At 38.4% G+C, this 1,153,433-nt stretch overlaps 6 protein-coding genes and 6 pseudogenes across 15 annotated transcripts; 7 read left to right on the top strand and 5 right to left on the bottom strand.

The window, feature by feature from the left end:
- Positions 1–109,122: 109,122 nt before the first annotated feature.
- On the bottom strand, positions 109,123–112,689 carry LOC107536700 (uncharacterized). The gene is given in 3 exon segments (XM_087820861.1): positions 109,123–109,494; positions 109,530–111,332; positions 111,514–112,689. Coding segments are annotated over 3 exon segments (3,351 nt in total).
- A 50,139-nt stretch (positions 112,690–162,828) lies between these two features.
- Positions 162,829–165,437, bottom strand: C10H7orf25 (chromosome 10 C7orf25 homolog). The gene is made up of 2 exons (XM_016212511.2): positions 165,322–165,437; positions 162,829–164,406 (listed from the first exon to the last, which is right to left on the bottom strand). The coding sequence occupies exon 2, from the start codon at positions 164,383–164,385 to the stop codon at positions 163,120–163,122; it is 1,266 nt and encodes a 421-aa protein (XP_016067997.1). The 5' UTR covers positions 164,386–164,406; positions 165,322–165,437; the 3' UTR covers positions 162,829–163,119.
- A 9,814-nt stretch (positions 165,438–175,251) lies between these two features.
- On the bottom strand, positions 175,252–186,406 carry PSMA2 (proteasome 20S subunit alpha 2). The gene is made up of 8 exons (XM_016212521.2): positions 186,349–186,406; positions 182,467–182,543; positions 181,190–181,322; positions 179,376–179,498; positions 178,589–178,670; positions 177,202–177,275; positions 176,158–176,215; positions 175,252–176,070 (listed from the first exon to the last, which is right to left on the bottom strand). The coding sequence occupies exons 1-8, from the start codon at positions 186,387–186,389 to the stop codon at positions 175,954–175,956; spliced, it is 705 nt and encodes a 234-aa protein (XP_016068007.1). The 5' UTR covers positions 186,390–186,406; the 3' UTR covers positions 175,252–175,953.
- Positions 186,407–186,573: 167 nt separating this feature from the next.
- MRPL32 (mitochondrial ribosomal protein L32) lies at positions 186,574–201,474 on the top strand. The gene is made up of 3 exons (XM_016212520.2): positions 186,574–186,735; positions 188,350–188,531; positions 200,604–201,474. The coding sequence occupies exons 1-3, from the start codon at positions 186,606–186,608 to the stop codon at positions 200,856–200,858; spliced, it is 567 nt and encodes a 188-aa protein (XP_016068006.2). The 5' UTR covers positions 186,574–186,605; the 3' UTR covers positions 200,859–201,474.
- A 114,509-nt stretch (positions 201,475–315,983) lies between these two features.
- LOC107536703 (general transcription factor II-I pseudogene) lies at positions 315,984–318,926 on the top strand (annotated as a pseudogene).
- A 14,248-nt stretch (positions 318,927–333,174) lies between these two features.
- Positions 333,175–911,530, top strand: HECW1 (HECT, C2 and WW domain containing E3 ubiquitin protein ligase 1). Its single transcript, XM_016212519.2, has 30 exons — positions 333,175–333,253; positions 403,764–403,829; positions 473,584–473,641; positions 533,337–533,661; positions 564,248–564,355; positions 635,697–635,791; positions 696,502–696,577; positions 711,252–711,421; positions 753,250–753,392; positions 757,565–757,665; positions 760,561–761,871; positions 766,670–766,771; positions 771,516–771,666; positions 782,473–782,615; positions 784,490–784,611; positions 786,756–786,941; positions 819,383–819,517; positions 832,495–832,600; positions 833,517–833,613; positions 838,639–838,722; positions 839,147–839,256; positions 850,091–850,211; positions 859,402–859,515; positions 860,327–860,479; positions 877,990–878,088; positions 878,650–878,779; positions 893,823–893,969; positions 904,666–904,780; positions 907,028–907,226; positions 911,125–911,530. The coding sequence occupies exons 3-30, from the start codon at positions 473,615–473,617 to the stop codon at positions 911,234–911,236; spliced, it is 4,782 nt and encodes a 1,593-aa protein (XP_016068005.2). The 5' UTR covers positions 333,175–333,253; positions 403,764–403,829; positions 473,584–473,614; the 3' UTR covers positions 911,237–911,530.
- Positions 539,504–540,053, bottom strand: LOC107536708 (calmodulin pseudogene; annotated as a pseudogene).
- On the top strand, positions 699,336–701,501 carry LOC107536697 (ataxin-7-like protein 2 pseudogene; annotated as a pseudogene).
- Positions 911,531–918,659: 7,129 nt separating the features above from the next.
- LOC107536699 (glyceraldehyde-3-phosphate dehydrogenase pseudogene) lies at positions 918,660–919,504 on the top strand (annotated as a pseudogene).
- A 6,153-nt stretch (positions 919,505–925,657) lies between these two features.
- On the top strand, positions 925,658–925,817 carry LOC107536704 (large ribosomal subunit protein eL39-like; annotated as a pseudogene).
- Positions 925,818–957,920: 32,103 nt separating this feature from the next.
- LOC107536698 (GTPase IMAP family member 5 pseudogene) lies at positions 957,921–964,850 on the top strand (annotated as a pseudogene).
- Positions 964,851–1,023,744: 58,894 nt separating this feature from the next.
- On the bottom strand, positions 1,023,745–1,153,206 carry COA1 (cytochrome c oxidase assembly factor 1). 10 transcript variants are annotated; one of them, XM_087821064.1, is made up of 8 exons: positions 1,153,062–1,153,206; positions 1,082,343–1,082,438; positions 1,054,959–1,055,082; positions 1,041,153–1,041,205; positions 1,039,124–1,039,223; positions 1,030,699–1,030,847; positions 1,026,584–1,026,660; positions 1,023,745–1,025,493 (listed from the first exon to the last, which is right to left on the bottom strand). In XM_087821064.1, exons 3-8 carry the CDS (start codon positions 1,055,035–1,055,037, stop codon positions 1,025,394–1,025,396), a joined length of 558 nt encoding a protein of 185 aa, XP_087677190.1. In that variant the 5' UTR covers positions 1,055,038–1,055,082; positions 1,082,343–1,082,438; positions 1,153,062–1,153,206; the 3' UTR covers positions 1,023,745–1,025,393. The 10 variants fall into 10 exon arrangements, with proteins under 10 accessions (XP_087677190.1, XP_087677196.1, XP_087677191.1 ...); XM_087821070.1 differs by lacking the exon at positions 1,054,959–1,055,082 and adding an exon at positions 1,042,059–1,042,113; XM_087821065.1 differs by lacking the exon at positions 1,153,062–1,153,206 and adding an exon at positions 1,152,863–1,152,965.
- Between the last annotated feature and the right edge of the window lie 227 nt (positions 1,153,207–1,153,433).

Genomic DNA, 1,153,433 nt, shown 5'->3' with positions numbered 1-1,153,433 from the left:
CAACAGACACGCAAACACATCTTTTTGGGAAAGTCCTAATTGAGGTACTTGGAAATGTAAGGGTTTCATCGAGAGCATGAAGGCAATCACGCTTTTGCACTCTGCAACCGATAGAAATGACTTTTTGTACATGCCCGTCTGAAATTCAGTGCAAAATGCCCTTCTTTTCTGCTTTCTTGAATGTTCTCAACGCATTAGGTGAGAGAGCGTGTTTGGGCAAGAGAGATGCACTGTGTGTTTTCCTGAATTTCTAGTGATTTGGGAAACATAATCCTTGTTTTCCCACATTGTGTAAGAAACAACATGAGGCTTGCAAGAGATAGAAACAATGCATCCCAAAACCTATTCCAGCAGTGAAAACACACGTTTCTACAAAGACCTTGAAGGAGCAAGCAAAAGCCTGGTGGCTGAGTGTTCTTTCAGAGAGAAACACATGCATTTCATCCTTCTGGAGTGAGTTTTCAGCCTGGAATTCATATGCCTTTTGTACTGTGCAGAATGTAGCTACCTGCTCGGGGGTTGTGTCATAGAGGCACCTTTCCTGGAGGAGCTTATTGCAACATTCATTGTTTGGCTAAGTTCTTTAGGGTTGGTTTTGGAAGGTCTTTCAACTTTGGCCAAATCCCGCTTCGTACGAAATTTTTTCACAGCGCTGTTTCCAAGTGTCCACAAAGAGGTGCTGCTTGAAACTGTACACATGCACATCTCCCATACTGGTGTGCTCGTTTCACTACCTGGAGTTTGGTTTCCTCTTCTTTCTTTGAAATGACAAGCCTTCATTCAGCATGCTACACACACCTTGTAGCAGTTTCAGTGTGAAGCATGTTGGTGCTCTCAAAACGCCTTGTAGCCTGTGTAGAGTGTGTCACTCTCCAGCACTGAATACACAAGTTAGAGCTCCTTTCACAACAGACACTCAAACACATCTTTTTGGGAAAGTCCTAATTGAGGTACTTGGAAATGTAAGGGTTTCATCGAGAGCATGAAGGCAATCACGCTTTTGCACTCTGCAACCGATAGAAATGACTTTTTGTACATGCCCGTCTGAAATTCACTGCAAAATGCCCTTCTTTTCTGCTTTCTTGAATGTTCTCAACGCATTAGGTGAGAGAGCGTGTTTGCGCAAGAGAGATGCAGTGTGTGTTTTCCTGGATTTCAAGTGATTTGGGAAACATACTCCTTGTTTTCCCACATTGTGTAAGAAACAACATGAGGCTTGCAAGAGATAGAAACAATGCATCCCAAAACGTATTCCAGCAATGAAAACACACGTTTCTACAAAGACCTTGAAGCAGCAAGCAAAAGCCTGGTGGCTGAGTGTTCTTTCAGAGAGAAACACATGCATTTCATCCTTCTGGAGTGAGTTTTCAGCCTGGAATTCATATGCCTTTTGTACTGTGCAGAATGTAGCTACCTGCTCGGGGGTTGTGTCATAGAGGCACCTTTCCTGGAGGAGCTTATTGCAACATTCATTGTTTGGCTAAGTTCTTTAGGGTTGGTTTTGGAAGGTCTTTCAACTTTGGCCAAATCCCGCTTCGTACAAAATTTTTTCACAGCGCTGTTTCCAAGTGTCCACAAAGAGGTGCTGCTTGAAACTGTACACATGCACATCTCCCATACTGGTGTGCTCGTTTCACTACCTGGAGTTTGGTTTCCTCTTCTTTCTTTGAAATGACAAGCCTTCATTCAGCATGCTACACACACCTTGTAGCAGGTTCAGTGTGAAGCATGTTGGTGCTCTCAAAACGCCTTGTAGCCTGTGTAGAGTGTGTCACTCTCCAGCACTGAATACACAAGTTAGAGCTCCTTTCACAACAGACACTCAAACACATCTTTTTGGGAAAGTCCTAATTGAGGTACTTGGAAATGTAAGGGTTTCATCGAGAGCATGAAGGCAATCACGCTTTTGCACTCTGCAACCGATAGAAATGACTTTTTGTACATGCCCGTCTGAAATTCACTGCAAAATGCCCTTCTTTTCTGCTTTCTTGAATGTTCTCAACGCATTAGGTGAGAGAGCGTGTTTGGGCAAGAGAGATGCACTGTGTGTTTTCCTGAATTTCTAGTGATTTGGGAAACATAATCCTTGTTTTCCCACATTGTGTAAGAAACAACATGAGGCTTGCAAGAGATAGAAACAATGCATCCCAAAACCTATTCCAGCAGTGAAAACACACGTTTCTAGAAAGACCTTGAAGGAGCAAGCAAAAGCCTGGTGGCTGAGTGTTCTTTCATAGAGAAACATCTGCATTTCATCCTTCTGGAGTGAGTTTTCAGCCTGGAATTCATATGCCTTTTGTACTGTGCAGAATGTAGCTACCAGCTCGGGGGTTGTGTCATAGAGGTACCTTTCCTGGAGGAGCTTATTGCAACATTCATTGTTTGTCTAAGTTCTTTAGGGTTGGTTTTGGAAGGTCTTTCAACTTTGGCCAAATCCCGCTTCGTACGAAATTTTTTCACAGCGCTGTTTCCAAGTGTCCACAAAGAGGTGCTGCTTGAAACTGTACACATGCACATCTCCCATACTGGTGTGCTCGTTTCACTACCTGGAGTTTGGTTTCCTCTTCTTTCTTTGAAATGACAAGCCTTCATTCAGCATGCTACACACACCTTGTAGCAGTTTCAGTGTGAAGCATGTTGGTGCTCTCAAAACGCCTTGTAGCCTGTGTAGAGTGTGTCACTCTCCAGCACTGAATACACAAGTTAGAGCTCCTTTCACAACAGACACGCAAACACATCTTTATGGGAAAGTCCTAATTGAGGTACTTGGAAATGTAAGGGTTTCATCGAGAGCATGAAGGCAATCACGCTTTTGCACTCTGCAACCGATAGAAATGACTTTTTGTACATGCCCGTCTGAAATTCACTGCAAAATGCCCTTCTTTTCTGCTTTCTTGAATGTTCTCAACGCATTAGTTAAGAGAGCGTGTTTGAGCAAGAGAGATGCAGTGTGTGTTTTCCTGAATTTCAAGTGATTTGGGAAACATTGTCCTTGTTTTCCACATTGTGTAAGAAACAACATGAGGCTTGCAAGAGATAGAAACAATGCATCCCAAAACGTATTCCAGCAGTGAAAACACACGTTTCTACAAAGACCTTGAAGCAGCAAGCAAAAGCCTGGTGGCTGAGTGTTCTTTCAGAGAGAAACACATGCATTTCATCCTTCTGGAGTGAGTTTTCAGCCTGGAATTCATATGCCTTTTGTACTGTGCAGAATGTAGCTACCTGCTCGGGGGTTGTGTCATAGAGGCACCTTTCCTGGAGGAGCTTATTGCAACATTCATTGTTTGGCTAAGTTCTTTAGGGTTGGTTTTGGAAGGTCTTTCAACTTTGGCCAAATCCCGCTTCGTACGAAATTTTTCCACAGCGCTGTTTCCAAGTGTCCACAAAGAGGTGCTGCTTGAAACTGTACACATGCACATCTCCCATACTGGTGTGCTCGTTTCACTACCTGGAGTTTGGTTTCCTCTTCTTTCTTTGAAATGACAAGCCTTCATTCAGCATGCTACACACACCTTGTAGCAGTTTCAGTGTGAAGCATGTTGGTGCTCTCAAAACGCCTTGTAGCCTGTGTAGAGTGTGTCACTCTCCAGCACTGAATACACAAGTTAGAGCTCCTTTCACAACAGACACTCAAACACATCTTTTTGGGAAAGTCCTAATTGAGGTACTTGGAAATGTAAGGGTTTCATCGAGAGCATGAAGGCAATCACGCTTTTGCACTCTGCAACCGATAGAAATGACTTTTTGTACATGCCCGTCTGAAATTCAGTGCAAAATGCCCTTCTTTTCTGCTTTCTTGAATGTTCTCAACGCATTAGGTGAGAGAGCGTGTTTGCGCAAGAGAGATCCAGTGTGTGTTTTCCTGGATTTCAAGTGATTTGGGAAACATACTCCTTGTTTTCCCACATTGTGTAAGAAACAACATGAGGCTTGCAAGAGATAGAAACAATGCATCCCAAAACCTATTCCAGCAGTGAAAACACACGTTTCTAGAAAGACCTTGAAGGAGCAAGCAAAAGCCTGGTGGCTGAGTGTTCTTTCAGAGAGAAACACATGCATTTCATCCTTCTGGAGTGAGTTTTCAGCCTGGAATTCATATGCCTTTTGTACTGTGCAGAATGTAGCTACCTGCTCGGGGGTTGTGTCATAGAGGCACCTTTCCTGGAGGAGCTTATTGCAACATTCATTGTTTGGCTAAGTTCTTTAGGGTTGGTTTTGGAAGGTCTTTCAACTTTGGCCAAATCCCGCTTCGTACGAAATTTTTTCACAGCGCTGTTTCCAAGTGTCCACAAAGAGGTGCTGCTTGAAACTGTACACATGCACATCTCCCATTCTGGTGTGCTCGTTTCACTACCTGGAGTTTGGTTTCCTCTTCTTTCTTTGAAATGACAAGCCTTCATTCAGCGTGCTACACACACCTTGTAGCAGTTTCAGTGTGAAGCATGTTGGTGCTCTCAAAACGCCTTGTAGCCTGTGTAGAGTGTGTCACTCTCCAGCACTGAATACACAAGTTAGAGCTCCTTTCACAACAGACACTCAAACACATCTTTTTGGGAAAGTCCTAATTGAGGTACTTGGAAATGTAAGGGTTTCATCGAGAGCATGAAGGCAATCACGCTTTTGCACTCTGCAACCGATAGAAATGACTTTTTGTACATGCCCGTCTGAAATTCACTGCAAAATGCCCTTCTTTTCTGCTTTCTTGAATGTTCTCAACGCATTAGTTGAGAGAGCGTGTTTGAGCAAGAGAGATGCAGTGTGTGTTTTCCTGGATTTCAAGTGATTTGGGAAACATACTCCTTGTTTTCCCACATTGTGTAAGAAACAACATGAGGCTTGCAAGAGATAGAAACAATGCATCCCAAAACGTATTCCAGCAGTGAAAACACACGTTTCTACAAAGACCTTGAAGGAGCAAGCAAAAGCGTGGTGGCTGAGTGTTCTTTCAGAGAGAAACACATGCATTTCATCCTTCTGGAGTGAGTTTTCAGCCTGGAATTCATATGCCTTTTGTACTGTGCAGAATGTAGCTACCTGCTCGGGGGTTGTGTCATAGAGGCACCTTTCCTGGAGGAGCTTATTGCAACATTCATTGTTTGGCTAAGTTCTTTAGGGTTGGTTTTGGAAGGTCTTTCAACTTTGGCCAAATCCCGCTTCGTACGAAATTTTTTCACAGCGCTGTTTCCAAGTGTCCACAAAGAGGTGCTGCTTGAAACTGTACACATGCACATCTCCCATACTGGTGTGCTCGTTTCACTACCTGGAGTTTGGTTTCCTCTTCTTTCTTTGAAATGACAAGCCTTCATTCAGCATGCTACACACACCTTGTAGCAGTTTCAGTGTGAAGCATGTTGGTGCTCTCAAAACGCCTTGTAGCCTGTGTAGAGTGTGTCACTCTCCAGCACTGAATACACAAGTTAGAGCTCCTTTCACAACAGACACTCAAACACATCTTTTTGGGAAAGTCCTAATTGAGGTACTTGGAAATGTAAGGGTTTCATCGAGAGCATGAAGGCAATCACGCTTTTGCACTCTGCAACCGATAGAAATGACTTTTAGTACAAGCCCGTCTGAAATTCACTGCAAAATGCCCTTCTTTTCTGCTTTCTTGAATGTTCTCAACGCATTAGGTGAGAGAGCGTGTTTGGGCAAGAGAGATGCACTGTGTGTTTTCCTGAATTTCTAGTGATTTGGGAAACATACTCTTTGTTTTCCCACATTGTGTAAGAAACAACATGAGGCTTGCAAGAGATAGAAACAATGCATCCCAAAACGTATTCCAGCAATGAAAACACACGTTTCTACAAAGACCTTGAAGCAGCAAGCAAAAGCCTGGTGGCTGAGTGTTCTTTCAGAGAGAAACACATGCATTTCATCCTTCTGGAGTGAGTTTTCAGCCTGGAATTCATATGCCTTTTGTACTGTGCAGAATGTAGCTACCTGCTCGGGGGTTGTGTCATAGAGGCACCTTTCCTGGAGGAGCTTATTGCAACATTCATTGTTTGGCTAAGTTCTTTAGGGTTGGTTTTGGAAGGTCTTTCAACTTTGGCCAAATCCCGCTTCGTACGAAATTTTTTCACAGCGCTGTTTCCAAGTGTCCACAAAGAGGTGCTGCTTGAAACTGTACACATGCACATCTCCCATACTGGTGTGCTCGTTTCACTACCTGGAGTTTGGTTTCCTCTTCTTTCTTTGAAATGACAAGCCTTCATTCAGCATGCTACACACACCTTGTAGCAGGTTCAGTGTGAAGCATGTTGGTGTTCTCAAAACGCCTTGTAGCCTGTGTAGAGTGTGTCACTCTCCAGCACTGAATACACAAGTTAGAGCTCCTTTCACAACAGACACTCAAACACATCTTTTTGGGAAAGTCCTAATTGAGGTACTTGGAAATGTAAGGGTTTCATCGAGAGCATGAAGGCAATCACGCTTTTGCACTCTGCAACCGATAGAAATGACTTTTAGTACAAGCCCGTCTGAAATTCACTGCAAAATGCCCTTCTTTTCTGCTTTCTTGAATGTTCTCAACGCATTAGGTGAGAGAGCGTGTTTGGGCAAGAGAGATGCACTGTGTGTTTTCCTGAATTTCTAGTGATTTGGGAAACATACTCTTTGTTTTCCCACATTGTGTAAGAAACAACATGAGGCTTGCAAGAGATAGAAACAATGCATCCCAAAACGTATTCCAGCAATGAAAACACACGTTTCTACAAAGACCTTGAAGCAGCAAGCAAAAGCCTGGTGGCTGAGTGTTCTTTCAGAGAGAAACACATGCATTTCATCCTTCTGGAGTGAGTTTTCAGCCTGGAATTCATATGCCTTTTGTACTGTGCAGAATGTAGCTACCTGCTCGGGGGTTGTGTCATAGAGGCACCTTTCCTGGAGGAGCTTATTGCAACATTCATTGTTTGGCTAAGTTCTTTAGGGTTGGTTTTGGAAGGTCTTTCAACTTTGGCCAAATCCCGCTTCGTACGAAATTTTTTCACAGCGCTGTTTCCAAGTGTCCACAAAGAGGTGCTGCTTGAAACTGTACACATGCACATCTCCCATACTGGTGTGCTCGTTTCACTACCTGGAGTTTGGTTTCCTCTTCTTTCTTTGAAATGACAAGCCTTCATTCAGCATGCTACACACACCTTGTAGCAGGTTCAGTGTGAAGCATGTTGGTGCTCTCAAAACGCCTTGTAGCCTGTGTAGAGTGTGTCACTCTCCAGCACTGAATACACAAGTTAGAGCTCCTTTCACAACAGACACTCAAACACATCTTTTTGGGAAAGTCCGAATTGAGGTACTTGGAAATGTAAGGGTTTCATCGAGAGCATGAAGGCAATCACGCTATTGCACTCTGCAACCGATAGAAATGACTTTTTGTACATGCCCGTCTGAAATTCACTGCAAAATGCCCTTCTTTTCTGCTCTCTTGAATGTTCTCAACGCATTTGTTGAGAGAGCGTGTTTGAGCAAGAGAGATGCAGTGTGTGTTTTCCTGGATTTCAAGTGATTTGGGAAACATAGTCCTTTTTTTCCCACATTGTGTAAGAAACAACATGAGGCTTGCAAGAGATAGAAACAATGCATCCCAAAACGTATTCCAGCAGTGAAAACACACGTTTCTACAAAGACCTTGAAGTAGCAAGCAAAAGCCTGGTGGCTGAGTGTTCTTTCAGAGAGAAACACATGCATTTCATCCTTCTGGAGTGAGTTTTCAGCCTGGAATTCATATGCCTTTTGTACTGTGCAGAATGTAGCTACCTGCTCGGGGGTTGTGTCATAGAGGCACCTTTCCTGGAGGAGCTTATTGCAACATTCATTGTTTGGCTAAGTTCTTTAGGGTTGGTTTTGGAAGGTCTTTCAACTTTGGCCAAATCCCGCTTCGTACGAAATTTTTTCACAGCGCTGTTTCCAAGTGTCCACAAAGAGGTGCTGCTTGAAACTGTACACATGCACATCTCCCATACTGGTGTGCTCGTTTCACTACCTGGAGTTTGGTTTCCTCTTCTTTCTTTGAAATGACAAGCCTTCATTCAGCATGCTACACACACCTTGTAGCAGTTTCAGTGTGAAGCATGTTGGTGCTCTCAAAACGCCTTGTAGCCTGTGTAGAGTGTGTCACTCTCCAGCACTGAATACACAAGTTAGAGCTCCTTTCACAACAGACACTCAAACACATCTTTTTGGGAAAGTCCGAATTGAGGTACTTGGAAATGTAAGGGTTTCATCGAGAGCATGAAGGCAATCACGCTTTTGCACTCTGCAACCGATAGAAATGACTTTTTGTACATGCCCGTCTGAAATTCACTGCAAAATGCCCTTCTTTTCTGCTTTCTTGAATGTTCTCAACGCATTAGTTGAGAGAGCGTGTTTGAGCAAGAGAGATGCACTGTGTGTTTTCCTGGATTTCAAGTGATTTGGGAAACATACTCCTTGTTTTCCCACATTGTGTAAGAAACAACATGAGGCTTGCAAGAGATAGAAACAATGCATCCCAAAACGTATTCCAGCAGTGAAAACACACGTTTCTACAAAGACCTTGAAGGAGCAAGCAAAAGCCTGGTGGCTGAGTGTTCTTTCAGAGAGAAACACATGCATTTCATCCTTCTGGAGTGAGTTTTCAGCCTGGAATTCATATGCCTTTTGTACTGTGCAGAATGTAGCTACCTGCTCGGGGGTTGTGTCATAGAGGCACCTTTCCTGGAGGAGCTTATTGCAACATTCATTGTTTGGCTAAGTTCTTTAGGGTTGGTTTTGGAAGGTCTTTCAACTTTGGCCAAATCCCGCTTCGTACGAAATTTTTTCACAGCGCTGTTTCCAAGTGTCCACAAAGAGGTGCTGCTTGAAACTGTACACATGCACATCTCCCATACTGGTGTGCTCGTTTCACTACCTGGAGTTTGGTTTCCTCTTCTTTCTTTGAAATGACAAGCCTTCATTCAGCATGCTACACACACCTTGTAGCAGTTTCAGTGTGAAGCATGTTGGTGCTCTCAAAACGCCTTGTAGCCTGTGTAGAGTGTGTCACTCTCCAGCACTGAATACACAAGTTAGAGCTCCTTTCACAACAGAAACTCAAACACATCTTTTTGGGAAAGTCCTAATTGAGGTACTTGGAAATGTAAGGGTTTCATCGAGAGCATGAAGGCAATCACGCTTTTGCACTCTGCAACCGATAGAAATGACTTTTAGTACAAGCCCGTCTGAAATTCACTGCAAAATGCCCTTCTTTTCTGCTTTCTTGAATGTTCTCAACGCATTAGGTGAGAGAGCGTGTTTGGGCAAGAGAGATGCACTGTGTGTTTTCCTGAATTTCTAGTGATTTGGGAAACATACTCTTTGTTTTCCTACATTGTGTAAGAAACAACATGAGGCTTGCAAGAGATAGAAACAATGCATCCCAAAACCTATTCCAGCAGTGAAAACACACGTTTCTACAAAGACCTTGAAGGAGCAAGCAAAAGCCTGGTGGCTGAGTGTTCTTTCAGAGAGAAACACATGCATTTCATCCTTCTGGAGTGAGTTTTCAGCCTGGAATTCATATGCCTTTTGTACTGTGCAGAATGTAGCTACCTGCTCGGGGGTTGTGTCATAGAGGCACCTTTCCTGGAGGAGCTTATTGCAACATTCATTGTTTGGCTAAGTTCTTTAGGGTTGGTTTTGGAAGGTCTTTCAACTTTGGCCAAATCCCGCTTCGTACGAAATTTTTTCACAGCGCTGTTTCCAAGTGTCCACAAAGAGGTGCTGCTTGAAACTGTACACATGCACATCTCCCATACTGGTGTGCTCGTTTCACTACCTGGAGTTTGGTTTCCTCTTCTTTCTTTGAAATGACAAGCCTTCATTCAGCATGCTACACACACCTTGTAGCAGGTTCAGTGTGAAGCATGTTGGTGCTCTCAAAACGCCTTGTAGCCTGTGTAGAGTGTGTCACTCTCCAGCACTGAATACACAAGTTAGAGCTCCTTTCACAACAGACACTCAAACACATCTTTTTGGGAAAGTCCGAATTGAGGTACTTGGAAATGTAAGGGTTTCATCGAGAGCATGAAGGCAATCACGCTATTGCACTCTGCAACGGATAGAAATGACTTTTTGTACATGCCCGTCTGAAATTCACTGCAAAATGCCCTTCTTTTCTGCTTTCTTGAATGTTCTCAACGCATTTGTTGAGAGAGCGTGTTTGAGCAAGAGAGATGCAGTGTGTGTTTTCCTGGATTTCAAGTGATTTGGGAAACATAGTCCTTTTTTTCCCACATTGTGTAAGAAACAACATGAGGCTTGCAAGAGATAGAAACAATGCATCCCAAAACGTATTCCAGCAGTGAAAACACACGTTTCTACAAAGACCTTGAAGTACCAAGCAAAAGCCTGGTGGCTGAGTGTTCTTTCAGAGAGAAACACATGCATTTCATCCTTCTGGAGTGAGTTTTCAGCCTGGAATTCATATGCCTTTTGTACTGTGCAGAATGTAGCTACCTGCTCGGGGGTTGTGTCATAGAGGCACCTTTCCTGGAGGAGCTTATTGCAACATTCATTGTTTGGCTAAGTTCTTTAGGGTTGGTTTTGGAAGGTCTTTCAACTTTGGCCAAATCCCGCTTCGTACGAAATTTTTCCACAGCGCTATTTCCAAGTGTCCACAAAGAGGTGCTGCTTGAAACTGTACACATGCACATCTCCCATACTGGTGTGCTCGTTTCACTACCTGGAGTTTGGTTTCCTCTTCTTTCTTTGAAATGACAAGCCTTCATTCAGCATGCTACACACACCTTGTAGCAGTTTCAGTGTGAAGCATGTTGGTGCTCTCAAAACGCTCTGTAGCCTGTGTAGAGTGTGTCACTCTCCAGCACTGAATACACAAGTTAGAGCTCCTTTCGCCACAGACACGCAAACACATCTTTTTGGGAAAGTCCTAATTGAGGTACTTGGAAATGTAAGGGTTTCATCGAGAGCATGAAGGCAATCACGCTTTTGCACTCTGCAACCGATAGAAATGACTTTTTGTACATGCCCGTCTGAAATTCACTGCAAAATGCCCTTCTTTTCTGCTTTCTTGAATGTTCTCAACGCATTAGTTGAGAGAGCGTGTTTGAGCAAGAGAGATGCAGTGTGTGTTTTCCTGGATTTCAAGTGATTTGGGAAACATACTCCTTGTTTTCCCACATTGTGTAAGAAACAACATGAGGCTTGCAAGAGATAGAAACAATGCATCCCAAAACGTATTCCAGCAGTGAAAACACACGTTTCTACAAAGACCTTGAAGGAGCAAGCAAAAGCCTGGTGGCTGAGTGTTCTTTCAGAGAGAAACACATGCATTTCATCCTTCTGGAGTGAGTTTTCAGCCTGGAATTCATATGCCTTTTGTACTGTGCAGAATGTAGCTACCTGCTCGGGGGTTGTGTCATAGAGGCACCTTTCCTGGAGGAGCTTATTGCAACATTCATTGTTTGGCTAAGTTCTTTAGGGTTGGTTTTGGAAGGTCTTTCAACTTTGGCCAAATCCCGCTTCGTACGAAATTTTTTCACAGCGCTGTTTCCAAGTGTCCACAAAGAGGTGCTGCTTGAAACTGTACACATGCACATCTCCCATTCTGGTGTGATCGTTTCACTACCTGGAGTTTGGTTTCCTCTTCTTTCTTTGAAATGACAAGCCTTCATTCAGCATGCTACACACACCTTGTAGCAGTTTCAGTGTGAAGCATGTTGGTGCTCTCAAAACGCTCTGTAGCCTGTGTAGAGTGTGTCACTCTCCAGCACTGAATACACAAGTTAGAGCTCCTTTCGCCACAGACACGCAAACACATCTTTTTGGGAAAGTCCTAATTGAGGTACTTGGAAATGTAAGGGTTTCATCGAGAGCATGAAGGCAATCACGCTATTGCACTCTGCAACCGATAGAAATGACTTTTTGTACATGCCCGTCTGAAATTCACTGCAAAATGCCCTTCTTTTCTGCTTTCTTGAATGTTCTCAACGCATTTGTTGAGAGAGCGTGTTTGAGCAAGAGAGATGCAGTGTGTGTTTTCCTGGATTTCAAGTGATTTGGGAAACATAGTCCTTTTTTTCCCACATTGTGTAAGAAACAACATGAGGCTTGCAAGAGATAGAAACAATGCATCCCAAAACGTATTCCAGCAGTGAAAACACACGTTTCTACAAAGACCTTGAAGGAGCAAGCAAAAGCCTGGTGGCTGAGTGTTCTTTCAGAGAGAAACACATGCATTTCATCCTTCTGGAGTGAGTTTTCAGCCTGGAATTCATATGCCTTTTGTACTGTGCAGAATGTAGCTACCTGCTCGGGGGTTGTGTCATAGAGGCACCTTTCCTGGAGGAGCTTATTGCAACATTCATTGTTTGGCTAAGTTCTTTAGGGTTGGTTTTGGAAGGTCTTTCAACTTTGGCCAAATCCCGCTTCGTACGAAATTTTTTCACAGCGCTGTTTCCAAGTGTCCACAAAGAGGTGCTGCTTGAAACTGTACACATGCACATCTCCCATACTGGTGTGCTCGTTTCACTACCTGGAGTTTGGTTTCCTCTTCTTTCTTTGAAATGACAAGCCTTCATTCAGCATGCTACACACACCTTGTAGCAGTTTCAGTGTGAAGCATGTTGGTGCTCTCAAAACGCCTTGTAGCCTGTGTAGAGTGTGTCACTCTCCAGCACTGAATACACAAGTTAGAGCTCCTTTCACAACAGACACTCAAACACATCTTTTTGGGAAAGTCCTAATTGAGGTACTTGGAAATGTAAGGGTTTCATCGAGAGCATGAAGGCAATCACGCTTTTGCACTCTGCAACCGATAGAAATGACTTTTTGTACATGCCCGTCTGAAATTCACTGCAAAATGCCCTTCTTTTCTGCTTTCTTGAATGTTCTCAACGCATTAGTTGAGAGAGCGTGTTTGAGCAAGAGAGATGCAGTGTGTGTTTTCCTGGATTTCAAGTGATTTGGGAAACATACTCCTTGTTTTCCCACATTGTGTAAGAAACAACATGAGGCTTGCAAGAGATAGAAACAATGCATCCCAAAACGTATTCCAGCAGTGAAAACACACGTTTCTACAAAGACCTTGAAGGAGCAAGCAAAAGCCTGGTGGCTGAGTGTTCTTTCAGAGAGAAACACATGCATTTCATCCTTCTGGAGTGAGTTTTCAGCCTGGAATTCATATGCCTTTTGTACTGTGCAGAATGTAGCTACCTGCTCGGGGGTTGTGTCATAGAGGCACCTTTCCTGGAGGAGCTTATTGCAACATTCATTGTTTGGCTAAGTTCTTTAGGGTTGGTTTTGGAAGGTCTTTCAACTTTGGCCAAATCCCGCTTCGTACGAAATTTTTTCACAGCGCTGTTTCCAAGTGTCCACAAAGAGGTGCTGCTTGAAACTGTACACATGCACATCTCCCATTCTGGTGTGCTCGTTTCACTACCTGGAGTTTGGTTTCCTCTTCTTTCTTTGAAATGACAAGCCTTCATTCAGCATGCTACACACACCTTGTAGCAGTTTCAGTGTGAAGCATGTTGGTGCTCTCAAAACGCTGTGTAGCCTGTGTAGAGTGTGTCACTCTCCAGCACTGAATACACAAGTTAGAGCTCCTTTCGCCACAGACACGCAAACACATCTTTTTGGGAAAGTCCTAATTGAGGTACTTGGAAATGTAAGGGTTTCATCGAGAGCATGAAGGCAATCACGCTTTTGCACTCTGCAACCGATAGAAGTGACTTTTTGTACATGCCCGTCTGAAATTCACTGCAAAATGCCCTTCTTTTCTGCTTTCTTGAATGTTCTCAACGCATTAGGTGAGAGAGCGTGTTTGGGCAAGAGAGATGCAGTGTGTGTTTTCCTGAATTTCTAGTGATTTGGGAAACATACTCCTTGTTTTCCCACATTGTGTAAGAAACAACATGAGGCTTGCAAGAGATAGAAACAATGCATCCCAAAACGTATTCCAGCAATGAAAACACACGTTTCTACAAAGACCTTGAAGCAGCAAGCAAAAGCCTGGTGGCTGAGTGTTCTTTCAGAGAGAAACACATGCATTTCATCCTTCTGGAGTGAGTTTTCAGCCTGGAATTCATATGCCTTTTGTACTGTGCAGAATGTAGCTACCTGCTCGGGGGTTGTGTCATAGAGGCATCTTTCCTGGAGGAGCTTATTGCAACATTCATTGTTTGGCTAAGTTCTTTAGGGTTGGTTTTGGAAGGTCTTTCAACTTTGGCCAAATCCCGCTTCGTACGAAATTTTTTCACAGCGCTGTTTCCAAGTGTCCACAAAGAGGTGCTGCTTGAAACTGTACACATGCACATCTCCCATACTGGTGTGCTCGTTTCACTACCTGGAGTTTGGTTTCCTCTTCTTTCTTTGAAATGACAAGCCTTCATTCAGCATGCTACACACACCTTGTAGCAGTTTCAGTGTGAAGCATGTTGGTGCTCTCAAAACGCCTTGTAGCCTGTGTAGAGTGTGTCACTCTCCAGCACTGAATACACAAGTTAGAGCTCCTTTCACAACAGACACTCAAACACATCTTTTTGGAAAAGTCCTAATTGAGGTACTTGGAAATGTAAGGGTTTCATCGAGAGCATGAAGGCAATCACGCTTTTGCACTCTGCAACCGATAGAAATGACTTTTTGTACATGCCCGTCTGAAATTCACTGCAAAATGCCCTTCTTTTCTGCTTTCTTGAATGTTCTCAACGCATTAGTTGAGAGAGCGTGTTTGAGCAAGAGAGATGCAGTGTGTGTTTTCCTGGATTTCAAGTGATTTGGGAAACATACTCCTTGTTTTCCCACATTGTGTAAGAAACAACATGAGGCTTGCAAGAGATAGAAACAATGCATCCCAAAACGTATTCCAGCAGTGAAAACACACGTTTCTACAAAGACCTTGAAGGAGCAAGCAAAAGCCTGGTGGCTGAGTGTTCTTTCAGAGAGAAACACATGCATTTCATCCTTCTGGAGTGAGTTTTCAGCCTGGAATTCATATGCCTTTTGTACTGTGCAGAATGTAGCTACCTGCTCGGGGGTTGTGTCATAGAGGCACCTTTCCTGGAGGAGCTTATTGCAACATTCATTGTTTGGCTAAGTTCTTTAGGGTTGGTTTTGGAAGGTCTTTCAACTTTGGCCAAATCCCGCTTCGTACGAAATTTTTTCACAGCGCTGTTTCCAAGTGTCCACAAAGAGGTGCTGCTTGAAACTGTACACATGCACATCTCCCATTCTGGTGTGCTCGTTTCACTACCTGGAGTTTGGTTTCCTCTTCTTTCTTTGAAATGACAAGCCTTCATTCAGCATGCTACACACACCTTGTAGCAGTTTCAGTGTGAAGCATGTTGGTGCTCTCAAAACGCCTTGTAGCCTGTGTAGAGTGTGTCACTCTCCAGCACTGAATACACAAGTTAGAGCTCCTTTCACAACAGACACTCAAACACATCTTTTTGGGAAAGTCCTAATTGAGGTACTTGGAAATGTAAGGGTTTCATCGAGAGCATGAAGGCAATCACGCTTTTGCACTCTGCAACCGATAGAAATGACTTTTTGTACATGCCCGTCTGAAATTCACTGCAAAATGCCCTTCTTTTCTGCTTTCTTGAATGTTCTCAACGCATTAGGTGAGAGAGCGTGTTTGGGCAAGAGAGATGCAGTGTGTGTTTTCCTGAATTTCTAGTGATTTGGGAAACATACTCCTTGTTTTCCCACATTGTGTAAGAAACAACATGAGGCTTGCAAGAGATAGAAACAATGCATCCCAAAACGTATTCCAGCAATGAAAACACACGTTTCTACAAAGACCTTGAAGCAGCAAGCAAAAGCCTGGTGGCTGAGTGTTCTTTCAGAGAGAAACACATGCATTTCATCCTTCTGGAGTGAGTTTTCAGCCTGGAATTCATATGCCTTTTGTACTGTGCAGAATGTAGCTACCTGCTCGGGGGTTGTGTCATAGAGGCACCTTTCCTGGAGGAGCTTATTGCAACATTCATTGTTTGGCTAAGTTCTTTAGGGTTGGTTTTGGAAGGTCTTTCAACTTTGGCCAAATCCCTCTTCGTACGAAATTTTTTCACAGCGCTGTTTCCAAGTGTCCACAAAGAGGTGCTGCTTGAAACTGTACACATGCACATCTCCCATACTGGTGTGCTCGTTTCACTACCTGGAGTTTGGTTTCCTCTTCTTTCTTTGAAATGACAAGCCTTCATTCAGCATGCTACACACACCTTGTAGCAGTTTCAGTGTGAAGCATGTTGGTGCTCTCAAAACGCTCTGTAGCCTGTGTAGAGTGTGTCACTCTCCAGCACTGAATACACAAGTTAGAGCTCCTTTCGCCACAGACACGCAAACACATCTTTTTGGGAAAGTCCTAATTGAGGTACTTGGAAATGTAAGGGTTTCATCGAGAGCATGAAGGCAATCACGCTTTTGCACTCTGCAACCGATAGAAGTGACTTTTTGTACATGCCCGTCTGAAATTCACTGCAAAATGCCCTTCTTTTCTGCTTTCTTGAATGTTCTCAACGCATTAGGTGAGAGAGCGTGTTTGGGCAAGAGAGATGCAGTGTGTGTTTTCCTGAATTTCTAGTGATTTGGGAAACATACTCCTTGTTTTCCCACATTGTGTAAGAAACAACATGAGGCTTGCAAGAGATAGAAACAATGCATCCCAAAACGTATTCCAGCAATGAAAACACACGTTTCTACAAAGACCTTGAAGCAGCAAGCAAAAGCCTGGTGGCTGAGTGTTCTTTCAGAGAGAAACACATGCATTTCATCCTTCTGGAGTGAGTTTTCAGCCTGGAATTCATATGCCTTTTGTACTGTGCAGAATGTAGCTACCTGCTCGGGGGTTGTGTCATAGAGGCACCTTTCCTGGAGGAGCTTATTGCAACATTCATTGTTTGGCTAAGTTCTTTAGGGTTGGTTTTGGAAGGTCTTTCAACTTTGGCCAAATCCCGCTTCGTACGAAATTTTTTCACAGCGCTGTTTCCAAGTGTCCACAAAGAGGTGCTGCTTGAAACTGTACACATGCACATCTCCCATACTGGTGTGCTCGTTTCACTACCTGGAGTTTGGTTTCCTCTTCTTTCTTTGAAATGACAAGCCTTCATTCAGCATGCTACACACACCTTGTAGCAGTTTCAGTGTGAAGCATGTTGGTGCTCTCAAAACGCCTTGTAGCCTGTGTAGAGTGTGTCACTCTCCAGCACTGAATACACAAGTTAGAGCTCCTTTCACAACAGACACTCAAACACATCTTTTTGGGAAAGTCCTAATTGAGGTACTTGGAAATGTAAGGGTTTCATCGAGAGCATGAAGGCAATCACGCTTTTGCACTCTGCAACCGATAGAAATGACTTTTTGTACATGCCCGTCTGAAATTCACTGCAAAATGCCCTTCTTTTCTGCTTTCTTGAATGTTCTCAACGCATTAGTTGAGAGAGCGTGTTTGAGCAAGAGAGATGCAGTGTGTGTTTTCCTGGATTTCAAGTGATTTGGGAAACATACTCCTTGTTTTCCCACATTGTGTAAGAAACAACATGAGGCTTGCAAGAGATAGAAACAATGCATCCCAAAACGTATTCCAGCAATGAAAACACACGTTTCTACAAAGACCTTGAAGCAGCAAGCAAAAGCCTGGTGGCTGAGTGTTCTTTCAGAGAGAAACACATGCATTTCATCCTTCTGGAGTGAGTTTTCAGCCTGGAATTCATATGCCTTTTGTACTGTGCAGAATGTAGCTACCTGCTCGGGGGTTGTGTCATAGAGGCATCTTTCCTGGAGGAGCTTATTGCAACATTCATTGTTTGGCTAAGTTCTTTAGGGTTGGTTTTGGAAGGTCTTTCAACTTTGGCCAAATCCCGCTTCGTACAAAATTTTTTCACAGCGCTGTTTCCAAGTGTCCACAAAGAGGTGCTGCTTGAAACTGTACACATGCACATCTCCCATACTGGTGTGCTCGTTTCACTACCTGGAGTTTGGTTTCCTCTTCTTTCTTTGAAATGACAAGCCTTCATTCAGCATGCTACACACACCTTGTAGCAGTTTCAGTGTGAAGCATGTTGGTGCTCTCAAAACGCTGTGTAGCCTGTGTAGAGTGTGTCACTCTCCAACACTGAATACACAACTTAGAGCTCCTTTCGCCACAGACACTCAATCACATCTTTTTGGGAAAGTCCTAATTGAGGTCCTTGGAAATGTAAGGGTTTCATCGAGAGCATGAAGGCAATCACGCTTTTGCACTCTGCAACCGATAGAAATGACTTTTTGTACATGCCCGTCTGAAATTCAGTGCAAAATGCCCTTCTTTTCTGCTTTCTTGAATGTTCTCAACGCATTAGGTGAGAGAGCGTGTTTGGGCAAGAGAGATGCACTGTGTGTTTTCCTGAATTTCTAGTGATTTGGGAAACATAATCCTTGTTTTCCCACATTGTGTAAGAAACAACATGAGGCTTGCAAGAGATAGAAACAATGCATCCCAAAACCTATTCCAGCAGTGAAAACACACGTTTCTACAAAGACCTTGAAGGAGCAAGCAAAAGCCTGGTGGCTGAGTGTTCTTTCAGAGAGAAACACATGCATTTCATCCTTCTGGAGTGAGTTTTCAGCCTTGAATTCATATGCCTTTTGTACTGTGCAGAATGTAGCTACCTGCTCGGGGGTTGTGTCATAGAGGCACCTTTCCTGGAGGAGCTTATTGCAACATTCATTGTTTGGCTAAGTTCTTTAGGGTTGGTTTTGGAAGGTCTTTCAACTTTGGCCAAATCCCTCTTCGTACGAAATTTTTTCACAGCGCTGTTTCCAAGTGTCCACAAAGAGGTGCTGCTTGAAACTGTACACATGCACATCTCCCATACTGGTGTGCTCGTTTCACTACCTGGAGTTTGGTTTCCTCTTCTTTCTTTGAAATGACAAGCCTTCATTCAGCATGCTACACACACCTTGTAGCAGTTTCAGTGTGAAGCATGTTGGTGCTCTCAAAACGCCTTGTAGCCTGTGTAGAGTGTGTCACTTTCCAACACTGAATACACAACTTAGAGCTCCTTTCGCCACAGACACTCAATCACATCTTTTTGGGAAAGTCCTAATTGAGGTACTTGGAAATGTAAGGGTTTCATCGAGAGCCTGAAGGGAATCACGCTTTTGCACTCTGCAACCGATAGAAATGACTTTTTGTACATGCCCGTCTGAAATTCACTGCAAAATGCCCTTCTTTTCTGCTTTCTTGAATGTTCTCAACGCATTAGTTGAGAGAGCGTGTTTGAGCAAGAGAGATGCAGTGTGTGTTTTCCTGAATTTCAAGTGATTTGGGAAACATAGTCCTTGTTTTCCCACATTGTGTAAGAAACAACATGACGCTTGCAAGAGATAGAAACAATGCATCCCAAAACGTATTCCAGCAATGAAAACACACGTTTCTACAAAGACCTTGAAGCAGCAAGCAAAAGCCTGGTGGCTGAGTGTTCTTTCAGAGAGAAACACATGCATTTCATCCTTCTGGAGTGAGTTTTCAGCCTGGAATTCATATGCCTTTTGTACTGTGCAGAATGTAGCTACCTGCTCGGGGGTTGTGTCATAGAGCCATCTTTCCTGGAGGAGCTTATTGCAACATTCATTGTTTGGCTAAGTTCTTTAGGGTTGGTTTTGGAAGGTCTTTCAACTTTGGCCAAATCCCGCTTCGTACGAAATTTTTTCACAGCGCTGTTTCCAAGTGTCCACAAAGAGGTGCTGCTTGAAACTGTACACATGCACATCTCCCATACTGGTGTGCTCGTTTCACTACCTGGAGTTTGGTTTCCTCTTCTTTCTTTGAAATGACAAGCCTTCATTCAGCATGCTACACACACCTTGTAGCAGTTTCAGTGTGAAGCATGTTGGTGCTCTCAAAACGCCTTGTAGCCTGTGTAGAGTGTGTCACTCTCCAGCACTGAATACACAAGTTAGAGCTCCTTTCACAACAGACACTCAAACACATCTTTTTGGGAAAGTCCTAATTGAGGTACTTGGAAATGTAAGGGTTTCATCGAGAGCATGAAGGCAATCACGCTTTTGCACTCTGCAACCGATAGAAATGACTTTTTGTACATGCCCGTCTGAAATTCACTGCAAAATGCCCTTCTTTTCTGCTTTCTTGAATGTTCTCAACGCATTAGTTGAGAGAGCGTGTTTGAGCAAGAGAGATGCAGTGTGTGTTTTCCTGGATTTCAAGTGATTTGGAAAACATACTCCTTGTTTTCCCACATTGTGTAAGAAACAACATGAGGCTTGCAAGAGATAGAAACAATGCATCCCAAAACGTATTCCAGCAGTGAAAACACACGTTTCTACAAAGACCTTGAAGGAGCAAGCCAAAGCCTGGTGGCTGAGTGTTCTTTCAGAGAGAAACACATGCATTTCATCCTTCTGGAGTGAGTTTTCAGCCTGGAATTCATATGCCTTTTGTACTGTGCAGAATGTAGCTACCTGCTCGGGGGTTGTGTCATAGAGGCTTCTTTCCTGGAGGAGCTTATTGCAACATTCATTGTTTGGCTAAGTTCTTTAGGGTTGGTTTTGGAAGGTCTTTCAACTTTGGCCAAATCCCGCTTCGTACGAAATTTTTTCACAGCGCTGTTTCCAAGTGTCCACAAAGAGGTGCTGCTTGAAACTGTACACATGCACATCTCCCATACTGGTGTGCTCGTTTCACTACCTGGAGTTTGGTTTCCTCTTCTTTCTTTGAAATGACAAGCCTTCATTCAGCATGCTACACACACCTTGTAGCAGTTTCAGTGTGAAGCATGTTGGTGCTCTCAAAACGCCTTGTAGCCTGTGTAGAGTGTGTCACTCTCCAGCACTGAATACACAAGTTAGAGCTCCTTTCACAACAGACACTCAAACACATCTTTTTGGGAAAGTCCTAATTGAGGTACTTGGAAATGTAAGGGTTTCATCGAGAGCATGAAGGCAATCACGCTTTTGCACTCTGCAACCGATAGAAATGACTTTTTGTACATGCCCGTCTGAAATTCACTGCAAAATGCCCTTCTTTTCTGCTTTCTTGAATGTTCTCAACGCATTAGGTGAGAGAGCGTGTTTGCGCAAGAGAGATGCAGTGTGTGTTTTCCTGGATTTCAAGTGATTTGGGAAACATACTCCTTGTTTTCCCACATTGTGTAAGAAACAACATGAGGCTTGCAAGAGATAGAAACAATGCATCCCAAAACGTATTCCAGCAGTGAAAACACACGTTTCTAGAAAGACCTTGAAGGAGCAAGCCAAAGCCTGGTGGCTGAGTGTTCTTTCAGAGAGAAACACATGCATTTCATCCTTCTGGAGTGAGTTTTCAGCCTGGAATTCATATGCCTTTTGTACTGTGCAGAATGTAGCTACCTGCTCGGGGGTTGTGTCATAGAGGCATCTTTCCTGGAGGAGCTTATTGCAACATTCATTGTTTGGCTAAGTTCTTTAGGGTTGGTTTTGGAAGGTCTTTCAACTTTGGCCAAATCCCGCTTCGTACGAAATTTTTTCACAGCGCTGTTTCCAAGTGTCCACAAAGAGGTGCTGCTTGAAACTGTACACATGCACATCTCCCATACTGGTGTGCTCGTTTCACTACCTGGAGTTTGGTTTCCTCTTCTTTCTTTGAAATGACAAGCCTTCATTCAGCATGCTACACACACCTTGTAGCAGTTTCAGTGTGAAGCATGTTGGTGCTCTCAAAACGCCTTGTAGCCTGTGTAGAGTGTGTCACTCTCCAGCACTGAATACACAAGTTAGAGCTCCTTTCACAACAGACACTCAAACACATCTTTTTGGGAAAGTCCTAATTGAGGTACTTGGAAATGTAAGGGTTTCATCGAGAGCATGAAGGCAATCACGCTTTTGCACTCTGCAACCGATAGAAATGACTTTTTGTACATGCCCGTCTGAAATTCACTGCAAAATGCCCTTCTTTTCTGCTTTCTTGAATGTTCTCAACGCATTAGGTGAGAGAGCGTGTTTGCGCAAGAGAGATGCAGTGTGTGTTTTCCTGGATTTCAAGTGATTTGGGAAACATACTCCTTGTTTTCCCACATTGTGTAAGAAACAACATGAGGCTTGCAAGAGATAGAAACAATGCATCCCAAAACGTATTCCAGCAGTGAAAACACACGTTTCTAGAAAGACCTTGAAGGAGCAAGCCAAAGCCTGGTGGCTGAGTGTTCTTTCAGAGAGAAACACATGCATTTCATCCTTCTGGAGTGAGTTTTCAGCCTGGAATTCATATGCCTTTTGTACTGTGCAGAATGTAGCTACCTGCTCGGGGGTTGTGTCATAGAGGCACCTTTCCTGGAGGAGCTTATTGCAACATTCATTGTTTGGCTAAGTTCTTTAGGGTTGGTTTTGGAAGGTCTTTCAACTTTGGCCAAATCCCGCTTCGTACGAAATTTTTTCACAGCGCTGTTTCCAAGTGTCCACAAAGAGGTGCTGCTTGAAACTGTACACATGCACATCTCCCATACTGGTGTGCTCGTTTCACTACCTGGAGTTTGGTTTCCTCTTCTTTCTTTGAAATGACAAGCCTTCATTCAGCATGCTACACACACCTTGTAGCAGTTTCAGTGTGAAGCATGTTGGTGCTCTCAAAACGCCTTGTAGCCTGTGTAGAGTGTGTCACTCTCCAACACTGAATACACAACTTAGAGCTCCTTTCGCCACAGACACTCAATCACATCTTTTTGGGAAAGTCCTAATTGAGGTACTTGGAAATGTAAGGGTTTCATCGAGAGCCTGAAGGGAATCACGCTTTTGCACTCTGCAACCGATAGAAATGACTTTTTGTACATGCCCGTCTGAAATTCACTGCAAAATGCCCTTCTTTTCTGCTTTCTTGAATGTTCTCAACGCATTAGTTGAGAGAGCGTGTTTGAGCAAGAGAGATGCAGTGTGTGTTTTCCTGAATTTCAAGTGATTTGGGAAACATAGTCCTTGTTTTCCCACATTGTGTAAGAAACAACATGACGCTTGCAAGAGATAGAAACAATGCATCCCAAAACGTATTCCAGCAATGAAAACACACGTTTCTACAAAGACCTTGAAGCAGCAAGCAAAAGCCTGGTGGCTGAGTGTTCTTTCAGAGAGAAACACATGCATTTCATCCTTCTGGAGTGAGTTTTCAGCCTGGAATTCATATGCCTTTTGTACTGTGCAGAATGTAGCTACCTGCTCGGGGGTTGTGTCATAGAGCCATCTTTCCTGGAGGAGCTTATTGCAACATTCATTGTTTGGCTAAGTTCTTTAGGGTTGGTTTTGGAAGGTCTTTCAACTTTGGCCAAATCCCGCTTCGTACGAAATTTTTTCACAGCGCTGTTTCCAAGTGTCCACAAAGAGGTGCTGCTTGAAACTGTACACATGCACATCTCCCATACTGGTGTGCTCGTTTCACTACCTGGAGTTTGGTTTCCTCTTCTTTCTTTGAAATGACAAGCCTTCATTCAGCATGCTACACACACCTTGTAGCAGTTTCAGTGTGAAGCGTGTTGGTGCTCTCAAAACGCCTTGTAGCCTGTGTAGAGTGTGTCACTCTCCAGCACTGAATACACAAGTTAGAGCTCCTTTCACAACAGACACTCAAACACATCTTTTTGGGAAAGTCCTAATTGAGGTACTTGGAAATGTAAGGGTTTCATCGAGAGCATGAAGGCAATCACGCTTTTGCACTCTGCAACCGATAGAAATGACTTTTTGTACATGCCCGTCTGAAATTCACTGCAAAATGCCCTTCTTTTCTGCTTTCTTGAATGTTCTCAACGCATTAGTTGAGAGAGCGTGTTTGAGCAAGAGAGATGCAGTGTGTGTTTTCCTGGATTTCAAGTGATTTGGAAAACATACTCCTTGTTTTCCCACATTGTGTAAGAAACAACATGAGGCTTGCAAGAGATAGAAACAATGCATCCCAAAACGTATTCCAGCAGTGAAAACACACGTTTCTACAAAGACCTTGAAGGAGCAAGCCAAAGCCTGGTGGCTGAGTGTTCTTTCAGAGAGAAACACATGCATTTCATCCTTCTGGAGTGAGTTTTCAGCCTGGAATTCATATGCCTTTTGTACTGTGCAGAATGTAGCTACCTGCTCGGGGGTTGTGTCATAGAGGCATCTTTCCTGGAGGAGCTTATTGCAACATTCATTGTTTGGCTAAGTTCTTTAGGGTTGGTTTTGGAAGGTCTTTCAACTTTGGCCAAATCCCGCTTCGTACGAAATTTTTTCACAGCGCTGTTTCCAAGTGTCCACAAAGAGGTGCTGCTTGAAACTGTACACATGCACATCTCCCATACTGGTGTGCTCGTTTCACTACCTGGAGTTTGGTTTCCTCTTCTTTCTTTGAAATGACAAGCCTTCATTCAGCATGCTACACACACCTTGTAGCAGTTTCAGTGTGAAGCATGTTGGTGCTCTCAAAACGCCTTGTAGCCTGTGTAGAGTGTGTCACTCTCCAGCACTGAATACACAAGTTAGAGCTCCTTTCACAACAGACACTCAAACACATCTTTTTGGGAAAGTCCTAATTGAGGTACTTGGAAATGTAAGGGTTTCATCGAGAGCATGAAGGCAATCACGCTTTTGCACTCTGCAACCGATAGAAATGACTTTTTGTACATGCCCGTCTGAAATTCACTGCAAAATGCCCTTCTTTTCTGCTTTCTTGAATGTTCTCAACGCATTAGGTGAGAGAGCGTGTTTGCGCAAGTGAGATGCAGTGTGTGTTTTCCTGGATTTCAAGTGATTTGGGAAACATACTCCTTGTTTTCCCACATTGTGTAAGAAACAACATGAGGCTTGCAAGAGATAGAAACAATGCATCCCAAAACGTATTCCAGCAGTGAAAACACACGTTTCTAGAAAGACCTTGAAGCAGCAAGCCAAAGCCTGGTGGCTGAGTGTTCTTTCAGAGAGAAACACATGCATTTCATCCTTCTGGAGTGAGTTTTCAGCCTGGAATTCATATGCCTTTTGTACTGTGCAGAATGTAGCTACCTGCTCGGGGGTTGTGTCATAGAGGCATCTTTCCTGGAGGAGCTTATTGCAACATTCATTGTTTGGCTAAGTTCTTTAGGGTTGGTTTTGGAAGGTCTTTCAACTTTGGCCAAATCCCGCTTCGTACGAAATTTTTTCACAGCGCTGTTTCCAAGTGTCCACAAAGAGGTGCTGCTTGAAACTGTACACATGCACATCTCCCATACTGGTGTGCTCGTTTCACTACCTGGAGTTTGGTTTCCTCTTCTTTCTTTGAAATGACAAGCCTTCATTCAGCATGCTACACACACCTTGTAGCAGTTTCAGTGTGAAGCATGTTGGTGCTCTCAAAACGCCTTGTAGCCTGTGTAGAGTGTGTCACTCTCCAGCACTGAATACACAAGTTAGAGCTCCTTTCACAACAGACACTCAAACACATCTTTTTGGGAAAGTCCTAATTGAGGTACTTGGAAATGTAAGGGTTTCATCGAGAGCATGAAGGCAATCACGCTTTTGCACTCTGCAACCGATAGAAATGACTTTTTGTACATGCCCGTCTGAAATTCACTGCAAAATGCCCTTCTTTTCTGCTTTCTTGAATGTTCTCAACGCATTAGGTGAGAGAGCGTGTTTGCGCAAGAGAGATGCAGTGTGTGTTTTCCTGGATTTCAAGTGATTTGGGAAACATACTCCTTGTTTTCCCACATTGTGTAAGAAACAACATGAGGCTTGCAAGAGATAGAAACAATGCATCCCAAAACGTATTCCAGCAGTGAAAACACACGTTTCTAGAAAGACCTTGAAGGAGCAAGCCAAAGCCTGGTGGCTGAGTGTTCTTTCAGAGAGAAACACATGCATTTCATCCTTCTGGAGTGAGTTTTCAGCCTGGAATTCATATGCCTTTTGTACTGTGCAGAATGTAGCTACCTGCTCGGGGGTTGTGTCATAGAGGCACCTTTCCTGGAGGAGCTTATTGCAACATTCATTGTTTGGCTAAGTTCTTTAGGGTTGGTTTTGGAAGGTCTTTCAACTTTGGCCAAATCCCGCTTCGTACGAAATTTTTTCACAGCGCTGTTTCCAAGTGTCCACAAAGAGGTGCTGCTTGAAACTGTACACATGCACATCTCCCATACTGGTGTGCTCGTTTCACTACCTGGAGTTTGGTTTCCTCTTCTTTCTTTGAAATGACAAGCCTTCATTCAGCATGCTACACACACCTTGTAGCAGTTTCAGTGTGAAGCATGTTGGTGCTCTCAAAACGCCTTGTAGCCTGTGTAGAGTGTGTCACTCTCCAACACTGAATACACAACTTAGAGCTCCTTTCGCCACAGACACTCAATCACATCTTTTTGGGAAAGTCCTAATTGAGGTACTTGGAAATGTAAGGGTTTCATCGAGAGCCTGAAGGGAATCACGCTTTTGCACTCTGCAACCGATAGAAATGACTTTTTGTACATGCCCGTCTGAAATTCACTGCAAAATGCCCTTCTTTTCTGCTTTCTTGAATGTTCTCAACGCATTAGTTGAGAGAGCGTGTTTGAGCAAGAGAGATGCAGTGTGTGTTTTCCTGAATTTCAAGTGATTTGGGAAACATAGTCCTTGTTTTCCCACATTGTGTAAGAAACAACATGAGGCTTGCAAGAGATAGAAACAATGCATCCCAAAACGTATTCCAGCAATGAAAACACACGTTTCTACAAAGACCTTGAAGCAGCAAGCAATAGCCTGGTGGCTGAGTGTTCTTTCAGAGAGAAACACATGCATTTCATCCTTCTGGAGTGAGTTTTCAGCCTGGAATTCATATGCCTTTTGTACTGTGCAGAATGTAGCTACCTGCTCGGGGGTTGTGTCATAGAGGCACCTTTCCTGGAGGAGCTTATTGCAACATTCATTGTTTGGCTAAGTTCTTTAGGGTTGGTTTTGGAAGGTCTTTCAACTTTGGCCAAATCCCGCTTCGTACGAAATTTTTTCACAGCGCTGTTTCCAAGTGTCCACAAAGAGGTGCTGCTTGAAACTGTACACATGCACATCTCCCATACTGGTGTGCTCGTTTCACTACCTGGAGTTTGGTTTCCTCTTCTTTCTTTGAAATGACAAGCCTTCATTCAGCATGCTACACACACCTTGTAGCAGTTTCAGTGTGAAGCATGTTGGTGCTCTCAAAACGCCTTGTAGCCTGTGTAGAGTGTGTCACTCTCCAACACTGAATACACAACTTAGAGCTCCTTTCGCCACAGACACTCAATCACATCTTTTTGGGAAAGTCCTAATTGAGGTACTTGGAAATGTAAGGGTTTCATCGAGAGCCTGAAGGGAATCACGCTTTTGCACTCTGCAACCGATAGAAATGACTTTTTGTACATGCCCGTCTGAAATTCACTGCAAAATGCCCTTCTTTTCTGCTTTCTTGAATGTTCTCAATGCATTAGTTGAGAGAGCGTGTTTGAGCAAGAGAGATGCAGTGTGTGTTTTCCTGAATTTCAAGTGATTTGGGAAACATAGTCCTTGTTTTCCCACATTGTGTAAGAAACAACATGAGGCTTGCAAGAGATAGAAACAATGCATCCCAAAACGTATTCCAGCAATGAAAACACACGTTTCTACAAAGACCTTGAAGCAGCAAGCAAAAGCCTGGTGGCTGAGTGTTCTTTCAGAGAGAAACACATGCATTTCATCCTTCTGGAGTGAGTTTTCAGCCTGGAATTCATATGCCTTTTGTACTGTGCAGAATGTAGCTACCTGCTCGGGGGTTGTGTCATAGAGGCATCTTTCCTGGAGGAGCTTATTGCAACATTCATTGTTTGGCTAAGTTCTTTAGGGTTGGTTTTGGAAGGTCTTTCAACTTTGGCCAAATCCCGCTTCGTACGAAATTTTTTCACAGCGCTGTTTCCAAGTGTCCACAAAGAGGTGCTGCTTGAAACTGTACACATGCACATCTCCCATACTGGTGTGCTCGTTTCACTACCTGGAGTTTGGTTTCCTCTTCTTTCTTTGAAATGACAAGCCTTCATTCAGCATGCTACACACACCTTGTAGCAGTTTCAGTGTGAAGCATGTTGGTGCTCTCAAAACGCCTTGTAGCCTGTGTAGAGTGTGTCACTCTCCAGCACTGAATACACAAGTTAGAGCTCCTTTCACAACAGACACTCAAACACATCTTTTTGGGAAAGTCCTAATTGAGGTACTTGGAAATGTAAGGGTTTCATCGAGAGCATGAAGGCAATCACGCTTTTGCACTCTGCAACCGATAGAAATGACTTTTTGTACATGCCCGTCTGAAATTCACTGCAAAATGCCCTTCTTTTCTGCTTTCTTGAATGTTCTCAACGCATTAGGTGAGAGAGCGTGTTTGCGCAAGAGAGATGCAGTGTGTGTTTTCCTGGATTTCAAGTGATTTGGGAAACATACTCCTTGTTTTCCCACATTCTGTAAGAAACAACATGAGGCTTGCAAGAGATAGAAACAATGCATCCCAAAACGTATTCCAGCAGTGAAAACACACGTTTCTAGAAAGACCTTGAAGGAGCAAGCAAAAGCCTGGTGGCTGAGTGTTCTTTCAGAGAGAAACACATGCATTTCATCCTTCTGGAGTGAGTTTTCAGCCTGGAATTCATATGCCTTTTGTACTGTGCAGAATGTAGCTACCTGCTCGGGGGTTGTGTCATAGAGGCACCTTTCCTGGAGGAGCTTATTGCAACATTCATTGTTTGGCTAAGTTCTTTAGGGTTGGTTTTGGAAGGTCTTTCAACTTTGGCCAAATCCCGCTTCGTACGAAATTTTTTCAAAGCGCTGTTTCCAAGTGTCCACAAAGAGGTGCTGCTTGAAACTGTACACATGCACATCTCCCATACTGGTGTGCTCGTTTCACTACCTGGAGTTTAGTTTCCTCTTCTTTCTTTGAAATGACAAGCCTTCATTCAGCATGCTACACACACCTTGTAGCAGTTTCAGTGTGAAGCATGTTGGTGCTCTCAAAACGCCTTGTAGCCTGTGTAGAGTGTGTCACTCTCCAGCACTGAATACACAAGTTAGAGCTCCTTTCACAACAGACACTCAAACACATCTTTTTGGGAAAGTCCTAATTGAGGTACTTGGAAATGTAAGGGTTTCATCGAGAGCATGAAGGCAATCACGCTTTTGCACTCTGCAACCGATAGAAATGACTTTTTGTACAAGCCCGTCTGAAATTCACTGCAAAATGCCCTTCTTTTCTGCTTTCTTGAATGTTCTCAACGCATTAGGTGAGAGAGCGTGTTTGCGCAAGAGAGATGCAGTGTGTGTTTTCCTGGATTTCAAGTGATTTGGGAAACATACTCCTTGTTTTCCCACATTGTGTAAGAAACAACATGAGGCTTGCAAGAGATAGAAACAATGCATCCCAAAACGTATTCCAGCAGTGAAAACACACGTTTCTAGAAAGACCTTGAAGGAGCAAGCCAAAGCCTGGTGGCTGAGTGTTCTTTCAGAGAGAAACACATGCATTTCATCCTTCTGGAGTGAGTTTTCAGCCTGGAATTCATATGCCTTTTGTACTGTGCAGAATGTAGCTACCTGCTCGGGGGTTGTGTCATAGAGGCACCTTTCCTGGAGGAGCTTATTGCAACATTCATTGTTTGGCTAAGTTCTTTAGGGTTGGTTTTGGAAGGTCTTTCAACTTTGGCCAAATCCCGCTTCGTACGAAATTTTTTCACAGCGCTGTTTCCAAGTGTCCACAAAGAGGTGCTGCTTGAAACTGTACACATGCACATCTCCCATACTGGTGTGCTCGTTTCACTACCTGGAGTTTGGTTTCCTCTTCTTTCTTTGAAATGACAAGCCTTCATTCAGCATGCTACACACACCTTGTAGCAGTTTCAGTGTGAAGCATGTTGGTGCTCTCAAAACGCCTTGTAGCCTGTGTAGAGTGTGTCACTCTCCAACACTGAATACACAACTTAGAGCTCCTTTCGCCACAGACACTCAATCACATCTTTTTGGGAAAGTCCTAATTGAGGTACTTGGAAATGTAAGGGTTTCATCGAGAGCCTGAAGGGAATCACGCTTTTGCACTCTGCAACCGATAGAAATGACTTTTTGTACATGCCCGTCTGAAATTCACTGCAAAATGCCCTTCTTTTCTGCTTTCTTGAATGTTCTCAACGCATTAGTTGAGAGAGCGTGTTTGAGCAAGAGAGATGCAGTGTGTGTTTTCCTGAATTTCAAGTGATTTGGGAAACATAGTCCTTGTTTTCCCACATTGTGTAAGAAACAACATGAGGCTTGCAAGAGATAGAAACAATGCATCCCAAAACGTATTCCAGCAATGAAAACACACGTTTCTACAAAGACCTTGAAGCAGCAAGCAATAGCCTGGTGGCTGAGTGTTCTTTCAGAGAGAAACACATGCATTTCATCCTTCTGGAGTGAGTTTTCAGCCTGGAATTCATATGCCTTTTGTACTGTGCAGAATGTAGCTACCTGCTCGGGGGTTGTGTCATAGAGGCACCTTTCCTGGAGGAGCTTATTGCAACATTCATTGTTTGGCTAAGTTCTTTAGGGTTGGTTTTGGAAGGTCTTTCAACTTTGGCCAAATCCCGCTTCGTACGAAATTTTTTCACAGCGCTGTTTCCAAGTGTCCACAAAGAGGTGCTGCTTGAAACTGTACACATGCACATCTCCCATACTGGTGTGCTCGTTTCACTACCTGGAGTTTGGTTTCCTCTTCTTTCTTTGAAATGACAAGCCTTCATTCAGCATGCTACACACACCTTGTAGCAGTTTCAGTGTGAAGCATGTTGGTGCTCTCAAAACGCCTTGTAGCCTGTGTAGAGTGTGTCACTCTCCAGCACTGAATACACAAGTTAGAGCTCCTTTCACAACAGACACTCAAACACATCTTTTTGGGAAAGTCCTAATTGAGGTACTTGGAAATGTAAGGGTTTCATCGAGAGCATGAAGGCAATCACGCTTTTGCACTCTGCAACCGATAGAAATGACTTTTTGTACATGCCCGTCTGAAATTCACTGCAAAATGCCCTTCTTTTCTGCTTTCTTGAATGTTCTCAACGCATTAGTTGAGAGAGCGTGTTTGAGCAAGAGAGATGCAGTGTGTGTTTTCCTGGATTTCAAGTGATTTGGAAAACATACTCCTTGTTTTCCCACATTGTGTAAGAAACAACATGAGGCTTGCAAGAGATAGAAACAATGCATCCCAAAACGTATTCCAGCAGTGAAAACACACGTTTCTACAAAGACCTTGAAGGAGCAAGCAAAAGCCTGGTGGCTGAGTGTTCTTTCAGAGAGAAACACATGCATTTCATCCTTCTGGAGTGAGTTTTCAGCCTGGAATTCATATGCCTTTTGTACTGTGCAGAATGTAGCTACCTGCTCGGGGGTTGTGTCATAGAGGCATCTTTCCTGGAGGAGCTTATTGCAACATTCATTGTTTGGCTAAGTTCTTTAGGGTTGGTTTTGGAAGGTCTTTCAACTTTGGCCAAATCCCGCTTCGTACGAAATTTTTTCACAGCGCTGTTTCCAAGTGTCCACAAAGAGGTGCTGCTTGAAACTGTACACATGCACATCTCCCATACTGGTGTGCTCGTTTCACTACCTGGAGTTTGGTTTCCTCTTCTTTCTTTGAAATGACAAGCCTTCATTCAGCATGCTACACACACCTTGTAGCAGTTTCAGTGTGAAGCATGTTGGTGCTCTAAAAACGCCTTGTAGCCTGTGTAGAGTGTGTCACTCTCCAGCACTGAATACACAAGTTAGAGCTCCTTTCACAACAGACACTCAAACACATCTTTTTGGGAAAGTCCTAATTGAGGTACTTGGAAATGTAAGGGTTTCATCGAGAGCATGAAGGCAATCACGCTTTTGCACACTGCAACCGATAGAAATGACTTTTTGTACATGCCCGTCTGAAATTCACTGCAAAATGCCCTTCTTTTCTGCTTTCTTGAATGTTCTCAACGCATTAGGTGAGAGAGCGTGTTTGCGCAAGAGAGATGCAGTGTGTGTTTTCCTGGATTTCAAGTGATTTGGGAAACATACTCCTTGTTTTCCCACATTCTGTAAGAAACAACATGAGGCTTGCAAGAGATAGAAACAATGCATCCCAAAACGTATTCCAGCAGTGAAAACACACGTTTCTAGAAAGACCTTGAAGGAGCAAGCAAAAGCCTGGTGGCTGAGTGTTCTTTCAGAGAGAAACACATGCATTTCATCCTTCTGGAGTGAGTTTTCAGCCTGGAATTCATATGCCTTTTGTACTGTGCAGAATGTAGCTACCTGCTCGGGGGTTGTGTCATAGAGGCACCTTTCCTGGAGGAGCTTATTGCAACATTCATTGTTTGGCTAAGTTCTTTAGGGTTGGTTTTGGAAGGTCTTTCAACTTTGGCAAATCCCGCTTCGTACGAAATTTTTTCACAGCGCTGTTTCCAAGTGTCCACAAAGAGGTGCTGCTTGAAACTGTACACATGCACATCTCCCATACTGGTGTGCTCGTTTCACTACCTGGAGTTTGGTTTCCTCTTCTTTCTTTGAAATGACAAGCCTTCATTCAGCATGCTACACACACCTTGTAGCAGTTTCAGTGTGAAGCATGTTGGTGCTCTCAAAACGCTGTGTAGCCTGTGTAGAGTGTGTCACTCTCCAACACTGAATACACAACTTAGAGCTCCTTTCGCCACAGACACTCAATCACATCTTTTTGGGAAAGTCCTAATTGAGGTCCTTGGAAATGTAAGGGTTTCATCGAGAGCCTGAAGGGAATCACGCTTTTGCACTCTGCAACCGATAGAAATGACTTTTTGTACATGCCCGTCTGAAATTCACTGCAAAATGCCCTTCTTTTCTGCTCTCTTGAATGTTCTCAACGCATTAGTTGAGAGAGCGTGTTTGAGCAAGAGAGATGCAGTGTGTGTTTTCCTGGATTTCAAGTGATTTGGGAAACATACTCCTTGTTTTCCCACATTGTGTAAGAAACAACATGAGGCTTGCAAGAGATAGAAACAATGCATCCCAAAACCTATTCCAGCAGTGAAAACACACGTTTCTACAAAGACCTTGAAGGAGCAAGCAAAAGCCTGGTGGCTGAGTGTTCTTTCAGAGAGAAACACATGCATTTCATCCTTCTGGAGTGAGTTTTCAGCCTGGAATTCATATGCCTTTTGTACTGTGCAGAATGTAGCTACCTGCTCGGGGGTTGTGTCATAGAGGCACCTTTCCTGGAGGAGCTTATTGCAACATTCATTGTTTGGCTAAGTTCTTTAGGGTTGGTTTTGGAAGGTCTTTCAACTTTGGCCAAATCCCGCTTCGTACGAAATTTTTTCACAGCGCTGTTTCCAAGTGTCCACAAAGAGGTGCTGCTTGAAACTGTACACATGCACATCTCCCATACTGGTGTGCTCGTTTCACTACCTGGAGTTTGGTTTCCTCTTCTTTCTTTGAAATGACAAGCCTTCATTCAGCATGCTACACACACCTTGTAGCAGTTTCAGTGTGAAGCATGTTGGTGCTCTCAAAACGCCTTGTAGCCTGTGTAGAGTGTGTCACTCTCCAGCACTGAATACACAAGTTAGAGCTCCTTTCACAACAGACACTCAAACACATCTTTTTGGGAAAGTCCTAATTGAGGTACTTGGAAATGTAAGGGTTTCATCGAGAGCCTGAAGGGAATCACGCTTTTGCACTCTGCAACCGATAGAAATGACTTTTTGTACATGCCCGTCTGAAATTCACTGCAAAATGCCCTTCTTTTCTGCTTTCTTGAATGTTCTCAACGCATTAGTTGAGAGAGCGTGTTTGAGCAAGAGAGATGCAGTGTGTGTTTTCCTGAATTTCAAGTGATTTGGGAAACATAGTCCTTGTTTTCCCACATTGTGTAAGAAACAACATGAGGCTTGCAAGAGATAGAAACAATGCATCCCAAAACGTATTCCAGCAATGAAAACACACGTTTCTACAAAGACCTTGAAGCAGCAAGCAAAAGCCTGGTGGCTGAGTGTTCTTTCAGAGAGAAACACATGCATTTCATCCTTCTGGAGTGAGTTTTCAGCCTGGAATTCATATGCCTTTTGTACTGTGCAGAATGTAGCTACCTGCTCGGGGGTTGTGTCATAGAGGCATCTTTCCTGGAGGAGCTTATTGCAACATTCATTGTTTGGCTAAGTTCTTTAGGGTTGGTTTTGGAAGGTCTTTCAACTTTGGCCAAATCCCGCTTCGTACGAAATTTTTTCACAGCGCTGTTTCCAAGTGTCCACAAAGAGGTGCTGCTTGAAACTGTACACATGCACATCTCCCATACTGGTGTGCTCGTTTCACTACCTGGAGTTTGGTTTCCTCTTCTTTCTTTGAAATGACAAGCCTTCATTCAGCATGCTACACACACCTTGTAGCAGTTTCAGTGTGAAGCATGTTGGTGCTCTCAAAACGCCTTGTAGCCTGTGTAGAGTGTGTCACTCTCCAGCACTGAATACACAAGTTAGAGCTCCTTTCGCCACAGACACTCAATCACATCTTTTTGGGAAAGTCCTAATTGAGGTCCTTGGAAATGTAAGGGTTTCATCGAGAGCATGAAGGCAATCACGCTTTTGCACTCTGCAACCGATAGAAATGACTTTTTGTACATGCCCGTCTGAAATTCAGTGCTAAATGCCCTTCTTTTCTGCTTTCTTGAATGTTCTCAACGCATTAGGTGAGAGAGCGTGTTTGGGCAAGAGAGATGCACTGTGTGTTTTCCTGAATTTCTAGTGATTTGGGAAACATAATCCTTGTTTTCCCACATTGTGTAAGAAACAACATGAGGCTTGCAAGAGATAGAAACAATGCATCCCAAAACCTATTCCAGCAGTGAAAACACACGTTTCTACAAAGACCTTGAAGGAGCAAGCAAAAGCCTGGTGGCTGAGTGTTCTTTCAGAGAGAAACACATGCATTTCATCCTTCTGGAGTGAGTTTTCAGCCTGGAATTCATATGCCTTTTGTACTGTGCAGAATGTAGCTACCTGCTCGGGGGTTGTGTCATAGAGGCACCTTTCCTGGAGGAGCTTATTGCAACATTCATTGTTTGGCTAAGTTCTTTAGGGTTGGTTTTGGAAGGTCTTTCAACTTTGGCCAAATCCCGCTTCGTACGAAATTTTTTCAAAGCGCTGTTTCCAAGTGTCCACAAAGAGGTGCTGCTTGAAACTGTACACATGCACATCTCCCATACTGGTGTGCTCGTTTCACTACCTGGAGTTTGGTTTCCTCTTCTTTCTTTGAAATGACAAGCCTTCATTCAGCATGCTACACACACCTTGTAGCAGTTTCAGTGTGAAGCATGTTGGTGCTCTAAAAACGCCTTGTAGCCTGTGTAGAGTGTGTCACTCTCCAGCACTGAATACACAAGTTAGAGCTCCTTTCACAACAGACACTCAAACACATCTTTTTGGGAAAGTCCTAATTGAGGTACTTGGAAATGTAAGGGTTTCATCGAGAGCATGAAGGCAATCACGCTTTTGCACACTGCAACCGATAGAAATGACTTTTTGTACATGCCCGTCTGAAATTCACTGCAAAATGCCCTTCTTTTCTGCTTTCTTGAATGTTCTCAACGCATTAGGTGAGAGAGCGTGTTTGCGCAAGAGAGATGCAGTGTGTGTTTTCCTGGATTTCAAGTGATTTGGGAAACATACTCCTTGTTTTCCCACATTCTGTAAGAAACAACATGAGGCTTGCAAGAGATAGAAACAATGCATCCCAAAACGTATTCCAGCAGTGAAAACACACGTTTCTAGAAAGACCTTGAAGGAGCAAGCAAAAGCCTGGTGGCTGAGTGTTCTTTCAGAGAGAAACACATGCATTTCATCCTTCTGGAGTGAGTTTTCAGCCTGGAATTCATATGCCTTTTGTACTGTGCAGAATGTAGCTACCTGCTCGGGGGTTGTGTCATAGAGGCACCTTTCCTGGAGGAGCTTATTGCAACATTCATTGTTTGGCTAAGTTCTTTAGGGTTGGTTTTGGAAGGTCTTTCAACTTTGGCAAATCCCGCTTCGTACGAAATTTTTTCACAGCGCTGTTTCCAAGTGTCCACAAAGAGGTGCTGCTTGAAACTGTACACATGCACATCTCCCATACTGGTGTGCTCGTTTCACTACCTGGAGTTTGGTTTCCTCTTCTTTCTTTGAAATGACAAGCCTTCATTCAGCATGCTACACACACCTTGTAGCAGTTTCAGTGTGAAGCATGTTGGTGCTCTCAAAACGCTGTGTAGCCTGTGTAGAGTGTGTCACTCTCCAACACTGAATACACAACTTAGAGCTCCTTTCGCCACAGACACTCAATCACATCTTTTTGGGAAAGTCCTAATTGAGGTCCTTGGAAATGTAAGGGTTTCATCGAGAGCCTGAAGGGAATCACGCTTTTGCACTCTGCAACCGATAGAAATGACTTTTTGTACATGCCCGTCTGAAATTCACTGCAAAATGCCCTTCTTTTCTGCTCTCTTGAATGTTCTCAACGCATTAGTTGAGAGAGCGTGTTTGAGCAAGAGAGATGCAGTGTGTGTTTTCCTGGATTTCAAGTGATTTGGGAAACATACTCCTTGTTTTCCCACATTGTGTAAGAAACAACATGAGGCTTGCAAGAGATAGAAACAATGCATCCCAAAACCTATTCCAGCAGTGAAAACACACGTTTCTACAAAGACCTTGAAGGAGCAAGCAAAAGCCTGGTGGCTGAGTGTTCTTTCAGAGAGAAACACATGCATTTCATCCTTCTGGAGTGAGTTTTCAGCCTGGAATTCATATGCCTTTTGTACTGTGCAGAATGTAGCTACCTGCTCGGGGGTTGTGTCATAGAGGCACCTTTCCTGGAGGAGCTTATTGCAACATTCATTGTTTGGCTAAGTTCTTTAGGGTTGGTTTTGGAAGGTCTTTCAACTTTGGCCAAATCCCGCTTCGTACGAAATTTTTTCACAGCGCTGTTTCCAAGTGTCCACAAAGAGGTGCTGCTTGAAACTGTACACATGCACATCTCCCATACTGGTGTGCTCGTTTCACTACCTGGAGTTTGGTTTCCTCTTCTTTCTTTGAAATGACAAGCCTTCATTCAGCATGCTACACACACCTTGTAGCAGTTTCAGTGTGAAGCATGTTGGTGCTCTCAAAACGCCTTGTAGCCTGTGTAGAGTGTGTCACTCTCCAGCACTGAATACACAAGTTAGAGCTCCTTTCACAACAGACACTCAAACACATCTTTTTGGGAAAGTCCTAATTGAGGTACTTGGAAATGTAAGGGTTTCATCGAGAGCCTGAAGGGAATCACGCTTTTGCACTCTGCAACCGATAGAAATGACTTTTTGTACATGCCCGTCTGAAATTCACTGCAAAATGCCCTTCTTTTCTGCTTTCTTGAATGTTCTCAACGCATTAGTTGAGAGAGCGTGTTTGAGCAAGAGAGATGCAGTGTGTGTTTTCCTGAATTTCAAGTGATTTGGGAAACATAGTCCTTGTTTTCCCACATTGTGTAAGAAACAACATGAGGCTTGCAAGAGATAGAAACAATGCATCCCAAAACGTATTCCAGCAATGAAAACACACGTTTCTACAAAGACCTTGAAGCAGCAAGCAAAAGCCTGGTGGCTGAGTGTTCTTTCAGAGAGAAACACATGCATTTCATCCTTCTGGAGTGAGTTTTCAGCCTGGAATTCATATGCCTTTTGTACTGTGCAGAATGTAGCTACCTGCTCGGGGGTTGTGTCATAGAGGCATCTTTCCTGGAGGAGCTTATTGCAACATTCATTGTTTGGCTAAGTTCTTTAGGGTTGGTTTTGGAAGGTCTTTCAACTTTGGCCAAATCCCGCTTCGTACGAAATTTTTTCACAGCGCTGTTTCCAAGTGTCCACAAAGAGGTGCTGCTTGAAACTGTACACATGCACATCTCCCATACTGGTGTGCTCGTTTCACTACCTGGAGTTTGGTTTCCTCTTCTTTCTTTGAAATGACAAGCCTTCATTCAGCATGCTACACACACCTTGTAGCAGTTTCAGTGTGAAGCATGTTGGTGCTCTCAAAACGCCTTGTAGCCTGTGTAGAGTGTGTCACTCTCCAGCACTGAATACACAAGTTAGAGCTCCTTTCGCCACAGACACTCAATCACATCTTTTTGGGAAAGTCCTAATTGAGGTCCTTGGAAATGTAAGGGTTTCATCGAGAGCATGAAGGCAATCACGCTTTTGCACTCTGCAACCGATAGAAATGACTTTTTGTACATGCCCGTCTGAAATTCAGTGCTAAATGCCCTTCTTTTCTGCTTTCTTGAATGTTCTCAACGCATTAGGTGAGAGAGCGTGTTTGGGCAAGAGAGATGCACTGTGTGTTTTCCTGAATTTCTAGTGATTTGGGAAACATAATCCTTGTTTTCCCACATTGTGTAAGAAACAACATGAGGCTTGCAAGAGATAGAAACAATGCATCCCAAAACCTATTCCAGCAGTGAAAACACACGTTTCTACAAAGACCTTGAAGGAGCAAGCAAAAGCCTGGTGGCTGAGTGTTCTTTCAGAGAGAAACACATGCATTTCATCCTTCTGGAGTGAGTTTTCAGCCTGGAATTCATATGCCTTTTGTACTGTGCAGAATGTAGCTACCTGCTCGGGGGTTGTGTCATAGAGGCACCTTTCCTGGAGGAGCTTATTGCAACATTCATTGTTTGGCTAAGTTCTTTAGGGTTGGTTTTGGAAGGTCTTTCAACTTTGGCCAAATCCCGCTTCGTACGAAATTTTTTCAAAGCGCTGTTTCCAAGTGTCCACAAAGAGGTGCTGCTTGAAACTGTACACATGCACATCTCCCATACTGGTGTGCTCGTTTCACTACCTGGAGTTTGGTTTCCTCTTCTTTCTTTGAAATGACAAGCCTTCATTCAGCATGCTACACACACCTTGTAGCAGTTTCAGTGTGAAGCATGTTGGTGCTCTCAAAACGCTGTGTAGCCTGTGTAGAGTGTGTCACTCTCCAACACTGAATACACAACTTAGAGCTCCTTTCGCCACAGACACTCAATCACATCTTTTTGGGAAAGTCCTAATTGAGGTACTTGGAAATGTAAGGGTTTCATCGAGAGCCTGAAGGGAATCACGCTTTTGCACTCTGCAACCGATAGAAATGACTTTTTGTACATGCCCGTCTGAAATTCACTGCAAAATGCCCTTCTTTTCTGCTCTCTTGAATGTTCTCAACGCATTAGGTGAGAGAGCGTGTTTGGGCAAGAGAGATGCACTGTGTGTTTTCCTGAATTTCTAGTGATTTGGGAAACATAATCCTTGTTTTCCCACATTGTGTAAGAAACAACATGAGGCTTGCAAGAGATAGAAACAATGCATCCCAAAACCTATTCCAGCAGTGAAAACACACGTTTCTACAAAGACCTTGAAGGAGCAAGCAAAAGCCTGGTGGCTGAGTGTTCTTTCAGAGAGAAACACATGCATTTCATCCTTCTGGAGTGAGTTTTCAGCCTGGAATTCATATGCCTTTTGTACTGTGCAGAATGTAGCTACCTGCTCGGGGGTTGTGTCATAGAGGCACCTTTCCTGGAGGAGCTTATTGCAACATTCATTGTTTAGCTAAGTTCTTTAGGGTTGGTTTTGGAAGGTCTTTCAACTTTGGCCAAATCCCGCTTCGTACGAAATTTTTTCACAGCGCTGTTTCCAAGTGTCCACAAAGAGGTGCTGCTTGAAACTGTACACATGCACATCTCCCATACTGGTGTGCTCGTTTCACTACCTGGAGTTTGGTTTCCTCTTCTTTCTTTGAAATGACAAGCCTTCATTCAGCATGCTACACACACCTTGTAGCAGTTTCAGTGTGAAGCATGTTGGTGCTCTCAAAACGCTGTGTAGCCTGTGTAGAGTGTGTCACTCTCCAACACTGAATACACAACTTAGAGCTCCTTTCGCCACAGACACTCAATCACATCTTTTTGGGAAAGTCCTAATTGAGGTACTTGGAAATGTAAGGGTTTCATCGAGAGCCTGAAGGGAATCACGCTTTTGCACTCTGCAACCGATAGAAATGACTTTTTGTACATGCCCGTCTGAAATTCACTGCAAAATGCCCTTCTTTTCTGCTCTCTTGAATGTTCTCAACGCATTAGGTGAGAGAGCGTGTTTGGGCAAGAGAGATGCACTGTGTGTTTTCCTGAATTTCTAGTGATTTGGGAAACATAATCCTTGTTTTCCCACATTGTGTAAGAAACAACATGAGGCTTGCAAGAGATAGAAACAATGCATCCCAAAACCTATTCCAGCAGTGAAAACACACGTTTCTAGAAAGACCTTGAAGGAGCAAGCAAAAGCCTGGTGGCTGAGTGTTCTTTCAGAGAGAAACACATGCATTTCATCCTTCTGGAGTGAGTTTTCAGCCTGGAATTCATATGCCTTTTGTACTGTGCAGAATGTAGCTACCTGCTCGGGGGTTGTGTCATAGAGGCACCTTTCCTGGAGGAGCTTATTGCAACATTCATTGTTTGGCTAAGTTCTTTAGGGTTGGTTTTGGAAGGTCTTTCAACTTTGGCCAAATCCCGCTTCGTACGAAATTTTTTCACAGCGCTGTTTCCAAGTGTCCACAAAGAGGTGCTGCTTGAAACTGTACACATGCACATCTCCCATACTGGTGTGCTCGTTTCACTACCTGGAGTTTGGTTTCCTCTTCTTTCTTTGAAATGACAAGCCTTCATTCAGCATGCTACACACACCTTGTAGCAGTTTCAGTGTGAAGCATGTTGGTGCTCTCAAAACGCTGTGTAGCCTGTGTAGAGTGTGTCACTCTCCAACACTGAATACACAACTTAGAGCTCCTTTCGCCACAGACACTCAATCACATCTTTTTGGGAAAGTCCTAATTGAGGTACTTGGAATTGTAAGGGTTTCATCGAGAGCCTGAAGGGAATCACGCTTTTGCACTCTGCAACCGATAGAAATGACTTTTTGTACATGCCCGTCTGAAATTCACTGCAAAATGCCCTTCTTTTCTGCTCTCTTGAATGTTCTCAACGCATTAGTTGAGAGAGCGTGTTTGAGCAAGAGAGATGCAGTGTGTGTTTTCCTGAATTTCAAGTGATTTGGGAAACATAGTCCTTGTTTTCCCACATTGTGTAAGAAACAACATGAGGCTTGCAAGAGATAGAAACAATGCATCCCAAAACGTATTCCAGCAATGAAAACACACGTTTCTACAAAGACCTTGAAGCAGCAAGCAAAAGCCTGGTGGCTGAGTGTTCTTTCAGAGAGAAACACATGCATTTCATCCTTCTGGAGTGAGTTTTCAGCCTGGAATTCATATGCCTTTTGTACTGTGCAGAATGTAGCTACCTGCTCGGGGGTTGTGTCATAGAGGCATCTTTCCTGGAGGAGCTTATTGCAACATTCATTGTTTGGCTAAGTTCTTTAGGGTTGGTTTTGGAAGGTCTTTCAACTTTGGCCAAATCCCGCTTCGTACGAAATTTTTTCACAGCGCTGTTTCCAAGTGTCCACAAAGAGGTGCTGCTTGAAACTGTACACATGCACATCTCCCATACTGGTGTGCTCGTTTCACTACCTGGAGTTTGGTTTCCTCTTCTTTCTTTGAAATGACAAGCCTTCATTCAGCATGCTACACACACCTTGTAGCAGTTTCAGTGTGAAGCATGTTGGTGCTCTCAAAACGCCTTGTAGCCTGTGTAGAGTGTGTCACTCTCCAGCACTGAATACACAAGTTAGAGCTCCTTTCACAACAGACACTCAAACACATCTTTTTGGGAAAGTCCTAATTGAGGTACTTGGAAATGTAAGGGTTTCATCGAGAGCATGAAGGCAATCACGCTTTTGCACTCTGCAACCGATAGAAATGACTTTTTGTACATGCCCGTCTGAAATTCACTGCAAAATGCCCTTCTTTTCTGCTTTCTTGAATGTTCTCAACGCATTAGGTGAGAGAGCGTGTTTGCGCAAGAAAGATGCAGTGTGTGTTTTCCTGGATTTCAAGTGATTTGGGAAACATACTCCTTGTTTTCCCACATTGTGTAAGAAACAACATGAGGCTTGCAAGAGATAGAAACAATGCATCCCAAAACGTATTCCAGCAGTGAAAACACACGTTTCTAGAAAGACCTTGAAGGAGCAAGCAAAAGCCTGGTGGCTGAGTGTTCTTTCAGAGAGAAACACATGCATTTCATCCTTCTGGAGTGAGTTTTCAGCCTGGAATTCATATGCCTTTTGTACTGTGCAGAATGTAGCTACCTGCTCGGGGGTTGTGTCATAGAGGCACCTTTCCTGGAGGAGCTTATTGCAACATTCATTGTTTGGCTAAGTTCTTTAGGGTTGGTTTTGGAAGGTCTTTCAACTTTGGCCAAATCCCGCTTCGTACGAAATTTTTTCACAGCGCTGTTTCCAAGTGTCCACAAAGAGGTGCTGCTTGAAACTGTACACATGCACATCTCCCATACTGGTGTGCTCGTTTCACTACCTGGAGTTTGGTTTCCTCTTCTTTCTTTGAAATGACAAGCCTTCATTCAGCATGCTACACACACCTTGTAGCAGTTTCAGTGTGAAGCATGTTGGTGCTCTCAAAACGCCTTGTAGCCTGTGTAGAGTGTGTCACTCTCCAGCACTGAATACACAAGTTAGAGCTCCTTTCACAACAGACACTCAAACACATCTTTTTGGGAAAGTCCTAATTGAGGTACTTGGAAATGTAAGGGTTTCATCGAGAGCCTGAAGGGAATCACGCTTTTGCACTCTGCAACCGATAGAAATGACTTTTTGTACATGCCCGTCTGAAATTCACTGCAAAATGCCCTTCTTTTCTGCTTTCTTGAATGTTCTCAACGCATTAGGTGAGAGAGCGTGTTTGGGCAAGAGAGATGCACTGTGTGTTTTCCTGAATTTCTAGTGATTTGGGAAACATAATCCTTGTTTTCCCACATTGTGTAAGAAACAACATGAGGCTTGCAAGAGATAGAAACAATGCATCCCAAAACCTATTCCAGCAGTGAAAACACACGTTTCTACAAAGACCTTGAAGGAGCAAGCAAAAGCCTGGTGGCTGAGTGTTCTTTCAGAGAGAAACACATGCATTTCATCCTTCTGGAGTGAGTTTTCAGCCTGGAATTCATATGCCTTTTGTACTGTGCAGAATGTAGCTACCTGCTCGGGGGTTGTGTCATAGAGGCACCTTTCCTGGAGGAGCTTATTGCAACATTCATTGTTTGGCTAAGTTCTTTAGGGTTGGTTTTGGAAGGTCTTTCAACTTTGGCCAAATCCCGCTTCGTACGAAATTTTTTCACAGCGCTGTTTCCAAGTGTCCACAAAGAGGTGCTGCTTGAAACTGTACACATGCACATCTCCCATACTGGTGTGCTCGTTTCACTACCTGGAGTTTGGTTTCCTCTTCTTTCTTTGAAATGACAAGCCTTCATTCAGCATGCTACACACACCTTGTAGCAGTTTCAGTGTGAAGCATGTTGGTGCTCTCAAAACGCCTTGTAGCCTGTGTAGAGTGTGTCACTCTCCAGCACTGAATACACAAGTTAGAGCTCCTTTCACAACAGACACTCAAACACATCTTTTTGGGAAAGTCCTAATTGAGGTACTTGGAAATGTAAGGGTTTCATCGAGAGCATGAAGGCAATCACGCTTTTGCACTCTGCAACCGATAGAAATGACTTTTTGTACATGCCCGTCTGAAATTCACTGCAAAATGCCCTTCTTTTCTGCTTTCTTGAATGTTCTCAACGCATTAGTTGAGAGAGCGTGTTTGAGCAAGAGAGATGCAGTGTGTGTTTTCCTGAATTTCAAGTGATTTGGGAAACATAGTCCTTGTTTTCCCACATTGTGTAAGAAACAACATGAGGCTTGCAAGAGATAGAAACAATGCATCCCAAAACGTATTCCAGCAATGAAAACACACGTTTCTACAAAGACCTTGAAGCAGCAAGCAAAAGCCTGGTGGCTGAGTGTTCTTTCAGAGAGAAACACATGCATTTCATCCTTCTGGAGTGAGTTTTCAGCCTGGAATTCATATGCCTTTTGTACTGTGCAGAATGTAGCTACCTGCTCGGGGGTTGTGTCATAGAGGCATCTTTCCTGGAGGAGCTTATTGCAACATTCATTGTTTGGCTAAGTTCTTTAGGGTTGGTTTTGGAAGGTCTTTCAACTTTGGCCAAATCCCGCTTCGTACGAAATTTTTTCACAGCGCTGTTTCCAAGTGTCCACAAAGAGGTGCTGCTTGAAACTGTACACATGCACATCTCCCATACTGGTGTGCTCGTTTCACTACCTGGAGTTTGGTTTCCTCTTCTTTCTTTGAAATGACAAGCCTTCATTCAGCATGCTACACACACCTTGTAGCAGTTTCAGTGTGAAGCATGTTGGTGCTCTCAAAACGCCTTGTAGCCTGTGTAGAGTGTGTCACTCTCCAGCACTGAATACACAAGTTAGAGCTCCTTTCACAACAGACACTCAAACACATCTTTTTGGGAAAGTCGTAATTGAGGTACTTGGAAATGTAAGGGTTTCATCGAGAGCATGAAGGCAATCACGCTTTTGCACTCTGCAACCGATAGAAATGACTTTTTGTACATGCCCGTCTGAAATTCACTGCAAAATGCCCTTCTTTTCTGCTTTCTTGAATGTTCTCAACGCATTAGGTGAGAGAGCGTGTTTGCGCAAGAAAGATGCAGTGTGTGTTTTCCTGGATTTCAAGTGATTTGGGAAACATACTCCTTGTTTTCCCACATTGTGTAAGAAACAACATGACGCTTGCAAGACATAGAAACAATGCATCCCAAAACGTATTCCAGCAGTGAAAACACACGTTTCTAGAAAGACCTTGAAGGAGCAAGCAAAAGCCTGGTGGCTGAGTGTTCTTTCAGAGAGAAACACATGCATTTCATCCTTCTGGAGTGAGTTTTCAGCCTGGAATTCATATGCCTTTTGTACTGTGCAGAATGTAGCTACCTGCTCGGGGGTTGTGTCATAGAGGCACCTTTCCTGGAGGAGCTTATTGCAACATTCATTGTTTGGCTAAGTTCTTTAGGGTTGGTTTTGGAAGGTCTTTCAACTTTGGCCAAATCCCGCTTCGTACGAAATTTTTTCACAGCGCTGTTTCCAAGTGTCCACAAAGAGGTGCTGCTTGAAACTGTACACATGCACATCTCCCATACTGGTGTGCTCGTTTCACTACCTGGAGTTTGGTTTCCTCTTCTTTCTTTGAAATGACAAGCCTTCATTCAGCATGCTACACACACCTTGTAGCAGTTTCAGTGTGAAGCATGTTGGTGCTCTCAAAACGCCTTGTAGCCTGTGTAGAGTGTGTCACTCTCCAGCACTGAATACACAAGTTAGAGCTCCTTTCACAACAGACACTCAAACACATCTTTTTGGGAAAGTCCTAATTGAGGTACTTGGAAATGTAAGGGTTTCATCGAGAGCATGAAGGCAATCACGCTTTTGCACTCTGCAACCGATAGAAATGACTTTTTGTACATGCCCGTCTGAAATTCAGTGCTAAATGCCCTTCTTTTCTGCTTTCTTGAATGTTCTCAACGCATTAGGTGAGAGAGCGTGTTTGGGCAAGAGAGATGCACTGTGTGTTTTCCTGAATTTCTAGTGATTTGGGAAACATAATCCTTGTTTTCCCACATTGTGTAAGAAACAACATGAGGCTTGCAAGAGATAGAAACAATGCATCCCAAAACCTATTCCAGCAGTGAAAACACACGTTTCTACAAAGACCTTGAAGGAGCAAGCAAAAGCCTGGTGGCTGAGTGTTCTTTCAGAGAGAAACACATGCATTTCATCCTTCTGGAGTGAGTTTTCAGCCTGGAATTCATATGCCTTTTGTACTGTGCAGAATGTAGCTACCTGCTCGGGGGTTGTGTCATAGAGGCACCTTTCCTGGAGGAGCTTATTGCAACATTCATTGTTTGGCTAAGTTCTTTAGGGTTGGTTTTGGAAGGTCTTTCAACTTTGGCCAAATCCCGCTTCGTACGAAATTTTTTCACAGCGCTGTTTCCAAGTGTCCACAAAGAGGTGCTGCTTGAAACTGTACACATGCACATCTCCCATACTGGTGTGCTCGTTTCACTACCTGGAGTTTGGTTTCCTCTTCTTTCTTTGAAATGACAAGCCTTCATTCAGCATGCTACACACACCTTGTAGCAGTTTCAGTGTGAAGCATGTTGGTGCTCTCAAAACGCTGTGTAGCCTGTGTAGAGTGTGTCACTCTCCAACACTGAATACACAACTTAGAGCTCCTTTCGCCACTGACACTCAATCACATCTTTTTGGGAAAGTCCTAATTGAGGTACTTGGAAATGTAAGGGTTTCATCGAGAGCCTGAAGGGAATCACGCTTTTGCACTCTGCAACCGATAGAAATGACTTTTTGTACATGCCCGTCTGAAATTCACTGCAAAATGCCCTTCTTTTCTGCTTTCTTGAATGTTCTCAACGCATTAGTTGAGAGAGCGTGTTTGAGCAAGAGAGATGCAGTGTGTGTTTTCCTGAATTTCAAGTGATTTGGGAAACATAGTCCTTGTTTTCCCACATTGTGTAAGAAACAACATGAGGCTTGCAAGAGATAGAAACAATGCATCCCAAAACGTATTCCAGCAATGAAAACACACGTTTCTACAAAGACCTTGAAGCAGCAAGCAAAAGCCTGGTGGCTGAGTGTTCTTTCAGAGAGAAACACATGCATTTCATCCTTCTGGAGTGAGTTTTCAGCCTGGAATTCATATGCCTTTTGTACTGTGCAGAATGTAGCTACCTGCTCGGGGGTTGTGTCATAGAGGCATCTTTCCTGGAGGAGCTTATTGCAACATTCATTGTTTGGCTAAGTTCTTTAGGGTTGGTTTTGGAAGGTCTTTCAACTTTGGCCAAATCCCGCTTCGTACGAAATTTTTTCACAGCGCTGTTTCCAAGTGTCCACAAAGAGGTGCTGCTTGAAACTGTACACATGCACATCTCCCATACTGGTGTGCTCGTTTCACTACCTGGAGTTTGGTTTCCTCTTCTTTCTTTGAAATGACAAGCCTTCATTCAGCATGCTACACACACCTTGTAGCAGTTTCAGTGTGAAGCATGTTGGTGCTCTCAAAACGCCTTGTAGCCTGTGTAGAGTGTGTCACTCTCCAGCACTGAATACACAAGTTAGAGCTCCTTTCACAACAGACACTCAAACACATCTTTTTGGGAAAGTCCTAATTGAGGTACTTGGAAATGTAAGGGTTTCATCGAGAGCATGAAGGCAATCACGCTTTTGCACTCTGCAACCGATAGAAATGACTTTTTGTACATGCCCGTCTGAAATTCACTGCAAAATGCCCTTCTTTTCTGCTTTCTTGAATGTTCTCAACGCATTAGTTGAGAGAGCGTGTTTGAGCAAGAGAGATGCAGTGTGTGTTTTCCTGAATTTCAAGTGATTTGGGAAACATAGTCCTTGTTTTCCCACATTGTGTAAGAAACAACATGAGGCTTGCAAGAGATAGAAACAATGCATCCCAAAACGTATTCCAGCAATGAAAACACACGTTTCTACAAAGACCTTGAAGCAGCAAGCAAAAGCCTGGTGGCTGAGTGTTCTTTCAGAGAGAAACACATGCATTTCATCCTTCTGGAGTGAGTTTTCAGCCTGGAATTCATATGCCTTTTGTACTGTGCAGAATGTAGCTACCTGCTCGGGGGTTGTGTCATAGAGGCATCTTTCCTGGAGGAGCTTATTGCAACATTCATTGTTTGGCTAAGTTCTTTAGGGTTGGTTTTGGAAGGTCTTTCAACTTTGGCCAAATCCCGCTTCGTACGAAATTTTTTCACAGCGCTGTTTCCAAGTGTCCACAAAGAGGTGCTGCTTGAAACTGTACACATGCACATCTCCCATACTGGTGTGCTCGTTTCACTACCTGGAGTTTGGTTTCCTCTTCTTTCTTTGAAATGACAAGCCTTCATTCAGCATGCTACACACACCTTGTAGCAGTTTCAGTGTGAAGCATGTTGGTGCTCTCAAAACGCCTTGTAGCCTGTGTAGAGTGTGTCACTCTCCAGCACTGAATACACAAGTTAGAGCTCCTTTCACAACAGACACTCAAACACATCTTTTTGGAAAAGTCGTAATTGAGGTACTTGGAAATGTAAGGGTTTCATCGAGAGCATGAAGGCAATCACGCTTTTGCACTCTGCAACCGATAGAAATGACTTTTTGTACATGCCCGTCTGAAATTCACTGCAAAATGCCCTTCTTTTCTGCTTTCTTGAATGTTCTCAACGCATTAGGTGAGAGAGCGTGTTTGCGCAAGAAAGATGCAGTGTGTGTTTTCCTGGATTTCAAGTGATTTGGGAAACATACTCCTTGTTTTCCCACATTGTGTAAGAAACAACATGACGCTTGCAAGACATAGAAACAATGCATCCCAAAACGTATTCCAGCAGTGAAAACACACGTTTCTAGAAAGACCTTGAAGGAGCAAGCAAAAGCCTGGTGGCTGAGTGTTCTTTCAGAGAGAAACACATGCATTTCATCCTTCTGGAGTGAGTTTTCAGCCTGGAATTCATATGCCTTTTGTACTGTGCAGAATGTAGCTACCTGCTCGGGGGTTGTGTCATAGAGGCACCTTTCCTGGAGGAGCTTATTGCAACATTCATTGTTTGGCTAAGTTCTTTAGGGTTGGTTTTGGAAGGTCTTTCAACTTTGGCCAAATCCCGCTTCGTACGAAATTTTTTCACAGCGCTGTTTCCAAGTGTCCACAAAGAGGTGCTGCTTGAAACTGTACACATGCACATCTCCCATACTGGTGTGCTCGTTTCACTACCTGGAGTTTGGTTTCCTCTTCTTTCTTTGAAATGACAAGCCTTCATTCAGCATGCTACACACACCTTGTAGCAGTTTCAGTGTGAAGCATGTTGGTGCTCTCAAAACGCCTTGTAGCCTGTGTAGAGTGTGTCACTCTCCAGCACTGAATACACAAGTTAGAGCTCCTTTCACAACAGACACTCAAACACATCTTTTTGGGAAAGTCCTAATTGAGGTACTTGGAAATGTAAGGGTTTCATCGAGAGCATGAAGGCAATCACGCTTTTGCACTCTGCAACCGATAGAAATGACTTTTTGTACATGCCCGTCTGAAATTCAGTGCTAAATGCCCTTCTTTTCTGCTTTCTTGAATGTTCTCAACGCATTAGGTGAGAGAGCGTGTTTGGGCAAGAGAGATGCACTGTGTGTTTTCCTGAATTTCTAGTGATTTGGGAAACATAATCCTTGTTTTCCCACATTGTGTAAGAAACAACATGAGGCTTGCAAGAGATAGAAACAATGCATCCCAAAACCTATTCCAGCAGTGAAAACACACGTTTCTACAAAGACCTTGAAGGAGCAAGCAAAAGCCTGGTGGCTGAGTGTTCTTTCAGAGAGAAACACATGCATTTCATCCTTCTGGAGTGAGTTTTCAGCCTGGAATTCATATGCCTTTTGTACTGTGCAGAATGTAGCTACCTGCTCGGGGGTTGTGTCATAGAGGCACCTTTCCTGGAGGAGCTTATTGCAACATTCATTGTTTGGCTAAGTTCTTTAGGGTTGGTTTTGGAAGGTCTTTCAACTTTGGCCAAATCCCGCTTCGTACGAAATTTTTTCACAGCGCTGTTTCCAAGTGTCCACAAAGAGGTGCTGCTTGAAACTGTACACATGCACATCTCCCATACTGGTGTGCTCGTTTCACTACCTGGAGTTTGGTTTCCTCTTCTTTCTTTGAAATGACAAGCCTTCATTCAGCATGCTACACACACCTTGTAGCAGTTTCAGTGTGAAGCATGTTGGTGCTCTCAAAACGCTGTGTAGCCTGTGTAGAGTGTGTCACTCTCCAACACTGAATACACAACTTAGAGCTCCTTTCGCCACTGACACTCAATCACATCTTTTTGGGAAAGTCCTAATTGAGGTACTTGGAAATGTAAGGGTTTCATCGAGAGCCTGAAGGGAATCACGCTTTTGCACTCTGCAACCGATAGAAATGACTTTTTGTACATGCCCGTCTGAAATTCACTGCAAAATGCCCTTCTTTTCTGCTTTCTTGAATGTTCTCAACGCATTAGTTGAGAGAGCGTGTTTGAGCAAGAGAGATGCAGTGTGTGTTTTCCTGAATTTCAAGTGATTTGGGAAACATAGTCCTTGTTTTCCCACATTGTGTAAGAAACAACATGAGGCTTGCAAGAGATAGAAACAATGCATCCCAAAACGTATTCCAGCAATGAAAACACACGTTTCTACAAAGACCTTGAAGCAGCAAGCAAAAGCCTGGTGGCTGAGTGTTCTTTCAGAGAGAAACACATGCATTTCATCCTTCTGGAGTGAGTTTTCAGCCTGGAATTCATATGCCTTTTGTACTGTGCAGAATGTAGCTACCTGCTCGGGGGTTGTGTCATAGAGGCATCTTTCCTGGAGGAGCTTATTGCAACATTCATTGTTTGGCTAAGTTCTTTAGGGTTGGTTTTGGAAGGTCTTTCAACTTTGGCCAAATCCCGCTTCGTACGAAATTTTTTCACAGCGCTGTTTCCAAGTGTCCACAAAGAGGTGCTGCTTGAAACTGTACACATGCACATCTCCCATACTGGTGTGCTCGTTTCACTACCTGGAGTTTGGTTTCCTCTTCTTTCTTTGAAATGACAAGCCTTCATTCAGCATGCTACACACACCTTGTAGCAGTTTCAGTGTGAAGCATGTTGGTGCTCTCAAAACGCCTTGTAGCCTGTGTAGAGTGTGTCACTCTCCAGCACTGAATACACAAGTTAGAGCTCCTTTCACAACAGACACTCAAACACATCTTTTTGGGAAAGTCGTAATTGAGGTACTTGGAAATGTAAGGGTTTCATCGAGAGCATGAAGGCAATCACGCTTTTGCACTCTGCAACCGATAGAAATGACTTTTTGTACATGCCCGTCTGAAATTCACTGCAAAATGCCCTTCTTTTCTGCTTTCTTGAATGTTCTCAACGCATTAGGTGAGAGAGCGTGTTTGCGCAAGAAAGATGCAGTGTGTGTTTTCCTGGATTTCAAGTGATTTGGGAAACATACTCCTTGTTTTCCCACATTGTGTAAGAAACAACATGACGCTTGCAAGACATAGAAACAATGCATCCCAAAACGTATTCCAGCAGTGAAAACACACGTTTCTAGAAAGACCTTGAAGGAGCAAGCAAAAGCCTGGTGGCTGAGTGTTCTTTCAGAGAGAAACACATGCATTTCATCCTTCTGGAGTGAGTTTTCAGCCTGGAATTCATATGCCTTTTGTACTGTGCAGAATGTAGCTACCTGCTCGGGGGTTGTGTCATAGAGGCACCTTTCCTGGAGGAGCTTATTGCAACATTCATTGTTTGGCTAAGTTCTTTAGGGTTGGTTTTGGAAGGTCTTTCAACTTTGGCCAAATCCCGCTTCGTACGAAATTTTTTCACAGCGCTGTTTCCAAGTGTCCACAAAGAGGTGCTGCTTGAAACTGTACACATGCACATCTCCCATACTGGTGTGCTCGTTTCACTACCTGGAGTTTGGTTTCCTCTTCTTTCTTTGAAATGACAAGCCTTCATTCAGCATGCTACACACACCTTGTAGCAGTTTCAGTGTGAAGCATGTTGGTGCTCTCAAAACGCCTTGTAGCCTGTGTAGAGTGTGTCACTCTCCAGCACTGAATACACAAGTTAGAGCTCCTTTCACAACAGACACTCAAACACATCTTTTTGGGAAAGTCCTAATTGAGGTACTTGGAAATGTAAGGGTTTCATCGAGAGCATGAAGGCAATCACGCTTTTGCACTCTGCAACCGATAGAAATGACTTTTTGTACATGCCCGTCTGAAATTCAGTGCTAAATGCCCTTCTTTTCTGCTTTCTTGAATGTTCTCAACGCATTAGGTGAGAGAGCGTGTTTGGGCAAGAGAGATGCACTGTGTGTTTTCCTGAATTTCTAGTGATTTGGGAAACATAATCCTTGTTTTCCCACATTGTGTAAGAAACAACATGAGGCTTGCAAGAGATAGAAACAATGCATCCCAAAACCTATTCCAGCAGTGAAAACACACGTTTCTACAAAGACCTTGAAGGAGCAAGCAAAAGCCTGGTGGCTGAGTGTTCTTTCAGAGAGAAACACATGCATTTCATCCTTCTGGAGTGAGTTTTCAGCCTGGAATTCATATGCCTTTTGTACTGTGCAGAATGTAGCTACCTGCTCGGGGGTTGTGTCATAGAGGCACCTTTCCTGGAGGAGCTTATTGCAACATTCATTGTTTGGCTAAGTTCTTTAGGGTTGGTTTTGGAAGGTCTTTCAACTTTGGCCAAATCCCGCTTCGTACGAAATTTTTTCACAGCGCTGTTTCCAAGTGTCCACAAAGAGGTGCTGCTTGAAACTGTACACATGCACATCTCCCATACTGGTGTGCTCGTTTCACTACCTGGAGTTTGGTTTCCTCTTCTTTCTTTGAAATGACAAGCCTTCATTCAGCATGCTACACACACCTTGTAGCAGTTTCAGTGTGAAGCATGTTGGTGCTCTCAAAACGCTGTGTAGCCTGTGTAGAGTGTGTCACTCTCCAACACTGAATACACAACTTAGAGCTCCTTTCGCCACTGACACTCAATCACATCTTTTTGGGAAAGTCCTAATTGAGGTACTTGGAAATGTAAGGGTTTCATCGAGAGCCTGAAGGGAATCACGCTTTTGCACTCTGCAACCGATAGAAATGACTTTTTGTACATGCCCGTCTGAAATTCACTGCAAAATGCCCTTCTTTTCTGCTTTCTTGAATGTTCTCAACGCATTAGTTGAGAGAGCGTGTTTGAGCAAGAGAGATGCAGTGTGTGTTTTCCTGAATTTCAAGTGATTTGGGAAACATAGTCCTTGTTTTCCCACATTGTGTAAGAAACAACATGAGGCTTGCAAGAGATAGAAACAATGCATCCCAAAACGTATTCCAGCAATGAAAACACACGTTTCTACAAAGACCTTGAAGCAGCAAGCAAAAGCCTGGTGGCTGAGTGTTCTTTCAGAGAGAAACACATGCATTTCATCCTTCTGGAGTGAGTTTTCAGCCTGGAATTCATATGCCTTTTGTACTGTGCAGAATGTAGCTACCTGCTCGGGGGTTGTGTCATAGAGGCATCTTTCCTGGAGGAGCTTATTGCAACATTCATTGTTTGGCTAAGTTCTTTAGGGTTGGTTTTGGAAGGTCTTTCAACTTTGGCCAAATCCCGCTTCGTACGAAATTTTTTCACAGCGCTGTTTCCAAGTGTCCACAAAGAGGTGCTGCTTGAAACTGTACACATGCACATCTCCCATACTGGTGTGCTCGTTTCACTACCTGGAGTTTGGTTTCCTCTTCTTTCTTTGAAATGACAAGCCTTCATTCAGCATGCTACACACACCTTGTAGCAGTTTCAGTGTGAAGCATGTTGGTGCTCTCAAAACGCCTTGTAGCCTGTGTAGAGTGTGTCACTCTCCAGCACTGAATACACAAGTTAGAGCTCCTTTCACAACAGACACTCAAACACATCTTTTTGGGAAAGTCCTAATTGAGGTACTTGGAAATGTAAGGGTTTCATCGAGAGCATGAAGGCAATCACGCTTTTGCACTCTGCAACCGATAGAAATGACTTTTTGTACATGCCCGTCTGAAATTCACTGCAAAATGCCCTTCTTTTCTGCTTTCTTGAATGTTCTCAACGCATTAGTTGAGAGAGCGTGTTTGAGCAAGAGAGATGCAGTGTGTGTTTTCCTGAATTTCAAGTGATTTGGGAAACATAGTCCTTGTTTTCCCACATTGTGTAAGAAACAACATGAGGCTTGCAAGAGATAGAAACAATGCATCCCAAAACGTATTCCAGCAATGAAAACACACGTTTCTACAAAGACCTTGAAGCAGCAAGCAAAAGCCTGGTGGCTGAGTGTTCTTTCAGAGAGAAACACATGCATTTCATCCTTCTGGAGTGAGTTTTCAGCCTGGAATTCATATGCCTTTTGTACTGTGCAGAATGTAGCTACCTGCTCGGGGGTTGTGTCATAGAGGCATCTTTCCTGGAGGAGCTTATTGCAACATTCATTGTTTGGCTAAGTTCTTTAGGGTTGGTTTTGGAAGGTCTTTCAACTTTGGCCAAATCCCGCTTCGTACGAAATTTTTTCACAGCGCTGTTTCCAAGTGTCCACAAAGAGGTGCTGCTTGAAACTGTACACATGCACATCTCCCATACTGGTGTGCTCGTTTCACTACCTGGAGTTTGGTTTCCTCTTCTTTCTTTGAAATGACAAGCCTTCATTCAGCATGCTACACACACCTTGTAGCAGTTTCAGTGTGAAGCATGTTGGTGCTCTCAAAACGCCTTGTAGCCTGTGTAGAGTGTGTCACTCTCCAGCACTGAATACACAAGTTAGAGCTCCTTTCACAACAGACACTCAAACACATCTTTTTGGGAAAGTCCTAATTGAGGTACTTGGAAATGTAAGGGTTTCATCGAGAGCATGAAGGCAATCACGCTTTTGCACTCTGCAACCGATAGAAATGACTTTTTGTACATGCCCGTCTGAAATTCACTGCAAAATGCCCTTCTTTTCTGCTTTCTTGAATGTTCTCAACGCATCAGGTGAGAGAGCGTGTTTGAGCAAGAGAGATGCAGTGTGTGTTTTCCTGGATTTCAAGTGATTTGGGAAACATACTCCTTGTTTTCCCACATTGTGTAAGAAACAACATGAGGCTTGCAAGAGATAGAAACAATGCATCCCAAAACGTATTCCAGCAATGAAAACACACGTTTCTAGAAAGACCTTGAAGGAGCAAGCAAAAGCCTGGTGGCTGAGTGTTCTTTCAGAGAGAAACACATGCATTTCATCCTTCTGGAGTGAGTTTTCAGCCTGGAATTCATATGCCTTTTGTACTGTGCAGAATGTAGCTACCTGCTCGGGGGTTGTGTCATAGAGGCACCTTTCCTGGAGGAGCTTATTGCAACATTCATTGTTTGGCTAAGTTCTTTAGGGTTGGTTTTGGAAGGTCTTTCAACTTTGGCCAAATCCCGCTTCGTACGAAATTTTTTCACAGCGCTGTTTCCAAGTGTCCACAAAGAGGTGCTGCTTGAAACTGTACACATGCACAGCTCCCATACTGGTGTGCTTGTTTCACTACCTGGAGTTTGGTTTCCTCTTCTTTCTTTGAAATGACAAGCCTTCATTCAGCATGCTACACACACCTTGTAGCAGTTTCAGTGTGAAGCATGTTGGTGCTCTCAAAACGCTGTGTAGCCTGTGTAGAGTGTGTCACTCTCCAGCACTGAATACACAAGTTAGAGCTCCTTTCACAACAGACACTCAAACACATCTTTTTGGGAAAGTCTTAATTGAGGTACTTGGAAATGTAAGGGTTTCATCCAGAGCACGAAGGCAATCACGCTTTTGCACTCTGCAACCGATAGAAATGACTTTTTGTACATGCCCGTCTGAAATTCACTGCAAAATGCCCTTCTTTTCTGCTTTCTTGAATGTTCTCAACGCATTAGTTGAGAGAGCGTGTTTTAGCAAGAGAGATGCAGTGTGTGTTTTCCTGGATTTCAAGTGATTTGGGAAACATACTCCTTGTTTTTCCACATTGTGTAAGAAACAACATGAGGCTTGCAAGAGATAGAAACAATGCATCCCAAAACGTATTCCAGCAATGAAAACACACGTTTCTACAAAGACCTTGAAGGAGCAAGCAAAAGCCTGGTGGCTGAGTGGTCTTTCAGAGAGAAACACATGCATTTCATCCTTCTGGAGTGAGTTTTCCGCCTGCAATTCATATGCCTTTTGTACTGTGCAGAATGTAGCTACCTGCTCGGGGGTTGTGTCATAGAGGCACCTTTCCTGGAGGAGCTTATTGCAACATTCATTGTTTGGCTAAGTTCTTTAGGGTTGGTTTTGGAAGGTCTTTCAACTTTGGCCAAATCCCGCTTCGTACGAAATTTTTTCACAGCGCTGTTTCCAAGTGTCCACAAAGAGGTGCTGCTTGAAACTGTACACATGCACATCTCCCATACTGGTGTGCTCGTTTCACTACCTGGATTTTGGTTTCCTCTTCTTTCTTTGAAATGACAAGCCTTCATTCAGCATACTACACACACCTTGTAGCAGTTTCAGTGTGAAGCATGTTGGTGCTCTCAAAACGCTGTGTAGCCTGTGTAGAGTGTGTCACTCTCCAGCACTGAATACACAAGTTAGAGCTCCTTTCGCCACAGACACGCAAACACATCTTTTTGGGAAAGTCCTAATTGAGGTACTTGGAAATGTAAGGGTTTCATCGAGAGCATGAAGGCAATCACGCTTTTGCACTCTGCAACCGATAGAAGTGACTTTTTGTACATGCCCGTCTGAAATTCACTGCAAAATGCCCTTCTTTTCTGCTTTCTTGAATGTTCTCAACGCATTAGTTGAGAGAGCGTGTTTGAGCAAGAGAGATGCAGTGTGTGTTTTCCTGGATTTCAAGTGATTTGGGAAACATACTCCTTGTTTTCCCACATTGTGTAAGAAACAACATGAGGCTTGCAAGAGATAGAAACAATGCATCCCAAAACGTATTCCAGCAATGAAAACACACGTTTCTACAAAGACCTTGAAGGAGCAAGCAAAAGCCTGGTGGCTGAGTGTTCTTTCAGAGAGAAAACATGCATTTCATCCTTCTGGAGTGAGTTTTCAGCCTGGAATTCATATGCCTTTTGTACTGTGCAGAATGTAGCTACCTGCTCGGGGGTTGTGTCATAGAGGCATCTTTCCTGGAGGAGCTTATTGCAACATTCATTGTTTGGCTAAGTTCTTTAGGGTTGGTTTTGGAAGGTCTTTCAACTTTGGCCAAATCCCGCTTCGTACGAAATTTTTTCACAGCGCTGTTTCCAAGTGTCCACAAAGAGGTGCTGCTTGAAACTGTACACATGCACAGCTCCCATACTGGTGTGCTCGTTTCACTACCTGGAGTTTGGTTTCCTCTTCTTTCTTTGAAATGACAAGCCTTCATTCAGCATGCTACACACACCTTGTAGCAGTTTCAGTGTGAAGCATGTTGGTGCTCTCAAAACGCTGTGTAGCCTGTGTAGAGTGTGTCACTCTCCAACACTGAATACACAACTTAGAGCTCCTTTCACAACAGACACTCAATCACATCTTTTTGGGAAAGTCCTAATTGAGGTACTTGGAAATGTAAGGGTTTCATCGAGAGCCTGAAGGGAATCACGCTTTTGCACTCTGCAACCGATAGAAATGACTTTTTGTACATGCCCGTCTGAAATTCACTGCAAAATGCCCTTCTTTTCTGCTTTCTTGAATGTTCTCAACGCATTAGGTGAGAGAGCGTGTTTGCGCAAGAGAGATGCAGTGTGTGTTTTCCTGGATTTCAAGTGATTTGGGAAACATACTCCTTGTTTTCCCACATTGTGTAAGAAACAACATGAGGCTTGCAAGAGATAGAAACAATGCATCCCAAAACGTATTCCAGCAGTGAAAACACACGTTTCTAGAAAGACCTTGAAGGAGCAAGCAAAAGCCTGGTGGCTGAGTGTTCTTTCAGAGAGAAACACATGCATTTCATCCTTCTGGAGTGAGTTTTCAGCCTGGAATTCATATGCCTTTTGTACTGTGCAGAATGTAGCTACCTGCTCGGGGGTTGTGTCATAGAGGCACCTTTCCTGGAGGAGCTTATTGCAACATTCATTGTTTGGCTAAGTTCTTTAGGGTTGGTTTTGGAAGGTCTTTCAACTTTGGCCAAATCCCGCTTCGTACGAAATTTTTTCACAGCGCTGTTTCCAAGTGTCCACAAAGAGGTGTTGCTTGAAACTGTACACATGCACAGCTCCCATACTGGTGTGCTCGTTTCACTACCTGGAGTTTGGTGTCCTCTTCTTTCTTTGAAATGACAAGCCTTCATTCAGCATGCTACACACACCTTGTAGCAGTTTCAGTGTGAAGCATGTTGGTGCTCTCAAAACGCCTTGTAGCCTGTGTAGAGTGTGTCACTCTCCAGCACTGAATACACAAGTTAGAGCTCCTTTCACAACAGACACTCAAACACATCTTTTTGGGAAAGTCTTAATTGAGGTACTTGGAAATGTAAGGGTTTCATCGAGAGCACGAAGGCAATCACGCTTTTGCACTCTGCAACCGATAGAAATGACTTTTTGTACATGCCCGTCTGAAATTCACTGCAAAATGCCCTTCTTTTCTGCTTTCTTGAATGTTCTCAACGCATTAGTTGAGAGAGCGTGTTTTAGCAAGAGAGATGCAGTGTGTGTTTTCCTGGATTTCAAGTGATTTGGGAAACATACTCCTTGTTTTTCCACATTGTGTAAGAAACAACATGAGGCTTGCAAGAGATAGAAACAATGCATCCCAAAACGTATTCCAGCAATGAAAACACACGTTTCTACAAAGACCTTGAAGGAGCAAGCAAAAGCCTGGTGGCTGAGTGTTCTTTCAGAGAGAAACACATGCATTTCATCCTTCTGGAGTGAGTTTTCAGCCTGGAATTCATATGCCTTTTGTACTGTGCAGAATGTAGCTACCTGCTCGGGGGTTGTGTCATAGAGGCACCTTTCCTGGAGGAGCTTATTGCAACATTCATTGTTTGGCTAAGTTCTTTAGGGTTGGTTTTGGAAGGTCTTTCAACTTTGGCCAAATCCCGCTTCGTACGAAATTTTTTCACAGCGCTGTTTCCAAGTGTCCACAAAGAGGTGCTGCTTGAAACTGTACACATGCACATCTCCCATACTGGTGTGCTCGTTTCACTACCTGGAGTTTGGTTTCCTCTTCTTTCTTCGAAATGACAAGCCTTCATTCAGCATACTACACACACCTTGTAGCAGTTTCAGTGTGAAGCATGTTGGTGCTCTCAAAACGCTGTGTAGCCTGTGTAGAGTGTGTCACTCTCCAGCACTGAATACACAAGTTAGAGCTCCTTTCGCCACAGACACGCAAACACATCTTTTTGGGAAAGTCCTAATTGAGGTACTTGGAAATGTAAGGGTTTCATCGAGAGCATGAAGGCAATCACGCTTTTGCACTCTGCAACCGATAGAAGTGACTTTTTGTACATGCCCGTCTGAAATTCACTGCAAAATGCCCTTCTTTTCTGCTTTCTTGAATGTTCTCAACGCATTAGTTGAGAGAGCGTGTTTGAGCAAGAGAGATGCAGTGTGTGTTTTCCTGGATTTCAAGTGATTTGGGAAACATACTCCTTGTTTTCCCACATTGTGTAAGAAACAACATGAGGCTTGCAAGAGATAGAAACAATGCATCCCAAAACGTATTCCAGCAATGAAAACACACGTTTCTACAAAGACCTTGAAGGAGCAAGCAAAAGCCTGGTGGCTGAGTGTTCTTTCAGAGAGAAACACATGCATTTCATCCTTCTGGAGTGAGTTTTCAGCCTGGAATTCATATGCCTTTTGTACTGTGCAGAATGTAGCTACCTGCTCGGGGGTTGTGTCATAGAGGCACCTTTCCTGGAGGAGCTTATTGCAACATTCATTGTTTGGCTAAGTTCTTTAGGGTTGGTTTTGGAAGGTCTTTCAACTTTGGCCAAATCCCGCTTCGTACGAAATTTTTTCACAGCGCTGTTTCCAAGTGTCCACAAAGAGGTGCTGCTTGAAACTGTACACATGCACAGCTCCCATACTGGTGTGCTCGTTTCACTACCTGGACTTTGGTTTCCTCTTCTTTCTTTGAAATGACAAGCCTTCATTCAGCATGCTACACACACCTTGTAGCAGTTTCAGTGTGAAGCATGTTGGTGCTCTCAAAACGCTGTGTAGCCTGTGTAGAGTGTGTCACTCTCCAGCACTGAATACACAAGTTAGAGCTCCTTTCGCCACAGACACGCAAACACATCTTTTTGGGAAAGTCCTAATTGAGGTACTTGGAAATGTAAGGGTTTCATCGAGAGCATGAAGGCAATCACGCTTTTGCACTCTGCAACCGATAGAAGTGACTTTTTGTACATGCCCGTCTGAAATTCACTGCAAAATGCCCTTCTTTTCTGCTTTCTTGAATGTTCTCAACGCATTAGGTGAGAGAGCGTGTTTGGGCAAGAGAGATGCAGTGTGTGTTTTCCTGAATTTCTAGTGATTTGGGAAACATACTCCTTGTTTTCCCACATTGTGTAAGAAACAACATGAGGCTTGCAAGAGATAGAAACAATGCATCCCAAAACATATTCCAGCAATGAAAACACACGTTTCTACAAAGACCTTGAAGGAGCAAGCAAAAGCCTGGTGGCTGAGTGTTCTTTCAGAGAGAAACACATGCATTTCATCCTTCTGGAGTGAGTTTTCAGCCTGGAATTCATATGCCTTTTGTACTGTGCAGAATGTAGCTACCTGCTCGGGGGTTGTTTCATAGAGGCACCTTTCATGGAGGAGCTTATTGCAACATTCATTGTTTGGCTAAGTTCTTTAGGGTTGGTTTTGGAAGGTCTTTCAACTTTGGCCAAATCCCGCTTCGTACGAAATTTTTTCACAGCGCTGTTTCCAAGTGTCCACAAAGAGGTGCTGCTTGAAACTGTACACATGCACAGCTCCCATACTGGTGTGCTCGTTTCACTACCTGGAGTTTGGTTTCCTCTTCTTTCTTTGAAATGACAAGCCTTCATTCAGCATGCTACACACACCTTGTAGCAGTTTCAGTGTGAAGCATGTTGGTGCTCTCAAAACGCTGTGTAGCCTGTGTAGAGTGTGTCACTCTCCAGCACTGAATACACAAGTTAGAGCTCCTTTCGCCACAGACACGCAAACACATCTTTTTGGGAAAGTCCTAATTGAGGTACTTGGAAATGTAAGGGTTTCATCGAGAGCATGAAGGCAATCACGCTTTTGCACTCTGCAACCGATAGAAGTGACTTTTTGTACATGCCCGTCTGAAATTCACTGCAAAATGCCCTTCTTTTCTGCTTTCTTGAATGTTCTCAACGCATTAGGTGAGAGAGCGTGTTTGGGCAAGAGAGATGCAGTGTGTGTTTTCCTGAATTTCTAGTGATTTGGGAAACATACTCCTTGTTTTCCCACATTGTGTAAGAAACAACATGAGGCTTGCAAGAGATAGAAACAATGCATCCCAAAACATATTCCAGCAATGAAAACACACGTTTCTACAAAGACCTTGAAGGAGCAAGCAAAAGCCTGGTGGCTGAGTGTTCTTTCAGAGAGAAACACATGCATTTCATCCTTCTGGAGTGAGTTTTCAGCCTGGAATTCATATGCCTTTTGTACTGTGCAGAATGTAGCTACCTGCTCGGGGGTTGTGTCATAGAGGCACCTTTCCTGGAGGAGCTTATTGCAACATTCATTGTTTGGCTAAGTTCTTTAGTGTTGGTTTTGGAAGGTCTTTCAACTTTGGCCAAATCCCGCTTCGTACGAAATTTTTTCACAGCGCTGTTTCCAAGTGTCCACAAAGAGGTGCTGCTTGAAACTGTACACATGCACATCTCCCATACTGGTGTGCTCGTTTCACTACCTGGAGTTTGGTTTCCTCTTCTTTCTTTGAAATGACAAGCCTTCATTCAGCATGCTACACACACCTTGTAGCAGTTTCAGTGTGAAGCATGTTGGTGCTCTCAAAACGCCTTGTAGCCTGTGTAGAGTGTGTCACTCTCCAGCACTGAATACACAAGTTAGAGCTCCTTTCGCCACAGACACGCAAACACATCTTTTTGGGAAAGTCCTAATTGAGGTACTTGGAAATGTAAGGGTTTCATCGAGAGCATGAAGGCAATCACGCTTTTGCACTCTGCAACCGATAGAAGTGACTTTTTGTACATGCCCGTCTGAAATTCACTGCAAAATGCCCTTCTTTTCTGCTTTCTTGAATGTTCTCAACGCATTAGGTGAGAGAGCTTGTTTGGGCAAGAGAGATGCAGTGTGTGTTTTCCTGAATTTCTAGTGATTTGGTAAACATACTCCTTGTTTTCCCACATTGTGTAAGAAACAACATGAGGCTTGCAAGAGATAGAAACAATGCATCCCAAAACGTATTCCAGCAATGAAAACACACGTTTCTACAAAGACCTTGAAGGAGCAAGCAAAAGCCTGGTGGCTGAGTGTTCTTTCAGAGAGAAACACATGCATTTCATCCTTCTGGAGTGAGTTTTCAGCCTGGAATTCATATGCCTTTTGTACTGTGCAGAATGTAGCTACCTGCTCGGGGGTTGTGTCATCGAGGCACCTTTCCTGGAGGAGCTTATTGCAACATTCATTGTTTGGCTAAGTTCTTTAGGGTTGGTTTTGGAAGGTCTTTCAACTTTGGCCAAATCCCGCTTCGTACGAAATTTTTTCACAGCGCTGTTTCCAACTGTCCACAAAGAGGTGCTGCTTGAAACTGTACACATGCACAGCTCCCATACTGGTGTGCTCGTTTCACTACCTGGAGTTTGGTTTCCTCTTCTTTCTTTGAAATGACAAGCCTTCATTCAGCATGCTACACACACCTTGTAGCAGTTTCAGTGTGAAGCATGTTGGTGCTCTCAAAACGCCTTGTAGCCTGTGTAGAGTGTGTCACTCTCCAGCACTGAATACACAACTTAGAGCTCCTTTCGCCACAGACACGCAAACACATCTTTTTGGGCAAGTCCTAATTGAGGTCACTTGGAAATGTAAGGGTTTCATCGAGAGCATGAAGGCAATCAAGCTTTTGCACTCTGCAACCGATAGAAATGACTTTTTGTACATGCCCGTCTGAAATTCACTGCAAAATGCCCTTCTTTTCTGCTTTCTTGAATGTTCTCAACGCATTTGTTGAGAGAGCGTGTTTGAGTAAGAGAGATGCAGTGTTTGTTTTCCTGGATTTCAAGTGATTTGGGAAACATAGTCCTTTTTTTCCCACATTGTGTAAGAAACAACATGAGGCTTGCAAGAGATAGACACAATGCATCCCAAAACGTATTCCAGCAATGAAAACACACGTTTCTAGAAAGACCTTGAAGCAGCAAGCAAAAGCCTGGTGGCTGAGTGTTCTTTCAGAGAGAAACACATGCATTTCATCCTTCTGGAGTGAGTTTTCAGCCTGGAATTCATATGCCTTTTGTACTGTGCAGAATGTAGCTACCTGCTCGGGGGTTGTGTCATAGAGGCACCTTTCCTGGAGGAGCTTATTGCAACATTCATTGTTTGGCTAAGTTCTTTAGTGTTGGTTTTGGAAGGTCTTTCAACTTTGGCCAAATCCCGCTTCGTACGAAATTTTTTCTCAGCGCTGTTTCCAAGTGTCCACAAAGAGGTGCTGCTTGAAACTGTACACATGCACATCTCCCATACTGGTGTGCTCGTTTCACTACCTGGAGTTTGGTTTCCTCTTCTTTCTTTGAAATGACAAGCCTTCATTCAGCATGCTACACACACCTTGTAGCAGTTTCAGTGTGAAGCATGTTGGTGCTCTCAAAACGCCTTGTAGCCTGTGTAGAGTGTGTCACTCTCCAGCACTGAATACACAAGTTAGAGCTCCTTTCGCCACAGACACGCAAACACATCTTTTTGGGAAAGTCCTAATTGAGGTACTTGGAAATGTAAGGGTTTCATCGAGAGCATGAAGGCAATCACGCTTTTGCACACTGCAACCGATAGAAGTGACTTTTTGTACATGCCCGTCTGAAATTCACTGCAAAATGCCCTTCTTTTCTGCTTTCTTGAATGTTCTCAACGCATTAGGTGAGAGAGCGTGTTTGGGCAAGAGAGATGCAGTGTGTGTTTTCCTGAATTTCTAGTGATTTGGGAAACATACTCCTTGTTTTCCCACATTGTGTAAGAAACAACATGAGGCTTGCAAGAGATAGAAACAATGCATCCCAAAACGTATTCCAGCAATGAAAACACACGTTTCTACAAAGACCTTGAAGGAGCAAGCAAAAGCCTGGTGGCTGAGTGTTCTTTCAGAGAGAAACACATGCATTTCATCCTTCTGGAGTGAGTTTTCAGCCTGGAATTCATATGCCTTTTGTACTGTGCAGAATGTAGCTACCTGCTCGGGGGTTGTGTCATCGAGGCACCTTTCCTGGAGGAGCTTATTGCAACATTCATTGTTTGGCTAAGTTCTTTAGGGTTGGTTTTGGAAGGTCTTTCAACTTTGGCCAAATCCCGCTTCGTACGAAATTTTTTCACAGCGCTGTTTCCAACTGTCCACAAAGAGGTGCTGCTTGAAACTGTACACATGCACAGCTCCCATACTGGTGTGCTCGTTTCACTACCTGGAGTTTGGTTTCCTCTTCTTTCTTTGAAATGACAAGCCTTCATTCAGCATGCTACACACACCTTGTAGCAGTTTCAGTGTGAAGCATGTTGGTGCTCTCAAAACGCCTTGTAGCCTGTGTAGAGTGTGTCACTCTCCAGCACTGAATACACAACTTAGAGCTCCTTTCGCCACAGACACGCAAACACATCTTTTTGGGCAAGTCCTAATTGAGGTCACTTGGAAATGTAAGGGTTTCATCGAGAGCATGAAGGCAATCAAGCTTTTGCACTCTGCAACCGATAGAAATGACTTTTTGTACATGCCCGTCTGAAATTCACTGCAAAATGCCCTTCTTTTCTGCTTTCTTGAATGTTCTCAACGCATTTGTTGAGAGAGCGTGTTTGAGTAAGAGAGATGCAGTGTTTGTTTTCCTGGATTTCAAGTGATTTGGGAAACATAGTCCTTTTTTTCCCACATTGTGTAAGAAACAACATGAGGCTTGCAAGAGATAGACACAATGCATCCCAAAACGTATTCCAGCAATGAAAACACACGTTTCTAGAAAGACCTTGAAGCAGCAAGCAAAAGCCTGGTGGCTGAGTGTTCTTTCAGAGAGAAACACATGCATTTCATCCTTCTGGAGTGAGTTTTCAGCCTGGAATTCATATGCCTTTTGTACTGTGCAGAATGTAGCTACCTGCTCGGGGGTTGTGTCATAGAGGCACCTTTCCTGGAGGAGCTTATTGCAACATTCATTGTTTGGCTAAGTTCTTTAGTGTTGGTTTTGGAAGGTCTTTCAACTTTGGCCAAATCCCGCTTCGTACGAAATTTTTTCTCAGCGCTGTTTCCAAGTGTCCACAAAGAGGTGCTGCTTGAAACTGTACACATGCACATCTCCCATACTGGTGTGCTCGTTTCACTACCTGGAGTTTGGTTTCCTCTTCTTTCTTTGAAATGACAAGCCTTCATTCAGCATGCTACACACACCTTGTAGCAGTTTCAGTGTGAAGCATGTTGGTGCTCTCAAAACGCCTTGTAGCCTGTGTAGAGTGTGTCACTCTCCAGCACTGAATACACAAGTTAGAGCTCCTTTCGCCACAGACACGCAAACACATCTTTTTGGGAAAGTCCTAATTGAGGTACTTGGAAATGTAAGGGTTTCATCGAGAGCATGAAGGCAATCACGCTTTTGCACACTGCAACCGATAGAAGTGACTTTTTGTACATGCCCGTCTGAAATTCACTGCAAAATGCCCTTCTTTTCTGCTTTCTTGAATGTTCTCAACGCATTAGGTGAGAGAGCGTGTTTGGGCAAGAGAGATGCAGTGTGTGTTTTCCTGAATTTCTAGTGATTTGGGAAACATACTCCTTGTTTTCCCACATTGTGTAAGAAACAACATGAGGCTTGCAAGAGATAGAAACAATGCATCCCAAAACGTATTCCAGCAATGAAAACACACGTTTCTACAAAGACCTTGAAGGAGCAAGCAAAAGCCTGGTGGCTGAGTGTTCTTTCAGAGAGAAACACATGCATTTCATCCTTCTGGAGTGAGTTTTCAGCCTGGAATTCATATGCCTTTTGTACTGTGCAGAATGTAGCTACCTGCTCGGGGGTTGTGTCATCGAGGCACCTTTCCTGGAGGAGCTTATTGCAACATTCATTGTTTGGCTAAGTTCTTTAGGGTTGGTTTTGGAAGGTCTTTCAACTTTGGCCAAATCCCGCTTCGTACGAAATTTTTTCACAGCGCTGTTTCCAACTGTCCACAAAGAGGTGCTGCTTGAAACTGTACACATGCACAGCTCCCATACTGGTGTGCTCGTTTCACTACCTGGAGTTTGGTTTCCTCTTCTTTCTTTGAAATGACAAGCCTTCATTCAGCATGCTACACACACCTTGTAGCAGTTTCAGTGTGAAGCATGTTGGTGCTCTCAAAACGCCTTGTAGCCTGTGTAGAGTGTGTCACTCTCCAGCACTGAATACACAACTTAGAGCTCCTTTCGCCACAGACACGCAAACACATCTTTTTGGGCAAGTCCTAATTGAGGTCACTTGGAAATGTAAGGGTTTCATCGAGAGCATGAAGGCAATCACGCTTTTGCACTCTGCAACCGATAGAAATGACTTTTTGTACATGCCTGTCTGAAATTCACTGCAAAATGCCCTTCTTTTCTGCTTTCTTGAATGTTCTCAACGCATTAGGTGAGAGGGCGTGTTTGAGCAAGAGAGATGCAGTGTGCGTTTTCCTGGAGTTCAAGTGATTTGGGAAACATACTCCTTCTTTTCCCACATTTTGTAAGAAACAACATGAGGCTTGCAAGAGATAGAAACAATGCATCCCAAAACATATTCCAGCAGTGAAAACACACGTTTCTACAAAGATCTTGTAGGAGCAAGCAAAATCCTGGTGGTTGAGTGTTCTTTCAGAGAGAAACACATGCATTTCATCCTTCTGGAGTGAGTTTTCAGCCTGGAATTCATATGCGTTTTGTACTGTGCAGAATGCAGCTTCCTGCTCGGGCGTTGTGTCATAGAGGCACCTTTCCTGCAGAAGCTTATTGCAACATTCATTGTTTGGCTAAGTTCTTTAGGGTTGGTTTTGGAAGGTCTTTCAACTTTGGCCAAATCTCGCTTCGTATGAAATTTTTTCACAGCGCTCTTTCCAAGTGTCCACAAAGAGGTTCTCCTTGAAACTGTACACATGCACATCTCCCATACTGGGGTGCTCGTTTCACTACCTGGATTTTGGTTTCCTATTCTCTCTTTGAAATGACAAGCCTTCATTCAGCATGCTACACACACCTTGTAGCAGTTTCAGTGTGAAGCATGTTGGTGCTCTGAAAACGCTGTGTAGCCTGTGTAGAGTGTGTCACTCTCCAGCACTGAATACACAACGTAGAGCTCCTTTCGCCAGAGACACGCAAACACATCTTTTTGGGAAAGTCCTAATTGAGGTCACTTGGAAATGTAAGGGTTTCATCGAGAGCATGAAGGCAATCAGGCTTTTGCACTCTGCAACCGATAGAAATGACTTTTTGTACATGCCTGTCTGAAATTCACTGCAAAATGCCCTTCTTTTCTGATATCTTGAATGTTCTCAACGCATTAGGTGAGAGAGCGTGTTTGAGCAAGAGAGATGCAGTGTGTGTTTTCCTGAATTTCAAGTGATTTGGGACACATACTCCTTCTTTTCCCACATTGTGTAAGAAACAACATGAGGCTTGCAAGAGATAGAAACAATGCATCCCAAAACATATTCCAGTAGTGAAAACACACGTTTCTACAAAGACCTTGAAGGAGCAAGCAAAAGCCTGGTGGCTGAGTGATCTTTCAAGGAGAAACACATGCATTTCATCCTTCTGGAGTGAGTTTTCAGCCTAGAATTCATATGCCTTTTGTACTGTGCAGAATGTAGCTACCTGCTCGGGGGTTGTGTCATAGAGGCACCTTTCCTGCAGGAGCTTATTGCAACATTCATTGTTTGGCTAAGTTCTTTAGGGTTGGTTTTGGAAGGTCTTTCATCTTTGGACAAATCCCTCTTCGTACGAAATTTTTTCACAGCGCTGTTTCCAAGTGTCCAGAAAGAGGTGCTGCTTGAAACTGTACACATGCACATCTCCCATACTGGTGTGCTCGTTTCACTACCTGGATTTTGGTTTCCTCTTCTTTCTTTGAAATGACAAGCCTTCATTCAGCATGCTACACACGCTTGTAGCATTTTCAGTGTGAAGCATGTTGGTGCTCTCAATACGCTGTGCAGCCTGTGTATAGTGTGTCACTCTCCAGCACTGAATACACAACATAGAGCTCCTTTCGCCCCAAACACGCAAACACATCATTTTGTGAAAGTCCTCATTGAGGTCACTTGGAAATGTAAGGGTTTCATCGAGAGCATGAAGGCAATCACGCTTTTGCACTCTGCAACCAATACAAATGACTTTTTGTACATTCCCGTCTGCCATCACATCCCTGCTGGGGAAGCCACAGAGGGGGGTGGGGACATATCCTATAGCTGAGGTATCTGGTGCAACTCACTCTGAACCTCCCCTCACGGTTTCTGACAACGCACCCAGAGGAGAAGCTCAGCTAGAAGACAAACAGCTAACTCCCCTCTTGAGGTCTGAGATCCTGTGTGCCCCATCCAAACGGAGGGTTGTATTTTCACTCCCATCTCCTATCCTGCTAAGTTCAATTGTATGGGGTGAAAGTCAATTCCATCTATGAATGGGCCAACAACAATCAGCTCCAAATTACAACAGGAAGGTCCACATAACCCACAAAGGGACATTAATAAGGCATTCAGCTCAGGAGTTAAAGAAGGCTTTACCACCATGTCCCACAGGACACTTATTACATAAGGCCACCCATAAAGAATGGGTGTTATAGTAGTTCTATCTTATACATAGGAACAGAAGCAAAGAGACAGCTAAAATGAAGTGACAAATAAATAGTCACCAAATGAAAGTAAAGGAAAATTCTCCAGGAAAAGAACTACAGGAAATGGAAGCATTAAATTTATTAGATACAGATTCAAAATACTGGCTATAATGTTGCTCAAACAACTTAGTAAGAACTACAAAGGAGTGAATGACAACTACATTAACATGAAGAAGGAGATAGAAACTCTAAATGAAAACCTGTTGGAAATAAAGAATACCATATATGGCATCAAGAATACATTTGAAGGAATTAAAAGTAGGCTGGTAGAGACAGAGGACAGAATCAGTGATTTGGAAGAAAAGGTAGAAAAAAATGCTAAAAAGAGCAACAGAAAGAAAAAAATTAAAATGAACAAGGATAGTTTAAGGGAACTCTGGGACAACAAGAAATATAACAATATCTGCATCAAAGGGGTATCAGAAGAAGAATAAAGAAAGCAAAGGATAAATAACCTGTTTTAAGAAATAATCATAGAAAACTTCCCCAGACTGATGAAAGAAAACCTACACAAATTCAGGAAACACAGAATTTGTTTCCCAATCAAGTTAAACCCAAAGATACTGACACCAAGACACATCATAATTTAAATGGAAAATGTTAAGGACAAAGTGAGAATCTTAAGGGACACAAAAAGAGACAATCAGTGACCTACAAGGGAACCCCCCTAAGGCTTTCAGTGGATTTCTCAACAGAAACGCTTCAAGCCAGATGGGATTGGCATGAAGTTCTCAAAGTAATGAAAACCAAGAAACTGCATTAAAGACTGCTCTTACCAGCAAGGCTATTATTCAAAATTGACGGTGAAATAAAGAGCTTTACAGGCAAAAGGCTAAAGGAGTTCAGTACCACCAAACCAGCATTGTAAGAAATGCTAAAAGTTCTTTTTTCAGAAGAACAAGAAAAATACAGAGTAAGGCGTATAGGCATAAAGGCGAAAAATGGTGTTAAACAGGTACATATAAAAAATAAACATAGATGTACATGGATTAAATGCTCTAATCAAAAAACATAGGGCCTGACCAGGCATGGCTCAATGGTTGAGCTTCAACCTAGGATCCAGGCGATCAAGGTTCAATTCTCAGTGAGGGCGCATGTCCAGGTTGTGGGCTCAATCCCCAGGCAGGGGCATGCAGGAGGCAGCCGATCAATGATATTCTCATCATTGATGTTTCTATTTCTCTCTCTCCCTCTCCTTTCCTCTCTCTGAAATCGATAAAGATAAAAAAAAAAAAAAAAAGACATAGGGTAGCTGAATGGATAAGAAAACATGATCCAAATATATGCTGCCTATGAGAGATTCATATCAGAACAAAAGATTCACACAGGCTGGAAGTGAAAGGATGGAAAAAATATTTAATGCAAATGGAAACTAAAAAAAGCAGTGGTTGCAATACTTATATCTAACAAAATAGTCTTCAAAGGTCAAAACAAGAGACAAAGAAGGTCACTATATAGTATTAAATGGATCCATCCAACAAGAGAATATAACCCTTAAAAACATACATGCACCCAATATAGGAGCACCTAAGTATATTTTTAAAAGTTTAGTGGACCTTAACAGTGAGATGAACAAAACCACAATCATAGTAGGGGACTTTAACATTCCACTATTGACATTGGATACATCATCCAGATAAAAAACAGGGAAACAGAGACTTTAAATGACACAAAGGAGCTAGTGGATATAATTGGCATATACAGAACATTTCATCTGAAAACAGCGGAATATATATTCTTCTCAAGTGCACATGGAACACTCAAAAATTGACCACATATTAGGACACAAAACAAGTGTCTACAAGTTCAAGAAGATTGAAATCATATCAAGTATCTTCTCAGATAACAATGGTAGGAAATTAGAAGTCAACAACAGTAAAAACACTAAAAAACAATCAAATCAGGGAGGTTAAGTAGCATGTTATTAAACAATGAATGGGTTACCAATGAGATCAAGGAAGAAATGAAAAAGTTCTTGGAAAAAAAAGATGAACAGAAAACAACTCAAAGTCGATAGGACACAACAAAAGCAGTCCTAGAAGGAAAGTTCATAGCATTACAGGCATACCTCAAGAAACAAGAAAAAGCTCTAATAAACCGTCTAACAAAACAACTAAAAGAATTAGAAAGGGAATAGTAAGAAAACCCAAGGAAGTAGAAGAAAGGAAATTATAAAGATCAGAGCAGAAATTAATGACATAGAGACTATAAAAATTAATATAAAAGATCTATGAAACCAAGAGCTGGTTTTTGAAAAGATATATAAGACTGATGAACCTTTAAAAGGACTTATCAAGAAACAAAGAGGATCCAAAAATATCAGAAATGAAAGAGGTGATATAACAACTGACCCAACAGAAATACAAAGGATTGTAAGAAAATACTATGAGCAGCTATATGCCAACAAACTGGACAAACTTGGTGAAATGGAAAAATTCCTAGAAACATAAAATCTTCCAAAGCTGAATCGAGAAGAATCATAACACTTAAATAGGCAGGTAGCAATTAATGAAATTGAAGCAGTAATAAAAAAAAATTCCTAGCAAACAAAATTCTGAGACCAGATGATTTACAGGCGAGTTTCATCAAACATTCAAAGAAGAATTAACACCTATCTTTCTCAAACTATTCCAGAAAATTCCCGCGAAACACTCCCAAGCTCTTTTTATGAGGCCAGCATTATCCTAATTCCAAAACCAGATAAAGACAGTAAAAAGAGAGAAAATTACAGGCCAATATGCCTGATGAACATGGATGTTAAAATTCTCAACAAAATATTAGCAAACCAGATCCAGCAATACATTAAAAAAAAACCATACACCACGACCAAGTGAGATTTATTCCGGGGATGTAAGGCTGGTATAATATCTGCAAATCAATAAATATGATACATCACATAAACACAATGAAGGACAAATATCATATGATAACAATGGATGCAGAAAAAGCATTTGACAAATTCAAGCACCCATTTTTGATAAAAACTCTCAACAAAGTGGGAAAAGGAAGAACATACCTCAACATAATAAAGGCCATATATGACAAACCTACAGCAAACATCATACTCAACTGGCAAAAACTAAAACCATTTCCCTTAAAAGCAAGAACAAGCCAGGGCTGTCCTCTTTCACTGCTGTTATTCAACATTGTACTGGAGGTCCTTTGCACATCCGTCAGAGAAGAAGTAAACATAAAATGTATCAAATAGAAAAGGAGGGTGTAAAACTGTCGTTATTTTCAGATGACATAATATTGTACATAGAAAACTAAAGACTCCACCAAACTACTATTAGATTTGGTAAATGAATTTGGCAAGGTAGCAGGATGCAAAATTAACATCTGAAAGTCGATGGCATTTTTATACACCAAAGAACTCTAAGAGAGAAACAAAAAACCCCATACCATTTACCATTGCAACTAAAATAAGATACCTAGGAATAAACTTAACCAAGGATGAAAAAGACCTGTATTCAGAAAACTAGAAGACACTGAACAAAAAAATAGAGAAAGATATAAACAAGTGGTAAAATATACTGTGTTCATGAATTGGAAGAATTAACATCATTAAAATGTCCGTACTACCTGAAGCATTAATAAATTCAATGCAATTCCTATTAAAATACCAACAGCATATTTCACAAAGCTAGAACAAACATTTCAAAAATTTGTATAGAAACAGAAAAGACCACAAATAGCCACAGCAATCTTGAGAAAGCTGAAGAGTTAGAGGGATCACTTGACCAGATATAAACTATGCTACATAGCCATTTTAATCAAAACAGCCTGGTATTGGTACAACACCAGACATATAGATCAATGGAACAAAGCGGAGACCTCAGAAACAGACCCACGTCATTATGGTAAATTAATATTTGACAAAAGAGGCAAGAGCATGCAATGGAGTAGAGACAGTCTCTTCAATAAATAGTACAGGGAAAATTGACAGGTACATGCAAAAAATGAAACTAGATCACCAACTTATTCCATACACAAGAATAAGTTAAAAATGGATAAAAGTCCTAAATGTAAGTCATGAAACCATAAAAGTCTTGGAAGAAATCATAGGCAGTAAAGTCACAAATAACTCACAAAGTGGAATTTTCACTGATACATTTCCCAGGGCAAGAGAAACAGAAGAAAAAATAAACAAATGGGACTACATCAAACTAAAAATCTTCTGCACAGCAAAAGAAATCATCCTCAAAATACAAAAAAAAAAAAACCCATGGTATGGGAGAACATATTTGCCAATGACACATCTGATAAGGGATTAATGTCCAAATTGTACAAGGAACCCATACAACTCAAAAAGAGGAAGACAACCAATCCAATTTAAAAAATAACCAAAGGATTTAAATGGACACTTCTCCAAAGAGAACATAGAGGTGGCCAAGAGACATATGAAAAAAATGCTCAATGTCACTAAATATCAGAGAGATGCAAATTAGAAACACAATGTAGTATCATTTCACACTTTTGATAATGGCTATCATCAACAAATCAACAAATGATGTGTGCTGGCGAGGATGTGAAGAAGGGGGAGCACTGCTGGTGGGAATGCAGACTGATGCATCCACTATAGAAAACAGTATGGAGGTGCCTCAAAAAATTAAAAATTGAACTGCCTTTAGACCCAGTGATCCCACTTCTAGGAGTCTTCTATATCCTAAGACTCCTGAAACACTAATCAGAAAGAATATATGCACCACTATGTTCATAGCAGCACAATTTACAAGAGTTAAAATCTGGAAACATCCCAAGTGCCCATCAGTAGATGAGTGGATAAAAATGTTGTGGAACATTTACACCATGGAATACTATGCAGTTGTAAAGAAGAAGGATCTCTTACCCTTTGGGACAGTATGAATGGACCTGGAGAATATTATGCTAAGTGAAATAAACCAGGCTGAGAAAGACAACTCTCACATGATCTCACTTATATGTGTAATCTGAAGAACATAATAAACTGATGAGCAAAACAAATTCAGTGACATAGAAGCATGGAAAAGACTAATGAATCTCAGAGGGAAATTGGCAGTGAGTGGGTGGGTGGGGAGAGATTAACCAAAGAATTTACATGTGTATATGGCGACCCTTGGACACAGACAATATCGTGTTGAAAGCCTGGGGCAGGTATTGGGTTGATGTGGAAGGGGAAAATGGAGGAAAAAGGGGACATCTGTAATATTTTCAACAATAAAGACAAATATAAAAACAAAGTATTATAACCAAAAATCTACAGAAAAATCCACATAGTGTCTGCTAAGAAGGGCAGAGATGTGAAAAGAGCTGGCCTTGCACACACATGCAGCAGTTGAGAATCCAGAGAAATATTTTGGCTGCCAAGGTCCCCATGAGAAACAAGGGATGTCAATCCTATGAGAGGCTCCCCAACCCAGAGTACCAGTGCCAAGACAAGAAGCCATATATCGTCTGGCAGTGAAAATCAATGGGGATTTTGTCCACCTAGAAGAGATGTGTGTCTGCTAGAAAGATAGGTGTCTTCGTAAAGGGACAGCACACAGGATCTTTTTCTTAGCTGCTCACCCAGGGCTCCAATAGAGGAAAAACAACTAAGGGCATATTGGAGTCATACAGAAAAGATCTTGGTAGCATGACTCTGAGGAGAAATCCAGAGGGTCAGCCAGAGAGATCTCTGAGCTTAGTACCTATCCCATACCCTCATAGACACCATCTTCTTTGGGCCAAGCACTCTAGTCTTATGGCACTAGCCTAGAAAGTGCACTATTCCAGTCCTCCAACTACTGGCAGCACCTCTCTGCCAACCTCAAGTACCGCAGAAAGATCTCCTGACTATACCCAACCAGGACTTTCTGAATGCTATTTTTCTCGAGAATCACTTAGCGCAGACTCAGACAGACATTTACTGTGTAGCTCTGGAACAAGGGTCATTCTTTCTTCACTGTGCACTGTTGGTGCCTCTGCTCCATAAGAGACATACTTGTCCTGTTCTTCAGATTTCCAGTTGTCTCACCCTGCTAAGCCCCAGTCCCACAGATGTGTTGGCTGGTGTTGCACAGCAAGAATCTTAGGTGTTACTACCTGGGAAGCTTTTATCAGAGACTTGGATAGGCACTAAGTTGTGGACTTCTGGAGAAGAGGTCATTCTTCCCCTTATGCATACCACTGCACCTTTCCCCCAACTGGAGACTCAGGTGTCCTGCCCTCCAGACTCCCAATAACTCCACCCCAATGAGCTCAAATCCTGCAGAGGGGTCAACTGGATGCACCCAGCCTGATTATACAGTGTGCTCTTTCTGGAGAAACATTGCTCTAAGACTCAGGAAGAGAATGAACAGTGTGGTTCTGGAATAGGAGTCACCTTCTCCCCACTGAGTACCTGAATGTGTCACTCCCAAGCTGGAGATGCACTAGACATGTTAACAGTCACCAGTTGCCCAACCCTAATGATGTTGCATTTTGTGGAAGAGATTGCAGGTTGCAGCCATCCTGAGTCCAATCTACACACTAATTTGGAAGACATTTGATAAAGTCCAGGCAGCCTAAGGAAGTGGCAAAGGAACCAAAGGTCAAGGTGGGCCTCAGGGTTCCTTGGTCTTTTTACATATTTTCCTCCAAATTCAAAGCTGGTGAAATCTGACCTTTGTACACACCTTAGCCCCTCCCAGGCACACACAAGCCCAGAATAAGAAGCCACAAACTAATGATTGCTTGATAGTTTCAGACACATAGCCCAAGGTTAGTTATAGGCAGTGTCTGACACTGACCTTCACCAAACCCCCTCCCGAGTTCACCCAAAACCAACACAATAAATGGGCTAATGCAGACCACACCAGAACATAACACAATGAATGACAAAACTGGCAAACTGAAAGGAAGATCCAGGCAAGCACCAGACACTGCTGGGACCATCTCCACTTTCAGGGGCAATCCCCACAACAGCAGCTAATAGACAATGCACAGGTTTGATCCCTATACTCAGCCAAACTGAAGATTAACCTCCCTCATAAACAAGCCAACAGCAGTTAAGACTCAACAACAAAAGAGCTCACATAACCCACACATTAAATGTTCTTGAAGTACCTGGTTTAGAAGATCAGAGAGATTGCACCACTGAGAACCCCATACACCAACTACATAAAACCACAATACCAAGATTGGGAGACATAGCAGATCTACCTAACACACAGAGACAAACACAAAAAGGGAGATGGCATAGACAGACAAATAAACATGTCCCAAATGAAAAATATAATGAGTTAAATAAAATGGAAGCAACCAAGCTACCAGATGAGTTCAAAACAATGGTTATAAGGATGCTCAAGAAACTTAGGATAATCATGGGTGATCTCAGTGAGAACTTAATCAAAAAGAATACAATATCTCAAGTGATGAATACACTAGAAAGAAAAAGAAATTAAAAAAAAAATCTGGAACAATATTAAGCATAACAATATCCACATCATAGGTATACCAGAGGGAGAAGAGAGACAGCAAGAGATAGAGAACCTCTTTCCAAAAAAAAATAATAATAAAAAATGGCTGAAAACTTTCCTAATGTGGTGAAGTACAAAGGAACACAAGTTCTAGGAAGAAAAGCGAGCTCAATAAAGATAAAATGCAAGAGGCCCACACCAAGACACATCATAATTAAAATGGCAAAGATTAAAAACAAAGAGAAAATCTTAAGAGCATCAAGAGAAAGGTAGTTAGTTACCTACAAGAGAGCTCCCATAAGAGTGTCAGCTGATTTCTCAACAGAGACACCTGAGGCCAGAAAACAATGTCATGTAATATTTAAAGTGATGAAAAGCAAGGACCTACAACTCATACTGCTTTACCCAGCAAGACTATCATTTAAAATTGAAGGCAAAAATAAGAGCTAGCCAGACAAAACAAAAACAAAACAAAACCTAAGAGTTCATTACTACCAAAACAGTATTACAAGACCTTTTCTCCCACCTGCAGAAGGACTGTTTTTGACCTCTGTTGCAGCAACCCAAGGCAAGGGGGAATGGTGCTGGACTGGAAATCTGTGCACCTGCAACTGGGTCTGGGGCATGGGGGACTTGGACATTGGGCCTGGGAGGAGGCAACACCCAGGGAGCAAGAGATATTGAAAGAATGGATACCAAGCTGGGCTGATTTCTTTTTCTTTTCTTTTTTATTAATATTTTTAAAGTTCCTTTTGCTTTTCATGGCAGCAACTGTGGAAGTAGTATAAAGTTACCTCAAAAAATTTTAAAAAGTACCTGCCTTATGACCCAGCAATTTCACTTCTGGGAATATATCTGAATAAACCTGAAACATGAAATCAAAAGAATATATGCACCATGTTCATTGCAGCACTATTTACAATAGCAAAGATTTGGAAGCAGCCCAAGTATCCATCAGTAGGTGAGTGGATAAAAGAGCTGTGGTACATTTGAACAATGGAATACTAGTCGGCTATTAAAAAGAACATAATCTTACCTTATACAACTACATGGATAGGCATAGATGACATTATGCTAGGTGAAATAAATTCATCAGACAAAAACAAATACCATATGTTTTTACTTATATATGGAATCTAATGAATAATATAAACAAGCAAACAAATAGAAACAGACTCATAGATACAGAGAACAGACCAAAAGCTGTTGGAAGGGAGGGGTGTTGGGGGTATGGGTAAAAAAGGTAAAGGGATTAATCAGTACAAGTTGGTTGTTACAGAAGAGGCACAGAGATGTAGATTACAGCATGGGGAATATAGTCAATAATATTCAGATTAATATGTATGGGGAAAGGTGGTTACTTAAAGCAGCATGGGGATCTCTTTTTAAAGTATATGATTTTCAAACCACTCTGCTGTACATGTAAAATTAATGCAAATTTATATTGAATGTAAACTTTAATTTAAAAATGAAATTTTAAAATAAAAAACGATAGTAAAAACACTTAATTGAAACAGCTAAAAGAAAAAAAATAATTGAGGGCAATTTACATGGCCTCTGGGACATCATCAAGCATATCAACATTTCCATCATAGGGGAAACAGAAAGAGAAGAGAAGGAGATAGGACTTTAATACCTCTTCAAAGAAATAATGACTGAAAACTTTTCTAACCTGATGAAGGAAATAGACATAGAAGACCAGGAAGCATAGGAGAAGATAAGCCCAGAGAAGATAAGCCCAAACAGGTACACAACAAAACACATTATAATTAAAATAGCAAAGTTTAGAGACAAAGAGAAAAATCTTAAAAAGCAAGAGAACAGCAATTAGTTACATTCAAGGGAGTTCCCATAAGATTTTCAGCTGATTTTTTCAAGGGAAATGTTGCAGGCCAGAAGGGATTGGCACTAAATATTCAAAGTGATTAAAACCAAAGTTATACAACAAAGATTACTGTACCAAGCAAGGCTATCTTTTAGAATCAAAGGACACAAAGAAATTACAAAGGAAAAAAGTAAGGTGTTCATTACCACTAAAGCAGTATTACAATAAATTATTTTTTTCTTTATTTTATTTTTTTATCACCATTTATCCCCTCTATACCCACTTCCACCTCCAAGGAACAACCTCATTCCCACAATCACCACACTATTATCTGTGTCCATGAGTTCTTTTTCTTTTTTGCTCAATCCCGCTACCCCCTCAAACACCCAACCCACCAGAGTTGTCTACCTGCTCTCTATGTATGATTCTGTCTCTATTTTGCTTGTTAGTTTAGTTTGTCCATTAAATTCCACATATGAGTGATATGGTACTTGTCTTTCTCTGACTGGCTTATTTCACTTATTTCACCTAAGTGAAATAAGCCAGTCATCCATGCTGTCACAAAGGTCCATCCATACTCTCTCAAAGGGTAAAATTTTCTTCCTTTTTAAGGCTAACTGGTATTCATTGTGTAAATGTACCATAGCTGTTTTATCCACTCAACAACTGATAGACACTTGCCCTGCTTCCAAATCTTGGCTAGTGGAAAAAATGCTGCAATGAATATAAGTGTGCTCCATATTCTTTTGAATTGGTGCTTTGGGATTCTTCAAATAAATTCCCAGAAGTGGAATTGCTGAGTCATAAAGCAGTTCTATTTTTAATTTCTTCAAGTAACTCCATACTGCTTTCCACAGTGGCTGCACCAATATGCATTCTCACCAACAGTGTACAAGGGTTACTTTTAATCCACATCCTCACCAACACTTGTTGCTTGTTGATTTATTAATGATAGCCATTCTGACAATTGTGAGGTAATATCTCATTGTGGTTTTAATTGCATCTCTCTGATGATTAGTGACATTGAGGATTTTGTCATATATCTATTGGACATCTGTATTATCTTCTTTGGAGAAGTTCCTATTCAAGTCCTTTGCCCACTTGTAATTGGTTTGGATTTTCTTGGTGTTTTTATAAATTCTTTATAAATTTTGGATATTAATCCCTTATCAGGTGTATAGGTAAATATGATCTCCCATTCAGTGGGTTGTTTTTTCATTTTGTTAATGATTTCCTTTGCTGTGCAAAAACTTTTTAGTTTGATGTAGTACCATTTGTTTATTTTCTTTTGTTTCCCTTGTCCAAGAAGATATATCAGAAAAAATATTGCTAAGAGAAATGTCTGAGATTTTACTGCCTAGGTTTTCTTCTAGGATTTTTATGGTTTTCAGTTTTACATTTCATTCTTTAATTCATGTCAAGTTTTTTCTTGTGTATGGTGTAAGAAGGTGGTCTAGTTTCAATTTTTTGCAATTATCTGTCCAATTTTTATGCCATTTATTTACTAAACTATCTTTAACCCATTGCATGTTTTTGCCTCCTTTGTCAAATACTAATTGACTGTAAAAACGTGGGTTTGTTTCTGACTCTCTATTCTGTTCCATTGATTGAAATATCTGTGTTTATGCAAGTAACATGTTATTTTGATTACTATGGCCTTGTAGTATAGTTTGGTATCAGTAACATGATTCCTCCAACTTTGTTCTTCTTTTTCAATATTACTGTTGCTATTTGGGGTCTTTTGCAGTTTCATAAAAAATTTTGAAATATTTGTATTTCACAGAAGTAGAACAAATTGGTATCTTGATAGAAATTGCATTGAATCTATAGATTGCTTGGGTAGTATGGACATTTTAATGATGTTAATTCTTCCTATGCATGAACACTGTATATGCTTCCACTTATTTGTATCTTCTTCAATTTTTTTCATCCATGTCTTGTGATTTTCCAAGTACAGGTATTTTACATCCTTGGTAAAATTTAATCCTACGTATTTTAATCTCTATGAAGCAATTGTGAACTGGATGGTTTTTATTTTTAATTTCCCTTTTTAATAATTCAATTTTGGTTTATAAAATGCAACTTTTTTTTCAATATTTAATTATATCCTATTACTTTACTTAATTCATTTATCAGTTATACAAGATTTTTGGAGGAACCATTAAGATTCTCCATATACAGTATCATGTCGTCTGCAAGTAATAAGTTTTACTTCTTCTTTTCCAATTTGTATGCCTTTTATTGCTTCTTCTTGTCTGATTGCTGTGGCTAGGACTTTGAGTACTATACTGTATAAGACTGGTGAAAGCAGACATACTTGTATTGTTTCCAATGTAAGGGGAATGCTTGTATGGGTTTGTCAAATATGGTTTTTTATTACATTGAAGGATGTTCCCACTTTGCTGAGAGATTTTATCATAAATGGGTGCTGAATTTTGTCAAAAATCTTTTTCTGCATCTATTGATATGATCATGTGGGTTTCTTTTACTTCATTTTGTTTATGTGCTGTATCACATATATAATTTTTTGAATTTTGTACCAACCTTGCATTCCTTGAATAAACCCCTCTTGATCATAGTATATGATCTTTTTTAATGTATTGCTGGATTCAGTTTACTAATATTTTGTTGAGGGTTTTAGCATCTATGTTTATCAGTGCTATTGGCCTATAATGTACTTTCTTTGTCATGTTTTAACCTGGTTTTGAAACTAAAATAATGCTGGCCTCAGAAAGTGAGCTTAAGAGTATATGCCCTCATCTTGAATTTTTTTGAATAATATGGGAAATATAGGTATTAGTTCTTCTTTGAATGTTTGGTAAAATTCATCTATAAAGCCTTTCAAGTCCAAAACTTTTGTTTTTTGGGTGTTTTTTTGTTTACTGCTTCAATTTCACTAATTGTAATCTGTCTGTTTAGATTCTGAGTCTTCCTGATGTAGTTTGAAAGATTGTGTGTTTCTAGGTATTTATCCATTTTTTCCAGATTGTACAATTTGTTGGCATATAATTGTTCATAATATTTTTTACATTCCTTTGTGTTTCTTTTGTCTCGGTTGTTATTTCTCCTCTTTCATTTCTAATTTTATATGTTCCCTCACTTTCTTTTTCTTCATGAGTCTAGTTAAAGGTTTTTCAATCTTGTTTATCTTTTTAAAGAACCAGCTTTTTGTTTCATTGATTTTTTGTATTTTTTTTTTTTTTAGTCTCTATTTTATTTCTTTCCACTTTAATCTCTATTCTTCCATTCTTTCTACTTACACTAGGCTTTGTTTTTTGTTATTTTTCTAGTTCTTTTAAGTGCAAGGTTAGATTGTTTATTAGAGATTTTTCTTGCTTCTTGAAGTAGGCCTCTAATTCTAAGAACTACCCTTTCAGGACTGCTTTTACTGTATCCCATAGATTTGGGGCAGTTGTGTGTTCATTTATTTTCATTTGCTCCCAGATAATTTTTATTTCTTCCTTGATCTCATTGATAACCCATTCATTGTCTAATAACATATTATATAACCTCTATGTATCTGAATATTTTGAGTTATTATATTGTAGTTGATTTCTAGTTTTATGCCATTTTTATCTGAGAAAATGCTTGATATGATTTTAATCTTCTTGAATTTGCCAAGACTTACTTTGTGTCTTAACATATGGTTTATCCTTTAAAATGTTTTATGTGCACTTGAGACAAATGCTATATAGCCTCTGCTGCTGTGGAATGAAATATTCTATGAATATCAATAAAATTCATACAATGTAACATGTTGTTTAAGGTTGCTCTTTCCTTGTTGATTTTTTGTCTGCAAGATTTATTCAATGATAACAGCAGGCTGTTCAAGTCTCCTACTGTGATTGTATTACTGTTCACCTCTCCCTTAAAGTCCACAAAGCTTTTTGTTCTCTATTTTGTGCTTTTATATTGGGTATATATATGTTTACAAGGCTTATATACTTTTGTTCAATAAATCCCTGTAGTAGTATGTAGTGACCTTCTTTTCTTCTAGTTTTGGCCTTTTTTTGGAAGTCTATCTTGTCAGATATAAGTATTTCAACCCAGCTTTTTATTTAATTTCCATTTGAATGGGGGGTTTTTTTTTGTGTGTGTTTTTTACCATCCCTTCACTTTCTGTCCATGTGTATCTTTTGTTTTGATGTGGGTCTCTTGTAAACAGCATATATAGGGATCATGTTTTTTATTCATTCATGGTTAAATAACATGTTATTTATCCTCCATGTGTGTGTTTGTTTTCAGTTTTCTTCCTGTGATTGATTTTGTTTCATAGTATTATTTCCTGAGAAGATGCTTGATATGATTTCAATCTTCTTAAATTTTTTAGACTTGTTTTATGTCCTGACATGTGGTTTATTTTAGAAAACATTTTGGACACTTAAAAAGAATATATATTCTGCTGCTTTGGAGTTAAATGTTAAGAAGATATCAGTTAAATCCATTTTAATCTAGTGTATCATTTAAGGCCACCATACCTTGTTGATTTTCTGTTTGGTAGATCTATCCATTGGTGTCAATGGGTTGTTAAAATCTCCCACTATAACTGTATTATCATCAATTTCTCCTTTTATGTCCATCAAAGCTTGCTTTACATATTTAGTTGTTCTTATGCAGAGTAATGAATGTTTATAGGGGTTATATTCTCTTGTTGGATTGATCCTTTTATCATTATGTAGTGTCCTTTGTCTCTTACTGTACCCTTTGTTTTAAAGTCTATTTTGTCAGATGTAAGCATTGCTACCCCAGCTTTTATTTTTATCCCATTTACATAAAATATCTTTTTCCATCCCTTTACTTTTAATCTGTGTGTATCTTTCATTTTGAGGTGGGTCCCTTGAAGACAGCATATACGTGAGTCTTGTTTTCTTATTCAGCTAACTTACATCTTTTGATTGGAACATTTAAGCTATTTATATTTAAAGTGATTGTTAATAGGTATGTATTTATTGCCATTTTGTATTTTTAACTATCTTCCCCTGTTCCTCTTCCTCCTCTTCTTCCTCCTCCTCCTTCTTCTTCTAATAAGTCCTTTAACATTTATTGTTATACTTGTTTGATGGTGACAAACTCCTTTATCATTTTTTTGTCTTAGTTTTTCTATTTCTCCTTCAATTTTATGTGATAGCCCTGCTGGGTAAAGTTACCTTGGTTGTGGGCCCTTGCTTTTCATCACTTTGAATATATCATGCCAATCTTTTCTGGCCTGAAATGTTTCTATTGAGAAATCAGCTTACAGTCTTATGGGAGCTCCCTTATAGGTAACTGAATGACCTTCTCTTGTGGCTTTTAAAATGATCTTCTTGTCTTTAACTTTTGGCATTTTAATTATATGTGTCTTGTTGTGGGCCTGTTTGGGTCCTTCTTGTTTGGTACTCTGCATTTCCTGGACTTGTATGTCTTTTTTCTTCACTAGGTTAAGAAAGTTTTGACATAGCTGATTTTGCTCAGTGGTTAGAGCATCAGCCTGTGGACTGAAGGGTCATGGGTTAGATTCTGGTCAAGGGTACATACCTTGGTTGCAGGCTCAATCCCTTGCTCTGGTGGGAGCATGTGTGGAAGTCAATCAATCATTGTGTCTCTCTCACATCAGTGTTTCTCTTTCTCATCCTCTGTCTCTCTCTCTGTCTCTCTCCCTTCCACTGTCTCTGAAAAGCAATAGAAAAAATATTACAGTGTGAGGATTAACCAAAAAAGAAAGAAAGTTTTCAGTCATCTTTTTTTTTGGTATAGGTTCTTGACCCCTTGCTCTCTCTCTTCTCCTCCTAGTATCCTTATACTCAGATGTTGTTATGCTTCATGTTGTCCCAAAAGACCCTTAAACTATCCTCATTTTTAAAGTCTTTTTTCTTTTTGCTTTTCTGATGGGTTTTTTTCTACCTTATCTTCCAAATCGCTGATTTTATCTTCTGCTTCATCAAGCCTAAAGTTTATTCCTTACATTGTGTTCTTTATTTCAGATATGGCATTTTTCATTTCTACCTGGTCCTTTTATATAGTTTCTCTATCCTTTTTCATGTTGTTGAGCTCCTTATAATCATTACTCTGAAAACTATGTCTGATAAATTGCTTACCCCTAATTCATTTAGCTCTTCCCCTGGAGAATACTCTGTTCTTTTATATGTGGCATGTTCTTTTGTCTCCTAATTTTGGCTGCCTCTTTGTGTGTTTTTTTATGTATTGGGTAGAACTGCTATGATTCCCAGGCTTAGTAGAGTGAATTTATGTAGTAGGTGACCTGTGAGACCCAATGACACACTCTTTCTGATCAACTGAGCTGGGTGCTAAGAATGTCCTGTGTGCTCTGACCAGTGTTGCTCAGTGGTTGGGGCATCAGCACACTCAAGGGTTGCAGGTTTGATTCCCAGTCAAAGGCACATGCCTGGGTTGCAGGATCAATCTCCTGTCCTGGTAAGGGCATGTGTGGGAGGCAACCAATCAATGTCTCTCTCTCACGTGTGTGTGTGTGTGTGTGTGTGTGTGTGTGTGTGTGTGTGTCCCTTCCCTTCCACTCTCTCCAAAATATTCAATGAGAAAATATCCTTGGGTGAGCATTAACAACAACAAAAAAGAATGTTTTTTTGTGTGCATTATATGTGTCCTCCTGTTTTAATTGAGTCTTTATTACTATTGGCCCATTACTGTGTAGGGTTGACCCTCAGACTGGATAACAATGACCTGCAAACTGTTGTGCAGGTTCTGATCACACAAAGCAGAATTTGCCTCACAGGATTTGGTGCCTGATGAGATCTTCCTGTGGATATGTGACTTGTGAAACTTACTGGATCCTGCTCTACTATTGTCTGAAGCTGGCCACTGGGTGTATTGCTTCTGGCTTCTTCAAAGGGACTCTGGTGCAGTCTTATGTCAGACACTGCCTGTGACTGGCCCTGGCAACCCATTTGGAACTATCAGGGATCCACAGCTTGTAGCTCCATTTTAAAGGCCTGGGTGTATGTAGAAAGGACCAAGCTGACCACCAAGGTTTGCTTTTACTAGCACTGGACCAAGGGGCAGGTCATCAGAAGTCTCAGAGCACCCCGAGATCCACCTCTGTCTGCCAGCTGTTAAGCTTAGCCACTTAAAGAGCCTTGGGATGTACTTTTCAGCAGGGAGTAAACTTCACAGGGATTCCAATGGGTAGGGCTATTGCTTCCCCCACACTGATGCTGTATAGAGGGGAATGCTCTTTCTATGAAAGATGGCTTCTGAAGTAAAGGAGAATGACTCAGCACAGGGATCCTGGTGGCTGACCTCTCAGCTTTCTCCACAGAGCCACCAGCCCCAGACTTTCCTTATGCAGCTCTAGTTTGCTCTGCTCTTCCTCTGCCAGAGCCCATGGTAAGTAACTGTAAGTAAAATTTTGTGAATTGGCCCTTTAGGAGGGTGCCTGTGTTTCTAGTCATCTCTCCCTCATTGACAGAAACCCTGATGCTTTTAACAGCCAGGGTTTATGTAGGGACCTATCTCAGTTTTGGTTCTCTGGGCTAAGGTGCCTAGCTTGAGGTTTAGACCCCACACTTCTCAGGGGAGAACCCCTGCAGCTGATATATACTTCTGGAATTTCAGCTGCTGCCAGTGAGTACCCAGCCAGCCCTCTCATACCCCTGCACCTCTTACAAGTCTCAATGTGGCCTCCTCTATAAGTCCATGGTTATAGGGCTTCTCTCCAGCTAGTCTTTCACTGGTTATCTATCAGAAATATTAAAGAAACTTCTTTTTTAAAAAAAACACACACATATCTTTATTAATTTCAGAGAGGGGAAAGGAGGAAGAGAGAGAAAGATAGAAACATCAATGATGAGAGAGTCATTGATCGGCTGCTTAGCCTGCAACCTGGGCATGTGCCCTGACTGGGAATCAAACCCCAATCTCCTGGATCCTAGGTCGATGTTCAACTGCTGAGCCACGCCCAGCCAGGCAAAAGAAACTTAGTGATGATGATGATGATGATGAAGAAGAAGAAGAAGAAGAAGAAGAAGAAGAAGAAGAAGAAGAAGAAGAAGAAGAAGAAGAAGAAGACGACGACTGAGAAGGGAGAGGACGGGAAAGAGAAGAAGAAAAAGATGGAGGAGGACAAGAGGGAGAAGAAGAAGAAAAAAAGGAGAAGAAAAATAAAGAAGAAAGCAGAAAGGAGGAAGGAGAAAGGAGAGAGAGAAGGAGGAGGAGGAGAGAAAAAAATAAAATTTAAAATATGAATAATACAATGACAATACCTACATACCTATTACTAATGACTAAATGTAAATGGATTAAATGCTCTAATCAAAAGATATATGGTAGTTGAAATGGAGAAGAAAACAAGGCCCATACATGTGCTGCCTAAAAGAGACCCACTTCAGAGCAAAGGACACAGAAATTGATAGTTTAGAGATGGAAAAATATATTTTGTGCCAATGGAAAAAAAAGAAAAGCTAGTGTAGCAGTACTGATATCAGACAGAATAGACTTTAGAAAAAAAGGTTGTAACAAGACAAAGAAGGATCTGGCAATTTTACTTCTAAGTATATATCCAAAGAAACCTAAAACACTAATTTGAAAATATATGTGCATCTCTGTGCTCATTGCAACATTACTTACAATAGTGAAGATATGAAAGCAAACTAAGTGTCCATTGATACACAAATTAATAAAGAACATGTGGTACATATATACAAGGGAATATTATCCAGCCTTTAAAAAAAAAGTGAAATCTTGGAATTTTTGACAGTATGGATGAATGTCAAGGGTTCATAGATGAAATTAGTTAGACAGAGAAAGACAAATACCATATGATTTCACTAATATGTGGAATCTAAAAAGATAAATAAAACATAAACAAGCTCACTGAGAACAAATTGATGGTTTGCAGATGGGAGGGGCTTGTGGAATGGGTAAAAGGGGGGAAGGGATTAAGATGTGCAAACTGCCGATTATAAAAGAGTCTTGGGGATGTAAAATGCAGCATAGGGAGTATAAGTGAGATATATGATGTCAGATGAGTACTAGATTTATTGAGGTAATCACTTTGTAAATTATGTAAATCTCTAATTACTCTGCTGTACACCTGAAACTTATATAATATTGTGTATGAACTGCAATTGAAAAAATATTTAAATTTAAAAATTAAAGACTTGAATCTACATATTGAAAATACAATGTATACATTATTGTCAACTACTCAACACATTTTTGTAAGATGTTTAAGACTTCAAAAATAAGAAAACAGGCAGAAAAGACATTATCTACAAAGGGAAGATAATTAGATGGGTGTCAGTCTTCTTGACAGCAAATTCTATGCAAGACAACATTGCAGTAACATTCTTGAAGAATTGGAAGTGAGAAAGCATAAGCTCAATGATTTTATATCTATTTAAGATCTACTTTAAGTATTAAGGATACAGAAAAATCTGCTAAAAGATGAGTTTCTCCCAACCAAGAGGTGACTGGAGAAACTGACAAAAGAAAAAATCTGGTATAGAGAACAAAATATGTTTAACAGAGCTTAAAATAAAGATGAACAGACAGTGGGAGAATTTTATGTAAATGTTATATGCTTGGACGAAGTAGAAATAATTCATTAGCATAACAGTTTATTGATCAATACTCTTGTGCTAGTTCTCTAGCATTATCACAATTGCTCATCAAAGCCTCCATTAATATTTCCAGCTGTGGGCATATGAAAAATGACAGTAATGATAAAGAAGATAATAATGTAATAACAGTAGCTATAATTTATTGATCATGTAACATAGGCCAGGCAGTGTGCTAAGTATTATTCTCCTTTTACAGAAAATGAAATGAGACTTAATTAAGCTAGTAAGATAATTAACCAATCTGATTCTAAAACTCATGCTCAAGATGCTATAACACCTTTAGATCATGTGACCCTTTCATGAACCAATTGGCTATGCCCATCTGAGCTGTGTAGTCTTATGGAACCTACAATGGTGATTTATGCCAAGGCTCATCTATGGCCACTATCTTGCACAGGTGGTTATGTGCATGGCAGAACCAGGATTCTAAACCATTCAGATATCTGCATTTCTTGAGGAGGTTTACATGCTTGTTCAAAGGTTACTATTACCCCCCCCCCGACTGTACTCAAGCTCAATGCTCCACTCCCTCTTAATATTGATCTTACATCAACATTCTATAATTTCCGGAGTTAGAAAAACTTCTACTTCAAATTACTTGAACTCTTTGGGTCAACCTTAATTATATAATCTTTAGGCAATTATAAAATATTTTTGTTTTGGGGGCTTCAATATTTTCCTTTTTATTCCCTCTAGGAATCCAATCAAAAAGCATTTGTGGGACACCTGATTGCTAGTATTAAATGCATTTCTTAATGTTGGCTATGAACAACTGAATTAAGTTATGGAGATATAAATATATGCATACACACATGCATATACTTTTCTCCTTACTAGATTGTGGTCACATCTTTTCAGATTTAGACTATATTAGTAAGGATAATGTAATACTATTCTGCAATAACTAATAAATCCCTAAATATCAAGGGTTTAACAGCAAAAGTTGATTTCTTGTTCACATCAGAGTCTGAGGTTACTCTGGTAGCTTTCTACCCTGCTGCCTTTCAAGTGGTAATTCAGCATCTCAGGCTGTTCCCATTGTACAATTCTGTCTTAGAGTCCTTCACTTCCAGCTGCACAGGCAAAAGAGAATAATGAAAATACACATGTACTTTCTTAACTACCTAAGATTGAAAGCACATCATTTCATCTCACATTCTCATTGGCCATGACCCAGTCACATGGTGCAATATAACTACAAGGAAAGTTGGGAAATGAAGTCTCCCTATGTATTCGAGAAGAGATAAATGGGTGAGCATCTTGCCAATCTCTGCCCTCAAATTTTAAAAGCTCTGCCTTTACATTCTAGATCCAACCTAGCTAATACTACACATCCATTCACTCAGAAAATTCCCTTGTCTCTACCTTCAAAATCACCTCTGCTGCCTCCACAATGGTACCAACCTCCATCATCACTTGTCTTAATGATTGCAAAAATGCCTTACTGGTTTTGTCACTCCTACCCTTGCCCCATTACAATCTGTTCTCAGTATCAGCCAGAGCAATTATATTAAATATGGGTAAAATCATCTCATGCTCTATTTCATTCAGTAAAATGTTCTTCAGCGTCAGCTTTCTTACTGTGGCCTCCAAAACCCTTTACATTCTGCTCTCCCATTATCTCTCCAACTTCATTACTCATTCTTCTTCCCTTTCTGTTCAAACACCCCCTATGATCCCACCTTGGGTTCCTTGCCCTGGCTGTTCCTTCTTTGTGAAATGCCTTTCCCTTGGGTATCTTCAAGACTAATTTCTCCCCTTCCTTCAAGTCTTTGTTCAACTCACACTTCCTCAATGAGGGTTACCCTGGGACATTCTACCCTCATGCTCTTGCACTCCCCGTTCCCATTTCCCCACTTTATTTATTTTTAAATATATCTTTATTGATTTTTAGAGAGGGAAGGAGAGGGAGAGGGAGAGAGATAGAAACATCAATGATGAGAGTGTCCTCATTGATCAGCTGCTTCCTGCACTCCCCCTACTGGGGATTGAGCTCACAACCTGGGCATGTGCCCTGACCAGGAATCAAACTGCAATCTCCTGGATCCCAGGTCGATGCTCAATAGCTGAGCCATGCCAGCCAGGATCCACTTTATTTTTTTTTATGGTGTTTATCCTCTTTCAACATTCTGCATAACTTATGTATTTATTTTATTATCTGGCCCAGCATATTCACTAAAATATAAGCTCCATGAGAACAGGGAATTAAACATATTTGTTTTACAAGACGCTAGAACAGTGCCTTGCACATAACAAGTGCTCAATCAATCTTGTCAAATAAATAAGTGAATGAATCCTGGTACTCAATGTGCCTAGTGATGAGTCCCAGAAACCTTTTCAATATTTCTACTAGAAGATGTAAGAGAGGCAAATATATCTCCTTCCTTGATATCCAAGAATTTTCAAGTTAGATAAGTTAATTAGGCCTTTACTATGACTTTCATTAAAATTCATCAATAATCTATGATTGTCATATTGTTAAACTTCTTTTGTAGGTTTTTTGTAAATTTAGTTCTGTTTTTAACTCTGCCAGGACTTGTATATTTAGATGTTAAGATGTTCAAGGCAAGGATTATGGCTTTCAACATGACTAGTACATGTGTTTGTGATTTTTTCAAATAAACATTTTAGAAATTTCTCTTGACTCTTATATTTGTGCTCTATATATAGACCCAGACAAACCAAAAAAGAGAGGTGAGTTCAGGAAAGTGGGGCATTCTCCCACCCACCCAAGATCCCTTGTAAATCAGCCCTGGAGTGCAGCTCTAGCCTCAGTGGGCTGCCCTAACTTCATAAATGAGCTGCCCTTTATCTGGAAGGAAGTCTGAGAAAGAGACCAGAGTGTTTCAAGACCATTTGTTTTTGCTTTCCCAAGAGGCTAGGTCACTGGTATCTGGACACAAGCTAAGCATTACAGTCGTTGTGTTAAATAAAGGGCCCCTTTGATCTGGTTTTAAAATATAAACAAAATAGCCTTTTCCTAATCTAAATTTGACATCTGTCCTTTGATTTTCTAAGTAATCATATTTTAACATAGTATGTCTTATCCACAACTGCAAAGTGTGGAGTGAGGCAAGTTTTTGTAATAAGAACACAATTTGCATTTATTAAGCAATATTTTCCAACAACAGTTATTGTTTCTGAGATTCTAAGCATGTTTCTTCATCAGTGTATGGATTATTTCTTTTTTTACTCACTCCCAACAATTCTTAACAATATAGGGAAATCTATTTAAAATATCTCATTTTCCACAAAGAGACCAAAAAAAAATGTTTTCAAAGGAATAAAAACCAAAGTTATTTGGAGTAGTTCAATCAGCACCTTGACTATTGAGAGTGGAATGATTAGTTAAAAGGCTGCTTGTGGACTCCAGAGGATAGCACTGTCTGGATATCATCAGGTATGTGAAGCACTAGGCCTAAGGAAGAAAAAGGCTCTGCAGGATATAGGAAAGAATTTACTTTCAACCCTTTTAATGGGGAAATGTAAGCCAGTAAACCTACTTTTTGGGGTCTTTAAGCCTATGGATTTCTAAGCCACAGGGCCCAAGAGAGACAGCAACCTTGAACCCAAGCTCCCCAGAGCACCATGGTCATTTCTGAACTTACAGGGTAAAGTATATTTAAAGCCCTTCCACAAAAGGAGTTACAAAAGTTGGAGGCTGTTTCTCTCTAAGGGTCAATTTATATTAGAAAGAGTGCAGGAGATGGGGTCTTCACCCAGGGAACTTCCTAGAGAAAGTAAAATTGACCTATTTTTAAAGGAATAAATTCCAAAACTCATGACCCGTTCCCTACCCATATCCATTTCTGTTCTTCCAGTGGGGAAGAGAAATTTCTGCAAATCACTTCTACTAATTGCCACACTCAATACAAGAAACTACCAGGATCTCTGGCACCCTTAACACATGTCATTAACTCTAACCACTGCAATCCAATGCCAAGAGTTTAATCTCAAATGCAATTATGCAAGTCAGTATCATCTCCCATTTTTTTCTGTTTTAATATTAACTTTAAAAAATGTTTCTGGCCCTGGCGGGCGTGGCTCAGCAGTTGAGCATCAACCTAGGATCCAGGCGATAGGGGTTTGATTCCTGATCAGGGCACATGCCCAGTTTGCAGGCTGCAGCCTATCAATAACTCTCTCATCATTGATGTTTCTATCTCTCTCTCTCCCTCTCCTTTCCTCTGTCTGAAATCAATAAAGATATATATATATATAAATGTTTCTGACTTTGGCCCTGGTCAGGTTTTTTAGTTGGTTGGAGTGCCATCCCATACACCAAAAATGTTTGGGGTTTAATTTCTGGTCAAGGTACATACCTAGGTTGCGGGTTTGGTCCCCGGTTGGGGTATGTATGGGAGGCAATTGATCAATGTATCTCTCTCTCTTCCTCTCTGTTTAAAAATTCAATAAAAAAAAATATCCTCAAGTAAAGATTTAAAAAAATATTTCTGACTTCCTAAAATTATTAATTTAAAATAATCACTGACGTAACTTAGATGGGGGGTATTACAACTTTTTTTTAGTATTAGAATTTCTGAAAGTAACTAAAATGCCTTCCCCATAAAGTCTGTAAAGCATGCACCATTGAAGTCCAGGAAATAGGGAAACAATATGTATCCCCACATATTGCAAACTCACATTTATAGAAAGTATATTTTAAATAACATGGGAAATGCACATAAATTAAATTATATCTTTTATATTCTAAACAAGATAGCATGTGATAATACTTCCTAAACAGCAAAGACCTATATAAATAAAAACTACTTGCAAGGAGTTTGCCCTTTTCAATTTTTTCAGTAGTCACCAAAATTTGAAGCCTGTAAAAGGACTATCTTTTGCAGAGTAGGTAAATTACTATATTTTTCTGGAAATATTCATTGGGTTTCTGTTAAAGCATAGAGACCCAAGCTCAGCTTTGTGTTTCTGAGGATTTACTTCTATTTGCACAAGAAAAGAAAAAACAAAACAGTGGTCATCTCTGATACTCTCACAGACATAACTAACACAGAAGTGATGCTCCTTTTAACATTGGCTGAAATTCAATGTAACAGCAAGTTTTAAATATATTTTTCACTTTGTTTTTTACTCCTAGATGGTCAGTACAAGGGCCAGACTTCTGTGAAGGATACAAAGTAATCTTTTGGACTATTGGAGGCATCTAGCTCTCCTCTGGAATCCAGCTTTTCTCCTCCCACTCATCGCTAAAGGCCCAGGCCAGGGCACATGGAGCCTCCTTAATCTGTTGGGTTACTAGCCAACTGTGTTCTGGGACCTGTCGCTTTAGGTTTTCTGGATGTCACTTTCTTCCTTTCTGAGATAAGGAGATAGAGCCCTAACTGATGACAACTGTGTGCACATGTGATTAATTTGTCCTTAATAAGGACATAGACAAAATTAACTGAATCTATAGTCAAATAAGTCATCTTGGAGCTGCTGTAAATACATTTTTCCAAGTGCTTCTTGTGTAAAAAAGTAAGTAGAATAATCTTATTGTCCTTCATATAGAAACTGATAATATGGAAACACATTAAATTCACAAATTTCTAGATAATCACCTAGAAACTTATCTTGTTTTTATAAATGTAGCTCAAATCCTAAACCATCATTAAAAATGTATTCATTTGGCTCAAGGATTTATCCCATCATTAAGTAAAGATATCACAGTGAGAAATGGTAATTTATCCCATAAAACGAATAAGTTTACCAGTTTCATTTTCTAAGAGTATATTTGGCAAGGGAAAAAAAAAATTGTCTTCTGAGTAAGAGAAAGTGCACAGGTAGTGCTTGAAGTGTTAATTAGAGTGACCTGGGACAAACTTGGCCTCTGCAGTTTTGTCTGAGGTTAGTTTGAAACATAGGGAAAATCATAATTTCCATTTGTTTCTTTTTTCTAAACCAAATTATCGCCCTGTCATTTTGTCAATAAAGCAGGAACATGAATATACAATTTCTGATTAAAATAGAGTCGGTTTCACCCCAGGGTAGGCTTGCATGAGATTCTCAGAAAAATAATCTTACCTAATTAGCTGGCACACATGAACTTTAAAGTTTTAATGAGAGCTTGACCCCTCCTAGAAGAAAATTTGAGAAATTTGGTCCAAACATGGAAAATCTGATTTCATGCCCTAGAGTTGGGACACCTGCAAGGAATAGAGGGAAAGAGAGAAATTTATTTATGTTAAATGAGAAGTCTGTGTGCCCTGCTTCCATTATATCACTCATTAAGAGGGCTGTGCTGCAGACTTCAAAAGTAACCTTTACTGTGTGATGGAATGGAAGAAGTGATCAGACAGAGAATTAATTGGTGCACATGTGCTTGGCCATAGCTTTGTGTTGGACTGCTTACAAGACATTAAGGTACAAGCAAATCCTTGCAGTCAATGGCTAAACCATAGAATCGCTGAGTTGATTAGCAGAGCTGCTGCCTTATGTCCAGGACTTTTTGGAATGGAAGAGCTCTGAACTATTCATGTGTAAGGACTATAAGCAGAACATCAAACTACATACTGTAAGCACTAGAGTTCAGATATTTGGTCAAAAAGTTTCCACATCTGCTTTGTAATTTTGCCAGTTTCTAACTGTATGACCTTGGGCAAGTTAACTTATCTAGTGCCAATTTCATATGATTGATTATCCTGAAACTCCATTGAGGCAATGAATAAAAACAATTTTTTTTCTTTGTTTTACTAAGTACATTGTTCTTTTTATAAAGGTTATGCATGCTTATTACATATTTGTCAAGCAATATAGAAAACTTTAAAATTAAAGCAACATATCACCCAAATTCCTATCATACAAGAATAACCTGTATTGAAATTTGGTGAACATTCTATGCCTATATTAACACCTTAAATTTTTTATTAACAAGTTATTGACTACTAAATTAGTTGCCCAAAGAAAAACAGAATGCATTCGCTTTCATCTAATTACCTGATTTTATTGATTGATTTCCCAAAAGTATTAATAAATCACTATCTTATATTAAGTAGATAGAGCAAAATTTGACACAATGCCCAGTACAATAGTTTTCCAGTAGTGCCCCCCACCAACCTTCAGGGTCCACAGGAGTACTTCTGCAAATATTTGATCCAAATTTTACTTTTTACAATTTTTCAATTATTTTTTTAGAACTGTCATTTTAAAAACTCAACTTAGAGAGTTACCTACTTGTTACAATGTATGTAAATTAACTCAGTTTTCCTAGGACTAAGAAGTGAAGTTACTTCTGCCATCAATTGAAGGTGAGTGATTGAAAAGTAGTACAATTTCTATTGCTACTTTGTGTGAATCCAAGTTTTCTCAACATTTTGTAACCCCTCCCAAAATGTGAAAATTAAAGTACTATTTAACTGCAACTTGAAATCATAATATCCAAATGTTAACTTTTTGTTTATTGTTATCCTTGATCAATATAATATAGGAAGATTTTCATTGCACTAAAATAATTTTATGATCATCAAAAAAATTTTTGTGAACATCCTCTGAAGAATATATGAATAAGTAGATAAATGGAAAAAGGATAGCCAGATTATAGCTCATTTATGTATGTATGTAATATTTCATTTTGATTCCTCAAATTTAACAGAAAAGGTGAACTAAAATGATACTAAATGAATTGCTTAACATCGGACATATTTTTGAAAAAGAAATGTATAAAATTAATCTGTATATTTTAAAAATATATACTTATATTTATATCCATGTGATATTACCCATGTTTGGAAATTTAAAGCTCTCTGTGGGTCTTCCCATATCACATGCACCTCCCGTGCATGACTTTTGCATGAGTCATTTCCTGCTTTATTTACTGTGAATGATTACTTCTCTTTTACTTAGTTTTACTGTATATGGAAGCATCCCTAAACAACATTTGTTTAGGTTTACTTGATTTGAGTTTTATGTACAGAGTCATATTGTGTGCGTTAATTTGTGACTTACTTTTTTGCTCAGTATTATATTTCTAAGATTCATGTATGCTTAAATGGATAGTTTTAGTACATTTGTGCCAGAAGCTGTTCTGTCCTTGCTGCTTGACACAGTCGCTTCAGGGAGGAGACATCTGCACGGCAAATGTTCCATGGGACTTGGTGTATATGGCATATCCCTCTTTCTATGCTTGCTCCCCTTCTTGACACTCTGTGTCCTTACACAAGTCACTGCACCAGGAAAGGGCATTGCCCTAGCTGGAAACTTTTCCCTAGCAGGGGGATTGGATGGGACTGGAAAAGACAATGATTCAGTAAAGGCCCCAAGTAGTACAGAAATGTCATGTGCCACTTATGAGGAACTCAGACTGTCAGCAGAAAGTTTAGGACTTGTTAGGCCCACTACCACAGGAAGTTCCCCACCAGGGAAAAGGCCTGGGTCCAAGCCCCTGCTGACTCACTGGCGCAGGGCTATTCCCAGAGAAACCACTAGTAAGTCCCCACTAAGGAATATAATGCTGGGGAATGTTTATATTAGGGGGAAATTATGGGAACCACCACAAAGAAAAAGCAAGCCTAGGACTAAGGTTGTTTCAAACTACACCCATACCTTTGCCATACACAGGATATTACAATGAGGATGGATACAGGATAGTCATGTACAAAGGCAAACATATACTGGTACGGGATATCCCAAGCTTCTTAGAAAGGTTAGGGAGACAGGGCCCCATGGTGCCTGTTAGAGGATAAGGTAAAAAAATTCTGTGTGCAAGCAACTTTGAAAATACCATTGCAAACTATGCAGGCGGTTCCCCTATCTGATAGCTGCAGGGACTGTAAGTGAAGAGACTAAGGCTAGGCACCAGACAGGTGGTCAATCATCACGGCTAGAAGTAATCACACTTGGACTGCATAACCTTTACTTAGGAACATCCACCTTAGTTATTTCCTAACAGCTTAATAGTAGAGCAGTAGAATAGTAATCTTAGAATAGAAATAACAAACTAACCCTCAGGATAATATACAGAGATTAACCTTTAGAATAGACAATAGGTAAGATTAAAATCAACATAGCTAAACAGTAATAAATTCTTTAGCAAAGATCAGATAAGAAAGTTTAACCATTAAATAAGGAGCTGTAAAAGATTAAGACAAAAACCAGAATGAAGCATGATGTCATGTTGTTTAACCAGTAATAAAGTCAAATAGTATAAATACAGTTGAAAAAAGCAATAAAGAGAACCTGATTGTGATGATCTGAACGCAGTCTCCGTGTCTTTCATTCTTCGCAGACACCATCCACACCTTTGGGGACCCCTGGACCACTGGGGCTGGACCCCAGCACATTTGTTTTTGCTGTTGTATGAATATTGTTTCATTATAAGAAAATACTATAATTGATTTATCTATTTCATTGATTATGGTTATTTGGGTTTTTAATTTTTGGTTAATATAAGTCATGCTTTCATAAACATTTTGAGCATTCTCTGGTGTATGTGTGCAAGAGTATTTCTTGGGTGTGTACTTCAGGGTAAAATTGCTGGGCTATTTACTCTGCAGACATTCTATTTTTCTAGATACTATCAATTTCTTTTCCAATATTACCAGTAAAAAACCAATATCCACTCCTACTTGCAATAGATAAGAGTTTTCATTGCTTCCTAGCCTTATCAGAACTTGGTATTGCCAATCTTTTAAACTTATTAGAACCAGTATGTATATAATACTGTTTTTCTTTATGGTTTTACTTTGTACTTGTCTAATTAGTAATGACATTGAGTTTCTTGCCACATACTTATTGGCCATATGTTTCTTCTTTTGTTAAATGCTTGTTTAATCTTTTACCTATTTTTCTATTGGGTTGTAGATATTTATTTATTAATTTATAAGTATAGATACATGAATGATGTACTGAAAGATGGATAGAGATACATATCTAGATACATATACATATATATTCTACATACCAGTTTTGCAAGTTATAGGCTATTATCTCTTTATTTTCAAATTCATCTTTCTATAGTTTGCTCTGTGATTCTAGAGCTACGTATTTGTTAGCTACTGCCATGTAACAAATTACTTTAAAATTTAGCAATTTTAAACAACACACATCTATTATCTCCCAATTTCTGTGAACCAAGAATTCAGATACAACTTAGCTGTATCCCTTGTTTCAGTTTCTCATAAAGCTACAATCAATGTGTCAACTCAGGACCTGTGGTCTCATCTTAAGTCTCAACTGGGGAAGATTCTACTTTCATGTTCACTTAATGGTATTTAGCAGGATTCCATTCCTCACAGTCTATTGAACTGCAGGTCTTAGGTCCTCACCTGCTCTTGGTTGAAAACAACCCTTTTACTTGACATGTAGTTTTCTCTCACATGGCAGTTTGCTTCACCAAAGCATAAAAGCCAAGAAGAGAATAATAGATTGAGTATACCAGCAAGATGGAAGTCACACAGAAATGATATTCTGTAACTTTTGCCATATTCTAGCAAGTGACTAGGTCCAGCCCACACTCAAATGGAGGGGATTACACAAGGATATGAATACCAGGATTCAGGGATCATTGGGAACCACGTCAAAAGCTTTTATCCCAGGCTAAGAGTGTATATTTTTCCATTTACCAGTGGTTGTTGTTAAGGTTCATCAATATGGGGTCCTAGAGGAGATAAGAAGTCACAAAGGGGGAGAGAATCTTGTGCCTTCCATTTCCCATTATTCCTATTAGTGTCACTACAGCAATGGCTCTTCATCTTAGAAGCAGCAGTTAGAACAATTAGCATCTAGTTACAGCCTCCAGCATTTTTTCACACCCCCAGAATCAGTCTTATCACATTTCTTCAGTGATACAAACATCAGCAGTACAGTATCCTTTCACTAAAAGCTGAGGCTCTAACTTCATAAGGCCCTTCCTTCAAGCACCAACCTGAGAACACGCCTCTTCAGAGGTCTGAGTTCCATCTCCACCAGACCCTTATCCTAAGTTCTAGCTTCTGGTCATTTCACCACTTCCCTGAGATCCTGCTACATCAAAGGTGGTAGCTGCCTTTTAGAATTACCAACTTTATATTATATTTGCATTCCCTTTTTCATTTCTCAGGCCTCTCATATCTATTAACCAATTTCCAACATTAAACAATTTCTGTTAAAACAACTGGTGTGAATTCTGTCTTGTACACCATCTTCACTCAGTTGAGGGATTTGAAATAAAACCAAAAGATCCCCTTTTCTTAAAAGGGTCACAGCACAGTAAGAAAATAATATATACACACAAACACCTATAATACAGACAGAAATTGATTGGCACCATGAAAAAGCTATAAATAATTTTAGGAGGTTAAAGGAGGAAAAAAAATGCTTTTGGTTAGGAGAACCAGATAGTCTTCATAGAGAGGGGAGGTTTTTAGGTAGCTCTTAAAGTGTGGTTAATTCTTAAAATGAACATCATCTAAGAGGAGGGAACAGCAATAGAAATGCAAAGAAGAAAACATAATAGGAAATAAGGTATGAAAGTTAAGTTTAGGGAAAAAACCAGAACAGTAAAGCAGAGTGTGCTCTCTACACCAGCATTGTTCAATAGCATTATACTGTGAGCAACAAGTGCTAGCCATAGAAGTAGTTTTAAATTATCTAGTAGCCAAATTTAAAACAAAAAGTAAAAAGAAATGGATAAAATGAATGATAATGTTAGTTCAATACATTTAAAATATTATTATTTTAGTTGATAATGTAACAAATATTCAGAGAACTGTTTTACACCATTTTCTTGTATGAAGACTTCAAAATCTAGGGTGTATTTGATATTTACAGTACATTTTGCTTTAGACTAGCCACATTTCAATTATTCATGACTGCATCTGTCTTTTGGCTACTATAGTGGACAGTACAGCTCTAAACAATAGAGAACAATGGAAGGTTTCTGAACAAGGAACTAAAATAATCAGAGAAGTGTTTTGGATATTTTAGTATGAAAAAATTGTTGTTCAGTGGGAAAACATTTATTAAGTACCTGATATCCAAGAATAACAACGTTAAGAAAGTTACCATTGCCCGGCCAGGAGTGGCTCAGCGGTTGTGCGTTGACCTGGAATACAGGCAATTGGGGTTCGATTCCTGGTCAGGGCACATGCCCCGGTTGCAGGCTCAATCAATGACTCTCTCATCATTGATGTTTCTATCTCTCTCTCTCCCTCTCTTTTCTTCTCTCTGAAGTCAATAAAGATATATTAAAAAAAAAAGAAAAAGAAAGTTACCATTTACTGAATAGAAAACTGTGCTTACCAATCAATAAAAACCTTTCAGATTATTTTTTAATAAAGATAAATTATATATCCTGCACTAACAATGTGTTCAATCACTTTTTAAACATTAGTTGAATTTGATAAATGTAGTGAGAGGCTTACATGAAACTGATTTTCCAAAATGTTTCCCTAGCAAATCTAAAGATATAAATTTGCATTTTGGACTTACGTTTCCTGAGTATATTAGGAATCATCTATCCTCCTACTAATCTTATTCCCTAGAGACTTTTAGTATGGTGATTACTGACATTCTTACTAAAATGATAAAAATACAGGAAATGTCATTTTAATAATTGTGGGTTACAACATTTTAAAATTATAAAATTTAAAGGAGAATTATTTACAAATGTAGTTCACTACCCCCTAGAAATTTAATTGGCTCACCTGAATTTATGGATGTAGTCTCTTTTCCATTTTATTTTATAAATGTTAAACTAGTTATTAAAATAGGAAACATTTTTTTTAAAAAAAGAAAACACATATTGATAATCTGTGATGTCGGTTAAGAGCCACACTTTCCATAACGGACAAAGCTAATGTTACTGATTTCATTTAATCTTGGGAAATCAGTTACAGGACTCTGCATCTTCTCTCTTAATATTTGCTATTTATTGTCATCTTACAAAAGACAGAGAGTGAGAAATAAAATAGAATCACTATAGTTAAGCTCTTAAATTATTAAAACCAAGTAAGTTGAGGCATGAGGAAATGATTCTGTTCTTATTTTAACTAGCTTGGGAACGTAAACTTTTATTTATTTATTTATTTATTTATTTATTTATTTATTTATTTATTTATTTAAAATATATCTTTATTGATTTCATAGAGAGGAAAGGAGAGGGATAGAGAGATAGAAACATCAATGATGAGAGAATCATTGGTTGGCTGCCTCCTGCACGCCCCCAACTGGGGATTGAGCCCTCAACCCTAGCATGTGCCCTGACCAGGAATCGAACCCCGATCACCTGAATTTTGGGTTGATACACAATCACTGAGCCATGCCCAGTTGGGCTGGGAACTTAAACTTTTAAAACTTTCTAGTCCTGCATCAATGCCTGGATATAAATCAAACCTCCATATAACCCTCTGATTACCTACTGAAAGACTAAGGAAAGAATGTTCACATATCCAAGCCGCTCTCGAGAACAATCTAGAGGCTAACGGTGCAGGACTAATTCGCCTCAAGAATGTACCTTTACTACAAGATCCCAGCTTTTCTTTCTTCTTTGGAATACTCTGAGTATTGCCTACATGTGATTCTAGTTTGCAAACCCTAAGGCCTTGAATAAATCTTTATCACTTATTTCTAGCAAAGCCTCCAGTTTCTTTGAGGTTATTCAAGAGCTCATTCCTTTCTGGAATCAAGACAAAAGCAATCTCCAAACTTCTGTAAATATTAATACAGCTACCATCATACTTTTAGTCTGTTTGAGGATTTGGTAAATGTGCGCTTTCCATGTTTGGGGTAAGGTTACCTGGGATTATAATATGAGAATGAGATCTGGGTTCAAGGCACATCTTCACTAATACAGGCTTTGCTGAATAACTCTGGACCTGGCCATGATTGCTGGGCAGTATGGAAAAGGAATTGAAAAAAATTTTAAATTAAAGAATGTTCCATGTATATGAGATGTCAGTTATTATGGGTCTTTATTTTTTGTTGTTGACGGTATTACAGATGTCCCCCATTCCCCCCCTTTTGACTCCCTGCATGCATCTCCTGCCCTACCCCAGGCCTTCACCACTCTATTCTCTGTGTCCATAGGCTATGCATCTATGCACATAAGTTCTTTGGTTAATCTCTTCCTGTCCCCTAATCCTACCCTTCTATCTGGCAGTCTGTTTTATGCACCCATGCCTCTGGACCAATTTTGTTTTTCAGTTTATTTTGTTCATTAGATTCCATATACGAGTGGGATCCTATGATAGCTGTCTTTCTCTGACTGGTTTATTTCACCTAGCATAATAATCTCCAGGTCCATCCATGTTGTCACAAAAGGTAAGAGATTCTTCTTTTTTACAACTGCATAGTATTCCATTGTGTAAATGTACAACAGCTTTTTTAACCACTCATCTACTGATGAGCACTTGTGCTGGTTCCAGATCTTGGCTATTGTAAATAACACTGCTATGAACATAGAGATGCATATACTCTGTCAAATTGGTGTTTTGGGATTCTTAGGATATATTTCTAGAAGTGGGATTGCTGGGTGAAGTGACAGTTCCATTTTTAATTTTTTGAGGAAATATTTTAAAGTACATTACAACTTGGCTGGGAAATAAGTCATATTTACCTGGAGAGTAAGATTGAAGGAAGGAGACCTATTTGGGAAAGAACATTATTGATAAGAGCTTGAACTAATGCCCATAAGAGAGGAAAGGAGAAGTCAGGCTAAAAAAAGCTAGCCTTGATGCAAACTCAGCAACTCACATGATGCTAACAGATGGTGTGACTGCACAGATGGCTTCTCTCTATTTTGGTTACTGGATACCTAGTTGTGCCATTCTTCAAGAAAGAAACATGAATCAGGAGTGAATTTGGAGACTAGGGGAAGGGAGGGAGTGGCTCATAGACAATGGATTCAACTTGGTATAGGTTGAGATGTTCAGGGGACACACAAGAGAAGATTGCTACAGTCAATTGGATATGTGTGCTTAAAACTCAGGAGTCAGATCTGTATAAAAAATATATACTTCAGAATCAAGAGGTAATTGAAGGCATAAAAGTGGATTAGCAATCATGGATGGTATGTGCAGAAAGAGAGGGAAATGGAGAAAGGACAGAATTCTGGAAAACAAGCATTTAAAGGAAGGGAAGAGAAAGACTATTTTGCAAAAGATTCTGAAGCTTTTGATGCTGCCTCTTCCCCTGCCCCAGCCCACATCTGAGTTCATTTGCAGTTGTGCTGGGGAGTTTCTAGTGAGCTGACATCTTCCCACCTTTTTGTTTCAGTGCCTGAAGACTTCCTCTGGTGCCAGAGGAGCTTACGCAGGAAGCACAGTGGCATCACACAGTGCTAAAAATTTAACAAATTCAGGTAGAAAAATAATCCAGCTTTCCACCTTTGGTGGGTAAATTTTAAAGTCTGTTCCACAGAGGTCATCAGAGGCTCCAGGGTACCTACCACACTAACTAGACTATTTATTGGCTTGTTTTCCTGTTCCTATTTCACTTTACGCATTTCACTGTTTGCACCTCCTAGGATCACTTCCCAAATAAATTACCTGAATTCTCTGTCCTCTCCTCTAAAAAAATTTACCTGTCTCAGGATCTTGGAGGGAAAACTAAAATAATACAGAAGGGAAGACTGATAAGTAGGGAAGAATCAATAATCTGGTATCTTTGGAAAATAAAAAGAACATGGTAAAGTTTCATGAAGTAATTGACCAAGAGTGCAAAATAGTGCAGAAAAGGCCTGAAAAATAGTTCTCTGAAATTAACAGGTAAAAGGTAAATGACAAGAACATTTTCAGTAAAGTAGTGGGAGTAGTGGGTTACATTTATGTCCTGTTATGTGATTGTGAGATTAAAAGAAGAGGCAATAATAAGGGCAAAATTGGTAGTAGCTAGAAAGAAACATGGATCAAGGGGAAATTTTTGTTAATTTAACATGGTGTGAACTAAGTGTGTTGAACAAAAAAGGGTAAGTAGAAATGGTGCCAGTCGAAGAATATAGGCAAGTGATAAAGTAGAGAAGGAAGAGGTGAAAGTGTGGAATGCAAAATGGAAATCATCTATCTTGGCCCTACCTTGCCCACAAAAATCAGATCCAATGATAAATGTGCAATGAGAAACTTTGGTGGGTAAGAAATAGAGAAAGTTTATAACTTGACTTCTATTTTCTCTACAAAGTAAGAACCAGGTATCAGTCAATATCTATAGCAGAGATGATTAGGAATGGAACTTTGGGGACAGTGGTGAGGTTTGAAATGCAGTTGTGGGTACTCAGAAATGCAGAATGTACAGATGCACAGAAGGATGACTAAGAAGTACTGACAGCCTTGCAGGACTGAAAAATGTGATGGTGTGGGTGGCCTTAATCCCCAAGATTTTTTCAGAATCACAGAGACAAAAGCCTAGAATCCTAAATTTTGTGTTTGTTCAAATGGGCACAGAAGTATATTGCTGTATTAGGGTCCTCTAGATAAACAGAACCAAGTGTGTGTGTGGTTTGTGTGTGTGTGTGTGTTTTGAGCAAAAGAGAGAGCAAGAGAGGGCTTTGTTTTAAGAAAATAGTTCTCATGGCTGTGGGGTGTGACAAGTCCAAATTTTGCAGGGAAGGCTGTAGGAAAAGGCCAGCAAACCACAAACTCTGAAGGAGTTGGGCAGCAAGCTTCCCCAGAATCACAGAAATCCCCTTGAAAAAGAGGGAAACATTTCTGTCAGGAACTGAAAATAGATCCTTATCTTTCTGGGAATCTTGCCCCCAGCAGAGTTATGGCCTTAAGAACAAATGTGAAGCATTAGCACAAAACAAAGCCATTTGTTCATGCGCATTTTATAGTTTCTATTGATCACTATCTTTCACACCTGCTTTTCTGTAGCTTACATTAAAAATCGCTGGATGGTGAGGAGGGTTGTTGCAGCTCCTCCAGAGCCTCAACCCTCTGCATCTCCACCTAAATTCTACATTCTCCATGTCTCGAGTTTCTTCGCGTCCCGCGAGCACAACAGAAGGCTATCAGTCTAGAGACACAGGGAAGAACTGATGTTGCAGTTCACGTCTGAAGGTAGCCTGGAGGCAAAATTTCCTCTGCCTTGGGTAACCTCAGTCTTTTCTTTAAGGTCTACAACTGATTAGTGAAGCTCAGCCACATTATGGAGGTAATCCACTTTGCTTAAAGTCTACTGGTTTAAATATTAATCTCATCTAAAAAAATACCTTCACTGAAACATCTAGACTGGTGTTTGACCAAATATCTGGGTACCGTAGGCTAACCAAGTTAACACATAAAATTAACCATCACATTGTGGTAACAAGAGAGTGGTTTAAGTTATAGATAAAAGCCTACACTGACCACAGGTTAAAGTGCAATAGGAGAAGCCTGGTATCCAGAGAAACAAAGTGAAGGGTTCAAGCAGTGTCTCAGGGTTGCCTGAGAATCATTAGTTGCACCAGAATCATCTAGAATGTTTATGAAATGTCAATTTCTAGGCACTGCCAGCATACCTAGACAATTAGAATCTATGAGAGAAGGCTTTAAAAACCTGCATTCTTACATACTTCTTAGGGAATTTTTATGTTCATTAAAGTTTGAAAATTGCAGAATTAAAGAGGAATTGCTAATGAAATTACCAGGTAAGTGTGATGAAAATAAGGAGTAAGGGGGGTTTTAAAAATAGATGCTGTGTCCAAAGTGTGCAATATTAATAATAAAGGGTTATATGCTGTCTAGTCCCATGTCTATGGGTGCCTGAAATGAAGGCAAAGTTTAATGCAGCTGCCTTGGTCAAGGAACTCTGAAGATAGGTGGTTGCCTAGGTCATCCATTGGCCATTGGAGTTATCCTGGTTGAGGACAGCATTGGGGTTGGTTGGTGAATGACCAACGCATCAGTAAAGAGAGAAGAGTAGTTTAAAAAGATACATTATAGCTACAAGAACAGAAAGTGAACTATACCATCTTCTCTTCTGACCTTTTACTATACAAAATATGGAAAGGTGAGCCTTCTTAAAAAATCATCCGAGGAAGCAATGTCCTTGAGGAGAGCCAGATTACAATGAAGATAAAGGTTGGCATTTTATGACTAGAGCAAGGGAATTTGTTTTTATTGGAACAGGGATGGCAGAGGGCACCAGAGAGATTGAAGGAAAGGAGTGAGAGGAAGGATTGGAGATGGGGCTCTGGAGAATTGTGTGTGTTACATGATATTGAGTCAGCTCCAACTCCACAACAGTCCTGCTCAGCTCCTGTAGACTCATGACTTTGGCTTATTTTATGGATTCAATCCATCTCATATTTGGTCTTCCTCTTTTCATGCTGGCCTTTATTCTGGAACAATACAAGAAGCTAAATGGCCAAAAGGTGTTTGGGAACAGAGGGCAAATAATACAGGACTTGGGGTCTGCAGGATAAACTAGAGTTGCAGTTCCAAACGGAATTTGGGATTAAGACAAGTCAGTGCCTTTATAAGGTCTCAAACTGTTTTATTAAACAATGGTTATAGCGGGTTGGATTTGCCCTGGGTTCTCCATAGAATAAGTTATTTTGGTGCTAGGGAAAACCCTATACCAGATGTGAAAGTGAAGATAATAGTCCCCAAGACTTTGTGGAGGGGGCATCACAAGCTGGATCTTGGAGGAAGGATGAGAAAAATAGAATTTCAGGTGAATGAACAAAAACATGAAGGAGAGACAGAGAAAAGCAAATTTAGACCATGGCAAACAGACTCTGAATAGAAATTAAGAGACCATGTCATGCTTTTCCTTCATGAAGCCCTCATTTATTTCAAATATCACTGATGTTGCTCATCGTGGGTGGAGCGATTTCCTTAGAACTGTCTGTGTGCACAAAATTGTTCAGACTGTCTTTGGTATTCTGTAAAAGAGAGGATGTAATAGAGACCCCCTTATTTTGCTGGTTTCATTCCCAAAGAGTAATGGGCTTTGAGAGGCTGAACGTGACTCTCGGGAATCCTGCTGCCTGTATCATGGTCACATCCGCAGTAGTAATGCTTAATGGCTTTACCAAAAGCCTTGGCTGTTTCTCAAAGCATGAGAATGGTGTGAGCTAATTTGAACCTGGCTAAAGAGAATGATGTGCAGAAGAATTTTGGAAACTTTTCTCTCTAAATCTGCCCTAGAGACGCTGCCAATGTAATCAATAGTGGGGGGGGGGGGGGAATACATTGGGAATTATTAGTATTTATAATTCATTCAACCAAAAACAAGGTGGAAAGTACTCATGTTCCAATAGTTACTATAAATATTCAAATAAAAATAGTTTTTAAAAATTAAAATAAGTTCTTTTTAATTTCTCAAATCATTATTTGGTTTTCTGTGAGAGAAAATATAAGGCACTGAATTTTAGTTCATTACATATTGACCTTCAACTGGGTTTCTTTGGGCCTCAGGAAAAGGAAAACTTGTTTAGAAGTTTTCCTGTACTGTGTGTGGAGAGCAGAGTTAGTATAACTAACTTAAACTTGAGTTTGAATGTTATCATCTGAACACTTGTAATCCTGGGCTAATAGCCAAACCAAGTTGTCCTGCACTGCCAGCAAAAGAGAGGCAACCCACAGGTTAAAAGTGGTAATTGTTATGTTCCAGAACCAGATCCACTATGCAGCAGAAAGACCATCACTCCAGAGCTGATAATGTAACAGCAAAACGGACTTTTATTCCAGCTAGCTGGGGTTCGGTCATATCCAATGCAGTGGAATTCTGACTCGAACCCTGATCTAAATTTACAACAAGCTTATATAGGGTTACAGTGAGCAAGCAACCATTGTCCTTGCAAGGGTTGCAAGGGTTGTAAATTCTTCAGGAAGGGTGGGCTCAGGATGTTTCTCAACCACAGGCGCCTGAAACTTGAGTGCACCTGGTATTTGTCAAACCCACCAGTTTAAGTTAATTCCTGGAACTGCCTCCACCCTCTGCAGTTTACTGAGTCACTCATGTATGCCTTTTGTCCTGCCCCGGGGCCTAGGGGCCTGTCTCTGTCTTGGTGGGTCCTCACATTGCCCGCTTTTCTTCTTCTTCATAATGAGGAATTGTCCTCATTCCTATGAGAGGGTAGGGAGTGGTACTGTTGCCATAGTACCATTAACTGGATGGTATTAACCCTGTCTTTGACAAAAGATATGAGTTTGTTAAAAATGCAAGGACCGACAGTAAGTAATAGGAGTAGGATTATTAATGGTCCTGCTAAGGTTGAGATAAGGGTGGTTAGCCAGGGAGATTTATTGAACCAAGACTCAAACCAGCTCTCCTGGGCTTCCCATTCCCATTTTCTCTTTTCAAGCTCCTCTCTTACTTTGGCCATTGACTCTTTCACTACACCAGTGTGGTCAGCGTAAAAGCAGCATTCTTCTCCTAATGCAGCACATAGGCCCCCTTGTTGGAGAAATACTAAGTCGAGGGCCCACCGATTCTGTAAAACTACCTCAAATAGGGAGTTCAGAGACTCGGTAAGGTGGGAGATGGATTTCTCTATTCTGTCTATATCTTCATCTACGGCGGCTCTTAGGGAGCTTAGTCCCTGATGGTGAGTGGCTAGAGAAGCAATGCCTGTTCCTGCTCCCGCCAGCCCTAACCCGAATAGGTTGGCTATGGTGACCGCCGTAATTGGTTCGCGGCGCCTCCTTGGAGAGGCAGGGGGTTGGGGCCCCCAGTGAGAGAACATTTCTTCTTCTGGGTGATATAGTACTTTGGGGAGTACCACAACTATTACACAATACTCACTACTGGCATCAAAAACATTCTTGCTTAAACATGGGGTCAGCCCTGTTTTAGAACAAATCCACCATCCCCCAGTCGCTGGTATGGTCCATTTAGCTGTTAGAGTGGTATTGACTGAGCTACATAACTCTTGCTTAGCTGAGGGTACGGTTCCTATACATATTCCTCATCCAGACACCTTCTGGAGGGTTAATCCAACCCTCCTGTCACCCCAGTTACACTCGGTAGGAGATGCATCCTCCGAGGTGGTGAATGTAGAATTTAAACCAACAGCTTTATAGAAAGGGGGTCGGATATCATAGCAAAGCCAGCAGGAGGTAGTTACATTTGGGTTGGAGGTATTCAGAGCGGCATAAGCAGTAGTTAGGAGCTCCCAAAAGGGCTCGTTCCTTTCTCCCAGGGTGGTGGTGGGGGTGGGAGTAAACTTAGACTCGCCTGTAGCTGTGGCTCTATCTGTCTGAGGCTTGGGTGAGGGAGTTCTGAGGACAGTTTTGCTTCTATTATGGGGAGGTTTTAGGACTAGATTTGGTCCTACTGCTTGCCTTCTCAGAGGGAGATCTTCCCTTTTTATGAGTAGTAACCCTCCCCTGTCTCTTCCGTTCTCCCAATTCCGGAAACCCCATGTCTTTCCCGTGGCCCATCCAGGGTCATTGGGGTTGGTGACATTTAGGAACAAGTACTGACAGGTGACCCTTTGGCCAAATGGGCTCCTGTAAACATTAATAGGAGTGCACCTGTATGGGCCCCATCCTACCTGGAGGAATTTATCTCTATTCCCTGGAGTCCAAGCTGTAGCTAAGGTTACACAGTCCCAATAAGCACAGTAGTATTCTCCAGGAGCATTGCAACATGTCCTTCCTGGATTACTGCTGAGGCATAGATAGTAGGCTATTTGATTGAGGCAAGGTTCAATCGGCGCTAGGTCGCACAGGTATGCTGTAAAAGCAGGGCCCCCCGCAGTTGTTACTGTCTGTATTACCTTCGTGTCTTCCCATCGGGTTAGAGTCCACTTATAGGGGGTATGAGGACTGGGGTTTGTAGCCCCCCAGTCTGTGAGCAGCGTTAGCAAAGTCAATAGTCTTCGGCCCGTTATTTTATACATTCTTTCTGCTTATCTTAAGCTTCAGTGGGTCCTCTTGATGGGGCTCAACTCTCCAGCTGGTTCGGGCGTCCTCCTGTTCCCAGGCACTGGCCTTCCTGATGTGGGAGTGGTGAATCCAGGAACCTATACCGTCAACCTTGAGGGCAGTAGGGGTCACAAGAAGCACAATATAAGGCCCTTTCCAGCGAGGTTCTAGAGTTTCTGTCTGATGACTCTGCACCCATACCCAGTCTCCGGGCTCAATCTCATGTTTTGGGTCAGGAATCGGCTCTGAACCCCTATGTGCCACCCCGATGGCAGGCCAGATCTCCTTCTGGATAGCTTCTAATGCCGTGATGGCCTTTGTAAGCTTGGCGGATTCTGGCTGAACCTCCCCCTTGGGTTCTGGTCTGGTGGGGCACACCGGGGGGGGGGGGGGGGGCTACCATAAAGGATTTCAAGTGGCATGAGGTTAAGCACATATGGGGTATTTCTAACCCAGAACAGGGCTTAAGGTAGGAGCGTGACCCAGTCCCTGCCAGTTTCTATTGCCAATTTAGATAAAGTCTCCTTGATTGATCTATTCATCCTTTCTACTTGCCTGGAACTTTGGGGATTATATTCACAATGTAGTTTCCAATCAGTCCCCAAGGTCCAGGACAGACCCTGTATGATTTTGCTGACAAAAGCAGGGCCGTTGTCTGAACCTATTTTCTCAGGCACCCCATATCGTGGGATGATATCTTCTAAAATTTTCTTTGCTACTACGGGGAATGCCTCAGCCCACCCAGAAAAGGTGTCAACTAGTACTAGTAGATATTTATATCCGTACCTTCCTGGCCTTACCTCTGTAAAGTCTATCTCCCAGCTTACTCCTGGCTTCCACCCTCTCTCCCTCCTACCTGAATGTTGATGGGTTACTTTTCTAGACTTCATGACCTGGCAGGCACGACACTGGTCGATCGTTTCTCTGAGAGTCCTTCTTTGATGGTGAAACCAGAGCTTGGCGGTCTCTAAGAGGTAGCCCATTTTCTTTTCTCCTAGATGTGTAGTCTGGTGCAGATGTAGGATTAGATGTTTTCCTAGGTCCTCTGGCAGCAGCAGTTTCCCTTCAGGGTCTCGATACCAGAGGTCCGACCCAGCCTCGGCGTCTACCTTCTGAGTGACCCACTGGATATCGTCCTTGGAATACAAGGGGGTGAGGGGTAGCTTACCCATGCTTGGTGGTGGGAGCTGCAGACTCAGAATGGTAGTTGCACCGTTTTTCGCTGCCTCGCTCACTGCAGCATTGGCTGCCCGGTTTCCTGCTCCCTCCGGAGCTCCTCCCTTCTGATGGCCGGGGATGTGTATGATGGCAACGGCTTTCAGTTTCTGTACTGCCAATAGTAGCCATAAAATGTCCTCTTTGTTTTTAATCTCTTTTCCTTCCTCAGTGAGGAAACCTCGCTCCCGATAGATTGCCCCATGGAGATGTACAGTTCCAAAGGCATATTGGCTGTCTGTGTAAACAGTGAGTCTCCATCCCTCTGCCCACTCAAGGGCTTCAGCAAGGGCTATCAGTTCTGCTCGCTGGGTTGATGTGCCCCTTGGTAGCGCCTGGGCCCAGACTATTTTCCCTTTCTGATCTACCACTGCCGCTCCTGAGTATCGCTCCCCTCGCTCTACGTAGCTGCTCCCACCTGTATACCAATTCAAGTCAGAATTGTTTAACGGCCGGTTCCGTAAGTCTCTTCGAACCACTGTCACCTCAGCTAGGATTTCTGAGCAGTGGTGTAGCAGGGCTTCTAGGTCAGGTACAGGGAGTAGGGTGGCGGGGTTCAGGGTAGCCGGGGCCTCAAACATGACCCGGGGCGCATCTAATAGGAGGCCTTGGTAGTGAGTCAGCCGGGCGTTGGATAGCCACTTACCGGGGGCTTGCCTTAATATTCCCTCTATTGCATGGGGGGTGGTGATTGCTAGTTGCTGTCCGAAGGTTAATTTGTCAGCGTCATTTACTAGTGTCACCGTGGCAGCTATGACCCGTAAGCACGGAGGCCATCCTGCCATGACAGGGTCCAATTTCTTTGATAAGTAAGCAACCGGCTTTTGCCAGGGTCCCAGAATCTGGAGCAATACCCCCTAAGCTACTCCCTTTCTTTCATCTACAAATAGCTGGAAAGGCTTGGTCGGATCAGGCAGCGTTAACGCCGGCGCTTCCAGTAGGGCCCTAGTCACTGTCGTCCCCTGCCACAAGTACCCGAGGGGCCTCTCTGGGCTTAAACTCTGTGCCCCCTTTGCCTGGCCCTCTGCGGGATGGGCACTCTGACTCCCAATGTCCTTTTTTCTTGCAGAGGGCACATTGATCTCTCTCTAGTCTGGACTGTCAAGGGCCTCAGCCAGCCTGCCAGGGCTTCTCCTGCCTAACCTTTTCTGGTCCCTCCCTGGCACCTGCAAAAAATATCTTGGCTAGTTCTTTCTGGTGTCTTTGATTTTCCTTAACTTGAAATTCCCTATCTTCTTGTCTAATTTTCTCCATTCTCTCCTGATCTTCCCTCCTGAGCCTTTCTGCTCGTTCTTCTGGTGTCTCCCGGTTGTTATACACTTTCTCTGCTACTTTTAGTAAGTCCTGCACTGACTGTCCTCCGAGCCCCTCTATCTTTTGTAACTTCTTCCTAATGTCAGGGGCTGCTTGGTTCACAAAAGCTAAGACTACCACGGCCCTGGATTCTGTGGCTAAGGGGTCCATAGGAGTATATTGCGTGAAGGCCTCATAGAGTCTCTCAAGAAAAGCTCCTGGAGTCTCATTGGCTTCCTGCCTGACTGCATTTACCTTTGCCAAATTAGTGGGCTTTCGAGCCGCAGCACGGAGACCAGCCATTAGAACCTGGTGGTGAGCTCGAAGACGCTCCCTACCTTGATCTTGGTCGAAATCCCAAGTGGGACGGTCCAGGGGAAATCCTTCATTAATGAGGTTAGGCTGAGTGGTGGGCCACCCATCAACGCCCGGGACTAGCTTCCGAGCCTCCGCCAGGATCCTTTCTCTTTCTTCGGTTGTGAAAAGAACCTTCAAAAGCTGTTGACAGTCATCCCAAGTGGGATTATGAGTAAAAATGACAGAATCTAAGAGATCAATTAATTCCTTGGGGTTCTCAGAGAAAGGCGCATTCTGGGATTTCCAATTATAGAGGTCACTGGAGGAGAAAGGCCAGTATTGGTAGGATCGCTGGCCGTTAGCCCCTATAGGACCAATGTTTGGGAGAGGGAGAGCAACTGTAGAGGAAGGGCCCTCTCCCTCTCCTGGGTCTTCTTGGCGCCATGGTCTCCACAGTCGTTCAGCAATACTGTCCCCCCGGGGCCCTGAACTGGAGACTGCAGCTTCTGGTCCTGCCGGTGGAGGAGCATAAGTGGGGGGGACCTCCTCTACATCTAGATCTATGAGGGAAGGATAAATGCGGTCCTTGGACAGAATAGGTTTAGGAGGAGCTGATGGTGCTGGCACCGGGCCATGGGAGTCCATAGGCTGAGTCACTGCCAGCACCTGGGCTCCTATTGGTTTGGGAGGCAAAAAAGGTTTTAACCAGGAAGGGGGGCTTTCAACCATCACCTGCCACATGAGAATATATGGGAATTGGTCAGGATGTCCGTGGGGTCCACCTCGGTTTACAATTTCCCAGACCTTCTTAATTATGGGGAGATAGAATGTCCCCTTGGGTGACCACCCTACCCCAAACGTCGGCCATTCTACTGAATAGAAGGTCTGCAGTTTTCTCTTACGGACTTCCATGCCATAATTTCGTCCTCGGGACCTAAACTCGGAAAAATGGTCAACAAAGACAGAGAGTGGGGTGGATTGGATCTGTCCCATAGCCAGGTCCCAGGTGAAGGGTCCAAAGATACCTAGACAGAGCAAACTTGTAACAAAAGCGACAACAAAAATTCAACATGAAGTAGACAACAGTGAACGGAAAACAAAACGCCAGTACGTTCCCGTAATTTCTCTCTCCGACCCACTCTTACCTAACAGCTCTCACCGTTCCCTAGCGGGTTCTGGAGCCTCGGGGACATCTCCCCAGCTCCCCCGGCGGCCTTCCGTGGGTCTGCACAGGCACACTGCCAGGATTTACGGGACCTTCCTAGGCTCTCTTGCCTAGGGTCAGACGGATCGCTCTATCGATCCACTTGGGCCTCTCGACCCCTAAGAGTTGCCTCCAAGTAACCGCCGCTCCCTACAGAATATATCCCTATATCAGCAGTGGAGGGTTGCCTGATCCTCCTCCTGGGGATCCTGGACGAGCCCCCAAATGTTATGTCTGAGAATCAGATCCCCTATGCAGCAGAAAGACCATCACTCCAGAGCTGATAATGTAACAGCAAAACGGACTTTTATTCCAGCTAGCTGGGGTTCGGTCGTATCCAATGCAGTGGAATTCTGACTCGAACCCTGATCTAAATTTACAACAAGCTTATATAGGGTTACAGTGAGCAAGCAATCATTGTCCTTGCAAGGGTTGCAAGGGTTGTAAATTCTTCGAGAAGGGTGGGCTCAGGATGTTTCTCAACCACAGGCGCCTGAAACTTGAGTGCACCTGGTATTTGTCAAACCCACCAGTTTAAGTTAATTCCTGGAACTGCCTCCACCCTCTGCAGTTTACTGAGTCACTCATGTATGCCTTCTGTCCTGCCCTGGGGCCTAGGGGCCTGTCTCTGTCTTGGTGGGTCCTCACAGTAATGATCACCAACCATCTTCATGGACAGTGCCAAATATTTTGGTTTGGATTTCAAAGATTAACTTCAGGGACCACAAGCTAATCTAACAAGTGCAGATGAAGGGAGATACCACCACAAGAAGGATAAAAGTGAAACTAAGAACGGTGACACTTGCAACTTGCCCTCCTGTGAATGAGCTCGTGTGTCTGGCTTGCTGGTCGTTGATTATTCCAGGGCTTTGCTGTCTTGAGCTAGTTCAGCAGTCTTCCTTGCAATATGTGGACTCCCTGGATACTGAGGCTCCTGTGATTCTGAGTGACCAGTAACCACCACTCTGCAAATAGCCAGGACCAATGGACATTTGAGACCGTTGGACTTATGGTTTAACCCCCAATACATGTATGTATTCTGATGTGTTTGTAATTTGGATTACACCTGCAAGTAATAAAAGCTAATTGACAGCATAGTCACCTCTGTTGGTTCACTGTTGTTACTTTGTGTCGAGAACCTAGAGGGCCAAGTGACCACCTAGGGTCCCAGTCTGGATCAGGCACCCTTGATGTTATCTGGGCATCAGAACATTAAATGCTTTATAGAAAAAGCTATACTCACAGCCAGAGTGCTTGTGAAACTGTGGAAAGCATGTTATAGACACTTATTCAATATGCCTAAGTAACTCAGATGTGTGTATGTTTATGTGCATGTGTGTGTGTACATGAGCCCTTTAACAATTAGAGAAAATAAATTTGAACAATGTTTATCATACTTTCTTTTAATGATAAAATTATTTCTGGGGACCTAAATCAGATAACTAATGAGGTAGGAATGTCACAATGCATTTGTGGTACCTGGATGGATTCCAGATCTTAACAAGGGCAGATTATGCTGACAATAGTGATTTATGTATCTTCCAAGGTTTGTTAAATCAGATAATATGTAGGAAAGTGAGGTAATAAATAGAGTACATGTGAGTAAATGGAAGTAAAATCAAGTGAAAATTTGAGACAACCATTTACGTAATTATTTTCTTAAAATTTCCTTTTGGGAAAAGTAAAACTCTCATTATTTACCAATGATGTGATACTATATATAGAAAACCTTAAAGACTCCACTAAGAACTATTAGAATGAATAAATAAGTTTGATAAAGTTACAGGATACAGACTCAATATACAGATATCTCTTGCATTTCTATATACAATAAAAATAATGAGAAATTAGGAAAACAATCCCATTTAAAATTGCATTGCAAATGATAAAATACATAGGAATAAATTTAGTTAAGAATATGTTCAACAGCCCAGCCGGGCATGGCTCAGCAGTTGAGTGTTGACCTAGGATCCAGGCGATCAGGGTTCGATTCCCTGTCAGGGCACATGCCCGGGTTGTGGGCTGAAGTTGATCAATGACTCTCTCATCATTGATGTTTCTATCTCTCTCTCTCCCTCTCCCTTCCTCTCTCTGAAATCAATAAAGATATATTTAAAAAAAGAAAAAAGAAGAATATGTTCAACAAAAGAGGTAAAAGACCTGTCCTCTGAAAACTATAAAAAGTTGAAGAAGCCCTGGCTGGGTGACTCAGTTGCTTGGAGCATCATCCCATACACCAAAAGGTTCTCATTTGATTCCCTGTCAGGGCACATACCTAGGTTGTGGGTTCATTCCCCTTCGACCAAGTAAGTGAGGCAACCGATAGATGTTTCTCTCTCACATCAATGTTTCCCTCTCTTTCTCTCTCCTTTCCCCCTCTCTCTAAAATCATAAAAACATCCTTGGATGAGGATTAAAAATTTTTTGAAGAAAAATTGAATATACAAATAAATAGAAGGATATATCTTGCTCATGGATTAGAAGGATTAATATTGTTTAAATGTCCTTACTACCTAAAACAAAATACAGGTCCAATGACATCTCTATTAAAATAGCAATGGAAATATTCTCAGTATTAGAACAACTAATCCTAAAATTTACATGGAACCACAAAAATCCTGAATAGTCAGAGGTATCATAAGAAAAAAAAAGCTGGAAGGTATTACACTACCTGATATCAAACTATTATAAAGGTATAGTAATCAAAATAGCATAATGCTGGCATAAAAAAACAGATACATAGATCAATGGAAAAGAATAGAGAGCCCAGAAATTTATTCTAGCTTACATGGTCAATTAATCTATAACAAAGAAGGCAAGAATATTCAGTAAGACTTTGAAAGACTTCAATAAGTGGTGTTGGGGAAACTGGACAGATATATTCAAAAAAGAAACAGAAAATTGGGCCACTTTCTTACACCATGCACAAAAATAAACTCAAAATGAATTAAAGACTTAAATGTAAGACATGAAACCATAAAGCTCCTAGAAGAAAACATAGGCAGAAAATTTGATGTTGCTTTTAGCAATATCTTTTTGAATATACCTCCTTAGGTGAGGGCAAAAAAAGAGAGACAATATCAAACTAAAAAATTTTGCATAGCAAAGAAAACCATCAACAAAATGAAAATACAACCTACAGAATGGGAAAAGATATTTGCAAATGACACAGCCAATAAGTAGTTAATATAAAAAATATATAAGAAACATACTATTTAATACCCCAAAAAAGTCCAATTAAAAAATAGGCAGGGGACCTGAATGGACATTTCTCTACAGAGAGCATATAGATGTTCAACAGATATAAGATAAGATGCTCAACATCACTAATAAACAGGGAAATTCAAATGAAAACCACAATGAAATATCACCACACACCAGTAAGAATAACTATAATTAATTAATTGACAAGTAAAAAGTGCTGGTAAGGAACCAGGGAAAAGGGAACCCTCAAACACTGTTGATGCAATAGTAAATTAGTGCAGTCACTGTGAAAAGCAGTATGGAGGCTCCTCAAAAAAATTAAAAATAGAGTTGCCACACAATCCAGCAATTCCTCTTCTGGCTATTTATCTGAAGAACGCAAAAACACTAATTTGAAAAGATATATGCATCCCTCTATTCTTTGCAGCATTACTAGTAAAAGCCATACTATGGAAGCAACCTAGATGTTCATCAATAGATGAATGGATAAAGAATATGTGAGTGTATATATCAAGAAGATATATATTTGAATATTATTTAGCAATAAAAAAGAATAATATTTTGTCATTTGTGACAACATGGATGGGCCTTGAGGGTCTTACGCTAAGAGAAATAAGAAATAAGTCAGACAGAAAAAGACAAATACCATATGATTTCTCTTATATGTGAAATCTAAAGAAAAAAAAAAATAAAACAGAAGCAAACTCTTGGATACAGAGAAAACCTATTTATCTTTTACAGCTTGTTCTCTATATTTACGGGTAAGGGGATGAAATAAAAGAAAAAATTCCTTTTGATAAAAAAATTTGTGAAATCAATCTACACTAGTGAAATCACTCCAAATAAAATTGTTCAGGCATTGTCTTAAATGCAACTTATTAAAAGCCCAACTCCATAAATATAAAAATAGCACTGCATTTTAATTTAAAAATGGAATATGTAGCAAAAGACTCAGAGACATGGATTATTATTAGCTATGACAGTGACCATTTGCATGGCCTTGTATGTCCTTGTCTGTTAAAAAAAAAAAATGAACAATGTTGCTTATTTTGCCTTCCCTGCACTATTGCTCTAAGAAATAAATAAGATCTTTTTTAACTTCTGAAGCACTCTGCAAATGTAAGGAATTGTTATTATTCGGTTATTCTTTGGAGTTGCACTATGTCTTACCATTTGCAGAAAAAGACATTGTACACGAATTGAAAGATAAAACTGCAACACTCCTACATATCTGAGCTGTTCTCTGCTTGGGCACTTTTTAACACTTTTATAGCTAAATATAACAGAGTAGACTCTAATGCAGAAGGTGGAGGCAAATTGTTAGGCTTCTCTTCCAACTTCATTCAGATTCTTGGCTTTCTTCTTTATACCATTAGTTTGAATTAGTAGATAGAAGATATGCTGTCAAAAGTCTGTATAATTATGTGTCATATTTCTTGTCTGAGGGCAGCCTTTCTCCTCTGCAGCTAGATGGATAATCTGTGCTTTGCATACCAAACTTTATTATATTTTAATTTTATGTAGATGTACATGACCCCTCAAGGGTGAAACCTCACTTCTGCTCACCATCTCTCCCCAACCTACACCTCGCCACACTCAGCCCAAAATGCACCATATACACATGCACCATCAACACCACCACCAACACACACACACATACACATACAAACATTGCAAAGCAGAGCTCTGTAGCAACAACATACCAAAAATCTTTGTATATTTGCTCACTACTTTTTGAACTGTGTATATATGCTTATATTCTCATTTTTCACATCATTTTCCAACCCAATTTATGTTTGATCATATGCAGTCTAAAAAAAACTCCAAATACTAATGGAACTTTCCCTTAAGAAATTATTGCTTTTGACCAAAGGTTATCTCATTGCATATAAAATAAGGTTGTAATAACTTTAGAACTGAAAATGTCCTTTAGGACACTGTTCATTAAAGGTAAAAATCAAAATGTTGATTCAGTAGAAAATATTAGTTGAGTTATGTTACTATTTGTAGAAATAAATCCACAATGATTTATTTCTGTCTCTAGACTGGTTTTTATTGGAATCAATACCTTGTATTTTTAAGACATCTTGTAAGGGTTGAGAGTAAACAAATTTTCTCAGTCTAAAATGTTATTCAGACAATAGTAATCATGAAGAATAATCATGGATTTACTTAGAACAATTAATGGATTTCTAAATATTGCAAAGTAGGTAAACTTTGATATCGCCTCCTCCCATGATTACATCTAAACTAAAGATATAAAGTAGAAGCCACATCAAGATTGGTAAGAGGGGTGGAAATGTGTAGCAGGCAGGAACCACACCCACAATGTGGTGGTTAAGAAACAGGAGGGAACCCTAAAGATTACATCAAAATACTGCTAGAACTGATAAATGAATTCAGTAAAGTACCAAAATACAAAATAAATATCCAGAAATAAGTTGCATTTTTAAATACCAAAAATAAATGATCAGAAAGAGAAATGAAGAAGACAATTCCATTTACAACTGCATCACACACAAAAATAATAATAAAATACTTAGGCATAAATTTAACCAAGGATATTAATGACCTGTACTCAAAAAATTATAAGACACTGAAGAAAGAAATTAAGGAATAACAAATAGGTGAAAGCATATTCCATGTTCACAGATAGGAAGAATTAACATTATTAAAATATCCATAGTACCCAAAGTAATCTATAGATTTAACACAAATTTTACCAAGATACCAATGGCATATTTCACAGAATAAAAACCAATATTCAAAAAATTTGTATAGAACCATAAAAGATCCCAAATATCCTCAGCAATCTTGAGAAAGAAAAACAAAGTCAGAGGTCTCATACTACCTGATATCAAACTATAATACAAGGCCATAATAAACAAAACAGTATGGTACTGGCATAAAAACAGACATATAGATCAATGGAAAAACACAGAGAACCCTGAAATAAACCCACGCACTTATGATCAATTAATATTTGACAAGAAGGCAAGAATATACAATAGGGTAAAGACATTCTATTTAATAAATAGTGTTGAGAAAATTGGACAGATACATAAAAAAAGAAACTACACACCTTCTTACACCATATACAAGAATAAACACAAAATGACTTAAATACTTAAATGTGAGACTTGAAACCATAAAAATCCTAGAAGAAAACATAGGCAGTAAAATCTTGGACATTTCTCATAGCAATATTTTTTCTAATATATCTCTTTGGGCAAGGGAAAGAAAAAAAATAAACAAATGGGACTATATAAAACTAAAAAGATTTGCAGAGCAAAAGAAACCATCAACGCAATGAAAAGGCAATGCACTAAATGGAAGAACATATTTACCAATGATACATCCGATAAGGGGTTAATATCCAAAATTTATAAAGAACTATGCAACTCAACACCAAACAAAACAAGCAATCCAAGTGAAAATTGGGCAAAGGATGTAAATAGACCTCCAAAGAGAAGATACAGATGGCCAATAAACATATGAACAGATGCTCAACATCATTAATCATCAGAGAAATGCAAACTAAAATCACAATAAGATATCACCTCACACCTGTCAAAATGGGTATCATCAATAAATCAACAAGCAAGTGTTGATGAGGATATTGACAAAAGGGAAACCTCATGCACCATTGGAGGGGATGCAGATTGGTGCAGCCACTGTGGAAAACAGTATGGAATTTCATCAGAAATATATAAATGAAAATGCCTTATAACTCAACAATTATACTTCTGGATTATGTCCAAAGAAACCTGAAAAACTATTTTGAAAGAAAACATGCACCCCTGTGTTCACTGAAGCATTATTTACAATAGCCAAAATTTGAAAGCAGCCCACACCATCAGTAGATTAAAAAGCTGATTAAAAAGCTGTGGTATGTTTACATAATGGAGTACTACATGTGTGCAAGAAAGAAGGAAATCTTATATTTTGCAACTGCATAGATGAACCTAGAGTTTATTATGCTATGCAAAATAAGTCAGTCAGAGAAAGAAAAATATATGATTTCATCTATATGTGGAATCTAGTGAACAAAATAAACAAAATAGAAACATATAGATATAGAGAACAGACTGACAGTTGTCAGAGGGGTGGGGGTTGGAGTCTGGGTGAAATAGATGAAGGGATGCAGTAAAAAAGGAAATTTATAGACACAGAGGGAAAGGGGGGTGGATGGTAGGTAGAAGAGAGTAGAGGGGGCATAAATTGTCATGGAAGAAAATTTGACTTGGGGTGGTGAACACACAATACAATGTACAGATGATGTGTTTTAGAATTGTACATTTGAAACCTATATAATTTTATTAACCAAAGTCACTTCAGTAAATTCAATAAGATTTTTTAGAAAAAGAAACAGAGGTTATATCTCAGCTCCAGAAGTCATCCTAATGAGTGTGGGGTCTCAGATTTACACCAGGCTTCCCAGTCTGGGACACCAGTGCCAGGAATAAGTCTCCATAATATTTGGCTGTGAAAACCAGAGGGGATTGTATCCCAGTGAGACAAAAGACGGTTGAAGACCAAGACAGGCTACTCATAAATGGCTAGCACACAAACTCACTTGCTCTAAGCACCAACACAGTAACAGCAGCTCAAAAGTATCAGGAAAACACAAGGAGGAACTAAATTCAAGGTGAGAGCTTGACAGGCAAGGGTTGAGGCAAATTATTCTGGGGAATAGAAACACTGGTGGGTGACATTTTGCCTTTGATTAGTTCTTTCACCCAGCTGGCCACGTGCAGGAAACCAAATCTGTGATCTCCATTAATTTCGTTAATATATTCATTCCACTTTGGTGATTTATTGAAGTCCCACCCCACTCAACTGCCATGCCCAGCCTAAGCCTCTTCCAGCTGCTCCTCCACAGGGGTGGCATGCCTCAAATCATGCTACAGACACACTCAAAATACTGCAAACCCGCACAAGTGTTGGTTGTTCTAGGCTTGCACTGCAGACTTTCTCAAAGGTCCACAGACCCCACACAAGCAGCAGCAGCCTCAATGTACATTGTAGCTCCTGCCAAGCAGCCTCAAGCCTAACAAGCAATGACTTTCTAAATATTTTTTGTAACTCCATCAAGTAGCCCCAAAACTGGCATAAGTAATGGCCAGCTATTACTTATGCCATTACTTATACCTTCAAGCCCAGCACAAGTGACAACAAACCAAATATCACTTTGAAGCTCCTACCAAGCAGCCCCAAGCCCTCCACAAGTGATGGCTGAAACTAAACAACAATAGAGAAACCCCCAGGAGGCTCCAAACTCAATACACCTGGTGCTCAGCTTCAAAGTGCACCAGAACCTCATCCAATCAGCTTCACAACAAGGGACAGCCCTGGCTTGCACCACATTCCACTGAATGGGGTAAGCCCCCATGCAACAACTGGTCCAATGTGGTCATAGCCACTGCCCACAGCCAGTAAGCCTAAAGCTCCACTCCAAACAATGACATGCCAACAGCAATGCAGACCCAACTAAAACAGGAGGGCACACACAAGCAACTCAGGGAATACACCTGGAGCACTTGTCTCTATTGACCAGAGAGAATATGCCACTGTGTCACATAAGAAACCATCTACATAAGGCCAATCTACCAGAAACGAGAGACATAGTAGATCTACCTAATACATAGAAACCAACACAGAGATTCAGTCAAAGTGAGGAGACAAAGAAACCTGTCCAAAATAAAAACTTAAAATTAAAAAAGGACAAAACTCCAGAAATAACTAAATGAAATGGAGATGGCAATCTACAAGATATAAAGTTCAAAGCACTGGTTATAGGAATGCTCAATGAACTTGGGAGTAGAATAGAACTCAGTGAAAACTTCAACAAAGAGACAGAAAACATTTAAAAAATTACAAAACATTTAAAATAAATAAATAAATAAAAGATACATTCCAAGATGGCTACAGAGTAGGTGGAAGCTACACTCATCTGCTCCCAGTGCCAAACTGGATTTATAGCTAAATTATAGAGCAATCAAACTGAATAACCAATTGAAGCCTAGCTGAACTGAAATATCATAACCAAAGATTTACAGAATAAGCCACATAAAGACTGGTAAAAAGGCCCGGCCAGGCGTGGCTCAGCAGTTGAGCATCGACCTAGGATCTAGGCTATCGGGGTTCAATTTTCATTCAGAGCACATGCCCCAGTTGCGGGATCGATCCCCAGTCGGGGGCGTGCAAGAGGCAGCTGATCAATGACTCTCTCATCATTGATGTTTCTCTCTCTATCCCTCTTCTTTCCTCTCTCTGAAACCAAGATATATTTTAAAAAGACTGGTAAAAATGGCAGAGATGGGGAAAGGGCTGGCCCACACACACACATAGAGTGGCTGAGAAGTCAGAAAGATATCATGGCTGCAAAACTCCCTCCCCTCAGGAGCCAGAGGTCTCAACCCCATTCAGGGGTTTCTAACCCAGTCCACAGAGATAGGTATAAGGAGACTGTATATCTGGTGGTGAAAAGCAGTGGGGATTCAGTCTGCCTGGGAGAAAAATGAGTCTGCTAAAGACCAAGATGCCACCTATCCAGGGTTAAGCACACAAAATGTTACAGCACCAGCTTGGGAAGTGCACTGCTTGGTTTTCCAACTACTCGTGACAACACCCTGCCAGGCTCAGTTCCTGCAGAGTGGTCTGCTGGCTTCAACCAGCAGAAACTTTTGGGGTGCTCTCTTTCTGGAAAAGCTCTTGGTGGAGACTGAGACACTAATTGAACTGTGTAGCTTTGGAATGAATAACATTCTTCCCCAACTTAAGAGTAAAGTTTATGTACCCCACACACACCACTTATTGAATCAATTGGCCTGCCCTGCCACTCTGTGACCCACCCTGCTGAGTACAGTCAGGTAGAGGTATCTGAGTACTGCCCAGAGTTGGGACTTTGAAGCATCTTCCATGGAGGCTTTTATCTGGGAATCACACAGCTGGTACTTGGTTATATGGTAAATCATGGGGGAACTACTTTTATTTCTCCTGTGAGCTCAGCCCCCACTATCCCAGGAAGGGGAATAAGTACCCAATATCCTTCTATAGGCTTTCCATAAACACCCTCAATGGAAGATAGTTTGAACTGGCCCACCCAAGTCCCAGTGGCCCTGCCCAGCTGAACTCACTTATATGGAAGGTGAGGGGGTGAGGGAGAGGGTATACATCTCAAAGCTGAGATATTCAAAGTGTGTCTCCCTTGGAATTTATTGTCTGGCACTAGAATGAAGTGCTTGGATCCTTCCTGCAGGCTAGGCCAGGACCAACCTGAACAACAGTCTCTTATGATCTGTCCTCCCAAGCCTGGTCATCTACCCAATTGAGCTTGCTCCTTCAGAGAGAATGGTAGCCTGCACCCAACCTGAACCTGTAGCATGTTCCTCCAGAAAGATCTAGAGATTAGAGATTCAAAGAGAGACTGAGTGGTTGGGCTCTGGAGAAGGGGCCACTTTCCTCTCACTGAGTGACTGACTGCAGGACTCAAGTAGGGGACCCACTAGCCCCATTGTCTTGAATCTGGTCACCCCTAAACACCAAGCTCCTGACTAGTGGAATGGTGTGGAGGGTGTCATGACCAGCCTGGGCCATTCTATAGTCTTTCTTTGGAAGGCTCTGGAGAAAGACCAGGAAACCTCAGAAGAAGGCAGAGTAATTGACAGGTAGAGGTAAATCTAAAAGAGCCTTGGTCACTTTATGGATCTGCCCCTAGCTCTATGCTAAAGGAAGCTGACATTTCTACAGATTGGCCTTTCCCATGCACATCCAGGCCCAGTAAACTCAGCCACAATCAGTGAATAGTGTGATAACTCCAGACAGGAAACCCAAGACCAGTTACACACAACATCTGACATTGAGCTCTATTTGAATTCTGCCCAAGTGGACTCAGAACCAATAATGCCATTAGTGGGCTTCAGAACACACCAGAGCTTGACCCAACTAGCTACATAAGGAGCACACCCAAAGAGGGATTCCAGCAGGCACCAGACTCTGCAGGGAACAACTGCGCCCTAAGGGACAGCTTCTAATCAGCAACTCATACAAAGTGATTGAGGTTTATCCATATAGTCAGCGAGCCTGTAGGGTTAACTTAACCCACGAAAGGGCCAACAATTTTCAAGACAAAACTACAACAGGAGGGTACACATAACTCACAAGAAACATTCCTAGAGCACGAAGTTCAAGTGATCTAGAAGATTGTGGCACTAAGCCCAACAAGACACCTACATTATAAAACCTTCACAACAAGTTTGGGAGTCAGCGCATCTGCCTAATTACAGAGACAAATGGAAAGACAAAAAAATATGCCCCTAATGAAAGAATGTGAGTAATCCACAGAAAAAGAATGAAAAGAAACCAACCAAAATACCAGATGCAGAGTTTAAAACAACGATTATAAGGATGTTCAAGGACCTTAGAGAAAGAATGGATGATCTCAGTTAGAAAATAAACAAAGAGATAGTATCATTAAAACAGATATAGAACCTGGCAGGGCGTGGCTCATCAGTTGAGCATTGACCTAGGATCCTGGATATCATAGTTCAATTCCTGGTCAGGGCACAAGCCTGGGTTGTGGGCTTGATTCCCAGTCAGGGAAGTGCAGGAGGCAGCCAATCATTAATGTTTCTCTCTCTCTCTCTCTCCCTCTCCCTTTCTCTCTCTGAAATCAATAAAGATATACTAAAAATAAAATAGAAACCATAAAAAAGAATAAGTCAAAAATGAAGAATACATTAGAAGGAATAAACAGAAGATTAATGAAGATGATCAACTCAGCAATTTAGAGGGGAGAATAACATTAAGCACCCAAATAGAGCATCATAAATTAAAAATAATTTAAAACAATGAAGAAAGTCTAAGGGAATTCTGGAACAAAATCATGGGTAAAATATCCACATCATAGGGTGCCATGAGAATAGAGTGAGCAAGGGATATGAAACCTGCTAGAGATAATATGGTATTTGTCTTTCACTGACTGGCTTATTGTACTTAGCATAATAATCTCCAGGTCCATCCATACCATTGCAAAGGGTGAGAGATCATTCTTTCTTACAGCCGCATCGTAATCCATTGTGTAAATGTACCACAGCTTTTTTATGCATTTACTTACTGATGGGCACTAATGTTGCTATGAGCATATATTCTTTCTGTTTGGTGTTTCAGGATTCCTAGGATATATTTCCAAAAGTTGGATTGCTGGGTCAAACGTCTAATTTTTTTTTAGGAAACCGCATACTGTTTTCCACAGTGGTCACAGTGGAATGCATAGTGTGCATTTCCATAAGCAGTGCACAAGGTTTCCCTTTTCTCCACACCTTTGCCAACACTTGTTTGTTGATTTATTGATAGTAGCCCTTCTGGCAGCTGTGATGTGATACCTCATTGTCATTTTAATTTGCATCTCTGATAATTAGTGATCATGTTTAGTTTTTCATCTACCTATTGGCCATCTGTATATTCACTTTGGAGAAGTATCTATTCAGGTATTTTGCACATTTTTTAATTGGATTGTCTTCCTGGTGTTGAGTTGTATCAGTTCTTAATATATTTTGGAAATTAACCCTTTACTGGATGTATAATTGATAAATACGTTTTCAGATAGTGGGTCCTCTTTTCGTTTTGTTGATGGTTTCTTTTGATGTGCAGACACTTTTTAGCTTAATTTAGTCCCATTTGTGTATCTTGCCTCAGAGACATACCAGCAAAAATATTGCTGTGAGAGATGTCTGATATTGTACTGTGTAGGATTTCTTCTAGGATTTTTATGGTTTTGCAGCTTATATTTAAGTATTTTATCCATTTTGAGTTGATTATTTTGTATGGTGTAAGCTGGTGGTCTAGTTTTATTTATTTTTCATGTACCAGTCCAATATTCACAACACCATCTATTTAAGAGACTGCATTCACTCCATTGTATGTTCTTGCATCTTTTTTCAAATATAAAATTAACTATAAAGGTGTGGGTTGATTTCTGGGTACTCTGTTGTGTTCTATATGCCTGTCCTTATGCCAATATCAGGTTCTTTTGACTGTTGTGGCCTTGTGGTATAGTTATATATCTAATATTGCGATATCTCCGATTTTGTTCTTCAGTCTCAAGATTGCTGCCATTATTCAGGGTCTTTTTTGTTTCCATGTAAATTTTTGGAATACTTTTTCTAGTTCTGTAAAATATGCCATTGGTATTTTACTAGGAATTGCATTGAATATAGAGATGGCTTTGGGTAGTATGGACATTTTAATGATGTTAATTCTTCCAATCCATAAACATGGTACACGCCTCCACAAGTTGGTTTCTTTAGTGTCTTTCTTGAATGTCATATAGTTCTCTAAGTACAGGTTTTTTACCTCCTTGGTTAAATTAATTCCTAGGTAACTTATTTTTTTGTTATTGCAATAGTAAGTGGGCTTATTTTTTTAGTTTCTCCTTCTGAGAGTTCATTATTGGTGTGTAAAAATGGCATGGATTTCTGGGTGTTGATTTTTGTATCCTGAAAAATTGCAAAATTAATTCATTAGATCTAGTAAATTTTTGGTGAAGTTTTTAGGATTTCCTCATACAATATCATGTCATCTGCAAAGAATGAGAGTTTTACTTCCTCTTTTCCAATTTGGATGCCTTTTATGTTTTCTTCTTGCCTGATCACTGTGGCTAGAAGTTCCAGTACTATGTTCAATAAGAGTGGTAAAAGTGGACATCCCTATCTTCTTCTACAGAATGCTTTTAGTTTTTGCCCTTTTGAGTATGATGTTGGGTATAGGTTTGTCATATATGGCTTTACTTACGGTGAGGTATGATCATTCTATTCCCACTCTGCTGAGAGTTTTTATCATAAATGGGTGAGAGATTTTATTGAATGCTTTATCAGCATCTGGATATGATCATGTGATTTTTATGTTTCATTTTTTTATATGATATATCACGTTTATTGATTTGTGCATATTATACCAACCTTGCATTCCTGGAAAAATTCCACTTGATCATGGTGTATGATTTTTTAAATGTATTACTGGACCTGACTTGCCACTTTTTTGTTGTTGTTCTTTAAATTATTACAGATGTCCCTTTTTCTCCCCAATGACCCGTTCCACCCCGTCCCTTCTCCCTCCCCAGTCTGGGTTGTGCATATATGCATATAAATTCTTTGGTTACTCCCTCCCCCTCCACACACCCACCCTCCTCCATCCCTCTGACATTCGTCAATCTAATCTATGCTTCCATGTCATTGAATCTATTCTGTTCCTCACTTTATTAAGTTCTTTAGATTCCACATATAAGCAAAATCATGTGATATTTGTCTTTCGCTGCCTGGCTTATTTCACTTAGCATAATTTTCTCATTGTGGTTTTAATTTGCATCTCTCTGATGATTAGCGATGTTGAGCATTTCTTCATGTGTCTCTTGGCCATACATATATCCTCTTTGGAGAAGTGTCTATTTAACTCCTTTGCCCATTTCTTAATTGGGTTTTTTGTCATCCTCTTGCTGAATATTATGAGTTTTTTGTACACTTTGGAAATTAGCCCCTTATCAGATACATCCTTGGCAAATATGTTTTCTCAAACTGTGGGGTTCCTTTGTATTTTGAGGCTGTTTTCTTTTGCTGTGCAGAAGCTTTTTAGTTTGATGTAGTCCCATATGTTTATTTTTTCTTTTGTTTCTCTTGCCCTAGGAGATGTATCAGTGAAAAGTCCACTATGTGGGATGTCTGTGATTTTACTGCCTATGTTTTCTTCCAGGATTTTAATGGTTTCATGATTTACATTTAAGTCTTTTATCCATTTTGAGTTTATTTTTGTGTATGGTGAAAGTTGGTGGTCTAGTTTCATTTTTTTGCATGTATCTGTCCAATTTTCCCAGCACCACTTATTGAAGAGACTGCCTTTACTCAATTGGATACTCTTGCCTCCTTTGTCAAATATTAACTGACCCTAATGGTGTGGGTCTATTTCTGGGGTCTCTGTTCTGTTCCATTGATCTATATGCCTGTTGTTGTACCAATACCAGACCATTTTGATTACAGTGGCTTTGTAATACAGTTTGAAGTCTAGTAATGTGATCCCTGCCGCTCTGTTCCTTTTTCTCAAGATGGCTGTAGCTATTTGGGGTTGTTTTAGGTTCCATATAAATTTTCGAAATGTTTGTTCTAGGTCTGTGAAATATGTTGTTGGTATTTTCATAAGAATTGCATTAAATTTATAAATTGCTTTGGGTAGTATGGGCATTTTAATAATATTAATTCTTCCAATCATTGAGCATGGTATCTTCTTCCACTTGTTTAAATCTTCCTCTATTTCTTTATTCAGAGTCATGTAGTTTTCTAAGTACAGGTCTTTTACATCCTTGGGTAAGTTTATTCCCAGGTATCTTATTTTTTTAGTTGCAATGGTAAGTGGTATTGCTTTTTTAGTTTCTCTCTCTGAAAGTTCATTGTTGGTGTATAAGAATGCCATTGATTTCTGGATGTTGATTTTGTATCCAGCTACCTTGCCAAATTCATTTATCAAATCTAGTAGTACTTTGATGGAGTCTTTAGGGTTTTCTATGTACAATATCATGTCATCTGCAAATAATGACAGTTTTCTTCCTCCTTTCCAAATTGGATACATTTTATGTTTTCTTCCTTTCTGATGGCTATGGCGAGGACTTCCAGTACTATGTTGAATAGGAGTGGTGAAAGTGGACATCCCTGTGTTCTGGTTTTTAATGGAAATGGTTTTAGTTTTTGCACATTGAGTATGATGTTGGCTGTAGGTCTGTCATATATGGCCTTTATTATGTTGAGGTATGATCCCTCTATTCCCACTTTGCTGAGAGTTTTTATCAGAAATGGTTGCTGGATTTTGTCCAATGCTTTTTCTGTGTCTATTGTTATGATCATATGATTTTTGTCCTTCATTTTGTTTATGCACTGCATCACATTTATTGATTTGCTGATGTTGTACCAGCCTTACATCCCCAGAATGAATCCCACGTGGTCATGATGTATGATCTTTTTAATGTATTGCTGAATCCAGTTTGCTTGTATTTTCGTGAAGATTTTAGTATCTATATTTATCAGGGATATTGGCCTGTAATTTTCTTTCTTTGTAGTATCTTTATCTGGTTTTGGGATTAGGATGATGCTGGCCTCATAAAAAGAGTTTGGGAGTTTTCCCTCTTGAATTTTCTGGAATAATTTGAATAGAATAGGTGTTAATTCTCCTTAGAATGTTTGATAAAACTCGCCTGTAAATCCATCTGGTCCAGGACTTTTGTTTGCTGGGAGTTTTTTGATTACTCCTTCAATTTCATTAGTTGTTATTGGCCTATTCAGGTTTTCTGCCTCTTCTTGATGCAGCTTTGGAAAGTTTTATGCTTCTAGGAATTTGTCCATTTCCCCCATGTTGTCCAATTTGTTGGCATATAGTTGCTCATAATATTTTCTTACAACCCTTTGTATTTCTGTTGGGTGAGTTGTTATATAGCCTCTTTCATTTCTGATTTTATTTATTTGGGCCCTTTCTTTTTTTTTCTTAGTGAGTCTGGCTAAAGGTGCATCAATCTTATTTAGCTTTTAAAGAACCAGCTCTTGGTTCCATGGAGTTTTTATATTGTTTCTTTAGTCTCTATGTCATTAATCTCTGCTCTGATTTTTATTATTTTCTTTCTCCTAATTCCTAGGGGCTTTTCTTGCTGTTCTCATTGTAGTTCTTTTAGTTGTTGTGTTAGATGGTTCATTAGATCTTTTTCTTGTTTCTTGAAATAGGCCTGTAATGATATGAATTTTCCTCTCAGGACTGCTTTCGCCATATCTTATAGGTTTTCGGTTGTTGTCTGTTCATTTTGGTTACTTTCCATGAAGTGTTGAATTCTTCCTTGATCTCCTTGATAACCCATTCATTGTTTAATAACATGCTATTTAGCCTCCATGTGTTTGAATATTTTTGAGTTTTTTTATAGTGGTTGATTTCTAGTTCCATGGCACTGTGATCTGAGGAGATGCTTGATATGATTTCAATCTTCTTATATTTGTAGAGACTTGCCTTGTGCCCTACCATGTGGTCTATTTTTGAGAATGTTCCATGTGCACTTGAGAAGAATGTGTATTCTTCTGCTTTGGGGTGAAATGTTCTGTAAATGTCAATTAAATCCATTAGGTCTAGTGATTCATTTAAGGACTGCGTTTCCCTGTTGATTTTTGTCTTGATGATCTGTCCAATGCTGACAGTGGGGTGTTAAAGTCCCCCACTATGATTGTGTTGCTTTCAATCTCCCCTTTAAAGTCCCCCAAGTAATTTTTCATATATTTAGGTGCTCCTGTATTGGGTGCATAAATGTTTATATGGGTTATTTCCTCTTGTTGGATTGATGTCTTTAGTAATATGTAGTGACCATCTTTGTCTCTTGTTATGGTCTTTATTTTGAAGTCTGTTTTGTCAGAAATAAGAATTGCTACTCCAGCTTTCTTTTCCTTTCCATTTGCATGGAATATTTTTCTCCATCCCTTCACGTTTAGCCTGTATGAGTCTTTTGCTCTCTGTTGGTTCTCTTGTAGACAGCATATATTTGCATCCTGTTTTCTTATCCATTCAGCTACCTTTTGTCTTTTGATTGGACCATTTATTTCATTTTCTGTTAAGGTTACTATTGATATCAACTTATTTAATCCCATTTTCCCCCTTTATGCTGATGTACCTTTCTCTCACTATTCCTTCTTTTTCTTAAAGCAGTCCTTTTAGCATTACTTGCAATGCTGGTTTAGTGGTACTGAACTCCTTTAGCCTTTTTTTGTCTGGGAAGCTTTTTATTTCACCTTCAAATTTAAATGATAGCCTTGCTGGATAAAGCAGTCTTGGTTGCATGTTCTTGCTTTTCATTACTTGCAGAACTTCATGCCACTCCCTTCTGGCCTGAAGAGTCTCTGTTGAGAAATCAGCTGTCACACTTATGGGGGTTCCCTTGTAGGTCACTGCTTGTCTCTCTCTTACAGCTCTAAATATTTTCTCTTTGTCCTTGACATTTGCCATTTTAATTATGATGTGTCTTGGAGTGGGTCTCTTTGGGTCCCTCTTGTTTGGAACCCTCTGTGCTTCCTGAACTTGTGTGGCTTTCTCCTTCGCCAGCCTAGGGAAGTTTTCTATAATTATTTCCTCCACCAAGTTTTCAATCCCTTGCTCTCTTTCTTCCCCCTCTGGCACTTTTATAATGCAAATGTTGTTTGACTTCATGCTGTCCCAAAGCTCCCTTAGACTGTTCTCATGCTTTTTAAGTGTTTTTTCTTTTTGCTGCTCTGACTGTGATTTTTTCTATCTTGTCTTTTAAGTCACTTATTCTATCCTCTGCTTCATTGAACCTGCTTTTAATTCCTTCCAGTGCATTCTTGATATCAGATACAGCAGTCTTTATCTCTGAGTTTTATTTATGGTATGTATCTCTTTTTTCATGTTTTCACTAAGGTTCTCGATCTTATCATCTAGAGTCTTCTTAAGTTTTTTGAACGTCTTCATCATCCATACTCTGAACTCCATATCTGATAACTTGCTTAACTCCATCTCATCAAAGTCTTTTTCTGGCAATGTTTTCTTTTCTTTAATTTGAAGGTTGTTTCTTTGTCTCCCCATTTTGGTAGGTCTTAGTGCTTGTATCTATATATTAGATATATTTGCTATCTCCCAGTCTTGTGGGATGGGATTTTGTCTCGTGTGTCCAGTGGAGCCCAGAGGTGTGTTTTCCTTACACTTCTGAGCTCTTTGCCCTAATCCTTGCTTTTCATTACCTTGAATACTTCATGTCATTCCCTTCTGGCTTATAGGGTTTTTGGTGAGATGTCAACTGACAACCTTATGGGAGCTTTTTGTAGGTACAGATTGCTTTACTCTTGCTGCCTTAAGATCTCTCTTTGTCTTGCATTTTTGGCAATTTAATTATGATGTGTCTGGCATGGGCCTCTTTGGTTTCTTCTTGCTTGGGACTCTCTGTGCCTCTTGAACTTGTGTGACTGTTTCCTTGACCAAGTAAGGGAAGTTTTCTGCCATTATTTCTTCAAACAGGCTCTCTAATCCTTTTTTACTTTCTATATCTTCTGGCATCCCTGTGATGCAAATATAGTTACATTTCATGTTGTCCCACAGCTTCCTTAAACTGTTCTCCTGTTTTTAATTGCTTTTTCTATTTGGTTCTCTGATTGAGTGATTTTTTCCTACCCTGTCTTCTAATTCATTGATCTGATCATCAGCTTCCCCTAATCTGCTGTTTATTTCTTCCATTTTTTAAAATTCTTACTATATCATTTTTAATTTCCTTCAAGCTCCTATTTCTTTTCTCATGCTGTTGAGCATCCTTATGATCAGTATTCTGAACTCTATATCTGATAGATTTCTTATGTCCATTTCATTTAGCTCTTCTCCTGGAGAATTCTTTAGTTTTTTTCATTTGGACTTGTTATTTTTGTCTCCACATTTTGTTTGCCTCTTTGTGTTCATTTCTATGTATTAGGTAGATCTGTTGGGACTCCCAGTTTTTTGGATGGTCTCTGGTGCAGGCAAATGTCAGATGCTGTTTGTGACTGGTCTTGAGTACCCTGTTTGAAGCTTTCTACAGTTCACAGCTAGTGGTTCCCTCTTCTGAGGCTGGGTACATTTGGAAAGGACCAAGATGCGCACAAAGCTCTGCTTTCCCAAGCCCTGGGTGCAGTAGCAAATCAGGCAATGGCTCATAGCACCCAGATGTTGATTGTTATTTAGAATCTTAATGAGTCTACAGCTGAGTAATCCCTCCAGGAACTCAGCTGCAGTCTCTGGGAGTGCAGCCAATCCTATCTCAACTCCACACTTCCTACCAGTCTCTATGCAGTCTCCATTTTATGTCCTTGATTATGAGGATGCTCTCCAGCTAGTCTTCAGTTGATTACTTAGGATGGTTTTCTATATTATACTTGTAATTCCAGTTTTGTCCTCAGAGAGTGTCAGTGTAGCTTCCATTCAATCCTCTGTCTTCTTGGAAATTTAGCTTCTATTTCTGAGAGTTCATTATTGGTGTATAAAAATGCCATTGATTTCTGGTAATTAATTTTGTATTCTGCTACATTCCCAAATTCATTAATTAAATTTAAATTTTTTTTGTGGAGTCTTTAGGATTTTCTATGTACAATATTATGCCATCTGCAAAAAATGATAGGTTTACTTCCTCCTTTCCAATTTATATGCCTTTTTATTTTTCTTCTTGTCTAATCACTGTGGCTAGGATTTCCCGTACTATGTTGAATAGGGGTGGTGAAAGTGGAAATCCCTGGTTTATTCCTGTTCTTAGTGGACATGCTTTTGACTATGATGTTTGCTGTAGGTTTGTCATGAATTGCCTTTATTATGTTGAGGTATAATCCCTCTATTCTCAAGTAACTCAGATTTTTTAGTATGGAACACATTGATGAATCTCAGAGGGAAGGGAGGGGTGGGGGAGTGGGTGGAGAGAGATTTATCAAAGAGCTTATATGCTTATATACATAACCTATGGACACAGACATTGGTATGGGGAAGGCCTGGGTGTGGGGTGGGTGTGGGTTGGAGGGGATGATTGGAGGGGGAAGGGGACATCTGTAATACTTTCAACAATAAAGATAAATTTTAAAAATATAAAAATAAATAAATTGAAGTTAATTATGGGTAAGTGACTTGCCCAAGATCACATAAACCAGAGAGCAGAGCCTTGGGATTGTGCCTGAAGATGATTCTAAGTTGTTATTGTTCTTGTGAACTTGATTCTCCCCTTTGTGCCTGGGGGAAGGGAGAAGGACCCTTCCCCTTTCTCTTTATTTTCTGCTAACTCCTGTCCCAACCCCTATGGCAAAATTAAGAATAAGAATAAGAATAAAAGAATAAGAATAAGAATAAGAATAAAAGAATAAGAATAAGAATAAGAATAAGAATAAGAATAAGAATAAGAATAAGAATAAGAATAAGAATAAGAATAAGAATAAGAATAAGAAAGAATACAAATAAGAATAAGAAGGAAGAAAAGAAGAAGAAGAAGAAGAAGAAGAAGAAGAAGAAGAAGAAGAAGAAGAAGAAGCAGCAGCTAGATTGAGTTGAGTGAGACCAGGATTTGGAGGAATCAGACAAATGGAAAGAGTTTTAGCAGTCTGGGGATTTATGTATCTTATTTGGGTGCTCATGGAGTTTTCCTTAACTGACCAGCCACCTTGAAGTATTCATCAGTAGTACCCCCAAAAATTAACACACTCTGTGCCTTCTAGTCTTATGTGAGGTTTCTTTTGAGCACTATCAAGTTAGATGGCAGTTTGGGGTTTCTGGTGTTGTCACCACACATCTTCTGTGAAATATTCAGAAATGCCAGGATTTTTCAGGAATAGTCTCATTAATTGCAAAACCTATTGAGTTTTGTGTTTGTGTTCTTATTTGAACGTTATTGCGTTAACACCTCTTCTTCTCCACTGGAATGTAAGTTCATTAAGGGACCAGATTATTGACTCTGAGTTCATGCTGCAGCCCCAGAATTGGATCTGACATACAAAAGGCACTCACTCCCTATTTTTTGAATTAATGAAAAGGTAAATCAACTTATCCTGGTGATTCTCCCCTAGAAAGCAGGAACAAAATTGCTATGTTCTGGAAGAAATTAATCAGTTGGGATAGGCTTCTGGTAAGAAATAGCCCAGTGATCTATTTCTTATTCAGGACACATGACCTTTGTGTGTCAGCAGAAGGCTCTGCTCAATGTAGTCACTTAGAGCACCTGACTGAGGAACATCTCCCATGGCTTCTCCATAGCTCCTGTTTGGAGGGTCTGGAACCCATAATGAATGCTCTTGCCTCAAAGCAAAATACATCATTCTCACAGGTCACTGGCCTGGGCTAATCACATGGGTATATTCAACTTCATGGGGCCAGGACAACCAAACTTTCCATGGGCCTGCAAGGTGGAGAGCTGTAAATATTTGGTGAATTACATGCAATAGTAGCACTGAAAATAAATAAAACAGGTACTGAAGTGTAGTATGGAGATGTAGAACACTATACCCATGGAAGAGGGATGAGGAAAATATATAAGGTCAAACTCACTACATTCACCCCAGCATTCTTTGTAAGCTGTGCAAAGACAATACTTGTCTTGTGGTTCCATCCCTACTATGTAGCACAATAACTGATACTCAGGAAGAACTCAAAAATTATTTGTTGAATAAATGAGTACATCAAACAAGTGAATGCTGTAGATAGAGTTGAAGAGTCAGTTTGGCCATAGCTTCTTCTATTTGAAATGGTGTTGTTTCATGGAAGGATGCAGGGTTCACTCATAAGCCACATCAGAGAGCTCATTCTTCTTTTCCCTTGAGTAAAAAATTTGTGGCTCATCAGAGTCACATACCCCCCAAATCTCTTCCAGGTTTGAGATGCTAGGATTCTCTGATCCTGGTTTTGGCTTTAGCACCAAATTATAGTATACATTGCTCAGGTCATTGCTTATTCTACCACATAGTTGTAGCAGCCTCATTTTATAAATGAAGGAACAAAGAACAAGAAAGTTCATTGAGAGTCCAATATCAAACATGGCTTTGTGACAAAGGTAGAAGAGTGTAGCAGGATAAAGTTAACCTGAAGTTAAAGCACAGGAAAGTTATAAGCATTCTCCCTCAGTGGCAAACTACCATGTGGAAGGTGCTTATGAGAAACATCACATATATGCCTCAAATATGGAATTACACACATGATTTGATGCACAAAGCCAGGCTGAAATTTCAAGTTCAGCTAAGCTGTCTGAAAATTCCTTCTAAAGTTTTAAAAAGAGAGAGAATATGAATCCATGTTGCAAATTTGATGCCAGTTCCAATATGGATAGAAAGTTCCCTCTGCTGGCCCCAAGCTCCTTTTTCTCAGCTTTGAAGGCACATTGTACTCTGTGTGGCAGGTCCAAGTGCATGGGATCATGAGAACACAAATATGTGCTGGATTAGCAACATCTGGAATGATGAGTGATGGTTCAGGAGAAAAAAATCCAAGTAAAAAGGAACAAGTGACCTTTGGCCTGATGTCCCCTGAGATGCTTCTTAAAAACATAAAAGTGAAAAGACCTAATATGGTGTTTTAACAGATTTAACACTCAAGTCATCTTTTCTTTCTTACAACTCACTCCCACTGAAGTGTTTTGAACACATATTACGTTCTCAAATAATTTTCTTAGGAGCTTGTGATAAATAGAAACTAAAGTTTGTTTCAGGAGTCTGTCAGCCTCACAGACAGTGTTTATTCAGAAAGGACTCTCTCTCCATGGTGAAGATAGTGTTCCCTGCTCAGAGCTCTTGCAACAGGTCAAAGGATTTGGGAAGAAAACAACCTGTTCTGTGGTTGAACAGGAGTCTTCCAGCACCTGGACTGCTATTTCAGCAGAGGTCAAAACATGCCCCCCACCACCCCACACATACTCATACACACACACAGACACATGTCACACACACACTACACATACATACACACAGTCACACACATTTGTATACACAAACAACACACTTACATACACACACAAATACACACACACATAGTGAAGCACCTTATTATTTTCCAAAATTTTAATGACAGCATATTCAAATTAAAAGTTAAAATTGGGGGAGAAAAAGTTAGAATTGGGTTAGTAATTACTCCATAGCCCACTCTTGTCTGAAGATTTTAAATTATACCTTCAAAAAATTTGCTAAACCTAAATAACTCATTTCTTAAGAGGTCACTCTAACCTCAGTAATTGTTTGCAGAAGGAGGGTTTCCAGAAACCACTTGGCCTAGTGAGGCAAGATTTGCAAGTAAGCAGAAAGGTGAATAACAACCTGGGTATAATTTCCAGAGTACTGACAAATGTCTCAAGCACTACTGACTCTCCTGTTTCTTCCTAATACCTGAAATACAGAATTTAAACTTAACTTTTTTGGCCTAAAGCTATGTATATCTTAAATATTTTTTATGTTTAAAATTGTGGAGTTACTTGTACCTAGAGCATTGAATTTTAAAGTTTGGGCCACTAAGAATCAGCTAAAGAGTTTCTTAAAAACAAGAACTTAGTCAAAGTTTTAGCTGAGGATGAGAAACCTCAATTTTATAAGTGCCTTGGATAATTTAGTAACAGGTAATTTGTGGACTGTACTCCAAAACAATGACTTAGAACAAGAGACTAAATCTAGAAGATTCTCTTTTAAGGTCAAGAGAGAGGAGGGAGGAGAGCAAGGGAAGGAATGTGTCTTAAGATACTGGACATTTAATCTAAAAAGAAGTTGGGAGATGGTGTGACAATACCAAGTGGGAGATTTCTGGAAAGGAGAGCCTTGAAATTGCTAGCCAAATTCTTGGATCACCTTACAGTCTTGCTGAACAAAGATGTGCTATTTTTGTTTGTTTGTTTGTTTGTTTTTACTAATTATTAGCAGGGTTTCTATCTTCTTGCCATAGTGCTGAGTGCTGTGCTATATGTCAGACAATGTACTAAGTTCCTGATCACTGAACCCTGCCATCTCACAGATAGAATACTAAGGTTTGGCTTCTGATCCAAGGTCAAGTAGCTTTGCTCTAAGAAAAAGCCTATGCCACCTAAATGTCCCAAATTAGGGCTGGTCAAATAACCATAAATGGAATCATTAAAATTTTTCCACTGCTATCACCACTAAAAAGGGACAATTCCTGAATAGTAAACCAGGTTCTAAATCTTAGAATAATATCCCATGAGTTTCAGGATATCGTTCTAAGGTCATTCTTAATCCCTTTTAAAGATGAAGGATCTGAAGCCCAGATGGGGAAAAAGACACAAAACAACATCACTCTGATGCACTACCTTTGCCCCACCCATTATAAAGGCTGGACCAAGAGATTTCCCTGATTCTAGAAAAAAACCAAGATGCAAATGCAGAAAAGACATAAATTTTCACAATTGCAATGAGGAAATAGGTACATATTTTTATATATAATTTTGTAATTACATTAATTTTTATAACTGAAGAATACTTATATCAATATTTTATTATACATAGTTTTTCCATTGAATACATTTGTTCATTTTCTAAGTAAAACTCTTCTGTAGTTATGTTTCCAAAATCTATAAAAATAGATATGAATCAATTATAATAAAACAATAATTACAAGTTAAGCCAGAGGGATGCATTCTTATTCTTAATTTTTTATGAGCAATATATTGATTAAGCCTGTCCTCAAAATTGAAGTTTTCAAAGTTGAAGGGCTTCCTTTGTACAAGCTAATTAGCAAATATTCTGAGAAGACTTTACAACCAGCACTAAAGAGTCTATCATGAAATAAATTGACTTCATAATTGCTATTAAAGTTTGCTTCACTGGAAGCATTTTAAAATGGCAGTGGATTAAGTGGAAGCTACACTGACACTCTCCCAGGACCAAACTGGAATTACAACTAAAATATAGAAAAACAATCCTGAATAATTAACTGAAGACTAGCTGGAGAGCACTCTATGACCAAGGACCTAAAGCAAAGGCTGGGTGGAAGTGCTGAGGCAGGAAAGGGCAAGTTGGACTCCCAGAGGCAGCAGCTGAATTTATGAAGGTATATCTCAGCTGTGGGGCTGTCCCAATGAGAACTTTGGGGCCTAAACCCCAAGCTGGGCTCCACAACCTAGAGCACCAGAACTGACAAAGGTGCCCATATAATATCTGGCGGTGAAAAGTAGCAGGGCTTTTGTCTACCAGGGAGAGATGACTGGAAATGCAGGTACTCTCTTAAAGGGTAAGCACACAAAGTTTTGTGAGCAGCCACTCACCTTGGGCTCCAGCAGAGAGAAGGAAGAGTGGACTAAAGCCAAGTGAAGAAAAGTCATGGGTGCTGGCTCTGGGGATAGAGCTCAGAGGGCAGCCATCTGGATTCCTCTGCTGAGTCATTACCTCATTTTACAGAGGATATTTTTCTCAGGCAGACCTTTGACAGATGTGCTTCTGGACCTGGGGTTGGGAAAAGCAGACTTTGATTTGCATCTTGGTGATTTCCAAAAGCACTCAGCCCCAGCACAGGGAACCACAAGCTATGGAGTGTGGAAAGGTTAAAACAGGGTACTCACGGCTTGTCACAAACCATGTCTGACATTGGCCAGCACCATAGACCCTCTAAAAAGACTGGGAGTCCTAGCAGATCAACCTAATACATAGAAACAAATCCAAACAAGCAGCCAAAAGGGGGAAACAAAAAGCAAGCCCCAAATGAAAGAATAAGAGAATTCTCCAGAAGAAGAGATAAATGAAATGGATATGAGCAATCTGTCGGATATAAACTTCAGAATACTTATTGTAAGGATGCTTAACAGCATAAAAAAATATATAGAGGAGGAAGGTAGTGGAACACTGACAAGAAGCAGAACACACTTGCTCCCAGCCACGGACTGTATTTACTGCTAAAATACTGCATAACCAGCTTGGAAAAACAATAGAAATATACCTGAGTGGACATATTTTGAGTAGGAGCACTGAAAAAAGATCAGAGTCTAGTAAGAGGGGTAGTGTAGAAAGGGAAAGCTACCCTGAAGCCAGTGCTGGGCTCTGAAGACCAAAAGTTAGAGGCTGCAAAGCTCCCTAACACTTGGGAGTGTGGACTGGCATCCAAAATCTGTAATCTCAAACCCAGGGCAGAGGATAAGGGAAGGAGAGCCCATGCAGGGCACGCAGAAGAAGCGAGGGGAACAGTGTGCCTGTGAGGAGGGACTGTGACTTCCAAGTGAAACAACATGCCTAATAGTGGCAGCTGAGACAGGAGTCTTTCACCCTGAGTGCTGACCATAGGAAAGGCTGCCCCACAGTGTGTGGCTTCCAAATGGAAAAGAACCAGAGCACTGCACTAAGCAGACACCTACAGAGACACTCTACTTTCTTGTAAGGCACTGTGTAGGACCACAGAAAGTATTTGACCTTTGTGGCATGGGGAGGGGAAGAGAGCCCACCTGATGCAAGGGAGGGATTGGAGTCACCAGCAGGGCTGATCAGGTCTCCAGCCTCCAGAGCAGCCTGTGTGGTGGATGCTAACTCTAGCTCCCAGAGGTGCTAGTGGGGTGAATTGATTCTTGACCTGCTCTGAGGGGATACAGGATAGAAAACAAGTAGCTTCCCAAGCTTTACTGAGATCAGCTGGGTAGCTGATCTGCATGAGATTGGCTTTGTGACCCCTCATGCTTGGTTCTGAGGGGCGGGGCACAGGGGCCTCTCAGACCAGGCTCTCTGCCGGTTTGTTGCTTTGTGCATTTTTGAGTTTTTGATTGCTGAACAGGCTCCCACCTTCCTGGCTTGCATTGGGGAGATAGGCCAGTGAAAGCTGGGATTTTTGCCTGCATTGTAGAATTTGTAATGAGAGCCCTGTGAGATCAGCTAACCATATTTTGGAAAAGAGGGACAGAACATGCCTACCTCTCTTGCAGTCTAGGAACACCACCCCCAACAGGAAAGGGGCTGGTTCAGCTCACTGAAGCCCCAGGTATCACAGAAGGGAGAACGGCTCACAGGATGACAAGACAAGAATAAGACTCTCAGAGACTATTTTTGGGGAATGGGAGGAAAAGCTTAAAAACCCTTCTGGGGGCTGAGCAGGCAACCTGCTCACTGGAATATTTTTTAATCAAACCCACTGAGCCCAGGCCACTGAAACTTCCCCAAAAGAAAAAGCAATAGACTGAATTTAATCTGAACCTGCATCAGGCCATTGTATGAAGAACTAGAATTGGAGGATAGGGTAGAGAATGAGGAACTGGCTTTGAAGCAGAGGCTAACTTCCCCAGAGTGAGTGCCTGACAGCAAAACCTTTAATTAAAGGGAACAATATCCTGAGCTACACTAACCAGCCTGAACCCTAAAGACTCTTCAGAAGACTCTGGAGTAAGACCATACAACCACAAAGAGGAAGCAAAATAGCTGACAAGTTGAGGTGGCCTGCAGAGAGCCTCATAACAACCAACTACCTAAGCACACCAGATCCAAACCTAGACAGCTCCTGACATTGGCTGATACACAAGTAACTCCCAGGAGATGCAAAATCACCATGTGAAACAGTGAGCCTCAGACAAGATAAGCTGTCCAGAAGAAACTCACCTGATTAACTTTTGTTTGTTTGTTTAGAGAAACACAGAAAACATTTTCTCTTTAAATTTTTTGTCTTTAAATTTTTAATTAATTGATTTTTATATTTGTTTTGTTTTGCTTGCTTTTTTTGCTTTGATTTCTTTTGACTTTTGTTCTATTATCAAGACTTCCTTGATATTCTCTGCTTGATTGCTGGAATATTATCATTATAACCAATAAGTTTACTGCTTTTCTTTATTGTTTCCCTCATGTCTCTTATTGAACTCCTTCCCTGCCCTGTATTTACCTCTCTCTCATTTCTTGTTCCCTGGAATTTTTTTTTTTTTTTTTTTTTTTGCTTTAGCATTTGTGTTTTCACTTCACTCTCTCAATTCTACTTTCTCTTAGGATGTTTTATTGTGATTGTCTGGATTTTTGTAAGTTACTACTTGTTTCTAAGCAGTTTTCTTATGTTTTGTTTTGCTTCTCAAGCACCTGTACAACAGCTTACATGATGTGGTTTGGGCTGAGCCACACGGTTGTCCAACCTTACAAGAGAGTCATCCCAAGAACTGGTCAACAACAATATACACCCAATCACAACAGGAGAGCCCCAAAATAACCCACAAAAGAGACACTCACAAAAGGGACATACCTAGAGCAAATAACTCACAAGTACAAGGAAAACACAGCTCTGGGTTCCACTGGACATACACAACAAAATCCCAATCCACAAGACTGAGAGACAGCAAATATATCTAATATACAAACACTATGAGTCACTAAAATGAGGAGAAAAAGAAACAATGCACAAACTAAAGAAAAGGACAAATCACCAGAAAAAGACCTTAATGAGAGGGAGTTAAGCAAGTTATCTGAAATAGAGTTCAGATGATGATTATAAAGATGCTTAAGGAAATTAATGAGAACCACAAGACACTTAATAGGAAAGTCCAGGAACTTAGTGGAAACATGAAAAGAGAGCTAGATATGATAAATAAGAACCAGGCAGAAATAAACAATACTATATCTGATATCAAGAATATGCTGGAAGGAATTAAAATCGGGCTAAATTAGACAGAAGGATAAAATAAGTGAATGAGAAGATAAGGTAGAAAAAAAACACTCAATCAGAGCAGCAAAAAGAAAAACACTTAAAAAGCATGAGGACAGTCTAAGGGAGTTTTGGGACAACATGATGCAAAAACACATTCACATCATAAGGGTACCATAGGGAGGACAAAGTCAGCAAGGGGTAGAGAACCTGGTGAAAGAAATAATGACACAAAACTTCCCTAAATTCAGTGAGGAACAGAGCCATGCAAGTTCAGGAAGAACAAAGGGTTCCAGTTTGAAGCCAAAGAGACTCATTCCAAGACACATCATAATTAAAATGGCAAGTGTTGATGACAAAGGGAGAATATTAAGGGCTGCAAGAGAGGGACAAACAGTGACCTACAAGGAAACCCCATAAAGCTGACAGCAGATTTATCCACAGAAATACTTCAGGCCAGATGGGAGTGGCATGTAGTTCTCACAAAGTAACGAAAAATAGGAACATACAACCAATAGTACTTTATCTAGCAAGGCAATCATTTAAATCAAAGGTGAGGTAAAGAGATTCCCAGACAAAAGAAGTCTAAAGGAATTCAGTACCACCAAACCACCATTGTAAGAAATGCTAAAAGGACTGTTGTAAGAAGAAGAAGAAATATTGAGAGAAAAGTACATCAGCATAAAGGAGGGAAATGGCATTAAATAAGTATATATCATAGTAATCTTAAATGTAAATGGAATAAATGCTCCAATCAATAGACATAAAGCAGCTGAACGGATAAGAAGGCAGGACCCAAATATATGCTGTCTACAAGAGACTCACCTGAGAGCCAAAGTTTCACAAAGTCTGAAAGTAAAGGGATAGAAGAAATATTGCATGCAAATGGAAACAAAACAAAGCTGAAGTAGCAACACTTATTTCTGACAAAATAGACTTCAAAATAAACGCCATAACAAGAGATTTAAAAGATCACTCCATTATACTAATGGGGTCGATCCAACAGGAAGAAATAACCCTTATAAATATATATGCACCCAATATAGGAGCACCTAAATATATAAAAAAATTCTCGGTGGACTTAAATGGAGAGATCGACAGCAAAACAATCATACTGGGTGACACTAAAACCCCACTATTATCATTGGAAAGATCATTTAAAAAAAAATCAAGAGAGATTCTTCTTCTTTACAGCTGCATAGTATTCCATGGTGTAAATGTCCCACAGCTTTTTTATCCACTCATCTACTGATGGGCACTTGGGCTGTTTCCAGATCTTAGCTATTGTAAACTGTGCTGCTATGAACATCGGGGTACATAGATCCTTTCTGATGAATGTTTCAGGATTCTTAGGATACATTCCTAGGAGTGGAATCACTGGGTCGAATGGCAGCTCCATTTTTAATTTTTTGAGGAATCTCCATACTGTTTTCCATAGTGGTTGCACCAGTCTGCATTCCCACCAGCAGTGTACTAGGGTTCCCCTTTCTCCACACCCTCGCCAGCACATGTTGTTTGTTGATTTGTTGATGGCAGCCATTCTGGCAGGTGTGAGGTGATACCTCATTGTGGTTTTAATTTGCATCTCTCTGATGATTAGCGACGTCGAGCATTTTCTCATGTGTCTCTTGGCCATCCGTATGTCCTCTTTGGAGAAGTGACTATTTAAGTCCTTTGCCCATTTCTTAATTGGGTTGTTTGTCTTTCTCTTGATGAGTGCTATGAGTTCTTTGTACACTTTGGAAATTAGCCCCTTATCAGATTCATCCTTGGCAAATATGTTTTCCCAGACTGTGGGGTTCCTTTGTATTTTGAGGCTGTTTTCTTTTGCTGTGCAGAAGCTTTTTAGTTTGATGTAGTCCCATATGTTTATTTTTCCCTTTGTTTCTCTTGCCCTAGGAGATCTCGTACCCTTTGGGACAGCATGGATGGTCCTGGAGAATATTATGCTAAGTGAAATAAGCCAGGCAGCGAAAGACAAATATCACATGATCTCGCTTATATGTGGAATCTAAAGAACTTAATAAACTGATGAACAGAATAGATTCAATGACATGGAAGCATAGATGAGACTGACGAATGTCAGAGGGATGGAGGAGAGCGGGTGGGTGGAGGGAGAGAGAGTAACCAAAGAATTTATGTGCATATATACATAACCCAGGGACATGGACAATGGTGGGGAGAGGGACTGAGGAAGGGGAAGGAATGGGGTGGAACGGGTCATTGGGGAGAAAAAGGGACATCTGTAATATTTTAAACAAAAATAAAATTTTTAAAAAAATCAAGAGAGAAACAGACACTTTAAATGTCACAGTAGATCTAATGGATTTAATTGACATTTACAAAACATTTCATTCCAAAGCAGCAGAATACACATTTTTCTCATGGGAAGCTGGAACATTCTCGAAAATAGACCACAGGTTAGGGCACAAAGCAAGACTCTAAAAGTCCAAGAAGATTGAAATCATATCAAGTATCTTCTCAGATCACAATGTCACGAAACTGGAAATCAACCACTATAAAAAAAACTCAAAAATATTCAAAAACATGGAGGCTAAGTAGCATGTTATTAAACAATGAATGGGATCAAGGTGGAAATAAACACACTTCCTAGAAAAAAAGGAAATGAACAGACAACTCAAAATCTATGGGACACAGCAGAAGCAGTCCTGAGAGGAAAGTTCATAGCAGTACAGGCATATCTCCAGAAACAATAAAAAGCTCTACTAAACCATCTAACACAACTAAAAGAACCATAAAGAGAACAGCAAAAAAAGCCTGAGGAGTTAGAAGGAAGAAAATAATAAAGATCAGAGCAGAAATTAATAACATAGAAACTAAAAAAAAAAAAAAAAGGAAAAAATCATTGAGACCAAAAGCTGATGTTTTAAAAAGATAAATAAGATTAATGAAACTTTAGCCAAACTCACCAAGAAACAAAGAGAGGGGATCCAAATAAATAAAATCAGAAATGAAAGGAGATATAACAACTGACCCAACAGAAACACAATGAATAATAAGAAAATACTATGAGCAACTATATGCCAACAAACTGGACAACCTGGGTGAAATGGACAAATTCTAGAAGCATATAATCTTAGAAGGCTGAATCAGGAAGAATCAGAAAACATGAATAGGTGAATTACAACTAATCAAATTGAAGCCATAATAAAAAATCTCCAAGCAGACAAAAGTCCAAGACCAGATGGATGTACTGATGAGTATTACCAAACATTCAAAGAAGAATTAACACCTATGCTCCTCAAAGTATTCCAGAAAATTCAAGAGGAGGGAAAACTCCCAAGCTCTTTTTATGAAGCAGAATCACCCTAGTACCAAAACCAGATAGAATCTACAAAGAAAGAAAATTACAGACTAATATCCCTGATAAACATAGATACTAAAATCCTCAACAAAATACTAGCAAACCGGATCCAGTAAAACATTAAAAAGATCACACACCACGACCAAGTGGGACTAATCCTGGAGATGCAAGGCTGGTATAATATTCACAAATAAATCAATGTGATACACTACATAAACCAAATGAAGGGCAAAAATCACATGATCATATCAATAGACGCAGAAAAAGCACTTGACAAAATCCAGCACTCATTTTTGATAAAAGCTGTCAGCAAAGAGGGAATAGAGGGAACATAGTTTAAAGCACACTAAAGGCCATATACAACAAATGTAAGCCAATATCACACTCAATGGTCAAAAACTAAAGCCATTTCCCTTAAAAACAGGAACAAAATAAGGATGAGTGCTTTCACCACTCTCATTCAACATAGTACTGGAAGTCCTTGGCACAGCCATCAGACAGGAAGAAAAAATAAAAGGTATCCAAATTGGAAAGGGGGAAAGAAAATTCATTATTTGCAGATGACAAGGTATTGTACATAGAAAACCCTAATGACTCTACCCAAAAAACTAGTACATTTGAAAAGTGAATTTGGCAAGGTAACTGGATATATAATTAACATCTGAAAATTGAAAGTATTTTTATACACAAACTGAACACTCAGAGAAACTAAAAAAAAACATATCATTTACCATTGCAACTAAAAAATAAAATACCTATTAATAAACTTAACCAAGAATATAAAATACCTGTACTCAGAAAACTACAGAACACTAAAAAAAGAAATAGAGGAAGATTTAAACACGTGGGAAAATATACCATGTTCATGCTTTGGAAGAATTAACATCATTACAATGTCCATACTACCAAAAGCAATCTATAGTTTCAATGCAATTCCTATTAAAATACCAACAGCGTATTTCACAGAGCTAGAACAAATATTCCAAAAATTTATATGAAACCAAAAAAGACCCTGAATAACCGCAGCCCACTTGAGAAAAAAAACAGAGTGGAAAGGATCACATTACCGGATATCAATCTACACTACAAAGCCGTTGTAATCAAAACAGCCTGGTATTGGTACAACAACAGGCATATAGATTAATGGGATAGAACAGAGACCTCAGAAATAGACCCACACCATTATGGTCAGTTAATATTTGACAAAGGAGGCAAGAGCATACAAAGGATTAAAGACAGTCTCTTCAACAAATAGTGCAGGGTAAACTGGAGAGCTACATGCAAAAAAAAGTAAAGCTAGATCACCAACTTTCTCCATAGATAAGAATATATGCAAAATGGATAAAGGACTTAAACGTAAGTTGCAAAACAATAAAAATCTGGAAGAAAACAGGCAGTAAAGTCACAGACATCTCATGTAGTGGAATTTTCACTGATACATCTCCTAGGGCAGGAGAAACAAAAGAAAAAATAAACACGTGGGACTACATCAAACTAAAAAACTTCTGCACAGCAAAAGAAGTCAGCCTCAAAATACGAAGAAATCACATGGTATGGAAAAACATATTTGCCAAGGATACACCTGATAAGAGGTTAATTTCCAAAGTCTACAAAGAACTCATACAACTCGACAAAGGAAGACAAACAATCCAATTAAAAAAATGAGCAAAGGACCTGAATAGACACATCTCCAAAGAGGACATACAGATGGCTAGGAGATATATGAAAAAAATGCTCAGTGTCACTGATCATCAGAGAGATGCAAATTAAAACCACAATGAAGTATCACCTCAAACTTGTCAGAATGGCTACCATCAGGAAATCAACAAATACCATGCAATGTGGAGAAAGGGGAACCCTGGTACACTGCTGGTAGGAATGCAGACTAGTGCAGCCTCTATGTAAAACAGTATGGAGGTTCCTCGAAAAATTAAAAATGGTGCTGTCTTTTGACCCAGTGATTCCACTTCTAGAAATATATCCTAAGAATCTTGAAACACTAGTCAGAAAGAATATATGCACCACTATGTCCATAGCAGCGTAATTTACAATAGCTAAGATCTGGAAATAACCCAAGCGCCCATCAGTAGATGAGTGGATAAAACACTATGTGACATTAACACTATGCAAAGCCATGCAGCTGTAAAGAAAAAGGATCTTGTACCTTTTGGGACAGTATCGATGAACCCAGAGAATATTATGTTAAGCGAAATAAGGCAGGCAGAGAAAGACAAACATCACATGATCTCACTTATATGTGGAATTTAAAGAACCTAATAAACTGATGAACAAAATACACTCAGTGACATGAAAGCATGGATCAAACTGACGAATCTCCAAGGGAAAGTTTGGGTGGGTGGGTGGAGGGTAGACATTAACCAAAAGATTTATATGCATATATGCCTATCCCAAAAACATAGGCAGTGGTGTGGTGAGGGATGGGGGAGGGGGGGTGCAGGATGGAAAGGGTCAATGGAGAGAAAAGGGGATATTGGTAATATTTGGAACAATAAAAAATAAAATAATAATTTAAAAATAATAAATAATTAAATAAAAATATAGAAATTATGAAGGAAATTAAGAATGACATAACAGAAATAAATAACAGATTGGAAGAAATAATCAAAAGATTATTGGAAGTTAAGGATCAGAACAGTGAATTAAAAGACAGGGAAGAAAAATTCACTCAATCAGAGAACCAAAAAAACTAACAAACCACCAATTAAAAAACAGGACAGTTTAAGGGAGCTGTGGGACAACATGCAACATAACAATATTAGCATGATAGGTGTACCAGAGGGGAAGAAAGGAATCAAGGGATAGAGAACCTGTTTAAAGAAATAATGGCAGAAAACTTTCCTAACCTTGTGAACAAAAAGGTCACACAAAAATGTTCAGGAAGCACAGAGAGTCCCAAGCAAGAAGAACCCAAAGAGGCCCATGCCCAGACACATCATAATTAAAGTGCAAAAAATGGAAGACAAAGAAAGAATCTGAAAGGCAGCAAGAGAAAAGCAATCCGTTACCTACAAAGGAGCTTCCATAAAGCTGTCAGCTGACTTCTCATCAGAAACACTTCAGGCCAGAAGGGAGTGGCAAGAAATATTCAAAGTGTTGAAAAGACCCTACAACCAAGATTGCTCTACCCAGCAAAGCTATCATTTAGAATTGAAGGTCAAATAAAGAGTTTCAAAGACAAGGAAAAGTTAAAGGAGTTTATCACCACCAGACCAGTACTACATGAAATGTTGAAGGGTCTTCTCTAAGACGAAGCTAATGAACAAAAGAATCTGATGAATTAAATGGATCCAGAAACATTGATGCATGCAACAGGCAATCATATTTTGGAGGAAAGAGGGAAGGGGGGTGGAGGGTGGGAAGAGATTAACCAAAGAATTTATATGCATATATGCATAACCTGTAGACACAGACAATAATGGGGTGAAGGCCTGGGGAGGGGGTGGGAGCAAGGTGGAGGGGGTGAATTGGGGGGGAAAATGGGACACCTGTAATACTTTCAACAATAAAGATAAATTTTTTAAAAAATAATAAAATAATAAATAAATACATATAAAAATGAATAAAACTAAAAAAAATAAATAATAAAATTAAATAATAAAATATATATAAAAAACTTTAGACAAACTTCAACATCCATTTATTTTATTTATTTTGACCAATCTTGCTTTTATTTGATGGACTCTATGATGGGCAATCAATGTAATAATCATTTATAGAGAAAAAAAGCAGGACATCTGCATTTCTGAAAATCAGGATATGAGACAAATATTTTCACTGGGAGAAAATGTTCTTTATTCATGACTGTTACTCATGATGTTAAATGGCTTATATGCCAGAAAAACTAGAATTACTGCCTTAATACTCTTTTTTATCATTAAAAATAAAATAAAATTTATTATATATACATTTTAAAGTTATCTTTATTATTGAAAGTATTACAGACATCTCCTTTTTATCCCCCATTGACCTTCTCCACCCTGCTCCCTTGTCCTCCCCAGGCCATCATTGCACTATTGTCTGTGTCCCCAGGTTATGTGTATATGCATATCAATTCTTTGGTTAGTCTCTTCCTGATCACCATCTTCCTCTGAGATTCACCAGTCTGTTGCATGCACACCCATTTATGATTAAAAACTCTCAACAAACTCTGTACAGAGGGAATGTACCTCAACATAATATGGGCCATATATGGCAAGCTGACAGCTAAAAGAAAAAAGCAGAAACTTTTTCCTGTAAGATTAAAAACAAGACAAGAATATCCATTCTTGCCACTTTTATTCAACTTAGTATTGGAAATCCTAGACAAAATAATTAGGCAAGGAAAAGAAAAAAAGGCATTCAAATCAGAAAGGAAGAAATAAAACTGTCTCTATTTGCAGATGACATGATATTGTATATAGGAACCCCTAAATATTCCACCAAAAAACCCCATTACAACTAACAAATATATTAAAGTTGTAGGATACAAAATCAATCAGTATATAAAATTACATGCATTTCAATACACTAATAACAAAATGTAAAAAAGGGAAATTTTTTAAAATGCCATTACAACTGTATCAAAAAGATAGAATACCTAGAAATAAATTTAACCAAGGAGGTGAAAGACCCATACACTAAACATTTTAAGACATTGATTAAAGTAATTGAAAAACATACCAATAAATGGAAAGATATTCCATGCTCATGGGTTGGAAGAATTAATATTGTTTAAAATGTCCATATTCCGCAAGGCAATTTACAAATTCAATGCAATATTTATCAGATTTCTAATGATATTTTTCACACACACACACACAAACACCCTTAAATTTGTATGGAACCACAAAAAATTCTGAATAGCCAAAGTAATCTTGAGAAAGAACAAAGTTAAAGGCATCATACTTCCTGGTTTCAAACTAGATTACAAAGTTAGAGTAATCAAAATAGTATGGCATTGACATAAACACACACACACAAGTCACTGGAACAGAGTAATAAATAAATCTATGCATATATATTCAATTAATTAATGACAAATGTGTCAAAAGAATATACAATGGGGAAAGGCTAGTTTCTTTGCTAAATGGCATTGAGAAACCTGGACAGCCACATGCAAAGCATAAAACTGGACTCCTATCTTGCACAATACACAAAAATCAGGTCAAAATGGATTAAAGACTTGGGCATAAGACCTGAAACCATAAAGCTTCTAGAAGAAAACATAGGGGGTAAACTCCTTGACATCAGTCTTTACAATAAGTTTTTGGATTTGACAGACAACAAAAAAAAGGCAATGAAAGTACAACAAACTAAAAGCTTCTGAAAGCCAAATAAAAAATGAAAAGGCAACCTCCTGAAAGGAAGAAAATATCTTCAAATCACATATTTGATAAGAGGTTAATATCCAAAATATATAAAGAACACATAAAATTCACTAGAACCCCCCCCCCCAAACAGTCCAATTAAAGCAAGCAGAGGAACTCAACAGACATTTTTCCAAAGAAGATATACAAATGACCAACAGGTACATGAAAAAGTGCTCAACATCACTAACGATTAGGGAAATGCAAATCGAAACCACAGTGGGATATCACCTCACATCTGTCAGAATGGCTATCATCAAAATGAAAGGAGATAACAAGTGTTGGTGAGGATGTGAAGAAAGCAGAACCCTTGTGCTGTGTTGGTGGTCAAGTAAATTGATTCAGCCACTGTGGAGAACAATATGGAGGCTCCTCAAAAAAAAAAAAAAAAAAAAGTAGAACTTCCATATGAACCAGCATTTTTATTTTTGTGTATATATTCAAAGGAAATAAAAGGGAATCTTAAGAAGATATCAGCACTTCCATGTTTATTAAAGCATTATTCATAATAGCCACAATATGGAAACATTTTAAGTATACATCAATGGATGAATGGGTAAAGATATTATATATATATATATATATGTATATATATGTATATATATGTATGTATATGTATATGTATATGTATATGTATATGTATATGTATATATGCAATGGGATATTATTCTATCATGATAAAGAAGGAAATTCTGCCATTTTTATCAACATGAAAAGACCTTGAGGGTATTATGCTAAGTGAAATAAGCCAGACAGGGAAAAACAAATACTGCACGGTATCACTTATAAGTGGAATTTTAAAATTTTTTTTAAAAAGTTAAACTCATAGAAACAGAAAGAAGATAGTGGTTGCCAGGTGCTGGGGGGAGGGGAGTGGGGAATTGGAAGAGATGGATAAAAGGGTACAAACTTTCAGCTATAAGATAATTAATTTCTGAGGATCTAACATAAAACATGGTGACTATAGTTGGTATAGTTGATAACACTGTATTTACAATTGAAATTTGCTAAAAAGATAAATATATGATGTGATGAATGTGCTGTCAGATTGGGAGAGTACTTTCACAATATATATATATTACAAATTACTATATTGTACACTTTAAATATATTATAATTTTTTTGTCAATTATATATCAATAAAGCTGAACAGACTCAGTGTGGTATTGGTGGTAAAAATTAGACAAATACATCAATGAAACAGAATAGAGAGCACAGAAATAAGCTTCCATAAATATACTCCACCGAGCCTTGACAAAGGAGCAAAGGCAATAACAACAGTTCAAAGATAGTTTGTTCAAAATGATAGTGGAACAATTGGGACATCCATATGTATAAAAATGAATCTAGATACAGACTTTACACCCTTCATGAAAATTAACTCAAAATCAATCACAGGCCTAAATATAAAATGTGAAACTATAAAACTTCTAGAAGATAAAATAGGAGAAAACTAGATGACCTTGTGTATGGCAATGACTTTTTAGATAAACCACCAAAAGCACTATCTATGAAAGAAATAATTGATAAGCTGGACTTCATAACATTTAGTAACTTATGTTTAAAAGACAGTGTCAAGAGAATTAGAAAACAAGCCACAGGTTGAAAGAAAATATTTACTAAGTCATCTGATAAAGGACTGTTATTCAAAATATACAAAGGACATTTGAAACTAAACAATAAGACAACAAACAACTCGATTAAAAAATGGGACAAAACCTTAACAGATACCTCACCAAAGAAGATATACAGATGACAAATGAAAACATGCTCCACATCATATGTCATCAGGAAAATACAAATTAAAAAACAAACAATAAGATAGCATTACACACCTATTAGAATGGCCAAAATTCAGAACACTGACAACATAAAGTGCTGATGAGAATGTGGAGCAACAGGAACTCTCATACATTACTAGTAGGAATGCAAAATGGTGTAATCAATTTGGAAGACAGCTTGGCAATTTCTAACAAAAAACAAAACAAAAACCTGTTACCATGTAACCCAGCAATTATATTACTTGGTATTTACCTAAAAAAACCTTAAAACTTATGTCCACACACAGATGTTTATAGCAGCTCTATTTATAAATGCCAAAAACTTGGAAGCAGCCAAGATGTCCTTCAGTAGCTGAATGGATAAATAAACTGTGGTACATCAGACATTGGATAATTATTCAGTGCTAAAAATAAATGAGCTATCAAACCATGAAAAGACATGGAGGGATATTAAATGCATATTGCTAAGTGAAAGAAACCAATGTGAAAATGCTGGGTGATTCTAACTATATAAAATTCTTGAAAAGGCAAAACTATAAAAGCAGTAAAAAGATCAGTAGTTGCCAGGGGGTGTGGGTTGGAAGGAGGGATGAATAGGTGAGACACACAGGATTTTTAGGGTAGTGAAAATACTTTGTAATACTGTAATGATGGATACATGTCATTATACACGTGTCCAAACCCACAGAATGTACAACACCAGGAGTGAATATCTGTGTAAATGATGGACTTTGGGTGATTATGATGTGTCAATGTAGGTTGGGTCATCAAATATACCAAGCGGTAACAAATACAGCATGTTGTGGAAGATATTGATAATGAGGAAGGCTATGTGGAGGGGGACAGCGAGTATAAGGGAAATCTCAGTACTTTATTAACCTCTGTACCTTTATCTCCTCAACTTTGTTGTGTCACTAAAACTGCTCTAAAAAGAAAATCTTAATTAAAAATAAAATTAAATGAATTATAACAAAAAAGTATAATAAGTGTAGTTGATTGGGGTACATTTGAATATATAGTAGTAGTTCATGAGCCTCACATGGTAGTCACAAAATAGAATTTCCCTGCCAAAATTTTACTGCTGTTATAGAGAAGGGATTAACGATATATTCTGCTATTCCAGAAGGAACTCTATTTTAGAGTAACCAAGTGGCTCCAGCTCAGAGGGCCTCTTCTAGTTCCTCTCCCTTATGAAATAATGATAGCTAATAAATGTAAAGGAAATGACAGAATTGGGGAAATAACCATTTTGTCACTTTCAATGAAGTTGATTCAGGCCATATTCAGGTCATCAATGTATGCTAAAATCATTAGGTGAAACGGCAATGGGGAACTAAATATTCATATTGGTGTAAAAGTATTATTTCATAATTAACTTACCAGTCCCAAAGGATGAAAACATTAAAATGGAGAGCTCTGGCTAACACCACTTTATTCAGGGGACAATATTTAACATCATTAACAGTGGAACAACCAGCTATTATATGGCCCATGATTAAAGACAAAATGAAGAACACAGTGTCACCTATAAAATATTCTGGTTACAAATGTTGAATCAGAATTGAATCCAGCCTTTAGATCTTATTTCCAGTTTACAGGAATTTACCACTAGAAATAATCCAACAAATCAGTAACATAGGATTTTCTGTAAGACAAATGTCCTATTATCTTCAAAACTCAAAGTAATAACATGAAAGGGATAATGCTTACATAAAATAAAATTTAGAAATATTAAACCCAGAAGAAACTGAAAATGGCGGCATAGGTAACAGCTGTACCCGCTGCCTCCCAAACCACATCAAAATTACAACAAAAATACAGAAAAACCACCACTCAGAACCTCCTGAAATCTAGCTGAACAGAAGCCCTACAACCAGGAAACTGAAAAAGCATCCAGACCAGTAGGAGGGGCAGAAATGCAGGTGGATCAGGGCTGAATCACGGAGATGAGGCCACAGGCCCACACCCGGTGCCACCGTTTAAACCTGGGAGGAATATTTCGACAGTGGAGGTTTCCTAGAGGAGCTAGGGGTCCCAGCCCCACATCAGCCCCCCCAGCCCAGGGCTCCAGGGTCTGGAAGAGAAGTCCCACAACTTCAGGCTGTGAAAACCAGCAGGGACTGTCCCCGAGAGTTGTGGAGGGTGTGCGAATCCCAGGCAGCTCCTCTTAAAGGGCCCAAGCAGGAACTCACTCAAAAATGGTCCCTCTGAGCTCCAGCACCTGGCAACAGCTTGAAAGGAACCTGGGACATTTGGGGGGAACTAACCTGCCTAAAGTTGGGGCAAGAGATGAAGAGGCAGCTTTCTCCCAGAAAGAAGAGCTTACAGAGGCCATTGCTCCTTTGGTGAGCCCTCCCCACACAGAGCCAGCAGGCAGGTGCCATATTTGAATCTCCAGCACCTGACTCACACCTTTCACCCTGCCCCGGTGATTCTGGGAGGACCCGCCCCTCCCTATCTTCAGTTCATCCAAGCCATGTCCAGTGGCTTTTCTGTACAAGTGGCCTCTCAAGCCTTATGCTTAAGATGCTCCTAAAATCTCTCAAACGAGCAGTAGCGTGCCCCATACAGCTTGATTAGTGCCCCTAGGCCTGGCATTAGTGCTAGCCTGGATTGGTTCATAGCTTGACCTCTCCTGGACACTGCCAAACCCAGCACAAGTAGCAGCCAACTACAGTTTGCTGCGTAGCTCATGCTGGGTGGCCCTGGGCAAGGCACTAGCAGAGGCTGACTTTGTCCCTCCCAGGAGGCCCCAGAGACAGTGCACTTGGTGGTCAGACTCCACCACACTAGATTACAATCCTACCATTTCCACGAGTGACACACTCAAGGGGTGCACTTGGTGAACACCAAAGCCCCACTGAACTAAATCCTGCTCCATAGGGGTGTCTCCAGCACAGCAGCTCTTTGGCTATAGTTTCAGCTGGTCCTCACAGCTGATTGGCTTGGGATTCAATTCCTTCCAGGGATGCCAACAGCAACCAAGGCTCAACTACAATGGGACAGTGTACATAGCCCACACAGGGTAGCACCTAGAAGGCTCAGCTCAGGTGACTGGGAAGGCTGAGCCACTGAACCCTACAGGACACCTACTACACAAAGCCACTCTACAAATTCCAGGAGACATAGCAACTCTACCTAATACATACAAAAAAACACCAGGAAGCAGCCAAAATGTGGAGGCAAAAAAATATGTCACAAAGGAAAGAACAGAAGAAATCTCTAGAAGAGGAACTAAATGAAATAGACCCAAGCAAGCTAATGGATGCAGAGTTCAGAATTTTGTTTATAAGGATGCTCAACCATATTGTAAGAGTATGATGAAAATAACTGAGAAAATCGATAACCTAAAAAAGTACCAATTTGAAATGAAGGCCACACAAACTGAAATGAAGAATAATTTATAGGGAACCAACAGTAGAGTAGAGGACGCTGAGAATCAAATCAGCAATTTGGAACATGAGGAAACAAAAAACATCCAACCAAAAGAGCAAAAAGAAAAAAGAAACCAGAAATATGAGAACTGTATAAGGAGTCTCTGGGACAACTTCAAGCGGCCCAACATTCGATTATTGGGATACCAGAAGGAGCAGAAAGAGAGCAAGAAATTGAAAACCTATTTGAAAACATTATGACAGAAAACTTCCCCTACCTGGAGAAAGAAATAGAATCACAAGTCCAGGAAGCACAGAGGGTCCCAAACAAGAGGAACCCAAAGAGGCCCACAGCAAGACACATTATAATTAAAATGCCAAAGGTTAAAGACAAAGAGAGAATCTTAAAAGCAGCAAGAGAAAAGCAATTAGTTACCTATAAGGGAGCACTCATATGGCTGTCAGCTGATTTCTCAACAGAAATCTTGCAGGCCAGAAGGGAGTGGCAAGAAATATTCAAAGTGATGAAAAACATGGAACTACAACCAAGATTACTCTACCCAGCAAAACTATCAGTTAGAACTGAAGGTTAGATAAAGAGCTTCACAGATAAGAAAAAGTTAAAGGAGTTCATCACCACCAGACCAGCACTACAGGAAATGTTGAAGGGTCTTCTTTAAGAAGAAGCTAATGAACAAAAGAATCTGATGAACTAAATAGATCCAGAGACATTGACACATGAAACAATCATATTTTAGAGGAAAGAGGGAAGGGGATGGAGGGTGGGCAGAGATTAACCAAAGAAGTTATATGCATATATGCATAACCCATGGACACAGTCAATAGCAGGGTGAAGGTCTGGGGAGGGGGTGGGAGTGAGGTGGAGGGGGTCAACTGGTGGGGAAAAATGGGACACCTCTAATACTTTCAACAATAAAGATAAATAAAAAAACAAAAAATATTAAACCGAAATGCAATACCTGAATCCTGGTTAGACAGATCCTCTGACATGAAAATATGGACTGGGCATTAGATGATGCTCATAATTATTAATTTTGTTAGGTGTGTTCATGAAATTATGCTTGTATAAAAATAATTATAGAACTAAATATTGAGGATTGTGTTGGTAAAATATTTTGGTGTCTGTAATTTATTTTAAAATATTTCGGCCAAAGAAAACCCAAATAAAACAAATAAGGCAAAACAATGACATTTTTAAAACATAGGTGATGGATACATGAGTCCTATTTTGTCCATTCTCTCTTTTTGGAACAAATAAACCTTAATGTTATTTAAAAATATTTCAACTACATGTAACGAAAAAGTCTACTATAGTGGCTTAAATAAATTGGGGTTTTATTTTCTCACATAGCAAGAAGTCCTGAGGGAAGCATGTGAGCCCCCAAATCTAAGAGATTCCTTTAGCTTTTCTTTCATCCTCATAAAATTATTTCATTCAGAATGAAAAAAATGGGGATTTCCCTAACTCTACCATTTTCTTTACACTTATTAGCTATCATTCTTTCATAGGCAAGCCTCACCATCACTCACATTAAATTAGTTAGAAAGTGGAAAATGGAGGAAGCAGCACTAACCGATTTCCACTTGTGTCTCATTGGCAAGGAATTTGGCCACTTTTGGATAAATGTAAGATTGAGAGAGTAAGGACCTGAGTTTCCAGCTCCTATAGGACAGAACAGGCTTAGTGTGCCAGCTAATGCTGTCTACTGTGACCTTTGTTGAACCCTGCCATTTGTCCTCCAGGTCTCAGTCTCTCAGATTTTCATCTTTTTACTTCTCTGATGAATTCTGGAAAATTTATTAAGATCTATATTTCAATTCAGAATGTTTTCTTTAGTTTCGTCTAGTTGACTTTTTAAAAGTTTATTTCTGAGCTTTTACTTTTAGAGAGAGTTTTTCCATTTCTAGAAGTCCTGTTTGTCTATATTCTTTCCTTATCCTGTTTAAACTTTTTCTTTTCTTTTTAATTTCTGTGGAGAGGGAAATGCCATTTTCTCATTCTGATTTCTATGATGGCAGGGTTGAGGGTTGTTTTCCTCACAGTACACTCATGGCTCCTCTCCACTTCTGGGAATATATTTTTTTATTCCTAAATTTGACAGCACCGCCTGGGATGCTTAGCTTATCTCTGCTTTTTTCTTCTTAAGCACAATATTCCCTACCCCCACACCTCAGTGAGGTGTTCTCTGCCCAAGTCACATGCCCAGCACTACCTGTGACTAGTGGGTATTGTCTGCCTAATTCTGGGGCTCAGACAACTTGCTGCAGATATAAAGCACATCCTCCCTCTTAGCCAGATGCAGTGCTTTGTTGCAGATGGTATTTTAGCCTCCACCTGTCTCTTTGACTCCTTTCCTTTTCAGTACATGGAGAATACATCAAATATCCCAATACTTACTTTATATTATTTATTGGATTATTTTACTATTATCTTCAATTCTTGAGAAACATTTTGTGTTGCTCACTCATTGGTAATTGAAGCTTTTCTCATGTTTTTATAGTTTTTCACTGAAATCTCATCCAAGCAGTTTTGTTTTCCACTAGATTCTGCGAGGTTTTGAAATGAAGTGTTCCCAAGTCCAGAATGATATGAGGTATGTTTTGGTCAGGTGTCTTGAGAGATAGCACTTTTCTGGAACCAATTTTTATAGTAATTTCATATCTCTGGGTCTTCCTCAGGATGTCACTAATAGAATTTGAATGCTAAACCTATGTAGAGCACACACTGGGCTTTGATTTTTCTGACTTATTTTCTCTCACTCAGAGATACTTGAGTCAAATTCCCTTGCTGTCTCTTGGAAGAAATGTTTACAAGATCACTTTCCATGGGGGCTGCAACTTTTTATGCAGGGGTCTTGGAATCAAATAGGCCCGAAGTCTCTCTCCAGTTTTACACCAGCATAGAGGTTAATCCCTAAATTCCTAATGTTAAAATTGAGGACTCATTTCTGCCTTTTATCCTTTTAGAAACCAGATTACCAGAGGGTGAGGTGTTCTCTGTCTGGGATCCATTTTATCTAGGATGTTTGCGTTTATATTCTTAAACTGAAATTTTGAGGCAGCTTTCTTTTTAGAATATTTTGTCAGGTTTTCATATCAATTAAGCTTATATTTAATAAAATGAATTTGAAAACATTCCCAATACAGTAATGATCTGAGACAACCAGCTTATTACACAAATTAATATATAGGCCATGGGCTCGTCCTTCATCTAGGTGTAGAACCTATCCTCAAAGAGAAAGCCAAAGTCCTCATTTGGGGGCAGAAGGTGGGTAGTAAAAGGTACACCACATCTTACCATGTTAAATACTGAGTGGGGCAAAAGACTTACAGTTGTTCATATGGAAAATAATACAATAAATAATACATAAAGAACTCTGTTTTATGTACTCACAACTGTAAACCTACTTTTGCCTTACCCTGTACTCCACCCTATTTATGGTGGTGTGCTCCATATAATTTAGAGCAAGGGGATTATTTGATATCTAAAAGTAAGCAACAGCTTATCTAATAAAGTTAACTGGACCTGGACATTTCTTGGAGGTCATTAACTACTGTACTTGAATAATATTTCAATGGCTATCACTTACTTAAGTTTTCTATTTCTTCTCCAATTTCAACTCATATATCCTAAGAAAATCATGTTTATTTAGATTGCAAAATTTACCAATATTGTATATAACTATAGTGTATTTCCCTATAATTAATCAATCTTCTCCAAACCTGTTTTAGCTCCTTGTTGGTCTTATAGCTCTCATTTTATGCTTTCTGGTTTTTATGCTTCCTTGAGAATATTGACTTGTATTTTCCTATATAGATGGCATTCATTCTCCATTCTCAAATATCATTTGAAGATCATTCAGCTTGGCTTAATTTATTCTATCAGTTACATGTCCTACTTTATAAAATTATATTGCTCTAAATTTTAATGGCAAAAATTATGAAGTTGTTGACTCCCTTCTACATAACATGCTTTACTTTCCCCCACCACTTCCAATTCTTAGTCATAATTTTTACATATTTTCTTTTGTCATAATTGTTTGGACATTTGCTTTGCTGTTTAACTATGTTCTCTATACTTGAGTTTTTAACTAGTATTTAACTGAACATTCTCTTTTCTCATTTTTTAAATGATTTCCCTCATTTTTTACCTTTATGACTTTTTTGATCAGCTAGAGTGGTCTTTGAGGTTTGAATATGTCATTTCTAGAGAAGGCACTATTTCTTTACATTCCAGGATCCAGTGCCCTGCTACTTGTCCATATGTATTCCTTTGTATTATTGTTAGAAATTGTAGTCATTGTCTGGAAAAAAATAAGTTGTTGGGGAACCACAGCTGTGGCCCCTTCAGAATGCAGTTTCTTCAGACTGCTATAGCTGTATGTATTCCAGTTGGCAAAGATTCCAAGATCAATTCATAGCAGGCAGGGATAGAAGTCTACCTTTTTCCTGCTACTCCTTAAAATCTCAGCCGTCATATGGTCTGGCACATGACACTCAAACTTTGTACTGAATGAATAAATTAGTATCATGTCAATTCTGTCTTGAACAAATCCAGCTTATACCCATGACTTTACATTCCATCATCACTGCTCTAACCAAAGCCGTTTTTTCTTCCTTTAATTCTTCTTTCACACTGCAAGTTATTGTTTTCCCTGAGATCTGATCATGGCCCACTGTTTCTTAAAAGTTGCCATTGAGTCTCTAATGCCACTTTTCATAGAACTTCTACTTTTCTTTTTTTTCTTTTTTTAAATATATCTTTATTGACTTCAGAGAGAGGAAAGGAGAGGGAGAGAAACATCAATGACGAGAGAGTCATTGATTGAGCCCACAACCGGGGCATGTGCCCTTACAGGGAATCGAACCCCGATCGCCTGGATCTCAGGTCGATGCTCAACTGCTGAGCCACGCCTGGCCGGGCAGAACTTCTACTTTTCTAGTTTCATCTTTTATAAACTGTCCACATGAACCTGGACTTTGAAAAGGCCCTCATACATTTCCAATCCCACTCATTCCCTGTACACATCTTTTGAAATCTCACACTAAGAACCCTTAAATGTAATTTCCTCTCTGACTTCCTGACTCCATAGCAAGAATTACTATCTCATGGTTCCCATAGTATTTTAAACATAATTCTTTTAGACATTTTAATACAATTATATTTTAGTTGTCCACCTCCATTTTAGACTAAGAATTCCTTACAGCAGATCAATTCTTTTTCATACCAAGCTATTATAATAATGCTCAGTACTTATAGTAATAAGTACTTAATAGTACTTTAACAGGTTCACCAAAAAGCGTAAGTCCAATTTCCAACACTAGGCAATTTTAGTTGCAATGCAAGTTAACCCTTTGCGGTCGTATTAAATTTGGACATGGGTGTCGTACTGGTTGGAATTAAGAGCTTTCAGAGAAATTATGAACTGATACATGAATGAATAGAGTTAAGATTCATACGGTTCCTTGCTGTGGTGGCTGAGAGCAGACATACGACCGGAACAGTAAAAAAGCTTTGGTGGCTGAGAGTAGACAAATGACCACAAAGGGTTAAATATCTCTCTACATTAAATTGGAGCTCCAATGGCAGCCATTTCCCCTAGGAGATATGTTCTGAGTAACAGAACCTCTCCTAAGAGAAACACCCCATACGCATAATTTTGCATTGCATTTTTGAATGTTCATGGACCACAATAATAAAATTCTACCTACCCAACATTCTGGCTGGAAATTGAGTTTCCCTTCTCACAAAATAAGAGCTGGGACAGTAGAAAGAGGTCAGGCTGTGCAGTCATAAAATCACCAATGCTGGCTCCTATACTTAGCTTAAGCCCTAAGGCTCAATTTTCCCATTTAAAAAATGTGAATACATATCTACTTTGCTAGTTTGTTTGCTCTGTTACAAATTAATAAAGCACCTAGCACAATATGGACATAAAAATTTCTTTTTAATTACAGTATGTCATTCAACAGGCATGGAATTTCCCTGCCACTATTTCACAAGATTGAGATAATGCAGTTGTCACCTGCCACTTGCAAAACAAACAGGAGAAATAGGATTCGTAATTCAAATATTTGCAATATGGGGACTGTTTGTACTTAAAAGTAAAATCTGATTTATTTTTAAATGTTTTATATAATTATTTTTTAATTTGTTCAAATTAATATTTTACTGTAAGTGTCCTAGGTATAGTGTGACTGTTGCTTTTTCACAAAGATGTATCAATAGATCCATGAGATTTAAGAGATCTGAGTTTATTTTTAAAAAGAAAAAAGGGTGGGGGGGGAGAAAAAAAAATTTTATTCTATATTAATGTACTCTTTGTAAAAGCTCAGCCCTTCATACCCATAGACTGCACCTGACACACAGCAATCGGTAAGTTTCTTTTCATTAATAATGGCCATAACTTTAGAATTGAAAATTAATTATACACTATTACCTCCCAGCCTCAACCCATTATCAATTGATAAACCAATATAATAAAAAACAAGCTTCAGTTTTCTCCAGGTGTTTAATGCAAGATGCAGTGTAGCCATATTCCATGAAATGTGATTACCAGTAGGGAGCTTTGCAGCCCTATTGAAACAAAAGCATTGTGATACAGCTAAAAGCTTTACATAGATGTTCTTCTGTTTTTAATTACTGTAAATAAGTTTGTCTCCTGTGGTTTCTCTGCAAATCAACTCTACTGGTTTGAATTCTAAGTTATTATTTTTACTAAAGACCTTTCTCCCCACTCCAATTAAGATGGTAAGACCCAACCTTTGGTATAAATAACATATTTCAGTGTTCAGTGTCAGTTCTGTAGCCTTTTGGTAAGAGGGTGGCTAGAGGCTCTTTGCTCTCAGTAAGTGCTCTGGGCTGATGAATAAACACACTAAATTTAACACCCTGGTTGTTGGCAGCTCTCACAAAACCACTATTGGCAGTCATTGTGATGGCTTTTAGGGTATCTCCTGTCCCAAAAATCATTAATGAACGACTGTTGATTTTTGAACTGGCCACTAGTCCCAAGGCTCGCTCGGAAGGCTGGTCTGGCACCACATTAATTCGCTTAATTAGCATAGTGGCCCTCTCTCTCTCCCCAGGTCCTCCTAAAGTGTCTAGAATAGACTGAAAATCCTTGACAGCAGATTCACAAGCAAACAGCTCCTTGTCCTTCATAAATGCCTCAAGCTGGGGTAGAACCTGCTCTTTCCTCTCTTGTTCTGCTTGTTCTGTTAGCACTTTTTCTTTAAAGATAAAGTGGCAACCTCCATAGCTGAGGGCAGATACATATGTGATTAAAGTAGTAATGTCCAGATTTACTCTTTTGCACACATCAACCTTAATCTCTGTTGGAAATGCAACGCTTGCTAGTATATTTTTCCGGTCTACTCTGGTCACCTGGAAACGTTCAGGGCTCTCGTCATCTGATTCACTCTCACTGGGTTGGAGCTCTTCAGGGTAATCTAATAGAGAGTTAACTGCTACTATGTCTCCTCTCACAGATATGCCCATTTCTTTCAGCTTCTCTGCCATGGGGCTGGAGATACTGTTGTAAAATGCAAAGATGATATGAGGGTTGCTATACTGCACTGGCTGCTGGTGACTGGCCTGAAGAAAGTCTTTAGCTTGCTCAATGATGCTTTTGTCACCATACTGGCCCCTGCCCAGCCAAATATTATGCAGAGCTTCAGCCTTCCGGCCAATGGCTTTCACCCAAGTATGACCACCATTTGCAACAACGTCCACCACAAGGGTCTGCTTTTCTCCCACGGTATCTGTGTAACCAAAAACATGAAGAACACTAACAACTTCTTCCAGGTTTTCTGCTGATTCCACTATAGCTCTTAGGTGCGTTAAATTAGTGCTCTGTAAATGGGATTCCTTAATAGCTACTTTCCCAGCTTCTACTTTCTGTAAAAATTTTAATTCAGCCTTCAACTTGCTGCACAACTTTGCACCACCTTCAATGCCACCTTTTCTTGACCTAGAAAGCGATTCTGCTCTCTTGATCAGTTCCTTGGCTATGGCGATTCGTTCACAAAGCATGGTGTGTGCAGACATGCTGACAGCATTATTCCTTTCCTATGAAAAGAAAAGAAACAAGGCAAATTAAAAGTCCTCTCAAATTATGGTGATTAATTCTTCGCTGAGGATCATAAAACTTCAATCTAGCAACGAAGCTTATGGAGACTGAGTCTAGGAACCTGGGCTTCTGCATGTCTGATTTTGGAGTGATTCCCCCCTCTGACAGCTACGGAAAGAATGACAGCTATACTTTTCCTTAGGTGTGCTGGATTCTTAAAAATTTCATTTTTCAGACCTTCATTTCTTCAAGCTTGAAGGTTATGGGTTCCACAGCATGTCCCGGGTCAGGATTAAATGCAGGGGTCCGGGAATATGCCATGCAAGGAATTCCCTATCAGCATCCTTACTCTGGTGGTAGGTAAATCTTAAAAGCTTTAAAGTCAAGGTAAACTGATGAAAGTAAAAAATATCCACACAGATATTAGCAAATTGTCCAAAGCAAGTCTCTCTCCTCTAAAATGTCCACTTTCTAATCTTTTCCTCCTTCATTAGTGGGCCTTCTTTAATCAGTGATTACTCAGGGGCACACAGTACAAGCGCAAAGAGTAATCAAGATCGCCTCATTCCTGCATTTAACGTCAACCAGAATATTTTAATGAACGAAGTAGCCCACTAATTTTGCTTCCTCCCCCAGTCCAAAGATCAACTAAACTCCATGGTAAGGTCTGCGGCGGCCCGGAGGTCGGCATGGCGTTCCGAGCGGGCATCGGCCCCGAGTGATCCATCAGTACAGCTGAGGCCTGCCAAGCAGGGTTACTATCAAACAGCACCAGGGCCGGAGGCGGGGCCCGGGCGTGGAGCTAGGACCCGGCGCTGGCCACCCTCCTCGCTGGGCCACCAGGCTCAGCCGCCTCGGGGCCTCGAGCTCCCTCCTTCCTCCCCACTCCCTACCTCCCTCCCGCAGGTCCTCACCAGCAGCGCCTAGAACCGCAAGCAGCGGGGACGTGCGCGCGCCAGGCTGGGACGTCAGGGAAACCTCACCTGGCAGCCCCGACCCAACTGAGGCTGCCGCCAGCGCTCCGCCCGCGCGAATGCCACCGCCTCCGACGCCTCCCGCGTTACGTGACCCTGCGCCGGGTGACGCAGAACCGTGATTCCCAGGCGGCAGCGCGGCCTCACCAGCCGGGCTGAGGTTAACGTGGCGGCCATGTTTGTTGATGGCAACTGGCTTCTCCCACTCCCACCGGAAGATGAGCTTGTAGAGGCACAGCAACCACACCCCAGGAAAGGAGCTGTGGAGGAGTTGGCCCGCTCCACCGCTTTCGTATCGCGCCAACAGCTTCATCCCCAGGGTTCCAGGCAGGCTGATCTCGCGCCCTAGGACTTAATCACAGGTTGGACCTTGCATGGGTGGGAGTTGGTGTATTTTAGTGGAGAAATTCTCCCAGTTGAGTATAACTCCATCCAAGTACACCTACCAAGTGCCAGGCGATGGTTGTCTTAGAAAAATTTTTGGTAGAGGTTACACATCTGGTAAGTGCTGTAGCTGGGATTTCTGACTCCAAGCCAAAGCACTTTCCACTGCACCATCATGGGCTCTCTACAGAAAGTCAAGAGAACAAATGACCAAGTGGTTTCTAAGAGGGTGGGAAATTTACATTAACCTACTAGAGTGCCCAAAGTCATCCAGAAAGGCGAGGGCTTTATTAAAGCAAGGCTAGTTTTAAAAATTAAGAGGATTTAAAGTTAAAATTAATCCTAGGTATGCTTTTAATCAACGTAAGAAACATTCAAACCTGTGAAGAATTTTTGTGAGTGTATTTTAGCCAAATTGTCCACAGTTGCTGGGAAGCAAAATCTCAGTGCATTGAGGTAATGCTCCAGAGAATGGCAGTTTTGTACCTTATTTTATATGTTACAATAAAACAGAAAAAGAGTCAAGTGGATTAGGAGAAATTCATTGGTAGTAGATTGGGAAGGTAGGAGAAAGCAAAGCAGGGGAAGACCTCTGGGACTGGATGATGAAAAGTAAAATGATACATCTTTTACATAGGTGGGTACAGGATAGTGACAGTCAATTAACATGATAATAACAAGGAGAGGATTTATGGTGCATTGATTGTGCCTGGGGGGGGGGGAGGTCTGGAAAAGGGGTTGTTACCCTGACATTCCAAAGGAATGTTATCATAGATGCCAAAGACGATAGACACAGTTAAGGTAAAGACCCACTTTTTTCAGGGAAGATTCTAGCCTTAGTACATGACTACCTGCCACGAACTGCTTTTAGTTTAAAAGTTTTGACCATCCTTTATGGTTACTTTAGGTCTCTGGCTTTGCAAAGCTGCCACACAGGCCTTCCCTGAGTTTGTCAGGTTAGCATGTGGCCCCTTTTCAACCACACTTCCTCAAACCTTCAATGACAATAAAGAAGTGAAAAAGATATAAACCCATAAAAACAAAAAGAACCAGATAACTGCACATGACACTTTTGGAAGAAAAAGAGTAATAATAATAATTTGATGTTTCTACATGACAAGCAATATTCTGAGTGCTTTTCACATAAGTTTAATCTTTTCCTTTTTATTGAATTTATTGGGGTGACACTGGTTAACAAAATTATACAGGTTTCACCTGCACAATTCTACAGCACATCACCAGTACACTGTATTGTGTGTTCACTAGCCCAGATTGTCTCCATCCATCACCCGTTTATCCCCCTCCTCCACGTCCCCCTGATATTATTGTATTGAACCCAGTTATTAACTGGAAATGACCAAAGGGAAGCCCAAATATTATAGAGATTCCCAGTAAAGTCTGGGTGACATAGGGAAGGAACTTGTCTGTCAGTCACACCTGGCAACAGGTCATTGGCCAGAATAGGCATGGCCACTGCAAGGGCCTAAAAATCCGGGATACATAAGCTCCTAAACACAGGATTTCCCTCTTTTGCTTCTTGAGCCTGACTCCTGGTTTATGGCGCTCTCATGCTCTGCACTAGCCCACATGGTTCACGGACATGTGGACCCCACACACAATGGACTGATGGACTGGAACTAGCCTGGTGCTGTGCCAGCTCCAGCTCCACCATGGAATGGAAAACCTGGACACTGGCTTTGCTTTTAGCTCTGCTGAAACCTCCAGCTGCACCTCTTCCAGGGCTGGTTTAAGGGAGCTGGGACTTTGGAAACTGAGGGATATAATTCCACCCAAATAAAGCTTTCTACCATACCTCATCCTCCCATGGGAGCCTCCAGAAATACTTATTTCCATGGTACCCCAAGAACCCCACTCCCACTAGCAAAGGAGAAGGGCAATCCATACAATACACCAATAACACCCTCATGCTCCACATCCTAGCAGTCACCACACTGTTGTCACTGTGTCCATGAGATGTTTTTTTTTCTTTTTTGCTCAATCCCTTCACCATCCCAGCCACCCTCCCTCCCCAGCTATCAGCCTGTTCTCCATAACTGTCTCTATTTTGTTAGTTCATTTTCTTCATTATATTCCACATGAGAGATATCATATGGTATTTGTCTTTCTCTGACTGGCTTAAAATTTATTCAATCTTCTTAACAACCTAAAAGGTAGACATATTTTACAGTTAAGTCTGCCACAGAGGGGTTACTTGAACCTAAACAGTCTCTCTACAAATGAAGGAGTTAGTGTTACTGGAAAGGGGAGTTGGCCCTGGGCAGAGCTGCCTAGGGCCAGCTGGTAGTGTGTGGGTTCTTGACTTTGTGCAGGAAAAGCTTTACAACATGACTCCAAGTGAATTTTAGTGGATGTTTATTAAAGCTGGGGACAGTGAGACAAGGGAGGACTGGGGAAATGAGCCTAAGCTGGTCTGCTTTGGCTCACTAAGCAGCCAGAAAAAGGGAGTCCAGTACACCAAAAGGTTGCATGTTCGATCCCTAGTCATGGTATGTAGAGGAGCATCCAATCGATGTTTCTGTCTGACATCCATGTATCTCTCTCTCTCTCTCTCTCTCTCTCTCCCTCCCCCTCCCCACCCCCTCTTTCTCTCTAAATCCAATAAAAATATATCCTCAGGTGAAGATTACCGAAAAAATAAAAAAAGGTAAAAAAATAAAATTGTGAGGCTATTATCACCTCCAGGAAAATTATTTAGAAAATATAATCATAGTACACTTACACAGCCATCATAAAAAGCTCTTAAACATTGTCACCTAATTAAATTGAGGCAGAGAGGGTAAGGGTGGTATGAGTTCTAAATTCTCATCTTCCAGAATAAAAAGTTTATATAGTGGCTAAACTTCAGGAACCCAGAAATAACCTATTTTGAAATATGGAGGAGAGTACCTAATGGAATATGTAAAAAAGTTAAAAGTGATGAAACTTGGAGACATGGCCTTTGATGAAGTGTTATCTAATTTTTAAAATATGTTCATGGTGGTATGTATTGCTTGTTCTTTTTATTTTACTTTTTAAATTTTATTTTGTTTAAAATATTACAGATGTCCCTTTCTCCCCAATGACCCGTTCCACCCCGTCCCATCCTCCTCCCCAGTCCCTCTCCCCACCATTATCCGTGTCCTTGGGTTGTGCACATATGCATATAAAATCTTTGGTGACTCTCTCCCCATCCACCCACCCACCCTCCTCCATCCCTCTGACATTTGTCAGTCTGTGTATTGCTTGTTCTTTAATAAAGCCCTTGAGAGTCAATGAAGTCTGAATTGAGGAAACCATATGAGACAATGTGACATTAAGATAGGACCATGGGACTGGGTTTCAGGAAATTACAATTCTAAACCAAGGGAGCTACTAACTCATAAGTTCTTGGGCAATTCATTAAATATCCCAAGATTGTGTTTCTTTACAAAGGCTCAGAGAACTTGCCTCCAAGTGCAAGGAGACTCCTGATAAAGATGTGAGGTTAAGGACTAAGATGTGGCAACTTGGGTCCAAGAACATAATTTTGAACACCATTATCACTTAAGCAGTGCCCAGAGAGTACTCAATAATTGTAAAGATCAATATTAGTTTTCTTCCTTATTACAACTTTTGAGAATTTAAAAAATTTCTATGTCTCATTGCTAATAATTGTTTTGCAACTTTAAATTCATGGCTCAGTAAGGAACTGGAAAAGAGAAAAGAAAGTGCAAGTGAAGATAAATTTTTTAAGATACAAACTGAACCAAAAATAGAGAGAGGCTATGAACATTAGGAGCATTATGATACTTAAATAAAAGAAGCTAGAATCAGATTCCAACATGGCTGCAGAGTAGCTGGAAGCCCCACCTACTTGTTTCCAACACCAACCCCGGCTTGTGGTTAAACCACAGAGCAATTGGCTTGAAAAAGCAGGTGAAGTGTAGCTGATCTGAAATATTGAGAGCAGGGAACATGGAGGAAGGACAGGAGGAGATGCGGGGAGTGTAAACCAAGTAGCGTTGGTGCTGGCTGGAAAGCTGGAGGGATTTTAGGGGCAGCAGAGCCCCTACCCCCTGGGAGCACAGGGTTTGAGCTCCAAGCAAGTATCCCCAATCCAGAGCAACAGAGAAGGGAAGAGGAACTTGCGAAGCAGCGGGTGGTGGGAACCAGTGGGGATTTGGTCAACTGGGGAGACTCAGACTGCACCATCCCAGGCAAAGAATGATTTCTTCCTTCGAACACCAGCCTGGGAAGTTAGTTCTAATCTGTGTCTGTAAGAGGGGCCCCTGGGGCAAACCTCCCAGCCTGCAAAGGGATCTGATTGGTAAACTCAGCACTGACTCTGAGGGGCCCCTTATTCTATGGAAGAATTTTGGGCAGAGCCAGTTGGAGTCTGACACTGTGGCTTGGGAAAGAGGTCTTGCACACCTTGAGCGCAAATACACTGCTCCTCCTACCTGTGGAACTACTTGGTCAGCCCCATCTGCTGAAACCCAAGGCAAATGGGAATGGCAGGTGTGGCATCGTAGAGGATTCGGACATTTGGCCCACATGGAGCCTGGGCAGAGGCCCGGCCCAGCCCAGCAGGGGCCAATTGCACAGAGAGACTGGAGTGCCAAGTGGGGCTGATTTTATTTTATTTTATATCCCCTCCTATTTGGCGTGGCAGTGAGGTGATGCCATGGAGCCAGGCAGAGCTGAAGCATTGCAATCTCCTAGATAAGCTTCTGTCCAGAAGACAGTCAGGTGTCTGCTGGGCCCTTTGGCTGCATTACCAGGAAGCAGAGCTGAGCTCCCGAATGAGTTTAGCTAGCACAGCCATGGGAAGGAAAGGAAGTGCCCACTGCCCCTCCTATAGGTTACCAGCACCCCTCCCCCCCAACTGGAGTCTGTTTAAACCACACCTGTCAGGTCCCGGTTAGCCCCTGACAGTTCCCTGGGGAAAGGGAGCTCAGCTCAGGGCAGGGATATTCAAAGAGCAAGACCAGAGGCAGACCCAGCCACTGGGCTTAGAAGGCCCCACTCCCAGGACTACTTGGGGCACTGCCTGCCAAGCTTGTCAGGTTGATTGATGAACCTTTAACCAGACTCATCAAGAAATAGAGAGAGGCCCGGCCGCGTGTGGCTCAGCGGCTGAGCATCTTCCGAGGATCCAGGCGATTGGGGTTCAATTCCCAATCAGGGCACATACCTGGATTGTGGGCTAGATCCCCAGTCAGGGGCGTGCAGGAGGCAGCCGATCAATGACTCTCTTATCACTGATGTTTCTATCTCTCTATCTCTCTCTCTCTCCCTCTCCTTTCCTCTCTCTGAAATCAGTGAAGATATATTTAAAAAAAAAAAAAAGAGGCTCCAAATTTAAAAAAATCAGAAATGAAAGAGGTAAAGTAACAACTAACATCACAGAAATACAAAGGATTGTAAGAAAATACTTTCCAACAAATTGGACAACTTGGGCAAAATGGACAAATTCCTAGAAACATACAATCATCTAAAACTGAAAGAGGAAAAATCAGAAAACCTGAATAGGGTGATAACCACTGATGAAATTGAAGCAGTAATAAAAAAAAATCCCAGCAAACAAAAGCCCTGACCAGGAAAGCTTCACAGGAGAGTTTACCAAACATTCAAAGAACTAATACCTATCCTCCTCAAACTATTCCAAGAAATTTAAGTGGAAGGAATACTTCCAAGCTCTTTTTATGAGGCCAGCATTGTCCTAATCACAAAACCGTATAATGACATGACAAAGAAAGAATTACAGGCCAATATCCCTGATGAACATAGATGATAAAATCCTCAACAAAATACTAGCAAATCGGATCCAGCAATATATTAAAAATATCTTACACCAAGATGAAGTCTTCAAGATTTATACCAGGGATACAATACTGGTACAATATTCACAAATCAATAAATGTGATACATCACATAAACAAATTGAAAGACAAAAATCTCATGAGCATATCAATAGACACAGAAAAAGCATTTGACAAAATCTAGCACCCATCTAAAAAAAATACACACACACACACACATATAGCTACTGATTTGAGAGAGGAAGTGAGAGGAAGAGAAAGATAGAAACATCAATGATGAGAGTCGGCTGCCTGCTGCACGCCCCACACTGGGGATTGAGCCTGCAACCCGGGCATGTGCCTTGATCGGGAATCGAACCGCAATCCCCTGGATCCTAGGTCGATGCTCAACCACTGAGCCATGGCCAGCAGGGGCCTGCACCTACTTTTGATGAAAACAATGAGTTACTTGAGAATAGAGGGATCATACCTCAGCATAATAAAGGCAATTTATGACAAACCTACAGGAAACATCATACTCAATGGGCAAAACTAAAAGTGTTTCCCTAAAGATCAGGAACAAGACAGGGATGTATGCTTTCACCACTCTTATTCAACACAGCACTGGAAGTCCTAGCCAGAGAGATCAAACAAGAAAAAATAAAAGGCATCCAAATTGGAAAGAAGTAAAACTATTATTATACGCAAATGACATGATACTGTACACAGAAAATTTTGAAGTCTCCACCAAAAAACTGCTAATAAATGAATTCACAAACTAGCACGATACAAAATTGACATACAGAAGTTGATGGTGTTTTTATAAACCAATAATGAACTCTCAGAAAGAGAACCTAAAAAAAACAATCCCATAGACCACTGCAAAAAAAAAAAAAAAATCAAAAAAAAAATTAAGGTACCTAGGAATAAACTTAACCAAGGAGGCAAAAGACCTGTACTCAAAAAACTAGGATATTGAAAAAAGAAATAGAGGAAGATACAAACAAGTGGAAGCATATACCATGTTCATGGATTAGAAGAATTATCATTAAAATGTCCATACTACCCAAAGCAATCTAGAGATTCAGTGCAACTCCTATTAAAATACCAACAGCATACTTCACATATCTACAACAGATATTCCAAATATTTATATGGCACCAAAAAGACCCCAAATACCTTTGGTAATCTTGAGAAAGAAGAACAAAGTTGGAGGGATCACAAATAGATATCAAACTATACTACAAAGCCACTGTAATTTAAACAACATGGTACTGGCACAAGAACAGGCATATAGAACAATGGAACAAAACAGAGAACCCAGAAATCAACCCAAGCCATTACGCTCAATTAATATTTGACAAAGGAGGGAAGAGCATACAATGGAGTAAAGACAATGGTGTTGGGAAAATTGGACAGATACATGCAACGAAATGAAACTAGACAACCAACTTATACCATACACAAGAATAAACTCAAAATGGATAAAAGACTTAAATGCAAGTCACGAAACCATAAAAATCCTGGAAGAAAACATAAGCAGTAAAGTCCCAGGCATTTCACATAGCAGTATTTTCACCAATACTTCTCCTAGGGCAAGGGAAACAAAGGAAAAAATAAATGAGACTACATCTAACTAAAAAGCTTCTGCACAGCAAAAGACACCATCAATGAAATGAAAAGGGAACCCAATGAATAGGAGAATGTATTTGCCAGTGATACATCTGATAAGGGTTTTTCTTCTCTTTACTGATTTCAGAGAGAGGAAAGGAGAGGGAGAGAGATAGAAAGATCAATGATGAGGGAGTCATTGATTGGCTGCCTCCTGCACACCCCCGACTGGGGATCGAGCCCGCAACCTGGGCACGTGCCCCGACTGGGAATCTAACCCCGATCGCTTGGATCCTAGGTCGACACTCAACCGCTGAGCTACTCCCGGCCCGGCAATCTGATAAGGGTTTAATTCTAAAAATATATACAGAATCTACATGACACACCATGAAGACAAACAATCCAATTAAAAAATGGGCAAAGGATCTGAATAGACACTTTTCAAAACAGTATAGACAGATGGAAAATAGACACATTATAAAGTGCCCAACATTACTAACCATCAGAGACACAAATTAAAACTATACTGAGATATTGCCTGGCCGGTGTGGCTCACGGTTGAGCATTGACCTATGATCCAGGAGACTGAGGTTCGATTCTCTCTCCAGATACATGCGCGGGTTGCAGGCTTGATCCCTGGAGGTACAGGAGGCAGCAAATCAATGACTTTCTCTCATCATTGATGTTTCTCTCTCTCTTTCTCCCTTCCTCTCTCTGAAATCAATAAAAAGTATATTTAAAAAAACCCAAACACTACACTGAGGTATCACCTCACACCTGCCAGAATAGGTACCATCAATAAATCAAGTGCTGACGAGGATGTGGAGAAAAGGGAACCCTAGTACGCTGCTGGTGGGAATGCAGACTGGTTTAGCTACTGTGTAAAACAGTATGGAATTTCCTCAAAAAATTAAAAATGGAACTGCCTTTTGACCCAGTGATCCCACTTTTAGGAATATATCCAAAGTATTCTGAAACACCAATCAGAAAGAATCCTTGCACCCCTATGTTCATAGCAGCATTATTTCCAATAGTTAAGATCTAGAAACAGCCCAAGTGTTCATCAGTAGATGAGTGGATAAAAAAGCTGTGGTATATTCACAAAAAGCCATGATATATTTACACCATGGAACACCATGGGGCTGTAAAAAAAGGATCTAGCATAGATCCTATGAGACAGCATAGATGGACCTGGAGATCATGTTAAGTAAAATAAGCCAGCCAGAGAAAGACAAATATCACATGATCTCACCCATGTGGAATCTAATGAAAATAAACTGATGAACAAAGTAGGTCCAGATATGCATGCATGGAACAGACTAACAGATCCCAGAGGGGAGGGGGTTGCAGGGGACAAGAAGAGATTAACCAAAGAACACTCCTCTGGTTTTGTAATACTGGACATCAGAGAGCAAATTCAAAGGCAGCTAAAACTTAAGAGTACTTAACCAAATCATTATCCTTGCCAGGCCTTTCATTTGCATTACCAAATTAAGTTTCAGAAAACCCTCTGAGATAATTACCTTGTGCTGTCACCTAGGCAGTAAGTAGGAAAGGTGAGACCTGATTAAAAACCATTCCTTTTTATCACTACCTTCTCTTTCCTGTGTGCTGGATTCACAATATACCAAGAGCCCACTAGGAAAGATTAGATGAGGCCTTCAAGACAAACATCTTGAAATAAGTTCGCATGTATCATAATAATGCTTCTGCCACATGTGAGACAGGGGTGTTATAGTCATGGTGGGTATAACGGAATCCTGACCAAAATTCTCTAAGACTCTTTTCCCCTAAAGTTGGCTAAATTTTAATCAAAATATTTTTAGCTACATTTAAATCATGGAAATGCCTACTATCTGTTGGTAAGAATAATGACACTCATAAACTCTCCTACGTTCTGTGAGCCAGACTAATGATGTGATTTCTCTTATCCTAAGATGCTTTTAAAAAGACAAAGAAAACAATACTATGCCTTCACATACTATGAAAACGGAGTTTAGATACTCTATCATCTGCTTGCTTGTATGGGCCTTAATTTGAAGTAAAGGGTCTGCTTACTCTGAGATTACATGAATGAGGGAGTCTGAAACCATAGTTTTGATGCTTAAGTATCAGTATTTTATTTCCAGCACTCATGTTCATCCTTGAGTTAAAAAAGTCTAGTAGAACTAAGGACATCTTTTACAATACATTTACCTACTTGTGGTAGAGAAACCAACAAAAACCAGCACATAACTTCTTACTTACTTACATAATATATATCCTGTAGGAGACTATTTGGCTTAAGCACTCTCCTAAGCTCCAGTGCTATTTCACAGAACATCCTAGGATTTCATTGACCCACATCTAATGGTGCCTAAGAAACATCTATGCTTCCTATCTTGTCTCATGAATACACAGAACATCTGCAGATTCTCTCAGCTCTAAAAATGTTTACCAAAATCAGCATTTTGCTTTACTGAAGGATAGACAAAATCTAGTAGTAAAGAGGGTAATAAGATTTGACTTAACCAAAATTACATGAAGACTAAAGAGTGACTTTACCATTCTGTTTTGCAATGTAGTTTCCAGAAATCAACTGTGATAAAAAGCAGAAAACAACTATTTTAAAATTTTACTAACTCCTGAAAAGCTGGAAGTTGGATTAACAGTGTATGATTTATAAGTATCATTTTAAAAACATCGGTCCATTAAATCATGTAGAAATAAGTATGCAAAAAGTTTGCAAAATGAAACATATTTTAAACATGTTTAAGTATAGAGATTATCTGAAATTCCAGATTTTTCAGTCACTTCATTATGCTATGGCAGCCAAGTAATCCTTAACTTCAGTTGGAGTAAGCCTCCTAAATCCAGCTTCATTGCAGATTCCAACTTCTATGTTATCTTCTGTCATTTGCCCTTCAAAGCTTTCCTATGGATGAGGCAGGAAAAAAGGTCAATTTTCCAAACAGTCAATTATAAAATCATTATAAATCCAACTGTTAGATATTGAACTAACCTTTAGGGTTAATATGGCTGTATGAATGGCATCTTCAAGTTCTAGATCTTCATTATATCTAAAGAGTTTTTGAGAAAAAAAAAAGTGTGGCATTATTTGTATTATTTATAATTATTTAAAACAAGGGTAACAACAGCTTAAGACTTAAAAAAAAAAATTAAAACACTCTTAAAAATACTAAGATTAATTTTTTAGTCACCTCACTGAGATAGCTGTCCACAAATAAAAAACTGACAATAATTAGAGTGCATTCCCAATATCATGAAGAATATCATCTCAACATGAGTTTATTTTAGGAAACTTCTTTAAGTATAAATAGCTGAATATAATCAAAATGTGGTGGCAATATTATAATAATTTTCAAAAATAAAGCAGAAAAAACACTTTTGCTAAAATTTGTTGTTTGTTCTTATAAGTTGTAACTCCATGTGAGATGTTTTGAAGACTCATTAATAATTGGTAAAAGAAAAAGGAAAGTGATTTAAGAGCCTAAAATTAATACCAGGTGTTAGCCATCTTAGCATTAATAGTATGTGGAAATGTACCAAGAAGGTTCATCTGTTAGTTGAAGTCAACTACAAACTTTTCCCATTCAAAATGTAGGTCATTTTTTGGTGGACTACAATAACGCTGAGGCAAGAATACAGCTGAAAATAAGTGAAAGCAATTTATTGTGTTAGGGCAGTGACAGCAGATTTTTACATAGTGCTCCACTTTTTATCAAGTTATATCCTATATTTACCATCAGTACCAGGTATTTGGCTTTGCAATTTATTTTCGTAATTGTCATAATGTAAAATGTTATCACTCAAATCATTTAAAAAGTTTTCTCCAAATCCAATTATCTTTTTTTTTTTTTGATAGAAAGAGAAGTTCTTAAGAAATTAATAATATTACCACTTAATATATTGAAAAATGGGGAGCCAAGGAATTTTTTATCAGAATAATACAACAAATATGTTTGGACTCAGGATATTAATTCTTTAAAGAGAGCTGAAAGCCATAAAGTAAGTTTGCTAACAAGTCCAGTTATGGTGTGCCTACCTTTTCTCAAGAAAAGTTTTTCCATTCACATAGTTCTTTCCCATTGCTGTCGCTTTCCAGGCAAAGTAAGCTCCCTAATCAGGAAGTCAAGAGGAAAACCCATATTTTAAATCATTAATCTAATTATATTGCCCTAACATTTATTTTTTAGCTCTATAATTTGTCTCTAACTTCTAAGGTCAAAAAGTAGGTTATTCTTTTAAAAAAGGTTACAGGGATAAATAACAAAAAGGCATGAAGAAAGTTTTAGAAATTATGAAGTTCAGTATCTTGATCGTGATGATGGTTTTCTCAAGTATTTACATACATCAAAACTCATCAAATTATACCCTTTAAAAATGTGCAATTACATAAAAAAAGCCAGTTAAAGGAAACTGAGGTTAACTTACAGCAAACAATTAAGAGTAATATTTTAGCTTACTAGTATTGAAGGGCTCTACAAAACTGTCATATGTATCTGAAAAATGGTGCTCAATTCTTTATCATTGAATAAATTAATTAAAGCAGCAGCAATGTCATGACTTCACATGTTGAAAAAATACACATGCATGCATACACACACAAAAATACCAAACATATTTTAAAAGAAACAACTGCCTTTTAGATAAAATGGATGAAAAAGGGCAAGGTAAAATCTAAATTCTAGTGATGGTGGCTTCTCCCACCCACTGGAAAGCTTGTTATCTAGCTTCAGAAACTCAGAGATGTGATTATAAGATTTAAAATAACAAAATTTTTTTTTTGCCTTTTCAGATTACAAGGTTAGATCTTAAGACTGGAATTAAGTGAACCTATAAATATCTAATGATCCATAAAATATGAAAGATCAGTTCCTAATCAATTTTTTCTTCCAGTTCTCCTCACAGCAAGTGAGACAGATGTAGAGTAGCAGCATCCTTTATGAATACCTTTTAACTCAGAGACCAATCCTCTGCTTTGGAGTAAACAAGACACCCATTTTGCAAAACAAAAGACAGCTACCTCAATGTCTGCACAGGATTAGTCACACTCAAGTCAGCCCTAAGATTAAACAGGTGGCAGAGTACAACACTGTCCTCTAGACCCATATATGTCACTACAATATTTCTCAAAGTAACAGAATTCCAGAGACTTAAAAAAAAGATTTGATAACTACTTCAACAAACCACTCAATTATGTGAAGTTAATGAACAAGAGAGAACAGAGAGGGCATAACTAATGTAGCTTCTTCATTGAAAGACTGAATTATCAACACTTCAAATGTGCAAATAAATATGTACTATTTCATACTTTCTAAAGCCCAAATGAGAAAAATATATATTGTTAATTTCAAAATTTTTGTTATTGTTTTTATTAGCTGTTAAAGGAGTACTTTAACAAATACCTCATATACATCTATGATACTTACTGATGGATCTGACTGAAATAAATATGGTCGTCCCTCATTCCAACCACAAATTAGTAAAGAAACTCCAAATGGACGAACACCACTGAAGAAAGAAAAATGAAAATTACTTGGTTAAAGTCAACGTGAGTAAGAATTTATTAATTCTCAAATAAAGCAAATTATCAGGTAAACCAAATTAGACGTGCAAGTTCCTTAAGAAGTACTTAATACCTCTTTCCGAACAAATTAAATCTAAATGAATTCTCTGTGGTACCAAGGAATAGTAGTTATATCATTTTGGTAAATGGAGTGACACAAATATTGGTTTTAATAAGTGTGTAGTGACATTTAGTGCCTAACAAAATGACAACCTTCAGCAATGCAGTTTTTCCACTGGCTTTTCACATCAGCAACTACCTTTACACTACCTCATCCATGTTCACACCCAAACTTAAGAGAATTAAAGAGTTACTGCTTTCATGGTGTGCTTATGATTACTTCTGACTGGGATGATAAACTTGGAAGCAGCAGGGTTGTTTGCCTATAAAAAGTGTTTCAGTAACTGGAAAATAACTTTATTTAGAAGCTACTTTCTGTTGCTTTCTCCTATTATATGAACAGCAAGTAAACATTCAAATTTTTTCCTTAAGAAAATATTCTAGTTCCAGCTGAGAAATTATTCATCATAGTGATTTTCTCTACTTGTTAAGCAAATACAGGAATTAGTCCTCTCTTTAATATAGCTACTCTTCTAAAATGATTTCTTTTTCTAATTTATGACACATTTCAAATAATAAAACCAACTTACCCTGACTGGGTATATTCTTGCATCACAGAAGCTACTCTCTGTACCAGCTGAGCTGTGGGAATGGGTTCTTGGTAAACAAGATAATATTGCTGAGCTAGTTTTCGAGCTCTGTGCACAAGTACTCTACCAAACAAAGAAGAAATAAAGTTTAATTAAAATTAAGACACTCTAAAGACCCACTCTCCTTCTAACAGCATCTAGCTACAGCACAAGTTTTACATATACCTCTTTAATAGTAACTATCTGCTCAAAGCCAGTCTTGCTCTTACATGATTCCCGTAATTTACAAGAAAACATCACAGCATCAAAGAGATGAGCCACAGGAAGTGAATAGGGACAATGCAAAAAGAAAACAAACAAACAAAAAATAGACTAGCAGTACCAATCAGCTTAATAATAACAGATTTAGTATACACAATGAGAGCTTTCTCTCCCTCCATGGTTTCAAGATTGTGCACCTTATCCCAAAGGCAGTCACCCTGTTGTTTTATATCTCAATCCAGCACACACACCTGCACACGTGAACACAAAATTTCAAGTATTTTTTTCCCACTATGCCTCAATCTTTTCCACAGACTACACTTCAAAGAATCCCTTTCAGAGATTAAAGGACACCAAAAAGCACTTATAACCTAAATGTAAAATTTATCAAAAGAATATACTGTATAACAATCAAACATATAACAAGACAAATAGGATGGGCCTTTGATCTGAAGCATACACATTATCCCCCTGTACAATAAAAACTAAGGTCCTGTTCCCTCTGTTTATTCCATCAGTAGTAGCACACTGAGGAATCCCTTCTATATACCAGTAACAGGATCCACTGTAGTGAAGTCTGATCACATTCCAGAAACACTGTTGCTTTTAAACTTATTAAAGTGAAATTCTGGCTCTACCTATGTTCCAACAAAATCAAGAATGAAGTCATATTTCTTATACTGTTAAATGAAAGAAAGCTATCAATCTCTTTCAACTTGCTGGTGCCCTGATGTAACAGGATTACTCTCTCTCCTCCTGTGAAATATAAAGGAGTTAACAGATGAGCATCTGGATCCTGAATGGCTGCCATATTTAGCAACTTTCAGTGGCCTTTGAGAATTTTGTCCCTTTACTAAAAACAGAAATAAATAAAATGAGGTTAACTCTAGATGGTGATGCTTTCTTCTGCTGCCTGATGACTTATTATACCTATTATTGCTTTTATTGTTTTTAAAATGCATTAGAAAACAGCAAAGCTGCCCGGCCGGGTGTGGCTCAACAACTGAGCATTGACCTAGGATCCAGGAGATCGCTGTTCAATTCCTGGTCAGGGCACATGCCCGGGTTGCAGGCTCAATCCCCAGTCGGGGGCGTGCAGAAGGCAGCCGATCAATGACTCTCTGACTCTCTCATCATTGATGTTTCTCTCTCTCTCTCTCTCTCTCTCTCTCCTTCTTCCTTCCTCTCTCTGAAATCAATAAAGACATATTAAAAAAAAGAAAGAAAATAGCAAAGCCCTTGAAGCCCAGCCCTTGGATGGTAGAAGAGGGACTGTGATATCAGAAGGGGGAAACCACTAAATAGAGGTAAGAGGAGTAAGTACTGTATCTATCTCTTCTTTTACAACTAACTTGCACTGAGCATCTTCATAAAGTAATCCTTAGTTTTTCACTACAGGCAAACTAAATTCATCTGCCAGAGATGCTACTGTTGCTACACAAAACAGAAAAAAAGGCAGGATAAACATTCCTTGACTTTTTTTTCCCCTCCGCAAATATAGATTATGACCAAGTCATGAGATGGTGAGAAAATTAATAAATAGTATAACGTACCTGTAATCTGGGCCCATGCCACTATACACCAAGCCTATATGTTTGGTAATTGGTTCCACTTTGTGCACACTTCTCTCATCATACAGAATGGATTTCTGTTTCTTCTCCGTTGCTAATACCACACCATTTGCAGCTTTAAAAAAACAATCAAAAAACACCTAAATGTTTAATCATTTAAAGACTGCTTCAACATTTTTCAAATCATAGCTACATTTTACCCACATCCTCTTACTTATAAAACTTTTTCTTCTAGATTTCTATATTAAAATCACCTGGTCATCTATATACACTAAGAAATCCCTAAGCTAACAGCGTTACACAACTTTCTTAAAGTATTCCAGGACACCTAAGAGACCACATGTTTTTGTTGTTTGTTTTTTTTAAATCGTTTTCTTTTATTTATTTGTTTTTTTAATCCTCACCTGAGGATGTTTTTTCCATTGCTTTTCAGAGAGAGAGTGGAAGGGAGAGAGAAAAACATCAATGTGAGAGAGAGACATCAATTGGTTGCCTCCTGCACCTGCACCAACCCCAAGAGGGGCCAGGGATCAAACCTGCAACTGAAGTATGTGCCCTTTGCCAGAATCGAACCCAGGACCTTTCAGTCTGCAGGCAGATGCTCTAACCACTGAGCAAAACCAGCTAGGACCACGTTTTAAAATAATAGAATTTTGCCTACTTGGCCTACTGTTCTTATAATCTGAAATTTAAAATCAATGTCAGAGACTTTTTTTTAAAGGGTATCTTTATATTAAGTTTTATAAATAACCTTTTCTAAATTATAGGAAGGATAAAAAGTGCCAGAGAATAGTGATATATACAATCAATGGAAAAATAAAAGAATACTCAGTTATCTGAATGGGAAAGACTATAGATTAACACAACTAATTACATAAAGATGCTATATTTATTTTGGAAAAAATTTAATCACCTTGTTAGGCTTACTACTTTCTTTAAACTTCAGATACTATAAATTAACAAAAAGAACTATTACAAGTTATGTTGCCACAGCTATTTATTTATAAATTAATAAATACCTTGCTGACCAGTCACGAGTATACATGTGTTTCCGTGTTCAAATGTTGACCAGTCATGTCTGCACTTAATCTAAGTAATTTTAAACACCTTGCTGACTGGTCACAATGGAAAAGTAGTCAGCTGCAAAGGGTGAATTCTGGCTAGAAATACCTGGTCAGCATTATTAATTACTAATTAATTCCATAAGAACATTAGGATAACTATTAACAGGCACCTGAAATTAATAAGTATTTAATTACCTTTAATTCCCACTGAAGGGGCTCCTCCAGCTACAGCAGCCAAAGCATATTCAATCTGGACAAGTTTACCAGATGGGCTTAAAAAGAAACAAATATATTTATTAAATTCACACATGCCCAAATATTTATTATAGGAACATCTCCAAATCCATTAATCAAAAACCAAGAAATAGTTAGACTATGAAATTTTATCATGAAGTTGTACAGAAACTAAAGTTTACCAGGTGATTTGAACACATTCATAGTGAAGTACTAATTCCTTTCCTTTGGTTTTCTTCTTGTCTACCGCTTAAAGAAGTATCGTTACTATTGCCTTTCGATGCTTACCTCAGCCTTGTGATTTTGGGCAAGTTATTAAAACTCTCTGTCTTAGTTTTCTAATCTGTAAAATGGAGATAATAGTACTGTAGTAGCTATCTATTTCAAAGGTTGTGAAAATTAAATGAAGTGATGCCTTTTGTTTCCGGCACAAAATTAGCAATAAGTAAACACCAAAATAGTAATGTTATTAAGAACATGAATGTCTGTTTAATACCAAACAGCAGCATATATTTCATGTGGGTGGATTTATATATACAATTAGAAAGTAGAATGGCCTAAGACGTAAGACCTAGATATCAGTCACAACAAAGTTCTTCCTATATATTAGAAAACTATTTCTAGAAGTCATGAGCTGATTATATCTAACACATTTAGTTCTATGGGTTTGGTAGCGAAATACTAGCCTCCAAATGGTTTTTTAGGTGATACTTTATTTCAATCTAGTTGTTGAAGTAGAATCATCATAAACATCACAGATCAACCTTCTTATTTTAAAGTCCTTGAGTGAAAGTAATTTGTCCAGAGTAACATAGTTAGGTACATAGCTTCAGTCTACTACTGAAAAGATATCTTGAATTTCAAAAAGCCATCTCTTTTATCTTCATAAAATTATGGATACTCTGTCACTCAAATTTCAACTCTTACCACCTCACCTTGCTCCAGACATACAGACTACTCTATTTCAAAAACTCCTTTGACAAGCTAATAATCCCTGTTTGGAATGCACTTCACCATCACCTGGTGAACTCTTTCCTGGTCACCCTTAATCCTCTGTAGAAATGTCCTATTCTGGGGAAGCTGTCCTGACCACCCCAAACTAGGTTGTATCACATACTCTCAAGCCTATGGTGTCCTGTACTTTCTCTTTGGCTAAGATTTGTCATACCTGAATTATTTTTTACAATATTTGTCTTCCTCAACAAAGTGTAAGCTCTGTTCAATCAGTATTCCAACACATAACCTACTACCAGAAGTCCATAATCATTTGGCTGACAGAGATACATCTAGACCTACCTAAGAAATAAGTCTAGGGGTGGTAATTTAAAGACTCTTAAATGAAAACTTTAGCTGACTTGAGCAGAATAATATGAACAGGCATTTAAATTTAAAAAATTAGGCTGTTTTCCTTTAATGGTCATTATTTCCATGATACATTATGGTATTTTGTGTACATTCCATCCAGCTTTCAATTATTGTTTAATGCCTAGTTCAAATACCTCTGGGGAACATGTTAAAGGCTCAAGTAAACTTAGTTACATTTTCTCTGTACCTGTATACACATTTATCATTGCATCTTTTTGTATGAAAACTCACTAATCTGTGAGCTCACTGATCATTTTCTATATTCGACCACACCTCTACCCCATTCCAAAGCACCAACATCCCTACCTGGGATAACTGAAATAGCCCTTCTAACTAGTTTTCCTCTCTTCCATCCTTATTTCCATACTCCCAGCCAGAATTACCTTTGTACCATGTCACTGCTCACTTAAATTCTACAGTAACTTCTTGATTCACTTAAAAAACTACTTACTCTAGCCCTATAAGATTAGACCTGACCCATGCTAACTCTTTCCTCACTATACTCTAGCACATTTGCCTTATATCAATTCCTTTAAGAGTTCAAACTCTTTTTAACTTTGGGACTTTCACACATGCCCTTCCTTCTGTCTGCAACTCTCTCTACCCCTAAATCTTTAAACTGTTGGATCCTTTTCATCTTCCAATCTCAAAAATCACCCCCAAGCACGGGCCTTTCCTGACTCTGACTACCCAATCTAAAGTTATGTTCCTTCTTGACTGAAGATTCGGGAGGGGGGCGAGGGGGTATGAACTAAAGAACTTACATGCATAACCCATGGACACAGACAGTAATTCGGTAGGCTTGGGTGTGGGGGCAGGGTGGAGGGGGTCAAAGGGGTAGAAAAAGGGGACATCTGTAATACTTTCAACAGTAAAGATTAAAATAAAAAAATATAAAATAAAATAATAAAATAAAAGTATGTTCATTCTTTAACCCTCTTTTTGTAAAAATTCCCAAGTAAGGGAAAAACATTTTTCAGAATGCAATTATAAGCACCGATTTTTTACTCATTCACTGTCAATATTCTCAACTGCATGTAATACACAAGAATACCTTCTCAACCTATAGCAGTCTCTTGTCATTTCCACCATTAATAGTTTAATTCTCATTACAACAGGCTAGAAACAAATGTTTTTGAAAATGTAAAACAGAGTGGAACAATCATGGTAAGACAAAGCAAGAGTTTATTTTAATAAATTTATTATAAGAAGATTCAGTTCCTCATGATATGATTGTTTTATGTTTCAGCTCCACTAAGATCATAACTTCTTAAATACAAAGGACCAGGTTTGCTCTGTTCATACATATGAACATAACAGTGACTACTTGGCAAATACTGTTCTCATTGTATATGATCAGACACTTTATTACATAATTAATTCCATTTAAAGGTTTAAAATCTGCATACCCTCATTTAACTACTGAAAACTGTCAAGAGCAAGTAAGGTATTTTCGTTTTTTAAGAAAACATCATATGGTAATGAAATGTATTAATTTTGTCATCAGAAAGAGTCCAGTTTGAATGTTAGCTCAAGTTATCTTATTTGTCCTAGCTTTGGTTAGCTCATCTCTAATATGCTGAGAAAATACCTGCCACACATGGTAGTGAAAATACATGAGATAGGTTAAGTTACACCCACACATAAAATACTCAAGTTATCCCATCTGCCTTCGGCCGTCAGCTAGGGAAACATTTTAATTAAATGGCGTCTTACTTATCCATAACAAAATGGTCAAACTGAACCCTTACCCGTCGGTTAAGTCTTCGGTGATGGCTTTCTTACGTTGGGAACGATGTTTTGAAAAATATAATTATTTTAACCCCTCGTACTAACAGAGAAAAGCGTAAAATCCTTTTAAAAGGAAACATATCGCCCTCCAAAAAAAAAAAAAAAAAATGGCCAAAACGCAAATGTAGCTTCGTAGTTTGGGATCCACAAACACTATGTGATAGCTTAGCGCTTTCATTTTTAGTCCCTAAGCTTCAAATAAGGGCATCGAAGAAACTTAAAGTTGAAGATTTTTAAAGACACCAGTACCAAAAGGAGACTAAGACGTAGGTGAAACGGTAACGTGAGGCCTTCTGAGATTTGACCAACATTCCGAGTTCCAGAAGCTCCGGAGTCAGGCCTACGTGGGTCACAGGAAATCCTGAGTTCTGAACGGGACACCCAGACATAGCTCAGCCAAAGCTGCCTTCTTCTCTAGTCTCCACAGCTAAAGTCTCCCTGGCTGAGGGCCGTACCCTCCTACAGCCCCAGGGTGGCCCGGGATCCCTCCCACCTGAGTTCCTGTGGACTCCCGGGACCCCTGCTCCCCCGGCCGCAGGCGGGCCCAACAAATGACTTTGCAAAGTTGCATTCCCACCCCCCCATTCCTTACTGGGCCCTCCAATACCACCAAGCCAGAGACCAATACGGAAAAAAAACCGGCGGGCGAAGATCCCGCAACCTCAGTTACGCGGAGAATCTCCGTACCTGAACGTAGTCAACGAAAAGCTGTAACCGCGCTCCGCCATCTTACCCGGAGAGGCAATGCACGGCCACACACCTGCGCACAACGATGGGCTTCTTTCATTTCCCTTTCCGCTCCTTCTTTTCTCTCCGTCTGCTCCAGCGGCATGCTGGGCGTTGTAGTTCCAGAAGCCGGGTTTGCCCGGCTCGGTGTCTGTGCGCATGCTCGGGATAGGGGCGGGACTCGCCAGCCATATCAAAGACTTGGGCCTGCGGGGAAGATGTTGGTAGCCATGCCGGTGCTGGTGGTTCTTCAGCGGCCTACAGCCCGGGGACTCCTAAGGAACTGTTGGGCGCGACTGCAGCAGAAACTTCAGAAGAGCTGGTCAGGCTTTCCCAGCCCTCCGTGGGGTACGTAAAGAAGGCCACTGTAGGGAAGAGGTGGATGAGAGAACCCCAGGCAGCATGATGGGTACAGTTCATACTCTGCCCTTCTCCCGCGTTGGGATCCGCGATAGGGGACGTTTTCAGGGACGCTTACTTAGGAACAAGAGACAGCTGTTTTTTTCTACTCCCTCTCCACAAAAAAAAAAAAAAAAAAAAAAAAAGCCCTCTGGTAACATTCCTACACAGAATCTTACCGAAGCTCGTTAGCTCAGCATCAAGGACCACCACTATCTGGATCCTTTTAGCTTTCCTTTCGTGTCCTCCCACACCCTAAAGCAGTGTGTCGTCTTTGTGGTGTTTGAGGCCCGTGCAGTTGAATCCTGATCCCACCGTTTTCCCCGGAAACTAATTTGAATTGGAAGTGTCTTAGATATTAAAATTTTCATTTTTTGGTATTCACATTCTACTCCATTTCTGAGGTGTACCAAACGTGATAATACCCAGGCAGTCTGAACTGAGAGCCCACTCACAATATGCCAAAGCCTGCCTGTGCTTCTTGGGATAATTTCCAGAACAATCCAATTAGACATTACCTTTCAACTGAGGAAGTAGACGGAGAAAGGTCCCAAGGTTACCCATGCCTTCCAGAGCCTGTGCTGTTAACCTCTGGGCTATGCTTAGAAATATTTTTAGATAAAAGGAATACCAGTTAAGTGTCACTCAGCTTTGTATATTTTTTTTAATTTTAATTTTTAAAATTAAAATAGAAAGTTTTTATTGATTGATTTTAGAGAGAGGAACGTTGACCCCTGTATGTGCCCTGACAGGGGATCAACCCCTGAACTTTGGCTATCCTATGCTCTAACCAATTGAGCTACACAGCCAGGGCCTGTATCTTCTTAAGAGTTCCTAAAATCAAAAGAAGTATTGCAAGTCTGAGGAATAGCAAGGAGAGGGTAAAGGAATCTATTTGATTTTATAAACAATTTAGAAAAACACGTGAAAGATTGATAGTCATATAAATTAATATTGTACAAAGGGTGGTGAGCTCGTTCTTTTTCTTAGAAAGAGGAATCAAGATTAAATATGAACTAAGTGACTTAAATAGGGCCTGCTAGTTTAGGTGTCAAAGGAATTAACTGTTTGAATATAATAAAAGAGTCAGTAGGCAGTTAACTCACTAGGTCAGAAGTGCATTTTGGTACTTTCAAGCTTAGATTTACATGTAAAGTAATTAGGTATACTACCCACCTGCAGGATATGGACAGTTGAGTGGGCTTTTTTTTTTTTTGCTTTGTTTTGTTTAAATTAGGTGCCTCTCAGACTTTTATTCATGCTTACTACTTAACTTCTGAGTTCTGTTTTACATAAAGTGAGAATTTCACTGATTTCATTTCAGCAGGTGCCTCTCAGAAAAAATTCTTCTCATTTTCTTTAAAATTACTTTATATATGAACTTTGATATAATTTAATAGCTAAGCTTTTCTGTTAAATGTCTTTTGATTGTAATGTTCTAAATGACCTATCTATAAATATGTCTGTTTTCATATCACTGTTGCTTATTAAGGAGAATGATAACTGAAAATAGTCATTTAGAAGCTAAAAACTGATTCTGAATCTCCATGTTTTATTTTGTAGAACCAGAATTAGTGGTCCACGGTCCAGCTGTACTTACAGAATCAGCAAATGATACTAATGAAAATAAGGAGATTTCCAGCCTTTCGGATAGTATGTTTTGGATGGCAGTGCCCAAAAACAGACGCAGCATTGAAGTTAACCGGTGTAGGAGAAGAAATCCCCAGAAGCTTATTAAAGTGAAGGTAGTATGTTGATTTTCGTGGGTGTACTTTTTCTCATGACTACCACTGCATATCTTCCTGGTATATTCATATAACATATGAGTAAAGTATTCTCAGATCTTGTATGTCCACTTTCTTCTGACATAAGCAAAATAAAATATTTTCAGTATGTATGTCTACTGTCCTGTAGCCTAAATACAGGAACATAGTCAAGGAAGGAGTTTGGAGTCTTCATAGAGGACTGGGTTGTGAAGAGCTTAGCTAAATGACTTTTTAACTGTGAGCTGTGCCAGTCCTGAGCTATGTGATTTTGAGCTATATATGGGTAAACATCTTCATTGTGGCAGAACCTAAAATTAAAGTTAGAAGCAGTAGTTATATTGGGTTTTGGGTTTTACTGGCCTTTACTTACGTATTCTATTCTTTACTGTGTCCAGTAAAATACTGTGAAGAAAAATCCTTAGATTGGTAATAAAAGTAGCTAACATCTATTAAGTTCCTATAATGTATCTAAGATGTGAATTATTTCATCAGTCTAACAACAGCCCTCCAAGGTAAATATTGCTTTGGTCGTTTTTAGGATGAAGAAACAGACAAAAAGAATTTACCTGTGGTCACAAACTGTTAAGTGGTGGAGTCAGATTTTGAGCACTGGCAGTCTAATTCTTGAGCTCAAATTCTTCTGTTTAAATTTTCTTGTGTGTTCCTATCCTCAGATAGTTCTAGATCTCCATGCTCCATTGGATGTATGGCTACACACTCTTCATTGATCTAGTAAAAAGTATAGTGTTTATTACCTTTGATCTGTTAATTTATGGCTTTATAGCCATGTTTGAATTACAGTGGTACCTCAGTTTTCTAATGTAATCCGTTCTGAAAGGCCATTTGAGTTGTGAAATGTTCCAAAACTGAGGCGTGGTTTCCCATAGGAAGTAATGCAAAATGGATTCATCCATCCCAGACATTTAAAATCAACCCCAAAATGGCAATTTAACATGAATTTTACTATCTAATGATACCATAGATCCATAAAATGATACGCAATGAGAGCAATAAACACAATATACTATACTGTATAAGCAATAATAAACACAGTGTAAATAGTACCGTAGATGATAAAAATGAAAATTAATTTTTTCTTACCTGCAGTGTTGATAGTCATGGTTTGGATGGGGGATCCCCTTCAATAATCACAATAAGTAACTGTCCTTCAGGTGTTCTATGGTCCTCTTCCAGAAGCACAGTAGGTTACTGTTGTTCAGGTGTTCTGTAGCCCTCTTTCATAATCACTGTAGGTGACTCCTCTCCTGCCATTCCTTCCCTTAATTTTTTTACACCACTGAGACCTGGTTCAGATTCACTGGATCTTTTCCTCACTAAAAATTTTTCAATTGACATTTGCTTTTTCCAATGTTTTAAAATTTGTCTAAAATGAGACATAGCATTATCATTGAAAGTATTAGCGGCATGACTTACAGCAGCTTTATCGGTGATATTTTTCAACAAAAATTTGTAGTTAACCCATTTTGTACACATTTCTTTGATTAGTGCAGTAGAAACACTTTCTCTTCCCTCTTCCTCTGAAGACAATTCCTCAGTTGCCACCTGTTGCTGCTCAGTCAGAGTGTTTTCAAGTTCTTCTGTGGTGAGTTCAGTCTTATGGTCCTGCATTAACTCCTCCACATCTTCACTACTCACTTCCAAGTCCATGGACTTTCCCAGAGGCACAATATCCTCAACAATAGGAGCATCCTCTTCAGTATCCTCAAATACACATTCAGGGACAGCTTTTGACCATAATGTCTTCCATGCTGACTTCATTGTTCTGTGAGACACATCCCTCCAAGCTTTGTCTATGAGATGGAAGCAATGTAGGATATTGAAATGATTCTTCTAGAACTCTCTGAGGGTTAGCTCTGTGAGGTCACCTCAAAGCACCTTAGGAACAGTGCTTTGATGTAAAGCTTCTTAAAGCTAGATATGACCTACTCGTCAATGGGCTGGATGAGTAGAGTTGTGTTAAGGGGCAAAAACTTTACTTCAATAAAACTGAACTCTTCCATAAACTCGTCCTCCAAGCTTGGAAGGTGAGCTGGAGCATTATCCATAACAAGCAGGTAATTCATTGGAAGATTTTTGTCTTGGAGGTATTTTCTTACACTTGGCCTGAACACTTCATCAACCCACTCAAAAAAAAAATTGCATAGTTACCCAAGCTTTGCTGTTTGACCACCACATCATATGCAATTTGCTTTTTATGGCATTGTTTTTCTTAAGTACCCTGGGGTTCTCGATTGGTAGACTAGCAAAGGCTTCAACTTAAAATCCCCACTTGCAGTCCCACAAAATAAAAGGGTTAGCCTGTCTTTCATGGGCTTGTGTCCTGGCAATGATTTACCCTCCTTTGTTATGTAGGTCCTCTTTGGCATTTTCTTCCAAAAGAGGCCTGTCTCATCACAGGTGAAAACTTGTTGGGGAAGGAAACCCTCTGCCTCTACATAATCTTTAAATTCCAAAACAAATTGTTTGGCATCTTCTTTGTAGGCCCTGGTAGCTTCACCATGTCTTACCATACTGTGTGTGCCACTTCTCCTCTTAAACTTTTCAAACCATCCTCTACTTGCCTTGAAAATATCACTCTCAGCACTTGTTCTATGGGTGTTTTTGATGAGATCAGCATACAAATGAAAAGCTTTTTTACAAATGCTCTCAAATGCTGTCACTGGCCAACTGTTTTTCACTTATCCATATGAAAAGCAATTTTTCCACTTCTTCAGTTGTCTGTGTTCTTTGTCTTGTGTTTTAACACCTCTTGCAACATTGGCTCTTTTAATGGCTTCTTTATTTTTTAAGGTGGTACAAATTGTAGATTTGGCCATACCAAACTGTGTTGCCAGATCACATACACGGACACCACTTTCATGTTTGGAAATAATTTCCCTCTTCACCTCTATTATTGTTTTGCTAATGATTCTCTTGGCTTTGCAGCTTTTACCCATTTCTCACAGCAAGGGGTGATTGGCAGAGGGCTCCTGATTGATTGCACACAGTCACAAAAACAAACTGGTTGCAAGAGTGCTCCTGAGATGAGATGAGCACAGATTGATTGCATACAGTCACCAAATAAGCCCAAATATCACCTCCGTGTTAGGCGGGTCTTCAGGGCTCCACTGCCAACAGCTAGGCCTCAGGCTCTTGCCCTCAGTGGAAGGTGTGTGGCATGTTCAACTTCCGTGATGTGTTAAAAAACCCAAGCATTTCCAGGTTTACGGCGTTTGTAAGCCGAAACGTTTTACAATGGAGGTGTTTGAAAACCGAGGTACCACTGTACTGGCATTCCACAGCAGCAGCACAGTGCAGTTGAAACTCCAGAACAGAGAACTGAACTTACTATTAAGCTTCCACATTCATTATTAAACTAAACCCTTAGAACTTAAGCCAAGAAGTATTACTGAGTCAAAATTGGGACTAGACTTAAAATCTGGAACTGAAAAATACTTCATTAATTAAAACAACAATAATTCATACAGTTTGTTGAGAGAATTTCAACTACAATTTTATGATATATCTGTTTATTGCATTGTGTTTTCACCACCTAAAATCAAGTCTCCTTCCATCAACATGAATTTGGCTTCCTTTACCTTCCTCTATTTTCCCTACCTGCCACCTTTTCTGCTAACCACCACACTGTTGTCTGTGTCTATGAGTGTTTTGTTTTGTTTGTTGCTTTCTGTTTTATATCCCACATATGAGTGAAATTATATGGTTCTTGTCTTTTTCAGGCTTACATCACTTACTATGATAGTCTCAAGATTCAAATGGCAGTATTTCATTTTTTCTTATGGCTGAGTAGTAGTATACTGTGTACATGTACCACATCTTCTTTATCCAATCATCTACCAAAGGATAGTTTGGTGGTTTCCATGTGAATAGTGCTATAATAAATATAGGGGTAAATATACATCTTTACAAATAAATATTTTCAAATTTTTCAGGTCAGTACCCCAAATTGCTGGATCATAGGGTAGCTCAATTCTTAATTTTTTGAGGAACCTCCTTACTGTTTTCCAGAATGGTTATGTCAATTTACATTCCCACTAGTAGTGTATCAGTTTCTTTTTCTCCCCATCCTCTCCAACACTTGTTTTTATTAATTGATTTTAGGGAGAGAGAAAGAAACATCAATTTGTTGTTCCACCCATCCATGCATTCATTGGTTGATTCTTATATGTACCTTGACCAGGGAGAGAACCCATAATCTTGGCATATTGGGACAATGCTCTAACCAACTGAGCTACCGCCAGGGCTCATGGTGGCTTTAATTTGCATTTCCCTTATTACTAGTAAAGTTGAGCATCTTTTTAGATATCTTTTGGCCATTTATATGTCTTATTGGGAGAAGTGTCTGTTAGGCCCCCCATCCATTTTTTTAATTGATTGATTTTTTTGTACAGTTGTATGAGTAATTTTTATATTTTGGATATTAGACTCTTATTGGAGGTATTGTTTGCAAATGTTTTCTCCCATTCAGTTGGTTGCCTTTTTGTTTTGTTAGCAGTTTCTTTTGCTGTGCAAGAGCTTTTTAGTTTGATGTCCATAGTCCCATTCATTTATGTTTGCTTTTACTTCTCTTGCCTTAGGGTTCAAATTCATAAAATCCTCTCAGACCAAGATCCATAAGTTTAGTACCTATGTTTTCTTCTATGTATGTTAATGTTCCAGATCTTATATTTAGGTCTTTGGTCCACTTTGAGTTAATTTTTGTCTATGGTATCAAATAGCAGTCTATTCTTTTGCATATGAGTTTCCAATTTTCCCAGAACTATATATTGAAGAGGCTTTCTTTTCTCCGTTGTATGGTTTTGGCTCCTGTGTCAAAAATTAGTTTCCCACATATATGTGGGAATTTTTTCTGGGCTCTCAGTTTTATTCCATTGATCTGTATGTTTTTCTTCCTACTGTTTCAATACTATAGCCTTGTAGTATAATTTGAAGTCAGGGAGTGGGACACCTCTGGCTTTGTTCTTTTTCTCTCATTAGAGATACTGGTCTGTATTTTTCTTTTTTTGTGTTGAGATTTTTCTTGTTTCTTGCGGTAGGCCTATAATGCTATAAACATTGCTCTTACCACTTTTGTTATATCCCCCAAATTTTTATATGTTGCATTGTCATTCTTGTTTGTCTCTATGCATTTTTTTTTTTAATCCTCATCTGAGGATACTTTTTCCGTTGATTTTTTTTTTTTTTTAGAGAGAGTGGAAGGGGGTGGGTGGGAAAGAGAAGTATCGAAGTGAGAGAGACACATTGATTGGTGCCTCCTGTTAAGCACCCCGAATCCAAGAGCGTCTTTGGGGCTGGGAATCAAACCTGTAGCCCAGGTATGTACCCTTGACCAGGATTCGAACCATTAAGCCATACCAGCCAGGGCTCTCTGTATCTTTTGATCTTTTATTTTTTCTTTGACCCAGTCATTGTATGTTGTTTAACTGTACATACTTGTGGGGTTTTTCCTCTTTTTGCACTTGACTTCCAATTTCAAAGCACTGTGGTCAGAGAATATCCTGGTATGATTTCAATCTTCTTAAATTTGTTGAAGCTAGTTTTGTGTCCCAACATGTTGTCTATGCTTGAGAATGTTTCATGGGTACCCTAAAAGAATATATAATTTGGTATTCTGGGATACAAAGTTCTGTAAATGTTGATTATGTCCATTTGGTTCAGTGTGCCCTTTAAGGCTGTTACTTCCTTATTGATTTCTGTTTGAATGATCTTTCCATAGTTATCAATGGGGTATTTAAGTCCCCTACCAACATTGGGTTTTTATCAGTTTTCCCTTTGGTTTTGTTGGTATTTGCTTTATATATTTGGTGCTTCCAGGTTGGGTGCATATATGTTAATATGTGTTATGTCTTCTTGATGTATTGCTCCCTACATCATTATAAAATGTATATCTTTGACTCTTGTTAGATTTTTTATCTTGAAATCTATTTCGTCAGAGATGAGTATGGCTACACCAGCCTTTCTGTGGATGTTATTTGCTTGAAGTATCATTTTTCACCACTTCACTTTGAATCTATGTTTGTCATTTCATTTGAGATGTGTCTCTTCAAGGCAGCATATAATTGGGTTTTGTTTTTTGATCCAACCTACTACTCTGTGCCTTTTAATTAGTGAGTTTAGCTCATTTAAGGTGATTTACATTTAGGGTGTTTATTGATATTTGGGGGTTTCTTATAGCCATTTTATCTTTTATTTTCTGGTAGCTCTGTGTCTCCATTGTTTGCTTTCCCTTGTGTTTCAGTCTGTTACTGGTTTAGTGCTCTTTTACAGGTTTGTCCTCTGTTTCCTCCTTTTCTATGTTATTTGGTTCTTCTGTGTTTCTTGATGCGTCTGGCTAAAGGTTCATCAATCTTGTTTATCTTTTGAAAGAACCACCTCTTGGATTCATTGATTTCTTCTTTGTTTTTTTAGTCTCTATGTCATTTATTTCCGCTCTAATCTTTAGTATTTCCTTCCTTCTACTTATTCTGGGCCTTCCTTGTTCTCTTTCTAGTTCTTTTAGTTGTAGGGTTAGTTTATTATAGAGATATTCTTTCTTGAGGTAGGTCTGTAATGCTATGAACTTCCCTCTCAGAACTGCTTTTGCTGTGTCCCATAGATTTTGGGTTGTTTTGTGTTCATTTTCATTTGTTTCCAGGAAGTTTTTTATTTCTTCCTTGATCTCATTGGTAACCTATTCATTGTTTAATAACAAGCTATTTAGCCTCCATGTGTCTGAATATTTTTGAGGTTTTTTTTTTTGGTCATGGTTGATTTCTAGTTTCATGCCATTGTCGTCAGAGAGGATGCTTGATATGATTTCAATCTTCTTAAATTCCGTTTCTTGTTGTCCCAAAGTTTCCTTAAACTGTCCTCATGCCTTTTAAGTACTTTTTCTTTTTGCTGCTCTGAATTAGTGATTTTTTTTCCTACTTTGTTCTAAGTCTCTCACTCTGTCCTCTGCTTCTAACCTGTTGATTCCTTGCAGTATATTCTTTATTTTAGCTATGTTGTTTTTCCTTTCCAATGGGTTCTTTTTCATTGTTTCTATGTCCTTTTTTATGCCTGATGAGCATTCTAAAAACCATTACTTTATACTTTGACTCTGATAAATTGCTTGCCTCTATTTCATTAAGTTCTCTTTCTGGCTGGGTTTGGAAAGCGGCAGCAATGGCGGTATTGGCAAGGCTGGGTGCCAGGTTGCCCCGACCTCCTCCCAGGGAAGCCGGCAGGTATTCCAAAGTGGCCCTTTCCAGTTTGGAGTGAGAAGTACTGTGCTGGGTGGCTGCTGTGGTGGTGAGGCTGAACGCCAACTCGAGGCAACCCTGGCCCCGAACCTCCAATTCCCCCACCAGGGGCCTGCTCCTGGGGAAGATTCCACAGGTATCAAAAATGGCCATCCCCCAGACCTAGAGCAAGAAGCGTTGGTCCAGTGGCAGTAGCAGTGGTGGTGGCAGCAGCTGCAAGCTTGAACTGCTGCCTGGAGTCCCCACGCAGGCAGGCAGCTCTAATGCACACTCACGCCCTCTCATCCATTTATACGCGCTTTATCTCACACTCACCCTCTCTCCCCCACACCAGCCCCTCTGCCATATTCCAAACCATAGTCTGTAATTGGGTTTTGATTGCTGTTCTCCTGTTGCGTTCCTCCCTGGGTAGGGCTGACAGTGAGGGTCAACCCCGACCACTTCATGCCAACTGTTACGCAAATGGCAACAAGACAAAAATAAGACCAAACTGAAAACAACAGGAAATACCCACAGACTAACAACAAAAAAGCATAACAATAAAAAAAGAATACCAAACAAGATATTAAAAGAATTAGAAACAAAAAGAATATGAAAGAAAAGGAAGATAAAGTATAAAACATAACATTAAAAATAATTTTAAAATGAAATAATTAAATATTAATAAATTCAATAAAATATAGAATATGAAAAGAAAATTGGAAAAAATGAAAAATAAAAGCAAGGAAAAAATAAGATATAAAGGAAAAAAGAGAAGAAATGAAATATGAAAGAAACAGTAGGAGCTCTCCCTCTCAAGCCTGAGCCTCTCTTCCCTTTCCTTTTCCTTTTCCCTTTCCCTTTCCCGAAATTAAAAAATAAAAAATAAAACAAAAAAAGAAACAAAAGATTTTTAAAAACTGGTTTGTCTCTGAAGATTTTAGTGCGTGCTGCTTTCACCCTTTTGATCTGCTATTTGTGGAGCTCTGGATTTTGCTCTGATTTTGCCCGAAGTTGGCCACTTTAGTGTGCCAGTTCTGAGCCTCTCTTCGGTGAGGTTCTCTGGTGCAAGCCAATATCAGTTGTTGTCCCTGGTTGTCCCTGGGCAACTTGAATGAAGCTCGGCTGGTTGGAGCCCCAAGTTTTCTAGCGGGCAGGGCCTTTGAAGTCCAGAGGTTTAGTCTGCTTTTGGTCTGGGTCTGACGCTTTGAATGTCCCTGCTCTGAGGTGATCTCCGTTCCCCCATGAAGCTGTGCTCTTGGCGGCAGGGTGGGGGGTTGGTGTCCAGGTATGGGACCGGCTGATTGGTTTAAACAGATTCGTGTTGGGGGTGGTGCCCTTAATTTCTCCGAGTGGAGAGGAGGTGCGGGCCTTTCCTTTTAGGGCTGCACTGGCTGAACTTGGGAGCTCGGAGCTGCTTCCCTATAATGCAGCTAATGGGCCCCGCACACACAGATCTCTCCTGGACTTAAATCCACCCTGCAGACAGTCACTGCCTCAGCTCTGCCTGGCTCCCTGGCACCCCCTTGCCACCCCACCAAGTAGGAAAGGATCAAAAAAGAAAATCAGCCTCCGCCAAATGTCCGTGTCCCCTGCACCATCAGACCAAGCAGTGTGGATGCAGATTTCCAGCACAGTGCTGGTCCCCTTTGTTTTGGGTCACAGCAGGATAGGGTAGACCTAGCAGTTCCCACAGGTGGAGAGATGGTCACCACCCACGTGCTTAAGGTAGGCAGGACCTATTCTTTTTCCAAGCCACACTGTCCGCTTGCTTTCTGCACTCTACCAAAGTCCTTCTAGAGAATAGAAACCCCTCAGACTCGCTGCTTGGTGCACCAATCATATTCCTCCGCCTGCACTGAGCTTTGCTGCCAGACCCCTCCCACAGTCACAGGTTAGAGCAAACTTCCCAGGCTGGTGTTCTAAACAAAGAAATTGCTCTTTACCTGGGATGGTGTGGTCTGAATCTCTCAGTTGGACTGAATCCCCACTGATTTCACCTGCCCAATGCTACTGGGGCTCCCCATCCCTTCTCTGTTATTCTGGAACGGAGACACCTGCGGGAGGGTAAGGCCTCCATGGCCCCAGGGGTCAGGACCTCCACTGCGGCAATATCCTCTTGGCTTCCCAGCCACGCACCTGTGTGAGTTGGCTCACCCTCCCGTATCTCCTCCTGTCTTTCCTCTGTGTTCCCTGCTCTCAATATTTTAGGTCGACTACACTTCAACTGGTTTTTCAAGCTGATTGCTCTGCAGTTTAGCCACAAGTCCGGTCCTGTGTTGCGAGTGATTGGAGCTGCCACCAACTCTGCAACCATCTTGGAATTTCTCTCTCTTTTCTTTCATCCGAGTCATTTCTAGATTTCTATCTTCAGTATCACTAATTCTTTCCTCTACGTGGTCAAGTCTATTTCCGTGGCTTGCCAGTTCATTTTTCGTTTCAGGTACTAAGGTATTCAGCTCCAGAATTTGTTTTTGTTTTTATAGTTTTAATCTCTTTGGTAAAGCACTCCTCTTGTTCATTGATTATATTTCTGAGTTTATTAAACTTTGAGTTTTCATGTATTGTTGAGTTTTTTCAGAACGTCCATTTCGAAATCTCTGTCATTTAAATTACATACTTTTATGTCTTTAACTTTATTTTCTGGAGATTTTAAAATTTTCTTTTTGAGCTTCCTTGTTATCTTAGTTTTTATTGTGTTTGATGGATTATTTCTCTGCCTAGGCATTTGTGGAAATGAAATCAGCTTTGTTATTTATGTTCATTTTTTAAAATTGATTTAGATAGAGAAAGGGGGGAGAGAGAGATACAGAGGCATTGATGTGGAGAGAAACATCAATTGGTTGCCTCCTTCACGCCCCTCAATTGGGGATTGAACCCACAACCTAGGTATGTGCCCTAACGGTGAATAGAACCCACCACCCTTTGGTGTACAGGACGATGATCCAAACAACTGAGTCTCGCTTGCCACAGATGAAACCTGCTTTTTAAAAAAATATTTGAGACTTCAAATATTAACCTGTTTAATAAGTTGATACATAGAGATCTTTCTTTTGTTTTCTAGCAGGTGTTGTTGAAGCATAACCCACAGTTGCATAGCAACCTTCCCTCACCTTCCCAGAGCTCACAGCAGCCCCAGCAGATGCTGTAGCAGTGGATGTGTTGATGACAGCACACACTCTCTCTCTGCAACACTAGAAGAGCAAAAGTATTCCTGCCTGAGTGACAGGCACACACTGCAACTCAACCCAGTGACAGGGTTGCTGGGGCTCTTGGAATCTCTTCAGGGAGGTGGTGTCTTTTCTGTGGGAAATGACCTGTGTTCCCTGGGGAGGTGGGCATCCCTTAGTTTTGGCACCACCCCCATGGGGGATTGTGGTGGGCAATGGGTCTCTGGGCCTGTGAGATCCTGGCACTACCTCCTGCAACTAGATAGTGCTAGCACTGCTGTACTATCTGAGGTGTCCCAGGTGCAGTCACCAGGCTCTGCTGCAGTAGATGGAGTTGGGTGAGTGGGGAGAGGTCTATTCTTTGTGGCCTTACTCTCTTAGTAATGGTAGCTGCCAGACCTTAGCTGCCATGTCTCTACCCTGTCACTGTTAACTTTAGTATACTCCTCCTGGTTAGAGATAAATGTTTCTGCCTCTCCAGTCTTCACAGCTTCTGAGAGAGAGTGCACTGTAACCCTATACCTGTACTCCTACAGTATCTGCAGCTGCCACTCTGAGTTCTGGGAGGGTGAGGGGAGGCAACTACACATCTGTGGCTTTGTTTTCTGCCTGGTAATAGCAACTGCTAGACCACAGCTGCCACACTTTTGTGTTTTGTCTCTGCCCTGCACTGGGTTTTGCTGCAGGGTGTGCTAGTCACTCAGGAGAAATGTTGATTCTAACTCTCTGTTCCTTAGTGCTGCAGAGTGTATGTGCCATAACCCAACACTTTCCCTGATACTGAGTCTTCTGGCGCATAGTGAGCTTTGGGCTACTTCTTTGATACCCATGTCTGGCCTTCTTCCTTCCCTCCTCCTCCCCTGTTCCCTGAGATACATCCACCTTCAGTTATTTCAATGTGTAGATCTCTCAGATGTGTTTATATGTTGAGCAGGGAATCCTCTGTTGTATTATAGCTGTCCAACTTGTAACTTCAAGTGGAGAGCCCTGGAGGTCCTTATGCTGCCATCCTACTGATGTCAGTCCTATTTTTCTTTATATTTCAAATCTACTTTTAAACATATCAAAAAGACTTATATAAAGGTTGTAATTTTCTCATTAACATTGGGTAGACATGTATAAAAACATGAAAATACTCTCAGATTAAAACAAGATGGAAATTTTACATTAAGGAATAATTGATGTACATATATTTTTGAAAAAAATTACACCAACTACCAACTATACTTCATATAGGGATTTGAATTACACTGATAAATCAGGAGAAGCCAACTTGTAATGTATTTACCATCTTGTTTTCCCCAAGATACATTGAAAGGAAAAGTGAATTCCTTTTTATTATATGCTTAGTATTTGAAGATGTGGGAAGGAATAGAGTACCATTCTATATAATATGACTGCTATGTATATTCAGAGTCAGAGTCAGTGCACCTGAGTTGTCCCAATTTTTCTACTAATTCAAACTCAATGTTGTTTGTCCTCAGTTTTTCTATTAAAGTGAGGTTGAAGTAGATGATATATGACCTCTTGTGCAGCATGACTACTCCAAGAAAATTTAAATATAAGCATCACTACCATCAGTAATTATTTGTTCTTTTGCCTCTTGTTGAAATATGTATTTTTTGTTGTTGATTTTTTTTTTTTTTTTTTTTTTATAGAACAACGTAGATATTTGTCATGAATGTGGTCACCTGAAACAGAAACATGTCCTTTGTGGCTATTGCTATGAAAACGTGCACAAGGAGACTGCAGAAATCAGAAGACAGATTGGGAAACAAGAAGGGGGCCCTTTTAAGGCTCCTACCGTAGAGACCAGGGTGCTGTACATGGGAGAGACACCATCTGAACAAGATCAGGGCAAGAGGATTATTGAACGAGACAGGAAGCGACCATCCTGGTTCACCCAGAATTGACACCAGAGATGTTTAAAGAGGGTAACTTAACATAAAACACTTCTGGAAAAGAGGAAGATTTTTTTGTTTTTAATATTTTGTGTCTGTTTTAAAATCAATATAGCTTAAAACATTCTTCATAATAATGTGTAGATAATTTGAAATCTATATCAGAAATAAAGTCTGGAAATGTTTGTTTATTCAGGGGCTCAGTGGATTTATATGTCTATTTTTATTATAAGGTTTTAAGTAAACATTAAATTTTTAGGACAAAACAAAGTAATTTAAAAGTCATACCAAGAGTTATGTGTTCGGGTTCTGTTTTTCTTTGTTTGCCAGTGTTTTTTCTTACACAAGAATACTTACACAAATACTTTTGTTTAAGTAACACCTGGAAATAGGTTATTATTTTAATTCTGAATATTGTTTTTTAAGATGATAATTCCTACAGTAAGGAAAGATTTGTTCTGTTTGGCATTTGTTTTGTTTTATTTTGTTTTTGAAAACTAAAATTGCCTTTGGTGGAATTTATATGGGATGTATTATGTTAATTTACTTAGACAAAAAAGGTTCTTGACATTTGACATGAAATCAAAATGACATTTAGAATTCATTAAATAGCTCATGAGATTTGTAATTTATTGTTTTGGGAGAAAGACTTTTAAAATGAGATGTGAACGAATTCAGTACTACACCAAAAATAGGCTAAGGATGTTGCCTTTGTATTTTCCTTTTAGTATGTCCTTTAATTTATTTTACCTTTTATCATTTTTATCTCTTTGTAGCAATGGCCTTTTTAACTTAAAGCAAATCATTTACTATTTCTCCCTCCCCTCTGTCTACCCTGAGCCCAAGATTTGCTAATTTTTCCCTGCCTCATTCAAAAATAAATAAAGTAAGATAGCTTATTAAAACCTAGAGATAAGTAAGTAAAGGATTATGGTTAAACGGAAAATCAGTACACATAATAAAACCCAGGGATATATTTGAAACAGAAAGCATACCACAGTAGCCTGAATATGTATTAGAATTAGGCAGCAAATTCAACACTGAACTTCCTTTTCTTTGGAAAGAACTTACATGGCTAAGTCTCTACAAGTTAAGACAACCCGGAAATACACCACTATCTTAGTACTAAGGCCCGATGGACATTTCTGCCAGAGGACTTTATAATGAGGAGTCTGTGAATGGGTAGTCCATCTTATTCCTATAAATAAAATGACCGGTTTCATGAGGTACAGTAAGACCAATAATATGTTAAAATGTTAATATGTTAAGATAATATGTAAAAATTTTATCATTTCATGCCTCCTGTCATGTTTGTTTATGGTCAGAAAAAAAAGCATAAGGGGTTGGAATTAAGTCATTTATGCATCTGATTTGTACACATTCTGAAATTAGAAATGAACTCCATCCTTTCTTAACTCCTACAACATCAAGATGTTGAGACATTCACTAGGCACCTTTGTTGGGAGGGATTCCTGTCTTTCCTTTAACCAGTTCCTAGCAGATCACCAGGTTCTGAAAATCTGAAGTGTCTGACTTTATTCCATTTCCCAACCAGTGCCCTCATCCTCACCCTGATTATTTATTTCCTGAGCTATTACAGTGTACTTTTCAATTATTTTCCAGTCTTGTTTCTAATTAGTTTTCTTTAGTAGTTTTTGTATTACAAATGTAACACATTGTAGTTACTGAAGCAATACAAAGTGTGTCAGCAAAAAGTTAAGAATCATTTCTTTACCATCACACCTACCACACCCCCATGGTGTATGTGCTTCTAAATGTTGCACTATCCCACCATTATTTCTTTTTAAAAATATATATATATTGATTTCAGAGAGAGAGAGGGAGATAGAAACATCAATGATGAGAGAGTCATTGATCAGCTGCCTTCTGCATGTCCCACACCAGGGATCGAGCCCACAACTGGGGCATGTGCCCCAACCGGGAATCAAACCGTGATCTCCTGGATCATAGGTTGACATTCAACTGCCGAGCCATGCCAGGCTGGGCCCCACCATTATTTCTGATCCTACCACTCCCCTGATCAAAACCAGGCTCCTAATTAAGCCCTTTTTTGTGTCCTCATAATCTGTTCAAGTCTTTATGCCCACCTACCACAGTTACCACAGTGTAGTAAGTACACAGCTTACCCCTCAGGCTGTTGAAATTATAACCTAATGTAGCAGAGATTATTGAACACATCAGCATGCACCACTCCTATCCCACTGTTTTCACTTGGCTTCACTCTGTTTTTCTCACTGAGTCTCCCTCTCAGACTCCCATACTGAGAGGGAGTTTCTTCCCACCTCTAAGCTTTTGAGAGTCCAAGTCTTCATCCCTGGTGATCTTTTCCAGGCTATGGTTGTACAGAGCAACTATGTGTTCAGGCCTTCCAGTTTGGTATTTTTGACGTGGGCCTCTCCTCTGAACTCCAGAGTTATACTCAACTGCCTACTTGGCAACTCCAGTCAAATGTTCAAGAGATAATTCATTAAACTCAGTATCTCCAACTTAGAATCCCTTCTCTCACAGTCCGATTTCCCCACTCCCCAGTCTTCTCCATTTCAATTGATGGCAATTCCATTCTCATCGCTCAGTCCTAAAACCTACCTTGAAAAACTTCACAAATTCCATTGGTTCAAGTCCCCATAATCTTGTCTTGAATGCCAAAATACTCCACTAACTGGTCTGCTGCTGGCTTAATCTCCTACAGCCTAGTCCCAGGACACTAGCCAGAATTCTTTTAAGGCAGGTTGTCACGTCTCTCTCCAAATTCCTTTATTCAAAACTCTTAAGATTAAACATGCAGATACATACATGAGGATATTTGCTTTAAACAATATATATTCCTTGTGCCCAAGTTTTGGTAAATCAAAAGTATTTTAGGTATACTATGGATGATCCCCATTTAAAGAAACTGATAAAATCTCAAAATGTTAATAATTCATAATTTGTGTGGTATGGCTTATAAATTCAAGATTTCTTCTTTAAAGAAATACAAAGAGTAGGGGCTTTTCAAACATTTCTGGTATGGGGATCAATTTTAACTCTCACCTCAGAAAACTAGTTCCAATCCAGGACCACCCTCCCACATGCAGTTTTTATGTTTCAGGACCAGGGTTAGTCCCTTAATATTTATAAATCTGTACTAAGGAACTCTGTTTATGATTAGTGTTTCTTTACACAAAAGTAGATGTTCTGTCACCCAGCCCCATCAGAGGAAACAAGCTGTGGAGTGTGGAAAGCTTCAAACCCAGGACTTAAGGCCAGTCACAGTGCATGACATTGGCCTGCACCAGAGACCATCCAAAAGATTGGGAGTACTAGCAGATCTGCCTAATACATAGAAACAAATCCAAACAGGCAGTCAAAATGGGGAGACAAAAAATAAGCCCCAAATGAAACAACAAAAGAATTCTCCAGAAGAAGAGCTAAATAAAATGGAGATAAGCAATCTATCAGATACAGAGATCAGAATAATCATAAGGATGCTCAACAACATGAGAAAAGAAATGGAAACTATGAAGGAAATTAAGAATTACATAGTAGAAATAAAAAGTACATTGGAAGGGATAAACAGCAGATTAGGGGAAGCTGAGGATCGGATCAGCAAATTAGAAGGCAAGGTAGAAAAAATCAATCAGAGAACCAAAAAGAAAAAACAAAAAACAGGAGGACAGTTTAAGGGAGCTGTAGGACAACACAAAACAATAATATGTGCATCATAGGAGTGCCAGAAGATTTAGAAAGTAAGCAAGCATTAGAGAACATGTATGAAGAAATAATGGCAGGAAACTTCCCCAACCTGGTCAAGAAAAAAGTCACACAAGTTCAGGAGGCATAGAGAGTCCCAAGCAAGAAGAACCCAAAGAGGCCTGCGCCAATCATAATTAAAATGACAAAAATTCAAGACAGAATCTTAAAGGATCCAGCAAGGCTATCATTCAAAATAGATGCTGAAATAAAGAGCTTTTCAGACAAAAAAAAAAGAAAAAAAAAAAAAAAAAGGCTAAAGGAGTTTATCACCACCAAACCAGCATTGCAAGAAATGTTAAAGGGACTGCTGTAATAAGTTGAAATAGAATGAGAAACAGGCATAAAGAAATAAAATGCCAATAATAACCTTAAATATAAATGGATTAAAGGCTCCAATCAAAAGACAGAGGGTAGCTGAATGGATAAGAAAACAAGACCCAAATATATGCTGTCTACAAGAGACCCACCTCAGAACAAAAGACTCACACAGGTTGAAAATCAAAACAAAACAAAACTTCTGGAGGACTTTAAAGGAGAGAGCGGCAGCAACACAGTCATACTAGGGGACTTTAACAGCCCACTGACTTTACTGGATAGATCTTCCAGACAAAAAATCAACAAGGAAACAGTGACTCTAAATAACACACTAGATCAGATGGAATATGCATTCTCCTCAAGTGCACATGGGACATTCTCAAAGATAGACCACATGTCAGGACACAGAACAAGTCTCTACAAATTTAAGAGGAATAAAATCATATCAAGCACCTTCTCAGACATTTACACCATGGAATACTATGCAGCTGTAAAAAAAAGAATCCCTTACCCTATGAGACAGCATGGTCGGACCTGGAAAGTATTATGCTAAGGAAAATAAGTCAGTCAGAAAAAGACAAGTATCACATGATCTTACTCATATGTGGAATCTAATGAACAAAATAAACTGATGAACAAAATAGATCCAGAGACATAGACGCATGGAACAGACTGAGGAATCTCAGGGAAGGCAGGAGTGGGTGGAGAGAGATTAATCAAAGTGCTTATATGCACATATGCAAAACCTATGGACACAGATGACAATAGTGTGGTGAAGGCCTGTGTGGATGGGGATAGGGTGGAGGGGATCAATGGGGGCAAAAAGGGGACATTTGTAATACTTTCAACAATAAAGGTAAGTTATAATCAAAACAAAACAAAAAACAGATGCTCTGTCTTTACTGGCAACTCATGAGGAGCAGTGTCATTCCACAGCCTATATTGGTGCATAACATTTAAAAAAGAAATTATATATATATTGATTTCAGAGAGAAGAAGGGAGAGGGAGAGAGAAAGATAGAAACATCATTGTTGAGAGAGCCATCATTGATCAGCTGTCTCCTGCATGCCCCTGACTGGGAATCGAGCCTGCAACCCAGGCATGTGCCCTGACCAGGAATCAAACCAAGATCTCCTGGATCCTAGGTCAATGCTCAACTGCTGAGCCATGCCTGGCCGGGCAACATTTTTTAAAATTTATTTTTTTGTTACAGATATTTTATTCCCCTTACCCTTTGCCTGCCCTGACCCAGCCCCTGGCCCCCCTTCCCTCTGGCCATCACCACACTGTTGTCTGAATCTATGGGTTCTGAACATGTGCTCTTTGGCTAATCCTTTCACCTTTTTTCAGGCAGCCCCCCTCTGCCCATTCCACTCTGACAGCTGTCAGCTCTTCTCTGTATCCATGCCTCTGTTTCTATTTTGTCAGTTTATTTTGTTCATTTGATTACACATATAAGTGAGATCATATGGTATTTGTCTTTCTCTGAATGGCTTATTACACTTAATAATCTCACATTTTAGTTCATGCCTCTGGCAGAAATCCAGCTGCAGACTTCACTCATTTGTACAGCAGAGGGCAAGGGAGAACAAATTCCTGGTGCTCAAGGGGTTGTCTCAGCCTACTAGTCACACGGCTATCTTTACCTCATTAGGAACACTTCCTGAAATCATTACCACACCTCTGCTCCTCTCCTATCCAATGACCTCCTTTGCCTTCCCCTTCTCCAAGTTTGTCAAATCTCCCATGAGTAGAGCGAGGGCAGGAGCAAAGCTAGAACGCCAACATGTTCTGGTCTCCTGAACCTTGTCATTCAATCTCAGAACCAGTTTGACAGTTCTAGCCTTGAAACCAAGCCTGGGAAGAGTCACTTTTCACCAAGCATCTCTAGCGACCTCACTAGGGGGAAGAAAGTAAACTGCCCTGACTCTTCTCCAAGGAAATAATAATCCATCAGCCATGCTGGGAACCTTTTGTCTGTTTATACCAAAGCCACCTGCCTGTGAAGAGCAGATAGCATTACCACAAGGGAGAAAGGGCAGTCTGCAAATATGGCAGGCAGACAAACGAGCAGAGCAAGGACAGTGGCCAGGTACAGAAGGTCAACCAGGGCAGAAGGGCCCAGGTGCCTAGCAATGGGCAAAACTGGGAAAACAAGGACCTCTCCAGGGTAACTTTCCTAACCTTTCATATCAATAGTTGTGCAGTTTAGATCCCTGACCTTTCCTCCCTAGAGATAACATCTAGGCCTCAGTTGTATTTCAGCTCTAACCCAGAAAAGCAGTAGAACCAGACAAGTGATGCCTTGGCTGCCTCAGGACCAGCTGCATTGACTGATGACTCTGTGGCCTGGTGCCAGTGGAGAACATGACCCTGAAAGGACCCACCTGGGAAGCTGATGAATATTCTATTGAGATAGTCCCCTGGAACCTCCCCTAAGATGTCCATCCTTAAAAGCTTTTAGAAGCACTCCAAGCCTTTTGCCTCCTCCTTCCCCTCCTTTTCCTTCCCCCAGGTGCATTTTCCTTATCCTTCTTTCTCCTAAGCTCCAAGAGCCCTTCTTTTGCCTCCATCATTTGTTTCCTGAGCCAATTTCTTCTACCACTCACTTCTTTCACTTCTGTGATTTTCTAAATAAATGTTCCCTTATAGTTTGAGTCTTGGCTCTGAATTCTTTCCTAGCCAGAACTCAAGTAAGGTCCAGTTTGACCCAACCACTCTAATACCTGATACCGTTATTGCCACCACCAACACAATTTTTAGTGAAGGAGCTGGGCTTCCCTCTTTTGCTTGTGCTTTTGTGATGCTCTCTCTTGAGTCCTCTCATACACACTCTCCTTTCCCCACCCCTCGTCTTTGGGGTGCATACACCTTGCTTAATTATAAAATTCTTTCTGAGAGCTTTGTGCAAGATAAAAGCTCAGAATGCTACTGTTTTGTTACTCCAATATTCTCAAGCATTAACATTTCAGTGGCTAAATAAAAGTAAGTACCGATTTTCTCATTGACATTTCTCTAATCTGTAGTTATAAATCAAGGGCAATTCCTGGCACACCCAGCACACAATAATGTCTCAGACATTTTTGGTTGTTACAATTGGGTTGTTACTAGCTAATAGCCAATAGAAGACAAGGATGTTGCTAAACATTTCCCCATCAGATTCAACTATGCTAATTTTAGTTTGAATAAAATGTGACATGAAAATATTTTAATTTTCCAGAAGTCTCACTTCCATCTTATCTTTTCCGTACTTTAAACTATCAGGATGAGCCTCAGGTATAAGCCTCTGGGTTTAATTTTCCTACTGATCTCCAAACCTACGTATCCAAATGATAACAAAAATTTTCATTATGATGTCACATCACAATCTAACAACTCTTCTAAATCTTTCTCTGTAAATATTTTGCTTCCCTGGTAGCTTGGTTCATTTATTCTTGGAACAGATATCTAATATTCCATCCAACTATAGCACACCTACACTTTGGTAATTGACATTTCAGGGTTAGTACACAGAAAACAGAACTCTTGATCATTCTTCCAGCCAAACCTGTGCCTGACCCAAACGTACCCACCTTGATAAACATCATCATCTCCTGTGAAGTTGCTCCAGCCAAGCCCTAGTTATTCTTGATTTCTCTCTTTATTTCTCATTCCTCATAAGCAACCCCTCTTGACTTTACCCCTCTACCATATCTGAGCCCTGAGTGAAAATTGGTTTGGAGCCATAGGCAAAGATGCTGCAAGAACAATGCTTTTGGAAGGGGCAAGAATGGAGCTAGGGAGATAAGCCAAAGGTCTCTGGCAGTAATCTAGACTAGAAATGATATATACAGGCCTGGAGACTGGCAGTGGACATAGAAAGAACTACAGGAGGGGAGTGTATGCGGAGGGAGATTAATCAAAGAACTTATATTCATATATGCGTAACTCATGGACACAGACAGTGTGGAGAAGGTCTAAGGGAAGGTTAGGGGAAGGGGAAGGGAAAGGGGGAGGGGAAGGAGGAGAGGTGGAGGGGATCAATGGGGGGGAAGGACATTTGTAATACTTTCAACAATAAAGATAAATTTTAAAAAGAAAGAACTAGAAGAACTTGAGATATGTTTCTAAAGCAGAATAGATAGGACTTAGTAATTAAAATTAAGGATGATTCACAAATTTCTAGCTTGAGCAACACAGGGGTATGATTACAAACCCCATATGAGGTGAGGTCAGATTATGGGGAGAAGTGAAGATACCCAAATTTCTAGCTTGAGCAACACAGGGGTATGATTACAAACCCCATATGAGGTGAGGTCAGATTATGGGGAGAAGTGAAGATACCCATTTTTGACAAGTTATATTTAAAATATTTATTGCCATTTAAGCTGAAATGGCAAGGAGGCTACTGGATATGTGAGTATATAAATTTGGAAACAATTAGTAGATGGAGTGTATTTAAAGCCATGGAGATGAATGGGATTATCCAGGGCAAGCAAGTACTCAAGAGAAAAATGAGAGCACTAAACTGAGGAGGAGAAAGTCAGGAGATTGTCCTGCCTCAGATCCCAAGAGAGGGGAGCATGTCAAGAAGAGGGGTTTGTGCATTCTGTCAAATGTGGCTGAAATGAGGATAGAAAAGGACCCAATGATTGTGGCAAATGGAATTCATTTGTGACATGACAAAAGCAATTTTATTTGAGTATTGATGGCAGAAGCCAGATTGGAGTAGTCTGATGAACTGAGGAAGTAGAACTTTTGGAAGTTCTTTCCAAAAGTTTTCCTTTGCGTAGAGAAATGAGGCAATTGCTAAAGGATGTGACAAAATTAAGGTGTGTGTGTGTGTGTGTGTGTGTGTGTGTGTGTCAAACTAAGATCAAATATGTATTTATGCTCATGAGAGAATGTTGACAAAATGACAAGAGAGGTAGACAGCCTGAGGGAGCTGTCTTTAATGAAGTAAGAGGATGGGGCCCAAGTTTCACTTTTATTAGAAAGAGAAGTGCATCCTCTAACCTAACAATTGAAGGTTAAACCAGGAGGAAGACCTGGGACAATGTTGCACCAAGTTTGTATCAAAGAAATGGTTTTGTTTTTCAAGAATAATGAGCAGAGAGTAAGTATAGTATTTATGGGGAGAAACTAAAAATCGGTTTTGGGAAAAAAAAGCCAACTGTTTCAAGCCTAACTTATTTTAATCCCCAAGCTGGTAGCCAGATGTCCTATTTACTAAAGTAGCATTAGAAGGCAGAAGAAACCTAAGAAACCTGATTTATTTACATACTTTTTTTGAACATACCTAGAAACCTGGGTCACTCAAATTGCACTCATGGCAGCCCAATCTATAATTTTGCTTTTCCATTTTTCTGCCATTAGATTTAGATGGTGCAAATAATTCCATCTGATCCAATGTATTGATCATTTAATAACCAGTGTTATATGTCATATGTTGTTCCAAATGCTTAAAGGTTATTTTTGCTTATACAATCTTCCATTATAGAAAGGCCACGGACATCTAAATGTATGCTTTGATTTAACATAAGATGTAGCTTATATGGGGTAAAAATGAACAACAAAAAAGACAGGTTCTCAAAGCTTTTAAAAAAATACCATTTCCAGTCAACTTCCTCATTCAAAAACAATATTAGCTTTTATAATAAACTCAAAACCATTTCCTTCAATATTATGAGCATCACTTATACTACACCTATTATACATCAGGTATTTTTCAGGTTATAAATAATCACATATATAGACACACATATGTGTATATATATAATTTTTTATTTTATTTATTTATTTATTTTTATTTTTATTTATTTATTTAAATATATCTTTATTGATTTCAGAGAGAGGAAAGGAGAGGGAGAGAAAGAGATAGAAACATCAATAATGAGAGAGTCATTGATTGAGCCTGCAACCCGGGCATGTGCCCTGACCTGGAATCGAACCCTGGTCGCCTGGATCCTAGGTTGACGCTTAACCACTGAGCCACGCCCAGCTGGGCTATAATTTTTTATTTTTATTAAATTTATTGGGGTGACAGTATGAACATATAAGTTTCAGGTGTGGGTTTCTGTGTTACAAGATCTGTATATTGCTCTGTGTTCCTACCACCAAAAGCCCTATCTTCTCCCATCACCATATATTAAGACTCCCTTCACTACCCACCCCCTTCCCTTTGGCAACCACCAGGCTGCTGTTAGTGCCCATGAGTTTCAGTTTTTTATCCCACATGAGTGAAATCATATGGTTCTTAGCTTTTTCTGACTGACTTATTTCACTTAGCAAATAGCCTCAAGGTCCATCCATGTTGTCACAAATGGCAATATTTCATCTTTTCTTATGACTGAGGAGTATTCCATAGTATATGTGTACCACTGAGCAGTATTCCATAGTATCTTCTTTATCCAGTCTTCTATCACAAGACACTTTGGTTGTTTCCGTGTCGTGGCCACAGTGAATAATGTTGCAATGAACATAGGGGTCCATATATCTTTGCAAATATATTTTTGAGGTTTTTTGGTATATACCCAGGAGAGAGATTGCTGGGTCATATAGTAGCTCTATTTGTAATTTTTTGAGGAATCACCAGACTACTTTCCATAGTGGTTGTACCAGTCTATATTCCACCAGCAGTGAATAAGGATTCCCTTTTCTCCACAACCTCTCCAATACTTGTTATTGCTTGTCTTGTTGATAACAGCTACTCTAGCAGGTGTGAGATGGTATCTCATTGTAGTTCTGATTTGCATTCCCCAAATTCCTAGTGAGGTTGAACATCTTTTCATGATATCTATTGGCTATTTGTATGTCTTCTTGGGAGAGGAGTCTGTTTGCGTTCTCTGCCCACTTTATGATTTGGTTGTTTCTTTGTTTGGTGTTGAGTTTTATGAGTTCTTTATATATATTGGAAATTAAACCTTTGTTGGAGCTACTGTTTGTAAATAACATCTCCATCTGGTTGGCTGCCTCTTTGTTTTGTTGTCAGATTCTTTTGCTCTGCAGAAGCTTTTTAGTTTGATATAGTCCCATTCATTTATTTTTGCCTTTACTTCCCTTGCCTTTAGGGACAAGTTCATAAAATGTTCTCTATGACCAATGTCCATAAGTTTGGTACCTATATTTTCTTCTATGTAATTTATTGTTTCAGGTCTCACATTTAGGTCTTTGATCCATTTTGAGTTAATTTTTGTATATAGGAACAAACTGTAATCCAGTTTCATTCTTTTGCATGTGGTTTTCCAGTTTTCCCAGCACCATTTAATGGAGAGACTATCTTTACTTCGTTGTTTCTGGCTCCTTTGTCAAAATTATCTGCCCATATACATGTGGTTTTATATCTGAGCTCTTTATTGTGTTGCACTCATCTGTGTGTCTGTTTCATGCTGTTTTGATTATCATAGCTCTGTAGTATAATTTGAAGTCAGGTAGTGTGATACCTTCATCTTTGTTCTTTTTTCTCAGGATTGCTTTGGCTTTTTGGGATTTTTTTGGTTACATACAAATCTGATGATTTCTTGTTCTATTTCTTTAAAAAATGGCATTGGTATTTTGATGGAGATTGCATTAAACCTATATATTCTTTGGGTAATATGGCCATTTTAACTATGTTGATTCTTCCAATCCATGAACAAGGGATATTTTTCCATTTTGTTTTATTATTTCAATCTCTTTTAATAATTCTTTGTAGTTTTCAGTATATAAACCTTACAGGTTCTTTAGGTTTATTCCTAAGTATTTTAATCCTTTGGTTGAAATTGCAAATGGAATTGCTTTTTCATTTCTTTTTCTGAAGTTTTGTTGTTGATATACAGGAAGGCAATGGATTTTTGTACATTGAATTGTATCCTGCAACTTTACTATATTTGATTATTGTTTCTAATAGTTTTATGGTTGAGTTTTTAGGGCTTTTTATATACGGAATGATATCATCTGCAAATAATGACAATTTTACTTCCTCATTTCCAATTTGGATGACTTTTATGCTTTCTTCTTGTCTGGTTGCTGTGGCTAGAACTTCCAGTACTATGTTGATAAGTGTGGTGAAAGTGGACTTCCCTGTGTTGTTCCTTTTCTTAGGGGAAATACTTTTGAGTTTTTGCCCATTGAGTATGATGTTGGCTCTAGGTTTGTCATATATGGCCTTTAGTATATTGAGGTATGACACCTCTATTCCCACTTTGCTGAGAGATTTTATAAAATATGGGTGTTGGAATTTGTCAAAAGTTTTTCTGCATCTATTGATATTATCATGTCATTTTTGTCTTTCCATTTGTTTATGTGATATATCACATTTATTGATTTGCAAATATTGTACCAGCCTTGCCATCCATCCCTGGAATAAATGCCACCTGGTCATGGTGTGTGATCTTTTCAATATAATGCTGGATCTTATTTGCTAATATTTTGTTGAGGATTTTAGCATCTAAGTTCATCAGGGATACTGGCCTATAATTCCCTTTCTCTGTAGTGTCTTTACCGCATTTTAAATTAGGTTAACGCTGGCCTCATAAAAAGAGCTTGGAAGAATTCCTTCTTATTGGATTTTTTGGAATAGTTTTAGGAGGATAGGTGTTAGTTCTTTGAATGTTTGGTAAAACTCCCTTGTGAAGCCATCTGGACCAGAGCTGCTGTGTGCTGGGAGTTTTTTGATTACTGCTTCAACTTTATCAGTAGTTATTAGCTTATTCAGGTATTCTGACTCTTCCTGATTGAGTTTTGGGAGGTTGTGTTTTTCCTGGAATTTTCCATTTCATCCAGATTGTCCAGCTTGTTGGTATATAGTAGTTCATAGTATTTTCTTATAATCATTTGTATTTCTATAGGGTCAGTTGTTACTTCACTTCTTTCATTTCAGATTTTATTTATTTGGGGATTCTCTCTTTGTTTCTTGATGAGTCTTGCTAAAGTTTCATCAATCTTATTTATCTTTTCAAAGAACCAGCTCTTGGTTTCATTGATCTTTTGTATTTGTTTTGTTTTGTTTCTATATCATTTATTTCTATTCTGATCTTTATTATTTCCTTCTTTCTACTTTGGGCTTTTTTTTTTGTTTTTCTCTTTTTAAATCTTTAAGTTGTAGAGTAAGATAGTTAACTAGAAGTTCTTTTGTTTTTTGAGGTAGGCCTGTAGTGCTATGAATTTCCCTCTCAGGACTGCTTTCATTGTGTCCCATATTTTTGGGCTATTTTGTGTTCATTTTCATTTTTTCCTCCAGGAAGTTTTTAACTTTCCCTTGAAACTTTTGGTAACCCATTCCTTGTTTAATAACATGCTATTTAGCCTCTATGTGTTTGAATATTTTTTAGTGTTTTTATTGTAGTTGATTTCTAATTTCATGCCATTGTGGTCCGAGGAGGTGCTTGATATGATCTCAGTCTTCTTGAACTTGTAGATACTTGCTTTGTGTCCTAACACGTGGTCTAAATTTTTTGTTTGTTTAAAATATTACAGATGTCCCTTTTTCTCTTCAATGACCCATTCCACCCCATCCCATCCACCTAACCAGACCCTCTCCCCACCGTTGTTTGTGTCCTTGGGTTGTGCATATATGCATATAAATTCTTTAGTTAATCTCCCCCTCCCTCCACCTGCCCTCCTCCATCCCTCTGACATTTGTCAGTCTGATCTATGCTTCCGTGTCATTGAATCTATTCTGTTTATCAGTTTATTAAGTTCTTTAGATTCCACAAATAAGCTCATGTGATGTTTGTCTTTCTCTGCATGGCTTATTTCATTTAGCATAATATTCTCAAGGTCCATCTGTACTGTCCCAAAGGGTATGAGATCCTTCTTCTTTACAGCTGCATAGTATTCCATGGTGTATATGTCCCACAGCTTTTTTATCCACTCATCTGCTGAGGGGCACTTGGGCTTTTTCCAGATCTTAGCTATTGTAAATTATGCTTCTGTGAACATAGGGGTGCATATATTCTTTCTGATTAATGTTTCAGGATTCTTAGGATACATTCGTAGAAGTGGAATCACTGGGTCAAAAGGCAGCTCCATTTTTAATTTTTTGAGGAACCTCTATACTGTTTTCCATAGTGGGTGCACCAGTCTGCATTCCCTCCAGTAGTGTACTAGGGTTCCCCTTTCTCAACATCCTCACCAGCAAATGTTTGTTGATTTGCTGATGGTAGCCATTCTTACATGTGTGAAGTGATAGCTCATTGCATCTATCTGATGATTAGTGACGTTGAACATTTTCTCATATGTTTTTTGGCCATCTGTATGTCCACTTTGGAGAAATGTTTATTCAGGTCCTTTGCATGTGGTCTGTCTTTGACAATGTCCCATGAGCACTTGAGAAGAATGTATATTCTGCAGCTTTGGGGTGTAATGGTCTGTAAATGTCAGTTAAATCCACCTGATTTAGTGTGTCATTTAGGGTCACTGTTTTCTTGTTGATTTTTTGTCTGGAGGATCTAGCCAGTGAAGTCAGTGGGGTCTTAAAGTCCCCTACTATTACTGTATTGCTGTCAATCTCTCCCTTAATGTCCTCCAGAAATATTTTTATAAATTTAGGTGCTCCTATATTTGGTGCGTATATGTTTATCAGGGTTATATACTCTTCTTGGATCAATCTCTTTAGTATTAGGTAGCAACCTTTCTTGTTTCTCATTTTGGATTTCATTTTGAAGTCTATTTTGTCAGATATTAGTACTGCTACTGCATCTTTGTTTTCATTTCCATTAGCATGGAAAATTTTTTTCCATACCTTCACTCGCATCCTGTATGAGTGATTTGTCCGAGGTGGGTCTCTTGTGGACAGCATATATTTGGGTCATGTTTTCTTATCCACTCAACTTCCTAATGCATTTTTATTGGAACGCTTAAGGTCATTATTGATAGGTACTTATCTATTGCCATTTTAATTCTTTATGCCTATGTTTTCTCTATATATTTCTACTTCTTATTACAGCAGTCCCTTTAACCTTTCTTGCAATGTGGGTTTAGCGGTGATAAACCCTTTCAGACTTTTTTTTTTTTTTTTGGTCTGGGAAGCTCTTTATTTCACCATCTATTTTGAATGATAGCATTGCTGAATAGAGTAGTTTTGGTTTCAGGTCCTTGTTTTGCCTTACCTAGAATACTGCATGCTGTTCCCTTCTGCCCTGTAGAGTTCCTGATGAGAAATCAGCTGACAACCTTATGAGAACTCCTTATTGCTTTTCTCTTACTGTCTTTAAGATTCTCACATTGTCTTGAATATTTGGCATTTTAATTATGATGTGTCCTGACTTGGGCCTCTTTGGGGTCTTATTGCTTTGGACTCTGTGGCTCCTAAACTTATGTGACTTTTTTTGGACCAGGTTGGGGAAGATTTCTGCCATTATATCTTCAAACAAATTCTCTATCCCTTGCTTATTCTCTTCCTCTTCTGGCACTCCTATGATGCTAATATTCTTATGTTTCATGTTGTCCCACAGCTCCCTTAATCTGTCCTCCTGTTTTTTAATTGTTTTATCTCTTTGGATCTCTGATTGAATGACTTTTTCTACGGTCTTCTAATTTGCTAATCCAATCATCAGCTTCCTCTAATATGCTGTTAATTCCTTCCAATATATTCTTTACTTCTGCTATGTCATCCTTTATAGTTTCCATATATTTTCTCATGCTGTTGAGCATCATTACAATCAGTATTCTGAACTCTATGTCTAATAGATTGCTTATCTCCATTTCATTTTGCTCTATTTCTGGAAACTTGTTTTGTTCTTTCATTTGGGTGTTTGTTTTTTTAAATCTTCATCTGATGACAGTTTTTTCATTGCTTTTCAGAGAGGGAGATAGAAACATCGATGCCAGAGAGACAAATTGATTGGCTGCCTCCTGCTCATGAATCAACCAGGGCTGGGAATTGAGCCTGCTCTGAGGTATGTGGACCTTTGCTGGAATTGAACCTGGAACCCTTCAGTCTGCTGGCCAATACCCTAACCACTGAGCCAAACCGGCCATGGCTGGGGTTTGTTCTTACATCTCCCAATTTTGGCTGCCTATTTGGGTTTTTTTCTATGTATTTAGTAGATCTGCTTGCACTCTCAGTCTTTTTGGATTGTCTCTGCTGCATGCCAATGTCAGATGCTCTTTGGGACTGGCCTTGAGTACCCTGTTTGGAGCTATCAGCAACCCATGACTTGTGGTTCCCTCTTCATTGCTGGCTTGTTTTTCCCTCTGCTGGGGATGGATATGTTCTGACAGGACCACAAAGCAAACCAAAGTTTGCTTTTCAAAGGCTTGTGTCCAGAATCAGATCAGGCAAAGACAAAGCTCTCAGAGATCCACCTCTTCCTACAGGCTGATTGATCTTTGTCTCTTAATAATCCTCAGGCTGTAGACCACAGCAAGGCATAAACTCCACAGGGTGGAGTGAGGTTTTCCAGTGGGTGGGGCAATTACTTCCCTTCCAGGAAAAATCTCCCTGGTTGGCAACTGTCTACCTGAGAAAGATGTCCTCTGCAGTATGGGGGAAGGACTTAACACAAGAATCCAGATGGTGCCTTCTGAGCTCCATCTCCAGAGCCCAAGACTCAAGATTCTCCTCACACCACTCTAGTCCACTTTGCCCTCCCTCTCCAGAGCCCATGGTGTGTGGCTGCACGCAAAACTTTTTGCATTGCCCCTTTAAGAGAGTGCCTGCATTTCCAGCCTTCTCTCCCTGGCAGACAGACACAGCACCTTTCTAAGTTCTGGTGCTCTGGGGTGGGTAGCCCAGCTTGGGGTTTAGGCCCAGTGTTCTCAATGGAAACTCCCAACAGCTCAGATATCCCTCTGGAACTTCAGCTGCTGCCTGTGGGAGCCCAGCACCCCTTTTGCACCTCCTTACTTCTTACCAGTTTTTATGTTGTCTCTGCTTTAGGTGCTTGGTTATGAGGCTGGTCTCCAGCTAGTCTTCTGTTGCTAATTCAGGATGGTTTTTCTATATTTTAGTTGTAATTCCAGTTGGGTCCCAGAAGAGTGTCAGTGTAGCTTCTACTCAATCCACTGCCATCTTGCAACCTCAATAAAGATATATTTTTTTAAAAAATGAAGTGTTTTCTTTGCTGGTTTTGTTCAGTGGTTAGAGCACTGGCCTGGGGTTTGATTCCAGCCAAGGGCACACACCTCTGTTGAAGGCTCAATTTCTGGCTCCAGGTTGGGGTGCATGTAGGAGACAACCAATTGATGTGCCTCTTTCACATCAATGTTACTCTCTTCCTCTCTTTCTTCCTTTTACTCTCTCTGAAAAGCAATAGAACTGTAGTGTCCCCTTTTTCATTATAATGTGTCCATCTTTGTCTCTTGTTATCTTTGTTGTCTTAAAATGTATTTTTTTCAGATATAAGCATGGCTATACCTGTTTTCAGTGAATGTTATTTGCTTGGAGAATCATTTTCCACCCTTTTATTTTGAATCTACTTTTGTCTTTGCAACTTAGATGTGTCTCTTGTAGGCAGCATATGGTTAGGTTTTATTTTTTGATCCATTCTGCTGCTCTGTGCCTCTTTCTAGGTGAATTCAAACCATTTATTTACATTTAAGGTAATTATTGATGTATGAGAATTTCTTACATATATCTTTTGTTTTCTGGTAGCTCTGTACCTACATTTTTTCTTTTCCTTTGTATTTCTCTGTGTTATTTTTGTTTGGTGATGTTTCATACTTTTTTGCTCTGTGTCCCCTTTTTTTAAAGCCCTGAACTGGGCCTTTTTGTGTGTGGTTACCATTAGGTTTATAAAAAATAAATTTGCATATATACATTAGTTTTTTTTTCTCTTGAGTGCATCTGATGTTCATCCTCCTTAGCTACTTCAGACATTTACTCCCTCCCCCTTTATGTTTTTTTTGACACTATTTATCCTTGTTTATGCTGTAGATTTTTTTGCTGATCTTACTTGTAATGTTGTGACTTTATGTTCTTTTTTTCACGTTGAGTATTCCTGCAATGAAATTTCTGTATGTCTAGAAATGTATTTATTTCTCTTTCATATTTAAGGTTAATTTTGCTGGATAAATTATTCGTGGCTGGTAATTTCTCTCTTTCAGATGTTTGAATATTGGGTTCTACTCTCTTCTGGCTTGTGGAGTTTCTGCTGAGAAGTTGGATGAAATTCTGATGTGTTTTCCTTTATAGGTCACTTCTTCATTCCCTGGCAGCTTTGAGAATTTTTTCCTTGTCATTAATTTTTGGAAGTTTTAATACAATGTGCCCTGGAGAGGGCCTCTTTGGATTGAGGTAGCTAGGTGTTCTGTTTGTTTCCTGGAATTGAAGATCTAGTTCTTTCCATATGTTTGGGAAGTTCTCATCCACTCTTTGTTTGAATAGACTCTCTGTTCCCTTCTTTTTCTCTTATTCTTATGGAATGCCTATTATGCTAATATTGCTTTTTCGGATGGAGTCAGATAGTTTGCATAGAGCTCTTTCTTTCTTTCTTTCTTTCTTTCTTTCTTTCTTTCTTTCTTTCTTTTTTTTTTTTCTTCTTTCTTTCTTTCTTTCTTTCTTTCTTTCTTCTTTCTTTCTTTCTTTCTTTCTCTTTCTTCTTTCTTTCTTTCTTTCTTTCTTTCTTTCTTTCTTTCTTTCTTTCTTTCTTTCTTTCTTTCTTTCTTTCTTTCTTTCTTTCTTTCTTTCTTTCTCTCTCTCTCTCTCTCCCTCTCTCTCTCTCTCTCTCTTTCTTTCTTTCTTCTTCTTTCTCTTTTTATGCTCAGGTCTCTCTCTTATTCCTTATGTATAATTTCTAGATTCCTATCTTAAATATCACTAATTCTTTCCTCCATCTGGTTGGCTCTATTTTTTATGCTCAGTAGCTCATCCCTAATCTTCTTGATTGCATGCTTCATTTCCAGGATTTCTGATTGGTTCTTTTTAAAGTTTCAATCTCTTTGGTAAAGTATTCTTTTTGTTCAATGATTTGTTTTCTGAGTGCACTGAATTGCCTGTCTCTATTTTCTCACATCTCATTGAATATTTTCAGAACTGCAATCTTGAAATCTCTGTCATTTATATCATATTTCCATGTGTTCCAGCTTGCTTTCTCTGGATTTTTTATTTTCTTTTTGATCATCCTCATTACTGTGGTTGTTCATGCTATTTGCTACTCTCTTTTGTCTATGCATAAATTTCCCTTCTATAGCAGCATTCTCTGAAGTGGTCTTTCTACTATTTTCCAGTATATGGCCCTGAATCACAAGATATTTTTACCTTAATGATCTTCTATACTTGACCTCTGAGGCTTCCTTAAGCCAGTATAGTTGGGCTGTGTGGGTTTGGGGCTTCTTTTTCCCCTTACTGTAATGGCGACCCTGGACCCTGGGCCTCTGTGGGGTCCACTCCCAGGTTCCAAATCCAGGGTTCAGTCACAGATACAATGTTCCTCAACCTGGCACCTAGGGCAGTGGGAGGCAAGTTATTAGAGTCCAAGGGTGACAGGGCTCTGTGGTTCCATTTCGTTGTCAGAAACAATCCAACCCAACAGCGCATAGCCGCATGGCAGAACCCCATGCTCTCTCAGGCATCTGCTTGCTCAGTTATTGTTTGCTTTGCTTGCCCTGCTGGGCTGCCCCTAGAGTTCTTTGTTCCACCTGGTTAGCTGAACAAAATGCTGACTACCACTATCTTCCTCCCTTCTCCCAGCCACATCACAAGCTCCTGTCTACAAGGCTGCATCTGAGGGTCTTCCAAGTTTCCCCCCTTCTTCTCTCCCTGTTTATTCCCGGTTGCCCAACTTTTAATGTTTCGATGAACCGGTCTCTCAGGTGTGCCTCTTTGTTGACTAGGGAATTCTTTTATTATTTATTTTTATTTATTTATTTATTTATTTATTTATTTATTTATTTATTTATTTATTTTATTTATTTATTTTGTTTAAAATATTATGAATATTTTTCTCCCCAATGACCCATTCCACCCTGTCCCACCTCACTGCCCATTTCCTCTTCCCACCATTGTCCATATCCTTGGGTTGTGTCTATATACATATAAATTCTTTGGTTACTCTCTCCTCCTCCACCCAGCCACCCTCCTCCATCCTTCTGACATTCATCAGTCTGATCTATGCTTCCATATCATTGAATCTATTCTGTTCATCAGTTTATTAAGTTCTTTAGATTCCACATATAAGCAAGATTATGTGATGTTTGTCGTTCTCTGCATGGCTTATTTCACTTAGCATAATTTTTTCAGGTCCATCCATACTGTTACAAAGGGTATAAGAACCTTCTTTTTTACAGCTGGCTAGTATTCCATGCTGTATATGTCCCACAGGGCTTTTATCCACTAATCTACTGATGAGCACTTGGGCTGTTTCCAGATCTTAGCTGTTGTAAATTGTGCTGCTATGAACATAGGGGTGCATACATTCTTTCAGATTAGTGTTTCAGAATTCTTAGGATATATATCTAGAAGTGGAATCACTGGGTCAAAAGGCAGTTCCTGTCAGGAACCAGTCTGAAAGACAAACAAAGCTGAGTTCGAGTGGTGGGAATTAAAGAGACAAACAAAGTTATGGGATCAGGAGGGCTGCCCTCCAATGAGGTGAAGCCTCAAATGGCTTCAACGCCTTTATTATATAATGAGTAACAAACAATTGGTAAGGAACTGAGGGTGATACAAAGTAGTTCTTTCTTGGCTGCACAAACACACTTTCAGCATAAACATCCTGCCTCCTGCCTGAGCTCAGACCTTTGTAACAATCTTCTTTTCGGCTCCCCACAGGAACCTGGGGGGAGGGTTGGGTCCAGACATGTAGCGGGCACTCAATATCAAGGTTAATTGTGGGAAGGGTCGAGACCCTGACTCCAGACCCTCAGGTGGTGTGGACCATATCCAGACACGTCACCGGCTCCCAACAAGTTCCATTTTTAATCTTTCTAGGAACCTCTATACAGTTTTTCATAGTGGTTGCACCAGTCTGCATTCCCACCAGCAGTGTATTAGGGTTTCCCTTCCTCCATATCCTCACCACCACAAGTCATTTGTTCACTTGTTGATGGTAGCCATTCTTACAGGTGTGAAGTGATACCTCACTGTGGTTTTAATTTTCATCTCTCTGATGATGAACGACATTGAGCATTTTCTCATGTGTCTCTTGGACATCTGTATGTCCTCTGGAGAAGTGTCTATTCAGGTCCTTTGCCCATTTGTTAATTGGGTTGTTTGTCTTCCTCATGCTGAGTAGTATGAGTTCTTTGTACACTTTGGAAATTAGCCCCTTATCAGATCCATCCTTGGCAAATATGTTTTCCCAGACCACGGGGTTCCTTTGTACTTTGAGATTGTTTCCTTTGGCTGTGCAGAATCTTTTTAGTTTGATGTAGTGCAATATGTTTATTTTTTCACTTGTTTCTCTAGACCTAGGAGATGTATCAATGAAAAGTCCACTACGTGGGATGTCTGTGACTTTACCGCCTATGTTTTTTTCCAGGATTTTTATGGTTTCGTGACTTACATTTAAGTCTTTTATACATTTTGAGTTTATTTTTGTGTATGGTGAGAGTTGGTGGTCTAGTTTCATTGTTTTGCATGTAGCTGTCCAATTTTTTCAGCACTACTTATTGAAGAGACTGTCTTTACTCCATTGCATGTACTTGCCTCCTTTGTGAAATATTAACTGCCATAATGGCGTGGGTTTATTTTTGGGAACTCTGTTCTGTTCCATTGATCTATATGCCTGTTCTTGTACCAATACCAGGCAGTTTTTATTACAATGGCTTTGTAATACAGTTTGAAGTCCAATAATGTGATCCCTCCCACTCTGTTCTTTTTTCTCAAGATGGCTGCAGCTACTCGGGGTCTTTTTTGTTCCATATAAATTTTTGAAATGTTTGTTCTATGTCTGTGAAATATGCTGTTGGTATTTTAATAGGAATTGCATTGAATTTATAAATTGCTTTGGGTAGTATGGACATTTTAATGACATTAATTATTCCAATCCATGAGCATGTTATATTCTTCCACATGTTTAAATCTTCCTCTAATTCTTTTTCATTGTCATGTAGTTTTCTGAGTACAGGTGTTTTACATCCTTGGTTAAATTTATTTTTATGTATTTTATTTTGTTAGTTGCAATGGTGAATGGTATTGCTTTTTTAGTTACTCTCTCTGAAAGTTCATTGTTGGTGTGTAAGAATGCCATTGATTTCTGGATGTTGATTTTGTATCCAGCTACCTTGCCAAATTCGTTTATCAAATCTAGTAGTACTTTGATGGAGCCATTACGGTTTTCTATGTACAATATTATGTCATCTGTAAATAATGACAGTTTTACATCCTCCTTTCCAATTTGGATACCTTTTATGTTTTCTTCCTGTGTGATGACTGAGGCTAGGACTTTCAGTACTATGTTGAATAAGAGTGGTGAAAGTGGACATCTCTGTCTTGTTCCGGTTTTAATGGAAATGATTTTAGTTTTTCCCATTGAGTATGATGTTGGCTGTAGGTCTGTCGTATATGACCTTTATTATCTTGAGGTATGATCCCTCTATTTCCACTTTGCTGAGAGTTTTTATCAGAAATGGGTGCTGGATTTTGTTGAATGCTTTTTCTTCATCTATTGATATGATCATATGATTTTTGTCCTTCATTCCTTCATTTTTTTCTGTGATGTATCACATTTATTGATTTGCGGATGTTATACCAGCCTTGGAATAAATTCCACTTGGTCATGGTCTATGATCTTTTTAATATATTGCTGGATCTGGTTTGCTAGTATTTTAGTGAGGATTTCAGCATCTATGATCACCAGGGATATTGGCCTGTAATTTTCTTTCTTTTTAGTGTCCTTATCTGGTTTTGGGATTAGGATTATGCTGTCCTCAAAAAAAAGAGTTTGGGAGTTTTCCTTTCTCTTGAATTTTCTGGAATAGTTTAAATAGAATAGGGGTTAATTCTTCTTTGAATGTTTGGTAAAACTTTCTTGTAATCCATCTGGTGGAGGACTTCTGTTTGCTGGGAGTTTTTTGATTACTCCTTCAATTTCATTAGTTGTTATTGCCCTATTCAGGTTTTCTGCCTCTTCTTGATTAAGCTTTGGAAGGTTTTATACTTCTAGGAATTTGTCCACTTCCCCCATGTTGTCAAATTTATTGGCATATAGTTGCTCATAGTATTTTTTTACAATCCTATGAATTTCTGTTAGGTCATTTGTTATGTCACATCTTTCATTTCTGATTTTATTTATTTGGGTGTTCTCCGTTTCTTGATGAGTCTGGCTAAAGGTGTATCAATCTTATTTATCTTTCCAAGAACCAGCTCTTGGTTTCATCGATTTATTTTATTGGTTTTTTAGTCTCTATGTCATGAATTTCTGCTCTCATCTTTATTATTTTCTTCCTTCTACATCTTCAGTGATTTTCTTGCTGTTCTCATGTTATTTCTTTTAGTTGTTGTGTTCAATGGTTCATTAGGTCTTTTTTTTGTCTCTTGAGATAGGCTTGTAATGCTATAAATTTTCGTCTCAGGACTGCTTTTCCCTGGTCCCATTGATTTTGGGTTGTTTTCTATTCATTTTTGTTTCTTTCCATGAAGTGTTTGATTTCTTCCTTGACCTCATTGGTTACCCATTCATTGTTTAATAACATGCTATTTAACCCCCATGTATTTTGAGTTTTTTTATAGTGGTTAATTTCTAGTTTCATGGCATTGTGATCTGAGAGGATGCTTGATATGATTTCAGTCTTCTTGTATTTGAAGAGACTTGCCTTGTCCCCTAACATATGGTCTATTTTTGAGAATGTTCCATGTGCACTTGAGAAGAACATGTATTCTGCTGCTTTGGAATGAAATGTTCTGTAAATGTCAATTAAATCCATTAGGTCTAGTGAGTCATTTAAGGTCTGTGTTTCCCTGTTGTTTTTTTTGTCTTGATAATCTGTCCAATGCTGACAGTGGGGTGTTAAAGTCCACTGCTATGATTGTGTTGCTGTCAATCTCCCCTTTAAAGTCCCTCAAGAAATTTTTTATATATTTAGGTGCTCTTGTATTGGGTGCATAAATGTTTCTAAGGGTTATTTCCTCCTATTGGATCGATCCCTTTAGTATTATGTAGTGACCATGTTTGTCTCTTGTTATGGTCTTTATTTTGAACTCTATTTTGTCAGAAATAAGATTTGCTACTTCAGCTTTCTCTTTCTTTTCATTTGCATGTAATATTTTATTCCATTCCTTCACTTTTAGCCTTTGTGAGTCTTTTGCTCTCAGGTGGGCCTCTTGTAGACAGCATATATTTTCTTATCCATTCAGCTACCATATGTTTTTTAATGGTCCAGTGGTCTCCCAGTCTTGTGGGATGGGACTTTGTCTTGTGGGTCCAGTGGAGCCTAGAGGTGTGTTTTCCTTATACTTTGAGCTCTTTGCTCTAAGTGTTTCCCTTTTGTGGGTGTACTTTTTTGTTTTTTTTATGTTGTCCTGTTGTAGTTTGGTCTAGATTGTTGTTGACCAGTACTTGAAAGGACCCTTCTCTCAGGTTGGCTAACTGTCCCTCAGCCCCAACTTTGTCGTGTAAGCTGTTATACGGGTGCTGACAAGGCAGAACAATTCACAACTAAACTTCCGTGAAACAAGGAGTATCTTACAAAATGTCTTGATAGTCACAATGAAAACAACCCACATGAAAATAGAACTGGGAGAGTGAAGGGAGAACACACACACAAAAAGCTTGAAAGAAAGAAAGAAAGAAAATAACAGAGAGATGTATATTGTTGTTAAAAGTGATGAAAATTTAGAAAATAATAATAATTTAAATTCTAAAAAATGGAGAAGCTATTGGGAGATATCAGAAGCAGAGAAAAGATTCTAAAGTAAGGGCTAACAGAAAACTTAAGGGAGAGAATAGGAATAGAATAATATTTGAAAATAAGAAAATAAAAATACAATAAAGAGAAAAGAGAAAATGACAAGAAGATAGAATGGAAGATAACAAAAGAATGAAAGAAAAGAAGAAAGAAAAAGTTATGCCAATGGATCGAGAGGAAGAGAGAGAGAGATAAAGAGTGGGCAGGGAGGGAGTCTGGTAAGAGATTTGGGGGAAAATATAGAGGAATGCAGTAAACTTGGTTACAATGATAAAGTCCCAGTCATTAAGCAGGGATATCAAGAAATTCCTGAAAGTAGAAGTAAGGATAAAACAAAACAAAGCAAATAAACAAAACAACACAGAGAAACAAAATTAAAAACAAGTTAAGGAAGACAAAATTCTTTGATAAAAAAAGAAAAAGGAAAAAAATTTAGTTAAAAAATGTGGTTTAAAAAAATTAAAAATATATATTATAAAATTTAAAACAGAGAAAAAAAAAATTTTTTTCTTCCCTTTCTCTCCTTCCTAAGGAAAAAAGAGAAAAAACAAACAAACACAGAAACAAAAAGAAAAAACCAAAACCAAAAACAAAGGAAAAGAAAAAAAGAAACGGAAGAAAAAAAGTCAATCAGGTGAGTTTCTTCTGGGTAGCTTATGTTATCTGTGGCTCTTTGTTTTGTATGCTGATTTCCGCTCTGCTGGGAGGTACTTATGTATCAGCCCATGTGAGGAGCTGTCTAAATTTGGCTCTGGTGTCCTTAGGTAGATGGTTGATCTGAGGCTTTCCATGGACCACCTCCTCTTGTCAGCTATTTTGCAACTTTGTAGTTACCAGAGGAACAAAACTAAAGATAAGCTAAGAAAGACAAAATTACTCCAGTCTTCTGTAGAGTCTTTAGGGTGCAGGATGGCTAGTGCAGCTCTGGGTATCATTCGTCTTAGAGGTTTTGCTGTCAGGCACTCACTGTGAGGGAGTTAGTCTCTGCTCCACAGCAAGCTCCTCAATCCCTACCTTATCCTCTGATTCTAGTTCCCCATGCACTGGCCTGCTGCAGTTTCAGATTGATTTCAGTTTGTTGCCTTTTCTGTTTGGGCCGTTTCAGCAGCCTGGGCTCAGTGGGTTCGATTAAAAAAACATTCCAGTGAGCCCTTTGCCTGCCCAGCCCCCAGTAGGGGTTTTCAGCTTTTCGTTCAGTTCCCAAAGAACAGTAGCTGAGAGTCTTATTCTTGTAATGTCCTCTTGTAAGCTGTTCCCCTTTCCCCATCGAAACCGTACCCTGTGGGTGTGTTTGGGACCTCAATGAGCTGGACCAGCCCATTTCCTCTTGGGAGCAGTGCTTTTGGCTGCAGGAGAGATAGGCAGGCTCCACCCCTCCCTTCATAGCTCTGATTTGTTGGTCGCACCACACCATGCCGGCCCTTAAACAGTCTACTGTGCAGACACCAATCCCAGGTTCTGCTGGCCTGTCCATACAGTGCATGCTGGGAAGGTGGGAACCAGTTCAGCAATCAGAACTCAAAAATGCGCAAAGCAATACACAGGCAGAGAGTGTGCCTTGCAAGGTCCCACCACCCACGCACCAAGGCACCCAGTGTGAGGGGGCCCAAAGTCAGCTCCACACAGCTCTCTGCACCTCTGAGCTCAGCAAAGCTGGGGTGGCTCCACACACCACAACGGTGCTCCTCAGGGTTGGTCACAAATCCCAGACTCTCCCCACTGGGAGCTCAGCACCACCAAGGCCCCCTCAGGGCTGGTCACAGATCTCAGACTCTCCACACCGGGAGCTCAGGGCTTGAGGGCTCCCCTCCCCTCCCCTCCCCTCCCCTCCCCTCCCCTCCCCTCCCCTCCCCTCCCCTCCCCTCCCCTCCCCTCCCCTCCCCTCCCCTCCCCTCCCCTCCCCTCCCCTCCCCTCCCCAGCGCCATGCCCATTGAATGCTTTCCAGGGCTCAACATAGTGCGTTACAGTGAGGCAGAGCCTCCCCGTGTGAGGCTGCTCAGTGCAGTTCTCTGGTCCCTTACTACTTGGGTCCCACACACTTTGGCGCAGCCTTTTCTATGGTCAGCACCCTGACCATTAGATGCTGGTTGGGTAGCTATTAGAAGCTTTGTCTCCTAGGAAGGCACAGTCCTCTCCTTGCAGACACACCCCTCCTCTAGGTCTCTCTGCTCTCTGCCCAGGGCACACTGCTCCCCTCTCCTCTGCTCCGGGTGTGAGAGCCCCACTTTTGTATGTGGGTCCACACTCCCAATTGGAGGGAGCTTTGCAGCCTCTAAGCCTCTGGGCTCGGAACCCAGCACAGGCTTCAAGGGGGACTCCCCCTTTCTAAGCCTTCCCTCTCTTAACGGACTCTATGATGTTCCTCTAGTGCTCCCTACTCACACACTGTCCACTCAGGTATGTTTCTCTGGTTTTTCCAAGCTGGCTACATAGTATTTTAGGAGTTAATCAAGTCCATGGCTGGGAGTGGGGGCGCTCTGCTACTTCTCACAGTGCCACCATCTTCCCTCTTTGGGAATTCTTTGTTGAATTATATTTGATTAATTTGTTAAAATTTCAGGGGGAGAGGCCAAGGGTATCTCTCATGCTACCATTGTAGAGCAGATATTAACAATCACTGCGTATGTAGTGTGACTACATATGTAGAAAGACTATATATGCTAAAGTCTTCTTTAGCATGTAATATGTAACTAGACCAAATGATTCCAAAGTCCATTTTGAAAAATATAGAACTATTTTTTTGACATAGAAAAAGAATAATGAGAAGATATTTTCTTTGTTGAGTGAGTACAGTGCATGACGCACAGTGTTGAATGTTATACACAGATTACTTATTAAATATTTATATGGCATTTGTTATAAAATATTTAAATTGATTTTAGAGAGAGGAACAGAGAGAGAGGAAGAGATGGAGAGAGAGAGAAACATCAATGTAAGTGAGAAACATCAATTGTTTGCCTCCCACAAGTGCTTTGACCAGGGAACAAACCTGCAACCTTTAGTATGTGCTGTGACCAGGTATTGAACCCACCACTTTTGTTGTATGGGACAGTGCTCCAACCAACCTAGCCACACTGACCAGGGCTAAAATTTTGATTGATATATTTTTAACGGAATTTCCTTGAATCTTTGACCTTCATCTGATCCAGAGAGCCAGAGCATTTTATTTAGTTCCTCAAGGAAGGAAAGAGAGAGATTAATAAGGAAAACTTAAAATCCTGGACTTTAAAGAAGAAAGCCAAAAATTAAAGTCATGGGAATATGAATGGAGAAGGCATATGATTATTTAGTAAAGAGGATTCCTTGCCCCAAGGACTACACAAAAATGTCTTGAGCTAGAGTAGGGAATATAAGAGTCTGAGAAAGCTTTCTGTTTCCAGTCCCCAGTCAATGTTGACCTTGGAGGGAAGATTGAAGTCTGACTTTTGGGGGAGGCAGGAAGACCCAAGAGATGAAGTGGCTGTGTGGTGTTTTTTGGCAAGCAGGTCCTTTTGTGGTATCACAGATAGTTGAACCAAGAATGTCTAGTCCTGAGGGATCTCCCAGACAAAAACCAAGGTTAATCTCCAGGTTGCAAAGGTAGAAGACCAAGAGCCAGATATGATGAGGGCTGCTTATTGGATACCAAGAGCTTGCATTTGCCCCATCTCCTCTCACTTGTCACTTAGTAAAGCCTCTAAAATCTAAAAGAAAAAGATTAAATCCATCCCTGGTAAAGGCAATATACTTTATATGTGTGTGGTGGCAGAGAGTGGGATTCATTAGCTGAATTGGCTGTTGTGTCTGTCACCTGGTGCAATGGAGACTTACAATAGAAATTAAGCAAACCTGAGAGGTAGAAATGGTGCAGAGGCAGTCTTGCCAATGTCAAATCAGCAAAGGGGTGAAAATTTGAGCTTAAACTGATTAGAAATATTAAATCCTAAGGGCTTTATTACTATGAAAGACTGCCTTAGGGTTTATAGATAGCAAGCAAGGCACATACTTGCCTATAGCCCACAGCTCCTGGAGGGAGCTGGTATCTGAAGCCATCTTGGGCTTTTTCTTTCATGTGCCTCATTGCCTCCATAGTGTTGGCCTGTGTGAATGTTAAAGCTTTACTTTTGTTCTCCATTTTAAATAATTTTATTTTTCAATTACTCTTGACACACGTTATTATATTAGTTTCAGGTGTACACCCCAGTGGTTAGACATTACATAGCTTACTAAGTGATCATTCTGATAAATCTCATACCCATTTGACGCCGTACATAATTATTAGAATATTATTGACTATGTTCTCTATACTGTATTTTACATCCCCATGACTATTCTGCAACAACTAATTTGTGCTTCTTAATCCCTTCGCCTTTTACACCCATCTCCCATCCTCCCTCTTATGTAACAAACATCAAAGTGTTATCCATATCTATGAGTCTGTTTCTGTTCTGCTTGTTCATTTATTTTTTTAGATTCAGTTGTTTATAGATACATATTTATTGTCATTTTATTGTTCATATTGTTTTAATCTATCTTTTTAAATAGCCTTTAATATTTTATATAATACCGGTTTGTTGGTGATGAACTCCTTTAGTTTTTTTCTTTTGTCTGGGAAGCTCTTTATCTCCCCTTTGATTCTAAATGATAGCTTTGCTGGGTAGAGTAATCTTGTTTGTAGGTCCTTGCTTTTTATCACTTTGAATATTTCTTGATAGTCCCTCTGGCCTGCAATGTTTCTGTTGAGAAATCAGCCAACAAGCTTATGGAAGCTCTCTTGTAGGTAGCTAGCTGCTTTTCTCTTACTGTTTTTAAGATTCTCTCTTCATCTTTAATCTTTTGCATTTTAATTATGAGGTTTATTGGTGTGGGCCTTTTTGGGTTCATCTTGTGTGGGACTCTTTGTGTCTCCTGGACTTGTGTGTCTATTTCCTTCTCCAAGTTAGAGATTTTTTTCTGTAATTATTTTTTCAAATAGGTTTTCAATTTCTTTCTTTCTCTCTTCTCCTTCTGACAACTCCATGATGCAAATATTGTTGTGCTTGAAGTTGTCTCAGAGACTCTGCACTATCCTCATTTTTTCTTCTTTTTTCTTTTTTGATTAGGTGATTTTTGCTTTCTTACATGTCAAATTGCTGATTTGATTCTCTGCTTCAACTACTTCACTGTTGACTCTCTGAAATTTATCCTTCATTTCTGACTAGATTTTTTTATGGTTTCCATATTTCATTTTGTTTTTATGCTGTTGAAGTTCTAAGCTCATTAGGCATCCTTATAACCATTGTTTTGAATTCTGTACCTGGTAGTTTGCTGGCCTCCATTTCATTTAGTTCTTTTTCTACAAATTTTTCTTGATCTTTCATTTGGGATCTGTTTTTCTGCCTCATTTTGGCTACTCTTTGTTTGTTTCTATGTATTAGGTAGAGTGGTGACTTGGTAGAGTGCTCTCATATAGTAGGTGTCCTATAGTGCTCAGTTTGACAGCCTCTCCTGTCACCTGAGCTAGGTGCTCCAGGTGAGCTCCCTGTGTGGGATGTCTGCACTGTCCTGTCATTGCTGAGCCTTGATTGCTGTTGGAATGTCCCTAGGAGGAATTGACCCCCAGGTAAATAGGCAGGGAGGACTGGCTCCAACTACAGAGATAGAGTGGCTGGGCAGAGGCTGATGCTATGGAGCAGGACTTGCTACAGTGGGGTTTTGGTGCCAGTTGAATTCACTCCTTGAGTGTGTAGCATGGGTGTGATTGTGTGGTAATCTGGTGTGGTCTGCCGCTGTCCACCAGATGCTCTGGAGCCTTCTGGGAGGTTGAACTTTAGCCATTGCCTATTCCCTCACTGGGGCAATCTGGCACAAACTACAGAGCAATCTGAAGATGTGTTTGGAGGTATCCTAGGGAGGCCAAGCTGCCACCCAAGGCCAGCTGGCACTAGTCCCAGGCCTGGGGCCACTAAGCAAAAGGTACAGGGTATGCAGAAACCAGATGCTGCTGGTTTGAGAGATTTTAGGAAAGTTTGAAGCATGAAACTCAGAGGTCACTTGTATGAAATATCCACTGGAAACAGCTTGGGTGGGCCAAAAGTTGGGTGAGGCAGGGTCTCAGGGAATCACCAGGGTGGAGTAAACAGGTTAACCAACTTGATAGAGACTCAGATATGGCATCAACCTGCTGGCTCTGTGAGGAAGTGCTCAGCAAAGGAACAAAAGCCTCTGTCAGCCCTTCTGTTTAGGAGAAAGTTGCCCCTCAACTTTACCCTGAAGCCAGAGAATCCCGTTCCTCCCTTTATGTTACAGGCACATTTCAAGCTTCTGCCCCAGTGCTGGAGCTCAGATCAAGTGAGTCCAAATAAGTCTGTGTGGGTCCTTTAAAAGTAACTGCCTAGGACTTCAGAGTTCTCTGTCTCACTCAGCCAAAATCTCCACTAGCTTTTACAGCCAGAAGTTATGGGGACTTCTCTTCCTGACACTGGAACACTGGGCTGGGGTTTCTGATGTGGGGTTGGGAGCCCTGAACCTTAGCGGGACCTCCATAACTGAGATATCCCTCCTGATTTTTAACCAGTGTAGGTGGGCACATGTAGGCATGGGACCAGCTTGTTTTGAGTCTTTACTCCTTCTACCAATCTTGGTGTGGCTTCTTCTTTATATATTTAGTTGTAGAACTTCTACTCAGCTAAATTTTAGCTCTAAATTATAGTTGTTTTGTAATTTTGATATGGTTGTGAGAGGTTCCAAGTACAGTGTTTACCAACATAGTCTCTCTTTCCTATATTCTGAATGAATTTATGGAAGATTGGAATTATCCCATCCAAAAATGTTTGGAATAATTTCCTGTGAAATAATAAGGTCCTTGTGGTTTTTCATATAAAGTTTTAAATTTTATATTCAGTTTCATGAATAGTTGCAGAATTCTTCAGATTTCTATTTCTCCTTGTTTCTTTTTTTATTATGTAAAATTTTGTATTTATTAAAGTTTTTAGGTGACATTAGTTAATCACATTTATATTTTAAGTATACAATTCTGTAATACATCATTTGTATATTGTATTATGTGCTCACCACCCAAAGTCTAATCTTTTGTCATCATAAATTTGACCCCATTTACCCTTTTCATCTTCCCCTCATCCCTCTTTCCCCTTGGTAATCACTCTTCTGTTGCCTATGTCTGAGTTTTTTTGTTGTTCATTTATTGTTTTCTCTTTCATATCCCATATATGAGTCAAATCATATGGTTATTGTGCTTTTCCATCTGACTTATTTCATTTAGCATAATACTCTCAAGATCCTTCCATGTTGCAGGAGGGAAGATGGCAGCACTGTGAGAAGCAGCAGAGCACCCCTGCTCCCAGCCATACTCGATTTACTCCTAAAATCCTACGTAACCAGCTTGAAAAAAACAGAGAAATATACCTGAGTGGATGGAGTGCAAGTGGGGAGCACTGAAGAAACATCACAGAATCTGGTAAGGGGGGGGTGCAAGAAAGGAGAGCATAGGAAGGCGGAGTCCCCCCTGAAGCCTGTGCTGGGCTCCAAGCCCAGAGGCTTGGATGCTGCAAAGCTCCCTTCCCTCGGGCATCTAAAAGCCGGGATCCCACACCCAGAGCAATGAGAGGGGGAGCACCCCACACACAGGGAAGAGGAGCTCAGGGAAACAGTGAGTCCCAGAGGGATTGGCGCTTTCCTAGGAAACAAAGCCTCTAATGGCTGACAGCACCTTCCTAGCGAGACAAAGCTTCTAGTGGCAGCTGCGACTGGCATCTAGTGCTCAGGGTGCCGACCATAGGGAAGGCTATCCCAAGGTCTGTGGCATCCAAGTGGTAAGGGACCAGAGGACTGCGCTAAACAGCCACACAAGGGGACCGTCTGCCCCCCTGTGGGGCATTGTGTTGAGCCCCAGAAAACGCTGAATCTCCATGGAATGGGGGAGGGGAGGAGCCCTCCTGGCCCTGTGCTTCCGGTGCTAGGATTGGGGCAAGCCCTGAGGGGTGCCGTGGTGGTGCATGAAACCGCTCCAGCTTTGCTGAGACCAGCTGTGCCGGGAGCTGCGTGGAGCTGACTTTGGGTCCCCTCCCACTGGGTGCCTTGGTGCATGGGCAGCGGGACCTTGCAGGGCCGACTCTGCCTGTGTTTTTCTTTGTGCGTTTGCAAGTTTGATTGCGGAACTGGTTCCCACCCTACCGGCATGCACTGCGTGGACAGCCCAGCGGAGGCTGGGATTGAGGTCTGCACAGTAGACAGTCTGAGGGGAGGGCCTGGTGCGACCAATCAAGCAGAGCTAAGCAGGCAGGGGCGAAGCCTGCCCACCTCTCCTATAGCCAGGAGCACTGCCCCCAACAAGAAAGGGGCTGGTCCAGCTCACTGGGGCCCCAGACACACCCACAGGGCACAGTCCTGAGGGGGAAGGGAGAGCAGCTCACAGGAGGACATCATAAGAATAAGACTGTCAGGGACTGTTGTTTGGGAGCTGGAGGAAATGCTGAAAACCTTTGCTGGGGTCAGGGCAGGCAAAGGATTCACCAGAATGTTTTTTAAATCAAACCCACTGAGCCCAGGCTGCCAAAACGGCCCATACAGAAAATACAACAAGCTGAAATCAATCTGAAACTGCAGCAGGTCAGAGCATGGGGAACTAGAATCAGAGGACAAGGTAGGGACTGAGGAGCTTGCTGTGGAGCAGAGACTAACTCCCGCAGAGTGAGCACCTGACAGCGACACCTCTAAGGGGAGTGATACCTTGGGCTACACTAGCCACCCTGAACTCTAAAGACTCTACAGAAGACTCAACCTTGCAACTACAAGGTTGCAAAATAGTTGACAAGAGGAGGTGGTCCACAAAGAGCTTCAGATCAACCATCTACCTAAGGACACCAGAGCCAAACTTAGATGGCTCCTCACATTAGTTGATACACAAATACCTCCCAAGAGAACTGAAATCAGTGACCCTCAGACAGCATAAGTAGCCCAGAAGAAACTCACCTGATTGACTACCTTTTTTTCTTCCTTTTTTTTCTTTTGTTTGGTTCTGGTTTTGTGTTTTTTTTGGCTTTTGGGTTCTTTTGTTTGTGGGTTTATTTATTTTTTCTCTTTTTTCCTTAAGAAGAAGAGGAAGGGGAGAAAATTTGTTTTTTCTTCTTTTTTAAATTTTATAATATTAATTTTTTTTTTTACATTTTTTTCTTTTCTTTTCTATAAAAGAATTTTGTCTTGCTTAGCTTGTTTTTAGTTTTGTTTTGGTCATTTGCTTTGTTTTGTTTTATCCTTGCTTCTAATATCAAGACTTTCTTAATATCCCTGCTTAATAACTGAGACTTTATCATTATAACCAAGTTTACTGCTTTCCTCTATAGCTTCCCCCAAATCTCTTACCAAACTCCCTCCCTGTCTGGGATTTATCTCTATCTCTCATCTTGATCCAATGGCATAACTTTTTTTCTTTTTTTTTTCTTTTTCTACTTTTCTTTCATTCTTTCATTATCTTCCCTTCTGTCTTCTTGTCTTTTTGTTCGATTGTTAGTTTCTCTTATTCTCTTTATTGTATTTTTGTTTTCTCATTTTCAACTATTATCCTATTCTTATTCTCTCTCTTAATTTTTTGCTGGCCCTTCTTTCAGAATCTTCTGTAATCTCCCAGGAGCTTCTCTATTTTTTACATTTTATTTTATTATTGTTTTCTAAATTTTCACCAGTATTAACAACAATATACATCTCTCTCTATATAAGCTTTACTTTTCTTTCTCTCTTTCTTTTTTTTAAAGCATTGTGTGTGTGTGTGTGTGTGTGTGTTCTCCCTGCACTCTCCCAGTTCTATTTTTACATGGGTTATTTTCATTGTGACTGTCAAGATATTTTGTAAGATACTTCTTGTTTCTGGAAGTTTAATTGTGTATTGTTCTGGCTTGCCAGCACCCGTACAACAGCTTACATGAAAAGGTTGGGGCTGAGACACAGTTAGCCAACCTGAGAAGAGGGTCCACCCAAGGACTGATCAACGGCAATCTAGACCCAACCACAACAGGAGAACATAAAGAAACCACAAAAGGGACACCCCCAGGAGGCGCACACTCAGAGCAAAGAGCTCAGAAGTATAAGGAAAACACACCTCTGGGCTCCACTGGACTCACAAGACAAAATCCAATCCCACAAGACTGGGGGACAGCAAATATATCTAATTTATAGATACAAACACTAAGACCTAACAAAATGGGGAGACAAAAAAAAACCCCCAAATTAAAGAAAAGAAAACATCACCAGAAAGACTATGATGAGATGGAGTTAAGCAAGTTATCAGAAATGGAGTTCAGAGTATGGATGATGAAGATGTTCAAGGGACTTAAGAAGACACTAGATGATAAGATCGAGGACCTTAGTGAAAACATGAAAGAAGAGATAAATACCCTAATCAAAACTCAGTCAGAGATAAAGAATGCTGTATCTGATATCAAGAATGCACTGGAAGGAGTTAAAAGCAGGTTCAATGAAGCAGAGGATAGAATAAGTGACTTAGAAGACAAGATAGAAAAAATTACACAGTCAGAACAGCAAAAAGAAAAAACACTTAAAAAGCAGAAGGACAGTCTAAGGGAGCTTTGGGGAAAACATGAAGTGAAACAACATTTGCATTATAAAAGTGCCAGAGGGGGAGGAAAGAGAGAAAGGGATAGAGAACTTGGTGGAGGAAATAATTATAGAAAACTTCCCTAGGCTGGCAAAGGAGAAAGCCACACAACTTCAAGATGCACAGACCGTTCGAATCAAGAGAGACCCAAAGAGACCCACTCCAAGACACATCATAATTAAAATGGCAAATGGCAAGGACAAAAAGGAAATATTAAAGGCTCCAAGAGAGAGACAAGCAGTGACCTACAAGGGAACCCCCATAAGGCTGACAGCTGATTTCTCAACAGAGACTCTTCAGGCCAGAAGGGAGTGGCATGAAGTTCTCCAAGCAATGAAAGCAAGAACATGCAACCAAGATTGCTTTATCCAGCAAGGCTATCATTTAAAATTGAAGGTGAAATAAAAAGATTCCCAGACAAAAAAAGGCTAAAGGAGTTCAGTACCACTAAACCAACATTTCAAGAAATGCTAAAAGGACTGCTCTAAGAAAAGGAAAGAATAGTGAGAGAAAGGTACATCAGCATAAAGGGGGAAAATGGCATTAAATAAGTTGATATCTATAGTAACCTTACATGTAAACAGAATAAATGGTCAAATCAAAAGGCAAAGGGTAGATGAATGGATAGGAAAACAGGACTCAAATATATGCTATCTACAAGAAACCCACCTGAGAGCAAAAGACTCACACAAGCTAAAAGTGAAGGGATGAAGTAAAACATTCCATGCAAATGGAAAGAAAAGAAAGCTGAAGTAGCAATTCTTACTTCTGGCAAAACAGACTTCAAAATAAAGACCATAATGAGGGACAAAGATGGTCACTACATGTTACTAAAGGGATCAATCCAACACAAAAAAATAACCCTTACGAACATTTATGCACCCAGTATAAGACCACCTAAATATATAAAAAATTACTTGGGGGACCTTAAAGGGGAGGTTGATAGCAATACAATCATAGTGGGGGACTTTAACACCCAACTGTCAGCATTAGACAGATCATCAAGACAAAAAAATCAACAGGGAAATGCAGACCTTAAATGAATCACTAGACCTAATGGATTTAATTGATATTTACAGAACATTTCACACCAGAACAGCAGAATCCATATTCTTCTCAAGTGCACATGGAACATTCTCAAAAACAGACCACATGTTAGGGCACAAGGCAAATCTCTACAAATTAAGAAGACTGAAATCATATTAAGCATCTTCTCAGATCACAATGCCATAAAACTAGAAATTAACCACTATAAAAAAACTCAAAAATATTCAAACACATGGAAGCTAAATAGCATGCTATTAAACAATGAGTGGGTTACCAATGAGATCAAGGAAGAAATCAAACACGTCATGGAAAGTAACCAAAATGAACAGACAACAACCCCAAAATCTATGGAACATAGCAAAAGCAGTCCTGAGAGGAAAATTCATAGCATTAAAAGCCTATCTTAAGAAACAAGAAAAAGATCTAATGAACCATCTAACACAACAACTAAAAGAACTAAAACGAAAGCAGCAAAAGAACCCCCGAAGAAATAGAGGGAAGAAAATAATAAGGATCAGAGCAGAAATTAATGACATAGAAACTAAAAAAATAATACAAAAAAAATCAATGAAACCAAGAGCTAGTTCTTTGAAAAGATAAATAAGGTTAATGCACCTTTAGCCAGACTCATCAAGAAACAAAGAGAGAGGACCCAAATAAATAAAATCAGAAATGAAAGAGGCTATATAACAACTGACCCAACAGAAATACATAGGATTTTAAGATAATACTATGAGCAAATATATGCCAACAAACTGGACAGCATGGATGAAATGGACAAATTTCTAGAAGCATGCAACCTTCCAAAGCTGAATCAATAAGCGGCCGAAACCTGAATAGGCAGATAACATCTAATGAAATTGAAGCAATAATCAAAAAACTCCCAGCAAACAAAAGTCCTGGACCAGATGGATTTACAGGTGAGTTTTACCAAATAGTCAAAGAAGAATTAACACCTATTCTATTCAAACTATTCCAGAAAATTCTAGAGGAGGGAAAACTCCCAAACTCTTTTTATGAGGCCAGCATCATCCTAATCTCAAAACCAGATAAAGATACTACAAAGAAAAAATTACAAGCCAATATCCCTGATGAACATAGATGCTAAAATCCTCACTAAAATACTAGCAAACTGTATCCAGTAATACATTAAAAAGATCATACACCATGACCAAGTGGGATTTATTCCAGGGATGCAGGGCTGGTACAACATCCACAAATCAATAAATGTGATACATCAAATAAAATAAATGGACAAAAATCATATGATCATATCAATGGACACAGAAAAAGCATGTGACAAAATCCAGCAACCATTTCTGATAAAAAGTCTCAGCAAAGGGGGAATAGAGGGATCATACCTCAACATAATAAAGGCCACATATGAAAGACCTGCAGCCAACATCATACTCAATGGGCAAAAACTAAAACCATTTCCATTAAAAGCTGCAACAAGACAGTGATGTCCACTTTCACCACTCTTATTCAACATAGTACTGGAAGTCCTTGCCATAGCCATCAGACAGGAAGAAAACATAAAAGGTATCCAAATTGGAAAGGAGGATGTAAAACTGTCATTATTTGCAGGTGACATGACATTGTACATTTAAAGTACTCACTCAAAGTACTACTAGATTTGATAAACGAATTTGGAAAGGTAGCTGGATACAAAATCAACACCCGGAAATCAATGGCATTCTTATACACCAACAATGAACTTTCAGAGAGAGAAACTAAAAAAGCAATACCATTTACCATTGCAACTAAAAAAATAAGATACCTAGGAATAAACTTAACCACGGATGTAAAAGACCTGTACTCGGAAAACTATGTGACACTGAAAAAAGAAATAGAGGAAGATATAAACAAGTGGAAGAATATACCATGCTCATGAATTGGAAGAATTAATGTCATTAAAATGTCCATATTACCGGAAGCAATTTATAATTCAATGCAATTCCTATTAAAATACCAACAGCATATTTCACAGGCATAGAAGAAACATTTCAAAAATTTATATCAATCCAAAATAGACTCAGGATAGCTCTAGCCATCTTGAGAAAAAAGAACAGAGTGGGAGGGATCACATTAGTAGACTTCAAACTGTATTACAAAGCCACTGTAATCAAAATGGCCTGGTATTGGTACAACAACAGGCATATAGATCAATGGAACAGAACAGAGAGCCCAGAAATAGATCCACGCCATTATGGTCAGTTAATATTTCACAAAGGAGGGAAGAGTATACAATGGAGTAAAGGCTGCCTCTTCAGTAAGTGGTGCTGGGAAAATTGGACAGATAGATGCAAAAGAATGAAACTAGACCACCAACTTTCACCATACACAGAAATAAGCTCAAAATGGATAAAAGACTTAAATGTAAGTCACAAAACCATAAAAATCCTGGAAGAAAACATACGCAATAAAGTCACAGACATCCCACGTAATGGACTTTCCACTGGTACATCTCCTAGGGCAAGAGAAACAAATGAAAAAATAAACAAATGGTACTACATCAAACTAAAAAGTTTCTGCTCAGCAAAAGAAAACAACCTCAAAATACAAAGGAACCCCACTGTCTGGGAAAGCATATTTGCCATGGATGTATCTGATAAGGGACTAATTTCCAAAGTGTACAAAGAACTCATAATACTCAGCAAGAGGAAGACAAACAACCCAATTAAGAAATGGGCAAAGGACCTGAGTAGACACTTCTCCAAAGAGGGCATACAGATGGCCAAGAGACACATGAGAAAATGCTCAATGTCTCTAATCATCAGAGAGATGAAAATTAAAACCGCAATGAGGTATCACTTTACACCTGTCAGAATGGCTCCCATCAACAAATCAACAAACGACATGTTCTGGGGAGGGTGTGGAGAAAGGGGAACCCTAGTAGACTGCTGGTGGGAATGCAAACTGGTGCAAGCACTATGGAAAACAGTATGGAGATTCTTCAAAAAATTAGAAATGGAGCTGCCTTTTGACCCAGTGATTCCACTCCTAGGAATGTATCCTAAAAATCATGAACCATTAATCAGAAAGAATATATTTACCTGGATGTTCATAGCAGCACAGTTTACAATAGCTAAGATCTGGAAACAGCCCAAGTGCCCATCAGTAAATGAGTGGATAAAAAAGCTGTGGTACATTTACACCAGGTAATACTACGCAGCTGTAAAGAGGAAGAATCTCATACCCTTTGGGACAGTATGGATGAACCTGGAGAAAATTATGCTAAGTGAAATAAGCCAGGCAGTGAAAAACAAACATCACATGATCTCGCTTATATGTGGAATTTAAAGAGCTTAATAAACTGATGAACAGAATAGATTTAATGACAGGGAAGCATAGATGAGACTAACGAATCTTAGAGTGATGGAGGAGGGCGGGCTGGTGGAGGGGGAGAGAGTAACCAAAGAATTTATATGCATATATGCACAACCCAAGGACTCAGACAATGTTGGCGAGAGGGACTGGGGAGGGGTATGGGATGGGGTGGAATGGGTCATTGGTGAGAAAAAAGGACATCTGTAATATTTTAAACAAAAATAAAATTAAAAAAATACAATATCCTTGCTTGTTGTTGCAAATGGCAGTATTTCATCCTCTCTCGTGGGTGAATAGTACATATATACATTGTGTACATATATACCACATCTTCTTTATTCAATCATCCATTGAAGGCCACTTAGAATGTTCCCATGTCTTGAATATTGTGTATAGTGCTGCAATAAACATAAGAATACATACATCTTTACAAATAAATGTTTTCAAAATTTTAGGGTAGATACCTAGATGAGGGAATGCTGGGTCATATGGTAGCTCTATTCTTAATTTTTTGGAGAAATTCCATACTGTTTTCCATAATGGGTATACAAATTTACCTTCCTATCAGCAATGCATAAGGGTTAAGATAGAATTTAAAAAATACATTTTCACATTACATTTAAGATGAAATAATATTCTCTTATTACATTTATTTTGCAGGATCTATAGTGATGTTGCCTTTCTCATTCTTGACACTGACTATTTTTGTACTTGTTCTCTTTTTAAATTTGATACCCCCGCGAGGTACATATCAATTTTATTCATCTGAAAGAACCGAATTGCTGTTCATTAATATAAACAACCAACGGGGTAAAGTAATCTTTAGAGTAGTAGTTTCTCTTGTGGGAGTAGTAATGGAAGGGAACATAAAGGTGCTGGTAGTGCCTCTCTTTACCTGGGTGTTGCTTATGAGGATGTTCAAGTTGTGAAAAGTTATTGAGCTATATACTTAGTGGTATGTGAACTTTCCTGTATCTATAGTATTCTTTAATAAAAAATCAACTTGAAAACCAACTTTTGGTTTGTTGATTCTATTTGCATATAATTTCCTATTTTGTTAAATTTTTACTTTTGTCTTTAGTACTTATTTTTACCATTTTCCTTTGTGTATTTTGTAGTTTTTTATTTATTGAGATAGTTACTTATTATTTTTAGCACTTAGAGATAAAAACTTCCTTTTATGCACACCTTTTTTCCCCACAAAACATTATTTTGAAATATTTTCTAATTTTCATTCTTCTTCATCTCTCTTTAATTTTAATTTCTTACTGCACTTTTTTGCTTTTATATTACCTATAAACATTTTCTTAATTTCAAACCATGTACTTTTTATTAATTATATTTTAAAATTTATTTATATCTTAATTGTCTTATGGTCAGAGAAGATACTGTGTGCTTTTAATTTTTTATAATTTTTAGAGACTTGTTTTTTTATCACTCAATATATGATCAATATTTGTAAGAGGTTCATTTGCCCTTGAAAATAATGCTTATTCTGCAGTTGTGGATGCAGTATTCTGTATAAATTCAGGTTTAATTTGCTGATTATGTTTTTAAGATCTAAACTTTCACTTATATTTTACCAATTTGCTTTATTATTTTCCACTAACTATTTATCTTTATATTTCTCCCACTTTTTTGTATATATTATAATGCTATGTTATTAGATAAATACATGTTTAGAATTTTTATATATTCTGAGTGAACAAAATATTTTCTTATTTTGAGGTGCCTCCCTCCTATTTAGTAATATTTTTTGCCTTAAAGTCTACTATGACATTAATATTGTTATTTACATTTTATTTTAGCTTGTGTTTACATATTTTCTACTTTGATATTGAATATAATATTTTTACATTGGAAAATAACTTTATAACCTATATAATTTCTACTCTTCTTTTTCTTGTCTTTTTTTTTTAATGATTTTTTTGATTAATAAATTATTCCATTTTTTTGGCATTTTGGACGATATGCACTCATGATTCTTTTAGCAGTTTTTTCTGAGATCATAGCCTATATCTTGACTTATCAGGCTTAAATATTACTTTGTACTTTTACCTTCTTCCTGAGCAATGCAGGACATCAGAACACTTTAGTTCAGTTTCATCTCCTCTCATCATGCAATTCTGATTCTGCCTACAATATAAATCTTATGAAAATAATAATAAACAATTAATAGTTGTTTAGATTAATCTGTATATTTATAATTTTCATTTGTTTCTGCATCTCAAACTTGCTATTTGGGATAAATTTTCTTCTGCCTCAAGAATATCCTTTAGCTTTCCCATAGGTCAGGTCTGCTAGTGATAAGTTATTTCAGCTTTTGATTTTCTATAGTATATTTAATTCTTTTTCTTTATAAAAATTTTTTTAAAATATATTTTTATTGATTTTAGAGAGAGAGGAAGGGAGAGGGACAGAGAGACAGAAACATCAATGAAAGAGAAACATCGATCAGCTGCCCCCTTAATGCTCTCCTACCTAAAACAAATCCTGCCAATGTCCTTCATTTATGAAGGACATTTTTTGCTGTAAAATAGGATTCAGAACAGTGAAGATATTATTCCATTAACTTTAAACCTTGTTGCTTTTTTGAAAGTAATCTTTCTTATTGCTTTTATGATTTTCTTTTTGCCTTTTCTTTTCCCTTCCTCTGTCCCACCCCAATCCTGCTCCCAATTTTACTCTGATATTTTTAAGTGTACATTTATTTTTATTTCTTTGGCTTGGGTTTTCTTTGCAGTTCTTGAATCTGTAAATTGATGCTTTTTGTTGGTCTTGGAAAGTTCAAAGTCATTATGTATATTAGGATTTGTGACTGTTTCCTCTGTTCCTTACTTTCTCTTCTGTGTTTTCCAACCATTTATTTTATGGTTTCTTTTGGATATTTTTCTTCTGATCTATTTTATCCATTTCACTATTTTTTTCTTCAAAATTTTCTAATCTTTTGCAAACCTAACACTGAATTCTTAATTTTAGTTATGATGTTTTTTATTTCTTTTTTAAATGGCAGATTTTTCTTTTAAATTATCTTATTATTATTTATTTATTTAAAATAAAAAAAATTTAATGTTGACATAATTGCAGGTGTCCTCCTTGTTCCCACTCTTTGCACACCCTGACCCATCCCAACCTTTCCCTCCTTTGGCCTTCACCAAACTATTGTCCATGTCAGTGGGGTATACCTATATATTCTTTAGCTAATCTCTTCACGTTCTTTATCCATTCATTCCTACCCCTCTGCTGGGTACCAGCCAATGTGTCCCATGTATCCATGCTTCTGACTCCATTTTGTTCTTCAGTTAATTTTGTTTATTAGGTTCCACATATTAGTGAGATCATAGTATTTGTCTTTCTCTTTCTGGCTTATTTTACTGAGCATAATAAATGCTGTGGCAAAGGGTAAAAGTCTCTTCTTTTTTATAGCTATAAAGTATTCCATTGTGTAAATGTACCATAACTTTTTTATCCATTCATCTACTGATAGATACCTGGGCTGTTTCCAGATCTTGACTATTGTAAATGATGCTGCTATAAACATAGGGACGTGTATATTCTTTCTTCTTTCTGATTGGTGTTTCAGAATTCCTAGGGTATATTTCCAGAAGTGGGATCACTGGTTTAAAGGCAGTCCCATTTTTAATTTTTTGAGGAAACTCCATACTGTTTTCTGCAGTGGTTGCACCAGTTTGCATTCCCACCAACAGCGCACAAGGATTCCATTTTCTCCACATCCTTGCCAGCATTTGTTGTTTGTAGATTTATTAAGAGGAGCCATTCTGACAGCTGTGAGGTGATACCTCATAGTAGTTTTTATTTGCATGTCTTTGATGATTAGGGACCTTGAGCATTTTTCTTTTATATATTTATGTACTTGTTTATTTTTTCCATTGATTTTTTTAGAGAGAGTGGAAGGGAGGAGGAGAGACAGAGAGAAGGAAACACTGACATGAGAGAGACACATTGATTGGTTGTCTCCTGCACACTTTCCAACCGGGGTCTGGGATGGAGCCTGCAACTGAGGTACCTGCCCTTGACTAAAATCAAACCCAAGATCCTTCAGTCTGTGGTCTGACACTCTATCCACTGAGCCAAACCATTTAAAGTGAGCATTTTTTCATGTCTAATTGCCATTTATATGTACTCATTTGAGAAGTGTCCATTCAGGTCATTTGCCCATTTTTAAATTAGATTGTTTGTCTTCCTGGTGTTGAGTTGTATACTTTTTAAATATATTTTGGAAATTAACCCCTTATCAGATATATCATTGGTGAATATGTTCTTCTGAAATACAGTGGGTTGAATTTTTTTTTTTCTTTTCTGTGCAGAAGCTTTTTAGCTTAATGTAGTCCCATTTGTTTTTTACCCGTGTTTCCCTTACCGTCAGAGACATATAGGCAAAAATATTGTTGCCAGAGATATCTAAGATTTTACTACCTATGTATTCTTTTATGATTTTTATGATTTCTTGACTTACATTTAAATATAGGTATATACATTCTCTTGAATTAGTGTTGTGGGTTTCTTCAGATAAATTCCCAGAAGTAGAATTGCTGGGTCATAGGGAAGTTCCATTTTTAATTTTTTTGAGGTAATTGGATACTGCTTTCCACCATAGCTGCACCAGTCTGCATTCTCATCAACAATGCATGAAGGTTCCAGGAACTTCTTTATAAGACTAGTTCAGTTGGGAGTAACAGAGTGCAGGCAGGAAGTCTAGCTGTGCGGAGAGGTAGGTAGTTTAGTGCAGAGGCTTTTCCATGACATGCAGTTTGCATGAGAGTTCCCTGTGTAGAAATGGCTGCTAGATTCTGTCTTCTTTTTTTTTTAGCCCTTCTTAGTCCTCAAGGTTCACAACTTCAAGCAGATTTATTTTATCATAGTAAAATGTGCATAAAATAGAACTTACTATTTTAACCATTTTTAAGTGTACAGTTAGTTCAGTGACAGCTAGTGCACTCACATTGTTGTACAACCATCACCACTATATCTATTTCCAGAACTTTTTCATCATCCCAAACGGAAACTTTGTATCCATTAATAAGTTCCCATTCTCTGGTAACTACCATTCTACTTTCTATTTCTATGAATGTTACTATTCTTGGTGGCCCATATAATTGGAATAATAGAATATTTGTTGTTTTGTGCCTGACTTATTTCACTTAGCATAATGTCTTCAAGGTTTATCAATGTAGTAGCATGTATCAGAATCTCATTGCTTTTCAATGACAAAAATATTCCATTGTATGTATATACCCATTTTGCTTATCCATTTATTCTTCAATGGACATTTGGGTTACTTCAACATTTCGGCTATTATGAATAATGCTGTTATGAACACAAGCCTGTAAAAATCTTTTTGAGACCCTGCTCTGTTCTTTTCACTTTGTTACCAGAAGTAAAATTGGTGGATCATATAGTAGTTTTCTGTTTATTTTTTGAGAACCTCCATATTGTGTTGTATTTTACATTCCCACCAGTGATGCACAAGAGTTCCAATTTCTGTACATCCTCCCAACACTTGTTTTCCGTTTTTGTTTTGTTTTTGCTTTTTCAAATGATAGTCAACCTAATGGGTGTGAAATACTATCTCAATGTGGTTTTCAATCATATCTCTCTAATGATTAGTGATTTTGTATATATTTTCTCTTGCATGCCTTCTTTGGAGAAATGTCAACTCAAGTTCTGTGCCCTTTTTAGAGTGGATTGTCTTTTTGTAATTGAGTTTTAATAATCCTTTATATATTCTAAATATCAGTCCTTTATTAAATATGTGACTTGCAAATATTTTTTCCCATTCTGTTGGTTGCCTTTTTACTGTTTTCTGATGTGTAAAGTTTTTTAAATAAAATTTTAATTAAGGCTGTCCTTGACCGGGTTGTGCCTCCTGACCTGGTGCCCATAGCCAACCTACATGCCCCCTTGATGGGGTCGCATGGCAGGTCTGGGGCATCCCTGCCAAGAGTACCTCCTTGATGGGGTGCCTACAGCCAGCCTGCCTGCCTGTCTGTCTGCCTACCTCCTTAACAGGGACACATGGCCATCTGCCTGCCTCTTTAAAGAGGGTGCACAGCTGACCTGCTTGCCTGGACTGCCTCCAGAACTGGGTACACCTGGCCTGTATGCCTGCCTGCCTATTGTGCTTCCATGATGTGGTATTAGGCCTGCCTGCCGGCCTGGTCCACTCCTTTGACAGGACACTTACAGCTTGCCTGCTGGTCTTCCTGCCTGCTTTTCTGCCTTGGTACAGTGTGCATGGTCTCCCTGCCTGCCTGCCTGCTGTAACTCCTTGGCAAGACCCACCAGGCCTGCTTGTCTGCCTTCCTGACTCCTTGACTCACAGTGACTGGCCTGCCTGATTAACTGGACTACAGACTTGACCTATGGCACCTGGCCCTGCCATCATGACCCAATGCCTCTCCAACACATATGCCTGCCATCAGGACCTGGCTGATGGACCCAGTACCCTGGAACTACTGAAAATGAGGCCCTGTTCACACCCTGCAGCCTTGACTTAGTACTCCCAGACAACCAGCACAATAAAATGGGGAGAAAAAGGACACCCAAATGAAAGAAAAGGAGAAATCATCAGAAAAAGAACTAGATGAAATAGAAACAATTTATCAGATATAGAGTTCAAAATAATGGTTATAAGGAGGCTCAAGCAACTTAATAAGAATCAATTGGAAATGAAGAATGACATAGCTGAAATAAAAGATACACTGGAAGGAATCAACAGTAGACTAGAAGAAACTGAGGACCAAACCAGTGAATTATTAGACAAGGTAGAAAAAAAAAACACAAAAACAATCAGAGCAACAATTAGGGGAAAAAAATTAAAAAGCAGGAAGACGGTTTAAGGGAGCATTGGGACAATATGAAATATAACAATATCCTCATCATAAGGGTGCCAGAGAGAGAAGAATCCAAGTAAGGATTAGAGAACTTGTTTGAAGAAATAATGACAGAAAACATCCCTAACCTAGTGAAGGAAAAGACACTTAAGCTCAAGAAACACAGTATCAATCAAAATGAACCCCAAAAGACCCACACCTAGACACATCATAATGAAAATGGCAAACATTAAAGATAAAGAATATTAAAAGAGTAAGAGAGAGACAGAAAGTTACCTATGAGGGAGCACCCATTAGCTTGACAGCTAATTTCTCAATAGAAACACTTCAGACTAGAAGGGAGTGGCATGAGGTATTCAAAGTAATGAAAAATAAAAGACTGAACCCAAGTCTAAGCTATTCAGCAAGGCTATCATTCAAAACTGAAGGTGAAATAGCTTCACAGCTAAAAAACAGGTTAAAGGAGTTTATTATTACCAAACCATAATTATAAGAAATGGTAAAGGGGCTGGTGTAAGAAGAAGAAGAAATGTAGAGAAAGAGAAGAACACAGATATAAAGAAAGAATGACAATAAATAAGTACCTATCATAATAACTTTAAATGTAAATGGCTTAAATGGTCCAATCAAGAGACATAAGATAGCTGAATGGATAATAAATTTATGACTCATATATATGCTGTCTACAAGAGACCCACTTCAGAACACAAGACTCTCAGAGGATAAAGTGAAGGGATGGGGAAAAAAACTTTTCAGGCAAATGGAAATGAAAAAAAACAAGGGTAGCAATAATCAGGGGTAGAAATCAAAATGAACACCATAACAAGGTCACTACATAATATTTAGTATGTAATGACCTTAAGCCAGATTCATCAAGAAACAGATGACCCAAATTAATAAAATCAGAAATGAAACAAGCTATAGAACAACTGACCCAACAGAAATACAAAGGATAGTAAAAAATACTATGAGAAACTATATGCCAAATATTATGTAGTGGGATCCATCCAACAAGAGGATATAACTCTGATAAACATATATGTACCCAATATAGGAGCACCCAAATATATAAAAATATTCTGGAGGACTTAAGGTAGAGATTGACAGCAATACAATCATAATAGGAGACTTTAACACCCCACTGACATCACTGGAAAGATATAGACAAAAAATCAACAAGAAAACAGTAACCCTAAATGACACACTAGATCAGATGGAATTAATTGACATTTATAGAATATTCCACCCAAAAGATACAGAATATACATTTTTCTCAAGTGCACATGGGACATTCTCAAAGATGGACCACATGTTAGGACACAAAAATAAGTCTCTACATATTCAAGAAGATTAAAATCATATCAAGCATCTTCTCAGATCACAATGGCATGAAATTAGAAATCAACTACAATAAAAATACTAAAAAACATTCAAACACAGGCAGGTTAAATAACCTGTTATTAATTAATGAATGGGTTACCAAATAGATCAAAGAATGAATTAAAACTCCTTGGAAAAAAATGAAAATGAACACACAACAACTGAAAATATATGGGACAAAATAAAAGCAGTCCTGAGACGGAAGTTCATAGCACTATAGGCCTACCTCAAAAAACAAGAAAAACTTCTAATAAATTATCTCACCCTACAACTTAAAGACATAGAAAGAGAACAACAAGAAAAGCCCAAAGTAAGTAAGAGGAAGGAAATAGTAAAGATCAGAGAAGAAATAAATGACATAAAGACTACCCCCGCCCCCAAAAAAGTCTATGACTCTAAGAGCTGCTTCTTTGAAAGGATAAATAACATCAATGCACCTTAAGCCAGATTCACCAAGAAACAAAGAGAGATGACCAAAATTAATAAAATCAGAAATGAAACAGCTTATATAACAACTGACCCAGCAGAAATACAAAGTATAGTAAAAGATACTATAAGAAACTATATGCCAACAAACGGCAACCTGGGTGAAATGGAAAAATTCATAGAAATATAAAATCTTCCAAAGCTGAATCAAGAAGAATCAGAAAACCTGAGTTGGCATGTAACAACAAATAAAATTGGAGCAGTACAGTATTACCTCGGTTTTCAAATGTAATCCATTCCGGAAGACTGTTCAAGTTATGAAATGTTCCAAAACCGAGGTGTGGTTTCCCATAGAAAGTAATGCAAAATGGATTAATCCACCCCAGACATTTAAAATCAACCCCTAAAACAGCAATTTAACATAAATTTTACTATCTAATGATACCACAGATCCATAAAATGATACACAAAAAAACCAACAAGCACAATATACTGTACTGTAAAAGCAATAATAAATAAACAATGTAAACACAGTACTGTAGATGATGAACATGAACATGTAATTTTTCTTACCTGCAATGATGATAGTCATGGTTTGGATGGGGGGGGGTTCAATAATCACAATAGGTAACTGTTCTTCAGGTGTCCTATGGTCCCCTTCCAGAAGCACAATAGGTGGCTGTTGTTCAGGTGTTCTGTAGCCCTCTTCCATAATCACTGTAGGTTACTCCTCTCCTGCCATTCCTTCCCTTAATTTTTTTACCCCACTGACACCTGGTTCAGACTCACTGGATCTTTTCCTCACTAAAAATTTTTCAATTGACATTTGCTTTTTTTAATGTTTTAAAATTTATCTAAAGTAAAACATAGCATTATCATTGAAAGTGTTAGTGGCAGGACTTACAGCAGCTTTATCAGTGCAACAAACATTTGCACTTCAACCCATTTTGCACACATTTCCTTGATTGCAATAGAAAGACTTTCTCTTCCCTCCTCCTCCTTCAAAGACAATTCCTCAGTTGCCACCTGGTACTGCTCCATCAGAATGTTTTGAAGTTCTTCTGTGGTGAGTTCAGTCTTGTGATCCTCCACTAACTCCTCCACATCATCACTACTAACTTCAAAGCCCATGGACTTTCCCAGAGACACAATATCATCAACAATAGGAGTATCCCCTTCAACATCCCCTACACTTTCAGGGACACCTTCTGGCCACAATTTCTCCCATGCTGACTTCATTGTTCTGTGAGACACATCCCTCCAAGCAATGTAGGATATTGAAATGATTCTTCTAGAACTCTCTGAGGGTTAGCTCTGTGTCTGAGGTCACCTCAAAGCACCTTAGGAACAGTGCTTTGATGTAAAGCATCTTAAAGTTAGATATGGCCTGCTCATCAATGGGCTGGATGAGTAGAGTTGTGTTAAGGGGCAAAAACTTTACATTGATAAAACTGAACTCTTCCATCAACTCATCTCCGTCTGTAGGGTGAGCTGGAGCATTATCCATAACAAGCAGGTACTTCATTGGAAGATTTTTGTCTTGGAGGTTATTTCCTTACACTTGGCCTGAACATATCATGAACCCACTCAGTAAATAATTGCCTGGCTAGCCAAGCTTTGCTGTTTGACCTCGACATCACATAAAATTTGCTTTTTATGACATTGTTTTTCTTAAATGCACTGGGGTTCTCAGAATGATAGACTAGCAAAGGCTTCAACTTAAAATCCCCACTTGCATTCCCACAAAATAAAATGATTAGTCTGTCTTTCATGGGCTTGCATTAAGGCAATAATTTCTCCTTTGTTTTGTAGATCCTCTTTGGCATTTTCTTCCAAAAGAGGCCTGTCTCATCACAGGTGAAAACTTGTTGGGGAAGGAAACCCTCTGACTCTACATAATCTTTAAATTCCAAATCAAATTGTTTGGCATCTTCTTTGTAGGCCCTGGCAGCTTCACAATTTCTCACCATACTGTGTATGCCACTTCTCTTAAACTTTTCAAACCACTTTCTACTTACCTTGAAAATACCACTCTCAGCACTTGTTCCAGGGTTGTTGTTGGTTTTTTTTTTTAATGAGATCAGTATGCAAATGAAAAGCTTTTTCACAAATCATGCTCTCAGAAATGCTGTCACTGGCCAACTGTTTTTCATTTATCCATATGAAAAGCAATTTTTCCACTTCTTCAGTTGTCTGTGTTCTTTGTCTTATAAGTGTTTTAACACCTCTTGCAACATTGGCTCCTTTAATGGCTTCTTTATTTCTTAAGATGGTATATATTGTATATTTGGTGATACCAAACTGCATTGCCATATCATATACATGGAAACCACTTTCATGTTTGGAAATCATTTTCTTCTTCACCTCTATTGTGATTCTGTTCATGATTCTATTGGATTTGCAGCTTTTACCCATTTCTCACAGCAAGGGGTGACTGGCGGAGGGTTCCTGAGATGACATGAACACAGATTGATTGCACACAGTCACAGAAACAAATTGGTTGCAAGAGTGCTCCTGAGATGAGATGAGCACAGATTGATTGCACACAGTCACCAAATAAGCCCAAATAAGCAGGTGATCAGGATTCAACAGCTGACAGCTAGGCCTCAGGATCTTGCCCTCAGTGAAAACTGTGTGGTATGTTCAACTTCCGAGGTGTGTTTGAAAACCAAAGCATTTACTTCAGGTTTATGGCATTCATACACCAAAATGTTCATCAAGGATGCTCAAAAACCAAGGTATCACTGTAATTAAGAAACTCTGAGCAAACAAAAGTCTTGGATCAGATGGATTTACAGGCGAGTTTCTTTTCCTTTTTTTGTGTGTGTGTAGTTTGCTATTACCTTTTATTTATTTTATTGATTTATTATTTATTTTTATTGTTCAAAATATTTCAGATGTCCCTTTTTATCCCCATTGACCCATTCCACCTCTCCAGCTCTCCCTTCCCACTCACTCTCCCCACCATTGTCCGTGTCCTTGGGTTATGCATACATGCATATAAAGTCTTTGGATTATACTCTCTCCCTCCACCCACCTTACCCTTCCTTCCCTCTGAGATTCATCAGTCTAATCCATGATTTCATGTCATTGAACCATTTCAGTCATCAGTATATTAAGTTCTTTAGATTTCACATATAAGTGAGATCATATGATTTTTGTCTTTCTATGCATGGCTTATTTTGCTTAGCATAATATTCTCCAGGTCCATTTATACCGTCCCAAAGGGAACAAGATCCTTCTTCTTTACAGCTGCATAGTATTCCATGGTGTAAATGTCTCACAGCTTTCATCCACTCATCTACTGGTGAACACTTGGGTTGTTTCCAGATATTAACTATTGTAAATTATGCTGCTATGAACATAGAAGTGCATGTTTTCTTTCAGGTTAGTGTTTCAGGATTCTTAAGATATATTCCTAGAAGTGGGATCACTGGGTCCAAAGGAGTTTCATTTGGAATTTTTTGAGGAATCTCCATACTGTTTTCCACAGTGGCTGCACCAGTCTGCATTCCCAAGGACAGTGTACCAGGGTTCCTATTTCTCCATATCCTCAGCAGCACATGTCATTTGTTGATTTATTGATGGTAGCCATTCTGACAGGTGCGAAGTGATACCTCATTGTGGTTTTAATCTGCATCTCTCTGTTGATTAGTGATGAGCATTTTTTCATATGTCTCTTAGCCATCTGTATGTCTTCTTTGGAGAAGTGTCTATTCAGGTTTTTGCACATTTAAAAAAATATATATATCTTTATTGATTTTAGTGAGTGGAAAGGAGAGGGAGAGAGAGAGATAAAAACATCAATGATGAGAGTCATTGATTGGCAGCCTCCTGCAAGCCCCTGACTGGGGATTGAGCCCACAACCCGGGTGTGTGCCCTGATGAAGAATCGAACCCCAATCGCCTGGATCCTAGGTGGACGCTCAACCACTGAGCTATGCCCAGCTGGGCTCTTTGCACATTTTTAAATTCGATTGTCTTCCTCTTATTGAGTTGTATGAGTTTTTTATACACTTTGGAAATTAGCCCCTTATATGACACATCCTTGGAAAATGTGTCCTCCCATACCATGGGGTTCCTTTGTATTTTGAGGATGATTTCTTTTGCTGTGTAGTAGCTTTTCAGTTTGATGTAGTCCCACTTGATTATTTTGTTTGTTTCTCTTGCCCTAGGAGATGTATCAGTGAAAATTCCACTACCTGAGATGTTTATGACTTTACTACCTATGCTTTTTTCTGGATTCTTATGGTTTTGAGACTCACATTTAATTGTTTAATCCATTTTGAGTTTACTTTTGTGTATGGTGTAAGTTTGTGGTATAATTTCATTTTTTGAATGTAGCTGTCCATATTTCCCAGCACCATTTATTGAAGAGATTGTCCTTACTCCATTGTATACTCTTGCCTCCTTTGTCAAATATTAACTGACCAAAATTCCGTGGATCTATTTATGGGGGTCTCTGTTCTATTCCATTGATCTATATGTCTCGTGGTGTACCAATACCAGGCTATTTTGATTACAATGGCTTTGTAGTACAGTTTGATATCCCAGAAAGTGATCCCTCCTACTCTGTTCTTCTTTCTCAAGATGGCTGGAGCTATTTGGGGTCTTTGTTTGTCCCCTTTACATTTTTGGAATATTTGTTCTAGCTCTTTGAAATATTGGTACTTTAATAGGAATTGCATTGAATCTATAAATTGCTGGGTGGTATGGACATTTTATTGATACTAATTCTTCTAATCCATGGACATGGTATATTCTTCCACTTGTTTATATCTTCCTCTATTTTTTTTTTTTTTCAGTGTTCTGTAGATTTCTTAGTACAGGTTTTTTACATTTTTTGTTAAGTTTATTTCTAGGTATCTTATTTTTATAGTTGCAATGGTAAGTGGTATTGTTTTTTTAGTTTCTCTTTCTTAGAGTTAATTGTTGATGTATAAAAATGCCATCAATTCCTGGATTTTAATTTCGTATCCAGCTATCTTGCCAAATTCATATATCAAATCTAGTAGTACTTTGATAGAATCTTTAGAGTTTTCTATGTGAAATATCATGTCATCTGTAAATAATGACATTTTTACTTTTTCCTTTCCAATTTGGATACATTTATGTTTTCTTCCTGTCTGATGACTGTGCCAAGGACTTTTAATACAATATTTAATAGGAGTGGTGAAAGTGGACATACTTGCTTTGTTCCTGTTTTTAAGGGAAATGATTTTAGTTTTTGCCCTTCAAGTATAATGTTGCCTATAGTTTTGTCACATATACTCTTTGTTATTTTGAGGTGTGATCCCTCTATTCCCAGTTTGCTGAGGTTTTTTATCAGAAATGGGTGCTGGATTTTGTCCAATGCTTTTTCTGCCTCTTCCTGATCTTCTTTGAATTTGTCTATTTCACCCATGTTGTCCATTTTCTTGGCATATAGTTGCTCATAATATTTTCTTACAATCTTTTGTATTTCTGTTGGGTCAGTTTTATACCATCTGTTTCATTTCTTATTTTATTTATTTGGGCCCTCTTTCTTTGTTTCTTGGTGAGTCTGTTTATTTTTTTAATTTTTGTTTAAATATATCTTTATTGATCTCAGAGAGAGGAAAGGAGAGAAAAAGAGAGAGATAGAAACATCAATGATGAGAGAGTCATTGATCAAGCCTATAACCTGGGCATGTGCCTTGACTGGGAATGGAACCCCAATCGCCTGGATCCTAGGTCGAAGCTCAACCGCTGAGCCACTCTTGGCCTGGCGGTGAGTCCATTTAAAGGTTCATCAATCTTATTTATCTTTTTAAAGAACTAACTCTTGGTTTCATTTATTTTTTGTATTTTTTTAAGTCTCTATGTCATTAATTTCTGCTCTGATCTTTCTTATTTTCTTCCTTCTACTTCCTTGGGGCTTTTCTTGCTGTCCTCATTCTAGTTCCTTTAGTTGTTGTGTTAGATGGTTACAGGCGTGTTTTCCCAAACATTCAAAGAAAAATTAACACATATCCTCCTCAAACTATTCCAGAAAATTCAAGAGGAGAGAAGACCACCAAGCTTTTTTTAATGATACGAGCATCATCCTAACCCAAAAACCAGATAAAGGCACTATAAAGAAAAAGAATTACAGACCTAGATCCCTCATGTGTATAGATGCTAAAATTCTCAACAAAATATTAGCAAACAAGACACAACAATACATTAAAAAGATCATACACCATGACCTGGAGATGCAAGGCTGCTATAATGTTTGCAAATCAATAAATGTGATACATCACATAAACAAAATGAAGGACAAAAATCATATAATCATATAAATAGATGTAGAAAAAGCATTCAACAAAATCCAGCACCCATTTCTGGTAAGATTTCTCAGCCAAGTGGGAATAGAGGGAACATACCTCAGCATGCTAAAAGCCATACATGACAAACATATAGCCAACATCATACTCAATGTTCAAAACTAAAATCATTTTTCTTAAAAACAGGAACAAGACAGGGTTATCCCTTTTCACCACTATTATTCAACATAGTACTAGAAGTCCTTGCGACAGCAATCAGACAAGAAGAAAACACAAAAGGTATCCAAATTGGAAATGTGAAAGTAAAACTGTCATTATTGACAAATCACATGGTATTTTACATAGAATATTTAAAGACTCCACCAAAGTACTGCTAGATTTGATAACTGAATTTGGCAATTTAGCTGAATATAAAATTAACATCCAAAAATCATTGGCATTTTTATACACCAATAATTAACTCCCAGAAAGAGAAATTAAATAACAATACCATTTACCATTGCAACTAAAAAGTAAGATATTTAGGAATAACCTTAACAAAGAAAAGACCTGTACTCAGAAAACCACAGGACACTGAAAAAAGAAATAGAAGAAGATATAAACAAGTGGAAGAATATATCATGTTCATGGTTTGGAAGAATTAATATTAAAATGTCCATATACCCTAAAGCAATTTATAGATTCAATGCAATTTTTATTAAAATACCAACAGCATATTTTATAGAGCTAGAACAAATATTCCAAAAATTTATGTGAAACCAGAAAGACACTGTATAGCTGCAGCCAACTTGAAAAAGAAGACCAGAGTGGGATGGGTTACTTTACTGGATATCAATCAATACTACAAACTCATTGTAATCAAAACAGCCTGATATTGGTACAATACCAGACATATAGATCAATGAAACAGAACAGAGAGCCCAGAAATCAACCCATGCCCTTATGATCAATTAATATTTGACAAAGGAGGTAAGAACATACAATAGAGTAAAGACAGTGTCTTCAAGAAATGGTGCTGAAAAAATTGGACATGTACCTGCAGAAATAAAAGAAACTAGATCACTAACTTACCTCATACACAAGAATAAATTCAAAATGGATAAGAGACTTAAATGTAAATATGGAAACCATAAATATCCAGGAAGAACACAGGCAGTACAGTCACAGACATCTCAAGTAGTGAAATTTTTACTGATACATTTTTTAAGTCAAGAGAAACATAAGAAAAAATAATCAAATGGGACTACATCAAACTAAAAAGCTTCTGCACAGCAAAAGAAATCATCCTCAAAATACAAAAGAACCCCACAGTATGGGAGAACATATTTGCCAAGGATGCATCTGATAAGGGGCTAATATCCAAAGTGTACAAAGAACTCATAAAACTCAACAAGAGGAAGACAAACAATCTAATTAAAAATGGGCAAAGGACTTGAATAGAAACATTTCCAAAGTGGACATATAGATGGCTAAGAGAGAAATGAAAAAATACTCAGAGTTGCTAATCATTAGAGAGATAAAAATTAAAAATTCAATGAGTTATCACTTCATACTTGTAAGAATGGCTACCATCAACAAATGAACAAATGACATGTGCAGGAGAGGATATGCAGAAAGTGGTACCTTGGCACACTGCCCTTGGGAATGCAGACTGGTGTAGGCACTGTGGAAAACATTATGGAAGTTCCTCAAAAAATTCAAAATGGAACTGCTTTTGGACCCAGTGATCCCTCTTCTAGGAATATATCTTAAGAATCCTGAAACACTAATCTGAAAGAATATATACACCTCTATGTTCATAGCAGTGCAATTTATGAAAGCTAAGATCTGGAAACAGTTCAAGTGCTCATCAGTAGATGAGTGGATAAAAAAGCTGTGGGACATTTACACCATGAAATACTATGCAGCTTTAAAGAAGAAGGATCTTGTACCCTCTGGGACAGTATGGATGGACCTGGAGAATATTACGCTAAGCAAAATAAGCCATGCATAGGAAGACAAACATCACATGATCTCACTTACATGTAGAATCTAAAGAACTTAATAAACTGATGAACAGAAGAGATTTAGTGGCATGGAAACATGGATCAAACTGATGAATCTCAGAGGGAAAGGGGGGGGTGGAGGAGGGGAGATTAACCAAAGAATTTATATGCATGTATGCATAACCCAAGTACAAAAACAATGGTGTGGTGAGGGACTTGGGATGGTGGTGAGGCAGGGTGGGAGTGGTCAATGGGAAGAAAAAGGGACATCTGTAATATTTTGAACAATAAAGATAAGTTAATATTTTTTAAATATTAAAATAAAAATTTTGATGAAGTCCAATTTAACTATTTTTTCTTTTATTGCCTGTATTTTGGTGTCACATCTAAAAAATCATTGCTAAGTGAAATATGAAGTTTCTCCCTCTGTGTTCTTCTAATAGTTTTAGCCCTTACTTTAGATCTCTGTCATATTTTAATTATGGTGTAAGGTAAGGGTCAAATTTTGCTTCTTTGCATGTGGATATTCAGTTTCCCACCACCAACTGTTGAAAATTATGTTTTCCACTAATGAATCTTCTTGGAACACTTTTCAAAAATCCTATATATGATAGTTTATTTTTGCACTTTATTTTTTGATCCATTTGTATATATATATATATATATATATATATATATATATATATATATATATATATATATATATATTTTTATGCCATTACCACACTTTTTGTTGTTGTTCTTTTGTTTAAATTTATCTTTATTGTCGAAAATATTACAGACATCCTTTTCCACCCCATTGATCTCCTCCACCCTGCATCTGTTTTTTCTCCCTCCTGCCTTCACCACACTATTGTCCATATCCATGGGTTATGTATATATGCGTATAAAATTTTTTATTAATCTTCTTCCACCCACTCTCTCACCCCCACATTCCCTCTGAGATTTGTCACTTTGTTCCATCCTTCTATGTCTCTGGATCTATTTTGGTCATCAGTTTATTTTGTTCATTAGATTCCACATATGAGTGAGATCATGTGATACTTGTCTTTCTCTGACTGGGTTATTTCACTTAGCATAATACTCTCTAGTTCCATCCACACTGTCTCAAAGGATAAGAGATCCTTCTATTTTACAGCTGCATAGTATTCCATTCTGTAAATATACCACAGATTTTTGATCCACTCATCTAGTGATGGACACTTGAAGATGGAACTGGAATTTAGATTCGTTTGTCTGACTCCAATGTCTATTCTTGCCCTTTACACCATGCTCTGTGCTAAAACCAGATTCTAAAACTGACTTGAAATCATCTGTAGGTTTGTATTCTATTTCTGGTTATTTCATTAATGTTACGCTATTATGTGTAAAATAGAAAATTAGTTCCTCCTGCTTTCTTTAATTATCCTTAAGAAGGTTTAACAATAATTAGCTTTCATTTCTCATGAGGTATTAAAATAATTTTGTTAGTTATTTTATAAGACAATTTACTAGATAAAGAGTATAATCCAATTTTTGAACTAGAAGAGGATTTTGAGATCAACTGGGGAAACGTGTTCATTCAACAGAGGAGGAAACCCGAACGTAAAGAGGAAGCTCTTGCTCATATTCTGTCACTGAGTTATTTGAAAGTTGGTTGGCTTCCCTGTTAGTGAGGTTTAGGTTGAGACAAAGACTGTTTAGGTTGAGAGCAATGGGTCATGCATTCTTGTTACTCTTTGATACAGCCACCCATCTTTCAGGCATACTTACCTCTTTACCTGAAATTGGAGGAGCAAAGCAGCATGGCTCCCTTCTGGGGCACAGATATTTGGCCAACTTCAAGACTTTCCAATTTCATTCTTGCTAATCTTCCTTAATCCTACACATAGTTAATCAAAATAGTTTCTAATATTTAGCATGGACTTACTATGACATATTTTAATATACCAAAAAGGAAATCTACTATTTTCTGTTTTCCTTTCATATATCCCTTTGCTAGCAGAAGCTAGGCAATTGAGATTCCAATGAATCCTCAAAATTACAGAAGACATATATGCATAACCAGAAGGTTGAAAGAGCACAGGACAAAAAGTCCATTCTAATGATACTCCAAACCAAGTATGTGTTTTGCTTTCCAACATATACACTTCTATTTTTTATTGAAAAAAGAAAATCAGAAATCCTGTTAATTCTTTCAACAGATGTCCATTCAACTTTAGCTTTGAAAAACAGCTAAAAGTTAAATGACCACAGTAGAGAGTGATATAATTCTTTGGTCATTTGTGGATGAGTAAAAACAAAGTGGCCTCTAACTCTCCCTCTTCATGAAGGATATGCTGCACACAGTGCACAGGAAAATAATTAAGATCCTCATGATGCTCTTATTAGAAATTGAATACGTACACTAGCCATCCTGCACCCTAAAGACTCTACAGAAGACTCTGGAGTAAGACCAGGCAACTACAAATTTGCAAAATAGCTGACAGGAAGTGGTCCATGGAGAGCCTCAGATCAACCATTTACCTAAGAACACCAAAGCCAAATCTAGACATCTCCTCACATTGGCTAATACATAAGTACCTCCCAGGAGAATGGAAATCACAAGAAAAAACGGTGAGCAGCAGACAAAACAAGCTGCCCAGAAGGAACCCCCCAGATTGCCTTTTTCTTTTTATTCTCTTTTCCCCTTAGGAATAAGAGAAAGGGGAAAAATCATTTGTGTTTTCTTCTACTTAAATTTTATAATTAAAAAAATTTTTTAATTTTTAATTAATTTTTTTCTTATTTTATTTTTTTTTAAAGAATTTTGTTTTGCTTAGCTTGTTTTTGTTTTGTTTCTCTCTTTTGTTTTATTTCTTTGCTTTGTTTTGTTTTATCCTTGCTTCTAATATCAAGACTTTCTTGATATGTCTTCTTAATGGCTGGGACTTTATCATTATAACCAACAAGTTTACTGCCTTTGTCTATAGTTTCCCCTAAATCTTTTATTGCACTCTCTGTGTGCCCAGGCTTTACCTCTCTCTCTCTCTCTCCTTTTGATCCATTGGCATAACTTTTGTTTTTTATTTTTTTTAATTTTTTTCCTTCTTGCTTTTGTTTTCTTCCCTTCTGCCTTCCTGTCTTTTTGTTAGTTTGTTAGTTTCTGTAATTCTCTTTAATGTATTTTTAGTTTTTCATTTGAACTATTATACTATTCCTATTCTCTCCCTTAATTGTTTGCCCGCCCTTCTTTCAGAATCTTTTCTCTGCCTCTGTTATCTCCCAGTTGCTTTTCCATTTTTTACATTTTAGTTAATTATTATTATTTTCTAAATTTTAGTCACTATTAACAACAATATACTTCTCTCACTCTAGGTTTTACTTTTCTTTCTCTTTTTTTAGGCTATTTTTTTCCCTTCTAGAACTTGTGTTCTCCCTTCATGTTCCCAGTTCTATTTTCACTTAGGTTGTCTTCATTGTGACTGTCAAGATATTTTATAAGATACCTCTTATTTCCTGAAAGTTTAGCTGGGTATAGTCCTGCATTGCAAGCCCCCCTACAACAGCTTACATGATGAGGTTTGGGCAGAGACACACAGTTAGCCAACCTGAGAGGAGAGTCCTCCCTAGGACTGGTGAACAACACTCTAGACCCAACCATAACAAGGGAACCCAAATAACCCACAAAGGAGACACCCACAAAAGGGAAACGCCTAGAGCGAAGAGCTCAGAACTATAAGGAAAACACACCTCTGGGCTCCGATGGTCTCACAATACAAAATCCCTCCTCAGAAGACTGGGAGACAGCAAATATACCTAATATATAGATATAAACACTAAGACCTACCAAAATAGGGAGACAAAGAAACAACCCCCCAAAAAAGAAAAGGGAAACTTGCCAGAAAAAAACCTTTGATGAGATGGAGTTAAGCAAGTTATCAGAAATGGAGTTCAGAGTATGGATGATGAAGATGTTCAAGGAACTTAAGAAGACTATAAATTATAAGATAGAGGAACTTAGTGAAAACATGAAAAAAGAGATACATAACATGAGCAAAACTCAGACAGAGATAAAGAATGCTGTATCTGATATCAAGAATACACTGGAAGAAATTAAAAGCAGGCTAAATGAAGCAGAGGATAGAATAAGTGACTTAGAAGACAAGGTAGAAAAAATCACTCAATCAGAGCAACAAAAAAAAAACACTTAAAAAGCAGGAGGAGAGTCTAAGGGAGCTTCGGGGCCACATGAGTTGAAACAGCATTCACATTATAGGAGTGCCAGAGGGGGAGGAAAGAGAACAAGGGATAGAGAACTTGGTGGGGAAAATAATGACAGAAAACTTTCCTATGCTGTTGACGGAGAAAGCCACACAAGTTCAGGAAGCTCAGAGGGTTCCAAACAAGAAAGACCCAAAGAGACCCACTCCAAGACACATCATAATTAAAATGGCAAATGTCAAGGACAAAGAGAAAATATTAAGGGCTGCAAGAGAGAGACAAGCAGTGACCTACAAGGGAATCCCCATAAGGCCGACAGCTGATTTCACAACAGAAACTCTTCAGGCCAGAAGGGAGTGGCATGAAGTTCTGCAAGTAATGAAAAGCAAGAACATGCAACCAAGATTGCTTTATCCAGTAAGGCTATCCTTTAAATTTGAAGGTGAAATAAAAAGCTTCCCAGACAAAAAAAAGGCTAAAGGAATTCACTACCACCTGACCAGCATTGCAAGAAATGCTAAAAGTACTGCTCTAAGAAAAAGAAAGAACAGTGAGAGAAAGGTACTGCAGAATAAAGGGGGAAAATGGCATTAAATAAGTTGATATCAATAGTAAACTTAAATTTAAATGGAATAAACAGTCCAACCAAGAAACATAGAGTAGCTGAATGGATAAGAAAACAGGACCGAAATATATGCTGTCTACAAGAGAACCAACTGAGAGCAAAAGACTCACACAGGCTAAAAGTGAAGGGATAGAATAAAATGTTCCATGCAAATCAAGAGGAAAAGAAAGCTGGAGTAGCAATTCTTATTTCTGACAAAACAGGCTTTAAAATAAAGACCATAATGAGGGACAAAGATGGTCAGTACATATTACTAAAGGGATCAATCCAACAAGAATAAATAACCCTTATAAACATTTATGCACCCAATACAGGAGCACCTAAATATATAAAAAATTTCTTGGGGGACTTTAAAGGGGAGACTGACAGCAACACAATCATAATGGGGGACTTTCACACCCACTGTCAGCATTAGACAGATCATCAAGACAAAAAATCAACAGGAAAATGCAGACTTTAAATGAATCACTAGACCTGATGGATTTAATTGACATTTACAGAACATTTCACACCAAAACAGCAGAATACACATTCTTCTCAAGTGCACATGGAACATTCTCAAAAACAGACCACATGTTAGGGCACAAGGGAAGTCTCTACAAATATAAGAAGATTGAAATTATATCAAGCATCTTCTCAGATCACAATGCCATGAAACTACAAATCAACCAGTGTAAAAAAACTAAAAAATATTCAAACACATGGAAGCTAAATAGCGTTCTATTAAACAATGAATGGATTTCCAATGAGATCAAGGAAGAAATCAAACACTTCATGGAAAAAAACAAAAACTACCAGACGACAACCCAAAATCTATGGGACACAGCGAAAGCAGTCCTTAGAGGAAAATTCACAGCATTACAGTCTTATCTCAGGAAACAAGAAAAAGATCTAATGAACCATCTAACACAACAACTAAAAGAACAAGAATGAGAACAGCAAGAAAAATCTCGTTGAAGTAGAAGGAAGAAAATAATAAAGATCAGAGCAGAAATTAATGACATAGAAACTAGAAAAAAATACAAAAGTTTAATGAAACCAAGAGATTGTTCTTTGAAAGATTAATGATTGATGCACCTTTAGTGAGACTCATCAAGAAACAGTGGGAGAAGACCCAAATAAATAAAATCATAAATGAAAGAGATGACATAAAACTGACCCAAGAGAAATGCAAAGGATTGTAAAAAAAATACTATGGGCAACTATATGCTAACAAACTGGACAACATGGTTGAAATGTACAAAGTCCTAGAAGCATAAAATCTTCCAATGGTGAATCAAGAAGATGCAGAAAACCTGAATAGGCTGATAACAGCTAATGAAATTGAAGCAGTGATAAAAAAAACCCCAGCAAACAAAAGTTCTGTAACAGATGGATTTACAAGCAAGTTTTATCAATTATCAAAGAAAAAAAAATTAACATCTTTTCTATTCAAACTGTTCCAGAACATTCAAGAGGAGGGAAATCTCCCAAACTCTTTTTATGAGGCCAGCATTGTCCTAATCCCCTAAAGACTACATCATAGTACTACTAGATTTGATAAACAAATTTGGCAAGGTAGCTGGTTACAAAACAGATAAAGACACTACAAAGAAAGAAAATTACAGGCCAATATCTCTGATGAACATAGATGCTAAAATCCTCAACAAAATACTAGCAAACTGTATCCAGCAATACATTCAAAAGATCATACAACATGAACGAATAAAATTTATTCTGTGGATGCAAGGCTGGTATAATATCCACAAATCAAAAAACGTGATACATCACATAAACAAAATGAACGACAAAAATCATATTATCATATCTATAGATGCAGAAAAAGCATTGGACAAAATCCAGCACCCATTTCCGATAAAAACTCTCAGTAAAGAGGGAACAAAGGGATCATATCTCAACATAATAAAGGCCATATATGACAAACCTACAGCCTACATCATAGTTAATGGTGAAAAAGTAAAACCTTTTCTCTTAAAAACAGAAACAAGATAGGGAAGTCCACTTTCACTACTCTTATTCAATATAGTCCTGGAAATCCTTGCCACAGCCATCAGACAGGAAAAACATAAAAGGTATCCAAATTGGAAAGGAGAAAATAAAACTGTCATTATTTGCAGATGACATGATATTCTACATAGAAAATTCTAAAGACTACATCATAGTACTACTAGATTTGATAAACAAATTTGGCAAGGTAGCTGGTTACAAAATCAACATCCAGAAATCAATGGCATTCTTATACACCAACAATGAACTTTCAGAGAGAGTAACCAAAAAACAGTACCATTTACCATTACAACTAAAAAAATAAGATACCTAGGTATAAACATAACCAAGGATTTAAAAGACCTGTACTCGAAAAACTACGTGACACTGAAAAAAGAAATAGAGGAAGATTTAAACAAGTGGAAGAATATACCATTTTTATGGATTGGAAGAATTAATGTCATTAAAATGTCCATACTACTCAAAGCAATTTACAAATTCAATGCAATTCCCATTAAAATATCAACAGCATATTTCACAGATTTAGAACAAACATTTTGAAAATTTATATGGAACCAAAATAGACCCCAAATAACTGCAGCGATCTTGTGAAAAAAGAACAGAGTGGGAGGGATCACTTTGCCAGACATCAAACTGTATTACAAAGCCCTTGTAATCAAAACTGCCTGATATTGGTACAATAACAGACATATAAATCAGTGGAACAGAACAGAGTCCCCAGAAATAGACCCAAGCCATTATGGTAAGTTAATATTTGACAAAGGAGGCAAGAGCATACAATGAAGTAAAGACAGTCTCTTCAATAAGTGCTGCGGAAAAAATTGGACAGCTACATGCAAAACAATGAAACTAGACCACCAACTTTTACCATACACAAAAATAAACTCAAAATGGATAAAAGAGTTAAACCATCTAAGTCATGAAACCATAAAAATCCTGGAAGAAAACATAGGCAGTAAAGTCACAGACATCCCACATAGTGGAATTTTCACTGATACATCTCTTAGGGCAAGAGAAACAAAAGAAAAAATAAACATTGGGACTACATCAAACTAAAAAGTTCTGCACAGCAAAAGAAAACAGCCTCAAAATACAAAGGAACCCCACGGTCTGAGAAAACTTATTTGCCAAGGATGTATCTGATAGGGACTAATTTCCAAAGTGTACAAAGAACTCATACTACTCATCATGAGAAAGACAAACAATCCAATTAAGAAATGGGCAAAGGACCTGAATAGACACTTCTCCAAAGAGGACATACTGATGGCCAAGAGATATATGAGAAAATGCTCACTGTCTCTAATCATCAGAGAGATGTAAATTAAAACCACAATGAGGTATCACTTCACACCTGTCAGAATGGCTACCATTAACAAATGAAAAAATGACTTGTACTGGCAATGATGTGAAGAAAGGGGAACCCTAATACATTACTGGTGGGAATGCAGACTGGTGCAACCACTATGCAAAACAATATGGAGGTTCCTCAAAAAATTAAAAAAGGAGCTGCCTTTCGACCCAGTGATCCCACTTCTAGTAATATATCGTAAGAATCCTGACACACTAATCAGAAAGAATATTGCACCCCTATGTTCATAACAGCACAATTTACAATAGCTAAATCTGGGAACAGCCCAAGTGTCCATCAGTAGATGAGTTGATAAAAAAGCTGTGGGACATATACACCATGGAATACTATGCAGCTCTAAAGAAGAAGGATCTAGTACACTTTGGGACAGTATGGCTGGACTTGGAGAAAATTATGCTAAGTGAAATATGCCAGGCAGAGAAAGACTAACATCACCTAATCTTGATTATATGTGGAATCTAAAGAACTTAATAAACTGATGAACAGAATAGATTCAATGACATGGAAGCATAGATGAGACTGACGAATGTCAGAGGGATGGAGGAGGGTGGGTGGGTGGAGGTGGTGAAAGTAACCAAAGAATTTATATGCATATATGCACAACCCAAGGACAGGGACAATGGTGGGGAGAGGAACTGGGGAGGGAGTCAGGATGGGGTGGAATGGGTCATTGGGGAGAAAAAGGGATGTTTTTAATATTTTAAACAAAACAACAAAAGAAAAGTGAAAATGGTGCATCCTAACACTTCTCTAGAAGTGATAGCATTTATTATGCTCAAAAGTGTAATGTCAAGACCTCCAGCCTCAGGAAGTATTCATTGTGATGTAGTGATTCAACCAACATTATATTCAAAACAATAAAGGCTAATAAATTATTAATTGCAAAAAAAGAAAAAAGAAAAAAAAAAGAAAGTGAATACGTGCCAAGCTATGTACACATTAGCAGAATACAATTAACACAGGTTGCTGACTCAGCTTATCATGCTGAGCACAGCAGTATAATAACAGGACCATTACAATAAGTGCTAGAATCATATAGAACTGGAAGCAGTATTTGCTAGTTTTTAAAATTTTCAATTTATGCAAATTTGAACCTAATACATAACACTACCATTAAACACCAGGAAAACACCTTTTAAAAATTGATCTCTCTTTTGAAAAATGTTTTTTAATTCTTGATTGGCCTTTTTGGTGGAATTCACCCAATCATTACTATCAACAATAGAGGCATATGAGACACATTGGAAAAATGGAGAAAAGAATCTCATTACTCCTACCAGTAGCCCCTTAATTGTGTTAACTGTTTTCCAAAAGCAGTTAGACTTAGAAAACAAAGGGATTTAAAAGTGAAGTCCAAACAGTGAAGGGTGCCTTTGAGAGGCTTTTCAAACAAAGTGGTGACTTTCAGGATTCTTTTTACCTCACAGAGATGGTCTGAGTCCTTTTATTTTAGCATTATTTGTTAAGATTCTCTGGCAGTCAAAGAAAGAAAAAATATATTTTTTCCTCAGAAATAAGTTAGGGGATGCAACATTAACGATTGAAATTGAGAATTTTTCTGAACCCATAGGGATTAATGATAACTTTTCAAGTTTCCTAAAACCTATTTGTAAGTCTGTTTAGGGGAAAAGAGTCATTAACATGAATGAAAGAAAAAGATATTATTTTGTGCCTTCTTTATATGGTGACCCCTAGGTCATTTTATTTTATTATTATTTTATTTTAATTTTTTGTTTTAGGCTACATCTATAATTTTATTACAAAACCATTCTTTTGGCATTAGTTGGTTACAGTGATAGGAAGATACTGTGAGTGTGGCATAGCAGCTCTGAGTAATAATTGCATTCCTTGCTTCCTAAACAGAAATTTAATTTACCTCATATCCATTACATATAAGTTACCTGCAATCATTAATGCTGCAAATCCTGATGCATATACCATTTAGGGAGCAGTTGATGCTAAAGGATTAAAGTAAATGTTGATAATACTACAAATGTTCCTTTATGGGACTTTGTTTCTTCTTCTTACCCAGAAATTACTTTGCTATAAAAGAATCAAATTATTTAGAGCTAGTCTGCAGGGTAGCAGCACCCAAGGAACATCATAACTTAGTTCTTGTTAAAAATCAATACCTGTGCAATGCATGTTTTACACCACAGGCAAAGGGAATGACTGTTCTAGTTTTAAACTTCTGCATTAGAGTCTCTTAAAAAATAAAATAAAAGCATTCTATCAAGTTCTTCTAGATGGTGTTATTGCTGTATATTTTTTGGTGGGTCACTTTCTGTGCTGTGTTTGCTTTGAAGGGATCTTCCTCTATACTTCCAATATTCCTTTCTTATAATGTCCTTTTCTTTAGCTAGGGTTTCACATAGCTCTAGTACTTTATTAAGAATGTCCTCCTTGTTGTCATATTGGTTTTCTAGCATATCTTCATAGATGTCCACAAGAAAAGCAATTAGGTAGAGGGAACTGTGACTTGGTTGCAAATCAAGTAATTGATTTAATAGACTGGGATATTTGGAAAGTCCATGATCCTGCAAAATCCCTTTCAAATAGTTCCATGCATTTTCATTATGTGGTACTAGTTCGATCATTTCCAGAGTGTACCAAACTTGATAGCTTTGGGGCTATTCTTCAATTATTGCAGTGATGTGGTTCATTTCCTCATGTAGATCTTTTTGAAGTGACTTTAACAGGCCTTTCTGGAAATGTCACACTGTATAATTGGCTGCATTTAACTCAATAGCATCTTTGGTTAGTTGGCTGCATTTAACTCAATAGCATCTCCGTTTAGTTTAAAAGTTCATTCCCTTCTTTCATCACGCTGCAGAATGACATCTCTAAATTTTTCACTGTAAATGATCTAGACCAACATTCTGGGGCACTGGATCTATAACAGCCCATTCTGCTCTGTCTACAGCCTAAGAAGAGTGTGGTGGAGGGTGCTGTAGTTTCTACATGGCTGGGCATCCTTGTCTCCCAACGACTGGGCTCTGGGAGCAGGAGGACCCCAGGCAGGCACAACCCCATCTAGTGAGCCCTCCGCCAATGGGACAGTGAGGCCAAAACTCCTGTTCTAGGGAGATCCACAACAGACAAGCACCAGAGTTTGTGTTTGAACTTTTGGAGCCTTTATTAGCTGGTCAGCAGCTGCAGTTGTAGCATCTCACCCATGTAAGAGCCGAATTGCAGCACTGACCCTTAGTTCTTCTCTCACTTTATACTCAGAAACCACAAAGGCACTGCAGTAAAGGGCTTTCCAAGAATTTGTTAGGTTGTCAGCTTTTGGTACAGGAAACAAGGGAGGACCTTTAGCAACACAAAAGAGACGATTTAAACACAATGTTTTACAATGAGTAATGGGGTTATGCTTGGCTGGAGCGTGACTGGTTTGTTCTTTCTATAGGAACTAGGGGGAGCTGTAATTATTGGGCTAGCTTGTCGGGCCTTGTGCTGTACAATAGGGATCTTGTTCTACCTTTACTGTTAGTTCCTTAGGTATATTCTTCTGGCCATGGTGGCCAGAACACTCCCAGGTCATTTTAAAATGTAACATTTTACTCCCTACTTGATCACATACTGTCTACCACCCCCCACTGTTTGTCTTGTTCTCTAACATGCTAAAACCTTATTCCTGGTCCCCCTGAAATGTAAATTCTGTCTGTAGATTTCAAGGATAAAAAGAAAATTGGAAGCTTGTGATGAGATTCAGTGATCAATGAACCAGCTTAGGAATATCACTCATGGGACCTGCTTAATCAGTGCCTGTCAACCAATACTGGAGGGTCAAAATTCTTGCCTCCCAGAGGGAGCAGCTGAAGGTCCAGAGGGATATTTCAGATGTGGTGTGTTCCTACTGAGAACTCTGGGGCCTAAATCCCAAGCTAGGCTTCCAAGCCCAGGGAACCAAAACTAAGAAAGGTACCCACATAATATCTGGCTGTGAAAAGCAGCAGGGTTTCTGTCTCCCAGGGAGAGATGGCTGTAAGTGCAGGAACCCTCTTAAATGGCCAATGCACAGAGTTTTGTGTGCAGCCACTCACCTTGTGCTCCAGTAGAGGGAGGGGAGAGTGAACTAAAGCAGTGTGAGGAGAATTTAGGGTTGCGAGTTCTGCAGATAGATCTCAGAGGGCAGCCATCTGGATTCCTGTGCTGAGTTATTCCCCCATACTGCAGAGGACATCTTTATCAGGCAGACCTTTGCCAGCCAGGTAGCTTTTGCCTGGGGGGTAAGCAATTGCCCCCCACCTGTTGGAAAAACTCTATCTTCACCATGGAGAGTTTACACCTTGCTGTGGTATACAGCCTGAGGTTCATTAAGAGAATCAGATTAATCAGTCTGCAAGCAGAGGCAGACCTTAGAGCTCTTTGAGTCTTTGCCTGATCTGCTTCTGGATGTGGACCATGGAAAAGCAGACTTTGGTGTGCCTCTTAGTCCTGTCCAAACACAACAAGCCCCAGCAGAGGGGACTACAAGCTGTGGGTTGACCGCTCCAAACAGGGTACTTAAGGCCAGTCCCATAAGGCTGTCAGCTGACTTCTGATCAGAAACTCTACACACTAGAAGGGAATGGCATGAAGTATTCAAGGTAATGCAAAACAAAGATCTGATACCAAGACTACTCTATCCAGCAAGACTATCATTCAAAATAGATGGTGAAATAAAGAGCTTTTCAGACACACACACAAAAAGGCTAAAGGAGTTTATCACCACCAAACCAGTATTGCAAGAAATGTTAAAGGGACTGCTATAATAATAAGAAGAAATAGAGAGAGAAACATAAGCATAAAGAAATAAAATGGCAATAAATAAGGACCTATCTATAACAACCTTAAGAACTTTAAAGGAGAGATCAGTAGCAATATAGTCATAGTCATGGACTTTAACACCACACTGACTTCACTGGCTAGATCTTTCAGACAAAAACATCAACACAGAAACAGTGACTCTAAGTGGCACACCAGAGCAGATGGATTTAATTGACATTCACAGAACATTTCACCCCAAAGCTGGAGAATATACATTTCTCTCAAGGGCACATGGGTCATTCTCAAAGATAGACCACAAGTTCAAGAAGATTGAAATCACATCAAGCATCTCAGATCACAATGGCATGAAATTAGAAATCAACTACAGTAAAAACATTCAAACACATAGAGGCTAAATAACATGTTATTAAACAATGAATGGGTTACCAATAAGATCAAGAAAGGAATTAAAAAATCCTGGAGACAAATGAAAATGAACACACAACAACCTAAAATCTATGGGACACAGTGAAAGCATTCCTAAGAGGGAAGTTCATAACACTACAGGCTACCTCAAAAGGCAAGAAAAAATTTTAATGAACTATCTAACCCTATAACTTAAAGAATTAGAAAGTTCCCCTGTGAAGCCATCCAGACCAGGGCTTTCAGTGCTGGGAGTTTTTTGATTGCTGCTTTAATTTCATCAGTTGTTATTAGCCTATTCATGTTTTCTGATTCTTCTTGATTCAGTTTTACATGATCTCACTCATATGTGGAATCTAATAAAGAAAATAGACTGAGAAACAAAACAGATCCAGAGACATAGAAGCATGAAACTGACTGATGAATCTCAGTGGGAAGGCGAGGGTGGAGGAGTGGGTGGGGAGAGATTAATCAAAGAACTTATATGCATATTTTCCAAGGCCTTGGACACAGATAACAGTGTGGTGAAGGCCTGGGAGGAGGGTGCAAGTGTGGGGGGGAGAGGAATCAATGGGAAGAAAAGGGGGATATCTGTAATACTTTCAACAATAAAGATAGCTTTAAAAAAAAGAGGAAATGGGTATTTACCTGAAATCAAGAGCCAAGCTAGTGGTTACAACTCCGCTGGAAAAATCAGTCTCAAAGAAGGACTGAAATACTCCATTAAATAATTTACTGGAAAATATCCACTTCATGTCTTACAACCTATTGAAAGCACATTTCACCTACCCTGCTCATTCCCTACTTCCAAAATTCCAGACAACATTACCAGAGTTCTACCTGACTTCCTTAGCTCCAGTTCTATAAAAATCTTGCCATTACTTTCCTTGTTGGTGAGACTGTTTACTTTGACTAGGAAGAATAAATTTAAGTTAACCAATAGTTCTTTCTAGTGGCTGGTGGGACCTTCAGAATTCCAGTAAGAGCACTTCAAATTTCCTTGGGAGAACTTATCTACAGACTTTGCCCAAGTGTTTTCAAGTGTGGCAAATTTTGCTTTCATTTTTAGTTGTTAGTGTGTCACCCAAGCCTAGGTAACTATCCTATCCCTCTTGACATATTAACTGGTTTTTGGTATGTGAAACAAGACAGTCAATCAGAACCAATAAGTGGAAACCTCAAGATTGTTCTAGAACTATTAGTACATGGGCATTTTTCTTTCCATTGAGGTTGTTAGGTTGATAAACTGTAAGCCTGGAGCTTCTGGAGGCCATTTTGAAACTGTATAGAAAAGCCTGCATTAAATAGTGAGAAAGTGACTCTTGGGATGTTATTTGTGAGTGTAGTGCTGGCATTGCTCAATTCAGTCTAGACTTTTATTAGTTATGTGAATCCATTAGATCCCTTTTTCATTTAAGTCAACTTGAGATAGATATTTCTTGCTTATAAAAAAATAATTATAGCCTGAAAATTAGTAGTTGAGTTATTGCTCATTCCTCATTGGCAAAATCTTGCTTTGAATTTCATTCTGGTAACTGGGACCCTTTCTTTCTCTCCCCTCCCCTAACCTATATTCCCTATAATATTGTTTCCAAATATTTGCCTTTCCTCTGAAATAAGATTATGCATCGCCACCCTGTATTAAGGGATATCTGTCCCACATCTGAGGAAAGGAGGATATGTGATGTAGACTTGACCCAGATGTGCTTTGGCTAATGCATTGTAAATGTCCATGAACAATAGCTTTATTTAACCAGAAACTGTACATTATATGGGTTGGTCCAGGCTTTCTTGCATTCATATTCTCTTCCATAAGAATAACATGTCTCCTATAGAAATTTCTCCTTTAACCTGGGTGCCAGAACAGAGCAAAGCCTGGAAGAGCACATCAATGCCAACAGAACTGAAGCAGATCTACAGCCCTCATGTAACTTCAGAAAAAAAAAAACAAAAAACTTTTGTTGTTGTTGTACACCATCCAGATGTCTTGGGGTTGTTTGTCACTGTTGTAAAAGTTAATATTTCTTAGTTTACCTTGTCTAAAATTGCTTTGATTCAACAATTATTTTCTTAAACTTTCCATTGGTAGGCTTCTTTTTACCTGATGCCTGTCTGAATCTCATAACTCCAAGAGAAAAATTGACAAGAGATTGTGGGGTGGCAGGAACCAAGGCTGCGAGTCTTCCCTGAGACAGCATCACCCCAAAGACTACAGTGTTGATTACAGAAGCTGCAGGAGAGGCAGGAAGAGCAGTAAACTATAAGTATCTAGATCCTTATGTGGAGCAAGAAATCAAGAGTTTAAAATAGAGGAGTTAAAAGTACTAACAACAGAAGAAACAAAACTGGAAGATATGGGAAAGGTGTAGGATAGGGAAATGTGAAAAATATGTGAGTAATCTGTGAATAATTTGCTAAATCCACAGTAAAGGTCCTTGATAGAGCAGACATCACCATTACCCCATCTTCTCACATTCCTTTCTTTCCCCTCAGTGCTGAGGATGATCCAGTGGACTGCTTTGATGCATTTAAGGCTATTCTTGAGATGTTGGGAAGATTTAATAACAGTTAATCCATCCTATATCATTTCCGTCATCACTGGCAGTAGAACTGAGTATGCTGGATAGAGTGCCATCTTTCTCCCCACATATCCAATATTTATTCCTTTCATATTGTTGGGGTGGGATGTTGGGGTTTCACATTGGTATCTTTGATGATGAGTTCTAGAGGAAGATGTGGAAAAGAAGGTGAAATGCCATGCTCCTGACAAGTAGCTGAAGATAGAATGCCACAAGATTGACATTTTTATGCTATCTATGAAGTTATATTTTTATTAATAGCACTTATCTTGATTTCAGAAAGAGTGGGTTAGGTATAGCTGTCAGGAAGACACAACAGTGCCTGAGAAGTCCCAGAACAGGAAGCAAGAGGTATGAGGCAGATATTCCAAGGGATGCTGTTGTAAAGGTAAAGTTGGTTGTGTCATAAGTCTGCACCTGTTTGAAGCTCTTGGAGCCTTTGTAGGCCTGGTTGTTGTGTAAGTGTCTGGAGTTAGAGAATAGGGGCAAGAGAATATGAAGTAATGCACAAAGGGTGAAACGTCTCCACTCCTCATATCTACTCATATCTCCTCATGCTTTTCATCAATTAATTCAGTCTTGGAGTTCTTTTCAGGGTTATGGTCCAACTTAATCTCTTCAAAACTGATTTCAGGGAATAGAGCTTATTCCACTAGTTTCCTTTGCTGCATCTGGTCCCAAGGCCATGACCACTATTCACAATCTCCCTCATCCACTCACTACTCTACATTTTCTTCACTTCTAGGTTGCTGGTCAGGAGGTCACTGAAAAACTTGTGACCTTAGTTACCTTATCCTTTTTGGGATATTGTTGCTATAAATGTGCATTTGATTAAATCACAAGGCACAGGAGCAACAAGATACTTCCTAGTGAATATCCCTGCTTCAGTGTAGCAGCAACCCTACCTTTACATGGCAATCAAGGTCAACTACCACCAGCTCAGAGTAACACAATGGTAGTTATAACTTCAAGTTCAAAGGACCCCTACACTTTGTTGTGGTTTTTTCTTGGTGGAAGTGTCCATCCTCACCCCACCCTGGGGATTTAAATGATCTAATCTAGAATATAATATTCTACAAGTGGTTAGAACCAATTCTATTTCCAACTCTGAGTTCCTAGACTCCTGTATTCTAATAGGGTTATTATAGCTCTTAGATCAGTCATTAGTTTTATTTTTATTGTTTTTTAAATTTTTAATCCTCACAAGAGGAAATTTTTTCCATTGCTTTTCAGAGAGTGGAAGGAAGAGAGAGACAAAGATTGATGTAAGAAAGACACATTGATTGGTTGCCTTCCACACATGCCTTGACCAGAGCCAAGGATTGAGCCTGCAACTGAAGTACTTGCCCATGGCTGGAATCGAAACCAGGACCATTCAGTCCAGGGGCCGATGCTCTAACCCCTGAGGCAAATTGGCTAGGGTGATTAGTTTTTTGCACAAACTGCAACATGGAGGATGGTGTCCAATCTGTAAGGTATTGTCCTCAAGCAGACCCATTAGCTGAACCTTTAACAGGCTACTCTGACACTCTGTTAGTCTTGCTGAATCTGGACGATGAGTGGATCCTATAGTTATGTACAAGTTTTTGCAACTCTTTTGTCATGAAATCAGTCTCTTAGTCCAGGGCATTGTATGAGACCCTATGTTGATATATACTGTATCTGGTATTCCCAAAAGTCATTGCATAGTAGTGATGGTAGAGGCAAAAAAGAAATACCCACAGTTGGAGTAGAAGACATGCCCACATGTCTGATAGAAAGGATTTAATAGAATCAACCTGCTACTAAGACACTGGCTGATTTTGAGTAACTGAACATCTGCTAGCTATGTGGGTTCAAAAGGGAGTTTGGGATTCAAGGTCTATAGTTCATCAACTCAGATGTTCCATTCCAGGTCTCCAAGTGTCACTCATTTCCTGTCAGGGTCCAAATTTTTGCAGTGGAGACCTACTCAATTTTTTGTTGTTGTTGTTCTTGATTGCAAGATTTAAACAAAGTAGGCTTGCTGTTAGAATTCTTGTGCTTGAGTTTTGTCTTTTAAAACATGCATTTTAGTCTTCTACATTTGTTGCATTTACTCTATATATTAGTATTTACTTGATATTTTTAGGTATAGATTCTATATTTTAATGATAATAGTAATGATCTTTTCAAAAATACATGGACTTAAATTTACTCAGTTGGCCATATGAAGAAGTAATGCATATTTTCATTCCCTCCTTAGTAAGATCAATAATCTTATCACACCTTGACTTCCTAATTCAACCACATCATGGTTTTTGTTGACAAAATTTTGGATTTTAGAAAAAAATATTGTTTCTAGTATTGTTTCCATCACATGATATTCACTTATCAAAAATCAATTGGTATCTAATTTTTAATTGGTATCTAATTTGTAAATATCTAACTCTCTGGAGAGTGAGATCAGGGGACTCCTGTCTGGCTTCCTGTGCTGAGTCATCCCCCCAGAGTGTGAAGGACATCTTCCTTGGGCAGTCTAATTTCTGCTTTGGTATGAGGAAGTAAGCAATTGCCCCACCCTGCTGGAAAGCCTCTCATCTTGCCCAAAAAAGTTTCTACAAGCCTGAGACTTGTTAGGAGACCGATAATAACTACTCACCCTACCCAGTGGAGGTTCTACATCCTGAAGCTCATTAAGAGAATCAGAGGCAGAACTCAGGGTGCTTTGGGTCTTTGCCTGATCTGCTTTGGGAACAGGCATGAGAAAAACAGACTTTGGTGTACAACTTGGTCCAGTCCAAACACACCCAGCCCCAGCAGTGGAGACCTCAAGACTAGAATTGTTGATAGCTCCAAATAGGGCACTCAAGGCCAGTCAGAAACTGTGTCTGACATTGGCTTGTACCAGAGACCCTCTAAAAAGACAGAGTCTTAGCAGATCTACTGGATACTTAGAAACAAACCCCAAAAAGTAGCCAAAATGGGGAGACCAAAAACCAAGCCCTAAATGAAAGAACAAGAAAAGTCTTCAGAAAAAGAGCTAAATGAAATGGAGATAAGCAATCTATCAGATATAGAGTTCAGAATACTGATTGTAAGGATGCTCAACAGCATGAAAAAAGATATGAACACTATGAACAATGATCAATCAGAAATGAAGAATGACATAGCGGAAATAAAGAATACATTGGAAGGAATAAACAGCAGATTAGAGGAAGCTGAGGATCCGATCAGTGAATTAGAAGATAGGATAGAAAATATCACTCAAACAGAGACCCAAAAACAAAAAATAATTAAAAAACGGGAGGACAGTCTCAGGGAGCTGTGGGACAACATGAAATGTAACAATATTTGTATTACAGGAGTGCCAGAGGTCAAAAGTAAGCAAGGGTTAGAGAATGTGTTTGAAGAAATAATGGCAGAAAACTTCCTTAACCTGGTCAAGGAAAAAGTCACACAAGTTCAGGAGGCACAGAGAGTCGCAAGCAAGAAGAATACAAAGAGGCCCACACCCAGACACATCATCATTAAAATGCCAAGAATTCAAGACAAAGAGAGAATATTAAAGGCAACTAGAGAAAGGCAATCTGTCACTAAAAAGGAGCCCCATGAAGTTGTCAGCTGACTTCTCATCAACAACTCTACAGGCTAGAAGGGAATGGCATGAAGTATTCAAGGTAATGCAAAACAAGGATCTGAAACCAAGACTACTCTATCCAGCAAGATAGATGGTGACATAAAGAGTTTCCCAGACAAAAAAAAAAAGTACAAAAAATACTAAAGGAGTTTATCACTACAAAACCAGCATTACAGGAAATGTTAAAGGGACTGCTATAATTAGAAGTAGAAATAAAGAGAATGAGAAACATAGGCATAAAGAAATAAAATGGCAGTAGATAAATATCTTTCAATAATAAACTTAAATGTAAGTGGATTAAAGGCCATAATAAAAAGATAAAGGGTGGCTGAATGGATAAGAAAACATGACCCAACTATATGCTGTCCACAAGAGACCCACCCCAGAACAAAAGACTCACACAAGATGACAGTGAAGGGATAGATAAAAATTTTCCATGAGAATGGAAGTGAAAAAAAAGCTAGGGTATCAATACTCATATGAGACAAAATAGACTTCAAAATGAAGACCATAACAAGAAACAAAGGTCATTACATAATACTAAAAGGATCAATCCAACAAGAGGATATAACACTGATAAACATATATGCACCCAATATAGGAGCATCGAAATTTATTAAACAAGGTCTAGAGGACTTTAAGGGAGAGATTAACAGCAATACAGTCATAGGAGGGGATTTTAAGACCCCACTGACTTGACTGGATAGGTTTTCAAGACAAAAAATCAACAATGAAACAATTACCCTAAATGACACACTAGATCAGATGGATTTAATTGACATTTACAGAACATTTTACCCCAAAGTTGCAGAATATACATTCTTCACAAGTGCACATGGGACATTCTCAAAGATAAACCACATGTTAGGACACAAAACAAGTCTCTACAAGTTCAAAAAGATTGAAATCATATCAAGCACCTTCTTGGACCACAGTGGCATGAAATTAGGAATCAACTACAACAAATATACTAAAATCCATTCAAACACATGGAGGCTAAAAAGCATGTTATTTAATAATGAATTAGTTACCAAAGAGATAAAGAAATAAAAAACTTCCCAGAAACAAATGAAAATGAACACACAACAACCCCAAATCTATGGGATACAATGAAAGTAGTCCTGAGAGGGAAGTTCATAGCACTACAAGCCTACCTCAAAAAACAAGAAAAACTTCTATTAGAATCTCTAACCCTACACCTTAAAGACTTAGAAAGATAACAACAAGAAAAGCCTAGAGTAAGTAGAAGGAAAGAAATAATAAAGATCAGAGCAGAAATAAATGACATAGAGGCTAAAAAAGCAATATAAAAGATTAATGAAACCAAGAGCCGATTCTTTGAAAAGATAAAAAAGATTGATGAACATTTAGCCAGACACACCAAGATACAAAAAGAGCAGGCCCAATTAAACAAAATCATAAATAAAAGAGGTGAAATAACTGATCCAAGAGAAATTCAAAGGACTGTAAGAAAATACTATGAAAAACTATATGTCACCAAGCTGGACAACTTGGATGAAATCGATGAATTTCTAGAAAAATACAACCTTCCAAAACTCTATCAGGAAGAGTCAGAAAGAGTGAATAGGTGGATAACTGCTGATGAAGTTGAAGCAGTAATCAAAGGGCTCTCAGCACACAAAAGCCCTTTCCTGGATATCTTCACAGGGGAGTTTTACCAAACATTCAAAGAATTAACACCTATCCTACACAAAATATTTCAAAAAATCCAAGAGGAAGAAACACTTCCAAACTCTTTTTATGAGGCCATTTGGAGTTATGGTTCTAATTCCAAAACCATATAAACACAGTACAAAGAAAGAGAATTACAAGCCAATATCCCTGATGAACATAGATGCTAAACTCCTCAACAAAATATTAGCAAATCGGATTCAGCAATATATTAAAAAGATCATATACCATGGCCAAGTGGGATTTATTCCATGGATGGCAAAGCTGGTTCACTATTCACGATTCAATAAACATGATGCATCACAGAAACAAATTGAAGGACAAAAATCATATGATCATATCAATAGATGTAGAAAAATCATTTGATAAAATTCAACATCCATTTTTGATAAAAACTCTCAGCAAAGTGGGAATAGAGGGATCATACCTGAATATAATAAAGGCCATATATGACAAACCTACAGCCAACATCATACTCAATGTACAAAAACTAAAACCACTTCCCCTAAGAACAGGAACAAGACAAGTGTGTCCACTTTCACCACTCTTATTCAACATAGTACTGGAAGTCCTAGCCACAGTGATCAGACAAGAAGATAACATTAAAGGCATCCAAATTGTAAAGGAGGAAACAAAACTCATTATTTGCAGATGACATGATATTGTACATAGAGAATCCTAAATACTCCACCAAAAAACTACTATATTTAATAAATAAATTCAGCAAGGTAGCAGAATACAAAATTAACATAAGGAAATCAATGGCATTTTTATACACCAATAATGAACTCTCAGAAAGAGAAACTAAAAAAATATCCCATTTACCATTGCAACTAAAAAAATAAGATACATAAGAATAAACTTAACCAAGGATGTAAAAGAGCTGTACTTGGAAAACTACAGGACACTGAAAAAAGAAATAAAGGAAGATATAAACAAATGGAAAAATATACCATGTTCATGGTTTGGAAGAATTAACATCGTTAACACAGTCCATACTACCCAAAGCAATCTAGAAATTCACTACAATTCTTATTAAAATACCAATAGCATATTTCACAAATCTAGAACAAACACTTCAAAAATTTATATGGAACCAGAAAACACCCTGAATAGCCACAGAATCTTGAGAAAGAAGTACAAAGTTGGAGGTATCACAATACTAGATATCAAGTTATACTACAAAGCCACTGTAATCAAACCAGCCTGGTACTGGCACAAGAACAGACATATAGATCAGTGGAAGAGAACAGAAAACCCAGAAACTGATCCATGCCTTTATGGCAAATTAATATTTGTCATAGCAGGCAAGAACATACAATGGAGTGAAAACGGTCCCTTCAGTAAATGGTGTTGGGAAAATTGGACAGGTACATGCAAAAAAATGAAACTAGACCACCAACTTACACCATACACAAAAGTAAATTCAAAATGGATAAAAGACTTAAATGTAAGACATGAAACCATAAAAATCCTAGAGGAAAACATAGGCAGCAAAATCTCAGACATCTCTCATAGCAATATGTTTGCTGATCCATCTCCTAGGGCAGGAGAAACTAAGGAGAATATAAACAAATGAAAGTACATCAAAATAAAAAGCTTCTGCACAGCAAAAGAAATCACCAACAAAACAAAAAGGGAGCCCACTGTATGGGAGAACATATTTGCCAACAATACTTCTGATAAAGTGTTAATATCCAAAATATATAAAGACCTCATACAACTTAACAAAAGGAAGACAAAAAAATCCAAAAAAAAAAAAAAAAAATGGGCAAAGAACCTAAATAGACACTTCTCCAAAGAGGACATACAGATAGCTATGAGACAGATGAACAAGAGCTCAAAGTCACTAATCATCAGAGATGCAAATTAACACCACAATGAGGTATCACTTTACACCTGCCATAATGGCTACCATCCACAAATCAAGAAACTACAAGTGCTGGTGAGGATGTGGAGAAAAGGGCGCCCTAGTACATTGCTGGTGGGAATGCTACTGGTACAGTCACTATGGAAAGCAGTACAGAGTTTCATCAAAAGATTAAAAATTGACCTGCCATTTGACCCAGTGATCCCTCTTCTAGGAATATATCCTGAGAAACCTGAAACACCAGTCACAAAGAACTTATGCAACCCTATGTTCATAGCAGTGCAATTTACAATAGCTAAGATCTGGAAACAGCCCAAGTTCCTATCAGTAGATGAGTGGATAAAAAAGCTGTGGGACATTCACATCATGAAATCCTATGCAGTTGTAAAAAAGAAGAATCTTTTATCCTTTGGGACAGCATGGAGGGAACTAGGAAGTATTATGCTAAGTGAAATAAGCCAGTCAGAGAAAGACAAGTACCACATGATCACACTTATATGTGGAATATAATAAACAAAATAAACTGGTGAACAAAATGGTTCCAGAGACATACAAACATGGAAGAGACTAAGGGATCTCAGTGGGAAGGTGTGGAGGGGGGAGTGGGTGGGGATAAAAAAAAGAAAGTAAAAAAAATAAATTTGGAATTTTAGAAAATAAATACTATTGTTTCTAGTATTGTTTCCATCACATGATATTCACTTATCAAAAATCAATTGGTATTTAATTTTTAATTTGTATCTAATTTGTAAATATATTTAAAATAAATATTTAAACTTGTTTATATGTTTAACATATTTCAATGCTAATTTTGTCATATTATTCATATGTGACTCATACAGTTTGAATTCTTAATATTAACTTTCTTCTCAATTATATTGAGATTGTAACTAACAATATTACTGTTTGTTTTATTGTAGGTATATTTATTTTATACTTCCTAAAACTGCTAATCTTGTGTTATCTCATTGCCTTCAAACATAACAAGGTTTGGATTAAATATTATGCAATTTTAGGACACAACATTTTTTCTAATATGTCATAATCATTATTTTGATATGTTCTGGTATTAACAGTTGCAAATAAGTTTACAAAGAGCTTGATGTGTGTGTGTGTGTGTGTGTGTGTGTGTGTGTAAACATATATATTTTTTTCTTTGTGATCGCAGCATTTTTACCAATGTTTGTCCAGATGCAAGTCTCTTTATATTAGCTTTGCCTTTTAATACAAGAAAACCATTTAGCCTGGCCAGGGGTGGCTCAGCAGTTGAGCAATGACCTAGGATCCAGGAGATTGAAGTTCAAATCCCAGTCATGTCAAGTGCCCAGGTTGTGGGCTTGAACCCCAGTCGGTGGTGTACAGGAGGAGGCCAATCAATGACCTGCTCATCATTGATGTTCTATCTCTTTCTACCTCTCGTCCCTTCCTCTCTCTGAAATCAATAAATATATATATATATTTTTAAAAAGACCATTTAAAATATACATATGTAGCTATTTATTCAGCTCAGGAAATATTTTCTTGTTATGTATATATTTAATTAATACATTTTTTTTATTTTTCTAGTTTTAAAATAAATTATTACTAGTCATATATTATACATAATGGACAGAAAAAACTATACCCATCTCATAATCCTCTCTCTTTTCTTCTGTAGCCCAAGGGAACATCAGTTTATCCTCAAATACTGTCTTTTTGTTTTGTTTTGTTTTCAGTGTTAATTTATTTCTCTATTGCTTCAAATCATCATTTTCATCCTATGTTCTTTTTTATTTTCCAGAAGTCTTTCTTCTTCTCAGCCAGTGCTCTTTTAATTTTAAAATTAAATTTCAGCCTTTTATCTTTCTAATTCAGCCTGTTTTATTTTATTTTACTTGTTTCCTACATTAAATAATTTTTAGACATCTCACATTCTTCTAAATATTCAGGATAATTATCCCTATCACTTTTACTTCAATATTTTTATTCAGGACTCATTCTGGCTATAATAGCAATATGTCCTGAATAATACAGAAATACATAAAAGGAATGAGTAACAGATGTGGGGTTGAGGGGGGTTCCTGAAGGAATAGGCCCTCTGCTGAACTGTAAATAATGAGCTTGAGTGGCCCAGGGGAAAACAGAGATGTTTTAAGAGGGATCCTTATTTGTTCTCACTTATGTTTTAAATGGATAAATCTGGTAGTTATGTGAAGGAAATACTCAAATCTGGAACAATAACTAGGAAGCTGCTGAAACAAGCAGATAAGCAAAAATGAGACTCTTAACAAGTCAGTGAAAGCTGCACTTGAACAGAATATAGCTTCCAAAAGTATGTTAAAGGATTAAGTCACAGAACTTGGTGTCTGATTATATGTGTCATGGAAGAAGAAGGAAGGCTCTAGTATGACTAGAAAATAAGCAGACTTAGGGGAGATGACACACTCAGTTTTTATATATTATGATATATTACATTTGCTATTTACATAGGATTTCCAAATGCAGATGTCTATATCAGGCCTGAAGCCCAAGGGAGGGCAAGGCCTAACAAAACAAAGCATGGAAGTACTATGAACTATGCTGACATTACAGATCTGTCAAATGTAAAATAAAACTAATGATGCCTCAGTTACAAGGTTGCTGTGAAAGTTCCATTAGATGTTGTATGCCAATCCCAGACTGACTCAGGTCCATGGTCCTTTAGACATTATGTTTTTAGTTCTTCTTCCTCCATTGAGAATGTCTTTTCTTATAATGTCTTCATTGTCCTGTCTTCTTAGGCTTCTGAATCTCTTGCTACATCGGGGAGAAACACCCGCTACTCTAATAGCCCCTTCTGTCCAAATTGCTGTCTGTGATCACTGGGTGGACCTTTGTACCAGTCAAACTTTGCTCCCCAAAAGTGGCATTGGGGCCATGCCTAGCATATAGTAAGAGATCAGGACAGGGAAGGCATTTCCTTTGAAGTGTTTTTCTGGCTCACTTAATCAGGTCAGGTGCTGGCATGAACCAAGCAGCCCCACCTCTCTTCATCAGAGATAGACAATGAGATAAGGTGGAGAGAGGTTCAGGTGGACAGAACATACCTCAATATAATAAACACCATATATGACAAACCCACAGCTATCATCGTACTTCATGGGGAAAAATAAAAACATTTTTCTTAAGATGAGAAATAAGAAGGGGATGTCTACTTTCACTAGCCACCTGATCAAACAAGAAGAAGAAATATAAGGCATCCAAATTGGGGAAAAAAGTGTCATTATTTTCAGATGACATATACGATACAGAGAACCCTAAGTATTCCACCAAAAATATACTAGAACTGATAAATAAATTCAGTAAAGTAGCAGAAAGAATACAAAATTAATATTCAAAACTCATTAGCATTTTTATACACCAATAATAAACTGTCAGAAAGGGGAGTTAAAAATATCCCATTTAAAGTTGCATTAAAAAATAAACTAACTAGCCCTGCTGGGCATGGCTCAGCAGTTGAGCATCAACCTAGGATCCAGGAGATCATGGTTTGATTCCCAGTCAGGGCACATGCCTGGGTTGCAGGCTCAATTCCCAGTTGGGGATGTGCAGGAGGCAGTCGATCAATGATGGCTCTCTCATCATTGATGTTCCAACTCTCTCTCTACCTCTCCCTTCCTCTCTCTGAAATCAATAAAGATATATTTAAAATAATAAATAAATAAATAAATAAATAAATAAATAAATAAATAAACTCTATAAAAAATTTAACCAAGAAAGTTAAAAGATCTGTACTTGGAAAATATAAGACACTGAAAAAAAAAATTGAAGAAGATACAAATAAGTGGAAGAATGTTCTGTGCTTGTGGGTAGAAAGAATTAACATCATTAAAATGCCCATGCTATCCAAAGCAATCAACAAATTCAGTGTAATTCTTATAAAAATGCCAAAGGTGTTTTTCACAGAACTAGAACAAATAATCCAAAAATTTATATGGAACTAACCCCCCCCCAAAAAAAAAGCAATAGCAAAGCCAACACAAAAAATACAAAGAGCCACAGCAATCTTGAGAAAGAAGAACAAAGTTGGAGGTATCATGCTACCTGTTATCAAACTATATTACAAGACCATAGTAATAAAAACAACATTATACTGGCATAAAATAGACATGCAGATCAATGGAACAGAATAGAGAGCCCACAAATAAACTCAAACCTATATGGTCAATTAATCTATGACAAATGAGGCAAGACCATACAATGGGATAAAAACAGTCTAGTCAATAAACGGTGCTGGGAAAAATTAAACAGATGCATGCAAAAAAATAACTAGATCACCTTCTTACACCATACACAAGAATAAACTCAGAATGTATTAAAGACTTAAATGTAACACTTGAAACCATAAAATTCCTAGAAGAAAACAGGCAGTAAAATCTCTGACATTTCTCTTAGCAATATATTTTTTCTGATATATCTCCTTGAGCAAGGGGAAAAAAGAAAAAGAAACAAATGGGACTACATCAAACTAAAAAGCTTTTGCAAAGCGAGGAAATTATAAACAAAATGAAAAGACAACCTACGTAATGGAGAAGATAATTCATTTCCCAATGATCCATCCAATATAGGATTAATATCTAAAACTTATAAAGAACTGCTCAGCTGGTGTGCTTAGTGTTTGAGTGTCAATCCATGAACCTGGAGGTCATGGTTTGATTCCTCGTCAGGGCACATGCCCGAGTTGTGGGTTTGATCCCAAGTAGGGGATGTGCAGGAGGCAGCCGATCAATGACTTGCTCTCATCCTTGATGTTTCTATCTCTCTCTCCCTTTCCTTTCCTCTCTCTGAATTAAATAAAAACACATTTAAAAAAATTTATTAAGAACTCATACAATTTAACACCAAAAGAGCCCCCAAAATCCAATTAAAAATGAGCAGAAGACAAAGAAGATATAAAGATGGGCAGTAGATGTATGTCATCATGTTCAATGTCACTAATCATCAGATAAATGCAAATTAAATCCACAATGAGATATCACTTTATACCTGTCAAAATGACTATAATCAATAAATCAACAAGCAAAAAGTGTTAGTCAGGATATGAGTCAAAGAAACCCTGGGCACTCTTGGTGGGAATACATATTAGTGCAGCCACAATGGAAAACAGTATGGAACTGCCTTGTGACCCATTTTTCCTCTTTTGGGTATATATCCAAAGAAACCCAAATACTAATTTGAAGAAATATATGCATCTCTATGTTCATTGTAGCTTTAAAATAGCCAAGATATGGAAGCAACCCAAGTGCCCATCAACAGATGAGTGGGTTAAAATTTGTGGTACAGCCCTGGCTGGTGTGACTCAGTTGGTTGGAGAGTCATCCTGTGCACCAGAAGGTTGTGGGTTCAGTCCCCAGTCAGGGCATGTACTGGAGGCAACTGATCAATGTATCTCTCTCACCTCAATGTTTCTTTCTCTCCCTCTCCCTTCCTCCCTCTCATACTCTTGATGGATAGATAGTATATCTAAATGTGCAGCTTCTATAGAAAATAACAGGACAATGAATATCTTCATGATGTGGGGGTTGATGTGGGGAGGAAAAGAGTTCTTTAGAGGAATGTAAAAACCACAAAACATGATGGAAAAAATAAAGTTACAAGATGCCGGAGCCTGCCGGCAGTCGAACGGGAACCTGATTGAGGGGGTGAGGATTGGAAAGGAAAGACAAGAGACAGGATGGGATCGGGAGGGCTGCAGCTCATTCCTGTTGCCAGCTGCCAGCCCCGAGTTTATTTTCTCCGCTCAATATATACAGGCACTGTTGATTGTGCTGAATAGCACCCTGCCCCACATTTCTTCCCTTAGCCCGATACTAAGTAATTCCTCCAAGGCCCTACGAATGCCTTTTCAGAGTAAACACCCTGCCTCCTGCAGGAGCTCAGGCCTTGGAAAGTATCCTTATCTCGGCTTCTAATGGGAACTTTTGGGGAGGATAGAGTCCTTGGCTTGGTATGTGGCTTAACTATCCTTTAACCCTTCAGGCCGGGGCCAGCTTCCTAATTAGCCTTTCTAGAATTTAGTGTTGCTTTGGTGCCTCAAGGACTGGGTCAGGGAGCAGGAGGGCACCTCTGCAGCTCACCCAGGCAGCTCCTCTGTGCCTGGGGCCACTAACTCATCCACATCTCCCTGGGGAAGCATTTTCCACTGATACCGTTGCATGGGTCTCTGCAAATTGATAGCTGGGACACTGAATGCAAACCGTTCCCTGTCCCTCGGATGGAGGGGGAGCGGGGGGAGCAGGGCGAGTGCTAGCACCGCTGCCCACCACTCGGGTCAATGCCTCAGAGATTTCTCTCTTGATGGCACTAGGGCAAGCGGGCCTCCCGGGTCTTTCTCCCTGGGCAGCACCTCGCCCGGCGGGTCCTCCCGGGGGGAGTCCCGCCGGCTCCCCACATCTCCCCCTTTTTTATTTTTTAAATATAAGGTCTAGGCTCAAGCGGGGCAGGACGGGTGCGTAGTTGCAAGGCGTGGAGTCCTACTCTAAGATTTTGTACATCTTTCAGCAATGCTCTAAGAATGCATGGGGTAAGCAGAAAACCTAACAGGACGATGGCAGCCAGACCAGCCATTCCTATTATACCATGTCTCCAGTCACTGGCTGAGGGAAATTCTTTCCTCAACCCTTCCACCCAAGACTGAGCCAACTCCGCTGTGGAGGTATCTATTTTCGGGGCTTCTATCAGAGCGAGAATCTCCTGATGTAGCTGCATTAAGTCTAAGGAGACATTTCCATCATGCCATATCCCCTCCAGGTGTCTCTGCACTCGATCCCAGGGGTGGGTGGACTCATTGTACTTCTTGCGGGTAACACATATGTGCTTATAATCTGCATGGCAGTCAAGATCTAACCGCAGCTTCAAACTCTGTACCTCTCTTCCCAAGATCGACACAGTGTCGTATAAGGCATTCAACCTTTCTTCTACTTTTAAGTCAATGGCCTCTTGTGTTCCCAGCGCTTGGGTGATATTAGCGCTGAGCTGATTGACATGGTGAGCAGTTTGAATACTTTGGGAGAGGGATCCGGCCGCAGTGACGCTGGCTGCTATCACTGAAATAAGGGTAGCTATGCCAGCGATAAGCAGCCCAATAAATCTCTTTCCTCTTAGCATCATCTCAGTGACCTGCCGGATTACTTGCAAGCCTCGGTCATTGTACCATTCCCCTGAGACTTTGACAGGGATCATTACAAATGAGGGCTGATACAGAATTAGGAGTTGCTCATCCTGAGATATGTTATATACACAAGTGCTAAGGGTACAGTTATGGCATGCAATAGTCCACCAGGATCCACTCCGTGAAATATTAAGTGACCCCACAAGAAGAGCATAAGGCTCGGGAACGCAGGCCTGCACCTTTCGGTAGAATTGTGTGGTGCCCTTTTGTACAGCTGCATTGCCCCGTTCCTCATTCACCATGATGTCCCCTCCCATTGCTGCCGTAAGTCTCCATAGCTGAGATTGCATTGGCCCTTTCTGTACGGACCAAAAGGACTCGGCCAGCGCCTTCCATTTTGGGCCCTTAGCTGACCAGTCCTGTAGCGGGTATCCCCTTGTCACATTAATCAATATACTATTTTTCCCCCGGCAGCTCAACCAATGCGGCTGCTGGGTGCGGTTGACAACGTCAGCCTCACATATGGAGATCTCCCCAGGGGGGGCTCCAGAAGGATGGCCTGCAGCATTCCCAGTAGGGTACCAGATGTCCACGTACCACCGCGTCCAGTCCAGAGCTGATTGAACCCAGGTCCTCGCCGTCCCGTTGACATAAAAAACCCCTGTCGTAGTTGGCAGGAGCGACTTGATTTTAGTAGTTTTAAGCAAAAAACAACCGGCTACCTGGTCAGTTCGTGAGAAACAAATAGGCTGGTCACTAGCGTGTCCTGAATAAGAAAAGTCCGGAGCGCGCGCTGCTCGCAGGTGCCTGCTGGAATGGCCCCCCATGGTCCATGTGTCGTTGGTGTACACAGGTACCTCTCCATGCTGCCACGTCACTGGCTGCAGCAGAGGTGGGTTAGGCAGGTAGGCCCAGTGAGTTTCTGCTCTAGCCCCAGGGGCCGCGGCAAGCAGAGCCAGCATTGCCAGGAATAGAGTTTCGGGCGTGACAGTCATGCCTTGCCCTCTGATGAGTTGCTCTGCGCGTTGTTGTGCCCGCCAGGCTCTTCGCCGGGCTCTTCGCGACTGACGCTCAGGGTTCATTGTTAGCTCCTGCATCCGTTCCTCTAGCGTCTTGGGCCGCGTGTCGTACCAGCCTCTCCGGGAGCCACCTCGGCGTCTCGGCATCCTGCGGGAAAACACAAACATGCCCTCTTCCCCAGATTAGTACCGGATCTGGCCCGTGCCACGTACCCTCAAGGGGGTCCTTCCACCTGACCATGGCTTTATCTTGGGGAACAGCCTGCTGCCAAAACCTTTGCGCAGCAGAACGACCTTTCTCGTCCAAAATTAAGAAATTAAGAATAAATAAAGCATGGTTAAGTTGATTTTGCGGGATTAAGGGGTACAGCTCCCCCTTTTTAATTTTTTGCAATTGATTTTTTAGCGTGCCATGGGCTCGTTCAACAATACCCTGTCCTTGAGGGTTATAAGGAATGCCTGTCTTACTCTGAATGCCCAATTGCATACAAAAGGCTTGAAACTTTTTGCCTGTGTAGCCCGGTCCATTATCTGTTTTAATAACCCGGGGCTGTCCTAGGACAGACATGCTGCGCAAGCAATGGGCAATGACGTGAGAACTGGACTCCCCTGTGAGGGCAGAGGCAACAAGAAACCCTGAGTAGGTGTCAATAGTAACGTGAACATATCGTTGTTTTCCAAAACTAGGGATATGAGTAATGTCCATCTGCCAGAGATGGTTAGGAAGGAGCCCTCGAGGATTGACTCCATAGCTAGGCACGCTGGTTAAAGTAGGACATGTGTGACATTCTTTTACGATCTGCCTTGCGGTTTCTCGGGGGATTTGAAATTGTAATCGGAGCGTCTGAGCATTCTGATGGTGGAGGGCGTGTGAGGCCCGTGCGGCAGGCACTCCGATTAAGTATGCTCTGGTGGCTAGGTCTGCCTGATGATTCCCCTGAGATAAGGGTCCGGGCAGATTAGTGTGAGCTCTAATATGTCCGAAGTAGCAATGATGATCTCTATTTTGGATGGCCGTTTGAATGGCCATAAAAAGTTGCTGGACAGTAGAATTGATCGTGCCAATAAAAGGGACAGTCTCGATGACCGAGAGGCTCCGAACCACATATTGACTGTCGGAAAAAATATTCAAAGGTTCATTAGCAAAATCTGAAAGTACCCGGTGGACGGCCGCCAACTCCACCTCTTGGGCGGAAGAATATGGGGTCTCCCATCGGGTAGCCTGGCCCTGATAGACATAGGCCGCAAGGCCAGTGGATGACCCATCAGTAAATACAGTAGCGGCCCCGGGCAGTGGAGTAGCAGATACCATCCTTGGAAAGATAACCGAATGTTTCAGAAAGAATTGCAGAAGCTTGTCTTGGGGATAATGATTATCAATGTTCCCAGGAAAGCCAGCCAAGGCTATTCCCCAGGGATCACAAGTTTGGAATAACCAGGTGACCTGTTCTCGTGTATATGGCACCAGAATGCTTGCAGGGTCCCTGCCAAAGTAGCGGCGGGACTCTTCCCGAGCCTGTTGAATAAGGACAGCAACAAGTTCATAATAAGGAGCAAGGACCCGGGCAGGGGAAGCAGGGAGGTGCACCCACCGTAGTGGCCGGTCTTGCCATAAGACAGCAGTAGGGGAATGGCCCGTGGCCAAAACGCAGGCCTGCCAAGGTCTACTATAGTCACAAAATGTTGCCTGCTGCCTGCGGATAGCTTGCTCCACCCTCCCAAGGGCTTCACGTCCCTCCGGGGTCAGCTGTCTAGCGGATGCAGGATCTGCATCCCCCTTGAGAATGTCAAACAATGGTTTGAGCTCCCCTGTAGTCAACCCCAGATAAGGTCTAATCCAGTTGATATCCCCCAGCAACTTTTGAAAATCATTCAAGGTCTGGAGCTTGTCTAGCCGAAGGTGAACTTTCTGACAGAAAAATCGGTCAGGCTCTAGATGAAAACCAAGATAAGAAAACGGGGGCTGCCTCTGGACCTTTTCTGGGGCTATGACCAGGCCTTGTTTTTGCAAGTCAGATTCCATTTTCGCAAATGCCCGGAGGAGCAGTCCCTCATGGTGAGTGGCAATGAGGATGTCATCCATGTAGTGACAGACGTACACTGCTGGGTACTCACGCCTTACCCGAGCTAGGGCCGTTGCCACAAATTTTTGACACAGGGTCGGGCTATTGGCCATTCCCTGAGGCAGCACTTTCCAGTGATATCGCTGCATAGGCTCCTGAAAATTTACTGATGGTACGCTAAAGGCAAACCGTGGACAGTCCCGGGGATCAAGGGGAATAGTATAAAAACAGTCTTTCAGGTCAATAATAATCTTATATGTATCACGGGGTATGGCCGCAGGTGAAGGCAAGCCTGGCTGGAGGGCCCCCATGAGCTCCATGGTCTCATTCACCTTCCTAAGATCCTGGAGTAATTTCCATTTCCCTGACTTCTTCTTGATCACAAATATAGGTGAATTCCAGGGAGAATTAGACGGCTCAATGTGGCCCTGTTGGAGCTGCTCCTGCACCAGCTCCTGGGCAGCCTTTGTTTTTTCAGTAGTCAGGGGCCATTGATCTACCCATACAGGAAGATCTGACTTCCAGGTAATTTTATCGGCATGGGTAGCAGGAGAGTCAAAGGCCCCTCCTAAAAATACCCCAGGCCAGCGCGGCCTGGTCGGGGCAGGGATTGTAAGGGTTCAGTAATGCCCTGCCCTTCTCTTCCTAATCCTTGAGCGGGGAGGAGCCCCTGGTCGAGTAGCTGCTGCGTAACTGCCGGACTCGAGCTGTGTATATACACCCCCATGTGCTCCATGACATCCCTCCCCCACAGATTCACAGGCAAGTCAGATAAGACATAGGGCTGAAACTCTCCTTGATGTCCCTCATCATCTCGCCAGCTTAAGACCGCCGAGCTAATCTTCGGAGTCCGACTTTGACCGATACCTTGCAGGTCGGTCATTGCTGGTTGAATAGGCCAGTTGGCAGGCCAATGTTTCAAGGAAATAACTGAGACATCCGCCCCAGTATCTAGTATACCCCTAAAAGCCTTCTCATTGATCCAAAGTGTCATCTCCGGCCGATCTTTCTTAATGGGCTGTACCCAGTAAGCATCAGAAGATCCGAAACCCTGGGACCCGCGAGCCTTATTCGTCCTGACTTTTCCCTGTTCTACCAGCGGCAACAAAATAAGCTGGGCAATTCTCTGACTTTTATCTACTGTCACCACATTGTGAGGAGCATGAGCCATAACCTTCACCTCTCCGGTATAATCCTGATCTATGACTCCAGGGGCCACTAACAATCCTCTCAGGGTACTACTGCTACGTCCTAAGAGGAGTCCCATAGTTCCTGCGGGCGGGGGGCCGTAGACCCCAGTAGGCAGAGCCTGTATTCCCATGGCCGGGGTCAGTACTGTGTAGGCGGCGGAACTGAGGTCCAGTCCGGCGCTCCCTGGGGTGGCTCGGAAGAGGTCACAAATGGATTGTTTTCGGGGGGCTTCCCCCAGGTTTCCCCCTGTAGAGCCCCATATGTTTGCGGGGCCTGGGGCCGGCCCCTCTGCCAGTTTCCCGACTGAGAGGGAAAGCTAAGAGGCCGCCCTTGCAGATCAAGCTTGGACCTACAATCACGGGCCCAGTGATTCCCCTTTTTACATCTCGGGCAGAGCCCTGGAGGCGCCCCACGGGGAGGCCCCGCAGGAGCCCCTGGAGCGGCAGAAGGAGGCCTTTGCGGGCAATTTCTGGTGAAATGGCCCAATTGGCCACAGGAAAAACAACTGCCGGGGGCCCAGGGACTCGCCGTCCCTTGCCGCGCCCCTTTCCCTGTTGCTGTAGAAATTGCTGCATTGTTTGTCCCCGGAGGGCAGCAGCGAGGGTGACTCCCGTCGTGTAGGAGGGCCCAATATCTTGGCAAAGCCTAATGTAATCATTGAGGGACCCCTTGTGGCGATAGGGTCGCAGGGCTGCCTGGCATGCAGTATTAGCATTTTCAAAAGCTAATTGCCTCACAATGATTACCCCAGCCTCCCCGTCCCCTATCAGTTTCCCTGCGGCATCAAGGAGCCGGGAGACAAACTGGTAGAGCTCATCTGGGCCCTGTCTGATCTTGGTCAGATCCATAGTTACATTTTTAGTAGTAGGTAATTTCTTCCAGGCCTTCCTGGCCGCGGCAGAGACCTGGGCATAGGTCCCTACCCCAAATTGTAACTGAGCCGGGGTGTCCGCATACGGCCCTTCCCCCAGCAGACCCTGAAGGTCAGAGGGTATGTTATTCCTCATATTCAATCGATGGACTTTCTCACATTGATCTGTATACTCAGATTTCCACAGTAAGTAATCCCCTCCAGACAGGCAAGCTCGAGCTGGCTGTTTCCAATCGTTGGGGCACATGTTGTATTCCGTGTCCAACGCCTCTAAAATGGCCTCCGTATACGGAGCCGTAGGCCCATATTGTGCACACGCCATTTTAAGCTCTTTTAATTTCTTGAAATCCATAGGGCTATAAAATCTCTGGGGGGGATTATTACCCTGGCCAGGCTGTTCAAACACCGGACAACACATCGTTGACTCAGAATCAAACCCTTCCAGGTCTTCCCCTCTTAGCCGAGCCTGGCTAAGTGCCATCTGAAAGGGGGACATTGGGGTGGCGTCAGTGCGCACCTTTCCCCAGCCAGGGTCCCGAGCCTGACCTGGGCTCTTCTGGGCCAGGGCAATCATGGCCCTCTCCCGAGGATCGAGAACCCGGACCCCGACGGGAGTCCCTACCCCCACTCCACTCCCCTCAGCTGGGATGCCCCCTTCCTCACCAGGATAGCCTGGAGGGTCTTCTACTAAATCTATGAGCAGAGGGCCGGCCGCCATAGGTTTCCCAAAGGGCGGCCCGGGGCCAGCACGACCCCCGCCCTGTGGGTTCTCAGGTGGAGTTTCCTTCATGACCTCCCGCAAGGCTCGTACTTGGCTCATCATGGTCTGCATCTGCTTTTGCAACCCTTCAACTGTGAGGTCAGGGGCCAGGAGACTGCGCTTGTTTGTGCTTTCCTGCGACAGGAACACCAATTCCCCATACCTGTCTTTTTCATAAGCTGCCGCAGCCTCATCTGAATCTTGTTCCTCCTTGGGGCTTAATTTGTCTGACCGGACACTGAGTAGCTCCACCGCGGAAGCCTCGCCCCCCAGTTGCGAACCCTTCACAGGCTCGACTGGTGCCTCTGCAGGGGGTGGCTCCATGCGCACCCCTTCATGCCGGGGATCAAGGCAATCTCGGACCAAGGTCCAGAGTGAAAAAGCCTCTACAGGCACCTTCTGAGGGCCGTGTGCCTGGAAAAAAGCCTGTATACGCTCTCCCACTTTATTCCAAGTTTCTAGATTAACAGTGCCCTCTTCAGGAAACCAAGGGCACACCTCCTCCACAAACTGCAAAAAATTACGCAGCTGGGTGGTACTAACCTTAGCGCCCCTAGAACGGAGCATTGCCTTCAAGACCTGTGCAAACAGCACCTTGCTGTTCTCCTGGCCCATGATTTCTTACTCCCGATATACTGACCGCTCCCTCCAGCTATCACTTACCCGATAGCTATCCGCGCGGCCCCGAGCGGTGTCCTCTACCGTGTTCCCAGGTTTTCAGGTCCCTGTTCGGGCGCCACTTGCCGGAGCCTGCCGGCAGTCGAACGGGAACCTGATTGAGGGGGTGAGGATTGGAAAGGAAAGACAAGAGACAGGATGGGATCGGGAGGGCTGCAGCTCATTCCTGTTGCCAGCTGCCAGCCCCGAGTTTATTTTCTCCGCTCAATATATACAGGCACTGTTGATTGTGCTGAATAGCACCCTGCCCCACATTTCTTCCCTTAGCCCGATACTAAGTAATTCCTCCAAGGCCCTACGAATGCCTTTTCAGAGTAAACACCCTGCCTCCTGCAGGAGCTCAGGCCTTGGAAAGTATCCTTATCTCGGCTTCTAATGGGAACTTTTGGGGAGGATAGAGTCCTTGGCTTGGTATGTGGCTTAACTATCCTTTAACCCTTCAGGCCGGGGCCAGCTTCCTAATTAGCCTTTCTAGAATTTAGTGTTGCTTTGGTGCCTCAAGGACTGGGTCAGGGAGCAGGAGGGCACCTCTGCAGCTCACCCAGGCAGCTCCTCTGTGCCTGGGGCCACTAACTCATCCACATCTCCCTGGGGAAGCATTTTCCACTGATACCGTTGCATGGGTCTCTGCAAATTGATAGCTGGGACACTGAATGCAAACCGTTCCCTGTCCCTCGGATGGAGGGGGAGCGGGGGGAGCAGGGCGAGTGCTAGCACCGCTGCCCACCACTCGGGTCAATGCCTCAGAGATTTCTCTCTTGATGGCACTAGGGCAAGCGGGCCTCCCGGGTCTTTCTCCCTGGGCAGCACCTCGCCCGGCGGGTCCTCCCGGGGGGAGTCCCGCCGGCTCCCCACAACAAGAGTGTAGTGAGTTAATTGATGTTTCTTCAAATTCATGCCACCTGGAACCTGTAAATTGAGGAACTCAGGATGGGTTCATCTTGAATTATGGTGGGCCATGAGTCCCTGACAATGTCTTTATGGGAGATAGAGAAAAAGAGAAACAAATACAGAGACACAGAGGACACCATTATGTGAAGACACAGTGACACAAGGAATAATGTGAAGATGAAGTCAGTTATTGAAGTGTTGTGCCTATAAGTAAAAGAATGGCAAAGGGCACCTGGAGCCTCCAGAAGCTAGGAGAGAGGCATGGAATGGATTCTATCTCAGAAAATCCAGAAGGGACCTACTTTGCCTATATATGTAAATATAAAGGGTTTGTTTTCCAGATGCATAAAAACTGCAATAAGCTAATAAAAAATACACGAATCCAACAAAAAAAGTGAGCAATAGAATTAAACACACCTTACAAAAAATCATATCCAATGGCTAATAAACCTATAAAAATGTTTTCAACTTCATAAGTCATAAGGGAAGTGAAAATTAAAACTTTAATAAGATACACTTATACATTTACCAAAAGGCTACGATTTAAAAAGTCTTTCTTAACTAGATCTCTTTATTTTTTTAAATGGATTGTTCTTTTTTCTCATTGATTTGTAATTTCTTTAAATATTGTGAATCTCTCCATCATATGGGTGACAAAAACATTTGCCCAGTTCACCTATTTATATTATGTATTTATGCTCAACCTATAAAATTTAGGTTGTGAGATAAAACTTAATGGGCCAAGGCTTCTTGAGACATTTTCCCGTTTTTAGAAAATAATGCTTTTCAGGGAAAATTTGTCACATTTACATTTCTAAATATGAGTGCTCTTTAAGACATCTTGCTTGTTTTATCCATTTGACTGATGAGTGTCAGTCACCCTTGAGAGCCAAAGAAAAAGAGAAGTGTGACTCCCCAGTCAGGATCTACCAGGCCATTGGCAATATATTCTTTCACTATTCCCTGGGAGAGAGAATGTGCTTTTTAGAATGTATGGAATCAGCATTGTCACAGACTGGCTTTATATCCAAGAGAAAGCTCTAAAATATGGATGGTGTTGAGGCATGGCCAGAAAATATGTCACATGAATCTTCTTCCAAATCTCTGTCTGAGTCAATATAGCCTTCTCTTTTCACACATTGTGTGTGTGTGTGTATAGAAAACATGGGATTCAGTCTATTTTGCTAGTCTGTAACTAGAGAAGTATTAAATTAAGTATGAAATAGAATCTGATATGAGATAAGAGGAAATACTCTGTAGGGAGTGCTATTTCAATCCTCAGTGGGGTTTTCGAAATAACCCCTAATCAGCATGTAGTTGACATTAAGTAGTATTAAGCTACTTTGCTTTATGCTTTCTGGCAATTAAGAGAACCTTGGGTCAAGTATATGATAATCATAAAAAAATAAATATTATGAACATACCTTGAACCCTTATTTGTGCTAAGTAGACACTCTTCTATGTGTATTATTTAGTTAATCTTCGTAATAAACTTATGAAGAAAACTATTATTATTACCATTTCAAATGAGGGAAACTGAGATAAAGAGATTGAAAAATATATCTAAATATATGTGAGCCAAACTTGTTAGGAATGAGAACAATAAGGAACTGGGTGTCAAGACTGCAAAAGGTGATAAAGTATGACAGAACTTGAGGAGAGTTTTTGGCTTGGGATAAATAAAACTTGAATTTAGAAGATTATTCATGTACATTTGTAAAAAGCTTGGTAGTATGCACTTAGGAGCTACAAATCTGGGATTACTAGGAGATAACAATGAATTATAGAATCAGAAAGGTACAAGGGAAAAAATTATTATTTATAATCTGTATAGCTGATAATGAAGGAGATGTGAATAGGATAGCAGCCCTTTTATGCTGGCCTGAAAGGTTTGTGTAGGAAAATTTGGGAGTAGGAGTTAGGAAGAAGCTGAATTACTATCCATAAAAGTTAGAAGAAATCTATTTTGGTTTCCAAGGCAATCTGGGTGGGAGGAATTGAGGGACAGAAGAAAGAGAAAAGTCAGTGTGATAGGGAAAAGCTCTAGTGGTAGAATGACCAACAAGAATTTTAACAATAGAGACCACAAGAAAGCTGAAGAGTAACTGGAGGCTGTGTGTTTTTGTTCCCAGTCAGGGGCTGGATTTACAGCTAAAATACTGTACAATACACCTGAAAAAACAAGAGAAGTGTATCTGATTGGACATATTATATCTAAGGAACACTGAAGAAACAACATAGAGATTTGTAGGAGAAGGGGATCACCCCTGGAATAGGACTCAGCTGAGAGGCCAAGAGACATTGGCTGCAAAGCTCCCTCCCCTTGGGAGTGTGGAGTCTTACCACATGAAGGTAAACTAAATGTACAGCAGCAGAGACTGGAAAAGGAGCCTGTGTAATATCTGGTAGAAGTAACCAAGGGAATTCTTTCTACCTGGAAGATTGGGACTATACCTTCCCAGTGAAGGACCACTCTTGTTGTTAGCAGCCCCAGGCTGAGAAGTTTGTCTCAGGCTCTGACTACTGGAAAGGCTGCATTGTGGAGTTTATGTTCAAAAAAGGGGCTTGTGGACTGCACCCAACAGTGACTTTGAAGGACTCTTTACTTTCTTGAAAGACATTGTTCAGAGCCCCAGTTAGTGACTAAACTGTTTGGCCTGGGGAAAAGAGAAATTATCCCACCTCAAATGCTAGATTGGAACACCTCCTTCCACCTATGGGGTTAGGGGTACAGCACAGAGGAGAAGGGCAGATCAAGGATTTCTGGCCCACATTGCAGAGAGTTGAAAGCACAAGTAGAGTTGAGAATCTTGGCCTCCACTTTGCTGGGACCAGCTGTATGGAGAGATCTGGGTCTGATTTTTTAACTCCTCCTGCTTGGACCAGTGGTGCAAGGGTGCTGGTTCTGCACAGAGCTGGGATTTTTGTACTATATCCCTGGGAAAGCTTATATTGGGCGGACAGATGAATAAGAGCTAGGCTTTGTGACTGCATTGTGGGGAGGCTGATCTGAGCTCCCTGTGAGTTCAGCCAGCCAGTCCCTAGAAGGAGAGGTAGGGCCTTTCTCCCACTTCTGCAGGTTGAGAACACCACCCCCAACATGAGACTATTTGGTTCAACTCTGTGAAGTCCCTGATATCCTCACTGGGCACAGCTCTGGGGGGTGGGAGAGCAGCTCAGAGCAGAACAGTCCAAGTGTGAGACCCTCAGAGGTTATAGTCTAAGACGAGGAAGAAGTCCTAAGCCTTCCCCTGTAGGCTAGGCTGGCAACAATCCAAACCAGAGACTCTTTTGATCAATCCCATTGAGCCCAAGGCAGCTGAAACTGATCCTACAAAGAAGACTGAAAGCTGTATGCAACCTGAACCTGCAGCAGGCCATCTTAGGGTGAAGAAGAGTTGGAGTCTCTTGTAGAGACTAAGGAGTTTGGCTTTGAAGCAGAGACTAATTTTGCCTCATTGATCATCTGAGTAATCTCTAAGCAGAGGATCCACTAGCCCAAGCTTGGCTAGCTTGGGTCTACCTTAAAGACTCCCTTTGGAAGGCACTGGAGGAAGAACAGGCAACCTCAAAGAGGAGATAAAGTAGCTGACAGGTGGAGGCAGACCTCAGGGACTTTCAGACTAACCACAGATCTGTCCCCAGCTCTAAGCTAAAAGAAGTCAACCCATTTACATGGATTAGTCAATTCCATGAACATACAGGTCTAACAGACAGACAGAAACAGTGAACAGAGTGGTAACTACACACAGGCAGCCAAAGGATAAGTACATACAATGTCTTACCTGCATTTGAAGCCCACCAAAAGAATCCCAAAGGACCCAGAACAAACACAATGAGTGGTGGGCCTCCAACCACACCAGAACTTGACCCAATTAAACAAACAAATGGCACACCAATAGGTGGATCCTGGTAGGCCCTGGACCCTGCTTGGAACAACCCTGCTTTGTGGGAGGAACCACTGCACAGCATCTCATACATGGTGATAAAGGGTTACCTCTATAGACATCCTGCCTGAAGGGTTAAAGATTGTACCACTGAGCCCATCAAGACACTACAGGGCTGTACCTGCACAGCAGACTGCGCACCATGGTCAGGGTTGAGCCTTATAGTAAACCAATGTGAGGGTGTATCCCAACAATGAAAGGACGAGCAGAAATCAAGACCCAATTACAAAAGGAAGGACTAAACAACCTACATAAGAAACATTCCTAGAGCACCAAGCTAAGGAGATCAAGGAGACTGCACCACTGGCAACCACAGGACACCTACAATAGAAGGCCACCCCAATGAGATTGGGAGCCATAGCAGTCATATCTAAAACATAGAAACAAACAAAAAAAGACAGCCAAAATGGTGAGACAAAGAAGCAGGCCTCAAATGAAAGAACAGGAGGAAACTCCAGAAAAAGACCTAAATGAAATGGTGGCAAGCAATTTATCAGATAGAGAATTCAAAGTAATGGTTGTAAGGATGCTCAAGAAACTTAATGAGAGCAACAACACCATGAAGAAGGATATAGAAAACATAAAAATAATTAGGTGGAAATGAAGAAGAATGCCATATCTGAAATACAGAATACACTGGAAGGAATTGCCAGTTGACTGGATGAGGCAGAAAATTGAATCAGTGAATTAGAAGCCAAAATAGAAATATCATGCAAGCAAACGGAAAAATTACAAAATAATTGAAAAGCAGGAGGATAGCTTAAGGGAACTTTGGGACAACATTAAACATTACAATATTCCCATCATAGGGGTATCAGAAAAGGAAGAGAGTGAGCAAGAGATTATGAACCTGTTTGAAGAAATAATGACAGAAAACTTCCCTAGCTTAGTGAAGAAAAATGTCACACAAGTTCAGAAAGCACAGAGAGTCCCAAAGAAATAAACACAAAGACACCCACACAAAGACATACTGTAATTAAAATGGCCAAGATTAAACACAAAGAATGTTAAAAGGCAAAAGGGAGAAATAGTCAGTTACCTACCAGCGCGTTCCCATAAGGCTGTCAGCTGATCTCTCAACAGAAACACTTCCAGCTAGAAAGGATTGGCATGAAGTGTTGAAAGTAATGAAAAGCAAGAACGTGCAACCAAGACTGCTCTATGCAGCAAGGCTATCTTTTAAAATTGAAGGCAAAATATAGAGCTTTCCAGACAAAAGAAGACTAAAGGTGTTCATTAATTCCCAGCCAGCACTGCAAGAATGCTAAAGGGAACGCATTAAGAAATATATATAGAGAGGAATATAGCATTAAAAAATAGCAATAAATAAGTACCTATCTACAATAACATTAAATGTAAGTGAATTAAATGCTCCAATCAAAAGACATAGGGTAGCTGAATGGATGAGAAAACATGGCATATATATATACTATCTATAAGAGACTCACTTCAGAACAAAAGATACAAGCAGGCTGAAAGTGAAGGAATGGAAAAAATATCCCATGAAAATAACAAAGGGGGTAGCAATACTTATATCTGACAACATAGACTTTAAAACAAAGGCCATAAAAGAGACAAAGAAGGTGACTATATAATAATAAAAGGATCAATCCAATAAGAGGATATAACCCTGGTAAACATAAATGCACCCAATATAGGAGCACCTAAATATATATAAAAATTTTTGGTGGACTTGAAGGGAGAAATTGATAGTCATAGTAGGGGATTTTAACACTCCACTATCATTAATGGATAGGTATTCCAGAAAAGGATCCACAAGGAAACAGTGACCTTAATCAACACACTAGACCAGATGGATTTAATTGCTATCTATGGATCATTTTTTCCCAAAGAAGCAGAATATACATTCTTCTCAAATGCACATGGAGCATTCCAAAAGATAGACCCCATTAAGACACAAAAGAAGTCTCACTAAATTTAAGAATATAGAAATCAGATCAAGCATCTTCTCTGACCACAAGGGCATGAATTTACAAATCAACTACAACAAAAAAGTTCAAAAATATTTAAACACATGGAGGCTAAATAGCATGTTATTAAACAATAAATGGATTACAGTTGAGATCAAGGAAGAAATAAAAAATTACCTGGGAACAAACAAAAATGAACACAGTCAACAAATATCTATGGGACACAGTGAAAGCAGTCTTGAGAGGGGAAGTTCATAGCATTACAGGCCTACATCAAGAAGCAAGAAAAATCTATGGTAAACAACCTAGCCCTGCACCTAAAGGAATTAGAAAAAGAACAGAAGGAAAAGTCCACAGCAAGTAGAAGGAAGGAAATAATAAAGATCAGAGCAAAAATAAATGACATAGAAACTTAAAAAAAATACAAAAGATTGATGAAACCAAAAGCTGGTTCTTTGAAAGGATAAGCCAGAGTGATGAAACTTTAACCAGATTCAACAAGAAACAAAGAGAAAGGACCCAAATAAACATAATCAGAAATAAAAAAGTGGAGAGGAGATAAGAACAGACATCACAGAAATACAAATGATTGTAAGAAAATATGATAAACAACTGTATGCCAACAAAATAGACAACTGGGAGAAATGGACAAATTCCTAGAAAATTACAATCTTTCAAAACTGAATTAGGAAGAAGCAGAACACCTGAATAAACCAATAAAAACCAATGAAATTGAAGCAATAATAAAAAAATAAAAAAAAACTTCCAGCAAAAAAATGTTCTGGAACACATGTTTTCACAGGCTAATTTTACCAATCACTCAAAGAAGAACTGACACCTATTCTGCTCAAACTATTCAAAAAAAAATTCAAGAGGATGGAAGATTACTAAGCTCTTTTTACAAGGCAAAAATTATCCTATAACCAAAACCAGATAAAGACACAACAGCCCAGCTGAAGTGGTTCAGCAGTTGAGCATCAAGCTATGATCCAGGAGATCGCTGTTCGATTCCCAGTCAGGGAACATGCCCAGGTTGTGGGCTTGATCCCCAGTGGGGGCATGCGGGAGACAGCTGATCAATGACTCTCTCTCATCATTGATGTTTCTATCTCTCTCTCCCCCTCCCTTCCTTCCTCTCTCTGAAATCAATAAAGACACTTTTTTTAAAAAAAATAACATTACAAAGAAACAAAATTACAGGCCAATATACCTGATAAACATAGTTGTTAAAATCTTATACAAAATATTAGCAAGTTGGATCCAACAATACCTTAAAAACATCATATACCATGATCGATCAAGTGAGATTTATTCTGAGATGCAAGGTTGGTACAATATCCACAAATCAATAAATATGATACATCATATAAACAAAATGAAAAATAAAAATCACATGATCATATCATAGGTGCAGAAAAAGAATTCAATAAAATTCAGCCCATATTTATGATAAAAAGTATCAGCATAGTGGCAATAGAGGGATCATATGTCAACATAATAATGGCCATATACAAAAACGTGCAGCCAACATCACACCTATTGGGCAAAAACTAAAAGTGCTTCCCACAAATGAGAAACAAGGCAGGGATATCTGCTTTCATCACTCTTATTCAACATAGTATTGGAAGTTCTAGCCACAGTGATCAGACCTGAAAGAGAAATAAAAAGCATCTAAATTGAAAAGGAAGAATTAAAATTGTCATTATTTGCAGATGATATTATATTGTTCTGTATATAAAAAACCCTAAAGACTCCACCAAAATCCTATTAGCTCTAATAAATGAATTTGGAAATGTCTCAGGATACAAAATCAACATCCAGAAATAAAAGGCATTTTTATACACCAATAATGAACTCTCAGAAAGGTAAACTAAAATAGCAATCTATTTACCTTTGCAACAACAAAAAAAGATACCTTGGAATAAACTTAACCAAGGAAATAAAAGACCTGTACTCAGAACACTACAGGGCTTTGAAAAAAGAAATAGAGGAGTGCAAACTGGTGCAGGCCCTGTGAAGAACAGTATGGAATTCCTCAAAAAATTAAAAATGAAACTACCTTTTGACCCAGTGATCCCACTTCTCAGAATATATCCTAAGAATCCTAAAACACTAATCAGAAAGAATATATGCAGCCAAGATCTGGAAACAGCCAAAATGCCCATCAGCAGATGAGTATATAAAAAATGCTATGGTATATTTACCCAATAGAATATTTTATGGCCATAAAAAAGAAGAATCTCTTACCCTTTGGGACAGCATGGGTGGACCTGGAGAGTATTATGCTAAGTGAAGTAAATCAGTCAGAGAAAAAGAAATACCATATGATCTCACTAATACAGAATAAACTGATGAACAAAATGTAATAGGAAGCATAAATACATGGAACAGACTGGCTATTGCCCAAGTGGAGAGGTGTGGGAGGGACAAGATAAAGGAGGTCTATAGGCAGACCCCATGCACATAGACAATAGTTTGGCAAAGACCAAAGAAGGCGAGCCTGGTGTGAGTAGAGGTGGACAAAAGGGTGGGAAAATGGGGCACTTCCAATTTTGTCAACATTAAAATTTTTTATATAAAAAAAGAAAAGAATTGTAATAATAATATTGTTAAAATGTCAACTCAGGAAATGTGTGCAGTGTGATTTCCTCTCCCCACAACTCAAATATCCAGAAATACTTTAGTGAGTAGTTTTTGCTTTTCTTCTTCTTCCAACACCCCATTTTTTTGATATCTGAAAAAGAGCATCACAGGTATGTATAAACAATGTTAATGAAAAAAAGTGGAAGCAGTTAACCGTGGGCAGAGATGACTGTGAGAATATGATCACATTAGAAATTTGAAGAACTCTTGAGCAGGCTTTGAACTTCCTTAGCGTGTAGAATTAGAGTTTAGGCCATTCATAAAGATATCAAGAACCACAGTTTAGAAAGGTCACAGCTGACATCTAGGTAACATTTACTTGAAGACCTGGTCCGTGAAAAAGGATGCCTTTTTATTTATTTATTATTTATTATTTATTTATTTATTTATTTATTTATTTTATATTTATTTATTTATATTTATTTTTAATCTTTATTATTGAAAGTATTACAAATATCCCTTTTCCTCCACTTTGACTCCCTCCACCCAGATCCTGCCCCCTCCCCAGCCTTTTCCCATTATTGTCTGTCCATGGGTTATGCATATATACATATAAGTTCTTTGGTTAATCTCTTCTGGCCCCCATCCCTTCCTTCTGAAATATGTCAGTCTGTCCCATGTTTCAATGTCTATGAATCTGCTTTGTTCATCAGTATATTTGGTTCATTAGATTCCACATATAAATGAGATCATATGATCCTTGTCTTTCTCTAACTAGCTCATTTCACTCATCATACTCTCCAAGTCCCTGCAGTCTGTCTCAAAGCATAAGACATCCTTCTTTTTTTATAGCTGCATAGTATTCCATTTTGTAAATGTACCATTTTTTTTTTTTTAATCCACTCCTCTACTGATGGACACTTGAGCTGTTTCCAGATCTTAGCTATTAAGATCAGTAAATAACACTGCTATGAACATAAGGGTGCATATATTCTTTCTGATTGGTGTTTCTGGCTTCTTAGGATATATTTCTAGAGGTGGGATCACTGGATTAAATGGAAGTTTCATTTTTAATTTTTTGAGGAAACTCCACACTGATTTCCATAGTGGTTGTACCAGTCTGCATTCCCATGAGCAGGGTACTAGGGTTCTTTTTTCTCCACATCCTTGTGAACACCTGTTGACTGTTGTTTTATTGATGTTAGCCATTCTGGCAGGTGTGACGTAGTACCTCATTTTCCTTTTAATTTGCATCTCTCTGATGATTATTGACTTTGAGCATTTTTTCATATGTCTCTTGGCCATTTGTATGTCTTCTTTGGAGAAGTGTCTATTCAGGTCCTCTGCCCATTTTTAAATTGGGTTGTTAGTCTTTCTTTTGTTGAGTTGTACAAGTACTGTATATATTTTGGAAATTAAACCCTTATCAGATGTATCATTGGCATATATGTTCTCCCATACAGTAGGTTCCCTTTTCAATTTGATGCTGGCTATTTTTGCTGTGCAGAAGTTGTTCAGTTTGATGTAGTTCCATTTCTTTATTTTTCCTTTGTTTTTCTTGCACTAAGTGATGTTTCTGACAAAATTTTGCTCTGTGAGATATCTGATATTTTTCTCTCTGTGTTTTCTTCTAGGATTTTGATGTTTAATGACTTACATTTAAGTCTTTTGTCCATTTTGAGTTTAATCTTGTGTATAGTGTAAGTTGGTGGTCTAGCTTGAGTTTTGCTATATACCTGTCCAATTTTCCCAACACCATTTAGTATAGAGACTGTCTTTACTTCATTGTATGCTCTTGCCTGCATTGTCAAATATTAATTGAGCATAATGGCCTGTGTTTATTTCTGGGTTCTCTGTACTGTTCCATTGATTTATATGCCTGTTCTTGTGCTAGTACAAGGCTGTCTTGATTACAGTGGCTTTGTAATATAACTTGACATCCGGTATTGTAATCCCTCCAATTTTGTTCTTTCTCAAGATTACTGTGGCTAATAGGGGTCTTTTTTGGTTCCATATGAATTTTTGGAGTATTTGTTTTCAATCTGTGAAATATGCTGTTGGTATTTTAATGGAAATTACATTGATTCTGTAGATTGCTTTGGGTAGTATGGCCATGTTAATTATGTTAATTCTGTCAATCCATGGACATAGTATGTTTTTCCACTTGTTTATATCTTTTTCTATATCCTTTTTAAAGATCTTGTAGTTTTCTGACTACAGGTCTTTTACCTCCTTGGTTAGGTTTATTTCTAAGTATCTTAAATTTTTTGTTGCAATGGTAAAAGACGTTGGCCTTTTAGTTTCTCTTTCTGAGAGATTATCATTGGTATATAAAAATGCCATCAATATCTGGGTGTTAATTTTGTATCCTGCTACCTAGCTTAATTCATTCATTATACCTAGCAGTTTTTTGGTGGAGTCTTTATGGTTTTTTATGTGCAATATCATATCATCTGCAAATAATGACTATTTTAATTCCTCATTTACAATTGGGATGTCTTTTTTTAAAAAAAAATATTGTTGAAAGAATTACAGATGTCCTCCTTTTTATCCCATTGACCCCTTATTATTTCTTCTTGTCTGATTGCTATGGCTAGGATTTCCAGTAATATGTTAATGTTGAATAAGAGTGGTGAAAGTAGAAACTCTGTCTTTTTCCTGTTTTTAAGGGAAATGCTTTTAGTTTTTGCCCATTGAGTATGATGTTGGCTCTAGGTTTTTCATATATGGCCTTTATTATGATGAGGTATGATACTTCTGTTCCCAGGTTGCTGAGAGTTTTTATTCAACATGGGTGTTGTATTTTGTCAAATGCTTTTTCTGCTTCTATTGATATGATCATGTAGTTTTCGTCTTTCAATTTGTTTATGTGATTTATCACATTTATTAATTTGTGAATAGTGAACCAGCCTTGCATCCCTGGAATAAATTCCACTTGTTTATGATGTATGATCTTTTAAATATATGGCTGGATTTGATTTGCTAATATTTTGTTGAGGATTTTAGCATCTATGCCCAAGGATATTGGCCTGTAATTCTCTTTCTCTATAGTATCTTTAATTGCTTTAAGAATTAGGATAATCCTGGTCTTGTAAAAAGAGCTTGGGAGTGCTCCTTTCTCTTGGATTTCTTGAAATAGTTTTAAGAGGATAGGTGTTAGTTCTTCTTTGAATGTTTGGTAAAACTCCCCTGTGAAGCCACCAGACCAGGGCTTTTTTTGCTGGGTAGTTTTTTATTATTGCTTCAATTTCCTTTGCTGTTACTGGCCTATTCAGGTTTTCTGATTCTTCCTGATTCAGTTTTGAAAGGTTATATTTTTCTAGGAATTTGTCCATTTTTCCAGGCTCGGGTTGTTTGCATAGTATTTTCTTACTATCCTTTGTATTTCTGTGGTGTCAGTTACCTCACCTCTTTCATTTCTAATTATATTTGTTAGGGCCCTTTCTCTTTGTTTCTTGATGAGTCTAGCTAATTTTTTATCAGTCTTGTTTACCTTTTCAAAAAAACAGCTCTTGGTTTCATTGACCTTTTTTATTGTTTTAGTCTCTCTGTCATTTATTCTTGCTAGATGCATATATTTTGAAACAAAACAAATCTGTAATCTTATTTTTTAGATGCACAGAAATGCTATCCTGGCTGGGTTTTCTTTCCTGCTTTGGAATCCTTTAACAAACTACCACTTACAGCATACTAAGAAAATCAGAGGTCTCTATGACAGGGTTTTGGAAAACTCTTAGCTTTCAGCTGCAGGGCAAACACTGCTCAAAATCAGTCTCAGGATCTTATTGTAAGAGAGTGCTGCAATGGAAACTGAATGCACATCCTTGATAAGTCACCTATGAAAATGTTATGTCCATAATAGTAAAAGAGTGAGAACCTGAAACATCAGAATGCTGTATTTGTTTGAGTCCCTGGCACATCCCAGGCCTGCACGTCTCTCTTCCTTGTTAGAGAAGAGGAGCTTCCCTTGCTTGAGACTTTGAAAATTTTACCTGAAGCAGGAGCCTCAAAAAAATGATGCTTGTTCTTCATCTCCTATCATTATTTCCACCCAGATAAATTAGGGTTTGGTAGTGGTGATTGCTCTCTATCTTCCAGAAGGAAAATATTTTTACATCAAAAGAATTTTAAGACCTTCCTAATGTGTACTAGCAAGATTTGAGGTCTTACAGTTAAGACCTAGGAAGAAAGAACTAGAGAATATTTATTCTACAGAAGAAAATGTGAGGAACTGCAAAGATGTTCTAATCTATTAATATATAATAATACATGAAGTATAAAATATCTTACTTTGAATGTTTTGGAAATTTACTTTGTAACCTTGTTTGTATTTCATTTTTATTAGTGTTTCATGGCTGATTAAATAAAACACATCTGTTTTATTTTTTAAATGTTTGATGTATGTCAACTAATTAACCTTTTTCATCATATTATTCTAATTATATGTACATTAAATTACCCTGTGCAATTTAGTTGAAATATGCTTAAATCACCTTAAAAATGTATTAGAAACAATTTCTTTGTGCTTAACAATTGTTAACATTTTGATTAAGGCTATTATATACATTTTGATTTTTAAAACTTCTTTATAGATAATGTAATATAAAATAATTAATTATGATTTTTTGCTTTGTGGATATTTTAAGTCTCTGTCTGCTAATAGGATTGCAAATGTTATTTTAATGCATTCACTTGCTTATTCTATTTGAACTACTTTTCATTTTTAATCTATTTATTTCTTTATTGTAGGTTCTTGACATATGTATATGTAATCTATATGTGAGATTTAGTTTGTCATATTTTATTTTTAAACCTACTTTGAGGAATTTTTATAGAAAAATTTAAACTATCTACTCTATAAGCTCGAAATGGTATGTTTAAACTTAATTCTGTCATTGCTTTATGTTATTGAGAATATGATAAAGCAACTGTTTGCTTCTATCTTCCTGAAATAAAAAAATAGTTTAAATCTTATTTAATTAAAAAAGAATTCCTATTGGTATGACATTGGTTAATAAAATTACATAGATTTCAGGTGTACAATTCTATAATTAATCATCTGTATATTGTATTGCATGTTCACCACCCCAAGTTAAGTCTCCTTCCATCACCATTTATCTCCTCTTTAACCTCTTCTACTTCACCCCATCACATCCCCTCTGGTAATCACTGTAATGTTGTCTGTGTCTATGAAGTTTTTTTTTTTCTTTGCTTAATACCTTCAACTATTTCAGCCAGCAACCTCAAACCCCTTCCCTCTGTCTGTTCTTTGTGTCTACGAGTATGTCTTTATTTTGTTAGTTTATTTTGTTCATTACATTCCACATAAAAGTGAAATCATAGGGTACTTGTCTTTCTCTGACTGGATTAATGCACATAGCATAATACTCTTGAGGCCCACCCATGCTGTCACAAGAGGTAGGATTTCCTTTTTTTTTTTTTTTACTGCTATGAACAATGGGGTGCATATATTCTTTCTGATGGGTGTTTCTGGCTTCTTAGGATATATTCTTAGAATTGGGATCCCTGGGTTAAATGGAATTTCCATTTCTAATTTTTTGATTTAACTCCACACTGTTTTCCATAGTGGTTGTACCAGTCTAAATTCCCACCAACAGGGTACTAGGTTTCCTTTTTCTCCACATCCTCACCAGCACTTGTAGTTTGTTGATTTATTGACAATAGCCATTCTGGCAGGTGTGAAGTTGTATCTGATTGTCTTTTTAATTTAAATCTCTGTGATGATTAGTGACATTGAGCATTTTTTCAAGTGTCTCTTGGCCATTTGTATGTCCTCTTTGGAGAAGTGTCATTCAGGTCTTCTGCCCATTTTTTAATTGGGTTGTTTGTCTTCCTTTTGTTGAGTTGTACAAGTACTATATATATTTTGGAAATTAAGCCCTTTTCAGATGTATCATTGGCATATGTGTTCTCCCATGCAGTGGGTTCCCTTTCCATTTTGATGATGGTTTCTTTCACTGTGCAGAAGCTTTTTATTTTGATGTAGTCCCATTTGTTAATTTTTCCCTTTATTTCTCTTGCTGTAGGTGATGTGTTTGTGAAAATTATGCTCTGTGAGATATCTGATGTTTTGCTTCCTATGTTTTCTTCTAAAATTTTGATGGTTTCATGACTTACATTTAAGTCTTGTATCCATTTTGAGCTTAATCTTCTGTCTGGTGTAAGTTGCTGGTCTAGCTCCATGTGTTTGCATGTACCTGTCCAATTTTCTGAACATCTTATTGAAGAGACTGTCTTTACTCCATTGTATGCTCTTGCCTCCATTGTCAAATATTAATTGAGCATAATGGCTTCGGTCAGTTTCTATGTTCTCTGTTCTGTTCAATAGATATATATGCCTGTTACTATGCCAGTACCAAGCTGTTTTGATTACAGTGGCTTTGTAATATAACTTGCTGTCTGGTATTGTGTTCTTTCCAACTTTGTTCTTTGTCAAGATAGCTGCAGCTATTCTTTTTTTGGTTCCATATTAATTTTTGAAGTATTTGTTCTAGATCTTGAAATGTGCTGTTGTTTTTTAGTAGGGATTGCATTGAATGTTAGTTATTCTTTGAATTTTGGTAGTCTTCCCTGTGAATCTGTTGGACCAGGGCTTTTTTTGCTGGGACTTTTTTGATTACTGCTTCAATTTTCTTAGTTGTTATTGGCCTATTCAAGTTGTCTGATTCTTCATGATTCCATTTTGGAAGATTGTATTTTTCTAGGAATTTGTCCATTTTGTCTAGTTGTTCAGCTTGTTGGCAGATAGGTGTTCATAGTAGTTTCTTACAATCCTTTGTGTTTCTGTGGTGTCAGGTGTTACTTAACTTCTTTTGTTTCTGAATCTATTTATTTGGACCCTCTCTCTTTGTTTCTTGATGAGTCTGGCTAAGGGTTCATCAATCCTGTTTTTCTTTTCAAAGAATGAGCTCTTGGTTTCATTTATCTTTTGTATTGTTGTTTTAGTCTTTATGTCATTTATTTCTGCTCTGATCTTTATTATTTCCTTCCTTCTACTTATTCTGGGCTTTTTTTCTTATTCTTTTTCTGATTCTTTTTGTTGCAGTTAGATAGTTTATTAGAAGTTTTTCTTGTTTCTTGATTTAGGCCTATAGAGCTATGAACTTCCTTCTTAGGACTGCTTTTTCTTTGTCCCATAGATTTTGGGTTGTTGTGTGTTCATTTTCATTTGTTTCCAGAAAGTTTTTTATTTCTTCCTTGATCTCATTGGTAACACATTCATTTTTTAATAAGATGCTATTTAGCTTCCATGTATTTGAATGTTTGGGGGTGTTTTTATTTTAATTGATTTTTAGTTTCATGCAACTGTGATCTGAGAAGATGCTTCATATGCATCTTCTCAATCTTCTTAAATTTACTGAGATTGGTTTTGTGTCCTAACATGTGGTCTATCTTAGAAAATGTTCCATGTGCACTTGGAAAGATTGTATATTTTGCTGCTTTGTGGTTAAATTCTCTGAAGATATCAATTACATCTATCTGATATAGTCTGTATGCTTGTTGTTGTTGTAAATCTTCACCCAAAGATATTTTTTCTATTGATTTTTCAAGAGAATCGGAGAGAGGGAAGGAAGAAGGGAAAGAGAGACATTTATGTGAGATAGACACTTCAGTTGGTCACCTCCTGCATGTGTTCCAACTTGGGTCGGAAATCGAACCTGCAACCCAGGTATGTGCTCCTTATCATGAATTAAACCCATGACCTTCAGTGCATGGCTTATGCTCTAAATATGATTGACACCAGGCAGGATGTATTGTGTATTTTATGGTCTCTGTTTCCTTGTTGGTTTTCTGTCTGGAAGATTTATCCATTGATGTCCATGGGTTGTTAAAATACCCTCTTAGGTCTCTATTACTGTAAATCTCTCCTTTTATGTTCATCAAGATTTGCTTTATATAGTTAGATGCTCCATTGTTAGGCTCATAACTCATTACAAGTTTTATATCCTCTTGTTGGATTGCTCCCTTTATCATTACATAGTGTTTTTCTTTGTCTCTTACTATAACCTTTTGTTTTAAAGTCTATTGTGCTAGATATAAGTATTGGTATGTCAGAATTTTTTTTAAATTTCCATTCACATGAAATATCTTTTTCATCACTTTAGTCTGTGTGAATCTCCCTGAGTTCATTCTCTTGTAGACAGCATATATAATGGGCCTTTTTATCTCATTCATTCATTTAACCTATATATATATATTTACTTTATTTTATTTTTTTATTGTTCAAAATATTGCACATGTTCTTTTTTCTCCCCATTGACCCCTTCCACCCCACCCCCGACCCCTTTTCAGTCCCTCACCACATATTGTCTGTGTTCTTGTGTTATTACATATGCATATAAATTTTTTGTTAACCACTTCCTACCCCCAAAACCCCACCATCCCTCTGAGATTTGTCAGTCAGATTAATGCGTCCATGTCACATATAAGTGATATCATGTGATGTTTTTTCTTTCTCTGCCTGCCTTATTTTGTTTAGCATAATATTCTCCAGGTCCATCCATGCTGCCCCAAAGGGTACAAGATCCGTTTTCTTTACAGCTGCATAGTATTCCATGGTATAAATGTCCCACAGCTTTTTTATCCACTCATCTATTGATGGGAACCTGGGCTGTTTCTAGATCTTAGTTATTAAAAAATGTGTTGCTCTGAATGTAGGGGTGCAGATATTCTTTTTGATTGGTGTTTCAGGATTCATAGGATAAATTCCTAGAAGTGGGATCACTGGGTCAAAAGGCAGTTCCATTTTTAATTTTTTGAGGAAACTCCATACTGTTTTCCATAGTGGTTGCACCAGTATGCATTCCCACCAGTAGTGTACCAGGGTTTACCTTTCCTCACATCCTTGCCAGCGCTTGCCATTTGTTGATTTGTTGATGGTAGCCATTCTGATAGGTGTGAAGTGATACCTCATTGTGGTCTTAATTTGAATCTCTCTGATGATTAGTGACGTTGAGCATTTTCTCATATGTATCTTGGCCATCTGTTGTCCTCTTTGGAGAACTGTTTATTCAGGTCCTTTGCCCATTTCTTAATTGGGTTGTTTGTCTTCCTCTTGTTGAGTTGTATGGCTTCTTTGGACACTTTGGAAATTAGCCCCTTATATGATACTTTCTTGGCAAATATGTTCTCCAATACCGTGGAGTTCCTTTGTATTTTGAGGTTGTTTTCTTTTGCTGTGCAGAAGTTTTTTAGTTTTATGTAGTCCCATATGTTTATTTTTTCCTTTGTTTCCCTTGCCCTAGGAGATGTATCAGTGAAAATTCCGCTACGTGAGATATCTTTGACTTTACTGCCTAGGTATTCTTCCAGGATTTTTATGATTTTGCTAATTAGATTTAAGTCTTTTATCCATTTTTAATTTATTCTTGTGTATGGAGTAAATTGGTGGTCTAGTTTCATTTTTTTTGCATGGACCTGTCCATTTTTCCATGTATTATTTGTTGAAGAGACTGTCTTTATTCCATTGTATGCTCTTGCCTTCTTTGTCAAATATTAACTGACCATTATGGCATGGGTCTATTTCTGGGGTCTCTATACTGTTCCACTGATCTATATGTCTATTGTTGCACAAATACCAGGCTGCTTTAATTACAAGGGCTTTGTAGCACAGTTTGATATCTGTTAAAGTGATCCCTCTCACTCTGTTCTTTTTTCTCAAGATGGCTGCAGCTATTCAGGGTCTGTTTTGGTTTCATGTAAATATTTGGAATATTTGTTCTAGCTCTGTGAAATATGAAGTTGGTATTTTAATAAGCATTGAATTGAATCTATCAACTGCTTTCGGTAGTATGGAAATTTTACTGATATTAACCCTTCCAATCCATGAACATGGTACGTTCTTCCACTTGTTTATATCTTCCTCTGTTTCTTTTTTCAGGGTCCTTCAGTTTTCCAAGTACAGTTCTTTTACATTCTTGGTTAAGTTTATTCCTAGGTATCTTATTCTTCAAGTTGCAATTGTAAATTGTACTGTTTCTGTAGTTTCTCCTTCTGATAGTTCATTGTTTGTGTATAAAAATGCCATCGATTTTCTGATGTAAATTTTGTATCCAGCTACCTTGCCAAATTTGTTTATCAAATCTAGTAGTGCTCTCTTAGAGTCTTCAGGGTTTTCTATGTACCGTATTATGTCACCTGCAAGTAATTACAGTTTTACTTGCTCTTTTCCAATTTGGATACCTTTGATGTTTTCTTCCTGTCTGATTCCTGTGGCTAAGACTTCCAGTACTATGTTGAATAAGAGTTGTGAAAGCAGACATCCCTGTCTTTTTCTAGTTTTTAAGGGAAATGATTTTAGTTTTTGACTATTATGATGTTGGCTCTAGATTTGTTATATACGACCTTTATTATGTTGAGGTATGTTCCTTCTGTTCCCACTTTGCTGAAAGTTTTTATCAAAAATGGGTGCTAGATTTTGTTGAATGTTTTTCTGCATCTATTGATATGATCATATGATTTTCGTCCTGTATTTTGCTTATGTGATGTATCACATTTATTGATTTGTGAATATTATACCAGCCTTGCATCCCCAGAATAAATCCCACTCGGTTTTGGTGTATGATCTTTTTCATGTATTGCTGGATGCCGTTTGATAGTGTTCTGTTGAGGGTTTTAGCATCTATGTTCATCAGGGATATTTGCCTGTAATTTTCTTTCTTTGTAGTGTATTTATCTGGTTTTGGGATTACGATGATGCTGGCCTCATAAAAAGAGTTTGGGAATTTTCCCTCCTCTTGACTTTTCTGGAATAGTTGGAGTAGAATAGGTGTTAATTCTTCTTTGAATGTTTGGTAAAACTCATCTGTAAATCCATCTTTTTCCAGACTTTTGTTTGCTAAGAGTTTTTTGATTATTGCTTCAATTTCATTGGTTATTGGCCTATTCAGGTTTTCCTGACTTAGCTTTCAAAGATTGTGTGCTTCTAGGAACTTGTCTATTTCACCCAAATTGTCCAGTTTTTTGGCATATAGTTGCTCATAGTATTCTTTTACAATCCTTTGTATTTCTGTTGGGTCAGTTGTTATACTGCCTCTTTCATTTCTGATTTTGTTTATTTGGGTCCTCTCTCTTTGTTTCTTAATGAATCTGGATAAAGGTTCACCAATCTTATTAACCCTTTCAGAAAACCAGCTTTTGCTTTCATTGATTTTTGTTTTTGTTTTTTTAGTCTCTATGTCATTAATTTCTGCTCTGATCTTTATTATTTCCATCCTTCTACTTCCTTTGAGCTCTTCTTGTTGTTCCTTAATATTTTTAGTTGTTGTGTCAGATATTTTATTAGAGGTTTTTATTGTTTCTTTTTATTATTATTATTTTATTTTTAATTTTTATTATTTTTAAATGTCTTTTTTATTGATTTCAGAGAGAGAAAGGGGAAGGGAGAATGTTGAAACATCAATGATGAGAGAGTTGTTATTGATTGCCTGCCTCCCACACACCCCAACTGGGGACCGAGCCTGCAACCCAGACATGTGCCCTGACCAGGATTTGAACCACAATCCAGTCGATGCTCTACTGCTGAGCCACACCAGGCTGGTCTTTCTTGTTTCTTGAGGTATGCTTGTAATGCTATGAACTTCCCTCTCAGGACTTCTTTTGCTGTGTCCCATAGAATTTGGGTTGTTTCTGTTCATTTTCATTTTTTCCAGGAAATGTTATTTCTTTCTTGATCTCATTGATAACCCATTCGTTATTTAATAACATGCTAGCTAGTTTCCATGTGTTTGAACATTTTTGAGTTTTTTCATAGTGGTTCATTTCTATTTCATGCCATTTTGATCTGAGAATATACTTGATATGATTTAAATCTTCTTGAACTTGTAAAGACTTGTTTTGTGCCCCAACATGTGGTCTATTTTTGACAATGTTCCATGTGCACTTGCAAAGAATGTGTATTCTGGGAGAGAGAAGCTTAGAGAGCAAAGAAAAGGGGCCAGTGATTGTCCCTGCCCATGCGCTCTGTAGCCCTTCTGCCTGACTGCTGTGGTTACCGGCCTCTCTCTCAGTCCCTGATAATTTGGATCTAGGCGCTGAGTGAGGCCCTGCCCAGAGCTGCCATGCTGTGGTCACCAAAGCTTGGTTGAAAAGCCTGGGTCCCTTGCCCTCTCACTTCCAGCCCACTAGTCAGCTCGCCTCATTCTGAGGTTGCTTCTCCACAGCTGCAGCTGGCAGATGGCCCACACTCGCATCCCCTTTACACCCACACAAGGGCACTGTCTGGAGGCAGCTGCACTCAGGAATCATGGCCCAAGTAGCAATGTCTGCCCTGCCAGTTGAAGCTGAGGAGTCTTCAGAGAGCCAAGATGGTAGTGACATTTCTCATGTCTGCTCTTTAGTCCATGTGTAAAGAACTGCCAAATCCAAGGCAGGAGTTGCTGGCATTGCAGTGTATGAAACAGACTTGTTTGTCATTGGAACTGAGAGAAGACATGCTTTTGTCAACACCAGAAAGGATTTTCAGAAAGATTTCATGAAATACTGTGTTGAAGAAAAAGAAAAGGCTGCAGAGATACATAAAATGAAATCTACAACTCAAGCAAATCTGATGAGTGTAGATGCTGTAGAGATTATAACACTCAGAAAAACAGTTGAGGACTATATCTTCTTTTGCTATGGGAAAGCTTTAGGAAAATCAACAGTGGTGCCTGTTCCATATGAGAAGATGCTGCCAGATCAGTCAGCTGTGGTAGTGCAGGGGCTTCCAGAAGGAGTTACCTTTAAACACCCTGAGAACTTTGATCTTGCAACCCTGAAATGGATTTTGGATAACAAGGCAGGGATTTCATTTATCATTAAGAGACTTTCCCTAGAGCCACAGAAGCACCTAGGTGGTCGTGTGATGGTAACAGATACTGAAAGGTCAATGCTATCTCCAGGTGGAAGTTGTGGCCCTATCAAAGTGCAAACTGGACTCACAGAAGACTCTGGTATTTCCCTGGAAATGGCAGCTGTCATGGTAAAGGAAGAATCACAAGATCCCAATTACTATCAATATAACATTCAAGGAAACCATCATTCTTCAGAGGACAACAAAGGAGCAGAAATGGAAGTACCAGCAGAAGATCTTACTCAACATGTCCCTTCAAAAACAAAAGTGAGGACCCTGAAGTTGAGGTGACTATTGAAGATGATGATTATTCTCCACCTACTAAGAGACAAAAGAGCAACAAACCACCCTAGCCATCAGCCGCAGAACCTGCCAACACCAGAAGGCGGAAAGTGAGGGAGTTCAACTTTGAGAAATGGAATGCTTGAATTAATGATCTACACAAACAAGTTGAAGAGTTGTTTGAAAGAAAATATGCTCAAGCTATAAAAGCCAAAGACCCTGTGACAAACCCATACCCTCTTTTCCAGTCACATGTTGAAGATCTTTATGTAAAAGGACTTCCTGAAGGAATTCCTTTTAGAAGGCCATATACTTATGGAACTCCTTGCCTTGAAAGGATATTACTTGCAAAGGAAAGTATTCGTATTGTGATTAAGAAACATGAACTTCTGAACTCAACACTTGAAGACTTACAGCTTGATATACCAGCTTCAGGAGTAAAGGAAGAGAGGTAGGCCAGAATCACTAAATTACAAAAGACGGTAGATCAGCTTTTCTGTAAAAAATCTTCTGAAGCCTTGGGGAGCACTGAAGCCAAGGCTGTGCCTTACCAGAAATTTGAGGCACATTGTAATGATCTCTATGTGGAAGGACTACCAGAAAACATTCCTTTTAGAAGTCCCTCATGGTATGGAATCCCAACACTGGAAAAAATTATTCAAGTGGGCAATTGAATTAAATTTGTTATTATAAGACCAGAACTTCTGACTCACAGTACTACTGAAGTTACTCAGCCAAGAACAAATACACCAGTCAAAGAAGATTGGAATGTATGAATTACCAAGCTACGGAAGCAAGTGGAAGAGATTTTTAATTTGAAATTTGCTCAAGCTCTTGGACTGACAGAGGCAGTAAATGTACCATACCCTGTGTTTGAGTTAAATCCTGAATTCCTTTATGTAGAAGGCTTGCCAGAAGGAATTCCCTTCTGAAGCTCTACCTAGTATGGAATTCCATGACTTAAAAGGATTGTTCATGGCAGTAATAAAATCAAGTTTGTTGTTAAAAAACCTGAACTAGTTATTTCCTACTTGCTTCCTGGGATGGCTAGTAAGATAAACATTAAAGCCTTGCAGTCCCGGAAAAGACCATGAAGCCCTGGGAGTAATTCAAAAGTTTCTGAAATTGAGGTCACTGTGGAAGGCCCTAATAACAACAACTCTCAGACCTCAGCTGTTTGAACTCTTACTCAGACTAATGGTTCTAATGTTCCCTTTAAGCCTCAAGAGAGAGTTTTCTTTTGAGGCTTGGAATGCCAAAATCACAGACCTAAAACAAAAAGTTGAAAATCTTTTCAATGAAAAGTGTGGTGAAGCTCTTGGCCTTAAATAAGCTGTGAAAGTGCTATTTGCATTATTTGAGTCTTTCCCAGAAGACTTTTATGTGGAAGGCTTACTTGAGGGTGTGCCATTCTGACAACCGTCTACTTTTGACATTCCAAGGCTGGAGAAGATACTCAGAACAAAGCAAAAATGAAGTTCATTATTAAAAAGCATGAAATGTTTGAGACAGCAATTAAGGAGAGCACCTCCTCCTCTTAGAGCCCTCCAAAAAAAATAAATTCATCCCCTAATGTTAATACTACTGCATCAGGTGTTGAAGATCTTAACATCATTCAGGTGACAATTCCAGATGATGATAATGAAAGACTTTCAAAAGTGGAAAAAGCTAGATAGTTAAGAGAACAAGTTAACAATCTCTTCAGTCATAAATCTGGTGAAGCTATTGGTATGGGTTTCCCTGTGAAAGTTCCCTACAGAAAAATCACAATTAACCCTGGCTGTGTAGTGGTTGATGGCATGCCTACTGGAGTATCACTCAAAGCTCCCAGTTACCTGGAAATTAGCTCCATAAAGAGAATTCTAGATTCAGCTGAGTTCATTAAATTCAGTCATTAGACCATTTCTAGGACTCGTGCTTAATAACCAGTTGGTTGATCAGAGTGAATCAGAAGGCCCAGTGATACAAGAATCAGCTTAGCCAAACCAGTTAGAAGTTCCTGCAACAGAAGAAATAAAGGAGGCTGATGGAAGCTCTCAGATCAAGCAAGAACCAGGCCCTATGTGGTAGACTCTTCCCTCCTAGGCTTAAAGTATCAGTGGGAGAAAAGAGCCTTTTGGACCTGTTACTGCCCCAGCTGTGTAATATACTAGTATAACAGAAATACTTTCTATAGAAACCTTTTTTTTTACATTTAGATAGAAATGTCTACTTTTTCAACAGTTCTGTGAATGGAATTAAAGAGGAGAGTGACTGTAGATTTGAAAAAAAAACAAACAAAAACAACAAACAAAAAACCAAAAAAAAACCAATGTGTATTCTGCTGCTTTGGGATGAAATATTCTATAAATGTCAATTAAATCCATTATATCTACAGTGTCATTTAAGCTCTCTGTTTCCCTGTTGATATTTTGTCATGATGATCTGTCCATTGATGACTTGGGGTGTTAATGTCCCCCACTATGATTGTGTTGCTGACAATCTCCCCCTCAAAGTCCACCAAGAAATTTTTATATATTTAGTTGCCTTCATATTGAGTGCACATATATGTATATTTATAAGGGTTTTTTCCTCCTGTTGGATTGGTCCCTTTAGTATTACGTAGCGACCTTTGTTTCTTGTTTTGGTCTTTATTTTGAAGTCTGTTTTGTTAGAAGTAAGTATTGCTACTGCAGCTTTTTTTGGTATCAATTTGCATGGAATAATTTTTCCCATACCTTCAGTTTCAGCCTCTGTGAATCTTTTGCTCTCAGGTGGGTATATATTTTAGACAGTATATATATTGGTCATGTTTTCTTATCCATCCAGCTACCTTATGTCTTTTGATTGGAGAATTTAATCCATTTACATTTAAGGTTACTATCGATATGTACTTATTTAATGCCATTTTCCCCCTTTATGCTGACATACTTGTTTCTCAGTATTCCTTCTTTTTCTTAAAGCAGTCCTTTTAGCATTTCTAGCAATGCTGGTTTGGTGGTACTGAACTCCTTTAGCATTCTTTTGTCTGGGAAGATCTTTTATTACCTTTAATTTTAAATGATAGCCTTGCTGGATAAAGCAATCTTGGTTGCAGCTTCTTGCTTTTCATTAATTTGGGAACTTCATGCCACACTCTTCTGGCCTGAAGTGTTTCTGTTGAGAAATTTGCTGACAGCCTCATGGAAGCTCCCTTGTAGGTCACTGCTCATCTCTCTTGCAGTCCTTAATACTTCCTCTCTTTTTTAAATTGTATATTGATTTTTTTTTTTAATATTACAAATGTCCCTTTATCTCCTCAATGACCCATTCCACCCTCCCTCCCCAATCCCTGTCCACACCATTGTCCATGTCCTTGGGTTGTGCATATGTGCATATAAATTCTTTGATTACTCTCTCCCCCTCCACTCTCATGCCCTCCTCCCTCCCTCTGACATTCATCAGTCTGATCTATGCTTCCATGTCGTTGAATCTATTCTGTTCATCAGTTTATTAAGTTCTTTAGATTCCACATATAAGTGAGATCATGTGATGTTTGTCTTCCTCTGCCTGGCTTATTTCATTTAGCATAATTTTCCCCAGGTCCATCCATACTGTCCCAAAGGGTACAAGAACCTTCTCCTTTATAGCTGCATAGTATTCCTTGGGGTATAGTCCCACAGCTTTTTTATCCACTCATCTACCGATGGGCACTTGGGCTGTTTCCAGATCTTAGCTATTGAAAACTGTGCTGCTATGAACATCTGGGTACATATCTTTTTTCTGATTAGTGTTTCAGGATTCTTAGGATATATATCTAGAAGTGGGATCACTGGATCAAAAGGCAGCTCCATTTTTAATTTTTTGAGGAACCTCCATACTGTTTTCCATAGTGGTTGGACTAGTCTGCATGCCCACCAGCAGTGTACTAGGGTTCTTCTTTCTCCACATCCTCACCAGCACAAGTCATTTGTTTATTTGTTGATGGTAGCCATTCTTACAAGTGTGAAGTGATACTTCATTGTGGTTTTAATTTGCATCTCTCTGATGATTAGCGATGTTGAGCATTTTCTCATGTGTCTCTTGGCCATCTGGATGTCCTCTTTGGAGAAGTGTCTATTCAGGTCCTTTGCCCATTTCTTAATTGGGTTGTTTGTCTCCCACTTGCTGAGTAGAATGAGTTCTTTGTACACTTTGGAAATTAGCCCCTTATCAGATACATCCTTGGCAAAAATGTCCTTCCAGACCGTGGGGTTCCTTTGTATTTTGAGGCTGTTTTCTTTTGCTGTGCAGAAGCTTTTTAGTTTGATTTAGTCCCATATGTTTATATTTCTTTTGTTTCTCTTGCCCTAAGAGATGTATCAGTGAAAATTCCACTATGTGGGCTGTCTGTGACTTTACTGCCTATGTTTTCTTCTAGGATTTTTATGGTTTCATGACTTATGTTTAATTCTTTTATCCATTTCGAGTTTATTTTTGTGTATGATGAAAGTTGGCATTCTAGTTTCATTGTTTTGCATGTAGCTGTCCAATTTTCCCAGCACCACTTATTGAAGAGACTCTCTTTACTCCAATGTATGCTCTTGCTTCCTTTGTCAAATATTAACTGACCATAATGGTGTGGGTTTATTTCTGGGGCTTCTGTTTTGTTCCATTGATCTATATGACTGTTGTTGTATCAATACCAGGCTGTTTTGATTATAATGGCTTTGAGGTACAATTTGGTGTTTGACAACGTGATTCCTCCCATTCTGTTCTTTTTTCTCAAGATGGCTGCAGCTATTTGGGGTCATTTTTGGTTCCATATAAATTTTTGAAATGTTTGTTCTAGATCTATGAAATATGCTGTTGGCATTTTAATTGAATTTGCATTGAATTTATAAATTGTTTTGGGTAGTATGGACATTTCAGTGATATTAATTCTTCCAATCCGTGAGTATGGTATATTCTTCCACTTGTTTATATCTTCCTCTATTTCTTTTTTCAGTGTCCCGTAGTTTTCTGAGTACAGATCTTTTACATCCTTGGTTAAGTTTATATGTAGGTGTCCTATTTTTTTAAGTTACAATGGCAAATGGTATTGTCTTTTTAGTTTCTCTTTCTGAAAGCTCATTGCTGGTGTATAACAATGCCATTGATTCCTGGATGCTGATTTTTGTATCCAGCTACGTTGCCAAATTTGTTTATCAACTCTAGTAGTACTTTGATGGAGTCTTTAGGGTTTTCTATGTACAGTATCATGTCTTCTGCACATAATGACAGTTTTACTTCCTCCTTTCCAATTTGGATACCTTTTGGATGTTTTCTTCCTGTCTGATTGCTGTGGCTAAGACTTCCAGTATTATGTTGAATAAGAGTGGTGAAAGTAGACATCCCTGTCTTGTTCCTATTTGTAACAGAAATGATTTTAGTTTTTGACTGTTGAGTATGATGTTGGCTGTAGGTCTGTCATATATGGCCTTTAGTATGTTGAGGTATGACCCCTCTATTCCTACTTTGCTGAGAGTTTTTATGAGAAATGGATGCTGGATTTTGTTGAATGCTCTTTCTGCACCTGTTGATATGATCACATGATTTTTGTCCTTCATTTTGTTTATGTGATGTATCACATTTATTGATTTGCTGATGTTGAACCAGCCTTGAACCCCCAGAATAAATATCACTTGGTTGTGATGTATGATCTTTTTAATGTATTGCTGGATCTTGTTTGCTAGTATTTTGTTGAGGATTTTAATATCTATGTTCATCAGAGATATTTGCCTGTATTTTTCTTTGTAGTGTATTTATCTGTTTTTGGATTAGGATGATGCTGACCTCATAAAATGAGTTTGGGAGTTTTCCCTCTTCTTGAATTTTCTGGAATATTTAGAATAGAATAGATGTTAATTCTTCTTTGAATGTTTCATAAAACTCACCTGTAAATCCATGTGGTCCAGGACTTTTGTTTGTTGGGAGTTTTTTTTTTTTTTTTTATTAATGCTTCAATTTCATTAGTTGTTATCTGTCTATTCAGGTTTTGGCCTCTTTTTGATTCAGCTTTGGCAGGTTGTATGCTTCTAAGAATATGTCCATTTCACCCATGTTGTCCAGTTTATTGCATATAGTTGCTCATACTATTATCTTACAATCTTATGCATTTCTGTTGGGTCAGTTGCTACATCGCCTCTTTCATTTCTGATTTTATTTATTTGGGTACTCTCTCTTTGTTTCTTGATGAGTCTAGCTAAAGGTGCATTAATCTTATTTATCTTTTCAAAGAACTAGCTCTTGGTTTCATTTTTTTTTTTTGTATTTTTTTTTAGTTTCTATGTCATTAATTTCTGCTCTGATCTTTATTATTTCCTTCCTTCTACTTCCTTGGGGCTTCTCTTGCTGTTCTCGTTCTAGTTTTTTTAGTTGTTATGTTAGACGGTTCATTAGATTTTTTTTCTTGTTTCTTGAGATGGGCCTGTAATGCTAAGGATTTTCCTCTCAGGACTGCTTTCGCTGTGTCCCATAGATTTTGGGTTGTTGGCTGATCACTTTCATTTTTTTCCAGGAAGTGTTTGATTTCTTCCTTGATCTCATTGGTAACCCATTCATTGTTTAATAGCATATTATTTAGCTTCCATGTATTTGAATATTTTTGAGTTTTTTTATAGTGGTTGATTTCTAGTTTCATGGCATTGTGATCCGAGAAGATGCTTGATATGATTTCAATCTTCTTGTATTTGTAGAAACTTGCCTTGTGCCCTAACATGTGATCTGTTTTGGAGACTGTTCCATGTGCACTTGAGAAGAATGTGTATTCTGCTGCTTTGGGATGAAATGTTCTGTAAATGTCAATTAAATCCATTAGGTCTAGTGAGTCATTTAAAGTCTGTGTTTCCCTGTTGATTTTTTGCCTTGATGATCTGTCCAGTGCTGACAGTGGGGTGTTAAAGTCCCCCACTATGATTGTGTTGCTGTCAATCTCCCCCTTAAAGTCCCCCAAGAAATTTTTTATATATTTAGGCCCTCCTATATTGGGTGCATTAATGTTTATAAGGGTTATTTTCTCCTTTTGGATTGATCCCTTTAGTTTTATGTAGTGTTCACCTTTGTCTCTTGTTATGGTGTTTATTTTGAAGTCTATTTTTTCAAAAATAAGAATTGCTACTCCAGCTTTCTTTTCCTTTCCATTGCATGGAATATTTTACTCCATCCCTTCACTTTTAGCCTGTGTGAGTGTTTTGCTCTCAGGTGGGTATCTTGTAGACAGCATATATTTGGGTTCTTCTTTCTTATCTATTCAGCTAGTCTATGTCTCTTCATCGGACTATTTATTCCATTTACATTTAAGGTTACTAATGGTATAAACTTATTTAATGCCCTTTTTCCCCTTTATGCTGATGTACCTTTCTCTCAGTATCTTTCTTTTTCTTAGAGCAGTCCTTTTAGCATTTCTTGCAAAGCTGGTTTGGTGGTGCTGAATTCCTTTAGCCTATTTTTTTTTTTTTTTGTCTGGGAAGCTCTTTATTTCACCTTCACTTTTAATGATAGCCTTACTGGATAAAACAATCTTGGTTGCATGTTTTTTCTTTTCATTACTTTGAGAACTTCATGCCACTTCCTTCTGGCCTGAAGTCTTTCCTTTGAGAAATTAGCTGTCAGCCTTATGGGGGTCAGAAATAAGAATTGCTATTCTGTAGGTCACTGCTTGTCTCTCTCTTGCAATCCTTAATATTCTCTTTTCTTAACATTTGCCATTTTAATTATGATGTGTCTTGTAGTGGATTTCTTTGCGTTACTCTTCTTTGGAGCTCTCTGTGCTTCCTGATCTTGTGTGGTTTTCTCCTTCACCAGGTTAGTGAAGTTTTCTGTAATTATTTCTTCCACCAAGTTCTCTATCCTTTGCTGACTTTTTCCCCGTATGATGCAAATGTTGGTTTGCTTCATGTTGTCCCAAAGTTTTTTAAAACTATTCTCATGCTTTTTAAGTGTTTTTTCTTTTTGCTGCTCTGATTGAGTGGCTTTTCTACCTTATCTTCTCATTCACTTATTTTATCCTGTGCTTCAATGAACATGCTTTTAATTCCTTCCAGCGTGTTCTTGATATCAGATATGGTATTCTTCATTTCTACCTGGTTCTTATCATATCTATATCTTTTTTTTTATGCTGATGAAGGTTTCACTAAGCTCCTGGTCCTTCCTATTAAATGTCTCATGGTTCTCACTAATATCCTTGATCATCTTTATAACCATTACTCTGAACTTTATTTCTGATAACTTGTTTAACTCCATTTTGTCAAGGTCTTTTTCTGGAGATTTTTCCTTTTCCTTAGTTTGGAGGTTGTATCTTTGTCTCTTCATTTTAGTGACTCTTCGTGTGTGTATCCACACATTAGATATATTTGCTGTCTCCCAGTTTTGTGGGGTGGGATTTTGTAGTGTACGTACAGTGAGGCCCAGAGGTGTGTTTTTCTTATAATTCTTAGCTATATGCTCTAGGCGTGTCCTTTTTGTGCATTTCCATTTTGTGGGTTCTTTGGACTTTCCTGTTGTGATTAGGTCTAGACTGTTGTTTACTTATTCATGGGAGGAACCTCCTCTCAGTTTTACTACCTTTGAGGCTCAGCCGCAACTACGTCATGTGAGCTGTTGTATAGGTGCTAACAGGGCAAAAGAAAACCCACAACCACACTACTAGGAAACAAACTAACTTACAAAATATCATGACAATAACAGTGAAAACAATCCAAGAGAAAGTAGAATTGGGAGATTGAAGTAAGAACACAAATGCTAAAGTAAAAAAAAAAAAAAAAAAAAAGGATGTTATTGCTAATAGTCATAATAATAATAATAGAATAATATAAAAAGGAAAAATAGAGAAGCTACTGGAATATAAAAAGGGCAGCAAAACGATGTTGAAAGAAAGAAGGATGAGCAAAAAATTAAGGGTAGAGATTTGGAATAGGGAAATGTTTGAAAAAGAAAAAAATTAAATAGAGAGACAAACAGAAAGAAATAAACAAACAAAAAAGCAGAAAGACAGAACATAAAAAGGGAGAAAAAGAAAAGAAAAAAAGAGAGTTATGCCAATGGAACAAGAAGAGAGAGAGAGGTAAAGCAATGTCAGGGAAGGAGTCCAATAAGAGATATGGGGTAAACAATTCAGAAAAGCAATAAACTTATTGCTTTTAACGATAATATTCCAGCAATAAAGCAAAGGATATAATGAAAATCCTCATAATTGAACAAAAAACAAAACAAAACAAAACAAAGCAAAAAAACAAGCTAAGCGAGACAAAACAAACTTTAAAAAAAGTAATTAAAAATAGAAACAATTAAAAATTATAAAAATTTTTTTCTTTTCTCCCTTCTTTCAGACTCACTGATGTTTCTTCAGTTCTCCTTACTTGAAATATGTCCACTCAGGTATATTTATCTTGTTTTCCCAACCTGGTTATGCAGTATTTTAGAGGTAAATCCAGTCTGCGGCTGGGAGCAAGGGCGCTCTGCTTCTTGTGAGAGTGCTGCCATCTTTTTTCTCCCTTACTTATAGTTTTTAATTATTAAAGTCAGAACAAAGAATATTATGTATCATTACCTCTCATCCAATCATCAGTTTTCTTGCCCTTATTAATCTAATTTATCATCACACAATGCTATTTTAGCATTATTTTTTCTGATAGTCTATTTCAATAAAAAGATTTAAAGAATTGGTATTTGATTAGTGACCATATTGCTTTTATAATATTTTTTATTTTTATTTTGTACCCTTTTGGGTTCAAGTGTCACCTCTCCACCTCTGGGCCCCACCCCTGCCTCCACCAAGGAACACATACATTTTTAAGGTTGCAGCTTCTTTACCTTATACTTAAGATAAGTTGGAATTACTTTCTCACCAGCAGAAATGCACTGTGCCTTATGTAGTAAATTGTTTTTAATGTGTTTTTTTAGGGGAGGGGTAACTTAATTAGTGAAAATGGTTTCTTATTTTAATTTACACTTATTTGATTCATAGATCTATTTAAAAGTTTTTCATGCATTATGCATTCAATGTTGATTTTAAATAACCCCTCAAATTTTAAGTGTCCTTTGTCCCACTTTTCTTTTGTATAAGTTGGTTTTCAAAAATTAAATAATTATTTAATATTTTTAATATTTAACTTGAATCCAAACATCTTTAAATTTAGTCCCATGTTACAGCATGTTGGAATCTCCAAGTGGATTTATAGAAAGAACATTACTAATGGAGTAAGTTAAAGAATATTGACTGCTACCATGAACAGTGCTATAAACTTTACATTTCTTATCTCACTTAAACCTCAATAATTTTTAATGTAAATAATATTAATAAATCAACTTTGTACAGAATAAAATTGAATTTAAATAATTTTTTAAGAACATAGAAGCTCGGCCAGGCGTGGCTCAGCGGTTGAGCGTCGACCTAAGATCCAAGCGATCAGGGTTCAATTCCCGGTCAGGGCACATGGCCGGGTTGCTGGCTCGATCAATGACTCTCTCATCATTGACGTTTCTATCTCTCTCCCTCTCCTTTCCCCTCCCTGAAATCAATAAAGATGTATTTAAAAAAAAACAAAACATAGAACAAGTAAATGGTAGAACCATGTTTTTAAACATAGTTCATTGACCTGAGTTCTTATTCTTCACCACTATTCTCTGCTGTTTCTCCTAAATGAAAGCTTTGCATTTATGCAGAAAGAGAACATAGTGATATTTGTTTCTATTTGTTTTTTTTTTTCTTTCTTCTGTTTGGCTGTGTTTCAATGCTTAAATCAGGCTTTGTTTAGCCAAAAAATTCTGGAGTATGATAAATTTTTGATAAACATTCATAGTTCATAATGGTCTGCCTCTTTTCTTTGTCCTGTCCTCTAAAACAAGTGTTTTGATGGAAAGTGGGTGAGGTCAAAATAGCCAGCTGCCATCCTAATCTGATACTTCTGTTATCAGCTTATCTTAATATTCTAAAATTATTATAACTTTTCAGTCACATTGTAAATTTTGCTTTCCTATATATTTAAATGACAAATCTTGTTGTTTTACTTCCTGGTTCTTTATTACTTACAGAATTAATTCTAAAATCTGGAGCAGACCATGTTTGGCTCATCATAATCTTTCCTAAACCTTTCTTTCCATTTATCCCTGATGCCCTTCTTACTTTGCTCCAGTGAAACTGAGTTTTTCACTTCCTAAGCACATTCTATTCACTCAGTCTTTCTGCCTTTTCATTTATGCTATTCTTTCTTCTTAGGATGCATTCCCCTTTTAGTCATTTAACAGATTCTTGTTCTTCCTTTAAAGCTCTATTAGTGGAGGCTTCTCTGGCTTCCCCAATCATAATTAACACACTCACTCTTGTCACACTGGCAACACACCTTCATCTTAACACTTATATCATATTGTACTTATACATTTAACTTGACCACAGTTTATATACTCTTTAAGTATTATTAATCTTTACACTGAAGCTCAACAAAAAGTAAATTATTGAATTAATTAATAACATTAGAACATACATAAATATATCTTAGAACATACATAAATATATCTTAGTGAGGTAATACAACAGAAAGAGAACAAAAGGAATAGATTGAAAAGGAAGCAATAAAGCTCTGTTAACAGACAAATGTCCACATTGAAAACTCCAAGAAATCAACACAAAAGCTTCTAGAATCAATAAATGAGTTTAGGAAGATCACAGGATACAAGTATATATATACTTTTATATATATATAAAAGAAATCTTCATTTTTCTCTATTCTAGTAGAGACCAAGTTTATATCAATCATGTTTTTTATTTTCTGATGTTTTGATACCTTAGAGGCCTTGCTCTATGGACAGAAATTTCCCCTCTCGGGGCCATCTAATTCCTAAAGACAGCAAACAACTATCTTATGAGCATTCTTTTCATATGCAAGCCAATTAATCCTGAAGCCATATCCCCAACCACTTCCTTTATCTAACTCTCAGACACCAACCCAATACTTCTCCTCCTCTAAGTCACCCAAGGACAAACACAGAACTCTAGACCATCCCTATAGCCCAGAGCTCACTTAAATTATTCAAACTATCTAATCCTAAATTAGTTCTCACTTGCTTGTCCTGCTCCCCTCATTCCTTCCTGCAAAGAACAAAATAGAGACTTTGGGCCATGTTCTTCTCCCTTTGCCCCTTCTGCCTCCTGACTGACACTGGTGCTTCTTCATGTGCCCCTGCATGCCATGTCATGCTTCTTTCTAGGGATTTCTGAATTTTTTACTTCATGAAAATCAGTTTTGTTTCATATATCTGCATGCCTATAACTGATTAAAATAAACCCCAGATACATTTTAATATAAAATTCAAAATTAAAATAAGATGCATAGAATCTGTATGCTAAAACTTCAAATAGTGATGAAATAAATAAAAAACCTAAATAAATGCAAATATATAATACATTTGTGAATTGGAACACTGTAAGAAATAAAAAGATTAAAATGGCAGTTCTTCTAAAATTGATCTATAAGCTTACCACAATTGCAATCAAAACCCTACCAGAAACTTTTTGTAGATTTTGATTAATTGATTTAAAATTATATGGAAAGGCAAAGAAATGAAAATAGCCAAAATAATTTTGAAAAAAAAAAGAATAAAGATGAAGGGTTCTACTTGATTTTAAAGACTTAATATAAATATATGTAATTAAAATAGTATAATATTGGCAAAAAGGTAGACAAACAGATCATTGGCACAGAATAAGGAACCCAGAAAAAGACCCATATGGCCAATTTATTTCTGAAAAGTTGCAAAGTACTTCGATCATTTTTTCAACATATAGTGCTAGAATAATTAAATATTTATATGCAAAAACAAACAAAAGCTACAATCTAACTCACAGCTAAAAAATAATAAGTGTGAGATGTTAAACTACAAAAGTTGTTAAAAAAAAAAAAAAAAGCTAAACTTTTTATAACCTTGGGTTAGTCAAATACTTTTTTTGTTTTTTTTCAAAGAAACTTTTTTATTGTGTAAGACATGTACAAAGAAAATTATAAATTTTGATAACAGATAAAGATGTAAGTGAAGAGCCATACATGTCAAGTAGTTTTTAAATGATATTAAAAGTGTGATCCATAAAATAAAAAGTTGATAAAATTGAACCCCATCAACTTCAAAAACTTTGATCTCTGAAAGAAACTAGTAAGAGAATGAAAAGACAAGCCATAGACTGGGAGGAAATAATTAGAAATCACATGCCTGACAAATAACTTGCACTGGGAACATACAAAAAAACTCTCAAAACTCAACAATAGCAAAGGAAATAACCCACTTAAAAATGAACAAAAGCTTTGAACAGATACTTCATTAAAAAAACAAACAAAAAATACCCCATGAGAAGATGCTCACCCTAACTAGTCACTAGGAAAATGCAAATTAAAACCACAATAAGACCACTACACACACACATTTGTCTGCACTTAAATGAGACTGAAATATTCTTGAATATACTATATACTTCTCTGCCTATCTTCTGACCTGCCTCATTAATCTCAGATACCCTTCCTTCACTTCCTTCATCTGTCAACTTCTACTGATCCTTCAAGAGTCAACTTGGGCACCATCAATTCCAAAACACATGCCCTCGAACCCCCATTCTCACTCCTCCCACCTGGGTCTGAATTAGTGGCCTCTGTAATGTATGATGATGGGCCCTCCATTTTCATCTATCACCTCGTCATCAAATATATATTGCTAACTTATTTAATTAGAGGTTTTAGTATTCTTAACTATGATCTTCATGAAGTCATAGATTCTGTCTTCTTTAAGCTTATATCCCCAGAAATTAGCACAATAAAAATTGTTGAATGAGTAAATAAATTCATATGGAAAGTCATATGTTCCTTCATATAAGCTCAGCCTCTGCTTTATGAATACTCACACTTCAAAATTGAAATCATTTTCCTCTCATTAGAGAAAGTCTTGGTTTCTTTAGGTAACTTGCCCAGCTGATCAGAGTTAGAAACCCTAGACTCTGAGTTATTATCCTAAGCCTTAGGACCTTAGGTGTTCTCAAATGATAATTTTGTATCATTGGCTACAATTTGATCTGATGAGGGAGACTATGTCAGACTTGAGACCATGAGCACAGCTACAATAGTTTGGTCCTTAGTTATAAGTCATTCACTTCTGACACTACTTTGAAGATCTCTTCCCAAAGGTGAAGTCCCTGGTCGGTCCAAGTTAGAGCTTTCTCAGCATTGTAGGTGCCACTTGCAAATGGTGCCCTGCATTTTTGTCTTTGTCTGCATGTTGCCTGAAATGAGCAGGCATGCCAGTCCCTCCTTGTGCCCCACCAGATCCTGAATTACAAAGAGTGGAAACAAATGGTCCATCTACATCATGATAATACCTAACATTTGTATATGCTTCTCAAAATGCTTTCATCATCTTATGCCATTATATAAGATTAGTATTGTCAGAAGCATTGGGAATGAGTTATTATTGTATTTATAAGTGAAAAATGTGATTCATACATGGATGGCTTTAAAATTCATGGCAAGCTTTTTCATTTGGCCAGCAAATACACCCCATTTTAAGTTAGGGAAGCTGAAGTCAGTTACCTCTAGATTCGAGGTCTTCTGCTGGCAATGAGACCTTAAGGAAATTATACAACCCTATGTAGCCTTGGTTTTCCGATGATGCTACCCAGACTGCAGAGGGACTGAGAAGAATACACAAAACAATGTGAGTGTGAGGAATACACAAGTCAATATGGGTATAGCTGGTGGAGCTACTTTCACATCTTCCAAGCTTTCCACTTCTGGGAAGTTCTGATTGTCAGAGAGAAATTGATGCCAAGAAATAAGATCTTCTGAGAAGCAGCCATCTTATAGTGTTTGGAGGTAGAAGAGGGAAAGAGAGATGTGGTTTTGGGAGGTCTGTGCTCTGGTCTTATATAAGGAGTCTGGAGTCAGGGCCATCATTTTGTTTATTCTAGAGGGGTACTGCATTTGGGGCATCGGAAAAATGACTTCTCAGGGTGTAAAAAATGTCTTATGTAGGGAGTGCTGGGCAGGAGAGTGGAAATAAATAAGCATTGTGAAGTGTTGGGAGCCAGTGACGTGTCTGGACATGGTCCACGTCACCTGAGGGTCTGAAGTCAAGGACTCCACCGTCCCCACAATTACCCTTTCTTGGGAGTCGGTGACATGTCTGGACATGGTGCAGATTGCCTGAGGGTCTGGCCTCAAGGACTCAACCCTCCCCACAATTACCCTTGAGGAGGTTTGCTATCCAAGATAAAGAAATTACCAAGGTCTGGGCTCATGCAGGAGGCAGGATATTTACTCTGAAAGAGTGTTTATGCAGCCTTGAAGGGACTACTTTGTATCACCCTCACCTCATTACCAATTGTTTGTTACTATATAATAAAGGCATTGAAGCCATTTGGGCCTGCTCCTGGCTGGAAGACAGTCCTCCTGATCCCATAACTTTGTCTCTTTCATTCCCACCACTCGAACTCAGATTTGTTCATTTCTCAGGCTGGTTCCTGACAGTGAAGAATGCAGTTGGGTCATGGAATCACAGGCTACAGGATGTGCTCAAAATCAGTGCATCTTATGTGAACACATACAGGCCAAGTATAGACCAAGTGCACTTAGATTTACATATATGGAGTATCTAGCAACCAACAGGGACCAACATTTCAGTTCTGTTTGCATCTTGATAGGCTATACAAGGAGGATTTAGTATGTGCTTCCTTCCAGTTTTAGCATTCTCATACTATGTGCAGTTTAATATAAAACCTGGGTTAAAAGCTAGGCTGCCCAACTATAGATTTTCTGAGGAGATTTCATCCTTTGCATTTGTAATTATGATGTTTGTTTCTTGTTTGTGGTGCAAATACTAGACAGCTTCTAGACATGTGTCTGTGAGTGTTCATAACTGTACATTATCTAGGTGGGTAAAATGTGTACAGCAGAGGCCAAGAACACCTGTATAGGGTACCTACTGAGGTGTCTGTACCACATCCTTTCTCAACACACTGGTTGCATATACACAAAAGAGCGGATGGGCCAGAGCTGGTGCTGGATATGCCCAGTGCTGGGTGTTGAAAAGACAGGGCCCCACGGTAACAATATATATATATATATATATTTCCCAAAAACGCATACACACACTTGGAATAATTATAAAGACAGTGTTTATTAAAATACAGATCATTTTCAAAATTGGGTTATCAGCTGTTAAAGTGTGTATACATTTTTGGGCGGACACCCTGTATATACGCACATATGGTGGGGGAGGGGGGCGGTGCTCAGGCTGAGGCTGTAGGGCGGGGCCAGCACCGCTAGCGGTAGGTTGGGGAATTTGGTACCCAGAGAAGAGCAGGCGAGGCAGGAAGGGCTGCAAGTGAGAGGATGAAGGGCTGAAGTGTTCTGCGTTATGGTGCATCAGACCCAGCTGTTGGAACAGAATAGGTGCGTCTTTGACCCAGACAGCCCTCCCCTCGCACACTTACCCAGCCGGAAGGCCCCTCCGTGGTTGTGGTTGCAGCCACTTGCCCTGGGCAGCCGCAGCGCGGTGAGAAGCAGGTGGGCGTCCCGGTCCCTCCCGCAGGTCCTGGAGCCCCGGGGAGCCCTGCAGGGCACATGTGCCCATACTGGCTCTAATCTGTGCGCTGATGGGAGCATGGTCTGTGCCCAGGCCGGGACTGCCAAGGTAAGCGGGCGCCTTTCGAGGACTCTGCTTGCAGCCCTTCTCTGGGCGGCTTCCCCGCTGCTCGCGAGGGCCCGGCAGCGCTCTCCTTTCCACATCCCAGGATCCACCCTCCTCCCCACCTTCTCGCTTCTCCTGGGAAGTTCAATTGTCAGTCTGGGGCCCGCTGCCTCCAGGGCCCGGAAGGCATTCCCGGGTGTCGACCGGAGCTCGGGTACAAGAGGCCCGCCCGCCCTCCGGTGAGGTGAGGCATCCGGAGAAACAAAGAAACCCCCAAGTGGGTTCGAAGCGTCTCCCCCGCCCCCAGCGCCTTCCCAGTGAGGAAAAGGTATTGGTAAGGGGGCGGAGAGACCTACGTAATCCCCCTTCCCAGCCTACACCTACCCCTTTGTACCAAAGCTTTAGATCTGAGTTTCTCCTTGGCTCCGTTTTTAGATAATTTTGTTCCAAGAAATGCCCAGGGCTAACTGAGACAGCGCCCATAGTCCCCGCAGGGGCTCGCGAATGCTCGCTCACGGGGCACGTGGCAGATCCTGTCCTTGCTCCTTTGGGTGGTGGCACGCGCGGTGTGGGGGCTCCTTCAGCACCTCCTTGTCCGCGGCCGGCTGCGCGGCTCAGCGGAGGCTGCTACCTGAGTTTTAGAAGGAGCAGCGGGTCTTGCCACCTACGGTATTTCGACCTGCACACAGGCAGAGAAGAACCGCTGGGGAAAACGCGTCTGGTCCATTTTTGGCTGAAGGTGCGCTTCCTTTTATCCCTACATCTCGGTCTATGACAATGCAGCAAAATTCGGGGCTCAAACAATGTGGCCCCTCCATCCCACCCTCATCCAGTGCCTTCTGATTGCTCTGCGTCTTTGATGAACCAGCCACTTGGCCCATTTTCGGAGTGTGGATGCGTGGTCTGTGTTTGTTTTGCATACGGAGGCTGGACACCATAACTTCCCTGCATGGTGGGAGCTGGCAGGGACTCAGACTGCAGAGATCTCCGGCTTCCTTTGGTTCCAGGCACAGCCTGCCCCAGTCTGCTTTGGGCCGATACCAGATAGCATGTGGTGATTTTCCTAGCTGCTGAAGATATTATTTGACCTTTCTGTAGTTATTTTTTGTGCTTACTTTTCTTGGGATCTGCAGTGGTGCAATTCTCCCCTTGTTTTTATTTTTTCTCTTGGAAAAGATAACAAGGCTGTCTTGAGCAGAAATGGATATAGGAAGATAAGAATAGTTCAAAGACTAACGGAGACATCTTTTCTCTCTTCCTAGGATTTAAGTGAGATTTAGAAGGGCAGATGCGCTACTGGAAAAGGCCAGCCTTTAAATACCTCAGCAGTGTCACTGTCCAAGACAGCACAAAGCAGGTAGCCATATCTGCATTTCTCATCAGTGGACTCACTAGGCTTTGGCTCTTAACAGCAATTCGCTCTAGATCAGGGATTCATTTTGAAAATGTGTGTTTTTCACTAAGAAGGGTTTATAGTCCACATGCCTACCCTGGTATGATGTGTGTATCTGATTGGTAGAGAACTAACGTGTGGTAGAATTCCCTGGTGCCCCTTCTTTCTGTTTGCTACCTCCTCTGGAATGTGGCACTGAAAAAATATAGCACTATTTTAATTCCTAAACCTACAGGACTTCAGAGTTTAATTTAATAAAGCTTATTCTGACCAATTCTGGAATCCCAGTCTAGTGCAGTTGGCAGCTTTGTGAAATGACTGTTTTGTTTTTGTCTGGAGTAGTTATTTCACATAGGCAAATTATTTAAATTTGTTCAGATTGTGTACATTATTGGCTTTGTAGGGAGATCACATCCTGAGCCAGAACAGTCTGTAAATGCATCAGTATAGAGGGACTGCAGCTACTATGAGCTGTTTGCATAATGTCATTTTATCCCTTTACACCTCTGAGTTTCAAAAATTGGTGTTTTAAAAGCTATACCTTCTCTGGTGCTTACACCAGATATGACTATTAATATAAGAAATGCTGAAAGATCAGATGTGATCCTGGGAAGACAAACCTCCTTAGTCCCTTATCTGTAAAGTGAGTAAGCTTGGTTAGCTATGGTTCCTTCCAGTTCCAACACTGTTTAATAATGGTAGAAGAGTAAGAAAAGTTACCCAGTTTAGCAAAGCAAGTGATTCTAGCCTAAACTATATAAGCAAACCAGGGACTGATTCCAGAATTTATGGTTTATTTTTATGCCTGCAGTTTTTTTAACCCCAGTATCTGCATTTTTCTCATAAGTTAAATTAGTCAACTAAAATAGGTCACTTTAAAAAAAATCCACAATAGCAAAAAGATTTTGTGGGGGTTGAGGGAGAGAGAAGAATTTTGAATTAATAGGATAACAGGTTTTCTCTTTATTTGTGGATTAGTTATCTATTCCAGTACCATCTTTTATGGATAACTGAGACTGTAGTTGATTTCCAACGATTTTTGTTTTGTTTTCAATGAAAGACTCTATGTAGCTTTTTCATCTTACACAGCATTTGGCAATGGAATCTGACTTACTTTCCCTGATAGAATTCGATATTGCTCACAAAACTTTTTAGCACTGTTGCTTGTTATAAAAATGAGTGAGGCAACAATTATTCTAAATAGGCAAGCAAAGTATTTTCATGTGCTTATAATAATTTGTACAATTTAGGGATAGTTGAGATATTTGGTCATTGTTTTATGCTTATCCACACAATTTTCCTCAGTAGTGTGTTAGTGTTTTGTGTTTTTTTTTAAAGTTACAATAAAAATAACATCTTAAAATAATAGTACCTGTCAGCATAATGAATCACTCCCCCTCTAATTTTCCCACAAGACCCTTGTCCATACCACTAAGGCAGCACTTATCATATTGCAGTTACATGAGTTATGAATGGGCCACAGCCTCCTTGTCTTACACGTTGTGTATCTTGAGGACAAGATACACAAAAAGAGATAAATTGTTAAATTTATCTCTCATCTCTCCAGCACCTTGAACTTTGCTCAGTCCATGGTATGTTCTCAGTCCATGGTATATATCATCTACTTGTTTAAGCAGGAAATAGGTGGGAATTATTCCCTTTGTGAGTCTGATGGGGGAATCAAAGGTTATTTAAGATGCTAAGGAGAACCAGCAAGCTAGGACTCAAACCTAGGCTTTCCACTGTAATGCTTCTGAGAGAGGCTGCACCACCTCCCAAGTAGAAAATGAGGTAGAGAGCAAGTTCAAATGTTGCAGGTTTGGGTCTTTTGTTTTTTACGTGAATAACTTATATTGTCCATTCTGACAAAATCGATCTGGTAACTGCTCTGTTCTGTCTTGCTGTAGCCTTTGAGGGAAACTTGTACTGTCCAAACACTGACTTCTAACCTGCACTTAAACAGAGAAGGTGAGTGCCATTCTGCCCTCCTCCTCCCCAAATGCTTCTGCAACAACCCAGCAGTTCCATCAGAGACAGCCATTATTCCTGGTCAGCTCACCCTAACAGAGTTGACCAACAGAAAAATTTCTAGGCTAACAGGCATTACTTATAGACAGAGCAACCCTTGCTACCCTCTCATCACCTTCTTTCTTTCCATCTTTCTTTTAAAAATTTATCTGTATTGTTGAAAGTATTATAGATATCCCATTTTATCCCCATTGATCCCCTCCACCCTGGATTCCCCTTCCAGGCCTTCGCCACACTGTCATCTGTGTCCCTGGGTTATGCATATATGCATATAAGTTATTACGCTAATCTCTCCCCACCCACCCACCCACCCCTGCCTTTCCTCTGAGATTCCTCAGTGTGTTCCATGCTTCTATGTCTCTGGATCTATTTTGTTCATCAGTTTATTTTGTTCATTAGATTCCACATATGAGTAAGATCATGTGATACTTGTCTTTCCTTGACTGCTTTATTTTACTTAGGAAAATATACTCCAAGTCCTATCATGCTGTCTCAAAGGGTAGGGGTCCTTCTTTTTTACAGCTGCATAGTATTCCATGGTGTAAATGTCTAAGAAGATGCTTGATATAATTTCAGTCTTCTTGAACTTGTAGAGACTAGTTTTGTGTCCTAACATGTGGTCTATCTTTGAGACTGTCCCATGTGCACTTGAGAAGAATGCATACTCTGCAGCTTTGGGGTGAAAAGTTCTGTAAATGTTAATTAAATCTATCTGATCTAGTGTGTCATTTAGAGTCACTATGTCTTTGTTGATTTTTTGTCTGGAAGATCTATCCAGTAAAGTCAGTGGGGTGTTAAAGTCCCCTACTATGAATGTATGGCTGTCAATCTCTCCTTTAAAATCCTCCAGAAGTTTTTTTTCAGGCTGCATGAGTCTCTTGTTCTGAGGTGGGTCTCTGGTGGACAACATATATTTGGGTCATGTTTTCTTATCCATTAGGTTCCTAATGTCTATTGAAAGGAACATTTAATCCATTTACATTTAAGGTTATTATTAATAGGTACTTATCTACTGTAATTTTATTTCTTAATGTGTATGTTTCTCATTCTCTCTATTTCAACTTATTACAGCAGCTACTTTAACATTTCTTGCAGTGCTGGTTTGGTGGTGATAAGCTCCTTTAGCCTTTTGTTTGGGAAGTTACTTATTTCACCATCTTTTTTTTTTTTTTTTTTAATTTTATTATTGTTTAAAATATTACAGATGTCCCCCTTTCTCCCCAATGACCCATTCCACCCCGTTCCTTCCCCCTCCCCAGTCCCTCTCCCCACCACTGTCCATGTCCCTGGGCCGTGCACATATGCACACAAATTCTCCAGTTACTCTCCCCCCCCCACCCACACTCCTCCATCCCTCCGACATTCATCAGTCTCATCCATGCTTCCATGTCATTGAATCCACTCTGTTCATCAGTCCACTAAGTTCGTTAGATTCCACATATAAACGAGATCACATGATATCTGTCCCTCGCTGCCTGGCTCACCTCACCCAGCATAATATTCTCCAGGTCCATCCATACTGTCCCAAAGGGCACGAGATTCTTCTTCTTTACAGCTGTGTAGTATTCCATGGTGTATATGTCCCACAGCTTTTTTATCCACTCATCTACTGATGGACACTTGGGCTGTTTCCAGATCTTAGCTATTGTAAACTGTGCTGCTATGAACATCGGGGTACATAGATCCTTTCTGATGAATGTTTCAGGATTCTTAGGATACATTCCTAGGAGTGGAATCACTCGGTCAAATGGCAGCTCCATTTTTAATTTTTTGAGGAATCTCCATACTGTTTTCCATAGTGGCTGCACCAGTCTGCATTCCCACCAGCAGTGTACTAGGTTCCCCTTTCTCCACACCCTCGCCAGCACATGTCGTTTGTTATTTGTTGATGGCAGCCATTCTGACAGGTGTGAAGTGATACCTCACTGTGGTTTTAATTTGCATCTCTCTGATGATTAGCGACGTAGAGCATTTTCTCCTGTGTCTTTTGGCCATCCATATGTCCTCTTTGGAGAACTGTCTATGTAAGTCCTTTGCCCATTTCTTAATTGGGTTGTTTGTCTTTCTCTTGATGAGTGCTATGAGTTCTTAGTACACTTTGGAAATTAGCCCCTTATCAGATTCATCCTTGGCAAATATGTTTTCCCATATCGTGGGGTCCCTTTGTATTTTGAGGCTGTTTTCTTTTGCTGTGCAGAAGCTTTTTAGTTTGATGTAGTCCCATATGTTTATTTTTTCCTTTGTTTCTCTTGCCCTAGGTGATGTATCAGTGAAAAGTCCACTACGTGGGATGTCTGTGACTTGACTGCCTATGTTTTCTTCCAGGATTTTTATGGTTTCGTGACTTACATTTAAGTCTTTTATCCATTTTGAGTTTATTTTTGTGTATGGTGAAAGTTGGTGGTCTAGTTTCATTCTTTTGCATGTATCTGTCCAATTTTCCCAGCACCACTTATTGAAGAGACTGTCCTTACTCCATTGAGTACTCTTGCCTCCTCTGTCAAATATTAACTGACCATAATGTCATGGGTCTATTTCTGGGGTCTCTGTACTGTTCCATTGATCTATATGCCTGTTGTTGTACCAATACCAGGCCGTTTTGATTACAGTGGCTTTGTAATATAGTTTGAAGTCTAGTAATGTGATCCCTCCCACTCCGTTCTTTTTTCTCAAGATGGCTGCAGCTACTCGGGGTCTTTTTTGGTTCCATATAAATTTTCGAAATGTTTGTTCTAGGTCTGTGAAATATGCTGTTGGTATTTTCATAGGCATTGCATTAAATTTATAAATTGCTTTGGGTAGTATGGACATTTTAATGATATTAATTCTTCCAATCCATGAGCATGGTATCTTCTTCCACCTGTTTAAGTCTTCCGCTATTTCTTTTTTCAGTGTCATGTAGTTTTCTGAGTACAGGTCTTTTACATCCTTGGTTAAGTTTATTCCTAGGTATCTTATTATTTTAGTTGCAATGGTAAATGGTATTGCTTTTTTAGTTTCTCTCTCTGAAAGTTCATTGTTGGTGTATAAGAATGCCATTGATTTCCAGATGTTGATTTTGTATCCAGCTACCCTGCCAAATTCGTTTATCAAATCTAGTAGTACTTTGATGGAGTCTTTAGGGTTTTCTATGTACAGTATCATGTCATCTGCTAATAATGAGTTTTACTTCCTCCTTTCCAATTTGGGTACCTTTTATGTTTTCCTCCTGTCTGATGGCTGTGGCAAGGACTTCCAGTACTATGTTGAATAAGAGTGGTGAAAGTGGACATCCCTGTCTTGTTCCGGTTTTTAATAGAAATGGTTTTAGTTTTTGCCCATTTAGTATGATGTTGGCTGTAGGTCTGTCATATATGACTTTTATTATCTTGAGGTATGATCCCTCTAATCCCACTTTGCTGAGAGTTTTTATCAGAAATGGGTGCTGGATGTTGTCGAATGCTTTTTCTGCGTCTATTGATATGGTCATATGATTTTTGTCCTTCATTTTGTTTATGTGATGTATCACATTTGTTGATTTGCTAATGTTGCACCAGCCTTGCATCCCCGGGATAAATCCCACTTTGTCATGATGAATGATCTTTTTAATGTATTGCTGGATCCGGTTTGCTAGTATTTTAGTGAGGATTTTAGCATCTATGTTCATCAGGGATATTGGCCTGTAATTTTCTTTCTTTGTAGTATCTTTATCTGTTTTTGGGATTAGGGTGATGCTGGCCTCATAAAAAGAATTTGGGAGTTTTCCCTCCTCTTAAATTTTCTGGAATAATTTGAATAGAATAGGTGTTAATTCTTCTTTGAATGTTTGGTAAAACTCGCCTGTAAATCCATCTGGTCCAGGACTTTTGTTTGCTGGGAGTTTTTTGATTACTGCTTCAATTTCATTAGTTGTTATTGGCCTATTCAGGTTTTCTTCCTCTTCTTGATTCAACTTTGGAAGATTGTACGCTTCTAGGAATTTGTCCATTTCCCCTATGTTGTCCAATTTGTTGGCATACAGTTGCTCATAATATTTTCTTTCAATCCTTTGTATTCCTGTTGGATCAGTTGTTATATCGCCTCTTTCATTTCTGATTTAATTTATTTGGGTCCTCTCTCTTTCTTTCTTAGTGAGTCTGGTTAAAGGTGCATCAATCTTATTCACCTTTTCAAAGAACCAGCTCTTGGTTTCATTGATTTTTTGTATTGTTTCTTTAGTCTCTATGTCATTAATCTCTGCTCGGATTTTTATTATTTCCTTCCTTCTACTTCCTCGGGGCTTTTCTTGCTGTTCTCGTTCTAGTTCTTTTAGTTGTTGTGTTAGATGGTTCATTAGATCTTTTTCTTGTTTCTTGAGATAGGCCTATAATGATATGAATTTTCCTCTCAAGACTGCTTTCGCTGTGTCCCATAGGTTTTGGGTTGTTGTCTGTTCATTTTCATTACTTTCCATGAAGCGTTTGATTTCTTCCTTGATCTCCTTGGTAACCCATTCATTGTTTAATAACATGCTGTTGAGCCTCCATGTGTTTGAATATTTTTGAGTTTTTTTATAGTGATTGATTTCTAGTTTCATGGCATTGTGATCCGAGAAGATGCTTGATATGATTTCAGTCTTCTTATATTTGTAGAGACTTCCCTTGTGCCCTAACATGTGGTCTATTTTTGAGACTGTTCCATGTGCAATTGAGAAGAATGTGTATTCTGCTGCTTTGGAGTGAAATGTTCTGTAAATGTCAATTAAATCCATTAGGTCTAGTGATTCATTTAAGGTCTGCATTTGCCTGTTGATTTTTCGTCTTGATGATCTGTCCAATGCTGACAGTGGGGTGTTAAAGTCCCCCACTATGATTGTGTTGCTGTCAATCTCCCCTTTGAAATCACCCCAAGAGATTTTTTTATATATTTAGGTGCTCCTGTATTGGGTGCATAAATGTTCATAAGGGTTATTTCCTCTTGTTGGATTGATCCCTTTAGTAATATGTAGTGACCATCTTTGTCTCTCGTTACGGTCTTTATTTTGAAGTCTGTTTTGTCAGAAATAAGAATTGCTACTCCAGCTTTCTTTTCCTTTCCATTGCATGGAATATTTTACTCCATCCCTTCACTTTTAGCCTGTGTGAGTCTTTTGCTCTCAGGTGGGTCTCTTGTAGACAGCATATATTTCAGTCCTGTTTTCTTATCCATTCAGCTACCCTTTGTCTTTTGATTGGACCATTTATTCCATTTACATTTAAGGTTACTATTGATATCAACTTATTTAATGCCATTTTTCTCCTTTATGCTGATGTACCTTTCTCTCATTATTCCTTCTTTTTCTTAAAGGAGTCCTTTTAGCATTTTTTGCAATGCTGGTTTGGTGGTACTGAACTCTTTTAGCCTTTTTTTTGTCTGGGAAGCTTTTTATTTCACCTTCAAATTTAAATGATAGCCTTGCTGGATAAAGCAATCTTGGTTGCATGTTCTTGCTTTTCATTACTTGCAGAACTTCATGCCACTCCCTTCTGGCCTGAAGAGTCTCTGTTGAGAAATCCGCTGTCAACCTTATGGAGGTTCCCTTGTAGGTCACTGCTTGTCTCTTTCTTGCAGCCCTTAATATTTTCTCTTTGTCCTTGACATTTGCCATTTTAATTATGATGTGTCTTGGAGTGGGTCTCTTTGGGTCCCTCTTGTCTGGAACCCTCTGTGCTTCCTGAACTTGTGTGGCTTTCTCCTTAGCCAGCCTAGGGAAGTTTTCTAAAATTATTTCTTCCACCATGTTCTCTATCCCTTGCTCTCTTTCCTCCCCTTCTGGCACTCCTATAATGCGAATGTTGTTTCACTTCATGTTGTCCCAAAGATCCCTTAGACTCTCCTCATGCTTTTTAAGTGTTTTTTCTTTTTGCTGCTCTGATTGTGTGGTTTTCTCTACTTTGTCTTCTAAGTCACTTATTCTATCCTCTGCTTCATTGAGCCTGCTTTTAATTCCTTCCAGTGCATTCTTGATATCAGATACAGCATTCTTTATCTCTGTCTGAATTTTATTTATGGTATGTATCTCTTTTTTCATGTTTTCACTAAGGTCCTCGATCTTATCATCTATAGTCTTCTTAAGTTCCTTGAACATCTTCATCATCAATACTCTGAACTCCGTTTCTGATAACTTGCTCAACCCCATCTCATCAACTTCTTTTTCTGGGGATGTTTCCTTTTCTTTAATTTGGGGGTTGTTTCTTTGTCTCCCTATTTTGGTAGGTCTTAGTGCTTATATCTATATATTAGATATATTTGCTGTGTCCCAGTCTTGTGGGGTGGGATTTTGTCTTGTGGGTCCAGTGGAGCCCAGAGGTGTATATTGCTGTTAATACTGGTGAAAACTTAGAAAATAATAATAAACTAAAATGTAAAAAATAGAGAAGCTACTGGGAGATAACAGAAGCAGAGAAAAGATTCTGAAAGAAGGGCCAGCAGAAAATTAAGGGAGAGAATAGGATAATAGTTGAAAATGAGAAAACAAAAATACAATAAAGAGAATAAGAGAAACTAACAATTGGACAGGAAAACAGAGGGGGGCAAAATGAAAGAATGAAAGAAAAGTAGATAAAGAAAGAAGAAAAAGAAGAAAAAAGTTATGCCAATGGATTGAGAGGAGAGAGAGAGAAAGCCCAGGCAGGCAGGGAGTCTGGTAAGAGATTGGGGGGAAACTGTAGAGGAAAGGAGTAAACTTGGTTATAATGATAAAGTCCCAGTCGTTAAGCAGGGATATTAAGAAAGTCTTGATAGTAGAAGCAAGGATAAAACAAAAGAAAGCAAATAACAAAAACAAAACCAAAAACAAGCTAAGCAAGACAAAATTCTTTTATATACATATATATAAAAAAAATTTAGTTAAAAAAATGTTAAAAAAAAAATTTAAAAAGGAAAAAAAAATTTTTTTTTATAAAATTTAAAACAGAAGAAAAAACAAATTTTCTCCCCTTTCTCTTCTTCTTAAGGAAAAAAGAGAAAAAATAAACAAACCCACAAACAAAAAATAAACAAAAAACAAAAAAACCCCCAAAACCAAAAAAAAAAGCCAAAAGCAAAAAAAAAAAAAAAAAAAAAAAGCCAAAACCAAACCAAACAAAAAAAACAGAGAAAAAGGTAGTCAATCAGGTGCAGTTCTTCTGGGCAACCTATGTTGTCTGAGGGTCACTGTTTTTTGTGATTTCAGTTCTCCTGGGAGGTACTTGTGTATCACCGGATGTGAGGAGCCGTCTAGGTTTGGCTCTGGTGTCCTTAGGTAGATGGTTGATCTGAGACTCTCCGTGGGCCACCTCCTCTTTTCAGCTATTTTTGCAACCTTGTAGTTGCCTGGTCTTGCTCCAGAGTCTTCCGTAGAGTCTTTAGCGTACAGGGTGGCTAGTGTAGCCCAGGGTATCACTCCCATTAGAGGTGTTGCTGTCGGGTGCACACTCTGCAGGAGTTAGTCTCTGCTTCACCGCCAGCTCCTCAGCCCCTACCCTGTCCTCTGATTCTAGCTCCCCAGGCTCTGTCCTGCTGTAGTTTCAGATTTATTTCAGCCTGTTGCTTTTCTGTATGGGCCGTTTCAGCAGCCAGGGCCCAGTGGGTTAGATTAAGAACACATTCTGGTGGGTCCTTTGCCTGCCCAGTCCCCAGCAGGGGTTTTCAGAGTTTCCTCCAGTTCCCAAACAATAGTCCCGGAGAGTTATTCTTGCAGAGTCCTCCTGTGAACTGCTCTCCCTTCCCCCTCAGGACTGTGCCTGGGTGTGTCTGGGGCTTCAGTGAGTGGGACCCACCCATTTCCTAGTGGGGGTGGGGCTCCCGGCTGCAGGAGAGGCTGGCCAGCTCCTCCCCTCCCTGCTCAGCTCTGGTTTGCTGGTAGCACCAGTCCGGCCCCTCAGACCACCTACTGCACAGACCCCAATGGCAGCCTCCGCTGGTCTGTCCAAGCAGTGCACGCCAGGAAGGTGGGAACCAGTTCCACAATGAAACTCGCAAAAGCACAAAGCAACACACAGGCAGAGAGTCCTCCCTGCAAGGGCCCGCTGCCCTTGCTCCAAGGCACACAGCGGGAGGCGACCCAAAGTCAGCTCCACGCAGCTCTCCACACCGCTGGTCTGAGCAAAGCTGGAGTGGCTTCACACGCCACCACAGGGCCGGTCACAGACCCCAGCCTCTTGGCACCCGGGAGCTCAGGGCGGGAGGACGCTCTCAGGGCTAGTCGTAGAACCCAGCCTCCTGGCACTGGGAGCTCAGGGTGGGAGGGCTCCTCCCCTCCCCCCCGCCATGCAGATTCAGCGTTTTCTGGGGCTCAACACAGTGCCCCACAGGGAGGCAGAGGGTCCCCGTGTGCGTGTGCTCAGTGCAGTCCTCTTGTCCCTCACTACTTGGGTGCCACAGGCCTTGGTACATCCTTCCCTATGGTCGGCACCCCGAGCACCAGTCACCTGGTCGCAGCCACCCCTAGAGGCTGTGTTTCCTAGGAAGGCACTGTCTCCTCCCGGACTCACTGCTCCCCTGGCTCCCTCTGCCTTGTGTGTGGGGCGCTCCTTCCCCTCTCTGCTCTGGGTGTGGGATCCCCGCTTTTGGATGCCATCCGCGGTGCTTTGCAGCCTCCAAGCCTTCAGGCTCGGAGCCCAGCACAGGCTTCAGGGGGACTCCCCCTTCCAAGAGCCCCCTCTCTTACCAGACTCTGTGATGGTTTCTCAGTGCTTCCCACTCACACTTCGTCCACTCAGGTATGTTTCTGTTTTTTTTCAAGCTGGTTACGTAGGATTTTAGGAGGAAATCAAGTCCATGGCTGGAGCGGGGGCGCTGCTGCTTCTCACAGGGCCGCCATCTTCCTCTCTTCTCTCTACCATCTATTTTGAATGATAACCTTGCTGGATAGAGTAGTCTTGGTTTCAGATCCTTGTTTTGCATTACCTGGAATACTTCATGCCATTCCCTTCTGGCCTGTAGAATTCCTGATGAGAAATCAGCTGACAGCCTTATGGGAGCTCCTTTGTAGGTAACAGATTGTTTTTTTCTTGCTGCATTTAAGATTCTCTCTTTGTTTTGAATTCTTGGCATTTTAATGATGATGTGTCTGGGTGTGGGCCTCTTTGGATTCTTCTTGCTTGGGACTCTCTGTGCCTCCTGAACTTGTGTGACTTTTTCCTTGATAGTGAAGTTTTCTGCCATTGTTTCTTCAAACAGGTTCTCTAATGCTTGCTTGCTTTCTACATCTCCAGGCACTCCTATGATGCAAATATTGTTACATTTCATCATGTTGTTTTACAGCTCCCTTACAGCTCCTCCTGTTTTTTAGTTGATTTTTCTTTTTCAATGTCTGACTGGGTGATTTTTTTTTTTTACCCTGTCTTCTAATTTGCTGACCCAAACCTCATCTTCCCCTAATCTTCTCTGTATTCCTTCCAATGTACTTTTTATTTCTATTAGGTCATTCTTAATTTCCTTCATAGTTTCCATGTCTTTTTTGATGCTGTTGAGCATCCTTATGATCATTTTTTGAACTCTATATCTTATAGACTGCTTATCTCCATTTTATTTATCTCTTCTTCTGGAGCATTCTCTTGTTCTTTCATTTAGAGGTGTGTTTTTTTCCTCCACATTTTGGCTGCCTGATTGGGTTTATTTCTATGTGTTAGGTAGGCCTGCTATGACTCTCAGTCTTTTAGATGGTCTCCAGTGCAGGTGAATGCCAGATGCTGTTTGTGACTGGCCTTGAGTACCCTGTTTGAAGCTTTCTGCAATCCACAGCTGGGTGCATTTGGAAAAGACCAAGGTCTGCTTTTCTAAGCAATGGGTCCAGAAGCAAATTATGCAAAGACTGAAAGTACCTAGAGGCTAATTGTTATTCAGTCTCTAAATTAACCTCAGGCTATAGAAACTCCACAGAGTGGGGTGAGAGGTTTTCCAACAGGGTGGGGCAATTGCTTACCGCCAGGCAAAAGCTGCTTGGTTAGTAAACGTCTGCCTGAGAAAGATGTCCTTTGCAGTGTGGGGGAATGACTCAGCACAAGAGTCCAGATGGGTGTCTTTCAAACTTTATCTCCAGAGCCCACAACCTTGGATTCTCATCACATTGCTCTAGTCCACTCTTCCCTCTCTCTGCCGGAGCTCAAGGTGAATGACTGCATGCAAAACTTTGTGCATTGGCCCTTTAGGAGGGTGCCTGCATTTCCAGCCATCACTCTCTTGCAGACATAAACCTCTCTACTCTTCACAGCCTGTTATGTGGGCATCTTTCTCAGTTCTGATGCTCTGGGCTGGGGAGCCCGGCTTAGGGTTTAGACCCAGAGTTCTCAGTGGGAACCCCCCACAGCTGAGATATCCCTTCAGACCTTCAGTTGCTGCCTGTGGGAGTCCAGCCAGTCCTCTTGCGCCTCCACACTTCCTACCAGTCTCTATGTGGTCTCCATTTTCCATCCTTGGTTATAAGGCTTTTCTCCAGCTAGTCTTCAGTTGATTATTCAGGATGGTTTTTCTATATTTTAGCTGTAATTCCAGTTTGGTTTTGGGAGAGTGTCAGTGTAGCTTCCACACAATCCACTGCCATCTTGGAATCTTCTCCCTTTTCATCTTAAAAAACAGGTCAGGTGACCATTAGAAAACCAGGAAGTTCAGTACTCATTTGCCCTTTCTATAATTTAGCCCAGGGCATGTTTGATGTGTATGGCCTTTTAGAGAAAACTGTGAAAAGTTTAGTGTGGCTTTTTTCAAGTCATTTTTCATCTCTGAAATTTAATTTCTTCTTTGAAAGTAGGGAGTTGAACCAGGTAATCCCAAAAGTCAGTTCTACCACCATGATTATATGATTATTTTTGTTGGTTTATTCAATTGAGCTAATTAATTAGAGGGCTAAAAGTATTGGTGATAATTTAACTTGACTGTATATATATATATATACATATATATATACGTATATATATAGTAGAACTACTTAAAGCTCTCTGTGTCAGCCCTTGGGTCTAAAATCACTTTGGGTCCTCTGTTAATGCTATTTCTAAAAATACAGTAATTTTTTCTTATTTGTAAAACTAGATTTACTGTGTTGAAGAAAAAGGATTATGTCATTCCTTGTTCTAAAAAGTGTACAGTTCCCAACTCCTATATAAAATGTTTAGAACTTTAGGGTTTGATAGTCAAGGTTCTAATACCTATAGTAAAGCAGTTTTATTTTCACCATGAATGTGTTTCACAGCTGAATAATTTGCAGTCAAAAGTGTTTCCTGAGATTTATCCAGCAGTGTCCCTTTCCATTTATTTCTGCTTCCTCATTTTGTTTCTTCCCCCTTCCTTCATTAACTCCATCAACCTCCTGTCACATTCATAAAATACATGCCAATTTTATCGTTGCCCAGCTCCCCTCCACCTCCACCATGTCCCACCAAATGCAGGAGTTGGAGCCTATAACCTTCCTACTTGTCTCAACCTTTTCTACACTCTATGAGTATTGCTTCTCAAGTTTAGATATGATGATTAGGGGCAGACTGGTTCATCTGATGATTCTTTTTATAGTAGACATTTATCTCTCATGGACTTCTGACCACCAGGTATTTGTGTCTTAATGTCTCTTTAAATAACTTAGGAAACAAAAAAGCATATAGGTGATTTATATATCCCATACTATAATATTTGGTTGTTTGGGTATTAGTAAGTTGTTGTTATGTTTGTGACATGGTCACTGTAGGGAAATAAGTGGTAGGTATAGGATGTCAGTGTTTATTGGCAAGATATCACAAAGACCACTAAGCTCCCATGTCACTGGAAAAAATATCTGGGTTTCCATAGCAACAAGTGAGGTGTGCTGCTCACATTATCAATAACCCATACTTTTCCTGATTTATTGGCCCAAACCTTTTGTACATAGAAAACTGAAAAATAAGGGTATAGTGTACAGACAGACTCTTCTGGTATTATCAGGCATTTATGGAATTGCAGTATTTTGGAGAAAATTCAGTGGATGGAGCTTAAAGCTGATTTTGGAGTGGAAGGAAGTGGGGAGAGCTGGAAAGAGAAGCCATCTGTGCCCATGATAAAGATGCTATCATGTAGACTTCTCTTGGGGTCCCTTTTATATATTTAGTGAAACAGATTTTTTTTTTTTTTTCATGCTTTCTAGATCCGTTTGTATTGCATAGGTGTCAGGGAAATATTGTGTGTGTGAAAAAAAAGACCAAAATTCACATACATGGCCAGGGACTGTAATTTAATCACTTTGCTCTTAAATTCACACCCATTTAACTTGCACAAATGTTCCTTGCTTTTGCTTTCAGGATATAAGTCACAGCAGTTTGAGAAACAGAAATCTCAATCCTGTACATTAATGAAATTCAGAGATTCAGGTTAAGAAAGTGAAAAAAAGAGATGAGAGTACTAGAATTAAGCGCAGTAGAACCTTGCTCACCTGCTGTCAGTATGGGAGCTAATGGTATCCATTAGCCATTCATTATCTTCCTTACTAGTACACTGACCAGGTGAAACAACTACAAGACACATCAATAGATTTTTATCATTCAAATGACTTCTCTTTTTCTTTACAATTAGTCATAATTCCTTTTACTATCAAAACTTAAAACTACTTAATTAAAAAGTTTTTTACCCTCTTTTTTGAGCACAAGTTGTGAAAATAATACTTTTCAAGTTGGAAAAAAAAATAGAGAGTTGTGCCTGCTATTTTCCCCTCCTCCATCTTCTCAGTGTCACCTCTGTTCATGATTAGGCACAGGACCTGTGTGTAAAAGGGATGATGGGAGGGAAACTGTTGGCACACAAATGCAATGTAATTTATTACACTTTATGGATCCTCTGACCCTACACTCCCCACGACATTGATGTTCTGTTTCCTTTTATGAAACACACCTTGAAAAGTTGTTTACACTAGCTTTTTCCACTCTCCATCTCAGCCTATAAAGACACATTTTATCATGTAATGTTTGATTTAGACAAACAATGTGTTTAACATATATGTAAATTATGGGGGGGGGGAGCCTGACATGTAGCCGGAGACCAGAAAAACATTGGTTCATTTTTAAGGTCCCTTTGTGCTCCTGCCTCATCTCTTCTTCTGCCTCCATAAGAGCACCTCACTTAGGTTCCTGTCCCCACCCGTCCCTTCCACTGTTCCCATGAAGGTCACCAGTGGTCTCTTCTCTGTCAAATACAAGATCAGTTTCTATCCTCAGCAGCACTTCACATTACACACCGCTCCCTCTTTCTCAATCTCCTGGCTTCTAGGACACCAGGTTCTCCTGGTCTTCCTGCCACCTCTTTGGATCCTCTTCCTCAGGCTCTGTTGATGGCTTCTGAGTTTTTATCCTTACTAATCTGTACTGAATTTTGACCTCTATAAGATGGAATTCTGCAGGGCTTGGCTTTCACATCTCTTCTCTTTTTACCTACATCCCTGCCTTTGATATAATACTGCATTCATACTGGTGATCTCAAGTTGATTTCACCAGTTTTGACTAATTTCCAGAACACCAGAATTAAATATGCCACTGCCAGCATCTTCCTTTGAATGCCACGTAATCTTAAAGTTATATGTGGAAACCCTTCTTCCCCCAACTTTCACTCCTCAAACCAGCTTCCCTTCCAGTATCCTCCATCTCTGTTATTCCAGTTTCTCAGGCCAAATGCTTTTGTGTTTCCTGATTTCTCTCTCTCACCCAAATCTAGCTTTCAGCAAATCTTTCTCCCTTCCTCTCACGCCCTCCATCCAGCAAAACCACAACTAAATAAGCCACCATGATTTTGCATTTGATTTCTATCCAGTTTCTTGCATTCTTTGCCCATCTGCAATCTATTCTCTATACAAAAGCCCCAAAGACCGTTTATTCATTCAACAAATATTGACTAAATATCTGCTATATGTCAGGCATTATTTTAGGTGTTAGCATGTAGCATAAATACAACATACAAGAGTCACAGTACCTATTATATTTTTATATCTTTGCCCATAATCCTTCTATGTTTCCATCCTGCTCAGAATGAAATCCAAACTCATTTTGCTACAAGTTTCTGCATAACGGGGCCTCCAGCTCCTGTCTCACCATTCTGTATGCCCTGCTCACCAGCTCCCAGTCCTCAATCTCCATTCTCTTCCTAAAACATGCCCGGCACTCTTTTATCTCACATGCTGTTCCCTTGATCTGGGGGATAGCTCCTAACTACCAGCAAGCTTGCTCACTTGGCTAATGAAATATCACACCTTTGTAAAGGCTTTCCCTGATACCCCATTTACACAGTGCTCTCTTCCATCTACCTGATTTCTTTTTTCTTCACTCCACCTTAGCACCACCTGAGTTGTTACATATTTTCTTGCTTATGTGTATATTTTCTGTCTTCCATTCTAACTTTTAAATACACTAGAGTGGGGACCTGTTTATTTGCTCAGTGCCTGGAACACAACAGACACACTTGATGAGATCAAATCCCTTTAGAATCCGCTAGGTTAGAGTTTGGATGGTATTTTTAGGTCTCTGGATCCTCTAAGAATACTTTTTTTCTTTTCCAGAAGAAAAGAAAAACAATTTCCCCTACTTCTCATTGTGTGGGTTGGGAGTCTTTATTATTGCTTGGACATTTTGTTGGTACTGAATCTGTTATTTATCCTGGCTGCATTCTCTAACACTTAAAGTTAGAGTTTGTCTTTGCTTCCTTTTCAGCACCCAGCAAGTAGCATTTGGTCACTCAGTTATTATTGAATTAAACCACTTACTTGTTGTTGCCAGAACTTGGTAAAACTGTTGTCTGCCTTCTTGTCTCTGCTTCCTCTGGGCCATATTGACTTTGTCATCCTGAATGTGAGCATGTCATTCCTAAGTTAAAAACCCCTGGGAGCCACCAAAGTCTACCCAATAAAGAACCAACTATCCAGGTTGACCCGGCAGGCCTGTGTGGCTATGGACAGACATGTCCCCAATATGCTCCATTGACCTTTGCTACAAACAAATGAATCTTTTCTTCATTTTTCCAAACATGCTCTGTGTGATTACTTATAACTATGTACTTTTTTCCTTATTCTAAATTCTACTCTTCAATCTCCTACCCATCTGTAATTTATTAATTTAAAAGATCTAGCTTAAATCTCACCTCGTAGCAGAAGCCATCACTAAGTTTTCCAAGAAGAGGATATGATTCTGCCCCCACTGAATCCCCCTGTGATAGGTATCATTTTATGTTCTTACTAACTGTTCTGCTTTTCATCCTCCCTTTAGATGATGAGCTGCTTCCCCAAGGGTAAGGGCTGTGTCACTTTTATCTTAGTATCCTGAAAACAATTGTCCCATTATCTGCCACTATAGGTATTTCCCTGAATATTAAATGAATAAGTGACACAAGGAAAAACCCAAGAGTCGAGAAGGTCTGTATTTTATTGCTTCTAGAATGGCATTATGCACAATGTATACATTCATGAAATGCATATCATAAGGGTAAATAGAAAGTTGGAAGAGGCAAGCTCCACCAAGGACAGGAAATTCTACCTGCTTTGTTAGTTGATTCTCCTGAGTGCTAAGAACAGTGCTCAGTAAAAGAACTCAGTAACTATTTAAAACTGAATGTAGTTTATAGTTGGATGATATTTTAAATTTCTAATATCCTTGTTATAGATCCTTAATGAGAAAACCTCTCCTTAAAGGGACTGGAGAGGCTTTCCTGAGATCACACAGTTAGACATAGAACATGTCGTCTCCCTGCTCTCCTGCTCTGTCATGAATAGTGCAAATATATAGAAATATATATATAATATATATAAAATGTAAATATATATATTATACATATATATAAATAAATGTATATATGTCATTTTATATATATCATATATATTATTATATCATATATATTAAGTTCTGTTTTTTTATTCTCAAATAATTTTTCAATTGCTTATTCACTCAGAAGACATTCCTTGAGCTTCTATTATGTGACAAGTATTTTTTTTTTAAAATCTTTAAATTTCATTTTTGTTTAAAATATTACAGATGTCCCTTTTTCTCCCCAATGACCTGTTCCACCCCGTCCCATCCTCCTCCCCAATCCCTCTCCCCACCATTGTCCATGTCCTTCGGTTGTGCATATACGCATATAAATTCTTTGGTTACTCTCTCCCCCTTCACCAACCCGCCCTCCTCCATCCTTCTGACATTCGTCAGTCTCATCTATGCTTCCATGTCATTGGATCTATTCTGTTCATCAGTTTATTAAATTCTTTAGATTCCACATATAAGTGAGATCATGTGATGTTTGTCTTCTTCTGCCTGTCTTATTTCACTTAGCATAATTTTCTCCAGGTCCAACCATAATGTCCCACAGGGTACGAGATTCTTCTTCTTTACAGCTCTGTAGTATTCCATGGTGTATATGTCCCACAGCTTTTTTATCCACTCATCTACTGATGGACACTTGGGCTGTTTCCAGACCTTAGTTATTGTAAACTGTGCTGCTATGAACATCCAGGTACATATATTTTTTCTGATTAGTGTTTCAGGATTCTTAGGATACATTCCCAGGAGTGGAATCACTGGGTCAAAAGGCAGCTTCATTTTTAATTTTTTGAGGAATCTCCATACTGTTTTCCATAGTGGTTGCACCAGTCTGCATTCTAATCAGCAGTGTACTAGACTTCCCCTTTCTCCACATCCTTGCTAGCACATGTAGTTTGTTGATTTGTTGATGGTAGCCATTCTTACAGGTGTGAAGTGATACCTCATTGTGGTTTTAGTTTGCATCTCTCTGATGATTAGCGACTTCGAGCATTTTCTCATGTGTCTCTTGTCCATCTGTATGTCCTCTGGAGAAGTGTCTACTCAGGTCCTTTGTGCTTTTGTTAATTGGGTTGTTTGTCTTCCTCTTGCTGAGTAATATGAGTTTTTGTACACTTTGGAAATTAGCCCCTTATCAAATACATCCTTGGTAAATATGTTTTCCGGGACTGTGGGGTTTCTTTGTATTTTGAGGCTGTTTTCTTTTGCTGTGCAGAAGCTTTTTAGTTTGATGTAGTCCCATATGTTTATTTTTTCTTTTGTTTCTCTTTTCTAGGTGAGGGATCAGTGAAAATTCCACTACTTGGGATGTCTGTGACTTGACTGCCTATGTTTTCTTCCAGGATTTTTATGGTTTCATGACTACGTTTAACTCTTTTATCCATTTTGAGTTTATTTTTGTGTATTGTGAAAGTTGGTGGTCTGGTTTTATTGTTTTGCATGTATCTGTCCAATTTTCCCAGCACCACTTATTAAAGAGACTGTCTTTACTCCATTGTATACTCTTGCCTCCTTTGTCTGACCATAATGGCTTGGGTCTATTTCTGGGGTCTCTGTTTTATTCCATTGATCTATATGCCTGTTGTTGTACCAATGCCAGGCCATTTTGATTACAATGGCTTTGTAATACAGTTTGAAATCTGGTAATGTGACCCCTCCCAGTCTGGTCTTTTTTCTCAAGATGGCTGTAGCTATTTGAGGTGTTTTTTGGTTCCATATAAATTTTTGAAATGTTTGTTCTAGGTCTGTGAAATATGCTGTTGGTATTTTCATAGGAATTGCATTGAATTTATAAATTGCTTTGAGTAGTATGGACATTTTAATGATAATAATTCTTCCAATCCATGAGCATAATATATTCTTCCACTTGTTTAAGTCTTTCTCTGTTTCTTTTTTCAGTGTCATGTAGTTTTCCGAGTACAGGTCTTTTACATCCTTGGTTAAGTTTATTCCTAGGTATCTTATTTTTTTAGTTGAAATGGTAAATGGTATTGTTTTGTTAGTTACTCTCTCAAAATTCATTGTTGGTGTATAAGAATGCCATTGATTTATGGATGTTGATTTTGTATCCAGCTATCTTGCTAAATTTGTTTATTAAATCTAGTAAGTTTTAGGGTTTTCTTTGTACAATATCATGTCATCTGCAAATAATGACAGTTTTACTTCCTCTTTTACAATTTGGATATGTTTTGTTTTCTTCCTGTCTGATTGCTGTGGATAAAACTTCCAGTACTATGTTGAATAAGAGTTGTGAAAGCAGACATCCCTGTCTTGTTCTGGTTTTTAAGGGAAATGATTTTAGTTTTTGACCATTGAGTATGATGTTGGCTCTAGATTTGTTATACATGACCTTTATTATGTTGAGGTATGTTCCTTCTGTTCTCACTTTGTTGATAGTTTTTCTCAGAAATGGATGCTAGATTTTGTTGAGTGCTTTTTCTGCATCTATTGATATGATCATATTATTTTCGTCCTGTATTTTGTTTATGTGATGTATCACATTTATTGATTTGTGGAAAAAATGAAGAATCTTTTGTTAGGATCCAATGCCATTTCTGATGACTCAGGCTGTTGGTCTTAAAACCATGCAGAAACCTTATTTTCTTTAATATGGCCTTTTATTTTGATTTTTGCCTTTGACTCAAACTGGACTTATCTAGTGTCCTGAGTCACCCACCTCCCGCTCCCTTGCTTAATCATTAAGCTCTCAGGACAGTGAGGTTCTGGTCTTAGGAACAATGTCCTGTGTCAATTGACTACTGAGACAAAGATAAACATAATATCTTGATCTTGGTTGTGTCTTAGCTCCAAGCCCAAGATAGTGGAATGATTCCACAAAACAAATCCTTGTGAAATTGGACAGAACAACTGATGCAATAATCAATTACCCCCTACCCTAGCACCAACCAATCAGTAGAGACAACCACCCAAACTCCATTAGTCACCATGACTAATGATTTTTTTCCTTTATAATCCATTCCTTGGAAGCCATCTAAGAGTCAGGTCTTTGAACATGAGCTACCTGTGACTCCGGGCATGGTGTCATCTCCTTAATAAATTCTTACTTTCTTGGCTGTAAATTCCAGTTCTATCTTATTGGGCTTTGATGCACACAGGCAGATGGACTCCTTCAGTATGGTAACAGTCTTCATTAAGCTGGAAGACTAACTGCTTTTCTATCCAGAACCAACCTGCCCTCAGCGCACTCTATAGTCTGCTGCACTGCAAGAAAAAGCCATCTCATAGGAGCTGTTCTCCTTGCATTCATTGTTAAATCCTCTCCCTTTTTTTGCTAGTAATAGGGCTTGTGAGGAGTGGATTGTCCACTCCGCTTCAGCTCTTTTAGTGCAGACAGCTGGGAAGTACAGGAAGAACCCCTAAGGAAATGTGTGGTTACCTCAGGAGTTGCTCTGTCTCCTCCCTAAGAACTTCCTATCACTTAAAAGCACACACAGAAAGAATATATGCACCCCTATGTTCACAGCAGCACAATTTACAATAGCTAAGATCTGGAAACAGCCCAAGTGCTCATCAGTAGATGAGTGGATAAAAAACTGTGGGACATTTACACCATGGAATACTATGCAGCTTTAAAGAAGGATCTCATACCATTTGGGACAGTATGGATGGATCTGGAGAATATTATGCTAAGCAAAATAAGCCAGACAGAGAAAGACAAACATCACATGATCTCATTTATATATGGAATCTAAAGAATTTAATAAGCTGATGAACAGAAATGATTCAAGGACATGGAAACATGGATCAGACTGACGAATCTCAGAGAGATGGAGGAGGGCTGGTGGGTGGAGTGGGAGAGATTAACCAAAGAATTTATATGCATATATGCACAACCCAAGGACATGGACAGTGGTGTGGAGAGAAGCTGGGGAAGGGAGTGGGACTGGGTTCTCTCATTGGAGAGAAAAAGGGACATCTGTAATATTTTGAACAACAAAAAAATACTAAATATTGTAACAAAAAAATAAACAAAAGCACACACACACACACAAAATAAACAAGTTTGGGATATTCAGTGTTTGGTTACTAGCAGTGGTTGCTCCTGAGCATGCTCAGATCTGGTTGACAGCTTAATGTTTTATTTGTCAGTGTATAACCAAGGAAAATTCTTCTGATTTTAAACAAATTTCACCAACTTTCTAATCAAAGGATAACTTATTCACTTAAATGTTGTAGATCTCACATCCATTTGTGATTAGGTGCAAATGCTTCCCAACCTGTGATGGAGTTCTATTTAGATAAACCCATTATAAACTGAAAATACCCTAAGTTGAAAAATATTTAATACATCTAACCTACCAAATGGCTTAGCTTAGCCTAGCTCACCTTAAATGTGCTTTGAACACTTAGCCTATAATTGAACAAAATCATCTAAACAAAGCATATTTTATAATAAAGTGTTGAATATCTCATATAATTTTTGTAATCATGGTTTGCTGGCTTCATGCTGGGCAATTATGTTGCATTTTATCTCAACATTAATTGCCCTACTCTTCTTCTTCTCACCAGAAACAGGATACATGGATGTTTTGTAGACATAATGAGATGTGGAAACACAAAACACAATATCCAAACATCTTGGGCACCACAGAATACTGTAAGGTTATAGGTACAGATTGGTTAATCTTGAGATCTGGTGGCTGACTGGGAGCTCTGACTTGCCGTCCAACATCATGAGAATATCCTACCACATATCACTAGCCCAGGAAAAGATCAAAATTTAAAATTCAAAATATGGTTTCTACTAAATGTGTATCACTTTCACATCATCATAAAGTTGAAAAATCATAAATTGAACCATCTTAAATCAGAGAATGTATTAGTAACTTTGCCTTATCTAGCCCAGTTAATCTACAAAGTAAATAGAGGAGTAAGTGAAGAGCTTCAGTCATTAGAAGTGTTCAAGGACACTCTGATGGTTGGTTTACTTATCCTCAATTATCTGAGAAGGCATGGTCCCATAGCACAATATGCTCAGTGTGACCTATCTTATTTCTTAAAAGGAAACCCCTTGTTCCCATATTTGTCAGGCCCTTGGTTTGCCATCTGTGAAACCCAAAGTGTTCTCCTCTTAATCCTTAATCAGTTTCAAGCCAGTTTCTTGACCAGTGTAGAAGCAGGAAGGCCTTAGGCAAACTTTTCATCACTGAGTGAAAAAAATCTGTTAAAATAATACAACATTGTTTAAACCTTTTGTCATTTTTAAATAATATTTTTCTCTGTATATAGGTATCTATATTGATTACAGAAAACAGAAAAAAAGCTCAGTGTTATTTCCATCACTCTATGAATAAACATGCATATGTATATATTTATATATATGTATATTTTAAATCTCACCCAAGGGTTGTTTTCCATTGCTTTCCAGAGAGAGTGGAAGGGAGAAAGAGAGAGAGAAACATCGATGTGAGAGAGACACATTGATTGGTTGCCTCCTCATGTATTGTGACTGGGGCTGGGGTTTATGCCTACAACTGAGGTACGTGCCCTTGGCTGGAATCAAACCTGGGACCCTTCAGTCCCCAGGCCAATGCTCTAACCACTGAGCAAATCCATCTAGGGCATTTTTTTTTAACTTTGTAACTCATTTTTCTTATATTTATTATGATAATATCTCCAAATAATTACTGATTATTTTGACACAATTTTGTTGGTTCTTAGATCTAGATGCCCTCCAATTTATTTAACCAAACTTCTTGTTAGGCATTTATATTCTTACCAACTTTCAGTGTTTTATTAATGATAAAATAATCTAGATAAATCTTTGTGCCATCTGTTGTTAAATATGTGACTTTTTTGTCTCACCTCTTCACTTAGCATAATGTTTTCAAGTTTCATCCATGTTTTAGCATGTATCAGTACTTCATTTCTTTTTATGGCTGAATTATACTTTCTTGTCTGTACCTATCCAAATTTATTTATCCATTTATCAGTTGATAAATATTTAGGCTGATTCTACCACCTTTTGGCTATTGTAAGTAATGTTGCTATGAGCATGTATTTGTTTGTTTTTACATCTTTGGGAGCATAAATCTAGGAGTGGAATTCCTGGGTCCTATTGTAAGTCTCTGTTTAACTTTTTGAGGGATTATAGCATTTTTTTAAAATATATTTTTAATTTTACAACAGTTTCAGGTTTGCAGAGATATTGAGAAAGTATTACAGAGAATTCCTATATATCTTACACCCAGTTTCTTCTTCTGTTAACATCTAAAATAAATTAGTACACGTGTTAAAATTAATGGTCTAATATTTATACATTATTGTTAAGTGAACTCCATACTTTTAGATTTAATTTTTATCACATATCTTTTTTCCACAGAGATTTCATCCAAGATACCAAATTAAATTTAGTCATAAGTCTTCTTAGATTTCTCTTGGCTGTGACAGTTTCTCAGGCTTTCCTTGTTTTTGATGACCTTTTCTCAATAATAGCCTAGGGTTATGTGTTTTCCAGAGGGAAACCACAGAGGTAAAGCACCATTTTCATCACATCAAAACAAGGTTCATGCTATAATATAAGTATGACTTATCACTGTTGTTGTTGATCTTAATTATCTGGCTGAGATGGTGATTATCAGGCCTCTCCACTGTAAAAAGTTCTTTTTTCCCCTTTCCACACAGCACTCTTCAGGAGAAAGTCACTATGTACAGCTTACATTTAAGGAGTGAGGACTGTGTTCCACCTCCCTGAAGGCAGAGTACTTACATAAATTCTTTAGAATTTTTCTCTACAAGATTGTCTTTTCTCTTATTGCTTTATTCAATCATTTATGTTACTATAGACTTATAAGTATTTATTTTATATTTCAATTTATAATCCAACAGTGCATTATTTCACTTCTCAGATTGTTCCAGCTGTGGCCATTGGGAGCTCTTTCAGTTGACTCCAGTATCCTTTTGACATAATCCATCATTGTGTGGGTTTTTTGTTGTTGTTTGTTTTGTTGAGCACCTTCTTACTTCGTGGCACTGTAAAAGTCACCCAGGCTCATCTTATATATTTCCTAGTCCAGTGCTGGAATCAATAATTTCCCAAGGAACTCTGTGGGGTTTTTTTTTTTTTTTTAATCTGAGAATAAAATTAAATACTAAAATCTGGCTCTTAGGTTTTGTGGCATTTTTGATATTGAAAAACCTATGCAACTAAACTTTACTTATTAAAATTATCCATCTTTTACTTAACATTTTCTTACTTTGCAAGAAGGGTAATATTAAAATGCTTTTCCCATGTCATTGAATCTATTCTGTTCATCGGTTTATTAAGTTCTTTAGAGTCCATGTATGAGCAAGATCATGTGATATTCGTCTTTTGCTGCCTGGCTTATTTCACTTAGCATAATGTTCTCCAGGTCCATCCATACTGTCCCAAAGGGTACGAGATTCTTCTTTACAGCTGCGTAGTAGAATAGTTTCAATGACATGGAAGCATAGATGAGACTGATGAATGTCAGAGGGATGGGGGAGGGCGGGTGGGTGGAGGGGGAGAGAGTAACCAAAGAATTTATATGCATATATGCACAACCCAAAGACATGGACAATGGTGGGGAGAGGGACTGGGAAGGGGGAAGGAACAGGGTGGAATGGGTCATTGGGGAGAAAAAGGGACATCTGTAATATTTTAAACAAAAAAAAAAAGTAAAAAATAATGCTTTTTCCTTTCTAAGAGTAGATGGTAAACGACATGAATTTAGACATAAATAATCTACATGTATATATATATTTTTTAAATATGACTTTATTGATTTCAGAGAGGAAGAGAGGGGGGACAGAGAGATAGAAACATCAATGATGAAAAAGTCATTGATTGGTCACCTTCTGCATGGTCCCCATCAGGGATCGAGCCCACAACCTGGCCTGTGGCTTGACCAGGTATCAAACTGCAATCTCCTGGATCATAGGTCAATGCTCAACAGCTGATCCATGCCATCCAGGCTGCACATATATATATTTTTAAAAATTATTTTTGGCTTTATTTTTAACATTTGAATCTTTAAATATATGAGCTATATTTTTGGTGCATGGTATAAAGTAGGTATTTTACATCTTTCCAAAATAAATTACTAGTTCTTATAACAGGATTTATTTTACACTTTTTAAGTAATTTATCCTTGGCCTTTAAATTTCAAGATATGGGTTAATTGGGTTATGGATTAAATTGTATGAATTCAATCTAGTCTATACGGCCCTTTACTACAGTTGAGATGGTGTGTCACTGGTAAAATCAGAATTGTTTTGTCCCCTTCTTTTCTCTTATATCTTAATGAACAGTTTGTACATCCAATGGTTGCATGTCTCCTTGCTGTGGAAGTCTAGCTTCTTGCTTCAGCCATTGAAAACGCTTTCAGTTGACTCTTGTAAAATTCTTTTAATTGAAAATCTATCTTTTCTAGTTTATTGTGGCAGGAAATTAAAACTCTTTGTTGCCCAAGTATTATGGGGTGTGGTTGTGAGAAACAGAGCACATGAAACATTTGCTGAAAGATGTATGGTCTATCTAACAACCTGTATATTCTGCGGGTTACCCCCAGTGCAGAACAGAGCAAAAGGAAACAAGGCAAAAGTGGACTAAGGTCTACCAGTTTTGGTCCTTTGTAGACTTGTTCTTGTCACAGGTTTTTGTCCTTTCCTTGCACTGGGATTTCTGTGAGAACTAGCACCACTGAAAACACACTTAAATTTATAACTTGGGACCTTTATAATGGAAGATGTGGTCCTCTTCATGACTTTGTATCTCTTTCAGCTGGCCTTAGGAAGAATTCTTATCAGACTTGTGGCCCAGCAGAAACTCCCCCGGGATGTTTGGTGGTTAGTTTTTATCCTATGGTCACTGTTTCTTTATCATATGGTATTTTCCACTTTGGTTTAGCTGATAGGGAGCTCAGAGCCAAATTTGTAGTCTATTTACATACAAATATTTACCTCTGGCTGAATTATACCATTTTGCTTCCAGTGTTTTTGCTTTGTCTTTATTTCCTTTTTTATTCAATTTTCTAAGGTATTGGATTTAGGGTTTCTATACCTGAGCACTATTAACATTCTGGGCCAGATAATTCTTTCTTGTAGGGATTGGCCCTGTGCTTTTGCTCACTAATAGAAGTCTGACCCACACCCAGTTGTAAGAAACAAAAATTTCTCCAGACATCTCCAAATGGCCTTTGGAAAGAAAAATCACTACTTGGTTGAGAGCCACTAGATTATGTCTGTTTGTGTCATCACTAAAATATTTTTGGCTATAAGGCAATTATAAAATTTAAATTAATAATAATTAAGTGAATAAAACTTAACAGTTGAAAAAATGGGGAGTCAATAATTTATATATGAATCTAGAAGTTATAGTCTTAATTACAATAGTTCTGAACCTCTGCAAATGCATTCACCTAGTGGTTCTAGAGTGAGATTTTATCCATGAAAAGTACCATGTTTTTATTTTACTTATTTATTTATTTATTTATTTATTTATTTATTTATTTGTTTGTTTGTTTGTTTTTATTTATATTTATCTTTATAGTTGAAAGTATTACAAATGTCTCCCTTCCCCCCCTCTCACTGATCGTCTCCTCTCTGCACCCCTTCCCTTATGCCTTCACCACACTATCGTCTATGTCCATGGGTTATGTTTATATGCATATAAGTTCTTAGGTTAATCTCTCTTCACCCACCTACCTACCCCTGCTTTTCCTCTGAGATTCATCAGTCTGTTCCATGGTTCTATGTCTCTGGATCTATTTTGTTCATCAGTTTATTTTGTTCATTAGATTCCACATATGAGTAAGATCATGTGATACTTGTCTTTCCCTGACTGGCTTATTTCACTTAGTATAATATTCTCCAGAGCCCACCATGCTGTCTCATAGAGTTAGGGATCCTTCTATTTTTATAACTGCATAGTATTCATTCCATGGTGTAACTGTCCAAGAAGATGCTTGATATGATTTCAGTCTTCTTGAACTTGTAGAGGCTTGTTTTGTGTCCTAACATATGGTCTATCTTTGAGAATGTTCCATGTGCACTTGAGGAGAATGCATATTCTGCAACTTTGGTGTGAAATGTTCTGTTAATGTCAGTTAAATCTATCTGATCTAGTGTGTCATTTAGAGTCACTGTCTCCTTATTGATTTTTACTCCAGAAGATTTATCCAGTAAAGGTAGTGGGGTGTTAAAGGCCTGTACTATAACTGTATTGCTGTCTATCTCTTCTTCAAAGTCCTTCAGAAGTTTGTGGGGTTTTTTCAGACTGCATGAGTCTCTTGTTCTGAGGTGGGTCTCTTGTAGATAGCATATAATTGGGTCATATTTTCTTATCCATTCAGGTACCCTATATCTGTTGATTGGGTCACTTAATCCAATTATATTTAAACTATTAATTAAAATGTAGTTATCTATTGCAATTTTATTTCTTTATGCCTATGTTTCTCATTCTCTCTGTTTCAGCTTTTGATTATGGCAGTTCCTTTTACATTTCTTGCAATGCTGGTTTAGTGGTGATAAACTCCTTTAGCCTTTTTTTTTTTTTTGTCTTTATATCATCATATTTTGAATGTTAGCCTTGCTGGGCAGAGTAGTCTTGGATGCAGATCCTCATTTTGCAGTACCTTGAATACTTCATGCCATTCCCTTCTGGCCTGTAGAGTTGCAGATGAAAAGGCAGCTGACAGCCTTATGGGAGCTCCTTTGTTGGTGACAGGTTGCTTTTCTCTTGCTACCTTTAAGAATCTTTTTCTTGCATTTTTGGTCTTTTAATTATGATGTGTCTGGGTGTGGACCTCTTTGGACTCTTTTTGCTTAGGACTCTCTATGTCTCCTGAACTTGTGTGACTTTTTCCTTGATAGGGAATTTTTTTGCCATTATTTCTTCAACAGGTTTTCTAATGCTTGCTTACTTTCTACATTTTCTGGCACTCCTATGGTGCAAATATTGTTACATTTCATCATGTTGTTTTGCAGCTCCCTTAAACTGTCCTCCTGTTTTTTAGTTGTTTTTTTCTTTTCCGATCTCTGATTGAGTTATCTTTTTTACCCTGTCTTCTAATTTGCTGATCCAACCCTCAGCTCCCCCTAATCTGCTCTTTATTCCTTCCAACGTATTCTTTATTTCTGCTATGTCATTCTTCATTTCTGACTAGTTATTTTTCATAGTTTTCATATTTTCCCATGCTGTTGAGCATCATTACAATCAGTATTCTGAACTCTATATCTGATAGATTGCTTATCTTCATTTCATTTATCTCTTCTTCTGGAGAATTCTTTTATTCTTTCATTTGGGGCTTTTTTTGTCTCCCTATTTTGGCTGCCTGTTTGGATTAGTTTCTATGTATTAGGTTGATTTGCTAGGACTCCCAGTCTTTTCATTGTTCTCTAATGCAGGCCAATGTCAGATATCATTTATGACTGGCTTTGAGCACCCTGTTTGAAGCTTTTCCTAATACAAAAACTGTGGTGCCCTCTGTTGGGGCTAGAGGTTCAGTGTGTTTGGACAGGACCAAGATCCACACCAAGGTCTGCTTTTCCAAGCCCTGAGTCCAGAAGCACATCAGGCAAAGACTCAAAGCATCCTGATGCTTCTTGTTATTCAGTCTCTCAATGATCCTCAGGCTGTAGAAACTCCACAGGGTGGGTGGTGTGACAAGTTTTCCAACAGAGTGAGGCAGTTTCTTCCCCCCTAGCAAAAGTTACTTGGACAGTAAATGTCTGTCTGTGAAACATGTCCTCTGCAGTATTGAGTAATGCCTCAACTCAGGAATCCAGATGGCTGCCCTCTGAGCTCTATTCCCCAAGCCAGCATGTCTGGATTCTCCTCACACATTTCTAGTCCACTCTGTTTCCACTGGAGCCCAAGGTAAGTGGCTGCACACATAACATTGTGTGCTTACCTTTTAAGAGGGTGCCTGCATTTCCAGCCTTTTCTCCTTGGCAGACAGAAACCCTGCTGCTTTTCATAGCCAGATGTTATGTGGGAACCTTTCTCAGTTCTGGTGCTTTGGGCTGGGAAGCCCAACTTGGAGTTAAACCCCAGAGTACTCAGTGGGAATTCCTCACAGTTGACATATTCCTTTTGACCTTCAGATGCTGCCTGTGGGAGCCCAGCCAGCACTCTTGCATCTCTGCATTTCCTACCAGTTTCTATGCAGTCTCCACTTTTCATCCAGCTAGTCTTCAGTTGCAGTTGATTATTCAGGACAGATTTTCTATATTTTAGTTATAAATCCAATTTGGTCCTGGGAGAGTGTCAGTATAGTTCCACTCAATGTGCCACCATTTTGGAATCTAGGTATCATGTTCTTAAAGAGAGAAACTTCTGAAGCAGAGAAATAGAGGCTGTGTAACGTACCAGTCTTCTTTTGGCCCATCTACTCTACTTATTTACAGATGAGGAAGACAGGTGGTACATATCAAGAGCCAGTGGTAGCTGGGCACTGGCAAAGTCCCATTTTCCCACACAGGCAGCACTCCTCCAGTGCTTCTGCTTCCTGGTAGAATATGGTATGTAATTGAAAACATGTGGACATGGGAAAATGAAAACAGAATATGAGTGAGTCATAGAGATAATACAATTGGGACATAAGAACTGGGTTATTCGTCAGTTTCAGGGGCCGTATTGCTTCTACAGACTATTATAAGGCTGTTTTATGTCCTAGTACAATGTACCCCTTAAGAAACTTGCCTCTGGCCTGCAGTGGTAATGGAAATTCTGTACTTAAAAAAAAAATTCTTGTGTTTCAAAGACCATTCAAGTTGTCTAGCATCTAAGGAAACCTTTATTAAGGTTTCATAGCCAGAGCTAAAGAATAATAAGTAGCACCCTGGCAAACATTTTAATGTGCTTGTTTTGATTTTTGTAATGGTAATACAGATTCAATCATGCAAAAATGTGTTATAATTTGTTGTTGTTTTTTTAACAACACTTCAGACTAAGAGATCTTTCAAAGGGGTAAATAATTGAGCTTTACACTATTTCTGCTCATTGAGATAGCCACATAGAGTGCATTTTGCTCTTTTCTTGAAGAAACATGATTTCATTTGGATTTTAGGGCACATTCCATTGCAAAAGCAGCACAGTATAGTGTTTCTTTTTGTTATTGTGATTGAGCTGAAATTAAAGTATAGAAGTTCTGAAACTTGTGGACACAACAACAGTGTGGAGGTTGCCAGAGGGAAGGAGATGGGGGTGGGAGGGTGAAGAGAGCTTAATTTATGGTACATAAAATGATTTGACTTTGGGTTGTGGGCACACAGTGGAATATAAAGAACTCATAACATAGAAATCCACACCTAAAACCTATATGATCCTATTAACCAATGTTACTCCAATAGATTTAATAAAAACATTTAAAAAGCATTGGTATTAATTATAAAAAAAATACAATATGCAGATGATGTATTATAGAATGGTACACCTGAAACATATACTTTTATTCACCTATGTCATCCCAATAAATTCAATAAAAATTAAAAAATTAAAAAGTAGAGCTCTAAAACTCAATTTCACATTCTTTGTGATGTGGAAACCCAGAATTTGCTGACATATATATGTAGATCTTTTTGTATTAAGGGTAAGCAAAGAATTATTTGGTAAACAATGAATTTTTTTTAGTTTAAAATCAGGTTGTATTTTTTTATTCTTACAAAATGAGTGGTGACCCTCCACCTGCAGACTCCAGGGTTCTCAATTGATGGCACTTGATGAAGGTGTATTAGCATGTGAATATGAGGAGAGTTTGAATTGAGTAGCCAAAATGGTGTTTTGGTTAATTGTACAATCTTGTTTGGTTTTCAGTCTTACCTACTTGACAGCAAGCATTGTTTTGCTAAAGTTTGTATTTCTATAACCAGCACTGTACTAGATGCATAATAAGTACTCAGTACATATTAGGATCAATTTGTATTTAGTGATATGGGCAATATGTAAAGGTTGTCCCCAAAAGGCATTACAATCATATTCATAACAATTGTTCCCAATTCTTAAGAACCTATTTTGTATGATGTGGCAGTTTGGGTTATCCTAAAAATTAACGCTGAGATGGAGTTGGGTGTTTGGGTGTCTTGCAGGGAATGCTTATGGAGCTGAAATTGTTGTCAGGGTGTTCTCTGTGCAGCCAAAAAGACTGGAACTCTATATACGTGTTTTTGGGTATGGGTCATGACCTTGGGTGAGATAGCCCTCTGCCACTAAGGCTGACCCTGAAGGAGATGAAGACATTTGCCAATAGCACTCCCAACACTTGGCCACATTTACATTCACATCTTTGTCATCACATACCAGCTTACCCTTCCAGGTGCTTTTCACATATTATCTCTTGTCTTCACTGTTATCCTTAAAGTTAGTTAATATTTCCTTCAGTTTACAGATTCAATAACTAAAGTTCATAGAGGTTAAGTAGCTTGCCTAAGGGGATATATATATATATATATATATATATATATATATATATATATATATGATAAACAGTGTTAAATATTAAAACTTAGCTCTGATGTAAGCCTGTATGCTTTGGATTTCTTTTGGGAATGATTCAACCAAGTAAGAAGAGGATCATGAATTGGCTGTCAGAAGAAGGAGTGTTGGCTGGTTCTGCCACTATCACTGTGACATCAGTTGTCAATTCCCTTAATCAATGTGGAGCTAAAATGAGCATTGAAGCACATGAATCACTCAGGAATTTTGTTAAAATGCAGATTCTGATCCAGTAGGTCCCTGGTGGAGCTTCAGATTTTGCATTTCTAACAAGCTCTCAGATGATGCCAGTGCTGCTGGCACCTGAGGTCTTGGATGACCCTAAAGTCTCCTTAAGCTCTGAAATTCAGTGGCTCTCAAACATGTAGGGACAGCTGTTTTTTTACAGAAAAATTCCAGTCAGCAAATATAGAAGAAATAAATAATCATCATTAAAACACCCTGGTGATAATTGTTTCAAGTAAGATCTGTGGATGGATGCTAAAATTAGAAGGTAAAAATTTGAGGAGAAACACAATAGTTGTGATAGGAAGGGAGAAGATGGTGGCCTAAAGGCAAACCTTTTTGTGCCTCCTCCCAGGGTCAGGCTAGAAATACAACTAAATTGGGGAACATTCACCTGGAGTTACCAACTGAGGTTCAGCTGAGGAGATGTGTATCAAAGAAAGATAGAAAACACCTGAAGGCTGGTAGGAAGGGTGAGGTCAGGAGAGGGGCTGATCCAGCTTTATAGGCAGCAGGCCAAGAGTGAGTGAAGAGGAATCTCCCGGCTATAGGAATGTTATTTCCCTAAGAAGATGGAACCCAAGTTGGGCTTCACAGACTGAAGCACCAGAGCTGAGACCAGCAGCCCATGTAGCTGTGAAAGGCAACAGAGCTTCTGGCTACGGGGGAGTCTGGAGCCCATTGGAGTTAAAGCTGCAGATTTTTGTTTGAGTTTGGTTTTTGTTTTTTAAAAACCCAGAGCACAGGTTTTTCATTTGCAGCTACTCACCCAAATGCATCAGTGGAAGGAGGGTGATAAGAACTGAAGGTGCCTGAGGAGAGGCTGGGGTCAGAAAGATTGAGGGGAGACATGGAAAAGAAGTGGCAGGGAGACATACATTTAGACATACCCCTCACAAACAGAAATTGCCATTTTATCAGAGAGGTATTGGCCCCTTCCAGAATCCACAGCTCAGGAAAAAGAAAGGAAAAAACCCTCCCTTGGGTGATACACCCCACCCCACCCTCAGGAGCCTTGCCTACCATACCCTGCATCTTGACCTTTGCAGAGACACCAGGAGAGGTCAAGCCTAGGAGTTTTAACTTTTCAAAACTCAATCAGGAAGAGTCAGAAAACCTGAATAGGCCAATAACAACTGATAAAATTGAAGCAGTGATAAAAAAACAAAACAAAACACCTCTCGGCATGCAAAGCCCTGGTCTGGACAGCTTCACAGGGGAGTTTTACCAAATATTCAAAGAACTAACACCTCTCCTCAAAGTATTCCAATATACAAGAGGAAAGAACATTTCCAAGCTCTTTTTATGAAGCCAGCATTATCCTAATCCCCCAAACAGATAAATACATGAAAAAGAAAAAGAATTACAGTCCAGTATTCCTGATTAAAAGAGGTGATAAAATCCTCAACAAAACATTAAAAAATCAGATCCAGCAATATATTAAAAAGATCATACATCGTGACCAAGTGGGATTTTCTCCCAGGATGCAAGACTGGTACAATAGTCACAAATTAATAAATTTTACACATCACATAAACAAATTGAAAGACAAAAAACACATGATCATATCAATAACCCCCAAAAAACATTTGACAAAATCCAGCAGCCATTTTTTATGAAAGCTCTCAGCAAAGTGGGAATAGAAGAGACATAACTCAACATAATAAAGGCCATATATGAATAAACCTATGGCCAACATCACTCAATGGGCACAAACTAAAGACCTCCCTTCTAAGAACAGGAACAAGACAGGAGTGTTCACTTTCACCACTCTTATTCAACATGGTACTGGAAATCTCATCCACCATAAACAGCTGAGAAGAAAACATAAAAGGTATCCAAACTGGAAAGGAGGGAGTAAAATGGTCATTATTTGCAGAGGACATGATATTGTACATAGAAAATTCTAAAGGCCACCAAAAAACTACCAGATTTAATAAATGAATTCAGCAATGTAGCAAGATACAAAAGTAAAACCAGAAATTGATGGCACTTTTATACACCAATAACGATCTCTCAGAAAGAGAAACAAACAACAAAAAAATCCCATTTACCATTGTAACAAAAAAAATTAAGATACTTAAGAATAAACTTAACCAAGGAGGTAAAAGAGCTGTATTTAGAAAACTACAGGATGTTGAAAAAAGTGATAGAAAAAGATATAAACAATTGAAAGAATATACTGTGTTCATGGATTAAAAGAATTAACATCATTAAAATATACATACTACCAAAAGCAACCTATAAATTCAATGCAGACCCTAGCAAAATACCAATGGCATATTTCACATATCAAAAACAAACCTTCCAAAAATTTATATGGAACCCAAAAAGACCTGAATGGCCACAAAAATCTTGAGAAAGAAAACAAAGTTGGAAGGATCACAAAACTGAATATCACGTTATACTACAAAGCCACTGTAATCAAAATAGCCTGGTACTGGCACAAGAACAGACATACAGATCAGTAGAAGAGAACAGAGAACCCAGGAATGGACCCAAGCCATTATGCTTAGTTAATATTTGGCAATGGAGGCAAGAGCATACAATGGAAAAAGACAATCTCTTCAGTTAAATGGTGCTGGGAAAATTGGACAGGTACATGCAAAAAAATGAAACAAGACCACCAACTTACACCATACACAAGAATAAAATAGATAAAAGATTTAAGTGTAAGTCACGAAACATAAAAATCCTAGAAGAAAATGTAGGCAGCAGAATATTAGACATCTCACGGAACAGAATTTTCAGATACATTGCCTAGGGCAAGAGAAACAAAGGAAAAAATAAACAAATGGGACTACTTCAAACTAAAAAGCTTCTACAGAGCAAAGGAAACCAGCATCAGAATGAAAAAGGAACACACTGTATGGGAGAACATATTTGCCAAGGATGTATCATATAAGTGGTTAATTCATAAAATATATAGAGTACTCATACAACTCAACCAAAGGAAGACAAACAATCCAATTATATAATGTGCAGGAGACCTGAATAGACATGTCGCCAAAGAGGATATAAGAATGTCCAAGAAACATTGGAAAAAATGCTTAATGGCACTAATTATCAGAAAGATGCAAATTAAAACAATGAGGCACTACCTCACACCTGCCAGAATATCTATCATCAATACATCAATAAACAACAAGTGCTGGCAAAGATGTGGAATAAAAGGAATCTTAGTACACTGCTGGTGGGAATGCAAACTGGTACAACCACTATGGAAACCAGCGTGGAATTTCCTCAGAAAATTAAAAATGAAACTTCCATTTGACCCAGTGATCCTACTTCTAGGAATATGTCCCAAAAAGCCAGAAACATCAATCTGAAAGAATATATACACCTCTATCTTCATAGCAGCATTATTGACAATAGCTAAGATCTTGAACAGCCAGTGTGCCCATCAGTAGATGAATAGATAAAACACAGCTGTTGTACATTTACACAATGGAATACTATGCAGCTGTAAAAAAGAAAGGTCTCTTACCCCTTGAGACAGCATGAGGAGACCTAGAGAGTATTATGCTAAGTGAAATAAGCCAGTTATAGAAAGACAAGTACATGATCTTACTTGTATGTGGAATCTAATGAACAAATTAAACTAAAGAACAAAATCATACCAGAGACATGGAAGCATGGAACAGACTGATGTATTTCAGAGGGAAGGTGAGGGGATGAGATTAACCAAATAACTTATATGCATATATACATAACCCGTGAACACTGACAATAGTTCGTTGATGACCTGGTGAGGGGGCAAGAGCTGGTTGGAGGGAGCCAATGGGGGAAAAAGAGGGCAGCTGTAATACCTGCAACAATAAAGATAATTTACCCCCCCAATATTTGCATAGTGTTAAAGCATCTTTTCCCAAGTATTTATTGATTACATAGGGAGAACAATAAGTTTGCAGTAGACACCACCTTATCCAAGTGATCAAAGTTGATATTACCAGTAATAAGACATATTGACACCATGCACCTACTCAGAGGATGCACTGAGAAGGGCACATCACTTCTGTGTATAGTTGTACGAAGCACAGAACCTCAATCTAATTGTGAGAAAATTATAGGCAGACCTAGAATAAAGCATATCCTATGACATAATTCACCAGAACTCTTTAAGTGTTTAAGTTGTAAAAGACAAGGAAAGACTGGTGAATTGTCACGGATTGGAGGAGGCCAAGGAGACATGACAGATACAATGGGGGAATCTTAAAAACAAAAATAAAGAGTAAAATGTGCAAATAAATTATCTAATTTATAGTATTGCACAAATACTTAGTTTTGATTAATGCATTGTGGTAATGTAAGATATTAACATTAAGGGATGCTTGGTGGAAGATAAACCAGAACTCTCCATTCTATTTCTGAGATTTCTCTGGGTCTAAATTAATTTTTTTTAAGTTATAAAAAGTTAAACAAATCTACAGGTATATTCTTTAAAACTTTTGTTAAAAAAGTATTTTATGTATAAAAGCATTCATACAGTAGAGTTGTCTAGATTTTATATATCACATCACTTGCAAATAATGATGATTTTGCCCTTTTCTATTATTTATAGCTCTCCACTACCTCCCAAGAAGCTAGAACTCAAACAATTCATAATTATTATGGTTGCTCTTAGATATCATGATAGCATTGCCGATTCTAGAGGTTTTACAACGAAAAATAATGCTAAACATTTATTGTGTTTACTGCAAACCAGGCACTGTGCTAAATGCTTTAAATGTCTTATTTCATTATTTGGCCTAATAACCCTATTATTATTGTTAATTTACATAAAAGCAAACATTTAGAGAAGTAAAATAGTTTGCTTAAGTTCACATAATTTGTGAAGCCAGGATTTGAATCAAGGCTATCTAACTCTAGGAGCTAAGTCACTCTGACTCTTAACACTGCTTACTTAATACTATTAACAATTGATTTCAGATATGTTTTATTTCTTTGTTTGTTTAACATGGAAGGGTACCAAAACTGAACAAACTTTTTAAAAATGAGATCATAATGAGCAAGAAATCAGTGATTTATGATCCTCAATATAGTACAGGCAACCCAGGGAATCCAGGGAAGATATGCATCTTTCATGATCCCTCAAAATCCAAGCCCTGGGCCACTGAGGTTGGGAAAGCTTGGCGTGGGTGAAAAAGGACCTCTGCATGTGTACCTGCACACACCCTCAGATAGCTATGGCCTGTCCCCCAGGCTTCACTTTGTGTCTGGCTTGTTCAGCGCAGTGGACATGGGCTGCACATGGCTTCTATCTGGGCAGAAGGAAGTCAGGTATCCACTGACTCTGTACCCACCCAGCAAATACAGAGAAAAGAAAAAAAAAATTGACTCATGTGCTCTTCCAGGACTTCTTCCAGATACCCACAGCTCTGATTGCACAGATGTTCCCATTGTTTCAAACAGAGGCTGGAGGATCCAGAGGGGTTGAGTGACTGGAAGACTTCAGTAATTTGGACAGAATTCCTAACTCAACACAGCTATCTACATCTTTTCACCTCCAAGTGACAGGGAGGATAATAGCATTTATTTCATAGGATATTTTGGGGTTTACATAACATAAAGTTTATATTGTTTGTCACAGTGCTTAGCACAAAAGTAAAACTTGTTCTTGTAAAAATAATTGATTTACACTTTCATTTGATAAATATGGGTAAATAATGAAGAATCTTTTTCTTTTTTTAAAAATATAACTTTATTGATTTTAGAGAGAGGGAAGGAGAGGGAGAGAGAGATAGAAACATCAATGATGAGAGAGTCATTGATCGAGCCTGCAACCTGGGCATGTACCCTGGCCGGGAATCGAACCTCAATGGCCTGGATCCCAGGTCGACGCTCAACCGCTGAGCCACGCCTGGCCGGGCAGATAGTGAAAAATCTTAACTGAAGACATTTGATGAAGTGAAACAACTGGTTAAATTGATAGGAGAAAGATGTGGAGTGTTCAAAGAAAATGAATAAAATATAATTGAAATAAAAAAATAGAAGAAACATTTAAATATACCCTAATTGGCAATCTCAAGGAGACTTGAAGGGCCCTGGCAGTTTTGGCTCAGTTGGTTGGAGTGTAATGTATTCTGAAAGTTTGTGGGTTTGATTCCTGGTCAGGGCATATATCTAGGTTGTGGATTGGATCTCCAATTGTGGCACATACTGAAGGCAACAAATTGTTCTGTCTCACATTGATGTTCCCCACCCCCATCTTTTCTCCTCCTCCTCCTTCCCCTCCTCTTTTCCCTTTTCCTCCTTCCCCTTCCCCTTCTCCTCCTCCTCCTTCTCTGTCTCCTCCTCCTCCTCCTTATTCTCTCTCTCTCTCTCTCTTTGTTTCCATCCCCCCCTTCCCACTATAAAATCAATAAGCTATCCTTGGGTGAGTATTTTTTTTTTAAAAAAAAGGACATTCAAGGAGAGTTGAGAGGGATATTGTGCCAAACAGGCTGCTATGAAAAAGGATTGAAAATTTGGTTGCTGAAAGATCCCCACTGTATATTGGCAATGAATGCCAGTTGAACACTGCTGAAAATTGAGTTGGAAGTTTAGAAACTAATTTGAGGAATTTTCACAGAACCTATAATGGACATATAAATAAATAGGAATTATAAAAGATAAGTGAGTGAGAGTACAGATTTTGTGTATCCAACATCTCCTCTTCCACTCTAACTTGGAGCAGATAGAGAAGTCATAATATTTAAACATATATAAAAGAAAATTTACCTGCTTTAGGGAAAATTTTGAGGTTTCTGATGAAAAAGTCCTTCAGAGCCTATAAAGGACATTGAAAAAACAAATCACATATACAAATTATAACCATATGTTCTAATTTCATGTGTACAGAGAAAAATTCTATAAACATTTAAATTAAAAAAGAAAAGATAGAAGACACCAGTACTGTTATCAAATAGCTCATTTGCCACTTTAATTGACGATGACAAAGGAATAAGATTCACCACCACTGTGAGCTTACAGTACTTCATGTAGGCAAACTACTATTTGTACTGTCACAAAAAAATACACTTTGTGACATGTTGATACTTAGGAAATATTCTATCCATGCATTGTTTCTGGAAAAAAATGTTCTAGGAAGTACTCCACTCACTAAAATCCGTCAGAATGCAGAACCAACAAAAGGGGAAGAAAATGCATAAATGAAACAGTTATAAGCATTGAAATCAGTATTGGGGGAATTTTAAGATAACTATGAACAAAGTATCCAAAAATAAGATTCATGAATTAACATCATAATAACAATCTGAAACTAAAGTTCCCAACTGATTTTAAATAACTGAATGGTGGAGAAGCAAATATTTATTTAGTTTTTAAAACTTTAAGTTTCTCTTTTGGTTCTATTTTTATAAACCCCTGTTCTTATTTCATGGATGAAATCTCTCATATAAGGGTATAGTATTAATTTTTTGTTGTTAGTTTGTTTCTGCTCCTTGATGGCTCTGTTTCTTCTAGTTTTTTTTTTTTTCTTTTTTTTTTTAGTCTTCCTGTTCATTTCTATTTATCTTTTTATTTTCTATTAGAAGCTTTCTTCAAATATTTGGTTATCCTTGTCTGCCTGATCATGTTTAAGAATGAGACAGTCTGTCAGTTGATAGACCTCATTTTATTGGAAGAGCCCTCCAATTTTTATATCTGTAGGTGAATGTCTTTGGGATGATTATTGTCTCTGGAGAAGAATGCTCTAAACTCCTTCCTGTGGGTTGATTTTGATTGCCAAATTCTGGGAGCTGGAACAATCTGAGGTCAGAGTTGTTCAGTTCAGTAATGGCTCTATTCTCCTTTGTGCCTGATGCCTCCTAATCTGGAACTTCATTAATTTTTTTTTTTTTTTTTTGAGAATAAACTATCTATTGATTGCTGAGGAGGGGAAGAGAATGTGAAATCCAATTTTAACTATATACACTTTCTCTATTTTGGCTCCTATTCTCTCCTTTCCTGTTCGAGAACTTCCATAATCTTGTGATATGAATTGGCTTCTTTTTTGGGGCTAGTTCTTTGGCCTCTGCTTCTTTTTTTTTTTTTTTTTGTCACTTATCTCCATACTGTTCATTGTTTAAAAATGTGTGGATTATCTCTCATCTATTTTCATTCTCTTGTATTTTCTTGTTCTTATGGCTTTATGGCTTTTAAAGTCTTCTATTGCTGTCAGTGTTAGACAGACTTGAGCAGAGCAAGGATGGTGGGCCTGGTACAAAAACCAGGGCAGAAGTCCTGGATGCCTAGCAAGGGGAAAAACTGGGAAAACAAGAACCTTGTCCCTAGGGTAACCTGTCCTCCTCTAGCATATTACTGGTCATGTGTTTTAGACCCCCCGAGAAAGCCCCTGAACATTTCCTCCCTAAAGATAATATCTTGGCCTCAGTTGTATTCCAGCTCCAGGCCAGAAAAACAGCAAAACCAGACAAGTGACAAGGTGGCTGCCTCAGGACCAGCTACATTGACTAATGACACCTCTGCCTGCCCTGGCAGTGACCAATCAGCGGAGACCATGACCCTGAAAGAGCAAGCCTGGAAAACTGATGAATATTCTATTAAGATATTCCCTTGAGACCTCCCCTAAGATTTCCACCCATAAGAAAGAGATAAATATGCTCAGAACAAAGAACCCAGCTTTCGCTCCCCACCAGGGAGCACACTAGCGCCATCTCCTTCCCCCTTCTTCTCTCTGAGGGGACCCTATGATACTTGCAACTAAGGAAGCAATCATCAGTGGCAGCTCCTCCTGGGCTTACTCCCTAAACCTGTCTCCAAGGCCCCCTTCTCTCTCTGACTTTTTAGTGAGCCAAGGCAACCCAGCCTAGGCTCTATTGTTTCTTCTTCTATGCACCTTCATTGTTTCACCATCTTAAGTATATTTTTGCTGCCATCATGGACCCAGTACCCTTTGACTCAGTGCTGTGTAGCACTTTCCTTTGGATATCCCCATCCTCCATCCCTTCTTCCTTAAATAAATTCAGTTTTTCTTATTCACCATCTGAGATGGCTAGTTAGCCTGCTTGTGCACCACTGACTTTCAGTCAGGTTGAAAAGTGGGAGCAGAGATAAGCATACATTCATTCACTGTTTATTCATATCAATGAACTTTACAGCAACATTTCCACAAAAATCCCACCCTCCTCAAAAAGTCCCATTGGGATTTTGTTAGAGTTACACTAAATCTGCACATTATTTTGAGGAAAATACTAACTTCTATATAATATCCAGTTTTCCCACCTGAAAACATAAATTTAATTCAAATTTAAAACATATATTTAATTCAAGTTTACTTCACAGCATCTGGCAGTTTTCTCTGTATGGAACTGATCAGGGACAGTGGGGAGTGGAAAGACTTTGAAGGGGCTTTGAAGAAAGACAAAGGTTCTTGGCCTGACTGCTAAGACCTGTGTGTCAGCTGACAGTTTACTCAATTGTCCTAACCTCATTTCTTCATGTCCAAGTGGGATATTAAGAACCACATGGTAAAGTTGTTCTGAGAATTATAAAGAGTGTATGTAAAGCGTAGAGTTGAGATTAAAAAATTTTATTTATTTACTATTTCATTACTATGGGATACTTCCAGTTACATGCTTATGTATTTTATGTTTTCTGTTGTTAAAGCAAATGGGGCTTTTACTTTTGATATTTTAATTGTTTTTGGATAATTTTTAGTAAAGTATTTTTTCTTTGAAGAAGTATCTTTAATCTTGACATGTTAGTTGAATTCCATATCAATTCTAATAGTATTTTTAAAATCAATTCTTGGGTTTACAAATAATGAAGAAATTTTAAGAACTTTCTATATTTGGAGTGCATGAAGCAGTCTGTAGTGTTTCTTAACTGAGGCTCAATCAAAGGTCAGATCACAGAGTCTTGCCAGAGGTCTCTCACTTTTATTAGAGCTTCTGTCATTCAGAGGTTCTAAGATGCATTTTTGCACAGTAATGTTTCTTACATAGTGAAACAAGGTCATTGTTTTGTGGAAATATTAGGGGTTACTTTTCTGTTTTCTTTTTAAGATTATGTAACATTTGATATATACAAATAAGATATGTAATCTCAGAACTAAAATGTTAACACTGCTTAATCCTCCTGAGTGCCCCTCCCCAGTACTGAAGTTTGTGTTTGGCATGACCTTCTACAAGGGGTACAGACTGCAGCCCAAGGCTCTCTTGCAGTAAGTACTTTTGCTTTTCTGGACAAAAAGGGCCCACACACTAACCTGACTAGCTCAAGAATGGCTTGCATGGTAGCCTTACAAACTCAGAGACCTAAAGTAACCTCAAAGGATGGTTGAAATTAAAACTTTTTAACTAAAATCAGTTTATGGTGGCTAGTAATGTCCTAGGCAGGTATTTTACTTGACAAAGGTCAATTTTTAGCTTATCTGAGCCTGTCTATTGTCTTTTTGCATTTACTATAACATACTGTTGGAATGTCTAAGTAATTTTCCTTTTTCCAGGCTCCTCAAAGCACAGGTACCACTCTGCAGAGACCACAAATCCCCTCATTGTTATTGAGTTGTTTTATGTTAACTATCCTGTGCCCACCTAAGTAAAAAAAATGTGTGTCCATCATTTTACTTTTTATGCAATCCCAGAGATTTTCCCACTTTACTTTCTCCCACCTCCCTAATCTATCACCAGTGGACTTTATGTAACCCACTTACATCTCCTTTTTTCATTATAATGAATAAAAAAAGTGCAAAACTGCCATTCTCCAGAGCATTATCTCAATCCCTTGAGGTTCTACTTCTTGGCATGTGTCAATAGTTTGGCTCAAATAAACTCACCAAAATTCTTCACAGGTTTGAATGTTTCTTACCTTAACACTTTCAAATCAATGCATCTCTTTAAGAACAGTCATGCTTTGCTCTACCCAGTGAGATAACATAAAAAAGTTGTCAGAAATTAGGAAACTGCACACAAATGTAAATTTTCTTATGAAGATGCAATATACTATTATCAAATTTAACAACTCTTTAAAATGTCTTCAAGGAAGTAAAATTGTTTTAAATAAACAATAAACAGAGAACTGCCAAGAAAGTTAGGATCCATGGCATTGGAACTGGGAAGAACAAAAGAAACTTTGGGAACAAAAAAAGTTTGGAGCTTGTCAGACAATTTTTGGATAAAACATAACATAAAAATAAGAGTACACATAGGAAAGCATAGAGTGAAATTATTGTCCAGAAAAAAATTTACATGGTAAGAAATTTGAATTTATTAAAAATTATGATGCAGTGTTTATAGAAATTGTATTTTGGGAAAATAATTTTAAGTACATATTATTTAAATCCTTTGTATAGTAAACACATGAAGACCAGTTTAAGTATGATATTTGATAGCATGTTATTAGATATGTATTCCTGCATTCATTGAGTATAAAGTTATTGTTTTCCTCTTTCCCTATGATAATTATATTATCTCCAAGATAAATGCCATCAGGCATTTATCACGGGATACAGTGGCACCTATTTTATGAAATGAACTTCATAAAAACCCTTTGTATTCACTGGCTTGATATGCTCAGATGGGCCCTGCCAACCTCATGTGCCCAATGTAATCTCACAGGTGTAATGGTTAGTGAATTTATGAATGATCAGGAAAGGCGTATGATTTTTTATTCATGGATGAAGCCACTTCTACTAATAAGAAACTATATTTCACTTGTCTCTTTCTTGTGTAACTGTTTAAAACAATAATTCAGAGTGAATACTAGGACAGCTAGACAGGAAGAAAATTAGCAACTGCAGTTGAGTACCTAGGAACATTTAATTAGGGAAAGTGAATTATACCAATTCTGAACTCTGGTGGAAAGGATAAATGATTAGAAATGCTTTTTAAAAAATTACTTTTTAACAAAATTATAAAAGAAGCATTTCATAAAAGCCTAATACTTGAAAGACTATCATATTAAAAAATTATTCATTATAATACTCTAACATTTTAGTGCACTTTCTTTCAGCCTGAGGCTAGAATCTTAGTCACTCTCATAATCTGAGGGTCTCTCAGGTATCTGAAGCAGAGCAGGCCCTCAGTAAATGCTCACTGAAGTACATGAATGAATTATGGAGTATCCTCAAGCTATTCTTTCTTTTTTCACTTTTCTTATTGGTCACTATTAATCAATGGTTATTTTACCTTTGTACTTATGGAAAGATAAAACATAGTAAATATGAATTTGTGACACATAATGAAATAAAAGTAATAGATATTTCAGCAGTAACACAATTGTAAAGTTAACAAGTTATGTAAAGCTATCATTTCTATGTTTGGTTTAATTAGTATCAGAAAAGATTAACTGACCCAGTAGACCATCACCAGTGAGTAAATATATTAACAAGTACTAATTAATAACTTAATGATTTATTCTTGAAACATTTTGTGGCAGCCCTTAATACTGTCATTACATATTTTTGGCTGTCTATCTTCTAGGCATGTGGTAGTGATACTGGACAGGGTCCAGCCTGGAATGGGTCTGCCTCAGGCCAGCCTATAGTGTGTGGGTTCTTGACTTTGTGCAGCAAAGATTTCACAAGATGAGTCCAGCTGATTGTGAGAGTACCTTTATTAAAGCTGGGGACAGTGAAACATAGAAAGGAGTTAGAGTAGAAGAAACAACAGGAGAGCATCTAGACGGTGGTCCACTTAGGCTCTCTAGAAATGTTATAAGAAATAAATGAGCCAAAGTGGGGCTGCTGTTAGCTCACTGGGAAATGAAGGTCACAGTGAGCTTCCGGGTGTATTATAAAATTAATTATTTTGTCTTTCTGGTGCTTTTAAAAAAATTGTCTTTATTGTTGAAGGTATTACAGGTGTCCCATTCCCCCGCCCATTGGTCTTCTCCACCCCACTCCTATGCCCTCCCAAGGCCTTCACCTTATTATTGTCTGTGTCCATGGATTATGCATATATGCATATGTTCTTTGGTTAATCTCTTTCCATCCCCATACCCCACCCACTTCCATCTTCGCTCTGAGGTACTACAGTCTGTTGCATGCTTCAGTGTCTCTGGGTCTATTTTGTTTGTCAGTTTCTTTTGTTCATTAGCTTCCTCTTAAAGAAGACCCTTCAACATTTCATGTAATACTGGTTTGGTGGTGATGAACTCCTTTAGCTTTTTCTTATCTGTGAAGTTCTTAATCTGACCTTCAGTTCTAATGATAGCTTTGCTGAGTAGAGAAATCTTGGTTGTAGGTTCTTGCATTTCATCATTTTGAGTATTTCTTGCCACTCCCTTCTGGCTTGCAAAGTTTCTGTTGAGATATCAGCTGACAGTCATATGGGTGCTCCCTTGTAAGTAACTAATTGCTTTTCTCTTGCTGCTTTTAAGAGTATCTCTTTGTCTTTAACCTTTGACATTTTAATTATGATGAGTCTTCCTGTGGGCCTCTTTGATTTCCTCTTGTTTTGGACACTCTGCTTTCTAGACTGTAAGTCTATCTCCCTCACCAGCTAGGGGAAGTTTTCTGTCATTATTATTTCAAATAGGTTCTCAATTTCTTGTTTTATTTCTTGTCTTTCTGGCACTCCCCTAATGAGAATGTTGGGCTACCTGAAGTTGTCCCAGAGACTCCTTAAGCAGTATTCATATTTCTAGATTCTTTTTTTAAAAATTATCTTTATTGTTGAAAGTATTACAAATATTCCCCTCTTTTCCCCCTTGATCCCTTCCACCCTGCATCCACACTCCCCCAGGCCTTCACCACACTTCACACTATTGTCTGTGTCCATGGGTTATGTATATATGCATATAAGTTCTTTGATTAATCTCTCCCCACCCACTCCCCTACCCCTGCCTTCCCACAAAGATTCATCAATATGTTCCATGCTTCTATGTCTCTGGATATATTTTGTTCCTCAGTCTATTTTGTTTATTAGATTCCACATATGAGTAAAATCATGTAAAACTGAATCAGGAAGAATGAGAAAACCTGAAGAGGTTAATAACAACTGATGAAATCAAAGCAGTAATAAAAAATAAACTCCCAGCGAACAAAAGTCCTGGCCTGGGCAGCTTCAAAGGGAAGCTTTCTAATTCTTTTAGTTGTAGGGTAAAATAGTTGATTAAAAAACTTTTTTGCTTTTTGAGGTAAGCCTGTAGTGCTATGAACTTCCCTCTTAGGACTGCTTTCACTGTGTCCCATAGAATTTGGGTTGTCGTGTGTTCATTTTCATTTGTTTCCAGGAAGTTTTTGATTTCTTTCTTGATCTTATTGTTTAATAACATGTTATTGAACTTCCATGTGCTTTGATGATTTTGAGTGTTTTTTACTGTAGTTGATTTCTAATTTCATGCCATTGTGATCTGAAATGCTTGATATGATTTCAGTCTTCTTGAACTTGTAGAGACTTGTTTTGCGCCCTAACATGTAGTCTATCTTTGAGAATGGCCCATGTGCACTTGAGATAAATGTATATTCTGAAGCTTTGGGGTGCAAAGTTCTATAAATACCAATTAAATTCATCTGATCTAATGTGCCATTTAGGATCACTCTGTGTTGACTTTTTGTCTGGAAGGTCTATTCAGAGAAGTCAGTGGGGTGTTAAAGTCCACAACAATGACTGTATTGCTGTTGATCTCTCCCTTAAAGTCCTTAAGGTTATTATGCATAGGTCCTTATTTATTGCCATCTTAATTCTTTATGCCTATGTTTTTCTCTCTATTTCTTCTTATAATTACAGCAGTTCCTTTAACATTTCTTGCAGTGCTGGTTTGGTGGTGATAAAATCCTTTAGCCTTTTATTTTGTCTGGGAAGCTCTTTATTTCACCATTTATTTTGAATGATAACCTTACCGGAAGAGTAGTCTTGGTTCCAGATCCTTGTCTTGCATTACCTTGAATACTTTATGCCATTCCCTTCTGGCCTGTAGAGTTTGTGATGAGAAGTCAGCTGACAGCCTTATATGAGAAGTCAGCTGACCTTTTTTGTAGGTAACAGATTGCTTTTGTTTTGCTGCCTTTAATATTCTCTTTTTGTCTTGAATTTTTGACATTTTAATTTTTATGTTCTGGATGTAGGCCTCTTTAGATTCTTCTTGCTTGGGGCTCCTTGTGCCTCATGAACTTGTGTGACTTTTTGTTGACCAGGTTAGGGAAGTTTATTGCCATTATTTCTTTAAACAGGTCCTCTAACCCTTGCTTACTTTCAATCTCTTCTGGCACTCCTATCATGCTAATATTTTATGTTCCATGTTGTCCAACTACTTCCTTAGACTATCGTCCTGTTTTGAATTGTTTTTTCTTTTTGGATCTCTGAGTGAGTGATTTTTTCTACCCTGTCTTCTAATTCATTGATCTGAACCTCAGCTTGCTCTAATCTGCTGTTTTCCCTTTCAATGTATTCTTTCTTTCTGCTATGTATGTCATTCTTAATTTCCTTCATAGTCTCCATATCTTTTTTGATGCTGTTGAGCATCCTTAAAATCAGTATTCTGAATCTATATCTAATAGATTGCTTACCTCCACTTCATTTGGCTCTTTTTTTGGAGACTTGTTCTTTCATTTAGGGCTTATTTACTTATTTATTTTTAAATATATTTTTATTGATTTCAGAGACAGGAAGGGAAAGGGAGAGAGAGATGTAGATACATCACATCATTATTGATTGGCTGCCTCCTGCATGCCCATGACTGGGGATTGAGACTGCAACCTGGGCTTATGTCCTGACCAGGAATTAACCTTTGACTTCTGGATTCTAGGTCAATGCTCAACTGATGATCTATGCTGGGGGTGGGGGGCAGCTTGTTTTTTGTCTCTCCATTTTGACTGCCTGTTTGGGTTTGTTCTATGTATTGGGTAGATCTGTTAGGATTCTCAGTCTTTTGGAGGGTCTCTTGTGCAGGGTGATGTCAGGCGGGTTTTGTGACTGGCCCTGAGTACCCTGTTTGGAGCTATCAACAACCCTTGGCTTGAGGTCTCTCCTGCTGGGGCTGCAAGTCTTTGGAGAGGATCAATATGCACACCAAAGTCTGCTCTTCCAAGACCTGGGCCCAGAGCAGATCAGGCAAAGACTCAAAGCACTCTGAGGTTCTTCTCTGGCTGAAGGTTGATTAATCTGATTTTCTTAATGAGCCTCATGCTGTAGAATTCCTCTGGACAGAGCAAGAGGTTTTCCAGCAGGGTGGGGCAATTGCTTCCCTCCTCAGGTAAAAGCAGGAAAATGTCTGCCTATAAAAGATGTCCTCTGCACAATGGGGAAATGACTCAGTACAGGAAACCAGACAGGTGCCTTCTGATCTGTATCTCCAGGTCCCACAAACCTAGATTCTCTTCACACAGCTCCAGTCCACTCTGCCCTTCCTCTGTTGAACCCAAGTTGAATGGCTGCACATGAAACTTTGTGCATTGGCTCTTTAAGAGGGTGCCTGCATTTCTAGCCATCACTCCCTGGCAGACAGAGACCTGGGAGCTTTATACAACCAGATGTTATGTGGGCACCTTTCTCAGTTCAGGTGTTTTTGGCTGAGAAGCATAGCCTGGGGTTTAGTCCCCAAGTCCTCAGTTGGAACCCTCCACAAGTGAGATATCCCTCTCGACCTTCACCTGCTGCCTGTGGGAGCCCAACCAGCCCTATCATGCCTTTGCTCTTCCTACCAGTCTCTATGCAGTTTCCACTCTTCCTCCTGGGGTATGAGAGTGCTTTCCAACACGTCTTCAGTTGCAATTGATTATAAAGGACGGTTTTTCTGTACTTCAGTTTTAATTCTAGTTTGGTCCAGGGAGAGTGTCAGTGTAGTTTCCAGTCAGTCTACCGCCATCTTCAATCTTACCCCTGGATTCTTTTTCCTTTCTGCTCTTCTGATTGGGCATTTTTTGCTTCTTCATATTTCAAATCACTGTTTTGATTCTTAGTATCCTCTATTCTACTGTTAATTCCCTACAAATTATTCATTTCAGTTACCGTAGCCTTTATTTCTGACTGTTGTTTTTATTTTTTTATGTCATTGATTATCTCACTATTTTCTTTAAAATTCTTACTAAGGTCCTCAAAATTCTCATTAAGTTTTTTAAACATCTTTATAACCATTTCTTTGAACTCTGTGTTTAGTAGTTTGTTTGCTTCCATTTCATTTAGTTCTTTTCCTGGAGGTTTCTTTTGTTCTTTCATTTGTAAAATGTTTTGTTGCCTCCACATTTTGCCTGCTTCTGGGTGTTTTTTACTTATTTATTTTTTTATTAGGTGGAACTGCTATGTCTCCTGGAATTGGTAGAGTGGCTTTGTGTAGTAGGTGTCGTGTAGGGTCCAGTGGCTCAGCCTCCTCAGTCACCTGAGCTGGGCCTTCTAGGTGCTCCCCTGTGTAGGTTATGCACACTGTCCTGTTGTAGTTGAGCCTTGGTTGCAGCTGGTATCACTGGGAGTAATTGACCCCAAGCCCAATAAACTATGAGGACCAGCTGTAACTATAGCCAAATAGCTGCTGTGCTGGAGACACTCTTATGGAGCAAGATTTACTTCAGTGGGGCTTTGGTGTTCACCAAGTCCACCCCTTGTGTATGTCACTCATGGATGTGGTAGGGTTGTAATCTGACATGGTCAAAAACTAACCACTGGGTTCACTGTATCTGAGGCCTCCTGAGAGGTGCAAAGTCAACCTCTGCTTGTTCCCTGCCCAGGGCCACCCAGCCTAAGCTACACAGCAATCTGTAGATGGCTGCTCCTTGTGTTGGGCTTGGAGTTGCCCAGGAGAGGCCAAGCTATGAACCAAGGCAGGCTGCTTCCAGTGCCAAGCCTGGGGCCACTTGTTGAGAGGTATGGAGCACACTGAGCTCAGATGCTGCTTATTAGAGATATTTTAGGAAAGTCCTAAGCCTGAGGTAGTAGAAACCACTTACATAGAAAAGCCACTGGAAATGACTGGATGAGCTGGGAGTGGTAGGGCTTTTAGGAATCACCAGGGTGGGGTGGAACCTGTGAGCCAGGTTGCTGGAGATTCAGATATAACATCTTGCAGGTTCTGTGGGGGTAGGGCTTTTCAAAGGAGTAATGGCCTCTGCCAGGTCTTCTGTCTGGGAGAAAGCTGCCTCACCAGTTCTCATCCTGATTCCAGGCAAGTTAGTTCCTCCCTGAATGTTTCAGGTTCCTTTCAAGTTGTTGCTCTGGTGCTGGAGCTCAGGGGGAATGAGTTCAAGTAAGTCAGTGTGCCAGCCCTTTAAGAGGAACTGCCTGGGACCAGCAGCCTCCTTGTCACTCAGCCACATCCCCTGCTGGGTTTTACAACCTGAAGTTCTGGCGACACCTCTTCCCACCACAGGAACTCTGGGCTGGGGTGCCTGATGTTGGGCTGGGACCACTTGCTCCACTGGGAAACCTCCACAGCCAAGATATCCCTCCTGGTTTTAAACAGCTCGACCCAGGTGTGGGACCAGCCTAGCTCTAGGATTCCATTCTGATACACCCTGTGTCTACCCTGTCTCAATATGTTTCTTTTTTAATTTCCTACTTGTAGGACTTCTGTTCAGCTAGATTTCAGGTGGTCCTGAATGATAGTAGTTCTATATTTTAGTTGTAATTTTGATGTGGTTGTGAGAGGCAGCGGGTACTGCATTTACCTACACTGCCAAATTGTTGTCGCTCCAGTTGCATTTTTTAATATGCTGATGCATCATCTGGTCTGCTTTCTTGTTTTACGTTTTATCTTGGGTTTGTCTGGCTTTAATGAGGTTTTTGTTATTTGTCCTCCAGACTTCATCTGTGCTTGTGTTTAGTTGGCACAAATGGCATTAACTGAGTCTTTGTTCTCTATTTTCTCAGGCCAGGGTGATTTAAAGTATGTATTCTCTGGTTAGGAAGGAGAGGTATAAAGTATTTTCTCTCAAGTGTTCTTTAGGGAAGATAAGGACTTGTGATTTACAAGCTGGCTGCAAACTGCCCAAATTGTTTGGCCTTGTTTAATTCTCTTGTCTCAGTTTTCCCATTCCACTTGTCCAGAAATTTTCCTAGCTTCCTACTACCATGCCACAGTTGGATTGCATTTCCCTTCACGTTAAAGTTGGGCATGGTCATGTGACTTGCATTGCCAAATGGAATATGAGTGAAAGTAATGTGCATTACTTCTAGGTTGAAATTTATGAGAATGTTCTCTTTCCACACAGAGGTGATTGGGGAAGTATGTGTCCATTACTGTCTGTTCCTGACAAACACACTTCCTTACCACCTTTGATTTGACATGTGTGATTCAAAAATAAAATTTTGTTGTATTAAGTCAGTGAGATTTGGTGGTTCATTTATTACCACAGTGTAATTTAGCTTGACCATTACAGTTCACAAACCTGGACATTGTGCTAGGCATAGTGGAAACCAGTACTAATAAAATATGTACCTTTACTTTAATGAGTTTACATTAAAATAAGAGAGGCAATGCGCAGAAAGTACCATTTGGCCTGTAAGTACAAAAGGTCAAATATTTATAGGATGCATTAAAAGTCATGGGAAGTATTGCTTCAGGTACAGTGGCCTGAATTAAGCATCTTTAGTAAACTACAGATATTTAATAGTTGTAAACGAATTTTTTTCAGTAGTTTCTATGAAACACTCAGAAAATTTTTTTATCATCAGAGTCATTCTTCTGGGTGCATTATATAAGACAAGAGTAAGAAAAAATGTTTTCATATTTGATATATAAATTTTCTCTGAATAAACTATTAAAATAATAATTTTGACATATTGATGTTAAGCCATTACACTACTTTTAAGGTAATAAGCTTCTGTGTGAAATTATGCAGTGAATTGCTCTGCTACAGGGCTTACTTTTATAACGATAGAATTGATATGTTATTTTCAAAATCAAATGCACTCAAATCCAAAGAAATCTAGAACACATATTTTGTCCATAGTTTGGTCTGAGTCTGCTTCTGCACAGATGAGGTGTAAAATCTTAGGTTAGTAACTTCATGTATCCAAGCTTTACTTTTCCTGTCTATACAGTGAAAGAAAAACAGTTCTTATCTTTGAAGCTTCTAATAACATTTCAGCTGTCAGGAATAACTTGTAAGACTTTGTGCACTGTGCTTTGTTCATAGTAGTCACTCAAGAAGTGTTTACTAAGTGATATTAATTACTATTATTATCCATTACATTTTGTCTTTTAATAACCACATTGTTTACTTATCTTTTTAAAGTTAAAAAGAAATAAATATTGACCAGTATGGGTGATTATTATTCATGAATAAGAAACAATTAAGGTATTTATTCTACTGCCATATCTCTGTGGGGGCATTTTTACCTAGCTACCCAACTTGGGGTCTAGTTACATCCCCTTCAGGGATAATAATGCAGCCTAATTGTCCAGGTAGAACTGTGTGTCCTGATTGACTGGAAATTAATAGTGACAATGGAATTTCTCAAAATGGCTCTTGCTACAGTTTATTTGTTTCGATGATATTGAGTTTTGAGATTACTTTTTTAATGCTATTGATACAGATATTTTCTCATTCTGTTTAATGACATTCTTATTCATTACATTTTAGACTTAGCCTGAAAATGGGAAGAGCTGATGGGGGAAGTTGGTTAGGCTCATTTTTTTGAGATTACGTCCTGATTCATTCTGCTGAGACAGGCACGTCTTATTTAAAATCAGCCCCTCTGAGGAGGGAAGAAGACAGCACTGTGAGTAGAAGCAGAGCTCCTCTGCTCCCAGCCATGGACTTTATTTACTCCTAAAATACTGCATAACCATCTTGAAAAAAACAGAGAAATATCCCTGGGTGGACATATTATGAGTAGTGAGCACTGAAGAAACATCATAGAGTCTGGTAAGAGGGGGGGCATAGAAAGAGGGAGTCCCCTCTGAAGCCTGTGCTGGGCTCTGAGCACCAAGGCTTAGAGGTTCCGAAGCTGCCTCCCCTTGAGAATGTGGACTGGCATTCAAAATCAGGGATCTCAAACCCAGAGTAGAGCAGAAGGGAAGGAGTTGCCCATGCGGAGGGCAGTGTCCCCTTGAGGAGGAGACGGCACATTCTAGTGAAACAAAATTTCTAATGGCAGCTGCTACTAGTGTCTTATGCTCAGGGTGCAGACCATAGGAAAGGCAGTCCCAAAGTGTGTGGAACCTTAGTAGGGACCAGAGGTCTGCACTGAGCAGCCACATACAGGGACATTCTACCTTCCTGTAAGACATTGTGTTGAGCCCCAGAAAGCATTTAATTTGTGTGGTATGGGGAAGGCAAAGAGAGCCTTTTGGCTCTGAGCTTCCAGTGGGGAGATTCTGGAAATTTTGACCAGCCCTGAGGAATGCCATGGTGGTGCACATGGAGCCACCCAGCTTTACTGAGATCAACAGTGGAGAGGAGCTGTGTGGAGCTGACTTTGCGTCTGCTCCTGCTGGGTGCCTTGTAGCTGGGGCAGTGGGACCTTGCAGGGTGGATTCTCTGCTTGTGTGTTGCTTTGTGAGTTTTTGAGTTTTTCATTGCTGAACTGACTTCCACCTTCCTGGCTTGCATTAGGCGAACAGACTAGCAAAAGCAAGGATTTGTTTCTGCATAGTAGAGTGTTTGAAATACATGCCTGGTACTACAAGCCAAGCAGATCTGGGAAAGGAGGGGTGAAGCATGCCTACCTCTCCACCCCCAACAGGAAAGGGGATGGTTCATCTCACTGAAGCTCCAGATAGACCCAATAGGGCACAGTTTTGAGGAGAAAAGGAGAACAGCTCACAGGATGACATTACAAGAACAAGACTCTAAGGGATAATTGTTTGGGAGTTGGAGGGAAAGCTGAAAACACCTGATGGGGACTGGGCAGGCAATGGGCTCACTGAAATGCTTTTTACTTGAACCCACTGAGCCCAGACTGATGAAACTTCCCATTCAGAAAAGAAAACAGATTGAAGTTAATCTGAAACTGCAGCAGACCAGTGTATGGGGAGCTAGAATTGGAGGATAGGATGGAAACTGAGAAGCTGGCTGTGGAGCAGGGACTAACTCCCTCACATTGAGTGCTTGACAGCAAAACCTCTAAGTAAGGGGAGTGATATCCTGAACTATACTAGCCATCCTGCACCCTAAAGACTCTGTAGAGGACTCTAGAGTAAGACCAGGCAAGTACAAGATTGTAAAATAGCTGACAAGAGGAGATGGTCCACAGAGAGCCTCAGGTCAACCAACTACCTAAGGACACCAAAGCCAAACTTAGACAGCTCCAGACATTGGCTGATACACAAGTACCTCCCAGGAGAATGGAAATAAGTATACAGAAGAGTGAGCCTCAGACAACATAAGCTGCCCAGAATAAATTCACCTGATTGACTTTCTTTATCCCACCCCCCTTAGGAAAAATATAAAGGAGTTCTTTTTTCTTTTTAAATTTTATAATTTTTTCTTTAATTTTTCAAAATTTTAAATTAATTTTTTAAAAGAATTTTGCTTTGCTTAACTTGTTTTTTATTTTGTTTTATTTGCTTTCTTTTGTTTTATCTTTGCTTCTACTACCAAGATTTTCTTTCTATTCCTTGCTCAATTGCTGATACTTTATCATTATAACCAATAACTTTACTGTTTTCTCTATAGCTTCCCCCATATCTCTTATTGGACTCCTTCCCTGACCTGGCTTTATCTCTCTACCTCTTCTCTTGATCCATTGGCATAACTTTTTTTTTCTTCTTCTTTTCTTTCTTTTGTTTTGCTCCATTCTTTCTTCCTGTCTTTTTGTTTGATTGTTAGTTTCTGTTTACCTGTTATTGCATTTTTATTTTTTCATTTTCAACTATTATCCTATTCCTATTGTTTCTCTTAATTTTTTGTTTGCCTTTCTTTCAGAATCTTTACTCTGTCACTTTTATCTCCCAATAGCTTTTCTATTTTTTACATTTTAGTTTAGTTTATTATTATTATTTTTTAAAATTTGATCAATATTAACAGTAATATACTTTTCTCTCTCTAGCTTTACTTTTCTTTCTCTCTTTCTTTTAACTTTTTTTTTCTTGCTTTAGAATTTGTGTTCTCCCTTCACTCTCCCAGTTTGATTTTCACTTGGGTTGTTCTCACTGTAATTGTCAAGATATTTTGTAAAGTACCCATTGTTTTGCAGAAGTTTAGTTGTAAATTGTCCTGCCTTGCCAGCACCCAGCTTACATAATGTGTTTACATGATGTGGTTGGGGCTGAGAGACACAGTTAACCCAACCGAGAGGAGAGCCCTCTCAAGAGCTGGTCAACAACAATCTACACTAAATCACAATAAGATACCCAAAAGGACCCACAAAAAGGACACCCCCAAAAGGGACATACCTAGAGCAAAGAGCTCAGAAGTATAAGGAAAACACACTTTTGGCCTCTAGTGGACTCACAATACAAAATCCTTCCCCCTAAGATTGGGAGACAGCAAATATATCTAATATATAGATACAAACACTAAGAGCCACCAAAATGGGGAGACAAAGAAGCAACCCCCAAGTTTAAAGAAAAGGAAAATTGCCAGAAAAATACTTTGATGACATGGAGTTAAGCAAGTTATCAGAAATAGAGTTCAGAGTAATGGTAATAAAGATGCTCAAGGAAATTAATGAGAACAATAAGGCACTTGATGACAAGTTTGAGGAACTCAGTGAAAACATGAAAACAGAGATACATATCATAAACAAAAACCAGACAGAAATAAAGAACACTATATCTGATATGAAATATACAATGGAAAGAATAAAAAGCAGGCTCAATGAAGCAGAGCATAGAATAAGTGACTTAGAAGGTAAGGTAGGAAAAAACCTCTCAATCAGAGCAACAAAGAGAAAAAACACTTAAAAAGCATGACAGTCTAAGAGCTTTGGGACAACATGAAGCAAAACAACATTCATATTTTAGGAATACCAGAGGGGGAGGAAAGAGAGCAAGGGACAGAGAACTTGGTGGAGGAAACAATTATAGAAAACTTCCCTATGCTGACAAAGGAGAAAGCCACACAAGTTCAGGAAGCAGAGAGAGTTCAAAACAAGAGGGCCCGAAAGAGACCCACTCCAAGAAACATCATAATTAGAAGGGAAATGTTAAGGAAAAAGAATATTAAGGACTGCAAGAAAGAGACAAGCAGTGACCTACCAGGGAACCCCTATAAGGCTTACATTGGATCTCTGAACAGAAATTCTTCAGGCCAGAAGAGAGTGGTATGAAGTTCTAAAAGTAATGAAAAGCAAGAGCATGCAACCAAGATTGCTTTATCCAGCAAGGCTGTCATTTAAAATTGATGGTGAAATAAAGAGCTTCCCAGACAACAAACAGCTAAAGGAGTTCAGTACCATAAAACCAGCATTGCAAGAAATGCTAAAAGGACTGCTCTAAGAAAAAGAAGGATTAGTGAGAGAAAAGAACAACAGTATAAAGGGAAAAAAATGCATTAAATGAGTATATATCAATAGTAACCTTAAATGTAAATGGAATAAATTGTCCAATCAAGAGACATAAAGTAGCTGAATGGATAGGAAAACAGGACCCAAATATATGCTGTCTACAAGAGACCCACCTGAGAACAAAAGACACACAGGCTAAAAGTGAGGGATGGAGTAAAATTTCCATGCAAATGGAAAGGAAAAGAAAGCTGGAGTAGCAATCTTTATTTGTGACAAAATAGACTTCAAAATAAAGACCATAACAAGAGACAAAGACGATCACTACATAATACTAAAGGGATCAATCCAACAGAAGGAAATAACCGTTATAATTATGTATCCATCCAATATAGGAGCACTTAATATGTAAAAAATTTCTTGGTGGACTTTAAGGTGGAGATCAACAGCAACCCCATCATAGTGGGGAACTTTAGAACCCCACTGTCATCATTGAACAGATCATCAAGACAAAAAATCAACAGAGAAACACAGACCTTAAATGACTCTCTAGACCTAATGGATTTAATTGACATTTACAGAACATTCCTTCCCAAAGCAGCAGAATGTACATTCTTCTCAAGGGCACATGGAACATTCTCAAAAATGGATCACAGATTAGGGCACAAGGCAAGTCTCTACAAATTCAAGAAGATTGAAATCATATCAAGCATCTTCTAGGATCACAATGCCATAAAACTAGAAATAAACCACTGTAAAAACATTAAAAAATATTCAAACACATGGAGGTTAAATAGCATGTTATTAAACAATGAATAGGTTACCAATGAGATCAAGGAAGAAATCAAACGCTTCTTGGAAAGAAAAAAAGAACACAAAATGACCCAAAATTTATGGGACACAGCAAAAGCAGTCCTGAGAGGAAAGTTCATAGTATTACAGGTCTATCTCAAGAAACAAGAAAAAGCAATAATAAACCATCTAAGAAAACAACTAAAAGTACTAGAACAAGAACAGCAAGAAAAGCCCCAACGAAGTAGAAGAAAGGAAATAATAAAGATCAGAGCAGAAGTTAATGACATAGAGACTAGAAAACAAATACAAAAAGTAATGAAATGAGGACCTGGTTATTTGAAAAGATAATAAGATTTACATACCTTTAACCAGATTCACTGAGAAACAAACAGAGAGGACCCAAATAAATAAAATCAGAAATGAAAGAGGCTACATAACAACTGACCCAACAGAAATACCAAAGGTGATAAAAAAATACTATGAGCAACTATATGCCAACTAATTGGACAACATGGGGGAAATGGACAAATTCCTAGAAGCATACAATCTTCCAAAGCTAAATCTAGAAGAGGCAGAAAACCTGATTGGCTAATAACAACTAATGAATTTGAAGCAGTAATCAAAAAACTCCCAGCACACAAAAGTCCTGGACCAGATGGATTTACAGGTGAGTTTTATCAAATATTCAAAGAAGAATTGACATCTATTCTACTCCAAATACTCTAGAATATTCAGAAGGGGGGAAAACTCCCAAACTCTTTTTATTATGCCAGCATTATCCTAACACCAAAACCAGATAAAGACACTACAAAGAAAGAAAATTACAGGCCAATGTCCCTGATGAACATAGATGCTAAAATATTAGCAAACCGGTTCCAGCAATACATGAAAAAGATCATAGAGCACGACCAAGTGGAAATTATTCTGGGGATACAAGGCTGGTATAATATCCATAAATCAATAAATGTGATTCATTACATAAACAAAATACAGGACAAAAATAATATGATCATATCAATAGATGCAGAAAAAGCATTCAAGAAGATCTAACACCCATTTTTGATAAAAACTCTCAGCAAAGTGGGAATAGAAGGAACATACCTCAACATAATAAGGCCATATATGACAAACCTACAGGCAGCATCATGCTCAAAGGTCAAAAACTAAAACCATTTCCCTTAAAAACAGGAACAAGACATGGATGTCCATTTTCACCACTCTTATTCAACATACTACTGGAAGTCCTTGCCACAGCTATCAGACAGGAAGAAAACATAAGGTATCCAAATTGGAAAGGAGAAAGTAAAACTGTCATTATTTGCAGATGACATGATATTGTACATAGAGAACCCTGTAGACTCCATCAAAGTACTTCTAGATTTGAAAAATGAATTTAGCAAGGTAGTTCTATACAAAATCAACATCTGGAATATGGTGGCATTCTTTACACCAACAATGAACTTTCAGAAAGAGAAACTAAAAAAAAAAATACCATTTACCATTGCAACTAAAAACTAAGATACCTAGGAAAAAATTAACCAAGGATTTAAAAGACATGTACTTGGAAAACTACAGGACACTGAAAAAAAGAAATAGAGGAAGATATAAACAAGTGGAAGAATATACTATGCTCATGGATTGGAAGAATTAATATCATTAAAATGTCCATACTATTTCAAGCAATTTATACATCAAATGCAATTCCTATTAAAATAACAATGGCATATTTCACAGATCTAGAATAAACATTTCAGAAATTTATATGGAACCAAAAAAGACCCTAAATAGTTCCAGCCATCCTGAGGAAAAAGAACAGAATGGGATGGATCACTTTACCAGATATCAAACTGTACTATAAAACCATTATAACTTAAACAGCCTTGTATTGGTACAACCCAAGGCATATAAAAAAATGGAACAGAAAAGAGGCCCCAGAAATAGACGCAAACCATTATTGTCAGTTAATATTTGACAAAGGAGGCAAGGGCATACAATGGAGAAAGGACAGCCTCTTCAATAAATGGTGCAGGGAAAATTGGACAGCTACATGCAAAACAATGAAACTAGACCAACAACATTCTACATATGCAAAAATAAACTCAAAATAGATAAAAGACTTAAATGTAAGTCATGAAACTATAAAAATCCTGGAAGAGAACATAAGCAGTAAAGTCACAGACATCTCATGTAGTGGAATTTTCACTGCTACATCTCCTAGGGCAAGAGAAACAAAAGAAAAAATAAACATATGGGAGTATATCAAACTAAAAAGGTTTTGCACAGCAAAAGAAATCAGCCTCAAAATACAAAAGGACCCCACAGCCTGGGAAAACATATTTGCCAAAAATGTATTTGATAAGGGGTTAATTTCCAAAGTGTACAAAGAACTCCTACTTCTCAGCAAGAGGAAGACAAATAATCCAGTTAAAAAATGGGCAAAGGTCCTGAATAGACACTTCTCCAAAGAGAAATACAGAGGGCCAAGAGATATATGAGAGAATGCTCAATCTCTCTAATCATCAGAGAGATGCAAATTAAAACCCCAATGAGATATCACTTCACACCTATCAGAATGGCTACCATTAACAAATCAACAATGATATGTGCTGGTGAGGATGTGTAGAAAGGGGAACCTTAGTGTACTGCTGGTGGGAATGCAAACTTGTGCAGCCACTATGGAAAGCAGTATGCAGGTTCCTTAAAAAATTAAAAATGGAGCTGCCTTTTGACTCAGTGTTCCCACTTCTAGGAATATATCCTAAGAATCCTGAAACCATAATCAGAGATAATATATGCACCCTTATGTTCATAGCAGCACAATTTACAATAGCTAAGATCTGGAAACAGCCCAAGTGCCCATCATTAGATGAATGGATAAAAAAGCTGATGGACATTTACGCCATGGAGTACTACACAATTGTGAAGAAGAAGGACCTTGTACCTTTTGGGACAGTATGGATGGACCTGTAGAATATTATGCTAAGTGAAATATGCCAGGCAGAGAGATACAAACATTATATGATCTCACTTATTTGTGGAATCTAAAGAACTTTATAAACTGTTGAAAAAAAATGATTCAATGACATGGAAATATGGATCTGACTGAGGAATCTCAGAAGGAGGGAGGAGGGCACGTGTGTGTAGGGTGAGAAGTTAACCAAAGAACTTATTTGCATATATGCACAACCCAAGGACACAGACAATTGGGTGGAGAAGGACTGGGGGCGGGATTGGTATGGTGTAGAACTTGTCATTGGGGAGAAAAAGGGACGTCTGTAGTATTTTGAACAGCAGAATAAAGTAAAATAAAATAAAATAATAAAATAAAATAAATAAAAGTAGCTCCTCCACCCAAGACACTTTTTGTTCCCCTTTTCTGCTTTACATTTTATTCCAATGCTCTTGTCATCACCTTACATACTATATATTTTCAATCATTAAATTTATTGGTGTGCTTGGTTAATTGCATCATATTAATCTCAACTGTACATTTCTATGATACATGATCTGCATTTTGCATTGTGTGCACACCACCCAAATTTAATGTTTTTTATGTCAAAATATATTTAGCCCCCATTACCCCTCATCACCCTCTACCCATTTCCCTCTGGTAACTTCCTTACTGTTGCCTGTGTCTATGACTTTCAGTTTTATATCCCACATGTGAGTAAAATCATATTGTTCTTATCTTTTTCTGACTGACTTATTTTGCATAGCATAATATTCTCAAGGTCCATCCATGTTCTTGCAGTGACGGTATTTTATCTTTTCTTATGGCTAAGTAATATTCCATTACATATATATATATATATATATATTCTTTAATTCTCTCTCAAAGTACACTTTGGTTGTCTTCATGTCTTGGCCACTGTGAATAATGCTTATATGAACATAGGAATGCATATATCTTTGCCAATAAATATTTTTGAGTTTATTATTATTTTAAAAGTTTTAATATTATTTTTTCATCACCATTTATCCCTTCTATGTCCTCTTCCTCCTCCACCCATCCCCTTCCACCTTCGTAACCACCACACTGTTGTCCATGTCCATAAGTTCTCTCTCTCTTTTTTCTTTTTTGCTCAACCCCTCCACCAGCCTCACCCTCCCCCCCCCGCTCTCTATCTATTAGTTTATCTCTATTTTGCTTGTTAGTTCAGTTTGTTCATTAAGTTCCACTATGAGTGAAATCACATGGTACTTATCTATGTTTTCAAGTTTTTAGGGTAGATATTTAGAAGAGGTATTGCTGGGTGATAAGGTAACTCTATTCTTAATGTTTTGAGGAACTTCCAGATTGTTTTTCATAGTCACTGTACCAGTTTACATTTCTATCAGCAGTGAATAAGGATTCCTTTTTCTCTACAACCTATCCAACATTTGTTATTACCTGTCTTGTTGGTAATAGCCAATCTAACCAGTATAAGGTAGTATCTCATTGTAGTTTTGATTTCCATTTTACTAATATCTAGTTAAATATCTTTTCATATATGTTGCTCATTTGTATGCCTTCTAGGGAGTCATGTTGATTCAGGTCCTATGGACATTTTTAAAATTAGATTCTTTGTTTGGTGTTGAGTGTATGAGTTCTTTAATATTTTGGATATTAACTCCTTGTTGGAGGTGTTTTTTGCAAATATCATCTCCCATTTGGTTGGTTGCCTTTTTGTTTTGTTGTTGGTTTCTTTAGCTGTACAGAAGTTTTTTAGTTTGATATAGTCCAATTTATTTATTTTTGCATTTATTTCCCTTGACTTCAGGGTGAAATTCATAAAATGTTATCTGTGACCAAGGCTTATTAGTTTAATATGTATGTATTCTTCTATGTAATTTATTGTTTCAGTTCTTATATTTAGGTGTTAGATTTTCAATTAATTTTTATACAGTGGGACAAACAGTAATCTCATTTCAGCCTTTTGTATGTGGCTTTACAATTTTCCCAGCACCATTTTTTTGAAGAGGCTTTCTTTTTTCCATTGTGTGTTTCTGGCTCCTTTGTCAAAAATTATATGCCCATATACATACATGTAGTTTTATTTCTGGGCTTTCAATTCTGTTACATTCATCTCTGGTTCTGTTTTTCTGCCAATACCATGCTGTTTGGTTATCAAAGCTCTGTAGTATAATTTGAAGTCACACAGTGTGATAGCTCCAGCTTTATTCTTTTTTTCTCTGAATTGCTTTTGCTATTTGGGATCTTTTGTGGTTCTACACAAATCTGATGATTTTTTGTTTTATTTCTTTAAAAAATGACATTAGGATTTTGATGGGGATTGCATTAAATCTGTATATTCCTTTGGGTAATATGGCCATTTTAACCATGTCAATTCTTCCAATCCATTAAAATAGACTATCTTTCCATTTCATTGTGTATTTTTCAATCTCTTTTAATAATGCTTCATACTTTTCAGTATATAGGTCTATCACCACCTTTGTTAAGTTTATTCCTACATATTTTATTTTTTTGGTGGCTATTACAAAAAATTTTTTTTTAATTTCTTTTTCTGAAGTTTCATTGTTAAAATATAGAAAAGCAGCAGACTTTTGTACATTAATTTTGTATTCCACAACTTGCTGTATTTGTTTATTGTTTCTAAAAGTTTTTTGTAGGAGTTGTTAGGGCTTTCTATAGACAGAATCATCTTATATGCAGAGTGACACTTTTACTTGTTTATTCCCAATTCGAATGCTTTTTTTTCCTTTCTTTTGCCTGATTGCTCTGGCTAGGACTTCCAGAACTATGTTGAATAAGAGTGGTGAGAGTGGACATCCTTGTCTTGTTTCTAATTTTAGCAGAAAATTTTTTAGTTTTTCACCATTGAGTATGATATTGCCTGAGGTTTTGTCACCTATGGCCTTTCTTATGTTGAGGTATTTTCCTTTTATACTTATTGAATGTTTTAATCATACGAGGATGTTGTATCTTATCAAATGCTTTTTCTACATCTATTGATAGGATCATATAATTTAAATGCTTTTTTTGTTAATGTGGTGTATTATATTTATTGACTTGTGTATGCTGAATCATCCTTGTGCCCCTGAAATGAACCCCAATTGATTGTGATGTATTATTTTTTTAATGTATTGTTATACTTAATTTGCTAAAATTTTGTTTAGGATTTTTGAATCTGAATTCAGCTGAGATGTTCATATGTAGTTTATTTGTGTTATCCTTGCCAAGTTTTGGTATCAGGGTTATTTTGTTTTTATAAATTGTGTTAGGAAGTACTGCCTCTTCTTCAATTTTTTGAAGAGTTTGAGAACGATAGGTTTCAAATCTTCTTTGAATGTTTGGTAGAATTCAGTAGTGAAGGAAGTTAAAGATGGTAGCAACCTGAGTGGAAGGTACACTGACACTCTCTTGGGACCAAAATGGAATTACAACTAAAATATAGAAAAAACATACTGAATAATTAACTGCAACTGAAGAGGAACCAGAGAACACCCTCATAACCAAGGAGGAAAATCAGAGACCATATAGAGACAAGTAAGAAGTGAGGAGGCAAGAGAGGCCTGGCTGGGCTTCTATAGGCAGCAGCTGAAGGTCCAGAGAGATATCTCAGATGTGGGGGGGTCCCACTGAGGACTCTGGGGCCTGAACACTGGCTGGGATTCCCAGCCAGGAGAACCAGAATTGAGAAAAATACCAACATAACATCTGGCTGTAAAAAGCAGCTGGGTTTCTGTCTACTAGGGAGAGGTGGCTAGAAATGCAGCCATCCTCTTAAAGAGCCAATGCACAGTTTCATGTGCAGCCACTCATCTTGGGCTCCAGCAAAGGGAGGGCAGAGTGGTCTGGAGGTTTGTGAGAATCTAGGGTTGTGGGCTCTGGAGATAGAGCTCAGAGGGCACCCCTCTGGATTCCTGTGCCAAGTCATTCCCCCACACTGCAGAGGCAGAAATTTACTTGGCAAGCACCTTTTGCATGAGGAGGGAGCAATTTCTACACCCTTCTGGAAAACCTCTTGCCTTACCCTGTGGAGTTTCTACAGACTGAGGCTCATTAAGAGACTGATACCAATCAGCTGTGGAGCTTCTACACAATGAGACTCATTAGGAGAATCAGATTAGTCAGCCTGCAGCCAGAGAAGGACCTCAGGGAGCTTTGAGTCTTTGCCTGATCTGCTTCAGGATCCAGGCCTTGGAAAAGCACACTGGTGTGCATCTTGGTCCTGTTCAACGACACCCAGCACCAACAATAGAGACCTCAACCTGAGAGTTGTTGATGGCTCCAGAGTATTTGGGGCCAGTCAGAAATTGTGTCTGACATTGGCCTCCACCAGAGACCTTCCAAAAATACTGAGTCCTAGAAGACCTACCTAATTCAGAGAAACAAACTCAAATAGGCACCCAAATTGGGGAGACCAAAAAACAAGCCCCAAATGAAAGAACAAAAGAAGCCTCCAGAAAAAGAGATAAATGAAATGGAGATAAGCAATCTATCAGATATACAGTTCAGAATACTGATTGTAAGGATTCTCTACAGCATGAAAAAGATATGGAAAATATGAAGGAAATTAAGAATTACATAGCAGAATAAAGAATACATTGGAAGGAATAAATAGCAGACTAGAGCAAGCTGAGAATTGGTTCAATGAATTAGAAGAAAGGGCAGAAAAAAATCACTCAATCAGAGACCACCCCAAAAAAATAAATTAAAAAACAGGAGGATAGGTTAAGGGATCTGTGCTACAACATGAAATGTAACAAAATTTGCATTATAGGAGTACCAGAAGGGGAAGAGAATAAGAAAGGGGCAGCAAACTTCCCTAATCTGCTCAAGGAAAAAGTCACACAATTTCAAGAGGCACAAAGTGGCCCAAGCAAGAAGAATCTAAAGAGGCCTACAGCCAGACACATCATAATTAAAATGCCAAGAATTCAAGGAAAAAAGAATATTAAAGGCAGCTAGAGAAAAGCAATCTGTTACCTACAGAGGAGCTCCCATAGGCTGTGAACTGACTTCTCATCAGAAACACTATAAGCTAGAAGGAAATGGCATGAAGTATTCAAGGTAATGCAAAACAAGGATCTGAAACCAAGATTACTCTATCCAGCAAGACTATCATTTAAGATAGATGGTGAATAAAGAGCTCCCCCTCAAAAAAAAAAAAAAAAAAAAAAAAAAAGGCTAAAGGAGTTTATCACTACAAAACCATCATTACAGGAAATGTTAAAAGAAATACTGTAATTAGAAATAAAAATAGCGAGAGAGAAACATAAGCATAAAGAATTAAAATGGTAATAGATAACTATCTATCAATAATAATCTTAAATTTAAATGGAGTAAATGCTCCAATAAAAAAACAGGGTGGCTGAATGGATAAGAAATCATTACCCAAATTTATTCTGTCTACAAGAGAGCCACCTCAAAACAAAAGACTCATACAGAATGAAAGTGAAGGGATGGGAAAAATTTTTCCATTCAAATGGAAATGAAAAAAAAAAAGTGATGGTAGCAATACTCATTTCAGGCAAAATTGACTTCAAAATGAAGACCATAACAAGAGACAAGAAAGATCACTACATAATCCTAAAGGGGTATACCCACCAAGAGGATATAACCCTAACAAACATATATGGACCCAGTATAGGAGCACCTCAATCTATAAAAAGACTTCCAGAGGACTTTAAGGGAGAGATTGACAGCATTACGGTCATACTAGAGGACTTTAACACTCCACTGACTTCACTGGATAGGTCTTCCAGACAAAAATATTAACAAGGAAACAGTGACCCTAAATGACACACTAGATCAGATGGATTTAATTGACATTTACAGAACATTCCACCCCAAAGTTGCAATATATACATTCTTCTGAAGTGCACATCAGTAGATGAGTGGATAAAAAAGATGTGGTACATTTACACAAACAGAGTATTATGCAACTGTAAAAAAAAAAAAAAAAAAAAAGGATCACTTATACTTTGGGACAGCTTGGAGGAAACTGGAGAGTTTTATGCTTAGCAAAATAAGCCAGTCATAGAAAGACAAGTGCTACAGGATTTCACTCATATGTGGAATGTAATAAACAAAAGAAACTGATGAACAAAATAGATCCAGAGACATAAAACTGTGGAACAGACTGAAGGATCTCAAAGGGAGGGTGAGGGTGGGGAATTGTGTGGAGAGAGATTAATCAAAGAACTTATATGTTTATAAGTATAACCCATTGACACAGACATTGATATGGGGAAGGTTTGGGGGTGGGGTGGATGAGGTGTGGAGGGGATCAGTGGGGAGGAAAAGGGGACATCTCTAATACTTTCATCAATAAATATAATTTTTTTAAACAAAAAGAATTCACTAGTGGTCATCAGTTCTTAGACTATTATTTTTTTAGGTTTTTGATGGTTATTTCAATTTCCTCACTGTTGATCAGTCTATTTAGATTTTTGAGTTCTTTAAGATTCAGTCTAGGAAGGTTGTATATATTTCTAGAAACTTATCCATCTCTTCTAGTATTGAATTTGGTGGCACATAATCTTTCATAGTATTCTGTATGATCCTTTGTATATATGTGATGTCTGTGGTAACTTCTCCTCTTTCATTTTTGATTTTTTTTTATATGAGTCGTTTCTCATTTTACCTTAGTGAGTCTAGCCAAGGGTTTGTGAATTTTATTAATCTTTTCAAAGAACTGCCTTTTTTAATTAATTTTTTTTGTTTAATTTTTTGTTCTCTATTTCATAGATTCTGCTCTAATTTTTATTATGTCCTTTCTTCTGCTGACTTTGGGTTGCTTTTGGTCTTCTTTTCCTAGTTCTTCAAGATGTGATGTTAGGTTTTTTACTTGAATTTCTCTTATTTCTTGAGATAGGCCTGTAATTAGTGGGAACCCCACAGCTGAGATATCCCTCTGGCCCTTCAGCTGCTGCCTGTAGGAGCCCAGCCAGCCCTCTCATGCCTCTGCACTTCTTACCAGTCTCTATTCGGTCTCCACTTTTCCTCCTTGGTTATAAGGGTGCTCTACAGCTGGCCTTCAGTTGCAGTTGATTATTCAAGGTGCTTTTTCTATGTTAGCTGTAATTTCATTTTGGTCCCGGGAGAGTGTAATGTAGCTTCTGCTTAGTCCGCAGCCATCTTTAATCTCTCCTAGGCCTGTAATTATATAAACTTTTCTCTTATTACTACTTTCCGGCATTCCAGAAGTTTTGATATGTTTTATTGGCATTCTCATTTGCCTCTATTGATCTCATCTTTTGATCTTTTGATATCTTTTATTTCTTCTGTGACCTAGTCACTTTTTGGTAGTATGCCGTTTAATCCCCATGTACTTGTGAGCTTCTTTACTTCCTTTTTGCAGTTGGTTTCTATTTTCAAGTCATCGTGGTTAGAGAATATATTGGTATAATTTCAATCTTCTTGAATTTGCTGGTGCTAGGTCTGTGATGGTCTATCCCTGAGAATGTTCCATGTGCACTGCAGAAGAATATATAATCTGATGTTCTAGGATGAAAGGCTTTGTAAATGTCAATTATGTCTATTTGGTCTACTATGTCATTTAATGCTGATATTTCTTAATTTTGATTTTCTGTTTTGGATGAACTGTCTAGAGCTGACAATGGAGTATTTATGTCCCCAACTATAATTGTGTTTTTTCAGTTTCTCCATTTTAGCCATTAATATTTGCTTTATATATTTTGGTGCTTCCTGATTGAGTGTATATATACTGAGAAGTGTTATTTTTCTTGATGTAATATATTTTTTATCATTATAAAATGTCCAGTTTTGTCTCGTTACCCTTGTAATCTAGAGATTTATTTTGTATGGCTGCACCTGCTTTTCTCTGGATACTAATATTTTTTTAAAGAGTCATTTTCCATCCTGCTACATTGAGTCTGTCTTTTCAGCTTACATGTGTCTCCTGATATTAGTACATGGTTGGGTTTGTTTTGTGATCCAGTCTGCTACTCTGTGCCTCTGAATTGGTGAATTCAGTCCATTTACACTTAGGGTAACTATTGATGTATGAGAATTTCTTATAGCCATTTTATATTTTGCTTTTCGGTACCTCTGTACTTCCATTGGTTCTTTTCTTTTGTGTTTCCATCTGTTGTTTTTGTTTGGTGGTATTCTATATATCTTTTCTCTACTATCTCTTTTTTAAGCTATGTGTCTCAGTTTTATTTTGTTTTTGTGTGTGGTTACTATTAGGTTTATGAAAAAGAAAGTTTCATACATACAGTAGTCCTTTATCTTTTGAATGCATTTGAGCTCCATCTTCCTTAGCAAATTCAGACCTTTACCCCTCTCCTTTTATTTTATTCTTTTTGTGTGTGACAAATTATCCCTGTTTATGCTGTACATTTTATTGTAATCTTATTCATAGTTTTATGACCTTTTTTTCTTTATTTCAGGTAGAATAACGCCCCTGAGTATTTTCTGCAATGGGAGTATTCTGCTGATAAATTCCCTCAGTTACTGTAAGTCTGGAAAAGTCTTTATTTCTCCTTCATATTTAAAGGATAACTCTGTGGCTCTGGATGGATGACTCAGTTGGTTGGAACATTATCCCATACACAATAAGGTTGTGGGTTCAATTCCTGGTTTGGGCACATACCTAGGTTGTGGGTTTGGTCTCACAGCAATGTTTCTCTCTCTTTCTCCCTTCTTTTCTCTTTGAAACCAATAAAAACACACCCTCAAATGAAGATTAAAAAAATAAATAAAGGATAACTTTCCTGGATATATTATTCTTGGCTGGTAATTTCTTTCAGTAGTTTCAATATTTGATTCAACTCTCCTCTGGTTTGTAGAATTTCTGCTGATAAGTTCTTTAATATAGGTTTTCCTTTATAGGTTATTTTCTTCTTTTTCCTAGCTGCTTTGAAAATTCTTCGTTTGTCATTAATTTTGACATTTTGAATACAATGTGCCTTGGAGAAGGTCTCTTTGGGTTGAAGTAATTTGGTTTTCTGTTTGCTTCTTGGATTCAAGGATCTAGTTCTTTTCATAGGTTTGGGAAGTTCTCATAATTATTTGTTTGAATATGCTGTCTATTCTTTTCTCCATTTCTTCTTCTTTTGGTATTCTTATTATTCTTATATTTCACTTTGATGGAGTCAGATAGTTCTCATAGAGTTCTTTCTTATTTATTTATTTATTTATTTATTTATTTACTATTTATTTATTATCAAATCTCTCTCTGCTTTTCTATGCATCATTTCTAGATATCTATCTTTAGTATCATTAATTATTTTCTCTATCTGGTTTACTCTATTTCTCATGCTCTCTAGCTCAGTTTTGATCTCTTTTATTGTGATCTTAAGAATTTCTTTTTGGTTCTTTTTTAAAGTTTTAATTTTTTTGATAAAGTACTCTTTTATTGTTGTCTATTAATTTATTTAATGATTGCTTTAAATTGCCTATCTGTATTTTCTCACATCTTGTTGAGTATTTTCAGAACTACAATCTTGAATTCTCTCTTTTCTGTCACATATTTCTATGTGTTTAAGTTTGCTTGTTGGAGGTTTTAAAATTTTCTTTCTGAGTTGCATTGATACCTTGGCTATTCATGGCATTTAATGGATTCCTTCTCTGTCTAGGAATCTATGTGAGTGGTTCTTCTCTAACAGGTTAATATAAAAATACTTAAAATTTTTTTTCCAGTATGTGGCACCAAATCACAAATTTTTTAGCTCTGAGAAATCCCAATGCTGACCTGTGCAGCATCTCTGTATGAAGTCAGTGTAACCATAATGCATTGTGGTGGGGTGGGCCTGGAGGAACTCTGCAACCTTATTTGTTTGCCTTCCTAGTAATGGTGACCTAGGACCTTGGCAGCATCCCTACTGTGCTACCACTTGGGATCAGTCACAGAGCACACCCCTTGCTCAGGGAAAGTAGTGATTCTGTAGTACCAGTTATTAGGTTTGTAGATAATGTGTTCCACACTCCAACACAAAGGGTTCTGGAAGACTATGGGGTGGCAGGGCTCCATGGCTTTGTTTCTCTGTCTGAAATTCCAACAGCACAACAACTGTGGAAGCACTCAGTGCTGTGTCCTTGCCCAGGTCTCTGGGCTCAACCACAGCTTGTACTACACACTCTTGCAGGGATGCCCTCTGAATCCTTCTGCTCCTCCTAGCTGAAAGGAGCATCAGCCACAACTGGGTTCCTCCCCTGTCCTGGCTTACCCTTGCTGTGAGGTCCTGGCTGTGGGACTGTGTGGCTTGTCTCAGCCCTTCAGCCTTCTTGCCTCCTGTTTGTTCCTGCTTATCCACCTTCATATGAGTCAATGTTCAGATCTCTCAGGTGTACCTGTACATTAAGCGGGTAATCCTGTGTTAAGTTATATCTGTTCAAATTGTTTTAACTTCAACTGAAGAGACCAAGGGGATCTTTCATGCAGCAAATTGTTTTATCCTATATGTTTTCTTATTTTATCTGTTGTGTGTTTTCCTTACCTGTTTGTAGCTTCAAACAGGCTGTTGAGGACCAGGTAATGATGACAGTGTCTGACATTGGCATGCACCAGAGTGCCTCCCTAGAGGCCCAGAATCAACACGCCAAACGGCCAGCTTCAGCCCACGTCAGAGCAGGATCTAATAAACTTCACAAACAGCATATCAAAAGGGAGACCACAGCAGAAGGCAATAAACTCTGCTAAGATGAACTCTGCTCTTTTCCTTTTCTTTCTTTCTTCTACTTCTTCTTCTTCTTTTTTTTTTTTTTTTTTGGTCACTGCCTGCACTGCAGCTTACATCTCATGGTTGGGGTTGAACCTCATAGTCAGCCAGCCTGAGGGTTGTTCCCATGCATTAACAGGCCAGCAGCAATGAAGACTCAGTAACAACAAGATGCCCCACATAACCCACATGAAGGACATTTTTTAGAGCACCCAGATCAAGAGATCAAGGAGACTGCACCACTGGGTCTCATAGGACACCTAATACATAAGACCATCCCATGAAGACTGGGAGTCATAGCAGCCAAAATGAGGAGACAAAGAAACAGACCACAAGTGAAAGAACTGGAGAACTCTTCAGAAAAAGAACTCAATGAAATGGAGGCAAGCAATTTATCATCTATAAAGTTCAAAAGTGATTATAAAGATGCTCAAGAAACTTAGTGAGAACTACAACATGAAAAGTGATGTAAAAACCATGAAAAAGAACCAGTTAGAAATGAAGAATACCATATCTGACATCAAGAATACACTGGAAGAAATAAAAAGTAGGTTGCATGAAACTGAGGATTGAATTAGTGAGTTGGAAGGTAAAAAAACACCCAATCACAGAAACAAACAGAAAAAAGAATTAAAAACAATGAGGACAGTTTAAGGTACCTTTGGTACATCATGTAGCATAACAACATCCACATCATAGGAGTACCAGAAGGAGAAAGGGGAACCAAGGGATAGAGAGCCTATTTGAATAAATAATGACCTGCAAAATCCCAAATCTAGTGAAGGAAAAAGACACACAATTCCAGGAAGCACAGGGGATCCCAAACAAAATGAACCCAAAGGGGCCCACACCAAGAAACATCATAATTAAAATGATAAAGTCTAAAGACAAAGAGATAATCTTAAAAGCAACAAGAGAAAAGCATTTAGTTACCTACAAGGGAGCTCCAATAAGACTGTCAGCTGATTTATCAACAGAAACATTTTAGACCAGGAGGGATTAGCATAAATATGCAAAGTGATGAAAAGCAAGGACCTAGAACCAAGATTACTTTATCCAGCAAGGCTATCCTTTAAAATTTAAAGATAAATAAGGAGCTTCCCATACAAAAAATAAATGCTAAAGGAATTTATTACAACCAAGCCAATATTATAAGAAATGTTAAATGGCTTGCTTTAAAAAAGAGGAGAAGGAGGAGGAAGAAGAAGAGGAGGAGGAGAAGGGGGAGAAAAGAAGAAGAAGAAGAAGAAGAAGAAGAAGAAGAAGAAGAAGAAGAAGAAGAAGAAGAAGAAGAAGAAGAAGAAGAAGAAGAAGAAAGGAGAAGAAGGAGAAGAAGGAGAAGAAGAAGAAGAAGAAGAAGGAGGAGGGGGAGGAGGAGGAGGAGGAGGAACAGAGTTAAAAGAATAAAATTACAATAAATACATACCTATTAATAATCACTTTACAGGTCAATGGCTTAAATGCTTCAATCAAAGGACATAAGGTGGCTGAATGAATATAAAAGCAAGACCCATGTGTATGGTGTCTACAAAAGATATACTTCAGAATGAAAGATACACACAGATTAAAAGTAAAGGGATGGAAAAAGATATTTTATTCAAATAGAAATGGAGGAAAAAGCTGGGGTAGCAATATTTATATCTGACAAAATAAACTTTAAAACAAAGGCTGTTTTAAGAGACAAAGAAAGACACCATGTAATGATAAAAAAAGCAATTCAACAAGAGGCTATAACTTTGTCATACATTTGTGCATTCAGCATAGAAGCACCTGAACATGTAAAGCAAACCTTGATGGACATAAATGGAGAGATTGACAGTAAGGACTTGAATAGATGCTTCTCCAAAGAGGACATACAGATGTCCAATAGATAAGAAAAAGTGCTCAACATCACTAGTCATAAGAGAGATGCAAATTAAAATTACAATGAGATATCACCTCACACCTGCCAGAATGGCTATCATCAATAAATCAAACAACAGATATTGGAGAGGATGTGGAGAAATGAGAACCCTAGTGGTGAGAATGCAGACTGGTTCAGGCACTGTTGTAAATAGTATGGGTTTTCTTCAAAAAATTAAAAATGGAACTGCCTTTTGACCCAGCAATCTCAATTCTGGGAATATATCCTTAGAATCCCAAAACACAAATTTAAAAGAATATATGCACCTCTATGTTCATAGCAGCACAATTTACAATAGCCAAGATCTGGAAACAGTCCAAGTGCCCATCAGTAGATGTGTGGGGAAAAAAGCTGTGTTACATTTACACAATGGTATACTATGTGACCATAAGAAAAGGAACTCTTACCTTTTGCGACAGCATAGATGGGCCCTGAGTTTTTTTATGCTAAGTGAAATAAGCCAGTCAGAGAAAGAGAAAAAAAAATATGATCTCACTTATATGTGGAATCTAATGGACAAAATAAAATGACAAATAAAATAGAAACAGAAACTGGGTGCATGGAACAGACTGACACCTGTCAGAGGGGAGGCAGGAGGAGGGACTGGATGGAAGAAAGTGAAAGGGTTAGCCAAAGAACATATATGAATAGCCCATGGACATAGACAACAGTGCGGTGATGACCAAAGGGAAGGGGGGACATGGGCTGGGTAGGGACAGGCAAAGGCAGGGAAAATGGGGACATCTGTAATAGTGTCAACAATAAAACTATAGTTAAAAATAAATAAAAGTAATTTAAAAAATAAATGCAAGATAATATTTTAAAACTTATTTTAAAACTTATTAGTTTCCAAGGGCTGCTGTTACAAATTACCATGAAAGTTTATTCTCTCAAAGTTCTGGAGACCAGAATTCCAAACTCAAGCTGTTATAGGTGTAGGCTCCCTCCAAAGACTCTGGGGAGAATTAGTTCCCTTCCTCTTCTAGCTTCTGGTGGCTCCAGGCATTCTTTAGCTAGTTGTAGCATCAATCCAATCTGTCTCTATGATCACATTGCCTCCTCCTCTTTTTGTCTCTCCTCTATGTGTCTCTTGTAAGGACACTTTTCATTGGATTTAGGGGTCACCTGGATAATCCAGGATGATCTTCTTATCACAAGATCTTTGACTTAATTTTACATGTGCACCCTGTTTTCAAATAATGTAACATTCACAGTTATCATGAATTAGGATGTGGACATATCTTTTGAGCGGGGGTGGGGGCAGGGGATGGGGGTGGAGGTGGGGGGTGCCATTCATGCCACTACAGGAAGTAAGCCAGGTGATCTTGTAAGGAGTAAAGGAAACAATAAGATATCCCTTGGAGATCCTGAAGATGCACTTTATACTGAGTCAGTGGTCCCTACAAACAATGATCCCATAATACTATAATAAATAATATAATAATAATAGCAGCCATAATTTATGGAACACTTGTTATGTGCACTGTTCTAGCTAACTTTACAAGCATCGCCTAAGCTAATTCAATAAGCCTTTGAGAGATGTTTATTGTTGTTTTATAGATGAATAAAATGAGTTTTAGAGAAGTTAAGGAATTTGCCTAATGTCACAGGAGCAGTAGGTGGAAAAATCACCTACATTTGTTAGACTTCAAGGTCTGTATTGGTAACCATGACTGTTAAGCTCATTAACAGATTAGGCATTCCCCTGTGACCTTCCCAGGCAAAGACAGGGGAGTTGACCAAGAACACAGTGGCACAGACATGTGGAGAACAGTTTCAAAGCTTCCTGCTGTGTCTTGTCTGTGAAAAAATGTTCTCAGTTAAAAATAAAAAATTTAAAAAGATCAGGTTTCCAGAACTTTCCCTCTACCGCCAAGCTATTGGAGAAAAGAATGCAGAGTCTATCAGATTAGTAATTAGTTTTGGGATAACAAATACATTTTATCTTTGGGATGATTGTAAATCATAAACCATATATAAGAAGGAGACCATAGTTGATTATTTCCCACATTGCATGTGAGTGTGTGTGTGCACTGACAGGAGTGATGCCTCCCTGCTGCCTTCCTTATTATGTCTTGATAGAGGTGCTATGAAGAGTGGGGAGACAGAGACAGTCTTAGCTTCTGTTTTCACTCCTAACCCACCATGACCAAGCTCCTAACCATCCATTTGAAGGTCTAGGCCCCTTAGCAGTCATCCAGGAAACTTGCCCTGGGTCACCCACTGACTCCTGGGCTTCCACAAACTTCCAGTTTTCTTTCTCACCAACAAAGAACCCAGAATCTCTGGAATACAGTTGCAAACTCTGACCAACTGAATTCCCCCAAAAGGCTTCTGGTTTGAGTTTTACTAATCTTGTTCATCTTTTCTTGCCTGCTACATGGTTCTAGCAGCAAACATCACATCTTGAGAAAACATGAAGAGGTTTAGATTTGGTGGAAGGATCTGGACAACCAGAAAGTTGAAGATAATGCAGGTGAAGCAAACAGTTGAATACAACTGTGGAGAAGGGAACTATTGTCCTGTTCTTGGAAGAGCAAGTGATTTTATGTGCTAGAATTTGAGTCTAAGAGAAGAAAGCAGAGGAAAGAAAGCTGGGCCTTGATGGCAGGCTGAGGGTACACATTGTGCTGTAAGGCCCGGGGGGTTTCATGCAAGGAGTAGAGAAAGGGCAGACAGGGAATGGAGTGTCTGTGACTCAACACCAGTGGAGGCCATGGGACTGAAAGGGAGCAGTCTGGTGAGTGAGGAGCAGTCAGAGTGGGCATCTGGTTTGAGTGGACCTGAGACAGGGAGGCAGTGGTGAAAGCAGGGGAAAGAAGGGCTGCTCCGTTGTTATTCATGACAATTTATGATTTATTTATGTGTGCCTTTTGTTTAAAAAAACAATTAAAAGGTACATGAACAACAAAGTGTGAGAGCACATTTCTGAATAGTGAGGTGTATTTGTAGGAATTGAGCTAAGGATGCCTTGGACCTGCTGTGGTAGCTGACCTGATGCACTGCCCAGTGCAGGGCTCCTGGCCTCTCCCATAGGTCTAGCAACAACGATCCCTTTTGAGCTGGTCTTTAGTTTTAACTATTTGCCTGCTCCAGAATCTTTCTACTTTTAAAATAAATGCCCTTTGTGACAGTATGGATGGACCTGGAGAATATTATGCTAAGCAAAATAAGCCAGGCAGAGAAAGACAAACATCACATGAACTTAATAAACTGATGAACAGAATAGATTCAATGACATGGAAGCATAGATCAGACTGACGAATGTCAGAGGGTTGGAGGAGGGTGGGTGAGTGGAGGGGGAGAGAGCAACCAAAGAAATTATATGCATATATGCACAACCCAAGGACATGGACAATGGTGGGGAAAGGGACTGGAGAGGGGGGTGGTATGGGGTGGAGTGGGTCATTGGGGAGAAAAAGGGATATCTGTAATATTTTAAACAAAAATAAAATTAAAAAAAATAAAAAATTAAAATTAAACAAACAAAAAATAAAATAAAATAAAATAATAAAATAATAAAATAAAATAAAATAATAAAATAATAAAATAAAATAAAATAAAATAAAATAAAATAAAATAAAATAAAAGCTCTAAGTTAGGCTGGTTTGAAGTTCGGTTTAATGTCCAGAGCATATCAGTCCCTCAAAAATGAAAATAATAAAAATGAAAGATTTTAATTTTTGACTAGTATGTATTTCAAGTGTAACTACTGTGAATTGCTGGACTGTTTGCCATATTTCTTGATATATATCTATATCACACACACACACATATACATGCATATTTCTTTTTCTTTTTATATATTTTTATTTATGTTTAAAAAATATATCTTTATTGATTTCAGAGAGAGGAAAGGAGAGGGAGAGATAGAAACATTAATGATGAGAGAGTCATTGATCGGCTGCCTCCTACACACCCCCGACTGGGGATCGAGCCCACAACCCATACATGTGCCCTGACAGGGAATCAAACCCCAATCACCTGGATCCTAGGTCGACACTCAACCGCTGAGCCATGCCCAGCTGGGCTTTTTTTATGTTTTTAAAGACCATATGTCCACAGTTGGAGATTTCCAAAAGTTGGTAGCCACTTACATTGAATTTCTAATTTTAGTGCACTATGTATGAAATGTTAGACCATATATATATATATATATAATATATATATATATAATTAGACAATAATATCAAGGAAACTGAATTTTATTTTTTAGATTAATTTTTTTAAATATATCTTTATTGATTTCAAAGAGAGGAAAGGAGAGGGAGAGAGAGAGATAGAAACATCAATGATGAGAGAGTCATTGATTGAGCCCACAACCCAGGCATGTGCCCTGACGGAATCAAACCCCTAGGTCGATGCTCAACTGCTGAGCCACGCCTGGCCTGGAGGAAACTGAATTTTAGAGAGAGAGAATCTTCTGATATTCAACCTGCTTTCACTCGTCACAGGTTATTAATAACTCAATAAATTATCCATAAAGGTGTAAGACATTTCTTTTTTCTTTGATGTTTAAGTTACTTTGAGAACATTATAGCATTTTTATTTTTTATCTGTGCATTTGAAAAAACATGGATGTCCTACATAGAGGTTTTTGCATTTCTTTGTGGCTTTTATCCATAGACAGGTCTTGTGAACCCATTGTAATCATTTAATTGCTATTGTCAATGGTTTCCTTACCAATAAGTCATGCCAGCAGTTATAAAAGCATGCTATGAGTCTAATATTCAGACAAATAAATTTGAGAGGCTGTCTATCAATTAATCATGCCAGGGGTAAGAAACCATGCCATAACCACTGTTGAGATTCAGCCATATGTTGAAATTCTGGGTCCCAAAAGGAGAGCTCCTTCCTACTCCTTGCCCATTTAGTTAATTCGATTATCCAACCAGTGCTATGAACACACACATGGTTCAAGCACAGTTAGAGTCACTGGGTCACAAAGATGAATGAGACATGGTCAAAGGTTTTACAGTCTGATAAAGATTGACAAGGAATCAGATAATATTAATATGGTAAGTGTTAAGCTAGAAGCTGCCCAGAACATAACGGTATTTAGTTCTAGAAGAAACTCCTAACCAAGCCTCAGGGCAGAGATGGGTGAGGGAAGGTTGCCAGGAGCAGCTGACTCATGTGCCAAATCTTTCATCATTATTGATCTTTTCAGAAAAGATGGGGGTTAGTCTCATTAAAAAAAAAATCCATTGCCAAAAAGGCTAATAATTATTTCACTATATTTATAAAATTGCAGATTATATTTTATAGATTATTTTTGATGATTAATTTCTTGAGAGAAAGTATAGTAGGAATTTTTGTTCATTAGAGATTAATAAGGAATTAAGGTGAATGACCATGCCAATCATTTTGTTCATCAAATGAAGAGTTTCATTTGAATTCCTCATTTCAGAGAAGAGTAGGAGTTACCAGATACAGGGCTGGGTAGTGGGGCCAGGAAAGATGGCTAAAGCATAGGGCATGGATGGCCAAAATGGATGACAAGAGGCCCTGGAGAGCTCAGAAGTGGTCCCCATAGGAAGCCCTCTGTGTGCCATGCTCCACTGGTTTGCACTTTATCTTAGAGGTTGTGGGAAACCATGCAAAGATACTAGGCAGACAAGAGTTATGATCAAAGTGGGGTGTTTCAGAAAGATCTGTGTGAGTTACATTCTGATGAAATAGTGGGTTAATTTTCGAGGGCTGCTATAACAAATTCCTGGTGCCTTAACAGGAATTTATTCTCTCATGTTTCTGGAGGCCAGAAGTCTCATATCAAGGTGTGATTAGGGCTATACTCTCTCAGAAAGCTCTAGGGGAGAATACTTACTTATCATCATCTAGCCGTTCTATCATCATCACCTAGCTGGCTCTCAGTGTTCCTTGGTTTATAGCAACATCACTCCAATCTTTGCTTCTGTCTTCACGTGGCCTTCTCCCTCATACTTCTGTGTCCTCTTTTCTTTCATAAGGACACCAGTGATTTTATTAAGAGCCCACCCTAAATTCAGAATGATTTCATCTTGATATTGTTAGTTAATTCATTTGCAAGGAACTTATTTCCAAATAAGGTCACATTATGAGGTTCCTGATGGATATGAAGCTTGGAAGTACACTATTCAACCTACTACAGATAGGGACAGGTTGTAGAGGTTCATGTAGTTAGATTCTAGAAGGACCTGGGAAGACCTTATAGTGAGGGACCTAGAAAGAGAGGGGATAAGTCCATGGGGAAAATGTGTGGTGGTAGGGCAGGTTACAGGAAATGTGTATTTAGGGAGAATGATTAAAAGGGTAAAACGGAGAATCACGAGTTATGGAGTAAAAACTCAGTATTACAAAATTTGCTTTCTGCACGTCTAGATGTTTTCTATCATTTAAGTTCTAGCTCAAATGCAACTTTCTCTTCTGTAATAATGGCTAATAATATAATATTTTTTATTATTGTTGAAAGCATTACTGATGTTCCCCTTTTTTCCCCCATTGACCCCCTCCACCTGTCATCCATCCTGCCCTCCTCAGCTTTTCTCCACACTATCCTGTGTCCATAGGTCATGTATATATTCATCTAAGTTCTTGATTACTCCTCCCCCAACCCCCCACCCTGACCTTCCCTATGAAATTTGTCCTACTGATCCATTATTCTATATCTCTATATCTATCTTGTTCATCAGTGTATTTTGTTCATTAGGTTCCACATATGAGTGAGATCATGTGGTACTTGTCTTTCTCTGACTGCCTTATTTCACTGAGCATAATTCTCTCCTGGTCATTTTAAGCTGTTCCAAATGGTAAGAGATACTTTTTTTTTTTTTTTAACAGTTTGCCTACTAGTCCATGGAGTAAATGTACCACAGATTTTGTATCCACTCACCTACTGATGGGTACTTGGATTGTTTTTAGATCTTAGGAATTGTAAATTGTGCTGATATGAACATAGGGGTGCATAAGTCCTTCTAAATGGTGTTTTGAATTTCTTAGGATATATTCATAGAAAAGAGATCACTGGGTCAAATGGCAGTTCCATTTTTAATTTTTTGAGGAAACTCTATACTGTTTTCCTTAGTAGCTGTGCCAGTCTGCATTCCCACCAGGAGTTTACTAGGGTTCCCTTTTCTCCACACCCTTGCAAGCACCTGTCATTTGATGATTTGTTGATGATAGCCATTCTTGCAGGTGTGAGGTGATATCTCATTGTGGTTTTAATTTGCATCTCTCTGATGATTAGTGACTTTGAGCATTTTTCATATGTCTCTTGGCGATCTGTATTTCCATTTTGAAGTGTCTATTTAGGCCCTTTGTCCATTTATTAATTGGATTGTTTGTCTTCTTTTTGTTAAGTTGTGTGAGTTCCTTATATATTTTGGAAATTAACCCTTTATGAGATGTATCATTGACAAATATGTTCTCCCATACAATGGGCTCCCTATTGTTTTGTTGATGGTTTCTTTTGCTGTGCAGAAGCTTTTATTATGAAGTAATCCCACATGTTTATTTTCTCCTTTGTTTCCTTTGCCCTAGGAGATATATCGGCATATATATTGCTATGACAGATGTCTGAGATGCTGCTGCCTACACTTTCTTCTAGGATTTTCATGACTTAAATTTAAGTCTTTTATCCATTTTGAGTTTATTCTCATGTATGGTGTGAGTTGGAGGTTTAACTTTTTTGAAATGTACCTGTCCAATTTTTCCAACACCATTTATTGAAGAGACTGTCTTTACTCCATTGTATGTCCTTGTCTCATATGTCACATATTAATTAACCATAATTGTGAGGGTCAATTTCTGGGTTCTCTGTTCTGTTCCACTGATTGATATGTCTGTTCTTATGCCAGTACCAGGCTGTTTTGATTACACTGGCTTTGTAATATAACTTGATATCTGGTATTATGATCCCTCCAGCTTTGTACTTCTTTCTCAAGGTTGCCATGGCTATTCGGGGAGTTTTTTGGTTCCATATAAATCTTCGAAGTGTTTGTGGTCTAGGTCTGTGAAATATGCTGTTGGTATTTTAATAGAGATTGCATTGAATTTATACATTGCTTTGGGTAGTATGGACATTTTAATAATGTTAATTCTTCCAATCCATGAACATGGTATATTTTTCCATTTGTTTATATCTTTCTCTATCTCTTTTTTCAGCATCCTGTAGGTTTCCAAGTACAGGTCTTTTACATCTTCATTAAATTCATTCCAAGGTATCTTATTTTTTTAGTTGCAATGGTAAATGGGATTGTTTTTTTAGTTTCACTTTCTGAGAGTATGTTATTGGTTTACAAAAATGCCATTGATTTCTGGGTGTTAATTTTGTATCCTGCTACCTTGCTGAATTCATTTATTAAATCTAGTAGTTTTTTGGTGGAGTCTTTAGGATTTTCTATGTACAATATCATGTCATCTGCAAATAATGACATTTTTACTTCCTCCTTTCCAATTTGGATGGCTTTTATGTTTTCTTCTTGTCTGATGTCTGTGGCTAGGACTTCCAATACTACACTGAATAAGAGTGGTGAAAGTGGACACCCCTGTCTTGTTCCTGTTCTTAGGGGAAATGGTTTTAGTTTTTGCACATTCAGTATGATGTTGGCTGTAGATTTATCATATATGGCCTTTATTATGTTGAGATATGATCCCTTTATTCCCACTTTGCTGAGAGTTTTTATCATAAGTGGGTATTGGATTTTATCGAATGCTTTTTCTGCATCTGTTGATATGATCATATGTTTTTGTCTTTCAGTTTGTTTATGTGATATATCACATTTGTTGATTTGTGAATATTGTACCAGCCTTTCATCACTGGAATAAATCCCACTTGGTCATGGTATATGATCTTTTTAATATATTGCTGGATCCTATTTGCTATTCTTTTGTTGAGGATTTTAGCATCTATGTTCATCAAGGATACTGGCTTATAATTCTCTTTCTTTACAGTGTCTTTATCTGGTTTTGGAATTAGGCTAATGATGGCTTTGTAAAAAGGGCTTGGAAGTGTTCCTTCCTCTTGGATCTTTTGAAATAGTTTGAGGAGGGAAGGTGTTTGTTCTCCTTTGAATGTTTGCTGAAACTTCCCTGTGAAGCCATCCAGGCCAGGGCTTTTGTGTCTGGGAGCTCTTTTATTACTGCTTCAACTTCATCAGCTGTTATCGGCGTATTCTAGTTTTCTGCCCCTTCCTGACTGAAGTTTGGAAAGTTGTATTTTTCTAGGAATTTGTCCATTTCATCCAGGTTGTGCAACTTGGTGGCATATAGTTGTTTATAGTATTTTCTTACAGTCCTTTGTATTTCTGTTGGGTCAGTTGTTATTTCACCTCTTTCGTTCCTGATTTTGTTTATTTGGGTCCTCTCTCTTTGTTTCTTGATGAGTCTTGCTAAAGGTTCATCAATCTTGTTTATCTTTTCAAAGAACCAGCTCTTGGTTTCATTGATGTTTTGTATTGGTTTTTTAGTCTCTATGTCATTAATTTCTGCTCTGATCTTTATTATTTCCTTCCTTCTACTTAGTATGGGCTTTTCTTGTTCTCTTTCTAAGTTTTTAAGTTGTAGGTTAGAGAGCTTATTAGATGTTTTCTTGTTTTTTGAGGAAGACTTGTAGTGCTGTGATCTTCCGTCTGAGGACTGCTTTCATCGTGTCCCATAGATTTGGAGTTGTTGTGTGTTGATTTTCATTTGTTTCCATGAAGTTTTTAATTTCTTTCTCGATCTCTTTGGTAATCCATTCATTGTTTTAAAACACGCTATTTAGCCTCCATGCTTTTGAATGTGCTTTAGTGTTTTAATTGTAGTTGATTTCTAATTTATGGCACTGTGGTCCAGGAAGATGCTTGATATGATTTCAGTCTTTTTGAACTTGTAGAGACTTGTTTTTTGTCCTAATGCCTGGCCCATCTTTGAGAATTTCCGGTTTGCACTTGAGAAGAATATATATTCTGCAGCTTTGGGGTGGAATGTTCTGTAAATGTCATTTGAATCCATCTGAACTAGTATTTCATTTATGTTTCCTTGTTGACTTTTTGTTTGGAAGACCTATCCAGTGAAGTCAGTGGGATGTTAAATTCCTCTACTATGACTGTATTGCTGTCAATCTCTCCCTTAAAGTCCTCTAGACTTTTTATAAATTTAGATGCTTCTATATTGGGTGCATATATGTTTATTAGGGATATATCCTCTTGTTGGATTGATCCCTTTAGTATTGTGTAATGACTTTCCTTTTCTCTTGTTATGGCCCTCATTTTGCAGTCAATTTTGTTTGATATGAATATTGTTACTCCAGCTTTTTTTTCATTTCCATTTGCATGGAAAAATTTTTTCTATTCCTTCACTCTCATCCTGTATGAGTCTTTTGTTCTGAAGTGGGTCTCTTGTAGACTGCATATATTTGGGTCTTGTTTTCTTATACATTCAGCCACCCTAAATCTTTTTATTGGGGCATTTAAAATATTTACATTTAAGGTTATTATTGATAAATATTTATCTATTGCCATTTTAATTCTTTATACCTATGTTTCTCTCTCTTTTTCTACTTCTAATTACAGCAGTTACTTTAACATTTCCTGTAATGCTGGTTTGGTGGTGATAAGCTCCTTTAGCCCTTTTTTTGTCTGGGAAGCTCTTTATTTCACCATCTATCTTGAATGATAATCTTGCTGGATAGAGTAGTGTGGTTTCAGGTCCTTGCTTTGCATTACCTTGAATACTTTATGCCATTCCCTTCTGGCATGTAGTGTTTCTGATGAGAAGTCAGCTCACAGCCTTATGGAGGCTTCTTTGTATGTAACAGATTGCTTTTCTCTAGCTTCTTTTAAGATTCTCTCTTTGTCTTGATTTTTGGTATTTTAATTATGATGTGTCTGGCTGTGGATCTCTTTGGATTCTTTTTTCTTGGGACTTTTTGTGCCTCCCAGAACTTGTGTGACTTTTTCCTTGAACAGGTGAGGGAAGTTTTCTGCCAGTATTTCTTCAAACAGGTTCTCTAACCCTTGCTTACTTTTGACCTCTTCTGGCAGTCCTATAATGTGAATATTGTTACATTTCATGTTGTCCCACAGGCCCCTTAGACTGTCCTCTTATTTTTTAGTTTTTTTCTTTTTGGATCTCTGATTGAGTGATTTTTTTCTACCCTGTCTTCTAATTCACTGATCCAATCCTCAGCTTGCTCTAATATGCTGTTTATTCCTTCCAATGTATTCTTTATTTCTGCTATGTCATTTTTAAGTTTCTTCATAGTTTCCATATCCTTTTTTATGCTGTTGAGAATCCTTACAATCAGTATTCTGAACCTTATATCTGATACATTGCTTATCTCCATTTCATTTAGCTCTTTTTCTGGAGACTTCTCTTATTCTTTTATTTGGGGCTTATTTTTTTGTCTCCCCATTTTGGCTGCTGATTTGGTTTTGTTTCTATGTATTAGGTAGGTCTTCTAGGACTCTCAGTCTTTTTCAGTGGTCTCTGGTGCAGTGCAATGTCAGATGTAGTTTGTGATTGGCCCTAAATACCCTGTTTGGAGCTATCAACAACTCTCGGCTTGAGGTCTCTCCTGGGGCTGGGTGCATTTGGACAGAACCAAGATGCACACCAAAGTCTGCTTTTCCAAGACCCAGGTCCAGAAGCAGATCAGGCAAAGTCTCAAATCACTCTGAGGTCAGCCTCTGCCTGCAGGCTAATTAATCTGATTCTCTTAATGAGTCTCAGGCTGTAGTAACTCCACAGGGTTGGACAGCTGGTTGTTATTAGTCTCTTAACAAGCCTCTGGCTGTAGAAACTCCTCTGAGTATGAGTGTGATTTTTCAGCAGGGTGGGGCAATTGTTTTCCCCTTCAGGCAAAAGAAGCAAACTGTCTGCCTGAAAAAGATGTCCTCCACAGTTTGGGGGAATGACTTCATGCAGACATCCAGACAGGTGCCGTCTGATCTCACTCTCCAGAGCCCACAGCCCCAGACTCTCTCCACACAGCTCCAGGCCACTCCACCCTCTGTTTGCTGGAGCCCTAGGTGAGTGGCAGCACCTGAAACATTGTGCATTGGCTCTTTAAGATGGTGCCTGCATTTCCAGCCATCTCTCCCTGGCAGACAGAAACCCTGCTGTTTTTCACAGCCAGGTGTTATTTGGGCACCTTTCTCAGTTCTGGTGCTCTTGGCTGGAATGCCCAGCCTGGGGTTTGGGCCCCAGAGTCCTCAGTGAGAACCCCCAATAGCTGAGATATCCCTCCATACATTCAGCTGCTCTTTATGGGAGCCCTGCCAGCCCTTTCACGTCTCTGCACTTCCTACCAGTCTCTATGCAGTATCCAGTTTCCTCCTTGGTTATGAGGTTGCTCTCCAGTTCATGTTCAATTGGTTTTCAGGCTGGTTCTTCTAAATTTTAGTTGTCATTCCAGTTTGGTCCCAAGAGAGTGTCAGTGTAGCTTCCACTCAGTCTGCTGCCATCTTTAATTTCCTTTATAATCCCATTTTAAAGATTAAAAAACTGGGTCTTAGAGAGGTTAAATGACTTGTGAGTAAAGAAATCTTGGAGCTAGGATTGAATCAGATAAGCCTACTCCAAATTCATCACACACCCATTACATGCTCCCCACCTCCACCCCAACATATAAAGTTATTTATCCTTTCTTTGAATCCCCATACCATGTCCATGTACTTCTCTTTTGGTCTTTTCCAATTTCTAACTAGTATGTATGTATGTATGTATGTATGTATTTTTTATTTTTATTATTTTTAAAAATATATATTAATTCCAGAGAGAGGAAGGGAGAGGGAGAGAAAGAGAGAGAGATAGAAACATCAATGATGAGAGAGTTGTCATTGATCACCTGCCTCCTGCACACCCCCAACTGGGTATTGAGGCCACACTCCAGGCATGTGCCCTAACTGGGAATCAAACCATGATCTGCTGGATCCTTGGTTGATGCTCAACTACTGAGCCATGCCCAGCCAGGCAAACTAGTTTATTTTTATAAATAGATTTGTGTATATGTCTTGAGAGTAGAATCTGGACCTGTTTCACTGTCCCCCAGTATCTTTCCCCTTGCATTTTACAAAGATCATATTCATGAGTATTCACTGCATAAAGAAATATTATTAATTTAAATCACAATTATATGCCCAGTGTTTGTGAGATATAGATAAGGAAACATCCAATAATTAAACAGTATCTTCTGTGCCAAAATAGAGGTGAGCAAAAGAGCCTTGTGATGCACTTAAGAGGGGCAAGAGGGGAGAGATGGGGAATAGGGGAGGGTGTGGATGGTTGGAAGGTAGGTTCAGAGATGGGCAGATTCCTGGGCCTGAGACCTGAGCTGTTTCTCAAGGGATTAGTAAGGTGGCCTGGGGAAGGTTCCAGGCAGAGAAAACAGGGTCTATTTGTAGTTCTGCATGTAGCTCAGTTTGGCTGGAGATGGGGGAGAGAGGAGGGTGGTGATCAGAGATAAGCTTGGGCAGTGGGCAGCATCAAAGCCATCAGAACCTTTCTGTTGTGCTGAGGAGTTTCACCTTTATTCAGAGGGAAAAAAAACAAAGATTTTAAAGAATCAAAGAGTCAAAGAATCAAGTTCAAATTTTGGCAGAATGTGGATGACAGGGGATGAGACTGGAGACTGATGAGTAAGCTAAGAGATGGCTTTGTATCTTAGAGAATGTGGGCAATGAGAAGCAGGGGTGGCAGCCCAGGTGTAGAGAGGGGATGAGAAATGGTGGTTATTAGAAAATCAGATTAAAAGAATTTGGTAGCAGATGAGAGAATGAGAGAAAGCGGTAGTCAAAGGTGATTTCTCAGGTGGGCCTCAGGAGAACAACTTTCAGTGGGAGGAATTTAATTAATTGGTTTGGGAAACTGGAGGGGTGCAGATGTCTGAGGGGTGGTTATATTTTTTAGGTCCTGCATCCTAGGTCACATCCATTGTAGTAGCTGTTCAAATAGTAGGAGACCTGTTTTGAAAAAATGAATTTTAGAGTTGGAGGAAGCTTTGGAAATCAGCCAGAGAAGACCTTCTTAAATAATACAATAAAAATAATACCTTTAAGGGAGACATTCGGCAAGTTTGACTTATCAATATTGAAACCTTCTGTTTGAAAGAGAATAACATAAAAATAAAACAAAAGTGAGGAGGTGGAGTTGAAAGAAGCTACTTGCAACATATATATGCATAAAACTATCAAAGCATTTATCTACTAAGCAGTAGGGATTAAGGACACATTCACATACTGACACAAGTGAGCAAAAAAAAAAAAAAATGAACAGGCATTTCTCAGGGTAAATAAAAATAGTTAATATACATATGAAAAAATACTAAATTTTATCTCTAATTAGCAAAATTCAAATTAAACAATAGGGGTATTAGTTTACTACCACCAGATTGGTGAAATAAATAGTTTAAGTAGGGCAGGAAATTTGCCTATTCACCACAGAAAAATACAAACCAAACTGAAAATAAACTGAAATGGCTCTTTCTAAGGGCAAAGGAGGAGGAAGGTTGCTAAGGAGACTTTACTTTTATCTGTAATGTTTAAATTGTTTTACTAAGATAATGTTTTCATGCATTACTTGTATACTTAAAATTAATAAAGAAAGAATAATTGCTTCCCCTCATTTTACATAACTGTGTAATTACAAGGAGCTGTGATGTGCTATTCATTGTTACTTTCACAGCAGAAAGAAAGACTCAGGACTTGCATTATCAGTTCTGTTATCTTTCCACAACATTTTCATGATCAGTGAGATGCAATCTGGCAGTAGACAAAATACCAGTTTAGAGGAAAAATATAGAGCAGAGTTTCTCAAGAGAAGCACTATTACTTGGGGCTCTGAACTTCATTTTTGTTGAAGACTGTCTTGGACAATACAGCATGTTCAGCAGCATTTCTGGCTTCTACCTACCTCCCTACTTGGGACAACAAAAATGTCAACAGAAATTGACAGATATCCCCTGGGAGGTGTACCCTCCCTTCCACTGAGAACCACTGGTTTAGGAAAAGCCCAGAAAATCAAGTTAAGCATCTCAACTCAGCCCAATTCCACTTCTACAAGAGAAAAGAATAATGGACTTTATTGTATACTAATACTTTGCTATTTCCTAAAATGACCAATGTATATATTCCTTGACAAAATTATATTTTACTGCTTATTATAATAATCTTGTACCTTAGATACACTCCCCATGCCCTGGTAAGGATCACTCTGTACCTGCAAAGCTCGGTGGATTTTGATCCTCTAGGGTAGCTCAGAGCCATTTGAGTACAGAAAGTGGATATTTTGTCAGTTGAACACCATTAGAGTCTCTGGACAAATAATTCTGATATATTAGGCAGTTAGAAAGACATGAACAGAGTAGGAACAATAGGCTTAGTACAGAAGGTCACCAGAGTGGAAAGGTCCAGGTGCCTGGCAATGGGCAAAACTGGGAAAACAAGTACTGCAGGGTGGGACCTTAACACCCAGGGTGACTTTCCCTCCCTTAGCACACTGCTGGTCATGCAATTTAGACCCCCTGACCTTTCATATCACTGGTCGTTGGGTTTGGACCCTTCCCTGAACTTTTCTCCCCTTAGAAGAGGAACAAAGGGATCAGAGAATAGCCTAATGCAACTTCCATAAAAGCCCTAGCATGATCACTTCCTTGAGCATTAAGTCCTCAGGACAATGAGGTTCTGGCCCACATCAAATGATCTTGAAAACAAACCTCAGGTCTGTTGACCACAGAGACAGGTTTTATCAAACTAGAGGTAACATCTAGGCCTAAATTGTGTTTCAGCTCCAGGCCCAGAAAAGCAGCAAAACCAGACAAAGTGACACCATAGCTCATATCAGGACCAGATGCAATGACTAATGACCCTCTACTCTGGAGCCAACCAATTAGTAGAAACCATGACCCAGGAAGAACACACCTGGAAAACTGATTAATATTATATTGAGATCCTCCCCTGAAATCTCTCCTAAAATCCTCACCTTTGGAAAACAGATAAAATCCCTTAAGACAAAGGGCCAGTGTGCTCTATCTCTCTCTCCTGAGCATTCCCGCTCCTCCCTTTCTTCCTTCAAGGTGCATACCTTGGCTTTGCTTTCTTTCTCCTAAGCTCCAAGGGCCCTTCTTTTGCCTCTTTAACTTGTTCCCTGAGTCCATGCAGCCCAGCTGGTTCACTTCTACCTCTGTGACTTTCTAAATTAACTTTCACTTATATTTTAGTTCTTGGCTCTGAATTTTTTCTTAGTCAAACTCAAGGACTGAGGTCTAACTTCACTTGTAACATCTGATACCTTTCACTGGTAACAATTCTAGTAGTCATACTTGGCTTCTAATAATATATGCTTGACTGGAGTGCTCTTGGTTGTATCAGAAACCCACAAGGACTAGATTAAACTGAAATGAGTCAGTCACCATGAGTTATTTTTCCAGCAAAATGGATTTATTGGGGATTAATGAGGAATTGCAATTTGCAGCATGCAGTCTAATAGCAAACCTTGTGCAAGTCCAAAGAAACAAAGGAGAGTGGTGCTTTTATGGAATTGGAGTGTGTGGGAGGGCTATTGTATAGAAAGAGTCTATTGGAGGAAGCTGAAAGTTTGAAGTGCAGTGACTTCTCATTGGCTGAGTTATGGTCGTCTCCCATTTGGCTGAAATTTTACTATGCAAGAAGTCTTTTTTTCTTTTAATGAAATAATAATGAAATCTCACTTCCTGTAAAAAATGCAAGGTATGTCTTTTCTTGTTGGAGTCAGCAATGTGTGTTGAGTGGCACATGCAAAAGAGTTCTGTCTTCTAGGTTCCTGACTCAATTTTAAATGATATTTCTGTTAATTAACTTTTATAGATTCCACCTTGAGAAAAGTTTCTGAAGAAAGAACACACATGCAGAGATCAGTGCTGGAAAACAAAGTCAGACTGGTAGCAGAGGCTGCATTTTAAAGCACCTTGATAATGCTTTGGGAATGTGCCTTGTTTGCTCAAAGAAGAGGAAAAGATGTTAAGTCACAGACCATTCAAGCCTGGAATCTGGGTTGATGAGCAAAAGCAAGGTTAGGAAGAATCTTTTAAGTAGATGCTAGCAGCCAGTGAGAGATGAAAGTCACTCAGCTGATTCTGGTGCCAGTGGGAATAAAGCAAGTACATGAACCCCAAGAAAATCAGATAATATGTTCAGTTGGAAATAGGGTTGGAGCAGCTCAAGTGTAATCTAAGTGTTTTTGTTTATTTACTTTTGGAACACAGTGAGGAAAGAATATTTCTGGGAAAGGTTAGGCAGCTAGTGGGAACATAAATGAAACTAGCATACTTGAACTTAGAGAAAGTGATACCATTATGCCTCGATATGTGATTTCACATACTCACAAAAGGTTGACACTTGAAACACTATGGTGGACTAGATGGGAGAGTGTAAGCATGAAAAAAACATGTATTTTTTGGGGGGCTGAAAATATTACAAATGTCCCCTTTTCTCCCCACTGACCCTATCCACCCCCCACCCCCTCCTCCCTAGTCCCTCACCACACCATTATCTGTGTCCTTGGGTTATGCATATATGCATATAAATCCCTCAGTTAATTTCTCCCCCCCCACCCCTCCACTCCCCCAACCTTCCCTCTAAGATTCATCAGTCTGATTCATGCTTCCATGTCACTGAATCTATTTTGTTCCTCAATTTATTAAGTTCTTTAGATACCACATATAAATGAGATGATGTGATAGTTGTCTTTCTCTGCCTTATTTTGCTTAGCATAATATGCTCCAGGTCCATCCATACTGTCCCAAAGGGTACAAGATCCTTCTTCTTTACAGCTACATAGTATTCTATGGTGTAAATGTCTCACAGCTTTTTTTATCCACTCACCTACTGACGGGCACTTGGGCTGTTTCCAGTTCTTGGCTATTGTAAACTATGCTGTTATGAACATAAGGGTGCATATATTCTTTCTGATTAGTGTTTTAGAATTCATAGGATATATTCCTAGAAGTGAGATCACTGGGTCAAAAGGTAGTTCCATTTTTAATTTTTTGAGGAAACTCCATACTGTTTCCCATAGTGCAGCACCAGTCTGCATTCCCACCAGCAGTGTACTAGGGTTCCCCTTTCTCCACATCTTTGCCAGAACATGTCATTTGTTGATTTTTTAATGGTAGCCATTCTTACAAGTGTGAAGTGATACCTCATTGTGGTTTTAATTTGTAGCTCTCTGATGATTAGTGACATTGAGTATTTTTTCATATTTCTCTTGGACATCTGTATGTTCTCTTTGGAGAAGTGTCTAATCAGGTCCTTTGCCCATTTTTTAATTGGATTTTTTGTTTTCCTCTTGTTGAGTTGTATGAGTTCTTTGTACACTTTGAAAATTAGCCCCTTCTCAGATACATTCTTGGCAGATATGTTCTCCAATACCATGGGGTTCCTTTGTATCTTGAGACTGATTTCTTTTGTTGTGCAGAAGATTTTTAGTTTGATGTAGTCCTGTTTGTTTTTTCTTTTATTTCTCTTGCCTTAGGAGATATGTCAGTAAAAATTCCACTACATGAGATATCTGTGACTTTACTATCTCTGTTTTCTTCCAGGAATTTTATGGCTTCATGATTTACATTTAAGTCTTTTATCCATTTTCAATTTATTCTCATGTTCCATAAGTTGTTGATCTAGTTTCATCGTTTTGCATGTAACTGTCCAATTTTTCCAGCACCATTTTTGAAGAGCTTGTCTTTACTCCATCGGATACTCTTGCCTCCTTTGTCAAACATTAACTGACCATAATGGTGTGGCCCTATTTCTGGGGCCTCTGTTCTGTTTCATTGACCTCTATGTCTGTTGCTGTAGCAATACCAGGCTGTTTTGATTACAGTGGCTTTGTAGTACAGTTTGATATCTGGTAACATGGTCCCTGCCACTCCCTTCTTCTTTCTTGTCAGGAACCAGCCTGAAAGATGAACAAACCTGAGTCTGAGTTGTGGGAATTAAAGAGACAAGCAAAGTTATGGGATCAGGAGGACTGCCCTCCAATGAAGTGCAGCACCAAATGGCTTCAACGCCTTTATTATATAGTGAATAACAAACAACTGGTAATGAGGTGAGGGTGATACAAAGTAGTTCTTTCAAGGCTGCACAAACACTTTCAGAGTAAACATCCTGCCTCTTGCATGAGCCCAGACCTTGGTAACTATCTTTATTTCGGCTCCCCGCAGGTTCCTGTGGGTTGAGTCCTTGGTTCCAGGCCTCAGGCTATGTGGACCATGTCCACACACGTAGCAGGCTCTCAACATCAAGGGTAATTGTGGGGAAGGTCGAGTCTCTGACTCCAGACCCTCAGGTGGTGTGGACCATTGTTCTGGTGTGACCCATGACAGATGACCACCAGAGTTTGTGTTTGAATTTTGGAGCCTTTATTAGCTGGCCAGAGGCTACAGTTGCAGCGTATCACCCATGTAAGAACCAAACTGCAGCCCCGACCCTCAGTTCTTCCCACATTTTATACTCAGTAACTACAGAGGCAACTACGGTAAAGGGGCTTCTAATAATTTGATAATTTGTTAGGTTGTCAGCTTTTGTAACATGGAACAAGGGGGGGACCCTTAGTAACATAAAAGGGATGATTTAAACACAATGTCTTACAAAGAGTAATGGGGCTATGCGTGACCGGAGTGTGACTGGTTTGTTTTGTTTTTCTAAAGGACTTCAGGGGGAGCGATAATTATTGGGCTAGCTTGTCAGGCCTTGTCCTGTACAATAGGGATCTTTTCTTACCTTTACTGTTAGTTCCTTAGGTGTTCTTCTGGCCATGGTGGCGAGAATACCATGTACAGACATGTCACTGGCTCCCAACACTTTCTCAAGGTGGCTGTAGCTATTCAAGGTCTGTTTTGGTTCCATGTAAAGTTTTGAATATTTGTTCTAGGTCTGTGAAATATGCTGTTGGTATTTTAATAGAAATTACATTGAATCTATAGATTGCTTTGGGTAGTATGGACATTTTAATGATATTAATTCTACCAATCCTTGAACACAGTATATTTTTCCACTTGTTTATATCTTCTTCTATTTCTTTTTTCAGGGTCCTGTAGTTTTCAAAGTACAGGTCTTTTACATCCTTGGTTAAGTTTATTCCTAGGTATCTTATTTTTTTGTTGCAATGGTAAATGGGATTGCTTTTTGGTTTCTCTTTTGGAGATTTCATTGCTTGTATATAAAAATGCTATCAATTTTCTAATGTTAATTTTATATACAGCTACCTTGCCTAATTCATTTATCAAATCTAGTAGTACTTTGGTAGAGTCTATAGGGTTTTCTATGAACAATATTCTGTAATCAGTAAATAAGAACAGTTTTACTTCCTCCTTTCCAATTTGGATGCCTTTTATGTTTTCTTCCTGTGTGATGGCTATGGCAAGGACTTCCAGTATTATGTTAAATAAGAGTGGTGAAAGTGGACATTCTGTCTTGCTCCTGTTTTTAAGGGAAATGGTATTAGTTTTTGACAATTGAACATGATGTTGGCTCTAGGTTTGTTATATATGACCTTTATTATGTTCAGGTATGTTCCCTCTATTACCCCTTTGCTGAGAGTTTTTATGAAAAATGGGTGATGGATTTTGTTGAATGCTTTTTCTGCAGCTATTGATATGATTTGATTTTTGTCTTGTATTTTTTTATGTGATGTATCACACTAATTGATTTGCAAATATTATATCAGCCTTGTATCCCTGGAATAAATCCCATTTGGTATTGGTGTGTGATCTTTTTAATGTATTGCTGGATCTGGTTGGCTATTATTTTGTTGAGGACTTTAGCATCTATGTTCATCAGGGATATTGACCTGTAATTTTCTTTCTTTGTAGTGTCTTTACCTCCTTTTGGGACTTAGAATGATGCTGGCCTCATAAAAGAAGTTTTGGAGATTTTCCTCCTCTTGAAATTTCTGGAATAGTTTGAAGAGAATAGGTATTAATTCTTCTGTGAATTTTTGGTAAAGCTCACCTGTAAATCCATCTGGTCCAGGAATTTTGCATGCTGAGAGTTTTTTGGTTACTGCTTCAATTTAATTAGTTGTAATTGGCCTATTCAGGTTTTCTGATTCTTCCTGATTCACCTTTGGAAAATTGTAGGCTTCTAGGAATTTTTCCGTTTCATCCATGTTGTCTAGTTTGTTGGCTTATAGCTGCCCATAGTATTTTCTTACAGTCCTTTGTATTTCTGTTGGGTCAGTTGTTATATCACCTCTTTCATTTCTGATTTTATTTATTTGGGTCCTCTCTTTGTTTCTTGGTGAGTCTGGCTAAAGGTTCATCAATCTTATCTATCATTTCAAAGAATCAGCTCTTGGTTTCATTGATTTTTTTATTGGTTTGTTAGTCTCTATGTCATTAATTTCTGCTTTCATCTTTATTATTTCCTTCCTTCTACTTCTTCGGGGCTTTTCTTGCTGTTCTCATTCTAGTTCTCTTAGTAGTTGTGTTAGATGGTTTAGTAGAGCTTTTCCTTTTTTCTTTAGGTATGCTTGTATTGTATGAACTTTTTCCTATGCACTGCTTTGGCTGTGTTTATAGATTTTGGATTGTTGGCCTTCTTAAAAAATGTATCTTGATTGATTTCAGAGGGAGTGAGAGAGAGAGAAACAGTGATGCAAGACTCATTGATCATCTGCCCCTGTATTCCCCGACTGGTGATAGAGCCCAAAAGCCAGGCATGTACCCTGACTGGGAATCTAAACTCTATCTCTTGGATCTTAGGTTGATGCTCAACAGCTGAGCCATGCTGGCTGGGTTGTTTTTTCTTATTTGTTTCTTTCCACTAAGTGTTTTACTTCTTCCTTGATCTCATTGGTAACCCATTTATTTTTTAATAACATACTATTTAGACTCCATGTGTTTGAATATTTTTGAGTTTTTTTATAGTGGTTTATTTCAAGTTTCATGGCATTGTGATCTGAGACGATGCTTGATGTGATTTTAATCTTAAATTTGTAGAGACTTGCTTTGTGCCCTAACATGTGGTCTACTTCTGAGAATATTCCATGTTCACTTGAGAAGAATGTGTACTCTACTGCTTTGGGATGAAATGTTCTATAAATGTCAATTAAATCCATTAAAGCTAGTGTGTCATTTAAGATTTCTCTTTCCCTGTTGGTATTTTGTCTTGATGATCTGTCCAGTGTTGGCAATGGGATGTTAAAGTCCCCCACTATTATTGTGTTGCTGTTGATCTCCGCCTTAAAGTTCACCAAGAAATTTTTTACATATTTAGGTGCTCTTATATTGGGTGCATATATATTTATAAGGGTTATTTCCTCCTGTTGGATTGATCTCTTTAGAATTATGTAGTGACCGTCTTTGTCTCTTGTTATGGTATTTATTTTGAAGTCTCTTTTGTCAGAAATAAGTATTGCTACTTCAGCTTTTTTATAATTTCCAGTTGCATGGAATATTTTTTCCCATCCCTTTACTTTCAGCCTCTGAATCTTTTGCTCTCAGTTGTGTCTCTGTTGACAGAATATATTTGGGTCCTGTTTTCTTATCCATTAAGCTAACCTATGTCTTTTGATTGGAGCATTGATTCCATTTACATTTATGGTTACTATTGATATACACTTATTTCATGCCAGTTCTCCCCTTTAAGCCAATGTACCTTTCTGTCGCTATTTCTTCTTTTTCTTAAAGCAGTTTTTTTTTTTTTTTTAGCATTTCTTGCAATGCTGGTTTAGTGGTACTGAACTCCTTTAGCCTTCTTTTGTCTGGGAAGATCTTTTTTTCACCTTCAATTTTAAATAATTGCCTTGCTGGATAAAGCTGTCTTGGTTGGAGATTCTTGCCTTTCATTACTTTGAGAACTTCATGCTACTCTGTTCTGACCTGAAGTGTTCCTGTTGAAAAATGTGTTGTCAATCTTATGGGGGTTCCCTTGTATGTCACTGCTTGTCTCTCTTGCATCCCTTAATACCCTCTCTTTGTCCTTAACATTTGCCATTTCAATTTTGATATGTCTTGGAATGGCTCTCCTTGGGTTCCTCTTGTTTGGAACCCTCTGTGCTTCCTGAACTTGTGTGGCTTTCTCCCTCACCAGCATAGGGAAGTTTTCTGTCAATATTTCTTCCACCAGGTTCTCTATTCCTTGCTCATGTCCTCCCCCTCTTGCACCCTTGTGATGCAAATGTTGTTTTGCTTTATGTTTTCCCACAGCTCTCTTAGACTGTCCTCATGCTTTTTAAGTGCTTAGTCTTTTGGCTGTTCTCACTGTTTTTTTCTAAATCACTTATTGGATCTTCTGCTTCAATGAGCCTGCCTTTAATTCCTTCCAGAGTGTTCTTGATATCAGATATAGTATTCTTCATTTCTGCCTTGTTCTCATTTGTGATATCTAGCTCATTTTTCATGTTTTCAGTAAGTTCCTGGGCCTTTCCATTTAATGTCTTGCTGTTCTCATTAATTTCCTTGAGCATCTTTATAATCATTACTCTGAACTCTATTTCTGATAACTTGCTTAACTCCATCTCATCAAAGTTATTTTCTGGCGAGTTTTCCTTTCCTTTAGTTTGGGAGTTGTTTCTTTGTCTCTCAATTTTATGGTCCTTAGTATGTGTATCTGTGTATTAGATATATTTACTGTCTCTCAGTCTTGTGGGGTGGAATTTTGTAGTGTGAATCCAGTGGAGCCCAAAGGTACATTTTCTGTACACTTCTGAGCTCTTTGCTCTAGGTGTTGTCCTTTTGTGGGCGTCCTTTTTGTAGGCCCTTTTGGCTCTCTTGTTGTTATTGGGTTCAGATTGTTTTTCACCCATTCTTGGGAAGACTCTCCTTGCAGTTTGGCTAACTGTGTGTCTCAGCCCCCACCATGTCATGTGAGCTGTTGTACAGGTGCTGGCAAGGCAAAACAAAACACAATCAAAGAAGGAGTATCTAGCAAAATATCCTGACAATCACAATGAAAACATCCCAAGTGAAAGTGGAGTTGGGAGAGTGAAGCAGGAACACAAATGCTAAAGAAAAAAGAAAAAAAGAGAGAGAGAGAAAATTAAAGGATATTATTGCTAATAGTAAAGAAAAATGAAAGATAATAAAAATAAAATAAAAAGTAAAAAACATAGAAGCTACTGGGAGATAAAATGGGCAGAGAAAAAATTCTGAAAGAAATGGGATCGAAAAATTAAGGGTAGAGGGTTAGAATAGGAAGATAGTTAAAAAATAAAAAATAAAAATTAAAGAGACAAACAGAAAGACAGGAAGACAGAGAATAAAAGGGGAGAAAAAGAAAAAGAAGAAAAGAAAGAAAAGAAAAGGAAGAAAAGAAAAGAAAAAAGAAAAGAAAAGAGCAAAGAAAAGAAAAGTTATCCCAATGGAACAAGAAGAGAGAGAGAGAGATAAAGCAATGGCAGGGAGGGAGTCCAGTAAGAGATATGGGGAAAACAATAGAGTAAAGCAGTAAACTTATTGGTTATAATGATATTATCCCCACAATTAAGCAGAGAACAACTTGAAAATATTGATATTAGAATAAAAAACATAACAAAACAAAGGATAAAAGTAAACAAAACACATTTTTAAATAATTAAAAAATAAAAAAATTGAAAGTAAAAAATTCAAAAATTTTTTTTTTCTTTTCTCTCTTTTTTCTAAAAAAAAGAGTCAGTCTTGTGAGTTTTATCTGGGCAGCTTATGTTGTCTGTGGATCACTGTTTTTTGTGCTGATTTGGGTCTTCCTTGGAGGTACTTGTGTATCAGCCAATGTCAGGAGTTGTCTAGGTTTGGCCCTGGTGTCCTTAGATAGTTGGCCGATCTGAGGCTCTCTATGGGCCACATCTACTTGTCAGTTATTTTGCCTCCCCCTTGTGGTTGCCTGGTCTTATTCCAGAGTCTTCTGAAGAGTGTTCAAGTTGCAGGCCAGCTAGTGTAGCTTGGGATATTGCTCCCCTTATTTAGAAGTTTCACTGTCAGGCACTCACTGTGGGGAAGTTAGTCTCTGCTTCAAAGCCAACTCCTCAGTCTCTACCCTATTCTCCAATTCTAGTTCCCCATACAATGGCCTGCTTCTGGTTCATATTGAATTCAGTCTGTTGCCTTTTCTGTATGGGCAGTTTCAGTGGCCTGGGCTCAGTGGGTTTGATTTCAAAAAAAATTCCAGTGAACACTTTCCTTGCCTATCCCCAGAAGGGGTTTTAAGCTTTTCCTCCAATTCCCAAACAATAGTCCTAAGAGTTAATTTTTGTATTGTTATCCTGTGAGCTGTTCTCCCTTCCCCCTCAGGACTTTGCCCTGCGGGGTCTATCTGGGGCTTCATTGAGGTGAACCAGCCCTTTTACTGTTGGAGTGGTTCTCCTAGTCTGCACGAAAGATAGGTGTGTTCCACCCCTTCTTTCCCAGATCTGGTTGGCTAATCTCACTGGACACTCATTTCAGTCTCTCGGCAATGCAGGTACAAATCCCTGCTTTTGCTGATCTGTCTCCCCATGCAAACCAGTAAGGTGGATGCCCATTCAGCAATCAAAATCTCAGAAACACACAAAGCAACATGCAGGCAGAAAACCCACCCAGTGAGCTCCCAGTGCTCCTGCACCTCAGAACCAAGCAGAAGGGATCACAAAGTCAGCCCCATGCAGATCCACTGAATAGCTGATCTCAATAAAACTGGGGAAGCTCCTTGAGCACTATTCCAGCTCCTCTCACAATGGGTCAAAAATCCCTAATTCACTGCACCAGCAGCTCAGGTGGCTGGAGTCCTGATTTGCCCCACTGTCAGCTCTGATGGCTGGAGACCCTATCCATCCCACTGGCAGCTCTGGTCCCTCTCTGGAGGTGTGAGGGCTGTCTTCTCCTTCCCAGCACCACACAGTTCAAATGCTTTCTGGGGTTCTACAAACAATGCCTTACAATAAGGCAGAAGGTCCCTGTATGTGGCTGCTCAGTGCAGCCCTCTGTCCCCTTTCTATTCAGAGGTCACATATTGTGGGTCAGCCTTTCCCAGGGTCAGCACCCAGGGTGAAAAACTCCTGTCCCGGCTGTCACCATTAGATACATTGTTTCACTGGGAAAGTGTGGTACCCTCCTCACAGGCACATTGTTCCCCTGGCTCCCTCTGCTGACAATGCATGAGCTCTCCTTCCCTTCTCCACTCTGGGTTTGAGATCCCAGCTTTTGGATGCCAGTCCACATTCCCAAGGGGAAGGAGCTTGCAGCCTCTAGCCCTGGGGGCCCTCGGATCCCAGCACGGGTTTCATGGGGACTCCTCCCTTCTACACCCTTCCCCTTACCAGATTTTATGATGTTTCTTCAGTGCTCCCTACTCAAAATATGTCCACTCAGTTATATTCCTCTTGTTTTCCCAGGCTGGTTATACAGTATTTTAACAGTAAATGGAGTCTGTGGCTGGGAGCAAGGGCACTCTGCTTCTTGTCAGAGTGCCGCCATCTTTCCAGTCCAACACACCTATTTTGTATTTGTTTCTTCCTTTCCTCAAATTTTAATTTTAAAATAAAACTAAAGAAAATAAGTGTGTGAATTTATTAAAAATAATGCCTGGCTTTCTTGTATGGAATGAAGGTTATGTCTCTACAATAAAGAAGTTCCAAAACTATTCTGAGTGATGGGAAATGTATTTCCACAAAGTGTTGAGCTGCTCAGAATCACTAAAACACACACACACAAGTACAAGTTCTGGTCTTTTGTTGTTATGAAATTTCATCTTTCAAGACATATTATTTTTTATTGCATAAGTCTGGCATTACTTTAGGTCTTGCTCAAAGTTTGAGTGAACATTTAAAAGTTTAGACATCACATTTTTAGTAAACCCACTGAGTGCTGGCCATGCTTCATGGAGAGGATGCTTATAAACTCCATGCAAACAACCTAGTGGGAAATGACAGTCTCATTAAAAATAATTCAGTATAATGGATTATAACAGATATATGAGAAACAATGGAAGGAAAAAGAAGGGAGTTTGAACTCATAAACTAGAAAAATTTATAACCCTGAAATTTTGAAGAATTTTCTGTGAATGATAAACTATCTGGCTTGAAATGATTTAATATAAAATCTTCCTCAAGGGTTGGGCATTCTTATCCTTTCTCCCTGTATACACTGCACAGCAGGACATCTTTTTCAGTAAGATGGTACTTGTAGATAATAGAAGTAAAATGCTTTTGGGGTATTTCATCTGAGAGCTTTTGAGATTAATGTTACTTGTGTGTTGTGAGATTTAAGTTCTGATAAGTTGAATGTTTAAGCAGATTCAAGATTTTTACAATTGTAAAAATATGATCTTTATATAAAAAAAGACAAAAAATACTCTATAATTCTTAGTATTTTCACCATTCAACTTTAGAGGCTTCTAGGATATTTTTTCATACGTTCTTTGTTATATGCCTGGATTTGGCATCAAACACATACATATCCTCTTACAAACAGAATTAAATTATACTTATGTACTAATTAAGCTATTGTTATATGCACTTTAACATAATGTGATATTTAATTTTCAGTGCAACTTTTATAAACATACTTTAGGTTTGAGTTAAACAATCAAAAGATACAGGAGAAGTTTATGGCTCAGCCTTTCCCACCCTATTCCACTGCTTCAGAATTCAGAATCCTCTTAATTGGCACAGATCCTTATAGGGAAATAATGTGACAATTAGAAGTCTGACTTCATTATAAGAGTCTCAAAGGATTACATGGTGTTGGGAAATACTCTTATTTCCTCAGTTTCATTATAAGCAATCCTTGGATGCTGCATAAGGAGGCTCTGTAGAAATCAATGTGTAGAGTGAAAGGGATGCTTTTTAAACTCAGAATGGAATGGATAAGCAGTAGGACAGACACAAACAACTAGACTACCTGGGCTGTTTCATGTGCCCTTTAAAATTTCTAATTGTGCCTTTAAACAACCACTGTTTTGGGTTCCTAACCCAGTAGTTTTCAAACTGTATTCACAGAAATCTCAGGTTCTGGAGAAGGGTAAGTTCTGAAGACCTCCCACACCTTACAACTAAAGGTGTTCTGATTCTCTATTTTATATATTCTGGATTTGTGTAAAATTTAACCTGAAACTAGGGTTCTCTGGGGAAAAATAAACAAAAACAGCAAACCCCAGCTTTCAGATATAAATCACCATCATAAGAATGTTCAAGTCTTACATTGGCTATCTGGGAACAGTTCTCATGTCTATGGCAAGTGAGGCAGGAAGTAGAGGCATCTTATTTAGTGAAAGAGCAGCCTCTTCTTGAGACTCAAGTAGAGGACACTAGCCTTTCCGTTCCCAGGGGACAGGGTGGTGTGGACAGAGGCAGGAGGAAGTTAGGTTATTGGATCACATTAATATAATCTCTCATCTCTGAATCAAGGAAAGGCTAAAAGAGAGCCAGAGTCTCACTTAAAGGCCACTTTGCATATCTATGCAGGACAGAAAGGTTTGCTATCTGGTTTCTGGAAAAGAACAATTGATTTACTTAAAGACAGTCAAATGTGAAATTTTAATATGGATTTTTTTCTCCCTTGAAACTCAATGACCATAATTTGAACTCCAGAGGATGGGCACTCCTAACCATGTGTTAGGAAAACAATGTGATGAAATAAAGTTACCCAGCGTGTAGATGATTCACAGCATAACTACCACCACCTAGATACCTATTATTTTAAATGAATTCTGATAAGTGGAATTTCAGGTAAGTAGAATAAATATTCTACCGCATAGAGAAGGTGCTTATACTCCAGTGCCTGACAAATCCCCAGTATCCGAAGCATCATCTTGCCATTAGAGGATCCATGGAAATCTTTTATGTGGAATCTGGATCTTTATCAATCCTGGTTACCCAGGTCATGGGTAGCAGGTTTTAGAGTAATCCCCCCTCCAAGCCAGCTTCCCAAATGCTCTTTTTTTGTTAGCTTCTGCAACTGTTTTATTCCTTACTCTTAACTGTGTCTTTGTCCTGTTTGTTGTTGATGTTATCAGCAGGGGTCAGGGTGGTCTCTGGCCAGAGACAGTAATCTGTGCACTCAGTTCTTTTCTTCTTGTAGGAACAAATTCAAACAAGAGATAACAAATAGCAGCAAAAGCAGGTGATAATTTATTTGCAGAGTGGGCAACTCAGCCAGCTGAAACAAACCAAGTGCCCCACTTCATTGGAGTTTGAGATATTTATACTTTTAGGCTGGATTGCCCCTAAGTAAGTCCCTTATTTCTCAAAAAATATATCAATATATCTTCAAGCTATAAGTCTCCTTAACCCAGGTGTTGACACCAGTCAGACCATCCTGGAGGGACTGTAAGTCTTCTTTCCTCACATAGGGGTCTGTTTCCTCCATTGTCTTGTTCTGGTTTGTCATGTCTTACACGTTATTCCCTCCAAGCTCCAACAGCCTTTCCCAACTCATATCTTTCTATCTGCCTACTCTAACATTCCCTCTCAAATGATATCAGCCAAATTCATTTGGGAAATTGAAGGATGTAGCTCTGACTCCTGGATCAACTTCCTGATGAGTTTGGATGTTTAACTGAGTTGGCCTGATATCTCTTGCTCTCTGCCTGGGAGTTACTAGGTTAGGGTGGAGTGGAAGCATTGTGCGGCATGATCTAAGGGGTTTTGTTGTATGAGCTTATTCAAGGGGGACGGAGACAAACCTGGGATTGGGTGAAATCCTTGAGCCAGTATCATTTGAAGTTTTATAGCTGGTATTCTATTTGAAACAAAGGATACATGGGTGTTAGAATTTAGGGTCCAAAAATTAGGGTCATTAAGAGTTCTAATAGGATTGGGATAAAGGGAGTTATCCATTGTAGGATGGTAGAAATGAGGGGACTCCACCAAGAGGGGGTTTTGTATTTGTTTTCTATGTCTGTGACCTTTGCAATGAGGCTTCTAGTATCCTCTTATACCTGAAGGGCTTGGTTAATATAATAGCAACATTTTTTCTGGAGGAATAGGAAGATTCCCCCTTGGGCTGTTATGAGAAGATACAAGGCTCTTCTGTTTTGGAGGACCACAGCTGCTAGGGGATAAATTTATTCTTGTAGTTTAGTTACGGTGTTGGCAATGTTTTTAAACATTTGGGAGGTTTCTTTAGCTAATTGACCTGGAGAGTAATATGCCGTGCTATTGAGGTTCCAGAGACCCCAGTGCTAAAGCTTAAGAATATGAAGCAGAGGAATTAGTAGGGGTGCCCTTTTGTGGATTGCTTTATTAACAGTGTAGGGCAGCAGAATGGGGGTAGGTCTATTTGCAATGGAGATATATGGCCAACCACATCCCAAGGAACATTGTCCTGTCCATTGAGATGAAGAGTGATATAAGCTTTATTGCCACATATGTACTGTAGCCCCAAGTCCCATGGAAGTATAGCACAGTAGAAAGTAGTCTTTGGGTTTTGTGTCTGTTGCTTCAGGACGCTTAGTTCAGGATCTCTGAGATACCCCTAGCTAAAGAATTGTTGTGCTGCTATATTAGCCAAAGAGACTGGAATTAAGGGCAGATTTAATCTCTGGGACATGTTTCCCATGGCACTTTCAATTTAGGAGGGTGTTAAAGTGAGAGGAATTGTGTATGAGAGCCTCACATGGGATTTTAGTGGGGTTTAATGCCTTGGGGGTCCCTTGAGAATGATTTATGCAGAACTCAGATGTTTGAGACAGGGTTGTGTTGAGGAAGGACAAGTTAGTTATTTGGTGAAAACAGAAGTAGTTCTTGTCTGACTGGAGTACAGCACCAAAGCAGTTGACAGTAAAGCCAGTCCATGTGCTGAAATCAGCTTGGGCAAGGTTGTGAGTTACATATGGTCTTCTTGAGAGTCCCTTCTGATGGTGATAAGGATTTCACAAGCTTCTGTGCTAAGTTTCCTAAAAAGGGGGATGAGTAGTTCCCGATGAAGCTTTGAATACATAAAGGGAATTTGAGGGTTTTAGCAGAAGGGTCTGTAAAAATGGGCCCATGGATGGGAGGTCTATTTGTTTGTGGTTGATAGATAATTCTGATATAGCTGTCAAAATTAGTTATTTATTGCAGTTGCAAAAGTCCAGTGGGCTTGAATTTGAAAGGCATTATGGGTGTGTAGGAATGCTGGAGTGGTGGCCCATTCATAGAGTGTGGCCTGGATGATGGAAGCCTTCTGTTTGTCATTTAAGCATTTCCAATAGGTTGTTGTATAGACTGAGCAGGAATGTTGGCAATACTATAGGAGTTATGTGTTTGGTTATGATTTACTGGGATATAATAGAGGAAAGTGAGAATAAGAAAGAAATTGGAACGTTTCATTTTATGTGTGGTCATAGGAAATGTTAAAACAAGCCTCAAATGGGGTGCCTGGTGGTGCTCAGTTAAATAAGTAAACTAGGAGAAAGGTTATATAGGAGAGTAGTGCTCCAAGGAAAAACAATTCTAGGCACAATTTCCACAGGGAAAATGGGATTTTTGAGACAGCAAATGAGTAAGAGCCAATCCAAAAGAACATAAAGAAATTTACTAACAATAGTAAAATTTGAGACATAAACCTATCTAGGTGTTGCATTCCATATATAATTATTACTTATCCTTTGAGGACTTTTCTTGGAAGGTAACCTTCTTGAAAAGTAGTTTTAAATCTTCAAGTGGCTCTGTTGTCCAGGTTTTGGAGGATGATTCTATGGTTTGTTCCTTGTCTGAGTTGGAGTATGGCTTTACCCAGGTGTGATGTATCCAACTGGTAATGTCTGGTACCTTGATGGCTGTTGGAGTAGAAAGTACAGCAGTATATGGCCTTTTCCAAATGGAGGCTAATTGGGATGCTGGAGGTCCATCCTTCCAAGTTTTAATTACGACTGATGTTCCTGATTCATGTAAGGACTTGGTGGTGGAAGGAGGTTCCTTCCCTCTAAACTCTTGCATGGCCTTTTGAAAGCTGGCCAGGGAAGTTACAATGTGAGATATTTTGTGAGATTCCATGTGTAGAATGATATGTGAATACAGAAAAGGTTTTCCATATAAAGTTTCCAAAGGACTTAATTTTAATAATGTGTTAGACTAGTCCGAATTCTCAGCAGAGTAGTACACGAAGCCAGTTTTGATGAGTTTCCTGACAGTTTTTTTATTGTACTTTTTAGATTCTGATTGGCCCTTTCTATTTTTCCAGAAGACTGCAGTTTCCAGGCTGAATGTAGGTGCCATTTTATACCTAAAACTTTGTTGACGTCCTGAGTTATGTGGGAGGCAAATGACAGACCATTGTCACTTTGTAGGAAACATGGCAATCCAAACCTTGGAATTATTTCCTTAAGTATTACTTTAACAACTTCGGGGGCCTTTCCTGTTTGAGTAGGAAAATCCTCTACCCATCTAGTAAAGGTGCCTATTATTGTCAGTAAATATTTATTCCCTAGGCAGGAGGACATTTGGTTAAAATCTAACTGCCAATCCTCTCCTAGATATGTGTCCCATCTTTGGACAGGTTCCAGGAAAGGTGGGGGCTGTCTGGACGCTTGTGGGTTGTTTATGTTGCAAAAGTGGCACCCTTGACAGACCGGCTGGATGGTTTTATTTAGTCCTTTTACTGTAAATATTTTTAGCATATCTGAATTAAGTTATCCCTTCCAAAGTGACATGAATCATGTAATCCCTTAAGGGCTTTCCATTGAATAATTTTAGGAAGATGTATAAGATTTCCTAAGTGGTACCATTCTCCTTCAGTTTTGTTATAGCCTTTCTGCTCAGCTCAATTTATTTCATCTTGAGTGTATTAGGGTTGTTGGTCTTTTATGGTAATTGTGGATATTAATGCCCCTATAAAGGTTCATTTTGTTTGTTTAAAACTATATTCATTGCAAGCTTATCTGCTAATCTGTTGCCCTTAGTTGTATCAGTGTTTCCCTTCTGATGTCGTTTGCAATGAACCACTGCTACTTCTTTAGGGAGATGTACAGCCTCAAGTAGTTTTAAAATTTGTGTTCCATATTTTATGAGGCTATCTTTAGCTGTTAAGAACCCTCTTTCTTTCTAGATGGCTGCGTGAGCATGTAGAACCAAAAAGGCATATTTGGAGTTATTGTATATGTTTAATCGCTTGTTCCTACCCAATTCCAGAGCCCTGGTTAATGCAATCAGTTCTGCCAATTGTGCTGAGATTCCAGGTGGTAGAGCCTTAGCTTCTATAGTTTGGTGAAGAGGAACAATTGTATATCCCACGTAGTGGGTTCCATCCCTCATATAGCTACTGCCATCCAAGAACCATATATTATCTTATACTATCATGATTTAAAAGAGGTCATCTTTACGGTCTTCTCAGGTGGCATATGTCTATTTTGTAATTTCATAGCAATCATGTGACATTTCCAAATCTGGGGTTGGCATTAAGTTTGCTGGATCTAATATGGAACAGGCTCTAATTTTTATGTGTGGGTTTTCTAATAGTATTATCTGATATTTTAATAAAATTGTTGTCAGTTAGCCAATGAGGTTCCTTGAGATTTAGTACAAAGTTAATTTAATATGAGGTGTATAGAATAACTTCCTGGCCTAGGGTTATTTTTAGGGCTTTTATTAATATGGTTGCTGCTGTAATATCCCTTAAACAATGCAGCCATCCTTTTGCCACTGAACCCAGATGCTTAGATAGGTATCCTACAGGTCTCTTAGTTGGACCTAAAGCTTGGGTAAGAACTCCTATTGCTATCCTTTCCCTTTCTGTGGTATGGAGATGGAAAGGCCTTTCAGGGTTAGGTATGCCCAGGGCAGGTGCCTTCAGTATGACTTCTTTCAGTGATAAAGGCCTTTTTCTGTTCTCTTTCCCAGATTATGCTATCTTCCTACAGGATATTATATAGGGACTTGGCCTTTTCTCCATACTCCAAGATCCACAGTGTACAGTATCATTAAAAAGGCCCTTAGTTGTTTTGCCATGGTGGACCTGGGCATGTTTTGGATGGCTTGTATTCTTTCTTGGGATATAATTCTTTCTCCAGAGTAGACATAAGTAGTTTACTTTTTGTTGTACAAGTTGTGCCTTATGCTTGAAAACTTTATATCCCCTTTCTGCCAAGAAATTTAAAGTCTGTTTTAAATAGCTTTTCCCCAATTCTTTGGTGGGAGAGCAAATTAGAAGATCATCAACATACTGTATGAACTGTCCACTTGCCTCAAGTGATAGGTTCTTTAAATCCTCCGCTAAGGCTTGCCCAGAGATGGGGGCTACCTCTGAAGCCTTGAGATTGGATGGTCCAAGTAAGCTGCTGCTGAAACCCCTGTATGTCTGTCCATTCAAAGGCAAATAAAAATTGACAAGCTGGAGCTTACAGAATACAGATGAAGGCCTCTTTTAAATCTAGTACTGAAAATCATTGTGTTCCCAATGGTATGTTGCTGAGAATAGTATAGAGATTTGGAATCACAGGTTGGATAGAAATCACTGCCTAATTAATTATTCTTAAGTCCTGAACAAGTTGGTATTTCCCATCTTTCTTCTTTCTAGGTAGAACAGGAGTGTTACAGGGAGAACTGCAGGGGATTAAAAGGCCATGTTCAAGGAATCTGATATAATTTTTTTAGGCCTTCTCTTGTCTTAGAATTAATAATATATTGTATTTTTGTGAGGAAATTTTCTAGGATCTTTCAATCTAATTAAGACAGGTTTCCCATATTTAGCCCAACTTGGTATTCCTGCTGCCCAGACCTATGGTTCTATATCTAAGCCTAGGTCTTTCTTATAGCTTTTTTTATTTGTTGATTCTAATATTAGGAGATTTACTGTTTCTCCAGAGAATATTACACTAATTCTCATTTTGGTTAACATTTCTCTCCCTAACAAGGGGGTGAGACATTCAGGTATTATTAGAAATGAATATACAAATGTGGTACATCCCCAAGGGCAATTCAGTGGAGATGTGCTACATTTTGAGGACAGTTTTCCCTCCATTCCCATTACCTGTCTGGTTTGTGAGGAAAGTTTCCTGGAGTAGGAAGTTAACACAGAGTAGGCAGCTCCCATATCAAGAAAGAAATTAACAGGCATATGTGCCACATCTAGGGTCACCCTTGGCTTCATCCCAGTAATGTTGATGGTTTTAGCAGAAGCCACTGGAGCCTGAGGGCCCCATCAATCCTGGGTCATAAAGGAGAATCCAACCCCCCCAACCCCAGGACTTCTGGCCCTCAGAGCAGTCCTGTTTCCAATGGTAGATCTTGTGACATTGGGGGCAGGGCTTGCTAGGTCTGGTAGAGCCCTTCTGTGGGCATTCTGAGTTCTAATGTCCAGGCTTCCCACATTGGTGACAAACACCAGGAAGACCTTTTTGTCTCTGGCCTGAGCCTTGGCGGAGCTTTCCCTGCTGTAGATGGTATCCCTGTCATGCAGCTAATAATTGTCCCAGCCTTTTCTCCTTGCATTCCTCCTTTGTCTGGGCCCTCCCCTCCTCCTCTTGGTCTCAATTGTTAAAAAGCACACACATATTGGCTGTAGTTTATATATTGGTAAGTGGAGTGGAAGGACGCACATCCAACATCCATAACTTCCTTCTCATCTCTGGAGCGAATTGGGTAATAAATTTGTTCTTTAGCACTATGGACCCTGCCAGGGGGTCACTGGGACACAGGTCTGTGAATTTAACAATTGCCTCTCAGCCTTGCTGAGGTCCCAGGTCAATTGTGGCCAATTTATTATAATTGGTTTATTCCTTGTTCCCTTCAATTCTTGAAGTAAACAATGGAACATATGTTCCCAAGACCATATTCCTTTACTAGAATTAGAGTCCCAGTTTGGATCTTCCTAAGATGTAGCCTCATTTCCCAAGAGATAGTCTGGATTTTCAGCATTTGAAGCAATAGCATATTCCCTTCCAATTCTGCAGACTATATCCCCCTCTGAGCCAATTAATGCCTCATGCAGAAGGAAATTAATATCTCTACAAGTTAAACTAAAGGTCGGGATAAGTTTTCTCCATTTATAAATATGTCAGGGTCATCAGTGAAGCTTCCTACCTTCTCCTTGATTGTCATTAAATCTTGCATAGTAAAAAGAACTTGTACTGTAATTACTCCCTGAAATCTTGTTGCCTCTTGTAATGGGAAAAGACCCTCCGATGAGATTCCCAGGTATGGGGGCCTAGGATCCCTGAAGATTAAGGTGGTGTTGGTTCAGGGGATGATGCCTCCTAAGGCATCTTCTGATGGGGCTATCTTCTTTTTAAGTGGGGTTTGGGATCATGGGTCATTACAGCAAGCATGGCAGGATCTCTTTTGTAATGCTTACATAAGCTAGTGCCATTCTGTAGAACCATGAAGGCTTGGACATAGGGGTCCTCTGACCACTTGCCTTGTTGGGGACAGAATAAATCAAGTTGTAAAATTGTATTGTAACTTACGCTCTGTTTTCGAGCCATGTTTCTTGATCCTCTTGTTTATATTGTGGCCAGGCTGTGTTGTAGAAAGATTAATCTCTTTCTTTATAAAGTTCAGGCATCAAATTTATGTCAGTTCTTCAAAATGCATCCCAAAGGTGAGTCTTGGACGTCAGACTAGTATACCTCCTACCCTAACTTCTGTGACTCGGGCCTTCTCTATTCCTCTTATGATTCTGCCATCATAATTTCTGTACATTTCAAGAGCCCATTATCTTGTAAAAATTGGAGGATGCCTATCCCAGCTAATTGGGTTAAGGATGGGATTGGCCTTCCTTCCTAATAGGTTTTATAATGGGAGAGAAAAGTGTTAACCCAGTAGGTGTGGGCATTGGAGGAAAGATAAACTTGCCATTTAGCCTGAATTATTTCTCCTGTACAGTGGTACCTTGGTTTTCTAATGTAATCCATTCCAGAAGACCGTTTGAGTTCTGAAATGCTCCAAAACCAAGGCATGGTTTCAGATAGAAAGTAATGCAAAATGAATTAATCCATCCCAGACATTTAAAATCAACCCCTAAAAAAATTTAACATAAATTTTACTGTCCAATGATACCATAGATCCATAAAATGATACACAATGAAAGCAATAAACACAATATACTATACTGTAAAAGCAATAATAAATAAACACAATGTAAAAACATTACTGTAGATGATAAAAATTAAAATGTAATTTTTTCATACCTGCAATCATGATAACCATAGTTTGGATGGGGGAGATTCCCCTTCAATAATCACAATAGGCAACTGTTCTTCAGGTGTTCTGTGGTCCTCTTCCAGACTCACAGTAAGTGGCTGTTGTTCAGGTGTTCTGTAGCCCTCTTCCATAATCACGGTAGGTGACTCCTCTCCTGCCATTCTTTCCCTTGATTTTTTTACACCACTGAGACCTGGTTCAGACTCACTGGATCTTTTCCTCACTAAAAATTTTTCAATTGATATTTTCTTTTTTCGATGTTTTAAAATTTGTCTAAAGTGAGACATAGCATTATCATTGACAGTGTTAGTGGCATGACTTACAGCAGCTTTATCAGGGTGATACCTTTTAACAAAAATTTGCACTTCAACCCATTTTGTACACATTTCTTTGATTAGTGCACTAGAAACACTTTCTCTTCCCTCTTCCTCCTCTGAAGACAATTCCTCATTTGCCACCTGTTGCTGCTCAGTCAGAGTGTTTTGAAGTTCTTCTCTGGTGAGTTCAGTCTTATGGTCCTCCACTAATCCTCCATATCTTCACTACTCCTTCCAAGCCCATGGACTTTCCCAGAGACACAATATCATCAACAATAGAAGCATCCTCTTGAACATCCTTAAATACACATTCAGGGACAGCTTCTGGCCACAATTTCTTCCATGCTGACTTCATTGTTCTGTGAGATGCATCCCTCCATACTTTGTCTATGAGATGGAAGCAATGTAGGATATTGAAATTATTCTTCCAGAACTCTCTGAGGGTTAGCTCTGTGTTTGAGGTCACCTCAGAGTACCTTTGGAACAGTGCTTTGATGTAAACTTCTTAAAATTAGATATGATCTGCTGGTCTATGGGCTGGATGAGTAGAGTCATGTTGTGGGGCAAAAACTTTACATTGATAAAACTGAACTCTTCCATTAACTCATCTCATTCCCCAAGGCTGGAGGGTGAGCCGGAGCATTACCCATAATAAGCAGGCACTTCATTGGAAGATTTTTGTCTTGGAGGTATTTTCTTACAGTTGGCCTGAACACTTCATGAGCCCAGTCATTAAAAAATTGCCTGATTACCTGAGTTTTGCTGTTTGACCACCACATCACATGCAATTTGCTTTTTATGACATTGTTTTTCTTAAATACCCTGGGTTTCTAGAATGGTAGACTAGCAAAGGCTTCAACTTAAAATCCCCACTTGCATTTCCACAAAATAAAAAGGTTAGCCTGTCTTTCATGGGCTTGTGTCCTGGCAATGATTTATCTTCCTTTGTTATGTAGGTCCTCTTTGGCATTTTTTCCCAAAAGAGGCCTGTCTCATCACAGGTGAAAACTTGTTGGGGAACAAAACCCTCTGCTTCTACATAATCTTTAAATCTCAAAACAAATTGGTCCGTGTCTTCTTTGTTGGCCGTGGCAGCTTCACCATGTCTCACTATACTGTGTATGCCACTTCTCCTCTACTTGCCTTGAAAATATCATTCTCAACACTTGTTCCAGGGGTGTTTTTGATGAGGTCAGCATGCAAATGTAAAGCTTCTTCACAAATCATGCTCTCAGAAATGCTGTCACCTGCCAACTGTTTTTCATTTATCCATATGAAAAGCAATTTTTCCACTTCTTCAGTTGTCTTGTGTTTTAACACCTCTTGCAACACTGGATTCTTTAATGGCTTCTTTATTTTTTAAGATGGTACAAATTGTAGATTTGGCCATACCAAACTGCGTTGCCAGATCACATACACGGACACCACTTTCATGTTTGGAAAACATTTCCTTCTTCACCTCTATTGTTTTTCTGTTAATGATTCTCTTGGATTTGCAGTGTTTATCCATTTCTCACCTCAAGGGGTGATTGACAGAGGGCTCCTGAGATGGCATGAACACAGATTGATTGCACACAGTCACAAAAACAAATTGGTTGCAAGAGTGCTCTTGAGATGAGATGAGCACAGATTGATTGCACACAGTCACTAAATAAGCCCAAATATCACCTCCATGTTGTGTGAGTGCTCAGGATTCAACAGGTGACAGCTAGGCCTCAGGATCTTACACTCAGTGGAAGCTGTGTGGCATGTTCAACTTCCAAGGCATTTTGGAAAGCCCAAGCATTTACTTCTGGGTTTACAGTGTTTGTAAACTGAAATGTTCATCAATGGAAACATTCAAAAACTGAAGTACCACTGTACTCTCATCTCTGGGCCTCTGTGGTCTCATGCAGATTAAGTGTCTAAAGAAATGAAGGAGGCTACATTCACTCAAAAGGAGGGTGGGGAGACTAAGACCCGGGAGTGACTCCAAAGATTTCCCTATAGCTGAGTACTAAGCATCTCTTACTATCCCTTTTGGCCTTTTCTAGATATCTGGAGAAGCTCTTAAGGGTGTGAAAGTCAGGGATTAGTAATGTGATCAGGATGCTGTAAAGGAACCCTAAGCCCCATATAGCCCAGAGATTACCTACCTGGGGAATGCAAACGAGGGGGCTCCACTGGCCGGCTTGAAGGAGCCTGACAGATAGAGCATAAGGCCTTCAACATGCTCTCCTAAGTTATGGGGCCTATTCCATGTCCAGGTGCAAATGAGGAATTGCTTGTTAAGATGTCAGGCCAATGTCTCTCTTGACAGTGTCAAAGAATACAAGTGAGAAGGGGAGTATCTATCTTTTCCCCAGGGAATTAGATCTTATATTCCTCTAACATGTGGTGTCTATCCCTATTTCTGTGGCATATGCAACAATTTCCCAAAGTATAGTTTCTATAGAGAGCAAGGCAAGAATGTAGATCAAGAAGTTTAGTCAGGCAGGCAAGGCACATTATATCATAACAATGCATATGTGACAAAATGATGTGCCAGGAGTGTGGGCATGAGGAAGTCATGACTGCGAGTGGAATTCCTGGGGTTTAATGTGGTGAGTCAAAGTGTGCTGTTTGTGGAGGGGACCCTCAGAGGCTATGGCACTGCTGGTCATCCCCACTCCTGTTTCTCTCATCAGCCATATAAAACAACTCTGAATACCTAGAGTGCTGGATGACCAGCTCTTATGTGTATCCCCCAGGCAGGTTCAGCTACAAGTGTGTTCTGGAATCCCTATTAGTCTCTTACACATCATGAGGAAAACCCTCTAACACCTCCACTTCAGTCACCTGAAAGTGTTTGCTTATGAAGACCAGAGGGAAGATGTGTCTCTTATCATCAGTGCCAGTTCATCACCAGGCACTCATAGTTACCTTTGTTTATCACTCACAGCCATTTCTCCCTAATTAATTACAATTATTGCTTTGCCTTCCCGATCCTGGATAAAAAGCAAAAGCAAAATAGCCCTCTATCCAGCCTCACGGCCAGAGGATTTATGGTTTGCACAATCTGAGCCATGGCACTAAAATGTCAGCCTCTGGCAAGAAAGAGTACTCTGCATCCTCAGTTCTTATCTTTTTGTAGGAACAAATTCTAATAAGAGACAACAAACAGCAACAAAAGCAGGTGAAAATTTATTTGCAGAAAAGGAATGCACTCAGATACAGTCTGATTGGGCAACCTAGCCAACCAGAACCAAACCAAGTGCCTCGTTTGTTGGGGTTTGTGGTATTAATACCCTTAGGTTGGAGTGCCCATAAGTAAGTCTCCTCCTCCCTTATTTCTCAAAAAAAATATCTTCAAGCTATAAGGTTCCTTCACCCAGGTGTTATGCCACTGGTTAGACCATATCCTGGAGGGAATCTAAATCTTCTCTCTTCACATAGGGGTCTGCTGCCTCCATTGTCTAGTTTTGGTTTGTTACATCTTACATGTATCCCTTCCAAGCCCCAACTGCCTTTCCCAGATCATATCTTCCCATCTGCCTGCTCTAATGTGATTCAGAGATGACCCCAATTCTTACTTTGTTCCCTCAGTCTTCTCCCAACTTTCCAGCCCAGCCTAGGTCCATGGTCCTAATTTCTTAGGCACTGGAATGAGCAGAGTTCAACTCCCCAGCCACCACTTCATACCCTCCTCAAGTCACTATTTTTTCTGTTTGCTCTTAGTCTTCATAGCTTTTTTGGCTCATGGAACAAGTTTGTCAGTTCACAATAATAAAAGCACCTTTAGAGAATATTGTTTCCCTTTTTCAGGATGCACAAAGATTTTATTTCAACTACCTCATTGGCACATGGGAAAGGCTATCAAAATGTCTTTTCTGTGATGTCTGTGGACAGTAAGCAAAGAATAATTTAAAATGGTTAACATTTGCTCTGCTTCCCCCACCAAACTCAAATAGAATACACTTATTTTATGTAATTACCTTATTTGGTTTTATTTTAAATTTTTCTTACATAATATTTGACAAAAAAATAAATGTTACATGTATATGTAAGTGATGAAGCATGTTAATAAAACAGACCCACCTCACAACTTAAGAACTAAAACAGCTAACATTACCTATGTACTCCGTTAGTCCATCCTCCTGATTTCCTGATTTTATTTTCCTAATATTTTATTATAAGCATTTTCAAACATTCAGAAAGGTTAAAATGTAAATGTTCCTATTAGCTTTAAAGCAAATTTTTTTCTGGAAAAAAAGGCTCAAATAACATTTTTATCAGAATGGCTTGCCTTTCTGAGGTCCCTTTTTTGTTTGGTTGAAGGTCCAAGCACCAGTAGTAGAGAACGAACTCCAGGGGGGAGTCCTGAAGAAAGGGAAGGAATCTGAGACAGGCTTAACTTCCATTTTATATGCCTGGTGATCTGAGTCTATTTTGGATATGTTATATTTTGCATTCTGATGTACCTAGGGGTTTTGTTGATTAGATATGCTTGTGAGTATTTATCCTTCATTTTATGCAATTAACCAACTCAACCAAAAAAAGTGACCATGAAATCCTGTATTTTTCTTTTTACTTCATGTATGAACTCTCTCATGTGAATGAGTACTGTAATATTTCAAACTCATGCAAACAGAAAAGACTTCGTCTTTTTTTTTAAGGCTGAAGACAAGAGTGTCATGCTAGATAGGTGCAACCCAATCCCAATTAATAAAACCATGTAGATATAGACATTTATTCTTTGAAGTATCTGTTCCCCAACCTGTAATGGTGGATTTTTTGGAAATGGCTTTAGAAATTTTCAAGCTGTCCTTGAATTGTCTCACTATGGACATCAGCAGTTGTCTCCCTTCTACCATGTAGAAAACTTTGACTTAATTTTCTTCCAGATATAGGGGGATACCTGCCAGTTTTTAAGTGTGTTTATTTACTGCTGCTACTATTTGATTAGAATGTATTAAATTTAAAAAAACAGACTTAAAAAAAAAAGATATATGTTAGAAGGCCACTTATTCTTCATGATGAATAAGATAAACATTTTTGAGTACTGGAAGAACATTTCCTCAAAATTTTGTGCTACTTCAAATGTAACAGTATAGAAATGACACAATTTTAAGTTTAATCTGCATTGTTAACATTTTCTTATCACCTTTAAACATAAACAATTAAAAAACAATAAATCATTCCTGATTTGTAGCATTTACCAGTTCCCAGTGTGTCAATATGCCCTGCAAGGCTGATTTCTAGTTACCGATGTGATCCCCACTGAACACACGTGTTTGGAAAGAGATACAGGTATCAGACCAGCATGTAGTATTTTCATCATTCAATACACATAAATTACCTCAAAAGCAAAGATAATAGCATATGGTGGGTGGTACAATAATCAGGATGTGGTGAGTTCTCAGTATTTATTACCTTTTTAAAAATATAATTGATTTAATATTATGTTTATATAACTTAATTTTTAATAATGATTTCATGGTTTTAGTTAACAACTGGCATGCAAAATTACTGAAAATTTAATAATCTTCTCTCACAATCCAATATGAGCTGGTTCCAGCAAGCCAGGATGGCATATCCACTAAGTCATGTATTTAAGAGTCCTCAGATATGTTTGTAGGAGAGGCTGGGACTACTCTAATTGGTGGATATTTAATAAGGGACAGTTTCCAGGACTTACTTGCTCAAAGATTAAAACAGTCCTCAGAGTTTCTCTGGGAATTTCATGCTTTGATATCTCCTTTATCTCAAATGGGAGGGCCCCCCTAGAATACATCTTATCTGACTCCTTTCTAGCCTCTACATGATGTATTTATTTTTAAAATAACTCCAACAGTCCATTATTCATCTCTGCTTTACAAATTACCTAAAACTTAGTAGACTAAAATAATAAATACTTATTTTCTCACACAGTTTCTGAGAGTCAGGTGTTGGAGAGTGGCTTGGATAGGAGGTTCTGGCTCAGTCTCTCACAAAGCTGCAGTCAAGATGTCAGCCAACACTATGGTATGTGAAGCCTGACTCATCCTGGTGGATCAGCTTCTAAGGTGATTTATCACATGGTTGTTTCCCTTGCTATGCAAAAGTCTCCATTGGGCTGCTTGAGTGTCTTCACTATGGCTGCTGCTTCTGCCAGAATATAAGGAATCTAAGCTAGAGCAAGTAGGAGACCATAAAGACTTTCATGACCTAGTCTCAGAAGTCATACACCATCACTTTGACTTTATTCTGTTAATTAGAAGTGAGTCAGTCACTATGTTCAGCCACTCAGGCAGAGGGAAGTTAGGCTCTATCTTTTGAAGGTAATGTCAAAAAATTTTCTGACATATCTTGAACCACCACATATGATAGTTTTAGATAACTAGCTTATTTTGTTATTGTAATTTAAGCTCTCAAAATTTAGGATTTTTATTGAACTTTTTAATGGTTTATTAAATTATCTATATTTTTTCTCATAAACACTATTTATGAGAAATAGTGTTCTCATAAACACTTTAGAACTTTAATTCTAAAGTCTTGTTTTGTGACTGTTATCACTAATACTCTTAATTAATGTTTGTCTGAAACATTTATTGATGATAAATGATTAAATTATGGGTTCTTGTTTGTATTATCATTTGCTTTTTTATTTTAACTAAAATAAAAAATAATTAGATTCATTTCTAACTCCTTAATGTTTTCCTTGCTTGCCTCTATTAGTCTGTCTTCTTGAACTTTCTAATTTTTATATTTTATCTGTTGCAAACTGACTGACACATTTTGACCAGTTTCTTTTGTTGATTTTCAAGTCTTCTGATAATTATATGGGTAACCTCTGACATTTAGAGGTGAGTAAGAGCTATATATCTCCACAGCCACACTGGAGAATGATACGCTACAACAGAAGCGAGACTCAAGACCGAATTTGGCCACATGTGGAAATATATAAGATATCCCCCAAAATGTACACACATACTGAATAATTATATAGTCAGTGTTTATTAAAATATATTTCATTTTCAAAATTGAGCTATCAACTATTAAAGTGTGTATACATTTTTTTAGGACACCCTGTATATTATTAAGGAGACAAAGGCAAAAACAGCTATATGTCTTGTCTCTAAACTTAATCAATAAAGACTTGACCTGCCGCACTTTTGACACTCTAGCATATACTAGCAGGAAAGATGAATTCTAGCACAAACATAACAAATACCATGATGTCAAAATCAGTTAAACTTATGATGGAATTAGGTGAGATAATGTGCTGGGGTGTAGGACTGAATGGAGTTCTAGACTTAGAATGTCTCTCCAAGGAGTTTATTTACTTGGCTTCTCTGATTCTTTAACTCCATTTATATCAGGTTGGAGGTGCCTGAACAATACTTTTGGTCAATATAAAAATATTTTGAAATTCCATAGACCAATTTATGATACCTGATGCAGATTTAGATTGGGAATTTTGCAAGACAGTCATACTCTGAGCTTAGGACTCTACGTTACAACTCTCCCAATGCTTATGAACTGTTCTTGTTGATTGGGGATTGGGGACTTGATGTCCAGGAACTTTAGGTGTTAATTAACTATCTTATATTATAGTTTAAACTCAAGTACACCACATGTACTGAAATATATTAAAGCTAATTTCTGACACATTTAATTTTTTAAATTTTATTTTACCTTACATATTAATTATTCATTTTATTATGTATAGTGGATTCTTCCTACCTTTAACTTCTTAGTCTCTAATTTTTTACTTTGCAAATTTCCTTATTTACAGTTATTTAATATAGGGTTTACTATCTACATTTTATTTTGTTTTACTTTGAGATTGTTTTTGTAATCACAGGTAGTGAGCCTGGAGAGCATTGTCCACATTATGTATAGTAGAAATTGAGAGTTTTTTTCCCTTTTCCCTATTATCTCTGTAACAGCCCTTAGAGTTGCCTTAAGGAATTTAATAGTTCTTTAAACAGAGATTCCCTCCAACCCCTCTCCCCCCAATTTTATTTTATTTACCATAGAGAACAACAGATTAAAAAGTTTGTAATCCAATAAAGATTTTCCTTTTGTAGAACACTCATTTCAATCATTGAAGTTCATTATTTGTCATGTTTTGTAGCTATAATGTAGCTGTATTAATAAGGTTCTCTGGAGAAACAGAAACAATAGGAAATATAAAGAGCTATAAATTTGAGATGAGGTATATTTTAGGAATTGGCTCACATAGTTATGGAGGCTGAGAAGTACTGCAAGCTGCCATCTGCAAGGTAGAGATGCAGGAAAACCAGTGGTGTGCTTCACTGGGATTCTGAGAGGCTGAGAACCAGGAGGTCTGATGTCTAAAAGCAAGAGAAGATAGAGGTACATCTCATGAAGAGAGAGCAAGAATTCTCCCTTCCTCCACCTTTTTTGTTTTATTTAGGTCCTCAGTGAATCAGCTGATGCCCTCCTACATTGGTGAGGACACATGTCTTTACTTAGTCTGTAGATTCAAATGCTAATTTTCTTCAGAAATAGCTTTATAAACACACAGAAATAGTGCACTACCAGTGATCTGGGGATCCTTTTGTCCAGTCAAGTTGATACATGTAGTTAATTATCACAGTAGCCAAATTGCAGTTAATTATACACTCATATTAAGAATACTGTTTTAGTAAGAATGAACTATGTTCTGTTGCAATAACTCCTCAAATCTCAGGGGCTTTAAGTGTCAGTGGTGTTTCTTTGTTGTCTAAGTCCCTTTGATGTTGCTGTTCTCTGAGCCAAAGGGAAAGAGAGTGCTCTGGTAGGTCTCACACAAAAATTCACTGAAAATGACATGTGCTATTCCCATTCACAATTTATTGTGATGAACCTCCTGCCCCTTTCCACAGGTGGCCAGAACGGGAAGTCCTGCAGGTTCTTGGAAGCAAAAAGTCTGGAGGTACTATTTAGCAAATGCATAATGCCCACTTCAAATGCCCTTCTATGATGCTGTTGTTAGGGATAAAAACAATTAACAAACATTCATCTGTGAGTATTAGTTGCTATGGCAGTACAGTGCTTTATTTATTTATTTATTTATTTATTTATTTATTTATTTTAATTTATCTTTATTGTTGAAAGTATTACAGATATCCCCCTTTTTTTCTCCATCGATCCCTCCACCCCACTTCCAACCCCCACCAGGCCTTCACCACACTATTGTTTGTGTCCATGGGTTATGGATATATGCATATAAGTTCTTTGATTAATCTCTCCCCACCCACTCCCCCACTCCCACCTTCCCACTGAGATTCATCAGTCTGTTCCATGCTTCTATGTCTCTGGATCTATTTTGTTCCTCAGTCTATTTTGTTCATTAGATTCCACATCTGAGGGAGATCATGTAAAACTGAATTAGGAAGAATCAGAAAACCTGAATAGACTAACAACTGATGAAATCGAAACAGTAATAAAAAAAAACTCCCAGCAAACAAAAAACCCCATCCGGACAGCTTCACAGGGGAGCTTTCTAATTATTTAAGTTGTAAGGTTAGATAGTTTACTAAAAATTTCTCTTGCTTTTTGAGGTAGGCCTGTAGTGCTATGAATTTCCCTCTTAAGACTGCTTTTACTGTGTACCATAGATTTTGGGTTGTTATATGTTCATTTTCATTTGTTTCCAGGAAGTTTTTGATCTCTTTATTGATTTTATTGATAACTCATTCAGTGTTTAATAACATGAAATTTAGCCTCCATGTGTTTGAATGTTTTTAGTGTTTTTACTGTAGTTGATTTCTAAATTCATGCCATTGTGATCTGAGATGCTTGACATGATTTCAATCTTCTTGAAATTGTAGACACTTGTTTTGTGTCCTAACATACGGTCTGTCTTTGAGAATGACCCATGTGCACTTGAGAGGAATGTACATTTTGCAGCTTTGGGGTAAATATCAGTTAAATCCATCTGATCTAGTGTGCCATTTAGAGTCTCTGTTTCTGTGTTGACTTTCTGTCTGGAAGATATATCCTGTGAAATTAGTGGGGTGTTAAAGTCCACGACTATGACTGTATTGTTATTGATCTCTTCCTTAAAGTCCTTAAGGTTATTATTGATAGGTCCTTATTTATTGCCATTTTAATTCCCTATGCCTACATTTCTCTCTCTATTTCTTCTTATTACAGCAGTCTTTTTAACATTTCCTGAAATGCTGGTTTGGTGGTGATAAACTCCTTAGCCTTTTTTTGTCCGAGAAGCTCTTTATTTCACCATCTATTTTGAATGGTAGCCTTGCTGGATAGAGTAGTCTTGGTTTCAGATCCTTGATTTGCATTACCTTGAATACTTTATGCCATTTCCTTCTGGCCTATAGTGCTTATGATGAGAAGTCAGCTCACAGCCTTATGGGGGCTTCTTTGTATGTAACAGATTGCTTTTGTCTTGCTGCCTTTAATATTCTCTTTGTCTTGAATTTTTGGCATTTTAATTATGATGTGTGTGGGTTTAGACCTTTTTGTATTCTTCTTGCTTGGGACTCTCTGTGCCTCCTAAACTTGTGTGAATTTTTCCTTGACCAGGTTAGGAAAGTTTTGTGCCGTTATTTCTTTAACAGGTTCTCTAATCCTTGCTTACTTTTGACCTCCTCTGGCAGTTCTATAATGTGAATATCGTTATATTATATGTTGTCCCACAGTTCCCTTAGACTATCCTCCTGTTTTTTAATTGTTTTTTTTTCTTTGTGGATCTCTGATTGAGTGTCTTCTAACTCACTGATCCATTCCTCAGCTTCCTCTAATCTGCTGTTTATTCCTTCCAATGTATTCTTTATTTCTGCTACATCATTCTTAACTTCCTTCATAGTTTCCATATCTTTTTTGATGTTGTTGAGCATCCTTAAAATCAGTATTCTGAAATCTGTATCTGATACATTTCTTATCTCCATTTCATTTGGTCTTTTTCTGGAGACTTCTCTTGCTTTTTCATTTTGGCTTGTTTTTTTGTCTCCCCGTTTTGGCTGCCTATTTGGGCTTGTTTCTATGCATTAGGTAGATTTGTGATGACTCTCAGTCTTTTTGGAGGGTCTCTGGTGAAGGCTGATGTCAGATGCAGTTTGTGACTGGCCCTGAGTATCTTGTTTGGATCTATCAACAACCCTCAGTTTGAGGTTTCCTCGCTGGGGCTGGGTGCATTTTGACAGGAACAAAATGCACACCAAAGTCTGATTTTCCAAGCCTAGGTCCAGAAGTAGATCAGGCAAAGACTCAAAGCTCTCTGAGGCCTACCTCTGCCTGCAGGCTAATTAATCTGATTCTCTTAATGAGCCCCAAGCTGTAGAAACTCCTCTGGGTAGGGTTAGAGGTTTTCTAGCAGGGTGGGGCAGTTACTTCCCCCCTAAGGCAAAAGCAGCCAATTGTCTGCCTGAGAAAGATGGGGGAATGACTGGGCACAGGAACCCAGATGGGTGCCTTCGGATCTCAATCACCAGAGCCCAAAACCCTAGTTTCTCCTTACACGGCTACAGTCTACTCTGCCCTCCCTCTGCTAGAGCCCAAGTTGTATGGCTGCACACAGAACTTTGTGCATTGACTCTTTATGAGGGTGCCTGCATTTCCAGCCATCTCTCCCTGGCTGACAGAAACACTACTGCTTTTCACAGCCAGATGTTATGTGGGCATCCCTCTCAGTTCTGGTGTCTGGGCTGTGAAGCCCAACTTGGGATTTAGGCCCAGGAGTCCTCAATGGGAAACCCCACAGCTGAGATATCCCTCCAGACCTTCAACTCCTGCCTGTAGGAGCCCAACCAACCCTCTCACATTTTTGCACTTTCTACCAGTCTCTATGTGGTCTCTGCTTTAGGTCCTTGGTTATGAGGATGCTCTCCAACTCATCTTCAGTTGATTATTCAGGATGGTTTTTCTATATTTTAGTTGTAATTCCAGTTTGGCCCTGAGAGAGTGTTAGTGTAGCTTCCACTCATTCCACCACCATCTTTTTTTTTTTTTTTTTTAAATATATTGTTATTGATTTCAGAGAGGGAAAGGACAGGGAGAGAGAGACAGAAGCATCAATGATGAGAGAGTCATTGATCAAGCCCGCAAACCTGGGCATGTGCCCTGACTGGGAATCAAACCCCGATTGCCTGGATCCTAGGTCGATGCTCAACTGCTGAGCCATGCCTGGCTGGGCCCAACACCATCTTTAATCTCAGTCACTACATTGCTTTTAAACAACCTACATTTAAACTACTCACCCGATTAACAGAAGCTCTGTCTTTTCTCTGCCAAACACCCTGAGTGATGCCCACAGCATGATGAGCACTCATGTAATCATACTCATTTGCTTCCATTCTCACTGCTTGAGTTGAATGCTTCCAAAGAGTCAACTGGGTGTTCTTTTTATCTTGTGTATGCCAGTTATGCTTACTTTTATAATTATGTAATTAAGTTAAATATTCCCAAATAATATTATGAGAACAGAAAGATAGGGTCCATCTCTTTGAAAATTGCTACTGAAATAGATATAAACTAGATTATTGCTACTTAAATTTTGATGTGCATACAAACTACCAAATGGTGGTGTTAAAGGCAAATTTTGATGTTTTGGGCTTGGGTGGAGCCTAAGATCCTTTAACAGAACAAAAAACAGGTTAAGATGCCTGCCAAAATGAAAGCCAAACTCATGAGGCAGGTGTTGGTGCAAAAGAAAGAGGTTTTATTTGGGAGCCACACGACCTGGGAGAATGGCAGACTCTCATTTCAAAGATCAATCTCTCTTCCATTTCAAAGAACATCACCCCTTTCTGCTCAAGCCTTGAGTTCTTATAGGGATAGGGAGGGGAGGGCTTTTTTTCCCCTCATTCAATTATTTTGCTAGCTTTTGGTCACTGGGGGCCCCATCCATTCATTTTTCTAGCTTTTGGCAGTGGGGGTCCTGTCCATTCATTCATATTTCTAGCTTTTGGACACTCTGTGTAAGAACCTCCCTTTGCCACCATCTGTCAGTAATTAGTACATACTATGAATTCTGCCAAGGCTTCACAAGCCCCTTGCTTAATCATTATTTGTACTTAGTAAATACTATGAGTTTCTCCTATGGCTCAGAAGTCACTTGCAAACTCACTATCTATGCTTTACATGGTTTATGTGTTTCATTCATTTTATTTACATATCTTGTCTTTTTTAGCAGAACTGATATGGCAAATTCACATTATGTAAAAGAATGGGAGGACTGATGGAAAATGACAATATAAAAATGGAGTTTTGATGGCTTAGTCAATAACTGCTGCTGCTTTAACAAATGGTGCATCATTGATGATTCTTTTTAAAGAAACTCTATAATTAAATTTCCTAATTATAAGTTATACATGCTCATTTTAGGAACTGAAAAATTCAAAAAAATTATAAAGAAAAAATCCATAATGCAGCCACCCTATGAAGATCACTGTCAATATTTTGGTGTACTAAAAATAATATTTTAGTAGTCATCTTTCCTCAACTGTTAAGATTGTACATACATTTTTTTTTGGTTTTTCTTTCAGTTTTGTTTTGTATTAGTTTCCAGTGTTCAGCTTAGTGGTTAGTTAATCACATATTTTACCTAGTCTTCCCCTCGATATTTCCAATACCCCAACTGGTGCCATACATAGTTATAACAATATTATTGACTATATTTTCTATGTGTTACTTACTTCCCTGTGACTATTTTGTAACTACCATTTTGTGATTCTTAGGCCTTTCATCTCTTTCACCCAGACCCCCAACACCCCTCCCCTCTAGCAATCACCAGTGTGCTCTTTGTGTCTATGAGTCTGTTTCAATTTTGTTTTTTTTCATTGTTGTTCTTTAGAGTCTACATGTAAGTGAAATTATATGGTATTTGTCCTTCTCTGACTGATTTATTTCACTGAGCATAATGCCTTCAAGGTCTATCCATGCTTTTGCAAGTAGTTAAATTTCAGTCTTTTTTATGGCCGAGTGATATTCCATTGTATATATTTACCACCACTTCTTTATATAACCTTTCATTGATGGGTACTTGGATTGCTTCCATAATTTGGCTGTTGTTAATAATGCTTCAAATAACATAGGAGTGCCTATATTCTTTTGAATTTATGTTTTGGATTTCTTTGGATAAATCCCCAGAAGTGGAATCAAGAAAAGCAGTGTTCTTTTTTAAACCAACACTTTAGGTAACTTTCTACACATCGAGTCATAAGTCTACATCTGGAAAATACTAGAACTGAATATAATGACTGTGTGTCATCAACCTAGGCTGACTGATATCATTTGTCCAGTAAAACTGCCTCTATCTTGTACGATGCTGCCATAATGCAAATCACAGACATCTGGGTTCCAAACAGTAAGTCATTCATTCAATCTCCTGCCTTACAATAATACAAGTATGATGTCAGGTTACAGGTTATTCCAAAAGAACACATCTTTGGAGATAAACTTAAGCCTTCAACATCCTCCAGTGTAGAGTAAGCACTGGGCAGCCAGCTTCTCAGCACTGATGGTAATACATGCTCCCTTCCTGGAGTTAATCTCATGGCAAGACTCCAGGCCAAGAGCAGGGCCAAAACCAGAGCTGGCCAAAGGGGTGCCTGAAGACTGACTCACATGAAAAGCATTTGGTTTTCAGGTGCCTTAACCTTCATAAGCCAGATCCATTTTTAATTTTTTGAGGAAACTCCATACTGTTTTCTGTACTGGCTGCATCAGTCTGCATTCCTACCAACAGTGCACAAGGGTACCCTTTTCTCCACGTCCTCACCAGCAAGTTTTCATTTGTGGATTTATTGATGATAGCCATTCTTACAGGTGTGAGGTGATATCTCATTATGGTTTTAACTTACATTTCTCTGATGATTAGTGACATTGAGCACTTTCCTTATGTCTATTGGCTATCTGTATGTCCTCTTTGGAGAAGTGTCTATTCAGGTCATCTGCCCATTTTTTAATTGGATTGTCTGTTTATCTGGTCTTGAGTGGTATGAATTATTTATAATTTTTTTATATTATCCTTATATCAGGTGCATCATTGCTGAATATGTCCTCTGATTCAGTAGGTTGTCTTTTTTTTTTTTTTTTTGATTGTTTGGTTTGCTGTGCAAAAACTTTTTAGTTTGATATAATCCCATTTTGTTTTTTTTCCTCTTGTTTCCTTGCATGAGGGAAAGTATTGCCAAGAGAAATACCAGAGATCTTTCTGACTGTTTTCTTTGAGCAATTTTATGGTTTAAGTCTTTAGTCCATCTTAACTTTATTTTTGCATATGTTGTAAGGAAGCACTCTAGTTTCATTTTTTGTATGTATCTGTCCAACTTTTTCAGCACTGCTTATTGAATAGGCTGTCTTTACCCCATTGTCTGTTCTTTCTTCCTTGTCAAATATTAATTGATCATAATGAAGTGGGTTTATTTCTAGGCTCTCTGTTCTGTTCCACTTGTCTACATGTCTGCTTTTATGCCAGTACCATACTGTTTTGATTACTATGGCCTTGTAATATAGTTTGATATCAGGTAGCATGATACTCCCTACCTTACTCTACTTTAAGATCATTGAAGCTATTCAGTTTTTACTTGGTTTTTTTGTGTGGTTCCTTATACATTTTTGGATTATTTTTTCCAGTTATGTGAAACAGGCCATTGCTATTCTGTCAGGAATTGCACTGAATCTATAAACTGCTTTGGGTAGCATCAATATTTTAATGATGTTTATTTTTTCTATCCATGAACACGATATATGCTTCCATTTATTTCTATCTTCCTCAATTTCTTTCTTCAGTGCCTATAATTTTCCAAGTATAGGGGTTTTACCTCCTTGGTTAAGTTTATTCCTAGGTATTTTTTTGATGCAATTGTAAATGTGATTACTTTCTTAGTTACCATCTCTAGTAGTTCTTTATTGGTATATAAAGATGCAACCAATTTCTGAATATTAATTTTGTATTCTGTTTCTTTACTGAATTCATTTATTAGTTTAGTAGTTTTTGGTGGTTTCTTCAAGCTTCTCTATATACAGTATCATGTCGCCTGCAAATAATGAGAGTTTTACTTCTTCCTCTCCAATTTGGATATCGTTTATTTCTTCTTGTCTGATTGCTGTGGCTAGGACTTCCACTACTATTTTGAATAAGAATGATGAAAATGAACATTCCAATCTTGTTCCTTATCTTAAGGAAAATGGTTTTAGTTTTTTTTATTGAGTAAAATGTTAGCTGTGAGTTTGTCATATATGGCATTTTTTATGTTGAGGTATGTTCCCTTTATTTCCATTTTGCTGCGAGGCTTTATCATAAATGGGTGCTGGATTATATAAAATGCTTTTTCTGCATCTATTGATATAATAATGTAATTTTTATTCTTCATTTTGTTTGTGGTTTATCACATTAATTGATTTGGAGATATTATAACAACTTTGCATCCCAGGAATAAATTTCACTTTATCATGGTGTATGAATTTTTAATGTCTTGTTCAGTCCAGTTTGCTAATATTTTGTTGATGATTTTTGCACCTATTTTCACCAGGGATATTAACCTATAAATTTTTTTTTTTTTTACTGTCTTTATCTGGTTTTGAAATTAGGATAATGCTCGTAAAATGAGCTTGGGAGTCTTCCCTACTCTTTTTTTTTTTTTTTTGGTGATAGTTGAGAAGGATATGTGTTAGTTCTTCTTTGAATGTTTGTAAAATTCACCTGTGAAGCCATCTGATCCAGGACTTTTGTTTATTAGCAGTATTTTGATTACTGCTTTGATTTGGTTGGTTGTAATGTTATTAAGTCTTGGAAGATTGAGCATTACCTGGAATTTTGGCATTCCAGATTGTCCAATTTGATGACATACCATTGTTCATAATATTTTCTTACAATCCTCTGTATTTCTGTGGTGTCAGTTTTTACTTCTCCTCTTTCATTTCTGATTTTATTTACTTGGGTATGCTCTTTTTTCTTAATGGGTCTGATTAAAGGTTTTTTAATCTTGTTTATCTTTTCAAGGAGCCAGCTCTTGGTTTCATTGATCATTTGTATTGTTTCTTTTGGTCCCTATGTCATTTAATCCATTCTAATCTTTTTTATTTACTTCTTTCTACTCAATTTGATCTTTGTTTCTTTTTTTTTCTTGTTTCTTTAGGTGTAAAGTTAGATTGTTTATTTGAGATTTTTATTGTTTTTATAGGCAGATCTGTATTGCTATGAATTTCCCTTTTAGGACTACTTTTACTGTGTCCCGGAGGTTTTTTAGTGGTTATGTTTATTTAAATTTGTCTCAAGGTAACTTGATTTTTTTTCTTGATCTCATTGTTGACCCACTCATTTTTTAGTAACATTTTACTTAGCCTCCATGTGTTTGTGTGCTTTTCAGTATTTTTCTTATAATTGATTTCCAGTTTTATGCCATTATGGTTAGAGAAGATGCTTGATATGATTTTAATCTTCTTAAATTTATTGAGACTTGTTTTTTATTCTAACATGTGGTCTATCCTAGAAAATGTTCTGTGTGTACTTGAAAAGAATGTATATTCTGATGCTTTGGGGTAAAATGCTCTAATTATATCAACTGAATCCATTACACCTCAGGCTGCTGTTTCTTGTTGATTTTCTGTATGAAAGATCTATCCATTGATGTCAATGGGGAGTTAAAATTTTCTACTATGACTTTATTACTGTCAATCTCTCCCTTTATGTCTATCAAGATTTGCTTTATATATTTAGTGCTCATATTTGGGGTGCATAAATGTTTACAAAAGTTATATCCTCTTGTGGGATTGCTTTCTGTATTATTATATAGTGTCCTTCTTTGTCCCTTATTATAGCTTTTGTTTTAAAGTCCATTTTGTCAGATATATGTATTGCTACCCAAGCTTTTTTTCCTTTCTGTTTGCATGAAATACTTTTTCCCTCCCTTTTATTTTAGTCTGTGTGTATCTTTTGTTCTGAAGCAGGTCTCTTGCAGATTGCACATATATGGTTCTTGTTTTCTTATCCATTCAGCTACACTATGTCTTTTGATTGGAACATTTAAGCTATTAACATTTAAAGGGATTATTGACAGGTATGTATTTATTGCCATTTATTCTTTTAACTGTTTTCTTGTGCCACCCCCTGCCCCCTTTTTTTCCCATAAAGCAGGCCTTTAACATTTCTTATAATACTGGTTTGGTGGTAACAAGCTCCTTTAGCTTTTTCTGCTCTGGGAAGCTCTTTATTTCATCTCCAATTTTAAATGATAACCTTGCTGGGTAAAATAGTCTTGGTTGTAGGTCCTTACTTTTCATTACCTTGAATATGTCATGCCAATCCCTCAGGCCTGAAATGTTTCTGCTGAGAAATCAGCTGACAGTCTTAGGGGAGCTTCCTTATAGATAATTGTTTTTCTCTTGCAGATTTTAATATTCTCTATTTATCTTTAACCTTTGCTATTTTAATTATAATGTACCTTGGTGTGGTCCTCTTTGAATTCATCTTGTTTGGTACTCTGTGTTTCCTGGATTAGTAGGTCTCTTCTATTTACCAGGTGAGGGAAGATTTCTGTCATTATTTCTTCAAATGAGTTTTCATTCTCTTGCTCTTTCTTTTCTCCTTCTGGTAACCTTATGCTGTGGATGTTGTTTTACTCTTCATACTGTCCTAAAGGCCTCTTAAATTGTCTTCATTAATTTTAATTTATTTTCTTTTTGTTGCTCTGATTAGATGTTATTTTTTACCTTGTCTCATAATTTGCTGATTTGATCCTCTGCTTCATTTTACCTGCTGTTTATTTCTTCCAGTGTGTTCTTCATTTTAGATATTGTATTCATTATTTCTGATTGGTCCTTTATGATGGTTTTTATGTCATTTTTCATGCTGTTGAGCATCCTTATAACAAATTTTTTGAACACCATATCTTATTAATTCCTTGCCTCAATTTAATTTATCCTTTTTTCTGGAATTTCCTTTTGTTCTTTCATCTGGGGCATGTTTCTTTGTCTCCCCTTTTTGGCTGCCCCCTTGTGTTCGATTCTATGTATTTGGTAGATCTTTTATGACTCCCAGTCTTGGTTATGTGGCTTTAGGTAGTAGGTGTCTTGTAGGGTCTAGTGGTGCAGTCTCTTTGATCAAAGGAGCTGGGTGCTCCAGTACTGTCCCTTGTGTGGGTTATGTGAGCCCTTCTGTCATAATTAAGAATTTTAAAATTTATCTTTATTGTTGAAAGCATTACAGATCCCTCCCTTTTTTTCCCCATTGATACCTTACACCGAACATCCAACCTACCCCCAGGCCTTCCAGGCACTATTGTCTGCATCTAAGGGTTATGCATTTTAACATGTAAGTTCTTTGATTAACCTCTCCCCACCCACTCTACACTCCAGCTTTCCCTTTGAGATTCCTTAGTCTGTTCCATGCCTTTATGTCACTGGATCTGTTTTGTTGATCTGTTTATTTTGTTCACTATATTCCTCATATGAGTGAGATCATGTGATACTTGTCTTTTTCTAACTGGCTTATTTCACTTAGCAAAATACTCTCCAGTTCCATCCATGCTGTCCCACAGTGTAAGAGATCTTTTTTTACAGCTGCATAGTATTCCATTGTATAAATATACCACATCTTTTTTATCCACTCATCTACTGATGGGCACTTGAGCTGTTTCCAGATCTTAGTTATTGTAAATTGTGCTGCTATGAACATAGGAGTACATAAGTTCTTTCTGATTGGTGTTTTGAGTATCCCAGCATATATTTCTAGAAGTGGGATCACTGGGACAAATGACAGTTTCATCTTTAATTTTTGAGGAAACTCCATACTGTTTTTCATAGCGGCTGCTCCAGTCTCCATTCCCACCAGCAGTGTACTAGAGTTCCCTTTTCTCCACATCTTCTCCAACACTTGTCGTTTTCTTGATGGTAGCCATTCTAACTGGTGTGAAGTGATAACTCATTGTCATTTTAATTTGCATCTCTCTGATGATTAGTGACTTTTAGCATTTTTTCCATGTGTCTCTTGGCCATTGTATGTCTTCTTTGAAGTGTCTGTTTAGGTCCTTTGCAATTTTTAAATAGAATTGTTTGTCTTCCTTTTGTTAGGTTGTATGAGTTCCTTACATTGCATTGAATTTATAGATTGCTTTGGGTGGTATCGACATTTTAATGATGTTAATTCTTCCAATCCATGAACACAGTACATTCTTCCAGTGGTTTATATCTCCCTCTATCACTTTTTGCAATGTCCTGTAGTTTTCTGAGTACAGGTTTTTTAACTTCTTGGTTAAGTTTATTCCTAAATATCTTAACTTTTTGTTGCAATGGTAAATGGGATTGTGTTTTTAGTTTCTCTTTCTGAGAGTTTATTATTGGTGTATAAAAATGCCATAGATATCTGGGTGTTAATTTTGTATCCTGCTACATTGACAAATTCATCTATTAAATCTACTAGTTTTTTGGTGATTTTTTGGATTTTCTATTACAATATCATGTTATCTGCAAATAATGACAGTTTTACTTCCTCCTTTCCAATTTGCATGCCTTTTATGTTTTCTTCTTATCTGATTGCTGTGTCTAGGACTTTCAGTACTATTTTGAATAAGAGTGGTAAAAGTAGACACCTCTGTCTTATTCCTGTTCTAAGAGGAAATGCCTTTAGTTTTTGCCCTTTGAGTATGATGTTGGTTGTAGGTTTGTCATATATGGCTTTTATTATATTGAGGTATGATCCCTCTATTCCGACTTTGCTGAGAGTTTTTAACAAAAATGATGTTATATTTTGTCAACTGTTTTTCCACATCTATTGATATGATCATGTGATTTTTGTCTTTCAATTTGTTTATGTGATATATCACATTTATTGATTTGTATCAGCCTTTCATTCCTGGAGTAAATCTCATGTGGAGATGGTGTATGATCTTTGTAATGTGTTGCTGAATCTGACTAACTAATATTTTATTGAGGATTTTAGCATCTTTTTCATCAGTGATACTGGCCTATAATTCTCTCTTTGTAGTGTTATTATGTGGTTTTGGAATTAGGCTAATGCTGGCCTCTTTAAAAAAGCTTGGAAGTGTTCCTTCCTCTTGGATTTTTTTGAAAAGTTTGAGGAGGATAGGTGTTAGTTCTTCTTTGAATATTTGTTATAACTTCCCTGTGAATCCATCTGGACCATGTGTGTTTTTTTTTTGTGCTGGGAATTTTTTTGATTACTGCTTCAACTTCATCAGTAGTTATTGGCCTATTCAGGTTTCCTGACTCTTCCTGATTGAGTTTTGGAAGGTTGTATTTTTCTTAGAATTTGCCCATTTCATCTTCATTGTCCAGCTTGGTGGCATACAGTTATTCATAGTATTTTTTTACAATCCTTGTATTTCTGTTGGGTCAGTTGTTACTTTTTGATTTTGTTTATTTGGTTACTCTTTTTGTTTCTTGATGAGTCTGGCTAAATGTCCATCCACCTTGTTTATCTTTTCAAAGAGCCAACTCTGGGTTTCATTGATATTTTGTATTGTTTTAGTCTCTATGACATTTATTCCTGCACTGATCTTTATTATTTTCTTCCTTCTGCTTACTCTCGACTTTTCTTGTTGTTCTCTTTCTAAGCCTTTAAGTTGTAAGATTAGATAATTTATTAGATTTTTTTGTTTATTGGCATAGGCCTGTAGTGCTATGAATTTCCCTCTCAGGACTGCTTTCATTGTGTCCCATAGATTTTGGGTCATTGTGTGTTCATTTTTGTTTGTTTTAGAAAGTTTTTTATTAATTCTTTATTTCATGGGTAATGCATTCATTGTTTAATAACATGCTATTTAGCCTCCATGTGTTTGAATGTTTTTTAGTGTTTTTATTGTAGTTGATTTCTATTTTCATGCTATTATGATAAGATACTTGATATTATTTCAATCATCTTGAACTTGTAGAGACTTGTTTTGTGTCCTAACATGTGGTCTCTCTTTGAGAATGTCCCATATGCACTTGAGAGGAATGTATATTTGTAGCGTTGGGGTGGAATGTTCTGTAAATGCCAGTTAAATCCATCTGATCTAGTATGTCCTTAAGGTTCACTGTCTCCTTATTGATTTTTTATCTGGAACACCTATCTAGTGAAGTCAGTGGGGTGTTTAAGTCCTCTGTTATGACTGTATTGCTGTTGATCTGTCCCATAAAGTCCTCCAGAAGTTTTTTGTTGTTTTTTTTAGTAAATTTAGATGCTGTTTGGGTGCATATATGTTTATCAGGGTTATATCCTTTTGTTGGGTTGATCCATTTAATATTATGTAGTGACCATTCTTGTCTCTTGTAATGGTCTTCATTTTTAAGTCTATTTGGCTATTTTAAGTGTATTACTATGATAGCTTTTTTTCCATTTCAATTTGCATGGAAAATTTTTCTGCCCCTTCACTCTATCTTGTGTGAGTCTTTTTTCTAAGGTGGGTCTCTTTTAAACAGTATGTACTTTGGTCACTCAGTTTTCTTACCCACTCAGTTACCCTACACCTTTTAATTGGATCACTTAAACCATTTAAATTTAAGATTATTATTGATAGGTACTTACCTATTGCCATTTCCTTTATGCTTATGTTTCTCTATATATATTTCTAGTTCATATTACAGCACTCCCTTTAACAATTACTGCAGTGCTGGTTTGGTGGTGATAAACTCCTTTAGTCTTTTTATTGTGTGTGAAAAGATCTTTATTTCATCATCTATTTTGAATGATAGCCTTGCTGGATAAAGTAATCTTGGTTTCAGATCCTTGTTTTACATTACCTTGACTACTTCATGCTATTTTCTTCTGGCCTGTAGTTTCTGATGAGTAATCAGCTGACTGCCTTTGGGAGCTCCTTTGTAAGTAACAGATTGGTTTTCTCTTGCTGCCTTTAATATTTTCTCTTTGTCTAGAGTATTTGGCATTTTAATTATGATGTGTCTGGGTGTAGGCCTCTTTGGCTTCTTCTTTCTTGGGACTTTTTCTGCCTCCTGAACTTGTGTGACTTTTTCTTTAACCAGGCTAAGGAAGTTTTCTGCCATTATTTCTCCAAACAAATTCTCTATCCCTTGATTATTCTCTTCTGCTTCTGACTGTCCTATAATGTGAATATTATTATGTTTCATGTTGTCCCACAGCACCCTTAACTGTCTTCCTGATTTTTGTTTTTTCTTTTTGAAGCTCTGATTGAATGATTTTTTCTACCCCATCTTCTAATTCACTTATCCGACCCTCAGCTTCATGTAATGTGCTGTTTATTCCTTCAAATGTATATTTTATTTCTGCTATGTCATTCATAATTTCTTTAATAGTTTCTATATCTCTTCTCATGCTGTTGAACATCCTTACACTCATAATTCTGAACTGTATATCTGATAGATTGCTTATCTCCATTTCATTTAGCCATTTTTCTGGAGACTTCTCTTGTTCTTTCATTTGGGGCTTGTTTTTTTTTGTCTCCCTCTTTTGGCTGCCTATTTGAGTGTGTATCTATTAGGTAGACTTGCTAGGACTCTCAGTCTTTTTAGGGGGTGTCTGGTACAGACCAATGTCAGATGCTCTTTTTGACTTGCCTTTAGTACCCTGTTTGTGGCTATCAACAACCCACAGCTTGTGGTTCCCTTCATTGGGCTGGGTTGTTGTTCCCTCTGCTGGGACTGAGTGTGTTTTGTCAGGACCAAGATGCACACCACAGTCTATTTTTCCAAGGCCTGCATCAAGAAGATCAAGCAAAGATTCAAAGCACCCAGATATTTTTCTCTGCCTGCAGACTGATTGGTTTTAATCTCTTAGTGGGCCTCAAGCTATTTACAGCAAGGAGAAAACTTCACAGGGTGGAGCTAGAGGTTTTCCTTTGAGTGTGCCAATTACTCCCCCCCACCCCCAGGCAAAATCTGCTTGGCTGGCAAAAGTATGCCTGAAAAATATATCCTCTGCAGTATGGGAGAATGACTCAGCATAGGAATCCAGGCAGTTGCCCTCTGAGCTCAATCTCCAGAACTTGCAACCCTGAATTCTCCTCACAGTGTTCTAGTGCACTCTGCCCTTCCTCTGCCAGAGCACAGTGTGAGTGCTTGTACACAAAACTTTGTGCATTGGCTCTTTAAGAAGGTGCCTGCATTTCCAGCCATCTCTCCCTGGCAGACAGAAGCCCTGCTTCTCTTCACAGCCAAATGTATGTGGACACCTTTCTCAGTTCTGATACTCTGGTATGAAATCCTCACACCTGAGATATCCCTCTGGACCTTTGGCTGCTGCGTCTGGGAGCCCAGCCAGCCCTCTCACCCCTGCACTTCCTACCAGTCTTAATGTGATCTCACTTTAGGTCCTTGGTTATGAGGGTACTCTCTATCTAGTTTTCAGTTGATTATTCAGGACAATTTCTTTACATTTTATTTATAATTCCAGTTTGGTCCTGGGAGAGTTTCAGAGTAGCTTCCACTTAATCCTCTGCCATCTTGGTATCCTGTAATTGAATTTTGTCTGTTATTGGCCTGTTTGTGTGTGGGATTGACCCTCAGGATGGCTGACTATAAGGCTCAACTCTCACCACAGCATGTGATCTGCTGTGCAGGTGCTGGCCTCAGCAGTGTTTGATCCCTGCTGTGATATATATATATTTTGATATATTGTTTGATAACCATATTGGATCCTGCTCTGATGTTGTCTGAAGTGGACCAGTAGGTGTGTTGGTCCTGGGCATATTGGGAGGGACTCTGGTGCAGACCAGTACAAGGTGCTTCTTGTGACTGACCTTGGCAATCTGTTTGGAGCTACAAGCTATCCACTGTTTGTAGCTTCCTCTGCTACACCTGGGTCATGCAAGAATGACCAAGCTGTGCACTAAAGCTGGCTTTTACCATCTCCAAAACCAGTATTAGTTCAGCAAAAGCCCCAAGGCACCTTGAGGTCCACCTCAGTCTGGCTTTGCCTGCTGCCTGCCTTTTAGGGTCAGTGACTGAAAGAGCCTCTGGCTGTTCTCTGCAACAGGGTATAAGTTCCACTGGGTGGGGTGAAAAGGTGTCCAGAAATTGGGGCTATTGCTTTCTCCCAGGTTGATGCCACAGAGAGGGGATTGCTCCATTGAAGAAAGGTTGTGTCTACATTATTGGAGAATAGCTTAGCACAGAGATCATGGTGGCTTGCTCTTTAGCTCCCTCCCAAGAGCCAGAAATCCCAGACTCTCTTTACAGGACTCTATTCCATTCTGCCTCCCCTCTGCCACGGCCACAATGAATGGATGCCGACTAAATTTTGTGTTTGCCTTTTAAGCTGTTGCCTGTGTTGTTAGTGGATTCCATCTCTCCCTGGCAGAAAAACTCCGCTACTTTTCACAGCCAGATATGACTTCCTGTTCCCAGCTCTGATACTCTGGGATGGGGAGCCTTACTTGAGCTTCAGACCCCATATTTCTCAGGGTAACCCCCTTCAAGTGATATATCCTTCAGGACACTAGCCACCACCCATGGGAGCAAAGCCACTCCTTTTTGCACCTCTGCCCTTCCTACCTGTATTGATGTGGCTTCTTCTGTAAATCCTTGGTTATAAGACTTCTCTTCAGTTAGTCCTCAGATGGTTAGGTAGGATGATTCTTCTATAATTTAGTTGTAATTCCAGTTTGGTGCTTGGAGGAAGTGAGTGTAGCTTCCACCTACTGAGCCGCCATCTTGGATCACTTAGAGCTGAATCCTTTTCAGTGCTGTTCATTTTTTAATAGTCTCCACTTTTGCTCTTATTTTTCATTGCCAGCATCATGTTTTGCAGTTAAACAGTTAGAAAATTATAAGAAAATTATTTACAGTACAGTAAGCTGTAAAGTGAAATATACCAGTATCCTCAGTGCTAAATTTTAAATCGACAATATCTCATTTGAATGGTCTTTTTTTTTTTTTTTCCATATTGCTTACTCTCTTAATGTGTGTTTGTATGTTGATTAACTGGATCAAAATTTGGCTGAAGGCAGGTGCAACAAATGGTTTCATTTATACCTTTTAAAGCCTAGGCTGTGATTTGCTCAAGGACTCAGATGGTCCTCGGTCATTGAATAATTAATTCATGCCATTGTTATTGTATAGAGCAAGAACTCCCTTATACCAGGCTCTGAGTATTGAGGATGACAGACCAGCCACTAGAGAAACTTGGGTGACTTTGCAAGACAGACATTAAACAAATTACATTAACAATTCTTTAGAATTTGCTTCCAAACTGTCAAAATAAGTACAGGGTACTTTTCCAGGGGCATCTCTCTGCCTGGGAGACACAAGGGGACTGAAGCTTGAAAGTTGTGGAAAAAGAAGGGCTGAGGGAAGCATGTTTCAGACAGAAGGAACAATATAGTAAAGTCTCTGAGGAGAGAAGTGAATGTTTCTAAAGACTGTAAAGCTCCCTGTGGCTGAGGTGTTCTTGGTCGAGTGAAGGGAATCAGGCAGTGTGGTCAGAAGGAGGCAGGGCCAGATCCATTTTTTATGTTTGCATGAAATAAATAAATCTCAAACTTGTATTTTGAACTTTAACCTAAAGGAAGTGTGAAGCCACTAAAGGAAGGAAGTGCCACAATAAGATATTCCCTTTACAAAATGTATTCTGTCTGTTGTAGAGAATGTATTAAGGACTAGTGTAAGGTGGATCAATTGAGATTGAGTAGGAGAGAGAGGTTTGTGCCATTTTGAGGAGGTAGAAATAGTGAGAAGCAAATGGATTCTGGAACTGTTAAAAGATTTGGGCCAATGAACTGGGTGCTTGGTTGGATGAAGAAGATTCACTGGGGAAGAAAAAAGAGTTGAAGTGGACTTCTGAGTTCCTGACAGGAAGACCAGGTAGGTGGAGGAACCATTATTGAGTATGGGCTTCTGGAGATAGGCTCATATTTGTGATTAAATTTCTTGAACTTCTTTTATATTGCATTTGGGGGACTGTGAGAATCCCCAGTAGGTTTTGTGTTTGGACATCAGATGAGAGCTTTAAGCTGTCACAGGAATTTAAGAGTTATCAATGTTCAGATAGTAATTGAGGTCATGGGCAGGAATACAGGCCCTTAGTGTGAACATATGAAGTTCTGAGGAGCTTCAGCATGGAAGAGCCTACGAATGGAGCAGAGCTTGGCATTCTGAGAAGCTGTTAGGAGGACAGTGGTCATGACAGGGAAAGGGGCTTTAAAGAGGGAATACCAGGGAGTTTCCTTACCACTGAGAATCCAAACAGTGCCCAGCATGGGGATAGCACAGAGCATAATCTTAGTACATGGAGGTCAAATTTTCTCTCTCTACTATTCAGATTTGCTCAGACCAGGGTTGGGACCATAATCTATGCACCCATAATGCAAGCTTGTGACTCATTTCTTACCTGAACTCATTTGTCAGCAAAACTCCAGGTTTCATTGGGTTTTTGAAAACCTGATATCATATATCATTTTATTCTGGAATAAGACCATGTTGATTATTTTTATAGCAACTTTAACTTATTGTGGTTACCCAGCCCAGAAATTCTTTCAAGTGCAGTCCTAACATTTGAGATCCATCCCCTGCCCTCCCTATCACTCTGAATCAGAATAAAGATTTATAAACTAAAGTGATACTTGGATTAAGTAGACCCTGGTAAAATACCTTCACCAATTTTCTTGTCCTGACATCTTTCTGTTCATGTCCTAATTTTTGACATAGTTTCTGTGTACTAAAATGGTGATAATGTGACCAGTGATTGCCATTTGATGTAATACTCTGCTAGACTACATGTAAGGGAATGGTGCTCCACCTTGTCTTTCACATTCCTAAGTGAGAAAGGCACCAAGATTAGTCAGTGATATTTTCAGCAGTTTAACTATAGATCCATTTTCATTGAAGTTGAAGAGGTCTCATGAGTGGAGCATATCAGAATTTTTTTTTAGTTTTCTCAAAGACAGAACTCCCCCCCCCCCCCCAAAGATACCATACCAAATCTTGGTTTCCTAAAAAGAAAAAAAAAATGTAGGCCCATGTTTTTACTCCTTAAAGTTATATTTTGAAATCTAAATTATATTATTCATGCCCAGTCAGAGTGGCTCAGTTGGTACACCAAAAGATTGCCAGTTTGATTCCTGATCAAGGCACATACCTGGGTTGTGGGTTCAGTTCCCAGTTGGAGCATGTATGGAGGACAGTCAATCAATGTTTCTCTCTCACATTGATGTTTCTCACATCAATGTCTTTCTCTCTCTCTCCTTTTCTCTCTCTAATCGTGTCCTCTGTGGGGATTAAAAAATATTCATGACACAAAATATGTTGCTTGCTACATTTTGTCCATTTTATCAAAATACATATCATCCTCATGCAATTTTTCTTTTTACATGTTGGTTGCCCAAGACAGGTATCTTGGTGGGATGTGGGGGCACCTAGTTCTTCATGTGGGTAATGTCGTTGATTTTGTTTGCTTGGGATACACACTGAGTTAACCTCATTGGACTTTCCCCAGGAGTTGATGCGCATACACCTGGTGGGTCATTATGCTGCTGCACCTGTGTAGTGTGAAGGTCAGTGTGTTTTTCTGATTATAAGAACCCATCCATGTCATTCCATTATAAACCCTCTCCACCTCATAATGGAATGTGCCTCAGTCCAGAGCTTATTGTGATTACCCAGCCCAGAAATTCTTTCAAGTGCAGTCTCAACATTTGAGATCCATTGCTTGCCCTTCCTTATCACCTTCATCCACCCCAAATTCAGCTGTGCTCCATCTTAAGATAAGTTCTTTGCATGCCAACTCCATTGTGTGATGTGAATGCACATTTGTGACAAGTGTATTTATACCTGGAAAAAAATCCACATTCTATGAAGTTCCTTCCCAAATTCCAGCCACCAGCTTTGCTGGCCCATGGTTAATTACGTTACAGTAGATATGGACACACAGAAATATGCCTGGACACAAGAGCAGTGATCTCTCATGTTGACTCAGAGTCAGGTAGGCCACAGGAGAGGCTGCCAGTTCATTAGAGGGGCCTCTTGCAGTTAGTAGCTCTCCCAGGAAGGGCTTTCCCAGCTTCCTTCAGACATCCCTCCAAGTCCACTCCTTTCCATATTTCAGAAGTTTTACAACTACTGGGGATAGCCCCACATTTATTGGACACTATAAATCATGATTTGTGTTTTTCCTGTGTGAGTTCCTCTCTATTCACCACAATCCAAAGTCATAGGTATGACCATTGTTCCTACTTTACCTATGAGGGAACTGAGCCAGAGGGCTAAGTCACTGTTCCAAAGTGTCTTGTGTGTAAGTGAGGAACAGGGATTCAAATTAAGTTGCCTGTCTCAGCTGGAATCCCTGTCCATAGGGCCTTAGTGTTGCCCTGGGAACATGCACTCAGCCAATCCTTAAATGAGGCTTTTGTTTAAAAAATAAATAAAAGTTTACATCCACATAAGACTTTGCAGACTTACTAAGCACATCCACATGTGTATAACTCTAGGTAAGGAAAAGGAAGCCATGAGATGTTCAGTGAGGGTCTTAGCATTCATCAGCTCAGAGGAGGATAAGCAACCCTCAAGCTCAGGTCTTTTCTTCCACCACAGGGCACTGCTTCCAACTCATCCAGATGGGAGCTTTCTTAATCAATAAGTTTACAGTAACTTGGAGAATGAGCACTTTATGTGTTTTACGCAAGGAGCATTAAATTAGTACTTAATCATTTGCTGCCAAATTCCAGTGACAGTCACAATACAGTAACTTTAAATGCCTTTTTTCTTATTGAGTATTCCAGTTTTTTGTGCCATCAGCAGAGGTTTGATTCCCCCCCGCCCTAGTCTCTACTTGGAGAAAGCTTGACTATTGTTAGAGAACATTTTCCCCAACACAGTACTCTCATCTGTTTACATTCCCCTGGGACTTCTGAATTTTCTCTTTGGCTTTGAAGATACAGTGAAAAGTCTTTAAAACAACCAAGTATTTCTTTTTGGGTGTATTTACATTCCAAGAGAATGTCCCTCCTCTCCTCTTTCTAGGACTGGTATCCTTAGAAAGCTAGAGCTTCCCTGCCCTAGAGATTCTCAGTTATGTTTGTCTTCATATACAACCCTTGCCTCAAATAAGACTCCTGGGATCTAACAGCAAAGCTAAATGTTCATACAGATCACTTGAAGGAGTTTATTCAGTGATGCAGGAAATGCAATGGCTGAATACTCTCCCTGTGTTGGTGGCAGTGAGAATGGCACCAGGTGTTAGACCCTTGGGGTCAGACTGGAATTTCGTTTCAGCAAACTTGGTACCTGGGTTCTAGCTAGGAGAGAATTCAGAGCCAAGACTCAAACTATAAGAAAATATTTATTTAGAAAGGCACAGAGGCAGAAAAAATGGGTCAAAAAACAAGTTACAGATGCAAAAGAAGAGTCCTTGGAACTTAGGAAAGAAGAAGATAAAAGTAACATGCCTGGGGGCAAGAAGAGGGGGAAGGGAAAGGTGTGGGTGTTCTCCCTCCCCCCCAGAGAGAGTGCTGTGTCCTTTTGTCCTAAGGACTTTTAAGGGTGGAAATTTTAGGGGAGATCCCAGGGGAGGATCTCAATAGAATATCCAGGGCCTTTTCAGGGTCATGGTCTCCACTGATTGGTTGGCACCAGGACAGAGGGTTAGTGTTCAATGCAGCTGGTCCTGAGACAGCCATGGGGTTGCTTGTCTGGTTTTCCTGCTTTTCTGGGCCTGGAGCTAACACACAACTGAGGCCTAGATGTCATCTCTAAGAAGGAAAGGTCTGGGGGTCTAAACCACATGACCAGTGATATGCTAAGAGAGGAAAGATTACCCTTGGGAAGATGTTTTTGTTTTTAGAGCTTTGCCCATTGCTAGGCCCCTGAAGTTTTCCACCTTGGTGACCTTCTGTACCTGGCCTATGCTTCTCGCTCTGATTTTATCTAACTACCAACTATACCTGGAAATTTATGTGAGTGATCTCTTCCAGATTAATGGGAGAGAGAAGACAGATTGCAACTGATGCTTTCAAAGGATGTAGTTTGTGAAATTGGAGCATAACCACAACTCCTTGTGCTATTAAAGAAATGGACGGGTGGTATTTCTCCATTGAAAGTGAGATTCTTGGGGTACCATTAGAATAAGCATTTCTGGAGGCCCCCATGGGAGGATGAAATGTGGTAGAAAGCTTTATTTGCATGGAATTACATCCTTCAGTCTGCAAAGTCTCATTTCCCTTAAACTAGTCCTGGAAGAGGTGCAGTTGGGGATTAAGCAGAGTTAAAAGCAAAGTCAGCATCCAAAGTTTCCACTCCATGGGGAGCTGGGTCTGGCAGAGCATCAGGCTATTCACAGTCCATCAGTCCATTGTGTGGGGTCCATATGACCATGAGCTATGTGGGTGAATGCAGGGGAGTGCCTCCCCTGCAACAAGAGAGCCAGGAGCCCAGCATGCAAGAGAGGGAACTCTTTTTTAGGAGCTTAAGTATGTCAAAACTTCCCACACTTGCAATGGCCATGCCTACTCTGGCAATGACCTATTACCAGGTGTGACTGACAGACATGTACTACTCCCAATTCATCCAGACTTTACTAGGCAGGCATCTAAATTGCAGCTTCCCCTTGTTCTTTATTAATAACCAGGTTATTTACATTATCACTTGCACAATGATAACACTGGAAACTTGAAGGGACACAGCATAGCTAACTTATTTCCAGTTTCCATGAAAAGTCAACGCAAAACTCCTTGACCCTAACTCTGCATGATAAAGGAAATCTTACAGCCCTATAACTTTTGTGTTTTTTGCTTAAATCTTCAAAATTGAAACTGATCCCAAGGTTTTCTTCACCTTTCTATAATACTTTCTAAGAAAATTCACCATGCTCTGAAATGAGTCTACAACATTACTAGCTGGACTTATAAAAATATTTGGAGATAAACTAGGGATCATTTATTTGACCATTAAGTGTAGAATACTGTCTTTCAACTTCTGGAATGATCCTTAGCAGGATGAATGCTCATCTCTGGAAGAGACCCAAATTAGGAAAACTTAATGCTAAAACCAGTGGTATATCTCAAACCAACAAATATAGCTTTATATGTGGAGCTGGGCATTCACATATTGAAAAATTCTCTGTGGTGATTCTTATCTGCACCCCTGGTTGAGAACCACTGGATAAACTGATGGGATCTAAGCCTTTATGTGTGTAAGAAATGTCCAAACTTGTGAAAATTTTTATGAGTTTATTTGAGCCAAAATGATGACAATTGCAAGGAAGCAAAATTTCAATGGATTGAGAAAATGCTCCAGAGAATGGCAACCTGGCACTTTATTTCTACATTACAATAGAAAAGAAGGTGTAAAGGGGTTACATGAAATCTATTGGTGATAGATTAGGCAGGCAGGAGAAAGCAAATTGGGGAAAGCTCTGGGATTGGAATAGATATGCTTTTTTACATAGGTAGGTATGGGATAGTTAACAGTTAATAATTAACATGATAATAATAACTGTGAGGGAATTTGTGGCTTCTGCTCTGGTGTGGTGGTTGTGCTTTGAGGGGTCTGGAAAAAAGGAAATTACTTTGATATTCCAAAGGTAATGTTATCAGGTGTGTTATCTTAGATGTAAACAGACAGGCTCAGTTAAGGTAAAGATTGACCTTTGTTAAGGAAAAATACTGCCCTAGGACATATCTACCAACCATGAACTGCTTTTAGTTTAAGTTTTAATTTCAGATCATCTTATGTGGTTACTTTAGGTCTCTGAGTTTGTAAGGCCACTATGCAGGCCTCCCCTGAGCTTGTCAGGTTTAGTATGTGGCTCCTTTTTCATCCACAGTGTCTGGAAATAATAAACTTGAAAAGAAATCTATACTCTAGATAGTTCTGCTACGAAGATGAGTATTTTTTTTTTGCTCAAAGATGGGTTTCCTGAAGCTTGTTGAAGATCCTTTTTAGAAAAACAGACAAACATTAGGACTTTTGTGTTAGAATGATTAGCATTTCTGTGTCCTCAGACTTAGATTCTGATTGTACTAGAGAGAAGTAACACCTGTGATAAAAAATGGAGGAAGTAGAATTCTGCCAGGAGCTGCAGCCTAACAGAGTTTCTTCCAGTGCAATTGGCCCTCAGGAGCAAACCTCCCTGTTCAGAGACAACTGTGTTAGATAGGAGCAGACAGGCCCACCTAGATAAAGGCACTGTAACCATGACCACACCTTAAAAGGCATCTGAACAGTTTATCTGTATGTCTTCTACATTCTCCAAAGGATTTAGCCAACCAGTTCTGGGTTTTTCAGAATCTGATCAAAAGCATCTGGAGTAGGGAGGTGAAGTAAGAAGTGGTCTTTTGCCAGAATTAACTGCCTTATGTGGATGGAGGCAAGGGAATGGAAGAAATAGGGAGAAAAACATGGCTCATTAGATTTTTTTCTCTATCAGAGCATGTGTTAGGTGGCAGGACATTAAGGATTGAGGGATCTTTAAAACTTCTCATGCAGAAAGTGAGGCCTGAGAGGCTGTGTGTCTTTCAAGATCTGTCAGGGAGAAACAGGAGGGCTCAGGGGATCCATCCAACTTCTGTCAGCTCATGATTGCACATATCCCTCCTAAAACAGAATATTCCTAGTCAGTTCCTTTTCCTTGACCCCAAACTCTATATGATAAAGGAAATCTGTGGCCTTATAACTTTTGTGTTCTTGTTAAAGTCTTCCATACTGAAAGTGATAACACAGTAATTTATGTGACTGTCATCCTGACACAGCAGCCTGGAGGACCAGGCAACTGAAGCTCTAATCTTTCTGTTAACCATGCTCAGCAGGACCAGTGCTACAAGCACCAATAAAGGCCTTTGCTTTCAACCTATTTCTGGAGCACTCTTTAGGTGTTTTGTTTGAATATATAATCTGTCATGTTCTTTCAAAGTAAGTGCTTTTATAAAAGGTCTAGAATGTCTTTTAAACACATTTTTTCTCACTTAGAGGGAAATGTAATTTTAGTCCTTTTGTAGCCTCCGCTCTAGAAAGGAACACAGGTACAAGAAGGATGCTTTTGAGTGGGATTCAAAGATTAGTTTAAACTAGGGCATGCACATTGCATAGATATTTTCCTCAGACAGCAGGTGGTAAAAAGTGTCTCTAGTTATCTGTTTTGAGCTTTGCTTGAGTAGTGTATAGTAAGTGATTTTTTTTCAATCAAAAGAATGCCAGTTCTATATGCAGCCACAGATAAGATGCCTCTTTTCCTTGGTCATAATTTTATTTTTCAGCAAGAAATAGAAGTCCCTTAGCATTATTTCTTCTCATGCCCATTTGCATTATGCAGAATTCTTAGAGAACATGGCATTGCTAATGTTCTGTTGTGGTCTCAGTACAGCATTGTGTGCCAGCATATATGGGTTCTGGGTCTGTTTGCTTAGCTATGCTTTCTTTCTTTTTTTCCCCTTTTCGGTTAATCTTTATCTGAGGATATTTTTCTATTGATTTTTAGAGAGTGGAAGGGAGGGAGGGAGAGGAAGAGAGAGAGATAGATGAGAGAGAGAGGGAAACATCGGTTGGTTGCTTCCCACATGTGCCCTGACTGGAGCCAGGAATCAAACCTACAACCTAGGTATGTGCCTTTGACTGAGAATTGGACTGGTGACCCTTCGATATATGGATGATGCTCTAACCACTGAACCACACCGGCTAGGGTTTAGCTATGCTTTTTTAATGAAAGTTCTTGCTTTTTTACATGATTTCAAACACTAAGTCAGCATTTTCATGATCACAGCTAAATATATAGCACAAGTAGGTATGTATTGGCCTTTCTATCATGCACGTTTTTGTTTTTTTAACAAAGTACAAGGAGGATTTGGGAGTGTTTTATTCACCTTAAAATTTTTGGATAGAAATTACCTTGGGTTGTTCTGGTCCAAAGCAGCATCATGAATTGCTAAGAATTAGACATCAGACCCTGGGATAAAAACCCAATGACATAAGTTCATCCTGACTTGAATGTTTTAAGTGGAGGCACAGAGAGGTCATTCATTATTTACTTGGCACTTATTTATTGAACACCTATTTACATGCCAGATACAGTTGAAGTGTTAGTAACACAGTCGTGAACAAAAAGACAGGTACCTGCTCTCATGGAAATTTTATTCTAGTTGGGGAGCAAGGTTTGTTAGGAAATAAAAATTACAAATAAGTGTATAACATGATGTCGGGAACTAGAAGTGCTACGGGAAAGAGAGAGTAGAGTAAGGATAGGTGGACAAAACAGGGCTTGGAGCACCCTGTGTTCTCTTGCTCTAACGTTGCACACCACCTCTCATTACAATTTCTTAAAACCCATGCTGTTGCTGAACTTGTATAAAATATAATCCAGAGGTCACCACCTCTACACTCCCTAATGAAGTTGTTTTATCTGGCTGACGGTGGGGTTTTTTTTGTTTTTTTTTTATAATTTTGTTAATGACTTTATTGAAAAACTGATAATTTTACATAAAAAATCAGAAACTAGCTTCTCTTGAAAAATATCAAAAGCTCTTATAGTCCTGGACCCACCTTCTGCCTGGCAGCTATTGGCAGGAGCTGACTAAGAAGGTCTCTGTTAGGTCAGAGGGATGTGACCTTCAGAATGTCAGTGTTTTAGCTTAGCTCACCTCTTGGTAGCCTCTTAAGGCAGCCCTTACTTCAACCTATTTTATGTAAGTTCTGCAATGCCCAAGGCAGTGTTGTGTCTAGTATTGTTATTAGAGAAAAATATGTCTCATCTTCCCCCATAGCTACTGGGAGTAAGATCTTTGTGATATCCCAAATAAAGGAATTTCCTGAAAATTGCATGGGAGGATGTGATACAGTAGAAAGCTTTATTTCTGTGGAATTATACCCTTGGGTTTCCAAAGTCCCATTTCTCTTCATCTAGTCATAGAAGAAGTATAGCTAGAATTTCAGTAGAGCTAAAATCAGAGCAGTGTCCAGAATTTCCATTTCCGCTGTGGAGCAAGGTCCAGTACAACATCAAGCTAGTTGCAGTTCATTAGTCCATTGTGTGTGGGGCTCTGCATGGCCATGGACCAAATGGCAGAATGCCAGGAATCCAAGTGTAAACCATAAGCCAAGCATGCCAAGAGGAGCCAAGAGAGTGAAATTCCTTGTTCAGGGGATTAAGAATCCCAAATTTTCATGAGCTCGCAGTGGCCACTCCCAATCTAGCCAACCATCTCTGTCCCCAGGTGTGATTGACAGACAAGTGTCTGCCTTATGTCATCCCAATTTACTGGACATGAGTCTATCTTCTCTTTGTCAAATCTCTGGGTAGTGTAAAGTTGTTGTTTCCTGGTGAAGCTGCCCAAATGACATGCTTATAATGTCTGGCTTTCCCTTTGCTCCTTTTCAATTATTAATAAAACTAGTTGATTACAACAGTATCAGTATCGGGATCTTTCCTTTCTTGGTGGGCACTATGAAGCTTTCTCTTTCTTCCTTCTCTTCCAGTCAATTTATGTAGGTTTGACTCTTTGTGGGCTGCAAGGTATGTTTCAAGCAATCACAGTCCTATGCTAAGTCAGAGAAGCCATCTAATCAAAGAAGGCCTTGAAGTCCCAGGCTGCTTTCACATAGCCTGGTAGAAGAAGGGACTCAATGCGATTCACAACACCTATTATACATCTATTATATTTTCACTTAATGATAGTAGCAGGTTTAAATAAATAAGATGCTCTTGGATTTACAAGTTCATTACACTCCTACCTAGTTTAAACTGAAGCTCATTGTCTGTTTTTATTCATCTTTTGTCCCTTATATAATTACACCCACCAAATCCTCCCCAGACTTTCCCAAACTGCAATTAGCCAAAACATGTTACTTTGTTCCAGTTATCATTTATTTCATTTCTTTGTGGCTTTTCAGGTTACCATGCTATTTATTACCTGACAGAGGTGTGACCAGAGCAATTGCAAGAGGCACTGTCCTTTGAGCTAGACCCTATGTTCCTTGAGGCAGATGATGTGAGATTCTTGGTTCACCTCCCAAGAATGCCCTTCCCTTTGTTTCTGCTCATTCAACCAGTGTTGGCTTAGAATTCAGTCTTTTGGCTCATACAGAATATTTCTAAATGTATATAACTTTCATAACCTTATATTTCCAAGCCCTTTATCATTGTTTTAGTGTACTTTTATTTAACCTAATAACCTTTTCCTACTCCATAGTAGATAGCAGATTCTTTGCTGGGAAATGCCTTCTTTCCTGTTGCATATGTCTTTCCTCATGTCAGAAGCATACCCCATAGTGTTCCCTATAATTTTTGCCCTAATTGGTATCATTGTGGTCACCAAGATTGTGCTCATTATTCTGAGAGTGGATCTCTTCAGAGGTGGGGTCTGCACCCTAGTGTTGCAATTACCTATATCCAGGAACAAGCAGCTTTAGCATCAGCTGCCAGCTTAGAAATGTAGACTATTGACTTCAGAGATGGTTGCACTCTAACAAGAGGCAGAGTGCCTTTGTTCCCAGCCATGGACTGGATTTATAGTTAAAATGCTGCATTGACAGCTTGGAAAAATAAGATAAATATAGCCGATTGGACATATTTTCACCAAAGGGCACTTAAGAAACATCATAGAGACTGGTGAGAGAGGGAGAGGTGTGGAAAGAGGAATCCTCCCTGAAAACTGTGCTCAGCTTTGAGGCCCAAGGGTTAGTGGCTGCAAAGCTCCCTCCCCTTGGGAGTGTAGACTGGCATCCAGAAGCAGGGATCTCAAACACTGAGTGATGGAAAAGGGAAAGAGAGTCCATGCATGTCGGGCAGAGGGAGCCAGGGGAACAGTCTACCTTGGAGGTGGGGTCTGCACCTTCCCAGTGAAAGAACACACTTAATGGTGGCAGCCCTGGGAAGAGAGATTCACCCTGGGTGCTGACTGCAGAAAAGGCTGTGCTGCAATGTGTAGCTCCAGAATAGAAAGGAGCCTGTGGGCTTCACCCAGCAATGACCTAAAAGGACCCTCTGCTTTCCTGTAAGTCATTATACTGAGTCCCAGAAAGCATTTAAACTATGTGGTGTGAGAAAGGGGAAGAAAGCCTTCCTGCCACCAGAGAAAGAGTGAAGCTGCCAGCAGATGGACTTGGGGTCTCCCACGGCTAGAGAGATACTGGAGTGGCCAGCAGGGCAGAGTGGAGATTTTGGACTTGCTTTGAAGAAAGCCAGGATAGCAGGATAGTGATTGGAGCTGAGAATCTCAGCCCCATCCTTAATGAGTACAGCTGTGTGGGAGACCTGCCTGGGGCTGACTTTGTAACCCCTCCTGCTTGGATTGGAGGAGGAAGGGCAACAGATCCTTGCAAAGCAGGTTTTCTACCTGTTTGTTATTTTATATGTTTTTGATTATTGGACGGTAGCCCACAGCATCCTCCTTCCTGGCTCATATCGGGTAGACAGACCAGCAAAAGCTGGGTTTTTGTTTCTGCATTGTGGAGATTCTGAAATGAGCGCCCTGTGAGATCAGCCAACCAGAACTTGGAAAGGAAGGGCGGAGTACATTTACATCTCTTGTAGGCTAGGAACATCACCCCAATAGGAAAGTGGCTGGTTCAGCTCCCTGAAGCCCCAGATTCCCCCTCCCCCCAGGCACAGTATGGTCGGGTAAGGGAAAACAGCTCAGAGGAAGGCATCACTGTTGTTTAGGAACTGGAGGATATGCTCCAAAGCCCTTCTGGGGGCTGGGAAGGCAACATGTGCACCAGAGTCTTTTTTGATCAACCCCACAGGGCCCAGGCCAGCTGAAACTGCACATACAGAAAAGGCAACAGACTGAATTCAATATTGACTTGCATCAGGCCATTTTAGAGGGAATTAGAGTTGGAGGATATGGTAGAAACTGAGGCGTTGGCTCTGAAGCAGAGATTCATTTCCCCACAGCAAGTGCCTGATGGCAAAATCTCTAAGTAAGGAGCCCAATAGCCCAAGCTACACTAGCCAGCCTGCACCCTAAAGATTCTCTTAGGAAGATCCCGGAGTAAGACCAGGTAACCACAGGGGGAGGCAAAATAATTTACAGGTGGAAGTGGTCCAAAGAAAGCCTCAGACAAATCAGCTACATAAGGACACTGAGAGCCAAACCTAGACAGCTCCTGACATTGACTGACACAAAAGTACCTCCATGGAGGCCTGAAATCAGTGAACCTCAGACAACATAAGTTGCCCAGATGAACTTCGCTTGGCTAGCTTTTTATTTTATTTGTTTTTGTCTTGCTTTGCCTGTTTTTGTTTGTTTGTTTGTTTTTCAAGATTTCAAGATTTTCTTGATATTCTCTGCTTTATTGCATAGATATTATTATAATTATTGTTTATTGCTTTTCTATATTGTTTCTTCCATATCTATTATTGGCTTCCTTCCTTACCCTTGTTTTACCTTACTCCCTCGCCTTGTTCCCTTGGCATAACTTTTTTATCCCTTTCTTTTCCTGTCTTCCTGTTTTTTTAAAAACCATTTTCCTATTCCTACTCTCTACCCTTATTTTTTGCTCTTCCTCTTTTATTTCAGAATCTTTTCTCTGCCCTTTTATCTCCAAGTAGCTTCTCGATTTTTTACTCTTTTACTATTAGCAATAATATCTCTTTCTTTCTTTCTTTCTTTCTTTCTTTCTTTCTTTCTTTCTTTCTTTCTTTCTTTCTTTCTTTCTTTCTTCTTTCTTTTTCTTCTTTGCCTTAGTAATTGTGTTTTCTCTTTGCTTTAGCAATTCTATGTTCTCTTGACTTGTTTTCATTGTTATTGAAATATTGCCAGGATATTTTGTAAGTTCCTGTTTGTTTCCTGTTGGTTTGGTTGTGGTGGTTTTTGTGGGTTTTTTTTGTCCCTGTCAGCAACTGTACAACAGCTCATATGACAGGGTAGTGACTGAGCCCACAGTTAGCCAGCCTGAGAAGAGAGTCACCCACAACCAGAACAATAACAATCTAGACCTAATCACAACAGGAGATCCCAAAGAACTCATAAAAGGGACATGCCAAGAGCATACAGCTCAGAAGTATAAGGAAGCATAGCTGGGCATGGCTCAGCAGTTGAGCATCAATTTAGGATCCAGGAGATTGTGGTTCTATTCCCAGTCAGGGCACATGCCCAGGTTGTGGGCTAGATCCCCAGTCAGAGGTGTGCAGGAGGCAAACGATCAATGACTGCTCTCTCATTATTGATGTTTCAACTCTGTCTCCCTCTCCCTTCCTCTCTCTGAAATCAATAAAAATATAATTTTTTAAAAAATAAGTATAAGGAAAACACACCTCTGGGTCCCACAGGACATTCACTACAAAAGTCCACCCCACAAGACTGGGAGACAGCAAATATATCTAATATACAGATACAAACACAAAGAGATGACTAAAATGGGAGGAAAAGAAACAACTGCCAAACTAAAGAAAAGAAAAAAATCACCAGAAAAAGACCTTGATGAGATGGAGGTAAGAAAGTTATTAGAAACAGAGTTCAGAGCAATGATTATTAAGATTCTCAAAGAAATTAGTGAGAACTACAAGACACTTAATGGGAACTTCCAGGAACTTAGTGAAAAATACAAAGAACTTAGTGAAAACTACATCAGCATGAAAAAAGAAATAGATATTATGAATAAGAACCAGACAGTAATGAAGAATACTATATCTGACATCAAAGATACACTGGAAGTAATTAAAAGCAGGCTCAATGAAGCAAAGGATTGAATGAGTGAATTAGATGATAAGGTAGAAAAACCACTCAGAGTAGCAAAAAGGAAAAATACTTAAAAAGCATAAGAACACTTTAAGGCAACTTTGGGACAACATGAAAGGAAACATTCACATCATATGGGTACCAAAGGGGGGGGGGGGGAGGGAGTGAGCAAGGGATAGAAAACTCAGTTGAAGAAATAATCATAGAAATAATAACAAATTCCTAAGTTGGTGAAGGAGGAAGCCACACAAGTTCAGGAAACACAGAGGGTACCAAACAAGAGGCACCCAAAGAGACCCACTCCAAGACACCTCATAATTAGAATTGCAAATGTTAAGGACAAAGAAAGAATATTAAGGGCTGTAAGAGAGAGACAAACAGTGACCTACAAGGGAGCCCCTATAAGGCTGACAGATTTCTCAACAGAAACGCTTCAGGCCACAAAGGGTTGGCATGAAGTTCTCAAAGTAATGAAAAGCAAAAACCTGAAACTAAGACTGCTGTATCCAGCAAGGTTATCATTTTAAATTAAAGGTGAAATAAAAAGCTCCCCAGATAAAAGAAGGCTAAAGGAGTTGAGTACCACCAAACCAGCATTTCAAGAAATGCCAAAAGGACTGCTTTAAGATGAAGAAGAGCCCATCCGGGCTTAGCTCAGTGGTTGAGCGTCGACCTGGGATCCAGGCGATCGGGGTTCGATTCCCGGTCAGGGCACATGCTCGTGATGTGGGCTGCAGCTGATCAATGACTCTCTCATCATTGATGTTTCTATCTCCCTCTCTCCCTCTCCTTTCCTTTCTCTGAAATCAATAAAGATATATTTTAAATTAAAAAAAAAAAAAGATGAAGAAGAAATATTGAGAGAAAGGTACATCAGCATAAAGGGGAAAATTGCATTAAAAAAAGTATATATCAATAATAACTTTAAATGTATATGGAAGAAATTCTCCAATCAAAAGACATATGGTAGCTGAATGGATAAGAAAACATCAACCATAGATATGCAGTTTACAAGAGACCCACTTCAGGGCAAGACATTCACACAGCTGAAAGTGAAGGGATTGAAAAAAAATTCCATGGAAATGGAAATGAAAAAATAAAAATGGTGTAGCAATACTTTTTCTGACAAAATAGACTTCAAAGTAAAGACCATAAGAGACAAAAGAAGGCCACTACATAATACCAAAGGGATGAATCCAACAAAAGGAAATAACATATATATATACCCAATATAGGAACACCTAAATAAATAAATAATTTCTTATTTATTTAAGAGGGAGATCAACAGCAACACAGTCATAGTGGGGGACTTTAACACCCCATTGTCATATTGGACAGATCATCAAAACAAAAATCAACAGAGACCTTAAATGAATCACTAGACCTAATGGATTTAATTTACATTTACAGAACACTTCAACCCAAAGCAGCAGAATATACATTCTTCTCAACTGCACATGGGCATTCTAAAAATAAACCACATGTTAGGGCACAAAACAAGCCTATACGAGTTCAGGAAGATTGAAATTATTTCAAGCATCTTCTCAGATCACAATGCCATGAAACTTGAAATCAACCACTATAAAAAAATCAAAAATATTCAAACACATGGAGACTACATAGCATGATATTAAACAATGAATAGGTTATGAACAAGATAAAGGAAAAATAAAAAACTTCCTTGAACCACACAAAAATGAACGCACAACAAACCCAAATCTATGGGACACAGCAAAAGTAGTCCTGAGATGAAAGTTCATAGCATTGCAGGCATTCCTAAAAGAAATAAAAGCTCTAATAAATGATCTAACATTACAGCTAAAAGAATTAGAAAGAGAGCATCAAGAAAAGCCCAAGAATGTTGAAGGAAAGAAACAATAATGATCAGAATAGAAATAAATGACATTGAGAATTAAAAAAACAATATAAAAGATCAATAAAACCAAGAGCTGTTTTTTTTTAAAAGATAAATAAGATTGATGAACCTTTAGCCAGACTCACCAAGAAACAAAGAGAGAAGACCCAAATAAATAAAATCAGAAATGAAAAAGATGGTATAACACCTGTCACCACAAGAAATACAAAGAATTGTAAGAAAATACCACCAGCAACTATATGCCAACAAACTGGACAACCTGGGAGAAAGACAAATTCCTAGAAACATACAATCTTCTAAATTCAATCAGGAATAGTCAGAAAACCTAAGTAAGCCAATAACAACTGATGAAATTCAAGCAGTAATTAAAAGTAAATGAATGAATGAATGAATGAATGAATGAATGAATGAATGAATGAATGAGTGAATAAATAAATAGCAAACGAAAGTCCAGGACCAGAGAATATTTACAAGAGAATATTACCAAATATTCAAAAAGGAATTGACACCTATTCTCCTCAAACTATTCTAGAAAAATCAAGAAGAAAGAAGACTCCCATTGTCTTTTTAAGGCCAGCATGATCATAATCCCAAAACCAGATAAAGGCATTACAAAGAATGAAAATTAGAGACCAGTATCCTTGATGAACATGTATGCTAAAATTCTCAACAAAATATTAACAAATTGGATCCAGCAATACATTACAAAGATCATATACCATGACCAAGTGGAATTTATTCCAGTGATGCAAAGCTGGTGTAATATTTGCAAATCAATAAACGTGACACATCACATTAACAAAATGCAGAACAAAAATCATGTGATCGTTTCAATAGGTGGAGAAAAAGCATTTGACAAAATCCAGGACCCATTTTTGACAAAAACTCTCAGCAAAGCGGGAATACAGGGATCATACCTCAAAATAATAAAGGCCATATATGACAAACCTACAGCCAACATCATACCCAATGGGCAAAAACTAAAACCATTTCCTTTAAAAACAGGAGCCAGAAAAGTTTGTCTGCTTTCACCACTCTTTTTCAACTTAGTACTGGAAGTCCTCACCACAGCTATCAGACAAGAAGAAGGTATCTTAATTGGAAGAAGGTATCCTAATTGGAAAGGAGGAGGTAAAACTGTCATTATTCACAGATGGCATGATATTATACATAGAAAATACTAAAGACTCCACCAAAGTACTACTAGATTTGATAAATGAATTTGGCATATTAGCTGGATACAAAGTTAAGATCTGAAAATCTATTGTATTTTTTACACCAATAATGAGCTCTCAGAGAGACACTAAACAAAATATCATTTACCATTGCAACCAAAAAAATAAGATACCTAGGAATAAACTTAACCAAGGATGTAAAACACCTGTACTAGGAAATTTACAGGACACTGAAAAAAGAAATATAGGAAGATACAAACAAGTGGAAGAATATACCATGTTCATGGATTGGAAGAGTTAATATCTTTAAAATGTCCATACTACCCAAAGCAATCTATAGAATCTACATAATTCCTATTAAAATATCAACAGTATATTTCACAGAGCTAGAACAAATATTCCAAAAATTTATATGGAATTAAAAAGGACCCCAAATAGCTGCAGCAATCTTAAGAAAGAAGAACATTTTTGGAGGGATCACAGTCCTGAATATCGAACTATAAACTCATTGTACTCAAAACCTCCTGGTACTGTTACAAGAATTGGCATATAGCTCAATGGAAAAGAACAGAGACCCCAGATATCAACCCACACCGTTATGGTCAATTAATGTTTTCCAAAGGAGGAAAGAGCATACAATGCAGCAAAAACAGTCTCTTCAATAAATGGTGTTGGGAAAATTGGACAGGTACATGTAAAAATAGGAAACTAAACCACCTACTTACTGTATATAGAATAATAAATTTAAAATGGATAGAATACTTAAATGTAAATCATGAAACCATAAAAAATCTGAAAGAAAGCATAGTAGTAAAATCACAGACATCTTATGTAGTGTAATTTTCACCAATACATCTCCTAGGGCAAGGGAAGCAAAGGAAAAATAAACAAATGGCTCTATGTCAAACTAAAAAGCTCCTTTACAGCAAAATAAAACATCCTCAAAATGCAAAGGAACCCCACGGTATAGGAGAACATATTTGCCAAGAATGCATCTGATAAGGGTTTAATTTCTAAACTATACACAAAGCTCATACAACTCAAGAAGAGGAAGACAATTTAAGTAGAAAACAGGCAAAGGACCTGAAGAGACACTTCTCCAGAGAGGCCATTCATGTGGCCAAGAGAAATATGACAAAATGCTCAATGTCGCTAATCATCTTAGAGATGCAAATTAAAAGGACCATAAGATATCACCTCACACCTGTCAGAATGGCTACCATCAACAAATCAACAAATGACATGTGCTACTGAGGATGTGGAGAAAAGGGAACCCTCGTACATGGCTGGTGGGAATGCATACTGGTGCAGCACTAAGGAAAACAGTATGGAGTTCCCTCAAAAAATTAAAAATGGAACTGTCTTTTGAACTAGTGATCCCACTTCTAGGGATGTATCTGAAGAAACCTGAAACCCCAATCAGAATGAATCTATGCACCCCTGTGTTCATAGCAGCACTATTTGCAATAGCTAAGATTTGGAAACAGCCCAAGTGCCCATCAATAACTGAGTAGAAAAAAAAGCTGTGGTACATTTGCACCATGGAAACTATGCAGCTGTAAAAAAAAAGGATCTCTTACCCTTTGGGGCAGCATGGATGGACCTGAGGAATATTGCACTAAGTGAAATAAGCCAGTCAGAGAAAGCAAATATCACATGATCTCACTTATATGTGGAATCTAAGGAATAGAATAGATTGATGAACAAGGTAAGACCACAGACATGGAAGCATGGTACAACCTTGCAGATCTCAGAGAGAAGGAGGGCAGGAAGAGATTAACCATATGTAAACAGCCCATGGACACAGACAATGGATATGTGGGGGCCTTGGGTTGTGGTGGGAGATGGGTGGAGGAGTTCAAGGGGGGAAATGGGGGATATCTCTAATACTCTCAACAATAAATAAATAAATAAAAAATAAATAAATAAATAAATAAATAAATAAATAAATAAATAAATATAAACAAGAAAGCAAAAGAAAAGGTGGGGGGATGCAAACTCTTAGGCTCACATGGAAAATGTTAAATCAATACCTGCATTTTAATAAGATTCCCAGGAAATTCATATGGACCTTTAAGTAGGAAAAGCACTGCCTTTTACTATTGTCCAACCTGTGCACAGGCTTCCACCACTGGCCCTGGGCCCACACCCTTTCATATCATCTCACAGCCTCTTGTGCAAAACTCTTTCAACACTGAATGGACATTCTCTGACCATTGGTTATGAGTTTCTACAGTTAAATACAGGCCCATACATTCTATGATCTGAATCTTTGGTAGTTATTGTATTCAGCCATAGGTAAATGCCACCATATCATTAGCAGTTGGATAAAATATCCTTGGGAATTAAGTCATTCATTATAAACATCTAAATCCTCATTAAGGAAAAAGCTTGCAGTATAGTTTAACAGTGAATGTAGAATGTAGGGAAACCAATTAAAGTCACTAAAAAATAGTTATTAAATAGATTGTTTTCGACAGGCAAGACAGAAAAGTGGTTAAGAGCTGATATGGGAATCCAATGCTCAAACTAGATTAGGGCCCAGCTTTGCTCCCACTTATGTGACCTTGAGGAAGTTACTTAGCCCAGTCATTTGCATATCCAAGCTAGTTCACTAGCTTTCTGTTGAGACCCAGGCATCTGCATTTTATTCAGGTCATTTTGACACACAGTTTGGAAAACACTGGCAACCACATGGAGCCATGAACTCCACTTTTCTCAAGTAAGGATAATAGAGCAGGCACTTGGATATTTGAGAGAATTAATGGTAGCATGGAGGGAAAGATCCGGTCACATGCCTGACACATAATTGTTGCTCAACATCAGTAGTGATGATGATAATGAAGATAACAATAATGGTAGTAGTGATAATGATGCAGGCTGTATTTACATGCCAATTAGTCATGCATAAATCTACATCCTTGTTTCTGAAATATGGGCTTTACTTTATATATGTATGGGTCTGTATTACATAAATTATCAGGATAAATATTATTTTATTATGGCTGTTTGTAGTTCTGCACCAGTCTTGAATCTACCATTTTAATAATGCAATTTTATGTTTGTTCAGTATTTTTAATTCTCCAAGTGCTTTAATATAAGTCATCTCCTTTGATATTCCCTCCAATCTTCTGGGGTGCACAGAGCCATCACATGAACTTAACCTCATTTGATAACTGAGGAAACACAGAAAGGAACTTGCTTAAAGCTGTCCACTGAACAACCTGGAATGGAATTTTGGTTCTGTATAGAAAGACTGATGTCTTTTTACCAAAAACTCATATTAAAGGTAATTTTCCAGGCAAATCTTGATTGACTGCTAATGAATCTCCACAGGTTATATTAACAATTGCCTAGGAAATATCTCTGTTTCCTGGGTAAGGCTACAATTTAGTCTTATCTTCATGTCTTTTTAAATCTGAGGAGATCAAACACAGAAGATCCTTCCCTTTTTTTAATGGAGAATCAAAGATCACTGAGAGCAAAATTAACAAAGGTCCACTTAAGTGAAAAATAACATAATTTAGGTTATTGTTAGAAGATATGATAGGGTTTACCGAACCTATATTGTGATGCTTGTATTGGCAAATTTTCATGAATTCCCTCAGGTTTTATGAAATACTGGCAGGAAATAATTTTCTGATTGCCCAGCCTTCTTGAAAATACTCACATACTCAACAAGTATTTACTGGAAAGTTATGTTAAGAAGTTCAGCAGAAGGTACAAGAAAGCACACATATCAATCATTAAGCCAATATGCAATCTACTGACACCATACTCACAGAAACCTCAACAAAACCCTCCTTACCTCCTCTACCATTGTTTTATTCAACACATGGTTCAGCTCTCTAGCTCCTTTGGAACATCATATATGAAAATGTGTGAAGAGCCAGAACCTTCTCAAGTCCACCTCTGCTGAATTATTATCTCTCTCCTCTTCTTTTTCAGCACTGGTCCTACCTCCCAGAGAAATGGCCACTCTGTACTTGAAAACTACACAACCAAGTAAATGTTATCTAAACTTGTCTCCACCTTGATCACTTAGAGCTCTAAGACTCTTTGGTGTCACTAGAAGTGATGGTATTTAATTATTTTCTCTCGAATCACTTTGTCGTTTCTCACTGGGTTGCCCAATAACATCTCTGTATACTTACTCTAGTAATCCACTCCTTTTTTATTTATTGCATTTATGTATTAAAAAGTGTAATGATAAGTCCAGAAGGGGAAGCACAATGTTCTAGTTAATAAATATAATAAATTAAAAATTAGAAGCCTAATTCTATATTATTTAAGAATTAGAGCATCTAAAACTTCAATAGGTGTGCCTAATGTGATCCAAGTTGCTTACCCATTTACTTCTAAGCAAAAGAGTTTGAAATAAAAACAGTTGAGAAGTCAAGTACTATTTGAGATGTTTACATTACCTTATTTTAAGAACTTTAGCCAACATTGCCTACAGATTTATTCAACAAATATCAACTACTTAACATATGTTATTTATTCATAAATATTTATGGAGTGGCTACACTGGGTCAGCTGCTTCGCTGGGTGCAGGAAATAAAATGGTGAGTAAAGAGAAACCTGAATTTCCAGCTTCCAATCTAGTGGAGAAAAGTCACTCAAGCTGATGTGAGCATTCAGAAGGAAAAGAATGCAGTTTATTAGCACACTATAAAGAGGGAGCTTTACCTAGACTGGGATTTAGGAAGTGTCCTTGAGGAAGGGGTGCTTACTTGGGAACTGAAATATGAATTATAGTTAAGAGAGCAAGATTACTCTTCCTTATTACAAAAATTGAAGTCATCTGCTTTCAAGAATCATTATTTATATGAACAGGTATAAAAAATAAAAGAAGTTAATACTTGGTCTTTTCTAGAGCTATTTAAAAAATTTTGAAGTGTACTTCTCATTACCTTGCAAACCATTTCTTATTATTAGATAGGTAAATTTTCACTCTTTTCTATGGGCAATTTTTTTTAAGTTATTGTACACTCTAGTTCCATGGTAGGCCATCATAAATATTTTGAGAGTATTTAAGAAATAGAATAATGCCTGGCTATTTGCTTTATCACACTATTCCAAATAGTAAATATGAAGAGTTAGTATGTTGGTTATAAAGCTATGTGTGACATAAGAGGTCTACTGAGCACTGTAAAAGGAAGAATTACAGTTTGAACCAAGTAAGAATGTAGTAAAATATGAACCCACATCATTTCTCCTGATTAATACCACAGTGAAACACTGGAATAATTAATAAGTAATACATTAGCCTAATGTGTACCAGAGGAGTGATTAGTTAGGTAAAAGCTACTGCTCTAAAAGCAGCATTCCCTAGAAAAGAGCCTTCCTTTTTTTATCTTTCCTCTTCACATATGGCTTTCCTTCTCCTACACTCCCTCAGAAAAAGGAAAGAAATATACATAGATATTGTATTGTAAATAATTTGCTTGATTCCACTTCTGCTATTTAATGCTTAATTTCAACCTGAGATCTAAACATTTCAATATAATTGATACAGGAATTAGGAAACAAAAATTAACAATTTGTGTTATAATAATTATTAATTGGCAGGTATTTGCTGGTTGTTTTTATTATTTATTCATTCTGTGAGCTTTAACTGATTACTATATTAAGAGCTGTGGCTCCTCTTAAATGAAAAAGACACAAACAGATGTTTACAGAAATAGAGTATATGTGTTAACATTCCAAAGTGAGATGTTAGTAATTGTTCACAAAAGGGTTCTGTGGTCAAGTCAGCTTGGGAAACACTAGGTTAAACAAACAGTCTGATAGCTTTGCTGCAGGATCTTTCTGAATGTTTAATATGTGACAAGAGGATTTAGAAATGCAGCATTTATATAACTTTTTTTTTAGTGTGTCATCTATTAATTCATGATTTCTTGCATATGCTCTGGGAATTGTTCATCTAAGCAATTGAGCAGAATTCTGCTTTTAGGGGAAGGATATTAGTACTACCAGGGCAGGTTATGGCTCTAAGCAAGAGGCATGGGGTTCAGGTCAGAGTTCTAACTCTGATAGAGTGATAGCAGCAAACTTCTTGTGGCAAGGATGTGGAAAACCAAGACAAAGCACAGTCATATAGACCAAGCAAACTTGATGGGGATTTATTTTATTTGCATTATTAATTTTAACAATATGAATTATTAATAGTAAAAACACTGTTGAGGATCAGTAAATAACAGGAATTCCATCATAGTAAATTAAGACTACTATAGGCTTTGCTTCATATTTTTTAGGTTAATATCCATATTTTATCTCTGCTGACTTGTATGACCTGAGGCAAGTTACCTCTCTAAAATACAAATTTTTCATACGCAAATAGCAATAATACTCACTACAAAGAACATTGTGATGTTTATATGAAATAACATGGGTGAAACAGCACAATATCTAGCATATGGAAAGATTTCATTAAATTGTCATTTTTATTAAAAGCTCATTAATCCAACCAATCCTATGAGGAAGATATTGTCTTTCTTATTTTATGAATAACAAAACTGGGACTCAGCAAGTTTAATAATGTACCAGGATCACACATATAAAAGGTAGTGGAGCTAGCATTTAAACTCATGTTAGTTTAACTCCAAACCTCCTGTTTTTTTTTTTCTAGTATAGCATTCCAATGTGAAGCTCAGAGGCATGCAGATACTGGATTCTGGGAATAATTACAGACTTTTTTTTTAAATAGGCACATCTTGTTCAAGAATGGATCCAAAACTAGATTAAGTTAGCCTAGTTGAATGGGAATATAGAGAGCCAGAATAGACTAAGACTCTCTACGTGTAGAAAAGCTAGAGACATTCCATTGGATCTAATAGGAGTCAAATAGGATTGAAATGTCAGATTTACATGTTATATTACCTGTGCTCATAGAGGTGTTGTTGGGACTGGAAAAACTGGTTGGCAAAAAGAAACGTTCTGTATATGTTATAACTAGCAGTGGCAAATTTTGTAAGCGGGGCAGCAATTAAATTTCTGAAGAGGGAGAGTGATTTCTATAGTGTGAAAGCTACGATAAAAATCCCTACCTCTGTGTGGCCCAGTTTTAAACCAACTAAACTCTTAGTAAAATACTCATGATCACTTCCTTATCTTAACCTTCAGATATAGGAAAGAGTTGGCACCCTAACAGGAAAACAAAAACAAGAGTATACCTTAGACTCTATTGTTCTTATGTAAAACATGTTCAATATGTAATTTTTAGAATTATAAAACATACACAGAAGCAAGAACTTGTGAATAGGCAGAAAAAAAATCTATCAGTGGAAGAGGCTCACAAATGAACCAGGTATTGGAACTAACAGAGAAGGATTTTAAAACATCTATTGTAAATATGTTCAAAGATTTTCTGAAAAAGATGGCCAGAATGGAAGAATAGATAAAGAATCTCAGTAGAGAATTGGAAACTATAAGACAAAACCAAATAGAAATTCTAGATTAAAAAGAAAACACCTTAAGTAAACAAATACATTAGTTGGGTGTCTCAATCAGTTTGGGCTGCTATCACACAATGGCTTAGAACGGGTGTCTTAGAAACAACAGAAATTTATTGCTCATGATTTTGGAGGCTGGGAAGTCCAAGATAAAGGCATGAGCTTTCTGGTTCATAGATGGCCATCTCTCTGGGGCCTCTTTTATAAAGGTACCAATTCTCTTTATGAGGGCTCCACCCTTATGACCTAATCTCCTCCAAAAGACCCTATCTAATACAACCCTATTGGGGTCTAGGTTCCAACATGTAAATTTGGGGGGGGGGACACAAACATTCAGTCTATAGCAATGGGCTTACCAGACTAATAGGACCTGTGAAAGAAAGGATCAATGAATTTGAAGACTGGTTAATAGATATTGTTCAGACTAAAGCACAGAGACAAAAATATCGTAACATACATGTATGCGGAATCCCAGAATGAAAAGAGAAAGAAAATAGGCCAGAACATATATCGAAAAATAACATCTGAAAATTTTCAAATATGATAAGAAAACATTAATCTGCAAATCAGAGATCTCAGTGAATTCCAAGTAGTAGAAATACAAAGTGAAATCACACCTAAGCATATCATAAGCAAACATCTAAAATAAAAAATAAAGAAAATTTTATAAAAGCAGCCACAGGAGAAAAAGAACTCATTACATAAAGGGAAATAATGACAAAAAATCATGGCAGACTCCTTATCAGGAACAATGAAAATCAGAAGTCAATAAAAAGGTATCTTAAATTGAGAAAGGTTGTATGGAGGAAGGCTACAACATGTTTTGGGGACAAATATCAGAGGGCATGACCTAGTCGAGGGCTAAAGAAAGTATTATCTGAGTCAAGGTCTGAAAGTTGAGAAGGTAACCTAGGCAAAATGTAGAGAAGATCCACCTATGTGCAAAGCCCTTGTGGTAAGAGAAAACATGTAACATGGAAACCTGAAAGGTCCATGGTAAGTGGAACACAGATATCAAGGGAAAGATAGGAGCCAGATTTGCCATTACAGGCCACAGTGTCACATTTTGTTTCATTTTAAGAAAAATAAGAAGATTTTTAAGAATTCTAAGCAGCCGGGATCATTTAAACAGATTGTGTTTTGAAAAACTCTTAAAACTCCGGATAAAGTAGAGGGACACTGAAGTAGCTAAGGAGAGAACTGGAAGCCATAAGAGTAGTTCAGGTGAGAAATTACTGTGGCTTGAACATGGATGGTATGAGTGAGGATGGAGATAGGTGACATCTGACTTCAAGAATTGTGTTCCTGACCAGTACACTAAGTTGCCTATGTAAAAGTATAAAAATAATGAGTTCAGGAGACTAAGATATTCGTGTGTATATGGAGAACTGGAACTTAGAAGATTGGTTTGGATTAGAGATGAGTATTTGAAAGTTATTGGCATAGAGAAGGTAGATTAAGTCTTAGATGTAGGTGAAATCCTCTCTGTATCCTTAAAAAACGTGTCTACATTGCCAGATTTGTTGCTGTGCATTGTGTAGCATCCTAAGTATGTTTCCTGAGTGAGGCAGAACCCCCTTAGCCTGAGGAGCAATACTTGAATGTCTTTTGTCACCACACTTATGATTCCCCACCTGTGTGCCACCCTCTAGTGACCCGCGGAAGTTCTGTCCCACATTCAAGGCAGTGTACTGACGGCCATTGCTGGGCTTCAAGACACAGCAGCTCTGTGGCTTCTGGAACATGTAGTACAGGGTACAGGTGTTGTCACACTTACATGCACCTTCAGTTAAACTGGAAGGGTACCCACAGAAGTAGGCAGACAAGCCAGAAAGTGTTTTAGTCCATGCCAGTGATTTTTTTTTTTTAAACCAATGGTTGTTGACAGAATTAACACTCATATTTTAAGGGTTGCCTGAATTTTGTCCACACCAATTATATCTATATTGTAATGCATAGGGACCTATCAGTAGTGCCTCTGTTTTGTAAAAAATCAGCAACTGGAAGATTTTTATTTTTCAGTGTTATTTTCCTATTGCTTGCCTAACCAAATTAGCTAGTAAAATCTACAAATCTAAAGAAATTGATAAATATTTGAAGCTATAAGAAAGTCAGAAAGAAAGCAATAGCTGTTAGTTATTGAATATTGTCCCTCAGCTATTTAAATTTATTTGATTTAACATTCACAGCAACCTACAAGGCATCAATATCATTTGTTCACATATGAGGAAACAGGTTCAGATAAGTCATAGCACTTTTCCATATTCTATATTAGTAAGCAATTGTATCACTAAAAGTGAGCTACGAAAATATAAGATGTAGTTTTCTCCTCTAAAGAGTCTTCAATTCAGTAATAAGGTTAGCATTAGGGGGAAACAAACTATTAAAAATAATAACTTTGTAGTTAAAAATGCCATTTCCTCCTTTGTTTCCTCTGAACACCTACTATAAATAGAGCAAAGATATTGTATAACTACATGTCACCAGCCTGGAAGATAAGTGGAACCATTAGTTCATATGTTTATCTACCTTCTTGCTTCTCTGTCTCCAGCTCCTCCTGCCATATATTCACTTCCATGGACTCTTATGCAACCCCTTGTAAATGGTTTGATTTTGATAAGAGGGAGTCACCTCCACAGTCACTTTATATGTTTGTTGAGAACAGCAGGTTATGCATGCAAATATAAAAGGTGCATTTATAGACTAGATACCAAATATCACAAGAGTGGTTATTGATGGGTGGTAGGACTTTGAATAATTTTTTTCATCTTTATTTCCTGATACTACTTATATATGTAATAAAAAGAAAAATATATAATTTAATTTCCACATTATGAAAAGGGAAAAAAAATGCTTATTTTCTCAGAGAGGAAGTAATAATTTTACCAAATCACCTAAAAACATCCAAGAGACCTCTGCCTCTTCAAAGAGACAGATAGGTGAGGATTTCCATTAGTATATTAGTGAACACAAAGAATTATAGAAAATTTAAAATATTCTTGTCATGAATAGCACTTTAGAGCAAACAATCTAATTGCTAAAATACTTTGAGCAGTAATGAAAACATAGGGAGAAATATTAGAGAAAAGAGAAAAAGGTAGGGGGGGAGGTAAGAAGGACGGGAGATAAGGACTAAAGAAGCAAAGGGAGAGGAGGCTCTGTGATCTATTTTATTCTTTCTAACATTATATATTTTTAAATTTAAGTTCCTATTTCCCCACACTTTACATTTCTTTTTCATTATTTACCACCATTCACAAAGCACATATCTAAAAATTTTTCTCTTTACTTTCTTTTTAAAAAATAGACATCTCTCTTCAGTAAGAAATAACTATTGTTAAGAAATAAATGTATCTACTGTCAACTTTCCCTTCATAAAATGTATGAAGATAATTAGTATTAATGATTTGGCCCATTAAATTTATCCCCCCATTTCTTTGTGTTTACCATGAAAAATTGAGCACATGGAAACAAAATATATTGTTCATATAGTAAAAAGTTGGTAAAACAAAGTGGACAGAAAGTAGGTCAGGATATAATAGGTTATGTACTCTGGTAACAACCACCAAAAAAAAGCCCCAAAAGCACCCAAATCTCAGTAGTTTAAACAAATGATTATGTTTTGCTCACTGTACTTTCTAGACCACGGTACTTACTTTGTAGTCACTCTAGGTACTGAGTGGCAAACAACTACTGTCTCCATTGTTGTTAGTTGCCATGTCAGAGGGAGAGAGAGTTCTGAAATGTTTTGCAGAGCTATTTAAACACTTCACCATGTACATAACACACATAACTTTTTGGCCATTATTGGTCCCATGGTCCTCTTAATCACAAGGGCACCAGGAAATGTCATCTTACTATGTACCTGGACAGCTGAGAGCAGACATGTTTGGAGAAGACTATACATTTTTATCACAGAAAAAAAGCATAAAATACAGAAACCCTAATATCAGATAACAATAAGTATATGTTGAAATGTATATAATTGCTAATATTCTATTGTAACCTACAAAATGGCAATTTTATAAGGCTAGCATTTATAAGATTAAAACATCTTCCCCCCCTCCCCAACACCATTCTAACACTAAATGTATGCTTTTTTCATCCAATTTTCCAGTTCTTTGATACCAACTGGGTGTCCAGAAATTTAACTCAATTCTGACACTAACTCTAGAAGTTAGTGTAGACCCTACAACGTAAGGACTCAGTTCTACCACACTGCTCCCACTTTAGGTCCCACCTGCAAATGGGGTGCCCAGAATACTCTTCTGGAGTCCAATTATAAATTCTGCTCAGCCAAATAGTATAAATTTGGGGGAGGGTTCCCATGACTTCTTCCCATGGAGTTTAATAATTTGGTAGCAAGACTTACAGAACTCATGAAAATACTATACTTAACTATTACAGTTTATCATAGGGATACAAATGAATAGCCAGAATTACATAGGGTGAAGTTCTGAAAATTCCCAAGCATAGGGGCCTGTCTCCATAAAGATTGGATGCCCACCCTCCTGGCAGGTGGATTGTATTCACCAATTTGGAGGCCCCTTTGTCCTTTAGAGGTTTTTATGGAAGCTTCATTATGTAGGTAAGATCATAGGCCATTGGCAGTTTAATTCAATACCAGCCCTTCTCACTTCACTGTGATCTCAAAATTCCAAGCTTCTAATCATATGTTTGGTTCTTCTGGTGACCAGCCTCCATCCTGAAAATAGCTAAGAGCCCACCAGGAGTCACCTAATTAGCATAAATTCTTATATGGTTGAAAGGGGCTAATTATGAATAATAAAAGGCACTCTTATCAGAAAATTCCAAGGATTTTAGTTGCTTGGTAGAAACTGAGAAAAAACATGAAGTTTATATGTTTTTTTTAAACTACACACTTCTTACAAGAATAAATATGAATATATCCTAAGAACAGAAAATAATTAAAATGAACAAAACTTTACAATTCATCTATATTGAATTAAATGATGTGTGTAAAAGTAAGTGATTTAAGAGACCAGGTTCTTAAGACCAGATCCCCAGTACTGTGAAGAACAGTCCCCATATTATTTGTCTGTTAAAACCAATGGGGGTATGTGTCCAAGAAAGACAGGGGACTAGTGGAGTACTGGAGTTGAGGTGAACCTCTTAAGGGGCCCACACACAGACTCACAAGATCATTCACTCTAACTTCCAGGGCAAGGGCAGCAGCTTGAAAAATGTCAGGGACATACAGGAAAGAGTTAAACTGACTAACTTCAGGGTGAAGGCTGAAGGGACAGAGATCAGAGCAACTCTCTCTGGGATGGAAGCACTAGTAGGTGTAATTGTTCCTTTGTGCAGTTCCCCTCCTACCCAGCCAGGCAGGCAGAGGTGGGTCCCAAATCTATGCTTTCCATTAACCTGTTGAACACTGTGCTCCCCCAACCATGGTGATTTGCTAAGACCCCACCCCACTCAACTCACCTGCATGGTCAGAGCCTTTTCCAGCAGCTTTTCCATGCAAGCAGCCTGCCTCAGTCCATGCTGTGGATTTTCTAAAAATCTTTGAAAGGTCCAAAGCCCCAAACAAGCAGCTGCCAGACCTGGCATGCCTTACATCTCTTGCTAAGTGGTCCCAAGACCAGTACAAGTGATGCTTGGTCTCAAATTACATTGTAACTCTCTTCTGGTGGCCCCAGCCTGACATAAGGAATGGCCAGTCTGGACCTGGAATGTAGCTTCAACTAAGAGGCCACAAGTCCAGCACAAGTGATGGCTGGCCTCAGCTCACATTCTGGTGCCCACCCAAAGGGCTCAAGTTTGGCAAAAGTGGAAGCCAGCTTTAACTCACAAAATAGCCTCTCCCAAGTGCCTCTAAGCCCATCACAAGTGGCAACCAAATGCAGATTACTTTGTAGCCACTACTAAGAGGCCCTAAGCTGGCACAAGAAGTGGCTGACCTTGGTATTCACCAAAGTACCTCCTTAGATGCTCCAAAACTAACACAACTAGTGGCTGGCTTCAAATCACAGCAGAGCAATGCCCAACTAGCTCCACAAATGACACACCAAAAGGGAGAACTTGGCTAGCACCACAGTCCCAGTAAAATGACTCCCACTCGGTCTGGTAAAAACCTGCATAACTGCTCATCTGCTAGAGTAACAACAAGCCCATAAAGCCAGTCAGCTTTAGTGTCAGTATAACCCATTGACATGGCAAGAGTAATCAAGGCTTAAGTATAATGGGAAGGAACACACAGACACAGAGATGACACCCCTGGAGCACTGAGATCAGGTGACCAGAAAGACTGCAGAGTGAGCCCATTCTACATTAGGCCACTAATGTAGGACACATTCTACATTAGGTGACTCTGTCAAAATGAGATGTAGCAGACCTACTTAATAAAGAGAAACAAACACAGGGATTCAGCCAAAATGAAAAGACAAAGAAACTGTCTCAAATGAAAGAACAGGACAAAACTCCAAAAAAAGAAGTGAAATGAAGATAAGCTATCTAACAGATACAAAGTTAAAAACACTGATTATAATGATTCTTAATGAACTTAGGAGAAGAATAGATAAATTCAGTGAGAACTTCAACAACGAGATAGAAAACGCAAAAAAGAACCAGTCAGAAATTAAGAATACATTAAATGCTATAAAGAAAACATAAGATACAATCAACATCAGATTAGATGAAACAGAAGATCAAATCAGTGATCTGGAAGACAATGAAGTGGAAAATAACCAATTAGAACAGCAAGAAAAAATAATTTAAAAAAAAGATTATTTAAAGGACCTCTGGGGCAACATCCAGTGCGCCAACATTCACATCTTCACCAGAAGGAGAAGAGTAAAGGTTAAAAACCTATTTGAAAGAGTAATGACTGAATATTTCCTTACCCTGACTATGAAAAAAAACTTAAGAGTCTAGGAAGTGCAGAGAGTCTTAATGAACCCATAGAGGCTCATACCAAGAGACATTATAATTAAAGTGCCAAAAGTTAAAGATAAAGAGATAATCTTTTTTTTTAAATTTTATTTTTGTTTAAAATATTACAGATGTCCCATTTTCTCCCCAATGACCCTTTCCACTCCATCCCATGCCCCTCCCCAGTCCCTCTCTCCACCATTGTCCGTGTCCTTGGGTTGTGCATATATGCATATAAATTCTTTGGTTATTCTCTCCCTCTCCACCCACCCACCCTCCTCCATCCCTCTGACATTCGTCAGTCTCATCTATGCTTCTATGTCATTGAATCTATTCTGTTCATCAGTTTATTAAGTTCTTTAGATTCCACGTATAAGCAAGAACATGTGATGTTTATTTTTCTCTTCCTGGCTTATTTCACTTAGCATAATTTTCTCCAGGTTCATTCATACTGTCCCAAAGGGTACGAGATCCTTCTTCTTTAGAGCTGCATAGTATTCCATGGTGTAAATGTCCCACAGCTTTTTTATCTGCTCATCTACTGATGGGCACTTGGGCTGTTTCCAGATCTTAGCTATTGTAAACTGTGCTGCTCTGACATAGGGGTACATATATTCTTTCTGATTAGTGTTTTAGGATTCTTAAGATACATTCCTAGGAGTGGAATCACTGGGTCAAAAGTCAGCTCCATTTTTAATTTTTTGAGCAACCTCCATACTCTTTTCCATAGTGGTTACACCGGTCTGCATTCTAATCAGCAGTGTACTAGGGTTCCCTTTCTCCACATCCTCACCAACACCAGTCATTTGTTGATTTGTTGATGGTAGCCATTCTTACAGGTGTGAAGTGATACCTCATTGTGGTTTTAAATTGCATCTCTCTGATGATTAGCAACATTGAGCATTTTCTCATGTGGCCCTTGGCCATCTGTATGTCCTTTTTGGAGGAGTGTCTATTCAGGTCCTTTGCCCATTGTTTAATTGGGTAGTTTGTCTTCCTCTTGCTGAGTAGTATGAGTTCTTTGTACACTTTGGAAATTAGCCCCGTATTAGATACATCCTTGGCAAATACGTTTTCCTGGACCATGGGGTTCCTTTGGATTTTGAGACTGTTTTCTTTTGCTTTTTATTTTGATGTAGTCCCATATGTTTATTTTTTTCTTTTGTTTCTCTTGCCCCAAGATATGTATCAGTGAAAATTCCACTATGTGGGATGTCTGTGACTTTACTGCCTATGTTTTCTTCCAGGATTTTTATGGTTTCGTGACTTACATTTAAGTCTTTTATCCATTTTGAGTTTATTTTTGTGTATGGTGAAACTTGGTAGTCTAGTTTCATTTTTTTGGATGCATCCATCCAATTTTCCCAGCACCACTTATTGAAGAGACTGTCTTTACTTCATTGTATGCTCTTGCCTCCTTTGTCAAATTTAAACTGACCATAATGGCATGGGTCTACTTCTGGGGTCTCTGTTCTGTTCCATTGATCTATATGCCTGTTGTTGTTACCAGCACCAGGTGGTTTTGATTACAATGGCTTTGTAATACAGTTTGAAATCCGGTGATGTGATCCCTCCCACTCCGTTCTTTTTTCTCAAGAATTCTGCAGCTATTCAGGGTCTTTTTTGGTTCCATATAACATTTTTGAAATGTTCGTTCTAGGTCTGTGAAATATGTTGTTGGTATTTTAATAGAAATTGCATTGAATTTATAAATTGCTTTGGGTAGTATGGACATTTTAATGATATTGATTGTTCCAATCCATGAGCATGGTATATTCTTTCACTTGTTTAAATCTTCTTGTATTTCTTTTTTCAGTGTCATGTAGTTTTACATCCTTGGTTAAGTTTATTCCTAGCTTTCTTGTTTTTTTAGTTGCAATGGTAAATGGTATTGTTTTTTTAGTTTCTCTCTCTCTGAAAGTTGATTGTTGGTGTCTAAGAAAGCCATTGATTTCTGGATGTTGGTTTTTGTATCCAGCTACCTTGCTAAATTCATTTATCAAATCTAGTAGTGCTCTGATGGAGTCTTTAGGGTTTTTCTATGTACAATATCATGTCATCTGCAAATAATGACAGTTCTACTTCCCCCTTTCCAATTTGGATACTTTTGATGTTTTCTTTCTGTCTGATGGCTGTGGCAAGGACTTCCAGGACTATGTTGAATAAGACTGGTGAAAGTGGACATCCCTGTCTTGTCCCTGTTTTTAATGGAAATGGTTTTAGTTTTTGCCCATTGAATATGATGTTGGCTGTAGGTCTGTCACATATGGCCTTTATTATGTTGAGGTATGATCCCCTTATTCCCACTTTCCTGAGAGTTTTTATCAGAAATGGGTGCTGGATTTTGTCCAATGCTTTTTCTGTGTCTATTAGTATGATCATATGATTTTTGTCCTTCAATTTGTTTATGCGATGTATCACAATTATTGATTAGTGGATGTTGTACCAGCTTTGCAACCCCAGAATATATCCCACTTGGCCATGATGTATGATATTTGTAGTGTATTTCTGGATCTGGTTTGCTACTATTTTAGTGAGTATTTTAGCATATATGTTCATCAGGGATATTGGCCTGTAATTTTCTCTCTTTGTAGTGTCTTTATCTGGTTTTTGGGATTAGGATGATGCTGGCCTCATAAAAAGAGTTTGGGAGTTTTCCCTCTTCTTGAATTTTCTGGAATAATTTGAAGAGAATAGGTGTTAATTCTTCTTTGAATGTTTGGTAAAACTCACCTGTAAATCTATCTGGTTCAGGACTTTTGTTTGCTGGGAGTTTTTTGATTACTGCTTCAATTACATTAGTTGTTATCAGCCTATTCAGGTTTTCTGCCTCTTTTTGATTCCGCTTCTGAAGGTTGTATGCTTCTAGGAATTTGTCCATTTCCCCCATGTTGTCCAATTTGTTCACATATAGTTGCTGATAATATTTTCTTACAATCCTTTGTATTTCTGTTGTATTAGTTGTTATATCACCTCTTTCATTTCTGATTTTATTTATTTGGGTCCTCTCTTTGTTTCTTAGTGAGTCTCGCTAAAGGTGCATCAATTTTATATCGCTTTTCAAAGAACCAGTTCTTGGTTTCATTGATTTTTTTGTATTGTTTTTTTAGTCTCTATGTCATTAATTTCTACTCTGATTTTTATTATTTCCTTCCTTCTACTTCCTCGGGGCTTTTCTTGCTGTTCTCGTTCTAGTTCCTTTAGTTGTTGTGTTAGATGGTTTATTATTGCTTTTTCTTGTTTCTTGAGATAGGCCTGTAATGCTATGAATTCTCCTCTCAGGACTGCTTTTGCTGTGTCCTATAGATTTGGGGTTGTTGTTTGTTCATTTTTGTTTCCATGAAGTGTTTGATTTCTTTCATGATCTCATTGGTAATCCACTCATTGTTTAATAGCATGCTATTTAGTCTCCATGTGTTTGAATATTTTTGAGTTTTTTTTATAGTGGTTGATTTCTAGTTACATGGCATTGTGATCTGAGAATATGCTTGATATGATTTCAGTCTTCTTATATTTGTAGAGAATGGCCTTGTGCCCTAACATTTGGTCTGTTTTTGAGAATGTGTACTCTGCTGCTTTGGGTTGAAATGTTCTGTAAACGTTAATTAAATCCATTAGGTCTATTGAGTCATTTAATGTCTATGTTTCCCTGTTGATTTTTTGTCTTGATGATATGTTAGTGCTGATAGTGGGGTGTTAAAGTCCCCCACTATAATTGTGTTCCTGTCAATCTCCCCCTTAAAGTCCCCCAAGAAATTTTTTATATATTTAGGTGCTCTTATATTGGGTGCATAAATGTTCATAAGGGTTATTTCCTCCTGTTGGATTGATCCCTTTAGTAATATGTAGTGACCATCTTTGTCTCTTCCTATGGTTTTTATTTTGAAGTCTATTTTGTCAGAAATAAGAATTGCTACTCTAGCTTTTTTTTCTTTCCATTTGCTTGGAATATTTTACTCCATCCCTTCACTTTTAGCCTGTGTGAATCTTTTGCTCTCAGGTGGGTCTCTTGTAGATAGCATATATTTGGGTCCTGTTTTCTTATCCATTCGGCTACCCTATGTCTTTTGATTGGACCATTTATTCCGTTTATATTTAACGTAACTATTGATATAAAGTTAATTAATGCCATTTTCTCCGTTTATGCTGATGTACCTTTCTCTCATTATTTCCTTTTTTTTTTTTTTTTTTTTTAAGTTCTTTTAACATTTCTTGCAATGCTGCTTTCATGGTTCTGAACTCCTTTAGCCTTTTTTTTTTTTTTTTTAATCAGGGTTGCTCTTTATTTCACCTTCAATTTTAAATGATAGCCTTGCTGGATAAAGTAATCTTAGTTGCATGTTCTTGCTTTTCATTACTTTGAGACTATCATGCCACTCCCTTCTGGACTGAAGAGTTTCTGTTGAGAAATCAACTGTCAGCCTTATAGGGGTTTCCTTGTAGGTCACTGCTTGTCTCTCTTTTGCAGCCCGTAATATTTTCTCTTTGTCCTTGCCATTTGCCATTTTAATTATGATGTGTCTTGGAATGGGTCTCTTTGGATCCTTCTTGTTTGGAACCCTCTGTGCTTCCTGTACTTGTGTAGCTTTCTCCTTCACTCCCCTAGGAAAGTTTTTTATCATTATTTCCTCCACTATGCTTTCTATCCATTGCTCTCTTTCTTCCCCCTCTGGGACTCCTATAATGCAAATATTGTTTTGCTTCATGTTGTCCCAAAGCTCCCTTAGACTGTCCTCATGCTTTTTAAGTGTTTTTTCTTTTTGCTACTCTGATTGAGTGATTTTTTTTCTACCTTGTCTTCTGAGTCACTTATTTTATCCTCTGCTTCATTGAGCCTGCTTTCAATTCCTTCCAGTGTATTCTTGATATCGGATACAGCATTATTTCTTTTTGATTTTTGTTTTTGTTATGTATGTCTTTTTGCATGTTTTCTCTAAATTTCTTGATCTTATCCTCTATTGCCTTGTTTTTCTCTTTAAGTTCCTTGAACATCTCCATCATCAATACTCTGAACTCTGTTTCTGATAATTTGCTTAACTCCATCTCATCAAAGACTTCTTCTGGCAATGTTTCCTTGTCTTTAATTTGGTGGTTGTTTCTTTGTCTCCCCATTTTTGTAGGTCTTCGTGTTTGTATCTATATATTAGATATATTTGTTGTCTCCGAGTCTTGTGGGATGGGATTTTGTCTTGTGGGTCCAGTGGAACCCAGAGGTGTATTTTCCTTATACTTCTGAGCTCTTTGCCCTGGACATGTCCCTGGGTGTCCGTTTTGTGGTTTCTTTATGTTCTCGTGTTGTGGTTGAGTCTTGATTGTCATTAATCAGTCCTTGGGAGGATCTTCATCTCATGTTGGCTAACTATGTCTCAGCCCCAACCTCGTCGTGTAACCTGTTGTATGGATGCTGGCAAGGTAGGAGAATACACAACTAAACTTCCAGGAAACAAGAAGTATCTTACAAAATCTCTTGACAGTCACAATGAAAATAGGGCATGTGAAAATAGAACTGGGAGAGTGAATGGAGAACACATACACAAAAAAGAAAAAAAGAGAGAAAGAAAAGTAATGCTTAGAGAGAGAGATGTATATTGTTGTTAATACTGGTGAAACTTTAGAAAATCATGATAAACTAAAATTTAAAAGGTAGAGATGTTACTGAGAGATAACAGAAGCAGAGAAAAGATTCTGAAAGAAGGGCAAGCAAAAAATTAAGGGGGAGAATAAGAATGGGATAATTGTTGTAAATGAGAAAATAAAAATACAATAATGAGACTAAGAGAAACTAACAATCAAACAAAAAGACAGGAAGACAGATGGGACAATAACAAAATAATGAAAGAAAAGTAGAAAAAGAAAAAGGAAAAAGAAAAAGAAAGTTATGCCAGTGGATCGAGAGGAGAGAGACGTATATATCCTAGGCAGGGAGGAAGTCTGGTAAGAGATTTGGTGGAAAATATAGAGGAGAGTAGTAAACTGGGTTATAATGATAAAGTCCCAATCATTAAGCAGGTATATCAAGAAAGTCTTGATAGTAGAAGCAAGGATAAAACAAAACAAATCAAATCAACAAAACAAAACTAAAAACAAGCTAAGCAAGACAAAATTCATTTTTAAAATAGAAAAAAATCAGTTAAAAATGTTTTTTTAGAAAAATAAAAAAATATTATAAAATTTTAAAAAGAAAAAATAAATTAATTTTCTCCCTTTTCTCTTCTTCCTAAGGAAAAAAGAGAAAACACACACACACACACACACACACAACCAAAACCAAACAAAAAAAGAGAAGAAAAAAAGACAGTCAATCAGGTGGGTTCCTTCTGTGCAGCTTATGTTGTCTGTGGGTCACTGTTTTGTATGCTGATTTCAATTCTCCTGGGAGGTACTTGTATATCAGCCAATGTGAGGAGCCATCTAGGTTTGGCTCTTGTGTCCTTAGGTAGATGATTGATCTGAGGTTCTCCGTGGACCACCTCCTCTTATAAACTATTTTGCAACCTTGTAGTTGCCTGGTCTTACTCGACAGTCTTCTGTAGAGTCTTTTGGGTCCAGAATGGCTAGTGTAGCCCAGAGTATCACTCCCCTTACTTAGAGGTTTCCCTATCAGGCACTCACTCCGCAGGAGTTAGTCTCTGCTCCACAGCTAGCTCCTCAGTTCCTACCTTGTCCTCTGAATCCAGTTCCCCATGCACTGGCCTGCTGCAGTTTCAGATTGATTTCCACTTGTTGCCTTTTCTGTATTGACTGTTTCAGCAGCCTGGGCTCAGTGGGTTTGCTTAAATAAACATTCTGGTGAGTTCTTTGCTTGCCCAGTCCCCAGCAGGGGTTTTCAGCGTTTCCTCCAGTTCCCATACAACAGGCCCTGAGAGTCTTATTCTTGCAGAGTCCTCCTGTGAGCTGCTCTCCCTTCCCCCTCAGGACTGTGTCCTGCTGGTGTGTCTGGGGCCTCAGTGAGCTGGACCAGCCCCGTTCCTATTGGGGCAGTGCTCACAGGCTGCAGAAGAGGCAGGCAGGCTCTGCCCCTCCCTTCCCAGCTCTGGTTGGCTGGTCACACCAGGCCTGCCCCTCAGACAGTATACTGTACAGACCCCAATCCCAGCCTCTACTGGTCTGTCTGTGCAGTGCGTGGCAGGAATGTGGGATCTAGTTCTGTGATCAAACTTACAAACTCGCACAGCAACACACGGGGAGAAAGTACACCCTTCAAAGTCTTGCTGCCTGCACACCAACGCACCCACTGGGAGGGGACCGAAAGCCAGCTCCAAGCAGCTCCCCGCACGGCTGCTCTCAGCAAAGCTGGGGCAACTTTACACACCACCACGGAGCCCCTTAGGGCTGGTCACCAATCCCAGCCTCTCCATACCAGGAGCTCAGGGTGGGGAGGCTCCTCCCCTCCTCTGCACCCCGCAGATTCAGTGCCTTCTGGGGCTCAACACAATGCCTTACAGGGAAGCAGAGAGTCCCCATGTGCAACCTCTCAGCGCAGTCTTCTGGTCCCTTAACACTCGGGTGCCACACACTTTGGGACAGTCTTTTCTATGGTCAGCACCCCAAGCACTAGACACCTGTCACAGTTGCCACTAGGAGCTTTGTTTCTCTAGGAAGGCACCGTCCACCATTAGAGGCTTTGTTTCCTAAAAAGGCATGGTTCTCTCCTCACAGATTCACCCGTTTCTTGGGTCCCTCTGCCTTCCACATGGGGTGCTCCTTCCCCTCTCGTCTGCTCCAGGTGTGAGATCCCCACTTTTGGATGCCAGTCCACACTCTTGAGGGGAGGGAGCTTTGCAGCCTCCAAGCCTCAAGGCTTGGACCGCAGCACAGGCGTCAGGGGGACTCTCCCTTCCTACACCCCCCTCTCTTACCAGACTCTGTGATGTTTCTTCAGTTCTCCCTACTTGCACTTTGTCCACTCGGGTATGTTTCTCTGTTTTTTCCAAGCTAGCTACATAGGATTTTAAGAATAAATCGAGTCCATGGCTGAGAGCGGGCGTGCTCTGCTGCTTCTCACAGTGCTGCCATCTTCCCTCTCTGAGACAGTCTTAAAAGGTGCAAGAGAAAAACAGTTATCTATATACAAGGGAGCTCATATAAGGCTGTCAGCTGATTTCTCAATAGAAATTTTGCAGGTCAGAAGGAATTGGCATGAAATATTCCAAGTAATGAAAAGCAAGGACCTAAAACCAAAATTGCTCTACCCAGCAGAACTATCATTTAAGTCAATGGAGAAATTGTTTGTCAGAAAAGAAAATACTAGACTTTATCACCACTGAATCAGCATTACAAGAAATATTCAAGATACTTCATTAAGAAAATGAAAAGATAAAAAATATGAGTAAGAAAATATAGTAAAAGAAAACTCACTGACAGAAACATAAAGTAAAAGCAATGCAGCAACCTGAAGCTAGTACAAAGGTAAATAGACAAAAGTAAGAAGATCTTGTGCAATAACAACAATAAACTAAGGGATACACACAAACACACACACAAGGAGTATAAAAGATCCCAAAAACAAATATTGAGAGGGTGAGTAAAAACTATAGTGATTATACAAAGTGCTGGAAATTAATAGATCATCACTTTAAAATAGATTGTTATAAAATTAGCTTGGTATATATGAAGCATATGGTAACCACAAACCAAAAGTCTATAAGAAATATATGAGAAATAAAGAAAAAGGAATCCAAAAAAACACTTTATAAAGTCATGAATACACAAGAGAAGGGAGCAAGAAAATAAGAAAGGAACAGAAAAGAAAAACAAAAACAACCAGAAAACAATTAATGAAATGGCAATTACTACATACCTATCAATAATTACTTTGCATGTAAATGAATTAAATGCTCCAATGAAAAGACACAGCAAGAGACCCACTTTAGATTAAAAAACACACAGAATGAACATAAATGAATGAAAAGAGTTATTTTATGAAAATGGAAATTTTTAAAAATGTGGTGTAGCAATACTTATATCAAACAAAATAAACTTTAAAACAAAGGGTCTAATGAAAGATGGAGAAGGGCATTTCATAGTGGTAAAGGGGTCATCCCAACAAGAAGATATAACTTTGTAAAATCTATGCACCCTACGAAGGAATACCTATTATGTAAAGCAACCATTGATGGAGTAAAATGAGAGATTGACAAAAAGACAATAATGGTAGGGGCCTTTAATACAGCATTGATATCAATGGATAGAACACCAAGATAGAAAATCAACAAGAAAACGGTGGCCTTAAATGACACACTAGACTATATGGACTTAATTGACATTTTAAGAACATTTAAGAGCAGCAAAATATACATCCTTTTGAAGTGCAGATGTAACATTTTCCAGGCTAGACCACATGTTGTTGGGCAAAAAAACAACTCTGAATAAATTCAAGATTAAAATCATATTAAGAAACTTCTCTTATTATGAAAGTACAAAATTAAAAATTGATTACAAAAAGAAATCTGAAAAACCATATATTTTGCCACTGAATAACATACTACTTAAACAATGAATGGGATAAAAGTGAGATCAAGGAAATAATCAAAAGATACCTTGAGAAAAGTAAAAATGTAAACACAACTATTCAACCAATGCAGTCCTAATAGGGAAATTTACTGAATTCAGGATCATTTCAAAAGACAAGAAAAATTTCAAATGAGCAATCTAAATTTTACACACAAAAGAACTAGAAAAAGAAGAACAAACAAAGCCTAGAGGAGATTCCAAGATGGTGGTAGATTGAATGGAGGTTACACTGACACTCTCCCAGGACCAAACTGGAATTATAACTAAAATATTAAAAAAAATCCTGCCCAGCAGGGAATGGCTCAGCGGTTGAGCGTCGACCTAGGATCCAGGCCATCAGGGTTTGATTCCCGGTCAGGGCACATGCCCAGGTTGCGGGCTTGATCAGTGACTCTCTCATCATTGATGTTTCTATCTCTCTCTCTCCCTCTCCTTCCCTCTCTCTGAAATCAATAAAGATATATATATTTTTTAAAAATCCTGAATAATCAGCTAAAAATGAGCTTGAGAGCACCCTCACAACCAAGGCCGTAAGCAGAGACCACAAAAAGACTGGTAGTAAGTGTGGAGGTAAGAGAGGTCTGGCTGGACTCCCACAGGAAGCAGCTAAAGGTCCAGAGGGATATCTCAGCTATAAGGGGGGGGGTCCTGCTGAGAACTCTGGGGCCTAGACCTCAAACTGGGCTCCCCAGCCAAGAACACCAGAACTGAGGAAGGTGCCAACATAACATCTACCTGTGAAAAGCATCTGTATTTCTGCCTGTCAGGGCAAGAAGCCTGGAAATGCAAGCACCCTCTTAAAAGACCAATGCACAAAGTTTCTGTGCAGCCACCCACCATGGGCTATAGTGAAGGGAAGGCAGAGAGTGGACTAGAGCAGTGTGAGGAGAATTCAGGGTTGCTGGTTCTGGAGGTAGGTCTCAGAGGTCAACCATCTGGATTCCTGTGCTGAGTCATTTCCCATAATGCAGAGGATATCTTTCTCAGGCAGACCTTTGACAGCCAGGTAGCGTTTGCCTTGGGGTGAAGAAATTGCTCCCCCCATTGGAAAACCTCTAGCCCCACCCTGGAGAGTTTATACCCTGCTGTGGTCTACAACCTGAGGCTTATTAAGAGAATAAGATTAATCAACCTGCAGTCAGAAGCAGACATTAGAGATCTTTGAGTCTTTGCTTAATCTGCTTCTGGACCAGGGCCATGGAAAAGCAGACTTAGGTGTGCACCTTGGTCTTGTCCAAACACAATAAGGCCCAGCAAAGGGGACCACAAGCTGTGGGTTGATAGCTCCAAACAGGGTACTTAAGGCCAGTCATAAACAGCGTCTGACAGTGGCCTGCACCAGAGACACTCCAAAAAGACTGAGAGTCCTAGCAGATCTATCAAATACATAGAAACAAATCTAAATAGACAGCCAAAATGAGGAGACAAAAAAGCCTCAAATGAAAGAACAAAAGAATTCTCCAGAAGAAGAGCTATGTGAACTGGTGATAAGCAATCTCTCAGATAAAGAGTTCAGAATTATGAATGTAAGGATAATAAGAGAGAATTTATGAAGAAAATTAAGAATGACATAGAAGAAATAAAAAATACATTGAAAGGAATAAATGGCAGATTAAAGGAAGTTGAGAATTGGATCAGCGAATTAGAATACAAGAAAGAAAAAACACTCACTTAGACATCCAAAACAAAAATGCAATTAAAAAACTCAAGGAAAGTTTAAGGGAGCTGTGAGACAACATGAAACATAACCATATTCATATCATAGGAGCATCACAAAGGAAAGAGAATAAGCAAGAGGTAGAGAATTTGTTTGAAGAAATAATGACAGAAAATTTCATTAACCTGGTATAGAAAAAAGTCACACAAGCTCAGGAAGCACAGAGAGTCATAAGCAAGAAGAATCCAAAGAGGCACACATCCAGACACATCATAATTAAAATGCCAAAAATTCAAGACAAAGAGAATCTTAAATGTAGCAAGAGAAAAACAATCTGTTATCTACAAAGGAGCTTCCGTAAAGCTCTCATATGATTTGTCATCAGAAACTCTACAGGCCAGAAGGGAATGTCATAAAATATATACAAGGTAATGCCAAACAAGGATCTGAAACCAAGACTACTCTATCCAGCAAGGCTATCATTCAAAATAGATGGTGAAATAAAGAGCTTTCCAGACAAAAAAAGCTAAAGGAGTTTATCACCACCAAACCAGCACTGCAAGAAATGTTAAAAGGGTTGCTATAATATGAAATAGAAATAGAGAGAATGAGAAACATAGGCATAAATAAAATTACAATATATAACTATCTATCAATAATAACCTTAAATGTAAATTGATTAAATTTAGCAATTAATAGACATAGGATACCTGAATGGATAAGAAAACATGATTCAAATATATGCTGTCTATAGGAGACCTACCTCAGAACAAAAAACTCACACAGGATGAGAGTGAAAGAATTGAAAATAAATTTTCAAGCAAATGGATATGAAAAAAAAGATGAGATAACAATACTCATATCTGACAAAAGAGACTTCAAAATGAAGACTATAATGAGAGGTAACAAAGGTCACTATATGATATTACAGGGGTTGATCCAACAAGAGGATATAACCCTGATAAACATATACACCCAATATAACAATACCTAAATTTATTTAAAAAAAAAACCAAAAAACCAATCAACAGCAATACCGTCATAGTAGGGGACTTTAACACCCCAATGACTTCATAGGATAGGTCTTCCAGACAAAAAATACAAAGAAACAGTGACCCTAAATGACACACTAGATCAGATGGATGTAATTGACATTTACATAACATTCCACCACAAAGCTGTAGAATATACATTCTTCTCAATTACTTATGGGACATTCTCAAAGACAAACCACATGTTAGGACACAAAACAAGACTCTACAAGTTCAAGATGATTGAAATAATATCAAACATCTTATCATCACAATGGCATGAAATTAGAAATCAACTACAATAAAAACACTAAAAAACATTCAAACACATGGAGGCTAATTAGCATGTTATTAAACAATGAATGGGTTACCCATGAAAACAAGAAATAAATAAAAAACCTCCTGGAACAAACAAAAATGAACACTCAACAACCAAAATCTATGGGGCACAATGAAAGCCATCTGGAGAGGGATGTTAACAGTACTACAGGCTTACATCAATAAACAAGAAAAACTTCTAATAAACTATCTAACCTTACAAATTAAAAACTTAGAAAGAGAACAGCAAGAAAAGCCCAAAGTAGAAAGAAGGAAATAATAATGATCAGAAGGAAAATAAATGACATAGCAACTAAAACAACAATTCAAAAGATCAGTGAAACCAAGAGCTGTTTTTTTGAAATGTTAAACAAGATTGATGAATACTTAGCCAGATTCATCAAAAAACTTAAAAAGAGAGGAACCAAATAAACAAAATAAAAAATGAAAGAGGCGAAGAAACAACTGATCCAACAGAAATACAAGGATTGTGAGAAAATACTATGAATAAATATATGCACCAATCTGGACAACGTTGATAAAATGAGCAAATTCTAGGAAAAATACAACCTTCCAAAACTCAATCAGGAAAATTCAGAAAACCTCAGTAGGCCTACAAATGCTGATTAAGTTGAAGCAATAATCAAAAAAATTCACAGCAAAAAAAGCCCTGGTCCAGATGGCTTCACAAGGGAGTTACAACAAACATTCATAGAACACCAATCCTCAAACAATGCCAAAAAATCCAAGAGGAAGGAACACTTCTAAGATCTTTGTAGGAATTACTCTAATTCCAAAAACACATGACACTACAAAAAAAGAGATTACAAACCAATTTGCTATCCCATCAAGATTGCATAAGTGTTCCCTTTTCTCCACATCCTCACAAACACTATTTGTGCCTTTTTGATAATAGCCAGTCTTACAAGTGTGAGGTAATATTTCATTGTGATTTTTAGTTGCATTTCTCAATATTACTGATGTTGCTCATCTTTTCATGTGTCAGTTGATCATCTATATCTCTTCTTTAGAAAAATGTCTATTTAGGTCATCTTCACTTTTTTAATCAGATTGTTTTTTTATATTTAGTTGTATATTTTTTATATATTTTGGATATGAACTCCTTATCAAATATGTCATTTGCAAATACCTTCTCTCTTTTCATTTTGTTGACAATTTCCTTCACTGTGCAAAAATGTTGTGAAGTAATCTCATTTGTTTATTTTTGTTTTTGTTGTTCTTGAATGGGAGATATATAAAAAAATATTTCTTAGCTCAATGTTTACTGCCTATGTGTTCTTCTAAGAATTTTATGGTTTGTGGCCTTACATTGAAGTCTTTAATCCATTTTTAGTTTATTTTTGTATATGGTGAAAGAAAATGGTTCAATTTATTTTTGCAAGTATATATATAGTTTTCCCAAGACCATTTATTGAAGAGACTGTCTTTTATCTATTGCATATCCTTGCCTTTTTGTCATAGAAGAACTGACCACATAAATGTGGGTTTATTTCGGTGCTTTCCATTCCGTTCTGTTTTGTCTATTTTCATGCATATTTCACACTGTTTGATTACTGAAGCTTTGTATTATTGTTTGAAATCCAGGAGTGTGATACATCCAACATTTTTCACCTTTCTCAAAATTCCTTTGACTATCCAGGGCTATTTGTAGTTCCATACAAATTTTAGTATTATGTGTTCTAGTTCTGTGAGAAATGCTATTGGTAGTTTGATAAAGATTATACTAAATTTGTAGATTGCTTTGAATAGTATTGACATTTTATCAATATTAATTCTTCCATTCCATGAGAATGGTATATCTTTCCATTTATTTGTGTCATCTTTGATTTTTAAAAAATCAATATGTTGTAGTTTTCAAAGTACAGTTTTTCACCTTGTTTGCTAAATTCATTCCTAGATTTTTTTCGGTTTTTGTGTGTGTGTGTGTGTAAGTGTAGATGGAATTAGTTTCACTTTCTGATAGTTTCTTATTAATGTATAGAAATGCAATTGGTTTCTGTATATCAGTTTTGAATTCTGCAACTTTACTGATATCATGTATTAGCTTTAATAAGTATTGGTGGCATCTTTACGGTTTTCTATATGTAGTATACTATAATGTCATCTGCAAATATTGACAGTTTTACTTCTTCCTTTCCAATTTGGGTGCCATTTGCTTCTTATCCTTGTCTGCTACTTTGATTAAGACTTCTAATACTTTGCTGGATAAAAGTGATGAGAGTGGGCCTCCTTGTTTTTTTCCTGATCTTAGAGTAGAAGCTTGTATCTTTTCAACATCAAGTATGATTTGCCACATATGTTTTTTCTTCTTAACATATGGTTACTTAATTTATTTTTAAATATATATATATTTTATTGCTCAAAATATTACGGAGGTCCCCATCTTCCCCATTGACACCTTCCACCCTGCCCCCACACCCTTCCCCAGGCCTTCACCGCACTACTGTCTGTGTCCATGGGTAATGTATACATGCATATAAATTATTTGGTTAATCTCTCCCACCCACCCATCCCCACCTTTCCTCTCAGATTCATCAGTGTGTTCCATGCTTCCATGTCACTGAATCTATTTTGTTCATCAGTTTATTATGGCCTTTAGATTCCACATATAAGGGAGATCATGTGATGTTTGTCTTTCTCTGCCTGGCTTATTTCTCTTAGTATAATATATTCAAGGTCCATCCATACTGTCCCAAAGGGTATGAGATCATTCCTTTTTATAGCTGCATAGTATTCCATGGTTTAAATGTACCACAACCTCTTTACCCACTCATCTACTGATGGGTATTTGGGCTGTTTCCAGATCTTAGTTATTGCAAATAGTGCTGTTATGAGCATAGCAGTACATATATTTTACCTGATTAGTGATTCAGGATTCTTAGGATATATTCCCCAAATGTGGGATCACTGGGTCAAAAGGCAGTTCCATTTTTAATTTTTTGAGGACACTCCACACTGTTTTTCCATAGTGGCTACACCAGTCTGCATTCCCACCAGCAGTGTAGCAGGGTTCCCCTTTCTCCACATTGACCAGCACATGCCCTTTGTTGATTTGTTTATGGTAGCCATTCTGACAGGTGTGAAGTAAAACCTCATTGTGGTTTTAATTTGCATCTCTCTGATAATTGGTGATTTTGAGCATTTTTTCATATGTCTCTTGTCCATCTGTATAGCTTCTTTGGAGAGCTGCCTATTCAGGTCCTTTGCCCATTTTTGAGTTGGATTGTTTGTCTAACTTTTGTTAAGTTGTATGAGTTCTTTCTAGACTTTGGAAATTAGCCCCTTATGAGGTACATCCTTGCCAATATGTTCTCCCAGTGGTGTTCCTCTGTATTTAGAGTCTGTTTTCTTTTGCTGTGCAGAAGCATTATAGTTTGAAGTAGTCCCATTTGTTTATTTTTTCTTTTGTTTCTCTTGCCCTAAGAGATGTATCAGTAAAAATTCCACTACGTGAGATATCTGTGACTTCACTGCCTATGTTTTCTTCCAGGATTTTTATGGTTTCACAACTTATATTTAAGTTTTTTATCCATTTTGAATTTATTCTTGTGTATTGAGTTAATTGGTGATCTAGTTTCATTTTTTTAGGATGTAGCTGTCAAGTTTTTTCAGCACTATTTATTGAAGAGATTGTCTTTATTCCATAGTATGTTCTTGCATCCTTTGTCAAATATTAACTGACCATAATGGCCTGTGTCTACTTCTGGGGTCTGTTTTTTTTTTTTTTTCCATTGATCTTTATGTCAGTTGTACAAATACCAGGCTGTTTTGATAGCAGTGGCTTTGTATTATAGTTTGATATCCAGTATTGCAATCCCTCCACCTCTGTTCCTCTTTCTCAAATGGCCGTGGCTATTTGGGGTCTCTTTTGGTTCCATATAAATTTTTGGAATATTTGTTCTAGCTCTGTGAAATATGCTGTTGGTATTTTAATAAGAATTGCATTGAATTTATAGATTGCTCTGGGGAGTATGGACATTTTAATGATATTAATTCTTCCAATCAGTGACTATGGTATATTCTTCCACTTGTTTATATCTTCCTCTATTTCTTTTTTCAGTGTCTTATAGTTTTCTGAGTACAGGTCTTTTACATACTTGGTTAAGTTTATTCCTAGTTATGTTGTTTTTAGTTGCAATGGTAAATATATTTTTTTAGTTTCTCTTTCTGAGAGTTCATTGTTGGTGTATCAAAGTGCAGTAGGTTTTTATGTTAATTTGGTATCCAGCTACCTTGCCAAATTCCTTTATCCAATCTAGTAGTACTTTGATGGAGTCTTTAGTTTTTTATGTATAGTGTCATGTCATCTGCAAATAATGACAATTTTACTTCCTGTTTTCCACTTTGGGTACCTTTTATGTTTTCTTCCTTCCTGATGGCTGTGGCAAGGAATTCCAGTACTATGTTGAATAAAAGTGGAGAATGCGGACAACTCTGTCTTATTCTTGTTTTTAAGGGAAATGGTTTTAGTTTTTGACCATTGAGTATGATGTTTGTCTTATATGGCCTTTTTTTGTTGAGGTATGATCCCTCTATTTCCACTTTTCTGAGAATTTTTATAAAAAATGGGTACTGGATTTTGTCAAATGCTTTTTCTGCACCTATTGATATGATCATATGATTTTTGTCCTTCATTTTGTTTATGTGATGTATCACATTCATTGATTTATGAATATTACTTCAGCCTTGTATCCCTTGAATAAATCTCACTTGGTCATGTTGTGTTACCTTTTTAATATACTGCTGGATCTGATTTGCTAATATATGTTTTTGAGAATTTTAGCATATATGTTCATCAGGGATATTGGACTGTAATTTTCTTTCTTTGTAGTGTCTTTATCTGGTTCTGGGGTTAGGATAATGCTCGTCTCATAAAAAGAACTTAGCGGTCTTCCCTTCTCTTGAATTTTCTGGAACAGTTTGAGGAGACTGATGTTAATTCTTTTTTGAATATTTTGTAACCCCTCTCCGTAAATTCATCTGGTAGTTGACTTTTGTTTGCTGGGAGTTTTATGATTACTCCTTCAATTTCATCAGTTGTTATTGGCCTTCTGGCTTTCTGATTCCTCCTGATTGAGTTTTGGAAGATTGTATGTTTCTTGGAATTTGTCTATTTCACCCATGTTGTACAGTTTGTTAACATATGGTTGCTGGTAGTATTTTCTTATAATTCTTTGTATTTCTGTAGTGACAGTTCTATCTTCTCTTTCATTTCTGATATTATTGATTTGGGTTGTCTCTCTTTTTCTCTTGGTGAGTCTGGCTAAACATTCATCAGTCTTATTTATCTTTCTAAAGAACCAGCTCTTGGTTTCATTGATCTTTTTTACTGATTTTTCTTATTATTTTGTTTCTATGACCACTTGACCACTTATTTCTGTTATGATCTTTATTATTTCCTTCCTTTTACTTCCTCTGGGACTTTCTTACTTTTCTCTTTCCAATTTATTTTTATTGTAGTGTTATATATATATATTTTCTTTTTTCTTGAGGTATTCCAGTATCCTTTGATCAGCTGTCTCCTGAACACTCCTTACTGGGGCTCCAGCTCGCAACCCAGGAATGTGCCTGACCGGGAATCAAACCAGAATTCCCTGGTTCATGGGTTGATGCTCAAGCACTGAGCTATGCTGGACAGACTCTTTGTTGATTTTTGTCTGGAATATCCATCCAGTGATGTCAGTATGACTCTACTGCTCTCAATCTCTTCCTCAATATCCACCCAAGCTTTTTTATGTATGTAGGTATTCCTATATTGAGTGCATACATATATGTTTACTAGGGTCATATTCTCTTTTTATATTGATACCTTTTCTATTACATATTGACCTTCTTTGTCACTCATTATGGCCTTGTTTAGAAGTCTATTTTGACAGATATAAGTATTGCTAACCCCTGTTCTTTTTGTTTCCATTTGCATGGAGAATTATTTTCCAGCCTTTCTTTTATCTTCTGTAAGTCATTTGTTCTGATGTGAGTCTTTTGCAGACAACATGTATATGTATCATGTTTTTGTATCCATTCAGCTAACATATATCTTTTGATTGGAGCACATAATCCATTTACATTTAAGGTTATTATTGATAGGTACTTATGTATTGCCATTTTAATTCTTTATGCCTGTGTTCCTTTCTCCATTTCTTCTAGTTCTTACAGCAGCCCCTTTAACATTTCTTGCAATTCTGATTTTGTGGTAATAAACTCCTTTGGCCTTTTGTGTGTGTGTTTGTGTGTGTGTGTGAAAAGCTCTTTATTTCACCATCTATTTTGAATGATAGCCTTGCTGTATAGAGTAGTCTTGGTTTCCATTACTTTCAATACTTCATGACATTCCCTTCTGGCCTGTGGTGTTTCTGTTGAGAAATTAGCTGACAACCTTGTTGGAGCACCCTTGTAGGTAACGGATTGTCTCTCTGTTGCTACTGTTAAGATTCTCTCATTGACTTTGATGTTTAACCTTTCAATTGTGATATGTTTTGGCTTGGGTCTCTGTGTTCATCTAGATAAGGACCCTCTGTGCTTCCTGAACTTGTGTAACTTTTTCCTTCACCTGGTTATGGAAGTTTTCTGTCATTATTTCTTCAGTTTCTCTATTCCTTGTTCACGTTCTTTTCCCTCTTTTACTCTTATGATACATATGTTGTTCCTTTTCATGTTGTCCCAAATTTCCCTTAAACTGTCCTCATGTTTTTTAAGAATTTTTTTTCTTTTTGCTGCTCTTGAGTAATTTTTTTTTTACTTACTTTGTCTTCTAATTCTATTATTTGAACCTCTCCTTCTTCTAATCTACTTTTAATTCTTTCCAATATCTTTTTCATTTTAACTATTTCATTTATTTCCACCTGGATGTTTTTCATGGTTTCTGTGGCCCTTTTCATGCTGTTGAGCATTCTGAAAACCATTACTTTATACATTACTTTTGAGAAATTGGTTTCTTCCATTTAATTTTACTCTCTTTCAGTTGATTCTTCCTGTTTTTCATTTTTGGCCCCTTTTCATTGTTTCCCCTTTTTTGCTGTTTCTTTGTGTTTTGTTTATTTTTGTGTTGTATTAGACTACTATGCCTCCCAGGCCTGATGAGGTGGCCTCTTTGTGAGACCCTGTGGTTTAGTCTCTTGACTTTCTGAGCTTGTTCCTCTCGGGATATCTCTTTTTTGGTTATATGTGCCCTATTGTTGTATTTGTGTTTTGATTACTTTTGTCCCATTCATGGGTGGACTTAACCCTCAAGCTTGCTAACTGTGAGGTTCAACCCTGACCATGTTGAGCTAACTGTTATATAGGTGCTGACAGAATAAAACCAGACAAAACAAGACCAAACTGAAAAGCCCATAAAACAACAAGAATGGCTAGGAAAGAAAAGAAAGAAGAACAAAAAAACAGGAGACCAAAAGAATTAGAAGGGGGAAAAATAAACAAGAAAGAAAATATAGAAGAAAATTAAGAGGAGAAAAGAATAAGAATAAAAAAGAAAAGGAAAAATAAAAATAAATAATAATTGTAAGAAGTAATAATGATGAATAAATAAAAATGTAATATGTGAAAAGAAAATGGGAAAAGAAAAGAGGAAAGAGAAAAAATAGAGTAAAATAAAAAAATTACAAATAAAAATAAGAAAAAGGGAGAAAGAGAAAAAAAAAAGAATAGAATAACAGGAAAGAGAGAAATGAAAGAAAAAACAACATTTGGATTTGCTAATTTTGGAGCTCCCTTGATTTTGCTCTGATGTTGAATTTGGCTTTTTGTTGTATCAGTCTAGGGCCTCCTGAGAGGTTCTCTGGTGCAGGTTATTGTGAGTCATTTTCCCTGCCTGGTTCTGAACACCTTGACTGAAGCACATCAGGGCTGAGCCCCAAATAGTTTGGTGAGTGAAGGCTTCCTTAGCTCAGAGGAAAGGCCTAGTCCTGGTCTCATAACTTGAATGCCCCTGTTCTGAGCTGCTTTCTCTCCCCCATGGAACTGAGCTCTGTGGGGGAATACTGGTCTTGGCCATGATGGTTAAACAGTCTTGCATTGGGGGTGGTTCCTCTAGCTGTAGGATGTGTGGTGGGCACTACCTCTCCTTCCAATGCTTCAGCTCTGCCTAGCTTGTTGACATCACCAACAAGCTTTGGGTAGGGAGGTCTCCTCTGTTATTGAGGTAAGCAGGAACCATTGTCCAGTTCTTGTTTTACTATCTGCCAAAAGCTCATTAAGAAAGTAAATGTTCCTCAGGTTCACTGCTGGGTGTTCCTGTCAGACAGTTCCGCTGGCCTCCTGAGATCTACTACTTGGACTCTTCTGCAGACACAGATGGGCTAACTTCACAGTCAGGATGATGGCAGGGTACTCGTCTACTCCCTTCAGCAAGTCCCAGCCTTGGAATCTCTCTGCTGGCTCCCAATGTGGCCTCCACGGCCAGTGCCACCTTGCTGTCTTTTTCTGCCTCTAGCTCTCCTAGCTCCATGGCTTAGTCACAGCTTACTCAATCTCCATCCATCCTGTGGTTCCAGCTGCACCTGGGCAAGGTGAAATCCCCTTCCTAGGAAACATTCAGTTACTACCCCAGTTTCTGGTGGTGTGGCTGCATGGCCTGGCCCTGCATGGAGGGCAGTGGCAGTGAGGATGGGCAAGTCGCAGCCATACCTGGTGGCCTCCTCCCAAGGAGGATTTTGCCAATATCCAAAAATAGCTTGTGCTCCAAACCTTCAGAGCTAAAAGTGCCAAGTTTAAGCAGTGGTGGTGGTGACAGCAATCCTGAACCATTGCTCTTGAGTCCCCACACGGACAGACACTAACATACACTTGCCTTCATTCATGCTCTCACACACACATTCTCACATTCACACTTGTCCTGCTGCCATATTCCAAAAACCTCCTCAAAGGTTTTGATTTCTTAGTGTAGAGGCAATTTTTTAAGAATCATTTTTTTCTATTGTAGATATGCCTTTGTTTGCTTTCTTTTCATTTCTGAGATGTTACTCACTCACAACTTTATATTCTAAAGCAGAAAAGCTATTAATAACTTTTTCAGTCAAAAAATGACACAGAAGAATCATTTGTCTCCTAGTGTTCTTCAAAACAAAAATCATGCATAATAAATTATATTCCCTAAAAGTGACTTTTTGTTTTTAGGATTTTATCTCCTTACAGAAGGTTTTGGTTTGCTAACATACTGTGCTGAATAAGAGCATCTTTTTTTTTTTTTTTTTCAAATTCTAAAAATAATATATTTTCATTTAAATTTTTGGAAGGTACAGGAAGATATAAAGAACATAAGAAAAAATACTTATCATTCCCCACAGAGATAATCACTATAACATTTAGTTATAATTTATCCTATTCTTAGCAATTCCACTTTCTTGTGTTTGATAGTTGCCTAGCATAACTTTCTTTATGAGTTTATTTTCAACCTTTCAGTGTCACTCTATAGTGTCTCCCTAGTAAACAACATATAGCTAGATTTAAACTTTAATTCCACTTGAGAGTCTTTTATTTTTTGTTGCTCAAAATATTACAGATGTCTCCTTTTCCCTCCATTGACTCCTCAATCTGCCGCCACCTTCCTGTGTCTGCTTAATATTTTTTAAAGATACTCTTATGGTGAATTGAATAGAAGATACACTGACAGTCTTCCAGGGCCAAATTGGAATTACAACTAAAATATAGAAAAATCATCCTGAATAATCAACTGCAACTGAAGTCTGGCTGGAGAGCACCCTTATAACCAAGGAGGAACAGTAGAGACTGCATAGAGACTGGTAGGAAGTGTGGAGACATGAAAGGGCTGGCTGAGATCCCACAGGCAGCAGCTGAAGGGTTAGAGGGATATCTCAGCTGTGGGGGGTTCCCACTGAGAATTATGGTGTCTGATCCAAATGGGGTTTCCACACCCAGAGCACCAGAACTGAGAAAGGTGCCCCCATAACATCTGGCTGTGAAAAGCAGCAGGGTTTCTGTCTGCAAGGGAGAGAAGGCTGAAAATGCAGTAACCCTCTTAAAGGGCCAACACACAAAGTTTATTGTGCAGCCACTCAGCTTGCGCTCCAGCAGAGGGAGGGCAGAGCGGACTAGAGCTGTGTGAGGAGAATCTAGGGATGCTGGCTTGGGGAATAGAGCTCATAGGGGAGCTATTCATTCCCCCATACTGCACAGGACATCTTTCTCAGGCAGACATTTGCCATCCAAGTAGCTTTTGCCTGGGGGTAGCAATTGCCCCCACCCATTAAAAAATTTCACAGCCTGTGGAGTTTCTATAGCCTGAGACTGATAAATAACAGCCTCTGGTGATTTGAGTCTTTGCCTAATTTGCTTCTGGACCCAGGGCTTTGAAAAGCAGACACTGATTTGAATGTTGGTCCTATCCAAACACACCCAGCCCCCAGTCCCAGCAGAGGAAACCACAATTTGTGGGGTGAGGAAAACTTTGAACAAAGTACTCAACAGCAGACACAAACAGCCTCTGACACTGGCCTGCACCAGAGACCATCCAAAAGACTGTCTTGGCAGATTTACTTAATACATAAAAACAAATTTAAACAGGCAGCCAAAATGGGGAGACAAAAAAACAAGCCCCAATGAAAAGAACAAAAAATTCTCCTTGAGAAGAGCTAAATGAAATGAAGATGAGCAATCTATCAGATATAGAGTCAGAATACTGATCATAAGGATGCTCAATAGCATGAGAAAATAAATGGAAACTATGAAAGAAATTAAGAAGGATATAGTAGAAATTTTTTTTTAAATTGGAAAGAATCAACAGCAGATTAGGGGAAGTTGAGGTTTGGATCAGCAAATTAGAAGACAGGGTTGAAAAAATCACTCAATCAGAGAACCAAAAAGAAGAAACAATTAAAAAACAGGAGAACAGTTTAAGAGAACTGTGGGATGACAAGAAACAACAATATTTGCATCATAGGAGTGCCAAAAGATGTAGAAAGTAATCAAGGTTAGAAAAACTGTTTGAAGAAATCATAGCAGAAAACTTCCCTAACATGATCAAGAAAAAAATCACACAAGTTCAGGAGGCACAGAGAGTCCCAAGCAACAAGCACCCAAAGAGGTCCACAACCAGACACATAATAATTAAAATGCCAAAAATTCAAGACAAAGAGAGAATATTAAAGGTAGCAGGAGAAACACAAAGGCGCTCCCATAAGGGTGTCAGCTGATTTCTTATCAAAAATTCTACAGGCAAGAAGGGAATGACATGAAGTATTCAATGTAATGAAAAGCAAGTATATAAAACCAAGACTATCCAGCAAGGTTATGATTCAAAATAGATGGCGAAATAAAGAGTTTCCCAGACAAAAAGAAAGCTAAAGGAGTTTATCACCATCAAACCAGCATTGCAAGAAATTTTAAAGGGACTGCTGCTATAAGAAATAGAAATAAAGAGACAGAAACATAGGCATAAAGAAATAAAATTGCAGTAGATAACGACTTATCAATAATAACCTTAAATATAAATGGATTAAATGCTGACATAAAAAGACATAGGGTAGCTGACTGGACCTGAAAATATAACCCAAATATATGCTGTCTACAAGAGACCTCCTCAGGACAAAGGACTAACACAGCCTGAAAAATATATAAATGAAACTTCTGGAGGACTTTAAAGGAGAGATAGTAATACAGTCATTTTACAGGACTTTAACACCCCACTGACCTTACTTGATAGATCTTCCTGAGAAAAAATCAACAAGGAAACTGACTCTAAATGACACACTAGATCAGATGGATTTAATTGACATTTTCAGAATATTTCACCCCAAAGCTGCAAAATATGCATTCTTCTCAAGTGCACATGGGACATTCTCAAAGGCCACATATTAACTAGGACACAAAAAAAGTCTCCACAAGTTCAAGAAGACTGAAATCATATCAAGCATCTTCTTAGACATTTACACCATGGAATACTATGCGGCTGTGAAAAAAAAGGATCCCTTACCTTATGAGACAGCATGGTGGGACCTGGAGGGTATTATGCTAAAGTGAAATAAGGTAGTCAGAAAAATACAAGTGTCACATGATCTTACTCATATGTGGGATCTAATGAACAAAATTAAATGATGAACCAAATAACTCCAGATACATTAGAGCATAGGACAGACTGAGGAATTTTGGTGAGAAGGTAGGGGTGGGTGGGTGAGTGGGGAGAGATTAACCTAAGAATTTATATGCATATATGCATAACCCATGGGCACAGATAATAGTGCAGTGAAGGCCTGGGGGGAGGGGGGCAGAATGGAGGGAATCAGTGGGGGGGGGAGGGGACATTTGTAATACTTTCAACTATAAAGGTAAATTTAAAAAATATTAATCCCACAAGGCCTTGGTTAAGATTTTTAAAAATCCAATAATATATGACTATTCAGAACATTTCAACAATTAATGGTTACATTTTAAAGAAAAAGAAGAAAACAAATCATTGTTGCATCCTCAACAGTAGATAGGAAACAAAGACAAATGCATCTTACTCCCTAGAAGGTAGGACACAATGTGATCAGATGTATTCAGTGGCTGACTCACTGGACCCACTTTTTCACAGGTCAATTAAAATCTATGCTTAATCTAACCCTAACTAGGGACCCTTGATTATAACCAATTATTGGAAAATTACAATGTTATTCTTGTTTTTAGTCAGTGTCATATTGGCTATCATCTATGTAAGAGAAGATAAAAGGTACTTGTATTACTTGGTGGGATGGAAAATATGCTGGGAGCAATTTAGTGATACCAGTTAACTTATTCCTTGAACAGAGGATGGGGGAGCCACTCCTCGTTGGAGAGAGGAAAGAGTAAAGTGTGGTCTCTGTGAGAAAAGATTTTTCTTAGAGATTAGGGAGAACTGAGAGGTTGGAAAACATTAGAATCAGTGTCTAAGAAGAAAGTGATTCTTCATTCAGTGCTATTTAAAAACAGGACAGGTCCATGGGTGGTGAACACACAATACAATATGCAGATGATGTATTTTAGAATGGTACACCTGAAACCTATATAACTTATTTAACCAATGTCACCCCAATATATACATACATACATACATATATACATACATACAAATACATAAAAATTAATATAAGAAAATAAAAACAGGGCAGTTCCTCATCTATCTCCCATGGTTCAGATGTGAAGGGATAGTGATTAAATTGCTTCCTCCAGCAGACCAATCTATAATGTAAGCTAGAACAATCTATAATGTAAGCCTTGGGGAGACATGGCCACTAAGGAACTGCATGCGGGGAATCACATCTCCAGTTGCTGCATTCAAGAAGCAGCTATTGTGAGTTTTTAACAGTAGCATGTTTAAGACATGATGAATATAGTTTTATGTTAACTTTTTTTCTACATAACTTTGTATCTCTTTATGTTCTTTTCCTTCTGCACCATCTGCTACTAATTTATCAAGTATTTCTGTATTTTATCTATTTTAATACCCACTTTAAATCCATTTTGGAAAAAGAGGAGACATAATTGAATAAAATAAATTCTATCACAAAAGTCTTTAGGGCCTTTATAATTTCAGGAGTCATGCCAGGTCCAGGGCGATATAAAGAACAGAGAACACTGGCCTCTCAGTCTTCACAGTGATGAACATGGAAAGGTCAATTAGCAATAACAAAATAAAAATCCTTTCAGGGCAATAGGACTCCTGTGGAATCACAGAGCAGAAAGGCCCATTCTTTGGGAATGGGAAAGGATGCAAGGAGAAGTCACAACAGAGTTGGTGGCACATAATTCCGAAATACAAATCTTGCCAGCAAATATGATTGGGGAGGATGTGGGCAAAGATGGGATGGGGTGCTGGGGAAATTCGGTCTTCAAGGAACAGTTTTGAGGCTGCCCTTCTTATTCCAGCAAATGTCATTATTCCAATCTAGTAAATTACTGACAAATGTCTTTCTTGACTAATGTTTCCTTCTATGCCTTTGTTCTCACCATATGGCCAGTGATCACTGGTGTAATTCGACAGTTTCAGGAGAGTTGAATGGTTTCCAGAGAATTCTGGTTAAAAAAATATATACCACAGCAGCCCTAGTTTGTTTGGCTCAGTGGTTAGAGCATCGGCCCTTGGACTGAAGGGTCCCATGTTTGATTCCAGCCAAGGGCATGTATCTCGGTTGCAGGATCGATCCCAGTTTGGGGCACTTGTGAGAGACAACCAATCAGTGTTTCTCTCTCACATTAACCTCTCTCTCTCTCCTCCCACTTCCACTCTCTCTGAAAAGCAATGGAAAAAATATTCTCAGGTGAGGGAGAGAAAAAAGGGGACATCTGTAATACTTTCGACAGTAAAGATAAATTAAAAAATAAATAAGTAAAACGAAACTTTAAAAAAAAATACCACACCGGAAGTATCTTCAATAAAAGAAAAACACTCTACAGGTATAATCTTCTTTGAGACTCTGACTGACACCACATAGATAAAAATCTATCTTGTTCTTCTCAACATCAGTGCAAACATTTCCTATTCAAGCACAAACCTTACAAATAAAGGGAGCACCCTGCAAAAAAAAAAAGTTTTATAGGGCACCATTACAAATGCACTAGACTATATAACCTTTGAAATTTACATCTTGTAAGCAAACATGGAGGGCCAAAGAACTATCTGTAAATTTACCTCAGAATAAACTTAAGTGTGAGGGCATTGGTGATGATATGAGGTGACCCTTGGCCAGTGAGTAAGCCTGGTCAATGGCCTGGAACCTCCGTTCCAGTGAGGCTTCCTTGCTAAAGCCATGCTAGTAGTATTTTAGGTTTTTATTTATTGAGCACTCACAATGCTTAGAGCTTGACCTACCTTATCTCATTAAATTCTGACAATAACCATTTACACATTAAGAAACTGAGGTCTAGAAAGAATAAGTAAATGGTCTAAAGAGTCACAGCTTGGAAGCTGGTTAGTGCTGCACAAGTTTGAATATGGTTTCATCTAATTCAGTGATTTTCAACCCTTTTCATCTCATGGCATACATAGACTAATTACTAAAATTCTGCAGCACACCAAAGACTGTATCATATTTTTGCTGATCTGACAAAAAAAGTATAATTTTCATTCATTCACATTGTTAGAGGAGCAGCCCAGAAACCCCAGAGAGGTGTTATCGGACAGCCCCCCGAGTCAGTGGGAGAAGACCTGTCCCCATCCTTGATCCCTGCCTTCTCATATAAATGAATTTATATGAGAGACTCTGATTGTGTTGTGAAAAGCCAATTTTATTAAAGCAATTAAAGCAAGCACCTTTATTAAAAAAGCAAAGCAAGCAAATCTATATATCTGGTTTATGAAGTGCAGACAACTCTAAGCTAATCTGAAGAGAAAGTTGGATGGGGGTCCAAGGCATTATATACTTTTCTGTCTATAGGTCTCAAAATTCCTCCACTGAATATTTGGTACACATTAATTCTCATGGTCCCTTTTTACTTTGTTGTGGCTTCCCAGAAGGGCCTAGCAATTTTATCTCGCCAATCCTTGAGACTCATGAGAAGCACCTGGCAATTTTATCTTGCCAATCCTTGAAACTTCTCTACTTAGAGAGTAAAACTGCCCTTTTTTCCTTTCCTCTTATCCCCTTCCTTTCCTGCATTCTCTCATTAGGGAAGCTTTTAACCATTTCCTTTCAAGTGTCCTTCTCTGGGGAAAATAATGGCTTGTTATTTGCAGGCTGGCTGCAAACTGACCACAATGTTTGGCCTTGTTTTAACTTTCTGGTCTCAGTTTCCCTATTCCACTTGCCCTGGAACTTTCCTAGCTCCTTACTGCCATGTAACAATACCAAATGGCTCTTGTTGTGTTGGATGTTGTCAATTTTTTATTTGACAATCTAAGGGAAAAGAGGTCAGTACTCCTGACTAAATAGTCAGGTATTGCATGTTTTAAAAATTCTGGTGGCACACTGGTTGAAAATTGCTGGTCTAATTCATAATTACATACATGACTATGTCAATCATTCCAAGTAACTTTTAATCTCCATGATAATATTTTAAGATGTTGTCAGTCCTCGTAAACAATGTGCAAAGTGAAGAAAAGGGCTCCAGCAGCAGCCTTTTTTTTTTTTTGGAGATTTTACAAAGGTCTGCGTACAAAACGCCCAGGAGGATGATCACGTTACTGAGGTCTGCCCGAAACTTCTGAGAAGACCAGAGTGACTATAGGGTGCTGGGCTGTTTATATTTCCAGGGCTCACAGTTTTGCTTGTGTTCCTGAGAGGATGACTGGTTTCCAGGCAACACCATGTTATATCTGTTTTCATAATGTCACAGTGACCAGCATTTTTTATAAAAAATAAAATGTATGGTACCAATAATGTGATGAGATGCTTTCTGAAATGTGGCTTTTCAGCCTATAGAAATCCCATGGTTACCACCAGTGAGGCCAGAGGAATTCCTAATAGGAGACTCAAATAATGAACACAAAAGCAGGCTATAGGGCTGGTAAGGACTAAGACTAAGAATGAAAGCACTGGGCTCTATCAGGTTAATTGGCTTTTTCCAAGTGCTCTGGTCTTGAAAGATGGAAAAAGTACAAGCTTAAATTTCTGCCAAATAAACTTATATAATCTAAAGAATAGGCTGGCACTGGAGTCTGGTCCTCATGGCTGGTAAAACAAAAATTCAGTAACTTGTATGTGATTGATGTGTACAAGTTACAGTCTCTGGGATCTAAACTGCATGATTCAACTCATTATTAGGTCTTAATCTTCTTTTCTTGAAACCAAAAGTGTTATTAGTTGTAGAATAGCGTGTACTTCAATTGCCAGAAACTTCCAAAATGTGCATCTAAATTCTAATTTTAGTATACTTCAGTAAAGTTAAAATCACCTTGCTTGTTTCAAAAACGAATCCATTGCAGAAATGTTTTATGATGCCCTTTCCCCATGTTTTAAAAGCTATCTGTATCCAAAACAATTAAGATATTGCTCTGCAAAAGCTCAGTTCATTTTAAGTACTCAATATTGTAAACAATAACAACATGCATTTTTTATTTCTCATCAAAGACAATGTTTTTGACAATAACATTGACTCTGAGGGATTGAGAATGGATTTTATTGAAAATGAAAATGATGGTGCTTGAAGATTGCTAGGATATCTAGGATCCTTTTGGTAATTTCAGATGGTCTGGAGACATTCTGTAGAGTGAAAGAGTGAAAATGGAGGAGGAATGACCATCTCACCTAGCAGGGTCCACCTCTGATTCTAGGCTCCGTGTAGGGTCTTCAATGCTGCAGGAATCATTAAAATGTTTAGTGATAATAACCATCTTTTATTCTAAAGAAGGATAAAATTGGACCCAGTTGAATTGATGCTGGAAAACTCAAGAGATGGTACTTTGGGAGAAGTTACATCTTCAGGACCATTCTGCACATATGCAGGCCTTCTAATACCATACCAAGAAGGCTGGAGGGAACTGGGAGAAGTAAGCTCCAGCCAGTTGGAAATGCACAGCTCTTTGATGATTTCACATTTTCATTCCTGCCTTCTCTCTGTGAACCCAGAGCCACAGCATTTGTCCCTGAGAAAATGCTCTCGTGTTTCAAACCTTCCTAGGGTGCTGCTCACTCACAGCTCCTTTCTCCCAGAATATCCTTCATTTCCTGTGAAGACAGTGACCTTGTGGCTGGCATCTTCTACCCCTGCTGATTGTCTGCTTGTCCCCACAGAATCTGTACCAGAACAGATTTTTAAGCCTGGCTGCCATGGCATCTCCATCTAGAAGCAACCAGAACAGGCGCCGGTGCAAGGAACCGCTCTGCCACAGCTACAGCCCTAGCCAGTTCCACAGCATGGCCATCAGGACAGGCCCCCATGGCACCATCACCATCCCCCGCTCCACCAGCGACACTGACCTGGTTACATCTGACAGCCGCTCCACGCTCATGGTCAGCAGCTCCTACTACTCCATAGGGCACTCCCAGGACCTAGTGATCCACTGGGATATAAAGGAGGAAGTTGACGCTGGAGACTGGATAGGCATGTATCTCATTGGTGAGTAGAACAGCAATTAGCCAGACTGGCTGCAGATATAATGTCTTGGAATGTGGTTTGGGCATTCAACAAGTATATTGTTCATATTTCACCCTTACTTAGGCTTTAATATTTCAGTAATCTCTATAATTTAATTAAACTTAACAATTCATAATCAAATGTGTTATGCACCAAATTCTAACACACTGAAGACCACACACTAGCTTCTTTTGCCATCTCTATTTCATAGAAGAAAATCGTGAAATAGTAGGGTGAGGAGTGGTTGAACACAGACATTGTTACCATTTGTACATCTATGTAGAGTTAATTTCACTTTTGTTTTCAATATAATCATAGGCCTCTTTGACCTGCGTTTTCAACATTCTCTCTGCTTTGTATTACTGCTTTCAATGTAGACAGTGAATACAAACACACCACGGGCTAAAGAATGACATGATGACTGAAAGGAAAATGACTGCACAGGTTTGTGGTGCTGGAGAACATAAATGTCACAAATTTGAAATTATGAAAATAAAGTTTCATGAAAAATATGTTTCATCTATTTCATATGATAGAATCAGGTGTGGTGAAGATTGACAAATTTACACTGCAAACCAGCAAGTGAATGGGGGCCATAAGAGTCAGCAGGTTCAACAGGTGCCAGGCCTTTTGCATTCAGTCTCAGCAATGAAACGTTTACACGTTCAGACACACCAGATTTAATATCATCAAATATCACAGAAACTAATGATTGTTATGAGTATTTTATAATCTGGACTAGCTGTCAGAGAAATATTTTTGGTTCTCTTGAAGGTTTTGTTACCAGTTTGTTTAGTGTATTTACAATACACACAATATTATGATTCAGAAACATATTTTTTGAGATTTTTACATAAATAGTGGTTACTATCTAAGTTGAACTTCCAAACAGGTAACATTTAATTTGCTTTAAAAATAGTTCTTTTTTAAAAAAATTATCTTTGTTGTTGAAAATATTACAGCTGTCCCCCTTTTTTCCCCATTGACTCCTTCTACCCCACACCTCGCCCCTATAGTTATTGATTAAAAGTGTTCAAATGCCATTGATCTAGAACAGATCTTGTAAAATAATAGCCTACAACGCGTATTTTGTTTTAAATTTGATTAGTTATTACCACTTAAAAAATGCAGAGATTTCCCACTGAAATCCAAATTCTAAACTTCCTTCATAAAAGCCCTCAATTAAGCAGCTTGAGCCAGTTCCACGTGGTTCTAGGCAGCTGGAGTTAAGTCTTAGATTCCCCATAGAGACAGTCCTACACCCTTCAATTTTGCCATAGTTCCCCTTCTACCAATCCCTAATTTGATTATGAATCTTACTTGTTTAGAACTTTAAGCCAGTTATATTTTTGGCCTGAGATCTAGTTTTAAATCAACTCTTTATAGTTGTACCTTCCTGCAGTGGTGGATGTCAACACCATTCATTACTCAGTCAGGAAATAGAAGAGAAGCAAGCATGAGGGGGCCCTTGAGGGGAATGGATGGATTTGGAGCTCAGCTCTAGGAGTATAGACTTGATGTAATTGACACCCTGAAAGTAAATACAGTCACTTGTGGATTGTGTGTAAAAAGAGAACACCAGAAAACCCTGTCAAAGAGAAAGCCAAAGGAGTAACAAAATAGAGATGGAGGATGTTGGAGAGGTGAGACAAAAATTAGGAACCCACGTAGAAGAAGGGAGAGGAAGAAATGGTGGTCAGGACTGTTAATCTGTCATGAAACTGTGAATGAATAAGATCTGGCATCAATATGACAATTTTACTGGGACAAAAGTAATCACAGCTCATCATCTTAGAATCTTAATTTGACAGTTTGTTCTTTTTCCTAGTAGCTGTATGTAGATAATTGTGAAGTTATATTTTATTAAAGTTTTTTTAATGTTGACATTGCAGGAGTCCCCTTTCTCACTCCTTTGCCAACCTCTGAAACCAGAAACATGAAAACATAGAACAGACTGCCTGGCACCCTAGGGGAGGGGGGTAAGAGTGACTGGATAACGAAGGTGAAGGAAATAGCTAAAGAACATATATGCATAACACATGAATGCGAAAAATAATGTGAAGTTATTTAATGCTAAATGACAACACTTTCAGCGGCATAACATTTCAAAAATAATTTCCCAATCCAAAATTATCTATAAATCTTAAAAGTTCACGATTTTAGGTCCTTAGTAACTCATCTGCCAGATTTTACATTCTAATATGAAAATATTTCATATATTAAAAAACCTCAGGATAATCAATTTTTAAAAACAGCCATTGCCTTGACTCTGTTAAGCCCTTATTAAAATGACTTAATGCCCTGGCCAGTGTGGCCCAGTTGATTGTAGCGTCATCCCATACACTGAAAGGTTGTGAGTTTGATTCTTGGTCAGGGTACATACCTAGGTGGCAGGTTCAGTCCCTGGTTGGGGTGCATATCAGAGGCACCCAATCCATGTTTTTCTCTTTCTCTCCACACCCCCCCCTCCACACACACCTCTTTCTCTCCATCTCCCTTCTTCTATCTAAAACATAAATGAACATATCCTCGGGTGAGGATTAAAAAAATGACTTAACAAGGTGGGGGATCCAAGATGGCAGGGGAATAGGGAATGCCACACTCATCTCCTCCCAGGGCCAAACTGGAATTACAACTAAAATATAGAGCATGCAACTTGAATAACCAACTGAAGACTAGCTGAAGAGAAGTCTTATAATCAAAGATATACAGAAAAAACCATGTCAAGACTGGTAGGAAGGGTGGAACGGGAAAGGGCTGGGCCCAATCTCACAGAAAGCAGCTGAGATTCCAGAAGGATATCCCAGCTATGGGAGAGGGTTCCCACTGAGAAGCATGGTGTCTCAAACCCAAGCCAGGCTCCCCAGCCTAGAGCACAAGAGCTGAGAAGAGATGCTCATCAACCATCTGGCTGTGAAAATCAGCTGGGATTGTGTCTGCCAGGGAAAGACAGGAGTCTGCTAGATATACAGGCACACTCTTAAAGAGCCAATGAACAAAATCTTGTTCGCAGTCACTCACCCTGGGCTTTGGTGGAGGTAAGGCAGAGTGGACGAGTCGGTGACGAGAGACTGAGGTTTGTGCCTCTAAGGAGAGAACTGAAGGGACAGCTGCCATGATAGCTGTAGTGAGCCTCATTACCACACCAGAGACAGCATATTTTTGGGTGGAGCACTCCTCTCCATATAGACATAAGCTTGGGGGAAAATAATAGCCCTACCTTCTGGACTCCCTGTGAAGTTCACATCCTGCTGAAGAGTCAGCTGTCTGAGCCAGTGTGTAGAGGTCTAAGCAGACTCAGGGAGTATAAGTGACTGAGTTGAGTGGCTTTGGGGTGGGGCAATTCCATCCACTTTCCTGTGAAACTGACTGATGTCTCTTCCTCAAGGGAGATCCACCCTTGCCAGTCTCCTCACTCCTGGGTGGCTCCTCCCTTCTGAGTTCTAGGTAGAATCCGGGACAGACTGAGTTGTGTGGCTCTGGGGTGGATGCCACTATCTTTGAAGTCTGACGGGCACCTCCCCTTCATGGGAAATCCACTAGCCCCATTCTATTAACTCCTGGTGGCCCCACCCTGCTGAGATTGGGTTCCTGGCAGAATCTTGGACAAATTTAGTTGTGTGGATCTAAGATGGAGGCCATTTTGGCCTTGCATGCCTGAATGGTGCACAGCCCTCCCTTCACACAGACTAATCTTGGTCTGTTTGGGTCTGATAAACTCTGCTGGCCTCATCTTGACAACTCCCTAAGACAGTGCTCCACCATGAAGGTGTGTGAACACCCAGTAGGTGGCAGCTAGTCTTGGGTTACCCAGAATATTTCTTGAGTGGCCTTGATCCAGCACTGACACTGAGTTTGAACCTATATCAATCTGGAGAATACTGCTCACCCCTACCTGATGACTCACAGAAAACCAACCCCATACAACTCTAGTACTGCCAGAAGCTCTTTCAGTGACTGAGTCTAATAGGCAGCTGACAGGTTGAGGCAGGTGGACATGGAATTCCACGTGCTTAGGGACTTTTGCTGGCCTGTCACCAGACCTGGTGCTGGTAAAAGCCAGTCTTGCTGCACAGTTTGATTCTTCACATGCAGTTTGTGGCACAGGCAGCCACAAACTGGATCACTTTGCAGCTTCAGGCAGGTTGCCCAGGGCCAGTCACAGGCAGCACCTGACAAGGGCCTGCACCAGAATATCTCCCAAGAGGCCCCCAAATCAACACACCCAGTGGTCAGCTTCTGACAGCATCAGAGGATACAAGAAACTTCACAAACAGCATATCCAAAGGGATATCTTGGCAGGCACCAGACCCTGCTGAGGCAAACTTTGCTTTGTGTGGTGCCTCCACAGCAGCTCATACCCTGTGGTCCAGGTCGATCCTCACAGTCAGTCAGCCTGAGTGCCTACTCAATGCACAAATGGGCCAATAGCAATCAAGACTCAATTACAATAAGAGGGCTTACATAACCCACACAGGGGACAGTCCTGGAGCACCCAGCTCAGGCGATCAAAGAGACAGTGTTATTGGCTCCCACAGAACACCTACTACATATGGCACTCTACCAAGACTGAGAGTCATAGCAGATCTACCTACTACATAGAAACAAATACAAAGAGGCAGCCAACATGAGGGTACAAAGATATATGCCCCAAGTGAAAAAACAGGATAAATCTCTAGAAAAATAGTTAAATTAAATGAAGGCAAGCAATTTATCAGATATAGATTTTTTAAAATGGTTATAAGGATGCTCAAGAAACTTACTGGGAACTATAACATCATGAAAAAGGACATAGGAGCCATATAAAAAATAAAAACAAAAAAAACACAGAAATGAGGAGTACAATATCTGAACTGGAGAATATACCAGAAGGAATAAGTGGTTGGATGAAGCAGAGAATTGCATCAGCAATTTGGAATACAGGTAGCAGAAAACACCGAATCAGAGCAGCAAAAAGAAAAAATAATTAAAAATGAAGATAATTTAAGGAACTGTTGGGGCAACATTTGCATAACAATCACATCATAGGGGTACCAGAAGGAGGAGAGAGATAGGGATCAAGAACCTATTTGAAGAAATAATGACTGAAAATTTCCCTAGCCTGGTGAAGGAAAATGGCACACAAGTCCAGGAAGTGCAGAAAGCCCCAAACAAGATGAACCAAAAGAGGCCCACATCAAGATATATCATAATTAAAATGCCAAAGGTAAGAGTCAAAGAGAGAATCTTAAAAGATGCATTAGAAAAAGCAATTAGTTACCTACAAGGAAGCTCCCATAACACTGTCAGCTCATTTTTCTTTCTTTTTTGGGGGGGGTGGGGGTAACATTTTTTTTTTTAATTAGAAAACAAATATACAACTTGGAATGGATTTGAGGCAAATTGTGCCATAAGCAGATTTTCTTTAAGTGGTTAAACAAAGTTTAAAAAAGCAAGTAACAATAAAAACAATGTTTCTGGTACAGAACCAGCAGTACAAAAAAAAAGTGTATGAGTACCTGGATAATACACTGGTTTTGCAATAGTGCAACTTTTAAGTTCATATTGTTGACTGTGCATAGTCCATGCAGAGTTACAATTCCACACTTCAACAACAACATGCCAACAATTCCTAAAGAAAACTACTTAAAAAAAGGCATAACCCAGATGTTCCCTCATTTTACCAACTCCATCTAAGTTTAGATGTGCAGAAGCCCTTAGATATATCCAGGGTACGCCACATGCAACATGTTATTTGATCAATTTTCTAAAATAAGGTTTCAGGACAATGACAGTAAGATAAGGGAAGAAAACATGGAGGAATGAAGTCCTAATTTTTTTTTTTTTTTTGACAGTAAGGGGAACCTTTTACAGATAAGTTACAAACAAAGAAAAGGCAAATAAACAATTTTGTACAAGAAATTTAACACATTCTGTACAATATCTTCACTTTGCTGTCATCATTTGTACAAACTCACCATCACCATCAATGTCTGCTCCCCTGATAATTTCATCAACCTCTTCATCTGTTAACTTCTTTCCAAGGTTTGTCATCACATGGCGAAGCTCTGCTACACTAATATAGCCATTGCCATCCTTATCAAACACACGGAATGCTTCTCGAATTTCTTCTTCACTGTCCGTGTCTTTCATTTTCCTTGCCATCGTTGTCAGAAATTCTGGGAAGTCGACTGTGCCATTGACATCAGCATCCACTTCATTAATCATGTCCTGTAACTCTGCTTCTGTGGGATTCTACCCAAGAGACCTCATTACAGTTCCTAATTCCTTTGTTGTTCTAGTCCCATCACCATCCTTGTCAAGTAGTGAAAAAGCTTCTTTGAATTTTGCAATCTGCTCTTCAGTCAGTTGGTCAGCCATGCTGCAAGTGCTACCGGTCTCCAAGACACGACCATACAACCACTCAGCTCACTCGCTCCACTTGAACTAATTCTCCTCCTCCACTCCCAGCACCTCATAAACACCTCTCTCTCTGTCAGCTCATTTTTCAACAGAAACATTTAGTCAAAAGAATTGGCATCAAATATTTAAAGTGATGAAAGACAAGGACCTACAACCAAAACTATGTTTCCCAGCAAGGCCATCATTTAAAATTTAAAGAGAAGTAAGGAGCTTCCCAAACAAGAAAAAGCCAAGGGAGTTTATTATCACCAAACCAATATTACAAGAAATGTTAAAGGGTCTTGAAGAAGAAGAAGAAGAAGAAGAAGAAGAAGAAGAAGAAGAAGAAGAAGAAGAAGAAGAAGAAGAAGAAGAAGAAGAAGAAGAAGAAAGAAGAAGAAGAAGAAAGAAGAAGAAGAAGAAGAAGAAGAAGAAGAAGAAGAAGAAGAAGAAGAAGAAGAAGAAGAAGAAGAAAGAAGAAGAAGAAGAAAGAAGAAGAAGAAGGAAGAAGAAGAAGAAGGAAGAAGAAGGGGGAGGAGAAGGGGGAGGAGAAGGGGGAGGAGAAGGGGGAGGAGGAGGAGGAAGAGGAGGAGGGGAAAACAGTTATAAAGAATAAAATGGCAATAAATAAATACTGATCAATAATCACTTTTAATGTAAGTGGCTTATATGCTCCAATCAAATACATAAGGTAGCTTAATGGATAAGAAAACAAGACCCACCTCAGAGCAAAAGATGTGTACAGACAAAAAGTAAAAGGATGGAAAAAGATATTTCATGCAAAAGGAAAGGAATGAAAGCTGGAATAGCAATACTTATATCAGACAAATAAAACAAAGGCTATAATTAGAGAAGAAGAAATACACTGCATAATGATAAAGGGAACAATCCAATGAGAGGATATAACCCTTGTAAACATTTATGCACCCAACATAGGAGCACCTAAATATACAAAACAAATCTTGATGGACATAAAGGGAGAGATTGACACTAGTACAGTCATATTAGGTGATTTTAACACCCTGTTGACATCAATGGATAGATTTTCCAGACAGAAAATTAACAAAGAAAGAGCAACCTTAAATTGCACACTAGATCAGATGGATTTAATTGATATCTTCAGAGCATTTCATCCCAAAGCAGCAGAATATACATTCTTTTCAAAAAGTGCACATGAAACATTTTCTAGGGTAGATCACATGTTAGGACTCAAAACAAGTCTTAATATATTTCAGAATATTGAAATCATATCAAGCATCTTCTCTGGCCACAAGGATATGAAACTAGAAGTCAATCACAAGAAAAAAACCTGAAAACCACACAGACATGGAAGCTAAATAACATGTTACTAAACAATAAATGGGTTAACAATAAGATCAAGGAAGAAATCAAAAGATACCTTGAAACAAATGAAAATGAGAACACAGAAACCCCAAAACTATGGGTCACAGCAAAAGAAGTCCTAAGAAGAAAATTCATAGTATTGCAGTCCTTCCTCAAGAAACAAAAACAAAAAAAAATCAATTAAACAATCTAATTATACACTTAAAGGAACTGGAAAAAGAACAACAAAAGCCAATGTGAGCAGAAAGAAGGAGATGAAAAAGACCAGTATGGTAATTAAACAAATGGAGTTTAAAGAAATAATACAAAAGATCAATGAAACCAAGAGCTGGTTCTTCAAAAAGATAAACAAAATTGATAAACTTTTAATCAGACTCATTAAGAAAAAAAAAAAGAGAGGACCCAAAAAAATCCAAAAGGAAAGAGAAGGGACAACTAGCATCAAAGAATAGAAAAGATTATCAGAAAATACTACAGACAATTATATGCCAACAAATTGGACAACCTGTATGCAATGGAAAAGTTCCTAGAAACATACACAATCTCTCAAGACTGAATCAAGAAAAAACAAAATCTGAACAGAGCTATTATTACTAATGAAATTGAATCTGTAATAAAAAAAAAAAACAATTCCCCAGAACTTATATGCATATATGCATAACCCATGGACAAACAATAGTGTGGTGAAGGCCTGGGGAAGATGTGAAAGTCGAGTGAAGGGGGTTAATATGGCCTAAAAAGGGGACATCTGCAATACTTTCAACAATAAAGATAGATTTTTAAAAAAATTCCCCAGAAACAAAATTCTTGGACCAGATGGTTTTGAAGGTGAATTTTACCAAACTTTTAAAGAAGAATTAAGACCTGTCTTTCTAAAACTATTCTAAAAATTCAAGAGGAAGGAAGGTTCCCAAACATTCTTTCTACAAGGCCACCATTACTGTGATTCCAAAACCAGACAAAAGTCATTACAAAAAAAGAAAATTATAGGCCAATATTCCTGATGAAAATAGATGCAAAACATCAGCAGCAAAATATTAGCAAACCAAGTTCATTAATACATTAAAAAGATCATACTTCATGATCAAGTGGGATTTATTACTGCTATGACAGATTGGTTCAATATTAGCAAATTAATATGATCTACCACTTAAACAAAATAAAGGATAACAATCTTTGGCATTTTAATTATATTGTGTTTTGGTGTGGGCCTTTTTAGGTTCATCTTTTTTGTGACTTTCTGTATTTCCTCAACTTGTATATCATTTCCTTCACCAGGTTAGAAAATTATTCATTCATCATTGCTTCAAACAGGTTTTTATTCTCTTGCTCTCTCTCTCTTCTCCTTGTGATATGAATGTTGTCACATTGTTCTCCCGATTCCATTAAAGTATTTGCATTTTTTAATTTTTTTTTGTTTTTCTATTGAGTATTTTCTGCTATCTTGTATTCCAAGTTGCTGATTCAGTCCTCTGCTTCAACTAACCTTCTTTATAGTCTTTATTTACTGCATTTTCTGTTTTTTCCCCCTTGTCTGCTTTTCATTAGATAGATCTGCTGTTTTAAAAGTTATGCATTTGCTTGTTGTTCTTATTGTGATTGTCCTTACTCATAGACCACTGATTCAATCAAAGGCAATTTTACACCTAGTAGATATTTGGTAATGTCTAAAGAAATTTTGGGATGTCATATGTAGGGGGAGCTTCTTGCATCTACTAGTAGAGGCCAGCTACCACACTAAACATCCTGCAATTTACAGAACAGCCTCACCACAACAGTTATCTAGCACCAAATATGAATAGTTCCAAGGTTGAGAAACATTGTCCTAGCCCATGATTATATTTATTTGTCATCATTGATTTTCTTAACCTTATTGATATCTCTTCTTACAACAGACTGGTAGTTTAGCCAACATACTTTCATACACCTTTAGGAGGTTTTTCATTTTCCAGATGTGGACACATTTTCTTTCATCTTTAATATTCCTTAGCCTTTCTTGTATATTTTTTGTCTTTTTTCTAGGAGGGCTTCTCAGTCATATATTCCAGCTTTCTAATCCACTTTTCACCAGAACTCACACAATATAGTAGGATGGGTGAAATTATGGGTGAATATTATAGCCACATGAATACCACTCATTCTACAGATTAGTTTCAGTGGATATCAGTTAGCACTCCATGGGGAAAGATTCCTGTGGTTAAATAAGGAAGGAAAACCCAGTCTACATTGCCTCACTCTTAGAAACTCACAATATATATTAGAGGTTTGAGAAGTCTGAAGCATGCAACTTTACTTTGTTTAACCCAGCATTTCCTATATATTTCCCATACTTTCTTGAGCAAGAAACACATTCTTATTTCCCAATATTTGTCCATCAGGTGTTCCATTTTCAGAAACCACATACTAAGAGTTATGGGATATTATAAAGTACAGAAACTCCACCCTTGCCCTTAATAAAAATTTAAAGTGCACAGCCTTAAAATTTAAAGTGCAAAAGCTAAAATTGCCGCTCTGGTTAGAGACCTTCACATAGAAACTCCCAGAATGCTTCCTACAGATATCAACTCTTGAAGAACTAAAGTTTTCCCTTTATATCAGGAACCCTATTAGAATATAAAAGAGCTGAAGCTGTACTTCCTAATAAAGGCACAAACAGTTAGTGAAAGCTTTAGGAGGAAGCTATTTTTAAAAAATGTATCTTTATTGTTGAAAGTATTACAGATGTCCTCCCATTTCCCCATTGACCCTTTCTATTTCACAGCCACCCCTCACCCCAGGCTTTCACTACACTGCACTACACTATTATCCATGTTTCCATGGGTTGTATATATATATATATATATATATATATATATATATATATATATATATATATATATATATATATATAAAATTCTTTGGTTAATCACTCCTTACCCACACACCCACCCCTGCCTTCCCTCTGGAGATTCACTAGTCTGTTCCACACTTTTATGTCACTGAATCTATTTTGTTCATCAGCTCATTATGATCTTTAGATTCCACATATAAGTGAGATCCTGTGATACTTGTCTTTCTCTGCCTTACTTATTTTGCTTAACATAATGTTCTCCAGGTCCATCCGTGCTGCTTCAAAGGGTACAAAATCCTTCTTCTTTACAGCTGCATAGTAATCCATGGTGTAAATGTCCCATAGCTTTTTTTATATTCACTCATCTACTGATGGACACTTGGGCTGTTTCCAGATCTTAGCTATTGTAAATTGCTCTGCTATGAACATAGGGGTGCATATATTCTTTCTGATTGGTGTTTCAGGATTCTTAGGATATATTCCTAGAAGCAAGATCACTGGGGCAAAAGGCAGTTCCATTTTTAATTTTTTGAGGAACCTCCATACTGTTTTCCATAGTGGCTGCAGGAGGAAGCTATTTTTAAAAATTACAGTTTATTTTCATTATTATTTTGTATTGGTTTCAGATGTAGAGTATAGTGGTTAGAAAATCTTATACTTTACAAAGTGTTCTTAATCCTTTCACCTTTTTCACCTGGCACCCCTACCACCTGCCCCTGTGACAACCACCTACCTCTATCTGCATCTATGAATGTTTCAGTTTTGTTTGTTTATTTGATTCTTCAGTTTCCACATATAAGTGAAATCATATGATACTTGTCCTTCTCTGACTGACATTTCATTTTGTATAATATTCTCTAGGACTGCCTATGCTCTTGGAAATAGAAAGATTTAATTCTTTTCATGGATGAGTAACATTCCACTGTATGTATGTACCACAATTTTTATCAATACACTTATTTATTTTAAATTTGTTTTTATTGTTGAAAGTATTACAAATGTCCTCCTTTTTCCCCCATTGATACCCTCCACCCTGTACCCCCCAGACCTTTACCACATTATTTTCTGTGGCCATGGGTTATGCATATATGCATATAAGTTCTTAGTTTAATCTGTCCCCACCCACCCCTGCCTTCCTTTTGAGTCTCCTCAGCCTGTTTCATACTTCTATGTCTCTGGCTCTATTTTGTTCATCAGTTTATTTTATTCATTAGATTCCACATATGAGTAAGATCTTGTGATACTTGTCTTTCTCTGACTGGCTTAGTTTGCTTAGCGTAATATTCTCCAGGTCCTACCATGCTGTCTCAAAGGGTAAAGGATCCTTCATTTTTACAGCTGTATGGTATTCCAAGGTATAAATGTCCAAGAAGATGCTTGATATGATTTCAATCTTCTTGAACTTGTAGGTACTTGTTTTGTGTCCTAATATGTGGTCTATCTTTGAAAATGTCCCATATGCACTTGAGAATGCATATTCTGCAGCTTTAAGGTGAAATGTTCTGTAAATCTCAATTAAATCCATCAGATCAAGTGTGTTGTTTAGAATCACTATTTCCTTGTTGATTTTTCTTTGTAACATCTATCCAGTAAAGTCAGTGGGGTGTTAAGTGCCTACTGTGAGTGTATTGCTGTTAATCTCTCCTTTAAAGTCCTCCAGAAGTTTTTATTGTTGTTGTTTTTTCAGGATGTGTAAGTCTTTTTTCTAGGGTGGGTCTCTTGTAGGCAGCATATATTTGTGTCATGTTTTCTTATCTATTCAGCTACCTTACGTCCTTTAATTGGAGCACTAAATCCATTTATATTTAAGGTTATTATTGATAGGTACTTATCTATTGCCACTTTCTTTCTTTTATGCCTATGTTTCTCATTCTATTTCAACTTGTTATTACAGTAGTCCCTTTAGCATTTCTTGCAAAGCTGGTGATAAACTACTTTAGCTTTTTTTTTTTTTTTTTGTCTGGGAAGCTCTTTATTTCACCATCTATTTTAAAGTATAACCTTGCTGGTTAAATGTTTGTCAGTCTGCAAACCTTTTCAAAGACTCAGCTCTTGGTTTCATTGAACTTTTGTATTATTTTTAAGGCTCTATTTGTTTATTTTACCTCTGATCTTTATTAATTTCCTCCTTGCACTCACTTTGGACATTGTTGTTTTTTTTTTTTTATAGGTTGGAAAGGAGCAAGTAAAACTGTCATTATTTGCAGATGACATGATACCATACATAAAAAACCCTAAAGACACCATCAAAGTACTGCTAGATTTGATAAATGAATTTGGCAAGGTAGCTGGATATAGTTTCATTAAGTGTAAGATTAGATTGGTTATTTGAGATTTTTTTGTTTGTTTCTTCAAGTAAGACTGTGTTGCTATAAATTTCCCTCTTAGGACTGCTTTTACTCTCCCATAGATTTTGTCTTAATTTTAAATTTTCTCTAGGTTATTTTTGATTTCTTCTATGATTTTATTGTCAACCCATTCATTGTTTAGTAACATTTTATTTAGCCTCCAATGAAAGGCATTGAAATCTTTATAACTAGTTCCCTTTTATTTCTCTTTCTTATTAAAAAACAACAACACTTTAACATTCTTGTTTGGTAGTAACAAATTTCTTTAGTTTTTTTTCTTGTCTGGGAAGCTCTTTATTTCACTTTCAAATTAGTTTTTAAATTTATCTTTATTATTGAAAGTATTACAGATGTCCCCTCTTTTCCCCCCTCTGACCCCACCGCCCCCCCAACACTGCTACTACTCCCACCAAGCCCTCGTACTATTGTCTGTGTCCTTGAGTTATGTGTATACGCATTTAAGTTCTTTGGTTAATCTCTTCCCACCCTCTCTGCTCCACACTTCCCTTTGAGATTTGTGAGTCTATTCCATGCTTCCATGTCTCTGGACCTATTTGTTCATCAGTTTATTTTATTCATTAGATTCAACATATAAGTGAGATCATGTGATACATGTTGATTTCTGAATGGCTTATTTCACTTAGCATAACACTCTTCAGGACAATTCATACTGTCTCAAAGTGTAAGAGATCTTACTATTTTACAGCCATTGTAAAAATGTGCCACAGCTTTTTTATATCCACTCATCTACTGATGGGCACTTGGGCTGTTTCCAGTTCTTAGCTATTGTAAATAGCACTGCTATGAACATAGAGTGCATATAGTCTTTCTGATTGGTTTTTCAGAATTCTTAGGATATATTCTTGTAAGTGGTCACTGGATCAAATGGCATAATTTTAAAAAAATTTTGAGGAACCTCCATACTGTTTTCCATAGTGGCTTCCCCAGTCTGCATTCCCACAAGTGGTGTACTATGGTTCACTTTTCTCCACATCCTCACCAGCATTTGTCGTTTGTTGCTGACTTGTTGATGGTAGCTATTCTGGCAGGTGTGAGGTTGCTTTTTTTGTTTTGTTTTTTGTTTTGTTTTTCTTATCTTTATTGCTTAAAATATTAAAGATGCATCCTTTCCCCCCATTGATCCCCTCCTCCCTGCTTGCGCCCCGCCCTCCCCCGGCCTTCACCACACTATTGTCTGGGTCCATGGGTTATACACATGTGCATATAAGTTCTTTGATTAATCTCTTCCACCCACACCCCATCCCCACTTTCCCTCTGAGATTCATGAGTCTGTTCCATGCTTCTATCTCTTTGGATCTATTTTGTTAATCAGTTTATTTTGCTCATTGTATTCTACATATGAGTGAGATCATGTAAAACTGAGTCAGGAAAAAATCAGAAAACCTCTAAAGGCCAACAAGAACTGATGAAATCTAAGCAGTAGTCAAACAACTCCTAGAGAAAAAAGCCCTGGTCTGGGCTACACAGGGGAGATTTACCAAATTTTCTACTTCTTATTACAGCAGGCCCTTTAACATTTCTTGCAATGCTAGTTTGGTGGTGATGAATGGTTTGTCCTTTTTTTTTGGTCTAGAGAGCTCTTTATTTCACCATCTATTTTGAATGATAGCCTTGCTGGAAAGCATAGTCTAGGTTTCAAATCCTTGCTTTTCATTTCCTTGAATACTTCATGCCATTCCCTTCTGGCCTGTAGAGTTTCTGATGAGAAATTATCTGACAGCCTTATGGGAGCTCCTTTGTAGGTAACAGATTGCTGCCTTTAAGATTTTCCCTTTGTCTTGAATTTTTGGCATTTTAATTATGATGTGCCTGGGTGTGGGCCTCTTTGGGTTCTTCTTGTTTGGGACTCTCTGTGCCTTGTGAACTTGTGTAACTTTTTCCTGCACCAGGTTAGGGAAGTTTTCCGCCATTATTTCTTCAAACAGGTCCTCTATCCCTTGCTCACTTTCTTCACCTTCTGGCATTCCTATGATGCAAATATTGTTATGTTTCATGTTGTCCCACAGCTCCCTTAAACTGTCTTTCTCCCTTTTAATTGATATTTTGGGGGAAGGGGGTCTCTGAATGACCGATTTTTTTTTCTACCCTGTCTTCTAGTTTGCTGATCTGATCCTCAGCTTCCACTAATCTGCTTTTAATTCATTCCAATGTGTTCTTTATTTCTGCTATGTCATTCTTAATTTTCTTCATACTTTCTGTATCTTTTCTCATGCTGTTGAGCATCCTTATGATCAGTATTCTGAACTCTATATCTGATAGATTGCTTATCTCCTTTTCACTTGCTCTTGTCCTGGAGATCTTTCTTCTTATTTCATTTGGAACTTGTATTTTTGTCTCCCAATTTTGGCTGCCTAACTGGTTTTGTTTCTATGTGTTAACCATATCTGCTAGGACTCCCAGTCTTTTTTGATGGTCTCTAATGCAAGTCAATGTCAGACACTGTTTGTGACTGGCCTTGGGTACTCTGTTTGGATCTATCAGAGATTCACAGCTTATGGCTCCTTCTTCTTTGTTGGGTGCATTTGGAAAAGACCAAAATGTGCACCAAAGTGTACTTTTTCAAGCCCTGGGTCCAGAATTAGATCAGGCAAAGACCTAAAGCACCCACAGTGTGAGGTAGTTTTTATTTGCATGATTAGTGACATTGAGCATTTTTTTCAAATGTCTCTTGGACATTTGTATGTCCTTTATGTAGAAGTGTCTATTTAGGTCCTTAGCCCATCTTTTAATTGGATTGTTTTTCTTCCTTTTGTTAAGTAGTATAAGTTCCTTACATAATTTTGAAATTAACACCTTATCAGATGTACCATTGTCAAATATGTTCTCCCATACAATTGCCTCCCTTTTCATTTTGTTGATGGTTTCTTTTGTTGTGTAGAAGCTTTTTATTTTGATGTAGTCCCTTTTGTTTATATTTCTTTTGTTCTCTTGCCCTAGGAGATGTATCAGCCTCTTCTTGTGCCAGTACCAGGCTGTTTTGATTACAATGACTTTGTAGTATAATTTGATATCTGGTATTGTGAACCCTCCTACTTTGTTATTCTTTCTCAACATTTCTGTGGCAATTCACAATCTTTTTTTGGTTCAATATATTTTTTAGACTGTTTGTTATAGATATGTGAAATATGCTCTCGATTTTTAGTAGAGATGACATTGAATATGTAGATTGCTTTGAGTAGTATGGAAAATTAAATGATGTTAATTTTTTCAATCCGTGAATATGGTACACACTTTTACTTATTTGTATCTTCCTCTATTTCTTTTTTCATATTCCTGTGCTTTTCTGAGTTCATGTCTTTTACCTCCTTTGTTAATTTTATTCCAAGGTATCTTAAGTTTTCTATTTCAGTGGTAAATGATATTGTTTTTTGTTTTTTTAGTTTCTCATGCTGAGAGTTCGCTATTCATTTATAAAAATGCCATTAGTTTCAGGATGCTAATTTTGTATCTTGCCACTTTGCTGTATTCATTTGTTAAGCCTAGTAGTGTTTTAGTGGAGTCTTTAGGGTTTTCTATGTACAATATCATGTCATCTGTGAATAATGACATTTGTACTTTCTCCTTTCCATTTTGGATCCCTTTTATTTTTTCTATTCATCTGATAGCTGTGGCTAAGACTTCTAGTACTATGCTGAATATGAGTAGTGAAAGTGAACATACCTGTCTTGTTACTTTTCTTTAAGGAAAATGGTTTTAGTTTTTGCCCATTGACAATGATGTTGGCTGTAGGTTTATCATATATGGCCTTTATTATGTTGAGGTATAATCTCTCTATTCCTACTTTGCTGAAACTTCTTATCAAAAATTGGTGCTGGATGTCCTCAAATGCTTTTTTGTGTATCTATTTATATGATCATATGGTTTTTATCTTTCATTTTGTTGATGTGATGTGTCACATTTATTGATTTGCAAATATCGTACTAGCTTTGCATCCCTGGAATAAATCCCACTTGTTCATGGCGTATAATAATTCAAATACATGCCTGGGTCTGATTTCCTAATATTGTGTTGAGGATTTGGCAATGATGTTCATCAGGGATATTGACCTATATTTTCTTTCTTTGTAGTGTCTTTTTCTGGTTTTGGCATAGAGATAATGCTGGTCTCATAAAAAGAGCTTGAAAGTCTTCCCTCCTCTTGAGTTTTTTGGAATAGCTTGAGGAGAATTTGTGTTAGTTGTTCTTTGAGTCTTTAGTAAAACTGCCCTGTGAAGCTCTCTGGTACAGGACTTTTGTTTGCTGGGGTTGTTGTTGTTTTTTATTACTGCTTCAATTTTTTTGTTATTGGTCTATTCAGGATTCTGATTCCTACTGATTCAGTTTTGGAAGATTGCATGTTTCTAGAATCTGTTCACTTTGCCTGGGTTGTCCAATTTGTTGGCATAGTTGTTTGTAATACTTTCTTACAAACTTTTGTATTTCTGTGGTTTTATTTGTTACTTCGCTTTGTTTCTGATTTTATTTACTTGGGTCCTCACTTTGTCTCTTGATGCGTCTGGCTAGAGGTTCATCAATCTTGTCTATCATTTCAAAGAACAAGCTCTTGATTTCATTTATGTTTTGTATTGTTTTCTGTAGTCTCTATGTCATTTATTTCCACTATGATTTTTATTATTTCCTTCCTTCTATTTATTCTGGGTTTTTCCTCTTGTTCCCTTTCTAGTTCTTTTAGTTGTAACATTAGGCAGCTTATTAGAGATTTTTCTTGTTTCTTGAGATAGCCTTGTTTTTCTATGAACTTCCTTCTCAGGACTGTTTTCTCTGTATCCCATAGATTTGGGGTTGATGTATGTTCATTTTCATTTGTTTCCAGGAAATTTTTAATATGTTCCTTGATCTCATTGATAACCCATTCATTGTTTAATAACATGTTATTTAGCCTCCATGTTTTTGAATGTTTTTCTTGTAGTTTTTTCTAGTTTCATGCCATTGTGATCCAAAAAGATGTTTGATATGATTTCAATTTTCTTGAACTTGTAGAAACTTATTTTGTGTCTTAACATGATCAAATTTTGAGAATGTCCCATGTGCACTTGAGAAGAATGTATGTCCTGCTGCTTTGCAGTGAAATGTTCACCAAATATCAATAAATCCATCTTATGTAGTGTGTCATTTAGGGTCAATATTTCCTTGTTGATTTTTTGTCTGGAAGATCTATCTAGTGATGTCAGTGGGGTACTAATGTCTCCTACTATGACTGTATTTCTTTCTTTCTTTTCCTTAAAGTCCTCCAAGACTTTATTTATATATATATATTTAGGTGATCCTATATTTGGTGCAAATATCTTTACTTGCATTATATTCTGTTGTTGGATCAATCCCTTTAATATTATGTTGTGACCTTTTTTGTGACTTTTATGGCCTTAGCTTTGAAATCTGTTTTGTCAAATATAAGTATTGCTACTACTGTTTTTGTTTTTTTCCCCATTTGCATGGAATATTTTTTTTTCTTTCTTTTTAAATTTTTTTAAAAAAAATATATCTTTATTGATTTCAGAGAGAGGAAAGGAGAGGGAGAGAGAGAGAGACAGAAACATCAATGATGAGAGAGTCACTGATCGAGCCCTCAACTTGGGCATGTGCCCAGACCGGGAATCAAACCCCGATTGCCTGGATCCCAGGTCAACGCTGAACTGCTGAGCCACGCCCAGCCAGGCTTTTTTCAATACTTCACTTTCATCCTGTGTGAGTTTTTTGTTCTGAGGTGTCTTTTGTAGACAATGTACATATATGAACCATATTTTCTTATCCATTCAACTACACTATGTGTTTTAACTGGGGTATTTAATCAATTTACATTTAAGGTTGTTTTTTTCAATTTTAATTCATTATGTCTATGTTTCTCTCTATATATTTCTTCTCATTATTGCAGGAATCCCTTTAACATTTCTTGCAATACTGGTTTAGTGTTAATAAACTCCTTTAGCCTTTTTTTCTGGGAAACTCTTTATTTCCCCTCAATTTTTGAACAATAGTTTTGCTGGATAAAATAGTCTTTGTGTCAGATCATTGCATTTCATTACCTCAAATACTGCATGCCATTGTCTTCTTGCTTGTAGTGTTTCTATTGAGAAGGTAGTAGGCATATGGGATCTCCTTAGTGGGTAACAAATTGTTTTCCTCTTGCTGCCTTTAAAATTCTCTCTTTGTCTTTAATTTTTCATTTTCATTTTGATGTGTCTGGACATGGGTTCCTTTGTGTTCTTGTATGGGCCTCTCTGTGCTTCCTGAACTTGTATGAATTTTTCTTCCACCCATTTACAGAATTTTCTGCCATTATTACTTCAAACAGATTCTCTATTCCTTGCTCACTTTCTTAATCTTTTTTATTTCTATGATGTAGATGTTGTTTCATGTTGTCCCACAGCTCCCTTAAACTGTCCTCCTGTTTTTTAGTTGTTGTTTTCTTTTTGGTTTTCAAGTTGAGTGTTTTTTCCTCATCTTCTAATTCATAGATCCAATCCTTGGCTTCCTCTAATATGCTGTCTATTCCTTCCTGTGTATTCTTTTTTCTGTTATGTATTTCTTTATTTCTGACTGGTTGTTTTTCATTGTTTCTAAGTCATTTTTTAATGCTGTTGAGCATCCTTATAATGTTTACTCTGAACTTTATATCTTTAAATTGTTTATCTCCATTTTATTTAGCTCTTCTTCTGGAGAATTCTCTTGGTTTTTCATTTGGGACTTGTTTCTTTTTCCCCCAATTTTGGCAGCCTGTTTTGGTTTGCTTCTATATATTATGTAGATCTACTATGACTCCTAGTGTTGGTGGTGTGGCCTTATATAGTAAGTGACCTGTGGAATCCAGTGATGCAGTCTCCCTGATCACCAGACATGTAATTGAATCTTGATTGCTACTGACTCACTCACATGTGGGCTCAACCCTCAGGCTGGCTGACAGTGATGCTCAGTCCCTAACACAAGATGCAGGCTGATGTGCAGGTGCTTATCAGATGAAGCAGAATTCTCCTTGGCAGGGGTTAAAGCCTGCCAATATCTACCTGTGTATATACTGGTTGTGAAGGTTATTGTATCCTGCCTTATTGTTTTCTGAGTGTCCACTGGGTTTATTGGTTTTGGGCCTCTTCAGAAGGTCTCTAGTTGCAAGCCAATATCAGACACTCTTTGTGACTGGCCCTGAGTACCCTGTTTGGAGCTGTCACTAATTCACAGCTTATAACCTCATCTGCTGGGGCTGGGTGCATGTGGACAGGACCAAGTTGCATACCAAAGTCTGCTTGTATTAGTCCTGGGCCCAGGAGCTGGTCAGGTAAAGACTCAGAGCACCCAGAGATATGCCTATGCCTGCAGGCAAACTGTTACTCTCAGTCCCTTAAAGAGCTTCAGCCTGTAGTCCTCAGCAAAGCATAAAACTCTACAGGGTATGGCAAGAGGGTTTACAACAGGTGAGGCAATTGCTTTTTCCCAGGCTAAAGCTGCATTTATGTGAAAGCTCTGCCTGAGAAAGATGGCTTCTGCAGCATGGGGCAATCACTCAGCACAGGATTTCTGGCCGATGTCATCTCAGCTCTTTCTCCAGAGTCACTAAGCCCAGACTCTCCTCATGAAGCTCTGCCTTCCCTCTGCTGAAACCCAAGGTAAGTGGCTATAAATAAAATTTAGTGTGTTGGCCCTTTAAGAGGGATCCTGTGTCTCCAGTCATCTCTTCCATCTGAACAGAACCCCCAGTGCTCTTCACAGCCAGATGTTATGTGGGCACCTTTACTGGCTCTGTCATTCTTCTCAGCTTGTGGTTTAGACTCCAGATTTCTCAGGGGGAACCCCCACAGCTGAGATATCACTCCAGAACTTTAGCTCCTGCCTGTGGGGCCTGCCAGCTCTCTCATGCCTCCACACTTCTTACAAGTCTTGATGTGGCCTCTTTATGTTGTTGGTTATAAGGGTTTTCTCTAGCTAGACTTCAGTTGTTTATTCAGGATAATTTTTCTATATTTTAGTTGAAATTCCAGTTAGGTCCTGGAAGAAGGTCAGTGTAGCTTCCACTTAATCTACAACCATCTTAGAATCTCCTCACCTTCAATTTTAAATGATAGGTTTACTGGGTATAATAATCTTGGTTGTGGGTATTTCTTTTTTATCACTTTAAATATTTCATGCCAATTCCCTTGGCCTGAAATGTTTCTATTGAGAAATGAGCTGAGTGATCTATGGGAACTTCCTTGTAACTAACAAACTGTCCTTCTCTTTGTTATTCTCTCTTGTCTTTAACCTTTGCCATTTTAATTATAATGTGTCTTGTGGTGGGCCTCTTTGGTTTCATCTTGATTTGACACTCTGCACATACTGAACATGTGTGTCTTTTTCCTTCACCAGTTACGGAAGTTTTTGAATCCTTGCTCTTTCTCTTCCCCTTCTGGTACTACTATGATGTGGTTGTTGTTTTTTTGCTTAATGTTTTTAAATTTTTTAATATTTTTCATAACACCATTAAATTTATTGGGGTGACAATGGTTAATATAAACATACAGGTTTCAGGTGTTGGTTTCTATGTTATATGATCTGTATATTGTTCTGTGTGCCACCCAAGGTCATATCTTCACCTGTGACTATATATTAAGACTCCCTCCACCCTCAACATCCCCACCTCCTTCCTTCTGGCAACCACCACATTGTTGTTTGTGTTCACAAGTTTCAGTTTTATATCCCACATATGAATGAAATCATATGGTTCTTAGCTTTTTCTGACTTACTTATTTCACTTAGCATAATATTCTCAATGTCCATCCATGTTGTTACAAATGGCAGTATTTCATCCTTTCTTATGGCTGAGTAGTATTCCGTTGTGTGTATGTGACACAATTTCTTTATCCAGTCCTCTATTACAGAAAACTTTGGTTGTTTCCACATCTTGGTTACTGTAAATAATGCTTCAATGAACATAGGGGTGCATATATCTTTGCTAATAAATGTTTTTGAGTTTTTAGGTATATACCAAGGAGAGGGATTGATCTTTACTTAATTTTTTGAGGAATCACCAGACTGTATGTATTCCATAGTGGTTGCACCAGTCTATATTCAACCAGCAGTGAATGAGGGTTCCCTTTTCTCCACAACCTCTCCAACACTTATTGCCTGACTTGTTGATAATAGTCAGTCTAACAGGTGCAAGGTGGCATCTCATTTTAGTTTTGATTTGCATTTCCTGAATTTCTAGTGAGGTTGAACATCTTTTCATATATCTGTTGACTGTTCATATGTGTCCTTGAGAGAGATGTATGTTTAGGTCCACTGCCCAATTTTTAATTGGGGTTGTTTGGTGTTGAGTTTTATGAGTTCTTTATATATTTTGGAAACTAAACCTTTGTCAGAAGTACTGTTTACAAATATCATCTCCCACCTGGTTGGCAGCCTCTTTATTATGTTGTCAGTATATTTTGCTGTGCAGAAGCTTTTTAGTTTGATATAGTCCCATTCATTTTTTTTGCCTTTATTTTCCTTGCTTTTGGGGTCAAGTTCATAAAATATTCTCTACAATCATAAGTTTGGTACCTATGTTTTCTTCTATGTAACTTATTGTTTCAGGTCTCACATTTAGGTCTTTGATCCATTTTGAGTTAATTTTTGTGTATGGGAACAAACTGTAATCCAGTTTCATTCTTTAGCATGTGGCTTTCCAGTTTTCCCAGAACCATGTATTGAAGAGGTTATCTTTACTCCTTTGTGTGTTTCTGACTCTTTTCTCAAAAATTATCTGCCCATATATATGTGGTTTTATATCTGGGCTCTCTATTCTGTTCCACTGATCTGTGTGTCTGTTTCTCTGCCATTATGATACTGTTTTGATATTTGTAACTGTAGCATAATTTGAAGTCAGATAGTGTGATACCTCCAGCTTTGTTCTTTTTTCTCAGGATTGCTTTGGCTTTGGGGGTTCTTTTGTGGTTTCATACAAATCTGATTTTTTTTTGTTCTATTTCTTTAAAAAGTAATATTGGGATTCTGATGGGGTTGCATTATATCTGTATATTGCTTTGGGTAATATGGCCATTTTAACTATGTTGATTCTTCCAATACATGAACATGGGGTATTTTTCCATTTTTTTGGTTTCTTTTTCAATCTCTTTTAATAATACTTTGTAATTTTCAGTATATAGATCTTTCACATTCTTTACATTTATTCATAGGTATTTTATTATTTTGGTTGCAATTACAAAAGAAATTTTTTTTTTCATTTTGTTTTATAAAGTTTTGTTGTTAGTACACAGGAAGTCAATGGATTTTTGTACATTGATTTTGTATCCTGCAACTTTACTGTATTTGTTTATTGTTTCTAATATTTTTTTTCTGGTGGAGTCTTTAGTGTTTTCTAAATACAGAATCATGTCGTCTGCAAAAAGTGACAGTTTTACTCCTTTCTTTCGCATTTGGATGCTTTTTTTTTAAAAAAAAAAAAATCTTTATTGATTTCAGAGAGAGGAAGGGAGAGGGAGAGAGAAAGATAGAAACATCAATGATGAGAGAGTCATTGATCAGCTGCAGCCCACAACCGGGGCATGTGCCTTGACAGGGAATCGAACCCCAATCTCCTGGATGCTAGGTCGATGCTCAACTGCTGAGCCACGCCTGGCTGGGCTGGGTGTTTTTTATTTCTTTCTCTTGCTTTATTGCTTCTGGCTAAGACTTCCAGAACTACATTGTATAAGAATGGTGAGAGTGGGCATCCTTGTCTTATTCCTGATCTTAGAGAAAAAGCTTTCAGTTTTTCACAGTTGAGTATGATATTGACTGAAGGTTTATCATATATGGCCTTTATTATGTTGACATAGTTTCATTCTATTTCTATTTTATTGAGTGTTTTCATCATAAATGGATGCTGTATCTTATCAAATGCTTTTCTGCATCTATTGATAAGGTTTATGATTTTTATCCTTTCTTGTGTTAATGTGGTGTATTCCATTGATTGGTTTACATATGTTGAACCAGCCTTGTGCTCCTGGAATGAACCTCATTTGATTGTGATGTATTATCTTTTAATGTACTGCTGTATTCAATTTACTAGTAGTCTTTTTAGGATTTTTGCATCTGTATTCATCAGAGATATTGGTTTGTAGTTTTCTTTTTTTGTTATTCTTGCCAGGTTTTGGTATCAGGGTTATATTGGCCTCATAAAATGTGTTACAAAGAATTGTTTCTTTTTCAATTTTTTTGGAAGAGTTTGAGGAAGATAATTTTTAATTCTTCTTTGAACATTTGGTAGAATTCACTGTTGAAGCCATTGAGTCCTGGACTTTTGTTTTTTGGTAGGTTTTTGATGGTTGTTTCAATATCCTCACTGCTGATTGGTCTATTTTGATTTTCCAATTCTTCATGATTTAGCCTGGGAAGGTTATACATTTCTAGGAACTTTTCTATTTCTTCTAGGTTATTGGTTTTGGTGGAATATGGTTTTTCATAATATCCTAGTATGATACTTTGTATATCTGTGATGTCTGTGGTGACTTCTTTCTCCTTTCAAATTTTATTTATATGGATCTTTTTGTTTTTTTCTTTAGTGGGTCTAACCAGGGGTTTGTCAATTTTCTTAATCTTTTCAAAGAACCAACTGTTTGTTTTATTAATTTTTTGCAGTCTTTTTGTTCTCTATTTCACAATTCTGCTCTACTTTTTATGATTTCCTTTCCTCTGCTGACTTTGTGTTGCTTTTATTCTTCTTTTTCTAGTTCTTTAAGATGTGGGTTTAGGCTATTTACTTGGGATTTATCTTGTTTCTTGAGATAGGCCTGTAATGATATAAACTTTTCTATTATTATTGCTTTTGCTGCATCCCAGAAGTTCTGATATGTTGTATTGTCATTCTCTTTTGCCTCTATGTATCTTTTGACCTCATATTTTATTTCTTCTTTGACCCAGTCACTTTTGGGTAATATGCTGTTTAATCTCCATATATTTGTGGGTTTCTTTACTTCCTTCTTGCAGTTGATTGCCAATTTTAAGGCATTGTGGTCAGAGAATATACTTGGTATAATTTCAATCTTCTTGAATTTGTTGATGTTAGTTCTGTGACCCAACATATGGTCTATCCTTGCAAAAGTTCTATGTGCGCTGGAGAAAAATGTATAATCTGATGTTCTGGGGTGAAAGGCTCTGTAAATGTCAATTATTTACATTTGGTCTAGCATTTCATTTAAAGTCAATATTTCTTTATTGATTTTCTATTTTACTTAGTCTGTTGAGAGTCATTAATGGAGTATTAAGGTCCCCAGCTATGATTGTGTTTTGATCTGTTTCTCCCTTTTGTTTTGTGAGTAGTTGCTTTATATATTTCAGTGCTCCCGGGTTAGGTGCATATATATTAAGAAGTGTTATGTTTTCTAGATGTAGTGTCCCCTTTATCATTATAAAGTATCCATGTTTGTCTCTTGTTATCTTTACCTTGAATTCTATTTTGTCAGATATAAATATGGCTACACCTGTTGTTTGGTGGATATTAATTGCTTGGAGAATCATTTTCCACCCTTTTGCTTTGAATCTACCTTTGTCATTGGTAGATTAGATGTGTCTCTTGTAGGCAGCATATGGTTGGATTTTGTTTTTTGATCCACTCTGCTACTCTGTGCCTCTTTATTGGTAAATTCAGACCATTTACATTTAGGATAATTATTGATGTATGAAGATTTCCTGTAGCCCTTTCATCTTTTGTTTTCTGGTAGCTCTGTACCTCTATTGCTTATTTTCTTTTGTACTTCTGTCTGTCATTTTTGTTTAGTGGTGTTTCATACTTCTTTCCTCTATGTCCTTTTTAAAGCTATGTGTCCTGGCTTGGGGAGTTTTGAGTGCGGTTACCATTAGGTTTATAAAAAATAAAGTTGCATATATACAGTAGTGTTTTTTTATTTTGAATGCATGTAATGTTCATCCTCCTTTGCCAGTTCAGGCCTGTAACTCTTTCCCTTTTATGTTTTTGTTGTCACAAATTATTCTTAATTATGCTGTAAATTTTTTGGCGATCTTACTTGTAGTGCTGTGGCCTTATGTTTTTTGTTTCAGGTAGAATAATTCCCTTAAGTATTTCTTGCATTGGAGGTTTTCTGGTGATACATTCTTTCAGCTTTTGTATGTCTGGGAATGTCTTTATTTCTCCTTCATATTTAAAGAATAATTTTGCTGGATATGCTATTAGTGGCTGGTAATTTTTCTCTTTCAGATGTTTGACGATTTGGTTTCATTCTATTCTATCTTGTAGAGTTTGTGCTGAAAAGTGGAATGAAATTTTGACGTGTTTTCCTTTGTAGGTCACTTCTTTACTTCCTTGGCTGCTTTGAGAATTTTTTCTTTGTCATTCATTTTTGACAGTTTTAATACAATGTGCTTTGGAGGAGGCCTCCTTGGATTGAAATAATTAGGTGTTCTGTTTGCTCTTTGAATTCTAAGATCCAATTCTTTACATAGGTTTGGGATATTCTCATCCACTATTTGTTTCAATAGACTCTCTGTTCCCTTAGCCCTCTCTTCTTCTTAAGGAATGCCTATAATTCTAGTATTGTTTTTTCTGATAGAGTAAGATAGTTCTTGTAGAGTTCTTTCATTTTTCTTTATGCTCAGGTCTCTCTCTCTTCTTCCCTCTGTGTCATTTCTAGATTCCTTTCTTCAATATCACTAGTTCTTTCCTCCACCTGGTTGGCTCTGTTTTCTATGCTCAGTAGCTCATTCTTAATCTCCTTAATTGCATGCTTCATTTCCAGGATTTCTGATTGGTTCCTTTTCAAAGTTTCAATATCTGATAAAGTATTTGTTTTGTTCATTGATTTGTTTTCTCAGTGCACTGAATTTCTTGTCTGTATATTCTTTCATCTCGTTGAGTATTTGCAATACTACAATTTTGAAATCTCTGTCACTTATATCACATATTTCCATGTGTTCCAGCTTGTTTTCTGGGGATTTTTCATTTTCTTTCTATTGTCCTCATTACTGTGGTTGTTCATGGTATTTACTCCTCTCTTTTGTTTAAGCATAAATGTCCCTTCTATAGCAATGTACTCTGAAGAGGTCTTTCTACTATTTTCCAGAAGATGGCACTGAATCACAAGCTTTTTTTTAACTCTGATCTCCCAGACTTGGCCTTCAAGAGCGTTCATAGGACAGTACAGTCCTGATGCTTGGGGGTGGGGTTTGTTTTGCCCTCACCGTAATGGCAGCCTGGACCTCAGTTGAGTCCCACTTCAAGCACCAAAGCAGAGGATCAGTCACAGAGGGAAACAGTGGTTCTACTGTAATAGCTCTTGGTTTACAGATAAAATGTTCCTTAACCTGACACTGAGGGCAATGGGGGGGGGGCGAGTTTGGGAATCCAAGTGCAGCAGGGTTCTGTGGTTCTCTTTTATTGTCAGGAATAATCTCATCCAACAGGGGGACAACCACAAGGCATAACTCCAGGATCTGTCAGGTATTTGCTGGTTCAGTCATTGTTCACTTTGCTTACCCTGTTGGGCTGCCCCAAACAGCTCTCTTTTCTTCCTGGCTGACTGAAGGAAGCACCTGCTACCGCTGGCTTCCTCTTTTTTCCCAGGCAGGCCCCAAGCTCCTAGCTGCAGAGCTGCATCTGCGGGCCATCTGGACTTTTCTTTCGTCTCACCTCCCTGCATATTCCCAGTTGCCCACCTATAGATGTTTCAGTGTGTGGGCATGCCTTGGTGTTGAGTAGGGATTTCTTTGTTGAATTATAATTAGTTCACTTGTTGAAATTTCAGGGGGAGAAGCCAAGGGTATGTCTCTCATGGTCCATTGCTCTAACTTCACTTCTCCTTTCTTAATTTTTTTTAGAGGCTCTTTAGATTATTCTCATTTTTTTCTGATTATTTATTTATTTATTTATTTATTTATTGCCGCTCTGATAGGGTGTTTTTTTCTACTTTGTCTACCAAATTACTTATTCAGTCATCTGCTTCATTTATCCTGCTGTTGATTCCTTTTAGCCTACTCTTCATTTCAGATATAGTATTCTTCATTTCTGACTTTATAATGCTTCCTATGCCTTTTTTTTTAATGCTTGCTATCTCTGTTGAAGTTTTTACTAAGTTCCTTGATTATCCTTATAACCATTGTTTTGAGTTCTCTATCTGCTACCTTTCTTGCCTTCATTCATTTAGTTCTTTTTCTGGGAATTTCTTCTATTCTCTCATTTGGGTCATTTTTTTGTCTTCCCATTTTTTCTGCTTCTCTGTGGTTGTTTCTGGGTATTATATAGATCTGCTATGCCACCTATTCTTGATTTGGTGGTTTTATTTAGCTGTTGTCTCTTTGGGCTCAATGGCACTGTCTTCATGGTCACCTGAGCTGGTTGCTGCAGGATGTCCCTGGTATGGGTTTTGTAAGTCCTCCTATTGTAATTGAATATGATTGCTTTTGCTTATCTATGATTGATATCCCTCTGGCTGGCTATGACAATGTATGTGAGGGCTGACTCCACAAAGTTGAATTTTCCTCTACAAGGTCTGGTATTTGCTGAGATCTCTTTTTAGCTATGCCACTTGTGCAGCTAATTGAGTTGTGCTCTGATGTGGTCTGAATCTCACTGCTGGGTGTGTTGGTTCAGTGGTCACTTGCAAGAGAATCCAGTGCAAGTCAGTGTCAGGCACCATCTGTGACTGGGCCTCAGCTACCTGTTTGGAGCTACAAAGCCATCTATAGTTTGTGGCTGTCTCTGCTGAGCCTGTGTACATGGGAGTGGTCAGCACCAGCTCCAATTCCAGGGAAAGTCATCAAAAATCTCCAGGCTCCCTGAGATATCCCTTTGTCTTCTCCTGCCTTTTAGGCTCTGTCACTGAAAGAGCCTATGTAGTACATGAGTTGTATGGGATAGGGTCTCAATGAGTCACAAGGAAGGGACAAGTGGTGTTTACCAGATTGATGCAGAAACAAACTTGACAGTAGTGCTGGTTCTGAAACCATTCATTTATAGCATCAGGGTATACCAAGGTCAGCCACTACCCACTGGGTGCCTGCAGTGGAGCAGGATCTCAGGGAATTATCAGAGTGAGGCTAGCAGAGTTTTCCAGGCCCAAACAGACTTGGCCATGCAATGGGAGGGTTCTGTATAGGAACTTTGGCATCAGTCAGGCTTGCAAGGGAAGAATGACACCCCCCAAGATACAACTCAGTTTTTCCCAGAGTCTGCCCCAATTTCCTGAGGAACCCTCTGCACAGTATTGCAGAGTGCAAGCTCAACTGGGCGGGGTTACCAGGATCTGGGAGGGTAGAGTTAGTGGTTGTCTCATGGTGGGGCTAGTGGATCTCCCCTTAGGGGACAGGACACCACTAATCTGACTCACAGGAACTGCTGCTTTGGTTTATGGGGTGTGGGGTGCCACTGCTCTGGTTCTCAGGGTGCACAGCTCTGGCTTACAGACTTTCACTGCTCTGGTGCACTGGGAACCCCAGCCACTGCCCTGGCATTCACAGCATGGACAATACTTCTCTGGCATGCGCAGCATGGGGCAATACTGCTCTGGCATGCTGCAGAAGGGAGGGGAAATGGCATCCACCCCAGAGCCACACAACTCAGTCTCTGATTCCCTTTTAGTTCACCCTGATTCCTTCAAGAAAGTCTACACCACAGGCTCAGGTAACAGACTCTTCTGCAGGGTGTGAGCTTGGCAGGACAAGGTGACAGGGAGTTGGGATGGTGGGGCTATGCAGTCTCCCAGACCAATGCAGTATAAAGAGTAGTGCTCAACCCAAGAAAAATGGTATCTGTGTTCAGTGCAGGAGAGGGACACAGTACAGGCACCCTGGTAGTTGTCCTTTCAGCTCTCTCCCTGGACCCACACAACCTAGTCTGTCCTCACATGAATCCAGTGGGCTCTGATCCATTCTCCCTCTGCTGAAATCTAGGGTGAGTAGCTACAAAGGAGATTTTGTGTGCTGACCCTTTAAGAGGGCACATTGTTTTCTAGCAGACTCCTTTCACTCTCTAGCAGAGAGAATCCTCTGTGACCTTTACAGCTAGATGTTATGTGTGTGCCTGTTTCTGGCTATGGTGCTCCAGGCTGGGGAGCCAGGCATGGGTTTGAGACCCCATGTCCCTAAGGGGAGGACATTTGCAGCTGAGATATCCTTCTAAGTTCTCAAGTGGGTAGGAGACCAGGCCTTTAACATCTCCACAATTTCTACTAATTTTGAGTTGGCTTTTGTAAATCCTTGGTTACAATACTTATGTTCAGCTAGTCTTCAGTTATTCAGGTTAATTATTCCATAAGTTAGTTGTAATTCCAGTTCAAACCTGGAAGGAGATAATTGTAACTTCCACCTGCTTTACCACCATCTTTTTCCCATATAGGAGGGAGATTTTCACACTGAGATTTCATACATGTAAGAGTTTTTAAAAGTAAAATAAGATGCCATAAAAGCAATTAGAGCTCTGTTTTTGGAGTTGTTCAAGAACAAGCTAAATGATCATTTGCCAAGAGTGTTGTGGAGTGGTTAGAGATTCTTGCATTAAAATGGGGTTGGTCCACAGAGTACCTTAGGATACTGACTCTATGATTCTCTGTGAGCTCCCTGATTTTGATTCTAAATGTTTTTTCCTCCATTCATCTGGAGATGGTGTTAATATCCGTTGCTCTCCCCCTCCCCCCATATAAGTTGTTGGCTGATATGTTTCTCTACTCTCATTCTTAACAATATAGATGAGGTCCTGTCAGAAAACTTTCTGGACTATAAGAACCGTGGAGTCAATGGTTCTCATCGAGGCCAGATCATTTGGAAGATTGATGCCAACTCTTACTTTGTGGAACGTGAGTACTTTTCCCATTCCTGTTTTTTGGGATGAAGCAGAATTCAACTGCTTTGTTCTTTATACTGTTGTATTGCCTGCACTTAGAAAAATGCCATGTGAAAGAGAGACACAGAGTTGATGAGATATTTAAAAATAGTGAATAGTGTACAACAATTGGATAACAGCCATCCAAAACATCCCAGAGGGCCACTCCTTTAATTTCAAAGAACATTTTTGTTCATGTTCATTCATCAGCCTCTGGACTCAGGATCTTATGGCTCATATCCCTTAATTTTTGCTCCATGGCTTCTCCAGCTGCTTTTCAACTTTGTGATAGTTGCCTCTTCTGTATCCTCTCATCCAGTTTTGGCTTTGCTTGACCCAGCTCTTAAATACTCCTTGCTCATGGCTCCAGCATGCTGGGAATATTCCACTTTTCCTAAAAATGGAGATGATATATTACTACAGCCAACCTGTTCCTTGGTTCCTGATCTACTGCCATTTCATAATGTATAAACTTGTCATCACGTATCTTATTATTTTTTAAAATTGATTAAGTAGCAATGTTCTACAATAAACAAATGGCTTGCCAATTCATAGTCAAGATAAATAAAAGCACTTTAGAAAAATGACATTTTTAAAAATGTTCTGGTGCAAACAAGAAGTTCCCACTCTTCAATATATATACCTGTTGGACTAGCAATAGCACAGTGCTTTAGAAAAATAGAAGAGAGTGAAATTAAAAGGGTGGATATTTATATTCGCAAATACATCAAATGAGTGATCAGTATACTAAGAATGTGTTATTCTGTACGAATATAATTTGTCAAAAAATTTACCAACACAAATTGTAATTAAGCTTCCAGATAATTAAAATATTAACTTGGGACACACATATAAATCAAATAAATTAAAATGTTATAATAATTCATAGCTTCAGGTGTCTGAATGTATTAAAACTATATATAATGTTATACGAGTGTATATTTTTTAATGTGAAATAATTTGCTTTTTCAGAAACATATGATTGAGCCCAGCCAGGCATGGCTCAGCAGTTGAGCATCGACTTAGGATTTATGAGATCATGGTTTGATTTCCAGTCAGAGCACATGCTCAGGTTGTGGGCTTGATCCCTAGTAGGGGGTGTGCAAGAGACAGCTGATCAATGAGGACTCTTTCATCATTGATGTTTTTATCTTTGTCTCTCCTGCTCTCTTCCTCTCTCTGAAATCAATAAAGATATACATTAAAAAAGAAAAGTATGATTGAAAAAGTTCCAAATTAACAAACAGAAAGAGATTGAACGTACAAAATGTTTCAATATAGCTATCCTTCATTAACACATCAAACAGTTAATAATCCTCTTGTTAAAATAAAAATGCAGAATACAGACCATTATCCAGGTTATAGAAGCTTTGGTTATGAATCAAAAATAAGACTCTGTATTCTTCAGGTAGTGAAAATATGTTAATCTAATTGGTAAGCCATACTTTCTTAAAATTAAAAATAATTTTATAAATTTTGAACATTGCCTGATTTTACATGTTGAGTTACAACAGGAGGTCATTCTTTCTACATGGGGGCTAAATTAAAATACTAAAATAAATGAGGTTTTCATTTCATTTTCATTTTTTTATTCCCTTTAATTATTTCCTTTTATGAGAGTGGAGGTATATCATTAATTACCTGGGGTCTATAATGTTCTAAAACCCATCAATGTTCTAAAACCCATTACAATTTAATTTAGAATTAGGTAATTGCTATTGATTTATAGATTTTTTTAAAGGTTTGAGTAAATCAGACTTTTAAATTACACCAAATTAGGAACACTCAAAAACAAATATTTTTGCACTCCCCAAGGAGTTACATGCATGATAAAATAAAAAATAAAATAAAGCCTGAATCATTTTCTATTCTCTGGCATAATTTTCCTCTAGTGGGCACCTGGCTATTTGACTACAGTAGTAATTGTTGTAATATGAGAACTATAAAGATGCAAATTTTAATACTGACAAAATCACTATTAAAATTTTAGCTTTATCCATCTTGATAAAATTTTATAATGCTGTATCATTGTAGTACCTCAATGACTATGTCAGGCTCAGCTGGCCAGTACCAAGCCTTCAGAAGTAGTTACCATAGTCTTTGTAGATTGTGTGCTTCTATCAATTCTTCAAAATTGAGGCTTGTATTGCTCAGAAACAAGGGCCAGAGGTGGTAACTCTGCAAGGAAGTCATCTTTGTCTTGATCTCTGGTGCAGATCTGCTAAGTGTAGCTGCCTGCTTATTCAAGCTCCCCATCAGTAGAAGAATAGAGTAGTATGCCTGGAACAACCACTGATTATAGCCAAAAGAGTTTCTACTAATGGGACCTTCTTTTTTTTCACCCACACTTGTATCATGTCATGTTGTTTTCATGGTCATGATCACTGCCTTTTCACATCTGTCCAGGCATATACTAGAAATTTGCAGTCATTTTTTTATTGCTCTGCCTTGCCTTCTTTTCCTGCCCTGTCCTCAGTATCACCTACTACCAGGTCCTCCCTGGCTTCCAGGTCAGTCCCTCAAAATCAGCCACTTCTCCCTCTCTGCTCTTGCTTCCTGAGTCACCCCTGATTACTGTCTACTCTGAATTCATCACTGTCTGCATTTGTCAGAACATTTCTCAAGCATGTTTTCAAAAAATCATCTTATTTTTAAATTGGATTTATTGGGGTGACATTGGTTAATAAAATTTTCCAGGTTTCAGGTATACAGTTCTACAATACATCATCTGTGTATTGTATTTTGTGTTTACCAGCCCAAGTCAAGTCTCTTTTCATCACCATACATCCCTCTTTAATTTATTGTATTTCTCTCCACCACCCCTTCCTTCTGGCTATCATGATATGTTGTCTGTGTCCATGAGTATTTTCTTTCTATTTCTTCTCAACTCCTTCACACTTCTAAGCCTCCAAATTTCTCCCCTCTAACAACTCTTAGTCTGTTCTCTGTATCCACGAGTCTGTCTCCACTTTTTCTGTTAGTTTATTTTGTTCATTAGGTTCCACATATAAGTGAAATCATACGGTCTTTGTATTACTCTGACTGGCTTATTTTACTTAGGTCTGTCCATACTGTAGCAAAAGGTAAGATTTCCATCTTTTTTATGGCCGAGTAGTATTCCATTGTGTAATTGCACCACAGCTTTTTTTTTTTTTTCCTGTCCCCTTTACTCCTGTTATTTCCCATATAAAATGGGGAAAGAGGACTGGGTCAGGCTCAGCTATCACTTTGGAAGCTTCACTTCTAACCTTGGAGATTGTCATTCTCACTCACTAAAGAACTCTGAGTCCAGAGAGTTACATAGCAGTAAATCCAATAATAACCAACCTCCAAAAAGCTCTTCTTCTTTCCACAATTCTCCATGTTCTTGAAAAGGGCCAATTAGTGATAAAGGTGGTAGATCTTTCTTTCCATTTAGGTTGGAAGCTTAAGTGCTTTTGGTTTCAGAGTTGTCTGGCCAGCTCTCTCACTGCTGGCAGCTTCCCATAGATGAAAAATAAATATTTATTGGGCTGCTTCTTCTTGTCAGGCACTGTAACTCACAGTGCATTCAGACAGAAAATGTTCTGTAAATACAGAATCATGTATAACACAGCTTATTTATCCATCCACCTACTGATAGACACTTAGGCTGCTTGCAAATATTGACTATTGTAAATAATGCTAAATAGGGCTGCAATGAACATAGGGGGATGCATATATGCTTTGAAATCAGTGTTTCTGGTTTCTTAAGATATATTCCCAGAAATGGAAGCACTGGGTCATAAGGCAGTTCTATTTTTAATTTTTTGAGGTAACTCCATACTGCTTTCCACAGTAGCTCAACCATCAACAGTGCATGAGAGTGCCCTTTTTTCCACCTCTTCCTCCACATTTATTGATGGTAGCCATTCTGACGGTGTGAAGTGGTATCTCATTGTGGTTTTAATTTGCATTTATCTGATGATTAATGATGTTGAGCATTTTTTCATATGTGTATTGATCATCTGTATGTCCTCTTTTAAAAAATGTTTTATTTTTTAATTTTTAAAATTTTTCTTAAAATATCTTTTATTGATTTTAGAGAGAGAAGAAGGGACAGGGAGGGAGAGATAGAGACATCAATGATGAGTCATTTATCAGCTGCCTCCTGCCTGCTCCTGCTGGTGATCAAGCCCACAACCCAGGCATGTGCCCTGACTGGGAATCAAACCATGATCTTTTGGATCATAGGTTGATGTTCAACCACATAGCCACACCAGCCAGGCTTAATGTGTTTTTATTGATTTCAGGGAGAGGAAGGGAAAGGGAGATGGAGAGAGAGATAGAAACATCAATGATGAGAGAATCATTGATCAGCTGCCTTAGGCACATCCCCTACCAAAAATCAAGCCCAAAAACTGGTAATGTCACTGACTGAGAATAGAACTGAGATCTTCTGGTTCATGGGGTGATGCTCAACCACTGAACTACGCTGGCCAGATGTATGTTCTATTTGGAGAAGCATCTATTCAGGTTATTTGACCATTTCTTAATTGGATTGTTTGTTTTTTGTTTTTTTTCTGGTATTGATTTTTGTAAGTTTTTGATATATTTTGGATATTAAGCCTTTAGCAGATGTATTGGTGAATATGTTCTCCCATTCAGTGAACTGTCTTTTCATTTAGTTGATGGTTCCCTTTGCAGTAACTTTTAACTAGACTCATCAAGAAAAAAGAGCCCTGGCCAGTTTGGCAGTGTTAGAATGTTGACCCATGGACTGAAGGGTTGTGGGTTCAATTCCCCATCAAGAGCAAGGTACCTTGGTTGCAGGTTTGATCCCAGCCCCAGTCTAGGCGAGGCAACCAATCTATGTGTCTTTCTCATGTCAATGTTTCAATCTCTCTCTCTTCTCCTATTCCTTCCCTCACACTCTATCTAAAATAATCAATGGAAAATATATCCTTGGGTGAGAACTTAAAAAAGAGAGAGGAGGACCCAAATAAATAAAATCATAAGTGAAAGAGGAGAAGTAATAACTGACACCAAAGAAACACTAAAGATTTTAAGAATATGTAATGAACAACTATAAGCCAACAAATTGGATAATCTGGAAGAAATGGATACATTCTTAAAAACATACAATCTTCCAAAACTGAATCACCAATACTCAGTAAATATGAAGAGACTGACTACAACTAGGGAAATTGAAGTAGTAAAAAAACACCCAACAAATAAAAGTCCTAGACTAGACAACTTCACAGGTGAAATTTACCAAATATTTAAAGAAAAACTAACACTTATCTTTCAAAAAATTCAATAGGAGGAAAGTCTCCCTATCTCATTTTACAAAGTCAGCATTATCCTAATTCCAAAACCAGATAAAGGTACTACAAAAAAGAAATTTATAGGGAAATATTCCTCATGAACATACATGCTAAAGTTTTCAACAAAATATTCACAATCCAGGTTCAGCAGTATATTACAAAGATCATACAGCTTGACAAAGTAGGATTAATTCCAGGGATGCAAGCTTGGTATAATATCCACAAATTAATAAATGTGATAAACCACATAAAAAAATGAAAGATAAAAATCACATGATTATATCAGTAGATGTAGAAAAGGCATTTGATAAAATCTAGCACCCATTTATGATAAAAACTCTAAGCAAAGTGGGAATAGAGGTAAAAAACCTCAACAAAATAAAAGCCATAAATGAAAAACCTACAGCCAACATCATATTCAATGGGAAAAAATTAAAAACATTTTTGGGGAGAGGTAAGAAGGCAGCACTGTGAGAAGCAGCAGAGCTACCCCGCTGCCAGCCATGGACTCAATTTACTACTAAAGTACTATGTAACCAGCTTGGAAAAAACAGAGAAACCTATCTGAATGGACATATTTTGAGTAGGGGGCACTGAAGAAACATTATAGAGTCTGGTAAGAGGAGGCAGGGTGTAGAAAGGGGGAGTACCCCCTGAAGCCTGTGCTGGGCTCTGAGCCCTGAGGCTTGGAGGCTGCAAAGTTCTCTTCCCTTGGGAGTGTGGTCCACCATTTAAAAGAAGGAATCTCAAACCTGGAGCAGAGGAAAGTTCACAGCACAGAGATCAGAGGAACCTGGGTGAGCAGTGTGCCTGTGAGGAGGGGACTGTGCTTTCCTAGTGAAACAAAGCTTCTAATGACAGCCACGACTGGAGTCTAATGCTCAGGGTGCTGACCATAAGAAAGGCTGTCCCAAAGTGTGCAACACACGAGTAGTAAGGGACCAGAGGTCTGCACTGAGCAGCCACATACAGGGACCATTTTCCTTCCTGTAAGGCATTGTGTCAAGCCCCAGAAAGCATTTAATCTGTGTGGTGAGAAGGGAAGGAAAGCCCTCCCACCCTAAGCTCCTGGTGGGGAGAGTCTGGGATTTTGGACAGGTACTGAGGGGCACCATGGTGGGGCGCTGAGCCGCCCCAGCTTTACTGAGATCAGTGGTGCAAGGGTGTGGCACAGAGCTGACTTTGGGTCTCCACCCACTGGGTGCCTTGGTGAGTGGGTGGCAGGATCTTGCAGGGTAGACTCTCTGCTTGTGTTTTGCTTTGTGCGTTTTTGAGATTTTGATCACTGAACTGACTCCCACCTACCTGGCTTGCACTGGGAGGACAGACCAGCAGAAGCTGAGATTCCTGCCTGCAAAGAAGACTATTTGAGGGGCAGGCCTGGTTCAACGAGCCAACCAGATCTGGGAAGGAAAGAGCTAAGCACACTTGCCTCTCCTGCAACCTGAGAGCACCACCCTCAATAGGAAAGGGGCTGGTTCAGCTCACTGAAGTCCCAGATACCCCTGCAAGGCACTGTCCTGAGGGGGAAGGGAGAGCAGCTCACAGGACATTACAAGAATAAGACTCTAAGGGACTGTAGTTTTAGAACTGGAGGAGAAGCTGAAAATCCCTGCTGGGGGCTGGACAAGCAGAGGACTTGCTGGAATGCTTTTTAATCAAACCCACTGAACCCAGGCTCCTGAAACGGCCCATACAGAAAAGGCAACAGGCTGAAATCAACCTGAACCTGCAGCAGGCGAATGTATGGGGAATTAAAATGGGAGCATAAGATAGAGACTGAGGAGCTGGCTTTGGAGCAGAGGTTAACTCCCTCACAGTGCGCGCTCGATGGCAAAACCTCTAAGTAAGGGGAGTGATATCCTGAGCTACACTAGCCATCCTGCACCCTAAAAACTCTACAGAAGACTCTGGAGTAATACCAGGCAACTACAAGTTTGCAAAATAGTTGACAGGTGGACATAGTCCCCAGAAAGCCTCAGATCAACCATCTACCTAAGGATACCACAGCCAAACCTAGACAGCTCCTCACATTGGCTGATACACAAGTACTTCCCAGGAGAATGGAAATCAGCATACAGAACAGTGAGCCTCAGGCAACATAAGCTGCCCAAAAGGAACTCATCTATTTGTCTTTTTTTTTTCTTCTTTTTTCTCTTTTTCCCTTAGGAAGAAGAGAAAGGGGGAAAAAAATGGTTTTTTCTTCTTTTTAAGTTTTATAAATTTTCTCAATTAAAAATTTTTTAAATTAATTTTTTTGAAGAATTTTGCTTCACTTAGCTTGTTTTTTGTTTTATTTCTTTCTTTTGATTTGTTTATTTGCCTTGCTTTGTTTTATCCTTACTTCTACTATCAAGACATTCTTGATATTCCCTGCTTAACTGTTCAGACTTTATCATTATAACCAACAAGTTTACTGCTTTTCTCTGTAGTTTCCCCCAAATCCCTTATTGGACTCTCATTCTACCAGTGCTTTACCTCTCTCTCTCTCTCTCTCCTCTCAATCCATTGTCATAACTTTTTTTTCTTCTTCTTTTCTTTATTTCTTTTGTTTTCTTTCCATCTGTCTTCCTGTCTTTTTGTTCAATTGTTAGTGTCTCTTAATCTCTTTATTGTATTTTAATTTTCTCATTTTCAACTATTATCCTATTCTCTCCCTTAATTTTTTGCTGGCCTTTCTTTCAGAATCTCTCCTCTGTCTCTTTTATCTCCCATTAGCTTATCTATTTTTTACATTTTAGTTTAGTTTATTATTATTTTCTAAATTTTGTCACTATTAACAACAATATACGTCTCTCTCTCTAAACTTTACTTTTCCTTCTTTCTTTTGTTAACTTTTCTTTTGTATAGAATTTGTGCTCTCCCTTCACCCTCCCAGTACTATTTTCACTTGTGCTGTTTTCATTGTGATTGTCAAGATATTTTGTAAGTTACCCCTTTTTTCCTGAAAGTTTAGTTGTGTATTGGCCTGCCTTGCCAACACCTTTACAACGGCTTACATGGAGAGGTTGAGGCTGAAATACAAAGTTAGCAACTCTGAGAGGAGAGTCCTCCCAAGGACTGGTCAACAGCAATCAAGACCCAACTACAAGAGGAGACCCCCCAAAACCCACAAAAAGGTCACACTTAGAGCAGAGAGCTCAGAAGTATAAGGAAAACATGCCTCTGGGACTCACTGACTCACAATACAAAATTTCTCCCTGTAAAACTGGGAGACAACAAATATATTTAGTATATAGATACAAACACTAAGTGTCACCAAAATGAGAGACAAAGTAAAAAACCCAAATTAAAGGAAGGAAAAATCACCAGAAAAAGACTTTGGTGAGATGGAGTTAAGCAAGTTATCAGAAACAGAGTTCAGAATAATGATTATAAAAATGTTCAAGAAAATTAATGAGAAAAACCAGGCACTGCATTAGAAGAATGAGGATCTTAGTAAAAACATGAAAAAAGAGATACATAACATAAACAAATTCAGACAGAAATAAAGAATGCTGTATCTGATATCAAGAATACACTGGAAGGAATTAAAAGCAGGCTCAATGAAGCAGAAGATAGAATAAATGACTTAGAAGACAAGGTAGAAAAAATTGCTCAATCAAAGCAGCAAAAAAAAAAAAAAAAGCTAAAAAACATAAGGACAGTCTAAGGGAGCTATGTGACAACATGAAGCAAAACAATATTTGCATTACAGGATTACCAGAGGGGGAGGAAAGAGAGCAAGGAATAGAAAACATAGTGGAGGAAATAATAACAGAAAACTTCCCTATGCTGGCGAGGGAGAAAGCCATACAAGTTCAGAAATCACAGAGGGTTCCAAACAAGAGGGACCCAAAGAGACCCATTCTAAAATACATCATAAAACTCTTCAGGCCAAAAGGGAGTGTCATGAAGTTCTCAAAGTAATGAAAAGCAAGAACATGCAACCAAGAGTGCTTTATCCAGCAAGGCTATCATTTAAAATTGAAGGTGAAATAAAGAGCTTTCCAGACAAAAGAAGGCTAAAGGAGTTCAGTACTACCAAAACAACATTGCAAGAAATGCTAAAAAAACTGCTTTAAGAAAAAGAATAGTGAAAGAAAGGCACATTACCATAAAAGGGGAAAATGGCATTAAATAAGTATATGTCAATAGTAACCTTAAGTGTAAACGGAATAAATGGTGAAATCAAAAGACATAGATTAGCTGAATAAATAAGAAAACAGTACCCAAATATATGCTGTCTTCAAGAGAGCCACCTGAGAGCAAAAAATTCACACAGGCTAAAAGTGAAGGGATGGAATAAAATAATATATGCAAATGAAAAGGAAAAGAAAGCTGAAGTAGCAATACTTATTTCTGATGAAATAGACTTCAAACTAAAGACCAAAACAAAAGACAAATACAGTCACTATGTAATACTAAAGGGATCAAACAGCAGGAGGAAATAACACTTATAAACATTTATGCACCAATATAGGAGCATAGTGAAAAAAATTCTTTGGGGACTATAAGGGGGAGATCAACAGCAACACAATCATAATGGGGGCGTTTAATGCCCCACTGTCAGCATTGGACAGATCATCAAGACAAAAAATCAGCAGGGAAACACAGGCCTTAAATGACTCACTAGACCTAATGGATTTAATTGGCATTTATAGAACATTTCATTCCAAAGGAGCATAATACATATTCTTCTCAAGTGCATATGGAACATTCTCAAAAACAGATCACATGTTAAGGCACAGGGCAAGGCTCTACAATTCGAGAAGATTGAAATCATATCAAGCATCTTCTCAGATCACAATGGAATAAAACTAGAAATCAACCACTATAAAAAAACTCACAAAAATAGTCAAACACATGAAAGATAAATAGCATTCTTAAACAGTGAATACATTACCAATGAGATCAAGGAAAAAATCAAACACTTCATGGAAAAAAAAGAAAAATGAACACACAACAACTCAAAATCTATGGGACCCAGCAAAAGCGGTGCTGAGAGGAAAATTCATAGCATTACAAGCCTATCTCAAGAGACAAGAAAAAGCTCTAATCAACCATCTAACACAACAACTAAAAGAACTAGAATGAGAACAGCAAGAAAAGCCCCAAGGAAGTAGAAGGAAGGAAATAATAAAGATCAGAGCAGAAATAAATGACATAAAGACTTAAAAAAATACAAAAAAAATCAATGAAATGAAGAGCTAGTTCTTTGAAAAAATAAATAAGATTGATGCACCTTTAATCACTAAAAAACAAAGAGAGAAGACCCAAATAAATAAAATCAGAAATGAAAGAGACAATATAAGAATTGGCCTAACAAAAATACAAAGGATTGTGAGAAAATGCTACAAGCAAATATATGCCAACAAACTAGAGAACATGGGTGAAATGGACAAATTCCTAGAAGCATAAAACCTTCCAAAGCTGAATCAATAAGAGGCAGAAAACCTTAATAAGATGAAAACAGCTAATGAAATTGAAACAGCAATAAAAACAAACAAAAAAAAACTCCCAGCAAACAAAAGTTCTGGTCCAGGTGGATTTACTGGCGATTTTTACCAAACATTCAAAGAAGAATTAACACCTATTCTATTCAAACTATTCCAAAAAATTCAAGAGGAAGGAAATCTCCCAAACTCTTTTTATGAGGCCAGCATCATCCTAGTTCCAAAAGGAGATAAAACACTACAAAGAAAGAAAATTACAGGTCATTATCCCTGATGAACATAGATGCTAAAATCCTCACTAAAATACTAGCAAACCAGATCCAGCAATACTTTAAAAAGATCATACACCACAACAAAGTGGGATTTATTCTGAGGATGCAAGGATGGTATAACATCTGCAAATGAATAAATGTGATACACCACATAAACAAAATGAAGGGCAAAAATCATATGATCATTTCAATAGATGAAGAAAAAGCATTCAATGAAATCCAACACCCATTTCTGATAAAAACTCTTAGCCAAGTGGGCATAGAGGGGTCAAACTTTAACATAATGAAGGCTATATATGACAAACCTACAGCCAAAATCATGTTCAATATTCATAAACTAAAACTATTTCCCTTAAAATCAGGGACAAGACAGAGATGTCCACTTTCACCACTCTTATTCAACATAGTATTGGAAGTCCTTGCCACAGCCATCAGACAGGAAGAAAACATCAAAGGTATTCAAATTGAAAAAGAGGAAGTAAAACTGTCATTAGTTACAGATGACATCATATTATACATAGAAAAGTCTAAAGACTCCAGCAAGTTGTACTAGATATGATAAATATATTTGTCAAAGTAGCAGTATACGAAATCAACATCCAGAAATCAATTGCATTCTTATATACCAACAATGAACTTTCAGAGAGAGAAACTAAAAAAAAAAAAAAATACCATTTACCATTGCAACTAAAAGTTAAGATACATAGGAATAAACTTGCCAATGATGTAAAAGACCTGTACTCAGAAAATGATGGGACACTTAGAAAAGAAATAGAGGAAGATATAATCAAGTCAAAGAATATACCATGCTCATGGATTGGAATAATTATTATCATTGAAATGTCCATACTACTCAAAGCAATTTATAAATTCAGTACAATCCCTATTAAAATACCAAGAATATATTTCACAGGTCTAGAACAAACATTTCAAAATATATATGAAAAAAAAAGACCCCTAATAGCTGCAGCCATCTTGAGAAAAAAGTAGAGTGGGAAGGATCTTTTTACCAGATTTCAAACTGTACTACAAAGCCATTGTAATTAAAAGAGCCTGTTATTTGTATAAAAACAGACATATAGATCATTGGAACAGAACAGAGACCCCCGAAATAGACCCACACAATTATGGTCAGTTAATATTTAACAAAGGAGGCAAGACCATACAATGGTGTATGGACAGTCTCTTCAATAAGTGGTGCTGGGAATATTGGACAGATACATGCAAAAAAGTGAAACTAGACCACCAACTTTCACCATACACAAAATTAAACTCAAAATGAATAAAAGACTTAAATACAAATCATGAAACTATAAAAATTGTGGAAGAAAACATAGGCAGTAAATTCACAGACCACCCACGTAGTGGAATTTTCACTGATACATCTCCTAGGCAAGAGAAACAAAAGAAAAAAAAAAACATATGAGACTACATCAAACTAAAAAGCTGCACAGCAAAAGAAAACAGCCTCAAAATTCAATGGAATCCCCTTGTCTGGGAAAACGTATTTGCCAAGGATGTATCTCATAAGGGGCTAATTTCCAAAATACAAAGAACTCATACTACTCAGAAAGAGGAAGACAAAAAATCTAATTAAAAAATTGGCAAAGGACCTGAATAGACACTTCTCCAAGTAGGACATACAGATGGCCAAGAGACATATGAGAAAATGCTCAACGTTGCTAATCATCAGAAAGATGCAAATTAAAACCACAATGAGTTGTCAATTCACACCTATAAGAATGGCTAACATCAACAAATCAACACACACTATGTTCTGGCAAGTATGTGGAGAAAGGGGAACCCTACCTAGTACACTGCTGGTGGGAATGCCGACTGTTGCAGCCACTACAGAAAACAGTATGGAGGTTCCTCAGAAAACTTAAAATGAAGCTTCCCTTTGACCCAGTGATCCCAATTCTAGGAATATATCCTAAGAATCCTGAAACACTAACCAGAAATTAAATATGCACTTCTTTGTTCATAACAGTGCAATTTGCAATAGCTAAGATCTGGAAACAGCCCAAGTGGCCATCAGTAGATGAGTGGAAAAAAATGCTGTGGGTTATATACACCATGGAATACTATGCAGCTGTAAAGAATTAAAACCTCATACCCTGGGACAGTATGGATGGACCTGGAGAATATTATGCTAAGCGAAATAAGCCAGGCAGAGAAAAACATCACATGATCTCACTTATATGTGGAATATAAATAACTTAATAAACTGATAAAAAAGTAGATTCTATGACAGGGAAGCATGAATCAGACTGAAAAATCTCAGAGGTATGGATGAGGGTGGGAGGGTGGAGGGGGAGAGATTAGCCAAAGAACTTATATGCATATATGCACAATCTAAGGACACCAATAATGGCATGGAGAGTGACTGGGGAGGGGTGTGGGGAGGGGTGGAATGGGTTATTGAGGAGAAAAAGGGCCATCTGTAATATTTTAAACACAAACACACACACACACAAAAGAGGACTAAAGAGGCAAAAAAAGGGAAAGAAAAGAACTTCATTAGTGTCTTATATGCAGTGATTAACAGTATTGGGTACATAGCAGAGACTTGTAAATAAATATTTGTAGAAATTAAATGTATTAAACACACAACAACAACAATTATTTGTGCCAAAGGAAATGCCAAAATTCCAGTATGTGAGCCCTACAAAGAATAGAAATACTGCCCTTTCAATCTTAAAAAAAAGAAAAAATAATAATTTCCCTTAAGATTGGGAATAATACAGGAATGTCTTACTCAACATAATACTCGAAGTCCTAGCCACAGCAATTCAGGCCAGAAGAAGAAATAAAAGGCATCTAAACTGGAAAGGAAATATAAAACTGCCATTATTTGCAGATGACATGGTAACGTATATAAGAGAACCTTAAAGATTCCACAAAAAAATTGCTAGATTTAAGAAATGATTTTGACAAAGTAGTAGGATACAAAATAAATATCCAAAAATCAGTTGCATTTTTATACACCATTAATGAACTATTAGAAAAGGAAACTAAGAATACAAGCTTATTTACAATCACTTCAAAAAATACCTAGGAACAAATTTAACCAAGTATGTAAAAACCTGTGCTCAGAAAATTATAAGACATTGAAGACAGAAACTGAAAAACATAAGTGGAAGCATATACCACGTACATGGATAGAAAGAATTAACATTATTAAAATGTCCATACTACTGCCCTGGCCAGTGTGGCTCAGTTGGTTGGAGGTACAGTGCCATACACCGGAACGGTCACAGGTTCAACTCTTGGTCAGGGCAAATACCCAAGTTTCAGGTTCAATTCGTGGTCAGGATATGTAGGGGAGTCAACTTATTGATGTTTCTTCCTCTTTCTCTCTTCTTCTCCATCCCTCTCTTTCTAAAACCCATAAAAACATATCCTCAAGTGAAGACAGAAGAAAAATGTCCACAGTACCAAAAACAATCTATAGATTCAATGCAATTCTTATCAAGGTATTAATGGCATATTTCACAGAACTAGAACAAGTATTCCAAAAAATTATATGAAATCACAAAAGACTCCAAAGAACTACAGCAATCTTGAGAAAGAAGAAAGTTGGAGGAATCATGTTACATGATATCAAACTGTAGTATAGGCTATAGTAATCAAAACAGTATGGTATTGGCTTCAAAACAGATATATACAATGGAGGAAGATGGCAGCATTGTGGGAAGAAGCAGGGTACCCTTGCTTCTAGCCACAGACTCAATTTACCACTAAAACACTGCATAACTAGCTTGGAAAAATTAGAGAAATATACCTGAGTGGGCATATTTCAAGTAGGGAGCACTAAATAAACATCAAGGAGCCTGGTAAGAAAGGGGGGCATAGAAAGAAGGAGTACCCCCTGAAACCTCTGCTGGGCACTGAGCCCCAAAGTTTAGAGGCTGCAAAGCTCCCTTTCTTTGGGAGTGTGTACTGACATTCAAAAGCTGGGATCCCCCGAGTGGAGGAGAAGGAAAGGAGTGCCCCACACAGAGGGCAGAGGGACCCAGGGGAACAGTGTGCCTGCAAGGATGGTATCACACATTCCTCAAGATACAAAGCATCTAAAGGTGTCTGTGACAGGCACCTTATACACAGAGTGTTGACAGTAAGAAAGGCAGTCTCACATTGTATGTCCCCAGAATAGAAAGGGACCAGAGGCCTGCACTGAGCAGCCACATACAGGGGCCCTCTGCCTTCCTGTAAGGCATTGGGTAGAACCCCAGAAAATATTTAACCTGTGTGGTGTGGGGAAGGAGAAGAGAACCTTCCTGCTGACAGAGAGGAACTGGAGCTACCTGTGGGACGGAGTTTTCCTCCAGCCACCTGAGCTCCTGAGGGGCGACTCTGGAATTTTTGCCCCACCCTGAGGGGTGCTGGGATAGTGTACAAGGAGCCACCCCAGTTTACTGAGGTCAGAGTTGTAGGAGAGCTCTGTGAGGCTGATTTTGTGACCTTTCCTGCTTGGTGCTTTGGTGCTTGGGTGGCAGGACCCTGCTTGTGTGTTGCTTTGTGAGTTTTTGATCACTGAACTGGCTCCCACCTTCCTGGCTTGCATTGGGCAGACACAGACTAGTGAAAGCTGTGATTTATGTCTGCACTGTGGAGAGTTTGAAATTTGTGCGCCCCTGTGCACCCAGCCAACCAAATCTGGGAAAGGAGGGGTGGAGCACTTCTACCTCTCTTGCAGGCTAGGACCACCACTTCAAACAGGAAAGCTCAGATATTCCCCTCAGGGCACAGTCCTAAGGGGGAAGAGAGAAAAGTTCACAGGAAGACATTACAAGAATAAGACTCACAAGGACTATTGGTTGGAAACTGGAGGAAAAGCTTAAAACCCCTGCTGGGGGCTCAGCAGGAAAAATGCTCATCAGAATTATTTTTAATCAAACCCATTGAGCCCAGGCTGCTGAAACTCCCCATACTGATATGGCAACAGACTGAAGTCAATCTGATACTGCAGCAGGCTGTTGTGTGGGGAACTAGAATTGGAGAATAGGGTAGAGACTGAGGAGTGGGTTGTGAAGCAGAAACTTCCTCATAGTGAGTGCCTTATAGTAAAGCCCCTAAGTAAGGGGAGAGACATCCCAAGCTATACTAGCCATGCTGCACCGTAAAGACTCTTCAGAAGACTCTGAAGACCAGGCAACCACAAGGGGGAGGCAAAATAGCTGGCAAGTGAAGGTGGTCTACAGAGACCCTCAGATCAGTCAAATACCTAAGGACACCAGAGCCAAACCTAGACAGCTCCTGACATTGGCTGATACACAAGTGCCTCCCAGGAGAACTGATATCAACATACAAAAGAGTGAGCCTCAGACAACATAAGCTGCCCAGAAGCAACTCACCTGATCGACTTATTTTTTTCCCTTAAAAAAAAGAAAAAAGAAAAAAAATTTCTTTTTAAATTTTCCAATTTTTTAAATGTTTAAATTCTTTGATTAATTTTTTAAAAAAGGATTTTGTTTTGCTTTGCTTGTTTTTTGTTTTGTTTTGTTTTGGTTTTTTGCTTTGTTTTGTTTTATCCTTTATTTTACTATCAAGATTTTCTTGATATCCTTTGCCTAATTGCTGGATCATTATCATTATAACCAATAAGTTTACTACTTTTCTCAATAGTTTCCCCCATTTTTCTTAGTGGACTCTTTCCCTGCACTTGCTTTACCTCTCTCTCTTCTCTATCCATTGACATAACTTTTTTCTTTCTTTCTTTTCTTTTTCTCCCTTCTGTCTTCCTGTCTTTTTGTTTGATTGTTAGTTTCTGTTTGTCTATTTAGTGTATTTTTATTTTTTCATTTTCAACTTTTATCCAATTCCAATATTCTACCCTTAATTTTTTGCTTTCCCTTCTTTCAGAATCTTTTCTCTGCCCATTTTATCATTCAGTAGCTTCTCTATTTTTATATTAGTTTGTTTTCTTTTAAATTTTCATTACTATTAGCAATAATATTCTTTTCTCTCTCTACCTTTATTTTTTTCTCTCTTTCTTTCTACTTTAACACTTGTGTTCTCCCTTCACTCTCCCAATTCTATTTTCACTTGGGATGTTTTCACTGTGATTGTCAAGATATTTTGTAAGATATCCCTTGTTTCCTAGCAGTTTAGTTGTGTATTGTCCTGCCTTACCATCACCTGTACAACAGCTCACATGAGATGGTTAGGGCTGAGGCACACAGCTAAACTAAGAGGAGAGTTCTCCCAAGAATGCATCAACAATCTAGACCCAGTCACAACAGGAATGCCCAAAGAACTCACAAAAAGGACACCCACAAAAGGGATATACCTAGAGCAAAGAGCTCAGAAGTATAAAGAAAACACACCTCTGGGTTCCACTGGACTCACACTACAAAACACCACCCCACAAGACTAAGAGATAGCAAGTATATCTAATATATAGGTACAAACAGTAAGAGTCACCAAAATGGGAAGACAAAGAAACAACCCCTAAATTAAAGAAAAGGAAAACTTGCTAGAAAAAGACCTTGATGAGGTGGAGTTATGCAAGTTATCAGAAATAGAGTTCAGAGTAATGGTTATAAAGATGCTCAAGGAAATTGATGAGAACAAGACACTTAACAAAAAGGTAGAGGAACTTAGTAAAATCATGAAAAAAGAGATAAATACCATAAATAAGAATCAGGCAGAAATAAAGAATACTATATCTGATATTAAGAATGAGCTGGAAGGAATTAAAAGCAGACTTAATGAAGCAGATGATAGAATAAGTGACTTAGAAAATGAAGTAAAAAAACACTTAATCAGAGCACCAAACAGAAAAAAATTTTTAAATGCATGAGGACAGTCTAAGGGAGCTTTAGCACAACATGAAGCAAAACAGTATTCGCATCATAGAAGTGCCAGAAGGGGAGGAAAAAAAGTAAGGGATAGAGAACTTGGTGGAGAAAATAATGACAGAAAAGTTCTCTATACTGGAGAGGGAGAAAGCCACAGAAGTTGAGGAATCACAGAGGGTTCCACACAAGAGTGACCCAAAGACACCCAAAAATTAAAATGGCATACATCAACAACAAAGAGAGAATATTTAGGGCTGCAAGAGAGGACAAGCAGAGACCTACAAAGGAACCCCCATTAGGCTGACATCAGATCTCTCAACAGAAATTCTTCAGGTCAAAAGGGAGTGGCATAAAGTTCTCAAAGTAATGAAAAGCAAGAACATGCAACCAAGATCGCTTTATCCAACAAGGCTATCATTTAGAATTGAAGGCGAAATAAAGAGCTTCCCAGAAAAAAAGTGGCTAACAGAGTTCAGTACCACCAAACCAGTGCTGCAAGAAATGCTAAAAGGACTGCTTTAAGAAAAAGAAAAAATATTGAGAGAAAGGTACATCAGCATATAGGGGAAAAATGGCATGAAATAAGTATATATCAATAGTAACTTTAAATATCAATGGGATAAATGCTCCAATCAAAAGACATAGGGTAGCTGAATGGATAAGAAAACAGGTCCCAAATATATGCTGTCTACAAGAGACCCACCTGAGAGCAAAAGATTCACACAGGCTAAAAGTGAAGGGTTGCAAAAAATATTCCATGCAAATAAATGTGAAAAAGAACTGGAGTGCCAAATTTATTTCTGACAAAACAGACTTTAAAATAAAGACCATAACAAGAGAAAAAAATTGTCACTACATAATATTAAAGGGTTCAATCCAATGGGAGTATATAACCCTTTTAAATATACATGCACTCAATATAGGAGCACCTAAATATATAAAAAATTTCTTGGAGACTTTAAGGAGGGGATCAACTGCAACACAATCATAGTGGGAGACATTAACACTATGCTGTCATCACTGGACAGATCATCAGACAAAAAAATCAACAGGAAAACAGAGACTTTAAATGAAACACTAGATCTAATGGATTTAATTGACATTTACAGAACATTTCATCCCAAAGCAGCACAATACACATTTTTCTCAAGTGAAGCTGGAACATTCCAAAAATAGACCACACTTTAAGGGACAAAGCAAGTCTCTACAAATTCAAGAAGACTAAAATCATATCAAGTATCTTCTGAGATCACAATGCCATGAAACTAGAAATCAACCACTAAAAAAAGCCTCAAAAATATTCAAAGTCATGGAGGCTAAAGAGCATGTTATTAAACAATGAATGGGTTACCAATGAGATCATGGAAGAAATCAAACACCTCCTGGAGAAAAATGAAAATGAACAGACAACAAACCAAAATATATGGGACACAGTGAAAGCATTCCTGGGCGGAAAGTTCAGAGCAATACTGGCATACCTCAAGAAACAAGAAAAAGCTCTGATAAACCATCTTACACAACAACTAAAAGAACTAGAATGTGAGCAGCAAGAAAAGCCCCAAAGGAAGTAGAGGAAGGAAATAATAAAAATCAGAGCAGAAATTAATGACATAGAGGCTAAAAACAAACAAACAAACAAAACACAGAAAACCCCCCAGAAACCGATGAAACCAAGAGGTGGTTCTTTGAAAAAATAAATAAAATTGATGTACCATTAGCCAGACTCACCAAGAAACAAAGAGAGAGGACCCAAATAAATAAAATCAGAAATGAAAGAATCGGTACAACAACTGATCCAACAGTAATACAAAAGGTCATAAGAAAATACTATGAGCAACTCTATGCCAACAGACTGGACAACATGGGTGAAAAGGACAAATGCCTAGAAATATGCAATCTTCCAAAGATGAATCAGAAAGAGGCTGAAAATCTGAATAGGCCAATAACAACAAATGAAATTTAAACAGTAATAAAAAAGACTTCCACCAAACAAAAGTCCTGGATGAGATGGATTTACAGACGAGTTTTACCAAACATTCAAAGGAGAATTAACACCTATCCTCCTCAAACTATTCCAGAATATTCAATAGGAGGGAAATCTCCTAAACTCTTTTTATGAGGCCAGCATCATCCTAATCCCAAAACTGGATAAGACACTACAAAGAAAGACAATTACAAGCCAATATCCCTGATGAACATAGATGCTAAAATCCTCAACAAAATACTAGCAAACCAGATCCAGCAATACATTTGAAAGATCATACAACACGACTAAGTGAGATTTATTCTGGGGATCTAAGGCTGGTATAACATCTGCAAGTGAATAAATGTGATACATCACATATACAAAAGGAAGAACAAAAATCATATAATCATATCAATAGATGCAGAAAAAGCTTTCAACCTAATTTAGCACTCAATTTTGATAAAAAACCCTCAGCAAAGTGGGAATAAAGGAAACATACCTCAGCATGATAAAGGCCATATACAACAAACCTAAAGCCAGTATCATACTCAATGGTCAAACACTAAAACCATTTCCCTTAAAAACAGGAACAAGACAGGGATGTCCACTTTCACCACTCTTATTCAAGAGAGTATTGGAAGCCTTTGCCACAGCCATCAGATAGGAAGAAAACAAAAAGTATCTAAATTATAAAGGAAGAAGTTAACCTGTCATTATTTGCAGATGACATGATATTATACATAGAAAACCCTAAAGACTCCATCAAAGCACTACTAGATTTGATAAATGAATTCAGCTAGGTAGCTGGATACAAAATCAACATCTGGAAATCAATGGCATTCTTATACACCAACAATGAACTTTCAGAGAGAGAAACTAAAAAAAATACCATTTACCATTGCAACTAAAAAAATAGGCTACCTAGGAATAAACTTAACCAAGGATATAAAAGACCTGTCCTCAGAAAACTACAAGTCACTGAAAAAAGAAATAGAGGAAGATATAAATAAGTGGAATAATATACCATGCTCATGGATTGGAAGAATTAATATCATTAAAATGTCTATACCACCCAAAGCAATTTACAGATTCAATGCAATTCCTACTAAAATACCAACAGCATATTTCACAGAGCTAAAACAAATATTCCAAAAATTTATATAGAACCAATAAAGATCCCAAATACCTGCAGGCATCTTTAGAAAGAAGAACAGAGTGGAAAAGATCACTTTACTGGATACCAAATTGTACTGCAAAGTCATCATAATCAAAACATCTGGGTATTGGTACAACAATAGACATATAGATCGATGGCACAGAACAGAAACCCTAAAAATAAACCCACGCCATTATGGTCAGTTAATATTTGACCAAGGAGGCAAGAGTATCCAATGGATTAAAGACAGTCTCTTCAATAAGTGGTGCTGGGAAAATTGGAATAATATACCATGCTCATGGGAAAAAAAAAAAAAACTAGACCACCAAATTTCACCATACAGAAAAGTAAACTCAAAATGGATAAAAGACTTAAATGTAAGTCATGAAGCTATAAAAATTCTCAAAGAAAACATAGGCAGTAAACTCACAGACATCTCCCGAAGTGGAATTTTCAATAATACTTCTAGGGCAAGAAAAACAAAAGAAAAAATAAACATATGGGACTACATTAGACTAAAAGGCTTCTGCACAGCAAAAGAAAACAGTCTCAAAATACTTAGGAACCCCACAGCTTCAGAGAATATATTTCCCAGGGATGTATTTGATAAGGGGCTAATTTTCAAAGTGTACAAAGAGCTCATACAACTCAACAAGAGGAAGACAAAAAATCCAATTAAAAATTGAGCAAAGGGCCTGAATAGACACTTCTCCAAAGAGGACATACAGATGGCCAAGAGATATATGAAAAATGCTCAACATCATTAATCATCAGAGAGATGCAAATTATGCCTGTAAGAATGGTTAACATCAACAAATCAACAAATGACTGGTGCTGAGGAGGGTGTGGGGAAAGGGGAACCCTGGTACACTGCTGGTGGGAATACAGACTGGTGCAGCCACTATGGAAAACAGTATGGAAATTCCTCAAAAAATTTAAAATGGAGCTGTCTTTTGACCCAGTGATCCCACATCTAGGAATATAAATTAAGAATCCTGAAACACTAATCAGAAAGAATATATGCACCCCTATGTTCATAGCAGCGCAATTTACAATAGCTAAGATCTGGAAAGAGCCCAAGTGTCCATCAGTGGATGACTGGATAAAAAAGCTGTGCGTCATTTACACCATGGAATACTATGCAGCTATAAAGAAGGACAATATGGATGGACCTGGAGAATATTATGCTAAGCGAAATAATCCAGGCAGAGAAAGACAAACATCACATGATCTCACTTAAATGTGGAATCTAAAAAACTTAATAAACTGATGGACAGAAATGATTCAATGACCTGGAAGCATAGATCAAACTGATGAATCTCAGAGGGATGTAGGGGTCAGATGGGTGGGTGGGGAGAGATTAAGGTAGGAATTTATATGCATATAAGCATAGTCTTAGAACACAGACAATGATTTGGTGAGGGAGTTGGGAGGGTGGTGGAATGGGTAGAAAAAGGGACATCTGTAATATTTTGAACAAAAATAAAATAAAAATAACTATGTAGATCAGTTGAACACATCAGAACTCAGAAATAAACCCACATCTTTATGATCAATTAATATTTGACAAAGGAGGCAAGAGCACACAATGAGGTAAATGTTGTTTATTCAATAAATGGTGTTAGGAAAATTGGCAGATATGTGTAAAAAAATGAAACTATAACACCTCCTTACACCATACACAAGAATAAACTCAAAATGGATTAAAGGCTTAAATGCTAGATTCAAAAACATAAAAAAATAAATAAAAATCCTAGAAGAAAAAATAGGTGGTAAAATCTCAAACATTTCTCATAGTAATGTTTTTTCTGATATATCTTTTTGGGAAAGAAAAACAAAGAAAAAATAAAGAAACAAATGTAACTGTATCAAGCTAAAATGTTCTTACACTGCAAAGGAATTCAGCACATTATTTTCAAATCCTTTCCATCATGTCTTTCCAAATTTAACACAGTGGTCCTGATTACACATAACAATAAATCTAAGAACACTTGTTGAACTTGGTGAGGTGTCATTTACATGGGTGTGTTAGGGTTTACCTACTTATTACACACTTCAGCCAGTAGCTTCCGAGTGAGAGGTGTGTAGGCTCAAAGTCTACTCCAGTGTGGCCCCTTGGACTCTGAGATTGTTTCTTAATCTATAAAATGAAGTTAACATATGTCCCCCAAAAGACAATCCCATGTAGATCAAATGATGAAGTGTCTGGTACAGCCAGGTCTGCAGTGTAAGTAGAAGGCTTTGAATTAAGGATTGATGCTCTACTCCAAAGGGGTTAGAGCAGGAATTCTGCTTTGCCGTTCTCCTCTGGAAATGTACATGTTATTATCTTGGTGACAACTGTGAACCGAATAACTTTTTCTGAGCATTTTCTGTGGGAAATGCTTTGTAGCCAAAGTTGGAGACAGAGGTACTGAAGGAAAACTGGGCTCCAGGAGAACTAGCTGACTTCCCTCAGCATTTCTGGCACATGCTTCTCTTCTCTCCAGCATGCAGTAAAAGGGAGGACAAGCTTTGGGAGATAGAAGCCTACCAGACCTGTGGTTAGATACAGGGATCTCATCAGGTCAACAATCCAGATGGTTTAGACAATGTATTGTAGTAGCACTTTATTTATATCTGGGTATATTTTCAGCAGGACTACTGTGTTTTTGGAACCAGTTTAGCTAAGAATGACACTGTGGCCTGGCTGGGCCTGGCTCAGTGGTTGAGGATTGATCTAGGATCTAGGCGATCGGGGTTCGATTCCTGGTCAGGGCACATGCCCCGGTTGTGGAATTGATCAATGACTCTTTCATCATTGATGTTTCTATCTCTCTCTCCCTCTCCTTTCCTCTCTCTGAAATCAATAAAGATATATTAAAAAAAAAAAAAAAGCTGGAGATTTAGAAATTAAAAAAAAAAAAAAAGAATGACACTGTGGGTTGCCATTTTCAATTACTGTTTTGTTCTTTCAAGGAAGAAGTGTCTCCATTTGTACTACAGTAAACATTTGAGTCATAAGCTCTAGAACTTGAGAAGTCTAAAATCTACTTGGGGAGTCTAAAAATAAACCTATGACAATCATATTGATTTAGAGATTTTACATTAGAAATAATTATGGCTGTATATAAATATCTTCAAGCCAAATTGCATTTATTTTACTATGTCATCTTATTTTTATTACATAATTCCATAGAAATGATGACTATCAGCATTGCTCATCCAGTTTAATACTATCTTAATGGGAAATCATGGTGAAAATGGAATTCTATAATAAATCACAAAGTGATCTCAGTGTTGCTTGTGTTCTCAGTTAATCCTCACCTGAAGACATTTTTTCCATTGAATTTTAGAGAAAGTAGAAGGGAGAGAGGGAGGGAGAGAGAGAGAGAGAGACATTGGTGTGAGAGACACAATATAGGAGGAAGGAGACACAGCAGGCTCTTCTTCAGTCCAGTCAACATGAGAAGACAAACTGTTGTATACAGTCACTTTTTACCATGTCAGATATTCAGTTACATCTTGGGGGCATCAAAATCAATCTGCAGTCCACCGAGGTGTCAATCTCTTTTTAAATAACACATCACACAAAGAATGACAAGATATGATCAAATCATTCAATTCAAATTTGCAGCAATACAGAAAGATAGTTCTGTATTCTAGTAGGATAGATGTCAAATTCTCCCAATAAGATGAAAGCATTTAAGCAACATAAATAAATGATCAAGGCCCACTTAACCTAAATTGAGACTTTTCTGGATTAATCTTGAGTTGCCACATCAGCAAGAGAACATACAGATTTACATGCCTCTCTCTCTCTTTTTTTTAATCCTCACCCAAGGATATTTTTTCCATTGCCTTGTGGAGAAAGTGAAAGGTGGAGAGAGAGAGAAATATCAACGTGAGAGAGACACATCAACTGATTGCCTCCCACACATGTGCCAACGAAGGCCGGGGATCAAACCTGCAACCAGAAGTGCATACCCTTGGCCAGAATCAAACCTAGGACCCTTCAGTCCACAGGCCAACACTCTAACCACTGAGCCAAACAGGCCAGGGCTCTTTTTTTAAAAAAATTTTTTTACTGATTTCAGAGAGAGGAAGGGAGAGGGAGAGAGAGAAAAAAACATCAATGATTAGAGAGATTCGTTTATTGGCTGCCACCTGCATGCCCCCTGCTGGGGAACCAGCCCACAACTAGGGCACATGCCCTGATCAGGAATTGAACCTTGATCCCCTGGATCATAGGTTGATGCTCAACTGCTGAGTCATGCCAGCCAGGCACATGCCTCTCTTAACCCTATAGTACTAGAGAACTGCTGAGGATGGTGTTCGTCTCCAGGGACTCAGACTTAAAACGAAGGTTCAGTGCTTGTCTGCCAAAGCTCTCACTTTCCAGTATGGGAGACAAGCATGTACTTCTTATTGTGTTATCTGTCAATGAAGAGGAGCACTCAGTTTGACTTGGGGGCATGGAATTGATCACCATCCACTGATAAGAGGAGCTAGCAGGGAGACTTGGCCAGTGGGAAGCAAAGACTGGTATTGGGGGCAAGGTAGTAGAGAGGTCATTCTAGGAAAAGAACACCTGCAAAGGCAGGAAGGCATGAGGGCAGGGGTAGTCTGAGGCAGTTGCAAAGAGTCAAGGATGGAATCTGATCAGGGTAAAGAAAAAGGGAGATCATCTAGTGTGAAGGATTTAGGATGGCGACAAATTCCTTGACAGTCTTCTCATTAGAGGTGGAGTCCATGTCCCCTCCTTGGGCCTGGGTAGACTCTGTGACCCTGTGCTGATTTCATGCTGAATTGATGCCTTTCCGGCTTCTAGGCCCAGGCCTTAAGAGACTGGTAGCTTCTACTTCATATCTCTTTGGATACACAATTTTAGAGCCCTGAGGCAGCTCTGAGAAGCCCAAAATGTGCTGTGCTGTGAGAAGCCCACATGAGAGGCTGCATGGAGAGAGCACGCTGTCAGCCCAGCTGCCCACAGCCATTCCCACTCAGGGGACAGCAGAGCTCTAGCCCAGTTGCTATCCACCATAATAGCATGGAAGACTCCAAGGGAGGGCTGCCCAGTTGAGCCCAGTCACTTAAAATAATTTTGAGAGATAATAATACAGTTCTAGTTTAAGCTGTTCAATTTTGGTCTGATTGTTATGTAGCAATAGTTACTATAACATCAGGGAAACCAAAAGAGCAGGGCCATGGGAGTCACGGAGAAAAAACTATAAAAGGAGACATCATCTACATGACCTGATAAGTGCTAACAGAGGTGTCAGGGAAGACACAATCTGAAATGTATCCTTAGAGATTTGTCACATGTAGATTATGGTGATGTTTGTAAATATAAAAGTCAACAAGCTGATGAGAAAGACTGCAGGGTGAACAGCTCACTGCAGCTGGCTCAGAATGACCTTGGCTTTGGCTTTGAAAGTCTCTAGTCCCAGCAAACCTCTCAGGCCTGGGCACAGTAGAATGGTGGTGGCCTTCTAGTAAATCTGCATTGACAGAGAAGAGGCAAAATGTACAGAGCACTTCTCTAGGCAGAGAGGCTGTGAGAGCAGCTTTGAATTGGCAGCTTGAGAAACTGGATCAAGATGGGCTTGAACATGTGGACAGACTGCATGAAATGAGCCATCAAAATTAGAATTCTCATTTACTTAGTACTTACTTGTCTTCAACTTCTTGACAAGACTCTTACAGCCTTTTATTTTATGCTGAGAAGAGAACCATGAGGTGGGTGACATCACAATTGTATTTGAGGAAAAAACTTAGTCTCTGAGAGATGTGATAGCTTGCCTGGTAGAAAATGGAGCTGGGATTTTCCCAGTCTTATTTGCTTATGCTCATCAACCTGAGGGAAGACCCTATGCGGATGTTGGAGATGTGGGACATAGGACATTTGATGATTTGAGGCCATAAAGAGTCAAAAAGAACAGGATGCAGAAAATAGTTAATGACTCCAGCCTTTCCAAGAAGCCTGCTATAAACTGGATGACTGGAAGTGTGGGTGGGGCAGGATGGGGATGGAGAGATGGAAGGAAGAAATGTATTGTGCTGACCACTCTACAGTGCCCCTTCTCTTAACAAGAGGGAAATAATACTTGCAGGCATTACATTAAAGGTTTTACTCCATTTTAGTTTATTTTTGTGTATAGTGTAAGAGAGTGGTCCAGTTTCTTTTTTTGTTTTGCATGTATCTGTCCAGTTTTCCCAACACCATTTATTAAAGAGACTGTTATTACTCCAGTGTATATTTTTACCTCCTTTGTCATAGATTAGTTTAGCATGTAAGGGAGGGTTTATTTCTGGGCTTTCTATTCTGTTCCATTGATCTATGTGTCTGTTTTGTTGTTGTTGTTTCCCGCCAGTATGATACTGTTTTTATTAATACAGCTTTGTAGTATAGTTTGAGATCAGGGAATGTTATACCTCTAACTTTGTTCTTCTTTCTCAAGATTGCTTTGGCTATTCGGGGTCTTTTATGGTTTCATACAAATTTTAGTATTTGTTCTAGTTCTGAGAAGAAGGAAATTGGTATTTTGATAGAAACTGCATTGAATCTGTACATTGCTTTGGATAGTATGGTGATTTGAACAATATTAATACTTTCTATCTATGAGCACAGTATATCCTACCACTTAACTGTGTCCTCTTTAATTTGTTTCTTCAGTGTCTTATAGTTTGCAGAGTACAGGTCCTTCATCTCTTTTGGTTGTTTATTCCTGGACATTTTATCCTTTTTGATGCAATTGTGAATGGGGTTGTTTTTTTCATCTCTCTTGATTTTTTATTATTAGTGTATAGGAATGTGACAGGTTTCTGTATGTTAATTTTGTATTCTGTTACTTTACTGAATTTTTAAATTAATTCTATTAAAATTTTTGGTGGCTTCTTTAGGGTTTCCACATGTAGTATGATGTCATCTGTTAATAGTGACAGTTATATTTCTTCTTTTTGTATTTGGATTCCTATATTTATTTTTCTTGTCATTGCTATGACTAAGACTTCGGGTGCTGTGTTGAAAAATAGTGGTGAAAGTAGGAGTCCTTGCCTTGTTCCTGATCTTAGAAGAAAAACTTTCAGCTTTTTATTATTGAGTATGATGTTAGCTTGTCATATATAGCCTTTATCAAGTTATGATAAGATCCTTCTGTACCCACTTTATTCATAAGCTTTATCATAAATGGATGTTGAATTTTGTCAAATGCTTTTTCTGCACCTATTGAGATAATTGTATGATTTTTTATACTGTTTTGTTTGATGTGATGAATCACATTGTTTTGCAGATGTTGAACCTATAAAACTCCTAGAAGAAAACAGGAAAAGTAAACCATCTGAAATCATTCTGAGTAATACCTTTTTGGACAGATGAGGGCAGAGAGAGGCCAAATTTGGGAAGAGAATATGTGGGTCAGATGAAAGAAACTGACCTAAGATGATGCCATGTCTGGACTTACAGCTAAGTGGATGAGGCCGTGTAATTACCACAATATCCAATTATACAGACAGACACAGCAAATGGACATGAAGTTGACTGTGGTCATCCCAAGAGGGTGGTCTCTGCTTTTCTCTGGGAATCTGTGCATGGGTTACAAGATCTTACCCATGGGTTGTCATCTGGGGTAAGGCTTCACCTGAGTAGAGAGATAATAGTAATAGCAGCAACTAAGCATATCTGCACTCTCCTGATATATCAGGCACCATGCTGAGCAGCTCCCATGTATTGCCCCATTTGATCTTCATAAAAGCCATAGGTGGAAGGTTATTATTTCCCCTTTTGTTGATAAGCAACCTGAGGTGCAGAAGATAATACAGCTGATCCAGTATTTACAGAAAGCAACAAATGGTGGAACCAGGATTTCAATCTACGCAGTCTGATCTTGGAGCCTGGTCTTTTAGCCACCATGATGCCCTGATAAGATCAAAGTAGGCCAGAAGCCCCCCACCACTGGAAGTACAAGTGCAAGGTGGAAGTTCAGTACACAGTTCTGGTCCATTGGAGGTTCGGATATGAGGCAATATCCTGGATAAAACTCTGAAGTTAGAATCAGTGATAGGTGATCACCTCCCAGAGTGATTGTCATGGAAAATATTTGGGAATCAAAGTGGGAACTCAGACATCACTGGGCTAGTAAATCCTTGACCAGAGGAAGGAAATTTGAGATGATTCACATATAGCTTTCCTCCCATCCAGACAATTCTGAATGGATAGGTCAGGCTACACCATAAAAAAACTGTAGAGAAAGTCAAGTTAGAAGACAGAGGTTATCCAATATTTCAAACACATACGTGCAGAATCTCCTCCATTTTAATGTGTTTGTTATGTGTGTATGAATCCCATCTGTGTATGCAGTTCTAAAAATATTCCTTATCTCCAACAGAAAATTTGAGGAAAAAAATCAAAGTAAAAATCATGCATAATTTCAGAACTACATAACATTTTAAAATATTTAAAAATATATATATATATATCTTTACCGATTTAAGAGAGAGGAAAGGAGAGGGAGAGAAAGAGACAGAAACATCAATGATGAGAGAGTCACTGATCGAGCCCGCAACCCAGGCATGTGCCCTGACTGGGAATTGAACCCCGATTGCCTGGATCCTAGGTCGAAGCTCAACCGCTGAGCCACGCCCGGTCGGGCCATTTTAAAATATTTTTATTGCTAGTAGCATCTTCCCCTAGATGGGCTTAATAAATATTTATTAAATTAATTAATAAATTAATTAAGCTGATGCTCAAACCTCTTGTTCAGGAAGCATGAGTCTTATGCTCAAGGGCAACAACCCACAGATGGCACCTGAGCCATCTAGAGGAAGAACAGAGCAATATGGGTGGCAGGAGGGATCCAAGTGGTCCCTGGTCAGACACAGAGCAAGAGGATACAATAGAGAAAGAATGACCTATCTAACTTCTTGGAATAAGGAGGTGGTAAAGAGGTACCGCCTTTTAAATGCAGAGGACTCTGCTCTCTAGCCAACATGGCCCAATCCACACTGAGATTCTGACCAATGAGTTTAGTAACTCCTCTTCCTTTTATTGCTGCTGGGAAGTAGATGCTAGAAGAGTAGTGAGAAGATAAGATATTTCTTTCTCAACTTGCACTTTTCAATTTTGACTCACTGAGTCTTCGGTCAAATCTGTGGTCATGCACAGCTGCAGTTTTTGTGGTGAGAACAAAGACCCACAGAGGTCAGGAAAGTCTGTCTGCACACCATGTGTACCTTCCCAGGTACTTGTCACTCCTCCTGTGCATCTATCTGGGCCTGTTTGGATATACCCCCAGGAGTTTCTGACAGATCAACAGGTCTCCAGTCATCTCAGTCATCCATGCCAGTTTTGGACAGCCATGAAAGAGTTCAGAGTCTAAATAATATAAAAATGTACAAAACTCCTTGAAAAATCTTGTTAATCCAGTTATCAGTGTTTCATGTATCCCACTTTCCCAAAAGTCCAGAGTTGTATGGTACCCACCAAAATCTGTGAAATCTAGAAAACTCAGACAATGCCTTGTCCATTGCAGCAGCTTCTAATCTAAACCCTGTTTCCCATAGTTTGCAGGATCTGGTCTATATTTAGACGCACACTGCTATCCAGCTGTGTTACCTAAAGGAGAAGGCAAACAAAAACAGAAAAGAAAAAGAGAAAATTATCTTTGTTTCAGCTTCACCAGAATGAACACCAGTCTCTCCCAGGTTGTTCAAGGCCTATGAGCTTAAAACCCAAGCCAGAAAACTCATTTTTTTAAGGGAGGAATTGTGTCGTTATACCTCCCATATCCTTGGGGGAAAATACTGTCATAAATACTGAACCCTTTACCAGATAATAACACAAAATATACAAATACCAGAAAATTGAACCTATATATTCAAAGCCTTTTCATTGGGACTTATTTCCTTATATTTAAAACCTCTTAATCTCCTTCTCTCTCCAGTAATAGTTATCCCTGAAAAAAGTGGCGTATTTTATAGCATGAGTTTTCTATAACAGAACATGAGTTTCTAGAGAAAACTAGACCTTTAAGGTCTGGCTGACTTTTTAGCAAAGGGAAAGGTAACTATTATAACAATATAAAGAATCAAATGCAACTGGGAAAAGCAGCAGCCATTTTAGTATGCAACATGTCAGATCGCCTGTCACTTTAATATGTGCTTTGAGTTATGTCCTATGTGCCAAAGAGCCAAAATGGTGGGTGGGCATCCCTGGGCCTGGAACTGCAGGTCTGAGTGTTTCTAGACTTCAATATTCTCCCCCACAGAAACCTATTGTCATTCAGCCTCATCTGCAGTTAGTCCTGACTAAGCATCAAACTGTGAGAAAGTTTAATGATATCTCCTAGAATCCAAAGGAAACTTGGGCAGAAGTACAAGGGAGGCACCCTAAGAGGAAAATGCAAACCAAGGGACACAACCGCCTTTTTTACTAAGGTGGATTTCTGTACTTTTATCATTGCCTTTCACATATTTGCCCTAATGGTACCCTTGTACTCCTTGGCACCACTAATCTGGAAAATGTTGGCTAATACCTAAAACAAGTACATACTTCCCAGAAAGAAGTCTGGAACACCCTCTAGCAGATCAAGAACTGGTTCATGACATTTGTAATCAGCATAGGATATGGGGAAGAATCTCCATTTGGCCCTTCTCCCTTCAAACTGGGAGCCATACTTCCTTCTGGAGCTCTTCAATATGATAGCCCATGGCTTTCTGTTTTACGTCTTATTTTAATTCAGGCACCTCAGCCTTACACCATCTTGAAACTGGCCCAAACTACCCTCAGGTTCTTTTGTCTGCTGCCATGAAGCCAACACACAACACAGTGCTGATAGAAGGAAAGTGATTTATTCAGGTGTGACTACCTGACCAGATGGCAAGTTCATGGCTTAATAACCATCTTAACATCTCAAAAAGCTTTTATAGGGGGGTTGTGGAAAGGGAGGAACTAAAGAATTCTGGGCCCTAGCTGGTTTGGCTCAGTGGTTGGAGCATAGGCTCTGGGAATGAAGGATCCCAGGTTTGATTTCAGCCAAGGGCATGTACTTCTGTTGCAGGTTCGATCTCTGGTGCCAGTAGGTAGGGGCACGTGTGGGAGGCAACTAGTTGATGTGTCTCTCTCACATCGATGTTTCTCTCCCTATCTCTCTTCCATTTTCTCTGAAAAGTAATGGGAAAAATATCTTCAAGTGAGGATAAAAAATAAAAAAAAGAATTCTGAGAATGTGCAGTTTTACATTCCAACTCTCAGGTGGTTTTGATGCTCTCTTTCATGTGTCAACCTCTGGAAATTTTTTCTCTCAGCAGGTTTTATTTCTGGGGACAGGGTGTTGCAGGCCAGATCAGCCATCAGCATCTACTACACTCCTGTGGTTGAGGCTGGTGAAAAAGGGAACTGGAACTGCTGCTGCCTGTAACACACTTAAATACAAAACTATTAATATTTTAGACTGTAATTTTTGCTAGTATATTTTTATTTTTAATTCTTGGTTAGTTAATTACACATGAGTTTTTTAATACTCTATTACAATCCCCACTGTCAATCATTGCTACATTTCTATGGAGCCTATTAGAGGGTAGATTATTCTAATTTTCTGTGCAATAAAAGGTTTTGAGTAGTAGCAAAGCACTCAGCATTGAATAAATGCATTTCTAAAGGCTTAGATATATTCTTATGACATTTGCTGAGACAACAAAGGGTAATTTTGATTAGACAATATAATAAAAGAACAATAACAAGTATATAGTCAATCCTAATTTTTGAGTCCCTCCTAATATAGGTTTAATGCCATTTGGTATCCAGGAAAATAAGCAAGAGAACCAATCTATAATCCCTGTACCCATCCCTTCCAGTAGTGGAGTGTGACGGTCTAAGATTTGTTGTAACCAAGTGGCATGCTGATGAATCTTGGCAACACTTGCCTTCACCTGGAAAGAAGTATTGATATAAGTACAGCAGGAAGAGTTAATAGTCATGCATATACTTCCTTGTTCAGCCAAAATATAATCTAATGCAAAACGGTTGCCTAAGACTACTTTAACTAGAGTCTAAGGATTTCTGCAAGTTGGCGATCAAAGCAGCCATCATATTAGCAAGACGTATTAATTCTTTAGGGAGGTTCCCAAGGACATGTTGGTGGGCTGCCACTCCCCACCAGGGTAAAAGAGAATATCTGATGAAGTATTAATCTCCACCTGGTATGTCTGCTGGGAGGTTTCTTTGGTCCATTTAAATAATTTGAGATAACTAGTCCAATGTTATGTTTCGTTTTGTGGATGAACAGAGAGGAATAACAAGTGTCCTGAGGAAACATTGCCCAAAGTCTGCTTATTCCACAGATGATGATAGGCCCAAGGTGTTCCTTGAGATCTGCAGATGAACAGTATCCTTCAGGAGCACATTGCATAAGGGAGTTAGCTCCTGCTATGGCCAAAGCAGTTTCTGCTAATCATTTCGGATATGTGCCAGTGCTCCTAAGGGTTACTACAACCTCATGATGTTCAACATTGAGGCCTTGGGGAAATTGGATTTCAGAAGGATCACAAGGGGGTAACATTCTTTCCTTAGACAGTGACATGGTAATTATTACTTTAGCAGGAGTTTCATGATAGTTAATTTCAGTATGTACTGGCATGATGAAACAAGGGGGAATGTGTGAGTGAGAGGAAATCTTGGCAATCTTTACTCTGTAGCTAACTCATTGGGTATGCATGATAAGGGCTTCCAAAGTCAGTGTGTTTTACTGTGCAAGGAGGAATAGCAGAAAAGTTGCAGACTGGAAGGACTAATGGATCATTATGGTCTAGCCTCAATTGGGGCTTAAGGTGGCAAATCCAACATTGAGTGAGATTAGCAGATGAAACTATTCATTGAGAAATCCTAAAGAAGGCATTTTCTTTCCCTGCAGCTGCCTGTCAAGTCAGGGAAAAAGGTAAAATAGAATATGAGCAAGAAAATCATTGTCTCTTAGGTTTAGTCAAGTCTTGTTTGTTTGTTTTTCTAATTTATCTTTATTGTTGAAAGTTTACAGATATCCCCCCTTTTTTTCCTCATTGACCCCGTCCATCCTGCATCACCTCCCCCCTCCCGCCAAGCCTTTACTATTGTCTGTGTCCATGGCTTACCCATATATGCATAGAAGTTCTTTGATTAATCTCTCACCATACACTCCCCCCCCCCCCCCCCCCGCCTTCCCAATGAGATTCATCAGTATGTTCCATGCTTCTGTGCTTCTGGATCTATTTTGTTCCTCAGTCTATTTTGTTTATTAGATTCCACATATGAGTAAAATCATGTAAAACTGAATCAGGAAAAAATCAGAAAACCTGAATAAGCTAATAACAACTGATGAAATCAAAGCAGTAATAAAATAAAATAAAAAAAACAACTCCCAGCAAACAAAAGCACTGGCCTGGACAGCTTCACAGGGGAGCTTTCTAATTCTGTTAGTTGTAGGGTTAGATAGTTGATTAAAGATTTTTCTTGCTTTTTGAAGTAGGTCTGTAGTGCTATGAACTTCCCTCTTAGGACTGCTTTCACTATGTCCCATAGAGTTTGGGTTGTTGTGTGTTCATTTTCATGTTTCCAGGAAGTTTTTGGTTTCTTTCTTGATCTTATTCGTAACCCATTCATTGTTTAATAATATGTTATTTAGCCTCCCCAGTCACCAGAGTTGAGCCTTCTAGGTGCTCCCCTGTGTCTGCTGTGTGCACTGTCCTGTTGTAGTTGAGCTTTGGTTGCTGTTGGTATCACTGGGAGTAATTGACCCCCAGCCCAGTCAGCTATGAGGACCATCTGTAACTACAGCCAAAGAGCTGCTGTGCTGGAGACACCCCTATGGAATAGGATTTACTTTAGTAGGGCTTTGGTGTTCACCAAATCCACCCCTTGTGTATGTCACTCATGGATGTGGTAGGGTTGTAATCTGACATGGTCAAAAACTGACCACTGGGTTCACTGTATCTGAGGACTCCTGAGAGGTGCAAAGTCAACCTCTGCTTGTGCCCTGCCCAGGACCACCCAGCCTGAGCTACACAGCAATCTGTAGATGGCTTCTCCTTGTGTTGGGCTTGGAGTTGCCCAGGAGAGGCCAAGCTATGAACCAAGGCAGGCTGCTTCCAGTGCCAGGCCTGGGGCCACTTATTGAGAAGTATGGAACAGACTGAGGTCAGATGCTGTTTGTTTGAGAGATTTTAGGAAAGTCCTAAACCTGAGGTAGTAGAAACCACTTATATTGGAAAGCCACTGGAAATGACTGGATGAGTGGGCAAGTAGGGAGTGGTAGGGTTTCTAAGAATCACCAGGGTGGGGCAGAACCTGTGAGCCAGGTTGCTGGAGATTCAGATATGGCATCTTCTTGCAGGCTCTATGGGGATAGGGCTCGTCAAAGGAATAATGGCCTCTGCCAGCTTTTCTGTCTGAAAGAAAGCTGCCTCACCAGCCCTCACCCTGATTCCAGGCAGGTTAATTCCTCCCTGAATGTCCCAGGTTCCTTTTAAGTTGTTGTTCCAGTGCTGGAGCTCATGGAATGAGTCCAAGTAAGTCAGGGTGCCAGCCCTTTAAGAGGAACTACCTGGGGCCAGCAGCCTCCTTGTCACTCAGCCACATGCCCTGCTGGTGTTTACAGCTTAAAGTTCTGGGAACACCTCTTCCCACCACTGTAACTCTGGGCTTGGGTGCCTGATGTGGGGCTGGGACTCCTTGCTTCACTGGGAAACCTCCACAGCCAAGATATCCCCCCTGGTTTTAAACTGCTTTCCCACTGAGATTCAATCTATTTTGTTCATTAGATTCCACATATGAGTGAGATCATGTAGCACTAAATCAGGAAGAATCAGAAAACCTGAGTAGGCTAATAACAACTGATGAAATTGAAGCTGTAATAAAAAAAACTGCCAGCAAACATAAGCCCTTGTCCAGACGGCTTCACATGGGAGCTTTCTAATTTTTTAAGTTGTAGGATTAGATAGTTTACTAAAAATTATTCTTGCTTTTGAGGTAGGCCTGTAGTGCTGTGAACTTCCCTCTTAGGACTGCTTTCACTGTGTCTCATAGATTTTGGGTTGTAATGTGTTCATTTTCACTTGTTTCCAGGAAGTTTTTTATTTCTTTCTTGATCTTATTTGTAACCCTCATTTTTATTAATGCTATTTAGCCTCCATGTGTTTGGATGTTTTTGAGTGTTATTACTGTATTTGATTTCTAGTTTCATGCCACTGTGATCTGAGATGCTTGATATGATTTCAGTCTTCTTGTTTTGTGTCCTAACATGTGGTCTATCTTTGAGGATTGACCATGTACACTTGAGAGAAATGTATATTCTGCAGCTTTGGGGTGAAATGTTTTGTAAATATCAATTAAGTCCATCTGATCTAAGGTGCCATTTAGAGTCTCTGTTTCTGTACTGACTTTTTGTCTGGAAGGTCTATCAAGTGAAGTCTATGGAGTACTAAAGTCCAAGACTATGACTGTACTGTTGTTGATCTCACCCTTAAAGTCCTTAAGGTTATTATTGATAGGTCCTTATTTATTGCCATTTTAATTCTTTATGCCTATCTTTCTCTATTCTTATTATTACATCAGTCCCTTTAACATTTCTTGCAATGATGGTTTGGTGGTGATAAACTCCTTTAGCCTTTTTTTGGTCTAGGAAGCTCTTTATTTCACCATCTATTTTGAATGATAGCCTTACTGGATAGAGAAGTCTTGGTTTCAGATCCTTGTTTTGCATTGCCTTGAATACTTCATGCCATTCCCTTCTGACCTGTAGAGTTTCTGATGAGAAGTTTCTTGACAACCTTATGGGAACTTCTTTGTAAGTAACAGATTGCTTTTGTCTTGCTGCCTTTAATATTCTCTCTTTGTCATGAATTTTTGGCACTTTAATTATAATGTGTTTGGACATGAGCTTCTTTGGGTTCTTCTTGCTTGGGACTCTCTGTGCCTCCTGAACTTGTGTGACATTTTCCTTGAACAGATTAGGGAAGTTTTCTGCCATTATTTCTTCAAACAGATTCTCTAACACTTGCTTACTTTCGACTTCCTCTGGCACTCTTATGATGCAAGTATTGCTACATTTCACATTGTACCACAGCTCCCTTAGACTGTTTTCCTGTTTTTTAATTGTTTTTTCTTTTTGGATCTCTGAGTAATTTATTTTCTACCCTGTCATCTTTACAATCAGTATTCTGAACTCTATATCTGATAGATTACTTATCTCCATTTCATTTAGCTCTCTTTCTGGAGATTTCTCTTGTTCTTTCATTGAGGCTTATTTTTTGTTTTGTCTCCCCATTTTGGCTCCCTCTTTGGGTTTGTTTCTATGTATTAGGTAGACCTGCTAGGGCTGTCAATATTTTGGGAAGGTCTCTGGTGCAGGCCAATGTCAGATGCTGTTTGTGACTGTCCATGAGTTCCCTGTTTGGAGCTACAGCAACCCTCAGCTTGAGGTCACCTCGTTGTGAGTGGGTGCATTTGGACAGGACCAAGATACACACCAAAGTCTGCTTCTCCAAGTCCTGGGTCCAGAATCAGGTCAGGCAGACTTAAAGCACTCTGAAGTCTGCCTCTGCCTGCAGACTGATTAATCTGATTATCTTAATGAGCCTCAGGATGTAGAAATTCCACAGGGTAGGACAAGAGGTTTTCCAGCAGAGTAGTGCAATTGCTTCTCCCTTTGACAAAAGCTGCTTATCAAGTAAATGTCTGTCTCCTCACTATATGGGAATGATGACACAGGAATCCAGAGCAGTACCCTCTGAGCTCTATCTCCAGAGCCCACAACCCTATATTCTCCACACACAGCTCCTGTCCACTCTGCCCTCCCTCTCCTGGAGCCCAAGGTGAGTGGCTGCATATGAAACTTTGTGCATTGCCTCTTTAAGCACTGGGATTTAGACCCCAGAGTCCTCAGTGGGAACCCCCTACAGCTGAGATATCCCTCTGGACCTTCAGCTGCTGCCTTTGGGAGCCCAGCCAGCCCTCTCATACTTCCACACTTTCTACCCATCTCTGTGTGGTCTCCACTTTTCCTCCTTGATTATGAGAGTGCTCTCTAGCTCATTTTCAGTTGCAGGTGATTATTCTGGATGGTTTTTCTATATTTCAATTGTAATTCCAGTTTGGTCCTGGGAGAGTGTCAGTGTAGCTTCCACTCAGTCTGCCGCCATCTTTAATCTCAAGTCTTGCTTCTTGAAGAGACATTGAAGATCTCTTTCAGAGGTGCAAATCCAAAGCTCCTGGTTGGGTTTGGGGTCCTCTTCTTATGGAGCCCTCTTGATCCAGGTATGATGTACCCAAGGTTTGACTCCAGTTAATTTCACAGACATGTGGGTAACAAGTAGTACATCCCAAGGACCAGTCCACAGTTTAGAGAGTTATTCCTCCAGTCCCTGAGTCTCCCAGTTCTTCAGTAAGACTCTTGAAAAGTGTTTAGGGGCTCCACTGTGGAGAAAGAAGACCTGGAAAGAGCAAACTTATGCAATGTTATTAAAACTTGCCCTAAGTGTGGTAATATTGTTTGATTTTTGCCTCCTGTTCTAGGTCATTGAGTGGGCTCCCTAAAATAGAATTTCAGAAAGGTACTCCATATGTAATTTCAAAAGGGCTCAATTTGAGCCCACTTCTAGGTGCTCCCCGAATCCAGAGCAGGGCAATAGAAAATAATTGATCCCATTTCAGATGTGTTTCTGAATATAGTTTTGCCAAAGTCTTTTTCAAAGTATGATTCATTTTTCAGTCTTCCTTGTAAATTGAAGCCTCCAAGGTGCATGGTCTCCATCAAATTCATAACATTTGACCCACCTTTTGAGTGACCTCAGATATAAGTGAGGGCCCGTTATCACTCTGAATGCTGTTAAGAAGTGTAAAAATAAGTTCTTTAAGTAAAATCTTGACTACCTCAATTGCCTTTTCTGTCTTAGTTAAGTATGTCTCAATCCATCCTGAGAAGGTTTCTACAAAAACCAATAGGAACATGAAATTCCCAGTGGTCCTGGGCATCTGGGCAAAGTCAACTTACCAATATTCAAAAGGGCATATTCCTTTGTATTGTACCCCCTTCTTGGCTGGGCTTTGATCCATTTTAGGGTTATTCCTGGTACATAATTGACAGCCTTTTATTATTATTTGAATAGTCTTCTGTCAATGTGGTCCCTTTAAATAAGGCTGAATTAAATCAGCTAGGGCATCTGGCATATAGTGTGTTAGTTTATGTAGGTGTTTCTGGACTGGGTATACCAGGGCTTTAGGGAGCAGAATCTTGCCATGGGTATTGATTTTCCATAAGGAGTTAGAATCAGTATTAATGAATCCCCATTCATTGGCCTGTTCTTAATCCCTTTCCATATAATGGGGTTTGAATTCTGATAAATCTAGGTGAGATATTAGAGCTTCTACTAAGAAATCCTCCAAGGCTGCTTGCAGGGATGCCTTATAGGCTTCTTGATCCCCTCTAGTTGTTTGGGAACTGCTTTCTGATGCCTGTGGCAATGTATAATGGCAACTTGGGCTGGTAATTTACTGCCTCAAGCAGATTCAAAAGCTCTGTTGGGTACTTGATATGCTTATTTCCTGAAGTCAGCAGTCCTCCTTACTTCCAAATTGCCCCATGAGCATGTACTATGATAAAGGCATACATAGAGCCTGTACATATGTTGACTTTTCTATTCTGAGATAGTTCTAAAGCCTTTGTAAAGCCAATTAATTCAGCCTTCTATGCTGAGGTACCAGAAAGAAAGGCAGGTGCTTTTATTACCTTGTTAGTAGTCACCACTGTATACCTGGCTGTTTGTTGTCCATTCTCCATGAAGCTGCTACCATCAGTGTACAGCTCCCAGTCGAAGCCTACTAATGGCTGATCTGACAGGTCCGGCTGGGTGGAATAAACCTGGTCAATAATTTCTAAACAGTTATGTTGGTGGTCTGAGACTGTCTCTGTGATTGGAAGCAGTGTGGCTGGGTTTAGTTCAGTGGTTGTCTGCAAAACAATGTTTGGATTGTCTGATAGAATGGTCCAATATTTACCCATTTGACCAACTGTTAACAATTAACCCCTTTACTTTCTAGGAGGGTTAGCACCTGGTGGGGCACGAACACTAGGAAGGATTGTCCTAGGGTAAACTTTTCTGCTTCTTGAAGGACATCACAGGTTGCTGCCACTGCTCTGAAACAAGGAGGACATCTTTTGGTAGTATGATTCAATTTCTTAGAGAAGTATGCTGTGGGTTGTGGGGAGCTTCCCAACATCTGAATAAGTATCTCAAGTTCAATTCCCGGTTTTGTATGTATATACAATATGAATGGCTTCTGATGGTGGGGTAAGCCGAATGAAGGGGCTGAAATTAGTTTTTCCCTTAGAGTTTCAAAAACCTCCAGGCATCCTGCATTCTGTTATAGGGGATCTGTATCAAGCCCCTCCAAAGAGTCATAGAGTGGATTAGCTATTAGTCCAACATTAGGAATTCTAATTTGGCAGAATCCCGCCATTCCTAAAATCCCCCAGGGTTGACTCCGGTTCTCTGGGGTCTTAATGGCAGCAATAGCTTGCTTCCAGACTGCAATAAGACATCTTCCTCCTGGTTTTAGGTTAAAACCTAAATAGGACACCTCCTGCTGGCAAATCTGAGCCTTGTGAAGAGGCACTTTTTACCCACAGGATGCAAGATGGTAAAAAACCTGCATAGAATTTTCCAAACAGCTTTCATAAGCATTGCTAGTTATAAGTAGGCCATCTATACATTGTAAAAGTATTTCAGAGTCCAATTGTAAGTTTCTTAAGCATTTAGCTAGGAGTTCCCCAAAATTGTAGGGGAAATCATAAATCCTTGTGGCAACAAAGTCCAACAATATTGAGTAGTAGTATCCTTTTTTAACTGTTCAAATATTACAGATGTCCCTTTTACTCCCTACTGACCCCTTCCACCTCTCTCAAACCCCCTCCTCAGTCCCTCACCACACCATTGTCTCCTAGGGTTATGCATATATGCATATAAATTCTTACCTTGATCTCTTCCCACCCACCCACCCGCCCCTCCTTTCCTCTGAGATTCTGAATGTAACTGAATCTATTTTGTTCATCAGTATATTAAGTTCTTTAGATTCCACATATAAGTGAGATCATGTGATGTTTGTATTTCTCTGCCTGGATTATTTTGCTTAACACCCATACTGTCCCAAAGGGCATGAGATCCTTCTTCTTTACAGCTACATAGTATTCCATAGTGTAAATGTCCCATGGCATTTTTATCCACTCACCTACTGATGGGTACTTGGGCTGTTTCCAGATCTTAGCTATTGTAATTGCACTGCTATGAACGTAGGGGTGCATATATTCTTTCTGATTAGTGTTTCAGGATTCTTAGGATATATGACTAGAAGTGGGATCACTGGGTAAAAAAGCAGCTCCATTTTTAATTTTTTGAGGAACCTCCATACTGTTTTCCATAGTGGCTGCACCAGTCTGCATTCCCACCAGCAGTGTACCAGGGTTCCCCTTCTCCACATCCTCACCAGCACATGTCATTTGTTGATTTGTTGCTGGTAGCCATTCTGGCAGTGTGAAGTGATACCTCATTGTGGTTTTAATTTGCATCTCTCTGATTAGCAACACTGAGCATTTTCTCATCTGTCTCTTGGCCATCTGTATGTCCTCTTTAAAGAGGTGTCTGTTCGAGTCCTTTGCTCATTTTTTTAATTGGATTGTTTGTCTTCCTCTTGAGTTATATGAGTTCTTTGTACACTTTCGAAATTAGCTCCTTATTAGACACATCCTTGGTAAATACGTTCTCCCATACCATGGGTTTCCTTTGTATTTTAAGGTTGATTTCTTCTGCTGTGCAGAAGCTTTTTGACTTGATGTACTCCCATTTGTTTATTTTTTCTTTTGTTTCTCTTGCCCTAGATGATGTATCAGTGAAAATTTCACTACATGAGATGTCTTTGAATTTACTGCGTATGTTTTCTTCCAAGATTTTTATGATTTTGTGACTTACATTTAAGTTTCTTATCCATTTTGAGTTTATTTTTGTGTATGGTGAAACTTGGTGGTCTGGTTTCATTTTTTTGCATCTATCTGTCCAATTTTCCCAGAACCACTTATTGAAGAGACTGTCTTTAATCCATTGGATACTCTTGCCTCCTTGGTCAAGTATTAACTGACCATAATGGCGTGGGTCTATTTCTGGGGTCTCTGTTCTGTTCCATTGATCTATAAGCCTGCTGTTGTACCAATACCAGGCTGTTTTGTTTACAATGGCTTTGTAATACAGTTTGAAGTCTGCTAAAGTGATCTCTCCCACTCTGTTTTTCTTTCTCAAGATGGCTGTGGCTATTTGGGGTCTTTTGTGGTTCCATATAAATTTTTGAAATATTTGTTTTAGCTCTATGAAATATGCTATTGGTATTTTAACAGGAGTTGCATTGAATCTATAACTTGTTTTGAGTGGTATGGACATTTTAATGATATTAATCTTTCCAATCCATGAGCATGGTGTGCTCTTCCACTTGTTTATATCTTCATCTGTTTCTTTTTTCTAGGTCCTGTAGTTTTCTGAATACAGGTCTTTCACATGCTAGGTTAAGATAATTCCTAGGTATCTTATTTTTTTAGTTACAATGGTAAATGGTATTGCTTTTTAGTTTCTCTTTTTGAGAGTTCATTGTTGGTGTATAAGAATGCCATTGATTTCCAGGTGTTAATTTTGCATCCAGCTTCCTTGCCAAACTCATTTGTCAAATCTAGTAGTACTTCGATGGAGTCTTTAAGGTTTTCTATGTACTGTGTCATGCAATCTGCAAATAACGAGTGTTTTGCTTCCTCCTTTACAATTTTGATACTTTTTATGTGTTCTTCTTGCCTGATGGCTGTGGCAAGGACTTCCAATACTATGCTGAATAAGCGTGGTGAAAGTGAACATCCCTGTCTTGTTCCTGTTTTAAGGGAAATGGTTTTAGTTTTTGACCACTGAGTATGATGTTGGCTGTAGGTTTGCTGTATATGGCCTTTATTATGTTGAGATATGTTCCCTCTATTCCCACTTGGCTGAAAGCTTTTATCAGAAATGGGTGCTGGATTTTGTTGAATGTTTTTTTTGCATCTATTGATATGATCATATGACTTTTGTCCTTCATTTTGTTTATGTGGTGTATCACATTTATTGATTTGCAGATCTTATACCAACCTTGCATCCCCGGTATTAATGCCACTTGGTTGTGGTGTATGAACTTTTCATGTATTGTTGGACCCGGTTTGTTGTTTGATCTTTTTCATGTATTGCTAGTATTTTGTTGAGGATTTTAGCATCTATGTTCATCAGGGATATTGGCCTGTAATTTTCTTTCTTTGTAGTGTCTTTATCTCATTTTGGGAGTAGGATGATGCTGGACTCATAAAAATAGTTTGTGAGGTTTCCCTTCTCTTGAATTTTTGGGAATAGTTTGAGTAGAATAGGTGTTAGTTCTTCTTTCAATGTTTGGTAAAACTCACCTGTAAATCCATCTGGTCCTTAACTTTTGTTTGCTGGGAGTTTTTTGATTATTGCTTCAATTTCATTAGTTGTTATCAGCCTATTCAGGTTTTCTGCCTTTTCCTGATTCAGCTTTGGAAGATTATATTCTTCTAGGTATTTGTACATTTCACCCATGTTGTCCAGTTTGTTGGCATATAGTTGCTCATAGTATTTTCTTACAATCCTTTTTATTTCTGCTACGTGAGTTTTCATATTGCCTGCTTCATTTCTGATTTTATTTATTTGGGTCTTCTCTCTTTGTTTCTTGGTGAGTCTGGCTAAAGGTGCATCAATCTTATTTATCTTTTCAAAAAACCAGCTCTCGGATTCAGTGATTTTTTGTATTTTTTTTAGTCTCTATGTCATTAATTAATTTCTATTCTGATCTTTATTATTTCCTTTCTTCTACTTTCTTGGGGATTTTCTTGCTGTTTTTTTTGTTTGTTTGTTTTTAAATGTATCTTTATTGATTTCAGAGAAAGGAAAGGAGAGGAAGAGCGAGAGATAGAAACATCAATGATGAGAGAGTCATTGATTGAGCCCGCAACCCGGGCATGTGCCCTGACTGGGAATCGAACCCCGATCGCCTGGATCCCAGATCAACGCTCAACCACTGAGCCATGCCTGGCTGGGCTTCTTGCTGTTTTTGTTCTAGTTCTTTTTATTATTATTATTCATCTTTATTGTGGAAAGTATTACAGGTGTCCCTTTTTTTCCCCCAATCAACCCCCTCCACCTTGCTTCCACCCCTCCCCAGGTCTTCACCCCATTATTGCCTGTGTCTATGTGTTATGCATATATGCATATGACTTCTTTGGTTAGTCTCTTACTACCCTCCACCCCGTTCTCTCTTCTTTCTGAAATATGACCGTCTGTTGCATGTTTTCATGTCTCTGGATCTATTTACTTTGTCAGATTTTTCTCTTCATTACCTTCCTTTTAAAGACTATCCTTTGACATTTCATGTATTACTGGTTTGGTGGTTATGAACTCCTTTAGCTTTTTCTTTCTGGATCTTTACCTTTCATTTCTAAATGATAACTTTGTTGGGCAGAGTAATATTGGTTCTATGTTCTTGCTGTTCATCACTTTGAATATTTCTTGCCACTCCCTTCTGACCTGCAAGGTTTTTATTGAGAAATCAGCTGACAGTCATATGGGTGCTCCCTTGTAGGTAACTAACTGCATTTCCCTCGATGCTTTTAAGATTCTTTTTGTCTTTAACCTTTGGCATTTTAATTATGATGTGTTTTGGTGTGGACCTCTTTGGGTTCTTTTTGTTTGGGATTCTCTGTGCTTCCTGGACTTGTAAGTCTATTTCTTCCACCAGGAAGGGGAAGTTTTCTTTTATTTTTTCAAAAAGGTTTTCAATTTCTTGCTCTCTTTCTTCTCCTTCTGGTATCCCAATATTATGAATGATGGGCTGCTTGAAGTTCTCCCAAAGACCCCTTACATTATCTTCATATTTCTGGGTTCTTTTTTCTTATTGCTTTTCTGATTGGTGTTTTTTGTTTCCTCATATTTCAAATTGCTAATTTGATTCTCAGCGTCCTCTACTCTACTGTTGATTCCTTGTAAATTATTCTTCATTTCAGTTTGTGTAACCTTCATTCCTGATTGGTACTTTATTATGTCATTGATGATCTCACTAGTTTCCTTAATAGTCTTACTAAGATCCTTAAGCATCCTTATAGCCATTATTCTGAAGTCTGTACCTAGTGGCTTGCTTGGATCTATTTCATTAGATTCCTTTTCTTGAGATTTCTTCTCTTCTTTTCTTTGTGACATGTTTCTTTGCCTCCACATTTTGACTTCTTCCAAGTGTTTGTTTCTATGTATAAGGTAGAGCTTCTGTGTCTCCTGGAATTTTTAGAGAGGCTTTGTGTAATAGGTGTCCTGTAGGGTCCAGTGGCTCAGCCTCCCCAGTCACCTTAGCTGGGGCTTCTAGATACTCCCCTGTGTGAGCTGTGTGCACTGTCATGTTGTAGTCAAGCCTTGGTTGCTGTTGGCACCACTGGGAGGAATCGACCCCTAGGCCAGTTTGCTTTGAGGACTAGCTGCAACTATAGACAAAGAGCTGCTATATTGGAGACCCCCCCTATGGAGCAAGATTTACTTCAGTGGAGCCCTGGTGTTCACCAATGCACCCCTTGTGTGTGTCACTCATGTATGTAATAGCATTGTAATCTAGCCTGGTCGAGTCTAACCACCAGGTACACTGTCTCTGGGGCTTCTCAGTAGGTGAAAGTCATCCTCTCCCTGTGCCTTGCCCAGGGCCATCCAGCATGAGCTACATAGCAAACCATAGTTGGCTGCTACTTGTGCTGGGCTTGGAGGTGTCCAGGAGGGGCCAAACTATGAACAAATGCAGGCTGCCACTACTGCCAGGCCTAGGGCCACTTATCAAGATGGATGGGGCATGCTGAGGCCAGCTGCTGCTTATTTGAGAGATTTTAGGAAAGTCTTAAGCATGAAGCTAGAGAGGCCACTTGCATAGAAAAGCCCCTGGAAATTGCTTGGATGAACTTGCAATTAGGAAAGGGCAGAGTCTCCAGGAATCACCAGGGCAGGGTGAAAGGTGTGAGTCGGGTGCTGGAGATTCAAATATAGTGCCTGCCTGTTGGCTCTGTGTGGAAAAGGCTCACCAAAAGAGCAATGGCCTCTTCCAGCTCTTCTGTCTGGGAGAAAGCTGTCCCTCTATCTCTTGCCCCAATTTCAGGCAAGTTAGTTCCTCCCCAAATGTCCCAGGTTCCTTTAAAGTTGTTGATCAGCACTGGAGCTCAGAGAGAGCACATCTGAGTGAATCTGTGCTCCAGGCCTTTAAGAGAAGCTGCCTGGGACTCCCACAGCCTCTTTGTCACTCAGCCACAATCCCCACTGGTTTTCACAGCCTGAAGTTGTGGACACTACTCAGCCCTGGAACCATGGGCTGGGGGGCCTGTTTTGGGGGTGGGACCACCTGCTCCTCCAGGAAACCTCTGCAGCCAAGATATGCATCATGGTTTTAAGCCATGGCACTTAGGTTTGGGACTATAGCCTCCTCTCCATGATCTAGCCGTAATGCATTCACATCTCCACCCCCCCCACCTGTCTTGTTTCTTATTCAGTTCTTATTCACTTCTGTTCAGCTAGATTTCAGGAGGTTCTGAATGATGGTTGCTCTGTATTTTAGTTGTAATTTTGATGTGGTTGTGTGAGGTGAGCGGAACCATGGTTACCTATGGATGGCCGCCATCCTGTTGTCTTCCATTCTAGTTCTTTAAGTTGTTGTGTTAGATGGTTTAAAAATGCTTTTTCTTGTTTTTTGAGATATGCCTGTACTGCTATGAACCTTCCTCCCAGGACTACTTTCACTGTGATTTTGGGTTGCTGTCTGTTCATTTTCCTTTTTTTCCAGGAAGTGTTTGATTTATTCCTTGATCTCATTGGTAACCCATTCATTGTTTAATACCATGCTACTTAGCATTTGAATGTTTCTGAGTTGTTGTTTTTTATAGTGGTTGATTTCTCGTTTCATGGCATTGTGATCCGAGAAGATGCTTGATATGATTTCAGTCTTCTTGAATTTGTAGAGACTTGCCTGGTGTCCTAACATGTGGTCTATTTTTGAGAATGTTCCATATGCACTTGAGAAGAATGTGTATTCTGTTGCTTTAGGATGAAATGTTCTGCAAATATCAATTAAATCCATTAGAGCTAGAGTGTCATTTAAGGTCTGTGTTTCCCTGGTGATTTTTTGTTTTGATGATCTGTTCAATGATGACAGTGGGGTGTTAACTTCCCCTACTATGATTGTGTTGCTGTTGATCTCCCCCTTAAAGTCCATCAAGAAATTTTTTATATTTTCAGGTGCACCTAAATTGGTGACTATATATTTATAAGGGTTATTTCCTCTTGTTGGATTGATCCCTTTATTATTATGTAGCGACAATCTTTGTCTCTTGTTATGATCTTTATTTTTAAGTCTATTTTGTCAGAAATAAGTATTGCTACTCCAGCTTTCTTTTTCTTTCCATTTTCATGGAATATTTTATTCCATCCCTTCACTTTTAGCCTGTGTGAATCTTTTGCTCTCAGGTGGATCTCTTGTAGACAGCATATATTTAGGTCCTGTTTTCTTATCCATTCAGCTACCTTATGTCTTTTGATTGGAGCATTTATTCCATTTACATTTAATGTTTCTATTGATATATACTTATTTCATGCCATTTTCCCCCTGTATGCTGATGTACCTTTCTCTGAATATTTCTTCTTTTTCTTAAAGCAGTCATTTTAGCATTTCTTGCAGTGCTGGTTTGGTGGTACTGAGCTCCTTTAGCCTTCTTTTGTCTGAAAAGCTCTTTATTTCACTTTCAGTTTTACATTATAGCCTTGCTGGATACAGAAATTTTGGTTGCATGTTCTTGCTTTTTATCACTTGAGAACTTCATGCCCCTCCCTTCTGGCCTGAAGAGTTTCTGTTGAGAGATTTGATATCAGCCTTATGAGGGTTCCCTTGCAGGTCACTGTTTGTCTCTGTATTGCAGTCCTTAATATTTTCCCTTTGTCCTTGACATTTGCCAGTTTAATTATGATGTGTCTTGCAGTGGATCTCTTAGCGTCCCTCTTTTTGGAACCCTCTGTGCTTCCTGAACTTGTATGGCTTTCTCCTTCTCCAGTGTAGGGAAGTTTTCTGTCATTATTTCTTCCATCTAATTTTCTATCCCTTACTTTCTTTCCTTTTCCTCTGGCACCCCTATGATGTGAATGTTGCTTGCTTCATATTGTCCCAAAGCTCCCTGAGACTGTCCTCATGCTCTTTAAGTGTTTTTTCTTTTGGATGCTCTGTTTGAATGTTTTCTTTCTACCTTATCTTCTAAGTTACTTATTCTATCCTCTGCTTCATTGAGCCTACTTTTGATTCCTTCCAGTGTATTCTTGATGGCAGATAGAGTATTATTCATTTCTGCTTGTTTCCCATTTTTTATATTTAGCTCTTTTTTTATGTTTTCACTAAGTTCCTCTACCTTTCCATTTATGTCTTGTTGTTCCCATTAATTTTCTTGAGCATCTTTATAACTATTACTCTGAACTCTATTTCTGATAACTTGCTTAACTCCATCTCAACAAGGTCTTTTTCTGGCATATTTTCCTTTTCTTTAGTTTGGGGGTTGTTTCTTTCTCTCTCCCCATTTTAGTGGCTCTTAGTGTTTATGTATAATATATATTAGATATATTTGCAGTCTTCCATTTTTATGGGGTGGTATTTTGTAGTTTGAGTCCAGTGGAGTCCTGAGTTGGGTTTTCCTTATACTTCTTAGCTATTGGTCTAGGTGTGTCTGTTTTGTTGGTGCCTCTTTTGTGGGTTCTTTGGGCTTTCCTGTTGTGATTGTGTCTAGATTTTTGTTTACCAATTCTTGGGAGAACTCTTCTCTGAGTTTGGCTAACTGTGTGTCTCATCCCCAACCACATCTTGTGAGCTGTGTACAGGTGCTGGCAAGGCAAGACAATACACAATCATACTGCCAGTACAAGCAGTATCTTACAAAATATCCTGACAATCACAATGAAAATATTCCAAGTGAAAGTAGAATTGGGATAGTGAAAAACACAAATGCTAAGGCAAAAACAAAAGAAAGAAAGGGACAATAAACAGAGAGAGAGAGAGTGAGAGAGAGAGAATGATATTATTGCTAACAGTAATAAAAAATAAAAATAAATAAAATTAAATAAAAAGTAAAAAATAGAGAAGCTACTGGGAGAAAAGGGGCAGGGAAAAGATTCTTAGAGGGGCAAGAAAAAAAATTAAAGGTAGAGCATAGGAATAAGAAAATAGTTGAAAAATAAAAATATAATACAGAGACAAACAGAAACAAACCAAAAGACAGGAAGACAGAGAATAAAAAGGGAGAAAAAGAAAAGAAAGACAATAAAAAATTATCCCAATGGAACAAGAAGAGAGAGAGATAAAGTAAGGGCAGGGAGGGAGTCCAATAAGAGAAATGGGGAAACAATAAAGAAAAGCAGTAAACTTATTGGTTATAATGATAATGTCCCAGCAATTAAGCAGAGTATATTAATAAAATCTTGATAATAGAACAAAAGACAAAACAAAGCCAAAAAATCAAAGTTAAACAAATTTTAAAAAATTAAAAAATAATTTTAAATGAATTTTTTTTTTCTAAAAAAAGAAAAAAGTTAATCAGTTGAGTTTCATCTAGGCAGCTTATGTTATCTGAGGCTCACTCTTTTGTATGCTAATCTGTTCTCCTGGGAGGTACTTGTGTATCAGCCAATGTCAGGAGCTGTCTAGGTTTGGCTCTGATGTCCTTAGGTAGTTGGTTGATCTGAGGCTCTATGTGGACCACTTCCACTTGTCAGCTATTTTGCCTTCCCCCTGTGGTTGCCTGGTGTTACTCCAGAGTTTTCTGAAGAGTCTTTAGGGTGCAGGCTGGCTAGTGTAGCTCGGGATATTGCTCCCTTTAATTAGAGGTTTTACTGTGAGGCACTCACTGTGGGGAAGTTAATCTCTCCTACAAAGCCAACTCCTCAGTCTCTACCCTATCCTCCTATTCTAGTTTTCCTTACAGTGGCCTGCTGCATTTTCAGATTGACTTCAGTCTGTTGCTTTTTCTGCATGGGCAGTTTCAGCAGCCTGGGCTCAGAGGATTGCATTAAAGAACATTCCAGTGAGCTCTTTGCCTGCCCAGGATTCAGAAGGGGTTTTTAAGCTTTTCCTCCAGCTCCCAACCAATAGTCCCTGAGACTTTTATTTTTGTATTGTTGTCTTGTGAGCTGTTCTCCCTTCTCCCTCAGGACCATGCCCTGGGGGTGATATATGGAGCTTCAGTGAGCTGAACCAGCCCCTTTCCTATTAGGGGTAGTGTTTCTAACCTGCAGGAGATGTAGATGTGCTCCACCACTCCTTTCCCAGATATGGCTGGTTGATCACATGGGACACTTATTTCAAACTTTCCACTATGCAGACAGAAATCCCAGCTTTTGTTGGTCTACCTCCCCAATTCAAGCCAAGAAGGTGGGCACTTGTTCAGCAATCAAAAACTCAAAAACACAAAGCAACACACAGGCAGAGAATCCACCCTGCAAGGTCCCATCACCCCTACACCTTGGTACCAAGCAGGGTGGGTGACAAAGTCAGCCCCACACCATGCCCCTGCATAGCTGGTCTCAATAAAGCTGGGGGAGCTCCTTGGGCACTATACCGGCTCTCCTCAGGGTGCATAAAAAATCCCAGGTTCTCCCCACCAGCAGCTCTGGCATCTGGAGCCCTGATCTGCCCTTCTGGTGGCTCTGGACCATCTTTGGAAGCAGGAGTGCTCTCTTCCCCTTCTTGTACCACACAGATAAAATGCTATCTGGGGTTCTACATAATGCCTTATAGGAAGGCAGAGGGTTCTTGATGTGCCTGCTCAGTGCAGTCCTGTGGCCCCTTTCTATTCAGGAGCCACACACTGTGAGACAGCCTTTCCTATGGTTGGCACCCAGTGAAAAAGATGCTTATATGGTCACCATTAGCAGTTTTGTTTCACTGGGGAGGCACAGTCCCCTCTTCACAGGCACACTATTCCCCTGGGTCCCTTTGCCTGCTTTACACAGGCTCTCTTTCCCATCTCTCATCTTCTCTGCTCCTTGTCTGAGATCCCAGCTTTTGGATGCCAGTCCACACTCCCAAGAGGAGGGAGCTTTGCAGCCTCTAGCCTTAGGGCCTTGTAGCCCAGCATAGGCTTCAGGGGGGCCTCCCCCTTTCTACATTCTCCCCTCTTACCAGACTCTATGATGTTTCTTCCGTGATCCCTACTCAAAATATGTCCACTCAGGTATATTTCTCCATTTTTTTCAAGCTTGTTATGCAGTATTTTAGCATTAAATGGAGCTAATGCTGGGAGTGAGGGCTCTCTGCTTCTTGTCACAGTGCCACCATCTTCCTCCCTCCCTGAGTAGTAGTAGTAGTAGTCTTATTTGTTAGACCTTGCCATTCAAAGGCAAACCATAGCTGGGACTGTTAGTCAATAAGAATGCAAAAGAAAGAAATCTTCAAATCTAATATGGGAAGCCAAGTGCTGTTTGGGACAGTTGGATGAATGTCCTAAGTAATTCCATTAATAGTCCATAGGTCCTGGACAAAGCAATATTCATCTGAATTTGGCTTCTTAACAGGTAAGATGAGAGTCTTATAGGGTGACATGGAAGATCTGATTAATCCAGATTCCAGAAATTTCTGCAATACTGATTGTATGCTTTCCAAAACCTCTCTCTTTATTTATTTTTTTAATTAATTTATTTTTAAATACATCTTTATTGATTTCAGAGAGAGGAAAAGAGAGGAAGAGAGAGATAGAAACATCAATGATGAGAGAGTCATTGATTGGCTGCAGCCCTCAACCCAGGCATGTGCCCTGACCAGGAATAGAACCCTGATTGCCTGGATCCTAGGTCGACGTTCAACTGCTCAACCACGCCCGGCTGGGCCAAAGCTTCTCTCTTTAGAGGGTATTGTTTTTTCCTAGGCAAAGTCACCTTTTCCTTTAGTTCAGTGGATATTAGGGCAACATTAACTGCTTGTCCCAGAGTCCCATCAGCCCATATGGTCTTACTTGTTCATAGACGTCTGGTGGAAAAAGTTCTTCCACAGGCCCTCCAGTCTCAGTGAGGAGTATCTGTACCATTAATGCATCTTCTGGAGGTACCTTTAGGTGAAGCTGGTGCTCCTCTGCAGAAAAAGTTACCAGGGCATGCAGTTTACATAAAAAGTCACGTAGTGGGATAGGGCAGTGGGACGGTGCAGTGGGATAGGGCAGATCTCCCAAATGGCATTCCAGAAGCTTGAAGAATGCTTGTTTCTGAAGCTTCTCCAAGACTCCTGCCATCGCTATTGAAGTGGAACTGTGCAGTACTAATTTGGTATTCAGCACTCATTACATTGCTCCTGTGTCTATAAAAAAGTCTATTGGTGTTTGTTCCCACTGTCAATTGCACCCTGGGCTCCCATGAGGAGATGGTAATGGGCCAAGCAATGATTAATCAAACCCCTGGGCCCCATCAATTCTCACTGGAGTCTTCACCCTTACTTATCATCATCTTTCTGGGTTCACAGCTTCTGTCCTTTTGGAGAACATTCTTGTCACTGTTCTTAAGGCATTCCCTCTTCCAGTGCCCTTCTTTCTTACAGTATGCACATTGGTTGGTTCCCAGCACCTTGGACTGCTTTTTCCATTTTCTTTTCCATCCTGGGCCCTGGTTTCCCTTCTGACTTCCCCAGGCTGTCTCAGAAAAGACTGTCACCTGTCTTTGTTTCTTCATCTCCCTCTTATAGAAGACTTTGAATGTAATGTTTACTAATTGCGAGGGGTTCATCCCCACTACTCCTTCAGTTTGTTGGAGATTTTTCCTTGGGGTAATGAAAGTCATATTGACCATTCATACATTTTCTGCTGCATGGGGCTCAATATCAGTGTACTGCAGGTAGACTTGGTAGACCCTCTTCTGAAAGGTGGAGGGGTCCTCATCAGGCTTTGGTTGAACAGCCTGTACCATGTTCAAACTTTTTTGCTTTGACACACCCCTTTTTAGGCCTTCTAAAATACATCTTTTGCAGTAACCTAAATGCAGCTTTTCCCCATTGTTGGGAGTCCTAATTTGGTTCTACAAGGGGCATGGCCCTAGCCAGGTTTGGGGTCCCATTGGGGTTCTCCTGGTATAATGCCAGTGGGCCTCCTCACTTGCTTCTCTTCAGCAGTTAACAGGGTATTAAGAAGGTCCTGTATGTATGCCCAATTTGGGTGTCAGAGGCAAAGATAGATGCCATTAAATCAGTCATTTTCTGTGGGTCCTCTTGATAAGTGGTATGAGAGTTCTTCCAATTAAGTAAATCTTAAGTAGAAAATGGAGTGTGTGCTTAATAATATCTTGCAGGTTGGCCTTGCTGGCTCATTCCTCCTACAGGGAACTGTCTTAAGGGATATTGCTCTGACTTGGCTTGGATGGTTCCTGGTCTGAATTGGGAGCCCTGCCAGGTCTTGAATGGAGAGATCCTTTTCATGTAAAGGAGGGGCACTGGCCCCTCTAATGCCCTTATCTAAGTGATCAGAATCAGTGGCAGAGGTGGATATATTCCCTGTGCCTGCCCCAGTGTTTCAGGGTTCAGAGCCTTAATCAATGCCACCTCTTCATTATCCTTTTCCTCCTGAGTTTTACTATCAGGTAGAGGGGGCTTTAGAGAATCTTGTCTCTGAACCATTAACTTGTTTCCTTTCTTAGCTGCATCCTGATATGTAAAGACATAAAGGCTTGTACATATGGGATCTCATCCTATTTTCCAGATCTCTGACAGAACAATTCTAGTTGTAAAATAGTATAATAATTCAAAGAACCATTCAGAGGTCATCATACATTGGCCAACATACATTGGCCAAGCCTTGTTACAATAGAAAATCACCTTTATCTTAGTCATGGGCTCACAGGCATACACCTATGTAACCCAAAACATGATTCAAGGGGCTTCTCTTAGGTATAGATGCTGCAGTCCCTATGTCTACAAGTCAAGGATAAAATATAAACAAACAAATAGGAAGCAAGCAACTATATAACAGTATGATTCCTATGTCTCAAGCCTACAAATTTCCAAAAAAGAAATGCTACCTTTGCAATACTCCACAGAACATAGACAACCATAAAAGCACACAATATCCAAAAATCCATAACCAAATTCAGAAGTGTGCAAGTCAGACCAAACCCCACCTGTGGTGTTAGGAATTTTCTTGGTCACTAAGCCTTGCCTTCTGTTGAATGGTGCCCATTGATTCCTACAGAATCCCAAATGGTTCCATTCAACTAAAGGAAAAGTCCTCCAAATGGTGAAGAAACAAGCTCCTGGTCATGCACATTAGAAACCACCCAGCTTGGACTTGCAAGTCCACCAACAACTTGTTTCCTTCCTTCAGCCTGGCATAGCAGGCATCCTGCTCCGGGAGAGAGCAAGGGATAGTCGCTGAGTAAAATCACTCAATGGCTTCTAGGGACTCCCAAGGTCTCTCAGGGGGCTGCTTAGCCACAGGCAGTCAGGGGCACCCCCTCCAAAGTCCAGGGACTTACTGAGGGGGTTCCTGCTTGATTCTCCTGGCTGACTCACCAAAATTTATAGCAGCCCAAATGAGCCTCAGGTTCTTTTGCCTGCCACCCTGAAGCTAAACACACAACACAGGTGCTAATAGAAGGAAAGTGATTTATTCAGATATGACTACCCGACAAGGTGGCAAGCTCATGACTTGATAACCATTTTAACATCTCAGGTAGGCAAAAAGCTTTTACAGAAGGACCATGGGGAGCTAAAAATTTGGCAACATGCAGTTTCACATTCCAGCTCTCAGTTGGTTTTGATGCTCTCATGTGTCAACATCTGGCAATTTTTTCTCTCAGCAGATTTTATTTCTGGGAACAAGATGTTACAGGCCTGACCACCCATCAGCATCTGCTACACTCCTGTGATTGTGGCTGGTGAAAAGGAACTGCTGCTGCTTGTAACATGCTTAAATATGAAACTATTAATATTTTAGACTATAAGTTTTGTTAGTATTTTATTTTTTGGTTAGTTAATTAAATGTAAATTTTTTATACCCTATTGCAATCTGACCAGTCAAGACCCAACCCTTCACTTGGACTGAAGTGCAGGATTAGGGACAAAATTTTGTGGCACAGAAAGTATGCCAACTGACTCTGAATGCTCACAGTTTGATTAGTCCGAAGGCACTCTCTTGATTGGTCAGAATAAAGCTGCTCTGATCGGTTGGATCTGCACAGTTCTGATTGGCAAAGTTGCAGTCCTATTGGTTGACATGGGATTCCAGGAACTCCTTTATAAGGGCTAAATCAGACCCTAGAAATACAGCACAGGCAGGCTTCTCCCTGAAGTGCAGTTTGCATGAGAAGCCTCTGTGCAGAAATGGATGCTAGGCTCTGCTTTTTTATTTGAACACAGTTAGCCACCAGGAGACCTTCTTAGTAGGTGTCATTTTCTCTCTCTCTTATTTTTTTCTCAAGATTCCCTGGAAATAGTCTTTGTGGTGTCACTGTTACTCCTGTATGTGGCATCAGAGATCTGTTGGGATCCTATTTCTGGGCTGAGTGCCCTGGATACATTACAAACATTAGAGGTGGCTCAGCCACCTCAACCTAAAAGGGGGGATCACAGAGTGTCAGTAGCTGTGATGCTTTATTTTTTTTTTAAATTTTTATATTGGATACTTGTTACTTATGCCTTCCCTATCTTTCACCAGGGATTTTTCACTATAATAGTCTTTTCAAAGAACCAACTTTTGGTTTCCCTGATCTTCTATATTTGTTTTCTGTTTAATTAGTTTCTGCTCTTATTTTTATTATTTCCTTCTTTCTACTTTCCTTAGGTTTAATTTGTTGTTTTTTGCTCTAATTTCTTGAGATGGTTGCTTATTAGCTCATTGGTTTTTAACTATTCTTCTCTATGCATGCATTTAAGGCCATAAAATTTTTCTAAGCTGGTTTTGCTTTGTTTTGGTAAAATTCTAACTGAATCACAACACACACATAGAAAAGTGTGAAAATATAAATGCAGAGCTTATGAATTTTTAGAAAGTAAGCACAGTATTCAAATAAACAAGCAGAGCTTAACTCGCATTTTAACCTATTTTGTTTCTTTTCCTTCCTTCTCATACATCTGTTTCTATCTGGCATCATTTTCCTTCAAAAAGGAAGAACTCCCTTTTAGTATTTTTTTTAGTCCAGGCATACTGGTGATAAATCCCCTCAGTTTTTCTTTGTCTGAAAATACCACTTTTACTTTTGAGGCCTGTTTTCACAAGATAAATAGAATTCTAAGTTAACCAATTATGTTCTTCAGCATTTACAAGTGTCATTGTTCTACCTTCTAGTCTTATCAAATATCAACTTAGTCTGTTCATCATTGCTTTGAAGATAATATGTTGTGTGGTTGTTGTTTTTTCTCTGATGCTTTAAAGACTTCTCATTGTCTTTGGATAGCAGCTTAACTATGATGTGCTTAGGAGTGATTTTTGCTTTTGTCTTAAAGCTTGATAAGCTGTTATCTCCTCAAAAATTGCTTTTGCCTCATTCTCTGGAACTCCAATTACGTGTATATAAGATCATTTCATTGTGCCCTATGTGCTCCTTATTTTGCTCAGTGTATATTCCATCCTTTTTTCTCTCTTCCTTCAATCTGTTTCTTTTCTATCAACCCATCTTCTTATTTACTAACCCTCTTTCTGCTAAATCTGATCTATTGTTGACCCCATGTATTGAGTTCTTAATTTCAACTCTTCTGTTTTTCAATAATAAAATCCCTATTTGATTCTTTTCTATAGTTTCTAAGTTTTTGGCAAAGTCTGCACTTTTTCTATTCTACATATATAAATCATAGGTTTTTTGAAGTCTTTTCTTAATGACTTCAATATAGTACCCTATTTCCATTTTTATTTCTTGCTTTTGGTCATTTGCTTTTGTCTCTTACTATATTGGCAATTTTCTATCAATTCCCGTAATTGGGTGTGCAATATTTTGGATATTTGGCACTGGTATTTTCCCCCAGAAAAGGTTTCCCCTTTCCTTATCTAGGCAGTGGGTGTGCTGATGGCCTTGGTCCAATACGAGGATGAGTTTAATGGAGTGCAGTTCAGTGTTGGTAATTGCCAGTCTCCCTCCAGCTTGCCCTAGGGACCTCTTTCCAAGGCTTTTACAAGAGAACAGGATTTTCACCAAAGGCCCTCCCTTTCCTCTCTCCCTGCCAGGTCTCCTCAGTACCAGGAGGCAGAAAATGTAGGCTCTACCTTTCAGATGTTTTCATGATTAGATTTTTAGGCCTTTTCTTGAAAGCTTCAGAATTTAAATGTCTGAGGGGAAACCAGTCCTGCATTCTTGCCCCATATGTCCATCAGCAACTCTGTTGGTCTCTCTTCCACATGGGAAAAAGGGCTGTAGGTTATCAGCTCATCCTACCAGTCTTTTCTGTCTAGAATTTATAGTCCTTGTTGCTTCCTTTGCTCTGCAGTGACTTAAACATTTTGTTTTAAAATCATTTTATCTAGTTAGAAGCAGAAGCAATAATCTGCTACAATTACTCTATCCTAGCAGGAAAAGGAAATCTCTATTTGCCTTTTAGCAAATACTCCACAGGCAATGACCCTAGAAATCAGAAACACTCTCTAGAGGGTGATAATAACCAGCACTGAAATAAGAAACAAAATACATTTATGAGGTTGATTTTGAGTTTGGGATTGGCCTTCTAGCACCTGAAATAAGTATTTCCTATAAATTGAAGTTCTGGGGTCATTTCACATAATGCTTCATTTTAATTATTCTCCCACTTTTGCTGGGTACTATATTTGAAAGCGTTAATGTAAGATTTATGCTGCTGTTCTAAATAGGAAATAAGTCAAATAATATATGTTTTTTCATATAAAAAAAGATATCAGTCATCACTCTTACTTCAAAAAGGTTGTAATTAACCAATTAACCTTTTTCATTCAAATAATAATTTAACTATTAGAAAAACACGACTTTATCACAAGACAGTTTTTCTAAGTGAGGCAAATGTAAAATGCTTAAATTAAGGCTGTGAACATCTTCCCCATGTATTCAAAATTTCTGACTTTATTTTTTCAATTATTTTAAAATTATAAAGTTAATATACTCAGGAAGTTTCAATTCAAGTAAGATCCTATCTTTACCAAATTACAAAATTTTGACAAATCACTATAATTGTCATAATTATAAAATTATTTTTTCCTTTAGAGTCATATATTACTTTAATGAAAATTTTACTACAAAAATATCACTTAGGATTAAGTAAAACCATCATGTTTTTCAAGGCTGTTTATAGTAAAGCAAAGGGTGTGGTTTCTTTGATGCAACTTAATATGGTTTTTAAACTTATATAATTTCCTCTCTTTTTTTTAAAATGAGTTATTGGATGAAATTAAATGCAACAGGACAAGTGTGTATAAAAGCCAAGGTCTTCATTTTGGTGTTGGTCCAAAACCAGAGCGTTATACATAGGAAACTATAAAATGCTTATTAAATGAGATTTAACAGGCAATATCAGTTTTAAATTTAAATAACATTTCCAGTGTTAAATCTGAACATATACAGCACAATCTTCAATACTAGATGCTTTGCCAATGAACATGACATTTCTCTAAGCTGCTTATTTCTCACAATTTATTTAATTCATATTTAAAAACAAAACAAAACAAAAAACAAATACAAATGAATATATTACCATGTGGGATAGGCTGGGAAGACCTAAGATTTTTGTACCATTAATGTTGATTGTTGCTTTGAAAGTACTGAGTTTGTTATTTCCTCTTACTAAAGCTAAATAATCTTCAGACTCAAAATTTAATTTATATCATATTATTACATTTCTTCTTGATCTTTTTGGGCACATGAAAGTATTTTTTTTATATTACTCCTATATAATTATTGAGTCTGACTCACAGTGATTATGACTTCTTGAGTTAAAATTGCTTTTCCTTAAGTTAATATTGTTTTTGAGGATGTGGTTTATGTTTGTTTCACATTGTTCTGTAAATGAAATATCAGTAGCTTTCAGTTCATTGTCCTTGCTAAATAATGTTACTACATAGATAATTTGGTTCTTTCTGTACAAATAAGTGATTTCACAGTGGAAGACATTTTGCTACTGTGTTGGTTTATATGGTCTAATTCAATTCAGATCACACTTTGGTTCATAAGATTTGGACATTTCTGCATTGCAGACATTGTAACATACATATATTTAAAAACTTGCAATGAACTTTAGATATTCATGATGTTGACAACCTGTGCAATATCTGGACAGCGATAGGAGTAATCACCTTATTCTTAAGGGATATTTTTACTGGTTGCAGAATTCCATGTTGATAGTTATTCTTTGCCTGCTTTTTCTATTGGTATTTTTTTACATTACGTTGTCTCTGCATGTGCCTGGTCAATTTTAACTGGGAACTGGACATTGTAAATAAAAACTTGTAGAAATAATTTGAGACTTAGAATCATGATATTCTCTTCTTGAGAGGATTTGTCTTTCCTTCTGGACTGTGTCTAGCAATCTAGAATAGCCTGAATTGAATTACAAGACTTGAAATGATTTGAAGGGCTAGTGCTGGTGTATTTCTCAACAGCATATCTGTTCTGCTTTATAAGGTTCCAAGTTGAATCATCAAGGATTTACCAGAGTCTTCCTCTTTCGCAGGTTATGAACTCTTTAAGTTTTGTCCCCTTAGCCCTGCAAATCTGTCAAAATTTCTTTTCACCTTCCCAGGCTCTCTGCTGCATTTTTTTGGAATCAACACAGCAACCTCACACTCTGGGCTTATCTCTGAATATTCTTCTTCTGAATCTTGTCCTCAATATTTCTTATTGACTCACTGGATCTGCCTCGCTGGGTCTATGATCCTTTCAGGCTAGGATTTCCAGTTTTAGGGGGAGAAATTATAGGACCTCTAATTAAATTTGATTTTGAGATAATTTTTTAGTGTTTTTGTCCCATGTAATAATTGGCATATTCTTTTATTGAAATCTTATTCCTTATTTATCTGAAGCTTAAATTTAATTGAGTGTCCTATATTTTATTTGACAACCCTACTTCAAAAAGATTTGTCTCCATGTTTTTCCAGCTTTTATAGGTGTTTTCTAAATTATCTACTACATCATTACAAATCACCAAATAAAAAATTAGCATGTTTGGTAAATCCTAGATGCCTTGAATATGGGTGACCTGTATAAAGGTCCTTACATTTTGGCCTTATTTTCTTTAGATGTAAAATAGGAATAATGGATGACATTTGGTGAGGCCTTATTATATGCCAATCATTGTGCTAAGCACTATAAAAATGGTTAATAATAATTACCTGCACTTCATAGAGATTTCATGAGGGTTAAATTAGAAAATAGTATAAATGGTCTGCTACATGTTATTGCTAAACAACTATTAAGACCAATTTGTCATAACTTTTTAATTTAATTGTACATTATACTTACACCAGGTCTACTACTATTGTTGCATACTGATGTCTCAAATGTTACTTTAAATGAAGTGAAACAATAAATATTTCTGAATACATATCATGAAATGAAAATTATAGTTGCAAACACACATATTTGTAGAGGTAAAAACTTTAGTTTTACCCCTTTTGTGAATAAGAAGGTCTTTGCTGACAAAATTTGAAAACAAACCATGTTCCAGACACAAGTAACCAAAATGTTATAGTGACTTCTATTTTAAGGCCACCATTAACATATAAGAGCTTAAGATGTAAGTCTCTTTCTCTAGAAGGGCAAGAACTACACCCTTTGGTGAGTGGAGCATGGGCTGGATTTCAACCCCTTATTCACCCATGGTTGAACAAGTTTATGTAAGACATGACTGAACAAAACAGTTCTGATTATCATAAATGCTGGTCTTGCTCTGGCCAGTGTGGTTCAGTTCATTGAACATTGTCCCATGCACCAAAAGGTTGCTGGTCAGGGCCATGCCTGAATCGTGAGCTCAATCCCCTGTAGGGTACATGCAAGAGGCAGCCGATTGATGTGTTGTTCTCACACTGATGTTTCTTTCTCTCTCCCTCTTCCTCTCTCTCTAAAAACCAAAAATATTTTTTAAAATGCTGATCCCTTTGTCACCTACAGGCAGAATAACTCATATGTGCAACTCATATATGTTGAACATCATGTATATTAGGCTTCACATGTTGTTCCATTTGCTCTGTACAACAATCATATATGAAACAATATATACAAAGTTGGCAATGGTATCAACATTCTACATTAAGATTCAGAAAGTCTATGTAACTTGCTCTTTTAATGAGGTGAGTTAAGAATTGGACTTATATTTATTCAATTCCACATTCCTCCTTTTTCTTTAGATCACTTTGCCTTCTCAAACTTCTGTAACTACATACATAATTACTATGAATAAACAATAAAACTATTAAAACAGAAATGTCTAGTATTCAGTCTTTGAGGAGATTTTTAAAAATTATCATTTGAACTAGAAATGCAGAGAAAAATAGAACTACTGTAGGTCTCCTTAGATGAAGTATCTGAAATAATAACGAACAACCTTTTAACCTTTATCTACTTGAATCTATTCCAAAATCTTGTAATATTAGGCCATAGAAAATGTGTGTTCTTAAAAGATATTGCTTAGAAGATATTGCATTTTTTGGTAAGAAGGGTGGAGATGAAGAAAGTACTGGACCCGCACCCACATGTAGTGATTAAGAATCCAGAAGGATATCTCAGCTGCTAAAGTCCCCTTTGAGGAGCATGGGGACTGGGAAGAGAAGCCTACATAGCACCAGAGCTGCAAAGAGGAGCCCTCATAGCATCTGGTGGTGAAAATCAGTGGGGACTTTGTCTGATTGGGAGAAGAGGGTATCTGCTAGAAGCCCAGGTGTTCTCTTTAAAGGTCAGTACAAAGGATCTTGTTCTCAGCCAATCACCTGGGGCTACAGTAAAGGGAAGATGACTCAGGTCATACCAGAGTCATACAGAGAAGATCTAAGTGAAGAGGAGAGATATGGAGTGTCAGCCACTGAGGTCCCAGTGCTGAATCCTTATTCCATACTGCCACCAGATGCCATCTTCCAGGTTCGAACACTCTTGTTCTTACAGCACCAGCCTGGGAAGTGCACTAAACTAGTCCTCCAACTACTGGTGACACCACCCTGCTGAGCTTGAGTCCTACAGAAAGGCCTGCCAGCTGCACTCAACAGGAACATTTGGTGTCCTCTTTTTCTGGAGAAGTTCTTATTGAGGACTCATACAGATATTCAGCTGTGTAGTTTTGGAACAGGAGCCATTTTCCCCCCTCACGTGCATAGTCAGACCTCTGCCCAAGGAGCACTCACTTGACCTGTTTTTCTGACTCCTGGTGGCCCCACTTTCTAAGTTTGCTCCTGCAGAGAGGACAGCTGACTGCACCCAACCTGAACCTGTGACGCACTTTTCTGGGGAGGTTAGGGTGAGAGACTCAGGCAGAGGATGAGTGATATGGCTCTGGAGTAGGGACCACTTTCCTTTATTGCCTGCCTGACCATGCCTCCCTCAAGCAGGAGACCCACTAGCCCCATCCTCCTAACACTGGTTGCCCTGTCCTATAGAGCTTGCACCTGCTGGAAGAGACAGCAGATTGCAGACAGCCTGAGCCCACTCTGCAGTTTTTCTTTGGAAGGCTCTCAAGGAAGACCAAGCAACCTCAGGAGGATGTGGAGTGGTCGACAGGTGAAGGTGGATCTCAGGATGCCTTGGGTCTTTTACTGATCTTCCCCTGGCTCAGAGCTGGAGAAAGCCAAGCCTTGTGCACAACTTGACCTATCCTATGCACATCCACACCCAGTACAGGCAGGCATAATCAACAAATCACATGGTGGCTTCAGACAGGTAGCCTAAGGCTGGTTACAGGCAGTGTCTGACATCAACCTACACTGGAATACCACCTAAGTGGGAAACAACACAACCAGTAGTGGGATTCACACCACACTAGAGCTTGATCTAAATATCCACACAAATGGCACACCCAAATAGAGTTCCAGGCAGGGACCAAAACCTGCTGGGAACAACTTTTCCTTAGGGGGCAGCCTCAGCACAGTGGCCCATACACCTTGATTGAAGTTGATTCTTATAGTCAGCCAGCCAGAGGATTAACTCCATGCACAAATAACCAGCAGCATTCAAGGCTTAACTACAAGAGGAGAACATGCATAACCCACATAAGAGACATTCCTGGAGCACCTAACTCAGGTGAGCTGGAAGATTTTGCTACTGAGCCCCACAAGACACTATTAACATAAAACCACCCTAACACTTTTAGGGGTCATAGCAGATCTACCTATTATAGAGAGACAAACACAAAAAGGCAAACAAAATTGGAAAACGAAGAAACATGCCCCAAATAAAAGAACATTAGAAATCCCCAGAGAAAAAAATTAAATTAAATGGGAGCAACCAAAATATAGATTGAAGAGTTCAAAACAATGGGTTTAAGGATGCTCAAGGAGCTTAGGAAAACATGGATGATTTCGGTGACAACTTAAACAAAGAGAACATTAAAACCATAAAAAAGAACCAGTCAGAAGGAGAAGGAAGTAAGCAAGATATAGATAAGCTGTTTGAAGAAATAAGGACAGAAAACTTCCCTAGCCTGGTGAAGAAAAATGTCACATGAGTTCAGGAATCAGAGAGTCCCAATCACAATGAACCTAAAGAGATCCACACATCATGATAAAAATGGCAAAAGTTAAAGACAAAGAGAGACTCTTAAATGAAACAAGAGAGAAATAGTTAGTTACTTACCAAGAAGTTCCCAGAAGGTTGTCAGCTGATTTCTCAACAGAAACATTTCAAGCCAGAATAGATTGGCATGAAGTAGTCAAAATAATGAAAAGCAAGGATCTGAACCCAAGCTTACTGTGTGTGCAGCAAGTCTATAATTTAAAATTGAGGGCAAAATAAAGACTTTCTCAGCATTGCAAATAATGTTAAAGAGGCTGCTTTAAAAAGAAATATAGAGGGGAGTGGGAGGAAACAGGTGGAGGAAAAAAAGCAGTAAGTACCTATCAATAATAATCTCAAATGTAAATGGCTTAAATGCTCCAATCAAGACATAGGGTAGCTGAGTGGATAAGAAAGCATGACCAATATATATGCTGTCTACAAGAGAACCACATCAGGACAAAAGATTCACACAGGATGAAAGTGAAGGGATGGAAAAAATATTCCATGCAAATGGGAAAAAAATAAAAAGCTGGTGTAACACTACTTATATCTGACAATATAGGATTCAAAACAAAGGCCATAACAAGAGACAAAGAGGGTCACTACATATTACAAAAGGAATCAATCCAACAATCGGATTTAACTCTGGCAAACATATATGCACCCAATATAGAAGCACCTAAATATATATAGACTCCTATAGTCTTGGTGGACTTTAAGAAGAGATTGACAGTCCAGCTGGGCATGGTTCAGCGGTTGAGCATCGACCTAGGATCCAGGCAATCAGGGTTTGATTCCCGGTCAGGGCACATGCCCGGGTTGAGGGCTGCAGCCGATCAATGACTCTCTCATCATTGATGTTTCTATCTCTCTCTCTCCCTCTCCTTTCCTCTCTCTGAAATCAATAAAGATATATTTTTTAAAAAAAGAGATTGACAGCAATACAATTTTTTAAAAAAAGAGATTGACAGTCATAGAAGGGAACTTTAAAACTCCACTGTCATCACTGGATAGATCTTCTATACTCAAAAATGACTTATCTGATAAGGAGTTAATTCCCAAAATATAAGGAACTTATGCAACTCAACACCAGAAAGACAAATAATCAAATAAAAAAATGGACAAAGAACCAAAATAGATATTTCCCCAAAGAGAATATAGACTGGCCAATAGACATATGAAAAAATGCTCAATGTCACTAATCATCAGAGAGATGCAAATTAAATCTCCAATGAGGTATCACTTCATTCCTGCCAGAATAGCTACCACCAATAAATCAAAAAACAAGTGCTGATGAGAATGTGGAGAAAAGGGAACCCTAGTGCACTGTTGGTGGGTATGCAGATTGGTGCAACCACTGTGGTAAACAGTATGGAGTTTCCTCTGAAAATTAATAATGGAACTGCTTTTTCACCCAGTGATTCCAGTTCTGAGAATATAAACCAAGAATCTCAAAACACCAACCAGAAAGAATATATACACCCCTATATTCATAGCAACATTATTTATAATAGTTAAGATTTGGAAACAGCCCCCAAGTGCCCATCAGTAGATGAGTGGATAAAACAGCTGTGGTGTGTTTACACAATATGTGGCTTTAAAAAAGAAGGAACCTTTTGCAACTGCATAGATGGACCTGAAGATTATTACGGTAAGTAAAATAAGTCAGTCAGAGAAAGACAAATACCATATGATCTCACTTATATGTAGAATCTAATGAACAAAATAAGCAGATGAGCCTAGCCAATGTGGCTCAGTGGCTGAGTATCAATCCATGAACCAGGAGACCACAGTTCGATTCCCAGTAAGGGCACATGCCCAGGTTTCAGGCTTGATCCCAGTAGGGGGTGTGCAGGAGGCAGCTGGTTAATGACTCTCTCTCATCATTGATGTTTCTATATCTCTCCCTCTCCATTCCTCTTTCTGAAATCAATTAAAAAATATTTTTAAAAATAAGCAGATGAACAAACTAGAAACAGAGGCATGGATACATAGAAGTGATTAACAGATCTCAGAGATGGGGGTGGTGTGGCGACTGGATAAAAAACGGTAAAGAGATTATCCAAAGAAAATACATGCATATTCCATGAACATGGAAAAAACTGTGATGAAGACCATTGGTAGGGGCAGTGGCTGGGTGAAGTTGGGCAAAAGGTTGGTAAATGGAGGACATCTGTAATAGTGTCATGATAAAGTAATCCATGAACACAGATAATAGTGTGGTGAAGGCTTGGGTGGTGGTGAGAGGGTCAGGTAACAGGTGCAGGGGGTCAATGGGAAATAAAAAAGCGGGACATCTGTAATATTTTCAACAATAAAGATAAATTTATAAAAAGATTAAGAGAAATGTACTAGTCAGAAATTAAGAATACAGTATCTGAAATAAAGAATGCACTAGAAAGAATCAACATTAAGTTAGATGAAGTAGAGGATTTAATCAGTGTTATGGAGGACAACATAACAGAAAACACCCAACCAAAGCAACAACAACAACAACAAAAATTTATGTGAGAGAAGTCTAAGGGACCTCTGGGAAAACATCAAGCATAACAACATTTGCGTCATAGGAGTGGCAGAAAGACATCAGAAAAAGCAAGGGATTGGGAACCTGTTTGAAGAAATAATGGCTGAAAAATAATCTAACCTTTTAAATGAGAATGACACACCTGTCCAGGAAACACATAGAGCCCAATCAAAATGAACCCCAAGAGGCCTACACTAAGAGACACCATAATTAAAATGGCAAAGGTTAAAGATAAAGAGAGAATCTTGAAGGCAGCAAGAGAAAGACAATTAGTTACCTACAAGGGAGCTACCATAATGCTGTCTGCTGATTTCACAACAGAAACATTTCAAGCCAGAATGGATTGGCATGAAGTAGTCAAAATAATGAAAAGCAAGGCCCTACAACCAACACTACTTTACCCAGTAAGGCTATCGTTTAAAATTGAAAGCAAAATAAGGAGATTCCCAGACCAAAAAAAAAAAAAAATGCTAAAGGAGTTCATTAACACCAAACCAGTATTGCAAGAAATGTTAAAGGGTCTTCTTTAAGAGAAAAAAAAAAAAAATAAAGAGAAAGAGAGAAACATAGCTATAAAGAATAAAACAGCAATAAAAAACATATCTATCAACAATTTAAATGTAAAAACATATTAGATGCTCCAATCAAAAGACATAGGGTAGCTTAATGGATAAAAAACCATGATCCATATGCAGTCTATAAGAGCACACCTCAGAAAAAAAGATACACACAGACTGAAAGTGAAGAATGGATAAAAAAAATATTCCATGCAAACAGAAACAAAATACAAGCTGGTGTAGCAATACGTATGTCAAAGAAAATAGGCTTCAAAACAAAGGCCATAGCAGGGACCTTACATAATGCTAGGGATCAGTTCAATAGGAGAATATAACCCTTGTAAACATATATGCACCCCACATTGGAAAACCTAAATATGTAAAGGGAATTTTGATGGACATAAAGGAAGAGATCAAGAGCAATACAGTAAGAATAGGGAATTTTAACACCCAGTTGACATCAATGGACAGACCTTCCAGACAAAATATCAACTAGGAAACCATGGCCTCAAATGACACACTAGACCAGGTGGGTTTAATTTATGTTTTCAGAGCATTTCTCCGCAAAGCAGCAGAATATACATTCTTTTCAAGTGCACATGGAATGTTCTCTAAGATAGACTACTTGTTAAGATACAAAACAAGTCTTAATAAATTCAAGAAGTTTGAAAACATATCAAATGTCTTCTTGGACCACAAATTATGAAACTAGAAATCAGTTACCAAAAAAAAAAAAAAAAAATCTGAAACACAAACACATGGAGACTAAATAACATCTTACTAAACAATGAATGAATCAACAATGGCATCAAGGAAGAAATGAAATGTTACCTTGAGACAAATGAAAATGAACACACAACAACCCCAAATCTATGGGACACAGCAAAAGCAGTTCTGAGATGGAAATTCATAGCAATACAGGCATACTTCAAGGAGCAAGGAAAATCTCAAATAAACAATCTAAACTTACACCTAAAATAACTAGAACAGGAACAACAAACAAAGCCTAAAGTAGAAGGAAAGAAATAATAAAGAATACAGTGAAAATAAATGGCATAGAGACTAACAAAACAACACATAAGATTAATGAAACCAAGAGCTGATTCTTTGAAAAGGCAAACAAGATTGACCAGCCTTTAATCAGACTCATAAAGGAAAAAAAGAGAAAACCCAAAAAATAAAATCAGAAACAAATGTGGGAAAGTTATAACTGACACCACAGAAATACAAAGGAGTGTATGAAAATATTACAAACTACTATCTGCCCAAAAATTGGACAACCTGGATGAAATGTATAAATTCTTAGAAATATATAATCTTCCAAAACTGAATCAGGAAGAATCAGAAAATTTGAGTAGACCGATTAGAACAAATGGGACTACATCAGACTAAGGAAAGGAAATCACAAACAAAATAAAAAGACAACCCACTGAATGGGAGAACGTATTCACCAGTGATACATTTGATAAAAAGTTAATATCCAAAATTTATGAAGAACTTATAAAACTCAACATCCAAGAACCAAACAATCCAATTAAAAAATGGGCAAAGGACCTGACTAGATGCTTCTCACAAGAAGATTGCCAATAGACATTTGGAAAGATGCTTAACATCACTAATCACCAGCGAAATGCAAATTGAAACCATAATGAGATATCACCTCACACCTGCCATAATGGCTATCATCAGTAAGTCAATAAACAACAAGTGTTTGTGAAAATGTGGAGAAAAAGGAACTGTTGTTCGCTGTTAGTGGGAATACAGATTATTGTAGCCACTATAGAAAAGAATATAGAGATTTCTCAAAATATTAAAATTTTAACTGCCTTTTGATTCGCAATTCCACTTCTGGTAATATATTTGAAGAAACAAGAAACTCTGATTTAAAAAATATAGGCACCTATATATTAATTGTTGCGCTATTTACAATAGCCAAGATTTGGAAGCAGCTCAAGTGTCTATCATTAGATGAATGGATAACAGTCTTTGGTACATTTACACAAGGGAGCACTGCATGGTCATAAAAAATAAGGTAATTTTACCTTTTGTGACAGCATGGATGTACCTAGAAGGTATTATGCTAAGTGAATTAAGCCAGTATGCAGCTGTAAAAAAGAAGGATCTCTCACCCTTTGGGACAGAAAGAATGGACCTGGAGAATATTATGCTAAGCAAAATAAGCCAGTCCAAGAAAGATAAATATCACACGATCTCACCTATATGTGGAATCTAAGGAACAAAATAAATTGACAAACAAGATAGGAGCACAGACATGGAAGCATGAAACAGAGTGACAGAGCTCAGAGGGAAGGCAGAAAGGAGGGTGGGAAGATGGGAAGGAGGACAGGAAGATATTGACCAAAGAACTTTTAAGCATATATGTACAGTCCATGGACACAGAGAATAGACAGGAGGACTGGGGAGGGGTGGAAGATGGGGGAAGGGGGATAAAGGGGAGAAAATGGGGGACATCTGTAATACTTTCAACAATAAAATAAATCTTAAAAAAAAAAAAGAAATAAGCCCATGAGAGAAAGGTAAATGCCATATGATTTCACTCATATGTGGAATGTAATGAACAAAATAAACAAATGAAGAAAATAGAAACAGGATGATAGATACAGAGACCAGACTGACAGCTGTTAGTGCAGAGAGGTTTTGGGGCCTGGATGAAATAGGTGAAGTGATTAAGCAAAAATAGAAACAGAAAAGAGCATGGTGATTACCAAAGGGAAAGTGGGGTGGCATCATTTAGAAAAAGGTAAAGGGGGATAAATGGTGACAGAAGGAGACTGACTTTGAGTTGTGAACACACAGTACAATACACAGATGCTGTATTATGGAATTATACATATGAAACCTATATAATTTTATTAGCCAATATGACCACAATAAATTCAATAAAAAATTTATATAAGGGATTAAGATATAGCCTGGCAAAATTTTCAAATTTAAAGAAAAAGTCCTACAACAGTGAATTGGGTAAAGTGCGTCACCTTCAAATGAACTAAACTCAGCTTGGCCACAGTTATTTTCCTCTACAGAACAAAATATTAGAAAATAATGGAGTCATAGCATAATCATATAGTCTCCATCATCATCATCATCATCATCATCACTAACATTTACTGAGCACCTAGTTGAACTCTAAGCACTTTTATCATCCAAAACCTTAGGAGGTATATATTATTGTTGGTCCATTTTACACATAAGGAATGGTATACAGGGAGGTTGGCTTGCCCATTTTCAATAATGGAGCTGAAATTCAAACCCAAGCAGCATGATTTCCCAAGGCCATATTTTTGCTGCTTATATCTTCAGAGCTTTAAAAGGAAAAAAAAAATTGTGATGCAGAGAGCTTACCATTGATGTGTGCCACAGTTTAGAAAATATGCCTCCCATCTATGTGTTTATATAACTTCTCAAAGTCTTCCTCAATTACCAAGCTTTTAATCACAACAGGAAATTACATAAGAAACGGACTGGTGGTAGGCATCAAACTACCTAAAACCTTAGAACTAAGAGTTTAAAAGAAATAACCTCTTGAAATAACCTCTAATAGAGGAGTCTAAATAACAGATTTTACTTGGGTAAAAAATGCTAAGGCCAAAGCAATTTTATATGACACATTTTTAGAAAGAAGCCAGACCTGTTCATGAGGCCACCTGTTGACTATCATTGTCAATTTGGACCTGTCTGGCTTATGGGAGTGTCCACCAAAGTAATTGGCTTATATTCACCACCAACAGGAATCCCCAGTTTGAGGTGCATTAAAGAAGGAAACAGCAAACAGCTGAATTGTGATATAGCACAGCTGTGGAACAGCTTAATGATATAGCATGGCTGTGAAAAGAGCACTGCTGTTAGGAAACCATGAGGTAAGGAAGCCCTGGGGCCATGCTTCGCTCCAACAGGACAACAGTACTCTGCTCCTCACTGATTTTCTCTGCTCTACTCTCTGACCTCTGCTCTGACCTGCACTGGTCTGCTCCCCTGTGCTCTGGGGTGACATCTTTGGTGTTTCAGCTCCAGCCAAGGAAACACAGTCTTCAGTCTTTGGTGGAAAGGGAAAATGCTCTCAGAGTAGGGGAACTGACATATAAACAGAAGTCCTCCTCCCTGGTCCCCGATTTATTTCTCCTTACGCAAACAAGGACTCTGAATTCTCACAGTTTAATTGCTCCAAAAAGCACTGTCCTGATTGGTTGGAGTGGAGCTGCTCTGATTGATCAGTGAAGAAGCTAGTGGGATATAGCTATGCAGCTCTGACTGGATGGGGAAAGCCTCAGTCCTACTAGTGCAGGAAGGCTGTTCAGTGCAGAAGGAAGGCATCTTAGTGCAGGCTTCTCCCTGAACTGTAGTTTTTGTGAGAGGTCCCTGTATAGAAATTGATGCTAGCAATTTGAGGCCAGTTGGCCCCCCAGGACCCCTTGTTAGCAGGTATCCACTTTCTTAGAGTCATATGGAGGAATTAGGTTGCAGTTCCTGATGGTGTCCTCTCTGGCCCTGGCTATTTCTTCCTGTATTATACCTTACTTCTCAGTTCCATTTTATTTTTGTCTTTCAGGTGAAACTAAGATTTGCTTCAAATACTACCATGGAGTGAGTGGAGCCTTGAGAGCTACCACCCCAAGTGTCACAGTAAAAAACTCAGCAGCTCCTGTAAGTCTCATTCCTTTCTCTTTAGTCAGACCTAACTCTGTGCTTCTTTACTTTTCCATGTGCTATTGTATTTGTATGTGTGTGTGTATGTACATGCATCTCAAAATAATAAAGAGGAATGAGATCTGAAGACAATCGTATTAAAATGCATACCACTTTTTGTTAAAGAAATGTTAGAGAAGCTTCGGTAGAGAGCCAGATGTTTCTAATAATCTCATGCTTAATCACAGTGAATAATAAATCTTTCTTTGGAACATATTTTTAAATTTCTTGCTCTCAAATATTTACATTTTCATATGCTTTAATTTCTTTTTATGCTTATAATTAAATGACTGATTTTAGTCAGAATTATAAAATGGTAGGCCTAGAAAAGACTAAAATCTCTGGTTCTTTTTATTTATTTATATAAATTAGGAAACTGTTCAAAGAGCTTAAGTACTTAAGGACACACACTTAGCTAATTGCAGATTAGGGTTTAAAACTATGTCTTTTGTTCCTTATTCTGTGGCTTTGATCAGTAATATAGTAATAGCATCTTTTCCTAAGTTAGTCTAGTGCTTTTTACCTTAGATGAAATGTCATTTCTATCCTTTTTGCATGAATTAAAAATTAGTTAATGGGGGAGACTGAATAAAAAACAGTGAAAACTATGTCATGCTAGTATAAGTTAAAAAAAGATGTTTTTTTCCCTATTGGGGAGGGGGAGTGTACTTGAAATGAAATATGAATGATCAGGAAGTACTTTGGCTTGAAAAGATACCATTTTTCTCTCTTACAAATCAGTTCTTCAATGTGCCTAAGATGAGCAAGTTGAGTCCTTGGTGACAGTAGCTTCAAGCCTGAAGCCAATTTGCCTCCATCCTGAGTAGAGCAGAACTGGACACTGACTTGGGGCAGGAGATGGGGAGGAGCATCAGGGCTTACTTTGAGCAGACACACAGCATGGGGTCAGGGATAACAAGAGGGACCATGTGCACTTTTGATTGCTGTACCACTTTCTGTACACTAGCCATTTAGGTTGAAAAGTAATGTCATTTTACTGGCTGGGACAAAACTCGTGTGTGGGAATTTGCCAGAATCATTCTTCTAGGCTCATTCATATAGGCCATCCTCAAAAGAGGGTACCTGGAAAAGCCTAAGAGGTCCTGATACATGTAGCCAATTGTGAAAGCATGGGGATCAGTTAAACCGAAGCAGCAAGGCTGGAGATGGTGCTGAATTAAACCAGAGATAAGGTAAAAGGCATTGAACACAAAGCAGACAGAGAAGGAAGGAGTCTAGAAGTGGAGTTGAGCCAATTTAGAGAAAGTTTTCTAGATGCAAGCTTGGCTGGCTTTTGCCATGGAAGTAAGTCATGTGATATGGGGCTGCTGATTCCTGAAACAATGGCTTATGTCTAAGAAGAGGAAACACCATATGAGGTGCTTTGATCATATTATTCAGGAGATTGCATTGATTCTGTGTCAGCACTCACCCCACCCCATTTTTGTGTCCCATGTGTACTGCCATTGCTTATACTTAAAACTTAGACATCTTGAAATAATTTGACATGTTGCTGTTCTGATTATCATCTTCACAATGATTTTCTCACATAAATCAGTAGACACTTCAGTGGACACTTTAATGTACATTCTACTTTTTAATAAATTTATCTTTATTGTTGAAAGAATTACAGATATCCCCTTTTTCCTCTGATTGACTCTTTCTATCCTGCACCCACCCCCCACCCCAGGCCTTCACCACACTATTGTCTGTGTCCATGGGTTATGCATTTATGCATATAAATTCTTTGGTTAATCTCTCCCCACCCACTCCCCACCCTCACCTTCCCTCTGAGATTCTTCAGTCTGTTCCATGCTTCTGTGTCTCTGGATCTATTTTGTTCATCAGTTAATTTTGTTCTTTAGATTCCACATATAAGTGAGATCATGTGATATTTCTACTTTTGTTTCTCTTATTACTCCTCATGCATATGAGAGCTAATTCATAAAGCCCATGTGACGCCAGGGGTGACAGAATAGTCATCCCATTTCCTCACTGGAGATGAGCACTTAGAGTCCTGTGGTAGAAGGGAACATGAATTTTCCTGCAAGAAATTATTTTAATGTGCAGTTGGGTTTTACAGTAAACTTTTAGTGGTCCTTATTGTTCTAAACCATGGTTCACTTTTCAAAGGAGTTTTACTTGCATTATTCTAATTGATTCACAGCACATTTGTGAGACAGGCAGGAACTATCAATTTGGTTAAGTGACCACTTGGCTAGAAGGCAATGGAACCAAACCAAACCTAGATTATATTTTTTGCAACTCAGTTCAGTTACTGCTATATACTAGCAACCTTCTGGGTTAAATAAACCTATGCAGTTTGATCTGGGACTTCAACACACTGTTTCTAAGGGAAAATGCTATTCAAATGTCCAAAAATTAATTTATCAATACATTTGAGTATCTGCTTTTATTTCTTTTTAATTTTTTATTTCTTTTTTTTTAATTCAAAATATTACAGATGTCCCCCTTTTTCCCCATTGACCCCTTCCACCTACTTCCCACCCCAGGCCTTCACCACACTATTGTCTGTGTCTATGGATTATGCATATATGCATGTAAATTATTTGGTTGATCTCTGTTTTAAAATTGAGGATTGCTGGTGCTACAGTAATGTCTTATGAAGAGCTGGTTGTCTATGGCTATTATATTATGTCCCAAAAGTCACTGAGTAGGTTTGTGACAATATACTAAAACTGTAATTTTTGAAAAGGGGGGATGAGATATCAAATGCTCCCTTAGTATAACCAGTACTTTAATGATTTGAGCTTAGCAGGTTATCAATATGTATTAGTTCTTTTTCTCATTTCCTCATTCTGTCTTATCCTTTTTCCTACTGATATCTATTGAGGTCCCTGTTATAAAAGGAGATTGTCATCTATCCTCATCTTTCCAGGACTCTTACTTATTTTAGTCTTTAAAAAAATTACAGATATTTATTTTATCAAACAAAACACTGAACATTTTTAGCATCAGATTATTTAGTTTCTTCATTTCACTTGTAATATATGAAAATATTGTCACCACCCTTCTATGACTGATATTGTCCCATGTTATCCTTTCATTAGCTATACTTTGCTGGAGTTGGTCATGTACTTTAAAAATTTCAGGTCGCAGACTCTTCACTTTCGTTATGACTATACTCTAGGAAACCACAGACTCTACATTTAACGTATATCCCTTCTTGTATTAGGCAAAAGCATATATTTCTTGGCAGGAAGGACCATATTTTCTTTTGCCATTAAGCCCATGTTTTCAAACTCTATTCATTTAGTACTCCTTCAAATTTTACTAAGTCTCTATTATATGCAGATTACTCTATTAGACATGGAAGGATGCAAAGACGAGTAGAATATAATTGCCTTTAAATAATTTGTAGTCCAATGGAGAGATGATGCATGCACATTGATGAATAAAATTCAAGGCAGAGTGTGATGGGACCTAATAGTCTTCATTCCAGTTAAACTGCTCCTTCTTCTACATCTCACTAATCAACCAACACCGCCACGTTCCCTTGAGTAGAAAGAGGGAAAAAACACTTTCCTGTTCTGGGTAAGACTGTGGCAGAGAAAGTTTACATGGTAAAGCCTCCTTCAGGGCCATGAGCATAGAGTCTTGAGGTATCCATAAGTTGACTCTACCAGTAACTTTCTGTAATGCTTTTTTTCTCTCCTAAACATGTTTTGATTTTTAAAACCATTTTCTTTTCCTCAGCCCTTATGGGACTAATTTTTTGTTGTTGAATTTATTGCGGTGACATTGGTTCTCAAAACCATACAGGTTTCAAGTGTACAACTCAACAAAACACCATCTGCATACTGCATCATGAGTTCATCACCCAAAGAAAAGTCTCTTTTCCTTCCAATTTATCCCCTCTTTTCCCATCACAATGTCCACCCACCACCCTTTTGCTCTGGATATCACCACACTGTTGCCTGTGTCTATGTGAAAATATATATTTTTTCTTCCATAATCACTTCACCTTCTTTCATCCAGGCCCCCAATACGCCTTCCCTCTGACAGCCGTCAGTCAGTTCCATGTATCCGTGCCTCTGTTTCTATTTTGTCATTTTATTTGGTTCATTACATTCCACATATAGGTGAGATTATATGGCATTTTTATTCCTCTAACTGGCTTATTTCACTTAGCATAATAATCTCCAGGTCTATCCATGGTCTCAGAAAAGGTAAGTTTTTTCTTTTTCTTTTATAGTGTCCAGCAGTATTCCATTGTGTAAATGTACCACTGCTTTCTTATCCACTCATTTACTGATGGCATTTGGGCAGTTTCCAGATCTTGGCTATTATAAATAATGCTGCAGTGAACATAGGGGTGCATATATTCTTTCAAATTAGTGTTTCAACTTTGCTCAATTATATTCCAGAAGTGATATTGCTGAGTCAAAAGACAGTTTCATTTTTAATCTTCTGAGGAAACTCTATACTGTTTTCCATAGTGGCTGCACCAGTCTGCATTCCCACTGATAATGCACGAGGATTCCCTTTTCTCCACATCCTAACTAACACTTGTTTGTTGACTTATTTGTGATAGCCATTTTGGCAGGTTTGAGGTGATATCTCATTGTGGTTTTAATTTGCATCCCTCAGATAATTAGTAATGTTGAGCATTTTTTATATGTCTATTGGCTATCTGTATGTCCTCTTTGGAGAACTGTCTATTCAGGTCCTTTGTCCATTTTTAAATTAGATTGTCTTTTTGGTGTTGAGCTGTAAAAATTTTTCATATACTTTGGAGATAAACTCTTTATCAGATATATCATTAGTAAATATGTTTTCCCTCCCGGCCAGACATGGCTCAGCTGTTGAGCATTGACCTATGATCCAGGAGATTGCAGTTCAATTCCCAGTCAGGGCACATGCCCAGGTTGTGGGCTCGATCCTCAATGGGGGGCACACAGCAGGCAGCCCATCAATGACTCTCTCATCATTGATGTTTCTCTCTCTCTCCCTCTCCCTTCCTCTCTCTGAAATCAATATACATATATATACATATATCTATGTATGTTTTCCCATTCAGTGGGTTCTGTTGTCATTTTGTTGATTGTTTTGCTTTGCAAAATAGTTTTAGTTTGATGTAGCTCCATTTGTTTATTTTTCCCTTTCTTTCCTTTTCCTTAGAGAGATACAATGGCAAAAATCTTGCTATGACAGATGTATGAGATTTTACTGCCAATGTTTTCTCTAGGATATTTATGGTTTTGCAACTTACATGTAAGTGTTTTATCTATTTTGAGTTTATTCTTATGTATGTTGTAAGTTGGTGGTCTATTTTCATTTTTTTGGCAACTACCTGTCTAATTTTCCCAAATACTTATAGAAGAGACCATCTCTACTCTATTGTATGCATTTGCCTTTTGGTCAAATATTAATTTAACATAAAACCATGGATTTATTCTGGGCTCTCTGTTCAGTTCCACTGATAAATATGCCTGTTCTTAAGCCAGTATGAGGCTGTTTTAGTTACAATGGCCTTGTAGCATAATTTGATTTCAAGTAGTGTGATACCTCCAACTTTTTTATTCTCAAGATTGCTGAGGCAATTCGGGGTCTTTTTTGGTTCTGTATAAATTTTTCAAATATTTGTTCTACATCTGTGAAATATGCTATTGTGCTGTATCTATAGATTGCTTTGGATAAGTAGGAACATTTTAATGATGTTAATTCTACTATTCCATGAACACAGTATATGCTTCTACTTACTTGTATCTTTCTCAAGTTTTTTCTTCAGTGTACTGTAGTTTTCAAATACAGGTCTTTTATGTCCTTTTATTATGTTGAGGTATGATCCCTCTAGTCCCACTTTGCTGAGAGTTTTTATCAAAAATGGGTGTTGGATTTTATCAAATGCGTTATCTGCATCTATTGATATGATGATGTGATTTTTATTTTTCAATTTGTTAATGTGATATATCATGTTTATTGATTTGCAAATATTGTACCAGCCTTGCATCCCTGGAATAAACCCCACTTGGTCATGGTGTATGATCTCTTTCATATATTGCTGGATCCGATTTGCTAATATTTTGTTGAGGATTTTAGCATCTATGTTCATCAGGGATATTGGCCTATAATACTCTTTCTTTGTAGTGTCTTTATCTGGTTTTGGAGTTAGGCTAATGCTGGCCTCATAAAAAGAGTTTGGAAGTATTCCTTCCTCTTGGATTTTTTTAAATAGTTTGAGGAGGATAGGTGTTAATTCTTCTTTGAATGTTTGGTAAAACTCCCCTGTGAAGCCATCAGGGCCAGGGCTTTTGTGTGCTTGGAGTCCTTTGATTACTGCTTCAGCTTCATCAGTAGTTATAGGCCTATTTAGACTTTCTGACTTTTCCTGATTGAGTTTTGAAAGGTTGTATTTTTCTAGGAATTTATCCATTTCACCCAAGTTGTCGAGCTTGGTGACATATAATTGTTCATAGTATTCTCTTACAATCCTTTGTATTTCTGTTGGGTCATTTGTTATTTCACCTCTTTAGTCTCTGATTTTGTTTATTTGGGTTCTCTCTCTTTGTATCTTGATAAGTTCGATTAAAGGTACATCAATCTTGTTTATCTTTTCAAAGAACCAGCTCTTGGTTTCATTGATCTTCTGTATTGTTTTTTAGTCTCTATGTCATTTGTTTATGCTCTAATCTTTACTATTTCTTTCCTTCTACTTACTCTGGGATTTTTTTGTTGTTCTAAGTTTATAAGTTGTAGAGTTAAAGAGTCTATTAGAAGTTTTTCTTGTTTTTTGAGGTAGGCTTGTAGTGCTATGAACTTCCCTCTGAGGACTGCTTTCATTGTGTCCCATAGATTTGGAGTTGTTGTGTGTTCATTTTCATTTGTTTCCAGGAAATATTTTATTTCTTTCTTAATCTCTTTTGTAACCCATTCATTGTTTAAAAGCATGCTTTTCAGTCTCCATGTGTTTAAATATCTTTTAGTGTTTTCATTGTAGTTGATTTCTAATATCATGCCATCCTGATCCGAGATGATGCTTGATATGATTTCAATCTTCTTGAACTTGTAGAGACTTGTTTTGTATCCTAACATGTGGTCTATCTTTGAGAAGGTCCTGTGTGCACTTGAGAATAATGTATATTCTGCAGCTTTGTGGTAGAATGTTCTGTAAATGTCGATTAAATCCATCTGATCTAGTGTGTCATTTAGGGTCACTGTTTCCTTGTTGATTTTTTGTTTGGAAGACCTATCCAGTGAAGTCAGTGGGATATTCAAGTCCCTGAGTATGACTGTATTGCTGTTGATCTTTCCCTTAAAGTCCTCTAGAAGTTTTTTTTTATAAATTTAAGTGCTCCTATATTGGGTGCATATAGGTTTATCAGGGTTATATCCTCTTGTGGATTGATCCCTTTAGTATCATTTAATGACCTTTCTTGTCTCTTGTTATGGTCTTCATTTTGAAGTCCATTTTGTCAGATATAAGTATTGCTACCCCAGCTTTTTTTTTTTATTTCCATTTGCATGGAAAATTTTTTTTCCATCCCTTCACTCTCATCCTGTATGAGTCTTTTGTTCTGAGGTGGGTCTCTTGTAGACAGCATATATTTGGGTCATGTTTTCTTATCCATTCAGCCATCCTATATTTTTTATTGGAGCATTTAATCCATTTACATTTAAGGTTATTATTGAAAGATACTTATCTACTGACATTCTGTTTCTTTATAGCTATGTTTCTCATTCTCTTTATTTCTACTTCTAATTATAGCAGTCCCTTTAACATTTCCTGTAATGCTGGTTTTGTAGTGATAAAGTCTTTAAACCTTTTTTTTTTTTTTTTTTTTTTTTGTCTGGGAAGCTCTTTATTTCACCATCCAGCTTGATTGATAATCTTGCTGGATAGAGTCGTCTTGGTTTTGCAATACCTTGAATACTTCATGCCATTCCCTTCTGGCCTGTAGGATGTCTGATGAGAAAAGTGTTTGTTTTTTTGTAAAACAATGCAAAATAGATGTATTCATAGGTGAACTTTTTCAAATGATTGAGTATAGATAAACCTGATACAATTTGAACTTCTTAGAGGGGAAAAAAACTTCTAAAATAATTTTTATTAGACCCCATAACACTGAAAACAGAACTGGTATTATAGCACTAAATTGAAAATCTACTGAAAAATCTTATTGATGAATATAAATATAGAAACCTTAAGTTAAATATCAGCAAATATATTTCAAAAGTACATTAAAATAATTTCACTACCTGAGCCTTATACCTAGGCTGTAATGTTGCATTGATATTCAGAAAGCTAATATTACCAAAATAATCTATTAGAAAATTTCATCATCCTCTTCATAAATACAAAAGGACATCTGCCATTTCTTTCAATAATGTCACTGCTGGTACTTTTAGAATCATGTTAAGTAATAGTGGTAGATTGACTTCTTTGTCTTGGATCAACTTTAATGAAACCATTTCTAGTGCTTCACTGAAATAGAAGAAAAAATAAGAAAATTCACTTCAAGCTCAATGGAAATAGGAGATGAAAATAGATTTTAAAAGCCCTTGAGATAAAATCTACAGACAATAAGAGTTTTTTTTTAAAAAAAAAAAAAGAAAATAGAGAAAAGTAATAACCAATGAAAAACAAAATTAAAATATTTTCTAATTAAAAAAATATACTTGATGCTAGCAGGTCCCATTGTTACTTTGTTCAGCCATGCCCCCACCTAGCCTGCAGGCACAAGCAAGTGCCAAATCTGAGTCTCCATAAACTTGGCTAAGAAGATTCATCACCACTCTACTCTAGTGATTACCTGAGGCCCCACTAAACCAAACTTGCACACCAGCCCAAACCTGTTCAGTGGCTGCTTCTCACAAGCAGCCAGTCTCGGCCCATGTGGCAAAATTTTCTAAAATGTCTCAAAAGTCTGCAAATGCCAAACAAGCAACAACTACCCTCGACATAGCCTTTCCTCTTTCTAAGTGGCCCCAAACCCAGAATGAGAGACAGCTGGTCTGGGTTCACAGCATAACCTCTTCCAGGTGCCTCTAAACCAAACAAAGGCAGCTACCAACCACAGATCACATTTAGTTCCTATGAAGTGGCCCCAGGCTGGGCACAAGAAGGAGCTGACCTTGACTTATGCCAGATCCACTACCAAGAGGCCCCCAAACCAATGCACCTGGTGACCAGCTTCAGAACACACCAGAGGACCATACAATTAGCTCCACAAATGACACACCCAAAGGGTGGACTCTGCAGGCACCAGTACCCCCCTAAAGCAAGTTATATTCCATGGCCCAGCCCCCACCCAACAATTCATCCAACAGCTCATGGTCAGTTCTCACAGTCAGTCAGCATGTTGGGTCAGTCTTACCCACTGATATGCCAACTGCACTCAAGGCTAAACTACAACAAGAATACACATATGACCCATGAAAAAGACACCCTTGGAGCACCCATCTCAGGTGGTCAGGGAGGCTGTGCCCCTAGGCCACATAATCACTTATTACATAAGGCAAAGTTGCCAATATGGGGAGATGTAACAGATCTACCCAATGCATAGAAACAAACACAGGAAGGCAGCCAAATACAAAGACAAAGAAACATATCCCAAATGAAAGAATAGGACTAAACAAGATGGAGATAAGCAATCTACCAGATTCAGAATTTCAAACAGTGGTTACTAGGATGCTCAATGAACTTAGGGGGGAGAGTAGATAAACTCACTAGACACTTTAACAAAGAGATAGGAAACATAAAAATGAAGCTAGGAAACAGAAAAGACCCAGTCAGAAGTGAAGAATATAATAACTGAAATAAATAATACATTAAATGAAATAAATAACAAATTAGATGAAGCAGAGGATTGAATCAGTAATTTTTAAGACAAGGTAGAGGAAAATACCCACACAGCAGAAAAAAAGGAGAAAATAATTTTTAGAATTGCTTAAGGGACCTCTGTGACAACATAAAGCATAACATTCACATCATAAGAGTAAAAGAAGAAGAGACAGAGCAAGCAATTGAAAATCTATTTATTTGGAGAAATAATAACTGAAAACTTCCCTCACCTGGTGAAGGAAATAGATATACAAATCCAGAAAGTGCAGAGAATCCTAGAAAAGATGAATCAAAAGAGTCGCAAACATCATAATTAAAATGCCAAAGATACAAACAAAGAGAGAATCTTAAAACCAAGAAAACAAAGGCAGTTAGTTACCTAGAAGGTAGCTCCCATAAGAATTTTAGTTGGCTCTCAGCAGAAACTTTTCAGGACAGACAAGATGGACATAAAATATTTATGTGATGGAAAACAAGGACTTACAATCAAAATTACACCACCTAGAAGGCTATCAATTAGAATCAAAAGACAGATGATAATATTTCCAGAAAAGAAAAAGCTAAAGGAGTGCACCACCACCAACCCAGTATTAAAGTAATGTTAAAGGGACCTTGTAAAGAAGAAGAAGTAAAAAACAAACTTTCAAAAATATGAATAATAAAATAGCAATAAGTATAATCCTATCAATAATTACTTTAAATATAAATGGATTAAATGCTCAATAAAAAGAAATAGGGTAGATGGATGGATAAAAAACCAAGACCCATACATATGCTACCTACAAAGGACCCACATTAGATTAAAAGACACATACAGACTGGAAGTAAAGGGGTAGAAAATGATATTTCATAAGAATGCAAATGAAAAATAAAAAAGGAGTATAGCAATATTTATATCAGATTAAATAGACTTCAAAACAAAGGCTATAATAGGAGACAAGGAGTTTTCATAATGATAAAAGATCCACTCAACAAGAGGATATAACCCTTGTAAACATTTCTGTACCTAATGGAGAAGGACCTAAATATATAAAGCAAACACTGATGGACATAAAGGGAGAGATCAAGATGAATACATTTATATTAGGAGACTTTAATTCCCCATTGTTATCAATGGAAAGTTTATTGAGACAAAAAGCAACAAGGAAATATTTGCTTTAAATGACACATTATGCCAAATAGACTCAATTGTTATTTTTAGGGCATTTTACCCCAAAGCAGCAGAATATACATTCTTTTCAAGGACACATGGAACATTTTTCAGGATAGAACACATGTTAGGCCACAAAATTAGTCTCAACAAATTTGAGGACTATAACTTACATCAAACATCTCTGTCACAATGGTATGAAACTTGAAATCAATTACAAAAAAAAAGTAAACTGAAAAACACAAAAACACATGGTGGCTAAATATAATACTACTAAATAATGAATAGGTTACCAATGAGATCAAGGAAAAAAACGAAATATATCTTGAGACAAATGAAAATGAAAACACACATAAAAACAAAATCTATGGTACACAGCCAAAGAAGTTCTAAGAGGAAAATTCATAGCAATGCAGGCCTACCTTAGGTAGCAAGAATAATTTCAAATAAGCAATCTAACCTTACACCTCCAGGAACTAGAAAAAGAACAAAGCCCAAAATGAGTAGAAGGAGGTAAGTAATAAAGATCAGAGCAGAAAAATGTGAAATGGAGTCTAAAATATACAAAAGGCTGTTGAAAACAAGAGTTGGTTCCTTGAAAAGATAAACTAAATTTATAAACCTTAACCACACTTGTGAAGAAAAAAAAAAGAGAGAGGATTTTAATTAATGAAATCAGAAAAGAAAGAGAACTGACAACTGAAACTAAGAAATACAAAGGAATATAAGAAAATTCTATGAAAAATTATATGCCTAAAATTGGACAACCTGGAAAAATGGACACATTTTTAGATGAATATAATCTTCTAAAACTGAATTAAGACTAAACAGAAAATTGAAACACACAAAAACTATTAACAGGATTGAATCAGTAATTTTAAAATCTTAAGAAACAAAAGTGCTGAACTGGATGGATTCACAAATGAAATTTACCAATCATTCAAAAAAGATTTAAAACCTAGATTTCAAATTATTTTTAAACATTGAAGAAAACTGAAGGGTCCTGAGCTCATGTTATGAGTCCACCAATGCCCTGATTCCAAAACCAGGCAAAGACATTATAAAAAAAGAAAAGGAAGAACATTGTAGGCCAGTATTCCTGATGAACATAGTTACAAAAATCCTCAAGAAAATATCAGCAAACCAAATTCAACAATACATGAAAAAGATCATATACTATGATCTAGCATGATTTATTCCTGGAATGCAAGGTTGATTCAATGTTCACAAGTCAATTAATGTATCACTTAAACAACAGGATGCATAAAAATCTTATGATCATATAAATAAATGAAGGAAAAGCATTTGACAAAATTCAGCATCCATTTATGATAAAAACTCTCAACAAATAGAAAGAAAATACCTAAACATCATAAAGGCCATCTATCACAAACACATGGCTAACAACATACTTAACAGAGAACAGTTAAAAGCCTTTTCTTAAAATCAGAAACAAGGCAAGACTGTCCACTTTCGCCACTCTTACTCAACATAGTATTGGAAGTCCTAGTTACAGCAATCAAAAAATAAAAAGAAATAAAATGCATTGAAATTGGAAAAGAAGAAGTATCATTATTTGCAGATGACATGAAGAGAACTCTAAAGATTCCACCAAAAACTACTAGAACTGATAAGTAATTTCAGTAAAGTAGTAGGATACAAAGTAAATATTCAGAAATTATTTGCATTTTTATACACCAACAATGAAATCTCAGAAAGTGAAATTAAGAAAATAACCCCATTTACAATTATATCAAAAATACATAGGAATAAACTGAACCAAGTTGGTAGATGTGTACTCAAACAAATAAAAGACATTGAAGAAAGATATTGAAGAAGATACAAATAAATGGAAGCATATATTTTTGTGAAGAAATAACATTGTGAAAATGTCCATATTACCCAAAGCAATCTAGAGATTCAATGAAATCCCTGTCAAAATACCAATGGCATTTTTCACAGAACTAGATAGAACACATCACCCAACAATTTATATGGGACCACAAAATACTCCAAAAAGCCAAAGCAATCTTGGGAAATAAGAACAAAGAGGTATCATACTACCTGATATTAAACTATACTGCAAGGCTATTGTAATCAAAAGAGCATGATACTACATAGAAATAGACACAGTGACCAATGGAACAGAATAGAGAGCCCAGAAAAAAGCCCACACCTATATGGTCAATTAGTCTATAACTAAGGAGGCACGAATATACAACAGAGTAAATGAAATCTCTTTGGTAAATGGTGCTGGGAAACTAGACAGATATATATAAAAAATGAAACTACGCCACTTTTTCACAACATATACAAGAATAAACATAAAATGGATTAAAGACTAAAATGTAAGGTCCTAAATCATAGTTCTCCAAGAGGAAACCAGAGGCAGTAAATTTTTGATACTGCTCTTAGTAATAATTTTTGGATATGTCTGCTCAGGGAAGAGAAACAAAAGACAAAATAAACAAGTGGAACTACATCAAACTAAAAAGATTTTTGCACAGCAAAGGAAGCCATCAACAAAATAAAAAGGCAATCCTCTGAATGGGAGAACATATGCATCTAATCAGGGGTTTATATTCAAATTTTATAAAGAAATCAAACACCAAAAATACAATCTAATAAAAAAAAGATAGGCATAGGGCTTAAACAGTTTTCCCAAGAGGACATATGAAAAGGTACTCACTGTCATTAATAATCAGAGAAATGCAAATTAAAACCACAATGAGATATCACCTCACACCTGTCAGAATGGCTATCACCAATAAGTCAACAAACACTAATTGCTGGTGGAATTGCATAATGGTGCAGCCACTATGGAAAACAGTATGGAGGCTCCTCAAAAAATTAAATATAAGACCAGAATATGAGCCAGCAATTTCACTTCTGGTTATTAATCCAAAGAAATCCAAAACATTAATTCAAAAAGATATATGCATCCTTATGTTTATTGCAGAATTATTTATAGCAGGCAAGATATGGATGCAACCTCAGTATTAATTGATAGACAATTGAATAAAGTGGTGCTAGATATATATACAATGAAATATTACTTAGCCATAAAAAAGAATGAAATCTTACCTTTTGTGACAGCATGGATGGACCTAGAGGATATTATGCTAAGTGAAATAAGTCAAGGAGAGAAGGACAAATGCCGTACAATTTCACTTATATGTGGAATCTAAAGGTAAAATAAATGAACAAACAAAATAAAACAGCTCATAGATACATAGAACAAACTCAAGCTGTTGGAAGGGGGGTTTGGAGGCAGGGTGAAAAAGGTGAATGAATTAAGAGGCTGAAATTTGAGGCTTTTGGTCAAGATGGCAGAGTAGGTAAATCTGTGCTCACCTTTTCCCACATCCACATCAAAAGACAATTAAACCACAGAACCACCACCATTGAGAACTGCCTGAAATTTAGCTTAGGAAAAGTCCTATGATTACATATATAAAAGGAACCTGGTGGACACAAGTAAGAGGGGCAGAGATGTGGAATGTGCTGGTCCCACTCCCACATGTGGTGGTTAAAAATTTGTTTGGATCTCTCAGCTGCAGAATTCCTCCCTATGAGCAAGGAGGTCCAGCCCCACAAAAGATCTTGCATCCCAGGGTTCCAGAACTGGCAAGGGAAGTCCCCATAACTTTTGGCTGTAAAAATCAGCAAAGATTATAGTTTAGGGAGATGGGGGGCTCCTGGAGTCCTACTCCTGCTCTCAAAGGGGCCTATGCACTAACTTACTCACAGGCTTACTTGCTGAACTCATGAGCTCAGGCATCAGATCAAAAGCCACCAAGGATATATGGAGAAGAACTGAATTATCTGGCTTCAGAGAGAGGGCTAGAGTGGCAGCTCTTTCTCAGAGAGAGGTGCTGGAAGAAGCCACTGTTTTTTTGCTCAACACTCCCCATGCAGTGCAGAGTCTTCATAAACTTGACCAACACTGTTGACCCTGCCCTGGTGACCCAACACCACCCAACTTTTAGGCAAACCCATACTTTTTCTAGTGTGTTTTTAATATAAGAGCATGTCTTGGCTCATGCTGCTAACTTTTCTAAAATCTTTCAAAGGTTCATAAACCCCAAACAAGCACCTGAACTTGTCATCCCCTGTACCTCTTGCTAAAAAGCCCCAACTCAAGCACTAGGGGCAGCGGGCCTCAGTCCACAACTTAGCCTCTCCCAGACACTCCCAGCAAGAGTAGAAACCATCTACAAATCACTTTGTAGCAGCTCTCAAAAGGCTCAAGATCCAACACCCCCTTTGGCCTGCTTCAGCACTACCAAACCACCTCCACAAACAACATACCCAAAGGTCAGACTTAGCAGGCAAAAGAGATCTGTTAAAGTAAGTCTTTCTCCTAGGGTCAGACACTTTACAACAGCTCTTCCACTGCATTCATGGCCATTCTTCACAAACAATCAGCCCAAGGATCAAAATTTCCCATTGATGTGCCAACAGCATTCAGGGTTCAGCAACAATAAGAGGGCAAACACAACCCACACAAGGGACACACCTGAAGCACAAGGTTAAGGTGACCAGGGAGACTTGCCACTGGGCCCTACAGGTTACCTACTACATAAGGCCACCCTACAAAGACTGGGAGACACCTCTATCTAATACATAGGAATAAGCACAGGGAGGCAGTGAAAATGAGGAGACAAAGAAACATATCCCAAATGAAAGAACAGAACAAAGCCCAGAAAAACAACTAAACAAAATGGAGACAAGCAATGTACCAGATGCAGAGTTCGAAATACTGGTTATAAGGATGTTCAATGGTCTCAGTGAGAATTTCATCAGACAGGAAACATAAAAATGGAGATAGAAAACACACACAAAAAAAACTAGTCAAAAATAAAGAATACAATAACTGAAATCAAGAATACATTAGAAGGAATCCACAGCAGAGTAGATGAAGCAGAGATTGAATCACTGATTTAGAAAACAAGTTAGTGAAAAACATGCAATTGGAACAACAAAAAGAAAAAAATGAGGATAGTTTAAGGGACTTCTGTACAACATGAAGTGTAACAACATTTGCATTATAGAGTTATCAGAAGAAGAGAGAAAGAACAAGGGACTGACAACCTATCTGAAGTAATAATGACTGAGAACTTCCTTAACTTGGCAAAGGAAATAGACATAAAAGTCTAGGAAATGCAGAGAGTCTCACACAAGATGAACCCCAAAAAAGCCCAAACTAAGACATATCATAATTAAAATGTCAAAGGATAAAGACAAGGAGAATATTAAAAGCACCGAGAAAAAAGGAGTTATTTACCCACAGGGAACTTCCAGCTGATAGACTTCCAGCTGATTTCTCAATATAAGTTTTGCAAGGAAGAAGGGATTGGCATGAAATATTTATAGTGATGAAAAGCAAGAAGCTTTAAGCAAGATTACCTGGAAAAGCTATCATTTAAAATCCTAGGACAGATACAGAGCTTCCCAGAAAAGAAAAATCTGAAGGAGTTCATCATTGCCAAACAAGTATTACAAGAAATGTTAAAGGGACTTCTGTAATAAGAAAAAGAAAAAATATTTTAAAAATATGAATAATAAATGGCAATAACTGCATAAATGTAAATGGATAAAATGCTCCAGTTAAAAGATGGGGGGATGAATGGATAAGAAACAAGTTGCTTACATATGATATCTACAGGAGACTCACTTCAGATAAAAAGGGTTAGAAAATCTTTCATGAAATTAAAGAGATGGAAAAAGATATTTCATGAAAATGGAAAAGAAATTATAAAAGTTGTTTAAGCAATACTTCTACCATAAAAAATAAATTTTATTTTTATTTATATATTTTTAAAATATTTTTATTATTGAGAGTACTACAGATGTCCTTCCTTTCTTTCCTTTCCCTTGCTCCTGACCACTTGGTTCCTGCCCCACCCCAGGCCTTCATCCCCCTATTGTCTGTGTTCATGGGCAATGCGTATATCCATATAAGTTCTTTGGATAAATCTCTTCCCATTTCCCTCTGAGCTTCATCAGTCTGTTCCATGTATCCATGCCTCTGATTCTATTTTATTTATCAGTTTATTGTGTTCATTATATTCCACATATAAGTGAGATCATGTGATATTTGTCTTTCTCTGACTGGCTTATTTAATTTAGCATAATAATCTCCAGGTCCCTCCATGCTGTCACAAAGGGTAATAGACCCTTCTTTTTTAGAGCTGCAAAGTATTCCATGGTTTAAATGTACTACAGCTTTCTTATCCACTCACCTACTTATGGGAACTTGGGCTGTTTCCAGATCCTAGCTATTGTAAATAATGCTGCAATGAACTTAAAGGTGCAAATATTCTTTCTGATTACTGTTTCAGGATTCCTTGGATATATTCCTAGATGTGGGATAATTGGGTCATAATAAATTTCCATTTTTAATTTTTTAAGGAAACTCCACACTGTTTTTCATAATGGCTGCACCAGTCTGCACTCCTGCCAGCAGTGTACTAGTGTTCTTTTTCTCAATCTCCTCACCAGCACTTGTTGTTCACTGATTTATTGCTGGTAGCCATTCTGGCAGATGTGAGGTGGTACCTCATGGTCATTTTAAATTTCATTTCTCTGATGATTAATGATGTTGAGCATTTTTTCATGTGCCTCTTGGCCATTTGTAAGTCCTCTTTGGAGAAGTGTCTATTCATGTCCTCTGCCCATTTTTTTTTTTTTTAAATATATTTTTATTGATTTCAGAGAGAGGAAAGGAGAGGGAGCGAGAGAGAGATAGAAACATCAATGATGAGTCATTGACCAGCTGCCTAGTCATTGACCAGCAGCATGTGCCCTGACCGGGAATTGAACCCCGATCGCCTGGATCTTAGGTCAACACTCAACCGCTGGGCCACGCCTGGCCGGGCATCCTCTGCCCATTTTTTAATTGGATTGCTTGCCTTCCTTTTGTTTAGTTGTATGAGTAGTTTATATATTTTGGAAATTTACCCCTTATCAGAGGTGTCATTGGCAAATATGTTCTCCCATACAGTGGGTTCCTTTTTCATTCTGAGACTGGTTTCTTTTGCTGTAAAGAAGCTTTTTTTGATGTAATTCCATTTGTTTATTTTTTTGTTTGTTTCTCTTGTCCTAGGTAATGTATCAGTAAAATTTCCTCTACATGAGATATCTGAGACTTTTTAAAATATTGATTTCAGAGAGAGGAAGGGAGAGGGAGAGAGAGAAACATCAATGATGATACAGAGTCATCAATCGGCTACCTTCTGCACTCCCACTACTGGGGACTGAGCATGCAACCCAGGCATGTGCCCTGATCATGAATTGAACCATGATCTCCTCGTTCATAGGTCAGTGCTCAACCACTGAGCCACAGTGGCCAGGAGAGATGCCTGAGATTTTGCTGCCTAAGTTTTCTTCTAGGATTTTTGTTTTCATGACTTATATTAAAGTATTTTATCCATTTTAAGTTAATTATTGTATATGGTGAAGGTTGGTCGCCTAGTTTCATTTTCTGGCATGTACCTGTCCATTTTTCCCAACACCATTTACTGAGGAGACTATGTTTACACCATTGTATGTTCTGGCCTCCTTTGTCAAATATTAATTGAGCATAATGGTTTAGGTCGATCTGAGTATTTGTTCTAGAATTGTGAAATATGCCATTGGTATTTTATTAGGGATTGCATTGAATATATAGATTGCTTTGGGTAGTATGGCTATTTTAATTATGTTAATTCTGCCAATCCATGAACACGGTATGTTCTTCCACTTATTTATATCTTCATCTATCTCTTTTTTCAATGTACTGTAGTTTTCCAAATACAAGCCTTTTACCTACTTGATTAAGCATTTTAATTTTTTTGTTGCAATGGTAAATGGGGTTGCTTTTTAGCTTCTCTTTCTGAGTGTTCATTATTCTTATACAAAAATACCATCAATTTCTGGGAGTTAATTTTGTATCCTGCTACATCGGCAAATTCATTTATTAAATCAAGAAGTTTTTTGGTGGAGTCTTTCTGGTTTTCTATGTACAATATCATGTCATCTGCAAATAATGAAAGTTTTATTTCCTCCTTTCCAATTTGGATGCCTTTTATTTTTTCTTCTCGTATGATCACTATAGCTGGGAATTCCAGTATTATGTTGAATAAAAGCAGTGAAAGCAGACATCCCTATCTTGTTCTTAGGGGACTTTTAGTTTTTTCCTATTGAGTATGATGTTGATGTAGATCTGTCATATATGGCCTTTATTATGTTACAGTACAATCCCTCTATTTCCACTTTCCTGAGAGTTTTTATCAAAAATGGTGTTAGATTATGTTGAATGCTTTTTCTGTGTCTATTGATATGATCATGTGATTTTTGTCTCTCAGTTTTTTCATGCAATGTATCACATTTATTGATTTGCAAATATTGTACCAGCCTTGCATCCCTGGAGTAAATCTCATTTGGTCATGGTATATGATCTTTTTAATATATTGCTGAGTCCTATTTGCTAATATTTTGTTGAGGATTTTAGCATCTATGTTTATCAGGGATATTAGCCTGTAATTCTCTTTGTTGTGTCTTCATCTGGTTTTGGAGTTAGAATAATGCTGGCCTTGTAAAAAGATCTCTGAAGTTTTTCTTCCTCTTGGATTTGTTGGAATAGTTTGAGGAGGATAGGTGTTAGTTCTTCTTTCAGTGTTTGGTAAAACTCCCCTGGAAAGCCATCCAGACCAGGGCTTCTGTTTGCTGGGAGCTTTTTATTACTGCTTCAATTTCATCAATTGTTATTGGCCTATACAGATTTCCTGATTCTTCCTGAATCAGTTTTGGAAGATTGTATTTTTCTAGAAATTTGTCAATTGTGTCCAAGTTGTCCGGCTTGTTGGCATACAGTTGTTCATAGTATTTTTTTACAATCCTTTGTATTTCTGTGGTGTCAGTTGTTACTTCACTTCTTTCATTTCTGATTTTATTTCTTTGAGTCCTCTCTCTATGTTTCCTGATGTTTCTTGCTAGTAGCTCATGAATCTAGTTTATCTTCTAAAAGAACCAGTTCTTGGTTTCATTGATATTTTGTATTATATCTTATCTGTTTGTTTGTTTGTTTGTTTAATTTATATTCATTGTTGACAGCACTACAGGTGTCCCATCCCATTTTTTCCCTCCAATTGACCACTTCCACCTCGCTCCCACCCCCTCTCCAGGCTTTCACCCTGTCATTGTCCTTGTTCATGGATTATGCGCATATTCATATAACTTCTTTGGTCAATTTCCTTCAACCCTCACCCCTTCCCTCTTTTCTCTGAAATATGATTGCCTATTGCACGCATCAATATGCTGGATCCACTTAGTTTGTCAGATTCTTTTGTTCATTAGCGCCTTCTTTAAAAAGACCCTTGAACATTTCGCATAACACTGGCCTGGTGGTGATGAACTCCTTTAGCTTTTCCTTGACTGAGGAGCTCTTTATCTAACCTTCAATTCTAAATAATAGCTTTGCTGGGTAGAGCAATCTTGGTTGTAGGTTCTTGCTTTTCATCACTTTGAATATTTCTTTCCACTCCCTTCTGGTCTGCAAGTGTTCTGTTGAGAAATCAGCTGACAGTCATATGGGTGCCCCCTTGTAGGTAACCAACTGCTTTTCTCTTCTCTTTTTAAGATTTTCTCTTTGTCTTTAACTTTTGGAATTTGAATTATGATATGTCTTGCTGTGGGCTTCTTTGGGTTCCTCTTCGTTGGGACTCTCTTTGCTTCCTGGACTTGTAAGTCAATTTATTTCCCCAGGTAGACTAAGTTTTCTGTAATTATTTTTTTGAATAGATTTTCAATTTTTTGCTCTCTTTCTTATCTTTCGGGCACCCCAATAATATGAATGATGGGCTGCTTGAAGTTGTCCCAGAGACACCTTATACTATCTTCATATTTCTGGATTCTTTTTCCTTTTTGCTATTCTGGTTGGGTATTTTTGTTTCCTCATATTTCAAATTGCTGATTTGATTCTCAACGTCCCCTACTCTACTGTTGATTCCCGGTAAATTATTCTTCATTTAAATTTGTGTAGCCTTCATTACTTTGTTTTTTAGTTTTTTAAAAATTTTTATTTTTGTTTAAAATATTACCGATGTCTCTCTTTCTCCTCAATGACCCATTCCACCCCGTCCATCCCTCTCCCCAGTCCCTCTCTCCACCATTGTCCATGTCCTTCGGTTGTACATATATGCATATAAATTCTTTAGTTATTCTCTCCCCCTCCACCCACATGCCCTCCTCCATCCCTCTGACATTCGTCAGTCTCATCTCTGCTTCCATGTCATAGAATCTATTCTATTCATCAGTTTATTAATTTCTTTAGATTCCATGTATAAGCGAGATCATGTGATGTTTGTCTTTCACTACCTGGCTTATTTCACTTAGCATAATTTTCTACAGGTCCATCCATACTGACCCAAAGGGTAAGAGATTCTTCTTCTTTACAGCTGCATAGTATTTCATGCTGTAATTGTCCTACAACTTTTTTATCCACTCATCTACTGATGGGCACTTGGGTTGTTTCCAGATCTTACCTATTGTAAACTGTGCTGCTATGAACATCGGGGTACATATATTCTTTCTGATTAATGTTTCAGGATTCTTAGGATACATTCCTGGAGTGGAATCACTGGGTCAAAAGGCAGCTCCATTTCTAATTTTTTGAAGAACCTCCATACAGTTTTCCATAATGGTTGCAGCAGTCTGCATTCCCACCAGCAGTGTACTAGGGTTCCCCTTTCTCCACATCCTCAGCAGCACATGCCCTTTGTTGATTTGTTGATGGTAGCCATTCTTACAGGTGTGAAGTGGTACCTCATTGTGGTTTTAATTTGCATCTCTTCGATGATTAGAGATGTTGAGCATTTTCTCATGTGTTTCTTTGTCATCTGAATGTCCTCTTTGGAGAAGTGTCTATTTAGGTCCTTTGCCCATTCCTTAATTGGGTTGTTTGTCTTCCTCTTTATGAGTGTATGAGTTCATTGTACACTTTGGAAATTAGCCCCTTATCAGATCCATCCTTGGCAAATATGTTTTCCCAGACTGTGGGGTTCCTTTGTATTTTGAGGCTGATTTCTTTTGCTGTACAGAAGCTTTTCAGTTTGATGTAGTCCCATATGTTTATTTTTTCTTTTGTTTCTCTAGCCCTAGGAGATATATCAGTGAAAAGTCCATTACATGGGATGTCTGTGACTTTACTGCCTATGTTTTCTTCCAGGATTTTTATGGTTTCATGACTTACATTTAAGTCTTTTATCCATTTTGAGTTTATTTTTGTGTATGGTGAAAGTTGGTGGTCTAGTTTCATTTTTTTGCATGTATCAGTCCAATTTTTTCAGCACCACTTACTGAAGAGACTTTTACTCCATTGGATACTCTTGCCTCCTTTGTCAAATATTAACTGACCATAATGGTGTGGGTCTATTTCTGGGGTCTCTGTTCTCTTTCATTGATCTATATGCCTGTTGTTGTACCAATACGAGGCGTTTTGATTACAGTGGCTTTGTAATACAGTTTGAAGTCCGGTAATTTGATCCCTCCCACTCTGTTTTTCTTTCTCAAGATGGCTGCAGCTATTTGGGGTCTTTTTGGTTCCATATAAATTTCCAAAATGTTTGTTCTACATCTGTGAAATATGCTGTTGGTATTTTAATAGAAATTGCATTGAATTTATAAGTTGCTTTAAGTAGTATGGACATTTTAATGATATTAATTGTTCCAATCCATGAGCATGGTATATTCTTCCACTTGTTTAAATCTTTCTCTATTTCTTTTTTCAGTGTCATGTAGTTTTCCGAGTACAGGTCTTTTACATCCTTGGTTAAATTTATTGCTAGGTATCTTATTTTTTTAGTTGCAATGGTAAATGGTATCACTTTTTTAGTTTCTCTCTCTGAAAGTTCATTGTTGGTGTATAAGAATGCCATTGATTTCTGGATGTTGGTTTTGTATCCAGCTACCTTGCCAAATTTGTTTATCAAATCTAGTAGTACTTTGATGGAGTCTCTAGGGTTTTTTATGTACAATACCATATCATCTACAAATAATGACAGTTTTACTTCGTCCTTTCCAATTTGGACACCTTTTATGTTTTTTTCCTGTCTGATGGCTATGGTGAGGACTTCCAGTACTGTGTTGAATAAGAGTGGAGAAAGTGGACATCCCTGTCTTGTTCCTGTTTTTAATGGAAATGGTTTTAGTTTTTGCCCATTGAGTATGATGTTGGCTGTAGGTCTGTCATATATGGCCTTTATTAGGTTGAGGTATGATCCCTCTATTCCCACTTTGTTGAGAGTTTTTATCAGAAATGGGTGCTGGATTTTGTCAAATGCTTTTCCTGTATCTATTGATGTGATCATGTGATTTTTGTCCTTCATTTTCTTTATGAGATGTAGCACATTTATTGATTAGCAGATGTTGTACCAGCTTTGCACCCCCAGAATATATCCCATTTGGTCGTGGTGTATCATCTTTTTAATGTATTGCTGGATCCAGTTTTCTAGTATTTTAATGAGGATTTTAGCATCTATGTTCATCAGGGATATTGGCCTGTAATTTTCTTTCTTTGTAGTGTCTTTATCTGATTTTGGGATTGGGATGATGCTGGTCTCATAAAAAGAGTTTAGAAATTTTCCCTTCTCTTGAATTGTCTGGAATAATTTGAATAGAATAGGTGTTAATTCTTTTTTGAATATTTGGTAAATCTCGCCTGTAAATCCATCTGGTCCAGTACTCTTGTTTGCTGGGAATTTTTTGATTACTGCTTCAATTTCATTAGTTGTTATCAGCCTATTTAGATTTTCTTCCTCTTTCTGATTCAGGTTTGGAAAGTTGCATAGTTCTAGGAATTTGTCCATTTCACCCATGTTGTCCAATTTGTGGACATATAGTTGTCCATAGTATTTTCTTACAATCATTTGTATTTCTGTTGGCTCAGTGGTTATTTCTGATTTTATTTATTTGGGTCTTCTCTCTTCATTTCTTAGTGAGTCTGGCTAAAGGTGCATCAATCTTATGTATCTTTTCAAAGAATCAGCTCTTGGTTTCATTGATTTTTTTGTATTGTTTTTTTAGTCTCTATGTCATTAATTTCTGCTCTGATCTTTATTATTCCCTTCCTTCTACTTCCTTGGGACTTTTCGTGCTGCTCTTGTTGTCAGCCTTTTAGTTATTGTGTTAGATGGTTCATAAGATCTTTTAATTGTTTCTTGAGATAGGCCTGTAATGCTATGAATTTTCCTCTCAGGACTGCTTTCACTGTGTCCCATAGATTTTGGTTTGTTGTCTGTTTATTTTTATTTTTTTCCATGAGGTATTTTATTTATTCCTTGATCTCATTGGTAACCCATTCAGTGTTTAATAGCATGCTATTTAGCCTCCATGTGTTTGACTATTTTTCTGTTTTTTTTTTTATAGCGGTTGATTTCTAGTTTCATGGCATTGTGATCCAAGAAGATGCTTGATATGATTTCAGTCTTCTTGTATTTCTAGAGACTTGCTTTGTGCCCTAACATGTGATCTGTTTTGGAGAATGTTCCATGTGCACTTGAGAAGAATGTGTATTCTGCTGCTTTGGAATAAAATGTTCTGTAAATGTAAATTAAATCCATTAGGCCTAGTGAGTCATTTAAGGTCCGTGTTTCCCTCTTGATTTTTTGCCTTGATGATCTGTCCAGTGCTGACAGTGGGGTGTTAAATTCCCCCACTATGATTGTGTTGCTGTCAATCTCCCCCTTAAAGTTCACCAAGAAATTTTTTATATATTTAGGTGCTCCTATATTAGGTGCATAAATGTTTATACAGGTTATTTTCTCCTGTTGGATTGATCCCTTTAGTATTACATAGTGATCATCTTTGTCTATTGTTTTGGTCTTTATTTTGAAGTTTATTTTGTTGGAAATAAGAATTGCTACTCCAGCTTTCTTTTCCTTTTCATTTGCTTGAAATATTTTATACCATCCCTTCACTTTTAGCCTGTGTGAATCTTTTGCTCTCAGGTGGGTCTCTTGTGGACAGCATATATTTGGGTCCTGTTTTCTTATCCATTCAGCTACTCTGTGTCTCTTGATTGCCCATTTATTCCATTTACATTTAAGGTTACTATTGATATCAACTTATTTCATGCCACTTCCTCCCTTTATGCTGATGTACCTTTCTCTCACTATTCTTTCTTTTTCTTAAAGCAGTCCTTTTCACATTTCTTGCAGTCCTGGTTTGGTGGTACTGAGCTCCTATAGCCCTTTTCTTCTTTTCTTTTCTTTTCTTTTCTTTTCTTTTCTTTTCTTTTCTTTTCTTTTCTTTTCTTTTTTTTCTTTTCTTTTCTTTTCTCTTTTCTTTTCTTTTTTTTTTTGTCTGGGAAGCTCTTTATTTCACTTTCAATTTTAAATGAAAGCCTTGCTGGATAAAGCAATCTTGGTTGCATGTTCTTGCTTTTCATTACTTGCAGAACTTCATGCCCCTCCCTTCTGGCCTGAAGAGTTTCTGCTGAGAAATAAGCTCTTAGCCTTATGGGTGTTCCCTTGTATATCACTGCTTGTCTCTCTCTTATAGCCCTTAATATTCTCTCTTTGTCCTTGCCACTTGCCATTTTAATTATGATGTGTCTTGGAGTGGGTCTCTTTGGGTCCCTCTTGTTTGGAACCCTCTGTGTTTCCTGAACTTGTGTGGCTTTCCCCTTCACCAGCCTAGGGAAGTTTTTTATCATTATTTCCTCCACCAAGTTTTCTATCCCTTGCTCTCTTTCCTCCCCCTCTGGGACTCCTATAATGCAAATGTTATTTTGCTTCATGTTGTCCCAAAGGTCCCTTAGACTGCCCTCATTCTTTTTAAGTGTTTTCTCTTTTTGCTGCTCAGATTGTGTGATTTTTTTCTACCTTATCTTCTAAGTCACTTATTCTATCCTCTGCTTCATTGAGCCTGTTTTTAATTCCTTCCACTGCATTCTTGATATCAGATACAGCATTCTTTATCTCTGAGTTTTGTTTACAGTATGCACCTCTTTTTTTATGTTTTCACTAACGTCCTTGATCTTATCATCTAGTGTCTTCTTAAGTTCTTTGAACATCTTCATCATCCATACTCTGAACTCCATTTCTGATAACTTACTTAACTCCATCTCATCAAAGTCTTTTTCTGGCAATGTTTCCTTTTCTTTAATTTGGGGGTTGTTTCTTTGTCTTGCCATTTTGGTAGGGCTTAATGTTTATATCTATATATTAGATATATTTGCTGTCTCCCACTCTTGTGGGATAGGATTTTGTCTTGTGGGTCAAGCAGAGCCCAGAGGTGTGTTTTCCTTATACTTCTGCGCTCTTTGCTCTAGGCATGTCCCTCTTGTGAGTATCCCTTTTGTGGTTTCTTTATGTTCTCCTGTTGTGGTTGGGTCTAGATTGTCATTGATCAGTCCTTGGGTGGAGCCTTCTCTAAGGTTGGCTAACTGTGTCTCAGCCCCAACCTCATCATGTAATTTGTTTTTAGGGTGTTGACAAGATAGGACAATACACATCTAAACTTCTAGAAAACAAGAGGTATTTTACAAAATATCTTGATAGTCACAATGAAAACAACCCACATGGAAATAGAACTAGGAGAGTGAAGGGAGAACACACACACACCCACAAATGCTTTAAAAAAAGAACAAGAGAAAGAAAAGTAACACTTAGAGAGAGAGAGAGATGTATATTTTTGTTAATACTGGTGAAAATTTAGAAAATAATAATAAAATAAAATGCAAAAAATATAAAAGCTACTAGGAGATAACAAAAGCAGAGAAAAGATTCTGAAAGAAGGGCCAGCAAAAAAAAATAAGGGAGAGAATAGGAATAGGATAATAGTTGAAAATGAGAAAACAAAAATACAATAAAGAGAATAAGAGAAACTAACAATTGAACAAAAAGACAGGAAGACAGAAAGGAGGTTAACGAAAGAATGAAAGCAAAGTAGAAAAATAAAAAAGACAAAGAAAAAAAAGTTATGCCAATGGATAGAGAAGAGAGAGAGAGATAAAGCCCAGGCAGGGAAGGAGTCCAGTAAGAGATATGGGGGAAACTATAGAGGAAAACAGTAAACTTGGTTGTAATGATAAAGTCCCCGTCGTTAAACAGGGATATCAAGAAAGTCTTGATATTAGAAGCAAGGATAAAACAAAACAAAGCAAATAACCAAAACAAAACTAAAAACAAGCTAAGGAAGACAAAATTCTTTTATAAAAAAAGGGGGGCAAATTTAGTTAAAAAAGTGTTTAAAAATATATTTTTAAGAAATTATTATAAAATTTAAAAAGGAAGAAAAAACAAATTTTCTCCCCTTTATCCTCTTCCTAAGGAAAAAAGAGAAAAAATAAACAAACCCACAAAAAACAAATAAACAAAAAAACCCAAAAACCAAAAAAAACAAAAAACAAAACAAAAAAACAGAAGAAAAAAATGTAGTCAATCAGGTGAGTTTCTTCTGGGCAACTTATGTTGTCTGAGGGTCACTGTTTTGTGTGCTGATTTCAGTTCTCTTGGGAGGTACTTGTGTATTAGCCAATGTGAGGAGCCGTCTAGGTTTGGCTCTGGTGTCCTTAGGTAGATGGTTGATCTGAGGCTCTTTGTGGACCCCCTTCTCTTATCAACCATTTTGCAATCTTGTAGTTGCCTGTTCTTCCCCCAGAGTCCTCTGTAGAGTCTTTAGGGTGCAGGGTGGCTAGTGTAGCTCAGGGTATCACTCCCCTTAGAGGTTTCACTGTCAGGCGCTCACTCTGTGAGCGTTAGCCTCTGCTCCACGGCCAGCCCCTCAGTCCCTACCCTGCCTTCTGATTTTAGTTCCCCATGCGCTGGCCAGCTGCAGTTTCAGATTGATTTCAGCCTGTTGCCTTTTCTGTATGGGCCGTTTCAGCAGCCTGGGCTCAGTGGGTTTGATTAAAAACACATTCTGGTGAGCCCTTTGCCTGCCTTGCCCCCAGCAGGGATTTTCAGCTTTTCCTCAAGTTCCCAAACAACCAGTCCCTGAGAATCTTATTCTTGTAATGTCCTCCTGTGAGCTGGTCTTCCTTCCCCCTCAGGACTGTGCCCTGCTGGTGTGTGTGGGGATTTAGTGAGCTGGTCCTGCCCCTTTCCTATTGGGCGCAGTGCTCCTGTCTTCAGGAGAGGCAGGCAGGCTCCGCCCCTCCCTGCTCAGCTCTGGTTGGCTGGTCACACCAGGCCTGCCCCTCAGACCATCTACTGTGCATACACCAATCCCAGCCTCCACTGGTCTGTCCGTGCAGTGCATGCCAGGAAGGTGGGAACCAGTTCTGCAATCAAACTTGCAAACACACAAAGAAACACACAGGCAGAAAGTCTGCTCTGCAAGGTCCCACTGCCTGTGCACCAAGGCACCCAGCAGGCGGGGACCCAAAGTCAACTCCATGCAGCTCCCCACACCTCTGGTCTCAGCAAAGCTGGGACGGCTTCACGCACTACCACGGAGCCCCTCAGGGCTGGTCACCGATCCCAGCTTCTCCACACCGGGAGCTCAGGGTTGGAGGGCTCCTCCCCTCCCCCACACCACACAGATTCAGTGCTTTCTGGGGCTCAACACAGTGCCCCACAGGGAGGGAGAGGGTCCCCATGTGCGGCTGCTCAGTGCAGTCCTCTGGTCCCTTACCACTCAGGTGCCACAGACCTTGGGAAAGCCTTCCCTATGGTCGGCACCCAGAGTACTAGACGTCGGTCGCAACCACCACAAGAAGCTTTATTTCTCTAGGAAGGCACTGTCTGCCATTAGAGTCTTTTTTCCTAGGAAGGCGCCGATCCCTCTGGGACTCACTGCTCCCCTGGGCCTCTCTGCCTGCCCTGTGTGCGGGGCGCTCCTTCCCTTCTCATCGCTCTGGGTGTGAGACCCCTGCTTTTGGATGCCACCCACACTCCCAGGTGGAGGGAGCTTTGCAGCCTCCAAGCCTCCGGATTTAGAGCCCAGCACGGGCTTCAAGGGGGACTACCCCTTCCTACGCCCTCTCTCTTAATGGACTCCGTGATGTTTCTTCACTGCTCCCCACTCATACTCCGTCCACTCAGGTATGTTTCTCTGTTTTTTTCAAGGTGGCTACATAAGATTTTAGGAGTAAATCAAATCCATGGCTGGGAGTGGGGGCACTCTGCTCCTTCTCACAGTGCTGCCATCTTCCCTCCCCTAGCCTTTATTTCTGATAGGTCTTTTATTAGGTCATAGATGGTCTCACTTGTTTTCATAATAGTCTTACTAATATCCTTGAGCATCCTTATAACCAAAATTCTGAACTCTGTATCTGTTAACTTGCTTGGATCTATTTCATTTAGTGTCCTTTTCTGGAGATTTCTTCTCTTTTATCCTTTGTGACATGTTTCTTTGCCTCCACATTTTGGCTGCTTCCAGGTGTTTGTTTCTATGTGTTAGGTAGAGCTACTATGTCTCCTGGAATTTGTAGAGTGACTTTGTGTAGTAGGTGTCTTATAAGGTACAGTGGCTCAGCCTCCTCAGTCACCTGAGCTGGGCCTTCTAAGTGCTCCCCTGTGTGGGCTGTGCACACTGTCCTATTGTAGTTGAGGCTTGGTTGCTGTTGGCATCACTGGGAATAATTGACCCCCTGGCCAATCAGCTGTAAGGACCAGCTTGGACTACAGCCAAAGAGCTGCTGTGCTGGAGACACCCCTATGGAGCAGGATTTACTTCAGTGGAGCTTTGGTATTCATCAAGTGTGCCCCTTGGATGTGTCACTACTGGATGTGGTAGGGTTGTAATCCAGCATGGTCAAGTCTGACCACCAGGTGCACTGTCTCTGAGGCCCCTGGGAGGTTCACAGTCAACCTCTGCCAGTGCCTTTCCCAGGGCCACCCAGCATGAGATACACAGCAAACTGTAGTTGGCTGCTACTTGTGCTGGGCCTGGAGGTGTTCTTGAGAGGCCAGGCTATCAGCCCATGTAGGCTGCCACTAATACCGGGCCTGGGGCCACATATCAATCCTTATGGATCACACTCCTGCTTGTTTGAGAGATTTTAGCAAAATCCTAATCATAAGGTTTGAGAGGCCACTTGCATAGAAAAGCCACTGGACATGGCTTGGATGAGCCTGCAGGTAGGGAGGGGTGGGGTCTCCTAGAATCACCCGGGCAGGGTCAAAGGTGTGAGTCAGATGCTGGAGATTCAAATATGGTGCCTGCCTGCCAGCTCTGTGGAGGGAAGGCTTACCAAAGGAGCAATGGCTTCTGCCAGCTCTTCTGTCTGGAAGAAAGCTGCCCCTCTACCTCCTACCTCAATTTTAGGCAAGTGAATTCCTTCCCATATGTCCCAGGTGCCTTTCGAGCTGCTGCCCTGCACTTGGGGCTTAGAGGGAGTGCATCTGAGTGAGTCTGTTTGCATGCCCTTTAAGAGAAAAGCCTGGGGCTCCCGTAGACTCTGTGTCCCTCAGTGACAGGCCCCACTGGTTTTTACACCCCGAAGTTGTGGGGACATCTCTTCCCAGCACTAGAGTTCTGGGCTGGGGGCCCTATGTGGGGCTGGGACAACTTACTCCTCTTGGAAACTTTCACCGCCAAGATATCCCTCCTGGGTTTAAACTGTGGCACAGCATGTGGGCCCATGGCCAAGTCTCAAAGATTCAACCCCAATCTGCCTGCATCTCCACCCCTTTTTCCAGTCTCAATGCTTCTTCAGTTCTCTGGTTGTAGGACTTCTGTTCAGTTAGATTTCAGGAGGTTCTGAGTGATGGTTGTTCTGTATTTTAGTTGTAATTTTGATGTGGTTGTGAGAGGTGGCAGGTACAGCTGTTACCTATGCCACCATCTTGTTTCTCCTGTATTATTGTTTTAGTCTCTAAGTCATTTATTTCTGCTCAGATCTTTATTATTTCCTTCCGTCTCCTTATTCCGGGTGTTTTTTGCTTTTTTCTAATTCTTTTAGTTGTAGTTTTACATAGTTTATTAGAGTTTTTTTCTTGTTTCTTGAGGAAGGCCAATAATGCTATTAACTTCCCTCTCAGAACTGCTTTTGCTGTGTCCCACAGATTTGGGGTTGTTGTGTGTTCATTTTTGTTTGTTTCAAGGAAGTTTTTTATTTCTTTCTTTCTTGACTTTATGGATAACCCATTCAGTGTTTAATAACATGCTATTTAGCCTCCATGTGTTTAAATATTTTGAATATTTTTATTGTAGTTGGTTACCAGTTTCATGCCATTGTGATCTGAGAATTTGCTTGATATAATTTTAACCTTCGTGGACTTGCAGAGACTCATTTTTTGTCCTAACACATGGTGTACCTTCAAAATGTCAGATGTGCACTTGAGAAGATGTATATTTTGCAGCTTTAGTGTGGAATGTTCTGTAAATGTCAGTTAAGTTTATATGACCAAGTGTAACATTTAGTGTCTCTCTTTTCTTGCTGATTTTTTTTTGTCAGGAAGATCTAACCAGTGAAGTCAGTGGTGTGTTAAAGTCTCCTGTATTGCTATTGATCTCTCCCTTAAAGAACTCCAAGAGCCTTTTAACATATTTAGGTGCTCCTCTATTGAGTGCATATATGTTTACCAGGGTAATATTCTCTTGTTTTATTGATTCTTTTAGTATTATGTAGTGGCCTTGTTTATCTCTTGTTATGGCCTTTGTGTTGAAGGATATTTTTTTAGATATAAGTATTACAACCTCTGCTTTTTTTTCTGTTTTCATTTTCATGGAAATTTTTTCTCATCCCTTCACTTTTATCCTGTGTGAGTCTTTTGTTCTGAGGTGAGTCTCTTATAGACAGCATATATATGGGTCATTTTTTTTTATTCATTCAGCTACCCTATGTGTTTTGATTGGAGCATTTAATCCATTTACATTTAAGGTTATTATTGATAGGCACTTATTTATTGCCGTTTTTATTCTTTATACTTATGTTTCTTGCTCTTTATTTCTTATTATTATTACAGCAGTCCCTTTAACATTTTTTGCAATGCTATTTTGGTAGTAATAAACTCCTTTAACTTTTTTTTCTGGGAAGCTCTTTTTTCACCATTGATAGCCTTACTGGATAGAGTAGTCTTAGTTTCAGATCCTTGTTTTGCATTACCTTGAATACTTCATGCCGTTCTCTTCTGGATTGTGGAGTTTCTCATGAGAAATCAGCTGACAGCCTTATGGGAGCTCCCTTATAGGTCGCTGACTGTTTCTCTCTTGCAGAACTTAAGGTTCTCTCTTTGTCCTTAATGTTTGCCATTTTAATTGTGATGTGACTGGAGTCGGTCTCTTTGGATTCATCTCCTCCCCCCCCTTCTTTTTAATATATCTTTTTTGCTTTCAGAGAGAGGAAGGGAGAGGGAAAGATATAGAAACATCAGTGATGAGAGTCATTGATTGGCTGCCCCCTGCACATCCCCTACCTAGGATTGAGTCCACAATCCAGGTACGTGCCCTTACCAGGAGTTGAACCATGATCTCCTGGATCATAGGTTGATGTTCAACCACTGAGCCATGCCTGGCCTGGCTCTTTGAGTTCATCTTGATTGGTACCCTCTGTGCTTTTTGAACTTGTTTGGCTTTTTCCTCCATCAGCTTAGGAAAGTTTTCTGTCATTTATTTTAACAGGTTCTCTATCTATTGCTCACTTTCTTCTACCTCTGTTACTCCTATGATGTGGATGTTGTTCCATTTTATGTTTTACCAAAGTTCCCTTAAATTGTCCTCATGGTTTTAAATATTTTTCTTTTTGCTCCTCTGATATTCTTTTCTACCTTATCTTCTAATTGACTTATTTGATCCTCTGCTTCATGAAGCCTGCTTTTAATTCTTTCCAATGTTTTTTGTTTTTTTTTTTATTGATTTCAGAGAGAGGAAAGGAGAGGGAGAGAGAGACAGAAACATCAAAGATGAGAGAGCCATTGACTGAGCCCACAACCCGGGCATATGCCCTGACTGGGAATCGAACCCAGATCGCCTGGATCCTAGGTTGACGCTCAACTGCTGAGCCACGCCCGGCCAGGCTCCAATGTATTCTTTATGTCAGATATAGTGTTCTTCATTTTCATCAGGTTCTTATACATAATTTCTATATCTTTTTTCATGCTGATGTAGGTTCCACTAAGTTTCCTGTAGTTGCCACTAAGCTCCTGGTAGTTCCCACTAAGTTTCTTATAGTTCTTACTACATTCCTTGAGCATCTTTATAAGCGTTACTCTGCTCTCTGTCTTATAACATGCTTACCTCCATCTCATCTAGGTCTTTTCCTGGAGATTCCTCTTTTTCTCTAATTTTTTGGGGTTGTTTCTTTATCTATTCATTTCAGCTGTCTCATTATGCTTGTATGAATGATATGCTTGCTATACTTCCAGGCTATTTGGGTGGGTTTTTGTAGTAAATGTCCTGTGGGACCCAGTGGTGAGGTTTCATTATACTACTAAGCTGTATGTTCTAGGTGTTACCCTTTTGTGGGTTATTTGGACTCTCCTGTTGTAATTGTTCCCTGAGCATTGTTGTCCCATTCATGGGAGCATCTTCTCCAGGCTGGCTAACTGGGAGGTTTAGCCACTACCACATCATGTGAGCTGTTTTACAAATGCTGACAGGGCAAAATAAAACAAAACCAAACAGGAGCTAAACAAAAACATACATAATATCTTGAAAACAATAATGAAAACAATGCAAAAGAAAAGAGAATGAGGAAAGAGAAGTGACTGCATGAATACTAAGGCACAAAAGGAAGAGAGAAAATGATAGTATTACTAATAGTAATATAAAAAATAAAGAGGATAAAGTGGGCAGAAAAAAGATTCTGAAAGAAAAGAAGGGAGAGCAAAAAGATGAGTAAAGGGTAGAAAATAGAAAACAGTAAACAAAACAAAAACACAAAAAGACAGAGAATGTAAAAGAACATGTTATGCAAAAGTAACAAGAAGAGAGAGAATGGTAAAGCAAAGGGAAGAATGGGGGGGAAAGGGGAAGAAAAAAAGAGTAATTAAAGGGAGTAGGCCAGTTAGAGATATGAAAAAAGTAAGAGGGAAAAAAAAAAACACCCAAATTTTAATAATAATAATATCAAAGCAATAAAAAAGAAATAATAAAGAAAATATTTTAAAAAGAACATAAAAACTAAGCAAAGCAAAACAAAACAAAATAAAATAATTTTTTAAAAAGCCAGCCAAGTGAAGTTAGTCTGGGTAGCTTATGTTGTCTGAGGCTCACTGTTTTGTATGCTGATTTCAGGCCTTCTGGGACATATTTTTGTGTCAGCCAATGGTGGGGGCTGGCCGACTTTGGCCCTTGGTGTCCTGTTGTAGCTGGCTGGTCTGAGGCTCTCTGAGGACCACCTCCACCTGTCAGTTACTCTGCCTCCACACCTGAGGTTGTGTTGTCTTTCTTCAGTGTCTTTTGAAGAGAGTTTTTAGGGTGGAGGTAGACTAGTGTAGCTAGAGCTAGTGGGCCCCTTTTTTAGAGATTTTGCCATTAGGCACTCACTAAGGGGAAATTACTCTCTGCTTCTAAGCCAAACTACTCAGTCTCTATAATATCCTCCAACTCTGGTTCTCCCAAAAATGGCCTGATACAAGTTCAGATTCAATAAGCCTACTGCCTTTTCTGTACAGGCAGTTTCAGCTGCTCTGGGCTCAGTGGGATTGATCAAAAGAGTCTCTGGTGAGCACATTGCCTGCTAAGCCCCAAGGAGGGTGGCTAATCATTTCCTTCTTGTCCCAAACAATAGCCCCTGAGGGTCTTACTCATGGAATATCCTCCTGTGAACTCCTTACCCCCACTGAACTGCACCCAGTGGGGCTATCTGGGGTTTCAGAGAGCTGATCCAAGCCCTTTCCTGTTGGGGAAGTTGCTCCAAGCCTGCAGGAAAGGTAGACATACTCCACCCTTTCTTTCCCAGTAATGGCTGGCTGAACTCACAGGGCACTCAAATCAGCCTCTCCACAATGCAGTCACAAATCCCAGCTCTTGCTTGTCAGTCTCCTCAGTATAAGCCTTCCCAGAGGATGTTGTGGGATGCCATCAAAAATAAAAACAAAGAAATGAACAAAAAAACCTACTTTGTAAGGACCTGGAGGCTTTCTGCCTCAGTTCCAATCAGGAAGGGTTACAAAGTCAGCCCCACATGAGACTCCTGTGTCTTTGCACAGTTGATCTCAGTAAAGCTGGGACCAGGAATCCCAGCTCCACTCAGAATCCCAACTCTCTTCAGTGTTGGTCAAAACCCCCCAATCTGCCAGCTCCAATCCCTCTCTGGCAGCTGGAGAGTCCTCTTCTGCTTCCCCATGCCACACAATTTAGATGCTTTCTGGGGCTCTGTACAATGCCTTTAAGGAAAGGAGAGGGTCCCTTTAAGTCACTGCTAGGTGCAGCCCACCAGCCCTTTTCTAGTCTGGAGCCACAAACCTCCGCACAGCCTTTCCAGCAATCAGAGCCCAGGATGAATCTCTCCTACTGGGGCTGCTGACATTAAGCAAACTCTTTCACTGGAAAGGTACAGACCCAGCCTCCCAAGCAAGCAAAATTCCCTGGATTTCTCTGCCAGATGCTGCACAGGCTCCCTTCCAGTCTGTGCCATTTAAGGCTTGAGATCCCTGCACAGAGATGCCAGGCTGCACTCCCAAGAGGAGAAAACTTTGTAGTCACTATCACTTGGGCCTCTCAGCAGAGCACCAGCTCCAGGAGGGGCTCGCTATTTTCATGACTCTCCCTCTCTTATTAATCTCTATGCAGTTTCTTCAGTGTTTTTAGACAAAATATGTCCAATCAGCTACATTTCCCTTGTTACATACAAGGGAACTATCAGCTAATTTCTCAGCAGAAACATTTCAGGCCAGAAAGGATTAGCACAAATTTCAAAGCAAGGACTTACAACCATGATTATTCTACCCAGCAAGGCTATCATCTAAAATTGAAGGAGAAGTAAAAAGCTTCCCAGACAAGAAAAACCTAAAGGAGTTGATCACAAACAAATCAGTATTACCACACATGTTAAAAGGACTACTATAAGAAGAAAAAGAAAAAAGTGAGGAGCATAATTATATAGAATAAATGACAATAAATACATACTTATGAATAATCACTTTAAGGATAAATGGATTAAATGATCCAGTCAAAGAACATAGGATAGTTGAAGTGATAAGAAAACAAGACCCATATAGATGCTATTTATTTTTATTTATTTATTTATTTATTTATTTATTTATTTATTTATTTTTAATTATTTTTTTATCTTTATTGTTGAAAATATTACAGGTGTCCCCTTTTCATCCCCATTGATCCCCTTCACCCCACATCCACCCCACCCCCAAGCCTTCCTCATACAAATGTCTGTGTCCATGGGTTATGTTTATAAACATATTAGTTCTTTGATTAATCTCTCCCCACCACCTCCACCATCCTACCTTCCCTCTGAGGTCCCTCAGTCTGTTCCATGCTTCTATGTCTCTAGATCTATTTTGTTCATCAGTTTATTTTGTTCATCATATTCCACATATAAGTGAGATTATGTGGTGCTTGTCTTTCTCTGACTGGCTTATTCCACTTAACATAATACTCTCCAGTTCCCTCCATGCTGTCCCAAAGGATAAAAGATCCTTCTTTTTCACATCTGCATTCCATGGTATAAATGTACCACAGCTCTTTTACCCACTCACATACCTATGGACACTCGGACTGTTTCCAGATCTTAGCTATTGTAAATTGTGCCTCTATGAACATAGAGGTGCATAAGTTCTTTGTAATTGGTGTTTTGGGTTTCTTAGGATATATTCCTAGAAGTGGAATCACTGCATCAAATGGCAGGTCAATTTTTAATTTTTTGAGAAAACTCCATACTGCTTTCCATAGTGGCTGCCCAGTCTACATTCCCACCAGCAGTGTACTAGGATTCCCTTTTCTCCACATCCTCACCAGCACTTGTCATTTGTTGATTTGTTGATGGTAGCCATTCTGACAAGCGTGAAGTGATAGCTCATTGTGGTTTTAATTTCCATGTCTCTGATGATTAGTGACTTTGAGCATTTTTTCATATGTCTCTTGGCCATCTGTATGTCCTTTGGGGAAGTGTCTTTTTTGGGTCCTTAGCCCATTTTTAAATTGGATTATTTGTCTCCCTTTTGTTAAGTTGTATGAGTTCCTTATATATGTTGGATATTAACCCTTTATCAGATGTGTCATTGGCAAATATGTTCTCCAATACAGTGGGCTCCCTTTTCATTCTGTTGATGGTTTCTTTTGCTGTGCAGAGGCTTTTTATTTTGATGTAGTCCCATTTGTTTATTTTCTCCTTTGTTTCTCTTGCCCTAGGAGATGTATCAGCAAACATATTCCTATGAGAGATGTCTGAGATTTTGCTGCCTATGTTTTCTTCTAGGATTTTTATGGTTTCACGTCTTACGTTTAAGTCTTCTATCCATTTTGAGTTTATTTTTATGTATGGTTTAAGTTGGTGGTCTAGTTTCCTTTTTCGCATGTACTCAACCAATTTTCCCAACACTATTTATTGAAGAGACTGCCTTTACTCCATTGTATACTCTTACCTCCTTTGTCAAATATTAATTTATCGTAATGGCATGGGTCAACTTCTGGGTTCTCTCTTCTGTTCCACTGATCTATATGCCTGTTCTTGTGCCAGGCCCAGGCTATTTTGATTACAGTGGCTTTGTAGTATAACTTGATATCTGGTATTGTGATCCCTACAACTTTGTTCTTCTTTCTCAATATTGCCTGGTTATTCAGTGTCTTTTTTGGTTCCATATAAATTTTCAAAGTGTTTATTCTAGATCTGTGAAATATGTTGTTGGTATTTTAATAGGGATTACATTGAATTCATAGATTGCTTTGTGTAGTATGGACATTTTAATGATGTTAATTCTTCCAATTCATGAACATGGTATATTTTTCCATTTGTTTCTATCTTTCTTTATTTCTTTTTTCAGTGTCCTGTTGTTTTCTGAGTCATATAGATGCTATTTACAGGAAACCTACCTCAGAATGAATGACACATACATATTGAAAGTAAAGGGATGGAAAATGATATTTCATGCAAATGGAAACAAAGAAACTGGGGTAGCAATACATATATCCAACAAAATAGACCTTAAAACAAATGCCATAAAAAAGACAAAGAAGGTCATTACATATTGATAAAGGGATCAATCCAACAAGATGGAGTAAACCTTGTAAACATTTATGCATAGGAACACCTAAATATATAAAACCAATTTGATGATGTAAAGGGAAAGAACAATAATACAAGCATAGTAGGGGAATTTAATACCCCCTTGACACCAATGGATAGATGTTCCAGACAAAAAATCAACAGGGAAATATAGTCCTTAAATGACACATTAGAACATATGGATTTAATTTATATTTTCAGGTCATTACACCCTAAAACTGCAGGATATTCATTTTTTCAAGTGCACATAAAACACTTTTCATGATAAAGCATGTGTTAGGCCATAAAACAAGCCTCAATAAATTTAAGAAGATTGAAATAATTAAAAGTATCTTCTCCTACCATAATGAAACTAAAAATCAATTACTTCTGCAGGTGTATTGTACAGTGAGCTGTCATCAGTGCCTTTCCCTTTACTGTTCTATGAGGATGGTGAAGTTCAGGTTGATTAACAGTTGGGTTAACTCTAAGCTCTTAACTTTCTTGCTTCAAAAGACAGAAGACTGACCCAAGATGGGAAATACACTTACTCAAGAGTTTGTTGTTCACTCTGCAACCTTGCCTTACCTCCTTACAATAATTAACCTTGGGCTCTGGCAGATCATTAGACCCCAACTTTAAATATATATATATATGTGTGTGTGTGTGTGTGTGTTTATTTATTTTAGAGAGAGTGGAAGGGAGAGGGAGAAAGATAGAAATATCTATGTGTGAGAGAAACATCAATCTGTTGCCTCCTGCAGGCATTCTGACTGGGGATCAAACCTGCAACCTGGGTATGTGCCCTGACCAGAATCAAACTGGTGACCTTTGCAACATTTGTGACCTTTCAGTGTATGGGACCATGCTCAACCAACTGAGCCACACCAGCCAGGGCAGATCCCAACTTCTTCAACCCCCTAAACTGAGCTATGAATGGCCCCTAAATTTAAGGTGCTATAGCTGATGGGGAGCCAAGGCCAGTGGATCTTCCCCAGTGTTGTTTTGTTAAAGAGTCCCAAAAACTCAGGATCAAATTCTTGCATATTAATGCTCAAAGATATTTTTTTTTCCTCTTTTGGAGTTTTTCTGTTATTTTTAACAAAAATGGCAGAAGCCCTTTAATTAATAAAGTTCTCAGACATGTTGCCAGAGTGTTCCAGTTAATGCCCTTATCTGTACTTATACCAAAGGGAAATCAAAATTACCAGGCAGCCCTAGGGATCAAAAGCAGAAGACTGGTCCTGAGATTTTTCTTATACCTCCTCCAAGGCTATGGGTAATTTCTCTGCCTGTTTTCTTGACTGAAACCATCTTTTTAAAAAGATGGCTGCTTTGTCAGAACCTAAAGATGACTGCATTTCAGAGGAGGTTAGTGGAACCTTAGCAATAATGCTTCAGTTTATAGGTATGATTATTCATACATCCAAATAGGTGCATTTGCACAGTCACTAATAAGTTGTTTTAAAGAGTGCCTTCAATTTAATTGAAGCTTATCTAATATTATTGGTCAACTATACAATATGTGTGTATTATACTTTCAGATTTAAAAAACATTGCTTGCTTAAAGTTGTCAACACTAAACTAAGATTTTTCTATATTCCAGCTATTTGAAATCATTATTTTTTCTAGGCCCTTCAATTTTAGAAATTTCTAAGGCTCTTTAGTTTGCCTTTTTTTTTTTTTTTTTTTTAAGGACTTGAAGAATGAATATGAGGTGATTTTACTTTTATGGGTGCACAGTGACTATTGGATGAGGAGAGACATGGACTTTCCAGAGGTGTTTGTACTCAAGAGAAAGAAAATCTAACTTTTTTTTTTTTAAGAAAATCTAACTTTTCAAAGAGGTCATTATAACCTGATGCAATAGCATAATGTGTGGGTTGAGCTCTCCCAGGTAACCTGCCTTAAGAAGATCCTGCATTCTTCTCTCAGAGGTCCCAAATATGCATTGTTGAAACATTTTGAACCAAAAATAAACATTCCAGAATTAGGATATAAGGGTAACTATTGCTTATGGTGTGTGTTTGTGTGCAGGTGCTCACAAAAACCCTTTTTGGATTATTAGGAGTAAGAAGATAAGAGCATACTGAAATCAAACAGAACTGGATCCAAATCACTGCTCTCCAACTTACTAGCTGTGTGTATTTGAAGGGAGGAAATGCACTCTTTCAGGCCCCAAGGATAGCCAATGCCAACAGTTATATGGGCATTTTTCCTTTAGTACTTCACATACTTTGTTCCCACTCTTAAAATCACCTTTTGAATAATAAGAGAAAGGATAAAATAAAGAACCGGATAATACCATTTGCTGTAATTTTTCTTCTTACTTGGGTTATGCAAATTAAATGCTTTTCTTATTCATGCTTTTGTTGCTAGATATTGAAGAAAGTACCTCAATGACCTATATTTCCCAAATAGTAAACAAGAATGCTAAAAAGCTGAAATTGGTTTATACTCCTGGTCATTGGGATTATTCATGTAGAGTTAGGATCCAGAAGTGGGAGTTATGGGTCCTGAGTTCTGTCCTCTACAAGTATAATCACATATATGATCACGGACAAAAATTATTGACCAATGATCTCATTTTCCATAATTGTACTATAATATGAGATAAAAGTTAATCTTGTGATTTTGGGTGGTTTGCATATTCATATAAAAGAGATGATCTATCCCATACTCTAACTTCTCAGTACCTACCACCAACCTACCTTAGCCATTGACTCCCATTGGTATCACAACACCAATAACTGCACCACTTTCAAATTATCAGTTCCAAGTATACCGTTTTTGAACCATCATCTCCTACCTTTGCATCTCACTTCTCCACCCCCAGTCTATTGATTCATGTTTTCACCTCCCTCCTTAGCTAAGATTCTATCATATATGCTTGCCCCATTATCCTTCTGTCAGTCTCACCTGGCAAAATTCAACTCAAGTTAAACCCAATTCTTTCTACCCTTTACTTGCTTCTAGGCTGTGGAATAGTCTTCCTTTAGTCTTATGGCCACAGATCTCAAGAGCCCTTAGCACTCCCCAGAAGAACAAACTTTTCTCTTTTTCCTCAGACCTACAGCATCCCTTCCCTTCTCTACTGTCAAATGATGATATATTCCTTCTTTCATTGAGAAAGTGGAGGCAATTAGAACACAACCAATTTGCCTTTATGCCATCCAATCTCATAGCATGCTTGCACATGGACTCACATGTTATGCTTCCCTTCTTGTTATTACTTTTTCAGGTAAACCTCTCCATTTGCATGCAGGGATCTATCTCTTCTTGCTTTCTAAGAAATTTTAATGTTGAGATCAGAATTAGTATCTCTCATTCTAAAGATATACTACCTCTAAGAATTAGTCTCTGTCCTGTAGTTGATTCTCCTCTCTACTTGAACTTTTCCATCCCATCATGTAACATTTCTTCTCAAAACTGCCTTTTCTACACACTATTAATTCCATAGCTGTTAAGCCCTAGATGGTTTGCTCCTGCCTACCTCTGCCACCTCATTTTTCAATTAATTCTCACCTCACTGGTTGTCTTTCTGACTCTTGAGTACATCAAACTTGTTCTGGCTCGAGGGTATTTGAAGCTTGTGGTGTTTCTCTGCTTAAAACATTTTTTCCAGATATTTAAATGATTTACCATCTCCTTTCATTTAGGCTTTTCCCCAGATATAACCCCTTCAGGGCAGCTTTCCATTACCACCCTATCCAAAATATTCTCAGAGACAGAAACAAGATGGTGGCATAGGTAACAACTGTACCTGCCACCTCCCACAACCACATCAAAATTATAACTAAAATACAGAACAACCATCATTCAGAACCTCCTGAAATCTAGCTGAACAGAAGCCCTACAACCAGGGAACTGAAGAAGCATCGAGACCGGTAGGAGGGGAAGAGATGCAGATAGATCAGGGCTGGATCACAGAGACTCAGCTGCAGGCCTACACCCAGTGCCACAGTTTAAACCTAGGAGGGATACCTTGGTGGTAAAGGTTTCCTGGAGGAGTGAGGGATCCCAGCCCCACATCAGACCTCTCAGTCCAGGGCTCCAGTACCAGAAAGAGAAGTCCCCACAACTTTAGGCTGTGAAAATATCAGGGACTCAGAGGCTGCAAGAGTCCCAGACAGCTCCTCTTGAAGGACCCATGCATGGACTCATTGAGATGCACTCCCTCTGAGCTCCAGTGAAGAGCAGCAGCTTGAAAGGAACCTGGAACACTTGAGGAGGAACTAACCTGCCTGAAATTGGGGCAAGAGGTGGAGGGGCAGCTTTCTCCCAGACAGAAGAGCTGGCAGAGGCCATTGCTCCTTTGGAGAACCCTCCCCACACAAAGCTATCAGGCAAGCGCCATATTTGAATTTCCAGCACCTGACTCACACTTTTTGCTCTGCCCTGGTAATTTCAGGAGACCCCACCCCTCCCTACCTGCAGGCTCATCCAAGCCATTTTCGGTGGTTTTTCTGTGCAAGTGGCCTCTCAAGCCTTATGCATAACACTTTCCTAAAATTTCTCAGACAAGCAGCAGTGTGCCCCATACTGCTTGATAAGTGGCCCCAGGGCTGGCACTAGTGGAAGCCTGCACTGGTTCATAGCTTGACCTCTCCTGGACAATGCCAAGCCCAGCACAAGTAGCAGCCAACTACGGTTTGCTGTGTATCACATGCTGGGTGGCTCTGGGCAAGGCACTGGCAGAGGTTGACTCTGCACCTCCTGGGATGCCTCAGAGACAGTGCACCTGTTGGTCAGACTTGATCACACTGGATTATAACCCTACCACATCCACGGTGACACACTCAAGAGGCACACTTAAACACCAAAGCTCCACTGAAGTAAATCCTGCTCCATAAGAGTGTTTCCAGCATAGCAGTTGTTTGGCTGTAGTTGAAGCTGATCCTCACAGCTGATTGCCCAGGGGGTCAATTTCTCCCAATGATGCCAACAGCAACCAAGGCTCAACTACAACAGGACAGTGTGAACAGCCGCCACACGGGAGCACCTAGAAGGCCCAGCTCAGGTGACTGGGGAGGCTGAGCCACTGTTTCCTACAAGATACCTACTACACAAAGCCACTCTACAAATTACAGGAAACATAGCAGCTCTACCTAATATATAGAAACAAACACCTGGAAGCAGCCAAAATGTGGAGGCAAAAAAAACATGTCACAAAGGAAAGAACAGAAGAAATCTCTAGGAAAGGAACTAAATGAAATAGATCCAAGAAGCTAACAGATACAGAATTCAGAATTTTGTTAATAAGGATGCTCAAGCATATTGTTACAAAAACAACTGAAAAAATCGATAACATAATAAAGCACCAATTTGAAACAAAGACTACACAAACTAAAATGAAGAATAATTTACATGGAATCAACAGTAGAGTAGAGGATGCTGAGAATCAAATTAGCAATCTGGAACATGAGGAAACAAAAAACACCTAACCAGAAGAGCAAAAAGAAAAAAGAATCCAAAAATACGAAGATAGTATAAGGAGTCTCTGGGACAACTTCTAGTGGCCCAACATTCATATTATTGGGGTACCAGAAGGAGAAGAAAGAGAGCAAAAAATTAAAAACCTATTTGAAAAAATAATTACAGAAAACTTCCCCTACCTGGCAAAGTAATAGACTTACAAGTCCGGGAAGCACAGAGAGTCCCAAACAAGAGGAACCCAAAGAGGCCCACACCAAGACACATCATAATTAAAAAGCCAAAGGTTAAAGACAAAGATAGAATCTTAAAAATAGCAAGATAAAAGCAATTAGTTACCTACAAGGGAGCACCCATATGACTGTCAGCTGATTTCTCAACAGGAACTTTGTAGGCCAGAAGGGAATGGCAAGAAATATTTAAAGTGACGAAAAGCATGGAACTACAACCAAGATTGCTCTACCCAGTAAAGTTATCATTTAGAACTGAAGGTCATATAAAGAGCTTCACAGATAAGAAAAAGCTAAAGGAGTTCATCACCACCAAACCAGCGCTACAGGAAAAGTTGAAGGGTCTTCTTTAAGAAGAAGCTAATGAACAAAAGAATCTGATGAACTAAATAGATCCAGAGATATTGACGCATGCAACAGATGATCCTATTTCAGAGGAAAGAGGAAAGGGGGTGGAGGGTGGGAAGAGATTAACCAAAGAAGTTATATGCCTGTAAGCATAACCCATGGACACAGTTAATAACGGGGTGAAGGCCTGGAGAGGGGGTGGGAGTGAAGTGGAGGGGGTCAATTGGGAAGGAAAAGGGGACACTTGTAATACTTTCAACAATAAAGATAAATTTTAAAAAATAATAAAAAATAAATTAAAATAAAATATTCTTCCCATATCTCCAGTCACTCTCCATTATCTCTCATGCTTGTTTTTGTTCATGATGCTTGTGTTGTAATTTGTTTATGTTTTTTGCTACTATTAAAATGTAGCCTCTAGTTTCAAGGATGTGCCCCATTCAGGGTTTCCCAGAACTGGGTAGAACAGTACATGGCACATGGCAGGCACTTCATAAAACTTTTATACCTGATGGGCATAGATCAAAGCCCTGGATCAGCCACTTGGTGGCCTTGAACAAGTTATTTAACTTCTTTAAGGCTCAATTTCTGAATCTCAATGGTGTTCTAGATAGGTAGTAAAAATAAGACCCACTTCACAGGACTGTTGACAGGTTGTCTAGGATGAGATAAAATACCTGTGATGCTCTCAGCACTTGCCCAGCAGAAATTGGTATACAGTAAAAGCTTAATTATTATTATGAGTCATCTGAGCTGAATCTATAACTTTCTCTGTGGGACGACTCCAAGTGTGTAGTTGCAAAACACATAGATTTTAATATAATATAGAGAAGCTAAATGCATATTCAGCAATATACAAAAAGTTTGAAAGTGCCAAAAATAATGAGTTACTAACTATAAGCAAGACCCTAATTCTTACATTCAAGACATTTTCTTTAAAAGAATTCACTGTCCTTAGAATAGTACCTGTAAAATAGGTGGATGGATGGATGGATGGATGGATGGATGGATGGATGGATGGATGGATGGACTGTAGATTTTATTTTAACAAATATTTGAGAAGAACTAGATTGGAAGTACTATGGGTTACTTCTAGAGCATGGTAGTCTGGTTAAGGAATTTGTCTTTAAAAATCACAATTTAGGCAACCAGAGGGTGGGCCTCAGCTTTTACATAGCCCTTGGAAATGCAGAAGGGGATAGGTGTAAAGCTCTTGATGCTGACCAGTATTTAATGAACAAGCAAGAACTCTCCTGCTATATGTGAGAGAAAGGGAGGTACCCACTCATCAGATGAGCACTCAATTTGTATGGAGCAGGAGCCCCCACAACATATCTGGAGGGAATGCTGTTTTTCCTGCAGGAGGACAGGGTCCCTGAGTTGGCAGAGCGCCCATCCTTATGCCTTAGTGAGCTTTTCCTAGATTTTCTTGGGAGATGAGTATCCCTATGGCATGGCATGGGACAAAAGACATTGCACTAGAGAGAAATATACATTTTTTGCCTAGATTTTAAATATATTTTTATATGGAAGTATCTCTTAGAAATTTCAAAGCAAATCAGTTAGGGAGAAATGGTTTATGTGAAAGCAAAATCATTTTGTAGGCACCTTTTCAAGAACACCTTTCATTTAATGGAGAGTAAATATTGTCTCAGTTTCACCATACATGCAAATGAATGAATCATGCTCATCCCTCTTGGGGAGGGGGGCAGGTGGCATTTGTTCAATCACAGGGAATGGGTAACTGCAAAGAACTCTGTGCAAAATGCAGTTTTATTATTTCACTAAACACTCTGTTTGACCCAGATGGAATAGCAACTGACACACTTCCTAATTATTTACCAAAATGTTTTGTAGGAAATTAATAGCTGTTCTAAAAAGTTAAACTTGAGCAATTTTTTTCCTCCAACCTCATATGCTTAGATGCAAAGAGATAACTCTTGTCACTTCCGCATCCTTTTTTGGACTTGCTGGTGGTAAAGGACAAACCCCAGGTCTGAAATGACAATGATTTTGAGGAATTCCATAATCTGTAAGAAAAAGATTCTAAATTCAAAGAGAATATAAAGAAAGAGATTCAGTCAAAGTGACTACTCTTTTTGTCAATACTCTTTACCAACCAGTCACCAGGTTCTACCTATTTGCCACTTAATGCTACAAGGCCCTGCTTTCCTTGCCATCCTCCCACCATACTGTCGGGACTCTCATTGTGGTTCACCTGGACCACTGAAGCTGCCTCCAAATTAGTCTCCCTGACTCCATCGTGTACTTTATAACTTTGTGGTTCTCAGCCTGGGATGCACCTCAGACTCACCTGGGATGATTTAAAAAATATAGATTCCAACCCTGCTCCCTGAGAGTCTGCCTTGCCTGGTCTGGAAAGACCTAGTGCCCCAGGAAAGCAAGGCTTCAGCACACAATCTAAGCATTGAACTTCCCTGTCCATAGCATCTCCAATCATCTGCAATGAGCATGTGTCACTTTTTACATTAAATTTTATTATTTAAATTAAAATGTTACCCCCAAAACAAACAAACAAACAAACAAACAAACACCTTTAATGGATCTCTCGTGTAAAGTTCAAATTCATAAACACAAAAAAAGAAATAAAAATAATACATATATAAATTTCAATGTCCAAGACATGGAAAAACCAACCTTTTCCTGTTCCCTGTGAGCCTTGTGGTCACTCCATATTCCAGCCCAGGATGTGACAAAGTTTGTGGTTCCCAGAACACCAAGCTAGTTTTCATATCTGCTATGATTCCTTCCACTTTCAGTGTCCTTCCCCTGGCTCATTTCTTCTCATGCAGAGATACCCAATTCAGGAATTTCAGTCTCCAGAGCAAACCTCAGCTGTACTTCCAACTGCATAAGAAACAGTTATCCCATCTGTCAAACATCAGTTCCTGAAGATGCAAGTCCCCTATGACATTCTCAGGTTCAGGAGAGGTGAGAGTAGGGGAGTCTCCCCCCTGTGACACACACAGCAGTTCCCTGGCCCTGCCTTTCTAACTGCCCTTCTCCCTTCATGTACTTTTATGGTACCCTCCCCAACTTCTCCCCCACACCACTTGCTTTCAGAGTATGTTCTGGTAGGTTTGATGTTAGTACAAGTATGACCTATCAATACATAAGCTCACAAAATGGTTGCAAGTACAAAAGAAATATGCAGCCATAAGAGGAGTGTTACTTAAAGGGAAGTTGTCATTCAAGGAGACTAGAGGGGTAAGTTTTATACATATACTATATAACACAAATTATTATATATACTATATGTTGTGTATTATACACACATATGTATTTTTTAAATGTTGAAGAGCAATAAATTCATTTTTAGAGAGTAGGTTAGTCATATTTCCAAATAGTATAGTTAATATAATTTACCTTCAAAACACCTTTCCAGGTATTTTAAGTTTAAAGCAATTAATCCAATTGTTAATCACAAGCTTCCCATTTCTTGCCCCTGCAAAGTGTACTAGAAGTCTGGAAACACAGGAAAAATTGTGTGTGTGTGTGCACATGTACACACATGTGCCCTTCCTTGCTCCAGAAAGGAGTACAGGTTATTTGCAGAATACATGAAAATGTTCTTTTAACCAATGAAGAGTGGTGCTCCTGGGGGTGGGATGGATGTGGGGTGGAGGGGATAAAAAAAATAATAGTACAACTTACATTGGGGAAAAAAAAAGAGTGGATTATGTAAAAAAAAAAAAAAAAAAGTGGTGCTCCTGGATCAGATGAGTATGCCTGCGACAATGGTGGGCATACATTTTGCAGGGGCTGTGGTAGGGCTGATCTCTGTGTGTTCAAGTGTCCCTTACAAAAGAAGAGCAAGGCCAGTTTATAGTTCATGGTTCCAAGAATGAAAACTGGCCAGAGTAGCTTAGAAGAAATATAACCGTTCTTGGTCCTATGATCAGGTATATATTTATCCCAAGGCAAAATAATGTTGAAAATGAGCTCTGGCTCATAAAGTAAATACAGTGAAGAAGGTTGTATTATTTCCTATTGTTGCATAACAGATTACCACAAAGTTAGAAGCTTGAAATGACACATATTAGTTCATAGTTTTGTAGGTCAGAAATCCAGCATAGAACAACTGGATTCTTTGCCCAGTGTATTACAAAGTAAATACCTGAAATCCAGGTGTCAGTCAGGCTGAGTTCTCATCTGGAAGTTCTAGGGAAAATCCTTTCAAGCCTAATCTTGTTGGAAGAATTCAGTTCCTTGTGCTTGTAGGATTGAAGTTCCCATTTCTTTACTGGCTCCTCAGCTTCTACAGGCTGCCCACATGCCTTTACCCATAGGCCTCTATATCTTCAATCCATTAATGGCACAATCAAATCCTTCTCTGATACCCCTCTTCCCCCAACCTCTAGGCCCAAATTTAAAGAGCTCATATCATTAGGTTAGGATTATCCATATTTCCCTTTCTCAAAGTCAACTGTGACCAATAATATAACATAACCATGGGAGTAATTCACAGTCCCTGGGATTATGCAGGGCTCATATACCAGGGACAGGATATATGGGGATTCATCTTAGAATTGTGCCTGCCACAAAAGCTTGAAAAGCCCCCTTAAGTCTTTCTGTTATTTGGAGGTTGAATATGGAAGAGGAAAGGAAGGAACCAAGTCATTTAGACTCAGCCAAGTGTTCCTAACTACCCATATCATTTACAGGCCCACACCCAAGGATGCATATAGGCCCTGAAGAAGCAGTGGGTCCTGGCTCAAGCAGTTTCTCCCTCATGAACTTCCCAGTACTTGCCCTAAATCTATCCTGATCCCAAATTAATCAGGTAGATGCTCCTAAACCCCTGCACGTTTCTCCAATCTTCTGATGAAAGCCATCCAAAAATTATGCCCACCTCCATCTCCCTCCCTATTTCAGCCCTGTAATCCCTAATCTCAAACTGTGATACTTCATTCCAGATCCTTGGGCTCTAAGATCAGCGCTAAGGTAAGGGAGGAGCATTTATCAGCTCACTTGTTTGGGTCAATTGATGGATATAGAAGCTAGCATAAGCTTACCATACTGCTACTTTTATTTTTTCTTTATTTCATTAAGGCCACATTGTTTTTTACAAAATGGTTGCAACAACAACTTAACATAAATTTGTTGGAGAACTGGGGATAGAAAAATATAGAATTTTATATACAATTGAAGTTAAATTATGAGCATAAAATATACAGTTATATCTACAAGATGTTTTATGTAAACCTCATGGTAACCACAAAGCAAAAAGTCACAATAGATCCACAAAGATAAAAAGAAAGAAATTAAAGCATACCACTATGGAAAAACATCAATTCACAAAGGAAGGCAGCAAAGAGAAAGAAAGGAAAAGAACTACAAAATGGTGAGGAAACAGTTAATAAGGTGGTATTAGTAAGTCCTTACCTATCAATAATTACTGTAAAAGAAGATGTATTGAATTCTCCAGTCAAAAGATATAGAGTGGCTGGAGGGATTAAAAAAAAAAACAAGACCCAGCTATATGCGGCCAACAAGCAAGTCACTTAGCTTTAAGGACACACATATGCTGAAAGTGAATGTATGGAAAAATATTTTCCATGCAAGTGGAAGCCAAAAGAGAGCAGAGTTAGTTATATTTATATCAGGAAAAAAAAAAATAGACTTAATCTAAAAACTGTAAAAAGGCATAAAGAAGGTTATTATGTAATGATAAAAAAGTCTACTCATCAAGAAGATAGAATAATGAAAAAAATATATGTACCCCCAACATCAGAGAACCTACATATGTTAAGAATACTAACATATCAGAGGAGAGTAATAAATAACAATGCAATAATACTAGAGGACATCAACATGCTAATTTAACAATGGATAGATCATACTGACAGAAAATCAACAACAAAGCATTGGACTTAAACCATAATTTAGACCAAATGAACTTAAAAGACATATGCAAGACATCCCATCCATCAGCAGCAAAATACACATTATTTCTCAAGTTCATATTGAACAACATAGATCATATGATATATCATAAAAGAAGTCTTAGCAAATTTAAGATTGAAATTAAAGCGGTATATCTTCCAACCACAATGTTATGAAACTAGAAATCAGTAACAGTGGAAAATTCACAAATACATTTCAACATTGTTCATTCTTCCAATCCAGGAGCATGAAATATCTTTCCATTTTCTAAACAATCAATAGGTCAAAGAAGAAATCAAAAGAAAATTTTGTTAAATCTTGAAACAAACAAAAATGGAAGCCCAATGTACCAAAACTTATAGGATTCGGCAAAAGCAGTTTTAAGAGGGTAGTTCATAGTGATAAATGCCTATACTAAGAAAGAAAAATAATTTATTTAACTTACACCTAAAATAACTAGAGAAAGAATAAATGAAGCCCAAAGTTAGCAGAAAGAAGGAAATAACAAAGATACAAACATAGATAAATGAAATGGAGATCAGAAAAACAATAGAAAATGTCTGAGATTTTACAGCCTATGTTTTCCTTTAGGGTTTTTATGATTTCAGGTCTAACATTTCAGTCTTTAATCTATTTTGAGGTTATTCCTGATTATGGTATAAGAAGGTGGACTAGTGTCATTTTCTTGCATGTTTTTTTAACACCATTTGTTGAATAGACTTTTTTGCCTCCTTTGTCAAATATTAATTGGCCATAAAGTCATAGGTTTCTTTCTGGGCTTTTGATTTTATTCCACAGATCTATATGTCTATTTTTATGCCAGTACCATACTGTTTTGATTACTATGGCCTTGAGGTATATTCTGATATCAGGTAGCATGTTTCCTCCAACTTTGTTCTTTTTCTCATGATTGCTGTGACTATTCAGGGTCTTCTGTATTTCTATATAAATTTTTGGAATATTTGTTCTAGTTCTAGGAAATACACCATTAGTATCTTGAAAGGAATTGCATTGAATCTATAGATTGTTTTGGGTATTATGTACATTTTAATGATGCTACTTTTTTCTATCCATGAATATGGTAGATATTTCCACTTATTTGTATCTTCCTCAATTTCTTTAATGTCTTATGATTTTCTGACTCAAGGCCTTTTATATGCTTGGTTAAATTTATTCCTAAGTATTTTTTATTTTTATTTTTGTATCCTGTTACTTTACTGAATTTTTATCAATTCTGGTAGTTTTTTGGTGGAATCTTTAAGGTTCTCTATATACAGTATCATGTCATCTGCCAATAATGACAATTTTACTTCTTCCTTTCTGATTTGGATGCTTTTATTTCTTCTTGCTTGATTCCTGTGACTAGAATTTCCAGTGCTAAATTGAATAAGAGTGGTGAAAGCAGACATCCTGTCTTATTCCTGAACTTAAGGGAAACACTTTTTGCCCACTGAGTATGATGTTCACTCTGGTTTTGTCGTATATTACCTTTATTACATTGGGGTATGTTTTCTCTATTCCCACTTTGCTGAGAGTTTTTATTATTAATGGCTACTGTATTTTATCAAATATTTTTTCTGTATCTATTGATATGATTATGTGGTTTTATCCTTCATTTTGTTTATGTGATATATCACACTAATTGATTTGCAAATATAGTACGAACCATGCATCTCCAGAATGAAACCCGCTTTATCGTGTTGTATGATCTCTTTAGTGTAATGCTGGATTTGTTTTGCTAATATTTTTTGAAGGATTTTAGCTTCTATGTTCATCAGGGACATTGTTTTTAATTTTCTCTTTGTAGTGTCTTTATTTGGTTTTGGAATTAGGATAATGCTGGCCTCATAAAATGAGCTTGGGAGCCTTTCCTTCTCTTTTATCTTTTGGAATAACTTGAGAAAAATAGGTGTGAGTTCTTCCTTGAATGTTTGGTATAACTCACCTGTGAAGTCATGTGGTCCAGGACTTTTGTTTGCTGGGAGTTTTTTGTTTACTACTTTGATTTCACTAGTTGTAATCTCTTTGTTCAGATTTTCTGATTCTTCCTGATTCAGTTTTCAGAGGTTGTATATTTCTAGGTATGTGTTCATTTCATCCTGATTGTCCAATTTGTTGGTATACATATAGTTGTTCATAATATTTTCTTGCAATTTTTTTATATTTCTTTGGTGTCAGTTGTTACCTCTCTTCTTTCATTTCTAATTTTATTTATTGGGTCTGCTCTTTTTTTCTTGATTAGTCTGGTTAAAGGATTGTCATTCTTATTTATTTTTCTAAGAACCAAATCTTGTGCACCAAGGCTGGATTTTTCCAGCATGAGGACCAAGTGAAGGTCAGCAAAAGTCCCAAGGTATACCCACCTTTGCCTGCCTCTACCTGATGGCTGCCTGTTAGGCTCAGATACTGAAAGAACATCTGATGATAGTCAATTCACATAAAGTAGGACCCACCATCAGGAAGCCTGGAGATGCTGCAGCCCTCAGCCTGCCTCTTGACACTGGACACAGCACCCACACATCCAGGGGAACTGGTTGGAGTCCTTGGGGAACCCCTGGATCTCAGTGCCCACATCCTCTGCACTGCCCCAATGTGTCCCGCCCCTCTTAAGTGACCATCTAGTCCCATGCTTCAACTGATGGCTGCCTATGGTAATAGGGTTACCAGGAGTCAGGAGGATGGAGCTAATGGATCTCCCATAAGGGAAAGGTGCTTATCAGGCTTTGGGGAAAGTGTGGGGTATGAACCCCACTCCAGAACCACACAACTCAGTCTGTCCTAGATTTTGCACAGACCTTGGCAGGGCAAATCCACTAGTAGTCTGGGGGATGGGGCTAGCAGATCTCCTGTGAGGTTGAAGCACCAGTCAGGTTCATGGAAAAGTGTGAGGAATGGCCTCTGCCCCAAAATCGCATACTCAGTCTCTGACACTCCCTGAGTCTGCCCAGAACTTTACACCCTGGCCAAGGCAGCAGACTCCTCAGCAGGGTATAAGCTAAACAGAGTGGTTAAAGAGGGAGTCTAGTGCTTTCCCACAGACTGATGCTGCACAGAGGGGAGTGGTCCACCCAAAACAGGTGGCATCTATTGTATGGGAGAATGACAGCACAAGGATCCTGGCAGCTTTCCCTTCAGCTCTCTCCTCAGAGCCACGAACCCCAGACTGTCTTCATACTAGTCTAGTCCATTCCACACTTCTTATGCTGAAGCCCAGGGTGAATGACTGCAAATGAAATTTTGTGCATTTACCATTTAAGAGGGCACCTGTGTGTCTAGTGAACTCTTTTCTCTTTCTGACAGACAGAAACTGTTGTTTTTCACATCTTGATGTTATGTGGGCACCTCTTCCCGGCTCTGGTGCTCTGGGCTAGGGAGCCCCAATTAGTGTTGAGACCCATGATTCTCAGTGGGAACACCCCTTCAAGCTGAGATATCCTTCCAGAACCTCAGCAGCTGTCCTTGTGAGTGGGGCCAGTACTTTGTGCATCTCCTTCTTTCCTACCAATCTCAATATGGCTTCTTCTGTAAATCCTTGGTTATAAGACATCTCTTCAGCTAGTCTATAGTTAGTTATTCAAGATCGTTGTTCTATAATTTAGTTGTAATTTCAGTTTTGTCCTGGGAGGAGGTGAGTGCGTGAGTGTATTTTCCATCTACTTTGCCTCCATATTGGGTCCACCAGGTATAAAGTTTTGTTTTGGAGTGATTAAAATGTTTAGGAACTAGACAAAGGTAGTGATTGTGCAACAATGTGAATAGTGCTAAATACCACTGGATTATTCAGTTTAAAAATGGTCAATTTGATGTTATGTAAATTTTATCTCATAAATTATTTTAAATAAAACAGAAAAAAGGGAAAATACATACATATTCATACATACATACATACACACATACCAGAGCAAGGATTGCACATTCAAAAGCTTGCAAGGGGTTCAGTTTGTATCTCATTTTATAGAATCTAAGATGCCACAGATTTTAAGACTGGTTATTCATTTTCGTACAACCTAGAAAAAACTAATTACAAGGCAAATTGGTGGTCAGCCATACCCTGATTTCAGAGCATTAAAATGTTAATCTATGGGTGTCAAGACTGATGAAAGCAGTCCCAGAAAGGAGGCCTGGGAAGGTGTGGTGCTTCTCAAGAAGACAGGTAATTCTAAACTCGAGCTGCTTATTGCTGAATATTTTGATATTCTAAAATCCTGAAACCAAAAGACTAACAGTAGATTTATGTGCATTTGAATTTGGGTGTATACATAATTTCAGAAAGATAATGTTTCTTCTATAATAAAAAAAAAATTTCTATATAAAAAAATGTCTGAAATGCACATTTTTAGTAAATCCCCTGATTTTAAAAAATATGTTAGAAACTGTTTTTGAAAAACTCGAATACTCTATGGCCCAAAGAAAATATGTCAGTGGGTCATACATACTGCAGCCTCACCTGTGCCCACTGGTGTCTTATGACAGGTTTTACCCAGGTGAGAATGATCAGCCCCACAGAGTGGAGTAAAGGTCCTTTCATAAACCTAGGGATCAGGTGTGTAATAGTCATTCACACAAGGAAGTAAGTTCTGCAGAGAATCTGATCTTTGTCCCTGATGGAAGGCACAAGCTCAAGCGCTGGTGTCAGGGGACTCCATGGGCCAAGTTATCAACAGAACCTGCTTCTGTTGCTTGGAACCATGATCAAGACAATTTTGAGGGGTTGTGATAGAGACAAAACTAAGACATCTTTATGTTACCACTTAAGAGAGGTAGGTGCTTGAGACTGGTGCTTCTACCAGTGTGGTCTTTCCAGCAGCATCAACCTCATTTAAAATTTGGTAGAAATGCATATTCTCAGGCTTCCCCAGACCTACAAAATCAGACCTTTAGGGGGGATGGGGCCTGCAATCTGTGTTTTATAAAACTGTACAGGTGATCCTGATGCACGCTAAAGTTGGAGAACCTTCTGTTGTAGAGCAAAGAAAGCAATTCAGTTATTTCTTAGAATTTTGTCGAGTTTGTCATGTCCACATTTGTCAGACAGTCTTTGTACACAAAAATACTATTTTAAAAAGAATAGCTAGAAAGCCTAAGAATTATCAGGGAAAATCCAGTATTTGATTATTTCTAGCTAGCATTCTCACTCACACAGCGCTTCTTACACATTCTCATCACATTCTTCTTTTTAGTGGCTGAATACCTAGCCTCTCAAACACAACAGTCCTTTGCCCCAAAAAGATTTTCTCCTGGTGCTAATACCTGAATCCTATGTCACCAAAAGCAGCTCAGTAAAGAAAATCATCCCTAATTAACATGTTTTGTCTAACTCACACAATGAATACTAGGAGAAATGCTTCATTTCCTAACCCCTCTCCTTTTCCCCATAGTGCTTAGCAAAACAGCCCTGTAATTAGGAAGCTTGTGCCTTGCCTTCAAAGCAATAAAGAAAGCCAGAGCAGTGAAGACTCATAAACCTGGCTAGATGACAGCAGCATCAGAAAGCAGAGAAGAGACTATGAAGAGAATATGAACCAAATATTAGCAAAATAGAGTGAGCAGGCAGGCTTACTCTAGAAATGTCTTGAGGGGGTTAACAGATTCTAGGTGGGAGTGTGTGTGTGGTGGGGGAGCTAATAAAATCTGCTAGACCAAAGATTAATTCATTCCAGATAAATTTTTGGAAGTCTATGAATTGTTCTGAGCTCATTTTCACGTTTGTAAACTGGAGGTGAGAGAATGATGTTGAATTTGCAAACCATTAAAATAATGTGTCTAGAAGAACTGATTCTGTGCTTGGCACACACTTACCATTCATTCATGTTGTCTTCTTGCCCCTTTTATGGGCCTTCTGTCTCCCATCACAGGTATCCCTGAGATTGTTGGTAGGCCAGTGATGCTGTTGACTACTGAAGTTTTGTGTTTCATTTTTTCAGCCACTAAAGATGGCTTTCCACTTTGACTTTACAGGCACCTCTGTTGGAGAACTTGGACTGAGCTGTCTACCCACCTAACAGTCATATTATGAGAATTCAATGAGGGGAATATACTTAACATTGCTTTGTTAACATTTGTAGGTGTGTTTCTTTGTTTACTGTTTGCTTGCTTAAACATTGCAGAGATTTGGTGGTGGAAAGGGAACTTAGGCCTTGGATTGGTTTGAGGCATATCAGATTACTTAATAGACTTTATCTTAGATGCAAAAGATATTGAACTTTACAGGAACCAATGATCTCTGATCTAAAATGGAATCCATAGTTTCCTGCTCTTGGCTGCTGGTATGCCGCAGCTTGGATATTTTATTATTTATAATGCAGTGCTACTTTGCACCTGATTTTTAGATTCCATTAACAGCCATGATTGGATTTTTATTTATAAGAAAATAAATAAATTTTTATTTATAAGAAAATTAAAGTTATCTGGCTCAGTGAAGTCATGAATTTCAATCTCTGTCATCATTTTTAATTTAATTGTTCTGTAACTAAACACAAACTTTGTCTGCAATTTTAGGGGAAAGAAGTCATTGTATAATTATTTGAGAATAATCATAAGTATGTAAATAGAGTTCAGAATTGAGTATAATGTGGCCACACCCTTGTATGAAATAATAGAGTCAAATGAAATGTCCTTTGTACTACAGGTAACTTCTCCAGCTTGAACCCAAAAAAGTAAACCCAGGTCTGGAACATTCAGTGAAGCAACTCTGAGTGTCCTTCACATGCAAAAGGGTTCTTTGAAAACTGTTTTACCATCAAAATACATGCATATTTTGCATTTAACTTTAAGTTTCTTCATTTTCTTTAAAACAAATCATTTTTCCCACAATTTTAAATAAAATTGATTGCCCCCACTATACCTGTTTGCCTCTGGGAATGACAGTGTGCCTGTCTAAGAAGCCATGATGTCCTCGGAGAATGGAAGATCAAAGATATAGGTCAGCACACATATATAGGTCAGCACACATGACCATGTGATGGAGACGTGTGTTTTGGGAAAACAGCTTCATCTTCATGTAGTGTTACTGTGAAAGGAAAGGTAGAATTCGAATAACATGGTAAAGAGCTAAGGGAGAGGGAGTCTAGTCAACTAAGCCTTGCATCTTCATACTGTTAAAACATAAGTTCCCCTGCAAAGGTAAAAAGTCCTGATCTTATCTTTGTTCTATTTTTAAAATTTTATTTTATTGTTGAGAGTATTACAGATGTCTCCCATTTTCTCCCCTTTACTCCCCTCCCCTTATCTACCACCCCTCCAGGTCTTCACCTGTCTATTGTCTGTGTCCATGGGCTATGCATTTATGCTTATAAGTCCTTTGGTCAATCTTTGTTCTATTTTTTGCTGAGTTTCATTTAAATGATATGCAACAGTGATATGGATTCATACTCAATAATGTTTCAAAAAGTAGATTTAAAGAGAAAATAAAAATAGGAGTAGGAGAGATATATGTGAATTAACCCTCAGGCCCTTATTTCAACTTCAAGAGCCTTCTCAATAACCTAACAAATCTTTTGCACACCACCAAACAGGTCTGGTTTTGACTCTATTAAACCATTTGGCAAGTAGGCTTTGTTGTGGAAACATTTGTGTGCAAAACCAACAATGAAAGTGCCAGGGCAACATATGAGAGCAGGTTATTAGGACCCAGAGTCCAATGGTTCTAAAACAACCTTGCTCAGAGCAAATGAAATGTGCGGACCTGAGAAGATGAGCAATTCAGTGATGTGCCCCCAACATCTCAGGTTGTTCCAGGTTGAATCTATCTTGGCTGAGTCTTCATATCATTTTCACAGTCAATAAATGGTAGAGCATTTGTCTGCAAATGTAGCATATTTCTTAACCTCAAACATGCCTTTGGAGATCATCTTAAACAAGAAGTCAGGATACAATACCTTCCAGAGCCAGGTAAACAACTTTACTTCCTGGAAAATGTTTAACCACAGCTATGGTTGCCTCCACTTTCATACCATCATTCTGGTGCTGAGATGACTTTGTAAATAATGTTAGCAAAAAGCCACGAGTTTGTAGAATTTTATGAAGCTTTAAATGTGTCTCCCTCTGAGTTTAGTAGCGTCTGACATATACATTATCTTTTTGATGCAATAAAGATGAAGAACTTTTTTCTAAATACCCTCTGGGAAGTTAAATTCTGAGAAGGAACAAGCTAGATGTTTATATTTTAAAACTAGAATTAGAAACAATCAATTGTAATTGTTTCACTTAGGCAGATGCAGCACTGTAAAATGTTGTGGTCAGCCTGCCAAAGGCCTAGGTATAGATTTGAAAAAAAGAAAAGTCCACAACATTAGGAAAGTTTGAGCCCTGATTATGCTTGTGCATATTGGACACTTTGAGAGTTAGAAGAGTGATCCATCCTGAGAATGCAGTCTCTGACCTATTTGTTGAAGTGTATTGCTCTGTGTCAGCCAGGTGGAGTGAAGAACAGACTAGGAAGAGAGCTCTCCAATGTGAAGTGGGCTAATGCCTGAGACCAACCAGCCCTCCAACTCATCAATCCTGGCCCTGTCTTCCTCTGTTTCTTTATTATCAAATGAGACTCTTAGAGACACAGAGCTATTAAAGAGTTTCACAATCTCGCCCGGCCAGGTGTGGCTCAGCGGTTGAGCATCTACTTAGGATCCAGGCCATCGGGGTTCAATTCCCAGTCGGGTCACATGCCCGGATTGCGGGCTGCAGCTGATCAATGATTCACCATTGATGTTTCTATCTCTCTCTCTCCCTCTCCTTTCTTCTCTCTGAAATCAATAAAGATATATTTAAAAAAAAAAAAAAAAGAGTTTCACAATCTCTTACTCTATTCCATTTGTCACCCACATTGGTTCCTTCTGCTGAGCAGCCCAGCATCCCTAAGATTCAGCTCTCACTTAGGCCTAAGAGTAGACATACTGAGGAGGTTTTCACACAAGCTGTAGCCAAGTGCATAGTCCCATCAGAGGCACCTGCTTCCACAGTGTGTTCTAATAATCTCTTTGTACACTTCTTGGGTTGAAATAGTGAGCTCTAGTGATGCCATCATTACTCCCAGTTTTATATAAGGCAGTTTGATGGTAACATCCAATCACAACTCTTACAGCATTAAGGGTAATGAGAGGCAGGATAAAGAGAGAGAACAAGTCCACACAACCTATAAACAAAGAGACCTTGAGCCACAAGTTATCAAGTTTCCACTTTACTTAAGTACAAATTATCTTCTAAAAGTGGATATTGGGTGGATTGGCTTAATACTCAGATTTTTTAAATTATTTTTTGCAAATATACAATGTATGCAAAAGTAACTGCCTTTGAATAAATATTCAAGAATCATTTCTGAGTAAAAAGTACCCAAAAGAACATGAAAACCAGGACTCTAGCTGTTTTTATTAACCCATTAACAGGTATGTATTGAGTAATGACGGAAAAGAAAGCATTTTAGCTTGGTTTGCAAATTGCTTTAGATTACCCATGTAACAATTGAGTTCTGAAATTTTGCAGGAAGGATAAATATATATATATTTTTTAATTTTATTATTGTTTAAAATATTACAGATGTCCCTTTTTCTCCCCAATGACCTGCTCCACCCCATTCCTTCCCCCTCCCCAGTCCCTCTCCCTACCATTGTCCATGTCCTTGGGTTGTGTATATATGCATATAAATTCTTTGGTTATTCTCTACCCTCCACCTACCCGCCCTCCTCCATCCCTTTGACATTCATCAGTCTCATCTATGCTTCCATGTCATTGAATCTATTCTGCTCATCAGTTTATTAAGTTCTTTAGATTCCACGTATAAGTGAGATCATGTGATATTTGTCTTTCGCTGCCTGGCTTATTTCACTTAGCATAATATTCTCCAGGTCCAGCCATACTGTCCCAAAGGGTACGAGATTATTCTTCTTTACAGCTGCATAGTATTCCATGGTGTAAATGTCTCACAGTTTTTTATCCACTCATCTACTGATGGGCACTTGGGCTGTTTCCAGATCTTGGCTATTGTAAAATGTGCTGCTATGAACATCAGGGTACATATATCCTTTCTGATGAATGTTTCAGGATTCTTAAGATACATTCCTGGAGTGGAATCACTGGGTCAAACGGCAGCTCCATTTTTAATTTTTTGAGGAACCTCCATACTGTTTTCCATAGTGGTTGCACCAGTCTGCATTCCCACCAGCAGTATAGGAGACCTTAGAGTTGCTTCTTAATGCCATGCTCAGGTTTCTCCCTAATAAATAGAATTTCCAGGAAATTTCCAGATAATAAGACAGATCAGAAGAAATGGAGATACAGCAGTTGAACACTATATTTTGTTAAATGAAAACACATTATAATTACAACAGTAAACATTTGTTGACTGTCATTCTACTCCCTTAGGGTCTGCTTTAATAAACACTTTTTTTTTTTTTTTTTGCAAATTTGAATATAAAAAGGCATTGTTTACATAAGTAGTTACAAAAGGACTCTAATATTACAGTAATTTTTTTATTTCCATTTCTCTGGAAAGTACACCTCATCCCCACTAGCATTTTCCACTCTAGTACTGGAAAAGACATTAGGTTGCTAGAAGCTTGTTTTCATCAATAATACCCTAATAAATCTCAGTGCTGCTGTCTTCATAGAGTGTAGCTGAAGAAATAACTGTAATAAGTCCTGTTTGTGTTGGAATGTATCTATTTCAATGCTTGGTTTGCTTGTCTCACATTTTTCTTCTTCCTACAGATTTTTAAAAATGTTGGCTCTTATGAGACTGTCCAGGGGCAAAGAAGTCGGAGGCTGATCAGCTTTTCTCTTTCAGGTATGTTTTGCTTACATGAAGGCCTTGTGGAAAGAACAAAAATGTCAACCATCAGGAGATGCACTTTAATTTGACTCTTACCTAAAAGTTATTCCACATTTTTGTGCTTCAATTTCTCCATCTGTAAAACAAAAATTAAAAACATCTGCTTCCTCCTCCTGACCTAATGAGGATATGGAGGATTCAATAAGCAATAGATGCAACAGCACTTTGAGATGATAAGAGAAACTGCTATTCTACTTTCCTCCATTGCCAAATAGCAGTGATTGAGAGCTTTTTGGTTTTTAAAAAATATATCTTTATTGATTTCAGAGAGAAGAAAGGAGAGGGAGAGAGATAGCAACGTCAATGATGAGAGAGTCATTGATCGGCTGCCTCCTGTACTCCCCCGACTGGGGATCGAGCCTGCAACTGAGGCATGTGCCCTGACCGGGAATTGAACCCTGATTGCCTGGATCCTAGGTTGATGCTCAACTGTTGAGCCATGCCCGACCTGGCAAGTTTTTTAATAAAGTGGAGGTAAGGGAAAGCCTGGGGAGAGAAGGAGCTAACAGACCCTTTGACTAAATAAAAATTTCAATTAAGCCCAATTGAGCTGCTCATAGAAGTACATTCATGGAAAAAACAGTGTAAGCTATGTAAAGTCTTTATTTTAGTTAAGAGTATTTAGTTAAGAGTAATTTATTTAATTTTTTTCATTTTAATAATGTACTATAGTTCTGTAATATGTTAACAATGGGGAACTGGGTAAAGGATATTGTTCTACTTTTGCGACTTTCTGTAAATCTAAAATAATCTCAAGATTAAAAGTACAAATAAAAACTGAAGAAATAACTGTAATAAAGCATGATTGTGTTGGAATGTATCTATTCCAATGCTTGTCTCTCATTTTTCTTCTTTCTACAGATTTTTAAAAGTGTTGGCTCTTGTAAGACTGTTGGCTCTTATGAAACTGTCATACTCTCTAACCACTAGCCAGTTTGGCTCAGTGGTTAGAGTGTCTGCCTGTGGACTGAAGGGTCCCAGGTTCGATTTTGGCCAAGGTCACGTACCTCAGTTGCAGGCTCATCCAATCGATGTGTCTCTCTTATTGACCTTTCTCTCTCTCCCTTCCATTATCTCTGAAAAAGCAATGGAAAAAATATCCTCTAGGAGAATTTAAAAAAAGAAAGAAAAGAAAAAAAAACCTGAGATGCTCTGGTTAAAATGCTCTACAAAGCTCAGAGCCCCACACACTCAATTTCACCTTAAGTGGTCTTTGTGGATATGCATACAGTGGCATGAAACTCTAGAATTCTGGTGCATAGTTTGAGAAACTATTGCCTTAACTTGTTGTCAAACTAACAAACGTTGCAGGTCATAAATGTCAGAGATCTGAGATCACACTCATGCACTGTCCTTGGGAGATAGGCAGTCAGTTGGAGCTATTCATGTTTAAGTGAGCCCCCGTAAAGGAAATGTGTCTCTAAAGATTTATTGATAAGCAGTTAAAGAAAAGTTGCAGGATACAAGGTTAATAAACAAAAAGTCAATCATTTTTATATACACCAACAATGAACAAGTGGAATTTGAAATTAAAAACACAATACCATTTATATTAACACCCCCAAAATGAAATACTTAAGTATACATCTAAAAAATATGTACAAGATCCATATAAAGAAAAACTACAAAACTCTGATGCATGAAATCAAAGAACTAAATAAATGGAGAGGTATTTCATGTTTACAGATAGGGAGATAGAGTATTGTAAAGATGTCAGTTCTTCACAACTTAGTGTATAGAATCAATGCAATTCCAGTCAAAACCACAGCATGCCATTTTTTGGATATTGAAAACATGATTCTAAAATTTATATGAAAAGGCAAAAGATCCAGAATAGCCAGCACAATATTGAAAGAGATCAAAGTTGGAGGACTGACACTACCTAGCTTCAAAACTTAAGACAATGTGATATTGGTGAAAGAATAGAAAAATAGAACAATGGAACAAAATGGTGAATACAGAAATAGACATCCTGTAGTCAACTGATCTTTGACAAATGAGCAAAGGCAATATAATGGAACAAAAATAGTCTCTTCAACAAATGGTGCTGGAACAACTGGACATGCACATGCAAAAAAAAAAAAAAAATTATAGACACAGACCTTATACCCTACACACAAAAAGTTACTCAAAATGGATCATAGACTTTTAAATGAAAAATGCAAAACTGTAAAACTCCTAGAACATAACAGTAGAAAGTCTAGATGACCTTGGGTAGAATGATGCCTTTTTAATTTTTTTTTAATTTTTATATTTTTAATCTTCACCCGAAGACAGGTTTATTGATTTTAGAGATATGAAGGGGGAGAGAGAGAGATCAATGTGAGAAAAATTGATTGGTTGCCTCCCATCATGCCCTGACTGGGGATGGAACCTACAGCCTAGGTATGTGACCTGATCAAGAACAAAACCCACAACCTTTATAGGAGGAGATTTCAACCAACTGAGCATCTAGCCAGAGCCAGTGATGCCTTTTTAGTTGCAACACCAAATATATGATACATTAAAGAAATAATTGATATATGAAAGAAATAATATGAACTTCATTAAAATTAAAAATTTTTGCTGAGAATGAGAAGATACACCACAGTCTGGGAGAAGATATTAGCAAAAGACACATTTAATAAAGGACAGTTATCCAGGCAGAAGGCACCCCCTCTGCTCCCCACCCCCCAGAGCAGGGCAGGGCCCATCTACCATGGCCACTGAGGTGATGGCAGTACATGAACACAAGGTAGCAGCAATGGCCCATCTGAAGCAGCAGGTGGCCAACCTCCAAGACTTTGTGGACAGAGCTGGAGTTCCCATAGAATAAGCCAACCTGCCCCTGCCAATGGGGCTGAGCTGGAGGAGAGTAACGAAAGCAGGAAAAGGTTGGATGCATGACCATCATCAGAGAAGACATGTCCATCTTCTGGTACTTCCCTGCCTTTGAAACTTTTATTTTTTGTTGTGCGTAATCTCTACAGTCAAGTGGTGAAGCCTCAAGCTTTCCGAAAGCACTGTGAAAGATGTGGGCCCCTCAGCAAGCTTCATGCCGAGGCCCTCTGATCCAGCTCCTGCCAGTTCCTGCCAGTTCTCAGCAATGCCATGTAGTGAATGGGCAAAGCCAAGGTGGTAGAGCCCCAGGTTCCACTAAAACCTCCTTCAGGGAGAAAGGCCAGGGGTCCTGGAGCCATGGCCAATAGCCTCCTGAGAAGACTCAGAGGACAACCTCTGCCTTTTCGTGCTTGTGGTGAATCTGGAGATGTCCAGTCTCCTGAACCCCATTGGACACAGAATCGGGGTGGTCCTGTCCTCTGCTTTCCTCAGCCAGCCGTGCAGCCTTACTAAGGACTCCCCTGGAAAATCTCCTATGGTGCTCCTTTCTAAAGACCTCCCTGGCCTTTAGAGTGAGCATCAAAATAACCCCCAGTCATTGGGCTGAAGATAGTCTCCTGAAAAGGAGTTTGGTGGGGCTAGGCTGCCCCCCTCCCCAAGTCCACCAAAAATAGCTCCAGAAGAAGAGCAACCTCAACAGGCAGTGTGTGGTAATAAATCCAGGGACCAAAAAGATCTGTACCCACCTGCTAACCTGCAAGATTCATTCAGTGCACCAGCACCCAGAGGTCCAGGAGTGGGCTAAGGATTTTAATATGCTAGTGGCAGAGATGAAGGCCACCTCTGGAAAAGAGGAGTTTCCCAAGGAGAAGAGCCCAGGGTACAAGAAGACAGCTCTGGAGTACCCATTCCAGGAGCACTCCTCCTCAGCCTAGGTTGTGGCAGTGGTAACTGCTCCCAGCAGCACTTTATCTGCTCATACCAAGCAGATCTACCCATACTGTGTGCTTCCCAGGTCCAGGGTCTCCTCTGTGAGTGAGTTTAAAGAGGAAGGCCTCTGTGGTGGTGATAGGGACCCAGGTCCCTTCACCTTTCCCATGCCCAAGGTGGGACCCAGGCCTCCAGTGAAGATAATGAAGAGCAGGGGACATCTGATGACCTTCACCTCCATTATGCAACCTGACTCCCCAGACCACAGGCATTCTTCACCTTTGGGAACTGGTTGGTGAGTCCAAGGTGCTATGTGTTTAGCCGCAGGCTGGACCAGTTCTGCTGGGCACTAAGCTCCATGCTGGAAAGGCATTTTAGCTTACATATGTGGAAGAAGATCCCTCTGGTGGCTGAGCCTTCATCTCACCTTGTCAACTACTCCTTATCTTCTCCCTTGAGCCCATCCTCTACCAGCAGCTTCCCCTGCACCCCAGATCTGCCTGCCTAGCTTCCACCCTGCCCCTCCAAGGGCAGCCTTGTCTCCAGCTACCCTGCAGGCTCCCCAACTGGGCAAGAACCAGGCCATCACCTCACCACTGTCTGCCAACATGCCCCTCCTTCAGCAAGCTCCCACCTTCAGAGGCCAGCAAGTCATTCAAAGGCAAGGATGGGTGAGGTGGAGGCCCCTTCTCAAAAACAAGTTATCTCTTGGCCCCGACTTTCAAGCAGACCTGCACCCTGGAGCCCATTGGAGCCCACTGGCTTCCTGAGCCTCTCTGCCAAGAATAAAACAGCCCTGGACATGGGGCTTAATGGAATGGTGGGGTCAAGAGTGGTGCATGATGCAAGCAGGGCCCCTGGACTATCAGTGTTCCCTTCATCAGCCCTCCATACCAGTCAAGGCTTCTTAGCTGGACACCCACCCAAGGTCCTGCCAACCAACTGCCTCTCTGAGGAGGAGGTAGCCAAGAAGCTGAAAAATCTGACCATTTACTGGTGGCCAGTGAAGGCCAAACACTGACAGGCTGGCTCTTCTGCTTATGTGTACTGCTCTGTGAGCTGTAAGAAGCCAGGCCCAACATTGGCTTTTGAGGCAAAGTGTTCTGCACTGAAGTCAAAACCCCACTAAAGAGAAAGTGTTTGCCCACTGCAATGGGGCCACTAGCACCTCCTCTCCTCCAGATCTGGGCCACAGGCTGCTGCCACTTTTTATAACTATATTATTTTTTAAGAAAAAAAGTCTTTAAAATACCCCCCCAAAAAAGGACAGGTGTCCAAAATATACAACAACAAAAACCTTAAAACTCACCATGAAAAAAAACCCACTTGAAAAATACCTTAGAAGGCATTTCACCAAAGAAGATATACAGGTGGCAAATAATTATATGAAAAAACACTCCACAGTATATGTCATCAAGGAAATGCAAATTAAAACAAAACTGGGATATCACTACACACTTATTAGAATGGCCAAAGTCCAGAAAATTAAAAATTCCAAATGCTGGAAGGTATAGAGAAGCAGGAACTCTCCTTCATTGCTGGTGGGAACACAAAATAGTACAGACACCCTGGAAGTAATTGTTGTAGTTTCTCACAAAACTAAATATACTCTTACTATTATCAATGGGGAGCTTTCCTCATCCCCACTGATTGCTGGTGAGAGTTGGGTTTCTTGCCAAATCCCAAGAAAAAAAAAATTTCTGAGATTCACATGGAAGGATGAGATATTGTAGAAAGCTTTATTTCTGTAAAATTAAACCCCTGAGTTTCCAAGGTCCCATTTCCTTTCCTCCTTCCATGGAAGAAGTGTATCTGTGACTTCAGCAGAGCAAGAATTAAAGCCATTGCCCAGAGTTTTTGCTCCATGATAAGGCATAGTCCAATCCAGCATCAGGCCAGCCTAGTTTTTGTTTCCCACTGCAGTTCATCAGTTCCCTTGTGTGGGGTCCACAGGTCCACTTGGTTGTGGAGGGAACATGGGTGAGTACAAAGAAGTGACAAGAGCACCAAGAGCCAAGAGAATGAAGAGAACCAAAAGTGGTGAGAGAGAGAATTCCTTTCTCTAGGGGATTATGTATTCCCAAATTTTTGTGGGCTTACATTGGCTCTGCCTCCCCTAGTCAATCCATAGTTCCCTAGGCAAGATTGGCAGGCAAGTTCCTTCCCTATATCACCCCAACTTTACTACACATACACCCATCTCCCCTTTATTGGACCCCTCCCCCCAGTGTTTTGCAGGGAGTGGGCTGGTGGTTCCCTGGGGTGTGTGAAATTGCAGCTTCCTGGTGAAGCTGCCAGAAATGGCCATGCTTATAATGTCTGGGTTTCTCTTTTGCCTTCTTCCTATTATTAATAACTAGCTAATTACAATGATATCATTACCATGTGATCTGGTGATCACACTCCTTGAAATGTACCTAAATGGGTTGAAAACTTAAGTTCATACAAAACATGCATATAGATATTTATAGCAGCTTTATTCATAATTGCCAAAAGCAATCAAGATGTCCTTCAGGAGGTGAATGGATAAACTGTTGTACATTCAGATAATGAAATACCATTCAGAGCTAAAAAGAAATGAGCTATCAAGCCATGAAAAGACATGGAATGCATATTACTAAGTGGGGAAAAAAAAAGCCAATCTGCAAAAAAACCACTCATGCATATCATATGATTCCAACTATATCACATTCTGGAAAAGGTAAAACTCTAGAGACAGTCAAAAGATCAATGGTTGCTTGGAACTGGGGGAAGAAAGATGAATATGCAGACCACAGAGGAATTTTAGGATAGTGAAAATACACGATAATCTAATGATGGATACATGTCATTATACACTTGTGAAAACTAATAGAATGTACAACACCAAGAGTTAACCCTAATATAAACTATGGACTTTGGAAAGAGAAGTAAAGTATCACTCATCTGTGATTATGATGTTTCAAAGTAGATTCATCAATTGTAACAAACACACCACTCTGGTAGGAAATGTTGATAATAGGGGAGGTTAAGCATATGTGGACCAGGCCATATAGAGAAATTCTCTGTAGTTCCTCTTAACTTTGCTGTGAATCTACAACTGCTCTAAAAAAAAAAAATCATTTTACAAAACAACAACAACAACAAACCATTGACATTCACATGTGTCTGTCTAGGTTAAAAAATGAAGAAGAAAGAAACTCAATAGTTTTGTATAGTAAGGCAAAAAGCTAAAAACTCCTGATTGCTATTCTTATGTTCCTATTGAAATGCCCCTTACAAACCTTCAGAAACTGAAGAAATCAAGAAAACTTCTCAATTACATGACAGAAACGAGGAGGAATTTTTTTACTCTGTGAAAATCCTAAAGCCTCAGAGTGATGCTATGCAGGGTGTACAGCATGGAACCAGGAAAGGAGATGAAATCTCTATTAATTGGTTCCTATTTTGGCTCTGTCATGCAGACATGGGTTCTTAAATCCACCAGAGGAAAGAAAACCACTCCACACAACTTGGTTTCAAAAGGTACTTTATAAAGTGATCAGGATGGGTTCATCTCCTATAGCCCCCAATATATCATTTTTCTTACACTTATTTCGAGGCAACATTGCCAGCAATTAAATGTAACTGGAAATGTAAAGCAAGCAGCTAAATAATCAAGTTGAATATGTATAGGTTTTAATTCATTATGTCTATGTCTAGCTATGTCTAACTATGAAAAAAGTAAATACTGCTTTGAGGTATCATAATGAATCCATGCTTCAAAGAAAGACAAGATAAAAAGATCAACAAATCTAACCAAGCCCACAAAGTATAAAAACTCTTGACTAGATGCTGATCATCTCCAAGTGTAAAAGCAGAAGTGAGGATTCCAACAGTAGTCAGTTGGATGACCAAAATAACTAAGGATGAACAAATACCAGGAATATACAATGTATTCATGGATAAATAGCAGACATTTTGACTTGAAGAATGTGTGGAGAAAGATGCTGGCTCATAAAATAGTTGAAGGACATAAATCAAGAAAAAAAGAAAAAAGTTTATTGACAGATATCTAAGAGAAGTAAAGCATTAATCACTCATCTGCTTGTACTCTCAATAAAATACAGGAAAGTGTGTGACCCATTAACTAAATCTAAGATGAAGAAAGATAATAAATAAAAACTTGGGAAGCCAAATGTACTCGTTTCCTATTGCTGAAGTAACAAACTACCACAAACTTAATACAAATATATCTGTATACTTCTGGAAGTCAGAAGTGCAAAATGAATCTTAAGGGACTAAAATCATGTTCAGCAGAACTAGTTCCTTCCTGGGATCTTCAGAGAAGAATCCATTCTTTTCTCTTTGAAGGTCTAGCATCTGTCTTCATTTTTGGCTCTTGGCTGCATCACTCTAATCACTACTTTATTGTCATATCTGTTTCCCCTCACTTTGCCCCTCTTGCCTCCATTTTATAAGCACACTTATAATTACACTGGGCCCACCCAGGTAATCCAGAGTAATCTCTTCATGTCAATCAAGATTCTTAATTTAATCATTTCTGCAAAGTCTCTTTTACCATGTAAGGTGACATATACACAGGTTCCAGGAATTAGGTTGTGGTTATCTTTGGGGAGAGATATTTTTCTATCATAATCAAGGTGAGATTTAGACTAATTCTAAAAGGTATAATCATACAATTAAAAGTGAGTTTTAAAAAGCAGTAAAGAACATAATCACCACTAAAGTATTAGAATCAGTAATCTAGTAGACTGACTTGAGAGTCTCTCCCAGAATGCACAAATGAAGGGCAAAATACAAAGGATAAGAGGAAAATGGAGGGATGACACATACAGTGCCATCACATAGATAATTGATACTTTTGAGAAAGAGATCAGAGAAAATTGAATGGAAACAATAATAGGAGAAACTTTCTTGAGTGGAAGATAATTTTAAATCTTTAAATTGGACTGTCAGGAGCTAAGGACACACACACACACACACACACACACACACACACGCACACAGTGGTCTCAACTATGCAAAGAAAAATACTACAAGGCAATAAGGAAAAAGTCTGGTAATGTTTGCATTTTTAAATAATCTTATTCTGTTTTTTTCTTCTGTACTTAAAAATGTTATTGTAAGTGTATATTATGTTTATCATCAGAACAAAAAGCTAGTACAGGCCAAAATAAGAGGAGATAAAGTATTCTTCCATTAATGTTTCATTTACTTTTGGAAAATCATAAAACTTTCTGTATTCTTATAGACATTCTAATAATTTTTTAGTTGAAAAAATTGAGACCTAAAATAGTTAAATCTATTTCCTCAAGTTACAAAGTTTAATAATGAGTGTTCCAGAATTAAATGTAGGTATCCTGACTCCCAAACCAATGCACTTTTAATTTCAATACTTGTTGCAGCAGTTTTCAAACACTTTTACTCCATGAAACATATATTTTAATAAGATCCAAATTGAATTTAACTCTGTAAACCTTTATAAGGAAGAAAAAAAGTTTACTGAAGGACATGAAAGAAGACCTGAAAAAATGAAAAAAGCATATATTCTTGAATGAAAAGTATTATAAAGGTACGAATTCTCTCAAAATTAATGTGTAAATTCAATGCAATTCTAATCAAATGTCCTAATTTTTTTGTAAGAGGGGTATTAGATTAATAAGATTAATTTGGAAATACAAGTGTGTGAGTTGTAAAGCAAAATATTTTCTTTTGGAAAAAGCAAGAATGATGAAGGGTGACTAAACTTATCAGCTGTCAAACATACTATCAATACAGACATATTAATGCAGACATAGACAAGGTGTTTGATGAAACAGAATAGAGTACACAGTAAAGGCCATATATGGCAGACCCTTAGCTAATATACTTAATGGTGAAAAACAAAGTTTCTCCTCTAAGATCAAGAACAAGACAAGGATGTCCACTCTCACCAATGTTATTCAACATATTACTGGAAGTCCTAGCCATAATAATCGGGCAAGAGAAAGAAATAAAAAGCATCCAAATTGGGAATGAAGAGATAAAATTTTCATTTTTGCAGGTGACATGAGTCTTTATATAGAAAACCCTAAGGACTCCACCAAAAAAAAAAAAACTATTAGAAAAAATAAACAAATAAAGTGGCAAATTACAGTATCAATGTACAAAACTCCATTGCATTCTTATATACTAACAATAAATTTCAGAAAAAGAAATGAAAAAACAATTTATTTTATAATTACAACAAAAAGAATAAAATACTTAGGAATAAACTTAAAGGATGTGAAGGGCCTATATCCTGAAAACTGTGGCATTATTAAGAGAGATTGAGAATGACACAAAGAAGTGGAAAGATATTTTGTGTTCATGGATTAAAAGAATCAACATAGTCAAAATGACCATTTTACCCAAAGCAATATACAGTTTTGATGCAATTCCCATTAAAATCCCACTGGCAATTTTTAAAGAAATAAAACCAAAAAATCATCAGATTTGTATGGAACCACAGTAGATCCAAAATAGTCAAAGCAATCCTGAGAAAAAAGAACAAAGCTGGAGATATCACACTCCCTGACTTCAAATTATACTACAAAGTGACAATAATCAAAGCAGATTGCTATTAGCAGAAAAAACAGACACATAGACCAATGGAGAGCCCAGAATTAAATATGTGTATATGGGCAAATAATTTTCAACAAAGAAGCCAAAAATATACAGTGGAGAAAAGAAAACCTTATCAATAAATGGTGCTGGATAAATTGGAAAGTCACATGCAAAACAATAAAGCTGGTCAGCTGCTTGTCCCCACATATAAAAATTTACTCAAAATGGATCAAAGACCTAAAATAAGCCCCGGAACAATAAATTGCATAGAAGAAGACATAGGTTTTAAACTTAAGGATCTTGGTCTTAGAGAAGATTTTATGTATTTGACCCCAAAGGCAAGAAAAGTAAAGGCAAAAATAAGTGAATGGGACTATATAAAATTAAAAACTTCTGTACAGCAAAAGAAACCACCAACAAAACTAAAAGGTAACCAATCAAGTGGGAGAACATATTTGCAAACAACAGCTCTGACAAGGGGTTAATATCCCAAATATATAAAAAACTCAGGCAACTCAGCACCAAACAAACAAACAATCCAATTTAAAAATGGGCAGAAGACCTGAACAGACACTTCTCCCAAGAAGACAGACAAATGGCTAAGAGATATATGAAAAAATGCTCAACTTCACTAGCTCTAAGGGAAATGCAAATAAAAACTACAATGAACATAGGTGTGCATATATTATTTCTGATTTGGGACAGTATGGATGGACCTGGAGAATATTATACTAAGCAAAATAAGCCAGGCAAGGAAAGACAAATATCACAGGATCTCACTTATATGTGGACTCTAAATAACATAATAAACTGATAAAATCATAGAAGCATGGAACAGACTGACAAATCTTGGAGGGAGGTGGGGGTGGATGGGTAAATGGGGAGAGATTAACCAAAGAATTTATATGCATATATGCATAACCCATGGACACAGACAATAGTGTGGTGAAAGCCTGGGGCGAGAAATGGGTGTGGGGTGGGAGGGGTCAATGGGAAAAAAGAGGACATCTGCAATACTTTCAACAATAAAGATGAAATAAAATTGCCCAGGTGGGCATGGCTCAGCGGTTGAGCATCAACCTAGGATCCAGGCGATCGAGGTTTGATTCCCCGTCAAGGCACATGCCCAGGTTGCGGGCTGCAGCCGATCAATGACTCTCTCATCATCGATGTTTCTATCTCTCTCTCCCTCTCTTTTCCTCTCTCTGAAATCAATAAAGATATATTTAAAAAAAAAATAGAAAAACAAACTACAATGAGATACCACATCACACCTATTACAGTGGCTCTTATAAACAAGACAAGTAAGTGTTGGAGAGGTTGTGAAGAAGAAGGAATCCTCATTCACAGCTGGTAGTAATGTAGGCTGGTATAGCCACTATGGAAAACAGTTTCCTCAAAAAATTAAAAATAAGACCCAGTGACCCCTCTTCTGGGTATCTACCTGAAAATTTGAAAACATTTATTTGCAAAAATATATGCACCCTTATGTTTATTGAAGCATTATTCACAGTGGCATGGATATGGAAACAACTAAATGGTCCCTCAGCAGATGACTGGATAAAGATGTGGTACATATGGAATACAACTCAGTCATAAGAAAAGATGAAATACTGCCATTTATGACAACACGGAGAATATCATGCTAAGAAAAATGTCAGACACAGAAAGTGAAGAACCATATAATTTCACTCATAAGTGTGATATAAAACTGAAAGCAGCAAATGAACAAACAGAAACTCACAGACACAGACAACAATATAGTGGTTGCCAGAGGAAAAGGCAGGTGCTGGGATAGTGAAGGTTAGAGGAGGTCAAATGTATGGTGATGGAAGGTGATTTGACTTTGAGAGGTGGGCACAAAATGCAATATACAGATGATGTATCATAGAATTATTCAGCTGAAACTTGTAAAATTTTATTATCCAATGTCACCCCAATAAATTTAATTTTTAAAAGAGACAAGAAAAATAGGTGTTTTTAAAAGGTTATTCAGAGAGAAGGAAAATAATGAAGGTCAAAAGCTTAGATACCACAAAAAAAGACCTATTTATAGTTGAGAATTTAACCTATGCAAATATTGGCATTTTTATTGAAAGGTAATATAACATATTGGTTAAATGCACAGATTTGGGAATCAAAGTTCCAGTTTTATTTTTTATATTGACAACTTCATCAAGTCATTTAATTTATTAGCCTCCATTTTCTCTTACTCAAATTAGTAATATAATATCTACCTTATAGAGTTTATGTTAGAATTAAATCAGATCATGTATTTGAAGGTCATAGAATAGTTCCCTGAATTTAGTAACTAGCCAATAAATAGTAGGTGGTAGTGGTAGACGTGATGGAGGTGACGGTAGTCATATTATGTTATGATGAATAAATCTATATGTCACACTTTCCATCAGGGACCCCCACAACACCCCAGATTTGATGATTCACTAGAACTCAGCATGTAATCATACTCATGGCTATGATTTATTACACTGAAAAGATATAAAGCAAAATAACCAAAGGGAAACAGTGCCTGGGGTGAAATCTGATGGAAATCAATGTTGAAATTCAGTGGGTTCTCTCCTAGTGGAGTCACACAGATTCACTTATGTCCTCCAGCAACAAGTCGTAGCAATACATATGAAGTGTTTTATGTCAGGTAAGCTCATTACAGACTCATTGTCAAGGTTTTCATTGGGATCTAGTCACATAGGCATCTTTGCCTATCACATACCAAGCTTCCAGACTCCCAGAAAGAAAGCAGATTTTTAGCATAAACCACATAGTTTACACACAGAGTTTAGGCACAGTGAGCCACTCTTATCAGTTCTGAGGTGTGGGTACCCTCCAGAGATCCAAGTTCCCAGATACTAGTTAAGAGCCAACCTTATAAACAGGCCTTTCTAAGGAGAAAAGCCTCATGCTACTGTGTTCTCTTTTTTCTGCACATATTCCTATGGCTTCAACCCGTGAATTTCTGTGATGCTTGTTGAACTTTCTCTTTTTTCCTTCATGGCAATACATAAAAGAGTAAGAATAATTTCATTATGAAAATAACCTCAAATCAACTCAAAATAAGTAAATTTACATGAAAACATCTGTACTTTTTTATTAGTAACAGATTACTCAAACACCTCACAATTTATAGTATGGTTGGGAATCAATTCAATGTACCTTTACCTCAGTTTCATTCATTTATAGGTAGATGGGAATAATTTTGAGGGGGAAACACTTCAATCATGGAAAAAACTTTTTGTTTTTGACATCATAAATATATTTCCAATAAATATAAAATGATTTCAAATGATCTCAGAATAATTATACTTATAAATCATTATTACAAATGATTTTGTTCTCTCCCCTACACACACACCCTCCCCCCCAGCATGGAATTGTACAGGATCAGATGATTCCAATTAAATGAAACAATTCTGTTTTCAAAGTCTTGCCTTTTATGACAGCATGGTTATTCAAAACTCTCCTCACTGATATGCACTTGGCTCCATAGAAGCCATGTTTTCTTTTTTCATTTTTCCATTGTCCATGTTCTTTGCTCTTTTAATCCTCCTCTTTCTCTTTATTTCTTCTAATTCTAATTCAGTGAAGGCCATATTGAAGAACATATTTATTATTTGACTACAACCCTTGTTTTGTTTTTTTGTGTGTCTCCACTTTGCAGAATTTCAAGGTTGGATTTCCTCTCTCAGTGTCAACCCAAGTTTTCTGAGGTGACCCTTAGACACTCACCCAACCCCATTATCTTAAACTGCCTGAAAAACCCTTAAGTCCAGTCCAGTCCAGTAAGGGTCAATGGTCCTCTTAAAAAGCATAGTGACCATAATACCAGTTATATTGATTTGTTATAAGGATTTCTCACCAAAATGAATTTAATACAGTGATACCTCAGTTTTCGAACATCTCTGTTGACGATCATTTCGGTTTATCAATGCCATAAACCCAGAAGTAAATGTTTTGGTTTTTGAACATGCCTCTTAAGTCGAACATGCCACACGGCTTCCATGGAGTGCAAGATCCTGAGGCCTAGCTGTCAGCTGTTGATCCCTCAGTTTTTGAACATTTCAGAACTCGAACGGTCTTCCAGAATGGATTACATTAAAAAACTGAAGTACCACTGTACATGCCATTAAATGTTTCACATAGTGGGTTCTTTAGACATATCAATCCATACGTTTAATGAAGTAGAAACAGTCTAAAGAGTGAAAAAATTTTCAGTGTTTTAGATAGACATTTCTTCTTATGAAATGTCTGGTATGATCTTCAACCTCACTAAAACACAATGTCATTTATTTTATAGATTTCCAAGCCATGGGGTTGAAGAAAGGGATGTTTTTCAACCCAGACCCTTACTTGAAGATTTCCATTCAGCCTGGGAAGCACAGCATTTTCCCTGCCCTCCCTCACCATGGGCAAGAGAGGAGATCTAAGATCATAGGCAACACTGTGAACCCCATCTGGCAGTCTGAGGTGAGTGTCGTAGGCCCTGAAAAGAAGCCTAAGTGATCAAGTGAAATGACTGAGCATGAAACAGCTCATGTGTTATTACCTCCTTTCTTGGAGCCCTAAACTTTGCTGCAAAGTTCATGGCTCTCTTGGTCTTAGAAGGCAGCCATGTTCTCTATGAGTTGCAATTCTCAGGGTTCTTGATAGAGTCCCTCAAGGCAGTACCAGGAAACCATTTTATCTATACTCAGGAGCCATATAGTAGTCACTTAACTTGGTACCAAACCTGTGCCTGAAAATAGGACAGCGTTTTCCTCTGCCTTTGTGTGGGAGAAGGAAGATAAGCATTGTGATCTGAGAATTCTCACACTCTTTTCATGAATGTGGTCCTGAAACAAGTATGACAAATTTTAAATATGTCCCTCTGGACTAGTGCCAGAGATTCTAAAGCCATCAGGTTCTTGGGACAGGTAAATCAATAGGCCTAGAATAACCCTGGGGTTACATATTGCTTGATTTAAATAGACAGGAAGCTTAATTATTCATTCCATCTTCCTGGTTTGCACAGTGTAAGGCAATTTGTGAACTACTGAATAGTTTGTTTTGTCTAATGAAGGCCCTTCTCTACTTCTCTACTCCTAAATGTGTCTCCTCAACCATTCAGGAACTAGAATGTTTCTCAATGAAACCACATGTCAGGCTCAGCCTCACAGTGACTAAGTCCTATCCTTGAGAGCTAGCAGAAAATCATCACAGCTAGGTCACTTGCTTTAGCTTGAGGGTATAACCTGAAAACTGAGTGGGTCAGGGAGCAGGGAGGTTTAGGACATGAGCTTGGCCACAGTCTAATGTAGTGAAAGTGTAGCTGTCCAACACACAATCCTTGGTTCAAATCCCAGATTGGCCAATTACTAGTTATGTAACTGAGAAATCCGTTATCCTCAATCTGAGCCTCAGATTATCTTCATTAGCCTGTTACTGATGGAAATGTACTACTCCTACTGAAGACATTTGCTTTGAACAGGATTCCTTCTTTAATTCTTCAAAGTAAACCATCTCTGATATAGAACCCTCAGACATCCTTAATTAGATATTTGGGAACAAAGATTTTTCATTGTCTTTTAAATTATATCCTACTTCCTAGGCTTAATTAACCCTGACCCAGAAGAATAACATTAGCGCTTTTAAGCATATATAAGGGAAATGGAGTTAAACTTCCTACTGCTTTGGTTATCAACAGATTCTAAAACACAGATAGTGATATTAGCATGAAATATGAATCTTAAATGATTTGTCCCTTTTGCTCTGGCTATTCTCACCAGTTATTTTTTCTGGACTCCTCACTGAATTCCTGGGGATAATGGAAGATGCCATAGGAATTTATAATACATGAAATCAAAAAGCTTCTCTTCAAGGGGGGGGGGCTACTGGAGGGGGGTAAAAGAGTTGAAAAAAGAAAAAATAAGAAAAATGATCATGCACATGGAAACAGTGTGGTGATTGCCAGGAAAAGGGGAGTATGGGGAGAGGTGGAGGAGGGTATAGGGGGGATAAGTGGTGATGGATGGAGACTTTACTTGGGATGGTAAACATAGAATACAGTATACAGATGATGTGTTGTAGAATTATGCACCTGAAACCTGTATAATTTTGTTAACCAGTGTCACTCCAATAAATCAATAAAAAGGAAAAGTATTTTCTGTTATGAAGACCTTTAGAGCAATTTGTTTTAAGGTATTTAGTTATAAAGTTATTTTGTCTCAAAGAACAACTGTAAAATCCTGCACCATCAGAATGTTTTTTGACCTCCTCCATTCTGTCCAGCTTGCTACAGTTAAAGTTAGTGTTCTAAATAAGTTTCATCACACATCTCCCTGATGAGGCTAATACTTCTCAAGCTAAACAGAGAGAACTGACCCAGCTGTGACTTTAACTAAGGTTCTCACGCTACAAAGCTTTTCTTTCAGCCACTAAATTATAGTACGGTGCCCAGTACCAAATGTGGAAGTCATAGCTTCTATTCAGAGCATTCAAGTCCTTCTATGACCCAGCATTGCTTACCACTCATGTCAGTTGGTGATGCATTTGGCTTTAAGGTAGAGAAAGCCTGGTAAACTGATATTTCACATAAGCAGTAAGTCTGGAGGGAAATGGTTTAGGCAATGGAGCTATTGAGTGCAGCCACCAAGGACCCAATCTCTCTGAGTCTTCCCAATATACCTTAGCAGATGGCTCTCATCTTCCTGTCTTAATACCTCAAACCTAAATTTCAGGCATAAAGAAAACAAAAAACCAAAGCCTTGTAAGGCTTTGCATTTTAATTCTGCAAAAGCCCTTCCTGGCAAAAGCGCTATTATCTGACACAGGACCTTACCTGGAAGGGAAAATCTAGTGTTTCACTTACCTAACTCTATGATAGAGAGGGCAGGAGAGAAGGTGTAGTCAAATATGGGTGTTGAATAAACCAGTTATTAGTGTCTGCAATGGCTTCAGCTTCCCTCTGTAATTGAAACCCAAGTTTGGCTGCCTGCTGCCAAGAAAGCCAAACTCATGGCACAGATGCTGCTGAAACAGGAAAGAGGTTCATTTAAGTACTGATAACCTGAAAAGATGGGGACTCATCACAAAGCCCATTTCAGCATCTCAGTGCAGGCTGGGTTTTTATAGGGGGGGAGAAGGAGAGCAGAACAAAGAGATCAGGAGGAGGGCCAGTGGATGTGCAGGCAGTGTCCTTGCTGGTCCTGATATGGACCGTTAATGTCGGCATACTGGATCTGGTCAGTGCTAGCCAAATTCCTGCAGTTGGGTGATCTACATTAACCAAAGTCATGGTCAAGGCTGTTTCTTGTACAGCAAGAACTGGAACTGCTTATGCCTGCAATATGCTTATAAGGAAACTGTCAGCATGTGAGTTCCTTTTATCAGTTTGTTAGTACATTTTATTCTAATTTCATTTTATGGTTAGTCATAGTAGTATAAAGTTTTTACTCCATGTTACAATTCCCTACTATCAATTCTTTCTCTATATCTATGGGACTGTTGATGACTTCTGAATCTTCTGGGGAAATAAAAAACTTGAGCCTATTGTAAAGCAAAATCTCCTGACTTAAAAGCAGATATATTTCTTGAGGTGCCTGTTGGGCAGATACAATTTTTCTGGTGTGTGAAAAACAAGTCATGAAGATGTTTGAAACAATAAAGACAACAATTATAAAGAAAATAATGATTAAGCCTAAATTAAAATTTCCTTTTATATGGGCTTGAGTACGTGAGATATCCATGAGAACAGACTCATAAACAAATCTCAGGTTTCTTCAAAGGGTGTGTGTGATGGTCTAATGTTTATTAAAGCCAGGTAGCTTGTTGTCTGATCTTAGTGATGCTCGTCTCTACCTTAGCTGAGCTGTTGATGTCATACATCTTGTTCTACCAACATGTAGTCTAGGCAATTTGATTTTCTAAGAGACCTTTAGCTAGATAATCTAAAGGTTTTTGCAAATTGACAAGCAAAGTAGCAGTTTCATTGACTATAATTATTAATGTTTTAGATAGGTTTTGTACAATTTAAAATCTCCTAATTAACACTCTAGGGGTTGGAAAAAGGCCTCTTGTTGCATCTGTCCAGTAATTCCCACTACCTAGATGGTTTCCTGACTTCTTTTAGTCATTCTTGTATTTAAAATTGAGTAAGTGGCTCCAGTGTCAACTGAAAAAATCTGTCAATTTGTTTCCCACTGTCAATTGTACCTGGGCTCCCGGGGGAAAATAACAATTGGTCTCAAAAAAATTAAAAAGAGCTCCTAGGCTTCTTCATTCATTATCAGAGTCATCATTCTTTTATTTCCCATCTGCCTATGGGCCTCTTTTTATTAATTTCTTTTTTTTTCTCATGCCCATTGCTAGGCACCCAAGGCTTTTTGTCACTGTGACCTTCTGTACATGATCTATCTTCTTTACTCTGATCTTGTCTAACTGCTTACTATATTTTGCCCTCATGGGTCTTGGCTCTTAATCCTTTCAGGAAAAGGGGGCACAGAGTCTTTTCTGTAGCTGCTTCCTGCTGAAGATGGAATATGTTTTTCTTTAGTTTCTAATTAATAGTTTATTAAAGAGTCAAGAGATCCTTGTTCCCTGTAAGAAGGGCAATGATGCCTGGGCACTGAAGGAGGTGGTGATAGTGTCCAGGGTGGTATTCCCTGAATATTAGGAGGGCTTGTAACCTGATGGAGACAAACTGTGTTAAAAATCTCAATATTATTGCGGCAAAAGCTGGAAAAATTTGGGACCCAGTTCTGTTCCTAAGTGAAAAATAAAACTTTGAAGACAGTGATCTGAACTAGAGTCTAATATCCATAAATGTGTATTATAGAGTCTATTAAGACATAATTTATCCCCCTAAAATCACCCTCATTTTTATTAAAAAGCCAAATCAAGACCCATCTATTTACTACATTAAATCTGGTTTCAAATTGGCCTGATTATTCGCATAAACACAACAGGAGTAGCAGTTGATAATATAAGCTTTCTTAAATGTGCTTTGCTGGAAAATTATAAGGAATCTCTAGATTAAGTTTTAATTAGCCCCACAGGGTGGAAAAACCAAGCCATCCAGTTGTCATCAGGCTTTGCCAGCAATACCTCTAATTTTGGGTGAGTTCATCAAGTCCTCAAGGTCCCAAAAATGTCTTGAGGTTCTTCCTTGCCATCTCCCAGAAAGCAACCTTCAGTCCTTACCTGGAAAGACTGCCATGAACCATATGAATAAATGAGGTACAATGCCATTTCTCCAAAGGGCTTTTATTGGCTTCAAAGTCAGTCTTCATCCTTAAAGCTTTCTGGTGACATCTACAGTTAAGGCATGTCTCTCTTAGACATGACATTCCAAAGTCTTAGTAAATAAAACCACAATTGGAAACCGGCATTATGTGTCCTGCTATGAAGAAATCAGATTCTCATTGGACTTTTGCAAACAAAAATTATTGCCATGAGAACAATCATACTCACCAAATAATAGTTTCTAAGTCTGGAGGGATCGGGTAGGGAGAAAAATATATTGCTTATGAAAGTATTGCTTATGAAAGCATAACTTACCAAATACTTTAAGAAAAAAAACAAAACATGTTTCCTCATGTTTGGAAACAAAAAGCAATATTTTCTACAAAAATTTTCAAAAACTACAATCATCTTCAGCTCATTCAGTCTCATAATCAATTTTTGTTTATCCTGAATGTTTGCCATAAATCCAGTTATTCCATAGAGTTTTAGTAATCTTCATCCAGTTCAAAGAAATGATCTGAAAATTTATTCTCAGAAATATGTAGCTTAAAATAAGTCAGAGTCCTTTCCATGAATCTTTCTGAAGATGTAAAATATTTATAAATGCAAAACAATGCATTTATAAGAGCAAAACAATGACTATCTTTAAATGACATAAAAACTTAAAATGACATGGATAAAGATCTGATTATAATGCAGTTGACAAAGGAATTTGCTTTTCTGTTAACAACATTTTAAGATAACAATTAGAAGTTCAAATGAAAGTATATCAGAACTTTGTAGACTCTTGGAGATTTTTATATAATCTCTAACACATCCACTTCTACAATAAAAATATGTGTACACAAATTGAATATAGTTATAATTTCTTTATTTGACAAAGTTTTCCAAGCATGTCAAATGTGTCTAATCAGCTCAATATTTCTTATTCACAAGGGAAAAAAACAAATTCCCAAGGCATTCCAGCCACTCACTGGAATGACTCAAAGCCAATTCTAGGTCAAGAAAAGTTCTCTTAAAATTTAAACCCTGGAAACTTTGTCAAACATAGTTGACCAAAAGATCATATATCATTATGAAACAGTATTAAATTATTTACTTATCCAAAGTGACAATAAAATGTATCAAATATAAATACAGGCTAGCAAAACTTTAGTTCTTAGGATTAAGAAGATTTTAAGTAATCAAGTATTGTGGAACCGGCAGTGTTCACCTTACAGAAAGACCAAGTGGCACTCGGAGGCCAGGGATTCAGGAGGTTTATTTTACACAAGCGGGCCCAGAAGAGTCCAAGTCCAAAGTCTTATCCCCGAGCACAATGGGGCAAGGAGTTATATACCGTCCATGGTTCCGCCTATGTGGCAGCTATACTTTGCTTAGGGCAGGGAAAAGCCCTTTCTGGTTTGGCGCGCAGGAACACAGCAGGATGGCAATAAGGGAAGTCCAAGGGGGTAGGGGAGTGGGGGGTGAAGGGGTGGAACTGTTGGCCATTTTAGACGTAGTTTTCCCTTATCACAAGTACTTGATTAACACAATATGAAATATAACTATTTTAATAATACAAAAAAATCTTCGTTCTCTAAGCAGATACAGGAAAAACTTTTTAACAGGCTAGAGAAAAACAAACAAATTCTCTAATAGCTTACTTTTGATATTTAGATTAATTTACCTGATTAAATTCATTATTCATCTTACCTATATGCTGCTTTTTTTGTTGTGTGCTTCTTCCCTCTACACAATCCTTCTTCATCTTGCACAGACCCTCTGCAACTGGCATGAATCTTCTGTTACTTGCACAGACCTTCTGAGACCTGCACAAACCTTCTGCGACTTGTACAAACCTTCTGCAATTTTCCTAGTTCCTTTCGGTTTGTTTCTTCTTAATTGATTCAGAAGTAACCAACTTTAGAACAACCTACTTTCAATTCTATATTACCAAAACTATACAGGTTCTTTCCAACTTAATTCTTAACTCTTAGAAACCTTGATCTTTTTAGTGCAAGTGAGTAATTAACAGTCCTCAGATTGGCAAATACATTTTACAACTTCCAGAAACAGGCTCTTTCATTAGCAAATACACTCACATTTTCAAGATACAAATTTTAATAAAATATAAGATATATTTATTAACAGATCCAAATCCATCCTCTAGATCTCTGCAATAAGAAGCCAAAAGTAAGCAAACTCAGATCAATAAACATTTCAGCATTCTGATATTTTAAAATATCTAGATATTCAATAATTTTTTATAATTTAACTCAGCAAAACTTCAAAGTTTTAAGTTACCAAAGACTTTGGAACACCATGTTCAGGTACATATAATTATTACTGAAAAACATTATCAAAACACATTTTAGTTATATCTTTTTATTATTTTGTAACAACTCTATGAGATTTTAAAGTCGATTATTACCCAAGCCATTTTCTTGACAAATTGTGTAACAGAGATAAATAACATTAATTTATTTCCACAAACCTTAGGCAAAACAAACCTATGTTTTTATGTTCATAACTTCTAAAAGGCATTACTTAAATTACTCATTTGAATTCTTGGTGATTATTTCATTCGTTTGGTGTGTTTAAAAGTGAGTTTTTGTCTGGCTGGGCATGGCTCAGTGGTTGAGCATTGACCTAGGATCCAGGATCCAGGAGATCATGGTTTGATTCCCGGTCAGCGCATATGCCTGGGTTGCAGGCTCCATCCCTAGTCGGGGGTGTGCAGGGAGCAGCCAATCAATGATCACACTCACTCACACACACACACACACACACACACACACACACACACACACACACACATATATCTATAATTTTAAAGTGAGTTTAATTATCCAGTGTTCTTGGCAACATTCAGGGAGGCTGGAAAAGAGGCAGGGGAAGATATCAAGCTTGGGCTGCTTTCCAGCACTTCAGTGTTAAAAAGGCCTTCTTTTTTTTTTTCTCACATGCTACTCCCACAGTCCACACAGGGCTTGGGGGTGGCACTGATTCCCCCACTGTTCTCAGGACTGCAACAGCTCCTGGCCTCAGGAAGGAAGCTTTAGAGAGTTTAAAAGATTTATTTTCTCATATTTTTCTTTCTTAGTTTTACTGTGTGTAAGGGGAGGTTTTAGAGTACTTTCCCTCTGAACTATTAATTTAGCTTCTTTCTGAGTAGCATCCTTATAATGTAACAACATGAAAGCTTGCATATAAGAGATCTTATCCCATTTCAAAACAGGAACAAAAATAACGTCTAAAGCAAACAAGTGAGTAGTCTCAAAAGGAAGGGCTGGGACTTTAGTCATAGAATCTTATCTCACACCAGCTGATAGCTCAAAGGACCTAACAAGGTCTAAACAGCACAAAGCCCAAAAGGCTGGGACAGAAAAATACTTGTGTATACAAAACAGCAAAAAGCAAACCATGTTCCCAAAGATAAGAAAGCAAGCAAAGAACAATTGTAACCAAAGTTTCATTTCAGACAGATGAGAGCTCTCAGAAAGCTCTTAGAACAGAAGAGACAAACAAGAGCTCTCAAACCAAAACTTGTTGGTAGTAATTAGTCTGTTCAGATATTCTGTTTCTTCTTGATTCACCCTTGGAAGATTGCATGTTTCTAGGAGCCTATCCATTTCTTGGAGGTTGTCCAATTTGTGGGCATATAATTTTTTATGGTATTTTCTTATAATCCTCCTCATTTCTGTGGTATAAGTTGTCACTTCTCCTCTTTCCCCATTTATGTAGTTTATCTGGGTCCTCTCTCTTTTATTTTTTAGTTTGGCTAAAGGTTTATCAATTTTGTTTATCTTTCAATGAACCAGCTCTTAGTTTCATTTCTCTTCTGTAACTTTTTTAGACTTTATTTTATGTATTTCCACTCTCATCTTTATTATTTCCTTTCTTTCACTCACTTTGGGCTCTGTTTTCTGCTTTTTTCTAATAATAAAGTTTGTTTGTTTATTTGAGTATTTTGTTTCTTGAGCTACACATGTATTTATATGTTCATTTCTTAGGATCGTTTTCATTGTGTCCCATAGATTTTGGTTCACTTAGGTTTTGTTTTTTTCATTTTTCTCAAGATATCTTTTGGTTTCTTTCTGATCTCATTGTTAACCCATTCATTTTTTAGTAACGTTATTTAGCCTCTATGTGTTTGTGTGTTTTTCAGCATTTTTAATGTAATTGATTTCTAGTTTCATACCATTGTGGTGAGAGAAGATGCTTGATATGGGTTCTATCTCCTTAAATTTGCTGAGACTAGCTTTGTGGCCTAACATGTGGTCTCTCCTGGGGGGGAAGAGGGAACATCTATAATACTTTCAACAATAAAGATAACTTTTTAAAAATAATAAAATAATAATAAAAATAAAACCTAAGGTAAACATTATACTTGGTAAAATATTGAAGTACTTTTCCTCAAAATCTAGAACATGACAAGGATTTACCTATTAACCACTTCTATTTAATATTGTACTAGAGATCCCAGTACAATACAGCCCATGCAATAAGGTAAAAATAAATAAATAAAATATATCAGAATTGGAAGTGAAGAGTGTGCTTATTCTCAAAAAAGTTTGTATAAGTAAACAGTATAAAAGAATCAACAAATAATCCAAACAATACGTGAATTTAGCAAGGTTAGTAAGTAAATAAAAGATAAATATATACAGGGACGGGAAAAAGTAAGTTTACAGTAATGAGTACACGAAACAGAGTTCATTCTTAATATTATTATTAATTAATTATTGTATTATTTATTTGTATTACAATTGTAACCCTACTTTTATCCACCCCTGTAAATATAAATTATATTTCTATATGAAAATAAAATATTAAATATCCTATTTATAATAGCAACAAAAACCATCAAATTAAGAACCTCTGTTCATCAAAACACTGCATTAAGAGCAAGCCACAGAGTGGGAAAAGATATTGAGCTACATCTGGATAGCAAAAAACTAGTATCTAGAATGCACATATTATCCCAACAAATTCAAAAGAAAATGACAGAAACTAATAGAAAAATGGGCCAATGACTTGAAAAGGCACCTCACAGAGGAGGATGTCCAAGTGCCAATAAACATGAAAAGGGGCTTTACTTAAGTGATTCATGCGAAACTAAAAATTAAAAGAGCACATCCACCAGAATGGTTAAAATGAAGATCAATAAATCTAATCCTGGTGAGGTGTGGAACAAATAAGATTCTCACACTCTGCTGAAGCAGTGGATGGGGCAGGGGAATAGGGAGAATAGACATCAGTTAGGAGGCAGTTGCAAAAGCTAGGTGGAAGACAATGAAACTTGGACTGGAATGATGACAGTGAACATGGAGAAGTGTGGATGTAGATATAATTAACCATTATGCCTCACTTTTGTCTACTGGGTCCCCTCAATGTCCTCCAGCTACAGTGCACTTAAAATAAGGTACAGACATGTTAGAGGAACTTCAAACAGTACAGGTAGCTTAAGAGAGCTTCTAGTGTTGGGACTGGTTATAAATCCATGTCAGACATCAATACTTCAACATTACCCTACAGTAACCAAACAATAAATCACTTCCTTGACAACTTGTAGAGTCAAATATGGGCATAAACACACAAGAATCAGACTTATTCTTCTAGGTGCCAAGTGATAATAGGTTGTTTACCAAAATTGTCACATTTAATCACTGCAACAACATCATGAGTAGATAAGAATGAGACTTATTGAGCAGAAAAATTGCCAAAAATTGATTGACAGAGCAGAATGAGCAGGCCAGATTAGGCTAAAAGCCCCATCCTTTAGAGAGAAATAGAGGTGCCTGGCTAAGGCCCAGGATCTCTGCAAGGTAATTATTATTACTGTAATTATTAGAGTAAATTATTACTGGAATCAGCCAGCCCTAATGAGTTTTAAACCAAACTCTAATTTAAAATAAATTGTTAAGCTCAATCCTGATTGATTAGAAATTGAGAACTAATTTTATCAGAAATTGAATTGTACTTTTGACCTGAATAATGTGAAAAGATTATAAACACAAGAATCACATTTATGAAAGAAAAACATTCTCCAAAATGCAAAGCCGATACTGATGGTAAGGGTGTGAAAAGCCCTAACCAACAGCCCTGATCCAGGAAAATAGTTTTAAAAAATGACTTTGTAAGTTCCCTGATATAAAAATCATCATGTAAGCATCAAATCAGTTCTTTTATTGGTTAAACCAGTTGCTGAACCATTTTATGAAAAGAACTCATGAATGAACAACAACTTAAAAACATAAAGGGCGTTTCTTCAGAGATCCTGCCTCTGGTTCCCAGGTGATGCCCCAGGCTTATCCACTGAACGTGGAACTCAGAGGCACACAATTTGATGTCCACTGGCTAAAGTATTCCTTGTACTTGTCTGTTAGCATCACTTTGCAACCTCTGAGGAAATCAGATAGAAGTAGGCATTTGAGACCAGCAGTGATACCTAATGCCTCTTACTTTCTCATAGAGGAATAGAGTAAGCTGGGTGAGGAGTTGGCTTAGCACATCTATCTATAGGGTCAGGGTATACTGAAGCCACTTTATGTAGTCTCACAAGAGTACTGTGCATCTCTCTTCCCAACTCCAAATTTAGTGACGTCATCCATGGTGGAAGTATTTATACCAAGAAAACGCAAACATTACAAATCAGAGCTAGAACCAGGTAATGCCTCTTTCATTTATGGAAATTGGTTAAGCTAATGACATCCTATAGGACTGATACCAAAAATCACAGGTGAGCCTAGTGTTGGGAACAACCAATCTAAGTGGATTTCCAAGCGTGAAGTTTTGAGAAGAACAAAAACCAAATACAGATGGAGCCAAAGAGGAGAATCTAGGAATCAGGTGGAGCAGGAAGGTGGGAGATGACCCACGGAGTTTCAAAAGTGGTATGCAATTGTCCTTGGCCTATCTACACAGAATGGTTATTTTATTTTAATAATTTTTAATTTTTTATAACACTTTATTAAATTTATTGAGGTGACAATGGTAAATATGAACATATAGGTTTCAGGTGTGTGTTTCTGTGTTACAAGATCTGTATATTGGTTTATGTGCCCACCACCCAAAGTCATATTTTCTCCCATCACCATATATTGAGACCCTCTTTGGCCTTCACCCCCCCCCCCGCCTTCCCTCTGGCAACCACCACACTGCTGTTTGTGTCCATGAGTTTCAGTTTTATATCCCACATATGAGTGAAACCATATGGTTCTTAGCTTTTTCTGACTGACTTATTTCACTTAGTATAATATTCTCAAGGTCTATCCATGTTGCAAACAGGAGTATTTCATCCTTTCTTATGGCTAAGTAGTATGCCATTGTGTACATGTACCCCATCTTCTTTATCCAGTGCTCTATTGAAAGACACTTTGGTTGTTTCCATGTCTTGGCCACTGTGAATAATGATGCAGTGAACATAGGGGTGCATATATCTTTGTGAATACATGCCTTCAAGTTCAAAATTGCTATTTTAGAGAATGAAAATGAAATAGTCAATTGGGACCAAACCATAGAAATGGCCAAATTCTGTAGACTCAATCAGCAAAAATTCCACTGCAGCAAGGCCCATCTCTAACTATGATCCCATCCTTTTGGGGGACCTTGTAGCAGATTTCCATCTTTGTCTATATTTACTTACTTGTCTTGCAAGAAGTAATGGCTATATGTCCCGGTGACAAATCTCAAGTTATGTCATGCTATAATCTATTTAGCTTTCTCAGCTATTTTTAGTGTTTTGAGTAACTAACCTGGAAAAAAATAATAAATATAAACAATAGCAAATGTAAACAATAGTATTTTTATTAAATTTATTAAGGTAACATTGATTAATAATAGCATTATAGAAATTTCAGGTGTACAACTTTATGACATCTGTATACTCTATTGTGTGCTCACCACCCAAAATCTAGTCTCGTTCCATCACCTTATATTTGACCCTTCTTATCCTCTTTGTCCTCCTCTCACTTCCGTCCCCTCTCGTAACCACCATACCTTTGTCTGTATCTATGAGTCTGGTTTTTTGTCTGTTAAACAACAGTATTTTAAAAGTTTAAAGTATCAGTGAAAATCAATAGAGTTCTTGCCACATTATCAATGGCTTTAATTTACAGCTTTTTAAAAACTGAATTACTGTGTTTAGGTTATTGATTTCATGTATTACAAAATTATTATCATAGTAATCCTATGATTAATTAGCCAATCTCACATTTTCTGAATTTTATTTTAAAGGGGAAATATTATGTACCTTGAAAATTCTCATGGTAAACATTTAGGCTGTTAACTGTATCCATCTTTGGCCAAGGGAACATTACATTTAAGGAAACCATTGATGGATATGTGATAGATATTAACGGATATTAGTGTAATTGTGAGAGAAATATTCAGACAGAAGTAACACACAGCACAAATCTAGTGACTTGCAAGCAAATGATGCAGCCCATAGATAACATGGAAGAGTAAATGATAAATCCATAATAATGGAGTTAGCAATAAGCTGATAAAACAGAATATTTGAGAAATGGATATTTTATATACCTACCAAACCATGACACCGAGACACACATTTAGATAGAGAGATGATAGATGATAGATGATAGATAATCTGCTTAATTGAGCTGCCTCAATTTGGTGGAGTGATATCATAATCAGTTGTAATTTCTTTCAGTCACTACATTCACCCATACTCAATTTTCTTTTAATGATGTCTTGGGCTCATTCTATAACTTTCTGGTCACTTTTAGTTGTAAATAACCTAATCAAGTCTAATTTCATATTCAGTTTAAATCTCTTTTCCTCCCATCCACCACAGACCAGGATTATGGTTTGAGGGTGTTGGAGTTAAAAAAAGATGGACTCTGTTCTTTTTTCCCTTCCAGCACCTTTGAGTGAAATGGAGTCATGGTAAGGGCCTGGGGATTACCTCACATTTTTCTTTGCAACCATAATGGTCTCGTTGGGGAGCTAGGAGGAGAAAGGGGAGGCAGAGATTTTCTAACTTAATGGACCACTTAATGGTAAAGGGAAGAGGAAAGTTTCTGGCTCCAATTGTTGGCCCATCTCTTTAGATAACGGCACTTAGTGACTTGAGTCTTTTTATGAGCACACAAGTGCCAAAACTGAGGCCACACAGCATCCTGTATACCTTTCAAATATACACATCACTTGTTTGTGAAGAGATGCAGAATGCATATAATACAGCAAGATAAAACATATTTAAATATAGGTGAGAAAAATAAAACCATAAAAATCTTAGATAAAAAGTAAGATGAAGTAGTTTGTACATAAAATGAATGTGTGAAGTCTTGTTCACACTCTAAAAGAACATTAAGAATGACCAAGAAGGAAGGGGCTCCCTATCTCAGAGGAAGGGTCACACAGATAGTGTTCAGCCTGGAAGACATATTTTGGTATTTTTCATAAACAGGCTGTTTTTGATTGGCAGCTAATTTTATTAAGAATAAGTTTGCAACTACATATGTTAATAAATAAAATATATTTAATATTGTTTCTTATAGTACAGTTTGTATCAAAGATGTCTTAGCTTCAGAAAAAGATTTAGGCAGCTATTTTTATTTTTATTTTCCTAAATAGCTTATATAGATAGAGATTCTAAGAAATTCCAAGAAGTTTTAGTTATATGGTGACAAGATGTTTGATTCTCAATTCAATTCTTTAATGGTTATTATTTTATTGAGGGTTTCTTTTTAATTTATTTTATTTTTCAGTTACAGTTGACATTCAATATTATTTTATGTTAGTTTCAAGTGTACAGCATAGTGGTTAGACAATCATAATATACAAAGTAATCCCCCCCCCCCCCAAATATTTCAACTACTAGCCTGGCACCATATAAAATTATTACAATATTATTGACCATTGACTATGCTGTACTTTACATCGTGACTATTTTGTAACTGCCAATTTGTACTTCTCAATCCCTTTACTCTTTTCACACAGACCCTCAACTGCCTTCCTGTCTAGCAACCAACAATTTGTATCTATGAATCTGTTTCAGTTTTGTTTGTTCCTTTATTTTGTTATTTAGATTCCACATATAAGTGAAATGATATGGTATTTGTCTTTCTCTGTGTGATTTATTTCACTTTGCATAATACAGTCTAGTTCCATCCATGCTGTTGCAAATGGTAACATTTCATTCTGTTTTTTATGACCCAGTTATATTCCATTGTATATATGTACCACAACATTTTCATCCAGTCCTCTATTGATGGGCAATGTGTTGCTTCTATATCTTGGCTATTGTAAATAATGCTGCAGTGCATGTAAGGCTGCATATATCTTTTCAAATTAATGTTGTAAGTTTCTTTGGGTATATAACTAAAAATGGAATTAGTCATAAGGCAGTTCCATTCTTAATTTTTGAGGTACTTCTGTGCTCTTTTTCATAGTGCTGGAAAAATTTACAGTCCCACAAACAATGCACAAGGGTTTTCTTTTCTCCACATCCTTGCCAACACTTGTTTATTGACTTATTGATGATAGCCATACTGACAGGTGTGAGGTGATATCTCATTGTCTTTTAAATTTGCCTTTTTCCGATGATTAGTGACATTGACCATCCTTTCATGTTTATTGGCCATCTTTGTGTCCTTTTGGAGAACTGTCCATTTAGATCCTCTGTCCATTTTTTTGGTTAGATTGTTTCTTGTTTTGGTGTTGCATTGTGTGAATTCTTTATAAATTTTGTATATTACCTCTTACTGGATGTATGGTAAATGTCTTCTATTTAGTAGGTTGTTGTTTTTTTGTTTTGTTGATGGTTTCCTTTGCTGTGCAAAAGCTTTTTAGTTTGATGTATCCTGTTTGCATTTTTTGTTTGTTTGTTTTTTTCACTTGCCCAAGGAGATATATCAGAAAAAAATATTGTAAAAGAAAAGAGTTTACAGCCTTTTTTTTCTAGGAATTTTATAGATTTGGGCCTTATATTTAAGTCTAATATATTTTGAGTTTATTTTTGTACATGGTGTAAGAAGGTGATCCAATTTTAATTTTTTTTACATGTATCTGTCCAATTTTTTCAACACCATTTATTAAATATACTATCTTTATTTCATTGTATGTTTTTGCCACCTTTGTCATATATTAATTAATCATATAAGTGTGGGTTTATTTCCCGGCTCTCTATTCTGTTCCATGGATCTATGGGTCTGTTTTTATATCATTAGTATTATCTTTTGAATACTGTAGCCTTGTAGTATAGTTTAATATCAGGTAGCATGATGCCCCTAACTTTATTCTGTCTCAAGATTGCTGTGGCTATTTGAGGTCTTTTGATATTACATATAAAGTTTTGAATTATTTGTCCTAGTTCTGTGAAAAATGTCATTGGTATTTTAATAGGAATCGTGTTGAATCTATAGATTGCTTTGAGTACTGTGTACATTTCAATGATGTTAATTCTTCCTATCTATGAGCATTGGTATATGCTTCCATTTATTTGTATCTTCTTCAATTTCTTTCTTCAAAGTCTTATAATATTCTGAGTACAGGCCTTTTAACTCCTTGGTTAAATTTATTTCTAGGTATTTTTGGATGCAATTGTAAATAAGAATTTTTTTTAGTTTTCCTTTCTGAAAGTTTGTTATTAGTGTATAAAAATGCAACCCCGTTTTGAATATTTTGTATCCTGCTACTTTGCTGTGTTAATTTATTAGATCTAGTTGTGTTTTTTTCCTTTGGTGGAATCTTTAGGATTCTCTCTATATAGTATCATGTCATGTTCAAATAATAATTGTACATCTTTCTTTTTAGTTTGGATGTATTTTATTTCTTGTATGATTGCTGTATCTAGGACTTCCAATACTATTTTGAATCAGAGTGGTGAAAGTAGACATCTGTCTTGTTTCTGATCTTAAGGAAAAGGTTTTTAGCTTTTCTCTGTTGAGGATTATGTTAGGTGTGAGTTTGCCATAGATGGTTTTATTATATTGAGATATGTTCCCTCTATTCCCACTTTTCTGAGAGTTTTTTTTTTTTTTTTAAATCATAAATGGATGCTGGATTTAGTCAAATGCTTTTTCTATATCTATTGACATGATCATATAATTTTTATCCTTAATTTTCTTTATGTGGTATATCATGTTAATACTTTTGCAAATATAAAACCAACTTTTCATCTCAGAAATGAGTCCCACTTGATCATTGTGTATATTTTTAATGTGTAGCTGGTTTCAATTTGCTAGTATTTTGTTGAGGATTTTTTTTCCATCTATATTAATCAGGAATATTGGCCTATGCTTTTCTTTCTCTGTAATGTCTTTATCTGGTTTTGGAATCAGGATATGGCTGACCTCATAAAATGAACTTGGGAGTCTTTCTTCTTGAATTTTTTGGAATAGTTTGAGGACAGGTGTTAATTCTTCTCTGAATGTTTGGTAAAATTCACCTGTGAAGCATTCCAGTCCAGGACTTCTTTTTTTGGGAATTTTTTTATTACTGCTTTGATTTTGTTGGTTGTAATAGGTCTGTTCAGAAATTCTGTTTCATACTGATTCAGTCTTGGAAGAAAATGTTTCTAAAAATTCATCTATTTGTTCCAGATTGTCCAATATAATACTTTCTTATAATCCTCTGTATTTCTGTGGTGTCAGTTTTCACTTCTCCTCTTTCTCTTTTTATTTATTTGAGTCCTCTTTCATTTTTTCTTGATAAGTCTGGTAAAAGGTTTGTCAATCATGTTTATCTTTCAAAGAACTAGCTCTTGGTTTCACTGATCTTTTGTACTGTATTTTAGACTCTATTTTGCTTATTTCCACTCTGATCGTTGTATTTTCTTCTTTTTGCTCTCTTTGGAATTTGTTATTCTTTTTCTGGTTCCCTTGGGTGTTAGATTGTTTGAGATTTTTCTTTTTTTTTTGAAGTAGGCCTGTATTGCTATAAATTACTCTCTTAGGACTGCTTTTGCTATGTTCCAAAGATTTTAGGTTGCTTTGTTTTCATTTTCATTTGTCTCATGGTAACTTTTGATATCTTCCTTGATCTCATTGTTAAGTCATTTGTTGCTTAGTTACATGTTATTTAGCCTCCATGTGTTTGTGTGTTCTTTGTTTTTGTTTTTTTCCTAGTAATAGATTTCTACTTCAATACCATTGTGGTGGCAGAGGACAATTGATATGATTTTATTGCTCTAAAATTTATTGTGACTTGTTTTGTGGCTTAATGTGCAGTCTATTCTGGAAAATGTTTTATGTGCACATGGGAATGGCCAGTCTGCCTACTGAGGCTGGCTGCCACCTGTATCAGGAATTTGACAGGTTAGCAAAAAGCCCAAGGAACCCTGAGATCTACCACAGCCTTCAGCTCAGCCACTGAAAGAGCCTCAAACAGTACGTGAGTTGCAAGGGGCAGGTTTTCAGGTAGTCGCCAGAAAAAGCTGTGAAGTGTTCACCAGATTAATACAAATTCAAACTGAGGGCCAGTGCTGGGTATAAGGCCACTCAGCAAAAGTCTCAGGATATACCAAGACCAGCTGCCACTTGCCTGGGGCCTGCAAGCCCTTTGTGGTGGGGTAGAGTCTCATGGAGTCATCAGGGTGGAGTCAATAGAGTTAATCAGGTTAACACAGATTAAGTTTTGGCTCTGTGTAGAGAGAGTTTAGCATAAGAATGATGACACCTATCAGAGACATAGGGGAAAATGGCTCTCACTCTGAAGCCACACAACTCAGTTTCTCCCTGTGTGTCCCTGGCATCCCTGAGCTTGCCAAAATTCTTTGAGATTTTTTTAAGAAAGACTGAAATGTGTGCCTATAAGGGCTGCTGCTAGCAGAGCTAACAACTATGTGTGCTTTGGGTAGGGCACTTCATCTTGGAGTCATCACATCAGAGTTGGGTTAGTGTAGCTCCCCTGGCTAATACCATATGGATTTAATGCTTGACCCAAGAAAGATGACATCTATGGGCAGTGTGGGAAAGGGACACAATATAGAGACATTAGTAGCTGTCCTTTCAGTCTTTCCCTGAAGCCACACAACTTGGTCTCTATCTATATGACTGTGGCACACCCTACGATCCACCATCCCTCTACTGGAGCCTAGGGTGAGTGCCTGCAAGCAAGATTTTGTGTGATGTCCCTTTAAGAAAATGCCTGAGTTTCTAGCCCTCTTCCATCTTACTGAGGCAGATGAATCCCTGCTGATTTTCACAGCCTGATGCTATGTGGGCTCCAATTCCAGACACTGGTGCTCTAGGCTGGAGAACCAGGCCTTGGGTTGAGACCACTTCCTCCTCAGGGGAAACCTCTGCAACTGAGATACAACTCTGTATTCTCAACTTCCACACATGGGTGTGAAGCCAGCCCATTTTGTGTCTCAGACCCTAATTACAGTCTCTGTGTGGCTTCTTCTGTATATCCTTACTTATAGAAACTCTGTTCAGCTAGTCTTCAGATGGTTGACTAGGTTGACTGTTCTATAATTAATTTGTAATTTTGATGTGATCATAGGAGTAAGTGAGTAGAGGTACTACCTACTCCACTAGCCTTTAAAATCCAAGAGTTACAGGTCTACCTCAAGAAACAGGAAAATTCTCTAATAAACTATCTAATGCTACAACTAAAAGAATTAGAAAGGGAAAAAAAAAAAAGCCCAGAATAAGTAGAAGGAAAGAGATAATAAAAGATCAGAGCAGAAATAAATGACAGACTAAAAAAAATACACCAAAAAAAAACCCCACAAAAAAAATCAATGAAACCAAGAGGTGGTTCTTTGAAAAGACAACAAAATTTGATGAACATTTAGCCACGCTTACTAAGAAACAGAGAGAAGACCCAAATAAATAAAATCAGGAATGAAAAATGTGAAGTAACAACTGACACCACAGAAATACAAAGATTGTAAGAAAATACTATAAATAACTATATGCTTACAAACTGGACAATCTGGGCAAAATGGACATATTCCTAGAAAAATACAATCTTCCAAAACTGAATCAGGAAGAATCAAAAAACCTGAACAGACCAAGAGCAACTAAAGAAGTTGAGGCAGTAATAAAAAAAAACACACAAAAACTCCCAGCAAACAAAAGTCCTGAATCAGATGGATCACAAAAAAATTTTACCAAATATTCAAAGAACTAACACCTATCCTCCTCAAACTATTCCAAAAAATTCAGGAGGAAGGAAACCTTCTGAGCTCTTTTAACAAGGCCAGCATTATTATCTTAATTCAAAAACTAGGTAAGACACGACAAAGAAAGAAGACTACAGGCCATTATCCCTGATGAACACGGATGCTAAAATCCTCAATGAAATATTAGCAAATTGGATCCAGCAATATATCAAAAAGGTCATACACCATGACCAAGTGTGATTTATCCCAGGGATGAAAGGTTGGTACAGTATTCACAAATCAATAAATACAATATGTCACATAAGCAAAATGAAAGATAAAAATCACATGATCAGATCAATAGACTTAGAAAAAGCATCTGACAAAATTCAGCATCTATTTTTTATAAAAATGTCAGCAAAGTCAGATTAGAGGGATCATATGTCAATGTAATAAAGGCTATATATGACAAACTTACAGCCAACTTCATACTTAACAGACAAAAACTAAGTATTTCCCTTAAGAAAAGGTACAAAACAGGGATGTCTGCTTTCACTACTTTTATACAACATAGTACTGGAAGTGCTAGCCACGATGATCAGACAAGGAGAAAAAATAAAAGGCATCCAAATTAGAACACAAGAAATAAAACTATCATCATTTGCAGATGACATAACGTTGTATTTAGAAAACCCTAAAGAATCTACCAAAAAACTACTAGATTTCATAAATGAATTCAGCAAAGTAGCAAGATACAAAATTAACATCCAGATGGCATTTTTATACACCAATAATGAACTCTCAGAAAAAGAAGCTAAAAAAAAAAAAAATCCCATTTACCATTGCAACAAAAAAATTAAAATAACTAGGAATAAACTTCACCAACGAGGTAAAAGACCTGTACTTAGAAAACTACAGGACATTAAAAAAAAGAGTTTGAGGAAGAAATAAATGAGTGGAAGAATATACCGTGTTTATGGATTGGTAGAATTAACATCATTAAAATGTCCATACTACCCAAAACTATCTATAGATTCAATCCAATCCCTACTAAAATACAAATGGCATATTTCACAGATCTAGAACAAATACTCCAAAAATTATATAGAACCAAAAGACCCTGAATTACTGCAGCAATCGTGAGAAAGAAGAACAAAAAGGGATCACAATACTGTATATCAAACTATACTACAAAGACACTGTAATCAAAACAGCCTGGTACTGGCACAAGAACAGGCATATACATCAATGGGACAGAACAGAGAACCCTGAAATAGACTCAAGCCATTATGCTCAATTAATATTTGACAAAGGAAGCAAGAGCATACAGTGGAGTAAAGAGAGTCTCTTCAATAAATGGTGTTGGGAAAACTGGACAGGTACATGCAAAAAAATGAAACTAGACCACCAACTTACACCATACACAAAAATAAACTCAAAATGGATACAAGACTTAAATGTAAGTTATGAAGTCGTAAAAATCCTAGAAGAAAAAATATAGGCAGCAGAATCTCATACATCTTTCGTAGTAAAATGTTTGCTGACACATCTCCTAGGGCAATCAAACAATGGAGAAAATAAACAAATGGGATTATATCAGACTAAAAAGCTTCTGCGCAGCAAAAGAAGCCAGCATCAAAATGTAAAGGGAACCCACTGTATTCGAGAACATATTTGTCAATAATACCTCAGATAAAGGGTTAATTTCCAAAATATGTAACTCATACAACTCAACAAAAGGAAGAAAATCCAATTAAAAATGGGCAAAGGACCTAAAAAGGCACTTCTCCAAAGCCATATAGAAGGCCAAGAGACATAAGAAAAAATGCTCAAAGTCACAAATCTTCAGAGAGATGAAAATTAAAACTACAATTATGTATCACATCGTACCTGCTAAAATCGACAAGTCTGGTGAGGATGTGGAGAAAAGGGAACCTTAGTACACAGCTGGTGGGAATGCAGACTAGCATAACCACTGTGGAAAACAGTGTAGTTTCCTCAAAAAATTAAAAATGGAGCTGCCATTCGACCCAGTGATCCCACTTCTTGGAATATATCCTAAGAATCCCAAACACCAATCAGAAAGCATATATGCACCCCTATGTTGAAAGCAGTGTTAGTTACAACAGCTAAGTTTTGGAAACAGCCCAAGTGTCCATCAGTAGATGAGTGGATAAAAAAGCTGTGTTAATTTACACAATGGAACACTATGTAGCTTTTAAAAAGAAGGATCCCTTACTTTTGAGACAGCATGGATGGACCTGAAGATTAGTATGCTAAGTGAAATAAGCCAGTTGGAGAAAAACAAATATCACATGAAACCACTTATATGTAGAATTTAATGAACAAAATAAACTGACAAACTAAGTAGATCCAGAGTCATGGAAGCATGGAACAAGCTGATGAATCTCAGAGGGGATGAAGAAAGAGAGGGCAGGGGGAACAGGAAGAGATTAACCAAATAACTTACATGTATATACGCATTGCCTATGGAGACAGGCAATAATTCAGTGAAGGCTTGGGGTGGGGAGGGAGTTGTGCGAATGGGGGCAAGGAGGGGAAAAAAAGGGGGACATCTGTAATACTCCCAACAATATAGATAATTTTTAAATTCGTTTTATTGTTGAAAGCATTACAGATGTTCCCCAATTTCCCCCTTTGCCCTCTTCCACCCATTTCCCACCCCAGGCCTTCACCTGTCTATTGTGTGTACAAGAGTTATGCATATATGCTTATAAATTCTTTGGTTAATTTCTTCCCACCCTCCCTCCCGCCTTCCCTCTAAAATCTGTCAGTTTGTTTCATGCTTCCATGTCTGTGGTACTATCTTGTATGTCTTGTATTTTGTTCCTTAGAGTTCACATATGTGAGATCATGTGATATTTGTCTTTCTCTGACTGGCTTATTTTGCTTAGCATAATATTTTCCAGGTCCATCCATGCTGTCTCAAAAGGTCTTTTTTATTAAATGCCAGGGTTTTATTTTTATAATAGATTTTAACTATTTTTTTTTGTTCATATTCACCAGAGGATATTTTTTCCATTCACTTTTAGAGAGAGTGGAAGGGATGGAGGCAAGAGAGAGAAACACTGATTTAAGAGGGACATATCGATTGGTTGCCTCCTGCACACACTCCAACTGGAGCCAGGGATCAAACCTGCAACCCAGGAACATGCACTTGACCAGGATTCAAACCCACAACCCTTTGGTGTGTGGGCCAACTCTCTAAACACTGAGCAATACCGGCCAAAGCATATTTTAACTTTTTTTGAGAAAATACCGATTATATAATTTTTCTATTGATTTTCATGAAAATATTCACAAAATGCGGAGCTTGTATCTCTGGAGAGATGAATGATAGATAGATGGATGAATGGATCAATTGATCAATTGATGAAAGATAGGTAATAGATAGACCATGATTTTTTAACATCTCTCCTATATCTCTTATTAATCTGATGCCTTGGCTTACAATTATAATTTTTTAGTTATGCCTGATAAAAGACCTTGAATGTTTGTGGATGGTAAATTTCCAAGTCTTTGCATATTTGAAAATGTTTTTTTTTTTTACTTCACTCTTCAATGAGAGTTTAGTAAGCATAAAACTAAAAAATAACTAAAAATATTTTTCTCAGCACTCTAAAGTATAACTGGACAAATATACCAATTTCCCAAACTGTTAACTAACAAGAATTTACAACACGATACCCCCCCCACACACACACACACACATCCACACATGCCAGGGAAGGTGCTACAGTCAAATAGGGAGATACTGTCTCTCAGATTCAAGATATACATTTGTATAATTAAAGGCTTTGTGTCACCTGATGATAAAAATAAAATAATAAATAAAATAAAATATAAAAATGCCTGTTTCCCCTCGTTTAACCAAGAGCTCTTTTTTTCTTAAAACTCTCCACATCATATAGAAATCAGTTTGGGAGATGCTACAGTACACTGATTTAGACACTAACTTTTAAGAAATGACTGCATACCTGTTCACAAGGTATCCTCATCCTGCTGTTACTTACCTTAATTTAAATTGTGTTAGGGTTCTATTGCTGCATAAGAAATTTTCACAAATTTAGCAACTTAAAACAACAGCCATTTATAATCTCTCAGTGCTATAGATCAGGAGCCTGGGCACAGCCTACCTGGGTTCTCTTCTAAAGGTCTCAGAGGCTGAAATCAAGGTGTTGGCTCAGCTATATTCTCAATTAGATAATTTACAAGATCATTTAGTTTGTTGGCAGAATTCAGATCCTTACTGGTTGTTGGCTAAACATCACTCTCAGATCCTAGTTGCTACCCCCTGGTCCTTGCCACATTGCCCTCCCCATCATCAAAGCCAGTGATAGAGAATCTCACTGTGTTAAATTTCCCTCACACTTTTTATCTCTCTGACTTCTCAAAGGCTCCAAACTCCTTTAAAGTACTTGCCTGATTAGGTCAGGCCCACCATCCTTTTGATTAACTCAAAGTGCATTGATTAGTAACCTAATCATGAATGAGATATCCATCATATTCACCCCACCAACACTCCAGGAGGGGAGTATATGGATGTGGTCACTAGGAGGTAGGAATCTTGAAGAGTGTCTCAGAATTCTCCCTACTACATATATTATTCTTCAGTGCCAGCCTGTGTGAGTGGCCACATCCCACTACCAAATGAAGAGGTTTACTTAATTTCAGAAAAATTCATTACTGTAATATAATCTTTAGATTTTTCTGCCAGAACAATAACTAGTGTGGTTTGGGCACTGAAGTTTCAGTCTAATATTCATAGATTATATTATAAGTTACCCACTACCTTCAATTTTATTCTACTTTTGTGGCATCAATATCTGATATTCAATCATTGGTCTACTAATGGAGTTGTTTTTCTGTGTACAGCATTGCTATTCTTGATTTTAGGCAATGCTACTTTGAGTGCCATTTTTAAACTAATGAAAAGTGCCACCTGAACTGAAAGTCATGTACCTTGCAAGGTTCTAAGGAAGAGCAGATGCAGTTTACTCCTTTCCTGCTTTCCTCCTTCTTGAAGAACTTTTGTATAGGAAGCATCAAATCTAATCCACTTAACTTTCTTTAATAATATATAATGGTATCAGCTAAATGGCACCAGGCAGCCTCTTATGAACAGAGTTGATGTTTTGTTTTTTGCCTTATATCTGACTGTAAAAAAAGAGAGGCAAAACTAGATGCTTACTCCAACTGCATATCATGACCTATTTCACGAAACAATTAGGACCACCCTTACTTCATGTCACCAGGCATCTAATCCTGGCCTGTAGTTGATATTTCTGCTGTACTCCTAACTATTCTCCTGTCTCTTCAAACACAGCATCACCCAAACCAAGTTAACTATCCCTACCATTTTTCATTTATCAACCCTTCCTGATTTTCATAAGTTTATGAGTGGCATAAATGAATTACTATAATTCTGCTTTCTCAGGCTGTTACTTTTTCTCACATCTCTTCCTAAATAACCTAAGTGAAAATACTTTTCAAATCATGTTAAATATGTCTTTCAAATATTCCCCAACTATTTCCTCATTTTATTATAGTATCACCCTCACATTGATGTCCTTATTGTATTAGGTACATTGAGGCAATAATGGGTCTCATTATTTACTCAGCTATGACCAGTAAAGACCTACTGTTATCCTGGATGATCAGGGTCCACATGAATGACCTATCACACATCCTAATTTCCTTGACCTCCTAAATCTCATTGACTTTCACTTCCATTCATCAGCAGCCATTTATTTCAAAGCTTACCTAGGTCTTGTTAAAATGTCACAAACTCTCCACCTCTCTCATTCCATACACAATCCCCTATTTCCACCTCTCTGATTACTTTGGGACAATCACTCAGTCCCTCTCTCACTTTTTTTTTTTTTTTAAATCCTCACCCAATGATATTTTTTCCATTGCTTTTCAGAAAAAGTGGAAGGGAGAGAGAAAAACATCAATGTGAGAGAGGTATATCGACTGGTTGCCTCTCGCATGCACCCCGACCAGGGCCAGGGATAGAGCCTATTACCGAGGTATGTGCTCTTGGCTGGAATCCAACACAGTACCCTTCAGTCTGAGGACCAACGCTCTAACTACTGAGCAAAACTGGCTAGGGCTCTCAGTCCCTCTCTTAATTCCTAGCCATCAGTCCTTCAACATGCTCTCAATCTTGGTAACTTGTGTTCTCCTCCTTTCCCACATACTGGGCTCTCACTGACATTCCAGTCCACAGATTGATCACCCTTCTTCCTTGCCTGCCAAGTTCTCTTCTCTTTTCTCATTTGTTTCACCTGACTGGCTTGCTTCTAAGCCTGACCCTTCTATGGGTCACCTCCTCAGCAGTACTACAGTGACTTCTCTAAATTGCAAATCTGAGTATTTCATTTGCATGATTCAGATCCTTCAATTGCTCCCAGTTGTCTTTGGAATAAGTCCAAACTCTGGCCAGGAGGTTGTTCACAATTTGGATACTACTTATCCATCCAGTTTTATCTTACAACATGATTCCCAATATGACCCAGATATAGTGAGCCACCCACAGTTTCCAAAGGGACCCTGGACACTCTGTGAACTTCAATTCCTTGCTCATGGCTCTCTCTCTCATTGGGATGTTCTTCTCATGCCTTCTTCATCTGGCTGATGCTTACTTATCTGTTAAGACTCAGTTAAGGCATCTCATCCTCTGAAAAGTTGTATCTACCTGTCCACCAAGATCCTTCCCACCATCATTGCCACCCATCCTCTCATCAGGTGGAACCTTTGGAGGCCCTTACTATAGCACTTTCTGTTTTGTCATTGTCTGTCTGCAGCATAAGACTGTGAGCTCTTAAAGTTAGAGATTTATGGATCAAACACTCCAGCACTTAAGGGTGGTGGCTGTGTCACTAACACCCAACTCAAAATCAGTTCTCAACAAGTATATGTGAATTACAATATAATGTTCCCTTTCTTCTGAGTCATCAAATCCTTTATTACCGACACTCTTCTCATCTCTGCTTCAAATACCCATTATGGAAATGCAGCCAGTTTACATCATTGCCAGTTATGCATTTCCTTTAATTAGCTACTCTGTTTTCATTTCAGTAACTTTAATTTATGGAAGTTCTGTTTGTAGATCTACTTCATATTTTTTCTGAAGCAAGATGGAATCTAATAAATTAATAGAACATTTTCTTTCTAAACGGACTACTGAGTAACAATATAAACCAAAATAAATAAATACCCCCACATATCGCAACATCAATCTGGAAAATTGAAGATGGTAGGCCTACATAATTAGTCCTCAACATGGATGATTTTATCCCTCAGAGGACATTGGGCAATGTCTGCAGACACTTTGGATTGTCACAACTTGGGGTAGGGGTTATTATTGGGATCTATTGGGTGGAGGCACACTACCATCCATTGCTATTAATAAGAATACTAAGACCAAAAAACAAACAAACCAGTAAACTAGGATCTGAAGAATATGTTATGAATCTTTGGACTAAATATTTAGGCCACAAAAGAAAATACAGATTTGATCTAGGAATATTTTTCTAATATGGAGATTATTCAATGTTAGAATGTATTATTATTTAGAGAACCGTGGTGGTCCACCTTGGCAACAATAGAGTAACCTGGGAAGCTTTAAACACTACAAGTGTCCACCTCCACACAAATGAAAATCTAATTTGATTAGCCAAAGATGGGACCCAGAAATGGGTATTTTTGTGAAAACTCTCCAAATGATTCTAATGAGAGTCAGTGTTGTTTCAAAGGCCTAAAGCAAAAGTAGGAGTCCCAACAATCTGTGCTTAAACAAAAGAAAGTTTAGTCTGGCCAGACGTGGCTCAGCAGTTGAGCATCAACCTATGATCCAGGAGATCGTGGTTCGATTCCGGGTCAAGGCACATGCCTAGGTTGTGGGCTCAATCCCAATTAATGACTCTTTCATCATTGAAGTGTCTATCTCTCTCTCCATCTCCCTTTCTCCCTCTCTAAAATCAATGAAGGTATATTTAAAAAAAACAAAAGACAAAAGTTTACTTTTAACCAAAAGAAGGCTTGACACTGTAGGAATACTGTTTCTGTCAGTCCAACTCACGCTCCAGCACTGGGCCTTATACAGCTTTCTTCCTGCCACTGCTGCCCAATTGTAAGTGTTGTGACATTTGGTGCCTAAAATGCAGCCAAAAAAGAGAATTCATAGTACAGTGCTCTAATGGGGAAAATGACCTTTGAAACTTGACTCTCTCACCCTCAAGACACCTTTGTTCCTTTGTTTGGGATAGTTTTGTGCCTTATTCAGAGATAAGGAGTCATTTATTTATTGGTTGGTCCAAGCACGTATTAAAGTTGTTCTTAGATGCTCATATGCAAAAAGAGGAGGCTGATGTGGAAAATGGCCAGACTTCAGACCCCTAAGAATATCTGGGACTGGCTCTTTCATTTGCACATTGGTTTCTTTCACAGGTGAAATAGGATGCAAGAAGATAAACAATCCAAAACAGCAGGGGGCTTAGAGCAATAGCATATTTTTTTTAAAAAAATCTTTTGCAGATATAGTTCACAGATTTCTCATTTGAGCAGTGACCAGGACAATTCTCTGAAAAGAAAGCCAGTGTGATTATCTACAGTAGAAAAATTATAGCTTTTGTCTGTGAACTAGTCATTTGAAACAGTCCCAATGAATTACTACAAACAGCAGTATAGAACTATTGGTCAATAAGGACCAACTGAAATGAGGTAGTAAATGTGAAGAAGTTCTATAATTAGAGAGTGAAAATGAGAAGGAGATAGTAGAGCATTTGGATAGAACAAGAATGGAGAGGGAAGAATAGAGTTTAATCTAACATGGCCTTATTTCCCATTCTACCTTTGAAGATGCTGAGGTTCAAAGAGGTTGTGACTGACAGAGTCAAGAACTTGGGTATTCGGAGGTCAGAATACAAGCCAAGTTCACCACACTCCACAGGTTTTCAGAGACTTGAAGTAAAAGTGAAGTAGCCTTAGGCTCACTGGTGCAAGTAATTTGCTTATAAATAGACTTTTACATTTTTAGAGATGCTCCCTTGTTCTTTTTTTAAATCCTTACCCAAGGATATGTTTATTTATTTGAGAGAGAAAGAGAGAGAAACATTCATGGGCTGCCTTCCACACGCACCCTGACCAGGGGGGATACAACCTAGGCATGTGCCCTAACTGGAAATTGAACCCACCACTTTATGGTATACAGGATGACACTCCAAACAACTGAGCCAGAGCTCAGAGTGCATTTTGATAAGCTGACTTCAGCATCCCATAAGACTGCTGTAGCCAGAAATACTCTTGTTTTAATCAAGGTGATTAAATTTTTCATTATGAAAATAATAGATGCTCATCAGAAAAAGAAATGGAAAAACACATCCTCTTACTTGGTCAAACTACTATTAAAAGTTGTAATTCCTGGAATTGTTCCTAACAACAAAGTTTGGGATGTGTTCTCTCCAGCAAAGGCAATAAAACAAAAAATAAACAAATGGGACTACATCAAACTAACAAGGTTTTGCACAGCAAAGGAAACCATTAACAAAAAGGAAAGACAACCTACTGAATGGGAGAAAATATTCACAAATGATACACCTGATAAGGGGTTAATACTAAAATATATAAGGAACTCATACAACTTAACATTCAAAAACCAATCCAATTAAAAAGTGGGCAGAAGACCTAAATAGGCACTTCTTCAAAGAGGACATACAGATGGCCAACAGACATGAAAACATGCTCAACATCACTATCATCAGGGAAATACAAAGTAAAACTACAATTAAATATCATTTCAAACCTGTCAGAATGGCCACCTTCAATAAATCAATAAATAACAAGTTCTGGCAAGGATGTGAAGAAAAGGAAACCCTAATGCACTGTTGGTGGGATAGTAAATTAGTGCAGCCACTATGGAAAATAGTATGGAGATTCCTCAAAAAATTAAAAATAGAGCAGCAAATCCACTTCTGGGTATTTATCTGAAGAAAAAAATCCACTAATTGGAAAAGATATATGTTTTTTGCAGCATTACTACTAATAGCTAAGATATGGAAACAACTTAGATGCCTATCAGTAGATGAACGGATAATGAATGGAACTTACAGGTTATTATGCTAAATGAATTAAGTCAGAGACAGATAATTGCCATATGATTTTACTTATATGTGGACTCTAAAAAAAACACACAAAACAATAAATAAACAAAACAGAAAAACACCCATAGAGATAGAGAACAAACTGATGGTTGCCAAAGGGGGTGGGGGTAGAAGGATGGGAATACAATAAAAATAAATATAAATGTTTAATAATAGGGGAAAATTTTTATGCTACAAGTGATAGCTAACTAATCTAAATGCTGCTTTATTGCTGCATGTCAATTTATAGCAGAATTATATGTTTTAGATTTTTAGTTTTTTGTTAGTGCTACAAAACAAATTCCTTTAGTAATTGGAGGCTATGACATAACAGTAGAGTGAATATTGGGTTGTTAAATTTATTTTGAGATCTGTAATACAAAAATGTGGTAAATACTTCAGATACATTCTTAATGTCAATGTTTTACAGGTTTGAATAAACTGTCTTAGAAAACGTCATATTTGATTTGACACTTAATGAACTGCTTTTCCTAAAAATAATTAAATTTCTTTGGAAGACAGTTATGATGAAAACCTGAAATGTGTGGTTTCTGTATCTACAAATGTGTCAATTTAGGATATTTTTGATGAGGAAATGGAAACTGACTTAAGCTATGTGAAAATTTACATAATGACTAAAAAATTTTTTAACTAATAAAAGCTGGTGAAAACCAGCAACCATTGTGAGTCCTCTTCTAATTTAAAGTGTTGGAATGAGATTGACCTTTCTCTTCATCACCTCACCTGCTGCTAAGGCTTAGCTGCGAGGAGAAGGAGGCAAGTTTTGATGCAGATCGGGGGGGTGGGAAAAAAAGAGAAAAAAACACTTGTAATACATACTCTCCAGTCTTTTTTCTATTCATACCATTCATATTATTGTGATCACAAGTTACACATTTTCTGCGCTTGTCACTGTAAAAGAAGCATTTTCTCTTATTAAATGTTTTATTATATTTTAATTAAATGTATATGTATAGTCATAATATGCTATTGTAATTTACAAATTAAAAATCATGTGCATATAGTACAATGTACCTAGCCTATTGGGAGTGCCATTATAATACTCTTCACAATGGAATAACTGGACCAAACATATAGAGATTTTGAGGACCTGAGACAGTTAGAGGGGGCTGGACCCTCACTCAGACAGGACTTAGGGGATTTGATTGCTAAGCTTAGCATGTCCATAAATTCAGTTTTGTCAGTACCAAGAGTGATTGGCTCTTAGGAACTATATAAAAGTTAACTAAAACTAATTTGTAATGAAAATTAGAAGGTATGGAGGTCATAAGTGCTGTTTGCCAAATATTTCTGCTGTCTCCCAGACACGCTGTTGGATCTTACTTTCTGCTCTCTGTGGTTGGCTGGGGCATGTGTTTAGTTCTGATGGATTGGGCTTGCAAGCAAACACTTTTTTATAGGAAGAGACCCTCTGGAGTTCTCCTTCCCTTTGTCACTGTTGCTGGCAATGTTTGAGAGGGTGTCTGTCTGCTCCATCAGCCTTGCTCTCTGAGTGACTAATAAGCAGAGCCCTTTGCCAGACCACAGTGACAATGTGAGCAAGAAACAAAACTCGACTATATTAAGTCACTGAGATTTGGAATTTGGTTGTTACTACAGAGTGACCTAACCCATCCAGACTGGTATACAGGAGACACTAATATTAGCACGCCCAATATATTTAATCTCTGTAAATAGAAATCAACTAATTAAAAATTTTTTGTAAGGAATTAATAGGAATAAAAGAAAATTAGATTTTTCAGCAGTTTCACAACCCTTGATTAAGGTACTATAAAGTTTAATGTTAATTAAGACTCCTTCTCAGATAGTCTGAGCTGGGCAATGTCAACATTTACCTCCCTTTCATTTTCTACACTTTAATTGTTGTTGTCTTTATTTTAAAAGTTATACAGTATGCTGTTTTTAAAGTGAACAGTTTAAAATTTAATGAAAAAGATATGCTTTCTCCCCTCCCCTGGCAGCCCACTTCTTAGAGCTCAGTTTGGAATGCACCACTCTAGGCATTTTATTTGTAATCAGAGTACAAATTGAATCTCACTCTTTATATTCTTCAATGCCTTGCTTTATCACTTAGTTTGTCAAGTATTTTTTCATGTCACTGCATATTTCCCTGTTTCTTTTAATGACAACAGAGAATTCCCTGTTTCAAAGATTTATCACACTTCATTTAGCTGGTTTCCTATTTATATGTTTGGTCTTTCCAGTCTTTTGCTATTGTTAATAATGCTCTGTTGAATTCCTCCCCCCACCACGAAAATATATATTTTGCACGCTTGTGCAAATTAATTCAGAAGGAAAATTCCTAGAGTAGAATTCTGCTTTGAAGGGAATTTGCAGTTTAAATGCCAGTAAATATTGCCAAATCCCTTCCCAAAGGTTGAATCAACTTACATTCCCATCAGTACAGTGTGGGAGTTTTTGTCTTTTCCCACTCTTAAAAACATGGGGTATTATCAATCTTTTAAAAAGCTCTGCCATTCTAGCCTACCATCAACAATTCAACAGATGATATGTGCTGGCAAGGATGTGGAGAAAGGGGGGCCCTAGTACATTGCTGGTGGGAATGCAGACTGGTGCAACCACTATGAAAAACAGTATGGACGTTCCTCAAAAAATTAAAAATGGAGCTGCCTTTTGACCCAGTGATCCCACTTCCAGGAATATATCGTAAGAATCCTGAAACACTAATCAGAAAGAATATATGCACCCCTATGTTCATAGCAATTCAATTTACAATAGCTAAGATCTGGAAACAGCCCAAGTGCCCATCAGTAGATGAATGGATAAAGCTGTGGGACATTTACACTGTGGAATACTATGCAGCTGTAAAGAAGAATGATCTTATACAATTTGGGACAGTATAGAAGGACCTGGAGAATACTATGCTAAGAGAAATAAGCCAGGAAGAGAAAAACAAATGTTACATAATCTCATGTATATGTGGAATCTAAAGAACTTAATAAACTGATGAACAGAATAGATTCAATGACATGGAAGCATGGATCAGACTGACAAATCTCAGAGGGTTGGAGAAGAGTGGGTGGGTGGAGGGGGAGAGATTAACCAAAAAATTTATATTCATATATGTACAACCTAAGGACACGGACAATGGTGTGGAGAGGGACTGGGGAGGGGGTGGGGTGGGGTGGAAAGAGAGACATCTGTAATATTGTAAACAAAAATAAAATAAATGATAAATAAATTTTTAAAAATAAGGAGGAGGGAAGATGATGGCACTGTGAGAAGCAGCAGAGTGCCCCAGCTCCTAGCCACTGACTAGATTTACTCCTAAAATACTAGGTAGCCAGCTTGGAAAAACCATAGAAACATACCTGAATGGACATATTGAGAGTAGGGAGAACTGAAGAAACATCATAGAAACCAGTAAGAGAGGGAGATCATAGAATGGGGGAGTCCCCCCTGAAATCTATGGTGGGCTCTGAACCCCGAGGCTTGGAGGCTGCAAAGCTTCCTCCCCTCTGGAGTGTGGACCGGCATCCAAAAGTGGTAATCTCACACCCGGAGTGGAGGAGAGGGGAAGAAGCACCCCATGTGGAGGTCAGAGGAACCTAGGGGAGCAGAGAGTCCATGAGGAGAGGACAATGCCTTCCTAGCAAATCAAAACTTCTAATGGAGGCCATGACCAGTGTCTAATGCTCAGGGTGCTGACCATAGAAAAGGCTGTCCCAAAGCGTGTAGCATCCTAGTAATAAGTGACCAGAGGTCTGCACTGAGCAGCCTCACACAGGGACCCTCTGCCTCCCTGTAAGGCGTTGTGTTGAGCCCCAGAAAGCACTGAATCAGCATGGCGTGGGGAAAAAGAAGAGAGTCCCACCCCCAAACCCCCACCCCGCCCTGAGCTCCCGGTGGGGAGAGTCTGGAATTTTGACCAGCCCTGAGGGGTGCCATGGTGGCCCATGGAACTGTCCCAGCTTTACTGAGAGCAGCAGTACAGGGAGCTGCGTGGAGCTGACTTTGGGTCCCCTCCAGTGGGGCACCTTGGTGCACGGGCAGTGGGACCTTGCAGGGCGGCCTCTCTGCCTGTGTGTTGCTTTGTGCATTTTTGAGTTTTCCATCACTGAACTGGCTCCCACCTTCCTGGCTTGTATTGGGCTGACAGATCAGCAGAAGCTGGGATTGGTGTCAGCATAGTAGACTGTTTGAGAGAAAGGCTGGGTGAGACCAGCCAACCAGAGCTGGGAAAGGAGGAGCAGAGCACACCTGCCTCTCCTGCAGCCAGGAGCACCACCACCAACAGGAAAGGGGCTGGTCCAGCTGACCAGAGCCCCAGATACTCTCCACAGGGCACAGTCTTGAGGGGTAAGGGAGAACAGCTCACAGGAGGACATTACAAGAATAAGACTCTCAGGCACTGGTTGTTTGGGAACTGGAAGAAATGCTGAAAACCCGTGCTGGGGGCTGGGCAGGCAGAGTACTCACCGGAATTTTTTTTTTTATTCAAACCCATTGAGCCCAGGCCACTGAAACTGCCCATACAGAAAAGGCAACAGACTGAAGTCAATCTGAACCTGCAGCAGACATTTGTATGGGGAACTAAAATTGGAGGACAGGGTAGAGACTGAGGAGGTGGCTGTGAAACAGTGACTAACTTCCCTACAGTGAGTGTCTGACAGCAAAACCTCTAAGTAAGGGGAGTGATACCCTGAGCTATACTAGCCAACCTATACCCTAAAGACTCTACAGAAGGCTCTGGGGTAAGACCAGGCAACTACAAAGTTGCAAAATAAGTGAAAAGAGGAGGTAGTCCACAAAGAGCCTCAGATCAAGCATTTACCTAAGGACACCAGAGCCAAACTTAGACAGCTCCTCACACTGGGTGTTACAACAAGTACCTCCCAGGAGAAGAGAATCGGCATACAAAACAGTGAGCCTCAGACAACATAAGCTATCCAGAAGAAACTCACCTGATTGACTATCATTTTGTTTTGTTTTGTTTGTTTGTTCTCCTTTTCCCTTAGGAAGGAAGAAAGGGAAAAAAAATTATTTGTTTTTTCTTTTTTTCTTTTCTTTTTTTAAAAATATTTTTTTATTGACTTCAGAGAGAGAAAAGGAGAGGAAGAGAGAGAGATAGAAACGTCAGTGATGAGAGAGTCATTGATCGGCTCCCTCCTGCAACCCAGGCATGTGCCCTGACCAGAAATCAAACCCCGATCTCCTGGATCCTAGGTTGATGCTCAACCACTGAGCCACTCCTGGCTGGGCTTTCTTCTTCAAATTTTATAATAATTTTTTTTTAATTTTTTAATTTTTCATTAATTTTTTCTTATTTTATTTTATTTTTTAAATTTTATTTTGCTTACCTTGTTTTTTGTTTTGTTTCTCTGTTTTGTTTTGTTTATTTGCTTTGTTTTGTTTTAGTCTTTCTTTTAATATCACGACTTCCTTGATATTTCTGCTCAATGGCTGGGACTTTATCATTGTAACTAACAAGTTTACTGCTTTTTTCTATAGTTTCCCCCAAATCTCTTATTGGACTCTCTCCCTGCCTCGGCTTTATCTCTCTTTCTCTCCTCTCGATCCATTGGCATAACTTTTTTTTTCTTCTTTTCTTTCTCTCTTTTGTTTTCCTCCCTTCTGTTTTCTTGTCTTTTTGGTCAATAGTTAATTTCTCTTATTCTCTTTAAAATAGTTTTAGTTTTTCATTTTTAACTATTATCAAATTTCTATTCTCTCCCTTAATTTTTTGCTGGCACTTCTTTCAGAATCTTTTTTCTGCGTCTATTATCTCCCAGTAGCTTCTCTATTTTTTACATTTTAGTTTGTTATTATGTTCTAAATTTTAGTAACCTTTAACAACAATATACTTCTCTCTCCCTAAGCTTTACTTTTCTTTCTCTTTCTTTTTTTAAAGCATTTTTTTTCTTTAGAATTTGTGTTCTCCCTTCACTCTCCCAGTTCTATTTTCACCTGGGTTGTTTTCACTGTGACTGTCAAGATAGTTTGTAAGATACCCATTGTTTCCTGGAAGTTTGGTTAGGTATTGTCCTACCTTGCCAGGGCCCATACAACAGCTTACATGATGACGTTGAGGCTGAGACACACAGTTAGCCAACCTGAGATGAGAGTCCTCCCAAGGACTGGTAAACAACACTCTAGACCCAACCACAACAGGAGAATCCAAAGAACCCACAAAAGAGACATACCTAGAGCAAAGAGCTCAGAAGTATAAGGAAAACACACCTCTGGACTCCACTGGTCTCAAAATACAAAATCCCTCCCCGCAAGACTGGGAGACAGCAAATATACCTAATAAATAGATACAAACACTAAGACCTACCAAAATAGGAAGAGAAAGAAACAATCCTGAAATTTTAAAAAAAAGAAAAAATTGCCAGAAAAAGACTTTGATGAGATGGAGTTAAGCAAGTTATCAGAAATAGAGCTCAGAGTATTGATTGTAAAGATGTTCAAGGGACTTAAGAAGACACTAGATGATAAGATCAAGGACCTTAGTGAAAACATGAAAAAAGAGATACATAAAATAAACAAAAATCAGAAAGAGATAAAGAATAATATATTTGATATCAAGAATACACTGGGGTTGTTAAAACCAGGCTTAATGAAGCAGAGGATAGAATAAGTGACTTAGAAGAGAAGGTAGAAAAAAATCACTCAATCAGAGCAGCAAAAAGAAAAACACTTAAAAAGCATGAGGGCGGTCTAAGGAAAATTTGGGACAACATGAAGCGAAACAACATTCCCATCATATGGAGAGGCAAGAGAGCAAGGGATAGACAACTTGGTGGAGGAAATATTGACAGAAAACATCCCAATGTTAGCAAGGGAGAAAGTCACACAAGTTCAGGAAGCACAGAGGGTTCCAAACAAGAGGGACCCAAAGAGACCCACTCCAAGACACATCATAATTAAAATGGCAAGTGGCAAGGACAAAGAGAGAATATTAAGGGCTGCAAGAGAGAGACAAGCAGTGATATACAAGGGAACACCCATAAGGCTAAGAGCTTATTTCTCAGCAGAAACTCTTCAGGCCAGAAGGGAGGGGCATGAAGTTCTGCAAGTAATGAAAAGCAAGAACATGCAACCAAGATTGCTTTATCCAACAAGGCTATCATTTAAAATTGAAAGTGAAATAAAGAGCTTCCCAGACAAAAAAAAAAAAAAAAAAGGCTATAGGAGCTCAGTACCATCAAACCAGCATTGCAAGAAATGTGAAAAGGACTGCTTTAAGAAAAAGAAAGAATAGTGAGAGAAAGGTACATCAGCATAAAGGGAGGAAGTGGCATGAAATAAGTTGATATCAATAGTAACCTTAAATGTAAATGGAATAAATGGGCAATCAAGAGACACAGAGTAGCTGAATGGATAAGAAAACAGGACCCAAATATATGCTGTCCACAAGAGACCCACCTGAGAGCAAAAGATTCACACAGGCTAAAAGTGAAGGGATGGTATAAAATATTTCAAGCAAATGAAAAAGAAAAGAAAGCTGGAGTAACAATTCTTATTTCCAACAAAATAAATTTCAAAATAAAGACCAAAACAATAGACAAAGATGATCACTATGTAATACTAAAGGGATCAATCCAACAGGAGGAAATAACCTGTATTATGCACCTAATATAGGAGCACCTAAATATATAAAAAATTTCTTGGTGGACTTTAAGGGGGAGATTGACAGCAACACAATCATAGTGGGGGACTTTAACACCCCACTGTCAGCACTGGACAGATCATCAAGGCAAAAAATCAAGAGGGAAACACAGACTTTAAATGACTCACTAGACCTAATGGATTTAATTTACATTTACAGAACATTTTATTCCAAAGCAGCAGAATACACATTCTTCTCAAGTGCACATGGAACATTCTCCAAAACAGATCACATGTTAGGGCACAAGGCAAGTCTCTACAAATATAAGAAGACTGAAATCATATCAAGCATCTTCTTGGATCACAATGCCATGAAACGAGAAATCAACCACTATAAAAAAACAGAAAAATAGTCAAACACATGGAGGCTAAGTAGCATGCTATTAAACACTGAATGGGTTACCAATGAGATCAAGGAATAAATAAAACACCTCATGGAAAAAAATGAAAATTAACAGATAACAAACCAAAATCTATGGGACACAGTGAAAGCAGTCCTGAGAGGAAAATTCATAGCATTAAAGGCCTATCTCAAGAAACAATTAAAAGATCTTATGAACCATCTAACACAATAACTAAAAGGCCTACAACAAGAGCAGCACAAAAAGCCCCAAGGAAGTAGAAGGAAGGGAATAATAAAGATCAGAGCAGAAATTAATGACATAGAGACTAAAAAACAATACAAAAAAATCAATGAAACCAAGAGCTGGTTCTTTGAAAAGATACATAAGTTTGATGCACCTTTAGCCAGACTCACTAAGAAATGAAGAGAGAGGACCCAAATAAATAAAATCAGAAATGAAAGAGGAGATATAACCACTTACCCAACAGAAATACTATGGACAACTATATGTCCACAAATTGGACAACATGGGTGAAATGGACAAATTCCTAGAACCGTGCAACCTTCCAAACCTGAATCAGGAAGAGGCAGAAAACCTGAATAGGCCCATAACAACTAATGAAATTGAAGCAGTAATCAAAAAACTCCCAGCAAGCAAAAGTCCTGGACCAGATAAATTGACAGGCGAGTTTTACCAAACATTCAAAGAAGAATTAACACCTATTCTATTCAAACTCTTCTAGAAAATTCAAGAGAAGGGAAAACTCCCAAACTCTTTTTATGAGGCAAGCATCATCCTAATCCCAAAACCAGATAAAGACACTACAAAGAAAGAAAATTACAGGCCAATATCCCTGATGAACATAGATGCTAAAATCCTCACTAAAATACTAGCAAACTGGATCCAGCAATACATTAAAAAGATCATACAGCACGACCAAGTGGGATATATTCTGGGCATGCAAAGCTCGTACAACATCCTCAAATCAATAAATGTGGTACATCACATTAAACAAAAGGAAGGACAAAAATCATATGATCACATCAATAGATACAGAAAAAGCATTTGACAAAATCCAGCACTCATTTCTGATAAAAACTTTCAGGAAAGTGGACATAGAGAGATCATACCACAACATAATAAAGGCTATATATGACAAACCTACAGCCAACATCATACTCAATGGGCAAAAACTAAAACCATTTCCCTTAAAAACAAGAACAAGACAGAGATGTCCACTTTCACCACTCTTATTCAACATAGTACTGGAAGTCCTCGCCACAACCATTAAACAGGAAGAAAACATAAGAGGTATCCAAATTGGAAAGGAGGAAGTAAAACTGTCATTATTTGCAGGTGACATAATATTGTATATAGAAAACCCTAAAGAATCCATCAAAGTACTACTAGATTTGTTAAACAAATTTGGCAAGGTAGCTGGATACAAAATCAACATGTGGAAATCAATGGTATTATTATACACCAACAATGAACTTTCAGAGAGAGAAACTACAAAAACTACAATACCATTAACCATTGCAACTAAAAAAATAAGATACCTAAGAATAAACTTAACCAAGAATGTAAAAGACCTGTACTTGGAAAACTATGGGACACTGAAAAAAGAAATAGAGAAAGATATAAGCAGGTGGAAGAATATACCATGCTCATGGATTGGAAGAATTAATATCATTAAAATGTCTATAGTACCCAAAGCAATTTATAAATTCAATGCAATTCCTATTAAAATAACAACAGCATATTTCACAGATCTAGAACAAATATTTCAAAAATTTATATGGAACCAAAAAAGACCCTGAATAGCTGCAGCCATCTTGAGAAAAAAGAACAGAGTGGGAGGCATCACTTTGTCAAACATCAAACTGTACTACAAAGCCACTGTAATCAAAACGGCCTGGTATTGGTACAACACCAGATATATAGATCAGTGGAACAGAAAAGAGACCCCAGAAATAGACCCACGACATTATGGTCAGTTAATATTTGACAAAGGAGGCAGGAGCATAAAATGGAGTAAAGAAAATCTCTTCAATAAGTGGTGCTGGGAAAAATGGACAGATACATCCAAAAAAAATGAAACTAGACCACCAATTTTCATCATACACAAAAATAAATTGAAAATGGATAAACCATAAAATCCCTAGAAGAAAACAGGCAGTAAAGTCACAGACATCCCAAGTAGTGAAATTTTCACTGACACATTTCCTAGGACAAGGGAAACAAAAGAAAAAATAAATATATGGAACTACATCAAACTAAAAAGCTTCTGCACAGCAAAAGAAAACAGTCTCAAAATACAAAGGAACCCCACAGTCTGGGAAAACATATTTGCCAAGGATGTATCTGATAAGGGGCTAATTTTTAAAGTGTACAAAGAACTCATACTACTCAGCAAAAGGAAGACAAACAACCCAATTAAAAAATGGGCAAAGGGCCTGAATAGACACTTCTCCAAAGAGGACATATAGATGGCCAAGAGACATATGAGAAAATGCTCAATGTTGCTAGTCATCAGAGAGATGCAAATTAAAATCACAATGAGGTATCTCTTCACACCTGTAAGAATGGCTACCATCAACAAATGACTTGTGTTGGTGAGGGTGTGGAGAAAGGGGAACCCTAGCACACTGCTGGTGGGAATGCAGACTGGTGCAACCACTATGGAAAATAATATGGAGGTTCCTCAAAAAATTAAAAATGGATCTGCCTTTTGACCCAGTGACCCCACTTCTAGGAATATTTCCTAAGAATCTTGAAACACTAATCAGAAAGAATATATGCACCCCTATGTTCATAGAAGCACAATTTATAATTGCTAAGATCTGGAAACAGCCCAAGTGCCGATCAGTAGATGAGTGGATAAAAAAGCTCTGGGACATTTCACCATTGAATATTATGCAACTGTAAAGAAGAATGATCTTGTACTCTTTGGGACAATATGGATGGACCTGGAGAAAATTATGCTAAGTGAAATAAGCCAGGAAGAGAAAGACAAACATCACATGATCTCCCTTATATGTGGAATCTAAAGAACTTAATAAACTGATGAACAGAATAGATTCAGTGACATGGAAGCATACATTAGACTGATGAATTTCAGAGGGATTGAGGAGGATGGGTGGGTGTAAGGTGAGAAATTAACCAAAGAAATTATATACATATATGCACAACTGAAGGACAAGGACTATGGTGTGGAGAGGGACTGGCAAAGGGGATGGGACAGGCTGGAATGGGCATTGGGGGGAAAAAGGGACATCTGTAATATATTAAACAAAAGTAAGCAAAAATAAAAATTAAATTAAATTAAAATTTTTAAAAAAAGCTCTGCCATTCTAATCATGAAAAAAAAATTGAATTATTGATTTAAAGTGCATTTTCTTTATTATAGGTGATTTTGTGCTTTTTCTTACTTTAAGCATATTAATACCTTTAGTCAAGTATGTTGACCCCTGGGTAGCAATCTTTCTTTTTAAGGTGACTTGATTTTATTATTTAAATCTCAGAGAGTAACACTACTTTTACCTCATTGTTGATGTTATTCATTTACTGAATAAACAGGGCTTGGAGCATTCTAAGACCTTGATATATATAGTGTGTCCAAAAAATAGTATTCACACACTTTGAATAATTATAAATACAGTGTTTATTAAGGTACATTTCCTTTTCAGAATTGAGCTATCAGCTGTTAAAGGGTATATACATCCTGGGGGGACACCCTGTATATATACTGCCACTGGGATGTTTTACCATGACTTTATTTAATGCAGATAGAATGGGGATTGACCAGCCTTCACAACACTCACTTAACTGATATGACATATTATTTCATTGCAGCAATTCAGCTTTGTGTCATTGCCCACTGACGTGCTGGAAATTGAGGTGAAGGACAAGTTTGCCAAGAGCCGCCCTATCATCAAGCGCTTCTTGGGAAAGCTTTCAATGCCAGTTCAGAGACTCCTGGAAAGATACGCCATAGGGTAAACATGTGACTGAAACCTCAGTATCACTAAGCTTCAGCCTGTAGGCCTGCAAACTGCAACAATATAGTCTCAAAGACACTGAAACTAAAATAATGGTGTTGAATTTCCTTGGCTTCTCTCATTATGTTGCTTGAGTCACATTCAATTAAACAAGCCCTTCCCTTTCCCCTTGTTTGTGTATCACTGGTTACTGATGCAAGAGATTTAAAAAATCCTAAGACAAAGAAGGCCTTAATTTTTTTTGTACAAGTAGAAATTAAAATTTGTTTTACTATGAAGAATATTTTATTTGTATGCTTGTTTTGTGTGTAGGATTTAATCATTTGTGACAGTTCCATAACAAGATGAAATGCTGGGTTACTAGAATACCTTAGAAAAAGCTAGTATTTTTGGAAATTTTAGATGCTATGTGTGAAATTTTAAAAGCATAAATTCTTGTGGAACAATAGCAATTATGTTCCTTGCAAAATTTAGTTGTATATAAAAATATGTTTCTGTGTTTTATAATTTTTACACTCATGTCCATTCATGGTCCTCATTAAAGTGAACTCAGAGCAGATAAAATCCTTACGTATAATGTATATTTCCTTAGATAATAGCAACTATATTTGAAAACACTAGGTATAGCTCTCTGGCCATGAACATATGCTTCAATACAATGTGACCCTCAGAACGATATCAAAAGAATGAGAGAAATTATTCAGAATTTCCAAGTGTCCTAATTTAAAGCTCTGGATTTTCAGAGGAACTTTGGACTCGCTAATGGTTATCAGAAGGACCTTTAATTAGAAAGTTATAGTACATGTTCAGCTGTGTGCCATTAACTCTCAAACCAAGGGGAGCTTACATGAAGCTATAGCCATGTGTCAAACACAGTGTTTGCACTTTATATTCATGGCTATGAATGTAAATAAACAAGCAAAAAAACATGTACATAAACAATGTAAAGTAGTTTCTGGCACATAGTAGGAACTCAGAAGAGAATGATATTCCTTGTGATTGCTGTTATTTAACATTTAGTCTTCTTCAGGTGCTGGGACTGAGGCATTATAGCCATTCATTCTTATAACAAATCCTCTGCTTAAATAGGGTAAATAATTGCTTAAAAGGCTTGTGAGTGACAGAGGTACAACGAAAGTTCAAACCCACACCTGCCTCTCTTCAATGTACATGTGCCCTCCCTGCAACAGGCGCCTCGAAAGGTTCCTACGATTGATTCTCAAGTTTATCATTGGCCACACTTTTCATTTCCCTCTCTGCCCTGCTGTCTTCTCTCACAGCTGTTAACACCTCTGCCAGAGGGTGGACTGGAGGACATGAGGAGGGTCTAGGTAGGATTCTGTATACCCCAGCACTGAGCACACTGCTGTCTAGTGTGTATCAGATATTCAATTAGTGTCTGTTAAACTGGACTTCCCTCCCCTTGCTCTCTACAGCCATAGAGAGAACTCATCTGTTCTTCCATGTTGAGTACCTTTAATAAACCAAAGCTGCTGCCTCATTTCTTTACCTAATTGTCCCACCACCCTGGACTCCTACTTCTACTGTGGAAAGATACATCCCAGGTGGTGAAAGCAGGCAACGGAGGTGGGAAAGGGTCTCCCCTACCAGAACAATGTCCCACAGTGTTCTTGCCACCCAGGAAAGAGGAGAAGCAAATATAGAGTATAATTGAGTTTCAACCCTGTTTAATATGAAGCAACAGAAAACATTAGAGGCACTTTCCTCTCACTGTATCTTCTCCTGACACACATGCACTCTTATTTCCAACGCTTTCTTGATTCTTTTCCTATAATAGTCCAGCCCTCAGCTGGCCCCTTGACTCCCCTGAGTCTGCTAACCCCAACCAGATCAACTTCATGTTAGAAATACCACCTGCAGCCTTGAACCACTATTTAGCAGTCCTGCCCTATGCCCCCAAGTGGATGTAAGCTATTTAAAGCCAGGGGCTATGCTTTACATGCTGTCAAAGTAAGAAACATTTAAACCTTTGGAGAATTTTTGTGAGATTATTTGAGCCAAACTGTCAACAAATTTCAGGAAGCAGAATCTCAACAGATTGAGATAATATTCTGGAGAATGGCAGTTTTTCACCTTGTTTTATACATTACAATCAAAAGAGGAGACATAAGTGGGTTACATGAAATCCATTGGTGATAGATTAGGGAGGCAGGGGAAAGCAAAGTGGGGAAACCTCTGGGATTGGATAAAAAGTAAAATGATAGACACACTCTTCTTTTACTTAAGTGGGTACAGAATAGTTAACAATCAGTAACTACTTTAATGACAATGAGGTGATTTGTGGTCTCTGCAGAGCAGTGTCTGTGCTTTGAGGGGACCAGAAAAGGGGGAATGACTTTGACATTCCAATGATATGTTATCATAGATATAAAAAGACAATAGACAGGCTCAGTTAACGTAAAGATTGACCTTTGCCAGGGAAAATACTGGCCTAGGATATGACTACCTACCATAAACTGCTTTTAGTTAAAAATTCTAATTTCAGATCATTCTTTGAGGTTACTTTAGGTCTCCGAGTTTACAAGGCTCCCATGCAGGCCTTCCCTGAGCTAGTCAGGTTAGCATGTGGCCCCTTTTCGTCCACAATGCTTTGTACCAACTGCAACACTTTTTACTTGACACAAGCTCAAAAATATTTGTTGATGAACTAGGTGAAAAACAAAGAAAAGCTCGAAAAGCAAATGCAAAGCATAATAAATTTAACTTTGTGTCTCACTGTCTAATTGTCTTTAGGCTTCCTCTGATTTCAACTGTTTTAGGTTCAGGATGTCTTTCTCATGGTCATAAACCTACTTCATAATATTAACCAATGCTCTTTCTAAATAAACAATATATTGTGGCTCATTCTATTTTTCCTGCATATAATGCTTTATTTAATAGACTTCCATGGAAGTTCAAGACTAAACCATGGCTTACCAAAGAAAAATACTAAGTCATTGGCTCATTGGGCTATATGTTGTTTGTCTCGTAGTGCTGGTGTTTTCTAGAAAGAGACATTAAAACACTTATTTGAATGTCACAAGTGATTAAATAGAATGAATTCAGAATCATCTGAGTAACAATTGGTTTTTAAACATGTACTTGTTATTACTGGGTTCACTAGATTTGTTAATTCATATGGATATCCCAAGGTAGTTACCCTTCTTATTTAGGTCAAGTTAGGGGGCAGTGTATTCTGCTGAAGCTTCATTGTTGATGAACTATAAAAGCAAAGTTTCAGATTGATTTCCCTGGATAATTTTCTTCTTAGTAATTAAAAAATTGCCTTTAGTGTGCAGAGGGGATGGTGCCAGAATCCAGGGCAGAGTTTCAGAATGTCTATGTGGGACCCTGGATTTGATATAATTGGAAGTCACAAGCCAGAGAACCCAGCCTACAAGTCTTGCTTCACTCTGCCCTGTAGCAGGTCCCTTTCTGAAGCACTCCATAGCATCTTCAGTAACCATGATAGTATCTTCTTAGACATTATATATTTACTGCAAGACCTGCACCTATTGCTGTCACTGTCCATTATTAAAGGTGTATTTGGAAAATGTCGACATTATCCTTTGCTTGCATAGAGAAAGCAAACAACGGATATCTATATCTTTATTTTTTTCTCTTTAGAACACAGATTGGTAAACTCTCTGTAAAGTGCCCATTAGTAAACATTTTTGACTTTGTAGGTAATAAGGTCTCTGTCTCAGCTACTTAACTCTGCCATTGTAGCATGATAGCAGCCCTAAACATTAAGTAAATCAATAAACATCCCTGTGTTCAAATAAAACTTTCATTAGTAGAAACTGAAATTTGAATTTCATATCATTTTAATTTGTTACAAAATATTACTCTTCTTTTGCTTTTTTTCAACCATTAAAAATGTAAAAAGCTCATGGCTGTACAAATATAGATGATGGGCCAGATTTAGCAATGGGCTATAGTTTGCTGACTTTTACTTTAGAATATTTGATAAGGATTTCTTGAGGTTTTTCATTGTTGTTGATCAGATATACATTCCCATCTTTATCTTAGGACCACCTTATAGGTACTGGAATAGATTATCACCTCCTAATAAGAGGGCTGCCCTGGCATGCCTGTCTCATCTGCTGGTATGGTGTTTGGAAGAAGAGGTATTCATCAGATCTGTGATGGTGCTTATTTTCTTCTAGGGATAGGGTGGTCAGCTACACACTCGGGCGCAGGCTCCCAACAGATCATGTCAGTGGACAGCTTCAATTCCGATTTGAGATCACTTCCTCCATCCACCCAGGTATTTTCAGCATAAACTTCATGTCTCATCCTAGCTTAATGTCATAAGGTTAGATGGTGGAGTGGGGATTAACAATAAAGCCAATGTAGGTATGGAGCCATGTTTAATTTATCATTTTACTTCCAGCACCCACATAGGAGGTGCTCAGTAGATGTTTAATCATTGCATACATGAGTGAATAAATGAAGGAATTTGAGTATGAATTAATGTGATACATGTCTTATTGTTGAAGAACAATGATTGCACAATGGTTTTTTTTACACTATCACAGGGAAAAACAAAAACTATAAACAGAAAATTTCAGAATCATCCAACCTTCAGTTTTTTGAGGCAAAGCACATTTCCAAATAAGAATGATGAGATGCCTCATAATTCCACTTTTTCTCTTCACCTACAACTAATGCTGAGAATTGTTTGGTCCTCCTAGGCCACAGTTATGAGTTGCTGTTAAAGCTAATGATGCTTTTGAGAACTCAGAGTCTGGAGTTTATCACTGCCCATTCATTAAATTCCAGTTGCACTTTCTGTGTTCAATATAATGTAAGAAAATATCTGACTGGTGTTTTTTTTCCCTTTCAAATTATCCTTTCCTGTATTCTAAGAATAAAACTGTCTCTTTCCTTGGTGTAGCAGTAAAGACAGCCTTATGGCTCACCAGAGAGGTGGTTTTCCTTCAATGTGTGAATCGCACTAGTATGTTTGAAATGAGAAGTTCATATTTTGCAGGAATCAAATAAAGCAAGCAAGTGGGGGAAGGTACAGGTTGCTACTCCTTGAATAGTTACTTCATGTGGAGACCTTGTTTATTCTTCCACTGCAATAACTTCCAAATGTTGGAAGACTTTCAGTCTGAGCTACTGAATAACTGGTTGCTGCCATCATCTAGCCCTTTTCTGTTCTTTAGTTGCCAACAACCCAACTTACCCATTCTGCCACCATGAGGGACCCAGCCATAAGAAAAACTCTGAGCAAGTATAATTAACCTTGCCTGGAATGAGCAAGGAAATGTAAACACCCCTCCTCCATCTCTGAAGTCTTTCACATAATAAACATTGTTGAAAATTGAGGTAGCACTATGCTTTGGTTATTTTAACCAAAAAGTGAATTCCCTTGAAACAGAATTCAGAAATATATTATGACTAAATGTGTAAACTGTCATTAACACAAGAAGAACTCTTTTTTTCTTCTTCAGGTTTTTGAAGTACAGTCCTGGCACTTACCTGTAGTCTTGGCTTCATTATTAATAATGCTCCCCCTTTCTCTCAATGGTGTCTCTGTTTGGACAATAAATTATATGATCACAATAAAGGAAATAAGATCAAGCATGTAGGAGGAAAAGGAGTTTGCCTTTATTTATTTATTTATTTGTTTGTTTGTTTATTTATTATTTATTTATTTTCACTTGTCTCCCTACCTTCCTCTCATTTGACAACTACCAGCTTGTTCTGCATATCTATGGGTTTTGTTTTGTTTATTAATTTGTTTCATAATGTTAGATTCCACATAAATGAAATCATACTGTATTTGTCTTTTTCCATCTGACTTATTTCACTTAGTTCATAATACCCTCCAGGCCCATTCATGTTGTCATAATTGCCAAGATTTTATTTTTTTATTGCTGAATAACATTCCATTGTGTGTATATAATACATTGTTATCCATTCATCTATCAGTGGACACCTGGATTTCTTCCATATCTTGGCAATTGTAAATAATGTTGTAATGAACATAAGGGTCTTTTTGTTTTTCTCAGATAAATGCCCAGAAGTGGTATTGCTGTTCTATTTTTAATTATTTGAGAAATATCCATACCATTTCCCATAGTGATTGCACCAATTTATAACCCCACCAACAGTGAATGAGGGTTTCCTTTGCCCCACATACTTGTCAAAACTTATTTCTTGATTTTTTTATGATAGTGATTCTGACAGGTTTGAAGTGATATTTTATTGTGGTTTTATTTTCCATTACTCAGGTGATTACTAATGTTGAGCATCTTTTCATACATCTGTTGGCCATCTGTATGTCCTCTTTGGAGAAATGTCTATTCAAGTCCTCTGCCTCCTTTTTAATGGCATTGTTTCTTTTTTATATTAAGTTGTATGAGATCTTTATACATTTTGAATATTAACCCCTTATCAGATATATCATTAGCAAATATCTTCTGCTATTCAGTAGCTTGTCTTTTCATTTTGTTGATGGTTTCCTTTACTGTTTAAAAACTATTTAGTTTGATGTAGTCCCATATGTTTATTTTTGCTTTTGTTGTCCTTGCTCAAGTAGACATATTCCAAAAGATATTGCTAAGAGCAATGTCAAAGAGTTTACTGCCTATATTTTCTTCTAGGAGTTTTATGTTTCCAGGTCTTTAATCCATTTTTAGCTTATTTTTGCATATGGTATAAGAAAGTGGTCCACTTTAATTTTTGTTCATATACCTGTCCTGTTTATCCAGCACCACTTACTATAGAGACTGCCTATTCTTGCCTCCATTGCCATGTATGTGAGGATTTACATCTGGGCTCTCTATTCTATTCTATTCCACTGATATGTGTCTGTTTTTGTGCCATTACCACACAGTTCTTATTTCTATAACTTTAATTTGAAATCAGGGTATGTTACATCTCACTTTGTTTTTTTTCAAGATTATTTTAGCTATCTGGGGTTTTTTTGTTGTTCCATATAAATTGAAGGATTAGTTTTTCTTGAAGGAAAACATATCCTTACAGAATGTTTCAGCTGAGCACTGGCCAATGAGAAGCCCTTATCAACCTCTACATCCAATATCCTAAAATAAAATTCCCTTAGGATGGCTTACATATACATGTCTGGCAGAGTACACTAACACCAAAATGCTCTCTTGTGGAAAGAATAACATTTTCCTCTTGCCCACAGATGATGAAGAGATTTCCCCGAATAGCCAAGCTGATTCAGTGGAAATTCAGGACAGCTCTATGAACAACCTGGTGGCAAGCAATCGTGGGGATCCTCTGCAGGATGCACCAGAGCCCTCTGGAAGCTCCCAGTCAGAGAAACCAAGGGAGGACAGCACCATTGTCACTGCAGGGAGTGCTACCCTGGAGCTTGCCAAGCTGGTAGAGGAAGTGTCCAGTACCAATGAGGCAGAAGACGACCATGGAACAGTCTCTATGGGACCTGATGGGGCTGGAGAGCTTCTGGTCCCCGGGCGAGAGGACACTGAGCTTGCCTTGAGTGCAGAAGAGCTGGCAGAGGTGCTGGACCAGGGAGGGGAGGCATCCCCACTGGAGCTGCTGGAGGACAGTGAAGCCCAGGACATTGGGGATCCTGGGGGGCAGGAGGAAGAAAAGGAACAGGTGAAAGAGGAGGAGAAAGAGGGGGATGGGAACATGTCTGCTCTGAAACAGCAGGAGAACAACTTGCAGCTGCGGGCCACGGTGAAGAGAAAGAACAGGCCCTGTTCCTTGCCTGTGTCCGAGCTGGAGACAGTGATCGCCTCGGCCTGCAGAGACCCAGAAACCCCGCGAACACACTACATACACATCCACACCCTGCTGCACAGCATGCCCTTGGCCCAGGATGGCAGCCCCATGGAAGATGATGGCGCTGAGGAAGAACCCACGCTAAAGGACACCATGGAGAAAGATGGGTTCAGCGAGGGAGACACAGTAGCTACTGAGCTGCCTGCTCTGCAAGAAGGTTTTGAGGACCCAGAGGGGGCTACTCCAGGTACGATGCCCCCTGGCCTCTCTGGCTTGGCCAACAGTTCGGTCCTGGATGGCGACATGCACCCCAGCACCGGGAGTGAGAGTGACTACAGCCCCAGGCAAGGCGGAGACCACAGCTTTGAAGGCTGTGAAAGGTCCTGTTGCAGCCCCTCCTGCTACAGCTCCTCCTGTTACAGCACATCTTGCTATAGCAGCTCCTGCTACAGTGGCTCCTGCTACAATGGCAACAGGTTCACCAGCCACACCCGCTTCTCCTCCATGGACAGTGCCAAGATATCCGAGAGCACTGTCTTCTCCTCGCAGGATGATGATGAGAACAGTGCATTCGAGTCGGTGCCGGACTCGGTGCAGAGCCCAGAGGCGGACCTGGAGTCTGTGAACTCTGCTGGGCAATGGCAAGACCAGCTAGCAGGCCCGACCGGCAGTATGACAGGGAGTGTGGCAAGAACTGTTGATGGTCTGGAATCTCCCATGGCAGGGTCAAGCAATCGGAGAGAAGGTTAGAACTCAAACCTGATCAGAGTGAGAATAAGACCACCAGGGGACATAGGTCTAACCAACATGGTTTAAAAAAAGAGTGAAAGGATCAGTCCTAAATGGGGTTGCTGCCAATGTGTATGCTTGTCTTGTACTGTGTTTAAGTATTTGTGACTACAAATAGCTTACACCCCACCACCTCTCAGATATACACCAAGAATTACCATTGCATACATGTGAGTGTGCACTTGTACATGCGATTCTGTGTTTTAACTCATCACTGTGGCTAGTGCGTATGTTACCCTTCCTGTCTTGACAGCAACCAGAGCATCAAGGCTAGTATCAAATGATACAAGCAGAAATGGTGGATAATGTGGAAATATCTAATAACTCCCCCAAATTTATTAAAGATCAGCAATAAATGTAATATAAGTTAAGGAACATTGATTTAACCTCTGTTTTAGAATTAAACTGTATACATATAGATAGGTATAACCTACATATATTTCATATATTTTTTTAAATTTCTGATGTTCAATTCTGTTTATTGTTGTTGTTTTTCTTTTTTGTTGGTGTTTATATGTTTATTTGTTTGTTTTTTAAATATATCTTTATTGATTTCAGAGAGAGGAAAGGAGAGGGAGAGAGAAAGAGAGAAACATCAATGATGAGAGAGTCATTGATTGGCTGCAGCCCGAAACCCAGGCATGTGCCCTCACCAGGATTTGAACTCTGATAGCCTGGATCCTAGGTCAATGCTCAACCGCTGAGCCACGCCCAGCCGGGCTATGTTTTGTTTTTTCTTTTCTTTCTTTCTTTGCTATTTAAATTAATTGGGAGGGAAGGAAAGTATGAATGGGTAAATCAATTTGTTTCAAGTAAGATTCTAATCCAAAAGATGCCACCTCTAGTTTTAAAATATTCAGTATTTTAACTAAAAAAGGTCCTTCTTAGTCATGCTTTAAGATCATATATGAAACTAATTTGCATTTCCTTATCTAGAATTGGGAACCATCTTCCAGTCAAGTGACAGTGACATAAAGGGAAATAATTCAAAGGTCACATAACAATATGAAAAAATTTCATTGTTTTAAAAGAGAAAAATATAGATTCTGCTATTTTACTGTTCTGCTGTTTAAATTAGCCTCCAAACAAAATATGGTAGTATGGTCTCTAGATTGTAACTCATGAAGGACCAGAATTGTACCTTCATTATGTTTGAATTCTCAGCACCTAAACAAATGCCTGGCACCTACAAATTTTTATAGGAACTAAAGTGTGCACACAAAACATAATTTTAAGTAGTCAACAATGCCCAATTCTACGTTTCAGAGAAAAAAGGAGTGAGGAAAATGGCACATATGATAAGAAGTACAAAAAAAAATTGTAAAGGAAGAGAAACACAGGAAGGAAAACTATAGTGATATACAGTATACCACAGTGGCATACAAAATGAAAGGAACCCATGACAGTGAAAATGAGATGATCAGTTTCTTTCTTTAGCAAGGATGTTTTGAATCTCTTTGTTCTGAGCCCAATGCTATATGCTGGGTACAGGAAAATAGAATGACATCAGATAGCATATGGAAAGTACTCAATAATTACAACACAATTAAAAACAATTACAATATAAGGAGATTTGGGGATACAGGCATAAAAGGACACAACTAGGAGCTGGCAAGGATATTTTGGACCAGTGGTCGCAAACTTTTTCTATAAAGGGCCAGATAGTAAATATTTTAGGCTTTATGAGTCGAGGCAAAATCAAGCAACTATTCACACCCAAAGGCTATTTTTCTAACACTTTTACATTTAAAAATGTGATAAAAATGTGATAATTCTTACCTCAGAGCCATACAAAACTAAGGCAACCATTACAGCCTATGGGGTATATTTTGACCACTTTGTTGGGAGACAATCCACACAGGGTGAATTGAAAATTAGCTCAGTATAAATTTATATAAAAACATGTTTTACAAAAATTAAAAAAAAAAAAGAAAAACTGTCCATGCCCTTATCCATCAGGGAAAGCTCTACCTAACAGAAAGGACAGAAAGGTGCTTCCAAACCAGAGCAGAAGTCTTTGCAGTGCAACTTCTAGCTCAATTCCTGAATTCTGCAGACTAACCTCAGAAAAGGTTATGAAGCACCTGCACATTTCCCTATGGTGATTACCAGGGGCAATTCGAGGGTTTCTGAGAGGGACTGTTGATCTCATGAAAGCTGCACATATGTTAGCATTTGACTTCCCTCCATCAGTAGTGAGTCCTGAGCTAAGGGTATCAGTGTTGTAGATCTGTCCCTAACTGGCATTTGCTCAAAGAAAGCAGGGCTTTGACACAACCCACCTAATATAAGCATGTGGGTCCTGTTCTCCCATTAGAATCACTACTGCCCCCTTATGTGACTTCTAAGATTGCAAATTCTTTCACTGCCTTAGCCAAGGTAAATTGACTTGCACACATGCCCAGGTAGATGAGTCTACAGCAACTTATGGAAGATATATTCTTTATCTTTTTTCTTATTTTCCTTCTATAAAAACTTCCTTTTTAAACCTCAACATAAAATAGATTTTAAAAACTTTCTTAAGATCAAATTAAAAGAGCAATATAATGTGATTGTGATCTCAGGCCCTGGAAACTGGGTTTATTACATTCAGTTCCACCGCTTCCTAGCCATGATATCTTAGCCAAGTTACTTGACTGCTCCATACTTATTTGTAAAATGGGTGTAAATGTAGAATCTAACTCAAAAGGGTATTGGAAGGACTAAATGAGGATACATGTAAAGCCCTCAGCCTCTCCTCGAGTGAGGATTCTTCCAGGCAAATAAGCAGTGAAACTAACTTTTCAAGTGGAATATATTTCCCTCTTGGAACAATTGCTTTGCATTTGAGGCAAGGGCAATTGTATGAATCTTTAGCCTTCTGCAGAACAAAATCTTTTTTGAGTCTTCTGTGTGCTCCATCCTTTCAGTTGGCTGAGCTATGTCAGTCATGTGATTGAGTCTGCTTGGGGTTCACAAGTAGGTGTGATCAGCTCCATTAATCCCTGCAAGGGATAATGTTTCCAGTAGCTTGGAGGAGTAATTAATCTGATTGAGTGAATTAATTACAAGAGGTAAATTTGTTCTTTTTCAAGAAGCCAAATTAAAAACACAGAAGCTGATGACCTAACAATTATACTTTTGTTTTAGGTTTCTGACATTAAGCATGTAAAGACAGACATGAATGTGGTATCCAATAAAAACAGAGCACATCTTTGAAACAGAAATCAGTTCACAAGGAGCTGTGCACTGATGTGCGGGGCATGCACCTTCCTTGGATTTCCTTAAAGTCTCCGAGGACCCCAAGGATTTGAGTAACAGAATTTACACAAGAAATTGTGTAATATATTTAAATTTAAAAGGACACTTTGTTCTTAAATATACCTCTCTGTTTTTGTTTTCCAGTTAGCTCTAGGAATTACACTGCTAAATTAAAAATATCTAACTTCCTAATTAATTTATTTTACTTTTTATTAGTTCTGTGGATCTAGTGTTAGAAGAAATAATCATCCTGCCCATGTATGGACATTCTGGAAAATATTTGAAACTTGAGATCCCACAAAGATCTTAACTGCTGTTTTTTATAGTTTCTCTCCTTTTAGACCAAGGGATAATGGAACACTTGCTATTTGCATCAGCCATGAAGGGCAAAAGAAGTAAAAGCTCTGACCTTTGTCCTCCAGCCAGTAGGGACTATTGCAATAAAGCCAGGGTCATGTGAGGGGGGGGTGGGATACCAGTCTGAATGGAAGATGTCTCTTGGCTTGGGCCCCTCCAGCTCTCCAAAGATCAATTGCAATTACTTTTGCAATTGCTTATGCTGTAGGCCTCCCATCCACACGAATGGGAGTGTTACCAGAATCTGAGGACATCGTGAAATAGGAACACCATTTTAGATCATTGTCGAGTTCATTATAAGTCTGACTGACAATATTATTAGATATGTCTATAACAATTGGGCATGCATTCTGTGGATATGTTTATTTCCAAATTTTATCCAAGTTCACTTTTCTTCTTCCTTCTATCTCACTTCTGTGTTTCAAGTTTTCTTGTCTCAGTCTTCCTACCTTTTACCTACTTCTTTTGTCTCCTGTCCTTTTCTCTTTCCAGAACATCCTGACTTGTCTGATTCTTCCTCAAAATAATCTGGAGTAATTATGAAATTCCATAGCTCTTTGGCCCCCAACCCCAACTGTTAGCTTCTATACTAAGGGAATTTACCTTCTTGACCCACCAATTCCTTAACCCAATCTTGGAAAGGCACCATCTAAGAGTTTCATTCCAAAAACAAAATCTGAAAAACAGCCTCTTGGCAGCCCTCTGATGAAACCTATTCAAACAAGGAGCAATAACTTTGCAGAGACCCACCAAACTTTCTTGGGACCTTAGAAATGCTGTGCTTTCCTCAAACAGGCCTTTTGCTGGGCTAAAGTCAGGCTCTGCTAATGTTCTTCTGTATCTTTTCTGATGCCACCTTTCCATCAAGATAATTCAGGTGGTTACAGAATCAGACCCTGACCCTACATATTGCTCTATGTGGTATAGATCATAGTCATGAAGTATTTGGCTATTTTGGGGTGAGAAGGGGCAGTTGAAGAAGTAATTACCTCTGTTCCCTCTCTCATGAGTGACTGTGAATGTAGTAAACTGACACCAAAATAGATTGCTCACTCTTTGGGACTTTTTCTGTAGTCGTTTGTTTTATAGTCATGCTTTTTTGAACATGTTGCCATAGCAATGAGTGAACTTGAATATCTTGACTATCTTGTCCATAGGTGAATGTCCTATACTACATAATTCCCAGCCAGTAAACCAGCTTCCTTCCTTGAGGCCTGAACATCATCACTACCCAACAATCGATGAGCCTCTTCCACCAAGTAAGCTTTAGTTTTTAAACTCTATGTTTTAACTCTTCCTATCAAATATAAACAGGTCAGTATGAACTTGTATGTAAACATTCAAACTCTTCCTCAACTTCATACCTTACACTGTTATAAAAAAACAATATGGCACCTACTATAAAAATTGTTCGGGTTTTTTAACTAGTGGTTTCAGGATGTGATCTCGAAAAGATAACAGTATTTTCAGTGCTCCTCAACTTCTGAAATGTGGAGCATTTCTTTATAAGACTTGACTAGTATTTGCAAACTGTACATAACCTTTAAGTCCCAAATTTTACTATTTTATATTTAAAAATTCTCAGTTCAAGATAGAATGGTCCTATTATTTGCCATTGGACCTGTTATGTCACAAGCATCTCCATATAATAAAATATTTCAACCCATCAGGACCCATGAACTTGCATTTCCCTCACTATAACTTGCATCAATATGTTACAGCCTCCAATTTCTTCTGTAGTTCTTAGGGTTTTTCAGAAAAATATCAACGTTTTTAGAGATAGCATTCAATATCATTTTCTCCTGGTAACTGTAGTGTGTAAGTAATAATTATCCAACTAGTCACTTGAACTTGGGAAAATCATTTGCTCTCTCAGAGACTCAGTTTTGTTATTTATAAAGTAAAGTTTTAATTTCCTCACTTACTAAATGCTAGATTTGGACCAGGTAGTCTTTAGATATAATTCTATCCTTAACCTTATAATAAATTCTATCCATTATAATAAATGTATAAGAAGGAACTGACACCCCACTTAACATCACATATGTTCATGAGTCCTGTAACATCTTTGTTTTGGTTTAGGCTTGTTTTTCAAGCAAAGGTAACCTTTAAGATTTGATAAATTCTATAACTGCAAGATCTTTCCAGGATGCTAGCAATCAATATTTCTTTACATTCTTTTGCTTGTGCTTACATTAAGTGGTAGCAGTTTTGAAAAAAATGCTTATCCCCTAATTCATCTATTCTTACTAATGTGATATATTTTTCATGTATACCATTTTTCTCTGAGTCAGTTGTAATTTATCTGTCAGAAAACAATGAATACCTTTAATCTATAGACATTTAAAAGAACACCATTTGGGGGGGTGGGCCAAGCCAAACATTATATTCTTTAACTATTGACACCTGATTATTTATTTATACATTGACTTATGAGTATCCCATAAATGAATAGTAAAATTTCATTGTCACTATAGATACTTCCTAAGTGACACTTATCTGATAAATATCTATAACATGTTTTCTCCAGGGAAGGAACACTTTTCCCTCAACATATAACCTATCAATGCATGTGTGCATGAATTGACTTCCAATCCATGCAAGAGTAATTACTAGTTATACATACAGATGTTATAAAAAATTAAATATATAAGTCTAATTTTAATAATTGCATTAGCAGCTTTAAATAATGAAAACAAAATTCTCCAGATAGGTTTTTATTTTCTGACCATGTGACACTTAAAACTATTAGAAAAGTTTGTAGTAAAGCTTAACTGAATTTACTTAGATAATGTCAAATAGTACATGGATGATTTCATTCATTCAATAAATATTCATGGAATCCTTACTCTGTGCAGTATAAAATAGACAAAGGTTCTTGCCCTCATGGAGTTTACAGTCTAGATTGGCAGAAACAGATAATAAACAATGTTTGATGATGATAAGTCCTACCAAAAAATAAAAGCAGAGCAGGGTAAATACATCTGGAGTTTGTGGTGGTGGCTGGTTTGCCATTTTAAATAGGGTGGTCAGGTAAACTTCATTGAGAAGACAATCTTTGATGCTAGACTTAGAGGAGGTAAGAAAGTAGTCCCTGCAAGTATTGGGGAGGAAGAGCTTTCTGAAAAAAGATAACAGCCTGCCTAGTGGGTTTGAGGAACAGCAAGAAGACCAATGTGTCTTGAGTAGGCGATGATATCAAAGAGATATTGGGACCCAGATCACATAGGGCCTTTAGATCACATAAGCAATTTGGCTTTAACTCAGGATGAAAGGAGAACATTGTAGGGTTTTGAACAGAGAAGAGGCATTGTCTGACATAGGTTTAAAAGGTTTTCTGTGGTTATTGTGTTGGCCTTAAATTGTGAGAAGGAAGGATAGAAGCATGAGACACAACAAAAATTTATTGCAGTGACCTAGGTAAGAAATAATGGTTGCTTGGGCCAGTGGGGAGCCATGGAGTTGGTGAGAAATGGTCAGATTCTGGACATCTATTTTGTGTGTAGGTTTGCTGAAAGATTGGAGGTGATGTGTGAGAGAAAGACAGAAGTCAAAAATGTCCTCAATAATTTTTACCTAGAAGAATACAGTTTCCTTTAACTGAGATGGAAAGGGAAGGCTGCAGATAGAGCAGGTTTGGGTGGGAAAACTCTGAAGCTTGGTTTTGATCATGTTATATTTGAGATGTCATCCAGGTAGTGATGTCAAGAAGGCAATCGAATGTGTGACTGTAGTTCAAGAGAAAAATTGAGACTACAGACATGGTATTGAAGTTGTTAAAGTGAAAAAAAAGTACAATTTTACTTTTGTTACTATAATAACTAAAGATGATACTTTTTTAGGCTCTACATTGTTCTTAGACTTCTTGAAAAATATATAATTTAGTATATGAAAGATACTTCAGTTACAAATGAATTGATGGAAATGAATTATTCTAACTTGCCCAGCATCATTAAGGTATCATTTTCAGGAGTTGTTTAAGCATCACATTGCCAAGTCCATCAGGGCATGCTGAGACCTGAAGTTCCATTTGGAAATTGTTTCTTTATAAAATATGGTTTGTAAAATATGTGGAAGTTAATTCTCAACAAAGTAATCCATAAAACATGCTTATAATCTCTAATTCTACTTTATTATTTTCTGAATCTTTACAGAAGTATATTATTAACACTATGCATTCTGTATATTTAATATATTTAATATATCTGGCCTTTATTATTTTCTACTAGTGATTTGGAAATATTGAAACTTGCTGAGAGAAATTATCATTGCTGCACCATTCTCTAGTGTGTGTTTTTCCTTAGAGAATTTATGAGACTGGAGTTTTATCTTTGAAGGAATCCTTTCTTTACTGTGAGTGCCTGGAGGGCAGGGGTGTGTTACTAAGCAATGTGTCCTCAGGAGGTGGCATAGTTTCTAGTTCATACTGAATGCTAAGAAGAGTCTGTTCAATTGAATTGAATAGCACAATACACTTTAAAGATTAATATTCATATTTTGTTGGATAATAGTCATGTTGGGTTCAAGAAAAAAGAAAGTATCCCATTGTTACTAGTTTAGGAATCACTGAAATTTCAAAAACTTTGGTTCAAGATTAATTACCTAGTAGTTACACATACACACAATTTTATCAGTGAGCTCACTAATATTTACAACTAACAGGTGAAAGCTGGATTATCTAAAAATTAATTTTAATCAAAGCCTCCTAGACTTTATTTATGCAATCTGACTATATTTTTCCTTCATTTTGTCTTATAAGTTAAATTTGTTGTTTTCTGATATTTGTTTTTCTTTGGGCATATTTAGCAATTCCTCAGTTAAATGTAAGACATAAGCCTTAATATTCACAAACAGATATACCATGCACCTGTAAAACCATAAATATACTAAATATATTGTTTCTTATTTAAAAAATTAAGAGTTGCTATGTCATTACCTGAATGATAATTTTTCAATAGAATTGTTAATATCTGATCTACTCCCAGAAGCTATGGCTTTTCTCACTTAAAAGGCCGAATGGTTTCCTTTCTTTTGCAGTTATTTTTGCTTTTTCTTCTTTAGTCTAATTTTCAGAATAATTTTATTATGAAGTTATTTCCATCCCGTTTTTACATGTGGACTCTAAAAGCTCTGCCCATTTTGGTACAGCAGACTTTGCTTTTCCACATTAAGGTCAGATGTATATATGTTATTTATTGCCAGCTCTTTCAACTTTGAGGACTTTTTCATCCACCCCACCCTACCCAACCCCTACATCTATTATGTAGTGTATATCTATGATTTCACCTTTAATTTGGCTGTTTAAATTTGAGAAGTAAATGAACTTATATTTACCTTGGGCTCCCCCTACTGTTTGGGAAAGTTGTTTATCAACAGATATTTTAAAAGATTGATGTTAGTAAATAGTTGTTATTGGTTTGGTTTGGTTTGGTTTGGTTTGGTTTTGGTTGAGAGATATTTGGCAGCCACAAGTGTATTGAGTATTCACTGTGAATTTACAACTTATCAAAAAGAGGTTTGAAACCCTAGGTATAAAATCCTTCTCAAGAAGAATGGCAATCAATTAAAGTTGTTAAATATTAGATGGAGATCACCTAAAGTTGCATGTACAATATTTAAAAACTGTAGTTAAACTACAATCTTTTGACTGTCATTTGAGTAGCCAACAAGACTGACAGGCGGAAAAAATTTGAAGAAATGAATAAAATAAACATTAGGCATTCCCTTTAGAAATTATTAAAATTTAACATAGGTCATATTTGAGGAAATACAGTTACTGTTTAAAATGGCCCAGCAGTGAATATGAATCCAGTAGGCTCTGTTCTGAAATGCTAATGCCATGCCAATGCCTCAGAAGTTATGGCATGTTCTGTGGGCAGGGTTGGCCTTCAGCAATTAACCAACGGTGAGTTCTACCTGTAGAAGACCTGGAGGTGGTATCTGTTTCATGTGGATCAATAATTTGTCCTTTATTTTTCTTTTTGTCTTTCTGTTTCATGCTAGACTGGGAAGCTCGCATTGACAGCCATGGGCGGGTCTTCTATGTAGACCACGTGAACCGCACAACCACCTGGCAGCGTCCAACAGCTGAAGCCACCCCTGATGGGATGCGAAGATCAGGGTCCATCCAGCAGATGGAGCAACTCAACAAGCGGTTGGTGATCAGCATGCAGAGATCCCCTATAAACCAGAGAGAAAGGAGAATGGCAGCTAAAGAAAAACCCCATTACACTTTTCTGCTCAGATTGTATGAGGAGGCTGGAGATTAATTTTATATCTTACGAAACCCATGGATAGTAGGTACTTAGAAAGCCAGGTTTAGAATTTGATGGCAATAGAGGAGCTAAGCCTGAGTATCACTTAAAGGTGGGGAATCCTCTGAACTTCTTGATGGCCCAAGCTTGAAAACAAGTGTTCTTAATCAGGAGAATCATGGAGTCCTCCACACACTGAAGGTATCAGTTTTCCATGAACCTTCTAGAAATTGTATGCAAAATTATACATGGAGGCACATTTTCTGCCAAACTGATCCATATCTGTTGTAAGATTCTCAAAGGGGTCTGGAATTTCAACAGTTGAAAACATTACAAAGATAGGTTCCATAGAATACTACTAAAAGCTTCCTGGTGAAATACTGTTTCATATATGACTGTATCCATGTCTACTCTGATCCCATAATTGCTATATACTCAGAAATTTTAAAAAATATTTCATCTTAGAAAAATAAATGTTTAAAAATACTTTTTGAGAATTATTTTGCTAAAAACTAGACCCATACTAATGAACTTATAAAGATGTCACTTTTGTTTTTAACCTGAAAACATCTCTGTCATGCTTTAATCTAGTATGAGCCTGATATCAGACATCTTTCTTTTTTAAGGATGGTGGCTTTGGGGTACTTTTAGGAGCCAGGAATACAAAATGCAGACCCAACTTCAGTTGTATCCACATGTCATCTTGTTAGTAAGAAATAAAGAAAAGGTTGAGAGGGATTAAAAAGAATAAAGAACTGGATTTGAGGGACACCCCTATTGATATAAAATGTCTTTGAAACTTAGCTATATCTGCCAGAAAAAATAAAGGGGACAGTTTAATCCTATTAAAAATACACAGAGACAAAAAATTAAAATTCTGGTTATTGTTGTACGCAGAGAAGCATGCTTTAAGTGAAAAGCACAGTATTCTTTTATTTCTTGAGCATTTGGAAGACATTTACTTTCCATTGTTCCCCATCAGTATCCAAGTGTTTAAGTCATTAATGAGACCCAGAAAGGATTTTCATTGGCAGCTTATTTCTCCACTATCATTCCCACAAAAAGAAAGCATATTACAAAGGAGAACTTGTGATAACCCAGTTATATTAGACATGAATGCAGCAAAAGTTCATGGGAGAGTCCCTTCATGGTGATTGTAACAAAACTCCTATAACTAAAAATGTAGAGGACACAGCAAGCTCATTTTACATAAAGACCTAATTGAGAATCCATAGGCAGACATCCCCTTTAGGTCTGTCTTGTCGGAACAGATAAGCTGAAATTGTTTACCAGACTAAGAAATAAGGAGAGCATCATTAGGCTACATCTATAAGAGGTGCAGTTTGAACACTAAAACAAACAATAAATCAGAAGCAGAAATAAGGCCTATGACATAAAAATCCATGAAAATTCATGGTGTTCAGGTTTTATAATATAAAAATTAGGCCAAATTCAATATGAATCAGGCCTCTAAAGAAGTTTTGCAGGCTTTGATATGTAAATTTTTGTGGCTGACCCAGGTGGGAAAGGCAGCCAGACTTCACTGAATAGGAATTTATATTTTCTGCTTCCACCTTCAATACTTATCTTAATCTATTGCTTTCAAGTATTTAAAGTTTTTCAGTGATTTGGTGTGATAAAGGCAGCCACAGAAAATATACTGCCAATCTTTTATCCATCACCTATGTGATCATACAGAGAGGTCACCTTTTGATAACCTTCAGTTACTGGGAAAAATTTACAATGATCACTGTCTCACAGCAAAACAGAATATTTTTCAGTGTTGCAAGAAGGAATTTTCCTTGACTGCTGAGAGGGTGACTGAAAATCAAATGTATTTGTTCAAGGAGACACACACTGAGAAATGTAAAGTGCACAAAAGCAGTGTATGGTTACCACATTCAAACTCACTCACTCCCCAAACACACCACACCCTTCCTAGCCTGTAAGGACTTTGCTTTTACTTTCTTTTTCCATCACCATTTATCCCCTCTATGCCCTCTTCCACTTCCACACACCCCTGAAATGACCGTACTGTTGTCTATATCCATGATGAGTTTTCTCTTTTTTTGTTTCTTTGTTGCTCAATCCCTCCATCCCCCCGACAGCCACCCCTCCACCAAAACTGTCTGCCTGCTCTCTGACTATAAAATAAAAAATTTTTAAAGGCTTTACAAAATGCTCCCACCACAGGGAAGTCCCTCATCACCTGCCTTCCATCTGGAACATATCTCCATCCTGCAAAGGCCCAACCTAAATGTCATGTCCTTGAAAACTTCCCAGAACCATCCACACACAACCTGTGACTACCTCCTTTACAACCCATGATCAATCATGCCTGCTTTTGTTATAGTCCTTAGCTTTTTACCTTATTCTTCTGTGTACCTCCTTTCAGTGCCTGGAGTTAAAGAGAATTTTGTACAAGACGCTTTGTTTCCCAAGTTAATTCCTACACGTTTAGAACATCTTGAATTAATTAACTCTACTTTTACAAATATTTATTGAGAAAGATAATATAAATGTGTATTATTTTAAATAATTAGCTAAAGTGGATTTTTAGTTTTTTGGATAAAATCATTGTACTACTGAGAAAAAGTTTTAAATAGGAAAAAATGATCCATAATCCTACTGCTCCAAAGTTTAATTTTTTAAAATTTCATCTATCTTCAATTTCCATATGCATGCATAGTCCTTACATAGTTATAAGAACAATTTCGAGTTAGTTTATATTTACTTTTTATTTACTACATTATAAACATTCTCATATTGCTACATAGTCTCAAGATTATCATTTAAATAGTTGTATGGTATTCCAACAAATGAATGTAATTTAGTTAACTTAATTTGCCTTATTGTTTGATGTTTATTGCTTTTTATCACTATTTTGGATAAGGCCTATGGGACTGCTAAATATTAGGATTCTCTTGTAATAAAGTGTTTCCTTGGGGTTCTTTGCCCAGAAGAGCAGACCAGGGGAGATCCACCTGGTTTTGGTATTTAATATCAATACCTAATGTTTCCTAAAGTGGTTCTATGATTCACTCTGCCAACAACAAGAGCTTCACTACCATCTCATCTTTTGCTGTGTTTTGCTGACATAAGAGGTGCTCATGGCATTTTGGTGGTTCTTACATTTCACTTCTTGAAGAAAGGCTCAACTTTTATTCCCATGAGTTTTTCTTTTACCAATTGTAGCTCCTCATGTGAGAATTATCTGTCTTTTGGCTTTGTTTGTTTTGTTTGGATTGGTTTTGAAAAGTTTGTTTTCTCCTTTATTTTGTTTTGTTTATATGTTACTGTGTGTGTGTGTGTGTGTTTACAAATTTGATATTCCAGCTGACTTTCTCACCAGTTTTTATAACTGAAAAAAAAAAAAGGTGAGGAAGGACATTAAAAGGTAATTCTTGATGAAATAGAAGAGAAGCAACTTTCTGACTTCCTCTCTCCTTTATAAGGCAGAAAGAGCCTCTAAACCTGCAGTCTTGCCCTTGCTGAGTGACCCCTTCACACACCCTGTATATGATGCTTCCCCAATATGCCCCTGAACTTCAGTAAAGTTCGTGGGTGGGGTCTCATACCTGGAGTTTGAGGCTGTTGACGCAATAAAGAGTGAAATAACCAAGGTCCAACTGAGGATATATGAAACAAGTGTTGAAATTGCTAACATTTTTATCATAAAAATTTTCTTATATATAGTCACTGTACTTTGGGGGGAAAAAGAGAGGTTACAACTAACACTTGTTTAAGCCCTGTTCCAGGTATCAATTGCTGAGTAACAAACCACGCCAAAGTTAATGGCATAAAACAATAATAATTTATCATCATCATCATTTCTTTTTTTAAAAAGGATGAGATTTTATTTTTATTTTATTTTATTTCATTTTATTTTATTAGCAATTTATTTATTTTTGTTTTGATTTTTGTTTAAAATATTACAAATGTCCCTTTTTCTCCTCAATGACCCATTCCAACCCACTTCATACCCCTCCACAGCCACTCTCCCAACCATTGTTCATGTCCTTGGGTTGTGCATATATGCATATAAATCCTTTGGTTAATCTCTCCCCCTCTACCAACCCGCCCTCCTCCATCTATACTTCCATATCATTGAATCTATTCTGTTCATCAGTTTATTAAGTTCTTAAGATTCCACATATAAGCCAGATCATGTGATGTTTGTCTTTCTCTGCCTGGCTTATTTCACTTAGCATAATATTCTCCAGATCCACCCATACTGTCCCAAAGGGTACCAGATCTTTCTTCTTTACAGCTGTGTAGTATTCCATGGTGTATATGTCCCACAGCTTTTTTATCCACTCATCTGCTGAGGGGCACATGGGCTGTTTCCAGATCTTAGCTATTGTAAATTGAGGTGCATATATTCTTTCTGATTAGTGTTTCAGGATTCTTAGGAAATATTCCTAGAAGTGAGAACACTAGGTCAAAAAGCAGCTCCATTTTTAACTTTTTGAGGAACCTCCATACTGTTTTTCATGGTGGTTGCACCAGTCTACATTCCCACCAGCAGTGTACTAGGGTTCCCCTTTCTCCACATCTTTGACAGCACAAGTCGTTTGTTCATTTGTTAATGGTAGCCATTTTTACATGTGTGAAGTGATACCTCATTGTGATTTTAATTTGCATCTCTCTGATGATTATCGACATTGAGCATTTTCTCATATGTCTCTTGGCCATCTGTATGTCCCCTTTGGAGAAGAGTCTATTCAGGTCCTTTGCCCATTTCTTAATTGGGTTGTTTGTCTTCCTCTTGATGAGTAGTATGAGTTCTTTGTACACTTTGGAAATTAGCCCCTTATCAGATTCATCCTTGGCAAATATGTTTTCCCAGACCTTGGGGTTCCTTTGTATTTTGAGGCTGTTTTTTTTGCTGTGCAGAAGTTTTTAGTTTGATGTACTCCCATTTGTTTATTTTTTCTTTTATTTCTCTTGGCCTAGGAGATGTATTAGTAAAAATTCCACTACCTGGGATGTCTGTGACTTTACTGCCTATGTTTTCTTCCAGGATTTTTATGGTTTCATGACTTACTTTTAAGTCTTTTATCCATTTTGAGTTTATTTTTGTGTAGGGTGAAATTTGATGGTCTAGTTTCATTTTTTGCATATACCGATATAATTTTCCTAACAACATTTATTGAAGAGACTGTCTTTACTCCAATGCATGCTCTTGCCTCCTTTGTCAAATATTAACTGACCATAATGTCGTGGGTCTTTTCTGGAAACTCTGTTCTGTTCCATTGATCTATATGCCTGTTGTTGAACCAAAACCAGGACGTTTTGATTACAATGGCTTTGTAGTACATTTGATGTCTGACAAAGCGATCTCTCCCACTCTGTTCTTTTCTCTGAAGATGGCTGCAGCTATTTGGGGTATTTTGGTTCCATATAAGTTTTCAAAATGTTTGTTCTAGATCTGTGAAATATGCTATTGGTATTTTAACAGGAATTGCATTGAATTTATAAATTGTTTTGGGTAGTATGGACATTTTAATGATATTAATTCTTCCAGTTCGTGAGCATGGTATCTTCTTCCACTTGTTTATATATTCTTCTATTTCTTTTTTCAGTGTCACATAGTTTTCTGAGTACAGGTCTTTTACATCCTTGGTTAAGTTTATTCCTAGGTATCTTATTTTTTTAGTTGCAGTGGTAAATGGTATTGTTTTTTTAGTTTCTCTTTCTGAATGTTCATTGTTGGTGTATAAGAATGTCATTGATTTCCACATGTTCATTTTGTATCCAGCTATGTTGCCAAATTCGTTTATCAAATCTACTAGTAATTTGGTGGATTCTTTAGGGTTTTCTATGTACAATATTATGTCATCTGCAAATAGTGACAGCTTTACTTCCTCCTTTCCAGTTTGCATACCTATTATGTTTTCTTCTTGTCCGATGGCTGTGGCAAGGACTTCCAGTACTATGTTGAATAAGAATGGTGAAAGTGGGCATCCTGTGTTCTTCCTGTTTTTAAGGGAAATGGTTTTAGTTTTTGCCCATTGGGTATTATGTTGGCTGTAAGTTTGTCATATACGGGCTTTATTATATTGAAGTATGATCCCTCTAGTGCCACTTTGCTGAGAGTTTTTTTTTTTTTATCAGCAATTGGTGCAGGATTTTGTCAAATGCTTTTTCTGCATATATTGATATGATCATATGATTTTTGTCCTTCATTTTTTTTATGTGATGTATCATATTTATTGATTTGCGGATGTTGTACCAGCCTTGCATTCCAGGTAATAAATTCCACTTGGTCATGGTGTATGATCTTTTTAATGTATTGCTGGATCCAGTTTGCTAGTATTTTAGTGAGGATTTTAGCATCTATATTCATCAAGGATATTGGCCTGTAATTTTCTTTCTTTGTAGTGTCTTATCTGGTTTTGGGATTAGGATAATGCTGGCCTCATAAAAAGAGTTTGGGAGTATGCTCTCCTCTGGAATTCTCTGGAATAGTTTGAAGAGAATAGGTGTTAATTCTTCTTTGAATGTTTGGTAAAACTCGCCTCTAAATCCACCTGGTCTAGGACTTTTGTTTGCTCAGAGTTTTTTGATTACTGCTTCAATTTCATTAGTTGTTATCGGCCTATTCAGGTTTTCTCCCTCTTCTTGATTAATATCTGGAAGGTTGTATGCTTCTAAGAATTTGTCCATTTCACCCATGTTGTCCAGTTTGTTGGCATATAGTTGTTCATAGTATTTTCTTACAATCCTTTGTATTTCTGTTGGGTTAGTTGTTATATCACCTTTTTCATTTCTGATTTTACTTATTTGGGTCCTCTCTCTTTGTTTCTTAGTGAATCTGGCTAAAGGTGCTTCAATCATATGTATCTTTTCAAAGAACCAGCTCTTGGTTTCATTGATTTTTTTGTATTGTTTTTTTAGTCTCTATGTCATTAATTTCTGCTCTGATCTTTATCATTTCCTTCCTTCTACTTCCTCGGGGCTTTTCTTGTGTTCTCGTTCCAGTTCTTTTAGTTGTTGTGTTAGATGGTTCATTAGACCTTTTGTTGTTTCTTGAGATCGGCCTGTAATGCTATGAATTTTCTTATCAGGACTGCTTTCACTGTGTCCCACAGATTTTGGGTTGTTGTTTAGCCATTTTCATTTTTTCCCATGAAGTGTTTGATTTCTTCCTTGATCTCATTGTTAGCCCATTCAGTGTTTAATAGCATGCTATTTAGCTTCCTTTTGTTTGACTATTTTTGAGTTTTTTTATAGTGATTGATTTCTAGCTTCATAGCATTTTGATCCTAGAAGATGCTTGATATTATTTCAATCTTCTTGTATTTGTAGAGACTTGCATTGTGCTCTAACATGTGATCTATTTTTGAGAATGTTCCACGTTCACTTGAGAAGAATGTGTATTCTGTTCCTTTGGGATGAAATGTTCTGTAAATGTCAATTAAATCCATTAAGCCTTGTGAGTCATTTAAGGTCTGTGTTTCCCTGTTGATTTTTTGCCTTGATGATCTGTCCAGTGCTGACAGTGGGGTGTTAAACTGCTCCCCCTATGATTGTGTTGCTGTCAATCTCCCCCTTAAAGTCCACTAAGAAATTTTTAATATATTTAGGTGCTCCTATATCGGGTGCATAAATGTTTATAAGGGTTATTTCTTCCTGTTGGATTGACCCCTTTACTATTATGTAGTTACCATCTTTGTCCCTTGTTATGGTCTTTATTTTGAAGTCAGTTTTGTCAGAAATAAGAATTGCTACCCTAGCTTTCTTTTCCTTTCCATTTGCATGGGATATTTTAGTCCATACTTTCACTTTTAGCTTGTGTGAGTCTTTTGCTCTCAGGTGGGTCTCTTGTAGACAGCATATATTTGAGTCCTGTTTTCTTATCCATTCAGCTATGCTGTGTCTCTTGATTGCACTTTTTATTCCATTTACATTTAAGGTCACTATTGATATAAACTTATTTAATGTCATTTTCCCCCTTTTTGCTGATATGCTTTTCTCTCACTATTCTTTCTTTTTCTTAGAGCAAGGAGGGAGTGCAATAAGAGATTTGGGGAACCTATAGAGAAAAGCAGTTAACTTGTTGGTCATAATGATAAAGTCCAAGCCATTAAGCTGGAATATCAGGAAAATTTTGATATTAGAGGCAAGGATAAAACAAAACAAAGCAAAGAAACAAAACAAAACAGAAAAAAAAAAAAAAAACAAGCTAAGCAAAACAAAATTCTTTAAAAAATAAAATAAAATAAGAAAAAATTAATTAAAAATTAAAAATAATTTTTTTAATTATTATAAAATTTAAAAAGAAGAAAGAACAAATTACTTTTTCCTTTTCTCTTCTTTCTAAGAGAGAGAGAGAGAGGAGAAAAAATATAGTCAATCAGGTGAATTTCTTCTGGGCAGCTTATGTTGCCTGTGGCTCACTGTTTTGTGTGCTGATTTCTGATCTCCTGGGAGGTTCTTGTGTATCAGCCAATGTGAGGAGCTGTCTAGGTTTAGCTCTGGTGTCCTTAGGTAGATGCTTGATCTAAGGCTTTCTGTGGACCACCACCTCTTTTCACCTATTTTCCAACTTTGTAGTTGCCTGGTCTTGCCCCAGAGTCTTCTGTAGAGTCTTTAGGGTGTAGGATGGCTAGTGTAGCTCAGGGTATCACTCCCCTTACTTAGAGGTTTCACTGTCAGGCACTCACTGTGAGGGAGTTAGTCTCTGCTCCACAGGCAGCTCCTCAGACGCTACCCTGTCCTCTGATTCTAGTTCCCCATGCGCTGGCCAGCTGCAGTTTCACATTGATTTCAACCTGTTGCCTTTTCTGTATGGGCCGTTTCAGCAGCCTGGGCTCAGTGGGTTCAATTAAAAAACATTCCAGTGATCTCTTTGCTTTCTCAGCCCCCAGCAGGGATTTTCAGCTTTTTCTCCAGTTCCCAAACAACCAGTCCCTGAGAGTCTTATTCTTGTAATGTCCTCCTGTAAGCTGGTCTTCCTTCCCCCTCAAGACTGTGTCCTGTGGGAGTATCTGGAGTGTCAATGAGTTGGACCAACCCCTTTCCTGTTGGGGGTGGTGTTCCCAGGCTGCAGGAGAGGCAAGTGGGCTCTGCCCCTCCCTTCCCAGCTCTGGTTGGCTGGTCACACCAAGCCCACCCCTCAAACAGTCTACTGTGCAGACACCAATCCCAGCCTCTGCTGGTCTGCCTTCCCAGTGCCTGCTGGGAAAGTGGGAGCCAGTTCCAGGATCAGAACTCAAAAATGCACAAAGCAACATACAGGCAGAGAGTTCGCCCTGCAATGTCCTGCCTCCGGCTCACCAAGGCACCCAGCAGGAGGGGACCCAAAGTCAGCTCCAAGCAACTCCCAGCACCACTGATCTAAGCAAAGTTGAGGAGGCTCCATGTGCACCACCACAGCGCCCCTCAGGGCTGGTCACAGATCCCATGCTCTCTGCACTGGGAGCTCAAGCAGGAGGGGCTCCTCCCCTTCCCAGCACCACACAGATTCAATGCTTTCTGGGGCTCAACCCAGTGCCTTACAGGGAGGCAGATGGTTCCAGTGTACAGCTGCTTAGTCCCAACCTCTGGTTCCTTACTACTCAAGTGCCACACAGTTTGCATCCACCACTAGACGCTTTGTTTCACTAGAAAGGCATTGTCCTCTTCTCATGGGCACACCGCTCCCCTGGGTTCCTCTGCCCTCTGTGCGGAGCACTCCTTCTATCCTGCACTCCGGGTGTGAGATCCCCACTTTTGGATGCCAGTCCACATGCCCGAGGGGATGGAGCTTTGCACCCTCCAAACCTCGGGGTTCGGAGCCCAGCATAGGCTTCAGGGGGGACTTCCCCTTTCTATGACCCTTTTCTTCTACTGGACTCTATGATGTTTCTTCAGTTTTCCCTACTCTCAATATGTTTTTTCCCTGAAAGCTCCTAACAAGTTCATACTCTGATTTCAAAATTGATATACTTTATGTGTTTCTCATCTGTGTTCACACACTTCTTACACATCTAGGACAGCTTTTTCACATTGCTAGAGTTATGGTTTACTTAGAGATCCACTTTGACTGTGTGTGTTTAAAGTGTGATATCATATTCGAGTTTTCTCTTTGATCTGAAAATCCAGCACAAAGCCTGGGCATATTGGAAGAGTTAGTAAATATTTAGTAGGTACCTGGCAAGGTGACTAACTGGCTGGTCAACAGACTAAATTTTCAATTTGGGCAGAAAAATAAAATGAGCCTTCAAATAAGCAGAAAACATTTGTCTGACAAAATATTTATTTTTCTGCCAGCATAATTTTATTTCCACACCCTTGTTGGTCATGTCAGTTTCCTGTCAAATAAAAATAAATGTGTAGAACTACTATTCTAGTTTGCAGACTTATTACAATAAGGTAGAGGTCATTTGATTTTTTACTTGTAACATTTTAAGTTACTTCCCATCGCTTTATTTTAGACTTAGCCAGATTTTGTTTAACTCAAGGTATAGGCTATTTTTAATTCATTATTATTTATGTTGGTTTTTTAGAAGTGACCATATCTCACAAAACAAAGAGAAGTCAAATCATCCAGAGACACTGTCTTGCTAATTGTTTTGGCTCTCTTGTGGGAATTTTAAGAATTTTTTCCTGACATTCAAGACAACTTTTTACAGATTTCCTGTTATTTGATTCAAAGCACCAGCCCCCAACAAACCAACAAACAAATGTTAACTCTTGTCTTTCCTTTTTCTCATGCAAAGGTATCAAAATATTCAGCGAACCATTGCAACAGAGAGGCCTGAAGAAGATTCTGGTAGTAAAAGTTGTGAGCAAGTCCAAGCAGGAGGCGGCGGTGGAGGTGGTGAGAGTGACTCAGACACTGAATCTTCTCAATTGAGCTTAGGTATGGGAGGAGGGGTCCCTAGACTTCTGGGATGGCATCCAGTGGCTGGATGACAGAATGTGTGAGCCCCTGTGGCATGGTGCCATGCCCTTGGGGAAAGAGGGCAGTGGGATGGATGAAGGTCAAGACAGAGGAGAAAAAGGCAAAGCGCAACAAGTAAAGCAGACAGAAGTTTCTCAGCAGGAACTAAAGGAGAAGTGGATTCACATAAAAAGAATGCCAGCACCATGGTTTGGGGTCTGCAGACAAGAGACAGATGAAGTCTGGGGTCTCAGAGCTAGGTTTGCTTGTGCATCAAGGCAGTTTTTTCAGTGTCTTAATCATTTCTAGTTAGGTTAATTTATTTGTTGTAGTCTGAGAATGTTCCACTTATGAATGAAACACACAATCAAAAGTTATGATCCACTTCAAAAGAGCCACATAGCCACACTGTGAATGGGAATAATTACTTGTTTGCTTTAGGAATAAAATATAGTTCCCCTTGAGGGAGAAATCTGGGAATAAAGACATTTTCCAACAGGCATATGGTTATGCACACCACCCAAGAGCCTGTTTTACCAAATATTGTAGGTGTCCACCAGGGGTCTGGTTGTCATTTCTAGAAACTCAAATTAGAATATTCAAAAGGCATAAGAGACTGGCTTCTACTTTTTATACTTGTAATGACATAAGAGGATCACAGTGACAAACTAATAATCCACCTTTTAAAATTGAGTTAAGTGATAGAAAATTTATTTGCAAAAAGAAAGCTCAGAAAATAGTCTGAGTAAACAAGTATGTGTTTCCAGTCCTTCCAGGTCTCAGCTCTCTATGACAATGCAAAATAGTAGACGTTATTATGCACCCTTTTGAATACATGTACGCAGTTCTACCAACAGTTTTAATTACCTTAATTTTATTCATTTTACCAGATATACTAACTCAACTGACTAGGATTTTCTATTATTAACTTCTTTGTTCAGCCTTCTGAGAGAGATGTGATAAAGTGGTTGAGTAATTAGAAACATGAGGGAAAAAGGAGTAGAAAATTTATTTCTGGGTTTGGTATCATATATGTTGGCATTTTCTATGTTACAAACCATCCTAAAGCTTAGTAGCTTAAGTTCACAGCCATGCATTTATCCAATGATCCTGCGAGTGGGCAATTTGAGCAGAACTCAGTTGGTGGTTCTTCAGATGACACTGGGCTGAGCTATGAGTCCTTGGTCAGATGTCTAATCAGCCATGATCTGTCTGCCCTGAGAGGGCCTCAGCTGGGGCAGCTTATTCCTGCTCCCGGTGACTTATCATCTTGTACCAGGGTAACCCAAATTTGTTCTCTTGGTAGCTGCTGAGTTCAGAGTGAGAGTGGGGACACACAGACTTCTTGAAATCCTAGCTCTGAACCTCTGCTAAATTCTCTTGGTTAAAACCCGACACATGGCCAGCTCAGTTCAAGAAGGGGAGAAGCTGCAAAGTCGCATGCAGATGGGCGTGGATTCAAGGAGGAGAAAAATTGTGGTTCTTTCTGCAAACATTCTATCTTACCTATGATTAGCAATTTGTAAAGAAACTAAGAAAAAGTAATTGGCATAAAAGGGACAAGATATTCAAGGACTTGAGCCTAACTGAAGTTGTACAGAAACACTCCTAGGAAATAATGGTTCTTAACCGAGATACACAATGATATGACTCCTGGTCAGATTACTACGACACCTCGTCTTGTCACTGTGATACCTGGTCATATCACTAACTCCTGGTCAGATTACTATTAAAAACAATCCATTCCAACTGTGTAAGCAAAGGTGTGTGTGCTGCTGGTATGCAGAGAAAAGTACTGTGTTTAAAATTACTTTCTTCCAATGCACTCTGTAGTTTTGCTTCACTTTTTCCAGATCTGAAGAGAGAAGGGTCACTTTCTCCAGTGAATTCACAAAAAATCACCTTGCTGCTACAGTCGCCTGCAGTCAAGTTTATCACCAATCCTGAATTCTTCACTGTACTGCATGCCAATTATGTGAGTGCTACAAAAATGCAGAGTGAAACTGGCTTGTCTTCCATCAAGGCCCAAAACACAACTTTGCCAAGTTGTTTGATACATGAAAGAGGGTAGCATTTTAACCCAGGCAAGAAAAAAGAAAACAGCTTAGTCCATTCTTTTCATTCTGTGAGTCTCCCCAAAAGGAAAAGAGCTGGATTTGGCAGTGCTGTTTACTCTTCTGGTTTTTGTTAAGCTCAAATGTGTTAGTGTCAGTGAAAGTACTTTAAAAAGAAATACACATTTTTATTATAGTTAAAATTTCCAAGGGACAAGATATGAAGTTGACAGATTCTTTTTAGCTTGAATCACTTTATAAAACCACTTTTGTTATTAAAATTTTAAAATAGATTTCTCTTAGATAACTAAGCCTCCTGTTAACATACTTTGTCAAGTATCATGCTTAAGTTTAATGTGATGAGATTTTTACATATGTAGTTTTTTCAATTCTTTTAAATTTGTATATTTTCAAGAAAGCAATAACATGATGTTACTATATTTACTAATGCTTTCATTTGACAAATATCTTCTGTAGTTCAGGCACAGATCTAGGTGCTGGAGTCACAAAGACAGATTAGGGTGACACCTAAACAGCAAGAGCTTCCCTTTTTAAATTTTTTTCCTTGAGCAACAGAATGTAAGTAAAGGCATGTGTGCTGCTGGTATAACCTCACAGGAGACAGCCTGACCTTAGTAAGGAATGAAACGCTCTGCAAACACAGGAGATGGAACATCATGGAGCATTCCTAAGGAAACAACTTCTGAATTAAGATTTGAAGGTTGAAAGCAGGTGGAGAAGTTCCAGGCAGAGGGAGAAAGGATGCAACTGTGAAGGGGCCTGGTACTGGGTCTGGTGTGGCTGGAATGTGGTGACAGGCAGAAGTGGGAAGAAGGGCTGGAGGAAAAGTAGGGAAACAACATGTAAGACATGAAAAGGCGCCTGAATCTACTTCAATAGGTAACAGGAACCAACAGCAGTCTTAGACATTGGAATTATATGGTCAGGGTGTTTGATGAAGCATTTTTTCTGATAGAATTGTGGGAGAGAGACTGAAGGACTAAGATTAGAGACTGATTCAACCATTCAAGTGAGAGATGATGAAGCCCTACTAAATAAGGGGCTAGCCTCATGGAAAGTAATGACTCATTTCAGGAGATATTTCTGGGTGAAATCAATAACAGTGTTTGGGACTACAGTGATGGAGGATGGGAGATGAAGACTCAGGAAAGTCTGAGTTCTTTTTGCTTTGAGCACCTGAGTTAGGTGATGACTCCATTAGGCAGGTCCAGTAATTTGATGAGATGGCAAAAATTGTGGCATGGAAGGAGGAGATCAGTTTTTAACAGGTTATATTTGAGGAGCAGCTGAGACCCTTAGTGGTTAGACCCAGAGCAGCTGCCCTGTGGTGCAATCATTAGTACTGAAAGTGGACAAGGATGTCAGATATTGATGCTCTCAACACTGGGCACCAGGGGTCTTGGGCCAGCAGGAGCTACTGTGCCAGCTTGCTCTAGCTGCAAAAAATCCTTTCTTTTATTACATGCACACATCATCCCTGTGTGCCATATAATTGTCATTTGCACAATTACAAATTCTTGAAACTTTTTTGTTTTTTTCATCCCCTAACCCCTTCACGCACAAATATTTCTACAGAGGAATCAAAGGAGTGGCGGACCTCTGAAGTCCTGCCTTAAATCACAAGAACCCTAAATTAATACTCTCTGTTGTAGACAGCTGAAAGGAGCAGAAGCAGATCTGTGTAGTCAGAGAGAATCCATGGAGGAGAAAGAGGACAGATGCTCAAAGAGGTAAAGAGAGATTCAAGAGAGCCAAGCTGCTGAGAGAGAGGGAGGAAAGAGAAGGGAGGAGAGCCTTTGAGATGCATAGGGAAGTCAACTGTGTCCAAGGTAGATTAGGGATAACAAACAAGTCCATGTGTGTTTATGGGTGCTTCATTTAATTTTTTAGCAAAATTTCTGCTTTTGAGGCCACCTCTTCAAGGCTCACAATAAATCGCTGTGTAGAAATCACATTACATCACATTAAGTTTCTCAAAGTGTACTTATCTGTGTTTTTTCTAATTCTCCACTCCCTACCCTAACTGGCTCTGACCCCATTTCAGAATGCTTACCGAGTATTCACCAGTAGCACCTGCTTAAAGCACATGATTCTGAAAGTCCGGCGGGATGCACGCAATTTTGAACGCTACCAGCACAACCGGGACTTGGTGAATTTCATCAACATGTTTGCAGACACATGTCTGGAATTGCCTCGGGGCTGGGAGATCAAAACAGACCAGCAGGGAAAGGTGAGTATGACTGCTGAGTGGTCCTTTCATCAAAGAGTCTCTTACCTGGAAAGAGAAGACAGTGTAAAAGTGGGGAGGGAGGTTGAGGAGAAGAAAGCCTATGTGTCTGAGATGTACTATTGGCTAACAAGAGGAAGGAAGGAAGAACTATCCACAGCAGGGTTTCTGTCCTGTGTGTTGTAGGATGTTTAGCAGCATCTCTAGCCTCTGCCCACTGAGTACCCCCATCAAGTTTGGACCTTAATATATGGCCCCCGGGGGACAAAATCACCCTCATTTGAGAACTACTGTCTACACCTCTTTAAATTTATGTTTGGAACTTGAAACCAGATTCTGTTCAATGATCTTCTATTGTTTTGTCTCCTTAGCTAACTCTCAGGGAATGAAATTATTAGTTAAATGGGAGTGACATTATTAGATTACTCATTGTGATTTCCCTAGTAAGCCTTCAGTTCTCATTAAAACAGCCTGGTTAACAGTGATGGGGCCTATTGAGTTTGTGCCATGTTAACTGGCTTGCATATTGCCTTTGTGTGACCTTAAGCAAAACTGGTTCTTCCCAGTAATGTTTTAGAAGCCTAGCTGAGTTTCCTAAAGTGAGAATGTTTTTTCTTAATCTTCATCACTCATCTCAATGTATTTACAAGTCAGGCCAAAGTTTACTAAATAATTGTCCCTGTGTAATCTTTTGTGAACTTTGGTAGAGAGAACTCCTCCCTATTTTAGGGTCAAAAGAATTGGCAACTTCACCAGCAGATATGTCTCTCAAGAGGAAACTGAATTACATAGCGTTTTTTCCTTTGTGATTGTGAGCCTGCAAAGCCAAAGTTCCCCAAAGTGAGTTGATGAGGTGTCACTGTCCCCTGGGAACTACCAATCCTTTCCCCACAAACCACTTAGTGTGCATCAGCACCTGGATTCTCTAGATTGTGTGAGAAAAGACTGTGTCCACTAATGCAAGTCCATTAGTACAAGGAAACTCTGTGACCAGCTCCTCTGTAGTCAGGGATTAAATGGGGGTGGAGAATTCCTTGTGTAGCAGAAAAACCACCAAAGTTACAATTTGCTCCCAAGGATCTTCTCATTTACTGGATGTGGCCCTCCACTGGGAGAATGACAGTGATTTATATACTATGAGGACTTACTAGGATGTGTTAGCGTGGGAAATAAAGCCTGAGCCAGAGCAAAAGTAAAGGATCAGTACTTGAGTGCACCTGCCTAGTATCAGTGGTCTGGGGTGGTGGCCCTGTTTTCATTTACTGTTTAACCAAGATGCCAAGAGACACCACTATGAATCAATAAACAGAAAGACAGTATTTGTTATGCAAGGGCACACACTAATGCAAGCCTTTTGCTTATCTTGGATTTTCAAGAATGAAGCTCCCATGCCAGGATACAAACAGCAAGGGGCCCAGTGGAATGCAGAAAGGCCCCAAATGCAATCAGCCCTGGTCCTTCATGGTATACACACTGCCTCCTAGTCATCACTGCAGCAGAAAGCACAGCAACCGAGACATGTACCTAGAGATTTAGACATTTTGAAATGCATAATAGGGAATTTCTGGCAAGACATTTTTCCTTTAATTCTGTTTAGTGAGATGGTATCATATACAAAAAAGAAAAAGTCTGAATTTGAAATGGGAAGACTTGTGTTCTGCTTTCAGTTATAAAACAAAGTAGTTGTGTGACTACTGACACACACCAAAAGGCTCACTGATTCCTTATTTATTGAATACACACAAATTCATAGTTGCTAGGCAAAATTTCTGAATTGCTGAGGGAAAGAAACTTTAAATTTGAAATGTGTTATCACCATCCATTGGAGAGAGAGGAACAATAGAGGGTAGAGGATAAAAACAGGGCAGGAGGGCATGTGTACTGAGACGAGTTCATCCTATTCTAAGCATTTGACACTGGGCAAATCACTTCACCAATCTGAGTCTCATTTTGCTTATCATAAAGTAGCAATAATAATGCCTGCCTTGCCTTCATGATTTTATTACCAGATGTAAAAAGTAAATAAGTTAATGTGGGAATCTGCTTCTTCCTTTATTGGCACATTCAGAGATAACAACCTTCACTTTTAGTATGCATTGTGGCAGTAGTAATAGACAGGCTGGTGCTGAGCTGTTCGGTGTCTTTGCATGCATAGTTATCCCCACAAAATACTGGAACAAAGAATAAAATGGCATTTGACACATCTTTTATTTTGAAAGTCTGGGAAAAGAAGACATAGCCTCCCATCAGACTTTGGTAGAGATTGACTGTGGGCCTCAAATTGGTTACAGGGCTGAGCCGAGGAAGGTAGTTATCATCCAGAGAAGTGGTGAGGCTGAGGATGTGGGACCAGGGCAGGGGATGAGAGGTATTCTGACTAGGACAGGCATAAGAGGGAGGCAATTTTACTAAAGAATGAAAATAACAAAATGAGCCCAGGCGGGCGTGGCTCAGCAGTTGAGAGTCGACCTAGGATTCAGGCGATCGGGTTCGATTCTCAGTCAGGGCACATGCCTGGGTTGCGGGCTGGATCAACGACTTTCTCGTCATTGATGTTTCTATCTCTCTCTCTCTCCCTCTCCTTTCCTCTCTCTGAAATCAATAAACATATAAAAAAAGAGAAAGGGAAAGAGCCTAAAAATACCTATAACAATGTAAAGGAAACAGAATCACGATCTCATGGTATAGTTTTTTTCAGAAAATAGAAATGAACTTTTAAAAGATTTTTGCTTACCCATAAAATAGCACAGGAATACATGACTTCTGTTGATCAAGAAGAAGTCAAAAACAAAAACAAGATGAGAGGAAACAGATATAAAAAAATAAAACTAGTGTATGATCTAGCTATCCCACTTCTGGGTATATATCCAAAAGAATTGAAATCAAAACCTTGAAAAGATATCTGCACTGCGCCCCTCCCAAGTTCTTTGCAGAATTATTTATAATAGCCAAGATATTGAAATAACTTAAATGTCTATTGATGGATGAATTTATGAAGAAAATATAGCATGTATTAAAAAAAAAGAAATTCTTACACATGTATAAATTTCAAAGATATTATGTTAAGTGAAATTAGCTAGTCACAAAAGGAAAAATACTGTAGGATTCCACTACTATGAATATAGGAAATAACCTCATAGAAACAAAGTAGAATGGTGGTTGCTAGGGTCTGGAGGAAGAAGAAAATTAAACCATTCTGTTTAATGGTTATAGAGTTTCAGTTATAAAAAATGAATAAGCTATACAATATTGTGCCTATAATTAACAACACTGCACTGTGCACTTAAAATTGAGTTATGAGAGTAGATCTCATGTCGAGTGTTCTTACTACAATTACAAAAGAAAAAAGCTAAGTGGGCTAAAAATAAACATTTCAAGATTGCAAAAAAACGAAACAAAACAAAATGTAATAGCATAGGGGTAAAACAGAGCAAAGCTGATGGCATATAAAATTAAATCACCGATAGAAAATCTGAACATGGAAACAGGTCCCAAAGTGGAGAGAAGGAGCAGAATCACAAACCATGAAAGGAAAGTTTTAAAAAATACAAAAACTGAAAAAGAAAAATATATACCTTACCTGCTCAAGAAGGCCTACCCTACCTATTCAATTTAATACCACAAGTTTCCCCAAGATCCCTAATCCAAGCACTCATTATATAATTTACATATTTGTTAGGTTTCCCATTTTGTCTGTTTCTCCTAGCAGAATTTAGGCTCCCTGAGAGCAGGGACCTTTGTTTTGCTCGTTGCTGAAAACCCAAGAGCATAAAATAGTGTCTGCCACATAGTTAACATTCAATAAATGTCTGTTGGATGACAGACATAAATATTCCTGAGACAGAAACCAGAATAAAAAGTATAACAATAATAATTAAATATTAATATTAATTTAATTATTAATTATTGAAAATAAAAATTTGTGATCTAAAACAAATTGTTTAGATGGACAGATTAATTGGGCTTACTGAACTACAATAAAATTAATTAAAATAAATTCTATATACCCACATACTCTGAAATGTCTTTAGAGATTTTAGTTTTATCAGTATACACTCATGATGGTATGACAGTTACCTAAAAAAGAATAAAAATCAAACAAACTTTATATTTCCCATTTATAAAACTAAACTATAGAAATGCACAGAAAAGCAACTACAGGTTATTGATGAAAAAAGATATAGCCTAATCATTTCATATCCAATAAAATTGGTATCATTCAAGTGTATAAATACACTAAGAAAACAACCTCATGTGCAAAATTTAAGAGCTCGCCTTACTCTTTTACCTGTCTTAAGAAAACACCAAAGTCAGATGACTCACAAATATAGCAGAATGGAAATCAATAACGGGAAAATTCGAGTATAAAATAACTGGAGGTGAGTATTCAAATAAATCAAATACATAAATATAAATAAAAATAATTGCTGTTAAAATGCTTTACAATATATTGGAAAAACTTCAATAAAATATAGGAAAATATGTATAATAAAAAAAAATAGTTTGTATAAGAACAATCTGGATCAATTGATATCCCCAATTTAAAATGAAAAAGATAAGGAAGCAGGAAAAGGGTGGGTGAGGAGGACAAAGAAAGTTGTTCTAAGTTCTTAGTTAGATGTAAGAAAGTCAATTTGGATAATTTGAAAATTAAAGGCTAAATACAGTTATTCAGCTAACTTAAAGGCAACTGTTTGTATGATTTAAAGCAAGATTTTTTCTCTTTTAAATTCCTACAAAAATAAGCATAATACTCTTTACATAGCAACACACATACACACACACAAAAGAAAATGGAATTAATAAAAATTAAAACAACAAAGGTAATGCCAGGTATGAAAGTTATGACAATAGATGGAAACAGGATAAACTTATATACCAAAAATTAAAAACAAAACAAAACAAAAACACTTTCAATTCAAAGATGACTGTGGAGTAGGTAAAGGCTGCACACCACCTCTTGGCCCCAAACCAGATTTACAGATAAATTACAGAGCAATCAACCTGAACAACCAATAAAGGCTAGTGAAACTGAAATATTATAACCAATGATTACCAAAGAAACCACACAGAGACTGGTAAGAAAGGTGGAGACTCAGAAATAGATAGCCCTGCATGCAGGTGCTATGCAAGTCATGCCTAGAGAAGTCTTTCTAGCTAGGAACATGGGGTCTCAACACCATGCAGAGATCCCCAACCCAGAGCAACAGAGATGGTAGAAAAGCCTGAGTAGCATCTGGCGGTGAGAATCAGTGGGGATTCAATCTGCCTGTGAGACTCAGACCTCACCCTCCCAAGGAAGAACGCTTCTATTGTTACAGCACCAGCCTGGGGAGCTCACAGTCCAGACTCCAGCTGCTGGCAAGGCCAAGCTGCTGTATTCAGATCCTGCAGAGGGTTCTGCTGACTACACTCAGCAGTGACTTTAAGGGGCCCTCTATTTTCCAGGCAGCCTTTTGGCAGAGACCTAGACAGTGACTAAACTGTAGCTAGGGAAAGAGGACTGGTCTCTCCCACCTGAAGTGCACAGCCAATGCTCCTCCCCCAACCTGTTGAACCACTTTGCCAGTCCTGTCAAGCTGAGTCTGGTGACTGAGCAGAGCTGGGACTTATGGCCCTGTCCTGCTGGATTCAGCGCAAGAAAGCCGAGAGGAGCTGAGACTTTCAACCCTGTTCTGTTGAGGGAAAGGTGGGTGTAGAGAGATGGGATTTTCAGAAGGTTTCTATAGGAGCCAGACAGGCAAGTGCTGGGCTGTATAACTACATTGTGGGGAGGCAAATCCAATCTCATTGTGTGATCCAGCCCTGGGAAGATGAAGTGTATGCCCCTCTCCTACAGGCTTACGGGCAGCACCTCCAATGGAAGACTGTTTGGATCAGCCCTGCCAAGTCATGAATACCCCCACTGGGTGCATTCCCAATGGGGCAAGGGAGAGAGGCTCAGAGTGGAGACATTCAAAGTGTGAGACCCTGCAAGGCTATTGTCTGGGACTGGGATGAAGTGCTTAGCCTGCTCCTGGAGGCTGGGCTTGCATAATCCCCAAAAGGAGACTCTTTTGACCTATCCCTCTGAACTGGGGATGGCTAAGCTTGCTCCTGCAGAGGGGCTGGCTGACTGTACCAAACCTTAACCTGCAGCATGCCCTCCAAGGGGGAACTAGAGTTGAAGACTCTAGCAGAGACTAAGGGGTTCAGTTTGGCTTTGAATCAGGGTTATTTTCCTTCACTGAGAATCTCCAAGTGGGGGACCCATTAGCCCTATCCTGCTGACCCAGATTGACCCGCCCTACAGAGCGCTCAACCTGTGTAAGGAACTGTGGATCTCTGTTAGCTTGTGCTCATCCTATAGTTTCTCTTTGGAAGGCTCTGGAGAAGGAACAGGCAACATCAGAGAAAGACAGAGAAGCTGACTGGTGGAGTCAGAGCTCAGGGAGCCTTGGTACTCTTACATATCTGCCCTCAGCTCTAAGCTAGAAGAAGCCAACACTTTACATATATTAGCCCCTCCCATGCACATGCAGGTCCAGTAGATGCAGGCACAAACATTGAACAGCATGGTAGACACCAACAGGTAGCCCAAGACTGGTTATACACAATGTCTGATAGTGACCTGTACCTGAATTCCACCCTAGTGGACCCAAATGAACAAAGCCAGTGATGGGCTTTAGATCACACCAGAATTTGACCCAACTAGCCAGAAAAATGGCACTCATAAAGGGGGATTCCAGTAGGCACCAGACCCTGCTAGGAGTAACTCCACTTGGGGGGCAGCCCCTACACAACATCTCAAGCACAGTGATCAAATTTTACATTTATAGTCACCCAGCCCGAAGGGTTAACTCCACCCACAAAAGGGCCAACAGCATTCAAGACTCAACTACAATAGTGGGTGCATATAACCCATAAGAAACATTCCTGGAGCATGAAGCGCAGGTGGTCTAAAATATTGTGCCACTGATTCCAATCATAAGACTTTCATCATAAAGTCATCCAAACAAGTTTGGGAGACATAGCAGAACTATCTAATGCACAGAGAAAAAATGGGGAGATAAAAAAAAATGCCCCAAACAGAAATAAGAGAAATCCCCAGAAAAATAATTAAATGAAATAGATATAATGGAAGCAACCAAAATACCAGATTCAGAGTTTGAAACAATAGGTATAGGGATGCTCAAGGACCTCAGGGGAAGAATGGATGATCTCAGTGAGAACTTATACAAAGAGATAGTAAGCATTAAGAATGACATAGAAACCATTTTTAAAAGTCAGAAATGAACAATACAATATGTAAAATGAAGAGTACACTAGAAGGAATCAACAGCAGGTTAGATGAAGCAGAGGATCAAATCAGCAAATTAGAAAATAGTAAACACTCAAGGAGAATATCAAAAAGGAAAGAGAATAGAAATGAGAAAAGTCTAAGGGACCTCTGAGACAACATCAAGCAAGGAGAAGAGAGTGAGCAAGGGATAGAGAAATTGTTTGAAGAAATAGTGGCTGAAAACTTTCCTAACCTGATGAAGAAAAAAGTCACACAAGAAAAGAAAGTCCCAATCAAGATGAACACAGAGAGACCCACAACAATACACATTATAATTAAAATAACAAAAGTTAAATACAAAGAGAGAATCTTAAAAGCAGCAAGCAAGAGATAGTTGACAGTCCCTACAAGGGAATTACCATAGGCTGTCAACTGCTCAACAGAAACACTTCCAGATGAAAGAGATTAACATGAAGTTGTTGCTGATCAATCTGTGGACTTAAAGAAAACACGGACACGGGGAATGTATTCAAACTGAGAGCTCGAAGGCTCAAGGCCATCAGGACCAAGAGCCTCAAGACTCCTTTTCTCCGCATATTTATTGAAGCTCCTAACAAAGCAAAGCTTGTGCATTCCCTTCCTGCCATTAATCATACCAAAATGTTCTCTAAAAACTTTGTATCTACCAAACTTAGAATTAGATTAACTGTTCCTTTTACGCAGATGGCCCCTTATCAGAGCTGCAAGAATTGCCCCTGATCGTGCTTCTTCCAGAACATTCTCTTGTGCTGTTTGCAGCGCAAGCACAGAGTCTTTGTGTACAAAGAATGTCTGTGGTTCCTGGAAGCAATCCTGGGCAAACTCATCTGCATCCTCAGTGGCCATCTTAAGGATTCTCCACATGAAGTGTTTAAACTGACAAAAAACAAGGACTAGTCTATCCAGCAAAGCTATCAGTTAAAATTGAAGGTGAAATAAAAAGCTTCCAAGACAAAAAAAAAAAAAAAAAGCTAAAGGAGTTCATTACCACCAGACTAGCATTGAAAGAAATGTTAAAGGGACTGCTTTAAGAAAAAGATATATTATAGAGAAAAAAATGGCTACAAAAAAAAATTGGAAATAAATAAGTACCTATCAATAATAACCTTAAATACAAATGGATTAAATGCTCCATTTAAAAGACATAAAATATCTGATGGATAAGAAAACATGATTCATATATATGTTGTCTACAAGAGACGCACCTCAGAACAAAAGATTTACACAGGCTAAAAGTGAAAGAATGGAAAGAATATTCCATGCCAATGTAAATGAAAAACAATTTGAGGTAACAATACTTATATCTGACAAAATAGAATTAAGAACAAAGACCGTAAAAGAGACAGAGGTCACTACATAATACTAAACATATATACTCCCAATATTGGAAACACTTAAATACATAAAGAATATCTTGGTGGACATTAAGGAAGACAATGGCAGCAATAGTAGGAACTTTAACACCCAGCTGTCCTCACTGTATAGATATACCAGACAATAAATCAACAAAGAAAAACCACTCTTAAATGACACACTAGATCAGATGGATTTGATTGATATTTACAATACATTTCATCCCAAAGCTGCAGAATATACATTCTTCAGAAGTGCACATAAAACATTTTCAAAGATAGAGCACATGTTAGGACATAAAACGAGTCTTCACAAATTCAAGAAGATTGAAATTATATCAAGCATCTTCTCAGATCACAATGAAATGAAACTAGAAACCAAATACAATTAAAAAAATGGAAAGCATTTAAACACATGGAGGTTAAATAGCATGTTATTAAACAATGAGTGGGTTAACAATGAAATCAAAGAAAAATAAAAAATTACCTGGATAAAAATGAAAACAAACACACAACAACTCAAAATCTATGGGACACAGAAAAAGCATCCTGAGAGGGAAGTTCATAGCATTACAGCCTATTTCAAGAAGCAAGGAAAATCTCAGACAATCTAAGCCTACACCTAAAAGAACTAGAAAAAGAACAACAAAGTCCAGATTAAGTAGAACAAAGAAAATAACCAAGATCAAAGTGGGAATAAATGACACAGAGACTAAAGAAACAAAACAAAAGATCAATAAAACCAAAAGCTGTTTCTTTAAAAGATAAACAAGATTGATAAATGTTTAACTAGACTCATTAAGAAAAAAATAGAGGATGATCAAAATGATTAAAATCAGAAATGAAAAAGCATTTGATGAAATCCAGCACTTATTCATGATAAAAACTCTTGGCAAAGTGAGAATAGAAGAATCACACCTCAACATAATAAAGGCCATATATCACAAACTTACGGCCAATATCATACTGAATGGACAGAAAATAAAAACATTTCCCTGAAGATCAGGAACAAGACAGGAATGTCTGATTTCACCACTCTTATTCAACATAGACTGGAAATTATAGCCACAGCAATTAGACAAGAGAAATAAAAGGCATTCAAATTGGAAAGGAGGAAGTAAAACTCATTCTTCATAGATGACATGATATTGTACATAGAGAATCCTAAAAATGCCACAAAAACTATGAGATCTAATGAATTAATTTGGAAAGTAGCACAATACAAAATTAATATTCAGAAATTGGTGGCATTTTTATGAACAAATAATGAACTATCAGAAAGAGAAACTAAGAAAATAATTCCATTTCCTACTGCAACAGAAAAAAATAAATTTAACCAAGGAAGGAAATGCCCTATACTCTAAAAACTATAGGATATGGGAGAACAAAATTGAGGAAGATAGAAATAAGTGGAAGCATATACCATGTTCATGGATTGGAAGTATTAACACCATTAAAATGTCCATACTACACAGAGCATTCTATAGATTCAGCGTAATTCCTATTAATATACCAATGGCATATTTCACAGATCTAGAACAAATATTCCAAAAATTTATGTGGAACCAAAGAAAATCCCAAATAACCTCTGCAACTTTGAGAAAGAACAAAATTGATAATAACGGATATCATATTATAGTACAAGGCCATTGTAATGAAAACAGTGATACCGGTATGAGAACAAGAATATAGATCAATAGAACAGAATAAAGAATCCAGAAATAAACCTGTGTCTTTATGGTCAACTAATTTTTGACAAAGAAAGCAAGAGCATACAATTGAGTAAAGACAGTCTCTTCAATAAATGATGTTGGGAAAATTGGACGGGTACATGCAAAAAAAAAAAAAAAAATTATACCACAAACTTACACCATACACAAGAATAAACTCAAAATGGATAAAAGACTTAAATATAAGTCACAAAACCATAAAATCCTAGAATAAAACATAAGCAATAAAATCACAGACATCTCTCATAGCTTATTTTTGCTGATATATCTTCTAGTGCAAAATAATCTAAGGAAAAAAATAAACAAATGAGGCTAAATCAAACTAAAAAGTTGTGCACAGCAAAAGACAAAATGAAAAGGGAGCCCACTGTATAGGAGAACATATTTGCCAATGATGCTTCTGATAAGGGGTTAATCTCCAAAATATATAAAGAACTTATACAGCTCAACACCAGAGAGACAAACAATTTAATTAAAAAATGGGCAAAGGAACTGAGAAAACACTTCTCCAGAGAGGACATACAAATGGCCATTAAACATATGAAAAAATGCTCAACGTAGATAGTCATCAGAAAGATGCAAATTAGAACTCTTGTGCATGTACTGTTGGTGGAAATGAAGACTGGTACAGCCACTGTGGAAAATAGCATAGAGTTTCCTCAAAAAATTAAAAATAAAACTGCCTTTTGACCCACTGTAGGAAGAAATGACATCATTAAAAAATTCATACTACCCAAAACAATCTATAAATTTAATCATATCCTATCAAAATACCAATGGCAAAACACCAAAATTCGTATGGAATCATAAAGATCCCAAATAGCCACAGCAATCTTAAGAAGTATAAAGTTGGAGGTATCACACTACCTGATATCAAACTATGCTTCAATATTATAGTAATCAGGACAGCATGGTATTGACATAAAAACAGGCACATAGATCAATGTAACAGAATAAAGAGCCCAGAAATGAGCCCATATCTATACAGTCAATTAGTATAAGACAAAGAGGCAAGAACATACAATATGGTAAAGACAATCTATTCAATATTATTTCAGAAAATTTGACAAATACATGCAAAAAAAAAAAAAAGAAACTAGACCACCTTATTACAACATATACAAGCATAAACTCAAAATGCATTAAAGACTTAAATGTGAGACACATAAACATAAAAATCTTAGATTAAAACATTTGCAGGAAAATCTCTGACATTTGTTTTAACAATATTTTCTCTGATATATCTTTTGAAGTGTACAGTTCTACAATATACCATATGTATATTTTATTGTATGTTCATAACCCCAAGTCATTCTCCTTTCATCACTATTTATCCCCCCTTTACTCTCTTGCACCTCTGCTTTCCTTTGGCAATAACCATACTGTTGTTTGTGTTCATAATTCTTTTTTTTTTTTAATATATCTTTATTGATTTCAGAGAGAAGAAAGGAGAGGGAGAGAGAGAGATAGAAACATCAATGATGAGAGAGTCATTGATCAAGCCCTCAACCTGGGCATGTGCCCTGATCGGGAATCGAACCCTGATCGCCTGGATCCTAGGTCGATGCTCAACCACTGAGCCACGCCTGGCTGGGCTGTGTCCATAAGTCTTTTTGTTTCCTTGCTTAATCTCTTTACCCTTTGCACCCAGCTGCCAAGCAAGAGGAACAAAAGAAAAATAAACAAATTGGACTACATCACACTAAAAGTTTTTACACAGCAAAAGAAAACAATAAACAAAATGAAAAGAAAATCTACTGACAATGTGAGGAGATATTTGTTAGTGCTATAATTGATAGGGCCTTAATATCCAAAATGTATGAAGTACTCATACAACTCAACACCAGAAAATGCCCAAACAATCCATTTTAAAAATTGGCAAAGGACATGAATAGATATTTCTAAAAGAGGACATAAAGATGGTCAATACGCCTATTAAAATATGCTCAACATCACTAATCATCTGAGTAATGAATGTTAAAACACAATTATATATCACCTCATTCTAGTCAGAATGGCTATTGTTAATAAATCCATAAACATCAAGTGTTGGCTAGGAGGTGAAGAAAAGGGAAGCCTCATGCACTGTTGCTGGGAATCCATATTGGCACAGCCTCTATTGAAAAATGTACAAAAGTTCCTCAAAAATTAAAAATGGAACTACCTTATGACCCAACAATTCCCCTTCTGGGTATATAGCTAAAGAAACCCAAAACACTAATTTGAAAGAATATATGCACCCTTAAATTCATTGCAGTGTTATTTTCAATAGCCAAGATATGGAAGCAACCCACATGCCCATCAATAGACCAGTGGATAAAAAAGTTGTGGTACATATATGCAATGGAATATTACTCAGCCATTAAAAAGAATACACTCTTACCATTTGCAACAGCATGGATGGACTTGAGAGAATTATGCTAAAGTCAGAGAAACACAAATACCATATGATTTCACTTATATGTGGAATCTAAAGAACAAAATAAGTGAACAAACAAAATAGAAACAGACTCACAGACACAGCAAACAAAGTAATGGTTGCCAGAAGTGAGAGAGGTTAGGGGACTGGATGAAAAAGGTGAAGGAATTGAGAAGTACGCATTGGCAGTTACAAAATAGTCATGGAGATTAAAAGTACAGTATAGGGAATAAGTAAATAATATTGTAACAAGTATGTATGGTGCCAGCTGGATACTATAAATATTGAGGTTTAAATCTCTGTGAAGCATATGATTACCTAACCATTAGGCTGTACACCTAAAACTAATACAAAATAATATTTCATGTCAACTACAATTGAAAAATTTTTTAAGAGATTTAAAAAATTATAGCAAAAAAAGTAAAGATGCAATAATCATATATCACAGGAGCCAAATATCTTCATAACATATTATATAAAGAAAACTAAAAGAAAAATACAATAGGAAATTAATTCCATTTTATTAAGAAAAGGTATTTTATATCCATCAGTTTAACAGATTAAATAGACAAAATAAGTCATATTTGAATAATATAATTTTATGTTATGAAAATTTTGTTTAAAATAGAGCTCTACTAGACCTTAATTATCTACAACTTTTATTTTTCAATTTCCACCTCAATAAAGGTGTAAAAAGTAAATCCCACATGAGTGAATAAACAAAATGTGTTATAACATATACAAGGGAATATTATTCATCTTTTAAAAGGAATAAAATTTTAAAAAATGCTACAAGGAATAAACTTGAAAACATTATGTTAACTGAAATAAGTCAGACATGAAAAAACAAATATTACATCTCACATGAGGGATCTAAAATAGTAAAATTCATAGAGACAGAAAGTAGAATAGAGGTTACCAGGGGCGTGGAAAAAGAAAAAGTTTGGGCAATGTATAGTAATAATGATTACACAACAATAAGAATGTACTTACTGCCACTAAATTGTACACTTAAAAATTATTAGAATGCCAAATTTTATATTATGTATTTTTACCACAATAAAAAACAAAACCAGCCAGAGAAAGACAAGTATCAATGATCTCATTCATATATGGACTCTAAAGAACAAAATAAACTGATGAACAAAATAGGATCTCAGAGGGAAGGCAGGGGTGGGTGGGTGGAAAGAGATTAACCAAAAAATTTATATGAATATATACATAACCATGACACAGACAATGGTGTGGTGAAGACCTGGGATGGGAGGTGAGTGCAGGGAGAAGAGGGTCAATGGGGAAAGAAAGGGAACATCTATAATACTTTCAACAATAAAGAGAAATTTTTAAAAATCAATACGTTAAAAAACACACAGCTACAACAAAGCTTACAATTTCTTTTCAAGATTTTTTGGAACTTAAAAAAAAAAGGTTTAAAGTTCTATAACACAAAAATACCAAAAAAAAAAAAAAAAATCAGAAAATACTCAGGCTGCATTCTATGGCCACCAGAAATAAAAGGAAATGTTAAATAATGAGATTAACACAACCATAAAACCAAAATTTTGCCAATTGGAGATTCAAAACAATAATCTAGTTGACTATTGGGCTTTAAATAAAATAAAGATATTGAGAAATTATTGAAAGTACATGTAAGCAGTACTTAAAAAGTGGAATATAAAAAGGCTGTACTCAAAGGTTTAGCAGCATTGAATATTTTAATTATTAAACAAGAAAAATAACTATAAAATATAAGCTTCCAAATCAATTACTTAGAGAAAAGATAAAAAAGCAACAGTAACTAAAGCAGAAACATATTTTAAAATTGTTGACCAGTTAACAAGCGTCACTCCAATAGATTTAATAAAAAGGAAAAAATATTGCCTGAAAATAATAAATCTAAATTCAAAAATGTAGGAATTAGGAAACAATATAAAACTGAAAGAGATAAATGAACAAATAAGAAAAACAAACAAAACTCATAGACATAGACAACAGTATGGTGGTTATCAGAGGGAAGGGAGGTCAGGAGCAGTAAAGGGTAAAGGGAGTCAAATATATGGTGACAGAAGATTTGACTTTGTGTGGTGGGCACACAATATAACATATAGATGATGTATCATAGAATCGTACACTTGAAACTTAAATAATTTTATTAACCAATGTTAGCCCAAAAAATATAATTTAAAAGAAAACAATATAAGAAACAAATGTAAGAACTGTTTTAGCACAGAAATCAATCAAGGAAAAATAGCAAATAAAACCAAGAAATTAGATATAACAGATTCAGAGGAACTTTTTTAAAGTAAGAAAATGCATATGTAGTAATATAAATGTCTAAAATCCATGTTAGAAAATCTAGAAGACATGTATAACTTTAAAAATATGTAAATTTTAAAAATGGTTCTGTAAATGTAAAAAATTAAATAGACTGATAATCATGAAATAAATTGCAAAAACATCAATGAATTATTTGCTCAGTTCTCATATTTTTATGATCTACTCCAGAACATAGGAGAAAATGGAAACTGCATAGTTCATTCCATGAAGCATCATAACTTTGCTAAAGAAACTAGACAAAATTCAAAAGCTTTTGGCACAAAGTCTGGTTCCTCCATACAACCAAATATTACTGCATAATAAATAAATAAAATGAACTGATACATGCAACAATTTAAATGACTCTCAAGGAAATTAGGCTGAGTAAAAAAAGTCAATTCCAAAGGTTACATACTGTATGATTCCATTTATATAGGATTCTTGAAATGACAAAATTATAGAAATGAAGAACAGATAAGTGGCTGACTAGAGGTTAAGGCTGAGTTGACATAAAGGAGTAAGGGAGGGAGATAAGTGTGATTATAAAAGGGCAGCATGAAGGCTTCTTTTGGTGATAAAACAGTCTGTATCTTGACTGCGGTAGTGTATACATGAACCTGCAAATGTGATTAAATTGTGTAAAATTCAATACAGACACATACACAAATAAACAAGGAAAATCTGAATTAAAAAACAAAACAAAACTTTAAACAAAAGTCACTTAAAGTCCAAAAACCTCATATTAAAAAATAAAGTTGAATTAGTATATTAAAAGAATTATGAACCACAATTAAATAGATTTTTTCTCAGCGATATAAGTCATTTACTATTAGCAAGCCTATTATCTCTATTATATAAAACAGTAATTTATATGAGACAATTCAGTTGGTCATTTTAACAAATGCTAGAAAAGTACTTGATAAAATTAAATACATATTTATATTTTAAAACCAAAAAGCCTCAGTAAATTTGGAATGTAAAAAGGTTTTATGACACAATAAACTCTCCTTGGACAAATTAACCACTTATTTTACAGTTCGACCCTAGTTTTCCTATAAAAATCAAAATTGCAACTGCCACATCTATTTAACTTTGTTCTAGAAGTTCTCACTAATATTACAAGAAAGGAGGTTAAAGGTAAAAGAGCGATTGTAAAGAAGGAGAAAAAATTATTATTTTTAAGTTAAAAACAACAATGACACACTTAAAAGAATAGCTAATTTGATACAAGCATTTAATGTGATGAGCAGACAGAAACTAAATACACTAGTAATAGCTTTCCTAGATACCGCAATGAAGGGTAACACAACATAACAGGAAAAGAAGCACTCAGAATAGCAACAGACGATATTAAATATAAACTATCTTAACCAGAGATATGTGTTATTCAGATATGTGTTAAACTGCAAAACTTTACTGAGAAAAAAATAATCTTGAATAAATAGTCATTCTATGTTCAGATATGTGAAATGTTTACATTGTCTATCATAAAGAATAAAATTCTAAAATCATATGTAGTCTTAAGGTGATTTTAAACAAAATCTCAACAGAACCATTATGGAACTTGATAAAATGAAAACCAGTTCATCTGAAAAAAATTAAAATAAGCAGGCAAGAATATATAAGAAAATTTTGGAAATTTTGAATAATGAAAGGAAACTTGCCCTACAAACATTAATAGTTGGAGCTGTGAAAATCCCATAGATCAGTGAAACAGATAAAATATTACTGAATCAGACAATAGTGTTTATAAGAATTTATATATAATAAAACAATGAAAAGTGAGTGATTTGGAAAAATGGGCTTTTAGAAAAGAACTCAAGTTGTAACTTTACATCATACCAAAACAAGTCTTAGAACAATTAACTCACCAAAATTAAAACTAAAAAAATATAATTAACCATTTAACTGAACTCTAGATAGAAACAATTGAGAGATTTGAATCCATGGGAATATAAAAAAAAAATCTGTGTTAGAAAACAAAGTGAACAAAAATTGAAATTTGAAAGCAGATGAGTAACTAAGCATACTTACAGATAAGTAATAAAACTTTAACATAGCACCAACAAACAAAATAAAGAATAAACAAAAAGAAAATACTCCAGTGAAGGAAATGACCAATAAACCTCTAGGAAAATGTTCAGTTTATTATTTACCATTCAACATTTCTAAGAGTTTTTTCCAATAATTTTGGTAAGATAGTAAATCTGTACAGCACTTGTGAAGGTAGTTTGTTAATATGGATTAAAAAACATACTATTTTTCTAACTTTTAACCCAGAAATTAACTTCAAAAATTTATATTAAAGTTAAATAAATTATACTGAAAAAATAATAATTGGAGAGGGAAGATGGTGGCACTGTGAGAAGAAGCAGAGTGCCCCTGCTCCCAGCCATGGACCTGGCTTACTCCTAAAACACTACATAACCAGCTTGGAAAAACCAGAGAAATATACCTGATGGACATATTTCAAGTAGGAAGCACTGAAAAACATCATAGAATCTGACCAGCGGAAGCTGTGATTTGTGTCAGCACAGTAGAGTGTTTGAAATATGTGCCTGGTGTGACCAGCCAACCAGATCTGAGCAAGGAGGGGCGGAGCACACTTACCTCTTCTGCAGGCAAGGAGCACCTCTCCCAACAGGAAAGGAGCTGGTGCAGCTCACTGAAGCCCCAGATACCCCCCCAGAGGGCACAGTCCTGAGGGGGAAGGGAGAACAGCTCATAGGATGACATTAGAAGAATAAGACTCTCAGGAACTATTGGTTGGGAACTGGAGGAAAAGCTGAAAACCCCTTCTTGGCACTGGGCAGGCAAAGTGTTCACTGGAATGTTTTTTAATCAAACCCACTGAATTCAGGCTGCTGAAACTGCTTATACAGAAAAGGCAACAGACTGAAAACAATCTGAAACTGCAGCAGGCAGTGTATGGGGAACAAGAATTGGAGGATAGGGTAGAGACTGAGGATCTGGCTGTGAAGCAGAAACTAACTTCCTCACAGTGAGTGCTTAACAGTGAAAACTCTAAGTAAGGGGAGCTATATCCCAAACTACACTAGCCATCTTGCACCGTAAAGAATCTACAGAAGACTCTGGAGTAAGACCAGGCAACTACAAGGTTGCAAAATAGTTGACAAGAGGAGGTGGTCCACAGAGAGCCTCAGATCAACCAACTACCTAAGGACACCAGAGCCAAGTCTAGACAGCTCCTCACATTGGCTTATACACATGTACCTCCCAGGAGGATGGAAATCAGCATACAAAACAGTGAGCATCAGAAAACATAAGCTGCCCAGAAGAAACTCACCTAATCGACTTATTTTAATTTTTATTTTTCCTGAGGAAAAAGAGAAAGGAAAAAAATTTTTTCCTTCTTTTTAAATTTTATAATATTAAAGTTTTAAAAATATTTTATTAATTTTTTAAAAAATTTTTGCTTGGAATGTTTTTTATTTTGTTTGTTTTGTATATTTGCCATGTTTTGTTTTATCTTTCCTTCTGTCAAGATTTTCTTGATATTCCCTGCTTAATTGCTGGGATTTTATAATTATAACCAATAAGTTTACTGCTTTTCTCTAGTTTCCCCCATATCTCTTATTGGACTCCCTCCCTGACCTGGCTTTATCTCTCTCTCTCTTCTCAATCCATTGGCATAGCTTATTTTTCCTCTTTTATTTCTTTTTTTTTTTCTCCCTATGTCTTACTGTCTTTTTTTTGAGTGTTAGTTTCTGTTACTTTCTTTATTATATTTTTATTTTTTCACTTTCAACTATTATCCTATTCCTATTCCCTCTCTTAATTTTTTTGCTTGCCCTTTTTTCAGAATCTTTTCACTGCCCCTTTTATCTCCCAGTAGTTTCTCTATTTTTTACATTTTACTTTAGTTTATTATTATTACTTTTAATGTTTTCATCACTATTAACAACAATATATTTTTCTCTCTCTAGCTTTACTTTTCTTACCTCTTTTTTTTTTTTTTTTTTGCTTTAGAATTTGTGTTCTCCCTTCATTCTCCCAGTTCTATTTTCACTTGGGTTGTTTTCATTGTGGTTTTCAAGATATTTTTAAGATACCCCTTGTTTCCTGCAAGTTTAGTTGTGTATTGTTATGTCTTGCCAGCACCCAGCTTACATGACATGGTTGGGGATGAGACACAGTTAGCCAACCTGAGAAGAGAGTCCTCCCAAGGACTGGTCAACAACATTCTAGACCCAATCACAGCAGGAGAGCCGAAACAACCCACAAAAGGGACACCCACAAAAGGGACATGCCTAGAGCAAAGAGCTCAGACGTATAAGGAAAACACACCTCTGGGATCCACTAGACTCATGCTACAAAGTCCCTTCCCATAAAACTGGGAGACAACAAACATATCTAATACATACATACACTAAGAGCCACCAAAATGGGGAAACAAAGAAACAACCTCCAAACTAAAGAATAGAAAAATCTCCAGGAAAAAGACTTCGATGAGATGCAACTAAGCAAGTTCTCAGAAATAAAGTTCAGAGGAATGATTATAAAGATGCTCAAGGAAATTAATGAGAACAATACAACAATTGATGGTAAGGTCAAGGAACTTAGTGAAAACATGAAAAAAAACCACATATCATAAGCAAGATTCAGACAGAAATGAAGAATACTAAATCAGATATCAAGAATATGCTGGTAAGAAATTACAAGCAGGCTCAATGAAGCAGAGGATAGAATAAGTAACTTGGAAGATAAGGTAGGAAAAACCACTCTATCAGAGCAACAAAATAAAAAAAAATACTTAAAAAGTATGGGAGATTCTAAGTGAGATTTGGGACATGTGGGAAACGACATTTGCATTAGAGGAGTGCCAGAAGGGGAGGAAAAAGAGTAAGGGATGGAGAACTTGGTAGAGGAAATAATGACAGAAAACTTCCCTACACTGGCAAGGGAGAAAGCCACACAAGTTCAGGAAGCACAAAGGGTTCCAACAAGATGGACCCAAAGAGACACACTCTAAGACACAACATAATTAAAATGGGAACTGGCAAATGTCAGGGACAAAGAGAAAATATTAAGAGCTGCAAGAGAAAGAAAATCAGTGACCTAAAAGGACCCCCATAAGGTTGACAGTAGATTTCTCAACAGAAACTTTTCAGGCCAGAGGGAGTGGCATGAAGTTCTCAAAATAATGAAAAGCAAGGATATGCAAACAAGATTGCTTTATCCAGCAAGGCCATCAGTTAAAATTGAAGGTGAAATAAAGAGTTTCCCTGACCAAAAAAAAAAAAAAAAAAGGCTAAAGGAGTTCAGTACAATGAAACCAGCATTGCAAGATATGATAAAAAAGTACGTCACCATAAAGGGGAAAAGTGGCATTAAATAATGTATCAATAGTAACCTTAAATGTAAGTGGAATAAATGTTACAATCAAAAGACATAGGGTAACTGAATGAATAAGGAAACAGGTCCCAAATATATGCTGTCTACAAGAGACCAACCTGAGAAAAAAAATTCACACAGGCTCAAAGTGAAAGGATGAAATAAAATACTCCATGTAAATGGAAAGAAAAGAAAAGATGGAGTAGCAATACTTATTTATGAAAAAACAGAATTCAAAATAAAGACCATAACAGAATACAAAGATGGTCATTACATAATGCTAAAGGGATCAATCCAACAGGAGGAAATAACACATAAACATTTATGCACCCAATATAAGAGCACCTAAATATATAAAAAATTTCTTGGGGGACTTTAAGTGGGAGATTGACAGCAACACAATCATAGTGGGGATTTTAACACCCCACTGTCAGCATTGGACAGATCATCAAGAGAAAAAATCAACAAGGAAACATAGACCTTAAATGACTCACAAGACCTAATGGATTTAATTGACACTTACAGAACATTTCGTCCCAAAGCAGCAGAATACACATTCTTCTCAAATGCCAATGGGACATTATCATAAATAGTCCACATGTTAGGGCACAAGGCAAGTCTCTACAAATTCAAGAAGATTGAAATCATATCAAGCTTTGTCTCACATTACAATACTATGAAACTACAAATCAACCACTATAAAAAAATTCAAAAATATTTAAACACATGGAAGCTAAATAGCAGCTTATTAAACAATGAATGTGTTACCAATGAGATCAAGGAAGAAATCAAACACTTCTTGGAAAAAAACAAAAATAAACAGACAACAACCCAAAATCTATGGGATACAGAGAAAGCAGTCCTGAAAGTTTAAAGCATTACAGGCCTATCTCAAAAAAACCAAGAAAAAGCACTAATGAATCATCTAACACAACAACTAAAAGAACTAGAATGAGAACAGCAAGAAAAGCCTGAGGAAGATAAGGAAGAAAATAAAGATTAGAGCAGAAATAAATGACATAGGAGCTAAAAAAAATACGAAAAAAATCAATGAAACCAAGAATTGGTTCTTTGAAAAGATACATAAGATTGATGCACCTTTAGCCAGACTCATTAAGAAACAAAAAGAGAGGACCCAAATAAATAAAATCAGAAATGAAAGAGCCAAGATAACAGCACCAACGGAAATACATAGGATTGTAAGAAGGTACTATGAACAACTATATGCCAAAAAACTGGACAACATGGGTGAAATGAAAAAATTCCTAGAAACATGCAATCTTCTAAAAATGAATCAAGAAAAGGCATAAAACCTGAATAAGCCGATAACAATTAATAAAATTGAAGCAGTAATCAAAAAGTCCCAGCACACAAGAGTCCTTAACCAGATAGATTTACAGGCGAGTTTTACCAAACATTCAAAGAAGAATTAACACCTATTCTCTTCAAACTATTCCAGAAAATTCAAGAGGAGAGAAAACTCCCAAACTCTTTTTATGAGGCAAGCATCATCCTAATCCCAAAAACATAAAGACACTAAAAAGAAAGAGAATTACAGGCCGACATCACTGATGGACATAGATCCTAAAATCCTCAAAAAATACTAACAAACCAGATCCAGCAATACATGAAAAAGATTATATACCATTACCAAGTCGGATTTACTCCAAGAATGCAAGGCTGGTATAACATCTCCAAATCAATAAATATGACACAACACATAAACAAAATGAAGGACAAAAATCATCTTATCATATCAATAAAGGCAGAAAAATCATTTGACAAAATCCAGCACCCATTTCTGACAAAAACTCCCAACAAAGTGGAAATAGAGGGACCATACCTCAACATAATAAAGGCTACATATGACAAACTACAGCCAATATCACACTCAATGATTAAAAACTAAACCCATGTCCATAAAAACCGGAACAAGACAGGATGTCCACTTTCACCACTCTTATTCAACATAGTACTGGAAGTCCTTGCCACAGCCATCAGACAGGAAGAAAACATAAAAGGTATCCAAATTGGAAAGGAGGAAATAAAACTGTCATTACTTGCAGATGACATGATATTGTACACAGAAAACCCTAAAGACTATCAAAGTACTGTTAGATTTGATAAACAAATTTGGCAAGGTAACTGGATACAAAATCAACATCCAGAAATCAATGGCATTCTTATACACCAACAGTGAACTCTCAGAAACAGAAACTGAAAAACAATACCATTTACCATTGCAACTAAAAAAATAAGATACCTAAGAATAAACTTAACCAAGGATGTAAAAGACCTGTAATTGGAACACTATAGGACACTGAAAAAAGAAATAGAGGAAGATATAAACAACTGGAAGAAGATACCATGTTCATGGACTGGAAAAATTAATATCATTAAAGTGTACATACTATTCAAAGCAATTTATAGATTCAATGTAATTCCTATTAAAATACCAACAGCATATTTCACAGATCTAGAACAAATATTTCAATAATTTATATGGAACCCAAAATAACCCTGAATAGCTGCAGCCATCTTGAGGAAAAAGAAGAGTGAGAGTGATCACTTTACTTGATATCAAACTATACTACAAGGCCATTGTACAACACCAAACATATAGATCAATGGAACAGAACAGAGACCCCAGAAATAGACCTATGCCATTATGGTCAGTTAATATTTAACAAGGGAGGCAAGAGCATACAATGGAGAAATGGCAGCCTCTTCAATAGATGATGCTTAAAAAATTGGACAGGAATATGCAAAAAAATGAAACTAGACCACCAACTTTCACCATACACAAAAATAAACTCAAAATGGATAAAAGACTTAAATGTAAGTTGCGAAACCATAAATATCCTGAAAGAAAACATAAGCAGTAAACTCACAGACATCTCACCCAGTGGAATTTCCAATGATACAACACTTAGGACAAGAGAAACAAAAGAAAAAATAAACATATGGGACTACATCAAACTAAAAACTTCTGCACAGCAAAAGAAAACAGTCTCAAAATACAAAGGAACCCCATGGTCTGGGAAAACATATTTGCCAAGGATGTATCTGATAAGGGACTAATTTCCAAAGTTTACAGAGAACTCATACTATTCAGCAAGAGGAAGACAAACTACACAATTAAAAAAATGTGCAAAGGATCTGAATAGACACTTCTCCAAAGAGTACATACAGACGGTCAAAAGACATATGAGAAAATGCTCGATGTCGCTTATTATTAGAGAGATGTAAATTAAACCCACAATGAGGTATCACTTCACACCTATAAGAATGGCTACCATCAACAAATCAACAAATGACTTGTGCTGGAGGGGATGTGGAGAAAGGGGAATCCTAGTGCACTGCTGGTGGGAATGCATACTGGTGCAGCTACTATGGAAAACCAGTATGGAGGTTCCTCGAAAAATTAGAAATGGAGCTGCCTTTTGACCTAGCGATCCCACTTCTAAGAATATATCCTAAAAATCCTGAAACACTAATTAGAAAGAATATATTCAGCCCTATGTTCTTAGCAGCACAATTTACAATAGCTAAAATCTAGAAACAGCCCAAGTGCTCATCAGTAGATGAGTGGATTAAAAAATCTGTGGGGCATATACACCATGGAATACTACACAGCTGTAAAGAGGAAGGATCTCTTACTATTTGGGACAGTATGGAAGGACCTGTAAAATACTATGCTAAGTGATGTAAGCCAGGCTGAGATAAACAAACATCACATGATCTCACTTATTTGTGGGATCTAAAGAACTTAATAAACTGATGAACTGAAATGATTCAGTGACATTAAAGCATGGAACATATGGATGAATATCAGAGGGATGGAGGAGGGCAGGTATGTGGAGGGGGAGAGATTAACCAAAGAATTTATATTCATATATGCACAACCCAAGGACATGGACAGTGGTGTGGATAAGGACTGGGGAGGGCAGTGGGATGGGGTGGATTGAGTCATTGGGGAGAAAAAGAGACATCTGTAATATTTGAACAAAACTTAAAATAATAATAAATATAAGGAACTCATATAAACTTTAATTTATAAACTTCTTGGCATACAGTTGAATAGTGAAAGTCTACTTTAGTGTGTATTAATTCAGCTTATACTTCTGTGCTTAAATTTTCCTTTTATTTAAATATGTTGATTAATGATTTTCCATTCACATTTTACTCTTATTCAGATTCTTTATTCATATTTTTGATATCATAAGCATTACTTTTTAAGCCATCTTTCACACTTTTTCAAGGCACACCATCTTCAGTTCCATCCAAGTTGGTGGGCATACAATTCTATTTTTGTTAATAAATAAATTTATTTATTTATTTATTTATTTTATTAAATTTATTGGGATGGCAATAAATATATTTATTTATTTATTTATTTTATTAAATTTATTGGGATAGCAATGATTAATATGAACATAAAGATTGCAGGTGTGGGTGTCTATGTTACAAGATCTGTATATTACTCTGTATACCCACCACCCAAAGTCATATCTTCTCCCATCATCATATATTAGGACCCTTTCACCCCCCACCCTCTTCCCTCTGGCAACCATCACACTACTGTTTGTGTCCACAAGTTTTAGTTTTATATCCCACATATGTGTAAAATCATATGGTTCTTAGCTTTTTCTGAATGGCTTATTTCACTTAAGTATAATATTCTCAAGGTCCATCCATGTTGTTGCAAATGGCAGTATTTCATCCTTTCTTATGGCTGAGTAGTATTCCATTGTGTACATGTACCATATCTTCTTTATCCAGTCCTCTATCGGAGGACACTGGTTGTTGCCATGTCTTGGCCACTGTGAATAATGGGGCAATGAACATAGGGATGCATATATCTTTGTGAATACATATTTTTTAGTTTTTTGAATCTCTGTGGGATGCTGTCCTGGTAAATATTTTTTTAGCTCTATACTGTGTAAATTTTAATAATTAAATTTCCATGCTTATAATAACATAATTTCCTGGGACTCAGAACTCTTAATATATCCTATAGGTATTTCTAAATGCTTATTTTTAAATTTTCAATGTGATCAAACATGATAGGTAATTGTAAATAATAAAAATTGAAAACTCAAAAATTATTTATGTTTTTGACCAATTTTACTTTTATAATTTTATCCAAGTACATATTTTGAAATAACACTGAGTTTTTCATTTTCTATATTTTAATTTTTCAATTACAGTTGACATTCAATATTATTATTATTATTTGGTTTGCTTGAGAAACCTTTTCTTTTTGAAAATATATATATTTTTCAATTACATTTGGTGTACAATAGTATATTAGTTTCAGGTATACAATCAAGTGATTAGATATATATAACTTATGAAGTGATCATTGATAAATCTAGTACCCATCTAACACCATTCATAGTCAATATTCTGTAACTACAAATTTGGAAGTTCCATTTTGATGAAATATTGTTATTTATTTATTTATTTTTAAACATATCTTTATTGATTTCAGAGAGAGGGAGGGAGAGGGATAGAGAGATAGAAACATCAATGATGAGAGAGTCATTGATCGGCTACCTCCTGCACCCCCCTGACTGGGGATCAAGCCTGCAGCCCAGGCATGTGCCCTGACTGGGAATCAAACCCCAATCACCTGGATCTTAGGTCGACGCTCAACCGCTGAGCCACACCCAGCTGGACATAAAATATTTTTAATCCCTTCACCTCTTTCACCTATCCTCCTATACACCCTCCCACTTAGCAACCCTTTAAATGTTCTCTGTATCTATGAGACTGTTTCCAGTCAGCTTGATGGCTTATTTTGTTCTTTAGATTCTAAATATAAGTGAAATTATATGGCATTTGTTTTTCTCTCTGACTATTTAACTCAGCACAGTACCTTCTAGATCCATTCATGTTGTTTCAGGTGGCAAGAGTTCATTCTTTTTTTATGCCTGAGTCATATTTTATTGTATATATGCATCACTTCTTTTTTATTCATTCATCTATTGATAGACACTTATGTTGCTTCCATATCTTGTCTATAGTAAATAATGCTGGAATGGACATATGGATTCATAGGTCTTTTTGATTTAGTCTTTTGGTTTCTTTGGATAAATACCCAGAAATGAAATTTCTGGGTACTTTGTTGTCTCTCATTATAGCCTTTGGTTTAAAGTTCATTTTGCCTGGTGTAAGTATTGTTTCCCCTGATTTTTGTTGTTTTTGTTGTTTTATTCATTTTCATGAAATATTTTTCCATCCCTTTACTTTCAGTCTGTGTGTGTCTTTTCATCTGAAGTGAGTCTTTTGTATACAACATATATAAGAATCTTGTTTTGTTATTCATTCAGCCTCAATATGTGTTTTGATTGGAGCATTTAATCCATTTATATTTAAAGTACTTGTGGATAGATATGTATTTATTATTTCATTTTTTTATTCATATTTTTTCTCTTTTTTCCTTTTTCTTCTTGAAGAGACCCTTTAACATTTCATAAAATACTGGTTTGGGGGCAATGAACTCCTTTAGTTTTTTCTTCTCTGGGAAGCTCTTTATCTGTCCTAGGATTCTAAGTGATAGCTTTGCTGGATACAGTAATTTTGGTTGTAGGTTCCTTGCTTTCCATCCCTTTGAATATTCTTTGCCAATTCCTACTGGCCTGCAAGTTTCTGTTGAGAAATCAGCTAACAGTATTATGGAAACTCTCTTGTAGGTAACTAATTGCTTTTTACTTGCTGCTTTTAAGACTTTCCTTTTGTTTTTAATTCTCAGTATTTTAATTATGATGTGTCTTATGTGGGCCTCTTTAGATTCATCTTGTTTGGGACTCTGTGCTTTCTGGACTTTTCTTATGTCTATTTCTTTCATTAGGTAAGAAAAATTTTTCATCATTATTTTTTTCAGTAGGATTTTAATTCCTTGCTCTATCTCTTCTCCTTCTGGTTTCCCCATGATGTGAATGTTGGTACACTCGAAGAGGTTCCAGGAGGTCATTAAACTATCCTCATGTAAATCCTATTGCTTTACCATAAAATGCTTTGAAGATATCAATTAAATCCATCTGACTAATATGTCACTTAAGGCCATTGTTTCCTGGTTGATTATCTGTCTGGAAGATCTATACATTGATGTCAATGAGGTGTTAAAATCCCCTACTATGACTATATTACTGTCATTCTCTCTTTTTGTCTGTCAGGATTTGCTTTATATATTTAGGTGCTCTTATGTTGGGTGCATAAATGTTTACAAGGGTTATGTCCTCTTGTTGAGTTGTTATCTTAATTATTATGTAGTGTCATTCTTTGTCTCTTACTATAGCCTTTTTTAAAGTCTATTTTGTCAGATATAAGCATTTCCACCCTTAGCATTTTTTTATTTCTATTTGCATAAAATATTTTTCCATCACTTTACTTTTAGTCTGTGTGTATCTTTTATCCTGAGGTGGGTCTTTTGTAAACAACATATATATGAGTCTTGTTTTCTTATCTATTTGGCTACCCTATGTCTTTTTTTCCCCCTCTGTCTTTTGATTGGAGCATTTAGGCCTTTTACATTTAAAGTAATTATTGATAGGTACATTTTTATTGTCTTTATATTCTTTATAACTATGTTTCTCACATTTTTTTCTTTTTCTTCCAGAGAAGTCTCTTTAACATTTATTTTAATACTGGTTTGGTGAAAATGAACTCCTTTAGCTTTTCCTTGTATGAGAAGTTGTTTATTTTCCTTTCAAATTTAACTGATAGCCTTGCTGGTTAAAGTAATCTTAGTTGTAGGTCTTTGCTTTTTATCACTTTGAATATTTTATGCCAATCCCTATGACCTGAATTTTTCTGTTCAGAAATAAGCCAACAGTCTTATGAGAGCTCCCTTGTAAATAACTCTCTTTATCTTGCCACTTTAGGATTTTATCTTTGTCTTTAACCTTAGAAATATTAATTATGGTGTGTCTTGGTGTGGGCTCCTTTGGGTTAATCTTGTTTAGAACTCTGTGCTTCTTGGACTTCCTTTTCCTTCACCAGGTTCGGGAACTTTTCAGTTATTATTTCTTTATATTGGTTCTTGATCCCTTGCTCTCTCTGTCTCTTCTCCTTTGGTACCCCTGTGATGCTGATGTTCTTATGCTTTATGTTGTCCCAAAGGTCCCTTAAGCTATCTTCATTTTTTAAAATTGTTTTTTTCTTTTTGCTTCTGTAATTGTGTGTTTTCTGCTACCAATTAGGAAGCTAATTACTGATTCAATCCTCTGCTTTATCCAACTTATAATTTATTATTTCTATTGTATTCTTCACTTCTGACTGCTTCATTTTCAGGGTTTCTATGTCCCTTTTCATGCTGTTTAAGTTTTCACTAAGTTCATTGAGTTATCACTAAGTTAATTGAGCATCTTTATGACCATTTTTTAAACTCTATATCTAGTAAATTGTTAGCCTCTCTTTTATTTAGCTCTTTTTAGGAGATTTCCCTTATACTTTGACTTCAGTCGTGTTTCTTACACTCTCTATTTGGCTGACTCTCTGTGTTTGTTGCTATGTATTAAGTAGATCTGCTCTTTTTCCAAGTCTTCTTAGGGTGGCTTTATGTAGTAGGTGTCCTATGGATTCCAGTGACCCAGTCTCAGTGACCAGTTGCCTTGGGTGCTCCAGGAATGTGTCTTGTGTGGGTTATGTGAGCCCTGCTCTTATAATTGAGACTTAATTGTTACTGGCCCATTTGTGTGTAAGGAAGACCTTAGACTGGCTGACTTTGAAGATGAATCCCAATCACAGTGTTTGTGCGGCTATGCATGTGCTGACCACTCGAAGCAAATTTTGCCTAAGCAGGGTCTGGTGCCTGCCAAGATGTTCCTTTAGATGTTCCATTTGTGAAGCTAATTGGATCCTGCTCTAATGTTGTCTGATGCTGGCCATTTGGCATGTCTTTTCTGGGGCATCTTGAGAGGGACTCTGATAAATGTCAGACACTGCCTGTAACTGGCCTTGATCAAACTGTTTAGAGATGCAAAGTGATCTAGAGCTTGTGGCTTCCTCTGCTGGGTCTGGGTATGTGTGGGAAGAACAAATCCTTGCACCAAAGCCAGCTTTCACTTGTGCAAACCTTGGGGGCTGTTCCCAAGACACCCTGAGACCGGTCTCTACCTGCCTCCATCTACTGGCTGCCTGTTAGGCAGGACAAGTAGTGTTCACCAGATTGATACATGTTCAAACTTGGTGCCAGTGCTGGGTCTGAGGCCACTCAGCAAATTTCTTAGGGTATACCTAGTCTAGCTGCTACTGGCCATGTCTCCACAGACATTTGTGGTGCGGAGTTGTCATGGGGGGGCCAGCAGAGTTTGTCAGGCCCAAACAGATTGAGATTTTATATGAGAAGGAAAGGCTCTGCACTGGTGTGGCAAAGGAGGAAAAATGGCCCTTGTTTTAGAGCCACACAACTCAATGTCTCAGATTCTACTTGGAGCAAGAGCCCAGCAGGACAGGTCCACTGGGAGTCAGGAGTTTGGGGCTGCTGGTAGCCCTTAGGGTAGGGCTAGTGTATCTCTCATTCAAGGGATACAACATTGGTCAGGTTCACAAGAAAGAGGGTTGAATGTCTGCCACCCCAAAGCCTCACAACTTAGCCACTGACACCCTCTGAGTCCGCCCAGAACTCCTCACCCTGGATCAGACAGGTGACTTCTTAGCAAGGCATAAGCTCTGCAGGGAGGAGCAACATGAAGTTCAGAGGGTGGAACTATTGCTTTCCCTTAGACTGATGCCATAAGAAGGGGAGCGCTCCACTAAAAAAATATGGTGTCTGCAGTGTGGGAGATGGACTCAGCACAGGGATCCTGGTGGCTGCCCCTTCAACTCTCTCCCCAGAGCCACAAACCCCAGACCCTCCTCACACAACTCTAGTCAACTCCACCCCCTCTCTGCCAGAGTCTAGGGTGGGTGGCCGTGAATGAACTGTTCTGCACTGGCCCTTGAAGAGGGCACCTATGTCTCTCCCAGGCAGACAGAATACTCACTGCTTTTCACAACCAGATGTTATGCAGGTACCTCTTCCAGGCTCTGGTTCTCTGAGCTGGGGAGCCAATGTGGGGTTGAGATCCCACACTTCTCAGGGGAAAACCCTGCAGCTGAGATATTTCTCCAAAACCTTATCTACCACTCATGGGAGTGGTGCAAGTCCTTTTCACATCTCTGCCCTTCTTACCAGTCTCTTTGTGCCTTCTTCTGTAAATCCTTAGTTATAAGATTTTTGTTCAGCTAGTATTCAGTTGGTTATTCTGGTTGATATTTCTATGTTTTAGTTGTAATTCCAGTTTGGTCCTGGGGGTGAGTGAGTGTACTGCCATCATCTTGGATCTTAGCAGTTCCATTTTTAATTTTTGAGACACCTCCATACTGTTTTCCAGTCTGGGTTCCCAGCAACAGTGCATGAATCTTCCCTTTTCTCCACATCCAAGCCAACACTTGTTTTTGGATTTATTGATAATAGCCATTCTGTGTGAGGTGGTTTTATTTTACTTTAGTTTTATTTTCCATTAATCATATGATTAGTGATGTTGAGCATCTTTTCATATGTCTGTATGTCCTCTTTGAGAAACATCTACTAAGGTCCTCTGTCAATTTTTAATTCTATTGGATATTTTTTAGTGTTCAGCTGTATGAGTTCTTTATAAATGTTGGACATTAACTCTTTATCAGATATATTGTTGGTGAATATCTTCTCTCATTCAATAGGCTTTCTCTTCATTTTGTTTATGGTTTCCTTCACTTACAAAAGCTTTTAGTTTGATGTAGTCCCATTTGTTTATTTTTGTTTGTTTGTTTACCTTACCCAAGGAGGTATATATAAAAAAATATTGCTAAAACAAATGTCAGAGATTTACTGCTTATGTTTTAATCTAAGAGTTCTATAGTTATTAGTCTCACATTTAAGTCTTTAATTCATTTTTAATTTATTCTTATATATGGTATATGGTATAACAAATATAGTTTTATTTTTTCATGTATCTTACCAATTTTCTCAACACCATTTATTAAAGAAACTGCCTTTGTTTCATTGTATATTCTTGCCTCTTTTGTCATATATTAATTGACTGTTTAACTGTGGGTTTATCTCTGGAGTCTATATTATGTTCCATTGATTTATGTGTCTGTTTTTATGACAATACCATGTGTGTTTTTTTATTTCTATAATCTTGAAGTATAGTTTAATATCAGGTAGCATGATGCCTCCAACTCCGTTCTTCTTAAGATTGCTGTGGCTATTCATGATCTTTTGTTGTTATACATAAATTTTTGGATTACTTGTTTTAGTTCTGTGAAATATGCCATTGATATTTTCAGAGTACTGAAAGTAATCATTATGACTCCATCAATCTGAATACTATGTGCTTATTAAAATTCTGTGTTAAAAGAAAATTTAATAATTTATGGAAGTGTTCATAATATAATAGGCAAAATATTTTATAACAAAATTCTTCTTAATGTGGGAAAATATGTATATATTTGTACATTTGTATACTTGCATAAGAAAAGAAAAAAACTGAGAAAATTACCAAAATATTTTGGTGATTGCCTTTAATTTGTGATAATTTACATTATTTTCTTTTTACTATCTTATCCTTTTAATTTTTTTCTAAGTGAGACTGTGCTAATTCTATAATAAAAAAGAGCATTTTTTAAAAAGTAAAATGCTGTAGAAGTGATTTATCACTAGTATTATTTATCCATCAAAGGCTCTATCTTATTTTGCATATGAAAAAAAATGCTATGAGTAGTTCTGTATAACTTCACAGTGTAAAGTGTTAATGACTGCTTGCTTCATTCAACTGCTGAGCTAACAGATGCACAGTGCCCCAGTTTTCCATCTTATTTTGAGTAGATATAAAAGAGAGACAGAAATAAACATGATATCTGGGCCCCATAGCATTCCCTTACATTGTTCATTTTATTCTGGCTCATTCTTACTGAGTGCTCTTTTTACTGGTTGTCTGCAGTCTTTTTTTGTGGACCACAACAGTCGAGCGACCACTTTCATTGACCCCCGAATCCCTCTTCAGAATGGTCGTCTTCCTAATCATCTGATGCATCGTCAACACCTCCAGAGGCTCCGAAGTTACAGTGCTGGAGAGGTAACACCATCCATTTTCCCCACGCACAGTTCACAGGTCCACCAGGCTCTGCCTTTTTTGTGTGGAGCCAGAACTATTTCTAAGTGACCGAGATCTAGGGCTGCCAGTTATTCAAGGAGCTGAGCCATATCTATACTTCTCTGTAGAATGAATGATGACTCGAGGACACCCACTTAACTTCCTAGAATTTATTTCTGCTTTTCATTTTGTCCTACACAATCGCCTCTACCAAAAAATCTGTCCAGTTTAAAGGCAGTGCCAGGAGACTTTTACACTTTTGGCTGGGGTAGTGCTTCATAAAATACTGGTCACATGTGAATTCTGAAAAGGTGATGGAACTGCTTTGCAGCATATGATTGGCTGTAAACTTCTGCCTCTCCATAGATCCTGTAGAACATTTCTGTAGTGTATACATGTAATAAAAACTGAGAAATTTAACCAGGCACAAAGAGTACTCTGTTCCCATTCTACCACATGCTGTTCTAGTTTATATATATTTTATTACCTATGGTTACCTGCTGCTGAACCATGAAAGGCTGCCACCTTTCTTAAGATTACATTCATTGCCTTTCTGAAATACTGCCTTTATATCCCATACTCTTTCCTGTCCTCTTTTCTCAAACCAAAATTCAAAATATAGTCCTTTTCTACTTTCATACAGTTTCTGAGAATATTATGAGAAAATCCATTTTTATGCCCTAACATTTTCAAAATATCTGTTCCATCTTTTTATAAAAATCACCAGGATCTCAGGAGATGAGGACACAGAAAAATTTCATATAAAACAACTTTTAAAGTTGAATTTAAGAGTGGAGTAAAAAATGACAAAAAAAGTAGAAAGAAAAGAAATATCTATTTGGCCCCCTCAGAGAGTCATTCCAAGGAGAACCGAAATGTACGTACACCTCAGGAGAAACTGGGAAAATAATGATTCACTTAAAAGCCTACAGATAGCAAACACAAATTTCAAAAGAGCTTGTTGTTGGTGTATCAGCACTTGTTTTAATGAAAGCCTAATGTGCAAAAAAATTGCTTTACTACATTTCAGAGGAATCACCTGTGTACTCTGGGAGACACAACTATTTCCAAACAAAGTTACTCACATTTTAATGCCAGTGTGATAAAAGATTTTTTCTTTCATGCGGTCATCTTAGGTATCATTGTTTTAGGATACTATTGAAAACATAGATAAAATGTATATGAGACCATGCAGAGAGGAAGTATTACACATCTGCAAGTGTTATATGGATGTCAAGACCCTCCAGATACCAGACATTCAGCAGGAAACAAGTTCACAGACTATAGAAAGCTCAACTTCCCAGCTCAACATATATTGTCTCCTTGTTTGGTGGCACTTTTATAATACTTCAGAAAGTACTAAGCATCTTGTCTTGAGATGATAGTGTACAAATTCAAAATTCTGCATCAACTTGAAATATGTCATTTTAATTTATTTAAAATGTCCAAGCATTTTAACATTTTAAGACAATTTCAGTATTATTGTAAGGTAACTACATATAATAAGAAGAAACTGAGTACTGCAGACAGATTCACTGTCAATAAAATAAAAATATTTATTGCTCAAGGTAAAATGAACCCCTTGATGATATAGATCTCTTATAAGAAATTAAGCTGAAAATATATGTCCTTTCTATTGAAAGAACAAGATTAAGCTTATGAGTGCCTGTTCCAAAACATTTGTATGATTGAATAGCCCAAGCACAGTTACATTGAATATCAACATTAATGACAAAATTCCACCTGCATCAACCAAGAGAGACTAACACATAAAGATGAAAAGGCATAAAAGTGCGTCAGACATCTATATTCTTATTCATTTATCCACAATCCAACTGACTCTGCTCAACAGATTTTTAAATCCCACCCATCCCTCTGCTCATCCTCTCTCTACTTGTAGCTTTACACTGACACAAGGGGAAAGAAAGAAAAACAATAGAGAGAGAAGATGGGAAGCAGAGGATATCTGATCCAGAGGCAGAACATCAGAGAAAACAAAGACCCAGCCTCTATGAAAACAAATATCTGTTTTTTCCTACTGCAAGAGAGCACAGAGACTAAGGAATGAAAAATAGGAGGACCTTGGTATAATCAATGGACTCCTACACAAAGCTATAATATTCAACTATTATTCTTAAAAATTTATATTTTTGTTTATTATCCTCTTGGCTGCACACAAAACAGTAATTTTAATCTAATAATGTCTGTAAAACTTCCATTAATAATATAAAGTATTATTTTAAAAATAAAAAAAAACTGTGTCCTATTCTAAAAAAATAGAGAGGGCAATGGAAAATGTTAATTGTGTTTGCTGTGATGTGATTTTACTCAACAAACATTGATTAAGTGCATGGCCTACTATGAGCAATGTGAAATGCAAAGAGGTATGATTCCTGCACTGGAGAGGTTTGTATTCTATTTTTAAAGCCAGAAAAATATACACAGGGTTAAGTAACAAGCAAGACTAGAATTTATTTATTTATTTATTTATTTATTTATTTATTTATTTATTTATTTATTTATTTATATTTTGGTATTTAAAAATTGTTTGTTTTTTTGGTTTTGTTTTGTTTTTAATTTTATTAGTTTAAAATATTACAGATGTCCCTTTTTCTCCCCAATGACCCGTTCCACCCCGTTCCTTCCCCCTCCCCAGTCCCTCTCTCCACCATTGTCCATGTCCTTGGGTTGTGTATATATGCAGGACGGCGGGTGGGTGGAGGGGGAGAGAGTTACCAAAGACTAGAATTTTAATGAGTATCAAGAGAGATGTTAGGACAAGTGCCATGGAGCTTCAAAAGAAGCCAAGGAAAGTTTCTTTCAAAATAAAGTACTTGGCCTAAAATTAGAAAAAATGATAAAATCTAGCTAGGTTCAAAGGAAGAGGAAGGACAATCCAACAGAGAGCACAGCATAAGAAAAGGTATAGAGACAGAATTGAGATAAGTCTGTAGAGAGGATTGAGAGAGATTTTTAGAGAGACTACTTGTTTTTTTTCTTTTTTTATTCCTCACCCAAAGATATGTTTGTTTGTTTTTTAATTGATTTTAGAGAGAGAGGAAGGGAGAGAGAAACATCAATGTGAGAGAGAAACATTGAACAGTTACTTCAAGTACACACCCTGAATCAAACCCACAATCTTTTGGTGTACGAGGATGATGACCCAACCAACTGAGCCACCTGCCAGGGCAAGGCTTGTTTTTTGTTTTGATTTTTGGAAAGCTTTGAAATTCACTTGGAAAAGTTTGAGCTTTTTTGAGTCTATTAAATGAATTTGAGGGGAATAATATGATAATTTTTTGTGTAAAAACATCTATATCTTATTCTAAAATAAAAATAAAAACATAGAAGGGGCCATGGAAAATGTTAATTGTGCTTCCTGTGATGTGATTTTTCTCAACAAACATTGATTAAGTGCATGGCCTGCTATGAGCACTGTTAATAGCCAGTTCTGGAAGAATAGTCATTGTATGCCAGGGGAGGGGCAGGTCACTAGGGCTCTCCTCTCTCTGTCTCTCTTTTTTATCTTTCTCTCTCACACACACCTGAGAAACTTAAGATAAAAAGTGTCAAATGCCATGGAATTCAATTAGAAGTATATTTCTGGGTTTAAATGGAAAATTCATTCTTCTAGTCATTTATGGTAGTTAGGAAAGCAAATGTTAGCATCATGTTTGCAGTGAGATCTAAATCAGTCACTCAGTTGATATCACATGTCCCTCAGGATAGGCCATTTAGTACCACTTCAGCAATGAAAGGACCCTAGTATGTAATAAATTCAAGTCCAATCTTAGAATCTCAGAATCTCCTCTAATTCTGCCTGACATTGTCCCCATTACTGAAAATACCCAGGGCCTATTTGGAGGACATTTCTATCTTACCCTCCATTTTCTGGCTCTAAACTGTAGAGCATCCAGTACCACTTTGCAATCAGCTCCTTTACACTTGGCAGGTGTTTCTGTGGCTCAAGAAACCCACAAACCCTACCTCTGTTCTGTTTTGTTTCTTGCATCTTACTCATAGTCAGCCTAAAGCATATTCATCAGTAAGTCATTTACCTTCAGGGTAGCTGGGCTTCACCTGGTTTCTGATGTTTTCAATCTGGCTTACTTTTGCCAGTGAGCAGGTAACCTCAAGGGGTAGGAACATTATTCCCTAAAGTGTATCTCCAACACAAGAATTTCCAGTGACAGCCAGGAATAGAAGTGAGCCTCTTCCTGTTTAAAAGTCCTATTATTTGGGGAGGGGGCAACCCATGGACAATTATACACTTTATCTTGGGATGTGACAGTAGACATCACCTGAGTTCAATGCACAACCAAGCCTTCTCAAGGTCTGCTTCCGGATCTATCTGTTTCCCCATTTCTCTTTGAAATGTATCACTTAAATAACCTTCAATTTAGTGATCTTTGAGAATTCTGTCTTTACATCATTAAAAATATTTTATACATGCATTAATACAGACTGACATAATTTCTTCCAAGGAAAAGAGCATATCTTTTCAGTCCCAGAAAGACTATAAATATTTAATAATTCATGAAGAAAAAAGAGAAATATGGAGACTCAATATTGTTTATATTAAAAATTAGCAAACCTTTCATCACTTTGCATTATAACCATTTTATAAGACTAGACATTGCTGTTGCAAAAGTACCAGTTTCTAAATTTTAGTGTATGGCTACACCAGCTGAACACAGCTGAGTGCTAAAAGTGAGAAGTCCACCAAAGTGACACAGAATTGATTCTCTTGTCCTTCAAGTAAGCCATGGGCAAAGAGAATGGCCAGGAGAGGGAAAATGATGGATCTGCATCTCTACTATTTCCAGAAGAACAGTTCAAAGTCTGCTGCATACAGATAGTAAACTGGTAGCACATCTGTGCATGCAAAGTACATTATTTTTGTCTCTGTGGAGTGTGGAAATAGGACCAAAGGAAAACCAGCAATTACTGTATCTAATTAGGAAGTGCTAAGTAATCAGTTCTATTTGGTCATCTGCAATAATATCACATATGGCTTAGTCTTGGTCACCACTTTGGGACTTACTTGAAATTTCTGGACTTTGTAGCATAGGATCTGATCACCTCTCCTGAATTCTGTGTGAGTGAATCATATAATGGTGTGAAAGAGAGAATTTACTCTTTTTTTGTCTGGAGCTCTAAAGTATAACGTCATCTTCAAAATTCTTAAATACTTTTAAAGCTTATTTGGCATACTTTACCAAAAATTATAGAATTAGTAATACTCTACACCAAATCTCATATATCTGGTGAATGTGCTCTAATATGGAAAATTATAGTGCCTCAGTTTAAATAGTTTACTCTGTAAGGGCTCCTAGGGAAAAAGGTGTATCTGAAATCATGATAGAAAACTCATTGTAATGCTCTAGAACTTAGAGGATTTATTAAATGTTTAAATTGAGTTAAAGTTAACCAACACTGCCCAGCTGGGTGTGGCTCAGTGGTTGAGCATCGACCTAGGATCCAGGCGATCCGGGTTCGATTCCCGGTCAGGGCACATGCCGGGGTTGTGGGCTTGATCAGTGACTCATCATTGATGTTTCTCTCTCTCTCCCTCTCCTTTCCTCCCTCTGAAATCAATAAAGATATATATATATATTTTTAAAAGTTAATCACCACAAATACCAGTTTTAAGTTAAAAAAGTTATTTATTCCATGAAGTTTTGTCAAAATGCCCAACTGAAACCAAAATATTGGATGTAGGTTAATCGTATGGGAGCAGTAATTACGTGTGTTACAGTTAAGCATTGCTTAGAACCTTGGTTCTATCTCTTATATTGAAAATTTTGGAAAAACTTAATTTTCTCTGATCCTCAGATTCCCTGTTTGCAAACTGGGGTTAATAATGCTTATCTTGCAGAATTTTGTGAGTATATGAGATACCATATGAGGAGCAGTCAGCATAGAAAATAGAATAGCCTTGCCGGTGTGGTTCAGTGGTTGAGCACTGACCCATGAACCAAGAAGTCCTCAGTTCTATTCCCTATGAGGGCACATGCTTGAGTTGCAGGCTTAATCTCTAGTAGGGGGTGTGCAGGAGGCAACTGACCTATGATGTTTCTCTCTCATCGATGTCTCTCTCTCTATTCCTCTCCCTTCCTCTCTCTCTAAAATCAAACGTATTTTTTAAATACGTTTAAAAAGTGTGTTTTTTTTAAGTTGTTTTTTTTTTTTTAAAAAAAGGAAATAGAATAATAGGCATCAAAAAAAAAAGGCTAGTTGAGTGTAATAAATGCTATTTAAAAGACCAAGTATATTTCACATTCCATACTACCACTTGAATATGAGGGTTATAAACTTACCTCTACTGATAATATTTACCTAGAATTTATTTATATATCTTTAACATATTAATGAAGACATATTTCCTTTTTTGTTTATTTGTTTTTTAATCTCACCCAAGGATATTATTTCCATTGCTTTTTTAGAGAGAGGGAATGGAGAGAGGTAGAGAGAGAAACATCTATGAGAGAGACACTTTGATTGGTTGCCTCCTGCACTTGCCCTAGGGGGGCCAGGGATCAAGTCTGCAACTGAGGTACATGCCCTTGGCTGGAATCAAACCCAGGACCCTTCAGTCTATGGGCTGATGCTCTAACCACTGAGCAAAACTGACTAGGGCATGAAGACATATTTCTTAATCTATTCAGTGTATTTTTTTATGGGAAAGGAGGGATTCAATTTCTTTTTAAAATTTTATTAAATTTATTGAATAGCACTGGTTAATAACATCATATATATTTCAGTTATAGAACTTTATGACAGCTGTATTCTCTATTGTGTGCCAGAAGACCAGTCTTATTCTATTACCATGTATTTGAACCCACTTCCCCTCTACTAACCACCATTCTGTGCTCTGTAATCTATGAATTAGGTTTTTTTGTTTGTATATTTATGTCTGTGCATTTGTTGCTTTTTGTTTTATATCCCACATATGAATGAAATAATATTTCATTTCTTGTCCTTTTTCATCTGACTTATTTAACTTAGCATAATACCCCTTAGGTCTATCCATTGTTGTTGCAAATGGCAATATTGCATCATTTTTATGGCTGAGTAGTATAGTATTCCAGTGTGTGTGTGTGTGTGTGTGTGTGTGTGTGTGTGTGTACTACCCTTCATCCAATCATTTATCAAAGGACACTAAGGTTTTTTCTGTCTTGGCTATTGTATATAATACTGCAATGAACATAGGATACATATATCTTTATGAACTAGTGTTTTCAAAATTTTCAGGTAGATACCCAAAAGAAGGATTGCTGGGTCATATGGTGGGTAGTTCTATTATTAATTTTTTTGAAAAAAACCCCATACTGTTTTCCACAGTGGTGCACCAGTCTACATTCCCGCCAGCAATGTATGAGGGTTTCTCTTTCTCCACAAACTCTTCAACACTTGTTATTTCTTTTCTTGTTGATAGTAGCCATTGTTACAGGTGTGAGATGGTATTTTATGCTGGTTTTTATTTGCATTTCCCTTATAAGTAGTGAGGTTGAGCATCATTTTATCTGTTCGCTATCAGTATGTCTTCCTTGACAAAATGTCCATTCAGGTCATTTCTTTTGAATTTTGCTTGTTGTTGTTGACTTACATGAGTTCTTTATATACTATTTTGGATATTCAATTCTTATCAGACGTATCATTTGCAAATATGTTCTCCCATTTAGTTGGTTGCATTTTTGTTTTGTTGATGGTTTATTTTGCTATACAGAAGCATTTTAGTTTGATGCAGTCCCATTCATTTACTTTTTATTTTACTTTCCTTGTCTTTAGGATCAAGTTCACATAAAAAACCCTCTGAAAACAAGGTTCATAGATTTAGTGCCTATGTTTTCTTCAATGTATTTTATTGTTTCCAGTATAAATATTTAAGTCTTTAATACGTTTTGAGTTAATTTGTGTGTGTGGTGTCATATAGCAGTTAAGATTTAATCTTTTGCATGTGTCTTTCCAGTTTTCCCAATACCATTTATTGAAAAGACTCTCATTTTTCCATTGTATGTTTTTGGCTTCTTTGTTGAAAAATAGTTGCCATATATGTGTGGCCTTTATTTTATATATTTTTCCATTTTTATTGAATTTATTGGGGTGACATTGGTTTGCAAAACCATGAAAATTTACAACTCAATAAAATCCTTTCAATTCATGAACATGAAATATCTTTCCATTTCTTTGTGTCTTCTTTAATTTCTTTCAACAATGGCTTGTACTTTTTAGTGTAAAAGTGCTTTACCTCCTTTGTTAGCTTTATTCCTAGGTATTTTATTTTTTCATTGCAATTGTAAATGGGATTGTTTTCTTTATTTCTCTTTCTGATAATTTGTTGTTAGTATTTAGAAACTCAACACCTTTTGTATATTTCTTTTGTATCCTTCAAATTTACTGTATTTGTTTATTGCTTCTAATTGTCTTTTGGTGGAGTCTTTATGGATTTCACATCATCTGCAAATAGGGACAGCTTTACTTTTTCATTCCAAATTTGGATGCTTTTTTTTCTTGCCTGATTGCTCTGGCTAGGACTTCCAGTACTATGTTAAATAACAGTGGTGAGAGTGGGTATCTTTGTCTTGTTCCTTATCTTAGCAAAAAAGCCTTCAATTTTTCATCATTCAATATAATACCATCTGAGGGTTTGGCATAGATGGTATTTACTATGGTACTTTTCTTCTTTACCCATTTTAGGAAGTATTTTAATCAGAAATGGATGTTGTATCTTGTCAAATGCTTTTTCTGCTATTAATATGATTATATAATTCTTTCTATTTTATTTTGTTAATGTGTCGTATCACATTGGTCAATGCATATATTGAACCATCCTTGCATCCCTGGAATGAACACTATTTGATTGTGATGTATTATTCTTTTATTTTTAAGTTCTTTATCTTTATTGTTGAAAATATTACAGATGTCCCCTTTTTATCCCCATTGAATTGATCCCCTCCATCCCGCATCCATCCCACCCCCAGGCTTTCCCCATACCAATGCCTGTGTCCATGGGTTATGTTTATGAAAATATAAGTTCCTTGATTTAAGGTACTTTGTATTTGATTTGATGGCATTTTGTTTAAGAATTTTGGCTCCAAGTTCATCAAAGATATTGATCTGTAATCCTCTATTTTTGTGTGTGTTATCCTTGCCTGGTTTTGGTATCAGTAATAGTTCTTTCAGAAAATAACCCCTCAGATTCATCGCTGGTTAATCTGTTCAGACCCCTCCACTGGTCTGGATTTCTGCTGAGTGGCCCCTCCCACAGACACCGATCTGGGTGAGTTTACCAGGCTGATGTCCTAACCAAGCACTAGCTTTTTGGGTGGGATAAGGTGACCTGAGTCCTCCCCCCCTCCCCTGTTTGACTGAATTACCACTGAATTACCACTGTCTGATGCTATGTGGGCTCCCCTTCCCTTCTCTGTTGCTCTTGTTTGGTAATCTCTGGTGCCAAAAACACTTCCAGGGGGCAGGAGCTTTGCTGCCGCACCTTCCCTCCAGCTATTTGGCTCACCCACTCTGCATCTTCTTCTGTCCTTTCTCCACGCTCCCCACTCACAGTATTTCTGATCAGCTTTTGTCAACTGATTTTTCAAGTTGAATGTTCTGTGGAATAGTCTGGTCTGGTGTTGGGAGCAAGTGCAGGGCAGTTCCTCAGACTGCAGCCATTTTTTATCCCCACCCCTTACTGGTTTTATATCTTAGGTGATGTCAGGGTCTTTTACCCACCATTTTTGAAAAATTGGTATTAAAAGACCATCTGAAATTGATGACACTTCCAGTGTTAATAATTTTATTTATTTATTTATTTATTTATTTATTTATTTATTTATTATTTATTTATTTATTTATTTATTTATTTATTTATTATTTTTAATTTATAGAGGTGACACTGCTTAACAAAATTGTATGGGTTTCAGGTGTATAAATTTACAACACATCATCTGTACATTGTATTATTCACCACCTAAGTCAAGTGTCTGTCAATCACCGTTTATTCCCCAAAACCCTCCTCCACCTCCCCCACCTACCCCTGGTAATCATCACACTGTTGTTCCTGTCCATGAGTTTTTTCTTTTTTTTTCCTTTTTTTCTCAATCCCTCCACTCCCACATCCAACTCACCACCACACACCAGCTGCCAACCTGCCCTCTATGAGTCTATCTCTAGTTTGCTTGTTAGTTCATTTTTTTAAATTTCACACATGAGCGAGATAATACAGTACTTGTCATTCTCTGACTAATTTTACTTAGCATATGTTCTCCAGGTTCATCCATGCTGTCACAAAGGATAGAAGTTCCTTTTTATGACTGAGTGGCATCCCTTATGTAAATGTACTGCAGCTTTATTATCCACTCATGTACTAATGGACATTTGGGATGCTTCCAGATCTTGGCTACTGTAAATAATGCTGCAATTAACATAGGGTGCATACATTCTTTCAAATTTTTACTTCAAGTTTCTTTGGATATATTCCCAGAATTGGAATAGCTGGGCCGTAAGGCAGTTCCACTTTTCATTTTTTAAGGTAACCCCATACTGCTTTCCACGGTGGCTGCACCAATCAGCATTCACCCACAGTGAACTAGGGTTTCCTTTTCTCCATATCCTTGCCAGCACTTGTTCTTTGTTGATTTTTTTGATGGCCATTCTGACAGTTGTTAGATGATATCTCATTGTGGTTTTAATTTGCATTTCTTTGATGATTAGTGATGTTGAGCGTCTTTTTAAATGGCCATTGGCCATTTGCATGTCCTCTTTGGAGAAGTATCTATTCAGGTATTTTCCCCATTTTTTAATTAGATTTTTGGGGTATATTGAGTTGTATAAGTTCATCATAAATTTTGTTTATTAACCCTTTATCAGATATATCATTTGCATATATGTTCTCCAATTCAGTGGATTGTCTTTTCATTTGGTTGATGGTTTCCTTTGTGGTACAAAAGCTTTTAAGATTAATATAGTCCCTTTTGTTTATTTTTTCTTTGGTTTCCCTTCCCTGAGGAGATATGTCAGAAAAAATGTTGCTACGAGAAATGTCTAAGATTTTACTGCCTATGTTTTCTTCTAGGACTTTTATGGTTTCTAGTCTAATATTTTAAGTCTTTAATCCATTTTGAGTTTAGTCTTGTGCATGGTGCAAGAAGGCCATCTAGTTTTGTTTTTTTGCATGTATCTGTCCAAATTTCCTAACACCATTAATTGAATAGACTATCTTTATCCCTTTGTATGTTTTTGCCTCTTTTGTTAAATACTAATTGACCATAAAAGCATGGGTTTATTTCTGGGCTCTCTATTCTGTTCCACTGATTCATATGTCTGTTTTTATGCCAGTATCATGCTGTTTTGATTACTATGGCCTTGTAGTATAGTATGATATCAGGTACTGTAATACCTCCAACTTTGTTCTTCTTTTTCAAGATTGCTGTTACTATTTGGGATCTTTTTTGGTTCCATATAAATTTTTGGAATATTTGTTCTAGTTCTGTGAAATACGTCATTGGTATCTTGATGGTAATTACATTGAATCTATAGATTACTTTGAGTAGTATAAACATTTTAATGATGTTAATTCTTCCTATCCATGTACACAGTATATGCTTCTACTTATTAGTGCCTTCTTCAATTTCTTTCTTCACTGTCTTATATAATTTTCCAAGTACCGGTCTTTTACATTCTTGGTTAAATTTATTCCTAGGTATTTTATTCTTTTTGAAGCAGCTGTGAATGGGAAGTGAATAGGATTGTTTTCTTAGTTTCCCTTTTTGATAGTTCATTACTGGTGTATAAAAATGCAACTAATTTCTAAATATTTCTTTTGTATCCTACTACATTACTGAATTCATTTATAGATTTTAGTCATTTTTGGTGGAATCTTTAGAGTTCTTTACATACAGCATCATGTCACTTGCAAATAATAAGCTTTGCTTCTTTCTGTTTAACTTGGATACCTTTTACTTCTTTTTCTTGAGTGATTGCTGTGACTAAGACTTCCAGTACTATGTCCAATAAGAGCTGTGAAAGTGGACATCCCTGTCTGGCTTTCCATATTAAGGGAAACACTTTTAGCTCATTCTTTGAAAAGATAAACAAAATTGATAAACTTTTAACCAGACTCATAAAGAAAAAGAGAGAAGACCCAAATAAAATGAGAAAGAGTAAAAGTAACAACTGACACCAAATAAATAATATGGATTGTAAGAAAATATTATGAACAACTATATGCCAACTGATTGGACAATCTGGACAAAATGGATAAATTCCTAGAAACAAACAATCTTCTAAAACTGACTCAGGAAGAATTGGAAAATATGAATAGACAGATTACAACTAGTGAAATTGAAGCAGTAAAAAAAAAAAACAACTCCCAACAAACAAAAATCCTGGACCAGATGGCTTCACAGATAAATTTTTACCAAAGATTCAAAGAAGAACTCCTATTCTTCTCAAACTATTCCAGAAAATTCAAGAGGAGGGAAAACTCCTGAGCTTATTTTAAGAGGCCAGCATTATCCTAATTCCAAAACCAGATAAAGACACTACAAAGAAAGTAAATCATATGCCAATATTCCTGATGAACATAGATGCTAAAATCTTCAATAAAATGTTAGTGAACTGGATTCAGCAATACATTAAAAAAATCATACACCATGATCAAGTGGAATTTTTTCCTGGGATGCATGGTTGGTACAATATCAGCAAAGCAATAAATGTGACACATCACTTAAACAAAATGAAGGACAAAAACCATATGATCATATCAATAGATGCACAAAAACATTCAGTAAAATGCAGCACCTCTTTGTGATTAAAAAAAAAAAAAAAAAAAAAAACTTCTCAGCAAAGTGGGAATAGAGGAAACATACCTCAACATAACAAAGACCATATATGACAAACCCACAGCTAACGTCATACTCAGTGAGCAAAAACTAATAATTTTATTTTGGAATTAGGCCTCAGATGTCTCTAGAAACAGAGGAACCTCTTTAATGGCCCGGGCGGGACACAGCCTAGTAGCTGCTATTCGAAGCCAGCATCAACATGAGCCGTTGCCACTGGGTATGTATCATGCTTTTAGAACTCCTAGATACCCAATAATTAACCTTGTTTTTCTTATTTAAATCCTTTAATATTGAGGATTCTGTGGAGTTCTTTTTCCTCCTCTTTTATGGTATAGTTTCCTCCTTTATCCTTTGCTCCCATCCTACCTCTCCTTTGCCTCTTTTCCCTTTCCCCTTCCTCCTCACTTTGTCCTCTCTCATCCTTCAACTCTCTCTTCTCTACTGTTTTCCAGACCTACATTTCCCTTCTTCTTAACTCCATTCATTGATTTCTTAGCCAAGTCCAGGGGAGCACAATTTAATGAGACCATGAATTTTGTTGCTGTTAAATGCAGTTTTTAATTTAAATCTCTCTTTCCTTGTGTGTATGGGAATAAGTTGACACAGTCTTTATTTATACACTCAGCTCCCTTTTTTCAAAACACATGCCACTTTTATCAGAGTAAATGAGGTGAGAGTCTAAAGGGATTCTATTATTACTGTTGGGAAATCAACATATGGCCATAGGCCATAAGTGTCAAGTGCTCAGAAAAAGATTTATTTGAACTCATAAAGAATCTTGTGCTGTAATAACTGGCAAAATGACCAAGAAAATTTGTAAAGAAGAGAGTAGGACTTCCCTCTTGGGAGAAGTACTTTATTTTTTACTTGTTCACATAGTAATGAGTTAATACTTAGTTAAGTTTCTAGACTATTAGGATGATTAACTCAGATCTAGTTCACTTTTGGTGTGATTGTTTAAAATTATTAATGCTATTATATCACAGCAAACACCTACATTTTTTGATGCGTATGCTACCCGCCCTTCAAACTTCTAAATTAATTCTGGTATCAAGTAGCCATCTTCCAATCATCAGAGAAATCATCTGTGGTCTGCAGACTCAACCACAACTCTGCACTTTTGTCTGTTTCAGCATATAACGACAAGATTGTGGCATTTCTTCGCCAGCCAAACATTTTTGAAATGCTACAAGAACGTCAGCCAAGCTTGGCAAGAAACCACACACTCAGGTACGGGCTTGTCCCTCACCCCTATAACTCTAGATCTCAGCTCTTTTTCCAGATGGGGCAACACCTCTGTGGAAAAACATAGCAGAAGCTTTTGATGTTTTTTATCCATGCATTTAAATTATAATTTGAATAATCAAAATGAAGGGGCCAGAAGTTTTTAATGTTCTCAGAAGTGTAGCAGTCAGCAATAGCCATATTGTCAGATTACATATTACTCATATGATACTAAAATGATTTCCACTGATTTGGAGGAAGCACAGAAAGGGAGCAAAATAAGTTTAATTAAAAATTATTTATGTAAAGCATCATATAAATTTTTGAAATAAAATTATTTCATGGTGGTTTATAAACCATATATAAGATGACTATATTCAAAAGAAGCAAACAGAAAGTATAATACATGTTTCAATTTTTCTAAAAAGTGTCATATATGTTCTGTTGTTTATTAGGGTCATTTTTGAACAAGTGTATCTGGAAATCTAAATCATTTCATTTGGAAAGAATCGTCACACAAAGTAATAAAAATTGAAAATATCTTCTGAAGTTAAGTCTCACTTTCTCACCAGGATATTCAAACACCTCTCTCCTTCAGTGTACTATTCAGAATTTCAAAAGCTGGAGATGCATGGATGTTAAGAGTGTCCCCTTAGAGTTTGAATTCTTGTTCACATGGGGCTAACAATCAAGTCATGTTATTCAATCATCTACCTTTAGTCTCCTCATCACTGAAATAGGGTCACAATGTAGCCACTACTGAAATACTTAAATGGGGATGTGTGTAAAAGATTAGACAAAGTGGGTGAGAATACAGTCATTTACCGCAGCTAATCCCTTACCTCCCATTTGGTGGTCTTTTGAATCTGTCTGACAACTGTAAAATTCTATTTTGTATAACTTCTTCAATAAATCACTAACATTGGAGAATAACCCCTTTGTTATTCAAATCCTTATTAATCCTCCCAGAACATATTAATTACATTCTTGTCCCTACAGCACCCCCCTTCATTGACACCTTTTTCCCTGTGTTTTTACCTTTGTAATTTAGAACCACCATCTTCCAGATTGCCTGTTATCTCAATTCTGTCTTCTTTCTTCATCTCTGCATCTAAACATTTACCTCCTTACTTTTTCTCTTCCAGCCCTTTTATTCTCTCTCTTTATCATGGATAGTATTTGGATTCCCATCATTTTTCTCCTGGATTTGGCTGGGGTCTCTTAGAAGATATGCCCTATCACCCTACTATAACCAGAATTATCTTCCTATAGAACAGACCAAATATGTCACTCCTGCCCCTCTAAAAAGCTTCCATGGCTCTTATTACATATGAAATAAAGATTTCTAAGCACAATTTCTTTGGTCTACAAAGTCTGGCCCTAACCTAATTCTCCATCCTGTGCTAGTATTTTTCTCCTAGTATCTTCCACCTCCACCAACTAAGCTATTCTCTCTCTCCTACCTTCACCCTTCCTGTAATGGTTTCTCTCTTACGGATATCTCATCCTATTTTAGATTCAAATCAAATGCAAAGATTTCATGATTCAGTCAGAATTTAGTATTTCTTTTGCCTTGCTTTAAACATTCTTTTTGTACCTCTAAGATATTTTCCCCTTATCTCTTTTATTCCATCATGTACTTATGTCTCCCTACAACACTATAAACTCTTTAGTGAAGGACCTTGTTTTTGTACTCACTCTGATCCCTCAGAACCTGGTCCTTTAATTTAAAGATAGAAAACACTACTTATAGAGTGAAGGAAGGGTCTTTAGCATAACTAGTTGAGCTTTATTTTAGCTTGAGTATTGTCACTTCCACTTGTATTCAGCTCTGCCCAAATTTCATTACTGTGGCACAAAAGGCAGTGCCATACTCAGTCATATAGGTAATTGATTCATGGACTGCTTTATTTTCTCACAGTACACAATAATTTAAGAGAATTTCCAAAGAATTTTCAGAGGAGTTGTACTAATTGAAAAGTTTCTGACACATTTCTGGTCTTGAATATTTTTTATGTTACTGCTTCTACCCCTAAGTTCACTGCTCACTTTTTAGAGGAATTTTAATTCATCAAAGCCACTAGAGTCCCATTTAAATAATTTGAAAGTAAAAACAAAGTAACCTCCATGTGTAAAAGAGTATAACATATTTTCAAAGAGAAGTAAACTTTCTGGTCTTACTGTGTAATATCACAGTATTTAAAAAATTTTAAAAATATATTAAAAGTTTTGTTGCAATGTGGAGTTGTACAATTATGATTTTCCACACATGGAGGACTAGGAGTCAGAAAAACCATGGAACTTATTTAGTACGGAAACTAATAACCTTTTATTTTTTCAATTTATCTTTATTGTTGAAAGCATTACAGATGTCTCCCTTTTTTCCCCATTGACCTCCTCCACTCAACCCCCCCTCCCAGGCCTTTACCACACTATTGTCTGTGTCCATAGGTTATGCATATATGCATATAAGTTCTTTGGTTAATCTCTTCCTGCTCCCTTTTTTAAAGTAATGAATTCGTTGAGAATCTGATGAGAAACATTATAGACTTTCCCCCACATATAAACATAAACCTTTGCATATAATTTCAAATAGTTAAAAGGCTTGGGGACTTCACGTTGAGAATCCAAATATTTCATCAAAAATAGTTGACCTACAGTGACATCAGAAACTAAGAGGGGATGAAATTGAAAAGGTAGAATGGCAAGAGTAAGAACTTGCTCTTTAGGAGGTCAGGTGTAAGGGAACTAGGTAGCTGGGCACTGCTTACTATGATTGGGCCTTTGCTCCTGGGTGTGATGTGAGTGTGAGTCAACCCCATTTTATTTTTAAAGGTCCAAAAGTTGAAAATAAAAGCACCTCTCCCCATGATCCTGTCCAGAGGAAGAAGTTAATGCTTCCTCTGTGGTACCCAGGTGAAGACAGTGACCCCTATTCTGCTTCAGCCATTGCTATTTTCAGGGAGCCATGAATTCACTGTCTTGGGTCCACAAAGCCAGTTGCTGGGTTAGAGAGTCGAGAATGAGTGCTCAGCAAATTGTTTTTAGTAGTGAATCATAAGGAAGCCACACATAGAGGAAGAAGATGGAGCCAGAAAACCCAGAGGTTAATGATATCTGTTAACTTTAAGGGTCACAGTAGCAGTCCTTATTCATTCATTCTTTCCTTCAACTAGTGCTTTTATTGTGCAACTATTCTGAATCATGACTGTGCTAAGGCTATGTGTGTAGTAGCAAGCAAACAGACATTGGTCTTATGCTCACGGCACTTGCAATCTATTAAAGGAGACAGATGACAGGCGAGTATGGTTTGGGTTTTTTTTTAAAGCCAAATATATAGCTATAAAATTTGTTATGGGTCATGAAGGATGTTATCAGAACTCAGTGACAGTGGATAATATACTGGTACAGAGAAAGTGGGCATAACTCCTAAGCAGAATACAGGGATGGCTTTTCTAGGTAGGTGACACTAAACTAAAACCTGGAGGATGAGAAGAAACTGTCCCTAAGATGCAAGGTGGGGATCAGAGTGCAAAGGGCCCAAGGAAGAAAAGGCCTGATGTAAGTGAAAAGTGAAAAAAGGCCAGTATGACGTAAGGGTGGATTGAGACTATGGTGAAATTGGAGGAGGCTTCGTCAGCAATGGGAAGGAGTTGGGAATTTATTTGAAGTAAATTTTATTTAAAAAGTGATTAAAGAATTTTCAGCAGGAAAGAAAGATAGGTACATTTGTGTTTTTAATGACCAGTTGGGTTGTTCTGTGAATAGCTATACTGAAGGTGGGACATAAGATAGAGGATAGGGGGCTACTAGGAGACTGTGGTATTTATCTACTTGTATGGATAATAATATAGATGGAGGGAAGGGAAGAGCTTGTGGTGATATTGTGAATGCAAAAACAATAAAGGCTGATAACAGCTTGAACATGGTGGGTGAGGAACGGAAAAGAATGATAGCTAGATGTGATACTTCTGAAGATCAATGAATGATGGTGTCTGTCTTAGTTTTGGGGGGCTTGCTGTAACAAAATACCACAGACTGGGTGGCTTATAAACATCAGAAACTTATTACTCACAGCCTGGAGACTAGAAGTCCAAGAACTGGTGTTACCATAATCAGAGTGAGGGCCTTCTTTCAAGTTACAGACTGCTTATATCTTCACATGTAAGAAGAGACAAGGGCACTAATCTCATACAGGAAGGCTCTGCCTTCATGACCTAATCCCATCCTAAAGGCCCCACCTCCTAACACCGTTAGATTGGGCTTTAGGATTCCAACATGCAAAAGAAATTTAAAAGTTAAATATTATTTTAAAAACTGATCTCTAAATATTCCCAAATTTATGCTGCATTGCTTCAAGAAAATTTTTAAAAAATATTTGAAGCATACATGCAATGGAATGAATCTTGGCTATGGTGCTAATAATATTTAAATATTTGAATGTCAGAAAAGCCAAGTACAAAGTTCATTTGATCAAAATAAATGCTATTTATCCATAGACTTATTGGAATAATTTGCCAGATTGGAGCTGGAGATTGTAAAAAAGGGTCAGAATGCATAAACTGTAATCAAACAGAGAAATTTAGGCCTGTGCTAAGACCAACTGAGAGACTCGGTGTTCTGGAGGTCAGACTTTGTGCTTAGCATGCCTTATACATTTTTTGTCAGGAACAAGGCTTCTCAAGAGACATCCTCTCACTTTCTTTCCATGATTTCCAAGGAGTCATGGGCCCACAACAGTTCAGCTGCTCTCCTTGCCAGTTCCACTCCTGACTGTCATAGCTATTCAAAGAGTTACCTTCATTGAGTTCCTTAGCTTCTGTCCCTGTGTGAGTCTGAGGAGAGGTGATTCCTTGTAGAGTATCCTGGGAATCTGCAATACGAACTTAAAATACCAAAAATACAATTGACACTAATTAAGACATCAATATTCAGCAACATTGGAAAAGAAAACAAGGGATCAGAAAAGGATTCATTTCTTAGCTTCTGTGTTGGTGTGTAACTCTTATTTTCTTTCCCATAATATTTTAGGGAGAAAATCCATTACATTCGGACTGAGGGTAATAATGGGCTTGAAAAGTTGTCCTGTGATGCAGATCTAGTCATTTTGCTGAGGTAAGAGGCTAAGCCTGAAGTAATTCTGAAAAAGCTTCTGGAAGAGCTGCCCTGGGCAGCTCTTCATTACAGCCCAGACTGAAGCACCATTTGTTCTAGAGGTTGCTAGTGACCGTGACTGAACTAGAGCCCCCCATCTTATACATGCTATCCACTGTCTTCTTTAAATTTACAGTTCAGGTAACAAGAGCTTAATATAGTACTTGATGGAGGCTTTATTGTAAGATTAATTAGGGTTTAAAATAACACTGAGAAAAAATAACACTGAGAATTTGCATGCCGGATGTGCTTATCTTTTTAATACTATGTAGGATGTCTGAATCTAAGTGTTTTTGTTCCTTTGTGAGAACTGTAACTGCTATTACCCCAATTCATGACCACTCTCTTATGGATAGAGAATAAACTTTATTTTTTTACTTCACAGTCTCTTTGAAGAAGAGATTATGTCCTACATCCCCCTGCAAGCTGCCTTCCACCCTGGGTATAGCTTCTCTCCCCGCTGTTCACCCTGTTCCTCACCTCAGAACTCCCCAGGTAACTTGAGAATCTGGCAGTATATCTCCTGTAAGTGGCCATCTGTGTTTCTATCAGATGAAAGTGAAAGAAGGGCAATTGTATGCTTACCCTGTCTCTCTGCCACCTGTTTTTGTAATGTCCCAAGACTTGAATGGATTTTACATTTTCAAATGGTGCGATTTTTTTTACAACACCAGCATTTCATGGTATGTATAAATTATATGAAATTCAAATTTCAATGTCTATAACTAAAACTTTAGTGGAACCTAGCCATACTTGTTTAAGTATTTTTAATGGCAACTAACACTACAACAGCAGATTTGAATAGTAGTGACAAAGACCATTTGGCCCCAAAAGCTTAAAATATTTACTATCTGTCTGCCAGACCAATGCTCTACATTTCTATTACATTCCAAATGAATTCTATAAGAATTTAAAAGGGAAGAGTCCTTTCTGACACTTTCATTCTTATGACTCAGAATGTTATTGGATATCAATTTTGGCAACTTTTCTTAAGTTGTGAAGAAGTTACTAGGTTAGCCCTAGCCTGTTTGATTCAGTGGTTAAAGTGTTGGCCTGTAGACTGAAGGGTCCCAGGTTTGAATCCAGCCAAGGGCATGTATCTTAGTTGCAAGCTTGGCCCTGGTTGGGACGAGTGTGGGAGGCAACAAATTGATGTATCTCTCTCTCCTGTCTACTCTCTCTGAAAAGCAATGGGAAAAAAATCCCCAAGTAAGGATTTAAAAAAAAAAGAGGAAGTTACTAGGTTATATGGTTAGTAAGGACCACCATATGTCCCTGGAAGATGCCAAAGAGTTTTCTTACATGATGTGAAATGATTCCCCTGAAGTTCTCTTTATGTATTAGAATGAATTTACTCGTGATACAAAAAATCTTTGTAGATATTTTTCATTCCAAATGAGGAAATATATATTAAACTGTTTATTGATAAAGAAAGATACTATTTTCTGGGTTGATAAAAGCAATTAACTTAACTAAAACCCATACCCCCAAACATAACCAGATATTGGAGACTTTCCCCCCATTTGATTGGTTAGCATTATCACATTGTTGCAGGTCTCAGCAGTAACCCGATTTTTTTGATAACTTTAAAAGAAAGGGTGTTAGTTTGAAAAATCTGGTAACTTTTTATCTCACAAACTCAAGAGGCAAAGTCCAAGTTTGGCTTCTGAAGCCAGTGGAAAAATTCAGAAGAGAAACAGAATTTAGCAAAATACACTAAAGGGGTGTGTCAGTATCACTCAATACTAGCATAATTTTGGCTCCTCCAACTTGTGTCATTTTGAACTGTCTCTTAGGGGTGGTTTTGTTAATTGTTTTTTTGGTTTTATTTATTGTTCAAAATATTACAGATTTCCCCTCTTTTCCCCATTGACACCTTCCACCCCAAACCCACTACCGGCCCCAGGCCTCCAATACACTACTGTCTGTGTCCATGGGTTATGCATATATGCATATAAATTATTTGGTTAATCTCTCCCCACCAACACCCACCCCCACCTTCCCTCTGAGATTTGTCAGTCTGTTTCAACTTCTATGTCACTGAATAAATTTTGTTCATCAGATTATTATGTTCTTTAGATTCCACATATAAATGAGATCATGTGATATTTGTCTTTGGCTTATTTTGTTTAGCATAATATTCTCCTGGTCCATCCATACTGTCCTAAAAGGTATGAGATCCTTGTTCTTTACAGCTGGATAATATTCCATGGTGTAAACGTCACACAGCTTTTCTATCCACTCATCTACTGATGGGCACTTGGGCTGTTTCCAGATCTTAGCTATTGTAAATTGCGCTGCTATGAACATAGGGGTGCATATATTCTTTCTGATTAGTGTTTCAGGATTCTTATGATATATTCATAGAAGTGAGATCACTGGGTCAAAAGGCAACTCCATTTTAAAGTTTTTGAGGAACCTCCATACGGTTCTCCATAGTGGTTGCACAAGTCTGCATTCCCACCAGCAATGTACTAGGATTCCCCTTTCTCCACATCCTCGCAAGCACGTGTTTGTAGATTTGTTGATGGTAACCATTCTGACAGGTGTGAGGTGATAACTTATAATCATTTTAATTCACATCTCAATGATGATTAATGATGTTGAGCATTTTTTCATATGTCTCTTGGCCATCTGTATGTCCTCTTCAGAGAACTGTCTATTCAGGTCCTTTGCCCATTTTTTAATTGAATTGTTTGTTTTCCATTTCTTGAGTTTGAGTTCTTTGCACTCTTCTAAAATTAGCCCTGTATCTAATACATCATTGGCAAATATGTTCTCTCATACGTTGGGGTTCCTTTGTATTTTGAGGCTGAGTTTTGCTGCTGTGCAGAAGATTTTTAGTTTGACATAATCCCATTTGTTTATTTTTTCTTTTGTTTCCCTTGTCCTAGATGTATCAGTGAAAATACCACTAGGTGAGATGTCTATGACTTTACTGCCTATGCTTTCTTCCAGGATTTTTATGGTTTTGCAACTTACATTTAAATTTTTTTCCATTTTGAATTTATTCTTGTGTATGGAGTAAGTTAGGGATCTAGTTTCATTTTTTTTGCATGTATCTGTCCAATTTTCCCATTACCATTTGTTGAAGAGACTGTCTTTACTCCATTGTATGCTCTTGCCTCTTTTGTCAAATATTAACTGACCATTATGGCCTGGGTCTATTTCTGGGGTCTCTGTTCTGTTCCATTGATCTATATGTCTGTTGCTGTACCAAAGCTGATTACAAAGGCTTTGTATTACAGTTTGATATCCAGTAAAGTGATTCCTCCTGCTTTGTTCTTCTTTCTAAAGATGGCTGTAGCTATTCTGGATCTTTTTTAGTTCCACATAAATTTTTGGAATATTTGTTCTAGGTCTGTGAAATACGCTGTTGGTATTTTAATAGGAATTGCATTGAACATATAGATTGCTTTGGGTACTATGGACACTTTAATGACATTAATCCTTCCAATCCATGAACATGGTATATTCTTCCACTTGTTTATATCTTCCTCTATTTCTTTTATCACTATCCTGTAGTTTTCTGAGTACAGGTTTTTTACATCCTTGGTTAAGTTTATTCCTAGGTAGCCTATTTTTTTTTAGTTGCAATGGTAAATGGTATTGTTTTTTTAGTTTCTCTTTTGAGAGTTCATTATTGGTGTATAAAAATGCCATCAATTTCCAGATGTTAATTTTGTCTTCAGCTACCTTGCTCAATGCATTTAACAAACCTAGTAATACTTTGATGGAGTCTTTAAGGTTTTCTGTGTATAATATCATGTCATCTGTGAATAATAACAGTTTTACCTCCTCTTTTTCAATTTGGAGTATGTTTTCTTCCTGTCTGATGGCTATGGAAAGGACTTCCAGTACTATGTTGAATAAGAGTGGTGAAAGTGAGCATCCCTGTCTTGTTCCAGTTTTTAAGAGAAATGGTTTTACTTTTTGCCCATTGAGTATGATGTTGGTTGTAAGTTTGTCATATATGGCTCTTATTATGTTGATGTATGATCCCTCTATTCCCACTTTGCAGAGAGTTTTTATCAGAAACGGGTGCTGAATTTTTTCAAATGTTTTTCTGTATCTATTGATATGATCATATGATTTTTGTCCTTCATTTTGTTTATGTGGTATATCACATTTATTGATTTGTGAATATTATAGGAGCTTTACATCCCTGGAAATAATCCCACTTGTTCATGGTGTATGATTTTTTAATGTATTGGGGGATCTGCTTGCTAGTATTTTGTTGAAGATTTTGGCATCTATGTTCATCAGGGATATTAGCCTGTAATTTTCTTTCTTTGTAGTATCTTTTTCTGGTTTTGTGATTAGCATGATTTTGGCCTCACAAAAAGAGCTTGGTAATTTTCTCTCCTCTTGAATTTTCTGGAATAGTTTGATGAGAATAGGTGTTAATTCTTTTTTGAATATTTGGTAAAAGTAACCTGTAAATCCCGCCTTTTGTTTGCTGGGAGTTTCTTGATTGCGGCTTCAATTTCATTAGTTGTTATTGTCCTATTCAGGTTTCTGACTCTTCCTGATTAAGCTTGGGAAATTGTGTGCTGCTAGGAATTCATCCATTTCACCCAGGTTGTCCAATTTGTTGACATATAGTTGTTCATAGTATTTTCTTACAATCCTTTGTATTTCTGCTGGGTGAGTTGTTATGTCCCCTCTTTCATTTCTAATTTTATTTATTTCAGTCCTCTTTGTTTTTTGATGAGTCTAGCTAAAGGTTCATCCATCTTGTTTATCTTTTCAAAGACTCAGCTCTTGTTTTCATTGACCTTTTTTTTTGTATTGTATTTTTAATCTCTATATCATTAACTTCTGCTTTGATCTTTATTATTTCCTTCCTTGGGGCTTTCTTGCTGCTCTCATTCTAGTTCTGTTAGTTGTTGTGTTAGACAGTTTAGTAGAGATTTTTCTTGTTTCTTGAGGTATGCCTGTATTGCAATGATCTTTCCTCTAAGGACTCTTTTTGCTGTGTCCCTTAGATTTTGAGTTGTTGTCTGTTCATTTTCTTTTTTTCCAAGAAGTGTTTGATTTCTTTCTTGATCTCACTGATAACCTATTCATTGTTTAATAACATGCTATTTAGCCTCCATGTGTTTGAATACTTTTGAGGGGTTTTTTATAGTGGTTGATTTCTAGTTTCATGGCATTGGGATCTGAGAAGATGCTTGATATGATTTCAATCTTCTTGAATTTGTAGAGACTTTCTTTGTGCCCTAACATGTAGACTATCTTTGAGAATGTTCCATTGGCACTTGAGAAGAATGTATATTCTGCTGCTTTGAGATGAAATGTTCTGTAAATGTCAATTAAATGCATTAGATCTAGTGTGTTCTTTAAGGTCTCTGTTTCCCTGTTGATTTTTTTGCCTTGATGATCTTTCCAATGCTGACAGTGGGGTGTTAAAGTCCCCCACTGTGATTGTGTTACTGTCAATATTCCCCCTTAAAATCCACCAATAATTTTTTTTATATATAGGTACTCCTATAATAGGTGCATATATATTTACAAGAGTTATATCCTCCTGTTGAATTGATCCCTTTGGAATTATGTAGTAACCATCTTGTCTCTTGTTATGGTCTTTATTTTGAAGTTTATTTTGTCATAAATAAGTATTTCCACTCAAGCTTTTTTGTTTGTTTGTTTCCATTTGCATAGAAAATTTTATTCCATCCCTCCACTTTTAACCTGTGTGAATTTTGCTCTCAGGTAGGTCTCTTGTAGACAGCATATATTTTGGTCCTCTCTTCTTAGCCATTCAGCTATCTTATGTCTTTTTTTTTTTGGAACATTTATTCCATTTACACTTAACATTACTATTGATAAATACTTATTCAATGCAATTTATCCCCTTTATACCAGTGTACCTTTCTCTCAATATTTCTTCTTAAAGCAATCCTTTTAGTTTTTCTTGCATGCTAGTTTGGTGGTACTGAACTCCATTAGCCTTCTTTTGTCTTGGAAGCTCTTTATTTCACCTTCAATTTTAAATGATAGCCTTGCTGGATAAAGCAGTCTTGGTTGCATGTTCTTGCTTTTCATTACTTTGAGAACTTCATGCCACTCCCTTCTGGCCTGAAGTGTCTCTGTTTAAAACTCTGCTGTCAGCCTTCTGGGGTTTCCTTGTAGGTCACTGCTTGTCTCTCTCTTGCATCCCTTAATATTCTCTCTTTGTCCTTGACATTTGCCATTTTAATTATAATGTGTCTGGAGTTGGTTTCTTTGGGTTCCTCTTGCTTGAAACCCACTGTGTTTCCTGAAATTGTGTGGCTTTCTCCCCCACCAGCGTAGGGAAGATTTCTGTCATTATTTCCCTCACCAACTCTCTATCCTTTGCTCACTTTTCTCCCCTTCTGCTACCCCTGTAATTCAAATGTTGTTTCCCTTCATGTTGTCCCAAAGCTCCCTTAAACTCTCCCATGCTTTTTAAGTTTTTTCTTTTTGTTGCTCTGGTTGAGTGGTTTTTTCCTACCTTTTTTTCTAAGTCACTTATTCTATCCTCTGTTTCATTGAGCCTGCTTTTAATGCCTTCCAGTGTATTCTTGATATCAGAGTATTATTCATTTCTGCTTGGTTTTTATTTCTGGTATTTAGCTCCTTTTCTGTTTTCACTAAGTTTCTCTACCTTTCTTTTAAGTGTTTTGTGCTCACTTATTTGCTTGTCCATCTTTATAACCATTACTCTGAGCTCTATTTCTGATAACTTGCTTAACTACATCTCATCGAGATCTTTTTATGGTGATTTTTTCTTTTCTTTAATTTAGGGGTTGTTTCTCTGTCTCCCCATTTTAGTGGCTTTTAGTGTTTGTATCTGTATATTAGATATATTTGCTGTCTCCCAGTCTTGTGGGAGACTTAATAGTTCATGTCTAGTGGGGCCAAGAAGTATGTTTTCCTTATACTTCTGAGCTATTTGCTCTAGGTGTGTTCTCTTTCTGGGTGATACTTTTTTGTGGGTTCTTTAGGCTCTCTTGTGGTGATTGGGTCTAGATTGTTGTTGACCCATTCATGGGAGGACTCTCCTCTCAAGTTGACAATGTGGCTGAGCTCCAGTCACATCATGTGAGCTGTTGTATAGCTGCAGGCAAGGCAAAACAAAACACAACCAAATGCCTGGGAAACAAGCAGTATCTTACAAAATATCCTGACAATCACGTGAAAACAAACCAAGAGAAAATAGAATTGGAAGAGTGAATGGAGAACACAAATGTTAAAACAAAAAAATAATAATAAATAAATAAATAAATAAATACAAAAAGGAAGAGAGAAAATGATGTTATTGCTAATAGTAAAGAAAAATTTAAAAATAATAAAATTAAAAGTAAAAAATAGAGAAGCTTTTGGGAGATAAAAGGGGCAGGGAAAAGATTCTGAAAGAAGGGTGAGTAAAAAATTAAGGGTAGAGCATAGGAAAAGGAAAATATTTTTAAAAGAAAAATAAATATAAAATTAAGAGACACACAGAAATAAACAAATAAACCAAAAGACAGGAAGACAAAGAATAAAAGGGGAAAAAAGGAAAAGAAAAGAAGAGAGAAGAAAAGAAAAGAGAAGAAAAAAGAAAAAAGAAAAGAAAAGAAGAAAAGAAAAGAAAAGAAGAAAGAAAAGAAAAGAAAAGAAAAGAAGAAAAAAGAAAAGAAAAGAAAAGAAAAGAAAAGAAAAGAAAAGAAAAGAAAAGAAAAGAAAAAAGAAATTAAGCCAAAAGAACAAGAAGAGAGAGAGAGAAAAGGCAAGGGTAAGGAAGGAGTCCAATGAGAGATATGGGGGAAACAATAGAGAAAGCAGTAAACTTATTGTTTATATTGATAATATACCAGTAATTAAGCATAGAATATCAAGAACATCTTGATAACAGAACAAAAAAAACAAAACTGTCCAGCCGGGTGTGGCTCAGCGGTTGAGAGTCGGCCTAGGATCCAGGCCATCAGGGTTCGATTCCCGGTCAGGGCACATGCCAGGGTTGTGGGCTGCAGCTGATCAATGACTCTCTCATCATTGATGTTTCTATCTCTCTCTCCCTCTCCTTTCCTCTCCCTGAAGTCAATAAAGGTATATTTAAAAAAAAGAAAAAGAAAAAAACTAAGAAAAACAAATTATTTAAAAATTAATTACAAATGTAAAAAATTATTTGCCTGCCAGCCTCCAACCCAAGGACACAGACAATGGTGTGGTGAGGGCCTTGGGAGGGGGGTGGAATGGGTCAATGGGCATAAAAAGAGACATCTGTAATATTTTGAACAATTAAAAAAGAAAGAGAGAGAAACATGAAGAAAAAAATTTTTAAAATAAAAAAAATTTCTCTTTTTTTTCTAAAAAAAACAATAAACTCAAGTGAATTTCATCTGGGCAGCTTATGATGTCTGAGGCTCACTATTTTCTATACTAATTTCCAGTCTCCTAAGAGGTACACGTGTATCAGCCAATGTCTGGAGCTGTCTAGGTTTGGCTCTGATGTCCTTAGGTAGTTAGCTGATCTGAGGCTCTATGTGGACCACCTCCACTTGTCAGTTATTTTGCTTCCCCCTTGTGGTTGTCTGGTCTTTCTCCAGAGTCTTCTGAAGAGTCTTTAGGGTGCAGGCTGGCTAGTGTAGCTCAGGATATTGCTCTCCTTATTTAGAGGTTTCACTGTTAGGCACTCACTGTGGAGAAGTTAGTCTCTGCTTCAAAGCCAACTCCTAAGTTTCTACACTATCCTCTAATTCTACTTCCCCATAAACTGGCCTGCTGCATTTTCAGATTGACTTCAGTCTGTTTCCTTTTCTGTATGGGCAGTTTAAGCAGCTTGGGCTGAGAGGGTCCAATTAAAAAAATATACTCCAGTGAGCCCTTTGACTGCCCAGCCTCCAGAAGTGGCTTTAAGCTTTTCCTTTAGCTCCCAACCAACAGTCCCTTAGAGTTTTATTCTTATATTATAGTCCTGTGAGCTGTTCTCCCTTCTCCCTCAGGACTGTGCCCTGGGGGTGATATTTGGAGCTTCAGTGAGCTGAACTATTCCCTTTCTTATTGAGACTGGTGTTCTTAGCCTGCAGGAGAGGCAGGTGTTCCCTGCCCCTCCTTTCCCAGATCTGGTTGGCTGATCTCACAGGGTGCTCATTTCAAACTCTCCACACAGCAGACACAATTCGCAGCCTCTAACCCTCAAACCTTGCAGCCCAACACTGACTTTGGGGGAGACTCCCCCTTTTAACACCCCTCTCTTCCCATACTCTATGATTTTTTTTCAGTGCTACCTCCTCGAAATATGCCCACTCAGGTATATTTCTCTTGTTTTACCAAGCTGGTTATGCAGTATTTTCATGATAAATTGGGTCTGGGCTGGGAGCTAGGGCCCTCTGCTTTTTGTCAGAATGCCATCATCTTCACAGTCCAGTTCTTCTTTAAATGTTTGGTAAAACTCCCCTGTAAAGCTGTCGGAACCAGTGCTTTTGTTTGCTGGGAGTTTTTTTGTTTTTTTATTACTGCTTCAATTTCATTAGTTGTTATTGGCCTACTCAGGTTTTCTGATTCTTCCTGATTCAGTTTTGAAAGATTGTATTTTTCTAGGAATTTGTCCATTTTTCCCAGGTTGTTCTGCTTGTTGGCATATAGTTGCTCATAGTATTTTCTTACAATCATTTGTATTTCTGTGGTGTAAGTTGTTACTTCACCTCTTTCATCTTTAATTTTTTGGAGTCTTCTCCCTTTGTTTCTTGATTATTCTGGCTAAAGGTTTATAAATCTTGTTTATCTTCTCAAAGAACCAACTCTTGGTTCCGCTGATCTTTTGTATTTTCTTTTAAGTCTCTATGTCATTTATTTCAGCTCTGAGCAGAAAATACTTACTCTGGCCTTTTCTTGTTGTTCTCTTTCTAATTCTTTAAATTGTAGTGTTAGATAGTTTATTAGAAATTTTTCTTCTTTCTTGACGTGGGCCTGTAATGCTATGAACTTCCTTCTTAGGACTGATTTTGCTGTGACTCATATCAGTGATAAAATCTTAAACCCACCTTTCCCTCACTACCTATATAATTCACTGACTTAATCTCTTCTTCAGTCTACCCACTTCTCTTCTCCACTTATATATTCCTAGTCCAATTTGGCTGTCTAAATCCACTTTAATCCTTTTCAATTTTTCTCTCTACTTCAATAGAGATATTGATGGTTTTTATAACTCAAGTCACATGTCAACCCCATGCAATGGTTTCCTATTGTGCTTAGCATTAAACAAAACTGCTTATCACAGTATAACTTATTCGACTTGATCTATCTCTTGTCAACGTCTCAAGCTTTGTTTTACATCATTCTTGTGTTTGCACCTGTGCTCCAGGTAAACTGGAGTACCATTTTTCATTCTGCCACAGTATCTTTGCATATACTGATACTAGACCTAAATTGTTCTTTTTCTCCCAACTTATCCCTTCTTCTAGTTAAATGGAAGCCTTTCCTGACTTACACTGTCTCATTCATGCTTGATTATTCTTTAGACCTTCTCCAGGGAAGACTTCCTGTACCTGGCCATAGTGTTCTGAGATCTCAGGGAACTGAATTCTTTTCATTCATCGATAGGAATCATCTCAACTTGTAATTACATTCTAATTTCTATGATTTTTTGGTGTTAGTCTTCTCTAGATTATTAATATAATATCTGAAATATAGCAATTAATAAATAGTTATTGAAGGGGCAAACAATTATTCTAGCCATTATAAAACTTGGAGAAGAATGTTACTTTTTCTATTCAATTTTTTCATTGAAAGGTGTACAAAGATAAAGCATTTACAAAGCACTCTAGGTGAAAGAAAAACTCTCCTCTATATATAATCAAGGAATTATTATTAATTTTGCTTAACAAGAACAAGGTAATATAAAATAAACTCTTAAATACTTTGATCCTTAGTGGACAAGTATGTTTATTTTAGCATCAATATCAATATACTTAGAGAAATACAACATACATATATATTACAGTTGCCTAATTAGAGTTATAATCACTTCTTGTAATACAGTGACTTACAAGAAAAGTTTAGTCTAGTTTAGTTTATGTTGTTTTAGATTATTTAAGTGCAACTGAGCCAAGAAGTATGCTCAAAATATTTTTTAAGAGAAATATGACTTGAAGTGTAGTGGAAAAAAATATTTATGGTCATCAGAATTGTTTTCTTTATTATATTATTTCTATTTATTATAAAAATAACTGAAGGAGTCATTGAAATTAAAGGAAACTTCTTGGAGAAAAAATATGAAGACACAGGAATGTGCTTCTGGTCAGTCCTTCATCTACCATGGTTCTGTGTATTTGTTCTTTGATAAACTGTTGACCTTCAGCTCATGTACTTCTCTCTGCAGGTTTACAGAGGGCCAGTGCAAGAGCCCCTTCACCCTACCGGAGAGACTTTGAGGCCAAGCTCCGTAATTTCTACCGAAAACTGGAAGCCAAAGGATTTGGTCAGGGTCCAGGGAAAATTAAGTGAGTGCTCCAGTACTTGGCACTGAACTCAGATGATTGCTTTTTAAATCTTTTTCTCCTCTATACCTTTGTAATATTATTTTGGAGATTGGATACCATGGTGTGGTAACAGGTATGCTCATAGTAAAGAGGAAGAAAAAAAGTTATGAAGTTGAGAAGAAAAAAGAAAAACGTTAAGAAATTGAAGAGGAGGCAGAAAGGGAAGGAAAGAGAATGGTCTGAAAGAAAACACATGAGATTTCATAGAAAGTCAATGAGGTTCCAAGAAGATGGCTTTGCTATGAAAAGAAGCAGAACACTCATGCTTCCAGCCTCAGACTCAATTTATTACTGCATAACCAGCTTGGAAAAAAACAGAGAAGTAAACCAGAGTGGACATTTTTTGAGTAGGGAGCACTGAAGAAACATCATAGAGTCTGGTAAGAGGGGAGAGTTTATAAAGGAGGAGTCCCCCCTGAAGCCTGTGCTGGGCCCTGAGGCCCTAAGGCTGGAGGCTGCAAAGCTCCCTCCCCTTGGGAATGTGGACTGGCATCCAAAAGCTAGGATCTCAAACCCAGAGCAGAGGATATGGGAAGGAGAACCTGTGTAGGGCAGGCAGAGGGAGCCAGGGGAACAGTGTGCTTGTGAAAAGGGGACCGTGCCTTCCCAGTAAAACAAAGCTTGTAATGGTGAACCCATAGTCATCTTTCACACTAAGTGCCAACCATAAGAAAAGCTGTCCCACAGTGTGTGGCTCCTGAATAGAAAGGGGCACAGGAAAGCACTGAGCAGCTACATATAAGAACCCTCTGCCTTCCTGTAAGGCATTGTGTAGAACCCCAGAAAGCATTTGATCTGTGTGGCATGGGGAAGGGGAAGACAACACTCCTGCTGCCAGAGAAGGACCAGAGCCACCAGAAGGATGAATCAGGACTCAAGCCAACAGAGCTTCCAGTGGGGAAGGTTGAGGCTCCAGCCACTAACGCTGCCAGTGTGGAGAACCTGAAATTTTTGACACATTCTGAGGGGAGCTGTGACAGTGCCAAAAAAGCTGCCTCAGCTTTACTGAGACCAGCTATGCAGGGGACCTGCATGGGGTTGACTCTGTGACACACCCTGCTTGGTACCAAGGTGTGGGGGCAATAGGACTTGGCAGGGCAGATTCTCTCTTTGTGTGTTGTTTTGTGTGTTTTTGAGTTTTTGATTGCTGAACAGGTATCCACCTTCTTGGCTTCCATTGGGGAGACAGGCCAGCGAAAGCTGGGGTTTGTGATTGCTGTGTAGGGAGTTTGAAATGAGCACCCTGTGAGATCAGCCAACCAGATCTGAAAATGGAGGGATGGAGCACACCTACCTCTCCTGCAGGCTAGGAACACCACTCCCACTGAAATCAAGCCCACTGAGCCCAGGCTACTAAAACTTCCCATATAGAAAAAGCAACAGACTGAAGTCATTCTGAAACTGCAGCAGGCCAGTTTATGGGGAAGTAGAATTAGAAGATAGTATAGAGACGTAGGAGTTGGCTTTGAAGCAGACACTAACTTCCACACAGTGAGTTCCTGACAATATCCTGAGCTACACTAGCCAGCCTGCACCCTAAAGGTTCTTCAGAAGACACTGGAGTAAGACCAGGCAACCACAAGGGGGAGGCAAAATAGCTGACAAGTGGAGATAGTCCACATAGAGGCTCATATCAGCCAACTGAGGACACCAGAGCCAAACCAAGACAGCTCCTGACATTAGCTAATACACAAGTACCACCCAGGAGAACTGAAATGAAGATACAAAGAGTGAGCCTCAGACAACATAAGCTGCCCAAAAGAAACTCACCTGATTGACTTTTTTTTTTTTAGAAAAAAGAAAAAAATTATTTTAATTTTTTTATTATTTTTAATTTTTAAATTAATTTCTTAAAATTCTTGTTTAGCTTTGGTTGGTTTGTTGTTTTTTCTTTTACTTTGTTTTGTTTTTTGTTCTATTATCAATATTTTATTAATATTCTCTGCTTAATTGCTGGGACATTATCATTATAATCAATAAGTTTACTGCTTTTCTCCATTTTTTTCCCTATACCTCTTATTGAACACCTTCCCTGCCCTTGCTTTATCTCTCTCCCTCTCTCTCTCTTCTTGTTCCATTGGCATAACATGTTACTTTCTTTTTTGTATTTTTTCTTTTATTCTCCGTCTTCCTGTCTTTTGGTTTGTTTGTTTTGTTTCTGTTTGTCTCTGTATTGTATTTTTATTTTTTATTTTTCAAGTATTTTTCTATTCTTATGCTCTACCCTTAATTTTTTATTTGCCTTTCTTTCAGAATCCTTTCCCTTCCCCTTTTATCTCCCAGAAGCTTCTCTATTTTTTACTTTTCATTTTATTTTATAATTTTTTTAAATTTTTCATTACTATAAGCAATAATATTCTTTTCTCTTTCTTTCTCTCTCCCTCTATTTATTGTCTCTATCTTTCTTTAGCACTTCTGTTCTTCACTCTCCCAATTCTACTTTCACTTGGGATATTTCTATTGTGATTGTCAGGATATTCAGTAAAATACTGCTTGTTTTCTGGCAGTTTGGTTGTGTATTGTCTTGGCTTTCCAACACCTGTACAACAGCTCACATGATGTGGTTGGGACTGAGACACACAGTTATTCAAACTCAGAGGAGAGTCTTTTCAAGAACAGGTCAACAACAATCAAGACACAATCACAACAAGAGAGCCCAAAGAACCCACAAAAGAGACACCCAAAAAAAGAGACACAACCCAGATCAAATAGCTGAGAATTATATGGAAAACACACCTCTGGGCTCCAATGGACTCACACTACAAAATTCCACCCCTCAAAACTAGGAGACAGCAAATATGTCTAATATACAGAGAGACAGTAAGAGCCACCAAAATGGGAAGAGACAAAGAAACAACCCATAAACTAAAGAAAATGGAAAATCACAATAAAAAGCCCTTGATGAGATAAAGTTAAGCAAGTTATCAAAAATAGAGTTCAGAGTAATAGTTATAAAGATGCTCAAGGAAATTAATAAGAACAACAAGACACTTAATGGAAAGGTCCAGGAACTTAGTGAAAACATGAAAAGATAGCTAAATATCATAAATAAAAACCAAGGAGAAATGAATAAAACTCTCTCTGATATCAAGAATACACTGGAAGGAATTAAAAGCAGGCTCAATGAAGTAAAAGATAGAATAAGTGACTTAGAAGATAAAGTAGAAAAAAAAAAACACTATCAGTGCAGCAAAAAGAAAAAGCACTTAAAAAGCATGAGGACAGTCAAAGGGAACTTTGGCACAACATAAAAGGAAACAACATTCACATAATATGGGGTAGCAAGAGAAAAAGTGATACAGAACTTGGTGGAGGAAATAAAGACAGAAAACTTCCCTACACTGGAGAGGGAGAAAGCCACACAAGCTCAGGAAGCACAGAGGGTTCGAAACAAGAGGGACTCACAGAGACCCACTGCAAGACACATATCAAGAACAAAGAGAGAATATTATGGGCTGAAAGAGAGAGACAAGCAGTGACCTACAAGGAACCCCCATAAGGCTGGCAGCAGATTTCTTAACAGAAACACTTCAGGCCAAAGGAAGTGGCATGAAGTTCTCAAAATAATGAAAAGCATGAACATGCAACCAAGAACTCTATCCAGAATGGTTATCATTTAAAACTGAAGGTGAAATAAAGAATTTCCCAGACAAAAGAAAGCTAAAGGTGTTCAGTATCATCGCACCAGCATTGCAAGAAACGCTAAAAGGACTGCTCTAAGAAAAAGAAAAATTTTGAGAAAAAGGTACATCAACATAAAGTGGAAAATGTCATGAAATAAGTATATATCAATAGTAACCTTAAATATAAATGGAATAAATGATCCAATCAAAAGACATAGGGTAGCTGAATGGATAAGAAAACAGAACCTAAATATATGCTGTCTACAAGAGACCCACCCGAGAGCAAAAGATTCACACAGGTTAAAAGTGATGGGATAAAGTAAAATACTCCATGCAAATGGAAACAAACAAACAACAAAAAAGCTGGAATAGAAATATTTATTTCTGATGAAATAAACTTTAAAATAAAGACCATAACAAAAAACAAAATGGTCACTACATAATTCTAAAGGGATAAATCTAACAAGAGGATATAACCCTTATCAATATATATGCATCTAATATAGGAGCACTTAAATATATAAAAATTTCTTGGTGGACTTTAAGGAGGAGATTGATGGCAACACAATCATAGTGTGAGGAACTTTAGCACCTCACTGCCAGCATTGCACAAATCATCAAGACAAAAATCAACAGGGAAACAAAGACCTTAAATGATTCACTAGACCTAATGGATTTAATTGACATTTACAGAATAGTTCATCCCAAAGATGCACAATACACATTATTCTCAAGTGCACATGGAATATTCTCAAAAATAAACCATGTGATAGGGCACAAGGCAAGTCTCTACAAGTTGATAAAATTTGAAATCATATCAAGCATCTTTTCAGATCCCAATGTCATGAAACTAGAAATTAACCACTATAAAAAAAACTCAAAAATATTCAAACATATGAAGGCTAAATAGCATGTTATTGAACAGTGAATAGGTTACCAATGAGCTCAAGGAAGAAATCAAACTCTTACTGGGAAAAAAAGAAAATGAACAGACAACAACTCAAAATCTATGGAACACAGCAAAAGCAGTCCTGAGAGGAAAGTTCCTAACATTACAAGCATACCTCAAGAAACAAGAAAAAGTTCTACTAAACAATCTAACACAACAACTAAAAAGAGTAGAACAAGCCCAGTCGGGCGTGGCTCAGCGATTGAGCATCGACCTAGGATCCAGGCGATCGGGGTTCAATTCCGGGTCAGGGCACATACCTGGGTTGTGGGCTGCAGCCAATCAATGACTCTCTCATCATTGATGTTTATATCTCTCTTTCTCTCCCTCTCCCTTCCTCTCTCTGAAATCAATAAAGATATATTTTAAAAATAAATAAATAAATAAATAAATAAATAAATAAATAAATAAATAAATAAAATTATTTTTAAAAAAGTAGAACAAGAACAGCAATAAAAGCCCTGAAGAAATAGAAGGAAAGAAATAATAAAGATCAGGGAAAAAATTAATATCACAGAGACTAAAAAATATACAAAAATTCAATGAAACCAAGAGCTGGTTCTTTGAAAAGATAAATAAGATTGATGAACATTTATCCAGATTCACTTGAGAAACAAAGAGAGAAGACCCAAATAAATAAAATCAGAAATGAAAAAGGCGATATAACAACTGACCCAGCAGAAATACAAAGGATTGTAAGAAAATACTATGAGCAACTATTTGCCAACAAACTGGACAACATGGGTGAAATGATCAAATTCCAAGAAGCATACAGTCTTCCCAAAATTAATCAAGGGGAGAAAGAAAACCTGAATAGGCCAATAACAACCAATGAAATTGAAGCAGTAATCAAAAAACTCCCAGCAAACAAAAGTCCTTAACCAGATGGACTTACAGGTGAGTTTTTCCAAAGAGTCAAAGAAAAATTAGCACTTAATCTTCTCAAACTATTCCAGAAAATTCAAGAGGAGGGAAACCTTCCAAACTTTTTTGATGAGGAAAGCATCCTTCAAATCTCAAAACCAGATAAAGACACTACAAAGAAAGAAAATTACTGGCCAGTATTCCTGATGAATATAGATGCTAAAATCCTCACTAAAATACTAGCAAGTCAGATCCAGCAATACATTAAAAAGATCATAAACCATGACCAATTGGGATTTATTGAAGGGCTGCAAGGCTGGTATAATATCTGCAAATCAATAAATGTGATATGTCACATAAACAAAGTGAAGTACAAAAATCATAAGATCATACCAATAGATGCAGAAAAGCATTTGAAAAAGTGAGTTCCCATTTTTGATAAAAAGCCTCAACAAAGTGAGAATAACAGGAACACACCTCAATATAATGAAGGACATATATGACAAACCTACAGCCAACATCATACTCTATGGGCAAAAACTAAAACCATTTCCTTTAAAAACAAGAACAAGACAGGGATGTCCACTTTCACCACTCTAATTCAACATAGTATTTGAAGTCCTTACAACAGCCATCAGACAGGAAGAAAACATAAAAGGTATCCAAATTGTAAAGGAGGAAGTAAAACTGTCATTATTTGCAAATGACATGACATTCTACATAGAAAACCCTGAAGACTCCACCAAGTACTATTAGATTTGATAAATGAATTTCACAAGGTAGCTGGATACAAAAAAACATCCGGAAATCGGTAGCATTTTTATAGAAAAACAATGAACTCTCAGAAAGAGAAACTACAAAAACAATACCATTTACCATTGTAACTGAAAAAATAAGATACCTGGAAATAAACTTAACCAAAGATGTAAAAGACCTGTACTTGGAAATCTACAGGACACTGAAAAAAGAAATAGAAGAAGATATAAACAAGTGGAAGAATATATCATGTTCATGGATTGGAAGAATTAATATCATTGAAATGTCCATACTACCCTAAACAATTTATAAATTCAATGCAATTTTTATTAAAATGCCAACAGCATATTTCACAGATCTAGGACAAACATTTCAAAAATTTACATGGAACCAAAAAAGACCCCGAAGAGCTGCAGCCATCTTGAGAAAAAAGAACAGAGTGGGAGAGATCACTTTGCCAGACATCAAACTATACTACAAAACCATTGTAATCAAAACCACCTGGTATTGGTACAACAACAGGCTTATAGATCAATGGAACAGAAGAGATACCCCAGAAATACACCCACGCCATTCTGGTCAGTTAATATCTGACAAGTGACAAAGGAGGCAAGAGCATACAATGGAGTAAAGACAGTCTCTTCAATTAGTGGTGCTGGGAAAATTGGATACATGTAAAAAATGAAACTAGACCACCAATTTTCACCATACACAAAAATAAACTCAAAATGGATAAAAGAGTTAAATGTAAGTCATGAAACCATAAAAATCCTGGAAGAAAACATAGGCAGTAAAGTCACAGACATTCCAAGTAGTGGAATTTTCACTGATATATCTCCTAGGACAAGAGAAACAAAAGAAAAAATAAACATATGAGACTACATCAAACTAAAAAGCTTCTGCACAGCAAAAGAAAAAAACCTCAAAACACAAAGGAACCCCACAGTCTGGGAAAACATATTTGCCAAGGATGTATCTGATAATTTCCAAAGTGTACAAAGAACTCATACTACTCAGCAAGAGGAAGACAAACAACCTAATTAAGAAATGGGCAAAAGACCTGAATAGACACTTCTCCACAGAGGACATACAGATGGCCAAGAGACATATGAGAAAATGCTCAACATCGCTAAAACCACAATGAGGTATCACTGCACACCTGTAAAAACGGCTACCATCAACAAATCAACAAACGACTTGTGCTGGCAAGGATGTGGAGAAATGGGAATCCTAGTATGCACATATGCACAACCTTAGGACAACAACAATGGTAGAAAGAGGGACTGGGGAGAGGGATGAAACGGGGTGGAATGGGGCATTGGGGAGAAAAAGGGACATCTGTAATATTTTAAACAAAAATAAAATTTTTAAAAAGAAAGTAAAATAAATAATTAAAATAAAATAAAATCTTTGCAAATTAAAAAAAAAAAAATCTGCACAGCAACAGAAATCAGCCTCAAAATACAAAGGAACCCTAACGTATGGGAGAACATATTTTCCAAGGATATATCTGATTAGGGGTTAATTTCCAAAGTCTACTAAGAAGTCATACAATTCAGCAAGAGGAAGACAAACAGTCCAATTAAAAAATGGGAAAGACTTGAATAGACACTTCTCCAAAGAGGACATACAGATGGCCAAGAGACATGAAAAAATGCTCAACATCACTAATCATCATCGAGATGTGAATTAAAATGATTATAAGTTATCACCTCACACCTGTCAGAATGGTTACCATCAACAAATCAACAAACAACAAGTGCTTGGGAGGATGTGGAGAAATGGAAACCTTAGTACACTGCTGGTGGGAATGCAGACTGATGCAGCCACTATGGAAAACAGTGTGGAGGTTTCTCAAAAAATTAAAACTGAAACTGCCTTTTGACCTAGTGATCCCACTTGTAGGAATATATCCTAAGAATCCTGAACACTAATCAGAAAGAATATATGCACCCCTATGTTCATAACAACTCAATTTATAATAGTTAAAGATCTGGAAACAGCCCAAGTGCCCATCAGTAAATGAGTGGATAGAAAAGCTGTGGGACATTTACACCATGGAATACTATGCAGCCGTAAAGAAGAAGGATCTTGTACCCTCTGGGACAGTATGGATGGACCTGGAGAATATTATGCTAAGCAAAATAAGCCTGGTGGAGAAAGACAACATATGATCTCCCTTATATGTGGAATCTAAAGAACTTAATAAACTGATGAACAGAATAGATTCACTGACATGGAAGCATGGATCAGACAGATGAATCTCCAAGGGAAAGGGGGAGTAGGGGAGGGGAGATAAACGAAAGAATTTATGTGCATATATACATAACCCAAGGACACATACAATGGTGTGGTGAGGGACTGAAGATAGGAGTGAGGTGGGGTGGAATTGGTCAATGAGGAGGAAAATGGTCATCTGTAACATTTTGAATAAAAAGTAATAAATAAATAAATAAATAAAAATAAATAAATAAATAAATAAATAAATAATAAATTCAATGATAGACCTTTTCATGAAACAACAAATCTAGATCTAAATAACAAAAACTTTTTTTGGGGGGGGACATATTTAATTCATTAGTCTAATTCATGGACTCATTGTAACTTTTTGATAAGAGTCTAAAAAGTTTTGGTTTTTTTCTCCTTCTGGGTTTATTATTTTTTCCTGAAAAGCCAAACTCAAACTCAGGAATTCAAATGAAGAGATTCTTTTTGCAATTGATTAAAAAAATCCAAAAAGCAGTCCAATAGGATGGAATGTATCTAATTATAAAAGCATACACATTGTCCTTGTGCTGTCAATGTTTTTAAAAAGGCCGTTGCTTAACTAATGCAATCTGAACATTCATGGAGAGTCTAGGAAGTAAGATCTGTGCACTCATGACTCACCTAGAACATTCTCCAACAGCAGAGCTTCAAGCCACTGCTCAACACCCATGTGATTTCTATTTCTTCCTAGGCTCATCATTCGTCGGGACCACTTGTTGGAAGGAACTTTCAATCAGGTTATGGCCTATTCCCGGAAGGAGCTCCAGCGAAACAAGCTCTACATCACCTTTGTTGGAGAAGAAGGGTGAGGCACCAGTAATTTTATGCAAACATCTCAGTGTGGTGGACCAAATCCCTTTGATCTTGGGTGATTTTTCTCAAAAAGAAGCAGAGTAGCTCTAAGCCTTTGCCCCAAGGTGATTTTAATTGTGTCTTTTTGGGAGCTCTTTCTCCAGGTATTACCAAGCTTTAGATTTCATGTTCTTTAAAAGCCTAAGATTATTGCCAAGTCCTAGGGTCTAAGGTACATGTTCAAAGTATAAACCAAAAATACTGCTCTAAACTACTGGATCTTTACTTTTTCAGGTGCTGTACACTTCTGAGTATCTGATCAAAAAACTCTTCCTCCTAAAGTGTGCATATACAACTGCATACCAAATTTGTTTTATAATTTGAGTGATTTCATGGAAAATCATCTCAACCATAGAAGGGCATATCAGAATGAACTTGGAAAGCTTTTTAATTCACACATATGCACATATGCTCACATACACACACTGTCACAGGAAATTCTCTTGTGCTTTTTCAACTAAGTCCTTGTTTTTAATGGGACAGCTTTGTGTTTTATCCAACAGGTATTATATGATAAAAAAAATTAAGGAACATTGCCATAAGTGTTCACTCATGGAAATCTGAATAAAAACTTCCCCAAGCCAATAACCACTCCTCATTTTCTATAGCAAATTAATACTTCCATTGGGATCCACTCTAAAGAGCCAAGGTTGCTCTTGACATTCCCCAGTACTGACTCTGAAAGAGCACAATAGCACCCAGATAGTGGTAGGTCCCCTACCTCCTGTTCATAATAGATTCCCAGACCTCTGTTTCCTTTGCAGCCTGGATTACAGTGGTCCTTCGAGAGAGTTCTTCTTCCTTTTGTCTCAGGAGCTCTTTAACCCTTACTATGGACTCTTTGAATATTCTGCAAATGATACTTACACCGTGCAAATCAGTCCCATGTCTGCATTTGTGGAAAACCATCTAGAATGGTAAGATCTAGAATTTTTGCTTTCTTATGTTTGAAAGTTCTAGTGTTCTTTTAGTCTGAGAGCAATAGCATTTCTCAAGGGCCATTGTGTTTAGACCAGTGGGCCATATAGAATGAGGGGTGATGAGAGTGAATAACAAAGCATTAGAAAGAAGACTCTCTATTAGTCTTCACCCAGAAAACAAAATAAATTACTAAAGAAACTGCAAATTTATTGTCAATTGTAAACTGATGTAAGAAACAGTAATTGCCATCTGAGGTGACACTAAGGTGAGTATAGATAGGTCCTGAATGTTGATAATTCTACTAAAATTATGAGTCCCCAGTAGAGGCTCCTTGGAGATATACATGGGTCTGAAATTCTTTGACACTTATACAGTTTTGGACCAATGGCTTTAGCACTGTGGACATCAGCTTCTGTATCTTATTGTATTGTTAAATAAAGCTGTTGGGTCACATGATCTCTAAGTATCTTTCTGACTCAAAAATCCAGTTATCTCTTTGGTTTTCTCCTGTTGAGTCATGTATTACCACTTACTGATATGTGTAAGAAGGTAAGTATTAGTCAATTCCATACTGTTCTGTAGGTGAGATACTTCAGGTATTAGAAGCCTCCAAAAATATGAATGGGAAATATAGTATGCATGCATTTTTTTGCTGTGTCACCACAACACCTGATTTAAAAATTACTCCTGCTCTCACTGCAGGAGTTCCTGCCATCAATAAGGAAATGTGTCCTGGAAATTGCTAATATGGTTGTTAAAACATTCTTCATTTATGATGTTTTGCAATCTCTGCTACTGATGAAAGTTTCTGAGGCAATACCTGGGCCTACTGGACTTACAGGCCAAATACTTGTATTTTTGTTTTATAGCATCAGATAACCCTCCTCTACTAAGACATGTTGCTGTTGTCATGCCAGCTCTCTTCAAATAGCCTCAGCTCTGTAGTTCTTGAGCTGAGGCAGGAGTGAGTCTACATCAAGCATTTGACACAAGTATAAAACAAAAGTTGTCCTTTTCCTCTATAGTTTCTTTTTCTGTCACTATCAAAAAAATGGTGAAGAAACCTATGAGACAGAAACACAAAGTCAGGCAGATAGAGCAAGCAAGACCTTTCCAGGGGGACTTATGACCCTGAGAATTGAATGCCAGCTCTTACTTAGGTTACATTGGGATAGGGTTAGAAAGTGCTATAACCCATGATATAAGAATACATATGTACACAGATTATGCTTAATATAACCCCTCAATTACCTCATAATTTGTGAGCATGAAATTTAAGATGGCATCATAGAGACCATACATTGGAATCTGCAACCAAAAAAGAAATATTTTCTTCCAGCCTGCATGGCTCAGTGGTTGAGCATTGACCTATGAACCAAGGGGTCACAGTTCAATTCCTGGTCAGGGCATATGTCCAGGTTTTGGGTTTGATCCCCAATAAGGGGTATGCAGAAGGCAACCAATCAATGACTCTCTCATCATTGATGTTTCTATCTCTCTCTCCCTCTCCTTTCCTCTCTCTGAAATCAATAGAAAAAAAAAGGAAGTATTTTTTCATCAAATATACCATATAAGATTAAGCTAGATGTTGTGGGGATGCCTTTATTAATTTAGCAATTATAAATTAAGCATATACTATATGCTGGGAGGATACAAAGATGATATAAGATCTTTTCTTTGAAAGAGGTGTAGTAGGAAGAATACATCAGTGAACCAACAATTACAATACAAAATCATAAGTGCCAGGTTTTACAAACATAATACTTGTGTGTGTGTGTGTGTGTGTGTGTGTGTGTGTGCGCACATGCACATGCACAGACACAACTGAGATACATAATAGAGAATTGTTTTAAATCACAAGGAAAAATGTCTTACTCGGCCCAATGGAGAGTATAGGAAAATGGGGAATAAAGCCAGTAGATCTTATAAAAAGAGAGGATGATTGTACCAGGTCTTAAGGGACAACAGTTGTATAGGAGGCTTAGCAGAGAAGGGAAGCTAAGACATGTAACAGAGCCAAAATTGGAAATAATAATTTAAAGGCATGAGAGGAAATGGAGCCTTCAGCAAGCAGTGTAGCTGAATTAGAGTGGAGAATGCCCATTGAGGTTGTTATAGAAAGTGAGGCTAGAGACAAGATAGGCAGGTGGTCATATCTTCTGTGGAGCATGCTATAATTGAAGTTGTGTTTTCAAAAAAGTAAATCTTTGCTTCCATGTCATTGAATCTATTCTGTTTATCAGTTTATTAAGTTCTTTAGATTCCATGTATAAGCGAGATCATGTGATGTTTGTCTTTCTCTGGCTGGCTTATTTCACTTAGCATAATTTTCTCCAGGTCCATCCATACTGTCCCAAAGGGCACGAGATTCTTCTTCTTTACAGCTGCGTAGTATTCCATGGTGTATATGTCCCACAGTTTTTTTATCCACTCATGTACTGATGGGCACTTGGGCAGTTGGGTGGAGGGGGAGAGAGTAACCAAAGAATTTACATGCATATATGCACAACCCAAGGACACAGACAATGGTGGAGGGAGGGACTGGGGAAGGAGATGGGACGGGGTGGAATGGGTCACTGGGGAGAAAAAGGGACATTTGTAATACTTTAAACAAAAATAAAATTTAAAAATTAAAAAGAAAAGAAAAGCAAATCTTTCCATATTGTGAAGAAAATTTTGAGAAGGTGGAGCTAGAAAGAGCCAGACCAGTTCTGAAGTGGTTGCTAAGTCAGGGGGAGAAATAGAGGTTCAAAGCTAAGGCAGAGGCAGTATACAAGAAAGGAAGGAAAATCTCAGAGGGAGAAGAGATTAAACTAGTTGGTTCATTGATTAAGGTGAGAGGAGGAGAGAAATATACAATGAGTGCAAGGTTTCTGGGCACACAATTGGGCCAATTGATGCTATTAACTGTGACTGGAGTTAGGCTGAGTAGATGATATTTAGAGAAGATGAGGAATTCACTCTGTGACAGGCAAAGCTTACAATTTCTGTTATAAATGCAGCTTGATATAGTAATATTTAACTGGAACTATGGCCCTGATTAACAAGACAAAAACTATACTAGATATTGAGACTTGAGAGACACCAATACAGGCAAACGACTTGTGCTGGCAGGGATGTGGAGAAAGGGGAACCCTAGTAAACTGCTGGTGAGAATGCAGACTGGTGCAGCCACTATGGAAAACAGTATGGAGGTTCCTCAAAAAAATTAAAAATAGAGCTGCTTTTTGACCCAGTGATCCCACTTCTAGGAATGTATCCTAAGAATCCTGAAACACTAATCAGAAAGAATATATGTACCCCTATGTTCATAGCAACTCAATTTACAATAGCTAAGACCTGGAAACAGTCCAAGTGCCCATCAGTAGATGAATGGATAAAAAAGCTGTGGGACATTTACACCATGGAATGCTATGCAGCTGTAAAGAAGGGTCTTGTACCCTTTGGGACAGTATGGATGGATCTGGAGAAAATTATGCTAAGTGAAATAAGCCAGGCAGAATCACTTTAAATGTAAATGAATTAGATACTCTAATAAAAAGACAGCCCACCTGAACGTATAAGAAAACAATACCCATATATTGCTGTCTATAAAAGACCCACTTCAGAATGCATGATACAAGCAGACTAAAGGTAAAGGGATGACAAAAAATTTTTTCATGCTAATGGAAGTGGAAAAAGGTGAGGACAATAATAATTATATCAAAGGAAACATAATTTAGAATAAAGGCTATAGAAAGAGAAAAAGAAGGACACTACATAATGATAAATGGAGTAATTCAACAAGAAGATATAACCCTTATAAACATATATGCACCCACATAGGAGCACCTAAATATATAAAGCAAATTTTGTAGGACATGAAGGGAGGGATTGACAACAATACAGTCATATTTGGGGATTTTAATACCCCATTGGCATCAATGTATAGATCTTTTAAACAGAAAATCAACAAGGAAAGAGCAATCTTAAATGACACACTGGAATATATGGATTTAAATTATATCTTCAGAACATTCCACCCCAAAGCAGCAGAATATACATTCTTTTCAATATATATGGAACATTTTCTAGGAAACACCACATGTTAGGACACAAAACAAGCCTTAATACATTTGAGAAGACTGAAATCATATCAAGCATCTTCTCTGACCATGATGGTATGAAATGAGAAATTAATCACACACACACCAAAAAAAAAACACAAACACGGAAAAAAACGCAAAGACATGGAGATTAAATGACATGTTACCAAACAATGAATGGGTTAAAAAATTAGATCAATGAATAAGTAAAGAGATACCTTCAATCAAATGAAATGAAAACACAACAACCCAAAAGCTATAGAAAACAGTGAAAGCAGTCCTAACAGGACAATTTATAACACTACAGGCCTCTCTCAATAAACAAGAAAAATCTCATATAAACAATCTAACTTTACACATAAAGAAATTAGAAATAGTACAACAAACACAGTCCAAAGGGAGTAAAAGAAAGGAAAGAATAAAGATTAGAGCAAAAGTAAATTAAATACAATCTTTAAAAGAAAGACAGAGGATAAATGAAACAAAAAGCTGGTTTTTTAAAAAGATAAATAAAATTGACAAACCTGCTTTGGCCAGCATGGTTCAGTGGTTAGAACACCAGCCTGCCCAACAAGGGTCATGGGTTCGATTCCCAGTCAAAGGCATTTACCTGAGTTGCAGGTTCAATCCCTGCCCCTAATCGAAGTGCCTGTGGGAGGCAACCAGTGGATGTATCTCTGTCACATCAATGTTTCTATCTCACCCCATCCCCTTTTCTCTACCCATTTTCACTCCTTTCCACACTTTCTAAAATCAGTGAAAAAAATATTCCCACTCCTCTGATGAGGATTAAACAAATAAATAAATATTGACAAACCTTAAACCAGACTCGTCAAGCATAAATGAGAAAGGACTATAACAAATTAAATCAGAAATGAAAAAAAAAACAAAAACCAAGTAACAACTGCAATGACAGAACTATAGAGAATGTCAGAAAATAATACAAACAACTGTATGCCAAAAATTTAGACAATCTGGATGTAATGGGTAAATTCTGAGAAACATACCATCTTCCATAACTAAATTAGTAAGAATCAGAAAAATCTGAATAGACCAATTAAAACTAATAGAATTGGAACAGTAATAAAAACACTTTTAAAAATATTTGACTTGGGGTGGTGAACACACAGTACAATATACAGATGATGTATTATAGAATTGTACACCTGAAACTTTATAATTTTATTAACCAATGTCACCCCAATAAATTTAATAAAAAGAAAGAAAGTTCCCAACAAACAATGCCTCGGACTGTAATGTCACAGGTAAATTTTACCAAACATTCAAAGAACATCTAACACCTATCCATCTCAAACTACTCCAAAAATTTCAAGAGTAGAAAAGACCCATTTTATGAGACCAGCATTATCCTAATAGTGAAACCAGATAAAGACAGCACAAAGAAAGAACATCATAAGCCAATATCCCTGATGAACATAGATGCTAAAATTCTCAACAAAATATTAGCAAAATGGATCCAGCAATACACTAAAAAGATTACACACCATGACAAAGTGTGATTTATTCTGAGGATGCCAGGCTGGTACAATATTCACAAATCAAAGAATATGATATACCACATAAACAACTAGAAAGAAACAAATTACATGATCATATATAAAGATGCAGAAAAAACATTTGAGAAAATCCAGCACTCATTTATGATAAACACTCTCAGCACAGTGGGAATAGAGAAAACATACCTCAATGTAATAAAGGCCATATATGACAGACCCACAGCCAACGTCATATTCAATGGGCAACAATTAAAAGCATTTCCCTTGATATCAGCAAAGTGACAGAGAGTCCACCTACAGCACTCTTATTGAACATAGCCAGAGCAATCAGAAAATAAGGAAAAATAAATGACACCTAAATTGAAGTAGGAGAAGTAAAACCTCCCTTATTTGCAGATGACAAGATACTGTATACAGAGCACCCTAAAGATTCCCCCAAAAAACTACTAGATTTAATAAATGAATTCAGCAAAGATGCAAGATATAAAATTAACATCCAGTATTGATGACATTTTTATGTACCAATAATGAACTCTCAGAAAGAGAAACTAAAAATAATCAAAACAGTACCTTTTACCATTGCAACAACAAGAAATTCTATGAATAAACTTAACAAGGAGGTAATAAACCTGTATTTGTAAAATTAGAAGACACTGAAAAAAAGAAATACAGGAAGATACAAACAAGTGGAAGCAAATACATTGTTCATGGATTAGAAGAGTAAACATCATTAAAATGTCCATATTCCTCAAAGCAATCTATAGATTCAATGCAATACCTATTAAAATACCATCAGCATATTTCACAGATCTACAACAAATATTCCAAAAGTTTATATGGAACCAAAAACGACCCCAAATAGCTCCAGCAATCTTGAGAAAGAAGAGCAAAGTTGAATGTATTACAGTACCGGATATCAAACTATACTACAAAGCCATTTGTAATCAACACAGCCTGGTAATAGCACAAGAACAGGCATATAGATCAGTGAAAAAGAACAGGCCCCGCAGAAATTGACCCACACCATTATGGTCAATTAATATTTGACAAAGGTGGCAAAGCATACAATGGAGTAAAGACAGTGACTTCAATAAATGGTGCTGGGAAAATTTGACAGGTACATGGAAAAAATTTTACTATACCACCAACTTACACCATGCACAAGAATAAACTCAAAAATGGATGAAAGATTTAAATGTTAGTTGGGAAACAATAAAAATTCTAGAAGAGAACATAGGCAGTAAAAACTCATTTAGCAGGAGTTTTATTTATGCACCTCCTAGGGCAAGAAAAACAAAGGAAAAAATAAACAAATGGGACTAAAATGTTTCTGCACAACAAAGAAAACCATTCACAAATTAAAAAGGGAGCCCACTGTATAGGAAAACATACTTACCAATGATACATCTGATAAGGCAATAACTTCCAAAATATATAAAGAACTCATACAATTCCACAAAAGGAAGACAAACATTCCAATTAAAAACAGGAAAAGGATCTAAATAGACAGTCTCCAAAAAGGACATAGGAATGGCCAAGAGACGTATAAAAAAATGCTCAATGTCACTAATCATCACAGAGATGCAAATTAAAATAACCTCACACCTGCCAGAATAGCTACCATCAACAAATTGACAAATGACAAGTGCTGGGGAGGATGTGGGGGGAAAGGAACTCTAGTATACTGCTGTGGGAATGCAGACTGGAACAGTCCAATTGTCGTGGAAGTTTCTTCAAAAATTAAAAATGGAACTTCCATTTGACCAAGAAATCCCACTTCTGGGAATATATCCAAAGAAGCTTGAAATAATAATTTGAAAGAATATATGCATCCCTATGTTCATAGCAGCACAATTTACAATAGCTAAGATCTGGAAACAACCCAAGAGCCCATCAGTAGATGATTGGATAAAAAGGTTGTGGTATATTTACACAATGGAATTCTATGCAGCTGTAAAAAAAGAAGGATCTCTTAACCTTTGAGATAGCATGGATGGATCTGGAGATTATTATGCTAAGGAAAATAAGGCAGTCAGAGAGAGACAAAGATCACATAATCTCATTAAATGTTGAGTCTATAGAACAAAATAAACTGACAAACAAATACATCCAGAGACATGGAAGCATGGAACAGACTGACAGGTCTCAGAGGTAAGGGGGGGAAAGTCAGAAAGATATTAACATATGCATAACCCATGGACAAAGACAATAGTGCAGTGAAGACCTAGGATGGGGTGGGAGCCAGGCAAAGGGAGGTGGGAGGGGGTTGAAAAAATTTGTAATATCTTCCGCAATAAAAATAAACTAAATAAAATACCTTGGAATAAATTTAATCAAGAATGTAAACCAGTCCTTGAAAAATTATAAGACATTGAAGAAAGAAACTGAAAAAGATAGAAATAACTGAATGTATATATAGTTTGTGGATATAAAAATTAATATCATTAAAATGTCCATACTACCCAAAGCAATCTATAGACTCAATGCAATTTCTATCAAGATACCAATAGAGTATTCACAGAACGAGAACAAATATTCTGAAAATTGATATGGATCTACAAAAGACCTTAAATAGCCACAGCATTCTTGAGAAAGAAGAACTAAGTTGGAGGAATCACACTACCTGATAGACTACACAACAATGCCATAATAATAAAAACTGCATGGTCCTGGCATAAAAACATATATATAGATCAATGGAAAAGAACAGAGAGCCCAAAATAAACTCACACTGTTATGTTTATTTAATATTTGACATAAGAGGCAAAAACATACAACATCATGAAAACAATTTATTCAATAAATACTGTTGGAAAAATAGGACAGAAACAGGCAAAAAAATAAAACTACACCACCTTCTTAAAACATACATAAGAATAAACTCAAAATGGATTAAAAATTACATGTAAAACTCAAAACTGTAAATGTCCTAGAATAAAACTTACCACTCCTAGCAATATCTTTTGGAGTATATTTACTTGGGCAAGGGAAACAAAAGAAAAAATAAATACATGGGACTACATCAAACTAAACTAAAAAGTTTTTGCACAGCAAAGGAAACCATCAAGAATATGAAAAGACAACCCACTGAATGGAAGAACGTATTTACCAATGGTACATCAGATAATGTGTTAATGTCCAAATTCATAAAACATTTATACAACTCAACCCCAAACAAACAATTCAATTAAGAAAAGGACAAATAACCAGAATTCACACTTCTCCAAAGAGGACATACAGATGGCCAATATATAAAAAGGTGCTCAATATCACTATTCATCGGAGAAATGCAAATTTTAAAATAATGAGACATCACCTCACACCTGTCAGAATGGCTATCATCAATAAATCAACAAACAACAAGTGCTGATGAGAATGTGGAGAAAAGGAAAACCTCACTCACTGTGTGTGAGATTGCAGATTGGTGTAGCCACTGTGGAAAAGAGTATGGAGTTTCCTCAAAAAAGTTAAAAATGGACCTGCCTTTTGACCTAGAGATTCCACTTTGGGGAATAAATGCAAAGACACCTGAAACACTAATTTGAAAGAATATATGAGTCCAAATGTACATTGCAGTTATTTATCATAGCCAAGATTTAGAAGTAGTCCAAGTGCCTATCAGTAGTTGATTACATTTACACAGTGAAATACGACTCATTACTTGGCCTTAAAAAAGAACAAAACATTACCTTTTGTGACAGCATGGATGGACATGGAGTGTATTATGCTAAGTGAAATAAGACAGTCAGAGAAATATAAATACCATATGACTTCACTTATATGTGGAATCTAATGAACAAAATAAACTAAGAAACAAAATGAAAACAGACTCATAGATACAGGAAACAGACTGACAGCTCTCAGATGGGAGGGGTGTTGTTAGTTGAGTAGAAAAGGTAAAGGGATTAAGCAAAAGAAAAATTCTACAGATGCAGACAACACTATGGTGATTACCAGAGGGAAATAGAGGTGGGCAGAGGTACAAGAAGATAAATGGAAAATAAATGGTAATGGAAGGAGACTTGAATTTGGATGATGAACACACAATTCAATATACTGATGATATATTATAGATTGTAAGCTTTAAACCTATATGTTTTTTCACCTGTAACCCCAATAAATTCAATATAAATTAAAAAGAAAAAAGTATAAAAATTAAGAGTAATAGGCATACCAGGAGAAGAAGAGAGGCAGAAGGGAAAAGAGAGTCTATTTAAACAAATAGTTGAGGAAAACTTACCAAACCTATAGAAAGAGCTGGATCTTAGTATACAAGAAGCATATAGAGAACTTAATTACCTCAATCCAATTAGGCCTTCTCCAAGGCAAATTGTATTAAAATTGTCAAAAATTAATAACAAAGGAAGAATTCTCAAGGTACCTAGGGAAAAGAAGAAAATAACCTGTAAAGGAATCCCAGTTAGACTTTCATTGGACTTCTTAGCAGAAACCCTGCAAACTACAAATACTCAAACTAATGAAAGACATTAACAGCCAAGAATAATATATAAAGCAAAGTTATTCTTTAGGTATAAAAGAGAAATAAAGACTTCTACACATGCAGTAACAGGAAATTTACCACTGGAAGGCTTCCATTACAGAGAATACTCAAGGGGGCTATTTTACCTGAAACAAAGAACAAAAGGTCACAAATTATGATAAGATCACCAAAAAACTCACAGCATAGACAGGCATAATTTGTAACAACAAAAACATAAGATGGGAGAGAGTAAAGATCTGAATTAGCAGAGCAGGATGGAGCTTAGATCATTTAAAAAAAGACTACTGCATATGTGAAACATTTTTTAACATAAACCTAATTGTAACCACACATATAGAAAAACAAAACTGAGACACATAACTTAAAAAAGAGGAAAGAGAGGTAAAAAACATGGAATACCAAAAAACACATACAAAAGACAGAAACACAAAAGAAAAGAACAAACAGGGGCATAGAGCTACCAGAAAACAAAAGATAAAATGGCTATAGGAAATTCTCATACATCAATAATTAATTACCTTAAATGTAAACAAATATGAATTCACCAATAAAAATGCACAGAGAGTAGTTCAGATCAAAATCATAATCTAACCATATGTTGCCTTCAAGAGACACACTAAGATGCAAAGACAAATATAGACTCAAAACTTTGGGAATGCAGCAAATGCAGTAAAAGAAAAACAAGAAAAGTTACAAGTAAACAACCTAACTACATATGAAAGGACTAGAAAAACAAGCACAAAAGCAACTCAAAGTCAGCAGAAGGAAAAAAGCAATAAAAATTAGAGCAAAACTTGAATGAAATAGAGGAGAAAAAGACTATACAAAAATTAAGGCAATAAAGATCTGTTTCCTTTAAAAGATTAATAAAATTGACAAACCTTTGCCTACACTCACTAAGGAAAATGGGAAAGGACTCAAATAAACAAAATTAGGAATCATCTAATGAACAAAATAAACTGATGAATAAAATAGAACCAGAGGCAAAAAAAAAAATTTTTTTAAATCTTGGAACAGACAGGGATCTCAGAGGGAAGGGGAGGAGGTGGGAAGAACTTATCCAAAGAACTTATATGCATATATGCATTGCTTATGGACACAGACAATATGGTAGTGAAATCCTGGGTCAGGGTGGGAACCAGGTGGAAAGGAGGGACATCTGTAATACTTTCAATAATAAAGATAAAAATTTTAGAAAAGAAAAAAAAGGAAATGAAAGAGAAGTTACCACAGACACCACAGAAATACAAAGGATCATACTAGAATACTATGAAAAACTATATGCTACCAAATGTAATAACCTATAAGAAATGTGTAAGGTTTTAGAAATATATAACCTTCCTAGATTGAATCAGGAAGAACTGGAAAATTTAAATATACTGATCAACAGTTAGGAAACTCAAGCAACTGTCAAAAACCTCCCCAAAAGTAAAAGTTTATAACAAGATGGTTTCACTAGTGAATTCAACCAAACATTAAAAGAAGATTTGATACCAGTTCTTCTCAAAACTCCCAAAAAATTGAAGAGGAAATACTAACACATATTAGGAGGCCAACATAACCCTGATACCAAAACCTGGCAAGGATAATGTTATCAGGGAATTGGGAAGGTGGGATTTCTTCATTGCTAGTGGAAATGGGGTTCTTGGGGTTCTGTAGTAAGAATTTTTGTAGGCCCCCATGGGAGGATGAGATGTAGTAGAAAGCTTTATTTGAATGGGGTTATATTCCTTGGTTTCTAAAACCCCCTTTCCCTTAAACCAGTCATGGCAAAAGTGGAGCTAAGGCTTCAGTAGAGCTACAGAGTTTCCACTCCGTGGTGGAGTTGAGTCTGGTATAGCCTCAGACTAATTTTTGTCTATAGGTCCATGGTGTGGGAGGTACACACAACTGTGGACCATGTGAGTGAATGCAGAAAGTGAGAGCCCCAAAAGCCATGAGTCAGGCACAAGCAGCAAGAGAGAAGAGGGGGTTCCTTTGTTCAGGACCTTATGTATTTCAGATTTTGCACCCTTCTAGTGGCCATGCCCATTCTGGACAATGACCTGATCCCAGGTGTGACTGACAAGTAATCACCTTTCCTACATCATCCAGACTTTACTAGGCATGTGTCTATTCTTTCTTCATCCAGACCCTTCCCCCAGGATCTGCTGGGAACAGACCTGGAGAATGTTAAACTGCAGCTTTCTGGCAAAGCTGTACAAATGGCATGCCTATATTATTTGGCCTTCCTTTTGCTCTTTTCCTGTTAATTAATTAATAACTGGGTTAATGAAAATGGTATCAGATAATACACACAAACTACAGACCATTATCTCCGATGAATACAAATGCAAAAATTCCTTTAAAAATACTGGCAAATTGAATTCAACAATACATTAAAAAAATAATACATAATGTCAAGTGGGACTCACCCCAAGAGCACAAAGATGGTTCAACTTATGCAATTTGATCAATGTAATACACCACATTAACAAAATAAAAGATAAAATCATATGATCTTATCAATATGTGCAGAAAAGATTTGATCAGATACATTTATAATTTATTTATGATTTAACATTCAATTTAATGGTTATTGAAGGAAAGTACCTGAACATAATAAAGACCATAAATGAAAAATCCTCAGCTAATATCATACTCAATGGTGAAAAACTGAAAGCTTTTTCTCTAAGATCAAAAACAAGATAAGGATGCGCACTGTCACTACTCTTATTCAACATAGTACTGGAAGTCCTAGCCAGAGCAATCAGGCAAGAGAAAGAAATAAAACCATCTAAATTTGGAATGAAGGCATAAAAGTGTCACTTTTTGCAGATGACATGATTCTTTATATAGAAAAACCTAAAGACTCCACTAAAAAAGTATTAGAAATAATAAACATATACAGTAAAGTTACCGGATACAAAATCAATGCACAAAAATCTACTGCATTTCTATATACTAGCAATAAAACTTAAGAAAAAGAAATGAAAAAAAATTCCTTTTGCAATTACAACAAAAACAATAAAATATCTAGGAATAAACTTAAATGATGTGAAAGGCTTTATACTGAAAACTATGAAGCATCATTAAAAGAGATTTAAAAAGTCACATTGAAAGGGCAAGATATTCCATATTCATGGATTGGAAAAATCAGCAGAGAGTAAAATGGCCATAAAATGGCCATATTACCCAAAGCAATATACAAATTTAATACAATTCCCATCAAAATCTTGCTGGCACATCTTTAAGAAACAGAACAAAAAATCATCAAATTTATATGGAACCACAAAAGACCCTGAATAGCCAAAGCAATCCTGAGAAAAAAGAACAAAACCATAGGTATCACACTACCTGATTTCAAATTATACTACAAAGAGACATTATTCAAAACAGCATGGTATTGTTTGAAAAAAAGACACACAGATCAATGGAACAGAATTGAGAGCCAAGAAATAAAATATATATGGCAAATAATTTTTTACAAAGGAGCCAAAAACATGCAATGGAGAAAAGAAAGACTCTTCAATAAATAGTGCTGGGAAAATTGGAAAGCCACATGCAAAAGAATGAAACTAGACTACAGTTTGCTTGTATATACAAAAATTAACTCAAAATTTATCAAAAACCTAAATGTAAGACATGAAACAATAAATTACATAGAAGAAAACATAGTTATTAAACTTATGGACCTTGGGCTTAGAGAAGATTTTATGAATCTGACCCCAAAGGCAAGGCAAGTAAAGGCAAATATAAATGAATGGGACTAAACAAACTAAAAAACTTCTGCACAGAAAAGAAATCGCCAAAAAAACAAAAAGGCAACCAACCGAATGGGAGAACATATTTGCAAACAACAGCTCTGACAAGAAGTTAATATTCAAAATACATAAAGAACTCATACAACTCAACACCAAACAAACATCTAATTAAAAAATAGACAGAGGACCTGAACAGACACTTCTTCCAAGAGGACAAATGAACAGCCAACAGATATATGAAAATATGCTCAACTTCACTAGTTCTAAGTGAAGGGCAAATCAAAACTACAACGAGATACAACTCACACTTGTTAGAATGACTATTATCAATAAGACAGGTAATAACAAGTGTTGGAGAGGTTGTGAAGAAAAAGGAACCTTCATTCACTGCTGGTAGGAATGTAAACTGGTACAGCCACTATGAGAAATAGCATGAAGGTTCCTCAAAAAATTGATAATAGCGTTACCATATGACCCAGCAACCCCTCTTCTGGTAACTACTCCAAAAAATTTGAACATTTATATGCAAAGATATATGCACCCCCTATATTCATTGCAACATTATTCACATTGGCCATGACATGGAAACAACTGAAGTGTCCTTCAATAGATGATTGGATGAAGAATATGTGGTACATATATGCAATGGAATACTACTACTCAGCCATAAGAAAAACTAAAAAAATACTGCCATTTGTGACAACATGGATCAACCTTGAGAATATCATGTTAAGCAAAATAAGTCAGTCAGAAAAAGTTTAGAACCATATGATTTCACTCATATATGGGATATAAAACCAAAAACAATAAATGAATAAACAAGAAAAACTAACAAACAAAAAGTCATAGACATCTACCACATTATGATAGTTACCAGAGGCAAGGGGCATAAATGGGTAGTAGAGGGTAAAAGGAGTCATATATATGGTGACGGAAGTTGATTTGATTTTGAGTGGTGGGCACACAATGCAATATACAGATCTAATAAAATAAAATTAAAAATAATAGATATCACTTAAAGAGTGCAGTTTCCCAGTAAAAGAAACAGATAATAGGTGGCTAAGACCTCTTGCATAAGGTTACACACCAGGTACACACACAGGCTGGTTCCTAGACCAATGGATTAATCTCTCTGCTGTTCAGCTTCTCAAAATGGACACAGAAGCAAAGGCCTGGTTTGGCATCAGGCAAATATGGGTTGGTGTTTTCTGATATACCACTTGCCCAGGGCTAATTATTGATTCTTGATTTCTTAATTTGTGAAATTAAGATAGCCATAATCATAAAATAGGGTTGTTGCAAGGATCAGTGAAATAATGTAAGTAATACGCATTACTCAGTGGGCATTCACTAAGTTATTTCAAATGTTTCCAATTTTTTACTTATTAATTTCAAGGACTAGAACTGATGAAATATTGTGAAGGGTGGTCATAACCAGCATACTTCTATATTTTTACTGTTACATATGATGCAGAGATAACTATTCTTTATTATGTGATAATGTTAAGAAAGCATTCCTCTATTCCTAGCTTACTACAAACATTTTTTTCTGCAGGAATTGATGGTGGGTATTATCAAGTAACTTTTCAGCTTCTAACAAAAAAATGTAATATGATTTTTTTGTCTTTTGAGCTTAATCATAGGATGCCTAATATTAAACTGTCTTTAGTTTCCTGTAATCAAGCATCTTTAATCATTTTGCATTGTTTGGAAATGAATTGTTAGATTATCTTGTGTTTTATTGATAATTTTTTATGTATGAATAATATGTTTTAGTCTTCTCCATTTTGCTCTTTTCCAGATTCCATTTTATGGTTATGGTAGCTCATAATGATTAATTAAGAAGTTTTCTAACCCTTTCTAATTTTTGAAACTATTTGAATAGTATAATAGCTTTCTGTTTACTGAAGGTTTAAAAGAAGATCTCTTTAATATATGTATTTCAAGCCCAAGTCTCAATTGTAAATATAGTCCTTTTTCCTCAAAGTTTTCTGTTTACACCGTGGTTGTTTATTAATGTTTTCTACTTGGTGAATAGATGAGAATAATTTATATTTTGCTAGAAAATTTACAATTCATTGAAATAGTCAAATTTTTAATGTTGATCTGAAAATAGTATTATCATGGAACATTTTTATCTACTTTATATCTGAGGATACATATCGCCTGCTGATATTATCATTTATCTTTACTAGGGCTGTCAGGGACACCTCTAAGTGAGGACAGTAGTTGCCCAGGCACATTTGTGTTGACCTTTGCTCCCTTCCCTCTTTGGGGGGTCTCAGCCATCTCTCCCTGTATGGCAACACCAACATGTTAGGAGCATCAGTTATAAAGCCTTAGAGTCCAGTTAGAGTGGGTAAGCCTGTATTGATGTAAACTGTGTTTTTATACATAACATTGTAATTACCATGTTGGAGACCATCAGTTATTGAGGTGGTCAGTAAAGAGCACTGAGGGAGTACCCTGGCCTCAAGGGCTCTAAGATATTTGATTAATCTATGAGCCTCCCTATCCACAGTGACCCATAGCAACTTTACTGAGGTTCTATTTACCTCTAGTCTCTTCAGACTCAATATTTGCATGTTATTTCATGCAAAAAGAATCGACTACTTCAAACATGAAAATTTGAAGTATTGTTTATAATTATGTTTATTCTAAAGGATCAGTCTATTCATTTTAACAAATTTATAGCAGCTATAGAGTAGGAAATCTTGTGAGTCTAAAAAAAGCCTTTTGAAAAGTAGTGGAGATGGGTTAGTTGGGAATTCCAACTGGGAGGATATGAGAAAAGTCACAACCTAATTCTAAACTTAGGTGAAAATCTAGTTATATAGAAAGAGATCAGGGAGATACCAATTATGGGGTAGGTGCCAGAGATGGGCAAGGCTGACATGGTGGGAAAACCAGTGTACTAGATCAGGTAGACAAGAAGCTCTTTAGGAGTAGAGCAATGATGGGATCAAGCTCCATGGAGCCTCTACATTCAGTTAAGATCACTAGCAAAAATTCCAGGAAGCTGTTGGCCCCAACAAAGGCCACCTGGAAGTGGCCAGGTCTACATGACCAATTCTTTCAATAAGAGACCTTGTTCTTTATATGTGGCTGGCCTGGCAATATTAATATATTAATATTAATGAAGGCTCAGCCTATTGCTTACCACAATGTGATTCTATGTAATTCTTCCCACTGACTTTGAGCTCAACCGCCATATGTATTAGACACACATTAATCTTCAGGTGGATTCTATGAAATGCTTTAATAGGTAAGGATGCATGGTCCAGAAAACTTTTTATGTCTTTGGGTTCAGGTCTTCTTCAAGGTTAATGTGGACTGTTTATCCAGAATTCCCCTTCACCAGTACATTTCTTCTCTTGGCTTCTTATACTCTCAAGCCTGAGAAGATCCTGGCAAAATGACTCTATTTTGGTACTTGGGGAGAGAAGAGTTCCATTAGTACATACCAAGCACATAGGCATTGTTTATTGTAAAGAATAAGGAGAAAGAAGATGGGTGCCTCCTGTGTGTCATCAATTGACAGATTTCTTTCATGGTTTAAGATGAGTACTATAAAGAAATACATCAATAAAAATACAAATTAATATACTTAACTATGTAAATTTCTACCTGCCTTAAATCTCCACCTTGTTTGTGTTCCAGGTTCAGGTTTAGTGGTCGTATCCTAGGCCTGGCTCTGATACACCAATACCTTCTTGATGCCTTCTTCACAAGGCCTTTCTATAAGGCACTCCTGAGACTGTAAGTGTATTGCAAGCCAGGGTCCACCCAGCCCCACTTGCAGGACAACAGGTGCTGGCCTCTCTAGTACCTCTGGACTTTCTGTCCATATTTTTCCTAGCCATTCCTATTAGCTTTGTGGTGGTTTACTGTTCTGAGTCTTTAAGATATCACACAAACCTTTTAGTACAATAAAAAGGCATTTGGAGATTTTATGCAAGCATAACATTATATAATGGATATGAATTAGTTTACATGAATAATTATAGTTTACATAAATAATTACAAACATTTTATTAAATTACTAAGTAGAATCGATCTGTCTAAAACTTAGATGTTTTAAAATGATACTCTTCTCCAATTGCTGTGGAAAGTTCATGAGTCAATAATTATTTCATGTTTATTATTGTAGGTATTTTAATATTTTTGTTTTTAAAAGAATAAGAGATACATCAATATATTCAAAAGTATCAAATTGTTAGAACAAGTCTGTGTTGTTTTAGCCAGGAGTGGCATAAAGACATTTTGAAGTGAGGTCTGGACAACCATTTGTTTAACCTTCCTCTCTTTGAATGCACCCAGACCCTGTGATTTAAGTGACCTGGAATACTTGGATGAGGAATTCCACCAAAGCTTACAATGGATGAAGGACAACAACATCACAGATATCCTGGATCTCACTTTCACTGTTAATGAAGAGGTTTTTGGACAGGTTTGTAAGATGTGGGGCTTGGAAAAGAGATTTGTTTTTTATTGTGAAAAATTAGCATAACATAAAACTTACCGTTTTAACTACTTTTACATGCACAGTTCAGTATTGTTAAGAATATTGATATTGTTGTACAATTATCCTCAGAACTTTTTCATCTTGCAAACCTGAAATCATACCTATTAAACAACAATTCCCCATTTCTCTTTCTTCCTTGCACCTTGCAACCACCATCCTACTTTCTCGTTCTCTAAATTTGGCTATACTAGATAACTCATATAAGTGGGATCATAAAGTATTTTTCGTTTTTGTTACTGGCTCATTTAACTTGGCATAATGTCCTCAAGATTCATCCAAGCTATATGTATGAAAGTATTTTCTTCTTTTGTAGGACTAGATGACATTCCACTATATATATATATATATTTATATATGTATATATATGTATGTATGTATGTATGTATGTATATATGTATATATGTATATATGTATATATATGTATATATACACACTATATTTTGTTCATTCATCTGTTGATGGACGCGGAATTGATCTGTTGCTACTACCTTTTGACTACTGTGAATAATGCTGCTATGAACATAGGTGTACAAATATCTGTTTGAGTCCCTGCTTTCAATTCTTTTGGATATATACCTAGAAGTGAGATTGCTGGATTATATAGTAATGGGATTTTGTTTTTAAACTAGAAAACAAGAAATCTCATTTATTCAAAATTTAATTCTTTGAGCACTACATCCTTGAAAGGTCTTCCCATATCTTTTTCTTTCTTTCTGTTGTTATGACATGGATCTACTTTATAGAGTTTTTGAGAATCAAGTGTGATAATGGATAAGAAAACATTTTTATAAAGTGTGCAATAATGTGTAAAATATTTCTGTTATTTGTGCAACTACAATAATACTTCATTTTATAGCTAGAGTCTAGATATTCACTCCTCCAAAATTTATATATTTTAATAATATTTAATAAGATAAAGCTTCCCATTTGTTTTCTACTAGCATTTATGTAACATTGAATCTTTTGGGCTACAGTTTTATCAGGCTAACCATAGCCTGAGCACATTTAACAATTAAGGTTTTCAGAATATCATATACAAGAGATCCAAACAGTTCATGGCATGTGGTAATTTGTAATAAGGTTGTTCTGAGAATTAAGTGGCAATACTTTATAAGTGCCTTGAATGAATATGGACTGTGTGCTGAGTCTATGAGTGAGAGTTAATCACTGAACCTTGCAGACCACCCAGAACCCATATCTCAATCAAGAATCTTGAACAGGTCCTAGAAAACATCAATATTCTGTTTTAGTTTATTTGTATAAACATACCTCTGAAGAATACTCATTTACATATTTAAGGAAAAAATTATTTCTTCCTACAACTATAAAAGCATATTTAACTATGTTCAAAAATATGTGATTCACTTACCTGTCCTACCATGTACTAGATGAACATGTAAAATATGCTGTTTCTTGTGCTATAATTACTTTTAGCTCATCCTTTACATATACTCTATACTCTACAGTAGAGGGTAAATTTGTAAAATAAACACAACTTCTTAGAAAACTGTGTTAAGACAACTGGGTAACAATAATAACATTTTTTAAGTGAGAAATCTGACCTAAATCATTACACTAAAATAAACTCCAGACAGGGCTTCAGTCAAGATACCAGCATAAGTAAACACAGTACTTGCCTCTTCCCACAACCACATCAGACTACAACTACAGAACAACCATTATTCAGAACTGCCTGAAATCAAGCTGAATGGAAGTTCTATGATTCAGGAATTAAATAAGAAGCCACACTGAGACTGGTAAGAGGGGTAGAGATGTTGAAAGAGCTGGTCCTACACCCATGTGGTGGTTTAAACATCAGGAGGAATATCTTTCAGCTGTGGAGGTCTTCCTTGAGGAGCAAGGGGTCCCAGCCCCACCCCAGGCTTCCAGTGCTGAAAAGAGGAGTTCCCTATCTTGGCTCATGCTCCTGATTTCTCTAAAATCTCTCAAACATTACTTGGCTCAGTGAGCCCCATACCTCTTGTTAAATGCCCCAGGCCTGGCACTAGCAGCAGTCAGCCTTGGTTTACAGCTTGGCCTCATAGGGCACCTCTAAGCCCAACACAAGTAGCCATCTGAAGATTGCCTTGTAGCTTATGTTGGGCAGCCCTGGGGAGATGACAGGTGGTGGTTGACTCGGTGACCCAGAGCTAACACATCCAGTGGACAACTTCAGATTACACCTAAGCACCACCACCCAACCACATCTACAAGTGACACACTCAAAGGGCATACTCAGTGGGCACCAGAGCAGTGCTGAAGTAAGTCCTGCTCAGTGGATGGGCCTTTGCACAGCTGATCCTCCATAGTGGTCAGAAGTGGGTAATCAGTGGTTAAATCTAGTCCTTCCAGGTGACTAGCCTAGGGATAATTCCCTCTGTTTGATGTGCCAACAGCAATCATGGCTCAACTACAACAGGAAGGTGTACAGAGCCCAGACAGGGAGTACACCTTGAGTGCCCATCCTGGGTGATTGGAGAGGCTATGACACGGGTCTTATGGAACACCTACTATATTAACTCACTATTCCAAGCCCAGGAGACATACCAGCTCTATTTTACACATAGAAACAAAAAAAGAGAGACTACCAAAGTGAGAGGGCAAGGGAAAATGTCCCAAATGAAAGAACAGAACAAAATTCCAGAAAAAGAACAAAACAAAATGGAGACAAGCAATCTATTAGATGCAAAATTCAAAATATTGGTTATAAGGATGCTCAATGAATTTAGTAAGAACTTCAAGAGCATAAAAATAGATATAGAAACCATAAAAAAGAACCAGGGAGACATGAATGATACACTAACTGAAATGAAAAGTAATTTACAGAAAATCAGCTGAATAATATATGAAACTGAGGATAAGATTGATGATTTGCAATGTAAGGAAGCAAAAAACACCCAGTCAGAATAGCAAAGAGAATCCAAAAAGTGAGGATAGTGTATGGAGCTTCTAGAATAAATTCAAGAATACCAATGTTCTCATCATAGGGGTGCTGGAAGGAAAAGAGAGTGAGCAAAAAAAATGAAATTCTCTTTGAGGAGAGATTAAAGAGGCAGTAGACTGAATGGAAGCTACACTGACACTCTCCTGGGACCAAACTGGAATTACAACTAAAATATAGAAAAAGCATCCTGAATAATCAATTGCAACTGAAGGCAAGCTGGAGAACACCCTCATAACCAAGAACCTAAAATGGAGACTGCATAGAGACTAGTAGGATGTGCAGAGCCCTGAGAGGGCTGGCTGGGCTCCCACAGGTAGCAGGTGAAGGTCTGGAGGGGTATCTCAGCTGTGGGGGTTTCCCACTGAGGACCCTGGGGCCTAAACCTGAGGTTGGGCTTCCCAGCCAAGAGCACCAGAACTGAAAAAGGTCCCCACCTAACATCTGGCTGTGAAAAGCAGTAGTATATCTTTCAGCCAGGGAGAGACAAATGGAAATGCAGCACCCTCTTAAAGAGCCAACACACAAAGTTTCATGTGCAGCAACTCACCTTGGGCTTCAGCAGAGGGAGGGCAGTGTGGACTAGAGCTGTGTGAGGAGAATCTAGGACCATGTGCTCTGGAGATAGAGATCAGAAGGAACCTATCTGGATTCCTGTGCCCAGTCATTCCCCCATACTGCAGAGGACATCTTTCTCAGGCAGACATTTTGCTGTCTTTGCCTCAGGGTGGGGGGAGCAATTGCCCAACCCTCCTGGAAAACCTCTCACTCTGCTGAGCAGAGTTTCTACAGCTTGACGCTCATTAAAAGAATCAGGTTAATCGGCTTGCAGCCAGAAGCAGACCTCAGAGTGCTTTGAGTCTTTGCCTAATCTGTTTCTGGACCTGGGTCTTAGAAAAACAGACTTTGGTGTGCATCTTGGTCCTGTCCAGCTGCACCAAACCCCAGCACAGGAGACCTTAAGCTGACGGTTGTCGATAGCTCCAAACAGGGTCCTCAGGGCCAGTCACAAATTGTGTCTGACATTGGCATGAACCAGAAGACTGAGTGCTAGCAGATCTACCTAATACATAGAAACAAAACAAAACAGGCAGCCAAAATGGGGAAACAAAAAAAAAAGCCCCAAATTAAAGAACTAGAGAAGTCTCCAAAGAAAGAGCTAATGAAATGGAAATAAGCATTCTATCAGATATAGAGTCCAGAATACTGATTGTAAGGATGTTCAACAGCATAAAAAAATATTTAGAAACTATCAAGGAAATTAAGAATGACATAGCAGCCCAACTGGGCGTGGCTCAGAGGTTAAGCATCGACCTAGGATCCAGGAGATTGCAGTTCAATTCCCAGTCAGGGCATATCCTTGAGTTATGGGCTTGATCCCCAGTTGGGGGTAGGCAGGGGGCAGCTGATCAATGACTCTTTCTCGTCATTGATGTTTCTATCTCTCTCCCTCTCCCTTCCTCTCTTTGAAATCAATAAAGATATAATTAAAAAAAAAATGACATAGCAGAAATAAAGAATACATTGGAAGGAATAAATAACATTAAAGGTAGCTGAGGACTGGATCTGTGAATTAGAAGACAAGGTAGAAAAAAAATCACTCAATCAGAGATCCTAGAAGAAAAAACAATTAAAAAACTGGAAGTCAGTTTAAGAGACTTGTGGGACAACATGAAATGCAACAGTATTCGCATTATAGGAGTGCCAGTACAGTTTGAAAGTAAGCAAGGGTTAGAGAACCTGTTTGAAGCAATAATGGCAGAAAACTTCCCTAACCTGGTCAAGGAAAAATTCACATAAGTTCAGGAGGCACAGAGAGTCCCAAACAAGAACAATCCAAAGAGGCCCATGCCCAGATACATCATAATTAAACTGCCAAGAATTCAAGACAAAGAGAGAATATTAAAGGCAGCTAGAGAAAAGCAATCTGTTACCTACAAAGGAGCTCTCATAAGGCTGTCAGCTGACTTTTCATCAGAAACTCTATAAGCCAGAAGGGAATGGCATGAAGTATTCAAGGTAATACAAAACAAGGATCTGAAACCAAGACTACTCTATCCAGCAAGGCTATCATTCAAAATAGATGGTGAAATAAAGAGCTTCCCAGGCAAAAAAAAAAAAAAAGAGTTTATCACCACCAAACCAGCATTGCAGGAAATGTAAAAGGAACTGCTGTGATTAGAAGTAGAAATAGAGAGAGAAACATAGGCATAAAGAATTAAAATGGTAATATGTATCTATCAATAATAATCTTAAATGTAAATGGATAAAATGCTACAATAAAATGACATAGGGTAGCTGGATGAATAAGAAAACATGACCCAAATATATGCTGTCTACAAGAGACACACCTCAGAACAAAACTCATACAGGATGAAAGTGAAGGGATGGGAAAGTATTTTCCATGCAAATCCAAATGAAAAAATGCTGGAGTAGCTATACTCATATCAGACAAAATAGACTTGAAAATGAAGACCATAACAAAAGACAGGAAAGGTCACTACATAATACTAAAGGGATGGATCCAACAAGAGGACATAACCCTGATAAACATATATGCACCCAATATAGAACCACCTAAATTTATAAAAAGAACTTCTAGAGGACTTTAAGGGAGAGGTCAACAGCAATACAGTCATACTAAGGGATTTTAACACCCCACTGTCTTCACTGGATGGGTCTTCCAGAAAAAGAATCAACAAGGAAACAGTGACCCTAAATGACACACTAGATCAGTTGTATTTAATTGACATTTACAAAACATTCCACCCAAAAGCTGCAGAATATATATTCTTCTCAAGTGCACATCAGTAGATGAGTGGATAAAAAAGCTGTAGTACCTTTACACCATGGAATACTATGCAGGTGTAAAAAAGAAGGATCTCTTATCCTATGGGACAGCATGGAGGTTACTGGGGAGTATTATGCTTATCAGAATAAGCCAGTCAGAGAAGGACAAGTACCACATAATCTCACTCATATGTGGAATGTAATAAACAAAATAAACTGATGAACAAAATAGATCCAGAGACAGAAGTATGGAGCAGACTGAGGGATCTCAGAGGGACGGTCAGGTTGGGGGAGTAGGTGAAGAGAGATTAATCAAAGAACTTATATGTTTATAAGCATAACCCATGGACATAGACATTGGTATGGGGAAGGTCTGTGGGTGGGGTGGATGAGGGGTGGAGGGGATCAATGGGGGAAAAGGGGGACACCTGTAATACTTTCAACAATAAAGCTAAATTTAAAAATATATATTTGAAATAATAATGATAGAACACTTCCCTAATTTGGTGAAGAAAATAGACATGCAGAAGGTCCCAAACAAGTTGAACCCAAAGAGGCGCACAGCAAAACACATCATAATTAAAATGGCAAAGGCTAAAGACAAAGAAAATCTTAAAAGAAGCAAGAAAACAGTTACCTACAAGGGAACTCCCATATGACTGTCAGCTGATTTCTCAATAGAAACTTAGCAGGCCACAAGGGATGGTCAAGAAATATTCAAAGTAATGAAGGGCGAGAATCTACAACCAAGATTACTCTAGCCAGCAAAGGTATAATTTAGAATCTAAGGACAGATAAAAAGTTTCCCAGAGAAGAAAAAGCAAAAAGAGTGGTTTGGTGGTGACCAAACCAGTATTACATGAAATGTTAAAGAGTCTTCTTTAAGAAGAAGAAGAAAGAAAAATGATTTAAAAAATATAAATAGTTAAAATGGCAATAAATAGCCCTGGCTGGGTGGCTCAATTTGTTGAAGCATCATCCAATACACCAAAGGGTTGCGGGTTCAGTCCCTGGTTGGGGCATGTTTATAGGCAACCAATTGATGCTTCTCTCTCATATTGATGTTTCCTTCTCTCTCTGTCTCTCTCTCTTTCCCTTCCCATCTCTCTAAAATCAATAAACACATCCTCTGGTGGGGATTAAAAAATGACAATAAATACATATCTATCAACAACTGAATCTGAAAAAAATAAATGAACTAGCATAATAGAAACAGACTCAGAGAACAATTTGAGAATTTCCAGGTGAGAGGGGCTTTGGGGGGATGGTTGAAAAGGGTGAAAGGATTAAGAAGTACAAGTTGGTTGTTACAGAATAGTCATGGGAATAGGTAGGGAATAGAGTGAATAATAATAACTATATGGTGTCAGATGGGTGTGAGATTTATTCAGATGATCACTTAGTAAGTTATGCAATGTCTAATCACCAGCTGTACACCTGAAACTAATATAATAATGTATGTCAATACTAATTAAAAGGTTAAAAAATGATAACAAATAAATAAATAAAATAAACTCTAGATCAGAAAGCTGAATGTAAAAAGAATAAAAGGAAACAATATATTTTTAATTTTATAATAAGAAATGCTGCTGTAGATATGACGCCGACTTTCAAATCATAAAATAAAAGATTGGCATAGTGAAAATTATGTCTTAAATTCTCCATGGCAAAAACACAGCATAAGCAAAATAAAAATGGCATAGCATTTAATATATTGTAATATGTAACACAGACAAAATGGTATTTCCTTTCATATAAGTAGAGATATCACAGGCCAATAAGAAATAATCAACAGTATAGAAAAAAATCAAAAAATATAAATAACTAGTTCTCAGAAAAGGAAATATGAAGAAATAATCTCATTCATTTTTTTAAGTATAAATTAAATCTATTATGAGATACCATTTTCCCTTATGAGAATATCAAGAATCAAAAAGTTTAGCAGTATTCTATTTTGGAGTTGGTGGAGAGAAAATGGCATTGTAGGTAGAAGTAAACAAAGAGGCAACCCAAGGTTGCAGTTCCTATTATATGAACCTACACTCATTGCCCAACTGCATATGGCACCATAACCATGTCTGTGTTTGAAGTAGTGAAGCCAAGGAACAACAGTCCCTCACTTTAAGGAGGTCCATAAAGTGCCATATAAAACTTCTGCTTACACATTATTGGCCAGAATTTAGTTACACAGCACACCTAGATGCTAGAGAGATTGGGAAATAGTTTTTTAACTGAGCAGCTAAAAATCAGAGGTTCCAAAGATAATGGGTAACAACTCTTATGGCATAACTGACCAATATTTTATATTTAGTACTAGTCAGCAAAGTAACTAATAGAAGAAAAAGTAACCATCATGCTTCCATGGGCTATTTTGTTTAGGTACCTGTGTCCACTATATATATGTGTGTGTGTGTGTGTACACACACACACATATATATATATATGTACAGTGATGTCTCATTTGTTTTATAACATTGAATGGTGAGGTGAATTCCTCAAATGAATTGAATATGACTGAAGCTTACCACATCAAACATCAACACTTTTTGATAAAAATGTCTATCTGCCTTCTTGCCTTTGAAAGATAGAGCACTGTGCTCTATTTCATTTTTTAAAAATTTTTATTGAATTTACAAGGGCAAAATCAGTTAATAAAATTATATTGGTTTCAGGTGCATAATTCTATAATACATCACCTGTATATTGTATTGTGTGTTTCCTACCCAAAGTTAAGTCCTTCCATCCCCAACTAACCCACTTTAACCTGCTTCTACCTACCCCCAGCACTCCTTTCCCTCTGGTAATCATCATACTGTTGTCTGTGTCTATGAGTTGTGTATTTTTTTTTTTTTTGCTTAATCTTTTCACTGTTTCCACCCAGCCTGCCTACCCCCTCCCCTCTGACAGCTATATGTTCTATGTATCTATGAGTCTATTTCTGTTTTGTTAGTTTATTTTGCTTATTATATTCCACATATAAATAAAATCATGTGGCATTTGTCTTTATCTGACTGGTTTATTTCACTTAGCACAATACACTCCAGGTTCATCCATGCTGTCTCAAAAGGTAAGATTTCTCCTTTTTTATGGCTGAGTAGTATTCCACTGTGTAAATGTACCACTGCTTTTTTAATCTATTCATCTACTGATGGGCAGTTGGCCTGCTTCCAAATCTTGGATATTGTAAATAGTGCTTCAATGAACATAGGAGTGCATGTATATTTTTGAATTAGTATTTCAGGTTTCTTTAAAAGGATTCTCAGTTTCATTTTTAATTTTTTGAGGAAACTCCATACTTTTTTCCATAATGGCTGTACCAGTCTGCATTCCCACCAGCAGTGTACTAGAATTCCCTTTTCTCCAGATTCTTTCAAGCACTTGTTTTTTGTTAATTTATTGGTGATAATTAATCTGACAGGTGTAAAGTGATATTTCACTGTATTTTTAATTTGCATTTCTTTGATGATTGGTGATGTTGAGAATATTTTCATATGTCTAGTGGCCATCTGTATGTCCTCTTTAGAGAAGTGTCTATTCAGGTTTTTGCATATTTTTAAAAGGGATTGTTTATTTTGTTGGCATTGAGTTGTGTAAGTTCTTTATAAATTTTGGATATTAAACCCTTATCAAATGTATCATTGACCCATATGTTCTCCCATTCAGTGGGTTGTCTTTTCTTTGTGTTGATGGTTTACTTTGCTGTGCAAAAACTTTTTAGCTTGATGTAGTCCCATTTATTTATTTTTTCTTCTGTCTCTCTTGGCCAAAAGGATATATCAGAAAAAAATATTACTATGAGAAATGTCTTAGATTTTACTGCCTGTGTATTCTGGAATTTTTATGTTTTTTAATCATTTAATCCCTTTACAGTTTATTTTTGTGTGTGGTGTAAGAAGGTGGTCTACTTTTCTTTTTTGCATGCATCTAATTTCCCCATCACCATTCACTGGACTGTGTTTGCCCCATTGTACATTCTTGTCTCCTTTATCATATATTACTTGACCACAAAGGTGTAGGTTTATTTCTTGGCTCTTATTCTGTCCCATTTATCTACATGTTTCACTTTATTCCAGTACCATGCTATTTTGATTACTATGGCATTGTAGTATAGTTTGATATCAGGTAGCATGATTCTTCCAACTTTGTATTTTTCTTTTAAGATTTCTGTGGCTATTTGGAGTCTTTTGTGGTTCCATATATATTTTTGGAATATTTGTTCTAGTTCTGTGAAATATGTCATGGGTATCTTTATAAATATTGCATCAAATCTATACATCGCTTTGGATAGTATGGATATTTTAATGATGTTAATTTTTTCTATCCATGAGGACAATATGTGCTTCCACTTTTTTGTATCATCTTTAATTTCTTTTTCATTGTCTTATAATTTTCTGAGTACAGATCTTTTACATCTTTGATTAAATTTATTCCAAGGTGTGTTTTTAATTTATTTAGTTTCCCTTTCTGATAGTTAATCATTGGTGTATAAAAATGCAACAGATTTCTGGATATTTATTTTGTATCCTGTTAGTTTACGGAATTCATTTATCAGTTCTAGTAGTATTTTGTGGAATCTTTAGGGTTCTTTATATACAGTATGATTTAATCTGCAAATAATGAGTGTTACTTCTTCCTTTCCAATTTGCATGCCTTTTATTTCTTCTTCTTGTCTGATTGCTGTGGCTAGGACTTCCAGAACCATATTGAATAAGAGTGTGGAATCTAATGAACAAAATAAACTTATGAACAAAATAGGACCAGAGGTGTGGATACATGGAACAGACTGACAGATCTCAGAGGGGAGGGGATGGAGGGACTGGAAAAGATTAACCAAAGAACTTATGTGCATATATTGCATAGCCCATGGACACAGACAATAATGTAGAGAAGGCCTGGTGGGCTGGGGGCTGGGTGGATGGTATCAAAAGGGTAGGGAAATTTTGGGACATCTATAAATGTCAACAATAAAATAAAAGCATGGTGAAAGCAGACATCCCTGTCCTGTTTGTTTTTAAAACACTTTTAGGTTTGTCCACTGAGTATGATGTTTGCTATATGTTTGTCATATATAGCTTTTATTATATTGAGGAATAATCCCTGTATTCCCACATTGCTGAGACTTTTTATCATAAATGGGTGCTCAATTTTATCAAATGCTTTTTGTGCATCTATTTATATGATCATGTGATTTTTATCCTTCATTTTTTATATGGTGTGTCATGTTTATTAATCTGGTGATATTGTACCAACATTTCATCCCTGGAATAAAGCTCACTTGCTCATAGTGTGTAAACTTTTTAATGTACTACTGGATCCTGTTGGCTAATATTTTGTTGAGGATTTAAGCATGTATGTTTGTCAGGGATATTGGCCTATAATTTTTTTTTCTAGTGTCCTTATCTGCTTTTGGAATTAAGATAATGCTAGCCTAATAAAATCAGTTTTGGAGTCTTCCCTCCTCTTGCACATTTTAGAATAGTTTGAGAAGGATAAGTGTTAGTTCTTCTTTGAATGTTTGGTGAAACTCACTTATGAAACCATCTTCTCCAAGACTTTTGTTTTTGGGGAATTTTTTTTTATTACTGCTTCAATTTCATTAGTTGTAATCAGTTTATTCAGATTTTTTTTATTCTTCCTGATTCAGTGTTGGAGGATTATATGTTTCTAGGAATTTATCCATTTTGTCCATTTTGTACAGTTTGTTTTATTATCCTATGGTTGTTCATAATATTTTCTTAAATCCCTTGCATTTCTGTGGAGTCAGTTCTTAATTATTTTTTACTAAATTTATTGAGATGATATTGGTTAATAAGATCACATAGGTTTCAAGTGTGCATTATTACTTGGATAAATTATTTGTATATTGCATGTGTGCCCATCACCCAAGGTCAAATCATCTTTTATCACATTTATTTTCTTTAATTTTTGATCTTATTTATTTGGGCCTTCTCTCTTTTTTTTTTTTTTTTCATTAGTCTGGTTAAAGTCTTGCCTATCTTGTTTATCTTTTCAAAGAACTAGTTCTTGGCTTCATTGATCTTTTGTACTGTTTTGTTTTGTTTTTAGACTCTATTTCATTTGTTTCTGCTCTGATCTTTATTTTCCCTTTCTTTTACTCTCTTTGGGCTTTGTTTGTTGTTCTTTTTCTAGTTCCTTTAAGTGTAAAGTTAGATTGTTTATTTGAGATTTTTCTTGTCTCTTGGAGTAGGCCTGTAATGCTATGATTTTCCCTCTTAGGGTGGTCTTTTCTGTGTCCCATAAATTTGGGGTTGTTTGGTTTCATTTTTATTTGCTTCAAGGTATCCTGATTTCTTTTTTTATCTCACTGTTAGCCCATTCATTCATTTTTTAGTAACATGTTATTTGGCTTACATGTTTTTGTGTGTTTTGGGGGGCATTTTCCTGTGATTGATTTCTAGTTTCATACCATTAAGGTTAGAGGAAATTCTTGATATGATTTCAGCCTTCTTAAATTTATTGCAACTTGTTTTGTGTCCTAACATGTGGTCTATCTTAGAAAATGGTCTATGTGCACTTGAAAGAATGCATATTCTGCTGCTTTGGGGTGAAATGCTCTAAAGATATCAATTAAATCCATCTGAACTAGTGTGTCATTTAAGGCCTCTGTTACCTTGCTGATTTTTTGTCTGAATATCTATCCATTGATGTCAATGGGGTGTTAAAATCACCTACTGTGATTGTATTATTGTCAATTTCTCCCTTTATATACATCAAGAGTTGCTTTATATATTTAGGTTCTTTTTAGTTGGGTGGATAAATGTTTACAAGGGTTATATCCTTTTGTTGAATTAATCTCTTTATCATTATGTAGTGATTCTTTGTCTCTTACTATAGCCTTTATTTTAAAGTCTATTTTGACAGATATAAGTATTTCTACCCCAGCTTTATATTTGATTTCCATTTGCATAAAATACCAATTTTCTTTTACTTTTGGTCTCTGTGAATCTTTCATTCTGAGGTGAGTCTCTTCTAGACAGCATATATATGTCTTGTTTTCTTATCCATTTACATTTAAAGTGATTATTAATTGGTACATATTTATTGCTATTTTATTCTTTTAACTATGTTCCTCTCTTTTTGTTTTATCTTCCTCTTCTGCCTCTGCCTCCTCTTCCTTTTCTTCTTCTTTGTTTTCTTCCAAGAAGATTCTGTAATGTTTCTTGTAATACTGTTTTGGTGGTAACAAACTCCTTTAGCTTTTTTTTTGTCTGGAAAGCTTTCTATTCTCTTTCATTTTAAATGATAACCTTGTTGGGTAAAGTAGTCTTTGTTGTAGATCCTTTCTTTTCATCAGTTTGGATATTTCATGCCAATCACTTATAACCTGAAATGTTTCTGTTGAAAAATCAGATGACAGTGTTTTGGGAGCTCCCTTGTAGGTAACTGTCTTTCTCTTGCTGCTTTTATTATTCTCTTTTGGTCTCTAACCTCTGTTATTTTAATTTTGCTGGTTCTTGCCGTGAGTCTTTTGGGGTTCATTTTGTTTGGGATTATCTGCACTTCCTGGACTTCTGTGTTTTTTCCCTTCACCCCATTAGGAAAGTTTTCAGTCATCATTTCCTCAAATATGTTTTCAATCTCTTGTTCTCTCTCTTCTCCTCTGCTACCTTTATGATGCAGATGTTGTTATACTGTATGTTGTCCTAAAGGTCCTTTAAACTATCCTCATTTTTTTGATTCTTTTTTAATTTTTCTGCTCTGATTAGGTGTTTATTCTACCTTGTCTTTCAAGACATTGATTTGATTCTCTGTTTTATCCAACCTACTATTTATTCTTTCTTGTGTATTCCTCATTTCAGATAGTATACTCTTCATTTCTGACTGGCTCTTTTTTATGGTTTCTATGTCCCATTTTATGCATGCTATCTTTTGTTGAAGTTCTCACTAAGTTTTTTAAACATTCTTATAACCATTTTTTTGGTAAATTGTTTGCCTCCATTTTATTTAGCTCTTTTTCTGGAGATTTCTCCTGTTTTGTCATTTGGGGCATGATTCTTGATCTCACCATTTTGGCTGCCTCTTTGTGTTTGTTTTTATGTATTAGGTGGATCTGCTATTGCTCACATTCCTGGTAAGGTGTCCTTATGTTGTTAGGTGTCTTGTGGGACTCAGTGACATAGTCTCCTTGATCACCTGAACTGGGTACTCCAGGAATATCCCTTGTGTGGGTTTTGTGGACCCTCCTGTTATAAGTGAGTCTGTCTTGATTGCTATCGGTCCATTTGTGTGAGTAGTCGACCCTCAGCTTACTGAGAAGATTGAGCCCTTCAGTGTAAGAGTTGTAGTGAATGTTCTAGTGTTTGTCAAGATCTCCCTTTGGATATGCCACTTGTGAAGTTAATTAGATCCTGCTTTGATATTGTCTAAAGCTGGCCACTAGGAGTGTTGGCTCTGGAACATCCTTGAAGGGACTCTGGTTCAGGCTAATGTCAAATGCTGCTTATGACCAGACCTATGCTTTTTTCTTTGGAGCAGTTTTAATGTGACTTTTTCTGCATATCCTTGGCTATAAGATGTCTATTCAGCTAGTCTTCAGTTGGTTATTCAGTTTGATATTTCTATATTTTAGCTGTAATTCCATTTTTGTCCTGGGAGGAGTTGAGTGTAATATTCACCTAATCTGCTGCCATCTTGGATCTCCTGCCCATAACTTTTCTTGATGACTCAAACTTGTCCTAACAAACATGCATCATCATACTAAGTCAATGTCATTCTCTGTTTCTTTTCTTAAAGTCCAGCTGTCATTCTTCAATCACTATTTTACCCAACTCTAAAAACCATCTTCTCACCCTATGCTGTTCTGCTTCCAATGATTTGCTGTGGGTGGGGAAACTGGTGACTGTTAAGAATTTCCTTTAAAACTTGGAAAATCAAGTATCTGACAGTAGTATAGGAACATTCAGCTCCATTTAAGGACCACTAGAGACATTTTGTTTTTCTATTATGCCTCTTGAGTTAAGGAAATATTTCCTCATTATAAAAAAAATACAAAATTAAAAAAAAAAAAAAAAAGGCAGCTCTTTCCAGGTACTTAATATCTGCTTAGAACAACCAGAATCTTTTTAGTAACTTCCAGGAAAAGAAAAGAAGTCATGAGGTATTAACGCTGAACTCATGTGAAGAGGACTTTTTGCATATAGGTCATGTACCTAAAATTGATATGTCTTACTGATAAGTTAGTTAACAAGCATCATAATCTTTCTGTTTTCCTACAAGGTAACAGAAAGGGAGTTAAAATCTGGAGGAGCCAACATCCAGGTGACAGAAAAGAACAAGAAGGAGTACATTGAGAGGATGGTGAAGTGGAGAGTAGAGCGTGGTGTGGTGCAGCAGACAGATGCCCTGGTGCGGGGCTTTTATGAGGTAAGTCCCAGCCTTGATGGGAGAAAGCATGCTTCTGGCCAAGGCCTTTATCACCAGACATATCTTTTGAGGGAGGAAAAGGGAGACAAAGAACCAAGGCAGGCAAAGGGCTCAGCTCTACTCACCAGAATGCAGAGTACCTACTTGAGGTGGATAAATGAGAGGTCAGAGTTCTCTGGGAAACTCATCTCTTGTTACCACAGGAGTAAAAATGTTCTCACAAAATTGTGTGCTGGTGGTGTGCCAGATATGAAAATATACAACATTTCCTGTCAAGATATGTGCATGTTGCCCTTTCTTTTCATTCAAGGAAGTAAAGTCATTGGAAAGCATTGTCCACTCTTACTAAATTTTTATTTTGTTACAGTGTCACTTTGTGCCACATAATTAATGCCAAGGGTGTAAATCAAGGGGACAATGACAGCTGCTAGCCTTCCTGTGCACCAAAAATTGCCATCATTCAACTTTTCCAGTTCATAAACAAGAGGCTGTAAATGTTTTTTCAGGGCTTGGATCTTCTTTCCCTGCCATAGTGGAGAATAATATGAGTCACTAGCTCATCCACCACTGGTTTGATTAAAGAGGGTATCCCCCACCTGAGAGCAAAAGACTCACACAGGCTAAAAGTGAAGGGATGGAGTAAAATATTCCATGCAAATGGAAAGGAAAAGAAAGCTGGAGTAGCAATTCTTATTTCTGACAAAACAGACTTCAAAATAAAGACCATAATGAGAGACAAAGATGGTCACTACATATTACTAAAAGGATCAATCCAACAGGAGGAAATAACCCTTATGAACATTTATGCACCCAATACAGGAGCACCCAAATATATAAAAAATCTCTTGTGGGACTTCAAAGGGGAGATTGACAGCAACACAATCATAGTGGGGGACTTTAACACCCCACTGTCAGCATTGAACACATCATCAAGACAAAAAATCAACAGGGAAACACAGACCTTAAATGAATCACTAGACTGAATGGATTTAATTGACATTTATAGAACATTTCACCCCAAAGCAGTAGAATACACATTCTTCTCAAGTGCACATGGAACATTCTCAAAAATAAACCACAGGTTAGGGCACAAGGCAAGTGTCTACAAATATAAGAAGATTGAAATCATATCAGGCATTTTCTCGGATCACAATGCTATGAAACTAGAAATAAACCACTATAAAAAAACTCAAAAATATTCAAACACATGGAGGCTAAATAGCATGCTATTAAACAATGAATGGGTTACCAAGGAGATCAAGGAAGAAATCAAACACTTCATGGAAAGTAACAAAAATGAACAGACAACAACCAAAAACCTATGGGACACGGCGAAAGCAGTCCTGAGAGGAAAATTCACAGCATTACAGGCCTATCTCAAGAAACAAGAAAAAGATCTAATGAACCATCTAACACAACAACTAAAAGAACTAGAACGAGAACAACAAGAAAAGCCCTGAAGAAGTAGAAGGAAGGAAATAATAAAAATCAGAGCAGAGATTAATGACATAGAGACTAAAGAAACAATACAAAAAAATCAATGAAACCAAGAGCTGGTTCTTTGAAAAGGTAAATAAGATTGATGCACCTTTAGCCAGACTCACTAAGAAACAAAGAGAGAGGACCCAAATAAATAAAATCAGAAATGAAAGAGGTGATATAACAACTGATCCAACAAAAATACAAAGGATTGTAAGAAAATATTATGAGCAACTGTATGCCAACAAATTGGACAACATAGGGGAAATGGACAAATTCCTAGAAGCATACAACCTTCCAAAGCTGAATCAAGAAGAGGCAGAAAACCTGAATAGGCCGATAACAACTAATGAAATTGAAGCAGTAATCAAAAAATTCCCAGCAAACAAAAGTCCTGGACCTGATGGATTAACAGGCAAGTTTTACCAAACATTCAAAGTAGAATTAACACCTATTCAAACTATTACAGAAAATTCAAGAGAAGGAAAAACTCCCAAACTCTTTTTATGAGGCAAGCATCACCCTAATCCCAAACCAGATAAAGATACTACAAAGAAAGAAAATTACAGGCCAATATCCCTGATGAACATAGATGCTAAAATCCTCACTAAAATACTAGCAAACCAGAGCCAGCAATACATTAAAAAGATCATACATCATGACCAAGTGGGATTTATTCTGGGGATGCAAGGCTGGTACAACATCCACAAATCAATAAATGTGATATATCACATAAACAAAATGAAGGACAAAAATCATATGATCATATCAACAGACACAGAAAAAACATTCGACAAAATCCAGCACCGATTTCTGATCAAAACTCTCAGCAAAGTGGGAATAGAGGGATCATACCTCAACATAATAAAGGCCATATACGACAGACCTACAGCCAACATCATATTCAATGGGCAAAAACTAAAACCATTTCCATTAAAAACCGGAACAAGACAGGGATGTCCACTTTCACCACTCTTATTCAACATAGTACTGGAAGTCCTCGCCATAGCCATCAGACAGGAGGAAAACATAAAAGGTATCCAAATTGGAAAGGAGGAAGTAAAACTGTCATTATTTGCAAATGACATGATACTGTACATAGAAAACCCTAAAGACTCCATCACAGTACTACTAGATTTGATAAACGAATTTGGCAAGGTAGCTGGATACAAAATCAACATCTGGAAATCAATGGCATTCTTATACACCAACAATGAACTTTCAGAGAGAGAAACTAAAAAAGCAATACCATTTACCATTGCAACTAAAAAAATAAGATACATAGGAATAAGCTTAACCAAGGATGTAAAAGACCTGTACTCAGAAAACTATGTGACACTGAAAAAAGAAATAGAGGAAGATTTAAACAGGTGGAAGAAGATACCATGTTCATGGATTGGGAGAATTAATATCATTAAAATGTCTATACTACCCAAAGCAATTTATAAATTTAATGCAATTCCTATTAAAATACCAACAGCATATTTCACAGACCTAGAACAAACATTTCGAAAATTCATATGGAACCAAAAAAGACCCCGAATAGCTGCAGCCATCTTGAGAAAAAAGAACAGAGTGGGAGGGATCACATTACCAGACTTCAAACTATATTACAAAGCCACTGTAATCAAAACTGCCTGGTATTGGTACAACAACAGGCTTATAGATCAATGGAACAGAAGAGATACCTCAGAAATAGACCCACGCCATTATGGTCAGTTAATATTTGACAAAGGAGGCAAGAGTATCCAATGGAGTAAGGACAATCTCTTCAATAAGTGGTGCTGGGAAAATTGGACAGATACATGCAAAAGAATGAAACTAGACCACCAACTTTCACCATACACAAAAAATAAACTCAAAATGGATAAAAGACTTAAATGTAAGTCACAAAACCATAAAAATCCTGGAAGAAAACATAGGCAGTAAAGTCACAGACATCCCATGTAGTGGACTTTTCACTGATACACCTCCTAGGGCAAGAGAAACAAAGGAAAAAATAAACATGTGGGACTACATCAAACTAAAAAGCTTCTGCACAGCAAAGAAAACAGCCTCAAAATACAAAAGAACCCCACGGTCTGGGAAAACATATTTGCCAGGGATGAATCTGATAAGGGGCTAATTTCCAAAGTGTACAAAGAACTCATAGCACTCAGCAAGAGGAATACAAACAACCCAATTAAGAAGTGGGCAAAGGACTTAAATAGACACTTCTCCAAAGAAGACATAGGGATGGCCAAGGGACACATGAGAAAATGTTAGACGTCGCTAATCATCAGAGAGATGCAAATTAAAACTACAATGAAGTATCACTTCACACCTGCCAGAATGGCTGCCACCAACAAACCAACAAACAACATGTGCTGGCCAGGGTGTGGAGAAAGGGGCACCCTAGTACACTGCTGGTGGGAATGCAGACTGGTGCAACCACTACGGAAAACGGTATGGAGGTTCCTCAAAAAATTAAAAATGGAGCTGCTGTTTGACCCAGTGATTCCACTCCTAGGAATGTATCCTAAAAATCCTGAAACATTAATCCGAAGGAATATATGCACCCCTATGTTCATAGCAGCACATTTTACAATAGTTAAGATCTGGAAACAGCCCAAGTGTCCATCAGTAGATGAGTGGATAAAAAAGCTGTGGGACATTTACACCATGGAATACTACGCACCTGTAAAGAAGAAGAATCTCATGCCCTTTGGGACAGTATGGATGGTCCTGGAGAATATTATGCTAAGTGAAATAAGCCAGGCAGGGAAAGACAAATATCACATGATCTCACTTATAGGTGGAATCTAAAGAACTTAATAAACTGATGAACAGAATAGATTCAATGACATGGAAGCATAGATGAGACTGATGAATGTCAGAAGGATGGAGGAGGGCGTGTGGGTGGAGGGTGAGAGAGTAACCAAAGAATTTATGTGCATATATACACAACCCAAGGACGTGGACAATGGTGGGGAGAGGGACTGGGGAGGGGGAAGGAACAGGGTGGAACGGGTCATTGGGGAGAAAAAGGGACATCTGTAATATTTTAAATAATAAAATTAAAAAAAAAAAAAGCCTTCTCATAGCAAAAAATAAAAAATAAAAAGGGTATCCACTACAGGTGTTCAATTGTGCCTGATATATTTAACAAGGAGATGGAATACCAGAGCTCAGAACCCTAACAAAGCAGGTTTCTCCCAGGTTTTTAAATAAGGGAGAAAGGAAGTGATGGGGAAAGGGTAGAAAACTACAATGCTTTTAATGCTCATTCCTAGGAAATAAGTCATAGTTTGATTTGGAGGAGAGGTTACTTTTTAAGTGAAAAGGTAATACTAATAACTATTGAGTCATTTCAAAGTGATTTAGGCATTTTTGTCTTTAAAATGCAAATTTACTTAAAAATTTAAGTGGTGGAGGGAAGATGGCGGCACTGTGAGAAGAAGCAGAGAGCCCCTGCTCCCAGCCATGGACTCAATTTACTCCTAAAATACTATGTAACCAGCTTCGAAAAAACAGAGAAACATACCTGAGTGTACATATTGCAAGTAGGGAACACTGAAGAAACAGCATAGAGTCTGGTGAGGGGGAGGAATTAAAACGGAAGCCCTTGTGCTGGGCTCCAAGGCCCAAGGCTCTGAGGCTGCAAAGTTAAATCCCCTCAGGAGTGCAGACTGGTATCCAAAAGCGGGGATCTCAAACCCTGAGTGGAGGAAAAGAGAAGGATTGCCCTGTGCAGAGGGCAGAGGGACTCAAGGGAGTGGTGTGCCCACCAGAAAGGGACTGCACCTTCCTAGCAAAACAAAGCTTTTAATGGCAGCCTCAACCTGCATCTAATACTCAGGATGCTGACCATAGGAAAGGCTGTCCCAAAGTGTGTGGCACCTGAAAACTAAGAGACCAGAGGTCTGCACTGAGCAGCCACACACAGGGACCCTCTGCCTTCCTGTAAAGCATTGTATTGAGCCTGAGAAAGCATTTAATCTGTGTGGTGGGGGAAAGGGAAGAAAGCCCTCTGGCCCTGAGCTCCCAGTGGGGAGGCTCTGGGATTTTTGATTTGCCCTGAGGGAAGCCATGGTGGTGAGCATGGAGCCTTCCCAGCTTTACCGAGATCAGCGGTGTAGGGAGTTGCATGGAGCTGACCTTGGGTTCCCTCCTGCAAGTGCCTTGGTGGGTGGGTGGCCAGACTTTGCAGGGCAGACTCTGTGCTTGTGTATTGCTTTTGTATTTTTGAGTTTTCAATCACTGAACTGGCTCCCACCTTCCTGGCTTGCATTGGGCTGACAGATCAGCAGACGCTAGGGTTGGTGTCTGCATAGTAGACTGTTTGAAGGGCACGTCTGATGCTACCAGCCAACCAGATCTGGGAAGGGAAAGGCAGAGCATGCTTGTCTTTCCTGCAGCCAATGAGCACCACCTCCAACAGGAAAGGGACCGGTTCTGCTCACTGAGACCCAGGATAACCCCTACAGGGCACAATCCTCAGGGGGAATGGAGAAAAGCTCACAGGAGGACATTACAAGAATAAGACACTAAGGGACTGTTGTATGGGAACAAGAGGAAAAGCTAAAAAGCCCTGCTGGGGCTAGGTGGTCAAAGGGCTCACTGGAAGGATTTTTAATCAAACCCACTGAGCACAGGCTGCTGAAACAGCCCATAAAGAAAAGGCAACAGATTGAAATCAATCTGAAACTGCAGCAGGTCAGTGCATGGGGAACTAGAATCAGAGGACAGGGTAGAGACAGAGAAACTGGTTGAGAAGCAAAGACCAACTTCCCCCCAGTGAGTGCCTGAGAGCAAAATTTTTAAGTAAAAGGAGTGATACCCTGGGCTACACTAGCCACCTTGCACACTAAAGACTCTACAGAAGACTCTGGAGTAAGACCAGGCAACTACAAGGTTGCAAGGTTGCAAGCTGACAAGAGGAGGTGGTCCACAGAGAACCTCAGATAACCAACTACTTAAGGACACCAGAGCCAAATCTAGACAGCAACTCACATTGGCTGATACACAAGTACCTGCAAGGAGAACGGAAAACAGCATACAAAACAGAGAGCCACATAAGCTGCCCAGAAGAAATTTAGCTGATTGACTTTTTTTTTCTCCTGTTTTTCTTTTGTTTTGTTTTGTTGCAGTTGTTGTTGTTGTTTTCCCTCTTTTACCCTTGGAAAGAAGAGAAAGAGGAGGAAAATTTTTTTTCTTCTTTTAAAATTTTATAATTTTTTAAAATTTTTAATTAATTTTTATTTTAAAGAATTTTGTTTTGCTTAGTTTGTTTTGTTTATTTGCTTTGTTTAGTTTTAAACAAATAATTATTCCACTGTCAGCACTGGATAGATCTTCAAGACAAAAAATCAACAGGGAAACACAGACCTTAAATGACTCACTAGGCCTAATGGATTTAATTGACATTTATAGAACATTTCATTCCAAAGCAGCAGAATACACATTCTTCTCAAGTGCACATGGAACATTCCCAAAAATAGATCACATGTTAGGGCACAGGGCAAGCCTCTACAAATTCAAGAAGATGGAAATCATATCAAGCATTTTCTTAGATCATAATGCCATGAAACGAGAAATCAACCACTATAAAAAAACTCAAAAATATTCAAACACATGGAAGCTAAAGAGCATGTTATTAAACAATGAATGGGTTACCAATGTGATCAAGGAAGAAATCAAACACTTTGTGGAAAAAACAAAAATGAACAGACAACAACCCAGAATCCATGGGACACAGCAAAAGCAGTCCGGAGAGGAAAATTCACAGCATTACAGGCCTATCTCAAGAAACAAGAAAAAGATCTAATGAACCATCTAACATAACAACTAAAAGAACTAGAACGAGAACAGCAAGAGAAGCCCCCAGAAAGTAGAAGGAAGGAAATAATAAAGATCAGAGCAGAAATTAGTGACATAGAGACTAAAAAAATAATTCAAAAAAATCAATGAAACCAAGAGGTGGTTCTTTTAAAAGATACATAAGATTGATGCACCTTTAGCCAGACTCACTAAGAAACAAAGAGAGAGGACCCAAATAAATAAAATCAGAAATGAAAGAGGCGATATAACAACTGACCCAACAGAAATACAAAGCATTGCAAGAAAATATTATGAGCAACTGTATGCCAACAAATTGGACAACATAGGGGAAATGGACAAATTCCTAGAAAGAAACAATTTTCCAAAGCTGAATTAAGAAGAGGCAGAAAATTTGAATAGGCTGATAACAACTAATGAAATTGAAGCAGTAATCAAAAAATTCCCAGCAAACAAAAGTCCTGGACCTGATGGATTTACAGGTCAGTTTAACCAAACATTCAAAGAAAAATTAACACCTATTCTATCCAAACTATTCCAGAAAATTCAAGAGGATGGAAAATTCTCAAACTCTTTTTGTGAGGCCAGCATCATCCTAATCCCCAAAACAGATAAAGACACTACAAAGAAAGAAAATTACAGGCCAATATCCCTGATGAACATAGATGCTAAAATCTTCACTAAAATACTAGCAAACTGGATCCAACAATATATTAAAAAGATCATACACCATGACCAAGTGGGATTTATTCCAGGGATGCAAGGCTGGTATAACATACCCAAATCAATAAATGTGATATATCACATAAACAAAATGAAGGACAAAAATCATATGATCATATATTGAAATATCAAAAGCATTTGACAAAATCCAGCACCCATTTCTGATAAAAACTCTCAGCAAAGTGGGAATAGAGGGATCATACCTCAACATAATAAAGGCCATATATGACAAACATACAGCCAACATCATACTCAATGGGCAAAAACTAAAACTATTTCCCTTAAAAACAGAAACCAGACAGGGATGTCTACTTTCGCCACTCTTATTCAACATAGTTCTGGAAGCCCTTGCCACAGCCATCAGACAGGAAGAAAACATAAAAGGTATCCAAATTGGAAAGGAGGAAGTAAAACTGTCATTATTTACATGATATTCTACACAGAAAACCCTAAAGACTCCATCAAAGTACTGCTAGATTTGATAAATGAATTTGGCAAGATAGCTGAATACAAAAGCAACATCCAGAAATCAGTGCCATTCCTATACACCAACAATGAACTTTCAGAGAGAGAAACTAAAAAACAATACCATTTACCATTGCAACTAAAAAAATAAGGTACCTAAGAATAAACTTAACCAAGGATGTAAAAGACCTTTACTCAGAAAACTACAGGATACTGAAAGAAGGAATAGAGGAAGATATAAACAAGTGGAAGAATATACCATGCTCATGGAATGGAAAAATTAATATCATTAAAATGCTCATACTACACAAAGCAATTTATAAATTCAATGCAATTCCTATTAAAATACCAACAGCATATTTCACAAATCTAGAACAAACATTTCAAAAATTTATATGGAACCAAAAAAAACCCCTAAATAGCTCCAGTCATCTTGAGAAAAAGGAACAGAGTGGGAGCGATCACTTTACCTGACATCAAACTGTACTACAAGGTTATTGTAATCAAAATGGCTTGGTATTGGTACAATAGACATATCCATCAATGGAACTGAACCAAGATCACAGAAATAGTCCCATGCCATTATGGTCAATTAATATTTGACAAAGAAGACAAGAGCATACAATGGAGTAAAGACAGTCTCTTCAATAAGTGGTGCTGGGAAAATTGGATAGGTACATTCAAAAAAATGAAACTAGACCACCAACTTTCACCATACACAAAAATAAACTCAAAATGGATGAAAGACTTTAATGTAAGTTGCGAAACCATAAAAATCCTTGAAGAAAGCATAGGCAGTAAATCACAGACATCTCGTGTAGTGGAATTTTCACTGATACATCTCCTAGGGCAAGAGAAACAAAAGAAAAAATAAACGTATGGGACTACATCAAACTAAAAAGCTTCTGCACAGCAAAAGAAAACAGCCTCAAAATACAAAGGAACCCCACAGTCTGGGAAAACATATTTGCCAAGGATGTATCTGATAAGGGGTTAATTTCCAAAGTGTACAAAGAACTCTTACTACTCAGCAAGAGGAAGACAAACTACTCAATTAAAAAATGGGCAAAGGACCTGAATAGACACTTCTCCAAAGAGAGCATACACATGGCCAAGAGACACATGAGAAAATGCTCAAAGTAGATAATCATCAGAGAGATGCAAATTAAAACCACAATGAGGTATCACTTCACACCTGTCAGAATGGCTACCATCAACAAAGGACATGTGCTGGTGAGGATGTGGAGAAAGGGGCACCCTAGTACACTGCTGGTGGGAATGCAGACTGGTGCAACCGCTATGGAAAACAGTATGGAGGTTCCTCAAAAAATTAGAAATGGAGCTGCCTTTTGACTCAGTGATCCCACTTCTAGGAATATATCCTAAAAATCCTGAAACATTAATCCGAAGGAATATATGCACCCCTATGTTCATAGCAGCACATTTTACAATAGTTAAGATCTGGAAACAGCCCAAGTGTCCATCAGTAGATGAGTGGATAAAAAAGCTGTGGGACATATACACCATGGAATACTACACAGCTGTAAAGAAGAAGGATATCTTACCATTTGGGACAGCATGGAAGGACCTACAGAATATTATGCTAAGCAGAATAAACCAGGCAGAGAAAGACAAACATCACATCATCTCACTTATACATAGAATCTAAAGAACTTAATAAAATGATGAACAGAATAGATTCGATGACATGGAAGCATGGATCAGACTGCAGAATCTCAGAAGGTCAGAGGAGGGTGAATGGGTGGAGGGGGAGAGATTAACCAAAGAATTTATATGCATATGCACAACCCAAGGACAGGAACAATGGTGTGGAGAGGGACTGGGGAGGGGGGTATGATGCGGTAGAATGGGTCATTGGAGAGAAAAAGGGACATCTGTAATATTTTAAACAAACAAACAAAAATAGTAATAAAAAAATTTAAATGTGACTAGGAAAGTCAAATCAGGTTTATTCATAACATCATTGGGATGGGGCATTATCAGAGGTAGTGAAAAGCATGGGACCATTTTTGATTCCCAACTCATGAATGTTTTGTGTTTCCAAATGTTTAAGTCACAATAATACCACATTGAAGAAAAAAAAAGTTATAAATGATGGTCAGTTTCCCAGCTTAAGCCACAGAAATAATAATAATGAATAGAACTTTCAGTGTGGATGGATCTGTATGATGAAGACTAATCTGTATTTCAGGTCATAGACTCTAGGTTTGTCTCTGTGTTCGATGCCAGAGAACTGGAGCTGGTGATAGCTGGAACAGCAGAAATTGACCTCAACGACTGGCGGAATAACACTGAGTACCGGGGAGGTGAGCTGGCAGGGCCTGTGATAATATAGCTATCACAGACACAAGTCATCGCTTTAAAAAATTTTTGAGGTGAAAATGACATGATAAATTCACCATTTTAAAGTAAGCAATGCAATGTCATTTTGTATGTTCACAATGTTGTGCAACCATCACCTTTAGCTAGTTCCAAAACATTTTCACTATCCCAAAAAGAAAACTTTAGTCATTAAGCAGTTGTTCCTCATTCTTCACTGACCCTGGTGACCATCAATATGCAGTCTATATCTATGGATTTACCTATTCTGAATATTTCACATAAATAGTCATTTTGGTAAATAGGTCTTTTTTTCTGGCTCCCTTCACTTAGCATACTGTTTCAAGGTTTTTCCATGTTGTAATACATTTCAGTACCTCATTTCTTTTTATGGTTGAATAATAATCCATTTATATATATCCCATATATATTTATAATATAAATAAAAGTAATATATATATAATCACTTTTTGATGACTACAAAAACTTTCTCTTACTTTAATACATGTGTAAAGTAAGTTCTTCTATATGCCTTCCTCCAACTTCCACCCTGAACTTTGCTTCAGCAGATAGTAATTCCTGGTGGTAGTCTCTGGCCTAAAAATGCAGATTCATCAGAGAACACCATCATCCATGAGCCAGCTCCTGAGCTGGGTTTCTTGCTTGCAGGGAATGTGTCCTACTTCCTATAGAATTGGCACCCTCGCCCAGCCGGGCGTGGCTCAGCGGTTGAGGGTGGACCTGGGATCCAGGCGATCAGGGTTCAATTCCCGGTCAGGGCACACGCCCGGGTTGCGGGCTCAATCAATTACTCTCTCATCATTGATGTTTCTATCTCTCTCTCCCTCTCCTTTCCTCTCTCTGAAATCAATAAAGATGTATTTAAAAATAAAAAGAATTGGCACCCTCTTCACCTCAGTCTTTGTTTACTGCAACACAGTTCTGTCATCTCTCCAAAAACAATTTCTAATCCCTCCTATTCATTTTCACACTGCCAAACTAGTCTTCCTGAAACATTATTTTCATCCTGCCACTTCCCTACCCACAAAACAAGCTCCTTATTATTTATAGAAGAGGTTTTTGACAGCTTTACTCTGAAAACCCTTTCTTCATGTAACATATTACAGAGAAACCCCAATCAATACAATAGAGAGAGAGAGAGCAAGGGGACTGCTATCCCAGGCTACCTCATCTCCCCAATACGCTCAGCCATGAGAAGCCTTTGTGGGGCCTCTAGGCCCTTCTTAGTCTGGTAGGGAAACCACTGACCGAAGGTATAAAGTCAAAATGTCTCTGTCTGGCTGTTAAAGGCCTCTAAGGACCCCAGCTAGTTTCCTTTGGGTCCTCATCAGATTCCTCTATATGCTAACCAGCTTGCTATTTCCTCTGTATTTCTTCCTCATTCTTGTTTTTTTCTTTATTTCCCCTGACAGAAATGTCCTCTTCTTTCCTTCCATTCATACAAACTGTTCCTAAGTTTAACTCACACCTTACTTTTTTAATGAAGCTTTTTCTGCTTCTACCCCATCCCACATTGATTTCTCCCATCTTTGAATGTCTCTCGCATTTGAAGTCAGAAGCAAATTATTTACATTAAGTAACTGATTCAAGCTTGGTCTCTCAACTGTACTGTGAGAGGGGTCCAATACTTCTTCCATGTGCCCAATTTATCTCAGGCAAAGGTTAACATGAGCACAGCTACTCCAGGGCTATCAATGGCTGCTGGAGAGCCCAGCATCTCCCATTCACCAAGCTCACCCTTTATCTCCAGCCTTTCTTAAGTCCTATACTCTTCCACAGTATGTAGTTACCAAGATATGACATCAGGAAAAAAGGGAGTAAAATAAAATATTGTATTCATAGAAGGTTTTGTCTCTTAAGGATCCAAATGATCTCTACTAAACCTAGTCATCCCTTGTCTACATTTATATGAGCCAGGAAATGACTACTGGAGTCCCAATTATTTAAATAGAGAGCAAACATCTCTAATAACATCCCTCAGAACATATCACCTTTTTTATAAAATAGGTAGTTTCTAAATCTGCTTTTGTTTTTAAAATTGACCTAGTTACACAAATTGGTTTAGACTTACCTATAGGCCATCATTAGAGAAATTAGCAGATCAAAAGCAGCTGTTCAGTTCCTATCACACCTGATGTGTATTTCATCTCTCTATTTCCTCCCTTCCTTCCTCTTTTATCTACTTCCTTTCATTCTCTTCTTGCTCCATTCAGGTTACCATGATGGGCATCTTGTGATCCGTTGGTTCTGGGCTGCAGTGGAGCATTTCAACAATGAGCAGAGATTAAGATTGCTTCAGTTTGTCACAGGAACATCAAGTGTGCCCTATGAAGGCTTTGCTGCCCTTCGAGGAAGCAACGGGCTTAGGCGTTTCTGCATAGAGAAATGGGGGAAAATTACGTCTCTACCCAGGTATGAAGCTTTTGCCAACCTCAGGAAACCCCCTGAAGAGAGCAAAGTATACTTTGTTACTTGAGCTTGGGTGACCATCCTTTGACATAGAATTTTTTTCTGGTACTTAAGTATTGTTATATGAATTATTAGTGAAAGGTGCAGGAAAGAAGTCTCTGGAAGGTGAATTTAGACCATATTTTTAGTGATTTTTTTATGATTGATGGTATTTGGGCTATATAGTATGATGGTCCATGTGTCAGTCATGGGAAGCTTTTCAATCTGTGTGTAGCCCAATCTAATCTAAAGAGGAATGTCTCACCCTGGCAGGCTAGATCCCCAGTAGGAGGTGTGCAGAAGGCAATCCATTGATGTTTCTGTCTCTCACCCTCTCCCTTCCTCTCTAAAATCAATAAAAACATTTTTAAAAAAAAAAAGAGAGAGAGAGGAATGTTTCACCTGGTTGGCAAGGGGGGTAGGGAAGAAGAGGTTGGAAGCCCAAAATAACTCTTCCCACTTCTGTATCTGTACTTCTACAACATATTACTTGATACTCTGTAAGACAGTTATTCATGTGTACATGCTGCATTTTTTTATTATGCTTTAAAACATGTGAGGATAAGACCACATATGTCTCAGGTCTCTACAGTGACTTCTATATAGTAAGATATTGAGGGCCCTGGCCAGGTAGCTCAAAGATGATTGGAGCACTTTACTGTATACCAAAAGGTTGCCGGTTTGATTCTCAGTCAGGGCATATACCTAAGTTGCAAGTTTGACCCCTAGGAGGGGCTTTTATGGGAGGCAACTCTTTCTCTCTCTCCCTTTCTCTCTAAAATAAATAAAAACATATCTTCAGGTGAGAATTTTAAAAAGATATTAAGGAACTTATTGTGAGATAAATGCAAAAACGGAAGCTCTAGGGATCCAGGTAATTTAACAGAACAAATTTATTTTAACATGAGCTTTAATCCCAACACTTCCTGGGTCCTTTCTATGCCACATTAGGTAGCATATTCCTGATCAGTGAAATAAGAAGCAGAAGATACTTCTGCATAGGTACCATTGTAATAAATACTGCTAAACAAACAGAAGAGAGGATTGATTCATATTATTTTCTTGTACTTTGATATTTTCTAATCATAAAAGAAGATTCACATTAAATTCAGCTTTATTTCTACATGGCCTCTCAGGTACCTTTGCTGAGTTTCTTTTATGGAAGGATTTACTAAACTATAATTTTCATAGCTTTCTTAGACTTGACATTCCCAGAATGTCCTGAAGACAGTTCCACGATGTCTGTGGTATTAGGAGGTACAGGAAACAGAGTTTTTGCTTAGCTGATTAATAACAGCTTAAAGCTTTGATGCAGTTTCCAGCCCTGGCTTTACCCACATAGTTCAGCAGACCTTCACTGTTCATTTGTGTGATTCTGCTGACAGCGGAACCTACTGAACTAAGTCTGGCAAGAAAATAAGCTTAAAAAGGCAAGATTTTCATTTGTCTATTTTAGAATTAGATTTGGAGGATCCACTAATTTGGAAACATTCTGCTATGATTTTAGAGAAATGAGATTGAGTCACCATTTGTAGATAGCTTACCCCCATAATGCACCTTTAGGAGGGCTGAGATACAACAAGGTACCTGCCCAGAGGGGCTTACAGTCTAAGGAGGAAAACAGCCTGAGAGTAATACATTATAACACAAGGTAGAATTAGAGGAACACTAAGAAAGAAAAGTAAAAGCAAGTAAAACAAAGACCTAACCCTGATTGAGTCTACAGGAGAAAATGCTACACAAAAATCTGGCATTTAGGTGAGCATTGAGGGGCAATGAATGGGTGGAGGGGATTCCAGGCTGAAACAGCAGCATGAGCAACACCTGAAGGTAGGAAATGGCCAGATTTTGTTCATAGGTATTTAGGTTACAAACTGAAATTTATTTAAGAGAATTAACCAAGACTGTAGATAAATGCAATAAAAGTAACTCTTGAAGAAATTCTGGGTGTTCGGACCAGGTCTTGAAGAGATGCCATTGGCTACTACTTTCAGTTTACTCCCAGAAATTATGTTTTTCAGAATTAATGTATTTTGTAAATATGAGATTTTTTATTTTGTCTGTAATATTTTCACTCATGAGTGATAGCTAAAATAATCAGAGAAAGAAAATCAAGAAGATAATGTCTGCTCATATCTTGCTCCTGGCTAATTCAGCCAGTTCCAAAGGCACACTTGGGATGTTTCTGCCCCACTTAATTTAGTTAGCCATAGCCCAGAGTATGTCTTAGTTTCAATCTTTGTAAACATAGAGAAGAACCACTGTAAGTGTCATCCTACTCAATTTACTGAGTACTCTTCCACTTCTACTCAGACACATAAGCTTAGGTAAAATATTTCAATTATTTTATTTTCTTTTGAAGTCAATTTAAGCCTATTTGAATCTTAGTTAATAATATGAGACTTCTGCTAATCTTGGCTTATTTTTATGTTTCTTCCCAGTTAAATCCTTAAGTCCTAAGGTCATATACTCTATTATCCGGTGCCCACCCTTGGTGGGGGAGTTTCTCAAGGACAATGAAGGAGCTGTTATCAAGAAAAGAAAAAATGAATGCTGGGAGGCAAAAACAACAGCATTCTCCCTGAATTCTCCTTGTTCAGGAAAACCACCTTCCCTCTCCCCTCTTCCCATTTTCCCTATCCTCCAAACAATCTTCCCCATTCCCTGAGCACTGCATCAACCTGATCTCTGGGACTCTGAAAACAAACTTATAAATAATACACAACTTCCCTGGGGAGTTTGTCATTTAAAAGAAGAGTTTAATATACCAAATAAAATTCTAATGAAGAAAAAAATGTTATTTTTTAGTTAGGATTTTGTTTAGTTTTATTTATATGTATGTTTGTTTTGTATTATTTAAAATTATTTTATTTTATTGTTATTTTATGTTATTATTTTATTTTATAGTGTCCTTTTCTGTGCTGGTTGGCTTCTCAAAACACCATTTCAAACCACCACTCCTTCTAGGGAGGAAAAGACATTAAATTAACCTTCAGCTCCACCCATCTACCTTTCTCTCTACTTTGGCACAGGATGTGGCATCAACAAAGAACCTCTAACAGGGCACAGCTAGTCAGGCCCATTTGAAGTTCCATAGGAGGATTCAGGGCTTCTAAGCCCTGCACAGGTGACATGGGGTCTGGTCCTGGTTCATGGGTCAGCACATAGCATAGGAAACCATTTCTTGCCTAGACCCGCATGTGCTGCAAGATAAAGCACATGACAAGAAAAGCAGAAACCAGGAAAGGTGGCACAGGGATGCTCTAGGCAACCAGGGAGGACTATATCACAAGCTCAGCTGTTCTTAGAAATGCAGAATATCTGCTTCAGGTTAAACCTGTACCACTGGGAACTGTAGAGGAGCCAGACTGTCTCCAGGGCACACCTGCCCTGACAGAGCATTGTATCTCAGAATTTCAAGGCATCTGTTGGCATCTCTAAGTCTATGTACATGGTTTACTAAGACTCAGAAGTCAGAGCTGGGCAAGGAGGCTTGGGAATATGACCCTCTAATACTAATTATATTTCTGCTTCCTTCACTAACCACTTCCATTTTCACACCTTAATTGCAAAATAAAGCTGATGCCGTAGAGTTTATCATTGGTTTGCTCGTGTAGTTCTAGTTCGATGTGATTTGCTTACAAATGCAAACCACCCATTTCTAGCTATTCCACTACTTCAACTGGTCTATTCAAGTCTAGAAGGCTATGGTTCTTAGTTTGCAGTGTTTTATGGTGGTCTTAAATCGTCATTCTGCTAACTTTTAATTCACTTTTCACAGCTTCAGACTAACCATAGATATATCCAAACCAGTTGTATCATTGAAGCAAACACCGTCACTGATATTTTCTCCCCCATTCAGGGCGCACACGTGCTTCAATCGATTGGATCTTCCACCTTATCCCTCGTACTCCATGTTGTATGAAAAGCTGTTAACAGCAGTAGAAGAAACTAGCACCTTTGGACTTGAATAAAGAAATGGAAACTCGTCTTACATTTTCCTGGACAGTGATACCACCCTTTCTGGAAAAAATCCCCCTTTCTCTTTCCCTGAATCAGCTCTCCTTTCATTTCGTTATTTCATTATTTTTATTTTCAAACCAAATCAGAATTGATAAAAACTGTGCATGAAGAACCACCTTCTACTAAGATATAACCTTCAGGCCTATCTCCTCTATTTCAACTAACTGCTAGCCTGTATGCAATATTAAAAAAACAAAACAAAAGAGCTGTCTCAAGATCTGTTTATATCTCCACATACCTCCATTACTAACAGTGAAATATGAATGCTAGTTATGCTACACTTGACCAAAAAGTAATAAATGTTTACTTCCATTTATATAATTTAAGGAAAAGTTATAAGTATTAATCATTCCAAGCTTTTATATGCCTATGTTTTCTGAGCAGAGCCACCATTTTTTTATAATTTCTAACAACCAACTCTAGAACTAGATGACCACCTCTTTCCCTCCCACTCTACTTTTCCCTGTGCATATTATCCATACAAAAACAGCAGTAGAAAACCCAAAATTTTTATACATTCAACTCATAATTTATATGGGCAACAGTCCCATCAGCTGGAACTAGGCCAAATATATGGTGCAAATATTACACTTTCCAACAAATAATAACAGCAAGATGAACACCTTCTGCTGATGCAATGTTGTACATCCTAATGGTTATGGGGATTGTGGCTCAACTTCAGCTTAGAAAAATCTAAGAGGGACGCACCCTTCATGAACATTCACCACAAAAGAAGCACAAACTCGTGCACATGTCCAAGAAGAACATCTCGTTATGTAGTTTATATAAATGACAAGGCTTCTGTCCCCATTGTGTTTAATCTCATGACTTCTGTTAAAGCTAGGTAATTACTTGCATGGCAAACAAATTTTTATTTTAACTTGAATATTTATTTTTCATGCTGTTTTCTTCATTATGGTGTTCAAATCCCTTCATATCTGATGGTCCAAAGGGACCACACTAAATAAGAAGCTGCAGATAGGGATGGTGCTTGTTAGGGATCAAGGGCAGTATAGTACTTTTTCATTCATAGCAATCCTCCAAGAGCAGAGCCCTAACACCTCCAATGTACATTGATTTGTGTCAAAATAGAAATCTAGCTTTTGTTAGCATTCAGTAAAGAGCTTTCCCAGAAAACTTAGTGTTTTCAGAAAAACAATTGTAAGCTCCAAATACATTCTAGTGTCTCAAATACATTTGGAATAAACCCAAGTTTTGGTCCTTTGCTATTTTTCTAATGTTATCCATGTTGTCTGAAATATGTCATAAATAAAAGTGTTTTTCTTCACTGAAAAAAGAAGAAATAAAAGGGCCCCAATATTGAAATGTCACATTTTTGTTTTTAATATAGTAAACAAAGAAGAAATGGTGAGAAACATAAGACAAAGTTAATTTCATATGAAGTCTGTGTCTGGACAGTGCATTGTGTTTCTTGTACTTCAATATGAAACATTCTTTTAGTAGGAATTATTTGCAATGCTCAGCACTCCTTGCTGCAGTGCACATTTTGTCAATCGGGGAATATATATGTTATAGAAATTTAGCTTTCAGTTGTCATCTAAAAAGAATATTTACCAAGATATAATTGAATGTGTAAGTTACATAATATGGAATTTGGGGACCTGTAAAATTCAGCATACATTTCAATATCTGAAAAAATTGTGTATTCAGATTAAGCTATTATTACTTATTGATAAAATCAGAACATAAAGATTATATAGATCATTTCACAATTCTAACTCTTTAATACGTGACAGTATAAAATTACTGCTGCAATTTTCTTTTAATACATAACCATATGTCCTTTAACAGTTAATTATTTTTGTGCAAACCAATGAGCTGGACCTTCTAGTATAGGAGGCATCTATTATTTTTAGAACTTGGTGTTACATATATGTAAATACTCATTAATTCAAGCAATTGATTCTTTTTTAGTACTTATATTATTTGCTAGGCATTGACAAGGAAGAAAGCTGTTAAAAAAAGGAAACTGCTTTGTAATTTATGCAAATATATAATTAATCTATCAACTAGATTAATTAATATCTATTTTACCCATATGCAGAAGGAACAAGATATTCTAGAAATTATATATAGATAGATAATTTGGTCATAAATGATTTTTCAACTAATTTTTCTTACCTACCTCTGCCCCTGATGGGATGACTCTAGGCGTATACCACAAAACATTTTAGGAACAGTGTTTCATGAAAGTATAAAGTTTCAAAAAGAAACTCTGGTGTAAAAGTAAGCTGAAAGAATGTATAGCTGCTTAATAGCGTCCCAGATTCCATTAAAGCCTTTGATAGACTCCTTAAGGAAGGAAAGCAAAGAGCAAAGGAATATAGACAGTTGTTACAAAAAGATCCTTTTCATTTTTTTATGTTCCGAAAGATATTTCCTTAGTTAATATTCCCTTGTATATGAAGCTGACTTTTAAATTATATATAATTCATCATTATATACAATAAAACAGCTATAAGACTAAATTATGCTATTAATTTTACCAGGTAGAGATGTAAACCATCCAAATTATATAATTCAATGGGCAATGCAGATCTGTTACCACTTGTGTGTGTTTTTAATTTAAAGTACGGGTTTTCTCCATGACATATTATAAAATTAATCCCTTATAAGCAACAATTTCTGTAAAACAAGATCTTTTAGAGCTAGTTTTAGTAAGAGTGTATTATCCTTAACTGAAGGATAAACAAGAACAATAAGTGAGAAAACATGTTAGAATTGGAAAAATGCTTTTGAAATGCTATAAAGTATTAATAATTTTGTGGATATCACATTTTATTCTGTCATATTAAGATAATAATCCTAAAAATAAAAATTGGCTCTGTAGGATCAGAAAGAGTGTTCTAAATAACTGAGTTCTTTGTAACTTCCTGTATATATAAGTTGACAAAAAAAATTTAACTGTCACTATTGTAGCACAATTTCTTGGATGGCAATGAAAAATTAAGAAAAATATATATTTTTGGCAGGCTTTAAATATGAAAAATATCTAAAGGTTTTCTCTTTTAATATATAACTATATGTCCTTTAAAAATAAGTGTATTTTTGTGCAAGTCAATGAACTGGGCTTTCCAAGACAGTTAAATGTTACATTTATGACATTGTCAGTACATGTGTCTAACCATGTGTCCAAATTTTGGGTTCAGAAAATTTCTAAATTGCCACAAATGTTTCTCAAGTCAAAATTAAATACTTTCAAATGAAACTAGTCAGACTTTCACATAACAAATGTGGTGCTTTATTATTGTTATTGTTTTATTATTATTATCATTATTATTATTATTATTATTTACTTTAGTGTTCACTAAAACGGCTTCAATTCTGTAACATAAAAATCTAGGATATATATTCCAGCCCAGATAAGATAAAAAAAGAAAGTGTTATTTTCCTATTAGTGACATATTAGTCCCTTTGTTCCAGTAGAAAAATATAGATACTAACAGGTAATATAGAGAGCAAATGTCAGTCCATTAGCCTACTTCCTGTAGCTTCCAAATTATCTAAGGAAATACCTACAATTTTGTTAAGTCTTTGTCCTAGTCAATAGCCAGAGAAGTCCACATTATTGGGCTGATTTTGCTTACATTGACAAGAGAAATGTATGATACTCAGGCCAAGCTTTCTCTTCCCTTATACCACCTTCAAGGAATGTCAATAAACTCACTTTAGTATGGCATTGTCTGTGCTCCTTATTGCAAATGGAAGTCTCGGATAATGCATAACAATTTGTAATATGCCTATTCTCTTGTTGGATATAAGCAATAAAACAACACAACACAGAATGCTACCAGTTGCTATTATAAGCAATCAATGGAAAAATTACCAAAAAAAAAAAAATATGTGCTCACAAATCCTTGAATAAAGGAACAGCTTTCATAATAAATTACTTCTGTATGCCTATCAGAACTGCACATAAACCACACAGGTTTCATTTTGTGAGTTTCCTTTATGTTGAGCCACATATACATGGATTTTTGAATTTATACCTGTTGAGATGGCTTCAGGCCACAGCCTAGCACCCTGTGTGACTCTTGGACAAGGGTTAACACTAGGCAAAAATGTTATGTCCAATGTCACATATGCTAACTTTCAGTATTACAACGTTATTACTTCCTTCCAAGCCTTGAAAAGGCAAACTATGTGGCTCTCACCATGGTCAGAAGCTGATTTATTTTTGGGGGAAAAAAATATTAGAAAAAAATGTGTGGGTAGGATTGAAAAAAGGAAAAGCCTGGGAAGTCTTGGTAATGCATTTTTATACACTACTGGGTTTACTTTAGACTCATTATAACTGAAAATAACTCTTTTCTTGCCCTGGCCAGATGGCTCAGCTGGTTGTAGCATCATCCCATACACCAAAAAGTTGTGGGTTCAATTCCTGATCCGAACACATACCCAGGTTGTGAGTTTGATCCCCAGTCAGGTCACATATGAGAGGCAACTGATCGATATTTCTCTCTCACACCAATGTTTCTCTTTCTCTCTTTCGCCCTTCCTCTCTCTCTAAAAATCAACAAAAGCATATTCTTGCTTGAGAACAAAAAACAAAAACAAAAAAACAGAAAAGAAAAAAAAAAGAAGAGAATTCTTCTTTTGGGATATAAGGAAAAAATGAGTCTAGACCATCATTTGCAGAAAGGAATAAATGATATTACTTTGTGTTTTAATTTGAGCATTATTCTGAAATCAAGATTAGATTTCAGATTTTCTGATATACATGGCCATACTTTTCCAATACACTGTGCTGACAACTCATTAGTCATATACTGTTAAAAAATAACATATAACTTATATGCATATATGCATAACCCATGAACACAGACCATAGTGTAGTGAAGGCCTGGGGGTGGGGTGGGGGCAGGGTGGAGGGGGTCAATGGGAAACAAAGAGGACATATGCAATACTTTCAGCAATAAAGATAATTTTTTTAAAATGAGAGATAAATCTTATATTCAAGATGTGGTTTAAATATGTTTACAAAAGATGGTTACAAATGAAGGGAGTTATAAAAGGTCAGGCTAATTTTTATCAGTGCTTCAGTAATCATCACATTTATAGCTAGAGATACTTACATTTGTCTGACTAATTTATCTTGCATATGAGGAATCACAGGCCAGTAAACATGATTTATTCAAAGCCTCTAAGCTTAACTTTGGGTGCCAAAGGTGTGCCCTCTCACAAAATATTCTTTAGCATCCTGGGCTCCTGGACCTGGCATAACCATTAAGAAATTTTCCAGGAAGGTAGAAGAAATGCAGGCCAAGATGGACTTGGCATATCGCAAGAAATGTCATGAATCCACAGCCAGTGTGTACTAATCAAAGAAGGATGTGGACTGCTTACTACTATAGCCCTTCTGTATGAGTTTGCTGGATCTGTTGTGACCACAAACTGGGTGACTCAAAGAAGGTTAGAAGACCAAGATCCAGGTGATGGTACACTTGGTTCCTTCCAAGGGCTGTGAGAGAGAATTTGTTCTATTCCTCTCTACTACCTCACACTGGTTTGCTGGCAATCTTTGGTATTCCTTGACTTGTAGATCTCTTTATTTTTTATTTTATTTTAATTTTTAATTTAATTTTTATATTATTTTATTTTTTCCATCATCATTTATCCCCTCTATGCCCTCTTTCACCTCCACCCACCCTCTTCCCTCACACACAATCACCGTACTCTTGTTCATGTCCATGAGTTCTCTCTATTTTTTTCTTTTTTGCTCAATCCTTGCACACCCCCAACACACTCCCTCCCCACCAGAGCTGTCTGCCTGCTCTTTATCTATGAGTCTGTCTCTATTTTGTTTGGTAGTTCAGTTTGTTCATTAAATTCCACATATGAGTGAAATCACATGTTACCTGATGTTCTCTGACGAGCTTACTTCACTTAGCATAATATTCTACAGGTCCATCCATGCTGTTGCAAAGGGTAAAATTTTATTCCTTTTTTACCACAGAGTAGTATTCCATTGTGTAAATGTACCACAGCTTTTTTATCCACTCATCTACTAATGGATACTTGGGATGCTTCCAAATCTTGACTATTGTAAATAACACTGCAATGAACATAGGGATACATATGTTCTTTCGAATTAGTGTTTCAAATTCCTTTGGATAAATTCCCAGAAGTAGAATAGCTGGATCATAAGGCAGTTCCATTTTTAATTTTTTGAGGTAACTCCATACTGCTTTCCACAGTGGCTGCACCAGTATGCATTCCCACCAACAGTACAGAAGAGTTCTTTTTTCTCTACATCCTCTCCAACAACTGTTTGTTGATTTATTGATGATAGTCATTTTGAGAGGTGTGAGGTGATGTCTCATTGTGGTTTTAATTTGCATTTCTGTGATGATTAGTGATGTTCAGCATCTTTTCATGGGCTTATTGGCCATCTGTGTGTCCTCTTTGGAGAAGTGTCTACTCAGGTCTTTTACCCATTTTTCAATTGGATTATTTGCTGCAGAGTTTTATAAGTTCTTTATAAATTGTGGATACTAACCCCTTATCAGATGTATCATTGGTGAATATGTTCTCCCTTTCAGTGGGTTGCCTTTTCATTTTGTTGATGGTTTCCTCTCCCATTTGTTTATTTTTTCTTTTGTTCCCCTTGCCCAAGAAAATATATCAGAAAAAATATTGTTACAAGAAATGTCTGAGGTTTTGTTACCTGTTTTCTTCTAGGACTTTTATAGCTTCAGGTCTAACATTTAATTCTTTAATCCATTTTGAGTTTATTCTTGTGAGTAGTGTAAGAAGGTGAACTGATAAATGAATTCAGTAAAGTAGCAGGATTCAAAATAAATACCCAGAAATCAGTTGAATTTTTATACAGCAATAATGAACTATCAGAAAAGGAAAACAAACAAACAAACAAAACAATCCCATTCTCAATTGCTTCAAAAAGAATAAAATACCTAGGAATAAATTTAACCAAGTATGTAAAAGACCTGTACTCAGAAAATTACAAGACACTGAAGAAAGAAATTGAGGAAGATAAAATAAGTGGAAGCATATACCATGTTCATGGATAGGAAGAACTAACATCATTAAAATGCCCTTACTACCCAAAGCAATCTACATATTCAATGCAATTCCTATCAAGATATCAGTGGAATATTTCACAGAACTAGAACAAATGTTTCAAAAATTTATATGGAACTACAAAAGGCTCTGAATAGCAACAGCAATCTTGAGAAAGAACAAAGTTTGAGGAATCGTGCTACCTTATATCAAATCATAGTAATCAAAACAACATGGTAGTGGCATAAAAACAAACATATAGGCTTTCTGTTCCTCCTGTTTGTCAGACAGTTGTGTATTCCTGCACAGTGCCAGCTGCTACCCTGAGACAGGATGGTAAAAGTCAGAGTGAAAAGATTTGGTCCTATTGGGCACCTCGTCACCAGGGCTGATTTTCACCTCTAGCAAAGTGGACATTGTCACTATCAATGACCCCTTCATTGACTTCAATGACGTGGTTTACATGTTCCAGCATGATTCTACTCATGGCAAGCTCAAAGTCACAGTCAAGGCTGAGAACAGGAAGCTTGTCATCAATGGAAAGTCCATTTCCACCTTCCAGGAGTGAGATCACACCAAGATAAAATGGGATGATGTTGGTGCTGAGAATGTTGTGGAATCCATTGATGTCTTCACTACTATGGAGAAGACTGGGGTTCACTTGAATGGTGGAGCAAGAGGGTCATCACCTCTCCCCTTCTGTGAATATCCCCATGTTTGTGATGGGTGTGAACTATGACAAGTATGAAAACTCCCTCAACATTGTCAGTGATGCCTCCTTGCACCACCAACTGCTTGCCCCCCACCCCCCCGCCAGCCAAAGTCATCCATGACAATTTTGACATTGTGGAGGGACTCATGATCACAGTCCATGCCATTACTTCCACCCAGAAGACCATGGATGACCCCTCTGGGAAACTGGCATTATGGCTGAGGAGCTGCCTAGAACTTCTACTGGTCCTGCCAAGGTTGTCGGCAAGTTCATCCCTGAGCTAAATGGGAAGATCACTGGCATGGTCTTTTGTGTCCCTACCCCCAATGTGTTGGTTGTGGATCTGGCATGCCACCTGGAGAAAGATGCCAAATATGATGACATCAAGAAGGTAGTGAAGCAGGCATCAGAGGGTTCCCTCAAGGGTATCCTGGCCTATAAGTCACTGCCATTTAAAATAGTTTAATATAGTAAATCAATAATTAATATTGTGGTTTCTGTTTAATTAATGGATTAATAAAATGACTATAATCACAATAATTGTTTTACTACTTAAAAATTATGTTTTCCCCATATCGCCCTTTGAAATAGCTACTTTTTCATCCCCGTTTTAATCTGAAAGAATAAAACCTGGAACATAAAGAAGTTGATTGATTTGCCCAAAGTAAGTTGTATAGCCAAGATTTGAATAGGGAACCTGGCTCCAGAGTCCAATCACTGAACCATCACCATATACTCCTTTATTCAATTAACTATTTATTAAATATTTATTACATTCTGGGTCCTGCACTAGGCTCTGGGGAAATGGCAGTCTTTACACTTAGGGAGCTCATGGCCTACCAATATAGTAATGCATTCTTCTCATTCATTTGAGATTTGACCTCTGTTTTTAATATGTGTTCCCCAACCTTATCTCACCCTGCTCTGGCTCCTAAGTACAATATAGTGTCATTAAAAAATAACAATAGCCTTCCAATCAAGATGGCAGAGTCTGTAAATGTTGTGCTCACCTTCTCCCATGACCATATCAAAATTACAACTAAACTACAGAAAACCATCAGAAGACTATCTAAACAACAGCTTTTCAACTAAAAATATAAAGAAGACACCACATCAAGACTGGTAGGAAGAGCAAAGGTGCAGAATGGTCTGGTCCCATACCCACGTGTGTGGTTAAAATTCAGGACATATATCTCAGCTATGGAGACCCACTCTGAGGAGCAAGGGATCCCAGACCCACAGCAGCACCACCCCCAAGTTCAGGGTTCCAGTACAGGGTTCCATTATGGGGAACCCCCATAATTTTTGGCTGTAAAACCCATCAGAAATTGTGGCTGAATGAGACAGAAGGCTGGGGGAGAGTCAGATGTTCCTCTTAAATGACTAACACACAGATGTACTCAATAACAGACTCACTCTGTCTGAGCTCCAGTGCTGGGGAAGCATTAAGCACCAGAGATATAAGGGGGAAAACTGAATTGTCTGGCTCCAGAGTGAGGGCTGGAGGGACAGCTTTCTCCCAGACAGAAGTGTTGGCAGAACACATTATTCCATTGTTGAGATCTCTCCCACCCAGCCTACAAGCATAGACTGACACCAACTCCAAACCTCCATCAACCTCACTAACACTGTTTACCTTGCCCTGGTGATTCCCTGAGATCCTGCTCCACACAGCTTTCTGGCCAGGATGCTCCCAGTGGCTTTTTTTTCTTTTCTTTTTCTTTAATATGTTTTTTGTTGATTTTAGAAAGAGAGGAAGGGAAAAGGAAAGAGAGATAGAAACATCTATGAGAGAGAAACATTGATTGCCTGCCTCCTGCACGTCCCCTACTGAGGATCAAGCAGGCAACCTGGACATGTGCTCTGACCAGAAATTGAACCAATGACCTCTTGGTGCATAGGATGATGCTCAATTCATTGAGCTACACCAGCCAGGCATCCCAATGGTTTTTCCATACTGTAGACTTTCCTTAAATTTCTCAAAAAGATTCACAGATGCCAAACAAACAATGTCTGGCTTCAGTGTACTTCGTACATCTTGCTAAGTAGCCCCAAGCCCAACACTAGTGGCAGCCAGTCTTGGTTTGAAGCTTAGCCTCTCCCAGGAACCTCCAAGCCCAGCACAAATGGCAACTATCTGCAGATAACCTTGTAGCTCATACCAGGTAGTCCTGTACAGAGCATGGGAAGCAGATGATATTAGCCTGCACCAGAGCTCCCCTCAAGAGGCTGCATAACCAGCACACTTGGTGACCAGCTTTAGACCACACCAGTGCACCACCCAACTACCTCTACAAAACCCCACTAAAGAGAATCTCACTCTGTGATATCAGCCCCTGCACAATTTATTTACTGTATCCATGACCAGTCTTCACAGCCTGTCAGCATTTTGGGTCAATCCCACCCACTGACATACCAAGAGCACTCAAGACTCAACTACAACAAGAGGGCACACACAATCCACGTAAGTGACACACCTTGAGCACTGGGCTCAGGTGATCAGGGAGCCTGTACCACTGAGGTTCACAGGACACTTACTACATTAGGCCACTCCCTACCAAGATAGGGAGATGTAGCAGCTCTAACTGATATGTAAAAACCAAACACAAAGAGGCAATCAAAATGAGAAAACAATGAAACATATCCCAAATAAAATAACAGAACAAACCATCAGAAAAAGAACTAAACAAAATAGAGACAAGCAATCTACCAGATGTGAAGTTCAAACCACTGGTTATAAAAATGCTCAATGAACTTAAAGAAGGAATAGATGAACTCAGTGAGAACTTTAACAAAGAGATAGTAATGGAAACAGAAAACAATAAAAGAACCAGTCAGAAATGAATAATATAATAACAAATATAGAATACATTAGAGGGAATCAACAGTAGATTAGAAGAAGCCAAGAATCAAATTAGCAATCTGGAAGAATATGTAGATTTTCAATCAGAACAGCAAAGTAGGTAGATTTGCGATCAGAACTGCAAAAAAAAAAAAAAAAGGAAAAAATAGAATTTTAAAAATGAGACTAGTTTGAATAAAGAAAGTGGTGGAGAAATAAGTGGAAGATGCATTCACCTCCTCCCAGGTCCAACAGGTCCAAACTGGAGTTACAACTAAATTGTAGAATTATCAAATTGAATAATTATCTGAAGACTAACTGAACAGAAGTCTTACAACAAAGGATTTACAGAAGAAGCCATGTAAAGACTGGTAGAAAGGGCAAAGGAATGAAAAAGGCTGGCCCTATGCCCACATGCACTGGCTAGAAATTTGGAAAAATATCTTAGCTGTAAAGGTCCCTACTGAAAAATATAGAATTTCAACCCCATGCTGGTTTCCCCAGCCCTGAACCCCAGAGCCAGAAAGAAGAGTCCACATAACTTCTGTGTGTGAATATCAGTGAGCATTTTGTGAGGCAAGAGAGACAGAAGTCTGCTAGAAACACTGATGTCTTCTTAAAAAAACAGTGCACAAAATCTCATTTGCAGCCATTCACTCTAGGATTAAGCAGAAGGAGGGCAGATTGGAGAGAGCTGGAGTTGTGCTAAGACAGACAGGGTTGTATGGCTCTAGGAAGAGACCTGAAGAGAAAGCCTCCAGTATTTCTGTGCTGAGTCACTCTTCCACACCACCTACAGATGTCATCCTTCTTAGGTTGAGCACTAACTTCCATACCACATCAGCCTGGAGAAACACACTAGCCCCATCCTCCCAACTCTCTGACACTCTGCCCCACTTGAGCTCACACCCTGCTAAGGAATCTTCTGCCTTAGCTTGTAGTATAGACTTTCTTGAAGTAATCTTGAGGGTGAACTTAGGGGAAGTGACAGACTGAGTTATGTGGTTATGGGGTGAAGGCCATTTCTCCTCACCCCACTGCTCACCAGAGCAGCAGGGCAATGTTCTCTGCAAACCAGAGCAGGAGTGCCCTGCCCACAACATGCCAAGGCAGTGGCACTTTACCCCCTGGGTGACAGAGCAGTGGTTCCTCTCTGACTTGAGCAGAGGTCTTCCTCTGGCCAGAGAAGCTGTACCTTGCCTCCCCCAACAAAGATTCACCAACCACACTATAGGAAAACCACTAGCTCCACCTTCCAGGCACCTGGTGGCTCCACCCTGCTGAGCTATTGCTTTGCAATATCATCAAATGGCTGTGGCCAGCCTGGTCCAGCAGTGCAGAAGGTTCACCAGGATGCCCAGTCAGACACTGGGGAAAACTGAGTTGTGTGGCTCTTGGGGTTTTGAGGCACATTTTTTCCTTGAACACCTGACTAGTTCCACCATTCCTGTGCAGAGCCCTCATTCACATGGTCAATATTAGTCTGTATCTGCCTAATGAACACTGCTGGCCTCAATCTAACAACTCCTTGAGACTTTGCATCACCACAAAGATCTAAGGACACCCAGCAGGTGGCAGCTGGCCTTGGTGTACACTGAATCTGTTGTCAAGTGGCCTCAAACCCAGCACTGGTCCTGAGTTTGAATCTGTATCAATCTGGTGAACACCACTTGCTCCTACCTGGTGACTCACTGAGAACTTCCATCATGCAACTCACATACCACTAAAGGCTTTTCAAGTGATTGAGCCTAACAGGCAGATGGTAGGCAGAAGTGGATGTTCAGGAGCCTTGACTATTTTACTGATCTCCCTCCCAATGTTGGTGATGGTGGAAGCTGGCCTTGGCATTCAGCTTGGCCCCTTTCATGCACACCCAGGTCCAGGAGAGGCAGCCACAAACTGTGGATCACTTGGTAGCTCTAAACCAGTAGCCCAGGACCATTCACAGGCAGTCCCTGACATTGTCCTGCACTGGAATTCCTCTCAAGTGGCCCCAGAACCAACTGACCCTGTGGAAGACTTCAGACCACACAAGTACATGACTGAAATAGTTCCACAAGCAGCAAACCCAAAGGAAGATCTCAAAAAGCACCAGACACTGTTAGGTCAAATTTTGCTTTGTGAGATCAGCCCCCACACAGCAGCTCATACATTAAACCTGTGGTCGATCCTCATAGCCAGCTGGAGGGGCAACCCCATCCATGGAAAGGCCAACAGCAATGAAGACTCAACTACAAAAGGAAGACACACACAATCCACATAAGTGACACACCTTGAACACTTTGAACACTGGGCTCAGGTGATCAGGGAGACTGCACCACTGAGCCACTCAAGATAAGTACTACATAGGGCCACCATACCAAGACTGGGAGGCATAAAAGATCTGCCTAATGCACAAAAATAAATACAGAGAGGAAGCCAAAATTGGTAGACAAAGAAATATGCACCAAATGAAAGAACAGAAGAAAGCCCCACAAAAAGAACTAAATGAAATGGAAGCAAGCATGCTACCTGATAAAAAGTTTAAAACAATTGTTTTGAGGACACTCAAGAAACTTAGTAAGGACTTCAACAAAGAAATAGCAAGCATAACAATGGACTTAGAAACCATACAAACAAATCAATATCAAATAAAACAATCAATATCTGAAATATTGAATTCACTAGAAGGAATCAACAGCAGCTTAGATGAAGGAGAAAATCAAATCTGCAATTTGGAAGACAAGGTAACAGAACACACCCAATCAAAGCAGCAAAAAGAAAAAAGAAATTTTTAAAAGTAAGATAGTCTAAGGGACATCTGGGACAACATGAAGCATAAGGAAATCCACATCATAGGGATAACAGAAAGAGAAGAGAGAAAGTGAGGGATCAAGAACCTATTTGAAAAAATAATGACAGAAAACTTTCCTGGTGAAAGAAACAGACATACATGTCTAGGAAGATCAGAGAGTCCTGAAAAAATTAACTCAAAAAGTCCCACACCAAGACACATCATAATTAAAATGACAAAGAGAAAATCTTAAAAACAGCAACAGAATGACAATTGCTACATGGGAGCTCCTATAAGACTGTCAGCTAATTTCTCAATAGAAACATGTCAGGCCAGAAGAGACTGACATGAAATATTTAAAGTGACAATAAGCAAGGACCTACAACCAAGTCTACTCTGCCCAGCAATGCTATCATTGAAAATTGAAGGTGATTGTCAGCTGATTTCTCAACAGAAATTTTACAGGCCAGAAGGGAATGGCAAGAATATTCAAAATGATGAAAAGCAAGGACCAACAACCAAGATTATTCTACCTAGCAAAACTATCATTTAGAATTGAAGAACAGACAAAGAATTTCCAAGACAGAAAAAGCTAAAGGATTTCATCACCACCAAACAAGTATTACAAGAACTGTTAAAGAGACTTTTTCAAGAAGAAAACGATGAAAAATCTGAATAATAGAATTGTAATAACTACATACTTATAAAAAATTACATTAAATGTAAATGACTTAAACATTTTAATCAAAAGACATAGGGTAGATAAATGGATAAGAAAACAAGACTCATACATATTCTTCGTACAAGTTATCCACTTTAGATCAAAAGACACACACAGACTAAACATGAAGAAATGTAAAAAGATATTACATGCACATGGAAATCAAAAATTCTGGGTAGAAATACTTATATCAGAAAAAGGCTTATAATATGAGACAAATAGGCTCTCTTTTTCTCTGCCATTACCACAATGGCACCACGCATGCAGTTGATTCCTTCTTTCCATGTCTTCTCACAAGACTCTCAGGATCAAGAGGGTCCTGGCCAAGAAACAAAAGCAGAAATGCCCATTCCTCAATGGATTCTGATAAAAACTGGTAATAAAATCAAATCAAATACAATTTCAGGAGGAGACATTGGAAAAGAACCCAGCTGGGTCTATAAGAAATCCAACATGAGATGGCTCACATATTCATGCTATCTCCAGCTTGCTTGCATCTTACCATATCACTGAAAAGATCACTATTATCTGTACAGTTGAGCATGTTTTATTGAGAAATTATTGAAAGATGATTTTTCTTTTTGTTAATATTTTTCTGCATTAGTATGTTGGTTCCCTAATAAATATGTGAGACCTTTTAAACTGCTCTTGTATTCTGGTTTATGACATATTCAATGACACTCTTGACGCTCTGTCTCCTTATCCAAGTCACTTCACCAGAAAAGGGTTTTGCCCTAGCTGGAAACTTTTCCCTAGCAGGGGAGTTGGACAGAACTGGAAAAGACAATGATTCAGTAAAAGCCCCAAGTATTACAAAGATATGTGTGGCACCTATAAGGAACTTAGACTCAGAATGTCAGCAGAAGAGTTAGGATTTGTGATGCCCACTCTCCCAGGGACCTTCCCACCAGGGAAGAGGCTGGGTTAAGGCCCCTGCTGACTCAGCAGTGCAGGGCAATCCACAGGGAGTTCACCAGTGATTTCCCACTAAGGGATGTATTACTGGGGGAATGTTTATATCAATGGAAAACTCTGGGAATCCCCACAAGGAAAGAGCAGTCTAGGAAAGAGATTATTTCAATCTACACCTGAACCCTCATCATACACAGGATATTACAATGAGGACAGACTGCTGCAGGGAATATAAATGGAGAGACTAAGGCTAGGTGCCAGACAGGCGGTCAATCACCACAGCTAAAAACAATCACGTGCAAGCTACATCACCCTTACTTAGGACTTGCATAACCTTTATATAAGAAAAGCTGGCTTAGTTATTCTCCTTTTAGCTATATGGTAGAGCAATAAAATAGTAACTTCAGGATATAAATAACAAACTAGAGATTAACCTGTAGAATAGCCTATAGAAATATAAATAATAGATAAGACTAAAATTAACATACCTAAACAGATGTAAATTCTTTAGCAAAGGTCAGATAAGAAGGTATAATCATTAACTGTGAAAGGCCAAAACAGAAACCGGAACAAAGCATGATGTCATGTTGTTTAACCAGTGATAAAATCAAATAGTATAAATACAGTTGTAACAAGGCAATATAGAGAGAAGCTGATTGTCCTGATGCTCTGAACACTGTCTCTGTGTCCTTCCGTCATTCTTCTCTGATGTTGTCCCCACCTTTGGGGACCCCTGGACCACTGGGGCTGGACCCTAGCACTCTACCTATGTAAGTGCCTTTCATTTTCTGAAATTAAAACACTGTTTCAAAGCTTCTTGAAGCTCTACTCTCAGGCTAGTCTTGAGCAAGGCCCAAATAAAATTGTTTTCCATATTTTTTTTAGACATTCATTGACATTTATTTGGCATAGTTGGAAGGATCCAGAGTTAACCCACCCAGACCAGCTGAAGTTTGTCTGGGCCTGGCACTTGGAACCAGCTGCAAAATTTCCATCAGGTGTGCTGGAAATTGGTTGTAGGTCCTGATCTTTATTATGCCTTTTAGACCCCCCTAGAGTTAGGGGTAAAAGTGGCTCCAATGGAATAAAGTCAGGGATGAAACAAGAGTAAAGGGACACACTACCTGTTTATTTGGTCTGAAAATTAAAATTGTGTGTGCATCTAAACAACACCTATAACAATAGGAGACTGAAGTTATATGTTCATCTCCAAAGAGATACTTGAATCTTCCAGCTTCCAGGCATTCCCAAATGACTGGGGCCTAGTGGAAGTGTCAGGGAATCTCTCCCATGATATTAAGAGGTCCCATAGGGAATCCCCTGGAGACCATTTTAAATAAAGAAAAGCTTGTCTGACTGGCATGACTCAGTGGTTGAGCATTGACCTATGATCCAGGAGATTGCAATTCTATTCCCTGTAAGGGCACATGCCCAAGTTGCAAGCTTAATCCCCAGCAGGGCCATGCAAGAGGCAGCCAATCAGGACTCTCTCTCTTCATTGATGTTTCTATCTCTTTCTCCCTCTCCCTCTTTCTGAAATCAATAAAAATATATTTTAAAAAGATAAAAAGAAAAAGAAAGAAAAACAAAAAGAAAAAGAAAGGCTTATCTAGTGAACACACGTAAACAGTGGTCACCAAGTGTTCTGGACCATGAGAGGGCATTTCCCCTTCTTCCTACTAATGCCTTGGATGAAATACAAATAACTATAAAAGAGGAAACTACCATGGTTCTCATCAACACCAGGGCCAGGCTATCTATCCTTAACTCTATACACTTTTTTGCTGTCCTCTCCCTCAGCATATAAATACAGTACAAATTTTAGGGGTATCAAATTTCCAATGTCAATTTTTAAGTCAGAAGCAATCGCTTTCCAATGAGGAACTCTTACCAGAGAACATCTCTCCCTCCTAAGTCAAAAGTACTGCAGCACACACACTAAGCGAAAATGTTTTGGAAACTTATGATGCCAGTATTTCTTCTTTACAAAAAAAAAGGTAAAGTTTTTAGAATTAAGGAGTTAAAAATCAGACAAATAAAAGAACAATGATTATAAAACAATCAAAGAAAAGAAAAGGCTGGAAAATTAACAAATATTACAAAGTGTGCTGACGAATACAAGCATTCTTTAACTCAGATATAGAAAAACTCAAAACAACTTCTCCTATCAAGGTAACTATTGATGTGATCAAATATTTGCCTAGTATACAGCAAACCCCATTAAGACCAGAAGAATTAACTGGAATTAGACCCATTATCCATGACTACCTTAAGAAAGGATTAACAATCCCTTGCACTAGTCCTTCAATGTACTATCCTTCTTGTAAAAATGTCTAATGGAAAGGGGTAAAAATTTGTAACAAGATTTAAGGACTATAAATAATATTGTAGTCCTCTGACATCTGGTAGCACCTATTTTGCACACCTTACTTTTTACTATCTCAATAAATAGTAATTATTTCCCAGTAGTACACTTATGTTGTACATTTTTTCAGTATTCTAGTATACAAAGACAGTCAATATATTTTTGCTTTTACCTGGGAAGATTACCAATATACATGGAATGTCATGCCCCAGGAGTATACTGAAAGTCTCACTTAGACTTTTCTCAAATATTAAAAATGGACTTAAATTTCCTTAATTTCTAAGAGAGTCTACATTGACTCAATATGTAGATGATCTGCTACTACTTTCTGAAACTCTGTCATACTCTCAAGAAGATACTGTTTACTTACAGCAACAATTGGCCTCAAAGAGGCATAAGGTGAGTAAAGAGAAACTCCAAGTTTGCCTACCTAAAGAAAAATATTTTGGACATTTAATACCAAAGAATGGACTTTTAATTAATCCTGCATGAATCAAAAAAAGTTTAGTTTTTGCTCTTACAAAAACAAAGAAACAAAAGGATTTTTAGAACTAAAAGTTTATTGCAGAACTTGGTACCAATTTTTTCACGTAATTGCTCAAACTTTATATGCTTTACTCAAATCAGATCAACCTGACCCAACTGAATGGATTCCAAAAGGTGAAAAAGCTGTAAGTACTTTAAAAGCCAGTTTAACTCAAGCTCCGGTTTTTGTGGACCCTATGATTTGCCTTTCTTTCTTTTTGTACATGAAGATAAAGGAAGCACTTTAGGAGTGATTGCCCAAAAACATGGTGATTACCATCAACCTATATGGTATTTTAGTCAATAGCTAGATTCAGTATCAAAAGGGCTTCCCCCATTCATGAGGACTCTGTCTTCAGTGACACTATTATCCAAGTCTACTGAAGAAATTGTCATGGGAGCTCCCTTAATTATCTGTCCCACATTCAGTTGAGATGCTCCTGCACTCTCATCATACTTAGCATTGTTATGTCAGCAGATTAGCCTCTTATAAAGAATTGCTGATTTCTGGGCCCAACATTACTTTAGTTTGATGTAATATTCTTTTTTTTTTTTTAATTTATTGGGGTAACATTGGTTAATAAAATTATATAGTTCTCCAGTGTACAATTCTATAATACATTATCTGTATATTGCATTGTGTGTTTACCACCCAAAATCAGATCTCCTTCTGTCACCATATATTTGACACCATTTACCCTTTGCTACTTTTCTTCCACCCCACTTCCCCTCTGGTAACCACCATACTGTTGTCTGTGTCTATGAGTTTTGTTTGTTCATCTTGTTTGTTCATTTGCTGTTTTCAGTTTTATATCCCAAATATGAGTCAAATCTTATAGTTTTTGAGTTTTTCCATCTGATTATTTTGGTTAGCATGATATTCTCAAGATCTGTCTATAATGTTGCAAACAGCAGTGTTTCATCTTTTCTTATGGCTGAGTAATATTTTATTGTACATATGTGCTACATCTTCTTTATCCTCATCTCTTGAAAAATACTGAGGTTTCTTCCATGTCTTGGCCACCTTAAATAATGCTGCAATGAACATAGATAATAAATCCTTTCAATTTGGGGGGTAGATACCAAAAAGAGGAATTGGAGGATCATATGGTAACTCTATTCTTAAACTTTTTTATTTGTTTTTTAGTTAAATTTATTAAAAAGATACTAGAAAATAAAATTATATAGGTTTCAAGTGTACAATTCTATGATTATATTATCTGTATATTGAATTGTGTGCCCACTACACAAAGAATAAAATTTATTCTTAATTTTTTGAGAAACCACCATGCTGTTTTCCTTATGTGGCTATACCAGTTTATATTCCCACCAGCAGTGAATAAGAGTTCCTTTTTCTCCACAATCTCCCCGACATTTATTGTTTCTTGACTTGTTGATGATAACCATTTTAAGAAGTTTGAGATGGTATTGCATGGGAGTTTTGCATGGGAAATTTTGCTGATTTCCCTTATAGCATGTGAAGTTGAGCATCATGTCTTATATCTGTTGGTTATTTTTCTGTCTTCTTGGGAGAAGTGTCTGTTCAGGTCGTCTATTTTTTAATTGGATTGTTTGTTTTGTCTTGAGTTGTATGAGTTCTTTATATATTTTGGATATTAATTCCTTGTAGGAGTTGTTGTTTGCAAATATGTCCTCTCATTCAGTTGGTTGCCCTTTTGTTTCGTTGGTGTTTTTGTTTGCTGTGCAAAAACTTTTTTGTCTTTTTAGTTTGATGTAGTTCCATTCACTTATTTTTACTTTTACTTTCTTTGACTTTGGGGCCAAATTCACAAAACCCTCTATAAGACCAGGGTCCATAAGTTTAGTACCTATGTGTTATTCTATGTAATTTATTTTTTCGGGTATTATGTTTCTTAGTTCTTTGATTCATTTTAAGTTAATTTTGTGTAAGGTGATAAAAAGCAGTATAGTTTCTCTCTTTCACATGTCACATTCCAATTTTTCTACCACTATTTATTAAAGAGGCTTTCTTTTCTCCATTGTATATTTTTGGCTCCTTTATAAAAAATTATTTGCTAATTTATTTATTTATGGGCTCTCAATTCTTTCCAATTGGTCCGTGTGTCTTTTTTTCTTCCAGTACTGTGTCTCTTTATTATTGTAGTATAATTTGAAGTCTGGGATTTTACCTCCAGTTTTGATCTTTTTCTCAGGATTGCTTTGGCTATTCAGGGTCTTTTGTGGCTCTGTACAAACCTAATGATTTTTTTTTTGTTCTAGTGCTTTTTAAAATGCCATTGAAATTTTAATTGATATTACATTAAATATGTATATTGCTTTGGGTAATATGGCAATTTTATTTATGTTTATTTATTGTTGCCACTATTACAAAATCCCCCACCACCCCATTTACCCACCTCCACCCAGCCCTTGGCCCCCCATCCCCACACTGTTGTCTATGTCCATGGGCTATACATATCTATACTTTTGCTAATCTCTTCACCTTCTTTCATCTAGTCCTCCCATCCCCCTCCCCTCTGAACTCTCAGTCTGTTCCATGTATCAATACCTCTAGTTCCATTTTGTTTGCCAGTTTAAATTCCACATATAAGTGAGATCATATGGTATTTGTCTTTTTCTGTATGTCTTATTTCACGTAGCATCTTCCAATCCATGAACATGGAATATATTTTCATTTCTTTGTGTCTTCTTCAATATCTCTTAATAATGTCTTACAGTTTTCAGTGTATAGGCCCTTCACATCCTTTGTTAAGCTTTTTTCCTAGGTACTTTATTCTTTTGTTGCAATTGCAAAAGAAATTGTTTCTTTTTTATTTTTTTTCCTGAAGTTTCTGTTAGTTTACAGAAATACAATAAATATTTTACATTGATGTGTTATTCTGCATCTGTACTGTACTTGTTTATTGTTTCTAATAGGTTTTTGGTAGAGTCCTTAGGGTTCTCTGTATAAAGAATTATTTTGTCTGCAAAAAGTGACAATTTTGAGGGATTTAGGATGGCTGTGGAGTAGGTAGAAGCTACACACACCTCTTCCCTGCACCAAACCAAATTTACAGCAAAATTATAGAGCAATCAGCCTGAGTGATCAACTGAAGGACAGCTAAACCAGAGTATTATATCCAAGGATTTATAGAATATACACAGAGACTGGTAAGAAGGACAAAGATACAGAGAGAGCTTGTCTCTGCAACCTGGTATGGTGTCAAAGAAACAGAGGGATATATCGGCTGCAAAAGTTTCCCATGAGGAGCATGGAGTCTCAACCCCATGCAAGGATCCCCAAGCTAGAGCACAAGGGCCAAGAAGAGGAGCCTGCTTAGCATCTGGCAGTGAAAATCAGCAAGAACTCTGTAGGCTAAGAAGAGGAGGGAGTCTGCTAAAATCCCAGGTGCTCTCCTAACGGGCCAACACAGAAGAACTTTCTCTTGGACACTCACCCAGGGTTCTGGTAGAAGGAAGGTGACTCAGGGCATGTGGAAGCCATAAAGAGAACATCTGGGAGGCATGGCTCCAGAGAGAGATATGGAGTGTTGGCTACTGAGGTCCTGATCCTGAATCAACATCGCACACTACCTTCAGGTGCCACATCCCAGAGTCAAGCACTCCTTTTCTTACAGCACCAGCTGGGGGAATACATTAATTCAGTCTTCCAAATACCGGAGATACCACCCTGCCAAGCTCAAGTCTGGAAGAAAAGGCTATTGGTTTCACCCAGCAGGGCCTGTTCAGTGCACTTTTACTGGAGAAACTAAAAGCAGACAGTCACTGAATTGTGTGGCATTGGAATGGAGGCCAGTCTTTTCCTCCTCCTGCAGGTTAAGCAGGCATGGTGCCAATGAAAGACTCCCTTGTTGGGCTCTCTGGTGGCATGGCTGTGGAGCTAAGGGGAAGCATGCAGCATGCTCCCCTCCTGCAAGGTAATGCCACCCTTAATGGAGGGCTGCCTTGATCTCTTTCCCAAGTTCAGCTGGCCTAATTCTGCTGAGCTCAGTTCTGGGGGAGAAGGGAGAGCAGTTCAGAGCTGTGAACTTCAACAAAGCTCCCTCAGAGCCTTCCATCAAGGTATCTGATGGCATGACTGGAAACTTAGAGGGAGATAAGCAGTTCACTCAAGTCCCAGATCCAGTGCCACCACCAGTGAAACGTTGCCTTGATCAGTTTTACTTTTATTTTTTTATTAAACTTATTGAGGAGATATTTGTTTATAGGGTCATATAGATTTCAGGTGTACATTTCTATGATACATAGTCTGTATATTGCACTGTCTGCCCATGCCTAAAGTCAAATCATCTTCCATCACCATATATTTGGTCTCTTTATTATCTTCCCCACCCTTTTTCCTCTGGTAAACCACCATGCTGTTGCCTGTCTGTGTCTATGAGTTTAAGTTTTATATCCTCTATATGAGTGAAATCATATGGTTCTTAGCTTTTTCTGTCTGATTTATTTTACTTAACATGATATTCTCAAGATCCATCATGTTGTTGCAAATGGCAGTATTTTATCTTTTCTTATGGCTGAGTAGTATTCTACTCTATATATGCACCACATCTTCTTTATCCAATTATCCTTTGAAGGACACTCCAGGTTATTTTCATATCTTCGAAACCATGAATAATGCTGCAAAGAATATATTGGTGCACATATTTTTGCAAATAAATGTTTTCAGGTTTTAAGCATAGATACCCAAAACAGAAGTTGCTGGGTTATATGGTAATTCAATCCTTAGTTTCTTGAGGAACCACCTTTCCATCTTCTTGTTGGCCATAGTGGCTGTACCAGTTTTCATTTTCACCTGCCATGAATGAGGGTTCCTTTTTCTTCAAGACTTTTCCAACATTTGTTATTACTTTTTTTGTTGTTGATAATAGTCATTTTAACAGGTGTAAGGGGGTATCTCATTGTAGTTTTTATCTGAATTTCCCTAATAGCTATTAAAGTTGAACAACTTTTCATATATCAATATTATATTGGTATTTGTACATCTTCTTGGAAGAAATTTCTATTCAGGTCCTGTGACCAATTTTTAATTGAATTGTTTGTTTGGTGTTGAGTTGCATGATTTTTTATATATATTTTGATATTAACCCTTTACTGGTGGTGGTGTTTGCAAATATCTTCTCCCAGTCAGTTTGCTGCCTTTCTGTTTTACTGGTGGTTTATTTTGCTGTGCAGGATTTTTAGTATGATATAGTCCCATTCATTTATTTTTGCCTTTACTTACCTTGCTTTGGAGGTCAAATTCATAAAATATTCTCTAAACTTGTTACCATAAAGAGTCAGTAGGAGCACTGGGGAGTCTCTACCATTGTCTTAGATGGCACAGGGCATTTCTTTTACACTAGGTGCCCTGAAAGCTAGAAAGATGAGTGATAGTGCCCTAGCATGCCAAAAGCTAGAAAGATAATTGGATAGGGCCTGAGTGCACCAAGAGCTAGAAAGATGGATGGACAGGGCTGGAGCATCCCAAAAGTAAGCAAGATAATTGGATCCCTTCCTTCCCTGTCCCTATAAAAACTGTGAGTGTGAAGAGGAAGGGATGACAGGAGACTACATTTCCCAAGTCACATGGCACTTAAATAAACTTCTTTTGCATATGCACCTGTTTCACAAGTTTGGCAGGTAGCCAAACCCCACTTGTTTGGTTAGTTTTTGGCAACTCCTCCAAGACAGTGTGGACCTCCTGGCAGGCCAACGCTGGAGCAGGACTGTGAAAACTTCCCAGCAGCTGCTGAGAGCTTTCCCTGGGAATTTCCCTGCACTTCTTCTCAAGGTGTCAATCACTTGAAACATTTGGCTGGTAAAAAGAAATGGATTATTACAGAGCCGACCAACTCCAAAACCCAATTGGCAGGGTTAGAGAACTCCTAGTCTGCACTTGGGGGTAAGTCAAACCCATGTGCACACTGGGGGTTCTCTAAACTTGCCAATTGGGCTTTGTGCCACTTGGGCTTCATGCCACTTAGGCTTATTGCCATTTGGGCTTTGGGCCACTTGGGTCCAGTTAGAATCATTTGCGGTACTGGTTGGTAAGATATCCCTGCTGCTTGGGCTTTGTGCCACTTGGGCTTTGTTCCATTTGGGTCCAGTGAGGATTACTTTGGTATTGTTGGTAGTAGATAAGACACTAGACTTGTTTGTGAGTGCTCATTTGGACTAATGGATTTATGGATCTAAGATTTGTTTTTTGTTTCTACTTTGCCTGTGTTATAGTTTTGGGTTTGCACTTTTGTACCATCAGGGCTTGTTCTGTTTCATCTCCTGAAGGGAGCTCACTGGGGCTAATTTCAGCAGCCTGGTCCATGTATAGCTATGATCCAGTAGTAACTGGATCATAGCTATACAACAGTTGTACAAAGGAATTGGTTTTCTATTGTAACACTGCTTGGTCTATGTATACTTTAGAAGTTTAGACCATGGGGGAAAATGGTCTCTAAATGGTTCGCTAAATTACTGCACCATCATACAGTATAAATTATTTTGTCAATGTTCAGGGAAATGAGATAAAATATCTTATGTCCAGACAATTATGTCTTTACACAATAAAGATTCAGCAAAGAAAGGGAACAAACTAATGACACAGAGAAGAGAATTGGCTTCAAAATCCCTCCCTGATAGTAAAACACAGGAAGAAAAAGAAAATGAGACTATCTTTAATGTCCTAAACCTGGGGGACCCAGGATTAGTAGCAGGAATATTTTTCCCGCCACCACCCCACTGCTAGATATTCTTGGAAGAGAGCCCAGAGGGGCAACAGTGCCACCCCTGTATGACAAAGGAATGGTCTCCCCCAAGAAGACCGAGCAGGACACCCAATTTGGCAAGGGAGCACCCCTATCCAGAGCAGGAGACCCCATTTGAGGCAATACCTCATAAGTGGAATAAACCAAGATGACCAGGCTACTGGCTACTATTGGGCCCATGCTCCATTTACCACTTTAGATTAATTGAATTGAAACAATTACAATCTCTTATATAGGGAGGATCCTCAGAAAGCAACAGATCTTGTCACTTCAATTTTTGCCACTCACCATCCAAACTGGGCTTTTCTTAACATCCTACTAATGGCAGATGAAACGTAGCTAGTTATAAATAAGGCTAATGACAAGGCTCATCTCCTCCATCAACAGAATCCCAATAGGACCCCAACCCAACTGAGGCAATTCCCTTGACAGAGACCAACTGGGACTTGAATAGTGGGGACAGAGCCTTCCCAGAACATTACAAAAGGTGCATAATGGAAGAGCTTAAAAAAGGGGTGCCTAAACAAAAGAGCCTAAATATGATACAGGCTGTTCAACAGAAAACAAAGACCCTTCTAACTTTTATATATATGTATATTTTTTCCAATTTATCTTTAGTGTTCAAAGTATTACAGATATCTCCCATTTTTTCCCCAATGATCCTCTCCACCCCGCATCCGCCCCTCCCCAAGTCTTCAGCACACTATTTTCTGTGTCCAAGGATTATGCATATATGCATACAGGTTCTTTGATTAATCTCTCCCCACCCACTCCCCCACCCCCACCTTCCCACTGAGATTCATCAGTCTGTTCCATGTTTCTATGTCTCTGGATCTATTTTATTCCTCAGTATATTATGTTTATTAGATTCCACATATGAGTGAGATCATGTAAATGAATCAGGAAGAATCAGAAAACCTGAATAGGCTAATAACAACTGATGAAACTGAAGCAGTAATTTAAAAAATGTTTAAAAACTCCCAGCAAACAAAAGTCCTGGGCAGGATGGATTTAAGGCAAGTTTTACTAAACATAGAAGGAAAGACTAACACCTATCTTCCTCAAATTATTCCAAAAAATTTAAGTAGAGGGACAATTTCCAATCTCTTTTTATGACGCCAGCATTATCCTAATTCCAAAACCAGATAAAGACACTACAAAGAAAGAAAATTACAAGCCAGTATCCCTGATGAACATAGATGTTAAAATCCTCAACAAATAATAGCAAGTTGGATCCAGCAACACTTTAAATAGATCTGTGACCAAGTGGGACTTATTCCAGATTTGCAAGGTTGCTACAATATTCACAAATCAATAAATATGATACATCATATGAACAAAATAAAGGATAAAAGTCACATGGTCATATCAATAGATCCAGAAAAAGCATTTGACAAAATTCAGCACCCATTTTTGATAAAAACTCTCAGTAAAGTGGAAATAGAGTGACCATACCTCAATATAGTAAAGGCCATATATGATAAACTTACAGCCAATAACACACTCAATGGGCAAAAACCAAAAGCATTTCTCTTAAGGTCAGAAACAAGACAGGGTTGTGCGCTTTCCTCACTCATTCAACATAGTACTAGAATTCCTAGCGACAGTGATCAGACAAAAATAAAAAATCAAACACATTCAAATTGGAAAGGAGGAAGTAAAACTGTCATTATTCACAGATGGCATGATATTGTACATAGGAAACCCTAAAGATTTCTCCAAAAAACTATTAGATTTAATAAATGAATTTGGCAAAGTATCAAGACCAAATATTCAGAAACTGATGGCATTTTTATACACCAATAATGAGCTCTCAGAAAGAGAAACAAAACAAAACAAAAAACAACCCCATTTACCATTGTAACAACAACTAAAAAGTATAGCTAGAAATAGTTAACCAAGATGGTAAAAGACTTGTTCTTGGAAAACTATAGGACATTGAAGAAAGAAATTGAAGAAGAATCAAATAAGTGGAAGTATATGCCATGTTCATGGATTGGAAAACTTAACATCATTAAAATGTCCATAGTGCCCAAAGCAATCTATAGATTCAATGCAATTCCTACTAAAATATCACTAGTATATTTCACAGATCTAGAAAAAACATTTCAAAAATTTATATGGAACCGTTAAAGAACCCAGGTAACTTCATCAATCTTGAGAAAGAAGAACAAAGTTGGAGGTATCACAATAACTGGTATCTAAGTATACTACAAGGCCACTGTAATCAAAATAGTGTGGTACTGGCATAAGAATGGGCATATAGAGCATTGGAACAGAATAGAGAGCCCAGAATCAGCCAATGTCTCTATGGTCAATTAATATATAACAAAGGAGTCAAGAGCATATGATGTAGTAAAGACAGTCTCTTCAATAAATGGTGATGGGAAAATTGAACAGGTACATGCAAAAAAAAAAAAATGAAATTAGAGCACCAGTTTACACCATATACAAGAGTAAACTCAAAATGAATGAAAGACAAATATAAGTTATGAAACCACAAAAATACTAGAAGAAATATTAGCAGAAAAATATCAGATATCTCCTAAGGCAAGGGAAACAGAAAACAAAGGAAAATATAAACAAATGGGACTACATCAAATTAAAAAGCTTTCTTTACAGGAAAGGAAACTATCAACAACAACAAAAATGGAAATCCACTCTGTGGAAGAACATATTTGCCAATGATATATCTGATTGGGGTTAATTTTCAAAATATATGAATAACATATATAACTCAACTCCAGGAAGATAAACAATCCAATAAATAAATGTAAAAAAATGAGAAAAATCCTGAATAAGCATTTCTTCCAATGTGAAATAAAGATGACCAATACACATATGAAAAAATGCTCAACGTCACCAGTCATCAGAGAGATACAAATTAAAACCACAATGAGATATCACCTCACACCTCTCAGAATGGCTATCATCAATAAATCAACAAACAGCAAGTGTTGGCAAGAATGTGAAGAGAAGAGAACCCTTGTGCATTGTTGATGGGAATACAGACTGGTGCAGCCACTGTGGAAAAGAGAATGGAGTCTCTTCAAAAAATTAAAAATAGAACTGCCTTTTGACCCATCAATCCCACTTCTGGAAATATATCCTAAGAATCTCAAAACACCAATCAAAAAGAATATATGCACTCTTATATTCATAGCAGCATTATTTACAATAGCTATATCTGGAAACAGCCCAAGTGCCCACCAGTAGATGAGTAAATAAAAAAGCATAGTACATTTACACAAGGGAACACTATGCAGCTGTTAAAAAGAAGGCGCTCTTACCTTTTGTGATAGCATGGATGGACCTGGAGATTATTATGCTAAGCAAAATAAGCCAGATAGGGAAAGACAAGTACCATATGAGATCACTTTTATGTGTAATCTAATGAACAAAATAAGCTGACAAACAAAATAGAGCCACAGGCATGGATAAGTGGAACAGACTGACAGAGGTCAGAGAGGCTGGGGTTGGGGGGGACTTGATGAAATAAGGTGAAGAGATGAGCCAAAGAACATATATGCATAGCCAATGGACACAGGCAACAGTATGGTGATGGCCAGAGGGAGTGGAGGAGGGAGCTGGGTGGAGGTGGGCAAAGGTGGAGAAAAAGGGGTCATCTGTAATAGTGTCAACAATAAAAATAACACACAGTATTTTGGATGGGGTTGTAAAAATGGATGAAGTGGGTCAAAAATTACAAACATCCTGTTTTAAATAAGTCATGGGTATATAATGGAGGTCTGTGAAATATGCTGTTGGTATTTTAACAGGAATTGCATTGAATTTATAAATTGCTTTGAGTAGTATGGACATTTTAATGATATTAATTCTTCCAATGCATGAGCATGGTATATTCTTCCACTTGTTTAAATCTTCCTCTATTTCTTTTTTCAGTGTCAGGTAGTTTTCCGAGTACAGGTCTTTTACATCCTTGGTTAAGTTTATTCCTAGGTATCTTATTTTTTTAGTTGCAATGGTAAATGGTATTGCTTTTTTAGTTTCTCTCTCTGAAAGTTCATTGTTGGTGTATAAGAATGCCATTGATTTCTGGATGTTGATTTTTGTATCCAGCTACCTTGCCAAATTTGTTTATCAAATCTAGTAGTACTTTGATGGAGTCTTCAGGGTTTGGGGATGTAATGTAAAGCATGGTTAATATAGTTAATAATACTGTATTGCATATTTGAAAGTTGCTGTGAATGGATCTATAAAGTTCTCATCACAAAACAAAATTGTAGCTATGGAAAACAAAAGAAATTAGTGATAAAAAAGAAACAGTATTTTAGGGAGGAATTTAGAACTTTTTTGTTTAATATTTGTCTACTTGGGAATAAATTTGTAGTAGCTAAAATAAAATAACTATAGCACAAAATTCTGCTAGCAGCTACTCACTCTGGAGTTGTGGGAGGAGAGTCTGGGGTTTGTGGCTCTGGGGAGAGAACTGAAGGGAAAGTCTTCAGGAATCCTATGCTGAGTCATTATCCCATACCACAGATGCCATATCCTGTACCATAGATGCCATCTTTTTTGGGTGGAGCACAACTCTCTGTGCAGCATCAGCCTAGGGGAAAGAAATAGCCCTACCCTCTGAACTCCTGCTCATCCCACCCAGCAAAGCTTACACCTTGTTTGTAGTCAGCTGCCTCAGCTAGGGTGTAGAGGTCTGGGCAGATTTTAGGAATGTCAATGACAGCTGAATGGTTTTGTAGCAGGACCTATTTCCCCCAATTTTCCGTGAACCTTATTGGCACTTTCCCCTCACTAGAGATCCACTAGAACAACACTCTGGATTTTTGACAGACCCACTCTCCAACTCTGGCTTCACTTCAGAGGCCCTACCTGCCAGATTCTTAGTGGCTTTGCCTCTCTGAGATCAGGGCAAAATCCAACACAAACTGAGTGGTGTGTCTCTAGGGTGGGGGAAACACCCCCCACTTTTTTCAAAGCCTTGCTGGTACTTCCCCTTCACGGAATATTCACTAGCCTTGTCTTCGTGACTCTCAGCAGCCACATTCTGCTGAGCTCCTCTGGTCCCAGAAGAGTCTGGGACAGACTGAATTGTTTGGTTCAAGAACAAGGACCGCCCAGCTGGACGTGGCTCAGCGGTTGAGCGTCGACCTGGGATCCAGGAGATCGGGGTTTGATTCCCGGTCAGGGCACATGCCCAGGTTGTGGGTCAATCAATGACTCTCTCATGAGTGATGTTTCTATCTCTCTCTCCCTCTCCTTTCCTCTCTCTGAAATCAATAAAGATATATTTTTTAAAAAAAGAAAACAAAAGAACAGGGGTCATTTTTTTCCTCACATGTCTGACTGGAACAGAGTTTTCCATCCACACGACCATATCCTGGTCTGTTTGGGCCTGATAAACTCTGCTAGGTGTATTCTGATGATTTCCTGATACCCTGTCATAAAACAAATATGTGTGAACACCCAGGGGTGGCAGCTAGACTTGGTATATCCAGGGACATTTGTGGAGTGGCCTCAGACCCAGCACTGACACAGAGTTTGAACCTGTATCAATCTGGTGAACACCATTTGCCTCTACCTGGTGACTCATTGAGAACCTACGTAAGGGAACTCAAGTACAGTCAGAGGCTCTTTCAATAACTGAGCCTAACATGCATCTGGCAAGTAGAGGCAGTCAGAGGCAGATCTTGGGGTGCTTTAAGACTTTTGCTTACCTGCCCCTTGACTCAGTGCTGGCAAAAGCCAGCCTTGGTGCACAGCTTGGTCCTTCCCATGCACAACCAGGACAGCAGAGGCAGCCACAAACTGTGGATCAGTTTGTACTTCAAACAGGGTACCAAAAGCCTGTCACAGGTGATGTCTGACATTGACCTGCACCAGAATCCCACCCTTAAAGGCCCCAGAACCAACACCTCCAGTGGCCAGCTTCAGACAACAACAGAGCAGGGTCCAAATAGCTCCACAAGAGGCATATTCAGAGGGAAATTTTGAAAAGCATTAACTTCTGAAGCAAATTTTGCTTCATGTGGTTAGCACATGCACAACAGCTTCCATGCTATGGCCAGGGTTGAGCCTCACAGTAAGACAGACTGGGGGTCAACACCATAAATGAACTGGCCAATAGCAATCAAGTCTCAATTACAACAGGGGAACTCACATAACCCACACAAAGGACATTTCTGGAGCACCCAGCTCAAGTGATCAAAAAGATTACACCACTGGACCCTAAAGCACACCTAGTACAGAAGGCCACCCTAAAAAGACTGGAACTCATAGCAGATCTATCTAATACATAGAAACACACATAAAGAGGCAGCCACAATGGGGAGACAAAGAAATAGGCCCCAAATGAAATAACAGGAGAAATCTCCAGAAAACGTGCTAAATGAAACAGAGACAAGCAACTTATCAGTACTAGAAGTCAAAGTAATGGTTATAATGATGCTCAAAGCATAAAAAAGGACATAGAAACCATAAAAAAGGACCAATCAGAAATAAAGAATATAATATTTGAAATGAAGAAACACTGGAAGAAATTAACAGTAAGCTGGATGAAGCAGAAGACTAATTCAGCGATTTGAAATACTAGGTATAAAAAAACATTAAATCAAAGCAGAAAAAAAATTATTTAAATGAAAATAGTTTAAGAGACCTTTGGGACAACATGATGTGTAACAACATCTGCATCATATGGGTACCAGAAGGAGGAGAGAGAGAGCAAGGGATCAAGAGCCTATCTGAAGAAAAAATGACTGAAACTCTCCTAACCAGATGAAAGAAAAAGACACACAAGTCAAGGAAGCACAGAGTTTTAAACAAGAAAACCCAAAGAGGCCCACACCAAGACACACCATAATTAAAATAGCGAAGGTTAATTACTAAGAGAGAATCTTAAAAACCACAAGAGAAAGTTACTTACATGGGGAATGCCTATAAGACTTTCAGCTAATTTCTCAACAGAAACATTTCAGGCCAGAAGGAATTGGCATAAAATTATCAAAATGATAAAAAGCAAGGACCTACAAGCAAGACTACTTTATCAAGTTAAGCTGTCATTTAAAATTAAAGGAGAAATAAACAGTCTCATAGATAGATAGAGAGCAGCTGACAGTTGTCAGGGCTGAGGCTGGGGGCCTGGTTGGGGCATGGAGGGATTTAGCAAAAAAGGAAAAGAAAGGGAAAACATAGATATATGGAAAACTATGGTAATTGTCGGGGGTGAGGGAGGACGGACAAGGGTATAGGTCAATAAATGGTGATGGACAAAGACTTGACTTGAAGTGGTGAACACACAATATAGTGTATAGATGATGTTTTGTGAAATTTTGCACCTGAAACCTTCATGTTATTATTAACCAGTATCATTCAATAAAAAGGAAAACAAAAGAATTAAAGGCATTTTTGTGTGAGGATACTAAAGTCTAATACAAGATGATTATTTCAGTGTCTTTATAGTATTTACAGAATATAAAACGGGTGACCTTTATCATTTTCTCATTTTCCAATTTTCCAAGAGGAAATCATCAGAAATGATTCTGTAAGCATACCCATTTTAGTCTTGTGTTTTCAGACCTTGGCATTATAAATAGTAAAAACTAATTGTAAAGTTTATTATTGGGTTAATTTTATTTTTCAGAGCCCATGTTGATACAGCCATGCACTGCCTAACAATATTTTGTCAACAAAGAACCACATATACAACAATGGGCTTGTAGATTATAATGAAGGTGAAAAATCCTTGTTGTAACCACCCTAGCATTGTAGTGCAATGCATTACTCATATGTTTCTGATTATGCTAGTTTAAACAAATCTATAACACTGCCAGTCACATAAAAGTATAGTATGTACAATTATGTACAGTGTATAATACTTGGTAATGATAATAAATTATTATGTTACTGGCTTATGTATTTACAATACCATACTATTTATAGAGTATTCTTACTACTTACTTAAAAATTTTGCTTTTAAACAGCATGCCATGTTATGCCAAAAGCAGCTTCATATATCTTGTTTACTGTGGCTTCTGACTGCATCATTTTCTATTGTGCTTGATTTAATATCATGTTGTTTTGTTTTTCATGACCCCTAAGAATACAAAATTATCTGCTAATGTCACCAGTGAGAGAGCACATTGAGTTATTATCTGGAAACAAAATTAAAAGTGATTAAGGATTACAAAAGTGGAAAATCAATGATGGTATTGCTCTCCAGTAAGGCATGTACCCATTCTATCATAGCTATAATCTTGAAGAACAAGAACAAAGTGACAAAAACTGTTAAGGATCTGCTTCACTAAAGGCAACAAGACTAACCAAAATTTGGACAGGCCCTATATCAGACATGGAGAAACTTCTAATAACCTGAATTGAAGACCAAATACAGTAGTGCAGCTCTCTCAATACTATGACAATCATGGCTAAAGCAAAAAGTTTGTTTCTGGTGTTGAAAAAAGTCTGGACTCAACTATGATGTTGAATTTACTGCTAGCTCTAGGCAGTTTAAACAATTCAAGAATTATTAATTAAAGAATGTGAAAACAAGGGTTGAGTCTGTGAGTGCTGATGTGAAAGCAACTGAATAATATATGAAATTCTAGATAAGTTGATTGTGGAAGAAAATTACTTGCCAGAGCAAATATTTAATATCAATGAAACCCCCATATTTTGGAAAAGGATGCCTAAAAAGAACTTTATCAATAAGGAAACCATGTCCATGCAAGGTTTCAAAGCTTTTAAAGACAGGATAGCATTCTTCCTTGGGGGTAATGTTGCAGGCAACAAATTGAAACCCTCTGTGATCTAGCACAGTGAGAACCTGAGGGCCTGCAAGCATATTAATAAGCACACATTACCAGTGTACTATAGGAGCAATAAGAAGTCATGTATGTCCCAGCTCCTTTTCTAAGATACTCTTCTGAATTTCTATGCCAGTGAAATGGAGTACCATTTGGGGAAATAACATACCTTTCAAAATTTTGCTTGTTGCTGATAATGCTCCTGGACATCCTCTTTTTATTGGTGATCTAAGATTAGGGTAAAAAGCCAAAGAGGTCTAAACCACGGGGGGTCAAGGGGAAAAGAGGAAGTGGAGGCCTGGAAAAAGTCTTCCAATGAACAAACAACCTTCCTGGTTTTTTATATGTGGTTCTTGAAAGCTTGAAATTCTGCATTACCTGACAAGTAAACATGCACCTGGGGTATAGATGCAACTTTTCTTCCCAATCTTCCTACCTTCCCTACCCCAGGCACAGACAGAGGCAACTTATCCTAGATTTATCAGTGAATGGATTCAACAGGTTCTAGAAATTGTTTCCAGGTGAAAGGCAGGTTGTCAAAGCTCTCACAGTTGACAAGATGTTCTAGTTGTCTGTTGCATCATCATAAAAATACTGAGTTTTTTTAATACACGTTTTGGTTCACTAGATTGAGAAATTGGATTACTCAATGCTTAAGCTTGAGGGTAGGTACTACGAGGACCAGATGTGGCAGGAAGTAGTGGACAACAAGGTAGCCACCCATGGAGGGAAACAGCTAGATTTGCAATTGATGGTCACGGTCATGTTCCATATTATTGGAACAATTACTGGTGTTAATGACTTGCATCACCTTGAAGGGCTCCAAGTAACAGTTTTTCTAGTTCTAAGAAAGACACAGATCAGGACCAGCTATGTAATTTGCAAGATCTGACACAAAAGGAAAATACCAGGCCCTTTGTTCAAAAATCATGAAGAACTTCAAGATAACATTACAGAGCATTAAACCACATGAAGGGTCCCTCTAAGCACAATGCCCTAGAAAACCTTACAGGTCACACACCCAGGAAGCTCACCTTGATAGGCTGCATATATATGAGTTGAGAGCAGAGCCAGAACCACATCTCCTGTTCAAATATCTTCACCTTTGCCCAGGCTCATTTCATTCTCCATATTCCTTGAATGTAACCTGTCCTGCCAGAAGCTGCCTTGGATGTTTTCCTGGTCAACTAATTGTTTCTTCAGGTATTAAGCTCAGGTACACTGTTTAGTTCCCTAAAGGGAAGAGGGAAGTGGTTGAGATAGAATCCATAGAAGCTACAGGGAATAAGGTGCAAGTCTTGAATGGTAACAGCCTTGAGGCCATTGGCCACAGGGGAGCATCTAGAACACAGCTCATCCCTAAACCTTAACTTAGGAGTGACCCCCCTCTAGAAAATTTGTGATAAGAAGAGGATTGCCTCATAGCTCTCCTGTACTGTTCACTTGGCCATGCTCCTAATCATTAGGAACTTCTTTCCACTTCCAGCTCTGTTGTGAGCTACCAGTCTCTCTGCTGCTGGTCCCCACCTGCAACTCCATGAAGTTGCTCTGCCCCCACCTAAGACACTGCTCCTTCCACATAGTCAGAAGCAAAGAGAAGAATGTGGAGAAAGCTATGGCTTCCCTTTTCACATTTTCCTTTTATTTTTTTACATCATACCCATACATGGCAATATGGATATATATGAATTTTTCAAAAGGTTGGGGGTTATTAAAAACCATTTCTTTAACTTTTATTGGAGTATGCCTTGTGGAGCTCAGGACTTTTTCTGCTGCTAGGATCTAGATAAATTCAAAGCTTAAACGTATTACAATATTGCAGAAATAACAACAGGAGGTGAAAGGAATGGTTCCTCACACAGTCCTGTCTCTTCCACAAATGAACAATTAACCTTTGTATATCAGTAGCTTCTTGCTGTCATAACAAATTACCAAAAACTTAGTGGCCTAAGACAATACAAATTAATTACCTTAGAGTTCTGGAGGTCAGGAGCCTGAAATTCATCTTATGGAGATAAAATGAAGGTATCATCAGGGCTTGTCTTTCTGGAGGCTCCAGGAGAGAATCCATCTCTTGCCTGTACCTGCTTCCAGAAAATGCCAGAATTCCTTAGCTTGTGACCTCATCACTCTAATGTCTGTTGCCATCATCACGTTGCATTCTTCCTCCTTTGATCTTCTTGCCTCCCTCTTCTAAGGGAATTTGTGATTACATGTAGGACCACTCAGATAATCCAGGACAATCTCTCTACTTCAAAATCATTAACTTCATCACATCTGTAATAAGGTAACATTTATAGGTTTCTGGAGATTAGGACATGGCTATCTTGGGGGAAGGCATCATGCAGCCTACCACCTGTGGATAAGGTAACCTCTCTTTTCTAATCTTTAAAATGGAATATTGACTTCATAGGGTGAGTATTGGTACCAGGAAGTGGGATCCTGCTGTAAAAAAAATACTTAAAATGTGGAAGTGGTTGTGGAATTGGGTAATGCACAAACGCTGGGAGAATTCTAAGGCTGTGAAAAACCATAAGTGACTCTGGAAATATAAGGAGACACCAGCATTTCTCCTGTCCTCTGCAAGTATAGCATATCTGCATTGAGTAGAAAGTCAAGGACTCCAGATAAAGATAGCAGCCTAGAAGGCATTGGCAGCTGTCACCTAGTCCCCTGTGTAGCAATATTTCACTCAACTCCACTAAAGAACAACAAAAAGGGAAAGCTAAACTATACAAAATTCATACACTCAGCATGATGGAAGTTGAGGGGAGCTAGCATGGTAGCCAACATTTAATCTAAAACTACTGGCAGAGTTTTCATTTCCAGACAGCATCGTGAGTAACCCTCCAAAATTATTACTGGTGGGACAACCATAACTGGTAACATTTTTTTTTTAATTAAAGTCTCTAAAAGTTGCCCTAAAGTCATATAGAAAATGAAGAAATGTTCATTTCTTTTTAAATCTACTAAATCTTAGTAATAAGAGTGAGAGTCTGTGTGGTACTTGAGCTATGAATTACTTCCTCCCTCCCTACTCACCTTAAGCTCAGCCTGAAGGAAACTCATTCTGAGGAGGTGTGGTAAAAATGATGGGGCTCCCTCTTCCCTTGGTTACCCATCAAGAGTATGCTACCTTACCAAAAGAAAAAAGTTGGCATCATTTCTCATGTCCTCCAACTCAGAGTTGCAGAACTAAACTGGTAAGTGTAGCCAACATCACCCTACTGCTTCTCTATTCACAGTGCAAAGACTCTATCCCGGACACAACAGGCTAAGAATACTGGGAGCCCAGCTTCCCACACTTCAGCTCCCTTGTATGATGGAGATTCCATGCTAGAAGAGGCAGGTTGAGAAAGCCAGAAGCTACCATCCCCTGCTCAGGTCCCAGAGCTGTGGCTCAGAGATTTTGTTCAGGAAGAAAAGAAGTCTATAATTACAGAGAACTCCAAAGCTCTCCTTAAAGGAAATGACTATTTGAAGCAGAGTGTGGAAAGTTCAAAGGGTACTCTTGAAAACAGTGACGGTTTTAATGGTAATTTAGAGGAGACTAATAGCCCTATAACAGCTATAAGAGAAACCACAGGCCAGCAAGTTTACTCCAGAATACCAGGAAAAGAAACAGGTACAAAGGGTCCTTCTAGGGTCAGAAAAAACCTGAGAGGCTGGCCACAAAAATCACCTCTGTAAAGGGAAACAAATTTAATTATGTCAGACTGTAAGGTAATTTATGCCCAAAGACATTGTGAAGAACAAGAGAGCAATCAGCTGGTGATTAGTAGGTCTAATAGCTGGGTATAATACCAATGGAGACACACAGGGAGACAGTCATAGAGAGCACTGCTAAAACAATTGTCATCCCAGATTACATTCCAAGGCTATACCTTCTGAGGAGCAACATCAGAGGTTTTACACTGCAAGGGAAGTAGCTTTCACCAGAAGAGTCCAGCCAAGTCACTAAACAAAGATGCAAACAACAGCAAATTGAGTCCTAGAAAAGCAGAAGGTAAATCACTATCCAGAGTTACTGCACTGCATTACTTAAAATACCCAGCTTTTAATGAAAACTACAAAACTTACAAAGAAACAGGAAAGTGTGACCCATATAATGAAAAATATTCAGGCAACAGTAACTATTTGTGAGAAGGCCCAGATAGTAGTTTAAAGACAGAGCTTCAAAGTGGCAATTATAAATATGTTTCAAGAACTGAAGAAAATCACTCTTTAAAAAAATAAAGGAAGCTATCATGCCATTATCTCATCAAAAAGAGAATGTCAATAAAGAGATGGATGTTTTCTTTCAAGAATAAAATGGAAATTCTGGAGCTGAAAAGTATAACTTAAATGAAAATTTTACTAGAAGGACTCAACAGTAGGTTTGAACCAGCAAAAGAAAGAATCAACAAATAACAACAACAAAAATAACAGAAGTCAAGGGGAAATAGACAATTCAACAATAATTGTTATAGATTTCAACATTCCACTTTGAATAATACATAGAGCAGCTAATCAGAAGGTCAACGAAGATGAGAAGATGTGACCAGCTAGGTGCAACACTAGAACACCACCCAACAACAGCAGAATACACATTCTTTTCAAGTGCACAAGGAACATTCTCTTAAATAGACCATATGTGAGGTGAAAAAATAAGCCTCAATAAATTTAAGAGGCTTGAAATCATAAGGAGTATGTTCTCCAGCCAAAATGAAGTAAAATTAGCAATCAGTTACAGAAAAAAATTGGGGAAATCCAATATTAAACAACACAATTCTAAATAACCAATGAATCAAAAATATATCAAAAGGAAAATTATAAATACTTTGAGATGAATAAAACAAAAAAACAGCATAACAAAACTTATGGGGTGTAACTAAAGCAATGCTTAGAGGAAAATTTATAGCTGGAAATTTACACGTAGCTATATTAAACAAAGAAGAAAGATCTCAAACCAATAACTTAATATTCCACATTAAGTCAGTGTTTAAGGCAGCAAATTAAACCTAAAGCAATCACAATAAAAATCTAATAAACAGTAGAGTGGAAATTAATGAACTAGAGAATAAAAAAACAATACAGAAAACCAACAAAACCAACGCTTGATTCTTTGAAAATATCAAAAAATTGACAAATTTTTAGCTAGTTTGACCAAAAACATATGGAGAATTACTAAAATCAGGAATCAAAGAGGGGACATTATTACTGAGTTTATGAAAATAAAACAATTATAAAGAAATATTATAAATAATTTTATGTCCTCTGAATTAGATAGCATAGATGAAATGGAAAAATTCATAAACTACCAAAATTGACTCAAGAAAAAAAAATGGAGCATTTAATACATAAAGAAATTAAATCACTAATAAAAATATTACCTACAATGAAAAACTCAGGCCCAGATGGCTTCACTTGTGAAGTCTACCAAACATTTCAGAAGAATTAATAACAATTCTTCAAAAACTCTTCCAAAAAAAAGGAAGAGGAAGAACACTTTCCAACTCATTCTATGATGCCAATTTTGTCCTCATACCAAACCAGAAAAAGACATCACAAGAAAATAAAACTACAGATCAATATCTCCTATGAATACGGACACAAAAATCCTCCACAAAATAGTAAGAAAAAGAATCTAGCAATATATAAAAAGGAGTACACACCAGGACCAAGTGGAATTTATTCCAGGAATGCAATATTGGTTTAACATTCAGAAATCACTTAGTATAATAAACCATATCAATAGAATAAAGAAAAAAAATAAATGATAATCTCACTAGATTTAGAAAAGCACTTGACTAAATTGAACACCCTTTCATAATAAAAACACTCAACAATCTAGGAAGAGAAAGAAACTTCCACAACCTGCTTAAATGCATCTATGAAAATCCTACAGCTAGTACCATATTTAATGATGACAGACTGAAAGCTTTCCTGCTAAGATCAGGAATAAGACAAAGTTATCAGCTCTTGTCACTTCAATTCACCTTTGTACAGGAGGTTCTAACTAGGGCAATTAGTCAAGAAAAGACATTGATCAAAAATGAGAATGGATCAACATCCATAAGTCGGTTCACGTAATGCACCACATTAACAATATAAAAGATAATAATTATTTCATTATGTCAATATATAAAGAAAAAGCATTTGACAAAATCCAGCACCTTTTCATGATAAAAACTCTTAACAAACTGGCTGTGTACAAAGAAATGTACCTCAACATAATAAAGGCCATATATGACAAAGCCACAACTAAGATTATACTCAACAGTAAAAAGCTAAAAACTTTTCCTCTAAGATCAGGAAAATACAAGGATTGCCCACTCTTACCACTTTTATTCGATATAGTACTAGAAGTCCTAGCCAAAGCAATTAGTCATAAAAATAAAAAATAAAAGACATCCATATCAGAAATGAAAAAGTAAAATGTGTCTCTTTTTGCAAATGACATGATCTTACATACAGAAAATCCTAAAGATGCCACCAAAAAAAAACAAAACTGTGAGAAATAATAAGAAAATTCAGTAAATTTGCAGGGCACAAAATTAATATAAAAAAAACAGTTGCATTTTTATACACTAAAAATGATTTCTCAGAAAGAAAAATTAAGAAAATAATCTCACCCAGCAGGGCGTGGCTCAGCTGTTGAGCATCAACCTAGGATCCAGGCAATCCGGGTTCGATTCCCAGTCAGGGCACATGTCCGAGTTGCAGGCTCGATCCCCAGTCTGGGGCGTGCAGGAGGCAGCCAATCAATGACTCTCTCATCATTGATGTTTCTGTCTCTCTCTCCCTCTCCTTTCCTCTCTCTGAAATCAATAAAGATATATTTAAAAAAAAAAAAAAAAAAAAGAAAATAATCCCATTTACAATAACATCAAAAAACATAAAATACCTAGGAGTAAATTTAACCAAAGAGTTGAAAGAGATGTATATTAAAAACTATAAGATACTGATGAAAGAAATGGAAGAAAATACAAATAAATGGAAAGATATTTTGTGCTTATGGATTGGAAAAATTAATTTTTTTCAAATGTCCATACTATTCAAAGTGGCCTACAGATTCAACACAATTTCTACCAAAATTGCAATGGCATTTTTCACAGAAATTGAAAAAAAACATCCAAAATTTCTTATAGGAATACAAAAGATCCTGAACAGCCAAAGCAGTCTTAAGAAAAAATAACAAAGTTGGAGGCATCACACTATATTACAAAGCTATACTAATCAAAACAGTGTGGTATTGGCATAAAAACAGACACATAGATCAATGGAACAAAACAGAAAGCCCAGGAATAAATGGTCAATTAATTTACAACAAATGAGTCAAGAATATACAATGGGAAAAGGATAGTCTCTTCAAAACTGGTGTTCAGAAAACTGGATAACCACATGCAAAAGAATAAAAGTGGACTCCATTGTGACACCATACACAAAAATGAACTCCAAATGGATTAAGACTTGAATATATGACCTGAAACCATAAAACTCCTAGAAGAAAACAAAGAGGGTAAGCTCCTTGACATCCATGTTGGCAATGATTGTTTGAACTTGACAACAAAAGCAAGGAAACAAAAGCAAAAATAAATAAGTGGGACTATGTCAAATTAAAAAGCTTCCACGCAGCAAAGGAAACTATCAACAAAATGAAAGGTCAATCTATACAATGGGAGAAGATATTTGCAAGTCATGCATCTGATAAGGGGTTAATATCCAAAATATATAGGGAACTCATATAACTCAGTAGCAAAAAACAAACAAACTAGCAATTAATTTTTTTTAAATGGGCAGAGGAATTGGATAGACATTTTTCCAAAGAAGATATATAAATTGTCAACAAAAAAAGGTGCCCAGCATCACTAATTGTCAGGGAGATGAAAATCAAAACTTCAATGAGATATCAGCTCACTCACATCTGTTAGAATGCCTATTATCAAAAAGACAAGATATAACAAATGTTGGTGAGGATGTGGAAAGAAGGGAACTCTTGTGCACTGTAAGTGGGAATGTAAATTGATGCAGCCACTATGGAAAACAGTATAAACAGTCATCAAAAAATCAAAAATAGCACCACCAAATGACCCATATGGAAATCTATCCAAAGGAAATGAAAACAGTATCTCAAAGAGCCATTTGCACTCCCATGTTCATTGCAGCATTATTCACAATAGCCAACATATGGAAATAACCTGAGGGTCTGTCTACGGATGAATAGATTAAGATAATGTGAGATATATATACAGGGTTGGCAAAAGTAGGTTTACAGTTGTGAGCATATGAAACAAATAATATAATAATTAATAAATAATATTACAAGAATAAACTGTGTTTCAGTACTCAACAGTAAACTTATTTTTGCTCACGTGTGTGTGTGTGTGTGTGTGTGTGTGTGTGTGTGTGTTCTGCCATGAAAACTAGGACATCTTTCCATTTGCAGATGGATCTTGAGGGCATTTGCTAAGTAAAATTAGTCTTACAAGGGATAATAAAAACTATATGATATCAATTTTTTATGTAGAATTTTTAAAATCCAAAATCATAGAAATTGAGAGTAGAATGGTGGTTATCAGGGGCTGGTGGATGGGGGAAATTGAGAGTGTTAGTCAAATAGTACAAACTTTCAGTTAGAGATAAATAAGTTCTGGGGGTCTAACGTACAGCATAGTGATTATAGTTAATAATTCTGTATTATGTATTTGAAAGTTGCTAAGAGAGTGAATCTTAAATATTCTCACCACAGAAAAGATATAGTAATTATGGGATGTGATGCAGGTGTTACTTATGGTGGCGATCATTTTTCAAATATATAAATGTGCCAGCTCAACACAGTGTATACTTTAAACTTACACAATGTTACATGTCAATTAAAGCTCAATAAAGCTGATGGGGGTGAAAAAACTAGGTGGAGTTCAATGGGAGTTGGGTTCTTCACTAGAGATAATGAGCTGGCAAGAATGGGTAAAAATCAGACCCCAATCAATTAGCTTCAGATTAAGTTAAACCCCTAACTACATATGGGCAAAGTCAACTCCAGAGAATATGAGAGAGTTAGGCATGGTCACACTCTTGTTAATAACCTAACCAGGTCAGGCCCTGTGTCACCGTAATCCTGCTGTAGCCTCCCTCCCTCCACATAGTAACTGGCTATTTTTATCACCTTTCTCATGACCCTCTGGTGGGAGATACCTACAAAGATGGCTAGAGTAAACCCTGAAGGAAAGTTTTCATCCTCTCCCTGCTGTCCCATTTTTAATAGTTGGGAAAGCTTTTCTTTCCTTTGAAAACAATGAGACTTTATATGTGATGTCCTGGCATTGTCACCTCCTTGGTGGCACTGCCCCAGGGAAGGAGGATCTAAAGAGTCCATTTTATAGGAAAATACCTAAAAGTCGAAAGGATTTAAGATTAGTGATCGAGGCAAGAAGTGAAAATAGGCATCAGAAACCTAAAATGCTCTTCTCCTCTGAAGTTATAGCCCTGTGGGGCACAAGCTGTAGGCATCACGGATAACTTTTGAGGACATCACAGTCCTCCAAAGCAAGGTTTTGCAGTGGAAGCTTCACATCCCCGCTGCCTCAGTGGTGAGCCTGTCTCTTTAAGTTGTCACTCTTGGGGCCCTCCTCTCCCTGGGCTTCCTGCCCTCTGAGGTCTGAGAGGCTGGACTCTCCCCCATGTATTGGGAGGAACAGCTTGCTGTACTCACAACTGGAAGGCAACAGTAGGTCAGGGACTTCTGGGGCCAGTGTCAGAGCCTATCACCAATTTTGCAGAAAAGGTGAGCCTAAGCATGTGAAGGGAGCCATCCGGGGAGCAGGAGCTATGAGGACCAGGAAGAATTCAGTGCCTATAAAAAGCTTGCTGAGTGAGCACCTTCATTCTAGTAGGTACCAGGAAGGGGAGCAGGATCTAGAAAGAGTAACTCCACACTCCCAGGTGTTTAAGGGTGCTCAGAATTTTACACACAGTAAGTTCAGGAGCAGCGGTACGCATCTCCCCCGGCCTGGATGTCCACACCCTTAGCTCTTACTTGAGCCTAAGCCCCTCTCCTAACCTACTCTCTTAACAAGGGAAGAAGGTGTCTGCTTACTCGTCTGCAGGGGCCAAAACATACTTTAGAAGGCAGCAAACACTCCCCATGTGCATATTCAGCACAGGCAAAGAGATTTCTGAGGACATATAAGGTAGTCTAACCTCAGAACAAGTTACAAAGTGAAAATTCTGTGTGTATCTGGGCTGAACCACTTAAAACATTCTACTCTCCTCCAAGTGTCCACAAAGCATCTTCCAGGAGACAACTAAGGTCTTCAAACCCTTGCCCTACCTGTGCCCTTAAACACCTGCTCCCCAACCCTAGCTGTCCAAGACTGTGTGTATGGCTGAGCCCTCTGAAGTCCCTCCCCTCCTCTTCATGATGAAGGGGTTGGACTAAGAAAACTGATCCAGAAACTCAGATTGCAAACTGAGTGCATCAGAATCACAGGTGGGTGGGGATGCTTATGTTCTAAAAGTATAGATATGTGAACTAAAATCTCTAAGAAATATACATTTTACAGAATCCCCTAGACAATTCCCAAAGACAGGAGGTTCAGGAAGCCCTGGACTAGGCGAATAGACTCAGTCCCTTGGAGGTTTAACATATAGGATCCTACATGTTTCCCATTCCTCAGTGACAGTATGTATGTGTAACCCCAGATTTCAGCTCTCTGGACCTGTACAAGAACTCTAAATTCCACTCCAAACTCTGTGGAAAGTTCTAAATGGATTACCCACTGGTACTGTGAGCTCCCTGTACCTTCTCATCTCCACTTGCCCAGTACTCCTTGCTTTGGTTAAATTCCTGGTCTTTGCTCTGCAACTGTGGCTCTCTCTCCATTTCTGCTCTGGTGTCAGTCATGCAAATGTGTTGATTTCTACACACAAAACAATTAATCACATAATGGAGGAGTGGGGGTGAACATTACTGAAGGCTTTGGGGGAGTCCGGCAGAAACATGAACACCTTTGTGCTGAAGACCAGGCCAGCCCATCATTTAAGTCCTTTGACTAGAGACAAGGTATTCAGCCTGCCTTTCCCTTGGTTTCTCCTTGTGCAGTGCCAACAGGAGAGAATGTAGTCACCTGTGGTAACCAGGTGTATGACATGAAGAGATGGAATTAGAAATGGATGGTGAAGCAGACAGGATTCAGACAGAGTGCGGGGGAGGCTGAACGGTCACAGGCCTGAGAGCACAAGGCAGCTGTAAAATACCCAAAATCTGCTCTCTGGGGAGCATCTGAGTCAGGGGGTCATTGTCCCGAGTCTGGGGAAGCAGGCTGAGGACAGACTGCACTGTACTCAGGGACTCAGTGAGCACAGAATGTTCGATTGTGCTAAATAATGAATGATTGGCTGGAGCCACTTTCCTTTGAAAAGTCTCAACTTGGGGGCAGGACATTAGGAGTTGGAGGGGAGTGTCTCAGTCTCTCCAGGACACCAATCATATTTAGACACACTGAGACAGGACCCTGATTTGGCTTCCCGAGAGCAGAGTCAGAGAGTCCAGACCGCCTGGGATATATGTTTCTTCTCCAATTTCCAAAACCAAAATTCCAATTCTCTTCTTGTTTGTCTACCAGGCCAGCCACCCGAAGTGGTTCTCTCAGTCACTGAGCAAATTTCCTAGTTCTCACAGTTTTCCAAAGTCTACCCCAGGTGCTGAACATCCTAGGAAAACTTAATATTTACAACTTTGGTCACAGACATAGAATTACCTAGGAAAATTTAATTTTTATAGCTTTCTCACCGACACAGAGTCCCTGAAAACACAAAACCAAGCTCACTAAACCCTCTCACATCATTCCAACCCCAGTCCAGGACCTTCTAAAGTTCTTCTCTTATTTCCTGTGTCCAGGGGAAACAGGAGCCACGACTTTGTCACTGTGGTGTCGCCAGCTCTTTGGATTTCACCTGACACGTAGAATTACCTGGGAAAATTATAAGTAATTATACCTATTTGATTAATTAATTAATTGTGTTTAGGACTCTTTCAGATAAGCATGGGAGAACAGAAGATAGCCTATGGTAAGAAAATGTGTACTGCACACTTGCTCACAGCTATGAGCTCTGGGTAATGAGGGGAATGGGTGAACTCTGAACTGAACAGACAAGCCCCAAAGGGGCATCTGAGGTGTCGGGAGTGAAACAGCAAGAGCCCTGAGATGAGCGTTTTAGCTGGATCTCTGCCTCTGCCCACCTGGGAGATATTAACTTCTTTGACTAGTCTGTGTCTCCATTACCAAAGTGTAAATGAGAATAATAAACCTCCTCTGATCTCCACAGAAGAGGATGTAGAGGGTATTATTAGATCATGCACAAGAGGGAGTGTGATTCACCAGGAGGAATGTTAGAGAACCAGGGTAGAGGGTTAAACAGGTGTCTTATTAGTAGGCAGCAGGTTTAAAAGAGAGGGGAAGGGAGAAGAGGGAGAGAGGAAGAGAAGGAAGAAGGAAAGAGGTGATCTCGTCTAATCCTCTCAACAACCCCAGGAGAAACAACTCTATACTATTATTCTCATTTTTGCACAAAGGTTTAACACTTAGACAAGCAATTTCCAAAGTGGCAGAGCTGACCAATGGTGGGGCTGTAAGTCAAGCCCAGCATGTCTGGGACTCCAAACAGCCCTTCACCACCAGGCCTACTGCCCCCTCTTGCTGTACTTCCAGTGGGCTGGAATTTGGGAGAAGTATGGCAGAGGCCATACACAACACCAAACAGGGAGAGCTCTGCACCCTGTGGATAATCCAGATGAGGTCAGGCTTAGAATTATAAAGGGGCATCCTCTAGAGAAATGCCCACCAGGTTTGAGCATCTACAGGTACACATGGTAAAGCCAAAGATGACAGGAATAGATGGTAAAGATCCCCCGGAGTTCAGAAAACTCTGACCAACGGCCTCAGTAAGGCTTTGGTTGAAAAAACAGAGTGGAGGCACTGTTTTCTCCTTTATTCAAAGTGCCCCGGGCATCCAGGTAGCCAGGATACATTGCTATAAGGTTTGGAGGCTCACAGATCACTTGTCCTCCAGGTTGAGAAGACGCCAGGCAGGCTCTGCAGGAGCCCAGTCTGAGGCTCATCGTGGTAGGGAAGACAGGCCCTAGGAAAAGCTCCACCTAGGCCAGCAGCATCCTGGGCCAGAGGCACTTCCTCTCCAGGCTCCAAGCCACCTCCATGACCAGAACCTGCAAGGTGGAGTGCTGCAGGTGGGATAGATGGCATGTGGAAGTCACAGACACCCCAAGGTTTTTTAGTTCCCAAGTCCCCAAGACAGACCCTGGCTGGGAAGAGCCACCTGCTGCTACCTGCTGTTGGTGCTGAGCCCCACGCGGTGCTGCTGGTGACTCAGCTGGGCCACTTCACAGAGCAGGACCAGCAGGCCATGAGCAAGCTCAAGGGCCTGTACCAGGATGGTGTGGTGGCATGCACCATGGTACTGTTTATGTGCAAGAAGGACTGGGGGTTAGGCGCTCACTGCAGGAGTTCCTGCAGGACAGGGACAACTGCCCCTGAAGGCACGAGTCACCGAGTGTGGGGGCTGTGTGCCAGCCTTGGACAACAGGGCTGCAGGCTTCAATAGGGAGGCCCACGTGAAGAAGCTGCTGGCGCTGGTGGAGCACCTGGTGCAGCACCACGCGGGCCCCCTGTACTGCAAGGTGCTGGTGCTGGTGCTGGCACTGGTGGGCACTGACCCAGGAGGTGTGGAGCCAGACTGCCAGGATTCTGGCAAGCTGAACATTGGGCAACTGGGGCCCAGGGTGCTGCGTCGGCTGGGTAACGGGATGGTGTCCAGGAGGCTGCCCTGGGCCAAATTGCTGGGCTCCCTGGTCCTATTCTGCCTGCTTCTTGCCAGGCTCCTGCTGAGGCCATGACCCACTGTGCAGGTCTAAAAATGCAGGCGACCTGGCAAGAAAGGAACCCTGGAGCTGAGCAGAAACTAAAACTTCATTCCACAGGAAACCTGTCCCTTCAGACAGAGTTTTAATGACAGAAAACTGAACGCTATCAGCTTTGCAAAGGCCCAAAATTCACTTTTTAAGTTTTCAAGTCTCCCTTTTGACTATAGGTACAGTTTTAAAATAAACATGTGTAACTTTAAAACATGCTTAAAACATTTTAGAAGTCTCCATGCATCTTTTCTCTCTTGAAAAATAATGAAACTGTTGGTAGTTTTTAGTAGAAAATGGATTCATGGCAAAAGGAAAACAACCATTTTTATTTTGAGCATTTAAAAAAAAAAATAGACACTGTCTTAGTCCGTTAGAACTTCTAAAAATACCACAGAGGAGGTGGCTTATAAACAACAGAAATTTGTTTTTCACATTCTGGAGGTTGGAAGTCCAAGATCAGGTTGCCACATAGTTAGGATCTGGTGAGGGCTCTCCTGAGGTTGCAGACTGACAACTTCCGGGTGTGTCCTCAGTGGTGGAAGGGACCAGCCAGCTTTCTGGAGCCTTTTTAAAGGGGTGCTCATTTCAATCACGAGGAAGCTCCCAATGGTGCACCTCCTAATAACACCCACTTGGGCATTAGATTTTCATCATTTGAATACTGGATGGACAAAAACATTCAGACCACAGCAGACACTGACCCACCTTAATACTTCTCTAGTTCTCACAAAGAGTAGCTATCTCCCTTTGTGATCCTTGTAGATTCATAACCCACCCACCCCCCCCCCACACACACACACACACCACCACCATTGTTTTAACATTATTTCTGTAAATAGTGACCTGTTAACCAGCACGTGACTGCAGATAAACAGCCTGTTTGGTTAAGAATTCTAGGAGCCAACTTCAGAGGCAGACTCTGACCTTCAGACAGTCCAGCTTCTGGAGATTTGCTGACCTTCAACCAAATATCTGAACAGACTAAGCTGGCTTGCACTTAGTCCCCTCAAAGGAGAACTCTCAACACCCTCCTTTTCATTCCTTTGTTCTGTTTTTGTTTTGTATTTTTTTCTTCCTTTTCCCTTCTTACAAAACCCCCTGCCCATGTCCAGTTGGTAAGATGGTCTTTGGGAAGACAGTCCCTCATCACCTCAGGCTGCCAGCTCTTGAATAAACCATTTTTCCTTACACCAGTACCCTATGTCTCGAGTATTGACTTTCAAAGCAGCAGGCATCCCAACTTGGGTTCTGTATCAGATTTTTATTAGACTCCATGATAAAGATGTCAGGGTCATACATGTCAATGTTGCCTTCTGATACATCAGTTTATTTACTACTACAATGATTTACTACCAAAAGATAAATGAAACGATATTGAAAGTAACACAGTTTTCAACTTTTTGGCATGCATTATGGCTCATGTCTTTCCAAAATAAAGTAGGATTTTGTGAAAATCACATGTAGTGTCTTCCATCTGGGTTCTTATGCCAAAAAAAGAAAAAAAGCTGAAGCTGCAGAGCACTGAAGTAAGGTTGGTGTGGCCTTTACCATCAGGTTTCATAGGGGATGGGCCAGCCCACGAAAGTTCTTAGAGGCTAGGCCATTAGAAAACCAGATGACATCTTTAGGTTGCATTAGCAATAAATTAATTAATAAGGATTTCCTTATTTCTATTTCTGAATGTGACTGAACACTTTAAAGAAAGTCATTATCCTTATAACAGCCATGCATAAGATGGGCTTTCAACATCTTCAGCAGCTCTGCTGGGTTCACACAGGGTCTCCAAGCCTGGGAGGGGCTTTTTGTGAGCCTGGGCTGGTCCATCAATGCCTTAATAGCCTCTTTTTGGAAATATTGCTTATTTTGACTAGTCATAAAAAAGAAATGGTGATGAGGGGGCATGGTAGTTTGCAGGCTCTGAAAGGAACCATCCCCCATCCCTTTAAGGGGACCGCCCACACACCCCGTGCTGGCTAGTCTTGGGGTGCTGCTGGTCTTGTTTGTAGCAGTTTTCCCTCCCACCCCCAGGATGTCCCCAAATCTGCAGAGGGCGGGGCTCACTAGGCATTCCCCTTTCTTCTCTGTCAGCGTCAGCGTTGTCCTGCAACAGTCTCCAGGTGGCTCCTGTTTAACTACATCTGCCTGGTTTCCAGTGCTTGCCCATGAGAGAAGACATATTTCCTGAGCCCCGCCCCCCCTTCCCCAGACCACGGAGCACCACACCCACAAGGCCTCGCAGGGTAAGGGGATGAGGGGGAGGGGCCTGGGGCCTGGGTGTCTGAGAGCCCAAGGCTTAGTCAGAGCCACTCATTGCAGGTGTGATGTCACACAGGTTACTCTGCTTCTGGGCTCACCCATCAGTGAAACGAGACTATGATGGTGGCGCTAGGGGCTACAGCAAGTTTATAATTGGAGAAACAGGCTTGGGAACCACTCACCCTGTGCCCACAGCCCAGCACATTACACAGCACTCCTCACTTTCCAGCTAATTGCCTACTGCTAAACCCTTTGGATCTTCTTGGAGCCTCACAAAGTTTCATGAAGCTGTAGGAATAGTCTCATCTGTCTTAACATATGAGAAAATTGTACTTCCCCATGTGTCAGGTTAGGTGGGGGAATGCTTCTCAGTTTACCCTCTTAACTTCTTAACCCTGCCCCCAGTGAGCCAGGTGTTCTACAGGAGACCCCTGAGTACACATTGTCTTATGTCCTTGACCCTCTGGAAACCACACCATTCTCCCAAAAATATCCCACACCTTTCCTCTGACACATGTAGGAGTTGGCTATATGGCAAACAGACTCATGTTCAGGGCACACAAGACAATCCTTCTGTCTGCTAAACCTTATGTGAGAGACCTATCCAGAAATCACAATAACTAAACTACAAAACAAGGGACTCTAATACCAGGAAATATGGGGACTGTGGCAGATGAGTAAAGGGTCACTTATGAACAAGGCAGACAAGAAATAGTTTGATTTTCCTAAAACAGCAGGAGAGAGACTGCTTTCTAGTGGTTTGATATAATAAGGTATCATCATGATGAAATCAGGCTCATATAATTTTAAAATCAGAAGGCACATTATGTTCATTTCCTTCAACCCCCTACCTGAACAAGACTCTCTTACTGTCCCCATCCACACTGTTATAATCTCTGCTTGCACACTGTCTGCGCCTCTCTCGCGATACCTGGCCCCATTTTGGAGATTAGAATTCTCCTTTTAGAGAAGAAATCTGCCTTCATTCTCCGTCCTCCCACTTTTGCCTACTCTGACCACCTTTGACATGCACCACATTCCTGCAGGTCTGCAATGCTTCCCTTGGTCTTTTCTTAGGCGTTACAGTCTTGTTACTATTTTGTCTGTGACTCCTTTTAGCATCTCCATCAATATCCTTTCTGATTCTCCTGGAACACCTTGTTATTTGTTAATATCTGCATAAAAGCCCATTCTTCTGTGGGACACCTGTCTTCTGCTGCTACCTGACACATTCCAAAGGTGGTCCAGGAGAAGTACCACACTGCATCTCAGCCAATGTAACCTGTGTTTAATTGACTTTCTGTGACAGGCACCTTGCTCCATTTGGATCACACTGATAATCAGTAAAACACTAGATTGTTTTACAATGAAATGCTTTAATTCAGAGCAATTTCTGTCCCCTGCAGTTTTCTCTTTGAAAAATCTTTTCTTGGAAAAACATGGACTCGAGATTTTGTAATACAATTGTCTGTGTTCATTTCAGGGCAGCCTGTCAGCCTCAGTTTATGTCCTGTCCATGGGATGGCCATATTGTATGTGGGAGTCCAAGAGGCTGTGGACTTATTTAGAATAATCTTCTTTCTTCCTGTGGAATCAAGGCAAAAGAATACACAGGCAAAAGAAATTGCTTTTCAGTCTTAGCTCCATGGCAATTATGTGACCTTGGGCGGGTCATTTTTGCTCATTTCCTAATATTTTAATCAAAAATTTAAGACCTATATTAATTTAAGAGAACAGTTAAAATAATGAACATGAAAGAACGTAGGAAGTTATAAAGTACAGGGGATTATTACAACGATGACGTTCACCATCAACATTGTCACCACTGTCATTATCTTCTTTACCACATTGATAGGTTGATTTCAACATATTGTCTGAGGTTTCCAAACCTCAAAAAAGGTCATCTAAAATAGAAAAGGTGTCAGAGAATTTGAGCAAGTTTAGCAGAGCCAAAGTATAATTTCTCAGAGTCCAGGACAGTGTATGGGAGAAGGTGGTGAGGAAATGCTCTTCTTTGGGCTTAAGGAAAGAAAGGAGGGAGGGTGGGAAGTGGAGGGAAGGAAAAAGAAAGAAGGAAGAAAGTTCTCTTTTAAATTCTGATAATGTGAAAATGGTTTTCCTAAGGAGGGCCAAAAAATTCACTAAATGAATAGAAAAATGTGCAAACATTATTTCTATATAACAGAAGCAACCTGGATATCAAACTAACTATGAAAACCATGTTTTAATTCAGTGCTAATTTGTAAAATGCAAGTGTAAACTAATTAAGAAGAAAAAGACAATGTTCACTTGTTCTTTACCTTCCCTTCCATCATCACACACCCCACCCAACCCCCACAGTACAATGCTCTCTGTGCACATGATGTGTGGGAAATGTGGAAATGGAACTTCAAGTCAGAAGTTGGAGGATTTTGAACTGAATTGTGAATAAATTTTCTCTTTCCTTTTCCACTATGAGCTGAAAAAATGGAGAGATTTAGTAATTCCCAGAGAAATTTAGTAATTGTGTTTGCTACAAAACATCCCAGAACACACTGCAGAAAGGAAGATCCAACACAGAGTAGAAGTAAAAAAAATAAATAAATAGATTTTAAGAGCCTACAATGAACTTGGAATCCATTTGGGCTCATAAGAACTCTAGAACACCTCGGCTTCTCACCCTCCCTCATCCTTTAAAGATTCTAGCTCTTAGCTCAGTGTCACCCTCTACAACACCACTTTTGTTAACTTCCTGTAATTCAATCAGCCAAGTAGGTGATTTTTCCAACACAGGTACTTCTATTCCAGTCTTCTTCAGCCACCATCCAGGCTCTTCTCCCAGACTTTGCCTTTGACATTAGCTATGACCTTTCTGTTGTCTCAGTTTCAAGCATCCAACTCTCCACCCAAAGAGCAGAGACCTAGGGACCCTCAGCTGGTCTTTGGTGGGAGGTCACAGCTGAGACTTCCTTTCCTCTCAAGGTTTAGATGAATATGTTGGGCACTTCTACACAAGTGTGCCTGGGAATTTGTCGGTGAAAAAAAGGTGGTAATATTTTCCCATTTGTAACTTCTCATCCTCTGCCTCCTTCTATCTCATATTTATTTAGCATAAAACTGGAAACACACAAGGACCACTTTTCTTTCAGAAAACTGTATCTTTCCTGGTCTAGATGAAGGGCTTAGAGCATCTTCCTCAGTGTAGCAGTTCTTACTCTTGCCTATGGCTCCAAAGTGGGCTTCCTGTAACCCAAGAACCTCCTAAAGTTATTGGCACACTTTTGTATGTATTCAGATATGACTGGTTCCTGGGAGGGAGGTCCATGGCTTTCATGAGATACCGTGAGGCTCCATAATCAAAAAATCTTAAGCAACACTAGCTTAGTAAGACATAATTTTTTTTCCAGGCAGAAAATAATTGGTTAGCATCATCATTCTCACTGAGGCTCATCCTGGTCGACAAACCTGGCTGTGGGAAAAGTGCTGCTGGGAACAGCATCCTCTGCAAAGGCCCAGGACCAAGAGATGTACAAGGACATTGAGGACTGCTACCTACTCTCGGCCCCAGGGCTCCATGTGCTGCTGCTGGTGACACAGCTGGGGCACTTCACTGCCTAGGACATGGTGGCTGTGAGGAGGGTAAAGGAAGTCTTTAGGGCAAGAGCCATGAGACACGTGGTAGTCCTCTTTACCCACAAGGCGGACTTAGGAGACAAGTCCTTGTGTGAGTAAGTAGTCAACATGGACAACCACAGCCTACGGAGCCTGGTCAGAGTGCAGGAGGAGGTACTGTGCTTTCAACAACCAGGCCACCAGGGAAGAGCAGAGGGAGCAGCTGGAGGAGCTCATGGCTGTGGTTGAGAGCCTAGAGAGGTAGCATGAGGGTGCCTTCTACACAAACAACCTCTTTTTTGATGCACAGATAATCCACAGGGGGCAGAGAAGAGCACAGGAGCTACCTGGCCTAGGTGCAAGCACATGTTGAAAAGCAAAAGTGAGACATGTAGGAGACCAGGAGTCATTGAGCTTCCAAGGTGTTCCTCAGAGTCAAAAAATAGATGATTTCTCAAATTGAGTTATCTGCTTTTCTTGTGATACACATTTTGATTTTTCTTGCCATTTTAATTAACTTTTGTATTACTCATGGATGCTGAGCCTCTATAATCAGCCTTTTTTTCTTTTTCTTTTTTTTCAGAATCACCATCTCTGTCTATGCTTGTAAGATAGTGGATTTGGAGTTTTTTTCTCTTTTTTTATTAAATGTATTGTGGTGACATTGGTTAATGGGATCATATAGGTTACAGGTGTAGGTTTCTATGTTACAAGATCTGTATGCCCACCACCCAAAGTCAAATCATCTTCCATCACCAAATATTAGGCCCCTTACACCCCCATTCCGCTCCCACTTGATTTGCTTTTTACTTACTTTCAATTTTGATTTCTCATCCTGGCATCAGACGTGTGTGTCATTCATGTTCTCCAAGTACTTCTAGATAAATAAAGCCCAAAGGAAAAAAAAGTTGTGTTGTTTTGTTGAAAATTGTGGAGGTAACTAATTAACTGGATACTCCTGAAATCTTTGGGAGGGGTTTGCATGAAGGAAGGTGAGTGGACTGTGGTATTACAAGCTGAAGGAAGAAACATGGTATATCAAAAGCTGGTAGCAGAATTCCTTATTTTATTAAGAAATGTACTCTGATTTTATCATAGGCTGTAAGGGGGGAATTGTGGAGGTATGAAGGGGCTTCAGAGGAAGGTAAGAGGGGTCATGGACATGCCAGGAGGAGAGAAAATGGGTCACAGAGCTGGGACGGGGTAAGGCCTTGGGGAAAGCAAAGACAGTGGCTGGGAAGTAAAGGAATTAGGATTTCATAGAGAAGAGCCAAATAGTGGATACTTTAGGCTCAGCAGACTACAGTATCTCAGACACTTACAGAGTAAAAGGTGCTTGGACAAGACATAAGTGATGTGCATTCCCATAAAACTTTGTGAACAATGAAATTGGAATTTCATTTAACTTTCATATGTGGCTATGAAACATTATTCTTTTGATTTCTTCAACCTTTTAAAAATGTAAAAGCCCTTCTTAGTTCACAGGCTGTACAAAATGGTGGCAGGCTGATGTGGTTCCACCCCCATTTACAGTAAATTTGCTGTTGTTGATGGAGCTGTGTTGTAAAGCAACCTCTTTAGCCTCAAAGTAAGCACAATCATGTGCGATATCTGGGAACCTGGGGAAAGAGTGGTGTTCCACATTTCCACCGTAGCAAAGGGAAAAGGGAAAACATTGGGGTGACATCTGAGCAGAGGTCATGAAGTCAGTGGAAATGGGAAGTCAGATTTAGTCCCCAGATTGCCCCTGCCACACCAGCTTTTTCTTTTGGTAGCTCCCTCCCCTTCTCTGCTCATTTGCACCCTGTATAGGAGACCTGCAGTCATTCCAGGAAGCCTGTGACTGGATGGGTAAATGACTAAATCTGGGGTGAGTCACCCAAGTATCATTCTTCAAACCTCTATTGGTAACAGAGGTGCTACCTTGATCTGACCAACAGTACCATATCACTGACTCCAAAGACCCACAAGGAGGATTAAATACAAGCTCCTCAAACCCTGGGCACCCTAAGGAACTCTTGAGTTCTCTGACCAAGGGCCACCTCCACAATGTACTGTTCCCAAATTGTCCAACCTGCCTAGGTCTCCTCCTTCCTGGATTTAATTCAGTCCAGCTGCACAGACATTTACTACATGAATACTGAGTTTCAGCTTCTCTGCTCTGTGCAAGGAATGTAAGGGAAATAATGCAAGGTTCCTGCTCCACACAAGTGACTGTGTGATAGATGAATAAAGGTGTAGGAAAATGGTGTGTGAGAGAAAGTATTTGGAAGTCAAGGTATCAGCCAAAAGGAGAACACTGGTGCACATTAGAGGCTCCCTAGTCAGGTGGTGCTGGAGCTGCTGGGAACCCTCTGGCCTCTCTAAGTCACTTCAGGCTGAGGGAAGCCAAGGACAAGAGGAGAATGAGAATCAGCACACTGTGAGGAGTGCGGTGAGAGATGAGGTGGGCCACAGTCTGTGTGTTATCCTCAGGACTCCTGGGCTATGGAGCAGAGAACAGGAAGTCACTAGAGGCTTTTCAGCAGGGTAACAGTTTTAGGAAGATGGCACTGCAGCAATGCTGTGGCTGAACTGTATGAATGTAAATCTAGGGGGCAGGAGAACATTTGGAAGGAAAGAATAGCATCTCAGGGACCAGGGTCTGAGCCACAACAAAATGAACGAAGACTCAAATGGGAGGCACCAAGGAAGTGGAATTAACAAAATACGGTCACTGATGGCAATACTGGGGAAGGAACCAGGTTTCTATCTTGTGGCTACCCTAGGGCATGTTCCTTTCACTGCCCTGGGCCCTCAGAGAGAGAGTGGCCTGAGCAGAGGAGGATGAGGACTTTGGATCCCAATGTGCCAGCCTTGGCAGGCCCTGGAGCATCATCCAATCCTACAGCAGACAGTGGATGTGCTCATCCTCCCTCCAGGGAAGGCATTGGACCAGGCATAAACTTGGCCCAAGAAAGCACTAAGGAGAAGGGCTGCAGGAGGACAGCTCCCTCTAGGTGTGCAGATGGGCCAGGCAGACAAAACAGACTTTAAAACAAAGGTTAAAATAAGGGACAAAGAAGGTTATCACATGATAGTAATAGAATCAATCCAACAAGAGGATATAATTCTTGTAATCGTTTATGCACTCAACACTGGAGTGCCCAAATATATAAAGCAAATATTGGTGGACATATGGGAGGGCCTTGACAGTAATACAGTCATAGTAGGGGATTTTAACACCTCATTGATATCAATAAATAGGTCTACCAGATGGAAAATCAACAAGGAAACTATATCCTTAACTGACACACCAGACCAAATGGATTTAATAGATGTTTTCAGAACATTTCACCCCAAAGCAACAGAATACACATTCTTTTCAAAAGCACATGAAACCTTTTCTAGGATAGCCCACATGTCAGAACACAAAACAAGTCTTAATAAATTGAAGAAAATTGAAATTACATCAAGCATCTTCTCTGACCACTAGAAATCAATTACAAGAAAAAAAATGGAAAACCCCCCAAACACATGGAGGCTATTTAACATGCTACTACTAAACAATGAGTAGGTGAACAGTGAGATCAAGGAATAAATCAAAAGACACCTTAAGACAAATGAAAATGAAGACACAACAGCCCAAAATCTATGAGACACAGCAAAAACAGTCCTAAGGGGAAAAAATCATAGTATTACAGGTCTACCTCAAGAAACAAGAAAAATCTCAAATAAATTATCTAATATTATACATAAAAGAACTAGAAATAAACAACAGACAAAGCCCAAAGTGAGTAGAAGGAAGAAAATAATAAACAGAGTGGAAATAAATTTAATAGAGTCCAAAAAAAAATACAAAAGTTCAAAAGAAACCAAGAGTTGGTTCTATGAAAAGATAAACAAGATTGATAGACCTCTAACCAGATTCATCAAGAAAAAAAGAGAGAGGACTCAAATAAGGAAATCAGGAATGAAAAAGGAGAAGTAACTACTGACAGCACAAAAATAAAAAGGATTATTAAAAAATACTAGAAACAACTATATGCCAATAAATTGGACAACCTGGAAGAAATGGATAAATTCCTAGAAACATACAATCTTCCAAAACTGAATTAAGATCAAACAGAAAATTTGAACTGACTGATTACAACTAACAAAATCAAAGCAGTAACAATAAAATTAAGAAATTTCCAAACAAACAAAAGTCTTGGACTAGATGGCTTCACAAGTGAATTTTACCAAATGTTCAAAGAAGAACTAAGACATATTCTGATAAAATTAATCCAAAAAAATTCAAGAGAAGGGAAGACTTCTAATTTCATTTTACAAAGCAAGCATTATCCTACTTCTAAACCCAGAAAAAGATACTAAAAAAAAAAAAAAAAAAAATGAAATTATAGGCCAATACCCCAGATGAATATAGATGCAAAAATCCTCAACAAAATACTGACAAACTGAATTCAGCAATACATTAAAAAGATCATACACCATGATCAAGAGGGATTTATTCCTGGGATACAAAGTTGATGCTATATTTGCTAATCAATTAATGTAAACTACCACATAGTTTGGAATAAATTTAATCAAAATGGCATTTTGTGATCATACCAATAGAAGCAGAAAAAGCATTTGACAAAATCCAGCAACCATTTATGATAAAAACTCTCAACAAAGTGGGAATAGAGGGAAGAACCTTAACATAATAAAGGACATATATGACAAACCCACAACTAACATCATACCCAATGGAGAAAAACTAAAAATGTTACTCTTAAGATAAGGAAAAACACAGGGATGTCTACTTTCACCACTATTATTCAACATAGTACTAGAAGTCCTAGCCATAGTGATAAGACAAGAAGAAGAAATAAAAGTCATCCAAACTGGAAAAGAAGTAAAACTGTCATTATTTGCAGATGACATGATACTGTGTGTAGAGAACACTAAAAATTTCACCAAAAAAACTATAATAACTGATAAATGAATTTAGTAAAGTTGCAAGATACAAAATAAAAATTCAGAAATCAGTTCCATTTTTATACACCAATCATGAACTATCAGAAAGGGAAACTAAGAAAACAATCCCCTTTACAATTGCCTAAAAAAATTTCTAGGAATAAATTTAACCAAAAAGGTATAAGACCTGTACTTGGAACATTATAAGACATTGAAGAAAGAAACACTGGCCCAGCTGGGTGTGGCTCAGCGGTGAGCGTCGACCTAGGATCCAGGCAATCGGGGTTCGCGTTCCCAGTCAGGGCACATGCCTGGGTTGTGAGCTCAATCCTCAGTCGGGAGCATGCAGGAGGCAGCTGACCAATGACTCTCTCATCATTGATGTTTCTATCCCTCTTTCTTCCTCTCCTTTCCTCTCTCTGAAATCAATAAAGATATAATTTAAAACAACAACAACACTATAACCAGTAAAATTTCTTCTTTTTTTTTTGTTGTTGTTGTTTTTTTTACCATTCCATGATTTATCATATCTTCCTCACTTTGTCTCTCTCTCTCTCTCAACTTTTAAAAACAGAATTAAGGCATATTTTTTAGCCACATTCTTATATTCAATAATAACTTGCACACATAATTCTATAAACTGGCTCACCTGTGTTCTCTGGCATATGGCCCCTTCTTTCCCCGGAATGTCCTCTTTCCCTCCTCTGAAGTCAGCCTGCTGCCATTTACTCAAGAATGGCCTACAAAGCCCTTCGATTCCTGACCCTGCACCCTCATTTGCTTTCCAGTCTCATGCCTACCATGACACCCATTCTTTTCACCTTTGTACTGCTTTCCACTTTGCAGTTTCTCCACTGGAAGCATGTCCTTGCTCTTTGCTCTGCCTGGAATGTCTCCTACTTAACTAACCTCCAAGATATTCTGTTATGACTGGCTCCTTCTTAACATTGTTCTCTTCTCAAATATTGCCTTCTCAGAGACGCTTTCCCTGACTAACCCAAAAAGAGCATCTCCCTGCACACATATTCAGCAGGCATTGTTATGTTATTATCTTACTTGGAGTTCCCCAAAGTGCTTAACACTACCTGAAGTTAGCTCCAGCCAGGTGGCTCAGTTGGTTGGAGAGTCATCCAGTATACCAAAAAGGTTCTGGGTTTAATTCTCCTTCAGGGCACATACCGAGGCTGCAAGGTCAGGGTGCATACGGAAAGCAACTGGTCATTGTTTGTCACATTGATGTTTCTTTCTTTCTCTCTCTCCCTGTCTCTCTAGAATCAATAAAAACATATCCTTGGATGAGAATTTTTTAAAAATACCTGAGGTTAGATTATATTATATATTATACTGTAATATATTATATTATATTATAATTTATTTGTACTTTTCATCCTTGTTTGAATATAAAGCTCTAAACAACAGAGGACTCATGTCTTGTTTTTTGTTATTTCCCCAAGTCATAGCTCAGTAGACAGTTATTACAAATTTTTTATAAATGATGAAATCCTTTTTTCTACTTTAGAGTCTGCTCACTCATCTTTTCTATAATAATTCCACAGCAGAATTATTCTCTCTTATTTATTTATTGCCTGAGCACTTTGTCTATCACAGCACAGGTCCATCTGTTTTCTCTTCTGATTATGAACTCTTTGACAGTAGGGACTCATTATTACTTGTATTTATAGTACCACCTGTTCCTGACACAAAATAGCCACCTTTACATTTTTTTAAAAAAGTTACATTTCTTCCTTTCATTCACTCAGCAAATAATGTATGCCTACTGCATGCCAGGCACTGATCTTGGTGATATCACAGTGACCACTACTGTGGCTCCTGTTCTCATGGAATTTAGATTCTTCCCATTCTCTATTCCTGAATCCAAATTTTGTAAACCTATAAGTATTTTCACAATAGAAAATGGTAGGGTGGATGGTTGGGTTAAGAATAAGACCTTTTTAAAAGAGAGGGACTATCTATAATTTCTTTTTTCATAGTGCAGCCCTTCACATTATTGAAAATTGTTATAAGATGGTTCACTGCCATCTTAGGTCTTCTCACCAAGTTGACACTAGGCAGAGAAGAACAGAAACAAAGCATCCTAGTTGTAGAGACTACCAAACACAAAGACGCTGTTGTGAAAGAGAACATGGCAAGTATTTGGGACTGAGCAATATTCAGTGAGACTCAACTTCACTAAGCCAAGGCAAACGAACAGATATATGATGACACTGGAGCTCCACCATGGCAGTTTTGAATATCACATTAAGCAGTTTGGAGATTATCATAAGACCAATGGGAAACTACTTAAGGGTTTTAGCAGGAGAATAACAGATCAGATTTATATAGTACAGAACATCTTTCTGGCTGCAGTATGGGCAGAACGGATTTTGGCAAACAGTTTTGAAACTGTTGCATTTGAGCAAAAAAAAATGATGGTAGATTGAATTAGTGTTCTGAGAGAAGTACATAAAGTCTGGAAATACTTAAATTTACAAATTAAAATCCTGTTATAGTGGCACATTAGCTAAATGGAGGAAGAGCGGGAGAGAAGACTCACAAAGATGATTCTTTGTGTTCTCCCCTATCCTGTTGGATGATGATAGCATTCACTAAGATGCCTGTCATTGGCATAAGGAGAATATGATTTTGATGGTAAAAATATGAGTCCAGTTTGGATATGTTGAATTCAAGCTGTCTTTGAGACATCAAAGGGGAGAAATTAGGTAAGCAGTTGGTTAAAGATATCTAAGAGCCTTGAGAAGAGCCAGAGATAAAAAAAAATTATGACACATAAGTTATAGGTGATAAAGTATAGGTGATAAGTTATAGGTGACTCATAAAGTATAGGTGAAAATTAAGCCTTGGGTGCAAATAGATTATTCACGGGAAGAGAGTGGAGTAAGAAGACAAGAGGCAAGAGCCTCAAGATCAAGCTGTGAGAAATCCATCATTTAATGGGCCAGGTAAAAGAAGTTGAAACAACAAAGTAGACAGAAGCAGCAGCCAAAGGGTTAGGAAGATCTTTTTGGTGTTGTGAAACTCAGTTTAAAACATGGGGATGGTTCCCCAAACCAACAAACAATTCTCAGACACTAACAGGGTGTCTAAAACTTCAATTTAATTCTGACACTGTCTACCCAGAAGTAGCATCAGATTCCACATGTTATGAGTTCAGTTCTACAAAACTGCCACCTCTGCCACACATATACTTCAAATCCAGCCACAAGCCCAGGCTGTTAAATGTTTCTGACCAACCTACTAGAGATTAGAGTTTCCAGCACCCCCATTTTTGGATTTTGGACTCCAGTGACAAGTCCAGGTTGTTACCTGAACTTCTCACCAACTGGCTATAAATCAGAGGTTCCCAGGACCGCATCCTAGGGTTTGATTAATTTGCCAGAGCAACTCACAGAATTCAAAAACATTTTACTTACTAGATCATCAGTTTACTATAAAAGGATATAACAGGAACAGTCAGATGGAAGAGATGCATTGAGCAAGATATGTGGGAGCAAGTGTAGAGTTTCTATGCCTTCTCCAAGTTGTCACTCTTCCCACACTTCCATCTGTTCACTAACCTGGAAGCTCTCCAAACTCAGTCCTTTGGGGTTTTTATGGACTCTTCATTACATAGGTATTAAATTACTGACCATTGGGTTTAATAACTTTCTGCCCTTCTCCCCTCCCAGCAAATCACATGGTTTCACGACCAAAATATATTTCTCATAAACTGCAATATTGCAGAGGAAAACCAGGGCAATGTTTTGTCCTGAAAGCCAAGAGAAAATGAGTTTGTAAACACAAAGAGTGTCAACAATGTAAAGCACTGCTAAGATGGTGGTTCAGATCACGGAAAAGTATCCTTGGATTTTAGAGGCTTGTTGTAGTGGAATGAGGAGACAGAAGTCAGATGCATTGGTTGACTACTAATAAGAGGAAAGGAAATGTAAGCATTCATTATAAACCTCTGAAGAACCACAGTGTGACTGGAAAGACAGAAAAATATTAGCAAAACAATGGGATAAATTTGTCATGTAAAAGATGCTATGGGGGGGTAGAGAACAGGCACACATTGAACCATCCTTGAAAGAAGGAAGAAGTTAAATAGATTTTATACAGGAATCTGTGTTATGCATGAAGTGAATCATAAAAATAAATTTGTCAGGCAGAGAAGGCAAGAGGGCTTCCTGAGCAAAGGAAATACATATGCAAAGACATGAGATGTGGGAGTCTTGATTAGGGATTACATCTTGTTTGATTTGGAACACAGATTGCCTGCTAAACAATGACAGGAGATTAGTCTTGATGAGTCAGGGGTCACATCATAAAATACTTCTAGCCCAGCTGGGCATGGTTCAGTGGTTGAGCATTGACCTAGGACCCAGGAGATCGAAGTTCAATTCCCGTTCAGGGCACATGCCCGGGCTGCGGGCTCAATCCCCAATGACTCTCTTGTCATGGATGTTTCTGTCTGTTTCTCTCTCCCTCTCCTTTTCCCTCTCTGAAATCAATAAAGATATATTTTTTTAAAAAAATACTTCTAGATCTTGAAGTGTGGTATCTACACTTTATTGGTACCAATAAATCTCAATTTATCTTTAGAAATATTCTTAATGGCAGAAGACAGTAAGTACAGACCCTCCCAGAAGAAACATAAACTTTTCTTTCAAATCTTATATTTTAAAATTCTTTTGAATTTTACATTCTAGTGTTAGGTTATTTTTAATTGGGTAAAAATGACTCCAGGAATATGAACCTTTTTGATTTGCTGGTTTGGGCTAGCTCTTGCTCATCTTCATATACATTCACCCCCACCTAACCCCCACCCCTATTTGACGGTGTATCTGTTAGTGATGATTAACAACCATACAACCAAAGAGAGAGTATAATGCTCAGACTTCCATTATGAGAAGATTATTGTACAAGAGAAGATCATTTGAAGGTGGGAAAATTAGAGACAGACAGGTAGTGGTTCAGGTAAGAAATAATGAAAGAGTTTCAGTCAAGGTGGTGAGATAGGTAAATTCTGTGCTTACCCTTCCCATGACCACAGCAAAGTTAAAAATAAATTATAGGTAAAACAACCTGGAGAACCATCGGAAGTCTAGCTGAATGGAATAGTTATATAGTTCTATATAACTAAGGTTATATAGAATAAACCACATTGAGACTGGTAAGAGGGGCAGAGATATTAAATGGGCTGGTCTCACACACACATTTGGTGGTTGAGAATCAGGAGGGATATCTTGGCTGTAGAGGTTCCCCCAAGTAGCTAGGGATCCCAGCCTCACACAAAAGTCCTTAGCCAATGTCTCTAATACTGGGAAGAAGAGTCCCCACAACAGCTGGTTGTGAAAATCAGTTGGAATTCTGGCCCAGTGAGATAGAGGGCTGCTGAAAATCTAAGAGTTCTCTTAAAGGGTCCACCCACAGACTCACTCACAAACACACACCCTAGCTCTAGCAAAGGGACAGCAGCTCAAAAACCACCAGAGACATATAGGGAGAACCTTAGTGTGTGGCTTCAGGTAAGAAATACAGTCACAGCTGTCATTGTGCTTTTGTTAACCCCCCCCCCCCGCAGGCTGTAGGTTCAGGTGGATGCAAAATCTGAACTGCATTAACCCAGTAAATACCGCTTACCCAATCCTGGTGACTCCTTGAAACCTTGTTCCACTCAACTCCCCCTCCACCATTAGCTCAAAGGAGCAAGACAAAAATCAAGGAAGATTTTTGAAAGATTATCAGCTGATTTCTCAATAGAAACTTTGCAGGCCAAAAAGAACTAGCATGAAATAATCAAAATGATGAAAACCAATGACCTACAACCAAGACTACTTTACCTAGCAAGGCTATCATTTAAAATCAAAAGCAAGATAGTTTCCAAGCCAAAAAAAAAAAAAAGCACTAAATGATTTCATCATCACCAAACAGTATTACAAAAAATGGTAAAGGGATTCTTCATGAAGAAGGAAAATAAAAGAACATAAATATAAATAATAAAATTACAATAACTGTATGCCTATCAATAATCACTTTAAATATAAGTGGATTAAATGTTCTAATCACAAGACATAGTATGACAGAATGGATAAGAAAACAAGACTCATATATGCTGCCTAAAAAAGAGTCATTTCATTTATTTTTATTTTTTAAATATATTTTTATTGATTTCAGAGAGAGAAAGGGAGAGGGAGAGAGAGAGATAGAAACATCAATGATGAGAGAGAGTCACTGATTGGCTGCCTCCTGTACTCCCCCTGCTGGGGATCAAGCCGGAAACCGGGACATGTGCCCTGACCAGGAATAAAACCTCAATCTCCTGGATCATAGGTCAATGCTCAACTCCTGAGCCATGTCAGCTAGGCTAAAAGAGATCAATTTTAGATTGAAAGAAATGCAAAAACTGAAAATAAAGATATGGGAAGAGATATTTCATGGAAATAAAAACAAAAAAAGTTGAGGTAGCACTACTTAGACAAAATAAACTTTAAAACAAAGGCTATAATAGAGACAGATAAGGACACTACATAATGGTAAAAGGATCAATCTAACAAGGGCATTTAACTCTTGTAAATATTTATGACCCCAACATAGGAACATATACATTTTTAAAACAAATATTCACGGACATAAAGGTACAGATAAAAGTTAATGCAGTAGTGGTATGGGGATTTTAACACCCCATTGACATCAACGCATAGATAATTTAGACCTAAAATCAACAAGAAAACAGTGGCTTTGAATGACACATTAGACCACATACATGTGATATTTTTAGAGCACTTCATACCATAGCAGCAGAATATACATTCTTTCAAATGCTTATGGAATATTTTTCAGAATAGACCACATATTAGGCATCAAAATAAGTCTCAATGAATTCAAGAAGATAGAAATCATACTAAGTATATTCTTTGACCACAATGATATGAAACTAGAAATCAATTACTAGAAGAAAACTGAAAAACACACAAACACATGGAAACTAAATAATATGTTAGTAAACAATGGATGGGTTAACAAAACCAAGGAAGAAATCAAAAGATACCTTGAGCCAAATGAAACTGAACACAAAACAACCCCAAATATATGGGACACAGTAAAAGCAGTTGTAAGGGAAATTCATAGCAGTACAGGACTCATTCAAGAACATGAAAAATGTCAAACAATCTAACCTTACATCTGAAGGAATTAGAAAAAGTACAACAACAAACAAGGCCAAAATGGGTAGAAGGAAAGAAAAAGTAAGATCAGAGTGCAAATAAACAAAATAGAGTCTAAAACCACAATACAAAAAAATCATGAAACCAAAAGTTGAGTCTTTGAAAAGGTAAACAAAATTGATAAACCTTTAACCATACTCATCAAGAAAAAAGAGAAAGGAATGAATAAAATCAGAAATGGAAAAAGCAAAGTGACAACTGCTGTCACAGAAATACAACAGATTTTTAGAAAATTCTATGAACAATTATATCCCACAAAATTGGACAATCAGAATGAAATGGATAAATTCCTAGGAACATACAATCTTCCAAGACTGAGTCAAGAAGAAACAGAAACTCTGAACTAACTGATAACTACTAACAAATTAAAATCACTAATCAAAAAGCTCCTAGCCCAGCCGGGCGTGGCTCAGCAGTTGAGTGTTTACCTAGGATCCAGGAGATCAGGGTTTGATTCCCAGTAAGGCCACATGCCGGGGTTGTGGGCTGCAGCTGATCAATGACTCATCATTGATGTCTCTCTCTCTCTCCCTCTCCCTTCCTCTCTCTGAAATCAATAAAGATATATTACAAAAATAAAAATAAAAACTCCTAAAAAACAAAAGTTCTGGACCTCATGGCTTCACAGGTAAATTTTACTAAATATTCAAAGAATTAACACCTATCCTTCTGAAATTATTCCAAAAGGTTGAAGGAAATGGAAGGCTCCCAGGGTCACTTTATAAGGCCAGCATTACCCTGATTCTAAAAACAGAAAGAAAAAAGATAAGAGTGATGTCAGAGCAATGGTGACATGAGAGATACCCTTGGACTCTCTCCCTGAAATTTCAACAAATTAACCAACTATAATTCAACAAAGAATTCCCTACTGAACACGGAGGAATGTCTGAGAAACCCACACACTGAAACATCTAAAGGTGGGCAACCAGGAATAAGAGGGGAGGCAAGAAGGGAGAAAAGTTCAGACAGCCCACAGATCCAGCCCTGGAGCAAGGAGCTCTTAGCCTAGTGGGGAGAAGGGAGGAAGCCAGCAGTATCAGGTGCTTCCTTCAGCTGGTTGGAAGGAACAGAGAGCTTCTGGGGCCAGTCCAGGAGGGCAAGCAGGGAGAACAGTGACTGAGACAGCAGACTCTTGACAGAGTACAGGGTTCTGCCCTGCAGCTATCCACTGTTAAGCAGGGCTGTTTCTGACAAAGAAACAGAACCACAGAGTCTTACCATCACTTAGACTCCCAAAACTCACCTCCCATTGCACTCAGTGTTGAGTAGAGGAACTACTGCAGTGTAACCACTGTTAGGGAACCTCAGTTAGGGATCCCCAGGTTTGGTGCTTAGGATCCCATGAAGGTCAGAGCCACCATTTTGGTGAGGGCAAAATAAACCCCAACCTGAAGCAGCATGACTGTTCTGTCTTAAGGAAGCCCATGGAGGTCAAGACTGGGAAATCATAGAGGTAAAAAAAAATCTTGCGATTCAGTGCCATCTACTGGAAAAGAAGAGAAAGAACTCTTCCAAGAACACATGCCTAAATGAAGGAGACATTTATGCCTAGACAAAGGATAAGAGTAAATACCATGAAAAAACACAGTAATGAGGATGATCAGAAAAAAAATTAAAAATCCCCAGAAAGCAAGCTGGAATAAATGGAAATATGTAATATAAATGACAGAGATTTCAAGATTGCGGTTCTGAAAAAAATCAACAAGAAAAAAAAAAAATACAGACAAGCAATTAAGTGCACTCAGAAAACAAATCAATGAACAAAATAGCAGCAGACTGAGTGGAAGCTACACTGATACTCTCCCAGTATCACCAAACTGGAATCACACTTAAATTATAGAAAAACTATCCTGAATAATCAACTGCAACTGAAGACGAGCTGGAGAGCACTCTCATAACCAAGGACATAAAGTGAAGGCAGCATAGAGACTGGTGGGAAGTGTGGAAGCTCGAGAGGGCTGGCCAGGAGCCCACAGGCAGCAGCTGAATATCCAGAAGGATATCTCAGCTGTGGGGATTCCCACTGAGGACTCTGGGATCTAAACCCCAAGCTGCACTTCCCAGCCAAGAGCACAAGAACTGAGAAAGGTGCTCACATAACAACAGGCTGTGAAAAGCATCAGAGTTTCTGTCTGCCAGGAAGAGATGGCTGGAAATGCAGTCACCCTCATAAAGAGCCAACACACAAAATTTCATGTGCAGAAACTGACCTTGGGCTCCAGCAGAGGGCAGGCAGAGTGGACTGGAGCTGTGTGAGAATACTCTGGGGTTGTTTACTCTGAAGAAAGAGCTCAGAGGGCATCCCTCTGAATTCCTATACTATTCCCCCATACTGCAGAAGCACACATTTACCTTCCAAGCAGCTTTTGCCCGAGGATGAAGCAATTGCCCCACCCTTCTGGAAAACCTCTCACCCTACCCAGAGGAGTTTCTACAGCCTGAGGCTCATTAAGAGAATCAGATTAATCAGCCTGCAGGCAGAGGCAGATTTCAGAGTGCCTTAAGTCTTTGCCTGATCTGCTTCTGGATCTGGACCTTAGAAAAGCAGACTTTGGTGTGCATCTTAGTTCTGTCCAAATGCACCCAGCCTCAACAGAGTGGACCTCAAGCCATTGGTTGTTGATAGCGCCAAACAGGGTACTCAAGGCCACTCACAAACAGTGTCTGATATTGGCCTGCACCAGAGACTTTCCAAAAAGACTGGGAGTCCTAGTAGGCCTACCTAATACATAGAAACAAACCCAAACAGGAAACCAAAATGGGGAGACAAAAAAACAAGCCCCAAATGAAAGAACAAGAGAAATCTCCAGAAAAAAACCTAAATGAAATGGAGATAAGCAATCTATCAGATATAAAGTTCAGAATACTGATTGTAAGGAAATAATAAGGATCAGAGCATAAGTAAATGACATAGAGACTAAAAAACAGTACAAAAGATCAATGAAACCAAGAGCTGGTTCTTTGAAAAGATAAACAAGATTTATGAACTGTTAGCCAGACTCATCAGGAAACAGAGGACTCAAACAAACAAAATCAGAAATGAAAGAGGTGAAGTAACAGTTGACCCAACAGAAATACAAAGGATTGTAAGAAAATACTATGAAAAACTATACGCCACCAAGCTGGGCAAACTGGATGAAATGGACAAATTCTTAGAAAAATACAGCCTTCCAAAACTCAATCAGGAAGAGCCAGAAAACCTGAATGAGTGGATAACTGCTGATGAAGTTGAAGCAGCAATCAAAAAACTCCCAGCACACAAAAGCCCTGGTCTGGACTGCTACACAGGGGAATTTTACCAAACATTCAAAGAAGAACGAACACCTATATTTCTCAAACTATTTCAAAAAATCCAAGAGGAAAGAACACTTCCAAACTCCTTTTATGAGGCCAGCATTAGCCTAATTCCAAAATCAGATAAAGCCACTAAAAAGAAAGAGAATTACAGGCCAATATCCCTGATGAGCACAGATGCTAAAATCCTCAACAAAATATTAGTAAACCAGATCAAGAAATATATATTAAAAAGATCGTACATCCTAACCAAGTGGGATTTATTTTTATATTCCCAAATCAATAAATGTGATACACCACATAAACAAATTGAAAGACAAAAATCAAATGAGCATATCAATAGATGCAGAAAAAACATTTGATAAAATCCAACACCGTTTTTTGATAAAAACTCTCAGCATAGTGGGAATAGAGGGATTATACCTCAACATAATAAGGCTCATATATAACAAACCTATAGCCAACATCATACTTAAAGGGGAAAAACTAAAACCATTCCCCCTAAGAACAAGAACAAGACAAGAGTGTCCACTCCCACCACTCTTATTCAACATAGTACTGGAAGTGCTAGCCACAGTGATCTTACAAGAAGAAAGCATAAAAGGCATCCAGATTGGAAAGGAAGAAGGAAAACTGTCATTATTTGCTGATGACATTATATTGTACATAGAAAATTCTAAAGACTCCACCAAAAATCTACTAGATTTAATAAACTCATTCGGCGAGGTAGCAGGACACAAAATTAACACCTAGAAATCAATGGCATTTTTATACACCAGTAATATACTCTCAGAAAGAGAAACTAAAAAAACACTCCCATTTACCATTGAGACAAACAGATTATGAAATTTAGAAATAAACTTAACTAGGGAGGTAAAGACATGTATTTGGAAAACTACAAGATGTTGCAAAAAGAGAAAGAGGAAGATATAAATAAGTGGAAGAATATAATATTTTCATGGATTGGAGGAATTAACACCATTAAAATGTCCATATTACACAAAATAATCTATAAATTCAATGCAATCCTTATTAAAATACCAATGGTGCCCAGCTGGGTGTGGCTCAGTGGTTGAGCATCGACCTAGAATCCAGGAGATCACAGTTCAATTCATGGTCAGGGCACATGCTTGGGTTGTGGGCTCAATCCCCAGCTGGGAGTGTGCAGGAGGCAGCTGATCAATGACAACTCTCTTATCACTGATGTTTCTCTCTCTCTCCCGCTCCATTCTTCTCTCTGAAATCAATAAAAATATTTTTTTTAAAAAAAAATACCAATGGCACATTTCACAGATCTAGAACAAACATTTCAAAAATTTATATGGAACAAAAAAGACCCTGAATAGCCATGGTAATCTTGAGAAAGAAGAACAAAGTTGGAGGGACTAAACCTGCATTCTGGGTATGTGACCTGACCGAGAATCAAACCAGAGACCTTTTGGTGCATGGGACAACCAACTGAGTCAAACCAGCCAGGGCACAAACCTGATTATTTCCAACCATAAGGCAAGTTATCAGAATCTACAAAGTTTGTATTAGAAACAACCCCAAGAATCATTGTCCACATCCAAAATATGGCACAAATTCAGAACCTGTTTAGATACTAAACGAGGGAATGACCAGAACCAAAATCCCTGCATCATCTAGGGCTGAAGAGGAGGTCTTTAGTCACACAGAATCTGGTCCAAACCCAAGTTCCCCCACTTGCTAGATATGGAATACTATAAAACTGACAATTATCTACACCTCAGTTTTCTCATCTGTAATTTGGGTATAAAAACATACTTATCCAAAGGGTGATAGTTCATATTAAGTTAGTTAATATCTGTAAAGTGCTATGAAATGCCTAGCACATAATACACTCTCAATAAATGTTACCTATTACCATAAAATAAAATAAAAAGAATCACTGTCCACCACACATTCCTCCTGTGCAACACCAGGGAACATATCTGGGAGAGGATTGGAAAATGATTTTACAGCCATGCCTCTCTGGCATGGATACTGATATCTTTTAGTTTTTATAAATAGTTTTACTGGATAGGTAGAAGCCTACTCAACCAAAATTGAAAAAGCTACTGAGGTCTTCAAAACTTTACTAAAGGAAGTCATCCCTAGATTTAAACTACCAAAGTCCTTCCAGAGTGACAACAGGCCTTCTTTTATAGCTCAAATTACTCAAAACCTAGTTATTTCTCTAAGAATTAAACACAAGCTCAATTCCTATTTGCAACCACAATCTTCTGGAAAAACAGAACGAATAGTGAGCTTTTTCTGAACTTTGCCAAGAATCAAACTCTAAATACCTCAACCTGTTACCTATAGCTTTAATGCAAGTTAGGGCTGCACCTAGGTCTTCTCTACAAATTAGCCCTTTTGAAATGACATATAAAAAACCCTTCCTAACCTCTAATCTTTTGTTTGATTTTTATATCCAACAGCAATAAAAGTATATCATTAATCTAGGAAAATTCAAACAAGCCCTGAGAGAATGGGGAGAAAAGAATCTCCGTACTCCATGTTAGGATAGCCCCCTCTCAATTAACTCCAGAGAACAGGTTTCAATAAAATATTAGCAAGAAGACAGGCTTTATGCTCAATTAAAGGAAAAATGGAAAGAACCAATATCTAGTTAAGTCCATTTCTCCTATTTTACAACAATTACAAAACAAATTAATGGTAATACAAGAATGGAGACTAATCACAGGAATAGAATCTCATATAAGCTTAGATAATAAGGAGAGAGATTTTTACTCACTTAAGAAGGCCAATGTACAGCCAGAAGTAGCTCCAGAAGAAGAGACTTTTGTCTACTAACCCTTAAAAAATTATGAGTATAAAACCTCTCAGGGGGAATATAAAACAGGTAGAATAAAAATTTCTCCAAAATTACTCTGTTGAGTCAAGCCCAGCTAGTACTATGGCAGTTATCAATAAGTAGCTATAAAACAATGGTCCAAGAAATATCCTGACTTTTTAAAGTTTGTTTTTCAGATCTAAAGCCCAGCCACACAGACAAACTCAATATGTCATTGGAAAAGTCACTTGCCCAGCCGGGCATGGCTCAGTGGTTGAGCATCGACCTAGGATCCAGGCCATAGGGTTCGATTCCCAGTCAGGGCACATGCCCAGGTTGCAGGCTCAATCCCCAGTCAGAGGGGTGCAGGAGGTAGCCAATCAATGACTCTTTCATCATATGTTTCTATCTCTCTTTCTCATTTCCTCTCTCTGAAATCAATAAAGATATATTTAAAAAAAAAGAAAAGAAAAGAAAAAGGTCCCTTCCTGCATCTCATAAGTGCTGTTCCTTCTTAGAATGCTTTGCTTTGCTTTGCTGACATATATCTGGACATCTGTGTCCCAAAAAAGGAGAAACCTGCTAACATACTCCTTGATTGGTCAACCCCAGCAACTTCTGTGTCCACAAGTCATAAAACCCCCTGAGTCCTACATCTCGTGTGCAGAAACTGGGATACTATCTCAGTGTTTTCATATTCCACAGAGCCTCAATAAATATGCCTTTGCTTTCATCAGTGTCCCTGGTCTAAATGCTTTTATTTCAGGAGACAAAGACCCAAACTCTTCAGTCACATCTTTACATTTTAAGCTATTTCTTTCTGTCAGAAGCTCTCAACCTTGCATCAGTCCAAAAGAATGCCCTCTCTGTTTTACACATGTGGGCTCACAGGCCTTGCAGTTACATTTAACAATGTTTATTGCCAACATGAAGTTCCAGAAAAGCCCTCACTTGTTAAATATTCTCTCACCCTCATATAAATCTATATTCTACACTTAAAAAAACACTCTCTTATTTCTTTTACAAGCAGTCCCTTCCAATTATCTTACCCTTCCAGGGAAGGGATCTTCAATTTGGTACTTTACTCTTTAAAGTTTCCCACTTTTTAATTTAATATGAAGGAAGGAATTTCTGATGGTAGAATTTCAACATAGCTGGTCCCACTATTAATTATGCATCCCACTCTTCTGAATACTTACCTACATATTCAGGTGTGCCTATAATTTCTCAGAGCTCTTCACTGCTCTTCATTATTCTTGAAAGACAAAAATCAACTCTCTTAATGTCACCCACTGAAGATTCACTTGTCAGCAGAATATTCTGAGGCTAAAATATAAAACTCCTCAAAATTAATAAAACCATGACTGAGTATAAAGGTATGTAGCCCATAAAACCTGTGTTTCACATGTGAAATTGATAATGAGGACTTTAATATTACATTGTCATTTATTATGCAAATATTTTAGCAGTATATTATGTGTAAGGCAGCAGAATTATACATTCGTTTATCTTATACTTGGTTCTCCTCAGCACATTAATATATATCTACTTCTATCTTGAAAACATAACAAAACCACTTATAAAAATATTCCCCATAATGCTGCTATTCCGTCAAAGCTCAGCTTCTTAAAAACATAGACATGTACACTTATCACTTCTAATTCCAGTGTAATCTGAATTTGGCTTCCTCTACTCAATCTGCTCTCACTACCATCACTAAAATTTTTAAAAATAAAAAAAAACACCAAATCCAATGGATGACTTTCAGCACTATTTTTTATGAAGTGATTACTGTAGAATTTGGCACTATAGATCATATTTATATTTCCTCTTGAATCTATTCCTCTATAAATCCCTGTCCATTTTCTCAGATGCAATCCCTATTAAAATACCAACAACATATTTCACAGATCTAGAACAAACACTTTGAAAAAATGTATATGGAACCAAAAAAGATAGCCATGGCAATCTTGAGAAAGAATAACAAAGTTGGAGGGATCACAATACCAGATGTCAAGTTATACTACAAAGCCACTATAATCAAAAACAGCCTGATACGGGCACAAGAACAGACATATAGGTCAGTGGAACAGAACAAAGAACCCAGAAATTGACACACGCCATTATGGTAAATTAATATTTGGCAAAGGAGGCAAGAACATACAACGGAGTAAAGAGAGTTTCTTCAATAAGTGGTGTTGGGAAAATTGGACAAATACATGCAAAAAAAATGAAACTAGACCACCAACTTACAACATACACAAAAGTAAACTCAAATGGATAAAAGACTTAAATGTAAGATGTGAAACCATAAAAATCCTAGAGGAAAACATAGGCAGCAAAATCTCAGACATCTCTCATAGAAATATGTTTGCTGATACATTCCCTAGGGCAAGAGAAATGAAGGAGAAAATGCGCAAATGGGACTGCATCAAAATAAAAAGCTTCTGCACAGCAAAAGAAACCATCAACAAAATGAAAAGGGAGCTCACTGTATAGGAGAACATATTTGCCAATGACACATCTGATAAAGGATTAATATCCAAAATATATAAGGAACTCATACAACTTAACAAAAGAAAGACACAAACAATCCAATATAAAAATGGGCAAAGGACCTAAATAGACACTTCTCCAAATAGGGCATACAGATGGCTAAGAGATATATGAAAAAAAAATGCTCAAAATCACCAGTCATCAGAGAGATGCAAATTAAAACCGCAATGAGGTATCGCTTGACACATATCAGAATGGCTACCATCAACAAATCAACCAATGACAGGTACTGGCTAGGTTGTGAAGAAAAAAAAATCCTAGTACACTGCTGGTGGAAATGCAGACTGGTGCAGCCATTATGGAAAAGAAGTGTCCCTTTGGGACACTATGGATGGACCTGGAGAATATTATGCTAAGTGAAATAAGTCAGACAAAGACAAACATCACATGACCTCACTTATATGTGGAATCTAAACAACTTCATAAATTGATGGGCAGAATAGATTCAATGACATGGAAGCATGGATCTGACTGACCAATCTCAGAAGGAAGGAGGAGGGTGTGTGGGTGGGTGGGGTGGGAGAGATTAACCAAAGAATTTATATGCATATATGCTTAACCCAAGGACACAGACAATGGTGTGGTGCTGGATTAAGGAGGGGGGTGGGGGTGGAAGGGGTCAGTGGGAAGAAAAAGGGACATCTGTAATATTTCGAACAATAGAAAAGAATAAAATTTTTAAAAATACATAAATAATTTTTATCTCTCAAAAAAACAGATATATAGAGGCAAATGAGAATGACAACACCAAAATATATAAAGAAACTACTCATAGAATGATAAACAGATCAAAACACAATCTGATCAAATCACAATCAAAATAGAACATATTCAAACCTCTGGGGTACAGCAAAAGCAGTAATAAGAAGAAAATATATATCATTACAGGTCCATCTCAAGAAGCAAAAGAAATCCCAAGTAAACAAGCTAACAACACACCATAAAGAACTAGAAAAAGAACAAAAGCAACCCAAAATCAGCAGAAGAAAGGAAATCATAAAAATTAAAGAATTGAATGAAATAGAGAACAAAAATACTATACAAAAAAATTAATAAAACAAAGAGCTGGTTCTTGAAAAAATTAATAAAATTGACAAACCATTGGCTAGGTTTACTAAGGAAAAAAGGGAAATGACCCATATAAACAATATCAGAAATGAGAGAGAAGTCACCACAGATATTACAGATATACAAAGGATCATACTAGAATATTATGAAAGACTATATTCCACCAAATTCAATAACCTAGAAGAAATGGTTAAGTTCCCAGAAATATATAACCTTCCTAGACTAAATCATTAAAAATTGGAAAATCTAAATAACGATCAGCAGGGAGGAAATTGAAACAACAATCAAAAAATGAAAGTCCAGGACCAGAGGGCTACACCAGTGAATTCTACCAGAGAAACAAGAGTTAAAACCTATTCTCTTCAAACTCTTCCAAAAAATTTAAGAAGTGACCATACTTCCTAAGACATTTTATGAAGCCAATATAAACCTGATACCAAAACCTGGCAAGGATAACACAAAAAAAGAAATCTAAAGACCAATATCTCTGATGAATACATATGCAAAAGTCATAAGCAAAATACTAGCAAATAAAATACAGAAGTACATAAAAAAAATAATACATCACGATCAGTGGAGTTCATTCCAGGACACAAGGATATTTCCACATTTGTAAATCAATCAATGTAATACACCACATTTACAAAAGAGAGGATAAAAATCATAGGATCTTATCAATAGATGCAGAATGCATTTGATAAGATACAACATCCACTTATGATTAAAATGTTCAATAAAAGGGGAATAGAAGGAAAGTAACTCAACATAATAAAGGCCATATATGACAAACCCTCAGCCAATATTATACTGAATGGTGAAAAGCTGAAATCTTATGTTCTAAAATGGGGAACAATATAAGGATGCTCACTGTCAACACTTAATCAACGTATCTCTGGAAGTCATAGACAAAGCAAAAAGGCAACAGAAAGAACAAAAGGAATCCAAATCAGGATGGAATAGGTAAAAGTGTGACTTTTTGCAGATGACGATTCTGTACATAGAAAACCCTAAAGAATCCACCGAAAAACTATTAAAAATTATTTAAAAATATAGTAAAGTTGCAGTGTACAAAATCAATGTATAAATTCCATTGCCTTTCTGTATAAAAACAATAAAACTTCAGAAAAAGGAAGGAAAAAAAATCCTGAGGAGGGAAGATGGCAGCACTGTGAGAAGCAGTAGAGCGCCTCCGCTCTCAGCCACAGACTCTATTTACTCCTAAAATACTTCATAGCCAGCTTGGAAAAAACAGAGAAACATACCTGAGTGGACATAGTGTAAGCAGGGAGCACTGAAGAAACATCATAGAGTCTAGTAAGAGAGGGGGTACACAGAAAGAAGGAGTTCCCCCTGAAGCCTGTGCTGGGCTCTGAACCCAGGGATTTGGAGGCTGCAAAGTTCCCTCCCCTCGGAAGTGTGGACCAGCATCCAAAAGTGGGGATCTCACACCAGAGTGGAGGAGGGGGGAAGGAGTGCTCTAAGTACAGAGCAGAGAAACCCAGAGGAACAGTGAGTCCATGAGAAGGGGATGGGGCCTTCCTAGCAAAACAAAGCTTCTAATGGTGGATGCAACTGGCATCTAATGCTCAGAAACACTGACTATAGGAAAGGTTCTCCCAAAACGTGTGGCACCCGAGTAGTAAGGGACCAGAGGTCTGCACTGAGCAGCCACACACAGGGACCCTCTGCCTCCTTGTAAGGCATTGTGTTGAGCCCCAGAAAGCATTGAATCTGTATGCCACAGGTAAGGGGAGGAGAGCCCTTTCACCCTGATCTCTGGGTGAGGAGAGTGTGATTTGCGACCAGCCCTGAGGGACGCCGTGGTGGTGAGTGGAGCAGCCCAAGCTTTGCTGAGATCAGCAGTGCAGGGAGCTGTGTGGAACTGACTTTGGGTCCTCTCCCACTGGGTGTCTGGCACAGGGGTGGCCAGATCTTGCAGGGTGGACTCTGCTTGTGTGTTGCTTTGTGCGTTTTTGAGTTCCAATTGCTGAACTGGCTCACACCCTCCTGGCATGCAATAGACGGACAGACCAGTGGAACCTGGGATTGGTGTCTCTAAAGTAAACTGTTGGAGGGACAGGCCTGGTATGACCAGCCAACCAGACCTAGGAAAGGAGGGGTGGAGCATGCCTGTCTATCCTGCAGCCTGGGAGAACCACCCCCATCAGGAAAGGGGCTGGTCCAGCTCACTGAGGCCCCAGACACCCCTCAGGGGGAAGGGAGAACAGCTCACAGGAGGACATTACTAGAATAAGGCTCTCAGGGACTGTTGTTTGGGAACTGGAAGAAAAGCTGTAAACCACTGCTGGGTGCTAGGCAAGCAAAGGGATAACTGTAATGTTATTTAATCAAACCCAATGAGCCCAGGCTGCTGAAAAGGCAACAGGGTGAAATCAATCTGAAACTGAAGCAGGCCATTGCATGGGGAACTAGAATCAGAGGATAGGGTAGAGACTGAGGAGCTGGCTGTGAAGCAGAGACTAACACCCTCAAAATGAGTGCCTGACAGCAAAACCTCTAAGTAATAGGAGTGATACCTTGAGCTACACTAGACATCTGGCACCCTAAAGACTCTGCAGAAGGCTATGGAGTAAGATCAGGCAACTACAAAGTTATAAAGTAGCTGAAAAGAGGAGGTGGACCACCGAGAGCCTCAGATCAACCATTTACCTAAGGACACCAGAGCTAAGCATAGACAACTCCTAACGTTGGCTGATACACAAGTACCTCCCAGGAAAATGGAAATCAGCATACAAAACAGTGAGCTGCAAACAACATAAGCTTCCCAGAAGAAACTCACCTGTCTTTTTAATTTTTTTCCTGTTTTTGTTTGTTTGTTTGTTTGTCTGTATGTTTTTCCTCTTTTCCCTCAGCAAGAAGAGAAAGGGAAAAAATATTTGTTTTTTCTTCTTTTTAAATTTTACGATAATTTTTTTTTTAATTTTTTAACTAAATTTTTTCCTTTTTTTAATAAAAGATTTTCTATTGCTTGGCTTGTTTTTTGTTTTCTTTCTCTGTTTTGTTTTGTTTATTTGCTTTGTTTTCTTTTATACTTGCTCCTACTATCAAGACTTTCTTGATATTCCCTGCTGAATTACTTGGACTTTATCATTATAACCAACAAGTTACTGCTTTCCTCTATTGTTTCCTCCAGATCTCTTATTGGACTCCCTTCCTGTCCAGGTTTTATATCTCTCTCTCATATCGATCCATTGACATAACTTTTTTTTTATTCTTCTGCTTTTCTTTCTTCTGTTATCCTCACTTCTGTCTTCCTGTCTTTTTGTTCGATTGTTAGTTTCTCTTATTCTCTTTATTGTATTTTTATTTTCTCATTTTCAACTATTATCTTATTCCTATTCTCTCCCTTAATTTTTGCTGCCATTTCAGAATTTTTTCTCTGCCTCTATTACCTCCCAGTAGTTCTCTATTTTTTATATTTTAGTTTATTATTATTATTTTCTAAATGTTCTTCACTATTAACAACAATATACTTCTTTCTCTTTAAGCATTACTTTTCTTTCTCTCTTTCCTTCTTTTAAGATTTGTGTGTATGTGTGTGTGTGTGTGTGTGTGTGTGTGTGTGTGTCTGTTCACCATTCACTCTCTCGGTTCTATTTTCACTTGGGTTGTTTTCGTTGTGACTGTCAAGATATCATGTAAGATATCCCTTGTTTTCTGGAAGTTTAGCTGTGTATTGTCCTACCTTGCCAGGACCTGTACAACAGCTTACATGACAAGGTTGAGGCTGAGAGTAGAGTTCTCCCAAGCACTGGTCAACAACAATTTAGACCCAACCACAAAAGGAGAATGCAAAGAACCCAAAAAAGTGACACCCACAAAAGGGACATGCCTTGAGCAAAGAGCTCAGAAGTATAAGAAAAACACAGCTCTGGGCTCCACTGGATACACAAGAAAAAATCCCACTCCCAAGACTGGGAGACAGCAAATAATCTAATATATAAATACAAACACTAAGACCTACCAAAATGGGGAGACAAGGAAACAACCCTAAAATTAAAGAAAAGAAATAATTGCCAGAAAAAGACTTTGATGAGTGGAGTTAAGCAAGCTATCAGAAACAGAGTTAAGAGTATTGATTATGAAGAAGTTCAAGGTATTTCATGAGAAAAACAAGGCATTAGATGATAAGATCGAGGATCTTAGTGAAAACATGAAAAAGAGATACATACCATAAACAAAAATCAGAGAGAAATAAAGAATGTTGTATCAGATATCAAGAATACACTGGAATGAATTAAAAGCAGACTCAATGAAGCAGAGGACAGAATAAATGTCTTAAAAGACAAGGTAAAAAAATCAATCAGAGCAACAAAAAGAAAAAACACTTAAAAAGCATGAAGACAGTCTAAGAGAGCATTGGGGCAACATGAAGCAAAAAACATTCACATTATAGAGAGACAGAGGAGGAAGACAGAGAGCAAAAGATAGAGAACTTGGTGGAAGAAATAATGACCAAAAACTTCCCTATTCTGGTGAAGGAGAAAACCACACAAGTTCAGGAAGCACAGAGGGTTGCAAACAAGAGGGACCCAAAGAGACCCACTGCAAGACACATCATAATTAAAATGGCAAATGTCAAGGACAAAGAGAAAATATTAAGGGCTGCAAGAGAGAGACAAGTACTGACCTACAAGGGAAACCCCATTAGGCTAACAGCTGATTTATCCACTGAAACTCTTCAGGCCAGAAGGGAGCCTTGTGAAGTTCTCAAAGTAACAAAAAACAAGAACATGCAAAGAAGATTGCTTTATCCAGCAAGGCTATCATTTTAAATTGAAGGTGAAATGAAAAGCTTCTCAGACAAAAAAAGCCTAAAAGAGTTCAGTACCACCAAATCAGCATTGCTAAAAACGCTAAAAGGTCTCCTCTAAGAAAAAGAAAGATACTGTGAGAAAGGTACATCAGCATAAAGAGGGAAAATGGTAGTAAAGAAGTTTATATCAATAGCAACCTTAAATCTAAACGGAATAAATGGTCCAATCAAGAGACACAGAGTAGCTGAATGGATAAGAAAACAAGACCCAAATATATGTTGTCTACAAGAGACCCACCTGAGAGCAAAAGACTCACACCAGTAAAAAGTGAAAGGATGGAATAAAATATTCCATGCAAATGGAAAGGAAAAGAAAGCTGGAGTAGCAATTCTTATTTCTGACAAAATAGACTTCAAAATAAAGACCATAACAAGAAACAAAGCTGGTCACTACATAATACTAAAGGGATCAATCCAACAGGAGGAAATAACCCTTACAAACATTTATGCACCCAATATAGGAGCAGCTAAATATATAAAAAATTTATTGGTGGACTTTAAGGGGGAGGTTGAAAGCAATACAATCATAGTGGGGGACTTTAACACCCAACTGTCATCACTGGATTGATTGTCAAGACAAAAAATCAACAGGGGAAAATGTTCTTTAAATGACTCACTAGACCTAATGTATTTAATTGACATTTACAGACAATTTCATCCCAAGGCAGCAGAATACACATTCTTCTCAAGTGCACATGGAACATTTTCAAAAATAGATCACATGTTGTGGCAAAAGGGAAGTCTCTACAAATACAAGAAGATTGAAATTATATCAAGCATCATCTCAGATCACAATGCCAAGAAAGTAGAAATCAACCACCATAAAAAAATTCAAAAATATTCTAACACGTGGAGGTTAAATAGCATGCTATTAAACAACGAGTGGGTTACCAATCAGATCAAGAAAGAAATCAAACACTTCATGGAAAGAAATGAAAATAAACAGAAAAGAACACAAAAATCTAAGGGACACAGGGAAAGCAGTCCTGAGAGGCAAATTCATAGGATTACCGCCTATCTTAAGAAACAAGAAAAAGTTCTAATGAACCATCTAACACAACAACTTAAAGAACTAAAACGAGAACAGCAAGAAAATCCCCCAGGAAGTAGAAGAAAGAAAATAATAAAAATCAGAGCAGAAATTAAAGATATAGAGATTTAAAAAAAATACAAAATATCAATGAAAGCAAGAGCTGGTTCTTTGAAAAGATAAATAAGATTGATGCACTTTTAAGCAGACTCACTAAGAAACAGAGAGAGGACCAAAATAAATAAAATCAGAAATGAAGGAGGCAATATAACAACTGACGCAGCAGAAATACGAAAGACTGTAAGAAAATATTATGAGCAACTATATATGCCAACAAATTGGACAACATAGGTGAAATGAACAAATTTCTAGAAGCATACAACCTCTTAGAGCTGAATAAAGAAGAGGTAGAAGACCTAATTAGGCTGAAAACAACTAATGAAATTGAAGTAGTAATCAAAAAAGTCTCCACACACAAAAGTCCCAAACCAGATGGATTTATAGGCTATTTTTACCAAATATTCAAAGAAGAATTAACACCTATTCTATACAAACTATTCCAGAAAATTCAAGAGGAGGAAAAACTCCCAAATTCTTTTTATGAGGCCAACATCGTCCTAATCCCAAAATCAGATAAAGGCACTACAAGAAAGAAAATTACAGGCCAATATCCCTAATAAACAGAGATGCTAAAATTCTCACTAAAATACTAGCAAACTGGATCCAGGAATACATTAAAAAGATCATACACCACTACCAAGTGAGATTTATTCTGGGGATGCAAGACTGGTACAACATCCACTAATCAATAAACGTGATATATCATTTAAACAAAATGAAGTACAAAAATCATATGATCATATCAGTAGACGCAGAAAATGCATTCAACAAAATCCAGCACCCATTTCTGATAAAAACTCTCAGCAAAGTGGGAATATAGTGATCGTACCTCAAGATAATAAAGGCCATTTATGACAAACCTACAACCAACTTTAATCTCAAGGGACAAAACCTAAAACCATTTCCATTAAAAACAAGAACAAGACTGGGATATCCATTTTCATTACTTTTATTCAACAAAGTACTGAAAGTCCTTGTGATAGCCATCAGACAGGAAGAAAATTTGAAAGTTATCCAAATTGAAAAGGAGGAAGTAAACTGTCATTATTTGAAGATGAGATGATATAGTACATAGAAAACCCTAAAAACTCCATCAAAGTACTACTAGATTTGATAAATGAATTTGGCAAGGTAGCTGGATACATCAACATCCAGAAATCAATGGCATTCTTAAACACCCACAATGAACTTTCAGAGAGAGAAAATAAAAAAAAATACCATTTACCACTGCAACTAAAAAAATAAGATACTTAGGCATAAACTTAACCAAGGATGTAAAAGACCTGTACTCAGAAAACTACAGGACACTGAAAAAAGAAATAGAGGAAGATTTAAACAAGTGGAAGTATATACAATGCTCATGGACTGGAAGAATTAATATCATTAAAATATCCACACTACCCAAAGCAATTTATAAATTCAATGCAATTCCTATTAAAATACCAACAGCATATTTCACAGACCTAGAACAAACATTTCAAAATTTATATGGAACCAAAAAAGACCCCGAATAGCTGCAGCCATCTTGAGAAAAAAGAACAGTCAGAATGATTACATTACCAGACTTCAAACTGCACTACAAAGCCATTACAATCAAAACAGCCTGGTATTGGTACAACAGCAGACATATAGATTAATGGAACAGAACAGAGTCCCCAGAAATAGACCCACGCCATTATGGTCAGTTAATATTTGACAATGGAGGCAAGAGCATACAATGAATTAAGGACAGTGTCTTCAATAAGTGGTGCTGGAAAAATTGGACAGCTACTAGCAAAAACATGAAACTAGACCACCAACTTTCACCATACACAAAAATAAACTCAAAATGGATAAAAGACTTAAACGTAAGTCATGAAACCATAAAAATCCTGTAAGAAAACATAGGCAGTAAAGCCACAGACATCCCTCGTAGTGGAATTTTCACTGATACATCTCCTAGGGCAAGAGAAACAAAAGAAAAATTAAACATATGGGACTACATCAAACTAAAAGCTTCTGCACAGCAAAAGAAAACAGCCTCAACATACAAAGGAACCCCAAGGTCTGGGAAAGTATATTTCCCAAGGATGTATCTGATAAGGGGCTAATTTCCAAAGTGTACAAAGAACTCATACTACTCAGCAAGAGGAAGACAAACAACCTAATTTAAAAATAGCCAAAGGACCTAAATAGACACTTCTCCAAAGAGGACATACAGATGGTCAAGAGACATGAGAAAATGCTCAAAGTCGCTAATCATCATAGATGCAAATTAAAACCACAGTTAGATATCACTTCACACCTGTAAGAATAGCTACCATCAACAAATCAACAAATGACTGGTGCTGAGGAGGATGTGGAGAAAGAGGAATCCTGGTACACTGCTGATGGGAATGCAGACTGGCGCAGCCACTATGGAAAACCAGTATGAAGGTTCCTCAAAAAATTAAAAATAGAGCAGTCTTTTGACCCAGTGATCCCACTTCTAGGAATATATCTTAAAAATCTTGGAACACTAATTAGAAAGAATATATGCACCCCTGTGTTCATAGCAGCACAATTTATAATAGCTAAGATCTGGAAACAACCCTAGTGCCCATCAGTAGATAAGTGGATAAAAAACTGAGACATATACACCATGAAATACTACACAGCTGTAAATAGGAAGGATCTCGTACCCTTTGGGACGTTATGGATGGACCTGGAGAATATTTTGCTAAGTGAAATAAGCCAGGCAGTGAAAGACAAACATCACATGATCTTCCTTATATGTGGAATCTAAAGAACTTAATAAACTGATGAACAGAATAGATTCAATGACCTGGAAGCATAGATCAGACTGACAAATGTCAGAGGGATGGAGGAGGGTGTGTGGGTGGAAAGGGAGAGAGTAACCAAAGAATTTATATGCATATATGCACAACCCAAAGACACGAACAATGGTGGGGAAAGGGACTCAGGAAGGGGATGGGACAGGGTGGAATGGGTCATTGGGGAGAAAAGGGGACATCTGTTATATTTTAAACAAAAATAAAAAGAAAAGTAAAATAATAATAATAAAAAGAAAAAATCTCTTCTGTTTCAAGAACATTTTATTATTTTATTTTATTTTATTTTATTTTATTTTACTTTATTTTATTTTATTTTATTTTATTTTATTTTATTTTATTTTATTTTATTTTATTTTATTGTTAAGAATATTACAGATGACCCTCATTTTCCTCCCTTTGTCCCCCTGAAGATCTCTTAGCCACTCTTTTAGGGTAGGTTTATTCAAACAACAATATTTTAATTTTTCGTCATGTCAGAATGTCTTTATCTCCTAATTCTGATGAATATTCTCACCAGATATAGAATTCAGAGTTCACAGTTGTTTCAGCGCTTAGAAAATTTTGTTCCACTTCTCTGGCCTTCATAGTTTTCAGTGAGAAATCTATAAGCTGAATGGTCTTTCCCTTATATAGGTGAGGTCTTTATGTCTTGCTTCACTTAAGCTGTTTTCTTTGTCTTTACTTTTTAGAATTTTGTTGTATAAATTTTTTTTGGTTTATGCTTTTTGGGGTTTACTCAGCTTCTTGAATATATAGGTTTATATCTTTTGCAAAATTTGGAAACTTTTAAGCCATTATTATTTTTAAATACTTTTTCAACCCCTCCTTCTGTTTCTTCTCTTTCTGGACTCTGATGATCCGTGTTACATCTTTTTGTTACAGACCCACAAGGACTATTTTTGGTCTATTTTCTCTGTGTTCAGGTTGGTAATTTTTATTTTATCTTCAACTTGCTGGTATTTTACTTTGTCCTCTCCACACTGCTGTGAGCTTATATCATGAGATTTTTATTTCATTTATAATATTTTTAGTCCTAAAATTTCTATTTGATACTTTATTATTTTATTTCTTTGCTAAGACTGTATTTTTATTTTTTCAAGTATGTTCACAATTGTTCATTGAAGCTTTTTTTTAATGGCGGCTGCTTTAAAATTTGTCAGTTCCAGCATGTGTGTCATCTCCATATTGGTATTTGTTTATTGTCTTTTCTCCCTGAAGTTGAGAATTTCCTGGTTCTTTGTATGAAAATGTGACTTTCTATTGCATAATGGACATATGGTTTTATCTTATAAAATTCTGTATCTTACTTATTTTTAATTTTAATGTTATTTTATTGACTGTATTGGGGTGACATTGGTTAATAAAATTATCTATGTTTCAAGTATACAATGATATAATACATCTTATGTATATATTATTGTGTTCACCACACAAATTCAAGTCTCCTTCCATCACCATTTATACCCCCTTTACACTCTTCTTCCTGTCCCCACCTCCCTTTCCCTCTGTTAATCAAAATACTGTTTTCTATGTCTATGAGATTTTTTATTCAATTCCTTCATCTTCATCACCCAGCCCCACACCTGCCACCCCTCTACAGCTGTCAGTCTGTTCACTGTTATCAGTGGCTGCACCAATTTCATTCCCACCAACAGTGTTTGAGTGTTTTCTTTTCTCCACATCTTCAGTAATACTTATTATTTGTTAATTCACTGATGATAGCCATTTTGACAAGTATGAAGTGATATCTCATTGTGGTTTCAATTTGCACTTTTTTGATGATTAGTGACATTGAGCTCTTTTCATATGTCTATTGGCCATTTGTATGTCCTCTTTAGACAAGGATCTATTCAGGTCCTTTGCCCATTTTTTTAATTGGATTGTTTGTTTTTTTGGTGTTGAGTTTTATAAGTTCTTTATAAACTTTTGATCTTAACTCTTTATCAATTTATCTTTGGCGAATACATTCTCCCATTCAGTGGATTGTCTTTTCATTTTGTTTGTTGATAGTTTCCTTTCCTGTGCAAATACTTTTTAGTTTGATGTACTCCTATTTGTTTATTTTTTTCTTGTTTCCATTGCCTGAGAAAATATATCAGAAAAAAACAGCGCTAAGAGAAATGTCTGTGTTTTCTTCTAGGATTTTATGGCTTTAGGTCTAACATTTAAGTATTTAATCCATTTGAGTTTATTCTTGTTATAGTGTAAAAGGGTGGTCTAGTTTTAATTTTCTTGCATGTAACCATCCCATTTCCTCAACACCATTTATTGGGTAGACTATCTTTAAACTTTTGTATTTTTTTGCCTCCTTTGTCAAATATTAATTGACCATAAAAGCATAGATTTATTTCTGGACTCTCTATTTGTTCCATTGATCTATGGGTCTGTTTTCATGCCAGTACCATGCTGTTTTTATTACTATGGCCTGTTTTTATTACTGTAGTATGATATCAGGTAATGTGATTGTTCCAACTTTGTTCTTCATTCTCAATGTTGTTGTGGCTATTTAGGATCTTTTGTGGTTCCATATACATTTTTGCAATACTTTTTCTAGTTCTGTGAAATATGTCATTGGTATTAGGAATTTCATTGATTTTATAGCTTGCTTTGGGTGTAAGGATGTTTTAATAATGTTAATTCTTTTAATCCATGAACATGGTATATGCTTCCAGTTACTTGTGTCTTCTTCAATTTCTTTCTTTAGTGTCATAATTTTCTGAATACTACTCTTATACATCCTTGGGTAAATTTATTTCTAGGTGCTTCATTCTTTTTTAAGCAATTGTGAATGGGATTATTTTCTTAGTTTTCCTTTCTGATAGTTCATTATTGCTGTACAAAAATGCAACTATTTTCTGAATATTTATTTTGTATCCTGCTTATTTACTTAATTTATTTATAAGTTCTAGCAGTTTTTTGTTGGAATTTTTAGGGTTCTCTATATACAGTATCATGTAATCTGAAATAATGACAGTTTTAATTCTTTTTTCATTTAAATGCCTTTTTATTTCTTTTTTTCTGATTTCTCTGGCTAGGAATTCCAGTAATATATTGAATAGGAGTGGCAAAAGTGGACATCCCTATCTTATTCTTGATCTTAAAAATATGCTTTTAGTTTTTGCCCATTAGTAATATGTTGGCTGTAGGATTTCATGTATGGCTATATCACATTGAGGTTTGTTCCCTTTATTCCTCCTTTTCTGAGAGTTTTTATAATAAATGAATGTAATTTATCAAAAGCTTTTTCTGCATCTATAGATAAAATCATGTGCTTTTTGTCTTTCATATTGTTTTTGTGGTGGATCATATTTATTGATTTGCAAATATTGTACCAACTTTGCATTCCTGGAATAAATTCCACTTGATCATGTGGTATGATCTTTGTAATATATTGCTGGATCCAGTTTGCTAATATTTTGTTGAGGGATTTTGCATATATGTTCATAGGGGATATTCGCCTATAATTTTCTTTTTTTCAAGTGTCATCAGTTTTTGGAATTAGGAAAATGCTAGCCTCATAAAATGAGCTTGAGAGTCTTGTCTCCTTTTGAATTTATTTGAATAGTTTGAGAAGGATAGGTATTATTTCTTTTTTGAATGCTTGGTAAAATTCATCTGTGAGGCCATCTTCTCTAGGACTTTTATTTGTTGGGAGTTGTTTGATTATTGCTTTAATTTCACTAGTTGTAATCCGCCTATTCAGATTCTCTGATTCTTCCTGATTTGGTTTTGGAAGACTGTGTGTTTCCAGGAATTTATCCATTTCTTCCAGATTGTCCAATTTGTTGGCATATCATTGCTCATAACATTATCTTACATTTCTTTGTATTTCTGTGGTGTCACTTGTTAATTCCCCTCTTTCATTTCTGATTTTATTTATTTGCTTTTTCTTTCTCTCTCTTTTGCTTGATGAGTCTGGTTAAAGTTTTGCCAATTTTGCCTATCTATTCAAAGAACCAGCTTTAGGTGTCATTGATTTTTTGTATTGTTTTTCAGACTCCATTTTGTTAATTTCTGCTCTGATTTTTAATATTTACTTCCTTCTACTCACATTGGGCTTTATTTGTTTTCTTTTTCTAGTTCCTTTAAGTGTAAAGTCAGATTGTTTATTTGAGATTTTTCTTGTTTCTTCAAGGAAACCTGTAATGCTATGAATTTCCTCTTCCAACTGCTTTCCCTGAGTCCCATAGATCTTAGGTTGTTGTGTTCTCATTTTTATTTGGTTCAACGAATCTTTTAATTTTTTCTTTCATCTCACTGTTAACCCATTTATTGTTTAGTAAATGTTATTTAGCCTCCATGCCTTTTGTGTTTCCTAGGTTTTTTCTTGTGATTGATTTATAGTTTCCAAGACGATTTTTGATAAGATTTCAATCTTCTTAAATGTGTTAAGACTTGTTTTGTATCCTAACATGTAGTCTATTTTATTTTACAATGTTTTAATTTATGTTTATGGTTGAAAGTATTACAGATGTCCCCATTTTTCCCCCATTGATCCCCTTTGCCATGTACACCCCCACCCCAGACTTTCATCACACTATTGTTTGTTTCCATGGGTTATGTATATGTGCATATAAGTTCTTATGTTAATCTCTCCCCACCCACCACCCACCCCCTCCTTCACTCCGAGATTTGTCTGTCTGTTCTATGCTCCTGTCTCTGGATCTATTTTGTTCCTTGGTTTATTTTGTCCATTAGATTCCTTATATGAGTGAGATCATGTGATACTTGTCTTTCCATGACTGGCTAATTTTGTTTAGCATAATATTCTCCAGGTACTACCATGCTGTCTCAAAGGGTAAGATATTCTTTTTTACAGCTGCATAGTGTTCAATGGTGTAAATGTCTGATAACATTCTTGATATGATTTCAATCTTTTTGAACTTGTAAAGACTTGTTTTGTGTCCTAACATGTGGTCAATCATTGAGAATGTCCCATGTGCACTTGAGAAGAATATATGTTCTGCAACTTTGGGGTGAAATGTTCTGTAAATATCAATGAAATCCATCTGATTTAGTGTGTCATTCAGAGTCAGTTTCTTTGTTGATATTTTTTGTCTGTAATATCTATCCAGTAAAGTCAGTGGAGTGTTAAAGTCCTGTACTGTGACTGTATTGCTGTTGTTATCTCCCTTGAAGTCCTCCAGAAGATTTTTCGTATATTTAGCTGCTCCTATATTGTGTGTCTACATGTCTACCAGGAATATATGCTCTTGTTGTATCGATCCCTTAAGTATTATGCTGTGACCTTTGCTGTCTCCTTTTAGGGCTTCATTTTGAAGTTTTTGTCAGATCTGAGTATTGCTACCTCAGCTTTTAATTTTTTTATTTCCATTTGCATGGAAAAAAATTTTTTTCATCTCTTTGCTCTCTTCCTGGGTGAGTCTTCTGTTCTGAGGTCAGTCTCTTGTAGACACCATATATTTGGGTCATGAATTTTTATTCATTCAGCTACCCTATGTCTTTTGATTGGAAAATTTAATCCATTTATATGTAAGGTTATTATTGATAGGTGCTTATCTATTGACATTTTATTTTTTTATCTTGTGTTTCTCTCTCTATATATATTCCTACTTCCTATTACAGCAGTCTTTTTAACATTTCTGGTAATGCTGGTTGGATGGTGATAAACACCTTTAACCGTTTTTTGTCTGGGAAGCTTTTTATTTTACCATCTATTTTGAATGATAGCCTTCCTGGGTAGTGTAGTCTTGGTTTCAGATTTTTGTCTGGCATTACCTGTAATACTTCATGCCACTCCTTTCTGGCCTGTAGAGTTTCTGATGAGAAATCAACTGACAGCCTATGGGAACTTTTTTGTAGCTTAACAAATTGCTTTTCTATTATTGCCTTTAAGATTTTCTTTGTCTTGAGTTTTTGGGTTTTTAATTATGATGTGTCTGGGTTCGGGCCTCTTTGGAGTCTTCTTGCTTGGGACTCTCTGTACCTCCTGAACTTGTGTGAGTTTTTCGTTGACCAGGTTAGGAAAGTTTCCTGCCATTATTTCTTCAAACAGGTTCTCGATTCCCTTGGTCATTTTCTTCACCTTGTGGCACTCCTATGATTTGAATATTGTTACATTTCATGTTGTCCCACAGCTCCCTTAAACTGTTCTCTGGGTTTTTTTCATTGTTTTTCTTTTTGGTTCTCAGATTGAGGGCTTTTTTCTACCCTATCTTCTAATTCTCAGCATCATTATTTATCTCCATTTCACTTAACTCTTCATCTGGAGAAATCTCTTGTTCTTTCATTTGGTACTTTCTTGTCTCCCTATTTTGGCTGCCTCTTTGTTTTTGTTTCTATGTATTATGTAGACCTGTTATAACTCCCAATCTTTTTGGATGGTGTCTAGTAAAGGCCAATGTCCCACCTATGCCTGAAGGCTGATTGATATTCTCAGACTCTTAATGAGCCTCAGGCTGTAGACTACACATGGTGTAAACTCCACATGGTGGTGTGAGAAGTTTTCAACAGGTGGGGAAATTGCTTTCCCCCCAAGCAAAAGCTGCCTGGATAGTAAATGTCTGCCAGAGAAAGATGTCTTCTGCAATATGGGGGAATGACTCAGCACAGAAATACAAATGGCTGCCCTCCAATCTCTATCTCCAGGGTCTGCAAACCTGGATTCCCCTCAAAAAGCTTTAGTCCACTCTACCCTCCTACTGCTGGGACCCACAGTGAGTGGCTGCACATAAAACTGTGTGTTGACCCTTTAAGAAGGTGCCTGCATTTCTAGCCAACTCTCCCGGGCAGACAGAAACTCTGCTGATTTTCGCAGCCTGATGTTCTGTGTGCACCTTTCTCAGTTCTGGTGCTCTGGGCTGGGGAGCCTAACTTAGGGTTTAGACCCCAGAGTTCTCAGTGGGAAAACCCCCCACCGCAGCTGAGATATTCTTCCAGAACTTCAGCTGCTGCCCATAGGATTCCAGCCAACCCTCTCCCACCTCCACACTTTCTACCAGTCTCTTTGTAGTCTCCACTTTATAGTTATGGTTATAAGGGTTCTCTCCAGGTAGTCTCCAATTGATTATTCAGGATGATTTTCTATATTTTAGTTGTAATTCCAGCTTGGTCCTGGGAGAGTGTCAATGTAGCTTCCTCTTAATCAGTCACCATCTTGGAATCTCTCAGCTGTAGTCTATGCTTGAAAATGTTCCATGTGCACTCAAAAAGAATGTTTATTCTACTGCTTTGGAGTAAAATGCTCTGACTATATCAATTAAATCTATTTCAGTGTGTCATTTAAGGTCACTGTTTCCTCATTGATTTTCTATCTGGAAAATCTATCCATTAATATCAATGGGGTATTGAAATCTTTTACTATGCCTGTATTACTGTAAATCTCTTTCTGTATGTTTATTAATATTTGCTTTATATATTTAGGTGCTCCTATGATGGATGTGTAAATGTTTAAAAACATTATATCCTCTTGTTACATTGCTTCATCATTTTTTCTATTTTGCTTTATTATAGCCTTTGTTTTTTTGTTTTGTTTTATAATTCATTTTACTGTTGACAGTATTATAGATGTCCCCCAATTCCCCCCCTTTGCCCCCTCCACCCTACTCGAGGCCTTCACCTGTCTATTGTCTGTGTCCATGGGCTGTTCATATATGCTTATAAGTTCTTTGGTTAATCTCTTCCCTCCTTCTTTCCTGCCTTCCCTCTGAGATCTTTAAGTCTCTTTCATGTGTCCGTGTCTGTGGTCCTATCTTGTTTGTGAATTTATATATTTTTTATATCCTTTGTTTTAAAGTCTATTTTGTTAGATATAATTATTGTTACCCCAGCTTTTTTTTCCCATTTCCATTTGCATGAAATATCTTTTCCATCTCTTTACATTTAGTCTGTGGATATCTATCATTGTGAGGTGGGTCTCTTCTAGACTGCATATATATGGGTCTTGTTGTTTTTTTATCCATTCAGCTAACCTATGTCTTTTGATTGGAACATTTAAGACATTTATGTTTAAAGAGATTATTGATAGGTAAATATTTATTGCAATTTTATTTTTATAACTATGTTCCTTTGTTTTCTTCTTCTTCCTCCTCTTCCTCTTCTTCCTCTTCTTCTACCTCCTTTTCTTCTTCTTTTAGATCTTCTTAATAAAGACCCTTCAAGAATTCTTGTAATAGTGGTTTGGTGTTATTGAACTTCTTTTGCTTTTTTTTTTGGTCAGGGAAGTTTTAATTTCTATTTTAATTTTAAAAATTTAATTTAAATTCTATTTTTATTTTGGGGGGGAGATTTTTTAAAATTATCTTTATTGTTGAAAGTATTATAGATACCCCCTTTTTTCCCCCCATTGATTCTCTCCACCCCACCCCCACCCTCACCCCTAGGCCTTCACCACACTATTGTCTGTGTTCATGGATTATGTATATATGCATATAACTTCTTTGATTAATCTGTCCCCACCCAACCCCCCCACCTCCACTTTCCCATTGAGAATCTGTCTGTTCCATGCATCTATGTCTCTGGATCTATTTTGTTCCTCAGTTGATTTTGTTTATTAGATTCCCCATATGAGTGAGATCGTGTAAAATTGAATCAGGAAGATTCAGAAACCTGAATAGGCTAATAACAACTGATGAAATCGAAGCAGCAATGAAAAAAAAAAAAAAAAACCTCCCAGCAAACAAAGGCTCTGGTCCAGATGGCTTCACAGGGGAGTTTTCTAACTCTTTAAGTTGTAGGGTTAGATAGTTTACTAAAAATTTTTCTTGATTTTTGAGGTAGGCCTGTAGTGCTATGAAATTCCTTCTTAGGACTGCTTTCACTATGTCCCATAGATTTGGGGTGATTGTGTGTTCATTTTCATTTGTTTCCAGGAAGTTTTTTATTTCTTTCTTGATCTTATTAGTAACCCATTCATTAGTAACGTGCTATTTAGCCTCCATGTGGTTGAATGTTTTTGAAGGTTTTACTGTAGTTGATTTCTAATTTCATGCCTTTGTGATCCGAGATGCTTAATATAATTTCAGTCTTCTTGAACTTGTGGAGACTGGTTTTCTGTCCTAACATGGGGTCTGTCTTTGAGAACAATCCATGTGCACTTGAGAGGAATGTATATTCTGCAGCTTTGGGGTGAAATTTTCTGTAAATATCAATTAAATCCATTTAGAGTCTCTGTTTCTGTGTTGACTTTTTGTCTGGATGATCTAACCAGTGAAGTCAGTGGGGTATTAAAGTCCACGACTATGACTGTATTGATGCTGAACTCTCCCTTAAAGTCCTTAAGGTTATTATTGATAGGTCTTTATTTATTGCCATTTTAATTCTTTATGCCTAAGTTTCTCTCTCTATTTCTTCTTATTTTTAAAGCAGTCCCTTTAACATTTCCTGCAATGCTGTTTTGGTGGTGATAAACTCCTTTAGCCTTTTTTTTTTTTTTTTTTTGGTCTGGAAAACTCTTTATTTCACCATCTATTTTGAATGATAGGCTTGCTGGATAGAGTAGTCTTGGTTTCAGATCCTTGTTTTGCATTACCTTGAACACCTCATGCCATTCCCTCTGGCCTGTAGAGTTTCTGATGAGAAATCAACTGACAGCCTATGGGAGCTCCTTCGTAGGTAATGGATTGCTTTTCTTTTGCTGCCTTTAATATTTTTTTTTGTCTTGAATTTTTGGCATTTTAATTATGATGTATCTGGGCTTGGGCCTCTATGGAATCTTCTAGCTTGGGACTCTTTGTGCCTCCTGAACTTGTGTGACTATTTCCTTGACCAGGTTAGGGAAGTTTCCTGCCATTATTTCCTCAAACAAGTTCTCTAATCCTTGCTTACATTCGACCTCCTCTGGCATTCCTATGATGTGACTATTGTTATGTTTCATGTTGTCCCACAGCTCCCTTAGACTGTTCTCCTGTTTTCTAATTGTTTTTACTTTTTGGATCACTGAGTGATTTTTTCTACCCTGTCTTCTAATTTGCTGATCTAATCCTCAGCTTCCTCTAATCTGCTGTTTATTTCTTTCAATGTATTCTTTATTTCTGCTATGTCATTTTTCACTTCTGAATAGTCTTCTTTCATAGTTTCCATATCTTTTTTCATGCTGGTGAGCATCTTTAAAATCAGTATTCTGTACTCTGTATCTGGTAGATTGCTTAACTCTATTTCATGTAGCTCTTTTTCTGGAGACTTCTCTTATTCTTTTATTTGTAGCTTGTATTTTTGTCTCCCCATTTTGGCTGTCTATTTGGGTTTCTTTCTATGTATTAAGTAGGTCTGCTAGGACTCTCAGTCTTTTTGGAAGGTCTCTGGTGCTGGCCAATGACAGATGCTCTTTGTGACTGGCCTCGAGTACCCTGTTTGGAGCTATCGACAACTCACAGCTTGAGGTCCCCTCTGCTGCGGCTGGGTGCAGTTCAACAGGATCAAGATGCACACCAAAGTCTGCTTTCCAAGGCCTGGGACCAGAAGCAAATGAGGCAAAAAAACCCTCAAAGCACTCTGAGGCCTGTCTCTGCCTGAAGGCTGAATAATTTGATTCTTTTAATGAACCTCAACCTGTAGAAACGCCACGGGGTAGGGCAGCTGATTGTTAAAAGGCTCTTAATGAGCCTCAGTCTGTAGAAACTCCTTTCAGTACTGTGAGAGTATTTTCAGGAGGGTGGGGCAATTGCTCTCCCCCAAGCAAAAGCATAAAAATGTCTGCCTGAGAAAGATGTCCTCTGCAGTATGAGGGAATGACTTGGCACAGAAATCCAGATGGGTGTCTCCAGAGCCCACAACCCTAAGTTTTCCTCACACAGTTCCAGACCACTCTGCTCTCCCTCTGCTGGAACCCAAGGTGAGTGCCTTCACATAAAACATTATGCTTTGGCTCTTTAAAAGGGTGCCTGCAGTTCCAGCAGTCTCTCCCGGGCAGACAGAAACTTGGCTGCTTTTCACAACCAGGTATTATGTGGGCAACTTTCTCAGTTCTGGTGCTCTTGGCTGGAAAGCCCAGCCTGGGGTTTAGGCCCCAGAGTCCTCAGTGGGAATCCCCCAAAGCTGAGATATCCCTCTGGACCTTCAGCTGCTGCCTGTGGGAGCCCAGCCAGCCCTCTCATCCCTCCACACTTCCTACCAGTCTCTATGTGGTCTCCATTTTATGTCCTTTGTTATGAGGGTCTCCAGCTCATCTTCAGTTGCAGTTGATTATTCAGGATGTTTTTTCTATATTTTAGTTGTAATTCTTGTTTGGAACCAGAAGAGAGAGTCAGTGTAGCTTCCACTCAGTCTGTTGACATCTTTAATCTCTTTAGACTGACATCTTTTTTTTTTTTACTTTATCTTTATTGTTGAGACCATTATGATGCCCCCCTTTTAACCCTACTGATCCCCTATACCCCACATCCATCCCACCCCCAGGCCCTCCCCACACCAATCTCCATGTCCATGGGCCATGCCCATAAACATACAAGTGCCATGATTAATCTCTCCCCACCCAAACCCCCTTCCCCGCCTTCCCTCTGAGATCCATCACTTTGTTCCAAACCTCTATGTTACTGGATCTACTTTGTTCATCAGTTTATTTTGTTTATTATATTCCACATATAAGCGAGATAATTTGGTATTTGTCCTTTTCAGACTGGCTCATTTAACTTAGCATAATACTCTCTAGTTCCCTACATGCTGTGCCAAAGGCCAAAAGGTCCTTCCTCTTCATAGCCACATAGTACTCCATGGTGTAAATGTGCCACAGCTTTTTTATCCACTCATCTACTGATGGGCACTTGGGCTGTTTCCAAATCTAAGTTAAAGTGAATTGCACTGCTGTGAACATAGGGGTGCATAAATTCTTTGCAACTGGTGTTTAGGGTTCCTTAGGATATATTCTTAGAAGTGGGATCACTGGATCAAATGGCAGGTCAATTTTTAATCTTTTGAGGAAACTCCGTACTGCTTTCTATAGTGGCTGCACCAGTCTGCATTTCCACCAGCAATGTACTAGAGTGCCCTTTTCTCCACAACCTCGCCAGTACTTGTAGTTCGTTGACTTGTTGATGGTAGCCATTCTGACAGGTGTGAAGTGATACCTCATTATGGTTTTAATTTGCATCTCTCTGATGATTAGCAACATTGAGCATTTTTTTATATGTCTCTAAGCCATTTGTATGTCCGATTTGGAGAAGTGTCTATTTAGGTCCATTGCCCATTTTTTAATTGGATTGTTTGTCTTCCTTTTATTAAGTTGTATAAGTTTCTTATATATTTTGGATATTAACTCTTTATCAGATGTGTCATTGGCAAATATGTTCTCTCATATGGTGGGCTCCCTTTTCATTTTGTTGATGGTTTGTTTTGCTGTGCAGAAGCTTTTTATTTTGATTCAGTCCCATTTGTTTATTTTCTCCTTAGTTTCTCTTGCCCTAGATGTATCAGCAAACATATTGCTATGAGAGATGCCTGAGATTTTACTGCCTATGTTTTCCTCTAAGATTTTTATGGTTTCATGCCTTACATTTAAATCTTTTATCCATTTTGAATTTACTTTTGTGTATGGTATAAGTTGGTGGTTCAGTTTCATTTTTTTGCATGTATCTGTCCAATTTTTTCAACACCATTTATTGAAAAGACTGTCTTTACTCCATTGTATGTTGTTGCCTCCTTTGTGAAATATTAATTGACCATAATGTCATGGGTCAGTTTCTGGATTTTCTGTCTGTTCCACTGATCAATATGTCTGTTCTTGTGCCAATGTCAGGCTGTTTTGATTATAGTGGCTTTGTAGTATAACTTGATATCTGGTACTGTGATCCTTCCAACTTTGTTCTTTCTCAAGATTGCCGTGGCTATTCAGGGTGTTTTTTGGTTCCAGATACAGTTTTGAAGTGTTTTTGCTAGAATTGTGAAATATGCTGTTGGTATTTTAATAAGAATTGCTTTGAATTTATAGATTGCTTTGGGTAATATGTACATTTTAATGTTAATTCTTCCAATCCATGAACATGGTATATCTTTCCATTTGTTTATATTTTCCTCTATTTCTTTTTACAGTGACCTGTCCTTTTCTGACTATAGGTCTTTTACATCTTTGGTTAAGTTTATTCCTAGGTATCTTATTTTTTTAGTTGCAATGGTAAATTGGATTGTTTTTGTAGTTTCTGTTTCTGAGAGTTCATTATTGGTGTATAAAAATGCCAGCAATTTCTGGGTGTTAATTTTATATCCTGTTGCCTTGCTGAATTCATTTATTTAATCTAGTAGTTTTCTGGTAGAATCTTTAGGATTTTCTATGTACAATATCATGTCATCTGCAAAGAATGACAGTTTTGTTTCCTTCTTTCCAATTTGGATGCCTTTTATGTTTTCTTCTTGTCTAATTGCTGTGGCTAGGACTTCTAGCACTATGTTGAATAAGAGTGGTGAACGTGGACACCACTGTATTGTTTCTGTTCTTAGGGAAAATGTTTTTAGCTTTTGCTCATTGAGTATGATGTTGGCTATAACTTTTTCATATATGGCCTTTATTGTGTTGAGGTACAATCCCTCTATTCCCACTTTGCTAAGAGTTTTTATCAGAAATGGGTGTTGGGTTTTATTGAATTCTTTTTCTGCATCTATTGATTAGATCATGTGATTTTTACCTTTCAATTTGTTTATGTAATGTATCACGTTTATTGATTTGCAAATATTGTACCAGACTTACATCCCTGGAATGAATCCCACTTGGTCATGGTGTATGATCTTTTTCATATATTTCTGGATCCTATTTGCTAATATTTTGTTGAGGATTTTAGCATTTATGTTCATCAGGGATACTGGCCCTTAATTCTCTTTCTTTGTAGTGTCTTTATCTGGTTTTGGAATTAGGTTAAAGCTGGCCTCATAAAAAGAGTTTGGAAGTGTTCCTTCCTCTTGGGTTTTTTGAAATAGTTTGAGGAGGATAGGTGTTAATTTTTCTTTGAGTGTTTGGTAAAACTCTCTTGTGAAACCATTCAGGCAGGGCTTTTGTGTGCTTGGAGCCCTTGGATTACTGCTTCAACTTCATCAGCAGTTATCAGCCTATTTAAACTTTCTGACTCTTCCTGATTGAGTTTTGAAAGGTTGTCTTTTTCTAAGAATTCATCCATTTCATCCAGGTTGTCCAGCTTGATGGCATATAGTTGTTCATAGTATTTTCTTACAACTCTTTGTGTTTCTGTTGGGTGAGTTGTTATTTCACCTCTTTCATCTCTGATTTTGTTTATTTTTGTCCTCTCTCTTTGTTTCTTGAGGAGTCTGCCTAAAGGTTCATCAATCTTTATCTTTTCAAAGAACCAGCTCTTGATTTCATTGATCTTTTTTATTGTTTTTTAAGTCTCTATGTCATTTATTTCTGCTCTGATCTTTATTATTTCTTCCCTTCTACTTACTATAGGCTTTTCTTGTTGTTCCCTTTCTAAGTTTTTGAGTTGTAGGGTTAAAGAGTCTATTAGAAGTTTTTCTTATCTTTTGAGGTAGGCTTGTAGTGCTATAAACTTCCCTCTCAGGACTTCTTTCATTGTCTCATAGATTTGCAGTTGTTGTATGTTCATTTTCATTTATTTCCAGGAAGTTTTTATTTCTTTCTTCATCTCTTTGGTAACCCATTCATTGTTTAAAAACATGCTTTTCAGTCTCTATGTGTTTAAATGTCTTTTAGTGTTTTTATTGTAGTTGATTTCTAATTTAATGCCATCGTGATCTGTCTGAGAAGATGCTTGATATGATTTAAATCTTCTTGAACTTATAGAGACTTTTATTGTCCTAGCATGTGGTCTATCTTTGAGACTGTCCCATGTGCATTTGAGAAGAATGCCTGTTCTGAAGCTTTGGGGTAGAATGTTCTGTAAATGTCAATTAAATCCATCTTATCTAGTGTGTCACTTAGGGTCGCTGTTTCCTTGTTGTTTTTTTGTTTGGAAGACATACCAATAAAGTTAATGGGGTGTTAAAGTCCTCAAGTATGACTGTATTGCTGTCGATCTCTCCCTTAAAGTCCTCTAAAAGTTTTTTTATAAATTTAGGAGCTTCTATATTGGGTGCATATATGTTTATCAGGGTTATATCTTCTTGGTGGATTGATTTCTTTAGTATTATGTAATGACCTTTCTTGTCTCTCATTATGGTTTTCATTTTGAAGTCTATTTTGTCTACCCCAGCTTTTTTTTCATTTCCATTTGCATGGGAAATTTTTTCCATCCCTCCACTCTCATCCTGTATGGTTCTTTTGTTCTGAGGTGGGTCTCTTGTAGACAGCTATAGTTGGGTCATGTTTTCTTATCCATTCAACCACCCTATATCTCTTTATTGGGGGATTTAATCCATTTACATTTAAGGTTATAATTAAAGGATACGTATCTACTGACATTTTGCTTCTTTATAGCTGTTTCTCATTCTCTTTATTTCTACGTCTAATTATAGTAGTCCCTTTAACATTTCCTGTAATGCTGGTTTTGTAATGATAAAGTCTTTTAACCTTTTTTTTGTCTTGGAAGCTCTTTATTTCACCATCCAGGTTGATTGACAATCTTGCTGGATAGAGTAGTCTTGGTTTCAGACCCTTGTTTTGCATTACCTTGAATACTTCATGCCATTTCCTTCTGGCCTGTAGAGTTTCTGATGAGAAGTCAGATGACAGCCTTATGGGAGCTCCTTTGTAGGTAACAGTTTGCTTTTCTCTAACTTTAAGATTCTCTCTTTGTCTTGGATTTTTGAGAGTTTAATTATGATGTGTCTGGTCGTGGGCCTCTTTGGATTCTTCTTGCTTGGGGCTTTCTGTGCCTCCAGAACCTGTGTGCCTTTTTCCTTGACTAAGTTAGGGAAGTTTTCTGCCATTATTTCATCAAACAGGTTCTCTAACCCCTGCTTACTTTCAATCTCCTCTGGCACTCCTATAATATGAATATTGTTACATTTTATGCTGTCCCACAGCTCTCTTAGACTCTCCTCCTGTTTTTTAATTGTTTTTTGTTTGGGGGTCTCTAATTGAGTGATTTTTTTCTACCCTGTCTTCTAAGTCACCGATCTGATCCTCAGCTTTTTCTAATCTGCTGTTTATTCCTTCTACTGTAGTCTTTATTTCTGCTATGTCATCCTTCATTTCTGACTGGTCATTTTTCATAATTTCCAAATCTTTTTTCATGCTGTTGAGCATCCTTACAATCAGTATTCTAAACTCTATATCTGAGAGGTTGCTTATCTCTGTTTCATTTGGCTCTTTTTCTGGAGACTTCTCTTGTTCTTTCATTTGGACCTTTTTTTCTTGGTCTTCCCATTTTGGCTAAATGTTAGGTAGATCTGCTAGGATTCTCAGTCTTTTTGGTGGGTCTCTGGTACAGGCCAATGTCAGGACACAGTTTGTAACTGACCCTGAGTACCCCGTTTGGGGCTATCGACTACCCTAAGCTTGAAGTCTCCACTGCTGGGGCTGGATGCATTTGGACAGGACTGAGATGGACACCAAAGTCTGCTTTTCTGAGGCCGGGGTCCCAAAACAGATCAGGCAAAAACTCAAAGCACCCTGACTTCTGCCTCAGTCTGCGGACTTATTAATCTGATCCTCTTAATGAGCCTCAGGCTGTGGAAGCTCCACAGGGTGGGGCAGCTTATTGTTATCAGTCTCTTAACAAGCCTCAGGCTGTAGAAACTCTTTGGGGCAGGATGAGAGGCTTTCCAGCAGGGTGTGGCAATTGCTTCCCCCTTCAGGCAAAAGCAGAAAATTTTCTGCCAGAGAATGAAGTCCCCCACAGTCTGGGGGAATTACTCAGCACAGGAATCCAGACAGGCCCTGACCTCACTCTCCAGAGCCCACAACCCCAGACTCTCCCCACACAGCGCCAGTCCACTCCACTACCCCTCCGCGGGAGTCCAAGGTGAGTGGCTACACGCGAAACTTTGCGGGTTGGCCCTTTAAGAGGGTGCCTGCCTTTCCAGCTGTCTCTACTTGGCAGATAGAAATCCTGCTTCTCTTCACAGTCAGTTGTTATGTGGGCACCCTTCTCAGTTCTGGTGCTCTTAGCTGGGAAGCCCAGCCTGGGGGTTAGGCCCCAGAGTCCTCAGTGGGAGCCCCCCACAGCTGAGATCTCCCTCTGGACCTTCAGCTGCTGCCTGTGGGAGCCCAGCCAGCCCTCTCGCGTCTGTACTTCCTACCAGTCTCTATGGGGTCTCCACTTTTCCTCTTTGGTTATGAGGGTGCTCTCCAGCTCATCTTCAGTTGTTTTTCAGGAGGGTGTTCAGGATGTTTTTTCTATGTTTTAGTTGTAGATCCAGATTGGTCTCGGGAGAGTCTCAGTGTAGCTTCCACTCAGTCTGCCGCCGTCAATCCAAGACTGACGTCTTTATAATGAAAATTTTTGCTCTCCATGAACATGTTATTTTCCTCCATTTGTCCACTTATATTTTCTTATCTTTCAGTATTGTGTTTTATCGCTTCTCACATAAGTTTTGCGGATTTCTTGCTAAGTGTTTTCCTAAGTAGTTTTTGTTTGCTTTGGTTTTGTTATTACAAATAAGATCTGCTCTCGATTATTTCTTCTAACTGGTTATTAATTATACATGTGAAGAATAATGTCTACATATTACTCATGTATCCGCTACTTTACTAAATTATCTGAAGTTTCCAACAGATTCTTTTGTGGTTTTCAGTTATTCAATCATAGCATCTACATAAATAGTAATTGCTTTACTCTTCTTTTCTAAGTTAGGCCTGTTGCCTTTTTTACTCTTTGCTAATTGTTTTGAATACAATGTTAAAACAATAGTGGATACAGTGCATCCTTATCTTGTTTCTCACTTGAATGGCAAAACCTCTACTAGTTTCCCAATTAAGTAAGATGCTGGCTTTGGGAATAAATGTGCACACATGCGCGCGTGCACACACACACACACACACACACACCCCTTACAAATTATCCATTCTCTTTGTTTTTAACATGAACTTAATATATTTTTGCCAAATGCCTTTCAGTATTTAAAAATTACATATTTTACTCCTTAGCTTTATAATTAATTATATTAATAGAGTTCCCAACATTGAACCACCCTTGCATTTCTGAAATAAACCTTGCTTAGTACCTCTTAATAGGGTAGTGTTAACATAGGAGACATTCAAACCTGTGAAGAATTTTTGTGAGTTTGAGCCAAACTGTTGGCATATTCCAGGAAGCAAAATCTCAACAGATTGAGATAATGATCTGGAGAATGGTGTTTTTGCACCTTGCTTTATAAATTACAATCAAAGGAGGAAGTGTAAGTGGGTTACATGAAATCTACTGGTGATAGATTAGGGAGGTGGGAGAAAGCAAAGCAGGGAAACCTCTGGGACTGGATAAAAGTTAAATGACAGACATTTCTTTTACATAGGTAGGTACAGGATAGTTAACAGTCAACAATTAATAAGATTACAATAACAATGAGAGGATTCATGGTTTCTGTCCTGGTGTATTGAGGGCCTGGAAAAAGGGGAAATTACTTTGTTTTGCAAAGGCATGTTAATAAGGTATGCTATTTCAGATGTAAAAGACAAACTACAGGCTTAGTTAAGATGAAAATTAACCTTTGTGAAGGAAAATACTGCCTTAAGTTGTGACTACCCACCATAGATTGATTTTAGTTAAAAAATTTTAATTTCAGACCACCTTTTGTGGTTACTTTTATGTCTCTGAGCTTGCAAGGCCATCATGCAGGCCTCCCTTGAGCTTGTCAGGTTTAGTATGTAGCCCCTTTTCATCCACAGTAGGCTAGTTTAAGTTGGAGTAACAAATGGCCCTCAAATTTAGGGCCTAATAAGGGTAATTTTTCACTCATACTACATGTCTCATTATGGGTCTACTGTATCTCTGCTATACATCTTCATTCCAGATCCACAGTCCTTGGAGTAGCCACTGTAATGGGGAATAAATACACTATACTTATATAAAGCTGCTCATATTAATGTTAGTAAATGCTAATCCCAGCTTGTTACTCAAACCTGATTTTTCTCTCAAAACTAGAGCTTACATGTTAAACATGTTTTTTTAAGTATACTTCACAATCCAGCAGTTTCAGTTCCTGTGTGAACCTAAGGAGCAATCTGACATTCAAGGCTCTGGCTAACACTGACCACCCAGGCACAGGGATTCACTGATAAACAAACAAAACCAAATGGCTGACTCAAGGACCCTTACGATGAAAATCCATATCAGGACCAGCAGGGACACTGCCTTCTTGTCCCTAGCCCCTCCCCCTGATCTCTTTGTCTTGTTTTCCCTCTTCTTATAAAAACCCTCACCTGCACTGAGATCTCAATATGGGTATTTTGAGGACTGGGAAAAGCCCCATCTTCTCAAGATGCTGGCAGTTGAATAAACCTCTTTCTTTTTATCAGCATCAGTCTCACAAGTTTGTGTTTTGTTACCGCAGGCAGCAGTATTCGGATTTCAGTTAAAATTTTTGGTGATCTGCCAGGGCTACGTGGGCCTCTTAAGGCCAGGAGGACCCCAGCTGGGGGTCCCAGTTGCTTGTGGCAGGCTGACTCCATGACAGACTACAGAGATTTCCCAGCAACTGCTGAGAGTTTGAAGTATAATACTCCCACCCTTCTACTCATTGAAGTGTAGCACTCCCATCCTTCTATCCATTGAAGTATAGCACTCTCATCTTTCTACCCTTACAATCACCATCCTGTAGATAAGCTAGAGCAAAATTTATCATGTAGAAACAGTGACCTCCTCCCCTTTCCTAGCACTTTGTAAAAGATTTCCACCCACACATTCCAGGAAGTAGCTAACCGTAGGTCAGTGAATGCTTAGCTTCTGTATACCACTTTACTAGTCCCCCACCTGCTCTCCCTAGCCAACTAGGATGTGGTTTTTGCCTGTATATTCTCCCTGCAAAGACTGTTTGGGGCTGCCGAATTTGTTTAGGGCAGAAGCCCACTCGCAGTCGCTGGCTAATAAATCTTCAAACCGTCAATTTGGTCTCAGTGTAAATTAGTCTCGCAACAGCCAGGTATAACAAGTTCTTTATCTCACAGACTCTCCCTGCTCTCCCTCTCAAGGTATCAACCACCTGAAATGCTTAGCTGGTGAAAGGAAATAGGTCTCTGGGGAGTCACGGACTCCAAGTGTGACTGGGTAAGTCAAACTAGGGTGCATACTTGGAGTCCTCTATCACTGCTGTCTGGGCTTTTTAGCCATCTGGGACAGGGCAATGAGTCAGCTGTGGTACCACTTTGGCAGGGGATAGGACCCTGACTTGAATCCCAGTTCCTCTGTAGGAGGGAATCAGTTTCTGTCTGAGCACTCTGGTCTCTCTGTTCTGTTTGAGTGCTCTCTGAGAGCCCTTCCCTGTCTGAAATGAAACTGGTAACAATTGATCTTCTCCCTGCATTTATATTCTCGCTGCAAAGACTGTTTGGGGCTGCCAAATTTGTTTAGGGCAGATCTTTACTTTTTATTTTATTTTACTTTATTTTTTTAATTTTTATTTTTTTATTATTTTTTTTGTTTAAAATATTACAGATGTCCCTTTTTCTCCCCAATGACCCATTCCACCCTGTCCCATCCCCTTCCTCAGTCCCTCTCCCCACCATTGTTCGTGTCCTTGAGTTGTGCATATATGCATATAAATTCTTTGGTTACTTTCTCCCCCTCCACCCACCCACCCTCCTCCCTCCCTCTGACATTGGTCAGCCTGATCTATGCTTCTATGTCATTGAATCTATTCTGTTCATCAGCTTATTAAGTTCTTTAGATTCCATATACAAGTGAGATCATGTGATGTTTGTCTTTCTCTGCCTGGTTATTTCACTTCGCATAATTTTCTCCAGGTCCATCCATACTGTCCCAAAGGGTACAAGATCCTTCTTCTTTACAGCTGCATAGTATTCCATGTGTGTATATGTCCCACCGCTTTTTTATCCACTCATCTACTGATTGGCACTTGGGCTGTTTCCAGATCTTAGCTATTGTAAATTAAGCTGCTATAAACATAAAGGTGCATATATTCTTTCTGATTAGTGTTTTAGGATTCTTAGGATATATTCCTGGAAGTGGGATCACTGGGTCAAAAGGCTGCTTCATTTTTAATTTTTTGAGGAACCTCCACACTGTTTTCCATAGCGGTTGCACCAGTCTGCATTCCCACCAGCAGTGTACTAGGGTTCTTCTGTCTCCACATCCTTGCCAGCACAAGTCGTTTGTTGATTTGTTGATGGTAGCCATTCTTACAGGTGTGAAGTGATACCTCATTGTGGTTTTAATTTGCATCTCTCTCGTGATTAGTGATGTTGAGCACTTTCTCATATGCCTCTTGGCCATCTGTATTTCCTCTTTGGAGAAGTGTCTGTTCAGGTCCTTTGCTCATTTCTTAATTGGATTGTCTTCCTCTTGCTGAGTAGTATGAATTATTTGTACACTTTGGAAATTAGCCCCTTATCAGATACATCCTTGGCAAAGATGTTTTCCCAGACCATGGGGTTCCTTTGTATTTTGAGGCTTTCTTTTGTCGTGCAGAAGCTTTTAGTTTGATGTAGTCCCATATGTTTATTTTTTCTTTTGTTTCTCTTGCCCTAGGAGATGTATCAGTGAAAATTCCACTGTGAGGGATGTCTGTGGCTTTACTGCCCATGTTTTCTTCCAGGATTTTTATGGTTTCATGACTTATGTTTAAGACTTTTATCCATTTTGAGTTTATTTTTGTGTATGGTGAAAGTTGGTGGTCTAGTTTCATTTTTTTTTTTTGCTAGTAGCTGTCCAATTTTCCCAGCACCACTTGTTGAAGAGACTGTCTTTACTCCATTGGATGCTCTTGCCTCCTTTGTCAAATATTAACTGACCATAATGGCGTGGGTCTATTTCTGGGGACTCTGTTCTGTTCCATTAATCTATATGTCTGTTGTTGTACCAATACCAGGCTGTTTTGATTACAATGGCTTTGTAGTACAGTTTGAAGTCTGGTAATGTAATCATTCTGACTGTTCTTTTTTCTCAAGATGGCTGCAGCTATTCGGGGTCTTTTTTGGTTCCATATAAATTTTGAAATGTTTGTTCTAGGTCTGTGAAATATGCTGTTGGTATTTTAATAGGAATTGCATCGAATCTATAAATTGCTTTGGGTAGTGTGGATATTTTAATGATATTAATTCTTCCAATCCATGAACATGGTATATTCTTCCACTTGTTTATATCTTCCTCTATTTCTTTTTTCAGTGTCCTGTAGTTTTCCAGGTACAGGTCTTTACATCCTTGGTTAAGTTTATGCTTAAGTATCTTATTTTTTTAGTTGCAGTGGTAAATGGTATTGTTTTTTATTTTCTCTCTCTGAAAGTTCATTTTTGGTGTTTAAGAATGCCATTGATTTCTGGATGTTGATTTTGTATCCAGCTACCTTGCCAAATTCGTTTATGAAATCTAGTAGTACTTTGATGGAGTCTTTAGGGTTTTCTGTGTAAAATATCATGTCATCTGCAACTAATGACAGTTTTACTTCCTCCTTTCCAATTTGGATACCTTTTTGTTTTATGTTCTGGGGACTTGCTTTGATAATTGCTATTCTGTAACTCATTTGATTTGATCTTGTTTTTGCTTAGATTTTATGTTTCTGTTTTGAAACAAGCAGCTTGTTCTCGGTTTTATCATAAAGCCCATTAGGTCCACTGACCCATTTAAGTCAACGACTAATTAAAATTGTTTTGTCAAAGGTCTGGTAAATAGGATAAGATCTCTTATGTGCAAGCTTGTTGTTACTACATAAGGTTCTACTCAGAAAGGATCTAAATTAGTAATTCAGAGGGAAAGCACTCTGAAATATCCCCTTACAGACAGCAATACTCAGAAAGAAAAATATTAGGAAATAAATCCTCTTGGACCTGTGGCAGTCCCAGAAACAATATGAGAATTTATACCACCCACTGTGCAGGCTGTAGAAGCTGAAGGCAAAGGGAGGGAGGGAGGGGAGGGAGAGCACTTCCCCCTACTCTCAGTGTAAGGAGAGATAGTGGTGCTTTTAAGTTCAAAAGGAGGCCTGTTATCTTCCCCCACATCTTTTCTAGCCTCCTTAAATGTTGCCTAAGACGCTAGATAGTTAAACAGCTCACTTTAAACACAGTAAAGGAATGCAACCACCAGGAATCAAAATGGGTGATTTAAGTTTAATTGATGTCCTTAACATAACATAAAATGTTATTAACATAAAATGTTTGTTTTGCCTGGATTTGCAGGAATAAATTCATGTAATTTATCTCTGTTACAAATGTCAGGAAAATGGCTTGGGTAATAATTGGCTTTAAGATCTCATAATGTTAAGAACTAATAAATAGACATAACTAAAATGAAACTTTTCAATAATAATTATATATACCTAAACACAGTTTTCAGTCTTTGGTGACTTGGAACTTTATAGAGTTTTGTTCGGTTAAATAGTAAAAATTATTAAATATCTGGATATTTTGAAAAAACAGGATATTACAATATTAATTGATCTGTTTACCTACTTTTTGCTTCTTATTGCAGAGAAGCTGGAGGATGGATTTGAATCTGTTAATGAATATATCTTGTATTTTACTTGAAGTATATTTCTTGAAAATATGTTTACCAATGAAAAATCCTGTTTCTAAAAGTTATGAAATGTGTTCACAAAAGTATCAATCTAAAGAATGTCAATTACTTGCTTTTAAGGGTCACTAAGAAAATTAAAATTTCTAAGAGTTAAGAATTTTAAGTTTGAAAAAAATAATATATTTTGGGAATAAAAGGTGTAAAATATGAAAATACTTGTTGAAAGATAAAAGAAAAATAATTTGCTCTAAAACTGGTTAAGAGGGCTTGTGAAAAAAATTTTGAAAAACAATTATATAGATAAGCTGAATAATGAACCTTGGTAACTTGAGGAACTCACCTAAATTTATACGTATTATAGGCAAAGCCTGATGGCAACTGGGTGGCTTGGCTTCTTTGTCTGGAAAGGCTAATTAAAGTTCAGTCTAGAAATTCCTTGTAAAATTCCAGCAAAGCAGATTTAAGAAACCCTATATAATCAATTGCTGTTCCTGTTGTGTTTATGCAAATAACCAGGCCGAACTGAAGCTAGACTTAATACAATAAATAAATTGGTCTTAATTTAGTCCCTTAATAAAAATGAGGATAATTTTCAGGGGAGATAAATTGTGTTTCAATAGACTCAATACAGTTATGGACATTAGACTGTAGTTCACTTAATTATCTTCAAAATTTTATTTTTTACTTACAAACAGAACTAGATCCTGAATTTTTCTAGCTTCTACCCTAATAACATTGAGGTTTGTAACACAGTTTGTTTCCACCAGGTTATAATCCTCAGGAATTACCACCTCTAGGCACTATCACCAACCACCTCCCATGTCCACGCCTCACTGCCCCTCTAACAGAGAGCAAGGATCTCTTGGGTGAAGGACAATGATGCAGCCCCCTTCAGCAGGAAGCAGTTACAGCAAAGACCCACCAAAAGACCCTTTTGCCTGAAAGGATTCAGAGCCAAGTTCTATGAGCAGGAAATATAGTAGCAGGCAGTTAGACAAGACCAGAGCAAGGATAGTCCAGGTACAAAAGGTCACCAAGGTGGGAAGCCTTGGGTGCCTAAACAGCATGCATAGGGGAAAAATAAATAAAAAGAGGCCCATTGTTATCTCCTCACAGGAGCCCCAGGTACAACTGAGAGTGGGGAACAAACTGGAAGGCTTTCTTGTTAATACTGGAGCAACCTGTTTGGTATTAAATACCAAACTAATTCAGCAAATCTTTGCCTCAGTTGCAGTGATGGGGGTCTCAGAAAAACTGCAGCTGCAAGCTTTCCTCCAGCCATTAAGAGTGTCAACTGGGAGACCTTAGACTGACAACACAGCTTTCTTTATGTGCCTGACTGACCCTACTGGGACAGTATTTTGCAAATTACATGCTTGAGATTTTTTTCTTTGGAAAGGCAGGAGTTTAACTTGCAGGTTCCACCAGAACATACACTCCAACTCCAGATGCTTTTAATCTGTTCAGGGGGACCTGGAAAAGAAGTATTCCCTCCTGATATCTATAAGCAAGATAAGTAAAACTGTTTGGGCAGATGAGACCCCAGGGTGAGCAGTCAATATTCACCCAAGTGGTCCAAGATCTCCCTAGAGAAATTCCAGATGGTGATAAATATTTCTTTAAATTACTCTGTTACCCTGGTGGAGAGTAGCTTACATATCAGCATGTACTTCGGAATCTAAGACTTTAATCACATGAGCCAATGAAACTGCCACTTTACTCGTTAATCTCCATAGGTCTCTAAACTCTCTGGCTAAGGTTCTAAATAATCAAATTGCTTTAAGTTACTTACTATCCTAACAAGGAGGTGTTTCCCTCCTGTACTTACATTAAGATCTCAGTTCAGGTACAAACATCACCAAAACCAAGCAATGGGCTATCTGGCTTCAACAAACATTAGACCACCACACCCCTCTTTGAGGGAACTGGAGATTGGTTTGTGAGTCTATATTTATGAATACCACAAGGGCTCAGGTCCATATTAAGAGAAATTTTAATTTAAGTTTAAACATTCTTTTCTTTATAATACTTATCTTTGTTTTGAAGCTTTTTAGGGCTTATTGTTCCCGCACCCAATGGGTGCCCCTAAGGAATGTATCTACTTTTAACTCACGAGATTCTGCTTTACAACAGACTCAAATTATTCATTCCCCCAGAAAATTCAAAAGCTCCACTGATATGGAGAAAAAACTTGACAGTGGGGAATTGTAACAGGGAATAAATATGCTATACTTATATAAAGCTACCCATATTTAGTGTTAAACCCAGATTGTTACTGATTTCTCTCTCAAAACTAGATCTTACATGTTAAAAGATTTTTTTTTTTTTTTTTTTTTTAAGTATACTTCACAATCCAACAGTTTCAGTTCCTGTGGGAACCTAAGGAGCAGCTTGACCTTCAAGGCTCTGGCCCAGGCACAGGAATTCACTGATAAAAAAAACAGATTGCCAACTCAAGGACGCTGACCAACAAGGACACTGTCTGCATGTCCACAAGCCCTCCCCCTGGTCTTTGTCCTGCTTTCCCTCTCCCTCTTTATAAAAACCGCCGCCTGCACTGAGATCTTAATATGGGTTTTTGAGGACTGGGAAAAGTCCTCCATCTTCTTGAGATGCTAGCACTTGAATAAACCTCTTTCCTTTTACCAGCACTGGTCTCACGAGTTTGGTTTTCATTGTGGCAGGAGGCAGAATCTGGATTTTGGTTACACCACCATTTTGAACATTACTGATCTTAGGGAAGACAGAAAGGAGGACTTGGTGAACCAAAGGCTGGCATTTAAAACTTTTACTCAGAAGTTTTGCATGTCACTTCTACTCAACTCATTGGCCAAAACAAATCACATGGTCACATCTAAGTTCAACAAGGCAGGGATGTATTATCTTTCCATAGAGAGGGGAGATGCATCAAAATATTGTGAAAAATAATGCAATATACCTCACATTATGAATTTTGCAACAACCTTCATGAGGCAGGCTGGTCTATAGTTTCTCACCTTATAAAAATAATCTGAAAGTAAAAATTTACTTATTACTGTAAGGTGGCTGACACTAATAGGGTAGTTATCTAACTTTAAAAGATAAGTGTTATGTGGTGCTGGAGGGACAAATGTCTGACATGAAGCCTTTATACTAACAAAAGGCACTTGTATATGAGGCATGTTTTTAATACTATCATCTCCTTTTCTGCCTTGTATGTTAAAATGCATTTTCTGTACACATTCCTGACAGTGCTTTCAGCTGAGCAACTCTGTTGAATTCAAGCTTTAACACATTGTATGCGGGAAACATATTTATACGTTTTACGTTGACTGGTAGTAGAGTGCGCGATAAAAACTACCCGCAAACAATGTTAACAGATTACTAAGGAAATGATAATCTTGTGGTTGGAGACTGGAGGTTTTCCTGTCACCTTCTAGCTTCTTTCTTTACACCACCCCCTACCCTCTCTTCTCCATCAGGCCTCCTGTATATATAGCATCTTTTGCCTAGGAGTCCCAACAAAGAGCATAACCATTACCTCACCTGTAAGACAGGCAACTGCTAAATATTTACTCATATTTTTCATATGGACTAATTGAAAACACCAAATAGTCAAGTGGCCTAAGGCTATTTACCTTCAGAAAACCCTCTAGAGCTGCTGTCTAATGAGCAATTCCCTTACCTTTCACTATGCCACACGAGAGAGGCCACTATTTGTCAAGTTTATTTCAGTTCATCTTTCTGGTATGCAACTGTACCAAAACTGAAAGCAATAAAACCTTGTCTTATCAGGTATTATTAAATCCCTGAATTGGTGAATGGAGAATGGTGGGACACATGAATGGCAGGAGGAAGCCAATTATAGAAAAATGGAACAAGTGACAGTAAAATTTGTGATTTATATGAAAGCCATACAGTACAGACTCAGCATAGTCTCTTAAACTTTTATTAACAGTAGAATCATACTTACTGCCAAATCTATGATGACTACAAACTCCATGCAAAATGCTAATGCTGGCATTCATACCACAGCCAACTTACCTTAACAGGGCTTTGTTTTACTATTATCTTCAGCTAACCTATACAGTGGTCAAATTTGGTATCTTATTTCTGGGGTATAGCTCACATTTCCCCCTCCTGAGGCCTTTTTCATGTTGTTCTTCCTGCTTGCAAGGCACTCTCCATGCATGATGTCTGCTTATCAGAATCTTAGACTTTAAGACCTATTGGGACACCACTCCTTCCATGTGTCTCTTGGATTCCTAATTGGTATCTTTCTTCTATATCATTTTAGCACCACTGTGTGAAACTGTTGGCACAGTATTATAATACTCTAACTCTCCAGACCCTTTCTACCCACTCAGCATACTGGCTAGTAAGCAACTTATAAATTAGCCCATGCTGCATTTTTTATAGTTATGGCACATGGGAATCATGCTACCATTTGTTGGCTGTGACCTCTGATTTGTTGGTTGTGCTCTCTCTTCTGCAGTCTTTATAAATCTTAAAAATTCTAGTAAAGTCCTTTTACCAGTCACTGGGTTTCTCCTGTCTCTTTATGGGGTGTGCTGGGGGCATTTGCTCAAATTCTGCTCATGGTAAAAAGTCCCATCTTCCTCTGATAACAATGTGCATTATCCAAAGTGTTTTCAAGGTAGTTAATAGGAGTCAAAGGCTGAACCTACAGTGATTACTGGATATATAGGAAGTAGTGAGTTGCAAATACACATCAATGCTATGCTTAAAGAAGAGGGGAGACAATGTCTATTGCAATGACCAGGTTCCAGCCTGTTCACAATCACCCATGAAGGTATTAATAAGTAAATACATGGTAGTGACTTAACTGGAAAAAATACCTAAGATGGTGGCTTTCAAATACAAATCAGGGAGTTTTCCCCTACATAATACTATTTCCTGTTAGTTGGGTTAAGAAAGCCTTTTGATTTAAATTCTAAATAAACAAAACTGCCAACTGCTTTTATTTCAGAACAGATGGTCCACACAAATAATTTTCTATGATTTGGCCACAGTAAGAAAAGAACTAGCAAACACTAAAAGGAAGTGGAAGTTGTTAGAGAACAGTCATACATGAAGCAATACATAAACTGACATATAGACAATAGAATAGTATAAAATTGTTAAAAGAATAAAGCGCCACAAAACTGTACAGAGTTCTGTTTATTTTAAAAGACTGTACCTATTGTAATATTTATCAATGAACACTAGCAAAAGTACTCTCAGGGAAATAGAATTTTCATTGGGTAATCTATTCAAGGAACATATTTTTATCTATTTTTTAACAGGAAAAAAATCAAAGTCTAATACACACACATGGGAAATTCATACAGGCATGACACAAAGAACATATTTTTCAAGAAGCTCCATAATAGAATGATTTTCAACAATTAAAAAGTCTTATACTCTACTAGCATGTTTAAACTTTTATATATATATATATATATATATCTTTATTGATTTCAGAGAGAGGAAAGGAGAGGGAGAGAGAGAAACATCAATGATGAGAGAGTCATTGATTGGCTGCCTCCTGCATGCCCCCAACTGGGGATCGAACCTGCAACCCGGGTATGTGCGCTGACCGGGAATCGAATAGTGATCTCCTGGATCCTAGGCGGATGCTCAACCACTGAGCCATGCCCGGCCGGGCTAAATTTAATTTTTTTTAAAGATGCTTCTCTTCAATAAAATTAATAATGTAGGAAAAGAGCTCAAGAATGTTCATTATTGTAGGCAATTATAATTGCATTAAGCCTGTAATACTAAGAGGATAAAATTGGCCTTTTTAAAAAAATTTATCTTTATTGTTGAAAGTATTACAGATGTCCCCTTCCCCCCACTCCCTCAACCCTACTCCTGCCACTTCCCCAGGCCTTCACTGCACTATTGTCTGTGTCTATGGGTTATGCAAATATCCATGTAAGTTCTTCAAAACAAAGTTACCAGATTTCTGTTTTTTGTAGGCTCTGGTGCTCAGAGGGAAGGAAGATCTTTGGCTTTGTAACATAGCCTCCTTATAAAACTAATAAAAACCTAAAGATATGGTTCTCTAATATGTGGTTAAGTTTGGAACGCTGAGGATAAGCACCTGTTAGTTCTAACTTTATGTGCACATACAAATTTTTTAAGCTTTCCAAAATTTGGAATAAAGCAACTATTTTGCAAATCTTTAATTGGGCAGACAACTGGTAACTAAAACAGAAATAAGAAAATAAAACAACAACAATGAAGCAAAAAATTACAAAATGAGAATGTCCACAAGCTACTTAACAATATGAATTTAGGGTAGAGTGACCAAAACAAAAGGCTGTTCTTCCTGAGCATTCTGATGACCTGCTGCTCTCCCATGCTGCTAGTAATATTGGAAAATAAAAAAATTCATATATGATTCAACCCTGTCTCTGCTTAATTGGCTCAAGTAGTAACAGGCACCCGGACCCATTCATTGTTCGGTTCCAGTTATTTTCATTGATGGAGCTGAACTAAGAGGAGCGCTGGTGAGAAGAGGTGAGAACCAGCAAAAGTCAACAAACATCTTATTAATACTGATGCCTTTTATTCTGTGCTTTGTACAGAGAACTTTCAAATAATTATAAACTTACAATAAACATTTCTGTCTGATTAAATAAAACTTGAATAGCATTCATTGTGGTCAAATCAGAATTAAACCAGAATTATCATATGCCAGCACATACAATCATCCCTCTGGTGGTTGGAAAACTGGCTCAAAGACATAGAGGGTACATGTTGATGAGGGAAGGCCATGCTTGGAGAAAGCTGGGTCTTTTTGATCACCTTTATTCCATTTTTACTTCATCACCACTCTCCCGCCTGAGCTTGAACACAGGAATCTGCTGACCATCCTTGAGCTCTAAGCAGACCTCCTGAAGGTACCACCTGACAGAAACCAAAAGTAATCCAGAAAACATTGGCAAATGACATAATTAAAAGGGAAAAAAAACAGTCTGGAATATTGTCTTAAATTTTTTAAATACTATTTTATGTTATAAGTAGGTTAACATAATGTTTTCACATTATTTGTTTTTATTTTTAAAATTTTTTAAAAGAACAGTTTATTGATTTTTCAAGAGAGAGGAAGGGAGAGAGAGAGAGAGAGACATTTATTTGAGAGCACATCAATCGGTTGCCTCCTGCATGCCCCACACCTGGGGATTGAGCAGCAACCCGAGCATGTGCCCTTGACTAGAAATCGTACCAGCAACCTCCTGGCACAAGGGATGATGCCCAACCCACCGAGTCACACTGGCTAGGGCTTAACATTTCATTATAGAGCTCTCATTATTTAATCAGCATCATTGTCAAGGCAAGTTTAACAACGAATGACTGATGGGTAAATTGAAGGGGCATCAGGAAAGAGGAGTAGCTTATTCCCCATTTCCTAATTCACTAGGGCCTTCAATTCTTGGCTAGAACCTGGCCATTTCCTCCACTAATCCCAGGCCTTGTAGTCAATGAGCCCAGGGGGAGGCACCTAAGGGCTGTCTGCTCCTTTTTTCTTGGGGAGTTAAAACACATCCTGACTAAACAGCAAACATCTCTGAGAGAAGCTTTCCCAGGGAAATGAGTGAATGCAGCTATTGGCAATCAGACAAGAAAAACCTATTACATAAAGAATGCATTGAATAATTCTGGAATAGAAATCCATGTCTTTATTTATTTGTAAAGATTGAGGCAGTAGTGTTAGCACTTGTAAAATTATTGTAGACCTACACTATAACTGTAAAGTTCTTCAAATTCAGCAGAATAAAGAGTGAACAATCTGGTGGATTGTATTGAATAAAATGTCTGAACTAAGCTAAGAGCCAAAGCACTGGCTTGCTGTCCAGGATGTGAAACTTCTCAAGCTTTGAGTAAGTAATTCTTATTGCCACAATTATATAACTACAAATGAAAATGGGAATCAGGATTGTTTCCTTCAGAAGGTTCTTTTCCTGTTCCTCCATACCCACCCACTTTCCCATAATACCTGTTAAAGGGGGCATCTCTGGATGAGCTGACATAGAGATGGCCTGCTGACTTGGATCCAGAGACAGGAATCTTCAACTGGCAGTGTAAAATGGGATAGATAATTGGATATGTTGCTGTCCTCTCAAGAGATGACAAAATAATACTTTCTAGAGCTAACCCTATAAAAACCAGTGATTATCTACAGAACCTGGCTATTTTCTAACTTAAGTCTAGCTGGAGAAGTCACCTGGTTTTCTATCTGGCTCCCTCCAAATGTCCTGCCCCTCTTCGGATGGTTTGGTGAGGTCAAGGGCAGCCCTCTTATTTGGCAAGGAGACCTTATGTGCCAAACTCAATACTCTGAGTACTTGCAATGATTACTTAAAATCCAGTTAAAATAGAAAAAACTACTTATACATGTGACAACATGGGTGAATATAAAAAACATGCTGAGTGAAAGAGCCTTACCCAACAGTATATAATGCATGATTCCATGTTCTAAAACAGGTTAAAAATATCAGGCTAAAAATTATTGTAGACCTACACTATAACTGTAAAGTTCTTCAAATTTAGCAGAATAAAGAGGGAACAATCTGGTGGATTGTAGTGAATAAAATGTCTGGACTAAGCTAAGAGCCAAAGCACTGGCTTGCTGTCCAGGATGTGAAACTTCTCAAGCTTTGAATAAGTCATTCTTATTGCCACAATTATATAACTACAAATGAAAATGGGAATCAGGATTGTTTCCTTCAGAAGGTTCTTTTCCTGTACACTGGGGGCAAAATATCAGAAAAGTGATCGCCTCTGCTGGGGCTGGGGGATGTGAGACGGGACAAACTGGTAACATGAAGTGAACTATTGGGTGATGGGAACAGTCTACATCTAGATAAGGGCTTGAAGTGTACTTGTTAAAATTCATCAAATAAGACACTTAGATTTGTACCTTTCACAGAACATAAATTTTAGCTCAAAAAAAGGAGCCATAAACAAATATTAAACTCTAGTTAATGATATACATGCATATGTGTTTAAAGATATATGGATGTTTGAAAATAATGTGTTCATCTAACCAAACTGAGATATGGCTATATGAACAGGTGTGGGATAAAGCAAGTACAGCAAAATACTATTTGTAGAATCCAGGTAGTTACTATATGTGTTCTAGAGCATACATTCTTTTTTTTTCTTCTTTATGTTTAAAACTTTTCACAAAACATTAGAAGAAAAAAAAGGACAATGTCCACTGTTTAAAAAGGGAAACTATTACCAGCAAATTGGCACACATTTTAACCTGGACCACAAAGAACAGGCCTTAAATATGTAAAGGCTTGTTTGAGAAAGACAAGGGAATCCTGGTTAGTTCATCCTCACCAGTCACCCACCACAGTCTGGGCTCATCCCACATGGACAGGTGCTGCCTGGATGCTGCCATGTCCTGAGTCTGGGGAATCAGCCTGGGAACCTCAGAGTGAGCTGATAGGTGTTTGCTAATATGCTCCTATTTAAAAAAATACTGAATGCAATATTTTTGGTTTCTCAGTGAAAACTAAAGACAATTTGAGGCAAGTGAAAGAGAAACAATGTTGTAACAAGGAAGCTCATCATAAGGTACTGCCCATGGCGCCTTCCAGTGCCCCAGGAGATAGGCAAAGGTACTTTCCTAGTCTGAGATGGTGTATCTTATCCATAGCAAACTTCCACCAAGAGAAAGAACTACTTTTGTTTACCAAAATTCTCTCATTTATTTAAACACACTTTAAAGACACACGCTATGGGATGGTGGCTCCACACCCCAAGTCACACTAAAGTGATTCTTCAGAGTTTTACTTTTGAAATCAAGCTATAGCTCTTCTCAGGGCATTAAAAAATTAAGCAACAGAGCATACACTGAGCATCTCTGCATGCTAAAAGAAAACCATAAAGGGTGTGTGTGTGATAAACGGGCAGAAGTAGGATTTTGAGGAACAGCAGACACAGAGGGATCAATGTCTGAACTTCCGGCAGTTGTGCCTCTATGGGTGGATGAGGTGCTTTACAGACTGGTTTCTTCACTGTCCAGGGTTTGCCAAAGAGTAAAGCAGGAGTGTTTGGTAAACCAAAGTGTTGGTAGTTAGAGACTATTTTCACACATATATTTGGGAAAAAATACTACCTTATGACAACTACCTTATGAAAAACTGAAACTTCTCACCTCTGAACAAAATAAAGGAACTACAAATAGGGATTTTGGGATAAGATGGCCTGTTATATAGAGGCATCTTTATAAATAGCTGATTGTAAAGGAAGTGAAGAACCCTGACAGAATGTCAAACATACTTCACAAATCAGAAGAGCAAAAAAGGCCAGGGCATCAGGCCTTGAATTCCTGTCACTGTGCTGTCACACTGTTCAGCAGTAGCAGAAGCCAGTGCCCAGCACCACAGTCAACATTGTCACACAGTGCTACCGAGGGCGCTGGGCTGCAGGGGGGAAGAAGCCCTCTCAGCAGCATCTGAGATGTGCTAGAAGACTGGGCTAAAGTAAAAGCTAGGCCTGACCAGAGGAGGTTCCCCACTAAAACTACCTTGGCGTCAACCAGTCACTGGATCAACGGATGAGAGAACTGATGCCGCAAAGGTGCTTGCCAGGCCCTATACTCTGTGCAGGGAGACACTGTGAATAGCTAGACCCAATCCCTGGCTGTTCAGAATCCTTACCCTTATGGAAATCTAGCCAAGTGAACAGAGATGGTGAAACATAGAGGAGCCACATCACACAGAGTGAGGGATTTGAAGACAATGGAAATAAGGCCATTAGGCACAGAGCAGGCACTCAATACATGTTCACTCTCTTCCCTTTTCTCCTCAGGGTTCCCCCTCTTACTGAATGGCACCACTCTCTTTCCACTCAGTGTTCCAATGTTCCATGATGGACATTAGAGCATCACCTTTGACACACCCCTCTCCTGCTATAAAACTGTTACCAAATCCTATCACCTGGCAACCACAACAGCCTTCATATCCATCTCTCATTTCTCTAGGCCACAGCTCTAGTTTATGCTCTCACCACTGTATGCCCATGTGGCCACATTGTTCTCCTAAAGGCTTCCAGTCCCCAGCTATTCCCAATCTGAATTAATTTACCTTATCACCTAATAAAACCAGGAATGTTAAACCAGGAAAACACACACACACACACACACACACACACACACAAAACCAGATCAAATATTTATCAGAATACTTGAACATAAATAGCTTTTGACATTAGAAAAACAAAACTATTTCCATGAAAAAATAAAAATAACAACAAAAAAATAAACTAGGTCAAAGCATCACACTCTTATTTTCAAAATACTTCAGAGCTTCCTCTGGCCACAGAATCAAGTGTGTACATCTCACATGATTAGGCTGCAGCCCTCTAGTTGCCCTGCCCACCCTATCTAACCACACTCCCCCCTCAGCAACCCGAACCTCTACTGAGGTCACGCTGGCAGGGAACATAGTGAGGTACCTTCCTAGGTATGCTGTTCCTCAGCCTGGCATTTCTTTTCTTCAAAACAATCTCCCAGTCCACTAACCGCTCCATTCAAGGCCTCTACTATAGAATTTGCTCCATCCTGTCTTATTCTGGAGTTTTAAACAATAAACTCCCTGAAAGCCTTCTGCATTTCTGTATTCCCCACACAACTTAGAATCACTTTTCTGTCTCAGAATGTACTCAACACATACTTATTAAACAGAAGAAAAAAGGCATCTTACATTCAGCCGAGTTTTAACAACTAAACTATGAAAGAAGATAAAATATTGCTGGAAAAAATAGACTAGCATTACACGCAACCAATGTAAATAAGTAAGTTTCAAAACTAAAACTACCACTGGTCATTTCTCTATCAGTTCAAAATGGTGCTTGAGCACAAACACCGCATTCCCTGCCACATCAATTGTCCAGAAAAGAAGAAAAATACTTGGAATAAATTAATCCACAAATTTTTAACAAAAGTCCCAAGTAATCCCCAGTGGCAGTTTTACATGGTAGCTTTTCCTATCCCAAATCCTTACTCCAGCTTCCTCTCAGACTCTCTCGGGATTAGGGTAGCCCCTTCCTCTCCTTCAGTAGGCACCTAGCCTACAGTTTGCTGGGGGAGCATGTTACCTGGGCATCAGCAATGTCCACGAAGTTGTACTTGTCGGTGAGTTGGAGATAGTGAATGTTGAGAGGAGTGCCCAGAGCTTCCAGGGCCTTGGGGTGGCTATGCAGCTGCTCCAGTGCCAACTGGTAATAGGAAGCCCTGGAAAAAGTTTCTAAGTGGGAAAGATAGTTGTTACATTTTTATTTTCTTTATCAAATTTGGTCAAGGAGACTCTGTAGAAAGTTAAATGACACAATTCATGTACAACATGGAACAGATACAAATATGAAATTTATGGATGAAAGAATTAGGTACAATCTACTCTAAACTGTCCATTTTTGAGACTCCAAAACCAAAGTCTACAAAGTCAGGATCTGTGGGAATCTTGCAGATGATGTTGGGAAAAGTACTTGACCTTTCTGTGCCTCAACTTCTCCACCTTTCATTTCCTCACCTCATTTACTACACCTCATTTCTTCATCTAAGGGGCTAGATCAGATCTTCTCTAAAGCTCCTTTTGGTTCTAAAGTCCTAGGATACCATGATTTGCTCAAAGTGACACAGTTGGTTCAAGGCAGAGTTGAGGCCGGAATCTATGAGTGAACTTCTAAACATTGCTTCTTCCACTAAGATGAAGGTGATGATAAAACAGCATAAAATAGACCATAACATCAATAACAACAAAACCCTCAGGCCAAGATATAGGACATTAAAATGCTATTTTTTTCACGTTAACAGTTTTATGCTGACATTTCATGTGGATAAAAGATATAACCTGCTCTGTCTTTAGTACCCTTCTTGGCCCAAAGTATACTTGGAACTCCAGGAAGTACCTCCCTAAAATTGTAAGGTACTAGGGAGAGAGCAAAGGTAGGCTTCCCAAGGAAGGTTTTTAGTTTGACAACCAGAAAATATTTCCCTCCTATACACCCGACCACAGTAATAAAAGGGAGAATCACCTTGAGCCTGATGAGGCCAAGGAGAAGGCCCCTCCTGTCCTGCTTCCCAGGAATGGGACTACAGGGGATGCTGTGGGAGTGAGCAAGGTGCCAGCCATGACAAGAAAAGCAGTAGCAGATGCTAGGTCCAGACAGTTAAACTTTATTGTAGATTTCCATGCCTAGATGCTGTTCTCAGTATTACATATATCTTACAATTCTCACCATCTCACAGGTTATGCGATTTAATTTTTACAACCTCATGCATAAGTACTAGTATTATCCCTCATCACACAGATAACTGAGGCCCAGGAAGGTGATGAACTCCTTCAGAAGCCACACAACTAGTCAAGAGCTGGAGGTGGGATTCAATGACTTGGCAGCAGAGCTCAGCTGGGCTGTCTAATTGGCTGACTCCAGCTTCCTAAGGGGGAAAGGCTATCAGTCCTCCAACCAGTAAAATGCATCCATTCCTGTCATGTTCTGCCTCTATCCCTTTGGTAAAAGGGAGAGGAGGCTGAGCTATTCTAGTCCGAATTATCCCTGGGAATGCTCATTTTGGGTCATTGCCAGACTCAAAGACCTCTGGGTCAACTGAAAGAAGGTCAGAAAGAATGAGTGGAGAGGACACCGTGCTTTGACTGTTGGTGATTCTAACATCCTGGCAAAAAGTGAAAATGCTGTTGAGTGAGGGTGAAAAGCCAAGCTGAGAAACCATGGAGGAGCTTCAAAAAAAATTATTCTTGCCCGGTAGGGCGTGGCTCAGTGGTTGAGCATCGACCTAGGATCCAGGCGACTGGGGTTTGATTCTCAGTCAGGGCACATGCCTGAGTTGCGGGCTGCGGCCTATCAATGACTCTCTCATCATTGATGTTTCTCTCTCTCTCCCTCTCCTTTCTTCTCTCTGAAATCAATAAAGATATATTAAAAAAAAAATTATTCTTAAAAACAAACAAACAAATGCTATTGCTTCACAACAGTAGCAATTAAATGACCTTAAATGTCCTGGTTACTCACAACCGTGGCTTGTCTTTACAAATTCAAATTTGAATGGAGTGGGGCTGGAAGCCACATCTGTCAAGGTTTTTGCCATCTGGACTATTTTTACTTTCTGCTCTCACCAGAGAGAGTCCTTTGCTCAAGGTCCCCTCCTCCACTAAACATTAAAGAATGGCAGACAAACAGGCTGAGCATACTTGAGAAATAGAGCCAATTTTCCCCACCTGTGAGCCATCTGGTATTCCCCCTTCCCTCTGTTCTTTGTTTTGTTTGTTAATCCTCACCTGAGGATATTTTTTCCATTGCTTTCCAGAGAGAGTGGAAGAGAGGGAGGCAGGGGAGAGAGAGGGAGAAACAGAGATGTGAGAGACACACATCAACCATTTGCCTTCCGCACAAGCCCTGGCTGGGGGTGGGGAGTGAACCCCAAGCCCAGGTACCTACCCTTGACTGTGAATTGAACATGATACTCTAACTACTGAGCCACACTGGCCAGGGCCCTCTGTTCTTCATATAATCTCAACAATCTTGGATGTCCAGTGTGTGCACTGAAATGAATGCCCATCTTGCGTTTGCAAACAAATCCTGATCCTTTTGTTAGCACAGGTAGCTAGACATTAATAAGAGACGAGAGCAAAGGGAATCAGACATTAAGAAACCTAAAAAACTGGGAAGCTGAATTCAATATTGGGCCTGCTTAATTGGAAAGCTACAGCTACACAAACTCCCCAGGGAACCACCGGTCCATTCCTGGCAGATAACTGGGTATAGGGATAGAACAATAAAGGAGAAATTCCTCTGCTGGGTGCAAGCCCAGTAGAAGCCAAGATGCTGCAGGGGGAGGTGTGTCTACTATGAGGAATGTGTCTTGTCTAGCCTGAAAAAAGATTGGATTAGATAAAGGACATAGAGCCCCCCCAAAATATAGGAAGTGGACTGGTTAGTGGGAAGAACCAGGAGAAACCTGTGAAAGACTGGGAAGTTGATTGGTTATTTTGAAAGGGGACCTGGTCCTTCCCAAGCCCAAGATAATGAAGTATGTAACCCTCATTTTTCAATCATGAAGCATGTAACCTTCATTTGTAATCTGTCAACCCTGTTCTATAGCCCTGAACAAACAGTTACAAGCTAGGAACACACAGTTACAAGCTAGTGCAAGGAAATAGCCAACTGTAACAGTTAAACAATGCTTGTTCCGGCTTCTGTATATTGTTTTGCTAGGTTCCCGCCCCCTCTCCATGCCAACCAGGATGCAGTTTTGCCTTTAAATTCTCCCTGTGAAGACTGGGGCTGCGAGTCTGTTTAGGGCATGAGCCCCTTGTAGCCGCTGGCTTAATAAACTTCCAAACACTCAATTTGGTCTCTGTGAATTAATTTCGTGAAAACTGGGTATAACAATAATATAACCCAACCTTAACAAAGCTCTCGAGCTGTCTCTCACTAGGTGACATAAGCTCACCCTGTTCATTTGCACTCTCTCTAGGTAACAGCCATGTGGGCCTAGCAGCGCCAGAGTGCAGCCTGCAACAGACTACACTAGTGAATGAGAAGAGACATGGACCAAACTGGACTAAGCTTGGACACCTGCCCTTTGTACTGGGCCTGAAGAACACAAGGCTGGACTTTTTCCACTATGGGACACAGAGATGAGACATTGGGAATCTGGGGGCTGTCTTCTATTTCCACCCAATAAATCTTACCACGAGACCTCATCCTCCCTTGTGGGTCCCTGGAAATGCTTTACTTGTGATACCACAAGGACCCCATTTCCACTGGTGCGCAAGGTGGGGCCTAGTAGAAATATTGGCTTTTGGTAAGAAAGCTAAGACCTCACATCCTATGTTGGAAGGTCTTTTCTTCACTTACCTCATCTCCTTCCTCCCTTTTCCCCCCCTCCCCTCTCCCCCCTCTACTGCTGCCTCTGTGCATTTTCTGGTTTCTTTTCTCCTCCCTCACTGCCATTTCAGATTCAAATCCAGAATACCCCTTGCCCCAACTTCGTGGGTGTGGGCCAAGTGGCCTTGCTTCATTGCCATGCAACCACCTCAGACTTCCCCCGTAGGAACACAGCACTCCTGTGAGTGTGGGACCCATTTCCCCTCTGGCAGCCCCAGGTCCCTTTGTTCTTAGCACTGCCCCACAGACCCACAGGCTGGGTATTTCCCTTCCCTCCATTTGGTGCTGGGGTTCCCTGCAGGGCAATGGGCTGATGGGCACCAGGGAACATAGAATGTGGGAAGTGTGCACATACCTACTGCTGTGGTGACTTCTGCTCCTGGCATGTGAGGCCCCCTAAGTGCCTTCCCCCTCTGTAGCTGCAAGTGCTCAGGAGACCAGCCCAGGGACCAAGCCAAACCGAACTGCAGCCACATGGGCATGAATGAACTGCACCTTCCCCTTTTGCTCCTCTCCCCACCCTAGTGTGCCTGTGTCCCAGGAGCACTGGGGGGAGGGCAGTAGCCCACCCCCAGTGCTTCTGGCCCCTGCTGCAAATGCAGCTGCTTCCATAGGACACTGAGCTCCCTTAGCTATGCAGTATACATGGTAAATCTGCCTCCAAGGCTGAAAACTTCCCAATCCCCAAGCCTGAGATGCAAGCACTCACAGAAATGGGAAGGTTTATATTAAACTAACTGGAAAGTAATGATTAAAAAAAAACCTCCACAAGAAACTAATCTGGAGACTGACTGTTAATTTTCCCACAACTTTTGCATCCTCTCATGCCTAGCAATTTATAATTTTCTTAAAAAAGGCCCGAGTTATAGCACAAGATTTTCCACCCAAGGCAGCAGAGGTGCTAGACACCCCTCATACAGACAGACATGAAGGTGAGGACCTCCGGTAAGGCTAGTTAAGGCCAGAGGCCATCAAAATGGCCCATGTCGAGTTAAATAACCCAACTAACAGTGCCTGACTTTTGGTAAGGCTCCATACCTGGATATAACTGTATTGCAATCTTCTTCAGGGAGGTCTCCTCTCCTGCTGGGGGAGGGTTGAGGCACAGGCTGTGAGACCGACACCACAGCCATCAAGGGCAGGAAAAGGCTGGCAAAGAAGGGGTCACATGCCATCCTGGGATTTTGTCCTATGACACAGGGCTAGAGAGCACTAAGAACGTTCATGCTCCCCTCAGCTACTCAAGTTCTTTCTCTTTTACAAGGAAGAAAGTTTTTGGCAATACTGCCTCCATCCACAGTGCCTCAAGAGACCCCTTTTGGGGCACGTACTTGCCAACTAGCAGAAATTTAACTTTGGGTCCCTCAAGAAAAGGGCTTATATATAATTGGCTTTTTGAAACCAAAGTCTGTACCTTTTAGATACAAATATGTAGTCTCCAAGAACTCTAATCTGCTCCATCTCTTTTGAAATGCAAATTTCTGGAAGGTAAATCTTATCAAAAGAGAAAAACCTTAGTCATCTGAGCAAATCAATTTAACTTATTTCAGCTGTTCCTTTCTAGAGCAGTATGTCTCTTAAAAGTATGTTTGCCAATAGAAGAGCCTATGTTTCTAGAAGTTATGAAATGTGTTTGCTAATCTAAACAAAGCTTACCTTTTAGCTACCTAATGCAAAGCTGAAGTTCGGTCATTTTCACTCTGTTAAATAGGACAAGAATTTCCTTTTGCTTTACATTTTTCTACCTAACCAAGACTTTGCCTGGAATGTCATGTCTGAGAGAGACATGCCTGGACTCTGGATGTCACCAGAAAGCCTTAAGGAATTAAGATTGACATTCAAAGCTAATAAAAGCCCATTGGAGAAATAGCCTGGTACCTTGCTTATTCCTTGTATGATTCCAGCAAACCAGATTTAAAAGAGTTTATATGATCAATTGCTATTCTTGTGTTTATGCACATAATCAGGCCAAATTAAAACTAGACTTAACTCATTCTCTTTGATAAAAATAAGGGTGATTTTAGGAAGAGAAAGTGTGTTTCAATTTCTCTTCTTAAAACTCCCCCGTTAATTGCCTTTAAAGTTTTGTTTTTCACTTGTGAAAAAAACCGGTTCCTGAATTTTCTAGTTGTCTTCGACCCTCCAAACTAAGGTTTTATTTTTTTCTCTTATCCTCTGAATAGGAATTATTGAGAACAAAAGCTTTTTTTCTAAGGCTGTGTTTGGGTATGCCACACAAAATGTGCTTAAACACCTAATGACATCACCAAAGATGTTTAAACTGCAGATGAAGGATCTATCAAAATGTCAGTGCTCATTTTCATTCTAGCAACTAGAAGTCTTTCCTTTTTCTTTAATCCTTGCCCAAGGATATACTTATTGATTTTAGAGAGAGGAAGGGAAAGAGAAACACTGATGTGAGAGAAAAACATCGATTGGTTGCCTCCCATACGTGTTTTGACGGGGGATCAAATCTGCAACTTAGGTATGTGCCCTGACAGGGAATTGAACCCACAACTTTTTGGTGTATGGGAAGATGCTCCAACCAACTGAGCCATGTGGCCAGGGCTGGAAGTCTTTTCTACTGACAGTCTTACAGACTCAGAAACTGGTTTATGATTTGCAGTGTCATTAACCTGTGTATTTTTTTTCTTTCTTCTGTTTTGAAAGCCCATCTGCATCACTGCCTCCAAAATTGAGACTCAGCAGTTTGACTGGACTGACTGACTTATTGTCAGGACTAGATGGTTGAGTTGGTGAAGTATAAAGTGGTCTCTTGGATTCACGTGAAACTGCTTTCCCTTTTCTGCCCAAATGGTTCACACAGAAAAGGCCTGCTTCAGAAGGGAAATCTCAGAATGTTCCCTTTAGCCTAATTTGAATTTAAGTATGGTAAACAAGAGGGATTCAAACAGGTGCGACACACCTTCCTCCAGGGAAGCCCATCTTCCAATCTGGAACATAGAAAAGTTAGTCCCTTCTTCTATCGCCTGGTTCTTACCTCTCACCAGACCTTCAGTTGCTATAATTCTCTTCATTTTTGGACTAAGCCTTTTTAACCTTTTCGTCAAATTTGTCACCTTTAGAATATAACAAGAATGCCAGCCTATCCAGCAGTGCCATCCTCTAGACATCGCATGTGCCACCTCCCAAGGACAGCAAGACTAACCTGGACTTTACAACAACCCCTTTTTCCCTCCTTGAAGTCTCCTCCTTTTCACTCCTTTTTTAGCACATAGAAAGAATCTCTGGGACTGGGGATAGGCAGGTCTATGCTTTTTGACAGCAAGAGGAAGTTACAGAAGATCAGACCTCCATCCATTTACCCTTTTAAGATTACAAGGCCCAAGGTTCTTCAGGGGGTAAATATGTTAGTGTAGGTAGCAAGATATTAATAAAGGAAGGAAACAAAGGGAATCAGACATTAAGAAATAAATAAACTGGGAAGTTGAATCCAATATTGGGCCTGCTTTACTAGAAAACTACAGCTTCACACACTCTCCAGGGAGCAAGTGATCTGTTCCCCACAGATTACAGGCGGGAGGGACAGAAGAATAAAGGAGAAATTCTGCTGGGTGCACACCCACTAGAAGCCAAGATGGTACAGGGTGAGGTGCTTCTACTATGAGGCATGCACAGTAGGAACTAAGATTGCAACCATAAAGACCTGCCTGTCTAGCCTGGGAAGAGGATCTAGAAAATGGATTGGTTAGGAGGATGAAACCAGCAGAAGCCTGCGAAAGATTGGGAAATTGATTGGTTATTTTGAAAGGGTACTTGTCCTTCCCAAGCCCAAGATAATATAACCTAAGCTTATTTAACAAATCTCTCTTGCTCGGTAACACATACGCTCACCCCATTCGTTGGGTGTTCTCTCTCTGCAGCAGCCGGCAGTTGTGCAGACTCCAAGCACTGGTAAGATTAGCCAGAGGGCAGTGGGAACAGAACACATTAGCCGGATGAAGATAGAGATGTACTAAGCTTTGGCATGGGGCAGAACTTTTGGACACAGGCCTTATGTACTAGGCTTAATGAAGACAAGGCTAAACATTTTCATGGCAGGAAGGATGGAGATGAGACACTGGGAACCCAGGGGCTGCTATTTCCACCCAAATAAATCTTTTTTTTTTTTTAAATATATCTTTATTGATTTCAGAGAGAGGAAAGGAGAGGGAGAGAGAGACAGAAGCATCAATGACGAGAGAGTCATTGATCAAGCCCACAACCGGGCATGTGCCCTGACTGGGAATCGAACCCTGATCGCCTAGATCCCAGGTTGATGCTCAACCGCTGAGCCACGCCCAGCAGGGCCCAAATAAATCTTACCACCAGACCTCATCCTCCCATGTGGGTCCCTGGAAATGCTTTTCTTGTGTGACAATGCAAGGACCCATTTCCACAGGTAACACTTTTAGTTGTACTTGTGGCTCCTGAAAAACTGGGATTATAGGACAAGTAGGAGGCCACAGGAATGGAATGGTGTACTGGTTCTAAAAATGGCCCCCTCCTCCTTTCTAATCTGCAGAAAGCATGTGAAGTATTTCCTATGATGGAGGAATTTAGAATAAGACAGCTAGGAAGAGGCCATGCCTCAGGCAGTTTGCGAAATACTTACTCTGTATAAGGTAATACACAAGGGCACAGCCCCCACTAGCCATCACACTGGTAAAAAGGAACAGTTTTCCCAGAGGCACTGTCATCTTGCTTCCTAGAGACTTAAACAAAAGATTAAAATTTATTGTTAGATTCAGGTTCATATGAAGGGATTTTGTCTGGATTGGGCCCCAAAGGTAAAGAAGAGTAAGGAGGAAGTCAGCAAGGAGGCATCTTTCCTTCTTTGCTTCCTTTCAGAATGCCAGGGCTGGTTCTGGAGCCAAAGCAGAAGTGCCCTTCTGAGGGTGGCCTAAATCTGGGACCCATGCTGTGGGGGTAGTGGCTGAGCACAGAGCAAACATGCAGCCCTGCAAGTGCTACATGGCCAAAAAGCACAGCTACTTTGTGTCATGCTGGCTGGTAAACTGGAAGCTTATTCCTTCTGTGGTAATAGCTGATCTTGTGAGCCTTTGAATGGACCTGAGTGATCACTGGCTGCTTGGGATGACGGAACTGTGGTCTTGACTTTCAGGCTGAATGAACAGTTAGAGAGGAGCCAGCTCAGCCTATTCAGAACAACACACCCAACCCTTGTCCCCGGAAGATTTGGGTGGAGCTAGGAGCAACCAGTAGGCCTTGATGTGGCCAATTATCCTCTTTTTGGAGAACATTTACCCATGCTCAAACCTGGGTCTGGGTCTTTCTGGAAAGCTGTAAAATACCCAACCATAAAACAGTAGGATACTGGCTTACATCAGGGTTTATAATTGAAAAGCCCGCAGGGCTAGAAAAGTCACATAAATGGGAGCAGATATATGGGCCAAGTCTGGATGAGTCTTCCAATTTTTCAAAAGGTCTTTAATGAGAAATTGTCTAAATTCTAAAATTTGACAACCAATTAAAAACAAACAAACAAACAAACAAACAAAAACTAACAAAATACATCTGTGAGTCAGATTCTTTCTGTAGGCTTCTAGTTCGCTGTGACTACTCAAGCTGCATCAGGATATCCTTATCCTAGGTGAGATAAATTTCTCTCTGTCTGTCCTTGCTGACATTTCTCAAAAAAAAAAAAAAAAAGATTTTTGAGCTGATATGGAAATTCCAAGTTTAGGTAAAGCAAAAAATGACCATAGTGTTTATGTCCTGAACATTTAACCTTAGATTTTATGAGCTTCTTTAGAAAACAAAGCCTTTGGTGTTACCTAATGGGGTGTGAGGCAATACAGTGTAGAACTGGGTATAATGCTAAATCTGTGAGTCAAGGTAAACACATTCTTACCGTCTGCTTCTCTGCCTTCTAGAACATGAAGAGTAATAACAACTGTCTACCTATTATTTCCAGAAATGTGCAAGTAAATGAATCCATAAGAAGGTCTGTTGGAAAAAGTTCATGTGGCTATTCTTCCTGGAAACCGGCAATTAAACAAACCCTTAAATAGTGCTAAAGTTGACTAATTTCATACAGAAATAACCTTGAATCCAGGTTTATGCATATAATAAATTTTGATCAAATTATAAAATTAAGCAAGGTAAAGTTTTAGCTTATCCTCATATTATTTATTTATAGTTTTGTTCAACTAAGAAAAGGCAGCTGAAACCCCAAATAAATGTACTGCAACTTCTGTAAGAGTTTCAGCTGGTGCAGTATAGTATGCAACAATATTTACCAAAGTTGAGTATAAAGTCAATTAAAATAATGCAATCTGGAAAAAAACATTTAATCTAATAATGAAAATGGTCAGAACATCTCCAAAGAATGCATTAGTTAGATCGTGATTAATTTGAAAGAGCCCTCAACAGGGTGGGATAATGGAGCAAGAGCTCTGCAGTTTCTCACAAGATTGCAGTTTCTAAAATTAGCAGGAGGCAGGAGATAAAAGACATACTGAAACAAACAGAGAACAGCCACCTCATCCTTCATGTATAGTTACAGACACAAGTGAAAACTAATGATCAGGAGAAATCCAGGCAGCAACTTTCACCTATTGTTTAACTTCAGGGTACCCTAGAGGGTTCTAATGGGAAACCTGGACAGGAACATTCATTACCTTTTGACACTCTGTAGCACAGCTTTCTTGAAAATCATCAAATGAAATTTGTCCTGCAATTAGATAATGATTTTACATTAAAATCACTTTTTTGAACCCAATTCTCTCTGGTGTTTAATTTTATAGAGCCAAGATTTATTACCAATCCAAGCTGTAGAACATGAACAAGTTAAGTTTAACCTAAAAAACAAGCCTTGTCTATAAAGGGCGCTAGTTTTCCCCCTTCTCTTCTGCCCTTAGGGGGGAAAATGCAAAGCCTGCTGTTTTCCTGTCTGTGTACTATGTATCTTTTGTTGCCCCAACCAGAAAACTGGTGTGGGCAAAGGAGGGCGCACTGCAATAGCAGTGGGTATGTGACCACAGTGCACACAATCATAGGCCCAGTGAGCAGCCCACAGAAACAAGACACTATCAATATAAGCTTTACACCATGGATTAAAAACAGCTTTTTGGAGTTAAAAAGAAATAAATGTATACATAGCCTTTAATAATATTGATAATAATAGTGAATATTTGTATCTCTTACTATTAGGTGCCTGGTATTTTCTAAGCACTGTACATATCATACTTCATTTAATTCTCACAACAACCCTAGAAGTAGGAACTGTTGTTATCATTTCCATTTTACAGATGAGTGAGGCACAGAAAGGTTAAGTAACGTACCTCACATCACACAAATAAGCGTGTAAATGGGATTCAGACCCAGGCAATCTATCTCCAGGGTCTGTGCTTTCAACCACCATGATATACTGACTTTAAAATACCCACTGATTTTGGAAATACTGAAATGTCAACAAATCATGTGTCTCTGAATTACAATATATTTGTAATATTCAGTGCAAAAGGCCTTGTCAGGTATGCCCTCCCCGCTATTTTTCCAGACAAGAACATGGCATGTATATGTACCTTAATTCTTTCTTTTGCTTTTGGTTGTTGAGGGCCGTTTCTGGTCAAACAAATACTGCGGGGAATCCAGATAAATCACAGTAATTACAACACAGATAGGACCACCAAGAACAACTGTGCAACTGTGCATGCCACAACCCTAACAGGATGCCACCAACAGGGTAAACAACTTAGACTCATATACAGGATGGGGTGTGAGTAATGAAACACGGAGTTTACTCCTGTATTATTTCCCATATCAACAACTGTAAACCTACTTTTGCCCTACCTGTATTTATTAAAATGGTTTTCTAACAGTTGGAAGTCCTCTCAAGTATCTTGAAGAAGTGGTGCGTGCCTTTTCCTAATTTGCACAAAGGTGCCTATAGGCAAGCAGCAGCCTGGTTAGTGTGACCAGAGGAGTGTACCAGGAGATGAAGCAACACCAAGGAAGTGGACAGCCCTGCCTGGAGGGAATCAGCAATGGAAACTGACTCTGAGTGGAGAAAAGTGAAGGAGTAGGAGAAGGGGTTCAGATCAGTACACATAGCAAGCAAAGGCTGAGCGGCAGAAACAAGAGCTGTAGCACTATGGAGAGCTGGTGGGGAGCCACAGGAAATGGGTCTGCAAAGGGAGGTTGTCACTGCTATGAATGGCCATTTACCCTGCTGGATTCTTCTGTGCAGGTAAGGGGATTCAGAGAGGAAGGCAAATGACACAGTAGGACCAGCTAGGAAACTTTTGTGACATATTAGCAAGGGTTAAGACCTAGGTATTAAGAGTGGATCAAAATGAAAGTTCCTTAAAATATTTAGGACGGTTATTTACTTGCTAATTTGCACACAAGCTTATTCCAAAAAGAATGATGGGGCTAACACGGACATATGCATTAGAAGAGAAAAAATAAATGGATGAGGAAAAGAAGACAAATGGAAAATAATTTTAAGAAGAGAAATACAGTTGGGGTAAATAAAGTTAGTATACAAAATTAAACACTCTCAAGCACTATATATTTCTTCAAGGTGGCCATAGATTTTACACGGAGCTTCATACCTGCTCAGCAGAAAGGGAAAACTGAAATAGCTGTGAGGTCCACAGTGTCCAAATCAGCGGCTGAGGAGGAATATGACATTTTCTAGCAATACACCAAGCCTGAGAAGGATCTTTTTCATGCATGCTTAGAAAAGAATTCTCTGAAGTGGCTGGTGTTGCAAATATCCCCAGTATTTTCTTTTAAGTTCACAATTTTCAAATGACTTTTTTTTTTTTTAATATAACATCCCATAATGAAAGGCACAATACAACCCCCCAAAAAAAAACAAACAGAATTTTACAGTAGAGGCTTAGAGAAAGCTCTAAATTGTATTTATTACTTAAATTTATTAAAAATGGATTCAATGGAGAGATGAGGCAGTCATGATCCACTGGTCCCATGGGAACTGTTCCATGTGTCAAAAAGTGGGGTGATGGGTCTGGGATAAGGGGGGCAAGAAAAGGGGCTCTGCCCCTGCCTTTTTATAACCTGCTTCAGTTTACTTGCCCCATCAGCAATCTTGAAGAGTCTTCAGTAGCCCCCAAACTCATCAAAAAAAATTCAAAAAGGTACAGTAGAGAACTAGAGATAGATTTTTAGACTATCTCCAGGAAGGCTACATTTGAGAACTAAGCTTTTGATAAGTATTGAAAAATTTTAATTTGATGTCAAAATCTGCAAGAAGCTTATATTCAATTAGTCTACTACTGGAGGGTCAATGAGGATATAGCCCAATTCCCCTGCCCAGTTAGTGGAATGGTGGCCACTTGGCTAGCAGCCACGATGAGCAGAGAAGCTCAGACCCAAGTGTTTCCCAGGTCCTTGATGTCTAACAAGCCTCACCAGACTCTCTGTTTGGTCTTGGTCTGCTTGTAGGCTTTCCCAACACAACTCTCTTCCTCTCCCTCTCCCCTCTGCTAGATAAGCAGAAGCCCGAAACTCACCCCAACATAGATGTAAGTAATAAAGGCTATATCTCTTCCCTCTGGTCCCCTGCATGTTTTTATTCGAACTAGCAAAGAACAGCGTGGTGCTCCATGGGTTGGAGCTCCTCCTATAGTACAACTATGTAGCCAATTAAGGAAAGATTTTTTTGATTTACAGTTAACCAAGAGGAAAGTATTGCAATCCATTTTAAAAAATAGCTCTGTTCTGACACACAAAGGGTAACTTAGGCCCCCCAAAGGCCAATGGTTGAAAATTTTATTTCAAAGTACTAGATCCCATTCTAGAGCCAATGTGCAAACAGATGCAAGCGCAACTCCTCAAGCTAGCACAGGGTGGAGGCCTCTCACGTTTGTCTTCCCTGGAGCCCTAACCAGATGAAGGAGTTGCAGAAAATATCATTAGGGGGATGAAGAGAAGCAACCAGAGGGTTTGAACCACAGGCACAATTGGACCAGGCAGGGTGGAAGCAGTGGGTGGTGCAATCTCAACCTCGGCCACACATCGGAATCACCAGAAAAGCTTAAAAAACAAAAATAAATGTTCAGGCTGATAGTGGGGAAGTGCATGTAATAATAGAGTCACAGATGTTTAATAATCATTCACCTTACTAACTATAGATAAGAAGTTTTCTTACAGACCCTGGGAAACTGGAGGATGAAACAAGGCTATAAAAAGATAAGATGCCTCAGTGGGTCTATTACTCAGAAAAGAAATACATTTTGAGGACAGAACAAGGATACGATACACTTTGATACGGTTGCTGTGCCTGGACCCTGATCCCTTCCAGGAGTTTGCCTCAGGAAAGCTGGTTATCGGGCTTTGAACTCCTGAAGCCTGACTGCAGACCCTCCTCTCCCCTTTCCCTGTTATACTTGCAGCCCGCCGCAGCATGCAGTTATCATCTCCCTCACTGGTATATAATCAGCCAATTAGCAAGGGAAGTCAGAGCAGAATATCCAGGGTGACCAACTGCTCTCCCATTTTGCCGGCACTATTCAAATAAACGCTTACATATGATTCAACCCTGTCTCTGCTTAATTTGGAGCAAATAGTGACAGGTGGCCTTGGACCCCTTGTATCTGGTATCAAAGCCACACTCCAGACTTATTAAAATAAAATCTAGGTGGGTAGTAATTAGGCACTGGTGTTTTTTAGCCTCCGTAGGTGATCCTAATATGAAGCCACGCTTAGAAACCAGTGGTCTATATGAACAAAGCACAGAAAGTCAGCAAATGGCCTGAGTTTCAAAGGCTGGTCTGGTGATCCCTTAGGGGTCCTGGGAAGTTAAAGAATAGAAATAATTATTCTGCTATCTATGCCACACACATCACTTACCCTCATCCTATCTTGAAAAATTTAGAGCCTGTGGCAATAAATGGAACAGGCGCCTTCCCAGAGATTCTGACACTGGACTAGAGGCAAACCACCCCAACGGGCCAGGTCAAATGGTAGGAGCCTCAAGTAGAGATTTTTCAGCCCCTGATATAAAATCCCTGAGTTTATTAAGAGGTGAGCTCAGAGACTATCTCAGAAAGACAATCACCAAATCTAGCTAAGAAAGATGGATCAAACTACAGATAAAAATCCTTGATTTTTTAAGAGGCATTTTTTTCTCACATTGTATTATTTCTGGCATTGGGCTATGTCTGACAAGCTGAGTCTATCAAAGTGATTCTTTTCTCTACACTACCACCCCAAATTGTTAAAACCAGGGTTCATCTTAATATGCTAGAAGCAGGCATATAGACAGTTGAAGTAGAAGTGTTTCCATTGTTAGCCAATTATTAAAGGAAAGAGGAAAAAGGGAAGTCAGACATTGTTAAGCATACTCAGCAGGGAAGTGGAGGCCTATCTGCTTCACTGGGAAGCTACAGCTTCACACCCCAAGAAATTACAAAATTGTTCCTCCAAGGGGATTAACACCCCTCCCTTCCCCACTCCTGTACCAGATTGTGTGTGTGGGAGGGAGGAACAGGGGGAGATAAGGATAAGCAATAAGTCAAAAGGGTGCAGGGTGAGGTGCTCGACCGTGGAAGTCTGTCAGTCTAACCTGGGAAAAAGATCATTGGCTAGAGGATGGATGCCAAATCTTGGGAAATCATTTGGTTATTCTGAAAAAGCTCCTGGTTAAAACCCAGGAGAACAAAGCTCTCATTCTTTTATTTATGACCCATGCTCACCCTGTGCATTTGCCACAGGGCTGTTGGCCACGCAGAGCCACAAGCAGGCTCCAGGTAGGGGCCTGGGTACAGCAGCCAAGCAACGATGCAGCCAGGAACACAAGCTAAACTCACCAAATGCTGGAATGGGACTAAGGTTTAATATGGCACAGAATCTCTGAACATTGACTCTATTTCTGGCCCTAATTTTCCATGGCAGGGCAGACGGAGGTTGGCCACTGAAGGTGCATCATTTTGATTTTGCATCACAAATAAATATTACTGCCAGACCTCATTTCCCTTGTGGGTCCCGGGAAATGCTTTTCCTCACAATACCACAAGAACCCTACTTCCACCAACAGGAGGAAGGCCACAAGCCTGTTCATGAATCCAGAGGCCATATGACCTTCCCAGCAGGCTTATAATATATTAATACCCTGTGGTGCTTTCTTTTCTAACTCTGGGCTTTGCTAAGTAGACCCACTCCAGGCATAATCTACCCACGAACTTCATTTTCTTTGGGTGACATATGGCTGGCCTGGCTTGCCCGGCACCTGAGGGACAATTTGGGCTAGGCACAATGCAGGATATTTTATATCCACTAATACTATTTTTTATAATAACTAAGAAAGGTCAGATATTTTTGACATAGGAAAAAAGTCTCAAAAAAGGTTCTGAAACTTGCTCATGGTCACGTAGGTATTCCAAAGCAGAGCTTTTACACTGCACTGTCTGACCCCAGAGGCCATGGTCTCTCTACTGCATGATAAAATCCATGTTACAGACCATGAATTTTAGAACAATAAGCTTCTTATACACGTGGCATGTGCTGTCCAAAAGCTGCTCCAAAAATTCACATGTTCCATCTGAGGAAAATCACTACTACTCTTTGAAATAGTTTTAATCAATGTATCCCCAAATTGTAATTTTAGGGGTCAAGACAAGACAAAGAGATATAAGATCTACTTAGAGCATACTGGGAGGTGAAGGAGAGACAGATCTTCCCTATTTCTATTTGTTGAATGACACTGACCACTGCTACCACCACCCAGCCTTTACAAAAACAAACTGTGAAGGGGAAGGGAGGGGAGGGAACTATGCTTAAGAAAACAAAGATGAGAGATTATAAGATGGAAGAGGACTGCATGGAAGCTACACTGACACTCTCCCAGAACCAAACTGGGATTACAACTAAATTATAGAAAAACCATCCTGAATAATCAACTGCAACTGAAGACGAGCTGGAGAGCACCCTCATAACCAAGGACCTAAAGTGGAGACTGCATAGAGACTGCTGGGAAGTGTGGAGGCACAAGAGGGCTGGCTGGGATCCCACAAGCAGCAGCTGAAGGTCCAGAGGGATATCTCAGCTGTGGAGGTTTCCACTGAGGACTCTGGAATCTAAACCCCAAGCTGGGCTCCCCAGCCCACAGTACCAGAACTGAGAAAGATGCCCACATAACATCTGGTTGTGAGGAGCAACGGGGTTTCTGCCTGCCAGGGAGAGATGGCTGGAAATGCAGGCACCTTCTTAAAGGGCCAGTGCACAATATTTCATGTGCAAACCACTCCCCTTGGGCTCTGGCAGAAAGAGGGCAGAGTGGACTAGAGCTGTGTGGGGAGAATCCAGGGGTGCTGGCAGGGAAATAGTGCTCAGAAGGCAGCCATCTGGAATCCTACGCTGAGTGATTCCCCCATATGGCAGAGGACATCTTTCTCAGACAGACATTTACTTTCCAAGCAGCTTTTGTGGGGGCGGGGAGCAATTGGCCCACCCTTCTGGAAAACCTCTCACCCATCCTGTGGAGTTTTTACAGCCTGAGTCTCATTAAGAGACTGAATAACAGCCTTTGGGTGCTTTGAGTCTGCCTGATTTGCTTCTGGACCCAGGGCTTGGGAAAGCTGAACCTGGTTCTCCTCTGGGTCCTGTCCAAACACACCTAGCCCCAGTAGAGGGAACCACAAGCTGTGGAGTGTGAAAAACTTCAAATAGGGTACTCAAGGCCAGTCACAAACAGCGTCTGACATTGGCCTGCACCAGAGACCTTCCAAAAAGACTGAGAATCCTAGCAGATATACCTAATCCATAGAAACAAATCCAAAGAGGCAGCCAAAAAGGGGAGGAAAAAAACACAAACCCCAAATGAAAGAACAAAAGAATTCTCCAGAAAAAGAGCTAAATGAAATGGAGATAAGCAACCTATCAGATAATAGAGTTCAGAATACTGATCATAAGGAAGCTCAACAACATAAGAAAAATGAGAAATGGAAACTATGAAGCAAATTAAGAATGACGTAGTAGAGCCTGGCAGTTGAGCAAAGACCTAGGATCCAGGAGATCCCAGTTCAATTCTCAGTCAGGTCCCATGCCCAGGTTGTGGGCTCAATCCCCAGTAGGGGAGATGCAGGAAGCAGCTGATCAATGACTCTCTTATCATTGATGTTTCTAACTCTTTCTCTCCCTTCCTCTCCCTCCCTCTCCCTTTCTCTCTCTGAAATCAATAGAGAGATATATATATTAAAAAAAGGATGACATAGTAAAAATAAAAAAAATCAGAAGGAATAAGCAGCAGATTAGTGGAAGCTGAGGACTGGATCAACGAATTATAAGACAGGGTAGAAAAAAATAACTCAATCAGAGATCCAAAAAGAGAAAACAATTAAAAAATAGGAGGACAGTTTAAGAAGCTGTGGGACAACATGAAACATAACAATATTCGCATCATAGGAGTGCGAGAGGAGGTCGAATGTAAGCAAGGGTTAGAGAACCTGTTTGAAGAAATAATGGCAGGAAATTTCCCTAACCTGGTCAAGGAAAAAGTCATACAAATTCAGGAGGCACAGAGTCCTAAGCAAGAAGAATCCAGAGCCACGCCCACACACATAGTTAAAATGCCAAAAATTCAAGAAAAAGAGAGAATCTTAAAGGCAGCAAGAGAAAAACAATCTGTTACTTACAAAGGACCTCCCATAGGCTGTCAGCTGATTTCTCATCAGAAACTCTATAGGCCAAAAGGGAATGGCATGAAGTATTCAAGGTAATGTAAAACAAGGATCTGAAACCAAGACTACACTATCCAGTAAGGCTACCATTCAAAATAGATGGTGAAATAAAGAGCTTCCCAGGCAATAAAAGGCTAAAGGAGTTTATCACCACCAAACCAGCATTGCAAGAAATGTTAAAAGGACTGCTGTAATAGAAGTTGAAATAGAGAAAACGAGACACATAGGCATAAAGAAATAAAATGACAATAGATAAGTACCTATCAATAATAACCTTAAATATAAATGGATTAAATGCTCCAATCAAAGGCCATAAGGTAGCTGAATGGATAGGAAAACAAGACCCAAATAAATGCTGTCTACAAAAGACCCACCTCAGAATCAAAGACTCACACAGGCTGAAGAAAAAAAAGCAACTTTTGGAGGACTTTAAAGGAGAAATTGACAGCAGTACAGTCACAGTAGGGGGCTTCACTGGATAGATCTTCCAGACAAAAAAATCAATAAGGAAACAGTGATTCTAAATGACACACTGGATCAGACGGATTTAATTGACATTTACAGAACATTTCACTCAAAGATTCAGAATATGCATTTTGCTCAAGTGCCCATGGGGCATTCTCAAAGACAGACCACATATTAGAACACAAAACAAGTCTCTACAAGTTCAAGACTGAAATCATATCAAGCATCCTCTCAGACATTTACACCATGCAATACTATGCAGGTGTAAAAATGAAGGATCCCTTACTCTTTGAGACAGCATGGTGGTACCTGGACAAGTATTATGCTAAGCGAAATAAGCCAGTCAGAGAAAGACATGTATCACGTGATCTTACTCATATGTGGAATCTAATGAACAAAATAGATCCAGAGGCATAGAAGCTTGGTACTGACGAATCTCAGAGGGAAGGCAGGGGTGGGTGGGTGGTTGGGAAGAGATTAACCTAAGAACTCATATGCATATATGCATAACCCACGGACACACACAATAGTGTGGTGAAGGCCTGGGAGAAGGGGTGCAGGGTGGAGATCAATGGGGAAAAAAGGAGACATTTTTATTACTTTCAATAATAAAGATAAATTTAAAATTAAAAGAAAAGTAAAGATGACAAAATTAAGGGAGTAAAAATTAAAATTAGTATGAAAGAATAAGAAACAAATAAAACCAAAAAGACCAAAACTAGAGAAAAAAGTTAGAAATTAAGAAAAAAAGTATGATTAGCAAAACACAGAAATAAAAGAAGGATAAACTTTAAAATACTGAAATGTATAATATTTGAGATAAAGGAGACAAAAAGGCTAATACCAAAAACAAAAAGATAAAAGCATGCAAGCAAATATGATAAAAGAGTTTAAAAAATTAAAAGAACTTAAATGTTCTCACCCCCAGAAACAAAAACAATAAACAGATAAATATGCAAGGTGATGGATTTGTTAATTAACCAGACTGGGAGAATCCTTTCACAATGTACAAGCATATCAAATAATCACAATGTACACTTTCAACACTTTACAATTATATGTGCCAATTATATCTCAATAAAAAATAAAAAGAGGTGATACGTTAAAATGAGGTCATTATGGTGGAGCTCTAATCCAATATGACTGGTGTCTTTATAAAAAGAAGCTATACCAGGAATGCAAACACACAGAGAAATCAAAGTGAAGAGGCAGCAAGAGGAAGGCCATCTACAAGCCAAGAAAAAGGGCCACAGAGAAAGCAAACCTGTGAATACCGTGACATTGAACTTCCAGTCTCAGAACTGTAAGAAAATAAATTTCTGTTGATTAAACCCCATACCCACCCCAAATTAAAAGACTAAGAAGTTAAACATTCAAAAAATTAAGCATACAAATGTTAAATGCCAGCTTTCAACCCTAGTTTTGCCCCTGGAGTCTTAGAATTACTGAATGCTTCTAGAAAAAGTTTTGTATTAACGTTTTCTTTTTAAAAGGCTAATCATGAAGAAAGCACCCTGGCATGAGTGACCTTCCCCCTTTAGTTAAGCTGAATTGAGAATGTTAATAAAAGACTGTCCAACATTCTTTCTATCAAAAGTATGTTAGTGATTCCAGATAGACTGTGACTACCTGGAGAGAGGGTTCCAGTGTCAATGAAAAGGATTAACATTTTTTTAAGGACTAATAAAATGTAAGATAAAAAAGACAACACCTACTTTAAGAGGGCACCAGGCTACCACCTCCTGACATGAATTTACAAATCACATATTAAAAACACCTATAAAAACACACACAAGAAAAGACAGAAAAAAAAGCAGAACCTGATTTGAACAATAACAATTTGCTAGAGTCTGGGAGAAACATCTACTAACTATAGCATGGATAGAGACAGAGAAACACACCAATGGATCAAATGCACCCTTGCCTTTGAAGGGGAATGGCACAGCACCCAGAAAGTATGTGGGAAGATAGCTAAACTCTTCACCTCTCTCTATCCCTAAGCCAAAATTTATGGGTTTGTTGCTATCAGAAAATAGGTGGGCCAGCCCCACACTGGGTGAGTCCTGACAGCCACTCTCCCCTGCCCATCCAGCAGCTCTTTTTCTATATCCATTCTGAGACTATAATCGTAGTAAGTACAACCCCACAATAAATAGAGTCAGGACTGGCCATGGCAACAATTTACTCTAGGAAATAAAACAATATGGAGAAAAGCATTGATTTAGACACTTAATTGGTATACAAAAAGACTGTCTGTAATAACCAAGTGGAATGGGAATAAAGAGGTGCTATGCCAAGAAGGAAATGGGAGAAACTCAGAGAAGGAGAGATTTCAAGGAAACTAGAAAATGCAACAGCAGAACTGACATAAGCACAGGAGAAGAAAAGCAGAATTAACATGGCAATAAAGCTGAATTCATAATGAAGAAAAGTTACATTCAAGAACTTTTCCCATAATGTAGATTAAAAGGACAAATATATGAAAATACAAAGTGAGAAAAATGACAAATGCAGATTTTAGAACCAAGAGTTAACCAAACAAATCATTGTAATTACTGTTAAATGAAAAATGAGATAAAACAAAAATTGTACTACAAAAAACCAAAACAAAACAAAAAACCAGAGCTGAAAAAGACAACAATGCACCACGTTCCTGTTCTACTCACCAATACTGGCAAAATTTTTATATTACAGGCAAAAAAAGAAAGAAAAGAAATCAGTTCCTAAAAATATACATATAAAGGATAGGAATTCCCTCCCAGAGACAATGAAATAATAACAATAAATTCCTGAGAAGTAAAAAGTGTGATCCAAGAACTCTATAACCAACCAAACTATGAAGACAAAAGGAAGGCATTATACATTTGGAAATAACTCAGATATTATATAATCTACAGAGCCTTCCTGAAACATTAGTTGAAGATATATTACATCTTATAAAAAACATCCAAATTCCTTAGAAATAATGGTATATTAGGACTGACAACTGAGAACAATTAAATTAGTTAGATCTAAGTAATTATTGATAGTATGGTTACAAAATAAATAAAAACATCTAGTACTTTTTAAAAAAGATTATATATAGTACTTACATTTACACTATAGTCTAAAATTTCAGATAACTAAATATAAAATGTGAGTAAAATCATGCTGAAGGCCTTATTCATTGTAATTGAGGTAAAAATATTGTACTTTTTGTCTTAATGTTGAGAAATTAATAAAATTAATAGTATGATGCAAATTCACTAAAGCAAACAAGCCTTAGCCATAGGAACAATATCATACTAATTAAAATAATAAATGTAAAAGGTTTAGATAATCATATTATGTTAGGAATGTCAAAGTAGAGCTGTCTAGCTAGAGACAGGCCTCATCCCAGAGCCTCCTTGCCCAGGACCAACTAGTAGTCCTGCTGTTTCATAATTGATTTGTAACACTATTGAGCAGTTCTACAGTCCTACTGTATCACAACTGAGCTGTTTGCACTAAAGTTTCCTTCTTCACTGCACCTCAAATTGGGGGTTCCTGTCGGTGTTGAAATGGCACCAAGGATGGTTAGTTGACAGTAGGCTCCAAAGATGGCCTTCAGTGAACCACACCGCCTGGTATTTCAACCCTCTTACATGAATCTGAGATTGCTCTGTGACTCATTGCAATCAATGAGGCAGAATTGACGCTGCGGCAGTTTTCAGGAAGCTTGGAAGCTTCAAAGAGGCTTGCAGCTTCCACTTCAGCACTCTGGTGAGCCCTAAAATGCCCTATAAAAAGTATGGTTACCCTGTCAGAAAGAACATATTGCAAATACCATGTGAAGAGGCCACCTGGTCTGAGACTAGACAGAAGATAGATAGATACTGATACCCCACTCTCCCAACATTCCAATTGAGCCCAGCCATCCCTACAAGCCACATGAATGAGCTATCATGGACATTCTAGTCTATGTGAGCCATCAGATGACCACAATATTAGCAGAGTTCATGGAGCAGAACTACCCAGCTGTTCCAACCATGAATCATGAGAGATAATAAAATGGTTCTAGTTTGCCTGGCCAGCGTGGCTCAGCAGTTGAACATTGATTGACCTATGGTCCAGGAGATTATGGTTCAATTCCCAGTCAGGGCACATTCCCGGGTTTCGGGCTCAATACCCAGCAGGGCACGTGCAGGAGGCAGCTGGCCAATGAATCTCTTTCATCACTGCTGTTTTTCTCTCTCTCCCCCTCCCCCTTCCTCTCTCAATAAATAAATCAATAAAAATACATATTTTTAAAAATGGTTCTAGTTTGATGCAACTAACTATAGAGATGGTTTGTTATTCAGCAAAAGAAAACCAAAAATCTTAAAAAGCTCTTTTGAAAGGATTAAAAAAACTATTTCAAATGTATGTTACTTTTAGAGCAACAATTTAAAAAGCAATGAAAGGCTTCAAAATAGAAGATCTGGCATATTCAAACAAAAACAAAGCAGAGTAATATTAAAAAACTAAAATTCAAGGCAAAATGCATTTATTTTACTCTTTTAAAAAATTTTATTTTTCAATTACACTTTACATTCAATATTATTTTGAATTAGTTTCATTTGTACAGTATATCGGTCAGACAATAATATACTTTACAAAGTGTTCACCTTGATATTCGACCCCTCATTATTATTACAGTATTATTGACTACATTTCCTATCATGTACTTTAAGGCAAAATGCATTTAATTGGGGAAAAGACAGACATAAAAATAGAAGATCTGTGATATTCAAACAAAAACAAAGCAGAGTGGAAATATTCAAAGAGTAGAATTAAAGGCAAAATACATTTAATTAAAAAAAGACAGACAAAAATGTAATAGATATAAACATTAGTAGCAAACAACATAACACTAAAATATAGAAAGCCAAAAACTACTAAAGATATAAGAAAAAAAATTAAAAACAATAGTAGGAACCAACATGTCATTTTCCATCTTTAACAAATCTAATACTGACATAGAAGTATGGAACAGACTGAAGAATCTCAGAATGAAAGCAGGGGTAGGTGGTGGGATGGGTGGGAAGAGATTAACCAAAGAATTTATATGCATATATGTATACCCCCTAGACAAAGACAATAGTGTGGTGAAGGCCTGGGACGGGGGCAGGGCTAGGTAGAAGGGGTCAATGGGGAAAAAAAGGGGACATCTGTAATACTTTCAACAATAAAGATAAATTTAAAAGAAAAGCAGTCAAGAACAGTAAATTTGCATATATTTTTAACCTTGCAAAGTTCAACATGTGTATGCGTGTATGTGTGTGTATGTATCTGTGGATACATATTTGAACTTACTGAGACATTCCTGTATGTAGCAGGTGGAATTCATCCCATAAGGCTTGTGAGAATGACATAAATGTTCTCCTATTCCCATTGTCCAGTCCTGTGACTACTTCCTGGAGAATAAATCTGTACAACTCTTGAGAAGGGAAAGCAAGAGTAGATCAGCAATTATGTATTTAAACCAATTCATGTGAACCATAGTGGAAATTCATCTCCACAGGATTGCAAATGGCAAACTATTATCCTTAATTTTGAAGACTAAAATTTGAAACTAAGTTTTAAATAAGAAGAAAAAACTTAAATCAGCTTATTATCATTTTCAATAAGAATAAAATAAACCAAAAATGTTAAAGGTTTTTATCTATTCATTTATCAACAACTTATTGTCAAATGTGTCCAAAATACTAGGCACCATGCTATGCGCTGGAAATACAGCAGACAACAAAACAGGCTGTTTATGGACTTTATATTGTAGTAGGAGGACACACACACACACACACACACACACACACACACAACCAACCAATGAGATTAGTTTAGTGAAAAATACTTTGGAATAAAGTGTAAAGAGAATAAGCAAGCCACAGACTAGAAGAATATATCTTGCAAAGGATATATCTGATAAAGGACTGTTATCCAAAATGTACAAAGAACACATAAAACTAATCAATAAGGAAATGAACAACCTAATTAAAAAATGGGCAAAAAATCTGAAGAAACGTCTCACCAAAGAAGACATACAGATGGCATATAAGCATATAAAAAGATACTCAATGTCATATGTCATTAGGGAACTGTAAATTAGAACAACAATGAGGCACAGTTATGGACCTGTTAGAACTGCTAAAATCCAAAACACTGACAACACCAAATGCTGAAAGTGGAGAAAGCACTGTTGATGGAAATGCAAAGTGGTACATCCATTTTGAAAGACAGTTTGGCAGTTGCTTACAAAAGCAATATATATAAATACATATGATATGTAAGAATAAGAAAGTGTAAAAGAGCAATTTTAGCTGTTAAGTGAAGAAAGGCCTCTCTGCCAAGGTGACAACTGACTTGAGACTCAAGGACTAATTTGAAAACCAGGGGAAAGCAAAGTAAAGCAGGCTAAGGCTTTGAGGCAGTCACCAGCTTGGTATATTCCAGAAGCAGAAAGCAGCTAGTGTGGTAAAAGAGGGAGGGCTGGTAGGAAGGGTCTTCACAGTAGAGTATATAAGAGAGTATGGTTTTTATTCCAAGCATAATGAGAAGCTGCTGAAGGTTTCAAACAAGGGATGACATAGTCTGGCCGGCTTTTCTTTTAAAAATTTCTCTAGAAAGAGTAAGAATGTAAGTAGGAAATCCTTGAAGATATACCATGTTAGGACACAAAATAAGTCTTAACAAACTCAAGGAGACTGAAATCATATCAAGCACTTTCTCTGACCCGAACGGTATTATGCTAAGAGAAATAAGCCAGTCAGAGAAAGACAAGAATCACAAGATTTCCATTATATGTTGAATCTCATGAAAAAAATAAACTGGCGAACAAAACAGATCCAGAGACATAGAAGCATGGAACAGATTAACCAAAGGATTTATATGCATAGCCCATAGACACAGACAATAGTGCAGTGAAGGCGCGGGGGGGGGGGGGCGGGGGCAACAGGTGGAGGGGATCAATGGGGGGGTACATTAGTAATACTTTCAATAAAGATAATTTTTTTGAAAAAGGAATGAAACAAGAAAACAACTACAATTAGAAAAACCCACTGGGGAGTTTCCACTTGGCACTGAGCAGTTATGGCCTGGGAGAGGTGCTGATGCAGACAAAATGAAAATTTAGCATGGAAAGCAAGTTATGAAGCCACATTTACTCTAAAGAGTCTTTTGCTGATCTTAAAAATTAGAACCTTTGTTTTAATGGATTCCCAGGGAGATCAATACAGAAATAAAACTGAGGGCACTTAACCTAAGATCCTCCTGATAATAAGCTGGACTCCCAAAGGGCTATATTTTTAGGATGAGAATAATCTGAAGTAGATTACAACCTAGGATCGAACTGCTTTTCTCAAACTTTATACTTGGTTTATAATCTGTCCCAGACTGGAATATTTCCAAGTATCATCAGAGCAAATGCAAGCTGTTTAAGTACCTACCCTGTGGTCCTAAAAATATTCTTAAATAATTTTTCAAATGTAATATCCGGGGTCCAGTGAAGGATAACGTAGTACACAGGGAAACTAAGCAAGAATAAGAATAAGCAGGAACAACAGACATAAAAGAGACAGAAAATAACCTTAGGAGTTGGAATTATCAGATGCAGACTACAAAACAACCGTGTTTTCTGTGATACAATAAATAAAAGACAAGCTGGAATTTTTAGCAAAGAACTGAAAACCATACAGAGTGACATAGGTTTGAAAAAAGAAAAAAATTAGAAATCTAGAACTAAAAATAAAATATAATTACAAAAATTAAGAACTGAATGAAGAGATTTAAAAAAAGATAAGACACAGCTTAAGAGATGTTTAATAAATGGGAAGATGAGAAAAGCCTAGAGGTATGCAAGAGCTGGCTTGAATCAGTTTGTGAGAGCCAATTATGTGCAGCAACTTCGAACTCTGCATCAGTTATGTTTGTTGCCTGAAACTGCCCTTGACAATATTTACACTATGGAAGTCAACAAATGTTACAAATCAGGGCTTTTTCTCCATGGAGAGCCAGTTTACCAGCATATCACTGGAAGTAACCATACAGAATTCAGGACAGGGAAACAAAAAGATGATACTGCAGAAGAGAGAGTAAGAAATGTAAAAAGTATGCGAGAAAGTTCAATATATTATTTAATTGGAGTTTCAAAGGAAGCAAAGACATTGAAGAATGACAGAATGATAGAAGAAACATTTGATGAGATAATGGCTAAAGTTTTTCCAGAACTAATGATAATCACCAAATCATAGATTTAGGAGGCCCAATGAATACATTACAGGATAAATAAAAAGAAATCTGCACTGAAGTAAGGCTGACTGCCACACCATTAGAGTAACCTATATTTTTCAATCTATGACTATGGGTCTTTATCTTTAAAAATTATAAGTGTTACCAGCTAGATAGGGATTTATTTACATTAATTTTGCCTAAAACACAATGAAGGCTACACCTTAGACCTACAGATTTAGAACATGTTCAGCTCAAGAAAGGTTTCTTCTGCTTTTATTTTTTGCTTCCACTAGATTTATTCTGATTTCTCTTTTAGGAACATCTTATTATTTATAAATAGTTTCTCCTCTCTCTGTCCTCAGTATCTGTCATTTTCACCAACATCACCTTACTTTCCCTTTCCTCTCATAATTTTCTTCTCATTCTGGACAACTTCAAACACTCTCTAAAGGATTAATTTTGTTTTCTGAAATATCAACTCTGCAATTTACAACTGCCATTGAAGACTTCTATCTTGCGGTATTTTCAGTATTTTTGTTTTATTTTGTTTCAGTCGTCTTCATTCCAGACTTTTTCTTATGACTTTGATTTTTTAGAGGTCACATTATTTGCTCTCTTGCTAAGAATAAAGTCTGACATTTTCCTGAAATACATTTTCCTGGAATGTCTTCTGTATATGACAATAAATCATTTTCAGATTTAAAAAAAATGGAACTAAGGAGTTAATTATAATTGAGAGAAGGACCATGAAGCGGAAGTGTCTGGTGTGCCCAAAGCATCTATGAAGTCCAAGCTGGTCTGGGGAACCACAGAGAGCCCTTCTGAGAAAGTGACTTTTTGCCTAAGACCTGAAGCATGAGTGGGCATGAGTGGACATTCGACCCTGGAAGGACAGAGGGTGTCAAAGGAAGAGCTGCCAGCAGAGAAACCACACTTCAGCTGGGCAGACACCTGGGTGGAAGAAGAAGGTGACAAGAATCCAGTGTGGTGAGCTTGGAGAAGGAGGAGGACTGTGAACTGACTGATGGTGAGGAAAGACAAAACCTGCTGAGCTGAGCTGAGTGGGTATTGCTGAGGAAAGTCACCAGTTCCTAGGTGGAGGAGGCTCCAGGTTGTAGAGTAGCTCTGCTGTCACCTAGTGGACAAAGAGGGAAGTGTAGAAGGAAAAGGCTTGCCAAATAGGTTTTTTTCCCTTCCCTACATTGTTGTTTTGATTCCTTTCTCTTTATTTCTTGTATATATCTTGTAGATTTTTGGTTTGTGGCTACCATGTGCTTTATATATACCAAGCTATGTTTATAGCAGTCTATTTTAAGTTGCTGGTCACTTAAGTTCAAACACATTCTAAAATCACTACCTACCATTTTTACTCCAGCTGTTTGTTTTTGTCATTATTTTGTACTTCTTTTTTGTGTGTGTGTATCCCTTAACTTACTGTTGCAATTACACATGATTTTCCTACTTTTTCCTTTTAACCTTTGTACGAGCTTTAGTGTTGGTTGATTCACTGCTTTTATTATGTTTGCCTTTGTCAGTGATAATATTTTTTCTTTGTGAAATGTTCTTTTTTTTCTTCTTAAGTCCCTTTAATACTCTTTGTAACACTGGATTGGTGATGATGAACTCCACTTTTTCTTCTCTGGGAAACTATCTCTCCTATTCTAAATGGTAGCTTTGTTGAGTAATTTTGGTTGTAGATCTTTGCTTTTTATCACTTTGAATATTTTGTGTCAATCACTTTTGGCCTGCAAAGTTTCTGTTGGGAAATCAACTGACAATCTTTTTTTATTTTTAAATTATTTTTTTCAATTAGTCTACCTACATTCAATCTCATTCTACATTAGTTTTATATGTACAGCATAGTGGACAGAAAATCATGTACTTTACAGAGTGGTCCCTCCTGATGCTTCAAGCATCCACCTGGCCCCATACATAACTATTGTAATATATTATTGGCTATATTCCCTATGCTGTAATCCACATCTCTATGACTATTCTTTAACTACCAATTTGTACTTTAAAAAAAAAAAAAATCTTTTATTGATTTCAGAGAGGAAGGGGGGAAAGAGAGAGAAACATCAATGATGAGAACGTCGTCACTGATCGGCTGCCTCCTGCACACCCCGTACTGGGGATCGAGCCTACAACCTGGGCATGTGCCTTGACTGGCAATCAAACCTCGATCTCCTGGATCCTAGGTCGATGCTCAACCACTAAGCCATGCCCGGCTGGGCCAATTTGTACTTCTTAATCCTTCCACCTTTTCCACCAAGCCTCCTACCCTCTTCCCCTCTGACAACTGTCAGTCTGCTCTCTGTATCTAACAGTCTGTTTCCATTTTGTTTATTTTGCTCTTTAGCTTCCACATTTAAGTGAAATCATATGGTATTTGTCTTTCTCTGTTTGACTTCTTTCACTTAGCATATACCGTCTAGGTCCGTCCATGTTGTTGCAAAAGGTAAGATTCCACTGTGTATATGTGCCACATCAGCTGACAATCTTATGGAAGCTCCCTTATAGGTAACTAACTTCCTTTCTCTTGCTGCTTTTAAGATTCTCTCTTTGTCTTTACCCTTTGGCATTTTAATTATGATGTGTCTTGGCATTGTGGACTTCTTGTTCATCTTTCAGATTGTCTGCACTGCCTGGACTTGTGTGTCTATTTCCTTCGCTAGGGAAGCTAGAGAAGTTTTCAGTCACTATTTCTTTTCTTTTTTTTTTTAAATAAATAAATATATTTATTTCTTCAAATAGGTTTTCTTTTTTTTTTATCCTTACCCAAGGAAATTTTTTCCATTGCTTTTCAGAGAGAGTGGAAGAAGGGGGAAGAGAGAGAGAGAAACATCGATGTAAGAGAGACACATCGACTGGTTGTCTCCTGCTCGTGTGCTGACCGGGGCTGGGGATACGCTTGATGTTGTCCCAAAGGTCCCTTAAAATATCCTCATTTTTAAGAATTCTCTTTTCTTTTTGCTGTTCTGATTTGGTGTTTTTTGCCACTTTGTCTTCTAAATCACTGACTTGATCTTCTGCTTCATCTAATCTGCTACTGATTTCACCTAATATACCCTTCATTTCAGTTTACTGTATTCTTCATTTCTGACTGGTTCTTTTTTTTGTTTTCTATCGCCTTTTTTTTTGTTAATCTTCACCAGAGGATATTCTTTCCATTGCTTTTCAGAGACAGCTGGGGGGGAGGGGAAGAGAGAGAAAGAGAGAGAGAGAAAAACATTGATGTGAGAGAGACTCATCGACTGGTTGCCTCCCACACACGCCTGACCAGGGGCGGGAAGTGAACCACAATCCAGGTATGTGCACTTGACAAGGAATAGAACCCCCAACCCTTCGGTGCACAGTCTGACGCTCTAACTACTAAGCAACACCGGCCAGTGCTCCACCTCCTTTTTAATGTTTATTTTCTCTCTGTTGAAGTTGTAAGTTCCTCTACTCTTCCCCTAAGTTCACTGAGCATTTTTATAACCAGTGTTTTGAACTCTGTATCTGATAGATCAATCGCCTCCATTTTGTTTAGCTTTTTCTAGCTTTGTTCTGGTCTTTCATTTGGGACATGTTTGTCTTACTTTGGCTGCTTCCTTGTGTTTGTTTTTTTTCTATGTATTAGGTAACTTTGCTATGTCTCCCTGTCTTGACAAAGTGGCCTTATGTAGTAGGTGTTTTGTGAGCCCCGGTTGCAAAGTCCCCCTGGACACCTGAGCTAGGTGCTCCAGGGGGTATCCTTTGTGTGGGTTGTGTGCACCCTCCTATTATAGTTGAGCCTTGATTGCTGTTGGCATGTCAGTAGGTGGGACTGACTCTGAGGCTGACTGGCTGTGAGGAATGACCATGACTACAGAGGACAAGCTATTGTGTGGAAGATGACCCCACAAAACAGGATATGCTTTAGCGGGGCTTTGGTGCTTGCTGAGTCCACCTGTTGGGTGTATCATTTGTGGCACTAATTGGGTGGTGCTCTGGTATGGTCTGAAGCCAGCCATTGGATGCGTTGGTTCTGGGACCTCTTGGGTGGAGCTCCAGTAAAGGCCAAGGTCAGCTGGTAGGAGATACAAAGTGATCTGTGGTAGGTAGCTTTTGGTGCTAGGTCTATATAAGTGAAGGGTATATTAGGCACCTGGGAGAAGCTATGCTGTGAACCAAGGCTGGCTGCCACTAGTGTGAGGCATGGGACAGCTTAGCAAGAGATACAGGGCATGTTGGGCCAGCAACTGCTTGTTTGGTGTTTCTGGACGTATGAGAGATTTTAGTCCATAGCATGGGCAGACACAGGCCACCTATGTGGATTAGCCTCTGAAAGAGATTTGGGCGAGGTCTATAAATTGGTTGGGTTGGGATCTCAGAGAATCTCCAGGATAGGGTGAGAGTGTGGTGTTAGCCAGGTAAATGGACACTCAGATTTAACCTCCACTTGTACCTGCAGGCTGTATGGGGAAAGGGGTAAACAAAGGAACAATGGCACCTGCTAGCACTTCAGTCCTGAAGAGAGGTGCCCCTCTAGACCTTGCCCTGATTCCAGACAATTCAACTCAGTGCTTTTTGTGCTGCTGTCACTTGGCTGAAACTGAAAATGAATGTTTGTAAATGAGTGAATCTATGGTTGGGCCCTTTAAGAGGATGTCTCGGTCTATAGCAGCAGCCTTCTGTCTCACCCAGACTGAGTCCCTACTGATTTTCAGGACCAGCTGTTGTGAGGACTCCTTTTCCTGGCATTGGTGCTCAGGGCTGGGGAGCCCGATGTGACGCTGGGACCCCTTGCTCCTTAGTAGGGACCTCTGTAGCCAAGATATCCCTCCTGATTCATAGCTGCCACAGGTGGGTGTGGGACCAGCCTGTTTTCCATCTCCACTCCTCTGACCAATCTCTACTTGGCTTCTTCTTTATATCCTAATTATAGGAGTTCTGTTTAGCTAGTCTTCAGGTGGTTCTCAAGGGTGACTGTTTTATAATTCAGTTGTAATTCTGATATGGTCATGGGAGGAGATGAATACAGCATTTATCTACTCTGCCTTCTGGACTGGAGTCTCCAGAGTTATTTTAAAGTCTTTTCTCCTCAACTTTAGGTAAATGATTCCCTTATTTTATGCTACAGATTTCTTTCATAGTCTCCATGATTATTATCTTTGCAGGAAGACATTGTACAGGTTTTAAAATGGCAGAAAATACAGATCATCTTTGATTCCTGTCAGTATCTACTAGATGGTGAAATTTTGCCCACATCTTAATTTAGTCAAGTTTTCTGTGTACAGACTGATGTACACAGGCTATGACTTAATTTATAGTACTCAGTGGGCAATATAACCATGCTAGACTGAATTGGGATTGCCTATCATTCCCTCTTCTTACACTGTGAGATGAATTTACTCCTATATTATCAGGAACATGCTATACTTTGTCTTTTGACAATCTAAAACTCTCAGAGCATAACTCTTTCAGGGTTCCTCTTAACACCACCTCTACTGCTGAATCACATCCATGAAATGCAATATCCTAACAGTTTCCTTTCATTCCCTTCCTTAATGCATATTTAAAAATTTAGTCTATTTAATGGATACATAAAGAATAGTGTTAAAGGTAGGTTTGGAGGGGGTGAGTGCTAAGGGGAGATACAGGAATATCTAGTCAGATTAATAGCACTGTAATATATAATGCAATACATAATATGAGGGAAATAGTACACATTTGCAATAGTCATTCATTATAACCTGTATCTTGAGGTATGAATAAACAATGGGACTAGATCAAAGCCTCTTTCTAACTACTTCCCATCTAATTTTATTCTCCCATTTCAAAGTCAAAGTATAAACAGACCACTAAGGCTTTCTCAGTCTACTCCAACTTCAGTGCAGCAAGTAGTTAGTGGAAATACATTTATAACTGAGAAGTGTTTGACTGCTACTTTGTGGTGCTGTTTTGAGACTATATGAGTATTTTAATGGGAAGCTGGAAGGAGATATATTACACATACTTAACCTAAAACAAATATTTTTAAATAATTATATATTTTTTAAAAAATAAATATATTTTAATCTCTATATTTGAACAGGTACTTGACTAAAGTGTTATGGTGACAGGCATTGACTAATAGAAAGAGTGAAATAATTACAATTATTTCACAACAAAGTGATGAACACCAAGACTTATAATGAATGTACACGTTTTAAAAAGCCTATAGTAATGATTTTATACATGATGATATAAACACTGATTTCTTTTCCATACCACTTAAAAGTATGAAAGAATGATTTTTAAAAGTTCTACTCTTAACCACTACTCAGTAAACAGAGAATTTATTCCAGAATGTGATCAAAGTCAATGACAGAAACAAGTTTCAAAAACAATTAGTTTAATTTACAGATGATAGTTCTAAATAGACAAGTAAAGAAAGCAAGGGTTACTTTAAGTATATGTCCTAACCACACTTGCTGATATTCTTGAGAACAATTACTAGAATTCCATGCCCTCAAATTACCAGAACAATTACCAGAACCTGATGTACCCCTCCCCCCAAGATTTCAAATTAAGGAAAATTTTATCACTTTTTTCTTTTTATATATCATAATAAACATTTCAAGATGAGCTCACGATTTCTAACAGGAGTATATTCCCAAAAGTATTTTGTAGTCTAGAGAGTTTCCTTTAGTTAATAGCTAACATTAAATGAACCTTTACAATGTGCCAGTTACCTTTCTAAGTACTTTACATTAACTCATTTCTCCAAAGGAATACTATTATTATCACCATTTTAGAGATAGGGAACTTTATACGTGGAATCTAAAGAACTTAATAAACTGATGAACAGAATAGATTCAATGACATGGAAGCACAGAAGAGAATGATGAATGTCAGAGGGATGGAGGAGGGCGGGTGGGTGGAGGGGGAGAGAGTAACCAAAGAATTTATATGCATATATACACAACCCAAGGCCATGGACAATGGTGGGGAGAGGGACTGGGGAGGGGGAAGGAACGGGGTGGAACGGGTCACTGGGGAGAAAAAGGGACATCTGTAATATTTTAAACAATAATAAAATTTAAAAAAAAAATAATAGAGATAGGAAACTAAGGACTCAAAAGCCAAGAAATTTGCCCCAGGCTTTTATTCTAGTTACTACTACTGCATAAAAAGTTATACCAACCAAGCCCAGCCAGTGTGACTCAGTGGTTGAGCATCGACCTATGAACCAGGTCACAGTTCGATTCCAGGTCAGGGCACATGCTTGGGTGTCGGGCTTGATCCCTAGTAGGGGGCATGCAGGAGGGAGCCGATCGATGACTCTCTCATTATTGATGAGAAACATCCCTCCCTCTCCATTCTTCTCTCTGAAATCAATTTAAAAAATTTTATATATAAAAAAGTTATACCAAAATGTAGCGGCTTGAAAAACAATTTTGTTATATATAAATTCTATGGGTCAAGAATTTGGAAATTTGGACAAGGCACAAAGGCTATGTATGATATCTGAGGTTACAACTGAGATGATGCAACAACCAGGAATGACTCAATGGCTGGGGGTTGGAGTCATCTGGGGAAATCTTCACTTAAATGTATGACTGTTAATGCTGCTATCAGCTATAATCTCAGCGGGAGTTGTCATATGGAGTACCTACATGTGGCCTTTCTTGTGACCCGGGCTTTCTTCACAGCATGGCAACTTCACAATAGCAAGACATCTTACATGGCAGCACCGGAATCTAAATGCAAGTGCCCCAAAACACAAGGTGGAGACTGAACTGCCTTTTCTGACATAGCCTTTGGCATCACACAGCACTTTTGCCACACTATTAGTCATAAGCAAATCACAAGCCTATGCAGATTCAAGAGAAGGAGACAGAGAGACTCCTCCACTCAATGGAAAAATGTCATGATCATAGACTATAGAAAGCAAGAAGTTGGAAGTACAACCATCTTTGGAAAATATAACATGCCGCCATTTATAGCAGAGGTTCACAGTGCATGTTCTTAACTACCATACTTGACCGCTAGCTCAAAAAGTGGCACACTTCAGAGTATTACCAACCATGCTCTTCACCTAATCCAAAAGCTTTAGTGTAGCCTATAATACCATTCAGAATCTGGAATGGGCAAAGGGACCAAGGAGAGAATGAATTCTGAAGAAACTTCTTTAGGCTATATTTCTTTCACGTTCATCTTCCTCCGGAAGTCATCAGTGAAGACAGAGGATTCTTATACACTCTCCATCATGGTAGCTCCCAGAGGTGGCCAATTCCATCACAGAAATCATTTTAAGTGCTTGTGAAAGAGCAAATGGGATGCCTCATGGATATCCTACTTTCTCAGAGTTAACTTTCGGTCTGCTCACCATCATCTGGTGCCCAATATTACAGACATAACCAAATCAGACCTTGATTTCTGAGGTCTCATTAAACCTCCACAACACAAGATCTACATTATTTATAAATAAATAACCAAATATTTTATATTCAGATCAGAATCTGGAATTCTAAGAACAACGTTTTGGTGTGTGGAGGAATTGAAGGAGCCATTCAAAGCAAATGGTAATTCTTTAAATCAATATATTTAACCAAAATTTACTACAAATTTTTCTGCCAACTTCAAAGGGTTTAGAAAGGCTAAAGCAGAATTGAGAGAACCGGAGAATCAGTCTATTTGATAAGGGAAGTTTGGTCTAAAATGGCCAACAGCCCCCCCACCTCAGGGCTTCCCCTATTGCCATCCTGCTATGTTCCCAGGCGCCAAACCAGAAAGGGCTTTTCCTCGCCCTAAGCAAGGTATAGCTACCATGTAGGCGGAAGCATGGACGGTACAGGACTCTTTGTCCCACTGTGCTCTGGGCTCAGACTTTGGAGTTGGACTCCTCTGGGCCCACCAGCATAAAATAAACCTCCTGAACCCGGAGCCTCTGAGTGCCACTTGGTCTTTCCGTAAGGTGAACGTCCCCGGTTCCTCAACATATTTAGACACTATCCAATATTAAAGCTTTCGGATTCAGGTCCTTGGCACAATGCCAGGCAAACACAAGAAGCAAACTGACTGGACTAAATACTTCACCCTTCATTAGCTGCCAGGGAAGACTGTACTGACAGAAAAAGGCCTTTCTTTTTCTTTGCTGTGGCCTTCCACAATTTATGAGAAGCACCTGGTAATTAAACCTCAAGACTGTTGTCTCCTGTTTCAAACAGCTTCTCTGTTCAAACTGCAAGACAAAATAAGCTACTCTCAAGGCTACATTCTTGCATACCCCTCCTCCTGTTGTGGAACCGGAGATGTTCACCCACGGAAAGACCAAGCAGCATTCAGAGGCTTGGGGTTCAGGAGGTTTATTTTACGCCGGAGGGCCCAGGAGTCCAAGTCCAAAGTCTGAGCCCCAAACACAATCGGGCAAGGAGTTATATACTGTACATGCTTCTGCCTACGCTGAGGTAGGAGGGCTGGGCTAACCTATCTAGTTTGGCACGGGGGGTGGGGAGGGGAGAGGGGGTGGATGGGACAGGACTGTTGGCCGTCTTAGACCCAATTTTTCCTTATCACTCCCTGCTATTTTCACAACTCAGGGATAACTCACACCAAGGAATCTCTAGTACAAAGTTCCCTTCCTCCTCCCCTTCAAACAAGCCTCTTTTGAACTTCTCACAACTTTTGCTCTAAGTATGTTTTATGGGCTTGGGAAAAATACTGATAAACCCTAGGACATCTGCTGGACTGTCTCCTGGAAAGCAAACAACGTAAAACTTTTCAAGATAACCTCTCTGGTATCTGGTCAACTTCAAGACAACCCAAACCCTTCCTTCCTAGTCGCCTAGCAATGATACCTGCTTAAAACCCCAGGCTGCCCTTTGTTTCTTGCCCTAGTATTCGTCAGCATGCATCCACCCTTTCCCTTCTGTGGGGAAAGTTAAACAAACTCTCTCTTTGCATCTATCCCTCTTCTCAGTTGTGAAATCTTTCACTGCCCCATGTTACCACCCAAAAACCCTAACAAAGACTAATATTTTAAATTGGTACAGTTATTATTTGGGTTGTAAACACACACCTTCCCATTAACAGTTCCTCAGAATACTATTCTAAAAACCTTGGCATTACCAAAGAATTTTCATTAAACCTGGTTTGTTTGTTTTTTTAATAATAAAGTCAGCATCTTCAATAAAGTGTTGGTTGATATAAAAAGAAAAAACATCCTGGCAAAATTAGCATAACTGGTTAAGTATTACTAATTTGGAAATATCAGTGCAGTAGTAATAAAAAAAACCCAACTGCTTAACAAGTTTAACTTTATTTCAAGAATTCAAGTTAAATTTTCATTTTTTAAAAAAAATATATCTTTATTGATTTCAGAGAGAGGAAAGGAGAGGGAGAGAGAGAGAGAGAGATATCAATGATGAGAGAGTCATTGATCGAGTCTGCAACTCGGGCATGTGCCCTGACCGGGAATCAAACCCCGATGGCCTGAATCCTAAATCGACGCTCAACTGCTGAGCCACGCCTGGCGGAGCTAAATTTTCATTTTGAATAAAATTTCAATTATCACAAACAACTTGGGCTGGACTATTAAAACAACCAAACAGTAGAGGAGACATTTAATGAATAAACTCCCCTGTTAACACTTTGCCTAAGTAAATTATTCCAGAGGTACTGTGTTCTAGCTACATAACCATGGCTTTCTTTCTCTCAATAAATTATAGACAAGAAAAAGGTGGAGAGGGGACTTTAACAATCACAATCTACATCAGGCTGCCATGTTACTTTTTGTCTTTTGCTGGTTCACTGATTACTCATGAATTCACAATACCTAAAAAAAGTGCTAGCCCGGCTGGGCGTGGCTCAGCGGTTGAGCATCAACCTAGGATCCAGGTGATCGGGGTTCAATTCTCGGTCAGGGCACATGCCCAAGATGCAGGCTTGATCCCCAGTTGGGGGTGTGCAGGAGGCAGCCGATCAATAACTCTCTCATCATTGATGTTTCTATCTCTCTTTTTCCCTCTCCTTTCCTCTCTCTGAAATCAATAAAGATTTTTTTTTTTTTTAAAGTGCTATATTTATCTTTACAGCTACAAAGCTGTCCACTCAGTTCTAAGTATGCCTGCCTTTGTTTTCAATGTATGCACAGTTTTGGAGAAAAAGACCTTTTGTGTATATGACACTACCCTGTGCTATAATACAAGTATAAAAAACAACATTTATACAACATAGGTGAGTTTCTATGATAATACTGGCCTGAGCTTTATTATTTTTTAATGACTGCTACATCAGAAGAAAAATGAAGCAATGTTGGCTTTTGGACCCTTTGGCCTCTAGTTTTCCAGAGACCCTAAATCCTTCTTCCTGTATTTTGTTATCAATGGGTCTTACTGTTTCCATTATTTTCTTCTTTTATACATGCAAATCTGTCAAATATTTCCTGCTCTTAAGTTACCTGCTCAAAGTTACCTAAGTGCCAAGTACTGCTTCCCTGGCATGCATTATATTAACTCTAGCTCAAAATCTGCCCTCCAGTTACCTTTTCCCACATATAGTCATTGCCATGAAAGATTTCACAGATCCTTCTAATTCCAACTTGTTTTAAGCTTCTATATAAGATATATTTTTTAAAAGGTGTAAAAAGAGACATTTAGCTTTCATCACTATCAGATAATAAGACAGGGAAAACAAGCTTGCCTACAGACATTTTAAGTGCTTCCTTGCTGGCTTGAAGCTTAAAGCTACCATGACAAATCCATCACTGTCCTAGGGAGAAAGATGGGGGAGGTGGGGGAAACAAAAAATATACATGCATCCTAAAAATTCTTTGACTAGTTTGAACAATAAAAAAGCAAAATGAGCCCGCCGGATGTGGCTCAGCGGTTGAGCGTTGACCTGGGATCCAGGTGATCGGGGTTCAATTCCCAGTCAGCGCACATGCCCAGGTTGTGGGCTCCATCCCCAGTCAGGGGCGTGCAGGAGGCAGCCAATCAATGACTCTCTCATCATTGATGTTTCTCTCTCTCTTCCTCTCCTTTCCTCTCTTTGAAATCAATAAAGATTTTTTTTTTTTTTTTAAAAAAAGCAAAATGAAATCTACACTCCAAATTTGTCATAAGAGTTTATGATAATAAAGCCAAAAATGTACACTGAATTTTCCCAAAGTGTACTCAATAATAATTTTGACATGAAAGTTCAAAACATGTGATAAAGGTTCTTTAATAGTTAGTAACTAAGGGTAAAGACCAAATCCAAAAAGAAAATAGCACTTCATAGACAGTTTCAACATGTCATTCATTTCTCCATATTTTATTTCAATTTATCTTTTGAGAATCCCCAAACCTAAAAATCTCTTTACAATTCAAGAATGCGATTAAGATCTGTACCTCCACAAACAGGAAAATGAGGCTGAGAAAGACTTCATTTCATAACTCCACTATGATGTAAGACTAAGTCATCAAATTCCTAAAGTTCTCAGTCTTTTAGTTAAGATCAAGTGTAGAATTATCTACCTCCAGTAGCCCTTAACCTTTCTGTTCTTTATCAAATGCATCACCATTTGTTCATTCATTCAAGATAAATATCTGGGTATCTTCTTCACTCTGCTTTCATTAGTCAGAATTAGGTTAAACTGCATATAGCCACATACAACAAGAACAAAAACACATAAACAGACACAACCAATGGTTTACATAAGATAGGAACTGATTACATGCTCACACACACGAAAGAAGCCCAGATGCAGTCAGTCTAACTTATAGTAGTTCATATTGTCAGGGGCTCTTTCCCTCTTGATGATGTGCCATTTTCAATATGAGCGTTCAAGGTCCAAGACGGCTGTTTGAGCTCCAACTATCACATGCACATAATAAAAACCCAATAAGAAAGAGGGGAAGCAGGGCTCAATTCTATTTTTTTTTTAATGCTCACTGGAGGATATTTTTTCCTTGCTTTTCAGAGAGAGTAGAAGGGAGAGAGGGAGGGAGGAAGAGTGGGAGAGAAGGAAGGGGGGGAGGGAGAGAAACATCGATGTGAGAGATACAATTGATTGGTTGGCTCCCACACGGTCCCGACCCAGGGCCAGGGATTGAGCCTGCAACCAAGGCACGTGCCCTTGATGGGAACTGAACCCAAGATTCTTAAGTCCATGGGCTGACATCTAATCACTTAGCCAAACTGGCTAGGGCCTCAATCCGTTTAATAACACTTTCTACAGGTTGCATACAATGCTTCTGCTTTCATCTCACTAGTCTGAATTTAGTGATACAATCACATTAAGCTACAAAAAGAACTTGAAAATATAATATTTTCACTGAGCAACAATATGTCCAGTTAAAAATTAGGTTTCTATTATACAAAGGAAGAATGTGGATGCTGGGATTGGCAAAGTACAGGCTCTGTGATACTTCCTTCTTACCTACACATGGAAGTCCTCTCAGTTTTTTATCATTATTCAGCTAATATAAGCATGGTTGTAATTCACCTCATCATCACCTTTGCTTGGACTGTAACTTATCTCCTTGACCCATGAGAAATTAGCTATTCCATTTGGATACAGAAATTAAAAACAATACCTATTGGTATAAAAACATGGAAAGAATCATCTGAGTGGGAGGCACCATGTCTTTTCCTTCAGGCTCATACAGGCCATCCTGGCAAAGGAGGAACTCTCCACTCTTCTATGCAAATGTATTAAGGCCCTCAGAGGAAAGGCAGAGAGACTGACTGCAATCTTGTGCCTGTTTGTGGGGAATCTTGCTAGAGTTTAGTGGTCAGAGATGATGGTCTTCACAAGGCAGAGAATCAGTCTATGTGTCAGAAAATACTTCCCAGTGGGCAGAATGTTGGGCTAGAATAAAAAAATTGTCATCCTAGAATTCTGTACTCACCACAAATATATTTCATAAATAAAGGCAAAATAAATATTTTTCTAGACAACTAAAAGCTGAGAGAATCCACTAAAAGCAGACGTGCAATACAGGAAATGTTTTTCTTTATTTTTAACTTTGTTTTTATTGTTGACACTATTACAGATGTCTCCATCTACCTGCCCCCTACCCCCACACACACCTTGCTGGCTCCCACCCAGAGAAATGTTTTTCTTAACTGAAATATATTTGACATATAACATTGTGTAAGTTTAAGATGCACAACATACTAATTTGATACACTTATACATTGTAATATGATTGCCAATGTAGTGATAATTAGCAGCTCTATCACTTACATCATCATTATTTTCTTTAGAATAATTAAGTTCTAGTCTCTTAGCAAGTTTGACGATTATAATACAATATTATTTATCTCTATTCACAGTACTGTGCATTAGATCTCTAGGACTTATTTACGACTCATTGCAAGTTTGTACCCTTAAACAACATCTGTCCTATCCTCTGGTAACCAACACTTTATGTTTTTGTAAGTTTGGCTTTTTTATAATCGACATATAAGTAATGTCATACAGTATGTATCATTTTCTGACTTATCTCAAAAGAAATGTTAGTTCTTCCAACAGAAGGAAAATAGCAAATGAAAATCTGGAACAACAAAAATAAAGAAGCCTACAATGGAAAACGTGACCAAATGTTAAAGACATATTTTCTCATTTCTAACCTCTTTAAAAGTTAATTGAAGTAACATCGGCAAGAGGGCAGAACAGACATTTTCTATCACCTTCCCTATAAAGAACACTGATTATGACAATACCGAAAACCCTTGATGTAACTAATTCGGGCAAGGGGGTATCAGTTAAAGCCGAAAGTCTGTTATGTAATAAATAAAGTAAGTTTCCTGAATGCATGATAAAAATTTGACAAATTGGATCCAAGATGGCGGCAGACTGAGTGGAAGCTACACTGACACTCTCCTGAGACCAATCTGGATTTACAACTAAAACATAGAAAAAAATTCCTGAACACCCTCCTGAAAAACAACTGAAGACTAGCTGGAGAGCACCCTCATAACCAAAGAGGAAAAGTGGAGACCCCATAGAGACTGGTAGGAAGTGCAGACGCGAGAGGGCTGGCTGGGCTCCCACAGGCAGCAGCTGAAGGTCCAGAGGGATATCTCAGCTGTGGGGGGCTCCCACTGAGGATTCTGGGGCCTAAACCCCAGGCTGGGCTTCCCAGCCAAGAGCACCAGTATGAGAAAGGTGCCCACATAACATCTGACTGTGAAATGCAGCTGGAACTGCAGGCAGCCTCATAAAGAGCCAACCCACAACGTTTTGTGTGCAGCCACTCACCTTGGGCTCCAGCGGAGGGGGAGTGGATTAGACTGGAGCTGTGTGGGGAGAGTCTGGGATTGTGGGTTCTGGACAGTAAGATCAGGGGACACCCACCTGGATTCCTCTGCCCAGTCATTTCCCCTGACTGTAGAGGATATCTTTCTCTGGTGGTGAACTTTCAGCTTTTGCCTGAGAGGGTAAGCAATTGCTCCACCCTGCTGGAAAGCCTCTCAACCAGCCCAGAGGAGTTTCTACAGCCTGAGGCTTGTTAAGACACTGATAACAATCAGCCGCCCCACCTGGTGGTGCTCTACAGCCTGAGGCTCATTAAGAGAATCAGATTATTCAGTCTGCAGGCAAAGGCAGTCCTCAGGGTGCTTTGAGTCTTTGCCTGATCTGCTTCGGGACCCAGGCCTTAGAAAAGCAGACTTTGATGTGCACCTTGGTCCTATCCAAACGCACCCAGCCCCAGCAGAGGACACGTCAAGCCTAGGGTTGTTGATGGCTCCAAACAGTGTACTCAGGGCCAGTTACAAACTGCACCTGACGTTGGCCTGTACCAGAGACCCTCCAAAAAGACTGACAGTCCTAGCATATCTACCTAATACTTAAAAAAAACACCAAAAAAGTAGCCAACATGAGGAAACGAAAAAACAAGCCCCAAATGAAACAAGAGAAGTCTCCAGAAAAAGAGCTAAATGAAACGGAGATAAACAATCTCTCAGATATAGAGTACAGAATATTGATTGTAAAGATGCTCACCAGCATGAAAGAAGATATGAAAACTATGAAAAATGCCCAGTCAGAAATGAAGAAAAACATAGCAGAAATAAAGAATACACTGGAAGGAATAAACAGCAGATTAGAAGAAGCTGAGGATCGCACCAGTGAATTAGAAGACAGGGTAAAAAAATCGCTCAATGAGAGACCCAAAAAGAAAAAAAAATTAAAAAATAGGAGGACAGTTTAAGGGAGCTGTGGGACAGCTGAAACAAAACAATATTCGTATTAAAGGAGTGCCAGAGGAGGTGGAAAGTAAGGAGGGGTTAGAGAAACTGTTTGATGAAATAATGGCAGAAAACTTCCCTAACATGGTCAAGAAAAAAGTCACACAAGTTCAGGAGGCACAGAGAGTCCCAAGCAAGAACAATCCAAAGAGGCACACGCCCAGACACATCATAATTAAAGTGCCAAAAATTCAAGGCAGAGAATCTTAAAGGAAGCTAGAGAGAAGCAATCTGTTACCCACAAAGGAGCCCCCATAAGGCTGTCATCTGACTTCTCATCAGAAACTCTACAGGCCAGAAGGGAATGGCATGAAGTATTCAAGGTAACGCAAAACAAGGATCTGAAACCAAGACTACTCTATCCAGCAAGATTATCAATCAAGAGAGATGGTAAAATAAAGAGCTTCCCAGACAAAAAACAGCTAAAGGACTTTATCATTACAAAACCAGCATTACAGGAAACATTAAAGGGACTGCTATAATTAGAAGTAGAAATAAAGACAATGCGAAACATAGGCATAAAGAAACAAAATGGCAGTAGGTAAGTATCTTTCAATAATAACCTTAAATATAAATGGATTAAATGCCCCAATAAAAAGATATAGGGTGGTTGAATGGATAAGAAAACATGACCCATATATATGATGTCTACAAGACACCCACCTCAGGACAAAGACTCACACGGGATGAGAGTGAAGAGATGGAAAAATTTTCCATGCAAATGGAAATAAAAAAAAAAAGCTGGAGTAGCAATATTCATATCGGACAAAACAGACTTCAAAGTGAAGACCATAATAAGAGACAAGAAAGGTCATTACATACTACTAAAGGGATCAATCCAACAAGAGAATATAACCCTGATAAAAATATATGCAACCAGTATAGGAGCACCTAAATTTATAAAAAAACTTCAAGAGGACTTTAAGGGAGAGATCGACAGCAATACAGTCATACTAGGGGAATTTAACACCCCACTGACTTCAATGGATAGGTCTTCCAGACAAAAAATCAACAAGGAAACAGTGACCCTAAATGACACAGTAGATCAGATGGATTTAATTGACATTTACAGAACATTCTAACCCAAAGCTGCAGAATATACATGCTTCTCAAGTGCACATGGGACATTCTCAGAGATAGACCACATGTTAGGACACAAAACAAGTCTCTACAAGTTCAAGAAGATTTAAATCATATCAAGCATCTTCTTCGACCACAGTGGCATGAAATTAGAAATCAACTACAATAAAAACTAAAAAACACTGAAACGCATGGAGGCTAAAAAGCATGTTTTTAAAGAATGAATGGGTTACCAAAGAGATCAAGAAAGAAGTCCTGGAAAAAAACTTCCTGGAAACAAATGAAAATGAACACACAACAACCCAAAATCTATGGGACACAGCGAAAGCAGTCCTAAGAGAGAAGTTCAAAGCATTACAGGCCTGCCTCAAGAAACAGAAAAATTTCTAATGAACTATCTAACACGAAGAACAAGAAAAGCCCAGACTAAGTAGAAGAAAAGGAATGATAAAGATCAGAGCAGAAATAAATGACATAGAGACTAAAAATACAATACAAAACATCAATGAAACCATAAACAAGATCTGAAAAGATAAACAAGATTGATGAACCGTTAGCCAGACTCCTCAAGAAATGGAGAGAGAGGACCCAAATAAACAAAATCAGAAACAAGAGGTGAAATAACAACTGACCCAACAAAAATACAATGGACTGTAAGAAAATACTATGAACAACTACACGCCACCAAGCTGGACAACCTTGATGAAATGGATAAATTCCTAGAAAAATACAACCTTCAAAACTCAATCAGGAAGAGTCAGAAAGTCTAAATAGGCCAATAACTGCTGATGAAGTTGAAGCAGTAATCAAAGAGCTCTCAGCACACAAAAGCCCTGGCCTGGATGGCTTCACAGGGGAGTTTTACCAAACTTTCAAAGAAGAATTAATAGGTATCCTCCCCAAACTAGTTCAAAAAATCCAAGAGGAAGGAACACTTCCAAACTCATTTTACAAGGCCAGCATTAGCCTACTTTCAAAACCAGATAAAGACACTACAAAGAAAGAGAATTACGGGCCAATATCCCTGATGAACACAGATGCTAAAATCCTCAACAAAATATTAGCAAATAGGATCCAGAAATATATGAAAAAGATCATACACCATGACCAAGTGGGATTTATTCCAGGGATGCAAAACTGGTACAATATTCGCAAATCAACAAATGTGATACATCACATAAACCAACTGAAAGGCAAAGATCACAGGATCATATCAATAGATGCAGAAAAAGCATTTGGTAAAATCCAGCACCCATTTCTGACAAAAACTCTCAGCAAAGTGGGAATAGAGAGATCATACCTCAACATAATAAAGGCCCTATATGACAAACCTACAGCCAACATCATAATAATGGGCAAAAACTAAAACCATTTCCTGTAAAAACAGTCTCTTCGATAAATGGTGTTGGGAAAATTGGACAGGTACATGCAAAAAAATGAAACTAGACCACCAACTTACACCATACACAAAAGTAAACTCAAAATGGGTAAAAGACTTAAATGTAAGACATGAAACCATAAAAATCCTAGAGGAAAATATAGGCAGCAAAATCTCAGGCATCTCTCATAAAAATGTTTGCTGATACATCTCCTAGGACAAGAGAAACTACGGAGAAAATAAACAAATGGGACTGAATCAAAATAAAAAGCTGGTGCACAGCAAAAGAAACCAACAACAAAACGAAAAGGGAGACCAACTGTATGGGATAACATATTTGCCAATGACACATCTGATAAAGGGTTAATATCCAGAACATATAAGGAACTCATACAACTTAACAAAAGGAAGACAAACAATCCAATTAAAAAATGGGCAAAGAACCTAAATAGACACTTCTCCAAAGAGGACATACAGATGGCTAAGAGACATACGAAAAAATGTTCAACATCGCTAATTATCCGAGAGATGCAAATTAAAACCACAATGAGGTATCACTTCGCACCTGTCAGAATGGCTACCAGCAACAAATCAATGAACTACAAGTGCTGCCAAGGGTGTGGAGAAAAGGGCACCGTATTCTTGCTGGCAAGAATGCAGACTGGTGCAGCCACTATGGAAAGTAGTACGGAATTTCCTCAAAAGATTAAAAATTGACCTGCCATTTGACCCAGTGATCCCACTTCTAGGAATATATCCTAAGAAACCCGAAATACCAATCACAAAGAACTTATGCACCCCTATGTTCGTATCAGAGCAATTTACAATAGCTAAGATCTGGAAAGAGCCCAAGTGCCCATCAGCAAATGAGTGGATAAAAAAGCTGTGGCACATTTACACCATGGAATACTATGCAGCTGTAAAAAAGGATCTTTTATCCTTTGGCATAGGATGGAGGGAAGTAGAAAGTATTATACTAAGTGAAATAAGCCAGACAAAGACAAGTACCACATGATCGCACTTACATGTGGAATATAATAAACAAAATAAACTGATGAAGAAAATGGATCTAGAGACACAAAAGCATGGAACAGACTGAGGGATCTTAGAGGGAAGGTGAGGAGTGGAAAATGGGTGGGAAGAGATTAATTAATAAGTTTTAATGCAATAAATATTAATATCCTTTAAGAAATTAAAAAAATTAAAAATAAAAGTAATAAAAATTCAACTATAAAGTAAAATTGACAAATTAGTATCTGTTTTTACTTATGTAGAGATGTTTATGTAATTAAAATTAAGTATGTAAGAAAAGTTTACCTCACAGTAAAGTTTTCTCTATGTATTACTGTAATTTTAAATTTATACTGAATAGATCTAGTAAATGTGTGCATTCACCAGTCACCACCAGTAAACAAATGAGCATGGCTGAGGCGTGGCTTAGTGCAGTTGGTACAGCAGCTGGCATGAGTTAAAAGTGCTGCAGAAAGTCAGGACACCCAACAGAACCAATTATCCAGCTTGATGCCCTGTGATCACGTGCGAATCATTCGTCAGACACTGCTTATGAGCAGTGACTCTTGGATTTAAATACGTAGACTATAGTTGTATACATGTAATATTTGTTTATGTGAGAGAAATCACTACAGTGTTTTTCCAACATATGGCCTATTCACTAAAATTTGTTAAAAATAATAGTGAATTAATAACAAAAGAGTAACGTGTTAGTTTAATAAGCAAATCTTGGTTAAAAGCATTTTAAAATTAACATGGTGTTAATTTTCACATATTACATATGGACCAGAAATTTTGTCTTTTAAACTGAGGTCTGCAAAATCCAGGGTTTACTGTAATTCCAGTACTCCACAGAGGAGGAAAGTTCCTCTGTGGAAGTCCAGGAGTCCAGCACAGAAATTCCAGCACACTACTAGAGCAAAAGAAAAAAAACCCACCAAGAGTAGACCCATTTAAGAGGGTGACTTTACCCCAGTCACCTCTCCCCCAAGATGGCCAAGTTCAGTGCCATAAGACCCTCTTGCCAGCAATTTCTCCCAAGAGGGAAAGTGAGAGTATATGAGCGCCTCCCCTCCCCAGCTGATGCTGCCAAAGAGGTCTACTTCTTTCTTGCCCCATCCAGAATACTGAGTTGAACCCCACTATTGATAGACAGAGAAGGGCTGAGAGAACAGCAGTCAGGGTTGGGAACATAGCACAGGAATAAGGATCCTATTAACCATTTCCCAGACTTCATCAGTAAGCCCACCCTTGAGCTGCTGGGGATGCCTCGCCTGGGATTCCCCCAAATCAGAACCTCCAACTCTCTGCATACCTCATTCACATATACTCCCCATCCAGTGGGCCAGCTCTCTGTGCATGTGTCCCCAACCCATGCCCCACAGAGAGTGGATGTGTTCAACATTTTATATGCAAATAAAATTGTTTAAAGAGATGCACATACATGTATACCTAATGGAATATTATTGAATCATAAAAAAACAAAGAAATCCTGCAATTTGCAACAATATGAATGAACCTGGAGAATATTATGCTAAGTTAAATAAGTTAGAGAAATATAAATACTGTATGATCTCACTTATATACATAATTAGAGGAGTGGGGGGAGGGGGGAGGAGGAGGAGGAGAAAGTCAAACTCACAGAAACAGAGTAGAATGGTGGATGCCAGGGGCCAGAGGTATGAAAACAGGGAAAGACTGGTCAAAGGGCAAACATTTTCATTTATAAGATGAGTAAGTTCGAGGCTCTAACTACAGCATGCTGACTATAACATACAGAGCAGGGGTGGGGAATGTCTAGCCCGTAGGCTGTTTGGTCTGGCCCTGCCAAGGAACCCATAGGCAGAACTCGAAATTCAATAAATCTAGGGACTTTTTTCATAGATAATTTTTAAGTTGGTAATTTTGTATGGCCTGTGAAGAATAACTGCTAAAAAAATAAAACAGAAGGTATAGCTAATAAGCCAATAACAAAGATAAAATGGAATCACAAAAATACACTATTAATCCAAAAAAGCAGGAGAGGATGAAAAATGGAGAACAAAGACAGCTGAGACAGAAAACAAAAAGAAAAATGGTAGATTTAAACTTCATCATATTGCTGATTAAATGTAAACTGTCTGAACACTATGATTAAAAAACAGAGATTATCATAATGAAGAAAAGAAGCAAGAGTCAGTGATTGGTCCATGTCACTGACTAATGTCCCTCAGCTCTACAAAGATATGGAATATCCTCTTCCCTCTACCTGGGAAATAACTGGGTAGTGCAGGAAAGAGGGCCCAGTAAGGTCCTCACTTCATAATGGGTCAAGATTTTTCATCAATAAAATATTTCCCTACCAGGGAATGAGTAAATGCAGAAAGTCAGATTTATGGATTCTGCCTTTCTGGTAGTTCTAACAGAATCTGCTGAGCAGATAGAAACTTTGTGTGAATTCAAGCCTCCCAACCACATAAAGAATTACATTAATTTAAAAGGGCTAGAAAACTCAGTTGTCCTAACTATTTGTATCTCACTGAACTACTGAGGCTTCAGAAAAATTGAGCCCACCACAGTGCCCAGCTCGGGTGATTGAGGAGATTTTGCCACTGGATCCTACAGGATACCTAATACATAAGGACACTCTACCAAGCCTGGGAGACATAGCAGCTCTACTAGTACATAGAAACAAACACAGGGAGGCAGCCAAATTAGGGGAAAAAGAAACATGTCCCAAATGAAAGAACAAAACAAAACTCCAAAAAAGACCTAAATAAAATGGAGACAAGCAATCTACCAGATGCAGAATTCAAAACACTGGTTATAAGGATGATCAATGAACTTAGGGAAGAGTAGATGAACTCAGTAAGATCTTCACAAAAGAGTTAAGAAACATAAAAACAGAGACAGAAAATGTAAAAAAGAGCCAATCAGAAATGAAGAATACATTAACTAAAACGAAAAATACATTACATAGAATCAACAGTGGAGTAGATGAAGCAAAGGCTCAAATCAGAGATATGAAATATAAGGAAGCAGAAAACACCCAATCAGAACAGCAAAAAGGAAAAAGAATCCTCCAAAATGGGGATAGTATAAGAAACCTCTGGGAAACTTCAAGAGTACCAACATTTGCATCATGGGTGTTACAGAAGAAGAAGAGAGAGCAAGGAATTGAAAACCTGGAAAAGGAAATACACATACAAATCCAGGGAATGCAGAGAGGCCCAAACCAGGAACACCTTAATCAAAATGCAAAAGGCTAAAGACAAAGAGAGAATCTTAAAAGCAACAAAAGAAAAACAGTGACTTACAAGAGATCTCCCATAAGACTGTCAGCTGACTTCTCAACAGAAACTTTGCTGGCCAGAAGGGATTGGTAAGAAATATTCAAAGTGATGAAAAGCAAGGACCTACAACCAAGATTACTCTAGTCAGCAAAGCTATCACTTAGAATGGAAGGACAGATAAAGAGCTTCCCAGACAAAAAAAAGCTAAAGGAACTCATCACCACCAAACCAATATTACAAGAAATGTTAAAGGGTCTTCTTTAAGAAGAAGAAAAAAAAAAAGATAAAAAATATCAACAAAATGGCAATAGATACATACCTCTCAACTATTACTTTAAATGCAAATGGATTAAATATTCCAATTAAGAGACATGAAAAGATGCTGAACATCATTAATCATCAGAAAAATGCAAATTAAAACTATAGTGAGATATCACCTCACACCTGTCAGAATGGCTATCATCAATAAATCAACAAACAAGTGTTGGTGAGGATATGGAGAAAAGGGAACCCAAAACACTAATTAAAAAAACATATGCACCCTTATGTTCATTGCAACGTTACTTACAATGGCCAAGATCTGGAATCGGCCCAAGTTCCCATCAGCAGATGAGTGGATAAAAAGCCATGGTACACAATGGAATACTAGTCAGCAGTAAAAAAGGAAATTTTACCTTTTTGAGAGAGGATGGATGGACCTGGAGATTATTATGCTAAGTGAAATAAGCCAGTCAGATAAAGACAAATACCATATGATTTCACTTACATGTGGACTTTAGTGAACAAAATAAACTAACAAACTAAATAGAATCATAGATACATAAAACAATCTGACAGCTCTCAGAAGGGAGAGGGGTTGGGAACTGGGTGAAAAAGGGTGAAGGGATTAAGTAAAAAAAACACACAGACACAGACAACAATATGGTGATTGCTGCAGGGAAAGGGTGGTGGGGGGAGGTGGAAGAAGGCAAAGGAGGGATCAATGGTAATGGAAAGAGACTTTACTTTGGGTGGTGAGCCCATGATGTAGTATGCACATGATATGTAATGAAGTTGTACAATTGAAACCTGTAGGACTTTATTAACCAATATCACCCCAATAAATTCAATAAAAAAGACAAATGTAGGCTGAATGGATAACAAAACAAGACCCTTACACATGCTGTCTATAAGAGACGTACTTCGGTTTGAAAGACATATGCAGACTGAAAGTAAAAAGAGGGAAATAGATCTTTTATGAAAATGGAAACAAACAAAAAGCTGGGGTAGCAATATTTATACCAGGCAAAATAGACTTTAAAAATAAAGCTATATAACAAGAGACAAAAAATGACCCAGCAATTCCACTTGTGGGCATTTATCTGAAGAAACCCAAAATACTAAATCGAAAAGACATATACAGCCATAATATGTTCATTGCAGCATTATTTACAATAGCCAAGATATGGAAGCAACCTAAGTGTCCATCAAAAGATGAATGGATAAAGAAGTGGTATATATATACAATGGAATATGTTTCAGCCATAAAAAAGAATAAAATCTTACCATCTTTAACAACATGGATGAATCTAGAGGATATTGTGCTGAGTAAAATAAGTCAAAGAAAGACAAATGCCAGATGATTTCACTTATATGTAGAATCTAAAAAACAAAATAAACCAACAAGTTGATCAGAAACAGATACACAGATACAGAGAACATTTTCACAGTTGCCTGATGGGAAGGGTTTTGGGGTAACAGTGAAAAAGGTGAAGGGATTAAGAAGTACAGATTGGTAGTTACAGAATAGTCATGGGGATGTAAAGTATAGCACAGGGAATATAGTCGATAATATTTTAATAACTATATATGGTATCAAATGGGGACTAGATTCATTGGGGTGATCACTTAGTAAGTTATATCACTGGGTTGTACATCTGAAATTAATATAATATTGTATGTCAACTGTAATTGAAAAATCAAAAAATATTTAAAGTAAAAAAGAAAAGTGAGCCCATCATTAATTCTACAATATCAATTAATTCTACAACAGCCACTGGGTAATGAGAGAAAACTTAGTACTGGATCAAGTCAAGCATTACATTATTATAGATGTGTTGGCCACATCTTGGCTAGTCAGGCTGTCAAACATTCACTGTAGCCTGTGGGCAAGTCAGCCCAATAAATAGGTAACCAGCGAATGGTCTAGCATCTTCCTTCTGTCAACTAAGAAACAAGATATGTGTCTTACCCAGTTGCTTTCATAAATAATAAAGCCATGAGCAGCTGCATTTGAAACCATGCAGGTATCTTCCTTAATAAACATCGTAAGTTGACAAAAATAATTTCTTGAGAATCAGTACATGGTGTTTAGGAGTACTGTATCAGTATCTGCCCTTGAATTCTTGGCCAGTGTCAGCCAAGAGTGGAAGAGTTTCAAAATTTTATGTAGTCTCTTAACATTGGTTGTATTCTGTAAAGCCAATGAGCAAATACTAAGAAGGTATGTCCTATGGGCAGTCATAGCTGACTGAGAGTAGACAGTCTTATAGTGGGTTGTATTATTCAAGGATCTACATGAGAAAATTAGAGTCAGAGCATGTAAGGAAAATTAGGTAGCCAATGAAATAATCAGATGATGAGGGAAAAGAGAAAGCCAAAATGGGTGACTTTCTGAGGAGCAGTATAAGTATTTGTATTAGTTTCCTATGGCTACTGTAACAAATTGCTACAAACTCAGTAGCTTAAAACAGCACAAATTTATTATTTTACAGTTCTGTTAATCAGGAGTCTAACATAAATGTCACTGGGCTAAGATCAAGGTGTCAGTAGTAAGCATTCTTTCAGGGGCTCTATGAATTTGTTTCTTTGCCTTTTCCATCTTGTGGTCATCCATTTTCCTTGACTCATGACCCCTTCCCTCCATCTTCGAAGCTAGCAACAGCAGGCCTAGTCCTTCTTGTGCTAGTCTCTCTGGTTCTCTCTTCAAATTCCCTCTTCCACTTTTAGGGAACCCTGTGATCACACTGGGATCACTGAGTTAATCCAGGATAATCTCTATATTTTACTATAAGCTGACTAGCAATCTTAATTCCCCACTGCTATGTAATCTAATATTTAGAGGTTCCAAGGATTAGGATGAAAACATCTATGGGGGCAGCAAAAGCATTATTCTGCTTATCAGAGTGCCCCTAACAGCTTTGCATGGGGATTCTCCACTGGTATGCATGGATAAAGAAAACCAGTGAAGAGATAGCACAGATTGGGGAAAAAGTATGGGTAACCATTGTGATTCCAAATCTATGATCTTTTGGAGGGGGTCCAGAAAAGGCTGCCAAAGAAACATCAACAGTACAACAAACTGGACTGGCTCAGAATAGAGTGGCTGAAAGATTAGTGCCAACTATGAGAAACACAAAGAGACAGAAAAGGCAAGGGGGTGGGGGGGATGGTCAGGGTTTGATACCAGAGTCCAAGATCTGGCACTAAATCTGTATGATCCTACTAAGGCAAGTCATTTAATTTCTGTGTCTTACTTTCCTCATCTGTAAAATGAAAATGTTGATCTAAATTACAGTAGTTCCCACTTATCAATGAAGAACATGTTCCAAGACCCCCAGTGGATGCCTGAAACCATAGAGAATACCAACCCTACATATGCAAAACTTTTGCTGATACATACTGTTATATGGGCCAGGTACAGAAACTAGGGTACAGAGATTCACCAGGGAAGGAAGCCCTGGGGTGCTTAGCAAGGGGCAAAACTGGGAAAACAAGAACCTTGTCCCCAAGGTAATCTATTCTCTGCTAGCATATTGCAGGTCATGTGGTTTAGGCCTCAGCTATATTTCAGCTCCAGGCCCAGATAAGCAGCAAAACCAGAAAAGTGGCACAGTGGCTGACTCAGGACCAGATACATTTATTAATGACTCCCTGTCCTGGCACCAACCAATCAGTGGAGACCTCGTCCCTGAAAGAGCACACATGGAATGCTGATGAATATTCTATTAAGACCCTCTCCTGAGACCTCCCCTAAGATTCCGGCCTTTAAGAAAGAGATAAATACGCTCAAGACAAAGGGTCCAGCGCACACTCCTCACCAGGGGAGCATACCAGTGCCATCTCCATCCCTCCAAGGAGACCTCACAAGACTTGCAAGCAGATGAGCAATGGGCAGCAGCAGCTCATCTCAGGCTTACCCCCTGAATCTGTCTCCAAGGTCCTCCAACCTGTCTCCAAGGGCTCCTTCTCTCTCTCTGACTTTTCAGTGAGCCAAAGCAGCCCAGCCTAGGATCTCCTGTTGCTTCTTCTAAGCTCGTTCTTGTTTCACTGTCCCAAGTATATATTCCTGCAATCATAAACCCAATAACGATTGGCTTAGCACTATGTAGCCCTTCCCCTTGGATATCTCCATTCCCTTTTAATAAATTTAATTTTTCTTCATTCACCCATCTGAGATGGCTATTTAGCCTACCTGTGCACCACCACTGACCATTAACCTTTCACATACCTATGATAAAGTTCATTTTATAAATTAGGCACAGTAAGAGAAAAACAATCAAATAGAACAATTATAACAATATACTGTAATAGAAGTTATGTGAATGTGGTCTCTCTCAAAAGATCTTACTGTACTATACCCACCCTTCTTGTAATGATATAATGCCTACGTGATGAGATGAAATAAGGTGAACAACATAGGCATTGTGACCTGAGTTAGGCTACTATAAGGGTTACTTAAATACAAGCACTGCAGTGCCATAACTGTTGATCTTGATAACCTAGATGGCTACTAAGTGACTAAGGGGTGGGTAATATATACAGCGTGGATACGATAAATGAAGGGCTGATTCACATCCCAGGTGGGAGAGAGCAGGACTGCATGAGATTTCGTCATGCTACTCAGAATGGCATATAATTTTAAACATGAATTTTTTTATTTCTGCAGTTTTCCAATTAATAATCTTGACAGTGGGTAACTGAAATGGCAAGAAGCAAAACCACAAAAAGAGGGAGAACTACTCTATCTTCTAAAGCCTCTTCCAAGTAAAAAAGCTGTGATGTAATAGGGGAGAGAGAAAAAAGATACCAGAAGTTTACTTTCCTTAAATTTGAAACCAAGACTTAGCATTTCTTCTTCCAATGGGAATGGAGAATAAAAAAGTAGACTTTTTTATTTTGAGGCCAAATAAATGATACCTTGAAAACAGTAAGTATATTGAAAAATCTGACTCTCCATTTTCATCAATGAAATTTAACTTAATCTGTTTAAGTAAAAAGCCAAGAGATGATATATTTTGATGATTCCAATTAAAACACATAAAATAATAATATACCATTAGAAAAAGAAAAAGATTTTTAGAAAGTTAACCAATTTTTGGTGTCAGGGAGGAAGGATTGGAAAAAGTGGAGGAATCAGTTCCTAGGAAGTAGAAAATATCATTCAGGATAAATTTTTTAGGAGTTACGAAACTGGAAACCAACTGATTAATAAACAGTATAGAATACACCTTAAAAAAAAAATTAAGTGAACGGCCAGTCTACATGATCTCAATATACTAATTTTAAAAAGATAAAATACTTAAATATATTATGTAGTTAATTCTTAATACACAAGAATACTGTCTATGATAAGTGAATACATACTGATTATAATTAATCCCAGGTATTGAATATAACTAAATCCCTAAAATCAGTACTTAGCTTTTTTCCCCCAGAAAAAAAAACATTGATTATAATTATTAACATCCTACACAAATTTACCAGAGGAACACTGAAAATTATAAGGAATTACAGTCAACCTAAAAGTACAAAAAAATTCCCTCTAAAATAATAATCTAGATGTCCACTTTTTGGCCTGAATTAACATTTATACAAATATTAGTAAGGTAGGCTTTAAGAATTCAGAAATAAATTTATCTGGGTAATTTAAACAGTAACAAGAAAGCTACAGGTTTTGTTTTGTTATTTTATAAGTGATTGCCTGCTCTAAATAGTGAATGTGTAAAAGAAAACTATATGCAGCCAACATTTTAAGGACTTCATAGCTGAATTTATGAATAGAATATTTACAGAGGGATCATGGAATGAAAGTTATGATTCTGGTGACAATTGAAAGTTTGGAAACCTGAGCCCTAGTTCCCACAATCTCTAAAGTAAAGTAATAAGATTCTAATAATTGAAAGGATGACTTATTTTTCACATTCACATTCAAATATTAATAAACTGGTGTGTATATATACATTATCAAATGAAAGCCTTATGATGAACAAAGGAATAATTTTGTGTTAGAAATTACCGTTAAATATTGCAACATGCCATCAAAGGAGCCTGCAAATAATTTTTTGTTTAATAGTAAACTTTATTTTTAAAGGAGTTTTAGCTTCACAGAAAAATTAAGCAGAAAGTAGAGAATCCCCATATGTGCCTTGCCCCTCAGGTGCACAGCCTCTCCCACTATCAACATCCTGCACCAGAGTGGGACATTTCTTAATCAATCAACTACAGTGATACAGCAATAATCATCGTAAGTCCATACTTTACATTAGGGTTTACTCTTTGCTACACATTCTATGGGTTTTGACAAATGTATAATGATATTTATCTATAATTATAGTATCACACCGAATAGTTTTACTGCCCTAAAAATCCTCTGGGCTATGGCTATTCATCCCTCCACTCATCCCTCCCTCTGCTAACCCTTGATAGCAACTGATCATTTTACTCAAATTACTTTTTTTTAAAGGGCAAGGGCTTACCTAGAACAAAGCAGCACAGAGTTGGGAAGATTTGTTATATGAACATTCAAAATCCTAAGCTGTCTTTATTCACTGTCATACAACATCACAGAGCACCTGATCTATATCACTATTATGACACTGCTCAGTATAAGAAAACTAACATGATAAAAACATTTTACTTAAGAAATTTAATATTAGTAAGTTACTGATGTGTTTATTTATATCACTATTATGATAATGTACTCACCTAAACTTTGAAGGTTTTAGAGAATGTGGTACAATGTGACTATCTGAAAGAAAGCAGGCAGTACTTTTGCAATTGCCACTTTCCCCAATGATCGTTAATATTTATGATGTTATTTTCAATTAGCTTTATTCTTCAACAGATGGTAAAGGTATAGCTAAAATGAAAGAAACTGGTGTTTTCTGCTCCTGATAGTAATAAAAAGTCTTCATCATAATGTCTTACCAACTTTTTGCTCCCCAGGTTTCTGTCAAAAAATGATAAATGAAGTTCATTGTGTTGCTTATTCTATAGATAAAAAAACAAGCACTGGAGAGATCCAAGATAGAAGCAGATTGAATAGAAGCTACACGGACACTCTCCCAGGACCAAACTGGAATTACAACTAAAATATATAAAACCCACCCTGAATAATCAACTGCAACTGAAGACTAGCTGGAGAGCAACCTCATAACAAAGGACAAAAAGTGGAGACTGAATAGAGACTCCTAGAAAGTGTGGAGGCACGAGAGGGCTGCCCAGACTCCCATAGGCAGCAGCTGAAGGTATGGAGGGATATCTCAGCTGTAGGGGGTTCCCAATGTGGACTATGGCGTTTAACCCCAAGCTGGGCTCCCAAGCCCAGAGTACCAGAACTGAGAAAGGTGCCCACATAATGTCAGGCTGTGAAAAGCAACTGGGTTTCTGTCTGCCAGGCAGAGGTGACTGGAAATGCAGGCATACTCTTAAAGAGACAGCACACAAAGTTTTGTGTGCAGCCACTCATCTTAGCTCCAGCAGAGGGAAGGCAGAGTGGACTTGAACAGTGTGAGGAGCATCCAGGGGTGCTGGCTGGGGGAAGAGATCTCAGAGGGCACCCATCTGGACCACAGTGCTGAGTCATTTCCCATTACAGCAGAGGACATCTTTCTCAGGCATTTTCCTTCCAAGCAGCTTTTGCCTGGGAGGAAGCAATTGCCCCACCTTGCTGGAAAACCTCTGGCCCCATCCTGCGGAGTTTCTACAGCTGAGGCTCCTTAAGAGATTGATAACAATCTTTTGCCCAAACCAGTGGAATTTCTACAGCCTGACGCTCATTAAGAGAATGAATAACAGCCTCTGGGTGCTTTTGTCTTTGCCTGATCTGCCTCTGGGCCCAGGGCTTGGAAAAGCCGACCTTGGTGCACATCTTGGTCCTGTCCAAACACACCCAGCCCCAGCAGAGGAAACCAGAAGCTATAGAGTGTGGAAAACAAAACAGGGTACTCAAAGCCAGTCACAAACAGCGTCTGACATTGGCCTGCACCAGAGACCACCCAAAAGACTAGGAGTCCTAGCCGCTCTACCTAATACAAAGAAACAAATCCAAACAGGCAGCCAAAAAGGGGAGACAAAAAAATAAGCCCCAAATGAAAGAACAAAAGAATTCTCCAGAATGAGAGCTAAATGAAATGGAGATAAGCAATCTCTAAGATATAGAGTTCAGAATACTGATCATAAGGATGCTAAACAGCATGAAAAAAGATACAGACACTATGAAGGAAATTAAGAATGACATAACAGAAATTAAAAAAATTTAAAAGAAATGAACAGCAGATTAGTGGAAGCTCAGGACTGGATCAGCAAATTAGAAGACAGAAAAAAAAATTAATCAGAGAAGCAAAAAGAAAAAACAATTAAAAACAGGAGGACAGCCAGGATGGGCATGGCTCAGTGGTTGAGCATCGACCTAATATCCAGAAGATTGTGGTTTGATTCCTAATTGGGGCACATGCCCAGGTTGAGGGCTCAATCTCCACTGGGGGGGTGGAGGAGGCAGCTGATCACTGATGTTTCTATCTCTCTCTCTCCCTCTCCCTTCCTCCCTCTGATGTCAATAAAGATATATTTAAAAAACAAACAAACAAAAAAACCCCAAGAGGACAGTTTAAGGGAGCTGTGGGACAACATGAAACATAACAATATTCACATCATAGGACTGACAGAAGAGGTAGAAAGTAAGCAAGGGTTAGAGTACCTGTTTGAAGAAATAAAGGCAGAAAACCTCCCTCACCTGGTTAAGGAAATAGTCACTCAAGTTCAGGAGGCACAGAGAGTCCTACGCAAGAACCCAAAGAGGCCCACACCCAGATACATCATAATTAAAATGCCAAAAATTCAAGACAAGGAGAGAATCTTAAAGGCAGCAAGAGAAAAGCAATCTGTTACCTACAAAGGAGCTCCCATAGGCTGTCAGCTGATTTCTCATCAGAAACTCTACAGGCCAGAAGGGAATGGCATGAAGTATTCAAGGTAATGCAAAACAAGGATCTGAAACCAAAACTACTCTACCCAGCAAGATTATCAATCAAGATAGATGGTGAAATAAAGAGCTTCCCTGGCAAAAAAAGGCTAAAGGATTTAATCACAAACCAGCATTGCAAGAAATGTTAAAGAGATTACTGTAATAAAAAGTTGAACTAGAATGAAAAACATAGGCGTAAAGAAATAAAATGGCAATAGATAAGTATCTATCAATAATAACCTTAAACATAAATGGATTAAATGTCCAATCAAAAGACACAGGATATCTGAATGGATAGGAAAACAAGACCCAAATATATGCTGTCTACAAGAGACCCACCTCAGAACAAAAGACTCACACAGGCTGGGAAAAACAAAGAAACAAACAAAAACTTCTGAAGGACTTTAAAGGAGAGATGGACAGCAATACAGTCATGGAAAGGACTTTAACACCCCACTGACTTTACTGAATAGATCCCCAGACAAAAAATCAACAAGGAAACAGTGACTCTAAATGACACACTAGATCAGATGGATTTACTTGACATTTACAGAACATTCCACCTCAAAGTTGCAGAATATACATTACCCTCAAGTGCACATGGGACATTCTCAAAGACAGGCAACATGTTAGGACACAAAACAAGTCTCTACAAGTTCAAGAAGACTGAAATCATATCAAGCATCCTCTCAGACATTTACACCATGCAATACTATGCAGGTGTAAAAACGAAGGATCCCTTACCCTTTGAGAAAGACATGTATCACATGACCTTACTCATATGTGGAATCTAATGAACAAAATAGATCCAGAGGCATGGAACAGACTGACAAATCTCAGAGGGAAGGTAGGTGTGGGTGGGAAGAGATTAACATAAGAATTTATATACATATATGCGTAACCCATGGACACAGACAATAGTGGGGTGAAGGCCTGGGGGGAGGGATAAGGGTGGAGGGGATTAATGGGGGAGAAAAGGGGGCATGTGTAATACTTTCAACAATAAAGATAAATTTAAAAACAACCAAATATTTATTTATTTATTTAAGCAAGCAAGCAGTGGTCAGAATATTAGAAATTAATAGCTGTCAAAGCCAAAAGCAGAATCTGCCAATTTATTCAGTATGTTTTACAGTTAAGAAAAGCATGGTTACCATTTCTCAGAGTTCTTCCCTGACTCAGACCTGACCTGTAGCTGTGCAGGTATGGATAACCCAAACTGTCCTGGGTAACTGGGCAAGGCCCTGTGATTTAGAGCATGTTTCCACTGGCCAAAACAGCTCATTTCCAGTCAGGCAGGGGTAGAGCTGATAGAGGAGGTAGAAAAGACCATAATCACTGTCTTCAACTGCAATGCACTTCCAGGAGACCAGTTTTCAGATTTAAAATAAAATTATCTTGGATTTTTCAAGCCTTCTTCTATGTATCCTTACATACCTCAGGAGAGAAATACATCATGACTTGGACTATTTAGTTTACTCTATAACCTAAGGCCAGTACATTTTGATATAAAAATATTTCTTGTTGTTTAAGGTAGGCAGCATAAGACCACTTTTAAAAAAATCAAATCTCCAGTAGAGGAGCTAAGTGAATTGAAGAGGGGTGCAAGTGCAGCTTCTGGATGTGAAACATTCTGCTTCTTGATTTGGGTGGTCATTAAATTGAATGCGAAGGTATGTACTTTTCCTTTTTTTAAAATATGTTTTTAAACAAAGTTTATTGGGGTGACATTGGTTAATAAGATTATAGTATAAGTTTTAGGTGTACAATATTATAATACATCATCTGTATATTTCATTGTGTGCTCATCACCCAAGTTTAGTTTCCTTCCATCGCCATGTATTTGACCCCTTTTACCCTCTTCAGCCTTCCTCCACCTCCTTTCCTACTCTTGTCTGTGTCAATGAATTTTTGTTTGTTTTGTTCGTTCCTTTGGTGCTTTCCATTTTATATTCCACATATGAGTGAAATAATATGATTCTTATCCTTTTCCATGATACTCAAGATACATTCACATCGCAAATGGCAGTATTTCATCTTTTCTTATGGCTGAGATCAAATACTGCCATTTGCAGTATTGTACTTTTTATCAGTATTCATGATACTTCAACAAAAAAGCTCAAACCCAAACAAAAATCAAACACTAAGCAAAAGAAAAAAAAAGTGATGGATATGAATAGGCCATTTCACAAAAATTCAAAGAACCTATAAACTTTGAAAACATGCCCTTCCCCTCTCAAACTCTTTCTCTATGCCCTCAGAAACACGTCTATCATCCCCAATTACTCAACCGTACCTCAGAACGTTCCAGAGTAGGACACAACCTTGGATGCACATACAATCACTTTGCAATAAAAAAAAATTACCTAGCCCAGCCGGGTGTGGCTCAGCAGCTGAACATCAACCTAGGATCCAGGAGATTGAGGTTCGATTCCGCAATCGGGCACATGCCCGAGTTGCAGGTCAATCCCCAGTCGGGGGCATGCAGCAAGCAGCCAATCGATGATTCTCTCATCATTGATGTTTCTCTCTCTCCCCCCCCCCTCCCTTCCTCTCTCTGAAATCAATAAAGATATATTGAAAAAAAAAAACTACCTAAGCCTGAGCTTCACCCCAGATATTCTGAGTGCAAATCTCTGGGGGCTGAGACCCAGAAAATGGTATATTTACAATCCCTCCCCAGTGACTAATGTGCAGCCAGAGCTGAAAGCCAATGCTAACTGAAACCTGGCTCTTTCCGAAGCCCACTTCAATACTAGCAGCCTTCATTCTCACACCCTTTTTCTCATTAGGCCTGGAGATGGGGTAGCGGTTCCTATTTCTTGTCACCACTTTCTTTCCTTTTTTTAAAGTATGTCTTTGTTGATTTCAGAGAGAGGAAGAGAGAGGGGGAGCGAGATAGAAACATCAATGATGACAGAGTTGTTATTGATCAGCTGCCTCCTGCATGCCCCAGACTGGGGATCAAGCCCATAACCCGGGCATGTGCCCTGACCGGGAATCGAACCACAATCTACCTGGATTCTAGGTTGATGTTCAACTGCTGAGCCACGCCTGGCCAGGCACTACTTTCAAACTACTGTCTTACCTGCTTCCTTAAAATTCCAGCTTTCAACTGCACATTATCAGACCACAGCATCCTTATTTCTTCTTGCAGTCATTGACAAATCCCAACCCTACTCCTTAAAGATTTTAGCTCCTGGCCATGATACTCAACCCGACAATATTCTCATCAAAATGCGTGATGGTAAGATACATAAAAAAAAATACAGTGAGACAAATGAAATGCAAATACAGTAGAACCTTGGTTTTCAAGCTTAATTTGTTCTGGAAGGCTGTTCGAGAAGCGATTTGTTCGAAAACCATTTACCTCTAATGAGGAATCACTTTCCTCATTAGAAGTAATATAAATTGAATTAATCCATTCCAGACCCCCAAATGATTCCGTTTTAACCTTTTTTATATATATTACATGTCTAATGTACTGTTTAACCTATAAACACTTTAAATAAAAAAGAGTCATGAAATGTAAATGAAAATTTAACAAAAAGGAAATGAAATGTATAGTAAAAAAAATTTACAAACATTAGCGCTTACCTTTTTTTTTTTTTTCCCAAATATATCTTTATTGATTTCAAAGAGAGGAAAGGAGAGGGGGAGAGAGAGAGAAACATCAATGATGAGAGAGCCATTGATCGGCTGCCTCCTGCATGCCCCTGACCGGGGATCGAGCCCGCAACCTGGGCATGTGCCCTGACCGGGAATCGAACCACGATCGCCTGTATCCTAGGTCGACGCTCAACCACTGAGCCACGTCTGGCTGGGCTAGCGCTTACCTTTAACGTTGAGAGCTACTGCTGACACAATATGGAGAGGAGGGATGGAGGGATGTTCCTGTTTAGAAGGGGAGTCCCCTTCCATAAGACATCAGGTAGCTGATCTTCTGTAATTCTTTTTCTCTTCATCTCTTTGCTCCACTAGAACCTGCTTCAGGCTCACTGGGCCTCTGTCTCACTAAAAACCTATCCAATGATGTTTGTTTTTGCCTGTGTTTTAACACTTGCCTGAAGTGAAACACCGCATCATCACTGAACAAATTTATCGCACTCTTTGCTACTTCTTTGTATAAATGCTTTCTCTCAATAAATATTCACAGCACAATTTCCTGAGATGTTAATAATTCGAGGTTTAGTGGTAAATTGACTCATACTCATGCATTCTCTCCTTTGTTTGTCACCTGAGAGATCTGTGACTGATCATACAAATATTAACATGACAGGGTTGTCAGGTTGAGAACCGAAGTTTTGTTTCCATAAACAATTTGGTTGAGAACCGAACTGTTTGAAAACCAAGGTTTGACTGTACAATACATCAAAACTTATAGGATGCAGTAAAAGCAGTTCTAAGAGTTTATAAAAGCAGCACATAACAATAAATGCCCTACATTAGAAACAAGAAAAATCTCAAATAAACAAGTTAACATTATACCTCAAGGAACTAGAAAAAGAACAAATGAATCCCAAAGTTAGAAGAAAGGAAATAACAAAAGATTAGAGCAGAAATAAATAAAACTGTGACAAAAAACACAATAGAATAGATCAAAAGAATGAAACTAGGCTATTGGTCACCTTACATAAAAATTAACTCAAGATGGTTCAAAGACCTAAATATAAGACCTGAAACAATGAATTGCATTAAAGAAAAAATACGTACCATACTTATGGACATGGATCTTAGAGAGGATTTTATTAACTTGACCTCAAAGGTAAAAGAAGCAAAAGCAAAAATAAATCAATGGACTATATCAAACTAAAAAGCTTCTGAAAAGCAAAATAAACAATCAACGAAGACAAATCCCTTCCAGTCCCCTCAATGCCCCCCCCCCACAACTCAGATCTGTTGGTCTGTTCCATGTATCCATGTCTCTGGTCCTATTTTGTTTGTTAGTTTATTTTGTTCATGAGCCAAAGAACATATATGCATAGCTCATAGACACAGACAACAATGTGGTGAAGGTCAGGGGGAGGGGGCATTTGGAGGGGAAGGAGGCAAAAGAAGAAACAATGGGGAAGAACATCTGTAACTGTGTCAACAATAAAAAAATATTAAAAAAAAAAAAAAGGCCACAAATCAGGAAAAAAAGAAAATAATTTCTAAATAAATATAAGAAAAAAAGGGGCAACAAACCTTATGGGAGAAGATATTGGCAAACAACACCTCCAATAAGAGGTTAGTATCCAAAATCTATAAAGAAGTGATACAACTAAACAATAACAACAAAATTCAATTAAAAAATGGGCAGAGGGCCTGAACATACACTTCTCCCAAGAAGACATATAAATGGATAACAGATTATGAAAAGGTGCTCAACTTCATTAGCATTAGGGACTGGCCAATCAAAACTCAAAATGAGATACTGTTACTGTTGTATTTAGCTAGGTAATAATAATAATAGAAAAGGGAGGTCAGACATTATAAGCATGGCCACCTGGATAGCTTCATCAGGACACTTCCCAGAGAATCACTGATCCATTCCTACCAGACCACTGGGTGAAGGGGTCGAACAAAGGGGAGATCGGCAGATGTGCAGTGAAGTAGGGGGTACATAGGGAAGATGCCTGTCAGTCTAACCTGGAACAGAGGTCATTGGCCAGAGAGCATGGGGCCACTGAAAGCTTGCAAAATCTTAGAAGGTTAACATCCCAGACAAAGGAGTTCTTTTATTTTTAATTTATGGTTATTGTTTAAAATATTACAGAAGAAAGTTTTACTGAAGTTCCCCTTCTTTCCCCATTGATCCCTTCCAACCTGCATCCCCACCCCCCAAACTTCACGACACTATTGTCTGTGTCCATGGTTTATGTACATATGCACAACCTCTCCACCCCACTACCTTCCCTCTGGGATTCGTCACTTTGTTCCATGTTTCTATGTCTCTGGATCTATTTTGTTCATCCGTTTATTTTGTTCATCCGATTTCAAATATGAATGAAATCATGTAAAACTGAATAAGGAAGAACCAGAAAACCTGAATAGGCCAACAACAACCAACCAATGAAATCGAGGCAGCAATCAAAAAACTCCCAGCAAACAAAAACCCTGGTCTGGATGGACCCACAGGGGAGCTCCACCAAGAATTATACTTCTTACTACAGCAGTCCCTTTAACATTTCTTGCAATGCGGGTTTGGTAGAGATAAACTCCTTTAGCCTTTTTATGCCTGGAAAGCTCTTTATTTCACCATCTATTTTGAATGATAGCCTTGCTGAATAGAGTAGTCTTGGTTTCAGATCCTTGTTTTGCATTACCTTGAATACTTCATGCCATTCCCTTCTGGCCTGTAGAGTTTCTGATGAGAAATCAGCTGACTAGCCTATGGGAGCTCCTTTGTAGGTAACAGATTGCTTTTCTCTTGCTGCCTTTAAGATTCTCTCCTTGTCTTGAATTTTTGGCATTTTAATTATGATGTGTCTAGGTGTGGGCCTCTTTGGGTTCTTCTTGCTTGGGACTCTCTGTACCTCCTGAACTTGTATGATTTTTATCTTGACCAGGTTAGAGAAGTTTCCTGCCATTAATTCTTCAAACAAGTTCTCTGTCCTTTGGTCACTTTCTTCACCTTCTGGTACTATGATGTGAATATTGTTATGTTTCATGTTGTCCCACAGCTCCCTTTAAATGTCCTCCTGATTTTTTAATTGATTTTTCTTTTTGGATCTCTGATTGAGGACTTTTTTCTATCCTTTCTTCTAATTCACTGATCCAATCCTCAGCTTCCACTAATCTGCTATTTATCCCTTCCAATGTATTTTTTATTTCTGCGATGTCATTCTTAATTCCTTTCATATTTTCCATATCTTTTCTCATGCTGTTGAGCATCCTTAAAATTATTATTCTGAACTCTGTATCTGATAGATTGCTTATCTCCATTTCATTTAGCTCTTCTTCTGGAGAGTTCTCTTGTTCTTTCATTTGAGGATTTTTTGTTTTGTTTTGTTTCCGTTTTGGCTCCCTGTTTGGGTTTGTTTCTATGTATCAGGTACATCTGCTAGGACACCCAGTCTTTTTGGAGGATCTCTGATGCAGGCCAATGTCAGATGCTGTTTGGAACTATTAGCAATCCACAGCTTGTGCCTTCCTCTGCTGGGGCTGAGTGCATTTGGAAAGGACCAAGATGCACTCCAAGGTCTGCTTTTACAAGCCCTGGGTCCAGAAGCAGATCAGGCAAAGACTCAAAACACCGAAAGCTCTGCCTCTGCCTGTAGGCTGACTGTAATTCTCAGTCTCTTAATGAGCCTCAGGCTATAGACCACAGCAAGGAGTAAACTCCACAGGGTGGGGCAAGAAGTTTTCCAGTGGGTGGGGCACTTGCTTCCCCCATCCAGGCAAAAACTGCCTGAATGGTAAAGGTTTGCCTGAGAAATATGTCCTCTGTAGTATGGGGGAATGACTTAGCGCAGGAATCCAGATGGCCGCCCTCTGAGCTATATCCCCAAAGCCAGCACCCCTAGCTTCTCCACACAGCTCTAGTCCACTTTGCCCTCCCTCTGCCAGAGCCCAAGGTGAGTGGCTGGACACAAAACTTTGTGCACTAGCCCTTTAAGAGGGTGCTTGCATTACCAGCTGTCTCTCCCTGGCAGACAGAAACCCTGTTGCTTTTCACAGCTAGTTGTTATGTGGGTACCTTTCTCAGTTCTGGTGCTGTTGGCTGAGGAGCCCAGCTTGGGGTTTAGACCCCAGAGTTCTCAGTGGGAACCCTCACAGCTGAGATATTCCTCCGAAACTTCAGGGGCTGCCTGTGGGAGCCTAGCCTACCCTCTTGTGTCTCCTCACTTCTACCAGTCTTCATGAAGTCTCCACTTTACATCCTTGGGTTTAAGGGCTCTCTCTAGCTAGTCTTCAGTTGAACACTCAGGATGGATTTTTTCCAAAGGAATTCTTGATCTCTCTTGTTCCTCTGGTTTTGCTCCTGCTTCCTTGCATTTGCCCATGTTCCTAGAGGTGCATGGCCCCATACATAATGGATTGATGGACTATAGCTGGGAACACAAACTAAGCTAGCCTAATACTGGACTGGACTGTGCTCTAACATAGAATGAAAACTGTGGGCAATGGCTTTAATCCTAGCTTTGCTAAGGACACAGCTACACTTCTTCCAAGGTGGGGCGGAAGGAGAGGAGACCTTAGAAACTCAGGGTTTTAATTCCACACAAATAAATGCCACTCTTTCTCCCATGCAAGTCTCAGAAAATTCCTTTTCTCATGACACTGCAAGAAGCCTATTTCCATTAGCAACAGGTGGGGACACTGAAAGCTCCCCACTGAAAACAATACCACCTCACATCTGTTGCGGTGGCTATCATCAACAAGTAACAGGTTATGGAGAAAAAAGAATCCTCATTCACTGCTGGTGAGAATGTAAACTGGCACAGCTACTATGGAAATCAGTATGGAGGTTCCTTAAAAAATTAAGAATAGAGTTACCATATGACCCAATAATCCCTCTTCTGGGTACCTATCCCAAAATTTGTAAACATTTATTTGTAAAGATGTACGTACCTTGTGTTCACTGCAGCACTATTTATGGTGAACAAAGAAATGGAAACAACCAAAGTGTCCTTCAATAGATCATTGGATAAAAAAGATGTGGTACATATATACAATGGAATACTACTTAGTCACAAGAAAAGATGAAATATTACCATTTACAACAACATAAATGGATCTTGAGAATATGCTAAGAGAATTAGCATATGGAAAAAGATGGAAAAAGTCAAGAGCCATATCATCTAACTCATATGTGGGATATAAAAGTGAAAACAAATGAACAAATAAGCCAAATAAACAAACAAAAACTCACAAAGACAACAGTATAGACTGGAGGGAAAGGGGGTTGGGGGAGATAGAAAAAAGTAAAGGGGATCAAATATATGGTGACTTAACTTTGGGTGATCAACACACAATGCAATATACAGATGACATATAGAATTTCACACTTGAAACCTACATAATTTATTCTTATTTATTGATCTGAGAGAGAGAAACAGAGAGAGAAGGATCGATTTGTTGTTCCACTTACTTATGCACTCATTGTTGCTTTTCATATGTGCCTTGACTGGATATTGAACACACAACCTTGCCCGGCCGGGCATGGCTCAGCAGTTGAGCGTCGACCTAGGATCCAGGTGATCGGGGTTCGATTCCCGGTCAGGGCACATGCTCTGTTATGGGCTCGATCAATGACTCTCTCATCATTGATGTTTCTATCTCTCTCTCTCACTCTTCTTTCCTCTCTCTGAAATCAATAAAGATATATAAAAAAAATAATAATAATGAACACACAACCTCAGCGTATTGGGACAATGTTCTAACCAACTGAGCTACCTGGTCAGGGCTGAAACCTATATAATCTTATTAGCCAATGTCACCCCAATAAATTTAATAAAACGTATTTTTTTAATAAAATAAATAATCAATGAAACTAAGAGCTGCTCCTTTGAAAATATACACAAAATTGACAAACCTTTAGCCAGATTAACCAAGAGAAAGAGGATTCAAATAAAAATCAGAAATAAGAATTATTACAACTGATACCACAGAAACACAAAAGATCATTAGAGACTCCTATGAGCAATTATATGCTAACAAATTGGATGACCAAGAAGAAATGGATAAATTTCTAGAAACAAAATGCATGATGATTTAAATATCTGCATAGATAATCCTGGCATCCTCCTCTCCTTTCAGAATCCAGTCCTTCACTTGAATATGACACTCATCCCCAAAGTTATATTCTAAATTTGTCATTACAAATAACTTGACCCCCTCCACAATCTCAATTTCTAGCATCTCACTCTCCAGCCACCCCCTATCTTTTCAAATCACCTCCTCAAATATCTTTGTTCCAGTATTTTTAACCCTCGCTTCTACAATCCACATTTTCCTGTCATTTCCCAGCTTAGAGCCCATGCTCATCCATCACTATAACCCCCATCCTTTGAACAATTCCTTAACTATCTTGCCCCCTCTTCCTCTATCATTATCACCAGGCAAACTCAATCCTAGATAAATCCTACTTTCTACCTTATTTGCACAGGTGAATTTAGTTGGAGGAAAAAAAGAAAAACAAAACTTTGCTGACTAACCTCATTATACATCTATGACCACTGACTCTGAGTGGGCCTTGGTGCAGCCTTGTATAATCAGACCATATCTCTAGTCTCCTAGATAATTAGGTCACAGCTTTTCCTCTCTTCTCACTTCTATAAGTCCTTCCCTCTCCTCAGGCTGAAGATGGCCTTGCTTCCCAATTAACTGAGAAAAATAAAAGCAATCAGAATTTATCAGTTTACCTACATTTGTGCCAAAGTACTATTGCCTTCTCTTTGCCACTACAGATAAAAGTGGAAAAAATCAGTCCTTTCATGGCATGCTAGATCCCATCTCCTTTCATCTACGCAACCTCATTTCAGCAATTCTCTCCTCTCTCCTATGCATCAATTCCCCCCTCTTTACTATATTATTCACATCAGCATCAAACACACTAAAATAGCTCCTATCTTTGAAAAAACTCTTAATCCTGTATCTACTTCCAGCAACATTCCCATTTCTCTACTCCCCTTTGGAAAGAAATTCCTCAAAATAGATATCTATTTTTGCTCTCTCCAATTCCTGTCCTCCCATTCTCTCTTGAGGGCACAAGGACATAGCCTTTATCTTCTCACTACTCCATGGAAACAGCTCCTTTAAAGTCTCTAATGACTTCCATATTGTTAAAATCAAAGGTCAAGTCTCAGCACTCATCTTACTTGATCTATCAGAGCATATTTGATATCACTGACCCGTCCTCCTTTGAAACCGTTTCTACACTTAGGATATTTACTCACTCTTGGTTCTTACTGAACGCTCCTTTTCAGTTTCCCTTGTTGGTAAGCCTCATCCTCCTGACCTCTAAACACTGGATTGGCCCAAGGCTCCTCTTGAACTTCTTTTCTATCTCTACACTCATTTCTTCATCCAATCTGAAGGCTTTAAACCGCTAGTGTAGGTTGACATCTGTACATCTAGTTCAGATCTCTTTATATATTCCAGACTTACGTATTTACCTGTACACTCAACACCTTAACCTCAATACTGAGGAGGCATTTAGAACTTGTTCAAAATCAAACTCCTGATTTATCTCTAGAAAATATTCACATACAAAAACGAATGTTTAGCTCATAGATAAATCAGACATTTAGATAAATTTCAGTGACATCAATACAACCAACTTGCTCTTATAAGCAAGATTGTTTTTAAAAATCTCAAACGTGAAAACTGATACACTATTCACAGATGCAGAGGCTGACTGGTATAAATTAAAAACCTCTCAATACTGTGGTTTCCTTGTTGTAATACACTGTAAAGATACTGAATACTTGCCATCCACTAATATTTATACAGAACCTTTGCGAATCAGGACAAAAGGCAAAGCAAAACCTGCTTTATAACCATAGTTAAAGAGTTGATGCACAAGGCAGCCAATGGCCAAAAATGATGACAGCCAACTAGCATGAGGACAATTCTATTACGATAATGACTTGTAGAAATTGTGTTACTGGTCCTGCGGGTGAATCATCAATGGCTTGCCATATTTGCCCACGATCCTGGGTATTTAGTTTCCAAGCACATTTAATCTAAACTAGAATGTGCCTATTATCAGTTGTTAACTGATTAAATAAGTCACTTTACAATTAGACATTACTTGGAAGGCACACAAGCACCCACTTTTCTACCACACAAATGATCCATCTGGACATTTGAAAGTTATAAGCACTCACCATCACCACCATATATTAGCATAAACGCTTTTACAATTGTCAACCAAAATGTTTTAAATTCCCCAGGGTTTTATTTTAGCACTGAAGAAACATCTAGTGCTTAGGAAAACTCAGAACAGGGCGGATTAGATAAATTACAATTATATCTTGACTACCTTCATCAAGTTATAGGAGTGGGAGATAAATTCATCAAGTGAGAAACTCATAAAATAACACACCCTTAAAGGTGAATCCAGCACTCTGACACAATAGAATAAAATTCTGAAAAAAGTCACATATACTCCTTATTTGGTGAATTTTACAGGAAGCACAATGAGAAGTACATAGTTTATACATCGTGAGAAGAGAAATCCATGGGGCTTTCTGTCTGTAACAAGGCAATTATGATTTCATTAAAAGTTCTTATTCACTTTATTATTTTTGGAGTTAACTGTCTATTTAAAATGAACCATGGGATTTTCAGTCAACTTATTATTTGGGGGGGGGGGGGAACGACAGACTTTTTCCCCCTGAAAGACTGCTGCAATAGGGGAACTCACTTTAGAGATTTAATATGGCTCCAGCAATAAAGGCATCTGGAAAATGTTGAACTCTCTGTGTTTAACTTTCTGTGACTGTTTAACTCTCTGTAAGCCTCATGTTTAGCTGACTACCCAGAACGCCAGAATGCCACTCAAAAATAAACATTAGGCCCATAGGAGGTTAATGAATGTATAGAGTGTGGATGACTGCCTGATGTTATCTGTTAACTCAGAAATGCATTGTTCTTTCTGGTGGTCTACATGGCTACACAGCATATGGTTTTACTATTAACCCCCTGCTGTAGGCAGCAGGACCGGCTAGGTGTGGGACTCATGGGGTCAGACAGGACCTGGGTTCAGCAACCTCCGTACTTGAGTTCTGGCTAGGAAAGAATTCGGACACAAGACTCCAACTATGAGAACATTTATTTGGAAAATCACAGAGGCAGAAAAGTAATTCCTAGAAGAAATGGGCTGAGGAAACAAGTTATAGAGACAAAGGAAGGGCCCTTGGAACTCGGGAGTGAGGAAGCTAATGGTAACTTGCCTAGGGAGGGAGGAGGAGGAGGGGGAGGGAGAGGGGATGTGGAAGGGAAAGGGAGAGGGAAAGGTATAGGCCTGCTCCCAGGAGGGAGAGCGCACTAGATCCTCCCTCCTATGGGTTTTAAGCTGGAGATCTGAGGGGAGGTCCCAAACGAAGATCTTATAATATTCAGCAGCTTCCCAGGTATGTCCTTTCAGGATGGATTCTCCACTGATTGACTGGTCTGCACCAGGGGAGGGAGTGATTACCCAATGCAGCTGGTTCTGAGGTCAGTTGTGGTTGGTTTTATTGCTTTTCTAGGCCTGGAGCTGAAATACAACTGAGGTGTAGATGTTATCTCCAGGGAAGAAAGGTCAGGAGGTCCAAATGACTTGACCAGTAATATGCTAGGGGAGGACAGGCCACCCTGGGGGCAAGGTCCTACCCTACAATTGCTAGGCACCTGGTGCTTTCCACCCTGATGACCTTCTATACCTAGTCCATCGTTCTTGCTCTGCTCATGTCTGTCTAATTGACTACAACATCCCTATAAAAAGAGACCCTGTCCTGGGAGGGGCATGGACTTTTTCTGGGCCAGCCACCACTGGGAGCAAGCAGCTGCTTTGCCTATGTAAGTAAGTGTCTCCTATTAAAGTGATTGTGAATTTTTTAAACATATGTTTTTATTAATTTCAGAGAGAGGAAGAGGAAGAGAGAGAGAGAGAGAGAGAAACATAGATCCAGCCCACAACCTAGGCATATGACCTGACTGGGAATCGAACAGTGACCTCCTGCTTCATGGGTCAATGCTCAACCACCACTGAGCCATACTGGCCGGGCAAAGCGCTTATGAATTTGAATAAGTCTACCTGTCAGTTCTTTGGAATCGATCCTAAGTTTAGATTTCTGGGGTTTTTCCTCCAACAATTGGCAATGTGAGCAGGATTCCGAAGAACCCACGAAAGCCAGGGGGAAAGTGGGCTCTGAGGAGGAAATCCCAGGGTGACCAAGTACTCATGTTTTGGGCCAGTTGGCACAAGCATTGAAAGCTTGGGTACCGGTACGTGAGTATGGGGACACCCTGAAAACACCTTCTGGAGTAGCAGAGTTATGGGAGAGGATGAAGGTAAATAAGGAAAAAGAAGATGTGAAGGACCCAGTGGCCATGGTAGCCTAGCCCCTAGGAATCACATTTGGAAGAGGATCTCCAGTTAGAAAGCTAATCCTTCCTGGCACAGGCAGACACTACTGAAAGGCTCTCACGACGTCTATGGGATAGTACTGAGGAGGTGGAAACCTTAGCCTGCAGGTAGCAAAACGGGGAAAAAGGTGAGTGCCATACCACCAGGTCCAGGCAGTCATGGTTCGGGCAAACTGGGATCCCAACACTTGGGACCCCATGGAGGATTCATCCCTATCCTCCCCCTCATTAGAGGAGGAAGAGAGGGGGCATGATAGACATACCAGACTTACAAGCATGATTGGTGGTGAACACAAAGATTAAGACAGAGCAGCTGTGGCTACAGGGAGTGAATGTGGCAGATTGTCCTGCACCAGAAAGGTATAAGTTCGCTTCCATGAGGGAATATATCTCAACTGAGTTAGGACCTTTAAGAAACAGGTATAGGCAGAAAGGGAAGGAATTTTAGCAGGCTGGATGCTGCATCTGTAGGACTCCCGTACCAAAGGCATCCTCCGGACATGGGGAGAAATGTTGAACTTAGCCTCCGTAAACACACAACTAACTCAAACAGCACTTTTATGGAGCTGTGAATGAAGAGTGGGACTCCTTGCTGGCATTGATACAGGGGGCATGCCAGGGAGCTTGGCCGAATGTGGGCGATCTGCGCCCCCACCCCCGCAGACCACAGAAGACTTCCAGAATTAGAGAACTAAGAATGAAAAATGCTATTTATGCGCAGCATTTCCCAGGGCCTAATAATCAGTTCTTTACCTCTGGCTATAGTGCCAAGGTAAGAAACATTTAAACCTGTGAAGAATTTCAGTGAGTTTACTGGAGCTAAACTGTAGACAATTACTGGGAAGCAAAATCTCAAGGGATTGAGATAATGCTCCAGAGAATGGCAGTTTTGCACCTTTATACATTACAATCAAAAGGGATGATGCAAGTAAGTTACATGAAATCCATTAGTGATAGATTAGGGAGTTAGGAGAAAGCAAAGGAGGGGGGAACCTCTGGGATTGGATGAAAAGTAAAATGACAGACACATACATACATCTTTTACATAGGTAGGTACAGGATAGTTAACAGTCAACAATTAACATGATAAAACAATGAGAGGATTTATGGTCTCCACCCAGGTGCACTGGTTGTGCCCAGTGGGGTCTGAAAAAAGGGAAGTTACCCTGACATTACAAAGGACAATAGACAAGCTTAGTTAAGGTAAAGATTGATCTTTGTCAGGGAAGATACCAGCCTAGGACATGACTACCCACCATAAACTGCTTTAAGCCAAAAAAGTTTTCATTTCAGACCATCCTTTGTGGTTATATTATGTCTCTGAGTTTGCAATGCCTCCATGGAGGCCTTCCCTGAGCTAGTCTGGTTAGCCTCTTTTTGTCCACAACAGTATTCCTCTGAGTTTGCAATGCCTCCATGCAGGCCTTCCCTGAGCTAGTCTGGTTAGCCTCTTTTTGTCCACAACAGTATTCCCCTAGTCAGTGGTATGGAACCCTGGTGCCGATCCTGAACCCCATGGTTAAACTGCCGGCAAATCAAGTGGCCCAGGCTATTGCAGATTTAGGAGAAACTGAGAGAGCCAGAATATTTCAAGGAACAGGCAAGAAGAGTGGGAAGTGCAGAGAGAAGGGCCTGATCAGGGTATCTAGCCAACAACTGTGGTTTGATTTAATGAAAGCAGGTAAGCTATTAGAAAGAATTGGCAAACAGGTGAATGCTGTTTTGGTACAACTGTGGCAGAAACTCAAGCCTGAACAGTAACTTCAGAAGCTGCCACCTAAGAAGGGGCTATTCATGGACAGGTGTCATTCATGGACAGGAGCCAGGCAGCACCTTCCACTCCTCCCTCCACTTCCCTTTATGGGAGGAGCCAGAACAGCTGGACTAGGAAACGAGCCAATGTCCCTCGGTAAGGATGGTGGAGGGAAACCAGAGGCCCCATGTAGAGCTAACTACCCATTGGACACCACAAAATAAACAGTGGGTCTCGGCTCTAGTAGACACTGGAGCAGAATGCACACTGATCATGGTAATATCCATAAGTTTACGGGCCATGTTATTGCTATAGATGGCTATGGGAGTAGTTCCATAAAGGTGAAGCAAGTTTTGCTCTGTATGCAGATTGGTAAGTTGCCCCCGAGGTCCTATCAGGTGTTTATTTCACTCCTACCTGAATATATATATTGGGTATCAACATCTTAGCGCAGTTTAGGTCAAATACCTACAACAGGAGAGTTCCGTTTGTGGATACCAGCAATTAAGCCCAAAAAGGTTTCAAAGGAAGTATGATTTCAGACTTGTTAGCCTCCGGAACTATAAGACAATATATTTCTGTTGTACTAAGCCACCCTGTTTATGGTTCTTTGTTATGACAACTAAGCAACTAACTAACCCAGAAACTAACGTAGATGGCAAAGCCATCTCTCTTCTATGCCAACCATCTTAGATATTCTTAGGGGAAAGGTGAAATGGACACCTGTAAAGCTCCCTGCACTGAGGCCGGTTATATCCGTAAAACATTATCACTTGCCTGGGGGCATGCAGCAATCACCAATATGGTGGGAAAAAGCTATATGAAGTGGGCATAATTCATCCCACCCACAGTCCCTTTAACAGCTCTGTTTGGCCAGTCTGTAAACCAGACGGAAACTTAGTAAGTAGTTCTCCAAATCCATGCTGCAGTTCCTAATACTACCCAATTATTGAATGAAGTCATTAAGTCTCCGGGAACATATCATTTAGTATTGTATCTTGCTAATGCCTTCTTCAGTATTCCCACAGAACCACAAAGCCAAGACCAGTTTACCTTCAGCTAGAACAGAGAATGTTTCAGGTGTTACCACAAGGCTACCTGCATAGTCCCACCTCTGCCATGGTTTAGTAGCAAAAGACATATCTATGTGGAAAAGTGGGGAGGGGGTGGCATTACATCATTATTGATAACATTATGCTAAATGGTAATGACCTTGCTATTTTACATAGCGTCGGAGAATATACTGAAACATTTAGGACGACAGGGATGGGTTATAAGCTGCAACAAGGTGCAAGGGCCTGGGTCCTTTGTCAAATTCTTGGGGGTTGTTACACAAAAGTCATTCAAGCTGCTGTGTTAAGATTCAAAATTATCCTATGCCAGAATTAGTGAAAACAATTGCAAACATTCTTGGGATTGCTTAGATATTGGAGGTGTTTTATTTCCATTTAGCTCAACTCTAACATCCCTTGTATAGATTAGTAAAGAAAGGAGCAACTTGGGATTGGAGACAAGAGCACACTGATGCCTTTACAAGTGCAAAGGTGGCAGTAAAACAAACTGAGGAATTGGGAGTAGTGGATGCAACCAACACTTGTGAATTAGATGTTTCGTCTATCCAAAGGGCTTTGGGTGGGGCTGATAGCAAAAGCAGGATGGGAGGAAGGTGCCCCTAGGTTTCTGGCCTCAGTTATGGAAGGCAGCTGAACAGAGGTATAGTCTTGTGGAGAAGCAGCTGTGGCAGTGTACCTTAGTCTACAGCATGTAGAGAGCATCATCACAGCCTTGCCAGTGACACTAAGGACACAATATCCCACTGCTGGATGGATCTAGGAATTTGCTTAGTCCACTACCCTGCAAAAATGGTTTGCGTACCTGCAACAATGTGATCTATTGACTAGTCCAGTTAGTGCTGAGCTGCGTGCCATTTTGGGCTCAGTCACATATATCGGTGAAATGCCTATGGACACTGACATGGGTTTGTGGACACACCAACTGTTAGTCATGTATTAAAGAAGGCTAAGCACCAATCCCTGAAACTGTGGCACACCAATGGGTTCGCTAAAGGCAACCTGCCCCACTGGACTGCAGTGGCCATATAGCCAAGTACAGACACTATATGGCTGGATGGAGGAAGCCAGCAAAGCAGTCAATGGGCAGAGCTGCAAGAAGCTTGGATAACACTGATGCATAAACTGAGCCCTATCACTATGGTGACTGACAGTTGGGCTATCTATAAAGGCCTCACTTTATGGATAGGACAATGTAAAAAGGACACCTGGAAAGTTGGGGAGATGAAATGGGGAATGAGATCTGGGAAGGACAAGAGGCTTGGAGGTCACAGTGTAACATGTAATAGCCCACAGTGTTACCTCCCTTCCAGGAAATCAGGAGGTGGATCACCTGGCCCAGGTCCGATACATAGAGAAAAGCAGTGACCCCCAAGAAGTTGCCTGTTGGCTACATAGAAAAACTGGACACAGTGGGGCACATACTTTTTGGAAAATTGACACACAGATGAGCATGAACCTACAGGGACATAAGCAACTGGACAGCCCATAGACATCCGCAGTGACCAAGGGACTCAGTTCACTGGTCACCAGATGAAGGAATAGGCCAACCAGAACAATCAATCTACCTTATAATCCTAAAGCCTCTCGTTTGACTGAGAGGATGAATGGACTATTGAAACAGGCTCTGCAAAGAGAAACCCACTCTAAAGGGGTAGACACGTAGGTGGAACTCAATAGCTATGCCAGAAAAGCACGTCCTAGTGCATATCATCTCTTAATCAGTGGACCACTGACAGCAATGAAGATTTAGCTGGAGACCTCAACTGCTGAATGGACTCCACAGTTGGAGCCACAATATGCCACATTGTTGATGGCTCCACAAGACCTAGGGCCAGGGACCAGTCACTTACGAGTACCTTGGGTGTGGCAGGTTCCCCCCAGATGGTTTGCACTCATTGTGAGACAGGACAATAAGCCAGGACAAGTAGAATAGGGGAACTGTTAGATGAGACAGGTACAGACACTAGGGTACAGAGATTCACCAGGGTGGGAAGCCCTGAATGCCTAGCAAGGGAAAAAACTGGGAAAACAAGAACCTTGTCCCCAGGGTAATCTATCCTCCCCTAGCATATCGCTGATCATGTGGCTTAGACCCTTTGAGAATTCCTCCCTAAAGATAACATCTAGGCCTCAGCTGTATTTCAGCTCCAGGCCCCCAAACCTGTCTCCAAGGCCCCCTTCTCGCTCTCCAAATTCTCAGTGAGCCAAAGTAACCCAGCCTAGGTTCTCCTGCTGCTTCTTCTATGCTCCTTCTTGTTTCACTATCCCAAGTATATTTTTGCTGCCAGCATGGGCCCACTACCCTTTGGCGCAGTGCTGTATAGCTCTTTCCTTTGGATATCCCCATCCCCTTTTAATAAATTTTTCTTTATCCACCTGTCTGAGATGGCTATTTAGCCTGCCCTCGCACCACCTCTGACTGTTAACCTTTCAGAAACTGAGACAGATAGCTGAACAAACTGACAGAGCAATTTACCACAGATATAGAAGGTCACCTCCCTAGAAATGACATCTAGGCCTCAATCGTATTTCAGCTTCAGACCCAGAAAAGCAGCAAAACCAGGTGGGTGACACCAGGACCAGCTGCAATGACTAACGAACCCTTACTCTGACCAGTGAAGACCACGACCCTGAGGGAGCACACCTAGAAAATTGATGAATATTCAGTCAAAACCCTCCCCTGAAACTTCCCCTAATATTCTGGCCTGTGAGAGATAAAAGCCTCAGGACAAAGGAACCAGTGCATAGGCTCTCCTTCCCAGGAGGACACCAGTGCCTCCCCCTCTTCTTCCCCCACAGGAATGCATCTCCTAAACTCCAAGGGACCCCCACAAAGCTTGCAACCAGGGCAGCAATGGGCAGTAGCAGTTTGTCCCAGACAAATCCCCTGAACTTTTCCCCAAGGCTCCCTTTTCTCTGACTTCTTAGTGAGCCAAAGCAGACCAGTCTAGGCTCATTTCCCCATCCCTTCCTTGTTTTATTGTCCCCAGCTTTAATAAATGTCCTCTAAAATTCACTTGGACTCGTTTTGTGAAATTATTCCTATACAAAGTCCTATACTGGCTGGCTCTAGGCAGACCTGTTCAGAGTCAGGTCTCCTCTTTCCAGTAACTATAGGAACCTCGGGGGAGGGACAAAATCTTAACTTGCAGGTATCTCCTTGGTGGCTTCTAACACCCCGTCTTCGGCTGGTGGTGCAGAACCCATCAGAACAAGCACAACACTAAACACTGATTAAGGGTACACCCTTTGCAGTGATTTGGAGTATTATCATTCCTCCCCTTATGTTAGTGCCCCCAACTCCTGCGGGGAATTTGGTGTAGAATTGTAAACCAGGGCAGAAACTGCTACCAGGCATGGTTCTTAGTACAGATGACAAAGTAGCCTGTATTTTGCCTGAAGCTTATGATTTATCATTGCTTATACTTGTAACTTCTTTGTTTTTCCTGCCACAGCGTTCAGGGTAGCTCATTCACCACCTGGGCTCATACCCTGGCAACACTCCAAAATAACAGCAACTGCAGGGTCTGCAGAAAAATTCCCTCTTCTGCAGCCAACAAACTCCCATGGAAGATCCATCCCACCAACCTTACTGCCTGGTGTGCAGGCTTGCTAGCTGAAGACCTGCAGTGATTTCCCTCTGTCCTGTAAAGCAGCCACTGCTCCTTTTTTCTCTCTTTAAGGGAACAAGAGGAATTAATCCTCTGCCCATTTGGTTTCAGTCTTTATCACTACCTTGGAAGGGGACTCTGTGCATCTGTCGAGTACACTGTTGCTGTGCCCTCCAACTCTAAACCATGATGGTGCAAAGGGTCCAAGGGAATTTGTAAAAGACTGGGATGCAGAATGGAAGGACTCATATTACAGGTAGGGTGAAGTGTAGAGGAATTCACTTTAGAGATTTAATATGGCTCCAGCAGTAAAGGTATCAGGGAAATGTTGAACTCTGTTTAATCTTCTGTAACTATTTAATTCTCTGTAAGCCTCAGGTTTAGCTAGAATGCCACCCAAAAATAAGCATCAGGCCCCAGGAGGAGGTTAATGAATGTACAGAGTGTGGATGACTGCCTGGTGTTACCTGTTAATGTAGAAATGCATTGTTCTTTCTGGTGGTCTACATGACTACCCACCATATGGTTTTACTATTAACCCCCTATAAAAAGAGACTCTGTCCTGGGAGGGGCACGGATTTTTTTCTCAGCCAGCCACCACTCGGAGCAAGCAGTTTCTTTGCCCAGGTATGTAAGCTTCTCCCGTTAAAGCTGTTATGAATTTGAATAAGGTTACAAGTCAGGTATTTGGACTCAATTCTGAATTTAGACTTTTGGGACTTCCCTGCAACAACTGCTTAGATTTCCACTTGACAGCACCACTGTCACATAGGCACAAAAAAGAAATCTTAAACAATTCTGTTGGATAATGTTTTAATTGATTCTATGTATCCTAGATGCTTAATTGATGTCCACACACACCGGAATGCTATTAATATCCCAACACCTAATTAGCATACCATAGACACTATCATTTCAGAATGAGAGCTATCTTAGAAGTTAAGGCCAGAGGCATTTGAGAAATGTGGTGAGAGAGACATTAGGCCAGAAGTGGAGAATTCTTGGGGTATGAATATGTTAGGGGCAGAGATGTTGATCATGCTCAGTTGACCATGATTGTTATAGTTATAAGAAACATTAATCATGTTCTGTTAACTGTGATTGTTCTAATTAGAAAAAGCATTTTCTAACCTGGCTGGGAGTTGTATGCCCTGGGGCATGGGAATTATCCTTGGAAAATTATCCATTCTCCTTTTTTTATCATCATGGAAAGATTAACATTGTTCCTGAAACAATGGAATCCCTGAGGCACCTGCCCTTTGTGATTCCCCCCAGCCCACCTTGCCTACTTCCCTATGCCTGTAATTCCTACTTTCCCATGTAATCTTTGTCCTTCTACCCAATATAAGCAGCTGGCCTATGTGGGGCAGCAGAGCAGATTTTATGTGGACAAATCCTGCTGCTCTCCCAATTTGCTGGTAATATTGGAATAAATGTTCTTATATGATTCAACCCTGTCTCTGCTTAACTGGCTCAAGTGGTGACAGGCAGACTGGACCCATTGTTGTCCGGTTTCAATTAGAGTCAGCTAGGGCCTGGGAGTATTTTAGGTTCATTTTTAGTCTGTCCTTTTTACTTTCATTTGGTATGTCAACATAAGAAACATTCAAACCTGTGAACAATTTTTGTGAGTTTATTTGAGTCAAAACTGTTGACAATTTCTGGGAAGCAAAATCTCAAGGGATTTTGTTAGGTATGTAATTACAGCGGAACCTCGGTTCTCGAACTTAATTCATTCTGGAAGGCTGTTCAAGAAGTGATTTGTTCAAAACTGAATCATTTTTTCCTGAGAATGGCAGTTTTGCACCTATTTTACATATTACAATCAAAAGAGGAGACCTATGTGGGTTACATGAAATCCACTGGTGATAGATTAGGGAGAAAGGAGAAAGCAAAGCAGGGAAACCTCTGGGATTGGATAAAACGCAAAATGATAAACACATACTTCTTTTATATAGGTGGATGTAGGATAGTTAAGTCAACAATGAACTCAATGAGGGGATCTGTGGTCTCTGCAAAGTGGTGCCTGTGCTTTGAGGGGTCCGGAAAAAGAAAATTTACTTTGACATTTCAATGCTATATTATCATAGATTCAAAAAGACAATAAACAGGCTCAGTTAAGGTAAAGATTGACCTCTGTCAGGGAAGATACAGCCTAGGACATGACTACCCACCATAAACTGCTTTAAGTCAAAAAAGTTTTCATTTCAGATCACCCTTTGTGGTTACTTTAGGTCTCTGAGTTTCCAAGGCCTTCATGCAGGTCTTTCCTGAGCTAGTCAGATTAACACGTGGTCCTTTTCATCCACAGGTAGATCTCTGTTAGGTATGTAATTACAGTGGAACCTTGGTTCTCAAACTTAATTTGTTCAGGAAGGCTGTTCAAGAAGTGATTTGTTCAAAACGGAATCATTTTTTCATTAGAGATAATGTGAATTGAATTCATTTGTTCCAGACCCCTAAATGATTCCATTTTAACCTTTCTTATATACGGTACATGTCTAATGTACTGTTTACTCTATAAACAAACACTTCCTTTCTTATTGGACCACCCCCTACTAGCCTTAAATGAATCACTTTTAACACTCTTTCCAGGGATGCAGCATCTTCTCTTTTTCACATATCGCTGCCTCCAAAATGCTGTCACCAACTAACTGCTTTTAGTTTATCCAAATCAACAAGTTTTTCTACCTCTTCAATCGCCTGCGATTGTATTGTAAGCACTATCACACCCAGCAATATCAGCACATTTGATAGCCTCTTTATGTTTTAAAATAGTGATAACTGTCCATTTCACCAACAACAAAAGCAAAAAAAGGAAAAACATTCACAGCACAATTTCCTGAGCAGTAACTGACTGGCAGTTTCTCCTTCACTTGTGGCCCCAAAAGATGCTTTTTGTCATGCTGATATATCAGCATGAAAGGGTTGTCAGGTCTAGAACTAAAGTTCTGTTAGAAAATGAAGACATTTTTTCTCTAACTTGGTCTAGAACCAAATTGTTTGAGATGGGAGATGTTTGAAAACAGAGGTATGACTGTCTATGTAATTATATTTATATAGTTAACTCACTTTGTAAGTACTTTAAGGGCAACCGAAGACTTAACTTCTAACTCATTAGTGTACCCCTGCTAAACAAAAATCAAGACTATAAATCTAGGATGCTGAATGATTTTTGGTAGATTTTGTACAAATTATGCTCTATATATTTAGCAACACCTAGTGGCAAATTTATTCTTTAAATTGAAGAAAAAAATGTGGTCCACAATAAGTAGTAAGTAAAACCTCAAATCACTAATAGCATCCCAATATCAGTGCAAATTAAAGCTTTTGGTAATTGTTGAATTGAAATCATAAATATATGAGTGTCATCCTATGCTCTTTAATTTTGTGCATGTATAAAAATTTCCATTGGTAAGGGAAAACAGTCTAAAATGGCCAAAAGTGCCCCCCTCCCCCCCCCGCCCACTTCCCCTATTACCATCCTGCTATGTTCCCACATGCCAAACCAGAAAGGGCTTTTCCCCGACGTCCTACCTCCATGTGGGCGGAAGCATGTACGGTATATAACTCCTTGCCCGATTGGGTTCGGGGCTCAGACTTTGGACTTGGACTCCTCTGGGCCCGCTGGCGTAAAATAAACCTCCTGAACCCCAAGCCTCCGAGTGCCGCTTGGTCTTTCTGTAAAGTGAACATCTCCGGTTCCACAACATTTTGGTTCCCTGACTGGGAAGCCCAACTGCACTGGCCCCCTGCAGCCACTGGTTTGGGTGGAAGCGCGGGGCAGCGGACGACAAGGAGGAATCGCAGAGGAGAAGGCACGCTTTGCAATGATTTTGCAGTCTCCCATCGGGGTGCCTCCACAAGGCCCCGCACCGCAGTCCCCACCGGACTCGAGAAGGTGAAGTGGGACAGGACAAGGACCAGGGCATCATATACGGTCAGGCCCTGGGGCCCCCATCGAGTTAGGCCTGCCCCAATGGGCGGAAGGGGAGCCTGATCACCTCCCAAGGACCTCTAGTGGTCCCCAGGTAGGGTTAACCAGGAAGGGAATGTAATAACCTCTGAATGACTGTGAGAATGACTGTGAGAATGAATGTGTCTGTGATCCCACAGCGCTAGCCATGGGATTTGCGTGGGCCCTAATCTGTATCTGTAGTCGGCCGTAGCGACATACCAGTGACTCAGCTTTGGCTGATCAGGCCCGTGGACTCTACAAGTGCACCTTAGTCAAGGCAGGCTCAAGTCGCTACAAGGCATCGGACAGACGGGCATCTGAAAGGTCCCTCCAAGGACTCCCCCACCCTTTGTCTGTATCCGACACCATACACAGGAACATGGGAGGAGATCAGAAAAAGCCCACCATCCTAGACTGTATGCTGAAAAATTTCGAGAAGGCTTTTCTGGGGACTCTGGCATCAAAATTACTCCTGGCACTCTTCGCACTTTGTGCAAACTTGAATGGAAGACCTCGGTCGGTTGGCCGGGGGGTGGGGGGGACCTTGGATGTCCCCACAATATGCCGCATCTGGCAAGTTGTCACTGGAAACCCTGGCCACCCAGACCAGTTTCCTTACATAGATTCCTGGTTAGAAATAGCACAGACTCTCCCCCCTTGGGTACGGTTCTGTACCAATAGGCCGGAAGAGGCTAAGGTCTCTGTTGCTCAGCCTGAAGGAAAACAGAACCATTGAGTTTTTGTGGGAGACCAAGAAGATGAGCCTCCATCAGGCCACCCCCCTATCCCAGAGGAGAACCTATTGCCTCTCTGGTGCCAGATGTTAATACTCCACCACCGTTGGTGTCACCTCCATCCCAAGAAGGAGAAGGCCCTCCCACACCCAGATCAGCTGGGAGACTTGGCCAATGCCAAGGAACCCTCCAGATGCCAGTCAGAGAGTCTCGAGAACCTGAGAGGCTGAATGACGATGGTACAGTTCAACCTGGCCGCTCCATGATACACCACCAGCCCTTCTCCACCACTGGCCTCCTCAATTGGAAGCATAATATCCCGCCATATTCCGAGAAGCCGCAGGCCATGACAGACCTCATGGAATCCCTTTTCCAGACACACCAGCCAACCTGGGAAGATTGCCAGCAGCTCCTCCATACCCTGTTCAACACAGAGGAGAGGAGTTGGATTATCAGGGAGACCCATCAATGGCTAGAAGATAACACCCCCGCAGAGGTGAATGATCCAGCAGGCTGGGCCCTAAGGGCGGCCTCCGAGAAGTGCCCCAGCTGGGACTTCACCACTGAGGAAAACTAGGGCCACATCCAGCACTACCAGGAGGCAATCCTCTGTGGAATTCGAAGGGGGACGAAAAAGCCAATGAATATGGCCAAAATCTCCTCAGTGACACAGCAGCTGGGGGAAACCCCTGGGAACTATTATGAGAAACTCAGCAAGGCATACCGGATCTACACGCCCTTTGATCCCGAGGCACCAGAGACCCAGCAAATGGTCAACACTGCCTTCGTGGCACAGGCCACCCCTGACATCCAGAGGAAACTTCAGAAAACAGAAGGGTTTCGCCGGCATAAATATCACTCAATTGATAGAAATAGCCAACAAAGTCCCACTAACAGAGAAGTTGCCACCGAGCGGGAAGCTGACAAGAAGATGAAGAAGAAAGCCTCCTAGCAGCGGCCCTCAAAGAGGAGGGATCAAGAGGGCAAAAGAAGACTCGCCCGCCAAAGAGGGGAAATCAACGGACCTCACTGGCGGCAGACTTAATGTGTCTATTGCAAGGAGACTGGGCACTGGAAAAATGAGTGTCCCAATAAAGGAAAACATCAGAAACCTATCAAATATCAAGGTACCACACTCAACTGTGTCACTCATGAACAGCCAAGGGCACTGGTTCTTGTTATACCCAGGTTACGCGAGACTAATTCACACAGAGATTGAATGGTTTGGAGGGTTTTTTTTATTAGCCAGAGGCTATGAGAGGGCTCCTGCCCTAAACAGACTCGCAGCCCCAAACAGTCTTTGCAGGGAAAATATAAAGGCAAAAACCACATTCTTGGTTGGGAGAGGGTATGCAGGTGTGAGCTAGCGAAGCGGCACACAGAAGCTAAGATAAGCATTAATCAACCTTCTCCGGTTAGCTATTCTCCAGAATTCTGTGGGCTCCAATCTTTTACACAGTGCCAGGAAAGAAGAGGTCATTGTTTCTACATAATAAATTTTGTTGCTCTTATTTATCTTAAAGTAGCGGTTGTGAAGGCTGAAATGGGAGTGCTATACTTCACTCTCAAACTTTGGCCTAGCTCAATATCAGGGGTGACTCTGCGAGAACCCTCACATCACCCCGGAGATCTTAAACCCTGCCACGTTCCTCCCCACAGAGGAAGGTGAACTGGATCATGACTGCGCGGAGGTAACTGATGTCTATGAGCGTCTCCTGGACCTGTGGGACCAGGCCATCCAAAACCCGGAGCTAACACTGTTTTGTGATGGCAGCAGCTATCTCCAGGAAGGCGTCCGCAAGGCCAGGTATGCAGTAACCACATGTGAAGAGATCTTAGAAGGCCTTGCCCGCTGGGTGGTCAGCACAGAGGGCTGAACTGCAAGCTCTGATCCAGGCCCTAACCCTTGGCAAGGGCAGGCAGGTTAACATCTACACTGACTCCTGCTATGCATTTGCCACGGTCCACACACATGGGGCCATCTATAAGGAAAGAGGCCTCCTCACAACAGTGGGAAAAACTATTAAGAATAAAGCAGAAATCTTAAAACTACTAGAAGCTCTTTGGCTCCCAAAGGAAGTAGCCATTCCCCACTGCAAAGGACACCAGAAAGGAATTGATCTCATTGCGAAGAGAAACCGCTTAGCGGATGAGGCGGCGAAAACAGTTGCCCAGAAGGAGCCGCCCCATCCAGGCCCGACCCTGGTCCTAGCCCCAGTAGAAGAATTCCTCCAGCATAAGTACACCCCTGAAGAGACTAAAAGGGCCAAAGAGGAAGGAGCCACCCTCACGGCACGGGGCTGGTGGCAGATGCCAGACAGCCACATTATAGTCCCGGCTACCCTCGGGCCTCACTTGGTATCTGAGTACCATCAGCTCACTCATCTTCGAAAAACTGCCCTGGAAAACCTTCTGAAAAAACAGTATTACATCAGCCACCTGCCGGCGCTGTGCCGAACAGTAGGGGAACGGTGTGCTACCTGTGCCAGGAAAAACGCTCATTCCATGCCTCGGACCTCTCCTGGAGTCCAGAAAACACTCCTTTTGAGGACCTACAGATAGATTTCACAGAGGTCCTGCCCAGTTGCGGGTACAAGTATCTCCTGGTTTCAGTTTGCACATACTCAGAATGAGCCGAAGCATTTCCCACCAGGACTGAAAGAAGCAGAGAAGTCGTGAAGGTCCTCCTACGGGAGATCATCCCTAGGTTCAGCCTACCACTGAGCATCCACAGTGACAATGGACTGGCCTTCGTAGCTGAAATTATCCAGACCCTGTAGAAGGCCCTCGGCATATCATGGAAACTCCACAGGGCATATCGGCCTCAGAGCTCAGGGAAAGTAGAGCGCATGAACAGTACCCCTAAGGAAACATTAGCCAAATACAGCCAAGAAACTAGTCTTTCCTGGGTAGATCTACTGCCCTTGGCCCTGCTGCGTACTCGTTGCACCCCTCGAAAGTTAGGCTTTTCCTTTTTTAAGTTAGTGTATGGAAGGCCTCTCCAAAGTTTAGGAAGCATCCCGGGAGACCTACATCAAGTAGGGGACCGGAGCCTGACAGAACAACTCCAGGCCCTGGGAACTACCCTGTCAGAACTACAGCAGTACACAGTTGGAAGGGCCCCCATCCCTCTAGGGACCCCAGTCCATCCATTCCGGGCTGGAGACTTAGTATGGGTCAAGAATTGGAAAAAGGAACCCCTCAGGCCACGCTGGACAGGATCCCACACTGTAGTTTTAACCACCCCCACTGCTCTTAGTTACAGGTATCACCCTGTGGGTCCATCATTCCAGAGTCAAGAAAGCCCACGATATTCCTGAGGAGGAGCGAGATGATTGGAGAGCCAGCCCGGATCCAGGTGACCCCCTCAAGATCCAGCTAAGGTGGACAGCTACCTGATGAGCACAGAAGAACTCTGATTCCTAGTTGCAGCTGTATTCATTACCCTGATCCTTGGACTTGGACTTGCTGTGACAGCCCCTCCTGAGTGGACTTTGCTTGCTAGAGTTGTATTGTTTACTATTTACTGTACCCTGGCATCATGCATTTTCTTAGGAGAGGAATGCTGCTACTTCACAAGTCAGTCAGGAATAGTAGTTACCAAAGTAAAGGAACTCAGGGAGAGAATCAAACAACGGAGAGAGCAAGAAACTTCCGGGGATGGTGGGGACAAGGGCAATGGCCCTCCTGGTTACTGCCCCTCGCAGGGCCACTCATCACCACTGCCCTCCTTGTCACAATAGGTCCTTGCCTCCTCAACCTACTAATGAGGTTCACTAAAAATTCAGTCTCCCGCCTAACCAAAGCCAAGGTCTGAGCTTTACGAGGGGTACTGGCCGCTATTTGACTTTAATGATGCCCTCTAAGGCTCATCGCCTCTGGGGATCAAAGGGGGGAACGATAAGGGAAAACTCGGTCTAATACGGCCAAAAGTCCCCCCCCCCCCCGCCCCGGGGCTTCACCTATTGTCATCCTGCTACGTTTCCATGTATACCAAACCAGAAAGGGCTTTTTCCCATCCTCCTACCGCAACATAGGCAGAAGCATGTACGGTATATAACTCCTTGCCCGATTGTGTTCGGGGCTCAGACTTTGGACTTGGACTCCTCTGGGCCCACGGGCGTGAAATAAACCAACTTCCTGAACCCCGAATCTCTGAGTGCCGCTTGGTCTTTCCGTAAGGTGAACATCTTCGGTTCCGCAACACCATAATAAGAAAACAAAAAGAATAAGCCTCTTTTGAAAGCAGTCTGATTTGTCTCACAGAACAATTCTACATCCTTTTGACCTCAGATTTCAAATATAATTTCTGGTAACGTCATAGGAAAAAAATGGCAGAAAAACCCTGATCAGTTTTTATTTTTTGTTTTTTTAATGAAGAATATACAGGAGGGGGGAAAAAGAAACCTTAAATGTATAGTTTAATACTCAATGCTCATACTGACCATACTACATTACAAAAGTTCCATTAAAAACATACAAACCATGAGATGGCAAATGCTCTTTCTTTACTGAAAGGTAAAAGTTGGTGAAAAATTGAATTTATTTAAGGAAAAGGGGATGAGGGACGGGGATATCAAAAAGGAAGGGCTACACAGCACTGAGTCAAGGGGTATTGGGTCCATGATGGCAGCAAAAGTATACTTAGGAAGGTAAAACAAGGAAGATGCATAGAAAAAATAACAGGAGTGCCAAGGCTGGGTTGCTTTAGCTGAGAAGTCAGAGAGAGAAGGGGGCCTTGAAGACAGTTTCAGGGCGTTAGCCCAGAACGAGCTGCCACTGCCACTACCCATTGCTCCCCTGGCTGCAAGTCTCATGGGGTCTCCTCAGAGAGAAGAAGGTGGAAGGAAATGGCGCTGGTGTGCTCCTCTAATGGGGAAGACTAGCTGGGTCCTTTGTCCTAAGGGTATTTATCTCTTTCTTGCAAGTGAAAAATCTTAGGGGAGGTCTCAGGTGAGTGTCTTAATAGAATTTTCATCAGCTTTCCAGGTGTGCTCTTTCAGGGTCCTGCTCTCCAGTGATTGGTTGGTGCCATGGCAAGGGGTTATTAGTCAATGTAGCTGGTCCTAAGGCAGCCACAGAATTACTTGTCCAGTTTTGCTGCTTTTCTGGGCCTGAAGCTGAAATACAGCTGAGGCCTAGATGTTATCTTTAGGGAGGAAACGGGGTGGGGGGTGGGGTGGGGGGGGTGTTTAAACCACAAGACCAGTGATATGCTAGGGGAGCATAGGTTACCCAGGGGACAAAGTTCTTGTTTTCCCAGTTTTGCCCCTTGCTTTCTGCCCTGGTGAGTTTCTGTACCTGGCCCACTGTCCTTGCTCTGGTCATGCCTAACATTTATAGTTTACAAATATAGCGAGTTAAGAAAATGAAGGCATAACAATGCTGGCCTCAGCATCTAGAACACACACCTCTCTACTAGGTACTCTGTAAGGAAGTAAGTACTTCTCTGGCAACTGGAAGCTCAAAAGGGGTTCCATGTCTCACAGTATAATATGGACTAACATATCATTTTGTCAACTGAGTTATGAGTTTATGTCAATATATCCTGCCTATTTTACCTATCTTCATACCTACCAAAAAAAAGCTACAAACAAAACCAAAAATATTATGTAGACTAAGAGCAATGTATTAATTTGAAGAATCCTTTTCATAAGTTAATATACTTCTTTATCACTAAATTATTTTTAAAGTATAAATTGTAAAATCTTTTAGTAACTAATGAATTAAAGTAGAGACAAAATTTCATTGTTTTATATTACTTAAAAGACATTTCTTTTATATTAATGCTTAAAGTATTTTGATTCAAAAGCTAAAAATATATGCACTAATATTAGAATCTTCAGTGATTCTCCTTTCTGGTTTATGCCTTGAAACCATTTACATTCTGGTTTAGCTCTTTACTTACTCTATAAAACTTCCTAAGTAACTAGAGGTTAATGCATAATCTAGAAAAAAATGTCACTTAAATTTACTGGAGAAAATAAAGAAAAAGTTTACTTATATATAAAAGGGGAGTGCCCGGCCAGGCGTGGCTCAGCGGTTGAGTGTAGACCTAGGATCCAGGCGATTGGGGTTCGATTTCCGGTCAGGGCACATGCCCGGGTTGTGGGCTCGATCAATGGCTCTCTCATCATTGATGTTTCTATCTCTTTCTCCCCCTCTCCTTTCCTCTCTCTGAAATCAATAAAGATATATTTAAAAATAAAAAATAATTTAAAAATAAATAAATAAATAAGGGGAGTAGGACCAAATAAGGATTACTTCAATCACCATTTCATTATGAGTATTAGGAATATTAGTGTGCAATAAGACATTTTTTTAAAAGGGAAAATCATATTTTTAAAATGCTCATTAATATCAGTTTATATAAATGATATAACTGTATAGGAAGACAGTACTAAATTATTACTGAAAACTATTACTATAGAATCAATGAGTTTAATCAAGTGTGGTGTAAATGATAATCATAAAAATCAACCATGTTCTTATAAATATTCACAAGAGAAAATATAAATTTCAAAACTATTCCATTTGCAATTAAAAATATATATTACAAATTATCAATTTGTTAGTGACAGAAACATTAATCATGCTCTGTGAACCATGATTGTTCTGTTCTGATCAGAGAAAGCACATCTAACCTGGCTGAGAGTTGTACACTCTGTACATTTGGAATGCAGTCCATTCTCCTGGAATGATTAACAACGTTACTGCTGAAACAAAGGGGTCCTAGAGGCACCCCACCCTTCTGCAACCCCCCCAGCCACATTTCCTGTAATCTGTAACCATTATACCCATTCTTATTCCTTTTGCCTACTTCCCCATGTAATCTTTGTCCTTCTTGCCAATATAAACAGCTGGCTTATGGGTGGGGAGGAAGTGGAGAGCACACTTGGATGACGTGCTGCTCTCCTATTGCTGACATTATTGGACTAAACGCTCATATATGATTCAACCCTGTCTCTGCTTAATTGGCTCAAGTAGTCACAGGCAGCCCAGATCCATTTGTTGTCCAGTTTCATATTCTGGCGACCCAAGTGGGGGACTCCTCTGGGGTGAGTACTGGGGTCCCACTGCTGCCTATCCTGGGGGTTCCTAGGGCTGAGGCCTAGACTCTTTTAATAACAGTGCTGCTAGGAATTTTTCTGTTTTGAATCCCAGACACAGTTTCAGCAATCGCCGTCATCTCACCTAATTAACCTGAGATTGCCTACTTTTGGCTTCTTATTACAGAGGATCTAGAGAATGAATTTTAATCTGTTAATGAATATGTCTTGAATTTTATTTGAAATATACCTCTTAAAAATGTGAATGTATTGCTAATCTGAGGAATGCTAATTACTTACCTGTCACCAAAAAGGTCAAAGTTTCTAAGAACTAAGAATTCTAATTAAATTGGAGAAAAATTGTATGGTTTTGGAAATATAAAATTGAAAATACGTGGTTCTAAAGTTGGTTTATTTCTCAATGAGTTAAGAGAAAAAAATTATACGGAGGGAAGAAGCAAAAAGAAACACATAGGTAAACTGAATAATATATTAAATCAGATAAATGGATCTAAAGTAAACTAATACAGAATTTATTTGGTCCTTTTCAGTCTGTTAAAAGGGTAGAAGTTTTTCCTGTATTTGCCTAGAAAGCAAAGGTTCTGCATATTATTGAAATGGTTATATAGTACGTTATATTAATCAAGTACTTGATTACTTAAAAAAAAAGCCATCTTCTTAATCATGGGAACTGAAGTTGTGCTAGCCTATGTTTGTGTTTAATATCTTTTGTTGTCACTTTGAATGAATAATTTAATACTGTTTCGTAATAATAATGATATATGATCTTTTGGTCAAATAAGTCTGACAACCTTCCCAGGGTTTGAATTTTAAGAAACTCTTCTTGACCTAGAATTGGCTTTAGGTCATGCCGCTATGCCCTGGAATGCCTCTAGGACTTTGTTTTCTCTCCTTATAAAGGAAAACTTTATACTTAAGGTACATGAGAAATTTTGTCACATAAAGAATAACTGTGTACTATTTATATATGCATATTATTAAAATAGATGTTCTGGAGATTACATAAAAATCTCCAGGAGTCTATAAATTCTGATATTCTTTCATTTAGAACCCCAATTGTTATTCTAGAAAATTGTGTTTTGCAGAAAGGACAGGATTCCATGTCAATTGCATTATAATCAAACCTATAACTGTGTCATTTTAAATTTCTTCCTGTCATTTAGAGGCAGTCACTGTTTTGTTATAATGCATTTGCAAAAATATTACATCTTCTAAGGGGTCCACAGAAAGGACTCTGGCTTATTTTAAATTACATATCTCTGAGAATAAAATTTCAGATCACCCCCTTCAAACTGGATGAAAGAACTCTATAGAGTATCTAGAGTTATAGAAGTACTGGCAAGAAAAATCACAAGAAACAAAACTTGACTATGGGACTGAATAAACTGAAAATAATTATAGTTTTTGTAATCTTTTGTTAAAAGTATTGCTTATTTTTAGTCTTTTTGATTTTCAGATATAAGAAAACATTTTTAAAGAAGTTTAATAAATTATATATTTTTCTCCCTATCTGATTCCTCTAGAATTTGGCAATTCTTAATGAGTGAGTCATGACAATACGTTTCTTTGCATATTTGAATTTAGTAAGACCAGTTTCCAATTGTGGTTTTATTAACCAAGACTTTGACTGGAATGTCAGGTCTAAGAGAGAGAGATGCCTAGCTCTGGATGTCGCCAGAAAGCCAGAAGCCAATAAGAGCCCCTTAGAGAAAGCCTGGTACCTTGTTTGATCACATGGTTCATGGCAGTCTTTCCACGTAAGGAATGAAGGTTGTTTTCCTGGGAAATGGCAAGGAAGGAACCTCAAGACACTGAGGACCTCAAGAACTTGAGGAATTCACCCAGGTCTATAGGTATTGCAGGCAAACTTGATGGCAACTAGGTGGCTCAGCTTCTTTGCCCTGAGGAGCTGATCAAAGCTCAATCATGAGATTCCTGCAAAGCAGATTTTAAAAAGCCTATATGATCAATTGCTATTCTTATTGTGTTCATACAATCAATCAGGCCAAATTGAAACTAGACAATACAGTAAATAAATTGGTCTTAATTTGGCTCTTTAACAAAATGAGGGTGATTTTAGGGGGGAAAATTGTATTTCAAAAGGAAATTATTAGAACTGAAATGGCTTTTCCTTCCACTGGACCATTTGTCATAATTCTTGTTCTAGCTTTGCCCCGATAATACTAAAATTTGTAACACAGTTTGTCTTCACCAAGTTACAATACTTACCCATACTCAGGGAATACTACCTATAGGTACCATTACCACCTCCCTCTGTATCCAGGCCTCAGTCCTGACAGAGAGCAAGGATCTCCTGTCTCTGAAGCAGCTACAGAAGAGACCCTGAACCCCTTTGCTCTGAAAGAGTTCACAGCCAAGATCCTTGAGGGGTAATGTAACAGGCAGTTAGACATACATGAGCAGAGCAAGGACAGTGGGAGAGGTACGGAAGGTCACCAGGGTGGAAAGCCCCAGGTGCCTAGCAAGGGAGAATTGTAGGATAGGGTGGGACCTTGCCCCCAGGGATTTTTCTGTCACAGGTTCCACTACATTCCTTCAAATCAGGAGACAGAATTCTACTCAAATGGAGAAAACTGGATTGCCAGATGATCAACTGGAAGAGAAACGGACAGGACCCACTATCCGGGAAAAGGACGCAGGGATGTTTTCTCTAAAGGCTGCTACAGTAGCTTCCTGTGGTGAATGCCTGACTTTTACTAGGTGTTCTAGTTATTGTCTTTCAGTATTTAATAACTAAATATGAATTGTTCTGATAATTTCACCCTCCCTTATAGTAATGGACATACTAAGCTGCTGGCTGGTTGGTTTCTGGTATGTGGGGTAACTGTTTATTCATATATCCTGGCGAATAGCAAGAGGGGTCCTTGTTCTTTAGGATGCAACTGACCATCTTTATGCCCCAGAAATATCACAAGGTCCGAACCAAAAAAGACCTATACTCACAGCTGTGGCACCAGACTGCAACAACGATCTTCACCTGTGGAGCCCTGATGACTATACTGCTTTAACCATTTTTGTTATGCTGGTAATGGTAAGCTTCCTTAGTGTAGAAGTGGCCAGGCTGGCTTGTAGCGTGGCAAAAGCCCTGAATGCCACTTCCAGGGCTATACATGGGATAAATCAAGAGCTGAACCAAGTCAAGGAGGCAGTTCTGGAGAATCAGGCAGCAGAAGATTATTTGCTGTTGTGGCATAACTACTGTTGTGAGGAATTCAAAGGAATGTGCTGTTTTAATCTTTCTGACAATTCTCAATTGATAGAAAATAACATTCAACAAATTAGGGAAACCATCTCCAAGGTAAAATGAGATTTTTGGGATTTGACTTATCCAAGTTAACCTCCTGGCTACCCAACCTACCTGGGTTGTGGGAATTCTTTATAATTTTTCTGTTTATTTTTTGTAATCTGATTGCTTGCTGCTGTATTCAATGTCTTCCTCTTTTTAGATCCTGCATTAGCTGTATTCCATCCCTACAAGCTGCTCTCGAGGCAGAAGCAAATGCAGTCTGGGAGAATGAAACTTTTCACCTAAAACTAATCTCATAAATATGAGGTGATAGAAATAGCAGTGGGGAATGTTAGGGGCAGAAATACTAATCATGCTCTGTTAATTGTGATTGTTCTGTTCTGATTAGAGAAAGCACATCCTAACCTGGCTGAGAGTTGTACGCCTCAGGGAATCTGGAAAGCAGTCCATTCTCCTTAACTGTCTGTTATCATGGAAAGATTAACAACCTTGCTGCTGAAACAAAGGGGTACTGGAGGTGCCCCACCCTTTTGCAAACTCCCCAGCCCATATTTCCTGTAACCTGTAACCATTACACCCATTCTTATTCCTTTTGCCTACTTCCCCATATAATCTTTGTCCTTCTATCCAATATAAGCAGCTGGCTTATGGGGAGGGTGGGATGGGGTGTGGGGTGTAGAGCAGACTTGGATGACCTGCTGCTCTCCCATTACTGCTGGCATTACTGGAAATAAATGCTTATATATGATTCAATCCTGTCTCTGCTTAATTGGCTCAAGTAGTGACAGGCAGCCCAGACCCATTTGTTGTCGGTTTCAAATTTAACAGGAAATATATGAAATTATTATAAAACCACATAACTCTTGGCATAAAAATAAGGTTTGGAAAAATAGGAAAAAGTACCAAAAAAACTGATAGCTTCAACTACAATTAAGACTTTTCTACAGTGAAAATTAAAAGATACAAAAAAATGTGTTATAAGAGTTTCATTATATTTCTGTTACCTTTAAAAAAAAGTTGTATTGCATAATAGGTACCACAGAAACACAAAGTATCATACTAGAATACTATGAAAGACTATATGCTGCCAAATTCAATAACCTTGAAAAAATGGATACATTCCTAGAATTATAAAACCTTCCTAGACTGAAACATGAATAAGGAAATCTAAATAGACCAATCAAAAGTGAGAAAATTGAAACCACCATCTAAAATCTCTCCCTGCAAAAAAGTCCAGTACTACATGGCTTCACTAGTGAATTTTACCAAACATTCAAAGAAGATTTAAAAGCTATCCTTCTCAAACTCTTCCAAAAAAACTGAAAAATAGACAATACTTCCTCACACACTTTATGAGGCTAACCAAAGCCTGATACTGTTATGTCCGGGAATCAGATCCCCTATGCGGCGGAAAGACAATCACTCCAGAGCTGATAATGTAACAGCAAAAGGGACTTTTATTCCAGCTACCTGGGGTTCGGTCGTATCCAACGCAGTGGAATTCTGACTCGAACCCTGATCTAAATTTACAACAAACTTATATAGGGCTATAGTGAGCAAGTAATCACTGTCCTTACAAGGGTTATAAATTCTTTAGGAAGGGTGGGCTCAGGATGTTTCTCAACCACAGGTGCCTGAAGCTTGAGTGCACCTGGTATTTGTCAAGCCCACCGATTTAAGTTAATTCCTGGAACTGCCTCCACCCTCTGCAGTTTACTGAGTCACTCATGTATGCCTTTTGTCCTGCCCCGGGGCCTAGGGGCCTGCCTCTGTCTTGGTGGGTCCTCACAATACCAAAACCTGGCAAGGATAACACAAAAAAAGAAACCTACAGACCAATCTCTCTGATGGATATAAATACAAAAATCCTAAATAAAATACTAGCAAATAAAATAAAACAATATATTAAAAAAATAATATATCACCATCAACTGAGGTTAATTCCAGGGACACAAGGATGGTTCAACACATGCAAATTGATCAATGTAATAAACCACATTAACAAAACAAGGGATAAAAATCATATGATCTTATCAATAGGTGCATTTGATAACATACAACACCCATTTATGATTTAAAAAGTCAATAAAATGGGTACAGAAGGAAAAGTACCTTAACATAATAAAGGCCGTATATTGATCTGGGCTCATAGTAATCTGGGCTTATGGCGCAAGGCCCCACCTGGACTCACAAGCTTGGGAAAAGAAATCAACTGAAACTGTGATTAAACTCTGACCTTTACACAAGGGAATGTTTTTTGAAATTGCACCTGGTTTCAGGAATGGAAACTTAAGATGGTGCCTAAGATAAACTGACTAATGCTTGTTTCAGCTTCTGTACCAACCACTTTTGCAAGACCATTAAAACAGCTCATCCCCCTCCAGCCAAGGAGGATATGAGTGATTTTTGCTTTAAATACTGCTAGTGTAGGGGACGGCATATTTGAGTGCGGTGCCCCTGTTGTCCACTAGCGCAATAAACTTTGCTCCTACATTTGACTCTGAGTGTGGTGTTCTTTGTCGTTCTCGCTGTTATGCTATCACAATATGACAAACCCTGAGCTAAAAGCATACTCGATGGTGAAAAACTGAAAGCTTTTCATCTAAAATCAGGATTAAAACAAAGATGCCCTCTCACCACTCTAATTCAACATAGTTCTGAAAGTCCTAACCAGAGCAATCAGGCAAGAGAAAGAAATAAAAGGCATCCAAATTGGGAATGGAGAAGTAAAAGTGTCTCTTTTTTCAGATGACATAATTCTGTATACAGAAAAAAACTAAAAACCCCACTAAAAACCTCTTAGAGACTACACACCAATAAAGTTGCAGATACAAAATCAATGTACAAAACACTGTTTCCCTGCATACTAACAATGATATTTCAGAAAAAGAAATGGAAAAAAATTAAAACCCAACAATTTCTTTTGCAATTGCAACCAAAAGAATAAAATATCTAGGAATAAACTTAACAAAGGATGTATGTTAGGGTTTTCAGTTAGAAGATTTCACAACTAAAAGAAGAGGTACAGAGAGAAAGTTTATTTTATGTTCCCCCAGAAGGGAAAGGACCGATGCATGCTAATCAGTACAAGGGCAAGAAACAAAAGAGCCAGCCTGGCCAGCAGGGTGTAACTCAGAGGTTGAACATCAACCTAGGATCCAGGAGATTGAGGTTCGATCCCCAGTTGGGGGCATGCAGGAAGTAACCGATCAATGACTCATCATTGATGTTTCTCTCCCTCTCCCTTCCTCTCTTTGAAATCAATAAAGATACACTTAACAAAAAAACAAAACAAAAAAGAGCCAGCCTGCTCTCAGGCAGGGAATGTTGCTAGGTGACAAAGAAAGGAGGGTTTGGGTTGTCTTGAAGTTGAGCAGATACCACAAAGGTTGTCATAAAAAGTTATACTTTGTTTGCTTTCCAGGAGACAGTCCAGCAGATGCCCTAGGGAGGCGTCTTATCATATTTTTCCCAAGCCCATAAAACATACTTAGAGCAAAAGTTATGAAGAGTTCAAAAGAGGCTTGTTTGAAGAGGAATGAGAAGGGAATGTTCTGCTAACTAGAGAGAGACTCCTTAGTGTGAATTAACCCTGGGCTGTGAAAACAGCAGGGAGGAGGGGAATGCAAGAATGTAGCCTTAAGAGTAGCTTATCTTGTCTGCAGTTTGAACAGAGGAGCTGATTGAATCAGAGGAGCCAACAATCTTGGGGTTTAATTAAGAGGGGCTTCTCATAAATTGTGGAAGGTCACAGCAAAGAAAAAGAAAGGCCGTTTTTTCCTCTCCCTACAATAAGACCTATAAACTGAAAACTATAACGGATTATTAAGAGAGACTGAAAAAGCCACAATGAAATGGAAAGATATTTCATGTTCATGGATTGAAAGAATCAACATAAAATTAACATAGTTAAAATGGCTATATTAACCAAAGCAATACACAGATTTATGCAATCCTCATCAAAATCACAATGTGTTTTTTTAAAAATACAAAACATTAGATTGTACAGAACAACAAAAGACGCTGAACAGCCAAAGCAATGAGAAAACAGAACAAAGCCAGAGGTATCACACTATCTGGCTTCCAATTATACCACAAAGCAACAGTAATCAAAACAGAATGGTATTGGCAAAGAAGAGAAACACAGACCAATGGAACAGAACTGAAAACCCAGAAAAAAAACTACATGTATATGGGCAAATAATTTTTGACAAAGGATCCAAAAACATACAATCGATAAAAGAAAGCCTCTTCAATAAGTGGTGCTAGGAAAATTGAAAGGCACATGCTAAAGAATGAAACTAGATTACAGTTTGTCTCCATCTACAAAAATTAATTTAAAGTGGGTCAAAGACCCAAACATGACATCTGAAACAATAAATTATACAGAAGAAAACAGGTACTTAAACTTATGGACCTTGGTCATAGAGAACATTTATGAATTTAATCCCAAAGCAAGGGAAGTAAAGGCAAATGTAAATGAATGGGACTATATCAAACTAAAAACCTTCTGCACAGCAAAAGACACTGACAACAGAAACAAAAAGGCAAGCAACTGAATGGGTGATGATATCTGCAAACAACAGTTCTGACAAAGGGTTAATATCCAATATGTATAAGGAACTCATACAACTCAACAGTAAACAAACAATCCAATTAAAAATGGACAGAGGATCTAAACAGACACTTCCCCCCCAAAAGACATACAAATGGCCAACAGATACGTGAAAAGATACTCAGCTTCACTAGCTATTAAAGGAATGCAAATCAACACTACAGTGAGATTCCACCTCATACTGACAGGGTGAAAGAATAAAGGTGGTCAAAAAGTACAAGTTTCAAGTTGTAAAATAAATAAGTCATGGTGATAAAATGTACGGCATGGTGACTATGGTAATACTGTATTGCATATTTGAAAGTTTCTAAGAGAGTAAATCTCGGTAACTATGGTGACAAATGTTTAAACTTATTGTGGTGATCATTTCATAATATATATAAATATTAAATCATTACATTAACACTTGAAACTAATAATGCTATAGGACAATTATACCTCAAAATATCTTTTATGTTTATTTTCATGTGTATCCAACATATATAAGAATATACAAAATATCTATGTGTGCATATGAAAAGAAATGAATGCAATAAAATCCCCTATATTCACTACCTATTTCAAACACAGATCATTACCAGGCCCTTAAAGGACCTGATTCCAAACCCCTTTCCTCTCCTGAGATAATCATTATTCTGACTTCTGTATTAATCATTCCCTTAGTTTTCTGATTAGTTTTACCTGTAATACATAACAATAAATGTATCTCTGAAAAATATGGGTTTTGTTGTTGTTGTTGTTAATTCTCACCTAAGGCTATTTTCCCATTTATTTTAAGAGACTGGAAGGGAAGGAGGGAATGAGGGAAGGGGAGAGAGGCAGAGAGAGAGAGAGGCAGGGAGAAAAACATCCATATGAGAGACACACATGTATTGGTTGCCTCCCGCATGCCCCCTGACCAGGGCCAGGGATCAAACCTGCAACCCAGGTAGGTCCTCTTGACTGGGAATCGAAGCTGTGCCCCTTCACTGCACAGGCCAAAGCTCTAAGCACTGGGCAACACCAGCCACGGCTGAAGAATGTTTTTAAAATTGAAAATCTGAACAGAAATCACAACCTAGAAACACAAAGGCAGTGTTCCCTTATAAATGAAGGTAGGTAAGGAAGGATAGGGAAAGATAAACTCCAGTCTGGCATCACTGTTCAGTCTGAGCTTTCCAGAAAGTTAACAGAATTCTTCTCTGAAAGTTAGAAGGTAAAGACATGAATCCTAGAAATCATAGGTTAACAACAATCAGGGCTTCTAGTAGGGTAGCTTAGGCTAGTATCATTTTTCAATGTACAACAGGAATATAGGTGAGAGAGCAGGCTACTGTGTTTCTCATCTTCCAATAGCTTTTAATAAAGGGGGCAGAGGAAGCATAAGTAAATAGAACAAAGAAAGAAATTTAACATAGAAATCATAAAAAAGGGACAAAAAAATTCTGGAGGTGAAGAATACAATGTATAAAATGAAAAAAGCAATAAGGAATATCAACAGGATAATGGATCAAGGAGAAGAAAGAATCTGTAAAGTAGAATACATGATTTTTGAAACTATCCAGTCAGAGAATGAAAAAGACGGGAGAATGCCTATGTGAACTATGGAATACCATGTAGAGAAATAAGCGATAGTAGTCCCAGAGGAGAAGAGAGGAAAAAGGGGCAGAGAACCTGGCAAAGTTGTCCTTCAGAAGTGAGAGAGAATGATAGTCCCAAACAAAAAAAGCTGAGAGTTCTAACCACCATATGTGGCTTATAAGAAATGATGAAAGGAGCTCTACAAGCTGAAATAAAAGGACACTAATTACTAATATGAAAACATATACAACACACTGGTAAATGTAAATACACTCATGTGTCTCATAATGACATTTCAGTCAACTACAGACTGCATATACAACTGGTCTCATAAGATTATAATGGAGCTGAAAAATTCCTATCACCTAGTGACTCTGTAGCCATTTGAAGGTCCTAGCGCAAATAAATAATCATGTATTTGTGGTGATGATGGTGTAAACAAGCCTACTAAGTTGCCAGTTTTATAAAAAATATAGCACATACAATTATGGGCAGTGCATACTTGATAATGATAATGACTATGTTACTGGTTTATGTATTTACTATACTATATATATATATATATTTAAATACATCTTTATTGAATTCAGAGAAAGGGAGAGAAAGATAGATAGAAACATCAATGATGAGAGAGTAGTCATTAATCAGCTGCCTCCTGCACCCCCCAACTGGGGATCGAGCTCGAAACCCAGGTATGTGCCCTGACCAGGAATAGAACCTCGATCTCCTGGATCTTAGGTCAACGCTCAACTGCTGAGTCACACCGGTCAGGCACTATGCTATACATTTAATCATCATTTTAGTGTAATCTTTCTACTTATCAAATAAAAGTTTTCTGTAAAACAATATGCCATATTACTCTAGCAGCAGCCTCATACATCTGTTTACAGTGTCTCTGGATTGTGTCATTTTCCCTTATACTTGATTTAATCTCCTGTTGTTTTGTATACACGCTGTACAGGCTTGTATGGTAGGAGCAATAGGCTATGCCATATAGCCTAAGTGTGTAGTAGGCTATACCACCTAGGTTTGTGTAACTACACTTTATGACGCTTGCACAATGACAAAATCACCTAACGACACATTTCTCAGAAAGTATCCTTGTCATTAAGCAGCACCTGACTGTTCATGGTCAAATTTACAATATTCTAATACTGTAATACTTAACTCTAGCATAAAGGTTAAAGGAGAAAAGTTTAAAAATAACTACAGCCACAATAATTTGTAAATGACTTACAAACTGTGACATCGAAAATATAAAAGGTAAGGGGGGAATAAAACGGTAGTTTTTGTATGCAATCAAATTTAAGTTGTTATTGGTGTAAAATACTTGTATCTATAAGATGCTTTATGTAAGTCTAACAGTAAACAAGAAGCAAAAACCTGCAGTACGTACACTAAAGATAATTCGTAGAGAATCAAAGCTATGGAGATAATCAATTCACAAAGGAAAACAGCAAGAACTACATAACAGCTAGAAAACAATAACATGGTATTAATCTATTTTTACTTATCAATAATGGTTTTAAATGAAATGGATTTAAGTGAAAATGTTAATTCTCTAATCAAAAGGCACAGAGTGGCTGCGTGGGTAAACATCATAACACAACTATGTGAGGCATAAAGACAAACTTCTGCTTTAGGTATACACAGAGGCTCAAAATGAAGGGATGAAAAAAATATTCCATGCATATGAACACTAAAAAAAGAGCAGCAGTTTCTACATTTATTTCAGAGAAGAAAGACTTTTAAGTCAAACGCTGAAACAGAGACAAATAAGTTTTTATATAATGGTAAAGGAGTCAATTCATCAAGAGGATATATCAACCACATATATGAACCCAACAAATGGGGCACCTACATATATATTAAAACAATATATTAAACAAACAATATATATTAAACAAACAATAACAGATATAAAGGGAGAAACAGGAAATATAAATATAATAGGGGACTTCAATATTTCACTTGCAACAATGATTAGACTGAGGACACAAAAAACCAAACCAATAAGGAATCAATGTATTAATATTTAAGTATATATTAAACCAAATAGATCTACCAGACATATACAGAACATTCAATCCAAAAGCAGCAGAATATACGCTCGTATCAAGTATACACAAAGCATACTCCAAGATAGATCATATGTCCAGTTGCAAAACAAGTCTCAGGGCCCTAACTGGTGTGGCTCAGTAGGTTGGAGCGTAGTACCATGACAAAATGCAGTCATATGGAACTACATTTCAATTCAAGGTCAGGGCACATACCTAGGTTGTGGGCTTGATTCCTGGTTGAGGCATGTGTGGGAGGCAACCAACAGATCTCTGACTGTGTGTCTGTCTCTCTCTTCCTCCCTCCTTCTCTCTAAAATCAATTTAAAAAACAAAACAAAACAAAAAATACAAGTCTCAACAAACTTAAGAAAACTGAAATTATACTAGGTATTTTTTCTGACCAAAACGGTATGGAACTATAGAAATCAGTAACAGGAAGAAAAAGGAAAAGGTCACAAATGTATAGAAGTTAAATAACACATTTGTGAACGACCAAAGGGTCAAAGAAAAATTCAAAAAAAAATTTAAAAAATATCTTGAAACAAATGAAAAAACAAACACAGGAAACCAAAATATATAGATGCAACACAAGCAGTTTTAAAAGAGAAATTTATAGTGATAAACACCTACATTAAGAAAAAAGAAAGATCTCGCCCTGACTGAGTAGCTCAGTTGGTTGGAGTGTGGCCCCATACACCAAAAACGTTGTGGCTCAGCCGGCGTGGCTCAGCAGCTGAGCATCGACCTAGGATCCAGGAGATTGAGGTTCAATTCCCGGTCAGGGTATATGCCCAGGTTGTGGGCTCAATCCCCAGTCAGGGGTGTGCAGGAGGCAGCTGATTAATGACTCTCTCATCATTAATGTTTTTCTCTCTCTCCCTCTCCCTTCCTCTTTCTGAAATCAATAAAGATATATTAAACAAAACAAAACAAAACAAAACATTGCGGGTTCGATTCCCAGTCAGGGCACATACCTAGGTTGCGGGTTCAATCCCAGGTCAGGGCACATACAGGAGGCAACTTATTAACATTCGCCTCTCATATCTAGGTTTCTCTCTCCCTCCCCCTTTCTCTCTCTCTCATATCAATAAAAAAAGAATCCTCAAATGAGGATTACAAAGAAAAAAAGGAAAGAAAAAAGAAAGATCTCAAAAATCAGCCTAACCTTATACAATACAATAATTTGGAACTAAAGACCAGACTAAAGGAACTAAAAAGACCAAACTAAGCACAAAGTTAGCAGAAGGAAAAAAATAAAAATTAAAACAGAATAAATAAAATTTGTACCAGAAAACAATAAGTCAACAAAACTAAGAGCTGACTTTTTTAATAAAATAAACAAAACTTACAATACTTTATTCAGACTGAAAAAAAAGGAGAGAAGACTCAAAATCAGAAATGAAAGAGGAAACATTACATCTGATACCACAAAAATACAAAGGATCAGAAGAGACTACTATAAACCACAAATTGTATAATCTAGATGAAATAAACAAATTCCTAGAACATACAACCTACCAACACTGAATCATAAAAATATAGAAAATCTGAGAAGACCAATAACAAGTAAGATAGAATCAGTAATCAAAAAACCCCTAAGGGACAAAACAAAATAAAACAAACAAAAAAACTAGGACCAGGCTAATTCTACTAAACATTTGACAAAGAATTAATGCCAATCCTTCCTAAACTTTTGCAAATAACTGAAGAGGAGGAAGCACTCATAAACTTATTTTATGAGGCATGCATTAACCAATATCAAACCCAGATAAGGAAACTACAAGAAAAGAAAACTATAGGCCAGTATAGCTGATGAATATGGATGAAAAAATTTTTCAACAAAATATTAGCAAACCCAATACTAAACAGCCCGTTAAAAGGTCATAGGCCGTAATCAAGTGCAATTTATCCCTGGGATACAAGTACTTGTTCAACATCCACAAATCAATGAATGTGATTTAACTGAATAAGGAATAAAAGTTGTATGATCACCCTCCATAGCTGCAGAAAAAGCATTGACAAAAATTGCACATACTTTCATGATTAAAATTTGTCAACAAATGTGGTATGTAAGGAACATACATCAACATAAGAAAAAGCATATATGACAAGACAACAGCTAATATCATACTCGACAGTGAAATGCAGAAAGCTTTTCTTCTAACAGCAGGAATAAGACAAAGATGCCCACTCTCACCATTCCTATTCCACACAGTACTGAAGTCATAGTTAGAGCAATTAATCAAGAAAAATAAATAAAATGTATCCAAATAAAAAAAGCAAGAAGAAAATTCTGTTTGCAGAGGACATGATCTTACATATAGTAAATCCTGAAGACCACACACACACACACACACACACACACACACACAGAGTTAAAACTAATTCAGCAAAGTTACAAGATACAAAATCAACATAAAGAAATCAATGTATTTCTATATATTCACAATGAAATACCTGACAAAGAAATAAAGAAAATAATCCCCTTTGTAATAGCACCATAACAATAAATACTTAAGAATAAATTTCGCCAAGGAGGTAAAAGATCTGTACTCTAAAATCTATGACACTGATGAAAGAAATTGAAGACGACACAAATAAATGAAAATGTATTGTGTTTATGAACTGGAAGACTCAACATTGTTAAAATTGTCATACTACCCAAAGCCACCTCTAGTTTTAATGCAATCCTTATGAAAATTCCAATGGCATTTTTCACAGGCATAGATCATAAAATTTGTATAGGATCACAAAAGACCACGAATAGCCAGAGAAATCCTGAGAAAGAAGAGCTAACCTGGAGGCATCACACTTCCTGATTTCTAACTATATTATAAAGCAGTAATAATCAAAACACTATGGTATTGGCATAAAAGCAGATACATAGGCCAATAGAACAGACAGAATAAAGAGCCCAGAACTAAATCCATACAAATATGGTAAACTAATATTTGACAAGAGAGCCAAGAATAGTCATTGGAAAAAGACAGTTTACTCAAGGTCCTGCTGGGTTTGGCACTGTAGGGGAGCTGAACAGGACTGGGAATTTCAACCCTGTCCTGCTGGGTCTGGCATGCAGGAGAGCTGGACTTTTGGCCCCATCCTGCAGGGTTCAAAGCACCAGCAGAGCAGGAATTTTACAGCCTTACCCTACAGAGACAAGCCACTCGAAGAGATTGGAGTGCCATGCATGGCAGACCTTCAGCCAGTCCTGCTTGGCTCAGTGGTATATGTACAGGGGGTGAGGGGTAGATGTACAGAGCTAGAATTTTCAGACTATGTCTCCTGGGGAGGTTTGTGTCCAGGAGCCAGACATGTGAATATGGGCTGTGTGGCTGCATTGCAGGGAGGCAAATTCTGGCTCTCCTGTGAGTTCAGTCTGTGGTACCCCAGGAAGGAAAAGAAGTGCCTGCCCCCATCCTACAGGTTGCAGGCATCATCCTCAGTGGGAGACTATATCAACCTGCCAAGTCCTTGATACTCCACTGGGTGTAGTTCCGTGGGGGGAAAGGAGAGCAGCTCAGAGCAAGGTCATTCAGAGTGAGACCCTTGGAGGCTATTGTTTAGGAACGGGACAAAGGGCTTAGCCCCTCCTGTGGGCTGTGCCAGCATCATCCTCAATGGGAGACTCCTCTGATCTATTCCCCTGAGCCCAGGGATGCTGAGCTTGTTCCTCAGAGGAGATGGCTGGATGTACCCAACCTGAACCTGCAGTGAGGAGCCCTAGGGGGAACTACGGTTTGAGACTCTGGCAGACACCGAGGGGTTTGGCTTTGAACCAGGAACTAACTTCCCCTCATTGAGTGCCTGACTGTGATCCCCAAGTAGGGGAGCCCCTAGCTTTATCTCGGCTACCCAGGCTCACCCAATAGTCTCTCTCTGGCTCGGTAGGAAGACCAGGTAACCTCAGGGGAAGCAGAGTAGCTGACAGGTGGAGGCAGACCTCAGGAAGCCTTGGTCCTTTCATAGATCTACCCCCAGTTATGAGCTGGAAGAAACTGACTCTTTTACACAGACTGGCCCCTCCCACATACACTCAGGTCCAGTAGATACAGACACAAACAGGGAACAGAGTGATAACTACAGACAGGTAGGCCAAGGCAAGTTACACACAACGTCTGAGAGAGACCTGTTTCTAAAGCTTATCCAAGTGGACCCAGAACTAACACAACCAGAGGTGGGTATCAGAACACAACAATTCTACCCAACTAGCCACACAAGTGGCACAATGAAAAGAGTGATTCTGGCAGGTACCGGACCCTACTGGGAACAACCCTGTTTCGGGGACAGCCCCTGCACAGTGTTTCATACATAGTGATACAGATTTACCCCTTTACTCACCCAGCCTGAAGGGTTAACTCCATCCACGAAGGGGCTAACAGCATTTAATCCTTGATTACAACAGGGGGTGCATATAACCCACAAGAAACATTCCTGGAGAACTGAGCTCAGGTTATTTGAAAGACTGTGCCACTGAGCCCCACATGACACCTCAAGACTGCACCAGCACAGCATCTTGCACACTGTGGTTGGGGTTAAGCCTCACAGTCTGCCAGCCTGACAGTTGATCCGACCCATGTACAGGCTAACAGCAATCAAGATCCAATTAAAACAGGAGGGCCAACATAACCCACAGAGGGACACTGCTAGAGCACCCAGACCAGAGGTCAAGGATATTGCATCACTGGGTCCCACAGGACACCTACTACATATAGCCACCCCATGAAGTCTGGTAAGCATAGCAGCTCTATCTATTACATAGAAACAAACAAAGAGACAGCAAAAATTGAAAGCCAAAGAAACATGCCCCAAATGAAAGAACATGAAGAATCTCCAGAAAAAGACCTAAAAGAAATGGAGGCAAGCAATTTATCAGATATAGAGTTCAAAGTAATGGTTATAAGAGTGATCAAGAAACTTAGTGACCCCTGGCACCAGTTGAGGTGCGTGCAGGGGGCAACCAATCAACGTGTCTCTCTCACATCTCTCTCTCTCTCTGAAAAGCAATGGAAAAAATATCCTTAGTTGATGATTAAAAAAAGAATGCACTAGAAGGAATAAAAAATAAGTTGGATGAAGCAAATGATCAAATCAGTGACTTGGAAGACAAGGAAGGTAAAAACACACCCAATTAGAACAGCAGAAGGAAAAAAGAATTTGAAAGAATGACGATAGTTAAAGGGAACTTCGGAATAATGTGAAATATAACAACACCTGTATGATAGGGGTTCCAGGAGGAGAAGAAAGTGAGCAAGGGATAAACTGTTTGGAGAAATTACAGCAGAAAACTTTCCTAACCTGGTAAAAGGAAAAAAATCACTTAAGTTCAGGATGCACAGACAGTCCCAATGAAGATGAACCCAAAGAGATTCAAACCAAGACACATCATAATTAAAATGGCAAAGGTTAAAGACAAAGAGAGAATCTTAAAGGTGCAAGAGAGACAGTTAGTTACTTACAAGGGAGTTCCCGTAAGGCTGTCAGCTGATATCTCAACAGAAACACTTCATGCCAGAAGGGATTGGCATGAAGTAAGGAAGAACTGCAAACAACACTACTCTATGCAGCAAGACTATCATTTAAAATTGAAGGCAACGCAAAGAGCTTCTTTGTCAGAAAAAAAAGAGGGGCTGCGCTAAAGATACTCATTACCACCAAAACAGTACTGCAGGAAATGTTAAAAAGAAAAAAATGGCAATAAATAAGTACCTATCAATAAAGATAAATGTATCTTAATTAAATGCTCCAATCCAAATGCATATGGTAGCTGAACAAATAAGAGAATATGACCCATATATATGCTGTCTACAAGAGACCCAGCTCAAAACAAAAGATTCACACAGGATGAAGGAGAAGTGATGGAAAAAAAATATTCCATGCAAATGGAAATGAAAAAGAAAAAGCTGGGGAAGCAATACTTACATATGACAAAACAGACTTCAAAACAAAGGCCATAACAAGAGACAAAGAGACTTCAGAGTCCCTACTAAAGGGACTGATAGAACAAGAGGATATTGCCTTTGTAATCACATATACACCCAATATAGGAGCAACTAAATATACAAAGAATATCTTTCTAGACTTTAAGGTTGAGATCAACAGCAATATGGTCAGAGCAAGGGATTTTAATACCTCACTGTCATCAATGGATAGATCTTTCAGAGAAAAAAAATCTACAAGGAAACAGCAACCTTAAATAACACACTATATTAGATAAATTGATATTTACAAAACATTTCATTTCAAAGCAGCATAATACACATTCTTTTCAAGGGCAGATGGAACATTCTCAAAAATAGGCAACATGTTAGAACATAAAATCAACCTTAACATATTCAAGAAGATTGAAATCATATCAAGCATCTTCTCAGATCAGAATAGAATGGAACTAGAAAACAACAATAAAAAAAACAAAAATCCCAAAAACATTCATATAAATTGAGGCTAAATAACATGTTATTAAACCATGAATGGGTTACCAATGAAATCAAGAAAATAAAAAATTACCTGGAAACAAATGAAACTGAACACACAACAACCCCAAATCTATGGGACAAAGGAAAGCAGTCCAGAGAAAGTTCATACACAGCATTACAGACCTACCTCAAGAAGCAAGAAATATCTCAAATAAACAACCTAACCCTACACCTGAAGAACTAGAAAAAGATCAACAAAACAAGCCCAGAGTAACTAGAAGGAAGGAAATAATAAAGATCAGAGCAGAAATCAATGACAGAGACTAAAAAACCCCACAAAAAAACACAAAAAATAATTAAACAGATCAATGAAACCAAGAGCTGATTCTTTGAACAGATATACAAGATTAACGAGACTCATGGGGGGCGGGGGGGGACCAAAACAAATAAATTCAGACATGAAAGAGAAGTAACAACTGACATAACAGAAATACAAAGGATTTTAACAAAATACTATGAAAAACTATCTGCCAACAAATTGGACAATCTGGGCAAAATGGACAAATTAGGACAAACATACATACAATCTTCAAAAACTCAATCAGGAAGAATAAGAAAACCTGAATAGGTTGATAACAAGTAATGAAATTGAAGCACTAATATAAAAAACAACAGCAACAAAAACACCCAGAAAACAAGTCCTGGACCAGATGGCTTTACAGGCAAATTTTACCAAACATTCAAGGAAGAACTAATACCTATCCTCCTCAAACTATACAAAAAAAATCAAGAGGAGGGAATACTTCTAAGTTGTTTTATTTACAAGGCTAGCATTATCCTAGTATCAAAACCAGATAAAGATACTACAAAGAAAGAAAATTATAGACCAATATCCCTGATGAACATAAATGCTAAAATCCTCAAAAAAATATTAGCAAACCGGATTCAGCAATACATTAAAAAAAGTATACACCATGATCAAGAGGGATTTATTCCTGGGATGCAAGGTTGGTATAATACTTGCAAATTAATAAATGTGATACCTCACATAAACAAAATGAAATATAAAAATCACATGATCATATCAATAGATGCAGAAAAGCATTCAATAAAATCCAGCACCCATTCATGATAAAAACTTTCAGCAAAGTAGAAATGGAGGGATATCTCAACCTAATAAAGTCCATATATGAAAAACCTAGCGTGAATATCATACTCAATGGGCAAAAACTAAAAGCATTTCCCTTAAGATCAGGAACAAGACAGGGATGTCCGCTTTCACAATTCTTATTCAACATAGTAGTTGAAGTCCTAGCCACAGCAAATAGACAAGAATAATAAATAAAGGGCATCAAAATTGGAAAAGAGGAAGTAAAACAGTCATTCTTCACAGATGACATGATGTTGTACATAAAAAACCCTAAAGACTCCAGCAGGATACAAAATTAATATCCAAAAATCGATGGCATTTTTATACACCAATAATGAATTATCAGAAAGAGAAACTAAGGAAACAATCCCAAATACTATTGCAACAAATAAAATAAGGTACTTAGGAATAAATTTAATCAAGGTGGTAAAAGACCTGTATTCGGAAAACTATAGGGGCGACTGGATGAAAGAAGGTGAAGAGATTAGCCAAAGAATATAGAAGTATAACCTACAGACACAGACAACAGTGAGATGGTGGCCAGAGGGAAAGGATTAGCAGGGGCTGGGTGAAGGTGGACAAAGGGGGTAAAATGGGGACTTCTGTAACAGTGTCAACAGTAAAAATAAAGTTTTAAATAAATCTTTCAAAAAAAATTGTTTACTCAATAAATGTCATTGGGAAAACTGGATAGTTACATGCAAATGAGTGAAAGCAAAACCCTATCTTACACCACTCATAAAAATTAACTCAGAAATGGATTAAAGACTTAAATGTAAGGCCTTAAACCATAAAACTTCTATCAAATAACATAGGAAAAAAGCTCCTTGATAGCAGTCTTGGCAATGTTTTTTAAAAATATGACACCAGAAGCACAAGTAACAAACCCTCTTATAAGTAATTCTTACAAAATATATAAATGTATCAAATCATCATTTTGTATACCTTAATATTACACAATGTTATATGTTAATTATATCTCCAAAAATCTGACAAAAGATCTTAATAGGAACATTAATATAAAATAAATGTCAAAAATCCTTGTAAAAACCAAAAAATACTATAAATATTTTGAAGTGATCATTCTTAAAATAAAAATTTTAAATATGCCATGTATTACTTGCCCTGTTCAATAGTCTTTCTTGACAAATATTCCAGATGTGAAAAAAGTTCATTCCTTTTGTGGTGACATTGGTCAAATTCAGAATGTATTAAAAGGCATTTTCACATTGAGTGTTATGTTACAAGTTGCTTCACGTAAGCTTCTTTACTTAATGATAAACTATTTTGTCTGCTTACTGACTTTGGTTTTGCCTTTGAAATTAATATTGCTTTTACTAATTCGGCTTTTAGATTAAGTTCATAAATGTGGGATTATTCACAAAAACATTCATACCTTCTTTGCATTTCCTTTGTAAAGTATTTACAAAAAACTGTAGTCTACAGTGAATATTCTGAACTCAAAAACACCAACAAATATTATTGGGTAGTATTTACATAATGACTTGAAATCTCATAGCAAGATTAACAGTACTAAACAGAATAACGCGTTGTAACTCCTAATTTACAGATTTACTTAACTCCCAAACTTGTTATGTCTGCTCATAGGATCTATATGAAATATAATATGCATATAACCCTAATATTTATTCTATTTATAACTCACTGTTAGCAGCAGGGCGGACACATAAACATATATATATATATATATACATATATATATATATATATACACATATATATATATATAACATAGCAACAGCTACAAGTAAGTCTGATGCTTAGATCATGATTTTTTCCTAGGTGCTCCTGTCCCAGTTCCCAGAAATGTACACCTTTACATTCTACACAGTGTGTCTGCTTGGCTTGCTTTTGCTTTCCCCTGAATGTCAGTGGAGCTCTTAGAACGAATGGTATCCCAAAATACTGACTGTTGAGGTTTAATACTCCAGTAGAGTTTATTTTTTGTTTCTTTACTTTATATAAATGACTTTCTTCAGGATTTGGGATTCAAATAAACACAAATATCCTGAGAAATGCTAGGAATGCCTTCCCTTATGGAAATGCTACTTTATCCAGAAATTATCTGCTTTGAACTTTCAAAACGTGTCCCAAGGTGAACAGCATCCATTGGGAGAGTTACTTCTCAGCAATATTCACCCAATCTTCCTTATTTTATCTCCCTGTATCCCAATTTCAAGAAATAACTGGTATTGCAGTTCTTGAGTTTTTTGAGGATTTACAAGGCAAATATGATTGGTTTTGATTTTTCCCTCTGCCAACTTAGGTTGCCTATGAGTCCTGGGCATCTAAGTTTATTTGCACTCATTCTTGGGCTATTCAGTTTTCTAAATTGTATTGCTATTGTCTCCTTTCTTGATGCTGTTGTCCTTTTGGGGTTTTACTGTAGCTTTAGGAGGGTTTCAATAGGGAGTAAGATTTGAAAATTCAATCCATCATCTTTTTAAATAGATTAAAGAGTTAAATAGCCCGGTCGGGCGTGGCTCAGCGGTTGAGCGTTGACCTGGGATTCAGGCAATCGGGGTTCGATTCCCGGTCAGGGCACATGCCTGGGAATTGTGGGCTCGATCAATGACTCTCTCATCATTGATGTTTCTATCTCTCTCTCTCTCCCTCTCCTTTCCTCTCTCTGAAATCAATAAGGATATATTAAAAAAAAAAAGAGTTAAATATTAACTCTTAATTAACTGTCCTGATTTTCTGAAGTGAAAACTTAAAGCAATTGTTTTCCAACTGACAAGAAGCATCACAATTTTTATTGAATTTATTGGGGTGACACTAGTTAATAAAATTATATAAGTTTCAAGTGTACAATTCTGTAATACCGTATCTCTAAATTGTATTGTGTGTTCACCACCCAGTCTCCCGTCACCATTTATTCCCTCCCTCCCCCAGTCAATCTACCATCTTAATCCCACAGGAGTTGTTAAAACAAGTATCTTAAGTGATTCAGATGCAAGCAGGCCCAAAATTACACCTTCAAACACTGAACTAGAGGATAATCTCTAGGGAGTGCCCAGAATAGTAAATACAGCTAGAAATAGTAAAAGAAGCTGAAGATGTTTATCTAAAAGAAAATTCTAGGGGCTACAACAGCTACTTCAACAGCTAAAAGGCAAATGGGGTAAGAGAAGTTAGGCTTGTTCTCTATGCCTCTGTGGAAAACTAGAACCAGTATGTGAAACTGCAGGCCAGAGACTAGGTACAGGATTGAGAAGAATTTCTTAGCACACAAAATTATCCCAAGAAGGAAGGAATTAACTGCCTTGGCAAAAAACAGACTCAAGAACAGGCTGCAAAACCATCACTTTTTTGGGATGATGCTAACAGCATCTAAGCCCTACATAGTTTTGCAGTCCAACTGGTTGCTTAGGCAAGGTTAACACATGAAAAATAAAGTTAACACATAATTAAATGCTAGAAGGATGAAATTATAAAAATAAAGTCATTTTAGGCATACTGAGTAGAAACTACTAAATATAAAGGAATATTATGGGTAAAAACTGCCTGGTCCTAAATATCATTTTGTCAGTTGGAATGTAATTTTTTTCCACACAGACTCTGCACTCAGATGTTCATTTGTCCCTTTATTTATTATGAGTGATGAAGTGATGAGTTCCTCATTGCTATTAAAATATCCAAGTCATAAACCTAATTATTAAGCATATTTTCCTTACCTGAAATGCATGTTGGCTTAAAAACATGTCACCTGGCATCTATTCTCCTCACCTCCCCCAATCAAGGAACAAAGAGGACACCAGACAGGATGGAACACAGTGAACAAGGGAAAAGAGACATGATATAAGGCTTTAGCAGAAAGCAGAGAAGCCGTATCACAGGGTTGGGAGGAGAGAGAAACGTGCTGGGTGAAGTTAAATACTTCAGGTTTACTTTAAGTATAATGGTAAATAATAGAGTTTCAAGTAGCAGATTGACATGATTAGACTTTATATCTTTCGAAATAGCTTTTAAAAGGGAACCCTTGTGCACTGTTGGTGAGAATGCAGATTGGTACAGCCACTGTGGAAAGGAGTATGGAGTTACCTCAAAAAATTAAAAATGGGCCTGGCCAGGAGTGGCTCAGTGGTTGAGCAGCAACCTAAGATCCAGGAGATCGAGGTTCGATTCCCAGTCAGGGCACATGCCCAGGTTGCGGGCTCGATTCCCAGTCGGGGAGTGCAGGAGGCAGCTGATCAATGACAACTCTCTCATCCTTTATGTTTCAACTCTCTCTCTCCCTCTCCCTTCCTCTCTCTGAAATAAGTAAAGATATATTTTTAAAAAACAAAAACAACAGTAATTAAAAAAAAATTAAAAATGGAACTGCCTTATGACCCAGTAATTCCACTTCTGGGAATATATCCTAAGAATCCTGAAACACCAATCAGAAAGAATATATGCACCCCTAATGTTCATTGTGGTGTTATTTACAATAGCCAAGATATGGAAGCAGTCCAAGTGTCCATCAGTAGATGAGTGGATAAATTTAATAGCTATGGTACATTTACACAATGGACTAGGGCTACTCGGCTGTAAAAAAGATGGACCTGGAGAACATTATGCTCAGTGAAATAAATAAGCCAGTCAGAGAAAGACAAATACCATATGATTTCACTCATATGTGGAATTTAATGAACAAACTGAACTAACAAGCAAAACAGAGACGGACTCAATAGGCAGATAGCTCTGTTGTGAGGGTGGGAGTGGGGGATGTTGGGGAGGTAGAAAGATTTAGAAAAAAAGACAAAGAACTCATGGACAACAGTGTGGTGATCACAGGGTGGGGGGGGTGGAGGTGGAAGAGGGTATGGGGGATAAATGGTGATGAAAAAAATAAAGAGAAAAAAATTAAATAGCTTTTCTATGAAAAATAAAATGGAGGTAATAATACTTTTTAGCAGATCAATTAGGAAGCAGTATCCAGAGAGACAATAGTAGTTTGAACTAGGATTATAGAGGAAGAAATGAAATGACATTTGAGAAACTCTTCTTAAGAGGTAGAATAAAGAATATGTTGAGAGATTTTAAAGATGGTCAGAGACATCTTCCATGAGCATCTGGATAAATGGTGGTTCCAGTTCCAGAGAAGTAATATACTGCCAGATGTAACTTGCTGGAAGTGTAAGGAAAAAGGGAATCCCTATTTGGGTGGGTTACGTTTGAAAGCCTATGAGTCATCTCAGTGTGAATGTCTCACAAGTTCCACGTCATCATTTCCCACTGCATATCTCCATTAAAGCTTCAAACTCAGGATGCTGACCATCGAAATCTGTATTTTTCTTCTGCATCTGCTCCATTTGCTGATTAATTAATGCTACCAATTGTGAGGAATGTCATAGATGGGGTTCCTACATGTAACAGAAAAAGCTGGAACATAAAATACCGTAAGTCTCACTGGTAAGGTTCTATGACTCACAGATTCATCTTAACAGTGGAGTTATTCATGCCACAAAGGTTAACCTTAAGTAAAGAGTTAACCAATAACTCTGCAAACATTTAAAACCATTTGAAAATAAATATATAAGTATTAAGGGTGCTTTTATCCACAGCTTGTTTTGCTAGGAATATTACAAGAGTAGGACAGATTTTGGAATGAATCCAAGTAAATAGATTCAAGAGATAAATGTTAACTTTTAATTAACTGTCCTGGTTTTCTGAAGTGAAAACTTAAAGCAATTATTTTTCAGCTGACAAGCCTCATAATCTTTATTAATGTCCTATTATCGCATAACACTGCCACCTGCTGGAAGATATCACTAGAAAAATGGTTTTATTTCTAATCAAGTTTTAAGTTTCTGAAAGAAAAAAAAGAGAGCAGACTAATGGTTGCAGAAGGGGAGGATTAAGGGACTAGATGAAAAAGGTGAAGGGATTCAGCTTGGTAGTTACACAACAGTTATGGGGATATAAAGTACAGCACAGGGAATATAGTCAATAATATTGTAATAACTATGTACCTGCACAGTGCCAGCTGGGTACTGGAAATATCAGAGGGAACATTTTGTAAAATATGTGATTGTCTAATCACTATGTTGTACACCTGAAACTAATATAAAATAATATTGAATATAAGCTGCAATTGAAAAAAGTTTTTAAAAAGAAAGAAACTAAGTTGATTTTGTCCTTTCTAGCCCATTACACTTGGATAAAACCATTAGTAAATGGAAAAGAAAAAAATTCAACTTCACTGATTTCCACAATTAAAAAGCAAACAATGATATTTACTTTTTGGTTTTGGTTACTTGGGCGAGGGAAAGATGTAACCATGAAAAGATAGCATGAGAGATTTTGAAATGAGGTGTATCCACAAATCTATAAAATTCATAGAACTGTAAACCGAAAGGCAAAATTGTCAATTTTACTTTATGATAATATTTTTAAAAATACACTGAATAAGAATAAAAATAGTACCATATATTTTTTTAAAACAGGGAAAAATCATAAGAGGTTAGAATGTGAAGTATTCCCAGAAAATTCAGGTTTTGCCAATTTAATATGTTTTTGAAATATGAAATATGGAAACATATTTAAATACTTCTAGTACATATTGGTAGCTTTAAGAAACACTTCTAGGTCTATATTTAAAAATTTCAACATACTGTGTCAGATTAGGACCTGTCTAATTTTGTTTGGGCTTTAGGCCTTTGGGCTAAAAATGGCAAAACTGTTCAATTTTCTGTCAATACTTTTGTGTTCTAATGTTTTATGATTTTCCTTTTTATCCTCTTATTCTGTATCTTTTTAAAAATTAGCACACAGTAAAATTGACTATTTTGCATTTTGGTTTACAGTTCTATGAACTTTAACTCATGTACAGATTTGTGTAACCACTACTATAATCAGGATACACCTCATCTCAATAATAATGGTGCTCTCACTACCTCACTCTGACCCTAGCATAGACAGGTCTGATGACAGGTAACCATCTATTACTGGAAACTAGGAATCAGTATTTACCTTAGATTCTGGTAACTGGAAAAGAAGTCTTATAAAGGCATTTTTATTTTATTGTGTTTTGCCTCTCTCAAAAAGCTAGAGTATAAACAGGTTGAGCTGGGTGCTTAGCATCTGTGTAATCTTGGTATTTATGGGATACTAAGCAAGTCACATATAAATCTAAGCTATGTTCAAGTTCCAAGGGTCTATAGCACCCAAATCCATCTGGGGAACTTTCCAGTACATTGTAGATGCCAAATGCTATAAGGTGCCAAGAGCACCTTATAGGCGATACGTAGAACAGTCAAACTCATAGAGACAAAAAGCAGAATGGTGGTTGCCAGGGGCTGGGTGGTGGGGAGAAGATGAGGAGTTATTGAATGGATAGAGAGTTTTAGTTTGGGAAGATAAAGATGTGGAGAGAATGGCTGGGATAGTTGCAAAACAATATGAATGTATTTAACATTACTGAATTATATACCTAAAAATGATTAAAAGCCTGGCCAGAGTGGCTCAGTGGTTGAGCATCGATTTTTGATCCAGGAGATTGAGGTTCGATTACCAGTCAGGGCACAAGCCCAGGTTGTGGGCTCAATCCCCAGGAGGGGGCGTACAGGAGGCAGCCAATCAATGACTCATCATTGATTTTTTTTTTTTCTCTCTCCTTCTCCTTCTCTCTCTCTGAAATCAATAAAGACATATATTTTTTTAAAAATGGTTAAGATGCTAAACTTCATGTTATGTATATTTTACCACAACTTAAACAACAGAACAAGAAAAATAAAATCCTCCTAACAAATCAGGCCATAGGAAGATAATGAAACCTCGAAATTGTATGTAAAATAAAGAGATGGAACTTTTTTAGAGGGCTATGGTAATATAGCTTTCCTCAGTTTCTCAAAATGTTCAGCAGCCTTAAAAATATTTGAATTACCATGACCTTTAAACCCATGAAATGAGAAAAATATCAAAATAATGTTAATAAGATTTTATAAAACTGTTATTCCCAACATGCCCCTATCAATATAGAACCAACATAGTTACATTCAAGCTCTGTACATATTAAATCCTCAAATAAACTTCCGTTAGCATAAAATAAGTACCACTATTTGATGACCAACTGTCCAGTATAGTTTTTACAAATTTAATACAGTGTATTAAATATGAATGAAAGAATAAAGGAATAACTTCTACAAGTCTGTTTGAAATAAAAAATTAAATGAAACAACAAAGCTAAAGCAGATTACAGAATATTCTTCAATGGCAGGGAGATAAGGGGGCAATGTCTAAAATAATAAACACTCTAAGTTAAATATGTACTAGGAACTCAATTGTCACACTAACCCAGGGAACTCCTAAATCAGTTTCTGTAACTCATATAATTTAACAGCAGTATTCCAAACTACCACCCACAAGCCTTTTAAAAGCAAACACTTGGTTGTCTATGTTCACTGCAGCATTATTCACAGTGGCCAAGACATGGAAACAACCTAAGTGCTCTGTGATAGAGGACTGGATAAAGAAGGTGTGGTACATGTACACAATGGTACTACTCAGCCATAAGAAAGGATGAAATACTGCCATTTGCTACAACATGGATGGACCTTGAGAATATTATGCTAAGTGAAATAATCAGTCAGAAAAAGCTAAAAACCATGTGATTTCACTCCTAAGTGGGATATAAAACTCAAACTCATGGACACAAACAGCAGTGTGGTGGTTGACAGAGGGAAAGGGTGGGTAGTGAAGAAGGTCCTAATATATAGTGGCGGGAGAAGATTTGACTTTGGGTGGTGGGCACACAGTGCAATATACAGATCTAGTAACACAGAAACCCACACCTGAAACCTATATGATCATATTAACCAATGTCACCCCAATAAACTTAATTTTAAAAAAAAGGAAAACACTGACAGCCCTGAATACAAAAAATGTGAAACATCAGTATAGTAAAAGATAAAAAACAAAATTCAGCAGGCAAATAGACTGAAAATATCTGCCATAAATCCAACAGTCAGTAGGATAATATCCCTATTCAGAGAACTGTTACAAGTCAATAAGGAAAACACAAAATTCAATAGGGAATGAACAAATTATATAAACTATATCTTCCTGCTTCGTTTTTTCTAATCTCAAAATGCTGTTCACACATTCTTTACAGCTTTTTTTCCTGGGCCTGGTCTTCCACATACAGCACTTGTTGCTCAACTTACTCACTGAATTACCCCTGCAGACCTTAAACACGGTCTTCAGAGAGAGTAAATATTAACCTCATGTGTTTTTCATTTAAAGGAACTATAGCATAATCTACAAGACTTTCATATGTCTGATAAGGGACTTATATCTAGAATATATAAAGAATTCTTACAACTCAATGATGAAAAGAATAATACCCTGATTAAAAATGAACAAGGGATATGAACAGACATTTCTCTAAAGAAGATATACAAATGGCCAATAAGCATATGAAAAGATGTTGAGCATCACTAGCCATCAGAAAAATGCAAATCAAAACCATGAGACACACTTCATACCCACTATGATGGCTAGAATAAAAAAGACAAATATTGACAATATTGATCAGGATGTGGAGAAATCAGAACCATCATATACTGCTGATGGGAGTATAAAATGGTACAGTGGCTCTAGAAAACAGTCTGGCAGTTCCTCAAAATGTTAAACATAATGTTACCGTAAGACCCAGCAGTTCTACTCCTAGGTATATACCCAAGAGAAATGAAAACATGATGTTTGCATAAAAACTTATACATGAATGTTTATAGCAGCATTATTCATATTAGCCAAAACAATCCTAACATCCATCAACTGACCCATGGATAAATAAGTGGTGGTATATCCATAAAATGAAATATTACCTAGCAATAAAAAAAATGAAGTACTGATACCTGCTACAACATGGATGACATGAATGTTAAGTGAAAGAAGACAAAAAAGACTACACACTGTACGATTTCATTTATATAAATTATCCAGAGTAGGCAAATATATAGACAGATTAGTAGTTCCTTAGGGCTAGGAGTACAGTGGGATTGGGGAGGAAATCAGAAGACACTGCTAATGGGTTCAGGGTGTCTTTTGGGGGTGATGAAAATGTTTTAAATTTGATCATGGTGTAAAAAAAATGTACATATATAAATGGAGCCCCATTAAAATGCAGCCGGAGTTGCCATCCCAGAAGAACTGCCTTGTGTGTCTTATGCCTCAGATCTTGGAGTGGTAAAACAGAGCAAAATAATCGTTAGAATGGATGGGAAACAACATTGTGCTCCAAAGAACTCTTTACAAAGATAACAAGAAAGCATATATTATGACTACTGGATTGATGACATCTGAACTGAAAATTAAAAATATTGTTTAGAATTAGCATCACTATCTTAATTTATCTGCTCCAACAGAAATGCCTTCCTTCTGTTGATGTAATTGTTCCCCTTCCCTTTCTCATAAATACCTCTGGGCTTCTGCCTGAATAAATGCTTCCCTATTAGCTACCCTTTGGTCACAAATAAATGCTTCTTGCCTCTCACTTTGAAGGACATTTTATTTTTAGGTTAACTGTTGATGCCTGTACATCCTGTGAACACACTAAAAAAATCAATGTACACTTAAAATGGGTTAGTTCTAGAGTATGTGAGCTATATCACAATTAAGCTGTTATTTATTTTTTTAAAGGAGTATAAACTGTATTTTCTCCCCATGATATCCTCACCTCCTAAAACAGTGTTTGGCAATATTAGGCATTCAATAAATTTTGACTAAATGAAAATGTAAATTTCAAAGCATGGGTAAACCATTATAAATCTGTCATACCCAAAGTGATGAAATTGCTGCAGGTTGGCATGAAGTTATGTGTATGTTTACGTGTGTTTTCCGTGAAAGGAGATGAGACTGAGAAATTCAGCAGAACCACGACCTTGAAGGGTCTTCGGCCAGGCTAAGGACCTTTTATTTACCTGAATCAATGGAAATGCCAGTAGATTTTGAGCAGAGGAGGAACAGAGGCTGCTTTTTAAATGTGCGGTTTAAATAGAGAGTTGCTATTTCTATCCAAAGTTGAAATAGACCAATAGAATACCTTGAAGTAGAGCAAAACCCCTCAGGTGAGAATGGGGAGAAGATAGGGGAAGACAAAGGAGAAGCAAGTATCAAAATATAAGAATCTTAATAGGTTTTAATAATTACACTCAGTATACAGCGTGCGCGCGCTAACACACACACACACACACACACACTCTCACATACACAAAGACTGACACTCATACATGCACATATACGTGCACCATCCCCTACAAGGAAAATCATTTGTACAGTCAGCCCAGTATGGAGCTCAAGTGTGGTCGGGACAAAAAGAATTATGACCACTGAGCCAGAAAATTCTACCATCATCTGGACAGGGTGCTTCTCACAGTGTAGTAACTTAGGAACACCAACAAAGTGCCCAGTCACACCTCTTCAGAGGACCCCAAATCTTCATAACTGTAATCCTGAGACATCTTAGCAAGGACTGAAGGACAAGGACAAGGTTAGCTACTCACGGTTTCACAACTCGAGGGTGAGGGGGCCCCTAATAGCATCCAGAGGCGCGGAGCCTACCGCCTGTTTCCAGGCGCCACTTGAAGAGGAGGGAGGAAGCGACCCGGCCGCGGGAGCCAACCAACCGTGACCCCGCAGGGGCCTCCCTTTACGGAAGCCCACCCCGCACGGAAACGCAGCCACCCGACAGCTGAAACAAACCTTTCTGGGCCTACAAGAGACCAGGAATTTCTCCCCGGGGCGAATCTAGCTTCTCAAGAATATAAGTACCACGCAGCAAAAGTCTTGAGGGCTCCTGTCGGATGTGACGAGTGGACGGAAAAAGCCGGCAGGCGGCACGCCTGGGGGAGGGGGGAGCAGTCGAGACTTCCTGCGTCTCCTCCTCGCTAGGCTAGAGCGTTGGGATCCGGGATTTGCTTGCCCAGTGTGGACTTAGCGGCGACCCCGCTGCAGACCCCGTATTCATATCTCCCGGGCTGCCTGGCTTCAGCTTTCTAGATGTTTGGGCTCATATCAGGTAGGGGTTCGCCTCCTCAAAATCCTGCTTTTTGTTTTCTGGGTCCCGGTAGCCCA

The sequence above is a fragment of the Miniopterus natalensis genome, chromosome 10, assembly GCF_054644295.1.
Source record: "Miniopterus natalensis isolate mMinNat1 chromosome 10, mMinNat1.hap1, whole genome shotgun sequence".
Classification (NCBI taxonomy): domain Eukaryota; kingdom Metazoa; phylum Chordata; class Mammalia; order Chiroptera; family Miniopteridae; genus Miniopterus; species Miniopterus natalensis.
The sequence above is the reverse complement of the archived record's forward strand: the minus strand, read 5'-3'. Positions and strand labels throughout refer to the sequence as shown.

Bases quoted from the DNA above. Each gene is read 5' to 3' on its own strand.
- C10H7orf25 (XM_016212511.2), bottom strand. From the start codon at position 164,385: ATGTCTGCACACACCATGCTTTGTGAACGAATCGCCATAGCCAAGGAA.
- PSMA2 (XM_016212521.2), bottom strand. From the start codon at position 186,389: ATGGCGGAGCGCGGTTACAGCTTTTCGTTGACTACGTTCAG. The intron at 181,323-182,466 runs GTAATTAAATAC...GTTTTTTTAAAG, and splicing joins CCCTTCAGTGGGAATTAAAG to CTGCAAATGGTGTGGTATTA. The intron at 176,071-176,157 runs GTTAGTTCAATA...CCTCATCCATAG, and splicing joins CAGCCATATTAACCCTAAAG to GAAAGCTTTGAAGGGCAAAT.
- MRPL32 (XM_016212520.2), top strand. From the start codon at position 186,606: ATGTTGGTAGCCATGCCGGTGCTGGTGGTTCTTCAGCGGCCTACAGCC. The intron at 186,736-188,349 runs GTACGTAAAGAA...TTTATTTTGTAG, and splicing joins CTTTCCCAGCCCTCCGTGGG to AACCAGAATTAGTGGTCCAC. The intron at 188,532-200,603 runs GTAGTATGTTGA...TTTTTTTTATAG, and splicing joins AGAAGCTTATTAAAGTGAAG to AACAACGTAGATATTTGTCA.
- HECW1 (XM_016212519.2), top strand. From the start codon at position 473,615: ATGCTGCTGCACCTGTGTAGTGTGAAG. The intron at 761,872-766,669 runs GTTAGAACTCAA...TCTTGTCCATAG, and splicing joins GTCAAGCAATCGGAGAGAAG to GTGAATGTCCTATACTACAT. The intron at 782,616-784,489 runs GTATGGGAGGAG...CACTTTTTCCAG, and splicing joins ATCTTCTCAATTGAGCTTAG to ATCTGAAGAGAGAAGGGTCA.
- COA1 (XM_087821064.1), bottom strand. From the start codon at position 1,055,037: ATGGGAATAGGAGAACATTTATGTCATTCTCACAAGCCTTATGGGATG. The intron at 1,039,224-1,041,152 runs GTAATGAATGTT...CTTTTGTTTAAG, and splicing joins GTGCTACAGAGTGTCAAAAG to TCTCTAGGAAGCAAGATGAC. The intron at 1,030,848-1,039,123 runs GTAAGTATTTCG...TTTCCCACTTAG, and splicing joins TGTGTATTACCTTATACAGA to AAACTTTTTCCAGGGCTTCC.